The 1,139,169-nt window shown below is 46.0% G+C and overlaps 6 protein-coding genes, 1 non-coding gene and 4 pseudogenes across 14 annotated transcripts; 6 read left to right on the top strand and 5 right to left on the bottom strand.

Annotated features, from left to right (window-relative positions):
- The first annotated feature begins 6,791 nt into the window (after positions 1-6,791).
- On the top strand, positions 6,792-6,895 carry LOC123847309 (small nucleolar RNA U3; annotated as a pseudogene).
- A 9,302-nt stretch (positions 6,896-16,197) lies between these two features.
- On the bottom strand, positions 16,198-77,549 carry LDB3 (LIM domain binding 3). 4 transcript variants are annotated; one of them, XM_064594907.1, is made up of 15 exons: positions 77,442-77,549; positions 77,234-77,349; positions 67,416-67,567; positions 66,800-66,875; positions 60,178-60,200; positions 58,900-59,103; positions 53,979-54,148; positions 53,446-53,482; positions 41,882-42,064; positions 38,521-38,663; positions 31,556-31,976; positions 30,241-30,421; positions 29,500-29,620; positions 23,666-23,781; positions 16,198-18,994 (listed from the first exon to the last, which is right to left on the bottom strand). In XM_064594907.1, the coding sequence occupies exons 2-15, from the start codon at positions 77,324-77,326 to the stop codon at positions 18,905-18,907; spliced, it is 2,010 nt and encodes a 669-aa protein (XP_064450977.1). In that variant the 5' UTR covers positions 77,327-77,349; positions 77,442-77,549; the 3' UTR covers positions 16,198-18,904. The 4 variants fall into 4 exon arrangements, with proteins under 4 accessions (XP_064450977.1, XP_064450979.1, XP_064450978.1 ...); XM_064594908.1 differs by lacking the exon at positions 16,198-18,994 and adding an exon at positions 21,921-22,106; XM_064594909.1 differs by lacking the exon at positions 41,882-42,064.
- A 2,109-nt stretch (positions 77,550-79,658) lies between these two features.
- On the bottom strand, positions 79,659-92,384 carry OPN4 (opsin 4). 3 transcript variants are annotated; one of them, XM_045876243.1, is made up of 10 exons: positions 92,024-92,384; positions 90,361-90,506; positions 88,285-88,418; positions 87,755-87,958; positions 86,974-87,145; positions 86,378-86,542; positions 85,364-85,471; positions 84,261-84,441; positions 82,326-82,469; positions 79,659-80,021 (listed from the first exon to the last, which is right to left on the bottom strand). In XM_045876243.1, the coding sequence occupies exons 1-10, from the start codon at positions 92,150-92,152 to the stop codon at positions 79,941-79,943; spliced, it is 1,464 nt and encodes a 487-aa protein (XP_045732199.1). In that variant the 5' UTR covers positions 92,153-92,384; the 3' UTR covers positions 79,659-79,940. The 3 variants fall into 3 exon arrangements, with proteins under 3 accessions (XP_045732199.1, XP_045732200.1, XP_045732201.1); XM_045876244.1 differs by lacking the exon at positions 79,659-80,021 and adding an exon at positions 80,320-80,358 and having other exon boundaries at positions 88,285-88,427; positions 90,337-90,506; positions 92,024-92,152; XM_045876245.1 differs by lacking the exon at positions 79,659-80,021 and adding an exon at positions 80,320-80,358 and having other exon boundaries at positions 92,024-92,152.
- A 20,262-nt stretch (positions 92,385-112,646) lies between these two features.
- On the top strand, positions 112,647-113,004 carry LOC123847082 (large ribosomal subunit protein eL34-like; annotated as a pseudogene).
- A 1,081-nt stretch (positions 113,005-114,085) lies between these two features.
- Positions 114,086-117,615, bottom strand: LOC123847081 (regucalcin-like; annotated as a pseudogene).
- A 9,525-nt stretch (positions 117,616-127,140) lies between these two features.
- Positions 127,141-127,686, top strand: LOC123847080 (heat shock protein beta-1-like; annotated as a pseudogene).
- Positions 127,687-134,260: 6,574 nt separating this feature from the next.
- On the bottom strand, positions 134,261-137,767 carry LOC123846607 (AP-1 complex subunit beta-1-like). The gene is given in 4 exon segments (XM_064594906.1): positions 134,261-135,950; positions 135,952-136,995; positions 136,997-137,099; positions 137,289-137,767. Coding segments are annotated over 4 exon segments (2,868 nt in total). The 5' UTR covers positions 137,671-137,767; the 3' UTR covers positions 134,261-134,611.
- Positions 137,768-142,244: 4,477 nt separating this feature from the next.
- LOC123845494 (polyadenylate-binding protein 1-like) lies at positions 142,245-144,466 on the top strand. The gene is given in 2 exon segments (XM_045876242.3): positions 142,245-142,498; positions 142,500-144,466. Coding segments are annotated over 2 exon segments (1,419 nt in total). The 5' UTR covers positions 142,245-142,261; the 3' UTR covers positions 143,682-144,466.
- Positions 144,467-165,179: 20,713 nt separating this feature from the next.
- WAPL (WAPL cohesin release factor) lies at positions 165,180-253,290 on the top strand. 3 transcript variants are annotated; one of them, XM_045878241.3, is made up of 19 exons: positions 165,182-165,648; positions 168,377-168,897; positions 186,730-187,773; positions 189,911-190,011; positions 225,755-225,850; positions 226,916-227,068; positions 227,316-227,452; positions 228,178-228,289; positions 232,088-232,315; positions 235,475-235,586; positions 235,947-236,044; positions 237,047-237,123; positions 240,642-240,817; positions 241,152-241,267; positions 241,639-241,803; positions 244,662-244,869; positions 247,924-248,012; positions 252,310-252,405; positions 252,699-253,290. In XM_045878241.3, exons 2-19 carry the CDS (start codon positions 168,399-168,401, stop codon positions 252,762-252,764), a joined length of 3,573 nt encoding a protein of 1,190 aa, XP_045734197.1. In that variant the 5' UTR covers positions 165,182-165,648; positions 168,377-168,398; the 3' UTR covers positions 252,765-253,290. The 3 variants fall into 3 exon arrangements, with proteins under 3 accessions (XP_045734198.1, XP_045734197.1, XP_045734195.1); XM_045878239.3 differs by having other exon boundaries at positions 189,893-190,011; XM_045878242.3 differs by lacking the exon at positions 241,639-241,803 and having other exon boundaries at positions 165,180-165,648; positions 189,893-190,011.
- A 62,069-nt stretch (positions 253,291-315,359) lies between these two features.
- Positions 315,360-1,017,237, top strand: GRID1 (glutamate ionotropic receptor delta type subunit 1). The gene is made up of 16 exons (XM_045878237.3): positions 315,360-315,757; positions 317,919-318,074; positions 467,174-467,458; positions 539,527-539,732; positions 750,947-751,000; positions 789,441-789,611; positions 802,976-803,137; positions 804,628-804,747; positions 906,716-906,817; positions 908,263-908,460; positions 911,763-912,087; positions 913,283-913,421; positions 975,216-975,411; positions 998,878-999,044; positions 1,005,148-1,005,388; positions 1,016,508-1,017,237. Exons 1-16 carry the CDS (start codon positions 315,679-315,681, stop codon positions 1,016,934-1,016,936), a joined length of 3,030 nt encoding a protein of 1,009 aa, XP_045734193.1. The 5' UTR covers positions 315,360-315,678; the 3' UTR covers positions 1,016,937-1,017,237.
- On the bottom strand, positions 1,015,186-1,015,292 carry LOC123847172 (U6 spliceosomal RNA). Its single transcript, XR_006791427.1, has one exon. It is a non-coding gene; the product is annotated as a U6 spliceosomal RNA (small nuclear RNA).
- Positions 1,017,238-1,139,169: the final 121,932 nt, after the last annotated feature.

Below are 1,139,169 nucleotides of genomic sequence, written 5' to 3'. Positions count from 1 at the left end.
TGACACTTTTTCAAGTTTTCTACATTCCTGCTTTATTTTTAGGGGAAAGGGTGGGCCTTTTGCTTAGGGAGATTCAGACTCATTGGCCAGAGAACTCACTGATGTATGCTGAGCAATGTGTCATGGCAGATAAAATCATGACAAGTGTGTTAATATACCCTCTGAAGCCTACTTCGATTTTTAGGCATATGAATCAGTCCATAATAGACAAGAGTCTCAGGTTAAAACTTTAGTACATCAAATTTCTGAAACTTGCAAATCGGTGTTGCCTGTAGAAATATGCCACTGTAGAAATAACAAAATAGAGGCATCACATTTTAAGTCATGATATCTTTGCATCTCTATGAAAGGATCTTCTTTTCAAGTCTTTGGGACTTGACTTGACATCCTTTTGTTCTCTTTAGATAAGCCCACCTAGTGACCAAACCTTCCCACTTTCACAGCAGGCACCCTACCTACCTACAACTGAGTAGGTCATGGTGTTCTCTCTGGTTCCTGGCATGTGTATGCATGCCAGCCTGTTTCTCCAGTTTGCCCACTAAATGAACAGAACAGCCAGGAAGCCCAGGGAGACATCTGGACACGTATTGTCTGGCCCCCAAACTCAGGCAACACCTCAAGGTCCAAATTTAACATTCTCTAATGTGATGGCTTTCCTTTAAGTAGGTTAATAGAATGGCTGGACGTGGCCTTTTTTCTCTGCACAGTTTGAGGTGTAGGCCCCAAGGGTGGTAGTTGCGTACTCAAACCCCATAGCCTTAGTTTGGATTGTAAAATTACCCTTCTACAGTTCTCAGATCCTCAGACACCTTCCCTGATCACCTGTCTTAAATTAGCACCCACGCCAATTTTGTTTTCTTTATATCACTTCTTACTAATTGAAATTACCTTGTTTGTTTAGTTATTGGTTTATGGTCTGAGTTTCTCTATTACCCGCCCCCCCTCCCCCCACCCAGAATGTAAACTCCATGAGAGCAAAGACCTTGTCCCTCTTGTTCTCAGCTGTTTCCTCAGAGCCTAGCTCCTGGCACAGAACAAGTGCTCGTATCTGTTAAACACATGAGATAAGGGTAGAATTTCCTCTAAGCCTTTCTGAACCTTGTCATCAAGACTTAGCTTTTGAGGGTGGCATGGACTATGTTGAAAAGGATAAGGGCGGGTCAGGGCAACTGGGATATACCATTTTCAGGGAAGGCAATAGTTCTTGATTGTCCGAGTTAATCCATCCAAAGTCATTTTCCTGTTGTAAAGATTTTGTGAGGCAAAGGCAGCACTAAGGCTGCAGATACGGAGTAAGTTAGAGCCCAGTAAGGAGGGACTAGAGCAGGAATGCCCTTGCAGAGTGATACTTCTGGTTAGTCTAAAACCCAGTGTCAAATGGACAAAAGCATTGTAAAGCGTAGAGGAAACAGCTACACTTTTCAGCATGGACACTAATATATTATTCTACTGGTTAATAATAACCTGTTGGAGCACCTGGGTGGCTCAGTTGGTTAAGCGACTGCCTTCGGCTCAGATCATGATCCTGGAGTCCTGGGATCAAGTCCCGCATCGGGCTCCCTGCTGAGCAGGGAGTCTGCTTCTCCCTCTGACCCTCCCCCCTCTCATGCTCTCTCTATCTCTCTCTCTCAAATAAATAAATAAAATCTTTAAAAAAAAATAATTATAACCTGTTATGGTTTAGAAGGAACAAGTCAAAACAGAAATTGTGTTTAAGAAAAAGGTAGGTTATCTAAAATCAGTGCACAAAATAAAGTTCAAAAATCTAAATTTGTCCTTTTCTTTGTAATGGATTTCTTTTCTTTTTACCTTTCCTTCTATTTTTACTTCTCAATTACTTGCTCCTTTTCCCAATTCCATGTCTCTTTGCTTCAAAGCACTTGTTTACTGTGATTCAAAGATAGTTTACTGAAGCTCTTGCTGCGAAGTAGCCCCCACATGGTCCTCCCTAGCCCATGGTCACTACAGTCCTCTCCCTGCTATCAGTACACCCCTTACAACAAAACCTAATCCTTTCCTGGCCTTGTGGCAGGAAGAGTCTCAGAGCTCCAGTCCCAAGCCGGGACCCAGCCTTCTGCTGCCTTTGCTACTTACATGGGGAGCCCCAACCTTGGCCCCTTTCTTCGAACTGACTCACAGTCCTTTTCTTGTGCTTGAAGCCCTGGCCTGTTAACCTGTGTGGAACCTGATTTTTCTCTGCCTGTTCTCTGGACTCTGCTCTGTAGAGTCGGCCCCAGCCCTGCAATACACGCTGCTGTGCACTGTTAGCCTTCGTGGCAACGCTTACTGACCTCTGCCTCTTTGTTCCTAGGTTCTCTGCCCATGTTCTATCCAACTGTCAGGCCTCCTTGCCCCATTACCTCAAGTTGGACATCCTGATACCTGCTGCTCTCCTGGACTACCACCTGTTGTTTGCTCACGGCTCTCTGGCTATCAGGTACTGCCTAGAGGGCTGGAATTCCTCCCACCGAACACCTGGAGCTGGGGCCTCCCCATCCCAGCCCCCAGCAAATCTTTTCCTTCTCCATCCTTAGCAGGCCTCCACCCTGCCTTTCCCTTTCCTGAGAGCAGTGGGTTTATGACTTAGTATACTTTATTCGTTAACCAGAAAAAAACAAAAAACAACTAAATATTTTTATGTATGTGTGTGTGTATTTGCTTTTATCAGGTTAATGAATAATCAAAGTATAACAGATGTGTGTGTGTATCTATGTACATGTAAAAACCCATATCTGATTCTACTTACTACTCTTCAACATCGATTCTACTCAAGGATTCCTTTGAGACTAGTAGCCCAGAAATCCCCGCATCTGGAGCTGAGTATGATTACCTTGTGAATGACTAGTGAAGGAAGACAAGGTGTCGTGATAAAATTCAGACTGAGATAACTGGGAAGGTACAATCCTGGATCAGGAATGCTGAGTCATACTGTACCTGCTATATGTGGTCTACACGGTAATCCAGATGTATTCCCAGGTGTGGTGTTGTGCCACCAATGTGACCAGGCATACTAGCTCACCCACCACACATGTTGGTGCCCATCCTTGCACTGGACACACAGTTCTAGAGGATAGAAACTACCTTATTTTCACTCCACTCTATCCCTAGGATCTAGCATACTGCCTGGCACACCAGTAGGTGATCAGTAAATACCTACTGAATGAATGAATGAGTGAATGAACGAACGAACTAGGCATTTTTTTGGACTCCTGTCCGCTAAAAGCTTAAAATCTAGTAAAAAATAAGACATGCAGATAATTCCTTCATTTGATATTTGCTTCTGAGTCAGGGTTTATTGCCCTTAAGATAGTTGATATTTCATGTTGTTCTCTATTGATAGTTTGCCCTCACTCATTTATTTTATTTTTATCAACAAAGGCAGGGTTGTATCATCGACTTTAAATTCTAATAACTGTTTTTCAATAAATAAAACTTGAGTTCTAGAGTTCTATATGCTCTTTAAAACAACTTCCTCACTTCTTTCATGGGGAATCATAATCCTAAAGGTATTCAACCAAAAACTAACACCTGTCAGTGTTTCTATAAAAATGTAGATTATTTTACATTTAGTGTCTTCCTCACTGTCTACCTGAATTATACTAGCTATCCTCCTAATTGGTCATTCCCTCTGTAACTGATCTTGCTCAGTTTTTCCAGATTTCTCTTTTTTAATTTTTTTTAAAGATTTTATTTGTTTATTTGAGAGAGAGAGTGTATGTGAGCATGAGCAGGAAGGGAGGAACAGAGGGAGAGGGAGAAGCAGACTCCCCACTAAGCAGGGAACCCGACACGGGGCTCGATCCCAGGACCCCAAGACCATGACGCTTACCAACTGAGCCACCAGGCACCCCCGCCCCCACAGATTTCTCTTAATGAAACACTACCGTGATCAAAATCTGGGAGCCACTGATGTATGGTAACATTCTGTTCGACTGGTCTCTCTGATTTCTGCAAAATAGGTCACATGCATTCTTTTGATGCCATTCTCCCGCCTGCAATGCCCAAGTACCATCTCTTACAGGAAGTCCTCTTTGACTGCTCCATTCTAAACTCCTTAGGCTTTTCTCTCTATATCATTGACTTTTTTGCATAGTTTAACTGTTCCTATAGCTTTCTCCTAAATAAGATTTCCTACCTTTATTCACTTACATGTGAATAGGGGCTTCCCAGCCCCCCAGCCTGGGGAAGGACAGTTAAGGAGTATCAGAATACACAAGGTCTCAAAATCGCAGCCCCAGGCTGGGGCCTACCATTGTAATTATCAGAATCCTTGCCTCTGCTAACCATTTGTTTTCAGGGTCCAGCCAGAGTTGGGGATGGTCACAGACTCCTCAATGCATCCACTGTGCTGCTGTCCCTCAAGGTCAAACAGGGCATTCCTCCCTCCTTTCTGCGCTCCCTGACCTGGTTCTTACCACAGTTGCTGTAGTCACTGCACTGAGCACGAGGGCGGTTACATCGCAGGACTCCACGGACACCATCTGAGTCCTGCTCTGTGTGAAAGGTGCTCCCTGGAGCTGTGCAGCATGGTACCTCCACCTGGCCCTACTGAACACCAGAAAAGTACCATTCCGACTGCAGGCAGGGAGCCTTATCCCTGGCTTGCTTCAAGAATCCACTTTTTAGGGCCCCTGGGTGGCTCAGTCGTTAGGCGTCTGTCTGCCTTCAGCTCAGGTCATGATTCCAGTGTCCTGGGGTTGAGCCCCGCATCAGGACCCCTGCTTGTGTTCCCTCTCTCGCTGATTCTCTCTGTGAAAGAAAGAAAGAAAAGGAAAGGAAAGGAAAGGATAGGATCTGCTTTTTTATTGTTTAACATTATATACTTTTTATAATGTTAATATATAATATATATGTAACATATATGTGTAACATTTTATTGTATAACATTATGTACCTTATACCTTTCAGGGCATTTGAGGAAAATGAAAGTGGCAGGATGCATATTTGTCAGAATTAAGTCAATTAGAATCCCATGTAAGATGTGTAATTAATCAAAATTTTTATTTATTTGATCAAGGTAGATGTTCTTCTGAATAACAAAAGTCCTTTCATTGCCATACTTACAATAATACACCATTTTAATCATATTTTAACCACACACACACCATATTTCATCAAAACTAAGATGTTATTGATTAAAAGAAGTGTCATTATTTCATGTATAACTAGGAAAGAAAAACATTGCCGATTAAACTGACCCATTATCCATTGTAAGACATGTGAATTTCAAAGATGATAAAATGTCCAAAAATGTGCATTTAAGAATTGATGAAATACAACATGTTTTAATGCATCTAAAAGGCAAAACAACACCATCCAGGCCAATAGTTTGAAATGTTGAGTATCTACGTTTTTGACATATAGTCTTATTTGTTTGTTATGCACAATCCTCGAATAGCCACACTATGAATGTTAACCACAAAGGCAGAAACAGTACAGTTCAACTGCATATAAACATGTAAAACAAACAAAAGTGAATAACTTAGGATTCAGTCACAAAGTTTAGAAGAAACACTAGCATCAAGTCACATGCACGGATTATATTACAAGTAAAAAATTAACTTTTTGACAGCTGCTTATACTGAAAACGTGCAATGACCAGAAGAATTGCAACGTGGTTATTACCCAGGTTTTTGTCTTTGGAAAAGTCAAACTAAGCAATCAGAAAAACCTCAGCAGTGCAGTAGAATGACTTTACATCTATCCCGGAAGCTGAACAATAGTGCTTGTTGCTTATGGGGCCATCAGGAAAGCCAGCTGTGGATTTCTTTCTAGTACAATTAATTGCTTCCGCTGTATATAAAATTGAAAGAATTGGGTGCTTTAGTGCGGAAAAAGGATATCCTGCTACACTGCTCCTATTTCCTCACAAAGGCTATTAGCGAGCCCTTTGCCATTAATTCACATGCATTGGATTATCCTGTGATGAAAGACCAAAAGGCTTTTCATTTTTATAGTCTCTTATCTCCTATTTATTTGGCACCTCTCTGGAGATACCTGCTCTTCTCCCAAGACTGGTTAATTGCTAGGATGTCAGAAGGTAGCTAATGACTGACTTCCTTTTCAGAGACTAATTGTGAGCCCGTCTCCATATTTTTTCTTGGAGTGGCCTTTCTCATTGCTGAGAAGTATTCTGAGCTACGTCATTGTTTGAAATGACAGATGCAGCATTCTAGTGCCAAGTTTCAATCCCTGCCCATCATACACTTTGAGACCAGCAAGTAACCCCTTTATAAATCATCTGTGTAGACCTGTACCGTCCAATACAGTAGTCACTTGCTATGTGTGACTATGTAAATTTTAATTTAGTTAAAAGTAAATAAAATTCATGGGGCGTCTGAGTGGCTCAGTTGTTAAGTGTCTGCCTTCGGCTCGTGTCATGATCCCAGGGTCCTGGGATCGAGCCCCATGTCAGGCTCCTTGCTCAGCAGGAAGCCTGCTTCTCCCTCTCCCACTCCCCCTGCTTGTGTTCCCTTTCTTGCTATATCTCTCTCTGTCAAATAAATAAATAAAAATATTTTTAAAAAATTTAAAATTAAAAAAAAAATTAAAGATAAATAAAATTCAGTTTCTCAATCTAGGCCCACTAGTGCTCAATAGCCACATGAGGTTAGTGGTGATCATCTTGGAAGACTGTGGATATAGAACATTTCCATCTTCACAGAAAGTTCTGTTGGACAGTGTTGGTATAGACCGTGACCTGCTCAGCTCAGGCCTCGTAAACAGTATCTGAGCCCATCTCCCGAACTGATTCTTTCCCTGCTTCTGTTCTCAGCAGTCAAAACGAATGGTAGAAATATTACTTTCAGGAATCATTTCTATAGTTTGTTACTAGGGAAGTTTTTGTGAATGTGTAAAGCACCAGAAATAGAGGATTGCTGTTCAATAGGTATGAAATTACAGTTATGTAAGAAGTGTTCTTACCACAATACAATAAATAATCAAAAAAAGTATTTAAGTAGTAGAAAATAAAAATTAGGCCAAAATACTAATAGTGGTTGTCTCCAGGTAGTAGGACTATGATTACTTTTTTCTTCTTCCTATTTATATGTGCTTTTTGGATTTTATTAAATACATATTGCTTTCTTAGTTAAAAAATAACATTTAAGATACTTAAACCCATTCATTTCTTTTATCACCAATTTCAAACTAAGGTGGTTTTATCCAGTCCATGTGTCTAAGAGGGAAAATAGTCATTCTGAGCAACTGTTTCTTTAAAAATGACTCTCAGCCAGCAGCTTTTAGTTGGGAGATAGATCTGTATTCCCTTCGATCCTAGCCTGAAAAGCGTCAGAGAACCTGTGTATGGAGTGCCCTAGAGCACTGCTAAACAGAATCACAGAACACCCCTCTGGAAGAGATGGCTCACGATCACTAGCAATCCCCTCCCTGATTTGTTGAGCACTTTGCATTTCTAGACTGTGGGGGTGCAGAGTCTCAGGATCAATGCCTCACAGGTTAAGGAGGCTCGTGGAGCTGAAGAGGGCTCTGGTTTTATCACTGAGAAGAGAACCATAAAAAGAAGTCCTCGTTTCCTAAAAGTTCAGGCATGATCATACAGGTTTAATTGGGAACAGCAAGCTGTTTACAGCAAATTATAAACTGTATAAAGCAGACCTCAGTGGACACGCCCAAAGGATGTCCCATGAACCCTTACTTCTCCAAGTCCAGATTCAGCAGATCTGGCTTGGTGAGGTAGGGTGCTGCAATGCCAGCCAGAGGAGTAGCCCAGAAATCCCTTTCCAGGACTTTCCATGACCAAAGGAGATGGCCAAATCGCTCATGGAAAACGTCTGTTTTTCTTTCCTTTTGTCCTTAAAACTTGAAGCCAATCCACTATTTTCTTGACTGCTACTACTCACCCACCCAATAGAGAGACACTTCAGAACAGGTTAAGCAATGCGATAGGTGGGAAGAACATCAACTTTGGAGTCAGAATTCTGGCTGAACTTCCTAATTTTTGACCTTTTGCGGACTTTGTCAACCTTTCTAAATCCCAGTCTCTTCACCTATAAAATGGGGATAAATAAATAATATCAAATCTAATGAGACAGATGTGAAACATTAGCTGAGACTATATGGAAAATAGTTGGCATAGAGTCAACATTCAGTTAATTTTCGTTACCTTTCCTTTTCCTTCTAGAAAGTGATTGGTCCATCAGTGTTTATGTTGAAGGGGAAAGAAAACAAACCGTAAAACACTTAAAGAGCCTTACTTCAAATACAGCCCAGTGCAGTTCGGTAATTAGTATGTAAGTTCTGGTTCAGCTTGGGCTGGGCTCCAGTTCTTCGTTCCAGCCTTAGCTCAGGAATTTTCTTCTCTAGAAAGACTTCGCTGCCCACTCCCAGGCTGAGTTAGTGTCCCTCCTGATTAGTCCCGTGGCACCTCGAGCTTATTTCTGTCCTATCATTTACCTTGCATTCTGCTTCTCAAACCAGAGGACCTAGCATTGGGCACGGAGTACGTGTTGTTACATAGCATTTTCTCCAGGGCAGCGGTTTTGCCTAATAATAAATGACTTAAAGCACAGGGCATACCCTTTTTAAGCTAAAATATTAGATTATAAAAGAAATTTCACAATTGCAGAGGGTCCCTAAGAGTTGTCTTTTGTGTTGATGGTCCTTTGCTTTTAGGTCTGCTTTGCAGAAAAGCTGCAGAAACATTTATTGCCATAGGACAGTGGAATTGCTTGGGAACTTGTCAGTTTCTTCCACCAGACTGTGAGCTCTGTGAGGGCAGGGACTGTTCCTCATTCACCTCTGAAATCACAATACGTAGCTACGTGGCATGAGGCCAGCCTCCAAGTAGAGACTCCATGAATGTGGACCTGAACTCAACTCTCTTCTCCCAGTACTTTGAGGAGAATATAGTATTTCCACTCAAGATAGGAATTTTGCAACTGTGTAACAGACAGGACTTCACATTGAGTGCCTAATGGAAAGAAGACAATTCTAGCTGTACTTTTTGGGGAAAGGATTTTACCTATCTGATCTTTGGCTTCCCCACCTGCCAGGGTTATGAAGATTCAGTGAGAAAAGATTCATAAAGTGCCAAGCATTGTGCTTGATACATAGGAAGTGCATGTAAGAAAAGGCTTCTTTACTTTCTTCTGAAGTCACATTCTGGTTATTAATCTACAAGCTAAGAGATGATTCTTACCATTTTAATAATTCCAAGCTACTCAAAAAGGACCTAATATCCATGGCTCAGGCTGAGCCAGTGCCTGGGGCTTCTTCTACAACACTCTGGTCTTTCCTCCTAAACCTCCAACCTAATATTACCATACCATTCCACAGCTTACTTACTGCCTCAGTTACCTTCACATTAAACCTGGGCTTATAAAATGAGAAATATTCAAGAAGAGGGTAGAGAGATACAACCACCTGTTAGGAGGTACAGGCTATAGAGTCTGGGCCCATTTCAAGCCTTGCCTCACTCAGTAATCTGATTTAGTCTCCCCACTTTGAGGCATGTCTTGGTCCTGGTTCCGGAGACAGCCCTGGACAAATGTTGCCAATTCCTACCAGAGCATGAGCCAGGGAATCAGGGTCCCCAAATGGCTGTGTCCTTCATTCTATTGGCCTGGATCCAGGGTGTCTTTATCTGGAAACTAATGAAGCTTAAGCTTCAGGGTCCCTCACTTTCAAAGGCCCCTGTGAATGTTGAGAGTTGCTGGAATGTTCTAGATTGAGAGAAGGAAGTCAGGTTGCCTTCAGGAAATATTCCTATGTAAACTTTTTGGATAACTTGCCTAAAGAGATTTCAGAAGAAAGAGACCTAGCGATCCCATGGTTCCAATCATTTGTTGTGATTCTTTCTTCTCATTTTAAATGACTGCTTGGTTTTATAATTAATTTGATGTTTGGAATTTTATTATAGTCTTTTTCTTAAAGATGGGCCCCCACAAAACCTGAATCCCAAACTGGATCAGGTTCTTATTCAATCTTTGCCTACTTTTCTTCAGAGCCTCCTTAGTCTACCGTTCACCAAAAAGTCACAAGTATGGAAGGAGACTCTGCAGGGGTCTCTGTAGTGATGACAACATTCAACACGGAATTGCCTTCACTACTGGCCTTCTATCTTTGACCGCAGGCACAGACTAGATGCCCTGCACCCATTCTGCAAATACAAGGAGCCTCTGGCCTTCAAAGTGCTTCATTAGAAATAAAAGATAAGACCTCTGTTAATTGGCTTCTCCCTGAATCTGAAAATTATTTTGAAATAGTCTCTTTATACCTGCTTTTATGCATCGAGACTTTGAGCTTGGCTTAGATAAGGGGACAGCTGATTTGGAAATGGAAATGCAGCCCTAAGAATTTACTTACTGAAATGTTTTGTTTTTTTAGTAAGATTTGTTTGTGAGAAAAGGAACTCGACTCCCAGCTAGGCTGCATCAACGATAGCATCCTTTTGCCATTTCAGTTCTAAATCTCGCCAGTATGCTGCCTAGCTGTAGGGGGGAGAAAAATGATAATCCGACGCATACACTGCTGTGGAAAAGTGTTCAGAGTTTTCACAGTTTGGCTAACCCATAAATGCATTCCAAATAGCCATTGTTTGTAGCTGTTTCTTGCGTAAACAGGTGAGAAAGACTTACATAAACAGTCAATTATTAAGTAATGGGAAAATTCCAGAGTGTTGTGGAAGGACTGAGGACAGAATGCTGGCTCACAGGGTGGCCGAGAAGAGAAGGTAAGTCCGTGACGGGTTAAGGGGCTAGAGAAATCAATGATGCTAATGTGCGGGGTCCTGTATGCAGGTTAGTTTGGGCTCTATTGAGCGGTCATGGGAAGCCATTTATGAATGTTAAGCAGGACCATTACATGGCCAGATTTATTTTTGAAGAGATCTCACTACCTGTAGTGTGGGGTGTGAGTTAGCAGTAGATGGGGGGCCAGATGGAGACAAGGTCAGGAAACTGGGAGATAACTAGAAGAGAGATATTTGGAGGCAGGAAGGTTTCTGAGGATGGAGAGGAGGGAATAGATCCAAGACAGATCAGGAAATAAATATGGCAGTCTGTGGTAACTCTTGCCAGAAGGAGCAGTTGTGGGAGAAGACAGACACATAGGATGACTCCCAGATTTCCAGTTTCAGTGACCGGTTGGGACCTGTTACTCACTGAAAGAAACGATACAAGAGGAGAAGCAGGTTGGGTGGTAGGTTGGTGAACTCAGTCAGCGCCAGATCTAGAATTCCTGCGTAGAAGAGGTGCAGGGCAGCAGCACTATGGGATTGACCTCAAAACTATGTTTACAAAAATAAGCACTCTGTCTGTTCAGATGGGGTGGCATGGGTAAGATGAGTGGCAGATGATGGGGGCTTCAGGTCCCCCTAACATCCGTATTAGTTGAGATTCTTCTGGTTGTAAGTGACAGAAACCCAATGTAAGCAAGCTCAAGGATCAAGGGGAAATTTATTACATCAAGAAAGAGATAGGTGTGGAGCTTCAGGAATGACTAGATCCAGGAGTCTTCATGTTGGCAGAACACTCCCTCCTTCTCCTTTCTAATCTTTGCTTCTCCGTGTCTGTTGGCTTCGTTCTCTCCTAGGGCAGACAGACTTTCTCTGCACAGGAGGGAGCACAGGGCCTTTGGACTAACATTCTTCCCGCTTGACCACCAGTGAGAGAAAAGACTCTTGCTCTCCAAGCTCCAGGTTTAACAAAATCTCAGGGAAAGGTTCTGATTGTTCTGGTTTGGTTCACAAACCCACTTCCTAAACCAAGCACTGTACCTAAAGGGTACCAAGAGAAAAGATAGGAAGAACCCAACTATGGCCATTCATCCAACCTATGAAGCAGGCAGACTTGGAGATGGCTGTAAGATATCCATGTGAGACAGTAGAGCCAAATCTGGATATGTGAGCCTGAGGATCTCAGGAAAGCAGTTCATGGAAGACATAGCTGTCGAATGGTTCAGAAAAGTAGTTGATGGCCTTGGCAAAATTCATAGCAGAATTTATTCCACAAGCTCAGTAAATACATTAACTTGGGATCATTATTACTTAGATAACCCTTAATATGTATTTTATAGAGCTTTATTTTTTTTAAGTTTATCTTTTTTTTTTAAGATTTTATTTATTTATTTGACAAAGAGAGACACAGCAAGAGAAGGAACACAAGCAGGGGGAATGGGAGAGGGAGAAGCAGGCTTCCTGTGGAGCAGGGAGCCCGATGTGGGACTCCATCCCAGGACCCTGTGATCATGACCTGAACCGAAGGCAGACGCCCAACGACTTAGCCACCCAGGAGCCCCTATCTATTTTTTTAAATAATCTCTACACCCATTTGGGGGCTCTAACTTATGACCCCAAGATCAGGAGTCACATGCTCTTCTGACTGAGCCAGCCAGGTGCCCCTATAGAGGTTTAAGTAGGATCAAACAGTGAAGTTCATAGTTAAAACATAAATTGTTTTTAAAAGAAAGTAAATCTTAGAACAGTATGTATAGTGTGATTCCAATTAAGTAAAGCATAAAGTGTGTGTGCAATTTGTGTGGGTGTGTATACAAGCATGGGTCTGTTTCCCAGGTTTCAGAAAACAATGTGTGCCATATCTACACAGATCTGCTTCCCAGACTGTAGACAACTACATGGAACAAGGTTTGCCATATTCATCCAGAACTGCTTGATGAACAGTTTCAAATTTTTTTTTCAAGTGAAAAGTATTATAGGAAAAGTAAAAAAAAAAAATTTTTTTGAGGGAGAGCACACGTGAGCGGGGAGGGGGGTGGGTGGGCTGAGCAGGGGCAGAGGGAAAGGGAGACAGAAAATCTTGAGCAGGCCCCACACCCAGCGTGGAGCCCAACATGGGGCTTGATCTCACGACCCTGAACCGAAATCAAGAGTCGGACACTTAACTGAGCCACCTGGGCACCCCAGGAAAAGTAAAATGTATTCTTCTATCAAAACTGGAAGTTCTTGGGTGCCTGGGTGGTTCAGTCAGTCAGGCGTCTGCCTTCGGCTCAGGTCATGATCCCAGGGTCCTGGGATCAAGTCCCACATCAGGCTCCTTGCTCAGCAGGGAGTCTGCTTCTCCCTCTACCCCTTCCCCCTGCTTGTGTGCCCTCTTGCTCTCTCTCAAATAAATAAATAAAATCTTAAAAAAAAAAAAAAAGTGGAAATTCTTGGAGTCAAATATTTATCTCCTTTCAACTGGCAGGCATTTGAAGACATTACCTGACGTGTCTTACTGAGGCCTACAAGGTCCTCAGTGCTCCTCACCTCTTCTACTGCCCTCTCCTTACTTGTACTTTCAAGCCTGGGCCTTCACTGTGCCAAATCCTTCCCTTAAAGACTCCACATGTATTTTTTCCTCCATCTGGGACACTCTATCTCAAACTTTGGTATGGTTGGTTTCTCCCATCATTCAGACCTCAGCCCAAATGTTACCTCCTCAGCAAGGTCTTCCCCGACTACCCAGCCACAAGTATCTTACTCTGGCCCCCAACACAATGTGCTCTGTTTTATTTTCCCATGGCACTCACTGTCTCAAATTATATTGATTATGTATACTTGCTTATTGCTTGTCTTGTCCCTGAGAGTGTAAGCTCTGTGAAAGAAGGAACCTTGTCTGGATTGTCGTCCTCCATCCCTACACCAAAGCCTAGCCACTCACTGAATGTTTGTGGAATGAAAAGACATATTGCTGGAATATTATTCAGCACTATAAAGAAATGATGTGTCCAGTCATAAAAAGACCTAGAGGAAACTTAAATGCGTATTACTAAGTGAAAGAAGCCAACAACCTACAAAGGCTACATACTGTGTGATTCCAACTCTATGACGTTCTGGAAAAGGCAAAACTATGGAGACAGTAAAAAGATCAGTGGTTGTCAGGGGCTAAAGGGGAGGGAGGGATGACTAGGTGCAGCACGGAGGGTTCTTACTGCAACTCTGTATGATGTTGGAATGTCATAATACATGTGTTCAACCCCAAAGAATGTGAATGTGTCAAACCCACCAAGAGTGAACCCTAATGTAACCTGTGGGCTCTGAGTGATAATGACACCTCAGTATATGGGTTCAGCGATTGTAACGAATGTCCCGCTCTGGTCGGGGGGTTGTTTATAATGGGGGAGGCTGTATGTGAGTTAGAACAAGGAGTATCTGGGCAATCTGTGTACCTTCTGCTCAGTTCTGCTGTGAACCTAAAGCTGCCCTGAAAATTAAATCTGTTTTTAAAAAACAACAGCATACATTGCCCAAGTTGTTGAAATGATTTACGTGTGTGCATGGAACATTGAGAAAAATTCTTAACATTGTCAGCATTGTCCTGGGAAAGCTAGAATCAGGAAAGCCTAAACCCAAATTTTAGGCAGTGTTTTCAAAATTGGAGTTCCATATTCTGTGCTTAAATAAATGAAGCAAGTTTCTTTATTAAGGGACCGAGCACTCATGCAGCTCACATGTGTGCTGTGACTCTCCAGGGTGAAGAGCATATACAACCATTTCCTAGGATTTGATCCAGAACCTATTCTTCACGCCATGTCCTTATCATTAATGAGCCTAAATCCAGCTGAATGCCAGTGGTTAGCCTGTGGAGCAGCTTTAAATAGTCAAATATTTCTCCTCAGAACCAATCCAACACAAGTTAGTTAGTATCTTGTTTTGCTGATTCCAAACCACTAGAATCTAAGTTCCATGGCAATAACAGTTTGTGTCTGTTTCCTTTACTATTATGTTCCCAGTGTCCAGAGCAGTGCCTGGCATGTAGCAGGTGCTCAATAAAATATCTGTTGAAAGAATGAATGAATGAGCAAATGAATAAACAACTTTTCTTCTGTGAAAAGGGCAGAAATTCTGGTACAAGGTAATTATACCAAATTTTGATCCAGGTGTTTCATATTTCCAGGCTCCTTGTGTAATATTTATACTTGCTACAGGTTTTCCCAAAGCATTTTTTTTTCTGAATGGACACATTGAAGGAGTTAAGAAAATGAAGGAAGAGTGAGGGCCTTGGGCTCTGACCCTACCCCATTGGTGATAATGGTCGCTAACATTTGTGTTGTAATTTCTAACAAAAGCTATTGCATTTAGCTCTCAAAACACCTGTGAGGCAGGTGTTATTACCTTCACTCTCAAGAGGGATGAGAGACATTCTCCCAATGTCACCCTGGTGATATTAGATCAGCCTTGATCTAAGTTCTGGTCTTAACACGTCAAAGTCCATGTTCAGTCCATGGCCCCCGGCTGCCTCCCCAGCTGACCGTGTGTCCTGAGAAGCCATTTCTCCTTTCTTGGTTCCCACATCTGGAAAATGCCCAGGGGATTTCTTAGATTCCTTCCAACTTTACGTTCTATGACTCTATGAGACTCTTTTTTTTTTTTTCTTTTTCTCCATCTGAAGTGCTATAGCTTTAAGAATGCTAAAATAGTATCTTATTCCTTCTTGCAATTGCACAGCTCTTTCAAAAATCTGATTGAGGTGCTAAAAATATCAAATAAATTATGAAAATGTTCTCTTTCTTTTTAAGTAATGCCTGGAAACAGAATACCTTAACAAAGAGTGAACTGAGGGGCACCTGGGTGGCTCAGATGGTTGGGCGTCTGCCTTCGGCTCAGGTCATGATCCCAGGGTCCTGGGATTGAGTCCCGCATCAGGGTTCCTGCTCAGTGGGGAGCTTGCTTCTCCCTCTGCCTGCCACTCCCCCTGCTTGTGCTCTTCCTCTCTCTTTCTGGCAAATAAATAAATAAAATCTTCAAAAAACAAAAACAAAAAAAGAGTGAATTGGGTTTGTTAAGCATAGTGTCCTCAGAAACATCTTCCTTATTAAAAAAGAAGAAAAAATGCCATGAAAGGGTTTTTCTCTGAGCTTATTTCAAAACAAAAGACATGGAAGAAAATTTTCTAGAAATGAAGCCATTTAGAACAGAATAAAAATAAATAAATCTGAAATAATCACCTAGTAGCAAAATAAATAAACCTTTCCATAAAGAAAAGGCAAAGCCTGGTCTTCACTTTATTATTTACCTGGTAAATTCCCTTTGTATGCAAAAATTTGTATTATTCACATGTCTTTGTCTGTTTAAACAAGGCAATTAAACTGCTGTTGGGCCACACAGCCAACAGAGCGAGTGAGTTATATGTTTCTTCTCCGCAGGACATTTCGTTTTGCCTCAAACTTTTTTTTTTTGCAGCCATATAGAAATAATCTACTTTTGGTGTCATGTGAAAAAAACTTTACACAGAAAAATCAGTATTTGCACATCCTTTTTTAGGTTTTATTGTGCTAAAAAGTAGAATCCACACAGGCCAAAGAAAACCCCAAAACAAACATGCAAAATATTTTTGTGCACACCTCTACCGCACTACTTTCCACTTTTGAAATCTTAAAATTAAAAAAAAAAAAAAAATCCCAAAGCAAGAGTACCCGGGTTGAAAAGCTAACATTATAAAAGCTAGATTCCTAACACATACACTGCAGACACAAATCACTCCGTTGCAAAAAGTTAATGTTTGTAAGTGTTAAATGAGGAGACATGAACGGGAGATCCGAAGTGTGCTCCCCACTAGGAACTATTAGAAATTGTTTGGTGTCCTAGGACATCCCTGATGGTGAGATAGATACAACCTTAACCCCAAAGCTACACCAAACTTGCAAACACCGAGGGAACCCCATATTCAAAACTACCTTCTTCTCCTGCTACCTTTAAAATTGTTTTTTTGTTTGTTTTGGGTTTCGGTAAATAAAGAGTCCCTCAGAATCAACACTCGTTCTCTCTGAGATGTAGAAAAACCGATTCAATAAATGACCATGATGAAGTCCTTCTTTGAGATGCTTCAATTTTCTTTTTAATGATCATGTACTTTTTTAATGGTCGCACTGGCATGCGTGTGTCCATGTGTGTGTAAACCCTTTTAAAAGATATTTTTGGAAACTTAACTCTTGGGAACTGTTTTTCCTTTCCTCAAGACCAGTCCCTGAAAATGTGTTTTTGTTTTCGTTTTTGCTTTAAGAGAAAACCTGCCTAGAGCTTTTCTGTACAGCCAGCAACCTCCTATCCCTGTATATTTGAACTTTCAAAAAATAACAGAATGCTCCAAGGTACTTGTTTGCAACTCCTGAAAAATCTCCAGTCACTCCCAGCAGATTTTACTGCCTGGTACTTTAGATTCACTTTCTTACTGCACCACAGGTAAAGAAGGGCCCCGTGGTAGGAGCACAATTATGTCCCTCCTGGTGCTCCCTCAGGAACATGGCTTCACCCTTGGAAAAAAAGCACGGGCCTCCTGCTAGGGGCGCATCCTGTTGCTGCTTTCTCCCTCAAGGAGAAGGGACACACTCAGGTAGAAAGGCAGTCCCCTGGAAGCCTCAGTTCTCAGAAGAAAATGTTCTAATGCATTCTCATAAAACATGCAAAGAGAAAAATCCAAAACAGGAGTGAGGAGAGAGTAGCAGTGAGTTGGAAGAGTGCCTAACTATTGTGTTCAAGTGAGAAACACCCCCTCAGACTGCCTGCTTCCATGCCTTGTTCAATGAGCATAATAACAGTGCTTCCTGAAGGGAAAGAGAATATACCATTTCCAGCCTCAGAAACTAAGCTGCTCTCTTCGTCACCAAACAGCTTTAAAATGCTTACTTAGCCCAAACTATCACTAATGTTTTAAAGAAGTTTGAAGACCCAAGTCTATTTCAATAAATACTTAAAAAAGTTCTAGATCAACTTGGCTCATACATTTTCAAACTATGGGCCCAAATGGCAAATGAGTACATTATCAGTCCCTCTTCTTCTCCCAACGGTCGACATCCCTGCCCGTACTCAGTGTGCGGCACTGAAAGGAACACTTGAGAAGGATGGTGCAGGTCTGAGGTGGGAGGTGCGGCCAACACTGGCATTTTTACTGAGGCTGGCAGAAGGTAAGGCTCCTCTCTCCATGCAGAGTTTGGGCATGTTCTCGGCCTATTCTGCCATCCTGTTTCAGACACCGTCTCTCTTTTCTTGTCCACAGGTCATTATGCCTGTTGGGGGAAGGGGCACTGAGGAAGACTTCATAAGTGAGCAGTCACAGGACTGGGAGAGAAATACATGCACAAGACCGGGACATTCACGCTCACGAACTTCATAAGCAAAACAAAGGCTAGACGCAACCCAGAGTCGCTTTAAAATCTCCTCTCACACACAGCAAAGCAAAACTGGAAAAACCCAATTCCACTTTCCCATCACAATTCAAAAAGGAGCTAAACCTTCTGGGGACATAGGATGTCTTAGACGTGAGCCAGAGATGTCTGTAGCATGAGCCAGAGCCCTTCCTAAAGCCCTGTCAACTGCCCCACAGCTCCTAGAAGACCCCTCCTAGACACCTGGACTCCCTCAGAACGCTCAACTCTGTTCAAGTCTGAAGTCTGATGCCCAGAGGTAGCTCCGAGACACTAGTAATGGAATAACACTTCCTTTTTTGGTGAGGAAAGCCCAATCGGTCTCAGCTAACAAGCCCTCAGCTATGGCTCTAAAAATACCCCACAGCGAGTACTGTTTAGCACTTCGTTCTGTTTGCCAGAGGAGCTCTAGAGAACTCCAACGCACGCTCCAGATTCTCCATGACCGCTCTGAGCTCTGTCCCTGCTCTGGTGACCTCAGGGAAGGGTATCGCTTTGAGAAAATGACTTTTTTGTTTTCCACTCTGGAGTTCTTGGAATTCTGTCCTGAACATCTGAATTACCACTCCAGCCTTGGATTAATTACTAGCTTGGTTGAGGAATCTTCATTTGGCTTCTAGTCTGAACTATGCAAATACACGATCTGTGTGCAGAAGGAAGGACTAAAATTATACTTCAAAAGGGCTCAGTAGCTTCCTGTGTTCCCCCTTTCCCCCAAAAAGAAACGTCAGCCTCCTTGAATCCTTTATTGTCAGCGGCAGGAGCAGCTCCCGGCCTGTCCGCATCAGACGCTCTGGGCTCCCTAAACGTTGATGGCGTGTGCGTGCTTCTTGCACAGGGGTTTGTCCTTCTTGGAGTAGAATGGCTGCCCCTCCAGATTCACATGGCAGACCTGGGACAGAGGACAGACAGGTGTGAGGCGGGCCTACCTCTCCCCACTACAAATTCCTAATGACGTAAGCAGAGTAGACAATCGAACTACATAACGTTTAAGACTTCCAAAGAGGAACACAGAACTAAACTCAAATTAATGAAATGGAATACAAAAAAATATACAAGATGAAGATGATCGATGGATGCTGTCCAAAGTTTACAAGACACCAGTACAAAATCGTGAGTCAATATCCACGGGGGCAATTAACATCCAAGAAAATACCATTAGGAAACTAACAAACACATCAGAAAAGATTATCCTCACTAATAAGTAAAGGAAAAATAAATTAAAACCTCCGTGAGAGACCCCTAAGTATCTATTAATCTAACAAAAACAAAAAACAAGAAACAAAAACCCTCAGTCGCTTGTTACCTTTAACCTTAGAAAACTGTAGCCAAAAAGCAAAAAAAAAAGGTATCAATCAACAGTTAACAACGCCAAAAGGGAATCAGGCCTACTTGGGCACTGCTAGGGACACCACTCGGTGAATCAGCTCAGTCTTCTGTAGGGGATGTGGCAACACTGAAGAGGGGCTGTAAAGATGTGTCTGCCCGGTACCACTCAGGAGGAGTTTATCTTGCAGAAATGATTGCACGGAACAACGTGTGCTCAAGTGAAAACTGAAAACCACTAAAATGTCTCTCTATGGGGAGATGACTAAGATTCTTACAGTACATTTTCCAATGGAATGCCACCAGGAAAAAGATCAGTCAAATATGGAAAAGCGTATGCAGGGAGACAGTATATGAAAGAAAAAGAGGCAAAATTATATATCCCCATGATGACATAATATGAGTGCAGTTTGAAGATGGAGACATCACAGAAAGAAGAAAGCTAAGTAATGTATGTTGAGGCTACTGTGGGTCAAGCAGGAGGCCACTCTACATACATGATCTCATTTAATTCTCACAAAAACTTATGGGAAGGTATGACTTTTCCCCATTTCACAAGGGAACAACTGTGGTTCATAGAGCCAAGCGTCCCACTTAAGTCACAGACCTAGCAAGTTGTAGAGCTGGGACTCGGTGTCCAGGTCTGCAAGACCCTAGATCTAGCTCATCTTCCCCATACCCCACCACAGAGGGGGGCTGTGCTTACTTGAAATTGTTCTGGGCTTGTGGGACTTGTATTGAGGTAGCCCTCCAAGTTTGCTGGACTACCAGTGTGTAGGCTGGCCCTGGGTGGGCAGTATGCCAATGTGTCAGAGTCAGCTGGGAAGTCACATAGGCTGGGATGAGCCCCCGGGTCATAGAGGGCACTGAACATACCAAACAGGGAGCAGAAGTAGGGACCACATCTAGGACACTGACATCAGAAGAAGTGCAGATAGAGGTGTCTGGGTGGCTCAGTCAGTTAATCATCCAACTCTTGATTTCAGCTCAGGTCATGATCTCAGGGTCGTGAGATCAAGGCCCATGCTGGGAGTGGAGCCTGCTTAAGAATGTCTCTCTCCCTCTCCCTCTGCCTGTCCCCCGCCCCCACTAAAAAAGAAAAAGGAGGAGGAGGAGGGCAGCAGGTAGAGTTCCCACATACAAAAGGCATGAGGATAGAGAAATCACCCTCTTGAGATGAGCTTAGCTCAGTGAGCATGTGACCACTCCAAGACAGTTGGAAAGAAAGGTGGCATCACAGTGGTCCCATGTGCTTAACCCCTCACCCAACCCCCAGACAGGAGCTTAATCCATCATTTTATTTTTTAAAATATTTCTTATTATTTTTTATTGAGAGAGAGAGCACGAGTGGGTTGGGGCAGAGGTAGAAGGAGAGAGAATCTTAAGCAGACTCCACACTCAGCACAGAGCCCAATGTGGGGCTCCATCTCATGACCCTGAAATCATGACCTGAGCTGAAATCAAGAGCTGGATGTTTAACCAACCGAGCCACCCAGGGATCCCATCTCAGCCCTCATTTTATATGCTTAGGACTTTAGAGAGGCTGTCTTGTTCTATTCTTTAATTGTTTGTATATGTTAACTTTGTTTTCTTTCAAGATTCCGAACTCCTTGAAGGTGGAGCTTTGTTCAGAGATACTCTTGTGTTCCCCAAACTCAAGCAATATTTGGTAAATTGAATTAGTCTAAAGTTATGTGCTCTCCTGAGATCTAACTGGTGGGAAAACAGCTTATCAGCTGGGAGAGCTAGTTCTGACCTTCCTTTCTTATTAATTTTTTAATTATAAGAAAATATATGCTCATCAAAGATGATTTAGCAATATAAAGTGATGGAAAAGGATTCCCCTTGCCCCCCCCCCAAAAAAAACCCTCACAGTTTTCCAATCAAAAGATTCCTTTCCAAAAATTAAAACCAAAACCATGTTTCAGTTCGCTATACCTTAACAGGGCAGTGAGTGCCACACAGGGCCACTTAGGAGGAAGATGTAATGATTCATTCACCACGCTGATTCTCCAAAGGACAGGATCTGCCTGGCTTCTTTAGATGGATCCTTCTGCAGTGCTATGGGTCTCTCACACCTTGCCAGAACTTATCTGTAATCTTGGCCTGAACAACTCTATGCTTTACTGCTTCTTCTGGTCTCTCTCTGGGATTTGTGACACTGTGATTCTCAGCCAAACTCAGTGGGCTCAAGGGACAGACCCATGCTCACCTTTTCCATGGTACCCTCTCCATGTGACACAGACTTCTCGTCAGCCTGCCCTGAGATAACAGGCCTTCTGTGTCACAGTCTGCCCTGGACCTTCTCCAAGTCTCTTGGATCCTTCTAGAAGTTGGGCAACCAGACTTGCATGCAGTGTCTTAGGATCAGACAAGCCATGACTTGAATGTCAGGGTCAGAGGGCCCTATGTGCCTTGCTGAGCCATTGCTCTTTAGGGGATAACCAGAAAGCCAGTATATTCACATTGTTGTCCGTTTTCAGAGGGGAGGACCTGATGTATTTAAAGGACCCTAAAAGACAATTAGAAAATCTATTCCAAAAGCTGGAAAATCAGAGTGTTTAGATTGAATTGTGTTGTTTCTTCCCCCAAATTCATATGCTGAAGTCCTTACTCCCAGTACCTTCAATCTATTCTGCGCTGGGACACACCAGTGACCTTATTTGGAAGCAGGATCTCTGCAGATATAATTAAGATGTAAGTTAAGATGAGGTCATGCTGGAGTAAGATGGGCCATTAATCCAGTAGGACCAGTGTCCTTATAAGAAAAGGAGAAGCATATAGAGACAGACACACACAGCAGAGAAGGCCATGCAAAGACACAGACACACAGAGGGAAGGATGCCATGGGACATGGAGCCGAGACTGAAGTTCTGCAGCTGTGATTCAAGAAACACAGAGACTGCTGGAAACCACCAAAAGCTAGGGGAGAGCGCACGGCCCTGCCGACATCTTGAATTTGGACTTCTAGCCTCCAGAACTATGAGAGAGTCCATTTCAGTTGTTGAAGACATCGGATTTGGGTACATTGTTACAGCAGAGTCAACACAGTGCACCTCATGCATGGTGGGAGTGTACATGTGGTGTAGACACTGAGGTGCATTGCAGTAAACTTTATGATGAGGGTTGTCCTATATCATAAGCCTATAAAAATAGTTCAAGTTTAAACTGCATGGATATTTGATACATGGCCACACTTTACCTTGAGCAGCTCTGATAAAACCAAAACAAAACAAACATAGTAGCAGCACATTAATTTTCCCAAATAAAGTTCAGTCAACTGCAGACTCACATCACAGGCCTTTCTCAGGGATGAATATTTCCTTAATGTAAGGCAGAGTCCTAATGTCAGTGAGCTCATTGCTGTGTCCACACCCCCCTCCCCCAACCCAAAGTCCTCGTAAGGAAAATGCCAACCTCATGGGAAAAATGACTTGGCTGTTCAGGAGAAATAGATGGCACATGGTTAACAGGTCATCTACGGCTTATCTCCTGGCAACTACATATCAGGAGCAAGACCATTTAGGAAAATAAAATGATACTCAGCCCCGATTCCTAAAGGTTCTCTCAAAAGAAGGCTTATCTCAGTTTTTCATAGAATGAGTCAACAAGCTCCAATCTAGTGTTTCATTGTGAAAATTTGGGGGAAAACGCTCGAATCACTTCATCATATCTAAAGCAACTTATCATCATAGGAAGCCATCCTTCTTTATTCTGACCCAAGCATCATTCACTGCTCCCAACTATTGAGAGCATTCCTGGTGAGACAAGCTGCTGGTTTGACATTTCCTTAATGAAATGGAGAGTAACAAAGCCACTTTGGTTTAGAAGTAATTATTAGTAATAAACTTTGCTTGACTGTGACATATCCAGCATCATGGTACTTGCCAGCTTTTTAAAATGATCAGCATAGGGCACCTGGGTGGCTCAGTTGGTTGGGCGACTGCCTTCGGCTCAGGTCATGATCCTGGAGTCCCGGGATCGAGTCCCGCATTGGGCTCCCTGCTCGGTGGGGAGTCTGCTTCTCCCTCTGACCCTCCCCCCTCTCATGTGCTCTCTCTCTCTCATTCTCTCTCTCAAATAAATAAATAAAATCTTAAAAAATAAATAAATAAAAATGATCAGCATATCAGCGGGCCAGTGTTGAAAGGGATATAGAGGGTTGATCACCTGGCCCACTAGGTCCCTCTTGCCCCTTCTCAGAAAGTCAGAGCCCCCGGCCGTGCTAAAAACATACTGCGCAGATGAAGCAGGTGTCATGCCAGGTGTGTCCCAGGGCTTCGATAAACTTGTCCCCAGCCTCCACGGGGAAATCGCAGCCATGACACTTGGTGCTGAACAGATTGACGTAGTCTGAAATGAAAGGCAGAGTGAGGACCAGGCATCCAGGCAGGCTGGGAGAAGCATCCTGGACACACTGACACAATGCCACAACAATGACACCACACCGCAAATCACTGAGCTGGGGCAGTGCGTAGGACCTAACTGGTTACTTCTCATCTTGCAGACAAAATGCTCAGTTACATGATTGTGTTTTTTTCTTTTCAATAATTTGCACTGATGGTGTATGGATTCAGGCTTAGTTACCACTCTGTGCTGGTTTAATTTACAAACATTTTCCAGATCTGTCATTAACTTTCTTTCTACAGGGTGATTTTCTCTTCTGCCTCTGTCACCGTTTAGAGCCCAAACAGACCAATCGCAAAAAAGAAAAAAAAAAAAATCACATTTCCCAATAGCTATGTTTAGTTTGGAAGAAGGAGAGCCCTTAACATTTTTAGGAGTTCTATAGCATGTTCTTTGCTTGGCAATTCTTCTGTCATTGGGCATTTGTGTTGATAACAAAGTTTCACTACTAGAAACAATATTTGAGCTACTATGTTAAGACTCGTCCCCCTCCCTGCCTCACCGAAAAGATAATAATACCATGTATTGTTTGTATAATGCTTTACGGTTCACCAAGCATTCTCGCATAGATGGTATTCTTTACTAGAATCTCAATGTCATGATCTGTGGATTAGTATGTACTGTTTTCTTTCCACCCTCGACACAGTGCCTGGCACACAAGTCAATACCCAACACATATGTGTGGAATGAATAACGGATGGGGTGAATCAATAAATCAATGAATGAACTTAATCTTCAAAAAAATCCCTCAGAGATTGAACTATAATTATTTTTCTGTTTTATTTTATTTTGTGGATGAGGAAGCCAAGGCTCGCCAGAGTCATACAGCTGAGACACACAGCTGAGTGGACTGGGTCCCAACTCCAACTCAGGAGCTGTCTTCCCTGGGCCCCAGCGACAAGGAGTTCTACGTACTCAGGGTAGAACTCTTCCAGATTCTTTCAGAGAAGTTTGATGCCTCTTACAAAGCCTTCATTCCCCTGGAAGTGTGCTTGTCTCTCCACAGCTCTGCCACAGTTGGCTTCTCCTCACACCTTCCATGTTTCTGCTCAGGTCTCCTTGTGGACAGTGTGCCTGTTCTCCACCTTAGACCACATCCTAAGAAGCAGCGTGCCATGGGGGGCTATGGACTTGGGTTCTGAAGAACCCAGCACTGAGCTCAAGTCCTAGCTCTGTTCGGGAATTGTTCCTACTTGGGGCAAGTCACCTAACTTCTCAGCATCTCTGGTTTCTTATCTGTAGAATGGGAGTAACTACAGTACCTAAGTCGTGGGGTTGTTGTACAGATTCAATAAGATAATGTACATGAATGTACTTGGCACAGATACTCAAAAATCTTGGCTCTTATTGTGAATGTCTTTATAAAGGATGGAAGGAGGGAAGGAAATGTGATTCCAGTGCCTACTTGGCACCAGTCCAATACTAGTGATTTTCTAAGTTTCCTGGGTAATCTTCACAGCAGCTGTAGGAAGAAATATTATTCCCATTTTAAAGATGAGGAAACTGGCTGCCGAGGTTCTATCGCACCGGCAGTAAGGAGCCTGCCTCAATGGACTCCAAAGTTCATCCTCTTTCCATGACTTCACGTGGTCTCTGGTTATCTATTTGACATTGAGCTTTGATAAGTTATATCTCTTGCATCTATTTTCCAACGTACGGTTTCCCCTTTTGTGTTTAATTATGATTTGTCATGCAAATGCTGTTCTATACGTCACGGCCCATGAGGCCTGTCTCTGATGGAATACTTCATTTCTCACCAGAACTAAAAACATCATTCTGCTTCCTTTAAAAAGTTAGAGTGGGTTTACAGTTCACTCCGTGCTCTGTAGGAACTAGTGTGGGTGAGAAGCAGGGCCATAGGCTACCCCATCTCCACGGGAGGGCAAGCCCTGTACCCCATTTCTGACTCCTCTCTCATTACTCCCAGTCTCCAGATGCCCTGGACTGTCTCGTCTGCCTCATGCCTGTGTATGAACCAGGTCCTGGGCTTGGAAAACTCTCCCCACTTTGTGTACCAGGATCTCTGCAATGCTGTGGGCCCAGGCCTTCCTCCTGGAAAGTCCTCATCTTCCACCCCAACCGAGAGAAATGAGATGGGCTTCCCAAGGGCTTCTCTTGGGCTTCCCTGCCTTCTCCCTCCCTCCCTCCCTCCCTCCATTCATTCATTCATGCAATCATCTCTTGAATATCCATTTATGTGCTGGTGTATCACAGGATGATGTGTCTGCTTGAGGTTTCTGAAGGCAAAGACCCACTCCTAATGCTCCGTGTCTTTCACAGGAACTGGCACACATTTGATGGATGAAGGATGAATGGACAAACAAAGAAATCGTTTGGAAAACCACACTAAATAGTAATTCCTTCTCTTGCTGCGCAGCCTTAAATTAAGCTTTTACAATGGAACATCTAGTCTGGCCTGCTGATTGGTTTTTCTGTTTTATACTTAATTCTGTATGATCTGGAGAACTGCCACTTTGTTTTAAAATTTGGTAGCACCGGTCTTGACCCTAACACATTTTTTTTTAAAGTTCACATATTTCATCATTTATCCAAAAAAAAAAAAAAGAGAGAGAGAGAGAGACTATAATTGGAATTAAGTTTGTGCTTGGGCTTTTCCCACCATGAATATAATCTAGTTCCTCATGTATTTATTTCTTACTTTACTTCTCCTATTAGGTCTTTATAATTTTCTTTGACTAACTCTCTTATGCCCCAAGTTGAATTCGTACCCTGTATTTAATGGATTTTATTGCTATTGTAAAAGGATTTCCATCCATCAAATCACAGGTGCTCTCTGTTGCAAAAGGGCTTGGTGCTTTCTGAGAACAGTGGTTCTCAAACGTTAGAATCATCTCAAGGGGTCGCTAAACATTGCTGGGCCCTACCGCTCAGAGTTTCGGATTCAGCAGATCTGGGGTGGGGCCCAAAGATCTGCATTTCTGTGATTCTGATATTGCTGGTCTTTGGATCATACCTCGATTCTCAAACTTAATTGAATATAGAATCATATGGGTGGGGGTAGGGTGATAAAATTCTGCATCTGTACATCTGGGAATTGATCTTCTATATCTTTAAAGTTTCCCAGGTGATCATGATGCCCCTTCAGGTCTGGGCACTGCTCAGGGGCAGGCCCTCCTAGCTCTCTTACTTATGCGCAAGATATCATATGTAAAAGTGTCAGCTCGTGATTGCAGCTGATGAAATCTTTTGGAGTCTAGAGCCTAGCATTCTGACATTCTCCCTTCTGTGTCTTCTTCCAAGTTGTTGATAAGAATGATGACAAGGTACGACAATGAGATACCACTTCACCCTGCTATCAAAAACCCAGCAAAATAGCAAGTGTAGGCAAAGATGTAGTGAAACTGGAACCCTGTGCCCTGCTGGTGGGATTGTAAAATGGTGCAGTGCCATCATGGGAATAGTGGAAACCTCAAAAATAGAAATACCGGGGCGCCTGGGTGGCTCAGTTGGTTAAGTGACTGCCTTCGGCTCAGGTCATGATCCTGGAGTCCCGGGATCGAGTCCCGCATCGGGCTCCCTGCTGTCAGCAGGGAGTCTGCTTCTCCCTCTGACCCTCCCCCCTCATGCTCTCTCTCTCTATCTCATTCTCTCTCTCAAATAAATAAATAAAATCTTTAAAAAAAAAATAGAAATACCATATGACCCAGCAACCCTACCTCTGGGCATATACCCCCAAAGAACTGCAAACAGGGTCTTTTAGACATGTTCATAGCAGCAGTATTCACAATAGCCAAGAAGCGGAAGCAACCTAAATGTCCATCAGATTTGGGGGAGGTACTGAGGACTTTTCAAGCCTCAGACACAAATTATAGAAATTGTAATGCTTTTAGTCAATTAATAATAGCAATTTGTTTTTGTTGTATGTGTTTTAAGATTTTATTTATTTATTTATTTATTTATTTATTTATTTATTTATTTAGAGAGCAGGGGGAGGGGCAGAGGGAGAAGGAGAGAGAGAATCTCAAGCAGACTCTGCACTGAGTGTGGAGCCCGACACGGGGCTCCATCTCATGACCCTGAGATCATGACCTGAGCTGAAACCAAGAGTCGGATGCTTAATTTACTGAGCCACCCAGGTGCCCCAACAATAGCAATTTGTATTGGCATGAACACACATCTATCAATTATCTTCTAATTATCTAACAATTATCACCATACACTCACAAGAAAGGAAAAGAGATTCTTATCTTCTTCCTTTTAAAGATATAGAAACTGAGGCACGGAGTGACTGAGTAACTAAGTCATTCAATTAATAAGAGCTGGGAAGACGTCTCACCTGTATATAAGAACCCAAGAAATTTTTCTTTTATAATTTGTTGTCAGGGGAGAATAGTTTTTGTTTGCTTTGCTTTTCCCCTGGAGGAACTGGAATGTTTTCTCCTTCCTGATTTTAAAGTAAACTAACTTACTGTGTTTCTCTTTTTGCCCACAAATTTGCTGCCCAGTCACTGTTGCTCTGTTATTCTTCATAATCAGCCTGCTTGCTTTTCCCTCTTCTATTTGGTACTGATTTTCTAGTTCTGTTGTCTTAACCTTCATGTCTATGGTAACCTTGTTGGACCCTCCCTCAAATCCTTTTCTGAAAAAGGCAGTCTGTGGGAGTGCCTGGGTGGCTCAGTCAGTTGAGCGTCTGACTTGATTTTTTTTTTAAAGATTTTATTTTTTTATTTGACAGAAAGTGAGAGAGCACAAGCAGGGGGAGTGGGAGATGGAGAAACAGCCTCCCCACTGAGCAGGGAGCCCGACGTGAGGCTCGATCCCAGGACCCTCGGACCATGACCTGAGCCAAAGGCAGATGCTTAACCATCTGAGCCACCCAGGCACCCCTGACTCTTGATTTTGGCTGGCTCCGCCAGGGAGTCTGCTTCTCTCCCTCTCTCCCCCTCTTCCTCTGCCCCTCTCCCCACTCATGGATGCTCGCTCTCTCTCTCTCTCTCACTCTAAAATAAATAAACAAATCTTAAAAAAAAAAAAAAGAGGCAGTCTATGAATAAATGAGTGAGGAAGTGGCTAATTAGCCAGGACACCTGATTCTCTAATAGAGTGCTTTGTCTTCAAAATTTATAATTTACTCCAAGTTTTAAGGTAAAACAGCATTTTGGGGAAGAGAGAAACTGAATTCAGCTGGGGGTGGTTACAGGACTCTGAAGGAATATCAGAGGAGCAGGGAAAGGGACTTCACATGTTTGGTGCTTTACACACTTTCTCTGGTTAATCCTCACAACTCATGAGGCAGGTGTTTATATGCCCTTTTTTACAGATGAGGGAAGTGAGGCTCAGAGAAGTTTAATAACTCACTCAGGGTTACAAAGCCAGCCCGAGGTGGAGCCTGGAACAGAACCTAAGAGAAAGTCCAAAGCCAAAGCCTTTTCAGATTCCAGATCAAAATCATCTGAAAGGTTTCCCAAGTGGTTACAAGACGCCAACCTGTGATCCGCATATGTGGTGCAGGGAAGGGAACTGAGGTCAAATGTGTAAAAAAAAAAAAAAAAAAGCTATAGCCCCGGCCCCCACCCCAGGAAAGCATGATTCTGCCATTTGCAGCCTCCTGATGGATCCATGTGAATGGACACGGGCAGCAGCTTCCTGTACCTGCTCCTTTCTCCCAGACTGTGGGGCCTCCCCACAGCATAGCGGTCCTACCTTTCTCGCAGTAGGGCTCCCCATCTTCCATGTGGAAGAGGCTGTTCCCAAAGGGCTTTTTGCAAGCTGCGCAGACGAAGCAGGTGGTGTGCCATGTCTGTCTCAGGGCATGCATCACTTCCTGGGGGGAAAGAGCCTCCACTCAGGCCAAGAGGTTCAGGGGAGAGAGGAAGCTGGGCTCCCTCTTCCTCACCAGGCCCTGGCTACTGCCGGAGCATCCCCACAGGGAACAGGGCAGGAGAGCCCAGGAGGTGGGCCTTGGACGTATTGAGGAAAGGCCCGGAGATGCCAGAGGAGTTCACACTCATGTAGCCCCTGCTGGGTGCCAGGTTCTGTGTCAAAATCATCAGAGAGGTGGTGACATTAGCTGTGATTCTGAACCCTCCCATCAAAGCTGGGGCGGGGGGTCTTGCTTATTACCGCTGCTTTACCAAAGGAGCATGGAGGGGTCAAGGCCACATGTGGGTGTGTGGCGAGGTCAGTCTATAAAGTGATAACTTGCTTTGCAGCAGCTCCACCAACACATCGAGCCGTGTGGCCCAGGCAGGTCATCATCTCTCCCTCCATGTTCATTCGCTCCCTAGCTCATTGGTGGCAAACCAACTCCCTTGTAGGATAGAAAGTTGTTCTCTCTCCGTTAGCAGCCGCTTCTTGGCTTCCTAACGGGCCCCCACAACCTTGGGGAGGGAGAGAGATTGGGGAAAAGACAAGAGTCAGAGGAGAGGGATGCTGCCCACTTACCCCCATGATTTTGGTGTTGCACTTGGCACAGATTGGGGCAAAGAACTGCTCGTAACAGCGCTCGCAGTACACGTTGTTCTGCTCCTCCACAAAGCACATGTCGGCCAGGGAGGTCTTGCAGTAGGCACAGTTGAACTCTTCCGGGTGCCAGGAACGGCCCATGGCTACCAGAAAGGGGCCCCTGGGGAAGCAGAGAAAGGCAGCCCCAAAAGCTCGAGACCAGATGTTTCAGGACACCCAAAACTATTCATACTTTGACCCAATAACCCTGACTTTTGTAACTGTTCTAATGAACTGATGTGAAATTCAGATAAAGCTCTATGCAAAAAGATATTCATTGTTGCAGCAACAACAGGGAAGCAACTCAAATACCTCCAAGTAGGGGACGGGGGAAGTGTATTCATAACAAGAAGAGCCAAGACGACCATGCCAATGGCTGGCCTTTATTGAGTGCTTACTCTGTGCCCGGCACTGTTTAAGAAGAAATGTGCGTGGATTAACTTGGTTAGCGCTTCCAACAATCCTAGGAAGTAGGATTATGGTACCTGCTTTCAGATAAGGAAACTGAGGCACAGAGAGGTGAAATAAGTTGTTCAAGGCCAAAGGGCTAGCACAGCCTGGGTAGCCCAGATCCAGATTAGCAGTCAGAGCAGTGGGACCATGAGGAAATGTGGTGCATTTTCATTTTTACTTTTTGGAACTCTCTAATTATTCTCTAATGAGTATGTGTTACTTTAAGTAAAAGTGTATTTATCACATATATATGCCCTCCTCCCTAACACACACATCCTATAAACATACTTTGTCCAAACAAGTGTCACCTACGTCTGTGAAATGACTTGTTTTTCTTTTAGGGTGGCAGATGCCCACCAAAGCCCCGAGCAACACTGGCCTGTCTGTGGAAAGACCCAGAAAGAACCCTAAAGGAAAGCTGGGTCAAAACTAGTACTGTCAGCCAGCTTGCACCATGCCCAGTAAACCTGACAACAAGACCTATGATTCCCAGAACCCAGCCTTAGCCCGAGGGGGAGGTCCTGGCACCAGGCATCGTGCTGGGAGCTTCACCCACTTACTTCATGGAATTCGCCCGACTCCTGGGGAGGTGGGTGTCACACAGGTATGGAAGCCAAAGCTCAAAGAGGGTCAGACTAGGTGGCAAGCCAGAGGAGCCTGAGGCTGCCCAGCAGGGAGCCTTCTCCCTACTCCTGCCCTCCCTCTCACCTCCCCCGCCCTACCACAGGGTTCAGACAGTGCACAAGCACCCCACACCCCTGCGCTCCCAGCGCCCCAGCTCAGGGGCACACCTGGATCGTACCTGATGATGTTGCTGCAGTGGCCACAGAGCGGAGTCCTGCTGCTGGCTGGGACGCGCTCAGCCCGCTGAACGATGCCCCTGGCCAGGGGAGACCCCTGGGGCCCCGTCGGGGTGTAGGCAGGGGTCCCTCGAGGCAGGGTCTGCTTGCTGATGGAGGTGGTACTCTTGCCAGGGGCAAACTTCTGAGAGAAGCTGTCATCTGTCACCCATGGGGGGCGGCTGGCAGACTCCACAGGGCCCCCACTGTAGGCCGCTGAGGGTGCAGGGTTATAGCTTGGGGCTGGCGAGGGGGTATAGGCTGGTGCCGGGGAAGGGGAGTAGGTGGGGGCAGGAGAGGGGGTGTAGGCAGGGGCAGGTGAGGGGGTGTAGGGAGCTGGACTATAATTGGCCCCCGGGGATGGGCTGTAGGTAGATGCAGGCACTGCAAGCCAAAAATAGCCAAAGAAAAATGTATCAGGAATTCATTTACCCCAACTTCCCCCACCCCCAGCCAGAAAACTCTAAAAGGTGACTTTGATATTAGAGCGGTACAATTCCAATTTTTATGGAGGACACGTTCCTGAACTTCTTGATGCCCCAGATTTGAATTTGCAGCAGGGAGCCAAGGGAGATAAAGAGCAATCAGAGCAGAGCCCTTGGGAGCTTGAACAGGACTGGGAAAGGGACATAGCTATAAATATCTGCAGCTGTGTGGGGTGGGGCTTGGCCAGGCCTTGGCTTCCAGAAGCCTGCAGAAGACAGGGAATGGGGGCGGGCATGCCAGGCAAGCCTCATATCTGGGTCCCCTGGGCCGGGAAGGGGGTGGGAGCGGGTCAACTTGGCCTTGACTGGAAGATGCTTTCAGTTGCACTCTGACCAGAGATTTGACATCTGAAATGCCTCAATCACATGTGTTTGCTGAACCTGGACCTAGTCCAGCCTTTGGGACAAAGTGGATGATAGGGCAGTTGGGTTTTTGGGTTCAGGTTTCATGTTTAGCTACAATCATTTTCTCAAAAAACACTTCAGCTTGATTTATATTGGGGGAAATTTCACCTTGGTTTGATTGGGGCGGGGGTCTTGAGAGAGCCATTCAGAGGGAGCCTGGGCAGAGATGTTGGGGTGACACAGCCCAGGTCTAGCTGCTCCCTCAGTCTGTGGCTACCTCTAGGAGACCCATGCTCCCCTACACCACTCTGGGGGAAACAGAGTATGTCTGAGTGCGTGTGAAATTACCATGAAAGAGTGCAGGAGAATGCACTACCTCACTTCTGGAACCTCCACCTCCAAGTCTCCCAGAGCTAAAAAACCTTTTTGGGGTGACAACACAAAGGAGCACTGCAGCTGCTCACCCAAAGCCCTCTGAGGCCTGCGCCCTCAAAACCTAGGTTTCTAAGTTCTGCTGCCTCCCACTGTGGAGCCTGCACACATTCCAGCCAGGGAGGTTCCAGAAGCCTCACCTCAACTCACAGTCTGTGCCTCTGGAAAGAGGCCTCATTCCTCCCATCCTGGGAAGCATGCTGGGGCAACCTCCCTCCATTCCTGAGCCTGCCTAGGTGGATGGACTATGCTGAGGGGTCCTGAGAGAGCCCCCCTCAGTTTCCAGCCTGGAAAGGAAGGTCTTGCTCAGGGCTAAAGTTCCCCACCTGGCCTCGGATCTCTCCCACCTGGTTCTCCTGGACCACCTTGGGTGGCCTGTGGCCTGCCGTTCCAATCGTATTGTTCTACTCCCAGATGACTGGCCCTTCAGAGCTGGGTAACACAGGAAGCCCAGTACTGTGGGTGGGTAGGGACCAGGCCTGTGTTATCAAAAGTTGAAGGGGTAAAACCCGCCATGGCCCTGTCTTGGAGTCATGTTGGGAGTGATGCTGGCTTCTAAAAGTAAAACTCTCTCCATAAGGAATCAATCTTCTTCCCACTTACTAAGGGAGTAGGCTTGGCACATAACAGGTCACCTGGTTTAGTCCCCTTTACAGTTGAGGTCACTGAGGCTCAGACAGAGCCAGTAAGTGGCAGAGTGAGTCTCCAAAACTATTCTATTACCCCAAGGTGCCTCTGTAAAGAATATAAGTCTAATTTCCAGAAAATCTTGGCACACCATGTCATTGAGGAATAACTATCAACTTGGAGGAGGTCCCATGCTCTGGCATGTAGCACAGCCATCAGGAGCCCTGGGTTCAGGTCCCAGCGCTACTACATCCTGGCTGTGTGTCCTTGGGCAAGTTCCTTAACGTCTCTGGGCCTGAATGTCCTTTTTAAAGATGGCATTAATAATTCTTAGTGCCTCACAGGTTGGTTATGAGGTTTCAAGGAGACAAGAAATATAAAGTGCTTATCCTAGGGCCTGGCACAGTGTATGCATCATTTCACATTAGTGAGCATGGTGACTTCTGGGTCTCAGGGTCTGGGTGAACTGTCAGCTCATCTTACTGCCTGATGGTCACCTGAGGGAACGCATCCAGGGAGACTGTGGGATGTTGGGGGTGGGGACGGGAGATGTGACACCCTGAAATCAGATAACCTGGGACTAAGTCTATCACCAGTGGTAGAAAGTATGATGCCCCTGCCTGCCTCAAAGAGAGTGGTGGGGACCTACTGGGGTGACATGATGCATGCACTGTGCAAATTTGTGAAGCCCAGATTCCAAGTGTTGCCACCCTTCCTAACAACCTTGCGTAGCAGCCAAGTGCCCAGAGCAGGGGGTCTCAAAGTGCTGGGGCAGGGGTAATGAGGGGAACGCCACCAGGGAGAGGGTGTGGGGAGAGGTGATCTAGCAGAACTTCAGAGCAGCTTCATCCCTCTCTATTATATATAATGGGGTTCTAAGCAAGATTTTGTCCCCCACCCTTTTTTTTTGTAAAGTGGGGGCTCTCTGCTGAAAGGGATTATGAACAAAGCCCCAATCCTGTGCCAGTGCGCAGCCCTAGGTGGCCAGTGAGCCCTTGAAATGTGGCTAATCGAAATTGAGAAGTGCTATCCGTGTAAAATACACACTAGATTCCAGGGCTTAGCACAAGAAGAGAATATAAATATCTCACTAATTATTTTATATTGACTATATATTGAAACGATGCTTTGAATATACTGAGTCAAATAAAATATGGTAACATTAATCTCACCTGCTTCCTTTTCCTTAAAAAATGTGGTTAACTAGAACATTTATTTTTATTGGACAGTGCTGCCCTCATCAGCTCAGTGGCTACCTAGGACTGGCCGGCTGTGTTATCCACAGGCAAGGCCCTTTACGTGTATTATTGCGTGTAATACTCACTGCAATCCAGTGAGGCAGAGAATATTTTCTAGTCCACTTTACAGTTGGAGAACTGAAGCTTGGTGAGCCTAAGTGACTACTGGAAAGTTGGGGAGCTCGGGCAGTGGGACTCAACTCCAGATCCCCTGCTTAACCACTCCCTACGCAGCAAAACAGGCTTTAGCATGCCCCTTCCAACTCGGGCCCTTGCCCGCTTTTCCTGCTTCCCTCCAGCAACACAAACCCGATTCCCTCTGCCTGGCAGACGTTCTCTTCCCTCCTCCGGAAGGCCTTCCAGACTCCCTGATCCAGCCCCCTCTTCTAAGCCCCCGCGAAAGTCTCGGCAGGTCAGAGGCATGCCGGAATCTGGGGTCCGGTGGGCTGCCCTAGGGGCCTTCGGTTCCCCGAGGCGCAGACCGGCAGCTCCCCCCTCCGCATCGCTTGCCCCCACTCTAGTGGGGTGAGGGTGGGAGCGCGAGGAGCGGCTGCTTCCCAGTCCCCTTGCCGCTGCGCCCTTCCTCCCGGCTCTGGCCGCGCCACCCGAGACGTGCCAGAAGGGAGACTTGATATCCCATCTCCGAGCCCGGGGCTGTTGCTATTTCTGCTTGACGGAATTAAGCCCGTCTAAATTAGAAGGTGATATTTCATCTCTAATTGGCAAGTTCAAAAGGCCCCTATCGCACTCGGCGGCCTCGGGAATGCGTAATTAAACAAGGTGATTTCTGACTCATCCCAGGTCGGGCCTGGCTCCCCACGAGCGCCGGCCCCCGCCCGGCCCGCGGGCCGACGTGGCCTCCCCCCGGCCCGCGCGGGGCCCCTCCGCCCACGGCGAGGCCGACCCGGCCGCCTCCCGGGCCCCAGGTGTTCCGGGGAGCGGCCGCCCAGCCCGGGCGCCAGCGCTGAGAGCCGGGCTGCGAACGCCACCCTCGGCGCAGAAGAGTCCCGCGGGGAGCTGCGGCCCGGCCTGGGTCGGCGGAGGACGGGAGCGACTCGGGCCCGCGTTCCCCGCTTCTCCCCGGGCCGCCTGCCAGCCGCCCGGCCTCCCCGGGAGAGGGGCGGAGGCCGGCCGCCTCCTTCCCTGCGGGCAGGCATGAGTTAACGTCTGCACCGCCTGGGAACGCCGCGGAGGGAGCCCCGCCGCCCCGGGGCCCCGGCACGTCTCGCCCGCCTGAGCCCCAGCCCGGCAAGGAGGTGAGGGGGCGCCGGGCGCGCCCCCGGAACCGTGCCGCCCCCTGGCGGGCCTGCGGAGGAGCGCCGGCGCCCGGGGTCCGCCCCGGAAGGTGCCCAGGAGGACCCGCCTGGGAAGGGAGCCCGGGCCGGGCCGGAAATGCGCTCTGGGCGCGGAGAGCGCGCCTCGCCTCAGCCGGCCTCCTTCCCGCCCTCCCCGCAGTGGTCCCCGTGTCCGCAGGGCAGCCGCGTCCTCCAGCTCCCTCGGAGATGTTGCACCACTGCAGCCAGCTCCGAACTGCTCCCTAATCCCGTGACTCTAACCTCAGAACCTTGTGTCCCTGCCCCTGGAAGGACAGGGAAGGGCGCCTCCTGTGTGCCAAGTACTCGGCTGGGTGCTTCCTTTCGTCCCCAGAACACGAGGTCTACATAGCTTCGTGCCCATTTTTCAGAGCAGGGCATTCAGGCCGCCGGGACGAAGTGCTTTTGCCTTGGGGGAGGCGGAGCAGAGCCCCGCACAGGAGCCGGTCTGATGCTGAAGCCGCTTCTACCGCCCGCACTCAACACCGCGGGCAGAGTTCTACACGAGGAGGGCTCATGATGGCTCCTCGGCCCTGCGCGTCAAGTCAGGCTCCCCAGAGCAAGGCCCTTCCGGCGCAGTCCCTGTCTGACCTCCCTGCCCTCCGGCTTCCTTGAGGATCCTCTCTGGGGTCTCTCCTTTTCCCTAACAGGATATGCTCCTGGGGCGCCTGGGTGGCTCAGTTGTTAGGCGTCTGCTCAGGTCATGATCCCAGGGTCTTGGGATCGAGCCCCACATCGAGCTCCCTGCTCGGCAGGGGAGTCTGCTTCTCCCTCTCCCACTTCCCCTGCTTGTGTTCCCTCTCTTGCTGTGTCTCTCCTCAAATAAATAAATAAAATCTTTAAAACCAAAAAACAAAAACAGGATATGCTCCTGAGTCTGGACTCGACCTCATGACTTCTTGACCAACTCTTCCTTTCTGGCGTGATATCGAGAAGCCCCCTCCCTGTCCCCTTAGAGTTAGCTACCCCATTCTTTCCTGAACAAGTCCTTAACTTCCTCACCTCATCACTGTTACCATGTGTGAAAATGGTGTGTGTAACCATTTGGGAGGGGGGCGGAGAACAGTTTGGATATTACTGCAAGTGGAAAATGTCATTATTGCTAGAATTTCTATAGTCAAGATGGCTGTGAAGAGAAATATGCTTTAAATGAAAAGTGTATGCCCACCTAAAATCCTATCTCAGCCACCCATGGAACTTGCATGGGCCCCCTCTGGGAACCCTTGCGACCCATGACCCCTGTGTGTTCAGCCACCAGAGTGCACAGTTCACAGCCTCTCCCCATGCCATTCTTTACCCCCAACTTGAGTTCCTTACCAGCATTCAGTCATTCATTTATTCCTTCATCCACTACCTTTGCTGAGCACCTCCTCGGTGCCAGGCCTGAGTCAGGGGCTGGGGAGCCAGTGAAGAAAATCTGCCACAGCCCTGCCCTCCTGGAGTTCAGGGTCAGAATCCAGTGGGAAAAAAATGGGGGCGCCTGGGTGGCTCAGTCGGTTAAGCGGCTGCCTTCGGCTCGGGTCATGATCCCAGGGTCCTGGGATAGAGCCCCGCATCGGGCTCCCTGCTCGGCAGAGAGCCTGCTTCTCCCTCTCCCTCTGTCTGCCGCTCTGCCTACTTGTGCTCTCTCTCTCTGTTAAATAAATAAATAAAAATCTTAAAAAAAAAAAAAAAAGAATCCAGTGGGAAGGAGGGGATGGTGGTATCAGCCCTGGACGGCTATAGATGCCCAGAGCTCTCCTGTGGACATATCCGCTAGACCAGGGCACACAGGACCTTCCCCCAGCCTGGGAAAATACTGGCTAAAGAGCCCTCAGCTTCACTGCGCAGGGGGCAGGCAAGGGAGGGCGAGGTAACTGAGAATTGCCCTCAGGCTCTGAGGCGCAGGCCAGACTTTGCGAGGAAAGAGGGGACATGGGGCTGAGTCCTCATCCCTGTGGAGGGGCCGGGGGCAGTGTTGAGAATGGGGACCAGAGCAATGGAACAGACAACCAAGTGAGCTCAGCCACTGGCTGACCCTGTGCTGGCCATTCTGTTGCTGGTCACGTGTGCTCTCTGGGCCTCCATTATCCTGCCTCAGCTGAGGAAACCAAAGACCAGACAGGATGAGCAGGTTGCCCAGGGTCACAGCATGATGCAGGAGGTCTGTCCAAAGCCTATGGTGTTTTCATTACACCTGCCTGTCTTCCAGCTTGAGGCAGACCCAGACTCCTGGAGAAACAAGCTCCTCCCCTAAACCCTTTCTTCCTTCACCTTGAGCCTGGAAATCCTCAGCCAGGAACGGGATCTTCCTAAGAGCTGGGTGGCTCCATTCCTGCCTGGCACCGCTCACCTGTCTCCCCAGGGCCAGAGGCAGGCTCCATAGGATTCTGGCCCACATTTGGAGGAAGGAGGGCTGAGCCTCGTTAGCAGGGCTTCACTGGCCACCAACCTTTTGGGGATGTGGCCTAGAAGCCATGTCCACCCTCCCCTCCGTTCTGCCTCTCACCTGGCTGGTAGACAGAAGGCCGGATGCTGGCGGTGGTGACAACCCGGGGCTTGGGCGCAGGGGCAGCTGAGGCCTCACTGTATGTATGAGTGGCAGGTGCTGGAGAGGTCGCCTTGGCGGGACTGTAGGCAGAGGCCTGGGGCCTGGAACCAAGGGGGGAGGAGTTAGCAGCCAGAAGCACAGCCCCACCCAGGCCCTGGGGCCTGCAGTCCTGGCAGGCGGGCTCCCCCCGTCTTCAGGAGCCTCTGCGAGGAGAAAACCTGACAGAGATAGTCCTAGGGGGTTGCCAGAGGCTGTGAAGGAAAGACCATGGTGGTCTTTGAGGGGAAGAAGCTGCTTCTGGGGGCTGAGTCTTTGTGAGCCTGGTTAGAGCAATACAGCCCATTGCTGGTGCCACCACCTTAGGAGAGAGGGAGGAAAATCACCAGCCAGCCAGAAAGACACACAGAAAACCCTTCAGTCCCCAGGGAGAGATTGCCAGGGTGGGGCTGGGGCTGGAGGGGGCAGTAGCAAGAGAGAGGAGACAGATGGAGGTGGTCGGAGTTACCCTTCTCCCTAAACCTTCTGACCTTCTGGGGCACAGCCTCAGGCCACTGGCCTCCTCCCCATTCCCCTTCCTACGTGGCTGGAGGGAGCTGCCAAGTCTCAGGTTTCTGGGTGCTCCAGGGAGGGCTCATTGGAAGCCAGGAGACACCCCCCCCACACACACACACACAGAGGCTTCTCTGCACAGGATTCCTGTTGCCCTCTTCCTGCTGAGTTAGCTGCCAAGAGGCCTAGAGCAGCCTTTTCCCACTTGTGACCCAGGAGCCATGGGACCTCAGTGATGGGGGGAAAGTACCCCAGTTCATTGCCCTCAGGAAATGCCGTTCTTGGCCTCTCCCCTTGGAGAGCTAAAGGCTCTAAGTACTGGAGTTAAGCAGCACGTTCAACTTCGTCTCATTCAGTGTTTCCCAGTTTCATTTGTCAGTGAACAACCCCCCCCCCTCTTTTTTCCACTTAAAACTGAAGAACACCTTACTGAACACATCCTTGGTCTCTCCCTACATCTTTCAGATCCCCTTGGGGACCACATGTCCATACCCAGGGCAAATGGGTCATTGATGGGGATGCTAGAGAAGTGAGCCCCTGCAAACGTACTCCCCGCCCCCAGCCCATGGCTTCCTGCCTTCCTTCCAGCTGTTCCCCCAGGGCCCAGGTGCTGGGCAGAGTCCAAGGATAAGGAAGCACCTTCTTCTCCAGGGCTGTGGGAGGGGGTGGCCCTGAGCTAAGAACCCATCGCACTGCCAAGCTCCTGAGCAGACCCAGAAGCGTGTGCAGTGCTGCCCAGATGGTATGGAGGTAGAATGAACCTCAGACAGCCAGTGCCCCAGACGCAGGGGGTGTGCAGACTTACCGTGCCAAGTTACCATGTTCCTGATGGGGTGAGGCATTGTCTCCCCTCCCTGGGCCGGCCTGCCCTGCTCTGATAAACCACAGTGGAGTAGGGGCCTTAATGGAAGAGGGAGTGTCCAGGGGTGTCCAGCCTCCACTATGGTGGAAGGCTGAGGGTCAATGGGGCTTAGCCAGGCTCTCCCAGCTGTGGAGAAAGCTTTCCCAGCATCCCAGGAGCTAAAGGTCCTGTGTCAGGGATTGGCATTGGGGGAGGAAGCAGAGGCTTAAGACACCCAGCAAGGATTCCGAGGCCATGCCAAGAAAGGCTGGGGTGTCCATTTGCCTCCCCCTGGCTCCCTCTAGCTCCATCTAGCCTTGTGCGAGAAGGGGAGGTATCTAGGCCCAGAGCGTGGTTCCCTGGTCCTCTCTGCTCTGGCCTGGTGCTAGGACCCCTCCAGGCATCTCTCCAACCTCCACCCAGCCCTCATCTCCCTTTGTAAGGCAAAGGAAAGAAGGGTTTGCTCTGTTGAGGGGCTCCTGAGGGCCCCAGGACACTGAAGACACAGAGGCCAGAAGCACAGTGCTGGAGCTTACCCTTGAGCAAGGCCCCAGCGTCTGGAGCTTCTCCATCCAACTTGAGAGGCATCTCCCCACTTAACAACAGAGACATTTCTTACCCTCTTCAAAGTTTCTTTGTGCCCTTACCTGAAGAGACTCTGGTGTGCAGAGGGGAAGCAACTTGCTAAGTGACCCCAGGAAGCTGGAATAAAACAACCCCTGGAGGTCCAGACTGGGCTCACCCTTGAGGCTTGAGTTGGGCTGGGCAAAGCCTAGCCTTGGCACCACCTAGGTCCCTATGAAGCCTGGGGGCAGGGGGCAGCACACAGGTCTGCAGGCCACTCTGCCCACCCTCCATCCTGCCTCAAGCTGTGCCAGGGACCTTTGAACCCTGACCCAGAGAGGCATGACCTTTCCAGCAAAACCCTGGGAAGGGAGCATGGGAAACTGGGAAAGCTGGCTCTGCCCCCAAACACCAACTTGACAGCTCCATGCAGCCCAGAAAGAGTTGGGCCTGTCTGGCCGTTACACTGCCTGGCCATTCTAGAATGACTCATCCATCCTGCCCTGTCCACCTCCCCGCACCCCTCTGCACCCTTTGCAAACTGCAACCCCCCATTGCCCCCCTTCCCCACCCCTGCCTTTGCTGGGTATCCAGGAGGTCAGATTGAAATGCAGTAACTCATAAGACTCGAGAGCATTTTATGTGCTAGGTGATTTATGCACACTTTTTTCTGTCCCAACCCTCAAAAATAGATGTTGCATTAAACATCTTAGCAGAGGAGAAACTAAGCTTCAGAGAAATTCAGTCACTGTCTGTGGATTATAGACAGTAAGTGGTGGAGCAGAGATTTAAGTCCCATGGCATGGGCTACCTCTGGAGGTAGCGTGCTCTCTATCAAGAGAGAAGAGAGGGTAAAGGAAGAGGGCAAGTTAGTCGCTAAATACCTGCCCATATCTGACCTGCCTGACATGCCCAGGTCAACACTGTCTCTGCTCCCTCCTCCAGAGAGCCTTCCTTGACTTCCCCAGACCACAGGGACAATTTCCATTCTCCCCCTTTATCCCAGTTCCAGGTCTCTCTTTGTTATCTAACTCTGTGTGTGTGTGCGTGTGTGTGTGTGTGTGTGAGAGAGAGAGAGAGAGAGAGAGAGAGAGAGACCTCTATCTCAGAACATGTGCTGGGGGGCAGGGCAGCACGTCCCTATATCTGTCCTGAGCCACACAGTGTGTTCCCCTGCAGTGACCCCCAGTCTCCCCTTCGCTCTCAGCACCAGGCAGTGCTAGGCTTGGCTTCCCAAGGACCCCGGGGTCCTAACCACCGTGGACGGGCCTTTCCGAGGGCACAGTTGTCAACAGGTGGACCGAGGCTGAGGCCGTTCCTGCTTCCCTTGCCTGAGGTCAGGGCCGGCACCTGTGGGCCAGTTACCTTGGACTGTCCGCGGGGCTTGAGGCAGGGGCTGCGGCGGACGCGCTGGCAGCATGGGCAGTGGCTGCGGTCAGGGGTGGCGAGGCTGCACTGGGAGGGGCAGCAGCAGGTGGCTGGGCAGAAGCGGGCGGCTGCGGGGTGGCGGCCTGGCTGGTGCACACTGGAGCATGCTCAATAGGGGTGCTGATGAGGCGGGACCAAGAAAGACAAGAGGTCAAGGGGGTCCCCCTGCATAGGGATGGTGGCTGCAGCAGAGGCAGGCTGGGCGGAAGGCACCATCCATACTGCAAACAGAGTAGAATCTTCCGGAAGGTGTGTTTCCAGGCTCAGGGAAGGAGTTCCCAGGACCCCAAGAGGGAAGGGCTCAGAGCACTTGGAGGGCCACGGTCGCATCAAAAATATTCTCAAGCCTGGCAAGTTTCCACATACCCACCCCGCCCCCAATTTCTATGTACTTCCTAATTTGTCTTTCTCTGTATATATGATAAAAACACAGTGTGGTGGAAAAGTAGATTGAACTACCAACCGAGTTTCCTCGCCCATCCTGTTTTCCTTCCCCATTTAGTCAGAGGCATGCATTGCATTTGAGAAGGGATGATAACAAGGCACAAAGCAGAGGTAAGACGTGCACATCTGTGGAGTTCTGAGAGCCTGGGTGTCAGGCTGCAGATGACTCGGGGCACTGAATGCATCTGGAAGACGGACGAAAGCTACCATGCCAGGCAGGTCAAGGGCATCGGAACGAGAAAGGGGGCAATGTGGCAAGGGGGATTCAAGAAGAGAGGGAGCCGTGTCCTTGTTCTGGATAAACCCTGGGGAAGTAGCAGGACCCCAGAGTCTCCTCTGCCCATGATGAAGAGGCAGGCAGACCCAAGACAGCCCAAAGATCCCCAGGTCATCATGTGGCCTAGCGGCCTTAGAGGGTTTCCCACACACTGCCCAAGAGTCATGAACAAGGTCCTGAGTGCCCACACAGCTGAGAGACCCTGTAACTGGGAACGAGAGAGGTGGCTGCTCTGGCGTGTGCACCAGCATGAGACCACGTGGGTTGGGGATATCCCAGCAGATGTCAGCGCAGGCCGACCACCGCCGAGGACCAGGTCCCCACACGCCCCACCCCACTGCCTCTGTAAGCACCTCGTCCCCTGAACCAGTCCAGGCAAAAGAAGAGCATCAGAGCCTGGGCTGATAGGATTCGATTTCTGCCATCTCTGCGAAGCAGGGCAGAGAATACAAATTAAATTATAGGAAAGCAACGAAATGCACATTCTTTGCTCCTTGGGGTCTTTGGACAGAGATTCGTACTCGCTACAACAGCAGCAGGATATGCAGCTCCTGCCAGTGGAAATGACCTCCCCCATGCTCTGCAATTCATTTCTTGAACTCGTACTACATGTCCAGCACGTGTCTTTAATTCCTCCCAACAGCCCTCTGCTCATCGACTCTGTTTAATAGATGAGGGAATGGAGGCTGAGAGAATTCAATCAATCGCCCAACCTCCTGGCACTTCCTGGCAGTGACAGCAGGATCTGAGTGACGTGACTTTGGATTTGAAACCTTACCCAGGACGCCAAGTGGCACCCTCATGGAGGAAGAAAGAAACTTCTTGTGATTAGTCAAGTAGAATCTTTCCCCAGCAAAACACACTCTTCTTATTTGAAAACAATTAGAATACTAATCTTCCCTCTGTGACTATTTACCATATGCCAGACCTTGTGCTGAATAACTGTACCAGCATCACTCCATTTGATCCTTTCAACCTCCCTGAGCGATTGGTATCATGATCCTCGTTTTACAGATGAAGAACCTGAGGTCCAGACAGATTGAATCTCTGTTAAATGCCACGCAGCTGCCAAGGGGCGGAAAACGGTGTGAGCCCTAATCACTACAAAGCTTCTCAATCTTTCATAGGAAGACAAATCGCCTGGGAATCTTGATAAAATGCAGCCTCCGGTTCATTGAGTCAGGGGGCTGAGAGTCTACATTTCCGATAGGCTCCTGGGGGGCGCCACCCACTGCTGCTGGTCCGCAGACCACACTTGGAGGAGCGCGGTGCTAAGGAGGTCTCTCCCAGGTAGCAACACAAGTGGGCCATGAGCTCTTTACGAAAGCGCTGCTGGAGTGCTCTCCTCCATCCAGAGAGGTGTGTGGTAGAGACAGGCATGAAATAGCGAGAGAGGGTTGGGGAAGAAGAGAACCAGAGACGTGGCAAGCTTGTAGCTTGACTATCCTGTGGGAGGGAGCGCCATTCTCCTCCATGACTGTGTGGGACGAATTCAGGGTGGACAAGGGCAGTGGCCATGTCTTGTCCAGCATTTTCCCAGCTTAGTGATTCTGACAGAAAGCCTCAGGTAGCCCCGCTCTCAGCCTGCATCAGTGCCTTGAGGCCACTCGCCCACCCTCCACAAAAGAACCTGGTTTCTAGAAGTCATGCCTGTGAAGCATCGCCTCAGAAAAGTGCTTAGTCATAGCCCGGAGCTGGCTACTCGGACCCTCCTCGTGGCGCAAGCAGGTGCGGCCTGGGACAGCTCAGGCTGATGAGGACACCTGGTCTCCTCTATTTGTTCTCCCTGACCCTGTTGCATGCTTCTGGTGGGCTTCCGAGAACTGAGGACACCACTCAGGACAGGAGTGATGAAAATGTCTGGGTTAGAGACGGTATTCTGTAGGACAAACAGGAAGTCGGCTCTGCCTGTCCCTTTTGCTCTAATTCTCTGTCACACCAACTTACGTGGTGCTCTCCCCAAGCATAGCTCCAAACGAACACTGAATTCTGGGGGGGAAGGGGGCCGGTGGAGCTAGATGGGGGCCCTAGGAAAATTCATGATCTAGCATCCTGTTTAGGCCCACTGTTGGCAGACACCAAGCAGCCAGGGCCTAGGAGAAGTAGGGGTGGTGCTGAGGGCATCCTGTAGGATCTTGGGGTTCTTGTTCAGGTCAGCTCTGGCCTGAAGTTCCACAGGCGCCCAGAAACCCCAAGGAGAGCAAGCACTGCAGGGCACTTACTTGGCCCTGGCAGCACTCCTAAAGAGAGTACCCACCAGATCACCCCAGCCTAGTCTAGGATTCAACAACTGCCTCCTGACTCAGTCATAATCCACTTTAAATATCAAAGCAAAAACCAGACCAAAGCACCAAACCCCCTATACTCAAATGCTCACGGCTGCATGGGGAGGGCGTGGCCGGAGGACAAACACAGCCTGGCTACAGTCCCCCTTTCAGCCCATCGCTTCCCTCAGCCCGGCTGGCAGCAAGGGCACCGTGCCAACCCAGTGCCCCTGCTCTGTCGTGATGGCCCTTGACGGAGGGAATGGCAGGGCTCAGCTGATGCTCTTATTGATGGCAATGATATGTATGGAAAGGATAAGGATGGTATTGGTGATGGTGCTGGGTCTTGGGTTTCGTGGTCACTGGGCTCAGGTTGGAACCATGGGTGATGGTGGAGGTGTTGTGACTGATCATGCCGGGGGGTGGCTGCCACTATTCAGGTGATGATGCTGTTTGTATTAGTTAAGAGAACGGAATATGAACATCTCTGTTGATTGCATGATGGCAGAACGCCAGTCAGGGGGTTGCTCTTGAAATTAGTCATGCTGCCACCGATCGAGCTGGCATTCGAGCTTGCGACCTGATGGCTACGGCTCAGGGCCGCCCTGCCCACATCACGCTACCACAGGGCTGCTGCACTGCACAACTCCAGGGGCCCCGGGGTCACTGTACCCTAGGCTAACGACACCCCTCAAGAACACCGTCCGGTGATCCCCATAGGCTGTAGAGTGAATGATGCCCTGCAACCTTTGCTAGTCCCACGTGCCCTTCAGAATACAGAGTCCCCTCGCCTGGCATCTCAGCTCTGGACCGCCAACCAGAACACCCATTCCAGTCAAACTGATTAACTCAGGGTTCCGGGACACCCCTTCTTCTCCTCAGCACTTCTGTTCCCTCTGCTTAGAGCACCTGCCCAGCTTTCCCTAACTGTACTTGCCCCAATCCTACCTAGTCACGAAGATCAAACACGCAGATGGCTTCTTCCAGGAAGTTCTCTCTGACCCTCTGCTTGGAGGGGTGCTCCCTGTCTCTGGACCTCACATGACCAACTTTGCATCATGGCCAGCCACCGTCCACCTCGGTCCTTTCTGATTCCTTTGGCACCCACAGCAGTCAGGCGTGGCGCCTTGACTAAAGCCCATAGACACTGAATGCCAGATGAGGAAATCTCTCCTCGGTGTCACCCAGAGGGCTTTACACAGTCCCCTGGCCTAGGGCTGCCCAGTGCGCTCGTGCAGGAGCTGGGGGTCATTGGGAGGACGCTGGGCAGGGTGGAAAGCAAATGAGGGCCTTCCAGGGCTTCAGGAGGCCTTCAACAGGCAGGGGCCGAAGACAGGGGGCTGCGAGCCCACCAGCTCTGACTGGTTGGCCCATACCCTCTGCCAGCCTCAGGACACCCCCTGCCCGGGACTTCTCTCTCTGTCCGGCAGCCCGTGGCCCCACAACCTACCCTTGGGCCTTGGTAGTCCTCACCAAAAGGTCAGCGAAGTATGGGTGTGCTCCAGGATGCTCGAGGCAAGCAGGAGCCCACACCTACCCTCCCCTGTTGATCCCCCAGCCAGCCTGCTCTGCCTGGGCCTGGCCTTGGCCCTGGACTCAGACTGCTAGGGGTAGGAAGGGATGGGAGGCCAAGGTGGAATAAGCTGGTGGGGCGCTTCGGGGAGCAGCTCAGTGTGGTGGGCAGGATAGAGCTCTCCCCCTGGCCACCCCTTCCAGGTGGGACTGCCAAGTCCCTAGACGCAGAAAGAAAGCCTATGCCCAGTAATGGGAGTGGGAGCAAGGCTCTGGCCCAGTCCAGCCACGGGGGGCATTTGGGGAACCCTGGGGGATGGACCTTGGCATCTGCCTTTATTTTTAGCCTGTGGTTCCCTCAATCAGGGGATAGGCTGCTGGGTAGGCAAGTGGGTAGACAGTCTTAAATGCTCAGGATTAGGACAAGGCCACAGGTGGCCAGGGCTAGAAGCAAGACCAAACTGGAGGCCTTCCACACCTGCCTGCCACTGAGCAAGCCTTCAGCAAGCCCAAGAATTCCCCCTCCTCTCCTCTCAGCCATGGCCTCAGCCCACTGAGGTCCTCCAGCAGTTCCCCTGTGAGCTGCTCCTTAGTCCAGGCGAGCCCCTTCCTTGCTTCCTGAACCAGGGCTGAGCATGACAGTGCCTTCCTGGGCCAGGGCCTTGCAGCATGCCGGGGATGGGGATGATTTCTGATCAGTAGGCCTGCTGGTTGTGGCTGGGTGTGGCTGGGGAGGTAGGGGACATTCCAGAACCTTCCCCCCTCATCCCCACTGCCCTGTGGGAGGCTACAGCTGCCCAGTGGGCCGCAGTGCAGACTCCCAGCCACCATTTGCCCCCCCTGAGCTCCCCCAGCCCGGGTGGGGCCCTCGAGTCAGGAAGTCAGCAGCAGGCAGAGCTGCACTGGGTTCCAGCCCCAGTGGGCACTGCCCGAGCCCCTTTTCAGGGGGTGCCTGTCCTCTCCCCATCTCAGAATGCCCCTCGAGTGGTACGCACACAGGCACAGCATGACGGGGGCTGGTTTGGTTCATTTTAAATCCTCTTTATTTTAGAACAAGCATGCTTATATGTACAGGAGAGAGAACTAGGGAGCCAGCACACACGGCACAGAGAGGAGAGCACACCCCCCAATCTCACCACAGCCTGGAGGGACCTCTGCCTCATCTACCCTGGGGCTTCCACTTCCTCTGCAGAGAGCCCTGTTCTGGGCTGCCCGGGCTCCAGAAGGCTCCAGAAGGCAGCGAGGGAGCAAGTGGGGCCGGGGGAGGGGGGCTGGGTTTGGCCTCTTCCCGGGACCCTGACCTAGAGGCGGCCTATTCCAGGACAGCACTAGGCCAGACTGCCTCTCCTAGGAGCTGAGGGGGGTGGGAAATGGGCCAGTGGCACGTTGTTTCCCTCGGTTCTGGGGGGAAAAACCTGCCACATCCTCTCTGATCTATGGTTAAGGCCCTGGGCAGGGGAACAGAGGCGTGGACCATGAGGGCGGGGTGGTGAGGGTTGTACTCAGGGTGGGGGCAGGAATGGGGGCAGTGCTGTGTGGGGCTGGGCCTCGGCTATCAGCTGTGGGGTGGGCAGAGAGCAGAACTGCTGCAGTGGTCTATCCAAGGTGCCCCCCAGCACAGCTATACATTCTCAAGCATCACCGTGGGGCTCACATGCCAGAACTGTGTGGGGGGTGGAGGGGGGTCCAGCCTGAGAGGAGTGGGGGGATTCCAGATAGGCTTTTAGCTTTTAACATTAAGGATTTGGGCCGAAAGGCCATGGTGCCAGTTGCGCAATTTGGCAAAACGTGGGCTGTTACGTTCCGTTTCAAACCTTTCCCTGTGGCACAGAGAGAGACAGAGACAGAGACAGAGAGACAGAGAGAAGAGAGGAGGAAAGAGAGGGTTAGGGGATGTGTCCCATTCTGTCTGACAGCTCGGGCAGGGGGCATGGGAGGGAAGAGTTTGGTTTGGAGAAGCTTGGCTACCCACGGAGTACTTTCCTGGTTTGGGGCAAGACCAGAGTCCCAAGGACCAGGATTGAGGGACTGATGTCCCTGAGCTGAGTGAGTAGGAAGCCACGGAGTAGGGGCCTGGCTAGTGGGCCTGAGGTCAGGCTAGGCAAAGGCGTGGGTCTCTGGGTTCTCCCTGGCCCATGTGGTTAGGGCTGGGCAGGGCTGCTTTGGCTGTGGGCTCTTGGGACTGAACCACATAGGCAGGTGGGCCTAGCATAGTCTCTGTCCCCAGGCTGGGCATCAAGAAAGAGGGACGCCTGTTCCCGTGATGAGGTTTGGTGAGCAGACCTGTCACCTCCCTATGCTTCCCTGGCCTCTGCCAAGCCTTCTCTGTCCCCAGACAGAAGCCTTCAAATACCACCAACTGCCCCCACCTGCCCAGGCCTGAGCACAGCCAGGCACCCACGTGCACGTGCATCTTCACGAGACCAATGGCACACACACAGGGGACCAGGACTTCCCACCACTTCCCACCGACAGGGCCTCCGGGGCTCCACCTACAGCCTGCTCAACCGAGGGCGCTGGACAAAACAGCCAAGGCACAGCCAGGAACGGAGAAACGGAGGAGAGGCTGTGTTCAGGAAATGCGAGTGCTACGGATGCCAGAATCCTAGGCCTTCCAGGCTGGAGGGACAGCTAATATTCTCCAGACCAGAGGTGCAAATTGGTGGCCCAGAGGCCACATCCAGGCACAAAAGCGGTGTGTTTAACCCGGACAGTGTTTAAAACTCCTTTTAAAAATGAATTGCTATGTCCAGACCATGGAAGACTATTCAGTAATAAAAAGAAACGAATGAACCATTGGTATGCTCCATAACTTGGATAAATCCCCAGGGAATCAGGCTGACTAAGAACAGCCAATCCCACAAGGTCACGGGCTATATGATTCCATATACACAACAGACTTGAAGTGATAGAACTACAGAAATGGAGAACAGATAACAGATTGGTGTTTGCCGCAGGTTAAGGAGAGGGTGTGCACGGTGGGGAGGTAGGTGTGGCTATAGATGGGCAACAGGGGGAGAATCCTTGGGTGAAGGAAATATTCTGTGTTTGGCTGTACCAGTGTCCACGGGCTGGTTGTGATTTTGTACTATAGTTTTGCAAGATGTTACCATGGGGGATAAGGTGTGTATAGGATCTCTCTATATTTATAATTTCTTACAACTGCATGCCAGTTCTGCAATTATCTCAAGATAAGTAGTTTAATAAATGAATTGCCAGCGTATAAAGGTCAGGAAGATCAGCGTTAGGTCTCTGAAAATCAGAGATGGGGAAATGCTGGTTTACATTTCTCTAGCAGTCCTGCATCCCCACATACACACCTTTCCACCACCCCACATCTGCATTACGTGGCAGACTCTCCCTCTACACGCTGAGTCCTGCACACTGTGCGGAAGATTCTGTTTGACTGCCAGCATCTTGAAAAACCACTGTCCAAGACCAAACTTTCCTGATACCAAGAGGAAGCGAAGGCCCAGAGATGTCTCGCGAATGGCCTTAAACCACGCAGAAACTCAGCGGCAGACTTGGGATCTAACTAGGATGTCTCCAAGGTTGGGGAGAAGGAAGGAAGACAGCAGAAGCAGGGGCCCTGCTGGTAGCACAATCGACCATCCTGTGACCACCCAGGACACAGACATGGCCAGTCTGTCCAGCCAGGCCCATGGTCTTTGTCATCAGTGCTCAGTGACAGGCTCAGAGATAGTCCCGGAGAGTCAGTGACTCTCATGAGCCTGCTCTCTTGCAGCTGTTGGTAAATTCATAGCCTGCCCAAGACAGGATCCAGGGGAGGAAAGAAGAGAGGGGGCAGAGAGAGAGGAGAGCCGGCAGGAGAGAAAGGAGGAGAAGTCCTGGGACACCCACGAGGCTTTCTCCTGGTGTGGTTTTCAAACTTACTAGGCCGGCAGAACACCAAGAATGAAAAATCCACAAAACTTTTGCCATCTGCACGAAGGTTCCCTTTGGGGGAGGGCTCAGAGCTGTGCTGGCACCAGGAGAGTCAGCCATAGGAGCTGGGACAGAGCTGACTGTGCACAGGGAGGGAGGGAAGAAGACACTGGAGTGCCCTGGGAGGCCACAGTGGGGAGAAGGGAGGAACCAGTGAGTCCCTGAGCTCTGTTGGAAGTAGGGGAGGGAGAGGAAAAAGAACCATGGATGGGGCCACTGTGGAGTAGGGACTTGGAAGGGTTTTTACACTGTGGAGGAGTGTGCAGGGCCACCCTCACCTTCGACTCCTCTGTGAACTTGTCACTCAAATCAACTCTAGTCCTTAACACTTGGGGTCTAAGAGAGTGGCAGCATTCTTTACACAGGTGAGCATTGGGTAAATGCAGAAATTGCTCTGATAAGACAGTTGAGCTCCAAGGTGGGGGCAAGGGGATGTCTGAGTTACACACTGGGGTCTTCTGGGATGGTCACACCCAAGCAGTGGAAACCCGATGCCTCAAAGATTCAAACCGTGCCTAGGACAAACTAGGCTTGCCTCTGCTTCCACCCTGGTCAGCGCTGCCCAGCATGGACCCACCCTTCTGAGCCATCAGAGCCCCAGAATGCACGCCCCAAGTCAGAGGGAAGCTGTGGTGACGTCTCTGAGATTAGAGACTCGGCCTTTGGATGGAGGCACTGTTCGGGCTCTGCCACTTCAGCTGGAGGCCAGGAGCCCCAGTATTTCCAGCACCCGTGTAGGAGCTAGCAGGAGGTTGCTGTCTTAGCCTGCCTAGAGAGTTTGTAAGGTGCTGGGGGTCTTTCCTGGGGGGGGGGGGGGGCAAGTCCACAGTAGATGCCTGGACTATTTAGGGCATCTGCCTCACCTGTAAGGAGAGGGTCCCTGAGGATTAGGCTCTGCCTTGGGCTGGCCAGCAGGTGGGCACTGGAGCCTCAGAGGGAAGCTACCTGCTACCAGCTGCTAGAGACACCGTTTAGAAGGCAAGCCTTAATCTCAGACCCTCCGGCTGCTTGCGATTCAGTGAGATGAAAATGCCCACCTACCTCCTGTGACTCCGGGGAGAAGGCACATTTTGTGGGAGGCTTTTAAGGCAACTTCCCAGAAATTAAAGTCAGGAAAAGGGAGAGGAGCTGGAGGCTGATGCCCCTCCAGGCCTGGGTAGAAGGTTTAGTGGGTGCCCCAGAGCCTTCACTGCAGGGCCAGAGACCCCAGGGCTGACAGCAATGCAGTACTGGGGTGGGGGGAGCTGCTTTCTCAGGGTGGGGGCCCAGAACTGAGGGAAAAGCAGGATGGAGCCTCTTATTGGGCCCTCTTTCCAGACTTCCCTACAGAAAACCCTTCAGTAGCTTGGGGAGAGGCTCTAAGACCTGCACCAGAGTTCTCAAGACCCCAAAACCCCCTGCCTCCTGCTGGGGGCTGAGCCATGCTCCTGTGGGATTCGGCCCCGGGGGTGAGGACTAACCTGCCCACATATCTCCAGGACCAAGCAGAACAAGCCCCGGGAGATGCTTCTGAAAGGAGGGAATGACCGAGGCCCAGAGACACCCCTTCATACTGGCTTTGGTGTTCTCACTCAAGAACTTTGCAGAGCCTGCAGATATTCCCCGCGGAAATACGAAAGAGGTTCTGCCTTCTAAACGGTGTCTGGTTGAGGAGGTGCGAGCTCAGACTGACTGGCGAGAGGGACTAAACGTCACCAGAAGTACTCACTCCAGAGGCAGGGCTCTGTCTCATGGGAGGGAGAGAAAACACGCTGCAGGCTTCCTGACAGAAGGCTGTTTGCTGGGCGGGGAGCGGGGTAGGGCTGCTGGTGTGGGGTAAAGCCCCCCCCTGTCAGGGAGCTACACTGCTCACTGGAGCGTCTATGTGGATGGCTTTAAAGAGGAAGGTGGCCAAACCGGAAGAGCGCCATGGAGCATAGGAGTGGGGACAGCTGACAGCTCAGTCACACTTGAAGTAGCTAGATACTAACTCGAGCGAAATCTCAGTTCGGGCTCTGTGTAGACACGGTGCAGGCACTGAAGGGTTAACAACAGTTCCTGGAACTGCATGCCGTTCATTGTTAGCAGGCCTGGGAGGACCGCACTTTCTGCTTAGATGCCCCAGCCAAAAAGTGGGAGCAGCTTGGATTGGCAAAAATGGAGGTTGGAAAATAAAAGCCACATCAACTCTGAGCAGACCCCAGAGCCCCACTGTCCATACAATCCTGGGATCACTACACACCGGTTAGCCAAGTATAGAGAGCTTGGACCCACGTAACAAGGCACCTCTGAGCTCCAGCCCCTTACAGGGAGGCCGCCCCAGGATGCACTGGCCCAAGACAGACTCTCCCAGGAAGAGCACGCACATTTGCCGCCGGAAGTATAAACACAATCATACAGGGCCCCAGGCCTCACCACGGAACACCCTAGCAGGTTCCAGTGGGTTCCAGGGCAGTGTGCCCCCCTCATGGCCAGGTCCATGAGCAGCTGGCAGGCTGCAGGTGGTAGGTTGGTGGCTGTGGCCCCAGGCCTGCCGCTGTTGGGGGGACCATACCCTGAGACACCTAGCCCTATAGCAGCAGCCATTGTGCCTTGAGCACTTTATGGAACTAATACCTCAGTGTAGGTCTGGACAGGTGAATCCCAAGGTCAGGTGCCCATGCCCAGCACAGCCCTCCGCACGCCTGCTTCCCAGTGCCCAGCCTCCAGACTCACAGGGGATGGGCCCTGCGATGAGTGTGCAGGCAGGGCAGCCCTCACAGGGAGACATGCCCTCATTCTCAGCAGCCCAGCGAAGGCCAAAGCAGCCCTGCCCCTGCCCAGGGACAGAGCCAGGAGAGCCCAGAATCCTTATTCCTGCAGCCTGGGCCCCGGGGATAAAGACTCAGCTCCAGGCACCCACCTCAGTGACCTGGGATGAAAGCCTCAAGCCAGCGTCTGCTGGAGCCCTTCAGGGGCCAGGAGTTTCCAAATACATAAACTTGAGAGGTTCCTTCCATGATTCATGTGACCTGGGAGCTGCCTGGGGAGGGATTGGGTTAGGAGAGACAAGGCCACAGAGCCTGAGTCCAGGCACTTACCTTGACCTTCGCAAAGCTTCTTCATCAGGGTCTTGCACTATGGGTAGAAAATTGCTGATCAGGAGGAATCGCAGAGAACATAGGAGACCCCACCAATGACTGAACAGTGATTGCCCTCCTGTAAACCGTGGCAGGGGAAAGCTGTGTGCTGGGCAGAGGGTAGGGGGAGAAGGGGGACCCAGAGGAAATGGTACGGTTGGGAGGGAGCGGTCCGAGGTGTGGCCTGCGAGGTTCTCTTATCCCAGCTCTGGGCCTGTCATTTTGCCCGCAAGCCACATGGCACGTGGGCTGCCCCCCGCTGGAGTCAGGGAGCTGGGCAGAGGGCCGATGTCATTGGCAGCCTGGCCCAAGGGGCCCAGAGGGGCTCGGCAGGCCCCTAGCTATCTGTCAAGGCCAGCTCATCTTCAAGGGCAGGGGCTCGACTCCCTAGCTTCTGTGAGCCTTAGGCCTCATGGCCCCTCCGCATCTCCCCTGGCCAACCCTCCCCTCCCCCCGCTCCCCCCCCCCCCCCCCCCCCCCCCCGCTTCACTTACTGTATTCTGTCCCAGTCATCTGGGCCAGGATGCGGAAAGAGCGAGACTGCAGGTTGGAGGAGCGGCGGGCCCACTCGTCAGCCTCGTCTTCCGGCTTGTTCTGGTTCTTAATCACGGCCTGGTACACGGGGGAGGTGCTGTCCACCGCAAGGTCTTTAATAGGAAGGCTCCTGCAGGGCAGAGAGAAGCCGTGAGTGAGGGCGAGGCTGGAGGCCTGCTCCTGTCCTCCTGCACTGCCCCCACAGCTCATCTGCTCGCACCCCCACACCCTGCACACTGGTTGGTGGCCCCTACTTGTCTCAACCCACCATGCCCTCCACCCACTGCCATCCGAAAGCCTGCAACAAGGGCTTGGCCTGGGTCCTCAGTGCTCAGGGTGGCCATAGCGAGAGAGCGATTCCTCTCAGATCCCTCCTGTCAAGCCCACACCCCACCCTGGGCTGACTCCACACGCAGACCTGAAAACCCACCCCCACCCCAGCCGTCCCCCGCTCAGGGGGAGGGCTGGATCTCTTTTAAGGAAAGAAGAGGCAGAATAGTTCTTTTGAAATAATTTCACCCTCTCTGAGCAGCTCCTGAGTTTGGGGCTGGGTGACAACGGGCCTTTTGGGGGACTCAGAGGCTTCTACAGGGTCAGTCCTTTGTCCTCCTCACACTGTTGGATCCAAACAAGGAGCCACCAGTGCCAGGCCTGCCCCAGAAGAGGACTGGGGGCTCCCGCTCAGCAAACATGAGCAGGCGGGGTGGGGAGGTAGTGTGAGAAATAAGGCAACCAGGCTGATGGGCTGGCATTGCCCGCGATGGGGGGAGGCAGTTGGCGGGGGGGGGGTTCTGGCCTGGGGGAGCTGGGAGTAGAACTGCAGGGCAGGTCATTGGTCCTCTGCTCCAGGGCAGCAAGGCCTTTGGAGGGGGACCAGGTGACCTTCCCTTAGACTCCCTTAGGCACAAAGCAGGTACTCAAAACTTGCTTAAATGAATGAATCCCACATCAGAGCCAGAAGGGACCCCAGAATCTCTTGGGTCCAGGGCCTCCCAGCCTGATTCAGACTGCAGGGCATCTTATGGGTGCCCACTTACCCTGGCCACGAGAACTGGAGGATCCTGGCTGTCCAGCCCACCCTCCCGGGAATTAGGGTGGACTTGGGTCAAGTTCACAGCAATGATGGCCTGGCTCCTCACCCTATGGACCAGTGGCCCAGCCCTCTCCCCTTACAGATGCTGAAACTGAGGTCCAGCAAGGCTAGCTCGAGGTGACAGCATGTAGGGGCCCTGTTGGGTCAGAGCCCAGGCTTCCTGGGTCCCACCCCATTGTCCTCTCCATCAAACTCTCTGCAGCAAAAACAACTCAGAGAGGCCACTTCTGCCCACTGGGGCCTTGCACACCCCAGATGCTCCATACCTGGAGACATGGCCCAGCCCAGGCACTCACTCCGTCCAGCCTCCCCTTGCCTGCTGCTAGGGCTGCCTCTCCTGCCCTCCAGAGAGCCAGCTGGCTGAGAGAGGGACCTCCCCAGGGCCCACATCTTCTAGCCTCTCTGCAGGAAGCTGGAAGGAAGCACTGGCCTACTTTCCCAGGATTGGGAGTCTCTCAAGATTGGTCCCCAGCGTATGGCTCAGAGTGGGCTCTAAGAGCAGGGGTGGAAGAAGGTGACAAAAGGTGACCAAGACTTCACGGAGCTGCCCCTACTTCCCTAGAAGGTTCTGCCCTGCGGGCCCCCCCCCCCCCCCCCAGCTACGGCTACTGGCAGCCTCAGATCAGATGGGGAAGACCAGCAGATCCCTCCGGGGTCCAGCAGGGGGAGGCTGGGGCTGCCCAGAGAAGAGAGAATGGGATCTCACTATGAGAGGCCATTTCTGGCCTAGGGAGGAGCAGAGGCAGTGTCGGCTGCCCTCGAGTGAGAGGTGCAGTAGGAAGGTAGTAGCAGGACTCCTTGGTTTGCTAGAAGGGAAGGAGGAAGTGTGGATTTCACCACAGCAGAGGGAAGGTGTAGACCCAAGCCCAGGCCCTGCCCTTGAGCCTGCCTACACAGCATCGTGGTCCAGAAAGTGGATGGAAGGTGTTTGCTGCCATTTCTCTGGAACATGCCCTCGAGGCTCTCCCCTGTTCCTTCCACAGCTCCAAGGGCTCAAGAAAGCTCCCTGGAGTGAGTCCCTTGGGATTCACATTGTTGGTCTCACTTCCCACAATGCTGTGCAAAGACCAGGGATTTGTGTTGCTGCCCCGACAGACGCTGGGAGTCAGAGGAAGGAATTCCCGTCCTTTTGAGACTCTGGGGCTCAGGGAGAATATGTCCAGAGAAAGGATGGAACAGGCCCTATAGTCCTGGGACCCTGGGACCCTGGGTCCAAGGCTACTCTGGACCCACTCCCGACATGGTCTTCCTGCCACCAAAAACATTCCACAGTCACCACAACATCAAGGTCACCTCTGGACACTTATCCCACTGTCCACTGCCCCCAAATCTGACTCATCTTTCGCCTCCCGTGGGTGGTACTGGCAGGTGCTGGCTCCTCCAGATCCATCTCCCATGAGGATCCCAGGGAATGGCCTCCAAGAGGCCCCCTCATCACCCTCTTCCCTGAATAATGGCCCCGCGTGGATTCCGACGTTCAAGTCTACGCTGTCCCGGAGCAGACGGGGAAGGCTGTGGGGATCCGCCGCAAAGCACAGCACGGAGACCCACTCCCAGCCCTGGGGGCAGGGGAGGCAGGGTGATGTCATGACTCTGATTTCCGCGTCTGTAGTGACATTATTTGAGGCAAACCCCGAAAGCACTTGCGTGTATAGACTGCTGAGCATGTCGTTTGGCTGTGAGGCGGGTGTGAGGAAGGACACGGACAGAACGGCTGTCCTCAGACATATCCCACCAAACCCACACACCATCCCTCGACCAGACAGACGGCCACGACGCGGAACAGACACTGTGGGGTCTACTTACACCAGCGGCGACGCCCTGCCAAGCAGAAGCAAGCCCAGAAGTGAGCGCGTGTCCGTCAGCGGATGGCAGAGGGGCCGCGCGCACACAAGGGAGCGGGTTAGGGTCAGAAATGAGTTATGGGAGCGGGGTGGATAAAGGAGGAAGAGAAAGAGACAAAAAGAAAACTGTCAGTGAGGAAGGAATCATGGGCATTAACAGCAGAAACGGAGCACCTTACGGCACAGGGGAGGGGGGCCGGCAGGTCCTACCCCCGGCACCATGGTCACATCAGCCCAGCAGGGCTAAGTTAGAAGGAAGGGGAGAGCCGGATGCTTCCCAGGCACGCGGGCAAGGGAGGGGAGGGGAGGGGAGGGGAGGGGAGGGGATAGGAGGAAGGTGGGAGAGGTACTCTGAGAAGCCTAGATTAGGTCAATGGTGCGTCATGTTAAAAAAAAAAAAAGTGGTGAAACCAAATGGTAGTAGTCTTTTTCCAAAGTGCAGAGTATATAAAGTTAGTGAAGAGCAGTTCTTCCATTATTTTCCACTGAACTTCCCTTTGGCGACGTTACCACTCTTAAGAGCACACCAAGGACACACGAGGCAAACAAATGTTAACAGGAAATCCCTGTTGGCTTTTTGGCTTAGTCAGGCAGCCCTGTTTTTCTGGGTACACATGAGCTAATGGTTGTGTTTTTAAACTTGCATGGTCATATATTCTGGTCTGAACAAAGAGCCACAGCTCGGAACCTGGTGGGTTTGAGACTCAGGGCTCCAGGGCAAGCAACCTCTGCCCCCTCGTGGCCCAAAGGAAGCACTGCGAGCCGAAGAGGAGAGCCGGGGAGTCCTTCCTTTGGCCCCTGGAGCCTGCCCCTTTTAACTGCAGGGACGTCTTGGCCCCAAGGGCGGGGTTTCGCAAAGGCCAAACACAGTGGGAGTTATCGGGGACTTTTAAACCCCTTTATCCCTCTTACAACATCTGTATTTCCTAGCTTCGGAAAAAAATACAACCATCATTTTAAGATTTCTTGCCTCGAGGTGCTTGAGATCCTGACTCGGGGATAAGATGTTGCCCAAAGAGATAATCAGTTAATTCTGAAGTCAACAACAATGATATTCTCAGGTAGAAAACAATAAGAGTGTGTTTGTGAGAGAGACAGACAGACAGACAGACAGAGAGGCAGAAAGAGAGAGAGACCTAGAGATAAAGACAGAGAGACACATACAGAAAGAGAGAGATACAGAGAGAGAGAGAGACAGAGAAAGAAAGAGGGAGCGAGGTCCCTATTACTGTTTGCACTATTAGCAGTTTCTTCCACAAAGGATTTTCAGCCAACTCTTTCCCTATTCAACACTCAAGTTCCTCAACCATTGCTAACAGGCTAATTCCAGGAACCAAGGATGTCCTAAATCCCACTGCCCTGAGGCTGGGCTTCCCTGGAACAAACAGGAAGAGGGGATGCTTTCCAGGCTCTGCAGTGGGCTGACTACCACCAGCACCTTGGATGGTTGGTCCAGAGGCCCCTTCCCAAACAAGACACCTGGTCACGTGTTTGAATTGCTCTCATCACTGGAAGAAAGCAGCAGCTTCCCCCCAAAGAATGGCTTAGTTTGTGAGAAGACTGGTTTATCCAGAATGTGACCCAGGATTCCAGAAATCTCTTTCTAAACCGACCCCCTTGTGGAGCCCAGGAAAATGCAGAAGCTGTGAGAAGCACTCGGAGCAACCACCATATTCTTCAATTCTCCACCCTTCTCCTAAAGCTGACCGTGAGACTGATTCTGAAGAGAGAATACGGTGTTCTGGAAGGCCCTGGCAAAGGCTGGCTCCCCTCCAACGGCCATGCCCCTAGAGGCCCACGGTGAGGGAGGCAAGCTGGTCCCGATGCCTAATGTCTCTGATGGGGCCCAGCAGCCTGGTGCCCTTGGCCTCCACGGGTGAGGAGGCCCAGCCAGTGGTGGAGGCAGTGACCGATGAGCGACAGCAGAGGAGGGGAGGCGCTTACCCACTGAAGTCACTGCCCTGGGCCTGGGCCTGCCCAGCAATGGCGTCCATGATGGCGTCCTGGGAGTACATGCTGATGGGTGTGTTGTACTGCGCATGGATGATGGTGGCCTTGCCGCCCAGCCCCTTCACCTCGATGGGCTTGTGGGTGGACAGGGCAGAGTCCTTCAGGGCGCTGGGGTTGAACCGTTCCTGGTAGTCGGCGCTGGGGGAGGGCAGCAGGGGGAGCAGAAGAGGAACAGGAAGGGAGGCAGAAGGAGAAAAGGCAACAGGTGGTGTTACACAGGGGTCAAAGTGAGGGCCGGTGGTGGAGAGACCTCCCAAGGCCTGATCCCAGGTAGGTTCCCAAGTCCCCTGAACTGTGGACAGCTGGGTCTGCTAGAGAAAATCCTCAGCACCCTCCCCAAAGCCCTCAGTAGCAGGTTGCTCTTGCCCACGTTGGCGATCCCAGATCCTGGGAAGCCTTGGCTCAGCCCGAGCTACATCTCAGGGTCAGCAGGGGGCGCCAGGCATTGAAAGCTCTCTCACCACACCAGCAGGGAAGCAGAGACAAAGAGGGTTGGAGGTCAGGGACAGGAGCTGGGCCACGCGTGAGAGGCAGCGGCAGCCCAAGCAGGGTCCAGAATGACCCAAAGGCAAAAAGCAGCCCCACTGGGCACCCACGGGGGTTCTGAGCAAGGTTCCTCCACGAAGGGGCTCATCCTGCTGGCCATGCCCTCAGTGGCCCAGGGCTCTGCTCCTCCAGATGCTTCGGGGCAAGTGTTTCTTCCTCCGAGCAGGACTCAGGCTGCTCAGTCCTCCTCAAGTCCAAGTGGCTGGGCGGCCACCAGTCTCTGCCCATCCGGGGCTTTCCCCTCCAACAGATGAGTGCACTCCTTGGGGCCAAGAAGGTCAGGCGCAGCCCTTCTGACGGTCCCGCCAAGACAGAAATGTCTTCAGGCTCACATGGAGCCCAGCACCAGCTCGGCACACACTCCACCCACCATCCCCCCTCTGCCCCCAGAGCCAGCCTGCTGGTCTTAAGCAGCCACAGCAGGAAAGAGGGAAGGGATAGGGCACATCAGACTGAGCCCTAGCACCCCTCCCCAGTGCCTTCCCTCCATACTTGCAGCTCCACACACATGCAGGCTCGCTCAGGGACACGAATGCACCCCCACTCACACATGCACACGCACATACACATGCTGACCCCGGCGCACGCTGTCCAGACCAACAGACACACGGACGCATGCTGGGATATGCACACAAGTGCACACACATGCTTTCCTTCGATACTAACTTGGCTGGAGAGTTGGCTATCACCTGGGGAGGAGAGAAAGAGCAAAGAAGACAGGGCTGTCAGAGTGCGGTCCTGCCAGGGGCTCTGAGTGCTGGGACCATCCTCAGACTGGCTCTCGTGGAGGCCGCACCAGCCCCGACCAGCGCCGGGTTAGGAGAGCGCGGAGGAGAGGGGGCAGAGCTCAGGGTCAGGGTCACGGTGAGTTTGGGTCAGAGGTGCTGACAGCAGTGTTTCCCCCTCAGTAGGTCCACAGCCCCCGAAGCTGCCATCTTCACAGGCGTTCAAATACCACGTAAGAGAATCTGCCACATACAACCTGGCTGGAGACCCCAAGAGAGAAAGATGGAGAGGGAGACACAGGACCAGCTGTGGCTGCTATGGGCAGAGCCAAGGTTGGAGGTGCCTCCGAGCCAGTCAGCAGCTCTGGACTTACCCTTGTTTAATGGGGGCCAGCTCTGGGAGTTCTGCTCCCTGAGCAGGATTGCCAGTGGTGCTGGGGTGCGCAGTGGGGTTACCCACAGCTCCAGGCGATGGACTCTCCCTCCTGCGGGAGGGCAGGCAGCCCTGGCCACTCCTTCTGGGGCACAGGGATGCAGTCCCCAGTGATTGCCCCTAAAGGCCCTATGGACTGTCAGTGAGGCAGGACGGAGGAAGGCGGAAGCTCAGGAGAAGTACTAGGTCCAAGGCGTATTGCAAGAAAGGCCCCAGCCAAGGCAGCTCAGCTCAGACACAGAGGGACCCCACCCTCAATTGAGCGAGCCTCCCAGAGCCTTATCTCCGTGGGGGAGGTGTTGCCTGCTTTATGTTTCCTTAAATGCAAATCCCTTGCAGAGCAGACCCTGGCGGCACCAATGGCCCTGTCAGAAACCTGAGGGAAACAGTGTGGAGGTGCCTCAAAAATTTAAACAGAGAGCTACCCTATGACCCAGCAATTGCACTGCTGGGTATTTACCCCAAAGACACAGATGTAGTGAAAAGAAGGGCCATATGCACCCCAATGTTCACAGCAGCAATGTCCACAACAGCAAAACTGTGGAAAGAGCCGAGATGCCCTTCAACGGATAAATGGATAAAGAAGATGTGGTCCATATATACAATGGAATATTGCTCAGCCATCAGAAAGGACGAATACCCAACTTTTACTTCAACATGGATGGGACTGGAGGAGATTATGCTAAGTGAAATAAGTCAAGCAGAGAAAGTCAATTATCATATGGTTTCACTTATTTGTGGAACATAAGGAATAGCATGGAGGACATTAGGAGAAGAAAGGGAAAAATGAGGGGGGGGTATGGGAGGGAGAGATGAACCATGAGAGACTATGGACCTGAGAAACAAACAAGGTTTTAGAGGGGAGGGGGGAGGGGGGATGGGTTAGCCCGGTGATGGGTATTAAGGAGGGCACGTACTGCATGGAGCACTGGGTGTTATACGAAAACAAGGGATTGTGGATCACCACATCAAAAACTAATGATGTATTGTATGGTGACTAACATAATAAAATTAAAAAAAAAAAAAAAAGAAACCCCGGGGAAGAGAGTGCAGAAGGTGGCGTCCCTGCCCCCAAACCCTGCCACCGTCCCAGATCGGACCACTCCGGGCTCTGGCTGGGAGAGCCTGGGCCCCAACTGGCCTGACCCTGGTCATCCCTTGGCCAGGACTATGGGGACCCAGGCCAAAGCCAGGGGGCCTCTAGCCCCAGGCCCTACACTGTCTCAGAGCTGATATAATTCCCTCTGTCCTCTAGGCTCAAATAGCTCCAAGTGGAGCTATATTAGGAAAGATCTTCCATCCGTTCTCCATTTCTGGCCAGTGCTGACAGCTGCAGGGTCAGCTCTCGCCCTGACCAGCCCAGCGCCCCTTACAGAGGGCAGTGTTGGCGTGGGGCGGGGGTGGGGCTGCCGCCTCTGCCCTTCTCTGCCCTGGCACCCGGCACCCAGCTGCTAGCATCTTCTTTGGCATTGACCCCTGCCCCCTGCTTAGCTTCCGCCCGAAGACTCGGAGGCTGGGCAGCCCGTAGCAGACAGCTTGGGGAGGACCAGCGCCCAGGTCTTGGGGAGAATAAGTCAAAGATGTAAGACCCACCCAGGGGCCCTTGCACCCAGTGGCCTGAGGGATACTGCCCTACCACGCCAGCTCATGGAGGATGAGAGGGGGGCTGCAGGGATGCTCTGGCCTGCTGACCTTGCACCCTGTTTGTTCTCTCCAATCCTCCCAAGAGGATTCTAGGTGCCAAGGATTCACACTGTAAGCGGCCCGGAGAGGAGGGGAAGGAGCTTCCTTTTGGAGCCAGACAGGAGAGAGTTCAAATCCTGACCCTGCATCTTCCTAGCACTGTGACTCCAGACAGTTCCCCACTGGTCCCAGCCTCAGTCCCTCACTCACAAAATCGAGATGGTGCTGCCCACCATGCAGACGGGTTGTGCGCACTGAACAGAATCCTGAGGGGAAAGCCCTTAGCATGACTTAAGTGTGCAACAGACGGGATGTGGGGATTAGCATTTACCAACTCTGTCACCTTCCAGCACTTAGACACTTAGCAAAGGTGGTAGTCTCAGCCCATCAGAGGCTGCCTGGGCTAGCCCAGGTCAGAGGCTCCCCCATTCCAGCCAGCATCACCTGGGGACCACAGCATCAGCCTTTACCGTGGACGAAAGGAGATGCACTCCTTCCCTAGCCTGTCTACCCTTGCAGAAACTGTTGGGCCCTGCTGCTCTGAGGGTCAAGTAATAATTTAACACCTGTCGGCTTCTGAGAACCCCTGCAGCAACGGGAAGGAGCCACTGGAGTCATGGGAAGCTGGGGTAGTGCTGGCCCTTATTTTCCTGGGCAGGTTGGTAGGTCCCTACCACCATGTAGGGAGGAGTCAGGCTGACCTGAGTGCCATTCCTGTCTGTCACTCATAAGCTGTGTGTAACTTTGAGCAAATCACCCACTCTGAGCTTCTCTTTCCCAGCTAGAAAATGGGGGAAATGATGCTCACCTCTGTAGTTGCTGAGAGTTGAAGTTAAATAAAGCACATGGACTGTTAGCTGGCCCCACGTCTAGACTGAGGGCTCATAAGGGGAGATGTTACTGTCACAGCAGGTGGGCCTCATGGAGGTCCCAAACTTTCAGAGGCTGACTTCCCTGCCAGGGGCCAGTTCCAGAGAGCACAAGAAAGAGCTACCAGCCCATCCAGGGCAAAAGGAGGCCATTTCTCCTCTGCCATTCCTTGAGTTTTCTGGTAGAAGCTCCTTGCTAGATAAAGCCCAAGGGTTGGAATGCCTGGGTGACTCAGTCAGTTAAGCGTCTGCCTTTGGCTCAGGTCATGATCCCAGGGTCCTGGGATCAAGTCCCGCATGGGGCTCCTTGCTCAGCGGGGAGCCTACTTCTCCCTCTGCCTGCCGCTCCCCCTGCTTGTGCGCACTCTCTCTCTCTCTCTCTGATAAATAAATAAATAAAATCTTTAAAAAAAAAAAAAAAAGCCCAGGGGTTTATGGCTTCGTCGCCCTGGTCCAAGGAAGCCAGGGTCCAGGTGCTTAGGCTGTGGAGTGCCCAAGGCCAGCTTCGCTCAAGATCCCAGAAAGAGGGCGCCTGGGTGGCTCAGTCGTTAAGCGTCTGCCTTCGGCTCAGGTCATGATCCCAGGGTCCTGGGATCAAGCCCCACATCGGGCTCCCTGCTCCGCGGGAAGCCTGCTTCTCCCTCTCCCACTCCCCCTGCTTGTGTTCCTGCTCTCGCTATGTCTGTCTCTGTCAAATAAATAAATAAAATCTTTAAAAAAAAAAAAAAGATCCCAGAAAGAGCTGAGGGATATGGGGAAGCAGTGAACTGGTGGGGCACAGGTACCTTTTGTAGCAAGGGCAAAGGAAGGGCATGGGACTGAGCCAGCCTGACCCAGGATATGAGCCTGACTCATGGGTGCATCCGCCGCGTGCCTTCAAGTAGCACACAGCAAATGTGCCGGAACAGAGCTCAGTGCTGAGCAGGTGTGGTCTCTTTCCATCCTCCCAGTAATCCTGAGACATGGACAGTCTCACACCCATGTACAGAGGAGCCCTGAACCCCTAACCATTGGGCCGTATTGCCTTGACTCAGCCTGTTCTGCCTCTAGAGCACGCGGAGATAATTATACCGATTGCATGGGAGAAGTCAGAATAAGATAAAGGCAGGAAGGGCTCAGGAGCTAGTACGTGTTCCACTTGGGGGCTCCCTCCTCTCAGCCCCTCCATGATGCCCACCCTGGCTGTAGGTTCTTTTAGCTCCTGTGCTCGCAGAGTCCCTCCAGCTGGAGTTCAGGGGGTGGGGGGCAGGCTACCTTTCTCCTGCACAGCCTCTTTCTCCTCGGGGTCCTACTTCCTTGCCTCGTTCTTTTGAGGGTCAGTCCTACAAGCCCATGACACTCACCCCATTGCTGAATCTTTCTGCACCCAGCTCAGGCGCTCCCTCGCTCCCTAGTACAGGCAGCCTTCCCAGACCACTCCCAGCCCCAGAGAACTTACCCTCCCACTTCTCTAATTCTTCCCTGCTCCTGCCTCAGGGCTCCTTCAGGGGACCAGCCTGACGCTCGCCCCAGGGTTCCTGGAGGCAGCAGGCTTCATCTTGTCCCGGTGGGCGGGCCGGTGTGAACGTCTGGGAGTCAGTGTCTTCTGCATTCAGACCTCACTTAGCCACTTAGCAGCGGGAGACAGCTGGACCTCGACTAAACCTTCTCGGAGCCTCAGTTTCCCCCTCTGCAGGATCCAACACGTCACCCAGCTTGTGTAAAGCCATGACACCGCGGCTCCAGGCCCAAGTGCTAGCAGCCTCATTACTTGTATCGCTCTCAGCTTGTGCCGCCACATGGGCTGGCTGAGGCCAGCTCCTCGCTCTGACCGCCCGGCCTCGGGGAGCACTGAGGACCCCGGGGGCCCCAAACCACCAGCAGAGAGCTGCACGCCCGTTACCTACCCTCCTGGGAGTCCGGCACCTGGGGCCTTCCCTCGGAGGCTCATCTGATACATCTGAGCCATCTCCCTCAGGGTCTCTGCCGAGTACAGGCCAATGGGGTTGTTATACTGCCTCGGCTGGCTCGAGCCCTGCGGGACTTTCGGGCTGAGTGAGTCCAGGGCTCCCTCGAGGCCGGTCTTGGCCCCCGGGCTGCCCCGTGGAGGGCCGGGCTCAGAGGCCTCCGTGTGTGAGAAGACGGAGGTCTGGGAGAAGGAGGAGCTAAAGGTCCGCCTGAGCTCCGGGGTGCCCGGGGTACCCGGGGTGCCCAGGCTGGCCCTCGCCTTGGGGTTGGGGCTGAGCGCCACCAGGCTGCCGTTTGTGTCCCGAGCGGGGTCCTGGCACAGGGCAGCGCCATGCAGGGGAGAGAGGAGAGAGCAGTTAGAGGCCACACGTGTCCCAGCGCATCTGCATGGACCTGAAACAGAGATGTTAGTGCGAGCGCCCAGCAGCCTGCCGCCCCACAGCCTACGGAGCTCAGGAGGGGATGCAGACACCTGGAAGAGAAGGGTTTTGTCGAGGGTGAGGAGGGAGGCACCCATCCCTGGCCCTGGGGCTCACATCCACCTGGACAAAGTGCAAGCCCCACGCAGAAAGCCAAGCCAGCCTGCCTGCAGGGCTGGGGGAGAGGGGGCGTGGGCCTCAGGGAGTTGGAGGGAGCCCCCTCCACCCTATATCTGCTTCCTGTTCCCCTAAGTGGAAGCCCTGGTGGGCACAGCCCGACCTCCTGCTCTACTGACCCCTTGCTGAGATGTCCCTGCACGGCCAGTCAGAGGACACCCGGGCTGGCGGTGGTCAGGCAGAGTAGAGGTACAAGAGAGAAAACTGGGGCCCTGGGGGGCTGACATTTGGTTCCTACAGTCCACCTGTGTAACTTCCCCAAGCAGCCCTCCGCCCCTTTCCCCATCTGTCACCCACCCGAAGCCCCTGTCAACCTCTTCCTGTCCCCTCCCCCACCCTGCCTACAGCCCACTCTGCGCCAGTGGACAGACAGGGGTCAGTACGAGGTCATGCAGGGAGGGGTGCGGAGTGGGCCCCGCAGGAGGGGTGGGGCGGGCCTCCCACGCTTCAGGTCAAGCCCTTTGGGCCCACGGGGTTAAGCTGCTTCAAGGGAGCTGGGAAGGGGTGGTGGGCACGGGGGCGAGGTGGCCTGGCTGCTATCAGCACTCCTGATAGGCCATGGGGCGTTCAGTCGGGAGGGGTGGTGGAAACTGGGGGGAGACCCTATGTCAGAGGATAAACTCTGAGAGCAGGCAGGCCTCCTCCATGCTTGGGGTGGCTGCTCAAACTGGGGCCTCTGGCCCTCATGCCCCAGTCACCCCCCTCCCAGCACCCTCAGGAGAATGAGGGTCAGAGCCTTCAGGATCCTTGTCCCCACCTAGCTGGGAGGAATATCCCTCTCAAAAGCACCGCTGCCTAGGCTGGCTTTCCATCAGCCCGGCCCCGAGGCCCCGGGGGCTGGCGAGCACCCAGGCAGGCACCCCACACTCAGTATTTCATGGGGGCTTGAACACCTCTTCCTGGGGGCCTGCCCCACCTCCCTCACAGCCACAACAGGGGCAAGGGTAGGGCCCTGGCTGGGCCAACCCAGGATCAGGCAGGCAGGCCAGGGGCTGCCCCACAGGAACCACCGCTGAGAGTGGAGTCAGCACCTACCTTCTGGTGGGGGATCACCGGCAGAGGGGACTGGACCGGGGGCGCTGTTGTGGAGATGGGGATGGGGCGCTTCGATCTGGAAGAAACCAGAAAGGGGACCAAGTGAAGACAACTGGCACTAGGACCAGGAGCTCCTACCAGGGCAGGGCTGGTAACAGAAGAGCATCTGAGAGCCGGGCAGCCAGGTCACTGGGTAACAGTTTCAGGCCCACTGTCCACCCCATGGACTGGGTGACTCCAAGAAGGCACTGGGCCTGACCAGGATGAGGAAGTCATGGCCCTTGGGCACTTTGCACCCATGGGCCTCTGTTAGGTCCTTGGGAGGCTGTCTGGGGCAAAGAGGAAGCAGGGAAGACCCTGGCTTTCAGGCCCGACTGCCCACACACTGGCAGCACCGTGACCACCCCCACCCCTGAACCTCATCTGTAAAGTGAGGCACAGATGTGCCAGATGTTTGATGGCTTGGCCCTGGCCCCCTGCTAGTCCAGAGGCCCTCCTTACTTTCCTGTGTAGTCTGTGGCACAGGCCGGGCCCACGTGACGGCTGCCAGACACCCTCTCCTGGGCCCTGGGTGCCCACAGCCCTCTACCCCCTGCTCTGGAGAGCTCCCACCTACTTCTGCAGCGTGAGGCTCAGGTTGTAGTTGGCAGACTTGATCTTGTTCTGGGCTTCCAGGTGGGTCATGGTGTCTGTGTTGACTCCGTCAATGGCCACCACGAGGTCACCCTGGCTGAGCTGGGACTGGGCGGCCTTGCTCCCCGGTGTGATCTGAGAGGGGGGCAGACGGGGGGGTGAGCGCGCAAAGGGTGGGACTGAGGACGGGCCGGTCTCGAGGAAGAGTCACCTGGGATCATCCAGGGGAGGCCTGCCATTTCCTCTTTCATTCACTATGGCCAGTACCCGCTGCTCACCAAGCCCGATGCCTCCTCCTGACACACCATCACCCCTTTGCCTCGTGTTCTGTGTCTGAATGCGACCGTGAGACCAGCTCTGGCCAGGGGAAGCAATGCCCGCCACTTCCACGCCTGCCCCTAGCCACCATCCTTGCCATCCTGCACTCTCTCTGCTTATCAGCTGACTGGATGCAGAGGACCCAGAAGAGGACAGTTGACCCACCAATGGAGTCACTGCTTGGAGGAGAGGATTAAGAAGTACTGCATCAGATGTTGCATGAGTGAGAAATAAGCTTCTTCTATGCTAAGCCATTGAGATTTGGGGGCTATCTGTTACACCAGTTAGCCTACTACAATGCCTGCACCCCGAAAAGCCATGGGGTACTTTCCAGGCTCCAGGAGGGAGGGTATACACACGAGCTAAGATCCAGCACCACCACAGAGACTCTGCCAGGCGAAGTAGGCAGGACAGATGCACCCTCACAGAAGCACCCAGTGCAAGTGCCCAGTGCTACCATTGCAGGTGGGCCTGCTGGGGAAGCTGTCAACCCAGCCCGGGGAAGCAAGGTTAGCTGGGGCATGGGGCAGGGCTCAACGCTCTGTGGCTGGCTTCCCACTCCCAGAAGGGGAGGTGCAGGTGTGGGAACCAGGTCCCAAATCCTGCACACTAATGACATCACAGAATGTTAGAGTCTGGAGACCTCACCCCCAGTGTGATCACACAGAATGCTATAGACCCTGCACGCCAAGAATATCCCATGTAACGTCAGGAAGGCCACACTCCCAGGGACATTACATGCAATGTCAGGATGGCTCAGACCCACTCTCAATGACATCATGCACAACGCCGAATTCCACAGGCCTAGCCCTCAGTAATAGCATGCTGAATGCAGAGTAGCCCTCCCGCTGCCCCCCCGCCCCCCGCAGTGGTGTCACTTGAAATGTAAAATTCTAGAGGGCCTAAGTGATATCACCTATAATAACGTGATGGCTGGCCCCTAGTGACATCACATGGAAATTGATGAAGCCCCACTTCTAAAGACGTCTCATGGAATGTCATGGAGACTGGCTTTACCCCCCCCGAACCCCACCATGTCACCACATGAAATACCATACCCTACCCCCTACAGATAACGCAAAGAATGACTTTATGACTTGACCCCCATGACATCATTTGGAAGGCCCCCTGTGACATCATGTAGAATGCCATACAGGCCTCGCCCCCCAGTGACATCACAGGAAAGAGGAGCCTCTGAGAGCCACCCCCCACCAAGTTGTAACTGGAGGATGTCCCTTGGCTTTTCTTCCCCAACATGCCCACCAGCCAGCTTTCCTGGCTTCTCTGGGCACATCCCAGTCACCTTCCTGTCTATACCCCAGGGACAAGGCTGGCTTCTAATGCTGGCAGAAGCCGTTTTCTGGCCCTGGCCTGGGGGACCATCCTAGAAGGAGTCCAAAGAGGACTAGGGAAAGTCCCCTATCCTGGGTGCCAGGCCTGGGTGAGCCTCTGGCCGGGCCCTGGGCTACCAGACACGGATGGAAGCCTCCTGCCCCACCCTTCACGAGGAATCTTCCTCCAAACCAGGGCCACCTGCGGTCACCAGCCTCTAGTCCCCGGTGGGCTCTACAGGCCAGGCCACGAACTGCATGTGGGAACCCAGGGACAGCAGCCAGAGCGGGTGAGCCCTCGCCGTGGAAGCGCCCTGTTAGCCCCGGGGACTGGGCTACCTTCGCCAACACAGAGTAGCCTCCCCTCACCCGTGAATCTGCTGAGCCGTGGCAAGGACAGTAGAGAAACTCCCCCCTAGACTGTCAGGAAGCCAAAGTCCAGCCCGCTTTCCTGGCTCCTCTGGGGGTATCTTAGAATTACTCGGGCTGGGGCACCTGGATGGCTCAGTCAGTTGAGCATCTGCCTTTGGCTCAGGTCATGATCTCCGGGTCCTGGGATCAAGCCCCATGTTGGGCTCCCCACTCTCCCTCTACCCCTCCCCCCTGCTCGTGTGCATGCTCTCTCCTCTCTCAAATAAATAAATCTTAAAAATAATAATAAAAATAATTACTTGGGCCTTCTCAAAATACACATCCCTGATCCCCAAATTCATGGCCGCAGGGAGCCTCTACTAATGACAGGAGTGTTGTTTCCTTTGATTTTAAGGGGTTGAACAAAGGGTAAAAAATAACAGAGAAAAACAAAACACTTTCTGGGCCAAGAGGGGACTCCCGAGGGCAAGCTGAGCTGCCTGGCTGGGCCTGTCTGCAGAAAATCGGCTTTCCCTACACCTTCTGACTTCACATTCAGGCCTATGCTATGCCCGACATTTTATTATACACATCTTCAAACACAGAGAAAGCAGAATTCTACAGCGAGCATCCCCACCCCCATCACTGAGCTTCTACCTTAGCATTCATTCAACTTTCTGGGTCACGTGTCTAGCCCCCTCTCCGAACAGCAATCCGTCTTAGTTTGGAAGCATTTCAGAGAGAGTGGCGGATACCGGCGTGCTTCCATTCAGGGCGAATTGTGCAATGCCTCTGCCGTCCTAGTGGACCGCCCACCGGGCTCCCCCACAGCAGGACACCCCCACACCAGAGCTCCCATGCAGTAGAACACCCCTTACCAGGCTGTCCCCACACCAGGGCTCCCCTGTAGCAGGGCTCCCCCGCACCAGGGCTTCCCCATATCAGGACTCCCCCAGATGCTTCTCACTGTCTATAGACAGCAGTAATGAGCTCCCAGGTATGGCAACCCCAGACCCCAGACAGAAGGGCGGGCCTCGTGCCTGCAGAGGTGAGGCCTGCCAGGCAGGACTGGAGCTGTGTCCAGAAGATCGTGGATGTCAGCATGAGCAAGGACACCAGAATGACATCCAAGAGCTGCTGGGGCCAGATCAGCTAGGGCAAGCCGTAGCACTCTCCGGAATGCCCTCCCTTTGGAGCTGCCCTGGGGACGTCTGTCTCCCTCAAGCATCGGCTAACACCCTATGTTCCCACTGGGTCGCCTGCCCCCCCATCCTCAGGTGTAGACTGGGGTGATCCTGGTTCCCTGGGAAATGCTCAGCCTCCCCAGGGCCTGGTCAGTAGCCGAATTCCCGCAGGCGAGTGTCGAGCTAGCTCCTGCCTGCCCCAGCGCCTCTCTCCCCACGCCTGTGTCTGCTCACCAGGGCTCAGATGGCCTGGCTTTCTGGCTGCCCTGAGCAGGGCCCATGACCCCTGGAGCTGGGGGGGGGTGGGGGTGGGGGTGGAAGGTACTGTAATTCTCTTCCAGATGGGCTCTCTTCAGCTCTGCCCAGGGCTCCTGAGAGGAAGCAGGGACCCTAAGGAGGTCGCCCCCAGCTGGGTCCCAGGGCCATCAGATCCCCACCCTCTTCTCGGGACCAGCCTGCCCTGCAGGAGGATGGGGCCACCTGGGGACCCTTGCCCAAAGCCCAGGGCTCGTGAAGAGTGTGGTCCAGGCATGGTGTCCCCATGTGTCTCTTGCCTGACTCTCTGCCTCTCTCTCTGCATTCCTTGTCCCACAGAGGACCCAAAGCCACTAAATCCTTGGAGGATTTTTTTTCTTTGAAGCCTTTCTATCCTCTTTTGAGCATTTGAAAACCTCTTCATAACAACTGTTTCATTCCCACTTTACTTTTCAACCTTCCCCAGTCACCAGCCACCTCTCAACTCAGAGCCAGCAGTGGGCAGAGCTCCAGGAGCACGGTCCTGTCTCAAAAGCTCCTTAGGACAGGCTTGAGGTGTTTGGGGGCCAAGATTGCCACCAGGCTCACAGGAGCCCTTCCTCCTTGTTGGGCCGTGGTTCAAGGCACCTGAGAGGGAACGCAGGGCTAGCGGGTGCAGGGAACAGCTGTGGCCTCTGCGACAGTGAGTGCCTTGTCGGAAGGCAATAAAACAAAGAGCACAGACTTCAGTCTGAGCCAGACCTGAGGATACAGGGCAGCCTCCACACCCTCTGGGTGAAGATCACAACAACGCCTTTCTCCCACGACTGCTGGGAGGATTACATGTTTAAATAGGTTATTCCATAAGGAGGTGCAGAGCTGAGAAAGCTTCGGGGAAGCTCCCAGTGGAGGAGGTACAGGGGCTGGCCCCCCAGCCCCTGCCCCTGGAGGGTGCCATAGGGTGGAGCCTGGGCTCTCCAGTGCATCCCTGGCTCCACAGGGAGATAAGATCTGGAGCTGGCAGAGAGTGGGGTGTGAGGGGCCAGCCCCAGCTGACCAGTCCTAAGCCAGCCTGCTGTCCCTAGAGGGGCCTGAGCATCAGCTGGAAGAGACAGAAGTCCTGTCCAGGGTGCCAGGGAAACAAGGCACTGGCCAGGGCTCGGGCGCACGTAGGCTCCTATTTCCCCAGCTCCCTGGCGGCAGAGTGGGTAGCTGGGCTCTGCAAAAGTTCCCAGCCCTCACTCTCAGTGCTCAAAACCAGACAGGCCCCTGCCTTCCTTCCCCTCTAGAGCTGCCAGTGTAGGTGTGGCAGGGGCTAGGGGGGCAAGGATAGGTAATAGGTGCCGTGAACTGTGCAACTTCCAGTATCTCCTCCCAACCCGCCTAGGCTGACCATCCCGGCTGACTTCCCAAGGAGCCCTAAGTGCATTTAACATGATGTGATTAAATTACCATCATGCCATGCTCTGCTCCCTTCCCATCTGGCCTCCCCTGGGGCCTTGCTCCATCCTTCATCCTTTCACTGGAACCTTCTGTCTCCCCATGGCCCCACTCCCCAACCCCACCCTAGCCGATAAACAAGCCAGAGGCTTGTCTGTGCTCAAAGAGTCTCTCCTTGCACAGAGGATTTTTAGTGAAAATATTTTCTATGATGCGATATTGTGGATCTATGTCCTTCTACATTGGCCCAAACCCATAGAATGAACAACAAACACCAAGAGTGAACCCAGATGTAAACTATGGACTCTGAGTGATAATGATGTGCCAATATCGGTTTATCACTTATAACAAATACATCACTTTTGATAACAGGGGGAGGCTGTGCACATGCAGGGCAGGGGTGCATATGGGAAGACTGTACCTTCCACTCAATTTTGCTGTGAACCTAAAACTACTGTTAAAAAAGGCTCTCCCTGCCTTAGCTGCTCCAACTGGCTCTCGTCACGTCTCCCTCTCATTTCTTGCACCCGCAGGCTTCTCCGAGAATGACCAGCAGGTGCTTCTGCCTGACTGCCTCCCAGCCCTCTCACACCCAGCCCTCGCCACTTCATACCAGTGACCTCCCTGTGCCCAAAACCAGGGGGCACCGGTCCTCTCTCTTGCTGAGCACACCCTTCCCTGGCCTTCTGAGTCTGTCTCCTCTCCTCTTAGCCCCCAGTTCCATGTCCTGGATGTCAGCGGTAGAAAGCTCCCCTGGGCACGTCACTCCCAGGGGGCCCCAGACAACACTGGGGCCTGGCAAAGTCCACTTCGTGCCTCGTAGGGTGGTTCCTGGGTAGAGGTGTTTCCTGGCTCCAGAGAGGTGGAGAAGCTGTGTTTGAGAATGGGAGGGTCTCAAGTGGGGGGCATTTGCAATCATAGCCAGTCCCTGGATGATAGGGGACCGTGCAGAGAGGGATGGAGACTCAGGGAACTGGGGAGACAACCCCCAGGCGGGAGGGCTGCCTCAGCAGGGTCTAGCAGACATTACTGGGGAAGCCGACCTTCCTCATACTTGCTGCTGTCCCATCGTAACCCTGGGGGCTACGCCGCATGAAGTTGCCCTTGTCCTGGCCCAAGGCCTCGGAGGGTCTGCTCCTCAGGGCCCAGTCTCCTGCCCACTCAGCGCCCTCATGGAGTCAGGGACAGCTCTGAGCACCTGGGAGGGAAGCAGGCAGGGATAAGGCCTAGCCTGGGGACCTCCAAGAACGCATTCCCCAGCTGGGGGCCTCTGTCCGGTTATCTTCCGCGTTTGTTCGTCCGGAAGGCCCCGGCCAGCCTCACAGCAGCCCTCCAGAGGCTTGCCTGACCTTCAGTGTGGCTATAAACAGCTCAGCCTGTCAGCACTGCTAGGCGCTGCCCAAGAAACAGCACTAAGGCCTCAAAATTCCAGAAATGGCCGGCACAGTAAACCCAGAATAGTCTCAGCCTGTCCCCCTCCCCCTCCCAGGGGACCCTCAGTCCTCTGCGTCCCCACTGTAGCTAGGAGATCTGACAAATACTGGAACAAAAAACAGCAAAGAAGCAAAGGCTTCTGGGCTGGTGCCTCAGGAGAGCCTGCAAGGCCAGATGAATAAGGCCTTAAGGGACAGAGGTCTTGGAGCAGAGAGATGGGCATCCCCCATCCCCACCCCAGGGGCCCGGGCTCAGCTCCGCAGCTCCCCCATCCTCACCGCCGCCTCAGCGGAACAGCAGGTGCACGGCATCTTCCGCGTGCATGTTAGAAAGCACTCACACATGCACACTCCCATTTCACAGATGAGACAGCCAGGCTGAACTGGTCTTTTCTAAGGCGACACAACTGAGAGCAGCCGAGCCAGACAAAAATGCGCGCTTGTTCCGTAAAGTCAAGGGCTGCTACATGCACCAAGGACAAGGCCCCAGACCATGGCCCCAGCCTCTGACCTAGCTTGGACGGTGGGGGGGGGGGGGGGCGGCAGGCTGGGCCTTTGGAGAGGCTCCTTAGCGGCTGCTCCCACCCTTCCCCCACTTCCTGGAGAATTGGCTATGGCTGGGACGGGGCGGGGGGGGGGTTGTTAAGGGGAGCTCATGTTGCAGGCCCAGCCGCACCTGTCCAGGATAAATAAAGGCATTTCCCCTCCACCCTCCCATTCTCCCTCCTGAGCCCACTTCTCATGGGTCCTCGCCGAGACCCACTGAAAGGAGGCCGTGGGGGCTTGCTACTGACCCAGGGTTGATTCTGGCGGGCGGGGTGGGGACTGGAGCTATCACCCAGCCTGGGGGGGGGCAGCCTCCCTACCGCTGACAAGGGGCAGGCCCCATTCAGTCCTCTTCGACTAATCCCTAGCCAAGGGCGGAGGGGCAGGCCAGGGAGTTAGGGGTCACTGAGGTCATAAGAGCTCCTGAGCAAATCTGAGCCTCAGCTTGCCTGGCGCTGAAGTGAGATGGTAAACCCAGCCCTGCCCGCCCGAACACCTCTCTCAGGGTGGTGATACAGGTGCCCAGGGGTGTCGGCCCTGCCAAGAGTGAGCAGGCCCTGCCTTTGCTACCCCCACCCCCCACCCCACCGCAATTGGCCACCACTGCCCTGTTGTAAAGTCTTAGGCCAGGACTTGGGAGCATCCACTGGCCCTGCATCCCACTGAGGGAGATGTTCCTGGTGCAGAAGGGCCTTGAGAGCCCCAGCAGCCCTGGTGGGAGTGTCCTGGGCCCTGCCTGGCCAGTAGCCCTGAGCTTGGGATGCCCCAGCCCAGGGCATCAGCGGCCGCCCAGAGGAGTTTGTCAAGAGGTCCTAAGCCCTGGGGAGGATGGAGCCGCCCAGCCCAGCTTGGCCCATGGCCTGGAAGATCTGGGGCATGCCCCTGAAGGAAGCTGGGAGGCCATTATACCTATCCCCCAATGCCCTGCCTGAGCTGTGGGTTCTATTTATAAAGGTACCCCCTAGTCATTGGCTCCATTACATCCCAATACACCCTTTCCCTGCAGTGGGGACATTCTTCCTGCTGTCTAGCTTAAGGCCTCTGTGCTACAATATAAGCCCTGGGCTGGCTGAGGCCAGGTGGTGCATAGATCCTGGGTGAGGTCATTGGCTATCCTGGGTGCCACTGAGCCAGGAGGCTAATGTCCACCCGCCAGGGCAGGGAGCACCAGCATAAGGCCTTGAGGACTGTGGGGCTGGGGGAGATGTGGGCTCAGTCCCAGGCATGGGAGGCTGTGGGCCCATGACAGTGAGGGTGGACAGCCTTGTAACCACGCTGGTGGGGAGCTGTGCAGGGTCCTGGTGGGGAGGGGGCCGTGTCCACTGGGGCTCAAATGCCCACGTATCACCACATCATCGGGCAGGGAGTGCAAGGCTCTGGGTGTCCTCCTAGTACTGCACGCTGTGGCCTCCAGGACAGTGGGCCTGGAGGGGTGGAGACCCAGGTTAGATGAGCCAGAACTCCAGCGGGATGAACGTGGCCCTCTCCCTGGACTAGAGCCAGGCCAGTGCCCCCCTCCCCCCGCTGGGGGCTCGTGGCCTCTACACCTGTTATGAGGCTCCTATGGCACTCCTGAGTGGGACTTCTCCTTCTTGGTGTCCCCCCTAAGTGCCCACATCAGGTTCCACAACCAGGACTGCCTCTCCATGTGGGTATTGGCTCCGTGTCTCCTCTGCCAAGCACCTCCAGGCCTTCCTTGGCTGTCCACCTGAGTGCCTCCTTGCCCACCCACACCCACACCCCCGGGGGCCCACAGCAAATCTCTGCTGCCCTGAGGAAGAAACTGCCTCCCTCCCTGTCCCCAGGTGGGCAGAGCCCAGACTCCCTGGCCCATCCATCCCCCACCAGTGATGGCCTGGAGCCGCAGGCTGCCCCCTCGTGCCCACACCAGCGGTGCAGGAGGAGGCTCAGCCTCAGGCTGACCCCATTAGGCAGGGCTTGTCTTTGCCCTCCCGCACCTCAAAGTTCACCCTGAGCCCCAGGGTCTTCACCCCAGCTCTGCCAGACCTGCTGGGGGGTCCCTCGACAAGTGTTACCTGAGTGCCTACCATGTTCTAGACACTGGGATGGGTGATAGGGACCCGGCAGCGGTTAAAACAAAGACTGCTTCCTCTCAAGTGGATCTAGCTTATCACCTCTCTGGACTTGAGTGTTTCTGGCTGGGCAATAGAGTTACTCAGACAATCTCCAGTGATCTGGGACATCGCCAGCAGGCTGTTCCTTGATCACAGACACTGCAGACCATATGGGCCATTTCCCCAGGTGAGCGTGGGGAAGAAGATATCAGACAGGCAGTCAGAACAGCTGTGGCCGAATGGGTAGGGGCTTGGCCGGGTGAGGGAGGAAGCTGGTAGGAGATCCCCAGCAGGCCCAGGAAAGGGGAGGTGGAGTTGAGACTGTTACCTTGGGCCTGGGATGGAGTGGGGACTGGAGCCCAGTTACCAGCCCAGCCCAGCCCTGAGCCCTGACAGCAGGGCAGCTGAAGTCCTCAGTCTATTCATCCATCTAGCTGCTGGCCTGTCACCTGCCCTCTCCATGCTAGGAGTGCTCTCTCCCCAAAGCAGCTGCCCACTTCCATGAAGACGCTCCAGGCTTGGGGGCACCCTGAGCTCCCCCTCCCTCGGAAAGGGCTTAAGAAGGTACTAACTATACTCTGTCCACCTGCCTGCCTACCCAGCAAACTTGGCATTTCCTTCTTGGCTCAAAACACCCACCACTTGCCCGTGTTTCACACTCACGACAGGTTGGCGAGCTCAGGCGGACAACAGCTATGGCCGAAACCAGGGGTCTGTGGCCGGCAGTATCCAGTTGGAGCCAGTCCCAGCCCCCAGACTGGGGATGGGGCATGCTCTGCTTTCCAAGAGCCTCAGGGAGGACAGCAGAGGGATGGAGGGATGCACACACCCTCCTCTGAGTGTGCCCCACCCCTGCAGGTGCCAAGCTGTGTGGGCAGGGCACACTCACCCGGGAGATAGTGAGCGGCATGTTGAAGTCCTTGCCCCCCTGGAGACGGAAGCCCCAGGGCCCGGGCCCGGTCAGGGTCACACTGTAAGACATGCTCGTGCTGACAGCAGCGGACTCTGTGGACAAGAGAAGAGAGGGGATGAGAGGGCCTTTACACACCCACCTCCCCAGCCTATACCTGGACCCCTACTCCCGACCCCCGCCTTGCCTGCTCCGTCCCTTGCTGTCTGGCCAGGCTGTGTGGAGCTCCTGAGAGGCTCCTAAGAATAGCTGAGAACGAATGCCATCGACACTGATATCTGCCCTCTGCTGCGCCCATAAATGGACTGTAACCCTACACTCCGCCCGCCCGCAGCCTCCCACCGTGACTCATACGGCTAATATTGCCCCTGGGGAGGGGTGTCCAGCACCCAGCACCCCCCAGGGGGTAGGACGGGGGACTGGCCAGATTAGTGATAATGCTCTCTCCTCCTTGCTCTCCTCTCCTTGCTCCCTCTGCCCTTTGGAGAGTCCAGATGTATGTACTCTCTGCCCAGCTCAACCCCCACCCCTTCGCCCAGAAGACTGTGGCTGAGCTCCTTTGGGCTGGGGCTTTGCAGTTTGCTGTTTTCCTGTGCAGAGTCCTCCCTGGTGAGGACTCTGAGGTTGTAGCTTACCCAGGAGGAAGCCTGGGACCAAGCTGAGCCTCTGGCTGGTCTGGACAGAGCTTCTGCTCAGGAGACTAGCCATTGGCCCAGGGTTGTCCAGCTGTAAAAATGATCATAATAATAACAGGAGCTCTGGGCATGGCCAAGTTCAGCTCCGGGTCCCTCATGCCATCATCCCCTCAGATCCTGAGAGGCTGCCACCTCAGCCTGCGGCAACCAGGGCTCAGAGAGGTTAAGTGACTTCTCCAAGGTCACACAGGGAATGGACCCAGGCCACACTGGAGCACCTGAATGGGGCTCAATCCTAATGGACTCGTGCCAGATAACAGGTTCCCAGTGGCCGCAGGCACCTCCCAGTGCCCAGACCGGGCATGGGAGTGAAGGGCACAGGGTGCTGGCCTAGGGTCTGAAAGCAGGTCTGAGGCAGGCCCACACCCTCCAGACCCTCTAGGGGCCCAGAGATTATTCCTGGCTGTCCTGTCTCATTTGTGCTCTGGAAAACTTGACAGCAGCATGGAAAGCTCCAGCTGCCAATGTTGCATGCCAGGTCCCCATGCCCTTTGCACTGGAATGGCAGGGGGCAGGGAGGAGAGGAGGAGATGCCATTTGCTCAGCTGCTGGGACATGGGGCCAGAAGGCATAGGGACGGGGAAGTGTGTGCGGTGTGTTCAGCTTGTAACCCAGAGACAGTGTGTTCTGGGTGGGGGCCTGGGGCCCGAGGCCCCTCAGGACTCCAGCCAGTGTGGTCTTTGAGCCAAGATACCTCCAGAAGCCCTTCCTCAGAAGAGGAGATAGTTCAAGGCCATCCTGGCTCTGGCTGAGGAAACTAAGGCTCACGGAAGGTGAAGGTGACTGGACTGGCTGCTCTTTGGCCCTCCGGGAAGGCTCTAGCCTAAGCTGGGCCCTGAGGACTCAGTGCAGGCCTGGGTGTGAGTAATTTCCCAGTGGCCAGCACCCCACCTGATGCCCGGGCCCTGGCCCATACAACGTGCACGGTAGGAGTCCCCACAACACAGGGGCATTTGGTAACTTGCCCAAGTTCACAAAAATATCAAGTGGAAGAAGTCAAGGAGGGACCTGTATTCTTTCACCCACTGTACCACCTCTTCTACTATGTGTCATACAGCCCAGTCTGTCCCTGCTGCTCATGGCCAGCACCCCACCCTCCCCCATACCAGCCCCTGCCCCACCCCCAGGCCCCATCCCATCCCTCCCCACCTTCAGTTCTACCCCCTTTCCTGGGAGGGGTCTGTCCTGCCAAGCTGGAGAGGACCGAGCAGCAAGTATGACCAGTGTGGGGAAAGAAAGGAGCCCATCCCATGGGGGTGCGGGGGGGGTAGAAGCCCCGGGCTAGGCAGTACCTGGAGCTGCAGGCTCTCTCTCTGGACTCTGGCAACCACACTGCCTGATGCTGCCTCTGGGGAGAGGGAGGGGGAGTGGGAAGGATGCTCTTAAAGGGGAAGGCCAGCCTCCCTCCATCTGCCTCCCCTGGGAGACCAGAAGCCAGCCAGAGAGCAGCTGGTCCCCACAGGCTGGGCACTAAGTGCTTCCTGATAACAGCAGCTTATTGAGGAGTGGGGACGGGGGCAAGGCCCGTCTCTGTCCCTCATCCACCCTGCCCCTTGCAGTTTGAGATGGAGGCTTCAGGAGTGAGAGTTGCCAGATGGGGGACAGAGGGAGGGGAGAAAGAGAGGCTGCTGTGGGCATCAGAGGTCAGGCCCTGGGTCTCTCCCCCATCACCGCACCCCTAGGTAAAGACCATGCTTGTCTGAGGAGAACTTCTCTGCTTTTTATTTTCCTATACACTGTCAGAGACATACAGCCCCGGTATGAACTTAGACCACTGATTTGAGACAAACCCCAGGTGCAGAGTGTGCACGCATGTGCTTGGTGCATGCAAATATGTTCCTAGAGGAGAGTGCACTAGAGTGTGGGCCACAGCAGAAAGAGTACTCAGGAAGCAGGGACGGGGGAGAGAGGGGAACAACAGCCCCCGGCGCGTGAGGTCTCTGCTCGGCTTCCAACGCGGGCTGCACGGATGCCGCACTGGGCTGCCCGTGTCAGTGAAAGGCCCAGCCCGGGTGCAGAGGCAGCTCACAATTAGCCGGCGTGTCCCACGGAGCCGTCGCCATTGTCATTGCCTGGACAATCACAGCACACAGCATTGGAGGCGAGGCGGACGACTCCGGGAAGCAGGAGGGCCTGGGCGCCCACGCTTCAGGCTGAGCCTGGGGTACAGGCTGTTGAGATGAGAAGTGGGTGCAGAGCACTTGGCGGGGCAGGAGTTTGGTGGTGTGGGGCCATGAATCCAGCACAGCAGGGGTGACAGGGCCACTTCCAAAGCCTGCAGGCTCATGGGGGTAATCCTGGGCTGTGTGTATGAGGGGGAGGTGAAGGGGCTAGATGTGTCCCAGAAGAAAAGGGGAGCCTGTGGGCACCCTACATCCTGGGGTCCAGGCTGGGGAGCAGCCCCTTGGTCTGAAAGCAAACAGCACACATCTGCTTAGCCCAAGGAGTGTCCCCCTGGGAGCAGTCCCCCAATGACCCTCCATGTACAGGATCACCGAGCAGTGAAGGGAGGTTGCCTGGAGGGGCCAGGTGGAGTCCTGGCTGGGGGATGGGCCTCCTCCGAGACCGCAGGCAATATGGCCTGGAGGATGGAGCCGGCCATGTCCAAGGCCACCAACAGGACGTCCCCCTGGGATATATCCTAGGCTCTCAGACTCCTGCAGTCAGGCAGGACTGAGCTCCCCTTGCCCCCACTTCCTCCACTCCTCCTGGGGCCCCAGCACCCCCCTCTCTCTACTGCCTTCAACACCCCATTTCTCGCCTGTCCTACAACACCAGCTTCCTCAAGGTTTCTCCCTGCTGCCTCATCCTGTTCAACCTCTGCTTCCCCAGCCACTGCAGAGAGGCCCTACCCCACGAGGCTGACGGAGCCCACCGCAGGGCCCCTGCTCAGTCCTCCCTCCGAGGGCTCTCTCCTCCCCAGGCTCGTAGCTGGACACCCCTCAGGTCAACACCTGATCAGGCCTCCGCACAGTTCCAACCACCTCCTGCCCTTCTCTTCTTATGTCCCCACCAGCTCCCAGAGTCCCTTGGCTGCTCCTGGGTCACAGAGCAACATTCTATTCCAGGACACACCAAGCCCCCCCCCCCAGGGCCCCCCTGCTGCATTCACACAGGGCGTTCCCTCCCCTGGACCGCTCAACATGACCCCCACCTTCCCCGGGGAGCCCTCAGGGACTTGCCTCTTCTTCCGGCACCCTCTGTGCTGATATCTCGATGGCAGGGCTTATCACATGTGTTAGGTGACTGCTGATGTGCTGTCCCTCTCTGCCCTATGCCACAGCCCAGCCCAGTATTCCCTCCAGGACGGGCACAGTCCCTTTCATCACGGCCCCTTCCCCAGCCCGGGGGGGCACTGCCCGTCTCTGTCCTGGCCTCTTTGGCCGTGCACAGTGCCCAGGCTCAGGGCTGGGGTGGGAGTCCTCCCTGGGGCTGGTGCATCCTGGGAGCAGTTCTCCCTGGGAGAGGCAGGGGCTCCACAGCTGGAGGGAGCAGCCCAGGTCTCCCCATCTCTGGGACACCCAAGGAACGTCCTGGAGGAAGGAAGGCAGGACATGGTCTTGGGCTCGCGGTGAAGCCCAAGAGAGCCCAGGAGCTGGGGGTGTTGTGCGGGTGTGAACAGAGGGGCTGGGTGGGGAGCTGTCAGCTGCAGGGGGAGGGGGACGGGTAGCCTTGGGGCCTGTGCACACAGCATTTCCAGCGTTCCAGAATATGGCCTTCTCTAATCGCCATCGACATTCCGTTCCATAGGCACTTGGGCTGACAGCTGGCCTTCTTTTAATAGCCACAAGTATTCTGGGTGACATCCTAATCCCAGGGCATTCACTGGGAGCACATACACGGCTCGCAACAACCCCCCCCCAAGGTACATCCAGCCTCCAATCACACAGAGAGGTACACATCGCCCACACTTGGTCACACGCAGCTTAGAGCAGACATGTTGGGGCACACTCACTCCTGTGCCCTGTGGTGTCACAGTGACAGAGAACATGTGCGGGGCACATGGTCACACACAGGCACAAGCCATACTCCGCTGGCTCACTGCACACACGTCCTGTCCTGCTCGCACACACTTACTGTACGTTCATCACTGGAGAGCCACCACCGCTTGCCACAGACATGCATCGTCAGGGTCGCACAATCACACAGACTCTCAGGTGCGGTCCAGACTCACTCAGGGCTGCCCACAGCATCATGGAGTCACAGAGACCCCCAGGCACCCCAAGCAGGCAGGGGACCCCCGGGTGCGGAAGGAGTGACTCCCGGAGGGCGCTGGGCCTGCCCGCAAGAACAGCTCCCCTTTCCTGGCCACTCCCTGGGCTACTGGCCCCTTGTCCCCACCGCTGTATGGATTGGCAGGTGCCACACCCAGTCACCTTCCCAGGAGGCTCTGCTTCCTGCTCCTGCGGCCTGAGAGGGGCCTTGGCTTCCATGTCCTCCAGGCCCTGACTGCAGGGGAAGCGGCCGCTTACTTGCTGGGCGGCCCCCCACACAGCCGCTGCCTCTGTGTCCATCCAGCCCTGGGGAAGGGGGGAGAGGCACTGTGAGGTGAGAGGGCCCCTCCAAAGTCCCCGCGCCTGCCCTCTTCCCCGGCCAAGACTATCTCCATCCTCCACACACGTACTCACTGCAGTGAGGTCCGTGGTACTATAGGCTCGCTGGTCACCAAACCCCTGCACACTGTGTGCCTGTGCTAGTGTGTGTGTGTGCACTTGCACGCATGTGCGCTAGTGTGTGCCTTGCTAGTGTGTGCGCGCTAGCGTGTGTGCTAGTGTGTGTGCGCGCGTGTGTGTGCTAGTGTGTGCACTAGCGTGTGCGCTAGTGTGTGTGCGCGCACGCGTGTGCTAGTGTGTGTGCGTTGGTGTGTGCGCTAGCGTGTGCTAGTGTGCGTGCACACGCGCGTGTGCGCTAGTGTGTGTGCATGCACGCGTGTGCTAGTGTGTGTCCGCTAGTGTGTGCGTGTGCACGCGCGTGTGTGCTAGTGTGTGTGCACGCATGCGTGTGCTAGTGTGTGCTAGCGTGTGTGCTAGTGTGCGTGCGTGTGCGTGTGCGTGCATGTGTGCTAGTGTGTGTGTGTGCGTGTGTGCTAGTGTGTGCCTTGCTAGTGTGTGTGCGCTAGCGTTGTGCTAGTGTGTGTGCGTGCGTGTGTGCTAGTGTGCATGCGTGTGCGTGTGTGCTAGTGTGTGTATGTGTGCGCTAGTGTGTGTGCACGCACGCGTGGGCTAGTGTGTGTGCCTTGCTAGTGTGTGTGCACTGGTGTGTGCGCTAGCGTGTGTGTGCTAGTGTGTGTGCGTGCGCACGCGCGTGTGCGCTAGTGTGTGTGTGTGTGCGCGCGCACGCACGTGTGTGCACTGTGTGCCTTCTTAAGCGTGTGGGGTGGGTCTGTCTTCATGAGGGTCTAGGCCTCTGTTGACGAATGACATTCACTCCTTGATGTCCTTCACTACATGTGGTTCAGGGAAGGGACCTCTGATATCTCCTCCCTCAGCCCCCAGGGCTGGAAGCAGTGGGAAGAGGTCAGTGGAGATTCTTGGTGAGGCCCACGGTGGGCCCTGTAGTTACAATGATGGAGGAGCCCAGGTGCGGCTGGGGACGGGAGGCCACAGCACAGAGAGCTCTCCCGGGGGCATTAGGGGGCATCACAGCCCTGGGTCCCAAAGAGGGACTGGCAGGCTGGTAGCTCCCAGGGCTAACACCAACTGTGGGGTTAGCACCCACTCATGTGCACCCTAGCCAGCCTTGGATGTAGAGACAACTGTTTTCCCTTTTAGAGAAGAACACACAGGCTCAAAAGGGGTGAGTGACCTGCCCAAGCTCACACAGCGAGGATGTGGTAGAACTGAGCCTTGAACCCGGGTCCCCTGACTCCAGGGCCAATACTCCTTCCACTGTATCCTGTGGGCTCCTCAAGGCTCCCAGGAAGAGGGGGCTTAAGGCTAAGAACAAAGGGCCCCGAGCTAGCTCCGGCCTGTCTCTCGGGAGGCCCATCTAGGGCCAGAAATGCCTGTCTTTTCGCGGCTCTAAGCTCCTGGAATACTGCCATCATGGAAGAGAGATGGCCTGGCGTTGGAAGACGCATCAGTCCCGGCCCTGTTACTGGGTGACCTTGGGCCAACCCATTGCCTCTCTGGCCCCAGGGCCCCTGCCTGTCAGGGGGAATGGGGCAAGGAAAGGCTATGGGGCAGTCGTGAAGGGCTCTTCCTGCCAGCGTCCTGGGGTCCTGAGGGTCCCTGGGTCTCAGAGGCCTGAGGCTGGCTTGGTTGAGGAAAGGAGGGTGAGGTGCTAGCCTCGGGAGGCTATCGCATCCTTACCACCTCGCTCTCCGAGCCCAGGGACGCCTGGCGCCTCTGTCCAGAGATCCAGCTGAGGTCCGAGGCCTGGCTGCTCAGTGTGGAGCGGTGGGTGGAGCGGTAGCTGGTGTAGGGGCCACTGCGCTGGCCTGACACGCCCAGCAGCACCCGCAGGCAGGGCAGGTGCTGGGCAATGGCCATTCTGCAGGAACCGCACAGCTGGTTAGGGGGATGGACAGGCAGACACCGGGAGATGGGGGAGGATGGACAGACTGATACGAAGCTAATGGGAGTGGACAGAATGGGGAAATGGGTGGTTCCGACACTGGGGTTATGAGGACAGACAGATGATGGGGTGATGGGAATGGACAAAACGACACTGGCAGTCATAGGAAGTGATGAGGAAGGACAGACAGATGCTGGGGTGAAAGAGACTGACAGGCCCATAGCCTTGGGGATGGACAGGCAGACACTGGGGCCATGGGCACGGAGGGTAGCAGGTTCGGTGAGGGGCTTGGTCTCAGCTCTCAAGCGGCTGGCCCAAGCCGCGTCCCTTCCAGTGAGGACGGGGACACTCCCGAGCAGCCTCTGAGCCTGCAGCTGGCCTCAGCAGGGCGGCAAATTACTGACACCACCAGGCAAAAGGAAGCACTGAGGGGCCCCTCGAGGGAGAGGCCAGCTGTGCTGGGAATCCATCAGCAGAGAGCGCTCTGGGCCAGAAGCACCCCCGGGCCTCCGCCAGGGCCCTCGAACCTCTCCCTACTGTGGTCTCCAGGACATTGCTGTCCGGGGGCTTCTTCTCTTTGTAGAGGGCATCACTGCTGATCGGCCATCCCAGCTGCCTTTTGGCCTTGGCTCCAAAAATGCCATAGGCAGGATTGGACACTGCCCAGGGAGCTCTGAAGTCCCTCCAAGCTGATCCCCCTGGGAAACTGGAGCAACAGAGGGGGTCACACCAGCTCCAGACCCCACCCAGTGTCACTGGCTGCTCCCAGCTGCGGGAGGCCCCCACCCAATGCATACATACGAGAGATAGGAAAGATGGCCAGCCTCTGTCCCCATTCACGGCTTCTGACCCTCCGTGGCCCGGGGACATGGGGCTGGGTCCTGGAGGAGGGCCGCACCTGTACTTGGGGTGGGTGATGGCATAAATGATGGGGTTGTGGATGGCAGAGGCCTTGGCGATGACAGCAGGCACGGTGTTCATGTAGGGTGTCAGGACATGCGCGTACCTAGGACGGAGAAGCTGTGGTCCCCCCACCAGCCGGCCCTCCCAGAGACTCCACGGCCCACCTGCCCTCTCAGGAAGCTTCTTCCTCTGGGCCAGGCCCTGCAGCCCAAACCAGCACAGCCAAGAGGGACTGCGATGCCAGGAGAATTCTGACCTGAGGTGAGCGGACACCTGGGGGGCCGCTGAGGGACGGTTGCTGAGGGGAAGAGGAGCCAGGTTGGGGGGTTCGGCCAGGTCCCATGATAGCTTGGAGCCCGTGCTGTTGGGAGGAAACGCTCCCCACCCCCAGGGCCTCGGGGCCTCTGGCCAGTTCCTCCCCCGTCGCACACAACCCTGAGACCCGCTTCTCCCCTGGCTCTCTTAGAGTGACTCACAAGACAGCCTTAGCCGGCACCAGGCCCTTCCGGCACAAGGAGGTCTCGGACCCAGACACCCCCCAGCATGAAAAACTCTCACTGTCTCAAAGTGCTTCTGAAGTCTGGCCTATGTCCTCGCCGCTGCAGACATCAGGTGCCCAGACTCGAGCCACGAAGGGCTGGCAGGCAGGAGGTGAGCGGCACCCCAGGCCATGTGCCCACAGCCCGGTGAAGAGGGAGCCGGAACCTCAGGGAGCGTCTTGTGTTCCCGCGGGATCTGGCAGGACCTGGGAGCCCCTGCAGGCCCTCAGGCCAGACCCAGAGCTCCCGCAGCACGGGTCCCAGTGCCTCCAGGAAGTGGCAGGGCCATCTCCCGCAGGTGAACCTCGCTGCCGCCGCAGGGAAAATGAATGACTGGCTGTGAGGCTGGGCTTTGAGTGTAAGAACGGCTGGCTCCGGCTTGGGCTGGGGAGGGAGAGGCCGCTGCAGGGTCCCCTTACCCTCCTCCCACCCCCTCCAGCCCCTGTCCCGGCCCCTTGGGCACTGCTCACCCAGCAAAGGCCGTCAGGGCCACAGCAGAGTAGGGGGCCCAGGAGAGCACGAAGAGAAGGATGACCAGCAGCTCAATCTTGGCCATTTTCCACTCTCTCTGTAGCCGCTGCCGTTGTCGGGGGGACCTAACACCGCCCTCGCAGGCCCTGAAAGTCTGGAGAGCCCTGGCACAGGCGCAAAGTCCGAGTCTGACCCCGCTCTAGCGGCAGTGAGGGCCACGGTCATGGCTGCCATGGGGGAGGCTCCCTGGACCTGGCCATTCTCTCCAGACTCCCAGAAAGTTCTCCGTTACATCCAGCCTAAGCTGTCTCCCTGTGGTTCCACCTCCCCGTGGACCTCCTGATCAAGCCAAAGGCCCCCTCCTCAGAAGCCCCTGTCTCCTGAGACTTCTCTAGGCACCCAGGTTGTGCTGGTCTCTGGGCACCTCACCCCCTAAGCACATGGGCTCAGCTTGTCTTTGCCCATCTGGAGCTGGGAAGGAATATCCTGGGGAGGGGGAGGGTGCAGTGTGAGGCTGGGGGCTGGGTAGGGGCAGCCCTGGCAAAGGCGTGTGGCCACCCTCCCATCGAGCCCCTCCTCCACGCCCAGCTCTTACTGGCCTGTCTCCCGGATGGCCCTGAAGATGAAGATGTAGCAGTAGATGATGACCAGCAGGGGGAGGAAGAACACGAAGCAGAAGAGCAGCATGGTGTAGGCTCGGACGGAAGGTGTGAAGCTCATGTAGTCCCAGGAGCAGGAGGTCAGCAGCCCCTCGGGTACGTAGGCGCCTAGGAGCCAGGAATAGGTGCTCAGCCTTCGGCCCAGCATGCTTCAGGCTCCTCATCCAGCAGGGGCTTTAGCTGTGGGGCCTGGGCTCCCTGAACACTGGTCCCCACTCCAGCCCTGCCTAGTGCAGTGAGGAAGCCAGGGCATGTGGAAGGAAGCTTTCCCAGCTAGTTCTAGCAGGCAAAGCCCACTGCTGCCCATTTTTACCAGGTTGGAACAGAGACCTCACCATAGCTCCAGGGTATTATCCTCCAGATTTTGGCCAGGTTTTTGGTCCTGCCACAGAAAGGACCTTGCTGCTAACTCTCCTACTTGCTCAAGCCTACACCCCAAGGCCTGCCTGTCTGATGCTAAAACTCAGCATCAGATGCACCTGTCACTTACTGCCGCCCAAGAACCATGTGGGAGCCCAGGTCATCCTCTGGTTGCTGGTGGTTCTACCTCAGTTTCCCCTGCTGCTAGTCATGCCCCCTGAATATCCATCTGCCTTGAGGCTCAAGAATTCCCTTGGCCCCTCCTGCCAGCTGGCCAACCCAAGTCTACCTACCTGCCCCTTGAACATGCCCCACCCAGCTTATCGTCCTCTCTCCCAATTCCCTCAGTCCACTTACTCCAGCCAAAGAAGGGTGGCAGACTCCAGGCCAGGGCATAGAGCCAGACGCCCACCAGGACAAGCGCTGCTCGCCTCTTGGACACCACCCCGATGGTGGCCAGTGGGTGCATGATCACCAGGTAGCGGTCCAGAGCGATGGCCGTTAGGGTAATCATGGAGGTGATGCCGAAGACAGCCCCACAGAAGGCATAGAACTCACAGCCTGTGGGCACAGCTCCCCAACCTCAGACCATGGCAGGAGCCCATGAGTTACCCCAGAGGAGGGGGGTCTGGGGGTGGTACATACTCAGCTCCTGCCTTCACCTCTCCAGAAAAGCATCCCTGAGCCCCTCTCCACCCTGGCTACTTGCCACATCTGGCCGAGAAGCTGAATCTTCCCTCTTGCTCACTCACGGGATCGAGCACGGCCACCCACTCTCTGCCCAGGAAGAGCCAATCACCTCCTCGTTCAAGGCCAGCCTCCACTGTGGGCATCCCCTGCCACAACCCTCCTCCTCCCTCCAGCAGAAGGGAACCCCGAATGTCTACCTGCCTCCCCAAAGAGCCACCGCTTATAGAGGCTGCTGGCGAAGAAGACGGGGGCCTGGGTGAAGGACATGAAAAAGTCGCTGACTGCGAGGTTGATAATGAACATGTTGGAGGGTGTCCTGAGGCCTCTGGTCCTGTGAAGGGTCGGAAGCTGTCAGGAGGTGCTTCTGCTGGGGAGCTTCCCTGAGCTACGAGCACACGTGCACACACGCACACACACGGGCAGAAGCCACAGGGCCACCACCCATCCCGCTGCTGCCCAGCAAGCACCAGCCAGACGGCTCTAGAGCCTGACAGCATGGGCTGAGAAGTGAGGCCCCCTCCAGGCAACAGCTCTTGCCTCAGATGGGGAGCAGTACTGCCCCCAGAGTGCTATGCAGCCCTGTCGAAGCTGGCTTTAAGACACGTCTGTTTCCTCCTCTCGCCTTCTGGATCCCCTCTGCATGATCCGCACTCTCTCCTCGGACACACCCCTCATTCGTCTGAACCCCTCCAGGCCAGTTCTCCCCAGTGGCTCCTCCTGCATGCTCAGGCTCAGATGTGCCTTCCCAAGAGCTCCTTCTACCTCCTTCTCCCCCAGGCACCCCTACATGTACCCCTTCTTCCAGTATCTCTGCAGTCTTCACACTTGGGGTTGGCCCAGGGCAGAGGGACAGACAGGTGTGCCCCACAGGCCAGGCACTTTCACAAACGCCTCTCCCATAATCATCCATCTTTGCATCTAGCCCTCCCTCTTTTCCAGATGAGAATCCTGAGGCTCCCACCCTCGAGGTGGCTTGCTCCAGATAACAAGACTCAGTAAGTGGCATGGCCAGGATTCAAACACTTAATTTTTTTTTAAGATTTTATTTATTTATTTGAGAGAGAGAGAATGAGAGAGAGAACACATGAGAGGGCATAGGGTCAGAGGACAAAGCAGACTTCCCGCCGAGCAGGGAGCCCGATGCGGGACTCGATCCTGGGACTCCAGGATCATGACCTGAGCCGAAGGCAGTCGCTTAACCAACTGAGCCACCCAGGCGCCCTCAAACACTTATTTGATGGGCACTGCACAGACATGAACTTGTGTAATCATACATTGACTCCATGAAGTAAATCACAACTCCATTTTGCAGAAAAATGGACCCACAGGGACACCTGGGTGGCTCAGTCGGTTAAACGTCTCCCTTCAACTCAGGTCATGACCCCAGGGTCCTGGGATCGAGTCCTGCATCGGGCTCCCTGCTCAGCGGGGAGTTTGCTTCTCCCTCTCCCTCTGCCCCTCCACCCTGCTCATTCTCTCTCTCTCTCTCAAATAAATAAATTTTAAAAAAGAAAGAAAAATGGGCCCACAGAGAAAAGTGACTTGCCCAAAGTCAGTTCAGCTAATAGGTAGTAGGGTCAGGGGTTCACTTCTTCACCTGCCTGTCTCAGCCATTCAGCCCAAGAATGAGGCAGGTGGGGAAAGAAGCTGGGGTGCTTGCCAAGGGTGCTTGCTGAGGGTCTTGAGGACTCAGGACCATGTTGCCAGGGCTGCTTGTCAAGGCAGAGGGAGGATGCCCACTGGGGCAGGTGACGTGGAGGTGAGCTGAGAGCAGGGAAGAATGGGCAGAGGCAGGGGCGCCTGGGTGGCTCAGTTGTTAAGCGTCTGCCTTCGGCTCAGGTCATGATCCCAGGGTCCTGGGATCGAGCCCCGCATCAGGCTCCCTGCTCAGCGGGAAGCCTGCTTCTCCCTCTCCCTCTCCCCCTGCTTGTGTTCCCTCTCTCGCTGTGTCTCTCTCTGTCGTAAATAAATAAAAGCTTTAAAAAAAAAAAAAAGAATGGGCAGAGGCATGTGAGTCGTAGAGAAATTTATCCTACACAGAAGGTGTGCCTGGGGCCCAATTGGCATGTGCCACTCAAGCTGCCCTGGACTATTTTTTGGCCCCTTCCCTAAGCTAGAAGATGGAGACCTGTCCTGAGACCACCAAAGGCTTGGCAGTGGCATCCCCACCCAGGCTCAACAGCGCCCTGCAGAGCTGGAGACAGCCTTCCTGCCCTGTCTCTGCATGAGTGGCTGCCCTCGGTGCCCATGCGCTAGTCCCGCCAACCAGGCACCTGCAGAAGGTATAGATGACCATCAGATTGCCCAGCATCCCCGTGAGCCCCACCAGCAGGATCACTGTGCCCAGGATGTAGTGGGCATGGTCTGGAACATCCACCGTTGGGAAGGGGACCCAGGCAGCAGCCCGAGCCACGGCTGCCTGTGGAGAGACAGAGAAACATGAGCATCACGTTATCCTATCATCTGGAATAACCCTGAGAAGAGAGGGTTAAGGTTCCTGGTAGACCAGCAGGGAAACTGAGGCTCAGAGTGGCACAGCCACTTGCCCACACTGCCAGGCAGTAGCTGAACCAGAGGGGAAACGCAGATCTCTCTAAAGTCAAGCCTGAGCTCCTGCACTGTGGCACAGAGGCATGAGGCTTCTAGAATCACCTGTTGGAGGCTGAACGGACAGACACACACATGTCTGACAAGGAGGGACATGGCTGGAGTGAATCTACCTTTCCTTGGGGAGAAGGCAGATCCATCCCCTCAGTGCTTCCTCTCCATGGCATGGGCCCTGACCGAAGTGCTCGAGGCGCTTAGCAATGGTCTTCCAGGCCCCGCAGACTCTGGGGTGGCGGAGCTGGGTGGAACCCCTCTCCTCAGGAACCCCAGCCCCTCCCCAGCCTCAAAGAAGAAGTTGTATCCCCTCACAGTATAAATGGGGAGCATTGACCTTGATACCTGGCATGAGACAGAGGACAAGAATTCCCCTTTAAAAAGAAAGCTTAGGGGGCACCTGGCTGGCGGAAGAATATGCGACTCCCGATCTCGGGGTCGCAAGTTTGAGCCCCACATTGGTTGTAGAGATTACTTAAATAAAAAAAATAAACTTAGGGACACCTGGGTGGCTGAGTCAGTTAAACGTCCGACTCTTGATTTTGGTTCAGGTCATGATCTCAGGTTCGTGGGGTTGAGTCAGGCTCATGCTCAGCATGGAGTCTGCTTGAGATTCTCTTTCCCTCTCTGTCTGCCCCTCCCCCCTCTCTCTAAAAAATAAATAAATCTTAAATAAATAAACTTAAAAAAGAAAAAAGAAAGCTTAGGTCCCCCAAAGTCCCTTCAGGGAGGTTATGACCCCATGAGGCCAGCACAAGGGGCTTTAAAGAACCCTCTGGCCCTACTCCTTTCCTGGGAAGGAGGGCAATTTAGTCTCTGTCTTGCCTCCTATAGCTACGGAGGCTTCCCGTCCTATCCAGGATGTAGGCCAACATCCCAGGGTCTTCAGGGTACCCTCAGTTCTCCCCAGTTAATAGTGGGTTCGGTGGGGTATGATTCTGGGGCCCTGGCCAGAATGACAGGCAGCAGAAAGCACCCACCACTTCACTCTGGTCTGGACAATCCAGAGGCCTCTGGTATGCCTTCCTCTCTGGAAGGCTCTGTGGGGTATCCAACCACCCTCAGAAAAGAATGGATGCAGCCAAGGGCAGGTCTGGGCCATTGCAGCCCTTTGTTCTTTAGGGCTGGCCTTTCTGTTCCTTGGATGCTCTCCATGGGGAAGGACATTGCCCACACTCTCCTCTATTGGCCTCTTTGTGGAGGATAGGCCCAGAGAGGTCCGGTAACATACCCAAGGTCCCACAGAGGAGCTCAGACCTCTTCTATCTCGCTGTCATGGAGGCCAGGGTGGGGGAGGGAAGGCTCTGTGTGTGCACATGCCGGCCCCAGGCTTACCGTGGGACTGCTGGGCAGAGCTTGGCCCACGCTGGACGTGCTGCCCCAGGAGCTGTCCCACCTGCTGGGTGAGGCTGGGGTGGCCACAGAGCTGGGCTCCTGGGCTCCGGGCCCCGAAGGAGGGTTCATCCTGAGGTTGGGTAGTCCTTTCTCGAGCCCACCGAGAAGTCCAGGACACAGGGAGCTCAGGATATTAGCGGTGCCCGGCCTCCCAACCTTCCTCCGTCCTCAGCACCCCTGCCTGGTCTGCCGGCCGCCTGTTCCTGCGTCCTGCGTGGTCCTAGCCTGGAGCTACTCTTGGAGCTGATGACTGCTGTGTCCAGTGAAGCACAAAGGAACGAATGTCACAGCTATGGCGACTCACAGCCACGGGGTCCGTCCCCACCTTTAAGTAGCAGAGCTGGGAGCGCACATGCCCAGTTGCTCAGTACTGCGGGTTCCCTCAGATAGAGGTCCCTGGGTGTCTATCCACAGAAGGTCTGATGATGGTGGCGCACATGTGTGAAAGTGTGTGTGTGTGTGTGTGTGCATGAGTATGAGAGCGTGTGTCAGTGTGAATGTGTGTGTGTGTATTTCAGGGGAGACTGCCGTGCTTGGGCTCCTAGACATTGGGCAGAAGGCTTTGTCCTCCCCTCTGACAAGGCTCTCTTTCTCCCCCGAGCTCATCAAGAACAGCCTTTCCTGCCCTCAGTAACCCCCACGGCTGTCCAGGGGGGCAGCTTCACCCTCTCCACGGGGCGCCTGGCCCTCAGTTCAGCCTGCACGAGCTCATCCCATCTTCACAGCCACCCCCACAGAGCCAAGGCTGATCACCCATTGCACAGATGAAGAAGCTAAGAGGATGTGCTGTGATATTACACAATCAGGGTGAGGTCAGATCACAAGGCTTTTTTTTGTTTGTTGCCTTTTGATAATTAAACTTTTTTTATTTCTTTTTAAGATTTTATTTATTTGAGACAGAGATAGTGAGAGAGAGCACACGAGCAAGAGGAGAGGGAGAAGCAGACTCCCCACCGAGCAAGGAGCCCGATGGGGGGCTCGATCCCAGGACCCTAGGACCATGACCTGAGCCAGAGGCAGCTGCTTAACCAACTGAGCCACCCAGGCACCCTGAAGTATAAAGATTAAAAAAAAATAAAACCACCAAATGCAAAGCTGGGAACTCAGGCCTGGCTGAAATGAGTGAATATCAGAGGTGGGGGGGCCCCCAGGCCTGCACCTCCATCCACTCTTGGAAGAGGCAGCAGGAGGGAAGAGCCCCAGGGCTGGAGGGAACGGCAGCTGAGCAGTCTTCGCAGGGGGCCCACTCGGCTTCCAGAACGTCCTACTCGGGAGCATGTCCTAAGACACAGTGCAGAGATTGGTGGAGCCCTGGAGTGGAGACATATACCAACTCTTGCCCCAGGACAGGCCCCAGTCTTCACAAACAGTTCTCCTTGAGCCCCAGATCTGGGCCAGGGGGTGGGAGCACCCACACTCGGAGAGAGAAACTGCACCTCCCAACAGGCGCCACCTCGTGGCTCAGACACACTTCCTCCTGACACCTTCCATTTCAGGTCTTAGCTCACAGAGGCTCACCTTGGGTGCTGGCTGAGGCTGGACCCTGGCTTTGTTTCTTCCTGTAACGACCGGTGTGGACTTACCAACCGCTGGCTTTTGAATATGAGGCTTTCCCTGCTGATCTGAGCTGGGAGCAGCTCTGAGCTGACACAAAGTCCCATTCAATGTCCTCTTCTCACTCTCCAACCTGATAACTAGGAGAGAAGCAGGTGAGGTGGCTAGCACCAGGAGCTCTCAGGAGGGTTTGTTGGGCGAGGGGCCGAGAAGGGGCCACACCCAGGGCACCACAGGCCTCAGAGCCACTCCTAAAGGCCCAAGGAATTTAATCTCTTTATATTGTCCTTCTCCATGGCTGACATAAAGCCACCCTTGGAAGTGATGCTGAGATGTCCCGTCACCTCCTCCTGTGCTGCGACCCTTCGGGGGAGGGCCCACCACGACCTCTGCGCCCAACTTCTGCTCTGCTGGGAGGCTGCAGTCCAGGCTGAGTCAGGAGAGCTACACGGGCAGCCTCAGCCTCCAAGGACACAGTGTTTAACTGTCCCCTGTGGGCGCACCACTACCCCAGCTGTCCTAGTTATAAGTCACAGGTCCGAGGCGGGGGAGCCCTTGGCTTTCCGTCACTCTCCTCAGACTTCGCAGGTGCCCAGCTGCATTCCCACCTCTGAGGCCCTCTTCTGCTCTCCACTCTGCCCGTCAGGTCTCTCTCCAGGCCTGGCTCAGAGCAGGGCCCAACCTCTTCATGTGCTTCCTGGCCTCCCTGTCAACAGTCTCAGGGGCCCCACTCCACCCAGGAATCAGCACAGGGACAAACAGGGAAGGGGGCCTCCAACCCCTCACGGCTCCCATCCTGGCTAGTGCCCACTCCCCTTGGAGGCAGGCCTGGCATCTCTTCTTCTCCCAGTCCAGGAGCCGAGGGCAGGCGGATGTTCAAGGCCAGCCTCTGGCTCTGGGGGCTTCGGTGGCCCCAGCCCCACCCCCGAGCTGATAACAAGCTGCCATCCCCGCACAAGGCTCCTCTCTTCATGCCTCCCCCTTTCTTTTGCCCCCTCCTTATGGCCCATTCTTCACACTGCAGCCCTAAAGGCATTTGGAAACATGTAGTCAGATAACCCCATGCTTAACCCTTTGGCGGCTTCCATTGCTCTTGAGACATAGACAGAGGCCCAGTTTGGCGAGGAGGTAAAGGAAAGTAACACAATGTCCCCCAGTACAGGGGAATAAGAAGTAGATTTTGTTGGGGAAGCTAAACTACCAACGGTCAGCAAGAAGGGGCCTGCTATCCCCCACCACCTCGATGTATGTGCATGCGGACCAGGCTGCCATCACCCCGCTAATGCCCCTTTCTGGTGCATGCGCCAGACCAGCCCTGTTTTCAGAAAGGAGCAGCCAAGCTCAGGTGTCAGGCAGTCTGGGTGTGGCTGCCTGATGAGCAGGAAAGTTTCTGAGAAGGCCAGCTGCAGGCACCTGAAGACCCTCCCGGGAGCTGAATTCAGGCCGTGGGGAAAGGGGAATTGATCACATGGGGAGTTGAGTTCAGGTGCAGACCCTCTTGCTGGGCGAGGAGGGGCCAGCTTAGTGCGTGAGCTTCTGGGCTCAGTCACCAGGGAGTCCTCACTGGGCTCCAGCCAGGCTGGCTTCCTCTCGGTCCGCAGAACACACCCAGTCCCTCTGTCACCCAGCTTCTGCTCATGCATAGCTCCTGAAACCTTTTTCAGGGTCTGAAGGTGAAGCCCCTTCTCCGGGTCTCAGCTCAAACGTCACCTCATCAAGGTGTCAACGAAGCCGTCCTGAGGACCCAGCTATTCACAGCCTCCTGTCCATCCTGTGGAGTATTCACTAGCAGTGTCATTTATAGTGATCATCATCTGATTGTGTCCTCTCCCTCCCTGGATCACAAATAGGTCTGTGTGTTTCATCTTTGTGGCCGGAGTCACGTGCCTGCACGTCGTTTCAGGAAAATAAAAATCTCCTCGGTCCTTGCTTCTCAAGGTGCTGTCCAGGTAACAGGGGCTAGAAGCTGCTCTGAGGGGGGACGCTGAGGCAGCCCAGGGATTGGTAAGAGCAGGACACGTTGCCAAGTCCGAGGCTGGAAGGGCGGTAGGAGGAATGTGGGTCCTGGGACTCCAGGGGCTAGAGCTGCCCGGCAGGCTGCTGCAGAGAGAGGGTGCTCACAGCGCGGAGCTGGAGCCTTGGTGGGGACACGGCTGCTGGCAGAGACGCCACGGTGAGCCGAGTGTGGGCGTGAATTGCCGCTCTCTCCTCTCTGGTCTCCTGTCTTCTGTACCTCCCTCCCAATGGCCAAAGCTGCCTGGAAGCCAGAGGTAGGAGGGGTTGAGAGACCAAGAGCAGAGTAGGGAAGGGCAATGGTGCACACAGGTTATCATCCCTCTGCCCCGCCCCCAACCTGCCACCGTAGCCAGTGGACGGTGTGGGTCCCCCTCAACCCCCCGGCCAGCAGGTCAGCCCTCCCATTTCACCTGCAGGTGCTCTAGCTCCTTGGTTTTTTTGTGACCCCTCCCCAGAGGCTGCTTGTGGAGGGTGGCCTGAGCCTTGGGTGGGTAGTGGTGGCAGCTGTCTGCCTGGCCAGCCTCTGGGTTCCCCTGGGGCAGCCCGGGGCCACCCTTCTCTTCAGCATGGCCTAGGAGTCTATGGGCAATCCCACCCACTCCCCCTCCACATACACAGCCTCCGTGCGGGAGAGCTGAAGGGGCTGAGTGTGCACTCTGGTACCTGGAGCCCTCACCTACACTGCACTGCCTGCCCCTCGCCCCCCACTGGCCTGGCTGCAGGTGGGGAGAGCTTTCCAGGCCCCTCACCCTCGGGGGAGTTCTTGGGACAGAGGAAGCAGGAGACCTGAGAGCTGCCCCGGGGCGGCAGAGAGGGCCTGGGTGTCTGCACAGCCCAGGGGCCAGGGAGGCAGGGCTATGGTGTTTTATGTTAGAGCAGGCAGCACTCAGGCACAAGCCAACACACCCCACACTTGTTGGGGGACTAGAATCAACCAGGGTCACTGATACCGTCCACGGGGCCCTGATGCCAACTTCACTTACTTCTGAGCCCCAGAATTCCTGTCCATTGTAGAGAAGTCCTGAAAGCTCTTATAAGAAAAGCTGATAGAGGGGCGCCTGGGTGGCTCAGTCGGTTGGGAGTCTGCCTTCGGCTCAGGTCATGATCCCAGGGTCCTGGGATCGAGCCCCGCGTCAGGCTCCTTGCTCAGCAGGGAGTCTGCTTCTCCCTCGGTCTGCTGCTTCCCCTGCTTGTGCTTGCTCTCTCTGACAAATAAATTTTAAAAATCTAAAAAAAAAAAAAAAAAGCTGATAGAAAAGCCAAGAGGACAGGCCCATGGCCCCTGTGTTTCTGTCTTTCTGGCCACAGCACCAGGGTCCGGGGAAGCTGGTCTCTGTGACCTGGCCTAGTGGGCAGCGCTGTAATGCCTCTCCGGTGCCGTTCCCATCCTCTTCACTGCTAGGGATCACTTTCCTCGTCCTGGGGCTGGTAAGGGCTATCTGGTTACCCGGAGACTCCTGGGAAACTCCCAGAAGCTGTTGTCAAGGGAATATTAAATGTCTGAATGAGCATATTCCTGTAGGCACCCAGCCAGCCGCTCACCTGGGCCCCCCTCACCTGCAATCTGCTGGGTTCCAGGCAAACCCTGTCAGGATAGGGCCCTCTGTCCCATGGCCTGGGGTGGGGTGGGGGGCATAAACTCAGAAATTCAGAAAATCTTGCTCTTCTGCTGTCTTCTGCCAGAGAGCAGCAGATACAGCTCTGCCCTTCTACCTGCTCTGAGTGCCATCCACGCCCCCCCTCCACTCAGTGTAGGCCTGCCCCTTGGGAGCCAGCCGAGTAGCCCTGTGGTCCTGCTAATGTCCCCAGAGGCATCCAAGGGTCCTTCTGGTCCCTGTGGCCCACCTCTCTGTGGCTCCTCCCACCCTTACTCCCCATTCTGGGGTGTTCCCACTGAGCTGCCTCCTGCGCACCCTGTGATAGCCAAAAGGGAGACTAGCCAGGGTACAGCCGTGGGACAGAGTTTACACAGCACTGTGGGGCCCTTTCCTGTCCCCACAGGAGTACCTATGGTGGCACCTGGGTTTGCTACCTTCCGATGCCCACATTCCTGGCCTGGGGCCCTGACCCAGGGCCTTCAGAGGTGTTTCCTTTGCCCATCCTGCCTGGTCCGTGTGTGTCATTTCAGTGAGTCCAGTCTGGGGGCTCCAACTTCATACCCACCCAAGGACCGTGCATTTATTAAACGACTACAGTGTGCTCTGCCCTGGATTAGCATCAGTTAGAGTGCTGTTATCAGTTAGCTGCCCTGGGCACCCTAGCTGTGTTATCAGAAGGGTAACGACACAGTCACACACACACACACACACACACACACACACACACACACACACACACTGTCAGCCCCAGAACCTAGCTTCTTCCTCCCCTTAGCTGGAAGCTTCTGTCAAGGGGAGTCAGGGCTGGTTAACAAATGCAAGAGAGGAATAGGGAAACAGAAAGTCAAGGAAAATATGAGTAAGACCAAAAGAACAAACTTTTAAAAAAGATTTTATTTATGTATTTATTTAGAGAGAAAGAGCACGCACAAGCAGTGGGAGAGGCAGAGGGAGAGAGAGAGAGAATTCCAAGCAGACTCTGTTCCAAGCTCAGAGCCCGACACAGAGCTCGATCCCATGACCCCGAGATCATGACCTGAGCCAAAATCAAGAGTTGGATGCTCAACCGACTGAGCCACCCCGGTGTCCCAAGAACAAACTTTTAACTTGAAAACTGATTACACACCCTAGAGAGGCATGTACCTTGGGCACGCCCAGCAGCCCGTGGAAAGCAAGAACTTGCTACTGGATTTCAACCACGAGATTGATTCCCTAGAGCCTTTGACATTTCCTAGGGGCGCATGGAACACCCTACCTGGCACACACAGAGAGTGGCTTGAACCACCTTGGGACCATATACTTTTTTGACCTTTTGGTAACATGCTGGAATAGCAGGAGAAATAATTTTCTTCCTCATGGTGTTTTCACTGATCTTAACCAAGATCCTGAGCTCTTCCCTATAAACTGGAGCATTTGTCTGAGGGGAACAGGAAGGAAGGAAAGCATCTGCTTTGATTTCTAACAGCCCAGAGCAATTTCTGACTGCTCGTAGGGGACAAGGACGGGGCAGGATGGAAATCTAGACGAACCACAGAGATGTGCTTCATGAAGAACAATTCTAGCATGTGACGCATGTCTGGGTTCCTTCTCAGTGAGTAAAGTATCCCATAAGCCCTCAGATTTCTGAGCATTGCATGAGTGGACCTGGAAGATTTCTGAATGCAATCCCTGAACTTGAATTGGCCTTGTCTTTCGATGTGACTGTGGACCTGTTACCTTTGCAGGGGGATTCTCAAAGCTGTAAACATAATTATAAATATTATAAATTCCCTCTCATGCCTGCCCAGCAGGTCAGGTGACCTCCACTGGCCTTCCAGCTTTACCTCTATCTGCTTTCAGGAACTGGAATTGACAAGGATCTATGATCTCTGAGACTCCGTTTCCTCCTCCATTGAATGGGGGTGTTAAAACCTGCGTTATTCATGAGAAAGTGTGTAGAGTGCCCTAGGCTGCCTCACCCATAGTCAGGGCCCCAAGCTCACTGGGGCTGCCGAAGTAGGAGAGGGCAAGTCCTGGCTTCACCACGGGCAGCACAAATGCCCACACCACCCCACAAGGACACTGGGGTCAGCCAGGACTGTGCCACCCTGTGGAGCTGTGTGACCTCAACTGGCTCCATCTTGCCCTCTGAGTCTCCTTCCTTATCTATAGAATGGAGATAGCGATGCTTCATTGGATGCAATGCTTTAATTTGACAAGAGAAATGAATCACCCACCTGGAACACAGCCGACTTCAGCAATGTGAGCCCCTAATCCTTTTACCTGGTTGCAGAGGGATTGAGATGGCTAAGGCAGGTCTTGTCAGGCTCATGGCCCACTCTGTGGCAGAACGGGCCCCTCCCGAAGCCCTCTGGGTCAGGGAGCAGAAGGATAGCAGGAGGCAAAGCAGGTGTGGGGACCACATCTCTTTTCCCAGAGAGGGGAAGTGAGCTCCTGGTGCGAGTGTGAGCTCCCTGCCCGAGAACAGCTAGCCCCACTGTGTCCAGAGGTCCCAGCTTTTCCACCTGCAGGGAATATAGGGGTTCACTATCGGCAGGGCAGTGGGTTGGGACAGCAGGTGCTCATTCTCTCTTCTCAGAAGACCAGCTAAGTCCAGGAATTGCTGGCAGTTTCAGGCAACCAAAGTCAGGGACTGTTGATGGTTGGCACCCTCTGCTTTCGGGGCTCTTCAGGGATCCCAGTCTTCTCTCCCATCCTCCCTTCACACTTGGGCCAGCTGAGGCTCTGGACAGAGCTCCCGGTCAGCTCACAGTGGACCTCTGAGAGCCTCTGGGGCCTCTTTCCTCTTTCTTCTGGCCCACCACTCTGTCCCATGCCCTCACATCCAGCCCCCAAGGCACCCTAGAATCATCAGGGAGCTTAAAAAATTGTATCACCTGGAGCCCACCCCCAGAGACTCTGATTCTGTTGGCCTGGGGTATATGGCCTAGGCACTGGGATTTTTATTTTGTATTTATTTATTTTAGAGATTTTATTTATTTTTTTGAGAGAGAGAGATTGAGAATGAGCAGCGGGAGGGGCAAAGGGAGAGAGAGAAGAAGACTCCCGCGGAGCAGGGAGCCCGACAGGGGCTCGGTCCCAGGACCCCAGAGATCATGACCTAAGCCGAAGGCAGATGTTTAACCAACTGAGCTGCCCAGGCACCCCGGCACCGGGATTTTTAAAAACACTGCCTAACACAAAGCCTTAGGCACCCGACCTACATCTTCATGCTAATGCCTTCCATACACATACCTGGACTCACAGGGGAGCCCTGTCCCCCCACCCACCATTCACTCGCATCCCCTCAGCTCCGGTTCTGTCTGCTCTGCACGGCGCAGTGCCTTTGCAGCCTGGGCCAGGAGCAGACTCTCCCAACTTTTCCCAATTCAGGCTCCAACCAGACCTGCCTGAGCGCCTGTAAAGTGGGGCAAGGGCTGTGATGAGAGGTCCGGCACCTGGTGCCCAGGGGCAGAGGGGCACACGAGAGGAGCCCCTCTGGCAAGGGCTGTGGCGAGCAGAGCTGCGAACTCTGGAAGCCAGGCAGAAGAGGCAGGGTTCTTACCTGGGGTCTGCAGGTAGACTTCAGGGCCTCCATGAACTTGGGTGAGAAAAAAATGATATTGTTTGCACAAACCTCTAGCCGAAATTTAGCATTTTCCTTTATTATGAGCGTGGATAAAACCCCACAGTAGTATTGCCTGTGACTCTGTCCCCAATGGAAATCACCGCTACTTTTCTATGGCGGTAGGAATGTTGCACGATGGCACAATATTGGTTTTGCTCTTCGCTACTTCAAAATGACGGGCCCTGCATACACCTGCCGCCAGATCTTGTTGATTCGTTAATGAAGAAGCACACATGTTACTCCATCACAAACTTATTTATTTAATATTTTAGTGATCATATTTCACTGGGATCAGTTTCCTTCGTAATCCTGTGTATTTTATGCATTCATCTTATGCACCATTCCTGGCAAGGGCCCCATAGGCTGCACGAGACTCAGAGGGGTCCCTGGCACAAAGGTTAAGAACTGTGGAGTAGAAGTTGAGGCAGGTGTTCGGAGATCAAGATGTGGAAGCCACGATTGTGCGGGGCTGCAGGTGGCCTCCCCTGAGTACCCCACAGAGGCTGCCTGGAGGTCTTAGGAACTGGGAGACATCTGCCTGTGACAAGCCCCTGGATCCTTCAGGCCTGGTTGTTTAGCTTTGCCTGGGTTCCCCGAGGCAGCCGGAATCGGGCAAGAACTGCCTGGCCTCCAGGCCTCACCATCCATCCCAATCCCTGAACCCTGGCGCCCAGCCGTAAGTCCTGCCTTCCCCTTTCCTCAGATAAACTTTGATTCCTTTGATTGATCAACACCCCGTGGGGACAGAGTCTGCAGGAGGCCTCGGCCACCCAGAGATGAGGGGACCCAGTGTGTGACACCTGTCCCCGAGACAGACTAGGAGCAAGTGAGCTGTGCTCAGGGCAGGGCTTCCCTGGAGAGCCAGAAGCGGCCTTCACTGCAGGTCCAGGAAGCTGCTAGGCCTTCTAGAGAGGGCTGGACAGAGGAGGGAGGTGATGTGGAGAGTAAGGGGTGGGACCCCGGTGCAGGGCTGACTTGCAGAGCCTGGGGCTCCTCCCTTCACTGCCTGTGGACACAGAGGGAATGGAGGCCCACACTCATGACCCAGAGCATGGACCCTCCAGCCCAGCCGGCCCCTCAGCTCTTCTCACTCCAAGAGGCTGTGGTCTCCACCAGGGACTCGGCCTTTCCCTCATCATCTAAAAGCTTCTCAGAAACGCAGTTCTGAGAGTGAAAACTTCACAGCTTCTCCCTGAGGACCAGGAAGCCTATGATTTCACAGCAGCAGCCCTGGTCACCCCTGCCCGCATGTCCCCACTTGGGACTCTGTGTCCACAGCAGTGGTAGGGTGAGTAACCATGTGACAGGTTTGAAGAGTAAGGGCTCCCCCTGCCCCACAAATCCCTGAGGACACACCAGGGCAAGGGAATTCCTGGGATTGTTTTGTAGTTTTTATCTGTGTGATCTGATACCAGCACATCCTTTAAAAATGAAATCTGGGGCACCTGGGTGGCTCCGTCGGTTAAGCATCTGACTCTTGATCTCAGCTCAGGTCTTGATCTCAGGGTCGTGAGTTCGGGCCCCATGTTGGGCTCTGTGCTGGGCGTGGAGCCTACTTAAAATCAAATCAAATCAAATCAATCATACTGAAAGGTTTATATGAAAAATAGTCCCCTGCCCCATCCCTCCCACTCCCTAGTTCCACCTCCTGGAAGCAACCATTTTCAATCCCTTAGTATTTCTTTTGCTAGCTATCTCCATATTTGTACACAAAAAGCTTATGCTTCTGAATCTTGTTTAGAAGGATGTGGAAAGAGACTTTTCCTGTTGTTGGTTAAAGCCCCAGAACAGAAGCCAAGAGGCTTAAGGGACCCCGCAATCTAGAAAGAATGTCACAGAGCTGCTTGACAGCCCTCCAAGCCACCTCAGAGGAGCCCAAGCTGGGCGCTGCACCCCTTCCCCAGTGAGCCTCCAAGAAGCTGGAGGCTGGGTGGGGCTCCTCAACCCTACTTCTTCACAGGTTGATCTGGCTGGGCTATTTGTTGGGGGACCCCTGACATCAGTTTTCCCAGAGAGGAGCCGAGTAGAGAAGAGGGCTGGTGGGGGGAGAGAGGCATCTCAGTATTCACTCAGCCCCCTGTTTTGGTTCAGGACCTCCAAGCCCAGTTCCTTTGCCTGATGCCCAGCCCCCAGGGCAGAGATATCCCGATTCACCCTGGAGACCCTGCAGTCTTCGAACGTGATGGGGGGAGAGCTGTGCAGAGTGGGGAGGATGCCGAGGGCTCCTAACACCATCCTGTAATCCCCCTGCTGGCCTCCCCCCTCCCCCAATGTCTTCCGTGTAATCGAGTGATTATGGGTGGTTCATGGTTGTTCCCATCGCCGGCTTAGGACTTGGCTTTCTCGGGGCCACTGAATCAGTTTCCACTCATCTTCCTGCTTCTGGGTTCGAGATTGTTGTGGTTTCCTCTGCTGTTCTCCCCGTCTTTGGGGGTTTATGCCTTTCAAATGTCCCTTTACTATGACTTTCATGCAAGTTTTGGAGTTCCATCTGCCATCTTGATCGGGAGTCCCCGGTCTGCTTTCTGCTCTGAGGTGCCCTCCGAGGCTGGGTGTTTTATGTTCTTCCCCTTCTCTGTAGGTTGAGAGGGCACGAGTGGAGGCAGGGGCTGACAAAAAGGCACAGGAGCCCCGGACTGAGGCACTGCCCATCTGTGCTAGGACAGCTGTATTCTGCTCTCACTTCTAAAAACGGTTGATTAATTATTCAAAAGGCTGGAATTTCATTATATATTTTGTAGCTCACTCTGTTAGTTACCAGGGGCGAGAATATCTATGAGGAAGTTTTAACTGACTATTGCAACCCATGACCTGGAAGTCTCTCCATAAGCATCTTTGTACATCGGCGTGGTCCTTCTGAGGCTTATTTTCCCAAAGTTCCTGTGGCGGGACTCTGGGGTGCGGGCCTGGTCATGGATCTGGACCCCTGCTCTGAGGGTTGGCCTCCCCCACCGTCCCCAGCCTCCCCTCCCCAGTGCAACACCCAGCATGGTCACCCCTGTGTGCAGCACCAGCCTAGACTGCACTGAACAGAAAAGCACAAATGAGAACAAACTGCCTTAATGTGGGGACTTGAAGGAAAAACAGTATTTGAGTTTACAGAACCCTAAGCCTAAAAACCTAAGTTTCTAATATATGCCCCACCCCCTGTCAACTCCGGATCTAACTGACAAGCATAAAAGGACTTCAAATCCCTCTCCCTAGCAGCCCAGCCCTGAGCTAGAGTGTCTTCGGGTTTGGGTTCAGGTTTCTGATCTTTAGACTTATTGAATAGAAGTGATGTGTCCCAAGAAAAAAAATCCAGGCCTGGGGATCCCTGACTATTTTGTTTGCAACCTCATGGCAGATAGCTGGCCTGCATTTCTCTCCGTTACAGATTTTGCTGTTCCTGCCTCTGGTCAGTGCCCCTGGAAGAGACTAGAATCCAGGGGGCCTGGGTGCGAGGCCTCAGACACCTCTGAGCCCCACAATTGGGACAGGGCTCCCCCCGGTCCTCCTGGGTCCAGCGCCTGCTGAGGGCACAAAGATAGAAGTCTGCAGGAGCTGGGGGCAGGGCTAGACTTTGAAGAGGAAACTGGTATCAGGAGTGACAAAGCCTCCCCTCAGAGCTGGGCCTCAGGCACCCCAAAAAGGGTGGGGGTTCTTACCTGAGCACTTATGTGCCTCAGTGAAGGCCACAACAGCAGGAGCTCTCTGGGAGGCCCATTAAGGAACCACCTACCCCCACAGTCCTGTTCCTTCCCTCTGCCCTGCTCTCGGGCCTGGCCCCAGCCATCCTGTGCTCAGAGCTGGCTCCTGATGAAACCACGCAACAGTGCTGTGTTTGGGTAGGGCTGACCCAGGTGAGGCCCAGGAAAGGTTCTCCTGAGACTTCCTTCCTATACCCCTGCAGCTTTCAAAGAGGAAGGACTGTAGCCTCTATACTGTAGGCCCTCATCTCACCGTGCCAGCCACGAGGTCCTGCCCCTACCCACCTGCTGAGAGCCCCAGGTGCAGGGACACTCTTGGCCAGATCCTGAGGGCCCACCCACGTGATGCTCTTGCCTCTTTTGATTTTGAATTCCCAGGACTTCAAATTGAAGACCAGTGAAATGTCAGGGTGGGAAGGGCTCAGCCAGACCTGGAAGTAGTGTGAGCAGAGTAGGGAATTGAAAAGGCAGCCAAAGGTGTCATGTCAGGCAAAGTCCTAGCCTCCACCTGATGCTGCTGGGAACTCTGGAGTGTAAGTTACACTTGGGATTTAATCCAACCTCAAGACAGCGGAGCTGAGCTAGCAATTCTTTGCTGTGGGCTACCCTGCATGTACCTAAACACCCAAGCATTTCCGGTTCCCTCCAGGGCGAAGAACTCTCAGATGTCAGCCCTTAGAAGGGGGTAGGTGAGTCCACAGTACTGGTGAGTGGTGGCCTCAGGACCTGGGCAGAGCACCAAAAATGCCTTCTGCATTGAGCAAGTAACTAGAACGAAATTCTCCAAAAGACTCGGTTCAGTGATGCACCGAGTCCCAGAATGAGGAGGGTCAGAGGTCATTACACATGGATTCCCAACTTCTGGTCCACCCTCGGAGGGGATAGGGAGGGTCCTAATTGGTCATCCTCTCTCCATTCCACCAGAACATCCTGTCCTCCAGCCTGTGTGGCCAAGCTGGCAACAAGGTGACACAAGAGCCTTGGCCAGCACCTTCTGAGATGACTGCTGGTACTCACCTGGCCAGCCCTGTAGCCCACCCACTCTCATAGGCTTTCAGGAAAGAGATCATCTGGCAGACGGAATTTCTAATGAATTTAGCCACGGCTCCCTTTCCCCAGCTTACAGGTTTTAGAAATGACCACCAATAGACATAAAGGCCTAAGTCTTCTAGATTTGCCCTTCCTACTCTTTCTATTTCTATGATAGAGTGGGATGTTTGTCCCCCTCAACTCCCTTGGCACGTCCCCCACCCCAAGGGCTCTGGGCGCCAGGACTGCATCTGTGCTGGGTTGGCCACCATGTCCCCAAGGGCTCTTCTGGTGTCCAACAAACAGGAGGAGGTGCTAAGTGACTTTGGTTGATCAGAACTGATGTCACAGGATGTTTGTGACACCAAGTGTGAAGAATGAGCTTTGTCTTAGCCTGCATTCCCTGGGAAGCAGAATTTGAGGCAAAAGCTTAGATGCTAACACTTTCTGAGGAGTGAATCCCAGGGAAGCAGGAGTGAGGCAAGCAAAGGGGAGGGAAGGCCTAAGGGGGGGCTGACTGAGCGGACCACAGCACTGTAACAGGCACGGAGATTGTTTGGCTGAGAAAGACGTCTGAAGAGGGCTGTATGAGCCACCATGACGTCAAGGAGTCTGCCTCAGAGAAAAAAAGGGGAAAACACACTCCCATCTCCCAGTTGCTGAGTTTACTGGGTGTCTGCCCCAGGGGGCTTTCTACCCCTGCTCTTATGTGTGGTGCCCCTCCTGGCCCCAGTAGGAACCAGAAGAGCTGAGTCCCGGGGCTGTGGTGGTGCATTCTGGCACGAGCTGCAGCTTGTGTGCCAGGGGACAGAAGCCGGTGGCCCACGCCATCTGCTGTCTTGCAGTCCATAGCTCTGAAGGCCAATATGCATGCATAGGTGCCAAGTGGGTGTGCAGTTGCTTGCACCCCAGTAGGGACAAGCTCCAGGACAGGAGGAAGAGACGAGCAGCCAGAGTGTGGGGGGCAGGTGTGCCACAAGGCCAGGTGGGCAGGGGGGACTAGGCGGACGAGGCCTGCGCCACAAGGCTACGCCCAGCTCAGCAAACTCCCTCCAATGAAGATCCAAATCTTCCCTGTGCCTCAAGAATGGGGAGGTCGGGGGCACCTGGGTGGCTCAGTTGGTTAGGCGACTGCCTTCGGCTCAGGTCATGATCCTGGAGTCCCAGGATCGAGTCCCGCATCGGGCTCCCTGCTCGGCAGGGAGCCTGCTTCTCCCTCTGACCCTCCCCCCCTCTCATGTGCTCTCTGTCTCTCTCATTCTCTCTCTCAATCTTTCTCAAATAAATAAATAAAATCTTTAAAAAAAAAAAAAAGAATGGGGAGGTCGCAGGCGGTCCTCTAGAAGGGTCACCTGTAATATCAGGCAGACAATGATCAAATAAATCTAGGGAGATGCACGGGCCAGGTCTAGCATAAGCATTTCTCAGCAGCTACAGGAGAAAAAGACACCCCTCCATCAGAGATGGGGGTCTGGCCCCATACCCACTCAGGTTCTCTAACCCCTGGTTCACGCGAGGAGGTTCTGGGAAGCGCCTGGGGAGGGCCTGAGACCACAGAGGAGGAAGTGGTAGGCCAGAGGGGGAGAGGTGAGCAGCTGAGTGGGGCAGCCTGAAAGAGTTGGAGCACAACTCCCAGATCCTTCCACGGCCCGGAGGGAAAGAGTAGACATTCTGGAGATGAGAACTCTGCAGGTTGAGAATGTGATTCACATGGTTCCGGCTGCCCTAACTCAAAGGGGTATCCGCAGTAAGCATTGCTGGTGTGGTGGATTCAAGATGACCTCAAATTCTTTGACACTCCTCCCCTTGAGAGGTGAGCTGTGTCCCCACCCCTTGAATCTGGGCAGGCTCTGTGACTGCTTTAACCAGTAGAATATGGTGGGATTCAGGCTCTACCAGACTGGGCCCAGGCCTTAAGAGGCTGGAGGCTTCCACTTCCTGTGTCTTGGAACACTGTGTGGGGAGCTCCAGTTGCCTTGCAGGAAGTCTGATGCCTGGAGCTGCCTCGCTAGAAAAGCCGCATCCATCAGCTTCAGTCGACAGCCGGTCAGACAGTCACTGTGGAGCCCCCAAAATGGGCTCACCCTTACCCAACCTCAGCAGTGAAGATGCCTGCTCACTCCTAAACATCAGGGCACTTGGGGCACCTGGGTGGCTCAGTAGGTTAAGCTTCTGACTCTTGGTTTCTGGCTCAGGTCATGATCTCAGGGTCATGAGATCAAGCCCTGCATTGGGCTCCGCATGGGGCATGGAGCCTGCTTGTCCCTCTCTCTCTGCTCCTCCCCCCCCCCAAAAAAAAAACAAAAACAAAATCAGGTCACATGTCCCTTGCCAGGCAACTCCTTCACTCCTTCTCCATACATGTGATACAGGCCTCCATTATAGACCTTACCTCATTGTGCTGCCCCTCTCTCCCACACAGGGGAGGCCCTCCAGGGTAGGGTCATGGCTCAGTCAGTGCTGCAACCTCAGTGAGCAGCAGAGGGCCTAGTAGGCCACTGAGCAGGTACACCTGGACAGCAGCAGGGTCCCACCCGGCTGGCTCAGCCATTCCTCCAATGTGGTCCACCGAACTGGAACTAAAGATGTTCCAGGAGCAAAGGTGGATAATAATAATACACCTTCCTGTTCCCACCACAGTGAACTACCACCTGGGTTATATATTCTATTCTCATGGGTGTTGCAATGCATTTTTGGGTTCTCTAATTAATTGTTCTGTTGATCCATGTATCTATGCCTAAGGCGATACCATACTGATTTGATTAGAAGGGCTCTAGAATATGTTCTGATGTCTGGTAAGCTAAGTCTTACCTCACTGTTCTTGTTTATTTCTTGACTGATTTGGGACATTTATTCTTCCAGATAAACTCTAAGATTATTTTATTAAATCTTTCTCCTTCTGAAGAAAATCATTATTATTTGAGATTGCTGGAACTGCATTCAATGGAAAAAAAATTTTTTTTAATTACATTTATTTTTTAAGTTTCCCATCATTGTTAGGCTTTTCCATTTGGTCAGATCTTATTTTGCATATTCCACTGAGATCTTATAGTTTATCTAAAATATAAGTTAGTAGCTTTCTTGTGAAATTAATTTATGAAGGTTCTTGTTACCAGAGGAGACAAAAGCCATAGATTTTGGCACTGTTTAGGTTGATTGAGCAAACTTCCCAAATTCACCTATTCCAGATTTTTTTTTCACTAAGGTCTCTTCAGTTTTCCATTTATCTGAGAAATAGATGACTTCATTTCTTGTTCCCAGATGTTCATACCAGTTACTTCACTTTCTCATTTTCTGTTTGACTCTTGTAAACAATATTAAGTAATAACAGTAAGTTGGGATCTGTCTGTAGGTCCCGATTTTAATTGAACCCAAGACCCCTGGCGTCGGAGGAGCCTCGCTCAGCACCTTGCAGCCCTGACGCTGCCCAATGCCCCCGCCGCCCAGCCTTCAGGCCCCGGGGAACAGAGGGTGCCCAGCCAGATGCAGCGGTAACGCTAAGCCCGCCACCAGGGTGTCCGGAGGGCACCCCAAGAGCAAGGACCACATGCGCACAGACCAGCAGAGGGATAAATAAACAGATCAATGGAACAGAAAAGAGACCAGAAACAGACCCACCCATCTAGTCATGTATATGTGACAGGGCAACACTTTTAAATTCTGGAAAAAGGATAGATTATTCAGTAAATGATGGTAAGCATCTAAATAGGTGATTTCGACCTATTTTAAAAAGAGATGTCGCTTTCACAAAAATCTCAGAGCAAATCTGAGAGGAAAGATTTAATGGTTTTAAAAAAATCAGCCATGGGGCACCTGGCTGGCTCAGTCAGCGGAGCCTATGACTCTTGATCTCAGTGTTGTGGGTTCGCAAGCCCCACATTGGGGGTGTAGAGATTACTTAAAAATAAAATCTTAAAAAAAATTACCCATAACAAAAGAGCAAAATCAAACCAACCAAGAAATTATGCAAGAATGTCTTTTTAGGGGCACTTTGGTGGGGCAGTTGGTTGAGCATCTGACTCTTGGTTTCAGCTCAGGTTATGATCTCAGGGCTATGAGATCGAGCCCCAGGTCGGGCTCCGCGATCTGTGAGGTGTCTGCTTTGGACTTTCTCTCCCTCTTCCTCTGCCCCTCCCCACCCTGCTCTTTTTTTTTTTTTTTAAGATTTTATTTATTTATTTGACAGAGAGAGACAGCCAGAGAGAGAGCACAAGCAGGGTAAGTGGGAGAGAGAGAAGCAGGCTTCCTGCCGAGCAGGGAGCCCGATGCGGGGCTCGATCCCAGGAACCTGGGATCATGACCTGAGCCGAAGGCAGACGCTTAACGACTGAGCCACCCAGGCACCCCTCCCTACCCTGTTCTTGAGTGCGAGTGTGCATTATCTCTCTCTCTCTCTCTCTAATATAAATAAATCTTAAAAAAAAAAAAAGCAATGAACAGGCTTAAATCTCTTCAGGAGTTTCCATTTCTAATTAGTAATGGTGGCTTATATCAGACTATCCGCTGATAACAATTCTAAATTTTGGACAAAATAGTTTTAAAAGCCAACTGTTTGAAAGTATTTGAGAGCAAACCAAAGTAAGTAGAAACTGGAGAGGAGGGACGCCTGGGTGGCTCAGTCAGTTAAGCAGCTGCCTTTGGCTTGGGTCATGGTTCCGGGGTCCTGAGATCGAGTCTCACATCGGACTCCTTGCTCAGCAGGGAGCCTGCTTCTCTGCCTCTGCCTCTCCCCCTGCTTGTGCTCTGTCTCTCTCTCTCTCTGACAAATAAATAAATTCTTAAAGAAAAAAAAAAGAAAGAAACTGGAGAGGATATGATTCTTGAAAAAAGGGAAGAACATGGAGCGAGATCCCCATTTACTCAGGTTTTCTCCCAGGTCACTCAGTCTGTGCAGAGGGGGGCTGGGGTGGAGTAGGTGTGGGTGAAAAGGGGGTGGGGATAGATCTCAAGCAGAAAGAAGCCAACATACCTGGCTGAGGAATCAGAGGTCAGGGCCTCAGAGCACCTGACATTGAGGGGGGAGCCCCTGAAAGAAGAGCACACCAGAGGGAGAACCCTAAGATCTGTGTACAAACTCCACTGAAATCCTTGGTTGACTCCTGCACTGAACATGTGCAGGGCAGGACTCCAAGGAATCCAGAGGAAGGCAAAAGCTCAATGGAAATTTCAACTGTCGTCCAATGCTAGAGAAACAAAACTTTGGAGTTCAAATCCTGTCAAGTTAGAAAAGTCTGGTAAACATTCTGGCTTTCCATTGAAACCCCAGAAGGTCCACACATTAAAAGTAAGGACCGGGGCGCCTGGGTGGCTCAGTCGTTAAGCGTCTGCCTTCGGCTCAGGTCATGATCCCAGGGTCCTGGGATCAAGCCCCGCATCGGGTTCCCTGCTCAGCGGGAAGCCTGCTTCTCCCTCTCCCCCTCCCCCTGCTTGTGTTCCCTCTCTCGCTGTGTCTCTCTCTGTCAAATAAATAAATAAGATCTTTAAAAAAATAAAAAAATAAAAATAAAAATAAATAAAAGTAAGGACCACTTCCTGGAACCAAGGACTACACCCTAGGACTAAGGGCAAAATTGAAATAGACCCACTCTAAAAAGTCTAAAACCAAGCCTTCATAGGATCAAAATGATCTGGCTGTGGTTTAAGTTCCTTCAAGAACAAACCTTGTCATTTGTAAGTGGAAGATAATGAGATTTAGAGTCTCTAACTTGTATCAACCACAATATTCAGAAGCCAATAAGAATTTGCTGGCCATGCTGAAAAGCATTCCCACAGTTCTTTCTTCTCATCTCCAACTATCTATTTAATCCCAGGTATCTTGAACCCATCAAGCTTGGCGGGAGGATATTGTGGGTTGAATTGTACCACCCTCACCCCAAATTCATATGTCCAAGTCCTAACCCCCAGGACCTCAGAATATTTGGAGACAGCGTCTTTATTATTTTTTTTAAGTTTTATTTATTTAAGTAATCTCTACACCCAACAGGGGGCTCAAACTCACAACCCTGAAATAAAGAGTCATATGCTCCTCTGACCAAGCTGGTCAGGCACCCTGGAGATAGGGTCTTGAAAGAGATAATTAAGGGGCACCTGGGTGGCTCAGCCAGTTAAGCATACAACTCTTGATTTCAGCTCAGGACATGAGCTCAGGGTCGTGAAATCAAGCCCTTGTCAGGCTCTGTGCTCAGCAAGGAGTCTGCTTGATATTCTCTCTCTCCCTCTCTCTCTGCCCCTCCCCCGCTGTGCATGCTCTCGCTCTCGCTCTCTAAAATATATAAATAAATCTTTTTTTAAAAAAGAGAGATAGGGCGCCTGGGTGGCTCAGTTGGTTAAGCGACTGCCTTTGGCTCAGGTCATGATCCTGGAGTCCCTGGATCAAGTCCCACATCGGGCTCCCTGCTCGGCCGGGAGTCTGCTTCTCCCTCTGACCCTACCCCCTCTCATGTGCTCTCTGTCTCTCTCATTCTCTCTGTCTCAAATAAATAAATAAAATCTTTAAAAAAAAAGAGAGAGAGAGATAATAAGAGTAAATGAGGTCATTGGGGTGGACTCTAGTCCAGTGTGACTAGTGTCTGTATAAGAAGAGGCAATTAGGACACAGACACACACACACTCATGAAAACAAAGGGGAGATGATGATCCATCTCCAAACCAAAGGGAGAGGCCTCAGGATGGAAGCAAGACTGCCAAAGCCCTTTCTATTCCCTTCCATCCCAATGACAATAAATCAGTCCATTATTCCCTGAGAATGTCTCTTTCTTGAAGTATCTTGCCATACGCAGTCAATACCAACCAACAAAAGCTACTAACATTTGGTTTTCTAGACTCTTCTGGAGCTACAGGCTTACTAGGTTCATGATCTACCTTCTAAGTAATTGTAGGTGATGGTTTTCTCAATAGTATCAGTGTGAAACAGCTTCCATAATCAGCTTTCTTGCCCCATCAGTTGACTCCTAAGTCAAGGCCACAGAAGGCAGGCTTTGTTAAGGCACACTTCATCTCTCAACATCAGTTTCCATGTCAGTCAAAGTATGCTGACTCTCTTCTGGGGAACATGTCTGTAGGCTTTCGGAATGGTCCATCGTTTGACCTACCATCGTAAGCTGTCCTACAGGATAGCCTCTAACAAAACTAGGCTGTCCTGAACCCCTGGTAATAGAAATCATTTACCTTCGTACCAGGAAGGTCGGGAAAGCACCAAAATCTACATGTGGCATGTGCCCGGGCTGACTTCAAGGAGTTTGTGCTGTGAGGCCTACCATCCTTATAAGCTTGTCTAAAACAAAAAAACACGTCAGCAGTGCCTAGAGTGGTTCCTTGTGTGCTAAGTGTGTGTGTGACAGGATCAAGTGTGCTTTCCTTCCTGAGAAGCAGACAATCGTTGTGAAAGTATTGAAGGCACAAGCTCAGAGTCAGAAAGCTAAATTTTAAAATGAAGCTTTTTTGAGTAATAAAAACAAAAAAAAAAACCAAAAGAAACTATGCTAGATTATGTCAAAATCTTAATGACATAAAATAACAAAACTTTCTTCCTGTTCATGCTATATGTCTATTGCTGGTTGCTGGGCCCCTTTCACTTGACTTTCTCGCTCTGTGATCTAGGCTGATGGAGCAGCCATGATCTTGAACATGGCCAGACTCACCAGCAGATGGATTGTTCTGGAAGGTGACAAACTGGCAATTAGATGTTTAGGTCCTGAAGTGGTACATATCCTCTGATCAGAACCGATTGGCCAGAAGTAGCCAGGTAGTTCCCTACCCAAGTGCAAGGGGACAAGAAGGGCAAACACCAGGTGCCCTAAAGTAGAGAGCAGAAAATATCCAACGGCATCATCCAACGGCATATGAACTGTACCTGTCCTCTAGGTCTGGTGACTAGAGGCCCAACCTTACTAGAGTTGCAGCCCCAGGTAGGCCCGTTTCCATACTTAAGAGGCCCCTGACCAACTTTCACAGCACAACTGTATACTATATACCTTCCTCCTAGTCTTTCACCAAGGAACCTGTTGTGTAATTTTGCCAGGTAACTGTGCCAGGTAAAGAGGAATCCCCCCAAACTTTCAGTCAACATTGACCCTCCCTCTAAGATGGAACTCATTCCTTAATACTCAGACCACCAACTTGGCCCACGAATCAGGGCCTTGACAGCATCAGGTGACACCTGAAGCTTTGACCAGGGTCAACAACAGGCCTTGTGAAGCAGCAATCATCAGGATCATGTCCCCGGTTTCTGAATGTGTAGGTAGAACAGATGGACTGGACTGACTACCACGGAGCTGCCGTGGGCTTAAAGAGTCAGTCTCTCATCATAGGAACTGCCAAGTAGAAGCCACTGGACTACCCTTCCTGGTCAAGGGAGATGATGGCAAGGAAATTAACTCCCCAACTCCCAAGGTTGGAGGTCTTTGGGAGCTGTGTTTGCCTCATCTTCTGCACTTGAGCAATCGCCCCCATGTATCATGGAGTGTGTATAAAACTAGGGGAAGTGTATCAGCAAGAAGCCAGCAGAACTTCAGGTAAAACGGGGCACAGCCAGGGGTACCTGAGGATGGTCTGTAACCAAGGACCAAATCCAGAGCATATCCAGAAAGTTCTCCGTGTGGTCGAAGTGGGAAACCTAATCAAGAGCAATGGAAAGAGGAGTGACTTCACAAAGTAAAAAAAAAAATAAAATAAAATGTGGAAGGACAAGGGGAGTCAGAGTCTTCTGAGGAAATGAGTCTCCTTTTGTAACTAAAAAAGCACCTTATATAACCCAATGCGTGGCAACTCCTTACCAAAATATCTCAATTTTTCCAACTTTTGCTTATCGTGAATATGTAAAACCTTTGAGATGTAGAAGAAATAGTTACGCCTAGTTTATTAACTTAACTATTAATATTTTTACATGCATATTTTATAAAGTAAAATCTCAATCTATAAATGTCTCTTCTATCCATTCCACATGTTGTGAAATGACTTCAGTGTTTTGATGTCCCCTAGAGCTTCTTGGTGAGTCATCCAACAGGTTTCTTGAAAAACTCATTTTTTGAGAACAACAAAACCAGAAAGTCTTGAGAATTCCAATTCCCTACTTGCCATCAAGAAGATCTCAAGGCAATTGGTTTGCATGGGGTGCACTTATCGTAGGTGGAAATGGGGACCCACTTGGCTGCTCTATGGAGGTGTGAAGCTGCTGTAACAGCCCAAAGCACTGTCTACTAGAGGGTGGGAAAAGCAAATGACCCTGGGACTTGTGACACAGTCACAACTGATTAGGTAATGGACAAAGGATCCATACTGGTTGCTTAGGTTAAAAAAAAGAGGGGAACTTTGATAGATTAAGAGAAATGTAAGAGTCATGTCACAGAATGTAGTATGTAACTAAAACATTTGGGGGCTATCAGGGAAATTTGATCCTCGACTGGATATTAGATGTTTTAAGCAAATGATTGTTTTTTCTTTTTCTTTTTTTTTAAGATTTCTTTTATTTATTTGAGAGTGAGAGAATGAGAGAGAGAGAGCGAGAGAGAGAGCACAACAGGAGGGAGGGTCAGAGGGAGAAGCAGGCTGAGCAGGGAGCCCAATGCAGGACTCGATCCTGGGACTCCAGGCTCATGACCTGAGCCGAAGGCAGTAGCTTAACTGACTGAGCCACCCAGGCACCCCGCAAATTATTGTTTTTTCAAAGATGAGATGATGGTATGGTGTTTGTGTTAAAAGAGTCTTCTTCTGGGGTGCCTGGCTGGCTCAGTCAGAAGAGCATGTGACTCTTGATCTCAGGGTGGTGAGATCAAGCCCCACATGGAGTGTAGAGATTACTTAAATAAGTAAAAACTTTTTTTTAAAAAAAAGAGTCCTTTTCAGGGAGGCTGGGTGGCTCAGTCGTTGGGCGTCTGCCTTTGGCTCAGGTCATGATCTCAGGGTCCTGGGATCGAGCCCCATATCTGGCTCCCTGCTCAGCGGGAAGCCTGCTTCTCCCTCTCCCACTCCCCCTGCTTGTGTTCCCTCTCTCGCTGTGTCTCTCTCTGTCAAATAAATAAATAAAATCTTTTAAAAAAAAAGAGTCCTTTTCTTCTAGATACATAATGTCTAGAACTTAATTTAAAATAATCCAGCAGCAGAGGTTGAGGAGGAAACAGAGAGGAAGTCTGAGAGAGAGTGTGTGTGTGTGTGTGTGTGTGTGTGTGTTGGGGGGGCAGAGTAAAGAGGAAGCAAGATTGGCCACAATTAATAATTGGTCAAGCTGTGTGATGAGTATTTGAAGGATGATTATACGAATCTCTCTATTTTTAAGTATGACATCCTCCATTTTAAAAAATAAGATGTTTTCAAAAGTTTGTTTTTCAAACTGAGACAATTTAGAGAATATCCTATAATATGAGAGGCTTTTAAGGACTAGACTATTATTTTTGTTAACTAGGCCATTATTTATTAGTTTTTCGAAGCTTTAGATATGTATAATAAGTATGGAATGCAGGACGAATGTGGTCCCTTGCCCTCCCCTTCTAGCAATTGCAAAGAATCAAGAGGCTGGTTGACAGCTGACCAAATCTTTACATTTCTATAATACCTTGGCAGAAGGTGTTGTCGTGTGTTATCAAAACCATCTGTCACCCCTTACTAAAATGCTCTACCGTTTAAAAATTGTAAATAGGGATGCCTGGGTGGCTCAGTCAGTTGAGAGTCTGCCTTCGGCTCAGGTCATGGTCCTGGGGTCCTGGGATTGAGTCCCAAATCGCGCTCCTTGCTCAGTGAGGAGTTTGCTTCTCCCTCTGCCTGCTGCTCCCCCTGCTTGTGCTCTGTATCTCTCTCTCTGACAAATAAATAAAATCTTTTAAAAAATTGTAAATAAAAATTGAACGCTGCTAATAATATTTTTTTTTTTGTAACTAGGCTGAAATTTTAGCTCAAGAATTTTCTACACGTCTTCAAAAGTTCCTCTAGGGGTGCCTGGGTGGCTCAATCAGTTAGCATCTGCCTTCAGCTCAGGTCATGATCTCGGGGTCCTGGGACTGAGCCCTACATTGGGGTCCCTGCGCAGCAAGGAGTCTACTTCTCCCTCTCTCTCTGCCACTCCCTCTGCTTGTGTGCTCTCTCTCTCATATAAATAAATAAAATCTTTAAAAAAAAAAAAAGTTCCTCCAGTAGAAAGAAGGCCTGCCACCCATCTTGCATAGGGACAGGGAAGAATTCCTTTGACCCCCAGGCCAGGTATCTTGAAAATTCCACTAGCTTCAGCCTGCAGCAGAAGACCCTTGGGGTCCCTTCCATCCTGGGCAGAGGTCACGGACATTTCAGAGTAGTTCTTCCCTCTGAAGCAAAATGAAGTTGTTTTATCAACAGGTAACTTCACTGTTTGGAGTCTTTCCCCTGTCTCAGGGTCTAAACGAACCACTCTTCCTCCCCTGCAACAGGCCACCCAGGGCTCCCCCTCAGCATCAATGCACATTCCCTCTGGGGTTCGTTCTCCTTTCTCCAGCTTGTGAACACTTCTGTGGTAGGAGATCTTTCCTGTCTGCAGGTCCTAGTCAAAGGCGCCCATGGAGCAGGACAGGCTGTCCATGTCGTAGATATTGTGGTCCAGGGGCCAATCCAAACCACTGGAGATGTCCACTCGGGCAAAGTACTTTTCCACACAGTGGTGAGGAAAGAGGGAGCACAGGGACCCCTGGCGCCGCTCCAGAACGGCCGGCGCTATCTCCTCAGCCATATTGCCAGTCAAGTATCTCTCAGCGGGATCCACATGCCCATCATTGAACGGATTGTTTTTCTTGTCTTTACCTACTGTGGCCAGGACGACCACTGACTGATCTTCCAATTCAAAGCACAGAGCTGTGTTCCAATGGGGGCAACATAGCCTCCTGACTGGCAAAGGGCCACGAGCTGGCAGGGGCATTCACGGTCACTTGCTGCCCTCACATGCTGAGCAAATACCACTGGCAAACCTTTTTTTGCAGGAATATCTACGAAGAGCAGAGAGTTGGATGCCTCCTCCCTCACCGGAGACGTGCCGCCCTGACAACCCTTTAGCAGAACACACTCAATCTTAATGGAAGACATTGTCCTGGGGGACATCTTGGTGCTAATGACCTTCAGAGGGCTGGCTCAGGACTAGATTACTATTTACTCCTCTCTGAAAGAGTCTTTGAAAATGAGGAACTCTCGATATTGGTGTCTGTGTTAGTAATTCGACCAAGGTCACATACTTACCACATGGTAAAGTTGGAATTTGGTCTTTGGCTCTCTCTCCTGACAGCTAGGTGATGCTGAGTCACAGCCAATCACTTCAGAACCTCAAACTAGTTCATATGAAAGCCTTCTCATCTATCTTGATTTGGATCACTTGGTTGGTTAATGAGACAAATTTGAGCACTCATGCTGGAAAGTGGCCTACCAACCTTGGATATTCAGTGTGGGCCATGGGCATTGTCAATGTGTGTGTGTGTGTGTGTAAGAATATGTTTTAAAGAAGGAAAAGAGAACACACATCAATCTAGAATGTCAGTTCAGTTCAGTTAAGGGGCACCTGGCTGGCTCAGTCAGTGGAGCATGTGACTCTTGATCTCGGGGTTGTAAGTTCAAGCCTCACAGGGGGTGTAGAGATTAATTAAAAATAAGAAATCCAGGGCACCTGGGTGGCTCAGTTGGTTAAGTGTCTGCCTTCGGCTCAAGTCATGATCCCAGGGTCCTGGGATTGAGTCCTGTATTGGGCTCCCTGCTCAACTGGGAACCTGCTTCTCCCTCTCCTTCTGCTGTTCCCCCTGCTTGTGCTTTATCTCTGTCAAATAAATAAATAAAATCTTTAACAAAAAAAAAGAAAAAGAAATCCTGGGATGCCTGGGTGACTCAGTCAGTTAAGCATCTAACTCTTGATTTCAACTCAGGTCATGATCTTAGGGTCATGAGATCAAGCCCCGCATCAAGTTCCATGCTGGGCATGGAGCCTGCTTAAGATTCTCTCTCTTGGGGCGCCTGGGTGGCTCAGTTGGTTAAGCAACTGCCTTCGGCTTGGGTCATGATCCTGGGGTCCCGGGATCGAGTCCCACATCGGGCTCCCTGCTCGGCAGGGAGTCTGCTTCTCCCTCTGACCCTCCTTCCTCTCATGCTCTCTGTCTCTCATTCTCTCTCTCTCAAATAAATAAATAAATAAAATCTTAAAAAAAAAAAAAGATTCTCTCTCTTCCTCTCCCTATGCCCCTCCCTCCTGTGCTTGCTCCCTCTCTCTCTCAAATAAAATAAAATAATTAAATAAATTAAAAATCTTTTAAAAAGTACAGTTCAGTTAAGAGAGTTGTTATTGTATTTTTGAGGAAATAACATATTGGTTACCTTTGGTATGGTAATAAACACCCCCCCACCCTAATCCCAGTGACTTACAATAATACGCATTTCTCATTCACATTGCATGTTGGTATCTATGATGGCTCTGCTTCATGTATCTTCTCATTCCAGAGCCAACCTGAAGGATCAGCCCCTGTTTAGGATATGCCATTTTTATGGCCAAGGGAAGCAAGCAAGAGACAGAGCCAAGTCTTCTAATGGTTCTTAAAGTTTCTGCTTGTCTGTGGTATATATTACTCCTGCTCACGTTCCACTGTCCAAAGCAGTCATACTGACAATGGGTTAGGGAAGTACACGCTACCTTCGGGAAGGCACTGCAGATTACACATAGAATCCTCTTACAGGGAAGAGAACAGGTGGTTGGAATCAATAATCCAATTGCCTGCATATTCTAATATGTTAACTGTTGCTGCAGTAGAGTATAGAATATTGCTGTTATTTTTCTATTCCCATATTTTCATTTTTGCAGTATTTACATAATTTTTATAATTCAACATCTCTTCTACTGGGGTAGGCTACAGTGTCCGTTACTTGGCCTTTAGCACATTGGAGACATTGCTGACTATGAAAATCATACCATTTATGTTGCATCAGTCAATCTCTTCACTTGATTTCTTTTTGAACAGAGCTCAGACTGCTTCACCCCTACCTTTACTTCATTTGTGATTGACTCCTGGATACTTATAAGCATTAGTGAAAATATATGTGTGAAAGAAGCTGACATGTACTAGATATTCACAAAGACTTCTTTTTTTTTTTTTTTAAAGATTTTATTTATTTATTTGAGAGAGAGAGAATGAGAGACAGAGAGCATGAGAGGGAGGAGGGTCAGAGGGAGAAGCAGACTCCCTGCCGAGCAGGGAGCCCGATGCGGGACTCGATCCTAGGACTCCAGGATCATGACCTGAGCCGAAGGCAGTCGCTTAACCAACTGAGCCACCCAGGTGCCCTTCACAAAGACTTCTTAAATCTGAATTGTGTGTTATTTGTGTAGATAAACATTTCAATGCAACATAATAAAAACATCTGATTTTATTTATAGTATTTTATTTTATAATTCAACTTTGTTACAAAAATAATAAATGTTCATTTGAGGAAATTACAAAAATATAAAAAGGCAAAAACCAGTGGGTAAAATCACTAGTCATCTCACCACCCCAACATAATCACGGTTAGCATTTTAGTGAACATATTTTCAGTGCTATTTCTAGTATATGTAAATATATAAAAAGGGATCATGTTGTGATCAACTAGTTTCACTTCTCATATGATGTGACTAGGCATCAATGCCATTAGGTATTATCCTACATTATTAATGGTTGCACAATATCCTATCCTATGGAAGCAGCATAATTTAACTAGTTCTCTATTAATTATCAATAATTCTATTATAAATTTCCTCATAAATGAATAATTTCAAACAGCCACAATTAAAATTGAGTGAATGGGGGCGCCTGGGTGGCTCAGTCGTTAAGTGTCTGTCTTCGGCTCAGGTCATGATCCCAGAGTCCTGGGATCAAGCCCCCCATTGGGCTCCCTGCCCTGTGGGAAGCCTGCTTCTCCCTCTCCCACTCCCCCTGCTTGTGTTCCCTCTCTCACTGTGTCTCTCTCTGTCAAATAAATAAATAAATAATCTTTAAAAAATAAAATTGAGCAAATGGTTATATGTAATTTTCAGTGCCAGCCACAGTACTGAATTATAAGAAAAATACTCAAAATCATTTTATTTTGACAAAGAGAAGAAGAGACAAACCAAAAAAAAACAGACTCTTAACTATAAAGAACAAACTGATGGTTACCAGAGGTAAGGTGGGTGGGGGGAATGGGGAAATAGGTGAAGGGAACTAAGAGGACTTATGATGATGAGTACTGAGTAATGTATAGAATTGTTTTTTTAAAGATTTTACTTATTTATTTCAGACAGAGAGAAAGAGATAGAGAGTGAGAGTGAGAGAGAGAGAGAGAGCATGAGCAAGGGGAGGGGCAGAGGGAGAAGCAGACTCCCTGATGAGCAGGGAGCCTGACACAGGGCTCGATCCCAGGACCCTGGGATCATGACCTGAGCCAAAGGCAGACGCTTAACCGACTGAGCCACCCAGGCGCACCTAGAATTGTTGAAGCACCATATTGTCCACCTGAAACTAATATTACACTATATGTTAATTACACTGGAATTAAAATAAAATTTAAAAAAATCATTGTATTTTGGTATCTACTATATGACTGCAGATCATCTGTGCTATTAGTCTTCTTGCATTCCTCAGTCCTCTAAAGAGATACCAAGCTATTACACAATTTTAAACCAAGTAAAGAACTCTCACTTTCAGAAATAGTAAACTAAATAATTCAGAAGTAACCTCCTCCTGAAGACAACTAAAATAATTCATATGAAATATAAAAAGCTTTTTCCTAAAAACAGAAAAAAGCTAACAAGTAGCAAGGGATTACCTTGTCAATTATTGGCAAGAGACGATTGCTCAGAAAAGGTGAAAATCCAGAGAGGAGAGCTCAATTCGGGGGCCACTTTTGCAATCAGAAGAGGTGGCTAAAAAGCTGAGGGAGCTAAGGTCATGTAAGTTGGAATCTTGGGCTTTTCAAGGCAGGGTCAACTCTAAAAAACCACTCCATGCTCAGGACTGTAATCCTGAGTGGCTGCACCGTGGAAGTAAGAGTAAACTGAAAATAAACTAGCTTTCTCCTCTACTTCAGCTCAGTTTCAAGTACTCTGGGTGATTCAGAAAAATTTCAAGCACTGAAAATGCTTAAGGTTCTTCTGGTTTCCTCAGGGCCCTCCACATTTGCAAAAGTCAATGAAAACCCTTTCTGTAAGAAGATGATATTATCCTAGTCTTAAACATTACTCCAGTTAATTTTTCAAGTACAATTTTCAGCACACAATCAAAGATAATCAGACATAGAAGGAAATTGAATAAGAACAAGAGCCAGCATAAACAATAGACAATAGACTTTCAACAAATAGTCCAGACAGTGGAGTCATTAGACATAAATGAGAAAAAAACTATCTTAGTATGGTCATTAGGATACAAATTCTTTTTTTTTTTTAAGATTTTATTTATTTATTTGACAGAGAGAGACACAGCGAGAGAGGAAACACAAGCAGAGGGAGTGGGAGAGGGAGAAGCAGGCTTCCTGAGGAGAAGGGAGCCTGATGCAGGGCTCGATCCCAGGACTCTGGGATCATGACCTGAGCCAAAGGCAGACGCTTAATGACTGAGCCACCCAGGCGCCCCTACAAATTGAACTTTTGATACAAAATTGGAAACTAAACAAAACAGAAGTTGGGGCACCTGGCTGGCTCAGTCAGTAGAGCATGAGACTCTTGATCTCAAAGTTGGGAATACAAGTCCCATGTTGGGTGGAGAGATTACTTAAAACTAAAGTCTTGGGCTGCCTAGGTGGCTCAGTCTGTTAAGTGTCTGCCGCTGGCTCAGGTCATGATCTCAGGGTCCTGAGATCAAGCCTCATGTCCCCTGCTCAGCAGGGAGTCCTCCTCTCCTTCCCCACTGCTCATGTTCTCTCTCTCTCAAATAAATAAATAAAATCTTTAAAAAATAAAATAAAATATTAAAAAACAACTAGAAATTGAAGATTCAGAAGCCAAAAAATATAATGACACAAATTAAGAACTCAAGATATGGGTCTAAAAACAGATTAGATGGGGGCGCCTGGGTGGCTCAGTCATTAAGTGTCTGCCTTTGGTTCAGGTCAGGATCCCCGGATCCTGGGATCGAGTCCCGCATCCGGCTCCCTGCTCGGCCAGGAGCCTGCTTCTCCCTCTCCCACTCCCCCTGCTTGTGTTCCTGCTCTCCCTATCTCTCTCTCTGTGTCAAATAAATAAATAAAATCTTCAAAAAATAAGAATAAAAACAGATTAGATGAGATAGCTTTGAAGAATCTATTCAGAATTAGAAAATTCACATGTATTTAGACTTCTACTTTCTGTAGGTTATATTACGAATCATAGATTTGTTTAATATAATTTTTCAGCTGTTCAGAGCCCCTATTGCTCCCAAAATCTTGGTACCTTTCATCAGAGATGACTTGCCTCCTTGCCTGCAGGATTAGTATCTGTCATGTTTGCTATAGTGTTTCCTATCAGTGCCTCTCCATACACAGGCTCAGAGGCTGCCTAAACCAGTGTAGCCCCATTCTCTCCTAGACCCAGCTGTGCTGGTCACCCGTTTTTCCCTCCATCTGAAGCCAGACCTAAGGTGCTCCTGGCTTCACCCTATAATAGATAGAACCTTCCTGGGGAAGAAGAATGTCCCTTCCCTTTGTCACAGAGCTGCTCCTCCCTCTCTCAAAGCCAAAATTACTCCTTCTCTGGAATACAGCTCTTATCTGTTTCCCTGATCAGGAGGAAGACTTATCCTGTAACTAAAAGTCTTGTCAATCCAGGAAAAAAAAAAAAAAAGGCTTGAGGGTAGGGGCAGTTCACAGAGGGAAAACAGCATCCTCTTCTGAGATCAGAAGGCCTGGGCCCCCAGGAGGGTCAGAATGGACTTGTAACAGTATAACCTAACCCCCTCCACTTACTCAAGGCCCAGAGACGGTGTGACACATCCAAGGCCACACACTGAGCAAGTACCACAGCCAGGACCAAGATAAGGGACTTCCCCAGCCACCTGCTGCTCACTAAGACCCAAATCAAAGGCTGACAGTCCCCACGCATTTGGCGGGTGTAGCACCTTTTGAGTTCCTGCCATACACCAGCACCGTGAGGATAAAACGGAGCAGACACAGTGCTTGCCCCCAAGTGGTGTATCTGACTGAGGAACAAAAGGACAAACCAAACAGGCGCTACACTTGCATGTACTTTACCTATCTGGATTCATTTATCCCTCCCAACCCAATGCGGCAGGTAGTTTTATTATTCCCATTTTATAGATAAACTGAGGTCAGTGAAGTTAAGTGACTTGCCTGTAGTCTCAAAAGAGATAATGTGCAAAGCTGGGATCTAAATCTGGGCTGCATAAGCTAGAGATTTGTGGGGGCGTGTATGTGAGGGGGGAGGAAAGAAGGCGGTGGCTGAGCTGAGCCTCGGAAGTAGATTTTAGTAGCCTGGGAAGGGAGAAGGGCCAGCAGGACAGGGAGAAGAACCATATGCACCTCCAGCAGATACAGCAGCATGGAGCCAAGTCCCTGTGCCCAAGGATCCCAAAGGCGACGGGCCTGCTTCTCTGCCGTCCCACCCCCATACCCGCATTTTGACCTTAGCAGTGGAGTACAGGAAGGCTCTGCCAGAAGGGGATCCATCCGTCACCTTCAGTCACCTACAACTCCTGCAGTAAGGACCCTCACCAGCAGGGGGTGGAGCGGAAGGGCCCTCGGCGAGCACCTCAGTACATCCTGTCTGCCGCTGGGTGGCACTGTGACTCCTCAGAGAGGGAACAGCGCCCACGGGGAGACTGACCACAAAAAGGAGTGGGAGCACCATGCCGGCCCTAATGCGCTGGGCACTGGGGTTACAGAAGAGTACAAGAAATGGTTCCTGCCTCCGGGGAACCCATGGTGGGGACAGATAGACACATGCATAACGAATTAATTGCTCCAACAACCCATTCCTGCTGTGGGGCTCAGGGAAGGAGGAGCCATTTGAGCCTTGAAGCAGGATTAGCCATTCCAGACAGGCTGGCCATGACGGTGCTGATTCCCAGGGCACAGCGCAGAGACGTGGGAAAGCGGGGGAGGGGCTCACGGAGTCCCAGGAAGGGATGGCAGGTGGGGAGTTGGGGCTGGGGGTGCCTGCCACAGCTGAGGAAGGATGGGTGTGTGTGCGCAGGGCTTTGGCGCCAACAGGCTCGGGTGCTCTTTGTCTCCATGAAGCACTTAGTTCAGGGATGTGGTGAGGCCCCTGGTGCTCGCACGACTAGAAAATGCTGCAAGTTCCTGGCAGGAGCAGAAGACTACTGGCATCCTGCCCTCTTGCTGTGCTTTTCTGGGCTCAGCCTCCAATCCCAGCGCTGGTCGCAACTTGCTGCGGGATCCAGGGTCAGACATTGCAGCTCTCCCCGCTCGGTGACTGCATGTGTAAAAGGGGGTCTTTCATGTGCACAAATATGTTGAAAAATGAAAAAGTTTAGTCAGAAGCCACAGGGTGGGGGAAAGTGAGCCAAACAGCATCAAGAACTACCCATGTTGTTTCCTGCTAACCTGGTCTTCTTTTTGCAGGTGGGTCCACTGGGGAGGAGGACTCCCTTGGCTCCCTTCAGGCCTGGGCAGGGCCCAATAGAAAGCCAGGTTGTATCTATTTGTCCTTGGAGAACAATTCATCTCCACAAAGTCTGTAAAATTTAATAAGCAGAACTTTGCAGCAGGGAAACAATTTAATATCTGGTAGATACGTTTTCGTTAAACTTTTAAAGATGGAACAAAGACTGTTTTCAAATTTCCTATTCAGGAATTAACTTATCATGGTGTTGAAATCCACATCGAAACAGCTGAACTGAAATGAGCTTCCTAAAACAAAACACAAGCAGCGATGGACTGGAAAGTTTGAGACTAAAGGCTTCAAACCCACCCTGGATGGTTGGCAGGGACTTTGCCTGACTCTGGTCCACACACATCCATCACCAGAAGGGGGAACCCGTTGTACCTCTTATCCCCCTATGGAATCAGGGCCTGGCAAGGGTGCTCAGGGCTGCAGGCCAGGGCCCACAGTATCATTTCAAGCAGATACTCCCCACCTCCTTTTGTCAGTTACAAATGAAGCTGGTAAGAGGTGATAAGGCCCTTGGAGGCACCCAAAGGTTTGTCAAGAAAGGGGCTCCTCCTCACACTCCCCACCCTGGTCGAGCCCCAGAGCCAGACTTGCCCAGCCCAACCGGGGAACCCAGGTCACCTTTTAGAGAGATTATTCCCCTCCACCCAGTGGAGATTCCAGAAGAGGCACAAGGGGCTTTGCATAGCAAAGTGCATAGCACACGCGTCCTTTTCATTTAAATGGTGTATTACAGTTCAGTTAAATTGCAGTTTTCCAAAGATGATCTGTATACACATTTCACTGCAAACAACATAAATTTTATGTAATTATTTGAATAATGATGAGGGGAAGAGAGGACTCCTGAGGAGCTAATGGGGATTAAGAGTGACAAAGCCCTTCCAGTCCCACCCTCCCCTGTGCCTTTGTCCATTTGCTCCTAATCTATCACTTTTTTAAAGTATAAAGAATCAGGGATGCCTGGGTGGCTCAGTCAGTTAAGCATTTGCCTTCGGCTCAGGTCATGATCCCAGGGTCCTGGGATCAAGTCCCGCATCGGGGTCCCTGCTCTGCAGGGAGTCTGCTTCTCCCTCTTCCTCTGCCTCTCCCCTCGCTGGTGCTCGTTCTTCCTCCCTCTCTCTCTAATAAATAAATAAAATCTTTAAAAAAAAAAGTATAAAGAATCATGCAGCAATAAATCAAGAAATGCTCTTGGCCCAGGCTTTGGGGTACCACACTGTAGTCAGATGGTATGTAATTACATCCCCAAATTGAGAAGAAGTCAGCTCAGACTAGATGAGGTGCAGAAATGCCCCAGCTTTATGCACAGAAAACTGGCCTTGGAGACGAGGTGATTGAGTTTCAGAAGGTATGATGTGATGCCCACACACAGATTTATTATCTGCAACTGTGTGTCCCAGAAGAGGCTTTTGGGGGACACAGGAATTTCCCTGTCCTTCATCTGTCCTGCAGAATGCTTCTAATCTCTTTGTAGGATATCCTGGCACCCCTGAGTTCCTTTTATACATTTTAGATATGTAATTTAGAGGAAGTGATGTATCTGGTTTTCCCATCAATCAGAGCTTACTGTTGACTTGTCAGTACCTTGGGGTGTATTATCCTTAACACAAAAAGAACATATATAAACCAAATTTTATAAAAAATGAGCACCCCAGTTGAAAAACGGACAAAAGACATGAAAAATACAATTCATAAAAGGTTAAGAAATGCCCAGTGTTGGGTGAAAATGTCCCTCACCTTCCATGACTATGCGTATAATGTGATACAATTAAGAATAGTTTCAAAATGTTTCAATGTGTATACTCTTTGATCAAGCAATTCCACTTCTCCAGATGTATCCTATGGAAACATCTGCCCAACTAAGCAGAGACAAACGTACAAGCATTTTTGTTGTACCTTTAGTATAGGAAATTTATTATAGAAAAACTGGAAAAAAGCATAAAAGTCCCTCAAGAGTAGACTGGGACTTCTGGGACTTCTCCAAGCCTCAGCCAGACGCGCGGAGCCGAGCCAGCATGACCGAGCGCGGAGTGCCCTTCTCCCTCCTGCCGAGCCCCAGCTGGGACCCTTTCCGCGACTGGTACCCGGCCCACAGCCGCCTCTTGGACCAGGCCTTCGGGCTGCCCCGGCTGCCCGAGGAGGGGGCGCAGGGGTTCGGCCACATCAGCCGGCCGGGCTACGTGTGCCCGATGCCCGGGGCCGCGCTCGAGGGCCCCCCCACCGCGCAGTGGCCGCATCTGCCTACAGCAGTGCGCTCAGCCCGCAGCTCCGCAGCGGCGTCTCCGAGATCCCGCACACCGCCGAAGGCTGGCCGGTGTCCCCGGACGTCCACCGCTTCGCCCCAAAAGAGATGACGGTCAAGACCAAGGACTGCGTGGCGGAGATCACCCGCAAGCACGGAGAGAGGTAGGACGAGAACGGCTGCATCTCTATAACGGTGCCTCACTAGAAAATTCGCGCTGCCCCCTGCTGCGGACCCCACCCTGGTCTCCTCCCCTCGGTTCCCTGAGGGCAGGCTCACCTTGGAGGCACCAATGGGAGCCAAGTAAGGGCCTTAGCCCTGCTGTGCACCCTCCACCTCCGTAACCGTCACTGACCATCCCCACCCGCCAACACAGTTCGAAGCAACAACACCCCCCTCCCAAAAAAGTACGATTGGTTAAACTATTGGTTAACCATACAATAGCCCATGAGACTATTAAAAAGAATAAGATAGGGGCGCCTGAGCGGCTCAGTCGTTAAGCGTCTGCCTTCGGCTCAGGTCATGATCCCAGTGTCCTGGGATGGAGCCCCGAGTTGGGCACCCTGCAGAGCTTCTCCCTCTGCCTCTCTCTCTCTCTCTCTCATGAATAAATAAATAAAACCTTTAAAAAAAAATTGTAACTCTGTGTGGTGACAGATGTTAACTGGACTTACTGTGATCACAATACATACAAATATCAACTCACTATGTTGTACACCTGAAACTAATTATATGTCAATTATCTGAATTATATCTCAATTTTAAAAAATAAAATGAAAAAGAAAAGGCAGAAACAGAACAGTGTAAATAATGGGCTACCTGATTCTGTTGTTGTTGTTATTTTAAGATTTTATTTATTTATTTGACAGAGAGATACACAGCGAGAGAGGGAACACAAGCAGGGGGAGTGGGAGAGGGAGAAGCAGGCTTCCCGCTGAGCAGGGAGCCCAATGCAGGGCTCCATCCCAGGACCCTGGGATCATGACCTGAGCCGAAGGCAGACGCTTAACCACTGAGCCACCCAGGCGCCCCACGGGCTACCTGTTTTTGTAAGAAAAGGGGGGAGGGGCTCCTGGGTGGCTCAGTTGGCTGAGCATCTGCCTTTGGCTCAGGTCATGATCTCAGGTCCTGGGATTGAGCCCAGAGGAGGGCTCCACGCTCAGCGGGGAGTCTGCTTGTCCCTCTCCCTCTATATACTATATTAGTTTCAGGTGTACAAAATAATGATTCAATATTTGTACATATTGCAAAATGATCACCACACGTAGTTACAAAACTGTTTGTCTTGTGATGGGAACTTTTTATTTTTAAGATTTATTTACTTATTTGAGAGAGAGAGTGCGCTTGCATGGGGGGACGCCAGGGGGAGGGGCAGAGAGAGAGGGAGAGAGAAACTCAAGCAGACTCTGCACTGAGCACAGAGCCAGAGGCAGGGCTGGATGCCAGGACCCTGAAATCACCACCCAAGCAGAAACCAAGAGTTGGAGACTCAACTGACTGTACCACCCAGGTGCCCTATGATGGGAACTTCTAAGATCTACACTCTTAATAACTTCCCAATATGCAAGACAGTATTATTACCTATACTCACCATTCTGTATATTCCATACCATATTTACTTTTATTTGCATAAATAAACACTGGGAGTATTCGCAACCAATGAATAAAAGTGGTTCTCTATAGAAGCAGGTGGGGAGGGGCCATCTGAGTGGCTCAGTCGGTTGTCTGCCTTCGGCTCAGGTCATGATCTCAGGATCCTGGGATCAAGCTCCACATCAGACTCCATGCTCAGCGGGAAGCCTGCTTCTCCTTCTCCCTCTGCCCCTCCCCCTGCTCATGCTCTCTCTCTCTAATAAATAAATTAAAAATCTTAAAAAAAAAAAAAAAGGCTGTTGGGGAAGTAATGGGCTGGATGGGGGCATAAGTACAAACAAGACTTCTAAGCATGAACCTTTTAATACTGTTTTGGTATTTGAGGGAGGTATTACCTTTATGAAAAAATAAATTACAAAAAACCGAACAACAATGGTATCATCAAATCTAGTAAGGATGCAATAAAATTATTTTACATACACACACACACACAACGCACACACACAGAATCATTTCCATCCAAGCAAGCGTCACTCATTGCCAATGCCAGAAGTCATTTTTCAGTTGATTTTTTAAGACAATTTTTCTTTAAGGGGCGCCTGGGTGGCTCAGTCGTTAAGCGTCTGCCTTCGGCTCAGGTCATGATCCCGGGGTCCTGTGATCGAGCCCCATGTCGGGCTCCCTGCTCTGCAGGAAGCCTCCTTCTCCCTCTCCCACTTCCCCTGCTTGTGTTCCCTCTCTCGCTGTGTCTCTCTCTGCAAATAAATAAAATCTTTAAAAAATTTTTTTGTTTCTTTAAATCTTCAGGAACCCTGTGGTGCACTGCAAAGAAATGTAATGTCTGGGCAGTGACTAGCCCAGTAACACAGAGGCTGGGAGAAATCTAGGTGAAGATGGGTAAAAGGGAGCTTTGACTTTCTTTTAAGGCTGCCAAGCATATGAACTTGTCTATGACTCTTGGTGGAAGGCAGAGATGATCATTTTCCACTATGGAAGCCATAATGGCCAGATACTCCCTTTTCCAGCTTTCTCTGCACATAGGGCATAGACTCAGACTATCTGACACAGATCAGTAGCTAATCAGCTGCGTCCTCCCCAGAACCCGAAGTGGGAGCTAATGGTACGAAGAATCCTTTTTAGGTCATCAGCAGTATCGAGGGCACCATCCACGTCCTGGGGCAGCCAAGGTGTCCAGGAACCGATGTTAATAGAGTCCAGGCCCAGGGGTGGTATCCCACTCCCCATGCCGACTGACCACATCGGTGCTGCAGTGGCCTATTTGTGACTATTTTCCAGGCCTGCATCTCCAAGTCTCCCTCGATTCATTCTGTGCATTCTGTTTTGCTTACATCTGTCAGAATTGCCTTCTGTTGCTTGCAGAACCTGACTCTGGATTGCATGAGGGGTTCCCGAGCTGGGAGTCAGAGGAAATACGGGAACCAACAACCTACCCAGGGTCTCCAGGCCTTTACCTCTGGCGGAAAGCAAATAGGGAAGAGGGGAAGAGGGTGAAGCAGTGCCATCAATCTTAAAACTGTGTGTGTGTGGTGTTACAGGGCAGAGGTAGGGGTGGATGTCAGACGTGAGAACACAAGAGGCTCTCCTGGGGCACCTGGGTGGCTCAGCTGGTTAAGCGACTGCCTTCGGCTCAGGTCATGATCCTGGAGTCCCGGGATGGAGTCCCACGTCGGACTCCCTGCTCGGCAGGGGGTCTGCTTCTCCCTCTGACCCTCCCCCCTCTCATGTGCTCTCTCTCATTCTCTCTCTCTCAAATAAATAAATAAAATCTTTAAAAAAATAAATTAAAAAAAAAAAAAAGAACACAAGAGGCTCTCCTGAGAAGAGGCTGCGGGTCCTGGGTCCTGGGTCGGGCTGGATCTAAAGCCTGCTGGGAAAGGGTGACAGCTACACACAGGTGATGGGTTTAGCCAATTAGTGATAAGAGGTAAAAACCTGAGAGTGAGGTAGGATAGAGAATCTGTGAGAGTGAATTTTCTGCCACATAGTTACAGTCTGAAACTGGATGATTTTTTTAAAAATTTCATTTATTTATTTGAGAGAGAGAGAGAGAGAGAGATCACAAGCTGTGGGGAGGGGCAGAGGGAGAGGGGGAAGCAGACTCCCCACTGAACAGGGAGCCCAACGCAGGGCTCAATCCCAGGACCCTGAGATCATGACCTGAGCCAAAGGCAGATGCTTAACTGACCGAGCCACCCGGAGGCCCCGAATTGTATGACTTTTTAAAAAAATAATGATCATGGGGGCACCTGGGTGGCTCAGTTGGTTGGGCATCTGCCTTCGGCTCGGGTCGTGATCCCAGGGTCCTGGGATCGAGGCCCGCATCGGGCTCCCTGCTCAGCAGGAAGCTTGCTTCTCCCTCTCCCACTCCCCCTGCGTGTGTTCCCTCTCTCGCTGTCTCTCTCTGTCAAATAAATAAAATCTTTAAAAAATAATAATAATGATTATGAATTCATATGGCACTTCTGAATTTAAAAGACGGACAGGGGCGCCTGGGTGGCTCAGTCGGTTAAGCGTCTGCCTTCAGCTCGGGTCATGATCCCAGGGTCCTGGAATCGAGTCCTGCATTGGACTCCCTGCTCCACGGGAAGCCTGCTTTTCCCTCTCCTACTCCCCCTGCTTGTGTTCCCTCTCTCACTGTGTCTCTCTCTGTCAAATGAATAAATCTTTAAAAAATAAAAATAAAAAATAAAATAAAAGACAGATGGACAAAGGACTGTGCGGGTGAAGGTATGTGTGCTTGCTCCTCTGTACATATCCAGAACGACTTCTATTAGATCCGATTCATTTATTCATTTAACACGTGTTCACTGAGCAGATACAGAAATGAATTAAAAATGTACATCTAATTTCACTCCTCTGAAAACCTCAATAAAACTTCAATGAAGGGATTTATTTAAAAAAGGGATTTATAACTACTTTTTTCTTTCATTTGGATCTATATATCTTTTGTATTGTGGTAAAATATACATCATACAAATCTTTATCATTTTAACCATTGTTAAGTGTATATTTCAGTGATGTTAAGTACATTCACAATGTTGCTCAACCATCGCCACTATCCGTGTCCAGAACTTCTTCATCATTCCAAACAGAAACCCCACATCCATTGCACAATACCTTCACATTCTTCCCTCCCTCCAACCCTGGCACTCCATTCTATTTTCTGTCTCTGTAATTTTGCCTGTTCTACATACCTCACATAAGTGGAATCATACAATATTTATGTGGGGCTTTTTTAATCTGGCTTATTTCACTCAGCGTAATGTTTTCAAGGTTCATCCATGTTGTAGTGTGTATCAGAATCTCCTTTTTAAGGCTGAATAATATTTCATGGTAAAAGTGTATCACAACTTGTTTATCCATTCATCTGTTGATAGACACTTGGGTGGGGTCTACCTTTTGGCTGTTGTGAAAATGCTGCTATGAATTTTGGTGTAAGATCAGATGGTAATTCTATATTTAATGTTTTGAGGAACCACCATACTGTTTTCCACAGCAATTGCATCTTTTTGTTTCCCTACCAGCAATGTACAAAGGTTCCAAGTTTTCCACATCCCCACCAACATTTTCATTTTTTTTTTTAAGATTTTATTTATTTATTTGACAGAGAAAGAGAGATAGCAAGAGTAGAAACACAAGCAGGGGGAGTGGGAGAGGGAAAAGCAGGCTCCCCACCGAGCAGGGAGCCCGATGCGGGGCTCGAACCCAGGACCCTGGGATCATGACTTGAGCTGAAGGCAGACGCTTAACCATCTGACCCACCCAGTGCCCCAACGTTTTCATTTTTTAAATAATAGTCATCCAAAAGAGTATGAAGTGGTATCTCATTGTGGTATAATTACTTTTTAATGCATAACTTCACTAAGCAAGGGACGCATATCCAAGCCTGACTGAGTTGAGCTTTTTACTCCACATCCTGGTCCTTCTGAGGCCCAAGCACATTTGTTTTAACAAAGCAGAACGTTTCCCAAACGTTCCAGGACTTAGCTTAGATACGCAGTCTTTGGTGTTGATGCCGTGTTTCTCATCTTCAGGCCCACTCTCTGGAATCTTGCTTCAGGAACTTTGGGAAACTAAGCCTCAAATAGGACCAACTCTGATGTATAAAAATGCCCATGACAGGGCGCCTGGGTGGCTCAGATGGTTAAGCGTCTGCCTTTGGCTCAGGTCATGATCCCAGAGTTCTGGGATCAAGTCCCACATCGGGCTCCCTGCTAGGCGGGGAGCCTGCTTCTCCCTCTGCCTCTGCCTCTCTCTCTCTCTCTGTCTCTCTGACGCTCATGAATAAATAAAACATTTTAAAAAATTTTAAAAAAAAATGCCCATGACAACATTTTCTTATAAAAGCAAAAGCAAAAACAATCTAGAATGACATAAATGTACAATAGAGGAATGCCAAGTAAATTTCAGCACACCCTCTCGATGGTCATTATGCAGTAGTTAAAGAATGATAATCACGAAATCTTTGTTGAACCACTGAACCACTGAAAAACACTTAAGGGAAGAAAGTGGTCTATAGCTATATGATAATATGAAGTTACACAAAGACCAGAAAACACATTATAAAAAAAGGTACTGTGTTAAGGTGTAGGATTAGAGGTGATTTTAAAAAACATCATTCATGTCCTTATATTGTATTTTTAATTAAAAAGGGGGGAGGAAGGACACAGGGTGCCTGGCTGTCTCAGTCAATAGAGTGTGTGACTCTTGACCTCAGGATCTTGAGTTCAAGCCCCACATTGGGTATAGAACCTACTTTTTTTTTTTTTAAGATTTTTTTTTTAAGATTTTTTATTTATTTATTTGACAGAGAGAGACATAGCAAGAGTAGGAACACAAGCAGGGGGAGTGGGAGAGGGAGAAGCAGGCTTCCTGCGGAGCAGGGAGCCCGATGTGGGACTCGATCCCAGGACCCTGGGATCGTGACCTGAGTCGAAGGCAGACGCTTAACAACTGAGCCACCCAGGCGCCCAAGATTTTTATTTATTTGACAGAGAGAGACACAGCGAAAGAGGGAACACAGTAGGGGGAGTGGGAGAGGGAGAAGCAGGCTTCCCGCTGAGCAGGGACCCCAATGTGGGGCTCGATCCCAGGACCCTGGGATCATGACCTGAGCCGAAGGCAGACGCCTAACGACTGAGCCACCCAGGCGCCCCTAAAACCTACTTTAAAGAGAGAGAGAAACAAAAGTGAACCAGACACTTCATTGAGGTTGGCTGATGAGTGACAGCCAAATATCAATTCTCATTTTTTTTTTAATGTTTCAGTGACACTTTTCCTTGCTTTAATATTTTTTGTCTTTTTCTGCTTTTGAAATGAGCTCTCAATTACAAAATATCAAACTACACTATGGAGAAGCTCACAAGTAAGGACAGATCGCAGAGGCAGGTGGCAAGAGGTGGGGTGTGATCGAAGCAGTGGTTACAAATTTTCACAGGAAGCTAAAATTATCCAACAGGTTGTGCCCTAATGTTAGCACAGGTTAGACTAGTCACTACCTTGGTGGGCGGCCTCGGTGTGTTTGGGTTCAGATTCTACACGGCAATACGATTTCTTCCAGTTAAGAGTTCTTGGCTTGCACCAATCACAGGGTGGCCGGAGGGCCCCAGACCAGTCTATTAGTTTTTCAAAATGCTGTCATAGACCTGATAGATGTACTGAGAGACTTCGGGAGCTCTACATTTCAGCGACAGCGTATAATTTGGGTTTCCTGGCTGGATACATAGCTCAGCCAAAATCCAAATACCATTAGTGAGCTTCAGGGATTGGTACAGCATGTCCTGCCCTTCCACATTCCTCTTGGCAATAGTATAAACACTGTTGTTTTGCAATTTGCTGGAAACAGTGTCAGCATTTAAATGACATTCCTTAATCTGAAACTGAAGTTCATTTTCATTGGGAATATCCTTCCATGTGGCAAGGAAGACCTGGCGCTTCATTTTGCCATCTTCTACAAAAAGCACATTGAGTGGGAAAAGGCAGCTGCAGTAAAAGACATCAATATTGTTTTTCACAGTCACCTGCAGGTTATTCAGAGGTTCCATCTTCATGACTGGGCCCAAGGTGTTGAGAGGCAGGGAGACATCAATGCTCTGGTTTGGCATGAGCAGTGTATGGATGGCCAGAGGAGTGCTGGGGCTGACACCAAAGCTATTCTTGTTAAACTGGATTGCAAAGTCTGTCATGTGCTGGAGAGCTTTGTTGGTGAAGTTCATTTCCATATAGATGTGCCCCTGGCGGTGAGTAAATGTTCCGGAAATCTCCAAGCCTTTAGCTTTTACTGCAGGCAGCCAGAGAGCCTTAGGAGCCACATATCCACCAGGTGCCATGCCTATTCCCATGGAGAGTTCAAACAGGTCATTCAGACCACTACTGACCACAGCAGGAGTAGGTGAAGGAGCAAAGGTTGCAGATACTGATGAGGGGATGAAGGATTGTCCCACTGCCGGACTTCCTCCAATGCCCCCGCCAAGGTCACTGCCAAGCAGACTATCTAGTCCTCCTCCCAAGAGATCCACTGCTCCCATCTGCATGGAGGACACCTGTGGCACATTGACTGGGGGACCGAGGTCAAGGTTTAAGAGGTCTCCTAGAAGGTCACCTTGGGAGGGGATAACCTGAGGCTGTTCCAGGGTCATGGCTGTGGTGGTGCCAACAGGGCTGTCACCTGCATCAGTGCTCCCGTGATGTATTGGCAAGTGTTTGCGATGGATTCCATGACTTCCTTCCACAAAAGCATTGGGAGGCTTATGGTACACCGAAGCCAAAGATCCAATGTGGCAGATTAGCTCATCCAGCAGAGTTGGCTCAATAAAATCTGTCTCCTCAGAGATCAGTGGCTTCTCAGACAAGACTACTTCTTTGGCTGTGACAGGGTCCGTTGAGAGAAGGCGCCAATAAATATAGCCTTGGTCTCGAAGGCCAGGATTATCAGAATCCTGTGTGCCAAACTCCAGACTTGCTGTACCAGCTCTGTGTTTCTGATGGTTTCTTAAGAAACAGCTTCACGATGGCAGTAAGCAGAGTGAGCTGCACCTGGGTGCTTTCATCATGAAAACTCTCCAGGAAGCTCTCTAGTAACTCATCTGCATTGTCAATTCTCTCAGCATATTCTCCCACAATCCAAATCATAGCTGCTCGAGCGTCTGGTTCATCCAGTGAGTCTAAGTTCTCACACAGAGTGGCAATGATACTTTCATACTTGTTGCGATATTTGCGAAAGATGTCCCTGATGACGACAATTGTCTCTTGGACCACATAATTTACTTTGGTCTGGATGAGATCAAGCAATGTGCTTACACAGCGCTCAGCAGATTGCTCCACTTTGATGGCACTCCGTCCGATGGCCCGCACAGCCTTGCGAACAAAGTCAACATCCACCTCTGTGGCATATTCCTTTAATTCCGCCAGAACCTGAGCAGTGTTCGCTTGGGATGCTAAACGAATCATGATGTCCAGTTTCTCTAGTTTAACATAGATGGGATCATTGTACTTCACAAAGAAGACTTTGATTTCCTGCTTCAAGATTTCAGGCCTTTTCTGGACAATTAGATTGATATTCCTCAGGGCGACATACTGCACCTCTGGCTCCCCAGACAGCAAAGTGACAAGTGGAGGGGCCAACTTCTTCAGCAGCATATTGTAGTAGTCGGAGTCCTTGGGTAACAACTCCAGAAACTTCATTAGGACTTCTACCGCTGAAAGCACCACTGCTGAGTTGGCGTGAGAAAGCCGGGGAGTCACACGCTCACAGATGCTCTGAGCCTCCCGGTCATCTTTAGGGTTGTAATTAGACAGGCAGTCCAAGATGAAAATCTGGCCCCATTCAGTGCATTCATTCAGGGCTGGCAGCAGCTTATTAATGTTCTGTGGGTTCAGATCAAGTAGGTTGCTGTTTGGGTGAGAGTCACTGATTTCAGATAATGCTGCTACAGCATTAGCCACCACCATTGGATTTGAATCTGCTATGAGATCCTGCAGAGAATCCAGAAATCCCTGATCTTTGGGCATTGATATCATGGAGTTTTGCCACACAGACTGCTGCTGTTTTCCGAACATAGGGATCTTCATCCTTCAAGCACTTGCGGAGAGGCTCACAGAGATATTCTGTAATCTTTTTTTTTTTTTTTTTAAGATTTTATTTATTTGCGAGAGAGAGAATGAGAGACAGAGAGCATGAGAGGGGGGAGGGTCAGAGGGAGAAGCAGGCTCCCTGCCGAGCAGGGAGCCCGATGCGGGACTCGATCCCGGGACTCCAGGATCATGACCTGAGCCGAAGGCAGTCGCTTAACCGACTGAGCCACCCAGGCGCCCGATATTCTGTAATCTTGTCCACCCGGATGCACCCCATGGTCCTGACTGCTAAGGCCCGAATTAGAGGATTGGGATCTTCACAGTCCTTCACAAAGCTGTTGACAGCCATGATGGCCATGTCTGGCTGACTCTTGGTGTAGTTCATCAAATAGAGATAAACAAGCTTCTTTAATTCCAGGTTGTCAGTTTGCATACAGTTCACTACATCTGGAAAGAGAGAACTAACGTCCTTCCCCACAGTCATGGCAGCAATCACTTTCTTCACAGCCTCCTTCGTCTTTTCTTTCTTTTCATTGTTGAGTTCAGCCTTTAATTCAAAGATTTCTCCTTTTTTATTGGTTGTGAAGTACTTGGAGTCAGTCATGGTTTGGGATCTTTAATGTGCACCGGAGGCGAGGGTGGAGGTGGCAGCAGCAGCCAGAGAGCACGGCCCGAGTGGCGTTGTAATCCAATTCTCATTTTTTTATTGAGATATAATAGACATGTAACACGGTATAAGTTTAAGGTGTACAACATATGGATTTGATGCATTTATGTTGCAATATGACTGCCATTGTAGTGTTAGCTGGTATCTCTGTCATGTCACAAAATGATCATTTCTTCTAGTGGTGAGAACAATTAAGATCTAAGCTCTTAGCGAGTTTAATGTTTATAATACATAATACAGTTTTGTTGTCTCTAATCACTGTACTGTGTATTAGACCTCCAGGACACATTTATCTACTAGTCTCCAGCATGTACTCTTAAGCAACATCTCTCCCATTCCCCAGCCTCAGTCCCTGTCTTTCTGAGTTTGTTTTTTGTTTTTTTACTTTTTAATTGTTATTTATTTATTTTTAAAGATTTTATTTATTTATTTGAAAGAGAGAGACACAGCGAGAGAGGGAACACAAGCAGGAGGAGTGGGAGAGGGAGAAGCAGGCTTCCCGCTGAGCAGGGAGCCCGATGCGGGGCTCGATCCCAGGACCCTGGGATCATGACCTGAGCCAAAGGCAGACGCTTAACAACTGAGTCACCCAGGCGCCCCTGCAGATATATTTTTAAACCACTACAGAAGACATGGAGGGGCAGCCTGGTTGGGGATGGGGGTGTCTCAGACCCCGAGCAGGGTGAGGAGGGCATATACATAGACTGAGCCACCCAGGTGCCCATTTTTTGTTTTTTTAGCTTCCACACATAAGAGATATATACAATATTTGTCTCTCTCTGACTTATTTCATTTGGCATACTGTCACCAAGGTCCATCTATATTGTCACAAATGGCAGGGTTTCCTTCTTTCTCATGTCAGAAAAATACGCCGCCGTATGATACAGCACATCTTCTTTTTTTTTTCCAAGATTTTATTTATTTATTTGAGACAAGGAGAATGAGAGAGACAGAGAGCACACATGAGAGGGGGGAGGGTCAGAGGGAGAAGCAGACTCCCCGCCGAGCAGGGAGCCCGATGCGGGACTCGATCCCGGGACTCCAGGATCATGACCTGAGCCGAAGGCAGTCGCTTAACCAACTGAGCCACCCAGGCGCCCACAGCACATCTTCTTTAACCATTCTTCTATTCAGGGACGCTTAGTTTGTTGCTGTAGCTCGGCTCCTGTGCAATGACCATGGGAGTGGAGATACCTCTTCTCCATCCGTTTTCGTTTTTGTCAGGCAGCACATCTCACTATGATTACGAAATTTATTCTGAATCTTCTGCCGGCGCTTTTTGCCTGGTTATATCTTGAGATGGGTTCCAAGAAAGATGTGGTTAAAACTGTGATGGCCAAATTCCAGGAGGCCTAGATGATTCGAGCAGTTTGGATGGGGACCATTACTGAGGTTTGTAACAGTTGGCGCGCTGGGGCCGCCCCGAAGCCCCACATTTTGTCCACGCATTAAGCCCCCACTAGATGCCGCTAGAGGCTACGCTATGCCTCCCGAGCTGGCTGCGCGTGCCTCCCTCCTTCCCGGGGGAAACGACGAACATTCATTTAAATGCTTTGTGTTAGGACACACTCATGTGCATTTTTATGCCAAGTAAAGCTCCGTGAGTTGGAAGCACCACCTTTTCTACATCTTTTGAACAGCGCGTTGGAACTCAGCCCTACCGAGCGACTTCTCTGGGCCAGGCAGTCTTCATTCATTTTCCCATTTGATCTCTATGCCTGGCGTCTTCTGTTTGCCCCTCCAGATCAGCCTTCCACCCCTCTCCCACCACCGCGAGCCCCCAGGGGCTGAGCTGTCGAGACAGAATTAGCCAGCTCACTCCTACTCTGGCTTCCCCTTGGGTTTGGCCAGTGGGAAGCTCTGGCAGGAGGCGGCACTCGGAAGAGAGAACACTTGAGATGTTTGTTCCCCAGTTCCCACCGCAGAGCCCCCACTGGCTGGCTTTGTCCTGCCACCCACGGTTCCGCCACCTGTAGGGTAGCCCTCCACACAGCCTCTCTGTCTCCAGGTTTTGTCCTTCCGCCCCGGGGAGGTGACAGACAGCTCAATTGTTCCTAGTCCCTCGTCCCCAGTCTTGGATTACTGCACAATCCCCCAGGGTTACTCTACACCTTATTCACACCTTTGTAAATAGTCTTCGTATTAAACTCTCCTCAAATTACCCCCATTGAGTGTGTCATCTGTTTTCTGCCAGGACCCTGGCTAATATAATCCCTAATGAGACTGGGGTAATTCATCCAAATATGAGAGGCAGTAGGCAGCATACAGGGCTGGGAAACAGGTCTGTCTGCATCTTTTGCCAGGTCAGACTGCACTGCTCAGGAAGGGCCAGACTTGAGCAGTGGGCACATTGGACAGCCAGGAATGGGTCCAGCACTAGGCATAGGGAATGGACTCTTCTGCTCCGTGCCCTAGATCACTGCATGTCCAGGGCCCATTCCCACTTCTGTCCCTCCCGAAGTTGACGTGTGCCCTGCTCCTTATTCAGCAGTCATGGCATTTGCCCGGGAAGCCTTTGCTTGCAGAGCCCAGAGCAGTCTCCTTCAAGACTCCTGTGGCGGTTTTTAAAATATGCCCACTTGGGCGCCTGGGTGGCTCAGTCGTTAAGCATCTGCCTTCAGCTCAGGTCATGGTCCCAGGGTCCTGGGATCCAGCCCCGCATCGGGCTTCCTGCTCGGCGGGAGGCCTGCTTCTCCCTCTCCCACTCCCCTTGCTTGTGTTCCCTCTCTCGCTGCGTCTCTGTCAAATAAATAAACAAAATCTTTAAAAAAAAAAAATAAAATAAAATATGCCCACAAATTCTTTGAGATTCTCTCCATCAGGGGTGGTGTCTAATTCCCCTTCCTTGAATATGGGCTGTCCCTAGTAATTTGTTTCTAACCAGCAGAATACAGAAGTGATGTGCCCTGACTTCTGAGGATGGGTCATAAATGCAGATCAGCTTCTGCCTGCCTCTCTCCTCTTGGGACATTAATTCATGAAATCCAGGCTGCCATGCTGGGAAGAAACCCAGACAACACGGGGAGGCCACGTACAGGTGAGCCCTAGCTGAGGTCCCAGCCATGAGAAAGACTCAGGCCCCAGCCATGGTTTGATTACAACTACATGAAAGATGCCATTGAGAACCGCCTGGCTGAGGCCAGTCAATGGCAAACGAGAGAGAGAATAATAATAAAATGGTTGCCATCGTTCTAAGTCACTAGGTTTTGAGATAATGTGTGACACAGCAGTAGAAAATTGATGAAGTCCCTTCTGCATAGAAGTGACAGAGCCATCAATACTGATACTCTTTGGGGTGTCCAATGTATTCTGGGAGACTACTCTCCTTTAATTTTCTTTAAAAATCTCCAAATTTGGGGTGCCTGGCTCACTCAGTTGGTGGAGGATGCAACTCTTGATCTCAGGGCCATGAGTTCAAGCCAATCTCCAAATTCCACAAATAAATAAATAGCTCCAAATTCCACAAATAAATAAATAGCTCTGAATTTCCAATTTTTATTGCATCATGAGCTTGTCCTGGATTTTGTTCCTGGATACTTGAAAAGTTGATAACGTCTTGGAATTAAATGTACCTGAATTTTTGTTCAGAACAGGTTCATGTTCTAGAATCTGCTCTTTTCACTTGATAATATATTGTTGACAACTTTCCAAATGAGTAAATATAGATATCCCGGATGCGTTTTAAACAATGGCTTCATAATATTAAGCCGCGGTTTTTAGGAGTTCTCCCAAGCTGAATATGCCACCAAATAACACCCACCCACAGTAGGATAGTTTGTTAGTTCATTCGTTCTCTCACTCACTCATTCAAAACCCCATGAAATGCCCCTTCTCCCCGGCGGTTAGTGCTCAGAGTTTGGAGTGTGTGCTCCGACCTCGGAACACACATTTATTATTAAAGAAATCTTAAAAAAATCTAAAAAAATCTTTTAAAAAACCCAAAAAAATTTACAAAGAATCCGCGTCTCCCCCGCCGGAGACTTTTTTTTCTTCTTCCTCTTTTATAAAATAACCCGATGAGGGGCGCCTGAGTGGCTCAGTTGGTTGGGCGACTGCCTTCGGCTCAGGTCATGATCCTGGAGTCCCTGGATCGAGTCCCGCATCGGGCTCCCTGCTCGGCAGGGAGCCTGCTTCTGCCTCTGACCCTAACCCCTCTCATGTGCTCTCTCTCTCTCTCATTCTCTCTGTCTCAAATAAATAAATAAATAAATCTTAAAAAAAAATAAAATAAAATAACCCGACGAAGCAGCCGAGACCGACCCGCCCGCGGCCCCGCAGCAGCTCCAAGGAGGAACCAAGAGACCGAGGCCTTCCCGCGGCCCTGACCCGACGGCGCCACCCTCGCTTCCCAGCCGGCAGCCAACAGCCAGCCGCTGGCGGCAGCCCATCGACCCCGTTCTGCGGCCGTTGGGGAGTTTTCGATTCCGGGTGATTTTTGTCCCTCTGCCCTTGCCCCCGCTCCCCTCCCCCGGCTCCGGCCCCCGGCCCAGCGCTCGCTCTCCTCCGCCCTGCGGGCGGCCGTGCCGAGATGAACCCCAGCGCCCCCAGCTACCCTATGGCCTCGCTCTACGTGGGGGACCTACACCCCGACGTGACCGAGGCGATGCTCTACGAGAAGGGCAGCCCGGCCGGGCCCATCCTCTCCATCCAGGTCTGCAGGGACAGGATCAGCCGCCGCTCCTTGGGCTACGCGCATGTGAACTTCCAGCGGCCGGCGGACGCGGAGCGCGCTTTGGCCACCATGAATTTTGATGTTATAAAGGGCAAAGCCAGTACGCATCGTGTGGTCTCAGCGTGATCGATCACTTCGCAAAAGTGGAGTGGGCAACATATTCATTAAAAATTTGGGCAAATCCATTGGTAATAAAGCACAGTATGGTACATTTTCTGCTTTTGGTAACATCCTTTCGTGTAAGGTGGTTTGTGATGAAAATGGTTCCAAAGGTTATGGATTTGTACATTTTGAGACACAGGAAGCAGCTGAAAGAGCTATTGAAAAAATGAATGGGATGCTTCTAAATGATCGCAAAGTATTTGTTGGACGATTTAAGTCTCCTAAAGAACGAGAAGCAGAACTCGGAGCTAGGGCAAAAGAGTTCACCAATGTTTACATCAAGAATTTTGGAGAAGATACGGATGATGAGCACCGTAAGGATCTCTTTGGCAAGTTTGGACCTGCCTTAAGTATGAAAGTAATGACTGATGGAAAATCCAAAGGTTTTGGATTTGTAAGCTTCAAAAGGCATGAAGACGCACAGAAAGCTGAGGATGAGATGAATGGAAAGGAGCTCAATGGAAAACAAATTTACGTTGGTCGAGCTCAGAAAAAAGTGGAACGGCAGACGGAACTTAAGCGCAAATTTGAACAGATGAAGCAAGATGGGATCACCAGATACCAGGGTGTTAACCTTTATGTGAAAAATCTTGATGATGGTATTGATGATGAACGTCTCCGGAAAGAGTTTTCTCCTTTTGGTACAATCACTGGTGCAAAGGTTATGATGGAGGGTGGTCGCAGCAAAGGGTTTGGTTTTGTATGTTTCTCCTCCCCAGGAGAAGCCACAAAAGCAGTTACAGAAATGAATGGTAGAATTGTGGCCACCAAGCCATTGTATGTAGCTTTAGCTCAGCGCAAAGAAGAACGCCAGACTCACCTCACTAACCAGGATATGCAGAGAATGGCAAGTGTAAGAGCTGTGCCCAGTCCTGTCATCAACCCCTACCAGCCAGCACCTCTTTCAGATTACTTCATGGCAGCTATCCGACAGACTCAGAACCGTGCTGCATGCTATCCTCCTAGCCAAATTGCTCAACTAAGACCAAGTCCTCGCTGGACTGCTCAGAGTGCCAGACCTCACCCATTCCAAAATATGCCCGGTGCTATCCGCCCAGCCGCTCCTAGACCACCATTTAGTACCATGAGACCAGCTTCTTCACAGGTTTCATGAGTCATGTCGACACAGCATGTTGCTAACACATCAACACAGACGGTGGGGCCACGTCCTGCGGCGGCACCTGCTGTCCGCACCGTTCCACAGTATAAGTACGCTGCGGGAGTTCGCAATCCTCAACAGCATCTTAATGCACAGCCACGAGTTACCGTGCAGCAGCCTGCTGTTCATGTACAAGGTCAGGAGCCTTTGACTGCTTTCACGTTGGCATCTGCCCCTCCTCAAGAGCAAAAGCAAATGTTGGGTGAACGGCTCTTTCCTCTAATTCAAGCCATGCACCCTACTCTTGCTGGTAAAATCACTGGCATGTTGTTGGAGATTGGTAATTCAGAACTTCTTCATATGTTTGAGTCTCCAGAGTCTCTCCGTTCTCAAGTTGATGAAGCTGTAGCTGTACTACAAGCCCACCGAGCTAAAGAGGCTGCCCAGAAAGCAGCTAACAGTGCCACTGGTATTCCAACTGTTTAAAATTGACCGGGGACCCCCAAAAGAAACTCGTGCTTCACGGAAGAAAAATATCTAAACATCGAAAAACTTAAACATTATGGAAAAAAATTGCAAAATACAAAATAAATAAAAAAAGGAAAGGAAACTTTGAACCTTATGTACCGAGCAAATGCCAGGTCTAGCAAACATAATGCTAGTCCTAGATTACTTATTGATTTAAAAACAACAAAAAAAACCCACAAAAAAAAGATAAAATATAAAAACAAATTAATGTTTTATAGACCCTGGGAAAAAGAATTTTCAGCAAAGTACAAAAATTTAAAGTATTCCTTTCTTTAATTTTGTAATTCTTTACTGTGGAATAGCTCAAAATGTCACTTTTTTTTTTTTTAAAGATTTTATTTATTTATTTGACAGAGAGACACAGCGAGAGAGGGAACACAAGCAGGGGGAGTGGGAGAGGGAGAAGCAGGCCTCCCGCAGAGCAGGGAGCCAGACGCGGGGCTCGATCCCAGGACCCTGGGATCATGACCTGAGCCGAAGGCAGACGCTTAACGACTGAGCCACCCAGGCGCCCCCAAAATGTCACTTATGTTTTAAATAACACAATTGATAACTGAGCAAGGAAACGTAATTTGGATTATAAAATTCTTGCTTTAATAAAAATTCCTTAAACAGTGAAAAAAAAAACAAAACAAACAAACAAAAAAACCATGAAATGTTCACCAAATGCCTAGTAGTGGTTTTGAGAATATCAAGAACTTTGTAGAACTCTAAACCTAATTTTCTAGAGATAATTTTTGCTTAAGTTAGGGGAAATGGTCATCTTCCCTGGACAGGGTTGAAGATAATTGTTACAGGCAGCCTTTAAGATGGTTCCCAAACCTCCTCCCCTCCTGCTGTTTATACTATTGTGTGCTCTGGATCTGGTGACTTGCTTCTAACAAATAGGTGAAAAGTGATGGGATGATTAAGTTACAAAAGACTGTGACCTCCATCTTGCCCTATGACCTTCTATTTTTGCAGGCTTTAATGAAGCTGGTTGACATGTTAGAGAGGTCCAAATGGCAAGGAACTGATCCACAGTTAATAAGGAACTGAATCCTGTCAACAGCCACGTGAATGAGCTTGAACATGGATCCCTCCTGAGTCAACCTTCAGATAGACCACAACTTTGACGGATACCTTGATTGCCACCTTGGAGAGACCCTGACATAGAAGATGCAGGTACACTGTGCCCCGACCCTGACTCACAGACACTGTGAGATAATAAGTATGTGTTGTTTCAGTATCCTAAGTTGTAGAGTAATTTGTTATGCACCAATAGATAACGAACTGTCATTATTTAGGGACGAGAACTTGCAGGTTATGGCATGTGGTGACAAAATAAACGATTTAACTATTGTTTAGGGTTGCCTGGAATGAAACACACATTGAGGCAAGGCTCTGGGGGTCCTAGTGGCTGCCATCCGAAAACATCATAGAGGAAACAAGGAATTCAGGGACTATGGGTGAGGCCGTTGCTTTGAACTCTGGGTACTTTGAGGAAGGAGATTGAGAAGCACAAGGTCCTAGTTTCTTATTCCTCTTCCACTTCTGTTTATTTTTACTCTTCTCTTCTCATCTCTTCCCTTACGTTCCTGGAAAGTTCAATCCTAAAGGCACTAGGCAGGACAGAGCAAGGAAGGCATTTGTCCCTGGAGTGGAAGGAGCACTGGAGGCACAGAGTGGGGTATTGGTGACTGACTTGGGTTCGGAGAGCGTTTGTATAGGGGAGTATGGCCTGGCCCAGTAAGTCAGAACCTGGGCTGCCCCAGGAGGGCATTACGTAGGACGTTGGCCTCAGGTAGGTGTCAAAGCCCGAGGAGGGTGAGGACAGCACTGCAGAGGGGTAGCTCAGTGAGGGCGTCACACCTGAGCAGGGTAATGAAATTGTATTAGTTATCTCTTGCTGCATTAGAAATTACCCCCAAACCTCGTGGGGTATAACAATAATCTTTTACTATCTCACCGTTTCTGTGAGTCAAGAATTCAGAGCATAGCAGGCTTGTCTCTGTTCTGTGATGTCTCAGGCCTAGCCTGGCAGACTTGATGGCTGAGGGCTGAAATAATCTGAAGTCTTGGCCGAAGCTATAGTGGCTCACTTCATGCCTGAGAAGTCAGTGCTAACAAGTTGATTTCTTTCTCTGTGGGCCTAGCCACACATGACTCTGTCCCTAGGACTGTTGAGTGTCCTTATAACATGGCAACTGGCTTCCCTGAGAGCCAGTGATCCCGGAGAGTGAGCCAGGAAGAAGTTATCTTTTCCTAATGAACTAGCTTAGAAAGTCCTATGGCATCATTTCTATCATATTTTATTCATTAGAAGTGAGTCACTAAATCCAACCCATCATCAAGGAGAGGGGAATTAGGTGACACCTTTTGAAAGGAAGAGTTTCAAGGAATTTGCAGATACATATATATATATTTTTAAAGATTTTATTTATTTATTTGACAGAGAAAGACACAGCGAGAGAGGGAACACAAGCAGGGGGAGTGGGAGAGGGAGAAGCGGGCTTCCCGTGGAGCAGGGAGCCCGATGCAGGGCCCGATCCCAGGACCCTGGGATCATGACCTGAGCCAAAGGCAGACGCTTAACAACTGAGTCACCCAGGCGCCCCTGCAGATATATTTTTAAACCACTACAGAAGACATGGAGGGGCAGCCTGGTTGGGGATGGGGGTGTCTCAGACCCCGAGCAGGGTGAGGAGGGCATATACATAGAGGGGAAGTGTGGCATGGGCTGGCAGAGCCTGAGCAGGATGAAGAAGGCATCCATGTGGGAGAGAAAGACTGGCTGGGGAGTTAGAGCCCAAGTGTGTTTGAGGAAAGCTTCTGTGCTTGTGTGGGGGTGGAAGTAGTGCTGGAAGATGGTTTGCATACAGGGGATTGATCACATAAGTAAATATATTAAGGACAATTAGAGCCAGAAGAGTAAGCTACAAATATGGAAAGAGAGAAAAATAACATAAATCCTGTGATGTTGGATTGGGAACTGTAGGTATGAGTGTGAACTTGTGGCTTTCAAGATGGAAAGGTGGTTAAATAAACAGGGTGTGTGTGTGTGTGTGTGTGTGTGCGTTTCCTATCGTTGTCCAGGGGGCCTGGAAGAGCAGAATCCTAATAGCAATGAGCACACATAGCACCAAGGAATACCATTTCTCCTAAAAGGAACCAATGTTCTTTAGAGAAATGGCAGATTCCAGACTTAGAGCAGGGAACAAACAAGATGAGCCCAGAACACCTTTCTAAACCAGAAAGCAAGGACTTGCTCAGGAATGTTTGGAACATTAGCCAGCATGAGGGAGCTCCCACTGACCAAATCTGGGACAATCTGAGCCAGCCAAAATAAAAAAAAATGACATTAATAAAATATATCCCAGGGCGCCTGGGTGGCTTAGTCGTTAAGCGTCTGCCTTTGGCTCAGGTCAGGATCCCAGGGTCCTAGGGATGGAGCCCCGCATCGGGCACCGTGCTCAACGGGAAGCCTGCTTCTGCCTCTCCCACTCCCCCTGCTTGTGTTCCTGCTCTCACTGTCTCTCTCTGTGTCAAATAAATAAATAAAATCTTTTTAAAAAGAAAAAAAAGAAAATATATCCCATTGAAATAAAATAGGAAAGCATGAGTCTGTACTAGTATTAGTAAATGAGTAAATTGATGAGGAATGGGGTATTTTTTTTTTTAAAGATTTTATTTATTTATTTGAGAGAGAGAGAGAATGAGAGACAAAGAGCATGAGAGGGAGGAGGGTCAGAGGGAGAAGCAGACTCCCCGCCGAACAGGGAGCCTGATGCGGGACTCGATCCCGGGACTCCAGGATCATGACCTGAGGCCGAAGGCAGTCGCTTAACCAACTGAGCCACCCAGGCGCCCAGGAATGGGGTATTTACAGGGTTTCAAAATATCCACTAAATACTTAATAATTTCAAAGGGAAAACAGTGCTTTACAGTGGAGAAACAGGCACCATGAAGCAGTCAAAATGAACATCACTGGTAATATGACAAATCAAAATCATATACCACCTGATTGGATGCAAATAGAAATGCACGGTATAACTTCTGTGATAACCTGCATCTCGTCATGAGGAAACAACAGACAAACCAAAACTGGGGGCTACAGAATAACTGGACTGTGATCTTCCAAAGTATCAAGGATATGAAAGTTAAGGAAACACTGAAGAACTGTTCCAGAGTGAAGGGCATTAAAAAGACATGAAAACTAAAAGCAGATTGCCAGTGTGAAATGGATCGTAATGTCCTAAAGGACATTTGGCAAAACTTGAATGAGATCTGAGGATTAGATGGTAGTAATGCTAATTTCCTGATTCTGATGTAGGTTGATTCTTTGTAGGAAATACACACTTACTGTTCTATCAGAGAAGTAAGCCCTAATATCTGAAGGCACCCCAAATATAGTAGGAATTAACTCTCTCCTTAGCATAATGCTGCTAATTATGTACCATCCATGGGAGAATTGGAATAAATAGTCCCTCAAATCATTTTCTTCTCTTCTGTCATTCACTTGAGGAAACCCAATTGAGAAGGCCTGCACTTTATTTTTTTTTTTTTTAAAGATTTTATTTATTTGACAGAGAGAGAGAGCACACAAGTAGACAGAGCGGCGGCAGAGGGAGAGAGAAAAGCAGGCTCCCCGCCCAGCAGAGAGCCCAATGTGGGACTTGATCCCAGGACCCTGGGATCATGACCTAAGTCAAAGGCAGACGCTCAACCGCTCAAGTAAATGAGCCACCCAGGTGCCCCCTACACTTCAGTATTATAGGATGATCATGTCAGCAACTTACTCTCAAATGGTTCTGGGGTGGGGAGAAGAAGGAAGTCTGAGGTTGTTTCAAGGTTAAAAAGAAAGAAAGAGAAAGAAGGAAATGCTATAAATTCTTAATCTAAGACACAGCCCAGGGACTTTCTATAATTATGCTAAAAGAATCGCTAACCTCTTGTAGCCACAGGGCTGAGGGAGCCAAAAATCAGACCCAAAGTTTGAGCAGTACTTTAATAAATTACAGTATCAGTTGGATTCATATCTTTTAAAGATTTTATTTACTTATTTGCCAGAGAGAGTACAAGCAGGGGGAGGGGCAGAGGGAGAGGGAGAAGCAGGCTCCCCGCTGAGCAGGGAGCCCGGTGAGGGACTCAATCCCAGGACCCCGGGACCACAACCCAAGCAGAAGGCAGACACCCAACTGACTGAGCCACCCAGGCGCCCTAGCCTCACCACTTTTTTAAAAAGATTTATTTATTTATTTATTCATTCATTCATTTATTGATTGATTTGAGAAAGAGCACAAGAGAGTGCACGCGCACACAGGCAAGCATAAGAGTTGGGGAAGGGTCAGAGGGAGGAAATCTTCAAGCAGAGACCACAGAGTGTGAGCCCAATGCTGGGCTTGATCTCACTACCCATGAGATCATGACCCGAGCCGAAACCAAGAGTTGGTCACTTAACCAACCAACTGAGCCACCTGGGCACCACAGCTTCACCATATCTTAGGTGAAAGTTAAGGCAGTGATAAGGGAAGAGCAGGCTTCTCACAAGTTCAGTGAGGTTTACAGTACTCCTAACCACACTCAGCCTCATGTGTCTGAGGAGTCAGCTTGTGCTTGAAGACCCCTTAGAGACTCTGGAGCCAGTCTCCTGCAAAAGGAAGCCAATCCCACTGGTGGTGGCTCTGGGCCCACTACTGGAACTGTGGCTCTCAACCTTAGCTGCCCACTGAAATCACCGAGGGAATCTTCAGGCTCACTGGATCTCTGGATTGCGTGCCCAGAAATTTTGATTTAATTGGTCTGGGGTCCAATTTAATTTGGGCCTTAGCAGCTCCCGAAGAGATTCTAACTTGCAGCCAAGACTGAAAACTACATACTGAATTAGAGATAAAACCCAGGATGCCCAAAGGTCAGATTACAACATAAAACCCAGGAGCAGCCTCATATGCAAAAGGAATTGCAAGATTTAGTTAATTCACACCAGCAACATACATTATTTGGAATTCTTCTGCATGGGAGATTTGTTTCTTCTTTCCCATTTATTTATTTTTTCAATCACTTATATCAGTATGATTCATGGATATTTACTTTATATTTGGGGTTATAACCCAATACTACTCTTATTGCTCAGATTGCTCCAGTTTTAGCCATTAGGAGCTCTTTCAGTTGGCTTCTCTGTGCCTTTGACACCCCCAGCATTGAGGGGGTTTGTTTTTCAGTACTTCCTTAACTTACCAGCACTACGAGATGCTCCAGGCTTATTGTCACCAGCTAGACCCCAAGACCTGACCTTTACTGCCCACCTACTTGTATTCACTGACCCGTGTCTCACATCTTCCCTCAAACTCTTCTTTCTAGCTTACCTCTTAACTCAGGCAAATGGAAAGCGAAACTGCCCCTCCAGCCACAGCAACTGCCTTGACAAGACCCCTAGACAACCCAGACCAATTTGAACTTAACCCCTGACTCACACTTGTGCAGATGGACCATGGAATGACCTGTAGAATGACCGACAACTACCTTTACGTCATTATAATACTAAAATCTCCACCCAAGGAGGAGCACAAGCCTCATTTGCATAACATACACCGTGTATAGAAGCATGTTTCCTTTTTTTTATAAAGATTTTGTTTATTTATTTATTTGACAGAGAGAGAGAGAGACACAGCGAGAGAGGGAACAGAAGCAGGGGGAGTGGGAGATGGAGAAGCAGCTCCCCGTGGAGCAGGGAGCCCGATGCAGGGCTCGATCCCAGGACACTGGGATCATGACCTGAGCCGAAAGCAGACGCTTAACGACTGAGCCACCCAGGCGCCCCTAGAAGCATGTTTCCTTAAGACGCATGCACAACCTTATGTCTGTCTCTACATGAGATGACAAGGCTTCCCTAACTAAATATTCATCCTAACCCTAAATAAAAGGAATCCACTCACCCTTGCTGGGGAAGTCACGGCCTTGGAAGTCATTCTCTGTGATCTTCTTTTTTTTTTTGAAGATTTTATTTATTTATTTGACAGAGAGAGACATAGTGAGAGAGGGAACACAAGCAGGGGGAGTGGGAGAGGGAGAAGCAGGCTTCCTGCGGAGCAGGGAGCCGGATGTGGGGCTCGATCCCAGGACCCTGGGATTATGACCTGAGCCAAAGGCAGATGCTTAACGACTGAGCCACCCGGCACCCCATGTGTTCTTCTTATTTGCTGCAAATAAAAGTTTTTTTTGGTGTAACAACTCAACCTGGTGCCGTTTCTGACTCACCACGAGGCAAGCTCATGTTGGTTGGGTTACATTATCTTGCACATTTCTTTTTCTTTTTTTTTTTTAAAGATTTATTTATTTATTTATTTGACAGAGAGAGAGATAGCTAGAGCAGGAACACAAGCAGGGGGAGTGGGAGAGGGAGAGGCAGGCTTCCTGCTGAGCAGGGAGCCGGATGTGGGGCTCGATCCCAGGACCCTGGGATTATGACCTGAGCCAAAGGCAGATGCTTAACGACTGAGCCACCCGGCACCCCATGTGTTCTTCTTATTTGCTGCAAATAAAAGGTTTTTTTGGTGTAACAACTCAACCTGGTGCCGTTTCTGACTCACCACGAGGCAAGCTCATGTTGGTTGGGTTACATTATCTTGCACATTTCTTTTTCTTTTTTTTTTAAAGATTTTTTTTTTTTAAAGATTTATTTATTTATTTATTTGACAGAGAGAGAGATAGCTAGAGCAGGAACACAAGCAGGGGGAGTGGGAGAGGGAGAGGCAGGCTTCCTGCTGAGCAGGGAGCCCGATGTGGGACTCGATCCCAGGACCCCAGGATCATGACCTGAGCCGAAGGCAGACGCCTAACGACTGAGCCACCCAGGCGTCCTATCTTGCACATTTCTTGTCCCAGTCTTAGAAGCACCCATTTCTCCAAGGGTCCCTCGTTCCTTTTATTGCAGAATGGTATTTGAAACCAAGATCTGAGAGCTAGGTGTAATTTTTATATCCTACTACACTACAAAAAAAAAAAAAAAAGACCCCAATAAAAAAATCTGTTAGAGGGGCACCTGGGTGGCTAAGTCGGTTAAGCGGCAGCCTTAGGCTGGGGTCATGATCCCAGGGTCCTGGGATCGAGCCCTACATCGGGCTCCCTGCTCAGCAGGGAATCTGCTTCTCCCTCTCCCTCTGCCTGCTCCTTCTACTTGTGCTCTCTTGCTCCCGCACATGTGCTTTCTCTCTAATAAATAAATAAAATCTTAAAAAATAATCTGTCCCCAGGGCCAACCTCCCCAGATTGGCACACCCAACCTTGGAATCCCTTCCCTTTCCTGACTGTCCTGTGAGAGTCAGAGTTGGAGGCTGTCCTGACCATCACTTGTTTGGTGGCCTTCCTTCAGGCTCTGGTGGACATTGATAAAACCAACAAATAAGAGTGCAGTAAGTGCCCAAAGAGAAGAAAGTTAAAAGTTCACAGAGGAAGGAGAAACTAATGCAGTGGGGAGGACTGGAACGACTTTGGAGCCTCGAGAGCAGCTCAGGAAGTACTGCTTGAGAGCAGACGCCATGGTTGACATGCTCTTGGTACCCCTAACCAACCTGCTGCCTGGCCAACAGCAGTCCTCCATCAGCACCTGCTGGTGGTTCTACTGCACTGAGCTCAGAGCAGGCCACAGAATATTTGCAGAGCCCTCAGTTCGGAATGCTTGAAGTAGTTCTCCAGCCCTGCTACTTGTTCTAGGCAAAGGAATCCCGCAGTTTCTGATGCTTAAGAATTTACTCTGTGTGCCAGGGAGCCTGGCTGGTTCAGTTGGAAGAGCATGAGACTCTTGATCTCGGGGTGGTGAGTTCGAGCTCTACATTGGGTGTAGGGATTATTAAAAATAAATAAATAGGGGCGCCTGGGTGGCTCAGTTGGTTAAGCGACTGCCTTCGGCTCAGGTCATGATCCTGGAGTCCCTGGATCGAGTCCCGCATCGGGCTCCCTGCTCGGCAGGGAGTCTGCTTCGCCCTCTGACCCTATCCCCTCTCATGTGTTCTCTCTCATTCTCTCTCTCTCAAATAAATAAATAAAATCTTTAAAAAAAAATAAAAATAAAAATAAATAAATAAATAAATAAACTTTTTAAAAAAAGAATTTATTCTGTGTGCCTTCTGCGGGGGGGGGGGGTGGATTTTTATACCATTCTTGGTAGCACTTAAGCAGCATTTGAGAGATTATTTTGGAGGTGAAGTCGTCAAATGGGTCCTAAGGTCACCTATGCAACCTGATAAACTCTGGGAGTGAGCCGGACTAAAAGGATGGAGAGGGTACAGAAAAGATCTAAGTCAAGGCCCTCAGTCATGGGGACTGAGACAAACCCAACCAAGACAAAATCTGGAGCAGCAGGCTCCAGGTCAGAAGGTTCAACCAGTTGCTGTAGCAGTTGGGAGGTGATGACCTCTGGCTGCGGTGGAGGGTGGAAGGTGTGGGGAAAGAACTTTAAGTTCTTCATAGGAGGCACTCCTGTAAGCAGCTGACCACTAACAAAAACACTAATGCTGCATAGCCCAGATACCTGCTGGGGAATAACAAGTAAGCCAGCTTGGCAGGAGAAAGGAGAATAAGCAGGTAACTGGAGCCTGGGAAGCTTCTGGAACAGGACTCTTGAACCTGGGCCTGGACAAATTTCATGGCCTGGAGCCTGAAACCGGGTGCAAAACTGGGAGATCGCGTGCATTTTTCAGGGCACAGAATTAACAGAGCATATCTTTTTCTCAAAGGTTGACCCTACTGTGGAGTCTCTGCAAAGTCAGGAGACCCACTGCAGCTTCTGGGCAGAGTGAGATAAAACTGAGAAGCTGCCTGGGATCAGACCGTGCAGTTTATCAAGAGCCCGAAGTGGCATGGCCCCTAACTCACGCTGCCTCCTAAAACCCTTTTGGGAGGGGGAGAGGGACTGGTATGAATTGCCCTCATTTTACCAAAACTGACACATAATTCCCTTTCCACAATCCCAGGGGTCCTCCGGGAGGTATCTCGGTGATTCCAGAGGAAGAGGATGCACAGCCTGAGGTGAGTATGGGAGACTGCCTGCAAACATTCATTCTGTAGGGAAGACCCGGGACCCTGGACCATGGGCCGCGGGAAGCCATGGCCTGGGGAAGCCAACGGCGTACAGCTAATTATAAGTGCGATTACGACTTCATCGTAGAGTGCTGTTAGGGGTAGCCAAGGAATCTGGGGGCGGGGAAGGGGTTCCGGGCTCAGAAGCCTCAGGTTTGTTGTGTACATCCGCTTCAGCGAGACGGAGGAAGCAAAGCAGAAGTGAGCGCGGGAGACGTGAGCGCAGCAAAGACGTGCAGGAAATCGTGCATTTGGCAGCAAAGGCCCGGGTAGCGCGATGCGTGGCTGGGTGGGCACCGCAGCTCGGGACGTGCCACCAGGCGGCCTTGGGCGCCCAGAGCCCGCTCCTGACCGCGGGTTCGCGCCCACACTTACTTCCTGGAGCTTCACAGGCCGCACCCCGATGGACTCAGCGGGCGGGAGGCGTGGAGGCGCCAGGTGTCCACACCATTGGGGCAGGCGCAGTGCCGGCTAAGCCCTTTTGGACTCAGAAATCTCAGATAAAGAGATCAAAGCCCAGGCGGGGTGGACGGGCCAATCCTGCCGCCGCTAGCGGGTCCCCAACGGCTCGAGGGCTAAGCGCGGGACAGCAGAGCCGGTGCGCTCAGGGGAAGGCAGCCCCCACGCACTCTTGGTCCGGTGCAGCTCCTGGACTGTCCTTTTCTCATCACCCCACATCCGCTCCCCGGGCCGCCGCCGGACAGCCCCGCTTGGCCCCCGGGCCATCGATCAGTCTTGGAAGTGCGGGCGAGGTCATCCGCACAACAAAGGCGGCCCCAAGCGGCGCCTTCTGTCTTGTAAATATCAGGTCCCGCCCCCAGACAAAGTGGAGCCCCGGGTAGAAGCTGCCGGAGGCACCCGCCCCCGCTTTGCTCCCCACCCCCACAACTCCCGAGCTCTTTCATTTGAATGTTAATGTTTCGAAGCTTCCTTCTAGGCCGGGATCTGTCTCATTGAAAGGCAGCTGAAACCTCTGGGATTAATAAACAAACCGGCATTTGGCTTGGGTGGGAACAGGGTAAACATTTGTCGGTCTAAAAGAGAGAGGCAGGTGTGCGTAGACAAACGCGGGTAAATTATTACACAGCCCCGGCTACTGGCTTTAAAAAGACTGCTTTGTGCACCAATTCCAGGATTTGGAGAAGTTTTCCCAACGAAGAGACAGACCCTTATTTGCACCCCCCAGGCTGAGGGCCCCGGCTGCGCTGCCTTCCGCCCCCGCCTGGCACTGAGAAATCCAGGTCGCAGGTGGAGAGCGGGCGGGGCCGCGCTCGGGCGGAGCCAAGCCCAGGCCCCGCCCAGGTCCTCCTACGCTGTCGTCCTGCTGCGCTGGAGCCCCGCCCTCAGTTCCACCGCCAAGCAGCCGCTAGGGTTCCGGGTGTCCTCGGGTAGCCCTGACCACCGCGAGGTTGGGTGTCTCTGGCGGGTAGGCCTGAGTGTAACACGCTCGGCTACCGCGCCTGCGGAGGACCCAAAGGGATGTCATAGCGGGTGCTTTTCAGAAGTCTTGGCGTGAGTTTCCCTGTCCACATTCGATAGTTCGTCAGGGCTATTGCCAAAGTATTATCAAGTCGGATTCCTTGCCCAGCCCAGCTGCTAGCGATGATAATAGTACCCGAGGTCACTCTGGGAGCGCTGACACTCTGCCATGCACCACTGTTCCAAGCCCTTCACATGGAGTAAGCTGTGATGATACAAGCCATCGACTTGCTCCTTTCTAGAACGGGGACATCATGTACTCGCCACCCGTCCTCGCAGGGTGAGAGCAAATTGGAGCATGTGCCACCACGGGATTTGGGATCCCAATTGTGCAGGTCTGACTCCACGTGCCCTGGGAACCGTGTGTGCTGGGGAGGGGCTATGGAGGTGACCGAGGCAGAATTGTTGGCCTGGAACACAGCCAGGTCCCCACAATTCCCCAACTTCAGTATTCTTTAATCCACTAAATCCTCCCAGGCACAGCCTGGTCTTCCAAAAGCTTTTGCCTCAAGCTGGGAAAACCCAATAAAGGAATGATCATTTTTCAACCATGGGAGCCAGCAACACTCATACATAATGAAGCAAGTCACACAAAGGAAAGAATTCTTTCCCATTCTCCTGGGAGAGGCCCCTCAGCCCAGGGAATCTTAAGAGCTGCCCAATTGCCCAAAGTATGGGCAGCCTGGGTGGGTATACAGAGGGATGGGGGTTCACTGAAGAGCCCTCCTACCCACCCAAAGCCTGGAGTTGTCACCTGAAGAAATGCCAGCCCAGGTTATTCCTAAGCATTTCTTACAAATTCCAATTCCTGCATTTTCTCTGCCCTGAGTGACAGTTGTGGATCCCCTGGGCCAGATGAGTGACACAGAGAAGGGAGGAGGAACAGCTTATAGTAGAGGACCACCCCTCTGGATAACACCTGGATGCTGTCAGAGGACCCAATGGACAGGGTGGGAAAAGATTGTACATCACCTGGTTAAGACAAGGTGCTTTGGCCTTGGATTGGTAAATAAGCCTGACCTTGTAAACACCCATCTGCCCCTCTACCCTCAGTGCTCAGAGATACATGATCTCCCAGGTTTGTTACACCTTCCCGCAGGTACTGGACCATTCTGACTCCAACCTGATCTCTTCCTCTAAACACCTCTGAGGTCTCAAACAGATCCTACTCCTCCAGGCGGGCCTGGACCTCGGGCAGGAAAGGACAGCAAAAGAATAGGGTTCCTCTACCTGGTGTGATGTTAAAGACCCAGGGTAGCATATGCTTCATGCCTGTGACCTGTGGATAAAAACAGTCACCTGTTAAGTACCTGAGTGATCTTGGGCAAGTCATTTATGTTTGTTCAGTATTTCTTAAGTTTCCACTGGCAAAGTGATCAGAAGTAGAACATTCCTGGGATGCCTGGGTGGCACAGTTGTTTAAGCATCCGACTCTGGATCTCAGGGTTGTGAATTCAAGCCCTGTGTTGGACCCCAGCGTGGAGCCTACTTAAAAAACAATAATAATAAATAAAGTAAAATAAAATAAAATGAAAGAAATAGAACATTCCTGGAAAGGAGACGTGGGGAAATCTGCATTGTAAACTCAGCACCCGGAAGCCTTCTCACACGTTCTCCTGAGGCTCCACTGTATGATGGTAGAGAGGGAACTCTCCCTGCCATGCTGTCATCTGGCCTGGAAGTGAAATATCTGAAATTGAATCACCCTGGCATCCTGGCTTGGGTGAGCGGCAGTCAGAGGCAGATTGGCTTTCAGAGCAGGTGACAGCCCAGTGGCCTGTCTCCTATCACTGGAGGCAGGCAGTCAGCTAACACCACCTCACTGCTGGGATGGATCTTGCTCCCAGCATGGTATCCCACCACCTCTTGCCTGGGAGATGAGCCCAAGCAGATCTTCACTGACATTAAATAGCCTTGTTCTGCTCCCACTGTTTCCATCTCAAGGATATCAATCCCTAGCCTGCCTGTGGCTATCAGACTTCTTTTTCAACATTTCCATATCCATTTTCCAAACTTACTTAGAGGCACAAAGCTCCAGTATGACCAAACCTCCATATGCCCGATTTTCTGTATCTTTATTTATTTATTTAAGATTTTATTTATTTATTTGACAGAGAGAGAGAGACACAGTGAGAGAGGGAACACAAGCAGGGGGAGTGGGAGAGGGAGAAGCAGGCCTCCCGCGGAGCAGGGAGCCCGATGTGGGGCTTGATCCCAGGACCCTGGGATCCTGACCCGAGCCAAAGGTAGACGCTTAACGACTGAGCCACCCAAGCACCCCTTATTTATTTTTTTAAAAGATTTTATTTCTTTGAGAGAGAGAGAGAGTGCAGGCATGAGCTGGGGGGAGGGGCAGAGGCAGAGGGAGAAGCAGGCTCCTGGCTGAGCCGGGAGCCTGATATGGGGTTCCATCCCAGGACCCTGGAATCATGACCTGAGCTGAAGGCAGATGCTTGGCCAACTGAGCCACCCAGGAGCCCCTGTATCTACTTTATAATTTATAGAAACAAGGAATAGAGGATGATTGACTACATGGGAGGGTGTATGACTTGCTGGGTTTCACAAGTGGAGAGGGAGAAGGACTTTCCAAGTCGAGGGGGCTACATGAGTCAGGCAGTGGAGGCCTAAGACCATTGGCTTGTCTGGTATAGCTGGAGAAGAGGTGAATTGGAAACAGGGGCGAGGTAAAGTGACGACTACTACAAACACCAAAGCCAATCCCAGTGGATGTGAACTTATACTGGTAGACAGTGGGGAGTCATGGAACTCGTTTTAAAAGAGGAAAGTGGTTTGTTAAATTTATGTTTTAAGTCATTTTGGTAGCTGTGCAAGGGTGAATTCATTTTTAAAAATAGATTTTTTTTTAATCATAGTTTTAGGTTCACAGAAAAATTGAGCACGTAATAAGAGAGAATTCTCATATACTTCCCTTCCCAAGTTTATTATTATTGTCTTGAATTAGTGTGGTATATTTGCTACAGTCAATGAACCAGTATGATGCATTAACTAAAGTCCATAGTTTACGTTAGGCTTCACTCTTTGTACACTTCTACGGGTTTTGACAAATGTATAATATCATGTACCCACAATTATGGCATCAGACAGAATCATTTCTTTCTTTCTTTCTTTCTTTTTTTTTTTAAAGATTTTATTTTATTTATTTGACAGAGAGAGAGAGAGACAGCTAGAGAGGGAACACAAGCAGGGGGAGTGGGAGAGGGAGAAGCAGGCTCCTGGCCAAGCAGGGAGCCCGATGCGGGGCTCGATCCCAGGATCCTGGGATCATGACCTGAGCCGAAGGCAGATGCTTAACGACTGAGCCACCCAGACGCCCCCAGACAGAATCATTTCATCTCCCTAAAAATTCCCCTGCACTTCACCTCTTCATTGTTCCCCCCTTGTTCCCTGTTAAGGGCCTTGGCAGCCACCAACTGCTACAGTGTTGCCTTTTCCAGAACATCATATGGTACATGGACTTTTCAAACTGGCTCTTTTCTGTTAGTGTGGGATTCAATCCCAGGACTCTGGGATCATGACCTGAGCCAAAGGCAGATGCTTAACCAATTGAGCCACACAAGCGTCCCTCAGTAAGCCTTTAAAAAATCTTTTCCTTTGATAAATATTTGCTGAAATTCTGTATCAGTATTGTCCGATAGAAATGTAATCAAGGTCACAAACTTGCTTTTTCTAGTAGCCACTTTAAAAAAGGCAAAAAGAAACAGATAAAATTAATTTTAATAACACATTCTACTTAATATATTCAAAACATCATTTCAGCATTTAATCAGTGTAAAATTGAGATACTTTTATTTTTATTGTGTGTGTACTAAGCCTTTTAATACGAAATTCAGTGTGCATTTTATATTTTCAGCACATCTCCACTTGGACTAGCCACATTTCCAGCACGCAGTGAACACACGAAGGAGGACAGAGCAGTACTGTGCTGGGTGCTGAGGATATAGCAGGGAACAAAATGGACAAGGTTTCTGCCCTCACATAGTTGACAGTCTAGTATGGGAAACCCGTAACAAAGAAGTAAACAAATCATTTTAGAGAGTGATGTGTTAGTCTGTGTTAGACTGGGAAGCTGAGTTAGTTTGCCTGGGTAGTCAGGAAAGCTTTTCTGAGGCTGAGAACCAAAGGAGGAGGCATTAACCATCAATTATCTATTGCCACAATAATGCAGTATAACAAACCACTCCAAAAGGCCGAGGCTTAACATAATAACTATTTATTATTGCTCATGAGTCTAAAGTCATCTGGGCAGTTGGTCTGGCCCCAGGTGGGCTCACACATGCATCTATGGGCAGCTGCAGATCAGGTAGGTGGGTATGCTAATCCTGGCTTGGCTTGCATGGTTTGGGGTCTGGTGGCTAGTGACTGGTGTAGGATGACCTCAGCTCCTTTCCATGTGGCTTCTCATCCTCCAGCAGGCTAGCCCAGGCCTGTTCTCCTGGTGGAGGCAGGGATCCAAGAGAGAATGTGGAAGCATTCAAGTTTTCATAAGACTCAAGCTCAGAACTGTATCACTTCTGCCACGTTCTTTGGGCCAACCCAAGTTATAAGGCCAGCCCAGATTCCGCAAGGAGCTGCAAAGTCACATTACAAAAGGTGTGCATACAGGGAGGGATGGAAAATTCAGGCGATTTTGTGATTGATCTTCCATATTACTTAAAAAGCTTTCAATTCCACCAGGAAGCTATAAAAAAAATTCTAAATTTCTACATGCCCCATAAAATATCCTCAAAATATAAAAATGAAAATAGAACTACAGGAGGAAATTGACACAATGACTCTTAGAGTGGGAGGTTTCAGCGTACCTTTTGCTATTACTGATAGGTCAAGTACACACAAAAAATTATTGAAGATATAGAAGAGTTGAACACATTTCTGAGGTATTTAGTCAACAGATGTTTACAGCATACTTTCTGTGTGCGAGGCCCTATTCTAGGTGTGCTGGGCATCTGGCAGTGAACAAGTCAACAGTCCCTTCCTTGGAGAGTTTATACTCTAGTGGAAGGAAACAAATAATAAACAAATAGGTAAAACAAACAAGACAACCATGAAGAAAAACAACAGGGAAAGGGGATATGGAGTGCTTGGCTGTTAGGGTGAGGGATTTAACTAAAATAGCACAGTCGGGGTAGGCGCTACTGAGGAGACACCTGAGTGGAAGCCTAAGAGGTGAGTGAGTGAGTCAGGTGCTTATCTCCAGGACTAGTGGAGGGAACAGAGGCCCTAAAGCAGGAGCTGGTTTGGCAGGTTCTAGCAGTAGACCAGGCAGGCTTGGTAAGGTGGGAAGGGATAGGAATATTGGGGGCCCAATCACCCATGGCTTTATAGGGCACAAGATGGATTTTGGATTTTAGTCTTGGTGATGGGAAGCCCTAGGAGGGTTTTTGTTGGGGGGAGGAAGGATACCGGAGAGCATTAGGGGTGAGGACCCCAGGGGGAAAGATGGCTGCTTGGAGATGATGGTCAGGTAGCCAGACTTTTAGAGGTTGCTGGGTACCAGTCCTTGTCAGGCAACATGTCCCCAGGGAATTCTCCTTGCTTTGCCTTTCAACTACCTAGACAGCAGGTTATTCCCCAAAGGATGTCACAATCTCCAGAGAACATATTCCAATTATGCTGGAAAACAATGTAATTGTGATTAAAGTAGTATTCATCTTCTCCATTCTCAGAGCAAAAACCTATCCAAAGCAAGAACAAAAGGTAACTCCAGAAAGCACTCCTCCCCCGCCTTGGGAAAACCCAGTCAACTATTTATGGTGCTACAGGTTATGTGAAATTATTGTCAGTTTCAAGTCTCTCTCAAGATACAATCTTACATGAAAGAAGGAAATAAATGGGGAGCAGTTAAACAAGTATTTGTTGAGCACCTACTATGTGCTACACACTCTTCTATGTGCTAAGGTTTTAGCAGGAAACAATGATCCCTCCCCTCATAGGGAAGATAAATATATAACATAAACACAAAAATATGTGATATATTAGATGAGATAAATGCCCTGAAGAAAAATTAAGTAGAAATAATGTACATTTTTGGACTAGGGTGTTACAATTTATTTTTTATTTTTATCTTTTTAAAGACTTTTATTTATTTGAGAGCACAAGCAGGCAGAGGCGCAGAGGGAGAGGGAGAATTATGCTCCTCACTGAGCAGGGAGTCCGGTGTGGGGGGCTCAATCCCAGGACTCCAGGATCATGACCAGAGCCCAAGGCAGCCACTTAACCGACTGAGCCACCCAGGCGCCCTGATTATTACAATTTAAATAAAATAGGCTTGGGGGGGGGGTTGGAATATACTAATTGAAAAGAGAGAAGGGTTGGGGAGTGTCAGGGAGGTAAGGGCAGGGCTTGGCTCTCATCTTGTAGGGGCCCTGTAACACAACCACTACAGTGTGCAAGTTTATGATTTATAATCTTACTCCCCATCCTAAGACAAGGAAAAATTTCCTGTAACCAATATGGTAATTTCTGACTTCTAGTTCTCTGAATTCTGTAAATTGGGATACATTTTACTACCCATTATCAGAAAAAGATTACACAGCTACATTTAGCAACTCCAGTTGTGACAAGTCCCATGCCTGGGCTAGAACAAAGACCCAATGATGGCAGGACAGATTCTTCGATTAGTTTTCTTGGCAGGATTTTCTTTTTTCAGCTGAAGCGAAGTATTAGCCCACCTGAGTGGAGCTGCCTGAAGGCCCAGTCTGGACTTCCTCCAGGAAGGGGCCCTAGAATAGGCAGTCTTTAGTGTGAGGCTCAGGAGAGCAGAGAGCCCTGGCACAGCTCTGTTTGGGATTCATATACTAGCTTCCACAGATTAAACACACATGCACTGTTTTCTCCTTTTCAAATCATGTACCATTTTCTATTAGACTCAACAGTGTCTGTAAGTAATAATCGGTATCCAGTGTTTAAGAAAATGGGGATGTCTGGGTGGCTCATTTGGTTGAGCATCTGCTTTCAGCTCAGGTCATGATCCTGGGGTCCTGGGATCGAGTCCTGCATGGGGCTCCTTGCTCAGTGGGGAGCCTGTTTCTCCCTCGGCCTGCTGCTCTTCCTGCTTGTGTGCTCTCTCTCTCGCTGACCAATCTTAAAAAAGAAAATGTTTGATTTCCTCATTAGTTACCATAACTTGAGCAAATGCCAACCTCTCAATTTCCTCACCTGTAAAACAGGGATAACAAGCAGGGATGCAAATGAAGAGCCTGGCATCATACCTGATGTATAATAGGTTCTTAATGTTCTCTCCCTCCCTTCCCCCATCTTAACAAAAAAGATTAGAGTTTAGGTATACTTACAGGTATCCTTTAAAAAATAGGGCTTGTCAACCTTTAATGTGTGGGCCAGTTACCTGGGGAATCTTGTTAAAAGTGCAGGTTCTGATTCAGTGGAGTTGGGGACAGGGATTCTGTATTCCCAATAAGCTTCCAGATTATGCCATGCTGCGGACCTGGAATCACTCTTTGAGTAGCAAGAATTAACACTACACAAATTCCAATAACACAGCTACTGCACAAAAAGCCCCTAAACGGGCTGTGGATTGTCTCTTTCTATAAAAAATTAACTCTTCTATTTGAGCCTCATGTGGAGTCACTGACCCAGCCAAGTAACCAGGCCAGGTCATAAAGAATACATCCTTTGGTCCAGGGGGGTTCACAGCACCACTTCTGCAGGAAGATCCTGCAATTGTCTCTCCTCCACTTTTGGCTTTTTGATCTTAGCCTTTGCCTCTGATGATAATTACCCCTTAATTAGCACCCACCACTCTGTCATCTAAATAATTATGGTAAGTGCGGCTTGCACCTCTGCTGACAATCTCTAAACTGATAAAATAAGATCCTATCCTGATTTTTTAAAAAAGACAAAACTGACCCAAATACAAGTCATGCATATACTGCCCACAGTGGAATACACAGACCTGTTATAACTTCCAGTCACATAAGCTATCAAAAGTTGATTTATTTAGAAACAATCAAGAGAAAGTACTGTTGTGATATCTGGGAAATTGTAAATGTCAGAATATAAATTTTGCAAGGAGTATTGCAAAAGTAATACAAGTCAGCCATGCTAAAATCCACCTTAAATTCCTATTGGGAAGGGCTGCATGATCTCTGAACTATTTTTTCTTTATTCGGAGTTTCCTGAATATATTGGAGAAATCTGGTTAACTTCTGGGTGCATTCAAAGCAAATTATCCTTTTGTGGAAGAAGGGGCGGGGTTTTCACTAGAAGCAATTAGTTTTCTAATTTCCCAGGTGTATCTCCATTAATCATGCACCGAACAGCAGGGCTGTCCAAGCCAGATGAATCATGCACCTCTCTTAGCACGAACTGATTGTACTACTTTTTAGAACGCTGTTTTCCCACTGCAGCTTTTAAAAAAAGACAGAAACTCCCAAATTTCCAACTTTCTGAATAGGTAATACATTGATCTGGAAGAAGAACCCAAACAGCACAAAGGAGTGTACAGTGTAAAATAATACTTTTCTCCCTTATCTCCCACCTCCCTGTCCTCCCCAGAGGCAATCACTGGTTCATTTCTCTAAACTTTTCATTATGGAAAATTTCAGAAACATTAGAGAGACTGGAATAATAAGCCCTTGTGTACGCATCACGCAACAGTGGAAAAACACCCCGCTGGTTTGTTTTATTCTCCCTCCCCCGGTATTTGTTATGAGTTATTTTTCAAGTAAATCCCAGTCTTGAAATCATTTTACCCGTCAAAACTTTATAGTCTTTTTTTTTTTTAGTTCTTACATAACCACATTACCGTTATCACACCCAAGAAGGTTAACGATAATTCCTTAATACCATCCAGTATTCTCGGGGTCACTTTTAACCGGTGCGGGACAGACCCGAGAACTACGAACGTACGGGCCGAGGGGTCGGAAGGGGAGCATTTAAAGCTAGAACCGACATCACTCGCCGCGTTAGGTGCCCAGTGCTCCGAGCTTCCCGGTTCCCGCAGTCGTTACCTGCGCCGGGCCAGCACACGCCAGGCCGGGTTGGAGGGCGGTTCCGAGGCGCGAGCTCCCCGCCTCCCCGCTCTCGGGCCGTGGCCCGAGCAGGCCTGGCGCAGCTGCACAACCCACCGTCCCTAGACACCGGCCGGTCCCTTGGGGGGAAACGATTGACACAGCTGCCTGCACTGCGCCCCCCGGCCCTCCCCCGCGGCACCTGCGTCTCCCGGCGGGGCCAGGAGCTGGAATTGGCTCCCGAGCCCAGGCGAGTCAGCCCCGCCACGACCGCTCCTCCCGCCACCCGCTCCCGCGCCCGGTTCCGAGCAAAGAGACCTCGCGGACCCGGACTACAACTCCCGTCGGGCGCCGCGGCCGGGCCAATGGCGGGCGCCGGAGCATGCGGGGAGCGGCGCCTGCGCGGCGGTTTGAGTAAGCGGCCGCGCGATTGGCTGCGGGGTCGGACGGCCGCGCGGGGCCTGTGGGAAGCGGAGTGACGGAGCGAGCGGCTGTTGGAGGAAGGAGGTGGGGGCCGGGAGTGCAAATGGCGTTGAGATGGTTCAGGGCCCTGTTCAAACTCCAGCGCTGACCATTCACCGGCGGAAACGGCGGCGCAGGAGGCGGCGGCGGCCTAGCGGGGGCACGTAGCGGGCTCCGGTATCGGCTCCGGCGGCGGCGGCGGCCAGGGAGGCCTAGGCCCGGGCCCGGCCGGTGGCGCTCAAGGCGGGGAGGGAAGTTGCGGTGCCGCCGCTCCTCCCCCCCTCCTGCACCGGGTTTCCTATTTACCCAGAGCGGAGTCGCGGGTTCTGACGGTGGCGGAGCCCCTTGCCTCTCTTCCCGCACAAGCCGGCCCTGTTCTCCCGCGCGGGACTCCCGCGCGCGTCCGTGGGCCGTTGGGAGCAGGAGAGGTGGAGGCGGCCCGAGGCCAAAGCACCCGCCAGGCGCCGAGGGTAAGTGAGGTCTCGGGCGGCTGCCTAGGCCCGGAGGGAGGGTGGGGGAGGCAGGGGTCTGGAAGTCTTGCTGTCTCACCCACACAGCCTCTGGGGAAGTTGGGCAGGGGAACGACCTGAAGAACTCTCTTTTCCCTCTTTTATTTTTCCTTTTTCTGAGTTCCTCCGGGCGGCTGCTGATTTACTTCCCTCCCCAAGCGCGGTCAAGTGCGTTGGTTTCAGCCCTGAGCCCTTCGCGGTCTTTCCTCCGCCCCTGGCCTCCACCGAGGCCTTACACTGCCTTGGGGATTCAGTGGCAGAGGCTTCCGGGGCGTCGGAAGCTACATCCCGTTCCTGGCGGTGGGGGTGGGGAGGAGAAAAGTTGCGTGAGCTTCCAGCCGGAGGGGGCCGCCTCTCCCGCTACCTCCGGGTGCACCGACCGCCCCCAGGTGAGGATTTCTGGGTGGTTAGCTTCGCCCTTTCCGGCTTTCACTCCTTAGTGGAAGCCTCTAAGCCCTTGGGGATCCTAAAGACGTTGCACTTGGTTGAGGGTTAACTGTGAGGACTTTTTATCCCAGCGCACTTTCCTGAAAATTCAACCTGGCTTTAGGCAGAAGGAAGGGCCCCACGACCGAAAAAGACTTAGTTGTGAATCATTCTTTCCTTTTTGGTTAGGAAAGTCTTTGGAGTTTGAAGCCTGAGCAAGACAGCCTGTGTATTTGAGATGTACTTAAAATATAATGTCAACTGTGTCTGCACACTTGAATTTATACGTACTTTACATCCTAGGCTTAGATAATGCCATCACAATTGTCTGTCTAGTGACTTTTCCAAAAAGACATGGAAAACTTGAAAGGAAGTCAAAAGTAGGGGATATTACGTAATGAGCACCCTGTATTAATCGTTAAGATTCAACAGTTATTTATTCTTAACCAAGTGTTTCTCATCTACACACTTTCCATTCCACACCCTTTAAAGCTAGAGAACTGCTTACGTTATTTCATTAGTATTTTAGTATATATTTATAAAAGATACGGACTCTTAAAGAACAAAAGCGTGATTTTCTTATCGCTTAATATATTTAACTCCTTTATATCAAGTGTTTGTCTGCAGACTTTCAACTTGCAACAGTGAATGCTTTGTGGTTCCAGGACCATTTTCCTCCTGGGTCCAAAGGAGCTCAAGTCTAGATTTTTGGTTTTTAGGTGATTACTACATTTTTAGGTGATTACTACCATGAACTGTATACAAAACGTTCCAGCTTTGTTGGTGTATATGTAAATGTAGGTCTGTAGATCAGGGCTTTACATTCTTGGAGGAATGAAGTGACTTCATTCTGTTGTTCTTACAGATACCAAATATATTTAGTTTTGTTTAGACTATATGTAACAGGAAAGACAAAGATTCTTTAGCGTAAATCAACAGTAGATCGGGAAATAGATCTCTCTCAGGAAAAGGTTTTGTGTCATGTTAAAAGGTCTTCACACTATTTTCTCTTAATGAAGATCTGTATGATAGTTAACTTTGTCAAATTAGAATTGGTTTCTAACCAAATATGAGAGAGAAAAATCCTCTACTGAATATATATAAAATTAAGTTTATAGTGATATAAGTTCCAAGAATTTAAGTTAGTAAAGGAAAATTGTGTTTAAAGAATAGACCAAAATGGATTCAAAAGTAGAAGTCAAATGTCATTCCTGTTGTTGTATTTTAAATTTCAAGGTATGAAGATTTTCTTTTCAAAACCTAGACAATTGTTCTTTTTTTTAAAGGTGTATTTAATATAGCGATATTTAAACTTTAGAAGGTTGAAGTGTAGGAAATGGATAAGAATTGATAGTATTTAAAAAGGACTAACTCGCTTTAAAAACGTTTTATTCTTGATGTACTGTCCTCAATTTTTTTGTTTTGGTATTTATTATGTAGACACATCAGGTGAGTACATTTATCTCTTATAAAGCAAAGAGGAAAATAAAGTTACATGTTTCTGTTGCTTCGTTTAATAATCAGCAGACCAGTCTAATACGCTGGAGTTCACCAGCTTCAGAAAACATAACTTCAGCAAATGAGCACAGCACTATAGGGACAAGGAAGATAGAATAAGGAGATGACAAACTAGGGAATATTTTTCAAGTCACAGTTCAAACTACATTAGACCAAGAATCAGAATCTTTAAGATTGTTTTAAAAGCTGTAGATTCTAATACATGAGAAAATAGTACCATTTTTCTGACTTTTTTCCCTTTTTTCCCTTCATTTGAATAAATGAAGTTTCAAAGACCTGATCTAGTCAGTTATTTGATATTTCTGAGATCCTGAAAAATAACATTTTGTGTTTAAGATTTTATATTAGGAGTAATAACCCTATTCAGATTATTTTTTTAAGGTAACACTGATATTTATAAGAATAGTGCATAGATTCATTTGAAACTTAAAAAAACTGATGTTCCGCTCTTAAATTGGTTTTGGGGATAAGTTGGTTAGTCATTAGACTTAATTACTTTGTAAGTAGTTTGTGAATATGTACTCATTGAAATAAGGAAATTGAGATCTGGAAATCTATAGGATAAAAAATGAGCCCCTTTCTTTATACACCCTCCCCATATTTATTTAACCATTTTTAAAGGTTTATATCTTGAATGTTGAAAAGCCCCATGGGGAGACTCCCTGTTTCTTTTTTTTATATTCAGTGTTAACATTTATTAAGTATTTGGTGATTATATATATTCTTACATTTTTTTTTCCCACAGAGAATATGAAACAGGTGTCAAAATGACATCCAGATTTGGGAAAACATACAGTAGGAAAGGAGGAAATGGCAGTTCAAAATTTGATGAAGTCTTTTCCAACAAACGGACCACCCTTAGCACAAAATGGGGAGAGACCACATTTATGGCTAAATTAGGGCAGAAGAGGCCCAATTTCAAACCAGATATCCAAGAAATTCCGAAGAAACCTAAAGTGGAAGAAGAAAATACTGGAGATCCTTTTGGATTTGATAGTGATGATGAGTCTCTACCAGTTTCTTCAAAGAATTTAGCCCAGGGTAAGGGTTCCTCTTACTCAGAATCTAGTGAAGCTGCTCAGCTGGAAGAGGTCACTTCTGTACTTGAAGCTAATAGCAAAATTAGTCATGCAGTGGGTGAAGACAGTGTTGTATCTGATAAATGCTTACATTTGGAAGAAACTTTGGTTGGGAAAGAAAAGAGCACAAACCGTATCGTAGAAGATGATGCAAGCAAAAGTAGCTGTGCTAAATTAATGACTTCAGGTAAGTTTTTGAATTTCTTTATTCTGAGCCAGAAGAGCTTTGTGTAAGCCATTCAGTTACATGCTTTAAATTCTAAAATACCATGCTTCTTGGGTTTTCTTTCTGCATTTGTGATTAATGGGGACTATAGATAATTTTGTAGAAAAGACTTAAGAACTTTAAAGAAACCAATTGGGGGTTGAAATTTTACTTAAGCAACTTGGACATTAATGTTTCCAGGCTGTTACTCATGGTACATTTTGGGAATCGTTTTTCCAACATCCCTAACTCCATTTCCAGCAAGAAACATCTCTTTTTGTTGTCTTAGGATGACAGTATCTCATTTCTGTTACTGTGGAGGATTTGTATTGTTAATGATAATGGAAATGAGATGAGCATTTACAATGAGGATTAAGTTTAGGAGTGTTAGGCTTTCCTTCAAAACTAGTTTAGAAAGATCAAGGAGGTATTGTGGAAACCTTGAAGAATTGAACTTCATTGCAATCTGAGATTTGTTTGGAGTCTGGTGCTGGTAGCAACTTGTATTAATAGATTTTAATCCACAAAACCAGTTGTATTTTTAAAGTGTTAATTTGTAAATCTGGCATCTAGAGTTCATTCAAAAAACAATATATTTTGTCCGTTTTACCTCTAGTCCTTTTGTAAAAGACTTGAGACTTACAGTAGCTGGTAAAAGTGCAATTAATTAAAAGACCAAAGAACTGAGATTGGAGGTAGCAGGAGAGATAGCATGCTTGCTTTATTAGCAGTAGGACAAGGATGGCACTGTGGTTGAAAACAGACCTTAGATTTCAACTTCCTGGCAAGGTTTGGTGATACAAAAGGTTATATAGATCTCATATTTTGAAAGGAAGTAAAGACAAAACTTCCTAGTACTGAATTCTTTTTTTTTTTTTTTGAGAGAGAGAATAGAGAGAGAGAGAGAGCACATGAGAAGGGGGAGGGTCAGAGGGAGAAGCAGGCTCCCCGCTGAGCAGGGAGCCCGATGCGGGACTCGATCCCAGGACTCCAGGATCATGACCTGAGCCGAAGGCAGTCGCTTAACCAACTGAGCCACCCAGGCGCCCCTAGTACTGAATTCTTAAGAGGAGTTTGTCCTTGAGGCTTAATATAAGTGCCTCAAACAGTATAATAAAAGACTTTGCCTTGCATAGTTTTACTAAAAATGCTGAACATTTTTCACTCTTTTTCTCACCCTTGGATGAGAGGATGAGCCAGCTGTTACTGTCATTCCCTTGATTCTCCCGGTTAATTCTGATTTGGCTGTTCTTATGCTTTGCCCACATTTTCTTCCGAAGCATTGTTCAAAACTTAAGGTTAGGATAAACTTTCATTAAAAAAATAGCTTAAAAACTTTTTCCCAGATCAGCTCCTAAAAACATAATCATAGGACTGTTGAACCAAAATAAACTAACTCAGGTCTCTTTACTTTATAGATGAGGCTCAAAGAGGTAAAGTGACTATCCAAGGGTGGCTAGTGGCACAATTAGAATGAGATTTATTTATCAATTTTTAACATGTTGAGCGCATACTGTGTGCCCTGCACTGTGATAGGCTGTGGGAGTGCTGTTCCACTTCAGTTATCCAGTGTTCTTACTGCTGTGTCTTGACCTCCGATAGTTAATCCACAGTTGGGGTACATAGCCTGGAGGAAGGAAGATGAGGCTGAGGAAATGGCGAAACTGGTCAAGGAAGGCAGACACAGCTTCCCCAAGTGCTGTCTTTGTGAGAACAGGGCATCACTGGCAGGCAGAGGGTAATGGGATGAATGTTTAGGTAGAGGGACAATACAAACTTAGAAATTAAATATACGTAGACAGCAGTTGCTTATATAGTTTTGCTAATGTTAACATCTGTATCTGTCCACACTGCCATATGAAGTTGTTAGGGGAGAACTGGAAGCAGTTTTCTGTAGAAATGAGATACTAGCTTCCCAGTCTGATACAGCTAAATTGTAGTGCTGCTGCTAACTGTGGACTGACTGGGAACCCAGACTCCGTTATCATAGTTTTGTGAGGAGAAAATGTGTACTAAAATACAGATGAATAGATGTTTGAGAACATCTTGTCCCTCTTCCTTCTTCACGAGGTATCCTTAGTGGAAAGGGCATGGGGCAGCACTATGCATATTTTTTTTTTCTCTTTTCCCTTGACCACCCAGAGCTGCAGCAACCCTGCCAGCCCTCTGTAGGATAAGAAGAGATCCTTGAAGGAATGCTTTTAGTTCTCATGGTAGTCATCTTCTAAGTTCTTAAAAACCATTTATAGGTCTGTATGTTTATAAGTTGATTATAGTTTTGGAAATGCTTGTGTATGTTGTAACCTTCCTTTTCTTTACCCCTATCCTCTTAACATTTGGGCATTTCCCTGTTTCTAGACTTCTCGCATTATGTCTGTCAGATTGTCATCGCCTTTACTCTCCTTGAGCAAGCCTTCTGGTTTTAGTTGAAGTTTAGAAACCCAAACTTAAATTTTTTATAAAGGGGGTCTTTATAAATGGAAAGTGGTTGCTAACCTTTTTTGAACTAAAGATCCTTTGAGAATGATAAAATTTTGGACTCAAGATAAAACTGTATGTGTTAATGTCTCAGAACTCCCTTGCAGGTCATTTTTACACACTTTATTCAAGAGCCTTTGAGAAATTTTGTGGTAAAGTTTGTTCAAAGTGCACTAGCTAAATTCCATAGTATCCTTCCAGTGGAATTCAGACCATTTTCACTGTAGAATTATATCACATCAGTGAAAAGGCCTTATCCAAGTTCAAATTTACTGTATCACTTCTCCTGGCATTAAGTTAAGGTGCATCTCTTTCTCCAAAGGGGAATATGTAGTTAATTTTTAGCTACTATTAAAATTCTTTCATATATATATTATAATATTTTATACCAGGTAGCACTTTTAAAAACTGTGGCTTATTTGGAGAGGAAATGCAGAATGAGGTCATGATAAAATGTATTATTGTTACCATTTTCCAAATAGATGTTTGATGGGAAAGAGAATTAGAAGCAAGATTACAAACTGTGAATGAGAACCGGAAGGAAGGGTTGAGTTGCTAAAATGTCCCTAACTTTTCATTTAAAAAACAAAACACTTAGGGGCACCTGGGTGACTCAGTCGGTTAAGGGTCTGCCTTCAGCTCAGGTCATGATCGCAGGGCCCTGGGATTGAGCCTCCTGTCAGGCACCCTGCTCAGTGGGGAGTCTACTTCTCCCTCTTCCTCTGCCCCCCCCCCCCATTTGCTCTACACTTTCTCCACCTCCCATCCTGGATGATGATGATTATTATTTTTAAAGATTTTATTTATTTATTTGAGAGAGACCGAGATAGCATGAGAGAGCATGAGCAGGAATGAGAGGGAGAAGCAGGCTCCCTGCGGGGCTCGATTCCAGGACGCTGGGATCATGACCTGAGCCGAAGGCAGACGCTTAACCGACGGAGCCACCCAGGTGCCCCCTACTCCCTGGATTATTTTGAAGATTTATGTATTTATTTGGGAGGGTGGGCAGCGAGGGAAAGAGAGTGTGTGTGCATGGTGAGAGGGAGAGAAGCAGACTCCCTGCTGAGCACGGAGCCCAGATGTGGGACTTGGGGGCTTGATTTCATGACCCTGAGATTATAACTCAAGCTGAAATCAAGAGTCAGACCGTTAACCAACTGAACCACCTGGGTACTCCTCCTTGGATTATTACTATGTTTTATTTTTTAAAGATTTTATTTATTAGGGAGAGAGAGCACACATGCAACAGAGGGAGAGAGGAAGAGGGAGAAGCAGATTCCCCGCTGAGCAGGGAGCCTGATGTGGGGCTCCATCTCGGGACCCTGAGATAACCCGAGCCAAAGTCAGATGCTTAACCAACTGAGCGCCCCAGGCACCCCTCCCTGGATTATTTTAATGCAGATTCAGGACTTGTATTTTATCTGCAAATACTTAAGTTGTAATTGCTGCTCAAGTGAGTTCTCAAACAGGTGTGCCACTTAAAATGGCCCTTAGCAGGACCTAAAGGTTTGCCCTTCTAAGAGGTCTTGGAATATTCTTTAAAGTGTTGAATCCAGGGCTGTGTGCATTAGGGGCAAAAGAAGGCTTCTCTTGCTTTTTGTATGAGGCTACTTCCATTTTCCATCTTTGTGCTTTCTGCTACAGGTTTTTAACCTGGACTCTAGAATAAAGTATGTAAAGACTTATATTTCTACTTGGCACACTTTCCTTGCCAGCCAGCTGGGATTCAGTCTACACATCCTGCCAAATATTGAGATAACTACTGCATAGTCTCTTAATTTGCATGACTGGTTTTGTAGCCAGTACATTTTTTTCATTTGCTTAAAGCTGTACCGAGTGTTTGTGTGTTAGAGGGATGTTATTGTCAGGAATTTAAGAACTTTGATTTGGAACTGAAGCTGATTTTTAGAAAGGGATGCATTGTTCTATTCCTGAAAGCTTAAAGTAGGCCAGGAACTTGTGAAGTGAGATGAGATTTTCATCTGCTTACTGGATAAAGTATAGGTGATTAATGAGGATTATTAAAGAAGTCTGAAAGTATATCATCAACAGTTTCTAGCTTTCATTTAGGTATTGAATGTATTTGTTTAGAATATATTTAAGTCATACCTAAAATTCTTTTAAGAGAAGTAGATAAGAGACCTGTTATTTATTTAGCTCCTACTTTATTTTGAGCCCTTTATAGATTAGTCTGTCCTTAATCACAACTATATAAGCCAGGCTTTATTTCCATTTTATAGAGGGTAAAGCACAGGTCAGTGAATAATTTGAATTATTAGCAGAAGATCTGAAAAACAACCAAAATGTTATTTTCATGAATGAACATAATTTTATCATATTTAAAGACTTATATTTAAAATAACATGTCACTGGGGCGCCTGGGTGGCTCTAGATTTTGGCTCAGAGCAAGCCCGGCATCTGGCTCCTTGCTCAGCGGGGAGTCTGCTGGAGATTCTCTCCCACCCCGCCCCCCAACTCGTGCACTCTCTCTCTCTCAGATAAATCTTTAAAAAAATAAGTGTCACTGTACAGTTTTATCTTGATGTTGGAAATGACTGATCGGAACATATTATGGATTCCCTCCTGTTGCTATTTAAATAATTTTCTTTTTAATAAGAATTGTGGTCTAAGTAATTATAATAGTGAATAAAACTGACCTTATTTTTATAAGTAATAAGTATCTTCTATTTTTAATTTTTTGTGTTATATACAAATGGAAATGCAATATGCAAATTCTGAAAGACATTGTAATTTTATTTTGTCCTAAAGTAGAACTTTTTTTAGTTTATTTATTTCTCTTAAAGATTTTATTTATTTATTTGACAGCGAGAGCAGGAACAAGCAGGGGGAGTGGGAGAGGGAGGAGCAGGCTTCCCGCCGAGCAGGGAGCCCGTTGCGGGGCTCCATCCCAGGACCCTGGGATCATGACCTGAGCCAAAGGCAGACACTCAACCATCTGAGCCACCCAGGTGCCCCAATAAATAAACTTTTTAAAAACGAAAAGAAAAATACAAGGTCATATGAGAGTGTATAATAGGCTATTTACCTGGTCTGAATGAGGGGTAGGGACAGGGCTGACATTTAACTTGGGACTGGCTGCTATACTGAGCAAGGATAAAAGTGGCAGAGCTTAGTGGCATGGGAAGTGAGGAAGATGGAGACATTAAGAATGATTCTCAGGTATTTAATGTGAGCACCTGAGCAAATGGTAATGTCATTCATTGAGATAAATGGACATTTTGAGGGCAAGTTCATCAGTTCAGGTTTGTGCACATTGGATTTGAAGTATTTGTGAGGGATAGGATATGCTGGTATGGAACTTAGATAAGAATTTTTGGTTGAAGATAATACATTTGAGATTCAGCATATAAATGTTATTTGAGGGGTGCCTGGGTGGCTTAGTTAAGGGTCTGTGACTCTTGGTCTCAGCTCAGGTCTTGATTTCAGGGTCGTGTGTTCAAGCCTTGTGTTGGGCTCCATGCTGTGTGTGGAACCTACTTAAAATAAATGAGTGAGTGAATGAATGAATGAATAAATAAATGTTATTTGAAATTATAGGATTAGATGAAGTCATTGAGGAGAATGTAAGAGGAAAAAGCACTGAGCTATGAAGAACTTGTAATACTTGATGGAGACAAGAAGAAGAAAAACTAGATAAGGAAATTGAATAAGAGTAGCTAGAGCATCAGTAGGAACATTGAGTCAGTGCTATTTTATAGAAGCCAGCAGAAAGATGTTCATGAAGGATCAACTGAATTGGAATGCTATTGCAAGATCAACAAGAATGAGGACTGCAAAGCTGGCATTGGAGTGTGCAACTTGGGTTGGAACAGTCTGAGTAGTGAGTACATAGTGAAGGTAGGGGTAGCAAGAGTGTACACAACTTGTTAACGATGTTTGAAGGGGAGGAGAGAGGTTCTGAAAAGTTACCAGGTGATGAGGGGTTTGGGAAGGTTTGATTGCATGGGAGAGCCTTGCAGCATAAGCTTCAAAGCATAGCGGGGAGAGTGGTCTTGGGAGAAGGGATGCCGAATTTTCTGAAGAGGAGGAATGATGGATGAGAATGTGAGCTTACTGAGAGGTGGAAGATAAGGTGGTTTATGGAGGAAAGCATTTTTCCCCCCATGAAATGATAGAAGAGGTTATCTCTGAAAGCGGGAAAGAAGGGCAAGGAAATGTGAGGGCCAGAGTGAAGAAACAAAGGGTTCAAACTGGTGTTGCAGAAAATGGAAGGAAGGAGCTGTGTAGAGAGAATTTCTGGACATTAATGAGGCCTTAGTGAAGATTGTATCGTTAGAAACTCAACGGTTTCTAACTCACTTACCTCATTGTGTTAGTGCCCCTCCCCCCACCTTTAGTAGGTCCTGTTAGCCAGAACCTGCACAGAATATAGAATATTGGATAGGAAAATTAGATTATCCTGGATTGTCATTTTTGTCTGACAAGATGTGGCATGACCAGATAGAGAAGAAAGGATTTAGGGTATTGTCCAGAGAGTGACTGAAATGATGGACTATAGAATTTAAAATATTTAGGAACTGGACAAGGCTGGTGGGTAGGAGAAAGGAGAGAAGAGGGTCAGTATCCTGAGAGTCTTATTAAATAGAAGTCAAGAATGGGGTTACTGGAACAGGTTGGATAGTTAGTAGGTTGTGATTGAGAAGTGGGTTATCTGATTTTAATTTTAAGAGGTGAAGCGTTCTAGGACAGGAAAAGTTTCTGCATGAAACTGAGAATTGGTGTCTGAGCTGGAATGTAGAAGACTATGGATGGGAGAAGGTTAAAGAACCGTGAGGTCAGGAGATTGGGATTTGGTGGAATTCAGCATGATAGCAAGACTGGCATGAGGGGTAAGTTATAAATCCTGTGTAAAACCCTTAAATGAAGAATAAGAGGTTAGATGACAGGTAAGGGGAAGATTAGAGGGTAACTAGCTAAGTGGCACAAGCCTCAAAAGAATAGGCCTTTATAAGAGGGTGGAGTAGTAATAGTTTTATAAACAGGCTCTAGAGAGCCAGCATACCAGTGACCCCAAAGCATCCTACTCTCAGATACTTAAAGGGGTTGCAGGAAAACAGGCATGTGTAGTCAGGGTTCAGCTAGGGCATGGAAGTGGTAGAGGGAATTAATCCCCAGGTATATGTGAGTGTCCTGATCACCTGCGTGCTTTAGACTTAAGGGTTTGGGTGGTGGTGGTGCTCAGTTGTTGGATTATGAGATTGGAAAGAAGTACAGATACATTTTGAGTATTGAAATTCAGGAGAAGGTAGATCACAAGATGTGTTTACATTTTGGATCCTGACCTAGAGAAACATGAGAAGCATGGTGGCTTTAGAACCAAATTTTCCTATAGCAGTTTAAAACCATATATATGTGTAAAAGATTTATTGAGAGAGAGACAGCACACATGCGTGTGCACATGGGGGGAGGGGCCCAGGGAAAGAACCTTCAAGCACAGACCCCCTGCTGAGCACGGAGACTGACTCTGGGCTCCGTCCCAGGACCTATGAGATCATGACTGGAGCCAAAACCAAGAGCTGGATGCTTAACTGACTGAGCCACCCAGGCACCCCTCCCCGTATATTTTTTTTGTTCCAGTCTTGATTTATCAGTCAGGGTCCCAACTGGAAATATGTGGCATGCCCCAATTAGGCTAATGCCAGGAAAGTGTATTTATAAAGGAGCTGTTTACAAAGGTGTGGGGAGAATGTTAGGGGAAGCTCAAAGGATGGTGTCGTAGGCTTGGTTAGCTGCAGTGAAGCTATTATCACCCATTTTCACAGGGACAAGAGATCATCTGAGCCGTAGAGAGGAAGCCACCTCAAGAGGAGCAGTATCCTTCTGTTGAGGGGCTTAATAAGCAAAGTGCTGGAGGGGTAACGTACCCTGAACCTAAATTTCCTCTTTCCCTCCTTTGTACTGCTGGGGCTCCTCATGGGTAGAACCCAGTGGAAGAAGTAAGGAAACCTTGATATACAGATCAGCCGCCTGAGAGGGCTGAGATCAGGGTGGAGAGTGGATCTGGAAGGACAAGTGGAAAATACCTGTTGTAGTATCTTAAAACTGTAAAGTTCTATGGAAACACATATGATTGTGTGATTATTATCAAGGTACAGAATATTTCTATTATCTCGAAAGTTCCGCATGCTCCTTTTTGGTCAGTCCCTTCTCTCACTTCCAACCCCTGGGATCCACTGATCTGTTTTCTGTCTCTGTGGTTTTTATCTTTTCCAAAATGTCATATACATGGATGGGATCATGTGGTATGTAGCCTTATCAGTCTGTTTTCTTTCAGTTAGCATAATGCTTTTAAAGAGTCTTCCATGTAACAGTAGTTCATTCCTTTTTAATTGCTGAGTAGTAGTCTATTATATATGTACTGTAATTCATTCATTAGCTGAAGGACATTTGGATTGTTTTTAGTTTGGGGCAATTATGAATGAAGCTGCTATAAACATTCACATTTAGGTTTTTGTTAGACATATGTCCTCATTACTCTTGGGTAAGTACCTAGGAGTGGGATTGCTGGTCATGAAAACATTGATCTTAAATTTAAATGCTTTCAAAGGGTATAATTTCCTATAAAATAATTTTAAAATAACACATTTAACTTGAGTGTCAGTGATATTTTTTTAACCTTTTTATTGTAAAATAAAACATGGATACAGAAAACCAGACAATATAATGTATAAAAATGTTTAGTTCAATGAATTATTTATAAGAGCAACACCCTTATAACCAACACCCACATTAAGAAATAGAATTTTGGCAGCCATTCTAGAATCTCTTCCATCTGTCCCTTCACCCCCACCATAATTGCTCTCCTGTCTTTTATCATAATCCCTTTCTTACTTGCAAGTGCCATAATTATTTACTGTTCACTTTCATACATTAAAAAAAAATAATAAAAGAACAAGTTCTTCTTTAACAGCCAGAAGATTTTACAATACTCCTTTTTCTTTTTGAAATTGTATTTCTATTCCACTTCCCCTTCAGAATTTTATCCTAATGAACATATTTATGCTTAGCCTTTTAATGGCCATTCTTTTCATAATTCTTCGTACAAAAATGTGTATACCTATTTAAATTTAAACTTCTAAGAATTTTCTGTGATTGTAATGCTCTAAGTATTTAAAAATTCTTCTAGATTATTATGAGCACGGTTATTAGTGCGTAATTGATCAAATATGAATGCTATACATTTCAAAGGCAAAATTTTTGGAAATGTACATCTTAATGACAGGTGGGGCTTTTTCCAATTCATGTGTATGACTACCATTGCTAGAATAAGAAAAAGCTTTGGCATCAGTCTGTTCTTGTTTTTTAATACATGTAAGTGTTGAGAAACCATATTGACAAAAATAAGAATGGGTAGAGTTGTTACACCAGTTTCTATTTGGAAAGCAGTAATTGGAAACTACCTGACATACAAGGGATGTTGCCCAGACATTACAGTTACTCAGGTAGGAAGCACAGAAGCCAGTAATCTATCATGTTGTTTCTTTATAGGTTATGCCAGAATTGGAGCAATGTATCACAGTAAGATTAGGGATGGTGAGCAATATGCTATTATTCATAATGTGGGAGAATGATTAAACCAGGTGGGTTGGCACATCAGTTTTTGGAGCAGAGTAGAATTGAGGATTTGGAAATGAATTTCATTAAACCTCAGTTGTGCCTATATATATATTTTGAAAGGTTTTAGTGTAACTTTGGGGGTCTGTATATTTAGTTTGAAGAGTTAATTGCCACCTGGAAGGTTGGGACCACTGGTTGAAGAGTGACTGGGGTATGTAGTACCTTTCCTGTCTCCTGGTGGACAGAGATGGGCAGCTTGAGCAGGAGCCACGGTAGCAAATAAGCTCCTTGACTTGCTGGTAGGTTGTCACAGTTAACACAGGTTTATTGATTGGGGAAGCGGGGAGGTTGAGTTGATTTGGTGTATCTTTGTAGTGGGCCCAGCTGAGTAGTACTTTTGAAGTTATTTTATATTTACTGCCTTTTTTTTTTTTTTTTTTACTGTTTTATCTTTGAAAGTACATGTAAATTTGGTGTTTGATAGGTATGCTTTATAAAATATAAAAATGTCTTAAATGATCAGTTAAAATGCCCTTTATTTTTTTAAGTACCTTTTACCATTCAAATCTGAGTAAAATCGATCCACTGAAGAAGTGCCATATTTTTCCTTTGGCTTCTTAGGTGCCTCTGATAAATAGCCACATATTCTTGTTGACAGTGAAAAAAAATCCATTCCCTTCCACAGAAGCAAATGCTGTTTACAATTTCTTTTTTTTTTTCTTTTAAAGATTTTATTTATTTATTTGACAAAGAGAGAGAGTTAGTGAGAGCAGGAACACAAGCGGGGGAGTGGGAGAGGGAGAAGCAGGCTTCCCGCTGAGCAGGGAGCCCGATGCGGGGCTCGATCCCAGGACCCTGGGATCATGACCTGAGCCGAAGGCAGACGCTTAATGACTGAGCCACCCAGGCGCCCCTGCCTCATTCTTTTTTAAGAGTTACATATTATTTAGATATGTGGCTGTATGATAATTTAAGTAGTTCTTTATTGATGGGTGTTCGTATTGTTTATGAAGGCAAAAACCAGGAAAGTTGTAGTGAGTTTCTTATTATTTTATTTCATAACTATTTATAGAGTAAATGGTTATAAATTAAAACTGCTTGTTCAAGGGTAAGTTCATTTCTTTGACATGTACATTTTTAATTTTAAAAGATATTACCAAATTGTCCTTTGTAGTGGTTATACTAAGATATGCTTCTACAGAAATGTAGTTTTATTTTTGTTGCTTTTAAGTATTTCTTTGTATGAGCAGACCACTTTATTGACTGGCCTGTTAATGGATATTCAGATTTCATTGTTTTGGAATGATGTTGGTACACATACATCTGTTTTGCTGAACCAGGTGGAATTGCTAATATTCGATTATTTTTATTCATTTATTTGAAAGATTGAGAGAGAGCGAGAGAGAGAGTGCGTGCACATGAACAGGAGGGGCAGAGGCAGTGGGAGAGGGAGAGAGAATCTCAAGCAGACTCCTCGCTGAGTGTGGAGGCTAACTCAGGGCTCTGTCCCACAACTATGAGATGATGACCTGAGCCGAAAACAAGAGTTGGACACTCAACCCCTGAGCCACTCAGGCGCCCCTATCTATCTATTTATCTATTATCTATTTATTTAGAGAGTGTTCAAGTGGGCGTGGGGCAGAGGGGGAGAGAGAGACTCTTAAGTAGGCTCCACACCCAGTGTGGAGCCCAGTGCGCCAGGCTTGAACTCATGACCCTGAGATCAAGACCTGAGCTAATATCAAGAGCCACACAGGGTGCCTGAGTGGCTCAGTTGGTTAAGCGACTGCCTTCAGCTCAGGTCATGATCCTGGAGTCCCCGGATCGAGTCCCGCATCGGGCTCCCTGCTCAGCGGGGAGTCTGCTTCTCCCTCTGACCCTCCTACCTCTCATGCTCTCTGTCTCTCATTCTTTCTCTCTCAAATAAATAAATAAAATCTTAAAAAAAAAAAAAGGGCCATACAGTCTCCCTTGTTGAATATCCTTTTTTTTTTTTTCTTTTAAAGATTTTATTTATTCATTTGAGACACAGAGACACAGAAAGAGACAGCACAAGCAGGGGGAGAGGCAGACAGAGAGGGAGAAGCAGGCTCCTCGCTGAGCCAGGAGCCCATTGTGGGGCTTGATCCCAGGACCCTGGGATCACGACTTGAGCTGAAGGCAGATGCTTAACCATCTCAGCCACCCAGCTGCCCCTGAATAGCCTTTCTTATTGAGTGACTGGTCAAGTTTCTTGATCATTTTTTTATTGGGCATCTTTTTATTAGTTATAGGCATTATTATGTAGTGTCAATACCCTCCATTCTGGTTTGTCTGGTAGTTCTCTTAAATAGTGTTGTTTTATGGACAGATTTAATTTTGATGAAATTAAATTACTTTTCCTTTATGGTTAATGCTGTTTGTATCTTGTGAAGAAAACTTTCCCTGCCTGAGGTCATAAAGATACACTCCTGTATTCTAAAAAAAAACTTTGCTTTTTCTCCATATTTAGGTCTCTAATTCATCTGGATGTGTAGGAGTTCTTATTTATTTATTTATTATTTTTTATTTATTTGAGAGAGAGAGGGTCAGAGGGAGAAGCAGACTACCCGCTGAGCAGGGAGCCCGATGCGGGACTCAATTCCGGGACTCCAGGATCATGACCTGAGCCGAAGGCATTCGCTTAACCAACGGAGCCACCCAGGCGCCCCTTAATTTATCATTTAAAGATTTTTATTTATTCATGAATCTCTGGTCAAACTTACCTTCCCAACTTCTTAAATACTTCAGAGAGTATACTCACAGAAGCCTTAAATCATCCCACCTCTTTATTCCTTTATAAAACTATGTATACTCCTAAGAGAGACACAGTGATAGAGGGAACACAAGCAGGTGGAGTGGGAGAGGGAGAAGCAGGCTTCCCAAGCAGCAGGGAGCCGGATGCGGGGCTTCATGCAGGGCTCTATCCCAGGACCTTGGGATCATGACTTGAGCCGAAGGCAGATGCTTAACGACTGAGCCACCCATGCGCCCTTGTTTTTATTCTTAAGGGAATCATCCATTTCCTTTCAAACTTAAGAATCCTGTAGGGAATAATGGGCATTTAATTAATCTTTTATGTGAGGTTGCTTACTGTGTTTTAGACAAGTAGTATGAGGCCTAGGGAGAGAATATGGCTTGCCAAATTTTTACATATCTAGTTATTTGCTTTTCAAATTCCATGTAGTTTTCTTAAGATAATTCTCTCCCTTACCTACCTAACATATAAAAGATTGAGTAATTATCTAGTGATGCTAAAATCTAGTGATGTTGGGGCGCCTGACTGACTCACTCGGAAGAGTGTATGACTCTTGATCTCGGGGTTGTAAGTTCGAGCCCCACATTGGGTGTAGAGATAACTTAAATGAATACATTTTATTATTTTTTTTTAAAGATTTTATTTATTTGACAGAGAGAGACACAGCGTGAGAGGGAACACAAGCAGGGGGGGTGGGAGCGGGGGGAGAAGCAGGCTCCCCACAGAGCAGGGAGCCCCATGCGGGACTCGATCCCAGGACCCTGGGATCATGACCTGAGCTGAAGGCAGTCGTTTAACCAACTGAGCCACCCAGGCGCCCTAAATGAATACATTTTAAAAATAATACCTATTGATGTTAAAAGGCATTTATTAAGTATCTGATAGCAGATGGTGCTGGCTAAGTCTTGAATTGAGAACTTTCTACACATCCAGTCTTGACCCTCTAGCTTGAGCAACAGTAGGCCTTAGAATGTGGTTTTGGATTCCTTGCATGAAGCTGGTAGACACAGGACACACAAGGGAGTATTGATGAACTTATATATTAGAGCCCACTAAGAAAAGTCTTGCTAAAAGATTATTAAAAATAATGTCCTATGTTGTGGCAAAGTAGTAATAGCTATTATAATTTGCATTCATGTGATGCTGTATAACCTGTAAAATATCCTTAAATATATTACCTTTTTTTTTATTTTTTAATTTTTAATTTTTTTAAAAGATTTTATTTATTTAACAGAGAGATAGCGAGAGCAGGAACACAAGCAGGGCGAGTGGGAGAGGGAGAAGCAGGCTTCCTGCCAAGCAGGGAGCCCGATGCAGGACTCGATCCCAGGACCCTGGGATCATGACCTGAGCCGAAGGCAGACGCTTAACGACTGAGCCACCCAGACGCCCTATATTACCTTCTTTTATCTGTTCAACTCACTCTTCGGAAAGATCTTATTAGTTCATTGTTTTGCTGAAGATATGGCCTGAACTTCTTTTTTTTTTTTTTTAAGAATTTATTTATTTTTTTGACAGAGAGAGACCTAGCGAGAGCAGGAACACAAGCAGGGGGAGTGGGAGAGGAGAAGCAGGTTTCCCGCGGAGCAGGGAGCCCGATGCGGGGCTCGATCCCAGGACTCCGGGATCATGACCTGAGCCGAAGGCAGACGCTTAACGACTGAGCCACCCAGGCGCCCTGGCCTGAACTTCTTAAGACCTCATTTTAGCCAGAAAGTGGCAGAGTTGGCACACAATTCACTTAACTCCTAAACTTAGCTAGAAATACATTTCTGTTGATGTAAGTTGATTAGATTAAAACAGAGTAATGCTTAGCTTCTCTGGAAGAAAATAACTATCTCTTTTTCTTTACTACTTGATGTTTTAAGATACTAAATGGATTTATGTGACAGAGAAGCTGGGATATTTGAGGGAGGAGGGCACTTGAAAGTAATTGTTCTGCATTTTAGGATAAGGTAACCTCGCTCTCTTTTCTGAAGGTATAGTTGTGTAAATATTTGTTGCAGAGCTTAAAAGTTGAAGGACTATGGAAAGTGTTTATTTTATATATTAGAATACTGTTGTAAAGAACTTGGACAGCATTTCTTAGGCAGAGCTCTGTTGGTTACATTGGCTTTTATCTATGTAATGTATTTCAGAAATTTAAAAATACATAATGTACTTTAATATTCATCTGTAGGATTGTTTTTGTTGTATAATTGAATAGATGAGTAGATTATACTTGCTAATGAAACTTATAGCTTTTATTTATTTTAAAAAGGTTTTATTATTTGAGAGAGAGAGAGACAGAGAAAACACGAGCAGGGAGGGTGGGGGACAAGCAGACTCTGCCCTGAGTGCAGAGCTTGACATGTGGCTTGATCCCAGGACCCTAAGATCCTGACCTGAGGCAAAACCAAGAGTTGGGTGCTTAACCAACTGAGCCATCCAGGTGCCCCAATTTATAAGTTTCAGTGAGAATATTTTCCCTAGGGCTCTTTATTACTTTTTGCACTTAAAATAGATTACATGATAAGCTCACAACAAAGTTAGGCATTTGAAGGATGGCTTATTTATGAGAATAGTAACAACATGTATTCTCCCTTATTGTAGGTGAAATGGGAGTTATTACTCCCATTCACTTTTATTAAAGTGAAACTTGAAGTAGTTTTTAAAAATAGGAATACTAACACTGTTCACATAAACTTTTTAAGTCAGAAAGATATTTATTATATAAAACAATTAGAAACAGCCTAAATAAATTTTGTGACATTAAGACAGCAGAATGCTCTGCAGTTATGAAAGTGATGTGTGGGGTGCCAGGGGGCTCGGTTGGTGAAGCATCAACTCTTAATTTCTGCTTAGGTCGCGATCTTGGTATTTTGAGGTGGAGCCCAGGGCTCCTGCTGGGTGTGGAGCCTGCTTAGGATTCTCTCTTTCCCTCTCCCTCTGTCCCACCTACCCCCCACCTCCCTCTCTTAAGGAAAAAAAAAAAAAAAAAGTCATGTAATACAACATTTAATGACATCTCACAGACCTTTGTTGTAGCTAAGCATACTAAGTACTCCCATAAGCTATTTATTAGGAAATATTTCCTTCAGTAATGCTGTAAAGTAATCTAGGTCAGTGGCTTCCCTCTTTGAGGGAAATGGAAGCCCTCAGGGAAACTCCCAAAGTTAGGGGTCTTGCCTGAGCTCTGAAGAGCTAGTTTACCCAGGGCAGTCTCCAGACTCCGCTACCACTGCTCTTTCCACTTGTTAGTAAAAGTAGTGGTGGTATTTTTTCTGGTTTGGTTTTAGACTTGGTTTTGCTTCTATCCTTTTTAAGGTATCAGATGTCAGAGTTAGCTTTTAATTTTTAGCTTTTCAGTATTTTAGGATTAGCGATTGGTACTTCTGAGATAATGAAAACTGTAGTTCCTTGCCTTCCGTTGGGAAAAGTCTAAGAATAAAACAGGTATTAGATGCCTTCTAAAGGTAAGTAAATATAAATCTAACAAGTTAAATTATGTTTAAACCCATTGGGTAGTATTAAGAATTGTGCATTGAATTTATGTAATCATCCCTTTGCCGGTACTTAATGGCTTGTTAGTTGAGATCTGTTATTGGCTTTTCTTAAACGTAAGTGCACTTTTTAAGTACTTTTATTGTTTGGCATAAACATTTTGCCAGAGTTTTTCTACCACTAAGTGCTGGGAGAATTAATCATAATACCGATTTGAATCATATTTTCATCTCTCATTTAGAAAGGTTAACAAAAAATGTTTCTGATAAAAATTAAAGATAGTAAAAATGAATTCCCCAAGTACAAAATGGATAGGAAGTTTGAGGTTTGCTGCTCACTGATATGCTTATGCATAAGCCACTATAGCCACTTAGGCACCAGAGCCACTGTTAAAAAAGAAAAAAAAATCTTTGAAGTTATATGGTGTTTAGGATTAGGAGAAAGATTGGAAAGCAGAAATAGCAAAAGAAACCTGACCCTGAGACGGGTTTCTCGACCGAGCTGGCATGCCTTATGGGCAGCCTTACCCCAGAGAAATACATTGCCAGAATGTTGTCATTTATTGTGTTATACTCTTTATTTTTTTTTTAAGGTTTTAATTTATTTGTTTGAGAGAGAGCGTGCATAAGCAGAGGGAGAGGGAGAAGCAGACTCCCCGCTGAGCAGGGAGCCGGTGGGGAGCTTGATTCTAGGACCCTGGGATCATGATCTGAGCCGAAGGCAGACGCTTAACTGACTGAGCCATCCAGGCGCTCCCTGTGTTATACTGTTTTGATTCTACTAAATAAATTTCAATTTAAGGATTTTTATTTGCAGAACCAATAATATTTCTGAGAAGATTTGGCTGAATCATTTAATTCTGAATTGATCTAGTTGCTTAACACTGTTGAAATCTCTTGAATTAATTTTAACAATTTTTAGGGACTTGAATGACTAGGGAGAGGTTACTAAAAGTCAAGGGAGCTCTATGCTAAAAAGCCTGGGTGGCTCAGATGGTTAAGCGTCTGCCTTCGGCTCAGGTCGTGATCTCAGGGTCCTGGGATCGAGTCCCGCATCGGGTTCCCTGCTCAGTGCAGAGCCTGCTTCTCCCTCTCCCTCTGCCACTCCCTCTGCTTGTGCTCTTCTGTCTATCTCTCTGTCAAATAAATAAATAAAATCTTTAAAAAAAAAGCCTGGGTGGCTCAGTCAATTGAGCGTCTGACTCTTGATTTCGGCTCAGGTCACGATCCTCAGAGTAGTGAGATTGAGCCCAATGCAGGGCCCCGGGCTGGGTGTGGAGTGCCTGCTTAGGATTCTCTCCCTCTCCTCGCCATGTAAAAACAAAAAAGGTGGAAGGGGAAATGTCAAATATGTAAACATTCATTAATTTATTTAACATTACTGTAGTGATTTTAAGATTGATTCCGTATTCTTAATTAGCCAGATGTTCCTGTTATTTGTTAACTTTTACGTTGATGTCACTTACCTTTTTATCCTTGACTTATTTTTAATTTTTACAGATAAAATGGAGAATTTTAGTGAAGAATATGAAAAGAATAGTCACCATATTTACAAAAATGCTGAAGATAGTACTAAGAAACCCAATGCAGAAACAACTGTAGCTTCTGGATACAAAGCTGATGAAATCAAGGAAACAAATGATACTTGGAACTCCCAACTTGGAAAAAGGTCAGAATCTCCATCAGAAATATCTCCCATTAAGGGATCTGTAAGAACTGGTTTGTATGAATGGGATAATGATTTTGAAGATATCAGATCAGAAGATTGTATTTTAAGTTTGGATAGTGATCCTCTTTTGGAGATGAAGGATGAGGATTTTAAAAACCGGTTGGAAAATCTAAATGAAGTAATTGAGGAAGACATCGTGCAAAGTGTTCTTAGGCCAAGCAACTGTAGGACGTACTGTAGGGCCAATAAAGCAAAATCCTCACAAGGAGCATCAAATTTTGATAAGCTAATGGACGGCACCAGTCAGGCCTTAGCCAAAGCAAACAGTGAATCAAATAAAGATGGCCTGAATCAGGCAAAGAAAGGCAGTGTAAGTTCTGGGACCAGTTTCAGAGGGACGGTTGGACGGACTAGAGATTACACTGTTTTACATCCATCTTGCTTGTCAGTTTGTAATGTTACCATACAGGATACTATGGAACGTAGCATGGATGAGTTCACTGCATCAACCCCTGCAGATTTGGGAGAAGCTGGCCGTCTAAGAAAAAAGGCAGATATTGCGACTTCTAAGACCACTACTAGATTTCGACCTAGTAATACTAAATCTAAAAAGGATGTTAAACTTGAATTTTTTGGTTTTGAAGATCATGATGAGACAGGAGGTGATGAAGGAGGTTCTGGGAGTTCTAATTACAAAATTAAGTATTTTGGCTTTGATGATCTCAGTGAAAGTGAAGATGATGATGAAGATGACTGTCAAGTGGAAAGAAAGACAAGCAAAAAAAGAACTAAAACAGCTCCATCCCCCTCCTTACAGCCTCCTCCTGAAAGCAATGATAATTCCCAGGACAGTCAGTCTAGTGCTAATAATGCAGGTAAGACTTTAAAAAAAATTATAAGTAAATGCTTTTCAGGTTTAAATCAGTGGCTACTTAGTTTCTGCCTAGATACTTAATTTTAACTTGTTATGTTCAATTTTAATAGAAGTACTGTGTAGGACCATAGATTACATTATCCAGAGGTACAGCATTTTAAATGTTAATAATTAAGTTCCACATTGTAAGGATCAATTTATAGATTGGAGTCTTTACATATTTGTGTTTTCATTCTGTTGTTAGCACTTGAGAATTTTAAGTGTGTGTATAGGGGTACTAGACATCTTGATGTTTCAACTTTGAAAATCTAAATGCAATGGAGACTTTGGGTAGATTTTGGACATTTAGGACTACACTGATAATAGATGGTTTGTAATGAGGGAAAAATTAGAAAATTAAAATTGATAAAAAGCCTTTGTAGTTGGCTCAAAACTGATCACCTAACAAATGTTTAAAGCATTCTCAAGAAATCTTAAGTTTAAGTCTTAATCTTAAAAATCATCTTCTTGAGTTGATTTAATAAAATTGAAAAGGGCTAGTTAAGTATTTATTCCCTCTTAACGGTGAAATTTAATTTGTCTCTTAGATTGTAGGGCCAGTAATGACTAGAGGCTCTCAAGGAGTTGATAGTCTACTGTGAGAGACAAACAAAAGAAGTAGGTTAGCTTTGCTATAATTAAGTCATTACCTGACAAGGGCTTTGTGAAGTGGATTGATTGATGAGTGAGGAAGAGTAAGTGAAAGCCTCTGGGATACAGGGGCTATATTTATATGTATTTAACCAAATACATAGTTTTTCTGTATTGGTTTACTTACTAAATAAAGCTTTTGTCCTATTAAGTCATACAAGATGTCATTATGGTGAATTAGAATTCTGGTAGTATTCTTACATATAGATTCCCTTGTACACTGTAAGTCATACTTGAGACTACTGACCATTTTATTATATTTGGCCTAAAAATAGTTTTGTTAGGTTAGAGTCACTCTTCAAAACTAGAATTATATGGGAATAGTCCCTAAGGGCTCACTCCTTACTCCCCACTGCAAAAATAAATAAAATAAGGGTATTGTCAGAATTCATCTAATGCTGTCTGGAATCTCTTCTGGAGAATTGAAGTTTGCAGCAGCCTTGCTAGTCACATGAGATCTGACTGGGCAGATAGCTTTACAGTTGCTTTCTCTGGAGGATAATAAGTAATGATGCACAAAACCTGAGCTCCTGTCTCCCTGAAGTTTACTTAGCTCTTACTACTAACCTAGATATCAAGTTATCTTAATCAGCAATACAAAATCTGTGGCAGAAATTTACATTTTGAGGTAACATAACTTTTTAAGCACTGAAATGTGAAATCATTAGGCTCCCTTTCAAAAAATTCTTGTTGATACCAAATAAAATTTAAAAATTAGAGACCATTTGATTGATATAGCCAAAGTTGGAATTTGGGTCTTCATATGATGTATGAAATAGCAAATATTTTTAAGGGTTGGGCTAGTAAAAAGCTTTCCTGTTTTTCTTTTTTTGTTTAGGCTAGAAAAAGTACAACCATTTAGCAGTTAATCTAATTCTTCGGTTATTTTTGTATGAAGACTCACAAATCATTGAGCTACATTGTACTAGGTCATTTTCTATCTTTTGCCATGAATAGCTGTCTTTTTTTTTTCTTTTTTTGTTTTTTTTTAATGTGGTTTTTGTAGATGTAAGCAGGCATTCTTTGAAGGCCAGCATAATTCAGTATACTTAAGTTCTAGAAAAATGTTAAAGGTGGATACCACCTGATTGTGTGTGTCTGTGTTTAAACTAGACCATTCTAATATCAGTGTCCATAGATACCCAACAGTTGTTTTACTAAAGAATTGATTTTGCCATTTACACAAAATAAAACTGAAGCACATACACAGTAACTAGGTTTCTGATTCTCTCCTAGAGTAGGGAGCAAGCAGGAGGGTGAGAATGGCAAAATGAAACTTTATACTGTTAGGAATATTTTGTCAACTGAGTGGTGCTTTTATTCCTTTTATTCTTTTCCCCCACAATATGCCACACCCCCAAATGTTCATAGGTTGTTTCGTAGATAATTTGAAGTATTAGAAAGCTAGCTAGTTTTGATTACCATTTCAGAAAACTTGGATTTTACAGAGGACTTGCCTGGTGTGCCTGAAAGTGTGAAGAAGCCCCCAAATAAACAAGGAGATAAATCAAAAGAAAACACCAGAAAGATTTTTAGTGGTCCCAAACGGGTAAGTAAAGCATTGTCAGTGCTTTGTATTACTTATTTTTATTGGAGGGTGCAACTCTAACTTTTTTATTTGAAAATTACTAACAAATTTTTCTTTTAAAGGATGTAAGTCAATTTTTTAAGCATTGTAACCATTTTTTGAAGTGTGCAAAAATATGCCTAACATAATTTTTATTATATGTACAGTTCAGTAACATTAAATACATTCACAGTATTTTGTAACCATCACATTATCTATATCCAAAACATTTAATCATTTCCAGCAAAAACTCTGTACCCTTTGAACAATAACTCCCCCTTTGTCCTCCTAGCCCCAACTCCTGGTAAACACTGTTCTATTTGTCTCTATGAATTTGCCTGTTCTGGTTACCTCATATAAGTGGAATCATACAATACTTACCTATTTGTGTCTGGCTTATTTCACTAAGAATAATATTGTCAGGCTCCATCTGTATTACAGCACATATCAAAATTTCATTCCTTTTTTATGGCCGAAATACATTACATTGTGTGTATATACTATATTTGTTGTTGTTCAGGGGTATTTTATTGATGAGAAGACCAGACTCTGCCATCCACTGGTACAACTCCTCTATTAGGTGGTATAAATATATTGAAAGTTACTGTTTGTATTAGTTTAAGCCATAAACTGGCTGACTTAAAGCATACTTATTCTGTTACAGTTCTGCATTCCAGAAATCCAAGTCAAGATGTTGGGAAGGCTGTGCTTTCTCAAAGCCTCTAGGGGGAAATCTTTTCTTGCCTCTTCCAGTTTCTGGTGGCTCCAGGTGTTCTCTGGCTTGTGCTGCATAACTTGCAGTGTCTGCCTCTGTACATGGCCTTCTCTCTCTTTCCCTGTGTCTTCTTTTAGAAGGACACTTTGTGTATATCACATTTTGTTTATTCATCATTAGGGTTGTTTTCACCTTTTGGCTATTTGAGTCCCTGCTTTCAGTACTTTTGGATATCTACCTAAGAGTAGAAGTTTTGAGACATAGGGTAGGTCTTTGTTTAACCGTCAAACTCTTTTCCACCTTAACTGAACCATTTTACATTTCCACCAGCAATGCACGAGGGTTCCATTTTCTCCACGTCCTCACCGACACTTACTTTCTGCGGTTTGTTTTGTTTCGTTTTTTGTTTTTGTTTTGTTTTTAAAGATTTCTGTATTTATTTGAGAGAGACAGTAAGCACACCTGTGTGCGGGAAGGAGCAGAAAGAGTGAGACAAGCGGACTCCCCACTGAGCGGCGAGCCTGATGCAGGGCTCCATTCCAGGACCTGAGCCAAAACTAAGAGTCAGACTCTTAACTGACTGAACCACCCAGGTGCCCTGTTTTTGTTTTTTTTAAATAGCTCCCATGCCCTGTGTGGAGCCCAACGTAGGGCTTGAATTCATGACCCTGAGATCAAGACCTCAGCTGACATTAAGTTGGAGCTTAACAAGCTGAGCCACCCAGGCGCCCATGTTTTGTTTTGTTTTTTTTAATAGCTCTTTTAATGGGTATGCAGTGGTATCTCATTGTGGTTTGATTTGCATTTCCCTGACTAGTGATGTCGAGCAACTTTTTCTGTACTTATTGGTCATTTGTGTATCTTTTTTAGAGAAATGTCTATTCAAGTCCTTTGTGCATATTTGAGTTGAGTTGTTTATCTTTTGTTGAGTTATAGGAGTTCTTTACATATTCTAGATATTAATTTCCTATTAGATAAATAATTTGCACATAGATCCCTCATTCTGTGACTTGTCTCTTCATTCTCTTGATAGTGTGCTTTGATTCACAAGTTTTTAATGTCAGTGAAATCCTAATTTTTTTTCTTTTGTTGCCAGAAAATCCTTGCCAAGTCAGATGTCATATGGCTTTTCTCTTATATTTTCTCCTAATGGTTTTATAGTTTTAGGTCTTACATTTAAGTCTTCCATCCATTTTGAGTTAATTTTTGTATATGGTATACGTTAAGGGTCCAGCTTCATATACATTGTGTAAGTCATTTTAATATGGTCCAGCAGGGTATTCAGAATAATTTGCTTGACTTTACCTGTTCATTAAAAAAAATTCTTCATGAGCACCGGGGTGGCTCAGTCAGTTAAGCGGCTTCCCTCTGCTCGAGTCGTGATCCCAGGGTCCTGGGATTGAGCCCCACATCAGGCTCCTTGCTCAGCAGGGAGCCTGCTTCTCCCTCTGCCCGCCGTTCCCCCTGCTTGTGCTTGTTCTCCCCCCCCCCCATGTGTCAGATTAAAAAAAGAAATCTTTAAAAAAATTACTTATATAACTTGTTATGTGTTAAATAATTTTGTTATTAAAAGGTAGTTACAGGGGGCGCCTAGGTGGCTCAGTTGGTTAAGCGATTGCCTTCAGCTCAGGTCATGATCCTGGAGTCCCTGGATCGAGTCCCGCATCGGGCTCCCTGCTCGGCAGGGAGCCTGCTTCTCCCTCTGACCCTCCCCCCTCTCATGTGCTCTCTCTGTCTCAAATAAATAAATAAAATCTTTAAAAAAAAAAAAAAAGGTAGTTACAGGACGCTGGGTGGCTCAGTCGGTTAAGCATCTGCCTTCAGCTCAGGTCATGATCTCAGGGTCCGGGGATCGAGCTCCACGTTGGGCTCCTTGCTCAGCGGGGAGCCTGTTTCTCCCTCTGCCTGCTGCTCCCCCTGCTTGTGCTCTCTCTCTGACAAATAAATAAATATTAAAAAAAATAAATAAATAAAAGGTAGTTACAAGTTGTCAACACCAAAGCAGATGGAACTACTTTTAAACAGCTACAGAATAAGCATGTCCAAGAATGAATAAGGCCAAGTCTTACAGCCTTATTTTATTTTTATTCTTTTATCTAATTGGGACTCATTTCAAAGTAATTGTGCTATACTTTTGTACCCCCATGTGCCCACCCCTCACCAAAAAAAAAAAAAAGTGCTTAATGCTAATTTCAATAAACTTAAGATTGCCCTGGGGCGAGGAGCCAGGGCCGTGTGGAATATAGTCTGTATGGACTATATAACTGTAGTCATTAGTGCTTAGGTGAGGTTTTTGGTGTATATGAAATGGTGTATGGCATATATTGATTTCCAGAGCAATAGTTACCAATTTCTTTGGTCTCAGGATCACTTTAAAAATTTACTGAGAATCACAGATAGCTTATTTATTTATTTAATTTTTAAGACTTTATTTATTTGACACAGAGCGAGTCCACAAGCAGGGGGAGTGGGAGAGGGAGAAGCAGGCTCCCAGCTGAGCAAGGAGCCCAATGAAGGACTCAATCCTAGGACCCTGGGATCATGACCTGAGCCGAAGGCAGACGCTTAACTGACTGAGCCCACCCAGGCACCCCCTTCCAAAGAACTTTTTTTTTTTTTAAGGTTTTATTTATTCATTTGAGACACAGAGATAGAGAGAGCGAGCATGAGCAGGGGAAGAGGCAGAGGGAGAGGGAGAAGCAGGCTACCCGCTGAGCCAGGACCCTGATGTGGGGCTTGATCCCAGGACCCTGAGATCATTACCTGAGCCGAAGGCAGACGCTTAACCATCTGAGCCACCCAGGTGCCTCCCCAAAGAACTTTTTTTTAAAGAACTTTTGATTATATGTGCAGATGTATCAATATTTATCAAATTAGAAGTGAAAACACATTTTAAAAATATATATTAATTCACCTAAAACAATAACCCATTACATGTTAATATGATACTTTATGAAAATTACTTTCTCAAAGTAGTGAGAAGAATAACATTGCAAATCGCTTAATGAGGGGCGCCTGGGTGGCTCAGTCATTGAGCTTCTGCCTTCGGCTTGGGTCATGGTCCCAGAGTCCTGGGATCAAGCCCCGCATCGGGTTCCCTGCTCGGCGGGGAGCCTGCTTCTCCCTCTTCCACTCCCCCTGCTTGTGTTCCTGCTCTTGCTGTCTCTCTCTCTGTCAAATGAATAAATAAAATCTTAAAAAAAAAAAAAGTTTGGCTTAATGAAAGACAGCTGGATTCTCATAGCTCCTGCATTCAATATATTTCATTATGCTGTTGTTGAAATATATGAAGAAAATGCAGCCTCACAGGTATGTAGATTTATTTTATTATTATTTTTTTAAAGATTTTATTTATTTGACATAGAGCGAGAGCAGGAACACAAGCAGGGGGAGTGGGAGAAGCAGGCTTCCCTCCGAGCAGGGAGCCCGATGCGGGGCTCAATCCCAGGACCCCGGGATCATGACCTGAGCCGAAGGCAGATGCTAACTGACTGAGCCACCCAGGCATCCCGAAAGTTGAAGTTTTTTCATTGGCAGAAAATACTTCAAGGAAAATGACTGGCAGTGATAGGCCCACTTTGTACATATTTTGAGAAAATGTCTGCCTAAAACCCAAGTCTGTATAAGAAGCATAGTTTGTCAGTTAGTCTTTCAAGTAAAGATTGGTGTTCCAGACAAAAAGTGAGTAGTTCAGTTTGCAACTTGAGCAGTTACATATTTTTCTTTGATATAACCAGTGTACTTTGTATGCAAAAGAACTGTTTTATGCATACTTTTTTGTCACACAGAATATTAGTGCACTTGATGGTTGTAATTTAATAAAATGAGTAATTTTTACTCCTTTTTCAAGGGCTTTTTCTTATATGAAAGTGGCAGTTTATTTTTTTTCTGTGAAGTATATGGCAGTAAAAAATATGACTACTTACACAGTTTGGACCTCCCTATCTTGATTCATGTTAAGTCACCAACAGCTTTATCCATTATTTTTTTTTTAACTAATTTTTTAAAATTATTATTAAGATAAAGTGTATTATTTGTTTCAGGGGTACAGGTCTGTGATTCATCAGTCTTACACAATACACAGTGCTCACCACAACACATATCCTCCCCCGTGTCCATCACCCAGCCACCTCATCTCTCCCACCCGCCTCCACTCCAGCAACCCTTGGTTTCCTGAGATTAGTAGTCTCTTACGGTTTGTCTCCCTCTCTGGTTTCATCTTGTTTCATTTTTTCTTCTCTTCCCCTATGATCCTCTGCCTTGTTTCTCAAATTCCACATATCAGTGAGACCATATGATAATTGTCTTTCTCAGATTGACTTATTTTGCTTAGCGTAATACCCTCCAGTTCCATCCACATCATTGCAAATGGCAAGATTTTATTTTATTTTATTTTTTTGATGGCTGCAAAATATTCCATTGTATATATATATACCACATCTTTATCCATTCATCTGTCAGTGGACATCTGGGCTCTTTCCATAGTTTGGCTGTTGTGGACATTGCTGCTATAAACATTGGGATGCAGGTGTCCCTTTGGATTACTACATTTGTATCTTTGGAGCTTTATCCATTATTGATTGCTTTTGCATCATCTGTACAAATGACAACACAGTGAAAAAGGCAAATAACATCTTATTATTGTGAAATGGTTGAAAGAGTTCATGGGTCCCTAGCACACACCTTGAGAACTGCTGATTTATAGCATTCTGCTTTATTTTCTTCCCTCTCAACTTTTTACTATGAAAAGTCAAAATATATAGAAGATGTGAAAGACAAGTACGATGAATACGCATATCCCTCTACCTAGTTTGATTCCCAGTTAATATTTTGATTTAATGGCATATACATGATCTCTTCCCCCTACCGTTCATATAATTTTTTTCTGTCTTATTTGAAAGTTAGTTGGTCAGTTGTAGAGTTATGGATAACATTTTTTTTTTTTTTTTTAAAGATTTTATTTATTTATTTGAGAGAGAGAGAATGAGAGAGAGCACAGAGGGAGAAGCAGACTCCCTGCCGAGCAGGGAGCCCGATGCGGGACTAGATCCAGGGACTCCAGGATCATGACCTGAGCCGAAGGCAGTCGCTTAACCAACTGAGCCACCCAGGCGCCCCCCCCCGTTTTTTTTTTTTTTTTAAATATTTTATATTTAAGCAATCTCTACACCCAGTGTGGGACTTAAACTCATGACCTCGAGATCAGGAGTCCCGTGCTCCACCTACTGAGCCAGCCCGGTTCCCCAAGATAGCATACATTTCTTAAGCATACATACCCAATTGTGGTTATATGCTTATAGTACTTAAAAACATCAGCAATTCTTTGATATTATCTGATGTCTAGTCCATACTCCATTTACCCCAACTATCTCTGAATTGTCTTTTAGTGTTTTTATTTTTCTTCCAAACCATAATCATTTAGTTGTTATATCTCAAGTCTTGAACAGTCCCCTTGTCTTTTAAAAATTCTTGTGGCACTGATTTTACTTTTTTTTTTTTTTAAAGATTTTATTTATTTATTAGAGAGAGATAGTGAGAGCAGGAACACAAGCAGGGGGAGTGGGAGAGGGAGAAGCAGGCTTCCTGCCGAACAGGGAGCCCGATGTGGGGCTCGATCCCAGGACCCTGAGACCATGACCTGAGCTGAAGACAGACATTTAACGACTGAGCCACCCAGGCGCCCCTGCACTGATTTTATTTTAAAGAGCTCATGATACTTGTAGAATATTCGATTTTTTCCTGATAATGTCCTTTAGGTAATTACTGTATTAAAGTAGTATAACGATGGGGCGCCTGGGTGGATCATTAGATTAAGTGTCTGCCTTTGGCTCAGGTCATGATCCCAGGATCCTGGGATCAAGCCCTGGTTCAGGTTACCAGCTTCTCCCTCTCGCCCTGCTTGCACTCACAAGCTCTCTCCCTCTCTCTATCAAATAAATAAATAAAATCTTAAAAAAAAAAATTAGTATAGTGGCATAGAACACTGGAAATTAGGTCTGTAAGCTTGGTTAGGTTCAGGTTAAACATTTTGGCAAGAATAAGTCAAAGTGATAATTGTGTCTGTTGCTTTACATTAGAAGCTACATAACACCTGGTTATTCTGCTCTTAATATTATTTGACTACCGAATGGAGGTTGTGATCACCAGCTCTCCAATTAGGGCATATTTTTCCTTTCATAATTCAGTAAGTAAGCTTCTCAGTGCTACTTTGGCACCACGTGAATATCCTGTTTCCTGTTACCGTTTCACTTCATCGTTTTAGCATCCATTGTTGATCTTTGCCTGCATCATTTATTACACTGACAGTTGCAGAAGGGTGAGTTTTCTAATTGCTATTTCTTCTACATTTAGTAACTGGAATTCTGTAAAGAGTTTTCTTTCACCTTTCCCCACTACCTTGCGCTCTCTCTCCCTCTCTCTCTTTCCTACAGTATAGACTCAATAATTTTTACTTTTTTTTTTTTAAGATTTTTATCTATTTGACAGAGAGACAGAGAGGGAACACAAGCAAGGGGGAGTGGGAGAGGGAGAAGCAGGCTTCCTGCTGAGCAAGGAGCCCGAAGTGGGGCTCGATCCCAGGACCCTGGGATCATGACCTGAGCCGAAGGCAGATGCTTAACAACTGAGCCACCCAGGCGTCCCTAATTTTTTACTTTTTAAATGTATTTATAGGACCTCCTGGGTGGCTCGGTTGGGGGTCCGATTCTTGATTTCAGTTCTGGTCATGATCTCAGGGACATGAGATGGAGCCCCGTGTCGGGATCCATACTCGGTGTGGAAACTGTGTGGGATTCTCTCGCTCCCTCTGCCCCTCTTCCCAACCCCTGTGCACGCATATGCATGTTCTCGTTCTCTCTCTCAAAAAAAGAAATAAATGTACAATAGATTGGGCCAGTGTGAGTTATTTCAAGGTATCTCTTGTGTTCTTTTGGTAAGATTTTATTTTTTTAAGTAATCTCTACACCTGGCATGAGGCTTAAACACAACCCTGAGATCAAGAGTTGCTTGCTCCACCATCTGAGCCAGCCAGGCGCCCCAACCCCATCAACTTTGAGTATTTCCCTTGCTTTCTGCACAAAAGATGACTTACCTGTTTCAGTCATGGAAGCATTCATTTATGCAAGGATCCTTGGTTCTCTGGGTGGGAATAGTTTTTAGAAACCAAGATCTGCTAGGTGTGTTCGTTTCTTCTAGGCTCTTTTGTTGGACAGAGCTATGAAATGTCGAAAAATAAACTGTGCGTTCATATTGATAGTTTCATTTCAAATTTAAGATTACAGAATTTTGTACTAGTTTACTTTATTCTGTAGTACATATTACTTTTATAAAAGTGTAATACCAATATTATTATTTTAAAGACTTTATTTGTCAGAGAGAGAGAGATTGAGAGCATAAGCAGGGGGAGTGGCAGGCAGAGGGAGAAGTGAGCTCCCCACTGAGCAAGGAGCCCAGTGTGGGACTGGATCCCAGGACCCTGGGATCATGACCTGAGCTGAAGGCAGACCCTTTATTTTTTTTTAACTTTTTTTTTTTAAATTTATTTATTTGAGAGAGTATGAGCAGGGGGAGCAGCAGAGGGAGAGGGAGAAGCAGGCTCCCCGCTGAGCAGGGAGCCCGATGTGGGGGCTCGATCCCAGGACCCTGAGATCATGACCCGAGCCGAAGGCATATGCCCAACCGACTGAGCCACTCAGGCGTCCCCATACCAATATTATTATGGACAATAAGTACACTGAAGTTTAAGATTTTTCCAGTTCTTTTTGTCTTTAGATTATTTCATTGAGGATGAAGTCATAGTAATGTGTTCACAAATTTTTAAGTAATCTTATATGCTTATGTTAATTGATACTCATTTACATCCATTTGTATTCATTTGTGTTCAGTTTTTTTAACTTAGTTTTAAACTTAATATTGGAGTCATTTCTTTGCTACTAATGTGGTTTAGAAGGCAGCAGTGTATAGGTACTTGACCCGATTATGAAGCAATCTCTCTGGCCTAAAGTAAATCAGGTCATATAACTTAGTAGGCAGACCTATTTACTGTTGATGGATAATGTCTGAGAAAAATTAAGAAAATGATTGCTAATTTATAAAACCAAAAGAGCTGTGAAATTGAACTTATTTGAAAAATGTGATATGGATAAAGCCCTGACTTAAAACAATAGTCCTAAATAATATTCCCTGAAGAGGTTGAACTTCAGTGTTTTAATTTCCTTTTTAACCTCCTACTGAAATATTTGCCAAAACCCTTTTTAAGTGGGATTGTGTCAGAATTTCTTTACATATCTTATTAATATTTAGGTGGGTTGGTAATTTTCAAAAATGAAACTTTGATCGTGTTATTGTACTTCAATAAAAATAATAAAAAATGCTTTAGATCTCATAGAAGATATGTACCCTTACAAAAATATCTAAAGAATTTAGAAGCCTACTTCAGGATGAGAGCAATAAGAACTTAAGCAGCATAAAATAGCTCATAGGAAATAGGTCATCCATTTGCCTTCAAGACACTAAAAGACTACTTCAGAGTTGTTAAAAAGGAGAATGCCATTGAGAAACAGAAAAAGAGAAATTTTACCTATTGAGTTTTGATGAGTGTAATGGAATAGAGGAAATAAATCAAAATTTTAAGCATTTAAGTGGTATGTATGAATTAATATAATGGAAATGATGTTTTATATATAAGAAATTAGAATTTGTGTTATCTGTGTAAAAAAAGTAGATAACCTCAATTCTCAAAGGAATTTTTATGTAGGTTACCCCCAAATCTCCAGAGAAGAAAAAAGGGGGGTAAGTAGGTGGGTGTAGGAAATGTTCTCAGCAGTTGTTCCAGTTCTCCATTATAATAGAAACACCCTCGTGTAAGCTGATAGGTCAGTGGGAGTATCTGGGTCTTCTCTAATCTGATGAGATTTAAAGACACTAATGACCTCATTTCCAAGTGAAGAGATAGCCCATGGCTTGTGGTGGCAAGAGTTTCCCTCCCTACCTGTTAGACTTTCTTAGCCCCAATACTGTAGTTATTTTGGACTGAATAAATCTTTATTGTGGGGTTGGCCCTAGTAAATTGGAGGATATTTAGCAACACATGTGGCCTCTACCCATTAGATGCTAGTAGAACCTGCCCTCCCCCTCCCCGAAAACAAACAAACAAACAACAAAAAACCCACCACCAGTTGCTTCAACCAAAAATGTCTGCAGACGTTGTCAGATGTCTTGTGAGGGTCAAAGTGGACTTCCTCCCATTGGTGTGTGTGTGTCTTGAGAATAAGTTGCAGATTTGATGCCCGTTACTCCTAAATATCTTAGTCTGTACTTTCTAAACAGAAGAGCTACTCTGTAGCTGCAGCATTCCCATCAAAACCAGGAAATTGGTTTGACATTGATAAAGTAATACATTCTAGGCCCCAGATCCCATTCAGATTTTACCAGTTGCCTCAATAATGGCTTTATGGCATAACAAATACCCTCCTCCCTCCCAAAGAGCCCATGATCGAGTCCAGAATCACATGTTGTGGTTAGTTGTGACAAGTCTCTACTCTCCTTCGATCTGGAACATCTCTGTCTTTCCTAGTCTTTCCATGGCTTTGACATCTTTGCAGAGTTAGGATCTACCGTTTTGTAGTTGTCTCTCAGTATGTGTTGTGATTTAGATTTTATGTGTTTGGTGGAAATACCACAGAAGAGATGCTATATTCTCATTGCATAATATCAGGTGGCACACAGTTGCCACTTTGTACCATTACTTATTGATGTTAATTGATCCCTTGGTGTCTGTCAATTTCCTCAGCTCTCCTCATCAAAGTTTCACCCACTAGTTTTAACATTCATTCTTGCCCAAATCAGTTTTTTACTTTGATGGTTGTTGAATGTTTTTTCCTAATTATATCATTCCTTCTACAGTTATTAGCAGTTGGCCTTCTACTTTAAGGTAGATCTTTTTCTCTAAGACTGTGTGTGTTAATGTATTTATATATTCATTTCTTTATGTCAGTATGAACATGGATTCCTGTTTTATTCAATTGTTTGTTACTGTTATTTAAATGATAATACTTTCATTTTTTCAATGCCCAGATTTTTAGGTTTGGCATTTGGATGTTTCTTCAAACTGCCTTTTGATGGGTCCAATTCTTAGATTTCTTTACTTAATGACATACTGAAATGTTCAGTACTCATCATATACCTTCTTAGCCTTGGAATCAACCATTTATCTAAGGACCCCTGTTTTCTTTTAGTGGAAAATGGTATTTAGAAATAAAGGTCTGGGGGCGCCTGGGTGGCTCAGTCGTTAAGCATCTGCCTTTGGCTCAGGTCATGATCCCAGGGTTCTGGGATCGAGCTCTGCAATGGGCTTCCTGCTCAGCCAGGAGCCCGCTTCTCCCTCTCCTGCTGCTTGTGTTCCCTCTCTAGCTGTCTCTCTGTGTCAAATAAATAAAATCTTAAAAAAAAAAAAAAAAAAAGAGAAAGAAAGGTCTGGTAGGGGTGCCTGGGTGGCTCAGTTGGTTAGGCATCCAACTCTTTTTTTAGGCATCTCTTTTTTTTAAAATTTTTTATTGTTATGTTAATCCCCATACATTACATCATTAGTTTTAGATGTAGTGTTCCATGATTCATTGTTTGTGCATAACACCCAGTGCTCCATGTAGAACGTGCCCTCCTCAATACCCATCACCAGGCTAACCCATCCTCCCACCTCCCTCCCCTCTAGAACCCTCAGTTTGTTTTTCAGAGTCCATCGTCTCTCATGGTTCGTCTACCCCTCCAATTTCCCCCCTTCATTCTTCCCCTCCTGCTATCTTCTTTTTTTTTTTCCTTAACATATATTGCATTGTTTGTTTCAGAGGTACAGATCTGAGATTCAACAGTCTTGCACAGTTCACAGAGCTTACCAGAGCACATACCCTCCCCAGTGTCTATCACCCAGTCACCCCATCCCTCCCACCCTACCCCCTACTCCAGCAACCCTCAGTTTGTTTCCTGAGATTAAGAATTCCTCATATCAGTGAGGTCATATGATACATGTCTTTCTGTTTGACTTATTTCGCTCAGCATAATACCCTCCAGTTCCATCCACGTCGTTGCAAATGGCAAGATCTCATTCCTTTTGATGGCTGCATAATATTCCATTGTATATATCTACCACATCTTCTTTATCCATTCATCTGTCGATGGACATCTTGGCTCTTTCCACAGTTTGGCTATTGTGGACATTGCTGCTATAAACATTGGGGTGCACATACCCTTTCGGATCCCTACTTTTGTATCTTTGGGGTAAATACCTAGTAGTGCAATTGCTGGATCATATGGTAGCTCTATTTTCAACTTTTTGAGGAACCTCCATACTGTTTTCCAGAGTGGCTGCACCAGCTTGCATTCCCACCAACAGTGTAGGAGGGTTCCCCTTTCTCCGCATCCCTGCCAACATCTGTCATTTCCTGACTTGTTAATTTTAGCCATTCTGACTGGTGTGAGGTGGTATCTCATTGAGGTTTTGATTTGGATTTCCCTGATGCCGAGTGATAGTGAGCAGTTTTTCATGTGTCTGTTGGCCATTTGGATGTCTTCTTTGGAAAAATATCTGTTCATGTCTTCTGCCCATTTCTTGATTGGATCATTTGTTCTTTGGGTGTTGAGTTGGATAAGTTCTTTATAGATTTTGGATACTAGCCCTTTATCTGATATGTCATTTGCAAATATCTTCTCCCATTCTGTCAGTTGTCTTTTGGTTTTATTGACTGTTTCTTTTGCTTTGCAAAAGCTTTTTATCTTGATGAAGTCCCAAGAGTTCATTTTTGCCCTTGCTTCCCTTGCCTTTGGCGATTGTTTCTGGGAAGAAGTTCCTGCAGCTGAGGTCGAAGAGGTTGCTGCCTGTGTTCTCCTTTAGGATTTTGATGGACTCCTGTCTCACATTGAGGTCTTTCAACCATTTGGAGTCTATTTTTGTGTGTGGTGTAAGGAAATGGTCCAGTTTCATTCTTCTGCATGTGGCTGTCCAATTTTCCCAACACCATTTGTTGAAGAGACTGTCTTTTTTCCATTGGACATTCTTTCCTGCTTTGTCAAAGATGAGTTGACCATAGAGTTGAAGGTCCATTTCTGGGCTCTCTATTCTGTTCCATTGATCTATGTGTCTGTTTTTGTGGCAGTACCATACTGTCTTGATGATGACAGCTTTGTAATAGAGCTGGAAGTCCGGAATTGTGATGCCACCAGCTTTGCTTTGCTTTTTCAACATTCCTCTGGCTATTCGGGGTCTTTTCTGGTTCCATACAAATTTTAGGATTATTTGTTCCATTTCTTTGAAAAAAGTGGATGGTATTTTGATGGGGATTGCATTGAATGTGTAGATTGCGCTAGGTAACATTGACATCTTCACAATATTTGTTCTTCCAATCCATGAGCATGGAACGTTTTTCCATTTCTTTGTGTCTTCCTCAATTTCTTTCATGAGTATTTTATAGTTTTCTGAGTACAGATCCTTTGTCTCTTTGGTTATATTTATGCCTAGGTATCTTATGCTTTTGGGTGCGATTGTAAATGGGATCGACCCCTTAATTTCTCTTTCTTCTGTCTTGTTGTTGGTGTATAGGAATGCCACTGACTTCTGTGCATTGATTTTATATCCTGCCACTTTACTGAATTCCTGTATGAGTTCTAGCAGTTTTGGGGTGGAGTCTTTGGGGTTTTCCACATAAAGTGTCATATCATCTGCAAAGAGTGAGAGTTTGACTACTTCTTTGCCGATTTGGATAGGCATCCGACTCTTAATCTTAGCTCAGGTCTTGATCCTAGGGTCCTGAGTTTGAGCCCCACGTTGGGCATAGAGATGACTTGAATAAATAAAACTTTAAAAAATGTAAAAGCAAAGAAATGAAGGTCTGATGATGAGGTATGGTCCTTTATTCTGCATTGTCATTGCTTCTAGGCCTTGAGTTCACAGAGCTAGGAAGCATGTAAATATATGCATCTGTCTCTCTCACACCCACCCTTATTTTGTATCTATATTTAGAACCATGAATTCACACTGATACCTCTAATTCAAGTTCAACACCATGTTTTATTCTAGCCTTTCCACATTTTCACTTTGCTGACAACGAGAGATCTGGTTTCCATTATCCTCAACATATTTATGTATTTTTTCAATCCTCATGTATATAACCAGTTTACTGACCACGCAGGCCATCTCCTCAGTTTTAGTGCAACTAGCCAAGAGGTCCCTCTTGCCTCTCCCAGTCTCTCCATGTTAGAAAATATTAACTTTTTTAAGCATGCTGCTCTAATAATCTTCCCCAGTATGTAACCAGGGATACAGAAAAGGGTTGTTCATAACAGGAGTGGGGATTGGCTAGGGGAACACACGTGGCAGAACGATGAGAAGGGTGTAGAAAACTTCTGGTAACAATGTAGTTGAGGGCATCTTGGGTGGCTCAGTTGGTTAAGCATCCTGACTCTTGATTTTGGCTCCGGTCATGATCTCAGGGTCATGAGGTGGAGTTCCACGTTGGGCTGTACGCTCAGCCGGGAGTCTGCTTCTCTCTCTCCCTCTGCTGTTCCTTCCCCCTGCACTTTCTCTCTCTCACTCTCTCTCAAATAAATAAAATCTTTTTAAAAAAAAAAATCTAATTGAAATGATTAGAAAAGTTGTAACTTGCTAGGGAGAAAATTAGAGTTTGAGGAATTAGGTTGGAACACATCTGTATTTAAGTGCCTGTTTCTCTATATGGTTTTATTGGTCATTTGGCAATTTTGATGCCTTTTTCTTTTCTTTTCTTTTCTTTTAATTTTGATGCCTTTTTAAAAAATGCCATCCTAGGGTACCTGGGTGGCTCAGTTCGTGTTAAGCATCTGCTTTCAGCTTGCGTCATGATCCCAGGGTCCTGGGATCGAGTCCCACATCGGGCTCCCTGCTCCACAGAGTGACTGCTTCTCCGTCTGTCCCTCCTCCCACTCTTTCTCTCAGTCTTTCTCTCTCTCTCTCAAATAAATAAAATCTTTTTAAAAAAAAGTAAAAACTGCCATCCTGTTTTTGATAGCTAGGTATCGTTTCCCTGCATTGTTATTTGTTGTTGTCATATATGTGCTGATGGACTTAGATCCATCTATTTTTTGCCTTCCCTGCTTTTTGTTTGATTTCTAGCTTTCCATTTAGCTGCTGCCTTTCTGCTCTTTCTTAATGTATTATCTATGTAATCATCTTAACTAACCTTCAGTGCTTGGAGGGTTATATCTTACCTGGGACATTGGCCATCTTATTTTGCTGGTTAAGACTGCTGCTGGGTCACTGATGAAGCTAACCAAATTTGTCAATCTCTGTTTCAATTCTCAAATACTTATATCTTCATTTTTATCATTTTCCTGTAGTTTAGTGTTGGGCCCATCTGGCACTATCTTTTGTCTGACTCTCAAAGGAAATTCTGGACTTTATTTTTTTTTCTTCTTTTCTGTCATTCAGTAGGACAATGGCTAGTGGGCTCCTGGGTAATCGAATTAAAATTTGATTATCAGTGTAAATGATGGTTATATATTAGTTGTAATATATTGAGATTACATAAAGCTGCAGTTTTAAAGTATAACTTTATAGTTTTATAAACTTTTTTGTTTCATAAAATGAATTATATGGGTTGTCAACTTAAAAACAGAATCTTACAATTGAAAAGATTTTAAAGGACAAGTAATCCCACCTCCTACCCAAGAGCAGATGTTCCTTCACAGTATCCTTCCTTAGCAGTTAACTCATTCTCATGAAGTAGCTTATTTTTTCATCAAATTGTTTTACCCACGATTACCTTTGTTCTGTGTCTGGGGATTCACTGACCATCCTGGGATCCAGTTATCAAGATGGCAGTGTGAAATTTACTGTATCTCTTGGACTAGAAACCTGAGATAAAGATGGATACGAAGCCTGAAAAAAAAAAAAGAGGGAGAGACTCTAGCCATTGGTTTGCTATTGAGGGAAACTGCCCAAAGTGTACCAGTAAAAAGCCACAGCTACCCATTTATAGCTCCTCAGTTGCTGATCCAAAGAGTTGTTGAAGCTGAGCATGTTCTGGCTGAGCCAGGATTTGGAAGAGGCTCAGTTTTAGTTGGCTTTTCTTTGTGATTTTTTTTTTTTTTTTTTTTTTTAAGATTTTATTTATTTGTCAGAGAGAGCACAAGCAAGGGGAATGGGAGAGGGAGAAGCAGGCTCCTCGCCTGAGCAAGGAGCCCGATGCGGGCGGGACTCAATCCCAGGACCCTGGGGTCATGACCTGAGCCGAAGGCAAATGCTTAACTGACTGAACCATCCAGGCATCCCTGTTTTTATGCAACATGAACTACTTGGTTTTCACTGTGCTAGGTGCTGGGAATTAAAAAAAGAATGTGTCTTTAAAAGGCTGTGGTGAGGAAGAATGTTTTCCCCCCTATGGAAACTTTTGGGTAGTCTTACTATTTCCTCAAGTGTGTTTATTTCAAAGCAGAAGCATCTGTCATCTTTTGTTTTTTAAAGATTTTATTTGAGAAAGAGAGAACACAAGTGGGGGGAGAGGGAGAGGGACAAAGCCGACTCCCGGCTGAGCGCAGAGCCAGACGTAGGGCTCAGTCCCAGGACCCCGAGATCATAACATGAACCGAAGTCAGGTGCTCAACCAACTGAGCCATCCAGGAGCCCCTCGTCATCTTTTTATATAGATAGAATTTAACTGAAATAGTAAATCATGTACTTAAATTGTTGCTATGAATAACGTAAAGACTTAGGAAAATGTGAATTATTTTCTTGATTAATTTTTAGAAGGTATTTTCTTATATATTTTTTAAAAAGATTTATTTATTGGGGTTCCTGGGTGGCTCAGTCAGGTAAGCATCTGCCTTTGGCTCAGGTCATGATCTCGAGGTCCTGGGATCCAGCCCTCCATTGGGCTCTCTGCTCAGTAGGGAGTCTGCTTCTCCGTCCCCCCATCCTCTGCTTGTACATGCGGCTCTCTTTATCTCTCCCCCCCCAAAACAGTAAATAAAATCTTTTTTAAAAAAGATGGATTGATTTATTAGAGGGTGTGTGCACGCAAGCTGTAGAGAGAGGCAAAGGGAGAGGGAGGGAGAGAATCTCAGGCAGACTCCCTGCTGAGTGCAGAGCCTGGCACAGGGCTCAAGCTCACAAACCTGAGATCATGACCTGAGCAGAAATCAAGACTCTAGAGGCTTAACCAACTGAGCCACCTAGGGACCCCTGGAAGGATTTTAATAAGGACTGAAAGTACTATTAATCTTTTTCATTTTCTTTCATTCAAGTGCCTTTAACGTTTGAAATTTCAAAATATTTTTCTCTAATTTATTTCTCAGAAAATGAAGTTTGAAATGAGGCAGTGAAGCCATAGGTTAATCAAGAGCTGAGAACTTTGACATATATTTGACACTTTGCCAAACAGTGTACCTGCGTATATTAGGGTGCTTATTTTTTGGAATTTGTTTTTCCATTTTTTAAAGTATATATTTAATTTATTTGAGAGGGAGAGAGATCATGAGCAGGGGGAAGGAGTAGAGGGAGACTCAGACTCCCCACTGAGCAAGGAGCCTGATGCAGGGCTCAGTCCTAGGACCCCAGGATCATGACCTGAGCCAAAGGCTTAACCCACTGAGCCACGCAGGGGCCCCTGTTTTTCCATTTTGTAATACGTTTTATTTAGAGTTGATCAGGATTCAGAAATCCAGAAAACTCACTAGACTTTCTTTTCTACTTTTTTTTTTTAATGATTTATTTATTTTAGAGAGTTGAGCGTGCGTGCACGCATGTGAGTGTAGGGCGGGGGTGGCAAGCAGAGGGAGAGAGAATCTTTTTTTTTTTTTTTTAAGATTTTATTAATTTATTTGACAGAGAGAGACACAGCGAGAAAGGGAACACAAGCAGGGGGAGTGGGAGAGGGAGAAGCAGGCTTCCTGCCATGCAGGGAGCCTGATGTGGGGCTCGATCCCAGGATCCCGGGATCATGACCTGAGCCGAAGGCAGATGCTTAACGACTGAGCCACCCAGGCGCCCCGGGAGAGAGAATCTTAAGCAGACTCCCCACTGAGCATGGAGTCTGCTGCAGGTCTCCATCCCATGACCCTGAGATCATGACATGAGCTGAAGTCAAGAGTCCGATGCCTAACCGACTGAGCCCCCCAAGTGCCCCCAGACTTTGTTTTCTTGATACTCTGATGACTTCATGCTAATGATGACCAGAAATTAACATAAAATGTATAATTTTTTGAGGATGGTGACCTTTTTTTTTTTTTTTTACCTTCACATTCTCAGTGTCTGAGATATAGAAGGAGTTCATAAATGTTTATTTTTGGGATTCTTGGAAGTATCTTTTAGCAAGGAATCTTTATTGAGTACTAAGTATATATTAAATATTTAATGATTGGTAAACCTATCAAATTTGGGAAAATTTCAGCCGATATTCTTCAGATACTTCTGTCTGTCTCCCTTTTGGTATTCCAATTACACTTGTCCTACCTCAGTCAGCCAAAAGTCAACTGGTAAAACCTATAGTCTTACAGAAACAGGCTTATTGACTTAAGTGCAATAAAGCATACTGCACAACAGAGGAGTGATGGGGCATCTTACCAAAGAAAAGTTTTTGTGGGATTTTGGGGGGGGATAAGGGAGTTTGGGTGAAATTTAAGTGAAACAGTCTTTGAGAGGCTCAGAGCAAAGCGGTGTTACCTGTAAAGGGATCAGTATCAAGGTTTGGGCTGCAAAGTGGACCCAGGGGTCCAATTTACTTGAAACTATGAAGTTAAAGTAATTATGGGATGTTGTGTCAAGAAACTCTATTTGAAGCTTGTGTATCTCTTCAAAATAACTTAGATCCTCCAAGCAAGAATGGGAAGTTTCATGTCTATTTTTTTAATGAATCAAAAATCTGTTTTTTTTTTTAGTTTTAATTCCCTTATAGCTAACATAGAGTGTTATATTAGTGTCAGGTGTACAGTACAATGATTCAACAATTCTATACATTACTCAGTGCTTATTGAGATGAGTATACTCTTAATCCCCCTTGCCTATTTCACGCATTCCCTCACCACCTCTCCTCTGGTAGCCATAAGTTCTCCATAGTCTTGTCTATTTGTTTTGTTTTTTTCTGTTTCATATTGGATTGTTTCTGTTATTACATTTTGAGGTTGTTTGGCAATGTGTAGTCAGCTATTAATCCCAACCATTAAAATTTTCATCTCTGAAAGTTTAGGTCTATTTTATATCTTTATTGTCTGCTTAACATATTCAGTGTTTCCTTTATCTTAAATATGTGGAATATAGTTAACAGTTATTTTAATGTTCTTGTCTGATAATTCTATCATCTGTTTTGTTTCTTATTATGGGTCAAATTTTCCTGCTTCTTTGTATGCCTATTTTTTATTGAATCCTAGACTTTTACTTTGTTGGGTTTTGGATATTTCCCTATAAGATTTGTTTTTGTTTTTGTTTTAAAGATTTTATTTATTTGAGAGCATGAGAGGGGGGAGGATCAGAGGGAGAAGCAGACTTCCCTCAGGGCAGGGAGCCCGAGGTGTGACTTGATCCCGAGTTGCCAGGATCATGACCTGAGCTGCCAGGATCATGACCTGAGCCGAAGGCAGTTGCCCAACCAACTGAGCCACCCAGGCGCCGTCCCTAAAAGATTTGATTTATTCTGAGATGCATTGAAGTTATATTTGATCCTTACAAGGCTTTTAAATTTTAGGTGGGTGAGAGCCTTTAGGGTCACCTGATTGCCCTGAATTACAAGGTTTTCCACTGTGGCTAATGGGAACATAAACTTTTTGCAGCTCTGGGAAAGAACGGTCTAGGGATTGTTTCCTTGCTCTTCTGGGGGAAGTTCATTCCCTTGCCTCAGGTACTTTTTCACACATTTGCTCATCATTACTCACTACATATTTGATGGGGACTCTCTGTATATCCAAAGAACTTTGAGTAGCTTTCTCCTCTGTACTGTGCTCTACAGGCTGGCCACCTTCATCTTCCTGGTTCCATCTCAGTGAGAGAGACTGCTACTGGTTGAACTGTGAATTCTTCCTTCCTGTGTCATTGCCTGGAAACTCAGGCAATTACAGGACTTCATATTTTTGCCTTCTCAGGGGTCATTGTGCTGTGCTGTCTGATGTCCATTTTCTGAAAACGGTTTCATAGATTTTGTCCACAATTTGTTATTTTCAGATGGAAAAGTGAAATTTGTCCCTGTTACATCATATCCAGAAATGGAAACCCTAGATTCATATATGTGTTATGATAATCATTATGTTCTACACCCTTTTTTTCCCTTAATATAAGGATTGCCTCTGAAACTAATGATCCATTCTTGTTTCTGTCTCTTGTTTTCTTGCCTTACTTTTTTTTTAAAGATTTTATTTATTCATTTGAGAGAGTGAGAGAGAGAAAGAGCACAAGAGGGGGGAGCGGGAGAGGGAGAAGCAGACTCCCCGCTGAGCAGGGAGCCCGACGCGGGACTCGATCCCAGGACTCCAGGATCATGACCTGAGCCGAAGGCAGTCGCTTAACCAACTGAGCCACCCAGGGGCCCTCTTGCCTTACTTTTAACTTGACTTGATCTGGAATTTCCTATTAAATTGAAATACAATTGTGTCTATTTATGCTTAGTTAGGATTCTATGTTGCCCGTATAAAAAACATTTGAGAAAGTGTACAGATAGAAATTTGGTAGAACCAGGTTGAAAATAAATGAGGAAACTATGTTAAGAAACAGTAAGGAATAGAGCCAGGAGCCTGATGCGGAGCTCAATCCCGGGACCCTGGGGTCATGACCTGAGCCAAAGGCAGTTTCTTAACCAATTGAGCCACCCAGGCACCCTGGTTTCTTTCTTTAATCTTGTCTGCATTTGATATAGTTGCTTCGTGGAAATTAAAATATTAACTGATAGAACGATAAAAGATTTCTACCTTTTCTATTTTATAAGTTTTCTAAAACAACTTAAATTTTCATCTTTATTTAATTATTTTTTAAATATTTTATTTATTTGAGAGAGAGTGAGAGAAAGGATGAGACGGGTAGGGTCAGAGGGAGGAGCAGACTCCCAGCTGAGCAGAGCCGGACTCGGGGCTCGATCCCAGGACTTAGGGATCATGACCTGAGCCAAAGGCAGACACCCAACTGACTGAGCCATCCAGGCTCTCCAAGAACTTAAATTTTTAAAGATAGTTTTTATTTGGAAATATTTTCAAAATTACAGAAGAGTTGCAAAAATAAAATAGTACAAAGAACACTCCTTATCCTGATTATCTTTTTTCATTTATTCTCTTCTTATGTGTGTATACCCATATACATGCATTCTCGATTTTTTTTTTCCCTGAATATTTAAAGGTAAGTTATGTATATCATAGCCTTTTACCCTTAAATACAGTGTGTATTTCCTAGTCAATTACAGGTTCCCATCTGTGGTAATCAAACTGCAGTAAATTTTACATGGTTCCAATATTTTTATGTAATCTCTTGTTTCAGTTTTGTCACTTGACCCAGTAATGTCCTTTGTAGCATTTTCTCCTCTTCTGGTACAGGATCCAGTCTAGGGTGAGGTATTTTATTTAGCTGTTGTATCTCTTTAGTCTCCTCTACCTGGAATATTTCCATAATCCTTGTCTTTTATAACAGTGACATCCCCTTACCTTTAAAAAAAAGCACCTCATTTTGGTTTAGTCTCAAGTTTCTCTTGATTGTATTCAAGTTACTCATTCTAGGGCGGATACTGCGTAAGTGATGATGTATTCTCAGTGTATCACATCTGGAGGATGTTCATTATGATCATCCAGTCAAGGGCTTGTCTATTCCTCTACAGTGTAGTAACTGTTTTTTTCCTTCCAACTAAAAAGCAGTCTTTGAAGAGATACTTTAAAACTATTCAAATACCCTATTTTTCATTACACTATACTCTTAGATTTAGTATACAGGATGATTCTTTCATGATCCAGTGTTTACTGTGCTGGTTGCAAAATAATCATTTTCCATCTCTCCTACTCCCTCCACATTCACCAGTTAGTTCTCAACACTGCTATAGGCATGAGCCCACCCTTTTCCCCCTTTTTAATTTTCCTTTTATCAGTATGGACTGATGAATCTCTTTTTTTAAAGATTTTATTTATTTGACAGAGCGAGAGAGGGAACACAAGCAGGGGGAGTGGGAGAAGGAGAACCAGACTTCCCGCTGAGCAGTGAGCCCGACGCGGGGCTCGATTCCAGGACCCTGGGATTGCGACCTGAGCTGAAGGCAGACGCTTAATGACTGAGCTACCCAGGTGCCCCCCTCTCTCTCTTTTAAAGATTTTATTTTTTTATTGGAGAGAGAGCATGCAAAGTGGGGAGAGGGGCAGAGGGAGGAGAGAATCTCAAGCAGACTCTGCGCTGAGCGCGGAGCCCAGTGCAGGGCTCTATCCCACAACCCCGAGATCATGACCTGAGCCAAAATCAAGAGTCAGATGCTTAATTGACTAAGCCACTTAGGTGTCCCTCTCACTCTTTTTTAGTGGTTCATAATTCATTACTTATTTTGGAACTAATTTGTCCTGATTTGGCCTCTTAATGCTGGCTCTCTTGTACCTATGACATGCCGCCTTCTGTGAGCACTTCCTTATTTCTGGCAGAATACAGTGTTCCAGGTTCATCTTGTACCTCTGCTCTAGCCCTGGAATCGGGCCCGTTCTCTGATGAGTCCCCATTCTGTGTGGGGTATGGTATTTAGAGACCAAGATCTGGGTACTAGATGTGCTCATTGCTTCTTGACCCTTTTAGCAGATAGCAGTAGGAAACATGCATGTATATGCATATGAATCACATCCACGTATAGGTTTCTGCATATGCACATACCTATTCTAGAAATCATGAGTTCACACTATCTCTAATGCTAAACTATCTCTGCAGGGTTCTTTCTTGCCTTATCTCTTAACCTTGACTTTAGCAACATCAACACATTTACTCAAACCTATAATACACCTAAAATAGAAAATTGCTTTGTCCATTCTATTATAATTAATGTGTTCAGGATTTTGTTTAATTTTTTTTGTTTTTGCAATCCTGCACTTGCTCCACCCTATGCAGCTACCCACTGAGGGTTATCAGGTGCAATAATGTGTTTGTAAGTTGCTTAGATTGGTTCTGTCTGCCTGCCTCTTAGTCTGTCTTTCTGTCTTGTCTTCAGTGTTTGCTGTTCATTTGAATTATGAATGGGTTTATTTGTTCTGACTTGCTTTCAGTTTTAGGTTTTTTTCCCCTTCATTCTTACTGATTTGTTTTTTGCATATTTACAACATTAATATGCTTCCAAAAGTCACAAATATACATAAAGTTCAGTGAAGAGTCACTTCATTGAGATATGTTCCAGCCTATCACCCACCCTTTGTAGGGAACCAACTTCACTCTTTTCTGCTTTATCCTGCCTGTTTTTCCTTTTTATTTTATGTATGTATGTATGGGTTTTTTTTAAAGATTTTATTTATTCACTTGTCAGAGAGAGAGAGAGTGAGCACAAGCAGGTGGAGTGGCAGACAAAGGGGACTCGATGTGGGACTCGATCCCAGGGCCCTGGGAACATGACCTGAGCCGAAGGCAGACACCTAGCCGAATTGAGCCACTCAGGCATCCCTGTATATATGTATTTTTTAAAAGTAGACTCCATACCCATTGTGGGGCTTGAACTCACAACCCTGAGATCAAGAGTTGCATGCTCTATTGACTGAGCCAGCCAGGCGCCCATATTTCCTTTTTAAAAATAAGCACAAATTTTCTTATTTTTGTTCCTTCTTATATAAAAGGTAGCCTCTGTATGCTTTTTTGTACTTTGCTTTTTTTCATTTGGTAATAATCCTTGGAAATCACTCTGTGGATTTATCCTCATAATATAATTTTTTTTTTAAGTTGGGTTTAGATTGTATTTTTTCCTTAGTTTCTTTCTTCCTCCATTCTCTTACATGTTTTGTACATCCCTTAAATTGTAGTTACGTATGTGTAGGTTATATAAATATACAAATACAGTGTTGGGAAAATTTTGTATATTCACGTCTCTGTAATTATTGGGTCCTACTTTCAGTTGCAGATTATTCACATGTTTTTATTTTAGGATTTGGCTTAGCTAATATAAAAGAAATCCCAAGTAAGTTTCTAAATAGGTAGCTTCTTTTTCTCGGGCTTACCAGTCCTTGTCTGTTTATCTCTGGACTGATTTCAAGTTGCTGTGTTGTCAAGAGTCCAGCTTCCTCTGTGGTAATGTTCTATCATGTCTGCACTATTAAAGAGTATAGAATGAACGGGAAGATTAGGTAGCGACCCATCCCTAGAAGGCCAGGACCCACAAGGTATATTGTGCTTCTCTTCACACTTCATTGACTAGGACTTAGTCATGTGTCCAGCTACGTATTCTTAATAGAAAAAGAAGGGGAAAATGAATATTCTCTAGCCACGGGTATCAAGATATTTACAGCTTTTCTTTCTTTCTTTTTTTTTTTTTTAAAGATTTTATTTATTTTATTTGACAGAGAGAGACACAGCAAGAGAGGGAACACGAGCAGGGGGAGTGGGAGAGGGAGAGGCAGGCTTCCCGCGGAGCAGGGAGCCCGATGCGCGGCTTCATCCCAGGACCCTGGGATCATGACCTGAGCCGAAGGCAGACGCTTAATGACTGAGCCACCCAGGCGCCCCACAGCTTTTCTTTTCAACTGGTCCATTATATACTTAATGGCATTTTTAGTTGTAAAACCTGATGCCTATTTTAGCTGATATTTTCATTGTGGTTCATTCTTGTATTTTATTTTATTTATTTTTTGGTCTTTTTTTTTTTTAAATAACATATAATGTATTATTTGTTTTAGGGATACAGGTCTGTTACTTACCTTTTTACTATGTTAGCCATCATTAGTTTTTGATGTAGTGTTCAATGATTCATTAGTTCCATATATATTCTAGTATTTTTAATAGTTGAATTGTAGGCTAAGTTGTATTAGTTTTCATAAAGTGCCAGGTGTTGAATTTATACTTTATCATCTGGATATTTTATAGTTTATACTCAAATTATGTTATTTCAAATTCTGATGTGGCAATGGCCTTCTATAAAATGGTTGCTACCAATTATACTTTTGAAGTTATACTCACAAACAGCTGAATGGTAGTATGCATTGTTCTTCATGTAGGTAGGAGTTAACAATTTTTTCATAAAAATAGCAGCCGATTTCTTTAAAAGGTTTTTTGTGGAGTTTAATAAAAGCAGGCAGAAAAGATTTTCAGCTCTTTCTCTCTTGTACCTGTGGATTACATTCTCTGTGTAGTGCTCTGTATTAACCTATTCTGTATTAACCTATTCTAAATGTCTTGTTCTTAGCAGTAAATTCTTGATTTTAGTTTAGGGATGTCTGCATTTTTCCCTTAAATAATTTAATAATTTGAATATTTAACAAATTATGAAAATTTATTTAAGGGTTTTTTTGTCACAGGGTGGGACAATTTGAGATTATATAGATAATTAAAAGAAAGTTCTAAAGAGCCAAAAGTTATCCTCATCTTGGTAAAACTTTTTCCCTCAAACTCCCTCTACTTCTGCTACCCATCTTTTTAAAAACTCTTTGTAACCTTTTTTTTTTTTTAAAGATTTATTTATTTGACAGAGACACAGCGAGAAAGGGAACACGAGCAGTGGGAGAGGGAGAGGCAGGCCTCCCGCAGAGCAGGGAGCCCGATGCAGGGCTTGATCCCAGGACCCCGGGATCATGACCTGAGCCGAAGGCAGATGCTTAACGACTGAGCCACTCAGGCACCCCTCTTTGTAACTTTTTTTTTAAGTCAATAAATTTTTAAGGAATTGTACATGTGATTCCTTCCACTGCTTATCACCATAGTTCCTTCAAAGTTAGAATCATAATCTTCAAAATAGCCCTTTTAAAAAGAACTTTAGTTCAATCCAGTTGTCACTGTCAGTCCAGAGTTCTTTTGGTTGGGCTTCTTTGATCTCTACTTGAATATGGACATACTTCAAAAATTCTCCACCTGTACTCTTTGGGAACCAATTTCTTTAGGGCTCTAGAAATCAAATTGTACACTGATTGCTATTTGGCAAGTGATCTAAAAGTATTATCCTTAATTGTTTCTAATACTAAGAAGTCTTGTTACTTCCACTCTACGGCCATGAGCCCAACAGAAAATGTTACAGGTCTCATTGTCATCAATGCAATAATCTGTGTCTCAGTGTAGCCACATTAACAATTTCTTTAAGAACTCATTTAGTTGTAGAACATGCTGATTGAATTACTGGTAAGAGTGCTGTTCTGCTCTCATGATATCCTTGTGTGGGTAAGGCTAGATGAATTCTAATCAGCTTACTATATTTATCCTCATTTAGTACATAGTCTTCTTTAAAACTCAGAAATAAATTTGGTACTGTTAAAAAAATTCGTATGGCTTAAAAGCGGTTATTCCAATTTTTTTCCCTTTTAGGAGCCAGCTCAATGAAGGATAGCATAATATTGTCATTTCTTCTTAGCTTTTGGTGAAGGAATTCTTCTTTCCTCTGTTTTATAATTGTGATTCAATAAGCCAATCTGTTAAGCATGGCCTCGGCATTAAAATTGTAAAAACCCAATTTTTATTCATTGTTCTCATAGAAACTGGGTTCTCTCTCATGGATAAATGCTCCATACGTCTGTTACTGGCATGTAATAGAGTGTTGTACTTGGGGTTTTTCTTGTTTGTCATGCCCCTGGAGAATTGAATAGAAGAGAATAATAGGTTTAAGATTACTAGGACTGAAATATGCTAAAATAATTCCAAATCTTTAGAATGTTTGTATAAGGAGCTTTCTTACTTACTTTATTCTAAATACTCTTCTCATTAGATTATATTAGAGCAAACAGAATACACAAATATTTTAGCACTGAGAAAAATTAAGGGATTTGGTTAATGTGATATGTCTCCTTTTTAAACCAGAATAAAATTAACAAGATTAAAGGTAAGCCTAGTGTAATGGTGCAATCAGAATGACTTGGTTAAAACTTAGCTAGGTTGCTGAATGATAAGGATGATTTTCATCTTCCATGGAAAGTTGATTACTAAATGGTGTATTTGCAGATACTGTACACAGTCACTTTCACTAAGTGACCTTAGCATATGACACAGTATTTTTTATATAGTCTTCATACACAATTCACTTAGAAGCATGTGGAATTTGGAATGATATTTATAAAGAGCTCAAGAGTCAGTCATTGTCATTCTTCTTACCCAGCCTCGCCCCTTGTGTATCTGCGTGCACACCATATCCAGATGTTACTTTTCATTTTCATTTTTATTATTTATTTACTTTTAAAGATTTTATTTATTTATTTGACAGAGAGAGACACAGCGAGAGAGGGAACATAAGCAGGGGGAGTGGGAGAGGGAGAAGCAGGCTTCCCGCAGAGCAGGGAGCCCGATGTGGGGCTTGATTTCAGGACCCTGGGATCATGACCTGAGGCGAAGGCAGACGCTTAACACCTGAGCCACCCAGGTGCCCCTCATTTTAATTTTTTTTTAAAGATTTTATTTATTTATTTGAGAGAGAGAATGAGATAGAGAGCATGAGAGGGGGAAGGGTCAGAGGGAGAAGCAGACTCCCCGCAGAGCAGGGAGCCCGATGCGGGACTCGATCCCGGGACTCCAGGATCATGACCTGAGCCGAAGGCAGTCGCTTAACCAACTGAGCCACCCAGGCGCCCTTTAATTTTTTTTTTTTAAAGATTTTATTTATTTTTATGTCAGAGAGAGAGCACAAGCAGGGGGAGCGGCAGGCAGAGCAGGTTGAGGGAGAAGCAGGCTCTCTGCCAAGCAAGGATCCCGATGTGGGACTCGATCTCAAGACTCTGGGATCATGACCTGAGCCAAAGGCAGACGCTAAACCTACTGAGCCACCCTGGCGTCCCCCTTATTTTAATTTTTAGATAGTAGGATGTATCTTCATCTCCTCCCCTCCTTATAATAAACCATATATTAACCATGTGGAATTTGAAGTAATAGTCAAGGAAAAGTTCTAATTGGATCCACTTTTTTAGGTAAGCATTAAAATAGTAAAACATCAAAACCTTTTAAAATAACAGTATTACTAAATTGCTTTGTTCAACTGAGTAAACAGTTCATTGAATATGTCCTTTTAACATAAGTTATTCGGTTATTCTGTATACTGTTAGGCTTTACGGGCTTTTTGAAAAAATTTAGTGTGGTAAAAAACAAAACATGGAATCTCCCCTCTTAGGAAATTTCTAAGTGTGCAGTACAGTATTGTTAACTGTAAGCACAATGTTGTACAACGCATCTCTAGAGCTTTTTCCTGTTGTATGATTTTTTGTATGCATTGAATAGCAGCAGCCCCCTATTACCCCCTCCCCCAAGCCCCTGACAACTACCCTGCTTTCTCTTTTTGAGTTTCTCCTATAAGTGGAATCATGCTATATTAGTCCTGTGATTAGTTTACTTCATTTAGCATAACATTCTAAAGGTTTATACATGTTCTAGCATATGATAGGATTTCCTTATATTTTATGGCAGAATAATAGTTTATTGTATGGATATATCATATGTTCTTTTATGGATTTAGCCATTCATCTTTCTTAATGATTTTTTTTTTTTTTAAGATTTTATTTATTTGACAGAGAGAGACACAGTGAGAGCAGGAACACAAACGGGGAGTGGGAGAGGTAGAAGTGGGCCTCCCGCTGAGCAGGGAGCATGATGTGGGGCTCAATCCCAGGACCCTGAGACCATGACCTGAGCTGAAGGCAGATGCTTAACCACTGAGCCACCCAGGCGCCCCTTTCTGAATGATTTTTAAAACAGATTTTATTTATTTATTTGAGAAATAGTGTGAGCACAAGCTGGGTTGGGGGGCAGAGGGAGAAGCAGACTCCTTTCTTTTTTTTTTTATTCTGTTAATCCCCATACTTTACATCATTAGTTTTAGATGTAGTGTTCCATGATTCATTGTTTGTGCATAACACCCAGTGCTCCATGCAGAACGTGCCCTCTTTAATGCCCATCACCAGGCTAACCCATCCTCCCACCCCCCCTCCCCTCTAGAACCCTCAGTTTGTTTTTCAGAGTCCATCATCTCTCATGGTTCGTCTACCCCTCCGATTTCCCCCCTTCATTCTTTTTTTTTTTTTTTTTTAAGATTTTATTTATTTATTTGACAGAGAGAGAGAGAACAAGTAGGCAGAGAGGCAGGCAGAGGGAGAGGGAGAAGCAGGCTCCCCACCGAGCAGGGAGCCCGATGCGGGGCTTGATCCCAGGACCCTGGGATCATGACCTGAGCCGAAGGCAGCCGCTTAACCGACTGAGCCACCCAGGCACCACCCCCCCTTCATTCTTCCCCTCCTGCTATCTTCTTTTTTTTTTTTCCTTAACATATATTGCATTATTTGTTTCAGAGGTACAGATCTGAGATTCAACAGTCTTGCACAATTCACAGAGCTTACCAGAGCACATACCCTCCCCAGTGTCTATCACCCAGTCACCCCATCCCTCCCACCTCACCCCCCATTCCAGCAACTCTCAGTTTGTTTCCTGAGATTAAGAATTCCTCATATCAGTGAGGTCATATGATACATGGAAGCAGACTCCTTCTTGAGCAGGGAGCCGGATGGGGGCCTTGATCCCAGGACCCCGAGATCATGACCTGAGCCAAAGTCAGACGTTTAACCCACTGAACCAGGTGCCCATTTTTGTTTTGTTTTGTTTTGTTTTTAAGTAATCTCTGCACCCAGTGGGGGGGCTTGAACTTAGAGTCCTGAGATCAAGAGTCACATGCTTTACTGACAGAGCCAGCCAAGTGCCCCTATCCATTCATCTTTTGATAGTTAGGTTTGTTTCCATCTTTTGGCTGTTGTGAATAATACTGCAGTGACCATGAGAGTGCAAATTTCTTCAGGATCCTGATTTCTTTTCTTTCTTTTTTTTTTTTTTGATGAATACCCGGAAGTAGAATTGCTGGGTCATAGGATAGTTCTTTTTTGAGGAACCTCTATACTGTTTTCCATAGTGGCTGCACTATTTGAATTCCCACCAGCAGTGTAACATGAGTTCCACTTTTTCTGTATCCTTGCCAACACTTGTTATTTTCTGTTCTTTTTGATAGTGGTCATTCTAATGGGTGTGAAGTAATATTTCATTATGATTTTGACTTAGTTTCCCTTTTTTTTTTTTTTTTTGTAAGATTTTATTTATTTGACAGAGCACAAGCAGGGGGAGCAGTAGGCAGAGGGAGAAGCAGGCTCCCCGTTGAGCAGAGAGCCCGACGTGGGGCTCGATCCCAGGACTCTGGGATTGTGACCTGAGCTGAAGGCAGAGGCTTAACCTACTGAGCCATCCAGGCACCCCATCACTTTTTTTTGCTTGTCTTTTTTTTTTTTTTTTTTTAAAGATTTTATTTATTTATTTGAGAGAGAGAATGAGATAGAGAGCATGAGGGGGGGAGGGTCAGAGGGAGAAGCAGACTCCCTGCTGAGCAGGGATCCCGATGCGGGACTCGATCCTGGGACTCCAGGATCATGACCCGAGCCGAAGGCAGTCGCTTAACCAACTGAGCCACCCAGATGCCCTTGCTTGTTTTTTTAAGATTTTTTATTTATTCATTTGAGAGAGAGAGAGCACAAGCAGGGGGGAGAGTCAGAGGAAGAGGGAGAAGCAGACTTTCTGCTGAACAGGGCGCCAGATGCGGAGCTGATCCCAGGACCCTGGGATCACGACCTGCACTGAAAGACGCTTAACCTGCTGACCCACCCAGGGGCTCCTTGACTTATATTTCACTTACAATTACTGATGTCAGGCATCTTTTCATATACCTGTGACTCTTTGTTTGTCTTCTTTGGAGAAATTTCTATTCAAGTCCTTTGTCTATTAATCATTTTTTGTTTTATTTTGCTATTGAATTGTAGGTGTTCCTTATATACTTTGGGTAGTGACCCCTTATTAAGTATATGGCTTGCAAATATTTCTCCCATTTGTAGTTTGCCTTTTTACTCTTGTTTCCTCTACTGTGCAGAAGGAAACTTTTTAGTTTGATGTCCTACTTGTCTATGTATGCATTTATTGCTTGTGCTTTTGGTGTCATATGCAAGAAGTCATTTCTAAGACTACTATTAACATAACTTTTCTCCCATGGTTTCTTCAAGGAATTTTACATTTTCAGGTCTTATGTTTAAATCTTTAATCCATTTTGAGTTGATTTTTGTATATGGTGTAAGATAATGGTCCAGTTTCATTCTTTTGCATGTGATACCTGGTTTTCCCAGCACCATGTGTTGAAGAGACTATCCCCATTTTGTAGTTTTGGCACCCTTGGTGACGATCATTTGACCATATATATGTAGATTTATTTCTGGGCTCTCTGTTTTGTTCCATTGGTCTCTATATCTTTTATGCCCCAGTTCCCTACTGTTTTGATTACTGTTGCTTTATAATGTGTTTTGAAACCAGGAAGTGTGAGGCCTCTAGTTTTTTTGTGAAGATTGTTTTGGCAATTCATTGTCTTTTGTGATTCCATATGAATTTTAGGTTCATTTTTTTCTTTTTCTGTAAAGAATACAATTTGGGGGGCGCCTGGGTGGCTCAGTCGTTAAGAGTCTGACTTCGGCTCAGGTCATGATCCCAGGGTCCTGGGATCGGGCTCCGTGCTCCGAGGGAGGCCTACTTCTCCCTCTCCCACTCCCCTGCTTGTGTTCCCTCTCTCATTGTGTCTCTCTCTGTCAAATAAATAAATAAAATCTTTAAAAAAAAAAAAGAATGCGATTGGGATTTTGATAGGAATTGCATTGAACCTGTGAATCCTGTTGGGTAATATGGCCATTTTAACAGTATTAAGCCTTAAAATCCATGAACACAAGATGTCTTTCCATTTATTTGTATCTAATTTTTTTTAGTAGTGTTTTGTACCTGTCAGTGTAGTCTTTTGCTTCCTTAGTTAAGTTTATTCTTAAGGTTTCTTTTTTGTTTTTTTTTGATGCTACTGTAAATGGGATTTTCTTCATTTTCTTTTTGGATTGTTCTTTGTTAGTTGTATAGAAATGCAGTTGACTTTTGTATGTTGATTTTTATATCATACAACTTTAGTGGAATATATTTATTCTAATGGGGTTTTTTTGGTAGAATCTTCTGAGTTTTCTGTATACACAATCATGTCATCTGTGAACTGATAAAATTTTAACTTCTTTTCCATTTTGGATACCTTTTATTTCTGATTCTTGCTTAATTGCTTTTGTTGGTATGTCTAGTACTATGTTAAATAGAAGTTGTGAGAGCGGCCATCATTGCCTTATTACTGATCTTAAAGGAAAAGCTTTCAGTTTTTCACTGTTGAGGATGATATTAGTTCTGGGCTTTTAATATGTGACCTTTATTATGTTTAGGTAATTTTCTTGTATTCCGAGTTTGTTGAGTATTTTTATTATGAAAGGGTGTTGAATTTTGTCAAATGCTTTTTCTGTACCAGTTGTCTTGATGGACAGAATTTTATCCATTCTGTTAATGTGATGTATCACATTGGTTGGTTTTCATATTGAATTTCCTTGCATCCCAGTGATAAATCCCACTTGGTCATGGTGTATATCCTTTCAGTGTGCTATTGAATTCAGTTTTCTAGTATTGAGGATTTTTCCATCTGTAGTCATCAATGATATTATTTTGTTCAAAGACTTTTGAAATGAGTTAGAACAATGTATCCTAGTCTGATTTTTCTAATAATAATACTTGCTAATAGCATGTTTTCATGTCAGTTATTTCATTTGTTTATTGCAGTCCTCTGTTAGGTAGACCACATACTCCAGTTTTCTTATGAAGATGCTAGACTCAGAATTACACATCAATACATAACTATTAGTAGTAGTGTTACCCATAATAATTAATACTTGTAGAGCACATACTCTTTCAGGCACTCTTCTGTGTTTTACATATATTTATTTAATCCTCACAACAACCCTTTGTAGTAGGTACTATTACTAACCCCATTTTACAGATGAGTAAAATGTTGAGTAGCAAGTAGTAGAGCTCACTGTTTATCTGCATTTTAATACAGATCATCTGGTTTGTAAGTCTGCTTTGTTAATTGTTAGTTATATTGCCACTCACAGTTAACTGGAAGGGGGTCTAGTTAATTTAGACCCTTGACTTGCTCTGCTATTTTGTTACCCGTGGAATCAGAATAACCTTATTATCCAGAAGATTATTACTGGACATCAATTTTGTGTGTGTGTGTTCCCCCCCAATCAGTGCTTTTTTATTTTTTTATTCATTTTTTTAAAAGATTTTTATTTGAGAGAGAGGACGAGTGGGGAAGAGGGAGAGAGAGAGAGGGAGAAGCAGACTCCCCGCTGAGCAGGGAGCCTTACCTGGGACTCATTCCCAGGACCCTGGGATCATGACCTGAGCCGAAGGCAGATGCTTAACTGACTGAGCCACCCGGGCACCCTGTATCAATGCTTTTTAAAAATAAATAAAGCACTTGAGCTTTGAGGCACCTTTCCAGATGTCCTTGATCTTCCTGGGCTCTTGAGTGTGCTTTGGGTATTAGAAGTTGCTTAAATGAGGTATCTAACAGCTAGCAGGCATATGGATTATATAGCTGATGTTAGAGAAAAGCAGAAAGGAATAGGGAGCTAGGTTTTAAAGTTTATGTTGATTCTGCTTTATGTGGTTGTGCCTTAAGAGGCTGATCAAGTCATTTCCTGGATGTATAAATTGCTTTAGATTACCAATGTATCCTCACTTTATGCAAGCCTGGTATATAAGAATAATGGATTTATATACGTAATACAGGTGAGAGACCTTATGCTCCTACTTTCACAGTAGGATTCCTTTTAGTATTAAGATTTTTCTAACACATTTACTATGCAAATCCATGTAAACTTTATCTTTTCTTAAACCAGTTCTTTTGGAGCTTAGACTGTGTTCTTGATGTCACAACATGGTTATTTTAAAGATAGTACTTGAAAAAAGATAACTTTGATGTTTAATTGCAGTTACGTTAGTTCACTGCAGCTAGTAAGGGAAGAAGGTTACTTTTTTGATGTAGTCTTTTGGCCTATCTTGAAGTATGTTTCCCCACTTGTACTCTTAATCTTACTTTTTGCATGTAGTACTGAAAGTGTGAAGTTTATTATAGTCTTATAAACAAAATCTCTAAGGAGATCAAACCATTTATATGAAGCTTAAAGGACAAAATTTAACATGACTTTTGTAAAGGATGGAAAATGTTCTCAGTCTCAATCTCCTTTTGAAAGTGAGGGTTTTGGGGCGCCTGGGTGGCTCAGTCGGTTAAGCGGCTGCCTTCGGCTCAGGTCATGATCCTGGGGTCCTGGGATCGAGCCCCATGTCCGGCTCCCTGCTTGGCAGAGAACCTGCTTCTCCCTCTGCCTGCCACTCTGCTTACTTGTGCTCTCTCTCTCTCTCTGTCGAATAAATAAATAAAATCTTTTTTAAAAAAAAGTGAAGGTTTTTGGGGGTGCCTGGGTGGCTCAGTTGGTTAAGCGACTGCCTTCAGCTCAGGTCATGATCCCAGGGTCCTGGGATCAAGTCCCTCTGCCTCTGCCTACTTCTCCCTCTGCCTCTGCCTTCCAGTCCCCCTGCTTGTGTGCTCTCTCTCTCTGTCAAATTAAAAAGAAAAAGAAAATCTTTTAAAAAAAGAAAGTGAGGGGTTTTGTGTTTATACAGATTTTTTTTTTAAAGATTTTATTTATTTGACAAGAGACACAGCCAGAGAGGGAACACAAGCAGGGGGAGTGAGAGAGGGAGAAGCAGCCTTCCCGCGGAGCAGGGAGCCCGATATGGGGCTCGATCCCAGGACCATGGGATCGTGACCTGAGCCGAAGGCAGACATTTAATGACTGAGCCACCCAGGTGCCCCCTTTTTATACAGATTTAATTTTTTGGATTTGATTATAGGGGCTTATGGGTCTTTATTCTCAATTCTGAAATTCAGAGTGTTAAAACTGAAAATTATTTTTTTAAGTCATCTCTCCATACATCTTTTTATCTTTTTAAAAATATTTTTATTTAGGGTGCCTGGGTGGCTCAGCTGGTTAAGCGACTGCCTTCGGCTCAGATCATGATCCTGGAGTCCCTGGATCGAGTCCCGCATCGGGCTCCCTGCTCAGCGGGGAGCCTGCTTCTCCCTCTAACCCTCCCCCCTCTCATGAACTCTCTCTCTCTCATTCTCGCTCTCTCAAATAAATAAATCTTTTAAAAAATATATTTTTATTTATTTATTAGAACAAGCGGGAAAGAGAGGGAGAAGCTGAGGGAGAGGGAGATTAGGGAGCCCAACGTGGGACTCCATCTCAGGACTCTAGGATCATGACCTGAGCTGAAGGCAGACGCTTAACCGACTGAGCCACCCAGGCACCCAAAACTGAAAATTATTTTTATTACATTTATATTAAGTTGATTTGTCAGCAGACCTGACTGAGGTGGAGCAGTTTACATCTTTATCCCAATTCATGTGAATATGAATACATTTTGCTGCAGAAATCATATATATTATTACATAGTACTGCTTTAGATTCCCGTGTTGTGTAATATATGGTATATATTCCATAACTACTTTTTAAAAAATTTTGAAAATTTCTTAGTAATGGTAGTCATCTGGCCCCAACAGTTTCACTTAAAAATGAATATATATGGCCCTTTATTGCTTTTCATAAGCTGTCTTATTTCCATTGTTGGAAGAATATGCAGCTTGAATCAGTAGTATGAGGAATAAAGTATATGTTGAATTAACTGTATTGATTACTAAGTTAGTACAGATTGGTAATAGTTGCCCAGAGCACTAATTTTTGATTCTGTGGCAGAATACAGAATACCATGGTGACTCCACAGGCATGGGAGCACAGTGGGAATACTAGCCAGGTGTTCTCTCTCCTGCTCTGTCTAGGACACGTGTTTATGTATTTAAGTTATTCTTTGTGATTTTTATTTTATTAAATGAGACAATTTTATAAGGATGGAAAATAAGAAGGAAACAGTTGATCTTTTTCTCATTTCTTTAGTCTCCTACAAAAGCTGTATATAATGCCAGACATTGGAACCATCCAGACTCAGAAGAGCTACCTGGGCCACCAGTAGTAAAACCTCAGAGTGCCACAGTAAGTGAACTGTACTTTTTAATTTCATTTTTGTTTAAGCCATTGCTATCTTTATTCAGAATTTGAAAATCTTTAACAGTTTATTTTGGTCTTCCTCACTAAAATGAGAGGCTTTAGTTTAATTCATTGGAAAAGTGAGGATTGTGGACAGGATTATCAAAATTCTGGTGCTCTACTAGTTTATAGATAAAAGCCTTAAAAAATATTGGATCACTTTTTACTCCTGACCCACATCTTAATGGAATTATTGTACTTAGTGTTTCAAGGGTAAATTATTTCATATTTGAAGTTTGTATTAAGAGCTATATTATAAATTATATCCTACATAGATCTTAGAGTAGCTTTGAGTGGTTAATTTGAAATTAATTTGAGTAATTAATTCAGAGAACTTTTTCCTGTATTCCAGTAATAGCTTTCAATTCAAAACACATTTGAAAAAGATTATCAAATTAGTTTCTTCAGAATAACTGGGAGGACCATAGATTAATCCTTCTAAGTTAATGGTAACACCTCAGTCATCTGGCGCTGTCAAGGAATGAATTCTTTATAACAACAAAAAAATTAGGGATAGAGATCTTTCTAAAATATTTTAATGTACAGTTCCCTGTGTTCTTAATTAAGTTGAATATATTAAACTCCATTTACTAGTATAAGATCATCATTGTGTGTATTAGTAATTATATACCAGACTTTTGTTATGGCTATTTATTTATATCCTAAATTACAGATTCTTTAAAAGTTCTCTTGCCTGTCTGTGTGGTTTTCTTGTCCCGTTCTAGCTTTTTATCAATGCTATTTATGTGTGTAATTGTGGTTCTTTATTCCTTCTAATGATCTTGGAGACAAATAACAAATTGTGTGTGAAATGTGAGGTTAAAAAAGACCAGAAGGAATTCCTGAGTGGTTCTTTTGTGAGTCTTACTTAGTAGTGCATAGAATTTTAAAGTAGCCCTTTCAGAGGCCTCTTCACACCTTTTTTTTTTTTAAGCCAAATTTGCTAGGTAGATGAGCTGTTACTATTTTTATATATTTATTTAGAACAATAATTTAATCCTTTATTAATAGGTGAGGCTGTCTTCAAAGGAACCAAATCAAAAAGATGATGGAGTTTTTAAGGCTCCTGCACCACCACCCAAAGTGATAAAAACTGTGACAATACCTACTCAGCCCTACCAAGATATAGTTACTGCACTGAAATGCAGAAAAGAAGACAAAGAAGTAAGCAGCCATATACAGTTTTACTGCACGTGGATAGGTTTTTGTATGTAACATTTAGCCTTTTAATGTCTTGAACAGATATCCACGAACTTACCTTTCCTAGTACTACCAGTGTTTTTAAAACTTTTCTTCTAGTTGCCATATAATGAACTCTTTTATACACTTCTGAATGAAGTACAGCAAGCCCGTAGATTTAAATATGCTAGTTCATGGTTACAAAAGAAGTGGACTTATTTTTTCTTGGCAGTTGTATACTGTTGTTCAGCATGTGAAGCACTTCAATGATGTGGTGGAATTTGGTGAAAATCAAGAGTTCACTGATGACATTGAATACCTGCTAAGTGGCTTAAAGAGCACTCAGCCTCTAAACACACGTTGCCTTAGGTGAGATCTTATTTTTATATTTGATAAATGTATGCATGCTCTATCTTACTAAAATTTTCCAGCCAAATAGAGCCAAACATTTTCTTACCTTGATTTTGTTATCATGAATATAGTTCATAGCCAGTGTAAATAAGTTAAAATATGGTTGATTTATTATAAGGAATTTGATTCTACATTAACAAAGGAAAGTTGGATGATTGTAGCTCTTTAGAATAGTATAGGCTTCACTTTACAGATGCTTAAAAGAAGTATTATACTAACAAATCTTTTAAGTTATTTTTCAGCCCCAAATTTCAGACAAGTGATAAATTTTTGATTTAAGCGTGTTTTGATTTGGATCATCTTTTGCATGCTATAGTGGATTGAATTATCTTAATTTCATTGAATTATCCAGTCATTTGGAATATATCCAATCAAATATTATCTGTAGTCTTCATGTATCAGAAGCATTATGAAAGGTAGCTGAGACTTTTTGCTTTTAATCATAGTAGTAGTGTAAGGAATACACCAAAGATGATCGTGTGTTATTTATATTTATACTAATCAATATGCATCATGTATTTTTAATAATTCGGTTTGCCCATGTGTTTTATATTGTGATCCATATGGGCAGTGGGTTGACACCCTCCCACCCCTCCCCATTTCCTTGTTTTGGTATTGTGCAAACAAAAAACTAATGCACAAGCTATTTTCAGTACCCCCTAACCTAGTCTATTTTCTCCTAGTGTTATTAGCTTGGCTACTAAATGTGCCATGCCCAGTTTTCGAATGCACCTGAGAGCACACGGAATGGTAGCAATGGTCTTTAAAACCTTGGATGATTCCCAGCACCATCAGGTATTCTTAAATTTCTGGGATTAGGAACATTATTTAAAATTTTTTTTTTTTTTTTTAAAGATTTTATTTATTTATTTGTGAGAGAGAGAATGAGAGAGAGCACATGAGAGGGGGGAGGGTCAGAGGGAGAAGCAGACTCCCTGCCGAGCAGGGAGCCCGATGCGGGACTCGATTCAGGGACTCCGGGATCATGACCTGAGCCGAAGGCAGTCACTTAACCAACTGAGCCACCCAGGCGCCCAGGAACATTATTTAAAAATTAACAGTCTATTTGGGGGCACCTGGGTGACTCAGTCGGTTAAGTGCCTGACTCTTGATTTCGGCTCAGATCATGATCTTAGGGTCGTGGGATCCAGCCCCACGTGGGGCTTGCACTCAGCAGAGTGTTTGCTTGAGGTTCTTCCCCACCCCCCCTTCACATGCTTGTGCTCTCTCTCAAATAAATAAATCTTTTTAAAAATATTTATCTAGGGGTGCCTGGGTGGCTCAGTCATTAAGCGTCTGCCTTCGGCTCAGGTCATGATCCCAGGATCCTGGGATCGAGCCCCGCATCGGGCTCCCTGCTCAGCGGGAAGCCTGCTTTGCTTCTCCCTCTCCCACTCCCCCTGCTTCTGTTCCCTCTCTCGCTGTGTCTCTGTCAAATAAATAAATAAAATCTTTAAAAAAAAAAAAGATTTATCTACATTGGATATTTATATATGAATATTTCCCAATTATTGGTTGAATTTTATTTTCTATATATAGAGAGGTTAATATCAGAAGTTTTTGCTTAATATATTATTTAAGGTTATTTTCTCATGACACTTTTTTCTCTTAATATTATTATCAGTTTATAGTATTAAAACATCAGCTCCAGGAAAAATGAAGGGGGAGAAATCGGAGGGGGAGATGAACCATGAGAGACTATGGACTCTGAGAAAACTGAGGGTTTTAGAGGGGTGGGGGGTGGGGGGATGGGTTAGCCCGGTGATGGGTATTAAGGAGGGCACATATTGCATGTAGCACTGGGTGTTATACACAAACAATGAATCATGGAGCGCTATATCAAAAAACTAATGATGTAATGTATGGTAACTAACAAAATTAAATTAAAAAAACAAAATAAAAACAGTTTGAAAACAAAATAGTATAGAAAGGTATATAATGAACACCTCAGTGTACATTTAATAAAAGGCAGTAATTTCTTCTGTATTCTTCCCCCCCCCCAATTTTTTATGCATATACCATCAAAATCTTTTACAGGAAAGAAAAAATAAATAAATAAAACATCAGCTCCACACCTAACATACCATACCATACTGGATGTTTAATTATGTGAGCACTGATTTCTTCTAATCATAAAGTGCTGAAAAAAATCTTTTACGGGTATCTGGGTGCTCAGTTGGTTAAGTAACTGACTCTTGATCTCAGCTCAGGTCTTGATTTCAGGGTTGTGAGTTCAAGCCCCAAGTTGAGCTCCATGCTGGGCATGGAGCCTACTTTTAAAAAAACGGGCACCTGGGTGGCTCAGTTGGTTAAGCGACTGCCTTCGGCTCAGGTCATGATCCTGGAGTCCTGGGATCGAGTCCCGCATCGGGCTCCCTGCTCAGCAGGGAGTCTGCTTCTCCCTCTGACCCTCCCCCCTCTCATGCTCGCTCTATCTCATTCTCTCTCTCAAATAAATAAAATCTTAAAAAACAAACAAACCAAAACAAAACGTTTTTTACTCTTTGATATTAATAGCATGAGAAAAACAGTTTGAAATTAAGATTTTTTTTTTTAACATTTTGTTTGGATAATGAATCTAGTTCTAGCCATTGTGAAAAGAAAGAAATTCTCATTTTCATTATGACTGATGCTAATCTTTTAAAAATCTTGTATTTGTAATAAAAGGTTTAACATTTTTGAAGTTAGAAAAAAAGTCGTTACTAACCATTATCAATAGTGGTATTTTCAGATGACTATTATATTTTTGTTCAAGGAAATTATGTTCCAAATGCAGATTAGGTGACACAGTCTAATACTGAATTTTTTTTTAAGATTTTTTTTTAACTTATTTGAGAGAGAGCATGAGTGGGGTGAGGGGCAAGAGGGAGAAGCAGACTCCCCACCGAGCAGGCAGCCCGATGTGGGGCTCCATCCTAGGACTCCGGGATCATGACCCGAGCAGATGCTTAACCAACTGAGATAGCCAGGCACTCCTAATAGTGAATCTTATGAAACTGAAAGCAGTGTACTTAACCCTGAGTGAGGATAATTCCATTGCCAAGTCATATCAGATACAGGACAAGGAGGGGGAAGAGAAGAGACTTAAGAATTAATTTGCTTTGTTACACAGTTATCAGAGGACCAAGGCATTAGTGTGTGCTCTTGGGGGCAGTGGATCTCCCAAGGTCTGTACTATCACATCCTAATTTCCAAAACCAGTTTGCTTTGTAAGCATTTAATTAGGCATGTAGTCTAAAATTTTTCTGTTTTGGGGGATTCAGAGTTTAAATCTTTAAGGGCACCTGGGTGGTACAGTCAATTAACCATCCAACTCTTGGTTTTTGCTCTGTACTCAGCGCAGAGTCCACTTGACATTCTTTCTCCTTCTCCCCCTCCCGCTAGTTCTCTCTCTCTTTCTCTCTCAAATAAATAAATCTTGTAAAAAAAAAAATCTTTAGATGTTATTTATATTTCTGTGCATTGAAGTGTGTTAAGTACAAAATATTCCAAATGGATTATCCCAACATAGACCATTTTGTTATATAATGCTTACCTAAAATATATCACCTCAGTACTCTGGATTTTAGTATTGTAAGCAGAGTATGCTAACTATCTTATCTTTGTGGTTTTTTTTTTTTTAAGGTTTATTTATTTGAGCGAGAGATACGAGCAGGGGCGGGGAAGAGTGGAGGGAGAAGCAAGACTTCCCATTGAGCAGGGAGCCCGATGTGGGACTCCATCCTAGGAACATGGGATCAGACGCTTAACCAACGGAGCCACTCAGGCGCCCCATCTAAATGATTTTAAGAGCACATTGTATTAATGGTTTTTTAAAAATTGGTTCAATCAGACCTGATTGATTATTTTAAGGAAATGAATCTAAATATGTTTATTTGAGCATCCCAGCTTTATATTTTTGACACAAACTCAGCTGTGTTTATTTTATAGAAAAAAATAGCTGTGTTTGATGCAGATTTTAAGACACATTTACATTATTGATTTAAAATTGAAATTCAACTTTTATCAACTATCATAAAGAATAAAGTGAAGATTTTAAAAAAATTGTTTTTTAAGATTTTATTTATTCATTTGACAGAGAGAGACACAGCGAGAGAGGGAACACAAGCAGGGGGAGTGGGAGAGGGAGAAGCAGACCTCCCGCCGAGCAGGGAGCCCGATGTGGGGCTCGATCCCAGGACCCTGGGATCATGACCTGAGCCTAAGGCAGATGCTTAACGACTGAGCCACCCAGGCACCCAAGAATAAAGTGAAGTTTAGTGTAAAATACGATTTTATATATATGTGTGTGTGTATATGCATAGCTAGAAAAAATGTTCTTTAAACTCTTAGCACAGAATAGCTAAAGAAATGTATAATTCCGCTCACATTCATCTAGGTTGGGAGCATTGATATGGGGAACATCTCTAGAAAGGAAAAATTTTAAGTAACAGAGCTTTATTTAATGCATATTTTCCTAGAGTATTCGAAGGGGGGCAGTTTTCACTGAATAAAACATCAAGGCTTCCAACATGTGAACAAATGTCAAAACAGTCTTATTAACTGGAATTGTCACCAGTTGCTCACATTAACTTTTATTTTTGTCTTTTGAAGAATCTGTCCCTTTGTACAGCTGCCCTCATGTACATACTGAGTAGAGATCGTTTGAACATGGATCTTGATAGAGCTAGCCTAGATCTAATGATTCGACTTTTAGAACTGGAACAAGATGCTTCTTCAGCTAAGCTACTGAATGAAAAAGACATGAACAAAATCAAAGAAAAAATTCGAAGGCTCTGTGAAACTGTACACAACAAGCATCTTGATCTAGAAAATATAACGGTGGGTTCCTTCCTTCCAGTGTAAAATGAAAATTAATTTCAGAAAGTTTTACATTAGTCACAGCAGGTGTGTGACTTTGGAGAAATCATTTAACCTCTTGGTCAACAATTGGGCAGGTTCTTCTAAGGTTCAGCACTGAGCATAATTCTGTTCCCTGCCTGAAATTCCTAGACTAGTCCATCTGTATTTAGATTTTTTGCTAGTAAATTTTCTATTGCATTTTGTCTGTCCTTTTTTCTTGTGGGGGGTGTGTGTGTGTATTAACTATATTTAGGCTATTAGGAATTTGAATTGTTATTCTCTGTGGGTTTCAGGAATAAAGATTTAGAGGATTTGCGAGGGCCATTTAAATGAGTATTCACTTACTCTAGAGTATCTCAGGGTGTCTGATTAACTCTTCAAGGGCCCAAGACTCAAGTTTCCTAGGCACTTGCCTTCCTTGGAGCAATGGCCGTCGTAATATTGGGGTCATGGCCAGTAGTAACTCTGAGGTTCAGCACAACTCCTGAAGTTTTAGATGACTGTGTTGCTTCTGGTTGATTCCAGTTTCCCTTTCCTTTGGCTTTTTTACTTAAATAATCAGTAATATCCCTACCGGGTTACTAGGCCAGTAGAAGATAATTAATTGGCCTTGTCATTTTGAAAAAATACGATTGTTGATATATAATCTGACTTTCAGATATTTTCAACATCAAAACTGTATAAACGTTGTTTCTACTGCCTACTAAACTGAAGACCACAGCATTTGCCTCAAAAATTACAGAATGCTTTGTGCTGGCCAACTATGACTTAGGGGTATTGCTCTGTTTAATTAAGGTAGAATAGGATATTTGTGTAAAGTGGGGCTTCAGGGGAAAGCAGGTTAACATTAAAAGGCAAGATACAGAATTGAATGTATTCAGTACTTACTAAAGTTGGAAAAATAGCTGGTATGCTCAGGTGGTGGATGAAGATCCCTGTACCTCACCAGACTATTTGTATACTATGTTTAAAATATATTTGTAATTTTTATTTTCTTTTAACACTTTTGCAGCATATACAGATTTTTTAATGATATGAAAGAATAAATTTGAGATAATTTTTATTTGCTGCATCATTGAATAAATATATCTTTTCTGCAGGGGTTTCCCATGTTGTTCAACATTTATAGATTCTTTCCAGGCATTTGCTATTAAATAACATGATATACTTGTTCATTGAATTTTCTCCATGGTTTGTTAAATTTATTAGGATGGTAAATAACAGTGTAGTAACTTTCTTAAGTCGTGTTAAGTAATTTACTTACATGATTAAAACCAGAACACAGTTGCTAATTTTGGGATGCCTCTTCTTCCTCCCAAGTTCAGCTAGTCTTGAATATTATATTTGTTTTAAATCTTAGACATTGTTTTGTAAAGTGGTTGTCCCGCTACACATTAGTTTTGGGTTTTTATTAATTAACTTCTTCCTTGAAATACATTGCTATTCCTGATGTGCTATGGGAAGATAATTTAAAATATTATAGTGTTTTCATATATAATTCATGTAACTGAGAGCTAACAGTTGCTCATTAGTATTCTGATTAATGATTTGCGCTTTAACTCTTTGAGGACTATTCCACTTTTCATATAAAATGTTTGAATTGTAAGCTGTTTTTAATTGCTAGCTTAAGTGAATAGGCTTTATGAATATAGCCTAAAACATCAGACAATCCTTTTTATGCCAATAAGAGACAAATTAAAGTCCCTTTTTAGCATACAAACTTAGGAATTTTTGCTGTATTAACATCAAATTACTATCCCCTTTCTTCTTTAACAAGGAAAGCTTCATTAGGCTTCAGCTTTATTACTACTGTGAGTCTTGAGCTAAGATACCTGAATTGATCTCATTAAATTACTTTTTCAGGGACTTAGAATAAGAATTGGGCAAAATGGAATCTTTCTGTAGTGATGATTTCTAGTTCTTTATTTGTCCAGCTTGGACATCAACTTTTTTTTTTTTTTTTTTAAGGAGTAGACAAAAATAGTCTAGATCTCTTCTAAAATCTGTAATACTATAGGATTTTTGCTAGTAAACTCTGTTTTTTTCCACTTCTCAGTATCTAATCCATCTTCAGTTCTAAATAGGCCAGGAGGACTTAATGTAAACTTTTATCTTTGAAAGGAAAAAAGCTTTGGAAAGAAAACCAGGTCTTACCAGCTTTGCTAATTTTGTTATGCTGATGTTCCTTATTGCAACAGGAACCAGATTGTTCTTTGTTGGAGGGTGTCCGTGTGCTTTTAAAAGGAAACACAGTAAGAAAGAAAAATAATAAAGGCAAATCAAGAGAAAGAAAAACTCTAGTCCAGTTGTACCTATGACCTTCACTGCTCTGTGCTTTCTCTAGTGGTGGTAGTCCTCAGTCATTATTTACATATAATTTTGTCATGAGAGTCCCATGCTGTGGATCCCAAGTTGCCAGCCTTGCATATAAAGTTCAATACTGGTGAATCTGAAACCCTAAAAGTAACAGGGTTTTTATTCAGAATAGGTAAGAAAATATACAAAATAATAAGAAAAAAACAAGGAACTTTGCAAGGAAAATAAAGAATAATTGACAGGGAACTCGCTTTTAGAGAAATACAGTTAGCTTATAAATATGTGCAAAAATGTACAAGTTTACTATAGTTAGAAAAATTCAAACCAAAGCAATAAGATATCTTATTTTTACCCTTTGGCAAAAATGTAAAGTGATAACTAGTGCTTTTAAGAATTCGGGGCCACTGACATACCCATACTTTGCTCCTGGAGTTAAGTGTTTCAGCCTTTGTGGTCAGTTAATCCAGTATAGTGATTTATAGTTCATATATATGCACTTTGATTCAACAGTCCTTTCTTTGTGCCTCTGTATCAAAGAAATAACAGTACCACCATACCACCATTTATTTTATTGACTTGACAAATGATAGACTACTTTTAATAAGGGATTTTCTCTGTGAAAACAAGCCGGTGGTAAAAAATGTTTCTTCAACTTAGACTAAAAATTAGTTCAGTTTTGTTTATAAAAGCACCTACTGTATTATAAAGAATACTATGGGCTGGTAGCATGCAGTGAACTTTTCTAGAAAACAGTCTCTAGAAGTGTTGCCTCAGAATTATTGCTAAGAGTCAATATTTATTAATGGTGCCTCTCATTTTTAGACTGGGCATTTAGCTATGGAGACCTTGCTGTCCCTTACTTCTAAACGAGCAGGAGACTGGTTTAAAGAAGAACTCCGGCTTTTGGGTGGTCTGGATCATATTGTAGATAAAGGTATGACATAAACACGGACAATATTTTATGTCTTATTTTTAACCTGAAGAAAATATTCTGTGTACATACTTTAAAAAATTATTGCATCAATTTAAAAAGATCTATTTTAGTAGCATCTTGGAAATCTTGAACTTTTAAAGGAAAGGCCATTAGCACTTTGATATTGGGGAATTATGGAAATAATCACAGTGAGAGGCTCATATATTTCAACACCGCAGAGTTTTATAAAACTTAGAATAAATAATGTTCAGAGAGGTTCAGCATACTCATGTGTGTACACATGGCTTTTAATGTTAGTTAAGGGGATAAATATTGAGGTGATGAGACCTACTAATTTTATATCCATTTCGTTTCTCCTAGTGAAAGAATGTGTGGATCATTTAAGTAGAGATGAAGATGAAGAGAAACTGGTAGCCTCATTATGGGGAGCAGAGAGATGTTTACGAGTTTTAGAAAGTGTAAGTATGGACAGCTGTGTTGGGAAAGTTATTTAATTATGACTGTGTGTGAGAGACTGTCAGATATTTTATATTAAATATCCCCAAAGTTTTACTTTTGTTAATCCAAACAAATTGTTATGCATTCTTTGAGCAGCCAATGTTAATGAACAAGTTAAATAACCAGTTTAAGAATATGTATATTGTCACTCTGGGAAACCTTGCATGTCAAGTTTGTTTTTATTTCAAAATGTTATTGTTCTTTCCTTAACGTGGAATTATTATTATTTTTTTTATTAACGTGGAATTCTTAAATATATTAACTTGTTTGTGGAAAATGATAGTTAAGAGCTGTCATGTTTTTGTTTTTTAATTAATAAGGATTTCCTTGATTTAGCTATTTGGGTCACATGGTTTGTAATCACAGCTTATAGTAGTAATTGGCTTTGAAGAAGGATACTCTTGAACTGTGTATGCCCTGAGTATATTTGTTCTTTAACCTAGTTCAGTGTAGGTTACAATTTATGTTGCCAGTGTATTTCAGAATGAGTAGATTGTTGACCAGATTGGATTAGTGAGGTACTTTTTGAAACCTCTTTGGGGAAATGTGAATGAGAAGTTCCTGAAACAGACGAAATTGTTCTTTCTAGCTTTTAGAGTGCTTCAGGTGCACTAGATTAAACAGATAGCATTTTTTTATTCTAAATGAATCCACTTAGGACTTTATTAGTTTATAAGTTAGAGACCGCTCTTTTCTGACATTCAGAGTGATTGGTAATTCGTAACAGTGAATATGTAGTGCGGAGTATGTTACTTACGAGCAAGCAATTATAACAGTGTTTTAATTTTGTAATAAAGGAATAGCTCTAGTATTTTAAATCTCGAACGTGTTGGTTATTCCCTTAGATGACAAGGGCTGATTCTTCCATATCTTTGTCTTTAATAGTACAAGGGATGTATGTTGTATGTGAATGAATGAAAGCTATGGATTGCCACAGTTATTTCGAATTTTTCCCTTTTTAGGTAACAGTGCATAATCCAGAGAATCAAAGCTACTTGATAGCATATAAAGATTCACAACTCATTGTTTCTTCAGCTAAGTAAGTTCTTCTTAAATATTACGCTATTTATTGGGGTGCATGGGCGGCGCAGGTGGTTAAGCATCCAACTCTTGGTTTTGGCTCAGGGTCATGAGATAGAGCACCATTGTTGGGCTCCACACTCAGTAGGAAGTCTGCTTGAGATTTTCTCTCTCCCTCCCTCTCTGCCCCTCCTGCTGTGTGCTTGCTCTCTCGCTCTCTTTCTAAAATATATATTTTTTAAAAATTTATTTATTTATCATGCTATTTATTTAAAGCATTTGAGTTGACCGTAAAGGAAATATGATTGTATCACCTTCCTTCATAAAATACTTCTGTCAAGTTCTGTGAACCAGAAGCAGTACAGTATAGTACAAAAGTTAGGAGTACATATATTGGAGCCAGAATGACTAAATGTGGATCCCAGCCTCTTGTTCAGCCCTGTCACCTTGGGCAAATCATTTACTTGCTACAAGTACTTCAGAAGGGGGATAGTAATTGCATTTACCTACCTGAGGTTGTTGTCACACAAAGAGTTTATATATATGCTAATATGTGTTAAATTATATACATTTTCAAAAATGTTTGTTAAATATTACTTGTATATGTAAAATACGTATTTTAAAATATTTTTTAATGACTTTTTTTTAAAGATTTTATTTTTTTGACAGAGACACAGCAAGAGAGGGAACACAAGCAGGGGGAGTGGGAGGGGGAGTAGGAGAGGGAGAGAGAGAAGCAGGCTTCCCGCTGAGCAGGGAGCCCGATGTGGGGCTCGATCCCAGGACACTGGGATCACAACCTGAGCTGAAGGCAGACGCTTAACGACTGAGCCACCCAGGCGCCCCTGTATTTTAAAATATTTTAAATGATGTTTAAATGTCTCATATATATTATGTACAGTACCTATTAAGGTGTTCATATATATAAAGGCCTAAACAATTCTTAGCATATGGTAAAAACTAAGTATTAGTCCTTATTTTTATTGTAAATGATCTTTTTCTAACCCTCTTCTGTCCTTCATACCTATTTTTCCAGATCTCCACGCAGCTCCCCCTATTTCACACTCTCTGCCCAACTTGGATGACATCAGGCTAATGCTTTCACCTTAGTTCGTGTAAAATTTCCTTGGTTCAAGGAAGTCTTGGTTCAAGCTTAGTACAATAGGTTCTTTCTGGTATCTCCATCCTAGTTCTTGATATTTCTGCCCTAGTTCTCTGGTCTCCAGCCTGTTCAACACAATACCACAGGGGCTTAACTTTTTTAAAATAATCCCAAATGCCAAATCTCTGATTCCTTATTGTCTTTGAATGTATGTCCAAAGTCCTTGGAATAATATCAGAAGCACACTGTAGCCTGACTCAAGTTCATCTGTTTTTTTAATTTCTTATTTTGGTACATTTCAAACATAGACAAAAATAGACAAAATAGTATGATAAATCCTGATGTACATGCTATTCAGCTTGAATAATCATCACCCATGGCCAGTCTTGTTTCCATCTGTAACCCTGTTCATAACCCTTCTATATTATTTTGAAGCAAATTACAGATTTCATATAATTTAATCCATTAAATACTTGAGTATATATAATCTCTTAAAATGGGCTCTTAAAAAGATGTAACCACAGTACTATTTTCATACCCTATAAATTATTAATTGCTTAATATTATATGTCCAGTCAGTATTCAGATTTCCAATAGTCTCAAAGTTCTGGTCGTCTTTAGTTTCCAGTAGATCTGTAGGTTTTCTCTCTCTTTTTTTGCCTTATATTTGTAAATTTTCTACCACATTTAGTGCCCTTAGGGCATGTATTCTAGTTGTTTGTTACCAAGGTTTTATCCTCCCTTACCAAAGAGTATTCTTGCAAGTTAAATCTACTTATTTCTTTAAAATAAATATGTCTCTGGGGGGGGCGCCTGGGTGGCTCAGTCGTTAAGTGTCTGCCTTCGGCTCAGGTCATGATCCCAGGGTCCTGGGATCGAGCCCCGCATCGGGCTCCCCGCTCTGCGGGAAGCCTGCTTTCCCCCCTCCCACTCCCCCTGCTTGTGTTCCCTCTCTCGCTGTGTCTCTCTCTGTCAAATAAATAAATAAAATCTTTAAAAAAATAAAATATGTCTCTGGGGCGCCTGGGTGGCTCAGTCATTAAGCGTCTGCCTTCGGGCTCAGGTCATGATCCCAGGCTCCTGGGATTGAGCCCCTCATCAGGCTCCCTACTTGGCGGGAAGCCTGCTTCTCCCTCCCACTCCCTCTGCTTGTGTTCCCTCTCTTGCTGTGTCTCTCTCTGTCAAATAAAATCTTAAAAAATAAATAAATAAAATAAATATGTCTCTTATATACTTCATGACCCCTGACAAGTGTCTTCCAAAAGGAGGTATTTAATATGACAGTTTTCATTTCTTTCATCGTGAATAGGAATTTTCCATCAGATGTTTTAGAAGTGGCAGTAGAGGTCAGAATTGGATGTTTGTGAAATATCACTCCTCTGGCTTTTTGAACTTTTCAGTTATCATGTCTGATAAAAGCAGAGAGAGTATATTGAAAGATTAAAATGATACACCCCTGCTGTTCTTCCCTCATTTACCAACCCAAACCATGATTTAGTTCAGCACTACTGAAGGCAGTTAACAATAACAGCATGGTTGTTCTGGCTAACATCTTCAAACATCTAAACAACAAATTATTTTAGATTAGACATGAGGAACACCTTCCTATCCATATGGTATGTTTTAAGGCGAGGCTAGAGAGGGATTAGATATAGTGCAGTTTTCTTCAAGGGTTTTGTATGGTGTATATAGTACATGAGGAATCAACTGACAGAGTCAGCTTACTTTGTCTCTCATATAGAGTTTTTTTTAAATTAATGGACCTGGTGATTTAAAGAGAGGCTTCAGGAATACTAGACTCACCTAAGGATTACATTTCCTTGTTATTTTGGATAGCATCTTGAGAATCTTTGGGATGCAGCTGATACCCTTGTATGGCTGCCAGGATACATGTCACTTAAATGACCTCATGTTAAGAAATATGGCTTGCTCTAATGTTTATGAAGTATTTAATACCATCTATATGAGGTTATTTATTATGCATTGCTAACATAAATAATATTCTGTGGCTGCTGAGAGCATGCAACCTAAATGAAAAACATCTGAATGAAATTCAGAAATGCCCAGTGTTAGCTCTTAAAGGTTTTACCTTGTTTGGGGAGGGATGGTGGTAGGTCTGTTGTATTGGAGAGATTGGTAAAATGGAGACAACTTTAAGTAGTATAGATGTAAACTCCTGCATTGAGTTTATAATTTTAACTTTCCTTAGAAAAATTAATACTAAGTTTTCTCAAAATAAAATTTAGCACTTAGTATGGTATTAGACACACTTGGTATATGATTAAATAGTTAATACATTATAACTTCTGGAGTAGAAAGAGAAATTAATTTGGCAGCATTTATGACATTTAAAATATTAAGGTCCAAGTAAGTAGAAATTCTTAGTATAATTAATTTTGTTTAGCATAATAGTCTACATTTTGTTTTCTCTTAAGAGCATTACAGCATTGTGAAGGATTGATTCAGCAGTATAATCGTGCTGAGAACAGCATATGCTTACCTGACAGTAAGCCTCTGCCTCACCAGAATGTAACCAACCACGTGGGCAAAGCAGTAGAAGACTGCATGAGGGCCATCATTGGGGTATTGCTCAATTTAACTAATGATAATGGTAAGTAATATTTTCTACATGTATTCTCACTGAAAGCCTGTATATTACATGCAAAAACAAGTTAATTCCCCTTGTTTCTTTTCTAATGTAGTGATTTTTTCATTGCCATCATGTAATTCACTTACTCACATATAGATGTAACTACTTTTAGGGGTAGTATTTTTAGGACCAGCCTGGTAGCTTGGTTTGGAAATAGTACAGTCAAAAATATATTTCAATAAAGAAATAGCTATATATTTCTAACTTTTAATATCAATGTTAATGAATATTGGTTATTAGTGTTATATAGAAGAATCCATAACAATTTTCACATTGTTAACATTCCTTATTTCAGAGTGGGGCAGTACCAAAACGGGAGAACAGGATGGCTTGATTGGCACAGCAATGAACTGTGTGCTTCAGGTTCCAAAGTACCTACCTCAGGAGCAGAGATTTGATATTCGAGTGCTGGTGAGTTGGAGTGACTGTTTCATGAAGGAGTATTTGATCTATTGAGATGAAAAAAATTTCATCTTTGTTTTGGGTTTAAGAACCAACTATTTGATACATGGTGGATTTCACTGGATTCCTTGTGAACATACCTTATTGTACAAAAGAGAGCTATGAAGGGTTCTGTGCAAAAATTAAAAGAACTAAAAGTAGTGATTTTTAAAAAGTGGTGAAATCATTGGGAAGACCATTATCTTACATACTGGTTTTTAACCATTTAGTGGGTGGTAGTACACTGATTAGGTTTCTAGCTGCCAACAAAAGTTATGTATATTGTGTTGATGTGCTTTTAATTCCCACCTGTGGTAATAAGCATGTTTTAATTTTTGTAGGGCTTAGGTCTACTGATAAATCTAGTGGAGTATAGTGCTCGGAATCGGCACTGTCTTGTCAACATGGAAACATCATGTTCTTTTGATTCTTCCCTCTGTAGTGGAGAAGGAGATGATAGTTTAAGGATAGCTGGACAAATTCATGCCGTTCAGGCTTTAGTGCAGGTAAGGAACAACTTCAAAACAAGCTAACACCTTCAGTTTTTTGCATTGTCCAACTTCTTCATCAGTTGCACCTCCCTCCTCTCTCCCTCCCTCCTCCCTTTGTGTGTGTGTGTGTGTGTATGTGTCTGTCTGTCTGTCTCTCACCCTTATCAGTTCACTGAGAAGTAGGTATATTGGGTTAGAATTTATACCTTTCTGTCCTTTACTGCATTGACAGTTAACTGTAATAATCACTCGTTAGGCATTGATAGTGAAAAGGAGAAACAGGCATATTTGTTGATAAATCAAAAGATTATTGGTAACAAATTGGGAATCAAGTCCCATCCCCAATCCCGTGCAGTTCAGGTCCTTCAAGCATTTACTTCCTGGTCTGATCTGTGTCTAGTACTTTGTGTTCCTAAGTATTGGGCCATACTTTTCCCCTTTTTGGGGGTGAGGGAATACTTTTCAAAGTATGTTTGTGGAGTAATTTCCTGGCTTAAGAATTGTGTCAGGGGGTGCCTGCATGGCTCAGTCAGTAAAGCATCTGCCTTTGGCTCAGGTCATGATCCCGGAGCCTTGGGATCCACCCCAGCATCAGGCTCCCTGCCCAGTGGGGAGTCTGCTTCTCCCTCTCCCTCTGCTCCCCCCACTTCGTGCTCTCTCTCAAATACATGAATAAAATCTTAAAAAAAAAAAATTGTATCAGAGTATGTATATTTAAAATTTGATGTGTCGGATGTTACAAGAAACTGATAAATTATTGGACACTAAAAAAAAAAATTTTTTTTTTTAAATAAAAATTGAGGGACACCTAGGTGGCTCAGTTGGTTGAGTGTCTGCCTTCAGCTCAGGTCATGATCCCAGGGTCCTGGGATCAAGTCCACATCGGGCTCCTTGCTCAATGGGGAGCCTGGTTCTCCCTCTGCCTGCTATTCCCCCTGCTGCTCCCCCTGCTTGTGCGTTCTCTCTCTGACAAATAAAATAGAAATCTTTAAAAAAAAACTAAAGATAAAATTGATATCTCTGTGGGGTACCTGGCTGGCTCGGTTGGAGGAGCATGTGCTCTTGATCTCAGAGTTACGAGCTCAAACCACCCCACATTGAGTGTAGAGATTAAATAATCTTTTAAAAAATGAAAATAAAAATTGATGTCACCTGATCCCAGCCAGTAAACATAGTCTCTCTCCTCAGTTTACACTTTTCCCAAAAAACTGCATGTGAGTTTTTGTTTCTTGATAATGGTGGGCATTGTAGTTATTAACTTTTTTTTCCAGTCTAATAGGTTCCTAACTACCTTTGTTATTTCTTTCCTTAAATGACAATTTGCATATGTTCAGAATTGGTAATGAACTGTCCATTTTATTGTTTCTGAAACCTTTGCTACCCTGTTAATCCTTTTGGCCTTTTTGAAACTAGTAATCCTTGAAAGAAGTAACCCACAACAGCTTGATCTTTTCCTGAGTCATAACTAGGACCCCATCATTCTCTTCTCAAATACTTTGAACTCAGGAGTTCTTTTATACTATTAAAAATTATTAGGGACTCAGAGAATTTTTGTTTATGTGTGTTCAATCTATTGATATTTACTGAATTTGAAATCAAAACTGAGAAAATTAAAATTATAAAACAAAGACACTCCTTCCATTAGCCATCAGAGCAGTAACATAATCACATAGTATGTAGATCCTGGAAAACACTATACACTCAAGAGAGAATGAAAGAAGTGATTATTATGAATATGATTTTGACCTCACAGATTCTACAAAGGGGTTTTGGGGATCCCGAAATTTTAAGAAATTTTAATACCACTTTTATATAAAGCTCAAATTTTATTTTCTTAAGGATATTAAAGTTTATATACCACTCTTCACTATGCTCAGCAAACTTTTGAGGCCTGCTGGGCATTTGATTTTCAGGTAGTTGTTTTTAGTAACTTGGAGTTTTTCCCAAATCCTATCAATAAATGCTTTCCATACATTCAGCTCTGTACCAGCAAGCACAAGGAAAATTAAGTACATGAAAGCAAGGAATCCAGTGGTTCCCTTTTGACTTAGTTGTCACTGTGTTCTTCCATTGTTAATAATAGTCGAGGTCCAGTTCTGAGTCCTCTTGAGACCTTTTGCTTTTTATTTTTACTGGTGCTTGTTTATCTCTTTATTTTTTTAATATCTACCTATCTATGAGAGAGAGCAAGCCGACAGGGTGGGTGGCGGGGAGGGGCAGAGGGAGAGAGATAATTTTTTTTTTTTTAAGATTTTATTTACTTACTTGTCAGAGAGAGAGCACAAGCAGGGGGAGTGGCAGGCAGAGGGAGAAGCAGGCTCCCTGCTGAGCAAGGAGCCTGATGTGGGAGTCAGTCCCAGGACCTTGGGATCATGACCCAAGCCGAAGGCAGCCTCTTAACCGACTGAGCCACTCAGGCATCCCTTGTTTATCTCTTTAAATTTCTTTTTAAAGAGGCCATGTTGCTTTTCCCCAATATTATGTAGTTTTATTTAGTGTCTTTTCTTTCTTAATTTATTTAGTTTGCTCAGGCTTTAAAAAATTCTTTTACATCAAGTTTGTAATTTTTGCTTGAAATATCCTGTCATTATCCAATTTAAGGGCAAGTGTTAAGATTTGCATTCTTACAAACAGAATGCCTGTATCATTATTAGATACATTTAGTTTACTTGATTGAATCCCAGCAGCATTTATACTTTCCTTTTTGCCTTCAGTTGGTTGTAGAGCAAACGCTTTTCTTGTTAACTTACCCCTTTTAACCAGATAGCATGCTTCTTAGGGTTAGTGATTTTAAAAGCAAACATACCTTATATTTGGGTACATACATGTTGCTTGGTGTTCTTTTAATAATCTTCAAAAATAATTTTTATCAGCTTTTCCTTGAGCGAGAACGAGCAGCCCAGTTGGCAGAAAGTAAAACAGATGAATTGATCAAAGATGCTCCCACCACTCAGCATGATAAGAGTGGAGAGTGGCAAGAGACAAGTGGAGAAATACAGTGGGTATCAACTGAAAAGACTGATGGTACAGAAGAGAAACATAAGAAGGAGGAGGACGATGAAGAACTTGACCTCAATAAAGGTACATTTATTTTAAGTCATGTATTCAAATTGAAAATGTTTTCTCCCTCTGAAACTTTAATTCATGTGTTGTCATAATCTTGCTATTCTTTTTTTTTTTAATGATTTTACTTATTTATTTGACAGCGAGAGTAAGCACACAAGCACGGGGGAGCAACAGAGGGAAAGGGAGAAGCAGGCTTCCCGCTAAGCAGGGAGCCCGATGCAGGGCTTGATCCCAGGACCCTGAGATCGTGACCCGAGCCAAAGGCAGTCGCTTAACCTACTGAGCCACTCAGGCGCCCCTTGCTATTCTTTTATGACCTCTCGAGTTCAGTGCAGACAAGCTTTAGTATTTTTTTTTTTTTTAAGATTTTATTTATTTGACAGACACCGCGAGAAAGAGGGAACACAAGCAGAGGGAGTGGGAGGGAGAAGCAGGTTTCCTGCTAAGCAAGGATCCTGATGTGGGGCTCGATCCCAGGATCCCGGGATCATGACCTGAGCCGAAGGCAGATGCTTAACAACTGAGCCACCCAGGCGCCCCCAAGCTTTAGTATTTCAGTGCTCATAGATAGTTCTTTGCTGGCTTCCTAGCAGTGAGGAAGGTGCATGTGCAGTGCCGGAAAAGTCTCCCTTTCCTTCCTGCTCTGGCCTTTCATTACTCACCTGAAAAGAGAGTGGTTCAACAATAGGACTCCTAAAGGTTTTTACAGTTTTGAAATTTTGAGATTCCTGTATGAGCCTCACTTTATAAATTGAGATCTGGTTTTTTTTTTTTTTTCTTTTTAAGATTTTATTTGTTTGAGAGAGAGCATGAGTGGGGGAGTTGGGTTGGGCAGAGGGAGAGGGAGAAGCAGATTCCTCGCTGATCAGGTAGCCTGATGGTGGGACTCGATCCCAGGATCCTGGGATCATGACCTGAACTGAAGGCAGATGCTTAACCAACTAAGCCACCCAGGCACCCTAAATTGAGATCTATTACCATATCATCATAAATTACAGTAATAGTTCCCTTTTTTAAAGATTGATTTAATGTTGTTAGTCTCCATACAGTACATCATTAGTTTTTGATGTAGTGTTCCATGATTCATTGTTTGCATATAACACCTAATGCTCCATGCGATACGTGCCCTCCTTAATACCCATCACTGGGCTAACCAATCCCCCCACCCCCCTCCCCTCTAAAACCCTCAATTTGATTCCCGGAGTCCATAGTCTCTCATGGTTCATTACGGTAGTAGTTCTCAAATGGTATGTAGTAGCTTGCAAGCACAGTAAGGAATACACTGAAGGAGACATTACATTTATTATCTGTTGTCAGCAACTGGTATTGGATTACTGTTTATGCAAGTACTACAGGATAGCCATTTGTCACTCAAGTTACGAAATTATATGTTTAGCCTCACGAAGCTAGGAAGCACGTCCCAGCACATGTCTTTTTCTGAGCCTAGTCTCTTTCTCTTACGCCCACTTTTCCACTAATGCCATTAGTTCTAATATTGTAAGAAATTGCTGTTTCTTTTTCTAAGTGTTCATGTTCCCTTTGGAATAGTATTTTTGGTTGCTTAGCAGTCTTTTTTAATAACCGCTCTATTGGGGTATGTGTTAGCTTATGAGGACTGCTGTAACAAAGTACTGTAGACTGAGTGGCTTAAACAACAGTTCTGGAGGATCAGCGTGTCAGGGTTGGTCTCAGGCTTGTCTCTCCAAGCTTGGATTGTAGGTGGCCATCTTTTGCCTATCTTTTTAGATAGTCTTCCCTCTATGTATATCTTTGTTCTAATCTCCTGTTATGAGGATGGCAGACAGATTAGGACCCCACCCCAGTGACCTCATTTAAACTACCTCTTTAATTAAATACCCAATCTAAGTGTAAACATACCCTGAGGTACTGGGGGTTAGGAGTTCAGCATATGCAGGGGGTGGGGCCATAGTTCAGTCCATAACAAGGTAAAATTCACCCTTTGAAAGTGAACAATTGAGTAGTTTTCAGTACATTCACAAGCTTGTGCAACCATCACCCGCATTTTCATCACCCCCAAAAGAAACCCCATACCCATTTAGCAGCCATTACTCCCTGTTCTCCCCTCCCCAGCCAGTGGCAACCACTAATTCTGTCTCTGGATTTGCCTTATTTTGGACATTTCATGTAAATGGAATAATATGTAGCCCTTTGTGACTGGCTTCTTTCACTTAGCCTAATGTTTTCCAGGTTCATTCCTGTTGTAACATGTTACTAGTACTTAATTCCTTTTTATAGCCAAATATTCCATTGTAGGTATGTACCACACTTTATCTGGTTATCAGTTAATGGATGTTTGGGTTGTGTCCACCTGTGGCTCTTATGAATGATGCTGCTGTGACATAGCATTCATGTACAAGTTTTTATGTGAACATATATTTTCACTTCTCTTGGGTGAAAGTGATGGATTATTTAAGTCAGTGTTTAACATTTTAAGGAACTACCATACTCTTTTCCAAAATGACTGCTTCATTTTACATTCCTACTGGCCATGTTTAAGGGTTCTGGTTTCTCCAAATCCTTACAAATAGTTATTTGTCTTTTTTATTTTAGCCATCCTAGTGGGTGTGAAGGTATATGTCACTTGATTGGCAGTTCCCCGTTGAATAAATGGTGTCAAGCATGTTTTCACGTGCTTCGTGCTTATTGCTCATTTACATATCTCCGTTGCCTCTTCACTTTCTTGATGGTGTCTTTTGAAACACAGAAGTTTGTTTGATGTTCGGTTTATCTAATTTTGTCACTTTTGGTTTTGGTGTGGTATCTAAGAAGCCATTTCATAACCCGAGGTCATAAAGATTTAGTCCTTTATTTTTGTTTAAGAGTAGTTTTATGGTTTTTGTGCTTATATTAAGGTCCCTCGTTCATTTGCATAATTTTTTGTTCATTTGTGTGGATATCCCATTTTCCTAGCACCATCTATCAATGTTTAAGGAGTTCTGAAGAAAAGATAACTAACAGAATTGTTGGTGTTCTGGGTGGGGTTGTTTTTTTGTTGTTATTTTGGTTTTGGTAATACACTGTAACAGTTTTGTGTTTAAATATTCTCAGCCCTTCAGCATGCTGGCAAACACATGGAGGATTGCATTGTGGCCTCATACACAGCACTACTTCTTGGGTGTCTCTGCCAGGAGAGTCCAGTAAGTAATAGTTCAGTATTGTTTTATGTGTCTTAAAAAGATTGCATTGTGACAACTTTGTACCATTACCTAATTAACTTATGTATTACTTTATTTTCCCCCTCATGTTAAAACTTTCAAATATTTGGTAAACTTTTTTATAATTGTTTATTTTTTTTTTTATTTGGTAAACTTTTAAAGGTACATTCTAAAATTAGGAGTAATTGGGTTTAATGAGAAAGTTTTTGATTGATGGATGAATTGATTCACATGGCTTTGGTTGAAGTAAAAGCATAATACAAAACCTGTGCTCAGCTGGCTTAAGATGGAAAAGCGTAGTCTCAGTGATACTATCAAGGACTCAGAAAATTTATCTTTAGACCCTACTGTCCTCTGCATGTTGTCTTGTACTAGGTCTCCTCCTGGCCCTATGCTGTCTGTGGCTGCATGTCTCATCTAGTTAAATAATGTCCAACAGAAGGTGGCTTCTTGTCTGTTTCTTTTTAAGAGCAGTGCTCTTTCCCCCTAGGATCCCTCCACACTCACTGCGCCAAGTAGACTTCCCCTTATCTTGGCCAGCATTGGCTCACATGGCTTTTGTTTGAACCACTTGCTGGCAAGGAAAATGGGATTACTATGTGAAGATTTAGATTATGATGATGTAAGTTAGAAGTATTAGTGTCCAGTTGGTGGGGCTGAGTTAGCACGGAAGCGGACAGTTCTGGCTACTGGGACGGTCATTGGGAGGACTTTCTTAGGGAAAGGTCTAGTGGAAGAGCCAGATTTTAAAATGAAAACTTTAAAGTTCTTTTCCTTAGGAACCAAGGGCATTCAGGAGGCAAGAATGGAAGTCTATTCTGTAGTGAAAGGGTTAGCTTCTCTTTTGTGGTGTTTGGTTTTTTCTGACTCCCTATCTGTCTCTTCCATATTTATATTATAGTCAAGCTCTGATCTAAATGCACAGTAGCCTGCTCCACTGTGGCCCTTACTGGCACCACGGCTTTCAGGAACAAGACCAGAGTTCTCATCATGGCTGTGCAGGCCCTGCAGGATCTTTATCCCCTTTCCTGGAATCTTTTCAGCTCAGTCCTTTTCCTTATTTCCTTAAATTCAGAGATTTTAAGGGCAAAGGGGAAAGAATGGGCATACTATTTGAATTTAATGATTTTTAGGTATTCTATTTTGCACACACCCTAGTTTCGGGTATGTTCTTAAATAATGGGTCTAGACATTAACATATGATACTAGCACATGTGATTTATCTTTGGCCATTTTTCTCATGTAAATAAATTCCTATTCATATGTCTCTCAAGATTTTATTTATCTAATTGACAGGGAGAGAGAGAGAGAGACAGCATGAGAGGGAATACAAGCAGGGGGGGTGGGAGAGGAAGAAGCAGGCTTCCGGCTGAGCAGGGACCCCGATGCGGGGCTCGATCCCAGGACCCTAGGATCATGACCTGAGCCGAAGGCAGTCGCTTAACCATCTGAGCCACCCAGGCGCCCCTGTCTCTACTCTAAAGAGATCATAGGGTCCTTAAGTTCTGGGCAGTGTTGTGAATTTGTAGAACTCTAGATGTCTTTTTTTTTTTTTTGTTAAGATTTTATTTATTTGACAGAGAGAGACACAGCGAGAGAGGGGAACACAAGCAGGGGGCGTGGGAGAGGGAGAAGCAGGCTCCCGGCCGAGCAGGGAGCCCGATGCGGGGCTCGATCCCAGGACCCTGGAATCATGACCTGAGCCAAAGGCAGACACTCAACGACTGAGCCACCCAGGCGCCCCTCTAGATGTCTTTATTGCCTTGGGGTGGGGTCATTATTAACCCCAAAAAACTAGTTGATACATAAATTGTAAAGGAAATTGGTTTGCTGAATAGTGTAAGTGGAAGAGAGACGAGAAAGCAGGTGGTTGTACCAAATGCTGCTTTATGGTAAAGGGCTGCATGCTTAGGAAGCCCAGGGGATTGGGTCTTCTTCCATTGCACACCATGCATCTGGTGCATTGCAGTGGTCAGTCTCCTCACTGGTCTTTGTCTTTCCTGCTCTCTTGAATCCATTCCTGACATCTTGGACACTACCACCACAGCTAACTTCGCAAAGAACACATCTGATCACTACTCTTACCAGTCTTCTTGGCTTTCCATCATTTAGGGAATCACCACTTTGTTTACTACTACAAGTAAAACTTGTTAAAACTGCTTCTACTTTTTCTAAATCTGTCATACCTGTTGGGTATTTTCTAAATTGCCCAAATAAGCCATGCCATTTCTCATTTTCTTTTTTTTTTTTTTTAAGTAATCTCTGTACCCAGTGTGGGGCTTGAACTCACAAATCTGAGATTGAGTTGCATGCTTTTCCGAAAGAGCCCCTCTCATTTTTTCTTTTTGTACCTGCTGTTCTCTGTTTAAAAACACATGCTATGACTGTCCTTCCCATGCCCCAGCCACTGTATGTTGCATTCTGTAGAGTATTGATAAAAAAGGGTTTGATTATTGAGGGTTTCACTGAAAACCTAGGGTCTAATCATTGATTTTGTATCATAGCAATGCACTTTTCTACTGAGCAGCCTTCATAGCCACCATATTCCTACCATCGTGCTGTCATGCTGCCTTCCTGGAAATTGTTTTTTAAAGACTTTTTTTTTTTTTTTTTTAAGATTTTATTTGACAGAGAGACAGTGAGAGGGAACACAAACAGGGGGAGTGGGAGAGGGAGAAGCAGGCTTCCCGCTCAGCTGGGAGCCCGAAGTGGGGCTCGATCCCAGGACCCTGGGATCATGACCTGAGCCGAAGGCAGACGCTCAGCGACTGAGCCACCCAGGTGCCCCTAAAGACATTCTTAAATCCAGCTTTCCTTTAGCTCTGTAGTTTCCATCGGGATTGCCCTTATAACATTCACCACTTCAGTATATTTTTTAAGCATTTTGTAAAATCTCTGTGTTTTAGCTGCAGTGTTAACTCAGTAGGAGTAAATTTGCACTCCACCTCACAGCTGGGGATGGGTAGTGGCTTTTGGTGGGAACGTGGCTCACTTAGAATATGGGTGATTGATATTGCATAATTACTTTAGTAACGTTTATTAGATCTTTTCTGAAACTGTATTCATACTATTTTGTTTCTTTATAATTACAAAAGTATGCTGACAAGAATTTAAAAAAAAGGGAGAGGGAGGGGTGCTTGGGTGGCTTAGTCAGTTGAGCCTTCTACTCTTGATTTTGGCTCCGTTCATGATCTTTTTTTTTTTTTTTTTAAAGATTTTATTTATTTGACAGAGAGAGAGCACATGAGAGGGGGGAGGGGCAGAGGGAGAAGCAGACTCCCTGCCGAGCAGGGAGCCCGATGCGGGACTCGATCCCGGGACTCCAGGATCATGACCTGAGCCGAAGGCAGTCGCCCAACCAACTGAGCCACCCAGGCGCCCCTCTGGTCATGATCTTGATCCAGATCAAAGCCCCCACCACCCCACCCCCTCCACTCACCCCCACCCCTGGTCAGGCTCCATGCTGGGCATGGAGCCTGATTAAGATTTTCTCTCTCTCTCTCCCCCCCACCTCAAAAAAATAAATAAAAAGGGAGAGAGGGGACCAGTGGCAAATTCCTTAAAAGCATAATATGTAGTCTTTTTCCCTGCCCCCAGCAACAAAAATCAGAAACTCCTCCCGCCTTGTGGCCTAAATCTCAGGACAAATTTTCTTTTGTGCTTTTTTGATGTAGGTGAACATACTTAAAAGAGCCTTTCCTTTTATTATTTATCTTTAAAACATTGAAAAAATACATTGAAATAGAAAAGGGTTTTAAGCAAGTTATATATTTTCCATGTGGCAGATTGGTTATATATATACATAGTGCTCTCTCCTGGCATTGCTGACATTCTCTCATGAAACTAGATTATCTTTGGAAAGATCTAGTTAATTCCTGGCCTACATAAGAACATGAGGATTTTTGTTACTCCATAAGCACCTTGGGTACGTTCTCACTTTCCGCCTCCTTTTCTTGACACTGCTTCCCACCCCAACGCACACACACTCAACAGTGCATTTTGTTCTTTCAGGCATTTTTCTGTATATTTACAAAAGGAAATATGGATACAAGAGTAGCTTTTGCCAGTTTTACCTTTCTGAGGATGGGATGGGATAGGGAATGGACAGACACACACAGTTTAGTAGGAGGGTGGAAAAGGAAATGGCATGTTAAACAAGGAGTTCAAGGACCTCGTAGAAGTTTGGAAGAAGATATGTGCCAAAACTAGCAACACAGTGCAGGGTGCAAACTCCGGTTTTCTGCCACCTGACCAGTATTTCTTTGATCTCTTTTCTCAGATCAATGTGACCACTGTGCGAGAATATCTGCCAGAAGGGGACTTTTCAATAATGACAGAGATGCTCAAAAAATTCCTGAGCTTCATGAATCTTACTGTAAGTAGCTTCTGTTGCAGCTTCTGTGGTCATAAATATGATGCATTAATGACCGTAGAAATGAAAATACTATGTGGCCCTCGTGACTAGAAGCAAAAAGGGATTCTCTTGTGTTCTTTTTAAGATAATTATTATGGCCAAATATATTGATACTCTGTTATCAAAGCTACAATTTAATATTAGTGTGTTTTGATTCATAGTGTTCAGTTTAGTGAAGCTAAAAAATTTAAGCTTTGATTTGATGCTTGTTAAAGCAGTATTAACTGTTACTTCCTCTCTCCGCCTCCCTTCAGTGTGCTGTTGGAACCACAGGCCAGAAATCTATCTCCAGAGTGATTGAGTACTTGGAACATTGCTAGCTGCTTTACCTTTGCTTCAGGTGCTCGGTAATGCTGGAGCTATTCTTAGACAGAGAAAAGTCATGAAAGAAGTCCTTGAAGATAAACCAAGAACATTCATCAGTATCATTCATGTTTGGATTTTTAAGGCCACCTGATTTCTTCATCATGCATTCTGCATTTGCTAAATGACAGTTACTACATCAATCTGCAACTATCAAAAATGAGGGAAAAGGTTCAGGCTGTTAACAATTCTGTGCAGTATTTAAATACACTTACTTTGGCAGAGTTTATAGTCTCCCCTGTCCTCTTGCTTTATTCTGGGCAAGTTGTAAGGGGAGAGTTTGTGCTGCTCTTAGTGCAACTGCTGTGTGTGTTGAGCCACTGTTGTCATGCCAGCCAGGTGCAGAGGCAGCTTAGCTACTGAGGTATCGAATGTTTTGAGGACATTCTAGACAACAGCTTAGTTCCTTTTTCAGGCTCATTTGCTTTTGCTTTTTTGTTGAATGATTCCAATCGTAAATAAAGCTTTTAATAATTTTGTGAATTTTTTTTTCGTTGTTGTTCCCTGAACTACTGTCTATATTTAAAATTAGATGGAATCCAAAGACACAAGGGATTGATAGTATATTTTTTTATTTTTGATTTGGTTTGGGTTGTTGAACTATTTTTCACTTTTGAGACCATGACCATATTATCATACCATGATGAATCATAGCTGTAGACACAAGAAAACCAACAACAGTTTGAGGGAATATTATGTAAGATGATGTGCCCTGTTAAAGGATGAAGCAAAATAGACAAACCCAGGGTAGTTTCAGCTTAATGCTAGAGGCGGCTCTTGAAACATTAAGTTTTGAGGGGGGACTCTCTAGATATATTTTCTAATGTTCAGTACAGTAAATATAAGGAAGCTAAAACACCAATGTGGAATTCATGTTTCCAGATAATGTGTATATTCTTCTATAGAGTGACAGGATCAAATGCATAAACGCAAAGCCTTAAATTGCTGGTTCAGAGAAGATCCTTTTTTTCATTCAGATTCTTAGTTCATAGAACAGTGTGTTTGGAAAACAGTCATGGAACACACAAAACACATTTTATATATTTCACAACATTGCAAATCTTTCTTGTGTTAATTATTGTTCAGACCACTGGTTAAACTTTTTTTTGGTGATTGGGCCTGAATCCAGGCTTTCCAGAGATCTCTTTCATTAATACTTTTAAATACCTTTCAGGTAGTTATATCATGTTTCTTCATTGGATTTGTAAAACTTGAAGCCATAAAAATATTAGTTTGGTGTGTATTGAGGAAAATAGCTGAAAGTCTAATTGTTACTCATTTAGACTTTGTTATTTCCTTGTATAAAGTGACAAATCGGGGCTCTTGTATCAGTGCCAGCTGTAATGTTTTTTAAATGCAGTGGCTGCCTTCTATTGTCTTCCTATTTTTGATAATGCAGATTGTTGGGATATCTATAAGGAAGTAACTGATTCCAGGCAAATTGTTTTCTTCCTCCTACCCACCCAACCCCCACACATCACCTTTTAACAGCATAGTTATGCCAGTGTAACTTGGGAAAGATTGAGGTTTTATTTGCCCTGAGTATAAAAGCTAGCTTAGCAGACTGTTTTAAAAGTATATCAATAAATGATATTCATAAAACTGAATTAGGTATATTTTGTTTAATAATTTTAAAGTGCATTGATATTTATTAATCATTGGATTTAGGAAAAGGAACAGATTTTTGGTAAAACTGACTTGTGGCAGATGGTAAAGAATATTACAAAATGTTTGGATGAGAACAATCAGGGCGAACTACATTTTTCTGTTACACTGGTAATCATTTGAGAATTGATTTACCTCAGTGTTTAACAGTTTTTTGTTTTGTTTTGTTTTTTAAATAATAACTAATTGTCAAGCACTGATAGAAATGCAGACTTTGGTGGGGGGTGGTGGGGGAGAAATCACCTCACCAGCTGCAGTGCATTTGTGTGTTTTTAACCCTCGGAGAACTCTGCATTTTAGGGTACTTGAGGCTGACTTGCAAATTAAAGTTTTAAAGTAACCTTTTTTTCCATTGTAAATATTTCTGTAAATACTACCAATTGGAAATTAGAACAGTAGAGTACTTTTCTGAATCCAATCCTATTTTTATTTTATACAGTATTTCTCAGCTGTGATCTTTGGAGCAAAAGCCAACGGCAGGAAAAAAATAGTTTGTACCAGTTTCATGAAGTATGTCTTTGGGTTTTTGTAAATAATTTTAACTCAAATAAAATTGCTACTTTCAATACACATGTTGTCTTTAACATAAATCTATTGAACTGTTTTGGAGGAAGAAATCTCATGAACTTGATATAGCTGACTAGGGAAACAAGGTGTTACGTGAATTTCCCTTCAACATACACATAAAAACCAATTTTTATTAAACATTATGTACTTCTCCATGTTTTTAATACTTCTCTGAATGTAATGTCAGCTCTCAGAAACTCAGGTTCATTAATGATGGTGGTTTTCTGCTTGTATAGTTATGCCCTTGATGTGTATTTTAAGTTAGTTGCCTTAGTCTTTTTGCCCCTCTGAGTATGACACAAAACTTTATTTTTTTACAGTTGCTTTTTAGTTTTTCAGTTTTCTTCTTATCAGACTTTTAAGTTTCCTGAGTGGAATACAAGTGGTTTCCTTAACCTCTCCTCATTGCTTTTAATTACAAAACTAGATTGAAGGGTGTCTCCTTTGAGTTCCCATTCCAGCCATAAACAGTGTATAACCATGTTTAAGAGTGCAGACTGTGGCTCTAGAAAGACCTAAACCACACACATACCTTTGGAAAACAAGTGCTGATGTATGTTCGAGCAATTTCCCAGACAATTATCCTGCTTACTCGGCTAGAAGATGGGGCTCTTGCTTGCTTCAGGGTTGTGAAGACTCAGTGAAACCATGCATGTGAAGCAGTAGCACGTAGGTCCAAGTAAATGGTAGTTTTCACCAGTCTGTTTGCACTCTGTCAGGAAATTAAAATGTTCTAAATAACAGAGTAGAGTACTGTGACTATTTCAGACACCTGGGATAATGACTTTTATATTGCTGAGGTCATTGGGTTTGGGTCCCTTTAACTGCAAGTCTCTAAAATTATTTCCAGAATTGTTAATATCTTGGTAGTGACTAAAGCAGTGAGAAAATGGAACAAACTTCAGTGATTATTAAAATGTTTCAAACATGTCCCTCCGGTTTCTTCTTACATTAGAAGGAAGGACCGGGGGCGCCTGGGTGGCTCAGATGGTTAAGCATCTGCCTTCGGCTCAGGTCATGACCCCAGGGTCCTGGGATCGAGTCCCACATCGGGCTCCCTGCTCCTTGGGAGCCTGCTTCTCCCTCTACCTCTTTGTCTCTGTCTCTCATGAATAAATAAATAAAATCTTTAAAAAAAAAAAAAAAGGAAGGACCGGAAGAGGTTTGCACAATTCACGGTCAGTTAATGGTCTCCTGATATTGGATGCATAGATTAATGACAAGTTTATTTTTTAGTAATCTCTACACCCAACATGGGGCTCGAACTCCTGACCTCGAGGGTTGCATGCTCTTCCAACTGAGCCAGCCAGGCACTCCTAGAATCTCTGAACAAAAAATTTGAATAATAAGTGTTTTGGTAAAACTTCTATTTCCTTGGTTTCTGTGCAATTTGAATACTCCAAAGGCTATGTACTGGCTAAAGGAGCAAAAATAGAAAACCATATCAGTATACTACCTAGTTTTCAGTTACCTAAAAGGGCCTGTTTGTTATCTAGAGTTGTATTACAGAGGATGTGGCTAAATGAAACTATACTGTTGGGAGGTTCATAAATCTTAAAAGTAGTTTAATACTTAGATTATAATATATATTAGAGATGGATGTTATAATCCCTACAACATCCAGTAAAAAACAATGCAAAGACATAATAGGTAGAGATGCTTACAAGAATAAATACGGAACACTGAAATATTTGGTTAACCAAAGTTGGGAAAAGAGTAACAAAAAAAAGAGAAAAATAGGAAACAAAGAGCAAGAGCAAATAGATTTAAGTAAAAGTGCAAAAAACCCCACCAAAACCTAAGACAGAACAACATCCACTAAATCTAACAATACCAATAATTATATGTAAGTATACCAAATACTCCAATTATAAGACAGATCATCAACTTGAAAAAGAGACCTGCTAAATACAAATAGTTTGAAAGAAAAAGGATGGGAAAGATAGACACTAAACATAAAGTTGAAGTGATTAAGACAAAAGATGAATATTAAGCTTAAGCATTTCATGATGATTAGGGGAAGGGGGAAATACATCAGTAAGGAATAATAATTGTGTCTATATACCTAGCAGAACTTTAAAAATACAGCAAAAACTAAAAGGTAGAAATAGACAAGGTCACAACTAGTTTGATATTTTAACACCCTTCAGGAATTGATAGGATGTATTTTTTTAAATCAGTAGGAAAAGTGATCTGAATGATCAACCACCTTGACTTAACTGAAATTTATGGGACACTACTCAACAGTTCTTCAGATGTACGTGAAGCTTTCACCAAGACAGACTAACAAGGTGGGTCATAAAACAAGTCTCACAGATGACTGGAGCCTTGACCACAAGGAATTACATCAGATATAAGTCAATATAGTACAATATGTAGAAAATGACATTTAAAAATAAACTATACTTTTTTTTAAAGATTTATTTATTTATTTGACAGAGAAAGAGAGCTCAAGCAGGGGGAGCTAAAGGCAGAGGGAGAGGGAGAAGCAGGCTCCCCGAGGAGCGGGGAGCCCGACACGGGGCTCAATCCCAGGACCCTGGGATCATGACCTGAGCCAAAGGCAGTTGCTTAACCAACTGAGCCACCCAGGTGCCCCGAAAAATCAACCATACATTTAAACCTACGACTCAGTCACATAGGAAATTAGAAAATAGTTTGTGTTGAATGACAAAATTCAAATTAAAAATAAGGGATGTAGGTAAAACAGTGTTTAGAGGAAAATTAGCTTTAAATGCTTAGGAAGAAGGCTTAAAATCTAAATTTCTACCTGAAAAACTAGGGGAAAAAATGAGCAATTAAACCCAAGTAAGCTGGGGACACCTGGGTGGCTCAGTCGGTTAAGCGTCTGCCTTCAGCTCAGGTCATTATCTTGGGGTCCTGGGGGTCCCCCTGCATTGGCTCCCTGCTCAGCAGGGAGTCTGCTTCTCCCCCTCCCTCTGCCCCTCCACCCTGCTTAGGCTCTATCATTCTCTCGCTCAAATAAAATCTTAAAAAAACCCAGAAATTTTACCAAAGCCAAAATTTGGTTCTTTGAAAACTTAACTAAATTGATAAACACTTAGGACCAATCAAGAAAGAAAAGTCACAAATTACCAGGGTCTGTAATGAAAGATGGAATATCAATATAAACTATAGACATTTTATTTTTAAAGATTTTATTTAGGGGTGCCTGGGTGGCTCAGTCAGTTAAATGTCTGCCTTGGCTCAGGTCATGATCCCAGGGTCCTGGGATGAAGTCCCCCATAGGGCTCCCTGCTCAGTGGGGAGTCTGCTTCTCCCTCTCCCTCTGCCTGCTACTCCCCCTGCTTGTGTGCTCGCTCTCGCGCTCTCTCAAATAAATCTTTTTTAAAAAAGATTTTATTTTAGAGAGGAAGAGCATGAGCAGGGGGTGGTGGGGAGGGGCAGAGGGAGAAAAAAATCTCAAGCACACTCCCCACTGAGTGCAGAGCCCGTCTAGGGGCTAGATCTGAGATCATGACCTGAGCTGAAATCAAGAGTCAGATGCTCAACTGACTGAGCCACCCAGGTGCCCCAACTCTACAGACATTTGAAAAGAAAGATATGACTGAGTTAAACAATTAAGTTTTACAACTTAGGTGAAATGAACAAATTCCTTGAAAAACAGAATTTACCAAGACTGACTCAAATAAGAAACTTTGGGCACCTGGGTGGCTCAGGCGGTTGAGCAACTGGCTCTTGGTTTTGACTCTGGTCATGATCTCGTGGGTCGTGGTATCAAGCCCACCTGGGGCTCTGCACTTGGCAGGGAATCTGCTTCATATTCTTGCCCTCTCCGCACCGCCCCCCTCAACTTGTGATGCCCTCTCTCTGTAAGTGAATAAATTTTTTTTTTTTAAGATTTTTTTTATTTGACAGAGACACAGCGAGAGAGGGAACACAAGCAGGGGGAGTGGGAGAGGGAGAAGCAGGCATCCCACGGAACAGGGAACCCGATGCGGGGCTTGATCCCAGGACCCCGGGATCATGACCTGAGCCGAAGGCAGACGCCTAACGACTGAGCCACCCAGGTGCCCCCTGTAAGTGAATATATCTTAAAAAAAAAAAAAAATAGGAAGCCTGATTTGCCTTATATATTAAAAAAGCAATTTATATTTAAAATATTCCTACAAATAAATAAAAGTTCTGTCCCGGAGATCAGTGACACATTATAAAACATTTAAGAAAAAATTATCAATCTTAAATAGACTTACTGAGAAAGCATAGAAGGGAATACTTCTCAAATCATGGTATGAGGCTCACCCATAATACCCCTAACATTAAAAGAAAAAAGAAAAAAAGAACATACAGACCAACATTTCATGACTACAGATACAAAATCTTTAACAAAATATTAGAAAATAAAATCCAGGGCGCCTGGGTGGCTCAGTTGGTTAAGCGACTGCCTTCGGCTCAGGTCATGATCCTGGAGTCCCGGGATCGAGTCCCGCTCGGGCTCCCTGCTTGGCAGGGAGTCTGCTTCTCCCTCTGACCCTCCTCCCTCTCATGCTCTCTGTCTCTCATTGTCTCTCTCTCAAATAAATAAATAAAATCTTTAAAAAAAAAAAAAAAAAGAAAAAGAAAATAAAATCCATGAGTGTATATAAAAAACATAATACATCACAACCAAGTGGGGTTTATCAAAGGAGTACAAAGTTGGTTTTACATTTGGAATCAACATAACGAAGTACTACAATCGTGATCGTCTATACATAGAGAAAAAGTATTTGGCAATGCAATACACATTTATGATCTTAAAGCTTCAGCAAACTACTATACCAAAATTAAGATAAACTTTTAAAAACCTCAGCAAACTAGAAATACATGAGAACTACTTTAATCAGATAAAGAACATATATAAAAAGTGCTATTATATAATGTATAATTCTTTACTCCTAACATCAAGAACAAGGCAGAGATGTTCAAGCTCAACACTTCTATTCTTTGTTTTTCTTAAACTAGAATTGAGAAACTGACCTAAAAAATCACACGGGAATGCAAAGGGCCTAAAGTAGTCAAAATAATCTTTAAGAATAACAAAGCTGGAGGATAGACACTATTGAGCTTAGTTTCACTACAAAACTACAGTAGTCGAAACTATGTGATACTAGCATAAGGAGAAAAAAATCAGTAAAACAAAGAGCCTAGATGTATACCTACACACACGTATATGGTCAATTGATTTTTGGCAGAGATACCAAAGCAATTTAATGTAGAAAGTATTTTTAGGGGCACCTGGGTGGCTCAGCTGGGTAAGCGTCTGCTGTCGGCTCAGGTCATGATCCCAGGGTCCTGGGGATGGAGCCCTGCTCAGAGGGGAGCCGGCTTCTCCCTCTTGCCCCACATGTGCTGTCACTCTCTTTGTCTTTCTCTCTCTCTCAAATGAATAATTAAAATCTTTTAAAAAAACAAACAAGCAATTGAAACTTTGTTAACGTTGTTGGTGGGAATGTAAAATAACACCACTTTGGAAAAATTTTGGCAATTCCTTGTAAATTAAAGATAAGACTATCCCTCAATCCAGCATTTCCATGTTGTCCAGGAGAAATTAAAACATTCGGTGGAAAAACTTGTAAAAAAAAAATGTTGATAGCTATTATATTAACAATAGCTTACACTAGAGGGGCACCCTGCTGGCTCAGTCAGTAGAGCATGTGACTCTTAATCTCAGGGTCATGAGTTCGAGCCCCATGTTGGGCATAAAGATTGCTTAAAAAAATGGATAACGATGGGAAAAAAACCCACAAATATCCATCAACAGTCAATGTATAAACACATTGTATTATATTCATGCACTAGAACACTACTTAGCAATAAAAAAAGAATGAACTCCTCTTTCAATCAACAGCATGGATAAATATACATGTATTCATAATGCTGAAGGGAAGATGAATAAGAAAGTGTACAAATGTAGAAACTGAATTAATTGACACAAATTTGTAGAAGAGGCAAAACTAGTGTAACATGAAAACACTCACAACAGTTTATCTAGCAGATAAAAAGTTAGATGGAAAATGCTACGTGTTTAGGAATTTTAAAACACACCTCTTAATAATTCATAGGATAATGAAATTTTTAAAAACTTAGAACTCAATAACAACAAAAAGTATCAAAAGTTACAGGATGCAGCAAAACAGAACCTAACAAGAGCAAATGGAATCCAATATTACATTTAAAAAATCATTCACCATGATCAAGTAGGATTTATTCCAGGGATGCTAGGGTAGTTCAATATTTACAATCAACATGATACACCGCATTAACAAGAGAAAGGATAAAAACCATATGATCATCCTAATAGATGCATAAGACAGCATTTGACAAAATACAACATGCATTCATGATAAAAACTCTCAGCAGAATAGGTTTAGAGGGAACATATCTCAACATAATCAAGGACATATATGAAAAACCCACAGCTAACATCATACTTAATGGTGATCAGGAACAAGATAGGGACGTACACTCTCAACACTTTTATTTAACATAATCCTGGAAGTCCTAGCTGCAGCAAACAGACAAGGAAAAGAAATGAAAGGTACTCATTTTTTCAGAAAGAGGTGAAAGTGTCACTATTTGCAGATGACATACTTTATAATAGAAAACCCCAAAGACCACCAAAAAAACTACCAGAACTGATGAATTCAGTAAATTTGTGGGATGCAAAATTAATATAAAGAAATCTGTTGCATTTCTATACACTAATAACAGAGTAGCAGAAAGAGAAATTAAGAAAGCAATCCCATTTACAATTGTGCCAAAATTAATAAAATACCTAGGAATAAAGTTAACCAAGGCGGTGAAAGACCTGTACTCTGAAAGCTAAAAGATACCAATGAAAGAAATTGAAGATGACACAAGCAAACGGAGAGATGTTCCATTATCATGAACTGGAAGAATTAATATTGTTAAAAAGTCCATATTACTCAAAGCAATCTACAGATTCAATGCAACTGCTATCAAAATACCAACAGCATTTTTCATGGGACCCCGAATAGCCAAAGCAATCTTGAGAAAAAACAACAAAGCTCCCAGATTTTGATCACTTCTTGGCCGTACACTTGCGAAGACCAAGTGTACAAGTGTATTTGAGATATACTACAAAGCTGCAATAATCAAAACAGTGTGGTACTGGCACACAAATAGACACATGGATCAATGGAACAGAACAGAGAGCCCAGAAACAAAGCCACATTTTCATAGTCTACAACAAAGGAGGCAAGAACATACAATGAGAAAAAGACAGTCTCTTCAATAAATGGTGCTGGAAAAACTGTACAGCTACATGCAAAAAAATGAAACTGGACCACTTTCTTACACCACACACACAAAAATAAACTCAAAATGGATTAAACACATGAACTTGAGAGCTGAAACCATAAAACTCCTAGAAGGAAACACAGGCAGTAATTTCTCTGACTTTGGCTTTAGCAACATTTTTCTAGACATGTCTCCTTGGGCAAAGGAAACAAAAGCAAAAATAATCTATTGAGGCTACAGTTAAACAAAAAGCCTTTGCACTGAGAAGGAAACCATTAACATAATGAAAAGGCAACCTACTGAATGGGAAAAGATATTTGCAAATGTTATTTCCGATAAGGGGTTAATATCCAAAATATATAAAGAACTTACACAAATCAACACCAAAGAAACAAAGAATCTGATTTAAAAATGGGCAAAGGACCTGAATAGTCATTTTTCCAGAGAAGACATACAGGTGGCCAACAGACACATGACAATATTCTCAACATCACTGATCATCAGAGAAATGCAAATCAAAATCACAAGGAGGTATCACCTGTCAGAATAGCTAGAATCAAAAGGACAAGAAATAACAAGTGTTGGTGAAGATATGCACTGCTGGTGGGAATGTCAACTTGTGTAGCCATTGCAGAAAACAGTGTGGAGGTTCCTCAAAAAAAGTAAAAAATAGGGGTGCCTGGGTGGCTCTGTCGGTTAAGTGTCTGCCTTCGGCTCAGGCCCTGATCTCAGGGTCCTGGGATCGAGTCCCACATCGGGCTCCCTGCTCAGTGGGAAGCCTGCTTCTTTCTCTCCCTCTGCCCCTCCTCCTGTTTGTGCTCTCTCTCTCAAATAAATAAATTTTTTTTAAAAAAAATTAAAAATAGAACTACCAAAGGTTCCAATAATTCTACTACTGGGTATCTACCCGAAGAAAATGAAAACACAAAATCAGAAAGATACATGGACTTCTATATTGATTGCAGCATTATTTACAATAGCCATCACATGGAAGCAACCCAAGTGTCCACTGATAGATGAATGTCTAAATAGATAGTGGTAAATACCTACGATGGAATATTAGTGGCCATAAAAAGAATGGGATCTTGCCATTTGTGACAACATGGATGGACCTTTAAGGGTACTATGCTAAGTTAAATAAATCAGAGAAAGTCAAATGCCATATGATCTCACTTATATGTAGAATCTAAAAAACAAAACAAACAAAACCAGACTCTTAAATACAAAGAACAAACTGATGGTTGCCAGAGGGGAGGTGGGTGGGTCGGGGATGACTAAAATAGATAAAGGGGATTGAGCGGTATAAACTTCCAGTTATAAAATAAATAAGCCATGGAGATAAAAAGTACAGCACAGGGAATATAGTCAATAATATTGTACTAATGTTGCTCAGTGACACATGGAGACTGCACTTATGGTGAGTAATGAGTAATATACAGAACTGTTGAATCATGTTGCACATCTGAAACTAATATAGCATTGCATGTTAATTATACGTCAGTAAAATAAACCAATAATATAAAATCACTGAGTCATATTTGGGTAGACTCTGGAAATAAAGGGGCAATGAAGAAATCATAGGGGTTCCAGCTTATACTCCTAAGTCTTTTCCGACTTTCACTGGCCATACTGCTTTCCTGGTAAGACTGTTTAAACTACAATCATCTCTTTAATCGTTAAAACAAAACCAATATTTCCTTTGCAACAGCTGAGTTATACAAATTTTTTTGAAGCACGTTCTGGAGCTATTCATTGCTCCAGATATTCGCCAGATACTGCAGATATTGGCCAGAAACTGTGGAAAAGGAATTTGGTAAAATTTGGTTAAAATTTGGTAGAATTTGGTAAAAAAAAATCAATAAATCAAATGCATATATATATACACTTTAATTTTTATTTTTTTTTTAAGATTTTATTTATTTATTTTGACAGAGAGGGGCAGCGAGAGAGGGAACACAAGCAGGGGGAGTGGGAGAGGGAGAAGCAGGCTCCCCGCGGAGCAGGGAGCCCGATGTGGGGCTGGAGCCCGATGCGGGGCTGGAGCCCAATGTGGGGCTCGATCCCAGGACCCTGGGATCATGACCTGAGCCGAAGGCAGCCGCTTAACCGACCGAGCCACCCAGGCGCCCCTTAAGTTTTTATTTTAATTCTAGTTAGCATAGTGTTCCATCAGTTTCAGGTGTATACTATAGTAACTTAACACTTCATACATCACCCGGTGCTCATCACATCAAGCACACTCCTTAATCCCCATTATCTATTTAACTTATCCCCCCCAACCCCCAAAAGCAAAGATATTTTTAAAATTTTTTTATTTATTTATTTGAGAAAGAGAGAGAGAGAAGGAGTAGGGTAAAGAGGCAGAGGGAGAGGGAGAAGCAAGCTCCCTGCTGCAGGACTCAATCCCAGGACCCTGGGATCAGGACCTGAGCCAAAGGAAGATGCTTAACTGACTGAGCCACCCAGGCGTCCCTAAAGATCTTGAAGTAGTTAAAGAGAAGCTTGTTTATTAGCTGTGATGTTATTCTCCTTTCAGGGCTGCCTTTTCTTACCACATTAATCTTGGGTGTGCTGCTAATGTCTTTTCTGCATTGAAGTCAACAGCGGGGAGCCTGCTTCTCTCTCTCCCTCTGCCCCTCCCCTCCTGGATAGTGCTCTCTTTCTCGAATAAATAAATAAAATATTAAAAAAGAAAAGAAAAGAAAATCCAAATATCCATGGATGATTTTTTAGAAATAAAAAGAGGGGGGCGCCTGGGTGGCTCAGTCGTTGAGCGTCTGCCTTTGGCTCGGGTCATGATCCCAGGATCCTGGGATCGAGCCCCACATCGGGCTCCCTGCTCCACGGGAAGCCTGCTTCTCCCTCCCCCACCCCCCCTGCTTATGTTCCCTCTCTCACTGTGTCTCTCTCTGTCAAATAAATAAATAAAATCTTTAAAAAAAAAAAAAAGAAAAGAGGGGAGCCTGGGTGGCTCAGTTGGTTGAGTGTCAGACTCGATTTTGGCTCAGATCATGATCTCAGGGTCATGAGATCAAGCCCCATATCAGGCTCCTTGATGGGCGTGAAGCCTGCTTAAGATTCTCTCTCTCCCTCTCCCATTGCCCCTCCCTCTCACTGCTTGTGAACATGCTCCCTCGCTCTCTCTCAAAAAAAATCTTTTTACAAAAGAATTGAAGAGGTGACAGGATAAGACATTATTTGACCTGAGCAAAGGTGAGGAGGAAGAAGCCAGCACTCACAATCACTTTTGCCCCGAGGGATTTGCTTGCCCAGAAGAAATAACAGTGAAATTTCAAAGCAAAAAATACTACATCAGGGGCGCCTGGGTGGCTCAGTGGTTAAGCATCTGCCTTCGGCCCAGGTCATGATTCCAGGGTCCTGGGATCGAGCCCCACATAGGGCTCCCTGCTCAGCGGGAAGCCTGCTTCTCCCTCTCCCTGCCCCCCCTGCTTGTGTTCCCTCTCTCGCCGTGTCTCTCTCTGTCAAATAAATAAATAAAATCTTTAAAAAAAAAAAATACTACGTCATAAGTATTAGATTGTCATTTCCTAATGATAAAATGGTCAATTTACAAGGAAGATACAAAAATTACAAAATTGGTTTTACCTAATAGTATGACCTCAAAATATATGAGCATTAATTTCCATAATTCTAACGATAAATTGATAAGCTAGGCTTTATCAAAACTAAGAACTTCTGTTCTTAAAGTTTATTTATTCTTTCTTAGTAATCTCTACACACAATGTGGGTTTCAAACTCACAACCCCGTGATCAAGAGTCTCACACTCACAACTCCAACTAAGTCAGCCAGGTGCCCCAAGAACTTCTGTTCTTAGAAGGGCACTGCTCAGAGAACCAACACACAAACCATGGACTGGGAGAAAATGTTTGCAAATCTCCTATCAGATAAAAGATTTGTATCCAGAACGTATAAAGAACTCTCAAAACTCAATAAGAAAACAAACAACTCAAGAACAAATGGGCAAGAGATTTCAATAGAACTTTAAGGAACTAGAATACACATATCAGTGGTTGTCTGGATTTGTAAGGGAGAACAGCATGAGGGAGGGATTCCCAGGGAGCATGAGAAAACTTCTGGGGGTGATATGTATACTCATTATTTTGATTGTGGTGGTGGTTTCATGGGTTATACCTATGTTAAAACTTATCAAATTGTACACCTTAAATAAATGTAGTTTATTATTTATAGAATTATAGATTATCGTATATCAATTATACCTCAATGAATCTATTAAAAATAATAAATCTTCCCAAAATAAAATATTAGGCCCATTTACCTTTGCTGGTGACTTCTCACCATTTTAAGAAAAAAAAATAAAAACAGTCTTACACAAATGCTTTAAGGGAATAGAAAAAAAAAAAAGGGAACACTTCCCAACCGACCCATTTTATAGGATTAGTTTGTCCATGATATCAAAACCTGACAAGGACGTTTTTTTTTTTAAGAAAAATTATCTCATGTTTATTGGATGTGAAATGGTAAATAAAATATTAGTGAGTTGATTCTAGCAAAATATAAAAATGGTAATACTTTACAAACAAGTTGAATTTGTATTAGGACAAACACCAGTTGGGGTGCTGTACAGAAGCTTCCCGAGTCTTGGGGGGGTCTTATCCAAATTCATGGCTTTCAGTATCATCTATGTGTTGATGACTCCCAAACGGATACCTTCGATCCTAACCTTTCCCTGAACTTATATATCCAGGTACCTATTCACCCCTCCCATTTCGTACCTAATAGGCATCTCACACCTAATGTCTACAGTGAACTCTGGGTCCTTCCTCACCCCCAAGCTGTACTTACCCATCCAACTTTCATATCTCATTTCCTTTCACTGAGCTCTTATGTTCCAAACTTGGAATACTTTTGACCTCCCACCGGCTTTACACTGAGTTTATCCATTATCCTCTCATCTCCATCTCCAAAGGTCCCTGGAATCCAACTATTTCTCACCACCTTTTCTTATTGCCAGATATATTTTTATTACGTATCTGTTTATCATCTCTCTCCCCTACTAGCACGCAAGCTTCATGAGGGTGGGGCCTTGTCTCTTTCATTACTACAAAATTCCAGTGCCCAGAACAGTGACTGACACTTAGTAGGCACTTAATCAGTATTTTTTCAATTAATGACCTACAGTTATTTCTCACATATCACAAACACTTAACAGATTGGTATCACCAATTTTGTAAGGATGTAGGGCCACAGGTTCAACATTCATATACTGTGGGTGTGAGGATAAAACTGTTAGAGGTCAATTTAATGGTGTCTATTGAAATTTTAAAGATGTATATCTTGGACCCAGAAATCTTATTTCTAGCAATCCACTGGAGAAAACACTTGCGCTGTACACAAAGAGTGAATATGAGTAGGTTCTCTATAACACCGGAATAGTGAAAGATCAAAGCCACCTGAATGTCCCCTAGTAGGGGAATTGCTGAAACATCATACATTGTTCTTGTGCTGACAAGGATTCAACGTCATACTGTAAGGAGGAAATCTAAGTTGCATAGTAATATGGACTGTGTATGATAATCAGTTAAAGTATATGTTTGATAATATCTATATATGCTTGTGAGCACATAGAAAAGTTCTGGATGCCTACAGAGCCAACTGATAACAATGATTATTTCTGGGGGAAGATGAGATGAGGGAGATGTCAAGGTGAACTTTGTGTCATCTGTATTGATTTGATTTCTTTCTAATGAGAATATATTCATTTCATATGTATTGAAAATTAAATTTAGAAGGACAAAAAATCAAATGAACAGACAAAAAGTTGGTATTATTGGCATTGCTATTTAGTAGATCTCCGCAGAGGGTGCTAAATATTGAGCAGTGCCTAAATGATCTGGTTATATTCAAGAGTGTCCCAGCAAACCACATTTAACTTAGTTAAAACTGTCCTGATAGCTCACAGTGGAAACTTGATCTTTGCAGATCATCATTTATTGCCAGGCGCAGGCGGTAAATACTAACATGTTTTCTGCAACTAAGGGTTCTTGAGGGGCTAAAGTGTAATGCATGTTTCAATAAGCATAATATTAATAGATAAATGCCACACTGGGAATGGTTCTTGTTCTTTTTATAAATGTCTTGATCCTTTAAAATTCTCCTGGAAAAGAGCAAATACTATTGAAAACAGAGTACACTTCTGTATAGTTTAACGTATTTAAAGTGCTCGAAAGCATGAGGAACAGGGACGTAACTCAAAGTAACTCTATGCGAGGATATGATAAGAACATGACCACTATTTGCTGAAAAAGGACCAAGACTTCGGGAGGAAAAGCGGGAGCGCGAGCAGCCCGAGCCTGCCCCTCGGATAGAGAGCCACACTAAGGGAGGTGCTATAGGATCGTCACACTTTTAAAACTGCCCCTCTAGTTTCAAGTAATATTAGCTGATGGTTGATTGAAAGTGTTTACTTCTCAGGGCACCTGGCTGGCTGGGTCAGTACAGCATGCATCTTGCGATCTCGGGGCTGTGGGTTCAAGCCCCACGTCGGGTGTAGAGATTACTTAAAAATAAAAAATCTTTAAAAAGAAGTGTATACTTCTCTTAGAATATGAAACATCAGATTTTTTTTTTTTTACTGGGGGGATTTTTCTCACAACCACTGCAAGGAATTTCTGACCCACAAAACTTGAGTCGGGCTCTGAAATGGGCATACATTGAAATGAAGTCATTACCTTTCAGTAAAATTCAGCTTTCCCCCCACCCTAGTTAAAAAACTGCAAAAGTGAAAAAAATGTTACGGTGATTTCTGGGAGGATGATTGCAGTATGCAATTAATATTAACATAAATCCTAAGGTATGTAAGTAACCCCGGGATTCTATTTGGTGGGTTTTTCTGTGACTGCTGAGGTTGAAGGGCCATTTCAAGGGTCCAGTGTGGTGCTGGGTGCTTTTATGTGTCTCTTCTCTGACATCATCTCTGCAACATCCTGGTGGTGGGGGGAGGTGGCATCTATTTCACAGAGAAATAAATCGAGGCTCTGGGAGGTTAGGTGGTTAACTGAGGTCCCAGAGGAGGTAGAATCAGGATTTAAACCCAGATCTGCCTGATTCCAAAGGCAGGGGCCTCAGAACCCCATGCTGTCCTCCGTGGGGTGCCCTCTCACTCTATTCCCTGTGTCTGTAAGTGTCCCTGTATCTTTCCATTTCATGGCTTTCCTGGTCCAGACTGAATGTGTTGAGAGCAGGAAGCAAGACTTATTCATGTTTGAATGCTCAGGGTCCTGATGAAACTAGCTTAAAATAACTTCTTTATTTTTATCTTGACCAATTTCTAAAATAAATTCTGGTTTCTTTCCTTTTTTTTTTTTTTAAGATTTTATTTATTTATTTGACAGAGAGAGAGACAGCAAGAGAGGGAACACAAGCTAGGGGGAGTGGGAGAGGGAGAAGCAGGCTTCCCGCTGAGCAGGGAGCCCGATACAGGACTTGATCCCAGGACCTTGGGATCATGACCTGAGCCGAAGGCAAACGCTTAACCGACTGAGCCACCCAGGTGCCCCTAAATAGGACTCGATCCCAGGACCTTGGGATCATGACCTGAGCCGACGGCAGACGCTTAACCGACTGAGCCACCCAGGTGCCCCTAAATTCTGATTTCTTACAGCAGGGAAGCAACCCCTTAAAGTTCAAAGGATAAGAGTAATTAGAAGCAGGAGGACTCCAGGAAGGACACAGTTAAGAAAGAAAAATTTGGCTGATAGGACACCTCATTGGTTTGAATAGTTTGAGAAGCGATTTTCATGTCTGTTGGCAATGTGGGACGAATCCGAGATACTCAGCAAACAAAGTAAATTATTAATTTAGCGGTAAGAAAAAGCTGCACAGGAAAAGAAGTGCAATCGTGGTATAGTATATATGGCTCGTCTGGGAGTAATATTTACACGGTTGTAGTAATGAATATTGGATACTGAATACTGATTTCCCTCAAACTTGTGATCTAGGTATGTTGGGAGGCTAAGTTTGTGGAGGGGAAGGCACAGGAGAGAGAAATCCTAGCCTTCTAGGGCAGCCAGTCAATGGGAAAAATCAAGAAACAGTAGTATAAACACATCACCCAGAAATACGGAGGGAACGGGCACAAGAAACAGCTAGAAGAGCTGGAAGGGGTGCTTCTGGGGACCAGGCTCAGAGTGCAGTGGAAGAGAACCAAGGGAACTATTATTTTTCATTGTAAGCTTTTTCACTATAAAACTTTTTTTCTTAAAGATTTTATTTTTAAGCAATCTCTACACCCACGGTGGGGCTTGAACTCACCTCCCCAAGATGAAGAGTCGCTCGCTCCACCAACTGAGCCAGCTGGGTGCCCCTCATTGTAAAACTCTTGACTTTTTAAGGTACATACGCGTCTTACTTTGGGAGGGAGGAAACCTAAATTATGAAAGTAAAATGAGTGGCAGCTGAGCCTGGCTTCAGGGTGGAAACCACATCCTGAGTCGAACCTTTAGACCATGGAACAGTTTCTAAAGTACTCGAGCATGAATTCTTGCATGATTGGCCACTGGACCAGAAGCATCAAATAATTTTTGGTGACTAAACTGAAAAAAAAAAAGGGTCAGGGTTTCAGTACTTTCGTTGTCAGTACTCTAGCTATACAGCATATCACAGAAAATAAAATCCTACAAAGTGAACAATACTTAAGCACGTGTTGCTACTCCAAGTTTTTGTTTTCTGTTGCTGTCATCCAAGGGGAAAATGCAAGCATATCGTCATAAAAACAGCCCACCTGCACCGAACTGTCACTATATATATATGTCAGACCTCATATAAACCACATCCTGCCTTTAACCTTTGGATCACTCAACAGTTTCTGAATTCATGAGTGTGAGTTACAGCACAATCTACCATGTCCAGCCAGAAATAGTTTCAGTGGACTAATATTAAATACAACATTTATTTTTAGGGTTTTAGGAGTAAATGACATAGCAAAATCACATAGAAGAGAAACTAAAATAGAATAAAGTAAACCATCTATTTAAAGCACCTGCTATTTTTCCAAGTACTACCTCATCTTCCCTTCTAACCTAGGATGCTATTTTGGAGGATAATTTTTTAAAAAAGAGATTTATTTATTTATTTGGGGGGGGGAGGGGCAGAGGGAGAGGGAAAGAAAGTCTCAAGTAGACTCTGCACTGAGCACAGAACCCGATGTGGGACTCAATCTCATGACCCTGAGATCATGACCTGAGCCGAAACTATGAGTTGGACACTTAACCGACTGAGCCAGCCAGACACCCCTGGAGGATAGTTTTTAATACAAACTGCTAATGTTTACTGAGCATCTGGGATGTGCCTGGCACAGCTTTCAATTTTTAGACATTTCTAGAAGAGCTGATGTGTCAATTCTGGGGTTCTGGGCCTATGCTTGAAGAGGTCATAAAGTGTAAATAAGCTATCTTTTAACTAATTTTCAAGGCAATGTGAAGTTAAAAGAAAAAAGGGGGAGGCAGGGAGGGGGCGCGCACCCAGTTGGCTCAGTCAGTAGAGCATGCAACTCTTGATCTCTGGGTTGTGAGTTCAAGCCCCACGTGAGGCATAGAGCTTACATTAAAAAAAAAAAAAGGGCACCTGGGTGGCTCAGTCTTTAGGCATCTGCCTTCGGCTCAGGTCATGATCCCAGGGTCCTGGGATCGAGCCCCGCATCCCGCTCCCTGCTCTCCGCTCTGCGGGAAGCCTGCTTCTCCCTCTCCTGCTCCCCCTGCTTGTGTTGTGTCTCTCTCTGTCAAGTAAATAAATAAAATCTTTTTAAAAAAAGGAAGAAAGAAGAAGAAGAAGAGATCTACTTTGGGCCTTGCCTGGAAGCTGAAGAGTTATTTATGATGTAGCATGCCCATCTCTTCTACACATCCAATTAATGCAATATTGTTTTAATCCAATCTTTTACCTGGTAAAATGACTTGACAGTGATGTACATATAGGCTGGGGTGTGGAGGGGGTGGTACAGCCTTGTGTAGTGGGACAATGAACCACTCCTTTGCAAAAGGTGGTGCCAACTGGAGACAGCCCAGGGCCTGGTTCCATGATGGCTGGTAAGGTGGGTAGAAAGAGCCAGCTACCAATTGTCCCGGTAGCAGCCAAAGTTTGCTGGACACCTAGGAGATGCTATGTAGGGTGCTGGGGGCTTTAATGGCCACACGGACAATGTGGAAACTCCGGCTTCGAGAAGGGCTCACTCAGGGCTGTGACCCAGTTCTCCAAACCCGTCCTGTAACAGCGGGTGCTGCCTGGGTCTGCGCGTTCTGCAGGGCACAGGCACTTCCTGTCTGAGCTCCGTGGGGGTTTCCTGAAATAATCTGCTGGATCAGAAGGCTGATGGATGTGTTTTATCTGCGCCGCTTTGACATTTACTTCTGTTTTGCTCCACCTACATTTGTACTGATGCTTTGATTTTTATGAAGACCTAACCTGAAGAGAAATTGAGGAAGAAGCTGGGGCAGGGGTGGGAGGGACTGACTGAATTATTCAATCTGGGGTTTGCCCGAGATAAAGTTTCTTCTCTTTCTTAAAAGAAAGAAGAGAAAATATTTTTAGACCAGTCTTCGTCTCCTAATTGTAGAATGGACAAAATCTCTGCGCTTCCTCAGGCCTGGTTGCTTAGAAACCCAGAGGACGTCTGCTGCCCGCGCAGAGCCGGGGGCCCTGGGTGGCGATCGTCCGTGGCCGCGTTAGGCAGCGCGGCGGCCCTTCCCTGCGAGTCCTACCAGCGCTCAGCGGGCAAGGGGCCGAGGTGTTAAAGTAGTTCCTAATGAGTCCGCCTTGTCGGGACGAGGGAAGCCCCGCGGGAGCTGCTCAGAGGACACCCTGCGAGGGGGAAGCCGCGCGCGCCGAGCCCGCCTCGGGGTCCGGGCGCACAGGATCCGGGCGGACACAGGGCCTGTGGGTGGGACCGACGGAGCCCTGGAGTGCCTCGTCGCACGGCCGGAGCTCAGCCGCACACTTACGGGGAGGAGCCCCAGCTGGAAGGCCGGCCGAGGCCGGGTCGCCGCAAGCTAAGCTCCGGGCGCGCGTACGCGGCGGGCCGAGCGAGCCCGAGGGCGTGGACGCGGCACCCGGCGAGCGGCGCGCCGGGAGGGGGCAGCTCGGGTCGGCTCGGTGGCTGAGGCCCGATCCCGAGGGGACAACTTGGCACCGTGGGTGCCCACGGCAGAAGCTCAGAAGTCTTTGTTGAATAAACAAATGAATTCAGGAGGCAGGCAGCTCTCCCGCTCTGCTTATCTCCGATCCATCAGCAAAATGCGGTCCTCTCAGGGGTGCCAGCGGGTTTCTTCTTATTTATCTGGCGAGCCTTTTGGTGCCCCTAATCATGCTCAGTGTCCTTGCTGTGCTTGGTGACCACCGCTCAGATCAAATCTAGGACATTCCCACCATCCCCAAAGGGGCCCTCGTGCACTTGCCGAGGCACCACCACGTAACCACCCTTCTGACTTCTATCCTCGGAGCTTAACTAACCTGGTCCTGAACTTCATATATATATGGAATTACACAGTATGTGTGTTGGACTTCTTTTGCTCAACATAATGTCAGAGATTCATCCATGCCCTTGTATCAGTCATTTCTTTTGTCTTGTATGAATAGGCCACAACTTATTCCCTTGTTAGTGAACATGCAGGCTGTTTCCAGTGTGGGACTATTATGAATAAAGCTGTCATGAACACTCTCATGTGGGTCTTCTGGGGACATGTGCGTTCAGTTCCCTTGGGTAAATATCTAGGAGTGAAACTGCTGGGTCATTCGGTTGGGCATTAGTTTCACTTTAGTAGATAATGTCCAACGGTTTTCCGACGTGGGTAAACCAATTTACTCTCCCTCTCTCAATTAAAGACGATTCCCGGGTGCTGCATATCCTTGTCAGAACTTAATATTGTCAGTCTTTAAATGTTAGCTGCCTGGTCTGGTCCGGAGCAGTAGCTCACTGAGGTTTTAATTTGCACTTCCCCCATGAGGGATGAGGTTGAGCACATTTTCATGTGCTTATTTGCCACCTGGATATCTTCTTTATGAAGCGCCTCAGGTCCTTTGCCCATTTTCCAACTGAGTTGTTTGTCCTCTTCTTGTTGATCTGTAGGTGCTCTTCTGTCAGATAAATGCATGTGAATCTATTCTCCCAGCTGCTGGCTTGCCGATCAGGGAGGGTTTTTTTGTAATAGTTTTTTTTTTTTTAAGATTTTATTTATTTATTTGAGAGAGAGAGAGCACAAGAGGGGGAAGGTTCAGAGGGAGAAGCAGACTCCCTGCTTTGCGGGACTCGATCCTGGGACTCCAGGATCATGACCTGAGCCAAAGGCAGTCACCCAACCAACTGAGCCACCCAGGCACCCTAGGGAGGTCTTTTGCTTAACACAGCACCTAATTTTAATGACCTAGGACTTTAAAAACTATATCATGTCTATGTACTTTATAGAACATGAGCCCTGCTTTAGGGCAGCATGCCCTTCCTTATGGGAACTGCTCCCTCAGAGAGAACTACTGTTACCATCCATTTTCATGCTTTAAAAAACAGTGCTACCCAGTAGGAATCCATCTCTAAACAACATGTTGCTCAGTTTTGCTTGTTTTTGAGATTTATAAAAATAGTGTCTTAGTGTTTTTGTTTTGTTTTGTTTTTGCCTTCTCTTTTTTTACTCAATTTTTGCTTCTAGGATTCATCTTTATTGCTGCAGATAGGTGTAGGTCCATTCCCACAGCTGGATAATATGCTATTACATGGATTTTTTCACATGTGTGCATTAGCACATCCATGCAAATAGGGTTGTCCTCAGTATTCCTTCTTAATTTCAAAGAATGCTGTTGTGACCCATCTTGCAAATATCTCCTTATTCACCCTTGCAAGAGTTTCTCTAAAGTATATCCCTAGGAATGGAAAACCCTGCTGATGGAATGTGTACATACTGGCTTTTAAAAAATACTGAATTTTCCAGATTGGTTTTCCAAATGTCTCTGAAAGTTTTCCAAAATGGTTGTACCAATTTATACTTCCCACTGCAGTTAAATTTGCTCCCACTGCCCCATGTTTCCCCCAACACTTTGAACCATCAGATTTTACATTTTTTCTAATTTTGTGGGTATACAATGCCATCTCATCATCTTTTAAAGAAATATTCTCTGGTTTTATTTACTTTATTTTTAATAATATAATAAATAGTAATAATAAAATAAATAAAAAATAATAAAACCCCATTAGGCTGAGCATGGAGCCTAATTGCAGGGCTCAAACCCACAACCCCGAGATCAAGACCTGAGCTGAAATTGAGTCAGCTGCTTAGCTGACGAGCCACCCAGGTGCCCCTTATTTATTTAAAAAAAAAAACTGTCTTTAGTAAGCTCTACACCCAGCATGGGGCTTGAACTCATGACCCCAAGATCAAGAGTCACATGCTCTACCAACTGAGGCAACCAGGCACCCTGACTTCTTGCCATCTTAACCTCCATTTTCCTCATGACTCAGGAGCTGGAGTATATTTATGCACCATTGGTCTCATGTCAATATTTCTGTTGGGCTGTTTATCTTTTCCTTACTGGCATTATAGTAATTTATTTGTCTTCAGTACTATTCCTTTGTTAGTTATGTATGTGGTGAATATCTTCTCCCAGTTTGGGGGTGGACTTTTCACTTTCTTTACAGTTATCTTCCAACAAACAGAAGTTCTTCATTTTAATGTAGTTACATTTATTAATCTTTTATGATTATAACTTTTTTATATTATTTAATACAGGCATACTTCAGATTTATTGTGGGTTCAGATCTAGACCACCACAATAAAGTGAGTCAAATGAATCTTTTGGGTTCCCAGCACATATAAAAGATATGTTCATACTATAGTCTATTAGGTGTGTAATAGCGTTAGGTCTAAAAAATGTACATACCTGAATTAAGAAATACTTTATACTTGCTTTCAGGAAATCATAATCTTTTTGCCTCTAGAGGGTCTTACCTCAACACTGATGGCTGCTGACTGACCCGGGTGGTGGTTGCTGAAGGCTGGCGCGGCTGTGGCAATTTCTTAAAGTAAGACAACAGTGAAATTTGCTGCACTGATTGACTCCTTTCACAATTTCTCTGTGGCATGCGGTGCTGTTTGAGAGCATCTGACCCACTGTAGGACTCCTTTCAAAATTAGAGCCAATCCTCCCAAACTCTGCTGCTGCTTTATCAACTAAGTTTATGGAATATTCCAAGTCTTTTGTTGTCATTTCAACAGTCTTCACAGCATCTTCCCCAGGAGTGGATTCCATCTCCAGAAATCACATGCTTGGCTCATCCATGGGAAGCAGCTCCTCATCTGTTCAAGTTCGATCATGAGGTTGCGGTGAGTCAGGCTCATCTTCAGGCTCCACTTCTGATTCTAGTTTCTCTTGCTGTTTCCACCACATCTGTGGATACTTCCTCCACTGAAGTCTTGACTCCCTCAAAGTCATCGATGAGGGTTGGAATCCACTTCTTCCAAAGTCCTATGAATGTTGATATTTTGACCTCTTCCCATGAATCATGAATTTTTCTAAAAATTTTATTTATTTGAGAGAGAGAGAGAGATAGTGAGAGAGAGCATGAGTAGGGGGCAGAGGGAGCAGACTCCCTGCTGAGCAGGGAGCCTGACATAGGGCTTGATCCCAGGACCCCAGGATGATGACCTGAGCCAAAGGCAGATGTTTAACCCACTGAGCCACCCAGGTGCCCCAATCATGAATATTTTTAATGGCTTCTAGAATGGTGAATCTTTTGTAGAAGGTTTTCAATATACTTTTCCCAAAGCCATCGGAAGAATCACTATCCGTGGCAGCTACAGCCTTATGAAATGTATTTCTTAAATAATAAGACCTGAAAGTTGAAATGACTCCTTTGTCCTCGGGCTGCAGAACGGATGTTGTGTTAGTGACATGAAAACAACATTCATCTCACTGTCCATCATCTGAGCTCTTGGGTGACCAGGTGAATTGTTAGCAGTGACACTTTGAAAGGAATCTTTTTTCTGAGCAGTAGGTCTCAACAATGGGCTTAAAACATTCAGTAAAGCCTGTTGTAAACAGATGTGCTGTTACCAGGCTTTGTTCTTCCATTTATAGAGCACAGGCAGAGTGGATTTAACATAATCCTTAAGAGCCCTAGGATTTTCAGGATGGCAAATGAGCTTTGGCTTCAACTCAAAGTCAGCAGCTGTGTTAGTCCCTATGAAGAGAGTCAGCCTGTCCTTTGAAGCCAGGCATTGACTTCTAACTCTGAAAGTCCTAGAAGGCCTCTTCTTCCACTATAAGGCTGTTTCCTCTACATTGGAAATCTATCATTGAGTGTAGCCACCTTTATTAATTATCTTAGCTAGATCTTCTGGAGAACTTGCTACTTCACCTTGCACTTTGATGTTATACAGATGGCCTCTTTCCTTAAACCTCGTGAGCCAACCTCTGCTAGCTTCCAGCTTTCTTCTGCAGCCTCCTCACCTCTCCCAGCCCTCCTAGAATTGAAGAGAGTTAGGGCCCCGCTCTGGATTAGGCTTTGTCTTAAGGGATTGTTGTGGCTGGCTGGATCTTCTATGCAGGCCTCTCAAACTTTCTCCCCATCAGCAATAAGGCTGTTTCACTTTCTTATCATTTGTGTGGTCACTGGAGTAGCACTTTTAATTTAATTTAATTTGGTGCAAGAGGCCTAAACTTTGGCCGATCTCAGCTTTCGACACGCCTTCCCCACTAAGCTAAATCACTTCCAGCTTTTGATTTAAAGTGAGAGACATGCGACGATTGCTTTCCCTTGACACTTAGAGGTCATTGTAGCGTTATTAACTGACCTAATTTCAATATTGCTGTGTCTCAGGGAATAGGGAAGCCCGGGGAGAGGGAGAGAGATGGGCCGGGGTGGGGCGGAGGGGGGGAGGTCAGTAAGTGGAGCCGTCAGAACACACACAGCATTTATCAATGAGGTTTACTGTCTCGGATGGACGCAGCTGTGGCACCCCAACACAATGACAGGAACAGCAAAGATCACCGATCACAGACCATCACAACATAATAGTGAAAAAATTTGAACTATTGTAAGAATTACCAAAATGTGACGCAGAGACACAAAGTGAGCAAATGCTCTTGGGAAAATCACACCCATAGACTTGCTGGATGCAGGGTTGCCACAAACTTCCAATTTGTAAAAAATGCAATTTCTGCAAAGCACAATAAAGCAAGGCACACGATAGGATGAGGTATGTCTGTAAATCCTTCTCTACCCAAGTTGATAAAGACATTCTTCTTTATTATCTTCTAAAAGTATTAAACTTTACTTTTCACATTAAAAAAAAGAGATTTTAGAGAGAGTGCATGCACGCACATGTAGGGGGGAGGGCAAAGGCAGAGAGTCTTCAAGGAGACGCCCCGTTACGTGCAGAGCCTCATGCGTGGCTTGATCTCCCAACCCATGAGATCATGATCTGAGCCAAAACCAAGAGTCTGCTGCATTCAACCGACTGAGCCACCCAGTGCCCCCCTTTACACATTTACGTGTGTGATCTATTTGGGGTTGATTTTGTGTTACAAATACCAATTTCATTTTTCCCATATGAATAACCAATTACCTCAGTGCCATTTCTGTCCCTGCTCTGTCCGTCTGTGTGATAGGCTGAATAATGATTCCCCAAAGCTGTCCACTTCTTAATCCTTGAAACCTTCGGATATGTTATCTTCTATGGCAGAAGGAACTTGGCAGGTATGATGAAGGATCGTGAGAAGGGGAGATTATCTTGGATTATGTGGGTGAGCCTGATGTAGTCAGGAGGGTCCTCGTAAGAGGGAGGAGTTTGACACTGGAGTGATGCACTTTGAAGAAAGAAGAAGGGGTCAGGAGCCAGGGGACATGGCAGCCTCTAGAAGCTAGAAAAGATGTAACAACACATTCTGCCCTAGAGCCTCCAAAGGGAACACAGCGTTGTGGACACATTGAGAATTCAGACCTCCAGAGCCGCCTGACAATAAATTAGTGTTGCTTTAAGCCTCAAAATGTGTGACAATTTGTTGCAGGAGCAACGGGAAACTAATGCAGTCTTCACTCTCCTCTGTGTCATATGCTAAAGTTTCATACTCTTCTGAAGCTGTTTCTGGGCTCTTTATCTGTCCCATTAGCCATTCTTGATCCTCTGCCCTCACCACACTGTTTTAGTTATGGTAGCTCTATAATAAATATTGATACCTGGTAGAGCAGATCCTTCATCTGCCTCCTCCCTATGTCTTGACTACTTGACTCTTCTTAGGCCTTTGCATTTCCAGATAAATTTCAGAATCTGCTTGTCTAGGTCCTCAAAAAGACCCTATTGGGGTTCTGTTTAGAAATACATTGACTCTATAGTCAATTTGGGGGAAATGGACCTCTTTAAATATTGAGTTTTCCTAAGAACATGGTATATTCTTATATTTAGGTCTTTCATAGAGGCCTTAAATTTTTTTCCATACTGATGTTGCATGTCTTTTGTAAGATTTTCCCATAATTATCTTGCATTTTTTTGTCCTAATGGAAATAGTGTTAAAGATTATGTTTTCTAACTGCTGTGAGTATATAGAAATGTGATTTTTTTATATAAGCTCTTACAACAATAATTTGTCTATGGAATTTTTTGTTTGTTTGTTTGTTTTTCTACTAGATAGTAATATCACCTGTGTAACGAAAGTTTGATTTCACCCTTTTTAAATATATTTTTCTTTTTCTTCTCTTACTGCCCTGGCTAGGATCACCAATATAACATTGAAGAGAAGTGGTGATTGATTAAGGTCATCCTTTCTATATTTCTAGTTTTATTTCTTATCTTTTTTAAAGATTTGAGACAGAGAGAGAGAGAGAGAGAGAGAGAGAGCATGAGCAGGAGGAGGGGAGGCAGAGAGAGAAGGAGAAACAGGCTCCCCACTGAGCAGGGAGCCCGATGCAGGGCTCAATCCCGGGACCCTGGTATCATGACCTGAGCCGAAGGCAGATGCTTAACTGAGCCACCCAGGCACCCCTATATTTCCAGTTTTAAAATAATTTTAACATTTTCTCATGACGATAATATCTAATGTGAATTCTTTTTAAACTATGGTCTGGTGTTGGGGTGCCTGGGTGGCTCAGTTGTTAAGTAAGCAGGTAGCTCCCTGGTCAGTGGGGAGCCTGCTTCTCCCTCTGCCCCTCCCCCTGCTTGTGTTTCCTCTCTCGCTGTGTCTTTCTCTGTCAAATAAATAAATGAAATCTTAAAAAACAACAACAACTATGGTCTGGTGTTGAACTTCATCAAATGGTCCTCCTTATGCTTTCCTTTCAGTGAAATACAGCAACATTCCCTGGTAACAACGGATTGCCCTGCTGTTGTCTTTGACTGCTTGTCTCTGTCATCTCTATGAGACAGGTCATTCAGCTTCTGACCTAAACTGCTTTGGCAAAGCTCAGGAAGGGGCAGCCCTGGGTAACCTCAGCCAAGAGTAGACATATGACCTAATGCACATGTGGCTCAATGCTGGCCAACTATTCCAATGTCAAGACCCCAACCTGTGTTCAAAAGTTTGGAGCATGGGAGCTTCCAAACCACAGAGATGAGAAGTCAGAATTGGTCATGGCAACCCTGGATCACTGCAGGATGAAGTCACAGGGAGCAGAAACCTGGAACCATGGCACACAGGGTAGAGTCACAGAAAGGAGATATGTAGACCCCACACACATGCAAGGAGTTTCCCCCTCGGATCTTAAGGATTCCCAGATCCCAGGATCGTGCCCATGAGGCCTGGCTCTGCTTCATTTCTGCCCTACAGAAAATTCCCCTTCCCCCTTACTGGTAGTCTGAGTGGGCTTCTCTGCATGGTTAAACAAGCCTGACCCAGATCTCCTCCCAGATCATTCCACAGCATCTGTCACACTGACCCCTGCTTTCCCATGCCCTGCACCTCACTCAGTTCCTTCTCATGTCCCCCTCGGGCTCTCCTGCTGGTGGCAAACCAGTCTCTAGGCTCACCCTTAGGCCACCAACTTCCCTGGCTTCCAGATGCTTCCATCTGCAGCCTCGTTCTGAAACTGCCCCTCCCCTGCCTAACAACTGGCCATGGCTGCCCAGCCGGTCTGGAAGTCTGAACACCTTAGCTTGGGCTTCAAGGAGCCACACAATTTGCTCTCATTGCCTCTCAAATGTATTCCACCTCTCAGCTACGACTGACCCCCATTGTGACAAAACCCTATTTGCTTTGGGCCCCAGTGTGCTCACATTCCGCTCTCCAGGAGCCCTTGCTTCTGCCCGTCACTTCACCTGTGGATCCATGCTCCTTAGGCTCTCTTAGGCTGCAAAGAACCACCACCCTCTTAGGTCCCTTAGGGATGGAGACACCGGGAAGTCAGGACACATCTCAGCAGTGGTGACCAGCCCTCAGCAACACACGTACATCCTACATCGGTCCCCTGCCAGCAGTCCTGCTATTCCCACTACTCCTGTGCTCTGCTATGGCTCCCGTGCTCCATCTGTGGGCCCCTCTGCTGCTACTTCAGAAGCTACTGGTAACACCTGCCTCTCCACCAGTCAGTGAAGCTGCCACTCACCAGGAAGGTTCTGTCCGCACCCTTTCCTCTGAAGTACCTGTGGGCCTGACATGCCCATGGTCCTCAGGGAGTCTTCTTCAGGATAAATGCCTTTCTTTTTTCCCCTTCAGGTTTCCCTACTGGATATATATACTTACTGTATTTTTTTTTAAAGATTTATTTATTTATTTATTGAAAGCATGAGTGGGGGGAGGGCAGAGAGGGAGAATCTCAAGCAGACTCCCCACTCAATGCGAGCCCAAAACAGGGTCTGATCTCACAACCCTGAGATCTTACCTGAGCCCAAATCAAGAACCAATGCTTAACCACTGAGCCACCCAGGCGCCCCTATACTTGCTGTATTTTTTGAAATTTTTTAAATTTTAACTTTTTAATTAAAAAACCAAAACACAGTGATAATGCTGGAGTCCCACTGACTCCCTCTCCTAACCTGGTTCTTCTCCTCAGAGTGATCATGATACCCATTTGGGCTGTCTCCTGGCCTTGAATAAAGGTTTTATAAAGAAATTGTTTACAATTTTTTTAAACATAAATTTTATCCTATTTTATGTATTGATGATGCCCCTCCCCCTCAATCTTATTTATTGTTGCTTATTTTGAACTATTTCCTCCTCACATGTTTGGAAAAGAAAGAGATGAACTAGGCCAACATTCACAAGGTAGAAAAGGATGAGCAGTGGAGAGCCCTGTCGCTTGGCAGAGGCCTTCTCCACCTGAGTCGCCTCTCCCCTTCCCTCTCGCCCCAGTTAACTTGTTTTCAAGGTGCTTGTGGCCCGCTCGCACAGAAGTAGATGTGCCAGTTTCTGGTCTCCAGCGCTGACTGGAGGCCACAGCAGAGAAGGGACCGGGTCTGTCTCGCCCAGGGCCTCTTCCCGGCTCTTAGAACAGCGCCCCACGTCCAGTCGAAGGCGGATTCCGGAGCCAGAAGGGGATCTGGGGGTCTGGGCGGTGGCGAGGGAGGCACAGTCCTGGGACTGGAGAGCTGTCCTTTGAGCAAGGGCACGGAAGAGAGTTGAGGACAGAGGTTCAAGTGGGAGAAGAAGAAGGTTGAAGGACGACCAGGGGTAGGGTGGGAAGAACCCTGGGTACCGGGTCGGGCTGATTTCTTTCTCTAGGGCACTTCGCTGCCCAGGACACACACACTGGTGTGTCCTCCCCTCCCATCGGCCCATCCCGAGCTATCCCGAGTTGCAGCCTCTTCGGAGACCAGCCGAGCTGGGCCGTCTTCTGTCCCCAAACCCAGCTCAAACCTGTCAAGGAGCAGAGGCGAGGGTTGGGAGACTGCCGTAGGTGGGCTCCGAGTCCAGCGCCCGTCCTCGGGCACGGCTCTGCTGGCGGGCTGGCGAGGGAGTGCACGGCCGGCCCGGATGCCCCCGCTTAGCTCGCGTGCCCGCGGTGCCATCGGAGGCCCCGGGGCGGGGGGGACGCGGAGAGGAGGCTGGCGCTGGCGGGGCGGACCAAGGCCTTCGGCCCCGCGCCTGTCCTCCGTCCTTTTCTGTCCTCTCCTGACGCCTTGCCGGCACCCTGGGGCGGCGCTGGGCCAGGGGCCGCGGGTGTCCCCTGCCTGGGGGAGTAGGCAGTCAGCGTGTGGGCCAGCACATGCCGACTTTGGAGGCACTGGCACCCCGGCCCCGTCACGCCCGCGGCCTCCGACTCCCAATCCGCCAAGTGGGCGTGCGGCGGGGGAAGCCCGGCCCAGCCACCCCTCCCACTTGCTGCGGTCGCGGGGGGCCGGGGGCTGGCAGCCCCAATCCCGCCCTCCGCCGTCCCCGCACCAGCCGCCCCGGCCTCCCTCCTCGCTCCTGGCCTGAAGGGTGAGGGGGTGAGGGGCCCAAGCGCCGCACCCGGGAAGTCAGCGGTTTCTGGGGAGCAACAAAGTCGGGCCACCAAACGAGCTGCCAGGCCACCAAATGAGCTGCCGGGCCGGCCGCACGGGGAGGGCGGCCTGCCGGGCTGGTTCTCCCAGTCCGCGCCGCGCCCGGGCCTGCCCGCCCGACCCGGATCCCCGCAGGCCTCCCGGCTCCGCGCCCCGCGAGCCTCCCCTTCGCTTCCTCCCCCGCTCCGGTTCTGAGCCCGACGGACCCAGGAGAGAGGCCTCTGCGCGTCGCTGGGCCGGGTCCCAGCGTGCCTGCAGCGCCCCCTGCAGCGAGTCCCGAGACACCTTCCCAAACCCAGCCGGGAGCAGAGGCCCGGGAGCTTCCCTCTCCTCCGCCTCCGTGGGCTCTGGCATCGCACGCTGCAGTTACTAGTTCTCAGTTTGAATCCAATCCCCAATATACAGGAAACGACACAAAACAAATGTGAAGCTTAGTAAATTATGATACAATGAACAACCTTGCCATCACCACCCAGGCCAAGGAACAGCACTTTCCCAGCCTCTACTGAATACCCGCCTAAGACCCCATCCCTGTCTCAACCATCTCCCTCCTTCCAAAAGCACCCAGTCCCCTGACTTTTATAGTGGTTACTCTCCTTGAGTTTCTTTACAGTTTTTTTTTTTTAAATCATTCTTGTGTGCCTCTCTAGATGCTAGAGGTTAGTCTTGCTCATAGGTCTTTTAGGCCTTTGAATCTGAGGTTCCTTCTCCATCTCTCTTTCCCTTACAACCTAAGGTGGAAGAACGTGAGCCATTCCCCCTATACAGTGTTCCAGGCCAGAGTTTGCGGAGTGCATTCTCGGTGCAGTTCAGCACATCCCTCTGTTCCCTACAGCTCCTGCCAACTGGCCACTGGATCCCGAGGCTAGATCAGACTCAGGATCAGATATTTTTGATGATATTCTAGGTGTTGAGGTGCTCTTTCATCAGGGCACATATTGTCTGCTTTTCTCTCTTTTTCCAAGATGTTAATAGAGATGATATTCAAATATTCACTGCTTATAATAATTCATTATGAAAAAGTGAAATTCTAATTACATCATTTCTTTTTCATTTAGGAGCTGGATTGATTTTATAAGGACACCTCCCTTCATCTACTATTTGGTTACCCAGTGAAACACTTCATAGAGGAGAGGCAGGATAGATGCTTGTTTCTTTTCATTTATTTACCCATTTTCTTTCTTTTCTTAAAAAGATTGTATTTATTTGAGAGAGAGTGAAAGCTAGAGAGATCACAGAGAGAGAGGGAGAAGCAGACCCCCCAGCTGAGCCCTGATGTCGGGCTCTATCCCAGGACCCTGGGATCATGACCTGAGCTGAAGGTAGACGCTTAACTGACTGAGCCACCCAGGCACCCCTACCCATTTTCAAGATAATCAATTGCTACAGTGTCATCTTCCAAAGATAAGTTGGTTTTTAAAAATACCATGAGAGGGGCGCCTGGATGGCTCAGTCAGTTAAGCCTCCAACTCTTGGTTTGGCTCAGGTCATGATCTCATGGGTGGTGAGATCGAGCCTCACATGGGCAGGGAGTCTGCTTGAAGATGCTCTCCCTCTGCCCCTCCCCTTGCTCATGCTCTCTCTCTCTCAAATAAATAAATAAGTCTTAAAAACCATGAGAAAGTTAAGGATTTAAACATATTTGATGGATTTCAATACATTGCAGTTATTATCATTACTGATGTTCAAAATGTCCCACCTTCGGCCAGTTGGAGCCTCTTTAGGTTAACTCCTAAGTCCTTCTGACATGACCCTCATAGGCTGAGTACTTCCTTGCTATCTGGTTTGGCAAGATGTTTCCAGCTAATCTTGTGTATTTCCTGCCCAAGGCTAGAATAAGCCATTTCTCCAAAAAGACTTGGTTTCTTTTAGTGGAAAATAGTAGTAAAGACCATAACTGGGATGTTAGGAATCCTCCTCACTTCCAGGTTGATCATTTCTAGATCTTTTCAGTGGGAAAAGCTAGAAATGACATATATGATAAGATACTCTAGGAGAGGGTGCCTGGGTGGCTCAGTTGGTTAAGCGACTGCCTTCGGCTCAGGTCATGATCCTGGAGTCCCTGGATCGAGTCCCGCATCAGGCTCCCTGCTCGGCGGGGAGTCTGCTTCTCCCTCTGATCCTCCCCCCTCTCATGTGCTCTCTCTCATTCTCTCTCTCTCAAATAAATAAATAAAATCTTTAAAAAAAAAAAAAAAGATACTCTAGGAGTTTATGCTGCTCCATCCAATTCCAACTGAGGACTGTAGGGTTTTTACTTAATCTCTTCTGTTACATCTGTATTTCCTTTCTTCCACACTGGAAAATCTGGTTTTCAAGGATACAATGAATAATTGAATTAGAATATCCATTTAGTGGCTTGTTTTTATCTCAACTTATGCACACACAGATTCAGAATAACAATATCAATAATACCACATAAGACACTGATGAAAGAAATTAAAGAAGACCCAAATAAGTGACAAGATATTCCATGCACTTAGATTGGAAGAATATTGTTAAAATGTTCATTCTACCCAGAGAAATCTACAGATTCAATGCCATCCCTATCAAAACTCCAATGGCATTTTTTTTTTCACAGAATGAATAACCATAACATTTGTATAGAACCACAAAACACCCTGAATGGCCAAAGCAATCTTGAAAAAGAGGAACAAAGCTGGAGGCATTATTCTCCCTAATTTCAAACTGTATTATAAAGCTTCAGTAGTCAAAACAGTATGGTATTGGCATTAAAACAGACACTTCAGTGGAACGAATAGAAAGCACAGAAATAAACCCATGCATATATCATCAATTAATTTACAACAAAGGTGTCAAGAACATACAATGGGAAAGGAGAGTCTCTTTAACAAATGGTGTTGAGGGCGCCTGGGTGGCTCAGTCGGTTAAGCGACTGCCTTCAGCTCAGGTCATGATCCTGGAGTCCCTGGATGGAGTCCCGCATCGGGCTCCCTGCTCAGCCGGGAGTCTGCTTCTCCCTCTGACCCTACCCCCTCTCGTGCACTCTCTCTCAAATAAATAAATAAAACCTTTAAAAAACAAAACAAAACAAAAAAAACAAATGGTGTTGAGAAAACTGAATAGCCACACATAAGAAAATGAAAGTGGACCACTAGCTTCCACCACATACAAAAATTAACTCAAAATAGATTAAAGACTTGAATGTAAGACCTGAAGCCATAAAACTCTGAGAGGAAAACATAGGCCATAAGCTCCATGACATCAGCCTTGGTGAAGACTTTTTGGATCTGACTCCAAAAGCAAAGGAAGTAAAAGCAAAAATAAACAAGCGGGACTACATCAAACTAAAAAGCTTCTGCATGGCAAAGGAAACCACTGACAAATTGAAGAGGCAACCTGCTGAACAGGAGAAAATACTTGCAAATGATGTAGCTGATAAGTGATTAATCTCCATAATATATAAAGAATCCAGGGCGCCTGGGTGGCTCAGTTGGTTAAGCGACTGCCTTCGGCTCAGGTCATGATCCTGGAGTCCCTGGATCGAGTCCCGCATCGGGCTCCCTGCTCAGCAGCGAGTCTGCTTCTCCCTCTGACCCTCCCCCCTCTCATGTGCTCTCTCATTCTCTCTCTCTCAAATAAATAAATAAAATCTTTAAAAAAAAATTCATACAACTCAATAGCAAAAAAAAAAAAAAGTCAATTAATAGGAAGAAGATCTGAATAGATATTTTCCCAAAAAAGACACACAGATGGCCAACAGACACATGAAAAGATGCTCAACATCACTCATCATCAGGGAAATGCAAATGAAAACCATAATGAGATGTCACCTCACACCTGTTAGAATAGCTATTATCAAAAAGACAAGAAATAACGAGTGTTGGGATGTGGAGAAAAGAGAATCCTTGTGTGCAGTTGGTGAGAATGTAAATTGGTATAGCCACTGTGGAAAACAGTATGGGGGTTCCTCAAAAAATTAAAAATAGAAGTATCATATGAGCCAACAATTCTACTTCTGGGTATTTATTCTGAAGAAAACAAAAACACTAACTCAAAATGGTTTCTGCACCCCCATGTTCACTGCAGCATTATTTACAATAGCCAAGATATGGAAACCACCTAAGTGTCCACAGATGGATGAATAGATTACAAAAATGGTCACACACACACACACAATGGAATATTATTCAGCTGTGAAAAAGAATGAAATCTTGCCATTTGCTATAATATAGATGAACCTTGAGGGCATTATGCTAAATATAATAAGAAAGACAGAGAAAGACAAATACCATACTATCTCACTTATATATGGAAATCTAAATAAAACAAAACAGAACACCAAACTCATAGATACAGGGAACAGATTGGTGGTGCCAGAGATTTGGGGGGGGGGGGGTAAAATGAATGAAGGTGGTCTAAAGGTACAAACTCCCATTTATAAAATAAGTCATAGGCATATAATGTACAGCATTGACTACAGTTATTAATACTGTCTTGCATATTTGAGAGATGTTGAGAGTAGATATTAAAAATTCTCACTTCTGAAACTAATAATATATATTAATAAAAAAGTTCTCATCAGGGTGCCTGGGTGGCTCAGTCGTTGAGCATCTGCCTTCGGCTCAGGTCATGATCTCAGGGACCTGGGATCAAGCCCTGCATCAGGCTCCCTGCTCTGGGGGAAGCTTGCTTCTCCCTCTCCCACTCCCCCTGCTTGTGTTCCCTCTCTTGCTGTGTCTCTCTCTGTCAAATAAATAAAATCTTAAAAAAAAAGTTCTCATCACAAGATAAAAATTTTTTTATAACTATGTGTGGTAATGGATGTTAACTAGACTTACTGTAGTGATCATTTTGCAGTATATATAAATATCAAGTCATTATGTTGTACACCTGAAACTAATATATGTTATGTCAACTGTACCTCAATTAAAAAAAATAAACTACAATATCCTAGAAAAAAAATACCAGAACTAGTTAGACTTCTGAAAACTGTTAAAACTTTTTTTGCACAATATTTAAATTCCACCCCCCATTTTTTTGTTTGTACCATTATCTCCATTCTCAGAACATAGAGCGTTACGTATTAATCTCTCCTTTTTAACTCTCATTTGATCTTAATTCTACAAGCAACTACATATATTTCCTGCTCACCACCAACCCTTACTGCAATCTTCAGTTATTTTGGTTCTGAAGCGGGCTCTTTAGTGCATTCCTCAGGGGCTGTGGTATACTCTTCTAGAACTCTACAATAAAGGCAGAGTCAGTATTACTGATTTTCCCCTTGGCCTCAGGCTCTGATCTGGCTCAGCACAGGACTGTGAATGGTTCTCTCCTCATTTAAAAGTTTGATATCTTGCTCATCAAGAATCTTTGGCATTAAATTTGCTTTTTATTTTATTTTATTTTATTATTTCTTAAAGGTTTTATTTATTTATTTATTTGACAGAGAGAGACACAGCGAGAGAGGGAACACAAGCAGGGGGAGGGGGAGAGGGAGAAGCAGGCTTCCCGCTGAGCAGGGAGCCCGATGCGGGGCTTGATCCCAGGACCCTGAGATCATGACCTGAGCCGAAGGCAGACACTCAACGACTGAGCCACCCAGGCGCCCCTAAATTTGCTTTTTAAAAAACTATTGCAGTAAAATCTCATTTACCTTGATTACTGAGTTGCTTGATGCTCCCTAAAATTTTGTGCCTGAGGCCAGTGCCTTTCTCGCCTCACTCTGGTTCCAGCCCCAAATTGGAGTTTTTCTTTATCTTTACTATTCCCATCCTACTCAATTCTGATGCCACTCCGGCCAGTGGCTGTCCATTGTGGGGTCCGCTGCCAAGGGAGCTCAGGCAGCCCCGCGTGAGAATTCACAGACCTTCAGACCTTACTGTACACTCCTACCTCGCTCACTGGTGGGGTGAGCCAACCCTCCCAGGGTTGGCTGCAGTCCTCACTCTGCTCCTATGCTGTGCCCAGGAGGGGCTCTCCTGCTAGGAGTGGGTGGGGGCTCATTCTGCTGGCCTACTGAGCATGGGCAGGGCCCTCCGCTGTCCAGTTACCTGACTGCTTCCTTCTGCTTTCCCCAGTGCTCATGGTGATGTAGGACAGGTGTCATGGCTATTGCCCACCCACTTCTATTTTGTGGTGATGGGGGGATAACTTACCATGTCGTTTTTTTTTTTTTTTAATCGTATGCTTTTTTTAAGATTTTATTTATTTATTTGAGAGAGAGAGAATGAGAGACAGAGAGCACGAGAGGGAAGAGGGCAGAGGAGGAAGCAGACCCCCCGCCGAGCAGGGAGCCCGATGCGGGACTCGATCCCGGGACTCCCGGATCATGACCTGAGCCGAAGGCAGTCGCTTAACCAACTGAGCCACCCAGGCGCCCTACCATGTCGTTTTGTAAAGATGGGTCTTGGTTTTAATATCTTGCCGCTCTGTGTTTATGTGCGAATTCTGGAAGGCACAAAAACTGTTTCTACTACCACTGCCATCTCCCCAGAATTCTTATGCATTTTTTATTTTTTTAAATTACTTATTTATTTATTTATTTTTTCTTAAAGATTTTATTCATTTATTTGAGAGAGAGAATGAGATAGAGAGAGAGAGCATGAGAGGGGGGAGGGTCAGAAGGAGAAGCAGACTCCCCGCCGAGCAGGAAGCCCAATGCGGGACTCGATCCCGGGACTCCGGGATCAGGACCTGAGCCGAAGGCAGTCGCTTAACCAACTGAGCCACCCAGGTGCCCCTCTTATGCATTTTTAAAAAAGATTTTATCATTTATTTAAGAGAGAGAGAGAGAGAGCGTGCTGGGGGAGGAGCAGAGGGAGAGGGATAAGCAGACTTGATCTCACGACCACAAAATCATGACCTGGCTGAAATCAAGAGTTGGACGCTCAATGGACTGAGCCACCCAGGCACCCCGAGAATTTTTTTTTTTAAGATTTTTATTTATTTATCTGAGAGAGAGAGAGCGCACAAGCGATCACAAGCGGGGGGGAGAGGCATAGGGAGAAGCAGGCTCCCCGCTGAGCAGGGTCCTGGGATCATGACCTGAGCCAAAGGCAGGTGCTCAACCGACTGAGCCACCCAGGCACCCCCACCCTGAGAATTCTTTTTTTTTTTTTTTTAAGATTTTATTTATTTATTTGACAGAGGGAAAGATAGCGAGAGCAGGAACACAAGCAGGGGGAGTGGGAGAGGGAGAAGCAGGCTTCCCATGGAGCAGGGAGCCCGATGTGGGGCTCGATCCCAGGACCCTGGGATCATGACCCAAGTTGAAGGCAGATGCTTAACCAACTGAGCCACCCAGGCACCCCCAAATTCTTTTTTTTTTTTTTTTAAAGATTTTTATGTTTTTTGACAGAGAGAGACACAGCAAGAGAGGGGGAGTGGGAGAGGGAGAAGCAGGCCTCCCACTGAGCAGGGAGCCTGACGTGGTTAAGTGTCTGACTCTTGATTTCAGCTCAGGTCATGATCTCAAGGTTGTGAGATTGAGCCCCATGTTGGGCTCCGTGCTGGGCATGGAGCCTGCTTAAGATTCTCTCTTGCCCTCTGCCTGTCCCCACACCCCCTCTCTCTCTTTAAAAAAAAAAAAAAAATATATATATATATATATATATATACACACACACACATATGAATGTTTCTTATGACGTTAGAGGTAAGGAAGAACAAGATACAATAAAAAACCCATAAAAATGATAAATTTTATATTAAATTTATAAACCAATAACAAAGAAAAAAGGCAAAATACAGGGTAGGAGAAAATATTTCCAATGCATATAACTGACAATTAGCCTACCTATGACAAACTTCCACAAAATAGAAAAAGATAAGCAACCCAATCAAAAAATATGTGAAAGATAAGAATGGGCACTTTCCTAAGGAGAAAATATGATTGGCTATGAAGAATCACCACCTTACTAGTAACAGGGAAATGCTAATTTTATTATTTTTTTTAAATGTTATTTATTTATTTGACAGAGAAAGACAATGAGAGAGGGAACACAAGCAGGGGCAGAGGGAGAGGGAGAAGCAGGCTTCTCGCGGAACAGGGAGCCTCAGGCGGGGCTCGATCCCAGGACTCTGGGATCATGACCTGAGCCAAAGGCAGACGCCTAACAACTGAGCCACCCAGGTGCCCCGGGAAATGCTAATTTTAAAAAGTGAGATATATACCTTTACACACCCATAAATTTTGCAAAAAATTAAAAAGCCTGATAATACACTGGGCTGGTAAGACTGGCGGACTCAGGAAGCCCTAGACTTGCTGAGCGGAATATAAACGAGTGGATAACTTGGAGAGCAACTTGGCGGTCCTACGTCTCAGCACACGGCACGACGGAGACATTCATAAGTGTTTGCTTTAGAGAAGCCCTTTCCCATCTTCATTAGGACACGCGCACCAGAAGTTTTACTGAGTCACTAGTGATGATCCTAGAAAAGTGGATGGAAATGACTCAGCTCTTATCTTGGTAGGGGAACGGGTAAGCGAACTCCGGAATCGCTGTGAACCAGCAAATCCAGGGAGAAAGAGCTCCACCGGCAACACATTTAAATATCAAAAACACTTTGCGAGGAAAGTGCAAGTTGCAACACGATACGCATACCATTATCATAATTTATGTAAAAACCACACCGAAACTGAAATATACATCGTTAATGGAAATTGCGCACATCAAAGTGTAGAAAAGTGCACTAGGGCTTGCCCCACAATACTTAACCCAGTAACCCATACTACATCCCAAAGCTATGGTGCCGCACACCTTCTTTCCAAGAGGGGCCCACGGTGCTGGGCCTCGCTCTCTGGTCTCACAGGGCCCTGCTCCACCGCCTCCGCCTTCCCTCCTCTTTCTCCTAGAGGCTTCCCCCAGCACCCCCACATGCCCAGGAGGCCCCACCCTAGAAAGAAAACAAGCCTAACTTCCCTCGACTCCACATCGCCCTCCAGCTACCGTCTGCTGCCTCCCCTTCTTTACACCTACAAGCTTCTAAGAGAAACTGTCTACACTCGCCCTGCTACTCACTCCCTCCTCTGCCTATCTCCCTCGGTGCCTCTACTCTTCGGTTTTGGGCTCTATCTGCACCCAGCGTCCTGTCTGCCAAGGTCCCCCGTGACCTCTGGGGGACCACGTCCAAGCCCTGCAGTCCCTGACTTCCACCAGCCGCCGCGCCCGCCACTTCCCCGTGTCTGCGGTGCGGCGCGCTCCTCGATTTGCTGCCTCCCCAGGGCCGGAGTCTCTGTCGCTCCCTCGCTCCTCCTCCTGGGCCAGCCGCTCACACTGAACCCTGCCCTCCTCCACCACTGCTCAGCTCTTGCTTCGCTCCCTGCCCGACCTCCCTAGACCAGAGCTTCCCAGCCCTAGCGGTGCACTACAATCGCGGGGGAAGCTCGGTCAATGCCGAGGCCCCGGCCGATTGCGTCCGAGCCCGCAGGGGAGGGGCGGGTCGCTGGTCTTTATCCCAGCTCCCAGGCGGTTCTGACGCCCACTTTGCCTCCCAGCCGGACCCCTCTGAGGAGCGCCAGCTGCCGGTGTGACAGCTCCCCCTGGCGGCTTTCTCAGGAAGTAAGGTGGGGTGGAAAGAGAACTGTTACTTGCTAAAATCTGGTGAACTTATTAAAGAAATCTGTGTCTGCAGTTAGAGCAGGTCCAAAGGACATGCTCCCCTCTCCCCGCCCACCACCACGGTTCTTCCTAATCAAATAGCAAACCCTTTACAATAGGCGGGGCACTCTTTTAAGTGCCACAATCATGCACATAGATATCATTCCCATTTTACAGACAAGGAAACTGAGACACAAAACCTTGTTCAAGCCCATGCAGGGAGCTGGAGCTGACATTACAAACCCAGACAGTCCGGCTCGGCTGTCCACACTCCTAAGCACAGTGCTGGGGGCAGCGAGGGTACTGCCTTCACCGGGTACTAAGGATGGCTGAGTCAGCTTCTTTGGCTGGGCACATCGTGTGGCACAGGGATAGGAGGGAGATGACAGGCTGCCATCACCAGAAACCTCTGATGTTACAGCCAGCCTCAGTTTTGGGGAGAGGCACTTATAGACAGGAATATAAAGGCAGCAGTAAAGGAGACTGTCAGGTGGATCTGGGATGTTTTTAAAAGACAAATTCGATCCTGTCACTCTAACAAACAGTGAAATTATTACTGACACTTTGGGAAAAAGCCCAAATCCTCAGCCAGACCTCGAGTCTCTTCTCCCAGCAGCCCTCCTTGCCCTGCTCCGCTCGCTGGCCCTGTCTGTTTCTCCATGGCGCGTCCCCGTCCCCAGCTTCAAACGTCCCAGACTCCAGACTCGAACACCGTTTCGCTTTTTACCTGGATAATGACTCATCCTTCAAGTTTAAGCTCAAATGCCGGAGTCCCTCCGCCTGGGCCCCGCAGTTCCTCCCCCATGCCTGGGTCCAGGGTCCCGGACCCCTTCAGTCCGGCCGGCTGGGCCCTAGAGCTCGGACGAGGAAGGGGCGGGAGACCTCAGGAGCTGAGCCGGGTGGCTCGGTTCACCAGCCCAGGTGCGCCCAGCGGGCTCTGTCGCCCCCTGGCGGCAGCGGCTGATCTGGCCTCTGGTCCTTCCACCCGGCCCCCGAGAGGCCTGGCGCTGCCGGTACCCCAGGAGAAGAGGCGCCCCCGTGTTCCTCGGGGCCCGCCACACAGCCGCCTTTCCACGAGGACTTTAAACCGAACCTGAAAAAGCAAGTTCGGAGCTGGGGGCGGGGCTTCCCGCCCCATCTCAGGCCCCGCCCCTTCAGTTTCCTAGGTTGTTAACCAGGTGGTCTTCCCTCCGTTAGTGATGGATGCAAATCCTCACTCCTGCCGCTTTACTGGGCCGCTTTTGCATATCACCTTCGTTCTTTTGATAAATGACCGCTGACCTCTTTTATGTGCCAGGCACTATCGCAGGCACTGGGAATACCTCAGTGAATAAAACCCACAAAAGGCCTCCCCTCTTGGAGCTTACAGTCTAGTGTGGGGAGACTGATAATTAACAAATGGGTTTTAAAAAGCATATTATGTTGGCGCACCTGGGTGGCTCAGTCGGTGGAGTCTCCGACTCTTGATTTCGGCTCAGGGTGGTAAGATGGAGCCCCTTGTTGGGCTCCGTGCTCAGTGGGGAGTCAACTTGAGATTCTCTTCCTCTCCTTCTGCCCCTTCCCCCCCTAAAATAATAAATCAATCTTTTTTTTTTTTTAAAGCATAGTATGTTAATGATACTTGGGGGGAATGAAGCGGGGTGGGGGTTGGGGGGAAGGAAGATAGGGACTTTGGGAAAGAGGGTTGTAAATTTAAGTCGGTGATTTGGGGAAAGCTTCCCTGAGAGGGGGTAAGTGATTAAAACTTGAAGAGAGAAATATTTGGGGGAAGAGCATTCCGGGTAGAGCAAACAGCAAGTTCACAGGTGTGTTCAAGGAATTCAAATACGCCAGCGTTCTAGAGTCAGGGAGGGAGGAGGGCACCTGGGATGAGGCCAGGGAAGAAACCTTTGTGAGGCTTTTTCTCTGAAAGAGGGCACAGAGGAAGGGTTAGGGGGGAGAGCTCTCCACTTGGGAGGAACAGGATTGACACAAAATAACTGAATCTGTGGCTCCTGCTGTTGAGAATGGACTGCAAGGCACAAGAGAGGGGTAGTGGGACCAGTTAGGGGTTATGGCCATGTCAGGAGACCCCTGTGGTAGTGGTGGAGGGGTGAGGAGTGGCTGGATTCCAGATCCAAGTTGAAGCTAGAGAGTATAGGATTTGCTATTGGATTGGATGTGGGGTTTGAGGGCAATTCACATTTCTGAACATCAGAAAGGATGGAATTGCCTGGGATGGGGAAGGCTGTAAGATAAGCAGGAACTCACCTTTGGACGTGTCTAGTTAAAGCTGATTTTTGACCACTCAATGGTGATGCTGGTTCGATGCTGATTGGTTAAAAGAGACAGGAGTTCACAGCCTGATCGCTGTGGGCTCTAGAGAGAGTCAGGAGAGAGCAGCTGGAGGTGAGGCTAGACAAACCTCTGACAGTGTTTGTTTTAAAGGGAAGGAGAGAGATGGGGTCAGAGCTGGAGGGAAATGAGAGGCACCCAGTTCCAATGGAGAGATAAACATATTGACGCAAGAGAGGAAAGTTGCAGGAGCAGTGTGCTGTGGGTAGAGAGCTTGACTTTCCACCAGTGAGAGCACTTTATTCATAGCAAGAAGAGAGAAAGAACAGATTATGTGTGCACAGATGCAGCTGGGTGGGAGCTTGTGAAAGTTCTCCCCCACGCCACACAATTTAACTTGTGAAATATATTTACAGAAAACCACACAAAACACATGTGTACCATTTTATGAATAAAGTAAGTACCTATGTAACCATCACCTAGGGCAAAAAAAGGACATTATTAACACCTAAAAAGTCTTTCCCAGTGTTCCTCTCCAATCAGAATCCTTTCTTAGATGTAAGCACCAGTCCAGCTTCACTGATAATAGTTTAAAAAATAGCTTTACCACCTAAATGCATTCCTAAGTCATTTTTGGTTGTTATTTAACTTCATTTTTAAAAACCTAATTTAATTTCCTCTCCAGCTTTATTGAGGTATAATTGACAAGTAAAATTGTAAGATATTTATCTATTTATGTATTTATCGACGTACTGTTGACATGCAATGTTACATTAATTTCAAGTGTACAACACAATGATTTGACCATTCTATAAATTACTCAGTGCTCCCCATGTGAGATATTCAAAGTGCACAATGTGATGATTTGATACATGCATACATTGTGAAAGTTTTCCCCGAGTGAATTAACATATCCATCACTGCACATACTTACTTTTTTGTGTGAGAACATTTAATTTGTACTCTTACCAAATTTATTTTAAAGATTTTATTTATTTATTTGCCAGAAAGAGAGAGAGCACAAGCAGGGGGAGTGGCAGGCAGAGGGAGAAGCAGGCTTCCTGGTGAGCAGGGAGCCTGATGCGGGACTCAATCCCAGGACCCTGGGATCATGACCTGAGCCAAAGGCAGATGCTTAACTAACTGAGCCACCCAGGTGTCCCTCTCTTATCAAATTTTAATTATACAGTGCAGTGTTATCAACTATAGTCACCACGTTATACATTACATCCTCAGATCTTACTAATCTAAAAACCGAAAATTTATACCCTTTTATCACCTCTTGCTATTCCCCCCAAGCACAGCAAGCATTGCAAGAGGCATGGTGGAAATGGCAAGGCTTCTTCTGACCTAATCTTGCATATCCCAGCTGTGTTCTATTTGTCAAATGCGGGCTTAGTTGGTAGAGCATGGAGCTCTTGATCTTGGGGCCATGAATTCAAACCCCACGTTAGGTGTAGAATTTACTTAATATTTGTCAAAAGAGTCACTAAGGCCAGCTCAGATTCAAGGGAAGAGGAATTGGATTCCATCTTTCTTTCTTTCTTTTAAGATTTTATTTTATTTTATTTTATTTTTAAAAGATTTTATTTATTTGACAGAGAGAGAGACAGCGAGAGAGGGAACACAAGCAGGGGGAGTGGGAGAGAGAGAAGCAGGCTCCCCGCTGAGCAGGGAGCCCGATGCAGGGCTCGACCCCAGGACCCTGGGATCATGACCTGAGCCAAAGGCAGACGCTTAACCAACTGAGCCACCCAGGCGCCCTTGATTCCACCTTTCAATGAGAGGAAAAGGAAAAATTTGTAATCATTTTTCATCTCTTATAGTTGCATTGCTTTTTCTTATTGATTTGTAGGAGTTCTTTATATATTCTTTATTAGTCTAATGTCAGTTACATGTTTTGGGATGATCTCTTCCATCATGGCTTTCTTTTCACTCTTTTTATGTCTTTCTCCACCCTCCCCCCACCCCCCACCTCCCTTGGTGGCTAATGCTTTTGAATCTTGTTTAGGAAGTCTTTCCCTCAAGGTCATGAAAATATTCTCTTAAAAACTTTCTAACTTTCTACACTTCTAAAAGCTTCCTAATTTTGTCTTTCGTATTTAGGTATTTAATTCACCTGGAGTTTACTTTAGTGTGTGTTGGTGAAGTAGTTTTTCCCATATGGATATTTAAGCACCATCTATTAAGAAGAATGAAGTTTCCCACTCTCTGTGGTGCCTCTTCAGCCAGATATCAAGTGATTGTGTATGTAAGTATCCTCTCTGGGCTCTCCATTATGTTCCATTCTATTTGTTTGCCCTTAGGTCAATACCACCCAATGAATACCATTGAATTTCTATTGCATTGTAATAGGTCTTGCTATCTGGTAGAATTTTCCCATCTTGTTCTTTAAGAGTGACTTAGCTGCCTTGGCCCTTTACACTCCCCACAAATTTTAGAACCACTTGACAAGTTCCACAGAAATATCTCCTGGGATTTTGATTGGGTTGACATCCATCCCATATGTAGTCTTCCCGTATTTATTCATGGTATGTTTTTTCCATTATTTAGGTGTTCTTTTATCCTTATTCATAGTTTCTCCTTGACCACTTTTTGTCCCATTTAATATATAAGTTTTTCATGGTTTAAAAAAATTTTTTTTATTAACATATAATGTATTATTTGTTTCAGGGTCATGATTTTTGACATGACTGTAAATGTGATCTCTTTTTCTCTTTCAATCCATTACTATATGGTGAATATCATTGATTGATTTTCTTTTTTCTTTCTTTTTAAAAAAGATTTTATTTACTTATTCATGAGAGACAGAGAGAGAGAGAGGGGCAGAGGCAGAGGGAAAAGCAGGCCTTCTGCTGAGCAGGGAGCCTGATGCGGAACTAGATCCCAGGACCCTGGGATCATGACCTGAGCCGAAGGCAGATAGGTGCTCAACCAACAGCCACCCAGGCACCCAACTTTTTTCTTTCTTTCTTTCTTTCTTTTTTTTTTTTAAAGATTTTATATATTTATTTGAGAGAGAGAGAGAGAGCATGAGTTAGGGAGGGGCAGAGGGAGAAGCAGACTCCCCATTGAGCAGGGAGCCCAATGCAGGATTCAATCCTCCCAGGACCCTGGGATCAATACCTGAGCTGAAGACAGACACTTAACCAACTGAGCCACCCAGGCACCCTCACTGATTGATTTTCTTTCTTTCTTTCTTTTTTTTTTTTTTTAAAAGATTTTATTTATTTATTTGACAGAGAGAGAGAGAGCATGAGCAGAGGGAGGAGGAGTGGGAGAGGGAGAAGCAGGCTTCCCGCTGAGCAGGGAGCCCAATGCGGGGCTTGGTCCCAGGACCCTGGGATCATGACCCAAGCCAAAGGCAGACACTTAATGACTGAGCCACCCAGGCACCCATTTGATTGATTTTCTAATGTTAAACCAACTGTCATTCCTAGAATAGACCAGATTTTGCCATAATGAACTATCCTCTTCATATATTGTTGGATTTGGTTGGCTAATGTCTTGTTTAGAATTTTTGTGTCTACTTTCATGAAAGTGATTGGCTTGTAATTTTTATTTCTCTGTCTTTGTGAAGTTTAAGCATTAAGGTTAGACTGTCTTCATAAACAAGCTGGGCTGTGTTTTCTTTTTTTAATTCTCTGGAAGAGTTTGTGTAATATTGACATTATTTCTTCCTTAAATGTTTGGTAGAATTTACCAATGAAGCCATTTGGGCCTGGAAGATTTACATTTCTTTAGTAATTATAGGATTATTCAGATTTTACATTTCTTTTGGTATATGTTTTGGGAATTTGTATTTTTGAATCAAATTTATCCATTTCATCTGAATTTTCAAATACATATTCATAATATTTTCTCATTATTTATATTGTCTGTAGGATCCTTAATTTCTCTTTTTTCTTAGTCTTGGTTATTTTTTTGTGTTCTTTCTCTCTGTCTCCCTTTTTGATCAGTCTTGCCAGGGGTTTTCAACTTTATTAGTAATATCAGAGAACTAACTTTTGGCTTTTTGTTTTGATCTCTCTATTGTATATATTCTATGCTTGCTTTATATATTTTTAATTTATACTCTATATTCTTTTCTTTTCTTTTTTGGGTTATTTTACTTTTTCTACTATCTGAAATGGATGCTTTCTCATTAATTTTCTGCTTTTCTCCCTTCAAGACCATACAAATCTTTAAGTACCCTAAGTACTATTTTTGACAGAAGCACATATTTTGATATGTAATATTTTTGTTATTATTCTGTTCTAAGTATTTTCTTTTTCTTTTTTTTGAAGATTTTATTTATTTGACAGAGAGACAATGAGAGAGGGAACACAAACAGGGGAGTGGGAGAGGGAGAAGCAGGCTTCCCACTGAGCAGGGAGCCCGATGCGGGGCTTGATCCCAGGACCCTGGGATCATGACCTGAGCCGAAGGCAGACACTTAACGACTGAGCCACCCAGATGCCCCGTGTTCTAAGTATTTTCTAATTTCCATTTGTCATTCCCTTTTTGTCCACTGAGTTGTTTAGGAATATATTTCTTAATTTTCAAATACATGGAGATTTTCTAATTACCTTTTTACTATCACTTACCAAGTTAATTACATTACTGTTAGAAATCACATTTTTTTTAAAGATTTTATTTGATAGAGAGACACAGTGAGAGAGGGAACACAAGCAGGGGGCAGTGGGAGAGGGAGAAGCAGGCTTCCCGTCGAGCAGGGAGCCCGATGCAGGGCTCGATCCCAGGACTCTGGGACCACGACCTTAGCTGAAGGCAGACGCTTAATGACTGAGCCACCCAGGCGCCCCTAGAAATCACATTTAAGGGGTACCTGAGTGGCTCAGTCAGTTAAGTGTCTGTTCTTGGTTCAGGTCATGATCCCAGGGTCCTGGGATTGAGCCCTGTATTGGGCTCCCTGCTCAGCGGAGAGTCTGCTTCTCCCTCTGCCACTCTCCCTACTCATTCTCTCTCTCTCTCTCACTCTCTCTTTCAAATAAATAAATAAAATCTTTAAAAAAATACACAAATGAAAATGAACACACAACGGTCCAAAATGTTTGGGATGTAACCAAAGCTGTTCTAAGACGGAAGTTTATAGCAATACAGGCCTACCTCAAGAAGCAAGAAAAATCTCAAACAACCTAACCTTACACCTAAAGGAGCTAGAAAAAGAAGAAGAAACAAAACCCCAAATCAGTAGAAGGAAGGAAATAATAAAGATCAGAGCAGAAATAAGTGAAATAAAAACTAAAAAAAACAGAACAAATCAATAAAACCAGGAGCAGGTTCCTTGAAAAGACCAACAAAATTGATAAAACACTGATGAAAGAAATTCAAGACAACACAAAGAAATGGAAAGACATTCCATATTCATGGATTGGAGGAACAAATATTGTTAAAATGGCCGTACTACCCAAAGCAATCTACAGATTTAATGCAATTCCTATCAAAATACTGACAGCATTTTTCAAAGAACTAGAAAAAATAATCCTAAAATTTGTATGGAACCACAGAAGACCTGGAATAGAAAACATAATCTTGAAAAATGAAGACAGAGGTATCACAATTCCACATTTCAAGTTATACCACAAAGCTGTAGTAATCAAAAGAGTATGGTATTGGCACAAAAATAGACACAGAGATCAGTAGAACAAGATAGAAAGCCCAGAAACAAACCCATGATCACATGGTCAATTAATCTTTGACAAAGGCAAGAACATGCAAGGGGAAAAAGTCTCTTCAACAATCGTGTTGGGAAAACAGCTACATGCAAAAGAATGAAATTGGACCACTTTCTTATATAATATACAAAAATAAATAAAAAATGGATTAAAGTCCTAAATATGAGACCTGAAACTATAAAAATCCTAGAAAAGAGCACAGGCAGTAATGTCTCTGACATTGGATATAGCAACATTTTTTCAGATATGTCTCACGAGGCAAGGGAAACAAAAACAAAAATAAACTGTTGGTGCTACATCAAAATAAAAAGCTCTGCACAGCAATGGAAACCATTAACAAAATGAAAAGCAACCTACTGAATGGGAGAAGATATTTGCAAATGACATATCTGATAAAGGGTTAGTATCCAAAAAATATAAAGTGTTTCAAATGGGAAAAGGGGGTGCCTAGGTGGCTCAGTTGTTAACCATCTGCCTTCCACTCAGGTCATGATCCCAGAGTCCTGGGATAGAGTCCTGGGATGGAGCCCCACATCGGGTTCCCTGCTCAGCGGGAAGCCTGCTTCTCTCTCTCCCACTCCCCCTGCTTGTGTTCCCTCTCTTGCTGTCTCTCTCTCTCTGTCAAATAAATAAATAAAATCTTAAAGAAAAAAAAAGAATATAAGAAACAAAACAAATGGAGCGTTTAAATTTTATTTTTATTTATTTAATTTTATTTTTAAAAATGATTTATTTACTTATTTTAGGAGAGGCAGAGGGAGAGGGAGAGAGAATCTCCAGCAGACTCCCTGTTGAGCTTGGAGCCTGATGTTGGGCGATCTCATAATCCTGAGATCATGACCTGAGCCAAAACTAAGAGTTGGGCACTTAACGGGCACCTGGGTGGCTCAGTTGGTTAAGCGACTGCCTTTGGCTCAGGTCACGATCCTGGAGTCCTGGGATCGAGCCCCGCATCTGGCTCCCTGCTCAGCAGGGAGTCTACTTCTCCCTCTCCCACTCCCCCCTCTTGTGCTCTCTCTCTCTCTCTCTCACTCGCTCTCAAATAAATAAATAAAATCTTTAAAAATAAATAAATAGGGGCGCCTGGGTGGCTCAGTCGATAAGCATCTGCCTTCAGCTCAGGTCATGATCCCAGAGTCCTGGGATCGAGTCCCGCATCAGGCTCCCTGCTCTGCAGGAAGCCTGCTTCTCCCTCTTCTACTCCCCCTGCTTGTGTTCCCTCTCTCGCTGTGTCTCTCTCTGTCAAATAAATAAATAAAATCTTTAAAAAATAAAAGTAAAAAATAAAAATAAAAATAAATAAAATAAAAAAAAAGAGTTGGGCACTTAACCAGCTGAGCCACCCAAGCACCCTCAAATGGAGCTTTTTAAAAAATGTTGCTATTATGTTTATTATTGGTAAGAAATATATCTTATTTTAGCATGATTTATCTTTCAGAACATTTATGTTACTTAAATATACTGGATTGAAATACTATCTAGATAATTCAGTTATGTGTTTCATATTTACATACATTAAAAAGCATTTTAGGGGAACCTGGGTGGCTCAGCGAGTTAAGCATCCAACTCTTGATTTCGGCTCAGGTCATGATCTTGGGGTTGTGGGATCGAGCCCCGTGTCAGACTCTGTGGTCAGTGGGGAGTCAGCTTGAGATTCTCTCTCCCTCTGTCCCTCCCCATGCTGATGTACTCGTTCTCTCTCAAATAAATAAATAAATGTTTAAAAAAACCCCAGCATTTTTTATGATTAAATATAAAAAATTTAAGCAAAATTTTCAAATCAATTTTGAGTAAAACAACCATCACAGAATAGCCGAATTGTACATTTATCTGGAACTTTTTGATCTTCCCAAATGGAAATTATGTATCTATTAGGCAGCTCCCCATCCTCCCTCCCCCCAGCCCCTGGCAACCGTCATTCTACTTTCTGTCCCTATGAATTTGACTCCTCTAGGAAGCTCATTTAAGTGGTATCATATAGTGTTTATCTTTTTGTGACTGGCTTATTCACTTAGCATAATGTCCTTAGGGTTCATCCATGTTGTGCTATGTGTCAGAGTTTCCTTCCATTTTAAGGCTGAATAATATTCCATTTTATGTATATACCACATTTTGTTTATCCGTGTATCTATTGATGGACCTTTGGGTTGCTTCCTCCTTCTGGCTATTGTGAATGCTATGAACACTGATATACAAACATCTCTTTGAGATCTTACTTTCAATTCTTTTAGTTATATACCAGAAGTGGAATTTCTTGATCACATGGTAATCTTTTTTTTTTTAGCCCATATATTGCTAAGATTTTTTAAATTGAGATGTAATTGACATATAACATATTAGTTTCAGGTGTACAGCATAATGATTCGAAATTATCACAGTAAGTCTAGTTAACATCCATCACCACACATAATTACAAAGTTTTTTTCTTGTGTGGTAATTCTGTTTTTTAAAAATTTATTTGAGAGAGAGAGACCATGCAAGCAGGGGGAGGGGCAGAGGGAGAGAAAGAATCTCCAGCAGACTCCCCGCTGAGTGGGAGCCCAACGACATGGGGCTTGATCCCAGGACCCTGAGATCATGACCTGAGCTGAAATCAAGAGTCAGATGCTTAATGGACTGAGCCACCCAGGTGCCCCTGTGGTAATTCTATTTTTAATTTTTGAGGACCTGCCATACTATTTTCCAACGCGCTGCACCTTTTTACATTCCTACCAACATTGCACAAAGGTTCCGATTACTTCACATCCTTGCCAACATGTGTTATTTTTTTGATCCTATGTGTGTGAGGTGCTATCTTCTTGTGGTTTTGATTTGTATTTCCTTAATGACTAAAGCTGTTAAGCATCTTTTCACATGCTTATTGGTCATTTGTATATCTTCTTTGGAGAAATTTAAGGCCTTTTCCCATTATTTATTTATTTTAAAAATTTTTATTTATTTATTTTTTTAAGATTTTATTTATTTATTTGACAGAGAGAGATAGCGAAAGAGGGAACACCAGCAGGGGGAGTGGGAGAGGGAGAAGAAGGCTTCCCACTGAGCAGGGAGCCCAACGTGGGGCTCGATCCCAGGACCCTGGGATTGTGCCCTGAGCCGAAGGCAGAAGCTTAACGACTGAGCCGCCCTTTTCCCATTTTTAAATTAGGTTTTTGTTTTTTTGTTGTTGAGTTGTAAAAGGTTTTAAGCAGGATGTCATAATTCAATATATGGTTTAGAGAGAACTGAGCTTAAAACTTGTGCAGTACCCAGGGTGAGGGAGGATGAGAGCCAGAGCCACCAGCTGCAAGACAGACCCTGTCCACAGTACTCTTCACAAAGGCCTGTCTGGGCCCCCTTCCTGCTCTGGATCTTGGGTGGCCTAGGACGAGGGGCACCCAGGTCATTTCCTTGGATTCTGGGACCTGCTGAGATCCTACCCTTTGAAAGCTTCCAGGGAAGGCTCATAGGAAACCCGGGGTCTCGGTCCTTCCACAAGGCCCACGCAGAGAATGATTTATCATTGGGGCTAGAGGACACCTATCTGCTATTCTGCAGCAGTGGCCCAGCCATGGGGTTGGCCTCTAGAAATAGCAGAAAGTGACACTATGTTGGGACATATAAAGGCAAACTCTCCCATTCCCCTTTCCGATTAACAGATGGTTCAAAGGGCTGTGGAGCCAGACTGCCTGGGTTCAAATCCTACTCTGCCACTTACTAGCTGGGTACGTTACATGACCTTCTAGTATCTCAGTTTCCTCCTCTGCAAAATGGGAATAATTAGCGGACCTCCCTTATTAAAGTTTGGGTGAGGATTAAATGAATTAACATGTGTAAAGTATCAGAACAGTGCCTGGATCATAGTAAATGTTAGCGATTATTGTTATTTTCAGTGAGACTAGGACTGGCTTCCGACCAACAGCCCAGTTGTCCGCTGCTCTCCCTGCCCAGGTCAAGGCGTCTGTACCCCTGAGCCAGGCCCCCTCTTTCCTGTCGCCTCCTGCGGGTTGCAGCCAGGTCTGCTCCCTCGGTCGCCGGCAGGGGGCAGCATTGCACCACGGCTGCCTCTGGGCGGTGCAGTAGGTCCAGCCTGGGAAGTTCGGAGACCCCTCCGTCGGTCTCTGCCGGCTCCGGGCTCCTCTTTTGGCCCGGCGTCCCGCCTCCACCTCCGCGAGGCTCTTGGCTCCCGCGACGAATTTGCTTCTTCCTCTGCCTGTGTGCTACGTGGAGGCGCTCCAGCGTGCTCTTCACCCGGTGCACCAACTCCCCATCTGTGAAATGGAAATAACTGCGCAGTGTCACAGGGTTTGGCCCAGGCCGGGTGCAGAGAAGTGGACAGGAGATGTTTTAACCTCCACCATGGCCTTCCTTAGGGAGTAGGTGGACTGACATCAGGCCCAGTGTTATCTAGCAAGTGCGACAAATTGAGAGGAGGGTGGCCACGAAGGTGTATACATCGGCTTCTGCTTCCGACTGTGGCTGGCTGTGTGGTCCTGAAGAGAGGGCTGATCTGGGCATGAGCGCAGGCCATTCTTGAACCTGCTCAGCGTCTTTGCCTGTGCTTCCGGGAATGCTCCCCTGTTTGTCCTTCTTCTAAGCCAGCTTATGCTTCTCAGAAGTTCTTAGCAGCCTCCTAGGTTCTCAGGGCCTGACATCAGATTCCCTTGGCCCCTGCCAGCCCCCAACAGCAGTCCTGTCCCTGCCTGTGCCAGGCTCAGGGCCTCACACCAGGACTCCTGTCGGCCCTGCCATGGCCCTTAGTGAACCACAGGAGTAGCCTGGCATGAGTAAAGGAAGATCTCAGGTCAATGATTCCCATCTGGAGTCTCAAGGATTCCAGGGGTCTAGCCCTTGGCTGCCCTCCCCCATAATTCCTGGAGGAGCTTGAACACTGGCGGAGGAGACCCCCCTTCACCATCTGTGGTCACATACCTCTAGCAGCTCATCCTCTTTAAGAACCTGGGACAGGAAAAGACCTGTCAAAGAGCCACAAACCGGCAAAGAACACTTAGTGACCCCAATGATGAGGAAATGCACATTAAAACAACTTTGAGACATAACTTTTTACTTGCCAAAAAGAGCAAAACATTAGAAATTAACAATGCCTAGTGTTGTGAGGGCACAGAGAAGCATTTTCATGAATTGTTCATGGAAATGTAAATTGGTTTTACAAAACAGCTTTTGAGAGCAATTTTGGGAGTACGTATTAAGAGATGTAAATTATGCATAAACTTTCTAGGCATTTATCCTAAAAAATAATTGCATAAAAGCTGAATATGTCTGTATAAGTATTTTTACAGTGTCATTGTTTATAATGGTAAAAGTGGGAAAAAATGTCCAACAGCAAGTGACTGGTTAAATAAAGTATGAAGAAAGATCTGTGGAATAGAACTGCAATCAGCCATTAAAAATCACGTTTTCAGAAAACAGTTGCATGGCAGGGGAAGTGCTCATATTAGAATGTTCGTTCACTCATTAATTAATTCATTGATTTAACTAATATTTATTGAACATCTAGACACACCAGACATTATTATAGATACAGAGAATACAATTATAAACGAGGTAGATACTACCCTTCTTCTCATGAGCCTTATCTTCTCTAGGGGAGGAGACAGACAATAAACTAAGCAAAAATTAAATGATTTCAGGTAGTGGTACTTTTGTCTGCTTCTATTTTTTAAAAAAAATCTGAATAGGAAAAAGCACAGGGAGAAATACCAGGATGTCAACAATGGCTATGTTTGGTTGGCGGTATCAGTTAGGGTTTGTGTTACAAATAACTGGAAACTTCACTGCAGTAGCTCAGATAGTTGAAGGCTTAACTGGCTCATGTGTCGGAAGCTGGAAAAGTCTACCATTTTCATCTAGTGGCTCTGCTATCCTGGGGTAAGGCTGTCAGTCCCATGCTGGACTTCTCAAGGTCACAAGATGGCTGCCTGTGTTCTGGATCTCCCATCCACATTCCAGGTTGGAGAGAAGAGGGGGGAAGAGCAAACTCTTTCTCCTCCCGAGGCATTGCCTTTTTATTACCCAGGAGCAGAGCTCCAACCAGTGCTTCATTGGTCAGAAGGAATCACACGGCTGCTCCTAGCTGAAGGAAGGTGCGGAAGAACATGGAGGTGGTGTTACAAGTGATTGTAATATTCTTCTCCATGTTTTCTGGCATTTTCTAAATCAAACCAGACACTAACACAAGCTTTTGCATAGAGAAAAAAAGGGCTTTTTATGTTTTAAGAAATAGGGTAGGGCTGGATTGCTACATGGGACTCAAGAGCAGAGCAAAGGCGACAGCAGCTGGACCCCTGAGGCCTCTCCCCTGATTCCCGGCCCTCTCGGTTTATGGGCCCCCTCAGTGCAGGTCCGTGGCTGCCCAGTGTGGGCTGCTCAGTCCCACTGGCTGCCTTGCTGGCCTGTCCTAGCTCTCCCCACTTGCTGCTCCTCAAGAGGGGTGGGCGTGTGCAGCCTGGGCTGATGCAGGGCTGGGCCCACTGGCCCTTGGGCCTTTCTCGGCAAACAAGCTGGAGTTTGTCCCCCAGCACAGGCCCTGGGGGCCCATGCCAGGCTGACCTGGGTTTGCATCCTGGCTTCCTTACTATGTTCATATCCTGTGGCTGCCCTATCAAATTACCCCATCAGGGCGCCCTCGAACAACAGGAGTTTATTCTGTCATAGTTCTGGAGGCCAGAAGTGTGAAATCTGGCGGGGCCCTGTTCCCTCCAGAGGCTCTGGGGGAGAATTGGTCCCTGTCTCTTCGAGCTCCGGGTGGTTGCTGGCCGTCCCTGGCTTGTGGCTGCATCTGTCCCAACCCCTGCCTCCATGGTCACATCACCTTCCGTCTGTGTGTCTACCTCTGTCTCGCTCTTCTAAAGACATGTGTGATGGCAGCTGGTGTCCATCCAGACAATCCAGGACAATCTCCTCACCTTGAGTCCTTAATTTAAGCACATCTGCAAAGACACTTTTTCCAAAGAAGGTCATATTTACAGGTTCTGAGGATTAGAATGTGGATATCTTTTCAGCCTATCACACCCATTCATCCACTGTCCAATGACTTACTTTACTGCTCTGAGCCTCAGTGATCTCATCTGTAGACTGGGGAGGAGAAGGCCGTTCTAACAGGGTCTTGTGATGGTCACCAACGATATAAGCAGAAGGATTGGGCCTCTCTGTGGTTGAGCACTGCCCCTCCCCTCTGACCTCTGAGGGCTGTTCTCACCTCCTAGGGCAGCTTCTCCCTCCCTCCCTCCCTTTTATCATCCACCTGTCCTGATCCTGGAGACATTTAAAGAGCACCTGGGAGACATACACCCGAGGGCCTCTGATCTGCAGACCCTTGTCCCCATCTCGACCTGTTTCTCCTTCTTGCATTGTGGGCCCCCCTCAGTGCGGTGACGCTGTGCCCAGGCCTGGAATGTGGCAAGTGTTAGATACACAGACACATGCAGGCTCCCTTCCTCCCCTGGGAGCCTCCCCCTGGGGCTTCTGCGCCCTCCTACTCCCTCTCTTGTTTCCCCACCAAAACCCTGGGGCTCTCTATTTTCCAGACGAGTTTCTGGGAAGTTAGGGACCTTGCCCAAGGTTGCACAGCACATTAGCAGTGGATCCAGGGCCTGGGCTATCTCGCCATCTCATCCAGAATAGCACTGGGCAGCCCCTGCTCCAAGCCAAGTCCCCAGGAACATCCCTGGGAGGTAGCACCTTCATCCTTCGGGTTTACAGGGTGCTAAATGCGTCATGACAACCAGACTAGAAAAAAATCAATCACAATTTCATTTCATCTCCAGATAAAAGAAGAGGTTTATAGGCCAGAAAACCTTCCCATGGAAATAGGTGTGTCCATAAGCAGGGTGTTCTGATCTGTTAGGGGTTGTTTCTAGCAGGATGCCTGGGTTGGGGGAAGGGGTTATCTGCCAGATGAACCAGGGCTCCAGGCAGATGCATTTTCCCTAATCCCTGCTCCCCTGGGAAAATGGGGGGCTCAGCTCTGAGAGATAGCAGGCCCAGGTTGGTGGGAGCTGCTGGGCTGTACTTGGCTTAGGATGGGATGAGGTGGGATGGGGTGGGCTCTCACATTCACTTAACAAAGTGGCTGGGGTCTCCACCATGTAGTTCCCAGTCTGCAACCCCGTGTGTAGGTTCACACTTGGGTACCCCATCACAGATGTGGAGAAGGCCAGGTCGGGGGTTTAGGGAACCTCATCTCACCTGCGAACACCTGCAGCCCTATCCCTGGGGAGGACATGTGAATGGCACAGCGTGTCCTTTGCAGAACCAGGGTTGGAGAGTCTCCCGTGAGCTCCTGGTGGCCAGGAAGACAAGGATCTCACTCACCCCTCTGTCTTGACTCTCCATTGCAGATTAGTGCCTTCTGGCTTCCCCAGGATGCTCACTGAAGACACAATGGTTGACACATTTCTGGCCATGGAGCCGCCCCAGGGTGCTGCTCTGTAGAGGTGTGTCTGGGAACCAGTGAGTCTGGTCTCAGTATCTCAAACCAGGACCACTCTGACATTCCACCAACTCCTCCTTCATGTCCTCTCCCCTCTGCATTCCTTATGTGCTTCTCCCTCCACTCTTTCCCTCTTGCTGTTTGCTCTGCTTGCAATGTGTACCTTTTCTGTAACTCAGCTCACGGTCTCAGCTCCACCTGCATGGAGCCCACTGCAGCAGATGGCAGGGGTGGGAGGAGACCTGGGCGGTGGCGGGAGGGACAAGGGGCATCTGTGGAGCTCCATGTTCTGGATCTGAAGCCCTGGACAGTGGCTGATGAAGGGATGGAACCCTGAGTTTGGCTCTGGGGATGGACAGACAGGCCAGGGTGCCATTCCCTGCTGCTTGGTCCTACCTGGGGAATTGGGAGTTCTCACAAATGTAAAAAAGCCCAGGCTTGGGGGCTGGGGAAAGAGGGAACAGCCTCCCCAGTCCTTGTAGCTGGGAAGCAGGGACTCCAACAAGCAACATAGCAGGGGTTTTGTGCTCAGGGAGAGACTCCTTGGGGTGGTGGTTTTCACACCTTAAGACTCTCAGCTGCAGAATGCTTTCCTTACATGAAACGGACCCAGAGCACCCACATGCAAGACATAGGAAGTGGGGTGGCTCTAGAGCCCCAGAGGCCCTGAGCCTCCTCTGAAGAATCTCCTAGATCCAGGCTGGGGAATGCACACCTGGAGGGTCAGTGCTTTGGGGGAGGTTGGGGCTCAGGCTGCCCCCAGGCCTGGGACTAAGATGACAGGCCACAGGGATCCTTCCTGGGAGCCTGCCTTCCTTCCCTTTGTTCTCCCTTGGCAGGTGGTAATGCCTTTGTGCAAACTTCACCCTGCCTCGTCTGATCTTCGGAGGGGCCTAAGGAAAGGACGGACCTTGCTGGCCTCCCAGGGGGCCAAGAGGAACCCTGGATGTCAGTCTGAGAGCCCCAGATGGGCCTGAGCTGGTGTTTGGTTCTGTCACCCGCCCTGCCTGGAGAGCCTGGGTCCAGGGACCAGACCTCTGTGGTCCAGCTTGTTTTTTTTTTGAAGGAAGCAACTTTTCACACAGGTAACTGTTTGGACTACCTTGGTTTGAAGCAGACTGAGCACGCTGACCTGGGTGCCGGTTTCCTGACTGTATAATGGGGATAAAGAGGGGTCCTTATCCTGCAAAAATAAGGTGCTCTATCTGGGGAGGACACACTACGTATGGTTTTCTTCCTCCTCACAGGGCAGGGCTCCAGCAAGCAAAGCCCTCCCCTACCCCGGCTGCCAGCCACGGGTGCCTGTACTTGGTAGTGGGGTGGCGAGGGTACCTGGAAAGGGTGCAGCAGCTGAGTGTGGCGGGGGGGGGGGGCCCACCAGGGGGTCCTTCCCTGGTGGCGCCACTCCCCCACCCTCAACCTCAGGAAAACCAAAGACCAAATGCATAGAAGCCTCAGATAATAGAATGAGTGAGGCAAAAGATTGTCGGCTTGGGAAATTGAAAGTAAAAACCCATGAGGATACCCAAGAGTAAAAATAAAATTAAAAATATGGTAATATAAAAGGAGATCAAATAAAATAAATACAAGCTGAGAAACAGTGAAAATGAGATGAGAGAGGTTGGCAAGAAGGGGCGAGGAAGACAAAGGAGGGATGGACAACTGACATACAACGGGAGAGCCAAAGACGCTATGGAGGGAAAGGGGGAGAAATAAACAATAAATAAAGGTGTTTTTTTTTTAAAGAAAAACCCAGTGGGTTAAGAGGGGCCAGGGTGAGGTTTTCTGAGTTCAGAATCCTGGCAGAGGCAGGGTTTCCTGGAGCCCACGGGTAGGGCCCAGCCTGGAACTCAGGCTGTAGGGCTCCAAGCTTGGCCCTTCTAAGATGCTGGCTGACACCCCCCCCCGCCACCGGGGAGATCACCTCAGGCCTTGGGTTGGCCTCCTCCTAGTGTACTTGGGAGACCTTGTCTTTTGTGCCAAAGCCTGCAGAGAATGGCCAGGCCTTGGTCTTTCTTGCCAGCAATAAGTTTCATGTCGGGCCTAGGCTGAATTGTCTTAGAAACCCCAGGTGGGCTCTATGCTGGAGGGAGAGTGGAAGGCAGTTTTTCAGGGTACAGTATCATGTCTCATCTGGGGGCTCTCTAGGAGGAAACATGAGTGGGGAGGGGCACCTCGGCAGGGGTTGGGCAGCCGTGGATCTACATCGAGCAGGCAGCTTCTCAGGGACTGTGCCAGGGGAAAGGCACCTGGGAGTGTCAGGATTCCAGCCAGCCCTTCCTTTGTACAGTTATTAGCTGGGGTAAGAAAGAAGATGGCTGAGAAGGGGACATCTGCATTTCTGGAATGACAAAGCTTTAAGTTACAATGATCGTGGTTTCCTAGTGGACCACCATGGCCTCTGTCTTGACATTTTGTCTGTAGCTTCAGCAATAAACTGCTGACTTCTAGTAGCATTCCATCTGAGATTCCTGATGGGGCAATTGATCTTTTTGCATCCTTTTTATTTCCTTGTATGCAAAATGGGAATGCCACCTCATAGGTAAGGTGTAGGGTGCCGGGCACAGTGCCCACATGTGGTAAATGCTAAAGAAATGTAATTAGAATCAATATAATGGAAGATCTTTTTAGTAAGAGTAGTCACCTGTATTGGCTGAACTCTGTGCAAAAGGATTTTTTGACTCAGTTTTAATTTCTGTGAACACATCTTTGTGTAGTTAGGAGCAAACCAAGAAGACTGAGTCCTGGGTCTGTCAGCAACTGGCCTGGTGCCTTGGGTGTGACTCACTCCTTTCACTGAGCCTCAGTTTTCCCCTCTGTGAAATGGGTATGCATCACATGACCCAAGCTTGCCAATCTATCTTCTTCAGCCAAGTTATCACAGTAGGGGTGAACTTGCTCATGACTTAGTTGCTTCTCCAGGAGCCTGGTTTTGGGGAGGCAGCTTTTGCAGTCCCAGAGGTTATCAGGACTTAAAGGGACTAGGCTGGCTGGGATCAATAAGTAATTAAGAGTTTGATGAGCCTGATAAAGCCCCATAATAGCCAGTGTCCCTGGAACCTGGCAGTCCCAACCTCAGGTGGCAAAGAAGATTAAAAGTCTTGCCTAGAGGTGGGTGTGCACAGGGGCAAGTGATCTCTGGGCCTGCCTCCCAGCTCCAGGAGAAATGTGACCTGTGCAGAGTTCCCTGTGTGGCCAGGCAAGTGTAACCCAGGCCATTCGAGTCTGGCAGGGAAAGCTGGCTTGGTAGTGTAGGAGTATGAGCACCAGAAGATGAGCATCCGGGGATGGTGAAGAAGATGAGCATCTGTGGGAGATAGAGGGGAAGGGGGGACCGAGGGCAGGAAGGGAGATTGCCCCAGGCCAACAGCTTCCAGGGGATTCCAACTGGAGTCACAACACCCAGGTCCCAAACCAGAGGAACCTCATCATCATCCAAACTAGAAACTGGTAGAAGTCTCTTCAAAACTGTGTGGGTTGGTAGGTTGTTTTCTTAATATTTTGAAGCGGGGGGGCTCTTGAGGAGTTTCCCACTGCAATCATGCTAGCTCTCCCTTAGCACAACATACATCAAGAAAACTTCTAAGTTAGAAGCATCACATACTTTACGAACACACTCCAGAGGCCCAAACAAGTGAGTTTGGTGATCCCTGACCTTATGACTCTTGACCTCAGATTTGAGCCTCTATTGGTGATCAGCTCACTATCTTTCCAAGGTGGAGGCAGTCCCATCAGAACCAAATTGTTACATAATAAAATACATCCTTTGTTTCTCTTCTTTCTATAACTTTTTGGCCAATGAATGGTAGAATTTTGAGAGAATGAGGATGGGGGGATGTTGGAGAGGCTGGGTGGGGCATATTTTATAACTCAAGGCCCTAAAGACAAATTTTCTTGAGGATATGCATTTGTGTGGGCACCACACCCAGCCTCCTGCCCCCATGGTCATTCCTTTTTTCTTGCCCAGGGGCCCCTCCTCTTGGAAGCCACCTTGCCTGCTCATGTGGTTCCCTGCTTTCTCCAACCCAGCTTCTCCTCTTCACCAGGCTGCCCCCACCCAGCTGAGTCAGCTCCATCAGCCACTGCAAGGGTTGCCTCATTGCTCTCCAAGCTTGTACTTGGCCCTCTCTGCACAGCCACCTCCCCCACCTTTCCAAAGTAACATTTGTCAATGACTCCTCCGTGGTTGGCTGCTTGAGAGAGACACACGCATGCACACACACACTAAATTCTTTATCTTCCTGCCTTGGCTGGATAACCAGCATTAAATGCCTGTAGGCCTCTCTTTCTTCTCCCTTGGTAACCCCCACTAAGCTTTTAGAACTGTCACCTCCTCCAGGAAGCCATCCCTGGCTCTTCCTCCCATGCTTGCCCACGCGCATACATGGCTCATTCAGGGTCCTCGCCACATCTTCTAATGATCTGTTTAGGTGTCCACCTCTCCCACTGCGCAGGGAGTTCCAGCCAAGGTCCGTTGCTAAGCCTCTCCAAGTCTCTCACGCCCGGAGCCGGGAACGGCAGGAGCCTTCGCGCTGGCGGACTACCGGGCCGAAGGGCGCTCCCGGGCTTTCTAGAGAGGCCCCTTGCACGAGGATCTGCCAGGCGCGCCCAGACCGAGCTTCCGCGGAATCGGGGTCCGGGAAGGTTCAGTTGTCTCCCGGAAATCTTGAGTGTGCCACGTGGAGCCCAGCCCGTCTGGGACTTGGGGGTGCGGGAGCTGCGCGTCCGGCTTGCCACCTCCTCCCAGGCTTGAGCCCAGACTGGTTAACGCTGCATCTGGTGGTGGCCGGCCGGAGGCATTCGCCAGGCGGCGGAGAGAGCTCGGTTCGGCGCTGGCCGCCAGCAGCGGGCTCTCCGCCCGGGCTCCCGCGTGAAGGCTCCGTGCAGAGTGGGAGTCTGAGTACACCGGCCGCTTGGAAGGCTCCTCACGTCCAGGCGCCGCGGTCACGGCTGCGCCGGTTTCCGGCCATGAATTAGGCTTCAGAGTCCGAGCCTCCTGCCCGACTCCCGGCTGAGCGCTGGGCCCGCGGGGCGGGGGATGGGCTCCTGCCGAGGTCCGCGCGGCTAGCGAGGGTTCGAGCCGCGGCCGAGGCTCTGCTCCGCGACGCTCGGCCGCGTCCGGTCCCCTTTGGCTCCCCTTGCATCCCGGTGCCTGGCTCAGCGCCCCGCCCCGCCTCTCTCTCGGCTACCCCCGGTGCGGCTCCGCTAGGGGCTCTCTGCCCGAGGCGGGGGGCATGGCCCGAGACGCTCGTCGGCTGAGGTCGGCGGAGGCTCCGGGGTCCCCCGAGGGCAGTCGGTGGCCGACCCTTCTCCATCCTCCCGCCCCCGGAGAACGGTGGGCACAAGACCCAGGGCCGCCAAGTCTCTGCGCGCCACAGACTCGGCTGGCCCCCGCTGCCATGCCGGCCCCCGAGTGTCCCCCGGACCGGGAGCGCGGAGCACCGGGCGCCCCCTCCGAGCCGCGAGCGGGCGAGCGCCGCGCGGCGAGGCTGAGGCTCCGCAGTCACGTGGCCGAGAGGAGGGCGGAGGGGAGGGAGGCGGGCAGGGAGGGGAGGGGGAGCGGAGCCGAGGGGGAGGGGGAGGGGAGGGGGCGTCCTCCGCAGTTCGCTCCTCGCTGGGGCTCAGACACACAGCGAGCCCGGAGCCGCCGCGCCGGCCGGGCCACCGCCGCCACCGCCTCCCCCGCCTGCGAAGCCGCCCAAGCCGCGGGAAGAGCCGCCGCCGCCGCCGCGGGCCGCCCCCGCCTCACCGGCCTCGGCTCGGGCTGCCAGCGCCGCCGCAGCCGCAGCCGCCACCGGAGCGGGAGCGGGAGCCCGACCGCGCTGGGCTGGGCTGGGCTGGGGCGGCGCAGGGCGCAGGGGCGGGCGCGCGGGAGAAGACGCACGGGCGGGCTCGGCTCTCCCGGGGAGCGGCCCGGGACTGCACCCGGACCGGCGCCTCCCCGCTCCGCGCTGCCCTCGGCCTCGCCCCGGGCCCGGGCGGATGAGCCGCGCGCCAGGGGGACATGGAAGCGCTGACGCTGTGGCTTCTCCCCTGGATATGCCAGTGCGTGTCGGTGCGGGCCGACTCCATCATCCACATCGGTGAGCGCGGCGGGCGGTCGGGCAGAGGCTGGGCGGGGGCCACAGCGGCGTAGGGGGTGCGCGGCGTCCAAACTTGGCGGTTCCCCGGGCCGAGGGGCTCGGCGGGCGGTGCTCCCCCGAAGGGCCGCGCCGCGCCGCCCCGCGGAGGAGCTGTGCATGGGCCGCGCCGCGCTCCCGCGGGCTCTTCGCCGCTCCCCGGGGCTCCAATCCCTGCGGCCTCTGCCGACACTTAGGGCCGCGGCTGCGGGGAACCCGGGGCTGGACGCGCGTCCAGACCCGCGCCCCCGACTGGGCCGTCGGCGTGCTCGGAGCAGCGGGGGTAGGGGGCGGACACGGCCCTGGGTCTCGCCAAGTTGGCAGGGCAGGATCAAAGAGGCCCGACCGGAACCGTGTGTGAATGTGGGTGGGTGGGTGTTGTCAGCGTGTATCACTGTGTGTGCGCCTGGCACCGTGTTGGTGTCACTGCGAGAGGGCGTTGGGATGTGTGGGTCCATCTGAGCCTGTGTTGGTGCGTGCACGACTGTCAGCCTGTTAGAGTGGACACAGTGTCTGCCTGTTTCCCCGGTGTGTGTCTGTGTATCTCTCGGTATATGTGTGGGTGTTTGTGTATCTGGTTGTGGCGACTGCAGCCCAATCCTGGACAGTCCCAGAGTTTCCCGTGGTCCAAGTCTTGGGGGCTGGCAGACTGTCCAGGTGGTGGGAGCCGGGGGAAGGAGCGTGGGCGGCGGGGGGTGGGGAGGAGTGTGTGTGCGCGCTGAGCGGGAAGAGATGGATGGAGGGAGAGAAGCAGGAGAGAAGATGAGATAGAGGAGAGGAGGAGGGGGCGCGCGGAGGGGGAGTGTGTGGGAGTTGGTGGCAACAGGGGAGGAATCCCAGGAAGTTGGGCTGGGTTGCGGGCCCGAGAGCGGTTGCTTTGGGGGAGCCCCTCTGCAGTCGGCTTTCCGGAAGTTGGGAAAGACCAGCGAGCACAGAGAAACTGGGGGTTGGGAGGTGTGAGAAGGCAGGGATGATGGGACAGGCGGGGCGGGGGTTTGGGGGTGGGGAGGGGTGGTGAGTGACTAGGCCTGGGCTTGGTGAGCTGCAACGCCCCCCGCAGTGGCCGGGCGCCAAACCTGCTTCCCACTCGGGGGGAGGGGGGCTCGGGTCTCGCGGTCAGCATTGCGGCTCTGGGTGTAACGTGGCACCGGGGCCTCCCTCCTCCCGCCCAGTCCCGAGCTCGGGGATCATCGGGCCCAGCTCCGGGACCATGGGGACCCTCGGGGCCTGGCGCGGATGAGGGAAGACTCCTGAGTTGCCCAGGCTGCGGCGGGGCCAGGCTCTGGCGAATCGCACCGTTCTCCGCTGAAAGCGCAGAGTCGGCCAAGGCAGTGCTAAGCGCGTAAAGGGCCAGCCGGAGGCTGCCCTGGAGATAGATGTTCGCGGTTCTAGAAGGCCCTTTCAAGAGCGGTATCTTATGAGCTCCTCAACTCTGCTGGGTCTGAAGGCAAGGGTTCTAGGGTACAGTTCCCTTTTCTCCCACATATACCGCAGGAAGAAGAAGTGGGGAGGGATGGAGAGCAGGAGCTGGTGCTCAGGGAGCCAGGCTGGGACTGACCTGCTGGTCTTCCAAAGCCCCTGTGTAAAGAAGCCCCCAGGTGCAGCAAACTCACTGGGGACCTGCTTGCTCAGCTTCTCTCAAAGGGGGAATCTCAGGGCAGAAGGAAGTCATCATTCCATCTTGGGATTGGGACCAGGGACATTGCCCTGCAGGGGAACTTTCTGGCTCCTGCGATGGGATTCATGGGGCCATATCCGGGCATTTGGGTGTTGCCTGAGGCCGCCCCAGCTTGGCTCAGTCCGTTGTGTGGGGTATGGCCCAGGACATGAGGTGGCTTGGTTGCAAGACACGTGTGTGACCTGGTGGCAGCATGTGCCATGTGCATGTGTAACTCATGTCAACTGTGTGCACATGGCTCTGTGTGTGGGGGACACATTCCTGTTCTGGTTGACGGAAGAAAGCCTTACTCTATCCTGTCAAGCTGAAACCCTAGTCTGAAACTCCCATCAGACAACCAGCTAACCTGCTAGCACCATGACCTGAGGGCCAAGACGGGGGTGCGGGTGGGGGTGGGGTGGGGAGGGAGAGCTCTTTCGGCCAGGTCTGACCCTTCCTCTCCTCCAGGTGCCATCTTCGAGGAGAACGCGGCCAAGGACGACAGGGTGTTCCAGCTGGCCGTATCCGACCTGAGCCTCAACGATGACATCCTGCAGAGCGAGAAGATCACCTACTCCATCAAGGTCATCGAGGCCAACAACCCGTTCCAGGCGGTGCAGGAAGGTGAGCGGCCTCGGCGCGCAGGCCTCACAGGGCCGCGGCCTGCCAGGAGGCGTGGAGACCCACGGGGTTGCGACGGGCTCGGCCGCCGGGAGCCCCTTGTGCTCCTGGGCAGCCGCGGTCCCACGCACGGTGCGCGCGTCCTCCCCGACCCCCTGAGCGGTGGCGCGGGGAGTGCTCTGCTCGGGGGAGCTGGAGCCGAGAGCTTGTGAGCGCGGCGAGCTGGGCTCCTTGCCGGGCGTGTCGCGGGCTTGAGCGGTTCTCCTCCGGCTCGGTGGGTGCGTCTGTGTGCCCCGCGCTGCCCGCGCAGGCGTGTGTGGCTCAGGGCGTCTTTGTTTCTTGGGTGTTTGCGGGTGGGCGTGTCTGCGTGCCGGGTACCTGCGTGGGTGCACCGCCCCTGACCTCCAGGGGCCGGGGTCTTCCTAGTCCCCAAGCGACGAGCGCCTGGCGCGCGAGCCCGAGGTCTCCCCTCTCCGCAGCACAACCCGATACGCGCCGCATTTGGCGCCCCGCGGCCACTCAGTGCCTCGGCCCCGCGTGTCTCTGCCGTGCTCCTCCTCCCGGCTTGGAGGAGCCGGTTTCTTTCTCGTTGTCCCTGCCGCGGGCGGAGGCGCTGTCGCCTGGGCCAGAGGTGGGCGCTGTTTGACCAGGAAAGGAGAGAAGTTGGGCCGGGCTGGCTTCGGGGAATCCTAGTCTGAGCCTGTGAGGCCGGCAGCCTCTGCCTCGGGTCGGACCCGCCGGCGGGGGGCAACAGGTGCTCCGCGCGGGCGTTCGCCACAGCGGCAGCCTCTGTTGTCCCTTTGTCACTCTTTGCCTTCCCTGTCACCTGGCTCGAGGCTGGGTTCTGGAACCCGAGTTCCTCCCGCATACTGCCAGCCACCTTCCTGGTTAGGGCCCAACGCTCTTTCCACACTCCTGGCATCTGCCTAGCCCAGGTACCTTTTCCTCTCCTCTGCCTTGCTCCCCATATCCGTGGGTTGACTCAGAGGCCCTTGCCCTGGAGTGTGAGGATAGGAGGCATAGCTGGTGGCAGGGGTTGCAGGGATTCCTGCCAGGAGGGACTGACAGCACAGTGGGTATAGGGAGGAAGTGGGCTGGCTCAGGGTTCCAGGCCAGCTCCCCCATCCCCCACCCCCCACCTCCATTGCCCCAGTCACTGAGCCCAGAGTCCTTCTGCTGCCTTTGGGTTATATGCTGGCTGCTGGGCCCTTGGGTACGGGCGAGGGTAGGGTGATTCGGTGAAGTCTCTGATCTGTGTCCAGAAGACCAGCGTTCTTTCTGGGGAGAGCCTTGTGCTAGAAGAAGGTCTTTGGCAGTCTTCTATTCTTGGGTGCCGCAGAGGAGCGGAAGCCCCAGCTGTGAGCCCTGAAGGCCCAAGGTGCGTGTACAGACCTAGAGTCCTGGGTGTGCTTTTGGAGTAGCTGCGAGTGGGTGAGGCTGCTGTTTCCTATCATGGGGACTGCTGCTTCTAGCCTGGGCAGATGTCCATTGTCCAATGTCCATTGAGGTATGGGGAATCCCTGTCCTTTGGTGTCTGAGTAGCCTACCAGCAGTCCCTGCCCCCACATGGCCCACCCCTGGACTGCTTTTCTGTGTGCTTGCCTCACACTTCCTTGCAAGTGCTTGGTGTGGGCTCCAGCCACGGAGAGGGGGGCCTTAGGGCGGAATGATCCTACCTGGGATGGGAATGGGGGGTGACACCGACTGACCCAGTTACATATCACAATTTTGACAGTGCCCCTGCTCCTTTGACACTGTTTCCACACATTTGTCTCTGTGGACAGTCATTCTTTGTGCTTGGGAGTTGAGGACACAGGTGGACACGTGCGTTTCTTGTGCTCAGGGGCTCACAGCGTGCTGGGGACCCTGCCTGTGTTTTCCCCATGCCGTTTCAGCTCTTCCACATCCCCTGTTGACATACCTTGCGTCCTTTGGCTTCCCCTCTGCCCTGTGGAGTATTCCATGCTCATTCATTTTGCTCCTGAAGATGACCAACCCCCCACACCCACCCCCTCTCCCATCAGCAGGTCCCTAGGGAGTGAAGATAATGCTCTTGCCCAGGGTTACAGTCTCAGGCAGGTAACACACGTCGGCCCACCGGGCAGCCGGTCTCTGCAGGGCCTGGAGCGTGGGGTCCAGAGAGGTCATTGCTATTCAAAAGAGCAGCTGTTACACAGCTTTAGACGATTTTGCCATTTGGGAATGAAAATCCTAGTGTTGTAGATGTGCTGATTTTTTAATCTTTTTGAGAGGAGCCCCCCCCAAATCTGGACTTTAATGTAAAATCTGATTTCTAACTGTTGTCAACTAATCAAGCAATTTAAACAACATAGTACAAGCCAAACGAAACACACCTGTGGGCCATCCAGTCTTCAGGCCCCAGTGTACCTTTGTGCTGGAGATGCAGGGCTCCATCTAGGGGCCTCTTCGGGTTGACATCTTGCTTTTCGGGATCTCAGTTTCTCTATTTTTATGATTGGAAAAATGTCTCAGGCTCCAGGGATGGCAGGATGACAGTCTCAGAGGGTGTGAGAGGGAGTGTGTGTACCCATCCAGAAGTAGGGAGTTGGATTGTGGTGACTGAGGGACATCTGATGCCATCCAGGAAGAAGGATACTGACCAGAGTGTGTGCTGGTTAAGGCTGGCACATGCTTTCAACTGATGAGCTGTGTGGGCAGAAATCCACATTGGTATCCTGTGACCTTGCACAGCCCTTGGATGTCTACAAGGGACAGGAGCAGCCAGCCCCTCAAGGGCCTCACGAAGTGCGGAGCAGTGCTCAGAGGCTCCTTCTCCCTAGCCTGGGGCTCAGCTGGGCAGGCACTCAGCTCTCTGCATGTCCTTCCTCTGTGCTTCGGGATGCTGTCCACCCTGTGGCGTGGTCCTGCTTGGTGGATATCTTCTCTCTCTCCTGGGCCTGGACAGTCATTGCAGCTGGCCGTGGGTGGTAAGTTTGGGTGGGAAAGGAAAGGACTTCTTGATGGAGACTGGACACGGATGGAGGGCAAAGGTGCACCGGGGTTCAGTCTCCATTGTGGACTGGACAAGCTCCCAGTGGACCCCCAGTGGGTTTGGGATTGAGGTGATGCTGTCCCCACTTTGGCCCAAGTGGCAGCACCATACAGGGACAAAAAATTGGTTGCTGGAGCCCAAGAAACCAGGTCCACATTCGTCTTGCCTCATGTGTAGTGTGATTCTGGGGGGTGTCCTAGCTCTGCTTTGAGCTTCCGTTCACATACCTGCTAAAAGGGACCAACCATAGTATCTGGCAAGTGGGATTATCGTGAGGATTAAATGAGATGAGACATGTATAAATTGTCTGCAGAAGGCCTGTGGTAGGTGTTTAGTAAACACGAATTCCCTCCTTGTCCCTTGACCCAACTGTGAATCCATCTCAGCTTCTCTTGAGGCTCTTGATATTTCCAGCTGCATCATTTCTTAAGCTGGTGAATTCCTTGAGAGCAGACTCTCGCTGACCTTTTCATTTTCAGCATTTCACTAAACATTTTCTCCCTTGATTATAAAAGAAATGCATCGCTACAGTGAGCATGAATCAATTAAAAAATGTGGAAAAGGAAAAGGCTGTGCATGCTCATTGTATAGAATATGGAAGGTACAGGAAAGCATCACGAGGGAGAACAGAAATTGTTCAGAATTTTACCAGTTAGTTCCTTCTAGTCTTTTTTTCACTCACTGTATTTTGTAAGTGCTGAGAGACCCCATTCTGTTCAGCTGGATAGCCTTTTTTTTTTTTTTTTTAAATTTAATGTCTTATTGGCTTTTTCTGAAATCGTTGCAAAGTACGTGTAAACGCTACTCTTAGTGGTTGCATATGTTTTACGATATTCAAGACTATTTTTTAAAAAATGGAATCATTTATATGCTGAGATATGCTTAAGTATCGCTGAAGAGAACAAGAGACTGCTTCGATTTGTTGGTCCTGAGATTTATACCTATAATTTCTTCAGGCTGATTTTAAACAAGCTCCTGACAGGCTACCTTTTGAGATACTCGGTCAGTTGATGTAAAAGCATGGGTCACATTTAATAAAATGCATTTGATGAGGATTTAAAGTTAGCAAGTGTTGACACTATAGTGATATTTAAAATGTTGTGTCTTAGATTTAGTTGGCAAAGTCCATCTTAACAGTGAAAATTTGCTTTCTGGGTCCTAGAAGAAATACTAATTTGTCAAATAAAAACATTTCATATTGGTCTGAAGTATTTGCTGAAGGAAATTATATAAATGAGTAAATGCATAAAAGAGCCGGCTGAACAAGAGTCTTCTCTGTTCACAGAGTTATCTTGTACTGTAAGTAAAAGACTTGGGTTATTGGTTATAATGTAGACATACCTGTCATAGAGTGGAAAGATAACAAGTTAGGGAAGAGGAAGGAAGAAGAAACATTGTGAGGTAATATTCCTTTTAGTTACAATAAGCACAAAAGTGTTTTAGGAAGACAGGGTAAAAATTACCCACGTATAGCTTGGTGTTCGTAGAATAAAACAATGAGACAGTGAAGTAAAATGAAAATAAAACACAGTGAGCTTGTTGGTGCCCATCTGACAGTCTGGGCATTTTTTTTTTTTTAAAGATTATTTATTTATTTATTTGAGAGAGAGAGAATGAGAGACAGAGAGCATGAGAGGGAAGAGGGCAGAGGGAGAAGCAGACCCCCCGCTGAGCAGGGAGCCTGATGCGGGACTCGATCCCGGGACTCCAGGATAAGGACCTGAGCCGAAGGCAGTCGCTTAACCAACTGAGCCACCCAAGTGCCCTCAGTCTGGGCATTTTATATTGGTCCCTCCTGGGGGTCACCCTGCCCCTCATGTGCCTGCTGGTATCTAGACATTCTGCTAGAAGGTCTCCCTCCCTGAGCTTTGATGCCTCTGGCATCTTCCTTGGCTTCCGTTCAGAAGGATATGGCCAGTGAGGCCGAATCCTTTATACCTGCTAGGAGACCCCCTTCTCTCGGGGAGGGGCTCTATTGGTCCCTGCCTCAGAGACACTGGCAGGTCCTCCTGATGTGAGGTTAGTGACATTGTAAAGATGCCTGTAGGCCCACACCATCCTTCCCATCCACTCGGCTGTATTAATTTTCCCTGGGGTGCTGAAACAAATTTTGCCACAAATTTAGTTGGTTAGAAACAGAAATTTATCATCTCACGATTCTGCATGTCAGAAGCCTGATACAGGTCTCACTGGGCTAAAATCCAGGTGTCAGCCGGCTGATTCCTTCTGAAGGCTCGAGGAGAGGATCCATTCTCTTGCCTTTTCAGCTTCCAGAGGCTGCCCACCCTCCGCAGCTCCCGGACCCCTTCCTCTGTCTTCCGCCAGCGATGGTGGGTGGGGTCCCTCTCACAGGGTATCACCCCGGTCTCACCTCTGTCCTCCCATCTCCTTCTCCATCTCTGACTCTTCATCCTCCTTCTCCCCAGGACCCTTGTGATTGCACTGGGCCCACCTTGATAATCCGGGATAACCTCCCCGCCTTACAGTTAGCTGATTCCCTCTGCAGCCTGAATTCTCTGACACAAAGCCTAACATGGTCACAGTTGTGGGGACTGGGATGTGGGCATCCTTGCAGGTGCCTTGGCACACCTGTCGTCCTAGCCAGCGCACATGGTCCCCTCTTCCCCGTCTTCTGCACGGCTGAGTGCTCTCCTGCTGACTGAGTGGCCTCCTTGCGTCTTAGCTGGACCTGCTAGGGTCACGTGGGACTTGGGGCCATGTGTCCATGTCCCCCAGGCTTGCTCTGGAGATGGCATGCTATAAGCCTGCAGGCCTCCACAGACTTACCCGCGCTCTTTGGTGATGCATCGGCAATCTTCCCTGGGCCTGGAAGCTGCTGGTTCCTGAGGAAGTTCCCAGAGGAATCTGCTTTTTGAAGAGCCAGACTGTAAGGCCCATGCATGTGCCACCACGTGGGCCCGTACCTCCTTTTCTGTCTGGGCAGGTTCTTCAAACCCTCCTGCCTCCCTCATGTCATCCACTGTGCCCACCTAGGGCCCCAGGCGGGGCCTTGGCAGAGTCCGTCTTACTTGGCTGCGCACGGCACTCTTCCTGGCCCCGCAGGGGCTGCTGCTAGCAGGTTTCGGGGCTGCAGGTGGTGACGGCCCCGCCCTAGAAGGGGGCTGGGGACACGGAACCATCTAGTCCCCCCTCTGGATTGCTCACCAGCCTGTGAGCGATAAATAAAGGAGTGGCTGCCATCCTCCCTCAGCTGAGCTCCCCAGGCTCCAGAGTTCTTCATTCTAGGGTCTCTCCTGGGTGTGCAAACATGCACACACACTCTCACTTTTTTATTTTTTTATTTTTTTTTAAAGATTTTATTTATTTATTTGACAGAGAGAGACACAGCGAGAGAGGGAACACAAGCAGGGGGAATGGGAGAGGGAGAAGCAGGCTTCCCACTGAGCAGGGAGCCCGATGCGGAGCTCGATCCCAGGACCCTGGGATCATGACTGAGCCTAAAGCAGACGCTTAACGACTGAGCCACCCAGGCGCCCCCACACGCTCACTTTATAGACTATACTCTTGCCTCATTCACATCTTCGTATTTTGGGTTCTAGAGGCTTCCTTTTAGTATCCCTAGTGCCATGGCTTTACCCGTAGATTGGGAGGTTGGACTTAATGGGCAGTGAATAGATGGGCACCTAATGCCAGGTGTGTGGGTCGTAGTGAGACACCTGTCCTCCTACTGCCTCCGAGCTGCTGCTCTTCCCTTGCCTGGTGACCTGGGGACTTTAACAGCCTTCCCATCTGAAGCAGCATGTTGGGGCCATTTCTCCAGGTTTCTTGTGGAGGACAGCTAAGACTGTCCCTAGCACCCAGAGCTCTATCTTATAAGTGCAGATAGACACTTTCCAAATTCTTGTAGTTGCGAGGTCAAAAATCCCCTCGCTTTGTCTCTTCTAGTAGCCATCTTCCTTCTTTACTTGGCCTTTTCACTACGAGGACATGCTCTCACCTAAAAACTTGGAACATTTAGTCTGCATTGCTTATTCCTAAACCATCTATAACCCAGTCTGATGCCTGGGTGTGAATCTTTTTAGACTTGGCTACCCAGGTCCCTGCCTGCTGCTGTTGTTCTGTGGTTCCCTTGTGTCAGCGAGGAAGACTAAGTTATGCTGTAGTAACAAACAGTCCCAACATTTCAGAGGCTTAACCTCACAAAAATTTATCTCCTGCTCATGCTGTATGTCCATCATTGGTCACCGTGGAGTTTGGCTCATGGTGGCCACTCAGCTTGAGTATTGCCTGTTGCCGTGCCACATGGAAAGAGAGCTTTGGGGGTCTCAGCCCGGAGGGGACACGTGTCACTTCTGCTGTATAGCTTATTGGCCAAAACCAGTCATGTGGTTCCAGCTAGTCTTAAGGGATCCAAGAAGCACAGTCCTACTATGTGCCCAGAAGGAGGGACAACTAGTATTTGGCAAATGATAGAACTACTTACTCATGTCAAAACAGTCCTCCCATTTTCTTGGTGACTCCTTGAAACAATAACAAAGAAACAAAAAACCCAGAACAGTTTTAGGTATTGGATCCTGGTTGGGCCAAAGCCATGGCTCCTGTCACTTCCCCTCTGCCCACTCATTTACTTGTCCCTCTGCCCCAGAAAGCTCTGGGCTTTGGTGTGTGTAGGGGAAGTCAGGGAGCCTGGGTTCCCAGCCCCTTCTGGACTCCCAAAAGAGAGGCAGTCTTGTGTCTACCAACCTTGTCCTCTGTAAGCTATGGATGGGAAAGGCGCAGCCTCAGAAGGCTCGGGCTGACTGCTTCCTAAGTGGTGAGGTGAAGATGGGCATGCAGGCCTGGTCATTGCCGGGCCCAACCCCAGGGAGCCCCCGCGGCCAGACTTTAGCAAGTCAGTGCTGCCCATGGCCTCGGCAGGGCTCCCTGTGGTGCAGTTCCTCTCACAGAGTTCCCCTGCTCCTGGCCCAGGCCCCCTTCGCCCCTGCCTTCCCACACGGCTGCAGCTCTCTCTCCCGACAGCTTTGGGCTAGGGCAGACACTCATCGCTGCCATGGGCTGGCTTGCGACAGCCCCTTTCTCTGGGGTCTGGCCTTTCTGACAGGCATGGGGTCCAGGAAGGCAGCTGGGTCTGTGTCCAGTATCCCGTCAGCTGGGTTCTCTAAAGACCTTCCTTGCAACCTATAAACAGCCAGTTTTCTGGCCAATGGCCATGGGTTGGGAAGAGAAAGACCCGTGATTCTCCCTTCTGGGCCTGAAGCACAGGCAGGGTAGCTGGGCGGTGATTAGATGGCCCTTTTCTATTTGTTTCTGGGTCCAAGCTCTGGGCGAGGCTGGCTCCCAGGGGCTGAAGGCAGGGACTGCCAGCTGGGGCCCCAGGGTGGTCCTCAGCCCAGGCTGTACCCCCTCCTGCCGCCAGACCCTGGCTGGTGCTGTCTGCCTCCCACCTGTCCTTCGCCGGTCCCGGGCAGAGGCAGCCAGACGCTGCAGCTTGTCCCCGTGCCTGTTCCTGGCCAGTGCTCAGCCTGGCCCTCCTCCTCCTCCTCCACACGGGAATGGATGTGGTGCCCAGAAGCCAAGGTGGGGGCAGAAGAAGCCTTGTGCTCTCACTCAGGGACCTAGGTTCTTGTCCCTGATCTGCGGTTTGACCCTGGGCAGGTTACCTCAGTGTCCTCAGCTGGAAGATTGGGAATGACAACAGAGAGGACAGCTCAAGGGTCAGTTGAGGAAATGCCCAAGCAGAGAGGTGGGGATGCTTGTTACATTGGCAACCCGAGTGGTCCCAAGGGGCTCTTGGCTCCCTTCCACTTCCTATAGCCCTTAGGGTTCAGTCTGGCCTTTCTGGGTGTCCCAGGAGGGCAGGGAAGCAGGTTGGTGTTGACCACATGGCTCCTATGGAGGCTAGCTGGAGCCTTCTATGTGGGCCGTTGTTCGGGGACCCTGCAGACTGTCGTCACCCCCGATTGCAATCTTGCTGCAGCCTTGCTGTTCCGAGCGCATGGAGCAGCTGGAATCCAGCCTGCCTGGCCCAGCCTGCCTGCTCCATATGGGTGGAAAGGGGTCAGGCAGGTCCAGATTCAAATCCCAGCTCTGGGACTGATTAGCTGGGTGGTCTTGAAAGGTCGCTTGCCCTCTCTGAGCCTCAGTTTCAACATCTGTGAAGTGGGGCCACCTTGGTATTGTGTGGCTAGGTCTAGAGAGGTGATGTATCCTTGGCAAGAAGGAGGCTTTCAGCAAGTAGTGGTCCATGGGGGGCCCAGCAGAGGTGTGCTCAGCCTTGTGCTGGGGTTAAGTGTGTGTGGGGTGGCACATAGGATACTCAGTAGGCATTTGTTTTCCCTCTCTCCTGGCCACCATTTGTTCTGTCCTCCTGGGCCCCTGCCGAGGGTACATGACACCCCTTGGTCTCTGGGCCTGCCTGGGTGCCACCAACACCCTAGTCAGGGCAGAGGCATGGGCCTTACTGGCTGGACACCATCCTTACTCCCATTGTGGCTGGAGCTTCTGGCTTAGCCTGTCCACTTGCTGGCCCCACATGGCCTGAACCCCTGCAGACCTGGCCTGGCCTCGTAGGCTGTCTCCTTCCCTTGAGTTCCTCCTACTCAGTCTTGAGGCCTTGCCTTGCCTCTGCTCCTAGACTGGGGCTGGGGACTTTCTTCGTCGTTTTGTTTGAGGACCCAGAGGCATGGCGAGAGAGGGAGGGCCATTTTCTGGGGTGTGGTCTGGGCTCCCTGTGTTTGTCTTGGCGGTGTCCATTTAGGGGGCTGGTGCCAGGAGCTGAGGTGACCCTGACTTGGCTCGGAGCTAGGTTTTGCTGCCTTCCTTCCTTGTCATGGCAGCAGACATCAACTGTTGCTGCTTCTCAGTCCCTGTTGGCTCCCAGGGCACCTGCCCTCGCTTGCCTCTCCCGGGGCTCTTGTGGTCCAGACAACCCCGTGGGCTGCCCCTGAGGCCTGTAGGCTGCCAACCTGTGGGTACGTATAGGCTGCCAACCTGTGGGTACGTCTCTCCCTGTCCCTGAGTCCCCAGCTGGAGCCTCAGCTCGGGACTGGCTCAGGGCTTCTCCTGTGTACCTGATAAAGACTCTCAAGGGCTGACACATGCCACTGCATGGCTCACAGCGTTGAGCTGGGCTGCTTAGGGCGCCTATGGCCAGTGTTCCTCCAGGGACAGGCAGGCACAGTGGCCATACCTCTGGGGGAGGGTGGGCTGGTGGGCAGTGCTGAGGAGGTCCTCGGGCATCCCATGGAATCTAGGCAGAGCACCCCCGCCCTGTGTATGCATGTGCGTGTACAAGGGTGTGTGTATGTGTATGCGTGTGTATGTGCATGTGTGGGTGAGTGCATACGTGTGCACACGCCTGTGTGCGTATGTGTGCGTGTGTGAGTGTGTGTGTGCAGGTACGTGTGCTTGTGAGGATGTGTGCACGAGTGAGTGTGTGCATATGTGTGTGTGTGTTGCAGACACCCGTGCTTCCTGGGCATGACCTGCAGAGAGAGCCTCTCTAGTCCTGTCCCTCTTTGCCCTCTTCCCGGACTTCCTTCAGGTTTCAGTTCAGATGTGGCATCCCTGGGGAGGCCCCTAGTGCCCAGAAGAGGTTGGCCCTGCCACGTGCCCCCACTGTCCGGTGTTTGGGGATGTCTCCTGGAGGCGGTGGGCTGTGGGAAGGGAGGGACTTGGTCTCTTTTGTGCCCTATTATAATGTCAGCTCTGAGACAGGGACATTCATGGGGAACGTCCAATAAATATCATTTCCCCCTCCTTCCTGGGGGACATCCCTAGACCCAGATATGTCGTCCTGTCCCTGGGCCCCTTGGAGATCACCCCAGTGGATGGTCATTGTGGTTGTGGCCACTTGACTTGGCTAAGGTCAGGAGGAGGCTGTGGGTAGCATCCTGGGCCCTGCCCCATTGTTGACATCCACTGTGGCACTTTGGCAGCATGTCAGTGGGGTGAGGGTGGGAGCCAGCCTGCCTGCACACCCCAGGGAGTGGCCCTCTTGGGGTCTTAGCCATGTGGGTCAGCAGATATCACAGGGTTCTAGTATCCAGAGCTGGAGGAGGGCATGCAAAATCAAGGCCAGGGAAGGTCCAGAGGTGCCATGGACTGCCTGGGTCCCCCCAAGATTCATCTGCTGAAGCATTAACCCCCAATGTGATGGTATTTGGAAGTAGGGTTTTGGGGAGGTGATTAGGTTGAGATGAGGTCTTGAGGGTGGGGCCCTCATGGTGGGATCAGAGAACTTGCTCTTTCTCTCTGCCATGTGAGGATAAAGCAAGAAGGCGGCCATCTAGAAGCCAGGAAGAGAGTTCTGTCACCAAGAACCAAATCAGCCAGCACCTGGATCTTGGACTTCCCAACCTCCTGAGGGTTAGAAATAAATGTCTGCTGTTTGAGCTGCTCAGTCTGTGGTACTTTGTTAGGGCAGCCTGAGCAGGTAGGATGGGAGGGGATGGGCTGAGGGCCAACCCAGCCCGGGTGACTTACCAAGAGAGTTGGACTTAGCCCTGCCCCTCCTGGGGCCTCAGGGCCATGCGTGTCAGATGAAGTCCCTGCACCTCTAAGGATCTACGATTCTGATCTGGGACTGTCCTTTGTGCTGAGCTGAGGCTTTCTCCACCCCCCAGTCCTTTAAATGTTGAAAGACAGCCACTGGCCCCCCCCGCCCCCCTCCCCGCAAGACATTGTCAGGCTGCACATCCTAGAGCCTGATTATTTCCCACCTGATTCTCTTTTGGATATGTCCATTTATCACTGTCCCTCGTAACACATGGCGTCCCTGATGTGCCTCAACAAAGAACGTAAGTGGCGAACCTCAGCTTTCCTTCCTGTAAAATGGGGACAAGGGCACCTTCCTTCACAGGTTGTCTTAAGGACCAAGTGAAGTAACGACCATTGAGAATTTAGCTGTGCCTGGTACCACGGAGGTGCTCAGCAAACAGGAGCCATAGCTCCTGTCCTCATGCTGTCTGCCCAGCCCAGAGGGAGAGGGGTGGTCACTGCTTGTTCCGGATGCTCTGCTGGTGTGAATGAAGTGCGAGTGAACGCTGGCCATCAGCATTGCCTCCTGCTGGGGCTCTGGGTGGACCTTTGCCCAAGAAGGGGTGACACATCAGAGACCCGCACCTGGAGCTTGTGCGGTTTGGCTGTTCGACTCCAGCACGCCACTTTCTACCCACTCCTTTCAAGTCCGGTTTGCTCAGCGCTTTGTGAGTTTTGCTCATGTTTCCTAAGGACCTGCTGTCCCTCCCAGCCCAAGCCAGCGCGCAGGGGGCCCGTGCTGCCTTCACCCACCTCAGAAACACTCAGCAGTGGCTCCTCATTCTGCTCCGTCACTGGACCCCGGGTCACCCACCGGCACCCCTGCGCCACAGGGTCTCATCAGGGACATCCCTGATCCAGCACTAGCCTGCTGCCTTGCCGCACCTGCCGCAGTCACAGGCACCGTGTCTGCCCATGCACTCACTCTCATGTACAGATTTGGCAGAATCACAGTGTGCTGGAGGCGGCGGGGGCCTGGAGCTTTGGGTGTCTCGTCCTTCACTGTAGAAGCCTCGAGGGCAGTCACCCCGGCTGTGCGGGGGTAGGGGTGGGGAGGAAGGCGGCGGGCTTGGCCGTGCTCGTTCTACTCCAGGCTCCTGGTGATGGCCTGATAAGAAGCAGAGGTACCTGGTGATGCCTGATGTCTGTGCCCAGGGCTGGATGTGCATCCTCTCAGGACAGCCCGGGCAGCACTGGGAATTATACAAGGAGTGAAGCTAAGCAGGGGTTGCTTAGGAAATGTGAAGGCTTGGTAGCCAAGCCAGCCATCTCCTGTTCCTTGCCTAGCCTCCAGGATTCACACGACCCTGCCTTTATCCCCAGCCTGTGGATTCTCTCCACCTGCACTGCCATCTTGGCCTGGACCCCTGCGGTCACTTGCTCACTGTTCCCTGCCTCTGTCCTCCCCTGCAGGCTGCTGTCCATGCGGCAGCCAGAGTTACTTGAAAAAAATCAATCCAGTCACCTCCCTCTCTGGCTGAAACCCTTCCACGGCTCCCTGCTATACTTAGAATAAAATCCAGACCCTTGCCAGAGATGCAAGCCCCAAGGTACCCCGACAAGAGCTGACCTCAGCTGCCTCACGGCTGCACTCGTCTTGGCCTGTCTGCTTCAGCCATGTTGGCTTTCTTTCTGTCCCTCCAACAGGTGAAGCATGCTCCTACCCCAGGGCCTTTGCACATGTTTGTTCCTACCATCTGGTAGGCTCTTCTGAGGACAGGCTCCTTCTGTGCCTTTAGCTGTGCCTCCTATCTCACCTCCTTGGAGAGGCTCCCTTTGGCTCCAAGTAGGGCCACGATTATTACCTATCAAAGCCTTCTTCTTTGTATGCTTTCCCCCCTCCCCCCGCAGTTATGTTGTTAATTTATTTCTGAGCATCATCAGGTTGATGAGGCAGGGAAGTGTCTGTCTTGTTCACTGCTGAGGTCCCAGAGCCAAGCCTGGTGCATGACTGGTCATGGGTGCTCAGTACATGTCCCTGAATGGTTGATGGGTTGGACAGACACATGGGACCTCTGCTCTCTGAGACCTCTGCAAGCTCCTAGTCCTACCTTCACCCTTGAGACCACTGAGGGTCCTGTGGCATGTGGGGCCTGGAGATGTGTTGCATTTACAGCAGCCCCCAAGACCCACTTGTGCCACCCCTTCTCTCATGGCCAGCTTCTGGATTTGAAGATCTTTCTCCTGGCAAGAAAAGACAAAAGCCGACGGCATAGCCTCTCCCTGGCCATGGTGACTCTTATGGGGTGTTCAGAGGCCCAGTGCAAAGGGTACAGTCACAATGAAGGGGTTTCCCATGCTCTCCGGCTAGAGGTAGAGACAGGTTTGGAGGCCCTGTCTTGGGAAGGCATTTTCCCACCTGAGCTGCTCTGTCAGGGGCTCAGGGCCATGGCCTGCACATCCCTTCTGTAGGCCTGAGGTGTGCCTGTGGGGCTGGGAGAGGGGGAGAGGGTGGGGAGGGGGGAAAGAGGGAGTGGGGCTACACAGGGGAAGAAGAAGCTCGCCCTGGGCTCTAGTTGTCGGCTGAAGGCTGTCAGTGTGGGGTGTGAGCCAGAACCTGGCTATTCAGTCCTGTCTCCCACCTAAGGTCCTCTGGTAGGCTGGAGAGCCCATTCACCCTGGCCTCAGTCTCCGCATGTGGAGAGATGGGGATGATGACACTGTCCTAACCGTGGCCTGCTCCAGGCTCAGGCAAGAGAAGGGGCTGTGGGAGGGAGGAGAAACTGCAGGGCTGGGGCCAGGGGCTGGGGGGGCGGGTGCGGCAGCTCCGAGCCTGGTGGGAAGGGACAGTGCTGACCCCCTTGGTGGGCGCTCCAGGAACTTGTAAGCGGGGCGCATTTGCAAGGACGTGGCTGCCACCCCTGCCACGCTGGCCTCTGAGGAGGCAGGAGCTAGAACTCTCCTGGTGAGTAGGAGCTCGAGGGGCTTTGAAGCTCTGTTGTTAATGATCAAAACCTCATCAGGAGAAGCCCGCCTGAGTGCGGTTCAGGGGGTCTGACTGTGTCAGGCTACTTAGCTCCTGCCAAGAAAATTAACTTCATTAAAAGGAGCACAGCAGGTTTGTGATGAGTATCAGCACCCACTGATCATACTGGGGAGCGCACCAGGGGAGGTGCCGCTAGATGGGGACTAGGTCCCTGCCGGGCCCTGTCCTTGCCTCTGGGACACCGCACATGCACACAGGTGTTCAGTGAGCACACCAGCCCGGGCACCTGCACCCAGCGGGTGGGCCCCTGCCTGGCCTGGCCCCTCAGAGCCCACCAGGGCATCTTCCTGATGCTTCCGTCTGGCCAGGCCCCCGGCCTGCAGGATGACCTCTGTTGCTCAGCATTTGGGTCCTCGTGGTCTAGCCTTGGCTGGGTGTCCAGCCTTGTCCCTGCTGCACGCCCCGGTGCCCTCGCTGGGCCAGCCGAGAGGGCCTGGCTCTCCCCTGACTGCGGCCACCCGCTTGCCCCTGTGTGTCTGTCTCCCCATCACCTCGCAGTCTCAGCTGGGGAGGGTCTCCAGGAGACCTTCTCAGGCTGCTCTGCTCCCTCAGCTGGGGCCCCGTTTGCTGCCACCTGTCCCCAGAGAGCCCCTCCCTGGGGGAGCCTGTCAGGGGGCCTGCTGGAGTTGTGCTCTGAGGACCCCGCTGGGACTGGGGCAAGGTGGCTGAGCCATGGTGCCCTGGGGCCTGGGGAGAGTTTCTGCCTCTCGTGGCCTGGGAGGAAGTTGTTACCCCCATGCATTTGTGGGAATTCTAAGCTGGACCATCTGAAAAACTACACCCTAACCTCCAACAGGGAAACCTGCTGGGGGTCTGAAATCACCCTCTGTATTAGCCATATTAATCAGTTGGGTGTCAGAAACCCTTGTAGTGGCCTAAGCAAAACAGGAACATTTATTAGGCCATGTGGTGGCAAAGGCCAGGGGTTGCGTAACTTCAGGCATGGCTGGATCCAGGGGCTCAAGTGGTATCCCCAGGATTCTGCTTCCGTCTCGATATCCTGGCCCCTCCCTTCCCCAGGGCGGGCTTCCTTCCTGGGCAGCCCCATCCACTCGGTGCCCCTGGGCTGCTGCAGGCTGATGTCTCATCAGCCCAGGCCCACTGTCCCTGCCCATGGGAAGAGGGGGATTGCTTAACAAGAGTCTCACCAGGGTCCCAGGATTGGCACTCATTGGTCTGGCATGGGGGTAGACTCCTCCTGGAATCAGTCCTGTGCCAAAGGAGTGGGATGCCCTGATTGGCCAGGCCTGGGGCTTCCTCAGCCCATGAGCAAAGAGTGAAAGGGGTAGAGCAGATGTGGTGGTGTCACCTGGAGAGGAGAAAGGTTGCTGGGCCCGCAGGAGCATGCCCTCGCATTTTCTTGCCTACAGGGCACTTGGGATGGGGATTGGACTGGAAGCCCTGGAGCCATATCCGGTGGCCCCCTACACAGTGGACACCAAGAGATCCCAGACCATGCTTGACTAGAAACCTCTCTTAGGGGCAGGCGGGGTTCACAGAGGAAGGAGCGAGGGTTTGAGCTCTGTGGTGTGCCCATGGGTGGGTGGGGAAGGAGAGGAGGCTGGTGGCTGAGCAGTTCAGGAAGGTTTCCTGGGGGAGGTGCTTTTGTGATGGCCTGAGGGCAAGGCAGGGGCCTTTGAGAGAGGATGGCAGATGTTTTGGGCACACAGGACAGAGTGATCTGTGAGTGGGTTTTGGGCAGTGACGAAAGAGCGGGGGGTGGCCAGCCTGGTGGGGTCAGGGCTGGGGAATGGGAAGGTAGGAAGGGGGTCTGAGGCCTGAGCCCCCTTCTCCCCAGTGTCCTGAGGGTCTCTGTGGGCATGGTGTGACCTGGGCCTCTCTTGGTGCCCCCAAGTCCTGACAGGAGGCAGGGCCTTATTCCCAGGAGGTGGAGCTTGTTACTCCGTGGGCTCCTGCAGCTCCTGGGGTGAACTTGGTCCTCTCCCTTCCACTGGGTGTGATGTGAATACCCTTTCTGCAGGAGGGGGCAGGGGCACTAGGTCTTGGCCTTACACATGTGACCCCCACTTTTTATATAGCCACAAGCCATGCTTTTGGCCCTAGACTCAGCCTTACCTACCCGGCTAGTCTTTTCTATCCCCATACCGAATGTGGCCTGGGGTCTTTGCTCCCTTTTCCAAATGGCGCATTTATAGCCACCCCTGAGAGCTCCCTCCAAGGGAGGGAAGGAGCCCTGGTCTGGCAGCCAGCGATCTGGCCTTGCCGCATGCCCCGGACTGGCTCTGCTCAGTGGGGCCATTGCCCCCAGAGGCTGGGCCACCACAGCAGAACTAGGAGTTGTCGGGGGGCGGGGGGAGGCTGCCTTATTGGCAAGGCCTCTTGCAGCCTCCTGGGCCGAGTCTGCCCCCTCTGAATGACTAATTGAATAAAAAACCCTCCACACACCTTTGAGGCAGAGCTCCGGCCCTGCCTAATCTCGTTAAGAGGTCCCCCGACCGTCTCATTAGGCGGCTGGCTGTGCGGAGAGGTTTATCTGTGCCACAGGGAGCTCAGGCCCCTGGAGGCTGGGCCTGGGATCAGGCCCCCACCCCGCTGCCCTCCAGATACAGGTCCAGGCAGAGGTGAGGCTGTGCAGCTCAGAGGGCCACCGCCAGTCCGTACTTAATCGGTTATGGTTTGCTGGACTTAATGACTTTAAAATTATTAACTTCAGCTGGAGAAAGCAGGTGGTGGGGGTCGAGGAAGAAATATGAGCCTCCTTATGAGGTGTGAGGTGGGCCCGCCCCACCAAGACCATCCTCTGGAAGAGCCCGGGCGGGCTGCGTCCAGCTGTGAGGGCCCAGCCCTCCGCACTGCCCATCCCACCTGCGTTAGCCTCAGGGCTGGGGTGGCAGGGACAGACACGTGGGTTTAGAATGTGATCTGTGCCACGAGAGAATGAAGCCAGCCCAGGGAGGCACTGACGTGGTGCCTAACCTAGCCTGGACTTGGGAGCAACTATGGGAGGCTTTCTGGAAGAAGTGACTCCTGAGCCAAGTCCTAAGTAGGGAATTGGTGAAGAGAGGGAGGCAGGCATTCCAGGGGGTGGACGAGCTTGAGCAAAGGCTCAGGAGTGTGAAAGGCTGGGATCAGGGAGCTGATAGGGTTGTTGGGCATAAGTGGAGGAGGAGGGTACTGAGAGCCTGGAAAGGTCTACAAGGGTCCTCGAGCTTCTTCTTTGTGGTCCTGGCAGAAGTGGCCCAGGCTCTGGGGATGGAGCTCGTGGGGCAGGCAGGGGGTGTAGGCTGTAGACATTGGGGCCCAGAGCCATACACCTAGATCTAGGCCTTGAGCTGTGAGGGGAGTGATCTATGAGGATGGGGAACACAAGGGGACAGTCAGTCCCCACTACTCCCTGCCCTTGTAGGCCTCTGTACTCTGGTCCCAGGGGCCGAGTATGGGGGCTTGTCCTTGAGGATCCCAGATGTGGAGCGAGCCATTGTTAGAGATTTCAGGGTTTCTGCATAGTGTGGCCCTTCCCTATAGCCTGGCTCCTGTTTTCTATGCCTACAATTGCCTGGTCACCCATGGTGGTGTGGGGGGTGGGGGGAGGAGGGGCCAGAGCCCCAAATTCCTGCCGGTAGGTGAGGTAGCCCCAGGCTTCTCTGCTCCTGTCAACCCAAGCTGGGCCTTTCTTGATGACATCTACTGTTGAGGACAAGAGTACCTGCATGTCGCAGATGTCAAAGCCCAAGGCCCCCCCTGCCCAGGCCCAAACCAGAGCCTGAGACAAAGACAGCCGTGCAGCAGTGTACTGTGGAATGTGTTTCTAAAGGGATGGGAAGTGGGAACCAGGGAAGGAGGGAGAGCTAGTCCAAGCTAGTCACGGCTGGGCCACTGGGGCTCCTCCCCATAGGGACCAGCCAAGAAGCCTTGTAGACTATAGTTCTTGGATTATTCCCCCAGCGAAGGGAGAGGGGAGTGTTTTTCCACCAGCCAGCCCCCACAGTGGTCCCTCCAGGTGTTCCAGCTTTGTACAGCTGCTTGGCTGGATGGGCTCCTGTGGGCGCCTCACGTGGTATCAGTGGGGACAGGGGGGCCCTGGTGCAGGGGAGGTGAGGTGCTGCCCCATTATACCTGCATGCAGCCAGTCATCACAACAACAGTCCAGAGGTGGGCTAAGGGGATGTGACCTGGGCCACAAAACTTGTCTAGATAACCTGATTGCACCAGACTTCTTAGAATGACCTAATGGTGAGATTTCAGGCATCTGGTCAGGAACTTTCCTGAAATCATATCCTGCAAGTGTACTTTGGTCCCAGAAGGGGCTGATGTAGGAGGATTTGGTGCCCTGATCTCTCCCCAGTGCCTGATGGCATCACTAGACTTGGACAGTCCAGCACCCGGCTCTGGTTTGTCCCTCTTCCTCCTCTAGCCTCTGGCTTAGCATGGGGCACATGAAGGCCCCTGGCCAATTCTGAATGACCGAGCCGGGGCGGGGCGGGGGGGTGGGACAGGGGGAAGGATAATGGGAAGTTTCGGAATGGCCTTCGACACTAGACAATGACCCGGTTGGGCTTGAATTCCTCCTGTGTTTCTTGTTGGCTTGTGATCCGGGACACTTTCCCTTAGGTTTCTTAGCTTCTGTTTCCTTGTATTTAAAGTGGCCATATTTGCATCTACCTTGAAGAATTGTTTATGAAGTCCAAAGGAACAGTATAGAAAGAGGACATGCGTATAGTAGGTGCCCATTCCTTTCTTGCTTTCATGTCTATCAAGGGTTGACCCTGTGCCCGCCACTGTGCTAGGGATGTGTAAGCACAACAGACCAGTCCCCACCCTCAGGGATCTCAGACAGGTATCAGTGCCCAGGGTCCACCCCAGAGATCCTGATTCCACAAGCCTGGGGAGGACCTGGGCCCCAGTATTCTCTAAAAGCTTCTTGGATGGTGCTTCTACGCATCAGAACCAGTCGATCAACACCAGCCTTTAATCATGGAGTTGCTGAGGACTGGCAGAGCTAACTGGAATCTTTCCTGGCTCATAGCAGGTGAGTTAATGGGGGTGCTTATCACCACTGATTTCCTTCATCATAGCTCTGGGCGTGCTCTTCCTGGTCCCTTGGTTTCCCCTCCCCAGATGCTTGGCTCTGGAGTTGAGAAGAGACAGGACAACGAGAGCCAGGCATCACTAAACGCTGAGACTGGGGTATCCAGAAAGGATCCACCCTCACATTGGCTGTCATGGAGACTGCCTCCTTCCCTGCCTTGGGTGCCTCAGCCACCGGATGCCATGAGCCCCTGGCAGAGCCCTCAGCTGAGGAGGGCTTATGCTGTCCGTAAGGAATATTTCTCTGCAAGGAATATTTCACCGTATCTTATCAGTAATATGAAGCAGTAGAGGGGTGGTACGTGCGTGTTCTAGTTCATAATTTTACAGTAATTTAAAAAAAAACTCAAGCTACTGGTTTTCTTTCCATTAGTGAGATGGTGGCAGACAGTAAAGCCCACTGTCTTTTTATAATCGGATTTAAATTGTTTTTAATTATACAGCCCATATTCTCCCAGTAACATACCATCTCTGTGAGTTAATGGGCTTTGAAATCTCTTTGTTCCATACACTGTAGATACAGATTTTTTTTTTGTTAAATGATTTATTTTATATATAGAAATTTAGAGAATTAGCTATGAGGTAGCTTCAGATGAGTATTGGGAGGTTCTGTCACCTTAGAAGAAGGTGAATAAGTGTCTGCAGAAAACCCAGCCCAAATCCTGGGTGGAATTCCGGGCACCTCCCCATCACCGGAACAAGGTTTTAAGAGCACAAATGATGTACAGAGCTATCAGCGTTGCTCTGACCACAGCAGAGCGAACATTCTGATAAATTTCTTGGTTGATCCTTCAGTTAAGATATTTGAAAGGAAATGTATGTTTGTTCATTCATTCATTCATTCATTCATTTCCTGAGTGCCTGCTGTGGGCTTGGCCCTGGATTTGGGGATATACAATGAGCAAAGCCATGATCTTTATCCTTAAACAGCTGGTACTTTCCAGAGACACAAACATTTCTACGTATGACTCTCAAGTAAGACCTCTCCAACGGTCAGTGCTTCCTCGGATCAGGCTGCCTGGCAGGACTGCCAGCACTCAGGGCTTGCTCTCTGCTGATGCTAAAGACGGAGGAGGGTACGCTGAGGTCTGACTGAGGCTGCCCCTGGCGAGGAGGCAGGTGGGGCTCCCTAGGGCTTCCTGGAGGGTGGGCTGGCCCAGGCTACATCTCCTGTTCTCCAGACCCAACATGTCCCTCAGCCTTGCCCTCCTTACTCTGTCTGGAGGGCCTGGCCCTGTCTCAGGACCCCCGTGGGTATTTACTGGGGCCCAGCCTTGGCTCAGCCCACCTCTTGATTGGGTGAGACTGCTCCAGTCAGGCTAATCAGGTTGGCAGAAAAGGCTCTTGGTTCTGATGGCCATTGGCTGGGGACCCAGTGGGATGTTGTTTGTGTGTGTGTGTATACGCACGTGCGCACATTGTGAGGAGTGGGGTTCAGCCTCCTTGGTTATCATGCCTGGGATCAGTATCTGGGATCAGCTAGAAGTGCTGTGTGGCCTTTGCGTGTTGCTGCCCTCTCTGTTCCTGATGCTGGCTGTAGCAGTTTGCTCAGTGGTGCCTCTCCTGAAATCTCAGGGGGGTATGCCTTCCAGTTGAGGGCAGTGAGAACCCCTCCTTCTCTAGAACTCCTTTCTTGTCCCGGCTCCTGGAATACATGGGCACTGTGTTTGGGGCCCCATTGGCTAAGGGTCTCTCTCTCAATGGTGTGGGGAAAAGGCCACAATCTCCCCATGGGTTCAGGAGTGAGCAGGGGTGGGCAAGGCTGGGTAGGTCCATCTGCCCCTCACCCATACCAGCCCCTGTGTTGGAAAAGCCCAGAGCAACTCCTCTCTATAAACCCCACAGCATAGAACCCCAAGTTCAGAACTTTCTCCTGCCCCATGATAGATCTTCTAGAATTGGCACCCTTAACTGGACCCTTTTGCTAGATGCAGAAACCCAGCATGGCATCCCAAGCTAAAAATCACCATGGCAAAAATCCAGGGTCCAAACCTCGATATCAGCTCCTCAGAATAAGGGCTGCAGATGTAGACCCGTCTAGCCTGGAGACCCACTTTGGAAGCCACCCAGCCCAGATGCTCCAGGCTAAGGTACCCTGTAACAGAATCCCAGGACCATGCTTTTGAAGCCAGACCCAGCCCAGAAACTCAGCCCAGCCCCCCACTCTCCAGATGAGCAGGCCTGGGGAAGAGGGGCACCCTTTTGTCGTCGCATGCACAGATGTAAATGCCGAGCCTACAGCGAGAGACCACGTGTTGCGAGATGTGGCTGAGGTTCCACACACGGTCTCTGGCAGTGTGGTATTTACAGCTGGCGAAGAGCGGAGAAGCTCTGGAAACTGTAAGAAAGGGGATGCTTAGGCTGAGGGAGGGCTGGGGGCTGGGAGCCCTGCAGGGGAGGGCTGTCCACCCTCACTGGCTGCAGAAATGCCACCTGTAAACTCCTTCAGGTGAAGTATTACCCTGAGCAGGCCTTTCTGGAAATGTTCAGGGAGGAGTGCAGTGTGAGTGACCAGAGCCTCTGGCTGCCGAGGGGATGTAGCTGACATAGGCTGGTTCCGTGAAGGACTGAATACCTCTGAGCCGGTTGCCAGATCCTGGTGTGGGTCGCTGTCCTGTGATCTCTCAGAGCACCCCCCTCTCCCCACCTGGTGGCTCCTTGGCACCTCCCTCCTCAGGTCACCTCCCTCCTGAGGTTGCTTGGGGTCTGCTGACTCCCAGCCTTCCTCCTCCTCTACTCGCTCCCTCTTACGTTCTCTTGGGCTCCTCAGCTAGGTGTGGCTGGCCTCATCGCTGCTCATCAGGGTGCTCGGTGTGGCCATCCCTGAGGGCCAGCTCCAGGCCCTCCTCCTCAGCAGGAGAGCTTTTCCCCCATGTACAGCCTGCAGCACAGTTCTGCTGGCCTGACTAAGCCCAGAGTGCAGTGGGAACTACCGCACACCTCGGAGCAGCAGGTTAATTCATGTGGCTGGAGCCAGCACTGGGTGATCACCGAGTCCATCCCAAGCTCAGCATGTGCCCGTCCCAGCCCTCACTCACCCCAGCTTTGGCTCTCCCCATCCTCCTGCACGGGATTCTGAGGTGCCCTGGCCTGGCCCTTGCCAGCCTCGGAGGCTTCTCCCTTCCCTCATTTTGCCTCCTTCTCCTCCCCTGCCTTTCCTGCAACTCCTCCCAGGGGGCTTTTCTCAGGAGGGCAGGACCCCTGGGAGGCTCCTAGGAGATGCCCATGTGTGGTCCTACTGGCCGGGGCGGGGCACCTTCACTCTCACAGGTGTTTACTGGTGTCTGGTCTGGGTCAGGCACTGCTGGGTGCTGGGGCGGGCAGTGGACCTGGCAGGTGCATGGATGGAGCTCGTCTGATGGAGAGAGGGGGTGAGAGTGGTTTGGAGGCAGGCCAGCTAGGTCTGAACCCCAGCTCTTTCACTTACCAGCTTTTGATCTTGAGTAACTTACTTAAGCTCCCTGAGCATCACTCTCATCTATAAAACGGAGATAAACATAGCACCTGGCACTCCGGGTATTTGTGTGAATTTAAGCGGACACAGGATGCTAGGAGGTACTCACTGAGGGTAGCCCCATCCCCATCCCAACACACATGAGGGCAGCAAGCACTGTGTGCTGGGTGCTATGGGGACTGCAGAGCTGACTGACCCGGCCTCAGAGGTTTAGGAACTCGTGGAGGAGGGAAGGAGAGGGGGGCAGGCAAGGTAAGAGCTGTGCTAGGCAAAGTAACAGAGGACAGAGTTGAAAGTTCTAGTACCAGTGGTCCTGGGGCCAGCCAGGGCCTTGAGGGTCCCTGACAGGGAGGCCTGTGATGCGGGACTTTAAGGATTGGGCTGCACTTGGAGTAGAACAGGGGAGGCGCCCAGTGGGTTCTGGGGTGGACATCATAACGGGGTTCTGATGGCAGGTAGGCCCCTGATATGGGAGGGAGCAGCGAGCTTCCTAAATGAATAGTGCTCCTTCAGAGCTCTTTCAGTTGTAGGAGACGAGAATCCAGCTCACCCTGGCCTTTGCCAAAAGGGGCTCAGTTGATCTTGGGCTCCGGAGTGGACTGTGCGGCTCTGTTTGACTTCATTTTTTTTGCCAGGCTTTCTCAACCATATATGGAGGTCATTTTTCCTCCTTAGCAAAAATGCGGGGGGAAAGAGACCTGTTCTCTACCCGCTCCGAGGGAGAGGACTTCAGAGGACTCTGATTGGCCTAGCTGGGGTCATGTGCCCATCCATGAACCAATCAGGTCTACTAGGGCTGGGGGCATTGTAATTGGCTCAGCCTGAGTCATGTGCTCATCCATGAACCAATCAGTGCTACCAGGGATGTGGGCGTGTGTTGATTAGCAGCGTCCCTCGCTCCTTTGCAAGACTGCATAGCATTAGAAGAGAAAGTGCACAAAGCGGGTGAAGGGCCGTTAGCAGAATAAAGTGAATGAATAAATGTGCTGGTCATTCAGAACTGTAACTGGCACAGCCGCTATGAGGAGCAATTCCATGAGGAGCAACACTCCTCATGGGACTCTGTTGTTCTCACCATGCTGTTCTGAGTGCTGGCCTGGGCTTCCCCGTTCCCTTAGTTCAGGACAGCACCTGTTACCTTTACAGCTCTAGGGAGGGTCTCAAAGGTAGATCAGTGTCTTTCCCCTAGACAGGGGATTCTGTGGTGTTATAGCTGGGGCTCTGCTGTGATTGGAACTGCCTGTCCCTTACAGGACAGCATCCCTGGGGAGATGCCCTTGGCACACAGGGCAAGGATCAGAGGCCCCCAGCTCCTGCCATACGACGAGGCAGCCTCTGGTCCTGTCCTGTCCACACCCAGGTTGGAGGGGTGGGTGGGCTCGCTGGGGGCCTCTCTAGCTGGTGCCGGGCTGCATTCTTGGTGGCTGGGTTTGTGGTCAGTCTGTTTGCTGATTGATCAGTCAGTGAGCTGGAGTGGGCCAGGCAGTCAGCTGTGGTGTATGACGGGGGCTTTCTAGAATGTGTACAGATCAATGGGCCATACTCACATGAAATAAAACAACTGTCAAATAATTTGTAGCCATGTTCCCATGGAGCCAGGACTGGTTATGACTTTGCATGTTGCCTCCTGCCAAATGAGGTTTGTCATCTAATCATCCCATTTTAGTACTTATGAAAGCCAGCCCCAAGTCTGGGCTGGGCAGGAACACCAGTGGGCTCCAGGCACCCAGGGGATGGTGGGGGGCGGGGGCGTCCATGTCTGGGAAGGCATGGAGCTGGGTGGGTGGCAAGCAGCCCTAGTTGTCCCAGTGGGGATTTCACAGTGGGGAGGCCAGGTTGTGGACAGACTCGGATGTCTTCTTCAGTTGCCTGCTTGGGCTCTAGAAGAGCACCTGGGCCAGTAGGCTCCACAGGCTGGGATTCTGCTCAGGAACATATGTTCCCAGAGGCCCTCACTCCCTGCCCTCCTGTCTGTGAGGTGTCACAGTCCTCTGTCCCACCACCAAACCCTTTCTGATGCCTAAATGTGTGCTTGGCTGGGAGTAGGGGCCAGGGATGGTAATGAGACTAACCCTTAGCATCTGCATCTGCCATCCTGATCTCCGTTAGTGTTTTCTAATGTGTGAGTGTGTACATTTTATTGTGAGCACGATGAAACAAATCTCCTTCTGGGACACGGCACTGGACTAAGAAGTCCAGTGATCAGAGTCCTAGGAGCTTAACTTGAAGTTGTCTGTGGCCAAAACAGGCTTCAGAAAGGTGGAACAGTCCCTGCCGCCTTCCTGGTTCCATTAGGGCTGACATTTGTGATCAACAGTTGAGATGTTCGTGTGACCACTAGATTTCTGTCCTTTCACTGGCTGGCAAGGACTCATGGAAACCACGCTCAGCCAAACCTGGGGAGGCCTCCCTCAGAGTTTGCCCTGGGCCAGAGGCAGGCCAGGTGCCTCTACCTCTGTCCCATCTTATCTTCAGAGCGCCCCCCACCCGGGGAGGGGCAAGGAGGGGAGGGGCCTTCATGTCATCTTTGGAGAGGTGGCCCTGGGAAGTGCAAGGAGTTGGGAGTCAGATAGTTTTAGAGGGCTGTCCCTGCTCTCCCCCGTTTGCCACTCATTAGGCATCTCTTCACATAGCTCCCATTCGTGTGTCAGGGGCCTGCCGTGCGGGGGCCTCTGTGCTGGGTGCTGGGGTTACAGCAGTCAATGGGAGAGACCTTGTGAGCTTGTGTCATTTTTCTAAGATGCACGCAGCCATAGCTACTTTCCAGGGCTGTTGAGGAATAAAATGAAGGAGCAGCATGTCCCAAATTGAGTTCTGTACAAGCAGTTCTATAAACTGTTGTTGGAGAAACAGGCTGTGTGGTTGCATACATTGTGACCCAGCTAGATACTTCTCTCAGAGACATCACCATATGCATTGGCATATTTAAGGCTCTGAGAAGTCCTGCAGTAAAGAAGCCTGTTAACTTTTGTGAACTCAGCATTTGCAGGCTGAGTTGAAAGTGGAACTTTCTTTGGCAGAGCACTTAATAACATCCTGTGTAATTGCTGCTTCGCACAACCCATTTTGGAAACGCCGAGGCAGCATATGTAAAAATACCCCACGGAGTGCTCTGTACCTGCAAGGTGCTCAATAACTGCGAGTCTCTCCCCACCTCGGTGTCCCGAAGGAGTCAGAGGGACAAGGCAGGCCCCAGCTGCCCACAGATCAGCTCGGTGGAGCTGACAGTAGCTGTCACACTCGGATTTTAATGGTTAGAGCAATGGAAGTCAAAGTAAGTTTAATTTTGAAAGGCAAGGAGTGATTTCCTCCATGTGCTCCCAAAACAGGACTTCATAAATATTGCAGCAGGGTGTGCTGGGTGCTGGGCACAGTTCCTGACTGGGAATATCTCTGCATAGCACTGTAAGAGAGCAAATGGCTCCTTCCAAGCCACACTCCTGTTCTTGTTAGCGGGATCTGCCACTTGATAGATTGACCTGTTGCTGCCACTAGCTGGCCTGGGATGGCAGTGGATTTAACAGGCTTGTGTTCTGGAAAAGATGTCCCTGAAGCCACCAAAGTGGGAAGGGACTGAGGGCCTGGTAGTTTTGGCAGACCCAGCCACATCCTTAGCCTCCCAGCCATGGGGCAGGATCGGAGAGCCTCAGTTTACTTCTCTGGAACGTGGGAACCATCATGTGCAGCAATGTGTGTGCCTTGAGGTAGATATTGCATCTATACCCATTGTGTCCCCATAATCCAGCACAGATGAAAATCAAAACTGGGTTTTGAAGGATGAATAGGAGTTTCTAATACATACAGTGGGAGAAGGGCATTCGAGGCAGAATGTACATGTACTCCATGTACAAAGGCACGAAGCCCTGAAAAATCTGCCATGTGATATGAGCCATACGTAATGAGGTGCAGGGAGTGTGTAAGGGCTAAGTAAGTGGCAGAAGACACTTCTCACTCAGGGTGGCTAGGGCAGCCTTAGGAATCTACTTTCTGTACGAGAAGAGATACCAGAAAGGGAAGCATGGTGTGTTCAGAGACAAGGGCGATTCCTGCCCCCACCCCACTCTGAAGAACTGGTTCACTTCATCCTGACAGCCAGCAGCAGCAATAAATGAAGGAGATGGAACGTGTTATTTTAATTATATACTCTCACCACCTAATTATAATTTTAATTGATATGTGAGCAGGTGCTGTGCTCTTCAAAGCAGTTTTTAAGGCAGGCACATTCCCTGGAAAAAAGAGCACAGGTTGTTCTATTCATTAGTCAAGCAGATGGGTGGGCTAGAAGGGCTGGGAGAGAGCTGGGGGTGGGGGGCGGGCAGGGGGCAAAGGGGAGGGGGAAGCAGCCTTTGCCCTGAGTGATGTAGGAGGTGAGGGTCCTGCCCTGGACAGGCTGAGCACAATATGAGAAAGGGGCGGGGGAGGGGAGGAAGTGGGAGGGGACAAGGAGGTGGCTGGCATCCAAAGTTAGAGTGGATTTATTCATTTATTCACTCAGTTATACTCAACAAACATTTATTGAGAGCTTGCTGTAAGGGAGACTCTGTGCTAAATGCAGGGGATTCCAGAATGACTGTGGTACCATTCCTTCCCTCAGCATGTGCCCAGTCTGGTGGGGGAAGGTGGATAGATGTGAGAAACAAATAATTGCCGTTCATGGAATAAATGGGAAATTATCATAGAAGTGGCATAGACTAGGGGAGAAGTTTTGCTCTCTACTGATGTCAGGGAAGGCTTCCTGGAGGACACTTGAATCGGGGTTTTGAAGTGTGAATAGGAGTTGGCCAAATTGTCTAAAGTTAAGGATAGGGGCGCCTGGGTGGCTCAGTCGTTGAGTGTCTGCCTTTGGCTCGGGTCGTGATCCCAGTGTCCTGGGATCGAGCCCCACATCGGGCTCCCTGCTCAGCAGAGAAGGCTGCTTTTCCCTCTCCCACTCCCCCTGCTTGTGTTCCCTCTCTCTCTGTGTCTCTCTCTGTCAAATAAACAAATAAAATCTTAAAAAAAAAATAAAGTTAAGGATAGGCGATGGTGGTGAGGGATGGCATTCTAAGCAGAGGTGGGAAGCTGTATGGGATGTGCAAGGAGTGCCTGGTAGTTTGCTGGATCTCTGGCATGATGGTGGGTCTAGGAGATGAGGCTGGGGATTTGAGTGATAAGTGGGTGTCCCGAGGGTAGGAAAGCTGAATCTCAGCCTGATTGTAGAGAGTTCCTGGGGGTGACGTGATGAGATCTGTGTTTCTGAGAGATCACCCTGCTGGAAGGTAGGACAGAGGAGAGGCCGATGATGCAGTGAGGAGAGGCTTGTGAAGGCCAGGGCAGGAGCATGGAGGTTGGATTCTGGATATTGGGGTAAAGGAAGGGGAGGGTCAGGGTGAAGGCTGAGTCTGGACTCAGTCCTCTAGGAGTTGCCATCCTTGAGATGGGGAGTCAGGGAGAAGCAGAGAAAGGTGGCAAGGTTAGTCTGGACCATGGAGTTGGGGTGGCTGTGGGAGCTCCGGCTGAGATATCCAGGAGCTAGCATTTTGGGAGGCATAGTCGGAAGGTGGGGAAAGGAGGCCCCGGCAGGGATGAGTCAGGGACTTTGGAAAACAACTTAAAAATGTTTTTAAATTATTAAAAATTTTTATTTTATTGTGATAAGAACGCTTCACATGAGATCTACCCTCTTAACAGATTTTAAAGTGCACAATACGGTCTTGTTAACTATTGGCACGTGATTTATACAGAAGTCTAGAACTTCTTCATCTTGCACAACTGAAACTTTATACCTAACAGCACCGCCCATCCCCCCTTTCCTTCTGGCCCCTGGCAATCACCATTCTGCTCTGTTTCTATGAGTCTGACTGTCGTATATACTTTATATAAAAGGAATCATGCAGTATTTGTCCTTCTGTGATGGCTTATTTCACCTAGTGTAACGTCCTCAAGGTTCATCCGTGCTGTCAGATATTGCATGGTTTCCTACCTTCCTTCCTTCCTTTTTTTTTTTTTTTTAAGATTTTTTATTTATTTGAAAGAGAGAGATAGCGAGAGAGAGTAGAGAGGGAGGGAGAGGCAGAGAGAGAAGCTGGCTCCCCACTGCGCCAGGAGCCTGACGTGGGGCTCGATCCCAGGACCCTGGGATCATGACCTGAGCCGAAGGCAGATGCTTAACTGACTGAGCCACCCAGGCGCCCCAGGGTTTCCTTCTTTCTGAAGGCTGAATAATACTATATTTTACAGACACATCGCATTTTCTTTATTCATTCATCCATCAGTGGACACTTAGGTTGTTTCCATGTCTTGGCTATCGTGACCAGTGCTGCAATGAACACGGGAGTGCAGATATCCCTTTGATCCCTTGTTTTCATTTCCTTTGGATCTACACCCAGAAGTGGGATTGCTGGGTCATATGATAGTTCTTTTTTAAATTTTTTGAGGAACAACTATACTGTTTTCAAAAGTGGCTACACCATTTTCATTCCCACTCACAGTGCACCAGGGTTCCAATTTCTCCACACCCTCACCTTATTGTCTTTGGTTTTTTGTTTGTTTTTCATATTAACCATTCTGACAGGTGTGAGGTGCTGTCTCGTTTGCATTTTGATTTGCATTTCCCTGATGATTGATGATGTTGAGCATCTTTTCATGTACCTGTGGCCATTTGTTTGTCTTCTTTGGAGCAATGTCTAGTCAGTTCTTCTGCCCATTTTTAACTGGGTTATTAGTATTTTTGTTGTTGTCCTTGTTGTTTGTTTGCTACTGAGACACATAGACCAATGGAACAGGGTAGAGAGCCCAGAAATAAATCTGTCCTTATATGGTCAACTGATTTTTGATGAGGGTGCCAATAATACACGGTGGGGAAAGGATAGTCTGTTCAGCCAACAGTGTTGGGAAAACTGAATGTCCACATACAAAAGAATGAAACCGGATCATTATCTTACACCATACACAAAAATCACCAGATCAACTCAAAATGGATGGAAGACTTAACTGTTAAGACCTGAAACTGCAAAACTCCTAGAAGAAAACACAGGAGGAAAAGCTTCATGACATGAGTTTTGACAGCGATTTCATAGATACCACACAAAAGCACAGGCAACACAACCAAAAAGAGACAAGTGGGACTATATCGAAACTTACAAACTTGCCCAGGAAACTTACAAACAGTCACTAGGGGGAAAGGCAGCCTATGGAATGGGAGAAAATATTTGCAAATCATCTATCTACTAAGGGGTTCATTTCCAAAATATGTACAGGGTATGGCTTTTAGGAGGCTCAACAGCAGGCACTCTGGGGGTCCCTATCTGGGGAAGGGAACGAAAGGGACACAGGCCTGGGCAGGGGGTGAGACACGCAGTGAGGCCGTTCCAGGCAAAGCCCCAGCAGATACCTAGGGAGCTCTGCAGGGGAGATGTGACGACCCGTCAGAGGTGTTCTGATGCAGGGGCGGAGGACTGGGCCCTTCATGCCCCTTGCAGCTCAGCCCTGGGGCAGCCGCCTCAGGAATGGGACGTGGCTTAGGGGTGTGGGGTTTCTTGTCAGCTGGGGAGGTCCCCTTTGGGGACTGGCAGCGAAGAGCATCTGCAAGCCGTGTCTCAGGAGTCCTTCCCTCCAGAAGAGGCATCTAGGGCGCAGTGTCCACCACACATGGTGTCGAAGGAGATGGAAGGCAATCCCCAACCCAGCTTCCCAGTACCCTACTACCCCTTGCTGCTTCTCACTTGCTGGCTTCTGTCCATCATGTTTTCTCCTCCTGGAATGCCTTCCTCTCCTCTTCATGGGCTGTTATTACCCATCCTTCACCTGAGTGGCCACCTGTCCTCTTGATTCCAGAGGGGGAGGGGCAGGGGAGGGTAGTGAGGGAGCCAGTCCACCCTAGAGGGTTGGGGAGACCAGGGACAGCCATCTCTATGCCCTGCTCTGCCACTGGCTGGCTGTGTGACCTCGGGGAAGTCACACCACCCCTGGTCTCCAGTTTTTCCATTTCTGAAGTGAATGGTCTGGACTCCGCATGTTCTGACATGTGTTTGTGGGCCTGGTGTTGCGGATCTGTCCCTGGCTCCCCCCCAACCTCTGTCTGGTCTGTCCCCTCTAGTCAAGGCCTGCTCACTGAGTCATCCCAAGCTGACAAGATGGCCAGTGTCCTGGGCAGTGGACCTGTGTCTGAATCAGCATCCAAGAAGATCTTATAGAGACAGTGCGCCGGACACCTGCCTCTCTGGAGAAGGGGTAGCACCCTGTTTTATCTGCTTTGTGCCAGGCGCATTACAAGCACTAATGTGTTTATTGCCCAGGACAGCTTGTCTGCAGATGAGGAAACTGGGCAACAGAGCTGGGGTAGAAATGACAGCTGAGTTGGGGACCCAGGTCTGGTCACCCCAGAGTCTGGGCACCCCAGGTCCTGAGGTCACACCTCGGAGAGCCTGGAGTTCTCTGTGCCCCGCCCCCTGCCCCCAGCCCTGCCTGGCTAGAGGACTGGTGGGAATGTGCAGCTTTGTTAATTCAGCTGTGAAGTTTCAAATGGTGCTGTGGGCACCTTGCTCACCTCACTTGGGGTGGCTGGGAGGTGGGGGGGGCACCACCATGGCAACCGAGCCTCTGAGCTACCCCTCCCAGCCATTCATGGGGCTGCTCAGCTCAGTTGTGTAGTGACCGGTGGGAGACCCTGTCAGGGTGGCTCTGGGTGTGCTTCCTGCCCCACTCCGGGGCGCCCAGCATGACCAGAATGCCCAGTGGGAATTTGGGGACGTGCTTAAAGAGGCCACAGTGCTCTGGCAGCTGGAGAGGTGAGGGGGTGGGGAGAGGTGGGCTTTGTAGCACATCCCACCACGACAAGCCAAGCCTGTGTGTGCTGACCCGGCCACAGATTCCCCACCTATCTACCCTTGCAGCCCTTCTGTGATGGGGCATCCGCAGTAGGCCTGGGTTTGAGCCCCAGCCCAGGGCACACAGCCTGTCTTCCCTTCCTGCCACCCTGCTTTTCCTCCCATGCTCACCACAGCGAGTGGGGGTTGTAGGTCAGCGGTCCTGCCTTCGGGGCCCCTCGAGTCTGCCCCTCTGCTGCGTGGCCTTGCACTGGTCCTCCCGTCCTCTGAGCCTCGGTTTCCATGCTGGGCCATGGATGTGGTGACCGGCCCCTCCCAGGACGGTGCTGGGCATTTAGCGGGCATGCCTGGCACGTGGGAGGCTCCCTGTCCTTGTGGGTCGAGCCCCAGCCAGGCTCTCCTGCTTCTGTTTTCCAGGAAACCCTGCCCCTGGCCTCACGTGGGCTTTGCCAGGTGTCACACCAGGATTCGTTGCCAGTCTCCTCTTTCTGGGTGTGTGGCCTTGCACAAGCTAGGAGGACTGTCCAGGCCTTCCTTGTTGCTCAGCCCTGTGTGGACCCTACCAGCCTCTGGCTCACTCAGCTCAATCAGCGCTGGGGAGCAGGTCTGGCCGATGCCGCCGCTCTGAGCCGTCTCCAGGGCTCTGCTCTGGGGGCCTGTCTTGAGTCCCAGACTGTGGGTGAACTTGTGTAGGAGGTGTGGGCTGGGGGAGCCCTGCTCAGCCCTGGTGGTGCTGCCGGCCTGCCAACTGGGGGCCAGGCTTGTGGGGGAGGGCAGCCCCTCCTGCCCTCTGCCAGGGATGTCCCGCGCCTGCCTGAGGATCTCTGCTGCGCAGGATGGAGAGCTGGGGGAGGAAGGGCTCCAGGAGGGGAGGGGTGTGCATACAACCCCCCAGGATGGAAATGGTGAGTCTGGGGCTGGAGGGGAGCCCTGGGTCCCTAGTTCACTCATTGACATTTACTGAGCCTCTCCCTGGTGCTGGGGACTCCGAGGAAACAGGGGGAGCTCACAGACACGTCCATAATATAGGCTCTGATGCCTGACTGCCCCTGGGATGGGGTGGGGGACTTCAGGGAGAGGCAAGGGAAGGGAGGGCGAGGCCTGCTGGCCAGCTCAGCGCATCAGGAGGGGGCAGCATGGGGTCTGGACAGGAGCCCGGGAGGAGGACGCAGTGCTCTGGCTGTTGAGCTGAATCTAAGGGCAGTGAGGAGCCCTTCATGATGTGGCTGCTAAGCCCTGATGTGGCTGATTGGCATTGGAGGAGGCTCCCTCCAACTTCTCCAGGAAGATCAAGGCTCTGGGTCCTTGGGGTTGATTCCTGAGTTGTCCAAAGAAGAGACTGGAATGCTGGGTTGAACAGCGAGACCCCAGCAGGGCCTTGTCCCCTGGGATTCTGCAGCTGGGATAGGCCGGTTCTGCCAGTTGCTGGTCAGGGGGTCAGTGGTGTCACATAGGGGATGGGCACACAAGGTGGCATGTAGGTGCTGAAGGTCATTTGGGCCATTCTCTTATTGCCAGATGGGGTAATTCACTCCCGTGGGCCTGCCCTCATCCTCTGACTGAAAGACAGGGTGTCTCTTGCCCAAAGCTCTCCCCAGGGAAGGCAGCCCACAGGCTCTGATTCTTGGACATCAACTGTCTTCCCTCCTTCTGGTTTCCATGGTGACGTGTGAGGGTACTTGCCCTCCAACCACATGGGCCACAGACCCGTGGCTTCTTTGGGGTTGGTGGCATATTGTAACAACAGCATGTTCACTTGGCTCAGAGGGTCCTTAAAGTCCTGACATGGTTGGGGGTGCTCAAGGAGATGATAGGGCTGCAGCAGGGGGGCGGGGCAGAGGCAGCCTGGTGGGGCCTGCTACAGACAGCATGCATGTGTGAGGCTGGCAAGGCTGGGGAGGGCAGGTGAGCAGGCGGCCACCTTCTTATTTCACTTCAGAGGGTGGGAAGAGATTGCTGCATCTGTTCCCACACGTGGAAGAAGATGGGGGTAGATATTTGCTGAGGACTCCTTGCCCTTGCTTTTCTTTCTTTAGTTGGGGTTTCTTGGATTTGTCCAACCATCCTAGGGTGGCAGGACTCCGGGGGGGGGCACCCAATCCTCACAGCCTTGGGGTCTGTAGTTCATTCTCCAAATCTCAAGCCCTATTCTCTTGCAAGCGCTTGGCAGCACAGGGAGGTTCTGGGCCCAAGGACAGGTAGAGGACTGGGGGTGAGAGGAAAGCCAGGGGTCCTGGAGAGGGCCATAAACAGAACTAAAGACATATTAGCCTCACTGTGTGAGGCCCTGAGTCCAGTGTCTCTTGGCCCACAGAAATGGCGAGTCCAAGGATGCCAGGATAGGTACAGAGAGTCCTGGGGCTCTGGACCCCGAGTTAATTCTCAGCATGTGAGAGAACCTATAGGGAGTCTCTCCCAGTGGGATCAATGGGGCACTGGCCATTTGCACATAAGAATGTTTCCAGAAACTTTCTGGTTGTAAAAGCAATACATAGGCTTCAGAGAAAAATTAGGACCTAATGAAAAGCACAAGAAAGTAGACAAATGTTGCCAGGACCCCAACCATGCAGAGAACTGCTGTTCACATCTTCTGGCCTCCAGTCTTTGCAGCCTTCCTTCTCATATGGTTGAGCTCATACTCTTCACTTGGTTTTGTCTTCACCCATAGCAGTTCTGTTTCTTTAAATGTCAGAAATAAAACACAGATACATCTCATTATAAAAGAGTTAAGAATAATGAAAAGAAAGAAAAGTCCCATTTCCCTCCTCAGAGGGAAAACTGAAATCAGTTCGCTCTGTATCTTTCCAGAACTTTCTCTTGGTGCTCCCATTTATGTACACACAAAATGGAATGCAGGTAGAGCATTTCTATGAAACCTTTCACAGGCCAAAATGGTATAAAGCAAAGAGGATTACCTGCTTTCCAAAAGTTCGAATGACACCACTTTGCTTTTTATGAAAGACCTACATTAGCATCTGTTATGCTAAGTGAAAGAAACCTGAAGAGGATTTTCACTTTTACAAAAAGAAAAAAAAAGCTGTTACCGTAGTAATATAGGTCTTTGGTAAAATCGAAGTGACATCATGAGAACTTTTGGAAAGCAAGGATAACTGCACAGAATTTTGCTTTGTGTGTTTTAAATATATAAATAATGCTGACTACCCATATTATACTGTACCTTGCTCATTTTCATTCTCTAATATGTCTTGGTGAGCTCACTGTGTTATTTCATATAAATCTATCACTTTTTAAACAGAATCTCATACCATGTTCCCCTGTTAATAAATATTTAGGCAATTTCTGATTTTCCACAATTACAAACCATATTGCAATTAAAATTCTTACACATGCCTATGAGTATTAATCTAGGTAGATTCCAAGATGTGGAATTGGTTGGCTGAATGGCATGCACAATTAAATTTTTCAATAGCTTCTGCCAAATTGCGCTCTAGAAAGCTGAATGAATCAATTTGCACTCCCACCGGACAGTGTGAGAAGAGCACCAACTTCCTCACATTCTTGCCAACACTTGATATTATCAGCCTTTTGAGTTTTGCTATCTGATGGCTCATAGGTGGTACGGCATTGTTATTTTAATTGGCATTTCTCTAATTACCGTGAGTCTTTTTTATACTACGTATGTGACATATGCCATCTAGTAGCTCTTGTTAATCAAAATATTATCACTTAAATTTACTTATCCAAATGGTTCATTGCAAACACAATAAGCAAAGGCACTGTTCTGTGATACAATACTTCATAAGCTCAGTGACGAAATCTTTGAAAGAGTGGTATATACCGCTCCAGGACTCAATACTGCCAGCAATGGGTTGATCGGGGCCCACTGATATGGGGGGGCCCACTGATGTGGGGCCTCTGTTCTTGTGTGGGTTTGCTACACTTTCTTGCTGCTTTTGTAAGTTCTTTTAGATGCTGTTGGTGAAGCGTGGGGTCTCCAGCAGTAGGCAGAGTAACTGGGTACAGATAACTAGTATCTGTGCAGAGTTATAGTGAGAACCTTGGAATCTCTAAGCACTGGGATTTTAGGCTGCCCTACCTTCATCTCTAATTCAAAATAAAAGCAGCACCAAGCTGTAACATAAACTTAAGCATGTCCAACAAAAGTATTAGTTTTTTCAGGAAGACTCTAAAGCCGAATTATTTTTAAAATGTGTTCTTGTTTTGGGGCTCTGCGCTTTGCTGGTTGCCTGCTGGGAGCCTGGCACATGCTTGCCTCCCGCCTCCAGTGTAACCCGTGGTGTGCCTGCAGTCTTGAAGTATACCTCCCCTGTTATGTGTTTCCCCGGGACTTTTAGCTCACCAGCAACTGGAGCCTGGCACTGCCATTCGCTTGGTCCACTAGTGCTCCATGACTGCTCTTCCAAAGGCTGATCCTTCTTCTCTTTCTTTTATGCCCTTTGGTGTCATCGTGGCCCTAGATTTTAATTTTCATCTCCTGGTCTATTTGAATTGCCTTTCACTATTTCATTAATGCTCTCCTCTGATTTCTCAGTGTTTGTTCAGGTGGTTCAGACCATTTCATCCTTCTCGGAACTTTCAAACATTTGATTAAGTAAATAAATGCTCAGAAAAATGAATGCAGTTCTTATAAATGATCATCATCTACTTGTCACCCGCCACTGTCAGCCATTATAAATGAAACGGTGTGTCTGTCACCAAATGCTTTAAATATATAGGTTAATAACTCAAGAGCTATCATTTTCACGTGCTGATAGTTACCATCCAGAGGCAGAGTGCATCTCTCCATTTAGTTGGAGTCTTGTGCTTTTCTTCATATAGGTCTTGCACATTTCTTTTTTTTTTTTTTTTAAAGATTTTATTTATTTATTTGACAGAGAGAGACACAGTGATAGCAGGATCACAAGCAGGGGGAGAGTTAGAGGGAGAAACAGGCTTCCCGCAGAGCAGGGAGCCCAATGCGGGGCTCGATCCCAGGACCCTGGGATCATGACCTGAGCCGAAGGCAGACGCTTAATGACTGAGCCACCCAAGCGCCCCTGTCTTGAACATTTATTATTAGGTTTATTCCCCAGGGATTTTATAGATTTTTTTTTTTTTTCCCTAATATGAATGAGCTTTCTTCTGGATTACATTTTCTAATTGGGGATGCTGGCATGCACAGAAGCTATTGATTTTTGCATATGGATTTTTTTTTATTTTAAATCTGGGACTTTTGTTGAACTTTCATGGGAGTTCTAACGGTTTATTAGTCGATTCTCTTGGAGCTTATAGGTAGATGCTCATATTTTCTGCAAGTCATGCCAATTTTGTATCCCTTTTCAGTGTTTATTCCTATTTCTTTTTCAGGTGTTATCACATTGTCTAGGACGGATAGTAGTAGAATATTCTAAGGTTTCACAATGAACTATGATGCTGGCTGTAGGTTTCTAGGAGATGGCCTTTATTTGGTTAGGGTAGTTCTTTTTGATGCCTTCTTTACTAAGAATTATCAAGGGTTTTACTAAGAGTACTATTTTGGTCAAATACCAAAAGGTACCCTGATTCAAATACAATTCTAAATACTTTGGAATATTTTTTTTTGTCATGATTTCATAAGCCAGCAGTTATGAAAAAAAAAAGAATGCTTTAAATTTTGTAAGTAGATCGATTGAGGGGTTAGTTTCTTTTACTGTTAATTCCTGATCTTACATTAGACTCAGTTATTAGACTCAGCATTAGACTCAATCTACAGTGGATATCTGAATAATTTCTCCTTTAGGATTTCACCAGGATTTGCACTGTTGGAGAGCTGGGTGTGTATGGAAGAGATTGCGCTGTCTCTGTTCAGTCCCATGAGAAAGCGTGCAAGTGAGTAGAGAGCAGTTGAGGGCAGCCCTGGGTCCCAACCTTCCTCCTCCTGGCTGCATGATGCTGTGCAGGTGGCTGGGCGTCAGTTTCATCGTGTGTAAAATGGGCATCATGTAGTGCCAACTTTGCAGCATTATGGAAGGATTAAATTTGTTAATATCTACCAAACTGTGAAACAGAAGCTGGAACATAATTTAAGTATTTAATAAAGAAATATTATTCAATAAACTTACAGGTGAGATCTGCAAACCTTCCATATTATTGTTTTTTGCCTGCTGAATCGGAAATGAAAATGTTGAAGTCACCTTTATGATTGTGGATTTGTCAGTATCCTCTTTAATTATTGTCAATTTGGCCTTATTTATTTTGAAGTTGTGTTGTAAAGTTCATAAAATACCACAACTGTTCTATTTTTTGGTGTGGCTTTTATCTTTCATCAGTATGAAATTTCCCTGGCTATTCCTTTGAGGGCTTTCCACCTTGAATTCCATTTTGTCTGATAAACACCTTCTTTTTCTGGCTTATCTGTTGCTTGATATGGCCTTTCTCAGCCTGTTATTTTCAACCTTTCTGGGAGTTTATCTTGGTATCTTTTGTAAAAATAATTTTAAAAATCTGGTTCGTTTATTGAGGTATTAGGCGAAGTTACCCTATTTACATTTAATGAGATGACTGACACACTTGGACTTTTTTCTTGCCATCTTTCTTAGTGTTTCTCATTTACTATGTATGGTTTCTTGTGTAATTTTCCCCCTTTCTTGCCTTTTGTTGGTTTGATTGGGTTTTTCTTGTCCTAGTTTTTGCACCTTAAAGCAATGTTCTCAGTAGGAGCGCTGCTATCATTTTGGGCAGGACTGTCTTTTGGGATGTGGCACTCTTCCTTTTTTTGGAGGACATTTAGTGTTCTTGGCTCTGGACACCGAATTACAGTAGACCCCTGCCTGTCATTGTGACAACCCCAAATGCCCCCTTCCCTCTGTTCCCAGTGGAGAGCCATCTGCTGAGGGTTCATATAATACATTAAATTTTTGTTTTCTCATGATTACTTCATGTTTTAAAGATACATTTAGGCTCATACTTATCCCTCACCACGTAGTCAGTGTGTCCATTGTCTTCCTGAACAAATCAAGAACTTTAATATGCCTTAACGCTTCCACACCTGAATCTTACCACCACTTAAAAATGAGACCAACTGGGATTTTTGTTTCAAATGTTAATAATAGCCAACAAATGGTTTCAACAGTAAATTTAAAATTTTCCTCACTGCTGATTTTGTATTCCACATCCTGTTCTTGGATTCCTTTTTTTTTGTTGTTGAGGCAAAATTCACAAAACAGAAATCATGTTTTTAACCATTTTAAGGTGTACAATTCAGTAAGTTCTAGGGTATTTGCAGTGTTGTGCAGCCATCACCACTGTCTAATTCCAGAACATTTTCATCACCCCCAAAGAAACCCTTTTCCCATTAGCAGTCACTCCCTGTTCCTCTTTCCCCTAGCCCCTGGCAACCAGTCATCTGTTCTCTATCTGGACTCATTTTTATGGTTGTTGGAGCATACCATTTGGTAATTCTTTCCAAGAGGGTTTGTGGGGGATGAACTTGCTATGTCTTCACATGTCGGAAAATTCCTGTTTTCTTCCCAAAGGCTGAATTTTATGTCATTTCTCCCTTAAGCATGTCTTCTGAGACACTGTCTCACTGGCTTGTGTGCCTCTGATGTTCACATAACAGTAAGAGCTTAGTCTTACATAGTGGGCCCTCTGTGCCAGGGCTTTATGCACGTTAACCCATGTAACTCTGATGTCAACTGTGCAAGACTGTTGTAGTCACTGTTCCCCACACAATGGACAGGGAATGTGAAGCAGAGTGAGGAGGAGCCCTGCAGCTAAGAAAGAGGGGTATGGTTCACACCCCGCTGCCTGGCTTTCACGAAGTCGACGCCAATCACTCTGACTTGTGTTTGCTGTAGGCAATCTGTGTTGTTTCTTCCCTGGAAGCATTTGGCATTTTTCCTTTTTCCTTTGAGTCTGAAATTTCACCACTTTGTGCCTAAATATTGCCTTTTTACAGACTCTCACTTTGCACGTGATGAGTTCTTTCAAAGTGAGGATTTTCTTTTTGCGGTTATTTATTCTACTGATTTCTTGTGTTCTCCCAGATCTCTCCTGAGAATTCCTTTTAGGAATTTTAGGTGGTGGTTGGACCTTTTACCCCTCCCAACCCCCATTCCCTTTCCTTTCCTTTCATCCTTGCCATCCCTGAGTTTTTGTACCACCATCTGAGAGAATTACTGTCTCAGTCCCCAGGCCAGTAATTTGATCTTCAGATGCTCCATGCTGCTATTCACCCTGTTTTTATATTTTAACAATGAAGTGTTTGGTTCCCAGATCTAGTTCATTCTTCTTTTTTTAATGGAATAGCCTCTCTCGTCACTATGGGTATTCTTGTTCTAAAGTGTCATTCTGTCTGTCCTAATATCTCTATATCCTCAGGTGTTAGTTCTGGTAGGTGCTAAATTTGGTGTGCCTCTTTCAAATATAGGTGGGTGATTCTGGGTTGTGTTCTCTTTGGGTTTGAAATTTCCTGCTGGACTCTCTGTGAGGCTGAACCCAGTCTCAGCAATGGGGGGCTGGGCTGGGTCCCTGGGTTGCTGCATCAGTGGTGCCAGATTCTAGTGTTTGGGATGTGGAGATTCCACTTGTCTCCTGAATGTTGGTACCACTCTAGGGCCGCCTGGCCCCTGGGAATCAAGTACTCCTACTTCTTGCTCCTGTGGGCAGTCACTTTTACAATTTGCTATTTTGCACCATGGGGAACGGACACCTGGATGCCTCTCCCAAGACCCCACCATCACCACTCTCAAATCTATCTACCTTTCTTTCTTTCTTTCTTTCTTTCTTTCTTTCTTTCTTTCTTTCTTTCTTTCTTTCTTTCTTTCTTTCTTTCTTTCTTTCTTCTTTCTTCCTCCCTCCCTCCCTCCCTCCCTCCCTCCCTCCCTCCCTTCCTTCCTTCCTTCCTTCCTTCCTTCCTTCCTTCCTTCCTTCCTCCCTTCCCTTCTTTTCCTTCTTTTCCTTCATTTCTTTTTACCCACTCTCAAATTTGATCAGGGATTTCTTCTATGCCTTCATATCCTCAGCTTCCCAGCTCAGAGCTGTCACCCTCATTTCAGCTATCTCTTGGGTGTCTTTGGGCTTTGGTGCTGTTTCCAATCTGAACCCATCAGCCTTTGGACTTTCAGAGATTCCTCATGATTTCTGCCCTATAAAGAACCCCGTTCTCGCTTCCTAGCACTGTTATAGCTTTTTAAAAAATTATTTACTTTTTATGTCATTTTAAGCATTTTGTGTTGGGAAGAAGAGGCTGAACATGTCCTGAGGCCACCCTTTTGATCCAATCTCTGTTCGTTTTTTATAGATGACCTTGTACCAGAAGGGTCTCATGATGTTGCATACAGTTCCTTCCATATAATTACTGTCAAATGGTAATCATTTCCCAGGTCACTAAAAGTAATCACTATTTCGATGACTATTTATTTCTTTTAGTGGCTATACCTTAATTGACTCAAATATTTCCCTTTACTTCCCAGTATTTTACTATAATAAAAAAAAATGTAGCAATGAACATCTTGTACCCGAAGCTTTGTCCACATTTGGGACTACACATAGTCCCTGACTTAGTGATTGTTCGACTTAATGATTATTCGATTTTATGATGGCACAAAAGCAATAAGCATTCAGTAGAAACTGCACTTTGAATTTTGATCTTTTCTTGGGCTAGCCGCATGCAGTACAATACTCTCTTGTGATGCTGGGGGTGGCAGCGAGCCTCAGCTCCCAGTCAGCCGCACAAACCATTCTGCTTTTCACTTTCAGTCCAGTATTCAATAAATTACAGGAGATACGTAGCACTTTATTATAAAATAGGCTTTGTGTTAGATGACTTTGCCCAATTGTAGGCTAATGTAAGTGTTCTGAGCATGTTTAAGGTAGGCTAGGCTAAGCTATGGTGTGTGGTAGGTTAGGTATATTAAATGCATTTTTGACTTAAGATATTTTCAACTTAAAATGGGTTTATCAGGATGTGACCCCATCATATAAGTCAAGGAAGATTGGTATTTTCCTAAGATAGAGTCCTCAGAGGATCATCATCATTTTCACACCCAATAAACAGCTTCCCATTCACCCTTCCTGCAGCTCGTGGCAACCACCATTCTAATGCCTGATTTTGACCACCCCAGGTGCCTCATATAAGTGGAATCATACAGTATTTGCTCTTTTGTGACTAGTTTACTCACTTAGCATGTTTTCAGGGTTCATCCATGTTGTCCGTGTGTGTTTTACAACTCCCACTCTGTCCCCCTCCCACCCCAGCACCCCCCCTCCCCCGTTCGGGAATCAACAGTGCTCGCCCAGAAGGTGGCTTGGGTATCTCTCTTCATTTGTGTGCAGAAAGAAGGGCTTTTTGCTGAGACTCTGCTGTCCTCCTTCGCTTAGTGATGCATCTCGGAGCCAGAGCCGAATGAAATGGAATTTCCTCCCCAGCAGGGCTGGTCTGAAAGTTTGAGCTCATAAACTTGCTTTACAGTAATCTGTACATTGAGTTCTGTCGTGCTGCCTGCTCTGTTCCTCCTGCTTCAGCTAGATGTATTGACACATGGGTCTTGGGGCCCCGGTGTGAGGGGTGGCCCTGAGATGCCCTGTGCCTGGGCCTTGGGTGGGGATGGTGACAGCGAGGGGTGCGGTTTAAACGTACGTTTTTGTTGCTTGATCACTGCTGCTTCTGTCACTGAGGGAACGAGGGGGCTCCTGGTACAGCTGCTTTTCATTGCAGTTCATGCTTTAATGTCTGACCCTGGGAGGGAATTTGATAGAGTCTGGGGGAGGGGAGGGTGACACCTGTAGCATCCGGGGCACCAGGTCCAGCAGGTGCTCCTGAAAGCTGTCAGCAGCGTCTTTGCCACAGTCACTGTCCTTGTCAGCAACTCTGCAGGCCCCCAAGACCTCCCGCCTCCCAGACCATCTCAAGAATCCTCTGAGGGAGCTGTTATCACGACTGTTTTATAGACGGGGAGATGGAGACTCCTTGTCCAGGGTCATAGCTCAAGTGAGTGGCAGGGTGTATGCTTTATTCATGGGATTGAGGGGATTGGTGAGGGCAGTTGGAGGTCCACGGGGCCTGGGTGGGGGCAGAATGAGTGGTGAAGGGAGGGAGCGAGGGAAAACCATACACTCCTACTCCGCACCCCCTGGGCTCACTCAGAGCAGGCCTGGAAGGCACAGCGGAAGTCAGCTTGTTCAGGCACCACGTTCCCTCCCGCCCAGGGTAGGGGCTGCCCTTGGGAATCTGCAGGGCTGGGCCAGCCCCAGGGCAATAGGCAGAGCCTTTGCAGGGTCCCGTAGGCAACAAGCTGGAGACCCAGATTGGATTCCTGACTCTGCGATTCTGGCTGAGTAATCTGGGGTCAGCTACTTCCCGGCTCTGAGGCTTGGCCCCTGTTCTTGGAATCCTCCCTGGTCTGTGCTGAGTTTTGGTGAGGCTGATGTGTCTGTCTGGTCTCTGGGCTTTTCTTCTCAGCCTGCTGGTCATAGAGAGCCTTTAAAAACAAAGGCAGATATGGAAACAGAATCATAAGTACAGAGAACAAGCTGGTGGCTGCCAGAGGGAAGGAGGGGAGGATGGGCGAAGTAGGTAAAGGGGATCAGGAGGTACAGACTTCCAGTTATAGAATGAATGAGTCATGGGATGAAAAGCACAGGGGATATAGTGAATAATATTGTAATAACTTTGTATGGTAACAGATGGTGACTACACTTTATGGTGGACATTACATAATGTATAGAATTGTTGAATCTCTGTGTTGTACACCTGAAAATGATATAATGGATGTCAATTGGGCTTCAGTTAAAAAAAAAGTCATCCTCAAAACAGATAGAGACTGTGATTGACATCAGAGTCGTGATCAGTAATCCTGAATGTCCTTATATTCTGGGGGAAAATTAGTTTAAACTTTAGTTCTTCTTCCAGCCATTACATACTAGTATTCAAGTATATTACTTAAATAAAAATACTTTAAGACAAAAAATCAAAACAAACAAAAAACCCCAAAGGCAGATCACATCGTTCTTCTGCTTATAGCCTGCCAAGGCTCCCTCCATTTCCCTTGGAGTTCAAGCCCATGAGATACTCATGACCTAGTCCCCTGTTACCACTTTTCCCTATGCTCTCTTCACTCCAGCCAGACTAGCCTCCTTCTTGCTCCTCAAGCTCCCAGGCACGGTCCAGCCTCAGGGCCTTTGCACTTCCTGTTCCTCATGCCTGCAGTACCCTCTTCAAGACCCTCACTCACATGGTTTCTCTTCCCATCTTCTCTGAGTATTTGCTCACATCTCACCTTCTCGGGGAGAGCTACCCTAACCCTCTATTTTCAGTTAAAGCCCACTCCCCAGTCCCTATTTCCTTTTCCCTGATTTTTCCATAGAACACTTATCACCCATAGCATGTTATTCTATATGTAGGTGTATGCTTGTTTATTTTTTGACACTCTCTTTCCTTCTAGAATGCAAACTCCATGAGGATAGGGTTCTAAATCTGGTTGGTTCTCAGACGAATCCCAAGTGCTTGGTACACGATAGGTGCTCAATTGAATAAATAACTGAGTGAATGAGAGTGTCTAGCAAGTAGTCCTGCCCATGATAGGGTCTCAGAAAGAGCGAATTCTTTTCTCTCCCACACTCTCTTCTTCTGCCCATGACCTCAGACCGAGCCTCTTGGCTCAGACATGTCCCAGCAAGGGATGGACAGGGAGGATGCTAGGCCTGGCCTGGTTGGGTTCTCTGGGGACAGTCCCTAAAACACCCCTAGGACATTGGAAGTGGGACTTTCACAGCAGGAGGGAGCAACAATGTGAGCTTTCCCCACAACTCGCCAACCTGGTGGCCCTGCGAGTGGCTGGCCCTGGCTGGTGGAGGGCAGAGACCTTGGAGTCACCATGGGAGCAGAGCACAGAGCTTGCCTGGGGACAGAGGAGGTATTTTCCAGCCCTGGCACAGCTTCTGTGTGGCAGCTGTGGCCGTGACCATGTTCACATTAAGTGAGTGAAATGTGTAGAATTAAAGCCAGAGTGAGACACGGGTTCTGGGGTCAGCCTTGTTCCATAATGGAGAGGGACTTTGGTGGACAGCTTGGGGGCTGGCTGCTTAGCTCCCATGTGTCCTTTGGGCCCAAAGCCACTGCCCCTTGCCTCTCTCGCCCTGAGGGGCCTATTGATGCCTGACTGTGCTGAATCTTAATAGGGGGCATGGCACTATGGTGAGCCCCAGCCCTCTATGTTTGCTGAGGAAACCTGGGGACAGCTGGAGACAGGGGTTAGAATCTATTAACAGAATAGTGAAAGGCTGAGTCCCTCATGGTCCAAGAGAGAGGCTGGGGCGCCTTGCCGGAGGATTAGCTGGTAGGAGGCTAAGACCACCAGAAGGTTCTGGGGGTGTCTGTTAAAGGCAGACAAGGGTTTTTCACCCTTGCAGAGTGGGCCTTGGGGCCCCCAGCAGTGGGGGCTGAGCAGCTGCACTAGGCACTGGTGCTCGGTACTGAGTCAGTGCTCGTACCTGCCTACGTTGAGGTGGGCTACAGCCTTTTCAATGCATCTGAAGAGCAGGCGCCAGTGGGGTGAGGTGTGCTAATCACCTGGAGCCTTTTCTTTTCACTTGGGAAGCCCAGCCTGGCCTTTCAGACTGTATGAACTAAACGGATGCAACCCCAGGAGGTATCGTTTAGCCTCCTTCTCCCTAAGGCAGAGCCCAGGAAGGGGGCCCACTTGCGCTTGTGGCCCAGCCAGGAGCACTGGCTGAGATCACCAGGTGCAGGGCTCCTGATGCATGTGGCCTGCTCGCCTCTCCTTGCCATCCCAGCGGAGGCAGGATGCGAGAATGCCAGATGGGTGCCCCCAAGAAAAATGGCAGTGTGGAGAATGCATTTTCAGAAGGTGAGATGTAATTGTGGGTAATTGAAAACACTGTCAAGCTATTTGTCATAATTTCTACAAGTGTTTTCTCCTTGGGTCATTCATAACACGGGCAGAAGCTCACAGGCCACAGAGCACACATTCACTGCATCCCTCTCTTCTCCAGAGTCTATGTTGTCTCCGGTGGGTGCGGGTGGCTTGTGGGTGGGCCAGCTCCACAGGCAGGAGCATGCAGGCCTGGGTGGAGAAGGTTCTGGATTCGGGGGTCTGAGCACTGCAGGACAAGGCGCAGCCTGGCCTGAGCAGTGAGCTGCAAGCCCAGTGTTCAGAATCAGGGAACGAGGAAGTCAGCACAAAGGGGCAGCTATGCACACTTGGGTTGAGCCCTAAGGCCCTGACCGAGGGCCTGGGGGGTGTGGGGGTGCTGGGGCAGAGGTTGCAGGGCTTAGTTGTGGGGGTGACGGGTAGGGGTCTGCCTTCTGCATAGAGGTGAGGGGTGGGGACTCAGGCAGTTCTCTTCTGGGGGATTTAGATATGTAGTTCTTTAGTGAGGGACCCTGGGGCCACTGGTATTGGAATCACCAGCTGGACTCTTATACAGCTTCCTGCGCCCACCAACCCCGTCACATCTCTTGGGGAAGGGCCTGGGATTTTTGCCAAGGCGGTTCTTGTGATTCTTTGCACATTGTAGTGTGAGGAGCACTGGCTTGGAGTAGGTTGTTCTGAACTCCAGCCTGTCCCTGCCTCTGAGAAAGCTCCACAAGACCAAGACAGGCCCCTTATCTGGAGGAGGAACAGGTTAGTAGTGGAGGGGTTATGCATGTATGAGCAATGTCATAAAGATGATCTTGGAACAACAGAAGGCTGGTGTCCAGGAGCACTCAGGTTTTACACACTCATTGGTGGATCATTCTAGGCTGGGCTCTGTGTGCCTGTCTTCTGTAGGGTCCAGCCCTACCAAACCTGAAGGTCTTGCCAATGCTGCTCTGACTTGGCTGGGGGCAGTTTTGAGGGGCCTCTGGGTTCAGTGTTGGGGAAAATTTCTTTCATCTGGTTTCAGTTTATGTGCAGAGCCTCAGGGGCCAGGCTAGCCTGCCATATGTGGCCACACAGCTCTGGAGACTCTGGAGGGGGCAGTGACGTATGATCTGACTCACTGGCAAGTCAGGGCTGTGAAGTCCCTGACACAAAGTAGCTGGCAGTCCTGGCTTATGGGAGTGTGTAGATAGGATGCAGAGTGAACCCAGTGTGATCCTTACGGGACATGCTGGAGGCACAGAATTTACCTGGGGGATCAGAGAAGACTTTCAGGAATGCAGTGCCTAATGGCTGTGAGGGGTGTTGACCGAGTAGAGGTTCTCAGTAGCCCACCAGAGTGGACAGGGTTGCCATGGGCTGGGTCTGTGGCCATTGCTAACCCCCCATGTTGCATTCTATGACACATTTATTCAGTCTTAGGAGGGGAACCGGGGGATGGAGGTTGGCTGGATGTGTAGGTGGGTGAATAATGGTGGATGGGTGGATGTGGAGATGGATGGATGGGTAGATGGGGGTTAGATGGATGAATGGATAGAGTTGATAGATGGCATTTAGAAAGATAGTAGATGTATGTGTATATGTATGGATGAATGGTTAATTGAGTTCATGGCCAGCTGCCTGGGTGGGTGGTCAGTGGGAAGATGTGTAGATGGAGGATTGATGGGGATTGGAGTTGGATGGGTAGATGGATGGACGGATCAGAGGATGGGGATGGCTGTGTGGGTTGATGGAGTATACATGGGAATAGATGGATGGCTGGATGATTGGAGGGAGATATATAAGAGTGAAGGAGAAGATGGATAGGTAAGGGTATAAGTGCAGGTGGGTGGGATGATGGGTGGATGAAGAGTAGGGTGAATGGATGGATGGATCTACAGGTGGGTAGTTAGTGGGCGTGGAAGGATGGATTGCTGGGTAGGAGGCAGATTGGGTGTGTGATAAGGCTAAATAATATAAATAAATAATATAAAATTAAGCTGCAGCCAGATATGTAAAAGTCAAGGCTCCTTGTGGGACCCAGAGAGGCTGTAGGGGTTCTGGGAGGGGTTGCCCAGCCTCAGACACATGAGGGGAAGTAGCCCTGCACCTGTCTCTGGGCCACCCAGACCATGTTCCTGCCCCGCAAATCTCTCTCTTCCCTGTGGTCTCAGCCATCCTTCCTTGGTGGGTGTGGTCTTCTGGAGTCTGGAGATCCTGCCCAGGATGTGGCTGTGCCTCGTCTGGGTGACAAGGTGAGAGCTGTGACAAGGGGCCTGGGGGACAAAGGCTGAGGGGAGGGCATGACCTCTGCTTTCTGGAATTGGAATCAGGTACTGTACACTTTGCATACATTGCCCATTTCATCCTCATGACAGCTGAGCAGGTATTGATTGGCCCCACAGAGGAGGAGATGGAGCTGAGGGAGGGTGAGTGACTGGCTCAAGGTCATGCTGTGTGACAGAGGCAGAGCCTGGAGGCCCGGCAGGGGCTGGCGGCTCTGAGCTAGAGACATCACGGTGGGATCAGATCAGCAGTGGGTCTGGGGCAGGAGGTCAGTCCTGGGAGGACAGATTGGGTGGGGATCCCTGACTGCAGGCTGAGGAAGAAGGTGGGAGTGCTCCCTATGGAGTGAACAGACACAGGGACTTGTCGGCTCAGCCATGGGGCCCTGGGTCCTCTGTCTGGGCTCCATGCCCACATGGCCTTTCTGGTGCTCCTATACCAGGTCTTAGGGGCCTGGGCAGGGCTATGGAATGACAGCACCATATTCCTGCTAAGCACAGAGGGTTGGGCAGCTGGCCATAGCTGGGAGAGGTGCTGGGAGGAGGGACCGTGGGCCCAAGGGTCCAAGCGGCTTCATAAGAGGTGCTGCCTTCAGAGAGCTACCTCCTCGGGGCTCTTCTGCTGAGCAGCAGGTGCTTCCTGCAGCCCACTGACGTTTTCATGCCGAGGGTACCTTGTCAGGACTTCCCAGGCCTGGCAGGAAACATCCCTGGAACTCCTGAAGCATTCTTGCCCCTGTCTCTGGGCCAGCTCATGGTTTCCTCTGATGTCTTCCCAGGCTGGGCCCTCTGGACACAGCCGATCCCATCTCAAGGGGTTGGGGGGAACAGATGACCACGGGATGTAGGCACCCAGGGATGGGAGGAGCCCTAGTCTCGGAGCCACCTCCGTGCCACCCATGTTTCCAGGCTTGGGGAGTCCTCGTCATTTAGACCCTGGGCACCAGCTGCAAAAGCCAGCGCCACCTCATGGTGAAAGAGCCCAAGGGGTGAAGAATGGAGCCTCAGGAGTGAAGAGCAGGAAGCCCCCATGTTTGGGAGGAAGGAGAGAGGAAGCTGGACCTGAGCTGGCTTTAGCAAAGAAAGACAAAGCAGGAAAAACAGAAAAGTAATTTTAGTGCATTAGGCTAGAGATGTGAGAATGTTTACGGATCATTTAGTTTACGGATGGTGATAGGTTAGTGGTTAGATTAGCAGGAAACCAGTCAGCTTGAAAGGAAGGAATTAATTTATGAGATTGCAAAGGGGAAAATTGTTTGCAAGAAATACAGGGGTTTTGTTGTAATAGCAGCAAGTTTAGCAGAAACAAGCACTGGCAGGCCCGGCTGTCCATCAGGGAGCCAGCCCCCAGGAGTGCGAGTCTGTGGACTGAGGATGCAGGGGCAGCAGGATGCCCCAGCTGGGGGACAGTCCAGCTCTTACCTGCTCCCCAGCCAGGAGAAGGCTGTTCCTGTCCCAGAAATTTCCTGGGCTTTGGCACTGAGGTTCTGGAGCCTGGAACCTGGACTAGGGGTCTGGAGGTGGTGGGGGGAGCCTGAGTAATGTGTGGGGGGTCGGGGATGGGCAAGACCCAGGATGCAGCTCAGTCCTGGGACATTATTACATCTGGTGCAAGGTCATGCTGTGCTGCACCTCTAGTGGAGAGACCTCCTTGCCACGGAGACCTGGGGAAGGAGGCTCCAAGGTGGCTCTTACTGCTTCTGTGCACACCGAGAGATTGGGGGACAGAAGACCTGAGCAGGGAATCGCAGAGGCCTGGAGAGTCCTCCGGTCGTTACGCAACCCTTCCTACACTCAGCTGAGACCCAAGAGATGGGCAAGGCGGGAGGGCCTGGGGTCTAATTCTGGCCCCACCACCTAGTGGCTGAGTGCCTTGGGACCCTTGTGGAGCCTCTCAGAACCTCTGTGTCCTCATCTGTTAGCGTCTCATGGTTGTCACGAGATGGCCTGAGAAGGTGTGCGTGAGAAGCCTGGCACGGTGCCTGGCACATGGTTAGTGCCGGGGCATGGCAGCCGTCAGGATAATCACTGTGTTAGTAATGGCAGGGGCGTTAAAGGGAGCCCACTAAGCCCTAGTCTGGGTGGCCTCCCCACACTGCCCACCCTCAGCCCTGGTTTCCTGCACAGGACGTGCCTCCTTCCTGGGCCCCTCCTTCCCCCGGCTCTGCCCAGTCTCTGGCCTCTCCATCAGCCCTGGAGCCCATGCTGCAGCTGAGCCCCTTGTCTTGTACCCTTGCTGCGGTGCCTGGTGGTACTGGCGGATGAGCCCCTGACGTCGGCAGCCTCTGTCTGTGGAGCTGCTTTGAGGCCCCATTGCTCCTCTGAATGGGATGCCAGTGTGGGTGGGCCACGGCTCATGTTGTCACGGGGCTTTATTTGCCACACCCCTCCTGCAGGGGGCGCAACCCTGGGCACTGGTCCAATATTGCAGTCACGGTTCACGATGCCCCAGGGTGTGGCGGGTGGCAGCCCCGACAGCACTTAACCATTTATAAAGAGCTCAGTCTCCCCATTCACCTTGTGACATGGGACTAACAGTGCCCTCCAGGCTCAGAAAGGGGAAGCATCTTGTCCAAGTTGCAGAGCTGGTAAGTGATAGAGCCAGGATTCGAACCTGCCTCTTGCGGCCCTTCCTGTGTGCCAGTTCTTTCCGTCTCCCTGCCTCAGGCCTGAGCCTGGCCCTTGGGGTCTGAGGTCTGAGGCAGCCCCCCTTCTACGGCCTCTGAATGCACTGCCTGAGGCCGTCCGTCTCTGGAGGAGCAGCTGGGAAGGAGAGGCAAGCAATCCCTTCCCCTTGGCTGAGTAACAGAGGGTGAATCTGCTCCTTGGGAGGGGACCAATGGGCGCTCTCATCGTGAGCGCCAGCAGAGAAGGGGACAGCGCGCTTAGGGCGGTGTGGGGCCCCAAAGCACTTTTCTTCCATTCCCTGTTCAGCACTGCCCTGGAAAGGCATTTCTCCAGGTTGGGGGAATTTCTGTTTTGAAAGTGAAATGACTTTGATGTCATCTGGGCTTGACGGAGCTCAACCACCTGGAAACATTTGGAGATAGCTTTGCTTTGCTTTCACCCACATTTAACTTAACGATAGCCAAGGCCGTCTGAACTTTCCCGAAGTGCCGTGGTCAGCAGAAAGAGCCTGCGCAGTGGCACTCAGCCAGGAGGCACTTTGCGCAAATTACAAGTGCTGGGAAGTGGAGGCCAGCCCCAAGGGAGACTGGGCTCCCCACTTCCATCCATGTGGGGAAGATGCCCTGGGCTGAGTCATCGGGGACCCTCAGAACTGGAGACCCACGGGTTTTAAAACCCGCTAATTAAAATAGATAGTGGTGCTGCTAGTCAGTTTTTGACTTAGCTTCTGAACCCGAGCTCAGTTGGAGGGGTGGAGGGAGAGAGAGAGAGAGAGACATCATGGTGCGTTTCTTCACTCTGGTGGCCCAGTGTTCTCAGGAGCTGGAAAGCCCCTGACACCTCTCTAGTGTTGAATCAGAAAGGTGTGGTCTAGGTATTTGCCCTGCCCGGCTAGAGGGGAGAGGTCTGTGTGAGAATCAGTAACACCCTTACTTAGCCTTTGATGGAGAGAAGTTTTGTTGTGTGTGTGGGGGGGGTTACGCCCCATGCATGATACAATGGAACATTATGGGAACAAACCTGTGGGTGACCCCCATCTACTGTGATCAGCTCTCCCAGCTGCCCCAGGGTTTTCTCTCAACTGCCTCTTGGAAACTGCATGATACAGTGGAGAGAGGATGGCTTTCACATCGGGCAGTCTGAGTTTGCACTTAACTGGCTGTGTGATTTCAAGGACATTTCTTAACCTCTCTGAGCCTTGGTTTCCTCATTGGTAAACAGGGAATAATATCCTAACAGGCTCTCGGGGGATTGAACAAGATAGCAATACATGATGTCTTAGCCTCTGGTTGGCACAGAGGAGATGCTCAGAAATATTGGTCTGTCCCTCCTAACCCTCTTCCTCTTCCTCCTTCACTGCTCTTCTTTCCTCTTCCTCTTCCCCACCTCCTTCTCTTCCTCCTCCTCCTCCATCTTGATCCATGAGACTCTTTCAGGATGGATCGCCTGGAATTCTATCATGCCCCCCTTCCCGTAGCCTCTGCTGTCTGGGACGGAGAGATCTGGGCTCAGAGGTAGCAGGCTATTACTGAGCCGACTGCTGCACAGTATTACAAAGCTGGCCAAGTTGTACATTCCTCTGACTTTGGCTTTTGGAAGCTCCAAAAATAAATGTGCACGTGGAGTTTCTGGGACAAGATGACAGAAGGGCAGCAGGTGTGTCTGGCTGGGTCTGAGTGGGATCAACGGCCTCTTCTGGAATTTCCAGCCTCTTTGCAGAAACCACAAACTAGGTGATGGGAAACATGGATTCTGGACCCATATATACCCTTCTGCACATCACTTGAAAGCCTGGGTTCCCTGAAAGAGCAGGGCTGGCTGATGCATCAAACTGTGATTGGGGTCCTGGGGACTCAAGTCTCCTTGGTGGGATCAGGCACAGGCCGTGAGTGGATGGAGCCCTGTTCCTATCACTGTGCCCCACCGGGGCCTGGGAAACACCCACTACAGATGCTGGCCCCGGTGAGAGTGCTTGGCAGGAGGTGCCAAATCTGAGTATATGCAGAACCCCTGTGGCTCTGTCCTAAGAAGCATGTTGGGAAGGGCGTGGAAAGATTTGGAGTATTGGGCTGTGTCTGTTTGCAGTGAGAATTCATTAGTGGCTGTGGGACTGGTGAGGAGGATCTTGGCTTGAGGATGGGGAGAAGAGGGGGTGAGGGCTGCCACTGAATTGCTCTGAGTCAGGGTGGAGCCATCAGGAGAAGAGGATGGTGGGGCACTGCCCTGTGCACTGGGATCTGGCTTGGGTGACAATAGAAGCAATCTGAAGCAGTCCCAATGGTAGAGCTGAGGCTCTGACCCTGGCAGGTCAGCCAGCTGGGACGTGGGGGTGGTGGTGGTGGTGGTGGGCTTGAACACATCTGGCTGTGAGTTCTCAGAAGCTGGGGGTGGGGAGATAGAGTGGAGTTGGCTCAGTCCTGGATTTGTGCATATCGTAGGTCTGGGACGGAGGGCAGGGTTCTAGAGGCTGAGCTCATTGAGGGCTGGCTTCAAAGACATGTGGAGAGGTTGGTCTCTCCTAGCAAGGGGGCTTTGCAGGAGGGACTTCAGTGCAACCTTTATGTGCCAGTTGTGCAGGTATGTTTCGGAAGAAAGGATATTGATTCCATTCCACTTATTGGACTTCCCTTGGGTGGATTCTTTGATGGTGCTAACTATGGAGGCCAGCGGCTACACTGCTGGCAATTCAAGCCTCTCATAAGAGTTGCCAGGGAAATAAATGCTGCCCTCTCCAGTCCAGGGTTCCTTACAGGTAGGGGTGCTGCAGGTAGCCCAGATGATGTAGCGTGGACGTCTCTGACTCTTTACCCTGGTTAAAACTGTGCCCATAGGGACACATGGCAGACAGGTACCATGCCCAGAACTCTCTAGAACACAGGCTCAGTTGATTCCTTTATGGATCACCATGGTGATCTTTGTTACTCGACACCCCCAAACTCCATCCTAGTAGCTCCCCCAGGGTAGTTTTTAGAGGACCAAATGCCATTGGTTACTTCATTTACTATGGCTTTGTTAATTATCATTCATTAGCAAGAGAAGGGGCCCCTTTTGGGGCTGCAGGTTTCAGTATCAGCTGCTCCTCTTTTTTCACTTTGTCAAATCCAGCTGTGTTTAGGGCTCACCTCACTTTTGTGGTCTCAAGAAAATTAATGCTCTGCAGCTTCCCATCCCTTATCTCTCCTCTAACTTTATAAATCCTAAGTTCGAAGACAAGTTCTAAATGCACTAATTTACTGTATCATCATCCTATTAACATAAAATATGGACTATTTCCAAACATAAATAATGAAATAATTATATGCTTAGAATCCCTCTAACCAGGAAAATTTCATATACTTGCTATAGAACCCAATACCTTTTCCATTTCCAGCAGATTTCTCTTTTGATCCACTCCCCCTATAGGAGGATTTATGACTTGAGGCTGGGTGTTTTGTGTTCTTATTCCACTAATACATTTTGGCATAGACTCCCCACTTGACAGAACGTATGGGAGCATTAGCCCGCTTGAACCAAATACCCACAGATTCTGGAAGTGGTTCTGGGGTTGATGCCAAGTGTCAGGGCCTCACTCCAAAGTATGGTGGGTCCTAGTTCAGGTCTGGGGGGTGGAGGAACCCAGCGGCCACTCAGAGGTAGCCTCAGTTCATGGGTCCATGAAACTAAAGATAAGCTGCTTCTGGGGCAGGGTCCAGCTGGAAATCTAAGTGCCTGGGGAGAGTACACAAGAAGGGTAGGGTGGCAGGAAGTGAGGGCAGACCTGGCACCTGAATTGGAACAGCAGAATTCACACCAAGGTGGCAGCAGGGTGTGGGGATAAAGAATGTTTCTTCCCGTCCTCACGCTCATCAAAGCACACTTCAGGAGGGCAGGTCAGCACCTCGGATAGCGCCAAGGCAGCACCATTATCTCAAGCACTGCTGAGGTAGAACTCTAGCTCCAGAGTCCAGACTGGGTGCTCTGCCCCCTCTCCGGGACTTTTAGTGTTAGGGGACCCTGGATATCTTTATGTTACATGTCTTTAGGACTTTGGATCTCTGTGTCAAGGGAGGTCCTTGTCTTCTGGCCTGGGAAATGGACATCCTTCCTTCCTGTCCCTCTCTGTTCCTCCAACAACATCTAGCCTAATGTTTGACCAAACAACTGGCCACCATGGCCTGGCCAAAGTGACACATAAAATTAGCCACCACAGTCGGGGACAGTGTCATTCAGTGGCTTAAAAATGCTCCTTTAGTCCATGTTTACATTCAGGAGGCTCAAATCTGAGAACACCCCACACCCTGACCATGGAAACAGTGTGGCTTTTCCTTTCTTTCTTTCTTTCTTTTTTTTTCTTCATTGCTTTGACAATTGGCTTCTAGGATCCAGACTCATGGCAAGGACAGGAGGGAGAGAATGAGGGGAATTGAGCCCAGATACATAGGGTCTTTTTTTTTTTTTTAAGATTTTATTTATTTATTTGACAGAGAGAGACACAGCGAGAGAGGGAACACAAGCAGGGGGAGTGGGAGAGGGAGAATCAGGCTTCCTGCTGAGCAGGGAGCCCGATGTGGGGCTCCATCCCAGGACCCTGGGATCATGACCTGAGCCAAAGGCAGATGCTAAACGACTGAGCCACCCAGGCGCCCCTCAGATACATAGGGTCTTACCATCTAGGAGACCCTTTGTCTTCTGAGCCCAGATTGTCACAAGTTTATGTTTGGGAGTTTCTAGATAGCACCTCTGTCTTTCCCTGGGATTTTTAAGTCTCCTAGAAGCAGATAAGGGAGTGCAAAATGTGATTAGGAGCTATTTTAAATCAGTCAGAGGACAGTGACTGGGAAGGTTATCCAAGCAAAGAGCTTTCTCCATTGGCCTTGGCTCAAGAGAACCCTAGACAAGCCACGAGGGCCCATTAACACTCACAAATCTTGTGGGATTCAGGGCCAGAGCAGGGGTCTCTGGAGCCTGGGGCTGTAGCAGGAGAGCCTGCTTCTCCCTCTCCCTCTGCCTGACTCTCTGCCTACTTGTGATCTCTCTCTCTCTCTGTCAAATAAAAATCTTAAAAAAAAATAAATAACACCAGTGCTCATTATATCATGTGCCCTCCTTAATACCCATCACTCAGTTATCCCACCCCCCCACCCCCTCTTCTCCAGCAGCCCTCAGTTTGTTTTCTATGATTAAGAGTCTCTTATGGTTTGTCTTCCTCTGTGATTTCATCTTGTTTTATTTTTTCCTCTCTTCCCCTATGCTTCTCTCTTTTGTTTCTTAAATTCCACATATGAGTGAGATCATATGATAATTGTCTTTCTCTGATTGAAAGTCTACTGATTTAAATGTTAATCACATCTAAAAAATACCTTTGCAGCAACACGTGCACCAATGTGTTTGACACAATAACTGGCCACCATAGCCTAGCCAAGTTGACATACAAAAGTAGCCATCACAGATGGGGACAATGCCATCCAGTGGCTTAAAAATGCTCCTGTAGCCCATGTTTAAATCCAAGAGTTTCAGGTCTGAGAGTACCCTACACCCTGACCATGGAAAGAGTGTGGATTTTCAGTATGCCATTCTGGATTCTGATCTCTGCCTCCCCACTTTCTTGGCAATGACAACAAGACATATCGTCCCTTTTTTATTTTTCCTGTCTGCCAAATGAAGACAATAGATTGTATTTTCCAGGAGAGCTGGAGACTGAGATCACAGATGTGGCAGGGCCAGACACAGTGTTAGCTTCCTCCAGATTTCTCTCCTGCCTTTGGGGACCTCTGCCACAGCGCTGGCACCTGTCGTGCTGTCTGGGCTGGGGGAAGTAGACAGAGCTCTGCGGGGCTCAGCACGTGCCTGCCAGGTCCATATCGGGTCTAGGAGCAGGTGGAACCCTCTGTGGGACTCTAGCAGCAGACCCAGGGGTATAGAAAGGAGGAGCCAAATGTGGCAGCTGAGGATGGGACATGTGAAGCATGAGTTCAAGTGTAGGAAGGGAGGACGGGGTGAAGAATTCTTTCTGCTGATGTCTTCTTCATCTTAATCAGGTCTGTGCTCATGCCCTCCTTTTGTCTTGGTACATTTTCAACATGCAGCTTCTGGACTCCCCAGCAAAGAGCACATGGTGTGCCAAGGGGCAGAGTGCATTTTGAAGCAGGTTATTGAGGAGTCGGGACAGATTGGCAGGACAGAAAAATGTAGTGAATGAGCTGGGAATTCGGCCCTGGGAGGTGAGAGCAGGGAGGGTCACCTCCAGGGTCAGGGGCTCTACCAGCCTGCTAGGGAAGAGTAGTTGAGAACACTTAGCATTGCACCTTCCCATGGCATAGCCAATGGCTACCCTGTGCAAACATCCAGGCAGAGGAAAGGCTGGAGATGGAAAAGGGCAATGTAAGAAGTAATGATCTGAGACTAAAAAGAGAAAATTTGTTGGGTCTTTAAAAGGTCAGCAGCCATGAAGTCAATTAACGAGGAGACATGGTGCAGAGGTGGGGCTAGGAGTCAGGATCCACAAAGGCACCGGTGTAGGTATGAATGGCTCAGGACGAGCCTCGTTAACCCTCCTGCCAGCGCTGCAGTGGCCAGAAGGGAGTCCAGGTGAGGCTTCTGAAAGCCTGTGGATCCAGGTGGGGAGGACAGGGGCTGTCACTGAAATCCTGATCCCAGTCCCCACAAGCTGTGTGATGTGGAGTGATGTGGGGTCCAGTAGGCAGCTCAGTTTCCTTATCTATAAAATGGGGCTAAGAAGACCAATTTCTTAGGGATGATGTGAAGATAAATGAGGGAAGCAAATACCAACTACTCTTGTGCCTAGTACATAGTAGATGCTCAAGAAACATGTGTTTGCCTGTTGCCTATCCCTTGCCTACTCACTGCCTACCTGCTGAGCCTAATCCCTGCCAAGAAGGGAAATCACTTGAGCAGGCGCCTACCTGAGCAGTACTCTACTTTCTGTTTAGAAAAATCTCTTTAATGAAGTAAAAGATTATTTCTAATTTTTATTATACAAATTTTTCTTTTCTTTTTTTTTTAAAGATTTTATTTATTTGACAGACAGAGACACAGTGAGAGAGGGAACACAAGCAGGGGGAGTGGGAGAGGGAGAAGCAGGCTTCCCGCCAAGCAGAGAGCCCAGTGCGGGGCTCTATCCCAGGACCCTAGGATCATGACCTGAGCCGAAGGCAGATGCTTAACGACTGAGCCACCCAGGCGCCCCTATACAAATTTTTCATATACACGGAGAAGTAGTAGAATAGTATAATGGGCACCCACATATCCATCACCTAGATTTAACAGTTGTTGCTGTTCTGCTGTGTATCTGCTTTATCTATTTTTTTGTTGAAATATTTTAAAGTAAATTACAGACATCATGACATTTCACTCCTAAATACTTAAGTTTGTATTCCTAAAAATTTAAGGACATTTTCCTACATAATCACAACACCATTATCATGTAGTGGAATAATTATAATTTCTTATTATAATTTAACATTCCATATTCAAATTCCCCTAGTTGCCCCCAGAGTTCTCTTACAGCTGGTTGGTTGAAGTCAGTGTTCAGTCAAGGACTATATATTGTCATTGGTTGTTATTTCTTCTTATTTAGAAGAAATATTTAGTCTTATTTAGACTAGTGCTTGTCAGACTTTCATGTGTGCAGACGGTCGCCTGGAGTTCTTGCTAAAATGCAGATTCTGTTTCGGGGGTTGGTGAGGGGCCCAAGCTTCTGCATGCTTAGTAAACTCTTCTTCTTCTTTTTTTAAAGTTTGTGTATAGATTTATTTAAGCAGTCTCTACACTTTATGTGGGGCTCGAACTCACACCCCCTAGATCAAGAATTGATCTTTAACGAACTCTTTAACAAACTCTTAACAAACTCTTAAGTGATGCTGCAGGCGGTCCATGGAATACACTTTGAGTAACAAAGGTCTAGAACAAGCCCCCCTATTTCTTTTCTATGACATTGACTTGTAGAGTGTGGGCCAGTTGTCCTGTAGAGTGTTTCCTCTACTGCATCTAGCTGGTTGCTTCCTCATAGTGTAATTTCACTTGTTCATCTACTCCCTGTATTGCCTCGAAACTGGAAGTTAGGTCTGGAGGTGAGTGTACTCCACGTAAGACACATTTGTCATGAGAATACATCACTGTGCACTCTGCATGCTTCGTATTTTATATTACCAAGAGGTACATGGAAACATCTTTCAGTGTGAGTCATGGTTGGACATCAAAGGGTCCTTGGCTACTTGGAATTGTAGGTAAGTGCTGTTGGATGTGAGCGCACACATCTGGGGAGGCGGGGAAAGGATTCATTAGTTGCATAAGATTGTCAAAGAGGTGTTAGAAGTTTTCACTCATGAAAGACAATCTGGAGTACTTCTCAAATCCTTGAGGGACATCAGAGCTGTCCATGGTTCCTCTTTTTGTCCCCATCTCCTCACCCACAGAAGTGCTTGTGCAGTGAGGGTGAGGAGCATCACATTTTGCTGTAGTTATGTTTCCCAAGGAGGTGTGTTTGCCTCTGTGGAGTGAGTCCCAGGGAAGAACTTGGTCATAGGCACTGCTGTCTGTGTCCACAGTCTGCCCGCTGGGACCCTGGCTGGCCATGTCCATCCTGGGTGCTGGGAGAGAAGCAAAAGATCAGAGAAAGCTATGCAGGGAGAGATGAGGCTTTCAACAGGACAACAAGTGCTGGGAGGGAGGGAAGTGGAGTTGGGACCATGCTCTGAGTCGGAGGCCCGTTTTTGGGGGTGTGAGGGCAGCCTTGATGGCTTCAGAGGCTCCTTCAGGTCCAGGACAACCAAAGACTTCAGAATGGGTTCGCTCTGTTGAATCAGAACAGCTGCTCCTTGCGTAGCACTGAGGCCTCAAGAAGGGTGCAGAGCCTGACTGTGAACGGGGACCCTGGCGTCAGTTACTAATGACAGTTGTCAACCCCTGGGACTGGTGGTGCTAGCAGCTCAAGCAAACACTGCCCAGAGGCAAGGTGAGACCAGGGGCTGATGTGCTGGCTCTCTCCTTCCCAGAAGCCTGCTGCTCCTGTCCTTGGAAAGGTTGGGATACAGGTTAGAATGGTTCTCTGTGTCCGAGGGCCCATCTGCTGGGCCAGTAGCTCCTTGAGAAATGGGTCTAAATCTGGGTGAGATTTGTGTCCACTCCCTTCTGCAAAGAGTCAGCAGAGCTGGAGAGAAAAGCACAGGGTGCTCAGGCTCAGGGGAAAGATAATGCTGTAGAGTTTTATACCTTCTTCTATACAGTGGCTTAGCCACACACCATTAGCACAACAGGAAGGAAGATGAATGGAAATGAAGGGTGTCAGTGGCAGATACAGATAGATGGGGCTGATTGATTTTGGGTTTTTCTCCCGTGCAACCTGAAGCAGAAAGTCAATGAGCTACCCTGAGCCAGAGTCGGCTGGGGCCCCAGCAGCACGGCTACGCTGGGGCATCATGGCCCCTGGGTCCCAGGCCTGTGTCCCCCTGAGCTACTCTGTGACCTGTGGTTTGGCCCTCATGGTGAACCGGCTCAGCTGCCTCTTTTCTGCTCTTGTGGGAGCTGGGTTTGTTTTACTTTTCAAATAAGGATTTATTCCCTTCACTTTCCTTGGAGGGTGGGCAGACTCTCCACGTCCCACACACGTATTTTAGCTCTACAGAATGGACCAGCAGTAGAGGACAGCAGGAATGCCGTGCGTCCTGCTCTTGCATGATCCCCCCGTTGCAGTGATTTCGCTAAGACCACCCAGCTGTAAATGAGAGAAGTGGAATTTGAACTCAGTCTGCCTGCTTCCAAAGTTCCTGCTCTTCTTGTGTCCCATGATGCTGTGGGTCTGTCTTCTCCTATCTTTTCCTACTGACACAGACCTCCTGGGCTCCATCCATGCTGTGCAATAAGCCCATTGCCCAGGTAGAGGTGGGGAGGTTTGGGGGCCGGGTGCAGTGGTTGGCTCCACTGGGGTGGAGCCCAGGCAGATACTTTGCTTGGAGTCCCAGGGCCTTAGAGGCTTCACTCCAAATTACGGCAGCTTCATATGTAAGTGTTTGATGGCTCTGGTGGGACCTTGAAGAGGCTGGTCTGTGTGACTCCAGGGCAGGACCTGGCCAAGGGCTGGAGCCTCTAGAGAACTCCATATGAAGAAAGGCTGTTTCCAGGTGGACTGGAGTGCTATCCTGTTCCACCTTCCTAGAGCTGCCATGTCTACGAATTAGGTGGCTTAAAATAACAGAAATATATTCTTCTCCTAGTTTTGGAGGCTAGAAGTCTGAAATCAAGGTGTCAGCAGGGCCGTGCTCCCTCTGAAGGCTCGAGGGAAGAATCCTTCCTTGCTTCTCTTTTCCTAGCTTCTGGTGGCTTCCATCAGCCCTTGGCATCCTATGGCTGGTAGATGCATCCTTCAGGTTTCTACCTCCATTGTCACGACACCTTCCCTTTCTGTGTTTCTGAGTGTGCTCTCCTCTTCTCAGAAAGAGGATGTTGTGGGATAAAGCATGGACTGCCCATAGTGCCTCACAGATGTGAGCCGCCTTTCCTTTCCAGCTAGTTTGGGATCTTCTAGAAGGTGGGGTGCTGTTCCTTCCTCCTGTACTTTTCCACATGCCCTCTGGGGCTTGGTATAAAGTTGGAGGCTGGGACATCTGGGTGGCTCGGTTGGTTAAGCATCTGCCTTTGGCTCCCGTCATGATCCCAGAGTCCTGGGATCGAGTCCCACGTCGGGCTCCCTGCTCAGCGGGAAGCCTGCTTCTCCCTCTGCCTGACGCTCCCCCTGCTTGTGCGCGCTCTCTCTCTCTGACAAATAAATAAATCTTAAAAAAAAAAAAAAAGTTGGAGGCTTGCGATGCATGAAAGATGAGTGGCCCTTTGCTGATGTCCCCTCTGTGCCTGGTCAGAGCTCAGTGCTGGGCCTCCGAAGGCAAACTGGACAGAGTCACTGTTCTCCAGGAGCCCCCCAGCCTAAGCAGGAGCAGGGCACAGATCTGATGGCTGCTCTGTGTCCAGGATAATTGTAGGTGCTATGAAGTGGAGTTTGTATATGGTACAAGGAGGTTGCTGAGGAAGGTTCCTGGAGCATGTTTTAGGATGAATCCTGAAGACAGAATTTTTCCAGGGAGTCGGGAAGGGTGTTTCAGGCATCCCAGGTGAAGCATGGCAGAGGTGCGGCGCTCCCATCGGGGGTGGGCAGGCTGGACCTGATGGGCCCTGGGTCCTGACAGAGAATGGCCAGGGGGCAACATGACCCCTCAGCCCCAGCCCTTGGTATTTGGAGTTCAGGGACGAAGTCAGGTGAGGCTGACCACCTAGCCAAAGAGAATACTGTGTCCCTGTTTTTACATAATACACAGAAATGCTATTACACTGGAATGCTATAACACCAAACCCCATAGCTCTATGTTCGTTTTCTATATTTCCTTCCAGCCCTTGGTCCATAGGCGTATTTTTAATCATAACACGACTGCAGTGTTGGTCACAGCTCTTTTTATCATACTGTAAACATTTTTCACTGTAGCTACAGTTTTCCTAATTATCATTTCAGGGGCTGCCTCCATTGGCCATTAAAGTGGATGCTCTTCCGTTTATTTAAATATGCCCCTTTGTGAGAGGCTTCACTTGCTGAGATTGTTTCTGGTTTCTGGATATTATACATCATGCCATGCTGAACATTTTGAAGTCACCTGTTCCTTCTAACTATTTTCTCAGAAAAAGTGAGGTTATTGGGTCAGAGAGTACGGGCGTGTTCATGGTACTTGAAGTCGTGATGCCGTGTCGTTTTCAGGAAGGATCATTTCCCCATCAGCAGTGTGACAAGACCAGTTTTACTCTAACGCAACAAGCATTTGATGTAGCACTGACAAACCTTTGTTGTATTGCTATCTTAATAGATGTGAAATGACTCTCCATTTGATTACCAACGAGCTGGAGCCTTTCTCCTTATGTGTGTTTCTGTCCAGCCCCTTCATCTGTTGGCATCTTGAAGTTTTCATGTGGATTTGTGTGAACTCTTCCTATTACAGCGCTATCAACACTCAGCCTGACATGTTGCCACAAATATTTTTCTGGGACTATTTTAATTTTAGTGATCTTGTTCCCTTTCTACAAAGCTTTTGTACTTTTATGATGTTGAATCTGCTACTTTTTTTGGGCTACTTCCTTTTATCAGTGTGAAACTTGAAAAGTTATCACTCCCTCCAGAGAACAGATCAATTATTTCCCGCTAAGTTTTTCTTTCATTTGACTTCTCCATTTGACTCTTTAATCCCGCCAGGGTTTATTTTTTGGTGTGAGAGTTAAAGTGTGTTTCTGAATTAATTACTTTTCCTTAAAACTTTCCAGTTATCACAGCACAGTTTATTAATCAAGAATTTCTTTCTCCATTGTTTGGTGATGCCTACTTCGTGATACATTACATTATTATGTACAGTTAGGTCTATTTCTGGATTTTAAAATTCAGATCCATATTTCTGCATTTGTGCCAGTTATATAGTACTTTAATTATTATTGACTTATATTTTTATATCTAGTTTCCTCTCATTTTTTCCTTTACAGAATTTTATTTAATATTCTCATCTGTTTATTTTCAAAATGATTTTATAATAATTTTATTTAATTCCTTTAGGAAATCCTTTCAAGATTTTGATTGGGATTGACTTAAATTTATAAATTAACTTTTGGGAAAATTGAGATTTTTATAACAAAGTCATCCCCGCTGGGAATGGTTATTTTCTATATTTATTCAAATCAAATTCAAATTTATCTTTTATAACTCCCAGTAAAGTTTGCTAGTTTTCTTTCTTTCTTTCTTTCTCTCTTTTTTTAAAGATTTTATTTATGTATTTGACAGAGAGAGAGTTAGCGAGAGCAGGGGCACAAGCAGGGGGAGTGCGAGAGGGAGAAACAGGCTTCCTGCCTAGCAGGGAGCCTGATGTGGGGCTCTATCCCAGGACTCTGGGATCATGATCTGGGCTGAAGGCAGACACTTAATGACTGAGCCACCCAGGTGCCCCAAAGTTTGCTAGTTTTCTTGAGTAGGTCATGCACATCTCTTGTTAAGTTTATTTCTAAATAGTTATATTCTTTGTTGCTTCTGTGAATGGGATCTCCTTTTTTTACTTTAAATTTATGCCTGTCTAGAATACAGTAGTACAATAATTCAGTTTAAAAAATTATGCTTTGGGGTGCCTGGGTGGCTCAGTCGTTAAGCGTCTGCCTTCGGCTCAGGTCATGATCCCAGGGTCCTGGGATCGAGCCCCGCATCGGGCTCCCTGCTCCATGGGAAGCCTGCTTCTCCCTTTCCCACTCCCCCTGCTTGTGTTCCCTCTCTCACTGTGTCTCTCTCTGTCAAATAAATAAAATCTTTAAAAAAAAAATTATGCTTTTTATTTAGTGTATAACCTAGATGGTAATAACCATTGCAGAATTCAAGGTAGTTACCCACAATATCACCATTTTAACAGGCAAATGATTTTAATTTTTTTGTGGCTCCTTCTAGAACTTATCTGCAAACATAGCTATAACTGCAGTGGTGATCCGTTTTATATCCTGTGGCTTCTTTTACATTTTATCAGAAGCATTTTCCCCTCTTGCTGAAGAGTTTTGCTAATGATCGCATTTAATGGTGAACCATGGGGACTGGATGTGGGTTCTCAGCCGTCCTGAGGGGTGTATGGGGCATGGGAGACAGGCTGTGGCTGCTGACTGTGGTGTGGAAGACTCTGTGATTAACGTGTGGCTAGTGGACTGGGCACTGGGGAGGCTGCCTGGTTCCCAGTAAGGCTTGCCAGGGTGAGACCGACCCAGCTCCATGAACTTCTCTGGAAATAGGAGGAGCCAGGAATCAGAAGCACAGTCTGCAGGAGAAATGGGGGAGGTGACTTTGGAATCCACTGATCAAAACTGCCCTCCACAGTCCAGAGGAACAGGATACTTTCCAGATCTCCTTGGCTTTGGTCCCGGACAGGCACAGTATATGTCTCATTGGCATATCTCCCTCCCTGATCGTTCCTTCTCTCAAACGTTTGTTGAGTAGCTGTGGAAAGTTGTTAGGTGTGGGGGATGCAGATGAACCAGACAAGCTCAGCCGTGATATCATCACTGGGCAAAGCCCCATCCTGCTACTCCTGGTGGAGAAAAGTGGACATCCATGCTGACCAGTCTCGTGTGCCAACTTCAGGGGACGCCTGCGCATGCCAGCTACATCATAGTGCATTTCTCTAATCCATTCACTCTGTCATTGCCCTTGACTTTCCTTCTCTTCCCTTTGCAGACCCTCAAACACCTCTCTCCTGTGTGCTGCCCACCCTCCACTAGCAGAAGACCTGCTTCCTATATATTTCATTGAAAAGAGGAGCCCAAGGAATAGAACCATCCCGTGCTCACTGCCATATCAGCGCCCCCTTCCCGCACCCCCCCTGCCCCTGCCACCAGTCTGTGCTCTGGACAGTGCTCTGGGTCCCTTCGATGACCATGCCCCCACCTGAGGAGCCCCTCCCCTTGGCACCAGGGGGTGCCTGGTGCTCTGGCTCACTCAAGGCCCTGCGCCAGCAGTTCTCCTTTCTCTCCTTCATGGAGCGTGCATTGTTCCCATTAGCTCACTGGGAGGCTGGGCTGTCTCCTGCCTCAACCAGTTTTCCTTTCTTGGCCCCACTCCCTCTCCATTCCTGCTGCATTGCCCACCCCTTTACTGCCGATCTGTACACTCAGCCTCTGATGCCTTCCCCTTCACTCATTCCTGAATCCCTGAGCTGGGGCATGCCCTCAGGATGCCAGCAGGACTGTCTCCCTGCCCAGTGAGCCATCACCTCAGTCCTCCTCTTCCCTGACCTATTGGCAGCATGGGGGACTCCCGACACTGCCTTGCCCCTTTCCACTAGGCTCAGGGCAGCAGGCTCCCTCCTCCCAGCTCTCCGACCACCTTCCTGGTGCTATTGTGGGGTCCTTCTCAACTCCCCGACTGCTGCACATTGTGGTGTCCCACACCTCACACCTTGAATGTCTCTTTTCTCCAGTTAACACTCCCTTTCTACCCATATCTTTATTATTTATTTATTTATTTATTTATTTATTTTTTAAAGATTTTATTTATTTATTTTGACAGAGAGAGAGAGAGAGACAGTGAGAGAGGGAACACAAGCAGGGGGAGTGGGAGAGGGAGAAGCAGGCTTCCCATGGAGCAGGGAGCCCGATGGGGGGTTCGATCCCAGACCTGAGCCGAAGGCAGACGCTTAACGACTAAGTCACCCAAGTGCCCCCTTCTCATACCCTTAAATACCATGTACACACCAGTGTCTCATAAGTGTCCCACTCCAGTGGCGTCGGTCCTCAACTCCAGACTCTTTTGCCACTCAGATGGCCCGGTTGTCTGTTTGGGTGGCTAATAGTCTTCTCCGAGGTGCAGGTCCCCAGCCAAGGTTCTTCAGCCCAAGCAGGATCTCGGATCCTCTCCATCTGCTCATTGTTCCCAGTGCTCAGGTCCAACCCTTTGGGGTCCCCCTCACTCTCCTCTTTTTCTCGTGCCCTGGCCACCCATCCTTCCTGCTGGTACCGTTACTGCCCCCCAGCGGCGGCTCTGCTCTGAGCCACCACCGTCTCTCACCCAGATTCTCAGACTGGCCGCCCAGCTTCTGTCCTCACCCCTCCAATCTGAGTGCAGCACAGCAGCATCCAGAGCGATGGTGGTACGAACGACTCACAACTCTGCACTCCTCTGATCAAAACCCCCGGTGGTTCCGCATCTCACAGGGTGACGGTGGGGCCAGGCCCTGTGCAGCTCTACCTCTCCTCTCTTACCCAGCTCCTGCAGGCTCCCTCGCTCACTGCCTTCAGCCACACTGCTCCTTGCTGCCCTCGAGCACCGGATGTGCCTCCCCTAGGGCCTCTGGCCCAGATGTTCTTCCCAGAGCTCCGAAGACTCCTGCCTTGCTCACTGAGCCTTTGCTCAAGTATCCCCTGGGGGAGGGTTCCCTAGCCTCCTTTCAGTGCTCCTCTACCATTGGCTTACAAGATGCCCTTCTCTGATTTGGTTTTCCCCACGACTGGGATCACCACTGAATCTGTAATCTACTTGGTCGTTTTCCATTGTCTCAATTATAGCGCAAGTCTGAGACATCAGAGCTGTTTGTCCAGTGTGAGTTGGTTGCACCCAGGACAGTGCCTGGACCAGAGTGCGTGCTGCTGATGTTTGTGGGATGAAGGAGGGATGAATGAATGCCTTCCACTCCACCTGCGTCCTTGCGCTGCCCAAGTGTGTCCTACCTTCTGCATGGCTGGTGATGCTCCTTCTAAGGGCAGCGTCTTCGTTCTGCAAGCTTGATGTGGATGCGGGTTTGGGAGAAGGTGGGGGAGAGACAGTAAAGTATCCCCCAAACTGAGAAGGCACTTTGAGACCAGAAAACAAAGCAGGCCACTCCATACAATTTACACAGTTATAATCAGGGTCACTTATGGACAGGGGAGATCGGGCAGAGGATGATCTGTGGCAGCTGCATAATTATTTCTCCACAAAATCCAGACCTCCGTCCACAGATTTTATAGAGTGAGGGGACATGTAGGAGGACATTGCAGTGATGCATATAGACCTTAAAGGGCTTGCATGCACCTCACTGACAGCTCACCTTTAATTAGATCTTGTGGTGCCACCTGTGCATCAGGAAGGGGAAAGACGGTGCTACCTCTAACAGATTCCTGGGAAGCCAAAGCAAGCCTCCCCGTATCCTGGCCTTGGCGGGCATAATCTCCAAGGGGCCCAGAACATGTAGCCCCAAGAGAGGTCATTGAGCAAACATGAACAAGATGGAGGGCCAAAGATGGAGTCCATATCGCCAATCCTTCTGCAATGTTAATGCTCGCTGTCCCCACTCCCATGGTGCCGCACCCCTGAACCTGGGCCCTGGGGCTGTGAACAACAGTTTGCTTTGTGGAAAATACAGAAGGGTTTGCTCCGAGCATTGGTTTGGGGTTTTTGTTTGAAATGTAATATACAGAATAATAGCAATAAAAGAAAAAAGTCTTTAACATGTAAATGGCTCTGTTTGGCAGAGCCAAGTAATCAAATCAAATGGCTCTTCTTTTATGCCCACCCCAATTCCCCAGGCATTTGCTGGCTCTGAAAAGTTCCTATGGGGCTTTGTGAGCGAGCTCGTGGGGGCGGCTGTGGGGCCAGGGCAACGGGGCCTCAGGGGTGCCTGCCTGTTGGGGGTCGGGGCAGGACACGGGGGCGTGGGGGCTGCTCTTCTCCCTGCCCTCTGGTGTGTGCGTGAGCCCCCGGGGGCCATGTGGCAGCCTGAAGGGGGGCTGTGCCTGCATGTCTGTACAAAGGGCTGGGTATCTGGGAGAACCTGGGCTTCAAGGACCTTCCCACAACTGCTGGACACCGTTCTGAGCTGCGCACCGTGCCAGGAATGGGAGCGGCTTCTGGGCCTGGGTCTGCAGCGGGGGCGATTCGTGGCCAGGCCACGGGGCACTTAGGCCTGTGATTTTCTTAGAGCCCAGGCCCTGTGTGCTCTCTTTCACTAAGTCCATTTGTCCATACTCACACATTCACACTCATGCCCACACTCACATACACCCATACTCACTACACACTCACGCAGTCCTCTACACTCACATGCTCACATACGCTCGTGCACATGAGCGCGCGCACACACGGAAACACCTTGTCCCCCAGGAGAGGCAGGAGGGAGCTGGGGGTGAAGGGATGGCCCTGGGCACAGGTAGGCTCCCTCTCAGCCCTGGGGCAGCAGGTTTCTGTTTCTCTTGAGGCCCAAGGAGGAGCCGGTGGCGGACACTTATCCCTGAGCCCTCAACAGGAGCTTACCCGCAAATGCAGCACACCCTGCCGTACTGAGAACAGAGCCTTTCTTCCTAGCATGTTAATGCTTCCCTGGGGCATGTGGCTGCAGGGCGACATGGGAACGCATTTTTCTTGCTACTCTATCACCCTGTGCATCTTGGCTGTCATCAGTCCTGACAGACCTTGAAATGGAGCTTGCAGATGAGCAGACAAAGAGCTCCCTGCAGCTTGGGGCCTGCGGATGCGCCACGGTCCCCACAGCAAGGCTGGTGGGCAGAGTGGGGGGGGGCGTGGTGCCCCTGAGTGTGCTGGGGGTCAGCCTCCTTCCCTGGACAGGCCTGCAGCTCTTCTTCCCCTGCACCTACCAGCAGAGTGCGGAGTGTCTGTGGCGGGGAAGCCAGAGGCTCCCCCTATGATGTGTGGGAGCCACAGCCCTCCTCTCTGCTCTGGTTTCCGGGCTTGGCAGCCCAGGCCCCAGATGATGATGACAGTGAAGGGGGGCAGGAAGCTCTGGCCTGGGTTTGAGTCCTTCTGTTTCTGGGGCCCTGGTGGCGTCATTGCCCTGGGTTTTCTCTCTCAAATTGGTATGCTCACCCCCTCATCACGGCTTGTGTGTTGGATTGCGGCCACCTGCCCTCACCTGAAGGACCTCGGTATGTGCTGTGTCTATACTTTGCGGCTCAGGGTGGTGCTAGCCTTATTGAACTTTGCTCCAGATGTGGGGATGAGCTGGATGCCATCTTTGTTCCCATGGAGCTCTGTCTGGAGGAGTGATGGACATGGAAACAAAAAACTCAGTACTTTGTTGATATCCGCAGCAGTTGAGGTGAGCACGAGTGCTGGGGTCACAAATGGCAGCCCAGAACAGTCCCTCACTCAGGAGGGAGTGCCAGGAAGCCTTCCTGGAGGAGGATGGCCCACACCAAGGCCCAAAGGGTGAGTGGGATTATTGTCTTGTGTCCCTGGGCTGAGTCAGGGCTGGTGCTGAGCAGGCTGCTGTGGGGTGAGCTGGTGCTGTCTGGGGAGGCCTGGTCCTCAGTTCAACTTGCGCCTTCCCTGGGGGTGACTCCTGCTTTTCTTGGGCTCCTCAGCTCCCCTTCCTGCAGCTAGCCTCTGATGCTGTCTCTGGGCCAAGCCTTGGGCCTGGCCAGGGGCTGTAAAGTGTGTGGGGCCTGGGGGGAGGCCTCGGGTTCTCAGCTTCCTCCATCCTGACCTGCTTGTGTGGGTTGTGGACCTGGAGACTCCCGTGCCTTGCTTCCCACCCTCCCTGTACCTGTGCTCCTCGCTGGTTTATCACTGAGCCTCATGCACGTGGCCCGGAGTGGCCACACTCCTGGTGGGCTCTGAGCTGCTGGGAGTGGGGGGCTGGGCTTTCCATGATGCTTACAAGTTCTCCTGGTCCTGTGAGACTCTTAGGGACTGGCACCTTTGTTGCTCTTTCCTGTGCCTTGCTGGATTGGGAACTGGACGGTCAGGATCTCACTGCCCTCCCTGGGGTGCTTTCTTTCCAGGGCTGCTCTCCTGGCTTGGGCTTCAGGGATGTAGTGTGATATGATGGCAAGTTTTCTCTCTGTTGTCTATGAAGTGAAGTATCGGTGCTTCCCACAACTGCCCCTTGCCTTGCCCCATGATACTATTTCCAGTTTCCCTGACACATTGCGGCCTTAATGCTTTGTCTCTGCTGTTCCCTGACCTGGAATATCCTCTAAGAGATAACTTGGGGGGCCGCCTGGGTGGCTCAGTTGGTTAAGCACCCGACTCTTGGTTTTAGCTTAGGTCATGATCTTGGGGTCCTGAGATCCAGCCCCACATTGGGCTCTGTGTTCAGCATGGAGTCTGCTTGTTCCTCTCCCTCTGCTCCTCCCTGTGATCTCTCTCTCTCATAAATAAATAAAATCTTAAAAAAAGAGAGAGATACCTTGGATGTTGTGGAGTACCCCACAGCTCTCAGACAGAGTGTATGCTCCTTTTTCAGTGCTCCCAGGAACACTTTGCAGTTTCCCTTCATTGCATCAGCCATCCAGTTCAGGATAATTATTTATCTGTCATGGAGTCCACTTCCTTTTGGAGTCATGGGAAGCTGCACTCATCAGGACTATTTTAGTTATAAGTGACAGAAATCCAAGTTAAACTGGCTTAAGTAAAAAAGGGAAGTTTTTGAAGCTTAAAGACTGGATGGTTCAAGGATACGTCTAGCTTCAGGCTTGGCTGAATCCAGTGGTTAGATATTATCCTTAAGACTCTTGCTTTCTCGGGGCGCCTGGGTGGCTCAGTCATTAAGCGTCTGCCTTCGGCTCAGGTCATGGTCCCAGGGTCCTGGGATCGAGCCCCGCATTGGGCCCCCTGCTCCGCGGGAAGCCTGCCTCTCCCTCTCCCGCTCCCCCTGCTTGTGTTCCCTCTCGCTCTGTGTCTCTCTGTCAAATAAACAAAATCTTAAAAAAAAAAAAAAAAGACTCTTGCTTTCTCTTCCTTGTTCTTTCTGTGTGTCTTGCCTCTCCTCTCAACTGTCTTAACTCTCAGGAATGTCCTCCCCACCTGGTGACAAAGATGATCACCGGATGCTCCAGCTTATCAGGTCTTTGGTGTCCATAATCTCACCACAGGTGAGGGTTTCTGTTCGGAAGGCTCCAGCACAGGCTCTGGAGATAGTGTGTTGGCTAAGCTTGGCTCACCAGCCCACCTCGGAACCATTCAAGGAGGATAGGCGGCACTCTGGTTGGGGCGGGCCACTGCTGAGTAGGGCAGTGGGACCAGCCCACCAAAAGCCTTGGACTAGGGGTGGAGGCATATGGCCCTGCAGAAGACAGTGGGGGAATAGGAGACTGGGCAGGGGATGGCCTGGTAAGAGCCATCAGAGCTCGGTCAGCAAGAAACTGAGGGAATCAGAGTTGTCTCTAGAGAGATTAAGCTAGCAACAGTTAGGAGACGGGGTTGGTTTGGGTGGGCCTGGGTCCATATTAAGCTAGCAACACTTAGGAGACGGGGTTGGTTTGGGTGGGCCTGGGTCCATAGAAGCAGGGTGGAAGAGGCTGGGGTAGGAGAGCTTGATTTTGGTCTATGCTGAATCACTAAGGGCAACAAAGGGGAGGGAGGGGATTGTAAATTATGGGTGGTTCAGCTTGTTAATGTTCTCTTTATCAGGGATTCACATGTAAATGAGGATAATGCTATAGCAGTGGTCTCAGGAGACCTTCCTGTCTCACTCACACAGCTGCAGGCTTCGGGAGGACTGTTTCTCAAGGGCTGGGGCTTATGTTCCTGGGGACTGATGGATCTTTGCCAGACAGTTTGAGAGTAGGGGATGCTTCGGGCCTCATGGGCTGTACTTCTCCCAGTCAGCATGGTGGGGTCCCTTGGCCTCTCTGTCTGCTGACCTTGAGTGACACAGACTTAGGAGTTAACCTGTGAAGCCTGTAGCGCTAGTGGAGGTGGGCCCTTGGGGCCCGGTGAGAGCGAAGGGGTGGGGCAGAGCGTGTTTTCGTGCCCACCCAAGCTGGGACAGCCGTAAGGGGTGCCAGGGCTGTGGCGGGCCGGGTGCTGAGCTGGGCGTCCTGGCGTCTGCACTACCTGTTGTGCATGAGGCGTGGAGAGAGGCCCTGGCGAAGTGACCTGACAGTTTGTGTGCTGCCATCTTGGGGCTCAGGGTGGTAATGGTTGCAGGGGAGTTTGAGAGGGAACCTGCAGACCAAGGTGCCATTTTGGGGAGGCTGTGGTACAACCGCGATGCTCTTCTCCAGAGGTACCTGAAGGGTCAGTGTGGACGCCCGGCAGGACTTCGGGGTCCTCACGAGGCTCTACCTGGTTTCCAATTTCTGAGGCGATTAAGAGCAAGTTTCCAAAGCGAATGGTGACCGCATACTGGGATAACAGTGCCCCATAAAAGCCTCCCTCATGGGCATCTTAGCCCTGTCGTTGTGAGCTGAATGTTGCTGGAGAGAACCTCCTCCTGGAGCACGTTCTTGGCAGGCTGTGCCTCGTCCTTTCAGCCGAGGGGGTTATTCAGCCGAGGGGGTTATTGTTCAGGAGACACTGAGGTCTCTCGGCGTTTGCTGCTGAGCACAGCTCTGGCGTGGCAGGGAGCTGCATCGGTGGCGAGATTCTGACCTGGGGTGGATGCAGCCCCGTGGTCAGAGTGAGAGTCCCATCCTCCCTGTGCGGGCACCAAAGACGCGGGGCTGGCTCTGCATGTGGCCCGGCATCTGGTGGAGCATCTTCAGACCGCCGTGAGCACAGCCTCGGGTGCCTTTTCCCCAGGAGGCAACAGTATGACTCAGCAACCAGCACCTTTGGTGGAGGCAGGACATGGCAGGGACGGACGGGACAGCCCTGGGCCTGTGCAGAGCAGATGTCAGAGCTGGAGGATGTGACCCCGAAAGTTTGGGGCCCTGCCTCAGTGAGGTTCTGAGGAGGAATTTTCTGGAGTCTGTGCGTATCCTCTATGGATCTGGACCGCGGCCACCTTCTGCCTTGGGTGTCTGGGTAACCTCAGCAAAACCCAGGGCAACGGAGTTCTGAGCTAAATGCCCATGGCTCGCTGGGGCGGGCTGTGCAGAGGGCGTCGGCCGGCTCTGCCCCGTGGTCTCTCTGATGGCCCAGCTGGCCGTGGTCAGAGGCCGGGGAGGCCCCCGAAGTGTCGCAGGTCTGCCTGAGCATCGTGGCCTCGGGACGAGCCTACTGTTGAACCTCCTCCTGTTTAGCCCTGGCACAGTCCATTGAGCCCATCTGAATCACCGAGCAGTCGTTCGTTTGCATTTTTTTCTCTGTTGCAAAAAGCACTTGCTAATACAACAATAGCAGTTGCTGCCTTTAACTGAGTGATCAATTACTTGGGGCCAGCCACAGTGCCCTGGACTCGCCCTTAATGATCTCTTGCTCTGAGGTGGGCTCTGACTTGTCAGTTAGGGGTGAATCAGTCACTGACCTGGCCGAGCTCTTGAGGAGTAGCTGGGAGAATTTGGTGACCCTTTCTAGTTCCAGCTTCTGGTGCGGCATGTTTGCCTTGTGTCTGGCCTTCTTTTCTCGCCACCATGCCTCCTGTGCCCCAGGCATACCGGCTCCTTCCCTACCTCCAGGCCTATCCCATGCATCCTTCTGGATCCCAGCTTCTCATCCTCCAGGCTCCTTCTTTGGGGAGCCTTCCAGTCCCTGGGCAAGCGGTAACTCGGTCCTGCCCCCCAAGCCCCCACTGTACAAGTGAGAGTGATGTGTCATGTGTCCACTTCCCCCACTGGCCTGAGGGTTTCCCGAGAGCAGGGAGCTGGCCTCCAGCAGCCCCCGCTTCACTCCACCAACACATGTGCCTTGTCTGTGGCCCAGGGCCCGGGACTTTGTGGGTGGCCCAATCCCAGGGGCTTCCTGCTGGGGAGGGGCCCCCAGGATCCTAATTTCTCCCCCCTCTGGTTCCCCACATGGACACTGACTGCTTCCCAGTAACGAGGAGAGCAGGCAACACCGATGGGGCATTCGTGGGGTGCCAGGCCCCAAGCAGAGAGCTCTGTTGATTCCATCGTATGGCATAGCTGCTGTTGTCATCCCCGCCGGACAAGACAAGGAAGCAAGGTGAGCAGTCAGGCAACTCTCAGTCACCTAGCGGATGCCTGGCAGGACTGGGATTTCATCCTGTGGCTTTTGATCTGATTCCAGGATCTTAACCATATGCTGAGCTACTGAGAAGCATTCCCTCCCTGTGCTTTCTGGAGGGCATGCCTGCTGCAAACTCCCACTCGGCTGCTATGGTCTCACTTGGGGGCTGAAGCTGGAACCTTGTGGAGCCCATGGTGGTTGCTTCAGACCTGGTAAAAAGGCAGGAGAAAGCAGGATATCTGGTCCAGGAATCTTCCGTGGTGACAGAGCGGTGGTGACTGCCTCTATCTCTCCCTGGACCGTGCAGAGAGGGGGGCAGGCAGGCTGCTCCCTGAAGTGTCTTTCCTGGGTCCTTGATGGGGGCCAAGCTCCCAGAGTCACTGTTGGGTGGTGGTCCAGGCTCACTGCCAGGCCTGTGTCCTCCTCTGTAAAACGGTGCTCTTGAGTGTCTGTTCTCTTACGGGGTTGTGGTGAGGATTAAGACTGAGCCTGCATGCCTCCGTCTGTAGTCCTGTACACTGAGCCTATCCCCCTCCGGCCGTGTCTGATGTCTGCTTGTATCTGCATGTATCTGATCTGTATCTACACCTACACCTGCATCTGTGGCTACCTGTCTTGGAGCGGTGCTGCCTCGTGGTGACACTGTGCCCAGGTGGACATACTTAACGATTATTATTAACCACAGGCCAAGGGCAGGGGCACGGGGCTAGGTCTCTTTGAGGGCCTGTAAGCACGCTCGCCCTCTACTGCCCGCCCCACGCTGCCCTCTGTCCCCCCTGCCCCGCCCCAGCCTGCACTGCCCCCCAGACCTGACCTGCTGGCTCGTGTGGCATCAGTTTCCCTTCTCTCCGATGCGCTCAGCAGGGGCCCTGGGCCTGGGCATTGGGACAGCAGGTTTGTGAGAAGCTGCTCCCTTTGCTTCTGTGTCTGAAGTCTCCCTGGCTGCATCCCCTTTGCGGGTAATTAAGAATGTCACATTTGGTTTAGGCAAGCAAGCCACTGTCGGGTTTCTCCGCGAGCATGGCTCATAGAGCAATCCTTCGGCACCACTGGGGAACTCCCCCGCTGGCGGCCCGGGGACAGCACCTGAAGCCTGTGCGTCATCCTGGTGGCAGCCGGGCCCTGGCTTGGGGGACACAGGGCCTCACCAGGGGCTGGGGGGTGGTGTTTGCAGGAGCACCCTGGACTCTTCCCTGGGCCTGGGAGGGGCGGAGGCAAAGGTCCCTGACCACCAGGAGGGCCAGGTTCTCTCCTGTCCTCACCACGGAGGGGGATCTGTCAGCACATGGGGCTGGGTGCGGGCATAGGCGTGGCCTCCTTGCGCCCTCCAGCGACCCCACTGCTCTTGTCCCCACTGTGTAGGTGGGAGTGATAAGGCTGTCCCGGGCCACCCTGTGGGTGCAATGGAATCAGACCCGAGGGACCACGGGTCTGCTCTGCTTCCCCTGAACCACCATGGCCACCTGGCCCCACTCTGCCATCTGACCTCACCGCTCTGCTCTTGGCGCCTGGCAGCAGACAGTGGCCGGGTCTGGCCTCCTCTGTAACATCCGCTTCTTCTTGGGGAGCTCGCTCGGTTTCTCCTGCCTGCCCCACCGGCCCCCCTTGTCACCTAATGGACCATGCTGCAGGATGGCCCGCAGGGCCCACGTCATCACTCAGGCCTGCTCCGTCCGAGTGGCTCTGGTGTGTGATGGTGCTTGGTGGCCTTCTTACACCCCTCCCCCCACCCACTGCAGGAGTTGGCAGAAGGGTTGGTTTATTCCAGCAGTGGGTAGGGCGGCCTCAGCTCAGCAGCGGTGGGAGTGGGTGCTGTTATACCAGCTGGTGCTCTGGGTTTGTTTAAAAAGGCGCATTTGGAGTTTCTTTGGCTTGGAGACCAAGCCTCCCAATTTCTGTGTGCTTCCATGAAGCAGAACCTGGTTAGAAGGTGGCTGAGCTGCTGGAGGGGTCTTCATCTGTAACGGCAATGTAGTGGTCACAAGAGAGACACAGGCTGTGTGTGTGTGTGTGCAGGTGTGCGTGTGAGATATGGGCAAGCGATACAACTACAGCGTGTTCTAACTGAGTGCCCAAGCCCAGCCCTCTTTGTCTAACTAGGCAGGTTCCATGAAAATTGGCTCAACTCTTCTGAAGTCTTTCCATAGGCCCCACAGGGGGCTAGACTCTGTGGGTACCTGCCACCTGTGATGGGCTGAATGGAGTGAAAGCCTTGGGCTTGGCCTTGAGAGGGTCTGAGTCCTCCCCAGCTTTCTGAGGGTCTGAGTTCTCTCCCACCTTTGTAAACAGCACAACTCAAGTCACAGCATAGGGCCTGGGCTGGCCCAGAGGTTTCCTAACCCAGCCTGGGGAGGGGTCTTCTGGTGAGGCTTCCTGGTGGAAGTGGTAACAAAACAGAGCCTTGGAGGAATGGGGGCAGGCACACAGGTTGGGGGAGGGCCTTCCTGGCCAAGGAGCAGCATGGACAGGCCCAGAGATGCCCCGGATGGGGGGCACTGTTGTCTTAGAGGAAGGGCAAGCAGTTCAGTATGGTGTGGGGGATGGAAGAGGTGAGGGTGGACTGGTAGGCAGGGGTCTGACCCTGACCACGAAGGACGCTTCATGCCACTGCAGCTAAATGGGTTGATGCTGAGTGATTCTAGGCACAAGAGTGATATGAACAGACTTGAATTTTAGGAGGATCCCTCTTGTTGAAGATGGAGAGTGGGCTGGAAGCAGGGTTGGTTTGAACATCTGGGTGGGAGACGATGACTGATATGAGGCTGTGGCAGTGGGGAGAGGGGGCCTCCGAGGTCCTGGGAGGGGATTCTCCACGAAGGGTTTGGGGACTGGTGAGATGAAGAAGAAGATGGAAGGGCCAGGATGCCTGGATTGGGGTGTTTCTGGGGATAGGAAGTCAATACCCACAGCAGCTGTCTGGGAAGAGCCCTCTGTGCCCATCCTTGGGTTCCCCCTATCCTAAATAGTAGTTGCTGCTCATGGTGACTCCTTAATTATGCACAAACCTTCTCCAGGGACAGTCTCTTTTCTCCCTCCACTGGCAGGGATTTAAGAGCTTGCTGACAGATTCTACTCTTTGAACTGCTGTCTGAGATGGGCCATAGGTCCCCTGTAGGTATGGGTCCAGGCAGCACCTGGACCCCATGGAAAGGCTATGCCCAAAAGCTCTCTGTGTCTGATTCCCCTGATGGAGTGAAGAGAAGAAAGGCTCAAATAATGATGCTGCTGCTGCTGCTGATGGTAATAATAAGAAGGAGAAGAAGAAAAGAAAGGCTCAGCTACTGCCTATAGTTATCTCCATTTTATAGGTAAGGCAGCTGAAGCCCAGGGAGGTCCAGTGACTTATCCAAGTCACCAGGAAGAGAGGGGGACACCTGGGCCTCTGTCTCTACCTTTAGAGGCTAGGCTGAAAGTGTGAGGGCACTGCTTGAACATGTGCTGTATTCTAGGGTCTCTATGGGGTTCTTGAAGTACACCTTTCCATTTAATTTTCCTAGCAACCATGCAAGGTGAGGATTGTTTTCTTTCTTTTTTTAAAAAAGATTTATTTATTTATTTTGGGGGGGGGGAGACAGAAGGAGAGGAGGAAGAGAACACCCAAGCAGACAGTTGCAAAAGGCCCTCTGTCCCAGGACCCTGAGATCATGACCTGAGCCAGAATCAAGAGTTGGATGCTCAACCAACCAACTGAGCTACCCAGGTACTCTAAGGATTGTTTTTCTTAATTTGTCTATGAGTATACCAAGATTTTAAATGGTAGCATCACTCTGCAAGGTCCTACTCTGTAGGGTTGGGATGCAAACCTAGGTGACTGATGCTAGGGGTCTTTCTGTACCACTATTCTATCCTGCTTTTCACTGAAGGGTCCAGGGTAGAGTGGTGTTTAAGCAAACCTTGCAGATAGGGGCAGGTGCCCTCCCTATGTGCCTATAGGCTGGCCCAGCTTCTCAGCCTGGCTGCCCAGGAGAATCACCATGGGAGCTTTTAAGATGTGGTCATACCTGGGCCCAAGCTCTGATCAATTGCAATTTCACTTTTGGAAGTGGGACATGGACAATTACATTTTTAAAACTGCCCCAGCTGATTCTCATGCCCAGTTAAGGTGTAGGACTACTGGTCCCAGGCCCCAGATAGGTGGTATGTGGGCAGCAGGGAGGTCAGAGTTCCTGCTGCCTCCTCTCTCTAGCTGCTGGACACGACTCTCTTGAGTCTGGAAAATCTCATTAAGGACAAAGTCACTTTTTGTGATAGTTTTTTCTTCCCCAAAGATTTTATTTATTTATTTATTTATTTGAGAGAGAGAGAGAGAGAGAGAGAGAGAGAGAGAAACAGTATGAGAGGGGAGAGGGCCAGAGGGAGAAGCAGGCTCCCCACTGAGCCGGGAGCCCGATGTGGGACTCGATCCCAGGACCCTGGGATCATGACCTGAGCTGAAGGCAGTCGCTTAACCAACTGAGCCACCCAGGCACTCTTGTGATAATTTTTTGTGCTGAATTTTCAGATGAATTCTGAAAAGGCCTGCATGAAGCCAAACCACCTGGCTGGTGAGCAGCAGAGGAGAGTAGATGAAGAAACAGGAAATGCCACAGTTTCCCTCCAGTCTAGCACAGCTGTGGTGAGAAGTTCTCCCTGAACAGCCTGCCCTCTTTGTTGTACCTCATAACCCTTTAGCAGCTCCTGGCTATGGTGTGTGCATTCCTCTGTGTACCTCAACTTTTGCAATCCCACAGTTCAGTGCTAGGAACAAGATGAATGTCAGATCCCCTCCGATCACCTTTTCCTGCCTCTCTTTATTCAAGTATTTCATTTTCTTCCTCCCAGAAGAAGCTACCTTCCTTCTTTCCTTCCGGCACTTACTGATGGTTTCTTCTGTCTGTGCCAGGCCCTGTTGGAGGTGCTTTAGGGGTTGTAGAGATGAGCCAGATATAGTCTCTGCCTCTGTCTATTGAATTTTCAGTACAGGGATCAGACAAGAAACATGTCCCAAAGGGAAAGTGCTCTTGGCCTCGGTCGGGGGGACAGAGTACCCTCAGAGCTCAGAGGAAGCATGATCCCCTGACTGGTAGAGTCAAGAAAGGCTTCTTGAAGGAAGAGGGATTTTCAGCTGGTCTCTGAGTCCTGGGGAGAACTTGGATGTGAGCAGAAGGAAGAGTAATTGAGGTTGGGGTGGGGACCATCCAAGGAGGGAGGTGAGAGAAAATACTTGGAAATTTTATGCACTGACAGGGGACACTGTGGGGGATGTATGGGGAATAGTGAATCAGTGTAGCTGGTGGAAGTGTCAGTAAAGGGGGGAAATAACGTTGGAAAAATAGGTAGGGGCCAGATCACAGCCTTGAAAGCTGTGATTGTCTGACTTGGTTTCATAGTTGGGGGGGGCATATGATGAGAACTTTTGTAAGATAAGTTAAGACAGGAGATGGGATGCAGGGAGAGCCACCAGCCCATTACAATGCAGGTTATACGTGACTGAGAGAGGAGGGCTTTGCTCCCCTGGTTTTCATAAGGATTCTTATCATAAAGACTGATCCCCATGTAAACTGTTAAAAGTCTCATTGCAGTCAGTAACATTGATGTTCTGAGTTTGCTGGCCATACTGAGGAGTTGTTGAGTTTGGCTTTGACCCTGCTCCTGAAATGGAAGAGCAAGGAATCACTGAAGGAGCAGCAAGTAGAGGAGGGAAAAGGAGGAAGAAGTGAAGGAAGTTGTCACGGTAGAACTTTTGTCAGATTTGTCTCTAATTATGTTTTTGATGCGAATAGTGAATCATACTGTATTTTTAAAAATTTCAACTTGTGATTGCTCATTGCTGGTATGTTGATATAGTTTGTATTTTGTATGTTTATCTTGTATCTAGCAATATTGTTAAGCTCACTTTTAGTAGTGTGTGTGTGTGTGTGTGTGTGTATTCCATCCAGTTTCCTACATGAATGATCACATTGTCTGTGAATAAAGACAGTTTTACTTTTCTCCAATCTGGATGTCTTTTATTGCATTTTCTTGCCTTATTGCAATGACTCAAACTTCCATTAAAATGTTAAATAAAAGTGATGAGAGTGAACATCCCTGTCTTTTTCCTGATCCTAGCAGGAAATCATTCAGTTTGTTTTTTTTTTTTACCATTAAGTATGATGTTAGCTATAGTTTTTTTTTGTAGATGTCCTTTATCAAGTCAAGTTTCCTTCTCTGTCTAGTTTTCTGAGTTTTTATTAGGATGACTGTTTGAATATATATATGTATATATATTAGTTTGTTAATATGGTAAATTACATTGGTTAATTTTCAAATATTAAATTACTTTTGCATTCCTGGGATTAAATCTCACTTAATCATGATTTATTATCATTTTTATGTATTGTTGGACTTGATTTGCTGAATTTAAAAATATGTATTCATGAGGGATATTGATGTAGTTCATTCTTTTTTCTTGTAATGTCTTCGGGGTTGTCAAGGTAATTTGTTACCAGGGTAATGTTGGCTTAGTAGAATGAATTGGGGAATATTCATTCCTTTACAATTATCTGGAAGAGTCTATGTAGAACTGGTGTCATTTATTTCTTAAATGTTTGAAAAAAAATGTTTGATAGCATTCACCAGTGAAGCCATTGGGGTCTAGAGTTTTCTTTGTTGGAAGTTTTTAAACTACAAATTTCATTTCTTCAATGCACATTAAGGCTGTTTAGGTTATTTATTTCTTCTGGAGTGAGCTTTAGTAGTTTATATATTTCAAACTGGTCCATTTCATCAATGTTGCTGAATTTACTGCTGTTCATAATATTCCCTTATTATCCATTTAATATCTGTGGAATCTGTAGTTATGTCACCTGTCATTCTCGAAATTGATAATTTGTATCTTCTGGTTTTATCCTGATGAGTGTAGCTAGAGGTTTGTCCTTATTACTCATCTAAAAAATTAGGTTTTGGTTTCACTGATTCCCCTATTGGTTTTCTGTTTTCTGTTTTATTAATTTTTGATCTGGACTTTATTATTTCCTTTATTTCTACATTGGATTTAATTTGCTCTTTTTTTAAAGAGCAGTCTTAGTTGTTTTTTTATTTTTAAAGATTTTATTTATTAGAGAGAGAGAGAACAAGCAGGGGGAGCGCCAGGCAGAGGGAAAGGGAGAAGCAGCTCCCCCGCCCCCATGGAGCAGGGAGTCTGATATGGGGCTCCATTCCAGGACCCCGGGATCATGAGCTGAGCTGAAGGTAGACGCTTAACCCACTGAGCCACCCAGGCACCCCAAGAGCAGCCTTAGGTTTACAACAAAATTCAGATGGAGTTACAGAGAATTCCTGTATACCTCTGCCTTCACACATGCATAGCCTCCTCTGTTACCAGCATTACTTACCAGGGTACCAGAATGATAATTGTTTGTTTAACTGAGGATGAACCTACGCTGATATGTTATAACTACCCAAAGTCTGTAGTTTAACTTAGGATTCACTCTTGGTGTTGTACATTCTGTGGGTTTGGACAAATGTATAATGACATATACAGTCATTATGATGTTATATCAGTCATTATAGTATATAAAGTATTTTCACTGCCCTAAAAATCCTCTGTGTTCTTCCTCCTCGTCTCTTCCTCCCCACCTCTGGCAAACACTAATCTTTTTATTGTCTCTATAGTTTTGCCTTTTTCAAAATGTCATGTAGTTGGAATTGTACAGTATGTAGCCTTTTCAGGTTGGCTTCTCTCACTTAGTACAGGCAGATTTTATTGTGTTTTGCTTTATTGAGCTTCACAGATAAGGCTTTTTTTTTTTTTTTTTTTTTTTTTTTTACAAATTGAAGGTTTACGGCAACCCTGGGTTGAGCAAATCTATTGGTGTTATTTTCCCAACAGCATTTGCTCATTTTGTGTCTCCGTATCACATTTTGGTAATTCTTGCAATGTTTCAATTTTTTTCATTATTATTATATCTGAATTGCTGCAGTTTCATGATACAACTAACAGATGGGGATTTGCTTCTTATGATTGAGCAAGGAAAGTGGCTTATAGAGATAGAATCTGCTCCTGGTGAAGATGCTGTGAAGATTGTTGAAATGACAACAAAGAATTCAGAATATTACATAAACTTAGTTGATAAAGCAGTGGCAGGGTTTGAGATGATTGACTCCAATTTTGAAAGACGTTCTACTGTGGGCAAAATGCTAGCAAACAGTATCAGATGTACAGAAAAGTTGTTTGTGAAAGGAAGAATCAATTGATGTGGCAAACTTCATCATTATCTTATTTTAAGAAATTGCCAAAGCCACCTAAGTCTTCAGTGACCACCACCCTAATCAGTCAGCAGCCATCTGCATTGAGGCAAGACTCTCCACCAGCAAAAAGATTATGTCTTGCTGAAAGCTCAGATGATGTTTAGCATTTTTTAGCAATAAAATATCTTTAAATTAAGGTATGTACATTGTGTTTTTTAGACATAATGCTTTGGTACACTTAATAAACTACATTATTGTGTAAACATAACTTTTATGTGTGCACTTGGAAACCAAAAAGTTAATTTGATTTGCTTTGGAGTAATAATAATTTTTTGTGGTGGTCTGGCACCAACCTGTAATAATCTCAGGTATGCCTGTAAAATGTATTTAAGGTTCCTTTGTATCTTTTCATGGCTTGATAGCTAATTTATTTGTAGCACTAAATACTATTACATTGTCTGGATGTACCACAGTTTATTTATCCATTCACCCACTGAAGCACATCTTGGTTGCTTCTGAGTTTTGGAAATTATGAATTAAGCTACTATAAACATCCTTGTTCAGGTTTTTGTATGGATATAAGTTTTTAACTCCTTGAGTAAATGCCAGGGAGTGTGATTGCTGGATTGTATGGTAAGAGTATGTTTAGTTTTGTAAGAAACCTCCAAAATGTCTTCCAAAGTGGCTGTACGATTTTGCATTCCCACAGGCATTATAGGAGGGTTCCTGTTGTTCTACATCCTTGTCAGCATTTGCTGTTGTCAGTGTTTCAGATTTTGGCCATTCTAATAGGTATGTAGTGGTATTTCATTGTTGTTTTAATTTGCATTTCTCTGATGATATATGAGGTGGGGCATCTTTTCATATGCCTATTTGCCATCTGTATATCTTCTCAAGTGAGGTTTCTAGTAAGGTCTTTGGCCTATTTTTTAAATTGGGTTGTTTGTTTTCTTATTATTGAGTTTTAAGAGTTCTTTGTATACTTTAGATAACAGTCCTTTGTCACATGTGTCTCTTGCAAGTATTTTCTCCTGGGCTGTAGCTTTTCCTCTAATTCTCTTGATATTATCTTTCACAGAATAGAAGATTTTAATTTGATGAAGTCTAGCTTCTCAGTTATTTCTTTCATGGATCATATTTTTAGTGATGTATCTAAAAAGTATCACTATCCCAAGGTCATCTACATTTTTTCCTGTTTTATCTTCTAGGAGTTTTATAGTTTTGTGTTTTACATTTAAGTCTATGATACATTTTGAGTTAATTTTTGTGAAGGGTGTAAAGTCTGTGTCTAGATTCATTTTTTTGCATGTGGATTTCCAATTGTTGAAGAGACTGTCTTTGCTCCACTGTATAGCCTTTGCTCTTTTGTCAAAGATCAGTTGACTATATTATGTGGGACTACTTCTGGACTCTCTGTTCTGTTGATCTGTTTGTCTGTTCTTTTGCCAGTACCACCCTGTCTTGATTACTGTAGTTTTATAGTAAGTCTTGAAGTCACGTAGTGTTAGTTCTCCAACTTTGTTCTTTTCCTTCAGTATTGTGTTGGCTATTCTGCAGCTTTTGCCTCTCCTTGTAAACTTTAGAAACAGTTTGTCAATATCCATAAAATAGCTTGCTGGGACTTTTATTAGGATTGCATTGAATCTTACAGAGCAATACAGGAAAAACTGATATCTTGATGATGTTGAGCTTTTCTATCCATGAACATAGAAAATCTCTCTCTATACTTAGTTCTTTGATTTTGTTCATCAGAAATTTGTAGTTTTCCTCATATAGATCTTATAAATATTTTGTTAGGTTTATACCTAAGCATTTCTCTGGGTGCTAATATAAATGGTATTAAGGTTTCGATTTCAAATTCTAATGTTCATTGTTGGTATATTGGGAAAGCTATTGACTTTTGTATATTAACCTTATATCTGGCAACCTTACTGTAATAATTTATTAGTTCCAGGAGTTTTTTTTTGTCAGTTCTTTTGGATTTTCTAGATAGGTGATTATGTCCTCTGTGAATAAAGACAGTTTTTATGTCTTCCTTCCCAATCTGTATACCTTTTATATCCTTTTCTCACATTTTGGCATTTTAGTAAGGGCTTCCACTATGCTGTTGAAAAGGATTGATGAGAGAAGACATCCTTGCCTTGTACCTGATCTTAGTGGGAAAGCTTTGAGTTTGATGTTAGCTGTAGGTTTTTTGTAGACAGCCCTTATCAAATTAAGGAAGTTCCCTTCTAAGTTTGCTGAGAATTTTTTTTTATTACAAATGGGTGTTGAATATTGTCAAAGGCTTTTTCTGCAATTGATATGATCATGTGATTTTCTTTTTTAGTCTGTTGATATGATGGATTGTGCTAATTGATTTTTTGAATGTCAAACCATCCTTCCTTCCTTTGGATAAGTCCTGTTCATCATGGGGTATGAGTCTCTTTATACATTGTTGGATTTGATGTGCTAATTTGTTGGGGATTTTTGCATCTATGTTCAGGAGACATATTGGTCTGTCGTTTTCTTTTTTCATAAGGTCTTTGTCTGGTTTTGATATTAGGGCAATGCTGGCCTCATGGAATGAGTTAGGAAGTATTCCCTCTGCTGCCATCTTCTGAAAGAGATTGTTGAGAAATGGTGTAATTTTTTCTTTATGTTTGGTAGAATTCACTAGTGAACCCATCTGGGCCTGGTACTTTCTATTTTGGAAGGTAATTAATTACTGACTCAATTTCTTTAATAGATATAGACTTAGTCAGATCATCTGTTTCTTCCTGTGTGGGGTTTTTCTTTCAAGTAATTGGTCCATTTCATCAGGGTTATCAAATTTGTGGGCACAGACTTGTTTGTAGTGTTCCTTTATTATCCTTTTAATTTCCATGGGATCTATAGTGATGTCCACTCTTTCATTTCTGGTATTAGTAATTTGTGTCTTATCCCTTTTTTTCTAAATCTGCCTAGGTAGAGGCTTATAGATTTTATTTTATTTCTTCTTTTCAAAGAATCAGCTTTGGTTTTGTTGATTTTCTTTATTGATTTCCTGTTTTCAGTTTCATTGATTTCTGGTCTAAATCTTATTAATTATGTTCTTCTGCTTGGTTTAGAATTAATGTGCCTTTCTTTTAGTTTCCTAAAGTGAAGCTTAGATTATTGATTTTAGGTCTTTCTTCTTTTTTATGCTATAAATTTCCCTCTAAGCACTGTTTTCCCTGCATCCCACAAACTTTGATAAATTGTGCTTTTATTTTATTTAGTTCAAAATATTGTAAATATTCTTTGACTCATGTGTTATTTAGAAGTGTGTTGTTTAATCTACAAGTACTTGGGATTTTCCACCTATTTTTTATCGGTTTCTATCCTTTTAAATTTGTTAAAGTGTGTTCTGTGGCTGAAAATGTGGTCTTTCTTGAACATTCTCTGTAAGCTTGAGAAAAATGTGTGTTCTGCTGTTGTTGGATGAAGTAGTCTATAGATGTCAATTAAATCCAGTTGACTGATGGTGTTGCTGAGTCCAACTCTATCCTTATTGATTTTCTGCCTGCTAGATCTGTCCATTTCTGAGTGAGGGGTGTTGAAGTCTCCAACTATGATAGTGAATCCATCTACTTCTCCATACAGTTCTATCAGTTTTTGTTTCATGTAGTTTGATGTTCTGTCGTTATGTCCATACACATTAAACACTGTTATGTTTTCTTGGAGAATTGACCTCTTTATCATTATGCAATACCTTTTTTCACCCCTGATATTTTTCCTTAGTTTCCCATTTGCTTTGTCTGAAATTAATATAGTTACTCCTGCTTTCTCTTGGTTAGTATTAGCACAGTGTATTTTTCTCTGTCCATTTTCTTTTGATCCATACATGTCTTTATATTTCAAGTGGACTTCTTATAGACAGCACATAGTTGAGTCATGTTTTTTGATCCATTCTGACAATCTCTATTAACTGGTGCATTTAGATTGTTGAGATTCAAAGTGATTATTGGTGTAGTTGGAATAATATCTATCATATTTGTTACTGTTTTCTGTTTGTTGCCCCTGTTCTTTATTCCTGTTTTGATCTTCCACTCTTTTTCTGCCTTTTCTGTTTTTTTTTTTTTTTTTTTTGAAAGAGCGAGAGAGAGCACGAGCAGGGGGCTGGGGAAGGGCAGAGGGAGAGAGAGAGAGAATCCCAAGTGTGGAGCCAGACATGGGACTTGATCTCATGACCTGTGAGATCATGACCTGAGCCAAAGTCAAGAGTCAGATGCTTAACCAACTGAGTCACCCAGGCTTCCCTGCTTTTTGTGGTTTTAATTGAACATTTATTTACATTGTGTTCTATTATGTCAATCACATTCAAGTTTTGAAAATTTGTATTTACAAATAGAGTCCAGTACATTCCTGGGAGAATATTTATATTTATTATTTTATTTTTTCAAAAACAAAATGAAAGCAGCATACAATTATTATGATAATTGGGTGGCTTAATGAACATTTTGCTTCTTTGGTGTCTCTAATTACTCAATATTTAAATGAAAATTTGGGTTTTCCTCTTGGTTTTCAGCTAGAGCTGAGAAATTAGATTCTCTCCCTTTCCCAAACTTTGATATTTTTTTACATTTTTGAAGGGTGAATAGTCCATTATTTAGTGATTTTTTCCAAACTGGTTTTGAATAGACTATATACTGTATTTTATGTGGTTACTGAAGTCTGTTCCTTTAGCTTGTGGTCAGCTAATGTTTTGAGAGATTTCCTTGAATGCCAGGAGTTAAAAACAAAACAAAGTAACAACAGCAACAACAAAACAAACACAAATAGAAACAAAACAAAAACCCCAAACATTTTCCCCAATCTTTGCAGTTTGATTCTTTGCTAGAGAACTCCTCAGCATTTAGTCAGGCTTTCACTGAGTGTATAGATCAGCCTGAGGTGAAATCTTAGAGTCTTCTTGGGTCTCTTCTTGGCATGCATCTTTCCTTGGGTATAGTGTGGCTTTCTAAATTCCCCCCGCTATAAACGGGTGCTTTTGAATGTCCTAATTTCCCAAAGAATCTCTCTCAGCTTTTCCTCCAGGGCCTCAGGTGGTTTATTGTATGTCTCAAGTATGTCTTTTGTCCCAGGTGTCTGGGAGTTCATCTTGCAGTGTTTCAACTAATGCCTGCGAGTTTTTGGTTTAAATTCAGAGTTGCAAAATATAGATGAGTGCCTTGCATCAGTCCTTTAGGTAGCCCCCAGACAGCCTATAACAGACATTCAAAATAACTTGTGAATAAGGTCTGTTCTGCTTTCTCTGGAATCAGGGATAAAGGTCTCTAACTGGGAACTTGGGCTGTCACCACTTCAAGACTCCTGTCATGCTGGAGATTGAGTGGAGCAAGGTCAAGTAAAAATGTGACAGTGCTTTCCTATTGTTTTCAAGTTCCTTTTTTTTTTTTTTTAATTTAACTATTCTCTTGGTTGCTATAAGCTTTGACTCTTTTCCAGAGTTCTGACAAAGTTGGATCTGGCCATTTCTATGTGTGTGTGTGTGTGTGTGTGTGTGTGTATTTTAATTTTTCTCTAGGGATTTGAGAGCTTAGAGCTGCTTACTCTGCTGCCATTTGCTCCACCTTCATTTTTTGGAAGATATTTTTGTTGGGTATAAAAATCTAGGTTCATAGTTTTTCTCTTTCAGTACCTTAAAGTTGTTGCTTCATTGTGTTCTCTTTTGCATTGTGTCTGATAATAAATTTGTTGTCATCTTTACCCTTTTTCCTCTGTTATAATGTGTCTTATTTCTTTGGCTGCTTTTATGATTTTGTCTGTATCCCAGTTTTGAGCATTTCAGATATGATGTGTCTTGATGTAGTTTTCTTCTTCATGTTTCTTGTGCTTGGGATTTCCTAAGATTCTCAGATCTGTGGGTTTATAGTTTCCATAAAACTTGGAAATTTTTCATGAATTATTTCTATAAATATATTTTCCTTCCCTCTCCCTTTCCTCTCCTCTAGGACTCAAATAACACATATGTTAGACCATCTCAGGTTGCCCCACAGCTCACTAATATGCTTTCCTTTTCCTTCCTTCCTTCCTTCCTTCCTTCCTTCCTTCCTTCCTTCCTTCCTCTCTTTCTCTTCCTTCCTCCCTCCCTCTCTTTCTTTCTTATTCCTCTTTTCTGTATTTCATTTTGGATACTTTCTTTTATCATCTTTTTAAGTTCTTTTTTTCTGCTATATCTCATTTGACACTAATCCAGTTCAGTTTATTTTTTAATCTCATACATTTCAGTTTTTATCTCTAGAAGTCTAATTTGCATCTTCTTTTCAATCTTTCATGCCTTTGTTTAACTTTTGAACATATGGCATATAGTAGTAATGACTGTTTTAATATCGTGGACTGCTAATTCTGACATCTTTGCCAGTTCTGGTTTGGTTTGGTTTTGTTGATTTTCTTTTCCTATGGGTAGTGTAGTTGACCCTTCAACAACATGGGTTTGAACCATGTGGGCCCACTTATTTATGGATTTTCCCCCCAATAAATATAATATAGTATTTTTAATGTATTTTCTCTTCTTTATGATTTTTAAATAACATTTCTTTCTAGCTCACTTTATTGTAAGAATACAGTATATAATGCATACAACATACACAATATAGTTAATCAACTGTTTAAGTTATTGGTGAGGCTTCCAGTCAGCAGTAGGCTATTAGTAGTAAAGTTTTGGGGGAATAAAAAGTTATACATGAATTTTTGACTGCACAAGAGATTGGCACCTCTAACCCTCATGTTGTTCAAGAGTTTTGGTTGGGTTACAGATATTGTGACAGATATTTTTGTATTCCCAGAAATATTCTTGAGCTTTTTTCTGGGATGCAGTTAAGTTACTTGGAGAAAGTTTGATCCTTTTGAGTCTTGCTTTTACCACTTGTTAGGCAGGATCACAACTATGACAGCTGGGGCGGGACCTTTCTATGTACTCTACCCAAAGTGAATCATGAAATTCTGGTTGAAAATGGCACTGTTCTTGGCCCTGTGTGAAGTACTAGTCCCTCAAATCTTTTGGGGGTGGGGATCTTTTCCTGACCATGGAAAAGATCAACTCTGCTGAATACTTAAGTGGGATCTTTTGAAAAAGCCCCAGATTTCTCTCTTTGTGTACATCTGTCTTTGGTACTCTGTCTTGAGACTCTGGCTCCCTCGATCTCCCTGGATGCTCAGATTCAAATCCTCAGCTCAGGGCATCTGCTGGACTCTGCCTGTGTACCCCCTCCCTTGTTGTTCTGGAAACTTAAGGCAGTAGGCTGAGGTTATCGTCGGCCTCACCTTGTTTTAGTTTAGTCTCTCAGGGATCACTGTCCTTTGTTGCCTCATCTCCAGTATCTTGAAAACCATTCTTTTGGGGCACCTGGGTGGCTCAGTCATTAAGCATCTGCCTTCGGCTCAGGTCATGATCCCAGGGTCCTGGGATTGAATCCCACATTGGGCTCCCTGCTCGGCAGGAAGCCTGCTTCTCCCTCTCCCACTCCCCCTGCTTGTGTTTCCTCTCTCGCTGTGTCTCTCTCTGTCAAATAAATAAATAAAATCTTAAAAAAAAAAAAGAAAGAAAACCATCCTTTTGTATATTTTACCTTTTTTTTTTTTTTTGGTTGTTTCAGGAAGGAGGGTAAATCTGGTCCCTGTTACTCCATCTTGGTCAGAAGCAGAAGTCCGAGGTTTTTTTTTTTTTTTTTTTAAATATTGATAATTTGAGTTTATTTAATGATGGAGGGAATAGAGAGGATGAAGATGTGAGGGATGGTGGAGAGGAGGCAATTGTTGGGATGAGATGAGAAGGGACAATTTAATGTTTTAATCTGCTGTTGATCAATACTCTTTGCCAGGCTCCTGTGGGTATTGGGGAGAATAATTCATAACCCCTGCCTTCAAGGAGCCCAGGATCTGAAGGGGAGGGAGAAATGGTTTATAGTTGTTTTAATCAAGAGGTACAGTTGTTGAGACAAAGCAGATGTTTCATGTTTCCAAACTATGAAGAATTTGATTCATTTAAAACATTTTTCACTGAATGCAATTATAAATGCTGTTCCAGCAAAGCCTACAAATCAGGATAGATTTGTTCAGCCATTAAGGGAAAAGGATGGTTAATTTTGTGAGGTGTCTGTAGGAAGGAGCTTGAGACCCATATGTGAGCCTCCTTGGCCCTTTCTCTGCCGGGAGCTGTGGTGCCCCCACACACAGTAAGATGGGATAATGGCAGGCATCTTGAAGGGTTTTCATGGGGTACATGTAAAGCACCCATCAGGGTGCCTAGCACCTAGTAGGTGATGGGCAGATGTGGTTCCCATATCTGTGCAAATGAGTCCTTGGTGTGTGTCTTGGCACGGTGTGATGTTCTGATGGGCATTTCCTCATGAGTCCCAAGTCTCTATGCCCTTCAGAGTTGGAGCCTCCCCAGACAGGAGCTGTGGTGGCTTTCTGCATTTTGAGAGATGCCATTTCTGGCTCCTCTGGATCCCTTGTTCATTAGGAATCACTCCCTCTTATGCCCCTGAATCAGACAAGTCTGAAGGCCTAGAAGGACAGTAGTAAGCAACAGGATGTGCCCCCATCTCCAGAAAGTTACTGCCAACCTACCTCAAAAGTGTCTTCTGCTTAAGAGCTGAGCCTGAGGAAAGGGCCAGCTGTGGTCAGGGAAGAAGAGAGGAAGGACTGAGGACCAGAACAGGCATGAGGATGAGGACAGGAAGACCCCTAATGAATAAAGGGTCCATGCAGGCCAGGGCTCAGGTGCCCCAGAGGAGGCAGAAATGGGAGCTCTCAGAATGCTGCCCTTTGTCTGTGTGCATGTGTGTGGGGGAGGGGATGGCGAAACAACCTGGAGCATTGCCTTGGCGACCTCAGTGAGGTCAGCACACCAGGAGCCTGGGCCCTCTCTGTGCCCCGCATAGGTGACAGGTGGCATCATCTCAGATACAGTCTGTCCTAAGTTGGCTGGATGGAGTTATCCTGCTCCTCACCCCTCAGGCATCTTGGAGCTAATGTGAGGGACTGGCACGTATGAGCGATGGAAGGCTCCCAATGTGCCTGGCACTTGACAAACACAGCGTTTGTAGTCCTGACATCTTAAGAATGCCCTGGAGGGGGTAGGTATTGATTTTATGATAAGAAAGCTGAGGTTCATAGAGGTGAAGGGACTTGTTCAAGGTCATGGATGTGTCTTAGCTTGGATATAAACTCTAATCTGTCAGTCTCCAAACCTCAAACTTTCTAACCTGCCCCATAGGTTCTCTTCCTGTTTTGGAAATCTGGTGTGAGGTCATCATCATGCAATAGGCCTACTTAGAAAGCCAGCTAGGGGCGTGATCGTGGCAGCCTGCGGAGTCCTGACACCTGTGTTGTCCTGGGCAGGTCCACGAGGCATTTGTTTGCTCATTCCTTGCATTGCTGGAATAGGCCATCCTGTGTGGCAGTGACAACAGCCTCCGATCCCGGTGACTGATTTCTCACGCAGGCTACACGTCTTTCATGGGCTGGCCTGTGGGTGCTGCTAGCCTGTTTTCATCTTCCTCACTTCAGGAACCAGGCTGAGAAGCCACCACTCTCCAGAATGCCTTTGGTGATATGGGTAGAGAAGCAAGAACCAGCTCAGACTTCTGCATGTCACAACCTGCTTCCATTTCATTGGCCGGAGTAGGTCACTTGTCAGGCTTGACTGAGTGGTGTGGGGGAATGTCTCAGACAGTAATAGTCTACAGTGAATGCTCTGTTCTGTCCCCTCAGTGATGACTTCAGAGCTCCTGTGGGTGCTGCCCCTCCCCACCTCCCCAGGCTGGAGTTGGAACTGCCCAGCTCTCTGCCTTCAGGAGCTCACCCTCTAGTGGAGGGTTGTCACAACCCCAAGAAAGGGATACCTCTGAAAGAGCACAGGACTGGTGGGTACACAAGAGTGGTGACACATTTTGCTCAGGGAGAATTACTGGGGGCTGGGGGAGGCCACATCAGAGCCTCTGGTTTAAGGATAAGAAATCCCCAGCAAGGGACAAGAAAGGAAGGGGCTTTGCAGTCTGAGGGACAGGTGTGCAAAGGCATGGAGCAGAGAGCATCATGGTGCTGTGAGGGCCAGTGGGCTGTGTGTTTGGAGCCCCAGGGGCTCTGAAGAGGAAGGGGCTGAAGCAATGGGAAGGCCAGGAGTGAGACTTTCTTGGCTTATGCTGTAGGCCTGCTGAGCCCTAGTTGTGGGGTTCTGGCCAGTGGGTATGGAGAGCACTGGGAACGCTTGCTTTGGAAGCCCAGCTTGCAGCCTCTCTTGCATGCACTGGCCATCAGCTCAGCCTCGGTCGCTCCTGGCTGCAGCAGGGGTCTAGACCCTGCTCCCTCTACTGCTGGCAGCCCCTGCTGTTCACCCTGGGGCGGGGGGTGGGGATGAATCAGCTCCATTCTTCAAGAACAAAAGCTCCTAGGTTGCCAGGGAGATGCAGGGGCTGCCGCCTGCACTTCCTGGAGTTGGGGTTTGGTGTCAGGAAGAAATGGGGACTCAGCGTGCCTGGAGCTGAGTTCTGTCCTGGGCAGGACGGGGCTGTGTTGAGCTGCCTTTTCATGTCTTCCTTGTTGAAGGAGGCTCTCTGTGGGTCAGAGCTGAGCAGAGGCTCTGGACTAGGAGAGGCTTGGGTTTGATTGTGCTTCTGCCACTTGATGTGTGAGTTTAGGCCCCCCGATCTGCTCTCTGTTTAAATTGGGGTAATACCCAGCTTGCAGGGTGGCTGAGGTATTTCATGAGAGCAGAGGTGGAAAGCCTCCGTCTCTTCATTTATTCAGTGAATGCTTATTGCTGTCTGCCATGTGCAAGCGCTGTTCAGGGCTGGAATCCATGCAGTGACATGGGGCTGACACGGGCTTGTGATGAACAGCCAGTCTGGCTGGCACCCTGTTGTGCCCACAGGAGCACTCACTGAATGGGGGTTAATGTTGTTCTGGAGGTCAGGAGCTCTGTGGGTGGGGTGGGGGTGAGGCTAGGAGAGGAGCATTTTTGGGAAGTGGAGAGATGGAGGGAGTTCCAGTCCCTGGTGCCATAGCCCTGCTGGAAAGGGGGTGGGGGTCATTAGAAGACCCTTCCATGAACTTAAGCTTCCTCATGGCTGTGAGTCCCAGGGTGCAGGGGCACCCTAGAGGGTTTCCTGAGCCAGGGAGAGCTGCTGCATTTGGCTTTGGGGGAAGCCGTGGGTCAGATTTGGGGATCCCCAGCTGTGTGGGAGTGCTGGGAATCTGTGAGGCGCATTTGGGGGTCAGACATGGTGTGGGGGTTGTTGATATTGGGAGTTGTCGGGTGTTGTTGATATTGGGGGTTGTTGGGGGTCATCAGGGGGTTGTTGATGATACTGGGGGTTGTCGGGGATGCTCTGTGGTGGGGCCTGGGGGAGGGAGAACTTCCCTAGAGGGTCACTGGTGCTGTGCCTTGGGGGTTGATGGCAGGTCCTAGGGTCACAGCTGGGGCCAGAGGTATGTTGGGGAGTCTGTGATGATGGGGGTATTTGGAGGGGATCATTAATAGTGTGGTGGGGGGGGTGGGGATCAGTGAGGATGAGGGGGCTATGAGCACCTGTCCCAGTGGCTTCACGTTTGAGCCCTGCTGTATCTGTTTCTGGTCTCCGGGCCCCAGGAGGGCAGCTTGGGCTTGAGCCTCTGTGAGGGGTTCCTGGGCAGAGAGGTGTCTGTGTGGGCTGGGTCTGGGGGCCCCGGGGGCAGGGGGGTGTTGATCAGCTGGCACAGAGAGGGAGGGGCTGAGCTTGGGCAGCCAGGAGCCAGGGCTGTGGGGGGCTGGGCCGCTGCTCCGCACGACTTTGCAGATGCTCAGGGTCATTACTTGCCGTTGTCACCAGGGAAAGTTGCAAAATGAAAATTAACTGTCAGAGAAGATTGATTTGTTTGATGTCTAACCAGGAGCAGCCTTTTATTGCTGTAAAATGCTGATTTCCGTTCGCTGCCAATGACAGGGGAGACTTAGTGGCACTGAAGGAAGACAGACCCCCAGTCAGAACCCACAGAACACATGGCCTGCAGGGCCCAGCTTTCCTCCATCCTCCGTGGCTGTGGGAGTGAGGCTCAGTGTCTCATTTCACTCACGGGGCAAGAACAGGTCTGTGGGTGGGCTAGCCACTGGCAGGCCTGGTGGTGAGACTTGGGGCTCTAGACTCAGACACATCTGTGTTTCAATTCAGGCTGGGCCACTTAGAAGCTGTGTCCCGGGCAAGCCTGTGTCATCATCCGTAAAATGCGAGGGAGGGGTGTACCTAGCTAAGTCTTAGACTTCAGAGCACTTGGCACAGTGCCTGGCACTTGTTATCAGGGGACAAGGCTGGGTCTAGCTGAAGAGATCAGAAGCTGATGTGATTCAGGACTCAGATCACTTTCCCAGGATCAGCATTGATCAGGGGTGCCCACGAGCTAGAGGGTAGACCTGAGTCAAAAGAGAGGGAGCAGTCAAAGAAGTAAAGTAGGAGGCTAGTGAGGACAGTTATTTGAGATGAGACTGTGCTTAAGGCAGGGGTGTCTGGAGCACGTGCCTACTGGGAGCTGGGCTGGCTGGCTGCCCAGAAATGATGAGCGGCCCCAGTCTGCCCCTAGCGTGTAGCCAGGGGAATTTCTTCTTGCCTACAGCACTTTTACTTTCTTAAATGTGGTGAGGAAGAAAAGGGCTGGGCTAGTTCCGGTCTCACTAGACCTCATAACAGCTGGCAATGATCAGGTGATTTTCTGGAGGTTAGGAGGCAGCCATTCTCCCCTGGGAACTTCTGCTTGGCAAAGGGTACAGTTGGGGACAGGTTGGAGGGGCTTCCTCATCTAAGGGGTTGGGGAGGAGGGGGCAAGTAGTGACGCAGCAATCGAGTGGGAGGTCTCTGTGTTGGGCGTCTGTCTGCCCGCATGCCTGCCTCTTTGTTGCTCTGAAGGAGGCAGGGGCTGGGCCTGCAGCTGCCTGGGCAGAGCGGCTCCTGCGTGGGACACAGCTCCTCTCTCTGATTACAGACTCACCGCGTCGCTCCCCACTCACCTCAACAGTCTGCGTGGGGCCTTGGGCCAGCCTTTCCTGAGCAAGAAGATTGTGGAAGTGTCCTTCTCCAGGTGGAGCTGCCAGCCCTCTGGGAGGTGTTCAGGGAATGGGCCTGCCTGGGGAGAGCCCCCAGAGGGGTGTGGTGAGCTCAGGCTGGGTGTGCGCTGGCCAGTGCTGCATCCAAGGGGCCCACATCCAAAGCTGTGTGGTGGGGGTGGGAGGGTGCAGCAGGGCCCAGGTGTCACCCAGTGCTGGGTTCCAGCCTGCAGGGCGGGGTACAGACCAGGCCCGGGGGATGAGGGTACAAGGTGCCAAGGGGCAGACAAAATATAGAGAGGACAGGTAGGAAATTCCAGCAAGTTTCTAGGCCAAGGAGATGCTGCAAAGAAGCAGAGGATGAAAGGAAATGAGGAATGAAGGACACATGGGCAGGGGGTTGCCAGTCTCTGGGGTACGGGATGTTAAAGCCTGAGGGTTACGGGGTTTTACCTGCCAGTTGGGCCAGGCTCTGAGCTCCAGGGTGGGTGGTGCTGCAGCTGCTGGGATGGGAGAGGAGAGTGCCTGGCTGGGTGTCATTATGGGTCATCCTGACCTGGCATTATGTAGAGAGGCTGGTGAGATCCTTACTGAAAATGAGGCAGATGGGCAGGAGGTCTCATGCTGCAGGGAAAAAAAAACAACAAAAAACAAAACCAAAAAACCCCAAACCAAAAACTGGGCCTTGGGGGATAGAAGGCTTGAGTTCTGCTTCTAGTTCTGCTATGAACTTGCTGAGCCCTGGACAAGTCCCTTCCCTTCTCTGGCTTCTAATTCGCTCCTCCCCTTAAAATGCAAGCCATGGTGTGGAAAAAGGGATTTCAGACGTTTTCAAGGAGTGGGACCCTTTGTTCAAATGAAATATTCCATGACCCCTCCTGACCATGACCACTTTTAACTGAATGAAATGGGTGGAGTGGGTGAAGTGGGGGGAGCAGGTCAGTGCTCTACTGCCCTCTCTCTTGAATTCAGGACATATTTAGGACCCAGTGGTCAAGCTCATCCCCAAAGCTCTGCTTACAAATGCTTGTGGGTTTTAAACATTATATATATATTTAAGCCAATTTTTATTGAACACTAACTATGTGCCAGGCACTGTTCTAAGCACTTACACAAATATTAACTCTTTTATTTCTCACAGTAGCCCTAAGAAGGAGGTGGTAAAACGGAGGCACAGAAAGGTTGTGACAGTTCAAGGTCACACAGCTCCTGAGTGGCACAGCCAGGCAGTGGGGGTCTAGGTTTGAGGTTTTCCCCCGTTTCCTACCGCCTGTAGATGATAGCAAAAGGAGGTGGCTTGTCTCCTGGTAGAGGTAACTCAGTTGCTGCAGGCCCAGACCTGGACAGTCTCTGGAGACCTGCCCCGTGGGGTCTGGATCTGGCCGAGCTGGGAGAGGCCTGAACTCGCTGCTGGGCCCACCGAGTCCCTGCGACGTCAAAGGCGAGTTTATAATGGCAACGTCGCAGGCCTTGGCGCGTAAGAAATTGAATGCGGGAGTTTCTCCGCCAGGCACACACTCTAACCACCAAATTTATTTAAGCAGATAAAATGCAGGGGGTGTAATGTCAGATTAATGGATAAATAACCGTTCTGGTTTTTGGCAGGATGGCGGGGAGCGGCAGTGAGAAGCCTCATTATGTGCCGCTCTGCCTCGAAGAACAAGCCTCGCGCTGCAACCCCAGCACCCGGGCCCGCGAACAGAGCATTAAATTGTTGGAAATGGCTCCCCTTCACTCGCAGAACAAAGATGTTTTCTCCAGAATAAATTGACTCCCTCTCAGAGCGCTGAGCCCCGGTTTCCCACAAATGCAGCCTATGCTCGTGGCTTCGCTCGCCGGGGGAGGGGGGCGGTGCGGGCCTGGGAACGCCGCGCTAGGGGCGCTTCCTGCCGGGGCGAGGGCACCGGCCTCAGGGCCTCGGGCTCAGGGGATCTCCGTCGCCAGCCTCTGTGGCTTGGGGGGGAAGGAGCCGGCCTGCAGTTGTGTGCAAAATGCAGGGAGTCTCTGGAGGAAGGCGGGTCAACTGGGGCGCGTTGAGAGGCTTCGCTGCGCTGTGGTTATTAGGGCTTTGCGTTTCACGTCCTGCGTTTGCACGTCGGCTCACCAGCTGTGCGTTCTTGGCAAGTTATTTAACTTCTCTGAGCTCTGGTTATCCGTGAAATAGGGGTAACGGTCCCTCCCACCCGGGGTGGGGAGGAGTAATGAGACAATGCAGACGGTCCGTGCAGGTACTCTGGACAGCGCCGGCCCGCAGCCACCACCAACCATTGGGGGCGGAGCTGTGGGCGGATGTCCGCCAAGACTCCGCCTCCTGCTTCTGGGAGCTTGATGCCGAAGCAGAGGGGAGGTGTGGGGACTCTGGAGTCTGCGTGCTGCTGGGCCTTGACCCCATGGCATGGACCAAGGGCCTGGGCTGAAGGACCCAAGCTCCTCAAGGTGCCTGGGCAAACAAGGCCCCCCTCCTGGCTCCCCAAGTTTGGCCCAGTGCCTGGCAGGCTCCCGGCTGGGTGGGACTAGAATCTCAGGGGAGGCTTGGCTTTGGCCTGGGCTAGATTTTGGCAGATTTGGAGCTGCTACCCTGGCTGCCCTGTGCCCAGTAGGAGCAGGGCTCTGAGAAGCTGCTCAGGGGAGAGTAACTGCTTTCTGTTCCAGAAGAGCCCTTTTCTCCCTCTTCCTCCTCCTCCTAGAAGCCACAGGTGGCGGTGGAAAGAGCACAGGCCGAGGCCAGACTCATTGCTGTCACCTCCTACCTGTGTTACTCTTGGCAAATTGCTTCCGCCCCGAGCCTCACTTTTGCCACCTGCTGACCCTGGAATAATGCTTTCACTTTGCAAGACTGATTATGAAGAGTGAAGCTCCTGGAGCGGTGCCCAGCACAGTGTAGGCTCTTCGGGCAGTCATGTTTTGTAACAGATATTTACAAAATGCCTGCTCTGTACTAGGTCCCGGGCTGGTCTTTGGAGATGGGATGGTGAGCAGGGCAGCCATGCTGTGGCTTCTGAGGGGTTGTACTGGGGAGCAGGGCTGACCAGTGTGCTGGCGGCTGCCTGGATGTATACATGTCCCTGGGTGCTACTTATGTGCACCACCTGCCCAGGGCCCTCAAGGTTGGCTTGCATGTGGCAAGATCTGGCCTTTGGGGCACTGGGCTGCCTGCGTCTTGCTCTGCCTTCTCCCTCCTCTGTCATGCCCTCTCCCCGCTCCTTGTCTGCTGCACCAGAGTTTCTGACTGATCCAGCCCAGAGTTTGGAAAAGGAACTTTCCAAAAATGTCCTGGGCTTGGGTTTGGTGAACAAAGCCTGCTGCAGATCCATGGGGCTTCCACTGGAGCACAGATCCCTAGTCACTGATGGAGCATCTCCTAGCAGAGTCGTCAGGCACCCTTTAGGCGCTGGTGTCCCAGGTGGGTAGCGCAGATGAGGTCCCTGCCCTCATGGATCTTGCGGTCTCCTGAGTTGTGGCAATTACTGAGCACTTTCCCAGTGCCAGGCTTGGTGCTAGCGTTTTCACATCTCATCCTCGCCACAGAACGGATGTTGTGGCCGGTTTTGAACCCCCCCACCTTCCTATGCTGGCAGGCTCTGTCTGACCTGCCTCTTTCCTAGGGTCCCTTGAGCCGTACCAACATAGAGCTCTGGGCTCCGACAGGGTGGGCTGGAACTTGGTTCTGTCCCGTGATGCTGCAAGTCACATACTCCATGTGAGCCTGTCTCCTCATGCACAAAATTGGGATGATACTCGTACCACCTGCCAGGGGTGTGAGGAGGAAGCCTCCAGGCACAGAACCCGGGCTGTCTTGGGGCTTGCCCGAAGTGGCTGGTGTGTTGGGAGTGGGCCTGCAGGTCCTGGGCCCTTCCCAGGATGGCAGCCGTCTCTCCTCCAGCCCCAGCTCCTGCTCGTCCTCTCCTTTTGCAACCCTGTTTGGGAGGCATGGAGTGGGCTCCCTGGGCAGCACTCTATCTCCCACCTGCTGGGTCTTTGTTTAGTTCAGAATTAAAGCAGAAGCAGAAAACACAAAACATTTCCCGCATCGCAAGTGAAGGAACTGTCTGTCTTGTCAGCTCCAGAGCTGCCGGTGAGCTGCTGGTAATTGTGGAGTCTGGCTGTGGGGGCCTCCCCTGGGAGGCTCGCTTTCCATCACTGTCCGTGTCTGTTATCATGGTTATCACATTCCCAAGCAGGCTCTGGGGAAGCGGGGCTGACCGGTGATTTTCCATTTTCTGGAGGGGCCGTTCCCACCTCCCCTCACTCGCTTATTCCACTGGTCTAGCTCCTTGCAGCCCTCTCCTGCCTCACCTTGAGCCTTCTGTGATGTCACCTGCTGTTGGTGTAGTTCATTCCAGTGTGTCTGTCTGTGTTCCCACTGAGATCGTGAGCTCCCGAAGACCTTGCTGGGTCCCAGGCTGAAGGGCGCTGCAGGGACCATTAAAGAAGCTTGGATGAGGAAGGCAAGCCAGGCACTTGTGGAGGAGCTCAGGCCTCTGAGGCAGACCCAGCTTCTAAATCTAACGCTGTCACTGGCTCTGTGACCTTGGGAGAGTTACCTAACTTCTCTGAGCCTTGCTTCCTTCATTTCTTTTCTTTTCTTTTTTTTTTTTTAAAGATTTTATTTATTTATTTGAGACAGAATGAGAGAAAGAGAGAGCACGTGAGAGGGGGGAGGGTCAGAGGGAGAAGCAGGCTCCCCGCCGAGCAGGAAGCCCGACGCGGGACTCGATCCAGGGACTCTAGGATCATGACCTGAGCCGAAGGCAGTCGCTTAACCAACTGAGCCACCCAGGCGCCCGCTTCCTTCATTTCTAAAATGGGGGTGATCCTGGTCCCTGCTGGCTGTAAGAGTTGGTGTAAGGATGATCATGAAGTTATATCCACAGCGTGGAGCTTAGTATCTGGCACACAGTCAGTGCTTAGAAACGCTGGCTCCGAAGTGGCAAGAAGCCACGTAGAATGTGCTTGAATTTCCCTGTGGCAGGAAGAACGAGAACGGGGCATAGGAGAGGAGGGTGGTTGTCGCCCAGGCCACTCCATAGGCTGTGGGTGAGTGGTGGGGGGCAGACTCATAGTTGTCTGAGGACTAGGTGGGGGTGACTCACTCTAACAAGCTCAGGAGAGACTGATTTGGTTGAATACATGCCAGCATATTAATTCACAGGGAGAAAGCACTGCCTGGTTCTCACATGCTCCCCCAGAAAGGAATCGCAGTTTGATTCCTAGCTTGGCCAGCTTCTCCAGGAGCTAGGTGGTCGGGTGCTGCCCACAACCAGCTCACTGGAGGGACCCTCCAGGGGGGCTCTAAGGAGTTTCTTGGTCACCATTTGGAGCCTGCTCTGGACGGAGGTCAGGACATGGCTTCCAACCGGCCTCCTTCGCTTGCACCATGTCCCTTACTGGATTCTTCCCATCCTCCTTCCTCTTACCTCTGCCTCCTTCTCTCTCTCTTGTCTGCCCCCCTGTCCCGTATGTGCCCCCACACAGACGTGAACTATTAGGGATGCAATTCCAGCCGGGCTGTCAGCTTCATTAAACTTGAAGGCATTACCTTTTTTTCTGATTTGAAACTTTCACCCCCATGTTGGTGGTGCCCACGTTTCCCCTGTTTTTCTTTATAATTTATCTGTTAATATTTTTATTTATGTTTTATCTATAATGATATACATTTATATGATTTATCATTTTTTAATGTTTAAGAGACATTTCGTTTTCTGCATGCAAATAGTTTACAGACACATCTGAGAAAGGATGGGCACTAGACTGTCCTCAGTGAACGTGGGCAGATCCAGATTTCTGAGCGAGAGGAGAGACAAATGCTGCTGAGGTCTGGAAGCAGCCACTCTGGTGTTTATATGTCTGGGGTGGCCTGGGCCGGGCGCCCGTTGGCAGGGGCTGAGCTCATCAAAGGGAGCACGTCCATGTTCTTAGGGGTTCTCTCGAGGTTTCGAGGGTATAGCTGCGGAGGACATGGGACAGATTTCCGCTGTCAGCACCCATGTCTGGAAGCCCACAAACGCACCGTTTCCATCATCAGAATATCTCCCTCTCTTTTTCTTTGAGATTTAAACATTATTCAGTCATGAAACTTAGCATTTCTCTCTGTGTACAAACTTTTCCTTAGGCAGGTTGTGTCCCTCTGATTTCTAATATCAGTTCTTTGTTCGGCTCGGGGAACTCTTCTGACAGACTTAGGAAGATAGCTGCTGTCTGTTTCTTATGTGTTCTTTGTGAATCAGAGCCCCTACATTTGGGTTCTTCCAGCATTTTCTCTTATGTTTATCATCTTAGCCATTAAACAAAGCTTCCACTCATTTATTCTGTGTTCTGGGTACGTGTGGTAGACTGTCTTATTGTTCAAGATACTCACTGCTTCTCTCAGTGGGGGGAGAGGGGGTGGCGGCGATGCAGGCTGCTCTGATGGTGTCATCCCTGGCCATGTGACTTGCTTGGGCCAATGAAATAGGGGTGAGGGTGCCTTCAAGCCTCTTCTGAACGGAAGCTTTAAGAGCTGTCACATGGTTCTGGTGTATTTGGTTTCCCTTCTTAACTGAGGGATGGGGGCTGCTTCCTCAGCCTGGATAAAGATGCCATAGAACAAAGCTGTGGCCAACCTGCAATAAACATGTAAAATAGGGGAAAATAACCTCTTGTTGATGTAAGCCACCTAGATTTTGGGGTTGCTCATTATGACAGCATATCTTAACTTAACCTGACTAATACAATACTAATACGAATTGTCTCAAATATATTTTTTGTTTTACTGGTACAATTTGTTGGCAGTGCCATTTCTGTTTTTTACTGCTTCCAACAACATTCTTATTAGAGGCACAGAGATATTAATCAAACACATTTTTATTGAAGTACCGATAACATATACAGTATTATCTTAGTTTCAGGTGTACAACATTTTGCTTCAATAATTCTGTACATGACTCAGTGCTCACCACTGGAAGTGCAATCACCATCTGTCACCATACGTTATCACCACATTATTGACTATTCCCCATGCTGTACTTTTCATCTCCATGGCTTATTTATTTTATAACTGGAAGTTTGTACCTCTTAATCTCCTTATCTATTTCACCCGTTCCCCCTACTGACCTCCCCTCTGGCATCCACCGATTTGTATAGAGATATTAATTTTGTTTTAAATTCTCTTATTCAGTTGATGGAATGTATTTCTTGTTTTCTTTGAAAACAACTGGTAGCCTTTTTCCAAAATCTTCTTGTGCTCTATGTATGAGTCTGTTTTAGAGTTGGCCTTCCCTCTGACATTGCCTTGCTTGTTTTTCTTTTTCTTTCTTTCTCTCTCTCTGTCTTTCTTGGACTGTAGAGATTTTACTTCCTTTACCTATTTGTTCATCTTTGTGTTTTCTCTGCTTTGCTGAGGGATTTGGTGGCCTCCTTGGGGGTGGAAAGCTAGGTTGTAAGCCTGGACACCCACCCAGAGCCCTGGCTGCTGGTAGGAAGTGTGTAGTTTGAGAATGGGCGCGTTTTCTGCTTGTCACTGTTGGTGCTGCTGGTGCTCTTTTTTTCAGTGATTGCAGACGGTTTTAATTGGATCAGAGGGAGAGAGTCCTTGGTACTGCTCCTCTGTTCTTTATCTTCCTGGAGATAATCCCTTTAGGTGTCTGGAGCTGGCTCTCATGTCACCTTCTCGTTTGGCTGGCCTCTTGCCAGGCTTTTCTCTGGTCTCAGCCACACCTTGTGATGAGTTTCTGTGTCCTGCGCACCTGGCCTGGCTGTCCCCTTCCAAGCTTTCTCCATCATACCACTGTCTCTACTGGATTAGAGCCCAGAGTGGAACTTAGCTCTTAGCTGACATCTGGCTGGTTATTAAGCTGGGGGTGGGGGCCCTCCCTTCTTATCCTGGGTATCATGTTATTAATTCACCCAGACGTGGCCACATCAGTCTGTTGGCTCCTATTCAGCTTAAGGGTGGCTGAACCTGAGTCTGTCTCCCAAAAGCTTTTCACTGAGTCTTTCCTTCTTCTTATGCCTTTGGCCTTCTAAACTTCTAAACCTCTATCTGTCTCTGTTTGAGGTATATTTTGCTGAATATGACCCATTGTTTCAGATGGCTGAAGTATTTTTGGATACCAACACTGCCATTCAGTATATTAACTACCTCTGCAGTGGGATCAGTAGCAATCAATATCCTCTGCCAAATCACTCATAAAAGTTGAATGGACGGATGTGAGGACAGAGCCCTTGGGCATATCACCAGAGACACTTTGTTGGTTGTTATGAATCATCCTATGATGGACCTGGTTAATCTCTGAATCCACCTGATTGTACTGGCACCCAGCCCAACTCAGAGGAGGCTCTGGAATACTTTGCCGAAATCCCTCTAAAGCCTAAAGGTGCAGATTCTGCAGGTAAATCAGCCAGTGTTGGGCAAGAAACAGATCACACATTCCCAAGGGTCACTGAACAGAGTTGAATGAAGAGGAACCAGCCAGGGAGACGGTATCACTCAGGGACCAGCATTCCTAGGGAGCTGCACCATCTGTGGGTCTAGAAGGGGCAGGAGAAGGGGCAGTGTTACTGAGCCACCGAGAAGGATGCAGCGGGCAGGGAGACGTTGCCCAACGGGAGCTGTGTCCTCAGATGCGGGAACACAGCCATTGCAAATGGGGGCCCTGCCCAACTCTCTGCCTGCTGATGCCTCCCGGTGGCTGAAGCTAAGTAGGATCCAGGGGGCCAGGGAGCCCAGGAGTGGAGTCTCTGGAGGCCAGCCTCACAGGGTACATACCAGGGTGGATCGGGAGGTGCAGGTGGACTAAGCAGCTTGCCAGGTGAGGCTGTGATGGCATGTACTTCTACAAAAGGGCTACCTAACGTCCATGTGGTGCCACTTGCAGTCACTTATTAATGTCTCCCCAGCTTCTATGAATTAAATATTTGCTTGGGAGCTGGTTCCCTGGAATGGAGAGCGGGCTTTTTGGTCTGTTGTCACCTGGGGATTCTCTTGCCAATGGGATGAGTTTAATTATAGTTGTGGGTGGAGGGGCGCCTGGGTGGCTCAGTCGTTAAGCGTCTGCCTTCGGCTCAGGTCATGATCTCAGGGTCCTGGGATCGAGCCCTGCATCGGGCTCCCTGCTCTGTGGGAAGCCTGCTTCTCCCTCTCCCACTCCCCCTGCTTGTGTTCCCTCTCTTGCTGTGTCTCTCTCTGTCAAATAAATAAATAAAAATCTTTAAAAAAAATTATAGTCGTGGGGATGTGATGACATTTGACTTTTGCGAATCAAGTGCCGTGGGAGCAGAGCCTTGGCCAGACAAGAGAGGGAAGAAGAGCAGGGAGAGCCCCCAGGAGGGGGAGGGGTTTGGTGGGTGCCCATGGAATTGCCCTTCTGCCCAGGGCTGTCCTGAGCAAGACATACAGACAGAATTCAGGCAGACACACCTGTGGGGCTAGCAGACCTATGTTCACTTCTGAAGCACTGGGCATTCTTTTCCAGCCTTGCTTCTGAAGGGAAGGCAGGGTTGTGGTCTGAATGATCCTGTTTCTCCAGGAGCTCTGGTGACTGGCTGTCGTGTGCATCCTGGGGCAGGCGGTGTGGTGCTCGGGGGTGTGTGGGATGCAGAGAGCTGAGGTGGAGTATGTGCTGGGCTGAGCAGCTGAGGCGAGGGCCCTGGAACTCCTCTTGAGTTATCTGTCCACCTGCCGACCCCGCCCAGCACAGGTGAGTAGACACAGCTGGTCTCCCTAGCTGCTGTATGCAGGACCAAGTTAAACTCTTATGGGGATGGTGCTGAGGATACCCCAGGATTCCTAGGGACAGTGTGGGATTCCTCTGAGGCCAAGGTTGGGCACTGGGCAAGAGGGCTGGTGATGGCAGGGGAGGAGTGCCTCCCAAGCCATGGGTGCTCAGAACCCAGCCAGGTGTGCACACAGATGGTGAGGGAGCTTAGCCAAGGCATCCCAAGGGTGGGGTGGTGAGGGAAGGTGTTCCTGAAGGGGTGGGTGTGTGCATCTGTCTGTGTGCATGTGTGACATTGACCTAGGCCATGATATAGAGAAAATTTGTCTTAATTATTAATTTTAAAGTATAAATATAATAATTATATGACAGAGTCTTTGAAAATGAAAGAAAAGAAAAAAAAACCCACCTACACTTTAACCAATCAGGTTTGCGTTTTTGGCTTGTATTCTTCTAGGCGTTTCTCAAAGAATCGTGATTTCTCAGGAAGCAGAGGGCAGGGGTCACAGTGGGCTGACATTCTGGTGGGTAGAGGGCCCATGGGGCTGCAGATGCGCTGGGGAGCATTAGGGAGAGATGTTGGCTACTGAGGGCAGGACTCGTCTTGGGTTTCGGGGTCCAGGCCCAAGCAGGACTTGTCACAGTGGGTTCCCTCCTGCAGCCTGGCCTGGGGGCCGGTCCTTAATCTGGGCCCTTGAGGCTTTGCCTTGTCCGTGCAGGCAGCTGGCAGGGAGGTGATGGGCAGCACTTAGGCAGGTACCACCAGCAGGGTTCCTGTGTAGCTCCAGGACACCTGGCGGGGTGCGGTAGCAGTTAGGGGTCTGGGCAGGTCTGCTGCCAGGAACTCTGGTCCCCTGGGCCTTTTTGTGGCCTAGAGGCAGCTGTTGGACATCAGACAGGTGATGGCCAGTCTCAGGCATTAGGTGGCTCTGCCAGCAGCACAGCTGGGAGCTTGCTGGACCCTATCTGCCATGCTGGAGACGCATACCAGGCCAGAACTTGGCCCTCAGCCCCAGCTGCATGTAGAACCCCCTAGGAACTTGTAAAATCAGTGACACCACGGCCCCTGCATTCTGGGGGCGCCACCTGGGTATCAGGGTGTTTGAACGCTCCCCAGGCGATTTTAGAGAGCAGCTACTGTGGTTGTCAACTTTCATATGCATGAGAATCACCTGGAAACCTTGCTAAAAAACACAAATTTCAGGGCCCCACCTTACAAGTTTCTGATTCATTAGGTTTGGGTGGGGCATTGAATTCTGACAAGTTCCCAGGAGATGCTAATGCTGTGGGTCTGAGGATCACACTTGAAGAACCACTGGCCTAGGGGCAGATGATTGGGGGGGATCCTGGTGCTGCCAGGGGTTGAGGACAGGCAGGCATCAGCTGGTGAGGGCAGGTGTTGGCCACCACACAGAGGTTGTGCGAGCAGATGTTTGTCAAAGATGGTGAGGGAAGAGGTTGGCTGTCGCAGGTGGCGAGGGAAGGTGCTGGTTTCTACCCAGTTGCAAGGAAAGGGGTTTGCGGTCACACCCCTAGGTGCTGGCCGACACAGGTGGTGGAGGAAGGTGTTGGCTTGTATCAGGTAATAAGGAAAGCTCTTGCCTGTAGGTGTAGGAGGCAAAGGAGGGTGCTGGCTGTGACAGGCGGCCGCCAGTGGTGTTCGTGAGTGACCAGGAAGGCTGGTGGCTTTATGTGTGGCTGGAGAGGGAAGGTATCGGTCTACTAGGTGCTGGGGAAGCTGTCGGGGGTCATACACACGAGATGAGAAGGTGGTGCCTTGTCATAGGTGTGAGGGAAGGTGTTGGCAGTTACAGGTGATGAAGGAAGGTGCTCGTCCTTCTAGTTGGCAAATAGGCTCCTTCCATTGGTCCCATTTGCCCCTGAGGCAGAAGCGACCTCCAGCTCCCAAGTCCTCCTTTGCGCCCTCCCATTTCCCCTTTCCTAAAGCCTTCAGACATAGACAGGTGTGAGAAGGCCACTGGCGCTGAGGCCCCCTTGAGGGTGGGTGTGTTTCCTGGTCTTGGAGGGGGGGGTGTTAGGGGTGTTAAGGTCGCGCTGGAAGATGGCAGCGTGGGGCTCTGTGGTGGGGAAGTGCTTTGCATAGCACGCTGGCCATAAATAATGCATCCGCCACAGAAGGAGGGCCCCAGGAAGCGTAACTTCCCCCCACATTCAGGAGGCACATTTCAATGCAGAAGCCCCAGGAAGAGCATCCTTCCTCATCTCTGTCTTTTGTCATTAGTTTCCAATTGAGAATCATGGCAGTCCGTGTCCTGGGGCTCCAGCCTGGTGCCTGTGGGGAAAACAATTCTCCCAAGAGCAGGCTGCTGAGATGCATGATTTGGAGCCTAGTCTTTGGAGACAACATGCAGATGAGCCGTTCTTGGGGGGAAAAGACAGAGCTGTCAGCCAGCTCAGTCTGATGTCCCTTGTTTCTATAGCTACAGTAAATGTAATTACCAAAGAGTAACCCTTTGTGGATTTCACTGTAACCTCAGATAGCTAATGACATTTACTGGGTTTCTAGCAATCTGGGACAAAATGCTCATTTTGAATTTAACATGAGTAATGCCATTTTCCATCTTAGTTAAGTACTTTGTGTCATAAAAGAGTTATCTGCACAGAGCCCCTGGTCCTGTCAGTAAACATATTACAAATATTATCACCACTTATTTTCTGGATGAAAGATGTGGTAAAGGCCCAGAGAAATGCTCCTCCTTTACATTTATGACTCTGCTTAGAGACTCAGCAGATTCAGCATGAAATCATCGTGGAGGTAATTCAGACTATGCACCGGTATCTCACATGCAGCTGGAGGCGCCCGGAAACGTAATGTTATTCCAGGGAGCACAAACTATGTAAATACATCCTTCCACCACTCGTCCATGGTCGGTGTCAGACGGTGTCACTTGGCTACCAACGCAGATGATAGATGCTGAGCGTCTTTGGCCTGGGAAAATGGAAGTCTTTGTAGCTTGTTAGGGAAAGACATGTTTCTTCGCTGTTCCTGGATTCATGAAGATTTCACACACCAAAGTGAGTGGGTGCCAAACCACATAGTCATTTGTCCATCCATTTATTCTTGCACCTCCCAGATCCATTCACACAGCCCCATCCATAATCATGATAGCGCAGCATGCTGGGTGTTCTGATGGAGGGAACCAGGAGTGCTGGGGTGGGAGGAAGCCGGGGAATGGAGGCCAGTGAGCTGCCTGCAGGAGTCCAAGTGGGCCCAGAGGGTAAGGTGCCATTCCCCCAGGGTCTGAGTGGATATGACGGACGTGGGCAGCCCGGGGCTGAAGGCAGGTCCTCCAGGTTGGGCATGATGGCAAGAGTCTTCTTGGACCAAGTCCACTGTCTGCCTCCCCTTGGCCCATCACTGCTTCAGAGGTCTGTGGGACTGAGGGACAGCCTCAGTGGGCCCCTGGGGGTCAGCAGGACCCAGACTCTGCACCTGGCTCTGCCACTTAGTCGTGGGGCCACTTTGGGTCAGCTCAGAGCCCGTGTTTCCCCATGTATAAAACAGGGCCTCCTGGAGTGGCAGTGGGGATGACACGAAGCAGCTCACCAACCTGCATAGGCCGCCTCAGGTCTTGCTGGAGGCACCTTGCTTAGGAAATGAGAGCGCCCATCAGGATGTTCCTGCGGGAGGTTTGGCGCACAAAGCCTTCCAGGACAGCCCTCGGCTCAGCTGGACCTAGGGAAGCCTCAGCAGGTGCCTGGCGCTGAGCTGTTGCCTGCACGCACAGGTGGGTGGGAGGGATCTGTGTCTGTGCCCTGTGTCCGTGCTCCCTGATCCCCGGTGATACTGTTGAGTGACCACAGAGGCGGCCGGGTCATCGAGGGCCTGTTCACTCCGGCTGCTGCCTTGTCCTGGGTTCTGACTCCTGTTGGCAGTGATCGGCAGGCAAATTCCAATGTGTGAGGCCTTTGGAGAAGGCCCTCCTGTGCTGCCCTTCCTGGTCTTGGATTGAATGGATTCAGGTGGCAGTGCCCACCCCTGACTCCAGATCCGCAGGCCTCTCCATCTGGAGCCTGACATTATAGGGAGCTGAACAGAAGGTCACACATCTAGGATTTCCAGGAAGAGCTGGGTGGTGGCCCTTCAAGGCTTGGAGGCACCAGCTCCTGGTGGAGGAAGTGACCGAGGAAGGCAGTGGGAGGGGAAAGCTTACTCTTGAGGCCATGCTGGCGAGGTCACCTCGTCCAGCCCTCCGCTTCTGCACAGGGCCGCCCTCAACAGAGGGACATGCGCCATATTCACCCTCTGGTGGAGCCCCACTGCATGGGGGGAATCTTGGCCCCTGGTGACAATGTCCATATTGGCTCCTGCCTTTGCATCTTCTTTGTGTGGCATTCTTTTTTTTTTTTTAAAGATTTATTTATTTTTGAGAGAGCGAGAATGAGAGAGAGAGAGAGTACATGAGAGGGGGGAGGGTTAGAGGGAGAAGCAGGCTCCTCGCCGAGCAGGGAGCCTGATGCGGGACTCGATCCCAGGACTCCGGGATCATGACCTGAGCCAAAGGCAGTCGCTTAACCAACTGAGCCACCCAGGCGCCCTTTGTGTGGCATTCTTATTGGAACAATTCATCCATCTTGTGTAATCATTAGTTCATCGCTTTGTCCATCCATCCATCCATCCGTCCATCCAATTATCCATAGGTACATCCACTCATCAAACATTGATAAAGCTCCCTATGTAACTGAGGATTGGAAAGGGTCTATTGTGGAGAGACAGACAGACAAGCAAACTTGGGTAAGGCGACCTGGAAGCCCTGTAATTGGGTGGCAATTGGAGATTTTCTCAAAGAGGGGGCCCTGGCCTGAGTCTGAAATGAAAGAAGTCATTGGTTCCATAGAGTGGTGGTTGAGGGAAAGGAGTCCCCTCTGTAGAGAACAGCTCTCTGCTTGTGGCAGGGGAGAGGGTGGAGGAATGGAGGTAGGTCAGGATCAGTGGAGGACAAATGGAGGTGGAGAGTGGGAGAAGAGCCTGGGTGGTAGGCAAGACCCTCAGGGAGGGTATGAACTGTTTGACCTTTGGTCTGAGGTTGAGCGGGGAGCACAGTTAGGTCTGTGTTCAGAGACTGGAGGGGGTAAGGTGGAGGCATGGATGCGGGGGGAAGTTCTGACTCAGCTCTAGAGAGGGTTTTGAAGGTAGGACTGGTGGCACCCCCCACTGGCCACGCACTGGGTCCTCTCCTGCCTCCCAGTCCTCACCCCAGTGCCCAGGTCCTGATGTCAGGAAGGGGCACTCTGGGAACCCCGCCATCTCCTAAGGACTAGTGAGGCCTTAGTGTGGGACCCTCATCCCATCTGAAAGGGAAAGTATTGGGGATAGGAGGGTTTTCTGGGGGCCCTGTGTGTTGCTCTGTACCGAAGTAAGTACAAGCCTCAGCCCCCTTATGGTCTTGGTTCCTCCTGCAGAGAGGGGCAGGCAGCAGGGAGATCTGTACCTGCTGGGAAAGGGAGGGTGGGTGTGGCTCCTTCTCCCTGGGCCTGCAGCATGCCGGGACACTGCGAACTGATGTGCTTTCTCCAGCTTCAATCCTGACAATGACTGGGAGGTGGGGATTGTCACACCCAGTTTACAGATAGGGGCTGAGACCTAGAGAGACTGATTTCTCCCAGGTTATATGACCGGAGCAGAAAGTTGAGATTTCTTCCAAACCGGCTAATTCGGAAACTCACGGTCGTTTCTCGTTGATTCATATAATATTGTTGTTGTTGTTTCAACCAGTCCAGGCAGCACCCCCTCCCCAGCCCTCCTCCTCCCAGTTAGATGCAGCACGTCTGTAAATAGGCCACCTGCCCCAGGTGAGGTGTCAGTGCTCAACAACCCTCCCCCACCTCCCTGCATCTGGGGGGGCGGGGTGCGGGGGGGGGGCGGGGTGCCGGTGGGTGAAGGTGATTGTTGGCTGGCAGAAGCTTCATTAGTGCCTTTGCCTCTGAAACCACTCTTTCTGTGCTATCTCTAGGCTTCACTTGTGGGTTTTGGGGGAAAAGTTTTTTTTTTAAGATTTTTATTAATTTATTTGCGAGAGAGAGAAAGTGAGAGCGAGTGAGCACGAGTGGGGTGAGGGGCAGAGGGAGAAGCAGACTCCATGCTGAGCAGGACTTGATCCCAGGACCCTGGGATCATGACCTGAGCCGAAGGCAGCTGCTTAACCGACTGAGCCACCCAGGCACCCTTGGGGAAAGGGTTTAGGAAGCAAGGATGGAAATTCTATACATTCCAGGGGAAGGGGGAGGTGGTAGGAGTCAAGGGCAGCCCCCTCTCCTGGCAGTCCTTGAGTCCAAGGATTCATTTCCTAGGCCCCAGAAAAGGCGTACAGATTGAGGCCCAAGCCGCTTGGCCTCTTGTTCCGCTCAGAGGAGGAGCTCCAGCTCTGTCCAGGATGGGTACGCTTGCCCCCTCTCCTTCCAAGCTAGTGCTGACCTCCCCGAGGCCTGGGACAGCGCCCCTCCACTGGCCAGCTTGTGCCGGCATTTGGCCAGTAGAGCGGTCTGGCCTGCAGGCCTGGAGACGGGCAGACCTAGCTACCAACGCATGCTACGTGTTTTGAGGGCCTGGCATTGGGCCCACATTGGTCCTTTCAGGCTCTGCCAGGCCCGCTCGAGGGTGGAGTTCTGCCCCATCCCATCTCTCCAGCTTGTGGCTCGGTGCTTCTCGGGGCCTCCTGAGGCCTGGCCCATGCTGGTCTCTGCTCTGCCTGGTACTGGTTCCCAAATTCCTGTCACTTGCCCTTCTCCACTTGGAACTCTAGCTCCTGCCTTTCCCATCTTGGTTCCCCCACTTTGGAGAGACCCTTAGAGGGCAGACCTGCCAGTCATGGCCCTTTCCTGGAGCCCCAGGGCCTCTCTTCCTGGCCTGTGGTCCTTGGAGACTGTATAGCTAACCGTTCGGATTTGGGAGACTGGCTGGGGTCTCTTTTTAGTATCAGTTTGAGAGTTTATCTGTCTTTGTGTCTCTCTGTCCATCCATCCCTCTATTCTTACCTCCTTCCACCCCCCACCCACCCATCTGTCCATCCATCCGTCCATCTATCCATTTATCCATAAATCCACCCATCCATTCATCCGTCCGTCTGTCTGCCCATCTGTCTGTCCCATCATGCAGCCGACAGGTATTTATGGATATCTACAGTGCTCTAGGCACCGTGCCCGGTACCGGGGACTCTAAGGTAGATGGGTCCTGTCCGCAGTTCGAGGGGGGAGCCCTTTCCTCATCTGTGCAGAGGGCCATCAATCACCCTCATGGGGCCATGGGGGGGGGGTGTCTTAGTGACCTGGGGCTGTCACGGGTGTGGTGAGTTGCCTAAGGGCTCTGCACTGGTGGACTCATCACAGTGGTTACTAGTGAAGGCTCTGGGGGCTGGGCGGGCTGGAGGGGCGGGCAGGAGCCTGCACTGGTGGGGGAGGCCCCTGGTGGGGCGTGGCTGTGGAGAAGTAGCTGACATGACACCAACGCCTGGAATAAGCTGTCCAGGGGTCTCTCGTGCAGGGTGCATGGGGTGGGAAGGGGTTCTGGGCAGTGGTGACCGGGGGAAACTTGGGTAGTCGCACCTCAGGGAGGAGGGAGAAGTCTGGGGGAGGCAGGCCCTGGGGGCTGGAACCAGGGGCACTGGGTGGACAGTGGGGATGTCAGCGAGGGGAACCTCAGCTTCTTAGCCCTGTGTGGCTGGACTGACCCTCAGCTTCTTCCAGGGTCCTACTCCTCTGCCCTGTGAGCTAGCCTGTGGGTGGCTGGGTTTGGGGTACCAGGAGCCGGTGGACTCATTATCAGGTGCTCCCTTGCCTGTTTCTTCTGGTGGTGGTCAGAGCCTTCCCCCTGCCTGGGCTTCTCTCAGGTCTCAGACACATGCCCCTGGCAGCAGGGGTGGCCATGGGATAGTGAGGAGAGATGCCTACACCAGGCCCTCAGGGAGCCCAGGTGGGCCATGTGGCTTCCCAGGGGCCTTTTGCTTTGCCTGAGTGGCTTTGGTTGGGTGGGGGGCAGGAAGTGGCAGGGCCAGTGAAGAGGTGCCGACAGAGCCTCCTCTGCCTCCCTCACTGGCCCTGAGCCAAAGGCGGAGAGGCCTGGGGTGGGATGGTTCTGGCCAGGCCTGGTCCCCAGATTATAGTGCCTTAAACATTGATACATGCTGGCTCTAAGTAATAGAGTAAAACTAATGGTAATAGGAGTTCTGATAATAAGGATACTGAGCTTTGGGAATAGTTGACTGTCTGAGGGGGGAGTGGGTGCTGGGATGTGCGCCCCTGCGTGGGCAGCATCCTTCCCTCCCAGAACACCAGGCCATGTCACAGTCCCCCTTGCCCTGTGACGGTGTTCCCAGAGACCCTTTTGCCAGTTGGGGTGGGATCTCCTGCTCCCTCCCCCTGGGTGGAGCCAGACCCCCAGAGCCTGGGAGAAGAGCTTCTAGGTGAGGAGAGTGGACACAGGCCCATTAGTCTGCACCAGGCCACATTCCTAGTGCCTGAGGTTCCTGCTGTTGCCTCTGGAAGAGAGAGGAAGAAATGAAAATGCTGAATCAATGAGACAGGGGTCTAATTACTCTGGGTAGCATCAAACCTCCAATTTTGGGCCCGGGTGCTCTCTTTAATTTGGGGTGTTTAAATATTTACCTGAAATGGAGGGGAAAAAATCTTCTGGGCTGCAAGGCTATTCTGGCAGCAATGTGCTGAGAAATTCATTAAGCCATAGTTAATTAGGGGATGAAAGATACATATATAGCTCATTTGTTCAACCCACATAATTTACATCTCGGAGGATATTCGAGTACTCGCTCTGCTCCGGCTCTCAGAAATGGGGTCTTGAAACAGCCTCTCACTGTGGCTGCCTCCCTGGGCCTGTGGGACGAGAGAGGGAGCCCTGGCTGCCGTCCGTCTGTTCGTCCGTCCAGGAGCGGGGGAAGGTGCCCCGGGCCTCGCTGCCCCTCCTGTCTCCCCCTGGAGCCGTGGTGGCCTGTCTGGCTGTGCGCCTGCTGCCAGGGATGATGCACGAGGCCGCCGCGCAGCCCCCTCTCAGCCGAGCTGCTTAGCATAATGGAGCGGCATCGGAGCAGATTTTAAGCTACATCGAATCCGCTTCCTAGATGGGAGACATTGTCGCCAGTTTAATCTGTCGCAGCCTGGTGCAGAAATAAGGGCTCCAGCATCAAATCCCCATGTCTCTCTACTAGACTCTAGTTCTTGTTCTGCTGCGCGTGCCTGGGCTTCTCAGGGGGTCGGGGGCTGCCTTGGCCCTGCTGAGCCTTGAGCCGGCCTTGGACACCCAGTTGGCCCCTAGAAGAAGAGCCTGCCCCTCCCAGAGACCCTGTTTGCCAGTTGGGGGCTATGACAGGATTACTGACATGGCCAGGGGTTCCTGTATAGTCAGTCACTGCCGCCTGGGAGGGGGAGCTGGGGAAGGTGGTGCTGCTGGGGAGCGGGGGTGGTCTAGAAAAATTCCCTGTCTTGGCCTCACCATCCAGTGCTGTCCCTAGTTATGCCTCCAGTTTGGGAATAGAGACGCGGAGAGGAAGGGAGGAGGTGTGTGTGCACGTGTGTGTACGCGTGCATGTGTGCGTGGAAGGGATGGCAGTGAGGGCAGGGGGAAGACTGCATCGGATACCCTAAGGGATCCGGTGGCCCCTGCTCCATCCTGGCACCTGCGCCTGCCCGGGGGCCTGTGGGAAAGAGAAGGGTGGCCGCCATCAGACTTGCCGTGGGACTCCCACACCCGCTAATGAGTATCTGTGCCCACTTTGGGAGAGTAACTCTCATCTCCAAGCCTCGGTTTCCCCAACCACAAACTGGCAGCAACAATCTCTAGCTCAGAGGCTGTTTTTGAGAATTAAGGAAAGCATGCCGCTGAAGCTCTTTCTCCAGAGCCTAGCATAGAGCAATTGCTCAACAAGTCTTAGCTCTTTTCATGATAATTTTGTTCCTTTACCTCAGGTTCTTCTCCTGAGGGGTCCATGTTGCCTAGCTCACAGGGTGGTGTGAGGAGCTGAGCCCTCTTCAGGACCTGGCACGCAGGACCTAGTTGGCTGGGTGGCTTGGGGGCCATGTGGACAAGCGTGGTAGAGGCTGGCAGGTTCGCAGGCCTGCGGTGGGGCTCCGGAATAACTGAGCTCTCAAAGGTGTCATTGGAGGACACCTGGCCCCTGTTCTGTCCTCCTCCAGTGGACACCTGCCCCACCGAGCTCTGGTCTGTCATGCTTGACCTCCTCCTCTTCCTTGGGGTTGGTGCCTATTCCTGATGGCTCCACACCTGGGCCAGGATCCTTGATACGAAACGCAACGTCTATCACAGAAGCAAGGGCACCAAGAATGACAGGCGACATGCATTGTGCTTGTGCCGTGGGCCAGGTACTGCCCCTGGAATGACATTCTCACCCCTACCCGGGCAAGTGGGTGCCCTTCGGACCCTCATTTTACAGCTGAGGCACAGGAAGCTGGAGCCTGGTCCCAGGCTGTGCGAGCGGAGTGGGGAGTGTGTGCAGGGCTATGGGAGGGCTGGGCAAGGGGCTGGTGGAGAGGCTGTGTCCATCTGTTCATCCACTGTCAAGGTCAGATCCCCACCCAGCCACTTGTCATTGTGACTGGGAGCAAGTCACCTTTCTGTGCCTAAGCTTTCTGGGCTGTGACCTGAGGTGTCATCACTTGGAGAGGTGGGTCTAGCCATGTAAAGCAATCAGCCCCAAATCAGGCACATGGCAGGCTCTGATTATTGGGGGGTGAGGGGTGGGGGGCATGTGCTCCTGGAGGGGTCTCTGGGAAGAGGGGGCCTGGTGCTGGTGCCGAGGTCCTGGGGCTGGCATGGACCACTTCCCTTACTGGGGGCCTCCTAGGTTTGGGCCCCCCCACTGTCAGCTGTCTTAGCCATATGGACTTGCAGAAGCTATCCAAGTGGGGCTGAGCCAGGGCCTGTCAGGGGGAGGCTTCCCATGAGGTGTCCTTCCTGTGGCAGGCAGCTCTGGAGGCTTCTACCCGCCCCTTCCCTCCATCCTCATCCCCTCCAGGAAGTAGAAGCGTGTCAGGCCCTCTGCCTGGTTGACCTTTGGCCTAGCTCCCCAAGGCTCTCAGTGACCAAGGTTGGGGTGGGGAAGAAGTCTTGCCCCTCCATACCCTTCTTGGTATTGTATGGGCCCCAAATACTCCCTCTGGAATCTAAAACTGACTGCAATTCCCTGGACCACGCGGTCCTTCTGTCTCCAGGTCCTTGTCCACACTGTTCTTTCTGCCCGGGATGCCTGATGCTGTTCTTTACGTGGGGAACCAAGCTCAGTCTTCAAAGATGAATCATGCTTTTAGGAACCCCCAATCTCTGCCAAGTGGGGTCATTGCCTCCATCAGACTCCATTCTGTCACCAGAACCTGGTACAGGGCTTGGCACACAGTGGATTCTTGATAAAGATTCATGTAATTCAGTTAGCACACATCTCCATCTGCCTGTGTCATGTCTCTGTGATCTTTCCCATGTGAGCTCCTGAGGCAGGACCCTCCCTGAGTGCGGGAGCTGCTTGATCCCTGTGTCCAGGGGCCCAGTGTGGGTGTTGGCATGCAGAAGGTGCTTCCTGGAGATCTGCTCAACTCCCCGGGCTCTGGCTAGGTCGGGTTGGGTATCTCCTCCTGTCACTTCTCGGGGCAGGCTGAGTTATGTGTCCTCAAGCTCCTGGCAGGACATCTCTCTGCTGACACTGGCCTCCCTGGGGGCAGCAACTGGGAGTTTGTCCCAGCAGGACTTTGAGAAGGACCTTGTGCTTGTGCACTCATAACTAACTAATTATATTGTGGAATTGAGACTTATTCCCATTACGCACTGATGAGAAAATTAAAGATCTATTGATACTGCAATAATTAATTAAGCAAAAAAGTGGAAAAAACGATGCAAAGTCTGGGATTAAGTCAGTGCTATTAACTCCCTGATGGTCAGAGAGTGGTGAAGGAGGCCTGCTTAAGGGGAGTGTGGACTGGCCAAGACTGGGGGACCCTGGTTGCCCATCAGGGAGGGGGTGCAGGCTGATGGTGGTGCTCTGTCTGGCTGGGGTGCTGCCCAGAGTGGCTGTGCCTGGGCTGTTGGGGGGAGCATAAGGATGCCTCATTTCTAAACTTCCTGGGACAAAGGGGTCCCAGTGGCCAGGGCAGGCAGGGATCAGGGGCTTTCGGTGGAAGGGTTGGAATGGGGGCTGGAGTTCTGGAGTTATCGAGAAGAGTCAGAGTAACTGGAGCAGGTGAGGGGAGCAAGGAGCAGCCAGCCTAGGGCAGGTGGCTGAGAGATCAGGGGCATGAGAATGGTCAGCAAGGGAATGGCTCTCATCTGGTGGCCATGGCTTGAAGCATACGTCTTGGACCCCTTCCAGGAGCACGGGTGACAGCCACCCACTCAGCAAGGTGGTGGCCTCTTCCCAAAGCCTCTTTGACTGGACTTGAGCATCAGACTGTCTCCTTATGTGCATCTGTAAAGAGAGATGGTCCACTCAGGCTGCAGCTCCTCAGGGGCCCAAGGGGCCTTCTCAGAGGCTCAGGCCCTGCGTGGCAAGTGGTGTTTGGGGGTACTCAGGGGAAGGAAGGACATCTTCCGTGCCTGTCCGTGTGGTGGGGTACCGCTTCACACCTGGCCCTCCTGCTGGTCTGTGCATCAGGCTCTCTGAGGCTGGTCTGGGGCTCCCATCCTGCCGCCTCCGGAGGGTGGAGGCCTGGAGACGGGCACTGGTGAGCCACTGCTTGGTGGAGGCCTTGATGCTGTGGCTGGAATGCTGGAACATTCTGGCTGCTGCTCTGCTGTGTGCTGCCAGCTTGGGGATCCCAAGCACCCACTCAGAGGTGGAGGGTGCTATAGGAGGCGCCCCCGTGGCTTCCGGGCCTGTATGCAGCCCTCTGTGGTGTCGTGGCTGCCCTGGCTCTCCGCCAGGGAGCACATCCCACAGGTGGGCCGTTGCTCTTTCCTCATCTGGAGCTAAAATCCACTTTTTGTGGGCCCTGCGTGTGCCCCTGGGGCCCTAGAGCATGGCTGGCTGCTCTGTCTACGAGGAGGCAGGGCCCTGGGGCCTGTCTTCCCTCCAGTCTCACAAACTTAGTCCCTAAAGTTTTGCTCGGGCTCAGCTTCCCATCTGCTCACTGACTGACCTCCTCTGCTCTCTCCTCTGGGGTCCCCCGCCCCTCATGGCCCCCTGAGCCCCTCTGTGAACCTGGCACAGTCCCAGGCAAGGTTCCGTATCCTAGTGGGCTGTGTGCTGGGGTAAGGTTGGGCGGGGGGACAGGACAGAGACCTAGGGCCCAAAGCCAGGGGGCCTGGGCCTGCCTCTCCCCAGCTCTGGGCCTCAGGTGCCGTGCCACCTTCTGAGCCTCAGTTTCCTTGTCTGGAAATGGGATGTATTAGTCTCCTCTGGCTGCCCTAGCAAAGTACCCACAGACTGGGGGGCCTGCAACAGCAGACATTTATTGTCTCACGGTCCTGGGTGCTGGAAGATAGATTCCAGGTGCCGGCAGGGGTGGGTTCTGCTGAGGCCGCTCTCCTTGGCTTCTAAGTGGTCTTCTTCTGCTTGTGATGTGATCTTCCCTCTGAGTACATCTATGTCCTAATCTCCTCTTCTCATGAGGACACCAGTCATAGTAGATTAGGACCCACGCTGATGACCTCATTTTGACTCAATTACCTCTTTAAAGCCCCTCTTTTCCAATATAGTCACATTCTGAGATACTGTGGGTTAGGGCTTCAACATAAGGATTTTTGGGACGCAGCTCTGCCCGTAACATGGGATAATGTCACCTCCTCCCATGGCTATAGTGAGGGATTATACAGTGTCCAGACACAGCCCCTGGCACCAGGGGTTACCTTCTGGTTCACGCTGGGCTGTGGGCTCCTTCCGGGGGAAGGAGTACAGAAGCAAAAGCAGAGGACTGTGCTGTCCTGGCAGCAGGTGGAATTCAGGATTCTTCCTGAATACATCTTGCCGTGTGACCATCTCAGTAGAGATGCCCCAGGGGCTCTGGGATGGCCTGGCTCTCCAGAGCGCCCCTCATCCCCCTGGTGACCCTGATAGTTAGGTCTGCCACACTCCCCGGATCAGGTGTTCAGCTCTGCCCTGGGCATCCAGAATGTGCTGTGCACCTTGTCACTCTCTGGGCCGTGTTCTTGCTGTCCCCTCTGCCAGGACGTCTTGCCATCTTCCCCCTGCTAATGTCTCAGTACCTCTGAGATTGTGCTCCCTTCTTAGTGCTCACACGAGGTCCTGTCTGTGCTCTGCCAGGACCGGGGCTGGTGCTGCTGAGGGTAGATAGGGGGTCCTGGAGAGAATATGCAGGGGGATACCAGCACGGCTGGGGACCCAACCTGGCTGAGGTCCTTCTCTGCACCAGGCCCCACACTGGGCATTTCAAGTCAAAGGTAAAGACCACACCTTGACTTCTAGGGGTGGTGATGATGGTGGCGGCTCCAGTTATTGAAGACCTACTGTGTGTCAGGCCTCATGCCAGGCACTCGGTACCATCGTCTCAGCTCTTCACTGGAGCATGGCAAGGTGTTATGATGAACTCCATTTTGCAGATGAAGAAATTAAGAGGTTGAAATACTACCTAAGAGGAAATGTTTACAAATCACATATCTGATCACGGATTTGTATCCAGAATATATAAAGAGCTCTTACAGCTCAAGAAGACAGTCTACCCAGTACCAAAGAGGCAAAAGATTTGAATGACTACTTCACCAAAGAAGAGACACAGATTGCAAGTAAATGTAGGAAAAGATGCTCAACATCATTAGTCCTTAGGGAAATGCAAATCAAAACACGAGATGCTGCTTCACATCTGCTAGGATGGCTATACTAAAGATGGTAACAAGTGTTGCGAGGCTATGGAGCAACTGGAACACTCACCTGCTGCTGTTAAATGTAAAACACTGCGACGGTTTTTTAAAAAGATAAACATATACTTGGGGCGTCTGGGTGGCTCAGTCAGTTAGGCATCTGACTCTTGATTTTGACTCAGGTCATGATCTCAGGGTCATGGGATTGAGCCCTGCATCGGGCTCCATGCTTGGCACGGAGTCTGCTTTTTCCTCTCCCTCTGCTCCCCCCACCCCACTCTCTTTCTTCATCTCTCTCTCAAATAAATAAATAAGTAAATAAATAAAATCTTAAAAAGAAAGATAAACATACACTTAACCATATTATTCAGCAATTCTACTCCTAGGAATTCACACAAGAGAAGTGGAAACATCTGTTCATACAGAGACTTGTACAAGAATGTTCATAGCAGCGTTATTTATGATAGCTCCAAACTGGAAAAAGCTCAAATGTCCATCAACTAGTGAGCAGTAAGCAAAACTCGGTATATCTCTTCGCTGGAATACTATTCGGCAATAAAATGAAATGAAACTTGGAGACACAGTGCAACATGGATGAACCTCAGGAGCTTTATTCGAAGTGAAAAAAGCCAGGCACAGAAGACTACATGCTGTAGATTCCATTTATGAGATGTTTCTTGAAAAGGCATAACTGTTGAGGCAGAAAGCAGACTACTGGTTGCTTGGGGCTGGGGCTGGAAGCAAGGATTGACTGTAGACAAGCATGTGGGAACTTTCTGGGGGTGATGGAAGTGTTTGAGAACTGGATAGTCACCATGGTTGCAGAACTATATACATTTGCTAAAACTCAAGGAACTGCACACTTACTGTGGGTGAATTTCTTGGTATGCAAATTATACCTCGTGAAAGTTAAACAGAGTCTTACTGAAGACCATACAGCTTGCATATGGCCAAGACAGAATTCAAACCAAGGCTCCCGTTCTGCAGAGTCCTGACCTCTGGCCCCCAGTGCCAGGTGGAGATGAAGAGATGAGCCTGGGTAGGAGTTGAGAGATGTCTGCCTGGCTTCTGCTGGGGGGAGGGGGGCAGGTAATGTTATAATTACGTTTGGCAGCTGGTGAAGGACTGGGAAGTTGGGAAGTGCCTTCTGGAAGGCCCAGATTTTCAGCGATGTGTGTGCATGTGCGGGGGTGTGTGAGGGTCTGGAGGTGCTGGCCCGGCAGCTCTGCGGCCTCTCTGAAGTCTGTATGCACGTCTGTTCTCTCCTCCACCACACCTCCCTCCCTTCAGGGTGTCTCTAGTGCTTTTGATGGGGCTGGGGACTCTGCCGTCAGTGCACCTGCAGGTTCCTTAAGGAAGCCTGTGGCTCCCTGGGCCTCCAGAAGGCCTGTTGTGTTTTGCTGATGGTCCCAGGACCATAGAGGCTGCTATCTTACCCTCCTGGTTCCCATCATTAGCATTCCAAAGTGGAAAACAAGCCTGGTGCCTCCTGCCTAAATATTTATGGAATACTGCTGGGGTCAGAGGACAGAGCAGCAAATGAAATTAAAGATTTACGCTGAAATACCAGCCAGGGGAGGGTTTGGGCCATGGCTTGCTTTCTGTGTTGCTTGGAGAAAAGAGTTTTCTTTTTTCTTCTGAGAAACTTAGTTTTTATAGATTTTTGAAGCAAAATGCATGAAATTTTAATCCATTGCTTCACATTGCATCTTCATAAGTTGTTAGTTACTACAGAGCAGGCAAGCTGAAGGTGCAGGCACTTCCATGTGTCTGGATGCACTTGGGGATTTTGGAAAAATCAATTCCTTTGCTTGGCTTTCATTCTTATGGCCCCACTGGGGAGGAGGGCCCATTATATAGTGCAGAGAGCTGTGCTCCGTGTATGGTAAATTAGCTGGGAGCAGAAGTGGGGGGTAGGGGTGGGGTCTCAGTAACCCTGAGAGCCACAGACTTCTCTTGCTTGTGATGAAACCACCCACTTTACATTGAGAAGACAAGGGAGGCTGGAGCTTTGCTTCTGTACCAGTCAAGGGCTAGCGGGAAAGGGAGGGTGTGCTTAAAGGGTACCCGGAGCTTGGGTAATGAACAGAGTCTTTACACAACTGGGGGCAAGGAGAAGGAGACCAACAGATTTGGTGAAGTGCCAGAGTTTGTGCTACCAGGGAGCTGTTATGTTCCCTACTCCTGCGGGAGCCGAGGGATGGGACAGTGGCTACAGCCCAGAGGCGGCCACTGCCCACCCAGCAAGGAGGGAGAGGGGAGAACGCTCACCTCTCTCCTCTCACTCTGTCATTTCCTGCCTGGGGCCCCTTGACCAAATTCTAAAGGAAGGCAGAGGACAGGAAGTCCCTGTGGTTAGCCTTCTGGAGTACAGGAGTGGCTCCGGAGGGTGGGCGCATCATCTCTGCTCCGGCTTCCTAGGAACAGAGCCTGGGACATGGGTTGGGGTGTGTGGTTTACTGAAAGAAGCAGGTTAGGGGCCCCTGGGTGGCTCAGTCGGTTAAGCGGCTGCCTTTGGCTCAGGTCATGATCCCAGGGTCCTGGGAACGAGCCCCATGTCAGGCTCCCTGCTCAGCGAGGAGGCTGCTTCTCCCTCTCCCTCTGCCCTCCCCAGCCCCCTTGCTCCCCCCCCCATGCTGTGTGTGTGTTTCTCTCTCTCTCTCTCAAATAAATAAAATCTTTTTAAAAAAGAAGCAGTTTAGGGAAGGGGAAAGAGCCAAGCAAGGATGCGGTGTCGTGTAAGTCTAGCCTGACCCTGTCTGGGGACTCTGGGACATAGGGTTGTCCCCTCTGGGGATAAGGAGGAGGCCACCTTCTTTACTTCCATGACTGTCGGTCACTGGGTGTGAGCTACCCTCAGGTGGGAAGTGGGGCAGTCAGCTCTGGGCAAGGTGGCTCCCTCAGGTGAGGACAGTTCGCTGGAGAAGGGGGCAGCTGTGACCCTCAGAGCCCCAGCACTTGGAGCAGGCGGAAGTGGGAGCCCGGCCCACTCAGAGAATGACCGCCACACCACGGTATGATTCTGGGAGGACAGGTGTCAATTAGCAATTGCCTGCAGATTATAGAAACCCTAGAGCTTGCTTCCCAGCCACCTCCCGTGGGTATTACCCGACTGTCCATCTTCTCATTCGCTCTGCTGGGCCTGGGCGGGGCGGTGACCGCAGAGCCCCCTCTGAGGCTGACACATTTCCCTCTCCAGGTGCCGGGGCTGTTCAGCTCCCACCCCAACCCTGCTGCCTGCCACTTAGTTGGTCTTGCTGCCTGTCCCCCTGCCACCAACAGATACCATGGCCTCTGCGAAGTCTGGCGGAAGTGCTCCCTCTGGTTATCCTGAGAAATTATACTGAAGGGTTCCAGCCAGTGAAGAATTTTAGATGAGGATATTTATCAGAGCCGAGCATTAATAATAAAGCTGCATGATTTTTTTTATTAGAGGAGCCACATAAATGTGACTGCTTCAACTTTTTAACTCTCTGGAAAGCTTGAAGTTGGAGGCCACTCCGTTGTGGGAAAGTGTTGGGCTAATCAGTTCCCATTCATATGCAAAGCACTCCCTTAGCTGAGTTCATCAAAATTCAGTCGTTTCTTAAAAAAAAAAAATATTTATAGACTTCCCCTCCCTGCAAAGGACTGTGAGGAAGATGGGTAGTGAAAAATACAAATTGTTAATACCCTGAAAAGGAAGCCTCACTCTGAGCCCTGCTAAGCATTCTTTATTCTCTGAGAAAATCGTAAAAATGGACATTTGTACTATAGTGTTCTCTACTTCCCTTTACTAAACCCTCTCCCTCCTCTTATTCTAACTGCTTCACGGTGTCCCTCTCCTTCGGAGCCGGCTGGCCTGATTTGTCCCACTGGGCGGTGCTGGTGGGGTGGGCGGGACGCAGAGCAGGGGAGGAGGTGAGGTTGTACCGCGTCCTGCCTTGACCTTGCCTGGCACTGTGCACACTCTGGGCTTGTGAAGCATCACTGCCTCTCTACACCAACTCCGTCCCCATTGCAGAGACTGGGAAACCAAGGCTCAGAGAGATGCCCAGCAGTTGCCAGCTGGAGAATCCTCCGTGTATCAGTGCCTTTTTTTTTTTTTTTAATTTTTAAAAAAGATTTTATTTATTTATTTGACAGAGAGTGAGAGCGCACAAGCAGGGGGAACAGCAGAGGCAGAGGGAGAAGCAGGCTCCCCGCAGAGCAGGGAGCCCGATGCGGGGCTCGATCCCAGGACCCTGGGATCCTGACCCAAGCCGAAGGCAGACACTTGACCGAGCCACCCAGGCGCCCCTGTGTATCAGTTCCTAAGGGAGCAGTGTTCCTGTGTTTGCAGGTTTCTTCTTTCTCATGGTCCCAGTAGGATGACTGCTCTGTTGCTCTGGGGTCCTTCCTGGCCTTCCATCACTGCATTTTTACAGGGAAGAGGAGTTAGGATTGGGGGCTCCCGTGACCTCTTTCTCCGTCTTTCCCCCCCTCTCTAATCTCTGTGTGCAGTGAGAACAGGGCTCCCCAGGCCTCAGGAGGGAGAAGAACTGTCAGTGCAGGTGCACAGGAGGAGAGCATGCAGTATGGGACCAACACTCACGCCATCTCCCACTCCATGAGCCTTCTGGGTGCCGGTCATGGGGAGTCGGGCTAACAGAGTGCCTGCTTTCATGGGGAGGCAGACTGGCAAATGCAGCTTATGGTAGAGGGTGTTGCTGCACAGGCTAGGTGCTGGATCAGTGTTGGATATCTAATGACCCCTGTGGGTGGCTCATAATAGCAGCTAACCCTCTGCTACCTCCCGTGGCAGCAGATATGCTTTTTAAAAAATAAATGTTTATTTATTTATTTGCGAGAACGGGAGAGAGAGAGAGAGAGAATCCCAAGCAGACTCCGCACTGAGCGTGGAGCCCAACGTGGGGCTTGATCCCAGGACCCTGAGAGCACGACCTGACCCGAATCCAAAAGTCAGATGCTTAACCATCTGAGCCACCCAGGTGCCCTGCAGATATGCTTTTGGGACAGAGTTGGAAGAGTTGGAAAGGTTATTGTTCCCATTTGTCAGATGGGAAAACGGAGGCTCAGAGAGATTCCAAGATCCAGTTTGCTATTCATGCAAAGCTTCAGGTATGGCACTGCTTGGGCACCTACCAGTGATACGGTCTCTTTGTGGGTGCCCATGGCATGAGAGAATGGTTGAGCAGTGGGACCCCTGTGCCGGCCTAGGCTCAGCCTGCTTTTGGATCAAGGCACAAGGGTTTGCAGGGTGAGACTAGAACCGGGTTATAGGGGGCCTGCTGGTTCAGGGGTCATCAGAGCTGGGCCCTCTGTCCTGGGTGCAGAATGACTGGGCTCTGCCTCCCAGGCAGTTGTGCCCTGAGCACTTGGAGGTCAAGTGGGTGTCTGTGACTTTGTAGGACCCAGCCCCAGACCCTCTGCCACCCTCCCAGGAGACACTCTCTTCAGATTTTCAGGCAAATTAAGAAGAACTTCAGCAAACCAACCATTTGCATTTGGAATTTTAAATTGATCATAGACAATTTTCTGACACGCATGTCTCCTGCCATTTGCAAAATGTGTATCACAGGCCCTTTCTGGAAGCCTGGCTAGTCAGGTCGCCTTTCCTCTGTCCGCAGCCGTCACCACAGGTTTCCAGGTTTGCTGGAGCCAGGGTTATGTTTAGAGACTTTGGAAAGAGCCCAGTGCTGAGAGGTTTGGTCCTCAGGCCAGTCTTGGCATCTGACTTTTGGACTCGGGTCAGGTCGTGCTCTCAGGGTCCTGGGATCAAGCCTTACATTGGGCTCCATGCTCAGTGCGGAGTCTGCTTGGGATTCTCTCTCTCTCCCTCTCTCTCTCTCTCTCTCCCATTCTCGCAAATAAATAAATAAATATTTATTTTTAAAAAAGCATATCTGCTGCCACGGGAGGTAGCAGAGGGTTAGCTGCTATTATGAGCTGCCCACAGGGGTCATTAGATATCCAATGCTGATCCAGCACTTAGCTCGGATAGATGCAGGGCCACCTGGGGCCCATCACTGTCCACACTGTGAGGCAGTGATGAGTGTGCATCATTCCTGTACCCATCCATGGAAGGAGCCCATCTGCCAGGGCAGAAGATAAATAGTTGCCTTGGATATGGCCCTGCCTGGAGGAGCTCACAGACCAGAGCGGGGAGGCAACTCTGGGAACACAGAGAGGGACTGGGAGAAACCAGGGAAGACTTCCTGGAAGAGGTGACAGCTGAGCAAATTCTTCAAGTATGAGTAGGGGTTTATAGTGGCCCGGGGGAGAGTTCTGCAGACTGAGGCACAGGGCATGCAAAATTACAAAATCTTGGAAGGTGAGGTGGTTCAGATGTGGAGACAGAGGGGAATGCATACTTCCTTGCTCTGGGCTTGGTATGGATGGTGACTCACCCAGAATTGATCAGGAGAGGGCGCCTGGGTGGCTCAGTTGATTAAGTGACTGCCTTCAGCTCAGGTCATGATCCTGGAGTCCTGGGATCGAGTCCCGCATCGGGCTCCCTGCTCTGCAGGGAGTCTGCTCCTCCCTCTGACCCTCCCCCCTCTCATGTGCTCTCTGTCTCTCTCATTCTCTCTGTCTCAAATAAATAAATAAAATCTTAAAAAAAAAAAAAGAATTGATCAGGAGAAGACGTAAGAGCTCTGTCTGCTGCCCTTGCGTTGTATATTGTATAGCTGAGAGGCTTCTGGGAGAGGTGGCACGGGCATTCCCGATGTTCTTTTCCCCACTCAGTGATTCATTTCCTCATCTGTGAAATGGACATTGTGCTGTAAACTCCCACAGGTGGCCGTGAGTATGACCAGAGACCAGTGGGGGCCGGTGGTCGCTCCGTCCTCTGTCACTCGTGTTATCGTCTCTCAGCCCAGGGCGGTGGTGAGGTGTGCAGAGGCTCTGGGATGGGCCAGGGCAGGCAGAGTCTGGAGCCAGGTTTAGGGACAGGTTGGCCTGTGTGAAGGGCTTGGGTGGGCAAGACAAACAGGAGGACTGAGGCAGAGAGGAGGAGTGCCTTCTGTTACCTGGGCCCCGGGAGCTCGGGATGCCTGGGGGGTGTTGCTCCGTAACTTCCCGACAGTCATTTTTTCAGTCAGCAAATACCCATAGGGCCTGCTGTGGGGATGCCCAGGTGAGCCAGACAGGTGGGGTCAGATGCTGAGAGAGTGCCCTGGGAACGGGGCAGTGTGTGTGGTGGCTACATCCCCCAGAGGACGCCGCCTAGACGGGGGGCTGGGGCAGGTCAGGGAAGGCCCCTGGAGAAGAGGTGTTCGGGCCAGACTCAGTGAGGGGGAGGCAGGTGCCAGGGAGTGGAGGAGGCTGCGGCAGGTGCCAGGGCCCGAGTGGGAGGACCAGCCCGCCTCTGTTGGCCCCTGCCCTTTGCCCTGACCATGCTTTCAGGACAGCAGGGAGGACACGGCGCCTACCTTTCCTGCCCTGTCCGGCAGCCCTCCTGGTGGGTACAGGGATTGGGGACTGGGTGGGGCTCAGGCAGAGCTTGACTTGGAGTCTCCCAAGCAGGGCCCAGAAAAATCCCATTACCCCAAGCAGCAACAGGCAGAGGTGTGAGACATTTGAATAGCTGTGTGCTCCAGGCAACACCGGGCATAACAAACCTGCTTAGGAATTAAGCTTCCATGGGATAGAGTGACGGGAGTCCCCCTGCTCCCAGAAGTGCCCCCACTGCCCCGTCCAGGTCACAGCTGAAGTACACAGAGGATGCCCTGACAGTCAGGCTCTGTTCCTAGCCCTTTGTACTACAGATCTTCGACTTACAACAGGGTTACGCCTTGGTAAACCCATTGTAAGTTGAAAATATCTTAAGCTGAGAATGCATTTAATACATTTAACCTACCGAACATCCTAGCTTACCCTAGCCTACCTTCAATGTGCTCAGAACATTTACATTAGCCTATAGTTGGGCAAAATCATCAACACAAATCTTACTTTATTTTTATAGATTTATTGATTGGGTGGGGGAGAGAGAGAGAGCGTGGGAAAGCAAGCACGCGCGCGCCTGTGCGTGAGTTTGCGAGCATGGGGAGGGGGAGAGGGAGAGAGAGCATTGCTGGCAGACTCCCTGCTGAGCTGGAAGGGGAGCCCGACATGGGGCTCAATCTCGGGACCCTGAGGGCTCGATCTCACGAGATCTTGATATCATGACCTGAGCTGGAACCAGAAGTCAGACGCTCAACCGACTGAGCCACCCAGGTGCCCCTCACAAACCCTATTTTATAATAAAGTGCTAAGTATCCCCTGTAATTTATTGAGTAGTGGACTGAAAGTGAAAACCAGAATGGTTTAAGTATATGGGTTGCTTACCCTCAGGATCCTGAAGCTGACTGGGAGCTGAGGCTCACTACCGCTGCCCAGTGTCACGAGAATCGTCCTACATACTGTTGGCCTGGGAAAAGATCAAAATTCAAAGTAAGGTTGCTATTGAATGCTTATTGCTTTCACACCATCGTAAAATTAAAAAATTATGAAGTCCAATCATCGTAAGTTGGGGACTGTCTATATTTACTCAGTTCTGTGATGTGGGTCTATTATTCACCCATTTTGCTGGTGTGGAAATTAGGCACAGAGAAGTTATGTGTCTTGCCCAGGGTCACACAGCTCATGAAGTGGCAGAGCTCGGCTTTGAACTTGGCAGCCAGACTCCCTGTCCTTACTCAGAACCCTATGCACTCTTCGTGTGGTCCTTGGTGTTTTGGGGGGCCTCCCTTCTGCCCAGGGAGGAGGGGCACTGGCCATGTTGGCCCCATGCACTTGCTGGGGCTGAGTGGGGTTATTGTAGGAGGCATGGAAGGTTATGTGACTGGAGAGACTGAGGGGCTAGGGGCCCGGGAGGGGTGTTACAAAGTAGAAGGCCCAGAGGAGATCACAAGGGGACTCTTTCCTGAGTTTCACACAGTCCCCGTATTGAAGGCACAGAAGCCCCTTCTGGACCAAGCCCCTTCTGGACCCACGGGGAGTGCCAATTGTGTCCGGACTGCCCACCCTTGTCTGGGGCACCCTTGGGCAGGTAGAGGATCTGGGGGGGATGCACCCCTCTCCCTCACTCCCTTGCATAGTCATCAGGATGCCATTGTTGTTTTGGGATTGAAGAGACTCCGTATTCCAATATCTGAAGCCCTTAGAAGTCCTTCCTTGGGGTACCAACTCTTTAGAGCAATGAATTGTGTTAGGAATTTGAGAGGAGAGTGGCTGGGGCAGAAGGGGACCACATGTTTACTTCCTGAGGCTGACCCAGGTCCTTTGGCGGGGGTATGGTCTCCTGAGGTCTCTAAGTTCTGCTCTGAGTTGCAGCTCATGGATTCTGTTGTCCCTGTAGGGCACTGGGGACCTAGGAGGGTGACTTTGCTTTGGCCTTGGCTGAGCATATCCCTCATATGGGGCCGACACCTGGTGGCTTCGAGCTTCCTGGCCAGGGTGTCAGGTGGAATTAACTGGCAGCAGGGACAGGTGGGTGTTGATTGAGGCTGATTGCTGGGAGGCAGCGTCTGCAGGCTGCACAGAGCTATTTCCAGCCGCTCCAATTGTATCGAGGAGCCTTAATCCTTCTAAGTGCCTTTGTGATCTGGCTGCGTGGAGTGAGGGTGGGGGGCCAAGGCCGGAGCAAGGTCAGACTTCCCCTGGTTGTCTGCATTTCCCCTCCCTTTTACCCACCCATCTACCCATCCATCTATCCATCCACCAATCCATTCATGCATGCATACATGCATCCATCCATCTGTCCATCCATCCATCCATCCTTCTGTCATATTCATTCCCTCCCTCCCTCAGTGTTCACTGGTTATCTACCATATGCCAGGAACCGTGCTGCAACCCAGTTCCTAGGCCCTCCAGTGGCTCACAGTCTAGTGGTGGGGACAGTGCCCCAAGGCCCCATGATGGAGGGGAGCACGGCCACCACAGAAGCATTGGCTCACCTTGGGAGGGGAGGTGATCCATGCTTGAGCTGCGTCTTGGGGACGAAGCAGGACTTCCTGGGTGGGACGTGGGCTGACAGCCCTCCATGCAGAGGGCCAGCATGGCTGAGGGCTCAGAGGTGGGAAGCAGGGCAGCAGAGAGCAGGAAGTCACCTGTGTGAGGCAGCATGAGGGTGGGGTAGGGGTTGGGGACAGGAGCGGAGAGCTGGATGGGGCTCAGCTCATGCGGGTGTTGGGCCAGTCCTTGGTGTGGCAGGTCCCATAGGGATGGGAGTCCTTGAGGTCCTGAAGCAGGGGTTTTAGGAAGATTGCTTGGGTAAGGAATGGGCCCGAGGGGCAAGGCTGGAGGCAGGAAGATGAAAGAAGGTCTGTGGGCTTTGCTTCAGAGTCCTGCTCCCTGCCTCGTGCTGGGGCCTGCTCTCTCCTCTCATCCAAGAGTTCAGGCCAAGTTACTGTCCATCTAGCTCTGCAGGTTCTTAATGCCAGGCTTGTGGACTCCTGAGGTGCCTGAGGCCTACCCTCGACCCCAGAAGGAGGGCCCCTTTGAGTGGATGGGGTGCCACTGTCCTGTGACCTCTTTTTCTCGACCACACCTCCCCCCGGTTCTGTGTTCCCCTGCACTGGGTCCCTCCTGTCCTTCCTCTCCTCCACCGGGAGGAGGACCCACCACGGCCACACTCAGGCCCGTGGACAGCCAGGGGAGGCAGGTGCTGGAGATGCCCGCATTCTCCTGGCAGGTCTGTGCGCTGGGGGCTCCTTCCATGAGCTGCGTAAACACAGCTCGGGGCGGCTCCTGCCCCAGGTGTTTGGTAACCCTGAGAAGGATGAACTGTGGGCACTGGAGCCTGCTCAGGAGGGGCACACAGCATCAAACCAGGGAAAATGGCAAGGCTGAGGCCTGGCAGTTCTCCGCGCTTCTCTCTCTTGGTGACCTCTGGCACCCCGTTTCCTAGTTAGTGCTGCAGGCTGGCGGAACTCCACGCCGACTGCGGGAGAGGTGACTTCTGGTCACTTCTCTGCTAAGACCGCTCCCTGAGCTGCTTCTGGAAGGCAGGAGAGAGGAGGCTGGGCTGGACCCTGGGGTTCCTGCCCGGGGAGAGGGTGGCTCCCGCTGCTGCAAACACACCCCTCCTCTGGGGAGCAGAGAGAGAGGCAGGGTGTGCTGGGTGGGCTCTGCCTACAGCTCCAGGCAATGGTGGCTCTTCCAATAGCTTTGCATGTGTGTGAGTTCTGTGTGTGTGTGTGTGTGTGTGTGCGCGCGCACGCAGTGGTCAAGGATGGGCGGGAAGGAGCAGAGTGATCTCCTCTTTCCAGGTGCATGACTCTGGGAATCTTCTGGGCTGCCTGTGATGTGCTTCTTCTCTTTATCCACAACCTCTCCTTGCTCCTTGTGTTTCTACCCGAGCTCCGTCAGCCCAGCTGCCCACCTACAGGTCTGTAGAAAGGGCATGTGAATCCACGCGTGCTCCCAGCCTCACCCTGGCCCACACAAGGCCGACACGGTGCCGTGGTCGGTGTGACCACATGCAGGTTCATTTATCGAAGGCTTATCTGCTCTTTCGTAATGTTCTCAATCCATGGATACTTAAAGTACTTCAAGTATAACTACCTCAGGTCAGGGCCATTTTTGAATTTTAATAAAGGGTCCTGTCACTCAGAGAGGTGTGGGACTTCCACGCCATGAAAGTGGATTTTTTTTTTTTAAGATTTTATCTATTTATTTGACACAGAGAGAGAGAGAGAGACAGCACAATCAGGGGGAACATCAGGCAGAGGGAGAGGGAGAAGCCAGGCTCACCGAGCAGGGAGCCCGATGCGGGGCTCGATCCCAGGACCCTGGGATCATGACCTGAGCCGAAGGCAGACGCTTAACCGACTGAGCCACCCAGGTGGCCCTGAAAATGGATTCTTTAGCACATCGTTCTGTGTCTCTCCCTGACAACCCAGGGCCCCTCGACCTTCTTGTTCTGTTTCAGGGCAGGCACCGCTTTGCATGCCTGGTGTGGGGCTGGGGGCTGGGACGGCCACCTCCGGACCCTGCTGCCTCCAGGCCACTGCCGGCTGTCAGGCCTCCTTCCTTGCAAAAAAAGCTTGCTTCAAAGGAGAGTGCAGATTGCCCTGAGGAGTAATATGGTCCTCACCTCTGGGCAGCCACCTTTGCTGGGGCCTCGGCTGCAGAGATGCAGGGAGTGAGTGGAGCCCGTGAGCACCGCGGGGATCTCAGGTCTGGGGTTACCTGGGGCCCTGGCCAAGTCGCTGGGCACATCCAGCTTGCCCCGCTGGAGCTGTGGGAGGGACTGGGAGATGGCGTCCCCCTCTTCGTCCCCTCCGCTTCCCACCAGGGCCCTCAGCTGGAAAGCTTGAGCTGCACTCAAGGGCAGAACCGATACTTGGTATGTGCAACTGGTCCTCAGCACCTTTGCTTGATCTAACTCAACAGTTTCATTCACTCCTTCAATAAACCTTCCCCAGGCACCTGCACCTCGGGGATCCTGCAGTGGCCTCGACAGTTTGGTGGCCGAGACAGAGGGTGGTCATTCAGAGTGACAGGTGCCTGGCTGAGCTGAACTGTGTGTATGTGGGGGGGAGGTGTGAAGGTCCCAGGAGGCTTCCCGGAGGGCGTGCTTGAGCTGAGCTTTGAAGGAGGAGGGGGAGGGGGACAGGGAGCTTGGGTGTTGGTGTGACAATGGCTAGTGCTCTGGCTGGCTATGTTGAGGGAGGGAGTGCACCTTGGGTGCGTAATGAGTGTCAGCTTGTTGTCTCCCAAGGGGAGGTCAGGGCCCCTGGGGCATGGTGGAGGTATGGGGGTCAGGCGCAACCTGGGGGTGGGATCTTTGGGAGGAATGGGCTGTGTCTGACTATCTGTGTGTCACGCCCAGCCACCACGGGTCGTGTCAGAGCTCCGAAGCAGCCATGCTGGGACCCAGGCCAGGCTGGTGGGGCAGGTGACCATGGATACGACCATGGCCGGGATAGGCTGCAGCATCCCGGTGCCCACACCTTGTATCTCCCTCTGCGCATTTCTAGGCTCTGAGGTGTAGAGATCATCTTCCCGTTAACTGTGTGGGAGTGTGGGCAGCTGCGGTGGGGAGTGGTGCTCCTCTCCACTAAGGCTCTGCCCAGGTAGGTGCTGATGCTTTGTCTCTTGCAGCAACACCGTCCTTCAACCAATGGTTTAAATAGATGCAGGAAGTAGATTTGTTAGTCTGTGTATGTTGGGAGTGTTGGTGGGGATGCTTGAGAGGGTAGGAATTCTGGAGGTTCAGTGGGAGGTGGGAAGCAGGGAAGATGGAGCCCAGTTCGTGGGGACATGTGCCTGGGATGAGAGCAGGAAGGTTTTCCTTCTTTCTTTTTTTTAGGTGACTTTGAACGTCAGTCTGTTGCTTGCTGGTCCTTGGTCTTCACCTGCTGGTTCTCGGTCTTCACCTGCTGGTTCTTGGTCTTTACCTGGTGGTCCTTGGTGTTCACCTGATGATCCTTGGTGTTCACCTGTTGGTCCTTGGTCTTTGCCTGTTGGCTCTTGTTCTTCACCTGTACCACTTGGGAGCGTGGGAATAGCAGGATCAGCAAAGTCAGACTTACTTGAGTTTGAACTCAGGCTCCACTGTCTTTTGCTGTGTGACCTTGGGCAGGCGACTTGGCTCTGTGAGCCTCAGTGTCCTCGTCGGAAAAATGGTGACAATAATCCTTACCTCAGAATTGTCAGGCAAATCCAGTGAGATTAGCAAGGGAAGCTGCCATGAGCAGAGCAGTTTGCTCAATAAGTTAGGTCTTTCCCTTGGCCTGTTTTGCCTACAGTATCACTGTATCTCTGTGATGAGACACGGCATGTGGTTGTCACTTGCTCCCATGCCACCTCAACCACATCTTGGAGAGCAGGCCTGGCTAAAGGCCATCCCCTAGTGTGGGCCTATGGAAGAGAGCGCACTTGCCCAAAGGGCCGAGCTGGACTGCCCTTCCTTGGGGTGGAGGTCCCTGCAGAGGAGAGACGTGCTGAGGCAGGCCACAGAATTCCGATATCTCTAGATCCGCCCAGAATCATCCCTGCCAAATCCTGGTGAGGCTCAGGGGTCTGGGGTACGGGGCTGCCCGCACGGCATGAGAACTCAGCGCAGATGAGCCTTTGTGCACATGCGGGGCCATGTGGGTGCATGCGTGCTTGCTGGGTGGGGCATTTGGGGGGACAGAGCCCAGCCCTGCTGCTCGCCATTCCTCTTCTGGCGTGGGCACTGGGGGCTGCATCTTCCCACCCCTTTGTCTCTCTCCAGCAAAGGTGTCTGGGCAGAGGAGAGGGGCCCTGCCTTCCACAGCCAGGGCAGGGCTGGAGTTGGGCCTCACTTAAGCCTACGGAGCCTTCTAGGCCTAGCCATCTCTGTGGAGCCTGTTTCCTAGCAAAAAAATGCCCCGAGGGAGTGCAAGTCACAGTGAGCACATACTGTGTTGGGTTTTTTGGGGGAGGGAGGGCCATCCTTGTCTGTTTTCAGAGCCTCTCTGCCCTGGTCTGATGCACCACAGCACCCTCCAGAAGCAGGCCCGCAGCATGAGAACAGGTGGCCGGCAGGAGCTCACACAGGGGGCCTGCGCCAGCTGAGCTTGCCCCGCGGACAGAAGTGCCCCCACGTGTGCCCCCACCTGCTGTGCCGTGTGTGTGCCCCTGGCACTGCCACTTCCTGCTTGGCTGATGGGGAGGAAGGGGGTACCTGCTCCCCTCGAGCTGGGCTTCAGGGAAAGGCTCACGTACTGCTGGTGCCCACTTGGACTTGGAGAGTTGCATGACGCAGCTGTGTCCCCATCAGCGGTCTGAGACCTGATCAGTCTGAGTGTTGGGCCACCTGCATCGAGTCTCCCTTGAGCTCCCATGCCCTATGTGGCAAGGCCGACTCTCCTCTGTCCCGCGGGGTGTCTGCGCCCCTCAGGCTCAGTCTGTGCTTCCCGTGGCCTCCATGGGGTTTCCATTAGGGGCGGGGAGGGGGAGTGGCCCGCCTTTCCTTTCCCAGCGCATCCACTCTCCTCTCCCAGCTCCTTCCCTGGTGTTCAGTCCTCTCTCTCAGAGCTCTTCGAGCCTCGAGCCTCAGGGGCATCGCAGAGGCTGACTGCAGGCCGAAGGGCTGGCCTCGCTCCCCGCAGGGCTGGAAGGCACCAGCTCCCATCCTGCTCTGGGGTCCTCAGCCCAGGCTTGGGCTGGGCAGCTTGTGTCTCTCGGGAGGCCTGAGTTCTTGGTCTCATACTAGCCCGGGGGGGTGGGTCATACTTGGCAAGAGACCTCACGTTGTCAATGCTCAGCTGTTCCCTCTGGGGTGTGTGTGTGTGTGTGTGTCTGGTGATGCCCTTCTAGGATCGTGGGGGATGCCAGGCGATGTGCCACTAGGCGATAGGTGCTTCACCCCTAGTCCTGCTGGCTCTGGTTGGGGGAGCCTGGGCTCCTAGGTCTGCCTCCCTGCTTGCCCGCCATTCTGTGCTTCTAGCTGACTCTATCGCCTGACCTGCAAGGGCCCTGACTGTCCTCACTGCCTCCTGGCCCTGCACTCTCTGGCCCCGGTCCTGCCAGGGCAAACAGCAGGAGGAGTCAGTTCAGGCCTCAGGGCCTCTTGCTGCATCCTCACTGGGGCCGTTTCTCCAAAGGCAAGCTCTGAGCACGCCTCGCCTGTGCTTAGGAGCCCTCCAAGGCTTCTTCCAAAGCCCCTCAGCTGAGCAGGCAAGACCTCCGCTCTGAACCCCCCCTTCCTTGTGTCCCCCTCGCCCCAGCATGAGTGGCTCACTCCTGGCAGATCCACAGATGCCATCCATGTGCACGCCTTGGCTCATGCCATGCTGCTAGCTCAGTCACTCTCTTTCTCTTGGTCCCCCTTTTACCTGCGTTCTGTCCTAGCATCAGCTCTTCTGCCCCCCGTGAAGCCCCCTTGCCATCCTGGGACACATGACTCCACGGCCATGCTCCTCTTGCCTGACATCCCTCCATGGACACTGAACCACAGCATCCCGGCCCATGCCCCAGGTCCCTTTCCACATGGCGTTTCTAGGACCTGGGGCCAGATCTGTATCATCTCCGTGTTCCTGGCGTGGGCCCTGGCTGGGCACGTAGTAGGTGCTTGGAGAGACTTTTGTGGTGGGCTCTGGGGGGAGGACCTGGTTCCCAATCGGTCTTCTCATGGCCGGAAAGGTGCCAATGGGAAGACTGAGCCCCACCTCAGGTTTCTCTTAAGTCCCTTTCTGGTTTGTGAATTTTGTTGTATTGTTTTTCAATTTTCTCCAAGCATCTGCTCCTGTGAAATTTTTCATTATTACCGGCAAGGATCCCCTCTCATCCCTGCTGGCTGCAGGAGTTTTCTGATTTCTCTCCCCGTCTGCTCCAAAGCACCTGGGAGCTGAGATGCCCAATGTCCCTGGGCCAGCTGGGCTCTTGCTCGCGCATCTCAGGAGGGAGCCTCCTCTGAGCCGAGCTCAGCAGGCCTGGCCTGTGTCCTGAGGGCTTTGCCCCCACTCCCTTAGGATGCAGGGCTGGTCCAGCTGGGAAAGCTGCCTCTGGGGGCTGGGCCAGCACCTGCACCAACTCCTTTTCTTGAGAAGCTGTCAGGTGGTGACTGCTGGGAGCAGAGGCACCTGCTTCCTTCTAGATGCATTCTCCAAGAGTGGCACCGTCTCTTCAGTTTTGGAGGCTGTGTGTTGTTGTGATGGCTGTTAGGATGATAATGAGGTAGTAGATGTCAAGGCCATGCAGGGCCTTGGGGTGAATGAGAAAAGCAGCTGCGGGCTTTGGCAGACAGATGCTCAACTGGGTGCCGGCCCCCTCACCCCTGGCCAGCAGAGCTGCACCTGGGCCCTCTGCTGGGGAGATGCACAGGTGGGCCCAGGGTGGCCTTGGGCACTAACCATCAGCCTGTCTTTTAACCTGGCTGCGCTGCTTTCTTCTCTGGTCTTAGCTTACTCCTCGTGCCAATGCTCAGTTAGTCGTACTCACTGGTGGGGGCTGGAATGCTTTCTGGGTTCTAACTCATTTGAGTCTTGTTAGTATCCTATGAGGTAGGCACTGTGAGTTTTGTTTGCTTATTTGCTTTTGCTTGGTTAAATGCATTTATCTGATTGAAATTGCTGTGGTAAGTCCATTTTTAAGGTGGGGTAGGGAGAGGGTGCGACTTGCCCAAAGCCACTCACAGCTGAAGGCACAGGGCAGGGATGTGAGTCTGGGCAGTTCAGTTCTGGAACCTATGATCTTACCAGTGGGCTGTTCCATCTCTCTACGAGGGACCGAGTGCTTCATTTCTTTCTGCTTCAGCCCCCCATGGGCTGGACAGCAGCCTGCCACCTTCCCCTATGTCATTGGATGTTCTCTGCACCAGTGTGTGCTTGGTTTAAAGAAGCTGGGAGGGAGGGTGCTGAGCACCCGGTAAGTGAATGAATGATGAATGAGTGAACAGACACTTCCCAAGGGGAAGGAATTAGCATTGTAGAATTGATTCAAGATGTATTTTGTGCCAGAGGCTTTATTTGCATGTCTTGTATGTAATGCGGGTGCTGTGACCCATTCCTCCTTGTCCTCCTCCTTTAAAAAATAATACATCGATGTTCTATAAAGGGACTGGCCAAGGCTCCTGGATGCTAAGTGACAGGCTAGGGCTCCGGCTTTGTGACGGCTGCCTCCTGGGACGAGTAATGGGCCCAACGGAGCAAAGTTCATTTGTAAGACCCAGGTCAGGAATTTCCCCCGCACTGTTCTGTTCACAGTCAGCTGTGGGTTTGGACCAGTAAGTGTGGACACCAGCCTGCTTGGACTGCTCCACGCAGAGAGCATGACACAGATGTGAAGAGCACTGCAGGGCCCCGGGGGTGTGAGCAGCCGCATCTGCCACAGCTCCCTCCCTGGCTTGGCCCCAGCTCCCCACTCCTGCCCTCACCCCAGGTGCTGTGTGCCAGGGGCTGTGGGGAACAGTGAGAAATGTGAGGGGGCTGCCCCATGCTGGCCATTTCCCTGGGTCTGGCTGCAAGGCATGCGGGCTGGATGGCAGCCAGGGGGTGGGGGACAGCTAGGCTGGGCAGAGTGAGGGAAAGGGTGGAGCTGTGGAGGGGTGGCGCCTTAAGAGGGGGGCTGAACACCTTGTTTGAGGGACATCGTGCAGGAGGCAACAACATTGAGCTCAAGGCTCCCTTCTGGAGGGTGGGTGCAGCCCTCCCAGTGATAGAGTCAGGGAACGTGGCAGGAGGGACTAAGGGCTTCTCTGGGTCAGTAAAGCCCAGAAGCTGGGGTTCAGTGGTGGGCATCCTCCCCTTGAGAGTGGGCTATCCCTGCCCATTGCGGAGGCTTCAGGCCAGTGCTTCAGTGCTGGGCTCCACCGGGTGATAGGCCAGGGAGTAGCACAGAGGGCTGGATCCACTCATACCTGACCTGCTCAGGCTTTTGGGGTGTGTGTGGGTGTCCCCGTGGACATTCACCCTAGAGACAGACCCACAGGGCGGTGACGACCTGTTGCTCTTAGTGAGAGCAGCCATCTTGGGCTGCCCCAGTGATGGTGGGTAGACCAGGGCCAGCATTATGCCCATTCAGCACTGTCCTATTGTTGCCTGCTCCCCTGAGGCATCTGGGTGTCCATCCCAGACTTGGTGCCAGGGACAGAGAGGTTCTTAGGGGACTCAGTCCAGGGCGTGACAGAGACATATGAGCAGACAATGGTACTCTCTGAACTGCACTTGTGTGTAGAACAGGGGGCAGCAGAGGCAGGGCCTGTGTTGTCCTGACTGGGTGAAGAGGGCCTCTGGAGAGGAAGAGGCACTTGAACTGGGTCTGGAATGCTGAGTTTCTAGCAGGTAACAGAGATGTGAGCCTGATACAGCAGAGCCTCCGGGATCCCTGCTTTGTGCCTCAGAGCCCAGATGTTGCCTCCTGGAAGCCTACAGGGAGGCTAAACTGCAGGATTAGTGCAAGGTTTCGGAGCTGGAGCTCAGAGCTGGAGCTGGGCAGGGTGGGGACATTTCTGCACCCTCCCAGTTTTCCTGGAAGGGGCCCTGGCTTAGAGGTGACACTTGGTCCTGCGACACTAATCCCCCGTGGTTGGAGGGAATGGGGAGCTGAGGGCCAGCAGGTGGGCATCCATGGGTCAGCTTCCAAACCCAGGGTAGAGATTGGGAGCCAAGGTATAGACATGGGGCTCTGTCCCTCTGGGGCAGTCAGTCCTACTAGGGAGAGAGGACATAGCTGGTAGGAGAGAGAGAGTCACATACACACACATGCACACGTGCACGCACATACATGCACGCATGCACACACAAATGCATTCTGAGGGAGAACTAAGGCTAAGGCTCAGAAAGTGAGAAGCAACAACAGGGGAATGAGAGAGATGGCCAGAGAAAGCTAGAAAAGTCAGACATAGGTTGAGATGGGAAGGGAGATCCAGCAGCCTCACTGAGCCTCCGTTCCCCATCTGAGAGGGCTGCACTGGGCCTGGCAGGAGCACTCAGGCCAGGCGGGGCCTGGTGACAGGATGACCTTGGCTTTGGGAAGACACATGCAGGTGGAGGGAGGGTAGAGGCATATGTGAGCTGGCCTTGGGCAGCCCAGGGATGTGGGGAGGGCTGAGGTCAGGCTCCGGGGTCTAGCCTGTTGGCATACCTCCATCCGTGGCCTCTGGCTCATTCCATCCTCCTGGCAGCCCTAGAGGTGGGGACAGTTATTATGGTAAGTGAGGGCCGAGGCTCAGCCAGCCGAAGTGACTTGCTTGAGGGCACGCAGCTATAGCAGGGGCCCTGCATGTCTCCTGGGTCCGAGGCAGCTCAGGGTTTGAGTCCAGGCTCCCCTGTGACTTCGGGCAGCACTCTAACGTTGGGTCTCTGCTCCTGTTGAGAGTGGGGTAGCAGAACCCACTTCCCAGGGGAACCGTGGGTTCAGCGATTAGGCAGATGGGCCGAGCCCCCTATGGCACAAGCTGTCGTCTTCCCTTTCCGAAGTCCGGGGAAACAGAGGGGCTGTGTCCTCACCCGTAGTCCAAGCACTGCCACGGCCTTTCTCCGCTTTTCCCTCTGGCTCTAGAGCTGAAAACACCTTCTTGGCTACCTTGGGGTATCCAAGCCTGTCCCAGCCGTGGCCACACAGGGGTGCCCCTTGTCCCTGAGTGCATGTCCCGGGAACACTGAGCTCCCCAGATGGCTCCCTGTGCTTCCAGCTGTCCCCTGCTGTCTCCTCTGAGCTAGGCTGCCACCTGGGCTCAGGCCCCGAGCTGTCTCGCCGCCGGGGCCCCGGGGAACCAGCGCTCCTCGATCTGGCCTGGTCTCTCCCTTGCCTCGCCGGCTCCAAGATGGCACCGTTGCTTTCTCCATGGTTCTCGCTCTCCTTTTCCCACCTCTAAACAGTCTCTCCTTCTTGGGCAGAATTAGATGAAGTGAGTGTCCCCTGGCCCCCTGGCTCATCCATGCAGGGATTGGATTCTGAGCCAAGTCTAGGAGGCCCCAGAGCCCACGATCTTAATTCTCCATGTGCTGCCTAGGGCTAGGCCTGCTCCGGAATGAGACACACTTTGCCATTGCCTCGTTCCTGACATGTGGCCCATCCCGCGGATTCTCTGGGTGACTCCTTCACCTTGGAGCACTGACATTCCCAGCTATTTGTCCCTATGCACCTGTGCTTTCACTTACTCCTTCCTGTAGTGAACATCCTCTGACTGTCTCCGTATCAGGCCTGAGCTTGGACCTACAGAAAGCTGTGAAACTCAGTCTGTTTTCTTGGGACCGTAGGAATTAAGCATGAAGTCAAATAATACATACTTGATAGAAAGGCTAAACTACTCTGACCTCCAGAGAAAGGGATGATTAATTTTTCTTAGCAAGGGAAGTCAAGAAAAGTTCCATAGAGAAAGAGTCACTTGGGATGGGTCTTGGAGGAGGAGGAGGAGTTTGAAGGGCATAGTGGTAGAGGAAGGGCATTTCAAGAAAAAGGAATCAGCACATGTAGAGTTGGGGGGGGGGCATGGTGACATGAGCAGAGAGCATGGGGCATGTTGGACAGTAGAGGGATGTGGAGTTGGTGGGTCCTGGGGGAATCTCACAAACTGGACTTTGACTCCCAGACATGGGGAGCATGGCGGGTATTTTGGGGGGCATGCTTGCTTGTTTGCTGAACTTTGGTCTGCAGAGTGGGCTGGAGAAAGAAATGCTGGGAGGCAGGGAGACTAGTAGGCTGATAAGGGATGTGGGCAGGTGTAGGGAGTGGCATTCAGAGGCAGGGTTGGGGGGAGCCCAGGAAGAGAAGTTTGGGCTCAGATTGTGGTAAGAGCTGCAGGAGGCCCCGGGTGCTCGGCTGCTTTCGAGGTTCTCTGAGTCTCCCAGGACTTGTCACTGTCCTGATTTAACTTCCACAGTGTAGGCTTTGTGTGAATCCGGCCCAGGAGACTGGCGTTCCATTGGCGGAGCAGTAAAAGTCATTAACGAGGAGCTGGAGAGCTATAAATAAGCCAGCACGATCCCACCCCGTATTCCCTGTGTTTCCAATCTGTGGGAGCAGGGAATCAGTTTTGATTCATTAATTGGCATAAGGATGAGGCCCCAGAGATTGGCCTGTCCTGCCAGCTCTTCTGTACCCTCCTGCTTGGTTCCGTGCATCCTGCCTGCACCAGCTGCCCACTTGCCGCAGGCTACGCTCCAACATCCAGTGGGACCCTTTGGCCCTGCTCCTGTTGGGCCCCTGGGCTGGGTGGACCGTGAGGCTGCAGGGGCGTGGGAGCTCCCAGCCCGGAGGTGCTTCGGGGCCTCAGGCCCCACCGACTTTTCTCTCACTGCCCCCTTGGCACCCCCTAAGTTCTTGGTGAAGCTCTCCTTAGAGGGGTGGGTCAGTTTTAAGAAACTGTCCTTCTCCAGATTTTGGAATGTGGCTCCCCTTTTGGGAGGACATGAGTATCTGGGGACCTTGGCAGGTTTGAAAACTCTGTCTCACCAACGAACTCTGGACACCAATAGTGCTTATCTTGCGGAGTTGTTAAGAGTAGTCAATAGTTTGTTGTTCTGCTCTGCCATGCTGGGTGCTGGGCCAGGGGCTCAGAGGGTAAGCAGTATGCAGGTGCTTTTGCTCATGGGCGCACGGTTCAGAGAATGAGATGCCTAGCAGCGGCCACACGAAACAGTCCACAGCTGCAAATGTCGGCGGATGGTGTGCGGACAAGGTACGATAAGGGAAGACAGAGGTCATAGAAAGTTCTCTCGTGGGAGTGACAGTTACCCACAGTGACACAGAATGAGGGGAGCGAGCCAGCCGGATGCAGGCCGGGGAGGTCTGTGGAGACCCAGAAGCAGGGAGAGATTGGAGCATCTGAGTTACGGCACGAAGGCTGCTGCCTGGGACACGGGGCATGGGTGTGGGTTGTGCAGGGCCTTGCAGGTCTTGTTGGGGTGTCGAACTTATTTTAAAGCCAGTGGGAAGCTAACGTGGATAGTAAGCAGGGAAGCGCAGCTTGCTTGGTGTTTCACGAAGGCCATTCCACTGTGGCATGTAGAGTGGAAGGCAGTAGATCGGGGGAGGTTGGAGGTAGGTGGGTCCAGGGGCAATGTCATGGTGGTTTAAACCAAGGTGATGCAGGAGAGTTGACAGACCCAAGATATATTTTGGAGATAAAACATCCAGGACTTGGGTGCCTGGGTGGCTCAGTTGTTATGCGTCTGCCTTCAGCTCAGGTCATGATCCCAGGGTCCTGGGATCGAGCCCCACGTCAGGCTCCCTGCTCAGCGGGAGCCTGCTCCTCCCTCTCCCTCTGCCCCTCCCCCCTGCTTGTGCTTGCTATCTCTCTCTCTCTCTCTCACTCTCAAATAAATAAAATAAAATCTTTAAAAAAAATCCAGGACTTGGTGATGGCCTGGATGCAGAGGGTCAGGGAGAGAGAAGAGTCGAGAACAAGTGGGTGCCCCTTAGCTGATATTGGTGACCAGGAGGGATAGGGTCATACCCCATGGAACGCAGTGTTGACAGGCCAAATTTGAGTTGAACTCAGCAAAGGGGCCCCCCTGGCTGATGGTCGGCAGCCCAAGGGATGGTTGTGGGTTAGGGCAGCTATGGAGCCATCAACAGACAGGGTTGGGGTTTAACTTGTAAAGGGACAGGTCAAATACACAAGGAAGGTTGATGATTCCATAGAGAGGGCATGAGTGATGGATCTGGGTCTGGGTCTGGTCTGGGTCTGGTCTGGGAGAAAGCAAGAGGTGGGAGCACCCAGAGCTCTGAGCAGGGCCCAGCGTAAGACAGGTGTGGGGGTCTCTCTGGCTCCCTGCTGTTTGCTCATAGCCATGGAGAAGGGGGTGGGCAGGTTGACCCGCCAGGGCTGACTCTCGCTGGGGATTTCAGTAGCTGTGCTACATAAGGAGAGAGAGAGGGGAGTGAGGTTGTCTGCAGTAGAGTGGCTGGAATGATGGCTGGACAGATGCTGAGCTGAGCGAGGAGCTGGGCATGAAGGCAGGCGGAAGGTGCTGGGAGCGCGCCGTTTAAGCAGGTCTGCGGGACAGGATGCGCCAGAGGGAGGGAGGTGAGGCCCTGATGACTCTCCTTTGGGGTGCCCTTTGCTGGTGAGCAATGAGAGAGGGGTCTGCGTCCCCTAGGACCGGAACTCTAAGCTCTGCTTTTGTCTGGTGCTGCCACCCTTCCCCGCGCCCCCCCCCCCCATTTCGTGGTTTTGTTTACTTTTTAAGTGTCTTAATAAAACATGAAAACATATTTATTCTTCATAGATCAATAATTTACTCTGAGTTATGACAATACTAAATTTGGTCAATTATTCATCGACTATAAAGTATTTATAAATGCTACCTTAATTTAAAGCATTAGCCATTAGAATTCAAATATTAATAAAGCCGGTGCCCGCTTAAAGGAGGGAAGGAGGAAGGGCACAGATAATGAGGTGGCTCAGGGGAGGGTGAGTGCTCATGGCTGTTAGGATGATTAGAATAACGAGTTGTCACCGGGAGCCGCACTTATGGGTCAGGCAGAGGTGCTGGAGTCCCTGGGGTGGCCTGCTGGACCCCCTGTGAGAGACAGACCATTCCTTCTGGAGGGCAGGGCTAAGCCCTGGGCTGCCCAGAGCCTGGCTCTCCCTTCTGTTGCCTGCTGAGAAAAGCAGAGTCTTGTCAGGCTGCCTTGGGCACGTCTGCTTCGACCCGGGTGGAGTGGCCTCTTTTGCCTTGTCCATCTGGAAAATTTGTGATTCTTGGACGGGCTGCCCAGAGGCCAGTTAGCACAGGAGGTTGGGGAACCTTGTCCTCAGGCTAGCAGGGCCCACATGGGTGGATCCCACTATGCCGGGACCACATCTGGTCTTCCAGGAGGAGCAGGTGTGGATGTGCTGGGGGCGTCCGGTGGAGGGGAGGCCAGCATCATTCCTGGGTGGTGGCACCAGGAATTGGAGGTCTCTTCCAGCACAAGCCCTCTGGGGCTGTTACTTGCCCCCATCAGTCTTGGCCTGAGAGTTTTCCAGGAATCTCTGTGGGGATGGAGAAGACTGGGATGAAACAGGGGTGGTGCCTGGAGTGACCTCAATGTCTGGGGGCACCTCTCTCACCAACAGCGCCCACCTGCGGGCACTGAGTGACTGGATAAACCAAGGGTTTGCTATCAGCAGAGAGAGGCCTTGTGCCTTCTTGCCAGCTCCTTTCCCAGGGCCTGCGCTCAGTGTGGAGCTGCCCTCGGAGTTTCTCTCCAGGGAAGTGCTGGGTAGCATCAGTCAGAATCCTGGGCTGTGTCCCCAGCTGGCCACCATGTCTTCCAGGGACTGGCTCCTCGAGAGGCTTCTGGTGGTCTGCTTCTGATGACCTCTTTACTATTCGCTCTCTGGCTGTGTGGCCCCAGCTGACTGGCCAGCCCTCTCTGTGCTTCAGTTTTCTTACTGGGAGACCTGAAAGCTCAGATGGGATGAGGGTTACAGAGAACCCATCTGTCCTGTGATGTGGCTGGTGCTGTGCCTGACACGTCCTATCCCGAGAGTCTTGTGTCCGGGAAAGCCTGGGTCAGCAGGACGCTGGCATCTCAGGGGACACTGGCGGGACTGGGATTGTGGGGCTGTCTGGGAATACTGGTGGAGCACATGGGTCCTCTCATGGGCCCATATTTGGGCCCAGGATCGAGCTCCTAGTACCCTCCTTCTCCCAGTTCCTGGGAAGCCACTGGGCAGTGCATAGACCTCCGCAGAGACCCTCTGCTCTCCTAGGCCACCAAGCATGGGGAGGGGGCTTGAAGCTGATCATCACATTCATCTCTGCTTCTTGCTTTCCCAGCTGATGAGCCACTCTCAGGGCGCCCTTATCAAGCCATCAAGCCTGCATTGTTGCAATCAAGAGAGAGATCAGCTTTATGACCACATGATATTGGAGGCAAAGGATGATAACAAAGGCTCTTACCTTGCAGTGAGCCGCAGAAACACCTCAAAGCAGGAGAGGCAATAACACTGGTGGCTTTTGCATCCCTACTGCGTGCCAGACGGTCTGAAAGGTTCTTTACATACCAAGACCTTTCACGGAACGTGCATGACAGCTCTGGGAAGCGGGCACCATCGTCTTCATCTGACAGAGGCTCAGAGAGGGCCGGCACTTTGTCCAGGGTCCCACAGTGTGTATGTGGCAGGGCCCAAATTCAGACACCGGCCAGGGGTGTCTCTCTCTACAATACGGGTGTGGTTGTAGAATGTCCTATCCCAGGAATGAGCACACAACCTTGATTAAGCTAATAGCTGATTTGGCTTTGATCTGATGTATTTTGATCATATTATTTTTATGTTAGGAGCCTCTAAATAACCATCATTTCAACAGCGCCCCAATTAGCAGGCCATTCACAATGGATTGGAAATTGACTTGCCTCGGGCCTCTCCATTAGTGCCTGGGAGGGGCTTCCAGCCTTAATTATCCTCCCTGTTTCCGAGACTGGAGGCTTGAGGGGCTTGCGTGGTGCTGCAGGTGGCTGGCCGAGGGCCGGGGCAGCGGTGCCCACCTCTGCGGGGAGGGCGGTCATCGGCAGGGGTGAGGTCGCTCTCTGTCTTTACTATTTCTTGGGATCCTGGGTATGACTCGGGTGGGGGACCTTGAGGGGGCGATGGGTGTGCCCAAGGAGAGTGGTAGGAAACTGGCTTCTGTTTAACTTCTTTCCTGTGCACAGCGGGGCTTGGCATTTGCCATCCCTGCCCTAAGTTAGTGCTCCCAGAGCTCTGCTGGGGAGAGATTCTGATCCTCATTTAACAGGAAATGGAGGCTCAGCAAGGAGACTTGCCTGTAGCCACAGACTGCTGACCGGAGGAGCCCGAACCAGACCTGTGGTTAGATTCTAGGGCGTCTTCTGCTGCCCTGGGGAGCCCAGGCCCAGCCAAGAGGTTGGTGTCCCTGGCCGCCAGCAGGACCGGGCAAGGTGACCAGTAAGACAGTCATTCCCTGAGCATGCTCCTACTGCCTGGCCCCCGTGTCTTTGTCATACTGTACCCCTCTCTCAAGCTGGTCTAAGTCCTCTTTCTTCGAGGTCCTGATGTCACCCTTCTTTGAGCCCAAGGAGCTTCATCTCTCCTTCCTCATGGGCTGAATTATGGGGGTCTGTCTTCTGGGTGGATCCAAACTCCTCAAAGTTGGGGCTTGATATCCTCTTGCTCTTTGCCCCTCCCCCCCAGTCCACAGTGCAGGTGTTTGCACATAGTGAGGGGCTGGGTACTGAGTGTATGTACGAAACACGCAGGAGGGAAGGAACCAGTCTGCAGGGAGCAGTGGGATGCATGCCCAGGTGGGGAAACAGGCTCGGAGAGGTTCAGTGACTTCAGAACCAGGGTATATGGAGCGGGTGCAGGGTTTACCACCAGAAGTCAGGTGATGACCTGGGAGGGAGTGGGACGGGGTGGGTGACGGCTGCAATGAGCACTCTCATGAGTGTCCTCTGCTGGGTGTCTGGACAGGTTTACATCCCAACCATGTCCAGGTTATTTTGTGTGATTACTTCTTTGAGTTAGAAATTCGGTGTATTGGGATTGAAGAAAGTATGTGGATAAGAGAATAAAGAGAAATCCATTCAGCATCACAGCACCTTGGTTTTTTCTTGGCTTTTGGTGATTTCTCTTGCCTTTTCCACAGGCATGCTTTTTACCTCGTTGCAGTCCTGGGGAGCGTATAATTTCGTGCCCTGTGGTTGTCACTTAGCTGCTTCTCAGAAGTCTTTTTTAGACTGGGTGGTGTCTCGGTTCAGCCCCGCCCCTTAGCGCTTGTTTGGTCTCACAACCTGTTATCCGGAAAATGGACGCAGTCACACGTCTTCCACAGGTGTCGTGACAATAATGAGGTACATAAAGTGCTCAGCAGTATTTGGCACAGAGAGAATTCTCACAAAGTAGTCCTCTCCTCCTACATAGCTTCACAACTTACCCATTATTGGAAGATGATTTTCCTTTTCTAGAAGAGTTATCTGTTCATGACTCGAAATTTTGGCAAAATGTAGAAAAGACGGAAAATCAGTTCAGGCCTCTTCTAAAATGCAGTCACTTTTAGCATTTTGCAATATTCTCTTCTGTCTTTCATGCATGTTGTTTTATTTAATTGAGATGATAAAATACATACAATTTTGTATTATTTTCACATAACTATTTTATGACAAGCGCTTTCCCATGTTATTGTAGTATTTTCATAAGTAATTTTAAAGGCTACATATGCTTTCAACAAATGGAGCCTTTTTCATAGCCACTCACCTATTTGCATCTTTTAGATTGTGAGAGGTATTTTGAGAGTATGGATGAATATCCTCTGAATGTTTGGGGAGCTCAAGCCATTCCCATCCTTTGGATAGGTGCCTAGAGTAGAATTATTGACCAGAGGACATGAAAATCTTAAGGCTTACTGTGTTCTTGCACTGGTCTTTGCTGGGGAACGGCGTGTGTCTAGGGAAGGACGGTGAGCAGGACGGGCACTGCCCATGGCCTCCTGGAGTTTGTGGTCCAGTAGGAGAGACAGAGAGTTACACCAGCAATGCATCGTGCCGGGATGGGGGAAGCGCAGAGTGCAGGGGGAACTTGAGACAGGGGGTCCTCAGCCAGTCTGGGGATACGGAGTCTGAGTCTCGAGGAGTGAGTGTGAAGGTTCAAGAGGCAACAGAAAAGGTGGTGGGTGAAAGGTGGGTGGTTGGCCTGAGTGTAGTGGGCAGGGACATGGGAGGAGCGTGCTTCTGCAGGTATCAGGGAGTCTGCAAGACTGCCCTAAGGGGTTTGACTCTGTCCCCAAGGCCCTTGGGAGCCACTGAAGGGCTTAAACAGGAGCATGATACAACTGGATTTCTGTTTAGGAGAAAACTGCTGCATGAAGCCTGGATGGGAGGAGGGCAGAGCGTTTGCGGGGGGGGGGGGGGGTGCTGCGTGATTCCCGAGAGACTTCAGAGACTCTCATTTCACCACCCCTGCCCCTGCGTTGCGTGTGGGGGTTGAGGGTCCAGCAGGGAGAGCAGTGGGCATTTGAGGTGTCGTCCTCCCGATGCTCATGAGCGTGCACAGTGAGCGCCCTTGCAGAGGGAGCCGCCGGCCTTCGGTGTTTGGAAGTGCGCTCCTGGTCTCCTTCTCTCAGTCTGAGACATTACATAAACCCAAAGGCTGTCCACTGAAAGAACCGCATTGTCAAAGTTGTTCAAAAGTCTGCTGTCTGCAGCAGATGGCCTACTGACATTCACAGGCCGTGTTTTGAAATGCATCTGCTTTCCCACATTCCTCCGTCACATAAGCATTATTAATAAACGTTTGCTTCAGAACTGGTGCAGTGGGGTGCGGTGTCAGGAGGGCATCTTTCTATTAATTGGTCTGATGTCCCCCAAAGACGTAGGTGTGTGGCTTAAAGGGGTGCCCCTCGTGGGTCCTGGATGACTTCTAAAGATGAGCCGTGTGTCCTGGACCTGGCACCTCCCTCCCTCCCTCCAGGTCCTCCTTCACCTAGCTGCATCTTCCTTTGTGATTATCAACTGGCTTTTGAGTAATCCTGAAATTCTAGAAGCACCTGCTTCATCTGGGGTTTGACCCAGTGTTTTATGATATGAATCAAGTGGAATTGGCCAGAAGACCTGGGGTTTCTTTTTTCTTTTTTTTTGCCTGCAACCCGAGTCCTCTGGGGTAAGTGTTTCCCTGACTTTCTGATGTGATTCATTCCCTTCAGCCCCAATCAGTTCAGTTTAGCCAACAATCATAGAGCACATGGTATATTCACGGCCTGTGTCTTGGCCTTGGAGATACACAGATCAACAAAACGAGTTCTTGGCTCTTAAAGGGCTCACATCCCAGGTGGGAAACAGGATGGCTCATGGAGCAGCTCTGATGGGTGTCACAAGCAGATGTGGGTGGGATTCTTGTCCTGCCATCCCTCCTTGAGTAGCCTCAAGGCTACTCAAATGATTTTGCCTCCCCCCGGCCTCCGTTGACTCATCTGCTGAATGGGTGTAAGAACATGCAGCTGGCAGGGGCCCTGAAAGCCTCAGTGGGACTCTGCAGATGAGAGCCTCTGGCCTGGCCCGGGGTGGCTCTCAGTCTCGGGAGGGAGGCAAGCATCTCTCAGAGGCTCCCGGGCACGAGCTGCCAGGCCTGGGCCGAGTGGATCAAAGTCGGTGCAGCGTTGTCTCCAGGCTGACCTCTCCGTCTCTCTCTCTCTCCTCTCTTTCCAGCCTGTGACCTCATGACCCAGGGGATTTTGGCCTTGGTCACGTCCACTGGCTGTGCGTCTGCCAGTGCCCTGCAGTCTCTCACAGATGCGATGCACATCCCACACCTCTTTGTCCAGCGCAACCCAGGAGGGTCTCCGCGCACTGCCTGCCACCTGAACCCCAGCCCTGACGGTGAGGCCTACACGCTGGCCTCCAGACCGCCCGTGCGCCTCAACGACGTCATGCTCAGGCTGGTGACAGAGCTACGCTGGCAGAAGTTTGTCATGTTCTATGACAGCGAGTATGGTGAGTTGGGGGCAGGGGTTGCTCTGGGGCTCCCGAGAGGCACGCCAGGCGCTGGGAGACCCCCAAGCCAGGTCATTGCTGTGGCGGCTGAGGGCTTCAGGGTGGGCTGGGGGTACATGGCGGTTGGTGATCCGGATGGAGTGGGTCTCGGGGTTGGTAGGGCCCAACCTTGAGCTCTGCAAGGTGGGGGAGAGCTGCAGAAACCGATCTGTAGACAGGCACGAATGTTGCCTAGCAACAACACCTTATCATGACAGCTGAAGTTTGAATCATCTTAGAGTTTTCAATAAAATATTAATAAACTGTTGGCAGGGATCCGAAGGGCTGCACATAGGTAGCGATGGAGGCTGGTGGGCACGGTCCTCCCAGAAGACTCCTCTTCAAAGACTGTCCCTCACACTGGACAGCCACCTGCCCCTCCCAGCTCCCTGGTCTCCCCTCAGTGTCAGGGTCTCAGGCGGGGGCATAGGTCAGGGGCGGGGCACCCCAAGTCATGGGGCCAGGCTGGGATCATGTGGGTATGGCTGGACCTGGCTGTTTTGAAGACCTCCCAGATGAAAAAAATTAAAATTTGTTTGTTAAAAATGCACAAAAAATGGGCTTTGGAGGAATAGTTTCAGGTTTTCTTATGGCTACTCTGTAAAAACAGGCCTGTCCTAGTCCCAAGATGAAATGGTTTCCACATTTTGTGTTTTTTTAAAAAGGACTTTTAATTTTGAGATAACTGAGATTCCTATGCAGTTAAGAGAAATAATCCAGAGGGATCCCATGTGCCCTTCACCCAGGTTCCCCATGGGCAATGCATGGCATAACTCATATACGAGAAGTAGGATTTGATGTTGATGTGATCCACGGACCTTTTTCACACTTCTCCAGTTTATAGACACATGGGCGTGTGTATTCACATCTGTGCAGTTTTATCACGGGTAAATTCATGTGACTAGAGTCAGGATACAGGGTAGTGCCCTCACCATGATTGCTGTGTTACCTTTCATAGCCACCACCACTGATATTATGTGTCTTTAAAGGGTGGAGGGGGGCTGGTATAAGGGTCAGCAGCCCCATGGCTGGGGCCAGGATGGAGTGGGTGGGCCCTCGAAAGTCCTACTTCGTCTCTTGGTGAAATCATTCCTTTGCCAAGAAATGTAACTAAGAAGAGAAGCCAGCATATGTTTGCATTTGCCTAAATACTCTGCTTCTCTAAGACTGGAATATTGTCCTCAGCTCTTGAGCAAATATGCTGTTTGGAGTCTTCCAGGAGGAATTGGAAGAGCAAAGTCACTGTGCCGAAATGAAGATGAGGTGGTGATGGAGACAAGGGTGACCCGAGGCTCAGGGCACTTGAACTCGACGCTGGCCAGCACCTGGCCTCTCCCTCCCACCTGCATTCTATCCCTGGCCGTGGGGTGGGGGGGGGCGGGTTTAGGAGCCCATAGGGCATCTCTCAGGTGCTTGGCCTTTCCTGAGAACCCCTCATACTGATGTTTCAACCTGGGCATCCAGTGTGCTCTGTGGCTGACCTCTGGGGAGGGCTGGATGCTGTGGGGCAGGGTCCACAGGGACCCTGGCCCCCTTCTTCCGACATCTTTGCTCCCCTTACACTGTGGTCTATAGAAACTCTTCAAGCCTTGGTTCTCTCTAAGGCCTGGGAGGCAGCAACTTCAGTCACAGGAGGGCAGTTCGCAGCTCTGCAGCCTGTCCACCCTGCCTGGGCTCCTGTAATTCTTGCACCTGATGAATGACACCTGATGGCACTTGCTCAGACTATGTGTTTTTGTATTATTGTACCCCTTACCCTCAGTCAGCTCAAGGATCCAGACCCACGGAGAGGAGCCCTGATCCCTACCTGTCCCTACCTACCCTCTTTCCTTGGAGCAGGCCCCTTGGTTACATGCTCTTACAGACACATGTCTCCTGCTCTCAGCTTGTCCTGACAGACTCATGAGGGCTGATCGTTGATGAACGCTGCCTCTCACACCAGGCTGTAAGCTCCAGGAGAGCAGGTCAGTTGCTGTTCACTCCTGTGTCCCTGCTGCTTAGCACCATGCTTGGTGCAGAGCAGGGCCTAAGAAACTGTCACTGTGTGAATGAATCCACTTATTTATGAGGACATGGGGTTTTCAGACAATTTTCACATAAGACAAAGGAAGAATGGGAATAAAGACAAGGCACCGGATAGTCTGACCTCTGAGGTCGGGGAGGTGGGCTAGGGTGTTTCATTCTGCAGATATATTGCCCTGCCCCTCTCCTCTCCCCTCTGACCCAGAACCTGCAGTCAAACCAAAAGGTGTGCCCCTTTTCTGACATGGACGCTTTTGTTACCTTTGGTGGGGTTGAAGTTAGCTTGCTTTCTTTTTCTTTCTTTCTTTCTTTCTTTCTTCCTTTCTTCCTTCCTTCCTTCCTTCCTTCCTTTCTTTCTTTCTTTCTTTCTTTCTTTCTTTCTTTCTTTCTTTCTTTCTTTCTTTCTTTCTCTCTCTCTCTCTCTCTCTCTCTCTCTCTCTTCTTTCTTTCTTTCTTTCTTTCTTCTTTCAATATTTTACTTATTTGAGAGAGAGAGCACAAGAGAGTGAGCATGAGCAGGGGGAGGGGCAGAGGGAGAGTGAGAAGCAGGCTCCCCACTGAGCAGGGAGCAGGACAACAAGGGGCTCCATCCCAGAACCCCTGGAACATGACCTGAGCCGAAGGCTCATGCTTAACCAACTGAGCCACCCAGGCGCCCCTTGAAGTTAGTTTTCAACCAGACTGGACTTTATCAGTGACCCCATAAAGACACAGGGTGACCAGTAGCTTTCCCCCAGCGGACAAGTTGAGCCTCGAATGCTGTGTTGAGAAGGATGCTGAGGCTGTATGTGGCTCAGCAACAGAAAATGCCGTGATTGCTCCATGAGGTTTCCATGCTGCGGGGGAGGGACTCGTGGCAGCCTGCCGTGTTTGCTTATTCTGCTCTGGGTGCTGGGGGTGAATGGAACACCTCCGCAGGGCCACACATTTGATTGTCGCTGTCTTGAGTGCTGATTTGTTTGGCTTTTTAGGCTTTCTGGAGGTCAAAGCTCTTTCATTGGATTCTGTGCAGGACCTCCTACCTTTATGGGCCCTGGACATTAGTCCTCTGATTTGACAGCCTCTGAGACCAGGTTTGTGCCTCAAGATATTCTCTGTAGACTTTAACCACTTTGACTCCCACCGCTTGTCCTGGCTGTGCCCTTCGTGCACGTCTAGTCTCTGGCCTGTTTTCCCACCTGCCTTGTGTTAGGTGAGCCAAGGTGGTGGAAGCCCTTGTGCCATTTGCTGCGGCTCATGCAGCCACCAGAGTGCGGGGTGTGGGTGCCTTCTCTGCATGGCTGGCATTGGCCTGTCTGAGAGCATTGGGTGGACTCATGCTGCTGATTTGCCCAAGACAAATGGTGCCTCCAGAACACCTCAGGGCCCCTCTTCCACCCCACCACTGGAGCACTAGCTGCAGATGAGCCCAATTAAAAAGCAAATTGAGTGTAAAGACTGTTTTATTCCTTCCAAAGTCAAACAGAAGTGGTTTGGAGATATGATGACTTTTTTTTTGATGCTGATCTGATCTGCAAGTATCTTTACATATATTAAATGTATATTACATATACATTGAAGCCATTCAGTGACTCTCTGAGGTGGGATTATTGTTGGCATTTGACAGGTAAAGTACATGAGGCCCAGAGAGGTTCTTTTTGACCTGAATGCCCATGCACTTTGCCAAGGCACCATCCTATTTCTGTAATCTGGGGCTTGCTAGGCTCCAGCTTCCTTTTCCTGTCCCCAGCCAGGCAGAGTTGATGCCAAGAAGGAGGGAAGAGTGCTTTGGAATGGACTTGGCATTCCTAGGCTGGTGTGCTCAGGACTTCAGTGAATGTCACACGGGAAGTCCCACCCTTGCTGGCGGAGGCCTGATTCTTCCCCGTTGGCCCCTCAGCCTCCCTCTGAACCCAGGAATGACCTGCCTCAGGATCGGGAACCTGAGGATGGGGCATTGGAGTCAGGAGTCGAAGGTCAAAGGAGCCAAATCCCTGGGCCCTGAGACAGAACTTGGCAGAGGGGTGCGAGAGGAGTTTGCATGTATACAGTTTACAAAATGTAAGATGTGCCATTTGGTAAAATTCCATCAAAAATACTTGTATGCTTGTTGTGACAGCGAAAGGGAAAATAGAAGAGAAGCTGACATTTGGGAGAGAAAATCTGTAAAACGTTAAAATACCAAAAGTTTGGATCGAACAGAACAGAGAACTTTCTGACGCGCCACTTCAAATTCTGGGATATTCATTTGTGCGTTGGGGGAGGTGGGTGCCAGAAGCTGCAGCTGCAGTTTCTCTCTAGTGAATACACTGGGATGAGGGCGGCAGTTAGGAAGGAATCTTCGAAATCATTGACTCATTCATTCAACAAATATTCACTGAGTCCCCACCATGTAACGTACAAGGACGACGTTGCTGGGAGCTCATTATAGATGAAGAAACAGACAGGTAGAGGAAGTTGGCTAAGGCTGCCCAGGGCTGGGGTATGAAGTCGGGACCCCAGGGTCTTTCCTCCGTTGTATCCCCAAGGGGGCAGTGGTTTGCTCTTGGCTCCTGGGCCAGCCTGCAGGCCGGAGATGGGTCAGGATCTTATGAGTGGCTATCGTCTACATGTGCTGATTTTTAAATTATTAAAAATAATCAAAAGTTACACATGATAATGTAGATGTCAAGTTAAAAGAATGATAAGAGAATAAACTTCCATGAACCCATACCAGTGTAAAAAGATGCAAAGGAGCCCTGTGCCTGTCATTGCTCTCATGTCCTCCCTCACAGAGGGGACTTAACCACTGTCCTGACAGTGTGCGAACCCCATCCTTGCTTTTCTTGCTAGTTTGTCACACATGCATGGACCCTGCCAGACAGAGTGCCCAGTTTGGCCTGTTTGTGAACCTTAAATATATGGAGTCCCACTTCTGTACGCTTTTGTGACTGCTTTTTTTTCACTCAAAATTAGGTTTTTGAGATACATGCATCTGATTCAGGTGGGTGTTATCAATCATTTTTTATGGTTGCATAGCATCATCTCATTTATTATCCATTTTAGTGTTATGGACATTTGGGTTATTTCCAGGTTTTTGCTATTACAAATAATGCTCATTAGAACATTCTTATATTTGTCTTTTGATGTTTGTGTGCAAGAGGTTTTTTTTTTTAACTTATGAACATTTTAACGTATTTTTTAAAATTTCAAATGTTCTCAGTATTTCTTTGTTTCTTTTTTTGGGGGGGGTTTGTTTTGATCACCTGGTACTCATTGTGACAAGTGCACTCCTTAATCCCCATCACCTATTTCACCCATCCCCCCCCCTCCCCTCCAGTAACCAGCAGTTTGTTCTCTCTGGTTAAGAGTCTGTTTCTTGGGGCACCTGGGTGGCTGAGTTGTTTGAGCATCTGCCTTCAGCTCAGGTCATGATCCCGGGGTCCTGGGATCGAGCCCCGCATTGGGCTCCCTGTTCAGTGGGGAGCCTGCTTCTCCTTCTCCCTCTGCTTTTCTCCCCGCTCATGCTCTCTATCTCCCTCTTTCTCTAAAAGAAAAAAAAGTCTTGGCTTGTCTCTCTCTCTCCTTTTTTCCCCTTTGCTCATTTGTTTTGTTTCTTAAATTCCACATATGAGTGAAATCATATGGTATTTGTCTTTCTCTAACTGACTTGTTTTACTTTGCATTATACTCTGCAGCTCCGTCCATGTTGTTGCAAATGACAAGATTTCTTTCTTTCTGTGGCTGAGTAATATTCCATTATATATATATATACCACATCTTCTTTATCCACTCATCACTTGATGGATACTTGCACTGCTTCCATATCTTGGCTATTGTAAACAACCCTGCTCTAAACATAGGGGTGCATGTATCCCTTTGATTAGTGTTTTTATATTCTTTGGGTAAATAGTAGTGTGATTACTGGATCCAGGGTAGTTCTATTTTTTTTTTTTTAAAGATTTTATTTATTTATTTATTTTGAGAGAGAATGAGAGACAGAGAGCATGAGAGGGAGGAGGGTCAGAGGGAGAAGCAGACTCCCTGCCGAGCAGGGAGCCCGATGCGGGACTCGATCCCGGGACTCCAGGATCATGACCTGAGCTGAAGGCAGTCGCTTAACCAACTGAGCCACCCAGGCGCCCTCTATTTTTTTTTTTAAAGTGGGCTTCATGCCCAATGTGGAGCCCAGTGTGGGGCTTCAACTCACGACTGTGAGATTAAGACCCAAGATGAGATCAGGAGTCAGAAGCCCAACTGACTGAGGCACCCAGGCGTCCTATGGTAGTTCTATTTTTAATTTTTTGAGGAACCTCTGTCCTGCTTTCCACAGTGACTACACTAATTTATGTGTGCAAGAGTTTTATGAGGTTCTATCCTGAGGAGCAGAATTGCTGGAGTATTTGGTCTAGGCATGTTTCATTTTATTAGGTTATTCCAAATTCTTTTCCAGAACATTTCTACCTGTTTGCAACAGAGTTCTCAAAGCTCCCCAACCTCACTAACACCTGGTAGTCTTTTCACTTTTAAGATTTTCATGTGAAATCGTATCTTACTGTGATTTAAATTTAAATTTTCTTGATAGCAGATAAAGTTGAGCACCTTTTCATATCTTTATGGACTGTTTTTGTTTTCTATGAAATGCCTATTTATCATTTTAAATTTTTTTTTTAATCATTTTAAATTTTTGCCCATTTCAAAAAATTAAGCCTTTTCTAAGTGTGGCTGATAACTTCTTTCAGTCTGTCTTAATGCACAGAAGTTCTATATTGTATTGTTGTCAGATTTAATCATCTTTTATATGGTTAGCTCTTTTTCATCTCATTTAAGAAGTCCTTCCCCACCCAAACGTCATATTCTCTGGCCAAAACTTCACTCTCTGCACTGAGGGCAGATGTTCCCTCCTGGCCAGGTGTCCACAGTTAGGTCCCAGCACTGAGCACGCACAGCTCCTCTTGATAGACCATCTCTCTCCCTGAAGCTGTGGCCTGACTTCCTCGCTCAGAGCCAATCTTGTTCTTGGTGGTGATCACATAGCTTGTGGCAAGGTGGTTAGGGAAAGCTTCCTGGCAGAGGTGACAAGGACCTACGTTAAGTACTATTAGGAGTTAGGTAAGCAAAGGACAAGGAGGGGAGGAGGGTAGGAAGAGTGTCCCTGGCAGAGAGAAGAGCATGCTGGAAGGCCTGGGGGCAGTGGAGAAGGGAAAGATCGTATGGCTCGGTTGTGGGCAGTGGCCAGGGGTGAGGCTGGACTATAGGCCCAGCAGGCCTGAGAGGCTCACGGAGGAGCTTAGAACCCTCAGGATCCCTGGGAGCTGTACCTTGCCCTCAGGTCCTATTTTTTATGCCCATTCAGAGACCTGTGGACAGACAGAGGACATGGGGGTCTTCATCTCCAGATGGCCCTGGTCCTCTAGCTGCCAGTGGCTGCTTACGAAAGGAAAGGAGGTAACACACGGAGAGGAGCTGTGATCTGACTGAGGACAGACCCCAGGCCTGGAGTCCAAGCCAAAGGCAGAGCCTGAATTTCCCAGGTGCCTCAGGTGTCAGTGAGGAACAGCTCATGCCTTTCCAGCCCTCATTCTGGGCTAAGCATGATGCGGGTACGTCAGGAGAAACAGCTCATGGTGGCTCTTCCCCGCGGGTTTGTGCTATTCCTGTTTTACAGGTCAGGAAACAGGCTCAGAGATGTAAAGAGGCTTCCTCTGGGTCATGTGGCCGAGGAATGGTGGGCCGGCCAGGTCTGAGTCCCAAAGCCCGGATCACAGCTCTGCTCATGCACAGCCTCTGGGTCCCCATGGCGACCACTGCAGGTAGACTCTCTTCTTAGGGCACAAAGATTTATTGTAGCATTGTTGGTAGCAGCAGAAATGGCCAGCAACCCAAATGTCCATCCTCAGCCAATTGGTTAATATATGAAGATATATATACGTAATTTACAACCGGTTTTTTATGTACCCAGGGATAGTAGTTCCAACACTTGGCACTGTTCGTTGGCGATAGCAAAGCGAGAACCGGGATGTGGCGTGTTGCTGTGTGTCAAGGCAAGCGTGTGTGTGTGTGTGTGTGTGTGTGTGTGTGTATTTGAGTCAGTGTAAGGAAATGCTGTTTTAGGGAGAGAAACACAATGACTTGGGACAGGCATGGGAGATACATTTTTTCACTGCATTTTTAAGAAATACATTTTGAGTTTCATATCAAGTGCAAAAAAGAAGCAAATACAAAAAGAAAGCGTGGGTTGCTCCCCCTCTCCCTCCTTCTTACTGCCCATGGTGACTTCTCGGAGCTTCGGCTCCTTCACCGCTGGAACCAAGTTGGGAATTCGTAAGCTATACTGAGCACTCAGCAGAGTTCCTGGCACACAGCCAGCGGTCTGCATGATCCTTACAATCCCTGTATGGGAACCAGCAGTGGCGGTTGTCGGCATTCCTCCTGCATAGGACTGGGTGTGGGTACACAGGAGGTTCAGCTGTTTGCCCCTCTACTCTGGCTCGGCATGACCTTGAGTGTATAGTGCTTCGGAGCCTGGACTCGGGGGCAGTCTGCCTGGGTTGGATCCTGGCTGTGCCTCTGTAGCTGTGTGATACTGGGCATATCACTCAGCCTTGTTGTACGATCGTCTCTTCATTTGTCAAGTGGGGATCAAATAATGATCCCTGCCTGATAGGGTCAATGTGTGGATTCAATTAGTTGGTGCCTGCTAAGTGCTCGGTCAGACTTCATTCCTCAGGAGCTCTGACCAGTGCTGGCCCCATTGCTGCTTATTGTCTCTTGGCTTCTGACATTTGGGTTGTGTTCTTGTTAGGTGGGGAGACAGAGAGACTTTGGGGGTCAGCTGTCTCGCCTGCAGGGAACACTCACTTTGTGGTCCCAGGTGGCCCTGGTGAGCCATCACACCTTCTCAGCCGGACAGCCTGACTGGTTCTCATAGCAGACCTCCGTCAGCCGTTGGGCCTTACCCCCGAGTCTTCCTGAGGTGAAGCTCCCCAGAAGAAAGCATCATTTGGACCAAATGCTATTTTAATGCTCCGTGCCAACAACGTCTTCCTTCTGGCCCCTGGCAAAGCAGGCCAGACGACTGAACTGCAGTGGTGAGGAACTCATTAATAACACGCATCGTATCATTATGGTATTAGTTTAAATTGAAGTAATAAATGCTTTTTCTAGATGAAATGAGTAAGTGAGTTTAATTGCTAGGAAACCTACCAGGAAGTTCGACAATAACTTTACCAGGACGAGTGTTTTGGGTTTTGTTCTTCCATCTAATTACAAAGCAACTGTACTTCAGGGCATGTTAATTGTAGCATTCCTTAGAAGATTAAAGTTCATTAACTCTGAAGTTCCCTCAGCCCTCTGCCAGATTCTAGAGTGCGTCTGGGGACAGGAGGAGATGCCTGATATAGGCCTGGATAAGGGACAGGAAGGCAAGGCTGTGCTGGCCCCCACATATTCCCCCTTGTGCAACGGGGCCCGTAGGAGTGGCCACGGCAAGGACTCAGCAGACCTTCTGTGCTTTCCTCTCCCATGCATGCGACGGTGGCCCCTTGGAAGACAGATAGGGCCCCATTTCGATCCCTTTCCTGTTGACCCTGTGTTCTCTGCTTTCTCTGATCCGTTGGCCCCAGCACAGAAGAGGGAATAGGTTTTGTTGTTAAATACCAGGATTTCAGGAAAAGCACCACGTGACGTGGTCCCAACATCTGGGAAGACCGTTGGCTCAGATTGGATCCCTCCCCCGTTTCCTTAGTGAAATGAGATCCTGTGTCCTCTTCTTGGTCTCAACCAAACCATCTCCTACCCTTCTGTCAGGGAGGGCATGCCTGTTTCCTACTAGGAGCCAGCCATGTCAAGAGAGTGCCCTCACTTTTTGGTAATGAACTATGTTGAGGTATAACTGGCAGGCAATAAAATACACTCCTTCGCTGTGTGCTATTTGATGGGTTTGACAAATGTTATGCACCAGAGTAACAATCAGCCTGATGAAGGTGCAGAAGGCTGCCAGGGAAAAGCAGTGTCGGTTTTGAAGAGAGAGAATTGTAGGTCGCCTGCCCCTGGCCCCAGTCACTGCAGCCCTGGTTGGGTGGCCACGGGCCCTGTGCCTGGGACCTGTGTGCAGCATCCCTCTAACTGCCTTCCTGTTCCTTGAGAGGGTTCTCAGGGACCTGGAGGGTCAGGGTGACTGGCCAGGAGAGAAGGAGCAGGACAGGGAGGTGTGGATGGCAGGGGCAGGGCAGGGGGAGGCAGGGAAGCCCTTTGGCAGCCGTGGCTGGCACTCGGGCCGAAGCCATCTCCAGCCAGGATGAGAGCCCTGACCATCTGCTTGCTGGCCAGAGAAGGCTTCTCATCCCTTGCTAAACAATGGCCAGCACCTCCTTGAGAAGTGGCATTGGGGTGATTATGAACGCTGATCTGGCTGGGTGGAGGCCATAGCAGGATTCGTGGGAGGAAGGCCTGTGGGTCTTGCTTGGCTTGTGTCCAGACAGGATCTCTGAAACAGCCTTCAGAACAGCCTTCCCCTTGGCAGTCTCAGGAGGCAGGAAGGTGCTGGGGGCACCCTAAGGTGTTTCCCTGTGAAGTGTCCTGTGGGAACCTCAGATGTGAACCCAAAGGTCCACTGGAGCCACCATTTTGTACCGGAATAACAGCCACCGTCCTTGCGTGGCCTTCGTGCCCTGCCCCCTGTCATGGCCACTGGCTCCCCACGCCCATCCATTCCCCTCCAGTTCCTTGCTGCTATGCGAACGTGCCAGGCGTGGTCTGGCCTCAGAACCTCTGTGCTGGCTGTTCCCTCTGTGGGGACACTCCTCCCACAGACAAGTTAGGTGTCTGCAGGCTTCTTCCTCACCTTCAGGGCCTGGCTTCAACCCCATCTGCCTTCCCTCCCCAACTCATTTGAAAATGGCACTCCATTTCCTCTTGGCACCCCTTTCTCCCTTCCTGCCTTATTTCTTTTCATTAAATTCACTGCCACTTACTTATTTTTTGATGCTTGTCTTTCCCCAACTCGAATATGAGTTCCACACAGGCAGGGATTTTGTCTGTTCTGTTGACTGATGCTGATTACCCAGCATTTAGAATGGCACCTGCAACATAGTAGGTGTTCAATAAATATTCAGTGAGTGAGGGAATGAAAGAAGCTGTATTTTGGGGCATTTCATTGCCCCTTTATTCTTCCAGGAAGCATTTGTTTCTTGGAGGTTTTTTTTTTTTTTTTAAGATTTTATTTATTTATTCATGAGAGAGAGAGAGAGAGAGAGGCAGAGGGAGAAGCAGGCTCCCAAGGAGCCAGGAGCCCGATGGGGGACTCAATCCCAGGACCCTGAGATCATGACCTGAGCCGGAGGCAGACGCTTAACCATCTGAGCCACCCAGGCGCTCTCTTCGAGTTTTTTTTTTAAGTATCATTGACTCACAACATTATATTCGTTTCAGATATGCGATAGAGTGATTGGACAGATTGGGTGATTGGACAACTCTCCATGTTATGCTGTGCTTGCCACAGTGTAGCTCCCATCTGTCACCGTACGACACCATAATTACAATACTACCGACTGGATTCCCTGTGCTGTACCTTTCATCCTTGTCACTTATTCACTCCATAACTGGAAGCCTGTATAAGATTTCTAGTTACCACAGTGATCAACATTTCTATGGAGTCCAAAGATGTATATCGTCAAAGACCCACCCTCCTCCACTCCCAGCAGTGAACCTGTGTGTGCAGCCCCCCGAGTTTCTGCCTACATTTTCCTCCTTGGCAAGTGCGTAGGGAGAGCCTATGTATCCAGGGGCTGGGGCCTGATGAGAGTTCAGACAGGCTCAGTTCACGCAAAAGTTCTCCCCGCAGTTTCCCAGGAGGAGTGAATGTTCATATCATGGTGAAGGTGGGAGTGGCTGCCGTTGTTTTGGGGGTGAGCCTGCTGGAGGACTTGGCTGTCCTTCCTGCCTCAGCCTTCTTCTGACTTATCTCTGGGCACACTGACAAATCTTTTGCATCTTTAGTTGTCTCCCTTTGGTAGTGGGGATAATAAAGATGCCTACCTCAGAGGGTGCTGGGGAGGTTGAAATGAAATGCTGGGTCTGAAGGATCGAGCTCCATGTGGCCTCAGGCCACTTCTCACTTTTCCTGCTCCTCCCCGATACCCAGGACAGAGCAGACCTCTGACTGAGTCTAGTGCTGAACAAGGTTCCCTGGAGGGGGGGTGGTGGTGGTGGTAGAGTTCCATTTACAGCTAGGAGTGAGGAGGGAGTGAGGAAATTCCAGGGAGGGGAAACCTGTGTGCAGAACATCAGGGTGTGAAGCAGCATGGCATGCTCAAGAGGAGGAGGGTCTGGGGGGCCAGCAGTGTATGCCACTGAGTGCTGGGAAGTGAGGCGTCAGTGGGAAGGGCGGGTGGGGGCTGTGACATGCAGACTCAGCTGGCCTGGCCAGGGGCGATTCACTGTGTCTGCGGTTGGCTTTCCCTCCTTCTGATGCGAGATGTGTGCTGGGACATGGAGGCTTGGCCTCCTGGGGGAACTCGCTCATCCGGTGGCCATGCTCGAGAATGGAGGCCTGACCTCTCTGGTTGCCTCACCCTGGAGCATGAAGATGACATTGCATGAAATTGTATTGTGTGGCCAGTTCTTCATTGTGACAAGAAGCCTGGGCGTTTTGAGTTTGGTGGCAGCCGCCCGCCCCGTGTTTCCCACTGGAGGCTTGGGAGTGGTGACAAGGCCACGCAGAACCAGAAGCTAAGGGTCACATGCGACACGCCACTTAGCCTGTGGGTAGCAGTATGTCTCCTCTCCAGGCTTCTGTTTATCCAATTCCTTGCTGGAAGTTAGCCTCCAAGTGGCCTGACAGGGTGCCTGTGAGGGCCTCCCTGCATTCTCCGCCCCCCTTCCCCATGTGGGCCTGCATGCCGTCATTTGATTTTTGGTGTAATTGTTTGGGGTTGCCTCGTCTGCCCATTTGCTTATTTGTTTGTTTATTTCCTGCTCACATCTGGAGTGGGTTTGCAGAGGCTTCTAATGAGACTCCCAGATGCTGAGGTTGAGAAAGTGGCAGTTAGAAAATCAAGGCAAGGCCACCGCGGCTGTGCCAGCAGGGAAGGTGGCAGGGACCACCGTGATCACATTCCCCTGGCAGCCAGGAGGGGAGGAAGCCCCAGCTTGCACGATCCCCGAGTCCTAGGGAAGAAAGAAGCAGGGCGGCGGGCTCCTCAGAGGGACCAGGCTTCTGCGGACCTGCAGAGAGTTCCCCCAGAGGAACCTGATCTGTGCCATCGAGACCCAGGACCCGGGAACAGACGCCTATTCTGGCGTCTTGGTTGCCCGGAGCAGGGCCTCCTGTATCCAGTCGGTCTGGCACGGTTGGACAGATGCCCATTGAATTCCAGGTGCTGTGTGAGGCCCTGGGGATCTGGAGGTGAGCGAGGCAGGTGTGGCCTTCGCCCCCTTGGCCTTGAGCAGGGACAAGGCTGCTGATGGAGGCCGAGGTATGAGGGCCATTTGCATTTCAGGGAGTGAGGTCTGCCTGAGCCAGGTGGGGGGGGTGCTGTGGAGTCGAGTTGAGTCCGGGTGGAGTGAGCAGGGGTGAGGGTGGGTGGGCAGGTGTGGGACCTGGGCTGAGAGGAAGCAGAGGTGTTCTGGGCTGACCTAAGTTACACCTGGCTGGAGCCTCGTCTCTGGGATCAGGGACTGCGACACAGAGGGCCCAGCCAGGTGGTGGAGGGACTGCGAATCCCAAGGGCAGTGAGGAAACACGGAAGGGCAGACCACTCTGTTTTCTTCTCTTTGCGATCTTTTTCTTTGACATTATTTTTTCTTATGTAAGTAACACATGAAATGAGTGTGTTCTTGTTGAAAAAATGTGAGCGACATACGCAGCAAGGGGAAAACTTCTCCCTCCTCCCCCTGTCCCACCTCCCCACCCTCTCCCACCTCCCCACGCTCTCCCACCTCCCCGCCCTCCTCCCTAGAGGTAAGGAGAGGACTTTCCTGGCCACGTGACACGGATGTGCAGACATTCACATTCACGTACATGGTTCTTTTCAAAAGCAGAAGCAGGATCATGCTTCCTGTATTGTTTTGGGCCAAGCTTTCTACTTGGGGTGCTCTGGAGCTTTCCCCCCATGCCGCCCCCCTTGGTTCTCCCTCGCTCTCTTCACCTGCTGCACAGCGTCCCGTGGGGTGGACAGTGGGCTTTATTGATCCGTTTCCTCGTTTAGGTGATTTCTCGAGACTGTGCACTTACACGTGGCACTGTGTGGAGCCTCCAGCTTAGTGCACGTGTCTGTGTATTTCTGTGGGATGGATTGCTAGAAAGCAGAGCTGCTGAGTTCCAGGGGACTCTGTGCTTTCCAATTAGGAAGCGGACTCTGTGCTTTCCAATTAGGAAGCGAGAAGGATAGTGCTGAGGTGCCAGGTACCAAAATAAGGCAGGCAGGAAGAGAAATGTTTTGGAGGAGAACAGACCTTGTTCTGGTCCCTGGTTTTTTGATGGCTGGGAGGAAGATAAATTCTTGGCTGCCATGTTGCTGAGGAGAAATGTGATTAGGCAGAAATTCAGGGACAAAATCCAAAGTCAGAGAACCAGAGGAACTGAAGCAGGGGCCCTCGGGGGTCCGCCGCAGCTCTTGTGAGAAATGATTTGGGAATGGAGTCAGCTGCAGCCTGGTGGGGGGCGGGCCCTGTGCTGTGTCCTGCTCTGAAGGGATTACCCTTGCCTTACTGGTGAGTTCTGGCTGACATGAGCTCAAAGAGGAGGGACCCCAGGCTCTTGGGATGAAGAGCGAGCGGGCTGGGGGCAGGAATGATGTGAGCTGAGGGGTCTGGCCCCCTCTGAGTGGCCCCGGGACAAGGGCCTTTGGTCAGGAGAGGCAGTCCAGGAATCAGGAGCTGTCCAACTGTCAGAGCTGGTCTGGGCTAGAAGGGGCTGCTCTCCTCCCCTGGGGTCCCCTGGGGCCACTGTGGCAGGAAGGGTCCTTGTTCCTAGTCCAGCTCGGATGGGGGCAAGAGTCTTTGGGTGACAAGTCATTATTAATCAAGGTGTCCTCCCACCCCGCCCCCTGCCCCTAGGTCTCTGCTTCATCTCTCAACACTGAGAACTTCCTACTTTGCTTTTTTTTTTATTGTGGTGAAACACATGTAATATAAAAGTTACATTGTAGCCATTTTTAAAAATTTTTATTTATTTATTTGACAGAGCAAGAGGAGTGGTAGGCAGAGGGAGAGGGAGAAGCAGACTCCCCACCAAGTGGGGAGCCCGATGTGGGGCTTGATTTCAGGACCCTGGGATCATGACATGAGCCAAAGGCAGATGCTTAACTGACTGAGCCACCCAGGCATCCCTACACTGTAGCCATTTTCAAGCATGTAGTTCAGTGGCATTTAGTACATTCCCAACGTTGGGCAGCCATCACCACCTTCCATCTCTACAACTCTTTTCATCTTGTAAAACTGAAACTCTGTCCCCAGTGAACACTAACTCCCTGCTCCCCCTGCCCCCAGCCCCTGGCCACCATCCCTGTCTGTCTTTGTGACCTTGATTGCTCTAGGGACCTCACACAGGTGGGATCAACAGTATTTATCGTCCTGGGGTTGCCTTATTTTATAGCACAGTGTCCTCAGACTTCCTCTGTGTCATAGCGTGTGCCAGGGTTTCCTTTCTTTTTAAGGCTGAATAAGGTTCCATTGTGTGTATAAACCACCTTTTGTTTGTCTCTTCACCTGTCAGTGGACATTTGGATTGTTTCTACCTTTGTCCATGTTTCTTTCTGAGGGTATTGAAGAAAAAAGAGGTCTCTTGGAAGCCTGTGTGTGTGTGTGTGTGTGTGTGTGCATTTGCATGTTATACCTTTTGGAAGACTTCCATTCATCCCTCACTCTGCCACCAGAGTCACTAAGTTCACCACTCTCTGCCTAGAACCAGACAGTGGCACCCCCCTCTCCTCAAGGGTCAAGTTCAGATCCCTTCAGGAGGCCCCTGGGGCCTTCAAGGTCTGTCCCTCACCTCCTTCCTCCAGCCTCTTCTCTCGTCATTCCCTCAAGACTCCTCGTGTCCTGGTTACACAGGACATACTAGGTGGGGTGCAGTCAGGGAGACACAGCCCCCTCAACATCCTTCAGAGGATGGTATTTAACATGGGGAACTACCTGACTGGCGTTGGCAGGGGTGAAGTGGAAACATCCCAGACTAACAACTCTAGGAAGGTACCAGGACGCCCAGGGCTAAGGGACAAATGGGAGAGATGGTCCTGGAGCCAGGACTGCCCAGTGGGATGGGGACTTACCCTGGGGGAGCCGGGAGCATGGAGGAGGCACTGAGCTAATGCTTATTGTATGAAATGGGTTAGATGTAACAGAAATAAAAGGACCAGAGATCTGGAGACCTGGAGGCACGTGTGCTCACACACAGGGACACACACGTGCACGTACATGAGCACACATTGCACGTGCATGCATCTCAGGTGCCTGTGGTAATTAGAGTCAGAGGCACAGGTGAATCTCGCTAACAGTCACTGAGAAAGATCAATTAATTGCCTCCTTCCATATCGGCACAGGGTCTCACTGGGGGGCACAGGGCAGCTCAAGGTCAGATTCTCCCTGTGAACTTCCGGTTGTCCTGGTTTGCTCGCGAAGGGAGATCAAAGTGCATATAAGGGGCCATATGGACCTGCAGGACAGGGCTGGTGTGCCAGGGGTAGCCTAGTACCGGAATGGGGACTGCAGGAGAAGCCTTCCTGCTGCCGGGTCCACTTTGGACCTCTTTGGAACTGCAGTGGACTGCCACTGTGGTCAGAGACCCTGGCCACAAAGCCAGGCTGTGGCCGTGGACACTGACATAGCAAGGCTTCTTGGACCCCCACATGTGTTGTGGGGACAGGGGCAGTGAGGGGAGGAGGTAGGTGTGGTGCCCTGAAACCTGTGTGCATGGACTTACAAGAACCACTGGGCCACCTCTTGCCAGTGACAGCGCTTTGGTAGCACCAGTTGGCCACGTGTGAGTGTTTACACCATGGAAATCAGCAAGTGCTACACACATCAGGGCTTTTTATTCTGGAAAGCCAATGTAGTCCCACACCACATGTCCCACTCCCCAGTATTTATTATATGCTTGGGGGTGAGGACAAGATGATGATACAGAGGATTATGAAGGGCCAAGTTGATGCTGATGGGAGGATGGGTAACATGGGGCCTGAATCACGAGAAGGCTTCCTGTGGGACCCTTGCCTGACCCTGACAGTCAGGGAGGATTTGGGTAGATGGAGACAAGGGTGCTCCAGGAGGGGAATGGTCTGAATATAAACAAGCATCAACTGTCTGAGTCTGGGAGTTGTGGGAGATAAAGTTAGGTAAGCTTGCAGGTAAAAAATGAAGGGCCTGGAAAGCTAGAAGTTTGGTCTTTATCCTGTAGGGCAGGGGTTCTTATTGGTTCATTAGCTCATGTCTGGAGACAGTTTGGGTGGTTATAACAGGAGTGGGGAGGAGTGCTAGTGGGTAGGGGCCAAGGATACTGCTAAACATCCAGTGCTGCTCTTCCCAGGATAGTGTATAGAGTCATAATTTTAGTGCAGTGTGTGTGTGTGTGTATGTGTGTGAGAGAGAGAGAGAGAGAGAGAGAGAGAAGGACAGGAGTTAGAAGCAGATTGGTTAAGGTGGGCGGAGTAGGAGGGGGCCATAAGATGCTCCCTGAGGGTCTGACTGCGAGCTTGGAAGGGCAGTGGCTCACTCGTGCCAAAGGGGGGAGAGAGAGAGAGAGAGAGAGAGAGAGAGAGAGAGAGAGAGAAAGAGAATTCAGCGTCCAGCCTGCTGAGGTCCCAAGTGGGGTGCTGCTCTTGTCCCCGTGAGTTCCCTTTTCTCTCCCTCCCCACAGCTGAGGTCTGGCACAGCTCTCTGGGGCCTGGAAGGTGACATCAGCTGCAAGCTCTCCCCTCACCCCGAGCACCAAAGCACGAGCTCTCAGTGGCTCCTAAAAGTAAATAGGTTTCTCTGGTAATGAGAATATGTATTTTCTGATTTTTGTAAAGGTGTAAACAACACTTATGTGTATAAAGTAAAAACGAAATTTCTCTTTCCAATGCCCTCCCATGGTACTCAATTCCCTTCCTGCCCTGGGGGCACCGCCAGTATTTTCTCGAGGTATCTGAGTGCGACAGCCCCAGCTTCCTCTGTCTTGTGTGTGTGTTGGGAGGACAGGGGCCACACAGGTTCCCTCTAACATTCACTTTGTCACATATATCATGTTGAGTGTGTATGTGTCACTCATCAGTGCTCTTTGAGGATCCGTCCTCCTATGGCCTGCAGAGGATGGGCAGGGCAGGGCAGGGCAAAAGTCTGGAGACCCTAGTTTACACCCAGACCTGCCATCACCAACCAGTGGGCTGTGGGCAGATCTCTTCTTCTGAGACTCATTTCCCTGGCACTAGTAGGACTGGGGGTGCTTCCTGGGGCTCTGACATCTCTACTTGTATGTCTTCTGTAGCAGTCACAAAGGAGAAGCTCTTAGAAATGGGTGGTGGGCACTTCTGGAATTAATTCTCCCATGAAGCTGCCATATGGAAATGAACCAGTAATGGCCAATTCCTGGTGCAAATCAGCTCCGGGTTCAGCTCAGCCTGAGCAGACGGGATGCTTCCCGCAGTATAAATACCTCGCCCAGAACTAGGGCAGCCCCAAGAGTGGCCCCAGTGCTTCTCAGCACCTGTGCAGCTGCCAAGAACATCACCTGTTCTGCCTGGGGCTCCCCCATCCTCTGGCTGCTCCCAGGGTTCTCACATTTCCTGGCCTGGTTCAGTGCTGGGCTCCTGGGATATATTCATTAAATCTCACAAAACCCTGGGAGGATAGTATAATTAGCAGCATTGGATGGCAGTTCAGCACTCAGGGCTCTGATGCACACTGAGTCTTCTCTTTGTAGCTAAAGCGAACTTGGGTAAGGTAGTCAATCTATGTCTCAGATTTGGCCAGTGATAAAATTGAGCCTCAGGATGGTTAAGTAACTTGTCTGAGGGCATAGATCCAGATCATATTTTTCCTACTACAACCCACATGGATCTGTGTTCTCGGAGGATTTGTTAGTTGAAGGTTCAAATGCTAAGGTAAGTTGAAAGGGGCCTGGAGATGCCATTTCTTGGTTATCCTCTGGGATGCCCATCAAGCCCATCGGTGTCATGGAAAAGCTGTCTCTGGGTTTCTGGTTGTACCTCTAAAGTTAATCCACAGGAACAGGTGGTTCTGCTTGGGAGTTAGTCTCTGCACCCTGTGAATGAATCGATCACATCTGCTGGACTTTTGTGGCTGTGTCAATTTCTGCATCTGTGGCTGTGGGGTACTTCTGTGCCCTTAGGTGTTGCCCAAGATGGTGATGGGGATGACTGCTTGTGATAGGAAGGGAAGAAGCACATATTGAACACGTACTGTGCTAGTATTGGGTTTAAAATTTGGTCTTGGGTTTGAAATCTGATCTCAGTGAATTATCATAACAGCTTTGAAAGGTAGGTACATTTGCCCCCTTTTCCAGATGAGAAAACTGAGGTTCAGACAGTTATTTAACTAGACTAAGGTCATGCAACCAGAAAGTCACAAAAACTGATAGCTATGAGGCTTCAAGTTCCTTTGCCTCTTAGAAAGGTAGAAAGGTCTCAAATCAATTACCTCACCTTCCACCTAAGAAGCTAGAAATTAGAAGAGCAAATGAAATTTGAAGTAGAAGGAAAAAAAATAATGATTAGAGTGGAAAGGAAAGATATAGAAAACTGAGAAACCATAGAGAAAAATAAATGAAACCAAATGCTGGTTCTTTGTGAAGATAAAATGGATAAACTAGACTGATTGATCAGGAAAATAAAAAAAGAAAGAAAACACAAATTACCAACATCAAAGAATGAGAAAGGTGACATTACTACAGATTCTACAGGCATTAAAAGAATAATAAGGGAATATTGTGAAAAACTTTATGCCAACAGATTTGACAAACAAGTTGAAATGAACAAATTTCTTTTTTTTTTTTTTAAGATTTTATTTATTTATTTGACAGAGAGACACAGTGAGAGAGGGAACACAAGCAGGGGGAGTGGGAGAGGGAGAAGCAGGCTTCCCATGGAGCAGGGAGCCCGATGCGGGGCTCGATCCCAGGACCCTGGGATCATGACCTGAGCCGAAGGCAGACGCTTAATGACTGAGCCACCCAGGTGCCCCGAACAAATTTCTTGAAAGACACAAACTACTAAAGCACCTGAAAGAATAGGAAATGTGAACAGCCCTATAGCTGATAAAGAAATCGCAGATGTAGTTAAAAAACCTCAGAGAAGGAAAACTCTAGACCAAGTTGGCTTCACTGTTGAATTCTGCTATATATTTGAGGAATAAATATTACTAATTTTATATGGTCTTACAGAAAATTGAAGAGAAGGGAATTCTTCCCAATTCCTGCTGTGAGACCAGTATTATCCTGATACTTAAAACTGACAACATTACAAAAAAACTAAACCAATATCCTTCATAAACACAGACCTGTAAAAAACCTCAACAGAATATTATCAACAGTATATAAAAGGGATGATGTGTTATGACCAAGTGGGGCTTACTTAGCCAGTGATGCAAGCTTGCTTTAGCACTCAAAATTCAATTGATGTGATTCCCCATGACTAAAGACTTTAAAAGAAAAACAGTATGATTATGTTTTTGAAAAAAAGTGTTTGACAACATCCAACATCTTGTTCTATTAAAACCCTCAGCAAACTAGGGATATAAGGGAACTTCTCTTCCCTATAAAAGGCATTTATGAACAACCTCCAACTAACATTATACTTAATGGTGAAAGACTGAATACTTTCTCCTTAAGATCAGGAACAAGACAGAGATATTCACTCTCACCACATCTATTCAACATTATACCTGAGGTTTTAGCCAGTGCAATTAGGCAAAAAAACCAAACCAAAACAAAACAAAACAAAATACCATCTAGATTAGGAAGGAAAAACTAAAACTTTTTATTTACTCATGACATGATCCCCTATGTGCAAAATTCAATGTGATCTATAAAAAGCTACTAGAATTAACAAGTGAGTTTAGCAACATTGTGATGTAAAAAAATCAATAAACAAAAATCAATTGTATCTATATACTAGCAATGGATAATTACAGTCAAAATAAAAACCATACTATTTATTATAATAGCATAAAAAATGTGAAATCTTTAGGGATCAATCTGACAAAAATCAGCAAGACCTGTACACTGAGAACTATGTAACGTTACTGAAAGCAATTAAAGAGGACCTAAATAAATGGAGAGATACATTATGTTTATGGATTGGAAGTCTCATTAGTATTAAAATATCAGTTCTTCTCAAATTACTCTATGGATTCAGTGCATCCCAATAAAAATCCCAGCATGCCTTTTTGTGGAGTAGAAATTGACAAACTGATTTTAATATTCATAGGGAGATGCAGAGTTCCTAGAATAGCCAAAACCACTTTGAAAGTGACTAACTCCATGACTTCAAAACATTAAAAAGGCTACAGTAATGAAGACAGTGTATTTTTGATGTAAACATAGTCAGGTAGACCACTGGAACAGAATAGAGAACCCAAAAATAGACTCCCACATATCTAGATGATTGATTTTCAACAGAGGTACAAAGGTAATTCAATGGAGAAAGTATATTTTGTTCAACAAATGGTGCTGGAACAAGCAAATATCTACGTGCAAAGAAAGAAACTTCAATCCATACCGTGTACTATATATAAAAAAAATAAGTAAAAAAAATGGATCATAGATGTGAAAAACCCGAAACTATAAAGCTTCTATGAGAAAGCACAATAGAAAATTGTCATGGCCTTAGGTTAGGCAAAGATTTCTTAGATACAACACCAAAAGCACAGTCCGTAAAAGAAGAAAAAATTGATAGGCTGGATTTCATGAAAATTAAGACCTCTTTAAGAATTAAGAGCTCTTGAAATAAGTCAATCAGAGAAAGACATGTATCATATGATCTCACTGATATGAGGAATTCTTAATCTCAGGAAACAAACAGGGTTGCTGGAGTGGTGGGGGGTGGGAGGGATGGGGTGGCTGGGTGACGGACATTGGGGAGGGTATGTGCTATGGTGAGCGCTGTGAATTGTGCAAGACTGTTGAATCACAGACCTGTACCTCTGAAACAAATAATACATTATATGTTTAAAAAAAAAAAAAAGAAGATAGCAGGAAGGGAAAATGAAGGGGGGGGATCGGAGGGGGAGACGAACCATGAGAGACTATGGACTCTGAGAAACAAACTGAAGGTTCTAGAGGGGAGGGGGGTGAGGGGATGGGTTAGCCTGGTGGTGGGTATTGAGGAGGGCACGTTCTGCATGGAGCACTGGGTGTTATACGCAAACAATGAATCATGGAACACTACATCAAAAACTAATGTTGTAATATATGGTGATTAACATAACATAATAAAAAAATTTATTTTGGCAAAAAAAAAAAAAGGGATTAAGAGCTCTTTAAGACCTCTTTAAGAATTAAGCTCTTTGAAGGGCACTGTTAAGAGAATAAAAAGACAAGCCACAGCCTGGGAGAAAATATTTACAAATCACATATCTGATGAAGGAATCACACATGGAATGTAAAGAACTCTTAAAACTCAGTGATAACAAACATCACAATGAAGAATGGGCAAAATATTTGAATAGACACTTTACAAAAGAAGATATATGGATGGCAAACAGGCCCATGGAAAGATACTTCTTAGTGATTAGGGAAATGCAAATTAAGACCACAACTAAAGGCCACCACATCCCTATTAGAGTAACTCAAATTAGAAAAGGAGGATAATATCAAGTATTAGTGAGGTTCAACTCGTATTCTTTTTTTTTTTTTTAAGATTTTATTTATTTATTTGACAGAGAGAGAGAGAGATCACAAGTAGGCAGGTAGGCAGGCAGGGAGAGGGAGAGGGAGAAGCAGGCTCCCTGCTGAGCGTGGAGCCTGATGCGGGGCTTGATCCCACGATGCTGGTATCATGACCTGAGCTGAAGGCAGACGCTTCACCGACCAGGCCACCCGGGTGCTCTTCAACTGGCATTCTTATACGCTGCTGGTGGGAATGTAAAATGGCACAGCCTCTTTGGAGAAAGCGTTTGACAGTTTCTCAAACAGTTAAACCTACACCAACCGTATTGGCCAGTCTACTCATAGGTATTCACCCAAGAGGAATGCAAGCATATGTCCCTGCAAAGACTTCCAGAGCAGCTTAATTTGTAATAGCCCCAAATGGAAAACAACAGAAATGTCCATCCACAAGGGAACGGGTACACAAATTGTGGTGCATCTGTGAAACAGTACTCGGCAATAAAATGGAGACAATTATTGATAAAAGCAACAGCATGGAGGAATTTCAGAAGGACTAGATTAAGTGAAAGAAGACATAAAAGAATACATACTAAATGATTCCATTTATATTAAACTCTAGAACATGCAGACTAACCCATAGTGACAGAAGCAGATCAGGGGTTGCTTGGGGGCAGGGTGGGTGGGAAGGATCAGTGAGGGGCACAAGGAAACCTCAGGGATCTTGAATATATTCACCATCCTGATTGGGGTGATACATATGTCAGAAATATTTTAGCTTGTACACTGTTATATTTGCAATTTATTGCATATCAATTATACTTCAATAAAGCTGTTAAACAGATTCCATTGCCTTTTCCAGATACCATGCTGCCTGTCACAGGGGTTTTGTCTCCATGCCAAAGAAATCACCGTGCCTGAATGCATTCAAACAATCGCACGTCCCTTATGGTTTCCGAAGATGTGTTAGTTTGATAATCCATCTGTATGACATCCACCACATAAATGAGTCATGCTTACTTGCTGGAATTCTGGAATCCTGGATATTCAGGATTATATCTGGAGCCCTGAATGCAGTGAGCGATCTCAGCTAATAGTCCTTGAAATGCACTACACAGGAAGCTAAGTGAATCACGATCTTCTAGGAGCTGACATCACAGAGTTTAATCTCCGTGTTATCATTTTCTTCCTTTCTCAACTGTTCACATTAGGGTTGATTAGGAAGCCTCTGGCCTGCTTGGAAGCCATCAGGTGGGGGACCGATTAGCGTGTCGGTTACGGAACAGTGCTGGGGAAAGCTGATCAGATGTACTCAGACAGTGCGGTAATTTGCATGCCCGAGACACCAGGCTGCAGCGCTGGGGCGGCCTTGGCCGGTCTCACTGTGGAGCAGTTTCTTCCTTTCCACAAAGAAATTCACCAGTGGAGATCAATGGCAAGCAGTGTGGGACTCCCACCCCTGCTTTGCCGGCCCAAGGCCCAGAGGCAGAGGTGCACAGGGGAGGCTCCGGGGCCCGTGGGCAGCCTCCTCAGGGCCAGGCTTCTGGGAAGCGCCTGCAGACCCTGGAGTTCTGCATGCCCCACCATCTCACCCCAGAATCCCAACGGGAAGGGCTAGCCCCAGGGCCCTCTGCTGCTGTGGAGGCTGATGTGGGATTGAGACCAGCGTCTAGTTCAGGGGCCCGGGGATGTCAAGTGGCCAGGTCAAGCTCATAAGGAAGTCCACATCTTTCCTGTGGTTTGTCCTGATTAATGGGAGCAAGGCCTTAGCAGCTTCGAAGAACTGAAGCACGAAGTTCTAGATTGATTTGTTCATCCAACAAGTATTTATTATGTGCTTTCGGTATGCCTAGCTCTGTCTTAGGTACTGGGGATTCAGAGAATGAGCGAGTCAAGGTTCCTGCCCTCATGGAGATTATAGTCTGGCATAGGAGACGGAGAATAAATAAGCAAAGAAGCAAGAAGTAACTAATAATGCTGTTCTTACCAATGCACAAAATACATAGGACTTCCTCTCATTCAGAGGTTCTCTTCCTGGGTTCATAGACTCCATAAGCTCCTTGAAATTGTATGGAAAAGTATGCCTGTGTGTGTCTGCGGGCACACGCATTTTCTACTTTTTCTCTGAGGAAAGTCTATAGTCTTCACCAAATGCTTCAAGTGTCCACATTCCAAAGAAGAGTAGGCTTGTGACTCTAGTTCACCAGCGCCCCTCATATCCGGGGGCACAGGTGTCCATCCCTTACCCTCTTCTGGGCCCACCATGACTGTTCATTTCCTTCTTGTCTCACTAAGTTGGCTCACTCCCAGAGAGACCTGTGTTCTTTCTCCTAGTGGGGCTTTGAGCTGTTGCCACTCTCTCTGGGTCCACATCCGTGTACACGGGAAGCTGCTTCTTACCCGACTTTCTGAGTGGCAGTGGCCGGGGCTCCACAGGCAACTGGGTGGGGGACGGTTCAGCTCTGCCGTCCTCCAGCCTGGCTGCCCAGCTCTGTAAGGTGGTGGCTGCGGTGGGGGCCTCGAGTGCTGGTCACATGGGCAGGTGCAGGTAGCTAAGTATATCTGTGGGGGTCAAAAGTAAGCCCCCCCTAGGGCTGAGGCTTGGGGCATATTAGGGAATGTGTCCTGCTCCTGCATCTCTGCTAGGAGATGACACGGAAACTACAGGGATCATTCCAGGCATCCGGTGGGTCACTTGAGCCCCATTCTGGGTGTTGCCCACCAGCCCCTGGCGTTCTCCGCAGTTGCACCGCCAACACCAGCCTCTCTTTCCTCTCCCTCCCCAGCCAGGCAGCCTGGGCAGAGAATTGTGCCAGACGCAGAGAGCCAGCTCCTCAGTGCTGAACTTTTTGCCAGTGCCTGGCGCACATTACCTAGAGCTGCAGGGCAGATGTCTGTGGCCATGAGTTCATGGCTTTTTCATGGTGCTGGTGCGGATGACCTTGACGTATTAGGCTCCTGTCTGCCTCCCCTGGAAGCCTCCCCAAAGCTGCAGGCTTCCCAGTCCAGGGCACTTTTCACCTGTGTGGGTCACAGCCAGAATTTCTTTTGGCTTGAGGGTCCCAGGGAGCCATGGAATGTCTGTTGCCATCTGGTGCTTAGCATCTCAGGACATTTTCTGTAGAACAAAATGTTCAGAAGACCTGAGAGATGATGAAGAGCATTTTTATTTTTATTTCTTTGTTAAAGCAGAGTGCTGGTGCTGGATGGAGTCAAGGTGTGCAGGCTTGCAGGTGCCCATGGGTAGCTGGGGGACAGGAAATGGGCCATGCTCAGAAACCTTTGCTTTCCTGTTCTGATCCAGTTCAATAAAAGGCTGGTAAGGAGCTCCCTGGCACCAAGTCTGAGCCTCAAAGATTGTCCTGCCCATGGCCTGTGTGCCTGAGGGAGCAAGCTCTAGGACTAGTTGCCCTCCACATGGCCAGCATCCAAGCGAGGACCCCCACCCTGCCTGCCCTGAGCCTCAGCACCACCCTGAATCTTCCAGGTTAGTCTGCTCTGAGCTCACCTGGTCCCTGCCAGGGCCCGTGGCCTCTCTGGTCTGGCCCCAAGTTCCCTAGGCCCTTCTCAGGGGGATGTTGTAGGCACCCTGGGGAGCACCTATGGCGATTCTCATCCCAGTCTCAGAGGACTGCCCAATTTCAGAGCCTGTCCTTGCGTGGTGGCGAAGGCTCTGATAGCAACCTGTTCTGCCTGGAGTCCGGAAGGAGATGGGGCCTTTTCTGAAGTACACGGGGGAACGCTTAGGAGTAGGTGCACGTGGGTTTTCTCCTGCAAGGCTTCCTGCTGCCCATGCCTTTGCCCCAGCCCAGCTCGGAGCAGGGAGCGCATGGTGTTAACAACTTTGGTCCCTCAAATGGTCCTTGCCCTTGACCCTAGGACCTGACCTCTGTGCTCAGCAGACCAGAGGTTCTCATTATGGTTGGGATGGTCAGTATGAAGCACTCTGAGGACAACCTCTGGAATCTCAGAGTCACTTTCCCCACAGAGAGTAAGGCCAAGCCTGACACTGGGCAGCCATTTGATCCCCTGGGGACTCCATGCTGTTTGTCAGTAAAGTGGGGAAAAGGACACCTGCTCATGTGGTTGAAGAGAGAAGTAATTGAGGTGATCCCTCCAAGACCCCTCGCACGGTGCCAGCCTTCATGTTCTCTGGGTCTCCTTCCCAAGTGCCGGCTGGAGCCTCCCTTTCACCTGCTTGCTGGCAGGTCACCTCACCTTTGGCCACCTTCTGGGGCACCCTTCCTTTGTCTAGCCCTGTTCTTGCTCTATCTTGCTGCAGTGGGCCCCACACAGCTCTGCCTGTTTCAGGTTGATGGTGCTCCATTTTCTTAGTGGTGCCTAGGTCTTCAAGAGAGATGCAGACCCTTCTGGGAGTCTCTCTGGACCCAGGGCTTGGGGCTCTCCCTGACCCTGTGCAGCAGAGGGATCTGGACGGGGCTGGATGAATAGTAATGTGCGCCCCCTTCTCCTCTCCCTTTGCAGGAGGCTGGCTTTTTGAGGAAAGATGGGCTTCCTCATGATCCCCTGGAGGATTGTCTAGGGATGGTCGTGTGGTGACTTTTCACTGTCAGACTCTCTTTTTTAAGGTGGCTGAAATCTCAACCAACATTTATACATGATTCACTGGTTTGGGCCAGCAGGGTCATCTGTGGCTGTTGATGACAGATGGACCTGGGGCAGGGCAGAGTTTATGTGAGCTATGGCCCCAGGCTTCATAAAGATGTTCCCATAGACGGAAGGACACTGTCCCATGGCCAGTTGGAGCAATGACTGGGGGACCCAAGGAGAAGGGGCTTTGGGGCTCCACAAAATACCATTCTTTGTTGGGGCAGGTGAAATCCAAAATTATACTGTGGCTCTCAACTTGCAAATTGTGTGACCTCAGTCAGGCATGGGAGGGATACTTTCTGAGCCAGTTTCCTCCCTTGAAAGCTAAGGACAGAAGTGATCTGCTTGGACTGTTGGTAAGAATCAGAGGAGGTAGCATCAGAGAAGATGGCTGGCGCATCCTCAGGGATAGCCTGAGTGAATTTGAATGGCTAAGTGTTCTGCTGGGTCCCAAGAGAGCGAGAAGGATAGAGAGGGAGGGGTCAGAGTTTCTGGAGGCTGGTAGGCTCCCAGCTTGATCTGATGAACCCTTGCGCTTTCCATTACTTTCTCTGCTCTGGCCAGGCTGGGACCCTGGATCAGCCTGAGGAATGTGGGGCTGGAGTAGGGCCTGAGGATGTACCAGACCCTGCAGCCTCTGCAGTGCTTGTCTGCCCAAGGTCAAGGCCCTCGGCTCAAAGTTGGAGAGAAAATCCTCCCCATCAGAAAACTTTTTGAGACCTTCCTTGCCATGGCACTGATTTTTAGGATCTCTGGGATGGATGATTCCACTCAGAATTAAGCCAGGATGCTGGGGAGAAAGTGTCTGTTGGAAGGAAGGTCAGCTGGGGAGGGGAGAGAAAACAGTCTCTTAAAGTCAGAAAGGCCTGGAAAACCTTGGCTGTGGTTCCCAGGCTCCAAAGGTGGACCGAGGGGCTACTTCATTTAAGGGGCCCCTGGTTCACCTTGTGCAGATCATGGTTCTGAGGAACAAGCCGCATGTGGGTCACCTGGAGGCAGGCATGTGGGAGCAAGGTCTCTGATGGGTCTGCCCTCCAGGGCAGTTGCCTGAAACCCTTCGTCGGGCTCACCAGCTGCAGCCTCATGGCCCATGGGCAGGATTCTCAGGTGTGGACGGGCACCACCTGGCTGGGCTCACCAGTGGCCCTGCGCCAATTTGCCAGAAGTCAAGCCAGTTTGCCCTCAGAGCAAGTCACTGAATAACCAGTTTGCTGAAAGCTTGAAGAGGTTTTGCAAGTTTTGCTTTCACCTCTGTCCTTGTCTCTGCCTTGGATGTCTTCCTCCTCCTGCCCATCCCTCCCAGGCTGGTTTATATGCAATTGATGGGTGAAAGGAGGGGCAAGGTGAGGCTAAAATCCTCACTACTGACCTTTGGCATTTGGGAAACAGGGGATTTTGTGATTTGGCTTCTGGTGAGTTGGCCACTAGGAGAACTTGTCACTTGATCCTGTCATGTGGGGAACTGACTTTGGAAATTTGGTTTTTGTTGAGATGACCCGATTTCTCAAATGAAACATTGGTAAAGTTTAAAGGAAGTCAGAGGCTTCCTCCCTGGAAAAGCTACACCTCACACACCATGCCCCTCAAGGTTGAGACTCAGTGTCTTCCTGGAGGCAGCACGTTCTTCATCATGATAGACTGGGGTCCTCCCTCTCTTTCTTTCTCTGTCTCTCCCCCATCTCTGTCTCTCTGTCTCTGTTTCTCCCCTCTGTCTTTCACACACACACACACACACACACACACACACACACACACACACACACACACACACACACTTCTGCCTCAAGCCACCAGAGAAGTAAGTTGGCTGCTGGGCAGGATTTTCCCATGGGGTGGCTCAGAAACCAGCTATAATTGGAGGGAGTAGGGAAAAGACAATGCACTATAATTGGTCTAAATAACCTTTCTCACTGAGTGTTTAAAACAAATAAGTTCTTCAGGAGCAGACACAGCATTTTCCTTCCTTGGGTTTCCTTACTGTTTTGGAAGTGCTTGTTCTGGAGGATGTGCTCATCTCTCTCCCTGCATGGTGGGTGGGGGACGGGGGGCTGGTATTTCCAGCTCATAGGGACAGACCACCAGACAGGGACATGATGGAGGCTGTGCCCTTTGTGCCAGGTGCTCAACTCACCATTTCTCCTCCAGATCTAGTCCCCTCCTGGCTTGGTGGGTGGCACCCCTATCACCGGGGTGATACTCCTTACTTTCTCTCATGGCGCTCCACCGATTGGTCACCAGCACTTTCTGAGCATCCTTGAATCTACCTTTTCTCCATCCCCATTGTTGCAGACCCTCATCATTTCTTACCTAGATTAGTATGATGGTGACCTGTCAACAGGTCCTCAACTGATATTTTTTCTCTCTGATCCACTGCCATGGCTAAGAGTCTGATTGGTGAGATCCCAGCCGGAAAATTTTTGGTGGCTCTCTCTTGACTTAGGATCAATTCAGGTTTGCTGCATGGCATGTAAGACCCTTCCTAACCTGGCCTTCCTTTCCTCCCGATATTGTCTCTCCAAACTCTGCATCTTTGCTGCTGTTCTCTACAGCGTGCATTGCTTTACTCTCAGAACATGTGCGCCCTGCTCCCTACTCATGCCTCCATCTTTCCATGCCTCGGTGCCTTTGCATATGCCCATCTTTCTGCCTAGGAATGCTTTCCTTTCACTTTATAACCCAGTGAATTTAATAGGCCTTCAAGACCCAGCTTGGAGAACATCTTCTCTGTTCTTCTTGGTAATATTAGATATATTCTCCCCTGTGCTTTTTCTGCTTTTCTTCGTCCAACTTTTTCTTGATGACTACTATATTGCTCCTAACACTGTGCTATATTTAGTTTGTTTCCATATTCTACTGTCCTCTTACCCCCACCTCCCAGAGCATGACATTTGAAGGCAGGAACCATGCTTGGTCTACCTCTGTATCCCCAGCATCTGGCACAGGACTTGGCACATGCTGGTCCTTAAGAATGGTGGTCCATTCTTCCTGAATGGGCTCATTTCACAAATGTTTATCAAACACCCAGCATATGCCAGGCACAGCTCTGGGCACTGGGGATATGGTAATGTACATGACCTCATGGAGCCTCCAGTCTAGTGGGGAAAGGTGGAGAGTAGATAAATAAACAAGTAAATGTGTCAGATGATGCCACCAAAAACCAGCAAAGAAGACTGAGAAGAAGCAGCCAAGAAAGAAGGAGGATAACTGGAGGAGAGGCCAAGAAGGCATTTCAGAGGAGAGTGGGATGAGCATCATCCAGTGGTACAAGTGGATTGAGGAAGAAGAGGGGTGAGTGTTGACTGTTGGATTTACAGCAGGGAGGTCCTTGACGTCCTTGGCAAGAACTTTTGCGGGGGTGGGGGTGGTGGGGCCACAGCTGATGGGAGTGGGTTCAAGAGAGAATGGGAAGACAGGAAGTGGGGCCAACAGGTCAGACAACGTTTTATAGACATCTCCTTCTAAAGGGGAGCAAAGTCATGGAGGGGGGGTGGTGTCAAGGGAGGGATGACTTTATAAAGACAGGAGACATGATGGTGGGTCTGTGTTTTGATGGGCTGCCTCTGCAGAGAGCATGCCACATACAAGAGAGAAGGCACAGTTGTTTGTGTGATGCCCTTAAGTTGGCTGGAGGGGATGGGATCTGGTACACAAGATGTGTATGTCATAAGTGAGATGAACCTCGTCTGGCTTCTCCCGGCACCATTAACCAGCTGGCGCTGGTGAGCTCAATGCTGGAGAGATCTGCAGGGCTGCCCTTTCCCCACTGTCAAAGTGTCATGGTCATGACCGCCAGGACTCCTGGAATGAGCAGGTGCAGGGCGGAGCAGTGCTGGCTCCAGGGATGTGGCAGCATAGCTCTGGTAATAGGACAGTCAGACAAGGGGGTGGGTGGGTGGCACCAGCAGCAGGTTTGGCTGCGGTTTGCTTGAGAAGAAATGGTGTGCATGATATCCAAGAGGTGGTCGCATTTGGAGCGGGGTTCACAGATGTCCAGGCTGGTGGGGAAACTAGCAGAGTAGTCCATAGGCTGAGACCAAGGTTACATTCAGCTACCAGATCCTGTTGAAGAAGGTTGAAAATAACTAGGGCACAAGTCAGAGCCAAGTTCAGGAACTGGTCAGCAGTGTCTGGGCCAGGGTGGGAACTGGGCAGAGCAAGGCAGGATGGAAGTCCTGTCATGGGAGGTGGAGGCCATGTGGGGGGCAGTGTGGGGGCCAGGCCAGAGCCCACTTAGCAGGGCTGTCACACCATATCTGTGCCAGATCAGCCAGGGGGAGGGAACTCAGAGCTATTAGTTTTATGTGCTGCACTCTTGGGTAGATTATTTATGCACCCACCCGTTCATTCAGCAAGGATTTCTTGCATCTAGTCTGTTTTTCATTTAGGCAAGAATTATTGTATCCATCTTACAGACGAGGAACTGAGACCGAGCAGCATTACAGAATGTTCCTAAAGTCCTAGCTATTTAATGGCAAAACACTCAGGCTCCTGCCATAGTATGATGCTCCATGCCAGGAAGACCTGATGCTGGGGCCCAGGTGGGCTGAGGGTCCTCGAATCCCCATAGGGTGGGTCCTGAGTCCTTTAGAGGTAGGTGTGTGTGTGTGTGTGTGTGTGTGTGTGTGTGTAGGGGTGTCAGATGGCTTCAGCCAGGGCAGAGGAGGGATGCAAAGTCTGGGAGTCAAGGAGGGCATGAGACAGCATCCCTATCTTGCATCTGCTCTTTGGTCACACAAGTTGTACCCAGGGCCTCGCCCTGCCGCCTTGCTGCCTTTGCTGCTGATGGTCAGAGCTCACAGAGCATTTAGGGTCGGGGTGGGGGGGGCAGGTTTGTGCTCCTGATGGCTGAAGCTCTTTGCTCTGTCTGAGGTTGCTTCTCTCTAGCATTACAGCTGGGGAAGTCCCTGGTGTATTTGACACAGGGCTGATCTTCAGGAAACATGTACTATTCACTTACTCCATGGAAAATACTGTGCCAGAAACCTGGCATTCTTGATCTGGTTTCAACCTCATGGCAAGATCATTACCTGCTTTTACAGGTGACAAAACTGAGGCACAGGAGGGCTGTGCGACTTGTCCAAGATCGCAAAGCTCATGAGAGGCAGCACGGGCGAAGGAACGGGTCTGCCTGACACCCCCAAATTTCCAGAACTTTCATTGCTAACCATTAAGCCATTAGCTCTTATTAGGGTGTCCTGGATTGATGTATCTAAAGTCATTCATGTGTTCATTTGTGGGCAAAGGGAAGACCATCCTTGACAGTTCCAGGCACTGTAGTGGGATGATGGCTGGTTGAAGAGGGAGGGAAGCATCCAGAAGGGTCCCCTGGAGTCTGAGGTGGAGAGGACAGGAGGCAGGGTGAGGGTGGGTGGGTGCCCTGGACAGGAAGTGGCTCAAGCATTCCCCCTCCCCCACCGTCCCTGTGCCCAGTGTACTCAGTATCTGCCCCTAGTTCCCTCCGTATCTAGCAGCTGGTTTGCGCATGTGTGTACATATGCAAGTGCGTGTGTGGACAGCCACCAGGAAAGTGTGTGTGTGTCCTCCCATCCGTCTGTATCTATGGGTATATTGATTTGTCCATCTGTATCCATCATTTACTTATCTGTGTATCTCCATGTTTGGCAGAGAAGGTGCTTAATCAGTGTTTGTTAGGATGAGGTCTGTCTCTGTCTCCACGTCCGTTCATGCTCATATGTTATACAGAACAATGGCAGTTTGGCCGCCACTGCCCCTGCTAATAGCTCCGATCTGCCTTGGGCAGGTCCCTCATCTCCACCTTAAACTCTCTGGTGGGGATCTCTCGAGTGTGCAGGATTGCTGAAGGATGGGTGGTCTGTGGGTGGTGAGCCAGTGGGGAGGGGGAGCCTGCCTTTGTGAGCCCCTCCAAATCTTTTCCTCTCTCTCCTGGTCCTGCTTAATGCAAGTTTTGCCTGATCCTCTATCCCCTCTCTTTCCAATTTGCTTTTTTAGTTTCATTTGGCCTTTGCTTTTACTCTCCCCCAAGCTGGATCCATCTAGAATCTCAGAAGTGAGAAACGAAAAACTAGCTGTGAATCTTCTCAAATGTAGGGCGGCACTTTCTTTGAGGTTTTTTTTTTTTCCCCCTGCTTTGGTGGGCGTAGGTAAGTGGAGGAAATGCTCCCTGGGAGTAAGGGAGTAAGAAAAGGGGAGAGAAATAATAGGGAATAACCAGATCAAGATGCTGAGGCACTGTATCTGTATCTATATTGACATCCGTATCTAGACTTGTATACCCATACCCACATACCCACGTTCACACGCACATCTTTATATAACTTCTTATGATTCCCTAAGGCCCTGGGGACCATTGGTATGCTGCTTTAGGGAACAAAAGGAGACAGAGGGGGCAAAGTAGAGACTGAAGTGACCCGAGATCTGTACAGCAGTTGGCCGCATGTCATGGACTTTATCAGGATCCTGATTTGAAAAAACTGTATAAACATCGCTTATGGGAAATTTGAATACTGAATTGAATACTCACTTTTTCAGGCATACTCATGGTATTGTGTTTATGTATTTAAAAAAAAAATCCCTTGTCTTTTTGAGAGGCAATTGAAATGCTTGCATGTGAAGGATACAGTGTTGGAGATCTTTTTCAAAAATAATTTGGAGGGGGGAAGGTATACATGATAGGACTTGACACTGAGTGACAGGTACCTGGGGGTTCCTTACACTTTCTCAGTGTTTGAAATTTTCTGTAATATGCAGTAAAATAAAATCACGTGATGGCAATTTTCATCTAGTTATGCAGAAAATATTGTTTTAGTTTTTATACCTTAACTTTTTTGGAATCTTAGGTGCTGTTATGACTTCCCTGCTAGAGAGGAGCAGATGGAAGGATGAATGGATAAGTAACGAGCAAATATTAATGAGAACAGGAAACTATCAATTGTGTTTCCTAGACAGCTTGCTTTTAGCCCTGGATACTTCTGTAAAATTACATGCATATAATATATTATTTATATGCATATAAATAATATATATATAATATATATTATTTTTTGCAGGAAAATGAGTCATACCAAGGGCTTAAATAGGCTAGCACTTACAGTGGGAGGCTTAAGCAGCTTAAGTGTGGACTCTGGAGGCAGACTGCTCTGCACAGAGTCATCCTCTGACCTTGGGTAGTAACTCCCCTCTGCAAAGTGAGGATTATGGTAGCAACTACTGTCTACCCATACCGTGGAATATTATTCAGCCACAAAAAGGACTAAAGTACTGGAAAACGCTCTAATGGGGGGGAACCTCGAACACATTATGTTAAGTGAAAGGAGACAGTCATGAAAGACCACTTATTGTGTGATTGCATTTATATGAAATGTCCGAAATAGCAAAAATCTATAGAGACAGAAAGTGGTTGTCAGGGGCTGGGGTGGGGATGAGGGGTATAAGGAGTATCCCAGTCATTTCAGGCTGCTATAAAAAAATATCATAGACACGGTGTGGCTTATAAACAACAAACATTTACTTCTCACAGTTCTGGAAGCTGGGGACTCCAGGATCATGGTGCCGGCAGATTCAGTATCTGGTGAAGGCCCTCTTCTGGGTTGGAGACAACCAACTTCCAGCAATGTCCTCACATGGTGGAGGTGGGTAGGGAGGTCTGTGGGATCTGATCTTGTAGGAGGACTCAAGCCTTATGACTTAAGGACCTCCCGATACTGATCTCATAGGAGGGCACCACTCTCATGACCAAAGCACCTCCCAACACCATCACATTAGGATTTCATGAATTGTGTGTGTGGGGGGGGGCGTGGGATACAGACATTTAGACCATAGCAGGGAGCAGCTGCTAATGGACATGAGGTTTCTTTTTAAGATGATGGAGTGTTCTAAAATTAGATTGTGGGGATGGCTGCACAACTCTGAGTATAATTAAAAGAACATTGACTTGTACACATATAACCGATGAGTTTTGTGGCATGTAAATTATATATCAATAAAACTGTTTGAATAAAAAAAGCACCCACATCACAGAGTTAAGGATAAAATAACATACTATGTGTAAAGTATTTAGAAGCAAGTCTGGCATATCATGTAGGGTTTCTAAGTGCTTTACGGAAATTATCGTGTGTGGGGGGTGCATTTTCCTCTAGCATTTCCTTTCTGAAGTGCTTAATATGTATCATGTGATGAAAACCCTGGAAGTCAGTGGTTAGGTAGAATTACCATCTCAAGGTTTTAATGACCATACTCTGGTCTGGAATTAAAAGCCTTCTAAGTATCCCTAAAATAGATTATTCATATCCCTCCACAATTTTGGTCATTAAAAAAGACGTCTCTTACAGAAGCTTGAAAATACTTTGGGCAGTGTGGTATTTTTGGGGTCCTATTCTTACCTCGGTCCTTACGCTGTCCTGTATTCCCTACTCATATTTTTCAGGTGGCAGAACTTAGGGGAACATCTGGTATCTTGGTACAGCTTTAGATTCTCACCTCCATTAACAGATACAATGCTAATTCATATTAATCTAATTGATTCACCATCTCCTAATTTATCTCTCTTCCTTCAATAATTCCTTAATTGACTAAACTGTGGTGAGAGACAGAGAGACACCTGACCTGCAGAACTGGCCCCGATGTTGGGGTTTCCAGTTTCCAGTCTTGCAGACCAAACCCCTGGGCTCAGGGTGGAAGGTCTCAGTGCCTTTGGCTGCCTCAGGTCCCTTCCCTGGTCATTCCTAGGAGTATGAAGCAAGGGAGTACTGTCCCGTTAGTTTAACCTTTGGCTGCCCTAGCAGGGCCAAAGCCTGCTTCCCGTAGTGGTTGCATGTTGGAATCACTTGGGGAGTTAAAAAAAAAAAAAACAAAAAACCCGGGGGCACCTGGGTGGCTCAGATGGTTAAGCGTCTGCCTTCGGCTCAAGTCATGATCCCGGGGTCCTGGGATCGAGCCCCACATCGGGCTCCTGCCTCAGCGAGGAGCCTGCTTCTCCATCTCCCTCTGCCTCTCTCCCTGCTCATGCTTTCTCTCTCTCTCTCTCTCTCTCTCTCTCTCTCTCTATCTCTCTGTATCTCTGTGTCTCAAATGAATAAATAAAATCTTAAAAAAAAAACAACAAACAACCCGATGCCTGAGTCCTGCCTCTGGGGGCTCTGTTGTCACTGGTACACGGTACGGAGATTAGTAGAAGCTTCTGGGTGATTCAGACATGCCGCAGAGTTTGAGAACCGCTGCCTCGGAGGGAAGACACGCCAAATGGGAGGTCTGAAGGCAGGAAAATCAAGAGTACTTAATTAGGGGGCAGAAGTACGGAGGGTAAACATTCCTCCTGACTTGTGTGTAGAGCGAAACCTGTGAGTAAACATGCCGTTTAAAACTGGCTTTTGACTGAAAATAGACGGAAGCCCGGGTCCAGCAATCCATTCAGCTCCCAGAACATGGACCAAAATAGCTTCCCTTCTGCTCTGACACATCCTCGGGCAGGACTTCTGCCTCTTTTGTCAACCCAATATGTCAGTGGGATTGTCCTCCCGTGCTCGGAGCGTGTGCGCGTGGGACAGCGGGAAGGTTTTGCTGGGCCACCGGCCCTTTGCTGATTGCTTCTCTGTGGTTCGCCTGCCCCTGGGGGAGCAGAGGCGGTGTATCCTTCTGGAGCAGAGCAGCCCCCCGGGGAGGAGAGTGGGTCCATTCATTAAAGGACAGGGTGTGGCCTTCTCCCGGGGCAGGGACCTCTGGAGCCCGGCCCTGTGCTGGGTCACTCGTCACTCTGGGGAGGAGGGCTGTCAGAGCCCCACTTTACAGGGGTGTAAACTGAAGCTGCGGGGGATGCGTCCAAGACTTACAGATGGTGGGCACTAGAGCCCAGGGCAGAGCCACGCCCGGTGCCTTGGGCTCAGGCAGCCGTGAGGGGGGGTGAGTGTTTCTGGCTGAGTTGGTGCGGGAGCCCAATCCCAGGGCACAGGGGGGTGGGGGTGGGGCTGGCTTGGATGTCATGGCCCCCTGGCTCCTTGATTCCCTTGCGTCCTCGGCTTGCCTGGGGACTTCCTGGAAGAGGCTTGGGAAATTTGGTTTTCACTAAGGATGGTGGGAAAGGTGTGCCCACTGAGAGCCCCAGCAGTGCTTGCAGCCCTGGAGGGTCAGGTGCCTGAGTGTGCGCGGCCTCTCCCCTGCCTCTTCCCTACCTCTCCCCTGCCTCTCCTCCCTGTGCCAGCTGTCTCTGACCACGCCCCGAGCAGCAGGACAAGTGAGGTGACTGTACCCCGAGCAGGATGGGTTCTCAGAGCCCCGGACTGAGTTACATGGGTGGCCACTGGGCTTTTTCAACAGCACATCTTTGGGGATGCGGCAGCTGCAGGCAGTTCCTTCTGCAGGATGTGTGTGGAGGGGAGTTTTGACTCTAGAACAGGAGCCTTTCCGCTGTGTGGGAGGGGCTGTGTTCCAGAAATCCCTTCCTGGATCTCCGCTGGGAAACTTCTGGAGGAATTTTGCATTTCTCTGACTTGCTTGAATCACCAGGCCTTACCGGGCGCTCCTAGCGTCCCCTGTTTTCTTCTTGCTGGCTTCCCCTCCACACCTCCGGAATAGAACCAGGCACAGGCAGATGCCCCCTGGGGCAGGAGTGCACAGGAAGTGGCTCACGCCAGCTAGTTCCAAACTCTGTGCTCAGTGATATCATTTTGGTAGCTTGAAATGGATCATAATAGAAGTATTTACACCAAGGCAGTCTGCAAACACGGCAAATCAAGAACTTGTTATCTATCTATCTATCTATCTATCTATCTATCTATCTATCTGTCTATCATCTATTTATTTATGGATCTGTCACCTATCTTTTTATTTACTTTCAGATAACCCATTGTTAAACCTTCACCAGCACACCACTGCCCCTGGGGTCACAGAATGGCTGGACTAGCCCACGATTGTTTGTCTCCTTCTGCATCTGTCCAGGCTCCGTGTCAGCCCAGTACTGGGTACTTGGCTTTCTCAGAGTCGTGTTTCCAGAGGCCACTTGGCCTTTTGGGTCTGCTGTGACTGAACCCGTGGGTCTGACTCAAGCCCTTTATGCAGTCAGGTCTAGCTCTTGTCCTGGATTGGCCTGGATCACTGCAGAGAAGCTACCTCCCATGTCAGAGCCCGTGTCCTGCAGCCTCCCTGAAATGTCTGGGCATTCAGCAGCCCTGCGCACTCATGAACATTAGGGTGGGGATCGTGAGCCTGTGTTCCCCCTTCCAGCTTGACCTCCCCACCCCAAGGGTAGAGCTGAACTCACAGAATCCATCTCTCTCTCTCGGCTTGTGGACTTGGGCCAGTGCTGCTCCGCCTTCACCCCACTCTGACGCACACCTTCCCCAGGTCCCTCTGCCCCATCCCACAGGGCTGAGTGGATGGGGTTAGCAGGAGGTCCGGTGGAGGCGGGCACTTCCGTAAGTCGTGTGTGTGTTTGAATATGTGAGTGAGTACTTCTGTGTGTCAGTGTGTGTCCTGTCCCTCCCAGTGGTGCCTAGCCTGCTGCTCTCGTCTGGTTTTGCCGGGGCTGCCTCAGGGCTGGAGCGTGTGAGGAAGGGTAGCTTCACAGGAGAACGGCAGGTAGTTGGCTGGGGTCCACCGCCCCCTCCCCGTCTTGCAGGGCAGGGGGATGCCGCCTCAGCCGTTGTGTGAACAGCAGGCTCTTTGGGTGCTGGCAATTCTCTTGGGACCAAAGGTGAGGTATCTCACTCCCAGGCTCAGATGCACCCTAGGGGAACACAGACTCCTATGGGGGCAGGGCCTGCCCATGTCTGTGTGACGGACGAAGGCAGGAACAACTCGCTTTACCTGGCCTGCATTGTCTCACCGGCTCTGCACGCTGCACACCAGCCTGGTGAGGTACATGTTACAGGGCCCATTTCTCAGAAGTGGAAACTGAGGCTCAGAGTGGTTCAGTTCAAGGTCACACAGCCCATAAATGCTGAGGGAAAGATTTGTCTTGGACCTGAAGGCCCGTGTTCTTTCTCCTAGTCACCACACTGCCCGAGGCAGGGGAACCAAGGCCCACCCACGTGCAGGCTGATCTTGCCTGTTGGTGCCTCTTGTAGAGTCTGGATCTCTTGGGCTGCACTCATGCCTATGAGGGCTTTCAAACCACTGATGCCTATGTCTGCCTCTTCCAGGCAGCCTGCCCTGACTGCTCCCTTCTTCTCTTGCCCTCACTGTACTCAGACAGCTCTTGACCCTGAACTGTGTGCACAGAAGCTGTGGGGTCCACAGGGCTTTTTATGCTCCTTCCTTCCCTGAGAACCCATGGTGGGCCTATTGGGGTGCTTCCCTCCAGTCCCAGTGGTTCAGCCCTGAATCTCTCCTCCCCTGAAGACAGTGTCTTCGGCTTCACAGATGTCCCTTGAGATGCCCAAACTGTATCTGGCCCAAACCATGCCCATTGCTCGGTCAGCCCTCTTCTGTGTCCCGAAGCCACAGGCTGAGGAATAGATTGGGGCGGGTTGACCCCACCATGGCTGTGAGGAGGAGAAGGTAGGAGAGCCTCGGTTTCCTATTCTATAAAGCAGGGACAATGCTGTGGAGCTCGCCTGGCCTTGTGAGGACTATGTGGGGGTGGTCCAGCCCCAGCTTGTTGGGGAGAACTGAAGGATGCTCCAGAGAAGCCTTCCCTCCTGCCACCCCGGTGGCAACTCCTCTCTCCCCACAGGACCTTGGGTCCATTTGCCTGGTCCTGGGGTCCTTGGGGAGGGCCAGGGGCAGGGCTGTGTGTGACCTATGGGAGCTATCCTGTGCATCTTGGGGAGATGCATGGTTCTCTTCCAGAGGAGACAAGTGCTCTTTCTGGGGCTGGCCTAGTGGTTCTGAAGGTAGGAAGGCATTTAGGCTGACTCTGTGGCCCCCTCTCCTCTGCCCATCCCCAGGAAGATGGGAGCAAGGAGGGTCTGGCCTCCTTCCCATAGCTGGATACCCTCCCAGGGCCAGGTCCTCTGTTCTTCCTCCTTGGAAGCCCCATGTTGGCTCTCTACCCTACCAGCGCTCAGACTGTGGAATCACTATGGGCTTCCTTACAAGATGGCTCGGGGGGTTATGGGGAAGATTGCCGTGCTGTAGGGAGGGAGGGGTCTTCTCCTTCTGCCCCACTTAACTTGGCCTTTCCTGGGCTGGCAGGGGATGCTCTTCATTCAGCCTCCCTGCCAACAGAGCCCCAGCATTCCTCCGCAGGCAGGCGGAGACACCATAGGTTCCCAAACACAAAGGCAGGAAGGTTCTGAGCCTGAGAACTCAGGACTTTGGGTTGGGGGCATGGCTCAGACTTCATTGGGAAGTGAGGTATGACCAACCGTGCCAGAAACAATGTGGAAATAGAGACTGCCCAGCAAAGACTTCGATTTGGCTGTAGGGACCGATGGAAACTGCATTCTGGTCACACTTAACCTTCTGGGTTGGGAAAGCAAAGATAGCATATTTCTTCTTACCTAAACTCTAAATGTCAGCCACGCCAACTTCTGTGGGCTAGCCATTGGCTATCCTGGCTACAGGTCCTGCTTTGACACTTCCCAGCTGTGGGATTGCACTAAGTGACATATGCTCTCCAAACTCCATGTGCTCATCTGCAGAATAGAACACTCACATAAATTGTACAGAGTTCTCGTGAGAACTAAGTGAAAAACCATATGTAAAGTGCTGCTAAAGTTGGCCTTGAGGCTCAATAAGTGGTGCTACATGATGACAGTGACCAAAAGCACAGCTGAGAATGATACATCTACGTATCATTATGGAGGCCAGCCATGGGTCGAGGTTGGCTTAGGCAATAATGAACCATGAAATGTTTTCTTGTGTCTTCAGCATTCTGGCATTTCCCTGGGCTCTGTTGTCCAGCCAGCATGACTCAGACCTCATCTGGGTGTGATGGGAGTCACTGTACTGCTCAGGATTTCTGGGGGTGTGAGCAGGGAGGTGAGTCTCACCTCCTGAATCCCAGGGGCCTGCTTGGGGGTCACTTCCTGGGACTACCAGCAACTCACAGCCCTGCCTGCCTTGTGATAGAAACCACCCCATGCGTCCTCCTCCAATACACCCTTAAGACTAGGAGGTCTATGGGACAGACTCTCACTTAACATTTGAGAATAAAGGAAGGGATTCCACTCACTTTGCTCAACACTCATCCTACCCCTATTCCCAGACCAACCCCAGTCCTAACCCTTAGCTGCAGCTCCAGTCCTAACCTTAAACCTAACCCAAATCTCAAAATCGTGTCTGTCTTTTTGTAAAGTGTTCCAGCCCCATGTCCCTCCTCAGCCCCCAGGCTCCAGCAGGTACTGACTGTCTTAGCCCTCACCTCCAAGGGTCTGTCTGGAGGCTCTGCGTCTTCAGGAGGCCAGCAAACTGTGCCACACTTCTGCTTCTTGGTCCTGCAGAGCCCAGAGCTCCGTTTTCTTTCCTCTTTGGTGCAGCCTGGGCCTGGTCCTTTATACAGAAATAGGGCTCCTCAGGCATTTCCTACACAAAGCTTGAGAATGAGCGACGACACCACAGCCTGCCCACGTGACATGATCACTCCTCTCTACCTGGTCCCAGGGTTCCCCGCCCCCTCACCTTGTGCCCCCTCTCCCCCAGGATGTAATAGAGGAGAGCGGGACGTGTGCTCTAGGAGCAAACCTCTAGGCCCGCAGAATTGGTTTTCGTTCTGTTGGACACAGCTGGGGCCTGTGGAGAGCCCTGGCATCTGCTCTGTGGCCATGTGTCCTGCCCAGAGCACAGTCTGTTTCTGGGAGCACAGAGTAGCCAGCTGAGGGCAGCCCCGCCACATCAGTGGGCTCCTGGATTGCCACTTGTTACCACTCATGTGCTTCTGTCCACTGTTCTTTGCTCCTTCTCCCCGGCTCTGGATCCCAGGTGTGCCTTCTGGTCTGAGACATGCTTCACCACTGCCTGCATGGCTTCCCCCTGCTGCTAATGTGTAGGGAGGAAGGCTGCACACCCACCTTCATCTTCTACCCCTTGGGGCCCAGTGGGAGGGGCCAAATCATGCAGATCCCAGGGATTGGAGGAAGGGGCTTCTCTCAGGTCCTTGAGGTAACTGAGCTCCCAGCCTTTGTTCTTGCTCTTCCATCTGCCTCAATGCTGTTCCTCCAAGTACCAGTGGCTGTCCCCGCTGTCTACCCCTCCTCCAAGCTTCAGCTTAAAATCAGTTCTCTGAAGCCTTCCCTGACCCTTCTGACCCGCAGACTTTGCTGTTGTGTGATTGTAATGTAAGTATGTGGTTGTGTGAGTATTGGTTTAATTACACATCGGTCTCCTCCACGGCGCCTGGCGAGGGCGGGGAGTGCTTTCTGTGCCTGTGTTGAGCTGGCTGCCTGCCCAGGTGCCACTCAGTACATATTTTTCATAAGCTGAGGGTCCAGGGCTGGGTCTCAGCACTGACCTTTCTGTTTTCTTCTACAGGGGGCTGATGAGAGTGGACCTACCCAGGTTCTGGTGTCTTGGGGGGCCCCCCACCTTCCCTGCCTAGTTCTGAAACTTTTTCCTCCTGGTTCCTGGGCTGCTGTCCCAGGTCACTGGGCTGGAGCGTCCCCCAGATTTTGTCCTTTAAAACTCATTGATTTTTGTGCTGACTTTTACAGTACAAATGTCATCGTTAGATAAAATAATCGAAGCGGATAATCTATTTGCTGAGCTCACGCGGCCCCTCCCACTCTGCCTGGCCTGGTGCGTCCACAGAAGCGCCGCTGGGGTTTGGCTCCACGGTCGGCCCCCACCTGGGCTGGGCCACCTGGGCTGGGCGTGGGGCCAGCTGGTTCTCAGGCTGGAGACCCTTTCCCGCCACACCAGCACCCTGTGAGGTGGACAGTGTGGTGACCCTGTGCAGGCAGTCTGCCGTCAGCTGGGTTCCTGGGGCCCCTCTTCATCCTGTCTGCTCCTCATCCTCTCAGCCATTCAGTGGGGTTGATCTTACTTCCCAGGAAGAAGACTAAATAAGAGACCATAGGCGGGCGGCCCCCACGGTCCCTACCACTGAGCAGAGATTCAGCAGGTGTGGTACCCTCTTCCTCCTCTCCTGAGTGAGTCCTCCAGGTGTGGGCAGGGCCAGGTAACCAGCAACCTGCACACTGTATATCCCTTAAAAACAAAGGTAGTTGGATGCCCCAGAGAAAAGAGCTGTATCACAAAAACGTTAACCTGCCAATCTTTCTTGTTTCCAGGAGCTTACTTTTTAGGTAAGGCCTCTAGCAGTGCGAACCCAATTTCTGTTCTCAATTCTACAGATCCAGCCTTCCAAAACAGAGGGTTTCCTGTGTATGTGAAGGGTCTTGGGGACCATTTTTTTTAAAGCATAAAGGCATAAGGTCTGTTTGGACGTGGAGCTGCTGTGTGTTGTGGGTGAGGGTGTTGTGGGGGGGGTGCTGTGTGTTTTCCCAGCACACATAGGCTGGGGGCTGGGGGGCTGTGGAGACGTGAGGCTGAAGCTCCCCTGAGTCCTGGAGAGGGTGAGGATGGTCTGGGTGATGGGGAAGAAAGGGCCTTTGCTTAGATGCAGCTGAAGTATTTTATGGGATGGCCCTGATGACAGAAGCAAGCTAGTTTGGAGCTCTGGGTCCATGGGGCAGCCCCTGGCTTTGCCTGCCTGGTGAGTATTTCCCAGGATCGGGGCTATTGACAGGCTGCAGCCCCACGAGGTGTGTGAGGGAAGCACTAAGTTAGCACCTGCTCCCCCCGGGTGTGCATTCAGATTCCGCCACACCAGGCTGAGGGATGTGGGGCCTACTACTTTACTGCTCTGAACCTCACTTCCCTTGTCTTTGAAAGGTTGCCCAGCTGTGGAGTAGTGCAGATTAAGAAGTGTGGGGTAGGAAGGCTTGGGGCAAGGCAGGTGCTGGCTTGGGGCCCCAACCCGCCGTGCTGAGGGTGTGTACTTCCTTGGTGCCGGGCTTCCTGGCAGAGCAGGGGCGTGGTGGTCTTGGGGCCCAGGGCCGGGGAGGAGCAGATGAGATGAGGTTGATCTCTAGCAGGGAAAGGCAGCCTCAGCCCCAAAGGCAGACTGAGCAGGTATGCAGGGAGATGCGTGGAGACCCTGTGAGCCAGAGCAGGGGTGGGGCTGGGGCTGGGAGAGCAGAACAGGCAGACCAGGACCCCAGAGAAGGCTGTCAGGCCTGTGGGCTGACATATCATGAGTGTCTTAGGAAAGTAGCAATCTCTCCTTTGAGATGCAGAATCCGCATCCCTCCTCATCCCAGTCTCCATCCTACATTCACCCTGGGCAGCCTGGGGAGCCTGGACAGGGCAGGCCTCAGCCTTGTGGCAAGGGAGAGCGACTCCTCTGACCCCTGCCCCGCACCGAGCAGCCTGAGCCTTTCTTGGCAGCTCTGTGAGGTTCCATCAGTCCTGGCTGGCCTGGGGCTTTCTGGCTGCCCCTGCCCCTTGCAGGGCACCAGGAGCTGCTTCTGGGGGCACTAGCTCCTTGGGGGAGGGGAGAGGAAGGAACATGGCTGGTGAGAGTTGAGGGAGAGATTAGCTTGTCCTGGGTCAGTGGAATTGCTAACTGAGCATTGATAGTGTGCCTGTAGCCCGGGTGACTTGTTCTTGGTGTGGTGTGGGCCTGGAGCCTGGGCTGGTGGCCCAACACCCAGGGAATGCCTTTGGGGCCATGCCCCGCATGCCAGAGGCCGGGATGGACTGTGACAAGCAGGGCTGTGGGCGTTGCGGCTTTCTCTCCTGGCAGGGCAGCCTGGCGGGGGGCATGGGGTTGTGTGGACATGAGCCTGAGGGGGTTCCAGAACCAGGCTCAGGACGGGTTGCTGAGTGAGAGAGTCCTGTACCAAGTACGGCATTGGAACACAGGGTCTGGAGGAAGACATGGGGGCTGAGATTCAGGAGCAGGGGGGCAGGAGGCTGGGAAAATGAGGCGGGAGAGCCAGGGAGTGGCTCCACGGGCTGGCAGTGGGCCGGGGTCACTGGGCTTTTACCCACCCCGGGCCTGTATGTGGCAGTGGGGGTGGGGGAGGGAAGAGTAGTGGAGCCTGGCCAGGTGCTTGCCTCTGAACCCCGTGGGCTGTCCTGGGTGTTCCATATCCCCTGGCTGAGACGAGGCTCTCCATGGTCCATCTTGCCTTTGAGGTGGGCAGCAGAGGCAGAGCTGGGGGGCCGTTGGGGATAATGGTTCTCTGAACACAGGCCCCACGGCCATGTCTCAGCGCATGCCTTAAAGACACTGTTGACTTGTCAGCTCTAAGCCGGTGGTGAAGGCTGCAGAGGCAGGAGCCTGGCATCCTGGACTGGAAGGTAGTTGGCCAACTGAAACTCGGAGGAGGGGGTCAGAGACTGAGACTCTGCGTGCTGTCCCATGCTCGTGCCCCTGCTGCTGGACCCTGGCTGCCTCTGGCTCAGACAGTGACCGTCCTGCGGGCTAGATGGACCCAAGGCCACGGGCAGAGGAGGTAGCTGGGGATGATCACAGCTCATGCATCTGCTTTTTTCCCCTCCCTGCCAAGCAGAGTTCACTGGGCTGTATCCCGGGCCCCTCCCCCCAGGAAGCAGGGTGGGCCTCCAAACACGCTTGACCCCATAGGACCGTTGAGCAGGAACATTGAGGAGGGGTGCACTGGACACTGCCATCCCATCCAGCCTTGCAGACACTTCTGGTTTCCTGTGTCTTGAAGGGGCCGCGGCTGGAAGGCGGCCGACTGGACTCTTGGTCCCCAGCTGCTGGTATACCCAGGCCTCCTCCTGGGCCCAGGGAAGGTGAGGGCTCCTGGGCCTCAGCAGGAACACAGTGAAGATGCCTGTGATTTCGCCCTTTCCCATCTCTGCTCGTGGGACTGTTCCTCCCTGTGATGGCTGCACCCTTTCCCCGTTACCTCCTTGGGCCTTGCTGCCCAGGACACTGGGATCCGTTGGCATACATCTCCAGCGCCAGAACACACCCATTTATCTCACACTGCCTTTCAGTGAGAAGTGTTCATGACACCCTCAGAGCACACGCAGGCCCGGCCTCGCTGCGGGTTCTCGGTCCTGCCGTTCCCTAGAACAGGTCCGCTTACACCCAGCTGCCACGCGCGAGGTTCCTGTGCGGCCATCAGCCGTTTCCTCCTGTCAACAGAGTGTGACAGTTGGAAGTTCATAGAAAATAAAGCACACTTGTTTTTTTGCCTTCTCTATTGATTTGGTTTTAGCAGGAAGGAGCTGGGTGTAATTTCTGTTTCATTCTCCTCTTGATTTCCGAGTGGATAGAGATGTTATTATCAATCCCTCCACCCCGGCCCTCTCCGCAATTCGGTTCCTTCGTGACCACCAGCACCTGCTTGCAAGCCTTGTGGGCAAATCAACCAGGGGGTCATCACTGCCTCCTTCGCTGAACGCCCTGCCAAGAGCGGGGTCATGTGCTGAGAGGTCTATAGCATGTTTGAGAAGGCGAGTTCTGGCTGATGCAAGGACAAATCCTTCTGGAGACCCCCTCAAGCTCTCATGCCCAGAACGGCCCTCCCTCAGGGTCCCAGCCTCAGCCATGCAGGTTCTCTCCTGGCTCAGTGCACTGCCCAAGCCTCAGTGTTCTCATGTGTGTAATGGGCTGACAGCATTTCTCACGGGAACCAGGAGCGCTTGGTGGGGAATCATTTCAACCACTTACCCCCACACACCTGGCGCAGAGCGAGAGTTTCACAGATGCTGTCCCTTCCGGTCGCTGCCTGTTCCGACGTGGCTTCTCAGACTGTCACTTCTCCAAGTGTCCCTACTCTTCTCTTAGGCCACCCGCCCCGCAAGGCTTCAGAAATCCCAGCATAAAGATCCCCATGTTTCCTGAGCCACCTGAATGTGCTAGGATGTCAGACTGCGGCCCGGAACTTGTTTTTCTTTCCCAACACTCCGTGGTATCAGCTTATTTTCTCATGCCATCTCTCACTGCGAAGGGCGTGGCTCACACCGGCTTCTCCGGGTTACTGGCTCGCGTGGCCAGGGTAAGGGGGCTTTTGCATGGTCGTAGCTTTTTTCACGTTTCACATAGTCGGACTGTTGTTGCGGGCTGAGGAGTGGGAGGCCCACGATGGATGCACAGCTTTCCTGAGAGCAGGCTGGGCAAACACTTCTTAGCACGAACTCCCTGGTTCTTGAGTATTGAGAAGAACTTCCAAACAGATGTCGAGAGATGCATGAAGGCTTTCAGCCTCTAAGAATGAGAGGCTTTGATTCTCAGTGTGTGAGTGTGAACTCTGACAGTAGATTATATGATTCTAAGAGAACAGCTTCTGAGCTGGACTCCCCTAAATTCCATTCCTTCCTTCCCCACTTATGCCGTGTGTGACCCTGGGCAAGTTGCTTCACCTCTCTGAGCTTCAGGCTACGGATCTAGGAAATGAGGGTGCTTATTCCCACCTGGCAGGATTGTTTTAAAGGCTAACTCGGTAGGGCATGGTTCCTGGCTCATAGCAGGCCCTCAATTCATGTGGATGGCCGCCTTCTCCCTGTAATACTGGGGGTTGCTAATGAGGAGCTTCTCTCTGCTCAGCTCATCTGGAGCAGAGCTTTGGGCAGGCACTTGGGCCAGAGAGTGGTAACCACTAGCAGCTCGTGGCCACTCAGCCTTCAGACCCTTTGTTGACTATGCCTCCTTCTTCCCTTTCCTCTGAATGGCAGAAGGTACACATCGAACTTCCTGGTGGCATGGTTGTGTAAACTATTCATGTCATCTTTCCCCAAGAGTGACTTGAAGAGTGGTCATGCTAGGGTTGGCCTGCAGAAGGCATGGCGGGTGGGAGAGGAGGGGAAGAATAGGTGATGTGGACCAAGCCGGGAGTTCCACATGGCTGAGATGGAATGTGTGCTTTGGAGAAGTTCGCTCATTAGGGATGGAGGATAGGCACATGGTGGGCATTGCCCTCAGCCAGGGACTTCAGCAAGGACTGGCATAACGTGTACCTATGATGGGTCCTCAGGATGGAAATCAGATGCAACCTGGCCCAATATCTAGTTTAGAGATTGAAGTCTATATGGGGGTGGACAAGTGTGCTTTGGCATATACGGTGCTGGTGCCGGTGGTGATGATGATGGATGGTGGTGATGGTGGTGGTGATGATGGTGCCGCTGGTGGTGCTGGTGATGATGATGATGGTGGTGATGATGGTGGTGGTGATGATGATGGTGATAATGATGCTGATGGTGGTGATGATGGTGGTGATGATGATGATGGTGATGGTGGTGGTGGTGCTGATGCTGGTGATGGTGATGATGGTGGTGATGATGATGGTGGTGATGATGGTGGTGATGGTGGTGGTGGTGCTGATGCTGGTGATGGTGATGCTGGTGGTGATGATGATGATGATGATGATGGTGATGATGGTGGTGATGCTGGCGGTGGTGATGATGGTGGTGATGGTGCTGGTGATGATGATGATGGTGGTGATGATGGTGGTGGTGGTGGTGCTGGTGCTGGTGATGATGGTGGTGATGATGGTGATAGAGCCGATTTAGCCCTTAGTACATGCCAGGTACTGATCTGCCTGCTTTGCGTGGGTGTTACTTCATTTAATTCTCATAAGAATCCTAGGAGCTTATTACTACTGTTTATTATCTTCATTTTATAGATGAAGAACAGAGGCAGAGAGAGATTCAGCAAAGTGTCCAGTGTCAGGGGGTGGAGCGCGACGGTGAACCCTGGCTGACTTAATTACTCTGCCACCCGGCCTCTCTCCCAAGCATGCCAACCAGCTATGCTGAGTCAGGCGGTATCCTGTGGAGCAGACAAGGCTGTGGCCTAATGATGTCTAACAGAAATATAATGTGAACCATGTGTATAATTTAAAATAGAAAAAGTAAAAAGATCCAGGTGAAGTTTATTTAATATATTTTGTTTAGCTCGATGCATTTATTTAGTTCATTATTGTTGTTCCAACATGTAATCAACAGAAAAAAATTATTAATGAAATATCTTATATTCTTTGTTTTGTACTCAGCTTTTGAAATTCGATGTCTGCCTTACACTCACAGCCTTTCTCAATTGGATTACCCTTTATTTTTTTCTTTTTTTAAAGATTTTATTTATTTGATAGAGACACAGCGAGAGAGGGAATACAAGCAGGGAGAGTGGGAAAGGGAGAAGCAGTCCTCCCGCCGAGCAGGGAGCCCGATGTGGGGCTCCATCCCAGGACCCTGGGACCATGACCTGAGCTGAAGGCAGACGCTTAACGACTGAGCCACCCAGGTGCCCCTGGATTAGGCTTTAAGTGCTCCGTGGTCACCTGTGGCTTGTTACTCTCAGAGGATCACCCATCCCCTATCCTCCTGTGGCTCACAGCCTGCCTGGGAGACAGATCACCCTGATTTTTGCTTTGCATTTGCTTGAATAGTTTCCCATCTTTCTTGTGTCTCTGAGACTTCACACAGTTGCTCCTTTCTGTCATCTCAAGAGGGGCTGGAGCTGACTCCTACAGGGTCAGGACTAGGGGCACCCGTGAAAGTCAAAGCAGGCAGGGGCGAGTCATATCTGCCTTTCTGGGGGGTCAGGAGGAGGGTGAGTCTGGGGTGGGGGGAATTTCTGAGGATGGCCATTGTAGCTGCCATTTGCTGGGCAAAACACAATCTGCTTGACATTTTTCACTTAATTTTCCCAATCACCCCATATTGTAATTCCCTCTTTTATTTTACTTTATTTTTTTTTTTAAAGATTTCATTTATTTATTCGAGAGAGAGAGAGCGAGAGAGAGAGAGCACATGAGGGGGGAGGGTCAGAGGGAGAAGCAGACTCCCTGCTGAGCCGGGAGCCCGATGTGGGACTCGATCCCGGGACTCCAGGATCATGACCTGAGCCGAAGGCAGTCGCTTAGCCAACTGAGCCACCCAGGTGCCCCCCTCTTTTATTTTAATCAGTGGATTGACTGGTAGGAAAACTGAGTCTCAGAGAGGTTAGAGGCACCTCGGTTGCTGGATGGCAAAGCCAAGATTGAGGCCCGGGGCTCTCTGACTCCCAAGGCCAGGCCTTTCTTTGGTCAGCACACTCAGGCTCAGCTCAGGCTGAGGAATGGGAATTATTCCTGATAAGAACCAGGGGGCCCTTGAGGCTTATGAACAGGGATGTATCCAGGGGACAAATCTGGCAGAGGCAGGACTGGTGAGCTGCATTTTCTTTAGCTCGCTGGATAAATTGGGGGTGGTATGACATGCCACAGTAGAAAGTCCTAAGAATGCTCCCTGGTTTGGGTGAGCCCCTGGAGGTAACTGTGACTATTGGCCTCTTCTGGTCCATGCTCCGGGGGCTACAGCATCCTTCTGGGGGAGACACTCAGTTGGCCTGTGGGTGCAGCTGGGAGTCAGACAGAGATAGGTTACCCTGATGGCTGGGATGCAGCATCCCTGTGAGCCCGTCCACAGAGGGCAGGCCTGGCTGGGATGCTCCTCCTCCCCATGAAGAGGATGATTAAGAGGATGATGGTGGACACCTTTACTGACTGCCTGCTCCCAACTCGCATGTATAAATGGAGTAGATGCCAGCTTATCCAGGGTAACCTCATGTCTACTCCCTGGCCTTTTTGCCTGCTTTCTTCCATGGGGGCAACAGAGGTGGCCTGAGGACTCAGGTCACTGGGAAACGTTCCCCACTCTGAGCTGTCTGTGGGAGGACTTTATGCAGGTGGAACACCACTAGTTGTGCTTTAAGGAGAAAAGCGTTGAGCATGGCAGGCCTGGGTCATCTCCCTGCCATGTGGTCTCTAAACTGGGACACTGGGTTCCTTGAAGGACCCACTGTGTGTCTGGGCTGTCTGACAGTGGGAGCCTGCAGGGCATGGAGTCCTGCTCAGATCTGTGCTGAGTGCTTCTTCTTTGGGGGAGATTTCAGAGGCTCCAGGGCCTGGGGCCTCAGGGCGAGCTCCCCTTTATTCGAGCTCAGCAGGAGAGAAGGTAGAGGGTCTTACAGATGGCTGCCGTGTATGTGGGGGGCTTCTGGGTGTCCCAACAAGAAGTAGGAGGCAACACCTAGAATCTGCCCCAGCCTCTCCACCTTCCTTCCTGTATCAAGGTCCACAGCCCTGCTTCCTAGTGGTGGGACCCTGATGAAGTTACTCAGCGTCTCTGGGCTTCCATGTCCTTATCCACAATATTGGGGTGACTAGATCTCCTTACAGGTGTGGCGAGGCTTTGGAGCAGATTTGCGAGTATAGCATCTGTGTCCATGCTGGGCTGCTTATGAAGATTTTGGCCATCACCCTGATGTGGATCATGAGAACCCACTGGCTCTCATCCTCTCGGCTCCATTTAGGGGCCTTGCCCTCAGATCAGTTTCTCTGTTTCTTGAAATTTCCGTCTTTCATTGCTTTGGTTCCTTCCCAGTCATTTCCCCCCATCCACGTCAGGCAAGGAGGAACCTAGCTCCTTCCCCTGCAGTCCTGCCCCTTCTCCAAGCGCCCATGTCCCTTCGGATCCGGTGTCTGGAAAGTGTTCTCGGTACTGACTGCCCTCCCTGCCTCCTCAAAGACGTTCTTCTGAACGCCTGCCACGGTTCATTCCACGTGTCAGCTAGTGCCGGCAGACGCTCATCTAGGGGTTTTGTAGATGGAGTTCATGTCTACCCTCAGTTGACCTCAAATAAAGGAGGTGAGGGTGGGCCACATCCAGTCGGTTGCAAAGCCTTAAGACCAGAACGTTCCGTGAGGAAGAAGAAATTCTGCTTCAGTACTGCCGCCTTGATCCTACCTGAGGGTTTTCAGCCTTCTGTCTGCCCTACGGATTTCAGACTTGCCGGCCCCCATGGTTGCAGAAGCCAGATTTTTTTTTTTTTTTTAAATATATATATGGCCAGGGTTTCCCCCCATGTTTCCCCTTTGCTTCTCCATCTGCACACTGGCTAATCCCCTCAGCCTTGCTTCCTCCATATGGCATGAAACATGGCAGCTCTCACCTCCTGAACTCACGTGGCGAGCTTCGTCATTGGAGTGCTTACCCGTCTTCTCTCAGTTCTAGCTTGCAAAAAGCTGGGGACAGCCTCTTTCAGCCTGGCCTGGATCAGGAGAGAACCACTGGCTCCTGGACCAGTGTGTGGGGAGCGGGGGGCGGGGGGTTGCTCTGGATGGCAGCCTCCGCTAGAACTGCGGAATTGGGGTGGAGTAGGGAGACATTCCCCAGAACAAGGGCTGGAAGATGTTTCCAGGAGGGGGATATGTGTGTGGCAGACAAACAGCTGGGCACCCACGCCTTCCCTTCCTCCACGTCTTCCACAAAGGCGAGGCGTTCGCTCGTGCTTGCGTAGCTCTGATCTGAGGTAGTTAGTAACTTGGCCGTGGGACCCAGCATTTCCACATCTGGCTTCTGCCCCAGCCCCCCAGCTGCTTGAGGGCAGTGCTCACGCGTATTCATCTCGGTGGTTCTCCCGGGCCAGCAGAGCGCTGGCGGCATGGTGGACGCCCAGTGGATGTGCACGTCTTCCCTTTTTCCCTGCGCACATGTCATTTTTCCAATTCCCACTTTCATGTAGGTGTTTTCACATCTGCTGTTATTGTCACTAATAAAAATAGTGACTGTTGGCTCAGTTTGTTCCAAGCACCGTACATTTGCTGTCTCATTTAATCCCGGCACCCACTCCTCAAGGTATCATGATTCTCATCTTATACATGAGAAAATTGCCACTTTGGAAGGTTTGAAGGTCACATGGCCAGGAGGGGCCTGATTTCAAACCTAGAGCAGCCCAGTTCCAAACCTGGGCTCTTCCCACGGCAGATGCTGCCCCTCACTTCCACCTGGGCCTTCCGTTAACGCCCCGTCGGTGCCTGCTCTGTGTGGGACACTGTGCTGGGCTCCGGAGACACAGTGGCAGACGAGACATGAAGACTGACTAGTGAAGATGATCATTTTAGGAGATGAGACGTGTCATGAAGAGAGGGGCAGGCATGTGGCAGAGTCGCTGGTGGCGGGGAGAGGGGCCACTCAGCAGCTCAAGGAAGGCCCCTCTGAGGAAGTGACATTGGAATCAGTACCAAGTGCTTTGAAGGAGGCGGTAAGATTAAAAACTGGGAAGAGCTTTCCAGCTGAGGGAGCAGCAGGTGTGAAGTCCCTGAGGTGGCAACAAGCTCTGAGTGTTCGGGAAGGAGAGAGGAGGTCTGTGTGGCTGCGGGCGGGGAAGGGGGTAGAGAAGGAAGCTGGGTGGGAGATCAGGTCAGGGGCTGTGTCCTGTGGAGCCTCTCAGGGCCTGGGTGAGGATTTGGGATTTCATTGTAAGCATGTTGTCAGGCCACTGGTGGGGTTCTGAGCTGGGCAGCGACATGTCTGCTTCATGTTTAGAGAAACCACTCTCTGTGCTCTGTGGTGTACAGGCAGGGAGGCCCCGTAGGAGGCTGTCAGAATAGTGTCTGGGAGAGGTGGTGGCATGGACCAGCCAGGCAGAGGAGAGGTTGGGTTTCACACATCTTGTGGATTATAGGTGAGGAGTGAGGAAAGGGGGAGACTCCCAAGGCTTCTGGACTGAGCCACTGGGTGGTTTGTGATATTGGGATGGGAGATTGAAAATCAAGAGCTCCACTCTGGGCTGGATTTTGTTTGAAATGCCTGTTTCCAAGTGGAGAGAGGAGTCTGGAAACTCTGGCAGAGTCCAGGGTAATGCTATATGTCAGGTGCGGCTGCTTTTTGAAGCTACAGGACTGGATGGTATCAGCTAGGGGAGAGGGGAGGCTGACCAGGACCCTGCACAGAAGTTGACTCTTGGATTTCAGCAAAACAGAGGCCCCCTGGGCAACTCCTCTCCCCATGGCTGCAGGTGCTGTGCTTATAACACCATCACCTTAAAGCCCCTCTCTCCCTCTCCTTCTGGCATCCCAGGCTAGTCCTGACCTCTGCTAGCCAGGTTTTGTCTCTGTCCAGGAGCTGGTAGGCCAGCCTGTGCATGGCATCTATAGGTTTGATCTCCTGACTTCTAGGAGGAGCATAACGTCCAGAGTGTGGTGTCTGGGGGGCTTGGTCCTACCCATCAGCAGATGTGGAAGCACTTGAACACCTTGCACTGTCCTCATTCTGTGACATTTCCCTGCCTGCCTTCCCATCCTCCCCAGACCAGCACTCTGCAGCAGAACCTCAGACCTTCCTCCGGGGCACACAGCTGAGCCCCGCAGGAGACAAATGGCTCTCCTCCCTCCTGCAGTCTCCAGCCTCCTCCCATAAGAGACTCCTGGGGACTGTTAACCTGTCCCTTGCTTATCCTGATGTATGTAGTCGGAGGGAAGGGGCGGGGAGCGAAGATGAGAAGAGGGAGCTTTGCAGGAGCTTGGACACCTCCGACTGCCCCAGGAACCCGTGCCAACCAGCAGACAATTGGATCTCTCTTTTCTCCTGGTGACAGGGCTTGTGATAAACTGCAAGTATTTCATCCTTTACAGAGTTTTATTGCGCTTCCAGAATGGTAGGATTAATTCTAAATGCTTTCTGGGGTGCTCATTTCCTTCTAAACTGAAAATCACTGTGATCGCAATGAAAACTCTGACTCAGAATCGGAAGCCACATCTCCAGTTGCCCTTGCAAAGTTGGGGAAAAGGCAGCTGTGGATTATGAAAGAGCCCGTTTGGTGCCCCAAGAGGAGGCTGCATGGCCAGTGCTGCAGAGAATGGCAGACTGGCTGCCCAGCCGGCCCGGGAGAGCCTGATGATGTGGGTGCTGCACCTTCAGCTCAGGCTTGGGCGGCCAGGTCCCAGGGCCAGCATGGGGCAGTCCCCAGCCTCAGGGCACGGTACAGCCTGGGGTACTGGCCTGGAAGGAGGACACTGGGCAGAGTGTGGGTTTGTTTTTGATTATTGGTTTTCCTGGAAGGCAAAAGAGGCTATCAATAACGAAGGGCTTTTGCATAGCAGACAGGTCCCCATAAAGCAGAGGCTAAGGGCAGCGGCTTTGGAATCATGGCTGTAGTGCTTAACCTTCCTCGAGTCTCAGTTTTGCCATCTGTAAAATGGGGATAATGATAGAACTGCCCTCCTGGCGTTGCTGGGGTGGTAGATGAGATGGGGAGATGTCAGGACATCTCCATGGTTGCTGCTCCTGGAGAGGATGCGTAGGCAGCTTACAATGGCAGCCCTGCCGGTCCTTCCACTCTGGCTTCACAACCCAGCCCCAGCATGGGCTTCTGCTATGATCCGGGGTGAGGGAGGGTCTTCTTGGACCTCGCTTCCACCCTTGGATGGAGAATGGCCTTTCATTAGTTAATTCATGCATTTTCCCCATGTGGCTTTACGGAGCTGCTCTTATCTGCCAAGCGCTGCATGTGGTGCTCAGGATATGCAGTGGTGAATGAGACACTCAGGATCCTGGGTCACTGGCCAGAGACCTGCTGCTGCTGGGATGGACCCCCTTGGATATTGATGCCAGTCCACGGTCAGATGGGAGTCGCAGGTCTTCCAGGAGAATGGGGCATGCATGGACTTGGGTCCTTGGGGATCCATATTCTATTGTGGTCACTCTCCTGGAGGCAGCAGAGTAGAGTGGAGTCAGATCTGCCTGGGTCACCTCTATTACTTGAGTGATGGACGCTCTCTGGGCTCCAGGTTTCTCCTCTGTGAACCAGGAATTCTAATACTGCCCTCAGAAGCTGGCTGCGAGGAGACCCTGGACAAGAGGGTGTGGGGATAGCATGCAGAAGGTGCTCCCTGCTGGGGCTTTGCTCCGCTCCTCTCCACCCAGCACTCCCAGTGGGGAGACATTTGTCCTTGGGAAGAGGAGCAGAGTTGGCCTCGACCCTGGCAGCCATGTTCCCATTGTTGTGCCTTTGCTGCTGACATTGATCATACTGTGAGTCCAATTGTCCCCATCCTCCTTGGAGCTCTAGAGCTGCCCTGGCATTTCTAGGGCCTTCTGGTGGCTGGTGATGGATGGCCCTGTGGTCCAGCCCTTGCCTGTGGTGGGCCCCTAGCGGGTGTGGAAGTGTGATGGACCAGCCTGAGGATGGTATTTTGGAAGGGAAGTTCAAATTATATTTCAGAGTAATACCCTGCCTCCCCGGCCCCCACCCTGAATCCCATTTGTAATCTGGCCTAAGAGGCCCTGGCGGGAGTTAATGAGCTTGTGATGGATGGGCCGGCAGTCCTATCAGACCTGCAGATCCTGACTCTTAATTAATATAGATGTGGGTTTAATTTTGGGATTCATCAGGCGTGTTTTGAAAGTAGGGTCGTGTGGGGCTACAGAGGCCCCTGGCCACTTGCATTTGTTCCCAGAATAGTCTGGCTGCCTGGGTTGGGGTATCGGGCCATGCCATCCCTCTTTGCAGGGCTCCCAGCCTCCACTGACCATCAGCCTGATGATGCCATTGTCTTGCTTGCGGTTACCAAAACAAGGCACCAGTGTGAGACGCCGAGCCTCTGCTTGCCAGGTGTCTTGGCGGGGCCGCAGCGTGGACACCTTCTGGGGGAGTCAGCTCCTGACCCGGGGAGGCTGCGGGAGGCCAGGGCCACAGAGTGTGCTGTTACTTCATCCCCAGAGCAGCCTCTGTTCTTGCGGGGTGTGAGTGTGGTTTCTGACCTTCAGCACGTGACACTAGGGGAGATGATGTGCTGATGCGTGTGTGGGGGGGCGGGGAGGAGTGTGCTGTGTGTGTGAATGTGTGTGTTGAGTGCTGCTGTGGGAGTGAGTGTGGGCGTGGGTGTGAGTGTACGTGTGAATGGTAAGTGTGGGTGCAGGTATGTGAGCATGCGCGCTGGTGAGTGGGGAGTGAGTGTGTGTGAGCTTGGTGAGCAGTGCTGTGCTGGCAAATGCTTAACAACCAGCTCTCCAAGAAAACAGGAAGCGCTGATTTATAGTTTTGCTGGTTTCTGGGGTGTAAATACTCCCACGGTGGTGGATTTTGAGCATCACTGGTGTCACGGAGCGTTGAGCTGGGAATGCGTAGTGCGCAGGGACATGGTATTTTAGGTGTAATAGGCATCAGTAGTGTAGATCATAGTAAAATACAGTAAAGAGTCAGGAAGTGATGAGCTTTGTATATTCATCAGTTTGGTTTGTAATATAATTTGTTCAATTATAAGTTTGAATAATTTAATCGATACTGGCTGTGTTTAATACCTGGCTCACAAAATCGAAAATTGAACAGTAGGCTCTCATGAGGTGGCGCTAGCTGGTTCCAGCACGCCAGTGTGAGTGAGCGTGTGGGTGAGTGATCAGTGTGCAAGTGAGTTTATGTGTGTGAGCAAGTGTGTTCGTGAAGGTGTGAGTCTGAACATGAGTGTGCCTGCTTGTGAGTGTGTACATACAAGTGTATGTGAGTGTGTGTGTGTGTGTGTGTGTGTGTGTGGTGCAGGGTGAAGGAGGGGAGGCGTTCCTGCACAGCCAGCAGAGCCCGGGGCTGGGTGTGGCGGTCTTGCCAGGGGTGAGCCTCCTGCCCTCTCCTCCCACGTCCCTCCTACGTTTCTGTCCATTGTTGCCTATCCCTGGCGGGCTTGACCCAACGTCTGCCATCCCTTGTTCCCTCCTTGCCTTCCTTCTCTGCAGCCAAAGGCCCTCCCCTCCATTCTGCTGCTCCCATCATGTTCAGGCTCCATTGGGTCCTGCCTGGGCCGGGCCTTGGCTTTCGATGACCTCTGGACCTCTGCCATCCAGGTCCTGCCCCCTCTTACAGAACTGCCGAATGAATTTTTCAAAATCAAACCCTTTCTTCCACCCCGTGGTCTGCCCTCCCTTGGAGTCCAGCTTCATCTGCATGACACCCCGGGGCCCCACTCTCTGTGCACCAAGAGGGCCCTGGTGGGGCCGTCTGTGCCCCGACTGCTCCCGGACTCCAGCCCGGTGCCTTGCCCGGCACTCCCTGAGCAGAGCCTCCTGCCCTCCTGCCCGGCACCGCCCACACTTCCCTCTGGGGCCGGACAGAGAGTCGTTCCTGCCACAGGTGTTTACGCGCCCTTCCCTCTTGCTTCGGGGACAGCAGTCACCGCAGCCTGGCCCCCATCTGGCCTAGGGAGGTGTGAGGCTCTGTGCGCGGTGCCGGCGCCTGGCCAGAGCTGGGTCCTCCTGCAGAGGTGGCGTTCGGAGGCTCCCGGAGCGGGGTGGCCTCACCCATGGGCCCCTGGCTGCACTTCCCTCCTGGCTCTGGTCGGCGCTGCTTCTTCAAAGGCGAGTTCCAAAGGACACAAATTAAATCTGAGTAAATAGCAGAGAGTAATTATGTAAATTAAATACATAAGTAAAAGAACATTTGTCATGAGGTCAACAGAGAGCCGCGAAGACAGAGGCTTCGTACGCCGGGGTTGGTGGGGAGCCGGAGGAGCGGGGTGGCAGTGCGGGCGCGAGTGTCGCCAGAGAGGTGGGCTCTTGGTGCCCAGCCCTCCCTGCGCTTGGACTTTGCCCCAGGTGCTTTGTGTTTGTCATCCCTTTGCCCCTCACAGTAGCACCACATCAGAGGCGTCGCCCTGCCCATTTCACAGAGGCGGCCCCGGAGGCTCAGAGAGCCGAGGAGACATGTCCAGGGCAGGACGGCAACATGGGTGGGTCCCTCTCCTGGTGTCAGACCCAGAAGCTCAACTCCTTCTCCTGTGGGGAGCCAAGCCCTGCCTTGAAAAGGCCCACCCCCCAAGAGGGTACAGCAGCTGCTCAGGCCATGTGGTCTGGCCAGCAGGGGCACTCAGGTGCACACTGGGGCTCTGGACTACTACCCCTTGGTCCTTCCTGTGCCTCAGACACTTGGCGTGGAGTGGGCAGGAGGGGTGAAGTTGGTGTGGCTGGGGCCACAGGCCCTGGTCTCAGCTGACCTGTAGGCCACCCTGCTCTTCCTCCTGTCCTACTGCTCTCTGGCCAGTCCCAAGAATGCCGCCGTGGCCACCCTCGTTGGGGGCACACCAGGCCACATGCCTGTCCTGGCCACACAGCGCCATCAGCAGACCCCGCAGGTGGGCCATTGGGTTCTGTGAGGCCTTTGACCCTGTCGTCCTCTTGTCCTGGAGTACTCCTCCCTCTCTCGTCGACACAGAAAAGACCGCTCCATCCTGCAGCCCGGCCTCTGTGTGGAGCTCTCTAAAGGTTTCCTGGAGGCCCTTACTCCCCCAGACACTGTCTGGGCAAAGAGGCTCCTTCCCGGGGACTTCCCCTGGGTCCTGGCATGTCTTTGAACATCACTAGTCTGTTTCCATTGAGCTCCTTGTCTGTTCCATCTCTCCAGCCGCCACAATGGGCATGGCAGGGTGTGGGCACCAGACCCGAGCTTGGAGAAAGCCTGCGTGAGCCCTGTCACAGGGAGATGGGAGACTGCTGCTGGTCTTGGGGTGAGCCAGGAGTAGGGTCAGCAGGCGGCAGCCCTGAGCATCCCCTGAGCAGGTCTGCAGATGGGGAAGCCAGCCCAGGGTTGCTTCCAAGTCAGGCCGGTTGAGGAGTGTGGGCTTTTCCTCAGAGTGATAATTTACAGAATTGATGAAGAATTAATAATGTTGGTTATTAATACTGATTGCGAATTAATAGCTGGTATGGCATGCGTCACATTTTCACTTCTTGCCCTTCTTAAAAGCTAGACACTGGCACTTGACTAGCATGCTGGGTGATCTCTCTGGAGCTCTGTGTGCCTTGGGTAGATATTCTGTAGGCCTGGGCTGGGGTCAGGGGAGGCTCTGGCCTCTACCAGTAGGTCCCATGCCTTGGTGTGGCACAGAGAACAGAACCTCTGACAGTAGATGGATCTGGAGTTGAATCTCAGCTCTGTTCTGAGCCTGGGACTTATCTGTAAAATGGGCACAATCTGGTGATTCCCTGGGGTCAGATGAAGTGTGTGTCAGGCACGCAGCTCAGCATCTGCACACAGCTGGGGGCACTGACCTGCCTCTTGCTCGTCCCTTTCCAGGTGTCTGACTGCTTGGCGAATGTGGGGAGAGGGGCCTGGATTTGAACCCTAGTCTTCCCTCTAACTGGCTGGATGACTTTGGGCTGGATGACCTCAGGGCATCGTGGAGATCAAGTAGGCAATATATGCAAAACACTTAGTGTCATGCTTGGCACAAAGTCAGACCCTAATCCACACGTGCCGTTCTGTCATCCTTATTGTGTGCCATGCCATCCATCCTGCCATGCCGTGGGGAAGGTCATTTCTCTGTGGCATTAACAAAAGGCAAAGTCATTGGATTTGGGGCCCCTTAGAAATTCAAATGGGGCCCTTCTGGGTAGACACTTGGAAGGTACTTTTCTAGATTTGCTTCGGGATCCTACTTAAATTAGAGAGAAGTCGAGGAAAATATCCAGAACTTTCTCAAAGCATGAATGTGGGTTGTTCCTCTTGCGGGCCGTGTGGTGTTGCTGGAGGGACCCACTTCCCTGGCTTCAGTTTTCTCATCTGTGAAATGGGATGCTTACGCCTTCCTCACAGGCTGTGGAGGAGAAAAGACACAAAGCATCTAAGTGTCCAGGAGTTCTGGGAAAGGGAGTTCTAGCTCTGGGCCTGTCTCCTAGGTCCTTAGGACCTGAAGATGTGGAGTAGCCTGTTGGGGCTGGCGGCCAGTCTCTTGAGGGCCTTGTGCTCAGCCCCCTGTGGGCATGTCCAGTGGGATTTTGCTTCCCTCCTGGCGCACCTGTTGGCCCCGGAAAAAAGCCTGTTGAGAAATGCCATTCTGATTTCTTTTTTTTTTTTTTTTAAAGATTTTATTTATTTGAGAGAGAGAGAATGAGAGACAGAGAGCATGAGAGGGAAGAGGGTCAGAGGGAGAAGCAGACTCCCTGCCGAGCAGGGAGCCCAATGCGGCTCTTGATCCTGTGACTCCAGGATTATGACCTGAGCCGAAGGCAGTCGCTTAACCAACCGAGCCACCCAGGCGCCCCTCCATTCTGATTTCTTATGCCGAAAAACTACAGGACTTTGCAGACCAGCCCTACAATCTTGGAGAAGAACTGCTAAAATCAATACCAAATACCCTGTAAGTAAAAAGTGACAGGAACATCAAACTTTGTTTGTGAAAATTCTAAGAATGATTAGCTTATTATGGGTTCTTTAAAAATATGACCTCACTCAGTTGATGGAAGGGAATTGCAGATCAAAGGGACTATTTATTACAGTGGGAATAAGGGACCTGCCAGATTACAAAAAAATATTGAAGGAGCCAGAGATTTGAAACATGAAAGACAGTAGCAGATCAGCACCACAGAATTTTATCCAAATACTGGAACTTAACTTGGAGCAGAAGTTGGTGAAGAATTATTTTATAAACCCATTTTCATCATAACATGTGTAAAATGCAAATTCTGATCATTATGTAAATTAGTTACTTGGTGTAATTTACTTAATTCAAAGCACTTAATGCAGCGTGGTATGTTTTTTCCAAAGTGCCAGAGTAGATGTTTATTTTAAATTGTTTTTAATCTCGATCTTCCAGCCTGATTATTTAAAATGTTTTTCCCTTATATTTGTTTCTCAAATGGAAAGGAACAGAGTTTGGCGAGAAATGTGCATGTTCTCATCAGGTGGTGCCCCCCCCACCTCCCTTGCGGGGCCCGGGCCAGGACAGGAGGTGTGGGTAGGGCTCCCTTATGGACTCCTGTGTCTGAAATGCCCATGTGTGTGTGCACACCCATGAATGTGCTCACGAGGATTATCCAGAACACCCATTACACTTTCTGGAATGGCTTCCTGGCTGGTTCTGAAATGTGTTTGAGCAGAAGGCTCTTGGCTGTTATGGGCCCCTCTTAGGGGCAGAAATTTGATCTCTTTCTCAGAGAGTGTTCAATGACAGACCATTTCCTTCAGCCACCTGACAACTTTGGAATTATCGCGGAAGGGAGAGCCGAGCCTTTCAGTGCTCCTTTGTGCCATCCGAATGGTGCCTCTCTTCTTAATGAGCCTCTAGGGCAGGAGAGATGATTTGTTCATTTGGGAACACTTTTGGGGTCGGTCCTGGTGCTGATGAGAAGGTTGGAAGCCTATTTTGCATGTATCAGCAGTAATGCACGCCCCTCACCCAAGGACCATGGTGCTCCTATGAGGAGGGTGGGGTTAGCTGTTCTGCAGATGAAGACGTGGGTTCAGGCAGGTGGCTGCCCAAGCTCCCCTGCTAGTGTGTGGTGGGATTTGAACCCAGGCCTGTGCTTATTCTGTGTTCCCCTGGGGGAATATAGCCGATGGGGCTGCTTCTCTGTGTCTCTCTCCCCACGCTGTATCCCAGATTGCCACGGGAGCGGGTGTTTTATTATTATTCAGGTATGGTGAGGTCCACAAATGCCACAACAGCTACTGAAAAGATAGTTCTTTACAGTTCCCTGGAGGAGGCGGCACATCATGCCTTGGGGGTCGCCAGGAGAAGCCCCTGAGGTGGTCAGGAGGCAGAGGGAGAAGGGGAGCTGTGGGCAGGAGCCCTTTATGTGACTTCCACAGGAAAGGAAGGGCAAGAAGGAGTAAAGGGGTTTAGGAGTAGCTCATTTGAATAATTTCAGCAAGCTCTGGGGCACAGGGCTGTCTGGGGTCATCTTGTACCCGATTCTGGGGTGATTAGAGCACCCAAAGTGTGAGAACCTGATTAATGAGGTGGTGGTTGGGTATGGGCTGTGGAGGGGCTGGTTTGCACATGGAAGGGGTGGTTTCCTACCTCTAGGCATTTTGCTCACCCTGCAAGGGGTGGTCCCGCCTGGGTCAGCAAGGCCCTGGATGTCACAGTGTCAGAATACAGAAAATAAAAGTCATGTTTAATACAGAAAGCTGTGCTTTCTTGGGGGCTTGGGGATGAGAGGTCTCTGAAGGACTCCCAGGGCCAGGTCGGCTATGACTGTTGTCTGGGCAGCTGGGATTGTGACCAGGATGGGGTGGGGGTGGGGGGGTAGGGAGGGCCTGTCTTCCACACAAGACCCTCAGCAAGAAGGCATGGAGTGGTGGCATTGTGCTGCTGAGGACTGTGGGACACCACCTGGCCATCTTCCTGCTCCCCTGAAGCTGGCCCCTGCCTGGGCCCTGGGGGTGTGTGCTTTCAGGGACATTGTCACCCCATGATGGGGAGAGACCTGCTGCTTCCTGTTTTACGGAGAGCTGGCTGAATGTGCCACTTCTGCTCCTCCCTTTGCTGAACGCTTGAGACCCTGCTTTGTGCCCGCCTGACTCCCATAGAGATTTTATTTTTTTTAATCACACCTACATAGATTGACTGCAACGAATTAATTCATCCATGAAATGCAGTCTGCAAATGGAACACATTCGGGCACGTTGGAGGTGCTCAGTAAATGGAGGAGGGGAGCCACTTTCTGCTTTGGGCTCAGTCTTAGCCTCAGGACTGAGTGCTCCTTGAGGATGGGGCTGTGAAGTCTTAAAACGTTGCCTCTCCAGTGCCCAGCCTCTGGCCTGGCCCTGAACAGCGCTCAGGAAATATTTGAGGGCCAAAGAGGGACAGGATGAAAAGGAAAGATGCAGGGAGGGAGGGAGGGAGAAGGGAGGCAAGGAAAGGAGGGGGGGAGGGAGGAAGGATGGAGGGAGAGAGGGAGTGAGGGAGGGAGAGAGGGAGTGAGGGAGGGAGGGAGGAAGGAGGAAGGGAGGGAAGCAGGGAATGCATAGCTAGGCAGCTGAGGTCAGGCACCCAGTGGATTCTGAGCAAGGGAAGGGGTATTACTTTTGATTGGAGCCACAGCAGGTAGGTCTTTGTGATCTTTTCTCCTGAAAAGGGTGAGTGCTTACTCACCTGAAGACCCAGTCTCCATCACACCCATTTCTGTAGCTCTTCTGTGCCTGTGACAAAGGCAGGGACATTTTGTGTTGGGGGTGGGGAGAGGGATGGGCAATGAAGGAGGAGACGAGCCTGGGCAGGGGTCTTGGGGGTGAACTTGAATTAGGCTAAACTATATCTTGGAAGAACTTTGAAACATATATTTGGGGATCAGATAAGAAAGAAGTTTTTAAAAAATTCCCTAGAATCAAAGTTATGTCTCAGCTTACGGAAAATTTGCCAATAATCCCTAAACACTTCTAACTGTGAACTTCTCCTGGGTGTGAGGTGGCAGCCTTATAAATAAATAAATATATATATATGTATATATATGTATGTATAAGTATATTACAGATGGTAAGATATTCTTCATAAGTACTCTTAGTGCTTGGACCTTTCTGCGAAATTGAAAATAGTAGGGGAAGCAGTTTGAAATGTGTTCTTTCGTTTCAATGACTTTTCAGAAAGAAAATATTTATTTATTTATTTATTTTAAAAGATTTTGTTTATTTATTTATTTGACAGAGAAAGAGAAACAGCATGAGAGGGGATAGGGTCAGAGGGAGAAGCAGGCTCCCCGCTGAGCCGGGAGCCCGATGCGGGTCTCGATCCCAGGACTCCAGGATCATGACCTGAGCCGAAGGCAGTCGCTTAACCAACTGAGCCACCCAGGCGCCCCAGAAAGAAAGTATTTAAAATACCCATGACTATCTGATTTTTTTTCAGGAGTGGTGGGATAGTCACAGCCACAACCTTAGATGTTGAAAAAACTTTTTGCCCAATTTCAATTCCTCGCCCTGAACAGCTGTGCTCCCATCAAATTCATGACATTGCGTGGTTGCTGAAGTCATGCTGGGCTCCAGGCTGGCTCTTGCTTTGGTTCAGTTTGATTCCACAAACTTTTGCTGTCCCTGACCCTGTGCTAGGCACTGAGCCTGGGGATTGGAGAGAGAAATGAGAAAAGACTTAGTTCCTGCTTCCCATGTCCGTGAGTTTTAAAACTCTGAGTTGGCTTGAGGGGAGGTGTGACTTCAGCTGGGTCTTGATGTGCAGGGGTGGGGCTGCGCAAATTTCAAATTGGGAGCAGCCAGGCAGAGGGTATGCACTCATGGGTATGCGTGTGGGGTACGAGTGTGTGTGCGTGTGTATGTGGGATGTCCAGGGAAGGTCAAAGAGCTGCTTCTCCTTCTGGAGTTTAGGTACATGGTTTCTGGTGGTGGTGATGGTGGGAGTAGGTATTGGCGATACAAAAGCAAAATAGACAAAGCCGTTAGGGCCAGACAGTCCCTTATGCACAGGCTAAGATGTATGGAGTTTATTTACATACGATAATAAAGTCTCTAGAAGGTATTTGGTTTGTTTGTGATTGATTGATGCTTTTGAGGATGTTCATGTCTTGGCAACTTTAAAATGAACTTGTGTTATTTATGGAAAGTTTTCGAGGAGGGCTCTGTTGTGAACAGATATGAACTTGGAAGCCATCCTGGCAGAAGGCATTGGTCCTCCCTATTCCTGGTCCTCATCAGGGGGGATGAGCAAGGCCTTCTTCCTTTGCCTCATTCTGGAACTTTCCATGTGCCATTTCTTCTGTCTGTAGTGTTAGTCTCTGAGAGATTTCCAGAGCTGGGTCCTTCTCATGGACGCTCCTCACAGAGGCTTTCCCCACTCCCACCTCCTGCAGGTTCCTCCAGCCCAACATCTATTTTCTTTTTTTTTTTTATAAAGATTTTTATTTATTTATTCATGAGAGGCAGAGGGAGAAGCAGGCTCCCAAGGAGCAGAGAGCCCGATGCGGGACTCGATCCCAGGACCCTGGGATCATGACCTGAGCCGAAGGCAGACGCTTAACCATCTGAGCCACCCAGGCGCCCCCCAACATCTATTTTCTTCAGAGCTCTTACCACTGTTGGAAATTATCTATTTAGCAGTGTTTATTTGTTCTGGTCTGTCCTCCAACCCCTGAAATGGAAGTTCTGTGATAGCAGGAACACCGTGGGCTGATTCATTCTTGGTTCCCAGCAGCTAGGAGAGGGACCAACACAGAGAAAGCTCCCAGTGAATATAGGAGAGAAGAAGGGAGGAATAAGTGTCCACTGGATGGCTTGGTCAGGTTTGGGTGTTAGAGAGACTTCTGGAAACCAGAAGGGTGGGCCAAGGAAGCTGAGGTGTTAGAGAGACTTCTGGTAACCAGAGTGTGGGCCAAGGAAGCTGAGGCCTGTGTTGGGCACCATCCTATCAAATTCCTCATAGGAATGCACTTCCTTCTTTTCTCTGGGGAGCAGGATGCCTCTCCTGGGAGCTTCTCCCTGTCCCCATGTGTGACTGATGCCCCTGTCTGTGGTTCATGCCTCCCCTTACAGCCTTGGAGAGCTGTGGGCCATTTGCCTCATCCTGCCCTTTCTGGGATGGGGCTGGGGATGTAATCCCATCAGCTCCTTCCCCAGTGGGGATGGGTCTGGTTGGGAGAGCTGCACCAGCAATGGTGCCTGGGCTGGCCAGTATGCACAGGATGCTTGCAGGGGAGGGCTTGGGCCAAGGCCCAGAACTCCATGGGGGCCAAGGGGTTCCTGGGGTGCCCACTCTGCTGCCCAGGGGAGTGGCCTCAGCTCTGTCCCTAGTCCACCTTCTAGGAGAAATCTCCCTTTCTGGGGAGCGGCAGTGGACAGCTGGATTTCTTGGGGGACATGAGGGTAGACGGCATTGCAAACCCAGTCTCTTACAGGGAGAAAAGGACTTTGTTGGAGAAGTGGGCTTCCTTGGCCCCATTCCTAGGGAATGCCAGGAGGGCTGCAAAGTTAGCTTGAGCTCCCAACTGTTACTCTGCCCCCAGCCCTCCCCGCGTGCTGCTGAATAAAAGCTTCGGAGGCTGAGAGCTGACCTTTTCAGCCCAGTGGGAGCTGGTGATTGTAGCCAGGAGCTGTGGTCACTTGGGAGCGCTGCCTTCAGCCCGCATAGCTCGCTCCAGGGGTGGGGAGCCAGCTGCTGACAGGGAGCTTAAACTCTCTCTGATGGCTCAGTCCCCTCAGGAGCTTCCCAGAACAGAAGGCAGAAACAGAGCAGCTAAAGGTGTGCGGGGAGCTCTGAGGGCTTGTGTTCTCCGTGTGTGCCTGTCGTACTTGTGGGTCCCGAGGCGGTGGCCTGCACACAATGGCGCCTCCTCATCCTAAGAAAGTGAAACCATCCTACAGGTTGAGATGGTTGTTAGGCAGGGGGACCTCAGGGGACTTCTCCCCTTTTGGGAGGACCGGCCATGTTGGCATGATATGTGAGGTCCCTAGAGCCCTCATGGAGCCAAGGGCATGCACAGAGCCACGCTGGAGTCCTCCATGTGCACGTGCTCCTGAGAGGGCACAGCAAGCATGCCTCTGCAGACATGGCTCGTCTCAGCCACTTTGAAGACTCATGATGGCCTTGCGAGGTGCCCCAAGAGGAGTGGGAGCTAGTGGATGTGGGTCTCAGGGTGCCCGCTTCATGCCTGTCCCAGTCAGCTCTCACTGTCCTGTTAACTGTGCTCAGATCTGGGTCAGATCAAGGCCATGGGGCAGTGAGGACTGTTGGTGTCCAGGTGAAGCCCCACGGGGGCAGTGCCACGGAGAAACTGTGTATAGGGCTACTTGTGTGGGAGGCACAGAGAGCCAACCTCCTAGTGGTTTGTGGGGAGGGCACAGCAGGGCCCTAGTGAGAGCCGTGGGCGCCTTTCTAGGGGTGGCAAATGCATGACTAAGAGTCAATCCTGTGGCACCTGTATTCAAGTCCAGCCGTGACCTTGGCCAGCTTCGCCCATTGGCGGCCTGGAGCACAGACATTTACCTAGAGCTGCTTGCCTGGCAACGCACAGGGGTCTCTGTTGCTCTGCCCACTGAGTCCAACAGGAAAAAGGTACCAGGTACAGAAGAGCAGGACGGGCTTTCTTCACCAAGACCCCAGCCCCCCTGCCCCGAAGCTGCAAAGTAGGTCCTGCCAAAGCACCAGGGGCTCCCGACACATAGGCCCTTAGTTGTCAACACTCCTCGGATTCCCAGGGAGGCTATGCAGTCCCCACAGCCTGCTCGGGCCCCTAGACACCTGTTACCCCAAAGCCTTGAAAGGTTGAAGAGGTTCTTCAGAGCTTTCTAGCCAAACAGAGGGGATGGCAGGGCAGAGGTGCACAGATGGCTCGGGGGACAGAAGTGCAACAGGGGGAGGGGACCCCCAACTAAAACAACTCAGAGCTGGTGTCAACCCCAGCCGCTCCCTGTCCTGAGCACAGCACAACTCACGCCTGCCCATAGACGCTTGAACATCTCAGGACCAAGCAGACACCCGTGCCCAGCAGCTGCTTCTCTCCTGGGCACGCAACAGCCTTCCATCCGTGCCCAGGATGGCCTCGCCCTCGGTCTGGGCTGTCCCGTACAGCGGCCACTAGCCACGTGCGGCTACTGACATTTAAACTTAAATTCATTCAGATTAAATAAAAGCACACCTCCGTTCCTCAGTCACGCTAGCCACATTTTAGGCTAGTGGCTACCATACTGGACAAATGTACATCATATATGACGGATCATTGCGGAAAGTTCGATTGCACGATGCTGCCTGAGAAACTGTCTGTTAACCAGCATGCTGTAAATGATGTTCCCAAATATGGGAGATTAGCTGCATTCAGGTCCCTGGTAATAGCCTCCCTACTCCCCACGCCTCTTGCCCTGTCACTTTAAAGACCCTTCGAGCTCCTACTCCGGGACACGTGGCCTCCTTTGACCTACCAGGCAGTTGTGACTTGGTGTAAGCAGAGGTCTGAATAGGTGTTTGTGCATTCTGCCACCACCATGTGAACATTCCTGGGCTGGCCTGCTGAAGGGCCGTGGACACACCTGGAGAATCATGCTGGCCCCCGGCCATATGTCAGCCAATCCAGTGGCACGAGCGAGCCTAGAACAGAACTGCCCAGTTGGTCCACAGACTCCCAACAAATAATAAATGATGTTCTAGGTAATTAAATTTGGGGTTGATTTGTTTCTCAGCAATAACTGACTGAGTGAGCTTATCAGACACCTCTATCTCATATACTGTATGACAATTTCAGTGAAAGAACAGGGCTTTTGTCTTAAAAGTAGCCCCATGGGGGGGCGCCTGGGTGGCTCGCTGGTGTTGAGCATCTGACTCTTTTTTTAAATTAATTTTATTTTATTATGTTATGTTAATCACCATACATTACATCATTAGTTTTAGATGTAGTGTTCCATGATTCATTGTTTGTGCATAACACCCAGTGCTCCATGCAGAACGTGCCCTCTTTAATACCCATCACCAGGCTAACCCATCCTCCCACCCCCCTCCCCTCTAGAACCCTCAGTTTGTTTCTCAGAGTCCATAGTCTCTCATGGTTTGTCTCCCCCTCCGATTCCCCCCCTTCATTTTTCCCTTCCTACTTTTTTTTTTTTAACATATAATATATTATTTGTTTCAGAGGTACATGTCTGTGATTCATCAGTCTTACACAATTCACAGTGCTCACCATAGCACATACCCTCCCCAGTGTCCATCATCCAGCTACCCCATCCCTCCCACCCCCCTCCACTCCAGCAAACCTCAGTTTGTTTCCAGAGTTTAAGAGTCTCTTATGCTTTGTTTCCCTCTCTGGTTTCATCTTCTTTCTGGTTTCATCTTGTTTCATTTTTCCTCCCTTCCCCTATGATCCTCTGTCTTGTTTCTCAAATTCCTCATATCAGTGAGATCATATGATACTTGTCTTTCTCTGATTGACTTATTTCGCTTAGCATAATACCTTCTAGTTCCATCCATGTCATTGCAAATGGCAAGATTTCGTTTTTTTGATGGCTACATAATATTCCATTGTGTATATATATACCACATCTTCTTTATCCATTCATCTGTTGATGGACATCTTGGCTCTTTCCATAGTTTGGCTATTGTGGGCATTGCTGCTATAAATATTGGGGTTCACATACCTCTTTGGATCACTACATTTGTATCTTTGGGGTAAATACCCAGTAGTGCAATTGCTGGGTTGTAGGGTATCTCTATTTTCAACTTTTTGAGGAACCTCCATACTGTTTTCCAGAGTGGCTGCCACCAGCTTGCGTTCCCACCAACAGTGTAGGAGGGTTCCCCTTTCTCCGCATCCTTGCCAACGTCTGTCATTTCCTGACTTGTTAATTTTAGCCATTCTGAGTGGTGTGAGGTGGTATCTCATTGTGGTTTTGATTTGTATTTCCCTGAGAGCATCTGACTCTTGATTTCAGCTCACATCGTGACCTTAGGGTTATTAGATCAATCCCTGCATCAGGCTCCATGCTGGGCATAGAAAGTTTTATCCCATTAACAGATAGGCAAACTGAGGCACAAATTGGTTGGAAGATTTGCCCAAGTATTTAAGGAACCATCCCAAATTCTAAGTGTCGGGGTCCACAGCTAGTGCTCAGAGCCTCTTCCCCGACTTCCCCCATGGTGGGAAATAGGGCCCCCCTGCACATTTTCCCCCAGCACCTCAGTGCTGCCATGCACTCTAGTCTCCTCCCTGGCACTGTGGTTTTCCATGACTACTCTTGTTGTGTCCAGCTGGGACTAGCCTTACTGGTGAGCCTGTCATCCTGATGAGACGGACAGCCGAGGGTCCACTGTAGCAGCTTGCATGGTGCCTGGCACACTCAGGAAGTTTGTGGAATGGGCATGAAGTGAAAGTCTGGGACAGGAATGGGTTGGGAAAAGCACTCTGGTTGAATTAACACCGTTTACGTAAGTAAATTTGATTTTGGGGGACTGGGTGGGCCAGGGCATGCCTGTGGGGACCCATGGGCATCCCAGGCTCTGGGAGAGAGCAGCTTGTGTGACATGGGCAGGCCCAGAGTGTCCTTGAGAGGGGGCTGCTTGGGTGTGGGCTTCCCTTTGGGAGCTGGCATACACGTATGGGCCAGATGAAGGAAACATCCCAGACTTTGAAAATGTGCCCTCTGGGTTGAGACTTTGGGCTGCAAGTGACAGAAATCCAGCTCAGGTTGGCTCAGGCAGGAAAGGGTATTCTTTGGCTCATAGAAAAATCCAGGAGAAGCCAGATTCACAGATGCACAGAGGCTTCATTGACGTCATTGGGACCAGGTGTCACTTTCATACCTGCTTGCCTCTGAGTTGGCTCCAGTCTTGGGGAGTTCTCCCTTTGGAGGAGACAGATGGCTCACGCAGGGCTGAGAGAAGATTTGGGCCCTAGTTAAAAAAAATCAGCACCCTGGCGCTCATGAGAGTGGGCTTGCATTAATATGTGGTAGAGCTGGGCCCCAAGCTCCTTCTGAATGCTCATTCCCTAGTACTTTATTCTAGCTTCCCCTGTTCCCTTCTTGCCCTGGCCTTGTATCCTGACCTCTTAGTAACCACAGAGGAAAGAGCAGGGCTGTCTCCCCGGTGCTCCTCCAGAGTCCAAGGATGGTGCTCAGTGGACCATCTTGGACCATCTGCTCACCGCTGAACCAGTCAGGATGTGAAGTTCAGGTTGGATTTGGGCAGTCACCCCAGTTGGAAAGAGAGTAGAAGAGGAGTTCCATCTGGGGAAATAAGGCCCCTGGAACAGGACAGGGTCCCAAGCCTCAGGGTTGGGGTGTGAGGGCGGGATCTTCAGTCACAGGATTGGAGCTGGGCCAAGGTTGGGCCTGCTTCAGTCAGGGAAGGCAGTAGCCTTAGCTCACCTGCCCTGGGTCAAGGAGTCTGAGCCGTGAGCACAGAGAGAGATGCAGGCAACTGGGGACCAGGGCCAGGGACCACCACCACACATAGCCTCGAGGACAGAATTGCCAGAAGTTTCATTCCCCTTGGGTGGAAGCAATGGGAGAGAAAAGGAGGTTATCACAAAGGACTTTCCGGCCACAGGACCTGTTGGATGGCAGGGCATGCTCCTCGTGGTAGGAGACACCCTGGGGCTGGACGCTGGGACCAAATAGATGTGTCGATGTTTTCTAACCTCTGTTCAGTGGTCACTGAGGCAGACGTGAGCCCTGGCTTATGGCAGCAGCCTGTATCTAGTGGGGAGCATTGGGGTAGATCCTTCATGCTTAAAGATCCTTCTTTCCTCCCCCTTCTCCGCTGCTCAGATATCCGTGGGCTCCAAAGCTTTCTGGATCAGGCCTCGAGGCTGGGCCTTGACGTCTCTTTACAAAAGGTGGACAAGAACATTAGCCACGTGTTCACCAGCCTCTTCACCACCATGAAGACGGAGGAGCTGAACCGCTACCGAGACACGCTACGCCGCGCCATCCTTCTGCTCAGCCCGCAGGGGGCCCACTCCTTCATCAACGAGGTAGGTGGTGGGGCCTGGGGCCACAGGAGCCTCTGCCCAGGGTGCCACGGTGGACCACAGGTGCAGTCCACTCGTGCATAGCCAAAATGGATGTGGGGACTCCTAGGTGTTGGGTCTACGACACAAGCCAGAAAGAGTTCGATCCCGAGCACAACTTGGCTCCTGACTGGTCCCTAACAGGTAACCCAAGGCCTACTTAGACAGTGAGGGGCTGGGGGCAGCTAGCAGGAAGCCTATTTACAAGTGACTGCCGGAGATTTTGGAGGCAAAACTCAGGCTGTTGTTGGTTTGTATCTTTGCTGTTTTAATTTTCCCCTCTTTGTTGGCAGGTGTAAGCCTTTAGGGATAAAATAAATTTCCAGGTTTCTGCAGAGGTGGGCAGCTCTGCCTTTGGTATTTGCTAGCACCTGGAGGAGGTGTCGGTTGCATATTACCAAATGATACTTGGTGCACGGGCTGATATTTTTGGTACCTGAGCTAACCAGTGATTTTTTTTCTTTAATGGCTTTATTAGGGGTTAGGGCCTTCCAAGGAAGACAGGGCCCACCAGTTTAACAAAGAATTTAGTAACTTGAGAATAGACAACTAGAAATACGCTCTGAGCTGGCTGATGGTGCCAGCCCTGGTGGCCTGATGGCAGAAAGGTGACCAGCTGGAGTTGGCAGGTCCCTGTCTGGCCTGGGTTGGTTTTTGTGGGGGAGGGGGGCATGGGGGCGGGGGTGGGGGAGGGGAATGTGCTGGGGGCGTGGTGTGCCTGGGAACAGGGGTGGCCCAAGGGGTCACAGGGTGGCCAAATGCTGTCTGCGATTTCCTCTCCAACCCCATTCACCTACTTGGCTCTCTCTGATTGAAAGGAAAGTGAAGAGAAAGGCAGAATTATACTAATTCCATTTGAAGTACTTTGGTTTGCTTATTCCGCTTTCCCCTCTAATTAATTATTACTCAAAATGCTACCTTATGCATCAGGAACCAGCACGAAGCCCACTGCTGGAGAACGTAAAATTCGGAATGCTTAATTTGGTGCAATTGGCTGGTAGCCCTGCCGCCCTTGGCTAATCAGGCCCCGGATCACGCTGGTGGTCAGCCAGGCTGTGATGTCCTGTCGGCACTCGGCATTTTCTCTGGAACACGATTCCCTGTAGGAAGTGATTCAGGCCAGTAATGGGCAGCCTAGGATTAGCAGCACTAATGTGTCCAGGCTTTCTCAGAATGTTCCCAGCAGCGTGTGTGCCAGCGTCTGCTCACAGGAGGGCTCTTCTCCTTGCTAAATTCCCCTGGCCGGAGCCGGCTCCCGGGATGGTATCCGTTAATCCGGTTGCCCGCCTTCTCCATCTCTCTTCTCGCCAATCCCTCACCTCCTGTCCTTGCTTCCTTTCTGCCTTGCCACTGCCCTGCCGTGAAGCTTGGGAGTGGGAAGGATATTGGCTTTGAAGTTCAACAGATTTGGGGTCAAGTGCCGGCTTCTCCACTTACTGTTGCTGTGCCCTTGGCTGTTTTGCCTCACTTTGGTGACCTCAGCTTCTTCCTCTGTAAAGTAGGGATGAAGGAGACAAGAGCCATGGTAAAGCATGTGGTACCTAGCTTCTCAGAAAAACATCTGTTCTCTTTCATTTCCATATTCATTGTTTCCCTTCTAGATGAATTCAGCCCTTGCTCTGTTTCTAGGCCCTGCAAGTATTTAACATGTAAACAAGACTGGCCTAAAGATACTATTTCCAAGTGGTTAATTATGCAAACTCCTGCAGTGTTGGAAATACTTGGCTTGGCTTTGGCCTGGTGCCTTCTTGATCCCCCCGCCTGCATTTGCAAAACCTTGGCTTTGCTGGGGGCTGCTGAGCTGGAGATGCCCCAGGAGTGGCTACTCTTAGTGTTGGGCAAGAGTGACAAGCCCCTGGGAGGGGTGGCCAGAGACTGCGGGGGAGGACGGCACTTGGGGTTTGTTGCCTTCAGCTCCAGCTGGTCAGAGTCTTGGTTTTTGATTTCATGTTGGGGGTGGGGGCTGGGGCTGGGGGTGGTCCTGGCCTTTTGTGTGCTTTCTCTAATGCTCACACTTTGCATATGAGGCAACTGAAGTCCAGGAAGTTCACTGTTGCTTCAGGTCCCGTGAGTGGCCACTAGGGGGATTGGGCGGAGTCAAGTCCAGCTGTGACTGCCTCCAGAGCCCTGGCTGCCATATTGTTGTGATGATGGTGGTGGGTAAATATGGTGTGCCACGGTCTGGCAGAGGTTTTCAGGGTGCTTATGCTCAAAGAATTTTGAGGGAGGGAGGGACTTCCGGACTCTGGCGGGGAGCGTGACCTGGACGGCTGGCTAGCCCAGGAGGTCCCCTGGGAGAGACCTGGGCACGCCATCCCAGCACAAAAACTTCATTCACTGCCTGGAGGCACAGCTCGGGCTTTTCCAGCAGACTGACCCAGCCTCTCCTTTGTTGTGACAAGGACAGAAGGTGTTCATAACGCTGATCCACTGCCAGGACATGTCCTGAATTTTATGAAACTCAAAACACTGCTATGGGCCAGTAAATGGCCTCAGAGCCACAGTGCTACTGACGACAGGTGGCTTGTGTACCCAATCAGGACTAGCGTATATGAGCTGCAGTGGGGGTGGGGTACGCTGCTCTGTGGACTGTAACTTCTCCCTTGCCCACTCAGAAAGCCTGGCTGACGGGAGGAGGGAGGAAGACAGTGCTGCTCGAATCTTCTCCATGTTGCCACATGTGAATCTGTTGGGAAGGCTGGCACTTTCACTATCGTTAGTGACAAATTCTGGAGGACACAGACTTGGCTGCCTGGGGAGCGCCAGGCTGTCCACGTGCTCTGCTGGGAGCTGCTTCTCTGCCCAGTGTCCAGGATGCATGCATCCACTGCGGGGGCTCAGCCTGGGGGCCTGTGTACCACCAGCCTCTCTGGGATCCCTCTTGATGAGGGGCCATCCTGGCTGGGGGCTGGGGGCTTGGGGAGTCTGGCCTTGGTAGTGGGTGAGTGGCAGGGGTGCAAGCAGGCTGAGGCACTGGGTGGGAATGGGGGCATGGGCTCAGGTAATAGGTCCCATCTCAAGATCCCCTCACCTTCCGTTGCTCAGTCTCGAATCCACATTCCTTGCTCTGAAATCTTTTCATCATAGTCTAAACAACCACCACATCAGTGTATTGCCTTTAAAAGACTCCCCTTGGGGAGACTGGGCTCGGGGGGGGGACAGCACTCTGGTCCTGGACCTGGAGCCCACTGTGGGGTGGCCTTGGGTCCTGCTGAGGGCACAGGCCATAGAGAACCCTTCTTCCAGCAGGGCCTGTTCTGCTCTGGGTTTGGCAGTGGAGCTCCCAGTAAGGGTAGATGGCACTTTTTAATCACCCCAACTGGGAAGTGAGTTGAACACATTCTATCCTCAGCTGGGCTTTTGTTTGTCTCTAGACCATTGACCGCTAAGTGGGGCTTCAGCAGGCAGCGATACCCACTAGGATGCTCTCCTCATATAGCCTGTTGGCCTGAATCACCAGGCAGGGTAGGTGGGGATGGGGGTGTGCTCTCCTCACTCCAGGGCCGTGGGGGTCCTGAGAGGGGCCGAGGGCAGAGGCTTTGCCTGGGAATCCTGTCTGTGGCTGTTGGAGCCTTCTCCCTTCTGCTCCTAGGTTCCTTCTTTCATTTCTCTAGTATTTAATGAGCCCGAGTGCTGTGCCAAGTTCTGTGCTGGGCCCTGAGGCTATTGTCCCTGCTCAACTGCGGCTCCCAGCTTGATAGGGAGGATGGAGGTATAAACAGACCCCTTTGCCTGTCAGCACAGAGTTGTGGACCAGGTTCTGTGAGAACGCCAAGGATGGAGCAGTTCCCTCTGGCCGGGGAGACGTGGGGGGTGGCCAGAGAGTCAGGGATGCTTCCTGGAGTGGGTGACACCGGGGCTGGGTCTGCAGGAATGGCCCCATGGCCAAGGTGGGGGCTGGGGGACAGGGGTCTGGAGAGCCCTAGTATATTGGTGTACTGGGTGGGGAGTGGCTGGGGCTGAGGCTGGGGTATCAGCAGGAAGGGGTCCTAATCCAGGGTAGAGAGTCTGAACTTTAGGACCAGTTTGTTCTTGGGGCCCCTTTTGGGGTCTTTGAAGCTAAGAGCTTACAGTGCACTCCATAACCATGGCTCCAGTGCTGAGAGGGTTATGTATGTCTTACTCTTCTTTCTTCTTCAGGCTGGATTTGATGGCGAGACCTCCAGTGCACACTCAGTTTTGGCCCTGGGCTTCATCTCATCTTCCTGGAGGAGGTTCCATCCATCTGTCCATTATCTGTCCCTGTGTCTTTCTGTTCATCCATGCATCCATCTATCGATCTGTCCTTCCATCCTTCCATCCATCCGCCCACCTAAACACCCATTCATTTAGTACAGATTGGGTGCCTACTACAGACCAGGAACCATATAAAGTACTGGTGGGGGACACAGAGGTGGTGTCTCCTCCTGGAGACCTGACATGACGTAGACTATTGTGGTTACATACCATGACCACAGTCCTGCTGGGCATTCCCAGTGGTTGGCTGAGTGTTCATGCCCCGGGTCTCTCATCCACTGAGGCCTCCTCTGGGCATGGGGTGGGAGGCACCCTAGGACTCTCACTTGTCATTTCTGTGCCCCTGTCTCTAGTTGTATCTAGGCTTCCCTCTTTCCTTTTTGTATCCTCTTTGTTTCCTCCTCTCCTTTCCCTCTCTGCCTCTTCTGTTTTGCTGGAAAGAGTAGAAAACTTGAACTATTTGGAACATTTATGTGCTTTATGGAGAAGAGTTGCCACTCCTTGCTCATGGTTCATGAGGCAGACAGAGCAGCCTGCCAGGCCCTGCAGCCTGAGCACTGTCCAGCTCTGTGCGGCCTGTAGATATTGGGCATCCCACAAGAAAGTGTGCCCCTCATGGACAGGGACAGGGTGGCGCCCACCTTTGTATCTTCCAAGAGCAGCACGAGGCTGGCCCACAGTGGCTGCTGAGGGAATAAATGCATGGAGATTTTATATTTCTCCCTTCCAATAGAAAGAGCTCGAAGCTAGGTTTTCTTGTGTGTGCCTTGATTGCCTTTCAGCTTGTCTTCAAGCCCCTGGCTAGCCTGTCAGCAAAGGCTTTGGTGGGGGACATTGATGGAAAACAGTTAAGGTGGAAATCCATCATGATCTAAAGGCTTTGGTCTTTTTTTTTTTTTTTTAAGATTTTATTTATTTATTTGAAAGAGAGAAAGAGAGAGAGAGAGCACAAGAGGGGGGAGGGTAAGAGGGAGAAGCAGACTCCCCGCTAAGCAGGGAGCCCGCCGTGGGACTCGATCCCGGGACTCCAGGATCATGACCCGAGCCGAAGGCAGTCGCCCAACCAACTGAGCCACCCAGGTGCCCCAAGGCTTTGGTCTTAAAACTGCTTTTGGGAAGGCTTAAGTTTGCTTAAGAACCCTGCCTTTGGCCTGGGTGGGTCAGCAAACAGGAGTGGCTGCTCCTGTAGGTGGGACATTCCCAGGCCCAGCTTTGGCACAGAGTAGGGGAGAGCAGTATGTAGAGAGGACTGACCATAAGCAGCAGGGCATGTTGGTATGGGAGACTGGACATGTGTGCACATATGTGCACACACATACACACAGACACACATACACACATACACAGGCTGATACAGTGGTACTGCTAACCAGCCAAATAGCTGGTACAAGCAGACCCTCAGATGAACACAGTCTAACAGGGACCCGCCCCCCCCCCCCCCGCCAACCTATGCAGACCTACACTAGATATGCATGTGTGCGCATACACACGCACACACGCACACACACACACACACCAGGATAAAGGCATTGCTGGTGTCAGAGCAGTCTGGGGAAGGCATTGCATTGTTGGGAAAGACATGGCAGTTACCTTTGCAGTTAGACAGATATCAGTGATCTCTTATTGCGGCAAGAAGGGTGGGAGAAAAAACAGTGAGGGAACAGCCTATGGGTAGGACAGCTCCCCATTGCTCTGGGAGTGGGGGTCACCTTTCACCCAGATTGCCAGGAACAGGTGAATAGAAAGGACAGAGGTGGAAAGGGCCACTCCCAATATCCCTCCTCACCCCTGCCCAGACTGGCTTCCCAGGCAGGGAGTGTGGCTGGAGGCCAGTTTAATCTTTACTAGAAGCACAACCTGGGTTAGCTCCTGGCTTTGAATCAATTGCTTCTCAGAGTTTGCTGCAGTGAGTGAGTTTGCTCCCACAATTTAAATATAAAGACTGTGCTTTTTACTACATTTACAGCAAAGGAAAATTAAGTAATCTCAGTGTTCTGTTGTCCCACATGATATATGCAAATATTTCTTACTCCAACATGGTAAATCTTCAGCAGGTGACTTTATCACTCAGAGCTAGGATAATTCTGTGCCATTTAAGTATCATTTACCAGAATATTTTAAATTACTAATTAATTATAGAAGATTAATTTTTAAATGTGGCCCTGCATTTACATTTAATTATATCCTACTGTTTACGGACTTTAAAGCCTTAGTACTTCAGCAAAAGTGCTATGAGTCTGAGAAATTCATTTTTTCCCCTTAGAAATTCTTAGACATGAGCTCATGAGGAAAAGATACTGTGTTGAGTTTGTTCTGGTAGGTTTGTTGCTCAGGGATGCTCAAGGCAACTGAGACTTGGGGCCTGACTGAGAATAGAGACTCTACATGGCCACTGTCCCCTTCCTTCTCTGTCCCTCAATCCTTGCAAATCCCCGTGCGTGCTGGGGAGGCCTTCGTGGGTTCCCTCCCTGTGGGACCTGCCACATTCTGAGCACGCCTCTATCGCCCCCATCATCCCAGGGCCCGCACGGTACCCACCACTTGTGTGGTGACTCTTTGTACTCCCCTCCCCATGGGACCTAGGAACATGTGAGGGCAGGTGCTGGGACATGTTCATCTTTCTGAATCACCTTTTCAGAGCCTGTGGATGATGGTTGACACACGAGTGGGTGAAGGGTGGAATCCCAGGAGCTTTGACCTTTGCCTCGCACGTGCGCAAACATTTTGTAGAAGGGCTGACCAAACGCATTCTTGATGCTCTGGCCTAGCAGGGGAACCTGAGTAAACCGGTGTTTTGAAAGAATTTAATGTTTGATTTTTAATATTTCAAAGGAGCATCCAAGCCCTCATCAAGGGAAAATGCTTGAAAGTTGCTGGGTCTTCTGGTTATTTTTGGTTGAATGCTGTTTCTATTTTGAGTTGCATCTTGAATCACGCCACTCCATTCCTGGGGCTCAGGAAGGTCTTCCGTGGCTACCTAGGATGACTGTCTGCTCCTTCCTGGGGTCAAAGAGTGAGATCGTGAACCTGAAGCATGGGCCTGGAGATACCTGGTGTTCTGCCCTTCCTTCGTGGGCCATTAAATAGCTAGCAAAGTGTCGCTTCCTCCCTGTGGGCATCTCTGCGGCTTATTAGCAGTAGCCCCTTTGGCTGGGGAGCCAGCAGGCCTGAGAAATAGGCATTGACAAAGGGAAACAGCCTGCAGCAGCGGAATGACTCAGTTACCCTTTCTGCTCCTGGATCCCCGAGGGTGTTCAGCTTGGGGGGCCTCCCCTGAGGTGGTGAGTCAGCTCATTTGTTGACTGAAGGGCTGAGGAGGGGAGCCCAGTGGGGAAGCAGCAGCAGAATCAACCCAGCGCCGCAGGAAGCCGGAGAAAGGCTGAGCCGCATCAAGAGAGGCAGAGGTGAGGCGAGGTTATCCCAGTTGCCTGGATTCATCTCAGAGAAGCTCTCGGTGCTGTGCAGCCCACATCTGTTGCCATCCCCTGCACGCTCCCACATGGAGCCTTCGCTTGGTGCCATCAAGAACTTGGCCTCGGTCCCCTGCCACCTGTGCCCAAGCTGCCCGTCAGCTTGGAGGCGAGAAGGCCTCTGCATCAGTTAGCTGATGCGGCGTAACAATCCCCCCCGAACTCGGTGTCGTGAAACAATGAGCCTTTGTTGTTACTCATTAGTCTCACAGCCAGCAGACCTGGGTCATACACAGCTGATCCTGTCTGCGCTTGTGGATGCCTCTTTGGTCAGCTGGCCATTTAGCTGCAGCTGGCTGGTTAGGAGAGCAGTTGGCTGGCTGTGTGTTAGGGTGATGGGGTGACCAGGCTGCGGGCCTCTCATCATCACACACGCTAGCCCACACTTATTCATATGACAGCAGCAGAGTTCCAAGGGGCAAATGCAAGTGCTCGGGGCCACTTGAGGCCTGGGCTCAGACCTGGTGTCTTGTTGCTTCTGTATATCTCTTGGCCAAAGCAAGCCAAGAGGTCAGCCCAGATTTAAGGGGCAGGGGAGGGAGCCTCCTGGGAAACTCCTCGTGGGGGAAGTGCAAAGGCACATTGTAAAGGGGGTAGGTACACCACTGGGGGGTGAGTTGGGGCCATTTTTAATCTGTCTGCTCTGCCCCAGTGGGCAGATGAGCTTCCCAGGAGCAAGCAGGTGTCCTGCAGCTCTGTGGGTGATGGGGACCACGTACCTCCTTTCTCCTACTTTGTTTCAAGCTGCCTCAACTTTGGGGTGAATGTGGTGAGGAGAGGGTTGTGGACCAGAGGGAGAGATGGAACAGACCTTTAGTTACCAAGTGTGCTTATGCAGACTCCCTGACTCACCTCATCTCCACAATGCTAGGAAGGAAGGGCTGTTACAGAGCATTGGAAACTGGGGGTTTAGGGACCTGCTCATGCTCCCAGGTCTAGTGGCACAGCTGGGATGTGAGTTCAGAACTCCTCGACTCACAGCCCGGCTCTGTCCACTACATGCCATTGGGAACTTGTTGTCCTTGACAGATCAAGGGAAGCCCATTTTCCTCCCAGAACATGGCAAAGGGTGGGACTTGATGAACATTGCCATTGAGGAGCATGTGGGATGGAGGAAGGTGGACTGGGCACCTTTGAGAGAGCATGTGGGGAACGCAGTCCACCCCCCCGGACCCCACGGTCCTGTCTCTGCCAACACACCTGCAGAGGGTATGAGGGGATGCACAGGCTGCCTGTACCTCCCTCCTTGGTAACCAGAAGAGCAGCTTCCATGAGACTCCAAGGTCACCAGAGAGTCTGAGGGCATTTACTTAACCCTTCTGCAGTGTGGTCAATGGGGCCGAGTTCCAGACAGACCTGGTTCAGGTCCCATGTCCTCACCCTGCAGCTTTCTGAGCTTTGCTTCCCCATCTGTACAGTGGATTTAAAATGATGCTTGACCCACAAGGTTCCTCTAAGAATTAAGCATGGGGAATTTTCTTGAGTATAGGTCTCCTCTTTTCTCTCTTTCATAGGCCTGGCCACCCGAGGGTTCCCAGTAACTGTTGTATAGACAGGGAGACAGATAAGTCTTAGAAAATTTAAGGATATGGAGCACTTAGAGCATCGAGAAAAATGAAAAATCTTATTGACTCCAGGCTAGGTCAACGTTCCCAGTTTTGAAATGCACTAGTGGTTGACATTGGGGATTCTTATTGTGACCTGCTGCTGGGTTGATTGACCAAAGGAGAGAAGTGGGCATGGTTGATGGACTATTAACAGGCGTGTCTGATGCTCATTTCTCAGCTGTTTGCTGTGGCATCTCCCTCCCCACAGTGTGTTACTTGCATGTCTTCGGTATCTGCGTCCATGAGCGATGTCAGGGAGAAAGCCAGGGACAAGGGCACGATTGGAGCCATGGAGATTGGGGAGAAAGAAGTTGCTGTGACAGAGCTGTGTGAAGGTATGGGAGGAAAGAACCAGATGGAAGTGGGATGTTGAGGAAAACGGGTAGCAGGAGAAACATGCATGTATCCCACCCCACTCCATCCACAAAGCCCTGGTACCCTGGCAGGTGCTGAGTGCAGAGGTTGGGCTCCTACCATATGGCGGGAAATGAACTACTTTAATTTCGGCCACAAGGGATGGGGCAGAAGACCTGAGTGTGTCCCCTTTTTCTCCCTTCTCCTTCCCACACCCCACTGATCCCTTTCCTTGCGGAGGAAATCTGAGAACTTTAGCTGCTTAGGCGGGGGCACAGGGGTGCTTCCTCAGGGGTGAGGGCTGCTGGTAACATGGAGGAGGGGTACTGCCTCTGGAGACACACAGGCCCCAGCTCCCTGCTGGCACCATCTTTTTGAGCCTGTTTACTGGTCTGTAGCCTGGGATAATACTACTTTCCCTGAGGGTTGCTGTGGGATTTAAATGAGATAAAGTCCCAAGAAGGCCCAGTGCAGGGCTGTAGTCTGTGAATGGTGGTTTTGGACTGCGTCTGTGCAGAGCGTCTGGCTGAGACTGTAGAACCAGCCTGTGCCGCTGAGGTCGAGGGCGGATGTGTTAATGGCTCGAGGAGCCGTGCTATGGCCAGCCTGGCGGGACGGGGCCTCACGGATTCTCTGTGGGAAAGCATAGCTTCCAGAGCCAGGTGAGGAAAACCGGATGCAGGGTGCACCCCGGGTGGTAGGGGATGGTGCTAGCAAAATGTGACAAGATGCTCACAGCCCTTAGCCAGGGTAGCTGGGATTGAGCTGGAGAGATGTCAGAATACATGGCGGGGGCGGGGGCTGGGGATGCAGGGGGCCTCTCAGTGCACCCCCCCTCCCCACACCCGAGGCTCCCTGTGCTGGCTGGGCACGTGCAGGTCCTGCCCAGGAGCAGGCGGGAGCGCCCAGGGCACCTCTCATCTGGGCTCTCGCTCGCCTGTCCAAGCAGGCACAGCGGCTGGTGGCTTCTCAGGGCTGCTGGTGGCGGGGCTGACAGAAGGAGGAAGAGCTGCTGGTGCTTTCCCCCTGCAGAGTTACTTTTGAGCTGAGGAACCCTCCTTTCTCAGCCATCACCAAGACACAGTGAATGGGCCCCTTTCCCTGGACCCCTTGCAGCGAGTTCGTTGGGGGAGAAAGACACGGGCCCTGCTCCTAAAGAGCTAGCAAGCTTAACTGGGGGGAACTCTCACCCTCGGGAAGAACCACGAGCCAGAGAACCGGTGCCCAGCCGTGAGCACCCAGTTGGAGACAACTCCATGGCTAGCAGGGCCCACGGGGTGGGCAAGGGAGCTGTGTGTCTGTTGTTCTCTTGCTGCTCTACAGTGGCCCCATGGGTCCATCCAGTCCACGTAACCACGTGAACCACTCTTGGGTACTGGGTAACTTGGGGCTTTTGAAGACAACTGGAGGATCAGATAAGAATGGCTAAAGCTGGGGTGCCTGGGTGGCTCAGTCGTTAAGTGTCTGCCTTCGGCTCAGGTCATGATCCCAGGGTCCTGGGATTGAGTCCCACATTGGGCTCCCTGCTCAGTGGAGCCTGCTTCTCCCTCTCCCTCTGTGCTTTCTCTCCCTCTCTTGCTCTCTTTCAAATATATAAATAAATAAAAATCTTAAAAAAAAAAAGAATGGCCAAAGCCTCCCTTTGGAATGCCAGCCAGGTACAGCCAAGTCACAGATCTGAAGGCCCACGACAACCACGCAGGAATATTACAGTGTAGAGCACGTTGGCTGTAAGAAGGGCCAGCAGTATAGCAACTGTGGGTGCTTGGGGGAGCCCATCCTTCCCTGAAGGGGATAGTCAGGCAGGCTCCACTGAGGTTCCCAAGTGAAGGCCTGGTATGGCCAGTGCTTTCTGTGTCTCAAAAGGAGCCAGAAATCTGGACTTTCCTGCGAAATCTCTTAATTTTTAAATGTTGGCAACTAATGACAAAAATTCTAAGCTCTCTCTTGGCCAGCTCTGCCTGTGTCAGGGCTGATAAGGCTTGCAGATTATTGAGTGACAACATCTGATTTATGGCTTAATACACCATCAACTTAAGCATATTAAATACGGGAATGGCATGGAGGGAGCCCCATTCTCTTTTTCCAGGGCTTTCTCACTAGGCACTGGCAATCATCCTTAGTGCAGTGTTCCCCGAGAGTTCCTGTTTCTCTCCTGGATCCTCCAGGCACCCCCCTCGTTTTCTGTGCAGCTAGTACTCTTGTCCTTGCTGGTTGGTACCAGGGTGTTGCTGACCTGCCTTAGGACCCTTCTTTATATTTACGGGAAGATCTTGGTTTTTAAGCATGTGGAGGTCAACTCTTTAGACAGAGGGTCATCGTTGGGTTTTGATCTCTGCCCCTCACAGTGCTCCACAGTGCTGTTGCTGGTTCCTTGTCCCGGGGAGGGTAGCTTTCTGTTTAGGGGTGTTCTAGCTTTCCAGGGCTGTGGAGAGCTACTGAGTCTGATAAGGGGAATTGGGCAATTTCTTAAAGGCCTGGCTGATGAACTTGGTGATTCACTGAGCACCTACTCTGCCGGGCCCTTTCTGAGCACTGGGGAAGCACCTGAGAGGTGAGGTTGGTCCCTTCTTGTGAGTGAGATATGGTTTAGAAGAACAGGAAGGGGGCCTACAGCCCAAGGCAGTAAATATCCGAGCCCGGCCCAGCCCATGCTTGCCTGGGAGGCTGCACCCTACAGACTAATGCCTGTCCAGGTCTCAGTTTGTTTGTCTTCAAATGGATCAAATATTCATTGAGGAGCTAATGTGAATCAGGCCCTACTGTAGGTACTGGGGATACTGAGTGTCTGAGACAGACAAGGGCCCTGACTTCAAGGAGTTGACTTTCTGGTGGAGGCAGGGGGTGGTCACTAAATAAAGAAATGGATAAAGTCAAAGTAATTGAGGTAGTGATAACCTCCATGAAGAAAGACAAAGCAAGGTAAGAAGAGAGTGGTTTGGTGGGGATGCCATTTTAGATGTGGTGGTCAGGGATGGTGCAACCAGGTGTTAGTGGAGAGACCAGGAGGTATTTGTGAGGAGACCAGAAGGGTCTGTCAAGCAAGATCTGGCTACAGAGCGATTTCAGCAGATGGAGTAGCATGTGCAAGGGTCTTGAGGGTGGAATGAACTTGGCATGCCAGAGGATCCATGAGGAGGAGGATGTACCTGGTGCAGGGTGAGCCAGGGGGAGAGCGGTGGGAAGGGAACACGGGAAGGGGCCTGAGGTCAGAGCCCAGAAGGCCTCATAGGCCATTGTAGGACTTTGGACTTGGTTTCACTCTAATGGGAAGGTTTGTGAGCAGGTCAGCAGCAAGATCTGGAAAAGGACCAGGGTAAAGGTGTCCTCTCTGCCGTTCTTTGGCTCTACAGGAAGTAGCTCAGGGACATGTAAAGTCTAAGGAAATGGTAGATCATAGTTGTCAGGCCACAGGGAGCTGATGTATGTGGAGCTGAGCAGGGCTACTTGGTGGGGAGGTGCTCCCTCTGCCCCCTCATCTTGCTGGGGCCACAGGGAGGGCACAGGGCCCCTGGTGGGTGGCCTCATTCGGGGCTCCCTGCATGGGCCCTTGCTGTGGGAAATCAGGCGGGCCCCTGCTTCATGTCTCACTCAGCAAGTACTCAGGGGTGAGCACAGCCTCCTGGCAGCCGCCCACGGCGGCTTCCTGCGAGCAGCAAGCAATCAGCCTAAAGAGCTTTGCATGTTATTAATGTATGTGACAATGGGACGGACTGCCTTGCTGCTCCCAGGACTCTCCTTCTGGAAGGGCTGAGAGCACATGCCCTTTGCAGAACCATCTTTCCTCTATCCTTCACCAGGGGATTCAGGCAAGCAGCAACAAAAACTAACCCAACCACAGCTAAGTTTCCTCAGCTCCCTAATGGGCGTCGGGGAGGACAGCTGCAGAGCCCAGTGCAGGCCTTGCCACCTGTGGGCTTCTATTCGTTTGCACTTGTGCCAATAGGTAAACGCATTTGGACTGCCGTGTGTTTGTGTGCGTGTGTGCGTATGACGGGGGACAGTGTGCGCATGTGTCCCATCCTTTGCTGCTCCCAGCTGTGGCTCCCCCCCCCCCTCCAGGCCTCAGCATTACCTGTAAGTTCTAGGCCATGGCTGTGTGGCCACAGCTGTGACCTCCGCTCTCTGGGTTTGGGATGGTGATGCTGCTGATGGTGGTGGCGATGATGATGATGGGGGGTGATGATGACAGTGATGATGCTGATGATGCTGATGATGCTGATGATGGTGCTAGTTATGGTGATGATGATGATGATGGGGGTAGTGGTGGTGATGATGGAGATGATGATGATAATGACAGTGATGACGGCGAGGATGATAATGGGGATGATGATGATGATGATGATGATGCAGCTTGTGCTTCTCTTTAGAATCACTGCCTTTGGCATCATCTTTGTCTTACTCAGAGACATGAGTAACCCAGAGGTCTTACCCCATCATAGAGTGTTCAAAGGCAGTTTTTATTTTGTTTCTGGTTTGAAGGCTGAAAGTGAGGTTAGGGACAGGAGTCACTGCTGTGTGGGGTTAAATGGGCCCAGGGATCCCTGTGGTTGTGGGGCTGTGGTTGTGGGGTGTGAATGACTGTTCCAGGGGGGTGTTTGCACCAGGAGCATCAGCACATTGGGGAAGGGACAGACCATCCTTCTGTCCCACGGCAGGACCAGGGCTGTGTAGGAAGCTGAAGTCAAGTTGGCTCCTGGAAGAAGGATCTCAGAGCTGGTTGTTCACTACCGCGGCTCTGAGGTTGGACCTTTGCTCTGGTTATCCACTGCTCTGTGACATAAAACAAAAATCATTTTTATTATCTCTCATGTTTTCTGTGAATCAAAATTTTGGTAAGGGCTCAGCTTGTTGGTTTTGGCTCAGAGTCCGTCATGCAGTTGCAGTCAGTCATATGGTGGCTGGATCTGGAAGAGCGAGGGGCCAGAGAAGCTGGACACTGGCTGGGCATCTCTCTCTCTTCATGTGGTTTGTCTGGATATGCTAGTTTGAGCTTCCTCACAGCAGGGTGGCCTTAGGGTGGCCCAGGGCTCTGATATAAGTGCTCCAGAGAGCTAGAGGAGGCTTAGACTTATCTGTTCCAGAGTCCTGGCTGGATCCAGGGTGAGAGAGGGGCTAGGGTGGGGTACAGAATCCTCTGTTTGGCTTTTGTGGACATTCATGGCCCTACCATTTGAGAGTGGCCTAAAGGTGACTGACAGGAGGCGGTGTTTTTATCAAGGCACAGAATGAAATCCCAGTCACTGTAAGGCAGGAACCCCAGGCAGGTTTGTGAGGTGGCTGGAGGAGAGGGCATGCTAGAAGGATGGAGTCCCAAGGTGGGGCCTTCCTGTTCCACAGCAAGCATAGCACCACCCTGACTTGAGCTGTGCTGTCTCTGCCTTGTCATCGCCTCTGAGAGTCCCTTACTACTCGTGGTTGCTCTTCCTCCTTGTTTTGGAGGGAAAATGAGGTCATGAAGGGATATGTGACTCAGGGACCTCCCAATAGGCCTGGACAGATCCCTTGAGGAATTCCTCTGCCTAAGTACCTCGGCTCAGCCAGACCAAGGCAAGATATGGTGGTCTGCACGGGGGTGTGTGAGAGATGGAGCGCATCTCAGGGTCAGGGATGCTGGGAGCCCAACCTCAAGCCGGGAAGGAGGCGTGCCGCCTTGAGGACCGTGGCAGCCTGCAAACCAGGTGTTCTCCTTGGTGTCACTTCCCTCATGACAAAGGCACTTCTCATCAAAAACTGGTGTTTCTAAGCCCGGTAAGCACACAGTTAGAGAATAGTTACACTGAAGGTAATATTTAATATTTATGTCCAAACAGGCAATACCTTGACATTAATTATCCTGTTATTATTAAATCTAGTAATCTGTTACATTGCCATATAATGGAATGTGGTTATATGGGACTCTAGTGAGAATAATGGAGTTATGAAGAGTAGAATTTGTAATTTAATACCTAAGAACAAAAGGTTTGGGTGGCTGCTTATGATTTTTCACCGCATCTTTTTCCTCTAGAGACTTACTCATCCTTAAATAAGCATTTGGTAGAGATTGCATGAGAGATACACAGTGAGAGCATTGTGCCTGTCCTCATGGCAAGTAGGCAAGCATCGACAGTGGGGGCTAGATGTAATGTAGGGATGATTGGGGTGCCCACCAAAGCCAACACATCCATCCTGGGGTGAAGGAAGGCTTTCTGTAGGAAGCCATGTCTGAGCTAAGTCTTAAAGGACAGGCACAAGTCAGCCAGGGAAAACAGTGAGGGGAGGCCATCCCAGGGGAGGGACCAGCAAATGCAGGAACATGGAAGGGACGCACAGGACAGCGGGAGGATAAGGTTTTTTTTTGGAAAAAGCCATTGATGTTTTGCTATGGCATCATCCAGAGAGAGGCATGTAAAAGTATTGCAAAGGAGACCATCAACAAAACAAAAAAGTAAATTACTGAACAAGAGAAGTTATTTGCAAATGGTATATCTCCTAGGGGGTTTATGTCCAAAACAAATAAAGAACTTATACAACTCAATACCAAACCCCCCCCCAAATAATCCAATTGAAAAATGGGCAGAAGTCCTGAATATTTTTTTTTTCCCAAAGAAGACATCCAGATGGCCAACAGACACAGGAAAAGATGTTCAACATTACTGATCATCAGGGAAATGCAAATCAAAATCACAATGAAGTACTTCACACCTGTCAGAATGGCTAGACTTAAAAAGCCCAGAAATATAAACGTTGCTGATGATGTGGAGAAAAAAGGAACCCTTGTGCATTGTCGGTGGGAATGCAAACTGCTGTAGCCACTGTGGAAAATAGTATAGAGTTTCCTCAAATAAATTAGAAATAGAAATAATTGCACTACTGGATATTTACCCAAGGAAAACAAAAATAATTCAAAGAGATATATGCACCCCATGCTTGTTGTAGCATTATTTATAATAGCCAAGATATGGAAGCAACCAAAGTGTCCTTTGATAGATGAATGGATAAAGAAGATGTTGGGTGTGTGTGTGTGTGTGTGTGTGTGTAATGGAATATTACTTAGCCATGAAAGAGAATGAAATCTTGCCATTTGCAACAAAATGGATGAATCTAGAGGGTATTATGCTACATGAAATAAGTCAGAGAAAGACAAATACCATATGATTTCACTTATATGTGGAAGCTAAAAAACAAAACAAAACAAAAAGCAGAAAGAGACCCATAAATACAACTGATGGTTACCAGAGGGGAGGGGGGGTCAGGGGAATGGGCAAAAGGGATGAAGGGGAGTGGGAGGTACAGGCTTCCAGTTAGGGAATGAATAAATCACGAGGATAAAAGGTACAGCACGGGGAATATGGCCAATGGTATTATAATAGCTTTGTGTGATGACACATGGCAGCTACACTTGTGAGCATAGCGTAACCTATTGAGTTGTTGACTCAGTGTGTTGTACACCTGAAACTAATGTAACACCATGTGTCAGCTATACTTCAATTAAAAAAAATGCTAAAAAAAAAAGAGGGACGTCAAGGAGGAGTAGGGGCAAGGCTATGAAAGGACACTGCATTCCATGCTAGGGATCAGGGGCAATCCTGAAGACAGAGGGAGCCAATGCCAAATGGGTGTGCCTCCGCACCTCTGAGCTGCCAAAGCAACTGGCCTCAGGGAGTGTGACGGATTGGATGGCGGGCCTGGGGCCAGGGAGGAAGGGTGGTGCCAATATTTGGGTGAGTGTTGACGTAGCACTGAGGAAGTCGGGGATAACTGGGGAGAAGGAAACACTTTTGAGGACTGTTTCGGAAGCACAGTCTATAGAACTCAGGATGAGAGTCCAATTCTTAAAAATAAACTTTTAATTTTAGAATAGTTTCTGATTTACAGACAAATTGCAAAGATGGCACAGAGAGTTCTCATATACGTCACACCCAGTCTCCCCCATCTGAGCATTTACATTAGTATGGTACATGTGTCCGCATTCATGACATTATTGATACATTTTTTGTTAACTAAAGTTTAGGCTTTAGAAAAAAAAAAGAAGAAGGTAGCAGGAGGGGAAGAATGAAGGGGGGGAAATCGGAGGGGGAGACAAACCATGAGAGACTATGGACTCTGAGAAACAAACTGAGGGTTCTAGAGGGGAGGGGGGTGGGAGGATGGGTTAGCCTGGTGGTGGGTATTAAAGAGGGCACATTCTGCATGGAGCACTGGGTGTTATGCACAAACAATGAATCATGGAACACTACATCTAAAACTAATGATGCAATGTATGGGGATTAACATAACAATAAAAAATTAAAAATAAAGTTTAGGCTTTATTCAGATTTCCTTAGTTTTTACCTACTGTGCTTTTTTTTGCTCCAGGATCCCATCCAGGACCTCACAATACATTAGTCATCCTGTCACCTTAGGCCCCTCTTGGTTGTGACGGTTTCTCAGCCATTCCTTGCTTTTGATGACCTTAATAGTTTTGAGGAGGCCTGGTCAGGTATTTTGGAGAATACCCCTTAATTGGGATTTATCTGATATTTCCTCATGATTAGACTGGCATTATGGGTTTGGGGAAGAAAGACCACAAAGGTAAATTGCCATTCTCATCATTTCATATCAAGTGTGCGTGCTGTCAACATGACTGATCACCGTTGATGTTGACCTCGACCACCGGGCTAAGGTAGTGTTTGTCAAGTTTGTCTGCTCTAAGGTTATGTTGTCCCTTTTCTGTACTGTTCTCTTTGGAAAGATGTCGCTATGCCCACACTTCCGAAGGAATAGGGGGTTATGTTCTACCTCCTTGAGGGTGGAGTATCTGTATAGAGTATTTGGAATTCTTTGGCACAGGAAATTCCAATTCTCTTTCTGAAGGGAACGTGAGCTAGTTGTGGCCTGTGGGGTTGATGGTGGACAGGGTGGTAGAAGACTCAAAGTTCCCTTGAGAATCATTCTTTCATTCTTTGGGCCACCTGTGCCCCTCTGGGCCTAGCTCCAAGGGACAGTCTGATGGCTGGTGGATGGCTGATGTGAGCCTCAGCCTGGGCCTCCCAGGTGAGTGAGGCTCAGCCTCCTGTCCATGAGCCGTAGCCCCCGACCACTTGGCCTTGTCTGTGTTCCTCTCCCCACAAAGTAGAGAAGGCCATTCAATCCAACTTAGTTCAATTCAAGTCAAACCCACAAGCACTTTTACATGTTGACCTTGGGGCTCTTCCCTAAGTACTCTTTTGGGGAGAAGGAAAGAGAGCAGCATTGTTGCTTTGGGGCATTTACATGATAGAATCTGGGGGGGGGGAGAGGCAATACAGACATGCCTCGGTCTCAATATTGGAGGCTCAGTCCTTTCCATACACCTATTTTTCCTCTTGTTGTGTTGCTATGAAATAAAATTTTGTGAGTACTTATTGATTATAGCCAAGGAGGCAACAACTGTATTTGGTTGGTTTTTCTGCCATTTATCCTGAAGCTCTTAGAAGATATACCCACGTTTTGGCCTCTCAGGGTAACAGCCCACAGGCTCCTTCCTCTGGGAGTGGCTGGGATGGGGCTGACCCGAGTGGGGCGGTAGCTGGCTCTGTAAGGCCCTTTTGGCAAGCAAGCTGGATCTCTGCACAGATTAGTAGAGTGTCTAAGCAATGGGTCTGGAGCTGTCTTCCTGAGTTGGCTTTCTGGCTCTACCACTCACTGATGGTGGGACCTAAGGTGAATGTCTCACCTGCAAAACGCAGGTCATGTTACTACCTACCTCGAGGACGGTTGTCAAGATTAAATGACTTGCTACATGTAAAAAGGTGCCTCACACAGAGCAAAGTTTTACCTAGGAAATGTTAGCTGTTATCATTTCAAACACAGGCAGGAAAAAAGACTTAAGACGTTATGAGCTGAACAGTGGATTTTGGGTTTTCATTCATGTATTCATTTATTCATCTGCTTCAAAATTTTTTAACATGACCCAAACATTTTATTAAACGTATTTACATATATTTGCAGATTCTTTCCTAGTTGAGTACTAAAATAGACTTTTACAGTTTCAGAATTTTCATTCAAAGGCTTTTTTTTTTTTTTTTTTTTTTTGCAGGGGGTGGTGTGGGGGCAATCGGCTCTACTGTGAGATGGAAAAAAAAAGAGCTAAGCTTCTTTGTATGACTAATTCTAAATACATCCAACACAGTAAGTCCTAGGGACTATCCCAGGAGATAGTGTTTCGTTCCTTTGTGATCCAAATGAAATGGGTGCTGTCACACAGCCCCGTCTCAGTAAAGTCACATTAAGAAGAAAACCAGGAAAAGTGACGTTGTGCCTAGCAGTTCTCTGCTGGTATCCTTTGAAGACCGTCGGAGGATCCCATTCATAATTCACAGCAACACTGCTTAGAATCTGCACTCTCTGTCTCTCCCTTCCCCCTTGTCTCTTCCTAGACATGGTCTCCCTAAACCCTCCAGGTGTGTCGCATAGTCCAGCTGTGCTGTTGCTTCGCTTTCTCTCCCCTCCTTCTTTCTGCCCTTGTTTTGTTTCCCCCACGAAAGCTCAGGAACCATCCTAGGAAGCGCAAGGAAGTGGAGAAGATAAGGGGCCATAATTGGATCCCGTGAGTGGGCCGGGAGGGAGGATATGCAGATGTGACTTCGTCCTGCTGTGGTTCTTCGGCACATCCGAGCTGAATGCCTCCGTGAGCGCCTGTGGCAAGTGATGGGAAGGAGACTGTGGCACGCACAGGGGACTCTGTGCCTGCACCTGGCTGGGAGGAGGGGTTTTGTGGGAACTCGCTCTTTCTACCAGCTTCCTTCTGAATGGGCCCAGGGCTGGGTGGTTGAACAGGGAGCTGAGTGCAGTTCAGAGGGGCTCAACCTGGGGGGATGTAAGGGGCCCCAGTGTCTCAGAGGATGGGGATAGGAAAAGGCAGAATGACTTGAGAATGTTTCCAACTGGACAGGTCTGATTGGAAGGGAAGTAACTGATCTGTTGGGGGGTCAAGTGACAAGGACGTAGGTTGTGGTGTCTGTTAGATCTGAGCTCAACCTCTCGCACCTCAGATGCACTGTTGGACTTGGGACAAGCAGCTTGGCCTTTCTGAGCCTGGGTTTCATTGTCTGTGGAATGGAAGTCCTGTCAGCCCCTCACGGGCTGTGGGGAGGACTGCCTGAGATCAGCGATCAGAGTGCAGTTGTCACATTCATGACTGCCGCCTGTTCTACCGCCTTCCCTGCTCCCTCTCTAGGCTTGCATCCCGGGAGGGAGCTGGAGGCCCCAAGCTCACTTCTGTAGGAAGGTGCCTGCCTCCACCTGCGGCCCCAGGGAGTTGGCCCTGCCTAGAGCCTCCTGCTTTCACTTCCAGGGAGTCGGGCACATCTACCGCCTTCCATGTCTGATGGATGTGTGTGCTTTGTCCATTACCACGGTCCTGCCCTGTGTGAGTGCTGTGGGGCCGTGCCACAGAGCAAGTCTCTGCCCTTGCTCAGGGGATTGCCATTTGGCGGCAATAAGACCGAGACAGAAGAAACCACGGTGGATGTTGATGATGGCTCGTGGACTCAGGAACTTAGAAGGATGCTCATCTTCCAGTCCACGGGCTCCAGCAGTGGCCTCTGCTTACATACGTCCAGAGATGGGGAACTTACCATCTACTAAGGAAACCTATTCTGTCTTTGGGTAGCTCAACAGTGAGAACGTCTACTTCATGTTAGACAGAGTCTGTCTCGTGGCTTCTCTCCGTTAGTCCTGGATCCATGTTCCGGGGCTAGAGGACAATTTTACTTTTCTTTCCCCATGTCAGCCCCTCAGTCATCTGAAGATAGCATGTGTGTACCTTGCGTTCCTCTTGATAAGCCAGATCCCACCAGGTCCCTCACTGATCTTGAGTCCATCGATACTGAGGACCTCCTGTGTGTCAGATACTTTGCAATGCTGCAAGGTGCTGGGCTATGGGAGGGAATAAGACAAGTGAGGTCTCTACATCTCACCTATGGAACCTGCATTGTGAGTACAAGAGGAAGAAACAAAAGCAAGGTGACATCAAAGGTGAAGAGTTCCACAGGAACAGGATGAGGTGATAAGGAGTGACTGGAGCCACTTTCGACTACATGGCCATTCTTTCTGCATTTTGAGCTGAGACCTGATTTGTGGAGTGAGGACTGTGAGAGCCTTTGCTTTTGTAAGGGTTGGTCTCAAGGTGGGAATATAGGGTGGCTGGTTGGAAGAGCAGAAAAAGAAAGCCTCTGTGGCTGGAGCTTAGCATAAGGTGGGGAAAGGGTGACACATAGGTGGGGGTATGCCACCCATGCTCTGCAGCCCAGTGAGGAGTTGGGTTTTAAGTGCCATGGGGAGTCATGGCACTTAAAATCCATGGAGGATTTTTATAGGGCCATGACATGATCTGTGTCCCCTTTTGTGATTCTTCTGGCTATTCTGTGGGGATGGGTCTGTAAGAAGGCAAGAATGGGAGGAGAGTGGATATCGTTGCAGACATGGCATGAATAGGATGAATAGGAGCCTTGAAGACTTGCTTTGAAAAGTCAGAAGCTTGTCAAAGGTATAGTCTCTCGCAAGACTTGGTGTCAGCGAGAGCCTCTGAGTCGTGGTACCTCGAATACCCAAACTCTACGTGTATTTTCTACTTGTGTAAAATTTTGGGTGAGCCAGTGTGAAGCCCACATCTCAGCCAAGATCCCCAGGCTCTGAGCATGGCTGGGACTGGGGAGAATTCTGACGATACTTTCACATCCACAATCCCCAGAGCCCCCCAGAGGCTTCCTTCTGATGATGGATCTTTAGAAAACGTATCAGTGGAAATTGGTCTTTCATCTCCATCAGCATCACTTTTATGTTGTGGAAAAGGCCCATCCTCCTGAGGAGGCAAGGAGGAGGTGAGATTTGAAGCGGGAGCTTGGTGGCAGATCCCGCCATCACGTCCCCCACGCCCGCCCCAGCTCAGCCACGGTTGTCATCCATCTGTATTTCACTCCTGCTTTCATCCTTCACTTGCTGTTTATCATTTTTGGAGAAGAATCCTCTCTGTTAGCACATTCGGAAGCCTATTTTATTGCAGAGGAGAAGGGAACAATACAGGTTTTCATCTCAGACTAATTATGCCTCCAATACACTGATGCTAAATAAAACCAAGGGGAAGGTAATTGGAAATTCTTGACGTGACATTCACAGCTTTGAGAAAAACAGATGTTCACTTGAGGAGCCTGGGAAGAGAATACGTATCCCCACAACTGGCCAATGAGATTGGTTCCAGGAAGTTGTGAGTGGGAGCTGGGCCACCCCTCGTTCTGTGGACGTGCATGAGGATTCTCTGGAAGACCATCTGTTCTGTGTCGGCCTCGCCTGTACTCAGTCCTCACCTGGGCTGACACGGATGACTCCCATGTTGAGTCATCTAAGGCATTTAGTGACAACTCAGGTCTTGCAACAGAAGGAGTTTGCCTGCAGTCTTACCTCTGCCATTCACCAGGTGTGGGACTTAGGGCAAGGACTCTGGTGTGTATGATTGGTCATTTCCTCACCCATCCCATGGAGCTAGTGCCTCAGCACCTCACAGGGCTCTCAGGAAAATTTGATGAGACAACATCTATAACATGCCCAGAACATGGGAGGCCCTCCAGAATTTCTTTTTTTTTTTTCCCCCAAAAGATGGTTCCTTCCTGCAGATTAAGGCTGTGCCTAATCATGAGTGCTTCTTTCCATCTATTTGAACTTTTTGACCTCCTTAAATAGCGTGACAGATTGGACTAGTCCAGCTTTGGTTTCTGTTAGCCTAGGAAGCTACACACACCAGATCCACTTCCTTTACCAAATGAACATATTCACCAAATGCAAATAATAGTGGAGAACTGAGCAGTTGAATGTGTCTTGGGTAAATCCCTTTATCCCTCCAAGTTGCCTATTCTCCACCTGTCAAATAGGATGGGGACTGCCTGGTCTAATTTTTAGGGTGCCTATATAGGGGGAATGAGATCGGGGACAGGTGTCTTTGAGACTAGAAAGGCTCCAGGTCCCAAATGACCCCTGTGATTGACCACAGTGTGCTTCAGTTATTCTCGACACATTGCCTCTCTGCAGGCCAGCAGGAACTCTGGAAGGGCAGAGGCTGGGTGTGGCCCACTGAACGGTTACCCTCCGTTCTTCATCCTACCCTTGCTGTGGCCTCATGGGGAGTAAAGTATACCTCCCTGTGCCTTAGCTTTGGGTTTGGCCATGTGACTTGCTTTGTGGCAGCAGCGTGTAGGCAGAGGTGACAATGTGTGTGAGCCCTGGGTTCTGAGCCTGAGTTCTGAGCTTGGGCCTTAAGAGATATTGCGTGTTTCCATCTCTCCTCCTGAGTTTCTACCAAGTAGACAAAGGATAAACTCTGGATCACCCACTGGCCCCAGGAAGATGAGAAATATGAGTCAGGGGGCGCCTGGGTGGCTCAGTCAGTTGGGCGGCTGCCTTCGGCTCAGGTCACGATCCCAGGGTCCTGGGATCGAGCCCCATGTCGGGCTCCCTGCTCGGCCGGAAGCCTGCTTCTCCCTCTCCCACTCCCCCTGCTTGTGTTCCCTCTCTCGCTGTGTCTCTCTCTGTCAAATAAATAAATAAAATCTTTAAAAAAAAAAAAGAAATATGAGTCAGAGCAGAGCCACTGAACTGACCCATAAACTACAGTGAGAAACAGATCTTCTCCAGCCAACCCACACATCTGGGAGAGTAACTGAGGGTTCTTATAGCCACTGAGTTTTTGGGTGGTTTGTTACACAGCATTATTTTGGCAATAGCTGACTGATACACTGAGTCTTATTTGTTTCTATGTTCCTCACTCCAGCACTCTGCCTGGTACCGAGGAGGCTCTTATAACTGTTTACTGACTGAACAAATGAATGAATGAGTGAAGAATCTTATTTTGTTGTTAAACCTGATTATTGTGTTGGTCCTTTCTTTGAGTTGTCACATATAGGGGTACTCTGAGCCTGAGCGTCTGCTGGCTGACGCTTTCAGTTTTGTTCAGATGGAAGGTATGAGGCCAGTTCTTTTCTCAATGTCACTTGGGGCAAGTGCGCAAGAGGTATGGGCCATGAGAACCAAGATGGAGCTCTCACCCTGGTTCTGTTATGGTTGTCCCTTTGGTACACGGAGGAGCATTGCAGTGAGCCCTGGGCTTCTGGGTGGTAGAGACTACAAGTCTAGTAGAAGTCACTGCTGGTGTTAAGCCTAGTGCCCAGCCTACTGCTTATCCCCCTTTAGGCAATGGTACCCGCTTCCCCAGTCGGTGGTTGCTGTATTGCAGTGTTTCAAGAGCCCTATGGCAGCTACTGTGAGTCAGACCATCCTCCCCACTGCCTGGAGCAGTCAAGCTCAAACCCAGAGACAGATTCTGGAGGCCTTTGCATTTCCTTCTGAAAAGCCCTTTGCAGAGGCTGCATCGAATGGGGGAGAGAATTGGACCTGGATGGGATGATCCAGGGGTGAGTTAAGAATGGTTATATTATATATTTATTGAATGCTTACTTTGTGCTAGGCTCTTTACATGCATTTTCTCCTTTACGTACTGGAAGTGCTGTTTTGATTCTCCTTTTGATACCGGAGGATTCCAAGGCTTAGCGAGGCCAGTAACTTGCTGGAGGCAGTTTGTGGAAGTAAGATCTGGATCCCAGCCATCTACATCCAGAATTCCTGCTCTTGGAAGCCCAGTGGTCTCAGCCCAGCCTGCCCATCAGAGGCATCTAGGGAGCTTTCAGCCACCCTGGGGACCAGGCCTCAACATAGACCAAGTAAGAGGGAGCCCTAGGGTTGAGGCCAGTCATGCTACGTGCAGGACTTACTGCCTGCAGCTGGGATGTGGCGTTAGGGCCCACCTGGCATGGGACACAAAGCAGTAAGTGTGGTTGTCCTTCTACAGAGTTGTGTGTGAGAGGGAGCTGAGATGGGCATAGGGAGAGCCTTGAACTTTTGTGGTCACTGTGACCCTGAGGACAGTCATTGTTCCTGGGCTTGATGACAGAGGCTTAATGAGGGCCTGTGTGTTGGGAGCCCGAGTTCTTTGCTGAGAGCTTTCTAAGCCGTGCTCAGCCCGGCTGAGGGCATCATCATCCCTGAACACGCAGTTTCTCTCTCTTTCTCTGTGCATGTCGGATTTGTTCCTTCCTCCCTTCGTTCACCAGCTCCTGCTAACTGCCAGACAGAGGCCTGGGCTGGAGTTAAGGGAATGGTTGTTTGGACTTACAGAGGAAGGAAACCACCTTGAAGCAAGAGAAATAGGAAGGCAAATACATGTTGTGAAAGATACTCAATCTATAACCACAGCTGGAAGGATGTTTGCTTAGAGAAGGGTCAGGAGAAAAGCAGAAGGGAAGGATGAAAAGAGAAAGTGGAATGACCTGTTGGTCTTGAAGGTGGGAGGCTGGCAGGGCTGGGCAGAGGGGGGACCTGGGCAGTAGCACAGAGGGAAGGAAGGGGCTCGAAGAGGGAGGCGGCCCGGGGAGGGGGCAGGGGAAAGCGGCAGGGGCTGCACGGAAACAACTCAGGGAAACCAAGTCATCACACAGAACCACAGCCAGACTCCCAGGCACCCTGGGCCCTGTGATGCATGTGCCTTTTCCAAAGAGTGCTGACAGGATTTTGAAAGTGATCAAAGACCTCCCCTGTTAAACACAGAATGGAGAAATCAAAGAACATGGGAAATCAGAAAGGCTACAAGTAAGGCAAATAAGAAAATGTAAACAGCCCGGGGCGGGGAATGCTGGGGAATGAGCCTCCTGCTGCTCCACCCCAGCACCTCCCTCCTCCGCAGGGACAGAGCTAGGTCCCTGCATGTGTGCACATCTGCACGCAGGTGTGCATATGTGCGTGTATGCACATGATGTGTGCACATGCGTGTGCCTGCATGTGTGCGGGCATGTGTGCATATTACGAGTGTGCATGTGTGTCTGTAGGCATATCAGGCATGCACACGTAGGTGCATATTATGTACACATACATGTGTACTTACACGTGTGCATGCCGGCACATGTATGTATGCATATTATGTATGAACACGTGTGTGCTTAACGTATGTGTGTGTGTGTGCGCGCGTGTGTGCACGTGTGTACACATCTTTGCTCATGGAAGTTTCCAGTCCCAGAGAGAATAACAGAGTAATTTGGTGGACAAAGCCCCATTCCAAGCAGGCAGTAATAACAGCTAATTCTTGCTGAGGCTTATCACAGGCCAGGTACTTTCTGAACATTTATTGTGTCTTGTCTCACTGAATCCCCTCAATTCCAGGAGGTAGGTTTTTAAAGTCATCCCCATTTTATTTGGGAAATGGAGATGCAAAGAGGTTATGTAACCTGGTCAGGGTTTGGGGTTTCCATAGGCAGGTTAGACCCCAGCCCACCAGAGGTGTCTGGGTTCGCTTGACCTGGAAGCCTTCTTTCCTAACCTCACCCCCTTCCTTCCCTTGTTGCCACCACCAGTTCATCTTCTTCTTCACCTCTAGGTGCCTTTACACTTTTACTAGCATCCCACCTTAGCTCCTAGCTCCTATTACCTCATCCTGGAGCTTGCCCAGCCCCAGCCCTGCTCCATCTCTTGCCTCTGCAAGTCAAACTTTCCATCCTGCTCCAGTGCATCCCTCGACATGCCCTGTGGTCTCCCTGAGACACCCCTCTCCTCATCTCATCAATGAGCAGGAATCAGAAGTAAATGACTTGGCCCAAGTGTGCAGCCGAGGAATAGAGCTTTAACTTGAACTCATGTCTGTTTCCTCCCAACCCCACTCCTACAGGCAGGTCCTTCCTCCCATCCTCACACCCGCAGGCTGGTCCCTCCTCCCATCCTCACACTTGAAGGCAGGTCCCCCATCCCTGCAGGCTGGTCCCTCCTCCCATCCTCACACCTGCAGGCAGGTCCCTCCTCATACCTTAACATCTATTTTGCTTATTTTAAAACCCCTCACAACATCAGGAAGAATTTCATAACCTCACTGCCTAGCCCAGTTGCTGTTTTCATTTTCTGTGTTCTCTGACCATATGCGCACCTATTTTAGATAGAGATACTCATAATCTAGATGCAATTTTGTGTTCTGCTTTTTTGACCTAACATCCTGGCATAAACATTTCCTGTGTTGCTGCAAAGCCTTCCTAATGATCATTTGTAATGATTGCATTGAGATGAAGAATTGATGTTCCATAACCCACCTAATGTTTCCTGTTATTGGACATTGTGCCTGTTTCCAACTCTTCAGTCAATTTTTTTTTGGACAGTGTTTCAGTGACAATCTTCATGTGTTGTGTTGTATTTTTCTCCTTGGTGGGAAAGTTCCAGGGGTGGGTCAGAAGGCTAAGGGTGCTAGGCTCCTGAACGGCATCATCTTTGTCTTGGTTACCACACCCAGTGGTGGGTAGCATCACCCTCCTTTCACAAATGAGAAAACTGGCCTTTCCAGAATCTTCTCACATTGGCTTCCTCTTCCTGGAGCAGCCCCCATTGCTCTGTGCGCCCTCTGCACACCTTGATAATCCCCGTCATCCCCATTTCCAATCCCCATTTCTCTCCCAGCCTGGTGGCTGCTCCTCAGGGCAGCCTTTCCTGGGCACCCCACGGAACCCAGGCCTGTTAGACATGCTCATGGCTCCCTGTGCTTTTCCTTGAGCGTGGATGATTCCCTCTGCAGGCATATAGCAGTCATATATTTATTTGACTAATGTCAGTCTTGCCCACTGGATTCTATCTGCCCTGGAGAGGGGGAGTGTGGTCGCCTTTCTCCCCACAGTGCCAGCCCGGTGTCTGGCATGCAGAGGGTCTTACCGAGTGCATGCTGAATGAGGAAGCAAGGCTCCATGTGCCCAGGGCACCACTGGGAAGGGGCGGCTGGCTCTTTGTGCTCTGCTTCCCTTGAAGAAAACGTTCCCCACCTAATCTAGATGTGTGCCTGGGGAGCTTACGTCTCATGCGTGGGAACTGAGTGAGGGCATGGTAGGCGAGGCCAGTGAGCAAATCTGTGATGCTCTTGGCAGACAGCATGGTGCGGTGAGACACGCAAAGCCTTCGTAGCAGAGAGGACGTGCCTCTGACCGAGTGTGACTGTGGGACTTCAGGCAGAGCTTTCAGTGCCCCTGGGTCTCAGTTGTCTCACCTGGACAATGGACACACACTGTGGTGGACTTGGCAATGGCCTTCCTTCCCTCATGGTCTCCTTGGGCATCTGCCCCTATCCTTCGGCTTTCTTCCCAGGCATTTGGGGTAAAACATAGCCCATTGAATCAGAAGTACTCCTGCACCTTCCTGGGAAGGAAGGTGGTGATACTCTCGTCCAGAGGTTCAGAGCTACTGTACCTCACAATTGTTTTTCAAAAACTCAGGGTGTCATTATGTGAATAAATCATGGAGTCAGAAGTGGGCAGGATTGATTCGTCAGGTAACTTAATCTGAGCAGCAGATGGAGGCGCGTGGGGGCACCTGTCACAGCCCTGTCACCTGCTGTGGGTCTTGTTCACTTCCCAGCCCCTGCTTTGCTGCCTTCTGCCCTCTTATCCTCCCCATCTCACAACCGTCCTGTGTGCTGCGGGATGGCCAGCCACGTGGAAGGATCTAGCACACTGTCTCAGGCTCTGGAGGGTCATGAGAGCAAGGTACTGGGGCTGGATTTCAGCTGAACTTGGGTATGGCGCGAGCCTGGGTGCAAGTGTGTGTCTGAAAGTGAAGGACAGAGGTAGAGCCTATGGCCCTGAGGGCATGGGGTAGGGGGTCCCCCCAAAGAAGGCATAGATGGCTCCTGGCTTTCGGTCTGATGAGGGTTGCCTCTGATGTATGGCATGAACTGTTCTCCGGATACAAACAAGCCGGCACTCCCTGTCTGCCTGCCTACTTCGAGCTAAGGCTGGGCCTTGCGTCCTTGGGAAGCACTGAGTGTGAGGGGCATGCCCCTGTCTGGGCTGTCCTTGTAGCAGAGACCTCCCCCCAGGGAGAGGACCCCAGGCTGCCGCCAAGCAGATGGGTGTGAGCTGTACCCCCATAGGTTAAAGGATACGGGTGTGGGAGCACTGTTACTGGGCTTTCTCGGGAGCATCCAGGCGCCCCTGCACTTGCTGAGGCCTTGCCTGTAGAGCCGAGGAGTCTGCAGGTGTGGGGTGGACCCAGGCGCAGGTGCACCCTAGGTCCTGAGCTGGGCTGGCCAGCAGCTTTGCAAGAAGGGCAAGCTCTTCCTACCTGTGGAGCATGTTTACACATGAGCACGTTTATTTCTTACAGCCCAAGAGAGACATCTTACAGGTGAGGAAGCTGAGGCCTGGGGGTTAGGTAACCTGCACAAAGTTATACAGCCAGTGAGTGGTGGGTTTGGGATTTAAATCTGGGTTCATGTGTCTCCAAGTCTGCTTTGCTCAACTCTGTGATATTGAAGGGTCAGTCAGGCAGTGGGATGGTGCCTTTCCCAGGGGAATGGGCTTGATCTATCTCTCTACAGACTGGAGTCTGTGTGTGGCTGGAATAGACTCTGAGGGCCACACCATAGGGCGATGCTTACGAGGGAAGTATGGCAGAAGGAACCATCCTTCTGAAGTTTGGGATGAACAATTTGTGATAAATGTCTAGAGGTGGAGGTGGGAATGCTGAGGGATGTGTCCAGCATCCATCACTGGATGGCTAATTTATTTCCAGGGCTCAACCCAACAGTGCTTAGTAATGATTTTCTGCCTCCTGGTGACGAGGTTGAGGTGTGGGGAGGTGGGTGGTGTATCAGGGTGACTCTGCCCTCTGCTTTGCTACCCTTGGGATGTAGGACATATGCTTTCTTTAGAACTGTGGCTGGGAAGAATGTGAGGTGCTGTGAAATGAGAGGGGCCTGTCCTCCCCTGGAAGGTGTTACACGCTTAGCAGCGGGGATCCTGTCTCTGCTGCATGTCTCCCAGGCCCCATGGCTGATGCTTGCCCTTGGGAGCCTGGGCACATGAGCCAGGATGGTAGCCCATGGTTGGGGGTGTGGTAGAGTCTCTGTAGGTAGAAAACTGTGAATCTAGTTCCAGGCACTGAGCTGGCAGGTAGGGCTATGCTGCAGGCAGGTAGGGCTATGCCCTGCATCATAGGCTCCCATGGAACAGCTGAGGGGTCCAGAATTCCCACCTCGGCCCTGTAGGGAATTCAGGGGCAGCTCCAGCCTCTGGCATCAGAAGGAGCCAGGCTGCTATGGATGGCCTTGGGGACAGAGTGACGGCTGGCTCTAGCACTGCCTATTACCTTCCCGTCCTCCCCCGTGATGCACACCTGCCCGGTGGGCTGATGAGTGTGGAGTGTGGCCAGGGTGGCTAGCCCCTCCTGTCTGCCTGTCCTCACTTTGTACTCTTGCTCCCCTGCCCATCCCCAGGCACTGTATACTGATAGCGAACAGTTCAGGGGAAGGCCCAGCTCCCTCCCTTGGGGCTTCATGTCAGCTCCTCGACGAATGGCCATTCTTCGACTGGGGCAGTTTTGTGCTGTTGGGCTCCTGTTAGGATTCCTCCCAATGTGTGATTTCTCCTTAGGAGGGGAACGCTTGCTTCTCTCCTTGACATAAGGCCAGTGGTGTAGTGATGCCAAGCAGCTAGCTGCTGGAATCCCAGTCCTGGCTCTATGCTCTTGATGGGTGGCTATGAGCAAATGTCTTCTCCTCTCTAAGCCTGGGGTGGCCTTTTCTGTACAATGGGCCAATCACCCTTTTTTTTAGTTGCTCAGGTCAAAATTCTTGATGTTGTCTTTGATGCTTCTTTTTCTCACACTTCATAATTAGTCCAGCAACAATTCTGGCAGCTCTACCTTCAGGGTATCTGGAATCTGATTACTCTGGGCCACTGGGATGGCCAACTCCCTGGCCTAGACCACCAGTGCTCCAGCAATAGCTTCGTAATTGGCCTTCCTGCTTCTGCCCCGGCCTCCTGTAGCCAGAGTGATCCTGCTAAAATGTCAGCTGACCACATCATTTCTCTGCTTAAAATCTTCCCATAGTTTCCCATCTCACAGGGGTGACAGCCAGAGTCCCCACCTTGCCCAAGGGGGGTGAGCACCCTTCCTGGTCTGCATAGCATGGTCCCCATTCACACCTCTTGCCCCAGAAGAATTACTCACTCTCAGCCTTGTCCTGGTTTGCTGTATGCAAATGCTTATAGCAGCTTTATTCATAAAAGTCCCAGACTGGAAATCACCTGTACATCCTTTAGCTGGTGATGGATTACAAACTGTGTTATATCCCTACAATGGAATATCATTCAGCACTGAAAAGGAACAAACTGCTGATACACACAATAACATGAGATGATTCGCAAAAGCATATGACAGTTGGAAGAAGCCAGACCCAAAAGGTCTTTGTACTCCGTGAGTCCCTTTAATGATGTATGGAAGCAGGCAAGACTGTAGGGACAGACACCTGCTCAGTGTTTGCCAGGGCTAGGGGGCATTGACTGCAAGAGGCACAGGGAATTTCTCTGGGGGATGGGACCGTTCTATGTCTTCATTATGGTATTGGTTACATGGCTGTCTAAGTTTATCAAACAAATAGAATTGCACAAAAAGAATGTATTTTACTACATGCAAATTATACTTCATTTTAAAAAATGTGTTTTGGTTTGGAAAATAAATTACCTGCTCACCCAACCTCTAAAGTCGTACTTGATATAGCCATGTATCGTCTCTTTGACCTCATTTCCTACTGCCCTTCTCTTTATTCTCTCCATTCCAGCCACGTAGGCCTCTTTGCTATCTCTTGAATATGCCAGATGGGTCTCCACTCTTGCTTTCCTCAACTTCTGGAGCAGTCTTCCTGCCGATGGCCACATGGCTCCTTCTCTCACTTCCTTAAGGTCTTTACTCAAAATTCCTCCATCAGTCACCAGTGACTACATAATGCTGCATAACAAATAACCCCAAATCTCACCGAGATCCAGCATCTCATGCATCCCTGCAGGCTGGCTGGGCCGGCTGATCCAGGCTGGACTTGGTAGGTTCTCCTTTCTCCTGTGGGTCTGCTTCCTGGCATCTCATCAGGAGCCCAAGGTAGAGGAACAGAAGCCACCCAGTGAATGTGTCTTTTGGCCATGGCAGAAGCATGAGAAGGCAAGTGCCGTGCACAGACATATTTTAGACTTTTGCCTGTGTCATGTCTGTTAACAAACCATTTGCCAAAGAAGTGATGTTATGCTGTATATACCACCCACGTGGTTGAGGAGTGAATTTATTACCAATAATCCAAACTGTCACTGTCAGCTTCCCTGTGAAGCCTTCCCTGGCCACCCCAACTTGACATTGGCTATTCCTCCTCTCCTCAACACTTGTGACAGTATAGCTTATCATGCATCTTGCTTATTTATCTTATTTATTTTCTGTCTTACAGGAATGTGTATTTCATCAGAGCAGGGACATTTGTCCATTTCACTCACTACTGTATCTCCAGCACCTCGAAAAATGCTCAGTAAATATTTGGTGAAATGATTGAATGGGGTTATGCTAAGAAATTATTAAGATGATATATGAGATATGCTTAAACTACAGTCCTGCACACAGGAAGTGCTCAGTAATTGGTGGCTCTTCTTACTCTATAGTTTGAATGCTGTTGGGACTGTGGGGACCTCCGTTATGCACATGATTGCAATAATTTGCACGATAGGCCTTTGAAGCAAGATACGTTTTTAGTTCTAGGTTCAGAGATAAGGCACTGAGGCATGGAGACACTGCCATTTGCCCTTAGTCACCTGGCCAGCCAGGATCTCTTTGACAGGGAGCTCCAACTCATGTATTTCTCTAAAGTGGTGCTGCCTCCATACGTCCCTTTATTGCCAGTTACTGGGTTCTGGCCTCTTTCCTTGCATCAGAGTCCCTGTGGAGTGAGAATAAGTGACCAGATTAGAGCCTAGTCCCTCAGTGGTGTTGAAGGTCAGCCCCAGATATCCCTCGTGGCTCCCCAGGAGCCAGGCACAGTGTGGGACTGAGACCTCAGAGGGATGGACTCTGAAGCAGTCAGACCCTGAGGATGGCTGGCTGGGTCTCTGGGCAAAGAGAATCATAGACACATATTATCAGGCAAAATGTAGGCTCCTCCGGCTCAGAGTGGAGTCATGGAGGGAGGGCTTGATGGATGGGACATGTAAAAATTTATGAGAGTCATTCTGTTTGGTCTGACGACCCCTCATAGATGACAATGGGGTGGAGGAGCCAGACTGCTCAAATGTGAAACTTCAGAAGGATGAATTTGACCTTGAGTGATGGATTCCGCCCTGCTGAGGGGCAAGGGGTCTGCATTGTGCCTGCTCAATGCCTTGTTCGTGCTTTTGTGAGGGCCCTGCCACATGGATTGGCAGTTAGCAGTATGTCTGTTTGTTTTCCCTGCCAGACTTCGAACTCCTGCTCATCATTGTGTTCCTAGGGCCAAGCAGAGTGGCCCCAATGACATCGGCAGCCGTGTGTGACATGAATGATTTATAGAGCAGTTATGGTGAGCCAGGAACTATGCTTAGCTTTGCACACCCATGATCTCATTCAACCCTTTCACTTGCGCTTAGGGGAAATTGCTGCTGTTATCCCTGGGGTTAGAGAGTCTGTACTTGTCCAAGGTGGTGCAGGTGGTTAGAGCAGAGCTGCTTTATAGACCTGGACTCATAGTGCTGTGCTACCTTTTCTCCTGAAATTGAAGGACATTACTGGCGCCAGCCCTGCTAGTTAGGGGTTGTGTGATTTAGGGAAGCCAGTCCCATCACTTTGGATCTCTGCTTTCTGCTCTGTAAAATGGGGATTCCAAATCCCATTCGTCCTACAAATAGGGCTATTGTGCAAATCAAACCAGAGTGCTCGTGTTAAGTGACTCATAGATCTAAAATTTCATACCTATTATGATGGCAGTTGGGCACCAACAGCAGTCAGTAAACAGGAGAGTCATAGCAGAAGTATGACAAAGAGAACTTAGAGAAATTAAAATATGATACTGATCACCCTTAGTAGGTAAATGTGCAAAGAACATGATCAAACAAATCACAAGGGAAAATGCAGCTTGTTAACAAACATATGGAAAACCACTAAAACCTCAGTTGTAATCAAAGCAAAGCAAATTGAGACAGGATGCCATTTTTCACCACTCAATTACAGAACACCCCATGCTGGCGAGACTTTGGTAAAATGAACACTAGCCTCTTTTACTGTATGCTGGTGAAGACTTTCTGGAAGATATGTAGTAATGAGTATCTGGAACTATATTTGTATATTTTGATCTGAAAATTCCAGTTCTAGGAATCTCTCCTAAGGGATGATCCTAATTACACAGAAGGCTTCCTGGATGACGTCGTTCAAAACAGCTAAATAAAAAACTGGTGATAATCTAAAGAGCCGCCATTAGGGGAGTGGTTCCGGAAAGTGTGGCATAGCCACGTGATGGAGTAGCGTGCCTGCAGCCATTCCGTGAGTGTTTGCCAGGTTGCAGGCGAGCACATAGACGGTGAGGGAAAAAGCAAGCCACAAGATTATATCATCTTATTACAAATACGTAAGATACCCTAGGGATCTTTGCATAAAACCAAACCTGGAAGTTGGTAAAACAAAAATGGTAATGACGGTGGTTGCATCAGAGTGGAAGGAATATGGGGATTTAAAATTATTATTATTATTATTTTTTAGTAGTAAGCCTGTACTCCTTTCATAGAGGAACAAACAGCATAGGAGCTACCTTGACTCGGCTATGTAAATGGAGATTTGGATGCTGCTGGAATAGAAGTGCCATGGTCAGCAAAGCTGGGTCAAGAAACTGCTTTCTTATGTAGTCTTTTCATCTAGAATTCATTCTATCAAAAACCAAGGGACAGTGATGATGATGAGCCATGCTGGAGAATAACCACTTGATTTCATTTTCTTCACGTCTGGAATTTTTGGGTTTTGTTTTGCGTTTAGTACCTTATCACTTTCTCTCTCCTCGCTCTCTCTCTCTTTAAGTAACTTGAATATTTTTCTTCTCCTTACAAACTTAAAAGACAGTTATATACATTTCAACTATGATCACTCCCCATGCAATTGAAAGTGAACAAGGTTTGTTTCCCACCCTTCAGAGATCATCGCTGTTAAGAGTTTAGTATGCATCTGTTCATCTTTCCCAACATCCATAGGGTCATGTAATTATAGTTTTTTTTAAAGGGTTGGGTCATAGCATGCATGCATTTGCTTATTTTTTCATTTTGCAACATATTGTGGACATTTTTCTATTTCAGTTATATAGATGTTGTAGGCAAATGTTCCCTTTCACACACTGTTGGTGAGTGTAAATTGGTATAAATATTTTGGATGGCAATTTAACAATATCTATTATAATGAAACATTCTCCTATCTGTTGATTCCACTCCTGAGACTCTGTCCTTTAGAAACACCTGGCTATGGGGGTGCCTGGATGGCACAGTCAGTTGAGCGTCTGACTCTTATTTTCTGCTAAGGTTGTGACCTTGGGGTCTTGGGATCTAGTCCCGCGTTGGGCTCTGTGCTCAATGTGGAGTCTGTTTGAGATTTTCTCTCTCCCTCTGCCCCTCCCACTTGTGCTCTCTCTCTCTCAAATAAATAAATAAATCTTAAAAAACATAAACACCCTGTTATGGACAGAATGGTTGTACCCCCCCCCCCCCGACCATTCATATGTTGAAGCCTTAACACAAGTGTTACAGTATTGGAGGTGGGACCTTTGGGAATAATTAGGTTGAGATGAGGTCATGACGATGGAGCCCCCGTGGTGGGATTGGTGTTCTTACAAGAAGAGGAGACTAGAGAGCTCCTTCTCTCTGCCATATGAGCTTCGAAATCATGATCCTGCCAGTGTATTCTTGAGCCACGGCTGTGCCCTAGGAACCGGGTGATTCTGCCATCCTCCTCCTCATGGCCCCAGCCTCAAGCCTTCCTCCTGTCAAGGCAGAGTGCCATGATGGGCAGCATAGGACAGTGGCCATCATGGGATGCCATGGAGCATCTCCTCTGCATCTGGGCACCTCAGAGAAGTGGTCTTCTGGGAGGACAATCCTGCTTTCATTCATTCTTTCAGTGCCATGAGCCACTTAGACTCAGGAGTGGGGCTACTTGTTTTTGCAGTTCTTGGGGGGCTCATACAGGTGACCTTTAGGGATGCTTGACATCCTGGATGCTGGACTTTTCTCTGCCCTCAACTTTTTTATGAAACATTTTGTTTTAATTGTAGATTCACAAACAGGTGTAAAAGTAATACAGAAAGATCCATTGTACCTTTATCCAGTTTCTCCCAATGGTAACAACTTGTAAAACTATCACAACTGGGATTTTGACATTGATACAGTCAAGGTACAGAACATTCCCATCCCAAAAGGATTCCCTGTGTTGCCATTTATGGCCACACCCACTTCCCTCCCAGCCCCATCTCTCGTTAACTCCTGGCAACCACAAATCCGTTCTCCATTTCTGTATTTTTTTTTTTAAAGATTTTATTTATTTATTTGACAGAGAGACACAGTGAGAGAGGGAACACAAGCAGGGGGAGTAGGAGAGGGAGAAGCAGGTTCCCTGCTGAGCAGGGAGCCCGATGTGGGGCTCGATCCCAGGACCCTGGGACCATGACCTGAGCTGAAGGCAGACGCTTAACGACTGAGCCACCCAGGCGCCTCCATTTCTGTAATCTTGTCATTTCAAGGATATTATAAATGGAATTATTCAGCACGTAGCCTATGGAATTAACTTTTATAACTCAGCATAAAGCCCTGGAGATTGTTGTGTGTCTGCATAGTTGCATGCAGGTTGTTGGGTGTATCCATAGTTCATTCCCCCCCCTTTTTTTTTTTTTAAGATTTATTTATTTATTTTGACAGGGACGGAGAGAGAGAGAGAGAGAGAGGAAGAGGGCGGGAGAGCGGGGGCAGGGGCAGAGGGAGAAGGCAAGACAGAATCCCAAGCAGATTCCCTGCTGAGCAGGGAGCCTGATTCGGGCTTGATCTTATGACCCTGAGATCATGACCTGAGCCGAAACCAAGAGCTGGACACTTAACTGACTGAGCCACTCAGGTGCCCCCATAGTTCATTCCTTTCTGTTGCTGAGTAGTATCACACGGCATGATGTACCATGATGTGTTTAACGAGTCACTCATTAAGAGATACTTTTCTTTTTTACCCAGCTTTTGGCTACTATGAATAATGCTGCTATAAACATTCATGTGTAGGTTTCTGTGCAAACATATCTTCACTTCTCTGAGATAAATGCTCAGGAGTGCAGCTGCTAGGTCGTATGGTTGTTGCGTTTTTTTTTTTTTTTTTTTAAGAAACTGCCAAATTCTTTTCCAGAGTGGCTGTTGCATTTTTTTATTCCCACCAGCAATGTATGAATGATCTGGCTTATCCTCATCCTCCTGAGGAGGTTGTCACTATTTTTTTAATTTTAGCCATTCTACTAGGTACATGATGATAGATCATTGTAGCTTTAATTTACATCTCCCTAGTGGCTAATGATGTTGAACATCTTTTGATGTGCTTCTTTTCCATCAGTAGAGCCTCTTCAATGAAATGTCTCTTCATGTCTTTGGCCCACTTTCTAATTGGATTTTTTTTTTTTTCTTTTTTACTGTTGAGTTTTGGGATTTCTTTATATTCCTTGTCAGATATGTGGTCTCAAATATTTTCTCCCAGTCTAGTTTGTTTTTTCATCCCTTTGTAGCTTGAAAGGTCCCTGGATCTTTCATAGAGAGTATGTTTTTCATTTTGATGAAGGCCAATTTATTAATTTTTAATTTTATGGATCACGTTTTTGGTGTCAAGTCTAAGAATTCTCTACCTTGGCCTCCGCCCTGAAGATTTTCTCCTATTTCTTTTTCCTAAAAGTTTTATAGCTTTAGGTTTCACATTTAAGGCTGTGATCTCTATGGAGTTAATTTTTACATATCATGTGAGACTGAGTTGCAGGTTAATTTTTTAGTTTAAAAATATTTTTTGCCCGTGGATGTCCATTTACTCCAGCAGTCTTTGTTAAAAAGGCTGTTCTTCCCCCATTGAATTACTTTGCACTTCTGCTAAAGATCTGTTTGGCAATTTGGTCTATTTCTGGGTTCTGTATTCTGTTCCATTGATCTATGTGTTTCTCCCTCCACCAATACCACACAATCTTGATCACTGTAGCTCTATAATAAGTCTCGAGATTGAGTAGGCTGATTCTTCCCAGTCTGTTCTTCTTCCTTTTTTTTTTCCCCCAAGATTATTTTAGCTTTTCTAGTTCTTTTGCCTTTTAGATTAGTCTTGTCTGTATCTGGGAAAATCTTGCTGAGATTTTGCTAGGAATTACTTAAGCCTGTATGTCAATTTGGGTAGAACTGATATCTTCACTCTGTTGAGTCTTCCAATCTATAAACATGATACGTCTCTCTACTTATTTAAATCTCTCTTTTATTTCTTTCATCAGCATCTAGTAGTTCTCAGCACACAAGTCCTCTACATGTGTTGTTTAGATTTACATTTAGATATTTCTTTTATTTCTTGCCATTGTAAATGGTATTGTATTTTTAATTTCAGTGTCCATATGTTCACTGCTAGTATATAAAAATATAGTTGATTTTTGTGTGTGTACTTTGTATCATGTAGCCTTGCTAAACTCATTTATTATTTCTAAAAGTTCTTTTCTAGATACTTTGTGATTTTCTTTACAATCATGTCATGTGCAAATAGGAGCAGTTTTATTTCTTCCCTTCCCATCTGTAGGCTTTTTATTTCCATTTTTTGCTTTATTACAGTAGCTGAAACCGCCTATACTAAGTTGCATAAGAGTAGTAAGAACAGATATTCTTGCTTTGTTCCCCATCAAATAAGGAGCAAATGAAACAGGCGAGCTTTCAGGTCCCCCCCCCCCCCCCATTAATTATGATGTTAGCAGTAGGTTTTTTGGTAGATGCTCTTTGTCAAGTTAAGGAAGTCCCCTCTATTCCTTTGCTGTAAGTTTTTATCATGAATGGATATTGAAAGTTGTGAAATGCCCTTTCTGCTCTGATGGATATGATCACATGACCTTTCTTCGTCTTGCCTGTTAATATGGTCAATTATTACATTGATTGATTTTCAAATATTGAAACATCCTTGCATTCCTGGAATAAGTCCTAGTTTGTCATATTGTATAGGCCTTTTTATATATTACTGGATTCCATTTGCTAATAGTTTGCTAAGGATTTATGCATCTCTATGCATTGGTGATATTGGTCTAATGTTTTCTTCTTTTCTGTGGTCTTTGGTTTCGTGTCAGGGTGATAGTAACTTCATACAATGAATTGGGAAATATTTCCTCCTCTTTTGTCTTTTGGAAGAGATTGTATAGAATTAGTATTCATTTTTAAACATGTGATAGAATTCTTCAGTGAAACCATCTGGGTCTGGAGTTTTCTTTTTTGGGGGTTTTAAGATTATGAATTCAATTTCTTAATGGTTTTAAGATGATCTATTCCATACTGGGTAAGTTGTGTGTGTGTGTGTGTGTGTGTGTGTGTGTGTGTGTGTTTAGGAATTGGGCCATTTTATCAAAGTTGTCAAATTTGGACATGTAGAGCTGTTCACAGTATTCCGTTCTTATCCTTTGGTTGTCTGTAGGCCTGCAACAATATTCCCTGTTTCATTGCAGAGATTGGTAATTTGTGTCTCACTTTTTTCTTTGTCAGTCTTGCTAGAGGTTTGTCAATTTTATTGATCTTTTCAAAGAACTAACTTTTTTTTATTTATCCTACTTTTTTTTCTGTTTTCAGTTTCATTGATTTTGGGTTTTATCTTTATTATTTTCTTCCTTCTGCTTGTTTCCAGTTTATTTATGCTCTTTTTTTGAGGCTCTTGAGGTGGGAGCTTAGTTTATTGATTTGAGGCTTTTCCTCTTCCTAATGTGTGCTTTTAGAATTATACATTTTCCTCTCATTATTACTTTCACTGTGTCCCACACATTTGGATAGGTTATATTTTCATTTTCATTCAGTTAACTGTATTTTTGGTTTTCCTTGAGACCTCCTCTTTGACCCATAGACTACTTTGTAGTGTGCTGTTTGATTTCCCAGTGTTTGGAGATTTTACTGTTATTTTTCTGTTATTTATTTCTAGTTTGATTCAGTGGTGGTAAGAGAATGCCCTCTATAAAATTTCAATTCTTTTAAATTTATTGACATTTGTTTTATGGCTCAAAATATGGTTTATCTTGGTAGATGTTCTCTGGGCACTTGAAAAAATGTGTATTTTGCTGTTATTGAGTGGAATGTTCTATAAATATGTATATATATGTATATGGCTGATGGCAGTGTTAGGTACTTCTCTATTCTTGCTAATTTTCTGTCTAGTTCTGCCAGTTGTTGAGATGTGATGAGGTCTCCCAACTATAATTGTGGATACAAACACTTATCCTTTCAGTTCTATCAATTTTTCTTTACATACTTTTGAAGCTCTGTTGTTTGGTGCATACACGGAAAGGATTGCCGAGTTTTCTTGGTGGATTGACCCTTTTATTACCATGTAATGTCCCTTCTGTCTCTGGTAGTTTTCTTTGTTCTGAAGTCTACTTCATCTGATATTAATGTTATCACTCCTGCCTCCTTTCATTTACTTGTTTATGTTTTTCAAAATATTTATTTATTTCAGAGAGAGAGAGTGAGTGTGCTTGTGAGCAGGGGGAGGGGCAATGGGAGAGGGAGGGAGAGAAGCAGACTCCCCACTGAGCGCAGAGCTTTGGCGCTGATCCCAGGACCCTGAGATCCTGACCTGAGCTGAAATGAAAGGTCGGATGCTTAACCAACTGAGCCACCCAGGTGTCCCTGCTCCTGCTTCTCTTGATCAGTGTTTGGATGATATGTCTTTTTTCATTCTTTTACTTTCAACCTCTTTATTGTTATACTGGAATGATGTCCCTACAACAAACCTGAATTTGTTGTAGACAGCATATAGTTGCTTATAATTTTTAATCCACTCTGCCAGTCTCTGTCTTTTCGTTGTTATATTTAGACCATTTGCATTTAATGTCATTATTGATCTATTTGAGCATAAGTCTGCCATTTTATTTATTGTTTTGTTTGTTTTTCTCTTTCTTTTTTCTGGCCTCCCTCTGGATTACTTGAACATTTTTTAGAATTCCATTTTGATTAATCTGTAGAGGTTTTGTGTGTATCTCTTTGCCTCATTGTGAAAGTGGTTGCTGTAAGTATGACTCTTTCTCTACACACACACACACACGCACACACCTACACACACACATACAGTCTTGTCACAGTGTGATGCTATTGGCATTTTACCAGTTCAGGTGAAGTGCAGAAACCTCTCTTTATTTTTTTTCACCCTTCCCATTTATAATATACAATATATTTTATCTTACATATTTACATTATGTACATTTAGAATCACATTAGACAGTGCTATAATTTTTATTCAACCTTCAAACATAATTGAGAAAGCTAAAGAGGAGAAGGAAAGTGTCCTATATGGACCCATGTTTTTGCTTGCCCTGTTTTTTTCTCCTTTGTGATATTTCAAGGTATTTTATATTTTCCTTTCTGGTCAGAGAACTTCCTTTAGCCATTAGGATAGGTCTGCTGGCAACACGTTTTCTTAAGTTTTTTCACATGAGAATATCCTTATTTTCCCATCATTCCTGAAGGATATTTTTACTGGATATAGGATTCTGGGCGACAGGTCTTTTCTTTCAGCACTTGAAAAATGTGTCACTTCCTTATGACCTGCATGGTTCTGATGACATATCTACCGTCATTTGAATTGCTTTTCCCTTGTAGATAAGCTACTTTTTTTTTTTTTATCTCTTGCTGCTTTAAAGAATTTTGTTCTTTGTCTTTAATTTTCAGAAGTTTGACACTGATGTGTCTTGATATGGATTTCTTTGTGTTTTTCCTGTTTGGGGTTCACTCATATTTTTGAATCTGTAGATTTATGTCTTTTGCCCAAGTTGAGAAGTTTTCAGCCATTATTTCTCCAAGCACTTTTATAGCCCCACCCTCTTTCTTTTCTCCTTCTAGGACTCTGATGACCCAAGTGTTAGATTTTTTTTTTTTAATTTTTTTTTAAAGATTTTATTTATTTATTCATGAGAGACAGAGAGAGAGAGGCAGAGGGAGAAGCAGGCTCCCAAGGAGCAGGGAGCCTGATGTGGGACTCGATCCCAGGACCCTGGGATCATGACCTGAGCCGAAGGCAGATGCTTAACCATCTGAGCCACCCAGGTGCCCAGATTTTTTTTTAATAGCCCCTCAAGTCCTTGAAGCTATATTCACTTTTTTTTTTTTTAGTTCATCTTATCTCTGTTGTTTAGATTGGGTGATTTCTATTGTTCTGTCTTTCAGTTCACTGATTATTTCCTCTCTTCCCTCCATTCTGCTGTTGATCCCCTCCCCTGAGCTTTATTTTTCAGTTATTGATATTTTGGTTCAAAAATTTCCATTTGGTTCTTCTTAATATCTTCTCTTTCTTTGCTGAGACTTTTTATTTTTTTGTTTCAAGTATATTTGCAATTGCCCATTGAAGCATTTGTATGATGGCTGCTTTAAAATCTCGACAGATTGTTATTAACATTTCCATCATCACTTGTCTTTTTTCATTCACTTGGAGTCCTTCCTGGTTGTTGGTATGAATAGTGATGTTCACTTGAATCCTGGACATTCTTGGGTATTGTGTTATGAGGCTCTGGGTCTTACTTAAACCTTCTGTTTTCACTGGTTTCTTCTGACACCCTCTGGGGAGGGGGCTGTTGTCTCATTACTTCCAGGGGAGGGTAAAGTCCAGGACTCCCTCCTGGCCTCTGTTGACGTTTGAGGTGGGGGATTCTTGTCGCTTCTGGGCAGAAAACCTGCAGCTCTCAACACTATGTTCCTGAGGTCCCACATGGCCTCCACAGGTGGAGAGGAGGGTGGCCTTTCTATCTCTGGGTGGTGGTGAGAGTCCTGACTCACTGCTAAGTCTCCTCAGGCATTGGGGGAAGGAAACTTGTTATAGCCTGTGAAGGTAGAAGTCAGGGCATCCACTGTGCCTTCTCTGGTGTGGCTGAGTTTGGGGTCACACCGAGTTCTATGGCATTTGGCTGGAGTAGAGTGGTTATTGTCTAAAACTTTTCTGTCTTGCTAAGCTGTCCATTCATTCCCTGGACCTTTGGCTAGAACGAGCCCCCCCCCCCCCTTTTTTTTGCTTGTGCCTTTTGGTGTTTCTGGGTTGCCACCTCTTCAGCTCCAAGTCTAGAACATTTGAAGTGAAAAGAAAACCTGGGGATCTAGTCACTGTGTTCCTCAGGCCCCATGGTCCCTAGCTGATTTACCTTTACTCCAGTGCTCAGACTAATTTGAAATGGCTTCTGTACAATGTTTGGGGCTTTTACTTGTACTTACTGGGAAGAATAAGGAAAGGTACATCAACTCCCATTTTCCTGAAGCAGAGTTTTGCATTCCAGCCTGGCCCTCAACTATTTTTTTTTAAGATTTTATTTATTTGTCGGAGAGAGAGATAGCGAGAGAGAGTGCACAAGCAGGGAGAGTGGCAGGCAGTGGGAGAGGGAGGAGCAGGCTCCCCACTTAGCAGAGAGCCCGACATGGGGCTCAATCCCAGGACCCTGGGATCATGACCTGAGCCAAAGGCAGATGCTTAACAGACTGAGCCACCCCGATGTCCCTGCCCTCAACTATTAAAGCATCTTTTTGTTGAGCCCCAATCCCCCCTAGTTTCCCAAATTTGTCCTGGAGAAGCAGAGTCACTGCTTCAGAGCTAGAATTTCAGTGCTCCTTGGGACATGTCAGCTGTTCTTTAAATGGGGAGATACAAAGTTAAGTCAAAGTACAGTTGTTCATGTTTCAGACATGTTTAAAGCTAGCATTCATTTGCATGCTAAACAAGTATATCTGGACTCTAAGAAAGTATTTAAGGAATCTCAAGTGGATGATATTTTTTTAGTTCTAAATGAACAGTTGTGATCTCTCTCTTTTTTTTCCTTTTTATTTGCTTTTTATCCCATTGTTGTCTTTTAATTAAACAATTCCTTCACAGGATGTTCCTTCATTGAGAATTATTAAAGATGTCAGCCTTCCTTTATCAAACTGTGAGCTGTGTAATTGTATACACTTTACATTTGGCTCTGGGGAAATTTAAGAATTGTGGGAGAGAAGGTGCTCTGTTAATTGGTTGAGCAAGATTGTGCCTTTAATGGAGACAAAGCCACGGAAGTGTTTGTGGGGCTGGAACAGTCCACGGTTGTTGGAGAGGACAGAGGCAGCCAGTGTTGGGGACTCTGCAGACAGTTCCTCCTTCTGCACTGACCGCAGGACGTGACCTGCATGAGTGGATTGAGGGTGTAGGGGGTGGGGAGGACTGGCTTCTGCAGGGGCCTGAACTGGAGCTGGGGATTGCACCACCATCGGGAGCAGACTCTTGAGAGCTTGTCAGGGGGGAGTATCAGCGGTCCGGGAGGGATGGAGGGAACTGGGCCAGATGGATGTGGGGGAGAGGAGTGTGTGCTGACTCGCTGTGACTCTGGGAGGCCGTGTGGACAAGGATCCAGGGGAAGGGCGAGCCCTGTGCTCTTCTGCTGTTAATTAACCAATTAATCAGTTGTGCTTATTGGACACCCAGGAAGTGCCCATTGATAGGAAACAGGGAAAGAGACCACCTGGTCTCTCTCTTGTCCGGACTTTACAGTGTGGAAGGGGAGGTAGGAAACACACACACACAGATCTGCATGTAGATTCATAGCCATAGTCAGTCCCAGCAATATATCACACCCAGGTCCGTGTACACACATGCACAGATGCCCACAGATCCACACACAGGACTCTACTCACACAGACACACACGCTCAGGCAGACACATACTTCATCTTCCAATACAGAGGTGACCTAGTAGGCTGGACAGAGAGGCCCAGAGAGGATGTGTGTAGAGCCACTGAAGAGACATAAGATTGTGTTGATTCCATGCCTCCTGCTCTCCACGTAAGTACATTCGGTTTTTATTCCTAAACTATTGCTAATCTAGTCTCTAGAGACTCAGGTGCACTCATTCCCCCTGATATACATGCGGAGAAGCAAAGGAACTTCCACCAATGATCGCTCACATGCACACAGCTCTTGAGTTTGTAATAGTTCAGTAAGCTTTTACTGAAGCTCAATTGAAGGTCCTATGGAATGTTCTGGACAAAGAAATATGAAAAAGATGAGGTCTCTTTCTTCCAAAAGGTCCTGGCCCGGTGGGATGGAGCCATGTCCAGGCCTAGGGACACAGGCGTGCGCACACACACACACACACATGCACACACGTGCTCACGTACACACTCTTTCATTTGCTTCTTATGTTCTGGAGTCTGCAGGACCTTCAGACAGTTGTGGCTTTGAATACCGGCCCTGCCACTGCCTCGCTGTGTGACTGGCCCACAGTCTCCTGGGGCTCACTTTCCTCATCTATAAGGTGGGGACAGTAATTCCCGTCTTAAAGCAATTACCTGAAAGGTCAGATAAGATAACAGGTGCAAAAGCGCTTGGTAGATAATATTCATTTGTTCATTTATTCTACAAATATTTTTGATTTCTACGTGTCCAGTACTCAAACTGGGTGCTAGGCCAAAAGTGACAGTCAAGACCCCAGCCCTCATGGAACTATATGCTAGTAGGAGGAGACAAACAGTAAACAATTGAGTGAATAAAGGGAGACAATGTAAGTGGGTTGGAAAATTAAGGGCAGCGATGAGCTCTGTAGAGGCAAGGAGCAAGGGATATCAGAGAATAGCTGGGTGGTCAGGGAGGGCCTCTCAGAGGTGGTGACATTTTATGTATGTGTGTATATATGTAGGTACGTATGGTTGACACACTGTTACAGTAGTTGCAGGTGTACAACATAGTGATTCACAGATTTATGTATTATGCTGTGCTCACCACAAGGGTAGATACCGTCTGTCACTATACAGTGCTATGATAACATCATTGACTATATTCCCTATGCTGTACCTTTCATTCCTGTGACTTACTCATTTTATAACTGGAAGCCTGCATCTCCCACTCCCCTTCTCTCATTTTGCCCACCCCCCATCCCCTTTCCTCTGGCAACCATCAGTTTATTCTCTATACTAACATGTCTGATTCTGCTTTTTGTTTGTTTATTTATTCACTTGTTTTGTTTTTTGGATTCCACTTATGAGTGAAATCATATGGTATTGTCTTTCTCAGTCTGACTTACTTCACTTAGCACAGTACCCTCTAGGTCCATCCACGTTGTCACAGATATCAAGATCTCATTCTTTTTTATGGCTGTGTAATATTCCATTGTGTATACTACATTTTCTTTATCCATTTATCTAATGATGGACACTTGGGTTGCTTCCATATCTTGGCTATTGTAAATAATGCTGCAATAAATATAGGGGTGCATATATCTTTTTGAATTGGTGTTTTTACTTTCTTTGGGTAAATACTCAGTAGTGGAAGTACTGGATCATATGGTATTTCTTTTTTTTTTTTTTAAAGATTTTATTTATTTATTTGACAGAGAGAGCCACAGTGAGAGAGGGAACATAAGCAGGGGGGGTGGGAGAGGGAGAAGCAGGCTTCCCACTGAGCAGGGAGCCCGATGTGGGGCTCGATCCCAGGACCCTGGGATCATGACCTGAGCCGAAGGCAGACGCTTAACAACTGAGCCACCCAGGTGCCCCTCGTATGGTATTTCTATTATTAGTTTTTTTGGGGAACCTCCATACTGCTTTCCACAGTGGCTGCACCAGTTTGCATTCTCACTAACAGTGCATGAGGATTTGTAAGATTCCAAATAGCCAAAGCAATCTTGAGAAAGAAGAACAAAGCTGGAGGTATAACAATTCCAGATTTCAAGATATACTATAAAGTTGTAGTAATCAAAACAGTATGGTACTGGCACAAAAACAGACACATAGATCAATGGGACAGAATAGAGAGTCCAGAAATAAACCCACGCTTACATGGCCAATTCATCTACGACAAAGGAGATACGAATATACAATGGGGAAAAGACAGTCCCTTCAATAAATGGTGCTGGGAAAACTGGACAGCTACATGCAAAAGAATGAAACTGGACCACTTACTTACACCATATACAAAAAGAAACACAAAATACATTAAAGACCTAAATGTCAGACCTGTAACCATAAAAATCCCAGGAGAGAGCACAAGCAGTAATTTCTCTGAGATTGGCCATAGCAACATTTTTCTAGATCTGTCTCTTCAGGCAAAAGCAAAAATAAGCTGTTGGGACTATATCAAGATAAAAAGTGTTTGCACAGTGAAAGAAACCATCAACAAAACAAAAAGGCAACCTACTGAATGGGAGAAGATATTTGCAAATGATATATCTGATGAGGGGTTAATTCCAAAATATATTAAGAATTTACACAACTCAACATCAAAAAACCCCAAAGAATCCAATTTAAAAAAATGGTCAGAGGACGTGAATAGATATTTTTCCAAAGAAGATATCCAGATGGCCAACAGACACATGAAAAGATGCTCAGCATCCCTTATCATCAGGGAAATGCAAATCAAAACCACAATGAGCTATCACCTCACACCTGTCAGAATGGCTACAATCAAAGAAACAAGAAATAACAGGTGTTGGCGAGGATGTGGAGAAAAAGGGACGCTCAGAGGCAGTGACGCTTGAGCTAAAGCCCAAAGGATGAGCACCAGCCAGCCCTGGGATCCGGGAGCAGCATTCCTGGTGGAGGGGACACCCAAGTGCAGAGGCTGCGAGGCTCTGTAGGGTTTGGCAAATTTGAAGAACAGAAACAATCCCAGTGGGGCCAGGGCACGGAGAGCTGGACAGTCAGTGGGTTGAGGCGATCAGAACGCTGGACGGTGCTCAATGTGGGTGCCCTGATGGCAGTGGGCCAGGCTTGGGTTCTGCTCACAGGGCATTGTGCTTAGAGACGTCAGAAGCCTTCCTGTTCCCCAGCCTGCACCTAGCCTAGTGCCTTGGAACATGTGTTCAGCAGGGTACGTGGGACAGGTTTCCTGTCTCTGCCTAGAAGACTTGTGCAATGATGGGACCCACAAGGACATGGAGACCGCTGGGTGGAGGTGACAGTGCCATTGGCCTTCCTGGGTGGCCAAGCAACGGAGACCTCAGGCATTCCCTGTCATTCTCCATTTGCTCCACGGGAGGACTCTGCTCTATTGGCTTTGTCTATCTGGGTATGAGCTGGGGGAGGGGGAAGGGAGATTCCCTTTAACTCCTGAGGAGTGTAGCTCTCGTGGGCTACTGTAGGGTGGGGCATGCACTTCCCATGCTGGCCCCAGCAGCCTTTCTGTCCTACCTTGCCCCAGGTGTATTTCTACGTTTACTGTCGGTTTCAGCGGTTTCTAACACCAGCCTGCACCTCTAGTCCCATTGTAACTTCTCATTCTTAGGAGGCACGCTGTCCTCCTCGGGGCAGGTATGGTATCTGTGCCAGGGGCAGAGCAGGGCAGAACCTCTGTGGGTGGGCAGATGTGGGGAGATCAGAGCACGCTGCAGGGCTGGGTGAGCCCCCAAAGCTCAGGAGAACAAACTGAGGACCCTCAAGGCTCATTGACAGCTGTCCCTGCAGGGTGCTCCTGCTCACTCCAAGGCAGGTGTTGCTCTTCTAAATCTGAGTTTCTTAGATGCAGTGAGCGAGTTATCACAGTGCTTCTTCTTCTTTTTATTTATTTATTTATTTAATTTATTTTTAAAATTAACATATAATGTATTATTTGTTTCAGGGGTACAGGTCTGTGATTCATCAGTCTTACACAATTCACAGCGCTCACCATAGCAATACCCTCCCCAGTGTCCATCACCCAGCCACCCCATCCCTCCCACCCCCATCCACTCCAGTAACCCTCTCTTTGTTTCCTGTGATTAAGAGTCTCTTATGGGGCACCTGGGTGGCTCAGACGGTTAAGTGTCTGCCTTCGGCTCAGGTCATGATCTCAGGGTCCTGGGACCGAGTCCCGCATCGGGCTCCCTGCTCCTTGGGAGCCTGCTTCTCCCTCTGCCTCTCTCTCTCTCTCATGAATAAATAAAATCTTAAAAAAAAAAAAAGTCTCTTATGGTTTGTCTCCCTCTCTGGTTTTGTCTTGTTTCATTTTTTCCCTCTCTTTCCCATGATCCTCTGTTTTGTTTCTCAAATTCCACATATCAGAGAGATCATATGATAATTGTCTTTCTCTGATTGACTTATTTCACTTAGCATAATATCCTCTAGTTCCATCCACATTGTTGCAAATGGCAAGATTTCATTCTTTTGATGGCTGCATAATATTCCATTGTATATATATACCACATCTTCTTATCCATTCATCCGTTGATGGCTCTTTTCATAGTTTGGCTATTGTGGACATTGCTTCTATAAACATTGGGGTGCACATACCCCTTCGGATCACTACATTTGTATCTTTGGGGTAAATACCCAGTAGTGCAATTGCTGGGTCATATGGTAGCTCTATTTTCAACTTTTTGAGGAACCTCCATACTGTTTTCCAGAGTGGTTGCACCAGCTTGCATTCCCACCAACAGTGTAGGAGGGTTCCCCTTTCTCCACGTCCTCGCCAACATCTGTCATTTCCTGACTTGTTAATTTTAGCCATTCTGAGTGGTGTGAGGTGGTATCTCATTGTGGTTTTGATTTGTATTTTCCTGGTGCCAAGCGATGTTGAGCACTTTTTCATGTGTCTGTTGGCCATTTGTATGTCTTCTTTGGAGAAATGTCTGTTCATGTCTTCTGCCCATTTCTTGATTGGATTATTTGTTCTTTGAGTGTTGAGTTTGATAAGTTCTTTATAGATTTTGGATACTAGCCCTTTATCTGATTTGTCATTTGCAAATATCTTCTCCCATTCTATCAGTTGTCTTTTGGTTTTGTTGACTGTTTCCTTTGCTGTGCAAAAGCTTTTTATCTTGATGAAGTCCCAATAGTTCATTTTTGCCCTTGCTTCCCTTGCCTTTGACGATGTTTCTAGGAAGAAATTGCTGTGGCTGAGGTCAGAGAGGTTGCTGCCTGTGTTCTCCTTTAGGATTTTGATGGACTCCTGTCTCACATTTAGGTCTTTCAACCATTTTGAGTCTATTTTTGTGTGTGGTGTAAGGAAGTGGTCCAGTTTCATTCTTCTGCATGTGGCTGTCCAATTTTCCCAACACCATTTGTTGAAGAGACTGTCTTTTTTCCACTGGACATTCTTTCCTGCTTTGTCGAAGATTAGTTGACCATAGAGTTAAGGGTCCATTTCTGGGGTCTCTATTCTGTTCCATTAATCTACACATTCAATGCAATCCCTTCCAAAATACCATCAACTTTTTTCACAGAAATGGTACAAATAATCCTAAAATTTGTATGGAACCAGAAAAGACCCCAAATAGCCAGAGAAATGTTGAAAAAGAAATAAAGCTGGTGGCATCACAATCTGGACTTCAAGCTCTATTACAAAGCTATAGTTTTCACAGTGCTTCTAGCAGAAACGCCATCCCCTGGAGATTCCTCTTTGTTTTGATTTATTTATTTATTTTTAAAGATTTTAAAATTGATTTATTTGAGAGAGAGAGAGAGAGAGATCATGAGCTGGGGGGAGGGATAGAGGGAGGAGCAGACTCCCTGCTGAGCAGGGAGCCCGATGCGGGACTTGATCCCAGGATCCCGGGATCATGACCTGAGCTGACGGCCGACGCTTAGCTGACTGAGCCACCCAGGTGCCTCTTGATTTATTTTTTAAATTGTGGTAAAGTATATATAACTTTACCATTTTACATATACATAATATATGTAATATATGTATAAGTATATATATACATATATGACATATACATAAAATTTGCCATCTTAACCATTTTTAAGTGTACAGTTTGGTGATGTTAAGTACATTCCCATAGCTGTGCAACCATCACCACCATCCATCCCCAGAACTTCTTCATCTTCCCTGCTGTAACTCTACCTCCATTCAACATTAATACCCTGTTCTGCTTCTACAGCCTCTGGCAGTCACCTTTCTAATTTCTCTCTCTGTGGATTTGACTACTCTAGGTACCTCATATCAGTGGGATCAGGGTATTTGTCTTTCAGTTGACTACCTTATTTCTTATTGTGACTGTGGACTGAGCCTCACATCCTCAGGGTTCCTCCATGTTGGAGCATGTGTCCGAATTTTCCTCATTTTTAAGGTTGAGTAATATTCCTTTGTATGTATACACCATATTGTGTTTATCCATCCATCCACTGATAGAAATGTGGGTTATCCATCTTTTGGCTATTGTGAAGAATGCTCTTATAAACCTGGATGTACAGACACTTCTTTGAGACCCTGCTTTCAACCCTTTCAGAAAATACCCAGATGTGGAACTGCTGTCTCATAGGGTAGTTCTATTTTTAACTTTTTGAGGGACTGCCATACTGTTTTCCATAGTGGCTGCACCATTTAACATTCCCACCAACAGTGCACAAGGTTTGCAGTTTCTCTACATCCTCACCAACCCTTGTTCTTTTCTGTTTTGTTTTGTTTTGATAGTAGCCAACCTAGTGGGTATGAGGCCTCTTCACTTTTTAAGACACAGGTCAGCCATCACCTCTTCCACGAAGTCTTCCTTGATGCTTTCAGCCTGGTCAGGCTCCTGTCTTCCATATTCCTTCAGCCCCCTGTTGCTTCCCTTCATTATGTTTGGTTGTGTGCACGTTTCCTCCCTCGCTCGTCGGTAAGCTTCTAGAGGGAACATGCTCTGGATATCCTGGGCTATTCTCCATGGCATGTCATGACCTGACCCACAGGAGGTGCTCAGGACATTTTTGTGGAATGATTCATAACACCAGACCCAGGCTGGTCCCCAGGGTCTCATAGCAGGGAGACGCAGGGAGAAGAGCCTGGTCCCCTCCCCTGGGGTTGCTGGACTTAGAACACCAGGAGAGCTTTTCATGGGTGCTGACACAATCCTAGAAAGCAGCCTAATGCTGCCGCAGAGCCTCATAGCTGAGAACACAGTAGCATAACTTAATGTGAGCTGGACCGGAGTTGGTCTGCACAGAGGTGGGTATCACCTGCCCGAGATGTGTGTGCTGAGTGGAGGTCATTGGCGGTGTTGGCCAAGGTGGCCCGGTTCCTTCCACTAATGGTGGCAGATTTATCATTCTTCTTCCCAGTGATGAAGACAGTGACAGAACCTATATTCCTTGCGATTTAGTGGCAGACCCTTCATTTCTCAGAATGGCCAAGAGACTTGGGTCTGAAGTGAGGATAGCCTTTTACTATCTCCCTTGGGAAAGCAGTATCAGTTGGAGCTATCCTTAGCCCCTGGGGGAATGACAGCTCCTGAAACAAGATTTAGAAGAGCAGACTTCTTGACAAGAATTGTCCCATTACTGTGAGGAAGGGAGTTAGGTGGCAGTAAGTAGGCACCTACTCTGTGTTAGCCCTGTGGAAACCCTTGGTGCCCTTGACCCAACCGTGGCCTCACAGGGGTACGTGAGGTGGCGACAGAAACAGATCTCCATGGGGCTTACCACGGTGGAGATGGCCGCAGAGCTCCTGGCCTGCCGTGTGCTCAGGGCTAAGCCCCACGGTAGCCCCTGTGCCCTTCTCAGAGTTGGCAAGCTCCCAGCAAGTGATGCTTTAGAAATGAGAATATGATGTTCAAGAGAAGAAACAAATGCTGCTTTTCATTTCAGGTTTGGGTGGGAGGTGGGCCAGGTGGTATTTCCATCCATTTACATTCACTCAGTCATTCCACAAACTTTCCTGAGTGCCCACAATGTGTCTGGCTTTATGCTGGTTGTGGTGACAAGATGAATAATGTAATGTCTTCCACCTCCAGAAGCTCCCGGTCTAGTGGAGCAGAAAGGCAGATGAGCCCTTCCATTGCACCATCATAGATGTGGGAATAGAAACAGACGCTGAGCAGAGATGTCCTTTCATGCCAGTGAAGGGAACTGCAGCTGCTGGCCTGTCTAGGATATCATGGAGTCAGAATGCTGCAGTCTGTAGCCTTTTCAGATTGGCTTCTTGGTAATAACGGACTTGGTAATATGCATTTAAATTTCCTCCATGTCTTTCACAGCTTGAGAGTTCATTTCTCTTTAGGGCTGAATAATAGTCCACCATCTGGACATACCACAGCTTATTTATCCATTTACCTACCGAAGGGCATCTTCGTTGCTTCCAGGATTGGGCAGTTGTGAACAAAGCTGCGATAAACATAGTGACCTTGCTTTTTAAAATCACTGAGGAAACAGGAGGGGTGAGGACAGAGCTGATGTGCGCATGCTCTGCACGCTCTCCAGCTGACACCGTGCGTGAAGTCTTCAGGCCCCTGATAAAGGCAGTCCCTCTCCTTGGATACTGGAAATCATTCCCTGTCACCTGCTCAAGGGTGGAACTCCTGCACTGTTACTGTCTCCTTCCAGGCGGATCATTATCTACCAGCTCTCAAGCACGCTGTGATACTTGACGTCTTTGCATGGCCCTCTGCGCACCCCACATTCATCTCTTGCCCCATTTCTCTGTTCCTCATTCAGCAAAACTCTACAGAAATAGTTATCTGTGCTTGCTCTTTGCAGCTCATGTCCTCTTGCTCTGTCATGGAGCTCCGTGTAGCAGGCACTGTCAGGGACTGATCCACACCCCCCAGAACCTCCCGTTTCCTGGGCCTCTGCCTGTGTCTGCCCCTCTGTGCCTGAGGGTTTTTTTCTGGAACATCAAAGGCCATCCTCCACTTGCCCTCATAGCAGGCAGGAAGTGCTGGGGAATGAGCGTGCCTGGGAGCTGCTCTGAACTGAGGGATGGAAGTGGTATGTAGCTCCTCCGTCCTCTGTCCCATGGCGGGGCATAATCCCAAGGCCCACACTGCCTCTCAGGGGTTCCCTGCAGGAAGAAGTGCTACTCTCTTTGTGGGAGTCTCCTAATAACCCCTGTTATTGGCTGTCTTCCCTTCCCTACCCCCTACTGATGTTCTCTGAGCCTCCCAGATTAACGCCTTGCACTTGAACCCTTGTCTCCGGGTTTGCTTCTGGGGACCTTTGCAATCAGACGATGCCCACCATCCCAGGCACTGCTCCTGTGTGGTCACCGGTGCCCCCTGTGGGCCTGAGCCCAGGCTCTTCCCTGGGCTTCATCTGACTCCACCCCTCCACAGTCTTTGGCTCTGCTAGGTGCCCTCTTGCATAGGGAAGCCTTCCTTACTTGGACTTTGGGACACTTTCCCTTTGGTTTACTGTACTGACTACTCCTCTTCCTGCCCTCAGCGCCCACTGCCAAGCAGCTCTGCCAAAATATACAGAAAGGAAATAACACCCACTTCAAACAGAGTGGGTGTTAATTTTCTCTATGACTTTTAGGTCGAGTGGGGCCATGGCTGCATTTATCGAGGGCCTGCTATGTGCCAGTCACTTTGCGTCATTAACTCATTTGATCCTGAAAACCGGCCACGATGGAGATGCTATTTATCACCACCTACAGAGGAGGAAACAGAGGGTCAGAAAGGTTGAATGGTGTGGTCAAGGGCATTCATCGGTGGTGCTGGGATTTGGACCCCAGGCTGGTCCACTCCTTCCTCTTTGTGGAGGGAGCTGCATCCTGAGACAGCTCTGCTGTCTGGACCCTGACTTCTTTCCCTTCTTCTTTCTCACTCATTTCCTGGTCTGATGGATGCCTTATTCTCTCCAGCCCAGTGCCCTAGCCCTTGATTTGGCTGAGCCGTGGAATAAGCCCCAGAGAAAAACGGATGATGAAATCATCAATAGTGTGGAGCCCCAGCACTTGCAGGCAGCCATCGCCCCCATCCGCCCTAAGCATTCCAGCTCCATCAGGGAGAAGGAGGCCGACTTCGGGAATTCCTTTTCAGAACTGTGTTCAGAGGATAATCAGCCCTCATCCAGGCCACTGCCGGAACAGGGCTGAGTAATGCACCAGCTCACCCTGGACGGTCCCCGTGATTTGGCCTGAGCTGTTGAGGCTGATAATGGGGCTTCCTGGAAATGACGGGCCCACATCCCCACCCTCACTCTCTGAAACGCACACGGTGGCCCCATGAGGGGGCACGAGGCACTGAGCAGAGAAGTCCCTTCATGCCAGTGAAGGGAACTGCAGCTGCTGGTCTGTCATGCAGTTTCCTGGGCTATGGTGCCCTGGGGGCACCTCTGCTCTGGAGGCCGCCTCTGCCGGTGCCTCTCGAGCTCCTCTGGAGGTGGACCCCAGTCCATACGGGTCCCGACACAGGGTCTGGTCCAGGCAGACTGCACGGGCAAGGCCTTGCTGGCTCCCCGCCCTGCCACCGGTGCTCAGGGAGCAGGGGGAAGGTGAACACAGCACCAGGGCTTTAGCTGCCATGCCCAGGGGAGGGGCTGGGCTCATGGAGGAGGCTGGGGTTGGACACCTGTCTGCCTCTCCCGAGCTCCCGGGAGGGGCTTCTGCAGCCCAGCTGGCCCTGGCCCTGAGTCGTGCCCGTGACTCCGTGACCAGTGGAACGGGATGGCGTTGCAGGCAGGGCGGAGTGCTTCCATATCCATCCCGCGTCTGATCTCTTGTTCCGGGGAGACAGAGGACACGAGGACACGAGGCAGGGCTTTCAAGAGCATCAAGGCTTTGGAGAAAGAAGGTGTGAGCCCTGATTTACATGACAGGGGGAAGAGGAGGGAGTGAGAGGGCTTTCAAGAGCATCAAGGCTTTGGAGAAAGAAGGTGTGAGCCCTGATTTACATGACAGGGGGAAGAGGAGGGAGTGAGAGGAAAGCCGAGCAAGGAGAGGGTGGTTATGTGGAGAAGCTGCTACAGGTGCGGGGAAACCCGCTCCATCTTCTGACTGTGCCCAGGGCAGCCAGCTGCTGACCATCCACAAGGGGGACGCTTCTGATTTACGGGTTTTACACTTAGGGGGTTTTGCAATGAACAAGCAGGAAACTAAGAGAAGGCACCAAGCCCAGGCAGGAGAAGATTGATTGTGTTGTCCGTTCAGTTTGTTCCAGGGCTTTGCTAAGCATATCCTCAGAGGTGTCACAGTCTCCTAGCCTTTGGAAAAGACAAGCTGTGTGATCGCTGCCCTTTGCTAGCCATGGAGTTGAAAATCAAGCCCTATGCCTTCCCTTGGAGACGGCCTGTGGGTGCTCCTGGTCAGGCCTGCCAAGGGAGAGCTGAGTGCCAGCCCTGGCATGGCCAGATCCCTCTTTAATCTGTGTCTTGAAGAGCCTGTGAGCATTAAAGCCACCAGGCTGGCTGTGGGTCGGGATATTGGCTCCTGCAAGCCCCTGGGGCAGCCTCTGAGGACCCTTCTGGATGAGCTTTGGAACTGAAGCTCCCTGGGCTTGCTGTGTAGGCCAGGCCAAGGGAGCCACTGTCCTTGTCACTTAATGTCCATGCCATGTCCATGCGGGGGTGGGGGGGGAGGCAGATGCCGACATTTCTTCCCATCCATCATTGGTCTGCCTTCCAGCCGTTCATTCACCAGCCTCCCCTCCTGACATCTGTTTCCCAGTATATGTCCCCAGAAGGCCGCAAGGAGCTCTTAGTCTACAAGCGGAGGTGGTTCAGCCAGTGGTCACATGAGGGAGGGGACAGATTCCTCTTTCCTCTTCTAACATACACATAAATCACCAATCATAGTCACACAACGTGTGACTACACAACGTGTAGGTCCGTGCAGATGGAGATGTAGAAAATAGAGACATGATTCTGTCTGCGGGGAGCAGGGAACGCGTCGTGGAGGACGGGTCCCAGATAATGAGGGTCTGATGGGACAGCTCGAGAAGCAGGAAGGCCATTCCAGGGTGTGCAAGGACGTGGTGGCTGGGGACTGCAGGGGGCACTCTGGCGGAGCGGTGCGGTGTAGAACTACTGCATCGGGAGGCCACCAGGTCAGGAAGGGCTTTGGAGACTGTTGAGGAGTTGGGCTTATTCTGCAGGTGATTTGGAGGCAGGAGGAAGGTGTTGAAGAAAGGGCCATTGAGTTGCAAATACTAAAATCTGACCTGTGGGTCAGTTTTGGAGGGGGCTAGGTTGGAGGTCAGGAGGGCAGTGAGGGGGTTGGCACAGGGTCCAGGGGTGAAGACCAGTGGGGCTCTTTTCCAGGGCCGTGGGGGCTACTCTTCTGATGAGACTGTCTGGGAAACCATTCTGGGCTGGCCTTTTGTCCTCTCCAGCAGCTCCTCAAGCTTTCATTCTCTAGATGTGCTGGTTAGTTTTCTGTCAACTTGCCTGGGCCATAGTGCTCAGATATGCAAGTGAACATTATTCCAGAAGTTTCTGTGTGGGTGTTTATGGATGAGACTTGACTAGAACAAAGGACCGACCTCCCTTGAGCAGGAGGGAATTCTGCAGGAGGTGGCTGGCTTTTGGACTTGAACTGCCACAATGGGTCCTTCCCAGGTCTTCAGCCTGACGGCCTTCAGACTTGAACTCTGGTACCACCTGTTGCCTGGATCTCCAGCCTCCCAACCCACCTTGCAGATTTTGACTTGCTGGCCTCCACAATCATGTGAGCCAATTCCTTAAAATACTTCTCTTTCTTGCTCTCTCGCTCTCTCAACTCACTTGCTATTGGTTGCATTTCTCTGACAACCCTGACGAATAGGCCAGGTTTGGCTGGGCTGTTGGCTGATGGTGGCAGCACCAGAGCTTCAGGTACCCCAGACCAGCAGGCCCAAGCCCCAGGGATTCCTGACTGACTTTCACAATTTGCCATATCTTGTTCATTAGGTACCCTTTTTCTTTAAACCAATTTACTTCTTCAGTGTTGCCTCATCTTCAGAAATAATTTCTGGGAAATCATGGACTCGATATGCTAGCAGTGAATGGTTTCCCAGTTAAAACTAACTAGAATAAAATATATAACTATTAAAGATGTTTGCCTATATACCACCTGATGTCATCTCTCCCACACTTGCAGTAGCTGAGACCACGCTGAGAAATGTTAACGGGGCCTTCTCTGGGAACCGGGAGCCATTTTGGTTTCGTTTCCCTGAGCCTTTCCCTCTTGCTTCTGTCTGTCCTTCAAAACTTTATGGAGCACCTACTAAGTGCCAGGCCTCGGGCAGGAGTTGGGGGCCCCTATAACAGTTTTGGCTTTGACTTGCTTAGCTCTGTGGGGAGAGTGAAGATGTCAGCAGTTACAACAGGACGGGGAGGCTGGGGCAGCCTGGGCAGCAGGCCTCTCTCCAGCTGTCGAATGGTGTGCCCCTCACATTCCAGTTCCTGTGAATGTATTCCAAATACCTGGCCAGCCTCACTGGGTGCAGTGTTCTCCTTCTTTATGAGTGAGCGGAGGATCTGCTGGTTTTCCCTAAGGAGCTGCCATGTGCCTTCCTCTCCCCGTGGACATCTGCTCCGAAACAAGCTGTCCACCCTGCTAGTGTCATGGTGGCTATTAGCGCTTTCTGGTCCGGAGGAGAAGCTCACCATGGCTGTGTATCAGTTGGCTAGGGCTGCTATGACAAAGTGCCACAGATGGGATGGCTTACACAACAGAAATTGATTGGCTTACTGTTCTGATGGCTGGAAGTCCAAGATCAAGGTGTCGGAGGGGTTGGTTCCTCCTGAGGGCAGTGAGGGAGAATCTGCCCTATGCCTGTCCTGGCTTCGGGTGGTTTGCTGGCCGTGTTTCACCTTCCTTGGCTCTTGGAAGCATTTCTGACCTCTGTCTTCCTACATTCTCCCTGTGTACATGTCTGTCTCCAAATTTCACCTTTTTATAAGGACCCTGGTCGTATTCTAATCTTATCTCCCTAATGACCTCATTTTAACATGATGACCTCTGCAAAGACTCCATTTCCAAATAAGGTCACACTGTGAGGCACTGGGGTTAGGACTCTAACATATACATTTTTGGGGACACAATTCAGCCTGCAGGCATTATCACTGAGTCAAAGTGGCAGGGTGGGGTGGTGGGGTGTGAGGAGCCTTCTGTGAGGACCATGGTGACTGAGCTGAGCCAGGGCCCCTGCTTCTCGTCCTCTCTCTGTGGGATGTTCTGCTCCAGTTGAAGCTCACTCCTTCACTGTATGTATTTCAGTCATTCATTCAACAGGCACATACTGCTGCTTAGTTATCTACCCATTCAATTCATCATTCCTACTCTGGTTCAGTCAGTCACACGTTTATGGACTTTATTCATTCATCAGCCACAACAATATTCAGTCTTCACTCCTTCCCTCCAACATTCACATATCAACACTCCTTCCATCATTCATTCATTCATTCATTCATCTAACCCCACATCAAAAGTGGTGGAGCTCTCTCCTTCCCCATCACTGTGCTGGGAGCTGAGGTCAGATTTTATTTTTAAAGATTTACTTATTTATTTATTTTAGAGATAGAGAGAGAAAGAGAGAAAGAGTGGGGGGAGGGGGAGAGGGAGAGAATCCACAAGCAGACTACCTGCTGAGCGTGGAGCCTGATGCGGGGCTCTATCCCAGGACCCTGAGATCATGACCTGAGCCGAAATCAAGAGCTGGCCACTTAATCGATTAACTGAGCCACCCAGATTTTAATAAAAACCATGCCCTTCCCTTAAGGTACTCCCCAGGATTCAGAAGGTAGGGAGGGATTTTTTTCTCTACTGTGTTTTGACAATTGAACTGCTCAGCTATCTTCATGTCTTGAAAGTGGTGTGCTTTTCTAAGACTGAAGGGAAATAATGGTTTGGTGAGGAATGGATCTATAGACTGCGTCTACACTTGATTTCTTGGCCACTTCCGCTCGGAAGAATGGGGATGTCCCCGAGGCAGGCATGGCAGGCAAGCTGTGTTCTGCTTTGCCATCACAGATCCCTGGGATGCAGTCCCCTGAAACCTCATCCCTGTCTGCTGCTGCCCCAGCTGTCCACACCTTGCTGAGCTAGAGGAGAGCCTGGGTGCACACACTAGTCAGTCATGCGGCCCATGTGTGTTCCTTCCTCCTATCCTGGCTTTTGTCCAGGTCCTGAGTCTGGCTCTGAAGATTTGTGCCCAGTGACATTGTTTCCTGGTGCTTGGCCCAGCCTCAAGCAGGGATTCGAGTGGTGTCTGTGTTGGGACCTGGCATTCACTGGAGGCCTTGGGAGTGTCCTTGGTTGTCCCTGGAGGAAAGGTGTGCACTCCAACATCCTACCAGCAGGACAGGACACCTGGCCTCCTTTTCCTCCTGGATCATTCCAGCAGAAGGCAAGAAAACAGCCTCATTAGCAAACTCTGTTTCTAGGCTATATGGCCACAACCCCGTGAAATCCACCAGACAAAGTTCTGTTGTTGGGTGGACAATGGGAACAAGAAATGCCACTTGCAGGGGACAGTGGCTCCTGTTTGAGTGACATCCCTCCCAGGACACAGAAAATATTTTCACCCCAGCCCAGAATATAAGGGGAGTAGACGCTGGATGTCCTGCTGCACAGATCTGAAGGACTGGGTCCTACCCTAAGGGTCACTGTGATGGAGAGAAAGGCGGCATTATGAGCATGTGTATTAGCCTGCTTGGATGCTTACAGAATCTATGTTTTGCTAACAATTTTATTCAGAATTTGTTTCACTTACTGAACTATCTGGGGTTGTTATGTGTTATGTCTCCTCAATCCCTTCAACAAGCAAAGATTTTTCCTTTACTAATAAGTTATCAATAGGAAATGTGAATGAACTGTTGCTCTCTGTTTATTCCTTGGTCTCAAGATTCACAAAGCCACACATCTGGATAAGAAGGGAAAATTCCAGGGGCGCCTGGGTGGCTCAGTCAGTTAAGTGCCTGACTCTTGATTTTGATTCAGGTCATGATCTCAGGGTTGTGATATTGAGCCCCGCATTGGGCTCTGCACTCAGTGGGGAGTCTGCTTGAGATTCTCTCTCCCTCTCCCTCTGCCTCTCCCCCTGCTCGCATGTATGTGCTCTCTCTGTCTCTCTCTCTCTCTTAAATAAACAAATAAATAAATCTTAAAAAAAGAAGGGAAAATTCCATCAGCTAGCTTGGTGTTTCCAAATATTGTGGCTTTGGTATTGGGTAGATGAGAAAATAAAATAAAATAAATTTCATCTCACCTGCATGCTGTGTAGACACAGTGTTGTGCTGTTCAGGAATCTGCCCATCTGTAGTATGGGTGAAGTGAGGGCAAGTGGGGCAGTTGTTTTCCTACGCTAGCAAAGTGTAGACTGAGGTCTGAGACCATGAAAGAGTGTGGGATAGACTGATGAAAACACACGAACAAAAGTACATTAAAAAAGGTAAACTCACCACGCTGATCACATCAGAGCTGCTTTGTTTTTGGCATGGCTCCTAATGTTGGTGTGTGTTTGGATTTTAGTTCTTGACTCAGCTTGAGAACTTATTTATGTTTGTCATCCTAAAAGATAGATTTGGTTTTATTTCTGACATTTTATTTTATATTTCTGTTGTTTTGCTATTTCTTCTGGGTTTTATAGTTTGATATGTCATTTGAGCTTCCATAGGTGATTATTTTCCTTAGTAATTTGGAATGAATACATCTTATTTTACCTCTACGGTATTGTCTTTAATTACCTATGCTATTTAAAAAACATATCCATGTTTCCTGAAATGTGCCTCTATTTCTTTACTCAGTAGAATACACACACACACACACAGAGTGAGAGAGAGAGAGAGAGGGAGAGTAGGTATTGATTTCTCTGGCTAAGATGAAGGAATACCTGGTACTATCTGAGGAAAAAACAAATCCACTGGCCTGAAAAATGGCTGGGCAATGTCTTGCCCATGAGTCTTCTTTTAGCAACTTAGAGGTAACAAATTGCAGAAGTTTCTCCTGGCATCTGGCCCTTGGTTAGTGATAAATCTTAGTTTACCATTTTTATCTTTGTCTGAGTCGTCATAGATTTTTTTGGAGGAAAGTTGGCTGAGCTATGGATTATTGCCAGACATAGTCTTAAACTTGAAAGTCTAAAATATAAGACGTACCTTGTCATTCCTCTGCATAAAACCCTTCCATGGTTCTCCACTGCCTCAAAATAATGTTCTGTTCCTTTGGCCCCAATGGGGTCCTCAAAGAGCTGCCAACCCTTCCTCTGTCACCCCCTGTTGCTCTCACCTTCCCCTTCTCTGCCAACAACACCAAATGACCCACGGTCCTGTCCTCAGCACTCTCTTCTCTCCTGGCCTCTGCTCTTGTCGTCTCTCTGCCTCCACTCCCTCGCTGTTTCTTCACATCCTTCAGCATTCACTCAGGTGCCGTGCCTCCAGGAGGCTGTCCCGTGCACCAGGCCCACCGGCTCCTCTCAGGGAAGCAATCTGGGCTTCCCTGTCTTTTCCGGCCACCATCTTGTATTAACATTATGGATCATTTTCACGGTATCTCTCTCTCTGAGGAGACCATGAGCTCCTCAAGGGTAGGGTCCTTGCTCCATCTCCCTCACACACACAGCACAGAACTCAGTGTATAATCATGCTCAGAAAATGTTTGTGATAACCTGTAAAAAGAAAGATGTCAATCTTAGTTTAGTCCAAAGGAACCCATGAGAGTTTAATGGAACGAGAGTGAAACTAGAATAAGGAAATGGCTGGGAATTGAAAAAAAGTGTTGCTTTTAGAGGCCATTGTTTGAGTTTCCATTTGCTGAGCATCTTGCACAGCTCCACAGGACAGCTTAGAGAGTGTTATGGACCCTGTTTTTTGCATGAAGGGCCTGAGACTTAGGATAAGTAGGTTGCTGAGTTGTCACAACATGGCTGGCAGAGCCAGGACTCGAGTCTCGGTACCATCAGCTACTGCATTGGAACTCTGGGCATTTATGCCGGGTGGACATTCTGAGCAGCACAGGAACTCTGCTCCCCGTTTCCAGGACAGCGGGTTCCTTTCTCTCCTGTCCCAGGGAGGAGGCTGCTCAGAACAGGCTGGCCATGGGCCGGCTGTGCCTGTGGGTCCTACTGGGGAGATGCTGCATTTGAGTTTTTCCTACTCAGCTCTTCTTGTAGGAATGTTAAAGTCAGGCCAAGTGATTAAAAAAATTCATACAAGTTAACGTACTACACGGAGCGGGTAAGCTGAGGGCCACATTCCCAGAGGCCACCTTGAGTTTTCAAATTTACCTGTAACGTGCCAACTTAGAATTGAGTGACAAGGTGCAGAAACGGGCTCCTGGGGATGCAGGCACCGGGCTGCTCCCTCCTTGATGGCTTTAGGTGGGCAGAGAGGGGCCGGTGGTGGTTCTCCGCCTTTTCCCTGACATTTCCCTCTTTATTGGGTCCCCTGTATTAGCCCAGAGCTCCTCCAAGGTAGGAACAAAATCTGATCAATCCTCTTAATCTCTGCATTAGCAGTGCCTAGTTCAGTGCCTGGAAGAGTCAGTGAATGTTTGATGAGAGATGACTCGCGGTACAGATGAGTGGTCCCTATAGACGTGTGGGCAGAAATGGCGCTGCCGTCTTTCCTGGCTGCTCTGGGAGTTCCAGGAAGGCTGACAATGCTTTCCAGTGTCCGCTGTGGAGAAAACGGAGCTTGAGCACCTTGCAGGATTTCTTTCACTCTGTTCTGGGCCGGACACCAACTGGGGCGAGGATTCCTGGGGTGGGGCTTCTGGGGGACTTTGCTGCGAGCAGGGGGCTGGATGCCAGAGAAAGGGCTACGGAGCCTGTGCCCATCCCAGCCTGGCCAGGCCAGAGTTTGAGACAATTACCTTAGTTTGAGCATAAGACCCCAAGGGCTATACTGGGAGGAAATAGCCTCCCTGGAAAGCGCTTTGGTTCTGGAAGGAGACCCTCCATGAGGGTGAGGTAAAGGGGATGGACCATAAAGTCCAACTCTGCTCCCCTCAGGGGAATCATGCTTTGGTCTCCGCTGCTCCCAGGGATGCTGGCAATGACCACTCCCAACCGCACAGTGCTCTCTTTCAAGCCTGCATGCTTGGTATTCCTCTGGTTAGACTGGCCAAGAAAGAACTGAACTTCCAACAACTTTTCTGAACCTCGAGGGGAAATAATGAGGTAAACATGGGGTGCATGAAACATTAACAGAAATGCTAGCATTCCTGGGGCTGATAACCTGGTTTCCCATTCCACATACCTTCTGACAGAGAGTGTCTCTGGCTCCCAAGCTGAGAGCTGGTATGGCCGCATCGGCTCCTTACCTGGGCTCCTTCCTTCTACCAGCTAGGCAGGCTTGGCAAGTCCCCCTTGGCAGGCACCCTATCAGGACCCACGAGTTTCCTTGAGGGCATCCCTGTCTCTCCATGGTCCAGAGCAAGTGGTCTCACTCCCCTCACATACCCACCAGCCGCTTGAGCTTTCTGGGCTTTCTGCACCAGGAACAACCTTATCCGTCCATCGGACCCCATCTAAGGCATAGAGGAATGTTCTGGCCAATAGGAAATGAAGCAGTGCTGGCCCAGCTTGCCTTGTAACTGCCTGGGCATTTTCTCCACTGGGAATGGGATTCGGCATGGTCTTGCTGAGGAAGCTTCTTGGCTCTTTGGGGCGTCCGTGAGGGAGGGAAGTGCTCTCAACTGCAGTGCTCTCAGGGCCTGGCTCTGTGTTCTCGAGTGCCCCCACCCCCGAAGGCTGGGGCCTACTTAGAATTCTGCTCACATCTGGGGCCGAGTGCACCCAGCAGCTGTGTCCTTGCCTGCAGCTGCAGGCGTGACTGTGAACCTGGTCCAGGGGGCGGGGGATGGAGTCCCCTCCTGCGGGCAGCGCTCAGCAGGGAGCCGTGGATGCGTGTGTGCGCCAGCCTAGTGCCCCCCCCCCCCCGATTCTCCCTGGCCCAGCCTCCCACAGCTGGCTGCACACCCTCTCCCTGCCCGCGGCTTCCCCAGGAAATTATCAGGTCAAACCAAGCCAGAGGCACAAGGACCGCAGACCCGACTGGAGTTTCGGATTATGGCCGTGGGAGCCAGGACTCGCCAGACACTGGGGGCAGGGTATGTGGTGGCAGAATGGTGAGTCTTTGAGAAAGGGGCTCCCCACTCCACTCCTGACTCCTGCTCACAGCATTCTGCCTGTCAGCTAGGAGGTCCCTGGGCCAGTAATTAATACCTACGCAGAGGTGACACATTTCCCTGTTGGTTTGTTTGGGTTGAAGTCAGGCTACCTGCTTCTTCGTAGGAAAGATGGCATCCTTGGGTGACACCATCTGAACAGGTTGCCTCTCCTGAGATGTTCCTCACAGAGCACGTTTGAATTAAGCCAGAGTGTGTGACCCTATCAGAGGCACTGTTGCTGGCAGGAGTCTTCTTAACCTTCAAGGAAATTATTAGCTCCTTTAGGCGGGAGCCCAGAGGGGAAATGTTTTCTTCAATCCATGACCAGTGGAATTTGCATGCTAAATTAAAATGTAGGATATGCTTTACAATTGCGAATCAGAGAGGGGGCAAGTGATTAGTTTCTTGCCAGGCAATATGCATAGGTTCCACTGGGGGGGACGGCGAGGGTACAGAATGGTGATCTGAGCGCCTCAGCTCAGCGTGGGCAGGTTTTCGTTCTTCCTGCTGCTCTGCCAGCCCTCTGCCTTCCGTACCTTTGCAGATCGGAATCTTTGTTATAAACTCCGTCCTCTCTTCTTCAGATGTCACTCAGCTCATAGTAAACACGGGGAGGTGACATGGTGTCATGGAAACAGACTTGCTGTGACTTTAGCATCCATCTCGCCTGTGCCATTTAGGTGCCGTGTGACCTTGGGTCACTTTCCCACTGCAAGTCTCAGTTTCCTTATCTGTGAATGGTGAGGATCTCCCATACCTCACAAGGTGACTAAGGAAGGCTCATGAAATAACGTATGGGAAATATCTAACAGAGGGCTCAGAAATGAGCACTTCTCACCTGTCTCCCGTCCTCTGGCTGAGTCTTCTGGTTTCCTGGAAGCAGAGCCCGGCACTACACTGGTATATATTCCGGGACAGCGCTCAGGTAAGATCCTTTGGGGTCACAGGGAAGCGGGATAGCGCAGGGGAGGAAGCTCCACAAGGCTGGGGGTTCCTGGAGTTGGAATTTTCCCAAAGTTTTCCTAACTTGAGGCAAAAGGTCTGGACTTTGGTGTCCCATTGTAGTCACTCACTGGCTGCAGGCCACCCCCAGAGGGAGAAGGTAACCTCCCAGCATTTCTGGGCAAGGCAGAGCCTGCACAAACAGCAGCTGGGGATGGGCACACCAGCTGGGAGAAGGGATCTGGGCATGCAACCAGTAGCGTCTACTACATTCCCTTGCCTATTCGGAAACTTTTTATCCTGAGAGTTTTCCTCTCAGCTATAAATGTAAGTATGTTTGAGAAAATTTTTAACTATGTTCCTGAAGACCCAATACCGAATGGTTACCTGGGGTGTGAGGGATGTGTGTCGATTTCTCCGGTCTTTTGGGGTGAGGTCTGTGAGGCCCTCCTTGCTCACGCTGTCTGTCCTTTGGCACTAAGCTCAGACCCCATGCCTTGGACGAGTCTCGGGGCTGCCGGACCTGTGGGGCAGCTCTAGGGCGCTGGAGATGCTTTCTACAGCCAGCTGGGGATCAGTTCCAAATTGAGAAGCTCCCCAGCTTTAACTGCCAACCCTCTAGCGCCTCTGTGCTGCTGGAGCTGCCTCTAATCAGCATTTGCTAATTTATCAGGGCTTGGGACGCCTCAGCGTACACTCCCTCTTCAGTGGCATTATCTCACTCCGGGAAATCTGAAAACATTAGATGTGGAGCCATCCTGCATGCCTCATTAGCTGTTCAAAGCATGCATGGTTTGAGGGCCGGAGGGGGGCTGGTAATCCATCAGCTCCACGTGATATTCAAGGAGGGGCGATTGATAGGTTAGTCCTGTCCAGAGACTCTGCAAACGCTGGTGGCATCCAGGCGATGTGACAACAGCCCACCAAAAGCCCCAGGCTGTGCCTAAAAGGTTCTGGGCTGTGGCTCAGGGTATTTACTATCTGAGCCCATCGCCACTCTGCAAGTGCATTTCCTTAAAGCAGAGGGGGAGGTGGCCCAATAACAGGAAAGAACACACACAGCCTCTCAAGTTAAGCAAACGTGTGTTTGACCTCAGCTCTGCCACGTACACCCTCTGCGAACTTGAGTGCATTCCCCAGTCTTCCCATCTGGAAAATAGGGATAAATCTTCCCTATTTTAGGGGTAAGTGTAACTCCCCCGCCTGGCACATAGCCTATTGGAAAGTTCCAGACACATATTAGCTACTCAACTACTAGCACCCAGTTTTTATTATTGCTATCGGATTTTAATTCTCGGATTGGGTTTGAGCTTGTGGGAAGCATGTGATCCCTCTGGGCACATCTTTGGTCTTTGGATCGGAGCCACCCATGAAAGAACATCTCCGAATTCCTCACACCAGGCCGGGGCTGCAGGGTTGGGGGGTGTGATGAATAACTTTTCTTCCAAATCTTACATTTCAGTCAACTTAGCCTCCTGCTGTGTATGGGAAATTGCACCATCTTAATACCTCTCTGCCCCCTCTTCAATCTGTCTTTTCAGAGTGTTCTGTCAATTAGAAAATGCTTGTCAGCTAAGTGACTATTCGGAAAACAACCTACATGACTTCTCTAGCACTTGAAGAATTTGAAATAATGGAAGGGGATTAACTTGCAGGGGAAGGCATTGTTAGGAAGGAGGGCTGCTATTCAGAACTGCCTCCTAGTCTGTATGGTTTCATTAATAACACCTTTCATTCTATAGCCCCTCGAATCTAGAAGGATCTTGAGTGATAAACAGATGCTGTGAATAGGAATTACTTCATCTTCTGCTGAAATATCCCTTCTCCTGGAGCGGCAAGCTTTGGCTTCTCGATTTCCTTGTCTGTCAGAGGAGGGTGGAGGCTGCCTCATGGTCACTCTCGCTTCAGTGATGGGGGGGGGGGGGGCACATATATATCGCCAAACGAGTGGATTCTGTTCTGGAGAAGCCCCTCAGTTCCCATCGGGGGCCTGGCTCTGTGCTAGGTGCTGGGGAGGGGGGGATCACGATAGCCCTCACCCAAAAGGATTTCACAGGGTCGGAAGATGGACAGGTGAATGGCCCATGGCCACAGGGTGGGGGGGGGGTGGTGGTGGTGGTGGTGGTGTCTGTGACAGAGGGGCAATGCGTGTGGTCTTATGCTGATACAGGACTGAGCTTTGCTGTAACTGAGGATGGAGTGTAGAGGTCAGGGGTGGGGAAGGCAGGTGGAAGACATAAGCTGGCTCCTCGGGTGGGATCCCATGATGCTAGAGCAGAGATTCACAAATCTGAGTGGTCATCAGAGTCCCCTGGATCACTTGGTACAACATGGATTGCTGGCCCCTGCTCTTGGAGTTTCTGATTCAGTAGGTCTGGGATGGGACCAGAGAGTGCATTTCTAGCAAGTTTCCAGGTGATGCTGATGCCCCTGGGCATACTCTGAGACCCACTGGGCCAGAGCACTTCATGCAGGGATTGTAATCTTATATAGACGTGGACACAGGTGGGGTCCATGGCTGACTGAGGAAGCATGCTCCCTATCAAGAGAACAGCTGCTCCCCAGCCACAGCCGATGGTGGCCATGTGGGAATGTGGGATGAGTGTTACTAGATCTTTCATTTGGTCTGGGAAGACTGGGAATCTCAAAGTGTTTACATTAAAATGTCCTTATTTTTACAATTTCCCATGGGTCTGAGAAAACACATGTGTAGCCTCCATGAGGTTTTAGTTTGTGACCTTTTGAAGAATGGATAGGAATTTGCCAGGTGGCTTGGGAGGGAAAGCACTTGTCATGCGAAGGGAATCTCACGTGCAAACACCTTGAGTGGAGAAGTGCAGAGCCTTCTGATGGACTGGAGCAGTGCGTGGATGCCTGGGGAAGGGTGGGGGCGTGGAGGTGGAGCCGGAGGAGAAGGTGGAAGGCAGGCAGGGAAGAGCCCCTGGCTCTGGGAGGTTTTGGTTTGGTCTCTGACCTCAGCATGGCTGGCTTTTCCTGCTGACCTCAGTGCTTCTGCACCCTGGCATAGACGGAGGATTTGGTGCCCACTATGGTGCGCCTGCCAGGCTGAGGTAGGCCTTGTGGACTCTGAGCTGAATGCAGAGTTCTGAAGCCTTGCGCCTTGGCAAGATGCTTCCTATCAAGTTTGGCTTCCGGGAGGAGGGCCTGTGGGTTTATGGTGGCGATGCTCCTCAGAGAGGGGCACGTTATCCCTGTCTTCTCAGGAGAGGAGCCTGGGGCCTTTCTTCCATTGCGGTCCTGAGAAGGTCTTTGGGTCAGACAGACCCAGGCTGGGGTCTCACCTGCACCACTTGCTGTGTGACTTTGGGCGAATGGCTAGAAATTTCTCAAATCTGGCTCCTCGGCTGTAAAATGGAGGAAAATAATTGTGAACATTAGTGAAATTATTTTTAACGTAAATATGCCAATAAATCCAATAGATTATTTTTCTAAGCTATGTGCTTTTTAGAAGGTTATACATTACTGGGGTACAAAAACGTAAGTATATAACTTAGCATAAAAGAAAAAGCCCAATAAAATTAAAATTATCTCACTTTCCACTACCTTGAGATAAACATCATTAACATTTTGATATTAATATTTGCTCTCTATTTTTCTAAACCAGAGCCAGCAGACTCTTTCTTAAAGACCTGGGTAGTAAATATCACCGGTTGGAAGCCTCTGTGGTCTCTGTTGTATCTATTCAGCTCTACCTTGCAGTCTGAAAATAGCCACAGAAAATTCATAAAGGAAGGGGTGTGTATGTGTTCTAATAAAGCTTTATTATAGCAGTTGGTCCACAGGTTGAAGTTGATCAGTACTGGGCCTACTGGTGCCTGCTACTCCTTCCTCCCTCCTCCATCTCCTGAAGCATGCAGGCCACTAGAAGGAAGACACAGGCAGCAGGGGGACATGTGGGGGTCCTACAGAGCGGACTGCTGCTCTGCCCCTTCCCTTGGGGGCTTTGGGAAGGGTTTGGGAAGGGCCCATTGATCTCCTGGTGGCTAAGAGGTGAGAGCTCAGCTCACTCATCTTCTGACTCTGTTAGGACAGGCTGTACATAGGCCTTTGACCTCTATAAAGGACAGAGGACAGGTTCCAAAGTTAGTCCAAGAGGATCCAAGGTACTCAAGGGGCTTGCCTGTGGCCTGGAGACTGTGGGTCTTGAGCCTGGACTGGATGTCACGTTCTTGGGAGGGACGGAGACAACAGCTAGGGGTTTTGTTACCCTGAGCTCTGGAGTATTCTTCTGGTGCCGATACCGGAAGGTGGGTCAATGAGGTCAGGTCCTGTGTCGGGGAGCAGTTAGGGGACAAGACTTGAGAGTGGAGCAGATTGGCCTACAGTCCTGCTTTGCCCTCTCTGCCTGTGCTCTTGAGCAGGTCAGCTTCAGGGTCTCTCTGGACCAATCTCTCATCAGTAGATGAGGATTTGCTCCCTGCAAAGTCTGGGTATGCATATCTGGAGCTCTGGCTGGCTGGGCCACTTCCGTTTGGTGGGTAGAACTGGGTGAGCTTCCTTCCACCTCCGTCCCCTGTAGCTAGTTCCCATCCATGCTGGAAGAGAGAACAGCTCCATCTAATAGAAAGTGCTTTTTTGCATTTTCACAGCGGGAAGATCCTGTACTTACGGGAGAGGGTCAACTTGACGTCGAACATATAAACTCTTCGCGAGCCAGATCGAGGAGTCAGATGTCTATTTGTAGCATTGGATTTATTAAGTTAGCTACACATACATACATATTTAAACTCACATGTTATGTAAAATAGTATGTTAATTTAGAAATACTGCTTTCTTCCTCCTCTTGCATTTCATGGAATGGTTTTATTCAAAGCTTCCCCAGCCTCCTGGGCTGCCGTGCTTCCGTCATTGCCGGGGTCACTGTATGCAGCGACTAACCCAGTTTTCCGGGCCACAGAAATCTCTGCTTCTGTCCTAGTTGTTTGAGATCCACCACTTTGTGGATCTGTGTAAAATGCTGTCACCAGAGATTTTATCCTAAGCCACCCGCTCTCATTTGCATATTAGGAAAGTGTTTTTTTTTTTTTTTTACCTGCCCCCCCATTTGATCTGTAGGTATAGTCATGATCATGATCTCCACAATAAAACTGCATATGGTCTTGCTTTTGAAAGTGATTTGTAAAAGGCTTGTTTAGAACAATATCCCCAGCTTACAATTCCAAGGTCCTACTCAGGAATAATTATTAAGTAGGGTTAAATATCTTTGCCTCTTTTTTTAACGATTCCATCAGGCAACCTCCTATAGGCATTCCTAAACTTGCATTGATTGAGGTCATTTCAGGCTAATGTCTTTTCCCCAAACAGCCCTTTGTTGTTGAAAATAAAGTAAATAAGAGAACTGCCCTTTAATAGGAGAGGGTTTGTCAGGAATTTGAATGTAAGTTCACTCACTTGTTTTTTGAAGGATGATTTTGGAAAAAAATCACCCTTGCCTTCTACTTGCCCATGGAGAAAAGCAGTGGCTCGATAGCTATTTGTTGAATTGAATGAATGGACGAATCTAAGGATTTCATAAATACTCGAGTGCGGCACAAGGCCTGACACGTAGGAGGTGCTCGGGAAAGGCCGTTCTTTTCCCACTTGCCTGGGTGGCATTCCATCTGTCCTGCCTCACCTTTGCCTACCCCCTCTCACCCATGAGGTGGTCAGGTGCCCTAGAAGCAGGATCCTTTGACGTCATTCTGCACAGTGGGGCTCAGGCCCTGGACCGGCCACACCTGCTTCCCTTGCCTGCCGTGTCTCACACCACATCTGCCTTCATTGTCCACTTTGTCGTGATCCTCCCATCAAAGGGCTTTGCACATGCCATTCCCACTGCTGTGCATGCTTTCCTCTGTTTCTCCTTCTTCTCATTAACTCCTACATTAATCGGGTGGTGATGTTTCCTCATGGAGGCATCTCTGGCCTCTAGGTGAGGTCAGTCCCCCCTGTGCCCTGCCCCATGTTATGCTTTCATGGGGCCGAATACCTTCCTTGCCAGGTTGTGTAACTGGACATGCATTTTGGTGGTTGATTGATGCCTGTCCTCTCCCCTGGATTAGAACCTCCTCAAGGACAGAGACACCTACTCTACCTTCACAGCTGTGATACCAGTGCTCCATGCAGTGCAGGACACAGAGGAAATGCCCAGGGCATTTGCTGGGCATTTGGCCGAGTACATGGTGCTTGCAGATTAAGAATTTTGAAGGAGGAGGAATACTATTTGTAATATCCTGACTGGCTTCCTGGGTCCTGAACACCTCTGGCAGATGTTGGTTTCTGTCATTTTGCATACATATGATGGGCTCAGGAAGTAAAGGCACGTGGTTGCCTGGAGCCTCACCCATGGGTTATGATCTTCCTAGAAGGTGCCGCTTCTTCCTCTGGAGGGAATGAGTTGGATCTTTCAGTGTAGTCAGCCAATTTTAGCATTCTAGGGAGCCAGGAATTGAGAGTTCTTTAAAAAGATTCTTGTATCAGAACACCTGAACCAATAGTAGAAACAGAGAGATTGGACCTGATTGCTCTCATGTCAGCAAGCCTATAACTTGGGGCTGGAATCACCAGAAATTAAGTCGAAAAGCAAGCTGAAATGGGCAGATTTCTTCCTTTCTCCCATCTGACCTGTCATGCACATAGGTGCTTCATCAACCTCTCTCTCTCTTCCTCCCTTTTTCCCCAGCCCTCTAGTCCAGGGGTCTCATTTATGCACCCTGCCTTCCTTCCCTTCCCTTTCCTTCCCTGTCTCTCTTCCCCATTCCCCTAGCAATTCCTCCTGGTTTTACTGCCCAAATAAATGGACTTACACTCAAGTTTTTGTCCCAGGATCTGCTTTTGGGGACACCCAACCTAAGCCACCATGGATCCTTCATGCCCCAGAGCAGAACTCCCAGTTGAATTCTTGCAGTGCTCATCCATCCATCCATCCATCCAACAAGTATTTGTTGAGTGTATACCATGTGCCTGGCCCTGTGTTAGATTCAGCATACAAATGTAAGCAAAAGCAGACGTGATTCTACTTTCGCGAAGTTTACTGATTAGTGGGAAAGACAGACATTAAGTGAAAAATTATGACAGGGATATAATTTCAAGATGCATGACAGTACAGTGAAAGAAAGGGACGTGGTTCTATGGGGGAGTAAATCTGAGGAAGCTGACCCAAGCTGGAGGGTCAGGGGAGACTCGTCTCCCCTGTTGAAAAGACCCTTGTGCTGAGACCAAAGGGCAGGGGAAACACGTGTGCCAAGGCCTGCAGGGGAGGGTGTGCCTCGAGGAACCTTGAGAAAGCCACAATGCCTGGAGCCCAGTGAGGGATGGTGAGACTGAACACTATGGAGTGGGCAAGCTCCTGTGACCATGCTGAAGACTGTAATCTTCATTTAACAAAAAAGGGAGAGCAATGGTGTGGTCGTAAGCAGCATAGTGACAGTAAGTAGAGTGGGGATCCCAGCCATTTTGTTGGTCCTTGAAGGAGAAGATGCTGGAGAGCTTGGCATATCTAGGAGGTCAACATTTGGAGAACACAGGAAGCAGAGTTCTCATCTACGTCATTCCTGACCTGAATCCTACATAGCTCCTGGGCAATCTCCAGAGAAGTGACGGCAAGAAAGATCTCCATGAAGGCCCAGCCCAAAGGTCATGTCCTCAAAAAAGCCTTTCTTTTTTTCTTTTTTTTTTTTTAAATTAAGTCGGCTCCATGCCCAATGTGGGATATGAACTCATGACCCTGAGATCAAGAGTCACATGCTCTCCCGACTGAGCCAGCCAGGTGACCCCTGAAAACCTTCTTGAAGTCCCCTCCTGCCCTCTCTCCATCCAGACCAGAATTAGTTGCTGTCTATGCATGCCCACAACTGCATAAATCTCTGTAGGACTCTCATTACTTGACTAGGGCTCTGGAGGCCCAGAGCCATATCTTGTTCATCAGTGTCCCCAGAGCCCCAGAGACAGCAGCTCTTTGCCTATGTGCTGAGTGAACTTCATCTTCTCTTAGAGTTCCACCATAGCCTACAGGCTGGGGCAGGGCTCCAGCTCAGAGCATAGCACATAGTGTCCTCTGATGCTTCGTGGCATCTGAAATGAAGCTCTCTTTGCACAGCAGATGGGCCCCAGGCCCTAGGGGCTCCTGATTGCTGTGTGGTTTGCAAGCTCTTGGAAGTAGCTGCCAGGCCACCATATGCATGGCAACAGCCAAACTGCCTACCTAAGCTGCAGTCTCTGCTACAAGGTCTTCCATGTGGCCTTGGAGTAGCTGTGAGGGTGACCCAGGGGCCCTGTCTCTTACATGGGCACAGGGTACTGAAGCCTTTATGACGCTGGTGGGCTGAAGCAACTTCATTTCCTTGGGTGTCCAACAGGGACCCAGGCCCTACCATCTGCCCATGCTGTGTCATGGCTCAGCAGGCTGATTTGTAGAGAAGAGTTTGTAGAAGGGGCTAGACTGGGTAGGAATTTATGAGTAGCTCCCAGGAGTTCTGGCTCCTGGAGCTAAAGACTGGGACACTTGGGGCACTGGGGTTGGGAGCAAGATGAAAATTCCTGAAGGACAGCCCTTCTTTATGTAAATTACTCCTGGAAAGGCAGATCAGTCCAGTGTGGACAAGTGAGCACTTCCCTGGGAGATCAGAGACCTTTGCTTTAGCCTTTGCTTTGCATTTACCTGTAGTCTGACCTTGAATCATTCATTTGGATCACCTGGTCTTCAGTGTCATCATCTGTGCAATCAGCCAGTTGGAGTTAATGTCCTCCAAGTCTGTTTCCAGCATTGGAAATCCATGTGCCTAGGACATTTAGGATTCCAGGGTAGCTCAAGGCAGAGAGCAGCCCCATGGATGTGGCAGAGGAATTCCCTGGAAGTGGGGTCCTCCTGCTCTGGTCACAGCCCCAAGGCTGGGCAGGACTCTTCCTTAAGAGTGCAGGCTTTGGATCCTCACTCTGTTGCCTACTAGCTGTGAGATCTGCTTGGGCTCCTATAACAAAATCCCACAGGCTGGGGGCCATAGACATAGAAATTTATTTTCTCACAGTTCCGAAGGCTGAAGTCCAGGATCAGGGTGCCAGCATGGTTGGGTTCTGGCGAGGTTGGCTTGCAGATGGTTGACTTCTTGCTCTGTGCTCTCATAGTGGATGGAGGGAATGAGGGGTGGGGAGAGTGGGAGGGAGAGAGGGTGCTCGCTCTTGGTGTTTCTTCTTATAAGGGCAATAATCTCATTGGACCAGGGCCCCACCTTCAGGACCTCACTTAATGCTAATGCCCAAAGGCCCCATCGGTAAATACCAACATCTTGAGAGTTAGGGCTTAACATATGAATTTTGAGGGGACACCAATATTCATTCCATAAGAGTAAAATTTCTCGGTTCTCAACTTCAGTTTGGCATCAATGATATCAATGATATCATCAATGATAACTGTATCCAGTTATCTATTGCCACAATAGTGTAGTAAAATAAACTATCTCCAAATGTAGCAATTTAAAAGGACAACCATATATTATTCCTCATGAGTCCATGCGTCCACTGGGTGGGTCTGCTGATCTGGGCCCCGTTTGGCTGGTCTTGGATGGGTTCACTCACATCTGTGGTCAGCTGGGGGGTTGGCTGGGTTAGGGTGGCCTTGGCTGGGACAGCTCTTTTCTATGTGGTCTCTCATCCTCCAGCAGGCTAGCCTAGGCTTGTTCTCCTGGAAGTGTCAGGATTCCAAGAGAATGAGTGGAAGTGAATGGAAGCGAGCTCTTGAGGCCTAGGCTTAGAATTGGTACTTCCTCACTTCTTTAGCCGTGAAAGTCACGGTATCTGCCCAGAGTCAAGGGATTAAAACTAGACTCCACCTTATAATGGAAGGAGTTTCAAAGTCACATGGCAAAGTTGCAGGTACAGGAAGAGGCCATGTTCACCGTGAGTCTTCTCATGGTACCTCTTACCCTTGCTGTTAGGCTTAAATACAATTGTTTATGATAGCCTAGTGCCTGATAAATAGTGAAAACACGTTAACTGAGAGCTGCTATTATATTATTATTAGACGGATGACTTTTCAGAATGAATACAGGGTCAGCCACTTTGCCAGGGGCCAAAGTGAGGAGTACATCTGACCTTGGCTTTTGCAGGGCACACTGCTCCCTGCTCATACTCGTGAGGAGAAAGGCTGTAGATTAGTGGGTAGCGCTCCCCTAGAAGTGGCCTTCTTTTAGAGTTGGGGAAGGCCAGCTCGAGTTTGCCTCTCCAGCACCAACGCATCTTGGATGGGAGATGTGGCTCAGAGTATTCTCGAAGACTGACCCACGTTGTGCTCTGGCGCCTGCCAAGGGGAGGGACTGTGCCCCTATCTTAGTACTTCTCTGCTGCTCAGGTGCCCACTGTGGTCTCCCCTGCCTGCCAGGGCCCCCCATTCTGCGCTCTCGTAGGCAGACAAGCCCACTCTCTCCTCCCAGTGAGTCCTGTTGAATCGCACCTCTGGGCCTTCACTCATGCTTTCATCTGCCCGGGATAAAAGCCCTTCAGACTCATTACCTCAGTTCCGAGAAGTCTTTTTCAGGGGTAATGAGAGTTAAGTGGTTTCTTGGTGCTCAGATGAGGTTTAAGGACGGAGCTTCGTGGGGCAGTGTGTCTGTGTTTTTTTCATCTGCAGGCTCTTTTATTAAAGTTAAATCTTAGGCAGAAAGCCTCTTTATAATACTTGTAACAGTGGAACTGTTCTGACTGAGTGTGTGTGTGTGTGTGTGTGTGTGTGTGTGTAGGGGGGAGGGCCTGGCTGTGAAGCAGAGCCTCCTGATCCCCCCCTCTTGTCCTTCACAGCCCCTGAGGAAAGCTTTTGGATTTCACTCTAGCACAATTTAAAAAATACTGGAGCAGAGAATCTAGGCAAGCGGTGGCCATTAGAGCTGCTCTCTTGGATATCAATCAACGAAGCGGGGCTGTTCCTTTTTCCCCTCTTTTAAATAACTTTTATTGTTTTTTTATTATATAAGTAATACATATTCATTGTAGAAAAATTAGAAAATATTAATATGCAGAAAGAATAAAAGTGATCCATAATACTACTCTCAGACATAACCGCAGTGAATATTTTAGTGTATATCTTTGCCAGCAGAGAGTAAACATCTTTCAGTATCACTAAATATTCTCTGGCATAAATTTGGTGCCTGCTTGGCATTCCATTGTATAGGAGGGCGTGATTTATTTAACGAATCATCTATTGTTGAGCATTTGAGTGTGAGATGCAGCTCTGTACCGAAGTTTTGAGCACATTCTTAATGATTTCCTTGAAAAAGAATTCTAGATGTACAGTTGCTGGGGGCAAAGGGCATTCATTGCTCATTAAAATGCTGTGAATTATGAAATATATAAATGCAGACAAATATGTGAGTTTTATACAAAGTATCTGAATAGTTCAGAAACACTAGGGGCACATAGTTCTTTTGTCCTATTCGGATTATTTGCATTTGGCACTTCTGACTTTTTTGTCCTGCAGAGTTGGCTTTCCTCTCCCCCACCCCCTCCTTTTGCATGTTCTCCATCTCTGTAGTTCTGGAGTTTCACTTTATTTTTGTAGACTCTATGATTTATTCCATTAACATTTATTTTTCTTTTGAAAAAATAACTTTAACATGTTTATTTAATTTTTGAAGAGATAATGCGTTCCCATGGTTCAAAAATTAAGTTTTTGTAAAAGGTATAGAGTGAAAATTCTCCTAAGCTCCATTTTGCTCTATCCCTTCCCAGTTCCCCAGATAAACATGTTATTAATTTTGAGAAGAGGTCCTTCCGGATTTTCTCTATGAGTTATAAGCAGATATGAACATAAATTCACATTCTGCCCCCAACTTCCTATGCAAATGGGGGCATGCTATGTGTATACCTATTCCACATTTTGCTTTTTTTACTTGGCAACCCATCTTAGAGATATTTCTGTATTAGTATATAAAGGACTTTCTTATTGTCTTCCCTGGCTGCACAGTATTTTATTGTATGGATGTGCCATAACCTACTTAACCAGCTTCCTAATGATAACACCTTGGTTCTATCCAATCTTTTGCTGTGAAAAACAGTACTGCAAAGACTAATCTTGTAATTAGGTCAGTTTGTATTTTTGCAAGTATCAGATAAAATCCTAAAAATGGAATTGCAGAGTAAAAGGGTTTTTGCATTTGTAATTTTTATAGATATTGCTAAATTCCCTTCCAGAGGGGTTATGTCAATTTACACTCTCACCGGCAATAAATAAGCGGGACTGTTTTCCCCTAGTTTGGCCAACAGAATGCGTTATCCAACTTTTGGATTTTTGCCAATCTGATGGATTAAAAATAGTATGAGAACAGAGTTTTGATTTGCATTTCTATTTTGAGTGAGATTAAAGCCTCTTCTCACGTGCTCAGGAGTTGTCTGTATTTCATTTTCTGTGAATCATACACTTTGCTTATTTTTCTGTTGGTTTTGGGAAGTTCTTTATATGAGGGATTTTACCCCCGCCCCCAATCTTTGGCATGAATTGAAAGTATTCCACGCAGTTCACTGTTATTTTTACTTTGCTTTTTTTTTTTTATGACAAAGTTTTTTGATTTCTATAGTCAAATTTTCAATCTTTTCTTTTATAGCTTCTGAATTTTAGTTCCTAGGAAAATACACCCCAGTATAAAGTTAGAAAGGACTTTATTTTTCTTTGGAGTACTTCTGTGGTTCCATTTTAAACACTTAAATCTAAGATCCATTTAGAAAATGGCTTCGTGTCTACTCTCAATACCCTTTACTGAAAATTTTATCTTTTTCTCATTGATTTGCAATAGCACCTTTATGATATACCAAAATCCTGTGTATAATTGTATCTGTTTCTGGAAATTCTACTCTGTTTCATCAATCTTTCCTATGGTCTTCTGCATGTCTGTACTACACTATTTTAGCGATGCTTTCTTTCTTTTTTTAAAAAAAATTTATTTATTTGAGAGAGAGGGAGAGAGAGTGTGTGTGTGTGAGAGAGAGAGCACACAAGTAGGGGGGAGGGGCAGTGGGAGAAGCAGACTCCCCACTGAGCAGGGAGCCCTAGGACGTGGGGCTCAATCCCAGGACCCTGGGATCATGACCTGAGCTGAAGGCAGAGGCTTAACTGACTGAGCCACCCAGGCGCCCCTTAGTGATGCTCTCTAAAGTGTATATTTTCATACCTGATAGAATTAGGTCTCCCTGAACCTCCTGATATCATTATTATTATTCTTTTAGTTTTTTCAAAGCTCTTTTCTTGTTCTTTTTTTTCTTTTGAACTTTAAAATCAGCTTGTTTAGTGACAGAAAAACAGCCTATGGACATTGAATTGGGATTACGTTCAGCATATAAACGAATGTAGGGATTATCCAAATCTTTGTGACATTGAGTCCTGCTCAAGAAAATGACATGCCTTTCCATGTTCTTCAAGCCTTCTTTTGCATCCTTTGGTACTGTTTCAATGTTTTCTTCATACAGATTTATGCATTTCTAGTTCAGTGTGTTCCTAGGTATGTTATTGTCTACCTTGGTTTTTTCCTTCCTGAATCTTTATACTTAGTCATTTTTTTTGTGTGTGTAGATGAGAATTACTGACCTTTTACGTTGATTTCTTGATACATTACCAAATTTTCTCCTTTTTTGCTTACCAGAAGTAGATCAGCATTTTCTCATTTGTTTCACAGAGCTCTTCTATAGGGTGGGCCATTATACATTTAAAAGATTTTCCCACCCATTATTAAAGAAATAAATGTTCAAAATGTTTAAATCACTTATTAACTGAAACTTTTGAGCATTGCATGGTCCAAATCAATTTTACCAGTTGGGATATTCTGTGCTTCATTTTTAAAACCTTCAGGAAATTAATCAGAAACAGACATTTCTTACAAAGTGTCACTCCCAACCTGTCACATGGTCACCCCTCATACATTTATTGACTTGAATTTCCAGTGATCCCTGGATATGTGCTATCTGTAAAATCACAGCTGGCTGAGTCTTGTGGGGGTGCATTCGGATTTTTGTCTGCGTAGATCCTGTTATTTCCCCACTGCCTGCCAGATTTTGACAGGATTGGACAAGTAGACCATTAAGTTGAGCTCTGGCAAATGCTTAAAACACATGCATAGGCTCTGTGGGAATGGTGAGAGAACTTCTCACCTTTTAAAACCAGCCATGTAAGGGCCACTGTGGACATTCTCTGTTATGTAAGGGGATGAGGTGGTCATGACGGGCTTGAGAAGGAGAAGGGAAAGGGTGGAGCTGCAGGCAGGGCCCACATGTGTTTCCAGAAGAGTTTTTTGCTTCTTAAGGACTTGGACAAGTAAGACTCCTTGGGTGGAATCTGGTCCCAGTGGTAGTTAAAGCCAAGAAGTGCAGCCATGTCCAACAACAGGCCTGGTGTTTCAGAGAATGCATGACATCTGGCTTCACCCTGATTCTGGTGGGGTCCCCACTGCTACCTAATGGCTGAGTTTTCTCAATGCTGGTGAGAAGTAGCCTCTACCTTACCCAGGCACTAGTATGTCTGTCCTTGGTTTATAATACTTGATTTGTTTTCTGCCTTCTGGCTCAGTCCCCCAACCTCACTATCAGGCCAGGCTTTTCTGAGCCATACAGCACCTCCCTCTCTACTACTGAGCCTCCTCCTTACTCAATAATGTCTTTAAGAAGGAAATTCTATGGGTCAAAAATACGTTTGTTGCTGGAATGTTGGGTCAGATGTAACAGGATTAAGTTAGATATGGATCAATGCAATGTTTAAGAGATAACCTCCCCACCACCATCCTGAGCATCTGATCAATCTGTTGGTGGGGGTGGGGGCAGCAAGGTCAGGATGCCACATGAGAACCTGCTGCAGGCCTGCCATTCACTCACTCACTCAGCATCACGTGGTGGTGATGCATCCCGGACCTGTTGTCAACATACCCACCTCCTGTCTCAGCTCTGCCATTTACTAAGTAATGGCTTCTGGACAAAGTTGCCTAACTTCTCTCTCTCTCTCATTCTCTGTCTCTCTCTCTCTTTTTTTTTTTTTTTGCTTAACTTCTCTGAACATCAACTTTCCATCTGTAAAATAGAGATAATAGTAATGTCAAGCTCACAAAACGACCAGAGTGAGGCAACGTCTATGAGGTGACTGGCATGAGTGAGGCTTGACATATATAGAAGGAATCTTTATTTCTATTTTCAGTTCTTACACTAATTCTGTGAGGTGAGTCACTATTTCTGTCTTATAGAGGAGACTGAGTCTCAGAACAGAGAAGGAATAAAAGATGTGTACCCAGGCCTGCAGGGCTCTATAGCTGGTCCACTTTCCACACACCCTGAGGTGCCCCATGGTCATCGTCGTAGTATTTCTTGACATTATGAACAAGGCAAGTCTCCAGTGTGATGTGTTACGAATAAAGAGCTAATGTGGCTTTAGGCCATGGATCCGCCATTCACAGCTTTCCTTCTTCCTCTTCCAAATGGCGTTTCTGTGCACAAGCATTCACTCTGGTTCCTGGCTTAGGAGGGGAGAGGCCTTTGGCAGCAGGTGAAAGCTCCACCATGACATGCATCCTGTGCACGGGGTCTGGAGCCCAGGCCACTGACCTAGCCCCACCTTTCCTTGAAATGGTTTTATTTCCAAGTCTTGTTGTGTCCCTGCATCTGGGCCTGGAGGAGCAGCTCTGGCCTATCCTGATGGTCTCTCTGACTTAGAGTATTCCACTGCAGTGGCCGGGGTTTTAGTGCTTTTTCTCTCAGAGGCCCCTATAAGGCTTTGTAAAGCTCCAAGGAAAGTGATTGTGTTAATAGACTCATAATCTCAGGCAATGACTGCCTCTCTGCCCTACTTTTGCCTAAGACTGGCACTCAAGCGATCCTTCAGAGGTCAAAGAAGTCAGTCTATTAAAAAAAAAAATATATGGCGCTCTGCTTCATATGCCAATGAACTTGAAATGAAATTAATGCCCCTTAGAGCCCTTAACTGTTGACGTCTGATCCTGGAGCTTCAGAATGGTTTATCTCCTTCACTAGGCATTCGGAGTTTGCTTTCCAAAGTGAGGAAAACCTACACATGTGTTTATTTGTCTGGGGATGATAATAAGCTTGAGGTGGGGGGCGCCAGGAGAGCAAAAACCAGGAGCGACAAAGGGAATGCAGTCACCGCGTCGCCACATGGGGTATTTCCAATGAGAACAGAGCAACCATTATTTTCCTTCTGGGAAGTTCTGGTCAGCCAGAGAACGAAAATCCAAATGCTTTCATCAGCATAGTTTATGCCTAAGTTCTTGCTGGCCGCTGCGAACGGAAGCTCAATATTACAGCGCACTCCCTTGCTTGTGGTTTTGTGGCTGTTTCTATCTAATTACACATGTAATTCCATTTCCCAGGCTTGATTAAAAGTCATTTTTCTCCCTGGAAACCACGTCTCCAGTGCTTCTGCTGTACTACAGAGGGCATCGAGTGTGGCTCAGAGGCTGCCAGGAGTTGGCTAGTCCAGGATTACCGCCAAACTCATCTCCAGCAATCTTTGCTGGGGTCTAATTAGCCCAGAGCCGCTTTGATTCCCGCTCCCTGCCAAAGTTGACTTCATCACAGTCTAAAGGCAAGGAAAGGGGTTAGGAACTCTGTTTAGGCTGGGTAATGCAGCGGGACTCCCCCCACCCCCGCAAAGTCCTAATTAACCATGAAATCGTACACACTGCCTTGGAAGTAATGAGTCCCCGAACATCTCCCTTCGCTGGGAGTAATCACATCGTTTCTCGGGGCTGCCGCCTTGTCCTAGGAAAGGGCTGGCACTATTAATCACCTCATGCAGAATAAGTGATTTTCAGCTTATAGTTTTAATAATGTGTGCCCGGCTTGGGTCCGTGGACTCAGGGCTTGGCTCCGCTCCACGCTCGTGGATTACTGTTCAGCCTTCTCTCACCAGGGCCCAGGTAGCTCTGGAAGCCCGAGTTGTTTAGACAAGTGGGCTTCCTGCTGGGGAGTTGTCTTTGACGACAAATTCAGGTTCGGTATTTTCAGTCACTGAGGGTGAGGCTTCAGTGAGCTTAACTGAGATTAATTGGTTTTGAATATGAGCAGCTAATTAGTTTTGAGGCAATCCTTTGTTCCGATGCTTGAGCTGTGGTGACGTGGACCACCACTGTTTCAGTGGTGGCCCGTCTGGAGGGAAGTGTGAGTGGGGACAGGACGTGGCCTTTGCTGTTGAACAGAGAGATCTGGGTGGTATGCCCAATTGACTGCTTGCTACCCATGGGGCCTCAGCAATGATTTGACCTCGCTGAGTCTCCATGTCTTCTATGCGAAATGGGCCTAGCCATTTGCAGCCTTACTTCAGGGATTCCTGGCGTATGTATAAGTGCATCTAAGTGATCGATGACTGGGAGTTTTATGGGGGTGATGGTCCAGGGATGAGCAAATGGCATTTCTTTCTCTGTTAGTGTTACTTGTCAGGATAATAATCCCTCTTTCCTCTTTCACTGGCGTGGGCAGACCGATCTAGATGGATCAAGGTGAGTTTAGGGTTTAACTCTTAAGTATGATTTTTTTAAAAGATCTTATTTATTTGTCATAGAGAGACAGAGAGCGAGCACAAGCAGGGGGAGCAGTAGAGGGGGAAGGAGAAGTAGGCTCCCCGCTGAGCAGGGAGCCCGACTGGGACTCGATCCCAGGACCCCAAGATCATGACCTGAGCCGAAGGCAGATGCTTAACTGACTGAGCCACCCAGGCATCCCAAGTATGATTTTTATCAAACCAACTCTTTGGGGAAATGGACTTTAAGAAGAATGAAGAGAGAAATTCTTGACTATCTCATCTGATGTGATCATGCTGGCTGTAACCAAGAACATAGTCATGGGCCACTTCGTTTCTTGAGACCAAGGTGTCCAAGTCCATGGCCAGTGGAAGTCCAAAGCTCATCACATCACCAGGGGTTTATAATCCACTGGCCTCTTCTGTCTGTGAGCCATGGTTTCAGCATGTGTGGCCTCTGCCTGGCCCCATGCCTCTCCTGTGAGAACCTTAGCCCTCCTCTGGTTCCAACAACAAATAGAAAAATCCTCACACCAGTGAACAATCATCACACTGATCAGTCATGAGATTGGTAGGCTTTCCTTAAGATTTTCGAGAGGGGCATCCTGAGGAGGTCAGCCTAACCTTCCTTCTGTCATCTTGTACTCTCCTTTCTCCCTCCCTCCATGTCTTTTGTCCCCCATATCCTTTGTCCCCCCCCAGGTTATGTCCAAGGAGCCCCACACTTGTCTCTATTATCCAGGTCTTCTCTGAAGCTTGGGGCAGTCAACACTCAGGCTTTATGTGGCTTATCTGTTGCCCTAAACAAATGTCAAAGCTGTCCTCAGTAGACAATTCTGTCCCTGCAAAAAATCCCAGTCTAACTGTCAAGATAATTTTCCCCACCTCCTTACCTATTGAGCATCTGTTGATCCCATTAGAAGTTCATTTGGCTTTGCTGTAACTTCTGGAGAACATGTAGATGTGGTTACCCCAGTACGTCCAGACCTTTGCCCCCATCACGCTGCTGCAGTGATTGCAAGTGAGGACTCTGGGGGCGAAAAGTCAGGTTCGAATCCCAGCTCTGCCATGAACTGTTGTGTGGCCTTGGGCAAGTTACTTAGCCTCTCTGTGCCTCAGTTTCTCCACATGGCAAAATGGAGATAATGACAGAATCTACCCACGTTGGGTTGCTTGTGGGTTAAATGAGTTAATACAAATAGAGCTCCCAGAACAGTACCTGGTCCATGATGAGCACTCTGTAAATGTTATCCGTGTTGAAATAATTTCCATTAGACTATAGGATCCATGAAAGCAAGGATTTGTAAGTCCTTATGTCCCATTGTGGAGAGGAAGGCCTGCCCAGTAAACATCCGAGGGACGAACGTGTGATGGATTGGCATGATTCTGTCTGACATTGACACAGGGCCCGAGGATGTTGCGCACGGACCCGGGGCTCTTTGCTGCAGCATCCAGTTCAGCAGTGTAAATGGAATGGACTTCCGACCTGTATGAGACAGCTTGTCAAAATGAACTGCCAAGTTCTACTCAAGAACAAAGGGTTTTGACTTCTCCTTTTGCAGAGGGATGTGTGATTTCCAGGAGGCTCCCTGAAAGTCTGGAAATGGCTCACATTCCTCTCCTCCCTGGCCCATGCTACTTTTGCACATCTCAGGCAGTTGGGACTTTCCTGGGGGACCCTGTAATAGCACCTCTGGGATGCGATTAGTAGATTTTTTTTTTCCCCTTTAGTAAGGTCTTCGATAGGAGGTGAGGTGTCGGATGGTGGAAGAATTGGATGGTGTGTAATAGCTCTCAGTGGATAGGCAACAGACAGGAGCAGGGTGCGGGGATACGGTTGCCTTTACGAACATCTAGTTCTTTTCTTTTCTTTCTTTCTTTTTTTTTTTTTTTAAAGATTTTATTTATTTATTTGAGAGAGAGAGAATGAGAGACAGAGAGCACGAGAGGGAAGAGGATCAGAGGGAGAAGCAGACCCCCCGCTCAGCAGGGAGCCCGACGTGGGACTCGATCCCAGGACTCCAGGATCATGACCCGAGCCGAAGGCAGTTGCTTAACCAACTGAGCCACCCAGGCGCCCCGAACATCTAGTTCTTTTCTAAGCCAATCGTATGTCCTCTGTAGATCAGCCGTGTTTCAGGCCTTCTGGCTCTGCAGAAGGGCTGGCAATTAAAATATAATCAAAGTTAAAACCACTCACTGGCATGTCAGAAATGGTCGGGCCATTGCAGGTTTACATGGGTATGTGTAAGGATTGCTGAGTAGCGAAAGGAGGCAGGTTGTGTGGGTGTTTGCCTGGGATTTGAAAATTAAACACTAGATGCATCGGAATGCCACTAATTTCTTCACTCCTTCATTCAGCAAACATTGGTATGGCACTTATGTGCCTGGCACTTGTTAGGCACTGGGTGTAGAGATTGAACAAAGCATCGTTCAGTTTTTGACCTTGACTGCGTGGAGCAGTGTTTCCGTATTGGAGCCTGGCTGTTTCTTTGGTGGACTATTGAAAACAGATGTGAAACTGATATAACCTGAGACTTCATTACTTGCTTTCTTAATGTTGAATACATGTCGTAGAGGGTGTTCAGTAAGTCTCCAATTATCATATTAAAATGTTTTGTTTTCTGTTTCTGTTGTCATGCATTAATTCCCACTGAAATCTAAAATCCCATAGGTGCATATCACATGGGATAATTCACCTTGCAGGTAAAGCTCTGGTGATTTCAAGGTCCAGAAAGTAGAAGTTTTCATTGATGGGTGAAATTCAGGATAAGGGCTGACATTTGGGGAACAGAAACGGAAAATGTAAGAAGAAATTATTTTTGCAAGAGTGGTCAAAAATCTGGTCGTTGGGTTATTTATGATGCAGTGTACATTTCTGGAGGGGTTTTATTAAATTCAGTTGAGCTGCGAATTTGCCAGAGTTCAAATTGAAGATCCAGCTGGATGCAGAACTGAGGTAGGTCACCTATAGCCTGCAGCCTGCCCACCTGCGCCCTTTCCAGGGCCTCCAGGCGCCGGCCAGCCAGTAATGAGGGCAGGGGCCAGTGGGCGCAGGAGAGGGGCCTGCAGCAGAGCCTTCGGGTCACGATCCCAGGGAAGGCCTGCCTTGGGCTCCCTGACACCCTCCATGTGCGGCCCCAACCCCTGGCTGTCAGGAAGATCATCAGGATGGAGAGGGAGCGTGTTTCTTGTTTTTGGTCCTCAGATTCTTTGTCGTCTTCTGAGGAACTGGAGAGGTGGAGGGTTCAGGGTGTGTAGAGAAGAGAGAGTCTGGGAGAGGCCCTGCTGGGTGCCTGGGACAAAGGGCTGGAGCTGAGGGAGGGCATTTCCTGGTCGGGAGTTCCAGGTATGTCGGTGTGGGTGCTGGGTGTGTGATGCCACACTCTGTTGGAGGAGCATTGTGTTGGCTTCTCAGGAAGTCTTTTCTCTGTGCTGGCATCTTGAGCTTTCTGAGCTGCTCAGAGATGAAGGGGAAGATGCTCTGAGTGCGGCTTGGATGGTGCAGGAAAGGCAGGATTACCACCTGTTCCTCGGTGGTCCCTTGGTGCCCATGGAGTTCTTTGGAGGCAACCTGTGGAGCCTGAGTTTGCTCTTAGCCTGCTGCTTTGGTGTAGGCAATATCTCCTGCTGTTTTCAAAACTCTAGGCTTCTAGAAACTTCTCAGACCACTGAGCAGAACTTCCACCTCCCCAGGGGCCTCTGCTTACCCTTGGTCCTGGACTTCTGCACAGGTAGGGCTTTACCTCCCCTGGTTGAGTCCTTCCCTCTTCCCTTCCTCCAGGCATGTTGGCCCTGCTCTGTACCCAGAGGTGACAGTGCCTCTCAGACAGGCTCCCACTCTTCTGCCAGAAGCTGTGTGGTCCACAAGTGTGGTGTCTGGGAGTCCAGAGGCATGACAGCCAGGCCAGGCTGACCTCCTCTGGCTGAGGAAAGACTCCAAGCATAGAGACAACCATCCTGTCTGACTCAGGGGGGCTGGAGACAGTCTTCTGGAAGGAAGGTTTAGGACTAGGTGAGCCTCTGTGCTTACATAGCACTTTATAGGATTGACTGAAGTCCTCCTAGGCCCCCTCCAGCACCTACACAGTTTCCCAATTGCATAGATCCAGAGTGTCTGAGGGGCTGATGGACATGTTCCTGTTCCAGGGTGGAGACTGCTCGGAGGGGCCGCTACCAGACAAGATGGTTGGCTTTGCTCGGTCTCCTTGGAGTGGTCCCCAGGATGGGGCTGGAACCAGGGCAGAGGGCTCACCTACCCAGGTGGGAGGGCCTGACAGGCTCTCTCCCAGGGACAGGCTGTGTGAGGTGTTAACACCCCAGCTGAAACATGGTGGAAACGGAGGTCGGACTTCATCAGAGCTCCAGCAGACAGCTCCGCTCCCACCTTCCCTTCAGATAGCAAAGCCGATAGCCGTGGGATAGCCACGTGACTCTTGGGCCATGAAGTTTACATTTGTGCTCCCTGTTACCCCTCTCAGTGACCTTGGGTGACAGAAAAAGTTTTATAGATTAGGAAACTGAGGTTTGATGTGGTCAAGAGACCGGCCCAGGTGACCTGACTCGGATGAAGGAGTGCTGGGATTTGAACCCAGGAAGTGTGAATGCAGAGCCCATGCTCTCTGGGAAAGCCAGGCTGTCTCAGGTGTACTCCCCAGCTGGCTCCGCCAGGGAAAGCAAACCACCAGGCACCCCTTTCTACCCTATTTTATGTTGCCACCTTGTATACAGCACTGGCCAGGAAAGTTTCTAAATAAGGTCAGCCTCTTCCCTATGCGTCATGGGACAGGCTGTGGCTCATGCACTTGTACCTCAAAGACCCTTGTTTCTCTCTGAGCCCCTGTTGGTGGTGCTGGTATAAGCAGATGGATGTTCTGCTCTGCTGCTCTGGTATGTTTCAAGACTTCCGGCCTTGTAGGAGGCCCCATAAGGGCCCGAGGCCTCGCCCCACTACTGACACCTTGGGTTGATTTGCAGGAGCAGATTTCAGCAGATCTGCCCTAAAAACTGCTGGTCTGAGATATTCTGGGTGGTCTCTGTGTGGATGAGTGGGTGGAACACGACCCCTCTGCCTCCTGAGATCTAGGTGTGGTTGACATCAAAGATGTGCAGCGAGTGACAGAGAGGCAGAGTTAGAAGGGACCAAGCAACGGAGGAGGAGGCAGAGGGAGGCAGACCCACGGAGAAAGTGGGCTGGGAGCCGCATCTGGATTCCTCCATGGCGGGTGCATCCCTGCCTTGCACGGCAGGAGGCTTGGGTCCTGCAGCCCAGAGACCATGTTGGCCCAGCTCTTCCTAAGCATTCAGGTCCTACAACAGTTGATGCCCTGCCTGAGATGGGATGGGCACTCTGTGCTTTTTGGGTGCATTCCATTCAGTAAAGAAAAGACTCAGCCTCTGCCCTCTGGGGCTCACTGTCCACTGGGCAAGACTGACATGTTAGCAGATAATTACTACTCTGAACACAGATCTCTCCCTGCCACTCAAGTTCTAGGTTCAGAGGGCTAATTATTCATACTTGAGTCTTCTTTGAATCCTGGATGATTAAGAAACATATAGAAGAGTCAGATAAGGATTAAAATACATGTTTTATTGTTGAATAAAAGACCTATTTTGGAGCTGAGATCAAAATGGACTTTCTGCTATTTTCCCCCCAAATGCGTTAATTGGCCCTACATGTAGGGACAGTCTGTCTGGAGCTCCAGCCTCCACTCAGGCAACTGCTGGGGCAACTGGCCTGCACTTCAGTCCTCACCCTTGTTGGTCACTACAGATAGTGAGCCAATGGGCGTCAAGCTCTTACCCTGTTACCCAGCAGGTTAAACCTCCCCCTTCCTAAGAGGAGGTACTGGGAGAGGTGAAAGGAAGAACAGCAGCTTTTTCCTTAATACGTTTAGGGGTAAAATTTCTTCTTTAGGTTCTTGGTCAAAACATGGGGAAAGGGAGTAAGCTGTTTCTCATAATGATTTATTAGCATCAACTGGAAGAACTCAGAGAGGGGTTTTGAAGGGTGAGGAGGAGTTGTCCAGGTGGTCCAGTAGGGGTGGGGAAGGGAACTTCAAGTGGAAGGAACTGCATATGCCAAGACAGAGTTGCAAATTGTCATGGGGTCCAGCGTAGGGTCCAGAAATACCAAAGTTGAAGGCAGGGGTTGGGGGGACAGGGGAAATGACCTTAGAGAGCTTATGAATGGGGAGTGACAAGGTCAGATTGCCATTTTGAATTCTCTTTCTAGTTGAGTAGAGGAGGGAAGGACAGGAAGAAGTGAGATTAAAGAAAGATGATTAGCTTGGGGACAACTGAGTAGTCTTGGCAGAAGATGATGAGGATCTAAGGGAAGGAAGTCGTGGTAGAGATGGAGTGTAGGGGTAGATTTCAGTATACTTAGAAAGCAAAATAATGGGACTTGCTAATTGCTTAGTTTGTCACCACGAGGATAACATTGGCTTTGAGTAGAATTTGGAGTTGCAATTCCAGCTGTCGTGAGGTGAGTCCCCTACTGCACGAACTAGGAAATAAGAACAATAAGACCATCTTCTGAGAATTACCACTTTAGCCAACATAAAGTAGGTCTGCGTGGACATGTGCGAGATAAAGGAATGGCTTTGGTATCAGGACAAAATGGGACATTCGGAAGGACTGAGAAATGGAGGTTGGTCCTCCCAGAGGCAAAGGAGAGTTGCGGGGGCCAGGGTTGGCCATGTCTATCAAAACACAGTGCAAGCGGGGAAGGGGGACCCCTGGGCTTCCAGGAGCATGGCTTCACTGGTGGTGCATCCCCACCGTGGCCACAGCACCCGAAGCCAGTGGACTTCCAGGCTCATCTGCAAGCCCGTCAGCTAACTCTACTTGTCCAATGACTCACCTGCCTCTGAGCAGCCTAGGGGATCTGCTTCCCAGAAAGGAGGCAGCTGGTCTCGTGGATGCAAGATTTCAATCCCAGGCTCAGTTTTAGCTGGTGGTGTGCTGGGCCAGCTTGTATCTGCTCGTGGGAGTTGATTGTGTATATCTGTCCCCAGCTCTGTTGTGTTCAATGGCATCACCTTAATAGCTTGGAATTAGTTATGGTGGGAGGATTTATAGCCTGGCAAAGCCTACGACTCAGGGCTTCCATCTCTCCTCCACCCCCACCGCCTAAGAGTTGGCTGTTCAACACTTACCAGCCCATTACTGGTTATAACTATCACTGCCATTTATTTATTGGCCTTCTGGTAAGCACATCCATTTCAGTGAGCTTGGTGTTTCCTCAAACTTGGTGTTTGAGTTTCTGAATGAATAAGGCTAAGAAGAGGCCTCGGGCTGTCCCGGTGGAAAGAAGGAGGCATCTAGGCCACCAGCCCACAGGGCTAAGATGACCCCGTCCAAGTCTTCCAATGGAAGCACGCCCTCTTCGTGTGGACCAGGCCCTGGTCTAAGCACTCGACACGTCAGCCCCCACAGGAACCCGAAAAAGTGGGTATTATTACCGTATCCATTTCTGGATGAGAAACCGGCCTAACACCACACAGCTCCCAGATGGCCGAGTCAGGATTCCGGCCCCAGCCTGATGCCCTTGATCATTAGGCTCCCGAGGCTCAGTGTTCCTCACTTCACATTGCCTCAAGAGACTAATTGTTATTAACTCTCTTCCAGAGGCCAGGTCTTGGTCCTTGACAGCCCTTGTCCCCTTTCCAGGAAAAAAAGTAAATCTTTTCAAACACTGTTGTGGTTCGAAGCCTGGATGGCGGGTTTGATGATATTTCTAGCTGCCTTGAACCCCTCGTTCTGTCCCAGAAAGTGGTACCAAAAGGGCACCTTTAGAATTCACTCTGATTGCATAAGTTCTTTTAATAATACATCTGTAATTTGAGACATATATTCTCTAAGCAAAATATATTAAGCCATGCTCCAGGGAGCACACTGTGCCGTTGTACTAATTAATTTGTCAAGTTGTGGCTAATTATAAAACGCCGTGTTGCTTATTTTGATTTGCAATGTATCCCACATTGTTTGAACCACTAAATGGGAAGTGGCAGGGTGTGGGAGAATGGAACGTTCCCTCCAGGCTACAGAAGCCTGGGGCCTGGTGTCTGGATTGCCCGTGTCAGGAGCTTGTATTGCAGCTCCTACTTCCCGTGCCCTGTAATGCCAGCAGTCCTCCTGGACTCCGCGCCTCCCCAGGCTGTCCCTCTCCCATGAGCGGGCAGTGCAGGGCCCCCTGTTTGTCACCTGCTGGATGCTTCCACCCGCCTTGCAATGTTCTGAGTGGGGCTCATGGGGTGGGTCCAAAGCCCTTGGCTTCTAAGCCCACTGGGGACTGGGAGGCTGGACTGGCTTATTTCCTGTGGGCCTCTGTTGGCTCTGTACCTCTGGCTGGGCCTCCTTGGGGCTGGAGGTGACAGGCTCCAGGTGAACAGGGATGTGTGCAGAGTGCCGGAGATTAGCTTTCAAACCTTCTAGGGACTGGCATTTGGGGGAAGATTCACCAGGATGCAGGCGTAGGTCTTTGGATTGGATTCTTAGAAGCCTGATTTTGTCAGCACGTTTAGAGGGACTCCCTCCCAGGACAATGCCCAGCAAGGAAACCTCCAGCCAAGGAAACCCATGTGTGACTTCAGGCCAGAATTCCTGGAATTGCAAACTTGTACATCCTGCCCTTATGGAGAGCCCGCCCAGGGAGCACTGGCTCACAGTGGGAGTGTTGCATATCCCAACCTTCACCTAGACCTGTCTGCCCCAGAGCCCGGTGGCTTATGTCTGGGGCCCTGGGTACCCTTTCTCTGATAGCCCCTGCATGGGTGCTGCCAACTTCTGCCTCTTTGAGCTTTCCTCCTTGTGTTCCAAGCTGATCCCCTTCCCGTCTTTTTTCCCCAAACTAATTATAATACATTTGGCAAGGTGCCCCCACAGTCCTGCCTTTTGAGGTCACACCTAGGGCCACGTGGGGTAGACTCCAGAAGGCTCTCCAAAGCTTTGGCCTGAGGCTCCAAGTGTCTGATGATGTGGGTTTTCTGATATTCCCCCATATTTGGCCACCCCCATCTTATTGTATCAAAGCACCTGCTGTTTTCATTGGGAGTGTGTAGGTCAGCTTATAAATATCTATTAATTAATATTTATGCATTTATGCTATATATAATGTTATATTATAAACATTTATCTATTTACTTGATGCTCATTGTTTGTCTGCTTCCTGGACCATGTCTGTTTTGTTCGTCTGGGCATACCTGGTGCCTAGCCCAAGGCATGGCAGCTGATGGGTGCTCACTAAAATGAGTGTTGGGTGCACAAAAAGTTCAGCCCTGAGAGAGGGGCCCCAGGAACACCTCCTAAACCCGCTCTACACTGCCAGCTCTTGACTCTGGGCACTGTTCACTGCGCTTGCCAGGCTGCTGCCTCCTCTTCTGGGACCTACAGGCACCCGGCTGGTGCTGGATCCTGCACAGTGCACTCCCATCCTCGGTGCTTTCATAGTCAAGAGGACACTTGATGAAATTAAAAGCCTGCAAATTTAAAATAGACACACGGGAACCCCTTTTTTGGCAACATACAATTAATCAACCTTTGGAACTCAATCCTGCAGGTTATCATTGAGGCAAATAATTCAGCATGACTAAGGAGGGGATTAGAAACCTCTATGAATAAGAATAGCATCTAATAGCAGAGAGCTTCCCTTGTCCAGAGAAATCCATCCCAGGGCTGTTAGGTAAAATCTCATCATCAGCTCTGATGGAGGGATAACAGACCTATTAGAACAGAGTAGATAAAATAAAAGGGGGCTGGTAAAGGGTGGCTATGGTCACTGCCCTCTGGCCAGGGAGAGAGGCCCTTGTCCAAGGTGGCGCAGCCCCCAAAAGGCTCCTGAGCAAATAACCATGATCCCCAAAGGCTAGAACCTAAACTCACTTAACCCTCTGATTCCATGCATCCATCCACCAATCCATCTCTTCGGCCATCCAGCCACGCCTCTGCTTACCTGCCTGACTCTTTGTCCATGCACCTGTCTGTCCATCAGTCCATCCATCCATCCATCCATCCATCCATCCATCATCTCATCCTCTCACTCACCTGTCTGTCTGTCCTTCCATGCAGGCACAGTTGGGGATACAAATGTGAAAAGATAGATAAGGCCCTTGTTCTCAGAAACTCACAGTCCAGTAAAGGAGACCAAAGAGAAAACAGATAGTTGCAATGGTACGTGACGAGTGTGATTACCCGGGACCTTCCAGATGCTGTGGGAGCCCAGGGGAGGGCCCCTTAGCAGAAAGTGAAGCTTCAGCTGGTTCCTGGGAGGTGGTGTGGTATTGTGGAAAGAATGTTTGCTTTGGACCTAGTCAGAAATGGATTTGAGTGACTTTGCCATTTGCGATTTGAGTGACTGTGGGCAAGTTATGGAAGCTTTCAGAGTCTTCACTTTCCTCACCTCTGAAATGGAGACAACGCTGTCCAGCAGGGCCCTGTGAGGATTCTGTGAAGGGACATCTGTAAAAGGGGCTCAGCAGAACGCCTGCCGTAAGTAGCTTGGGTGGGGGGAGTGTTCTCTCTCTCTGTCCTGTGCTAAGCCTCCCTTTGGTTAATTTGTTTATAAAATACAGATACTGCTTAAAGATATTTATGTATCCCATATTTTACACTTTCACACTCACACACATCCGTGGAGTTTAAAACTCTCGGTTCGGCAGCAAAGCCCTCCCTCTTCCTGGGCAACTCGGAAGGACATCTGTTACTTCAGCGCCATTAGCCATGTTAGTACACATGTAAGTACCTCATTAAAAAAAACCAAATATTAACACACATAGCAGGAGCCTTGGGCTTTCTGTTTGATTACTCTGAAGGGTAAGTTTGCTTAATATAAGCTAATTTGTAATTCCGAAGTTGTAAATTTGAATAAGCCCGTCTCCCGAAAAACTTTTCCCGATGAATCCAAGTCTAGAATGGATTCTGCATTTTCTGTAGGGGAGACACCAGAGAAAGGGGGGATAAGGTGATACTGGGTGATGCCTCTCTCAGAGGACGTATAGTTAGCACATCTTAATCCTGGAGCAGAGATGGTGGGGATTTGCCACACGTTGCCGTGATAGGGAGTGATTACCTTTTCCACCTGGCAGGACCCCCAGTGGGCCCTTGGTTCTCTAGGTGTAATGGGAGAGAGCTATCATCCTTGCTTGCCTGGTGGCCGGTCCACTCTGGAGCCCCAGCCCCTCACTGAGCGGGCTCGGGTGATCCATCAGCTTGGGGCTGGGGTGGGAAGGAAGCAGTGATGCCTTTCAGTCTGGGTGCTCCCTGGGGCTGTCTTCCAGTCCACGCTTCTGTGGGACAAGTCTGTTGTCTTCTTATAAGGGCTTCAGGAACTTTCCATGCAGGCTTAGATTTTTTTTTTTTTTTTAAAGTAGTGCAATTCCCACTTTGTCTACACCCAATTCTGAGCCTTCTTGGACTCTCTGCTTTCTTCCCCAGCCCATGGGCAGTACAGAGGCGGAAGCATCATTCATATTAATGGTCTCCCATTGTCTGCTGTTCTAGTTTTCTCTATCCCTCCGAGTAGCCTGCCAAGCAGGGCACCATGTGCTCATGGGCCCTTAATAAATGTTTGATGATGATAATTAGATCATGGGCAATTTGTTACCATAACATTTATTTTTCACATTTTTCTTGGAACTGTTATCTGTCTCCAACTCTGCCTGACTCAAGACAGTGATTTCAATTTCTACAGAGTGTGGCCCAGAGATGCAATTCATTGTTGAAGAAAGAGCGAAGGTTATAGAGCATCACTATCCGGGCTCACACTCTGGATTTTCTACTTTCTAGCTGGATGAATTTGGGTGAGCTTGAATTTCTGGGCTTAAATTTCCATGACTGTTAAAGATACTAGTATCTGAAGATAATTCTCATCATCTCTAAAACATTCCAGGGCAGACAACAGATATTCATTTTGTTGGCAGGAAGATTGGGGCCCATTCAGTAGACTGGCTCACTTCAAGTCACACAGTAAATCAGGGCACATGGGAGACCGGGGCTTCTAGACCTTTGGCTAGGACCCCAATTCCATAACCTTGCCGAGTGTATAAAATACCCACCTACTGCCTTCCTTATTCTCCCCTCCTACAAATATTTAATGAGCACTTACTACATGCCAGGCAGTGAGATAGGGTGGCGAGCCAGAATAAGCCCCCCTTTATTGTGGCACTTACATTCTGGTGAAGGGAGATAGGTAGCAACCAGATGACCGTATAAATATATAAGAGACATACAGTGAAGGAAAATAAAGGTGAGTAGGGTGAAAAGAAAGGGGTGAGGGTCCTATTTCAGAGAGGAGGGTCGGGGAGGCCCCTCTCAGGTGGGGGCATTTGAGCAGAGGTCCGAAGGAAATGGCAGGTGCAGAGACTCTGAGCAGGGGTGTCTTTGTCATGTTCAAGGAACTGGAAGCAGTTGGGTGGTGAGCTGTGGTCAGAGCAGTATGTCGGCAGCAGGTCAGGTAGGACCTTATGGACTTGGTAAGGAAATTGGATTTTACTCCAGAATGGAAGCTGTTAGAGGGTTTTGAGCAGGTGCTTGGGGAAGAACGTATGTAGTGGGAGAGAGAGGGTGGAAGACCTCTTAGGACACTATTGAAACAATCCAGGTAGAGATGTTAGGGACTTTGACTGGGGACAGTGGGGCGGGGGGGTGGGGGGAGACAGATGTAGGAAACCTGGAAAGTGGTCTGACTCTGCATGAATTTTGAAGGCAGATTGACAGATTTGCCAGCAGTATGGATGTGAGTCTTGAGGGAAAGAGGAGCCAAGGATGAGGGCATCGCTTTGGGGCTCTAGCAATGAGAAGAATGGTGTGGCCATTCCTGGGGTGAGAAGGACTGCACAGGAGTGGGTTTTGGGGGGACCTGAAAACCAGGAGTTTTTTTCGGACATGCTAAATTTGAGACACACCTTAGACATCCATTTGAAGGCTTGGAGGAGGCAGGTGGATGTACTGTGTTGGGGGTGAAGGAGAAGTTGGGGCGGCAGATTCAACTTTGACACTTAATACACAGACATGAAAAGCCAGGATGCTAGGTGAGGCCGACCTTGGGGAAGGGAGTGAGGTCGAGAAGAGAAGAGGTCTGGGGACTGGTAGCAGAAGGGCTATTTTACGAACTGAAGGTGAGAGTCTAAAGCAGCCAGCTTTCCTGCCTTTCACCCCCGAGAATTCATGGAAACATTTTGACCTTTGAATATCTCAATTTGGAAGTCTCCCACTAGAAAGCCTGGGACATTTTCTAAGAAGTATGGGTATTTCACTCATGACGATGCAAATGTTACAAGGCTGTCATTTGAGATGGATAGCACCCCCTTTCCTGTGGCCCCTGAATTCCTTCTATCAGATGGCCTTTCAGAGATAATGGATGCCCCAGGACCCTGGGTGTTGGCTGAAGGGTGGTCCTAAGGGGGGCCCTGGCTGTTCTGATCGCCTTGTCTCTGGTAAGTAAACATCACATGCTCCCCTTCTCTGAATTCAAGCTCACATCTTCCATGTGCTTTTGCACACAAATAGCTAAAGATGCCAATATCTAAAGACAGTTGTCACCATTCCTAGGACATTACGGAGCAGACAACAGATGCCCGTTTTGGTGGCAGGAAGATGAAGCCTGGTTTGGTGGACTGGCTCACCTGAAGTCAGACAGTTACTCAGGATGCTCCAGAGACCTGAGCGCCTCTTATCTTTTGGCCCAGGGTCCCAATTCCGTAACCTTGCTGAGTGTATAAAATTGCATTCCTTTCCCAGAAAGAAGAGGGTAGAATTGCCCCCAAGCCCAGCATACAGGGACAGGAGCTTTGTCTATTCACAGAGATGCAGTGGTGCTCAGTTTGATGGGGCAAGCTTAGATGGCCTATTGTTAATAATTTTTCCATCCAGGAAGCACTGCCTTTGTGTTTTGGGGGCAGCTTTGGAGCCAAACGCACCTGGGGGCTGAATGCTCGCCCAGCCTCTCCTTAGCTGTGTAATTTGAGACAAGTCACTTCATCGCTGAGTCTGAATTTTCTCATTCATGTGCCAGGGGTGGTAACTCTCATTCATGTGCTCAGAGGGTGGTTATGAGGATCAAGTCAGAGAAAGGCACCAGCACGGCACCTGGTACCAACTCGTGCTCACCCCGAGTTCCTTCTCTTTCCCCATCTGTATGCAGCCAACAAGAAATTCACGAGGACGATAGTTACAAATTCACTATGAGCCATTTCTGTGATGACTGTTATCATGATACGAGGGTGGAGTTTATGTCAGTAAATCAATTAGGAAGCACAAAGTGGTGGCTGATGTGGAGGCCAATAAAGACCGTGTACGAATAGGGAAGCCATCACCAGCTGGCTTCGCCTGAAGAAGTCTTGGGCTCATGGGGACATTGGGAGGAGCAGCTCCAGACCCCATAAGGGTAATAGGATGATGTGAGTTAATGGACACAGCACCTTGAGGTTGAAGCAATATTGGTCCCATCATTAAAACCAGATATGGTTTCATAGCAACACTAGTCATAATAGCCCTGAAGTGGAAACGACCCAGATGTCCATCAACGGCTGAATGGATAAATAGAGTGTGGTATATCCAGACAATGGAATATTAGTCAGCTATAAAAAAGAAGGAGTGCCGATCGTGGTACAACTTGGATGAAACTTGAAAACACTTCAAATGCTTGGTGGAAGAAGCCGGACATAAAAGGGCAAATACGATTTGTCGTATGATTCCGTTTACATGAAGTGGCCAGAACAGACAGCTCCATAGAGAGAAAGCAGTTTGGTGGTTGTCAGTGCCGGGGGAAGGAGAAATAGAGTGTGACAGCTCGTGGGCCCAGGGTCTCTTTTTGGGATGATACAAATGTTCTGGAACTAGATACAAGGGATGGTTGCACAGCACTGTGAATGTGCTAAATGCCATGAAATTGTACGCTTTAGAATGGCTAATGTGGTGAATTTTTCAGTATGTATATTTTACTGCAGTTAAAAAATCACCTGCCCTGGGTGTACTCTGCGTGGGGCTCTGTTCCCTGCCTCCCGTGGCCCCTCCGTGGGCCGGACACAGGGCAGCACACGTTGGACATGCCGTTTCTTAATCTTCACGGCACGTCTACGAGGGGTTGGTCCCACTTTACAGGCCAGGAAGCTGAGGCTGAGTGAGTGGCCTTCATTCCCTCAGGTCACAGGGCCCGTGTGTGCTGAGCTGGCATTTAAACCCAGCCCGTGTCCACCTCCGCTTTAGGGCTGGATTTGCTGCCACGGACACCTCCTGGGCTCCGTATTCCTAGCACAGCATCTGACCTCTGGCAGAGGGCAGGAACCGTGCACATGCGTGTCATCAATAAATGACAGTTTTTTTTGTCATCAAGGTTATTGACTTGGCGGTTGATCATGAACTGTATTGGGGGAATGGCTTTCTCTTTGACAACCATTAACATAAGTAATTTTCACAAACGTGAACTTGACTCCTACCTTCTCCAAGGCGAAGCTTCTGGAAACTGTCAACCTCCTTTTCCCTGATACTTGGCAGCCACAGCCCCTCAAGCTGTTGAAAATCATTCATTTGTTCAGAGATGGACAATTCAGTATTGTAAAATTTAAAATTAACTGTTAAAGGATCTGTGCACTTCAAGTTGTGGCAGAAAGTGAGCAAATTTCAGCTCTTGTAAGAGCAATGTGTGCGTGTGTTTCGGATATTACCTGTGGAACATAAGCATATGTCTATAACCCGCCATTTATATGCGGATAGCTTGTACTGTGGTGCATGTATCCCCCACAGTGTGAGATGTCTATAAATTATGCAATAATATAGATGTTGCACATATGTTATTTTGAGCTAATTGTCATCGAAACTCTGGGCTTACATGGGCTTGTGATAGGTGTGTTGGCACCACAGTCGCGGGCCTGGGAGCAGCGCGGTGGATGGTCCCGCTGTAGCAGAGAGCTGGGTATTAGCATAGCCTGGGAGACGAGCTGGCTGTCTGCTCCAGGGTGCAGAGGGGCTAGATCCTAAGTCAGTAGCCTCAGAGACAGGTTCCCCAGGCCAGGGGGGTTTGGCTTCCAGTCTTGCAGGCTTGAAATTCAATTTTCCTGGGGCCCTGGGGAGTAGATGGGCCAGAGGTACTGTTGCAGGTTAACTGAAGCCCTGAGACCAGGTTATTCCCAGTGAGGAGCCTAGTGTGTGCTGGGCTCAGCCTGGCTGAGGGTCAACTTTCTGCAAAATGAAGAGAGACTGGGTCCTCTCTTAGGGTTGTGGTGGGGACCAAAGTGATACCATTTGGAAAGAATTTGGTGTGTATAGTGATGCCCAACTGGTGGGTCCCGTGACTGTGGCTGGGACCATAAGAAGGCCATCAGGGGGGAAGCCAATTCTTTTTTTTTTTTTTTTAAAGATTTTATTTTATTTATTTGACAGAGAGAGAGAGAGACAGCTAGAGAGGGAACACAAGCAGGGGGAGTGGGAGAGGGAGAAGCAGGCTCCTGGCCGAGCAGGGAGCCCGATGCGGGGCTCGATCCCAGGACCCTGGGATCATGACCCGAGCCGAAGGCAGACGCTTAACGACTGAGCCACCCAGGAGCCCCGGGGAAGCCAATTCTAATGAGAAGGCTGCTTGGTCTCTGCACTGGAGCTGGGTGATGTCAAGGGCACCATTGCTGAGTGGCAGAGCAGGATGTAACCGTCTCCCCTCTAGGGCTGGTCCTGCCACCAGCCGGACACAGGGGAACTGCCCAAATTCCTGTTTTCGAGGACCTACTATGTGCCAGGCTATGCACCATATGCATTTTATTTTCCACTCACCCCCAATTCGGAAAGGTGGTCCCATTGCTATTCCTGGCTGAGAGCTGAGGAGCTACAGCTCAGCGAGTGGAAACTGAGTCCCCAGGTCGCAGAGCTGGTCGAAGCAGCTGGGATTCGAGTCCAGCCCTGAGTCCAGGGCACACTGCTTGGTGGCTGTCTCCTTCCATCAGGGCAGCCTCTCCCCAAATGGTGCTGGCCACTTGGGGACACATTTCTGCATGTGGAGCCTCTCTCATCCTATGCTCTGTGTTTAAAGCAATTTCAAAACATTGGTGCTGTTTCAGGTTTCTGCTCATGGAGACTGACATTGCCAACCCCCCAGGCCTGGTTTCTGGATTTAGGCTGGTGTCAAGACCTCTGAGCCTCCGATGACATGTTCGGGTGTTTTCCTGGTTTACAGCTTGGCAGATGGGGCTGAGGACCTCTGCACCCCCACTGTTTCCCTGTGCTGGGGAAGCCAACAGCCTCCTGCATCCCTGGATGGGCAATGAGTGAGGAGGCTGGGCTAGGTGTTCAGAGAGGGGGCTAGGTGTTCAGAGAGGAGACCTCCAGGGGCAGAGAGGAGAGGCGCTCTGGCCCTGCTGGGTCACTGTGAGGCCGCTGGGCTGGGAAGCAGTGTGGTGGCCAGAAAGACATCTGACTATGGCCAGCCAGAGAAGCGAGTCTCAGAATGGGGGTGGTGGGGTGGTGGCATTTGCTGGGAGGAGCCCTGCACCTGGCTCGGAACTACTCACCTTGCGGCAGCCCAGCTCCCACCATGTTGTGCTGAGGTTTCTCACGCCTTCTTATAGAACACTGTGTACCGTTTAGAGCATCCCACAAGCAAATTTAGCCAAGCATATTTTGGGCCAATTGAAGTTGTAGGCATGCTGCCTGGGGAAAAAAATAGATCTTTTCTTACTTGATGTGTGACGGATGAGAGCAACGGAGAGGCCCATGCACTCTGTTCTGCACATGCGGGGATGCTGCGCAGGGGCCCTGGGCTGGCTACCTTGTCATCCTGCTTCTCACGGTCACTTCAGAGATGTTTAAACGGGTTGTTCTCACCAGGCAGCTGGGGGATAGTGGGAGAGGGCTGGCACAGACGGAACAGGAAAATTACTCTGCAGGATGCTCCTCAGGTAGTGCTGTCTCTGCTCACCAATCTGGGAACTCGGGGTGGGGGGCACTCATCCCAGCCTGACCAGTGAAGCCGTTCCTTCACTGGTCCAGGGTTGTGCATTGTCAGAGTGTGGACACCCACCTCCTCACCATCCTCTGGTGGAGGGTGGGGGCCCTTGACAGGGAAACCTGACGGCTCTTAGACCATCTGCAACCCCTGGAGACATACTGGCTGGCCTTGGTTCACAGAGGCTGTAGAGGGTGGAATGAAGACGAAGGCATTAATTCAGCACAATCAATGAGCACTCAGTCACTGTGTGCTAGGCATTCAGGTGTGGTTGTGATCATTTTGTGTGTGTGTGTCGTTGTTTTTTTCCTATAACCTAAATGAGCGCTGGTGAGGCCCTTCAAACATACAGCATAGGGGCAGGAAGGGGAGCTAATCTGAGTCACGTGCAGGGGGGACATGTACTTGACTTTGGTAGGAGACCAGTGAGACAGAAGACAGAGGCCGGGATGAGGACTAGGTACTTGGCCCTGTGGCTGTATAAATCATATGGGATTCGTGGAGAATAAGAAGGGAGGAGGAAGAAGGTGTTTGGCCAGGGGGACATGGTGAGCCCAGCCCTGGGCCTTTTGAGCATGTGGTATTTGCATGGGCTACGCATGTAGGTAATTTCAGTAAGCAGATGGTAGTAAAGAAATGGTGTTCAAGAGAGGGGTCCGGACTGGAGGCCTGGCTGGTAGGAGCAGTGGGTGTGAAACAGGTTGCTCAGAGAGAGAGTCTAGAAGGAAAACGACCCAGGGACAGAGCCAGGGCAGATGGGCTGGGCAGAGGCCGCGGAGGGGAAGGTTGCTCTGCAAGATGGAATCATAACAGCGTTCAGCTTGTGCAGTTGTGAGCACTCATTGAGGTGGTGCCGCCGCGTGCTGACAGCAGAGCACAAGGACGCGGGGCGTCCGCAGGCCAGCTTCGCCGCTCTTGTGGATTGTGGTGGCAGCTGTCATTCTGACTTGATTAGTTTCTCCAGCCTTTTTGGGAGCACACATTTTTTTTTTTTTTTTAAAGATTCCATTTATTTGAGAGAGAGAGAATGAGAGAGAGCAAGCACATGAGAGGACGGAGGGTCAGAGGGAGAAGCAGGCTCCTCGCCGAGCAGGGAGCCCGATGCGGGACTCGATCCAGGGACTCCAGGATCACGACCTGAGCCGAAGGCAGTCGCCTAATCAACTGAGCCACCCAGGCGCCCCATGGAGCACACATTTTACCTTTGGAACAAGTCAGACATTAGTGGGAGGGGAGCTGGGACTCTAGTCCTTATCCCTCAGCTGGGCAGGGGAGACCCAGAGGACAGAGTGGCAGGCGACAGTGCAAGGTGCCAGGGAACGTCTGAGCGCCCAGGGTTGGACAGGAGACCAGGAGAGCTGGAGTCGGGCTGCCCGGGAGGCAGTGGTTAAAATCCCCTTGGGCCTCCCCAACATGTGGCCATGGTTTGGGCCCAGTCTCTTTGCTGGTCTTGAAAAAGGGCCTTTGTAATACCACTCATTCCCCAGTAGACTCATAGCCGTGAACTAGTCCCTCAAAGAGACCATGAGAAAAAAAGAACTTCAGATCTGCCATCATTTTTACACCTTTAATCAACGTTGGGGTCATGGAATAATGACCGTTGTGGGTGGAAGCCAGCATCAGCTGACTTGTGGACTTCCCCGGCCCTTACCCTAAGTTCTGCCCTGTCCGACACAGGAACCACCAGCCACATGTGGCTTCTGAGGGCTTGAGATGTGGCTAGTGCAACTGAGCACCCAAGTTTTTAATAATATTTAATTTTAATTAATTTAAATGAAAAAAATCATATTAAATGTAAGCATTAGAAAAACTGTTAAATGTGTTCGGAACAACTTGATTATGTGACTCTACTTTTCCAGGGCAAATTCGGTGAAATCTAAAATTAGATCAAGTATTTCTGATGAAAATGAAGCATTTAGGTTGAAATGTGCTATAAGCATAAAAGTTTTTATTTCACAGCAAAACTGAAAGGAAGGTACAGAGATCTCCCCTATATCCTTTGCCCCCCCCAAATCCTCACCCCACTATCACCTCCCCCACCCGAAGATTCTGGTACAGGAGCATCTGGGTGGCGCTGTTGGTTGAGCATCTGACACTTGGTTTTGGCTCAGGTCGTGATCTCAGGGTTGTGGGAATGAGCCCCGTGTCACGCTCTGCGCTCAGCATGGAGTCTGCTTGAGATTCTGTGTCTCTGCCTCTCGCCAGGCTTGAGCTCTCTCTCTCTCAAACAAATAAATAAATAAGATCTTAAGAAGATTCAGTACAAATGTAAACTATCTTATTAATAATTTTTATATTGATTGCATGTGGAGATGATAATATTTTGGATACATTGGACTAAAGAAAATATATTATTGAAATTAATCTCACCCATTGCTTTTTATCTTTTTAAGGTGGCTAATAGAAACTGGAAAATGACGGAGGCCTGACTCAGCCTCTGGTCTGAGAAGCCCATGGCTTCACCTAGAGCATATGCTGGTGGGGTGAATAAGACAGATTTGCGGGGCTCCTGGGTGGCTCAGTCATTAAGCGTCTGCCTTTGGCTGGGGTCATGATCCCAGGGTCCTGGGATCGAGCCTCGTGTCAGGCTCCCTGCTCCTCGGGGAGTCTGCTTCTCCCTCTCCCACTCCCCCTGCTTGTGTTCCCTCTCTCGCTGTGTCTCTCTCTGTCAAATAAATAAATAAAATCTTAAAAAAAAAAAAAAGACAGATTTGCAAGTTTGAAGCAGACCTCAACTGTAATGTAAATTATGGAGTTTGGGTGATAGCTATGTGTCTGTGTAGGCTCATCAGCTGTAACAAATGGACCACTCTGGTGGGGGAGGTGATAGTGGGGGGAGAATTTGGGGGAGCAAAGATATAGGGGAGATCTCTGTATCTTCCTTTCAGTTTTGCTGTGAAACTAAAAGTTTTCTAAAAAAAACCAAAGTCTATTAAAAAAAAAACCTTGAAGCAGAAGAGTAAGAAAAACAAAATAAAAAAAAAACCCAGACATCTCAGAGTGCCATCAATTTTTTTTGGGGGGGGGAGGAATTTGCTCAATCAATCCCTGCTAATCTGGGAAGGCACCTGCTCATCAAAGCATCTCATCAGAGCATCCCTGGGGCCGCCCATCATGCAGTACTTGATGCGTGCCTGTCAAGCAGTCTCTTCTGAGAGTCTCACCAAGAAACCCAGAAGGGCCCAGAAAGGAAGAGAATACCTTTTCTTAATTTGGCTGGCCTCCATGTTGGAGATCAAGGCCTGAAATCGAACCCGCGATTACAAGCAGATTCTCCTCCAGCTTTGATCACGATGCCCTCTTTGCATCGGAGAGTTGCTTTCCAACACTTTGATCCTCTTCCCAGGCAGGCTGGCCCAGGCTTTCGAATCAGGACGGGTGGGAACACCTTGCAAAGTGGTCCTCAAGAGTTCTCAGGACGGGGGGGGGGGGGGGGGGCTGCTAATATCCAATTTCCTCATTGCTGTGTGTTCTCTTATGAAAATTCATCAGTCTTAGATTTTTGCACTTTTCTGTTTGCATATTCACTGGACATTATTTCTTTAACAAAAGGCCCCGGGGCGCCTGGGTGGCTCAGTCGTTAAGCGTCTGCCTTCGGCTCGGGTCATGATCCCAGGGTCCTGGGATCGAGCCCCGCATTGAGCTCCCTACTTGGCGGGAGGCCTGCTTCTCCCTCTCCCTCTTCCCCCTGCTTGTGTTCCCTCTCTCGCTGTGTCTCTCTCTGTCAAATAAATAAATAAAACCTTAAAAAAAACAAAAAAACAAAACAAAAAAAACCCAAAAGGCCCCCCAGTTAGTTGCCACCGTCACCAAACCGACAAGGGGGCAGGAGGATGCTCTTCCCAGGGGGGCTTTCCTACCTCCCCAGGGAGGGTTGTGGCCGTGCTTGCGGCCTTTGCATGCTGGGCCCGGGGTGCTGGCTGAAATGACATAGTGGTTTAGGATTTTGCAAATGGCAGGGATGGAGTTCATGATGGTGGGTCACAAAGCACTTTCTCCTCTTTTCCCCTCCCTGTTACTTCCTCTGATACACAGTCACGTTCACACACCTGTCTTCATTTTAACAGGCTGGAAACGGAGGCCTCGAGAAGTCAAGAGATGGCAACAAGGTCACTGGGCAAGGATTTGAACTCAGTTCAGTTAGAGTTCCCTGGGCCTTACAGGCTGTGCCTGGGGCCATGTCCACGACCACTGAGGGGCCCGCAGGCTGGAGCTGAGTGGATGGGCTGCTCGTCCTCCTCGGGCTAGTCTGTCCATCTGTCAGCGGCCTGGAGCCATCCTGCCAATCATGGGGGATGGGAGTGCTCGACTCAACGTAGGGTCCTCTCCTGTGCCAGGCTCCATCCTCACTCCTGTTTGGCACTTCACAGATGCGGGAGGGCCCCCCACGGCCCCAGCCCCCCACCCCCGCCGTCATCAAAACTCAGCTGATTTTCTCTCCCACTTTGGAACAAGTTTGCTCCTAACTGATCTGTGCCGTCTCGCCTCTGCCAACTCTTGGAGGGCAGTGTGCAGAATGCTAAATGAGCTCCCTTGATGGTGCACCTGAGACCTGTTTCTGTTATAAATGGGCACAAACCGAGTTTGGCTTTAGGTGATGTAGGAGGTCTGTCACGTTTCCCCCTGTGGTATAACAGCGCAGAGCTAATTTATTCTGGGTTGGGCATTTCCGAGCCTCTGGTGTGTTTGGGACAGCCGTTTCCCCCTCTATAAGCATGGGGACGGGGCCAGCAGGGCCTTCGGGCGCCCTGACCCTTGGCCTTCCCACCGAGGAGGCCCGTCCAGGATGCCCCGTGGCCCCGAGCAGATGTGTCTGTGCCTTCTTTTGGCCCCTGCGGACCTGGCTTGGAGTCGGACCCAGCTTGGAGTCGGACCCACCTCTATTTGAGTCCTGTGCTACTTACCAGCTACCACACTAGGGTGTGGCTCAAAGCCGGTCACGTGCCTGTTCTGCGCCTGAACGCTAACCTCCGCTCAGAGGTTTCTGGGAGGATCAGGTTGACAGTCTGACAAGGGCCTGGCAAGGGTGTTCCATGCATGGGAACTATTTTTCCTCACTGAAAATTCAGAGCACAGAGGCCACCTGCTTACCCAGCTGAGTTGGAGTAAGCAGGTTGGAGTGGGGTTGGGGTCATGGGCACAAAAAGCGGAAGCCTCTTGGGTCCTGAAGCCCCACCCCACTGAGTCCTCCAGAAGCCCAAGGTTGCTGGCTCCTTTCTGACAGGGATGCCGTGACTATCCCATGACATACCCACGGCTGAGGCATTGCGGGGCCTGCTGTCACAGTGCCTGTGGGAGCACCGTCCTGTCAAGGGGGTGTCTGTGCAGAGGGCAGCTGGGGTGGGGGTGGCAGCTGGGAGGCAGGGCTTGTGATCATCAGCAAGGGGTGGGGGGGCAGGGGGTGTGCTGAGGTTCCCAGGCACCTTTGCAGTGCAGAAGTCAAACCTGGTACAGATGTGTCCCCGAGTGGGCTCCCAGGGAGTTGCCAGGCCTCTGGCTCAAGCAGCTCATGTCCATCCCCAGTACTCTCACTGGAGAGAGGAGGCTCCACCTTCCTGAGGCAGCTTTGTGTCCAGTAAGGGCCTCAGTGGCCTAGATGGCCCTTGCAGTCGGGCGTCCAGTATTAGGTTGCCTGACTGTGCATCCTAATTTGGGGTTCGCAGACTCCTCACTCCACATCTTGGGGTCTTTTGGAGGAGGTCCTTTGTGGACTAGATGTGCATGCTCTCTTGGGATCTCCCATATGAAGAAAAATATCTGGTTGCATCATGAGGAAGGACGGGATGTATTTTGTGGATGGTGTCAGAACCCTCGGTCTGTGGTTTGTGGACACCACGGAACACACAGCACTCTTCTGCCATGCAGGCTCTGACAGGGCGGGGAGATAGGCCAGAGCCCCCCTGCAGCAAGTCTTGGGGGGCATGTCTGTAACCCCAGCATTCTGGTTGTCCGTGAAGAGCTGGTGGGCCCATGGACGCTCCCCGGAAGTTGGAAAGAAGAGCCTCCACAGCTCTGGAAGGGGAGGCTGGGCCCAGCAGAAGACATGGGCACCTGTAGTCATATGGCCTGTAGCAAAGCCAGCTGTTTGCTCTTGACCTTGGAGCCGTAATAAAGAACCAGGACTTGCTGGAGTGAGAGGCATGCTGTCAGGCAGGGCTGAGAAGGCTGCGTGGGTCAGTAGGTAGAGTTCCCCCAGACACTTTGGCGTGGGGTGCTGTCTGTCTTGTCACATCTGTTGACTGCTTCACACAGGCCTGTCTTGTCTCTCCCCACAGAGTTGTGGGGGCCAGAGAGCAGGTCACCGCTTCACTTGTGTGTACCACAGGTGGTCACAGAACTGTGACCAAGCTGGGGCATTTTTAGTGTGTTCCAGGGAGAAGTTTTAATGTTAGGGTTTGGTTATGGCTCATGGTGGAAAGGAACTCATGAGCAGTCTGTGTTCCTGTGGCCAAGGGGGATGGCTCAGAGCCAGATCACTCCTGAATATACACATTGGGATCATCCTGCCTGGTTGTGCCCATTGCCCCAGACTGGTCCCCCTTTCCCAGAGATGTGAGGCCAGGAAAGCACCTTGTAGCTGGGGGTGAGGTGCCTGGAAGAGTCTGTTTGAGGAACATGGGTATAGCAGGTCTACGGTGAGGTAGGGTAGCGTCTGGGCCAAGCACTTGGGGGTGTGCCAATGTCCTCCCTGTCCTTCTCCCTCCTTCTCTCTTGGAAACTTTCCAAAGTCCAGAAAGGACTGGCGTCCTCCCACCTCTTCCTTGTCTTCCCCACTTGAAATCCCCATGCAGGATTTTCTTGCCATGGCATGCTTAGCTACCAAATCATTCTCAATTGTCAAGACTGGCTATATTGATTCAAATGACTCAAGCTTGGAAGGATGTCTGAGTTGTAAGCTGGACAGCGCGTTTCTCCAGACTGGATATTTGCCATCCATGCCCAATTCTTGTCCTGGAGACACTAGGACCAATGCAGCCAAACGGGCTGTGACATTAGACAGTGACCCAGGGGTGCCTGCTCAAGGGCTCCAGAGAAAGTGACTGGTGAACCTGGCTTCTGCAAACACGGCTGGGGCGATGGGCGGCCTGGTGCCCAGTCCTGCCTCTGCGGACTGATGAGTGAGAATATTGCAGTAGAAGGTGAGGCAGTGGTGGGGGCTGGGTCAGTGTTCCTCCAAATCTGACATAGGACCCTTTAGCCCAGCCTTCATCAACAATTCATATTTTGAACACTTGCTGTATGCCCAGCCACGGATTTGTCTTAATGAGAGATGCAGAGGAAGGGGCAGGAGCACAAGGAAAGGTGATAGATGTCTCTTGATACTCATCCACATGCCAGGACTTTTAGGTTTAGTTATCCTCATGGATAAATGAGGAAACTGGGCCTCAGAGAGGTTTGGACATTTGCTTAATTTCTCACTGTAGCAAGTAAGTGGGGAGGTAGAATTTGTATCCAGAAATACCTGTCAGCAAGTCCAGTTTTTGTCTGTACCCTTTTATCTCCATGGTTGTGTGCATGACCCCTTCTTGGGGTTTTGGACCCTTTCTAGCTCCGGGCCCAGCAGAATATGGCCAACTAGTAGCATTCAGTAAAGGTTTGTTGAGTGAATGAATGAGCCAGTGCCAGACTCAAGATTGATATTGTCCCTCATCAGAGCAGCCTGTGGCTGCTGAGTGTGAGAAATGATGTCTCAACTCTCAAGTCTGTGGTCTGTCTGCCACATGGTTCTGGCCATCAATGTGCTCATTGTTTGGTGGGGAGACAGGATAGTATACATAACACAGGGAGATGAGTTTAGAAATGGTGGCCAAGGCTTTGAGAGAGAGAAAGGGACCAAGGTATATGGCCAGCTATTCTTCAGAGCCTCAAAAATAAAGTATTACAGTAGCAGGAAAGACGTGAAATGGAGGAAAGGAAAATTTAAGTTCATAAGTATTTTACTTATTTTATTTTCCATAAGTATTTACTCAGGACTTGCTCTATGCCAGGCACTGTTCTAGGCCCCTAGGTGATAGCAGTGAACAAGACAATCCTAGAAGCAAGCTCAGGCAGTAATGTCTCTAACATCAGCCGCAACAACATTTTTCTCCAGAGGAAACATATGTCTCCAGAGGCAACATATGTCTCCAGAGGCAAGGGAAATAAAAGCAAAAGTAAATTATTTGGACTACATCAAAATAAAAAGCTTCTGCACAGTGAAGGAAATGCTCAGCAAAACTAAAAGGTGACCAATGGAATGGGACAAGATATTTGCAAATGACATATCTGATAAAGGATTAGTATCCAAAATATATAAAGAACTGATACAACTCAACACCTAAAAATTGAATAATCCATTAAAAAATGATGACATGAACAGACGTTTCTCCAAAGAAAACATCCAGATGGCCAACAGGCACATGAAAAGAGCTCAACATCACTCATGATCAAGGAAGTACAAATCAAAACGACAATGAGATATCACCTCACACCTGTCAGAATGACTAAAATCAACAACACAAGAAACAACAGGTGTTGCGACGATGTAGAGAAAAAGGAAATCTCTTGTACTGTTGGTGGGAATGCAAACTGGTGCAGCCACTCTGGAAAACAGTGTGTAGTTTCCTCAGAAAGTTAAAAATAGAACTGACCTATGATCCAGCAATTGCACTACTGGGTATTTACCCAAAGAATATAAAAACACTAATTTGAAGGGGTATATGCACCCCTATGTTTAGTTCAACATTATTTACAATAGCCAAAGTGTGGAAGCAGCCCAAGTGTCCATCCATAGACGAATGTATGAAAAAGAGTTGGTATATATACATAAATGTATAAAAACGGGTGATACATGTAATGGAATATTATTCAGCCATAAAAAATAATTTTTTTTCTTTTGCAACAACATGGATGGAGGTAGAGAGTATAATGCTAAGTGAAATAAGTCAGAGAAAGACAAATACCATATGAATTCACTGATATGTGGAACAAAATGAACGAACAAAGAAAAAAAAGAGACAAACCAAGAAATAGAGTCTTAACTGTAGGGAACAAACTGATGGGGAGAAACAGGTGAAGGGGATTAAGAGGACACCTATCGTGATAAGCACTGAGTAATGCAGAGAATTGTGGAATCACTCTGCTGTACACCGGCAACTAATATAACACTGTATGTTAATTATCAAAAACTTAATTAAACTTAATTAAAAAATAAAAATAAAATAAAATAAATAATTAAAATAAAAGATAACTAAACCATAAAAAAAGAAAAATCTGTATACTCATACATGCACACCTTAGAGAGGAGTCAGAGAGGTGAACTCTTATTTTTCACTCTTACTCGTGGGGTTAAACATGCAGAAGGCTGCCTTCCTGCGACTCCTCAGCACACATTCTAGACCCGTGGGATTCAGTTACGGAGAACTCTGATACTCTTGTAAGATAGGCTGCCTTTGGGGCCAATCTGACAATTTAACCCACTCACTGCTTACTTCCTCTCATTCATGTAAGACTTTAGCCCCTGGATAACCATCTTCCTTCACCAGCCCCAGTGCAGACATAATGCTGGGTGACTTCGCTGACCATGCGGTGACCCTCCAACTCCATGACCTCTTATTTCCTTGACCTTGTTTCCAGTGACCCTCTCCTCTTCTGCCTCACCACCTGGTCCTAAGCATCCTCTGAAACTATTCCATCCCAGCTCCTACTTTCTGGCCACAACCTTAACACTTCCCTGTCCCTCACTTCCGGTACCTTTGGGGTTTGGATTACAAACAGTGCAAGTCAGCTCCAGCTAGCCTAAATAGTGATAATGAATTGTTAGGATATTGGGCAGCTCACAGAATTGATGGGAAGTCTGGAAAACCTGATTAAGGAAATGGGCACCAGCTGAGGGAGTGTGAGCCGCGGAGGACACAGGGAGGTCGCGCATTCAGTGACACCTTGGTGAGGTGACAGGGCCATTGCTGGACTCCGGCTGCCACTTCCCCTCTGCCCCACCACCGCCACTGTGGGGGCACTCGTGATTGTGTGGTCGTGGTGCCCATACTCTTAGACTTCTCTGTGTACTTTCCTCAGAGTTAAAGAGTTGGGCAAGATTATCCAGTTGCCCCGGGGCGCCTGGGTGGCTCAGTCATTAGGCGTCTGCCTTTGGCTCAGGTCATGATCCCAGGGTCCTGGGATCGAGCCCCGCGTTGGGCTCCCTGCTCGGCGGGAAGCCTGCTTCTCCCTCTCCCACTCCCTCTGCTTGTGTTCCCTCTCTCGCTGTGTCTCTCTGTCAAATAAATAAAATCTTTAAAAAAAAAAAAAAGATTATCCAGTTGCCCCTTTTTACTGTAGCTGCCAGGATGTTGGGAAAGAAAATATCTAGCCCCATTCAGCATCCTTTGAGGAATGACCTTTTCTTCCAGAAAGACTAAAGCTGTGGTTGAATTTCCCCCAAAGGATGCTGGGCAGCCAAAACAAAGCCAAATGGTCACTACATTATACCCATCTGGCTGCCCGATACCCACAAACATTTATTCTGCAACTATTTTTGAGCACCTGCTATGTGACGGGTTCGGTTTTAGAGGCTTGGCACAGTGAACAAAACATAAGAATTCCTGCTGAGGTGAAACTTTGGGGAGATGGGCAATAAATAAAATAAATAAGGATATAGTATGTTAGGTGTAATAAGTTCTATGGGAAAAATAAAGGAAAGGGTGATGTAAACCGTTAAGAGAGATTCAGTTTTAAATAGGGTGGGAAGGGAAGGGATTACTAGGAAGTTGGAATTTGAGCAAAGACATAAAGGATGGAGAAGTCAGGTATCTGAATAACTGGGAAAGGGTATTCTGAACAGAGAGGACAACAAATGAGAAGACCTTGATTTGGGGACGTGGATGGATGTGGAGCATGCTTGACTTGTGTGGGCTCATACAGCATCCTGAGTTACTGGAGCCACTTTGAATTCTGAGCTAGGAGAGCTGAGTATCAGAGCTATTTGCATGGCAGCAGGGACAAGGCAGAGAGCCTACTCTTTCTTGGGGGGCCCCACTCAAAGTTATCAGAATTTCAACTCCTCCAGTGAGTGGATGGGAGCAGCATACCTAAATATAGTATCTATTGCCTCCAAAATCCAAAGAGACCTACCTATTGTTGTGCCTCTTTATTAATAATACGGATACAAGGAGCAGCATCTTGTCCCTTATTTTGTAGAGCATATCCTGAAAGACCCCAGAGCACTGGGACTCCTAAAACCCTGACCAAGTTTTCAAGTTCCTATACTTTCATAGAAGTTATTTTCTACCAGATTTATATATACACACATACATTTATATATTTATTTACAGACACACTTGGTACCTGCTAATATATGCTCTCTGCATCCTATCAGCATGATGTCACCCATGTCTTGGACTAGCATGATGTCCTGTTTGATGGTCGGAGTCAAATTTGTGTGGACTGTGTGGCTTAAAGCCAGAAAGCTGATTTGGCCCTCAGGTAGGACAGTGAAGTTTTATTGTTATATCTGCCTGAAGAAAACTAACTGCTTGTAGCAGTTTTTGTTTGTTGGGATAGAGGAAAAATATACCGACAGATCAATAACTGTGTACCAGTTGCTAGGGTCTGTATTGATTTGATCCAATAAGGAGGCCATATCAGGAATAACAGGTACAAATTGTCAGTTACCACTTGATTAAGTTCATGATAATCCACTGTTACTGCATAGGACTCATTATCTTTTGAATCTGCCAACCTAGAAAATTATATAGCCATGTGATTGGGATCCTCTGCTTTGCACCTTTCAAATATTTAATAATGATGCTAATAAGTTCTCTGATTTCCCTAGGGATGTAGTAGTGCTTTTGTTTTCTAATTTTGGCAGGGAGAGGGAAATGGCTTCCACTTTGCCCTTTCGGCCTTATTAGCCCTTAGTCAATTTCCAGGGAGTCAATTAGGAAGTTCATCAGATTGCTGAAGATGTCTTTTTCAAACCTTCACTCTGGAAATCGGGAAACAACCATTGAGTAGGTCTGGGGTTCCTTGGATGTTCTATGAGGGTAACTTGGGTCAAAATTCGGTTTTTCATTTGACCTCCATTAGCCCCCACTCTGACAGATGCCCCAGTGATGTGCCAGGTTTCTAGGAAGTGGGATGAGCCAAGATCTAGCATTCAGTAATACCCAGTGGGTCGTGATATTATCCTGTCTGCCAGTGCAAAGTGATCTTGATAAGTAGTTTCACGTCCCTTTGAGAAAGGCTAAGAATATTCATAGCATTTAATTGTGATGCTCCAGGGAGGGTTTAGGGCTTCTTTCATTTAAAGGGTTCAGGGTTATTCAGGGGGCTCAGAGTTTGGAGATTGGATGAAAACAGTCTATGTTTTCATTTTTATGGCTTAAAAAGGCCTCTTTTTTCCCTCAGCTATACACATTAAGTAAGAACTTAGTGGATCGCCTGTTTACTTTTATTTTTCAGACGTCAGGGTCAGTTAATCACCATCAGCCATCCCTGTGGGTGAGAACATTGTGCTGACCCCTCTGATCCTGCTGCTTCCAATTACCCAGCTCTCTTGACCCTGGGTCTTTAGGTGCTTGCACTTGGCCTCTGCCCCCTGTTGAAATCATGGCAGCTCTCTTGACCCTGGGTCTTTAGGTGCTTGCGCTTGGCCTCTGCCCCCTGTTGAAATCAGGGGCCCACAACTTCTACTGCTGTTGAACCAGTACTTTATAGCCTACAGAGACCAGGTACTGAATGTTTTCCCCAAATGCTGGTGCTTCCCCCACCTTTGTACATATCAGCACTTGGGGGAGGGAGTGGTGTTTGCGAGTGTGGTTAAGGGTGAGTAGGGGGAGATAGCACACGTTAAATTGATCTTAGTATTCTGTGGTCTGTGGACGACTTCATCTACATTATGTCAAAGAAGTTCCGGCATCTCAAGTTCATTTAGAGTAGATCACTGTTGAGTTTAGATTTCCATTAAGTAGCTGAGCAAATGTCCCAGCTGCTTGAGCTAGGACACTGAATTCAGAAGTCTGGCAAGCCTCCCTATTAGTGATTTCTGTCTGGTCTAAGATTATATTCCCCTCTTTTTGGTCTAGCCTCTCAGGGCCCATTCCTATACATATATTCCTGGTGTAAATTAGCCAAGTCCTGCTATATTTTTTTGTATGAGTAAGCCTTCCACTCCCAGGCTTAACTTTGTAATTGGTCCTCCAGGAGATGCTGGGATAATACTCTCATTACAGATATAGAGACAATGAAGTGTGTGTGCGTGCATGCGTGTGTGTGTGTGTGTGTGTGTGTGTGTGATAGTTTGGAGTGGTGTGAGGGTACGATGAAAATGAGTTTCTTGTTTCAAAGTAGAAGCCACAATCAAGGGAGTTTTGAGTCTTCAAACAAAGAAGGGCTGTACCAGCAGGGAAAGGAGAAGAGGCCGCTTCGGCCCATGCTGGGGACCAACAGGGTTGGGGGTAGTGAGGCCACTCTGAGCCGTCTTACACTCTCCCTTTAATATCCATTTTAATCCTCAGCTCCCTCCTGGTTCCCAGTCAATGCCCCAACTTCACCCTAAGAGACTTGGTGGGGTTGTGAATGCAACTATGCTATGATTCAGCACCTGCAGGGCCTAAAATTTAGGGATCTGAGTTTTTCTTTCTCTGTCTTCCATTTATACAGTACAGTTAGAGATGGCCACTGTAACTCACTCCATTGGGATCTGTCTCTTCAAGCTTTTCATATTGCTTTTGGGGAGTGGAGCCTCAGTTCCCCAGGGCCTTATCTGCAATTCATCCATCCTTCCTTCCTTCCTTCCTTCCATCCATTGAATAAATATTTAACAAGTATCTATTTTTTATTAGGTATTATTCTAGGTGTTAGGATACAGCAAAGGATAAAAAATAACTGAGAGGGGCGCCTGGGTGGCTCAGTTGGTTAAGCGACTGCCTTCGGCTCAGGTCATGATCCTGGAGTCCCTGGATCGAGTCCCACATCGGGCTCCCTGCTCGGCAGGGAGCCTGCTTCTGCCTCTGACCCTCCCTGCTCTCATGTGCTCTCTCTCTCTCATTCTCTCTGTCTCAAATAAATAAATAAAATCTTAAAAAAAAAAAACTGAGAAAAATCCCTCACCTCATGGAGTTCCCAATCTGCAGACATTTTATTTCAAATGATCACAGGTGATAATTAATGAGTTATTTTATCACTGCAAAGTATTCATTTTCTGTTTCTCATTCCTGAATCCTAATAAGATTTTCATTTCTGTAGCCCCCAGTGGGGCCAGAATATTGGTCCCAGATATCATCTATTATTTCTTACTGCAATAGATTATTAACTTATTCTCACATATTCACTGTGACTACCTCTAATTTTTATTCAGAGTGATTTTTTTTTTCAAAAGGCAAAATGAAAAAGTCATTTCCTGCATCTACGTCTCCTACCCCAAGTTCCTTTTAAGATTTCCATTGGATTTGGGTAAAGACCAGAATCTTTTTTTTTCATTCAAGTATAGTTAACATACAATGTTATATTAGTTTGAGGTATATAGTACAGTGATTCAAATATTCTATACATTTCCCAGCGCTCATCACAATAAGTGTCCTCTTAATCCCCTTCATCTGTTTCACCCATCCCCCACACTGCTTCTCCCCTCTGGAAAACACCAATTTGTTCTCTGTGCTTAAGAGTCTGTTTTGTTTTTTGTTTATTTGTTCATTTGCTTGTTTTGTTTCTTAAATTCCACATACGAGTGAAATCATATGATATTTGTCTCTGACTGACTTATTTCACTTAGCATTATACCCTCTAGATCCATCCATGTTGTTGCAAATGGCAAGATTCGTTCTTTTTTATGGGTGAGTAATATTCCACTGAATATGTGTGTGTGTGTGTGTGTGTGTGTGTGTACCACACATCTTCTTTATCCACTCATCTCTCGACGGACACATGGGAATCTTGAACGTGGCCTCTGTAGTCCATCTAACCACCTAATTGTGCACTTCTTTCTTCTGCCTTATTTGCTCCTTCACTCAAACACACATACATGTACATATGCATGTGTGCACACACACACACACACACACTCCTTCAACAGATTACTTCTTTTTCATCTTTGAAAAACAATTTAGACATTACTTCCTGACCTTACTCCCACAGCTGCCAACATGATCTGGTCCCTCAGCACCCTGCCTGCCCTTCATTGCCCTTAGTTTAATTTGTAATTGTGACAGTATTATGACTATCTGATGAAGGGCTTTTTTCCCTTGCTACCAAGTGGCTCCCAGACAGCAGGTGTCCTGTTTGTGTTCATTTACTGCTATGTTCCCAGTTCTCAGCGCACCGTTTGGCACATGGTAATATTTAAGAATATTTGTCTAATGAATTAATAACATCATGATATCATTCTAATGATTGCTCATTGTCTAAGTGCCAGAATCTGCACAGTACTGATACTGTTGTCAGTTGGGTAAGAGGCCCTTCAAAGTTTCAAGGACAATCAGGGATGGCTTCCTGGAGGAGAGAGTGTTTGAGCCAAGAAGTTAACTGAATTTGTCTCTAAATGGATGTTTGACAGTGGTGAGGATCTTTTTGTTCTGGATCCTATTCTGTGCCTGGTCAAAACTGGATGAGGTAATGGTTGGTTTGAAATAACTGTCTGGAGGGAAAAAAGTGGAAAGAGGTAGCTCTTTTGTGACAGCCATTGGAGACCATTGAGACATGGGTTTTCAGCCTTGTAACCTCCCTGCTCATTTATCTGCTAATGATTGTGATCCAGCTTTTTGGGTGTATCCCCTCTTTTGTCCATTGTGGTGTCTGATACAGATAATTTAGGCAGTTTACAGACCTCAGCTGAGGTTGGATTAGGTAATGTGTCCATGTCCCTGGTTCTCTGAAGTTCTTTAGGAAAGTGAGAAAGCCTTTGCAGAGCAGGAGCATAAACAGCGCTTGCAAGACTGGAATCTAACAACAGCTTTTTACCATTCTTCCAGCTCTATTTACCTTCTCTCTTGGCAACAAGGTTACCTCTTTTATCACTGCTGTTTCATTTGTCCAATAAAGTCCCGATTATCCATCTTCAAGAGCGTGGCCTGGCTTTATCTCAGGCAATCGGTTCCATCAGACAGACTGATTAGAAGCCATTTCCTTCCCAAATTCTGTAGCTTGATGTTCCTGTACACTTTTACCATCAGGGTTGTAGGATTCTCTCTTCACTCTGCCTGAATGCATGCATAAATAAAAATGGCTGCAGCTAAGCCCCCCGTCCTCTGCCATTTAAATCCCAATTTATCTCACTCTGGGATGCTGGCATAGAAATTTCACTTATAGTATTGGTTTGAGGAATGTCAGAAGGGACTTGATGTTAAAAAATTCTCCTGGAATAAACATTTATGTCCCTTGCAAGGATGAGATCACAGCATTTGTCTGACCACGGAAAGATAATTGTCCTTTCAAAAAATTTTTTCTACTTCTTTTCATTTGTATTTTGGACCTCAGAATTGGATTAATCATAATCTCTGGTCTATGACACACTCTCATTATTACAGTGTGTAGTCAGGGTTCATTACATAACATTCTAGTACTATACATTACAATGGGACGCTATTGTGAATGGTGTCTCCTTTTTAATCCATTCTCCTGTTGATGGGCATTAGGCATGATGCCAAGATTTTGCTATTATGAACTGTGCTGCTATGAACATTCTTGTGCACGTTTCCTGCTATACATGCCCAAGTTTCTCTTGGAGTGGCATTGTTGGACTGTCGGCAACTGAATGTTTAATTTTACAAGAAAATTACAAATTATTTTCTAAACTGACTGTATCAATTTATCCTCCTACCAGTGATGAATAGGAGATACTCTTGTTCCACATACTCTGCAACACATGGAGGCTTCTTAATCTGTGTGGACATAATGTATGTAAAGTGGTTTTTTTATTATGGTCTTTATTAACATAATAAAGATCACCAAGGAGAGTAAAGATCTTACAGCTTTATTTTTTGCAGGTGTTTACTTTTCTGTGAACTGCCTGTTTATTTCCTTGATCCTTTTTCTATTGGTTTGAAGATCTTTATTGATTTGTAGTTCTTTATATATTGCTGATATTAATCCATTGTCAGTGATGATGTTACAAATATTATTTTCCTATTTGCCTTTTTATTGTCTTGAAAGTTTTCATTGATAAAGGAATTCTTAGTTTGGATATAGTCAACATTTATCAACCATTTATTTTATGTGTTTTTTTTCCTTTTGTCTTTGTGTATGTGTCTTTTTTCATCCCCAGATCAAAAAGATATTTAGCTATATAAAAGGATTAAAGTTGACTTTATCATTTAAGTTCTTAATCCAACTACAGTTAATTTTTATGTTTGGAGTGAGTTAGGAATTGAAGTTCACTTTTTCCCCAAGTGGACAACCATATTTTCTGCCTCCATTCATTGACTGTGTTCCATGAGCTGACCTGCCACTTCTGTCATTTAGACAATTTTCATATAACTTTAGCATCTGTTTCAGGGCTTTGTATTCTATTCTGTTGGTTAATTTATCTATTACTGCCCTAGTCCCACAGCATCTTAATCCCTATGACTTCATAATAATTCTTTTTTTTTTTTTAAAGATTTATTTATTTATTTATTTGAGACAGAGAGAATGAGAGAGAGAGAGCACATGAGAGGGGGGAGGGTCAGAGGCAGAAGCAGGCTCCCTGCCGAGCAGGGAGCCCGATGCGGGACTCGATCCCGGGACTCCAGGATCATGACCTGAGCCGAAGGCAGTCGCTTAACCAACTGAGCCACCCAGGCGCCCTGACTTCATAATAATTCTTGAGATCTAGTAAAACAAGCCTCTCCTCATCAGTCTTCTTTCTCAGAAAGGTATTGGCTCTTCATTGTTCTTTATTCTTCCATGTAAATTTTAGAATCAGCTTGTTAGGGTCCCTGAAAATACTGTTGGAATCTTGACTAGAATTGATCTAAATATACAGATAAATTTGGGAAGAATTTACATCTACATAATAGTATATATTTCTATCCATGAGTATGGTATGTATCTTCATTTATTTAAGGTTTTCAGAGATCAGAAAGGACCTTGTACTGCAATATTTCTCTTGCCTGCTGCTATGAGAAGTCCTCATCTGTTCCTCCATAGTCCTCACAGGAGCTAGGCCCCATAATTATCATTCCTGTATATTGTCCTAATTCAGTGTCTGCTCAGTTACTCAAGATTACTAGGTGATAGTGGTTTTCTGACACTGAGGATTCTGGGTGTGTGTATTGGAGCCATCACCATGTCCCCCATCAGGATTTTGACCACACAATGAGGTCCCTTATCTGAACTTGGCAGTTAATTTAATAATGATTTCTATAGATGTTTTCTTTCACTCTCTTTTTGCTATTTTCTTGTAGTCTAGGTATCTTGTACTTTGTTATTAGATATTTCAATCAAACCACACTCTCTTCCACTTGCTATCTAATCTACCTGATTAACCAGTACACTCCCCAATAACATTCACCCTTGTCCTTGGTTTCTCTTCTCACTGTCTTAAGGGAAGCCCCATCTGGGGGAGGAGGGGATCTATAAGTTTTGCCTTATTTAACAAGTACTTATCCATTTAATAAGTACTTACTGAGTAGAGCTGGCCACTGGAAAACATACAAAAATGTATGTCCGGGGGGAGGAAGGTGTCCAGGGAACATTGGGCAGAGCCATTGTGGTTGGTTGGCTGGTGGGCCAAACATAAGGTCTTCTGCAGTGAGAAGCATATTCACATTGGTGGTCCTAGTACCCAACCTGGTCAACTCTTAGGATTCCTGGCATTTGCCTTATTTGGGTTTGATCATTGGCAGAATCAAGGTGCACCTACAGATAGCCCTTGCTGTATGCTTTAGGGAAATGTGCTTTGTCCTTGCCTGTTGGGAGAACTTGGCAAGCTTTTTAGCTCCTCTGAGCCTCAGTGTTTCTCCTTATAAGATGTGATTAACAATAGCTACCTTGGAGTGTGATGTTCTGTTAATTAATGGCTCCTTTAGGGTTATTTCTGTCAAGACTCTAGACAGGAAGGAGTAGGAACAACCCAGCCAGGCTTCTTTCCATCTGTCCTTTGACAGCTGTACTACATTCTGCTAGGCAAGGGCTGGAGGGAGGGTGTATTAGTTAGGGTTCCCACAGAAAAAACCCCAATAGGATGTGCACATACATGTGTGCGTGTGTACATATGCAGTGTGTGTACATATGCAGTGTATATCTATCTGGAGAGAGTGAGATTTAAAGAACTGGCTCATGCAGTTATAGAAGCTGGCAAATCTAAAATCTTCAGGGTGGGCCTGAATGCTGGAGCTCCAGGAAGAGCTGATGTTGCAGATCACATCTGAAGGCCATCTGCTGGAGAATTTCCTCTTGCTTGGGGGAAGCCAGCCTTTTGTTCTATTCAGGCCTTTAACTGATTGGATGAGGCCCATTCAAATTATGGAAGGCAATCTGCTTTACCCAAAGTCCACTGATTTAAATGTAAATATCATCCAAAAACATCCTCATAGAAACATCCAGAATCACACTTGACTAAATATCTGGCCACTGTGATCCAGCCAATTTGACACATAAAATTAACCATCACTGAGGGGCTTTGGGAAGCTCTTTCTTGTAGCACTTCTAGCTCTTCTTTGATAATTAGGACATTTTTCAAACATATGTAAACTCTGGGGAGAATGGCATGTCCATTCCACAGAATCAGGATTCCAGAGTGGTTAAGAGCACAGATTTTGGGCCAGATGGTCTGAGTTTAAATCCTGGATGTGTAAGTTTGGGAAAATTGCTTAGCCTCTCAGTGCCTCAGTTGCCCCATTGTGAAATGGGGGTGACTACACACTTCCATCACAGAGGTATACTGAGGGTTAAATGTTGAAAGGTATGTAAAGCATAGATCAGTGCCTGACACATGGCTACTTCTCTCACTCACCTCCCAGGGTTGATAAAACTCACCATTATGATATGATGTGTTTACTTCCAATTTTTTAAATAAAAAGTAATCTCCAGTTGAAGCCTCCTCTATTTCTCTCCTTGCTCAAATGCAGCATTGTCCTAAACCTGGCATCTAATTTGGCACTTATTTTTTCTACATTTTAACTACATCTTCATTAAGAAGATATAGCAGTGTTTTCTGTTTCAAATGATAGACTGTGGTATCATATTGTACGTAATATTCTCTATCTTGCTTTGTTTTATCACTCAGCAATATGTTTTGGGGATCTAACAAACCCGAATGTATGGAGATTTGTTTCATTTCAACTGCTGATTGGATTCCTTTGGATGTGACTCATTTACCTTCCTTTTCCTTTACTGCCAGACAACTGGGGGAGTTTCTGAGGTTCTGTTGTACCAAGCAGTGCTGTGATGAACACATCCTAGGGCTTTCCTTGTGCGCTGTGTGTGGGGCTGCCCTGTAGGGCATCAATGCTGGAAGGTTCCCTGGGTACTGCCAAAGGGCTCTCCAAGTTAGCTGTACTTTGTTCTCCACATCCTGGTCAATACTTGGTTGATGTTGTTAGACTTCAAAGTCCTTGCCTACCAGGTAGGTGTAAGCAGTGCCTTGTTATAATGTACATCTCCCTGTTTGCAGATGTTTGAACATCTTTTCAGAGATTCATTGGCCACTGGGTTCCAAAGTCTTAGAGAAAGAGAGCCGCTTTCATATTTGCGGTCTGCTATGGCAGCCTTCTCCACATACTGGGGCCCACTGGTGGAGATTGGGAGGCTGCGTGGGCTAGCTGCCCCATGTCTGCTGGCTGCTGGTAGCCTTTGTACCTTTGGCAAGCTGCCTGGGCTCTCAGGCGTCTGGAGCAGTTGGGCTCCCCTGATGAGGGACTGAAGTCATAATTCTAAGTGGGGCACAAGTGCCAGAGAATTAAAAATACTTCTTGTTTTTGAATAAGAAGCTGACATGTTCTCAGGACAGCAGGGCTATATCTGGATGAGCAGCTGTCGGCTGCCTCGCGGGCTCTCCCGGCCAGCTGATGTGCCAAGGGCTCCCCATTAGCCCAGCTCCCTGGCTTCCTAGGAACCAGTCTTTGGTAGACAGTGGCTCAGGGAGGGCAGCTGCCCTGTGGTCCTCCTCCTATATCCCCCCTGCCTGACACCAAGTGTGGCATATTATAGTCCATTATAGTAAAGTGATCTCTGTGCCCAGTGTAAGGCTCAAACTCAGGACCCTGAGATCAAGAGTCACATGCTCTACTTACTGAGCCAGCCAGGTGTCCCTGTATACTTCCGTTTGGTAAATGAATGTGTCAGGTGCCTCTGGTTGCCTAGAGGTTCTGAGCTAGTCTGATTCTGGGCTGCATCAGGCAGGGGAGACAGAAGGAAGGGAAGAATTTTTTGCCCTTACGGGTTTGCCATTGACTTGGTGAAATGAATCAAACTAGTTGAAGGACAGTCACCCTTCACTCTCGGGAGGAGTTAGGAGCAGTCCCAAGATCCCGAGGTACCTTGTGTTAATCCCATGAAAACACATAAAACGCTGCATTTTTGTCATTGTTATGGCTTGTCCTATTTGACTTTGTACCTCTAGTATGACATAGGGTGCAGAGCACAGTATGTGCTCAGTGAGTATTTACCAGGTGAATATATAAACCAATGGAGGAACGTCCAAGGATCCTTGCCAACCATAGTTTTGAGATGGCACTTTTGTTTCTGGGTAGTGCATATTTTAAACTGCATGTTTTCATGTATGCCTAATTTGACATAGTACCTTTAAACAAAAGAACACAGCGGTAAGTATGGCTCCTTCCACCTAGAACACGTGGCTGAGTCTGAGGGGCTGTAAGGGGAGAGAGATTGGTTTATATCCCTCCCAGGCCCAGTAAGTACCATGATAATTTTGTGAAAAGGCCAAGTGGTTAAATAAGGATTTTGCTGAGACTTGGGAAATCGAAACACAGCAGAAGCAAGTGCAAAAAAATCATTAAATTCTACATCAGTGAGGGCTGGCTTGAAAACTTTAAAAAGAGGCGCAGCCTGCATTATATAAAAACATACAACTCAAGGGAGGCTTTGTTTTTCCGAGCAATTCAAAAAGGCGATTCAGGGTAAGGAGAGCAGAGACTTAATGCCAGTCAGCCTCTTTAGAATCAATTGCTATTAGTACTTTACACAAATGAATGCCGGTACCCTTGTTTTATCTTGCATTTCCTATTTTCTATGAAATTCCGGTGGTATAGGCTGAATTGTATTCTCCCAAAAGGTATGTGGAAGTTCTAATTCCTTGTACCTGTGAAAGTGACCTTATATGGAAATAGAAGCCTTGTGATCAAATTAAAATGAGATCTGATTAGGGTGGGCCTTAATCCAGTGTGACTGGTGTCCTTATAAGAGGAGGGAAATTCAGACACACAGAAGAGAATGTCCTATGACGACACAGACACAGAGGGAAGACAGCCATGGGAAGGTGGAGGCAGAGATTGGGAGTTATGTGGCCACAAGCCAAGGAATGTCTGAGGCTACCTCAAACTGGCAGAGGCAAGGCAGGATCCTCCCCTACGGGCTTTGGAGAAAGTATGGCCCTGCCAACACCTTGATGTTGGACTTCTGGTTTCCAGAGCTGTGAGAGAATACATTGCTTTGTTTTAAACCACCCAGTTGGTGGTACCTTGTAACAGCAGCTCTAGCAAACTAACATGGTTGATGCACCTAGCATTTCAACAGTCCTGCTAATTGTCAGACATATATCCCACAGATGATAAGGGAACTTTCTGGAGCATTGGATGCTAAGTCGTGTGGCTGTATCACAGACCCTACGGAAGCTGCATCTCTGCATTTGTAACAGATGCCTTTCTGCTGCAAGGCCAAATTCCTTTAGGAAGCCTTTTCAGACTCTGTATACAAGCAAATTTGAGGACCAGTGCTCTTAGGACTCACTGCATTCAGGGAAAAGTGGCTGAATGGTGTTCTAGTATTGGGAGGAGGAAGCTTGGATATGAAGTCAGGGGAGATCCTCAAGGGTCCACATCTGTCTCTTCAATGCTTTCTCAGTCTCTTTCTGTGTCTTCTGGTTTCCAGTGCATTTCTTATCTTATTCATAAGTTTTTAACCTGAGAAGCTCTCATGGAGAAACTTGGGGACTGATTGAGGGCTGCTATGGTGCCCCATCCTATTTGTGTCATGTTTCTTGTTGTGACTTTTGTTTTGTTTTGTTTTGTTTTGTTTTGTTTTGTTTTGTTTTGTTTTGTTTGTTTTGTTTTGTTTGTTTTGTTTTGTTTTGTTTTGTTTTGTTTTGTTGTTTACAGTTCCCTGAATCTCAACACGTGGAGATTCATGGAGTCACTACCCCAATCAGGATACACAACAGTTCCATCAGAAGGCTCCTTATGCTATTCCTTTATGGTTCCAGCATTCTTAACCCCAGATCTGTTCTCCATCATGATAGTTTCATAGTTTCAACACTGTCATATAAATGGAATCAGACAGTGTGTAGATTTTTGAAACTGGCTTCTTTTACTCAGAATAATGCCCTTGAGATTCATCCATGTGTGTATCAATAGTTCGCTCATTTTATCACAGAGTAGTATTTCATTGGATCAACCATAGTGTGTTTATCCATTCACCTGCTGAAGGAGATTTGTTTCCAATTTTTGGTGACTTTGAATAGTGATTCTAAAAACTATCGTGTTTACATTTTTGTCTGAAGATTTCATTCCTCTTGGATAAACACCCAGGAGCGGGTTTGTTGGATCATATGGTAAGTGTATATTTGACTTTATTAAAACAGCCAAACTTTTCCAGAATGGCTGATCCATTTTGAATTAACTTTTGTATAGGTTGTGAGGCCTAGTTCAAGGTTTTTTGTCTGTTTTTGGATGTGTAGTTGTTCTTACACCATTTGTTGAAAAGATTCTTTTCTGCATGGAATTGCTTTTGCAATGTTAAAATCAATTGGCCGTATTTATGCGGCTCTGTTTCTAGACTTTACCCTGTTCCACTAATCTACTTGTCTATCCCTTCACTAATATCATGTTGTCTTGATTACTATAGCTCTATAGTAAGTCTTAAAATTGGACAGAGTGATTCTTTCAACTTCTTTTTCAAAATTGCTTTAGCTATTCTAATTCCTTTCCTTTCCATATACATTTTAGAAACAACTTGTCTATATTTAAAAAATCCTTCTGGGATTTTGATCAGAATTACCTTAAATCTGTAGACCAATTTGGGGAGAATTAGCATCACTGTTATGTTGAGTCTCCCCATCTGTGAACACAGTTTATCCTTCCATTTATTTAGGTTTTTGATTTCCTGTATTAGTGTTTTGTACAGATCTTTTCCATAAGTTATATCTATTTCTTTTTGGGGAATTGTTATAAATAACATTCCTTTTAAATTTTGTTTTTCAATTCTACATTCTGGTATATAGAAATACTATGGATTTTTTTGTGTGTTGACATTGTATTCTCCAACTTTAATACACTTAATTTTTGATTCTAGGAATTGTTTTGTAGATTAATTGGGGTTTTCTACATAGAAAATCTTTTTGGTTTTGAATAGGTCAGTTTTATTTCTTCCTTTCTAACCCATGTGCTTTAATTTTTTTGTTATTGAGGTAAAATTGGTACATGGGCATTATATTAGTTTTAGGTATACAAGATAATAATTTGATATTTGTGTACAGTGCAAAGTAAGGATCACAATAAGTCTAGTTGCCATCCATCACCATATAGTTGACTCTCTTTAACCTTTTTGCCCACCTCCCAACCCCACCAATCTGTTCTTTGTATGTATGAGTTTTGTTTTGTTCTTTAGATTCCATACGTAAGTGAAATCATACTGTATTTATATTTCTCAGTCTGACTTATTTCCTTAGCCTAGTAACTTCAAGGTCTATCCATATTGTTGCAAATAGTAATGTTTCCTTTTTATGGCTGAGTAGTATTCCATTGTACATACATACCATATCTTCTTTATCCATTCATCCATCAATGGACACTTAGATTGTTTCTATATATTGGCTATTGTAAAGAATGCTGCAATGAATAGAAGAATGCAGATATCTTCTTGAATTAGTGTTTCCATTTTCTTCAGAGAAATACCTGTAAGGGGAATAGCTGGATCACATAGTAGATGTATGTTTTCCATAGTAGATATACTAATTTACATTCCTACCAACAGTGTATGAGGGTTCCCCTTTCTCCATATCCTCTTCCATACTTGTTATCTTTTGTATCTTTGATAATAGCCATTCTAACAAGTATGAGGTGATATCTCAGAGTGGTTTTAATTTATGTTTCCCTGATAATGATGTTGAACATCTGTTGGCCATCTGGATGTCTTCTTTGGAGAAGTGTTTATTTAGATCTTTTGCCCACTTTAAAATCAGGGTTTTTTTTTTTTTTTTTTTTTTTTTGCTATTGAGTTTTTTGGGTGCTTCTTTCCTTCCTTCCTTCGTTCCTTCCTTCTTTTTCTTTTTGTATTTTAATTCCAGTATAGTTAACATGCAGTGTTATATTAGTTTCAGGTGTTTGAATTCTTTATATATTTTGGTTATTAACCCCTTCAGATATATGATTTACAAATATATTCTCCCATTCAGTAGGTTGACTTTTCAATTTGTTGATGATTTCCTTTCTTGTGAAAAAGCTCTTTAGTTTAATGTAGTTCCACTTGTTTATTTTTGCTTTTGTTACCTTTCCTTTTGGAGTCAGATCCAAAAAAACATCAAGATCAATGTCAAGGAGGTTTCTTGCTGGCTTACATTCAAGTCTTTAATCCATGTGAGTTTATTTTTGTGTATGATTTAAGACAGTGGTCTCTTTCCATTCTTTTGCAAGTGGTTGCCCAGTTTTTCTAACATCATTTATTGAAGAGACTGCCCTTTCTCCATTGTATTCTTGGCTGCTTTGTCATAAATCAGTTGACTATATAAGCATGAATTTATTTCCAGGCTCTCTATTCTGTTCCATTTATCTATGTGTCTGTTGTTATGCCAATATCATACTGTTTTGATTACTGTAGTATTGTAGTATAGTGTGAAATTAGGAAGTGTGATACCACTAGCTCTTTTCCTTTTTTTCGAGATTGCTTTGGCTTTTTATGGTCTTTTGTGGTTCCATATAAATTTTAGAACTATTTGTTCTAATTCTGTGAAAAATGTTATTGGAATTTTGATAGGGATTACATTGAGTCTGTAGATTGCTTTGGGTAGTACGGACATTTTGAAAATAGTAATTCTTCCCATCCATTAACACAGAATATATTTCCATTTATTTGTGCTTCTTCTATGTCTTTCATAAATGTCTTACAGTTTTCAGTGTATGAGTCTTTTACCTCCTTGGTTAAATATATTCCTAGGTATTTAATTCCCTTTGATGCAATTGAAAATGGCATTATTTTTCTAATTTCTCTCTGTGATAGTTTGTTATTAGTGTATAGGAACATAATAGATTTCTGTATATTGATTTTGTATCCTGCAACTTTACTGATTTCATCTATTAGTTCTAACAATTTTTTGGTGGAGTCTCTGATTTTCTATATACAGTATTATGTCATCTGCAAATAGTGATGTTTTACTTTTTCCTTTCCAATTTGGGTGTCTTTTGTTTCTTTTTTTGCCTAGTTGTCATGATGAGGCTTTCCAATACTATGTTGAATAAAAATGGTGAGATTGGGCATTGTTTCTTGTTTCTGATCTTAGAGGGAAAACTTTTATCTTTTTACCACTAAGTATGATGTTAGCTGTAGGTTTGTCACATATGGCCATTATTAGTTGAGGTACATTTCCTCTATACTCACTTCACTGAGTATTTTTATTGTAAATGGATGTTGAATTTTGTCAAATACTTTTTTCTACATCTATTGAGATCATCGTATAATTTGTATCTTCATTTTGTGTATCATGATTGATTTGTGGAGGTTGAACCATCCTTGCATCCTACAATAAATTCCACTTGATCATGGGATATGATCCTTGTACTATATTGTTGAATCTGGTTTGCTAATGTTTTGTTGAGGAGTTTTACATCTCTACTTATCAGGTCAGGTATATTGGCTTGTAACTGTCTTTTTTTGTGTGTTTTTGTCTGGCTTTGGTATCAGGGTAATGCTGGCCTTGTAAAGTGAGTTTGGAAGCATTCCCTTCTATTCAATGTTTTGGAGAGAGTTTGAGAAGGATAGGCATTAAATCTTTGAATGTTTGGTAGAATTTACAGTGAACCTGTCTGGTCCTGGACTTTTGTTTGTTGGGAGGTTGTTGATTATTTTTTTCAATCTCTTACTGGTAATCTGTCTATTTGGCTTTTCTATTTCTTCATGATTCAGGGTTGCAAGATTGCATCTATTTCTTCTATATTGTCTATTTTGTTGGCATATAATTGTTCATAGTGATCATGATACTTTGTATTTCTGTGGTATCAGTTGTAACTTCTCTTTCATTTTGATTTTGTTTGAGTCCTCTCTTTTTTTTCTTGGTAAGTCTGATTAATGGTCTGTCAATTTTGTTTATCTTTTCAAAGAACCATCTTTTAATTTCATTGATCTTTTCTGTTTTTAGTCTCTATTTCATTTATTTCCTCTTTGACCTTTATAATTTCCTTTCTTTTACCAACTTTTGGCTTCATTTGTTGTTTTTTTTTTAGTTTCTTTAGGTGTAAAGTTAGGTTATTTGAGATTTTTCTTGTTTCTTCAGGTAGGCTTGTGTTGCTATGAATTTACCTCTTAGAATCATTTTTGCTACATCCTATAGATTTTGGATTGTTGTATTTCCATTTTCATTTGTCTCAAGGTATTTTCTTATTTTCCCTTTAATTTCTTCACTTCCCTCATTAACTCACTGGTTGTTCAGTTGTTTGATCTCCACATATTTCTGATTTTTCCACTATTCTTCTTGTAAGTGATTTCTTGTTTCATACCATCATAGTTGTAAAAGATGCTTGATATGATTTCAGTTTTCTTAAATATATTGAAACTTGTTTTGTGGCCTAACATGTGGTCTACCATGGAGAATGTTCCATGTACGCTTAAGAAGAATGTATATTCTACTGCTATTTGGTGGCATATTCTGTTTATATCTATTAAATTCATCTGGTCTGATGTGTTATTTAGGGTTGATATTTCCTTATTGATTTTCTTTCTGGATGACCTATCCATTGATGTAAGTGGGGTGTTAAAGTCCCCTAGTATTATTGTATTGCTGTCAATTTCTCCCTTTATGTCTGTTAATATTTGCTTTAAATATTTAGGTGCTCTTATGTACATAAATATTTGCAAGTGTCATAGCCTCTTGTTGGATTGATACCTTTATCGTTATTAATACCATTCTTCTTCATCTAGTCTGCTGTTGAACCCCTCTAGTGTATTTTTCAGTTCAATTACTTATTCTTCAGCTCTGTATCTTCTGTTTCATATTTCTTATATTTTATATTTCTTTGTTGAAGTTTTCATCGTGTTCATTCATTCTTCTCCCAGGTTTGGTGAGCGTCTTTATGACCATTACTTTGAACTCTTTTTCAGGTAGATTACTTATCTCTGTTTCACTAAGGTCTTTTTCTGAGGTTTTGTCTTGTCCTTTTGCTTGGAACATATCCCTCTGTTTCCTCATTTTGCTTAACTTTCTGTGTTTGTTTCTGTATTATGCAAGACAACTACCACCCCCAGTCTTGAAGAAATGGCTTTGTTCAACTTTGCCCTAGTTTTTTGTTGTCTTTCAAACCTTTGTGATTGTCTAAGTAACCTGACTTTATTCTTTTTAAAAATGATTTATTTATTTATTTATTCATGAGAGAGAGAGAGAGATAGCAAGCCAGCAGAAGCAGGTAGAAAGGACAGAGGGACAGGGAGAAGCAGCATCCCCACTGAGCAGGGAGCCTGATACGGGGCTCAATCGCAGGACCCTGGGATCATGACCTGAGCTAAAGGCAGATGCTTAACTGACTGAGCCACCCAGCCACCGCAACCTGACTTTGTTCTTGGTAGGTCCCAGTTGTTAAGGGTGTTCCAAGACCTGTCACTGTTCCAAAGGGAGGGATCTCTATCAGCACCTAATTTCAGGCTGATTGGAAGCCAGCTCCTCAGTCAGCAGCTTTTAATGTATGTAAACATATATACTCCCTTGGGGCTACAATTATAAACCTTGCTTATCTCCAGAGCAGGAGATCTGGAGATGTCCCCTGGGCAACATTTGCCAGAATTAAGGCTTCAGACAAGTGTATTATCTCCTTTCTGGGAGGTCCCAGTGAGCTGTGGCAAGGTCAAGAAGGGGTACAAAGATAGTGTCTCCCTGCCTACATTACCTGAGAGCACTTCTGTAGCCTATCCCTTAGGTTGAAGCACAAGGAAAAGTAAATGTCCCTTTTTCACGGGCAGACTGGAGCTATATTTCAGTTTGTTGTCTGTGCAATAATCTGGGTGTGATAGCCTGCCCTGAACTGTCTTTCCAATTGTTACAGTCCTGAAGGGCCCAGGAGCACAAGCCCTTCTGGCCACCAGAGCCAGTCAGTCTAGAGGTGTCTTCTGTATGGATCACATTCATCACCAACTTCAGTGAGGTTGCAGGAGAATGTTAAGGGTGGGGCCTGTCCACAGCCTTAGCAATGCTGGAGAAGAGTGCTGTTGGCAGGACACACCTGCAGGTTTAGTGAGGTTGAGGAAAAGCACTGGGAGCAAGCATGCCTGTGGTTTTAGAGAGGCTGGGAAACAGCACTGGGGGAGGGGTACACTGGTGTCTTTAGTGTCCTAGAAGAGTATTGGAGGCAAGGCACCCTGCAGTGTTAACAAGGCTGTGTCTGTGCATGCCTGTGTGTGCTAGCAAGGTAGAGGGAGAGTGCAAAAATGGGTGCTCACCAGCAATTCAGTCCCCAAAGAATGTCCCAACTGGTTCCTGCCCCTGTGGCAGATGCCTTAAAATTTGCAAATGAATCTCCTTCACATATAATCCAGTCATTTCTCAAACTACTGTCTTTGCAATGGGTCTTGGGATGAGTGCATCTGCATGTGAGCCCCTCAAAAGGAGTATCTCAGATCCCCACAGGCTCCCAGTTCTCCTTGATGTAAAGCCCCACTGATTTCCAGAGCTTGACATTTTTAGGGCCTCGTCTCTCTGGAGCAAGTCCCAAGGATTAGGGTGCCTGATATGGGGCACAAATTCCTTGCTCCTTGGGGAGAAGCCTTGGACCCATAAGATCCCTCCCTACTATGTCCTTGCACTGAGCAAGACTGCATCTCTGCCTTTCCTGTTTCAATGTTGTCCTTTTATCTTTTGTTTTGAAGAGAGCTATTCAGTTTTCAGTGTTTTTGTTTTGTTTTTTGTTTTTTTTTTTCGGTGGGGATTTTTCCATATGTAGCTATAGATTTTGTTTGTCTATAGGACAAGGTGAATTCAGGGTATTTCTTTGCTGCTATCTTGGATTAATCTTATTTTAATTTATATTTCTCGCCTTATTGCACTGGCTATGAGTTCTAATAAGATATGAAATAGGAATAGTGGAAGTAGAAATCTTTGCTTTTTTCTTATTTTAGGAGTAAAGCTTTCAGTCTTCCAATATTAAGTACAATGCTAGCCATAGTTGTGTGTGTGTGTTTGTGTGTGTGTGTGTGTGTACCCTTTATCAAGTTGAGGAAGTTCTCTTTTATTCTTGGTTTGCTGAGAGTTTTTAGTGACGAATCATGCTGAATTTTATGAAATGATTTTTCTGCATCTTTTGATGTAGGTCTTCTTCTTTAGACTTAAAATAGTGTAATACATTGCTTTATTTTTTTAAAAAATATTTTCTTTATTCATGAGAAACAGAGAGAGAGAGAGGGAGGCAGAGGCAGAGGGAGAAGCAGGCTCTCCTCAGAGCAGGGAGCCTGATGTGGGGACCAGATCCCAGAACCCTGGGATCATGACCTGATCCGAAAGCAGATGCTCAACCAGCTGAGCCACCCAGGCACCCCTCACTTTATTTTTAAGTATTGAAATTAGTCTTGTATTTCTGAGTTAGATCTTACATGGTTATAGTTACTATTCTTTTTATATGTTGCTAAATTCAATTTGCCAATATTTAATATTTTCTTGAAGATCTTTTTGTCTGTTCTTTTTGAAAGCATTTTTAAAATTTTAATTCCAGTTAGAAGAACTGTTATATCAGTTTCAGGTATACAGTATAGTGATTTGACAGTTCCATACATCACTTAGTGCTCATCATGACAAGTGTACTCTTTAATCCCCATCACCTATTTAACCCATCCCTCTACCCCCTTCCCCTCAGTTTGTTCTCTATAATTAAGTCTGTTTCTTGTTCTCTCTCTTTCTTTTCTTTGCTTATTTGTTTTGTTTCTTGAATTCCACATATGAGTAAAATCACATGGTATTTTTCTTTCTCTCTTTTTGTCTATGTTCTTGAGGAATATTGATCTGCAGTTTTCTGTTTTTGTACTGTCTTTGGTTTTGGTAATAGGGGAATGCTAGCTTTACAAAATAAGTAGAGAGTGTACACTTATTTTCTGTTTCCTGGAAGAGATTGTGTAAAATTGGTTTTCTTTCTTTCTTTTTTTTTTTAAAGATTTTATTTATTTGACAGAGAGAGACACAGCAAGAGAGGGAACACAAGCAGGGGGAGTGGGAGAGGGAGAAGCAGGCTTCCCACGGAACAGGGAGCCTGATATGGGGCTCAATCCCAGGACGCTGGGATCATGACCTGAGCCGAAGGCAGGCGCTTAACAACTGAGCCACCTAGGCACCCCGGTTTTATTTCTTCTTTAAATGTTTGGTAGAATTTTCTTTTTTTTTTTTTTTTTAAAGATTTTATTTATTTATTTGGCAGAGAGACACAGCGAGAGAGAGAGGGAACACAAGCAGGGGGAGTGGGAGAGGGAGAAGCAGGCTCCATGCGGAGGAAGGAGCCCGATATAGGACTCGATCCCAGGACTCTGGGATCATGACCTGAGCTGAAGGCAGTTGCTTAACCGACTGAGCCACCCAGGCACCCCTGGTAGAATTTTCCAGTAAGATCATCTGACTGAAGATATTTTTCAGGAAGGCTTCTAATTATGCATTAAATTTATTTAGTACTTACAGTACTGAATAGGTTATTGATTTTATCTTGGGTGAATTTTGGTTTTTGTGTTAAGTAATTGCTCTGTGTCATCTAAGCTGTTGAATTTATGGGTGTAGAGTTGTTCATTTTATTCCCTTATTTTCCTTTTAATATCTGTGGAGTCTGTAGTGATATCTCTTCTTACATGTCTGACATTGGTAGTTTGTGTCCTTGCTCTCTTTTTTCTTTGTTAGTCTTTCCAGAGATTAATCAATTTTGTTGTTCTTCTGAAAGAAACTGTTTGGTTTCATTTATTTGTTGTTTTTATGTTTTCAATTTCTTTGATTTCTGATGTTATCTTTTTTATTTCCTGCCTTGTGCTTGCTTTGGGTTTAATATGTTCTTCCTTTTCTAGTCTCTTAAGATGGAAGCTGAGATTATTGTTTTGAATTCTTTCTTCTTTTTAATATAAGTATTTCAATGCTACAGTTTTTCTCTAAGCACTGCTTTTTACTTGCATTTCACAAATTGTAAAATGTCGAATTTTTATTTTTGTTTGGTTCAGAATATTTTTGAATTTTTCTTTAGATTTTCTCTTTGATCTATGGATAATTTATAAGTATTCAAGTGTTTGGAGATTTTCTTTGTTATTTTTCTCTTACTCAGTTCTAGTTTAATTTCATTATGGTCGGAAAGCCTTTTTATGATTCAATTATTTTAAGTTTTTAAAGATTTCTTTATGATATGACATACGGTATTTCTTGGGGAATGTTCCATGTGCACTTGATAATGAAGTATATTCTGTTGTTGAGTTAAGTGTTCTATAAATGTCAATAAGATCTAGTAGGTTGTTGGGGTTGTCTAGTTCTTCTGTATCTTTTTTAATTATCTGTCTATTGTATTTCTGAGAAAGTTGTGTTGGAATCTCTATAATTCTGAATTTGTTTATTTTTTCCTTTTTTTCTTTTTAAAGATTTTATTTATTTGATAGAGAGAGGCACAGCGAGAGAGGGAACACAAGCAGGGGGAGTGGGAGAGGGAGAGCAGGCTTCCCATGGAGCAGGGAGCCCGATGTGGGGCTCGATCCCAGGACCCTGGGATCATGACCTGAGCCGAAGGCAGGCGCTTAACTACTGAGCCACCCAGGTGCCCCTGAATTTGTTTATTTCTCATTTCAGTTCCTCCAGGTTTTTTTTTTTTTCTTCCATATTTGCCTTTCTCTTTTTAGATGCATACACATTTAAGATTGGGGGGGCGGGGGAGAATTGAACCTTTTATTACTAAGTAGTGTTTCTCTTTATGGTAATTTTCTTTGCTCTGATGTTTTCTTTGATATTAATATAGCTGCTCCAGCTTTCATTTGATTATGTATTTACATGATATTTTTTCCACCCTTTTATCTTTAATCTTATATCGTTATATCTGAAATGAGTTGTTTGTAAGCAGTTTGTGTGTTTTTTAAAAAAAAATATCATTCTAACCATCTGTCTTTTGATTTATATTTTTAGGGCATTTACATTTAATGCATTTGTTGGCACGTTTAGACCTAGATCTTCCATTCTTATTGGTTTTGTTTCTTCTGTTTTTCATTATTCTGTTTTCTTTTTCCTGCCTTTTTTTTGGGTTATATGAATATTTTTTAGTATTTCTTTTGGATATATGTATTGTGATTTTGACTATATTTCTTTGGTTGTTTTGTATAATGGTTGTCTTAGAGGTAAAATATACATATTTATTTTTTCATTGTGTGCTGAGAATCAGTATTTTACTACTCTAAGTGAATGTATAAATCTTACCAGCATTTAGTTCTTTTTACTCTCCCCCAATTTGTGTTATAATTGTCTATTTTTTTAAAGATTTTATTTATTTATTAGAGAGTGTGCATGAGCAGAGGGAGAGGGAGAAGCAGACTCACCACTGAATGCAGAGCCCGATGTGGGGCTTGATCCCAGGACTCTGAGATCATGACCTGAGCCGAAGGCAGACGCTTAAGTGGCTGAGCCACCCAGATGCCCCCTATAACTGTCTTATATATACACAGCAAAAAACCCACCAGACTATATTATGGTTTTTTCTTTTAGCCTGCAAACATGTCTTAAAGAACTCAAGAGGAGAATAGTCTATTATTTATAAACTTGATTGTTTTTGAGATTTTTCTCTTTTTGCCTAGTTTTAAACAATTTAACTATGATGTGTGCTTCTTAACCAGATGTGCACCTCTAAATCAGCTGTGGAATGTTTTTTTCCCTTGCATAGTTTTAATGGAGCCCTCTAAGTGGGATTCACAATCTTTCCTTGCCTCTAAGGCAGAGACCCTTGAACAGTGTAGCCATGGTGGAGAAGTCCCTGGAGACAAAGACAGAGCCAACAGATGGAGAGCAGAGGATCCAGCTGCTCACTAGCTGGGGACTGCTCCACTAGCCAGATGCTCTTAGAACACTTGGTATACCCAGAAACAAAATCCAAGATAGCAGATAGAGGGCAAATCAAAGAATTGGCTCATTGTACCAGAGAACTACTTTGTTTCTAGATGATGCCTCTGCATTGAGTTGTTATATGTGAAGTCTCAATTTCCTATGGGTGCAACATTTTGTCAGGGTAGAGGATTTTACTTTTGTAAAACCACTTTATAAGATAAAACCCCAAGTCTAACATGAAAATAAATAAAAAGAATCTAAAACACAAATATGTACTTTTGAAACATGTATAGTAAGTTTATGAAACGAAGCAGGATCTATAAAGGTTAGTTTTACATTTGCATCTGTTTCAGCCAGGTCGTGGCTAGCAGATGTTAAAAAATATAAGCCCAATGGCATTTGGACCAAAGATACTGTCTTCTTAATAACACTCCAAGATTAGGTGCTTTTTTTACTGCTCCAAGAACCTTTAAACTGTTTTTAGAAGTAAGGAATTCTTGTCTAGAAGGTTCTTTCATTAAAATCAGAGGCCACCACTCCTACTCCTGCCTGGGCACCTGGAGATAAGCTTCCAGTGTTGTTCCCAGACCATTGGGGGTGACTCCAGCATTCAGTCCACTTGCAGATGAACGCTCATGTGCTGAGCATCCAATAGCTCACCAGTAGATGAAGTGCATGAATGATGCTCTGGCCAAGAAAGGCCCCTATTTCTCTATCCCAAGTCCTCCCAGTATCTCAGGTTTGGTCAGTTTTATAGTGACACAGAAGTGGACAGCTAGGGCTCTTGTGGTCCTCAACCTCTGATTCTCGGAATACGATTTCAGGGCAGAGATGCTCTGTGCAGTCATTGCAGTTATGGGCAGTTATCGGCTGGATTTCAGGCAGCTTCAGTCCCGCTACTTTCTTCCCAGGAAACCACCCTGCCTTACCACTGCCCACTCACAGGCACCACCACTTGTGATCCTCACGGCTTCCCCTGTGGGGCCAGGCTGCCTGTGGGTCACTGAACAACATCTGTAAGCCCAGATGGAGGGTCTGTTTCTTGGCTGGAAGAGCTATTTGGGGGCCTTGGGTTGAGCCTCTTTCTGGGTCTGGTTTGATCATTTTTCTTTCTTGTTGTTATGTTTGAAAAATGAAAACAGCTTGCAGCCCCTGGCCCAGGACATGTCTGATTAGCTGACTCATCATGGAGGATGGCTCAGCAGGGCCAGAGTCCAATGAGGTTAAAAGATATGGCATTCATCTCCATGGCAGGGGCACCTGTTCTGTATTTAAACTGGTCTCTTGATGGGGCAGCTGCCTGACGGGGCTTAGAGCACGATTTCTGTGGGTAGCGACATCATGTCCAACAACAGATAGGGGTGTCTGCCTTTGACTTTGGGCAAGTCTCATTACTCTCTAAGTCACAATTACATCATCTATAAAATGGGTATATCATGCAATTTAGTTTATTAGTTTTATCATGAGAATTAAATAAGACAATGCCTGTAAAAGCAATTAGTCATAGGCCTGCCATAAATAAGTTCTAAATAAATCTAAATAATATTACTTCTCACATTTCCTCCTCCTTCCTCTTCTGTTACTTGCTAGGTGGGGGCCCTGGGTGAGGTGCCTAATTTCTCTGAACCTGTTCTCATGTGTAAAGTGGAAGAGTAATATTTTCTCCACAGACATGTCAGAGGATTAAATGGACATAAATATACATGTCCTGGGACCAGTAGGTTTCCAATATTAGTTCCCTCCCCATCCTTGATAAACGTACATGCTTGTCCTTTGAAAATGTTGATGAAAATACAAAGAAAGGTGGCCCTTGTACAGAGAATTGCCCATAGCGGTAGAGTCCTGGGATTAACTACACCATCAACCAGAGTCCTAGGGATGTTGGCTCCAGAACTGTCCCACCTCCTCGCTGCATCTTTTACTTTCCATCCTACCATTCTGCTGACCTGTCACAGCTGTCCCCAAGCTTGCACAAGCTCCACCTGCTCTCCCCTTCCCCATCCTTCCTCTCGCTTGGCAGCTGCCGCCCTGGGGCTGGCAAACACCATGACTTCCTCCCCTTTTCACCTTAACTGACACCTACTTGTCCTCTGGAGACAGCCTGTCAAGTTGAAGGTCTTACTACCCTTGGGCTTACTCTCTCTCCATCCCAGATCTACCTCAATGCTGATGACTTTCACATTTCGGCCATTTGTTTCCGTAACTTCTTCATCTCCAGTTAGACTTCCCCCACTTACCTGAGCCTTCCAGCCTCATGGATCTCATACTCTAGACAAGCCCACCGGCGACAGCTACCCCATATCCAAAATCCGAAATCACAGGCACAGTCTACTGTTCTCCAACCGCCGCCAGTTCTTCCGCTGGGATAGTGAGACCTCTAACCCCACATTCTTCCACAAAACCCTTGTCTTCATGTCTTCTGAGTTAAGCTTCACAATTTTGTTCCCTAATGATCCTTGCCTTGCCTGCCCAATTCCCCTCTTCCCTTTCCTTTATGATATTCATCAGGTGAACCTCCAATGGGAGCTGAACTTGGTGGCCACCTTGCACCCTGCACAGGTGCCCAGCATTCCTTGGAGAGGAGAGCCAGGCAGGGGGCTTGACTTGCTGGTGTTCAGTTTTCATCTCCAAGCGTTCGCTTGACCTCCCGAAAACCCCCGTGTCATACTTTGTCATCTGCTCTCAATCCCTTCCCATTTCTCAACCATTACCTGGGAGCTCCAAAGTTATAACACAATCTGCATCTGCACCCTTCGGCTTGTGACCTGGTCCTGTTGCTCCCAAGGAAGCAGGTGTCCCTCCACTTGTGAAAGCCACTTCCTGCCCTGGGCTCTGGATCCAAGCCTTTTGCCTCCCCAGGACTTTGCCTTTCCCCCTTTCACACCTCCCTCCTCCCTTAATACCTCTCCCTCTCCACTCCTTTCCCGTTGCTCTGCCTAGAAACTTGTTTTAGAGTCTTCTATCAAAAAAACAAAACTGCAAAACCCCTACCCGTTTTTCCACACTCCCCTCCAGCTACTGCCCTGTTTCTCTCATCTCCATTTCTTCTCCTTCTGTCCGCCTTTTAGCCCACCACAGTGTGGCTACTGACGTCACCCTCCCTTCCCTGAAACTGCCTTTGTCAAGGCCAACCATCTTCACATTTCCGGCCTGGAGCTCCCTCCCCTATTCCGTGCCCTCCCTGTAACACCTGACAAGGTTGAGCGCCACCTCAGTGACACAGTCCCTTCTCTGGTCTTCACGCTATTATCATTAGCTGCCACCCTCCAGTTTCCTGGGCTCCCTGTCTCCTGCCCAAACCCAAACTGTTGGAAGTCCCTGAGGGGCAGGGCTATGCCACTTCTTTTTCCTCTCTTCTCCTTTCTTGGAGACCTCATCTATCCCAGGGGCTTTGCATATTGACACATCAAATCACTCCCAATGCTGGTCTCTAGCCCAGACTTTTCCTCTGAGCCTTGACTTCTGCCAGCATGTTTCCCACATACCTTGGCCTTAACAGACCCCAGAGGGAATTCTCCAGCCTCCTCCTCCCCCAGGAACCCACCTCACAAAATGTCTCCACAACCATCCAGATGCTTGAGCCCAAAACAGAAATCATCCCTGATCCTCCTTTTTGTCACTCTTCACATTCCACGCAGTGGACCCCCTCCAGTATCATAAGGAACTAGATCCAGCCACAGGGAAACCAGGGGCACCTCACCTCATAGACAGGTGATCAGACGCCTCAGACAATGCTGGGCATGTCTCTATACTTGCCCCCTGTCCCCATGGGCCAGAGGAGGGGAGGCCTGAAGAGGAGGGAGGGATATGAAAAGAATCTCTTGGAAATCATGCTTCCTCCCCCAGGACAAAGATTAGCCATGACTTGAGGGACGGTGGAGGAATGCACTAGAGGCACTGAAATAAGCCTGGACCTCTTGATAATTAAAAGCGACTTAAAGTTTTGAGTGTTATTCTGGAACCAAGGAGAATGACTAAAGGAAAAGGAACTTTTAATATTTTTATTCTCCTGGGTCAGGTTGTTCAATAAGTCAACAACAATAAAAGTGACCTCATCACCTCCTGTGTAAGACTTTTCAAAGGTTTTCTATTAAAATAAAACTTAAACTCCTCACAGGGGCCTCTCACAGTCTGTGTTAGGTGCAGGGGATTCAGTGGTGAACACACTCAGCTTTTTACCTCCCTTCATGGAGTTTTCAGGTAGTAGGGGAGGTAGACATCAGGCAAATAATTGCTCAGTTCCATAAAATAGTGGTGACCGTGAAGGAAAAGTCAAGTGTATTAAGATGGGAGGTGGTCTTCTTAGGGGTCTGATACAGATGCAAGGTCTGGGAAGACCCCTGAGGAAGTGTCTCTTACAGTTGGATCTGAAGGGTGAGAATGCTTGACTCCCGCAGTGATGGGGGAGGAGCATCCTGGATCCAGGTGAAAGAAATGGAGGCCTAGAGGGAGAAAGAGCTGGGTGAGGTGAGGCTGGTAGGGAGGAGGTGAGGTCGAGAGGAGGGAGGGAGGCTGGGAGGAGGCAGGGAGGCTGAGGGGAGGGAGATGAGGCTGGAAGGAGGGAGGTGAGGCTGAGAGGAGGGAAGTGAGGTTGGGAGGAGAGAGGTAAGGTTGGGAGGAGGGAGGTGAGGATAAGAGGAGGCAGGGAGTCTGGCAGGAAGCAAGTGAGGCTGGAAGGAAGGAGGTGAGGCCTCATGTGAGTGATGAAGACTGAGAGGGAGGATGTGATTTTTCAAAAGTGAGTCTTTAGAAGGTGGGGATGCAACCCCATCCAGGGTAGGTTTACAGAGACCACTTGGGCAGCTGGGCTGGAGGGCAAGCCAGGTGGGGGCAACTCTGAGGACTGGATATCGAATGGCTTCCCTGGTACCTGATGTGGTACCCTGCCCTCCCCTCCAGTGACTGGCCCTAGATGGCTGGAGTGGTCGGGGTGCAGAGAGGGAAGTTCTGGGCTGTCCTGGAGCTCAGGCTGGTGGTCCTCCCTTGGAATCAGCACCCATAGCTGGGAGATGCAGCCATGGAGCTGCTCTGGGTCAGGGTGCTGAGCAGGGGAGCGGGTGGAATTCCAGCTCCCTGGAATGAGCTGAACAAAGGGGCAGTGTTGTTCTTTTCCCTCTCACAGGGACGCTCTGAGAGAAGAAAGTTTTATCTTTGCTGTCCTTGGCCGAATCTTCAGTACCTAGAATGGTGGTTTGGGCTTAGTAATCAGCAAACACTTGTTGAATAAATGAATATTGCACATATGTTCGACTCAGGTGCAAATGCGGGCCGAGCTGACCGAGGAGCTGGGGCAAGTTTCAGGAGGCCCTGGCATCCCTGTCCACTTCCACAGTCCGTGGGCAGGATCCTGACATGCTTTTGCTCCGTCAGACCCTTTCCTTCTGCCGGTGTGGCTGGCCGGTGGGGCAGGTTGTAGAAAGGGTTTGGCGGCAATGCTGAACTTCTCCATGCTGCTGTATCCCCCATGCTCTCCCCAGCTGCCCCCCACCATCCCTGCCAGGCCCACCTCTGTGGGTCATGCTATTTCCCCAACAGACAAGGGCCTGAGACAACAACCTGTATTACATTTTTTTTCTTGGACTGACTGCTTCGGTGTCCAGCAAGGGTTCTCCCAGGGCATCTCATTGGGAAATATTCTGGGCTAGCCATCTGTAGGCAATTGCCTTTAAGACAAAGGTAGTCTGAGACAACTTCATTACCTTTTGGGTTTTTTTTTTTTTTCTGTTAAATTTGGGCTGCTTCCAATATGGGGGGCTGTGAGTAGGAGGTATTCTTTGTCGGGAATATGAGGGGTCCTGAGTCTGCTGCTGACCCACAACACTTCCCTTCTCCTTTCCAGGCCTCGATTTCACTGCCTGTAATGTGACAGGTCTGGCAGCTTCTGTGGGCTGTCTGGCTCTGATGCTTCTTCCCAGGGCCTGGCACGTGCTGGGCTCTGGCCAGGACCCGGGCTTCTGAGGGCTTTTCACAGGGGTCCTGCCCACCCCCCTTTGGCTCCAGGTTCTGGACCAGGCCCACCCCACCTGCCTGTAGCGGTTAGGAGAAGGCTCGGCAGTTGGCGGTTGGAGTCCTCCCCAGGACCCCTCAGTACCTGGGCTTCTTTCTTGGCATCAGCAGCTTGTGCCTCGGTGCCAGGTGTTGAGGTGGTGGATGGATTAGACCCACCAGGTTTGGGCTTAGGCTGGGTATGGTGAGTCCATAGGAAGGAGGGCAGCTCTTGTATTTCTACCTTGTTCCACATTGACCAGTCCCAGGTGTTTTCTGAGGCCACCAGGTAGGGAGCCAGGGGCAAAGGGCATCTGTTAGGAGCCTAGGGAGGAGTCACTGGCAAGAAGCTTAAAGGAAGATGAGTAGGGCAGGGAGGAAGCCAGGGGGATGTGCTAGGGCCTCCCTGTGTGGTCAAGGAGGGGGATGACTGAAAGGTCATGGAGGGGATGAAGAGGAAGGCCAGGTTCAGGCCCAGGAGAGGTTGACAGCTGGGACTCCTGAGTGGTCTCCAAAGGAGGTCCATTCTGTGCACGTCTCCACATCCCCTCTCTGAGCCTCACTTCTCTCTTCTTTAACATGGGATCATCATTTCTGCCCTGCCTATCTTAGAGGGCGTCTGTGAAAACGAACTGGGCTCATTTCCGAGGCAGTGCGCCACAGTGAACTTGGGAGTTATGGCACACTGAAGGGCTACTCAGGGCTGGGGCCCAGTGCCTGGGGCACACAGCTCAGTCCCACCGGGTGAATTCATATGTGTGCCCTGCTCTGTCTTCTCCTCTCTGCTTCTGCAAGTGGCTACCCCAGCTTCCCTGGTTGAGCCGGGTTCTACCCCATGCCCAGGGCTGGGCAGCATGTGGGGAGAGACTTCATTTCCTCACTTACCGACTCAACAGAGGTTGTGCATTCACACTTCAGGCAAGGTGGCGGGTGCCCCCCTGCTCCCCCGGAGGCCTGGGTCCGGGTCATGGTCAGCACCCGCTCCCCCTCGGACAGCTCCTCCTTCTCTGGGGGCCGCCAGCCTCTGGGAATCTGTGTTGTTCTGGGCCTCAGGTTGGCTAATTGATTCAACCACAGAAGGCCTCGGGAGAAAAACGCCATGTGTGTTTCTTTTTTTTTTTTTTTAAAGATTTTATTTATTTATTTGACAGAGAGAGAGATAGCGAGAGCAGTAACACAAGCAGGGGGAATGGGAGAGGGAGAAGCAGGCCTCCTGCCGAGCAGGGAGCCCGATGCAGGACTCGATCCCAGGACCCTGGGATCATGACCTGAGCTGAAGGCAGACGCCCAATGGCTGAGCCACCCAGGCGCCCCGCCATGTGTGTTTCTAATGGGTTTTTAGGGAGCCATCAAAGTGCCAGGTTTTCTTTTTCATGGTGGGTTTAGGTCCTGATATAAGAGATTCTTGAGTTTTCCTATGTTTGCCCCTGGGTTGCTCTCGCTGAAAGGCTCCAGCCTCCCCTGAGGGAGTATTTTCCAGCTGCAGCAGCCGCTGTGGGGAGGCATTCCCCTCGGAAGGTAGAGACGGTAGTGGAGGGGGAAGGAGAGGCCTGATAGGATCCAGGCGCTGGGCAAAGCTGGTTATACATGCTAGTTGCATTCCCGCTGGGAACCTATGTGACCCTGGGATTGCCCAGAGGCAGACAGAGGCTGCGAGAAGCCACAGACTTGTCTGGAATCATACAGCTGCCAAGGCTAGGCTCCCCAGGAGCTTGCTTCCCTCCTCCCTGCTAGCAATATTGTCTGTGCCACCCTCATGGGGTGGCTGACCATGGCCACAGGAGTCCTCAGGGGTGGCCGCACTTCACCATTGACTACAGGTTTCCGTAGAGCACCTGAACTGAACTTCTTAAATATAACCCAGATCGTTTTTGCTCAGAATGCTTCCGGTGATGTCCATTCTCACTCAGAATAAGATCTCAAGTCCCTTTCATCACCTCCAAGGCCCTCAGAAAATGGCTGCCACTCCCTCTGGCCTTGTCTCTCTCCGACTTCTATCTCCCATGCTTATCTGGTGCCTCCTTTTTGGTCCTCAAATATGCCAAACAAATGCCCACCTCAGGACCTTGGCACTGGCTGGCTCCTTTAATTGGATCACTCTTTCCCCCGATGGCCTCAGGTTCATTTCATTACCTTGTTGGGACCTCTCTGCACTGCTGCCTCATCAGAGAGGCTGTCTCTGACTGCCTTTCCTTGTCCCTGTCTCCCTGTTCTCCTCTGGCCCTCGCCCTGCTTTATTCCGTAGTGTTTGCCATGACCCCATAGTATATCCCGTGTTAGTTTGCAGGTCACTTGATTGTCTCTCTCCTACCAGACTGCAGTAAAAGGGGCTGTGTCTTTCTGCTCCTGTTGTACCCTCTGTGTTGACAATGGTGCCTGGCACAGAGTTGGCATTCAAGGCATTTGGTGCAGGAAGGATTCATTGAATGAACGCCAGGATCAAGGGACAGTGGGTGGGGGTTGGAACATGGACAGTGAGTTAAGGAAATAAAAGGCCAGGTCTATCAGACAAAACATCCAAATGTGGACATCTGTGCGTAAGGACACTGGCCTGTCAGGGACCCCGGGGCAAGAGGCAGAGCTTGGAGGAACTTTGACACCATTTGAAGGAGACAGGCATGAAGTCCTTTGCCAAGGTTCCTAGTGACTGCTCCACCCCCATCTAAAGCCGGACAGGCTATGAAGCCCTTGTGAAGTCAGCAGCCTTGGTAGCCAGATGCTTCCAGATTCCCTTTCACAAAGGCTCATAATCCATGAGGCTTTTTCCCTGGAGCAACTGTGACTCATATCCTTTGCCTGCACATTTCAAGGCAGAAAATAGAGCAAAACTTGAACCCCAAAATAGAGCTGCATGTCTGACCAAAGGTGTGCCTTGCAGAAGCATGGGTTATTCCTGTCCAGGCGTGGAGAGGCGTCTTTCTCATGATTGTCCACTGGTGGCCATTCCTTCTAGGGATTGAACCAGAACATGCCGCCTATTGGGCAATTCTTGATTCTCTGCACTCAGGGGCTATTGTCGAATGGTGGTTAACTGAGATTTACCCCACACAGCGCCTGGTCCCATGGCTTTTGTGGGAGCTCCTGGCCCCTCCATGCTGGGGCTGCTTGAGCTACAACTTACCCTAGAGGAAGAAAGAGACACCTGTCATTTCCTGCATGCCCATGGTAGCCAGCATCGAGCTAAGTGTCTGTGGTGTCCTGAGTTCTCATGCATTTTACAGAGGAGGAAAGTGGGGTTCAAGGAAACTGTGTAACTCCCAAGTTCCTGTCCTATAAGCAGTGGAAGTAATATCCGATGCCTCATCCAGGGACTCCAGATCCAGGGCTCTATTCATGACGATGCCTTTTGGAGACAGGCTCCCTTTCCCATCCTGCTTGGGGCCTGGCCAGCATGGCCATCCTGCTTGGCTGTTTTATTAGTCTCTTATCAGCCTTCTGCCCCATGACCTCTGGATGGGAACACAAGGGTGTTTTTCCATGGAGAACATGGAGCAGAGGTTTGTCTGCTGGCCAAGAAACAGCCAGAGATGAGCTGCAGAAGGAGGAATCTGAGCTGTTCTGGATAACTCCCAGCTCGGAGAGCTGGTAGAGCTTTGTGGCTGAGCACTCAGGGTCAGGCGTCTGACGTGTTAGCTGTGTGACCCTGGACAGTCACCTCGTTGCAGAAATTCAGTATCCTCATCCATTACATGGAAATAAAGGTTCTTTTTGTATCTGAAGCTCTTAGTGGGGGTGCCTCATGCATAGTAAGGATTTAAGAAACATTCGCAGAAGGAGAGAAAGTAATCTGGGATAATACACTTAAATGCACCACTGCCACACTGTCTTCACTTAGCAGATATTGAGCACTGCCATCCTGGGCACTGTTCTAGGTGCTCAGGATCCTGTGGTGAGCAAAACAGACTGACGCTCTCAGGCTGGGGGCTTTGGGGTGATACCAGACCCTTGGGGAGACGATCTCTGAGCTGGGATCTAATGCATGAGGAACTTGATTGTGAGCAGATCTGGGTGAGTCCCAGGTAGGAGGAGGAGGAAAGGGAGAGCATTCTGGGACTTGGTACAGCATTTGGAATGTAACAAGGATGGAGTGGCTTTGGTCTGTCCCCTGAGACTAATGGGCAGCCATTGAAGGCTTTTGAGCAGTGATGGCTATTATGAGATTTGTGTTTGATCAAAAAGTTCATTCTGGCTGCTGCATGGAGCCTGGAGGCAGGTGACAGTTGTGGACTATCGAAGACCAGGTAGGAGGCCATTGAGGTGGTTTGGCAACAGACAAATGTGGCTTGGTGTAGGCCAATGGGTAGACCTGGAACCTGGCAGGAGGCCTGGCCTCCTGGCCCCATCCTGATCCCTGTGGACCAGTGTCTGTCACAGAGGCTATCCATGCTGCAGCCCTTGGTTATGAGTTGAGTTGTATCCCCTGAAAAAGGATCTGTTGGAATCCTAACCCCAGTACTGAAGCATGTGACCTTATTTGGAAATAGGGTCTTTGTAGATAATCAAGTTAAGATGGGGCCATTAGGGTGATATATATGGGATCATTATAGGGTGCCTAATGTCTTTATAGAAAGGAGAGATTTGGACACAGAGACAAACATGCACAGAGGGAAGATGATGTGAAGACGCAGGGAGAAGACACCGTCCACAAGCTTCGGAGAGAGGCGTGGAACAGATCTTACACTCCCAGCCCTTGGAGGGACCAACCCCTCTAAACACCTTGATCTTGAACTTCTGGCCTCTAGAATTGGGAGAGAATAAATTTCTGTTGCTTAAGCCACCCAGTCTGTGGTACTTTGTTGCAGTAACCCTAGCAAATGAATGCCTGCTTGTCTCTTTGTAGAGAAATTTGGGGACCTACTAACCATCAGCACCTGGGTCGCACTCTTGGAGGTGCACATGTGGTGGTGGGTGGGGTTTCTCTGGGTGGTGCTGATGAGTATCCAGGGCGTGGGGAGGGTGGACTGCAGAGCACAGGTCTCACACAAGCCATCTTCTGTGCCTTTGTACCCTTAGTCCTCGGATCTGTCCATGGAGGAGCCAGTCCACCAGAAAGCTCTGCACTTGGCTTTCAGTATGCCCCAAGGCTCCTTCAGAGTCCCCTACACAGTGGTGGTTGGCACTGTCATTTATTTAGGTGTAGGAGGAAGAGGTTGGACATAGCACTCAGAGAATGTAGCTCTGTCACTTACTGCCTTGAACTTGGCGAAGATGCTTGCACTTTGAGTCCCCCCCCCCGCTTTTTTTTAAATCTGTGAGGTGGAAACATGTCCTTGCAGTGTCACTGTAAGGATGCAGGGAGGATGTGTGTAAACAAGGCTGCCTGTACAGCTGGGCACGGGGTGGCCAAGGGGTGCAGCCGAGCTGGGGTTGGCCAGCCCACTGCTCAGCGCCCCTTCCACACTGGTCGTGTTCTCACGAACTCCTACAGGCTGGGGTGACTCTGTATGTCAGGGGTCTCATAGCATTCCCAGCATGCAGTTGATAGTTTGCTTTGTCCCTTGAAGAAATTGTCCATTACACAACCTGGAGAGATATCTTTCAGAATTTAGTGAACGTCTGTTTCCTCCTCCCTGGTATCTTGATGCATGTCACTGAATGTATTTCTCTTTCTTGTTCTCACCATCAGGAAGGTCGAGACCATTAATTCTTATGTTTGTACAATTGCATTTCCCTTTCCCCCTGTTCTAATTTATTATGCTTTATTTATGTTGTATCCGTTGATTAAATAAGTTCTTTGTGGTAAGTGATCCCAGTTCCTTTGAGAAAATGTTTATAAGCAAATGCAATATGTTTTCAGACTTTGGCCAGCACATCATGGAGCTGTTCTGGGTCCTTAAGTCTGGCAGCTGGTCAGAGATGAGTGGAGTAGCCCTAGCAGCTTCATGGTGTTGAGCCTGAACCCCGAAGACATGGCTTCAGGGATTTTCTTTGATCACAGGGTGAGTCGGGAGGAGGCTGCATGGCCTGGAAACATGCCCATCTCTGCAGCACTTGATGGCTTTATTTTCTATCACGAGCAAGAATTAAAAGGATAACCCCAGGTATTTGGGGAAGCTCCAGAAGGTTAGCAAAATGCTTTCAGAGAGCTGGATGAGTTCCCTGGCCCCTTTGGCCCTCAGGTCCAACTTGACCTGGGCATTCTCACATGGCATTCTGCCATGGCCATCAGTTATCATATCTGCCATCATGCCCATTCTCCAGCACACTGGCCAGGCCAGGCAGCTGCCAGGCTCCTGGGGGGGGCGGTGGCGGTCCACGAGGGCATCCTGAGGGTCAGCCTTGCCCATCTGTTTAAACAGTGGTTAGGATTTCACTTTCAGTGGAGGGTCTTTAGCAGGTAGTGGGTTTTTGCCACGTATAGATTGGCCCGGTGTTTCTACATGGGATCTGAGGGTTCGTAATCTAATCCAGGGAAGGGAAGGAGATCACCTCAAGAGTATTGCGTCCTGAGGGGGCAGCCTTGAGTGTGTGTGTGCAAACGTGAGAGCTTCCAGGCTCAGCAAGTTTGTGTGGGGGCCTTGCTCCGACTGGCGCACTTTACGTTGCTAGAAATGTCCCACAGCTATTATTATTCCCCTGTTTTCCAGATTTTTCTCTTTTGTAGAACTGAAAACTCTCTGCCTGGTGCTGCACTCAGCTCAGGGATGTGTATGTGTGTGGCCAGCACAGTGCGTCGCCAGGGCCTTTAGATGGGGTGTCGCCCTTGGGTCAGGCACAGGGCTCACCCCTCCCCGTGGGCTCTTCCCCTTCTGTTCCCCTCATTCCTCACCCTAAGATCTGCCTGGGGCAGAGTCTGTGTCGCCTCCAGCATCTGTATTGTCACCACACTAGCCTGGGGAGTGTTAGAAAAACCTTTCCCGACCGTCCACCATGTGTCTGTCACTCACTTTTCCAAGCATTTTTACGACTCTACTCTTCTTCAAACTGTATTAACGCTACAACGTGGACATTAACTATGTGTACAGTGGAGGGGCTGAACCCCAAACCAAAGGTGTAAGCAGAGTGTGTGCCAGGGTTTAGGCATCCTTGGCTTCTACACAGGCTTTACGGGCATCATCTGTCATTCCGCGCCCCCTGCCCGAGAGCTGGGCTTTGTCAGGGAAAAGACTGCACTGGAATTCATGGGCCAGAGCCTGCTGCTTAGAAATAAGTCCTCCCTAAGTGCCTTCCATATGGGGCAGGAGAAGGAGAGTGGTTCCTTGGATGATTTCAGATGGCTTATGGTCCCATGGCTCACAGATCAGTTCCCATTATGGTTGGAGCAAACTGTGCCAATGTGGTATATTTTCCTGGGTCCCGGACAACTCTGGATTTTTGGTTTTGCCTGTCATCTGGGGCTTTTGAAGACAGTCAGGACTGAAGGCAGAAGTTTGCAGAGCATACACAGAGAGAAGGAGATGTGGCTGTGGTTGAGGGCGCAGCTGCTGTAGGGACACTGGGGCACAGGAGGACTCTGTCCTGGGATCAGTTGGGAAGGCGAGCGCCCCTCTGTTGGTGCACACACAGGGCAGGGCAAGGGGCGGCAAGGGGCTGGGAGGCTAGCGGGCTGGGGTCAGTTTTCTAAGACGAGGCAGTAACTCGCCCTGCGGTCTCCAAAGAGAGCCAGGCGTGGGTCTGATGAGCGATACCTCTCACTGCCTTCCCTCAGTCTGGAGGCATCCCCACTCCTTGGGGCAGTGATTCCAAATCATTTTGCTGCCGGCCACTCTAGTAATTGTGCCATATTGATGGAGCATGGTCCCGAGTCATGATTAATGTGGATCAAAGTGCTCAGCAGAACATGGCCTTACAGACAGATTAATCGCTGCTGGAAATGATCACAGTTTGATCGCTGGTCATTTTGTTTTCACTTGAAAACAGAACAAAAACCCAATAATTAAATTAGAGAAAATAAGTGCTTTTATATTAATGAGAAAAAAGGAAGTGAGAAGCACAATCATGTTTGGATTCGAAGAAGGACGAGACCCACAACACAGAGGCATGAGTGTCTATGAGACAGCACTCGCCAACCCAGTGGTTAAGTGAATATTTTTCTTATAGGTGAAATCTATGTAACAAGAAAAAAATCACTATCATCTTTTTTTGGGGGAGCACAATTAACCTAGTTTTTGGGCAAATGGCCTATGTGAGAGCTTGGCCTCAGGCACTGATTTTCTTGATTGCCTTTTGGGTGGTCTCCTGCCTTGTGGGAGCTTGGCTAAAGCAAGGCCACTTGGAGACCCAGTGACCACGAGTGTGGACCAGGAAAAGTCAGTCCTTGGAGTTTGGGGTTGCAGCCTAGCCTACTACAAACTGGCCCCAGCTCATTGTCTACATGGAGGCCAGTTTACTTCCTCCCTTTGAAAGTTCTAGGCTGACCCCTAAGCTGATCCCAATCACAGACTATCCACCTGCTAGGTCTCATTGAGCATCTGACAACTTTTTGACACTTTTATTTCCCATATGCCAGAGGTTTTGATGAGGACCATTGCCACCTTGGCCCTAAATGTGGCCAATGTGGAGGAACCATTTGGTAAGGTGGAAGTGAGGGGAAGCTTGGGACAGACTTCCCAGATGACCTTTCCATTTCCAAAGCCAGAAAAGGAAGGCTGGGCAAGCACATGCTCTCACCCTATACCATGGTAAGGGGGATTTCAAAAGTCCTGAAGAAATACCAGTATTTTTGTCAAAATAAGGAAAGATGGCTCTTCGGGCTGCAGAGACTCTGAACTGAACGTGGGCACATAATTGTGAAATGCCATGTTCTTTGGCATTTCACCATATTTCACTGAAAGAAATAGGGAAGAATAATGGAGGAGTGGAGACGGAGAAGGTCGGAATAAGCCCACAGAGCCATACGCAGAGATTTTGGAGAAACTCACACTCAGGACATGGATCCACAATAAGAGTGGGGATGCCTATTCAGATTTGGAGGAGGCCCTGGATAGAGCCCTTCTAGAGAAAACAGGGAAACACTGAATCTGAAGCAGGACAGTGAGGTTGACGTGTAACTTTAAACATGTATCCAGAGGTTATTGATCCACTGATCGATGTCAGTCAAAAGAGGGCTTCAGCACTGGCCCTGTCTCCTTCAACACATCCACAGTCTGTGAGCAGCTATGGCAGGGAGATCGAACATGCAAATGACAGCAAGTCAAGAGGGATGGCTGTTTCATCAGCCCCTCATGAGCCTGCCACATAAGAATATATGGGAACCTATGTGGCCTGATGCTCTCGGAATTTGTTTATTTACTTGATAGATGATGATTCCAAATATCTCCAATGACTGGAACAATATGTCAGAGATAACAAGATAAAATCTGAAACATGGAAAAACGGCAAGTCTCCCACCTGGGTTCGAAAGGTCAATCGCAGTGTTTAGTCTAGAATTAAAAACGGTAATAATACTTGACATTTATTGAGTTCTCTTACTCATCAGCCACGATGCTGAGTGGTTTCCAGACATTATCCCATTTAGTCCTCAGGGCAGCTCTGAGTTGGTAGGGTGGTAATCTCTGTTTTACAAAAAAAGGAAACTGAACCTTGGGTTTTAAGTAAATCTCCCTAGGTCATAGGGTATAGTAGATGAAATTATTGCGCAGCAAAAATTTATTCCTATCCCTAAATATCCATCAATGAGTTTACTCTTGTGCACCATCAATCCTGGACCTGGCCATGAACTTGCTTTGGCCTATGTCATGTGGGTAAAAGTGAATGTGTAAGTTTGGAGCCTAGGCCTTCAGTGACAAGGCATGTTTCCACCTGTCTCTCCACTTCTGGCCACGACAAGAAGAACATGCCCTAGGTACTCACTCACTGCCCTTCCACCTGAGCACAAGAATGAGGCATATAGAACAGGACCATTCAGCTGACCCAGAGACCTGCCAGTGGGAAAAATATATCCTCAAAGTTGTATGCCACAGGGAATTTCTGGTTGTCACTTAGTAATGCTGACTGATACATAGCTCCACTTTGTAGATGACCTGGCATTCAAACCCAGATAATCCACTCCAGAGCCCATGTTCTTTGGCATTTCACCATATTTCATTGAAAGAAATAGGGAAGAATAATGGAGGAGACTTACAATATTCCCAGATATCGTGTTTTGGCTAAATACAAAAAAAGTCTATTCTCAGTTTATAATATCGTTCAATGTCTATCAAAATTCCAATCAGTTTTTTTTTTAATTGGACGTTTACAAAATAATTAGAAAACTGTACTGGAAAGGGAAAGCTGGTTAATGTAAAAATACTCAGGAAACAGGAAATAATGAAGGGGACCAGTATTAACAGATTTTAGAACATTTACACTAATAATTAAATCACAGAGATACTTTGATACTGGGCAAAACAGAGATTTACAGCAACAACAAAGTCTGAAGGAGATCCTACATAAAATAATTTAATAGAAGATGAAGGAGGAATCAGACACTATGGAGAAAGGAAGGATTGTTGAATAAATGGTTTTAGCAGAAATTATTAGTTATTTGGGGTGGTAAAAAGCTATATACCTCATCATGAGCCAAAAATAAATAACAGTTCTATTAAGGAATTAAGTAGGAAAAATAATCCTGGAAAATGAGCAAAAGATAGGCCATAAGACTTTTCAGATAATTTCCTAAAATTTAAAGCGATAAAAAAATACTGCAAAAGTAAACAACTGACTCTTAAACAGTGTGGGGGTTAGGGCGCCAACCCCCACCCATGTGCTGTCAAAAATCTGCATTTAACTTTAAAAAAATTAAAAAAAATTTTTTTCTTTTTCTTTTTTTTTTTTTAAGACTTTATTTATTTATTTGAGAGAGAGAGAGAGAGAGAGAGCACAGTAGGGGGAGAAGCAGGCTTCCTGCTGAGTAGGGAGCCCGACAGGGGGCTCCATCCCAGGACCGTGTGATCATGACCCAAGCCAAAGGCAGACGCTTAACCAACTGAGCCACCCAGGTGCCCCAAAATCTGCATTTAACTTTTGACTCCCCTAAAACATGGCTACCAATAGCCTACTGTTGACTGGAAGCCTTACCCATAACCTAAACAGTTGATTAACACATGGTTTGTATATTACCATTATTATGTAGTATGTATTTTGTAATATTATGTATTATTATGTAATATTATGTAATACCTATGTATAATACATAAGTATTATATGCTGTATTCTTAGCATAAAATAAGCTAGAGGAAAGAAAATGTTAAGAATACCATAAGGAAAGAAAGTACATTTACAGTACTGTACTGTATTTGTTGAAAAAAACCCACATATAAAATATAAGTGGGCCTACGCAGTTCAAACCCATGTTGTTAGAGGGTCTAGTATAGACACAACTTTATAAAAATTTGAAACCTCTTTTATTTTTAATTTATTTATTTTTAGAGTGAGAAAGAGAACGAGTGGGGGGAGAGGGGCAGAGGGAGAGAGAGAGAGAGAGAGAATCCCAAGCAGACTCCAGTCTCGGTGCAGAGCTCAACACAGGGCTCAATCTCAAGACCCTGAGATCATGATCTGAGCCGAAGTCAAGAGTCGGATGCTTAACCAACTGAGCCACCCAGGCACCCCCAAACTTTAAACTTCTTTTAAAGAAAAAAAAGAAAGATAACAGAGGGTAAAGTAACAAATGTTACAGATACGACAAGACAGAAATATTTACTTTGCCTCTTTCAAATCAGTGAGGCATACATTAGAACTTAGATTTTAAAATGGACCAAAGAGGGCACCTGGGGGGCTCAGTTGGTTAAATATCTGCCTTTGGCTCAGGTCATGATCCTGGGGTCCTGGGATGGGCTCCCTGCTCAGCAGGGAGTCTGCTTCTCCCTCTGCCCCTCCCCAATCCCAGCTCATGCACTCTCTCAAAAATAAATAAATAAAATCTTTTAAAAAATAAAAATGGGCAAAAGGCATGAATGAACAACTGACATCAGAAGAAATAAAGCTGAGTTCACTTCAAAAGATGTTTATCAAACTCCTCCTCTATACCTGGCCCTGCATCAGATACCTGCATTTCAAAACACACATGGCAGGATGGACAACTACTGGAGTGAATTATAAAATAAAATGATATTTATGAAATAATCTTATATCTATTGCATGTGATTAAAAGTTACAATAATGCTGTCAAGGTTGTGATAAAACTATGTTTATACATTGTTGGTGGTCACGTCAATTAGGAAACCATTTTGCAATACATACCTAGAATCATACCTTTTGACCCAAAAATCTTGCTTCTAAGATGTTAGCCTAATGGTATAATTTAAATGAGAAATACATGAATATATAAGCATTTCATTGCAGTGCTATCCATCAGACTGAAAAATTGGAAATAACCTCAATGTTCAATGCAGGGAGTAGCTAAGAAAATTATGGGTGTAGCCACACCATAGACTATTCTGCAGGCAATAAAAATGATAATTATAAAGACTATGGGGAATATTTATGATATAACAGTATGTATATTTAAAGAAGAATAGCAGACTTGTATCTATGAGGTGATTATAAGTCATAAAAATTAAATATGTGATTGGACAGGGCCTGGGGGGCTCTGGAACTTGACAATTTGTGGGATGGCTGGCCTGGGGGAAATTTTCCTCTTCCCAGTTGCATCTGATTTCCATTAGGGTTGTTACATCTTGCAGCAACAAATAATAATAATAACATTAAAAATGTTTTAAAGATGCAAAAGGACAGAATGAGGACAATGGGCCCTAGCTGTGCATAGGAAAATAGAGACTTGGAGATTTTAGTGAGAGAGAGTTCACTATGAGCCATCAACATTTTGAGTCAGTGAAAAATGTTTAGGAGATCCTTGGCTGTTTTTTTTTGAGATACAGCCTGAGGCCTGTGGGACATGGGGGAATAGATAGGATGTGTGCTGGGTGCTGGGGCAGACTCAGGTTAGAGTCCTGGATACAGTTTTTAAAATAATTTATGTTGTTTTGTATTATTTAAATTTTATCTTTGATAATGTCATCAAAAAACCTTTTTAGTCACAGTTTGGTAAAGTATATAAAGACATTGATTTTAAGTACACAGCTTGACTTATTTTTAAATATGTACACTCCTATGTCACTAGCACCTGGGTCAAGATACAGAACATGATGATGGTATTCCAGAAGTTTCCATCATGTTCTAATCCAGTTCTCGTCTATTTCTCACCTGGTGATAATCACTAACTTTGATCACCATCAATTCAGTTTTGCCTGAACTTCATATAAATGGAATCATACAGAATATACTTTTTATGTCTGACTTCTTTCATGTAACATAATGTCTTGAGATTATTCCGTATTGTTATGTCTATCTGGTGGTTTGTTGCTGTGTAGAATTCCATTATATAAATATACCACAATTTATTTATCTATTTCCTAGTTGACAGACATTTGAGTTATTTCTAATTTTGTGATATTATGGAGAAGTCTGCTGTGAACGTTCTTGTCCATGTCTTTGGTGGACGTATGTCTATTTCCCTCCGATGTGCACATAGGAATGGGATTGTAGTATTATAAAATAAACATATGTCTAGCTTTAGAAGATGCAGCTCCTCTTTGTGCCAAAGTGGTTGCAGGAGTTCTTACTCCCACAAGCAATGTATGAAAGTTTCAGCTACTCTGCATTCTCACCAACACTTCATGTTGTCAGTCTCTTTAATTTTAGGTCTTTGGAAGGCAATATAGTAGTGTCTCATTGTGGTTTTAATTTCTATTTCCCTAATAACTAAAAATCATTATTTTATTATATATATATTTTATAAATATGTATTTTATAGTTTTTAACTCTGTTAGTGTGTGTGTGTTATCTACATGCAAATGCTTATCACCTACCAATAGACATAGTTTTACATCTTCCTTCCCACTTCTAGATACCTTTTAATTTCTTTCCTTGCCTAATTGGCATGATTAGAGCCTCCAGTACAATGTTGAGTAGAAGTCAGAATCATTGGTGGATATCCATCCTTGTCATGTTTATAATCTTCGGGGGGAAAGCAATCAGTCTTCTGGTGTGTTAGCTGTGGGTTTTTCATAGATGCCCTTATTCAGGTTGAGAAAGTTTGCTTCTATTTCTAATTTGTTGAATGTTTTATCATGAAAGGGTGTTGGAGTTTTTCAAATGCTTTTTCTGCATCAGTGGAGATAAATCATATGGGTTTTGTCCTTTATCTGTTAATACAGAGTATTACATTGACTGATTTTCAGATGTTAAATCTTGCATTCTTGGAATAAATGTCCTTGATCATTATATATAATCCTTTTTATATGCTGCGAGAGTTAGTTTGCTATTTTTTGTGTCTATAGTCATAAGGGATGTTGATCTGTGATTTTCTTTGCTTGTGATTTGTGTGTGTGTGTGTGTGTGTGTGCGCCTGCTTTTAGTATCAGGGTAATACTAGCCTCATAGAAGGAGTTGGGAAATGTTCATTCTTTTTGGGGGGAGTGAGTGGGTAGGAGAGAGTTTGTGAAAGCTTGATATTAATTCTTCTTTAAATAAAAATTTGCCAGTGAAGACATCTGGGCCTTGGCTTTTCTTTGTGGGAAGTTTTAATATTACTAATTCAATTTCCTACTGGTTTTAAATCTATTTTGACATTCCATTTCTTCTTGAGACAGTTTCAGTAGTTTGTGTCTTTTTAGGAATTTGTCCATTCACCAAAATTATATTATTTGTTGCTCATAGAGTTATTCATAGTATTCTCTTATAGTTCTTTTTATTTTTGTAAGGTTGGTATTGAAGTCATCTCATTCCTGACCCTACTGACTTGAATCTTCTGTCCTTTTTCCTTGGTCAGTCTAGCTAAAGGTTTGTTGATTTTTTTTCAAGATTTATTTATTTATTTGTCAGAGAGAGAGAAAGAGAGTCAGGGGGATCAGCAGGCAGAGAGAGAAGCAGGCTCCCTGCTCAGGGACTCAATCCCATGACCCTGGGATCATGACCTGAGCCAAAGGCAGAGGCTTAACTAACTGAGCCACCCAGGAGTCCCAAGGTTTGTTGATTTTATGGATCTCATCAAATAATAACTTTTTGTTTATTGATTTTCTCTGTTGTTTTTCTGGTTTTTTTTTCATGTATTTTCACTCTAAGATTTATTATTTCCTTCCTTTTGCTTATTTTGGGTTTAATGTAGTCTTCATTTTTTTTTTTATAGTTACTTAAGGGGGAAGGTTAGATCGCTGACTTGAGAGCTCTCTTTTTTAAAAATGGGGTGTTTACTACTACAAATCTCCCTCTAAGCATTGCTTTCACCGCATGCCATGTTTTGGTATGTTGTGGGGTTTTTTTCCATTTATTTCAAAGTTTTTTAAAATTTCCTTTGTGATTTCTTCTTTGAAACATTGGTTATTGAGGAGTGTGTTGTCTAATTTTCACATATTCATGGATTTCCAACATTTCCTTCTGTTCTAGATTTTCTTTCTTTCTTTCTCTCTTTCTTTCTTTCTAAAAGATTTTATTTATTTATTTGAGAGAGAGAGAGGAGCAGCAGAGGGAAAGGGAAGAAGCAGGCTCCCGGCCGAGCAGGGAGCCCGATGTGGGGCTCAATCCCAGGACCCTGGGATCATGACCTGAGTCTATGGCAGATGCTTAACTGACTAAGCCACCCAGGTGCCCCTCTTTTTTTTCTTTTCTTTTTTAAAGATTTTAGTTTTAAGTAATCTCCACACCCAACCTGGGGCTTGAACTCACAACCCCGAGATCAAGAGTTGCGTGCTCTTCTGACTGAGCCAGCCAGGTACCCTCTGTTCTAGATTTTTAATTTAATTTCACTGAGGCCGGATAACACACTTTATGTGATTTTAACCCTTTTCATTTTATTGAGGCTTGTTTAATGGCATAGCATATTATCTATCCTGGTGGAATGTTCCATGTGTGTATGAGAAGAATGTGTATTCTTCTCTTTTCAAATAGAGTAATAGAGGTCTGTTAGGTTTAGTTGGTTCATAGTGTTGCTCAGGTCTGTTTCATTGCTGACCTTCTACTTTGTTGTTCCATCAATTATTGAAAATGAGGTATTATAGTTTCCAGTTATTATTGTTCAGTGGTCTATTTCTGCTTCCAATTCTATCAGTTTTTGTCTCATGTGTTTTGGGGGCTCTGTTGTTACATGTATGTATCTCCTATATAACATATACATTATATTTATATCTAGCTATATAATATATATGTAATACAATTAGAATTAGATAGAATTATGTACCTAATGCAATTAGATATAATTATTATATCTTCTTGATGAATCGACAGTTTTTTCATTATAAAGTATCCCTCTTTATCTATGCTAACACTTTTATCTTAAAGCCTATTTTGTCTGATATTAGTCTCTTTTGGTTAATGTTCCCATGGTACATCTTTTCCCATCTTTTACTTTTTACCTGTTATATCTTTGAATCTAAAGTGTGTTTCTTGTAGACTGCATCTGATTGGATTTTTTAAAAAAAATTTATAACTCCCAATCTTTGCCTTTTGATTGGAGTATTTGATTCATTTACAATTAATGTAATTACTGATGAAATATAATTTGCATCTTCCATTTTGCCATTTGTTTTCTGTATGCCTTATGTCTTTGTTCCTCTGTTCCTCCATTACTGCCTTATTTTGCATTAAATAGATATTTTCTAGTGTAGCCTTTTAGTTCTGTTGTTGTTTCTTTTATTATTTATTTTTTGAGTTATTTTCTTAGTGATTGCCCTGAGGATTACATTAACACTTTAACTTAAAACAGTGTAGTTCAGATTAATAGTAGCTTAGTTTCAGTATTATACAAAAACTTTACTCCAATATAGCTGTTTGTAGTATGATTGCCATACAAATTAAGCAGAGAAGTGATGACCAGCACCTGGGACTAAGGCAGTGGCAGTGGACTAGGGAAGGAAGGAACAAAGTGGAGAGAAAAATTTGGTAATAGAATCCACAGGGCCTGGGACCTGGTTGCATGTGGAGGAAAAGATCAGAACAATCACTTTGTGTCTGAAAGATGTAGCTTGTTCCATATGAAGAATGCCATGGACTCTGTGCTTGAACTACCTTTAGGAACATGTCTCAGAATCCACAGTACAGTTGCAGCAGAAGTGAATAGAGGAGAAACACTCCTCATTGCAGGCATCAGCTACACAGATCATTCTTCCAGATTCCCCTGGCTGGGTTGGGCATCTCTTCTTAGGCTCACACAGAATCTACATTTTATCTCCTGTGAAGCACTTAGTATAATATTTTAAACTATCTACTTATGTGCCTATCTTTCCCTGTAAATTGTGAATGCCTTAAGCATAGGAACCACCACTGTGTTGCTGTCTTGTCCCAGAGTAGGGGCTTCACAATTGTGGGTGGAACTGAGGGTGGGTAAAGGGAATCTGGCAGGCTGGTACTGAATGAGTCCATCAGTTCCTAAATCCCTCTCCCAGTTCAGGAACCGCCCAAGCCTGAGCAGTGTGCTCAGTGTCTTCACCCCAAAGAGCTGAAAGTCCACAGGCTGTGTTCCTGGTATCCAGTGATCAATGAGCCAAGAGTAGGCAGCATTGTGATTATGTATTGAGCAAGGAGCTTCAGCCTCTTGACTCAGGATGGCCAGTGCCAATTTGTCTACTCCCTACTTGCATCTGCCATCCTTGTTCTGTTCATCTGCTCAAGTCATGCGAGACTATGGCCTCCTCCGAGCCCCTGTTGACTCTTTCCCTGCAGGAGCTTATGAGATCTGCGCTGACTTGGGGGGCTGAACTAGGACTCCCATATTTGTTTTCACATGTTTAGCAGGACTGTTGCCAGCTTCTGGAACTGGACCCTTGCAGACTAGTTAGGTGTGAGGTTGTCATGGTCCTTCTCAGTGCTTGAGACACCTACTCTCGCTAGAGCAAGGGTGGCCCCTGATGCACAGTGGTTTCTCCAGAGCCCTCGTCTTGCTTTTCAGAATCCCTGCTGAGAGCCCCCAGTATGCCTGGAGGCCCAACAAACAACACTGTGATGATGTATTCTTCCCCCTCTCCCGATTTGGGGAGCTAATATTGCTCTAAGCAATTTAACTTCCCTGAACATCTTTGGTGAGTGTAGCTTTTGAACAGTCATGGAGTTTGCCAGATACTTAGTAGTGCCACTTTGCTGAGCAGGGGCTTTTTCTGATTTGAGAGACAGGCAGCTTCAGGTTGACTCTTTAAGTGAAACAAAGTGGAAACTGGGAGAGAAGCCTGTAGGGAGGACCAGCCAGGTCCAGCCACCAGATACTAAGCATCTTCATGGTAAAAAATGTAAATCAGTGTGCATGCTGGGAAAGAACATTGGGGAAGGAGGGAAGGAAGGAAGGAAGGAAGGGAGGAAGGAAGGAAGGAAGGAAGGAAGGAAGGAAGGAAGGAAGGAAGGAAGGAAGGAAGGACAGAAGGGAGAAAGGGAGGATGATGTAACCCATGGGTCCTGGGGTCTGAGGCCTTGAAGCACATGCTTCCTTTGGCCTCCGAGCCCCAGTGGTGGGAAACCACCTTAACTGGTTTGGGCCTGACAGTGCTCATCATACAAGGTCACCGGTGGGTGCTGACAGTGGGTCTGTTCATAGCTTCTAGGCTGACAGATACATGAGGATTTGTTCAGCACAGCTAATGAGCCTGGTGGTGCTGATGGGCAGGCTGCATGAAGAGAACCAAGTGCTGCATGATAATAGGGCCTAACATTGGGGGAGCAATTCGTGTTTTCAGAGCACTATCATATACACGATCTCATTCTAGCCTCAGAGCAATGCTGCGAATGTGTTATCACCACTCTGTTCTTTCCAGAGGAGAAAACCCAGGTGTGGAATGGTCTTGCCAATCAACCAAGGTGGGGACCTCTCCTGAGATTCATGAGACCCTCCACTGGAGTCCTTCACTCCCGGCACCAGGACAACCACACAGGAGAATTGTTTTCCAGTGTGGAAGCAAAGACTGTGCGTGTGGAAAGAAAAGCTCCACCTGGGGGTGGCCTCCTTCGGTCAGTCTTCAGAGTCAAGGCAAGGGTTAGCAGGGAATGTTGCAGAAGCCCCTTCTCTCCCCCCAAGCTGTCAACATCAGGCTTAGCCTTCTTCTCAGAAGACTGAGAGAAATGTTTTCCCCAAGAGAAGTCAGTGCTCAAATCATGTGCCCAAGCAGAGAAAGCAGTGGTCCAACTGAGTGAGGCAGGCATAGAGATAGAAGTTATTAAACCAGACTCCATTTATTCATTCGGTCATTCATCACATGTGTACCAGCAAGTGGTAACGCCAGGCATGGTACAAGATTCTCAGGGATTGGGGGTCAGGAGGAGAGACTCCCAGGTAAATAAAATGGAGCCCTGTCCTGGAGCCCTTGGCGTGGAAGTATACAGTGCTCTCCCTCCCCAGCATGGCCAGTGCTGTGTGGGTACATGTGGGTCACTGTGCACACCGAGGTACAGAGGAGAGTGCAAAACTGAGGGCTGGGGAAAACGTCAGCAAGGAAGGGGCTCCAGACCTGGCCGGAAGGGCCCGCCATGCTATGATACAGGCACAGTGTCTTCCGGCCCCCATACCCTGTAGGCCCCGCATGAACACCTCTCCACCTGTCTGTGGGGGCAGAATGATAGGAAAACTTTGCTCCTGGGAGTGGAAGATGGTGCAATCACTTTGGTAAACAATCTATCCATTGCTTATTAAGTTAAGCATAAATTTACCTTAGGAGCTACTCTTCTGCACCTAAATATTTACTCAGAAGAAATGAAAACATAGACTCACACAGGGGCGCCTGGGTGGCTCAGTTGGTTAAGTGACTGCCTTCGGCTCAGGTCATGATCCTGGAGTCCCGGGATCAAGTCCCGCATCGGGCTCCCTGCTCGGCAGGGAGTCTGCTTCTCCCTCTGACCCTCCTCCCTCTCATGCTCTCTGTCTCTCATTCTCTGTCTCTCAAATAAATAAATAAAATCTTTAAAAAAAAAACAAAACATAGACTCACACAAAGACTTGAACGTGAATGTTTCAAGCAGCTTTAATCATAATAGAAAAAGCTGGAAATAATCCAAATGCCCATCAACAGGTGACTAGATGAAGAAATGGGGAGGTATTCGGATAACAGAAAACTAAACAGTAATAAAAGAAAACAGCCTACTGATACATATAATGATAAAGATGAGTCTTGAGAACATTATGATGTAGGAAAGATGTTAGGATTTGAAGCCAATGGCCAAAAAAGAATTCTTGAGATGTCTTTGGTGCAAAAAGGTGGTTTTATTAAAGCACAGGGACAGGACCCATGGGCAGAAAGAGCTGCACTGGGGTCATGAGGAGTGGCCCATTATAGACTTTCAAGTTGGGGGGCGGTTAGGGATAGTGTAAGTCTCTAAGGAACTTCAGAAGCAAGGTTTCCAGGACCTTGAAGGGGGCTAGCTATTGTTGGGAAAAGGTCATTTATTACTGTCTAATAAAACCTGAGTCATGAGACCCTTCAGATGTATGTCGGTGGGTCATATGCCTGGGGAATGATTGCCAACCTGTTTTGGGGGAGGTTTAGAGATAAAAGAAGTTTCCAAAGGAATTTTATATGTTAAAGTAGACATATAGGATCCTGGGGTCAGGATAAGATTGCCTTTTGCCCTTAGCAAAGTATTAATATCGAAGCAGCTGAGTTTCTAGAGGAATGTCACTCTGCCTGTCTCAAGGACCTGTCAGTGGGCTATAGGTAGTAAGGAAATTTAATTTTTTTTTTGCTTTTGTTTCCCACATCACATTATGTTGAGCAAAGGAAGCCAGATGTATGTATATTCCATGTATGTGAAACCCTAAAAAAGACTAATCTGATCTATGGTAATGTTCCCTGGTTTCTGGGGTGAGGTGGGGTGGGAGCTCACTAGGCAGGGTGCAGGGAACTGTCCAGGGTGATGATTATAGTGATGGGTGCACAGGTGTATATACTTGTCAACTCTATAACCTGCGCACCTCGAAGCTGGTGTTGGCAGAACATTGGGCAATGTCCCGGAGACCTCCTGTTGCGCCACAGCTCTCCCCCTTTATCTGCTAGATTATGACGAGGCCCAGGGCTTCCCAGGGGAGGGTCCAGTGTCACCAAGGGGTGTTACTGAGGGGTGCTGTATTCAGGTTCTCCAGAAACACAGAATTAATAAGATGTATGTACATATATAAAGAGACTTATTGTGAGGAATTGGCTTACACGATTTTGGCATCTGAGAAGTCCCAAGCTCTGCAGTTAGCAAGCTGGAGACCTAGGAGAGCCAGTGATGTAATTCCAGCCTGAGGCCAAAGGCCTGGGATTCAAGGAGAGTCAGGGTACAAATTCCAGTCTGAAAGCCAACAGGCTGGAGACCCAGAAAGAGCTCATGTTTCAGTTCAAGTCAGAAGGCTGGAAAAGACTGATATCCCAGCTCAAACAGCCAGGCAGGAGGAATTCCCTCTCACCCAGCCTTCTACTTCCATTTAGTCTTCAACTGATTGGGCCAGGCCCACCCACATTAGGGAGGTCAATTGACTTTACTCAGTCTATAGATTCAAATGCTGATCTCATCCAGAAACACCCTCATGGACACACCCAGAATAATGGTTGACCAAATGTCTGGGTCCCTATGGCCTAGTCAAGCTGACACATAAAATTAACCATCACAGGGCTCACCAATGGATCTTAGAGCAGCAAATGGGTGCAGTGTTACATATTGTATGCGCTCAGGTTCAGTGGACCAGGCTCCTGGTGGGGCAGGGAAGGTAGTCTGTAACAACTCCCTCCCCCAACAGAAACTGATTTGCCCACAGAGACACATGCTTTCCATCCCACACCCTACAATCCATGTTTAGAGTTGCTGCTACACAATTGAAGAAAATTGGCATTTTCTATAGAACCTTGGCCACATGGAGGTAGGAGTGATCCCTGGATAATGGGGCTGTGGAAAACAAGCGAGTTGGGCTCAGTTTGTTCATTCATTTATTCATTCATTGCCTAATTCTACACATATTTACTGAGGTCCTACTTCTATAGATCAGATGCTAAGCAGTGGTGACATTTGTAGGAGTGAAGACCAGATGGGGTCCCTGCCACTGAGGAGATTATGCTTCAGTGAGGGACTATCACCAAAACGTAGTCACCCAAGGAAGTATCAGTCAAACTGCAGTCCTGTCCATGCAAGAGCCGTGTGGGATCCGGGAGTGGACCTGGCTCCCCTGACCGGCGGGGTGTCTGCAGGGCTTTCCTGAGCATGCTGGCCCCACGTCTGTGGGGCTTGCCTTCGTTGTCCACTTGCTGGGTTCTGCCATCACCAACCTGACTAGCTAGCACATTGCCTGACCTCTCATGTTCCATTTTCATTTTAATCCAAAGTTGTAATCTTCCATTTGGGGGAAGGTCCCTGTTTGCAGCTGGTCTCGCCGTGGCAGGTGACTGCTGAGTGTGCAAAGCCACCTCTGAGTGGCAGTTTCACCTGATCAGACAGACAACACACCCCAACCCTTGCTGCCTTCCCATTAACCCCTCATCTCTCCAACTCTGGGGAAGCGTTCCCTGGGGCAAGTGTGGCCGACCTTCGGGATGGGTGTGGGGAGAGAGTGGTCTGCACAGCAGGCTTACGGGCTGTGAGGCAGGGTGTCCGAAGCAGGGTGTGACTCCACCAGGTGAGCCCTCTTGTCTTCATTTTCACTGGGGTGGGGGTGGGGGGTGTATTCATCCTTTCCTCTTTCCTGCAGCTCTCTGATTTCCTTTTGGAGAGCTGCCACTTGCCCCTATGTAGAGTCTGGGGGGGATTTTCCCAATGATAGATGCCAGAAGGCCCCGATATTTCTTCTCGCTGCCTAGGACAACCAGAGGGAGCACTAAGACCTAACCTGGCTGATGACATGCTTTTTGTGGGGCTTGGAAAATTGGAGGACCAAAAACCCGCTAGGGTTCCTTCATCTGGGGGCATGGGGCTGGGGACAGATTGGTCACACTGTTCCTGCTCCAAAGGCCATTTCTGTAGTTTGCTCTCCAACCCCTTGGAGTTGCCTTATATCCCAGCTCCATTTTCCAGCCTTTGCCAGTGATTCCGTGAGCTCCCAGATTCCTTCCAATAATTCCCCAACTTTAATTAGAATTAATTTCTGTTCCTTGCCCTAAAAAAACCCAGTGGTGGTGATAGCCTCCTGGACCCTTTTCAAATGGATACTTTTTGTTCCCACCGTGTTCTGCACTGACCTCATCAATGTGAGAAGGGTGTTTTCAGTTCAGCTCGGTAGACCTCTCTGAATTAGTCTGTCGAGTGCTGACCTGCATAGGGGCTGTTCCTGTGTTACTAGAGAAGGTTTGGTCAGCTTATGGTAATCAGACCATGTGCATGAGCACAGACAAGGCTAAGATGGTTTCTCGGGGTCAAAACTGCGCTTAATCCCCATCTGCTCCCGTTTGAAAAGCGAAATCCGGAGCATCTATTTTATACTTTTTTAATACATGACATTTATGTAACGTATGGAAGTTGCAAACCTCCTCCTGAACTTTGAAAAGAATGAGCATTAGCAGCTCGTGAGTGTCCAGGGAAGAGTATTAGGGAGGTCTGGGCTAGAAGGAGATTGCTGGAATAGGAATTGTTTGGGAAGGGAGTTGGCACAGCCGAATAAAGGCTCACCTCCATCATGTGCATGCTCCACCCAGGGGAGGGCTCAGTACCCCCCACCATCATGTGTAGGAGCATTTGATATACTGGTATCTGTAGACTCCAATCCTTGACACCTGTTTCAGAGGATGTGCTAGAAAGGGGGAAAAACCTAACATTCTCAAGCATCTACAACAGGGTTGACACTTTGTATCCAGGACCTCATTTAAGATTCACAACAACACCTTGGGGAACTGTGGCTCAGAGGGACTAAGTGACTTCTTGTAGATCACACAATTGGTAAGTGTCTGGGTTCACACGACTTCAACACTCATTCACGTAATTTACTCTCTTGACCTGCATTTTTGGGGTTTAACACAGTTCAGCAAGCTTGTGAGGAGGAGCTGGGAGGCTGGTGTTGGGACGAAGATCACCAGATTTTGTTATTTTCTGCTCATGTTAGAGTACAGAGTTTAACAAAAGAGCCACATTGCATAGTGATGTTGTCAATCTGGGGACGGCTTTCTCAAATGTAACCAGGGCCAACTCTTTGTATTTGGTGAGCTAATTTCTTTCTTTTATAATAAAAAGGTATAAAGATTTTTTTTTTTTTTTTGCCTGCCAGGAGGGCTGATGAAAAGGGTCATTTGTATTTCCTGTGTTTATGACTTACCTTTTCATGTAGACTTAATTTCTGAAGATTTCCCATTACTATCGGTTACTCTCAGCCTGTTAAATAGGGCGCGGGATAAGGAGCGGTGACATTTATAATCCCTCGGCATACTTGTTTGATACAATGATTGGCATCCACTGATCTGCAGTGGAAGTGCAGTTTCTTCTGTTAAAGTTTATATTTAATTGGACATCTTGAGAGTACCGCCCAATTATTATCTTCATTAATGGCATTTCATGGCTTGGTTTTCTGGGGCCGCCGGGGCTTCTGGCTGGCTCCCCTTCTTGCCTCCATTTTGTACACTTGTTAATTCTGGGTCAGTTTCAGCTGCTCTCTCTAATTTGTGGAGCAGTCCTAGCCTCCCCTTCTATCTGACTTGGTTGTGAAGTGCCAAAACCCCAAGTTCAGAAGAATTTGTTATTTAGAAATTATTTTTCCCTCTTTTGTAAATTAATTTCCTTTCCTGCAAAGACAGCCAAAGCACCACAATGATTTTCTACCACAGAGAGGTAATGAGGCTTAGGGGAAAATGTTTAATAGGAAAACATTTTCCCACACTGAGAATTAGGAATTCTGGGTGGAGAAGGAGCTGATGAATTTTTTTATTGTTATGTTAATCACCATACATTACATCATTAGTTTTTGATGTAGTGTTCCATGATTCATTGTTTGTGCAAAACACCCAGTGCTCCATGCAGAACGTGCCCTCTTTAATACCTATCACCAGGCTAACCCATCCTCCCACCCCCCTCCCCTCTAGAACCCTCAGTTTGTTTTTCAGAGTCCATCGTCCCTCATGGTTCATCTCCCCCTCCGATTTCCCCCCCTTCATTCTTCCCCTCCTGCTATCTTCTTCTTTTTTTTTTTTTCTTAACATATTGCATTATTTGTTTCAGAGGTACAGATCTGAGATTCAACAGTCTTGCACAATTCACAGCGCTTACCAGAGCACATACCCTCCCCAGTGTCTATCACCCAGTCACCCCATCCCTCCCACCCACCCCCCACTCCAGCAACCCTCAGTTTGTTTCCTGAGATTAAGAATTCCTCATATCAGTGAGGTCATACGATACATGTCTTTCTCTGATTGACTTATTTGCTCAGCATAACACCCTCCAGTTCCATCCACGTCATTGCAAATGGCAAGATCTCATTCCTTTTGGTGGCTTCATAATATTCCATTGTATATATATACCACATCTTTATCCATTCATCTGTCGATGGACATCTTGGCTGTTTCCACAGTTTGGCTATTGTGGACATTGCTGCTATAAACATTGGGGTGCACGTACCCCTTCGGATCCCTACATTTGTATCTTTGGGGGTAAATACCCAGTAGTGCAATTGCTGGATTGTATGGTAGCTCTATTTTCAACTTTTTGAGGAACCTCCATACTGTTTTCCAGAGTGGTTGCACCAGGAGCTGATGAATATTAAAACCAGAGAGTGCGATGTTTCTCGGTGAAGGTTTCTGTGAGAGTGTGCATATGTTGTGCTGGGAAGGAGTTACGTCTGTGCCTTCATGCATATTATTGATGTCCCTAACTAGAGAGACTGTGAAATGGTTAAAGACTTTTTTATTTGTTTTTTTAAAGATTTTATTTATTCATGAAAGGGAGAGAGAGAGCAAGCAGGGGAAAGGCAGAGGGAGAGAGAGAAGCAGGCTCAATCCCAGGACCCTGAGATCATGACCTGAGCTGAAGGCAGACGCTTAACCGCTTAACCGACTGAACCAGCCAGGCGTTCCTGGTTAAAGACTTTAATGTCCACAGGGGCTGAAGCCAGGGAGAAAGGTACACGCCAGAAGTTTAATGTTGGGAAGCCAGGAGTATTCCAGAGCCCAGGGATTCTGCCCCGCCGGAAACCTTTTTTGATTTTATGTAGTTGGAAGTTTCGTCTTACAAAATACCCTATAAGCTATACAATCCTTTCAAGATGATCGCTCAGCTGGCGGAGGGGGGAGAGGAGGGGACAAATGCATACCAGAGAGCCCAGAGCACCAAGATGTAGTTCAATGTGCGAGACCCCGTTCCTGTTACTTATTCATTTATTTAGGTGACAGAGACTTTATTTGGAGAGGGAGGCAAGTATGGAGGAGATCAGAGCTCCTGAGAAACTAGGTTTCGTGCAGGTCCTGGAGACCTTGCGGTGGTGTTGGCCGGATACCCAAGTGCCCATTTCATCACAGATTAATTGGGGAATTCAGGTGCGTTGGAAGGTCACTTGAATTGGGGGATTTACGAAACACTGAAAAGGATCAGTGAAAGAAAAGCAGAATTTCTGAAACAGTACATTTGTCTTGCTTTCCCTCCGGAGAGAGCTTTTAAAAAGGCCATTTTCGTTGTTCTGGAGTTGATTTGAAATTTCCGCCTGCTCTAGAAGCTTGCTTCCCTGTGCTGTGTTGGCAGGTTTGCGCCCCGCCGCAGGCTGACTCCTCCTTGTTTACTCAAGATTGTTAACTCCACTGAGCGCTCCCTTGTTCCTCGTTCACACAACCCCTCGTGTTTGTGCTTCACGGTTCCACGAAAGCGCTGCGCCGCAAGAAATGGAAGGGGATGGACGTGCAGCTTGTTTTTAGATTTGTTGGGGAGTTGGGATGTTACCTTAGCTCCTATTCCTTACATGCACTGCACGGCTGGCAGATCCCTGAGCACTTTATTTAGTGGGGAGGGGAGAGGCTCTGAAGGAAGGGGGGGGCAAGCGGAGGGGGCGGAGCTCCTGGAGAATGTGGTGACCCCCTGGAGCGGGAGTGGTGCTGTGGAGTGTCGCCTTGGAGTGTGAGCCCAGCTCTCGTTCTCCAGCCCGTGGGCCCTGGGACGTGGCCCTACAGATAACTCCTAGGCACCTCGGGCCTTCAGTTGCCCCGGGGAACGTTGTAGGTCTGAGCCTTTAGCCCAGCATCTGTAGCCTCTGGGGCAGGCTTGTGCAACTGGACCAGTAAAAGGGATCCTGGGGTGTGTTTAGGTGGGGCACCATTGACGTCCGCTGCACCTTTGTCAAGAAAGAGCCTTAAATCAAGGTGGAAAATCACAAATGTTTCAACAGTGTGTGATTGCAGTTTAAAAGGCATAGAGGGTACCTTGATCTGAGAGCATCTAGGAAGACTGTGTGAGAGAACTAGCATATGAAAAAATCTGGAGAAGTTTGAGCTTTTGAGCATGTGACAGGGAGGGTCTTTTGGTTACATGTGATAGAAGTCCAGCTCAAGTTAGTGTATGCAGAGATGCAGAAATGGAACATGTAAATTCACTTAATTAGCAGGTCTAAAGGGCACATGTTCAGGAATCTGTCCTATTATTTGCCTGCTGGTCTGTTCGATCTGGTTACATTCACTGATTCAACAAATAAGCATGCACTCTGTGCGGGATAGAGCCCCCCTGCCCTTATGGAGCTCAGGGACCAGTTTTCCCCAAGGTGGATAGGATGGTGGCTGGTAACCCTGGCCCACATTTTAATGGCTTCTCATCCCAAGGAACGTAGAGGCTGAATCTGTGTCCGCATTCATCTATCACTGCTCTTAGAAAGACTGGGCTTGGTCTGGCTTTGGTTATGTTCCTATTCTATGAGTTCCTATTCTATGGTTGGGATCCTCCAATGGGCAACTGCAGAGTGGTATCTTGTGAGTGGTATTTGCTCAGACCCGGATGAGGTCATATAGGGACCATTTCCAGATGGAATGGGGGCCTAGCCAGGCCCCAAACTCGAGGTGTCCACCATGTATACTCCAGGCCCAGGGTACAAGTCAAGCAATCATTACCACAGACGGGGGCTCTGTGTGATTGGAGTGATCAGAGTGGAAGGTATATGGAGGGAGGGGACTGGTACAAGTCAGGCTGGGACCAGATTTAGGAGGATTCTGAATGCCAGGCCAGGACTTTAGACTTTATTCTGTAAATCACAGAGGAATATAGGGCCTGGCATGATCCACAGTGGGTTTAGGAAGATCACTGCAGCAGAAGGTTCGTACCAGGCATAAGGTTTATGGGATTTGAGAACTGACTAAATTAGAGGATGGATCAAACGTGGTTGCAAGGCTATGCTCCTGCTTTTAAATATTTTGTTATCTCATAGGCCTTTTGAGATATTCCCCTCTTCTGCTTCTTGCCAGGACTATTTATTATAGTCCAGTCAGGTTTGGATTCTGGGAGCCTCCCACATCTGAAGCTGTCTTATTTTTAAAAATCTCAGTCTTGCTTTTCTCTAGGTATTTTACAATCCCTCTGGCCAAAGTCTGGGATACATTTGTGATTATATAGAGCTTTACCCTCCCCGGCTCACACATGCTATTAAAATGACAGGGCCACTTTTTCTCAATGTTCTTGCCATTCCTATTTCTGGAACCACTTCTTCTTAGATCCAGAAGAGTGCTATCTCCTCCACAGTTTCCTCCACCTTCTGAGGTGGGTGACGGTCACTTCCAGGCTGTTCTTGGCGAAATGGCTCTTCAAGCAGATACCTTAGAAGATTTAAATCCCCTATCGCTTCTGTGCTTTGTCTCTCCCTATGTCTGTGAGTGGAAAAGGAAGGAACTTAAGTTTATTGATCATTGAAATTCCCCCATGTCCTGTGAGTGAGGAATAACTTGCAAGGCTTCCTTACATAACAGGTATCTATCCATCTACTCTCTGTTTATTTGTTTCTCCATTCATCCAACCATTTGTCTGTTGGTCCATCCATTTTTATCTCCGTATTCCTCTGTCTCTCTCTCTCTCCTCTCTCCATCTATACACACAAACACATACACACACACACACACACACACCAGGGAAACTACCCGACATTTTCTCTCATTCAATTTCACTCATTAACATAAACTCATTTAATCCACACAACCTCCCTATAAGGTAGATATTATCTCTAAAATGAGGGCACCCAGTTTCAAGGAGCTTAAATAATCTGTCTAAAACCACAGAGTTAGTCTTTGGAAGTGCATGGAAGCTCAGTGGGCTTGATATAAAGATTGTGCTCATCAGAGCACAGAAAATGTGGCAGCATCATCTATAATAGCAAGAAACTGGAAGCACTGTAAATGAAAATCAATAGGAGACTGGATAAATAATTTAAGGTTTATCCATAAATGGAATACAATGCAGCTTCTCAAAAGAATGACTTAGATCTACATACACAAAGGGTGGGAAAATGTCCATGATCTATTGTTTCGTGGAAAAAAAAAGCAAATTATACAACAGTGTGCGTATATGATCCCATATCTGTGAAGATTATCTTTGTATCTTTACATATGCATAGAAAGAGTCTGGAAGAATGCCCAAAAGTGTGCAGTTACCATCAGTTACTTCTGGGAAATGAGATTAGGGGATAGGAAGAAGTTTTTAATTAAAACTTGTTGGGAATTTTTATAAATATTATTATTTTAATAATAACATTTATTATTATTATTATTATTATTATTATTATTATTATTATTATTTAGAGAGATAGCATGCGTGAGCAATGGGGAGGGCAGAGGGAGAGGGAGAGAGAGAATCTTAAGCAGGCTCCACACCTAGTGCAGAGCCCAACGTGGGGCTCGATCTCATGGCCCTGAGATCATCACCCGAACCAAAATCAAGAGTCAGATGCTTAACCCACTGAGCCACCCAGGTGCCCCAATAATAGTTATTTTTATTTTAAGAATATAAAAGCCTATTTCTGACTTTAGCACTCTGCTACCAATGAAGGGCTGACATCTCTGCCCTGTCTTCCCAGGCATCTCTTCTGTTCTCACAGCAAGAGTTCTTCCTTTCTCTTCTCTGCCCAGAGTAAGCCATTGTGTCCGCATGGCTCCACTTGTCTCCAGTTCTGTGTGAGCTCAAAGCTTCCTGTTTGGGATACCATTTCCTTATCATAAAAATAATACTTACTAATAAAAAATGTAAATTAAGACAACAAGGCACTATTATATTACCTTTCAGAAAGGTCTAGGGATTTGGTGAGGGGGTTTGTTACCTATAAAATTTTTTTCACAAAGCACATGTTTTTGTTTAAAGTATCAGAATGTCAACAAGACAGTTGCAACTTTTTTTGTAATAAACTGGTATTCAGTTCACAGAGCAATGATTTAACATAAGTTGTACCAAAAGCAAAACTACCATCCCTTGTATATTGTCTGTTATACACGACCTGCTTTAAATTTCCATGCCAATTTATAGACCTTATACTGTACCATACAAGGTTAATGACTATTGCAAACTCCCTGAAAGACAGGGTTATCTTAATGCTAGATTTAGGAGTAGACAAACAAATGATCTTTCATATCCTTGTGATTTCAGTAGTATTTTGTAAAAAACATGTGAGATGTGTACATGAGTTAATCCCTCTGGAAAAAAGGAAAACCTGCAGTAGAACCAACTAGTTCATCAATTTGTCTTTGGCCACTTCATCTTCCTCTTCTTTTTTTTTTTAAGTTTTAATTTAAATTCTAGTTAGCATATCGTGTAATGTTGGTTTCAGGAGTAGAATTTAGTGATTCATCACTAACATACAACACCCAGTGCTCCTCACAAGTGCCCTCCTTAATGCCCATCACCCATCTCTAATCGGTCTGTCTCTACTCTTTGACAACTTCTCTTTTTTAAGAATAAACTCATTTTGGAATAAGTTTTGATCATTAAACATAGCACAGAGAATTCTCACATCTCCCTTTACCCAGTTCCCCCTGATGTTACTTATCTAATCTCATCAATCTTACATTTCCACAGTATGTTTGTCGAAACAAAGAAACTAACTTTGGCACATTACCATTAATTAAACCCCAGACCTTATTTGGATTTCGCTGGTTTCTCCACTGATGTCCTTTTCCTGGCCCAGCATCCCATCCGGGATACCACACTGCATTTAGGACAGTTTCCTTTCTTCCCAGGCCAGAGTCTCTTTCAACCTAGCAGAGCAATACCATTTTCAAAATTTTCTTCAGGAGAGCGGATGTATGATGAGGTTGCTCATCATCTGCAGAGTTGTTCACCGTTCCCCCAGTTATTTTGCAACGTCTCCAAGATGCTCTCCCATGATGTCTGGATGACATGCAGAAGGAAACCCAAACAAGGTCACAGGAGGCTGTTCTTGTATACTTTTGTCATATGTTCAAGTGCTCCTCTTTCTTTAGCGGACCTGGTGGTTTTCTCTTTATAAAGCATTTTGGAGAAATTTCTGTGAAGTTGGCTGAGGCATCTGTGTGCTGCTTGCGCATCTTCCTGTAGAACAACATTGTGTGGAAACGTCACCTGGCTTCCCACACAGTGCTGCTCATTCGGGGCCTGGGGGCGAACCACAGCTCCCTCAGGACATCTGCTGGGGCTTCTGGGGGAATCTGGGAACATAGCTTCACTCACAAAACCAGCCAGCCTGTGGGTAAATGCTCTCCATATATATATATTTAATTATATTTTGTCTGAATTACAAAGCTATAAATGGCCATCAGGACCAGTAAAACAGTATAAAGAAGCATAAATCAGTGACTCCACCCCCACTGCATGCCACCCTCCAATCCCAGCCTGCTGAACTAGCCCTGTACCTCTCTGTGTAGGTACGGATGTATAACATGCATAGGGCACATTCATCTCAAACCACAGATTCAGCATCTGTTGTTTCCTGACTTGTTAATTTTAGCCATTCTGACTGGTGTGAGGTGGTATCTCATTGAGGTTTTAATTTGGATTTCCCTGATGCCAAGTGATGCTGAGCACTTTTTCATGTGTCTGTTGGCCATTTGGATGTCAAACCGCAGATTTATAGGTGAAAACAGTGTCACTCTCTGTGTCTCTAGACGCCCTTACTTTTTACCTTGAGCTTCTGGGGGCAGAGGCCGGGGTCATAGCCATGTTGAGTCTCCCCCTCGCTCTCACTGGAGGAGGAAATGGTGGGGGTGGAGTGGACTGCTCTGGGCCAGGCTCATCATCCACCCCCTTCATCTGAGCCATACACCGGTCCTTCCAGAATTTACTGGCTCTCATCTCTCCGGCTGTATTCCCATTTCCACATCCTGACTTTTGACACTTCTACTGTGCTCTTATCTCCATCTGGGATCGTTTTCTTCCTCAACCCCCAGGTCACCAGGTAGCTCCAGGTGCCACACTGGGGAGGGTGGGTGGGTTCTCACGCCTGCCTTCCTGGGTGCCTGGGAACACTAGGCTTCTTGAGGTCATAGCCTCCCAGTGAAATCAAAGGCCAGCTCCCCTTTACTCAGAGTCACCCGAGATGGGCACTTCCGTCAGCGCCCCTCCCCAGGGATGGCTTTGGGTTGGGTGCCAGTGCCCTTGGGAGCCAGCACAGCATACTCCTCATGCACCTCGTTGGACTCTATTGCTCAAGGGCCTCCTGCTGTCTCTTCTTGCCTTAGCAAGGTGTTCTTATCTCCTTGTGGCATAGAAAGTATTTTTCCAAATGGGTTCTTTAAAGCAGTGCTCTCCAAAGTGGGTTGTACAGAGGCACCTGGGTGGCACAGTTGGTTAGGGGTCCAACTCTTGGTTTTGGCACAGATTATGATCTCGGGGTCATGGGATCGAGCCCCGCCTTGGGCTCTGCACTCCCCACGGAGTCTGCTTAAAGATTCTCTCTCCCTTTCCCTCTACCCCTCCACCTCCCCAAAATAAATAAGTCTTTAAAAAAAGTGGGTTGTACATTGATTTTTCTGTGGTATGAGAGGAAAATATTAAAGCTTCTATTTTTTTTAAGATTTTACTTATTTGAGAGAGAGAGAGAGCATGAGTAGGGGGGAGCAGCAGAGGGAGAAGCAGCCTCCTTGCTGAGTGGGGAGCCCAACGCAGAGCTCAGTCCCAGGACCCTGAGATCATGACCTGAGTTGAAGTCAGATGCCTAACCGACTGAGCTGCCCAGGTGCCCCAAAAACTTCTATTTATTTTAATCAAAAAAGAAAGGAACTAGGGCGCCTGGGTGGCTCAGTTGGTTAAGCGACTGCCTTCGGCTCAGGTCATGGTCCTGGAGTCCTGGGATCGAGTCCCGCATCGGGCTCCCTGCTCGGCGGGGAGTCTGCTTCTCCCTCTGACCCTCCTCCCTCTCATGCTCTCTGTCTCTCATTCTCTCTGTCTGAAATAAATAAATAAAATCTTTAAAAAAAAATAAAATAAAAGATAGAATTCTTTACAGTACTTTGTAAAGAAATGGGGAGAAATTTTGAAATCTTTGGCACTACCCAGGGCTTCAGTGATGATCTTGTGACAAAGTGTTTAAAAGACTCATTGAAATTGATGTTAAGATATTTTGGTTTCACAAAATGACAGACATTCACGTTTACTGACCTCTTTTTGAGATGACAGTATTAGTTGAATGCTACCTGGAAGCTATTCTTGAAAAATTAAACATATTTAATCTGTTCCTTCAATGGGAGATCCTGTTTTAACAATGCATGAGAAAGTAATTGCTTTTTGAAAGAAACTTGCTCTTGAGCATTTTGAAAACGAATGTTTGGAAATACTTCTATTATTTTGTTGTTGTTGCTGAAAGCAACATATGTCATTCACAAAGAATAATTTAAAAACCCCCTCTAAGGTCTGCCAATTGAAAAAAAAAATCCCAGGAAACAGTGTTTTCTAACCCATATATAAAAATCTTCCAAAGTGAAAAGTTTCAATGTGTTTTGAAATGATTTCCTAAAAACATGAAATTTCAGTGTGTTCTGAAGCCTTTGCAAGAAGAAATGATTAACACCTGGGAAGATGAAAACATTTTAGCCAACTTTGGGCATAGGTTTTGGTGGCTGAGTTTGAGCAAGCAATACTGCCAAAGATGAACTCCTTCCATTTGGACATGTGGACCTCTGCAAGTTACCTCTTTCAGTTACAGTAACCATTAAAATCAAGTACTAAATTAAATTGAAGGTGGAATTAGAACTTTGAATTACTGTATCACAAAGTGTTAAACCAAGATATTTTTAAACAGTAAAGCATTTTGGGGCGCCTGGGTGGCTCAGTCGGTTAAGTGTCCGACTCTTGGTTCCGGTTCGGGTCATGATCTCATGGGTCATGAGATGGAGCCCTGCATCAGGCTCTGCGCTCAGTGGGGAGTCTGCCTGAAGATTCTCTCCCTCTGTCCCTCCGCCCACTCGTGTGTGTGAGCGTGCACTCTTTCTCTCTCAAATAAATCTTAAAAAAAAAAAAGCATTTTAAATTACATTGGTATTACTAAAAATTGTTTATGATTGAGGATGTTTTTAGTAATAGCAAAACAATTTTGTACTATTAATGTATATAATAATATAACTTATTTACAATAGTTTATTTCCCTTGTCTCTCTTTTGAATATTCATATTTTTGTGTATGTTTTATACCCTATACTAATTCATGTACCTAACTTTTAAGTACCTAATACACATATAATGGGGCACCTGCTTCAAAGGTTTTATTGATACATTCACACAGTTAGGATGTTTAGTAGTCATGGTTTAGATGAGGACCTCAGAATTTGAAACTCAAAAGCCATGAATTGACCTCTGTTTCTATAATCTGCTGTGGCATACATTATTTCCATATCTTTAGGGGGCCACTACATAAAAGGAATTAGAGAAATGAAAACCTGTTAATATTATTCTGCTAAAACTTGTATACATATATATTATATTTTTTTATTTTAGAAAAATGGAATTATAGGCATTACATTGTAAGCTGCTTTAAAAAATTCAACAGTAAATCAAATTCATTCCTCCAAATTAGTAGATATAGCTCAAATTCATTCCTTTAACGTTTATATGATAATCCATAATATGCATGCACTGCATTTTATTAAAGTTTCCTGTTGAGAGATACACATGTTTTCCCTGGATTTCTTTCCTTTCCTTGTTTCTGTCCTTCACTCTCTCCTTTCCTTCTCCATCCCTTCCTTTCTTCTTTCTTTCTGTGATGATTCCCGCCCCCAAATGTAAACAATGCTCCAGTAAATATTCTTATACATTTTTTTCCCTGTAAAATAAATCCCCCGAAGTGGCTAAAGGGTACATATATTTTCAGTTTTAATCTGTATTGTCACATTACTTCCACAAATAAGTTTGCAGCAATTTACACTCTTGTCAGCAATGAATGAAAATATTTATTTCTTTACATCCTTGCCTGAACTGAAGTTACCATTCTTCTTCATTTTTGTCAATTTGATGGGTAAAAAAATGATGTTCTGTTTTAAATTTGCTGCTTGTGAATTTGAACATTTTATTTATTAGCTGTTTTTGTTAGCTTTTGCTGCATAATAAACCATCCCAAAACTCGGTAGCCCAAAGCAATAGCTATTTATTTAGCTTATGATTCCGTGGATCAGCAATATGGGCTGGGTTCAGCTTCTACTACTGGTCTTGGTTCAGCCCCCTCAGGGGTCTGTGGTTAGCTGTTGGTCAGTTAAGCGGCTCTGGTGCTTGGCAGTTGCTAGTTGTTGGCTAGGGTGAGGGAGGTGAGTGGGCCATGTGTCTCTCATCATCCACCAGGATAGCCTGAGCCACAGGGTGGCTGTGGCAGGGTTCTTCAGAGAAGCAACACAGGGCAAGCCCCAGTACCAAGTACTTTTCTTTGCTTGCATTATATATGTTAATTTCCCATTGACCAAAGCAAGTCACATGGCCAGTGGGCTGGTGGTGGGCCAGGGGCACAGAAATAGACTCCTATATCCTGATGGGCAGGGGGCATCCTGTAGTCATCATTGGCAATCTCCCACATTAGCCTTTTCTTTTTCTTTTTTTAAAAAAGATTTTATTTATTTATTTATTTGGGGGAGAGAGAGAGAGAGAGCATGAGCATGAGTGGGGAGCGGGGGTGGGGGGTAGAGGGACAAGCGGACTCCATGCTGAGGAGGGAGTCTGAACCTGGTCTGGATCCAGGACCCTGAGATTGTGACCTGAGCTGAAGGCAGAGGCTGAACTGACTGAGCCACCCAGGTGCCCCCCTTCAACATTAGCCTTTTCTAATTTCTTCTTCTCTGCATTGCTTTTTGCAATTTGTTTTCTTATTAATTCTAAGGGAGCTCTTTTTTTTAGTGGTACTAACCAGCCGCCTGTCATATCCACTATAAATATATTCCCTGATCTTTCATGTATTTCTGGGCTTTGTTTATGATATCTTTTACCGGATTAAAAATAATCTGGTTTAAGAAGTCTTCCTCATTGGGACTCCTGGGTGACTTAGTCTGTTAAGCGTCGGCCTTTGGCTCAGGTCATGATCCCAGGGTCCTGGGATCGAGTCCCATATCGGGCTCCTTGATCAGCGGGGAGCCTGCTTCTCCCTCTGCCTGCTGCTTCCCCTGCTTGTGCTCTCTCTCTCTCTCTGACAAATAAATAAATAAAATCTAAAAAAAGAAAAAAAGAAGTCTTCCTCATTTCAAGTTGAGGTAATATGTTTCTGGTGTTCCCCCCCATAAGTTTAGTCATTGTATTATTTCCATTGCATATATGTTTTTTAATACAGTGTATATCTTATGTATTTTGATTTATTCAAACATTATTACATTTATTAAGTCAAGTATCATTTTTTACATGGAATTCAATTTTTAAACCTATAATATTCCCATATATATTTTGTTGATGGGGGCTATTGAACAATATCGTTTGACATAACCATTCCACCTCTAGGAATTTATTCTGTAGAAATAGTTGATCAAGTGAACAAGAGATAATGAACAAGAATGTTCATTGCAGCATTATAATAGTGAAAAATTGGGGACTACTCTATTTTTGGAAGAGGATTAGATAACCAACCAAGACAATAGAATATTACTCAGCTATTACAAAGAATGTGTTTAGCCCAATAACTTCAAAAGAAGAACACTGGAAAGTATCCATGGTATTATTCCACTGTTACACTACTATTCAACTATCCATGTATTTATATTTCCCATCCCCAAAGTCACAAATACAGCAAGTGAATATTCTAAAATATTCACAGATGTGTTTTTCTGTTCTTTCTGTGCCAAGCCTGCCAACCCCCTCAAACTAGATCGCTTCTTGGTCCTGCTGCAAGGAAGAGATGATAATGCTAGTGCAGAACATGAAATTGCTAGAAGCAAAGGCTTATGTGGTCTCTAGGCTGAGTCAAAGGGCTCTCGACATCAGGTTTATGTCATACGCCTCAGATATCCAAGCTGGCTGTCTGACCTGCAGAGAGGAAGTAAAGATCACAGATCATATCCACCCTAGAGAGCAGAGGATCTGAGGCTGAGAGTGATTTTGGAGTGTAGTGGGTGTCGGGGAGGACTTGGTTGGTGTCTTTGAGGCTCTCCCAGAATGAAGAAGGGAAGGCTGGGTCACACTGGTGATGTGAGTCAGAGACCCTACCAGAACTCAGTGGGCTGGCAACCCTTGCAAACGTCCCCTGAGCAGAGCCAGCTGGCTGCAGCATCAGAAGAATAGAAATTTCTCTTAGAGCCTGAGAAAGCCCAGGAAAGTACCTTTTAGGGGTGAGTGGGAGAGCATGCCAAAGTTTTCCATGTGAAATGGAGGTCCAAAGCTGCTGGATCAGAAGGGAGCACAGAGTCGAGAAAGGGGTGTTCCAGAATTTTCGACATGAATGATAAGTAGATTTAGGAAACTTGATGTCTCCCAGAGCCTGTCAGGTGGGATAGATCCTGCAGACCAAGGCCGACAAAAGGTATACCTCTGCTTACTCTAGCAAAGTCAGATGATAAGTGAGTGCCAGACACCCCCACAAACCTGGCTACCATGTCAGCCCCCTAGGATGAAGATGCAAATCCAGGTAGAAGAAGTGGGGGGGATAAGTTATTTGCTTGAGTGTACTCTAGTGCTTGAAAAAGTTTCTGCCACTAGGTGGAATGGGGGCTTGAGATAGAAATGAAATTCAATTACAGGAAACTAAAGCTGCCCTCTTTTGCACACCTGAGTTTTTGGCCTGTGAAACTCATGCCCTCTACATATATATTTAGACATGCGCAGAAAAACATCTACAAGAATTCATAACAAGCTGTTCCCAGTGGTAACAAAGTTTAATTTCCTACCCTGAACATGGATCACTTTTGCAATAAAAATGCAAATCTAGAAAAATATTTCAAAGTATGTCATGTTCATTGTAGGCAATTTGGAAAATATGAAAAGTACATTTAAAAATTAAATCATCTGAATTCCCACCATGAAAATAACTATCATTAATATTTTTATTTTCTTTCATATGTATATGTGCATACATAGATGGGCACATAGTCAAAGTGTATATATTCCTTTTACAAAAACAGAATTATATTGGTATTTGCCATCTTTTTTTTCCTTTTAATGTTGTTAAAGAAAGAGCATTTTCCCATTCTATTAAACGTTTTTTGAAAACACCCTTTAAAAGTACATGCTCTGTGAGGTGTATACTATATTATATATAATAATTTCTAAATACAGATTATATATATATAACTGTATGTAGTTATATATATACATATATATACACTACTATATATATATATATAGTAATTTTTAAATACAGATGAGAACATGATGGTCAGAAAGGTTAATTAACTTACCCAAGGACACCCAGCTAGCATAAGGTATAGCTGGGATTTGAACCTATACCTTCCTATTAAGACCAATCCTCCCAAGGTTGGAAGTATAAATGAATCGATGTCATAGGTTGATGTAAAGTACCTGACATGTGTGGGTGCTTAAAAAATAAAAGTCCTCTCTTTCGTCCTGCCTTGCCTTCCCCAGGCAGGACAGTTCTTAGGCCCTACCAGGTTCCTGCTTCTGTGTCTTGGTTTATAACCACCTTTTCACAGGAGCCCTTGTTGCTTGGGCTGCTCCTTCCTGAGCTCTTCCCTTTGGAGCAGAGCCTCTGCCTTGGTCTGCTCTTTGAGATTCTGGCTGACACCCTTCTCCAGCCCAGCTCTGGCTCTCTCTCCTTTGCATTTCCCACCCCTGCTGGTGCCATGTTGTTACCATGGACCTGTAGTGCTTTGTGTTCAGGTCATCCAGAAGTATAACAGAACCTTCCACAAAGGACAAGATTTAAATAGTTCGGGGAGCCAGAGTTCTCCCAGTGTCCCTTTAAATTTAAAGCAATCAATCCTTGATTGATTGTGGAAGCAGTAACTGGGTTTCAGCTGGGAAAAGTCTAGGGTTATTGTGGAAGCAGTAACTGGGTTTCAGCTGGGAAAAGTCTAGGGTCTATAAAATCCAGACAAATCATTCTGGAGATATATATCTAGAGCTGTAAGTCACCCGGACGCCAATAGAAACAAATGCTTCTCTGACTTCTTTTTTGGATGTCACACCAGTGCATGTGTATCCTGGAATCTGCATTCATTATTCATTCCAGTTGCTTTGGAAAGGGCTGGGGATGGCATGGTGCCAGGAACTCTTGGAGTCCATTCACAAGATCACTCCTCAGAACTTGGCTTCCTAAGAAAAGAGCCCAAGCTAAGCAAGACTGGCCCTCTCTTGAAGATTGGCTACACCTGGGAAAACCCAAATGCCTCCTTGGTAAGTGAGGGCAGAGGGCTGGAGAAAGACAATAGAGAGTGATAAGAACTGGGCAAACTGGGCAGAGTGTGTCCCATAGCAAGGCTTTCAAATTCAATTAAATTCTTGTGGGGGCCAAAGTTCTTGGACAGTTTGCTACCCCATCTAAGAGGTGGTGTGGTAGGCAGAATAATGCCTCCTTGTTCTCCTTTCTCCAAAGCCATGTCTTAACCCCTGGAACCTGTGAATAGGTTTGGTTACAGTCAGATCCCCTACAACGGGCGCGTGCAGACTGTGCTGGGGCGACAGGCGTGAGCACCATTTTCATGCTTAGAGTCAGACTCCAGGTGGCAGCGAGTTCTTCAAGGCAAAGGAGAGGTTGCAGATGGAACTAAGATTGCTATTCTGCTGACCTTATAATGGGGAGAGGATCCTGGATTATCCAGGTGGGCCCAATGTAATCATGAGGGTCCTGAGGAGTCCGAGGATGGTGTGACTACTGAAGAGAGGCCCAGGGAGATGCAATGCTGCTGATTTTGAAGACAGAAGAAGGAGCCACATACCAGGGAATGAGAGCAGCTTCTGAAAGTTGGAAAGAACAAGGAAACAGGTTCTATCCTAGAGCCTCTGGAATGCCCTGCTGATGCCCTGATTTTTAGCCTGAGGATACCCATGTTGGAATTCCAACTTATAGGACTCCAAGGTAATAAATTTGTGTTGTTTGAGCTTCTAAATTTGGGGTAATTTGTTGCAGCATTAATAGAGAACCAACCAAAAGACAACCTATGGAATGGGAGAAGATATTTGCAAATGTCTTATCAGATAAAGGGCTAGTATCCAAAATTTATAAAGAACTTATCAAACTCAACACCCAAAAAACAAATAACCCAGTCAAGAAATGGGCAGAAGATATATACAGACATTTCTCCAAGGAAGACATACAAATGGCCAACAGACACATGAAAAAATGCTTAGTATCACTCAGCATCAGGGAAATATAAATCAAAACCACATTGAGATACCACCTCACACTGGTCAGAATAGCTAAAATTAACAAGTCAGGAAATGACAGATGTTGGTGAGGATGCAGAGAAAGGGGAACACTCTTACACTGCTGGTGGGAATGCAAACTGGTACAGCCACTCTGGAAAACGGTGTGGAGGTTCCTCAAAAAGTTAAAAATAGAGCTACCCTAACCCAGCAATTGCACTACTAGGTATTTACCCCAAAGATACAAATGTAGGGATCCAAAGGGGCATGTGCACCTCAATATTTATAGCAGCAATGTCCACAATAGCCAAACAATGGAAAGAGACCAGATGTCTATCAACAGATGAATGGATAAAGAAGCTGTGGTGTATATATACAATGGAATATTGCTCAGCCACCAAAAATTGAAATCTTACCATTTGCAACGATGTGGATGGAACCAGAAGGTATTATGCTAAGTGAAATAAGTCAATCAAAGAAAGACAATTATATGACTTCACTCACATGTGGAATTTAAGAAGCAAAAGAGAGGATCATAGGGGAATGGAAGGGAAAATAAGACAAAATCAAGAGAGGGAGACAAACCATAAGAGACTCTCAATTCTAGGAAACAAACTGAGGGTTGCTGGAGGGGAGGAGGGGAATGAGGTAACTGGGTGATGAGTGTTAAGGAGGGCATGTGTTATAATGAGCACTGGGCATTATGCAACTGACAAATCACTGAACTCTACCTCTCAAACTAATAATATACTATATGTTAATTAATTGAATTAAAATAAAATTAAATTAAATTAAAAAAAGAGAGAACTAACATAGGTGATGTCTTTTCTAGAACATCCCGGTCTGCGTCATGGGGCCCAACAAGGCCTTCTTGGATAGAGTGATGTGGGAAGCAATTGACTTGACTTAGTTGTTGACTCAGGTGAGAGGGATCACCTTCCCCTCACCCCCTCTGGCAGTTCAGGTGAGCTGGCAGAGAGTCAATCCTACTGACAAGGCACCAGGTGGAACAGGACCTGAGCAATGCCCCTTCTGTAGAGGTCTGGCCTCAGGGCACAGCCATTTGGCAAGGCCCAGTTTTCTAGGGGGCCACAACTGTCATTGTCCATTCTTAAAATAACCAGCCTTTGGCAGGTCTGAACAGCCACGCTCAAGTTTATTTGATTAATTTTTGTTACTTTTAGGAAATTGATTTGAAAAAGAAATTTTACATAATGCATTTCTGTGTGACTACTTTGGGTTCAGTATGTTTCTTTTTTTAATTGCTGGCATTAGCACATTTTAATTTTTTAAAGCTTTTTGAGTCAAAGGTTAAGTGACTATCTCTGATTGTCCCACTGGGGGCTAACAAAATTGGTTTCTGGCCTATTTCCCCCTTGTTGCTACATTGTTACAGGTGATGTCCCATAGGGGACTGGGTTGTTGACAACCACTTGGACCTTCCAAATACTATGGGTTATGACCGGAGAGGCTTTTGTACATTTTCAGTGTATTTACTCTCCCTGCAGTGAAATCCTGGCCGTGTTGTATCATGGCATATTATCATGTGTCTGAGCCTCCCATTTCTCATTTGTATAATAGGCATAAAAATAGAAACTACCTCATAGGGTTGCTTTGAACATTCAAGGAGCTAAGCCATATAAAACATCACATAGCACAGAGTAAGTGCTCAAATAAAAATAACAACTTCTCTCCTTGTTCTTCTAAATTTAGAATCTATAATATGAAAAATTGGAGAATGCTTGCTGTATTGAGGGTCAGGATAGGAATAGAGGGTAGAGTTTCATCCCATCTGAGCATTTAGATGCTGGTGATCCAGTGGGGGGGTCTCGAGTGTGACCGAAATCATTCCCTCAGTATGGCCCTACATATAGACACATGTGTTCAGATGTTTTCCTCTTTAATGCCGGTGGGTTTTCCTGGAGAACTGGCCGTGAGGAGATGGTCTTTCCTGTTCACATTTCCTCTGGCAAGAGCTTTGGGAGCATCCCTGGAATGGAGGCCTTCAGACCTCCTGAAGGAACTCCATTGGTTAATATATTAAGTTCAAAGTCTTGTTGAATTGAGACCAGATAGCTAACAAATCTGGCATGAGGAGTCTCGATGTTGATAGATCACATTGACCTTATCTGGATGATGAATACGTATGGGAAGAAGAAAGTTCCTGATGGGACTATCTTTCTGATATTTAGTGTCACTCTGTCAAGTGTTAAACAAAACTAGGGTTTCTCAACCTAGGTACTATTGACATTTTGGGCCAGATAATTCTATGTGGTGGGGAACTGCCCTGTGTATTGTAGGATGTCTAGCCCTATGCCCGCCTTCTACCCACTAGCTGCCAGTTAGCATCCCCCTCCCCAAGTTGTGACAACCAAAAAAACTCCCGATATTCCCAAATATTCCCTGGGGGATGGGGGATCATAATTGCTCCTGGTTGAGGCCCACTGGACTAGGTGATGGGGTTACAGAAATTTATCAACCTCAGCCTTTGCCATAAAAAATCTGACAATTTTGAGGGGAGACCCTCCTCCTCCACCCATGAGCAGTGGGCCATGACAATGCAGTCGGACTAACCACTGGGCTAAAGACGTACGGAAGATAAGAAAGACCGAGATGGGCCAGGGGCTGGCCAGTACTTCACTATGGCTACTTTCCTGGATATTAACGGCAAAAGACCCATTTCTTGTAATTACAAGGCAGTGTTTTGAATATCAGTTTTGGTTTCCTGATACCCACGGGGGCCAGTCAGAGGGCACATTTTTTGTCCCTAGAGCAAATGACCCCAGACTGCTCTATGTTTTGACTTCCTGCATCTGTTTTGTGTGTGTGAGTGGGCACTTTTCACTTCCTGTTGCTTCCTAATGCTAGTCTGTCTCTAGCATTCTTGCCCTTCTCTCAAAGTGCTAGTGCTTGCTCAGACCCCACTTGTGTTAATTAATTCAGAATACGAGCCTAGACACATACTTTTTTTAAAGCTTGCTAGGTGAATCCAATGTACTTGAGACTGCCGATAAGAGACTGAGGAAGCGTTTGGGTGAAGCAGATGGGGATGTGGCTTGCTGAATCTCTCCAAGTCTGTGCTCCAGGGCAGGCCTGGCTCATGTCTGGAAAGCTGGGGAATGGCCACTTCTAGGCAACCAAAGCATTGTTTTAATTTATAAAATTAAACTCCATTGATCCAAAAAACAAATATGAATTAAAATGAACTTATTAAACTACTCTTAAAACTTAGTCCCGGAAGAGATTTTATAAATGTCATTTTAAAGCAGACTGTCTTTTAACTAGATATATATTTTTTAAGATTTTATTTATTTATTTGACAGATAGAGACACAGTGAGAGAGGGAACACAAGCAGGGGGAGTGGGAGAGGGAGAAGCAGGCTTCCCACCGAGCAGGGAGCCCGATGCGGGGCTCGATCCCAGGACCCTGGGATTAGGACCTGAGCCGAAGGCAGATACTTAACAACTGAGCCACCAAGGTGCCCCTAACTAGATGTTTTTAATTGAATCTCAAAATAGCTCACTGAAAATATAGAATGTCAGCTTTTTCTCTCAAACCAGAGTCAAGTTCTTCTCTTGAATAGAGTCTGTGAGCTAGTTTTCAAAAGGTCCAGTTTTCATGAACATGAACTCAGAAATAAGGAGTGAACCATATCCACTTCAAATCAGTTCAGTTGCATTGGGGTCCAGACAGCTCTATTCAGTTTAACAGGACTCTGTGGTGCCCACTGTGTGCCCAGCATGGTCCTAGAAGTGGGGGGACAGATGGGTAAAGAGCAGTCTCTTAAGGAATGCATGCATAAGATGCAAGGAACATACACTATGCCCTAGGTCTGTTCATCCATCCACATATCCAGTGCCAGGCCAGGAGGTATGTAGAATAGACAAGGGATCTGACCATTTCCTAATGTCTTCTGGGGAGGGCAGAAGACAGCTGGGTTCAGAATTGCCATGGAGAAGGATGAAATGTCCTTTGTACCGGGGCAAGACTATGTAATCTGTGGTCAGAGGGAGGGCATGGCAGAAACATGAGAGAAGTCCGAACGTCATGGGAACTAAGTCAGCCAGGCAAGACCACTAGGTCTTCACCCAGCCAGGGAACTGACCACCAACCTTGCCAATGAGACCAGCACGTCGGGTGAAGGGACAGACAGACTAGAGCCAATGAGCTGGATCAGAGGAGAATGCTCCTTTCCAAGACCCTCCATACTACCACTAGGTCATGAAAACCCATCAGGGGAAGAAGGAGCAGGGCCAAGGGGAAGGAGTATCTAGAAGACATCCACCAGAGACAACCAAACCTGAAGTGCAAGAGACACACATATGGACACCTCTGTTTCCCTTGTGCTCAAGAGTGGGGATGGAGAATTGTGAAGAACATTCTGGAAAAGAAAGAAGCTATGTTATCTTTGCACATTGAGTAAAAGGAGTAAATTTGCAACTCAGCTATATATCATGTCATCTGTTCAGATCTGTTGTTTGTTGTCATTGATTTATTCCAGCAATATTTATCAAGGGAGTGCTGTGTTCTCAGCATGGGTGTCTGGTTGCTTTTAAGGGCCAGGATTTGCATTAGGCACTGGGGACTAAAACAGTAACAGTTCAAATCCTCCTGGAGACTGCAGTCTATCATAGAACAAATAAAGAGATCATCTTTATTAAGTGCCAGCTGATGCCACGTGCTTAAGATGTATCATCTTTGTAATGCTTCACAGCAACCTCATTTTGTGAATGGGGATCAAAGAAGCCTTGGTCATGCTGAGAGGGAGCAGAGGGTTAGGGTGGATTTGGGTGGGCACAGACACAGCGCACGCACACACGTTGTGAAAGATGACCACATACCCCTTTTCACCAGAGTTATCTCAAATGCTCTTGGAGTTCCAGAGAAACATGTTTTCAGGGTTTTCTTGAAGTCCTGGAGAGGCTCATACCTGCAGAGGTGTGATGTACATTCTTCCTTCTATTCTGAGAGGAGACGGCACATCACAGATCCTGCAGGTAGCAATGGGGGCTGTTTTGGCTCATGGACCTTTCATATTTGACTGTAGATCTAGACCCATCCCTTCTGGGTATGGAGGAACACTCAGGGTTTGAAGAAAATAAATAATGGGAAATTGTAGGTGTCAGCAGGTTGGGGAGCAGGGTGGCCTTGAGTGTTAAGCAAGGCTGCTAAACTGTTTTGCATATGCTGAACTGTGTAGCAGTAGTATTGATAACTAAAGGTCTAGTTACCAAAAGATATAAAACCTTAAATCCATTAAAATAAAGATACAGTGTTAAGAGCCAAATAATCAAGGGCCAGAAGACATAGGCTAAAGGAAACTCACAATATGAACATCCGTTCTGAGCTTCCTGGTAGGCAAGACAATGACAGAATTGGATAGAATGCGTAACCCACAGTGCTTACTACAAAGAAGGATACCAGTCCATGGCGAGAGAGGTTTCTATTCTGTATTTTATTTTTTAGTTTAGTGCTTTGGGAGACATTTATCACATCAGTCTGTAGATAAGGGACATAGAACAACATAATAGATAGTGTCTTTGCCAGGAGTTTTACAAACAATGCAAATGTGATTCATATGACTGCTTCCTGTATCAGCCCTGGCTGAAAGCCAAAGGCATAAACAATGGGATATTCTAGTTCAGTGCAAATTTCTCTGTGGAAAGCTTAAACGATATTATTCAGACTTGGAGGTTCCTAGGGATTTGACTTGGCACAAGGTAGAGCTTAAAAGCTTTAGAAGAATTAAAATGTGTTTCTTAGGTTGTCTTGCAGGCTAGCTTCTACTTCATTTTTTAAGATGTAACTCCAGCATCGTCCGCTCCAAGAAACCTTCCCTGACTCCTTGAGGTCAAGTTAGATGCCCTGCTATGTGCTCCCCTAATGCCCTGTGCACTCCTCCCCTCCAGAGAGCTCTTCCCTCATAATACCTGCTTATGTGTCTGCGCTAAAGGCAGTGAGATCCTGAAAGGTAGGCATGGCCACAGTTCTGTGTGTATTCGCAGCTCACACAGTGGCTTTGGATATTGTCGGCCTTCATGGATATTAATTAGATACGCCAAAACTCAGAGTAGTTCTTGGTATAAGGAGAGGGAGTACAGAGAGTGGTTAGAATCTGGGCTTTGGCACCAGATTGCTGGGTTCAAATCAGGGCCTCTACCACTGTTTAGCTCTGCTACCTTGTAAAGAATTACTTGTGCCTCAGTTTGTTCATCTGTAATATGGGGCTAATAACAGTACTGAACCTCATAGGATTGCTGAGGGAATTAAGGGAATTGATATATGGAATGCACTTAGTACAGTGCCTGGTACATAGATATTGCTACGTGTGTAATTGGCTATGATGACTGGTGTTTTTGATGTCCCAGCTCTTCTAATGGGTTCGTGGACAGATGGGCTGAGCTGGGGTCCACGCTGGGCCTGGTGCACAGGCTACTTGTTGGTCACTCAAGAGCATCTCCTGTGCCTGGGGAACCAGGCTGACAACCTACCTGTGCCCTTTGGCTTTCCAGGCTGCCTCTATTTAGAGGTTGGACAACCCCATGTGTCCTTCTCAGAGCTCTCTGTCCAGCTACACTGCTTGTGGAAGGATTTTTTGATTCCCAGGTTGGAACTCCATCTCTGAGGCATTTTAGCCTTCTTCAGGTGGCATTGCACCCTGCCTCAGTTTCCCTCAGGAGGCACTTGAGAAATCTTTGGCTACGAGCAGACTTGGGATCTTCTCCTGGCTCAGGCTCTTATTTCCTGTGTGAACTAGGGCGAGTAACATAACATCTGCAGACTCTACTGTCTCATCTTTAATGATAAGGTTGACAGTGCCCCCTGATGGCATGGCTGTTGTAAGGATTCCGTGAGGTGGTCTATGTATAGCACTTGGCTGGGACCTGGCATGTGGTTAGTGCATGTTCCATGTAAGAACCTGCTGTTTTGGACCTTATGAAACTCACTTCTCTGAAGTCTACACCCCGCATTTTTCTTCATGACATGAACTCACTTTAGAATTCATCTTTATCAAAATAGCCAGGAAAGCTCAGGATGTCTTAAAGTTCCCAGATGGATTTATCCCAACCGAGGTCCTTAAGGGCTCAGTTGTGGGGAGAGGTCAGTGCCCACCAACCTGAGCCTAGAGGCATAGGACCTTCCTGCATGCCCCCTCCCACAAGGCCTTCCTGCAGTAGGTATACTGCCTGGCACTTGGACCAAGGCCTGGCTAGCGACCCCAGCTGGCCTTCCTGGCTTCCCATCTGCCAGTGTGCATCCAGACCAGGAGAAGCTTTGCACTGCCCTGTTCATACTAACTCCATTTTCTGTTCTGAAACACACACAGGTATTTTACTAAGAAGGATTAGGAAAGAAATTAAATACTTTTTATCATACTTGTACAGAAGATAAGTGAAGTGATTTTGTTGAGAAAAACATGATTTTGTTAATGTAAATATAGTATATTGTGTACTAGAATCAAAGAAGAAGCCATAAGTTTAGGTTTTGCAGAGAAATCTTAGCTCTGGAGGGACACATACACACACTTTTGAAAAGTCCCGGTCCTGGGGGCTATTTGTGAGAATCTAGACTCTCAGAGGAATGGCCCAGACTCTAGCTCTGACCTGCCATCTTGGTTGAATATGCTCTAGGTGAGTAGCTATCCCTACTGTCGGTTTTTTGGTGTTTCCCATCCCTGCCACTAGGGGCATTTCCAGCCACTATTTGGGGGCGTACTGTAGGCACTTGGGATTCAGAGCAATTTGTCTCTATACTTGTCATATTTGAGAGCAGGGGGATGTTTTGTTCTCTGGCCTTCACTATTGGGCTCATCCTTACTCTTTGTACCCAGGATTTTAATGACCTTCTTCTTCCTACAAGTCTCTCTAAGTCTCCTCACCCTTCTAGTCCAAGACCATCCACGAAGCCTTTCCTACTCCTCTAGCCTGCTCTTGCTTCCCTGTCAAAGGCTCTCCAGATGGCTCACTTGTCTACAAACAACACGCTTTATCTGTCTCTCATCTCTCACCTCCTAACAGAACCTGGTCTGACTGGGGAAAGAGACGTGTTTGGCTTCCCTTGTTGCCCTCAGGCTCACCCTCACCAAGGACAGGATGCCTAGGAAACCCTCAGCCTGGATTTATGTTGAAGGAGCCCAGATACCTGTATCTGTAGATTTTTAAATCAGTCCTCCTTCTAGAGGGATGTGTTGATCAAAGTGAACCAGTATGTTTGAACTATTTCTTTGAACAGGCTATTATAAATCCCCAGACCTCATGCACATCCATTGATATAATGTCAATCCTGAGGTTACTGATCATCTTTCCCTCACCTTACCTTGGGTAGCCTGCTTATTTAAATGGGCTATGGAATGAAGTTGTCAGATAAGAATCTGACATCCTTCCCCTCTAGGAGTGATAAACAGAGCCTAAGCCTAAAATGGGCTATGAGTTTGATCAGGAATTCTCTGTGAAATCATACCTGTTCAGCTGCATGTTCTCCCAAAGAACACACTGTCCCAAACAGCCTCCAGGGCCTGTAGATCAGAGTAGAGAAAGCAGCTGTCCCTCTATCACCCCAAAGTCTGGGCAGGCAGCCTCACCACCCCAAAGCTTATGAAAATGCATTCTTTTTTTTTTATTTTATTTTATTATGTTAGTCACCATACAGCACATCATTAGTTTTTGATGTAGTGATCCACGATCCATTGTTTTTGTATAACATCCAGTGCTCCATGCAGTATGTGCCCTCCTTAATATCCATCACAGGGCTAACCAATCCCTCCTCCCCCCTCCCCTCTAAAACCCTGTTTGTTTCTCAGGTCCATAGTCTCTCATGGTTCATCTCTCCCTCTAATTCCCCCCACTCTCATTTTTCCCTTCCTTCTCCTAATGTCCTCCATGTTATTCCTTATGTTCCACAAATAAGTGAAACCATATGATAATTGACTTTCTCTGCTTGACTTATTTCACTTAGCAGAATCTCCTCCAGTCCCATCCATGTTGATGTAAAAGTTGGGTATTCATCCTTTCTGATGGCTGAGTAATATTCCATTGTATATATGGACCACATCTTCTTTATCCATTCATCCGTTGAAGGGCATCTCGGCTCTTTCCACAGTTTGGCTATTGCGGACATTGCTGCTATGAACATTGGGGTGCATATGGCCCTTCTTTTCACTACATCTGTGTCTTTGGGGTAAATACCCAGCAGTGCAATTGCTGGGTCATAGGGTAGCTCTATTTTTAAATTTTTGAGGAACCTCCACACTGTTTTCCAAAGTGGCTGTACCAACTTGCATTCCTACCAACAGTGTAAGAGGGGTCCCCTTTCTCCACAACCTCTCCAACATTTGTTGTTTCTTTCCCTGTCCATTTTTGCCATTCTAACTGGTGTAAGGTGGTATCTCAGTGTGGTTTTGATTTGGATTTCCCTGATGGCTAATGATGATGAACATTTTTTCATGTGTCTGTTAGCCATCTGTATGTCTTCTTCAGAGAAGTGTCTGTTCATCTCTTCTGCCCACTTTTTGACTTGATTATTTGTTTTTGGGGTGTTGAGTTTGAGAAGTTCTTTATAGATTTTGGATACCAGCCCTTTATCTGTAGTGTCATTTGCAAATATCTTCTCCCATTCTGTGGGTTGCCTCTTTGTTTTGTTGACTGTTTCCTTTGCTGTGCAGAAGCTTTTTATCTTGATGAAGTCCCAAAAGTTCATTTTTGCTTTTGTTTCACTAGCTTTTGGAGATGTATCTTGAAAGAAGTTGCTGTGGGCGATGTCAAAGAGGTTACTGCCTATGTTCTCCTCTAGGATTTGGATGGATTCCTGTCTCACATTGAGGTCTTTCATCTACTTTGAGTTTATCTTTGTGAATGGTGTTAGAGAATGGTCGAGTTTCATTCTTCTGCATGAAAATGCATTCTTATGAGAAGTTTTGGAGTTTGGGTTCTCTGCTAGCTTTTCAGGGTTGGTGCAGGAAAACAATATTCCCTTTCTTTTTAGTTTTGCCTAGGACTTGCCCTTCTCCCTCAGCCCTGGCAGAGGGCACACTCGTCCCTACTGTGTCCTCCTCCAGCCTTTTTTATCAGTCAATGTTCTCAGTTGCCCATAAGCACCTACTCTAGCTAGCTTGAGCACAAAGGGAATTTACTGACTTCTGATCAACTTCTGATTTATGGGTTTCTGATTGATGAGACAATTAGATTGGCTGCCCATGTTCTTCCCCTCTTTCCTCTAAATGATTCTAAATGACAGTAAAGTTAAATGTTATAAACCAACAAGATCAAAGAGTACATGAGAAGAGACAACAGTGGGTGAGAGTTTGGGGCTAGTTTTTAGAAAAGTAGAAAGTAGGTGGTTCAACAGAGTAAGGATATTACAACTTCAGTGCTTGATGATAGAGATGTAGGGAAATGAGCCCGTTCTCCCAGCTCTGAAAGCCTTGGCACCCAGAGACCCCAGAAAGTGGGGATGAGGCTCATAGCAGAAACCAGGGGAAATTCAACAGAGATTTGCATGACGGGTAGTGGGATATCTACTTCTTTTGCCTGCCCTGCTCCCAAAATGCCAGCACCTGGAGTATACCATTCAGGTAGAATATTAAAAGAATCTTTTCTGGGGCGCCTGGGTGGCTCAGTCGTTAAGCGTCTGCCTTCGGCTCAGGTCATGGTCCCGGGGTCCTGGGATCGAGTCCCACATCGGGCTCCCTGCTCAGCGGGAAGCCTGCTTGTCCCTCTCCCACTCCCCCTCTTGTGCTCCTGCTCTTGCTGTGTCTCTCTCTGTCAAATAAATAAAACCTTTTAAAAAAAAAAAAAAAAAAAAAAAAAAAAAAGAATCTTTTCTGGAGAAACTGAACAACTCTGAAGAAAAGACCTCCAGGAGCGAGATTGTAGAGGAGAGAGGTGGGTCTTGCAATGCAAAGGCAAGGAAGCCCACTAATCCATCCATCCACAAACCACACCCATGCCCATCAAGGACATTTCCAATGCCTGGGTTGTTCAGTTGGTTAAGCGGCTGATTCTGAATTTTGGCTCAGGTCATGATCTCAGGGTTGTGAGATTCAGCCCCAGGTTGGGCTCCTCACTGGGTGTGGAGCCTGCGTGGGATTCAATCTCTCCATCTCCCTCTGCCCCTCCCCCTCTCTCTCTTAAAAAAAAAAAGCAAAACAACAAAAAAAAAACCCAAAGAAAAATATAAAAGGACAACTCAAGATCATTATGCATTTGAGGAACTTATAGGAATGAAAAAATACAAAATAAACATAAAAAAGGAATCCAGGGCAAACTTAGTTTAGGGAGCAGAACATCAAACACCTTATCACAGATAATCTTAAAAAGATTAAAAATAAATTACATCCTTAAGATATGAACAGGACACTATGAAAAAGAACAGAGAACACAAAATAGCAGCTGAAAATTTTAAAAAATGTGACAACTGCAATTGTAAAAATCCAACTGAAGTATTAGACAAAATTGAGGAAAGTAAAACCGAGGGTAAAGTAGTATAAAATGATGGAGAAAAGTTGACAAAAATGAGTGGCTTCATCCAGGAAGCTCTTCTGAGAGAAATTCTGGAGAGAGAACAGAAAACAATGGAGAAAGAGCAAATATCAAAGAAACAAACCAGAATGTGTCAGAGCTAAAGGACCTGTGTCTCCAGACTAAACAGCCCTACCAACCATTTAGCTCTTAGCCAAAATAAATTAAAAGAACCCCCATATCAAAGCACTATAATGACAAGTTTTGGAGGACTAGGGAGAGAGGGGGAGGCAGGAGGAGACGGAAGAACAGGAGGAGGAGGATGAAAAGCAGGTGACATTAAAGGAACAGGAATGAGAGGAATCAGAATGACATTAGGATTCTTAAGAGTAACACTGGATGCTAGAAGATACTGCAGAAAATTCTTTCTGTGGAAGAATTCGGATTACTGTAATCTAAGGGTACTAAGTGAAACAATCAATCAATATGGCAACAACATTTGTTTTAAAGATTTTATTTATTTATTTGAGAGAGAGAGAGAGAAAGAGAGAGAGAGAGAGAGCATGAGTGGGGGGAGGGGCAGAGGGAAAGGGAGAAGCAGACTCCTTGCTGAGCAAGGAGCCCAACACAGAGCTCAATCCCAGGACCCTGAGATCATGACCTGAGCTGAAGGCTTGACCCACTGAGCTGCCCAGGTGCCCCTATGGCAGCAAAATTTAAAAAAAATTCCGTACAGTCAAAGACTAAAAGATTTATACCTCATGTACCTTTTCTTAGGAAGATACTCTAGGATGAGCTTCAGAAAAATAAAATAAAAGCCCCCCCCCCCCCAAAAGAAGTAAGCAATAAGAGGTACAGAGATTCCAAGCTGCAGAGCAGAAAGGAAGGTGTCAGGACGGCTCCTGGTCATTCAAACCGAGACCAAGATTCCACGTGGGAGCAGGGGAGACAGGGCTCTGACTGGCCATCTCTGAGGTGTAAGGAAACTGAAAGACTATTTTATGCGGTTGAGCATTTGGCGCATATAATATAGCACTTGTATAAATAAATACAAATCAAGGCAATTGTTGACCCAAGAGAAGCAGAAGTTATATAAGCAAGGAAATAACAATCATAGTTCACTACTTGGCTTAGTAAGGAATAGTATTTCATCGTCTGAATGGAGTCACACTTTTTACTTAAAAATCGTGATACAAGTAGATGGGGAATATTGAGACAGGAAATGAAAGGATGAAGGTTTGTGTAAGAAGTTAAGTCCTCATTACCATATCAGGAGGATAATGGATAATGCTAATGTCTAAAACTGAGCAACCAAGTATAGCATGTGAACATAAGATTGAAAAATATGGAAGTAAATCTCAAAGAAATAGCTAAAAGAGTTACAAGTGTTTGCCTCTGGAGGGCAGGACTGGGAACAGGGGTAGGACCAGGAATTGCTATCTGTCAACAGAGGACTTTTAATACCACTTGATTTTAAAGTATGATTTTGTATATACAATTATAGGTTTATAAACTATGGTTTATGATTGTCTCAGTGTGCTTTGAAATTACTCCATTTCTTTTCCCTTAAAAAATTGATTATGTTCTTGTTTAGCACATTGGTCTTACTAGCATTTGATATTCAGATTTTAAATATTATTTTCCCTATTGCTTGTAAAAAGTTTTATAACAGAGTTAATAGGAAATGAAAGGAACATATTCAAGTGGTATTGGGTAGCTCACAAAGGTGGGCAGAAGGATGGGGAGTCAGGGCTGGAGACCTATGGGAGGCCAGATGGCGGGGACATGGTCGAGGTCACTTCTAAGTCTGGATAAGGCACCATCATTGGACTCACAATACTACCCTCATTGCTGGGATTAGTTTTTCAATTAGATCTTTGGGTCACTTTCTCATGACTCAGGGGAATCCACTGTGCTAAGCTTAGGTCCTGTGCTGGCCTGTGTAGGCTGGGGAGAGGGACCTTCTCCTCCCTTTGCAGCCCCTTACCTCTGGCCAAGACACATATAATGGGTGTCTCCACAAATCAAGGTGTTCTGATATTGGGTGGCCAACACCCTACAACTGTCTCTGACTCCCATATGGGACAACCCTTTTCTCTTCTCCCAAACCACTGAGTTCCCAAAACCATTGGGAACCTGCCCATAGAATCTTAGAATGTACTGAGAACCAACTATCACTCTTGACTCTCTCTCAGACTTTTCAGATGAAGAAAATGAAGCCCAGAGAAGTTGAATGACGTACAGGAAAAGCAAGCACTAGGACCCAGGTCTCCTTCATGTAGTTCTCCCTTGCCTGATCACCATGAGGCTAGCCTGATAAAATTCCCTCCTTTAATAAATCCAAGGTGAAGAGGATGATGTTGTGAGGCAGGAAGAGGTTCCAAAGTGGTCTGAACAGTTTGGATAGAGTGGCTGACTGATTCCAGCAGCATGAAGCTTACAAGGATAATGTGAAGTCTTCCATTTAGGTTTAGAACCCTCTGGATCAGTACAGGGTATAGAGGGAAGGTAGAGGAGTGTGTGTTTGTGTGTGTGTGTAACTCATAATTTCAAAAAATACATTCTTGGGGGTTGAAAGTGGTACAGCTGGGTGTGTGCTGTGTAGTCTCCAAGAAGGTGGGGGCTTGGCCTGCACCAGTAGAAGCAATAGTGGTCCAAAGGTGAAGGTGAAGAAGTTCTTGTCCTCCTGCCATGGCTTCCAGCCTCCACAGGTCACTGGTCCTACCACTGGAGCCACCTGAATGGGTCTGTAGATCAAGCCAGCCACTGCTGGTTCTTACACTAGAGGTTGGGGGGTGTCTAGGCTAACTTGATACTGTGTCCTGTGCACCTTCACCTTTTGCCTGAGGTAAGCCCTTGCCTTCTCTCTGTCCACTGCCATGATCACTCCTCTCTCCCAAACTTTTAGGACTTGCCTCTCTGACTTCTTGCTGTCAAGGAGATTATACCTGAATTCATCTTCCTCACTGAGCCTGATCCACCTTCTGCTTTTATGTGATTGCTTCTAGTTGTCACATCAGATTTCTTTTTGTCCTTCACACTTAACTCAGTTTCCAATGGATGACCATATCCTGTCAACGTTTTCCTTCTAAACATTTCACACTCCATCCGGTCCTCTCCAGCCTGGTGACCTCTCTCTGTTCTGGCCCTCACCGGCATTTTTCTGGACCACTGGAACTGCTTCCTAGCTGATTCCCTGCACCTCTCATGCTTGTGACCTTCTCCTCCATGCGGCCCGTCTGGCCCATCTGGAATCCAGATGGTCCAGATCCTTCCCATCTTAATGTCCTCTCCCAACCCCCCGAGGCCTGGACTACCATTTGCTCCACCCTGTTCTGTTGCCACCTGAGTGTCCCATAAAATATCTGTGTGTTCCTTGAACAAAGAAACTTAATATTCTGGGGAGTTAGGTTTGATAAACACAGGGTTCAGCCAAATTCAATGATTTTCTGTGATGGGAGGACTTTTCTGTTAGTGTGCTTTGTGGTTCTTCAAGGTGAGGATATAAATGCCTTGTATCTCAAACTTTCTGACCACAGTTAGTTAGTTAGTTTGTTTTCAGGAGAACTTTTAGCATCCCCTGTATTAGTTTGCTAGGACTACTGTAACAAAGTACCATGGACTGGGGGGCTTAAACCACAGAAATGTATTGTCTCACAGTTCTGGGGGCCAGACTTCCAAGATCAAGGTGTCGCCAGGATTGGTTTCTTCTGAGGCCTCTCTTCCTGCTTTGTACATGGCTGTCATCCCATTGTGTCCTCACATGGCCTTTTCTCTATGAGCATGTATCCCTGGTGTCGCTTACTCTTCTTGTAAGGACACCAGTCAGATTGGATTAGGCCCACCCTAATGGCCTCATTTTAACTTAATCACCACATACCTTATCTCCAAAGACAGTTACATTCTGAGGTCCTGGGGATTGGGACTTCAACATACAAATCTGGAGGGGCCACAACGTAGCCCGTCACATTCCAATAACATTTCTGTTAGTGTCCTTTGTGATTCTTCAGGGTGCAGTATACCTCAGACTTTCTGAGGAAAGATTTTTTTTTTTCTTAAATAGGAGAACTCTTAGCAACTCCTCAGCCTCTTCTATTCCATAGTATATAATCTGGGGGCTCCCGATGTGCAAGATAAAAGCCCAGCTCCCCTGCGTAGGCCCTGCTGTTTGGGACCTGGCAGTATTTCAGATCATAGCTCATTCCTCATGCTATCTATCTTCCCACCTTTGATTTTGAGCCACAGAATGACCAATAGCAGGGATGCTTCATGTGCAGATTTAACTCCGCGGATAGGCGCATAGGCCAGGCAATGCCACATTGGCCTTGTCAATAGGCAATGGGCATAGTAAAGCTTGACACAGTGGAGAATGTGCTGGAAAGAATGTGTGCATGGTCTCAAGGGCTTCTCCGCATGGCCATCCTGACCTCTCTAGAATGCGGGTCTGACCATACCATTCCCACATTAACCTGCAAGGCGGGAAGAGGTTCCAAAGCTTTCTGGTCTGACTGGATAGAACAATGATCTGACAGGACAGGACTGGGAGCATAGCTTTCAGGGGCTAGGCAAGTGGGTGAAGGTTTCGTCAATACACTTAGGGAAGAAAATGAAGCTCTAATTGCAGCCATAGAGAAACATTGATTAATAAAGGTCAGAGGAACGGATCCGGGATTCTTTACACAAATTATATTTTCTGTACTACACTTTATCCATGAGCTAAGAAGTCTTTGTGGCTAATTTTGATTATAATTGATTTTAGGAACCAATCTTTATTCACAAGATGTGAAGATGTGATTCAGTCACCACTCCCTAACCTAATGCCCTTTCTTACCTCCAGGCTTACACATGCTCTCTCCTCAGACTGGAATGCTCGGCTGCCCCACCACTGCCCACCCCCAACATGGGGACTTCCACTCTCCAGGAGGGAGTTGGTACCTGGCTCCTCATTCACTGAACACTCCCCGATCACTGCACGTTCTCCTTTTATCCTGTACAATATTCTCTCTGTGTGGGACTGTCTCTCTAAGTAGGCTGGGTTCACTCCAAGACAGGGCCCAAGACTTCCTTACTTCCCTGTTCAGATTGCTCATAGTACCTGGCATCTAGTAGGAACCCAGGTCCACGGTTGTTCAGTGGGTGGGTGAATCCTGCTGTTGTCTCTCTCACGGCTGCTCGTGGATTTTCTCAAGGTTGACACCTGCTTCCTTGACTTTTTAATTCTGTGATTCCCCAAAGTGGCTGAGTCCATGAAGCCTTTTTTTCTCCTCTGGGCCTCCTTCCTGCCTTGCTGTTTCTCTAGATCAGGCAAATTTCTCAGGAAGCCTGTGGGGCCAGGTTCCTTTCTAGCCTGAGGCCTCTTGCCTTGTGCCAGTAGTCTTTCCCCTGAGCCCAGACCAGCACTAGTTGGCACTTGGCCTTCCCCCTGGGCTGTAGTCAACCTGGTCCTAGGGAGCAGAGTCAAGAAACATCAAGTCTATACTGAATGACCTCAGGGGAAGGCCTGAGATCATCATGAGTCTTCCCGTTCTCGGGGTCTGGTGGGACATGTAGCTACTCCAGACAAGCTGTCTCATGCTCTCATTATTTGGGCTGTACTTCTGGATTCTCCAGTCTAGGCAGAGATGATGAACCCAAAGAGCTGGCTATTCAGTCATTTCCTAGTTTCCTTTCCTTTTTTTTTTTTTTTAAATTAATTAATTTATTTTTTACTATGTTATGTTAGTCACCATATAGTACTTCATTACTTCCTGATGTAGTTCTTTTCAAGGGGATCAGAAATGGTCACCTTTCAGGATTTGTTGCAAGAAATAGTGCCAATATAGGTAGAGAATTTACATTTAGGAATAAGCACCTGGGAGGCCATCTGGAAAATCTGGTCATGAAAGCAAGAAAGACCAGTGTGAATCTGAGGTAGGAATTTGAGAGAGGTGCAGTAATGCCTATCCTGGGCATTTTGTGTTTGTTGATTCAGTGATGCTTCTTTTTATTTGGGCCCCACGTTTCCCTACAAAGGTGTCTGAAGTGGAATTGTTTGTGTATGTGTGTGTGTGTGTGTATGTATATATGTGTGTGCACATGCACAAGTAGATGGGATTATTTGGGAAGTTTAAGGTTTAATGTTGCCCTGGGGGGTCAGGTAGGATTGCCTCCTACCTTCATGTCTGTCGCCAAATCATCAAATTAGATGAAACCATTGTGGTGCTTCTGACCTACAGCTCTAAGGCAAGTGTAGGACATGGTTATGGTGAGTTTTCTCACTGATTTTCCTGCTCCAGATACTGAGCCTAGAAGCCCTGTGCTCAGTTTTCTCTTCGATGCCATTCCATGGGTAGGGCTTTGTGCTAGTCATGAGAGTGGAGGGTGGGGCAGGTCGGCCACACCTGCAGACAAAGTGTGTTTGGCTTCTGTGTCAAATGTAAACTTGGAGCAGCTGAATGTAGAGTTACATGACTTGATTATTGGGCCCAGAGGACTTTGGGCAAAAATGAGGTTCTTGGCCATGCCCAGGTCTGGGACCCAACAGCACAGAGGCGTTGTACTTGGAGAGAAGCTGTCTCCAAGCTTGTAAAACAGTTCATATTATGGATTCTAAAGATAATAGATCCTCCCCTTTCTCTTTTCATGGAATTTGCATTATCCTCTCCTCCTTACTCCCCAGGACCTCACAGTCCCACCCATGGCCTCTCTGAATCACTTCTAGTGGGGCGAGAGTGTCGAGGTGAGCTTTATGCCCCCTTTCCCATACAGGGCACCTCCCTGGCTTTCCCATGTCACAAATCAGGGACTTGTTTCCTGACAACTGCCAAACCAGAGAACTCCTCCCCAGCACCTGAGGAAGAAGTAGCTCTTGTCTCCAGAACTGAAAAGACATTTTTCTTTCTATTCCATTCTCCAAAAAGTCAGGCTCATAAAAAAGAATACAAATTACACCCAGCAGCTCTTATCAGCTTGGTAAAGAATTGCTACTTTCAACTTTATTGCCTTAAAAAGAATTCAAATGCTTCCATCTTTTAAAAACAATTTAGGTTGAGAAAAGAAATTAGATCCGTGTACAGAAGCCACTTGCCTGGCAGGATTTGAAGGGGTCACGGTATTAACCTTGAACGGTGATGCTTTAATTGAGCAGCCTAGGCAGTGTAGATGTTCTCCCAGTGGATGTGTGCTGTGGGTCTGGTCTCTGGGGCTGACAGCACACAGGGGGGCAGGCCTGTGGGGCCCTTTGTGACCCAGCAGGCCTGGGAGGGAGTTTCCCGCCCCAGATGGTCCCCACCCCTTCCCTTCCTTCTGCAGCCTCTGATGCCGTGGGTCCCTAGAGCCAGTCTTTGGATGCAGGCAGCGCCATCTCAAGCTCCAGCATGAACGTGTAAATACTCATGGGAGGGAGAAGAAAACATTTTTAATCAGTTTTGGACTTTGCTTTGCTTATGTCTGAAAATCACTTGAAGCTGGAGCAGAACAGCTGGCTGTATGAGAAATGGCTCAGCGCGGCCATCTGCCACCCAAGAGCTGCGTCCCTTGGCCTCTGGGGGACCCGCGTCATGAGATTGTTCACAGCCCGCTGCAGAGGCTGGCCACTCTTCTCGCCAAACCAGAGCGTAAATAAGCTCAGAAGTGATCTGTTCTATTGTACATCTCGGTCCTCAAAAGGAATTGTGTGGTAGTGTCCACGCGGGCAATGGCGGGAACGCCTTTCTTCTGCATGAGACCAGATCTGATAGAAAAGCCGGCTCCCATCGCCTCCCAGGAGGACAAAGCCTGGGTGTCAGTGAGAGTAGGTAGAACGCGGAGGGCCTTATTTGGCGGCCGTGCCCTCCAGATGGCAGGGAAATTATGGACCATTTACTAAAATCCGAGTATCCATCAGTTGCTACTCATCGGCAGTGCCTGGCTTTACTTCTCCAAGTTGCTCTTATTAAACAGGTCGTGCCTGTGAGCAGACTTCATTTCATTTTTCTGCTGATATTAACATTTCCTCATAAATTGTCCACATGTAGCATATTCTCACTTTTTATTACAGTAAATTGCACTTCCAGCACAGCCCTGGAACCTGTCTCTATTTCATCTGAAGGATCCACAAATGATCTGTAATGAATCTTCATCCCCGGAGGCGGCGGGCTGGCACTCCTGCCCTCCGCGCAGAGTGGGAAGGCGGCTTGAAAGAGCTGTTTATCTCAAACTTGGTAAACAGTGAGGACTGAGGCCAGGGAGGTCTAATGAGTGACGAAAAATTGTTCAGTTCTATCAGATTTTTACATGTGTTTAGTCAATTATGCTTTCTTTTTTTTTTTCATAGCAACATAATAGTTTGAGATCAAAGCCAGTATATATATATATATATATATATATATAAAAAAACCACCTAAAGATGAATACCCTCTCTTCAGTGTTACGGTAATATCTTTTAAAATGCCACTGATTGACCAGACTAGTCCAGAACTTACTGTGTTGTTAAGCAGAATATATGGGAGCTTGCATCAGGAGTTCCGGCACTCAGCACAAATGAAGACACAATTATATCCCCATAGCAAAGCTCTAAAATTTGATCATGTTTCCATCAGCTTCCAAAGGTCACCATGTCTTGCATTTATCCACCTTTCAAGTTCACTTTGTTTCATTTCACCTTCTCTCAGACGTGTAGCAAAAGTGTGCTATTTTCAAATACAGGCAGTACTTTGCACAGAACAGTGTTAACCAAAAATCAAGTGCATATCCAAGCTGGGCAAAACAAGGACACAGGTCCCGTATGCATGGGTTTCTGTGAAGGCAGTACCAAGGGAAGGCAAAGGAAAGAGTACCTGTATGTCAGTACACCTTCTGACTATTTGGGGCTTCATTTTTACGTCCCTGGCCTTTGTTATTCTCGGCATCAGGGAAATATGCAGGAGTGTGGATCCACCCATTTGTTGATTCCAAAGACATCTTTCCAAAGGTCGTTGTCTGCCAGGTGCTATGTGGGGAAGGGGCTGCATGGTATCTAGATCAGGCCTTAGGCCATAGTGAGGGACTGGAGGCTCTTCCTCATAGACAACCAGAGGACCTGCCTGATCCAGGGGTTTGGAAGGGTGGGGGTGGGGGTGGGGTGGTGCTGGCAGGAAACTGCAGAATCTAGGACCCGGCTTCGCAGAAGCCCCTGTGACTTCCCAGATTTACTATCTAGGCCTCATCACTATCTGCATTGCCTTTCAGCTTGGCTCTTGCATTTGTGTGAAAGATCCCCAGAAGTGACCGGAATGCGTTTGTCTTCAAGTTGGCATGATACACTAGAGGGGGGCTGGTCGAGTGCCTCGGTGACACTGACTTGTGGGGAGCCTTTGGGCAAGTCTCCGCATCTGTCTGCTCAGATCAGAAGCCTGTTTCAGCAGCTCGTTATGAGGACTCATTGGGGTGTCGTGTGTAGAGGGCTTCACTCAGGATCTGAGTAGAGGAGGTGTTTCAGAAAGTGCCAGCAATTGTGCCCAGTCTACTGGCAGCCCTTCCCTCCAGCCTTTTCTAGCCAGCATCTTCCCTGAACTCCCAACAGCAGGCTCAGATTTCCCTCGGCAAAGGCCGTCTTAGTGTCCCCCGGAGCTGTGTTTGGAAGCTAAGGCTGAACTCTGCCATGCTTTCTTCCCCAGATGGTCTTGTGTGGCTTTGTCTCCACCATCCTCTGCCAACCGCCCTGCCCACGACACACACATGCTAAGCAGCCCGTCCGTGTGCTCAGGTGACTGTGGTTCCTGTTCCTGGGCTTCAAGGAAGCTTCCGCAGAGTGGTGGGTGAGGTGGGGACACATAATGCATGCCGGGTCAGGAGGGGCTGTTTCCTGGGAAGGGCCTGGGACAAGAAATTGGAAGAGAAACCCACATATGGCTCAAAATTCCCCAGTGGGACCTAGGAGTAAGGACGGGGCCAGCAGTAGGAGCCGTCAACCTGGGCAGAACATTAAGGCAGTTTTCCAGTGAGAGCGAGGCCCTAAGAAGTTCTGGAGACAAGGCTAAGGTAAACAGAAGAAGCAGCTGGGCCAGACTCTCAGGCCCTTTTCTTGAGGAGGCAGGCCTCTGGGAAGCCCAGAGTGGCCAGAAATGATGGCTGTCATTTATGGGTTTCCTCATACTTCTGTGCTATCGCTTTTGAGCTTGGGGCCCTGATCATGGCGGTTGCTTTGCTGATTTCCTTGTAAAAGGGCTTCTGGGCTCCTGGATCATCCATAGTCTTGTAGCCAGCTTCTCCCCTTCTTTGCAGATGGGGCGAACCGCACTCCCTCACACTCCAGAGGTGTGACGTTTTACAGAGAGAATTGTTCCTCAGTAGCATGTTGCAAAGGCAGCAGTGGGTCTTTAAAGTTAGCGCACTAGCCATCCTTGGGAAAAGGCCAGGGTCTGCGCTCCATGGAGGGAATGCTCTGAAATGTTACGAGTTGGGATTTTAAAAAGATGCTAATTGTCGACAAATTTTCATTATCTCGGGCTCCCAGTGTTGGGGGGTGCCTAGAGAAGTGGCCAACAATTAACACATACATAAATAATTGGTGGCATTTGCACTCAGCGATCCTACTGGAAGGCTTCCATGTAGAGGTTTTTTCCACTCCATTTATGATTCCTTTAGGCCAAGATAAAGTGAAATGAACTCATACTTAAGAAATGCAAGAGGCATAATGGTCTGAGGCTGATGAGAACAAGTTAAACCGGAGAAGGAAGGCACTGTTGCCCGTCACGGTGTTTTCTCCGCTATGAGAAAAAAGATTATTTTGTCCCCATTGCCAGGGGCTGGGCCCAGGCCCAAAGGCTCGCATGCTTGCCCTGACAGCTGCTGAGGCCTTTTGAGAAACAGCATGACTGAGGGAAAAGAACTCAAGCTTTGCAGACAGACAGACCAGGTTCAAATCCAGCTCCTGCCAAGTACTAGTGGAGGGCCCTGTGTGAGCTACGAGGCCAGATCTAGGTCCCGGCTCCCCATCCGTGGGATGGGGAGGAGAACGCTGCCTGACTCAGTAGGCTGTGTGAGTAAAGGGAGGTGTGTGTGTTGTGAAGTGGGAGAGATAGAGTATTGAAGTGTCTGGAGGGGTGCTTGATCAAAGGAGACAGCTCAGACTTGGTTCTGGGTGAAAGGTGGAGAACACAGAGGCAGGGGACCAGGCTGGAGGTCCTTCCTGCAGCCCCGTAGAACCAGTCTTCTTGGCCTCCTTTTAGGCGTTTGGATATTAGAGCTGATCTCCACCTCCATATGGCCAAAGGGCCTCTCCCGCCCTGTCCAGGCGAGCCACCCTGCATCTACCATTCCCATCAGTGCTAGGGGCTCCTTTCTGTCTAGAGCTTTGGGGAGCCAGGAGCAGGGCTTTGTTCTGCATCTACTTCTCTGTGGGAACTGTGGAATCAGGGTGGCTGAGGAGCCAGGACAGGATCCAAATATCCCCTGGCCCCAGGGGAGCCTGCAGGATGGCCTGTTAGTGTCCTGTGTCACTTATATTCCAGCTCTGTTGATGCAATTAGCTGTGGGAAACCTGTAATTGGCCTGAGGTCCAGGCAGGGGTTGCTGCTCCTGGGCAAGGGGACATATTCCCTTCCCCAGGTCTGGGAAGGACAGCTGCCTTCCACTTCCCTAACAGCTGCCTAGCTATGACATGTGGTGGTGTATGGGTGTCAGGACAAGTGAAGACACCTAGCTCTGCCTCACCACTGGTGATCTATGTCCACCATCCAAGCCCTTTCTATGGGCTACGTGCCACAGTAAGCTCCTTGAGTCTACAATTGGAAAGGGGCTCAAACAGGAGTCAGGACGAGCCTTTGGAAGTTTCCACCTTCTTAGCTCTTCTTCTAAAAGCTCTATGTTGGCCAATCTACTGCTGGACCATAAAAGCTGGGAAGTCGGTCACTGATGGTTTGGCAAAGCCTTGCAAGACTCACAGCAGGAACTTAACCAGGGCTGCCAGTGCAGGGGCTCTTTGGGTTCACCAACACATGGTTCCCACCTCCCGCAGGGTCTAGGTGGAGTTCCTACAGAAGCACAGGGCTCTATCACCTGCCACTGTATTATTTTGAGGGTTGTCCCACGGCCATGGTGCCCAGCTCCAGCAGAGAAACCCAACTGCAGGAATGCTGCCTCCCTACTTGCTGGAGGTGAGTGGCTGGAAGCCCAGCCTGAGCAGAAGCCAGCTCCACTCCCTTCCCCACCCATGGAAGGCAGGGCTGCCCTTCATCTGCCTAGTTAGCTCAATACTTTTCTGCTGATGCTGGTAGTGCCCACAGAGCAGTGGCCTACAGTGGCGCCAAGGTGAAGGGAAGCCCCACGTTGTGCTGCCTTGAGGGGTCTGTGGACTCCTGGAGGAGACCGCGCTCATCACAGTGGCCATGTTGTTTATTGTCGGTCGTCTAGGTACTATTGACTCTGTGATGGCATGGATGAGGCTCCTGGCTCCCACCTGCACTCCGGAGAGTTAGGACAATAGCTGGTGTGTGGCAGGCACAGTCTGTTGAGTGAAGGAAGGAACGGATGAGACTATGCACATCTGCACATTGAAGAGACCACTGAATGATGACCAGGCTGGAGACTCGAGTGGAAGGAATGGGGAGGACCTTCATGTTCACTGCTTACCTATAGTGAGCTCCCTTCTGGGCCGAGAGCCTCACACATAATCTCATTTAATTCCCATGATAACCCCAGGGTGGGAGGTGTTTGTCTCAGGTGGGGTTCCCAGAAGCAGACTCTGAGGCAGGGATTTGTGTGACAGTGATTTATTAAGAAGTGTTCCCAGGGGAATTAAAAAAACAACAACAAAAGGCAGCAGGGGAGTGGGAATGTGGGACAGGGAAATGAAGGAAGCCAGAGTGGGCATGCTAGCAAGCGAGGCAGTGTGGGCACGGTCCCATGGACAGATTCGGGACCCAGCTGAGCTCACATTTAGAGCAATCCCCATCCGGGAACAGGGCAGCTGGGATTTGTATATGTGACCCTCTCAGTTCTCGGTTAGGGGTGTAAATTCCCAGGCACCGTGAGTGCTGCGCAGAGATTCCAGCAGCCTGAGGCACGGGTGTCTGCCGTTGGGTGTGAAGGCACACAGGGAGCCGGGGTGCTCACAAACCCTCATGGAATGCAGGGGGAATGTGGGCAGAGCATCCATAGCACTGTCGGCATTCAAACGCCTTCGAGGCATGGAGCTGCCGCTCAGGAAGGTGGAGTAGCTCACCCAGGAGCCCACAGCTAAGCAGTGCCAGAACTGGGATTCGAATATGCTCTGCCTACCCACCTTCCTTGCCCCACTGGCTCTGCCATGGAAGAGAGGACTCGGTTGCACCTGCCACAGACGTGGCTGGGGAGGAAGAGGGAAGGATGGCGCTCAGACGGGGAATTAGAGGCGCTGGGAGGGACACTGCCCACTGGGCTGTGAGCGGTTAGGGCTCTTCCCACAGAGCTGGCATCTCTCCAGTAACTAGTGGCAGGGAGAGGTGTTCTTTCTAAATCTGCAGTAGCTTCTCCTTCTTACCATCTAGCTCAGCTTCTGTGTGAATTGCATCCTCTGGAAAAGGCTGCAGCCAAGCACTATTTATCTCTGTGTGGGGAAAAGAGGCTTAACAAATTAGCTGAGCTTAATTGGTGAGGAAAGTAGGACAGGAAAGTTGGCCAGTTGTCCTGTGGGGTTTTCTGATCAATTCTCTCCATCAATATCGTTTGTGTGTGAGTCTGAGACCAGGTGGGACAACTCCTGAGAGGAGCCAGGGTCCCAGCTGTTCCCTGGGATGTCCTGGCAGCTGTGTCATGTCCTCGGCCCTGCGGGCTCCTGTGGGTAACAGAGGACCTTTCACCTGCACAGAAGATGCACAGAACTAAACATTCTGGAGCAGGGCTCCCAGTCGCAGAGGCCAAGAGTCGGGGTGGAAGCTCTGAAATAACACAGCACCTCAAGCATGTGGCCATTCTCAGTGCATCAAGATCCCAAGGAGGGGGGCCCCAAGGTCTGCCTTTTTTAAAAGCTCCCTAGGAGGTTCCTGCATGCAGCCAGACTTTCAAATCATTGCTTCAGAATGTCCGTGCCTGATAGAGTCCTGCCCCTCACCCATGGTCAACCTCCCTGCTGATGCTTAAGTCCTTTTCAGGGACATGCTGTTCACCTTCCACTTGGGCACGTTCTCCTGATGAGAGCATACTGCTCCCTAGGCAGCCCATTCCATCTTGAACCCCTTGGAAAGTCAGAAAGTTCTGTCTTCTATTGAGTTGATACCTCCCTCCCTGATTCCTGGAGACCTTGGTGCTAAATCAACTCTGAGAGGCTGCAAAGAGCAATTCCAGTCTCTCTCGCACATGACGGTTCTTCATGTGCCTAAAGACGCCTTTACTTTCCCTGTCCCACCCCATGACCAAATCCAGTCTGCAGTGTCCTCCGTCCAGTGGGGTGGCCCAGTAGTCAACGCCCAGCCCCTGCCTTTCCAGGATTCTTTACTCAGCAGTGTTACTTCCAAGTCTCATCTCCCCAGTTGCCCTTCTGTTCCTGGAAACCAAGAGTAGGGCTTTGAGCTTGTTAAGCTGCGTCTCTTTAGATTGAGTTCAGTGTTCTAGCTTTCTGAGACATTATGACACCCTCCCAGCACTGTCTCCTGTACAGATTTGTTGAGTGTGTCACTGATGTCCTCCATGTGAGCATTAAGGGAATCTGAGGTGTTGGGAATGGAGGCAAGCCAGAGCCCAGCAGTGTGCTGCAGAATGTTCTCAGAGCATCCTGTGTCCACGTCTCCCTCCCACACCTCCTCCCCAGGCCTCCAGGCTTCTGAAGACATTCCTGAAAGTCTGTGTTGCGAGGCTTTGGGCTGGGCGGCTGAGACTGCACCTGGAGATGCTCGCCCTTCACCTCCTCCGAGGGTCTGAGGCTCCTCAGAGGGCAGCTGGCCTGGAAGTCCTCACAGCTTCTGGGGAGAGGGGCTGGTATATGGAGTGGGAGAAAGCATCTTTGCGACATGGCCCCACAAGCGCTTGGCATCTCCGGAGCTCGTTTCTTCCAGGTACAGGAGAGAGAACACTTGGAGCCTTCTTCCTGGGGTAGGGGGTGGAGCAGCCTAGGCATTCTTCAACATAACTCACTTATTCTGAGAAAGAGAGGGTTTTGTGGGGGCCTGGTTCATGTGGAGGAGGACTTGTGTGGCTAGAGAAGATTTCCAGGATCCAAGAATGTGGGCGAGCCAAGGAATAAGGGTGGAACCTGCAAAGGGTGGGGATGACCACTTCCTGTCTCTGCTTCATGGGAAAGGCTTGGGACTGGTATGGATGCCATTCCATTTTCTGTGTTTACTGCTTCTTGGGATTGAGGACTGAAGCTATTGGCAGAAAAGAGGATGCAAGCATTATCTATTTTTTACAGCTGAACAGAGACTGGAGTGGTTAAATGACAACCGGTGAAGGCAGTCCCCTTCCAGCCCAGTCCAGACTCCCCTCCTCATCTGTCTTCATAGGGGCCAGCACCCTCTCACTTCTGGGCTGGAGAAGGAGAATTCATATCCTCCCCCCACCAAAGATGGCCCAGAAAGACCCCTTTGTCCACCCTTAGTGTCCTGGGGGAGCTGTCTGTAAAGGACTGGGCTGCTGGAGCTGGCTGGGGCACTCCCAAAGGCTCTCTTTCCACATGCTTGTTGTGTTGGCTAGCAAACTGATCCATTCTCTGTGTGGGTGAAGTTCTAACAGTAACCTCCGTACCGACAGTGCAATGGTCGAGTTCCCACATATGGCTGGGTCGCTGGTGCAGGCAGGCTCTTTACCCCTCTCTGCCTCATGGTTAAGAAGAATGAGTCAGATCTCTGTGTACTGAGGAGGAAAGATATTCTTGATACACTGATAAGTAAAAAAAAACAAAATGACAGTTGTAACCTGATATGTATTTCATGATTCCAGTTTAATAGAAACATCTGTCTGATATGTGTACCTAGATATGTACCACAACCTTCTAGAAGGGGACACCTCAGACAACCTCTGGAGGATGAATGTGGAGGGACAAATGGGGCACTTTCACCACTTTAGCACATTTTAAAAAATGGGGCAGGGTTATGGGATGATTTTGAACATTTTTATTTTTCTATAGTTTTGCAAATAAAAAGAGTGATAAAAATTAGATCACAAAAATACACACACACACACAAAGAGGACGACAATCTGATAGCTCTCTCCAGGTTCAAGTACTTGACACATGCTAACTGGGAGAGTTCTTATGGGACATGCTTGACAATGATCAGTTCCTTCTCTCCTTTCAATCTGTTGGCTTTCCAGTTAAAGGAGGGTAAAAGCACCCATAAAGCATATGAGAAACAAAATATCTGCCTTGCCCTCTTACGCTTCCTTCATGTATTCGGCAGCAATCTTCATTCGTATATTAAACCCTTTGTGCTGGTTATAGTGTAAGGTTCTGGGACACAACGGTGACCACCCAAGAATGTGGAGACCCCAACTTGGTGAAGGAGGTAGATGATACGAAATAGATAAGCTGCTAACTATTCAAGCACAGAAATAGCAAGTGCTATCAAGAAATAGAACAAAGTGCTATAAGAGAGAATGCTGGGGTGGGGTCACTGCCCAGAAACAAGAAAGAGCTGGTTCTATGGGCCCTTTGTGGGTTCTTTAGAACCTAAGGCAGTTCAGAGCCCCAGCTGGGAGCTGCTGTCCTTCCAGGTGTCGTTCAGCATGGCTGGACGAGATGCCATACATCCCTTGTTCCAGATTCCTGATGCTCTAGTCTCTGGCAGTCATGAGAATCATCCCCCTAAGCTCTCCTCCAGAAAGGTGTTCTCCAGGAGAAGGGAGGAAGACCCCCACCTGTGGTGGCCCTGTGATGCCTGCAGGAGCAGGAGCTGCCAACTTGCTCAGGGCTGGTGCATGAGAGCTTGGAAGAACAGCAGGAAATCAGATGTCGGTGTTCAAATGATGCGTCTTATAGCTAAGGCGTCCAGAGCTGACCCCGGGGGATGGCATGTTTTGTGAAGAAAAAAATCTCCAAGAGCAATGTTTATCAAACCCCATCTCGGCAATCATTCTGCATGTCTGCCAGCTTCTGGCTTGCTTCCATTCATGTTTGTTTTCTTTTTCTCTCTGCAGGCTGTGGAGACCAACCTGGCTTCCAAGGACAGCCACTGGGTCTTTGTGAATGAGGTAAGAGCCCCAGAATGCCGAGGGGCGCAGCCTGCACCAAGCCCCCTGCCCCTTGGGAAAGCTCAGGGGGATGCTGTGGGGCCCAATTCTGACCTGGGGTGCTGGAGTGAATTCCAGGGCTCCACAATGCAACACAGGGGTTCAGAGAGTTGGACCTGACCTGCCAAGATGCTCACCTGGAGCAGGGGGGAACCAGTGGAAGAATCGAGATTGGAGTACATGAAGAAGGCCGAAGTCCAAGGAAGGAGTGTCCGGCATAGGATATGCAGAGTGAGGGGAGGCAGCCAGTCAGGGGTCAGGGGCTGGAGAGATTAGCGCAGGTTAGAAAACGGGGTGCAGAGGGAGTGAGGCAGAGGAATGAGGAGGGGATGGTGGAGGATGAATTTCGTGCAGCAGGAGGTTGCAGGTGTGTGTGTGTGTGTTACTTAGCTGTGTGAGTGTGCGTATGTAGAAGAGTGCACACGTGTGAGAGTGTATGTGAGAAGATGTGTGTCAGCCTGTGTGTGAGCGCGTATATGGACATGTGTGTGAGTGCGTCTGTGTGTGCACACACCCATGTGCAGCTGGTGGGGGCAGGAATCAGTGTAGCCATTTAAAGGGGGTAGATGGAAAGCATCTCCCATGACAGGCCATCCCACTGCCTTGGGCCCTGGAAGGGAGGGGAACGCTGAGTTTTCACTGTGGCCTGGTCTGCTCTTCACCAGTGCCATGTGCCTGGGCCTGGCTGCCTCCACGCTGTGGATGTGACATGGGAGTGGCCTGTAGCCACATGCCCTGGCTTTCTGGAAGAATCCCCTCTGCCCACACGCCTATTCAGGAAACATCACCAGGGCAGCCTGTGGGACCCCAGCATGCTGTTAACAGAGCTGATTCTAGAAGGCGGTTCCTGGTGCGCCTTTCATCAGGGCTTCGGCCTTCAGCTGCTCCTAAATTAACTGATCAATTTCTAATGGCCTCATTCGAGAAGATGCAAGGTTTATTATGTAGGTAATTTATTCTTTTATGATGTGTGTTTCTTCATCAGCTCAGTGCTCTATGGCTGAAAGAGTTTTGGGTGGCTTCTTTTAATAGTGCAGGTAGTATCAGATAGTAACTCTTGCAAGGCCCACTTTTCATGGCTTTCCTCCATAAATTCACATCTTATTAGCTCTTCCCAGGCCAGTTGGAGACATGCAAGGTAACTGTCCATTTACCTCGGGTTGTGGATGGTTGTGCTGCTAACTAAGAGAGACATGATGGGCACCACCCTATTCTTCAGAGTCTGGTGGAGTGCTCCTGGGTCCTTGGGAAGTTTTGATCCTCTGGGCTTCATCAGCTTCTCTCCAGGTTTCTCAAAGTCTGGTTTCCTTTGTTCCAGAGAAGGGTTGCCTTCCATGTGCCTCTTAAGGCAAATGTCTGGCCTGGCTTCAGTTTTATGGTGACTCCAACAAACTGGATACCCAGTGTTTCTCTGTTGTCTGCCGTCAAAAAGGGCTCTGTTTTTATGTTTCTGCCCTGTATCTTTTTTCCTCCCCTGCCTCTGACCCACTCCAGGGCCCTCTGTCCCTCCTGATTCCTTCTTTAGGGCTGGGGGTAACTTCAGCATGGGCTAGTGGTGAAGTGCCCCCAAGGGCATTGCTGGGGCAGCTGGACCCCAGGAAGGGTCACCAGGAAGGGTCGGGTGTGGACACGGCTGTCAGCCACACTGGAACAGCTTCACCCAAGAGGATGGCTGTGTGACTCCCCTGAAGTGACCTCCCCTACTTCTCGGCTTCCTTTTCTATGGGGAGGCTCTTCCTCTTGAGAATGAAGGGTATCACCTGCTATATCTTGATCGCCCATTACGTGCCAGGCACTTGTCGGGGCATTTTATATTTGGCACCACCCTTTGTCCTCAGTGGCAACTCTGTATGACAGTTATTATCATCCCCATTTTATGGATGGGAAATGGCAGGCTAAAGAGGTTAAGTCATTTGCCCAAGGTCATACAATTATTAAATGGTGCATTTGGGACTCTGTATGGAGACTGTCTGACTCCAAAGCCCTTTCTGCCAAAGGACATCATCATGCATGTGGCCCTGACAAAGATCCTTAACCTATGGCAGGGTCTGATTCTGTAAGGCCAGTAAGTAGGGCTCAGGTATGCACATTGATGGAGATACTCTTGGCTTTTGTGTCAGCTCATGGATGTTCTTGAAGTCTACGATCTGAAGGTAGGTCCTCCTATAAAGCTTGGACCCTTAGACCTCAGTGTGGCCTCTGATTAATGAACAAGATGTTCTCTTAATTGCATGTAGACTTACCCTTGGGATCCAGCCATATTCAGAACTGCTGTTTCCTGTTACAGTCTAGCCCCAGTGGAAACAAAAGGCCTGTTTTTCTCATGATAGTTATATCATTCTAGGCTCTATCTAAATACAGAGCCACAGACAAAGTTCCCAGTTGCTTTTCTGTTCGTCATACATGATAGATAAAATAAGGCGGGAAGAAGAGAAGCAGGGGAAGGCATTTGGTGGTTCCAACATGGTCTCCAGAATTCAATAACTATACTGGGGCCCCATCTTCTCATTTCCTGAGCTGCTCCCCACTTCTCTGGAGGAAGTTCAGTTTGTCTGACAGGCTCAGGTTTGTGCTTCTTTGTCCCACATCTTTCCCCAGGGAAGCCTGCCTTGTGGTCCCCAGCTCAGCCCCTGCTTCTCTCATTCCTCACAGACTCTGTCCTCCATTTTCTCCCTCTGTATCTGACTTGCTTAATGTGTTTTCCTGGATTCAAGATAAACATTCAAAGGCACAGGCTTTTTTTTTTTTTTTTTTTTTTTTCTTAATGGGGTGGTTTTCTTAATATATCTACCCCTTCACTGGTGAATATTGGTGTTATATATTTGAGGTCTGTTTCACTTGGAGAAGGGGAAATTGGATGCAGAGAAAGGCTTGTGAGTATATGAGCCTCACTGACAGTGTCTAGTTTCTGCAGGTCTCCAGGTTTGACTGTGGGGACACTGGCAAGCAGTTGTGCTTTTGGGTATAAACTATATTTTCATTGATTGGTTAAATTATATGTTAGCTTGGAGGAGGGTGGAGATTTGAATGAACTTGTGGAAGGCAGAGTGAACCACTAATCAAGGTGGCCACTAGGTCATGAGTCCCTTGAAGACACGGTCAGAATTCAGCTTGTCACTGAATACCCAGGTGCCCCATGCAAAGAGTAGGTTCTTAGAAAGGTTTGGTTGAGGGCAGGTCAATATACTTAGGGTAGAGCACGTTCCTTTGAAGAGCATTTCCCAGGAGACCTTCGAAGAAAGACAAAGGCAACAATTAAACTCGAGGCTCAGGGATGGAGGGGCCACTTGAACTCACCATCCCCCCAAATCTGGTTCTCAGTGTTCCAGTCCCAGGAGCCAGTGCCCCCTTGGCATCTTCTGCTTGGCTCCCTATTCAGTGGAGAAAAGCCAACATCGTGGGCCCTGCCTCAGAACCCGTCCAGGATGACCCTGACCACACCTATGTGCCTTCATTTACTTCTTAGGCTTCTGCTCACTCTCCCGTGGCTCATCCCTGCAAGCAGATGAGTGACTTGTTTCCTATATTTATTTTCCTGTCCTGGCTCTGGCCTTTGCCAGGATTTCCCTTTCTACCTGGCATGCTCTTCCTGAATCGCTGATTGCCAAGGACTTACCTTTCCTGCAGGGGTCTCCTAAACCTCTCCTTTGCCAGAAGGTCTTCTTAGATCTCCCCATTATTCATTCTCCTATTGTCGTGCCCTCCTTGGCCCAGCTATGGTATGTTGGGGGCTTGGTGCATGTGCCTGACTCCCTGAGCAGCCTATAAGTGGACCTCCTTTCTGTGAGGCTTCCTAGAGTTCCCAGCACGAGGGACTCACATACCAGATGTGCTGTGTTAAGGCTCCTGCTGCTGGTCTACCTCCTGCTTCTCACCTTGCCCCTGCTTGTCTAACTGGCTACACGCGGGAGAAGAGCATTTATAACCATCCCAATCCTTCACAGACTCAGAAAGCCATCATCCTGCTCTGTGAGCCACAGCTGTCAGCACCCCTATTCCCTGCACCCCCTTTCCCTGTGCTTGCGAGTCCCATGGGGGCACAGGCTCTTCCTCTGAGGCGCATGCATGCTCCCCTCAGCCCCGGTCCAGGCCATTAGCCAACAGCAGAGCAGCCAGGGAGAAGGGCAGGGAGAAATGCTGGCGGGCTTCCTACAGCAGTCTCCAAATTGCATTTGGGAACATATGCTCTGCTAATTTGTACGTGCTTTGTGGAAAAAGGCTTCTGTGATCAAAGAGGGTGACTAAGTTCGAGGTGAAGAGTGAGGAACAGGTGTCTCCTGCAGGCATGTTCGGTCTTGGAGGCAGGCCGTGCTTTCCGAGGGTGAGGCTGTGCACCCTGCCACATAGGCATTTGGTCCAAACGCGCTCTGCGCTTTTTCTCGTCATGTGCTCCCCTCTGCGCTTGAATAGGTCATCAGAAGGTGGTAGAGTGTCAGGGCCCGCAGGATTGAGTTCATTCCTCCACATGACTCATGAGGTTGTTCAGGAGCTAACCTCAGGAGCCCTCCCTGGTCTTCGTTCCTGCCACCTCATGTCATGCAGAGCTGCTCTGAGTGTATCCTAAGAGATGGCCGCCACCACCCCACGCGCAGGGTCATCCCAATGTCTGGACCTCTTCAGCCAGCCTTTGCCCAGCATGCCCTTGTGTTGTTGCCCCTCAGGCCTCAGCCCCCACCTTATTGCTTTTACTGGTTTGCCACCATCACTGACTGTGCGAGTATCCTCCAGGTGCAGAGCTTGGCCTGGCCCAGAGGGGATTTCTGTCAACGGTCCAGAAGAATGAATGTCTTTCCTACCCCCAAACGCACACTGAGTTAAAGCACAGGAAAATGAGATTAGGCTACACATGAATAATGGGGGGGAAAGAAATGCTAATGCACTAACTGAAGAAAACAAGAAAAAAGACCATGATATGAATGCGGAATCAAATAGCTTTAAGAAATCTCTATTTGGGACACAGAGAGAGGTCAGGAAAAGATTTATTTTTTTTTCCTTCCTTTCATTTTGAAGACTCCAATTCTGTTTGGATATTAAGTCCCTGTACCATTTACTGTCTACAAATTTAATTTAGTAACACTCCAAACCAATTATGTTTGTTGTAATTGAGCTGCTTGTTTGTCTCCTCAGCCCCACTGAGGAGCCCTGGAGGACAGGGACCACGTCCTACCCACCTCTGTAGCCCCAGCTGGAAATCCGGAGCAGAGAATAGGAGTCACCATTTATCAGACATTGCAGATCCAGGCACTATGTTTTGAGTATCATGCTCTTCATCTATTTTTTTTTTTTTTTACTTAAAACTTTACAGCTTTATTGAGGTTTCATTCACATACAATAAATGCACATATTTAATGTACAGTTGATGTTTGACATATGAGTGCACCTATGAACTGTGACAACAAGGAAGACAGTGAACGTGTCCATGACCCAAAAAGTATTCTTGTGCCCCTCGGTAATCCCACCCCCAGCCCCATCTTCTCCCACTCTCCAGGCAATTACTGATCTGTTTCTGGCACCATAGATTATTCATATTTTCTAGAGTTTTACATTAATGGAATCATACAGTATGTACTCTTTTTTTCTGTTTTGCTGTGGCTATTTCCATCCAGATAATTATTTTGAGATTCACCCATTTTGCAATGTATACCAGTAGCTCTTTTTTTTTTTTTTAATTGATGAGGGGTATCTGCATGTATGGATGCATCACAATTTGACTATCTCTTTGCTCATCGATGGACATTGGGGTTGTTCTAGATTTTTAGTGATTACAAATAAGGCTGTTATGGATGTTCATGTACAAGCCTTTGTATGGACAGACGCTTTCATTTTTCTTGGGTACATATTTACAAGTGGAATTGCTGGGCCATATGGTAGATGTATGTTTAACTTTTAAGAAACTTTCAAGTTGTGTGAGAATTCCAATTGCCCCACATTGTGTTAAGTAGTTGGTTTGATCAGGCTTTTGATATTAGCCATTGGACTGGTGTGTAATGGTACATCATTATGATTGTAATTTTAATTGCCCTAAGGACTAATGATACTGAGCATCTTTTCATGCATCTACTTGTCATCTATATCTATATTTTTCTTAGGGTGGGGAAGCTGAGATCATCGATTTGAGGACTTTTTCTTTAGTGCTATTAACTTCCCCTCAAGTGATTTAATGGCATCCGCCAAATTTTGCTATGTTGTGTTTTCATTGTTATTCAGTTTAAAATATTTTCTGTATTACCTTTTGATTTCTTCTTTGGCCCATGGGTTGTTTAGAAGTATGTTATTTAGTTTCTAAATATTTGGGGATTTTTAAAGGATCTTTCTCTTATTGATTTTTAATTCAGTTTCATTGTTGTCAGAGAACATAGTTTCTATTACTTGCATCTTTTAAAGTTTATTGAGACTTATTTGATAGTCTAGTATATTGTCTTTCTTGATAAATGTCTTTTTTATGTGCACTTGAAAAAGATCTGTTATCTATTGTTGTTATGTGAAATGTTCTATAAATGTCAGTTAGGTCAATTTAGTTGGTAGGGTTGTTTATGTCTTTTGTATCCTTGATGATTTTTTGTCTATTTGTTCTATCAATTATTGAGAGAGGAGTATCAAAATATTCAACTTTAATTGTGAATTTGCCTGTTTCTCCTTGCAGTTTTATCCATTGTTGCTTAATGTATTTTGAAGCTTTGTTACAAGAGGCATAAATGTTTAGGATTTTATGTCTTGTTGATTAATTGATCTGTTATCATTACAAAATGACCTTCTTTATCCTTCTGCTCTGAAATGTTCTCCACTCTGAAATATAATTTGATGTTACTGCAGCTATTACAGATTTATTTTGACTAGTGTTAGCCTAATATATCTTTTTCCATTCTTTTACTTTTAACCTACTTGTTTCTTTGTGTTTAAAATACAGCATGTTTCTTGAAGGCCATTCGTACTTGGATCTTGCTATTTTATCTATTATAACACTCGGCCTTTTAATTGCAGTGCTTACATAAATTCATTTAATGTGAGTATTGATATGATTAGTAGGTATGGTTTCTTTACCTGGAAGCTAAATGAAGAAACCCTCCTTCCCTCCCTCCCTCCCTCCCTCCCTCCCTTCCTTCCTTTTTTTAAAAAGATTTTCTTTATTTGAGAAAGAGAGAGAGAGCACAAGCAGGAGGGGTAGAGGGAGAGGGAGAGAGAATCTCAAGCAGACCCTGCACTGAGCATGGAGCCCAATGTGGGGCTTGATCTCATGACCCTGAGATCATGACCTGAGCTGAAATCAAGAGTTGGAGGCTTAACCAACTGTGCCACCCAGGCACCCCTGAAGAAACCATTTCTAGGGGGAGGGAGAGACCACTGATGTCGAGTGCTGCTGTCATGAAGATGTGATGACATAGGGGGTTAAAGGTGGGATGGAGTTGGAAGACCAAGTCCCCAGGTACTTCAACATTTATTATTCCATTTTACAGATAAGGAAACAGAGGCTCAAAGAGATGGATTGACTTTTCAATGTTGCTTAGGAAGTGGCAGAGTCAGGATTTGAACTTAGGTGTGGGTGACTCCAAATTTAAGAAATATATACCCTCTGCCATGCTGCCTCTCTCTTACCTTTCCCCTTCATACTTAGCACTAACTAAACACTAAATACATGACTACATGACTGAATACCAGTAATATTCGAATGTTTTCATCATTTGAAAGTGGTGATATTGTTGTTATGGAAAGTCTTATTATAAAACGTTTATTATTTATTATTAGAGTTCTTCCCTTTAGGTGATTTTACATATTACTACCTTGTTTTCTTAGACCTTCTGTGGAAATGATGAAAGCCCACACAATTAAGCTAATACATGTCACATGAGTAGTATTTGAAGGGAACAAACCATATTTACTAGAAATGTACTTCCACTCTCCACTCAGAATGTATCTATTTTCCTTTCTCAGCCCAAAAGGAATCTGTGAAATTTAACACTTATAGTGACAGATATATGAGGGAATTGTCATTGTATGACATCATACTTTGGCCCTTTTCAAAGTCCCATGGGAAGGGTACTTGGAGCTGCACAGATGGGTTTGGGACAATATTAGAGAGCAGTGATGTACCACTGTGTTTTAGATCAGTCACCATGGATACTTCTTTGACTCTGGGCAGGCAAACTGTTCTACTTCCTTCCTTGAACCTTGTTTTCTTCATCTGCTCAATAGGGTTCCCTATAGCTACCTCTTAGGACAGGTGTGAAGATTAAATGAGAAAACTCACCTGAAGTGACCCATCACAGGGGTCTGGCATATAGCAAGCACTCTTGAAGGGATAGTTCCTCTTAACGAATCACTAATGTCCTGTGGAAAAGTTCATCTTCGGAATTTAATCAAGGAAATATGTAATAGGTCAGTGCATGTCTTTATGAGGAGTGCCAGGGGATGGAGACATGGTTTGACTCATTATTGAGGTGAACCTGAATTGTAATATTTCTGTGTGTTGGGGTTGCTGGGGCCCTAGTTCTCCCTTTCAAACTCCTATGCATCCTTTAAGCCTCAGCCCAAATTACTCTCCCCTCACCTTGCAAAACCTATGAATTTCTTCCATACCTTTCTTTTTTCCGACACCCCAGAGAACTCAGGCTGTGATTCTTCAGTGGTCCTTAGCTTCTTCCCCCATGTCCTGTCTCCCTACCAGGATTTGCAATTCTTGACAATCTATAATTCATTTATCATACATGTACTGAACACCTGTGAGGCACTGGGGATGCTCATGCACATTTGCAAGATATGCTCCTCACCCTCAGAGAGTTTATGGTATCATGGGTGAGAAACATGTGCTTGTGGATCACTAACCTATAGCAGCTAGGCAATGCTTGTAGGGGCCACTCTAGATCCTCTGCAATTTGCAACCAAGTTCAAGCTCCCTGCAGACAGAACAACTCAGCCAGATTTTTACCATTGATGTGGAATCAGACTCCATGTTTTAGATGTGAGCCAACTGTCCCAGACAAGTATATTGTCGTTTTGCCGAGTTTTGACAGAAGGTTGCTTGGGAAAGGGAGTGCTGACACTTAGGGAGTTTTAAAAATAGCTTTAATTACCACATGTAGCAAACGTATCTGAAAACTAAAGGTTAGTGTTTACCCTTGTATCCTATCCTATCCATTGCTTTTCCCACAAATGGGTTCTGATGGATTCTGATGAACTCACTACTTGTGCCAGAAAGATCCTATTATCTGTGCCTTCTACCCTGTTATTACACCTCCTTTGCCAGGCTGGATAATCACCATGTAACGCACCGAGAGGCGAGAAGTAAACGTGCGCGCATGCGTGCACACAAAGGGCTGCCGCCTGTGCTCAGCATGCGGGGCTCGCAGGCCCCTGGCGGGGCTCCCGAGGAGCATGCTCTCAAAACTGGAGCGTGGAAGCAGAGGTGGAGGCTGGAGACAATTCAGACCACCAAAACTTCTTGCGAAGTGTCTTAAATAATGTTTGAGGGCTCATAGAGACCAGAGGCTTGGCTTTGGTTATTTTCCCCACTGTCTCAAACCAGAGGATGTTCTGTGCACTTGGGCCCTCTCTTAGAGGTGGTTGAAGCATCCCAAATGAATATTGTACAACTTCAGAAAGGGGAGTGAAGAAACCCTTTACTTGTCAGTGATCAGAACTAGGATACAGTTTCCTGCAGCCTTGCAGACTGGCTTGGCTGCAGAGGTGATGAGGGGCTGAGGAGTCAGGGGCTGCCAGTGTGGTGCCCGGCGCCCCTCCCTGGTCAGGTGCAGAGTGGGGCTCCTGGGCAAGAATTGCTGAAGAGCCCACCTTGTGAGGCCAGTGGGGGTCCTAATGACCTCCTCCCTACCCTTAGATCTCTGCTTGTTTGCTCTGGGGCATTGCAAGAACAATGAACCCAGTGATTGCCTTCAAAAGCAGGGAAACTTACATTTGAGTACCTACTGAGTGCCAGGCCCTGCTTTGGGTGCTTTATAGACATTATTTCAAAACAAATGATATTTATCCATGAAATCCCATTTAAAGGGATTTTGAAAGCAATTTGAGAACCCATTCAAAGCGAGGAATTTCAAATCAAGAAATTTGAACCCATTTGTAACAGGGTATCTTCCTCCTTGCCCTTACAAAGGTTGTGCAAAGGTCCCTGGATTTTGCACTGTCAGGATCAGTCATGGAAAATCTCTGTAGATAGATACTCAGGAAGTTCCAACACACTTTGGGTCTCAAGCCTGGGCATGGTGATATTTTCCCCCTTTCTGTGCCTGAAAGACCCCACACATTGGGCTCAGCCTTCTTAAATGACTACCAGCTACCAGGAGGGGAAGAATGAAGGGGGGGAAATCGGAGGGGTAGACGAACCATGAGAGACGATGGACTCTGAAAAACAAACTGAGGGTTCTAGAGGGGAGGGGGGTGGGAGGATGGGTTAGCCTGGTGATGGGTATTGAGGAGGGCACATTCTGCATGGAGCACTGGGTGTTATGCACAAACAGTGAATCATGGAACACTACATCTAAAACTAATGATGTAATGTATGGGGATTAACATAACAATAAAAAAATTTTAAAAAAAGCCATGGAGCTGTACACTTGAGATTTGCACAATTTAAGTTATACCTCAATAAAAGGGTTTTTTTTTTTTATCTTCAAAAAAAAAAATGACTACCAGCTACTCCTCTCTGACACCCTACCTTGGATTAATGTGTATCAGGGGATGGGTAGACCCACAAACCCCTCTTCTGTCTCCTTTCCATCTCAACGTGAAGCTTCCGGGCTCAAGCCAATTTGACCACTCCCATCCTCTAAGCCACAAAAGCTTCCAGCCAACATCACTGCAAGTTCACGTATTTGTTGAAGGAAAATATCTTGGGAGAAACAAGAGCACAAACTTCCTAGAGCACAGAGTATGGCTTGCTTCTGTGTGTGTATGTGAGCACATGCATGGTAGGGAGAGAGAGACAGGGATAGAAGGAAAGCAGTGGAAAATTGCTCTGTTTTTTTTCTGATTCTTCTACAATAGTAAAACAAAAGATAGATTAATATACTAATGAATTATCCTTTCCAATAGCCTTATATATGTAGTTTATTTTGGCAAATTGAGGTTTCTCTGTTATGTTCGGCTTTGCATCCTGCTTTCAATTAATAATGTATAATTCACATTGTATCATGTCAATAGCTAGCATTTGGAATAATATTTAATGGTCTTGTAGTAGTCTGTCATTTGGAGGAATCATAATTTATGCAAATCTTCTCCATTTTTGGAAACTTAGGTTAGTTAATGCTGTTGAAAATAATGCTGCAATTGACATACTTCTACCTGGATCTGATGTGTTTCTGATTCCTAGTGATGGCAAAAATATTGTTTCAAAGTATGGGAACTCTCAAGGAGCCTGAGCCCCTTTTATCAGAGTGCTCTGTCTCATCCCACTCATGTGTCTTGTGAACATGAATATAATCGTTTTTCTTCTTTACCAATATTATAGATAAAAAGGCTCACTGCATTGTGCTAATTTGTATTTCTTTGCTTATTAGTCAAGCCAAACACTTTGAACATTTATTTTTTTTATCATACCTGTTTCTAATTTCGTGACTTAGTTGCTTATGTCCTTTGTGCAGATGTATTCATCTTTTGTCATGTGACTGGATCTTTACAATGACCTTCTGAGAGAGATATTACTAACACTGGAGTCAAGATTACAAACTTGAGGGTCAGGAAAGGTCTAAGGTATCACAACCAAATAAAGACAAGTTGGAATTTTAAGTTCACATTGATTTTTTTTAAAGATTTTATTTATTTATTTATTTGAGAGAGAGAGTGAATGAGAGGGAGAGGGAGAGAGAATCTGAGCTGATTCCACACTGGCACAGCCCAATGTGGGGCTTGATCCCACAACCACGAGACCGTGACCTGAGCTGAATCCAGTAGTTGGACGCTTAACCAAGGTGCCACCCTTGGTTAAGTGCCACCCAGGCGCCCCAAGCTCATATTGATCTTGTTCAATGTGGCCAGCCCATTCCTATCTTAAAGGGAGATACATGTTCATTTATGTCTTTTAAGGGTCAACATTTCTGCACCAAAGAAATAAATCTTCCAATTCTTATATTGGATTAGATCATTTTAATTCCTGAATCAATACTGGGTTTTACAGCTTAAAGTGACATAGAATTTTCTATTAACCTTAGATAATACACAAAAAATTGCTGAAACTTTCTCTAATTTGTATCCAATAGAAGGACCCAGTGTCAATGGGCCCATAGAAGGCACATAAAGTAGTTTTTATGATGCGACCCAGAGAATCTTGTGTAAGGCCCTGGCTCTGTTTTGTGGGATTCATCAATGGCCCCAGGAAAGCCCCTTCAAGAAGACTTGCAGTGAGGGAGCAGGCACCCTCCTTTCTCTTATGGGGAGTGGAATCATATCTGTGTTCTCCTACCCCTCAAAGAAATGTTCCTCACTAAATCCTCTTTCCCTCACTTTTGACTCTTCTGGTTGTTGTTGTTGTTGTGGTTGTTGTTGTTTATAACCTCCTTGTGGGTGACAATATTAAAATATTAATATAAAGCATAATTGACATGAAAAATACTGTACAATTTGATGGGTTATGATTTGGAGGTTTTTTTTTTTTTAAAGTTTTTATTTATTTATTTGACAGAGAGAGAGTACAAGCAGGGGGGGCAGCAAGCAGAGGGAGAAGCAGGCTCCCCACTGAGCAGGGAGCCCCATACAGGACTTGATCCCAGGACACTGGGATCATGACCTGAGCCGAAGGCAGACGCTTAACCGACTGAGCCACCCAGGCGCCCTGGTTTGGAGTTTTGACATATACACTTGTGAAACTATCACCACAGGCATAATAATGCACCTTTCTATTACCCACAAAAGATTTTTCATGTCCCCATGTAACCAGTTTCTCTCTCTCCACCCAATCCCAGGTAATCTCTGATCCGTTTTCTGTCAGTGTATATTACTTTGCATTTTCTAGGACTTTATATTAATGGAATCATACAGTACATACTTGTCTTTTGTGTAGCTTTTTTCACTCAGCATAATTTTGAGATGCATTCATGTTGTTACATAGATTGATGGTTAATTTTGGTATATGGTGTGAGGTAAGGATTGAGGCTAATTTTTGCTTTATTTTGATTTATTTCTGTGCATGAATATTTAATTGTTCCAGCACCATTTGTTGAAAATAATCTTCTTTCCCCTTTGGATCATTTGTCGAATATCAATTGGCCTTCAATGTTTGGATCTATTCCTAGATTCTCTCTTCTGTTTCATTGACCTATATGTCTATCTTCACACCAGTGCCACACTGTCTTTATAACTGTAGCTTTCTGGTTAGTCTTGAAATTAAGTGGAGAAAGTTTTCTACCTTTTCCTTCTTTAAAAATTTGCCTTTACCCTTCTACATCCTTCACATTTTCATAGGGCTGGGACAGGGATGAGTCAAGCAAGGCACCTAAGGCACAAAATTTAAGAGGGAACTCACCCTCAAGCTTGTGCAAGCACCTCAGCTTAGTTCTGGCCCTGCATTTCCATATACATTTTAGAAGAAGGCCTGCTAGGATTTTAATATAATTTTTATTGAATCTAGTGATAATCTGAGGTAGAATTGAGAGCTTCACAATATCGAGTCTTCTGATCCATGAATAAGGCATATCTTTCCATTTATGTATATCCTCCTTAATTATTTTCAGCAATGTTCTGCAGTGTTAAATGAATAGGTCTTGTTAAGTTCATCCCTACATTTCTAATATTTTTGATACAATGGTAAATAGTGCTGCTTTTTCTTTCTTTCTTCTTTTTTTGTTCACTGGGGGAAATTTATTCATTTATTTTTAACATTTATTATTTTTTATTATTATGTTAATCACCATACATTACATCATTAGTTTTTGATGTAGTGTTTCATGATTCATTGTTAACATATAACACCCAGTGCTCCATGCAGAACGTGCCCTCTTTAATACCCATCACCAGGCTAACTCATCCCCCCACCCCCTCCCCTCTGGAACCCTAAGTTTGTTTCTCAGAGTCCATAGTCTCTCATGGTTCGTCTCCCCCTCCGATTCCCCCCACCTTCATTCTTCCCTTCCTGCTATCTTCTTTTTTTTTCTTTAAACATATAATGTATTCTTTGTTTCAGAGGTACAGGTCTGTAATTCAACAGTCTTTCACAATTCACAACACTCACCATAGCACTCCCCAATGTCTATCACCCAGCCACCCCATCCCTCCCACCCCCCAACACTCCAGCAACCCTCAGTTTGTTTCCTGAGATTAAGAATTCCTTGTATTAGTCAGGTCATATGATACATGTCTTTCTCTGATTGACCTATTTTGCTCAGCATAATACCCTCCAGTTCCATCCACATCGTTGCAAATGGCAAGATCTCATTCCTTTTGATGGCTGCATAATATTCCATTGTATATGTATACTACATCTTCTTTATCCAATGGGTCAATGGACATCTTGGCTCTTTCCACAGTTTGGCTATTGTGGACATTGCTGCTATAAACATCGGGGTGCACATACCCCTTCGGATCCTTACATTTGTATCTTTGGGGTAAATACCCAGTAGTGCAATTGCTGGATCGTATGGTAGTTCTATTTTCAACTTTTTGAGGAACCTGCATGCTGTTTTCCAGAGTGGCTGCACCAGCTTGCATTCCCACCAACAGTGTAGGAGGGTTCCCCTTTCTCCGCATCCCTGCCAACATCTGTCGTTTCCTGACTTGTTAATTTTAGCCATTCTGACTGGTGTGAGGTGGTATCTCATTGAGGTTTTGATTTGGATTTCCCTGATGCCAAGTGATATTGAGCACTTCCCCATGTGTCTGTTGGCCATTTGTATGTCTTCTTTGGAAAAATGTCTGTTCATGTCTTCTGCCCATTTCTTGATTGGATCATTTGTTCTTTGGGTGTTGAGTTTCAGAAGTTCTTTATAGATTTTGGATACTAGCCCTTTATCTGATATGTCATTTGCAAATATCTTCTCCCATTCTGTTGGTTGTCTTTTGGTTTTGTTGACTGTTTCTTTTGCTGTGCAAAAGCTTTTTATCTTGATGAGGTCCCAATAGTTCATTTTTGCCCTTGCTTCCTTTGCCTTTGGTGATCTTTCTAGGAAGAAGTTGCTGCAGCTGAGGTGGAAGAGGTTGCTGCCTTTAGGATTTTGATGGACTTCTGTCTCACGTTTAGGTCTTTCCACCATTTTGAGTCTATTTTTGTGTGTGGTGTAAGGAAATGGTCCAGTTTCATTCTTCTGCATGTGGCTGTCCAATTTTCCCAACACCATTTGTTGAAGAGACTGTTTTTTTTCCATTGGACATTCTTTCCTGCTTTGTCAAAGATTAGTTGACCATAGAGTTGAGGGTCCCTTTCTGGGCTCTCTATTCTGTTCCATTGATCTATGTGTCTGTTTTTGTGCCAGTACCATACTGTCTTGATGATGACAACTTTGTAATAGAGCTGGAAGTCCGGAATTGTGATGCTGCCAGCTTTGCTTTTCTTTTTCAACATTCCTCTGGCTATTCAGGGTCTTTTCTGGTTCCATACAAATTTTAGGATTGTTTGTTCCATTTCTTTGAAAAAAGTGGTTGGTATTTTGATAGTGATTGTATTGACTGTGAAGATTGCTCTAGGTAGCATTGACATCTTCACCATATTTGTTCTTCCAATCCATGAGCATGGAACATTTTTCCATTTCTTTGTGTCTTCCTCAATTTCTTTCATGAGTATTTTATAGTTTTCTGAGTACAGATCCTTTGCCTCTTTGGTTAGATTTATTCCTAGGTATCTTATGGTTTTGGGTGCAATAGTAAATGGGATTGACTCCTTAATTTCTCTTTCTTCTGTCTTGTTGGTGTATAGGAATGCCACTGATTTCTGTGCATTGATTTTATATCCTGCCACTTTGCTGAATTCCTGTATGAGTTCTAGCAGTTTTGGGGTGGAGTCTTTTGGGTTTTCCACATAAAGTATCATATCATCTGCAAAGAGTGAGAGTTTGACTTCTTCTTTGCCGATTTGGTTGCCTTTTATTTCTTTTTGTTGTCTGATTGTTGTGGCCAGGACTTCTAATAGTATGTTGAATAGCAGTGGTGATAGTGGACATCCCTGCCGTGTTCCTGACCTTAGGGAAAAGCTCTCAGGTTTTCCCCATTGAGAATGATATTCGCTGTGAGTTTTTCATAGATGGCTTTTATGATATTGAGGCATATACCCTTTATGCCTATACTCTGAAGAGTTTTGATCAAGAAAGGATGCTGTACTTTGTCAAAAGCTTTTTCTGCATCTATTGAGAGGATCCTATGGTTCTTATTCTTTCTTTTATTAATGTATTGTATCACATTGATTGATTTGCAGATGTTGAACCAACCTCGCAGCCCAGGAATAAATCCCACTTGGTCGTGGTGAATAATCCTTTTAATGTATTGTTGGATCCTATTGGCTAGTATTTTGGTGAGAATTTTTGCATCCATGTTCATCAAGGATATTGGTCTGTAATTCTCCTTTTGATGGGGTCTTTGTCTGGTTTTGGGATCAAGGTAATGTTGGCCTCATAAAACGAGTTTGGAAGTTTTCCTTCCATTTCTATTTTTTGGAACAGTTTCAGAAGAATAGGTATAAATTTTTCTTGAAATGTTTGGTAGAATTCCCGTGGGAAGCCACCTGGCCCTGGGCTTTTGTTTGTTGGGAGATTTTTGATGACTGCTTCAATTTCCTTAGTGGTTATAGGTCTGTTCAGGTTTTCTGTTTCTTCCTGGTTCAGTTTTGGTAGTTGATACATCTCTAGGAATGCATCCATTTCTCCCAGATTGTCTAATTTGCTGGCATACAGTTGCTCATGATATGTTCTAGTTGTTTGTATTTCTTTGGTGTTGGTTGTGATCTCTCCTCTTTCATTCATGATTTTATTTATTTAGGTCATTTCTCTTTTCTTTTTGATAAGTCTGGCCAGGGGTTTATCAATCTTATTAATTCTTTCAAAGAACCAGCTCCTAGTTTTGTTGATCTGTTCTACAGTTCTTTTAGTTTCTATTTCATTGATTTCTGCTCTGATCTTTATTATTTCTCTTCTCCTGCTGGGTTTAGGCTTTATTTGCTGTTGTGTCTCCAGCTCCTTTAGGTGTAGGGTTAGGTTGTATATTTGAGACTTTTCTTGTTTCTTGAGAAAGGCTTGTATTGCTATATACTTTCCTCTTAGGACTGCCTTTGCTATATCCCAAAGATTTTGAGCAGTTGTGTTTTCATTTTCATTGGTTTCCATGAATTTTTTAAATTCTTTTTTAATTTCCTGGTTGACCCATTCATTCTTAAGTAGGATGCTCTTTAGCCTCCATGTACTTGAGTTCTTTCCAACTTTCCTCTTGTGATTGAGTTCTAGTTTCAAAGCATTGTGGTCTGAAAATATGCAGGGAATGATCCCAATATTTTGGTACCAGTTGAGACCTGATTTATGACCTAGGATGTGATCTATTCTGGAGAATGTTCCATGGGCACTAGAGAAGAATGTGTATTCTGTTGTTTTGGGATGGAATGTTCTGAATAGATCTGTGAAGTCCATTTGGTCCAGTGTGTCATTTAAAGTCTTTATTTCCTTGTTGATCTTTTGCTTAGATGATCTGTCCATTTCAGTGAGGGGGCTATTAAAGTCTCCCACTATTATTGTATTGTTGTCAATGTGTTTCTTTGCTTTTGTTATTAATTGGCTTATATAATTGGCTGCTCCTATATTAGAGGCATAGATATTTACAATTGTTAAATCCTCTTGTTGGAAAAACCCTTGATATAGTGTCCTTCCTCATCTCTTATTACAGTCTTTGGTTTAAAATCTAATTTGTCTGATATAAGGATTGCTACCCCAGCTTTCTTTTGGTGTCCATTAGCATGGTAAATGGTTTTCCACCCCCTCAGTTTCAATCTGGGGGTGTCTTTGGCCCTAAAATGAGTCTCTTGCAGATAGCATATTGATGGGTCTTGTTTTTTTATCCAATCTGATAGCCTGTGTCTTTTGATTGGGGCATTTAGCCCATTTACATTCAGGGTAACTATTGAAAGATATGAATTTAGTGCCATTGTATTACCTGTAAGGTGACTGTTACTGTATATTGTCTGTGTTCCTTTCTGGTCTATGTTACTTTTAGGCTCTCTCTTTGCTTAGAGGACCCCTTTCAAGATTTCTTGTAGGGCTGGTTTTGTGTTTGCAAATTCCTTTAGTTTTTGTTTGTCTTGGAAGCTTTTTATCTCTCCTTCTGTTTTCAGTGACAGCCTAGCAGGATATAGTATTCTTGGCTGCATATTTTTCTCGTTTAGTGCTCTGAATATATCATGCCAGTCCTTTCTGGCCTTCCAGGTCTCTGTGGATAGGTCTGTTGCCTATCTAATGTTTCTACCATTGTAGGTTACAGATCTCTTCTCCTGAGCTGCTTTCAGGATTTTCTCTTTGTCTTTGAGACTCGTAAGTTTTACTATTAGATGTCAGGGTGTTGACCTATTTTTATTGATTTTGAGGGGTGTTCTCTGTGCCTCCTGGGTTTTGATGCCTGTTTCCTTCCCCAAATTAGGGAAATTCTCTGCTATAATTTGCTCCAATATACCTTCTGCCCCTCTCTCTTTCTTCTTTTTGGATCCCAATAATTCTAATATTGTTTCGTCTTATGGTATCACTTACCTCTCAAATTCTGCCCTCATGATCCAGTAGTTGTTTATCTCTCTTTTTCTCAGCTTCTTTATTTTCCATCATTTCGTCTTCTATATCACTAATTCTCTCTTCTGCCTCATTTTTCCTAGCAGTTAGAGCCTCCATTTTTGTTTGCAGCTCATTAATAGCCTTTTTGATTTCGACATGGTTAGATTTTAGTTTTTATTTCTCCAGAAAGGGTTTCTCTAATATCTTCCATCCTTTTTTAAGCCTAGGTAGTATCTTTAAAATCATCATTCTGAACTCTAGGTCCGACATCTTACTAATGTCCATATTGATTAGGTCCCTGGCAGTTGGTACTGCCTCTTGTTCTTTTTTTTTTTTTTGAGGTGATGTTTTCCGTCTTGTCATTTTGTCCAGAGGAGAATAGATGAATGAGAGAACAAAATGCTAACAGGGTAACAATGTCCCCAGAAAATTTACACTAAACAAATCAGAAGAGACCTGAAATCGGGGGAAAAGAAAGTGAAAGAAAGAAAAAAGAGAAAAAGAAAAAGATAAAAACACACAAACAGAAACAAAACAAAACAATAACAGAATATGATCAAATATGATCAGGCTGGTGCATAGATCAGTGCCACACACTAGATTTTGGGCGTATTTTGGTCTGTTAGAAGAAAGTGCCTCCCAAAATTTTAAAGAATGAAAAACTTATATATGTACAAAAATAAGGGTAAATACGATGAAGGGATGGAATATGACTGTAAAGATGAAAATTATAAAAGATTTTATAAAAGGAATTGATAAGATAAGAAGTTGGTTGAAAAAAGAAAGAAGAGGACTTAAAAAAAAAAAGGGAGAGAATGTGTTCAGGCATGAGACTAGAACAAAGCCATACACTAGGGATTTAGGGTATATTTTGGTCTGTTAGAAGAAACTGTATCCCAAAATTTTAAAGAGAGAACAATTTATATATATATATATATATATCAAAAATAAGTTTAACTACTATGAAGGGATAGAATATGACTCTAAAAATGAAAAATAAAAGATTTTTTAAAAAAAGGATTGATAAGATGTTGGTTGAAAAAGGGAAAATGAAAAATTAAAAAAAAATACAGTTAAAAAAAATTAACTTTGAAAGACTAAAGAATCATGGGGAAAAAGCCATGAATTCTATGTGCAGTATTCCCCTAGTGCTGGAGTTCTTTTGTTCTCATTGATCAGTAAACTTGGTCTTGGCTGGCTGTTCTTGCTGATCTTCTCAGGGAGGGGCCTGTTGCCGTGGTTCCCAAATATCTTTGCTGGAAGCAGAATTGCCCCACCCTTGCCGGGTCCGGGCTAAGTAATCTGCTTGGGTTTGCTCTCGGGAGCTTTTGTTCCCTGCAAACTTTCTGTACAGCTTTGGAGGTTGAAAGTGAAAATGGCAGCCTCCCAATCTCCATCCTGGAGGAGCCAGAACTCGGGGCCCCACTCCTCAGTGCGCCCCCAGAGAAAAGCAATCAGTTGCTCCTGTCTCCCCGGTCTCTGGCTGCACTCTGTGCTCACCCGGCCTGTGACCGTGCGTTTCTATCTCTGGCACCTGACCTCGTGTGGAGTCTCCAAACCCAGCAGATCCCTGCAGTGTGCTCCTGTGCTGCTCCTCCCTGGGGGAGGAAGGGGAGTGTCCCCGGATCTGCTGCTTGTTGGGTTACTGCTGGAAGAGCAGTGGCCCGAATGTGCCGCGGATCACGGTTTATGGCAACCCTGATCTGAGAGCCCGCTCCTCAGCTCTGTCTCTGCAACCGGCTTCCCCACTCTGATACCTGGGAGCTCTGCCCCTCTCAGGCACCCCCGGCCTTTCTGTGACCCCAAGGGTCCTGATACCACACTGTCCTGTGAGGGTTCCAGCCCCCGCTTAGCCACTGGAGCGACGTCCCTCAGCGGAGCAGACTTCTAAAAGTTCTGATTTTATGCTCTGCTGCTCTATCACTTGCTGGTAGCGGCTGATGGAGGCTCCCTCCCCCACCATCTATCCACCCGAATATCGCCTCAGATTCACTTCTCAGCACGTCCTACCTTCCAGAAAGTGGTCGCTTTTCTGTTCAGCGAGTTGTTGCTATTCTTTTCTTTGATCTCCTATTGAGTTCGTAGGTGTTCAGAATGGTTTTATCCCCATCTAGCTGAATTCCTGGGACCAGATGAAATTTAGGTCTCCTACTCCTCTGTCATCCTGCTCCTCCCCCCAGTGCTGCTTTTTCAATTTAAGTTTACAGTTGTTTGTTGCCAATGTGTAGAAAATACAAATGATTTTTGAATATTGACCTTGTATCTCACAACCTTGCTGAACTTACATATTAGTTCTAGTGGCTTTATTTGTAGATTTACTGAGATTTGCTCTACAGACAATATTATGTTATATGTGAATAAAGACAGTTGTACTCCCTTTCTAATTCAGATCTCTTTGATTTCTTTTTCTTGCCCTATTGCAATGGGTAGAACCTCCAGTGCAGTGTTGAATAGAAGTAATAAGAATGTACATCTTTGCTTTTTTCCTGATTTTAGGGGGATCCATTCAGCTTCCTACCATTATTTATGGTGTTACATATAGGTTGATCATTGATACTCTTAGTCAGGTTGAGGAAGTTTTCTTTTATTCTTGGCTACTAAGGGTTTTTAATACAATTAGAAATTGGATTTTGTCAAATTTTTTAATGTATGTATTGGTATATTCACATGGTTTTTCTTTTTTGTATTCTGTTGATATGGAGTACTAAATTCATTCATTTTCAAGCATGAAACCAACCTTACAGTCCTGAGATGAATCCCACTTGATCATGATGTTGCTGGGTTTTGTTTTGTTTTGTTTTGACTTGTTGAATTTACACTTAGCTAAAGTATTAGCTAAGATATTTTAAGGAAGTTTTGTATCTATGTTCATGAGGGATGTTAGTTTGTAGTTTTCTTATCTTGTAAACCCTTTGTCTGGTTTCATTATCAGGTTAGTACTAACCTCCTGGAATTAAAATGTGTTTCTTTCTCTTCAGTTTTCTGAAAGAATTTGTGTAGAATTGATATATCTTCCTTAAACATATGTGAAGATATCTGACCCTGGAAGTTTCCCTACCTACCCATCCATCTCCACGATGGGAAGATTTTTAACAACAAATCCAGCTTCTTTAGTAGAAATAAGGCTATTTAGCTTATCTACCCCCCCAAGGGAAGTTTGATAGTTTGCATCTTTCAAGGAAGTTGTCCATTACGTCTAAGTTTCTTATAGTTCTGATATGCTTCTGATAAATTCTCCACCTTTTGTTTTTCATTTCTTAGAGATGTCATTTTACTGACTTATGATTCACCTTGTTCCTGATGGGAGATCAGCTGTCATTCTTATCTTTAGTTTTCTCTGCACATTGGATCTTTTTCCTCTGATTGCTTTTGCAATTTTTCTTTTTCTCTCTGATTGTGTGCTTGGGTGTGGATGCCATCAAATTTAGAAATTGTTTGACCATTATTTCTTCCAATATTTTTTCTGTCCTTCTTTCATGGACTTAAATGACATGTATATTAGGTTGCTTGAAATTGTTCCCCTGCTCACTAATACTCTGTTGATTTTTCCCAATCTTTTTTTTCCCCTTTGTGATTCATTTCAGGACTTTTTGTTTTGATACTTTCAGGTTCATTTATTTTTCTTCTAATCTGCTGTTGATTTCATCTAGAGTAATTTTCATCACAGACATTGCATATTTTATTTGTAGAGATTCAAATTGCGTCTTTTATTTTTCTCCCTATCATGTACGTACTTTCCTCTATGTTCTTGAACATATGGTGTGTGTTTATACTATTTATATCTGTTTTAATGTCCTGTTCTACTAATTCTGTAGCTGTATTATTTCTGGGTCTGTTTCCATTGATTGATTTGTCTTCACATTATAGATAGCATTTTCCTGTTTCTTTGCATGCTGGTAATTTTATATTAGATGCCAGACATTGTGAATTTTACATGGCTGGGTGCTTGATTCTTTTCTTCCTTTAAATACTTCCTCCCTCTGTTCCTCCCCCCCTTGGACAGAGTTAAGTTATTTTGGAACATTTTGATTTTTTGAGACTTGCTCAGAAGCTTTGTTAGGTCAAAAACAGTTTTAGTCTCTTGCTAATTTGACCCATTATTAAGGGTTGGTAAACCTGATCCTTCCAGGTGGTCCTTTCCTTAGACTCAGGTAGTTACTTCACTCACATGTACTAATCAATAGTCAGCTAAAGACTCAATGGGAACATTCAGTAGATTTCTGGAGGGCATTTTTTTGTGTAGCTCTCTCTTCTCCAGAATTCTGCCTTATGAATTGCAATTGTGTTGGCCTCCTCAAAACCCAAACTCTCTTCAATTGATGGAGGTCATCAGGCTCTGCCTACGTTTCCCCTTCCTCTGCTGCAACCTGGTAAGTCTCTGTTAGCATTAAGTTCACGCTCACTTCATTTGTTTCTTTTCTCTTGGGTATCACTTTTCAGCTTTGCCTGTTGTCTAATACCTAAAAACTGTCCTTTCCTATGTCTTGTTTTTTATTTAAGGTGAATAGTTATTTCAGTCCTTTTGAGTCCATCATGGTCAGAATTTATACAGTTAATTACCATGCTCTATATCTCCTACTCTTCTGAATTTATAGTCTCAGATCTTTACACTTGAGTCTACACAGTTGGATCCAGTTCAAATGTAAGGGCTTTGATATGGTAAACATGGGGCTATGAACTTCAGAGCCATCCACTTCAGGCTCTGGGTCATGCAATTTTATTTTCATATCCTATTTGGAAATTTTTAAAATAATATTTCAGGATTTTAAATTATAATGCAATTAAAAATTATAATTTTCTGCCAGTTCCCTGGGGATTAAAAAACCATGAAGTGTTAATGTGAAACATAAGGTCTCATTTTGCTAGTGGTAGGGGTAGTTGTGCACAAATAAAAGCAGATTTAAATATTCTCCTGAGACAAACAAATAGGTATTGCAAACAAAATAATTAAAGCGGTTTGTAGCAAGCAAGCAAATGAGTGTTGTGAAGGATCAGCTGCTATTATATTTATTTTTCCATTTGAATATCTGCCTGGGAGTAAGCTACAAATTGAAGCCCTGATCAGCTTTTAAAAATTTAACAGAATGAAGAGCACTGGCTTTATGTTATAGAATTACTTAGGTCAGAGTTTCAAATACTAAAATTTTTTTTTAAACTTTTTTTTTAAGATTTTATTTATTTATTTGACACAGAGAGAGAGCACAAGTAGGCAGAGTGGCAGGCAGAGGGAGAGGGAGAAGCAGGCTCTCCACTGAGCAGGGAGCCCAATGTGGGGCTCAATCCCAGGACCCTGGGATCATGACCTGAGCCGAAGGTAGATGCTTAACTAGCTGAACCACCCAGGTGCCCATCAAATACTAAAATTTTTGAGGTTCACCTTTTTTTGGGTGTGGAATTCTGAAGAACTTCTCCCCTTTGCTCCCTTTTTCTCTTCCTCCCTCTCTCCCTTCTTCTCTCTTTTCCTTTTTACTCCTTCCTCCTTCTCTTCCCTTCTTTCTTCATAAGTATTTAGCAGGACTGGTGCTCAATATTAGAAAGACAAGAGAACATGAGAGATATACACCTTGCCCTCAAGGAGCTAGTCCTGGTTCCAAGCCCGGTGTAGACGGAGCAATGGATTAGCACTTGCAATTTCCTTCTGGTTGTTCAGGGAACACAGAATTCACAGTGCCCCTAGATCTGAATCAGGGTTGTGGATATACAATCAAGGGCTAGAGAATCCTTAGAGATTTTGGATCTGAGTAAATGGAGTTACCTTATTCAGCTCTTGAGACCCCTTTTCCAGTTGAATTCTGTAGTGTTCTACTGGGGCCATAAGGTTGCCTGAAGGACTACTTTTCTGACTATGACTGTAGAGCCTTGTTACCTGGACAGATCTTACTCAGACTCTGCCCTGAGTTGTTGAATTGTGTAGGCACTACACTACTGGCCTTCCCTCCAAATGGCAGAGAAAGCTATGTTTAGCTTGTCCCTACAGTTATTTGTACTTTTAATACTCGGGTCCAGACCTGCAGAAGAATACATTTTGGCTCCAACTTAGAGCATATTTCAGGTATATCACATCTGAAGAAGGGAGGGTCAGGTTAGCAATCACTGAACCACTTCTGGGAATTGCTTTGACCTACCTTAGATGTTCAGAGCCCTTGGAATTAAGGGAAACTACCTGAGCAGAGGGGAGTGACATGGGGTTGTGGGAATTTGGAACTTGCAAACTTGCTGGGAGCAGGAAGGCCGAAGAAGATGGGAGTAGGGAAAAGAGGGAGGGAGGAAGAGTGAGATCCAAGAGAGGGAGCGGAAATGGGAAAGGAGAATGTGAAAGTAAGAGACAAGAAAGAAAGGAGAGGAGAGAAGGGGTGTGTAAATCTCACAGACAGCCCACTCCAGCCCAGCCGTCATCCATAAATAACTCACAGCCAGAGGAGCTTTACCGACTGTCTCCCGTAAATGCTGGGGACATGTGTGTGTCCCCTGGCTCATTGGAGGACAGATGTCCACCTTGTGCTCATGGTCAAATATAATAGAATAAAATGTGATGAAATAAAAACTCAATTAAATGAAATAGAATAAAAGAGCCATTAAAAATGCAAAACCCCAGGGGACTTTTTTGGGCTTTCTGGGCGAGATAGCAGACTCTCCTGTAAGGCGACAGGCCTGGGAGAGCCTGATGGGACATCTCTTTCACCTTATGGTCATCGCCAGGTGCGGGTCTTTAGGAAACAGGGCCAGCTGCTCACTGCTAGCTGGTCTGACTGGGCCACTTAGGGGAAGGGGCTGTGATGGAGGAGGTGGGATGTGGGGACAGCTCTGCCACCTGTACCCTGGGCAGCCCTGGGTAAAAAGGGCAGGCAGAATGCTCACTTTACTGTGAGCAGAACCCATTTGTGTCACTTATAAAAATAAAGGAAGCCAAACAAATTTTCAATTAATGGGCCATTTTGTTTAATGATAGGCTGGTTGAGTCCTGGTTTGATGTCTTGGCAGGGAGTCAAGTGAACCATGGGGTCTCTTGGAGATGAGGACCAGGAAAGACCTACATGCAGATTGAGGTAGTCTGCTGTGAGCTCCCGTAGGGATGTGCATGAGCCATGGGGTGGAAAAGGGCCGAAAGAGGGCTGCTCTGGCTTGCCCTGAGGCCAGGCTATGGCCCATGTTTTGCTGGACCTCAAAGGATGTATGAAGAGCTTTAGCTTCTGAGTTAGAAGGATAAGGAGTGTTCACTGCAAGGCTCCATACTAGACATGTTGAATCCCATTGCGTTAAAGTCACTGAATTCAGTCAAACCCCTGGGAAGTACTGTTACCCAATTACAGATGACAGAGGAATTAAGTGCCTTGTCCAAGTTATGCAGCCAGGAAGAGGAGAAACCAGGACTGGAACCCAAACCCATTGGATTCCAGAGCCTACACTCTCTTCACTTCACTGCATAATATCCTAGACCAGTGCTTCTTAAATTTGAGCATGCCTAACGGTCAAAATGCAGATTCTGATTAGATAGGTCCAGGGTAAAGCCTGAGATTCTGCATTTTTTTAAAGATTTTATTTATTTATTTGAGAGAGAGAATAGAGAGAGAGAGAGAGAGCACATGAGAGGGGGGAGGGTCAGAGGGAGAAGCAGACTCCCTGCTGAGCAGGGAGCCTGATGTGGGACTCGATCCCAGGACTCCAGGATCATGACTTGAGCCGAAGGCAGTCGCTTAACCAACTGAGCCACCCAGGCGCCCAGAGATTCTGCATTTTTTAACAAACTCAGAGATGATGCTGATGCTGTTGGCCCATGGACCACACTGTGGGGAGGAAGGGCATCCTCTATGGCAATTTTCTACATCCCATGTAAAACAGGGAGACGCATGCATACCCCATGAGCTTTTAGGGGATGATGAATGAGACAGGGTGTCTTTGGTCAAAACTACCACTCAGAAAGTGCTTTCCTGCCACCTTTTCTGTCCTGGAGATGTAACCAGCACCAAGCTTTGGCAGCTTCCTCCCACCTACTCTTCCTCACCAGGATGTCCTGGTCTCTATGGAGCCTTAGCTTGCCTTGTCTTAAGTGCCCCGTAGGGATCTGAATGCAGCAGATATTCTAGAAAGCCTGTTGACTCTGTTGGGAGGAAATCTTCCATCACGACTCTATTGAATCCTCCTTTTTTCTCTCTCAAGCCAGCTTTGTCTGTGAAGTTTCCTTACTATCATCAACTTTAGATTACTGGCACCATGGTTGTTAGGAGGGAAATAAACTTTATTATTTCTCCAGAGATGGAATAATGCTGGTATCACACAGATGTTTGATAGATCTAGGCCTTTCTAAAGAATAAAAGGAAATGACTAATAATGTGATTACACAGCCCTAAATAAGTTTAGAGCTCTTTTTTTTTTTTTAAGATTTTATTTATTTATTTGAGACAGAGAGAATGAGAGAGACAGAGAGCACATGAGAGGGGGGAGGGTCAGAGGGAGAAGCAGGCTCCCTGCTGAGCAGGGAGCCCGATGTGGGACTTGATCCAGGGACTTCAGGATCATGACCTGAGCCGAAGGCAGTCGCTTAACCAACTGAGCCACCCAGGCGCCCTAGAGCTCTTTATAAATGTTTAATAATATTTCCCCTGATATCATAAGGTTCCAAAAGTTTACTGACGTCTTAAAGATCAGACAGAAACTTATTTGTGCATGAGTTTTGCATCAGATTTGCCAAAGTGTATATTTAGAAAAAGGAGATCCTTACCATTTTAATTGCTGTTTTGAAGAATTCTCCTCATTATGAAAATTTACCCTCTTTGCGCTTAAACAGACATGGAGTCAGACTTCTGCAGTGATTCTCTCTGTTTTAAACAAAAATTTCCAAGAGGCATAAAAGATATAGGGCATGACATTACAAATACCTACATGTCCACCGTTCAAATTTTGCCGTATTTGACATCTCAATTTTGAAGAAGCTGACCATTTCAGATATAATTGAAGTCTGTTCTGGACCTGCTTACATAAATCCCATTAAATTCTGGGTCAGTCAGATTGTTTTTTACTACAAGTAACAGAAAAATATGAATCCAGTTTCCTTCAGTGATCTGAGGCTTTATCATCTCACCTTAGAGAAGGCTCAGAGGTAGGTCATGAGGTTATAGGGCAGGATGATTTAGCTGTTAACTAGTTTCCTCCGGGATCCTTGGTCTGTCTGGTTGTGTTCAGTGTGTTCAGCCTGCCATTAAGTGGAATTTCCCTATGACTCAAACCTTCAGAGGTAGAAAGGTGCTGTGTTTTCTTGGTGGTCATCTTAAGATCGAGCAAACATTCTCAGAATCCCTCAAGGAGAACCCCTTCATATCTCAACAAACAGAAATAGAGTCATGAACCTTCTCCCCAAACTGCCTAGAGTAGTAGGAACACCCAGGTTGGCTTAGACCAAGCAGGATGCACCTGTGGTTCTGGGTACAGGGATTGATCACCTCCCACCACCTCAAATCCCAAGGTGGAAGGATGGCACCTGTTCACACACGGTTATTCCAGCATAGAAGAGGAGGGGTAAGACTGTCAGGTAGACAGCAAATCTGTTTGCTAGCCCCCTCTACTTCCACAGTGGCAACCACTCTCCTGAAGCTGGTGTATGTCCTCCACATCTCTTTTTACTGCTGCACGTATCTTAACTATAAATGTCCTGTATTCGAGGTATCATTCTGTAACTTGCTCTTCCTTTTCTTCCTTTCTTGTCTGTTTTCCTTACCTCTACTATCTACATGGTGCAGGTAATAATGTAGTACTGTAAGTGTATCCAGTGATTTTCATAGCTGCATAGTAGTTCCTCATATAAATCCCATTGCTTCTGGTTGTACTTTTGTTGTCATTGTTATTACCTCAGAGGTCTGAATGGAAATGAGGAAGAAGCAGCTGAGTGGGACAGACACGAAAACTCTTGTGTCTCCCAATTATCCTGTTGATGGTGTCCTCATTGTTTTCATTCTTCTCTCAGTGACAAGCAGAACAATTACTAGCTTCAGTATTGGTTGTTTGTCAGCTTTTTGGGATCAAAGGCTTCTTTGAAAATCGAATACAGCCATGGGCTTTCTCCACAGGAAAATGCACACATATACTTAATATTTTTTGGAATGACGAGCCCCCTGGAAGCCAGCTAGAGACCCTAGCTGAAGACACATGTTGCTTCTGAATGGAGGCAATCAGGTCTTATTCTGTTCCTTATTGTGCTCGCTAAGAAGGACAGTTTGGCTTTCATCTAGTGGATTAAGTAACACCTGAGAGGATGTGAGGATTGGCTTTTCTTTAGAATTTGTCTGACTTTTCTTTAGTCTTAGCTCTTTGTACATGGAGATTTGTAGAGGTTTCCTGATAATTTATCTGACTCAAAATGAAGATGGTCTAAGTTCAGTGTGCATGTTCAGTACAAAATTAGATGGAGTGATATTTTTATTATTCGGTCTCCCATTTTATTGCTTTCATAGAAATCTTCCTTTAAGTATGCTACAAGGCATAAGAGTCTCCCGCCACCCTCCACTCCCTGTCCCAATGCCTAGAAGAATGGATGTTCCCTGGGAATTCTATCCCTGTTTTCTTTTCTACTTGTTTTAGTTGTTACAATATTTTTGTTATCGAACTACAAGTATTTCTTACATTGAGAAAGGATTCAGTGGTACTTTGCCATCACTCTGTTCCAGTCTCATCAGTCAGCATGTGCTCTAGGTTCTGCATTTCAGCTCTATCTAAAGATGATCCATTTGCAACAACCCCAGTCCAAGATGCTATCATCTTTCACAGAGATGATCTTTTGAGTGAGCAGAGGATTTATGGGGGGAAGCTATTAGATTGTAGGAGGGCAAGGTAACAGAATATTTCAGGGGGGATATTTCTGGAGTAACAGACAAAATAATTTGGAAACTGTAGAATATTTACCTTTTTGGACATACAACTGGGAGATAATTGAAGAATACAATTGGGATTTGACCAAATGGAGATTTGTACAAAGATTGTACATACTTCTCTTTGGCCCCTCAGAAATAGCCCTCCTTCTAATATTAATGACAATGAACTTAGGGAAAGACAGTCAAATGAAGCAAATAGAAATTGTAGCATGATAACTGAAGTTTAGTTAGTCACACAGCCAAAACATATGAGGAGTTTGGGAGGTAGATGTGTGTCCCAGGAAAAGAGTGGGGTCATATGCTAAAGAAAGAAAATTCTAAATAAAAGGATTAGTAGTATGTCTTTCTGGAAGAATAATTAGCCTGAATGATACTCCCAAATGGAAAAGAACTAGAAAAGCTGGGTATAATATACTTTAAAAATATTTTTAAATGGATCACTTAGCAGTCAAAAGTAATGTCCACAGAGGCCAGATATAAAGTGAAAATTGAAACTTTGGGAAATACATGAGCTTCCAATTTAGGTTTTGCCTTGAATCTATTGGCCAAACTGTGGAAACCTTGAGCTTTTATTCTTCTATGTGGGGCATAGAACTCATGAGACCAATATAAGAACCAATCAGACGTGAGGCTTAATGAGAGATTTTGTCATAAAGCTGGGAACTTAGATTCTCATTATAAAGGTTAACTAGAAATGAACTCACTGTGCAGAAGGGAAGAGGAAGAAAAATGTTCTCTCTTGATCTTGGAGTTGCGTGGAGGGGGTAAATTGTCTCAAGAATGGATGAGCCCCATGCAGGTTTATGACCCAAGTCATACCACCTGTGGTGCCTAATGAAGCTCAGAGGAAAGTTTAATATTAGCTTCAGGGGTTATAGATTGGTAATGCTCCTAAGTAGGTTGGAGAAGTGAGCACAAATATTTCCTGAAGGAATACAAATTTGAGTCAGACTTCAAGGGATTCATAAGGAAGTTCTGAGGGAAATAAGATTACACACAAGAAAGGGAAAGAAAAGAAAAGAAAAGAAAAGAAAGAAAGAAAGAAAGAAAGAAAGAAAGAAAGAAAGAAAGAAAGAAAGAAAGAAAGAGGGAAAGAGGGAAAGAGGGATGGAAGGAGGAAGGAAGGAAGGAAAGAAGGAAACAAACTGCCATGAATGAGAGCCGGGGTGGGGGGAAGACAGTTTAATCAGACCTGAAGTGAACTGTAGATATTAGAATTATCTGACATAGGCTATTAAATAAGTATGCTTAAATATGTTAAAAAAAATAAAGAGATGCTGGAAAATATAAGCAAGGAATAAAAGCCGTCTAAAAATGAAGTTTTTAAAGTTTTCTAAAAAAGTTTTTCTAAAAGTTTTCTAAAAAATTTTTTTAAAACAGCTTCAGGCAATTAAAAACCTGATCATTGAAGTTAAAAAATAGGATAAGGATAAAGGATGAGTTAACTATCAAAGTAGACACATATATAAAGAGAATTGGTGAACTAGAAAATGTGAAGAGATTATTTAGAAGGCAGCCCAGAGATACAAAGAGATGGAAAATATGAAAGCGAGATGAAGGCACATGGAAGAGAGAATGATAATACTGGATTTCTAGAAGGAAATAGGAGATGATGGGAAAGAAATAATATGAAAGGATAGTATGGTCTAGAATTCTCTGAAATTATTGAAAGAAACCAAACCCCAGATCTAGAAAACCTAAGGATAAAAATTAAAAAAAATCCATACCTAGAGATCTCATTTAGCATGATACTGTAGAACACCAAAGACAAAGAAAAATCTAGAGAGCTTCCAGGGAGCAAACACAGGTCTTCTTCAAAGGAATGGCAGTTAAACAGATTCCTAATATCTGGAGTTAGTGGGCTGAATAATGGCACCCAAGGATATCCAGGGCCTAATCCCTGGAAACCGTGTTACCTTATATGGCAGAAGAGATTTTGCAGAAGTGATTAAGTTAATGATCTTGAGGTGGGGAGATTATCTTGGGTTACGTGGGTGGGCCCTAAATGCAATTTCAAGTGTCCTTATAAAAGGATGCAAAGGGAGATTTAAGAGACGAGAAGGCAATATGGCACTAGAGGAAGAGATTAGAGTGATGTGACTATAATCCAAGATGTACCGGCAGCCACCAGAAGCTTCGAGAGGCAAGGAACAGTCTCCCTTAGAGCCTCTGGAAGGAATGCATCCCTGCCAACATCTGATTCTAGCCTAGTGAGACTGACTCTGGACTTCTGGCCTTCAGAACTGTGACAGAATGCAATCTGTCATTCTGTGCCACTAGATTTGTGATAATTTGTTATTGCAGCCGGAGGAAACTGACATAGTGGACAAAATGGAAGCCAGAAGACAGTGTCCTAGAAAATTTCGTGTACTAAGAGAAACTAGTCGTCAACTTAGACTTTTATCTTTCAAGAATAAGATTTAAAGAAGATTTTCCAGCATACAAAAACTAAGTGTATCACTCACAAAATGACATTAAAGGAAATTCTAAATGATGTACCTTACGAGTACATATGAACAGTTTGAGTTCAGAAAAGAATGCCTGACAAATACATTGATAAATATTGGTTAAATGGAAAGATATTAACTCTACAAAGTAATAGGAATTCTATGTCATAAGAAGGCCTAAAGAAAAATAGAATGAAAATACTGGATATTGTTATCACATTAGTTGGGATGATGGTAATTGGGAATAAATTTTGGAGAAGAGAGTAGGAATACTGATTAACTTCATGCTTTGTTTAGTATGCATTTTAAAATATCTGAGATGGGGCGCCTGGGTGGCTCAGTCGTTAAGCGTCTGCCTTTGGCTCAGGTCATGATCCCAGGGTCCTGGGATCGAGTCCCACATCGGGCTCCCTGCTCGGCAAGAAGCCTGCTTCTCCCTCTCCCATTCCCCCTGCTTGTGTTACTGCTCTCACTATCTCTCTCTCTGTCAAATAAATAAATAAAACCTTAAAAAAAAATATCTGAGATGACCAAGAAAAGAATAATGTAGAGAACATAACTCCCAAAAGAGGATAAAATAATGAAAATAAGAAAAATCATTCCAAGGGGAAGTAAAAAAGAAGAAAAATAAACAGGAAGATATGTAATAGAAACAATATGATAGAAATCAATGTAAATGTATGTAACCATAGTCCAAAATAAATAAAGATTTCCACTAAAAAGTCAAAGATGGGTGTAAAAAACGTGTAGTATATTTTGCTGCTAATAGTCTCCAACTAAAGTGTGAGACAGAGAAAGGTGGATGGCAAAGAGGCAGAAGAAGTTAGAGCAGGCAGCTAGTAACCAAAATAAAACTGGTGTCACTGTATTAATATTAGACACGATACAGTAGGAGGCAAGATGAATTACTAGAAATAAAGAGGATATCTAAATAATGGTAAAAGATTCAATTCAGCAAGGAATTATAGTCTTCCACATGTGCATAACTAATAAAACACTGAAAATATGTTTTTTTGAACTTTTGAAAATATAGCCTGAATTCAGACAGAAATAGACTAATTCCTAATCTAATGGACCTAAAAGTAGGCCACTGAAACCTACAACAACAGGACGGTGAATGCACATGAAACATTCACGCAAATTGACCACATGATAAGCCACAAAGCAAAGCTCAATACATTTTAAAGGATTACCTTTATACAATCCATGTTCTCAGGTCACAGTACATTAAAGTTAGAAATCAATAGGAAGATACTAAGAATACCCTCATGTTAGGAAATTTTTGAAAAATCCGTACTAAATTACTTATGGGTGAAATATAAATCAAAATGGGATTTTAAAAAGGCTGCTACAATTTATATGTATAACTTGTGGGACACAGTTAAAGCAATGTTTGGGTGTAGATTTATTGTCTTTACTTTCTTAGAAAAGACAAAAGGTGTAAGATTCCACAGCTGAGCTTCATACCTAAAAAGTTGGAAAAATAGCTACCTAATAAATCCAAAGACAATAGAAAAATAATAAAGAGTAGAAATTAATGAAATAGAAAACCATAGAAACTCATAAGAGAGTATCAGTTAAGCCAAAGCTTACTTTTTGAAAAGGATTTAGGGGTACCTGGGTTGCTCATTTGGTTGAGTGTCTGACTTTTGTTTTCAGCTTGGGTAGCGGTCTTGGGGTCATGGGATCAAGCCCTGTGTTGGGCTCTGCGCTCTGTGCAGAGTCTGCTTAGGATTCTCTCTCTCACTCTCCTGCTACTCACTCTCTCCCGCTCTCCTCTCTCTGTCTCTCTCTCAAATGAATCTTAAAAAAAAAAAATTATAAAATAAATTTCTAGTATCAAAATAAGAGAAGGCACAAATAAATATGGTTAGCAGTGGATGAGAGCACATAGCGTTAGATGCATTAGAGAGAGTGAAGAAGTAGAGAGACATTGTGAACAACATAGGCAAATCAACTGGAAATTTTGGACAACACGGCTGTATTTTTAGAAGAAAAAATGACTTAGGGCAAAGGAAGAGAAACAAGCAAAATCCCTATATAAAAAAAGAAATTTAATCAGTAATAAAAATCTTCCTACAAAGAAAACACCGGGTTAGATGAGTGTATAGACCAGTTCTGCCCAACATTCTAGAAAGTGGAGAAGATATTTATGACATGTGACAAAGAATTATCTAGAATTTTTTAAAAAAAGGTCCCACAAATCGATATGCAAGAGACCCAACCCAGTGGAAACTGGACAAAAACACAAATGCAAGAAAGGAAACACAAATGATTCATAAATAAATATATGAAAGCTATTTAACCCTATTAAGAATTAGAGAAGTGGAATCAAAATCCAACGATATACCAGTTCCTACTCACCAGGTTGACAAATATTAGGAAGTCCTACAATCATGTCAGGTGCAGGCAAGGGCGTAGGAGCTCTCTTTACCACACATGATCATAAATGGTTGCAACCACTTTGGAAATTTGGTATTCCTTTGTGAATTTGAACATACTCTTATTCTCCTATTGAGGACTTCTAATTCTAGGTATATACCCTAGAGAAATTCTTACACAAGTGCACCAACACATGCACAAGAAAAATGTGCACAGAAGCTTTGTAATAGCAAACAAAGACATTCCAATGGTAAGGAACACTAGGGTACATAAATGGTGGCATAGTCATACAGGGCAATAGGGTACAGTTGTGTAAATAAGTCAACTAAACTGTACCCATCACCGTGGACAGATTACAAAATGTTGAATGTTCATGAGTATTGTAATTATCTGGATGTTCACGAGTATTGTAATTATCTGGAGAGCTCAAGGAGAACACAGAGGCTTTGCTTGTTGAAGTGGGACAGGGTTAGACCTCTCTGTATTTTATCGAGTTCCCAAGGTAATGCAGATACACAGCAAAGTTTGAGAATGACTACATTAAAACACAATTGCAGGGGGGCATGCAGACAGTTTCACCTGCACAAAGCTCAATAAAACGTATAAGACAAAGTTATACATTATTTGGGCTACATACATAAGTCATAGCATGACAAAGTTAGCTGCTGGTGAGGAGGAAGGGGTAAGCATTTGGGGAGGAGGCATCCAACCAAGATGCAGGATATACTTTATTTCTTAGCTTGAGAGAAGGCACACTGATCCTTTTATTATTCATACTTAATGTAATGTTTGTGCCTAAGATCAATTTCACAGTATAAACTTACAAAGTCATAAAGGTGAGATTTATTTCAAGCCTTTGTATCCCAGTTGGCATCTGGATATGACGCGTTATTGCTGCCGCTGCAGACTCACAAACTTGAGTGAGGGTAGTGCCGGTCACATGGTATATACACATTGTCTTTCTTCTGCTGCTCATCAGCAGCGCTATCTGGAAGGAATGATCACCTGGGACAAAGGGAGTGTTTGTTCTCCAAGTGGGTTGTATATATTTGCTGCTTGGATTGCCCTCTGCATCCAGAGGAAGGCCCACACGTTGGATGTCTTCACATCGGTCCAGAGGCTGACCTGGTGGGAAGCCAGGAGGCAGCGGCTGATAGCAGCAAGCAGGGAGTGAGTGGATCACTGTGGGTAGCCCTGTGATACTGAAGGGACCCAGGGGGACCAACAGCACAGCCCAACAGGTCCTGGCACAGAGCTACTGTGGAACTGACTGATGATGCAGGGTTGGAATTTTCCGAGGGGAAAGACACATCCCTGGGAGAAGAGATGACCCTTTCATTGCCCCCAAGGGATCTGGGGGAATTGTTTCTGTGGATTCTTAGATTTGGATTGGAGCTGTCTCTGTACTGGATGCTAAGGATGGGCCCAGAAGTGCAGGGGGCAGGGAGGAGTGCACTGGGAGACGGTGTGTGTGCTTTGACCCAGAGTGATTGGATGAGAACTGGGCCATAGGAGGCGGGGTCTGCAGAGATCCTCACTAAGGCAGCTAATGGGTAGGGTTGAGCTGTGCCAAGTTTGCAAGGAGTTCTGGGCAGGCAGAATGGAGAAAGAACAGTATAGGGACCACAGCAGTGGGGGAAGGGGCAAAGCCCTCCTCCCCCAACACCCTGATTATGTTGTGGCTGCTCTTGGCTCACTTAGCCACTCACCCCAGGTTCTGCTGCAGGTTGCCGGGGAAGATGATGGCTGTGCTTTCCAGAAAGGTACTGTGCACCATGTAAGTCAGGCTCCCTACAGAGTTTCAGGGTCCTGCTCGGGATGCAGTGGGGAGTGCTCCGTGCCACTGACCAGCCAGGAAGTTGAGAATGCAGGAAAGGTTTAATAAAAGAGCTTTTACAGTGGCTCTGCCATTAAAGAGTAAGTGAGAAAAACAAAAGGTTTGTGACCTCCCCATTTCCTCTCCAAGGTGTGTGGGCTCTGATTAACCCCCTTGTGCATAATTCAAATTATGTTCTTCCTGACCTTATGGTTTTTCTGTTTTTCGAGATAAAAATAATTTCCTCCCCCAATTCTCCATATTCCTTGTCCAAGGAGAGCTAACTAGTCCATCCTTGCCCTTTCCCACAGTCCTATTTACTGTTAGATCAGAATGTGATTTCCCTCACCCCACTGTCCTATGCTCAGGGCAGGGCCTCTGTTAGCAGGGCAGCTAAGAGCAGAGCACAAACATCCTGCTCAGCTATGATCTCTGCTTCTGCTGTGGTTCCTGAAGCCTAGTTCATTCTGGCCTCATTCACCTGGTAGCCCTGAGATGTGAACACTTTGTACTTTCCCCACCTCTGGTCTATTGATCCCAATCCAACAAGATCACCTTCCCTTAAACAGTCTTTTGTCTGAAATACAGATTAGTGGTTCAACCCCAGATCCACTTTAATTTTTTTGAGATTACTGCAATTCCACATTCATGGGAACTATCTAAAAAAATACAAGTCTTACTGTATCTAAAAGGATACTAGTCTTACTGTCTTCCTTTCTCCCAGATCCGCATATGGTTTCAACTGGCCAGTCTTCTTGCTCACATCAGGTTCCTAAGACAGTTCCTGGAATAGATAGTTTAACAGTTCACCCTTCAACATGTTATGTTCTGGTTTAAGTGATTTCTAACCTTCTTACCTCCATTTATATCAATTCATCATCTCAAAGCTAGAATGTATCATCTGCAAAGAAGATTTAAGACCTATTTTAAGACATAGTTATTCACAGTTAAAATCTTGACTTGCAACCAACCACCGATTTAGCCACGTTTGAGAGACAGTAAACAAGACAAGAACTTTTCTGAACTTGACTCCCCCTCCAATATCCTTGATTTATGTTAATTTGTATTTTTTGTCATTCCTGTGTTGCTCCTAGCCTTGAAACAGTTTTGTTACTTTCTTGTTGTCTTGTCTCCCCCTGGCAAGCCCACAGTGCGGGGGCTGCCTCTGACCACTCCTCTTTTCTGCAGGGGAAGCCTGGAGTGGGGGCAGGTGGGGGCGGATTTCACCTGCCCTGCTGCCTCTGCTGGAAACCCTGTGCCACAGGATGTCCCCCGCTGCCAGCCTCCTTCTTCAGCAGCAGCACTGCCACCACCTCAGCTCTGCATTGCCCTTGCCCCACATAACATTTACGGGCACTTCGCCTAACAAGTTCATCCTTCAGGTTCAGCTTCAGTGCTGAACTTCAGCCTCGTCCTGGAAGGAGCTCCCTGTGGCCCGCTGCCTTTACTGTTTCTCTGCTCGCAAGTGCTCAGTGAAAATGGGATAACAATAGGATTTACTTCATGGAATTCCTGGAGTTGTGAGCACCAAACGAGATAATGTGTGTAGAGAGCTTAGCAGACATCCACCATGGAACCACAATGGGTTTCCCTGGCCCCTAGATTTCCTTATGGCAGCACTCAGCGTATTTCATGCTATGAAGACCTTGAGCTTTACTGGGTGGGGTTAGGCCATTTCCCCAGGGCTTAATACAGAACAAACCACACAGGAGATATTGGGTAGGTTTCTGTGCAGTGAATGAGTGAATGAATGAGTGGATATATTTTCAAAATTTGCATATAGATCTTAAGGGAAAAAAAAGCAAATCTAATTATTAAAGAACTAAGGAAAACTTACTACATTTTTGTCAGAGAAAACCAGGTTTGTTTCTCTCAGGTAGATGACCGCCATTAGGAAATTTAGCTTTTACTTCCAGCTCATGCCTACCATGACATTTGACAGCATGGGTTCCTCAGAGCTTGACCCCATGGAAACCAATGCATTGGTGGTTTGACTGCCACATATCTTTTTCTGGCCTTCAGGAAAGCTGTTGAATAATCCTGTTTGCATTTTAGGGTTAGTGAGTATTATTTATAAATAACCAACTAATGAACTGCATGACGTGGGCCCAATCCCTTGATCCCTTTGGCACCAGCTATTCGGGCTGTTGGCCATCAACACCTCCTGAGGGGTCTTTTGCAGACATAGTTCAGGAGTAAGCATGGGTCTGGTTTTCTTCCCAGGAAATCAGTGACCCGGAGATCCTGGATCTGGTGCACAGCGCTCTTGGCAGGATGACCGTGGTCCGGCAGATTTTCCCATCTGCAAAGGACAACCAGAAATGCATGAGGAACAACCACCGCATCTCCTCCCTGCTCTGTGACCCCCAGGAAGGCTACCTCCAGATGCTGCAGGTCAGTACTCCCCTCCTGAGCTCCCTCCAGAAGGAGGGGGGGGTCTCACCTGTGCCCTTGGCCTGCTGCGGGCAGTGGGCAAAGATATGCCTCAGCTTCAGCTGAGCACTGTTGCCCACCAACTTTAATTACTAGAACCCTGTCATTTGCTAAAATTGAAACCAGTCAACTGGTCAGTGCCTCTGAGCAGCATTAGCAGGCAATTATGCCTGTTGTCAGCAGACAGGGCCTATTAGCTCACTGGGTGCCTCTTGTATTTAAAAGTTACATGTTCAGGGACGAAAGAGATTACTGTCTCTTAGGCTTCTGTGCTGACTACTTTGTGGGTGATGGATTCGCTTGGTGGGATTGGGGATGGGGAGTCATCATTTTGAATCTGCTTTTAGGGTTTTCCCTGTAGGAAGTCAATAATACAGACATAGCTCTTGTGAAACAACTAGGGACTGTCCCAGCTCATCTGCTGAGTGCTAAGGTTTAGGTCAACTGGGACACTGCTGGAGAGCTGAACAGGGAGAGGCAAGAGGGTAGGACCACTACATGCCTAGCTATTGCATTCCTTCCAAGGCAACAGCTACAGTGTTTCTGGATAGTGCTTCTGCCACACCTTGTGCCATATACGCAATCAGTGTTAGCTTCTCTCGGGGCCAGGGAGTACGATGTGGAGTTGTGTACCAATTGTGAGAGGTGGTTTTTTCTCCAGGTGTTTGCGAATAACCATGAAGCACAGTGGAGACTGTCCACTGGCAGCCCAGAATGCACTTCTCCATTAAGAATATTGTGCATAAGAAAACTTTCATAGGGGGGCACCTGCATGGCTCAGGTGGTTAAGCGTCTGACTCTTGGTTTCGGCTCAGGTTATGATCTCACGGTTTGGGGATCGAGCCCATGTCAGGCTCTGTGCTCAGTGCAGAGTCTGCTTCAGATGGTGTCTTCGTCTCCCTCTCACTCATGCTCTCTCTCTCAAATAAATAAATAAAATCTTTAAGAAAACTTTCATTTGATGCTTGGTGGGTGACACATAACAGAAGGAAATTTCTCCCTATTGGGTTTGCGAAAATTGCCCAGAAATTTGTGCATGTGATATGCTTGCCATTCACCATTTGAAAATAATTACACCTTCTTTATCTAGCCAGGCATGAGGAGTAGAAATGAGGGTTCAGGACAGACATGCTGTATCTGCCACCTGAGTATCAGTTCCATCCCAGGACATTTTGGTATTACCTTATCAGGGGGTACACATTTTGGGGAGGGGGATTGTTAGAATCTCTGCAGTGGGCTGGGTACCTGTGTAATCTGCCAAAGCATCATATCCATTCTGAAATCTTATATTTAGGGAGGGGGGAAGGAAACATGCCGCAACAGATAGGTAACAGGTAAATACTAGAAATATATTCTTGGTTGATGAGGAAACGTAGCAGACACAGATTTTAGCTGGAGTAATTCCCACTGCCCCCATATACACTGTCCCAGGGGGACACCACAATGTCTGAGGGCTTTCTAAGGTGGTGAAGGGTTGGCCAAGAGAGTGGACAAAGGCCCCTGCAGGGCCCATGGACTCGAGAGCCCTGGGCATATGGGCCAGGGGTGGAAGGTGCTTAATATGAGATTTTATATTTTTGGATGCTGCTGGCCTGCTCTGCCTTCCTCCTCTCTAGAGCTTAGAAGAAGAAGTCAGAAGCAAGTAAGTCCCCCTCCCCGGGCCTCTATTTACCACCCCCACTGTCTAGATGGATGGGAGTAGAGCAAGATGATGTTGCTCAAGCAGTGTGTGCCCAACCCCTTATCCTCACCTGGGGCAGGAGGGTGAGGGCACCTTGTCACTCTCTGTGTGGCCAGACCCTGGAAGGGTCTTACTCCCAGGACGTCTCCTTAGGCTTTCTCTCCTTGAAGGTCTTCATTCTTCTCCAGCCTTGCCCCCACCCCGCCCCATTGCCCCATCAATTTTTCCAGTTCTTGCCTGGTCACACTGCACTCCTTCTCCTTGAGGAGCACGGGAGGGGCCCCTTCCAGTGCACAAGTACACGCTGCATGGGTTGTGGGTGGCAGGAGAGGGGAAGTACTTCTCATCAAGGCCTCTGATCACTTGTTTTATCATGGACTAAAAGGTGTGGTTGGGCTCTTTGGGGGCACGTCAGACACACTAGATGCAAAGAATGCATCCCAGAGGACAGGAGAGAAAAGGAGACTGGAAGGACGGATGAGGAATCCAGTGGAGGGAGTACTCAAATGACCCACAGCCGTTAAGAGGGTAAACAGAGGCACGGCTCTGAGGTGTGTGGCTAGTTATCATCAAATGTGGTAAATGCAGTATCAGACCAAGAACCCTGGCCACCTGCCTACCTCTGTCTGTTCCTGCTGACACGCAGGCACTACATCAAGAGCAAGATGGAAGAGTGACATCACAGAGATCCTGTGGTGGGGGGAGTAGCAGTAGCAGCAGTGGCAGCAGCAACAACCACAGTAGCAGTAGTAACAGTGCAGTAACAGTACTACTACTACTACTAGTAGCAGCAGCAGCAACAGTAGCAGTAGTAACAGTGCAGTAACAGTACTACTACTACTAGTAGCAGCAGCAGCAACAGTAGCAGTAGTAAGAGTGCAGTAACAGTACTACTACTACTAGTAGCAGCAGCAACGGTAGCAGTAGTAACAGTGCAGTAACAGTACTACTAGTAGTAGCAGCAGCAGCAGCAGCAACGGTAGCAGTAGTAACAGCGCAGTAACAGTACTACTACTAGTAGTAGCAGCAGCAGCAACAGTAGCAGTAGTAACAGCGCAGTAACAGTACTACTACTAGTAGTAGCAGCAGCAGCAATAGTAGCAGTAGTAACAGTGCAGTAACTGTACTACTACTACTAGTAGCAGCAGTAGTAGTAGTAGCAGCAGTAACAGCGCAGTAACAGGACTACTACTACTAGTAGCAGCAGCAGCAACGGTAGCAGCAGTAACAGCGCAGTAACAGGACTACTACTACTAGTAGTAGTAGCAGCAGCAACAGTAGCAGCAGTAACAGTGCAGTAACAGTACTAGTAGTAGTAGCAATAGCAGTGCTAGTAACAGTAGCAGTAGTAGCAGTGCAGTAATAGTACTAGCAGCAGCACAGCATTAGTGGTAGCGGCGGTAGCAGTAGCAGGGCAGTAATAGCAGCAGCAGCAGCAGTATTAGTGGTAGTGTTGGTAGCAGTAGCAGGGCAGTAATGGTAATAGTAGCAATAGCAGCTGCAGCACAAGAGCCACATCTCCTGGGTTCCAATCCCAGTAACTCTAGCTCCTAATGAATTATTTAATTATCATTACTTATTTGTCATTTTGTGCCTCAGTTTCCTGTTCTGTAGATTGGAAGGTAAAGTGTCTCTCCCTAGAGACATAATGAAAATTAAATGAGGGAGCATACAGAGAGCATCTAGGACAAGACTGAGCTATTAACTGTGTCATTACAGAGGAGGTGGTCAGGTGCGTTCAGTGTCTGCCGAAAGGCCGACCATGGCCTCATTTTTTTTTTTTGTAAGGTATAGTCCACTTGTCTTCCTGAGCATGCTCTTGCAAAGCATCACAGTGGGTGGGAGAGCGGGTCCCATGGGTCCAGCCCCATCTCACGGGCTTCGTGCACCACTTACTGTCCACGTCACTCCCGCAGGCACTCCATCAAAGCTGCCTTGTGTGGGAGAGGAGAGGCACGTCCGGGAGACCCACTTAGCCCTCCCTACAAGACCTTGCTCATTGGAGACCCTCCATAAGGACTGATGGGCTGGATCTGTTAATAATGCAGGTTCTTAACACAAGTTAAACTGTTTCTAGAAGTCTCTTTATATATCTATAAATAAAGCACTTTATTAAAGGAATCTGTCTCCATTTGTTGCTTCTGCCTTGAGTGGGGGTGTGACGAGAGGGAAATGCGGATTTACTTCCTCATCCCGCCCAAGGACCATTTGGGCAGCTCCTAGATTCATCTCATTTACAAGCCATTCTCTTTGAGTTTCCTTAGTAGCTATTACCACTTCTTTATTTCTTAATGACAGTATAGAAGACAAACTAATTTCCACTAGCCTCTAGCTGTGAGATTTATCGAGAAGACATGCTTAGAACAACTAACTCAAGAAAAAATAAAACATTTGTGTCATGGATTATTAACTTTGTCTTGATGGAATTAATGAAAATCCTTTTGGAAATGGAGTTCTCAAGTCCATCTTTTAGTTCTCCCCCCAGACGGCTGCTCTTGGGACAATAATTCTGGGTTAGAAGTTTTCCTGAGGACCATCATGAATGGGGAGTTTTTACCAGATCGTCTGTCTCTTGGCTTCTCCACTGAGCTGGTCTCAGAAACTCTATCTTCTTCTATTAGGCCCATGGCCAGGGCTTCCTGTGCTCCAGAGCCAAGCCAACCCTCTTATAGCAAATCAATTTGGTTCCTATTTAGTACAAAGAAAGTCCCTTGGAGGAAAAATACCTAAATAAGTGACTTCTTGTAGCTCCAAAAGCATTGCATTCACCAGTGTGCTCTTGTTTATTTTCCCCTACAAAGCACTGTCTCATTTGGGTGTTTCTCACTCTTGTTTTCTTGACAAGTTAGTTTAGGGCTTGTCTGACTCAGCCAGTAATAAAAGTGATAACCAGTCTCTAAGAACCTTGAAACTTTGCTAAGATTTCGCAGACAACCTTGCTCAGAGGAGAATCTGGAAAGTACTCCGTCTTTAGAACTCACCGTCCGGTGACTTCAGGGCTGCAATGGAAGTAACAGACATACTGTCACATTGCCACCCCATTTATATTCCAGTGGGTTTCCAAAGGGGGACAGGCACATGATATGAGCTGTGTTGTCTGGTCACCGTGGAGCCTGATCCTAGAATTAAGCTGTGGGGACTAATGCGGTATTATTATAAAATGCCCCTCAAGTTGGAATTTCTCCTCTTTGTGCATTTTAAAAGTGTCGAATGGCTTGATAGATGGATTCACGATTCCCTCACTGAGTCTATTAAAACATTTCAGAACTCCCTCTCCCCACCTGTCCCTATTTCTTGAGGGCTTTCTGTGTTCTTCTCTGGCTCCAAGTTGTTTGTCAACCTGTCAGTAGAATCCTTTCCTCTGGAGTGACAGTGAGCCACCCCACACCACAGCTACCTTGGACTTCACGTCACTTTCACTGGTTTCCTTTTTTCACCCTAAATGCTCAGATGGAACATATAGCAGCCGTCAGTCAGGAAGCCTGATGGGCACACGGCGGAGCACGAGCCTCACTGCCATTGTCAGAGACCATTGCACAGGTCTTTCTGGCTGCAACTGCTTGCTGTTCTGGGGGCACAGGGCCACATGCGCGTCTGGAGCCCAGAGAGCCTCGGGCGTGGACCACTGCCCCTCCCCCACCCTGCACGCCACCCCCTGGGCTTCGGTGGTGAGCAGAGCTCCCCATCCCCTTTGCCACCATCTGCTCCCTCCTCAGGCCGGGCTGTGGTGCCGTCTCTCAGGATGTGGGGGGGTGGGTCTGGCAGCAGTTTGCCAGAAAGGCCTTGCCTGCATATGGATTTCTCAGGCTGTGACATCTGGGCATCAGCTCGTCCTCCCAGCTGGACCCTGTGCCGGCTGCTTGTGTGACCTTGCTGGATGACCAGAGCCTGGCTGAGGATCTGGTCAGAGGTCAGTTCCTGCTGTTTGCCCCTGTGCAGTCCCCCTGAACAGTCCCCTTGGCTTGATTAATGATGGAGGGAAGAGAACACTGGGCTCCTTAGAGGCCTGGAGGAAATGCAGGCTTTCTTAATGAAAACATTCCTTAGGTTTCTATCTTCGGCGTGGGGTGGATAATGGTCTGGTGTCGAGATGCAACTGATGTGGCTGTGACCCTGGCCTGCCATTCAGCTTGCTTTGCCTTCAAGCACGATTCTTCCCTTGATAATGTGAAGGCGCAACAATTCCCTGGGCCCTGGAGTATAATGGAGACAAGGCTGGAGCACCCTCAGATTTACTACAGGGAAACATGCACTGAGCGCCAGGAGGGCAGACAGCCGGCTACACAGCAGGGCCATCGTCCGTCAGGGGCCTCTCCCTTCCGGTCTGAGGGAGGTGGGCAGAGGTATATGCCTGCTGGGATCCAGATAGGATCAGAAGAAGATAGCTCTCCTGAAGAGCTTAGCGTATTTCCCAGGGGGGCCTATATTTTCATTTCTCCGCACCCTAATCCTACTTCTGGGGACTCAGGTAAGTAAACGGATCATCCGGGCTTCTGATGGGGCGGCCTGCACCTCACTCAGGGCTGACCCAGATGCGAAATCAGTGCCTTTCTTGGCTTCATGGACAAATCCAAGTCTCAAAGATGCTGTCACATGTGGTGGGGGCAGGGTGGGGTATTGGAATTGTAGTGGCACAAACTGCCTGTGAGGTCCTAAGTCCCCTCCTGCTGGGGAATGTTCCCTGCTTGTCCCCTCCCCCTCAGGCTCCACCCTCTCTTTCCTGCTGGCCTCCCTATCCATCCTCTATTTTCATTCTCTGGGTCTTGACTCCAAAGTAAATTCGCCTTATTTTTTCATGAAGATCAACTTAACAATTTTACTGGTAGCCTTTGTTTGTGCTGACACAGGTATTTTCCTAAATAAAATATAGTTACTGATGTAGTAGGGGTTCTGGTGCTAACTCTTAAAAAAATAAAATCTGTTTTTCCATCCTGGGTCCTCAGTTGGCTTCATGCGATTGGTCTTTGGTTATCCAGCAGCCAGGAGGGTCTACCTGGGTTTCTCAAGAGCTTGCAAGCCCCAGTCAAGAGCTCCTGGCCAAATTCTGTCCTCTACCTCCAGGAATTGTGTCCTCACCTTTCCCATTTCCCTCCTGAGGACCCACTTCCTGCATAGCTTATTGGCTTTGGAAATGCAAGCCTTGCCAGGATCCCCTCCCCCACCCACTCCCCAATCTCCTGGAAATGCATACCCCAGATTCTGATTGGAGATGGACAATTCTCCATGGAACATAATCGTTCCAGAGCTCCTATACCCTTTTCCCAGTGTGGCCTCTATCCTCTATTCTAAGTCATATTCTAAGAAGCATTCTCTTTGCAAATACCTTGATGTATCTTTACCTTGGTGTTTTTTTTTTCTAAGAACAGATTTAAATCTATTCATTTAACATTCATTAATTCCACAAACACTCATTATGCACTTATGTGCCAATTCCTGTGTTAGACATTTCACAAAAGCTCTCTCTTTAATTCCCACAAACTCTAAATAAATGGGGATGTTTCATCTCTATTCTGTAGCATGTACTGGTTAGAAAAAGGGCATATGCAGAAACCCAGAGGCCCAGGAGAGCAGGGGCAGAGTTCAGTGTGTCTGAGGGGAGGGGTGGGAGGCGAGAAGTGTTAGAGTTCAGTCAGAGCAGAGGGTAGCCGCCAGGTACTAAGGATGGGGGTGTAGTCCTGGGCGATGTGTCAGGGTAGGATGTGCCTCCAAGAGAGACAACTCTGTGGGGGAGGGGGAGCGCCCAAGGCTGGGAGATGAGGTAAGCAGTGGTTACTGTTTCTCTAGGGAGAAATGAGGGCAGCTGAGCCATGCTGTGGTTGTGGTAGGTCATCACATAGAGAGGACATAAGGAAGCGTCCTTGGGATTGAAACCCCTAAGTCTGGGCAGGGGCAGGTAACAGGTGGCAGAGTATAGAACATGGTGCTTTCCCCCTGGGCTGGGCCGCAGCTGCCCCTGTTCTAGTCATCTCTGCCTGCCTCGACTTTTCTCCTGCCCACCTGGATGGTCTCACTGCAGGACGGGCTGTGCGGAAGGCCCCTGTGGCTGAGCCAGCCCTGCAGTGCCAATGTCAGACCTTCCCCTGCAGTGGGCCAAGCCACCTCCCTTTCAGGAACCCGAGTCAGAGCATAGTGAGGCCCCCACTCTGGACCTTCCTATGTTGGTACCTTTTATGGAACACGCTGGGGGTAGAGAAGTGGCCTTCCCCATAACAGGCAGCTCTGTAGCGCCTCAGCCCATGCAGCCCCGGAAGGCCTGGCTCAGGCCCGGGGGCGGTGGCAGCTGTGACTTCATTGCTGGGGCAGGAGGAGACCAGGGACACGTGTCCAGGTGAGCAGCTTTAGGGCCGAGCTGGGCATGTAACGCTCAGGGGTATCCTTGCTCAGACTTTCCAGCCACCAGCTGCAAAATCCAGATATGACTCCTGCTTGCCCTTGAAAAGCTTTCAGACCAAGGGGCACTGGAGGAGAGGGTGAATGGTATTGGCAGGTACAAGTTCGGTTTCCCGTGGTCCTGAGGCTTCTGTGTACCAGACCTGTGCTGGGCTCAGAGACGGGACACCCTGGAGGAGCTCTCAGACCATCCACATTGAAGTTAGGAGCCTGTGTAGATCCTTTATTCCCCCGCCTCCATTTCTTCCTATCTCTGCTCCCCCCCAAAATGAAGCTGCATACAGAGAGCTTAGGACAGTACCTGGCACACAGGAGTACTACCATCCACATTTCTCAGGCAAGTAAGTCGGGGCCACCCCCACTGCCCCTCTCCGGGGGCATTGATCCATTGGATTTGATTGTCATCGAGATGAATCCAGAGCATTAAAAGGCTTGTTCAACATGTGAGTGCAAGTGGAGATTCAAGTCACCCATTCAGTAAGCATTTACTAGATCTAGCACTTGCTAGGTCCATGCACTGGAGGAATGAATGGCAGTGAACAAAGCTGGCCCAGGTTAGGATGAATCCAAAGCTCTTGCTCATCCTGCCAGGCCACCCCGCTGAGCTGCAGACACAGTTGAGTCGGAGTCGTATGGTGTGGCATTGAAAGAGGAATCAGGCATACATCTCTAGGGTGGTGAACTGAACTAGCTGGGCTCTATTCCATCTCTGTCCCCATCTAGGATAGAGGCCACAGGCTCCAGCCTCAGGCCCCTTGCCTGCCTCTGGCTTTTGTCTGCCTCTGACTTTACTCCCTCTGGCATCTCTGACCTGGTTCCAGGCCTTTTGCTTTGCATCCAGGTCTTTATTCTGCCATGTCCTTGGCTTCAGACTTTGTTCTGTCTTCTGCTTCTCAGGTCTACTTTCACCTGAAATGCTTTTTTTGGTTCCTTGTCACTTTTGTGCTGCAATGGCCCTAGGCCAGCCAGAGGGGATGAAGGTTTAAATAGTGACAGTACCTGTTCTGCTTGTCTGTCTTCTGTGAATGAGCTCTGTGCTGTGCCTTAACTGAGAAATGAGGGAGAGAGGCAAGGATTCCTTCAAACCAGGCCCCTTTTCTCTGTCCCTGTGGCCTGGAGCTCAGCTTGGGCTGTTAGCCCCTTGAGCCCAACAGTGAGTGAGTGTTCATGCAGCTGGGAGTCTCTCTCCTTCCAGACCACTCCTCTTGGTCCAGGGGCTCATCGTGACCAAGCCCTGACACTTGGTCTCCACCCACCTCTCCTGAGAAAAGGCTTGCCTTATGTCTGTCAGGACTCAGATGGAGCCCCAAGCAGAGTCTGCCTTTCTACTATCTGCTCTTGATCTTTCCCCCAAAGGTCCTATCTCCAGTCTCCAGACAAGACTGGAAGGGTAGTTCCCTCTCTTTGCATCCCCACCAGTGAACCTGGCAGATCACCTAACTGTGAGGATGCTGAGGTTGGACAGCAGAGATGGGGCCACAGATCAACACAGGTGTTAGTGTCTGCCTACAACAGGGAGAAGTACTGACATAGAATCTGACCAGGAGAAGGGACAGGAGTGAAAGAAGGTGGAGCTCCAAGTGGGGATCAAGAAGGCATTTTGAATAGGCTGTAAATGAGAAGCAAGTTGTGTTTGAACAAAGGAAGTTCTCTCCCAAGTCAAAGTGGAGGTGGCCAGTCTCTTCTTCCTACTGTTTTCTCTTTTGGGGAACCAAGATCGGTGTATATCCTCTTAGCAAGAGATCCATCCTCTATCCACCCATCTGTCCAACTGTCTGTCCGTGCATCCATCCATCTCACCCTCCATCCTTCCATCCATCTGCCCCTCCCCCTTCCACCTCCCCATCCCCTCATCCATCTATCCATTTATCCTTCCATCCATCCACCATCCATCCATCAAGTATACATTAAGCACCAACCATATGCCAACCATATGGTTGGTGCTGGATGCTGTGTTTAGAGATGGTAAGAAAAAAGTTATATATATACATATATATAAAAGTTATTTATAAGTTATATATGAATATGTACACATTTATGTATATATGTATGTTATATCTATAACATATATGTACATATTTCCAGATATGTCTACTTGGAAAAGAGCATTGCTAAAGCCTTTGAACTGAAAGCTTGTTTATTTGACCTGAAATGCATTCACCCTTCCCAGAAGACGTACTTGTGGGAGGACTGAGGGCTTCCTTTAGCCTTTCTGAGTCACATCCTGTTTTTGCCTCTTCATTGCCAGCCTCTCTGCATTCATACACTCATTAAGTACCTTAATTCATTGTGAATAGAAGTGCCGGAGGCAAAAAGGGATATTCCGTTGGGTGCTAGTCTGGGTCACAGCTGGGGTGGTGCTGTCCCAAGTGGTGTGCTTGTGTGCATAGGACATAATGTGGGTCAAAGGGTCCTGGCTGGTTGAATAGCATCAGTTAGGAGTGGGTGGCTGGGAGACCCATGAATGTCTTGAGAAGAGAAATCTTTACATTATCAAGGACTCTCTCTCAGCTTTGAGTTATTCTTTTGGAAAAAATAAAATAAACCAAGCCAACTCTACATAGCTGGCATTCTCCTGTAACAACATCTCCATTATGAGTTTGTATTCCAGAGGGGAGGTGGACATGTCAACAATCATTTTGCAGTGGTAGGAGCTCCTGAGAGCTGGGGGGCTCTGACAAGCTCTCTGAGAGCTCTGAGAGCTCTCTGACAAGCACAGAGAGTGGGTTAGTCTTTCTCATGGGGGAAATGTGCCCCCAGGGCTCAGGGCTGGAGACCCAGTTCTGGTGTTCCCTGTAGGATGGGAGGTGGGTTCTCGGTGATGGGAATGACTGCTCTCTGCTGTCAGGTGAGCACCTGTGTACCGCGGGCATCTGGAACAGGGTGCCAGCCACTGAAATGCCTGCTTCCCCTCGGCCTGAGGCCTTGGCTCAGTCAGCAGTGCTCAGTCATCCCAGGCACACTCCTGCCACATCTGAAACATCGCCTGTCCATCCTCCACCCCCTTCCTCCACAGGCCTTAGTGGCCCACAGTCCTGTGCCCGCTGTAAGGGTGCAGGTTGCAAGTGGATAAGACAGGGCTCTGCAGGCATGGCCAGGACAAACAGACACCTGCAGAAGAAGTGGTCAGCTCTGCTTGACATGCTGTGGCGGGAACGCCCTGGGGTGTTAGCATGAGTTGCTGGACAGTCACGATGTAGCAGATGGTTTTGATGTCTTGCACTAGCTCCTGTAGCCCACCGCTGATGTCAGTTGCCGAGGGTGGTTGGTGCTACCCAAGCTCTTGTCTGGGGCTCTGCTTTGGGGGCACCCAGTCCAAGACGAGGAAAGAAAGTGCAGGTGGAGAACAAGGCGAGTAGGTACTGGGGGTATGAGGGCCATACTGGGGAGTGGTGAGAGGTAAGGCTGGGAGGCAGTAAGGGTTCTTTCTTGAATCTTATTTGATTCTCCCGGGAGTCCTGTGAGGTTGACACATTCTCCTATTTATATCCAGTGATTTTGTTTTTCTGAAATATTTTTAGCAGACACCTCGCTGCTTAGGTGTGCAAAGAATCATCCCCTTGACCCACTTCGGCTGATGGTTGTTTGTGCAACAGTTACCCAGGAGGGACCACACACCTGAACAAGGGTGGACATCACCTCCTCCCCACCCCCTCACCTTACTCTCCTCCCTTTGTGCTCCATGACACCCCCATGGAGGAGTGGGCTGATGTGAAGTACAGGGCTGCCTTCCTTCCTGCAGAGGGCTCTGGATGGGCCCCTGAGACAGTAGGTGCAGGTGTTCAGGCTCATGCAGATCAGGGTCTTGAATTGCCGTTAGGAGAGTGAGCCAGACCTGTCCCATCCCTGGATACCAGCGCTATGGTGCTGCTCTCCTCACCACTGTTCCAACGTCTCCCTCACACTCCTGCTCTTGGGAGCTCTGAGGTGGGTTTTGTGTCTTCCGTGAGCCATCTCTCCATAGCAGATGGCTCAGCAGGGGGTACTTCTCATATGTGAACACTTGCAATCCCCAAATGCATCCCCTGGCTGGTGGTGCCCCTGCAGAGCGGGCTCTGTGGCCTTAGAATCTCCATCACCGTAAGCTGCCAGTGTCAGTCAGGCCACCATTTACCCGAGGCCCATCTGGGGACCAGAGCAATCTTTCCAAGACACAGATCTGACTTCTGGGCACAGATCCACCACTGGCGTCCTTCTCTCTGAAGTCACCTATGTTGTTACTTCTTAGCTTGGCCCCCAAGGTTCAACATGGCTAGACCCCTGATCCCTGCTTCCCCCTCAATCCCACTTCCTCTCTATTACACCCTTTGATGCAGACATTTGGTACTGTGTTTAGTCCCTCTAACCCAGGGCTTGGCCACTTGTGGTGCTTGGGCTGGATCCAGCTCATTGCCTATTTTTTTAAATCTAATTTCATCTAAATCTTTATTTCTTAATAAAGATTTATTAACACATCCTTTGTGTATGTGTTGTCTGTGGCTGTTTTTCTGCTATAATAGCAGAGTTGAGCACTGTGAAAGAGACTGTAAGGTCCATAAAGCCTAAAATCTTTCTTTTTTTTTTTTTTTTAAAGATTTTATTTATTTATTTGAGAGAGAATGAGATAGAGAGAGAGCATGAGAGGGGGGAGGGTCAGAGGGAGAAGCAGACTCCCTGCCGAGCAGGGAGCCCAATGCGGGACTCGATCCCGGAACTCCAGGATCATGACCTGAGCCGAAGGCAGTCGCTTAACCAACTGAGCCACCCAGGCGTCCCAAGCCTAAAATCTTTCATATCTGATCCTTCACGGGCAGTGCTGCTGGACCCTGCCCTACCTGACCCTGCTTCTTTGTACCTTCATGCCTTTGCATAATGCTGCCTCCCTATAATGCTCCCCGCCTTTTATCCTACGAATCCTTCTAGACCAAGCTTTCTGCCCATCCTTACCCCATCCTGTGTCACCCAAGCAAGATGTCCCATTCTAATCTTGCACAAAGCCTGTGTGCAAGTCTCAACCACAGGGCTGACCATGCTGGTTCTCCTATTGATGGACACATCCACCTCCCACTCTAGTTCCTGAAGCAGGGCTAGTTCTTATTCTGCTTACGACTCCATTGCCTGGCCCAGTTTTTGGATGAAGCTAGAGGATTGTGGTGTAGATACTGTGCACCGCTTGTTAGTGTTGGCACCCTGGATCACCCAGGACCTCTGCTGGTTTCTCTTCATCTCTGAAAATGCATCAGTGGAAAGGGTTTCACTGCCTTTGTGTTTGCAGATCTCCAACCTTTACCTGTATGACAGCGTCCTGATGTTGGCCAACGCCTTCCACCGGAAGCTGGAGGACCGGAAATGGCATAGCATGGCAAGCCTGAATTGTATACGCAAGTCCACCAAGCCATGGAATGGAGGGAGGTCCATGCTGGACACAATCAAAAAGGTGTGTGTAAGGGGACACCCACCTGGCTAAAGCCCAAGACAGGCCCTTCCTTGCACACATGCACACACACACACCCCACCCCCTTGAGCAGGTGGTCTGAAGCTTAGTGCTTTGTGTGATTGCCCCTGCAGGCCCCTCCCAGGCCTCTCTCCATGCCACTCTTCCTTTCCCAGCATTGAGGGCTGGTGAGCTGGGCTTCATGGATATGTATTATTATTATTATTATTATTATTATTATTATTATCATCATCTCTGTTTTTCTACAAGGAGTTTGGATTTTCAGAGGTTAAGTAACTTGCCCGAGGTCATAAGTAAGCAAACAATGGAGGCAACTGCCCAGCTCATGTGTGCCAAATAGCCACTGTTCATAAGAGAGCCTGTCTCAGTCATTAGTGCATGTGTTGATCACCAAGACCTTAGCTTGTGTATGTGTGTGTGTGCATCTGTGTGTGTGCACATGCCTTCTGCACTGATGATATGTTGCACACACTGAGGCATGACACCAAGGTGGAAGGCTGAATCTGGAGTGAATTGGGTAATCCACAGACTTGTTAGAGTGAATTGGCTTTCAGAGGCTTCAGAAGAACATTTAGGGAAATCTATAGTGCTAGGAGTTGTAGTCCCAATCAATTGTGCATGGTGTCAGGTAGCAGTGAACATATTCTCGTGTTGGTTGAATTTACTGCAGCCCGAGCCAGAGCTGGGGCCCCTCTCTGGCCAGCTCAGGCTCTGGGACTCTCCCAGCTCACAGTCTATGGGAGATCAGGGCTTGATGACACCCCCACCCTAGGCTTGAAGGCTCCCCCAGCCCCTCGGCCACCTGCTCCTACAGAGCCCCGTGAACGGCCAGAGAGAGGGGCAAGTCTTCCACACCCACCATATCCAGTCTGTGTCAGACACCATGCTTTGTACACATTTCATACTTCAATGCTTGCAGGCTCTGTGATGTGGAGCTCATTAACTCCAGGCTGGAGATGATGGGAGATGGCTTGCCCAGGGTGGCACAGGCGGCAAAGCCAGGACTTGAGATGGTGTTGGCCTCCAGGACGCATGCTTGCTGCCCTGTAACTTACCGCCATGGGTCTGATATGGCTCTGTTGACCTTTGACCTCCCTCTTGGCTCAAGCTCAGGTGACCTCTGGAGCAGATTGCAAGGGAAGACTGTGAGCTCTAGGAAGGTGGAAACAAAGCTGTCATTCTTTGATCTCATTGCTAGCATGACATGTGGCATGGAGCAGGTGTTCTCATCATGAATGTCAAGTGCAAGCCTTTGGAATGTCCCCTGTGAGCAGAGGTCTGGGAAGTGTCGATCCTATTCTGGGGCTATAGGACTGCTAGCAGCTCTGTCCTCATTACAGCCTGTCCACTGCTTCCTTAAGATCTTGATCGTCCCATTCGCAGTGACTACTTCCTTCTCCTTCTTCATCTTTGGGATTCCATCCCTTACCCCGTCCATGTTTTCCTCAATGAGTTTTCCTTCTCTCCTGCAGGGCCACATCACTGGTCTCACAGGGGTGATGGAGTTTCGGGAGGACAGCTCGAATCCCTACGTCCAGTTTGAAATCCTTGGCACAACCTACAGTGAGACCTTTGGCAAAGACATGCGTAAGGTAAGTCTCAGCCCCCCTCCCCCACCTCGCCTGCTGCGGTGGTGCCACCGGCTCTGTGTTCTGAGCAGGGTTTGTGCGGCACAGTGTGGAGAAGGCTGAGAGAGTTTTTCAACCAGGAAGTTCTGCTAATGCAGTCTCTGAGTACAGCAGGGCCTCTGGCACCACCTGGTCCTGCTGCTTGGCCCTGGACAGCCAACCAAGCAGGCCTGAGGCTGGAAGGGGTATTGTGCTTTCCCAGAGGGGCTGAGATCAGCCCAATGGCAGGGACAGGTGTAACTGTGGCTGAGGCAAGAGTCCAAGGTTCCTGCCAGTGTCTCCCAGATCTAAGAGTGAGACAAAGCCATGAACAGAAAAATGAACCATGAGGAGGGTGGGGAGCAGGGGGCAGTAGAGCCCAGTGGAGGAAGAAAGGAGAGGCAGACAAGCTGCGTAGCTCTGGGTGGGGTTTGGTGGTTTTATTTGGTGCTCATGCTAGTGGCAGGCCTGGGGTCTCTTTCCAGTAATACCTTGCCTCTTCCTCTCTCCTCCTATGAAGGATTTTCAGGACTGAAGACGGGGGTGTGGAGGAGGCAGCTTTTACCCAGGGTTGGAACCCCCAAAGTTAAGGGGAGGCTTGGGAAGTCAAGAATCTAGTAGATATTGGGACCGAGAGGTCAATGTAGGAAGCAAGATATTGGCACAGTTATCCGAGAACCTCAGATGTGGTCACTGCGAGCCGGTGTGGAGCTGATGGTGGGGTTACACAGCCCGGCCACTCAGCTGGCTTAAATGCACTCCCAGGAATGGTCCGCACAGAAGGCCCATGTGTTTGTCGGGTCATTAACTGGTTGCCATACACTCAGGCACAGGCTCATATAATCACACACAGACACACTCACACACATACATTTCTATACACTTGAAAGGAGGATGTCTCTACTCATCAGGGCCCAAGAGATGAAGGGCATAGTGAGCTCTCACTGTAGCAGGATAAACCCTTGGCAAAGAGCCTTCTAGCCTGTCCTCTGGCATTGGCTGGGGGCAGTGCAGGGGCAGGAAAGGCTAACGTGTTCTTGGGAGATTGCCAATCTGGGTGATGGCATTCTTTGGCTGTACTCCTTGAGGACCAGGTAGAAAGATACATGTGTGGAGCGGTGGAGGGTGTGAGGGCTAGAGAACATGCCAGGGTGGTCATTGGTTATCACACGGGAGGAGGACTGGCTCCCCACAGAGGGACTGGGATGACCGGGGGCCTATGTGTGATGTGGGAGTTGGGGAGTTTCAGCCCATCTTAGGACGGAAGGTGGAGTCACCGGTTGGTCATATAAATGGGAGGTTGAGTTTTTGGTTAGGATGCAACAGTGCCACACAGGTTTCGATGACGTTTTGGAGCTCAGGGGTTTGTTTGTGGCATCGTAAAGGGTGTTGGCCTCTATGGTGTGGTACCCCGGAGGGCCAAGGTGTGACATGCAATGTCAAGGGCCTCAGGGAGACCTCGTAATGTCTGTTAGGGATGCCCAAAGCTGGGAGCCTTGGTGGGGGGGCCAGGAATGGTCAGCATTGGTCCAGGTCATTCAGGACCCCAACAGAAATTGGCTTGTGTTGGGACTCCCACCTGGTGAGGAGCAACCAGAATCAGGGAGCCCTTTTAGTCACCCAGATACAAAAGGGGCTTGCAGAGTGTAGCCACTTGCTGAGGAGGTGACTATTCACATCTGCCGCTGTCCTTGCCTTCATCCCCCTCAGAGGCTACAGACACTCAGGCCCCGCTTGCTGGCTCCCTTGCTGCCCCTACCCCCCTTCTTTCAGCTCAGCTTCCACAACAATGTCCCACAGTAGGTGGGAATGCTGGCTGTGGGGGTCCCTGCATCCTAGGGCCCCCCCACCCCCCACTGGCCACTCCAGGTGCCTGAGAGACCAAGAGGCACTGTGTCCTCCACTTCCTGTTTCAGGTGTCTGGGCCTTCTCTGTTGCCATGGCAACGCTCCTCCAAAACCCCGAAGCCAATGGGAGCTGGAATCTCTCAGTCTAAGGAGCTTCGGAAAGCAGGAGGCCTGAATGTAATTGAGTTAGAAGGGAAGCTGATTTTCAAGTGGGCTTTATTTTAAAACGTATCCTTTTGTCATTTTAAAATCTGACCTTAATAACCGCATATCCCAGTTGTTACCTGTCTGCCTGGCAGCTTATCTCTGTTAAGGAGAAGTTATCTGGAAAGTGGGGAATGGGATTTACTATAGCAAATGTTTGTTATTCAGGCACATGGGTGCATTCAAGCAAGGTCTGGGGGGTTTCAGGATAAAGCCAGGTGAGGAGGCGATTGGGACAGTGTCACTGGCCTAGGGTGGCCTTTGAAGGCAGGGCTGAGCTATGGTTCCTGGTGGAAGATGGGGCTGTGAAGGGTAGGGCTGGGGAATTGGGGTGACCTAAAAGTAAAGTTTAGGGTGGGCAGCAGACTTGAGGGTAAGGTGAGGGTCCCATGGCACACAAAGGTGGTGCAAAGATCATTCATGCTAAGGAGGCAGGGGCAACTCTGAGGAACCCCCAACTGCATCTCTCTGGCCACACCCAGTCCAGAAAGGTTAGAGGAGCCAACTGGGCTGATTGCTAGATGCTGTCGTGTTGGAGCAGGGTCAGGGGGTCTCTGCGGAGACGATGTATGTCTCGATATATGTGTATATCCTAATCTCTTTCTCTATATTGATATTTATATAATTTCCATATATTATATATTATGTGGTCTATTATAATTTCTCTATATTCTATATGTAGACATGTGTATACATACGTGTCTATGTGGATGTAAATATACATATGTATATATAAGTTTAAAAACAACTACAGCAAACAAACAAACACAGGTACAAAAACAAAAACCAAGTAGCTTCTTTAAGATTTAAACCAAGAGGGATTGTTTAAATTAGGGAGCAAATGGATGTTTTCTTAAAGTAAATACTCCAGAGGGAAAAAGCAGGGAGGGTGAGTCACCAGACGTTTTAGAGTAAGTGGCACCAAGAGCCTGGATTACTCAGCCCCTTCAGAGGATGAAAGGAGTAGGTGATTGCCTTTCACTGCAGGGTGCTGGGCAAATACTAATTAAATGATCTCATCCAGGAAGTGTGTTCTTGTTGAGGGAGTGCTGGATGGCAAAATCAAAGGTCTATGTCACCAGCCCGCTGTGTAACTCCAGGCAAAATATCAATCATCTCTGTGTTCTGCTTGGCGCTGCCTGGCATGGGTGATCACCAAGCAACCTCACGGGGGGTAGGCTTTGCTGCAAAGTCACGTCAAGCTCCCAGGGGACTTGGCCTGGCATTTGCCCTGGAGGTGCATGCTTGTTACTATCAGAGCTCCACAAATTTCTCCTCGGTTTTCCCTGTGTTCAGACAGAAATCTGCAAAGGAGAGTCCCATGGGCTTACCCAGGCAAATGTCCTCGGCTTATAACAGGAGCTGGGGCGGGATTGTTGGAAGCCCCTGTATGGAGGTTTCCAAAGGTGGGGGCATGGGAAACTCTTTCGTGTAGGACAGAAGGGAGCAGAGAAGGAACTATTGAACAGCTACTGTGAACAATGGTGCCTTACAATGTTGTCTCACTGACTTGGGGACTTTTGTGTCGCTCCTGCCTCTCCTGAGCTTTTACAGCCACTTCCCTTCTCCGAACCCTCATTTTCTCAGATGGGAGGTACAGATACCATGAGCCTCGTGGTTGAGTCAAGGGGTCCGTGGGTGTAATGACCCTGATGTGACCCTTGGCAGCGAGTACTGTCCCGTGTGGTGCAGGCCATCGGCTTCTCGCAGGCAGGGCCATACCCCTTCTCTGAGCTGTCTACTCCAGACCCCACAAAAGCAGAGACATGCAGGCAGGCTTAGAACATGGCCTTCCACCTTGATGTGCCCTGGACCCCAGCACCTCCCCAGAGCACGTACCGAAGCCTGAGGCCAGAGACAGGAGGGGGGCTCTGCGTGCCCATGCAGTGCCCACTCTCCCTTCATGCGTGGGAGCAGATAGCCACTCTCCATGGAGACCCGGGGGAGAGTGTGCTGGGAATGTGGCCTCTGATGAAATTTTGTTTTTAGGACTGTTTTGGTGTGATTAAAGGAAGAAGGAAAACATGGTTGTCTTTTTTTTTCTTTCCCACAAGCATGACTTGCCTGGAGTATAACACCAGCTACAGGGCTGCAGAAACGTTTTTTCCATGACATGATTACGGAGGATATCTGCCCTTTTCCATCCTAATGATACTGATGTGGGAGACTCATTCCCTTCTACCAACACAGAGTTCCTGTTGCACTGACACCCTGGGGAGGCCCTTTGAACCTCATTTCCCATGGGTGCCATCCACCTGATTCACTGGCTTAGTGGAGGGTGGCCTGCCTCCTTGGCCAGGATGGCAGGGAAGTGGGCGGGAAGCATCGGGAATGCCTCTGAGTTTGCTCTATGTGTTGGCATTCTAGGGCAAAGAATACTCTGGTGTGGTGAGAGAGAACAGGGCTGTTTCTGCTCCTTGCGATAGAGTAGAATCCAGTTAGAACCAAGAGGTGGAGAAAGAATTTAGTCCAGTGTCTTCAAGCTTTTCTTTAGTCCTAGAAAATCTGTTCTAGCAGAATCTAATTGGAATCCAAATACATTAAACAGTTGTAGAAGCTGACATGCAGTGGTTGCAATAGGTGGGAAATTGGGGTCGAGGGTCCTGAGGCTCCCCTGCACCATTTCCCCCCATCCCAAATATCTTTATGGTTTTCTGAGCAGCTCTACATGGGAAACCGAGGCTCAGAGACTGGAATAACTCAATTATGTAGCACTAACAAGGGTGTATCTGTGCTGGGGCTGGAAGGCAGATTTCCTGAGGGTGATGTGTGGCAGAGGGCCTGGAGCATTCTTTCTGAACTCAGGACAATGCAGTTCCATGACCCCCTCACCCCACTCAGCCCACTTTCCACCCCATCCTCCCATTATCCCACTCTACCTGCCCCTGCAGAACCAGCAGTAGGGCCTCAAAGTCCCTTCCTTTTGCAGCCTGCTGATACCCTTGGCTCGGCCTCCCCATTCCAGCCACGACCCAAGGAAGTGGGAGGGCTTCCTTCTCCTTTAACCAGTTTAAGATGCTTCTTCTGTCTTCTCTGTCAATTTCCATTCTTCATGAAAGCTGGCTTTGGACAGGAATCAAATGCCCTCCTTGATGTCATGTCCCTGGGAGGGCCTTGTGGCTGCTGATAATTCACAGAGTAATAATTGCTCATCATGTAGTGATCGCCATGCCATAGGACCCCGGCCCTCCCCGGGCTTGAAAGTGCATCATTAACATTAACATTCTTGCCCAGGTCTGCTACACTGTGTTACACATCTTCCCACATTCTCAGGGCTCAGAAGTTCTAAGCTGTGAGGCCAGGTGGCAAAGGCACCAGCCAGTAGACAAGATAGCTCCAATGATGAAGTAGGGGCTGCCACTTAGAGCACAGGTGGAATCCTTTACCTGGTGGCTCCAGCAGCTGGTGCCAAGAGCTGCACGGTGGATTTCGCAATGAAGAAGAAAGGGAGGTGGGCAGTGGTGGGGCCAGGAGAATGCGGCCCGAGCATTGTGCAGTGTCTCTATTAAGCGGCTCTGTAGAGGCTCCCAGCTGTGCACAGTGAGTCACGGAAGAGAAATAAACTTCAGTCTCTTCGTGGATTAGCATTCTTGCAGCATATTTCCCAAGTAAAATGTCAACAGTTCCGAACCCTTGTGCAGAACCACGTTTGATAGAGCTGAGAGAACGGAAACAAACCCTGTTGCTTCATCTGAATAAAGGGATAAGGAAAAGATATAATTAAGTGTTTTATTTTAAGTGCATTTATCACTTCATTTTGAAGATAACATCAATACATGCTCATTTAGGGTAGAACGATTAGAAAATACAGATAAATGAAAAGAAGAATATAAAAGTCAGCTATAATCTCTGAACCAAAGAATAAATACTGTTAGCATTTCTGGTGCATTTACCTTCTTTAATTTTCTTTCTTTTTTCCTTTACTCTGTACATAACAATATAGAAATTGATATGTATATTTATCAAATTGCTATTTATTGTGCATACATTTTTATATCCTGACTTTCCACTTAATGCTATATGGGAAGCATTTTTTCATTCCTTTATTCTTTACCATGATTTTTAATGGAAATACTTTACTCAGTTTACAGGGAGCCATCACTTATTTTATCTTCGTATATGATGAATGTTTAGGTATTTACACCATATTATTATGGAATGATGTAGTAATGAACATCCAAAATATATGCAACTTTATTGCATATATTTTTTTTTTTAAGAAATGGAATTACCAAACCTAGGATAATAATTTTTTAAAGTTGTTTATATTGTTGACTCCTATTTTTCAAATTGATTATAGAAAGATATAACAATTTGCATATCCACCAGTAGTATGTGGAAGTTTCTGTTACATCCTGTGCTCAAAACATGGAGTGATATATTAAACATTTTTGCTAATTTTGCAGCAGTATGGAAACATAATGTTGATAAATTTGCATTTCTTGTGGGATTGTGCATTTAAAAATGTAGTCATTGATCAGTTGTATTTCACATTTTGTAAATTACACCTCAGGTCCTTTGCTCTTTTATATTGGTGATGAAGTTTTTCTTGTCACCTCGTATAACCTGTCTTTCAGAAGGGAATTGATAATTATTTGTGTCAGATATTTTGTTCCCATAAATTGTTTGCCTTTGAAGAAAATAATTTCACACAGACGTTTAACAATTTATGAATTTGTATTTTTTAGAAAGTCATACCCAGTTCACAGAGTAAATACTATTCATCCATACTTTGTTCTAGGATTTTTATGGTTTGATTTTATTTCAGTGTAACCTGCCATCTCCTTGGGATTGATTTGGGATGAACTGTGACATGATGACCTAGTGTTTACGTTTTTCAGTATTGGTTTCTATTATCCAGGAATCTTTCCTTTCCCTGTTGATTTGAACATCACATCTACCCTATACCCTGCTAAATTTCCCATATCTCGCCGTTGATTTTGAAAACATTCTTAGCCTCTTTTCTCACTTTTTTTCCTCTCAGCTGAAATTTAATCAGTCTTTGTACACTTTTAGAATGTACTCGTCTGCTGAAATTTAATCAGTCTTTGTACACTTTTAGAATGTACTCGTCTGCAAGTAACAGAATGTTCATCTCAGGTGGATTAAACAATAAGGAAGTCTTATTATCTCACATAAAAAGACGCCTGGAGCTACGGTGGCTCCAGAGTTGGCCAAGACAGACATTCTGTGCCCAGATCAAAGGCTTGGGTCTTTTTCATCTTCCTACTTGGCTATCCTCAGGGTGTAGTTTGAGCTGTCTTCATAATTTCCGGATGGCTGGTGGTGGTTCTAGCTGTCATACCCAGAAAGACAGTAGCAAGTGGGAGAAGAGGGTGGTTTCTTTCTGTGTGTTTTTCCTTTTTATAAATGAGGAGACCTTTCCCAGGAGTTGAGCCTGGCTACCCGTTGTGATAGAGCGATGCTTTTGCTTTTTTGTTATGACAGTGGAGGTTTTCCACCTACATGCATATGTGACATTGACCTCTAGTTTCCCTCTCAGATGCTTATGTTCAGCTTGTGTTAGGCTTCTACTCCCTGCTTAACATGGAGAGAGAACCGCTCATTCTTTTGCACTTACAGGGACAGAGCTCTTGAAAGTTGGAAATAATTTAACTTGTAAAATTACCTGGGCTGGTTGTTGGTCTTGGAGCTATTACTTTGATATCTTGGAAATTCTCTTTCCTCGTTTCTACATTTCCTTGAGCAATTTTTAGTAATCTGCTTTATAGAAAATCTTGTATAACACTGGCGTTTTCAAATTCATGACTAAAGCTCTGTATCGTATTTGCAAATTTTCCAAGCATCTATCCGTTGAAATATTTCTCTTTTCATTGCTACTGTTGCGTATTTTAGTGTTATCTCCCTTTATTGCTCGATTAGACTAGACAGAAGTTTTTTTATTGATCTTTTTCAAAGAACTAGGTCTAATTTGCTTAATCAATTTTGTTGTATTTTATGTTTCTCTAATTAATTGATTTGTTTTTCGTCCTGTCTCCCTGCTGCCTAGTGTTTGTTTTATTGTTAATTTTTAAACTTATTATAGGAGGCATCAGATAATGTATTCTTTCCCATTTTGGAATGCTCTCTATTTTATTCTGAATATAGTTGTGGCTGAATCTTCATGATTTTTCTAATGTAAACTGGCATGTAGCACTTGTACAGAAAAGTGTCTGAACCATCAGTATATCACGGTGTATTTTCAAAAAGTGAATGCACTCATGCAAGCTACACCCACATTAAGAAACAGGACATCGTCAGTGACTCCAGGGGTTGCCCTCGTGCCCCCTTCCGGTCACTACACCCACCAGCAGAAACACCATTGACCTCTAATGCACACACTCTACACACTGTTGTAACTGCCTTCTTTTGCTCAACATCATGTTTGTGAGATTCATTATTACTGTTGTATGTACTTTAGTTCATTCATTCTTACTGTGTTTTAAAATGTAGATTTTATCATTATTATTCCGGTATGGTGAGGACAACAAATCCAGAGATGCCGACCACTGAAAAGACCCTTTGTTACAGTTCCCAAGAGTTGGGCACATGCCCCACACACCACACAGGGCTGCGAGATGAAGCAGCAGGTTGAGTCAGGCCGCCAGGCCGCCGAGGGAGCAGGAGAAAGGCTTTTGTTGTGGTTCTTGCAGGAATGAATAGGTGACGCAGAGGAAACAGGCTCAGGATTGGGTGGTTTGAACTGACATAATGTCAGTGGGCTCTGGGGTGTAGGGGCTGTGCCTAGCTGTCTGCTATCTTACCCTAGGATGAGGGCGGAGGAATAGTGGCTCAGAGCAGAAGAGCTCCAGAAAGGTGGTTGGGAGTGGGGCGGCAGGCTCCGGATTGGTTAGTTTGCCAACGAAAGGCACACCTGCGGGAGAGTCCTTTACTGTCCCTGGGAATCAACTAGCCCTTCCAGGAGCAGTTTCTCCAAGGATTAGCAAAGCTTCAGAAATACAGAAACTAAAAAGACACAGTTAATATATGTTGACATATAATATGCCTCTTAGGACTATTTCACGCTGGGTTTATGTATTCTGTTGTTGAAGGCACTTGAGCTGTTTGCAGATTTTGTCTATTACCAATAATACGGCTATAAACATTCTTAGAACATCTTTTTGGGGAACATATATATGTCTTTCTGTTGGGTGTATCCCTGAGAGTTGAATTACTAGGTTAGAAGGCATGTGTATGATTAACAGATCCCGCCAAACACTTATCTGAAGGGCTTGTTATCGGTTTTATTCCTAGGGGGTGGTTCTTAAGAGCTTCAGTTGTGCTTCATTGACCCTCAGCGAACTAACATGGGTTGTTAGTCTTTTACACACTAGCCATTCTGGTGGGTGGGTAATGGTTTCTCACTGTGGTGGTTTCATTTTCATGATGATTAATGGTGTGGAGCTCCTTTTTATGTGTTTCTTAGTCATTTGGAGATCTCCTTTGTGAGGTGCCTGTTCAAGTCTTCATGCCTTTTTTTTTTTGGCTTTTGGACTTTTTCTTAGTGCTTTGTAGGTGAACTAGATATATGTCCTTTATAAATATTGGCATTGTTCTTACAGGCTGTGCCTTGCCCCTTTAATGCTCTTAATGATATCTTTTAATGAACAGAAATTCTGAATTTTAATGTAGTTCAATTTATCCAATTTACCATTCTTTTCCTATTTGTTTACTACATTTGGTGTACTGCTTAAAAAATGTGTACTTATTTAAAAACACGAAGCTGTCATCCTATATTTTCTTCTAAATGTTTTCTTGTTTTACATTGCTCATTTGTATCTGCATTACATCTGGCATTGATCTCTGTGTAATGTGTGTTTGGAGGCAAGATGCATTAAAAAAATGTAGGTAGGGGCACCTGGGTGGCTCAGTCGTTGAGCATCTGCCTTCGGCTCAGGTCGCTGGTCCGGGGTCCTGGGATTGAGCCCCGCATCGGGCTCCCTGCTCAGCGGGAAGCCTGCTTCTCCCTCTCCCACTCCCCCTGCTTGTGTTCCCTCTCTCGCTGTGTCTCTCTCTGCCAAATAAATAACTAAAATCTTTTTAAAAATGCAGGTATTTGACTGACGCAATACTATTTATTGAAAGAATAAACTCTTTTCCCTACTGCTTTACCATACTCCCTTTCTCAGCGGTCAGGTGACTATATTGTGGGTCTGGTTTTAGACATTCTCTTCCATTTCATTTGGCCATTTGTATGTGTACCAGTGTCATACTGTCCTAATAATCAAAGTTTTTTGTGTGTTTGTTTTTAGAGAGCGTGCAAGCGCGGGGTGAAGGGGGGAGGAGGTGCGGCAGAGGCAAAAGGAGAGAGAGAATCTTAAGTAGACTCCATGCCCAGCAGTGAGCCCAATATGGGGCTCAATCCCATGACCCTGAGATCATGACCTGAGCTGAAATCAAGAGTTGGATACGTAACCGACTGAGCCACCCGAGTGCCCCAATAATCACAGTTTTATGATAGCTCTTGAGTGCTGATAGTGTAAGTCCTCTAGGTTTCTCCTTTTTTTTTCAAGATAGACTTGACTATTCTTGGCTCTTTGCATTTCCTCATACATTTTAAAATTCGATTTCTATTTTCTGCAAAAAATCTGGAATTTAGATTGAGATTGCATGGACTCCAAATCAATTTAGGGATAATTAACATCTTAACAACATTGAGTAATCCAGTTTGTGAACATACTATGCCCCTCAATTTATTTAGGTCTTCTTCAGTTTCTCTCAGGAAATTTTGTAGTTTTTGCTATAGAGATCTTGAATAACTTTTTAAAAAAAATTTTTCCCCCATATGTTAATATTTGTGATTATATTATAAATAGTATATATTCAGATTTATTTTTTTACTTGTTTGTTGTATGTATGTAGAAATATTATTGGTTTTGTATTAAACTTGCTTTTAGTGAACTATTTACTAATTTATTCTAATAGTTTACCTATAGATTCTTAAGATTTTCTAAATATATAGTCACATCATATATGAAAAATGAGAGTTTGATTTTTTCTTTCCCATTTTTATGCCTTTAATTCCTTTCTCTTTTCTTATTGCACTACTTCGGGTCTTTAGTTCAAGTTGAATAAGTGTAGTGATAGTGGGCATTCTTATCCTGTTCTTGATCTCAGAGGACAGCTTTTTATAATGCACAATTATATATTATGTTTGCTACATATTTTTGGTAGGTGCTTGCTTTAAGATTGAGAAAATTCCCCTGAGTTCCTGGTTTGCTAACAGTTTTGTCAAGAAGACGTATTAATTCTGTCAATGGCTCTTTTACAACTATCAAGATAATTATATAATTTATACTTTAACTTTCTCCTGTAAATTACATTGTAAGTTACATTGACTGATTTTTTTGCCTTTTTGATGCTACTTATTATTTCTTTATTCTAGATCAGTTCTATACCTTGATGTTTTGATTCTTACTATTTTATAATATGTTCCAATATTTAGAAAGGTCGGTACCTTCTGATTTCTCTTTCTTTTCAGAATATTCTTCTTTAAATTAAACTTTTATTTTGAGATTAACATAATTCCATTCAGTTGTAGGAAGTAATAGAGAGAAATCCAGAAATCTAGTATACCCTTTATTAAGTTTCTCCCAGTGGTGGTGCCTTGTAATACTTGTGTACAATAACACAACCAGGATATTGATATTGATAGAGTTCATGAATCTGATTCAGTTTTAGATTTCCTCAGTTTCATTTGTACTTATGCCTGTGTGTGTTTGCTCTGGGCACTACGATATACACATGTGACTTATCATAGTCTACTCATATCAACATTTTGTCACATCAAGTGATGTCTGGAAATCTTACTTTCATTTAGGTCCCTTTTCCTTCTTCACTTTTAAATATCATTGTCTTGCATATCAGATGGTATTATAATTTATCTTTTAATCATTACATATGATTTATAAAACTCATGGGGAGGACAGTCTATTATATATACTCATATTTCTGCTCTTTTTGCTCTTCTTTCATATTTCTGATGCTCCAAGAATTATTCTGTCCTTTCCTTTCTGTTTGATAAACTTCCTTTGGCAATCTTTAAGGATCTGCTAGCCATACATTCTTTTAGTTTTCCTTCATCTGATCATGTCTTTATTTCCTCTTCATCCCCAAAGGATAGTTTTGCCAGATACAGAATTTGTAGATGAGAGTTCTTTTTTTTTTTTCCTCCTGAGAAGTAAGAAGTGGAAAAGTGTTGTGCGTTCTCTAGTGGCCTCCATGGTTTCAGATGAGGAAGTCAGTGTCATGTAAATTGGCTTTCTTCTGGATAGTTTTTCTTCGGATGCTTTAAAGATATTTTTTTCATATTTAGTTTTCAGAAGTTTTATTATGATGCCTCTTGATGTGGATTTCTTTGAATTTATCCTGTTTGCAGTTCCTATGTTCTTGAATTTATAGGTTTATATGTCTTTCGTGAAATTCAGGAAATTGCTAACAATACTCTTTTGGCCCCCACTCTTTCTTTTCTCCTTCCAGGATTCCAGTGAAGTTTAGGTCTTTTGTCCCTCAAGTCCCTAGTGGAGGTCCTATTCATCTCTTTTTCAGTCTATTTTCTCTCTGCCGCTCATGTTAGATTTCATTGCTCTGTTCTCCAGTTGCTGTGATTCTATTTCCTGTCATTTAAATTCTATGGTTGATTCCAATCCAATGGGTTTTTAAATTTTTATTATATTTTTTTCAGTGCCATGATTTCCTTTTCATTCTATTTTGTACTCTCTTTGCTGAGTTTTCTACTTTTTTTTCATGTTTCAAGAGAATTTGTAATTGCTTGTTGCAACATTTTTATGATGACATTTAAAATCCTTATCAGATAATTCTAACATCTGATCATCCTGGTCTTAGCATTAGTTGTTTTTTCCTCATCCAATTTGTGATTTTCCTGGTTCTTGGTATGATGGGTAATTTTTTATTATATTCTGAACATTGTGGTAATTATCTTACAAGGCTATGTTCTATTTAAATCTTTTATTTTACTAGGGAGTTCCCCTCTTCAGTTTTGGCACACAAGTCTGTCCTACTTTTCTCTGCTCTGCTTCCAGGGACTACTTAATTTTAAGAGCTGATATGATTTTGGTCTGCTTAGTTCATCTGGTGCTTTGGGGGCTCCTATTGTTTCCTCTTCATGCTGCCTGGGGAGAGCGAATGGGTTTCTCTGGGATGGGTCACCTGGTACCTCTTGTTGAAGGAAGGGAGTCTCTGACCTATGAAGCTGAGGACCACTTCCCAGGCTGGACATTTGTGGTCAGATTGCCCTTCCTCTGGGGAATGGAGGGCACCTCCCTGGGTGCGCCCTTGTGGCAGGATTCACCCTGTTGGTGCCATTTGGTGGCTGTTAGTGGAGGAGGGGATTCTCAGGTCTTTGGGGACAAAGAGGCCTCATGGATCAGGCACTGGTGGAATCACCCCTGTTGGTTTCGCCCAACTGCCCAAGTGTCTCATGGTGGGTCAGGGGAGGCTCAGGCTGACAGGGTAGAGGATTGACTAGGCTGTGCCATTTGTTGCCGAGAAGCTCCTGAGGGGTTTCCCTGGCCGGTGCTTCTGGGTTGGACTGGCTGGGGAAGCAGGAACCTCCTCGGGCTACCTCCTGTTGCTAGATTGGGAGTTCCCAATTCCAGGCCTGAGATGCTTTCTTCTGTTGGTTGGGGACCATAAGACCCTCTGCCACTCTGTGCTTCTAATCCTGAGTTCCCTAGCCCAGGTGACCCCTTCTCCCCATCTCTCAGAGGTCTCCTTTGGTTGTCTTCTGCATTATGTCCAGGGCTTCTAGTTGTACTTATGGTACTATGATTTGCTATTCTTTTCAATGTCTTCTTGATGTGTTAGGTTACATAAATTATTTTTTGTTTTTCTTCTTTTCGTTTAAAGCTTCTAATAACCTCAGTACAGTATAATTCTAGACTTTTGATGGGTGATATTTTGTCAGTTTACATTCCAAGTAATGGCTAATCTCTTTGGGCTTATGGTCATCATTTTCCTATTCATTTTCTATTTGATCCACATGCTTCATATTCTTTTTTTTTTTTTTTTTTGCCTGATATGGTTTATTTTTATTTTTAAATTTTTAAAATTTTTTATGTGGTTTATTTTAAAAATATTATTTTATTTTCTGTTTCATAACTATTGAATCTACATGTATTTTTAAACCCTACAAGTTTTACTATTCATTTTGTACAATCAATACTTTTATATTATACACATATAAGTGCTCCCTCCTATTTCCTGGAAGAGATTGTGTAAAGTAGTGATTATTTCTTCCTGAAGTATTTGATGGATTTCATCCATGAAATCATCTATGCCTGAAATTTTCTTTTTTGGAAGGTTTTTTTTTCTAAAATATTTTATTTATTTATTTGACACAGAGAGAGAGAGAGAGCACAAGCAGGGGAAACAGCAGGCAGAGGGAGAAGCAGGCTCTCTATTGAGCAAGGAGCCTGACTTGGGGTTGGATCCCAGGACCCCAGGATCATGACCTGAGCCAAAGGCAGACACTTAACTGACTGAGCCACCCAGGCACCCCTTGAAAGGTTTTTTAATGACAAATTTTATGTGTTTAATTTATATTTGGGGGGTTTTCCTGCTCAGCGGGGATTCTGCTTCTCCCTCTCCCTTTCCACTCCATTTGTGCTCGCTCTCTCTCTCAAATAAGTAAATAAAATCTTAAAAAAAAATATATATATATATGGGATATTCTGGTTATCTATTTCTTCATGAGTGGATTATGATAATTTATGTCCTTCAAGGAACTGGTCCTTATCATTTAAGTTGTTTAAATTATGAGCATATAATTATTTATAATATTTACTTATTATTTTAAAGTCTGTAGTGATGTCTCATTTTCATTGAGGATATTGGTGATTTGTGTCATTATTTCTTGGCCAGTCTGACTAGTTTTATCAAAAGCCTAAGTTTTTCAAAAGCCTGCTTTTGGTTTCATTGATTTCTCTCTATTGTTTTTTTGTTTTCAAATTCAAAGATTATTTCACTTTATTATTTCCCTTATTTTGTTTGTTTTGGGTTTAATTTGCTCTTTTTTCCTCTAAGGTGGAAACTTAGATTACTTATTTTATGTCTTTAGTCTTTCTGTAATATCAGCTTTTAATACTACACATTTGCCCATGAGCACTGCTTTGGCTACGTTCCATAAAAGTTGATAAGTTTTGCCATTATCCACCCATTTATTTTCAATCTGTCTAGTATTTATGCTTAAATTATGGCTTCTCTAGGGAGCTAATAGTAGGGTCTTATTTTTTGTCCACCCTGTCAATATCTGCTATTAAATTGAAGTGTTCAGACCATTCCCATCTTAGCTAATTATTGATAGAGTTGGATTTATGTCTACAAGTTTGTTAATTTTATTCTTTTTATCTTGGTATCTTGTGCCCCTTTCTTGCCTTCTTTTGGATTACATATTTGAATATTTTTAATGTTCCATTTTAGTTTATTTGATTTTGGGGATTATCCCTCTGTATCAATATTTAGGGGCCTTATTTAGGGATATATCACTCTATATATCTGTATTTCACAGTTTACTTAGAGTTAATACTGTACTGTGTTACATAAAATGTAACATATAGGTTCCTATAACTTTCAGCTTATCTTTAATTTACTTTATGTTATAGATGTCATATATATCTACATACATTGGAAACCCTCCCATACAATACAATGATTTTTTTAATTTCAGCAATCACGCACAATTAAAAGTACTTCAGGTGGGGAAAAAAAAGTCTTTAGATATTTACCATTTATTTTATTTTCCTTTCCCTCCAAAGATCCACATTTCTCTTTGAAGTTGTTTTCTCTTAGCCTGATATGATTCCTTTAGTATTATTTGTATGGCAGGTCTGCTGGCAAAAAATTCTCCTAGTTTCTCTTTTTCTGAGTCTTAATTCTTTACTCTTGAAGGATATTTTAACTTTGTATAGAACTCTAAGTTGATAGTTTTTTATCCTGGCCTCTGCATTGTCTGAGAGAAATCCATGGTTGTCCCAATCCTGGTTCCCTTGTATGTAATGTGCTGTTTTCCTCTGGCTGCTTTCAAATTTTTTTCCTTTGGTTTTCAGCAACTTGATTAAGATGCATCTAAGCATAATTTTCTTTGTGCATATGCTTTTAGGAGTTCATTGAGTGTCTTGAATTTGTAAATTTTCTGTAATTATTACTTTAAATATTTGTTGTGTGTGTTGTGAGAAACCCTTTTTCTTTTCCTCTAGGGTTCCATCAGCACGTATATCAATATTGACATAGATAATGTCCAATAGGTTCCCAGGCTCTTTCATTTTCAAACTTTTCTGTCTCTATTTGTTTTTCAGATTGAATAATTTTTGTTTGTTCTGTGTTCAGGTTCGCTGAATCTAGAGCAGGGATGGGTCTCCATGCCGCATTTAAGTATCACTGCTGTCACCACCACACCGATCATAGTAAGGCCCCCCTTAGGGGTAAAACGGAGCATGAATACAGGAGAGAGAAATATATATAATTTTATACAATTAATACAGCATATGTCTCTATCTGTGTCTAGTCCATGTGTTTGTGTATGTCTGTATGGAGAGAGAGAGAGGAAATTCATCTGTGTGCAGTTTGCTTCTCTAAGTTTTGACTCCCTTTCATATTCCGCCTACCTTTTTTGTCACCTGTTAGAGTCCTCAGGTGACTGTTTTCTGCATTTTCTCTAGAAATTAGAGTTCCATCAAGCAGGAGCTATGGGCTATAGTAGATTTATACCACCATGGCAGAACTAGAACTCCAGTCATATGTCTTTTAAATAAATTAAGAGAAGAAAATAAATAAAAGTGCTTCTAATTGCTATCTACAAGAGGGTTTCTATGACCACTTTATTTCATGGCCATTATCACAAGGTACCTCACCATCATTTTTTGAAGTGTATTTTCACTGGGTATCAAATTCAGGTTTCTAGTTATTTTTAAAAATACTTTACAAATGTAATTTCATTCATCTTTTGTCTACCTAGATTTTATTTTGAAAAGTCAGTCATCAGTCTTATTGTTGCACCTCTCCAGGGAGTATAGATATATATTTTCAAGCTGGTTTTAAGATTTTCTCTGTCTTGGATTTTCAGAAGTTTGAATATAATGCATGTAGGTAGGTATAGTTTTTTATTTTTTTCCCCCTTTATCCTGCTGTATTTGTTGAGGCAATGGTTTAATGTATTTCATTAGATTTGGGAAATTCTCAGCCATTATTTCTTTTAATATTGCTTGTGACACTTTGTCTCCCTTTTTCAGACAATTAAACATTTATTAGACATGTTTAACAAGAACCCACATCTTTTGTACTATATTTTTCCCTTTTTCCACTCTCTGAGCTTCATTTGAATATTGGGCATAAACATGTCTTTGAGTTGACTAGTCCCATCTTCTCTTGGGTCCTGTTTTTACGCTGATTCAGTGAATATCTTATTTTACATTTTTGTTTTACAGTTCATGACTGTCTTTATAATTCTATTTTATGGGTTCAAATTATCCGTGCAAAAATTTCAACTTTATATCCAGGTTCTTTCTCATTTCTTCTGTTTTATGTAACATATAGATGTGACCTAGATCTGCTATTTATTTTCAAATCTTGGTCTGTTATCTTCAATATTCATCTACTAAAGATTTAATTTTATTGGCTGTTTTATCTCTTGATTATCAGTTACTTTTTTTTTTTAATTTAAACATGTATAGTAGTAATTTTTGTTTTATACTTAACCATGGGAGATATACTGTAGGGTCTGGCTTATATTGTGTTTCTCTGATGATTGTGAAATGCTGTGCTCAAAGACACCTGAGTTCCTAACAAATCATCTTGATGCTATTGAGGTTTGGTTTTAGAATTTGTTACAGTGATTTTTTAAAAAAGATTTTACTTATTTATTTGAGATAGAGAGTGAGTGAGAGAGAGAGAGAGCACAAGCGGGCAGAGGGAGAAGGAGAAACAGACTCACTGCTGGGCAGGGAGCCCGATGCTGGGCTCGATCCCAGGACCCTGGGATCATGACCTGAGCCGAAGGCAGACGCTTAACGACTGAGCCACCCAGGCACCCCTGTTATAGTGATTCTATTGGAGGCCTTTCCCTCACTCTTGTAACAGGATTCTTACACTTAGAACATGGCCTCCTGGGGTCTCATGTGAAAGTTATTGGTATTACAGTTTAACCTGTTTCTAGGATTCTGCGTCCTCTGAAATATCTGCTCATTTCTCCATTCTCCCAGCGGGTCAATCACATCCTCTTAGATTCTTTGCAAGCTAGATGTACATCTTAGGAGTCATCCAAGAACTTGTGTATAATTTTTACAGAGCTATTTTGTACTTTCTCACTTCAACTTCTTTCCCTCTCTTAACACGCTTCAGAGTTTTGTTTCACCTCAGTACCACAAAATGTTCCCTCCACCTACTGAGACTGCCATTCCATGCTCTTGTTTGATTTCCATGCAAAATGGTTCAAAAAGTGTCTTCAGGTAAGAAGATCTAGTGTGAATATCAGTCTCTTCTCATGTTTTTTTCATGCTTTCAAATGCAGTCTTGTATTAGTTGATATGTAAAGGCCTAAAAATGGTTATTTTATACATTTGAATAAGTTTTATAGTTGCTTACTGTGGTAAGGTCCGTTATTTTTATGATTCTTTCACATATTTATTCATACTCCTCCAGCCCAGCTTGACACATTGTTCAGTTTAAATAGTTTTGAACTTTCAAATAAGGGTATCATGTTGTGAATATTCTCTTGGAACTTAACTTTTAAATTCAACATTATGTTAATGAAGTTTGTTATATGTAGCCAAGTTGTTTAATTTTTAGGGATGGATAATATTTTATTTTATGAGTATATGATTTATTTATCTATTTTCCTGAACATGGACACTTGATTTATTTTTAGTTGTTTTTTTTTCCTTATTATAAACCTTACTGTTATGAACATTATTTGGCGTACATATGTTTATGTACAAGAGTTTCCCTTGACTGTGTACAGACATGGAATTACTGGGTTGTGAATAATCAACTTAAAAATCAGCTTATAATAGTGGTTTGTTTTCCAAAGTGGTTGTATTAATTTATGCCACCTGCAGTGTATGTGATAGCCCACTGATCCACATCTTCTTCACCCCTTACTATTTTTTTGACTTATTTTTGCCACTCAAGACAGTGTAAAATAGGGTCATATTTTGATCATGATTTGTATATTCCTGATAACTGTGAAGATTGAACATCTCGTCACATGTTTATTTAGTATACATTTTTTCCTATTAATGTTTACTTCTTCTGCTCATTTTTTCTGTTTATTATTGATTAGTGGATTGTTTCTGACTTTCTCGCTGATTAAGTACCTTGATCTTCAGTGTTCTTCAGTTGTTCCTGGAGCTTATATCTTTTTGGCTTTCTGTCATGCCGTTATCATCTATGCTTTGTATCAGGGCTTTTTTCCCTCCATATCTCTCTTTAAAAAAAAAAAGAAAAAAAAGATTAGTTTATTTATTTCAGAGAGAGAGAGAGAGAGAGCACGAGTGGGAGGGAAAAGGAGAGAGAATCTCAAGCAGACTCCATGCTGAGCCCAGAACCCAATGTGGGGCTTGAGCCCCTGACCATGAGATCATGACCTGAGCCAAAACTAAGAGTCGGGCATGCTTAACGGATTGCACCACTTTTTTCCCATTTTTCCTCCATCTCTTTAAGGTATCTTTAAAATAATAAATTCTTAATGAGATTGATTTCTCTTTACTTTAAAATTAGTATTTTTTTACATTTATTTATTTTAGAGAGCAAGCGAGAGAGAGAGAGCTTGCACATGGAGGGGAGGAGCAGAGGGAGAGGGAGAGAGAGTCTCAAGCAGACTCCATGTTGAGTGCAGAGCCCCACACAGGGCTTGATCTCACAACCCTGAGATCATGACCTGAGCTGAAACCAAGAGTCAGATGCTTAACCAACTGTGCCACCCAGGTGCCCCTAAAATTAGTACTTTTTGCCTAAATCTAAGGTAAAAAGATATTTTCTTATATTTTCTAGTAAAAGCTTTTTAAATTTTGTTTAGATATAATTTGCAAACAATAAAGTGCACCCATTTTAACTGCACAATTGGATGAGTGATGATAAGTGTGTTCACCCAGATAATCACCACTCTGTTGAAGGGGTAGAACAGTTCCATGCCCCTTTGATTTCAGTGCCCCCCTCTGCTGTGTACAAATGATGATCTCATATCTGTCACTATAGATTAGTTGTGTCTATTCTGGAACATGTAAGTAAAGTGCATAGTCATTTTTTGTATCAACTTTCTTAGCCTAATGTTTTTGAGTTTTTCTGTGTTGTTTTGTATATGAGTAGTTTGTTCCTTTTTATTGATGAATTGCATTCCATCATATGAATATAAGCACAATTTAATGGACATTTGGAGTCTTTCCAATTTTGGATCATGAATACAGCTACTAAGAACAATCACATACAATTTGTCATGTGGATGTGAACTTACACTTTTATTTCTCCTGGTTAAATATCTAAGGGTACAGCAATTGTTCGTCTAGCATTATAAGAAACTACCAAACTATTTTCCAAATTGACTGTACCATTTTGCAGTACCACCAGCGATGTGTGAAAGTTCTAGTTGCTCCACATTTTGCCAAAACTTGGTATGGCTCTTAAATTTTTATCATTTTAGCGGTTGTGCAGTGGTATGTCCATTTTCAAATTCCTCTTCTGTAATGACTAATGATGTTGAGCACCATCTTATGTACCTATTTGCAATTCCTAATGTGTTCTTTTCTGAAGTGTCTATTCAAATCTTTTGCCCATTTAGAACATTGGGTTGCTTGTCTTCTTTTGTTGCATTGTGTGATTTCTTTAATATTCTGGATACCAGTCATTTGTTGGAGATATATATATGTGGTTTTTTTTCCAGCCCATAGTTTGCCTTTTCATTTCCATAATGGTGTTCCTTAAAGGCTGTAAGTGTTTAATAGTTATGCAATCCAATTTATCTCTTTTTTAAATGGCCAGTGCCTTTTGTTTGCTGTATATATAAAAAATCTTTGCCTACCACAAAGCTACAAGTATTGTCTCCTACATTTTCTTCTAGAAGATTTATAGTTTTAGGTTTTGCTTTTCTGTCTGTGATCCATTTTGAATTACTGTTTTGCATATGGTGTGAGGTAGGTATCAAGTTTATTATTTATTTAGATATGGTATCAACAGTTGAAAAAGCTGCCCTCATGAATGACTTTGGCATCTCTGTTGAAAATCAGTTGAGCATGTATATGGGATTGTTTTTTTGGATTCTCTCTTCTGTTTCATTTTTCTCTACATCTGTCTTTATGCTAATACCACACTTTATTACTGAAGCTTTAGAGTAAATCTTGAATTTAAGTAGTAAAGATTGTCTATTTTTGCTCTCCTAGGTAAAAATTATTTTTCTATTTTAGGTCCTTCAAATTTTTAGAATCACAGGGGTGCCTGGATGGTTCAGTTGGTTGAGTGTCCAACTCTTGATTTTGGTTCAGGTTGTTTTCTCAGGGTTGTGGGATAGAGCCCCCTGTTGGGCTCCACACTGAATGAAGAGCCTGCTTGGGATTCTCTCTCTCCCTCTCCCTTTGCCCCTACCCCCACTCGTGCATGCTCTCTCTCTCTCTTAAAAAAATAAAAATAAAAAAATAAATTCTTAGAATCACATAATTTCTTTAGAATTATATTGTTAATTTCTCAAAATACCTGCTAGGATATTTTGGAGGATTGTCAAATCTTTTGACTAATATGGGGTTTATTAGATATCTTAACAATATTGAGTATTTCATCTATGAACATAGCAAATCTTTCCATTAATTTAGGTTTTATTTCATTTCTCTCAGCAACATTGTGTAGTTTTTAATGTATAGGTCTTACATATATTATATTTGACATACCATTATGTATTTTATATGTTGTACAGTTTCAAATGTTATGTTTAAATTTCATTTTCTAATTGGTAATTGCTGGTATGTAGAAATACACTAGATATTTACATATTGACATTGTCCCCAATGATCTTATTAAAATTATGTCTTAGATCTAGTAGTTTTTTCCTAGATTTCTACATACATGACCAAAAAACACAGTCAACTTCTTTCCACCTACCTCACTCCTCCCTCCTCTCTTTTTCCTCTCTCCTTTTCTTTTTTTCTTTTTATCTCCACCTTTCCTTTTACACTTCTAATAAGATGTTGAAAAGACATGGTGAGAGTTGATATCTTTTCCTTGTCCTGATCTTAGTGGGGAAGTTGTCAGACTCTTACCATTAAGTGTGATGTGAAATGAAAGTTTTTTGAACATGCTCTTATTCAGTTTCTACTTTGCTGAGACTTTTATCATAAACTTTGAATGTAATCAAGTTTTTTTCTGAAACCATTATGATTATTATGTTAATTTGTGGCTTTGTTAATGTGATGAATTATACTGATTGATTTTTGAATGGTAAGACAATCTTGCACTTCCAGGATAAATTCCCCCATGGTCATGATGTATCCTTTTTAGGTGGATTTGATTTACTTTTGTGAGGGGTATGGATCTATCATTTTTATTTCTTGTAATGTTTTAGTATTAAAATGAGAGTAATGCTGGCCATATCAAATAAGCTAGAAAGTATCCTCTTGTTGTCTAAAATTGTTTGTGAAATTGGTTTTTTTTTTTCCTCTTCAAATGGGTATTTGAGTAAAACCATCTAGTTCTGCAGTTTTCTTTGTGGGAAACTTTCAAATTATGAATGTAATTTCTTTAATAGTCTATTCAGAATTCCTCTTTCTTCTAGTGTCAGTTTTGGTCATTTCAATCTCAAAGTATTTTTTTTTTCCATTTCATATAAGCTTTCAAACTTATTGGTGAATCTCATTTTTAACATTTCTTCACTATTTTTATCTCTGTAGAATCTGTAATTGTTTCCCCTCCTTTACTCCCTATATTGGTAATTTATGCTTTCTTTCATTTTCTTTCTCCCCGTGGTCAGTCCAAAAAGGGTTTTATCAACTTTTATTGACATTTTCAAGAACCAATTTATGACATCACTATTTTTTCCATTTTTTCGATTTCATGTATTTCCCCTTTTAATATTTTCTTAATTCTACCTTAATTTGCTTTTCTTTTTATCTCCTACACAAAAGCTTGGCTAGTGATTTTATGCCTTTTTCTTTTTAGAAATGTGTATTTAGGACTATCATTTTTTGCTAAGTACTGATTTAGATGTTTTCCACAAACTTTGATATATTTGGATGTGCATTTTGTTTTAGTTCAAAATATTTTCTAAGTTTCACTGTGATTTTTTGACCCATTGTGTATTTACTTGTATATTTGAACATTTTCATTATTTAGAAAATATTTAGAAAATTTTGTTACTAATTTTTGAACTGATTTTGCTTTGGTTACAGAATATTATGTGTATGATTTTGGTCCTTTTAAATTTATTGAAACTTGTCTGATGGAAGAACAATAGTTCATGTGGGTGAATAGTACTTCATTTGCACTGTAGTTGTTAGATGTGGTGTCCCATAAATGCCAGTTAGGTGAAGTTTGTACATAGTGATGTTCCAGCCTTCTGTATACTTACTGATATTTTTAAAATACCAATTGCTGAGAAAAGAATATTGGAATTTTCTGTCATTTTGGGTCATATATTTCTGTATTCTTTTATCAGGTATATACATAGATGAATTATTACTTTTATTTTATTTGGGGGAGGAGGAGCAGAGGGAGATGGAGAGAGAATCTTAAGCAGGCTCCACGCCCAGCATCCCATGCGGGGCCTGATCTCACCACCCTGAGATCATGACCTGAGCTGAAATCAAGAGTTGGACACTTAACCAACTGAGCCACCCAGGCGGCCCTCTTATATAATTATAAAAAGTCCTTATATTCAGAGCCACAACTGGTGCTCATCCCCTGACCTCTTGATCCACTCTAATTCTCTTTGCCCTCAAATATCACCTCTGCTGAGCTTCCTGGTGTATCTAGTGGTATGAACCAAACCCTGATCCTGAGAAGTCTGAGCTTCTAGGGATAATAACTTCTCAGGCTGGGTAGCTGTACTTTGTAATCCACAGTCACAATTGGTCAAGGCAGCACCAGGAGGCACCCAGATGGAACACAGGCTTCCTCCCTGCCCCCACTGTGTAAACAGGGTTATACCACCTCCCAGTAAGCTTGCTGTCTTCTCTTTTCACTTGCTGGTCCTTGGACGCAAAGAGTTAAAGATAAAGAAGGAAAGTAAATAAGCAAAAGAGAAAGGAAGGAAAGGGAAGGGAAAAGGAGGGGTGTGAAGGAAAGGATTCTTTATTTCTTGCTTTCAGAGTACTTGATCAGATAGTAATATAGCCACCATACCTTTTTTTTTTTGTGGCTAGAGTTTACATGCCTTTTTTCATCCTTTTATTTTTAACCTGTTTCTTTACATGTAAACACATCTTATAGACAACATAATTGGCTTAAAAAATCCATTTCAACAATCTTTACCTTTTATGTGTGTGTTTATTTTGTTTGTATTTGCTGTAAGTGTTTATATGGTTAGATCTAGGTGTGTAAGTTTGCTATTTGTCAATTTGTATCATCTGGAATTTTTATTGTTTCTTTCTTTCTCTTTTACTATCTTCTTTTGTATTATGTCTAGTATTCCCTTTTATCTCCTCTTTTGGTTTATTAGATATATGTCTTTAATTTTTAAATGTATTTTTAGCTTGTTACAGGGTTTATCATAATCATTTTTATTTTATTTAATCTAAGACTCTTAGAACAATTTACTTTGTTTCCACTATCCCGTACTTTATATTCATTAATTTTGTTTTTACTTACATTTTAAAGCCACAGTTTATTGTTATTAATTTTGTTTTACACACTCAAATGTCTTTTAAAAATGAAAGAAAAAATTAAAAATCGATTTTACATATACAATTTCCTTCACTCTTTATTGATTGGATAGATCCACATTTCCTTGTGATACTACTTTCCAGCAGCCTGAAAAACTTCCTTTAAAAGTTTTTGTTAGGAATTTCATTGTCTGTAAATATGTTTTCTTTTTTTCTAAAGGGATTTTATTTTTGCTACATACAGAATTCTACTTTGATAATTAAAAAATTTTTTTCACTAACAATTTTGATTCATTATCTTTTGACTGGTATTATAATTGGTAAAAAGTCTTCAGTAACTTTTGTATGCTTTTTTCTAAACAGTATTTCTTTTTTCTCTGCCTGATTTTTAAGAGTTTCTCTTTATTTTAGAAGTTGGATTATAATGTGCCTTGGTGGTGTGTGTGTGTGTGTGTGTGTGTGTGTGTGTTTACCCTGCTTGGGATTCTGGTGAGGCTATAAGGCTCTCCTCATCTGTGTCTTTTCTTTCAAGGATCACAGTCCTGCACTGCCTCTTATCTAATATCTGAAATACTTGTTTCTTATTATTTAGTGCAACTTTTTAGTTATTTATGTTGGAAGGGCTAGTGTGATACTGATTACTGTTATGACTGGGATTAAGAGTACTTCTTATTAAAGTTTAAGTGTTTTTCTTTTAAACTTAAGGTCTGAATCTATCAGGAAGTGATTTTTGTTCATAATGTAAGTTAGATATACTTTTTTTTAAGTTATGGAGAACCATTTATCCCAGTTCCATTTATTGAATAGTATTTTCCCTAATGAGTTATTGTGCCTCCTCTTTTCCCATGACAAATTTCCATATATATGCAGGTCTGTTTCTGGGCTTTCTTTGCTATTACATTAACCAATTGATTTCTTCTTTTTTTTTTTTTTAAAGATTTTTATTTATTTATTGAGAGAGAGAGAGCATGAGAGAGAGGAGGGTCAGAGAGAGAAGCAGACCCCCTGCCGAGCAGGGAGCCCAATGCGGGACTCGATCCTGGGACTCCAGGATCATGACCTGAGCCGGAGGCAGTCGCTTAACCAACTGAGCCACCCAGGCACCCCCCAATTGATTTATTCTTGTACTAATACTGAGCTAGCATAATTTCTATGGCCCAATAATACATTTATATGGATTACAGTATCTGTTAAGTTGGGTCCTTTCTGCCAGTTCTTCAGAAATTTCTTAGATAGTCTTAGCTCTTTATTCTTTCAAGTTCCTTGGAAAATATTGCTTTTTTGGTTAGCATTTCTTTCCCTGTATAGATCAACCTGGGAGAATTGATATCTTCACCATATTATGTCTGCATTTCCTTCAACATGGGTTAACTGTTCATTTTTGCAGTTCTTTAATGATCTTCAATGATTTTTTAATAATTTTCTCCATATGGATCATGTAACTATTTTGTTAAAATCATCTGCTATTATAAATGCTGTCCTTTAAGGATATTTTATTCTAATTGTTTAGTGCATAGACATGCAATTGACTTTAGATGGAATAGATTTTATAATCATTCTTCTTGCTAAACTCATCTGTTATAGCTAGTAATTTTTCTAAAGGTTATTTTGTTTTATATATACATGAACATGTAATCTAAAAATAATGACTCTTATTTCCTCTTCTATAATCCTTAAGGATTTTTTTAAATTTCTCTTATTGTATATTCTGTAACCTCTAGTATAATGTTGAATAGATTTGGTAATAGTGAGCATCCTCTTGTCTTTCTGATTTTAAAGTAATTGCTTTACTATTTCTCCATTTTAGGATTGTGTTATTAAATGTACTTTGCAGATACCTTTTATCAGATTAAAGAAGTTTTCTTAATGGATCATGATTTTCATCATGAATAGATATTGAGTATTATGGAGAGCTTTTTCTACCTCTGTTAGGTAAGGACATGGGTTTTTTCCATTAGTTCTTTAGAATTTTGTTTCAGATATTTTTGTTTAGATATTTTGCATCTATGCTTATGAATGAAATGGTTTGGTGAAATTTTCTTGTACTATTTTTGTGGGGATCAGAATTATAGTGGATCAGGAGATCCAGGTTTAGGCCTGCTCCTTCTTCTTATGATTTTTTAAAGAACATATTCTTTATAAATTTACTATAGGTTGCTTGTAAAGCTGCCAAGAAATTATTTGTGGGTAAAATATAAACTGTTACTTTAAAATTTCTTGAAAAGCTATAGTAATTGTCAAATATTATTTCTTCTTGGCTCATTTATGTATTTAGTTTTAATGAATGTATTTTTTAAATTTTTACAAGTTATTAGTTTAAAAGAGTTAATATTCTCATATTTTTAATCTCTGCTATATTGGTAATTAGGTTACTTTTTCATTCACAATATACATATATATTTTTTATTTTTTTAAAGATTTTATTTATTTATTTGACAGAGAGAGAGGGAACACAAGAAAGGGAAGTGGGAGAGGGAGAAGCAGACTCCCCACTGAGCAGGGAGCCCCACGTGGGGCTTGATCCCAGAACCCTGAGATCATGACCTGAGCTGAAGGCAGACACCCAACTAACTGACTGAGCCAACCAGGCACCCCTATATTTATTTTTTTTGAGAGAGAGAGAGTGTGTGTGTGTGCATATGGGGGGGAGGACAGAGGGAGAGAGAGAATCTTAAGCAGGCTCCACACCCAGCCTGGCTCCACATGGAGCCTGACATGGGACTTGATCTTATGACCCTTAGATCATGACCTGAGCGGAAATCAAGAGTTGGACACTTAACCGACTGAGCCACCCAGGCGTCCCTCATTCACAATATTTTTTATTTGTACCTTTTCTCTCTCTCTCTTTTTCTTTAAAAATCAATAATCCAAGAAGCCTATTTTGTTATTCTTTTTTTAAAAGAAATTAATTTTCATCCTTGATTCGATTCTTTCTATTTTAACAAAGGAAATAGCCCAAACTTTGTAGTCAGATTCTTGCTGCAGCGATTATTAGTTGTGTGGTCTTGCGTAAATTACATAAGCTCTCTGTGCTTTAGTTTCCATCTTTGCCTAAATAATATGGCTGTTATGAGGATTAGATGAGTTACTAAAATGTAAGACATTTAAAACAGTACGTGGCAAATAGTTATATAAAAATAATTTTTAGTAAGCAAATCTTTTGTTCTTTTCTGTTCTTACCTTTATCTCCTTTTTTATGTATTTTTGGAATTATTGTTATCGTCTTTCTAAATGTTTAGGTCTTGCTTCTCTTCTGATATAAGAATTGGAAGCTACATATTTTCCTCAAATTACCACTTTTGCTACATTCTATAAACTTTGTTATGTGGTAGTGCTGGTGGTTGTTTTATTATTATTTAGTGCTATGTGGTTTTGAGCTATCCATTATGAATTTTCTTATGATCTCTGAGTTATTTAAAAGTACTTAAAATTTTTTTATATATATACAGGAATATCTTACTTATGTTTTTATTATTAACTTGTAACTTTTGGTCAAAAACATAATTTGTTCATGTTTAGTATGTAATCGGTTTTTAGAAATGTACCATAATGTATCTGAGACGAATGTGCATTTTTAAATTATCCACTGCATAATTGTATGTTTATTAAATCATCTTGTTCACATCTTCTATATCTTTGGTAATTATTTGGTCTGCTTGACCAGTGATTGAAGTAGCTTCTTAGAAATTAATCACTATGTTGCTAGATTTTTACATTTCTCTTTGCAGTTCTGTATATGTTCGCTTTATACATTTTGAGGCTAATTATTAGGTACATATTTGTTTAGACATATCTTCTTGATTAAACTCTTCAACATTTTGTAGTGATTCTCTGTATTCTTTATACTTTCTGCCTTAATGTTTATCACATCTGATATTGTTTTCCTTTTTTTTCTTAATTAGTATCACATGGTATATTTTTTCCTCATTCTTTTTCTTCTAAACTCTCTGTGTCCTTAAAGCATAATTTGTAAACAACTCACAGCAGATTTCCCCCCATTTATTATCTCTAAACTGGAAATAATATTTATTGTGATTACCAAGAGCTTTGAATTTTTCTATCATTTGAAGATTTGATTTAAATTATCCAACTTTTTCTGCCTTTTAATATATCTTCTGCCTTTTCCCAAATGATAAAAATGTACCATTAGTTTCTCCCATTGCCCACATCATCTTGCTATTTTCTAGAATTTTCATTTTGGTTTCTTATAGATCTACTTTGTCTTTTTTGGGGGGGGCTGCTCTTAGCCCTTTGAATACAAAAGGCAACTTTGCAGGTATTTGTCTCCCCTACTTTTTGAATTTCTTACAACATGCTAGATTTGTTCCTTTTCTTACTTGAATACTTTCTCAGAGTCTTTTTAAAATGTGCCTTTGTGCAACAAGCCTAATGAAGCCTTGTATGTCTGACAGGTATTTTATGACATTTGAAAGGCAATTTGGCTGGATATAAAATTCAAGATTTAATGTTCCTTTGCTTCAAAGCCTCAAGAAATATCACTCCATTGTCCTGGAAACCTAGTGTTGCTGCTGAGAAGTCTGATGTCAAATGGTTCTCAGCTCTTTTAGGAAAATTTGATTTTCCTTCATTTTGGGTATTCTTAAATTTCATTATAATATCAATTCTTACATTTTATTATTTTCCTATATGCCATCCTGTGGTGCTTTCACTCCAGGGTCTTTCAGGGTCTTAATTTAAGTCTTAGAAAATGTGTCTCCAGAGTTTCTTCATTATTTCCTCTTCCAATCCCTCATGCCCTCACCCACAGACTATTTTTCTATTTCTTTCTTTACTCTTCTTCTTTCCTCTTCTGTGGTACTCAGTGTGGCCCAGGGATGCTTCTACTACCATCCTACACCTTGCTTTCCCATGTCCCTTATGAGGGCAGTTAATAGTGGTTGTTTGTTTTTTTGTTTGTTTTTTGACATTCTACCTACTTGGGAGAGGAAAAGGCAGATCGGCATATAATTATCAGAAATGCAAAGATTCAAGTTAAAACATATAAACTATGTGCTTATTTCAGTATTGTGTCACTGTTTTTCTACTATGATTTGCCAATCTTGATTTCTGTACTCTGTTATCTCTTTCAGGTGGCTGGATTATATATTCATGTGATTTTTCCAAATATGTCCCTTTTTATTAATTTCTGAGCTTTTCATATCTGGCAGTGCCCTTCTTAACCTATAATGCACTTCTTGTGTTATTACACAAGCTGGAGACATTACTTCTTTTTTTGTTTGTAATATAAGAAACGGAAGATCTAAAATCAGACTGATTTTAGTCAGCAGTATTTTTTTTTTCTGTCAGAGTTTGTGGCAACATATATCCTTTCTTCAATTAAAGTATTTTTTTACCAGAATATGTCTAGATTTATTTGAAATGATTTTGTTTTGAGCATTATAAGTTCCTTTGATTTACCATTGATTCATTTAAAACTCAAAAAGCATTTCTTTTTTTGTGTCTTGTTTGGTTTTGTTAAGGTGTGTGTGTTTGCTGGTTTGTACATCTATTTCCCACAAGTCTTCTGTAATTTTGGTGTTGCTCCCCATTCTCTGTCCTCCCCATACTTTTCACTTTAGCCCTTGTCCTTGCTGTCTCTCACATTGCCAGGGAGAGGAGATGTCACCTCACCAATTTGGTCTTCGCTTCATCAATTCCAATGTAGACTTGAACTTGGGGATTAGAGGTTTGGTTTTATTTGCAACCCTTCCTTCTTTAACTCACTAACTCTCCTCTTAAGCTCAGCTTTTATATTTGGGTTTCTTCCTGTACCTTTTTGTCTTAGCTCCTTTTCTTCTTTTAGTTCTTTGTAACAGTTTCATAAAAAAAGAAACATCCTCTGAATTATTTTGCAAATGTTGTTTACTACATTGTTCCTTGTTCTATCTATGGTCATTCTCTCTAGCACTGGAAATAGATTACTCAGTAAACTACTGCAATGCCTGCTGTAAGATGTTAAGATTCTTTATGAAAGTATCTTGGCCAAATGAGCATTGCTGGTGGGGACTACATTTCCCAGGATTCAGTGTATCCTCACCTGTTCTGTTTCTTCTCCACTTCTTGCCCTATAGTTCTTTGGCAATTGTTTTTCCTGAATGAATTTAGGGCATTTTTTGAAAATATGTTTGGGGGACAGTAGTTCTTCTGAATGTGTATAGACATTAAGTGAAAAGTAAAAATGTCATGTATTCAAATGCATTTAAGAAATATTGAATGAAACAAAAGTATAAAAGATTTTTTTTTTTTTTTTTTTTTTTTTTTTTTTACTGAATGGCTTCTGAGAGCTTTTTAATGGCTCTATATCTCCTTGGGATGGGACTAGCTGAAGCTCTTTGAGCTGTACCTTATAAGACAGATGTTCTGCAGAATACCTTTTGGGAACCTTTGCTGTCACAAGTTGGGGAAGATCCAGAGAATCATCTGGCTGCCCAGGAGCAGGAAGCACAGACTAAGGGAATTGATGCACGCTCTTCAAGTTAGCATAGACCCTGGGCTCCAATCTCAAGAGCAAGCGAAGAAGGGGAGGGTGATGTTAGAATATCCACTGATGATGTTTCAGAAAGGTGAGGCTGTCCTATCTTTTGCAGAAAAGTATAGGTGGTGCACTGATTATATTTCTCAGTTCATATCCATCAACCTTATGTTCAGTGGAAATTTCCCCAATATTTACAGTAGGAGGATTGCCAGCATTGTCTTCATCTTTTTTCTTTGATTTCGTAAAAAATCATTTCTGCATCTTCATAAATATTTTAGTTAGAAGTTGGGAGAGAATGTGCCATCTGCCATTTTAAACCAGAGACCTATCTAAATAGTGCAAGAGGTTGGTAAATAATCCACATTGAATTTGCTGTGCCTTGGCGGGCAGGGAAGGCAATCACTTGGAAGTAGACCAGCTTTACACTTCTCCAGGAGTGTTTGACCTCAGGGGCACGGCTCTGTTGCCTCATGATTACAGCAGGCAGATGCACAGTCTTATCTCCCGCTCAGCTGCTTTCGCAGCATGGGGCTCTGTTGGCACCCAGTGGTAGGTGCTGGCTGCACCCCGGCACCAGTTTAGAAGTAAAACTTTGAACTTGCCACTATTAAACCCCATCAGAGGTAGGTGGGGAGAACCGAGACCTTTAGTAGATTACCTGAAAGCTCTTCAATTATCCATCCTTTAGGTACTCCAGTGTTTATAATCTGGAGGAGGTGCCTCCTCTGTTGAGAATCACTCTCCTTCATGGGCACCCTGAAATATTTTTAGTGTGATGTCATTGGCTGTCATTGAGGGGCAAGGTTAGAAACATGCTTAAGAATTAAGAAACTCATGATCAACTTTATTGGGGGCATGAGCTTGAAAACACTCTCTGCCTGCCACATGTTTTCTCCATAAGCACTGACACACTGAGATTCAGTCTCAGGGATAGAAATAGCTATGCTTGTTCTTGTCCTATGATATTATAAATCATGTAAATGATTAAGTTACTGATCATGTTAAGTAGCTAAAATGATGGGTGACAGAGTTGATATTCAAATCATTATGGCAGACTCAGGGAGGCTAACAAAATAACCTCAGCAGGGGAGAATCTACAGCCTTCATTTGGGTAAAAACAATCCATTGAAACACCTGTCCTGACAGAGAGATTGATATGGCATTTCCAAGAGTGTGTTCTGAGCAACAGTACTTCAAGAAGAGGTTTCCCAAAGGCGGGGGGGGGGCTCTGGGGAGACCGAAGTATGAGGAACGCTGTATGTTAAATCTATCTTCTGATGATTCACAGCACACATTAGCATATTAAAAGTTTGTACTAAAGAAATCTGTTTAATTTTTTCCGGAGCCATTTTTTTTTTCTTCCCAAGTTCATTTACCAGAGAACTTTCCTTGTTGCTTCTGCTGCCGCTTTTCCCCATAGGATCTCGTACTATTTGAGGACTGCCTTGCAGAGTTCCCTTAGCAAATGCTGGATTAAATCATGCAGCCTAAGACCCGTGGGTTTTCCTCATACCATGGGCTGTCTCCCAGTATAATCATGCTCTTATTTTTCATATGCCCATCCTTATCTGCCTGGAACTTTGTTTTCTTGGCAAGAGTAGCAGTAGTTCCCACCTGTAGGGGTGTCTAGGCCATGTTGCACCCAGGGCAGTTAGTATCGGTCCGCAAAACCAGAATGCCGGGAGATGCGGGCCTGCAGAGACCACCGGGCGCTGAGGTCGGAGAAGACCTGTGACCTCCCGCGGGGTAAAAGCAGGACTGGATTCCTTCATTCGCGTCTTCACTGACCTTCCAGGCCTGTGCTAGATTCTGTGAATGAGGTCACGAATAGGAAGGATATAGACGTTGACTCCAGGGGCCCAGCATCTGGGGGGGGACAGCTAAGTGAACAGTCAGTGGCCCCACATGTACCAGGGGCTAGGCTAGGAGACCCTGGAAGAGGAAGTGATTCGTCGAGGTGCAGATAAAACTTGATTGGGGAGCGCACCCCTGCGCTAGGCTGCCTGGGAGCTGCCAGCTGGCGACCGGCTACGGATTCCCGGCCGAGGAAGCCCTAGGGGCCATGAGACTGCAGCTCGCCGCACAAAGGTGCGTGTCAGCAAGCGCCAGTAGTTGCTTCTGCTGGGGGCAGTGGGCTGAGTGGCCAGACCCAGAACCCTTGAGGAAAGGAAGACCCAAGCGGGAGAATGGGTCTGGAGGGGCTGTGAAGGCCCGTCTTTCCGGGGCCGAACTACAGCAAGTGAGGGTGCCCCCACTCAGTGCTGGAGACGCTTGAGCTGAGATCTAACATCTGGCACTTGCCAGATGCTTAAACTTGAGAAAGCCACTTAGAGATTTGGTAAAGGTCCTTTTCTTCGCTTGTTAAAAGGGGACTTTTTGCAAGGCTTAAATAAGGTCGTGTGGGCTTAGCCCAGTACCTGGCATATCTTCTGAGCTCCGTGCAGGTTACCTGCTGTATAATAGCTAGGTTTCATTTTACAAAGATCACTCCGTGTGGTGAGGGGTTCCGGGGAAGAGGGCCTAGGGGCAGAAGGGGAGGTTGAGGAGGCCACTGCAATAGTCTCAGAGAGAGACCTTCCGACTATCGAGCAAGGCTCTGGCAGGGAGGCTGGAAAGCACTGAAGGGTTTGAAGGAATCAAAGAAGGGAGATAGAACTTGAGGACTGTTTGGGAGGACTAGGCGACCTTCAATAATTGAGACCTTGCCTCCTAAAAGCACACAGGACCCTAGAAGTAGTCCTAGGACAGTATGTCTTATAAAGGAGTGGGAGTGTGCTCTGTGTTGTTCCAGAAGGAAGAGCTTATAGGAAGACAGCTTTCAACACAGCTGTCAGAAGAGAGCATAAGCTGCCTTGTGAAGTAGTGAGTGCCCCATCACTGGGGGTATTCAAGTAGAGTCCAGATGCTATGGAGAAGATGTCTGTTGCCCGTGGGATTTTTGACTATCTGTCCTCCAGAAGTCCTTCCAATTCAAAGTTTCTGTAATTCTGAGCCTCATCCAGATTCTGAGGTAGTCACTGGTTCCTAAAACCAATCATAAAGATGGGGGCAGATTTAAGATCACACCACACAAATAACACACAACACAGCATTTTCTTTTCTGTCACGATGGAGGGGTTTGCATATTTGGAGTCAGGCTGGACAATCTCATATCCTTGATATTGGAAGCCTTTTGGAAGTCTCTTAACACCTGTATCAGGCCATGTTGGGTGCTTGGTGGCTCCCACTTGGGATGAGGTGCTCAACCTCAGTGCGTGTTAAAGGCCAGAGCTAGGCATGATGGGCTTTCCATCTGCATCTCCCTGGAGATGCCTGTATGGATTTCCTCCTTTGTAGCGTCTGAGCATCAGGCACACTACCCATCAACAGTTACCTTGTTTGAAGGTGGTAGAAAGAAAAGGACCACATTGACTGTCCTAGGGGGTGTGGGACTCAGCGGTGCCAGGGCTCCCAGAGACCTGAACATCTTGACCCACGGGAAATACCATTGTCCACGGGTCGTTCTTCCTTCTGGACACCTGTCTTGAGTGGGGCTAGGGTGGGACAAGCATGTGGTGGAGCCCCAAAGCAGGCATCTGACTAAATCTGAGTTGATCTGCATCGCTCCTATTGTTGTCTTTCTGTTGGGCGAGGACCTGAATTGCCCTCTGCTTTGCTGGCCTGCTCTCTCAGGAGCCCAGCACTCTGGTGTGGTTTTGTGGAAGGTGCATTGCTGTGGCTTCCCCTGCAGAACTCAGGGTGTTCTTTTCTGCTGTGCTATTCGGGTGTCCTGGGGGAGGGACTTCCACTTCAAGTGGGAGAGGACGACTTCCATTGAGGAGGCGCCCGGATGGGCCCTGCCTCGGAACCTGCCCCACAGATCTGGGTGCCCAGACAGAACTGTCGCGGTCGCTGTGCTCAGCGGGGAGACGGGGGCCCGAGGCCTTCGGCAACTCTCAGCTTGGATCGTGAGCTGTATTCCAGAGTAATAAACCCTGCATCCTGCCAGAGAACAAATCATTTCAGCAAGAAAGAGGATTCTGGCTTTCAGTGTCTGATGACTTATTATGAAGTACAGCCAAGAGGAAAAATCATTTTAAAAATATCGAAAGACACCTCGCCAGGGCTCCCTCCACTGGTGGAAATATCAATACAAGATTTATTTGAGGCCCTGAGTCCCGTGGCATCATCCAGAGGCAGGGACAACACTGTCTGCATTTCAGAACTGACAGCCACAACTTGTTTCTCCCGCGGCAGCCTTCGGGAGCTCTGCATGTCAAGGTGGCTCTCCGGTAGCGCTGACAGTGGGGACATGATCATCTGGCGGGCTGGGCAGCAGTTCCCGGGAGGCCGAGTCCCAGGCCTGAGGACGGACTGTTTGGGGAAAGGCATGCTCTGGGGCTTGGCCTGGAGAAGACAGAGAACTTGAGTTACACCCTTGCCTGTGAATGCACTTCTCTCTGCCTCTGTCCAGGACTCCCTCCTGGTGCTGCCGCCCATCCCCCTCCAGCTCTCCCTCCGTGGCCCGTGCACAGAGGCCCCAGGGTCTCCCGGCTTCTCTTTCCCGAGCCCCACCGTTTTTCATCGCCTCTGTCTGTTGTTTTATAATCTTCCTTCTTTGAAATCTTGTCTCTCAGGTTTCTTTTCCCTTCCAGGGACTCTGTTGTCTGTAACTTCTCTGAGACTGGGGAGAATATCTGTCTGAACTCTTCACCTTTTTCTCTCTCCCTCTCCTTTCCGCCCTTGTGGTGGATTTTGCATTTTCATCGTCTGCTCTTTTAGATATTCCTTCCTTCCCCATGCCTGCCCCTGCCTCCTCCACCCATTTTGGGGGGAAATTCTTGTCATCGTTGCTTTCTTCCTGGTCGTTGCCCATCTTTGAGGAGCGCTAGCTCCCTGTAGGAAGCGAGGGGAGGGATCCGGGCTGGGGGAGGGGAGAAGTGGGGCAATCCTTCATCTCCATGGAAACAGGTGATGCCCTCTCACAGAGTTTGGGCTCACTTTGTCCAAGGTGTGTTTCTCTCCATAGTTTTCAGGATTCAGAATTTGAAGGGACTTTCAGAAAATTGCCTTCCGATGTATGTTCTCCTTGTTAGGACTTGAGCTCTCTGCCCTCAGCTCCTTCACTCCACCTCATCTTGAGGCGTCTGTCCTGGCTGGGGCTGGGAGAGACCACAGCATGGCCTTTCCCCTGCTCAGTGCCCTGTTCTGCTGTGTGAGGTCTGGCCTCTTCAGCGATGTTACTTGCTTCCTCCATGGGCTCCCTGCATCCCTCGTGTGGGGACAACTGTGTTCTGTTCATTAACATCTGTCTTTTCACTCAGGTGCCACCACCCAGCAGGTGTGGTCTGGTCACTGTGGTTTGGAGTCTCTGGGGGTGAAGTTCCCTCATTGTCTCTGAGAAAGGCAGGGTTAGAAGGAAGCAGATTATGGGGGCAATAGAGTGTGTTCCCCCCACTCCCCCAGGCCCGCAGGAAGACCAGGACCACAGCCAGTGAGCTTCTCACCCCTGCTTAGAAAGTGGTAGGATGTGGCTGGCATCTCAGAAGGCTTCCCTAACAGGAGACCAGGAGCTGGGTGGCAGAAGGCTCTGTCCAGGCCACGATGAGGACTTGGTCAGGGCAGTAGGTATGGGGGAGGGAGGAGGAATTTGAGGAGGAGGAATGACAAGCCAGATGCCCCTTAAAACGACAAGGTGCCTGACTTTGTGAAAGCCTGGTGTCTCTCTGCAGCCACCTCCATTCTCAGCCTCTGGGTGTCCACTCATTGAGCAGGGTGGTCTGTCCCCATGTGTGCCTAACCAAGCCAGAAGGCAGGTTGGATCAAGCACCTGCCCACCCCCTGCCAGGCATCTCCTGGTCTGACCCAGGATAGGTTCAGGCATGAGCCTCTAGTGTGTCCTGGTCCTGTCTTCTTCCTGATGGCATTTGGACCCACCCCACCTCATCTCACCTGCTGCACTCCCTTCTGCCCAGCTAGCCCATTCCCTATGATGGAGCTTCCGTTCTGCCCAGCTCCTCATCTCCCCCGTAATTTCTTTGTCCTCCTGTCTCCTCACAGACGTAGACCTTGTTTGTTTCTTGCCAGTTTCCCTTTTTCAAGGCCTGAAATGGCTCCTGAGTGTAGAGCCAGGTCCCTTGAGGACAATTGCCTAGTGACAAAGTGCTGGTGCTTGGCGGACTGTCATTTCATCATTCTTCTGCTCCATCTATATTTATTGAGTTCCTGCTATCTGCCAGTCATGGGGTTAGGTGCTGGCGAAACGACAGAGGACACAAGGAAATAGAGCCTTGCCCTCCCACATTTAGAGGCTGGTCCTTCCCCCATCCAGGGGACATTTTCAGTAGTGCTCTGAAGGCTGTGGCTGTGGAGGACAGGATGCTACCAAACACACAACAGTGGTCCCAGCCTGGCTGGGGGTGGGGTGGGGGTGGGGATGGTGGTGGCATCAGGAAAAGCTTCTGGACAAAGTAACATCTAAGCCAGGAGTCCTGGCGCAGATTCAGGCAAGGTTGTGCCAGAGGGAGAGGCCTCCCTGCAGATGGCAGAGCAGGTGTGGATGCCTGAGAGGCACGAGAAAGGTGGGTGCTGCCTCCTGGAACCAGGGGCTCCTCAGGGTGCATGAAGCGGGAGAGAGCAGCCTGCCCAAATTGCTTGGACTCTTGTAAACCACACTTGTGCGTGTGGACTGTCTTCCCGGGGTGGAGGAAAGCTTTGCACTTTAGGAGATGGCTCTGCCACAGGGTGGGGTTGTTTAGGACCGGCTAAGGCTGAGCCTGGGGTGCTACCGTACCCCTGCTGTGTACCTCTACCAGCCTGCTTGTGAGGCACTGAGATCACGTGGGGGCCTCGGGGACTGTCACTCCATGGGCAGGGCTGAAGGCAGCTCAGCCCCGCTCTCTGTTGTGAAACTCGAGAGTGCTCGCTGCTTTAGCCGTGGCAAAGGAATCCGTAAGGCCGTGCTCAGAGGGCGGCAGCTGAAACCTACCTGTGCAACCAGATGGGTGTCTGGTACGGGGAACCACACATTGTCCCAGATGCTGCACCAGGAGCTGTGCAACCCTCTCCTCACCCTCAGAGACGGTCTTTGTCCCAAACCCCCATTTTCCAGGCCGGGGAGAGATGCAGCCCCTGATTATTCCTCCGGATTTGCTGTGCTGCCGGTCCCCTGTGTGCTCTCTATTCCTCCAGGCTGCACTGGCACTTCCCCAGGCCCTCGGGGCAGGTCTCAGCCTGCACACTAGTGGCAGAGCCCCACCGAGTGTGGGCTTTGGCAGGTGTCTCGGTCCCAGAGCCAGCTCTGTGGCTCCTGCTTACACAGCCAGAATCCTGAAATTCGAAAATAGATCATAGACATGTGGATGACCTAAATCCAAGTAGAATGGGCCACTCTGGGGGAAGACAGAGCTTATTTATTTATTTATTTATTTATTTATTTATTTATATCCTGCCTCATGGCAAAAAAGGATTAGTGGCAGCTTATGGAAATATTAATGTACAACTGGAGGTTGGTTCCCCGCCCCCATTTAAGAACTGGGGGAAATCAGAGCAAAGAGAAATGAGGGCAGGGATGCAGGATGAAGCCAGTGGAAAGATTAGTAGACAAATCGCATGCGCTCCCTCTGCCTGCCACCTTCCACATTCTCCAGTCCAAGTATATTTCCTGGGCAAGTTCTGGCTTGAGCTGAAGCCTTTAAAGCAGCCCAAACCCTCCCAGCTGGCTCAGTTATTAGAGATCAGCTCCAGATGCTCCTTAGTACCTGGGAGCCTGCCGCTAGCCACCCTGAAGAAGGAAACAAGCTCCGGGCAGAGGACCAGGCTAGTCTATGGCAAAAATAAATCGGGTATCTCGGGAGGAGATGAGCCTTCCCAGATACTCAGGACTTAAGAAATCTTTAGTTGATGATTTATATTTATTATTTTTTAATGATTTATTTATTTATTTGAGAGAGAGCGTGCACAAGTGGAAAGGGCAGAGGGAGAAGGAGAGAGAATCTCAAGCAGATGCATGCTGAGAGTGGAGCCCAACACAGGGCTTGATCTCACGACCCTGCTGCGATCAGGACCTGAGCCGAAACCAAGAGTTGGTCACTTAACCGACTGTGCCACCCAGGTGCCCCGATAATTTATATTTAGAAACATTTAGTGTTTGCCTTACATCGGAGAATAAATTCATGTGACCTGCCAACAAATCCTCATGGGCCTTCCTCTGGGCTAGCCAGGTGCTGCAGAGAGTCTAGCAGGGAGACAGACCATAGCAAGAACACCCCTAAATGTAAGAATTAAAAGTTGCTTTAAATGCTAAGAAGGAAATGGGAGGGGTTCTGATGGAGATAGGGCAGTGCTGGGGGCAGAGCCATGCTCTCCAGGGTTCTTTCTGAGGATATAATATACAAACGGAAGCTTAAACATTGAGCGGGTGAAGAGCCAGGGGAACTGTGCTGCAGGCAGAGGAAAGGAAAAGACAAAGGCACAACGTGTGACAAGTCTTGGAGAGTTCTGGGGATTGATGGGAGTTGTATGGCTTCGATGATGTCTTTGACTTCGCAACTTCCGTTTTTACTCTAGGGCTCCACGGGCTTCTGCCTGAGGGCCTGACTCTGAGACTAGTCCAGGTGAGAGTCTGGGTCCTCTTGGAGGCATGAGGGGCTCAGGAGGATTCAACGGTTCTGCCTCTTAAAGCCGAGGGAGCTCATCAGGCTGGATGGACAGCTGTGTTTCAGCAGGGGGGGCTTCATCTTTTCTGGTCAGGATTGGCCCCACCTGATGAGAAGGGGAAGGTGCTGGAATAGGAGCCTGCATGCCCGAGGGGGTGCTTGAGGATTTGGGGAGAAGGATTGGAGCAGAGAACCAAAGCCAGGAAATCAGGCATCCTCTAAGAGGTGCGTCATACCTAGTGATCAGGGGGTTCCTCCTAGAAGTATCCGTGGTGAGCAGTTTCTAACTCATGGTCTCCCTGAGAACTGCATGATAAGGAACTGCATGCAGACACCCTCCAGTCATTGTGTCAGCTTACCCAATTCTGGGAAACACCCGGTCCCCAACGCAGAGAACAGGGGGTCAAACTCAGTAGTCTATTTAGGACATGAAAGAAAGTGACTTTGCCTGGTCCCCCCCCCCCCGCCCCCGTGAGATCTGATCATGGGCATTACATGGTACAGAAAGGCCCATGTCCGACATACCTTATCACATATTAGCTTTGAGAGAGGCCAACAGGGACATCAGGAGAATGTGAAGGGCAAACAGAGAGGCTACCTTGGGTGGGATCTGTTCCATGGGAGGCAGGGTCCCAAGATTTTCCACTGAACAGTTATCCCTGCAGATGCTCCCGGGGCAAGGTTGGTTGAGTGTGTTGGAAGTGCTAGGCTTCAGATGTGTGGCAGTGGGAAACAGGGGTGGGAGCTTGATTGTCGAGGTGATGTGGTAGTATTGCCAGTGCTCTCAGGTCACGGACATGTTGGTGCTTTGGTTTTCTATCCAGAGGGCAGAGGCCAACAGGCAAACCATTGAGCCTGAAAACAAAAGCCAGCCTGGTAGTAACTGGCAGATTTTCAGGAAGGCCTTTAAGTTGGATCTAGTTATTCTTGCTGAACGTAAGGAGCAGAGATGATAAACATGAGCCAAGCTTGTACAAGCTTCATGTCAAGCCTGGGATTTCCACCCTTACCAGTAAGAGGAGGCCACGTGGAATCTCAGATCTGCCAGTTTGCTTACACTGACTAAGACTTCATCTCCAGGGTTTATGATAAGCCTGCCATAGCTGAGATTTTCCAGTGCTTTCCAGCTCTGTTCGAATGTGTTCTTTCCACAGAGAGAAGGGGGGTTGTCTTTGTAATCTGCAGCATCCTCCTTCCTTCCTGAGCCGCTGGGCCCAGAGCAGTGTGTGGCAGTGCTCTGTATAGCAATGCAGGGAGCATCTGTCTCTTGTGATGAGGCTCACTGCACCTCCCTACTCCTGACTATATTCCAGAAGGAAACTTTCCCCCCGCAGAAGAGTAAAGGAAGAAAGTTAAAGGCTGGACAAGCTGTAGGCATTAATACTTTTTTTTTTTTTTCATTCATTCACCAACTCTTAATTGGAGTCTACTGTGTGTCAGATACTCTGCTAAGGGGTAATTAAAGGCAAAATAACTTTTTTCCATGAAGTTTATAGCCTCCTGAGGGTGACCGATGAGTAAGCAGATGCTTATGATGTGAACAGTGTTTTGCAGGGGTATTAGGAGATGAGAGCAGAGAGCATAACCATGAACAAACCCTGGGGAGTGATTTTGGAATGGATTCTCTGAGCCATAAGGCCCCTTCTCCAATCTAAGCAGAAGTATCATGCATAGAAAGAAATTCTGGTGGGATATGCCTGACAGCATGGGCCCTCCGCGGATGGGTGTCAGTGGGACAGAGCACCAGAAAGTGTTGGGCTTTGGCAGTAGACACCTCTATTGAGAGTGGCCAGGGGATGGTCTGGCTTGGGACATGGTGGAGGTCCAGCTGGTGGGGCAGTGCACTTGGCTGGGCATATGTTTGTTTCAGACAAATAGGTGGCCCCGAGTTTCCTCGTAGTGGTAGGTGTCACTGAAGCTAAGCAGGCTGTGGGAAGGGAAATAGGATTGGTTGTGCAGGAGATAGCCATGACATCAGCTCCCAGTTATCCCACCCAGGATTCAAAATAAGGCTGTAATTCCTATAGGAGAGATGAGTGAGAGGGAGACATGGGAGGCTAGCACCTAGGTGGGTACCGAACCCACGAACAAGCCAGGAGCTGCTTGGGGGGTAGCCGTACCCACAGTACCTTTCATGAATGGGTTCCAGATAGACAGCAGAGCCATTGCTCAGAGGGCAATGCAGATTTCATGGCCAAGGCAGCCGGAGGCTATGTTCTTCCACCCAAGGTCGGGGGCCAGGCTGGCCCTGAGGAGGGTAGCACCAGTAAATCCAATGGGGACAGGAATGGCCAGGACAAGGGAAGGACTAGTCACATTTACCAGGCTCTTCTCCTTGCCAGGCACAGTCTGTCCTGGACCCTCTATGTCTGTGATCTCAGTACAATGTTACATGAATGGGAATGGTCTCTGTGTCCACCAAGGAGCAAGGCAGAGAGAGTCTAAGTCACTTGCGATCAGCTCAGTCATCCTTGGTAGGCCCCGTGCTCCAGACCTCTGTGGCCTCTGTGGCCTGGATGGGAGGGTGGGAGGGGCAGACCAGAGCCGGGAGGCAGACAAAAGTCTCTCCATAGCAGAAGGGCTCAGTCCCCGATTATACTAGATCACAGTGGCAAGCCCAGCCATGACTCTGCCCCTCACATGGACTGTGGGGTTGGCTGAGTGTGACCCCTAGGCAGGCTGGCAAGAGACCTCATTCTCTAATGGCTCGTTCATTTCCAGATTGAAAACGTCTCCCTCCCACTGCCCCTCCTCAGCCTCCCTGCCCTTTGCAGCCTGGGCCCCAGGAGGCTATAGTGACATCCAGCGCTCACAACAGGTTCATCGCCCTCTGCACAAATCTGCTTCCTATCAGCCGGGTCCTGCTGCGGGGTGGGGGGGTGTGGGGGCGTGCTAATCTAATGGGCCCTTTCCCCTCTGTAATTACTGTAATCCATAACAATAATTACAGACCATTTTATTTTAGTACCACTTATCTAAATGTGGCTGTGTACCACTGAGATTACCGATAGAAGTAAGCCCCTGGGTGAGGCGGAGGGTGGGGACGGACGTGGGGGGAGAAGGCGGCCTCACATGGTGACCACCTTTGCCATTCTGAGCTCCTTGCTACCCTCCCAGGATGCCCCCACTTTATCCTGAAGTCCAGCAACCTGCAGATGTTGGATGAGCCATTGAGCCATTGGGAAAGAGTCAGGACTTGTCACAACAACTCTAGGAGTGACTCCCCAGGGACAGGGTCCCCTTGGACCTGAGAGCCGGAGTGACTCCTGGCTCCAGCTCCTGGGAGGTGGCCGCTGCAGTCTGGTTGCAAAGTCCGCCGGGGATGGGGATGCCCTCCTCTACACCCAGCTTCTCAGATGCCTCAAGTGCTATCTGGCACATGACAGGTCCTAACAAGTATTTGGCACCTGATTCTCTCTCTGGAGGTCTGTCTTTTACCCATCAGTCTCTGCAGCCTCCTCCGAGGTGGGTGCTGTGAGGTATGCGTGTATGATTATGGGCTTGAGGATCGGTTTATATACACCAACAGTCAGAGCTTGTGTTTGATGTATATATATGTATATACTAATAAGTAAACTGGAACCCTGTTATTGAGATGAGAGTCAAATAGTTCTTACCATGGAGCTGACATGATTTTATTCTTTTTAATTTTAAAGATGTATTTATTTATTTTAGAGAGAGAGAGAGCGAGTGAGCATGGGGAGGGGCAGAGGGAGAGGGAGAGAGAGAATCTCAAGCAGATGCATGGAGCCCGACACAGGGCTCGATCCTAGGACCCTGAGATCATAACCTGAGCTGAAATCAAGAGTCGGATGCTCAAGCAAACAAGCCACCCAGGCACCCCTGGAGCTGACATGCTTTTACCATCTTGAACCAGGAGATTCCTGGTCAGACAATAAACCCTCCAAAAGAGTTCTTCCAAGACAAGGTCCACGTGTCTTCAACTTTCCTAAAATTTATGTTATTTTCTTTGCTGCATGTTCCCCAGCTCTTTTTCATCTGTAGCAGATTTTGGTGAAGGTCTGACATGATGGAAACATCACAGCCCTGTATAGGAAACCACCCAGGAATTCAACATTGCATGCTCTTGTTCTTAAAAGACCCTCGCCTAGGGGGGTGGGGGATGGGTTAGCCCCGTGATGGGTATTAAGGACGGCACATATTGCATGGAGTACTGGTGTTATACGCAAACAATGAATCATGGAACACTACATCAAAAACTAATGATATGATGTATGGTGACTAACATAACATAAAAAAATAAAATTAAAAAAAGGCCCTCGCCTACCCCATCTTGCCAGGGGCACCGCCAACCTGAACCAGCCAATCCCTTCCACATGACATGGTCTCCTAGTGTATCCTGGTCTGGCTGTCCTTTCTCAAAGGCTACACCTCTCTTGGAGGGGGGTTTCTTTTGACTCAAGCAAGTGTCTGGTGGCAATGACTTTATGTTTTTTCAGAGTACAATGATTCTGGCCATGCTAGATGAAAGGGAGCATTGGTAGTCCCTGAGTGCCCGTTTGTCTGCACACTGAAGCAGACTCCAGCAGCTTCCTGAGGTGACTCCTGGTTCCATCACTGATAATCCTTGGCTTGCCTCACGGCACAGGTGAGACATGTTCCTATTAGCACTTGTGGTTTCTACAAAAGGATGTCATCTCTACATGGATCTATTTCCTGCGAAGGCTTTGAGGTCGCTCCTTGACTGGCAAGCAGAGAGCTATACTCCCAGCGATTGCTGGGCAGTACCAGGTGAGTCCAGAGGTCACCATCACTCTTTCTGTCCATAAACCAGCTGCAAGAATCCCCACTCAGGATCTCATGAAGACAAGAGGTCTCTCCTCTCTTCTTGATAATATACAGTCCATTCTGAAGTCAACCTGTGCATCTGCAGGTGGCACCCTTAAATGCCCAGGCCTCCCCACACACTTGGTGGCACTGGTGTGGGTGCCTTGTACTCCACCACCTGAGAAGCAGGATCTGGAAAGTTTTTCACTGCAGTCATTGCAAGGGGGCTGCTGCTGCTGTGGGCCACTTCTTTTCACAGAGTCTGGGCTTATGATCCCCAGGAAATTCTTCCTGATTATCATGCCCAAAATAGTCCTAATCCTCAGAGCGATTTGTTTGCATGTATCTTCTGGATATGAGGCATGTGGTGACTAACAGCATTCCCCTGTCCGGGCTGATTCCTAGGAGGTTGGGAGCAAACGTGGGCTCACTTGTTGGAGAGGTGGAGACCATCTTTGATTCTGGTCGGGTGCTGGCTCCAGTTTGTTTCCATCCTTCCTTCCTTCCTTCCTTTCTTCTTTTGATCCCATGTCAATGTATGCTGTAAGCTGTCCTAAATCCCTCCTGGAAAAAGGTTCATACATCCTACACGCACTCATACACACACACACACACACACACACAGGCTTGTACATGAATCTTGTCTAGAATGGTCCCCAAGGCCAATGCGACTTATCCTGCCTGACCTCCCTGACTCCATGACAGCTGCCCCGGCCTCCTTCTACCAGGCACACACTTCCTCAGGGTTTTTGCATCTGCCATTCCTTTAGCCTGGAATGCTCTTCTTCCTGATATTCATTGGGCTTACTTCCTCAAATCCTTCAGGGTTTTACTTAAATATCTCCTTTTCTTCTATTTATTTATTTTTAAAGATTTTATTTATTTATTTGAGAGAGAGAGAGTGCATGGTGGCAGTGAGTGGGGGCGGAGGGGCAGAGAGAGAGAAGGAGAAGCAGACTCCGTGCTGAGGACCTGGAGATTATGACCAGAGCTGAAGGCAGACACTTAACCAACTGAGCCACCCAGGTACCCCAAATATCTCCTTTTCAATGGATCCATTTTGGTCCACTTGACTTAAAATTTCAACACCCGAACATTCTCTATCCCTCTTCCTGTATAACCATTTGCATTAGTCTGTTAGGGCTCTCCCCAGAGAAAGAGAACCAATAGGAGAAATATATATAATAAATATATAAATATGTTATTAAATATATATATATTATATGTATCAACTAACTCATGTGATTATGGAGGCTGACAAGTCCCCAAATCTGAAGGGTGAGTTGGCAAGCAGGAGACTCAGGAGGCCTGAAGTTGTAATTGCCGTCTGAAGGCCAGCAGGCTCAAGACCCAGAAGCTCCTGTTTTAGTTTGAGGTCAAAGGCAGGAGAAAGCCGATGACCCAGTCTGAAGGCAGCTGGGCTTCTGGAGGACTTCTCTCTTACTTGGGGAGGGTCAGCCCTTTTGTTCTATTCAGGCCTTTGACTGATTGGATGAGGCCCACCCTCACTGGGGAGAGCAATCTACTTTACTCAGTCTGTAGATTTAAATGTGAACCTCATCCCAAAACACCCCCACAGAAACACCCAGAATAATGTTTGACCAAATATTTGGCCACCCTGTGGCCCAATCAAATAGGCACACAAAATTAACCATCACGCTCTCTACCATACTCTTTATTTTGACTTTCTTTGCTTGGTTTTTTGTCTCGCTCCCTCCACTAGATTGTAGCATACAGCAAAGCTGTGATTTTTGCTTGCTTTATTTAGGTTTAGAATGAGGCCTGGTAGGCTCAATCAACATTTTTCAAATGAAGAGATTCTGTTTTCAAGCTGACAACAGAAAATAATACCATCCATCCCACAGAGATCTCATGAAAGACATTGGTTGCCAACAATTCCAGCATTTTCTTGATGTGATGATATAGATTCAGACTACTGTGTGCACACACCTTTCTGATCTGAAGGTTAATTGTTAAGTGCTATAATTAGTATTGTTGCTGTCATTATCATTTTGTGTTCACTCTAGTGACTCCCAGACCTGGCTGGCTTTTTAACTTAGGAATGTCATGAAATGCTTAAAAGAATATTAGTTTGGATTTATTATAATTAAACTTCTAATTTATGTCCTGAGGAAGATTAATTTTGAGACAAAAGACTAACAAAAATAGATCAAACCAATGCTAAACTATTGAGAATTCCTGGCCTCCGGAATGACTAGCAAGGTCTGTCAGACCTTGTCAGGGCTTCTGAGACCAGACATTTCAGGTTCAAATCTCAGCCCGATCAGTCACTGACTGTGTGAAAACTAGTCTGCACTATTTGTTTTTTTAAAATGCACATTAAGTCTCGTTTCTTTGCTGCAAATTGGAGAAAGTGATATTTACCTCACAGGCTTATGGAATATGACTCTTGGGGTAAAATGCCTGCTACCAGGCCAGTCATGTAGTAGGTGTTCATTAAGTACGGGCTTTACTCAAGAAGCTGAAAAGAATGAGTTAGCATTTCGTGAGCCAAGCCCTCTGGTTGGAAAGTATACCTCAGTAACATGCCTGTTAACTAACTACATCATATAGGCATTTTCTCATCTGAACTACGTGTTTATGCTGGTCAACCACCACTATATTATAGCTTATGTCATCAATAATGCCATATTTTATTTTATTTTTTTTTAAGATTTATTTATTTATTTGAGAGAGAAAGAGAAAGAGCACGCGAGTGGGGAGAGGGGCAGAGAGAGAGAGAATCCTCAAGCAGGCTCCCCACTGAGTGTGGAGCCCGACAGGGGGCTTGATCTCATGACTCCGAGATCACGACCTGAGCTGAAATCAAGAGCCAGCTGTTCAACCAACTGAGCCACCCAGGCACTCCAATAATACCACATTTTAAAAAAGCAAAGATTATTCACTTGTCAGAGACACACTATAAAAAAATAACAGTATGGATTTCAGAGAACAAAGGCTTAATTTCTGGCAGTGCCGGAAGTGCGTATATAATGTAGCAGAAGCATGTAGAGGTGTCTCAGTATTTGAAGGAAAATGTTCTTCTCCAAATGACATTAGGACTCAGGAATCCAAGGGCATTAGCTTTTGTTTCTTTCTAGATGAGGAAAAATCATCCTTGATTTGATACTGATTTTGTAAAATTGGGTTCTGCTGCCTTCACACTCAATCTGAGAACAGAGATTCAGATGCCAGCTCTTAATCCTGGGCACACCTACCTTTTCATCTCCCCGTCTGGTTGGGGTGTCAGGAAGAAGCATTTCCTGTGATACAGAGAATCCTTTACTTCCCTTGCTGCCTGGGTTTCTAAGCACATATGTACCCATATGGAACCACCCTCTGGGCCAAGCAGGGCATCCTGGTCTCTCCAGACAAGACCACACACTCTGGAGATCATAATAGTACCAAATCTTTATTAAGCCTTTACTATGTGCCAGAAATTCTTTGAAGCACTTTATATCTTTATAACTGACTGAGTCCTCATAATACTCTTGTGACTGAGGAACTGCTGCTTGCCTCCACTTGTAAAAAGGAGACAGGGAGATGTAGCTCACCCAGGATCACACAGCTCAGAAAGGGGTGCAGATGGGCCTGGACCCAGATGGTCTGCCTCCAGATGGGGCGTTAAGGAAGTTGGCACACGAGTGTCACTGAAACATCTAATCTCCTATAAGCCTGCTGTGTGCCCGGCACCTCATACATATCACCTCTCGGTCCTGGCAGCTACCCCCAGGATGGATTATCATCCTCATTTTACTGCTGGGGGAACTGAGGCAGACTGAGTTTAAGTGATGTGCTCAAAGTCGCAGGAATCGTAGCTGGGAGAGACAGGACCTTCGCCGAGTGGGGAAGGATGAGACCCAGGCTCTTGCTCTCTCTGTAACACTGGTTCTCGGTGGTTCTCCGCCCTCTAGCCCTCCCCCACCACCTCCTGCAAGCACAATTGGTTTCTGGGTCTGAGCGGATCTGTTGGCAGTCGAAGGTCAGAGCGTTCCAGAATCCCAGCTGTTGGTGGCCTTGGCTTTGAGTCCATTTGGGCTACTATGCCCATGGGAGCAAAGCATGAATGGAGGGGGTCTAGCAGACCCTCGTTTCCCACATAGCAGAGGTGCTCTGAGGCCTCAGGCTGGGGTTAGGCGAGGGGCCCGTGATGCTCTCCCCACTCTGTGCCGTGCCATGAGGTGGAGCTGCTTTGCTCCTTTCATTTCCCTCAGCCTTGCTTGACCTGGCACCATCTGAGTTGTAACAAGAGTACGCAGTCTGGGCTAGAGCCTGTGGGAAGTAGATAAAATCAGAATCTGCGTGCAGCTGCAGCCTGCCCTTCCCCACAGGCACCTTCCATCACCCCCCAGGCTCCAGCATGCAAAGCCAAGCGGGTGCCGATGCAAAGGGCCGCCTCTGCGAACACGGTGGCATCATGGGAACCACCCATCATTTCGGCATTTAACTTTCCTTTTCCCTTTCCACCCTCATCTCAGCGACTGTGAGGCTAGCTGGCATTACTGTCTGCTTGCTCGGGGGCAAACTGATAGGGGAACAGGCCCAGAAGGGGCAGTTAGGACCTCTTTAGATGGTATGATTTAACCTCATCACATTTCTGCTTGTAGAGCAGATAACGCCGTCAAACGTTGTCCAATCTTTCTGGTATTCAACATGTTTTAATTAAAACAGAAAAGCGAGGGCTGGGCCAGGAGAGGAGTGGCAGAGCCTGTCCTTTTGGATTTGCCCAGCAATTTATCGTCCTATAGGTCTTTGTCCTTCCGGAACATCTGGGAGTGGTGTCTGCTGGGAGCGCTGGGCCTGGCACAGAGTAGATGCTGAGTCAGCACCTGAGCCCAGTGACAGGGATGAAACCCTGGCAGAAGTGGGAAGGCTCCCACTTGGGGAAGGAGGTTTGCACTTTCCCAAGGTAGGCTTTGGATTTTTCTGAAAGAGTAGAGCAGGGAAGCAAAAATCGAGCCTTGTTTCCATTTGTTGGTTTTGCGTGCTTGCCCTGGGGCTTTTGCAGAGCGGGAACACCAGCAAACGAGACAAGGTGCTCCTGGGCCAGGGCCTGGCGAGCCACACATTTCCCTCACATGAAAGGTGTCAGAGCTCTCGCACCCAACTTTTTCTCCAGCAGCAACTCGGCTACAGGAATGGCAGGAAGAAAATATTTTGAAGAACGACAACTTAAAAACATTTCTGTTTAAATAGTCAGCTCCTTGTCAGACTTCGATGCTTTCTTCCCCTTCACAGCCCTCCAAATATTGTCATTCCCTGGGGACAATGTGTTGTTCCACAGGCTTCCCAGTTAGTGTTTGTCACGCCCCAGCTTTGGGGGTCTTTCATGTTCTTTGTCTCCAGCTCAGGACTCTTCCCACAGGTCATTGCTGAGAAAGGTCTTTCTTTCTGCTTGGAATTCTTGGTTTCCTACTGACTCTAAGTTAAAATCCAAAACATCAGCATAGCACGTGTGGCCTGCTTGTCCCCGTGCCCTGAAATTGTTCCTTATGGGTACCTCCCATCCACTAGAAAGTGAGCTTCCTGAGGTCAGGAATAGTATCATTTTTGCCCATCACAATGTCTCAAGGGCCTACAGTGACTAGCTTGACTAGCGTCACAGGTATATATGTATGTCTGTACATGTATGTGTGTGGATACATATGTAGAGTGAATAACGACACCATTCTTGACAACCTGGCCCTGGAGTCACATTGCCAGGTGTCATCACCACCATCTTACCTCGGCTTCCCTTGGTGCCTGTGTCTTACCTCACTGAGCCGCCTGCTCATCACCCCATCGCTCCATGCCCCTGCTTGCCCACCCATAAGCCCCACTGGGTTTACCTCCTGCCTCACAGGATGGAACAGTGCGTCGATTGTGCTCATCCCAGGAGCCTGAGCTCATAGCTGTTCTCATGCCTCTGGGACCCCTTGTGCTGGAGCTGGGGCTCCCTGCACTCCTCAACCCCTTCCCTCCTCCGTGATCACCCTTATCCCATTGTTGCCTGTTTTCATCCTCTGTCTACCCATCTCTGACATTCCACAGGGGGCATGGCCTCTTCCTGTAGATCCTGTGGGCAACACGGACCTGGCACGTAGACGCCCAAGGATTGGTTAAATGACTGAGTCCCGAGGTGATAGACCATGGACAGAAATACATTTGGGGTGTGGACTCATTCTTTTCTCAGTACGTTCCCCCATGATTTCAGGCATAAACTTCTGCTGTAAGTGTATCTAATAACATTAAACGTCTGCCTATGATTGCTGACTGTTGTGATATCCTGTGTTATGGTGACCAACTTGCCCAGTTTGCCTGTGAGATAGGGTTTGAAAAGTGCTGAAACTGGCAGGGTTGGTCTGTCCTTCTCTCCTGAGCTATGGCCAATTAAGAAGTCTCTTTAGTAGATGAAAGGCTGGGCATTTGCTGCTGTAACAATCTTTGGTCCCTTCATCAGTTTATAATATCCATGAAGACAGATAATGACACCTTCAAAGAAATAAAATTAGACAGCAATAGGATACAGGTTTCTGAAAGCTTTGAAAAATTCTAGTGCCCAGCTCCCACCCCCTACCACTTCAATCATGTCTGGGGGATGGGAGCCAGCCATCTGTCTATTTTATTTTATTTTTAATTTTTTTTAAAGATTTTGTTTTTATTTATTTGACAGAGAGAGAGAGTGAGAGTAGGGGGAGCAGCAGAGGGAAAGGGAGAAGCTGGCTCCCTGCTGAGCAGAGAGCCCGATGTGGGGCTCCATCCCAGGACCCTGAGATCATGACCTGAGCTGAAGGCAGTCGCTTAACCGACTGAGCCATCCAGGTACCCTCATCCGTCTATTTTAAAGACTCCCAGGAAGTTCTCATGTTGAGCAGAAGTGGGACCCCGATGACATGGAGTTGTGAGGACACAACGGTGAATGGGTATGATGATGAGTGGACTGTAGGTGGGAGGTAGGCAAGGCACTGGTAGCAAGTCTGTTGGCTAGCCCGGAGAAAGGAGGGGCCCTGGACACCACGGACCCCTGGTGTTGGGCACTCTGATCACCTCTAGTGCTTACTTGTTTGTATAGGAGGATCCAAGTGTGACAGCCTCAGTTGGGGCTGTGGCAATCTTGTTTGGTGGAAACCCTTCATCTGGGGATCTGCAACTTCCCTTTGGGCCCTGAGGACTGGATGTCCCAGCACAAGCCATACCAGCTGGTGCCCATGCTTTGCTGAGGTGACCTTCATCTCCGCCCCAGCCAGGATCCTCACCCTGTCTTGTAAAAGTGTGTTTCTATTTTCCTCACAAGTGGAGGGAGTGAGGAAGCATTTCTTACTTATTTATTAATCTTTTATAGTTTATCTTCTGTCAGTTGTCTCCTATGCCCTTTATTGAGGAAATCATGTAGTTGAACTAAGCTTCAGTTTTCTTATTTATAAAACAGGATTGCTTTGAATATAAATTTTTACTTCACATACATACATGTCAAGTGCTCATTCTTGGCCTGTACCATCAAGAGCTGCTTGCTAAATCTTTAGAACCTTCATCTGGGCTGCAAAGGTTTTACCCACCAGCTCCTCCAACATGTGAGACCCAGGAGTGTTGAGTGAGTTGGTCAGGAACAAGGAGGGGTTAAGGTTAGGAGGTGCACCTCAGTCTCTCAGTCCATAGCTTCTAACTAGCCGCCTCGCTCACAACACCACAACTGAAAGCATTTGACTGTTTTTCTGATGGTATAGAACTCAGGCACATATTATTTTAAAAGTTCATCAGGTTGGAATTTTTTTGGTAGATAATTTGATTATGTAATATATTTAATGGCTCAAAAATCCTTTTTTTTAAGGGTTAGAAAGGTACATAGTGAAAATTTTCCTCATACTAGTTCAGAAAGAACTTCTCGATTCTATTTTTACAGGTGCATTACAGCAGATTTTTTGTCTGTTTACCACTGCAATACTTTCCTGTGAGTGAATGGAGCATGATTTGTTTTACCAGTACTCAATAGAGGGACATTTAGGCTGTTTCCAGTCTTTTGCTACTGGAAACATCGTTGAATGAACAACACTGAACGTATATTAATTCACAAGCGTGTGAGAATAACTTTAAGAGAAATACCTAGGAATAGAATTGCTGGTTTTTAAAAGGATTTTTGTGCTTGCAATTTTGCTGAAGATGGCCAACTTCCCTTCCATAGGGGTCAAGTCAATTTCTACAGCCACCAACAATGTATGGAGGCAGCGATTTTCCCACAGCCTTGTTCACACAGAGCCTTAGCAAACTGAGATGTTTGCCACTGTGATAAGTGAAACACTGTAACATAGAATAATTGGAATTTATGTTTTTTATTATCTTCCACAAGACTGTGAATCTTTTCAAATATTTTAGAACCATTTTCTGTTAACGGCTATTCATATACTTTCCCATGTTAAAAATTGGGTTTTTGATGTGTCTCATTCTTGTTCATTTGTAGGTGTTTTGATACATCAGGGAGATTACCCTTTGTGTTGTGCGTTGCCAGTATTTTCTCCGGAATATTGTTAGTTTATTTGTTATCATTATTGTTGTTGTTATTACTACTTTTGTACCACATGGAAGGTTTTTATGTAGCCCAATTACCATCCTTTTCGCTTTATGGACTCCAGATTTAAATAATTTTCTGTGTTTTCTTCTAGTATTTTTACAGTTTTAATTTGCTACATTTAAAGTTTGATCCTCTTGGAATTCATCCTGGTGTGTTGTGTGCCTAGTGTGAAGAATGGATCCCACCTAATATTTTTCCAGATGGTTACCCAGTTGTCCCAATACCATTTATTGAATAATTCATATTTTCTGTACTTTCTTAGGGTTTGGTTAAGGACAAAACATTCTCAACTTTCCTCCTGCCTTAATGGATTTTAGCCTGGGATTTCCTGGGAAGGTGATAAATCTCTTTGTCCGGGTCGCTGGTGTTTGCCTTTCCTGCTCTGACTGGGATTACTGTGTCCTTCTGAACTCCAGCACGTGCTGGATTTCCGAGGCTCCGTGGCTGCCTCCCTTGGCAACAAGACTCTTTTCCTACACAAAAAGCAGCTCGAAGGCTCTGTGTGTCTATGTGCCTTCATGGTACGACAGCACCAGTACCAGCCAGAGCCATCTGCAAGCGGAGAGCTTTCACCAAATACCCTGTGGCTTGCTGGGTTTGCTAATTTCTACCAAATGATCCTGCCTCGGGACAGAATGGGTGCTGCCAGCCAAAAGAAATACCCACAGGTGGAATAGGGGCTACATTGGGAAGTGAGAGCATAAAGATGGAGGAAAATGTCAGCTGTCAAGCATATGAAAAGACAGGGGATGGAATGAGCAGTCCCTTCCCTGAATTCTACCTCCGCCTTTCCCTATCCCTCATCCCAAACTCTTGCTGATGGAATGATTCACAGGGAGCTGAAAACGCCAGCAAAATGCAAATGACTGAGGACTTCTGGGTCCTGTGTGTCTCTTTATGCATGTCTATATAAAGTTTATTTCCCCTTGTAAAAATAAGCATGCTCATTGTGTATAGATATGCTTTTAAACTTTTTTGCACTTTTAATGAATCTCATCAATAAAGAATAGGAAGCAGCTAAAGAAATTTAAAAAAAAAGATAAGAAAGGTTAGTTGGTGGAATTAGAGCCTACATAATGAAGGAAAAGAGATGAATACAGCCTGGGGGTGGGGGATGGTGGTGTGAGGGAATGATGGGCTCACAGAAATGTGAATTATACGAGTTAGGTCAACGGCTACCTTGCACACAAATATGGCTGTACATTTTCCAGCAAAGCAAAAATGGAAATGCTTTATAATAAGATAAAGAACTGCACAGAAGCCCAGCTTGACTTGATGCCACATCCTAGGGCCTAGTTCTCCCTAAGGTACAAATGCTCTTTATGAAGAAATTCTAGACCTCATGGGACTGACAGTCACATGTATGGATTTGCTTACAGGAAACAGGAGGAGCATAAATGTAGCCTTACCCAGTGGAGGAAAGATCTTTACTTCTAGTTAGCTTTGCAGGCTGGGTAGATCCTTGTTTTGTGGGGCATGAAGGGTATGCCATTTCAAAGGCTCTTTTTAAGGAAAAGAACATGAAATTGTGAATATAAAATCTGATGTGAAATTGAATATTTATACACTGAGAATATAAATCATAGCACAAATCATAAAAAACATGAAAAAGTTGACAAATATGACAAAATCATACACACACACACACACACACACAGACTGCCTTGTGCACAGATCTATAATACTTTTCCCCCCTTTTAAAAAAAGTTTTATTTAGCATCTCATCATTGTTGTGGTTCTGTATATTTCAGATTATCGTCAAATTTGGGTTTTTATATGTGAGTTGTAAGATCTGGAACATTTTTCCATGGCCATCGTCCGACTTGGTTTATTTCAAAACTGGTTTCTCCACCACAACCACATACGTCTGGTGGCAGGGGCTGCAGAGCATGCGTGGCCATGACATGGCCTCACCTGAGCTCGTTGGTGGTCTGAGGCCAGGTGAGTCTGCACACAGGGTGGTTCAAAGAAATCCTGGATTTCCACCCTCAGACTGATGATAATAAGTTAACTCTGCACAGAAGTGATGGTAGACCACAGAAATGTGTCCCACTAACCTCAAACCAAATGTACCAAAACTCGGCTTCCCCAAATTTCTACTAGCCGCTCCACCAGCAGTAGATGTAAGAGCACGTGGTTAAAGAGACTTGGAGTGGAACAGTGGTCTGAATTGATTTCAGTTACGTATCTTTCTTTTGCACATTTTATAAAACCAAAGGGGCATGGGAACATATAGCTAGGGCCCCTCCCTAGCACTTGGTCAGGCTAGAGCAACAGAAAGGCCTAAGGAATCCCCTTTTGTTCAGGAGCCTGCTGCATGCAGAATTCCCAAGGGATAACTGTGATCATCCCCATGCCTCTGTGGGCTTTAACAGGATTTGGAGGCAGACACCCGATCCCAATTTATTTCGGCGTGACCGTGGCATAGTCATTTAACTTCTCTGATCCTCAGATCATTGGCTTGAAAACTGAGATCCTCATAATAATATGAATGTACGGGATTGCAGATTAAATGAGGTATACGTCAGTTGCTTTGTGTAGCACCCAGGGCATCACAAGCTTTGGATAAATACCGTGTATGAAGATACACCAGGCATTTTGAAAGAGACCATTGAACCGCTACTTTGTCCTCTGTGGGACCAAGAAAAATCCCTGCTGCATCTGTGCTATATAGTCAAACTACCCTTAATATTTTAGAACCGTAAAGATCTTGGCTTCAGACAAATAGATCCTAATTTTTGTTTTCAGTTTTTCTCTTCTCATTTCCTTGAATTGTGTTTATGTCCTTAACTCTGGCTAACATTTAACATTAACCAGAAGCATCCGTTAAAATCAGAACCAACTCTAGCTGCTTTTTGGGAGTGGAGTGAAGGTACTAACTCAGTGCGGAAGGAGGAGGGCTAACCTGAGGACACAGGTTTACTAACTTAGAGTAGATTCAGGAATCAAGTCCCAAGCGCGTTTTCAAGGGCTTTGGGCAACCCCTTAGCACAGGCTGGGCGTTCATCTGCCTCTTTCTACCCACGGTATCTGGGCCCTAGTTCACTCTGGACCCTTCGATGCCTGTGGACTACTACCGTAGCCCAGTGGCTGAGTTTCTCCACACCATGAAGGCTGGCTCTTCAGGGGACCACGGAAGCCTTTCCCACCTGGGTTTGCTCTCTCTGTCCCTGGCGGGTCTCACTGAGGGTTTGTGAATGCTGCCCAAAAGTGCCATGTGGGACCAAAGGCCCTGTGTCTATTTGCAGCCCTGTGATGGGATTTGCCAGATGTACCCCTACTAAGAATGGCGCTCCTCAGGGGGACTCTGTGCTGTGCTTTAGAACAGTCACTTGGCAGGGCAGCACCCAACAGTATAGAGAGACACTCAATTTCTCTAATGAGTAAATGTGGCTGACCCTTGGCCCAGGAAGGATTTATTGAGCATTTTGGATCACCTCTTATCACCCTTCATGGAAAGGGTCCACATTTGAGAGGCCCGTCATCCTTTTCCTGAACACACTGGATTTCTGCGGGCAGAAAACATATTTATTTAACTTTTATTAAGAGCTAATGTGGGAGCATCCAGCAGTCTCCAGAGGTCTTCTCTGTGGCCTCCTCTGTAATTTATGTATGATTTAATCTTCACATGCAGCCTCATAGAGATTGCTGGATTTTCCTCATCTACCTTCTCACACAGAGATGAAATTATTCCCCAAGTGTCTTAGATCACGAAATGGTACCTTTTGGAAATGAAAAGATAATACTGTTTATGTACGAGTACGAGAGAATTACTTTACTTGTCTGTAGTAACACTGATTAAATTGAAATGTCAGAGCTAATGTTACGGTTAATAAATGTTATACATATTCAAATCTGTCTAAATACTGAAGATTCTGACTAAAGTGGAGGATGCTATTTAAAATTGCGGGAATACCCAAATCTCCTTGTGAATGCCATTTGCAGTGAAGAAGGTACAAATGTGTATTATAAATGAGACCCGTGTTGGTGATACCTGCCAGTGATGTTTTGTCACTTGGGAGTTTTCTTAACCAGATAAATTGGTACTGTTAGGAAAAATCTATCTAACATTTGGGAAATGTTTTGTGAGATATGTTGCATTATGGAAATCAGGAGGTGGGGGGGATCGTGGTGTGTTGTCAGATGTGATGGGAAAGTGGAGTGTTGGACATCACTATGCCAGGGGCCTTCCATGATAGGGAGGCCAAATGGGCCTCTCCGTGTCCTCCCTTCTCATAGTCTGGTGTAGAAGACCTATTGTTGAGTCTTCTCTTCTTTGTAAGATACAATGTAGCTAACTGCTGTCTTGGGCAGCACGGCTATAGCATCCCCCAGAGAACATGAGGGGGAGGAACACAGAGGAAGGGGGATGAGGGCTGTGGACGGGGAACTGGCTCAGGGTCACTGGCAAATGGAGACCAAGACTCCAGTGGACTTTGCCTGTCCTCTGAGAGTCAAGTCTCAAGTTTTGAAGAAAGGTGGCACCTTTCCCTCTGGCCATAGGAGGGCTTTGCCAGCTTGCTGCCCACCCACCCCATACCCCTCTCCCCAGATGCTCTACATTCTGCTGTGGTTTCCCAGTTTCCAGAAAGAGCATGAGATTTCCAGCCCCATAGATACAGGTGCAAATTCTAGCCTGCCCCATGGTAGGTGTGTGACTTTAGGCTGGGTTTTAACAGTGAGGCTGCTCAGGAGCCTCATGTGTGAAAGAGGGGGTAGACAGAGCTGTCTCCTGGGATCGTGCTGCTTCATCAGTGAGCTAGTGTGTATCAGGCACCTGGCAAATCACCTGGTTCATAGCTGGCTCACTCCTCCCATATGGCTCCAGCATCACTATCAGGCGTTTTTACAGCCTCAGGACGGAGGGTTCTCTTCTTCTCCTCTCTGCCCTCCCTCTGTCTTGGCAAAGCCCAGTCAACTTTGTTGGCCAGCAGGAAGGGAGCAATCAGTCTGTTCTCTTTCTTGCTGGCACGTGGAGCAGTCCAGGGCTTAGCTAGAAAGGAAGAGGCCAAATGAGGCACAGTCCCTGCATCAGGGAAGATCTGGGAGTGACCTGCATGAAGAAGCTCTTACAGCGGAATGTCTGTGACGGAGTAGCTGGTATCGGCAGAAAGGTAGCTCATCACCCTGGGAGGATTCTAATTCAGCAGGATTTTACCAGCAAATGACTGTGACAAAGAAAGGATATATTAAAGTGTGCATTAGGGATTGTGGTTATTATAAATTCTTTGAAATCTCATTTAGATCCAGGACACAGACTGCGTTTGGAAGGCTCTGAGGATTAATCCTTTTGGAACAATGGAGTGTCAGTGATCATTTGGAAAAGTAATTATGCCAAATTTAATTATCCTGCACGTGCATTTCATCAGCATCATGGTGCACGCCCAGAGGACAGTCGGGGAAAGACTGCCCCAGCACGGGCCCTGGATTGAGGAACGTGGTGCAAAATTATACGTGTCATAACTGAGCATCACGTAAAGTGAGGCTTGATGGATTGTGGGTGGAGTGAATGGGAGGGGGGCGTTTGGCCCACTCAGCAGATGTTTGAGATATTTGTAAAGGCTTTTCAATGTTTTCAACATACTGGACAGGAGCAAACCCACATTTCAAGTCGGCTGATAAAAATTTTTCCCTGTCTTAAGCGTTTCTTTTGTTCTGTGTTCTTGTGGTATCCTCACCTCTTCTGAATTTCAAAATTCAGTTCGCAATAGTCAAGTGAGCTGCTAAACTGGAGGACAGACGGGCCATGGTGATGTGGACCCCAGGGTTTCCAGAGTTTGTGATATTGGGGGCTGACCTGTCTCCTGGCCCCCATCACAGTTTCCTCCCTCTGGCTGGCTAACAATTATCCTTTAGAACCTATTCTCATTGTCTCTTCTTTAGAGGGCTTCCCCTGATGACCTTGGGTTGGGTTGGGTGCCATGCCCTGACTTGCCCAGCACAGCAATACCACTGCTAATTTATATGCCTATTACTTCTGTTCACCGTGGGTGTCCGCCGTGAGGGAAGTGACCGCACCCTTTGCTCAGCACTGGCTCCCCGGCCCCAGCACCACACTTTCATAGAAAGGGCTCAGTAAATATTTGTCTGAATGGATGATCAAAAACTGGAAGGAACAGGAGTCAATTCTTCCACTGTACACATCCCTAACTGTGCTGAAGCCTAAACAAGCTGTTTGGGGGTATGATCTATAACACTTGAGATGAAACCATTAGTGTTTGGAGCATGGATCTTCCACTTGATGTGTGACAGGAGCTAATGGGTTAGCTTTTCTGGGGCTCAGTAAGGATTATAAAATTGGCTGTAGACTTCCTTAAGAGGACAAACGAAAATAGCGTATAGCAGGTGCTCTGGCCTCCTGGGATACTCATGAAAAGTTACTTTTTATTTGCTCAGCTGAGCTCTGAATCTCTTTATCTTTTGAAGAGTTGGCCAGAAATTTATTAGGGATCTCAAAGCCAGCACCTTTAGCTTCAGGGTAGAAGTGTTATCAGTAGCTTATCAATGCCATGGGGCTGAAGCCACAGCTCATGGATGAGAGTGGTCAGTGGGAACATCTGTCTACATTGTAGAAAGACCTTCGACCTCTGCTTTTGGCTAAGCACCTCACTGCCACAGGTGGGGTTCGATGACCCTGCTGGGGTTTGGTATCCATGAGATGCAACTTTCCCTGGCAGGAGTGTTTGACCAAGGCCCAGGACCCTCAAATAGCTACAGCCAAGCAGAATGGCTACCACACTGGAAATCCAGGTGTACCCCCTCCCTGATTAGAGCTCTTAGGAGAGATAAAGTAAAGATTATGGAGGTGGTGCTTGAGAACTCATGGAGAGCACTGCAAATACACATCATCGTCAACCTCTGTCTCGCTAGCTAATACAATGGGTGTGACCAATTGCAACTGCTCTTCCTAGACATGGGCAGGCTTAAAGGTAGAGGGATGCAAGGCCGCTGTGATTTCCGTGGAGTTAATCCAGTTTCCCTGACAGCAAATGAACGAAGCCAACCCCAAATTGGCAAAGCGGGGGAATGAAATTATTTGGAAATCGGCTGATGTGTCAGGCAGAGTGCTAAGTACATTATCCCATATACTTTCTTTTTTTTTTTTTTTTTTTAAAGATTTTATTTATTTATTTGAGAGAGAGAGAATGAGAGAGAGCACATGAGAGGGGGAGGGCCAGAGGGAGAAGCAGACTCCCTGCCGAGCAGGGAGCCCGATGCGGGACTCGATCCAGGGACTCCAGGATCATGACCTGAGCCGAAGGCAGTCGCTTAACCAACTGAGCCACCCAGGCGCCCTCCCATATACTTTCTATTTGATTCTCCCGACAACCTGAGAAGTAGGTGCTACTGTCTCAATTTATAGGTGAGTTGCCCAAATCATACAGTTCATAAAATAATAAGAAGAAAAACATCTGAAATATATTGAGCACTTGCCATATGTAGGCATTTAGTAAAGCTGAACCCTATAAAATTGCCATGTATGTAGGTCAAAAACAGTTGATGGGTCAACACGTTCATGTTTCTTGTTTGTGACTGAACTAACATGTCAGAGAGGGCTGGTGGTCTCCCAAGTTTTCTGTTAGGATATCACCTCCCAAGGAGGTGAGCTACAATCCTACTAACAGAACCGGATGTCAGTGGGCCATTTTATGTATTCATAATAACCACCATTGTTATTCTTAAGCCCCCCCCTGGGGACAGAAGGAGATGTGGGGGTGGGACTGATCTGGGACATGAGAGCACGTCCCCAGGCACCATGCTTTAGGGACCAATTTCTCGTGCTAATTCTTCACGTGGCATGGCAGGGTGCCCTCAGAGGTGGAAGATGGTTTTGCTGTATTAAGTTTAAAATGTCATCACTAATTAGCTAGGATTGCAGGCTGAAGTGATACAGCACCAGGCCTGGGGACTTAACTTTATAGACACAGAATTGAAGGGAAAAATACATTTTGCAAACTCATTTCAAAAATAGTTTCCCTTGGAAATTAAAACCATTAAATGTACATCATTATGCAGATCAGTATTCATGCTTTAAAGAAACATAATTTTGCCTTCATTTAATTTGTTTCTCCTAGACCTAATTATGGATTGGATAAAGAATGTTATTTTTCTATCACTGGGCAAATCGCCTTTTACCACCTGGGAGGACAGTTCTTTCTGGTTTTCCAGAGTTGTTTCCATGCTGTGATTAGTGAAGGAAAAGTCAGGGAGATGTATTCCAGGAGGGAGCTGCTTGTTCATGAAGAAGAAGAAACATAGCAAGTGCATTCCTTCTTAGGAAGAAAGAGTGGTGGGGACTGGCTGGGGTGGGGCTCCACGTCTTTCCCCAAGAACAGGTGCATTCAGCCATTTGGCCAGGCCCTGGGGTTGTAAGGATGCAGCAGGCCAAGGGCTGACCCACGGGCCAGGGGCAAGTCCCATCAACCTGGACTGCCTGGCAGGCAGCAGCAGGATGGTGGGCAGGAAGGTAGGAATAGCACTCAGCGACCTTGACTGACCTTCCGACAGAAGACGGTATCCCTGTGGAAGTCACTTTGCTTGGTGGGAGGTGCTGATGCTGGTGACTTGATCCAAGAGAAGATTCTGAGATTAGAGTTGGCTCTGATCAGGATTACAATAACAGCAAGCACTTCTATCTTGTGCATGACGTGGCAGGCACTTCAGGGTTATTAAACACTAGTGCTTGTTCATTTTAGTGTTAAAGTGCATTTTAAACACTTTGCAAACACCCACTTACCTAGTCCTCACAGCAATTCTAGAAACAAGTGCTGTTATTGTCTCCATGTTATAGATGAGGACTTTGGGGTGCCCAGGGGGTAAGTAGATGTCTCAGGTCACATCACTGGTGAGTGGTGGGACTCCAGCCATTTGACTGCATTCTTTAGCTTTGACCACTCCACTGTCCCGCCTCTTGGTACGAGCAGGTCACTCATGACTTGCCAAGAACTCTACGTTCAGGCATAAACTTAGTCCTCTCAGTGAGGGAGATGGGACTCTGGTGAGCTGTTACTCTGGTGGTCCTTGATGAATCACACCTCCTAGTACTCACGCCTTTTTCTTGTCCCTTGCCTTTGAACTTGGACTGACCTCTGACCTGCTTTAATCAATAGATGGTGGCAAAACTGACACTGGGACAATTCTGGGCCTCACCCTTATGACACTCGTCAGCCTCTACTCTCTGTTCTGGCAGAAGCCAGTTGTCCTGTCAGAAATCTGACTACCCCTGAGGCCACCATGCTCAGCAATGAGGAGAAGCTCTGTGGAGGTGAACTGAGACCCCAGCCAGCAGCTCCTGCTGAGCTCCCAGCCATTAGCCCACCACCTTGCAGCCTGTGAGCGAGGCCACCTTGGAAGTGGATCCTGCCACCCCAGTGAGCTTTCCTGGCTGATGCCACATGAAGCAGAGAAGAGCTGTGGCCGGACTCTGTCCAAATTGCAAAAGCATGAGCAAATAAAAAACACGATTTTTGTCTTAAGTCACTAAATTTTGCAACTGTTCAACAATGCAGCAAAAGATAATTGAAACACATATTAACTTCACTTTACAGATGAAAAATCTGAGGTACAAAGAGGCTATGGAACTTGCCCAAAATAATGTAGCTAGGAAGTGGCAGGTGTAGAAATTGAATCAAGGAATGTGAGTGCAGAGATACGCTCTGACCACATTCTCTCTTCCCTCTGTGAGTGCCTCTTCCAGGATTTCCTCTGTGCGGAGGAGAGTGGGTCTGTATGCTGCCGTGCAGGGAGCACTGTGATATGTGACCCCGGCCCCTGCGTCCTGGGCCTTCTTGGTTTGGTTGGAGCTGACATTTCCCCTTAGAATACTTCCCAGCATAGGGGCATGCTATGGGCTTTACTGAACACCAAGGATGTACTAGATACCTTTTAGTGCCCTTATCATATAATCTGAGAGCAGGTGAGATGATTGCTCCCACCTTGCAGCTATGACCTGGAAATGCTTTTGCAAGTTTGTGAGACCACCCAGACTTGGTAGCCTCTCCTCCCTTCCCTGATCGGAGACTGTTTTGTCTTTTTTTCTGTGAATGCCAGCTCCCACAGAGGACGATGGAGGATTTCCTGCCCTCACCCAACCCATGCACATCAGCTCCTCTCAGCATCAACAGAGCTCAGCAGGGCTGTGTCAGGATGGGGCTCTGGCTGGGCTGTGAACTCTTTCCTTCCACAGATAATGAGCAGGGAGGTGCTTCTAAGTGAACGGCTGGTTCTTCCTAGGGAGGGGGCAGCAGAGCCTCAAGGGGAATTAGAGGCCTTCAGGCTGTGTGGAGGCCAGTGAAGGAGCATCTGCAGATGGGGGAACCTGAGTCCCCAGACTTCTCCTCTGTTGGCTTCATCTGTTTCTCGTGCCTTGGATCCTGTTCCGAGCTCAGGGCACGACACAACAGCTCAATCTCTGGAGGGTCTGTGTGCAAATAGATGGAAGACCATGAGCACATGTTGATCAAAAAGGTGCAGTCACCTCCCCGTATGCCTCCATCTCCCCACTGTACCTGGAGTTGGTAATGGCACCTCCCTCCTTAGGTTGTCATGAGGAGTCGAGGGGTTCATATTTGTGTAGTGCTCAGCAGCACCTGGCATACCCTGTATATTTGTTGATTAAATCAGTAAAGAAGGGATGAATAGCCCAGTGTACAGGACAAATGGACAAATGGCTGGATGCCTATGCATACATGTAGTTGGGGGATGTGAGAATGAGGGATGGAGTGGGTGGGGGGAGAGCAACACAGTGAGGGAAGTTTCAAAGCTTCTTCCAGTCGTGTCCAGCTCATGAGGTGTGTCCTTGCAATGGCATGGAAGGGCTCTGAGAAGTCTGGATGCTGCTCCCTTGTTTTCAGATGAGGGGACTAAGGCCCCAGGCTAGGGGAGAGGCCTATGTTATTTGGAGTGAGGTCGTGTCAGAACTTTCCCGTCCAGGTCACCAAGATATGGGTTCTTGGAGGGATCTGGGGGTCAGTGCCCCCGTCATGTGTGTTTTGGGGTTTGCTGTGCCTTGGGCTTCCCGCACAGGTGCCCAGGTGGGTCAGAGCCCGAAGGGTGAGAATGTCACCGTCCCCTGCTGGGTTGGGCTGTCTAAGGGTGGCAGGTTCCTCAGCTCAGCATGTGTGCCCTTGGCATTTGCCCTTTGCTGCCCCTTCCTTCCAGACAGGGAGTCTCTTGCGCTACCCTAGGAGACGAGGCTGGCCAGTGACATGCTTTGATCCATAGAAAGTGGTACAAGTGACATTACGGAAGTTTCAGAGTCTCAGGAGGCCACTCAGCTTCTGCTTGGTGCACCTGGGTGCTGCCCTGAGCAGGCCACACCCAGAGGAGCCCAGGTTGGAACCACAGGAGAGCAGGGCCCGGTGCCCCAGCCCCCTGCTGGTCCCCCAGCTGAATGCAGACCCCCCAGTGAGCCTCATTAGCCCACTGACTTGTTAGAAATAATACATTGTAGCTGCTCTAGGCCAAAGCTGCCCCAGGCTTTGGGTGGTTTGTTTTGCTGCAGTAGGTAACTGAAACACCTGCCCAGGTCAGACCACACTTGGAGTCTGAGTCCTTTTCTAAAAGGTGTTCCTCTACCAACGTGTGAAGTAAAATTGGATTGTGTTTGGAAAAGGGCCACTCCGAAACATGCCTCATGAGGATCAGTGGGAGCTGCTGGTGAGAAAAACCTGAAACCTCCCAGGTACACGGTCAGGCCTGCTTCAAATACCAGCAGGGCTGTCCTGTGCCAGGAAAACTAGACTGATTCCGAAACAGCCCAAGCAGTTTGAGAAAAATTGCTAACAGTGTTAAAAATAAGTTCAGTACCTCCAATATGCCAGTCATTTTATATACAGCTGACCCTAATCCTGCAAATAACTCTTCTAGCTATGACTTTGATTATTTTGCAGGTGAAGAAACAGAATCAGAGAGGCAAAGTTGCTCGCCCAAGATCACACAGTGTGTAAGTGGGGGAGGATTTGAACCTGAGCTTGACTCCCAAGAACAGCCTCCCTCCATCATGCCTTGCAGTCTCCTTCTTGGTCCACAGGATGGAACTCAAGGAAACTTTCTTGGAAGGAAGGAGGTGCTCTCTGCATGGCATGCTCTCTCTTACCTCCATGATGTTGCCTATGCTCTTCTTCAAAACAGCAAGGACCTTTCTCCTGTTCTCTGCCTGGGGAAATCCTATTCACTCTTTAAAATACCAGCAGGGCTCACTCTTGGTCGCACCTTTCGCTGGTGTTCCAGGCTCAGAGGGTCAGTCTTCCCTCAGGCTTTCCACAGTGCAATGTACAAACTCTCCTCTCCTATGTACCCCATGATTTTAGTTACTCTCCATTATTGTATCTTTCTCCCTTCTAGATCGTACATTTCTCTAAGACAGGGACAGTACTTCATTCATCTTTGTGACCTGTACCTGTCAGGGCCTGGCATGTGGCAGGCTTTAATGAATGTTTGTTTAGTTAATGAATACATTGATGATTCAGTAGAAGAACTAAGTCTATGAACGCTTGCCCAGATTTTGGGAAATGACCCTTGTGATGGAAGTGAGCTCCCTCCACCTCCGCCTGTTGAGTGTCCAAGTAGTCACTGAGGCTGCTGTCGGGTGGGTTCTGACGTCATGTGGGGATTTCACTCGATCATGATCTCATGAGCGAAATGGACCACAGGCAGATAGAGGATAAAATTAGAACATTTCATTATAGGTTTTTTATTTCCTCACACTTGAGAAGGAAATGAAGCTTTACAATATTTACTGCGTAGATTGACATTGGTCAGTCGGAGACTGGCTGTAACTGCTGTAACACAGGTGTTGGTGGGATGTTCTGTGGTCCTCCTAGAACAGGAGATGAAGGGAGGCCTGGGAGACATTGCTGTGATCACCTCCCACTGCTCTCCTTATTTCTCCCAGGGGCTGTCCCCAGATGGTTTCTCATTGCTTCTCGGGCTGTGATGCGTTACGGGGCTTTCTGTGTACTGGATATGGCTGGGGGTATGAAACGGCTTCACTGAAGTCACGGATTGGTTCTCTGGCAGCAGGGCACCCCACAGTTCCTGGGACGACCGGTAATGCAGGCCCTTTTGTCTCAGGCTGTCATTTTTGCTGCGTGGCAAAAGACCCAGGAGCTGGCACATTTGGCTACTCTTCCTTTCTCTGTCTGTATAAGTGACGAACCGTCTGAATCTAAAGGTGGCTTGTTGTATCTTTAGCAGCCCAACTAACCTTGGCCTTGGCCCTGGCCTTGCCTCTGCGCCTGACGCTGCCCTCACTCTGTCCACATAGCGTCTGTCTGTCCACGGGTCAATATGGCAATGCTTCTCCTCTATCTGTAATAAAGGGCGACTCGTTTTTATTTTTGATCTGCCACCAACCAACATTTTCATGAAGTATAGTAAAACCAATTCCCAAAAAGATAAAATGGAATAAAAGACATGCAAAATACAGGCCCGTCCCTCTCTTGGTTAAATTAGATTACACAGTGTAATCTGTCAAATTGCTAGATGTTTATACACACTTTCTTCTGATTTCTCTGTTTATTTCATTGAGGACTGGCACTGCTCTAGAGATGACACTCTAGGCCGCACTGATGTGTGGGATGGGGGCTACCCCAAGGGGAGAGGAGGGGCTTCAGAACACAGCTGGTTGGCCAGAGTGCCCAAGTTCTTATTTGATTTCAGTAAATTATAATATATTGTCATTCATATTTGCCCGTTAAGGGATTTATGGGTAACACTGAATTTATAACTAAAATAATCCTTAGAGAAGGAGGGAAAAATGGCTTAAAAGTTACCTGTTAATAGTTTACAGATTAAAGATAATACTAATAAGGCAAACACAGCTAACAATATGAAAATGGCAGAGTGGACATTTCTCCAGATCTAAAGCTGAGCTCACTATCAACCATATTAGGAGGTGAGAACAATGGCAGCGTATTCTGATATTACAGGAAGCGGTTTTAAAAAATTCCAAGTTATCGATGGAATTATTTATGATAAATTAAATTTATAATGGTTAATAATGAACCTCGCCTTAAGTGTATATTGACTCTTGAAATAGTCCCTAATGAATATATGATCTATCAAATCCAGCAAGACATTTAACAATAATTTATTACATCTGTAACTCCACTTGTGAAATTCTACTTTATATATAGTATATAATATATACAATATGTTTGTATATATGTATATTATATATGTTATATTTATACATCATAAGTAAGCTTTCATATATTGTTTTGAGGTTAACATTCTTTAACTAAAGGAGTAGTATACTCTGGTTTCTCTTCAGATTGCATAAATCTTTCGCCTTTGAACTGAAGGAGTAGCATCCAGGAAGTATGGAGACCCCGGCTCAAGGTCACCTTCAAGGCCTTTCCAACCTTGGAAAAGGTGGTTAGACGTGTTTCAACCTTTACCCTGCAAGTGCAGGTTGAGATTTCTGGACTTTCTCCAGTTGGAGTGTGTCTCCAAGAGCAGGAGCTCAGTGCTGCCCCTGGGTTGTGTTTCCCAACAGTCCTAGCTCATAAAAGGCCTGAGTGCTGGGATTGTGTGTGCTTTGGTCTTGTACCAATTACAAGCATCATAAAGATACACTCAAGGGGCACATCGACTCTTTCTACAGTTTGTCTATTCCAAGCTTCATTAAAGAATGTGAATTAAAGAAAGGACATTTTGGGAAGGCTGATGTGGTTCTGTCCTGGCCAGGGTGGGCTGGCTAGCGTAAATGTGGGGATGATGACTTTCAGCTGGTCACTGGCAGGGCGCTATCCCTGGGCTTCTCTGCCAATGAACGCGGAGCTTTCTTGCATAAAAGCATGGCCTAAATTAAAATTACAGTTTATTTTTCTTATTATAAAAGCAAGTCAAGCTCATTGCAGGAAGCGTAAAAAATGCGTTGAATTCTAAAGAAAAGAATTCAACAATAATTTCATTACTTAAAGGAATCATTATTAACTTTTGTATCAATATCTGTCTCTCCATCTATGTAATATATATCCTCATACTACATAGCATATATATATATATATACACACACATATATGTATATTATTAAATAGATATGGTTGTAATCAGAATATATACTCATCATTTACCTTTTTTTGTTACTTTTGAAATCATGGAATTTTGATTCCCCATCTTTACCTACAGTGACCCCCCCAAACCACTGAGGACAGTGAGCTGTGCCATTCTGAGGAGCTGAGGTTCCCTGTAACAAAAGGCACCATACTGAAGGGGTGTGTGTAGACTGAGGCTGTGATGGGGCCACGTTGGTGGGAGTGACAGCAGATGTGGTGTTCTCCAGCTTTGGGGTAGCAGCACATTCCCAGGTGGGACTGGCCATTGTCTCTTCTCGATGTCACCTTTTGCGTCCTGCACAAACCCTTCCCAAACTTCCCCAGACTTGCCCCAAGGCACAGTTTCCTGGAGCCAACCACTCTCTTCCCCAGTATCTGCTCACTTCATTTGCATATGATTTGGCCCATTTATAATGTAATTATCCCCGAGAAGGAGGCCTGTAACCCGGGCAACCAGAAGAGGTGGTTTTGCAATTCAGACTTTCTGCTCCATTTAGTTGGATTCTGATCCACTCTTGGCTCCCTTCTCTCTTGAGATTGTAAGACTGTAAACACCCAGAACCTTCCTTCATCTCCTGTCCTTTATCCCCCAGGGCTTCCCCTCAACCCACTGACATAGCACATTCTATTTCTACTGACTACACATTTCTTCAACGGTGACAAGATTTCTTCTCTCATTCCGACTACCCAACATTTAGGATCATATTTCTAGTGTTATTACAATCTCTAATAATCATTTTTAATGCTGCATAATATTATACCTTGGGGGCGCACCATAACTACTTCACAATCCTCATATAATGGACTTTTAAAGTTTCCATTTTTATTTATTTTCACCATTATATTTATTTCTCTGAGGACTATTTTTGTGGATTTTATTTATTTATTTTTTTTGGTCATTCATATGTAGAACTCCTTCCCTACGAAAGTCCCCTAGAATTGAAGTGACTGGTCAAGAGGTATGTTTGTTTGGCTCTTGATGGATATTGCTAAGTACCCTCCACACAGTGTCAATGTAGCCTGTGTTATGATTGTACTCATTTTACCGTAACGGCACCAGCTAGTTTACTATTTAAAAATGTTTTTATAAGCAAGAAATAGCGGATCACTACAACTTGTTTTTTTTGGGATATTAAATTGGACACATTCCCATGCTTGTTAAGTAATTGCATATTGTCTTTTGTGGAAATATTTATTTACTGGGTTTTTTTCCCCCATAAAATTACTGGCTTCCTTTCTTTTTAGTTCAATTCAGTTTTATGTTGCAAGGCATTCTGTCTGCAAGGCCGGGGCATAAGCCCTGTTTTTGACATAAGAGTATCACACCTTTCAAACAATCATGACGGATGATCAGATGCCCAAACGTGATACTGGGTCAGAAGAGTCATGTGCTTCTGAGCAGAGCTGAACCTTCTCTGAATTTTAGGTGAGGAAGGCTGCATATGATCTTCTATTAGGATTCCTCCACATCCACACTCCAGTCACCTGTCTGCACCGGGATAGATGTTCTTTTTGGAATTCAGCTAACTATAAAAATAGGCATGCGTTTCTGCATTGTTTGTTATAATGATAGTAATAATCATTAGCTTTTATTGAGGGCCTGCTCTGTTCCCAGCATTTTAATAAGTGCTGAGCCTACTGCTGGATGTGGGTCAAAAGTGTTCTGTCCTCATGTAGCTTTTATTCCAATGAGGGGAGATACACTATATACATTTATATAAATTTTAGCGAGTAAATAATAAGACAAGTTGGACAATTTCATGTAGCCATCCATACTCTTTGGCAATGAGCTAAGAAAACAGGCTAGAGAGGGACTTAGTCAGGGAGTCGGCTTGGACAGAATTGGCAAGGAATCCCTTCCAAGAAAATGAGGACTAAATAATGCACAGAAACCAACTCAGAATAGTTCAGGGTAAAAATGCTTCTAGAAGAGGAACATGTACAAAGGCTCTAAGCTAGAAATAGTTTTGGAATGTTTGAGAAACAGAAAGAAGGCCAGCATGGTGGTTTTAGATAACTAGGAGGAAGTGATAGGATGCTATGGGAGAACTAAGCCAGGCCAAGATCTTGGAGAATAGGTCATGCTTAGGCACTTGGATCTTATTTTAATTGGGAGCTCCGGGAGCCTTTTAAATGAAGGAGTGTTATGAAATCATTTATGTTTCTGAAATGTCACTCTGCCTGCTGTGCAGAGGATGGGCTCTGGTTGGGGTAAGCTAGAGTGTGTTATTTGTCAGAGGCTTGATATCATAAGTTTATTTCTTGGTCACACAAAGTTGGTTGCTTAAGCAGACTTCAGTTATCCTTGATTTTACCTCTTACAGAGAGCTGGGCATGAGTCGTGAGGCCCCGTGCCCAAGTTCTAACAAATGAGAATGTTTGCAAAAAGGATTCTTACTTTGTATAAGCGTTTATGTGTCTATCTTTCCATCTCTTCGTTGGTGCCATGGAGCCCACATGCCAAGAATGTATAATCACAAGGATAGCTGTAGTGTGGATCCCTGAATCACTGCATGGAGAAGATATTCCCTAGAGGTGGCCCTGACCTCACTGAAATGAGGCTGAGAAATTTAGGGGAACATCCTGAGAGTTGATAAATAATAACTGCCTGTGACCACAAGAGCCTGACCATGAACCTAAGTAATAATAGGGATTCCAGTTATGTTACAAAGCGGTTTCAGTGACCTAAATGATAACGGTGGTTGACATTTGCGAGGGGGCAGTAGAGATGGTTCAGTTTCGGGGTATAGTTCAGAAGTAGAGTCCAAAGCAGATGGCTTTTATATGGAAAGTAGAATCAAGGATGACGCTGTTACCTTTGGCCTAAGCAACTGGGTGGATGATGGTGCTTGTCATTGACACAAGGAAGAAAGCAAAATATGAGCACGTGATGTTTATTTGGGGAGTTTGAGGATCAAAAGTTATGTTTTGGAGATTTTTGACTCTGAGTTGTCTCTTAGGTTAAGTGGGAATCTGAACATTGGAGTCTGGAGTCCAGGAAAGAAAGCTGATCTAGGAATAGAAATTTGGAAGTGATCAGACATTGGTGGATTTTAAAACTCATAAAAATTTGCCATCAGTGGTATTATATTCTCTGCTTTAAAGAAGCAAAGCTTGGGGCGCATAGGTGGCTCAGTCGGTTAAGCGTCTGCCTTTGGCTCAGGTCATGATCTCAGGGCCCTGGGATCGAGCCCCACATCAAGCCCCACATCAGGCTCCCTGCTCAGTGGAGAGCCTGCTTCTCCCTCTCCCTCGGGCCTGTCTCCCCCCACCCCACCCCTGCTTGTACACTGTCTCTTTCTGAAATAAATAAAATCTTAAAAAAAAATAAAGAAGCAAATCTTGAGGCTAAAAAGGGTTAAGTGGCTTGCTCATGATTCTTAATTAGCATATGATTGAGGTAGGGTTCAAATTCAAGTCTGTCCAAACTTATTCTGCCAATGATAATGATTACTTTAGTATTATGAATACAACATCAACTTTCTGTTCCATTTTATAACTCTCAACCCTCTTTTGCATATATGGTTTCACTAGTGGAGAGAGTAGATATAAAAAATTCCTACCCCCAATTTTCAGGTGATGACAAGGAGACATAGGGTATTCAAGGTTATTGACTAAGGTCATAGAATATTTTCTAGGCAATCATACCCTTCATTTGCAAGTTTCAACCATACCACATTATAATCCACTATACTGCCTTTCCATCAATAAGGAGTCATGTGAACATTCTACACCATTCTATTTCAGTTGTTATAAATGTCCTTTTCTGAAATGTCCTTACCGAGTTATTTGCTGTGAGTCCAGAGTCTCTGGAGGCTGCAAAGAGGCACCCTCAGTTGCCAACCTTCAGCCGCACACAGCCAAGATGGCCAGATGTCTTTCACTCCAGTGACTCATTTCCCTGCACATAGCCTTGAAGTTCATCAAATGCAGAGCTCCCTCCAAATTTTACAAAGTCAAGTACTGATCGTATTCTGTTTTTACTACTGTAGAAGTCAAGATGCTTTATTTGGCTACCTTCAGATCTGAGTTACATGTATAATCTAAGTAAGAATCACTGGTTTAGAAGCCAATATCCTTTGCCTTCTGATTATAGGCTATGAAAGGGAAAATTAGAAATGGAAAGAGCCGTCTTTCTTCTCCTGCTCTGTCTCTGTAGCAGCTCCAGGCTTCCACTATCCCCCATAACATGAAATCTCCATCTCTTGATACCTATTTCCTAATATCACCCCCAGGTTATATATACAGTCACTTTCAGGGTAGGTTTTAGCTTTCTTCTTGCCACCCTTAATATACATTTTCTGGGTAAGAATAATTGTTTGACTCTGGTGCTAAGGAAATTGGAATCCATTTGCCTTCTGTGCAGTTGGAGAGACCTCTAAAGTATGGGGCTAAGAGCCAGCGGCAGGAAAAAGGAGGTCTGAGGCCAGTGAGGTTTCCAGGCTACACCAGTATAATGACCTGGTTCCCAGAACATCAAATAAACTTTTAGGAGAATGGGAGCTGGCAAAATGCTGACTTCAAGGATGTCAACCTTTGGAAGCCTGGGTTCAGTGCCTCATCAGTAACCCCAGAGTCCAGATGAGATCCCAATACCATCAAAATTACCAGCCTTGGGCACATTCGTTCATTCTTTCTATCTTTATGAAATGAGTAAATGCTCGTGTAGACCCTACTGTGTGCAGAGGAAGCATTTTACAAGAGAAATCCATGGACTTGGATTCAGAAGTCTAGCGTTTACAGCCTCCCCAGACTACTTAATAGACACACGGCAAGTCACGTAACTTCTCTGAGCTTCAGTTTCTGCACTGGCAACACTAAGGATAATAATTCCTGTTCTTCTTTACTTACAAAGTGTTGGTGGCACTCAAATGGTTATGCAGGGCAGTGCTTTATGGAGTATAAACAAACAAGTTCACCTGCCATGTGCCGTCAGTCCACCTTTTGGATGCTGTGAAAATGCAGGAAGCTATGATCCAGCCTTCCTGTAAGATAATCACAAGGATGAATGCTTGGGAAACTGTTACTATTGATGCATAACAAACTACCCCAAAATTTAGTGCTTCAAGCAACAATCATTTTATTGTATCTCACAGATTCTGCAGGTCAAGACTTTGAGTAGAGTTTGGCTGGGTGATTTTTTGCTCCTTGTGGCATCAACTGAGATCATTTAGTTGGACACAGCCTCCTGATGGACCAGTTTGAAGAGCTCAAGAGGGCTTCACTCCCATGTCTGGCACTGCAGCAGGGATGATGGAAGGCTGAGCTCATCTAGAACTATCTGCCAGGGCTCCTACATGTAGCCTCTTCAGCATATGGTCCTCAGAGCTGTTGGATTTCTTACATCGTAGCTGGCTTCCCCCAGAACAAGTGTCACAATAGAATCTAGTAGTTGTTGCATGGCCATTTAGAACATAGCCTCAGAAATCACACAGTGTTACTTCCACCACAATTTATAAATTACACATGATATCAGTCAAGATTCAAGGGAGAGGAGAGGGGTTAGACTCCATGTGTTGATGAGGAAGTGGTGAAATCATGTTCTAGAAAAGCATATGATAAAGATGATTTTGTTGTTCCCCTTGGAACACACCATCTGGAAGCTTCACTCCTTCCCCTGGCCACAATGATCCATACACCTTTACATGAAAAATACTCTCATTTCTTTCCTCAAGAACCCCAGAGCCTTGCTCCATTGTGTCATTGGCTCAAAGCCCAGGATCTTATCATTTAGGTCAGGTCAAAGTGAGGATGAAGTTCCTTGGTATAGATTCTTGCATTTGGCTTTCCGAGTATAGTTCATCTCAGTCTGAAGACCCCAGTCTAAAGAGACAAGTTAGCTGACCTCTCCCCACTCAGTATATGTAAAGGTAAGACTGTGATTGTATAACTGCAATAAACATTCCCATTCATAAGAGAGGGAGGAGATAAGAGGCACAGAGTGATCACTGGTCCATAGCAATTCTCATATCCACCTGGGCTCATGTCATTAGCTCCTTAATTAGGGCCTATTATTGCTTCCTGGGAGTGATTCTCTGTTTGATCTCCTTTGAGCTCTTGATTCTGCCTCCTAAGTCATCCTTACTTTTCCATGAAATGTATACACTCTTTGTTAGCTGTACAGTTTTCAGAGCTGCTTCTTGCCCCTAGGAGCTCGAGGGTCCCCAGCCTCTCTTCCTTCCACATTCTCTCTGTCCCATTTAGTCTGAGGTGGCTGTGCTTCTGTCATTACAATTCTGTTAAAAATTGTGTGGATTCTTAGTAAGTTTATTGTCTGTTCACTACACCAAGCCCACAACTTGGAGTTGGGTTGGTCTCTATCTGGAGCTCCCTAACATGCTGCTAATGAAGTTACAGAAGCTCTGTTGTCTAACAGAGAAGGTCTGAGACACACACCTTTCGGATTGTAGAGCTTGGTCTCGGAAAGGTCTACAAGATGCTTTCCTGATTATTTCTAAGACCTTAAGAAAGGGTGTTATAGTCATACTCTTGATTTCATGGGGCCATATTTTCTGGGATTTGTTCTTTGCATCAAGCACTTCTGTTATTTTAGAATATTCTGCTAGAAGAGCCTGGGGTTGAGAAAGTTTCATTTTTGAATCCAACAAATCATGGCTTCTATATATTTACTCTAAATTTTGCTTGAAAACAGAATTCCTTCTGTAGTTCATCCAGGAATCATCTATGCATCTATGCTTACAGGATGATACAGTTAGGAGAAAATGGAATACTCTAAAATTCTGCTTGATACTTTCTTAGCCAGATCTATCAGCTTATTAAGTAGATATTCTGTTCTCTTTATTATTGTGGATGATGGTTTTGCTAAATTTTCTACCACTATATCGCAATGGTATTCTTTCCTGCAGCTTCCAATAATATTTTCCTTGTGTTCCTTTAAACTCTCATAATCTGTCCCCTCGGGGCTTATTTTGTTTCCAACTAAATGTCTCTTCAGGGTCCTTCTAGGTTTCTCCTGCTACATAGCCCCAAACCCAATTCTACATACTTTATATATGTGTTATAGTGACACCACATTTCCAGGTACCAAATTCTGTTCAAGTTATTATTGCTGCATAACAGATGTCCCCCAATTTACTATTATAAACAAAAAAATTATTATATCTTATGTATTCTGCATGTCAGACATTTGGGGTCAGTGCGTGGCTTGGCAACTTTTTTAACATGAACTGAAATCACCTGATGCTACTTATCTGGCTAATGGGCTGATCTTAAGGCTTCAAAACGGCTTTACTCACCTGTATAGCACTTTGGCAGAGGTAGCCGGAAGGCTGAATTCATCTGGAACTGTTGCCCACAATACCTACATGTGATTTTTCAAGTGGTTTTTCCATGTGGATTCAGGGTGTTGAACTTTTTCCATGGCATCTGGCTTCTCCTAGATAAATGGTTCTAAATGGGAGGCAGTTATATCCCCCAGGGAATATCTGGCAATGACTGGAGATATTTCTGGTTGTTATTCTGGGGTGGGGAGGGTGAGGAGAGGCTACTGGTATCTGGTTAGTAGAGGTCAGGGATGTTGCTAAAAAATCCTTAAACACTCAGGACACCCTTCCTCCCCCCAAAAAGAACTATCTGGCCAAAAATGTCAATGATGTCAAGATGGAAAAGCCTTGTCTTAGAACAAGCATCTCAGGAGTCAGGCAGAAGCTTCATGGCCTCTTTTTAACCTCACCTCAAAGACATGTAGCATTAGATTCAGACCAGATTTTAAGAGAGAGGAATTAAACTTCACTTCTTGATAGGGGGTGGTGAAGTCACATTATAGAAGAGCGGGTGGGATGAGAAATGTTGTCACAACCATCTTTAGAAAATACAGTGTGCTACAGGAACTGTCAAGGAAACCTTCATGTAATCAGTGCCATGAAAAAGGGGCAAGTATAAGGCTTTAAGGATGCAGGAGGATCTGTCACTTTTGATTGGAGGGATAAAATGAGGTTTCCTGAAAACATGACAATTAAGCATTTTTTTAAGTGATAAATCTTGAAAGAAGGATAGTGTTTTAAAAAGCTCAGTTGGAGGGAAGAACATTCTGGACAGAGGGAACAAGAGAAATAAAGGTGTCAATTATTAGGGATTAGTAAACTATATACAGACTTTGGGCTAAATCTAGTGCACAACTTCTTTTGTTTATTGGACCTCAACCACACTCATTGGGTAGTTGGCCAACAGAGACCATATTGCCCAAGAAGACTAAAATATTTCCCGTCCAGCCCTTTCTGGAAAAGTTTGCTGACCCCTACCTAGGTTATCAATTGATTTGTTTATTCAACAAAAGCTTGTCAAGAGCTCGCTATGGGGCAGAAATTTTATCAGATGTTTAATATATGATGCTGAGCAAAAACAGGTAAAACAAACATAATTTCTGTCGTGGGGGGTGATTTCAGAAATTACAACATTTGAGAGCTATAAAGAAAATAACAAAGAGAATTGAACATTTGAGAATTTAGGAAGGGTGATCTGGGAGGCTTTATCAAGAGGATTACTCAGCAGATAAGACCTGCCAGGTGGGAAAGGGCCAACCATGGGATGTGAAGGATGGAGATAAGAGTTATCAGGGAAGCGAGGGGTGTACACAGAGTTCCTAAGGCAGGAAAGTTGTTGGCTTGAGAGAGTAATTACAAGGTGGTCAGCGTCCATGGGGTGCAGTGAGCAAAGTGGGACTCATGGCCTGAGGTGAGGATGAAGGGCAGGCATGGGCCAGGTCTCAGAGACTTTTCTAGGCCATGAAAAGGATATGTGCTTTTAATCTGAGTTTAACAGGGAACCACTTAAGAATTTTAAGAAGAATGAAATAAAGCTCTTTTCATTAAAAGAAGAAAAGCTGGTTGCTGTGTAGGGTTTCACGCAGACCAGGGAGGAATGTGAGCTAGGTAAAGCAGCTTATAAAGATTCCAGGTAAGAAATAATGATGGCAACAATCTAGAAACTGCTCCTCAAACTTTACTTAGTGCCTATGTGTGACCTAAGATTCCTGTCAAAATGCAGACACTGACTCAGTAGACATGGGGTGGGGCCTAGGTTCTTGGATTTAAACAAGTTCCCAGGTGACTTGGCATGGACCATATGTTGTGTAACAAGGGCCTAGAGGTAAAGACAAAGAGTCGGTTTTAAAAAATGTCTTCTGAATCATTCATTTTACTAACACTTTTTCATGACTCAAAGTCTTAAAGTAAGTTTGCAAAACAAAACCACGCCAAAGAGAAAATCCAGCCCAGGTACTTTCAACCATCATAAATAAATCAGTGCTAAATAAGAAAGCCTTTTGCTGGGCTTCAGATATGTGACATACCTGGAAACTTGAATTTGAGAAACACATGAAATTCCGGCCAGTTAATGAGGAAGTGCCCAGGGCATGGTCAGTTTTATTAATTTTTCTAATAACATTTTATTGAGTGAGTCGAAATGAAGAACAGACCATCTCTGCCATACCAAGAGATGTAGTATATTTGTGGATAGATAGACATGGAATTTAATGTATCATGAAAAGCATTTCTACCAGCAAGGGAGATACTTACTCTTTTTTTTTTTATTATTCTTATGTTAATCCCCATACATTACATCATTAGTTTTAGATGAAGTGTTCCATGATTCATTGTTTGTGCATAACACCCAGTGTTCCATGCAGAATGTGCCCTCCTCAATACCCACCACCAGGCTAACCCATCCTCCCACCCCCCTCCCCTCTAGAACCCTGTTTGTTTTTCAGAGTCCATCGTCTCTCATGGTTCGTCTACCCCTCCGATTACCCCCGCTTCATTCTTCCCCTCCTGCTACCTTCTTCTTCTTCTTTTTTTTTTTCTTAACATATATTACATTATTTGTTTCAGAGGTACAGATCTGAGATTCAACAGTCTTGCACAATTCACAGCGCTTACCAGAGCACATACCCTCCCCAGTGTCTATCACCTAGTCACCCCATCCCTCCCACCCCACCCCCCACTTCAGCAACCCTCAGTTTGTTTCCTACAATTAAGAATTCCTCATATCAGTGAGATCATATGATACATGTATTTCTCTGTTTGACTTATTTCACTCAACATAATACCCTCCAGTTCCATCCACGTCGTTGCAAATGGCAAGATCTCATTCCTTTTGATGGCTGCATAATATTCCATTGTATATATACACCACATCTTCTTTATCCATTCATCTGTCGATGGACATCTTGGCTCTTTCCACAGTTTGGCTATTGTGGACATTGCTGCTATAAACCTCGGGGTGCATGTACCCCTTTGGATCCCTACTTTTGTATCTTTGGGGTAAATACCCAGTAGTGCAATTGCTGGATCATATGGTAGCTCTATTTTCAACTTTTTGAGGAACCCCCATACAGTTTTCCAGAGTGGCTGCACCAGCTTGCATTCCCACCAACAATGTAGGAGGGTTCCCCTTTCTCTGCATCCCCGCCAACATCTGTCATTTCCTGACTTGTTAATTTTAGCCATTCTGACTGGTGTGAGGTGGTATCTCATTGAGGTTTTGATTTGGATTTCCCTGATGCCGAGCGATATTGAGCACTTCTTCATGTGTCTGTTGGCCATTTGGATGTCTTCTTTGAAAAAATGTCTGTTCATGTCTTCTGCCCATTTCTTGATTGGATTATTTGTTCTTTGGGTGTTGAGTTTGATGAGTTCTTTATAGATTTTGGATACTAGCCCTTTATCTGATATGTCATTTGCAAATATCTTCTCCCATTCTGTCGGTTGTCTTTTGGTTTTGTTGACTGTTTCCTTTGCTTTGCAAAAGCTTTTTATCTTGATGAAGTCCCAAGAGTTCATTTTTGCCCTTGCTTCCCTTGCCTTTGGTGATGTTTCTAGGAAGAAGTTGCTTCGGCTGAGGTCAAAGACGTTGCTGCCTGTGTTCTCCTTTAGGATTTTGATGGACTCCTGTCTCACATTGAGGTCTTTCAACCATTTGGAGTCTATTTTTGTGTGTGGTGTAAGGAAATGGTCCAGTTTCATTCTTCTGCATGTGGCTATCCAATTTTCCCAACACCATTTGTTGAAGAGACTGTCTTTGTTCCATTGGACATTCTTTCCTGCTTTGTCAAAGATGAGTTGACCATAGAGTTGAGGGCCCATTTCTGGGCTCTCTATTCTGTTCCATTGATCTATGTGTCTGTTTTTGTGCCAGTACCATGCTGTCTTGATGATGACAACTTTGTAATAGAGCTTGAAGTCCGGAATTGTGATGCCGCCGGCTTTGCTTTTCTTTTTCAACATTCCTCTGGCTATGCGGGGTGTTTTCTGGTTCCATACAAATTTTAGGATTATTTGTTCCATTTCTTTGAAAAAAGTGGATGGTATTTTGATGGGGATTGCATTGAATATGTAGATTGCTCTAGGTAGCATTGACATCTTCACCATATTTGTTCTTCCAATCCATGAGCATGGAACGTTTTTCCATTTCTTTGTGTCTTCCTCAATTTCTTTCATGAGTATTTTATAGTTTTCTGAGTAAAGATCCTTTGTCTCTTTGGTTAGATTTATTCCTAGGTATCTTATGGTTTTGGGTGCAATTGTAAATGGGATCGACTCCTTAATTTCTCTTTCTTCTGTCTTGTTGTTGGTGTATAGGAATGCCACTGACTTCTGTGCATTGATTTTATATCCTGCCACTTTACTGTATTCCTGTATGAGTTCTAGCAGTTTTGGGGTGGAGTCTTTTGGGTTTTCCACATAAAGTATCATATCATCTGCAAAGAGTGAGAGTTTGACTTCTTCTTTGCCAATTTGGATGCCTTTGATTTCTTTTTGTTGTCTGATTGCTGTGGCCAGGACTTCTAATACTATGTTGAATAGCAGTGGTGATAGTGGACATCCCTGCCGCGTTCCTGACCTTAGGGGGAAAGCTCTCAGTTTTTCCCCATTGAGAATGATATTCACTGTAGGTTTTTCATAGATGGCTTTTATGATATTGAGGCATATACCTTCGATCCCTATACTCTGAAGAGTTTTGATCAAGAAAGGATGCTGTACTTTGTCAAAAGCTTTTTCTGCATCTATTGAGAGGATCATATGATTCTTGTTCTTTCTTTTATTAATGTATTGTATCACATTGATTGATTTGCGGATGTTGAACCAACCTTGCAGCCCAGGGATAAATCCAACTTGGTCATGGTGAATAATCCTTTTAATGTACTGTTGGATCCTATTGGCTAGTATTTTGGTGAGAATTTTTACATCCATGTTCATCAGGGATATTGGTCTGTAATTCTCCTTTTTGATGGGGTCTTTGTCTGGTTTTGGGATCAAGGTAATGCTGGCCTCATAAAACGAGTTTGGAAGTTTTCCTTCCATTTCTATTTTTTGGAACAGTTTCAGAAGAATAGGTATTAATTCTTCTTGAAATGTTTGGTAGAATTCCCCTGGGAAGCCATCTGGCCCTGGGCTTTTGTTTTTTGGGAGATTTTTGATGACTGCTTCAATTTCCTTAGTGGTTATAGGTCTGTTCAGGTTTTCTATTTCATCCTGGTTCAGTTTTGGTAGTTGATACATCTCTAGGAATGCCTCCATTTCTTCCAGGTTATCTAATTTGCTGGCATAGAGTTGCTCATAATATGTTCTTATAATTGTTTGTATTTCTTTGGTATTGGTTGTGATCTCTCCTCTTTCATTCATGATTTTGTTGATTTGGGTCCTTTCTCTTCTCTTTTTGATAAGTCTGGCCAGGGGTTTATCAATCTTGTTAATTCTTTCAAAGAACTAGCTCCTAGTTTCGTTGATCTGTTCTACTGTTCTTTTAGTTTCTATTTCATTGATTTCTGCTCTGATCTTTATTATTTCTCTTCTCCTGCTGGGTTTAGGCTTTATTTGCTGTTCTTTCTCCAGCTCCTTTAGGTGTAGGGTTAGGTTGTGTACTTGAGACTTTTCTTGTTTCTTGAGAAAGGCTTGTATTGCTATATACTTTCCTCTTAGGACCGCCTTTGCTGCATCCCAAAGATTTTGAATAGTTGTGTTTTCATTTTCATTAGTTTCCATGTATTTTTTTAATTCTTCTTTAATTTCCTGGTGGACCCATTCATTCTTAAGTAGGATGCTCTTTAGCCTCCATGTATTTGAGTTCTTTCCGACTTTCCTCTTGTGATTGAGTTCTAGTTTCAAAGCATTGTGGTCTGAAAATAGGCAGGGAATGATCCCAATCTTTTGGTACCGGTTGAGACCTGATTTATGACATAGGATGTGATCTATTCTGGAGAATGTTCCATGGGCACTAGAGAAGAATGTGTATTCTGTTGCTTTGGGGTGGAACATTCTGAATATGTCTGTGAAGTCCATTTGGTCCAGTGTGTCATTTAAAGTCTTTATTTCCTTGTTGATCTTTTGCTTAGACGATCTGTCCATTTCAGTAAGGGGGGTGTTAACGTCCCCCACTATTATTGTATTGTTGTCAATGTGTTTCTTTGCTTTTGTTATTAATTGGCTTATATAATTGGCTGCTCTCATGTTAGGGGCATAGATATTTACAATTGTTAGATCTTCTTGTTGGATAGATCCTTTAAGTAGGATATAGTGTCCTTCCTCATCTCTTATTACAGTCTTTGGTTTAAAATCTAATTTGTCTGATATAAGGATTGCTACCCCAGCTTTCTTTTGATGTCCATTAGCATGGTAAATGGTTTTCCACCCCCTCACTTTCAATCTGGGGGTGTCTTTGGGTCTAAAATGAGTCTCTTGCAGACAGCAATCGATGGGTCTTGTTTTTTAATCCAGTCTGATAGCCTGTGTCTTTTGATTGGGGCATTTAGCCCATTTACATTCAAGGTAACTATTGAAAGATAGGAATTTAGTGCCATTGTATTGCCTGTAAGGTGACTGTTACCGTATATTGTCTGTGTTCCTTTCTGGTCTATGTTGCTTTTAGGGTCTCTCTTTGCTTAGAGGATCCCTTTCAAGATTTCTTGTAGGGCTGGTTTTGTGTTTGCAAATTCCTTTAGTTTTTGTTTGTCGTGGAAGCTTTTTATCTCTCCTTCAATTTTCAATGACAGCCTAGCTGGATATAGTATTCTTGGCTGCATATTTTTCTCATTTAGTGCTCTGAATATATCCTGACAGTCCTTTCTGGCCTGCCAGGTCTCTGTGGATAGGTCCGTTGCCAATCTAATGTTTCTACCCTTGTAGGTTACATATCTCTTCTCCCGAGCTGCTTTCAGGATTTTCTCTTTGTCTATGAGACTCGTAAGTTTTACTATTAGATGTCGGGGTGTTGACCTATTTTTATTGATTTTGAGAGGGGTTCTCTGTGCTTCCTGGATTTTGATGCCTGTTTCCTTCCCCAAATTAGGGAAGTTCTCTGCTATAATTTGCTCCATTATACCTTCTGCCCCTCTCTCTCTTTCTTCTTCTTCTGGGATCCCAATTATTCTAAGTTGTTTCATCTTATGTTATCGCTTATCTCTCGAATTCTGCCCTCGTGATCCAGTAGTTGTTTATCTCTCTTTTTCTCAGCTTCTTTATTTTCCATCAATTCATCTTCTATATTACTGATTCTCTCTTCTGCCTCATTTATTCTAGCAGTTAGCGCCCCCATTTTTGATTGCACCTCATTAAGAGCCTTTTTGATTTCTACTTGGTTGGATTTTAGTTCTTTTACTTCTCCAGAAAGGGTTTCTCATAACTTCCATATTTTTTTCAAGCCCAGCTAGTATCTTTAAAGTGATGATTCTGAACTCTAGATCTGACATCGTACTAATGTCCATATTGAGTAGGTCCCTGGCAGTCGGTACTACCTCTTGTTCTTTTTGTTGAGGTGATTTTTTCCGTCTTGTCATTTTGTGCAGAGGAGAATAGATTAATGAGAGAACAAAATGCTAGCAGAGTAACGACGTCCCCAGAAAATATACTCTAAACAAATCAGAAAAGACCTGAAGCAGTGGGAAAAGAAAGGGAAAGAGAGAAAAAAGAAAAAGAAAAAAAAAAAGATAAAGATAAAGATAAAAACAAAAACAAACAAAACAAAACAACAACAACAACAAAAAAACCAGAATGTGATCAAATATGATCAGGCTGGTATATAGATCAGTGCCACACACTAGATTTGGGGTGTATTTTGGTCTTTTAGAAGAAATTGCCTCCCAACATTTTAAAGAAAGAAAAACTTATATATGTACAAAAATAAGGTTTGATATGATGAAGGGATGGAATATGACTGTAAAGATGGAAATTATAAAAAATTTTATAAAAGGAATTGATATGAAGTTGTTTGAAAAAGAAAGAAGAGGATTTAAAAAAAGAAAAAAGAAAAAAAAAGGGAGAGGATGTGATCAGGCAGGGGAATAGAAAACACCATATACTAGAGATTTAGGGTATATTTTAATCTGTTAGAAGAAACTATCTCAAAATTTTAAAGAGAGAACAACTTATATATATAAGCCAAAAATACGGGTAACTACTATGAAGGGATAGAATATGACTCTAAAAATGAAAAATAAAAATGTTTTTTTTTTTAAAAAAAGGGATTGATAAGATGTTGGTTGAAAAAGGGAAAAAGAAAAATTCAAAAAGAAAAAAAAAAGAAAAAAATACAGTTAAAAAAAAATTAACTTTGAAAGACTAAAGAATCATGGTAAAAAAGCCATGAATTCTATGTGCAGTATTCCGCTAGCGCTGGAGTTCTGCCGTTCTCATTGATCGGTAAACTCGGTCTTGGCTGGCTGTTCTCTCTGATCTTCTGGGGGAGGGGCCTGTTGCCGTGGTTTCCAAATGTCTTTGCTGGAGGCGGAATTGCCCTGCCCTTGCCCGGGTCCGGGCTAAGTAATCTGCTCGCGTTTGCTTTCTGGGGCTTTTGTTCCCTGCGAGCTTTCCGTACAGCTTTGGAGGTGGAGAGTGAAAATGGCAGCCTCCCAATCTCTGCCCTGGAGGAGCCGAGAACTCGGGGCCCCGCTCCTCAGTGCGCCCCCAGAGAAAAGCCGTCAGTCACTCCCGTCTCCCCGGTCTCCGGCCGCACTCCGTGCTCGCCCGGCCTGTGACCGCGCGCCTCTGTCTCTGGCACCCGACCCCGGGTGGAGTCTCCAAACCCAGCAGATCCCTGCGGTGCACTCCTGCACGGCTCCTCCCGGGGGAGGAAGGTGAGTCTCCCCGGATCTGCCGCTTGTTGGGTCCCTGCTGGAGGAGCAGGGGCCCGACTGTGCCGCGGATCACGGTTTATGGCCACCCCGAGCTGAGAGCCCGCACCTTGGCTCCGTCTCTGCAGCCGGCTTCCCTGCTCCTATCCCTGGGAGCTCTGCCGCACTCAGGCACGCCCAGTCTTTCTGTGACCCCGAGGGTCCTGAGACCACACTGTCCCGGAGGGTTCCACCCCCCACTTAGCCACCAGAGTGACGTCCCTCGGCGGAGCAGACTTTTAAAAGTTCCGATTTTGTGCTCCGCGGCTCTATCACTTGCCAGAAGCCCCTCCCCCGCCGTCTACCCTCCCGAATATCACCTCGGATTCACTTCTCCGCCCGTCCTACCTTCCAGAAAGTGGTCGCTTTTCTTTTCAGAGAGTTGTTGCTATTCCTTTCTTCGATCTCCTGATGGGTTTGTAGGTGTTCAGAATGGTTTGATCCCTATCCAGCTGAATTCCTGAGAGGAGACGAAATCCAGGTCTCCTACTCCTCCGCCATCTTGCTCCACCCCCTCGAGATACTTACTCTTAGTGTAGGGTGCAAGGAGGGATCCTTAAAGGGTGACTTGGAGTCAAAGAACAAAGAAAGAGGAGAGTGTTTTAGGAAGAGGAAAGAGCCAAAAGTTTATAGAGAGTATGGTGAGAGACACCTGCTTTTACAATGCAAGGACTCTTAGTGCTGTCTGTCAGAAGCTATCTTGTCAGCCTTCAGACTGATGTATAGCATAGAGAGTGTGTATAGTGCCGGTGATTCTAGTCAGTTTAATGAGCAAGAGTTCCTTAAGCAGGTAGTATGGGCCTGTGCCTAGTGGAGACCTGAGAGCAAAGAAAGTATTGTCAATGACAATAACTGATGTCTATTAATAACTAATAACAGATGAGGACACTTGAGGCCAGAGATAGAATATAACCAATTCAAGTCACTTGCCAGAGGCGTCCAACACCCGAGTGGAAGAAAGAGAATTCCAGCCTGGCTTGTCTCGCTGCAGACACTGCCTTTGCTAGAATGTACCATTTATTTAGAGAGACAAAACCAATACATCTAAAACAATTAGAGATACAAAAGCAACATTACAGTTGCAAGCTAGATTGCAGTGCCATTTCAAAAGAAAAGTAGCCTTGTTTTCCCTCTGATTATAAAAGCAGTGCTTCCTCTCTGTAAAACATTTCAAACTTACAGGAGATTGTAGTGCAAGAGATGAACATTCCCACAGTCCCATTGCTCAGACCTAAGGCCAGAAATAGCCACTTAAACCTACCTTTCTGTCTTAGGTGTGCATGCGTGCCATCTCACAAAAAGAAATAAGCATTAAAAAGGTGGATCATACTACGTATAATGTTAGGAAATCTATTTTTCCCCACGTGCTAAGAAACTCTTTGAAGGTAAAACTGCACTTCTGTTCTTCCTAAACCCTTATAAAGATACATTCAGTTCTTCTAGATTGATAGGTAGTTTCTTGGCTGCTTGATACCTATTTAGCTTCAGCTAGTTCAAGAACGATGACACAAGTGTACTAACATCAGTCATAGTATCCTGTCTCCATCCTTGCTTTAAAAGTCATCATCCGGGCGCCTGGGTGGCTCAGTTGTTTAAGTGACTGCCTTCGGCTCAGGTCGTGATCGTGGAGTCCCAGGATCGAGTCCCACATCGGGTTCCCTGCTCAGCAGGGAGTCTGCTTATCCCTCTGACCCTCCCCCCTCTCATGCTTTCTGTCTCTCATTCTCTCTCTCTCGCAAATAAATAAAATCTTAAAAAAAATTTTTTTTTAGAAGTCATCATCCTTGCTGGCAGGTCATAGGTGGTTCACTTGAGAGATTAGCACCATCATGCCACGACTTCACCTCTCCAGCACATGGCTTCATCCCTTTCCAAATCACTAGCAATGTGTTTGTGCCTGTGTGTGTGCATGTGTTTGTATAAAACAAGTCAGGTCTATTTGGATGCAATTATGTGCAGTAAACTTGCTCACTTGAGGTGTTCACTGTGTGATCAGCTCTGACAAATGCATACTGTAGTATAATCACCACAGCACTCAAAATATAGACTGCTTCCATTACCCCCTACATAGCCCTTCTTCCTCTTTGCATTCAACACCTTCCTCCCCTTCCTGGCCCCAGGTAATGACTGATCTATTTTCAGGACCAATAATGCTGCCTTTTCAAGAAAGTCATGGAAATGGGATCATGAAGTGTCTGGTGGCTGGCTTCATTCACTTGGTGTGATGTGTGGAAGCTTCATCCACGCTGTTGCATGGGTCAGTAGCTTGTTGCTTTTTATTGCTGAGTAGTATTCCATGTATATATGTAGTAATATATACATGTATTCCATGTGTATATTAGTATATATAGTAGTATTCCATGTATATAAGTATACCACATTTTGTCTCTCCAGTCACTGATCACCATGATCAACATTTGGAGTGCTTCTATTTGTGGGGTATAATGAATAAAGCCTCTAGGAACACCCACATACTGACCTATGTATGGACATACTTTATATTTCCCTTAGGGAAGTGACTAGGAGTGGAATTGCTGGGTGGTAGAGTCAGTGTGTGTTTAACTTGAGAGGAAATTGCCAAACTGTCTTCCAGTGCGGCTGCACCTTTGGCTTTCCAGATCCTTACCAGCCCTTGGTAATGTCAGTCTTTGATTTTAGCCACTCTACGGAGGCGTAGTGGTATGTTCTTGTGGTCTTATTTTGTACTTTTCAGATGACTTACGATGTTGAGCACATATAGTTTCATGTTTATATTATCCTTTCACATATTTCTTGGAAAAGTAAGTCCTTTTTCTATTTTTAAAAATTGCAATTTCTTCTTATAATTGAGTTATAAGATTTATTCAGGTATAGCACATACAAGTCCTATAATAGATACACCTATTTCTGATATTGTCATATAACTTTTGCTCTGTTCCTCTATTCTGTTTTTCTTTCTCCCACTCCACCTCCTGGAGTCTCGGAGGAAAGAACTGATGAGTAGGTATGGCCTCCCTTGTGTTGGGCTCCCAGGGAAACTCACTATCACTTGGCCTTTAAAAATCTGATAAAATTTCAGTCTTTTTTTTCCTCTTATCTGCTGTTATAATTGACTTCTTTTCTTCCATACTCTATCAAAGATGAAACATTTCTTGTGTCCTGTCTGTCCTTGGAGGAGCTTCTCATCTTTTGAAATACGTAAGTTTACCAGATGGTTGTGTGACCACAACTCTCTTAGAGGCTAAATTTTTTAAAATATAGTTTTATTAATTATCTGACTTTTTGTTTGTTACAATGAAAGAAATATTATCTTGCTACTTTCTACATCTTAGGCAGAATGACAAAAAGACTTACTATCCTTACTGTTAATGTGACAGAAAGATTCCCATCACTGGCACCGTTGGAGTTGGTCAGTCCTTCTATCTTTTTGTGGGCCCAATGAGTCCTACGTGCCTGTAATTTCAAATAGCGGAGGCTAGCACTGGGGCATGTTCATGGTCTCCATCATGAATGACCTGGTTGCCAATGTCAGTGGCACTCTGCTGTTTTTTCTGGTCCTCCTTGCCAGCACCATTGGGGGAGAATCTTTCTCCTATCTTTGCTAAAGGTTTTTCATGAAGCCCCCATCTGTGATAACTCTGGCCTATTTCACTCTTCTAATTTCTCATGGCTCTGCCCTCTGAACATTTAACACAAGTTCTGCTGGGGCTTATTTTTAAGGGAGTACAGCTTTCACCAAATGCACAATTCCCTGCACACATAGTCCTGGGATGAGACTTTCAGTTCTCCCCTCTGAGTCCCTCATTCCCATGTGAGTCTCCTCTTCTCTTGTTATAGCACATCTGGAGCTTCAAGAGTGGTCCAGTGGGCACATCTGACCTGATGGTCATCTTCTGTGGTTCATACTCTACAATGCCCATACCTTAGTGGCCCTGATATACTGGAATTCCCAAAATGAACTTTTATTTTTTTATTATTTTATTTCATTATGTTATGTTAGTAACCATATATCATTAGTTTTTGATGTAGTGTTCCATGATTCATTGTTTGCGTATAACACCCAGTGTTCCATGCAATATGTGCCCTCCTTAATAACCATTACTGGGCTAACCCATCTCCCCACCCTCTCCCCTCTAAAACCCTCAGTTTGTTTCTCAGAGTCCATAGTCTCTCATGGGTCGTCTCCCCCTCCAATTTCCCCCCATTCATTTTTCCCTTCCTATTATCTTCTTTTTTTTTTTTTTTAATATAATATATTATTTGTTTCAGAGGTACGGGTCTGTGATTCATCAGTCTTACACAATTCACAGCGCTTACCATAGCACATACCCTCCCCAATGTCCATCACCCAGCCACCCCATCCCTCCCACCTCCACCACTCCAGCAACCCTCAGTTTGTTTCTTGAGATTAAGAGTCTCTTACAGTTTGTCTCCCTCTCTGGTTTCATCTTGTTTCATTTTTTCCTCCCTTCCCCCTATGATCCTCTGTCTTGTTTCTCAAATTCCTCATTTCAGTGAGATATATGATACTTGTCTTTCTCTGATTGACTTACTTCACTTAGCATAATACCCTCTAATTCCATTCACGTTGTTGCAAATGGCAGGATTTTTTTTTTTTAATGGCTGCATAATATTCCATTGTGTATATATACCACATCTTCTTTATCCATTCTTCGTTTGATGGACATCTTGGCTCTTTCCATAGTTTGGCTATTGTGGACATTGCTACTATAAACATTGTGGTGCACATACCCCTTCAGATCACTAAATTTGTATCTTTGGGGTAAATACCCAGTAGTGCAATTGCTGGGTCATAGGGTAGCTCTATTTTCAACTCTTTGAGGAACCTCCATACTGTTTTCCAGAGTGGCTGCACCAGCTTGCATTCCCACCAACAGTGTAGGAGGGTTCCCCTTTCTCTGCATCTTTGCCAACATCTGTCATTTCCTGACTTGTTAATTTTAGCCATTCTGACTGGTGTGAGGTGGTATCTCATTGAGGTTTTGATTTGTATTTTCCTGATGCCAAGGATGTTGAACATTTGTTCATGTGTCTGTTGGCCATTTGTATGTCTTCTTTGGAGAAGTGTCTGTTCATGTCTTCTGCCCATTTCTTGATTGGATTCTTTGTTCTTTGGGTGTTGAGTTGGATAAGTTTTTTATAGATTTTGGATACTAGCCCTTTATCTGATTTGTCATTTGCAAATATCTTCTCCCATTTTGTCGGTTGTCTGGTTTTGTTGACTGTTTCTTTTGCTGTTCAAAAGCTTTTTGTCTTGATGAAGTCCCGAGAGTTCATTTTTGCCATTGCTTCCTTTGCCTTTGGTGATGTTTCTAGGAAGAAGTTGCTGCGGCTGAGGTCGAAGAGGTTGCTGCCTGTGTTCTCCTTTAGGATTTTGATGGACTCCTGTCTCACATTGAGGTCTTTCAACCATTTGGAGTCTATTTTTGTGTGTGGTGTAAGGAAATGGTCCAGTTTCATTCTTCTGCATGTGGCTATCCAATTTTCCCAACACCATTTGTTGAAAAGACTGTTTTTGTTCCATTGGACATTCTTTCCTGCTTTGTCAAAGATGAGTTGACCATAGAGTTGAGGGTCCATTTCTGGGCTCTCTATTCTGTTCCATTGATCTATGTGTCTGTTTTTGTGCCAGTACCATATTGTCTTGATGATGACAGCTTTGTAATAGAGCTTGAAGTCCGGAATTGTGATGCTGCCAGCTTTGCTTTTCTTTTTCAACATTCCTCTAGCTATTCGGGGTCTTTTCTGTTTCCATACAAATTTTAGGATTATTTGTTCCATTTCTTTGAAAAAAGTTGATGGTATTTTGATAGGGATTATTAAATGTGTAGATTGCTCTAGGTAGCATAGACATTTTCACCATATTTGTTCTTCCAATCCATGAGCATGGAACGTTTTTCCATTTCTTTGTGTCTTCAATTTCTTTCACGAGTATTCTATAGTTTTCTGAGTACAGATTCTTTGCCTCTTTGGTTAGATTTATTCCTGGGTATCTTATGGTTTTGGGTGCAATTGTAAATGGGATCAACTCCTTAATTTCTCTTTCTTCTGTCTTGTTGTTGGTGTGTAGAGATGCCACTGATTTCTGTGGATTGATTTTATATCCTGTGACTTGACTAAATTCCTGTATGAGTTCTAGCAGTTTTGGGGTGGAGTCTTTTGGGTTTTCCACATAAAGTATCATATCATCTGCAAAGAGTGAGAGTTTGACTTCTTTGCCAATTCAGATGCCTTTTATTTCTTTCTGTTGTCTGGTTGCTGTGGCTAGGACTTCTAGTACTATGTTGAATAGCAGTGGTGATAGTGGACATCCCTGCCATATTCCTGACCTTAGGGGAAAAGCTCTCAGTTTTTCCCCATTGAGAATGATATTCGCTGTAGGTTTTTCATAGATGGCTTTTATGATATTGAGGTATGTACCCTCTATCCCTACCCTGTGAAGAGTTTTAATCAAGAAAGGATGCTGTACTTTGTCAAATGTTTTTTCTGCATCTTTTGAAAGGATCATATGATTCTTGTTCTTTCTTTTATTAATGTATTGTATCACATTGATTGATTTGTGGATGTTGAGCCAACCTTGCAGCCCAGGAATAAATCCCACTTGGTCGTGGTGAATAATCATTTTAATGTACTGTTGGATCCTACTGGCTAGTATTTTGGTGAGAAATTTTGCATCCATGTTCATCAAGGATATTGGTCTGTGATTCTCCTTTTTGATGGGGTCTTTGTCTGATTTGGGGATCAAGGTAATGGTGGCCTTGTAAAACCAATTTGGAAGTTTTCCTTCCATTTCTATTTTTTGGAACAGTTTCAGAAGAATAGGTATTAATTCTTCTTGAAATGTTTGGTAGAATTCCCCTGGGAAGCCATCTGGCCCTGGGCTCTTGTTTGTTGGGAGATTTTTGATTACTGCTTCAATTTCCTTACTGGTTATGGGTCTTTCAGGTTTTCTGTTTCTTCCTGGTTCAGTTTTGGTAGTTGATACATCTCTAGGAATGCATCCTTTTCTTCCAGATTGTCTAATTTGCTGGCATAGAGTTGCTCATAATATGTTCTTATAATTGTTTGTATTTCTTTGGTATTGGTTGTGATCTCTCCTCTTTCATTCATGATTATATTTATTTGGGTCATTTTTCTTTTTGATAAGTCTGGCCAGGGGTTTATCAATCTTGTTAATTCTTTCAAAGAACCAGCTCCTAGTTTCGTTGATCTGTTCTACAGTTCTTTTAGTTTCTATTTCATTGATTTTGCTCTGATCTTTATTATTTCTCTTCTCCTGCTGGGTTTAGGCTTTATTTGCTCTTCTTTCTCCAGCTCTTTTAGGTGTAGGGTTAGGTTGTGTATTTGAGACCTTTCTTGTTTCTTGAGAAAGGCCTGTATTACTATATGCTTTCCTCTTAGGACCACCTTTGCTGCATCCCAAAGATTTTGAACAGTTGTGTTTTCATTTTCATTTGTTTCCATGAATTTTTTAATTCTTCTTTTATTTCCTGATGTCCATTCATTCTTTAGTAGGATGCTCTTTAGCCTCCATGTATTTGAGTTCTTTCCAACTTTCCTCTTGTGATTAAGTTCTAGTTTCAAAGCATTGTGGTCTGAAAATATGGAGGGAATGATCCCAATCTTTTGGTACCAGTTGAGACCTAATTTGTGACCTAGGATGTGATCTATTCTGGAGACTGTTCCATGGGCACTAGAGAAGAATGTGTATGCTGTTGCTTTGGGATGCAATGTTCTGAATAGATCTGTGAAGTCCATTTGGTCTAACGTGTCATTTAAAGCCTTTATTTCCTTAGATGATCTGTCCATTTTGCTTAGATGATCTGTCCATTTCAGTGAGGCGGGTGTTAAAGTCCCCCACTATTATTGGATTGTTGTCAATGTGTTTCTTTGCTTTTGTTATTAATTGCCTTATATAATTGGCTGCTCCCATGTTAGGGGCATAGATATTTACAATTGTTAGATCTTCTTGTTGGATAGACCCTGTAAGTAGGACATAGTGTCATTCCTCATCTCTTATTATAGTCTTTGGTTTAAGATCTAATTTGTCTGATATAAGGATTGCCACCCCAGCTTTCTTTTGGTGTCCATTAGCATGGTAAATGGTTTTCCACCCCCTCATTTTCAATCTGGGGGTGTCTTTGGGTCTAAAATGAGTCTCTTGCAGGCAGCATATCGATGGGTCTTGTTTTTTTTATCCAATTTGTTACCCTGTGTCTTTTGATTGGGGCATTTAGCCCATTTACATTCAGGGTAACTATTGAAAGATAGGAATTTAGTGCCATTGTATTGCCTGTAAGGTGACTGTTACTGTATATTGTCTGTGTTCCTTTCTGGTCTATGTTACTTTTTGGCTCTCTCTTTGCTTAGAGGACCCCTTTCAAGATTTCTTGTAGGGCTGGTTTTGTGTTTGCAAAGTCTTTTAGTTTTTGTTTGTCCTGGAAGCTTTTTATCTCTCCTTCTATTTTCAATGACAGCCTTGCTGGGTATAGTATTCTTGGCTGCATATTTTTCTCGTTTAGTGCTCTGAATATATCATGCCAGTCCTTTCTGGCCTTCCAGGCTCTGTGGATAGGTCTGCTGCCAATCTAATGTTTCGACTGTTGTAGGTTACAGACCTCTTGTCCCGAGCTTTTTTCAGGGTTTTCTCTTTGTCTCTGAGACTTGTAAGTTTTACTATTAGATGTCGGGGTGTTGACGTATTTTTATTGATTTTGAGAGGTGTTCTCTGTGCCTCCTGGATCTTGATGCCTGTTTCCTTCCCCAAATTAGGGAAGTTCTCTGCTATAATTTGCTCCAGTGTACCTTCTGCCTCCCTCTCTCTTTCTTCTTCTTCTGGGATCCCAATTATTCTAATATTATTTCGTCTTATGGTATCACTTATCTCTCAAATTCTGCCCTCGTGATCCAGTAGTTGTTTATCTCTCTTTTTCTCAGCTTCTTTATTCTCCATCATTTGGTCTTCTATATTACTGATTCTCTCTTCTGCCTCATTTATCCTAGTAGTTAGAGCCTCCATTTTTGATTGCACCTCATTAAGAGCCTTTTTGATTTTGACTTGGTTAGATTTTAGTTCTTTCATTTCTCCAGAAAGGTATTCTCTTGTATCTTCTATGCTTTTTTCTAGCCCAGCTAGTATCTTTGTAATCGTCATTCTGAATTCTAGTTCTCACATCTTACTAATATCTGTATTGATTAGGTCCCTGGCAGTCAGTACTGCCTCCTGTTCTTTTTTTTGAGGTGAGTTTTTCCATCTTGTCATTTTGTCCAGGGGAGAATAGATGAATGAGAGAACAAAATGCCAAAAGGGTGACAATGACCCCTCCAAAATATACACTAAACAAAAGTGTCTCAGAAGAGACCTGAAACCAGGGGGAAAAGAGAGGGAAAGAAAGAAAAAAAAGAATATGATCAGTCTGCTGAATAGATCAGAGCCACGCACTAGATTTTGGGTGTATTTTGGTCTGTTAGAAGAAACTGCCTCCCAAAATTTTAAAGAAAGAAAAACCTATATATATATATATATATATATATATATATATATATATATACACACACAAATAAGTGTAAATATGATGAAGGGATGGGATATGATTGTAAAGATGAAAATTATAAAAGATTTTATAAAAGGAATTGATAAGAAGTTGGTTGAAAAAAGTAAGAAGAAAAATTAAAAAACAAAAAACAAAACAAAAAAAAAAGGGAGAGAATATGATCAGGCAGGAGACTAGAACAAAGCCATACACTAGAGATTTAGGGTATATTTTGGTCTGTTAGAAGAAACTGTATCCCAAAATTTTAAAGAGAGAAAAACTTACATATATATATACAAAAAATAAGGTTGACTACAGTGAAGGGATACAATATGACTCTAAAAATGAAAAATAAGAAAGATTTTTAAAAAAGGGATTGATGTTGGTTGAAAAAGGGAAAAGGAAGAATTCCAAAAAAAAAAATAGGAAAAGAAAAAAAGAAAATTAAAAAAATTAACTTTGAAGACTGAATAATCATGGGGAAAAAAGCCATGAATTCTATGTGCAGTATTCCCCTAGCTCTGGAGTTCTGCAGTTCTCATTGATTGGTAAACTTGGTCTTGGCTGGCTGTTCTTGCTCATCTTCTGGGGGAGGGGCCTGTTGCTGGGGTTCTCAAATGTCTTTGTTGTAACCAGGATTGTCCCACCCTTGCTGGTGGCCTGGCTAAATAATCTGCTCGGGTTTGCTCTCAGGAGCTTTTGTTCCCTGCAAGCTTTCCATACAGCTTTGGAGGATGAGAGTGAAAATGGCGGCCTCCCAATCTCCACCCTGGAGGAGCCGAGAACTTGGAGCCCGCTCCTCAATGTGCCCCCAGAGAAAAGCAGTCAATCACTCCCGTCTCCCCAGTCTCCAGCCACACTCCGTGCTCACCCGGCCTATAACCGAGCGTTTCTATCTCTGGCACACAACTCCGTGTGGAGTCTCCAAACCCAGCAGATCCCTGCAGTGCGGTCCTGCGCCACTCCTCCTGGGGGAGGAAGGGGAGTCTCCCTGGATCTGCCGCTTTTTGGGTCCCTGCTGGGGGAGCAGTGGACCGACTGTGCCGCAGATCATGATTTATGGCAACCCCACCAAGCTGAGAGCCCACTCCTTGGCTCCGTCTCTGCAGCCAGCTTCCCCACTCCAATCCCTGGGAGCTCTGCCACACTCAGGCATCCCCGTCTTTCTGTGACCCTGAGGGTCCTGAGACCACACTGTCCAGTGAGGGTTCCGCCCTCCACTTAGCCACTGGAGCGATGTCCCTCAGCGGAGCCGACTTCTTACAAGTTCTGATTTTGTGCTCTGCGGCTCTATCACTTGCCAGTAGCTGACTCCCTCCCCTCCGCCGTCTATCTTCCCAAATATCGCCTCGGATTCACTTCTCCACACATCCTACCTTCCAGAAAGTGGTCGCTTTTCTGTTCAGAGAGTTGCTGCTATTCTTTTCTTTAATGGATCTCGTGTTGAGTTCTGTTCAGAATGGTTTGATACCTATGTAGCTGAATTCCTGGGACTAGATGGAATTTAGGTCTCCTACTCCTCTGCCATCTTGCTCCTCCTCCCCAAAATGAACTTTTAAATTAGACCTTACTTTAGAATTCCTGGCTACAAATAATATTCTGTGTTCAGATTCTTACATTCTGTTTCCAGGATGCTCTTTTGTGTCTAAACATGTTGTCCCTGCATTTAGCCAGAGCTTAAAATATGCAACTGATTATCTGGAACCAGTGCTGGCTGAATGCCCCAACTCAAGCTCATTCAAGATGTGGGTGCCCCCTTGACTCCAAACCCACCCAGGACTGATCCTTTGGAACAGACACTGAACCCATCTATTCTCTAATAAAAGTGTTCTAAAATGTTTTAGAAAAGTCCATGCACTGCCATGAAGATAAACCCACTGTGGCTTTCACTACTGAAGTCCATATTCCAGCCAAGGCTTGTGAGCTCAGCTGAATGCAGTCACTGGTCAATGAGGGTATGGCTTAAACTGGACTCCAGCAATGGCTGTGAAGTATGACAGACATGGTCATAAAAATTTCACTTCCTGCCTTCAGTGCTCTCTTGAGATAAGCTTATCACTGAAGTGGTTGGTCACTTAGTTGTGAAATGTGACTATAGATTATTGATCTATTATCTTGCTGGATATAGGTAAATATGAGATTGGGGGTTAAGCAAACCTACCTTCTTTCCTTCTCTTACTCCCTCCCTAGGAATTGGCGAGGCTCTATATGTGAAACTGGTCATATTCTGTCTCTGGGCTGTAAGGCAGTTGGATTGCCTCTACTCTCCTTCCCCCCTGCCCATGAAAAGAGATGACACTTTAAGAGACCTCTGTAACTAGATTATAGACCAAAAAGTGCATTCTTCCAGAGGAGGCCTGTCCCATTTATGGTTAATAGCCCTGCATTTATTAAAGACAGGGCCACAAAGTCCTAAATCCCCACATCTCACAACTCAAATGCTAACATGAAGAACACTCCAATTGACTCAGGAAATATATTTTCCTAAGACCACTGGTTTATGAAATTTATTCTCCAATTGGCTGATCTCTTGAACAGTTGTTTGTCATAATCAGATTTTGAAACCATATATCTCCTTTCAAGGGATGATTGTGCTGTAACCTCTGGCTCCATGCATGCTTCTGGTCTGGGTAGAGCAGATCTCCTGGATGAATGAGAACCACAGCTGTCTTATCAAATCGCGGCAGTTCTCGTTTGTTTAACAGTGCTGGAAATTAGTTTTTCAGGCACTGATCTTGACAGGTCAGCTGTCAAAGGTGGGTGTCTGTGGCCATAAAACTCATCGATCCCATAAACAAAATTCTGTCTACAAAATACAAGGGGAAGCCAGAATAGACGCCCTTATGCACAAATGAAATGGTCTGCAGCTGTATGACTAAGTGTCAGGCCTTGTATGGGGGTAAGGTTTTTCTGGCTTCCCATTTATCAAGCCTATCAGCCTCATTTGGCTTTCATTGACTGAAACTTTTTCCTCGGTGTTTTGAACCAGGAGAACCAGGCACCTCAGGAGGGAAGCTGAATACAGTCTCTCCTAACCTGGGTCAGCTGCAAGTTTGGGAATCCATTTAAAGGCTTTATTTTATTAAAAGAAAGAAAGAAAGAAAGAGAGAAAGAGAGAGAGAGAGAGAGAGAGAAAGAAAGAAAGAAAGAAAGAAAGAAAGAAAGAAAGAAAGAAAGAAAGAAAGAAAGAAAGAAAGAAAGAAAGAAAGAAAGAAAGAAAAGAAAGAAAGAAAGAAAAGTCCACTGGAGTCTGTTTATACAGTGCTTTTTCTGTGGTCTGGTCTTATATTCCAGGTGTTCAGAGGGATGGCCTCACTCAGAATGAAGAGTTACTGCTCTGGTCTTAAGATTTGGGCAAGAACACAAGGCTTTGTAGAAATGGGGGGATTCACTCAGCCTGGGGCGCTCAGCTTGAGGCTGATGTGAGGGAATAATAAACTTCCCTGCCCAACTCAAGGACCCTGGTCCCTGGAACATGGTTGCACTTTGATGTGTTTGAAGGCAGAATTTTGGTTTCACTTTGAAGTATTTTTCCTTTCTCTGTCAGAGTACAGGATGCCCTGAAGGACAGGGAGAGAGAGGTCTGTATTAAAAAACAAAAACACACAAAAATAAAAAAACTTTAAGTCCTCAATACTTCCGGACACAAAAAAATAGGGGTAATTATAGGCGGGCAGTAATTTTTTTTTCCCCCTCTCATATACTTGCACTTAGATTTAAATGGCTTTGCTTTAGGATTGCTGTCCTTTTTTCTTAGTGGAGAAATATTGTCTGTCTTCATGGAGCTGGGCCGCAGCAGTGGCTACTTCCTTGTCTCCAAACCCAACAGGTTCACTGGGCCCCACACCGTCTTAGAGAGGTCATAGAATGGGAGACGCCATGTTGGATGAACCTGCAATTGCCTCTTCTAGGAGATGGGGATGCCATGGCCAGAGCTCCTGGCAGCCAGAGGACTGATTTATTGGGTTCTCACTCTCCGACTGGTCTTGACACACCAACAGATAATTTAACTCAGATTGCTCCCCTCCATTCAGTCCTTAGTTGTACAAATGCATGTGACAGGATTTTGTCATTATGCTAGTTATTTTGATCAAAAGCTTATTTTCCTTCCTGTGAAAGTAGTGAAAAACCTGTTGAAAACACAGAACAGTGTCAAGAAGTTGCAATGATTTTTCATAATTCCACCGCCTGGATATATTCACATATTACATTTTAATACAGCTCCTCCCATGTTTACCACCACCCTTTTAAAAAACCATAATTAAGCTTTTATTGCACACATAGGTTTATATCCTGCTTCTTTACTTTGTGATTATTACTTTATAGCAGATTATTTCAAAGTGATTTTTTCTTTTGAATAGCCCCTAAATGTTTGGTAGGCAGGGAAAATATTCTTATTATACTTTTTAGATGAGAAAATGGAATGTCAATGGAGTCAAATTTATTCAAAATTTTAAGCACTGCAGTCAAACATGCTGCCTGAGGTCACCCAGGTAAGTGGTGGGAACACAACTAGACTACAGGTCAGTCAACTACCAAACTTATGCTATTTTCACACCTCTGAGTTCCTCTCTTCTTCCCCAAATCTTTACCAGGTATAGTAAGTTGACCTTCAAGAGGAGAACATGGCATTCGAAGCAAGGTTGGAAACCCTGAGATGGGAATAAACAAGGCAAGGTCTAGTCCAAGAGCCTGAAATTCTAGACAGTTTATGAAGATAGGGTTTTGATCTCAGGGCACAGGGTGACAAACCCAAGTAGCACACCCAGCAGGGTCACAGACTTAGATCCAGCATGGAAGACAGTGGAGAGTATTTCTACTGCAGCTCTGTATAAATGGTGGAGATTGGGCTAATAAACATTGCATTAGCTATGAGGAGTGTGTTATACTAATGTAACATCTTAAGTGGGGAAAACTGGGTGTAGGCTATATGGACAGACTCTGCACAACCTCTACAACTTTTCTGTAAATCTAAAACTATTCTAAAGTGAAAGCTTATTTTTAAAAAAATATGAGTGTGTATCAGACCCAACCAAAGAGGGATGGTATTAAAGGCAGAAGGACTTGGAGGAAGCATGCCATGTGAAGGTGAGGGATTTGGTGGGGTTGGAGTGGACTGGGCCTACATACACTTAAGTGAGCCTGATTGCCAGGCTTGGATCTCCATAAGGAAGGCCTTTCTTTTAGGCCAAGCTTCAGAGTGTTAGGATTTATTCTGTAGGAAATGAGAAGTCATTTGAAAATTTTCACTAACACATTCATGTTTGAGTTCATTTATTACAAAGGTACAAATCAGCAAAAGGGAGGAGGCTGTAAGAGAGAGGTTGGGGGTAATGAGCTCAATGGGGAGGCTGCTGCAATACTCTGGGGCAGGGGTGCTGCTGCTTTGAGCCAGGCAATGAGCTAGAAGAAGAGGGTTGTGTGGCAAGGCATTGGGAGGCAGAGCCCTTCTCGCAGCTGAGCTTAAAACTCTAGAAGGACAGGGTGTTATTCCAACTGCTTTTTCCTGCCTCCATTCTCCATTCTCAAGACTGATTACTGTCCCAGTAGACAGATGGGTAAAGCTTGTTTGATCAAGGCCAAACAGAATCCCATCCCAGGTGCTTGCTCATGAAGGTGCTAGCACAGAGTGGAGATGGCCCTTCACCTGTGCCACGGAGGTTTGGCAGCACATGTTAGGAATTCAAGTCCTGCTGTAAGGCAGAGTATCTGGTACCTGGAACTGACATGTCATCACGAGGACAAGATCGCCTTCATTATGACTTTGTCAGTCATTGAGGTGGTCCGGGGACCTTCTTAACACCACCCCACCCAGGAGATACAACAGATTACCCATTAGGGTTAAGCAGCTCCAATGCCTGGGCTAACCAGTTATGGAGATCAGATGCAGGCAGCCCAAATACACATCATGAGTCCCCTAGTCCATGTCAGAGGGTCCAAAGAATGTAGGGAATCGACACCTTGACTCTTTTTGTCTGGGTTTGTCTCTTCCCTTTGACCAGCATTCTAATCCAGATGCAGGACTTGATCCTGGGTCCCAGTGCTATTTCCAGGACCCAAGGGGACAGAGCCATGAGCTTTCCTTCTCACTATGCCAGTTCCCAGAGTGTGGCATCTTTGATGTCCTTGAAGAGGACTTTGGGTAGATTTTAACTTTGCCCTTTACTGCAGTGCCCCTCAAATTAACTGGTGGTGGCTGTGAGGAGCTTCTCAGAGCACATGGCCATGCTCTTAACTAAATGATTCATTCATCACTGCCAGGCATCCTATTACTTAGGATGGAGTGGGTCTTACTTGGTATTGTGTCCAAAGTGACAGCCAGAGTTTCTAGGTTCCTTTTAAACTGCTTTTACAACCATGTATCTCATTCTGATAGTCCTGCTTTAGGCCTCAGGGTTCTAGTATCTTCCAGGTGGCATGGTCCCACAGATTCTGCCACTGTAGCCTCATAGTCAAAGCTCGGAGTGCAGAGCCTGCTGCAGATGTCAAGGCTAAGGGACACACTGGGAGAGCAGGTGTGTCCTTAGGTAGCACTATTGGTAGCTTCTTTAGGGCACCTGGTGACATTTCTCCACAGAGGGATAGTTCTTCTGCTCAGCCTCACTAGGGGACTTGTGGGTTTTCTCCGATGAAGAGTAGATGCTGCCCACAGCGGTCTGCTTCTTTAACGCCTTGCTGCTTAAATGGTGGTCATGGATCATCCGCAGCAGCCTCACCTGGGAGCTTCTTAGATAGGAATAATCACAGGCTCCAGAATCAGAAAGTGCATATAAAATCCCTGGATAATTTGTGTGCATATTACAGTTTGAGGATCCCCCGCTTTAATCTATAGCAGAGGTTTACAATCCTGGCTGTGCATTAGAATCCCCTGGGGAGCTGAAATATTCATATCTAGCCCACTATAGACCAATTAAATTCAAATCACTGGGGGTGAGGCCCAGCCCTCAATATGCTTTAAAAGCCTTCTTAAGAGAATCTAATATGCAGTGACCTAGAAGAACAGGGTTTCTCAATGAGGACCGCTGGGGAAGCATTACAATTTCTCATGCCTAAGTGCTGAGATCCTGATTAAGTTGAGATGGGGGCTGGTATCTGTTTTTTGTTTGTTTGTTTGTTTGTTTGTTACATTTCACCAATTAATGACTGAGAATCATTGGTCAGATAAAGATTTCATTGTGATTCCCCAGGCCCAGCAGGGATGCAGAGAGGGGAAGCAGTCCAAAGAACATCTGTGTCTCCTGTTGTTTCTGAGCCAGTAGCGGGGCTCCATAACCACCTCAGGGGGCCTGTCAGAGATGCATCAGGCTATGGGAGAGACTGTGCAGGGTCAGGAGGATATGGCAGATCCAGAGCACATGTAGTCTTGCCCTATACCTGTACATCAAGGAAAATTATGAAATTTGCCCTACAGTGAAGATAGGCAGGGAGCTCTTGACCCCATTTGCAGTAGGCATCAGGGAGCAAGACAAGCCACACATGCGGGTCTTTGTTACCTGCTTCACTGCTGAGCCCCATCCTGCCTCGGGGGGCAGCGCTGGGTGAACTTAAGGGGCCCTGTGACCTGGGCAAGTCAAAGGAGTAATTACAGAAAGAAGACACTTTGTGGGAGACATGGTGACATGACCTCGGTGAGTGGACAGAATAAAATGAGACAGAAATGTTCATTCTAGAAACAAGTTCTTACCAATTGGTTTTATTTTAAAGATGTGGCAAGTCCTCAAGTTCCACATGAGCTGATGGAGAAAGTAGAACTGGCTGTCACACCTTTATTCTTTCTAAGGCTTTAAGATGGCTCTGAGTCTCTGCGACGCTGAGGGGCCTGCTGTCCTCCTAGCTGCCCGATTCAGGATCCCAGTTGGAGAGGCGAGTTCCTGAGGTGCACACAGGTGCCCGTTCTGTCCTTCACACTCCCTTTTTCCTTCACAGCTGGCAACGTGGGACTCAGAGAAAGGCCTGAATGGCAGCCTGCAAGAGAGACCCATGGGCAGCCGCCTCCAAGGACTGACTCTCAAAGTGGTGACTGTCTTGGTAGGATCACGGGCATATTGGGGAGCTTCACCATTCAGGCTTTTGAGTCAGAGGCTTCTCTCTGTTCAGCTTAATGCTGTGTTTGGAGAGAAGGGGATGTTGATTAGTGGCTTGAGTGTTCATAAGGCCTTTCTGGCAAATGATTTTACAAATAATGAAGAAGAGTAAGGTTGGAGATTCTGCCCCAGGGCCTTTCACGGGAGGTGACTGGGCTGCTCTAGAGAAGGACCTCTAGAGCCACTGCTAAGCTTTCAAGCAGGCATATCTCTATTTGTTCCTGGATGTAAACAGTGTCTTGACCTACTGATGGTCCTTAGGAGAGCTTTGCTGATAGGCAGAGTCCCCAGAAAGATGCTTGAAGGAGGATACTCTTCCAGCACCCAATCCCACTGATGGCCCCATGTGACACAAACTTCATAACCAAGACCCTTTGTTGCAATTTTTCTGCACGGTTGTCCTGGAACCATAGACTTTTACATCTTTAGGAGACCTTAGAAGCATCTTCCTGTCAATTTCTTCCTTCACTTTTTCAGGGCTCTAGGAGACATTTTCGATTTACCTCTTATTAACTATTCAGACATGGTTCAAATGTCCCCTCTGTCACATGAGGCACTGACATCTCCTTGGCTCTAGAAGCCTTTGGCAGCAGTGTTCCTGCATTTCCTGTATGCACATCACAGAAAAAACATTATACCATAACCCCCCACACCCCCAATTAAACTAATGAGATATATTCTCTGGGGCTGTTTGCCAAAAGCCCCATTCCTGTTCAGTTTTATAGGATTGTGGTGGGGAAGGCTGAGGTGTTTTTCAGAGGATCACATGCCCTACAGGAGTGCATAGGATACAACACAAAATGTGTGAATGTGGCTTTGGGCTCGGAAACTGTGGGGTTTAATTCTGTCCTGACTTTTGACATATGGTGTGACCTTCTTCCATGAATCAGAATCCATTTTCTAGTACAATTTGATAGATGTAATGCTGTCTTCTCTCAATCTGGTATCATAGAGCTTTTACTGTCGTTCTTTATACTGGATGAGAAGTAACCACATTTCTTATGTGCGTCCTGAAGAATTATGGCATTTCCTAAGGACAGAGTCCTGAATGTCACAAATAAAGGAGTGAAAACAAATCATGTCATTCTGGCAATGGGATTCTGAGCAGAGGCTGGGATGACATCACACAGGACAAGTAAATCTCCATTCCTCCATCAATATGCTGGTTGGAGGGATCTTCCTATCCACTGTGCTCTGAGTGTCCATAAACTGCTTTAAAAAAAGGGCAGGGATGTTCAGACTGCAGGCCTAAATTGGGTAAATACATGCCCATGTTCACAAACTTTCTAAAGCTATGATTCATCAGATTGGTCTCTCCATCTACCCTGGAAAGATGTGTGTTAATGAACCTGTTATTTAATTGAAGAACATCCATTCTGTTGTCCTCAGGAAGAGCCTTTCGTGATGGTGGCTGAGAACATCCTTGGACAGCCCAAGCGCTACAAAGGGTTCTCCATAGATGTCCTGGATGCACTGGCCAAGGCTCTGGGCTTCAAATATGACATTTACCAGGCCCCCGATGGCAGGTATGGTCACCAGCTCCATAACACCTCCTGGAACGGGATGATCGGGGAGCTCATCAGCAAGGTAGGTCCCAAAAGCAGGACCATGGGGAGGGGAACCCTAGTCTGCCTCTGGGGTGATATCTAAATTTGGCCCATTAGGCATTTAGGACCTTGGAACTAGCTAAACAGATCACAGGTTACCACTCTTCACTCACTAGAGCTCTCTTTTCTTCAACCCACCCATCCCTACCATATCCATTTCTGTTCTTTTTTCTCATTCCCTGGCACTCTGTTTTCTTTCCGTGACCACTGCTGCCATTCCTTTCAAGCCTGTCCACTGAGCCTGCTCTGTCATACACCCTTCCTGCAACTCACCCCCACATTTGGGCTGAAATAGGAACTTAGTTCTCACGGGAGGTATGAGTGAGTGCTTATTCTTTTCTCCCTCGTGGCCCACAGGTGGGATGTGTATATACAAGTACGTGTGTGTGCATGAGTGTGTGTGTGTGTGTGTGTGTCTGCATTGCTGTGTGTAAGCGATACGACATTCCCCAGCTCCTCAGATTAATTTCAAATAGTTACTCTTCCTCTCTCCTATAGAACCTGGGTCCTCATTGAGACTCCTGGTATGAGGCCAGTTCACTGTGTCCCCATCCTCACCCCTGTCATCCCATGACCTCTGGGTCATTTCCTAATAGTCATTTATGATGGTGGCATCTGCTCAAGCCCTCCCTCTCTAGTGTTGCTGCTGCTACCAACTTTGACATTGCAGACATCCCTGGGGCCAACCATGAGCTCCCAGTGTTTTGACTGCCTCACCTCCAGTGACCTTGGTTTGTGCTCCACGTCAGTGCCTGTACCCATGCATTTTGTCAACATCTTATGTGTTACCGTCCCTGTCCCACTCCAAGACTATGACCTGTTGTCCTTCTGACTCTTTTGAACCTTTGCTCCTAAAACACAAGTCCTTTGCTTTATCAACCCATAAAGGCAGACACAATCTCTCCAATTTCTCCTAAGCTTTAAAAAAAAACAATTTTCTTGCAGTATTAATTTATATATAAAATTCACCCATTTCGGATATACAATTCAATGATTTTTAGGAAATCTACTGAGTTATGCAACCATCATCATAATCTAGTTTTAGAATAATTCCATCAACCCAGTGAGATCCCTCACACTTACATTTAATCCCATTTCCAACCCCAGCCCTAGGCAACCATTGATCTATTTTCTATCTCTATAGATTTGCTTTTGTGAACATTTAATGTAGATAGAGTCATACAATACGTGGTCTTTTGTGTCTGGCCCTTTCCACTTAGCACATGTATTTGAGGTTCATCTTTCTTTAAGATTTTTGCATCCTTTCCTGCCTGGTGTGGCCTCGGTGTTTGACCAGATAATCCCGTTCCCTTCATCTTTTGTGATTCTCTTTGTTCTTGGTCTCTTATTGTACTGAAACCCTGACTTGATTATATTATCTACCCTCTGACTCTGACATCCAAGTTGCTGCATACAAAATCACAAATTTGCCCAGATGGGTATATGGACAATGTGTGGCCTCCAACCTCAGCTAGGCCTTCAGGACAGCCCAAGTTCCTTAACTTGTCCTTTGTTGGACCCCTTGGCTATATCCCTTAGAGACTGTTTCAAAAGTTTATCTTTCTCTTCAAGCAACCTAAAAGTCTTCTCTCCTAAATTAAAAAAAAAAAAAGTGCTCCTATATTAGGCAAAGAAATGGAGATTTGTGGGCTTGAAATACTACTTCAGCTACCTATGAAATTCACATCTGCAGACACCTACTCTAACCTCCAGGTTCACAGGTGGGAGTGTTTTTCCCTATGTTCCAGGTCACCCCTTTACTTGTGTCATAAGTCAGTCCCCTTGTGCTTCTTCTGGACCTGGCTTCATAAATTACTTTCCCTTCTTCCTATGTTGTAAACCTATCCTGCTCCACTAGAACTCTTCTTAGGCCTTATGTATGCTCTGAATGCTCCAAATCCTTAAAAAGAAATCCCTGGATCTTGAGGTTTTGAAAAGAGAGACAAGAACCAGAGATACAAATGTGACAAGTCTAAGAAGAGAGCTTCACCATCATTAACCTCCAACATTTTTTCTTTTTACTCTAGATATGTTGTTGGATTTCATAGTTTGTTATTTTATTTTATTTTATTTTATTGGATTTCATAGTTTAGAACATCAGTGTATCTACCCCTCTAGCCCACATATTAAATATGATAAAAATTTTTCTGATGAAGTCTTTATATGTATGTTTTCCCAACTTTATTTTTTTAAAGATTTTATTTATTTGTTTGAGAAAGAGAGAGAGGTACAGAGAGAGAGAGACAGCAGGAGGGAGAGGGAGAGAGATTCTGAAGCAGACCCCTTGCTGAACACAGAGCCCGACTTGGGGCTCGATCCCACAACCGCGAGATCATGACCTGAGCCGAAACCAAGAGTTAGCCGCTTAACTGACTGAACCACCCAGGCCCCCCTAAAATAAACTTAGTTCTGATGATGCCTCCTACTTAGAAGTCCAAGAGCCAAGATTGGATGATCATTGTATATTTTGGTGCTCTCGTGGTTGAAGTGAGGACTGCAGGCCCATTATTCCCTACCATCATCCATCTAAGCCTAATTATCCTAACCTCCACCAGTCTTGGCAGCTTTAATTTCACAGTCTAGTTCCATCTTAATAAAGTCTTTGCGTATTTTTAAAATGAAGCCCATTTTGGAAAGCAAAAATCTTGCAAGGTACTTTTGGGGTCAAAGTACAGCATGCCCAGAGAATCCCCGCCCAACATGGCTTTACTATATGAAGAATCAACCCATATATCTTAGAGGCCATGAATGAAGGGCCATGGATGATCAAGAAAAGTAGATAACCCTTTTTTTCCTTGGAGGATATTACTCTCTGGCATAGAGTCTTCATATAAAACAACCAGGCACTGAGACATTAATGAGATTTCAAGTAGTTGTACAACTCACCATAACTTCCGAAGTATCTCAGGAAAGGGAGACATCCATGTGGGCTAATGGAAGTTTGGAGAGGCTTGATGGAAGTATAGGAAGGGTGCAGATAAGCCTAGAAGAAGATAGAAGGGACTTCTTGGTTGGGGGCAGGGACGGGGTAGAGGGAAATACCAGCAAAACAAAGAAGATAGTGAAAGTTTGTGAGGACAAGAAAGTGAAGAAAAACTACAATTCAAACAGACCACTCAATGTTGAATATTTTTTACAGTATTCAAGATCACAGGCTGTCACCTCTTGAATCCATTTCCTCTGGACAGAATAACCCAAAGAGTAGAGGGCAGGCCTTGCCCTAGGGTGGGACCCAGCAGGAAGCTGAGGACTGCTGTCTGATGAGTTGGTTTTGCCTTTCAGAGGGCAGACCTGGCTATCTCCGCCATCACGATCACCCCGGAGAGGGAGAGCGTTGTGGACTTCAGCAAGCGGTACATGGACTATTCGGTGGGGATCCTAATCAAGAAGCCCGAGGAGAAGATCAGCATCTTCTCTCTTTTTGCCCCGTTTGATTTTGCCGTGTGGGCCTGCATTGCAGCAGCCATCCCTGTGGTGGGCGTGCTGATATTTGTGTTGAACCGGATCCAGGCCGTGAGGGCTCAGAATGCCGCCCAGCCCCGACCATCCGCTTCAGCCACCTTGCACAGTGCCATCTGGATAGTCTACGGAGCCTTCGTACAGCAAGGTACGTTCCTGGGTTCCTGATGTTGTGGTATAGCCCCAGGGGCCTGGAATAACTTGCCCGTTGGCAGAGTTCTTAGATGCGTTTTGGCAAAGTCATTTTAAATGCAATTTTATTTAATCTCTAGGGCAGTACAGGCTGCACCCAATTTCTCTGAGTAATATCAGATAGAAATTAAATGAAGTGACAAGGAACTCAACTTCAAAGCCTGATTCTCGCTTTAGATAAAATTAACTTTGGAGTTCTGCTTTGCACTTTTCTCCCCTCCCACATTAGGTTGATTGTTATGCACATGGGGTTGTCAGATGAAACTGAATCTTGCTTAAATTTGAAGTCTTAATAGGAAAAAAAAAATCACAATTGTTTTTGCAATCATCTAAGTAGTCCTCCATCCGTTCTTGAGATACAAAGTCTCCCTTCTCTGTGAAGTCTGGAGAGCACTTGGTAAGTTACAGGATCTTGCAGTTTTGACCCAAGCAACAAATTGCAAAGTTCCTAATGTGAGTGTTGGTCTTGTTTGCACCATGGCAAAACATGTATCGCCTGTTTGCAAGGTTATGTAAGAAGAGTCAGTGAGACGCTTTCTTCTGCTACCACCTAAGGGACCAAGGAGAAATAATTGGCCTCTACAGGGCAGCTACTGACTGCAAGTCACAGGCAATGATATCTGAAAATCCTAGGAAAAAAGCCATCCAGTGAGGGCTGAATATTAATAAAAGCGAGATCTCATTTCTGAGGTTTCAAAGAAAGCTAAGGAACCCTCCAGGTAGGAGGTAATTCTGTATTTACAGAATTCCTGAGACTACTCTCTATGAATTTGAAATTGGAAAAGGATCTTACATCAGGTTGCAGTCCTGGAAGTATACAACAAGTGAGATAGAATCTTCTAACTGGAAGATTTTGATATTCAGAACTCTATGCCCTTGGCGTTTTGATTAACATCACATCACTAAAAGGCCAATCCTGGATTTTTCATATTTGATGGTCCTCCATCCCTTTCCAAGAGTGGTGGTCTTTGGATTCTTTCCCGGGATTGTCATAGCCCTGCATAACCAGCCAGCAACTCACTTCCCTGCTCCCTAGCCCAACCCCAGTGGCGGTTCCCTAAGCCAGGCCGCAGGGTGGAGCTGGAGCATTTTTTGGGGATGCGAGTGAGAGCAGAAGCCCAGGGCCAATCCATTTTGCTGGCCTCCTGTAGGTGGCGAATCCTCAGTGAACTCCATGGCCATGCGCATCGTGATGGGCAGCTGGTGGCTCTTCACCCTCATTGTATGCTCCTCCTACACAGCGAATCTTGCCGCATTCCTCACAGTGTCCAGGATGGACAGCCCTATAAGGTAAGATCCATTCCTCCTTCCAGATCTGGGACCATTCAGCTCTGAGAGGCTGTAAAGACAGAATGCAGCCCAGTGTCATGGAGGCAGATGGACTTAGATCCCAGATCTGCAGTTTGATTATCGTACTCTTTAATGCGTGAAGAACTTCACTCCTCTTGTAGTTTACTTCATACACAATTATATAAATGCATAAATGAATTAAATAATACTTCTCTGAACATTTAAATGCTGTTTATAAGACTAAGAAATCAAAACATTAAAAATTAACAAATTAAATTCCCTCAGGCATTTAAACGTTGATTACAAACTTATTTAATCAAAATTTTCTAAACATTAAATTAAAATTAATTAAGACCACAAGTCTCAGGTATTTTTTCAAATCTTCAAACACCTTAAAATTATTTTTAAAAACATGGCATTATCACAGTGATTAGAAAACTTATTCACTTATATTTATAAAATTATAAAATTTCTGAAGCCAGGGAATAAAAACATTTCTTTGTTTTACCAAAGTGTTAAAAATATGGCATGAAAGAATTTGTTCAACATAGTGAAAAAACTTGGGAATGCCTTTGTTTTAGGAGCAGATTTCCATATACTATGTAAATTGCAAGTGAACTTGGGCAAAGTGAAGGGGTATTAGAAAATGTGGTTACTGAAGTGACCAAAGGCACAGAGCTAGTCTGCATTTTCTCGGGTGCAATATCAGCTTCAATATCACCTCTCACTTGATCCCTGATTATACTGTTGTATAATTTCTCCTTTAATTCATCATACTCACTATCATTACATGGATTCTTTCGATCTACAGCCCTAACTGGTCATCCATACTTAACCAGCTTCTATGGCTCCCAACTGCCTATTTAAAAGAGTCTGGACTCTGGCCAGGATTCAAAATTTAGTATGATGTTATCCAGTTTAATTTTTAGTTGGCATTTTTATTGAGATAATTATAGATTCACATGTAGTTATAAGAAATAATGCAGTGAGATCTCATAATATCCTTTAACTAGTTTCCCCCAATGGTAACATTTTGCAAAACTATAGTATCTTATCACAACCAGGGTATTGACGTTAATACAGTTGACTGATTCTACTCAGATTTCTCCTCTTGTACTCATTTCTCTGTGCATGTGTGTGTGTGTGCATTTGGTTCTACGCAATCTTATCCCATGTGTAGGTTTGTGTATTTACCACCATAGTAAAGATGCTAAAGAATTTTATTCCTGCAAGGATACCTTGTGTTTTCCTCTTATAACCACACACATCTCTTGTGTGTGGTTTCCTCTTATAACCACACACTGCTTCTTCCCCTCTAGTCTTGTTCTTAACCCCTGGTGACCACTAATGTGTTCTCCATTTCTAAAATGTCATTTCAGGGCACCTGGGTGGCTCAGTCAGTTAAGCATCCAACTCTTGATTTTGGCTCAGTTCATGATGTCAGAGTCCTGGGATGGAGCCCTACTTCGGGCTCGTGCTCAGCACTGAGTCTGCTTGTCCCTCTCCCTCTGCTCCAACCCCCTGCTCACTCATTCTCTCTCTCTCTCTCTCTCTCTCTAAAATAAGTAAGTAAATAAAATCTTTAAAATGTTGTCATTTTAAATATGTTATATAAACAAAATCATAGCTTTTTGGTTGCCTTTTTCATTTAGCATAATTCTCAGGAGATTCATCCAGGTTGGTGTGTAAATCAATAATTCATTGCTTTTTGCTGCTTCATGGTATCCCATGTACCACAGCTTGTTTAACAGTTCACATACTGAAGGACAGCTGGGTTGTTTCCACTTTTATGCAATTATGAATAAAACCACTATTGAATATTTGTGTGTAGGTTCTGGTGTGAACACAAGCTTTCATTTATTTATGATACATATCCAAGAGTGCAATTGCTGGGTCATGTGGTAATTGCGTGTTTTATAAGAAAATATGCTTTACAAGAAACTATCAAACTGTATTCTAGAGTGACTCTGCCATTTTATATTACTACTAGTGATGTGGGAATGATCCAGTTTCTTGGCATCTTTGCCAGCATTTAGTTTTTTCACTATTTTTTTTTTTATTTTACCATTCTGATAGGCATGGAGTGATAGCTCATTCTGGTTTTAATTTGTGTTTCCCTAATGAGTAATTGTGTTAAACACTTTCTCATGTGTTTATTGCTATCTATATAGTAACCTCTTTGGTGAAATATCCATTTATATATTTTACCCATTTTCTTTTTCTTTCTTTCTTTTTTTTTTTAGAGAGAGCACACACCCATACTCAAGCAGGGGGGGAAGGGCAGAGGGAGAGGGTGAGAGAAAATTCTAATCAGGCTCCACCTCAGCATGGAGGCTGACTTGGGGCTTGATCTCGTGACCCTGAGATCATGACCTGACCTGAAATCAAGAGTGGGATGCTCAGCTGACTGAGCCACCCAGGCACCCCTTGCCCATTTTCTAACTGGATTGTTTGACTATTACTCTTATGTTTTGAAAGTTCTTTGTATATTTTAGATACTAGTTCTTTGTCAGACATGTTTGTAAATATTTTCCCAACTCTGTACTTTCTCTTTTCAACCTCTTAACAAGGTCTTTCACAGAGAAAATTTTTTAATTCCTGTGAAGTCCAATTTATAAGTTTACTCTTTTGTGAATCATACCTTTGGTGTCAAGTCGAACTCTTGCCTAATCCTAGACCATGAAGATAATCTCCTGTTTTTTTGTGTGTTTTTCCTAACAGTGTTGTAATTTTACATTTTACATTTTGGACTATAGTCAATTTTGAGTTAATTTTTGTATAAGGTATGAGGTTTAAGTGAGTTTTAGATATATAATTATAATAATTATATATATGGTTTTGTCTATGGATGTTCAGTTGCTTTAGCATCATTTACTAAAAAGGTTATCTTTCCTTCATTGAATTGCTTTTGCAATTTGTCAGGAATCAGTTGGGCACGTGTGGGTCCATTTCTGAGTTTTACATTCAGTTCCATTGATCTGTGTGCCTATACCTTTGCCGATACCACACTGTCTTGATTACTATAGCTGCAGAGTAAACCTTAATACTGGGCAGAGTGATTCTTCCAATTTTATTTTTCTTTGTTCAGATTGTTTTAACTATTCTAGGGCCTGCACCTTTTCACATAAATTTTAGAATAAGCCTGTCTGTTTATAAAAAACTTTTCCATGGTTTTGATAGGAATTGCATTAATTATAGTTGAAATTGCATTAAACCAATAGATCATAACTTGCTGAGATTATTTATCATGAATAGGTATTGGATTTCTCAAATGCTTTTTTTTTTGCATTGCTTGACATGACCATATGATTTTTCTTCTTTAGCTTACTAATAATGATTGATTACACTGATTGTTTTTCTTTTTTTTTTTTTTTTAAGATTTTATTTATTTGCGAGAGAGAGAATGAGAGACAGAGAGCATGAGAGGGAGGAGGGTCAGAGGGAGAAGCAGACTCCCTGCCGAGCAAGGAGCCCGATATGGGACTCGATCCCGGGACTCCAGGATCATGACCTGAGCTGAAGGCAGTCGCTTAACCAACTGAGCCACCCAGGCGCCCTACACTGATTGTTTTTCAAATGTTGTGTACCTTGAATGAATCTCACCTGGTCATGATCTATGATTCTTTTCATATATTTTGGATTCTGTTTGTTGATATTCTGGTTGAGGATTTTTGCATCTAAATTTATGAGAAATATTGGTTTACACTTCTATTTATTGTGCTGTTTCTGTCTAGTTTTGGTTTCAGGGTAACACTGCTTTCATAAAATGATTTAGAAAGTCTTTGCTCATCTTCTATTCTCTGGGAGAGATTATATAAAGTTGGTGTTAATTCATCCTTAAATGTGGGTATAGTTCTCCAGGAAAACCATCTAGAAGATTTCATATTCTTGGAGTTTTTAAATTAATAATTAAAATTTTCATAGCTATAGGGCAATTCATATTATCTATTTCTTTTTCAAGTCTAGTTGGTTTACAGTGTTATTCATGTTTTCCATTTACTTGCTGATCTTCTGTTGTTGTTATCAATTATTGAATGTGGGATATTAAATCTCCAACCATTTTTTCAGAAGTGCCAATTTTTCCCTTCAATTTTATCAATTTTGATTCATATATTTTGGGACTTCAGGTGTATATATATTTCTAATTGTAATTGTTTTATATTCTTACTAAATGACCCTTTTATCATTATATAATATCCTTCTTTGTCTCTTATAAAAACTTCCCTTAACTGGTACTAGTATATTCCTCCAGTTCTCTGTTGGTTATTGTTTGCACAAAGTATTTTTTTATTCTTTAATTTTCAATCTATTTGTCTTGGAATCTAAAGTGAGTAACTTCCATATAACATATAGTACAATTATGTTTTTTAATCTGTTCTACCAATCTCTGTTTTAATTGGAGAGTTTAATCCATTTATATCTAATGTAATTAGTGATAAGGAGGAACTCACTTTTGCCATGTTGTTTGTTCTCTTTATGTCTTACACCTCTTTTGTTCCTCATTTCCTCCATTACTGCTTTTTTTGTGTGTTAAATAGATATATTCTGTATACCATTTTAATTCCCCTGTTGCTACTTTTACTATATATATTTTTGAGTTATATTTTTAGTGGTTGCCCTAGGCATGTCAATTAACATCTTAATTTATAACAATCTAATTTGGATTAATGCCAACTTTATTTTAATAATATAAAAAAATGTTTCTCCTGGGTCACTCTGTTCCTCTCCACCTCTGCCCCAAGAACTCCCTTTTGAAGCTGTCTGATCCCTTACTTTTTAGGAAGTAATTAAAATTTTTTTCCCAATTTATTCAATGGATAGTCTTCTATATTTAATTTTTAAATTGTTATTTTTTATTGTTTTTTACTTATTGAATAAACTTCACAATTTGTTTTAAAACAACTTTAGATATTAGAATATATTATTAAGATACATGTTTATATTTTTTAATTTTAATTTTTAAGTTGTGATAAAATATACATAACATTTTAATCATTTTTAAGTGTTCAGTTTAATGTCATTAAGTACATTCACATTGTTCTATAAATATCACCACCATCCATCTCTAGAACACTTCGTATTGCAAAACTGAAACTAACTCCCCATTCCCCACTTCCCCAGACTCTGGAAACCACTGTTCTGTTCTCTGTCTCTATAAGTTTGACTACTCTAGGTACTTTATATTAGTGAAATAGTATAGTTTTTGTCCTTTTATGACTGACTTATTTCACTTAGCCTGTCTTAAAGTTTCATCCATGTTGTAGCATCTGTCAGAATTTCTTTCCTTTTTAAAGCTAAATAACATTCCACTGTATGTATGTACCACATTTTGTTTATACTATTCATCTGTTGAGAGACACTTGTGTGGCTTCCATCCTTTGGCTATTTAATCATGCTGCTATAAACATGAGTGTACAGATATATGTTCAAGTCCCTGCTTTCACTACTCTTGGGTATATACTAAAAAATGGAATTGCTGGATCATACGGTAATTCTATGTTTAATGTTTTATTAGGAACTACTTTATCATATTCTACAGCAGTTCCACCATTTTACATTCCCACCAGCAACTCACAAGGATTCCAGTTCCTTTATGTCCTCACCCACACTTATTTCGCCTTTGTTTTTGTTTTCATAATAGCTATCCTAATGGGTGTGAAGTGGTATCTCATTTTGGTTTTGATTGGTATTTCCCTAATAATTAGTGATGTTGAGCATCTTTTCATGTGTTTATGGTCATTTGCATATCTTCTTTGGAGAAATGTCTATTTAAGTTGATTGCCCATTTTTAATTGGGTTGTTGTTTGGAGTGGGTATGAGGTCCATTCAGGGAAGGGGGCATATCTTACTTTTAGTTCACTAAACATGTCTCAAAATATAATTACTTTTATCTCCATTACAATTACAAAAAATCTTTAGCTGTTATCATGATGAAAGCAGAGTTATTTGAAAAAAGGTAGCATTGGCAGGTGGTTTGGCACTACAAGGATCAATGCCTTGTCTTTAGGAAATGCTTTGGTTAAAAGCTCTAGGCAAATAGAATTCAGAGGGATCACATTCAGAAGGATAGCTTTTGGCCTAGAGGCTCATGTTGGCAGGCAGAAGCACAGTGGCATCTTATAACTCATAAGAGATATAACAGTGCAGTTGTAATGGGCATAGACACTGAAGTTTGATTGCCAAGGTTCAAATCCTCTCTCCCACTTACCATGTGATCTTGGGCAATTTACCTAATCTCTGTGTACTTCACTTTTCTCATCTATATGTAGGAGTAAGAATAGCATCTATCTTGTAGGACTGTTGAGGGAGATTAACAAACATATGTTAGAGTTTAAAACATTTACCTGGCACATAGAAAGGACCATATAAATCTAGACATAATTGTTGTCGACAAAGACCTTGATAGTCAAAATAATAGCTCTGAGATTTGGAGTCTTGGATTAAGGAAAAGCAGAATGACTGGGAGATGTGAGCAAGAAGATAATAGTTTAGGAAACAGACAACTCTGTTTTGGTAATGTCACCAGCTGGCTGGATGACATTAGTCACTTGTCCTTTCTCATTCTTAGTTTCTCTATCTGTAAAATGGGGAGGTTTCTCTAAATGGCCTCATCATGATATTTAAGATGTTTGTTTATCTTTCCATTGAATTTGGAAACATCAAATTTGTAAACTATAAGGAGCAAATGCTTCCTATAGATAAATTCTTGTGCTAAACTAGGGAAAGATAGGCAATCTCTAAGAGCTTTGTCTTGTGTCCACACATTCATACAATTTCAGAAGGGAAAATAAAAGGATTGAACACACCAGCAATCTAATTTACCCCAAGATGATTTTCCCTCTTATCTTCTTGATTTAAAAAAAAATGACCTTTATTCACACAAACTTGCTGTAAGCTTTTTATTATAAGTATTTCTATCATTATTTGCCGTGTTATGATAAACTGAAACTCTAGATGACCTTGGACATGTTGATGACTTCTTAGCTACAACACCAAAAGCACAATCAAAGAAAAATTGATGTTGGGCTTCATTAAAATTTAAAACTTTGTGACAAAGATACTGGTAAGAGAATGAGAAGACAAGTCAGAGATTGGAAGAAAATCTTGGCAAAATGCATATCAAATAAAAGGTTAGTATCTAAAATATATAAAGAACCTTTAAAATTGAACAATAAGAGAACAAATAACCCATTTAAAAAACAGGCAAAAGATCTGAACAGGCATCTCACCCAGAAGATTTGCATATGGCAAACAGCCATATGAAAAGATGCCTAGTATCATGTATCACAGAGAACTGAAAAACGAAATAACAATGAGATACCACTAAGTTAGGATGGCCACAATTCAAAACACTTGACAGCACCAAATACTGGTGAGGATGTGGAGCAAGAACTCTCTTCCGTTGTTGGTAGGAATGCAAAATGGCCACTTTAGAAAAAAGTTTGACAGTTTCTAACTCACCCTACCTTTATCATATGATCCAGCAGTCACACTCTGTGGTATTTACCCAAATGAACTGAAGTCACCTAACTACACAAAAACTTGCACATGAATTTTTCTGACAGCTTTACTTGTAATTACCAAAATGTGGAATTAAGAGGTGAATGTATAAACTCAGGTACATCCACTCAATGGAATATTATTCAGTACTAAAAATAAATGAGCTATCAAGCTATGGAAAGACATGGAGGAACTTTAAATGATATTAATAAGTGAAAGCATGGTGATAGATAAATAATTAAATATATATTTATAAATTATACCTATACTATTATTTTGTTATATTATTTATATGTAATTATAAATATGTATTTATTTGTATATTAGTAAGTTATTTATATTTAAACATATAGAGAAAGAGAAAATATATATGGGCTTTATTAAGATCTATCTCAATTTTAAGATATATTTGTTGATAAAATGAGGAAAAACATGAAGGGCAGGGCTAGTTTTCAGGCCAAATGAAGCCAACTTATCAGTTTTTCTTTTATTGGTCATGTTTTTGGTGTTGTATTTAAGAAGTCATGGTCAAACCCAAGGTGGACCAATTGCTGTTTGCAGAGTGAACTTAAGGTTGTTTACATGTGGATTATTGTTAAATTGGATGTGAAGTTTCCATTTTTAAAATTAATGTATGGTTAAAGACATTGAACAAGAATCATAAACAGTTGGATATGATGTGAGTTTACCTCTCAAGCTGTTTATTTGTTTGTTTGTTTTTAATTCGGCAGCATGGTGTTTTAAATATTCAAATTTGCATGACTTTGGTGGTGCTAGCACTCTTCTGGTTGTCTCTGGTCCCACCATCCTCTGTTCTGTTTTTGTTTTCATTTTTGTTTCTTACATCTGCTGGTTTCACACTCTCATATACCCACCTTCCACCCTCACGTTATTCAAATTGGTAACCTGTGACATAGAAGACCTGAATGACTCTTTGCGAGTTAGCAATTCCTATACATTTTTGCTATTCAAACCATGTTCCACAGACCGGGTCTCATCTCAGATCTCCTGATTCAAAATTTGTATCTAAGTCTCCAAGTGATTTCTATTTACATTAAAGTTTGGAAGGCATTGCCCTTAATTAGAAAAAAAATGATCTATAAAATTCTAATAGGCTAAAGTGATTGGCTGCATCTAACAAATGCATTTTAACAGAGCTACACATCAATTCCTGCCTTTGGGGTACCGCAAACTGGAAAAAGATGGTGATGTGTATTAATGGCACTCATAAAAAAGAATGTGGGACTTCCTCTACATGCCATAATGGAGTAGCAGGTATCTGACTAAACCTTCCATATATATATATTTCCCCTATAAAACTTGGGGGAAAAAATAGCTCTCTACAAGCATTTTAAAGGCACGGGTAGAATGAAAGGGAAGGGAAGAGATAGGCCATGCAAACAGTGAGCATAAGAAAGTTGGTGAGGCTGGGACGCCTGGGTGGCTCAGTCGTTAAGTGTCTGCCTTCAGCTCAGGACCCTCATGATCCCAGGGTCCTGGGATCGAGCCCTGCATCGGGCTCCCTGCTTGGTGGGAAACCTGCTTCTCCCTCTTACACTCCCCCTGCTTGTGTTCCCTCTCTCGCTGTATCTCTCTCTGTCAAATAAATAAACAAAATCTAAAAAAAAAAAAAAAGTTGGTGAGGCCATCTCAATATTAAAGTAGACTTCATAGTTGACCCTTGACCAAAGTGGGGGTTGAGGGTATTGACCTCTGCACAGCCAAAAATTTGCATGTAACTTTTGACTCCCCAAAATCTTAACTACTAATAGCCTATTGTTGACCAGAAGCCTTACTGATAACTTAGTCAATTAACACATATTTTGTATCTTATGTGTATTATATATCATATTATTACAATAAAGTAAGCTAGAGAAAAGATGATGTTACAAGAAAATCATAAGGAAGAGAAAATATATTTACAGTACTGTACTGTATTTATTCAAAAAAAATCCACAGATAAGTGGACCCACACAGTTCAAACCTATGTTGTTCAAGGGTCAACTGTGTACCATTCCCTATTACAGGGGATAAAGAGGGATATTATATGATGATAAAAGGAGCAATTTCACCAGAAAAATAATTATAAATATGTATGCACCTAATAAGGAAGCATCAAAGTTTATGAGGTAAAATTTGACAAATCTAATGGGAGAAACAGAAAAATCTAAAATAGTTCAAATTTTAACTTCATTCCATTAGAAATTGACCTCTCAAGTAAACAAATGACCAATAAGGCTGTAGAAGATCTGAACAACACTATCAACCAACTTGATATGGTTGACATTTATAGAACACTACACCCAACAATTGCAGAATACACATTTCTTTCAATTGTCCAGGGAACATCCACCAAGACAGATCATTTCTTGGGCCATAAAGTTAAATCTCAATCAGTTTCAAAAAAGTAAAATCTTACAGAGTATATTCTCTCAGTATAATTAAGTTAAATTAGAAAGCAATAAAAACAATCTAGAAAATCCCCAGTGAAATTTAAATAACAGTTCTAAACCTGTGGGTCAAAGAAAAAACGTCACAAAAGAAATATTAAAAAATATTTCTAACTAAGTAATGAAAACAAAACATATCAAAATTTGTGTAATGCTGCTCAAATAGTGCTTAAAGGAAAGTTTATGGTTTTAAATGCCTTTTAAGGAGCAAAAGAATGCTTAAATTCATGATTCTTAGTTCCCCCCTTTAAAAAGATAGAAAAGTAAGAATAAGCTAAACTCAAAGTAATTTTAAAGAAAGAGATAGAATATGTATGATAATATAGAAAACTAGAAAAGGCAAAAGTTGGTTTTTTGATAAATTTAATATGTTGGTAAACCCCAAGCAAGACTAATCAAGAAAAATAAATTAAAAAATAAAAATAAATGAAAGAAAACTAAAATTGTCAATATCAGGAATGAAAGTGGGGCTTTTACTTTAGATCTTTTGGACATTAAAAGGATAATAAGACAATATTTTGAAAGTTTAACAACTTTATGCCAATAAATTAAACATAGATGTTTAATGGATAAACATCTAAACATAGATGTTTAGATGAATATGGATATAGTTTTTTAAAAACACAACTTACAGAAACTGATTTGAAAAGAGATAGCAATCTGAATATCTATATATTAAAGATATTGGATTTGTAAGCCTCAAATGAATTTCCAAGCCCAGATGGCTTCACTGGTGAGATCTAGCCAACATTCAAAGAACTAAGACTAATTGTACTCTCTTTCAGAAAATAAAAGAGGGGAAAATGTTTTTAAATTCATTTAATGATACTGCCGTAACTCTGCTACCAAAAGGTGAAAAGGCTATGACAAGAAAGGAAAATTATTGGCCAGTATCCCCCATGAACTTAGATGCAAGCACCCTCAACAAAATAGTTGCAGATTGAATCCAGCAATGTATAAACAGAAAAAGTTATATTCAAGTGAAGTTTTTTTCCTGGGATACAATTTTGTTTCAGTATTTGAGAACCAATCAATGTGATTCACCACATTAACAAAGTAAAGGACAAAAATTCCATCATCATCTCAAATGATGCAGAAAAGCTTCTGACAAAATTTAACACCTGTTCATTATTTAAAAATAAGTAAATAAAAGGAAACTTCCACACCCTGATAACAGGCTAGAGAACTGACTGCTAATGATATACTTAATGATGACATTTTTACAGTGCTTCCCAACATTGTGTTGTGTGTCCCTGCCTGACCAAGAAGCAATAAAACAAATAAAAAGTGTACAGATTTGGGGCGCCTGGGTGGCTCAATTGGTTATGTGTCTGCCTTTGGTTCAGGTCATGATCCTGGGACCCTGGGATCCAACCCTGTTGGTGGACTCCCTGTTTAGTGGGGAGTCTGTTTCTCCCTCTCCCTTTACCCACCCCCCTCCTGCTCTCTCTCGCTATCTCTCTCTCTCAAATAAATAAATAAAATCTTAAAAAAAAAAGGTATACAGACTTGAAAGGGAGAAGTAACCCTGTCTTTCTTTTCTGATGTCATGATAGTCTTTGTAGAAAATCCTAAATCTTCTAACAAAATTAAATCTAATGAATAAATCTGTAGTTTGCAAGAAACAAAGTCACGATACAAAAATCAATTGTATTTTTATATACTAACAACTAAAAACTGCCAAACAAAATTAAAAAAATACAATATCATCAAAAACATAAAATTCTTAGGAATAGATTTTTAAAAGATGGGAAAGAATTCTATCCTTAGTGGAAAAATTAGTGGAAGATATTTCCGAGAAAAATTAAAGATCTAAAAATAAAGGGACAGATGTCCAATATTCATGGATGGGATTGGAATACTCAGTAATGTGGAGATGGAAGGCCTTCCTAATTGAGCTATAGATTCAATGCAACTACCATCAAAATTCCAACAGACTTTATACACACACACGTGCGTGCGCATGCACACACAAACACATACACACACATACAGTATCTAGAATTGGGAAAGAATTTCGATGAAGAACCAAGTTGGAAGACCAACACTACTTTATTTCAGGACTTTCTGCAAAGCTGTAGGGGCATTCTGCATACCCTCTCTAACTTTATCTGCTATAGTTTCTCAATGTTCTTGCTTCCCTGGCTCCCGTACGCTCGTCAAAGATCACAGGTTTTTTTTGTGCTTTGGCTTTCACTTAAGCTAATTCATATTTTTGGAACATTCTTCTCTGCTTTTTCACCTGGTCAACTCTGACTCATCCTTCTAGCCTCTGCTCAAATGTCATCTCCTCCAAGTGGCCTTCCTGGATACACCTCAATTTAAATCACCCTTTTCTGTTTTTCTCTTCATAGACTCCACTTACTTTTCTTTTTTAGCAGTTATCGCATTGTGTAACTATGTGTTTATGTGCATATTGTACCTCTTCAATGAGGTACAAATATTTTGAATATTTATGTTGCTGGTATATAGAAAAACAATTTATTTGCATATTGATTTTAAGTCTAATTATTTTCAGGACAGTCTTATTAACGCTAGTAATTTAACTATAGATTTTCTTGGAATTTCTATGTATATAATCATATCACTTGTGAAAAATCAAGATTTTATTTATTTTTTCCATTCTTTAAAGTTTTATTCCCTCTTTCCCTTAAGGCACCAAATAAGACCTCCAGCATAATGTGGAGCTGTTCTCGTTTTAATTACTATGAAAAGAAGATGATTTGTTGATAATGCAAGTAAATGGGAAGTTTGGGAGGAAGAGAAGCTATCTTACTGAAATTTATTGTAACAGACATGAAAAAGGAGGAAGAGCTAGGCATAACTTGGCTGTTATCTCAGACTATAGGAAGTTTCAGAGGGGAAGGTCTTTAAACAATGAAATGGTAGTATTCTAATCACAAATTATCCCAGTGAGGAGGGGATAGGGATAGCCCAGGGGCTCTCCCGGAGTCAGATGGTTACAAGACAAGTACAAAAGTTGAAAGGTAGTGCACAGGGTTGTAAATAAAACAGGGACATCCTGTCCTTGCAGGTAGGGCCGAGTTACAGAATTAGCTTCAATTAGGGAAGCCTGCTGAAGCAAACAGATGTCAAGTTTGGATAGAATGAATTTCTAACCCCTAATTTTGACTAAAAATGTGTCTCAAGGAAAGAGAAGGTGAGTACTTAAGGAATACTGACGCGTGGTGTTAATGGATGGTAACGTAGAATCACCGCTGCAATATACAAATCACTGAATTCAAATATTGTGCTAAGCATGATGGCATGCTTTCTGTATGATTTTAGGTGGTCCTTTTATGGATCAGAGCCTTAGCTTTCTCACCTCCAAAATACACACAATCCTGCCAGTTCTATGGTATGCTATATAGGTTCAAGTAAACTTTGTGAAATCCACCGTGATGTTGGCACTCTGTTGGTCCTCCATAAATAAACAAGTTCATCTTTCCCTTGATGCCTTTTAAAATCTTGCTTCTAGATGCAGTTGGATGATTATTCTAAGGCATTGGAAACTTACAGAAATATATGCAAGTACACTGTTCATAATATTTGAAAATGGGAATGGTGTCAGATTATTGGTGATGGTTAAATATTTGAAAACAGTTGAATTTTTTCTTTGATAGACCAGTGAATTTGATGTGCAACCATGGAAAGATTTATAAATGATCTATTTGAAAGGAGATTTGTGACTATCTAGGAAAGATCCATAGGAGGTAGTACCAATTCCCCAGGAAAAAAAATCATGTTTGTTTAGGCTAACCTCTTTCAATTTGTTTTTGTTTGGTTTTGATAGGCTTATTTTACTGGCAAATTAGAATAACTCTATAGACATAGTATATCTTGGTTTTAGCAGTAGAGTTGATGGCCTTACTTAGTAATCTTGTGAATAAGATGGAAAATGTGGTTTATAGTTAAATAGATCTGCAATTGGTTAAAAGTGGTCCCAGAGCATTAATAGTACTTGACTTAATTTAGCAGATGATTGCCCAGTTGAGTGGCGTAAAGTTCTGACCTTGGAACTATAGCATTTAACAATCATCAAAGACTTAGATTAAGATAGCAGAGACATGCTAATCAATTTCACAGATGATATAAAATTTAAAGGACTTATAAATACATTTTCTATAAAGCTTATTCACAATGTAAGTACTTTTTAAAGACAGATACACAAATCAAAGCATAAAAATTAAAGACTGTGTATTTCAATGTGTAATTATTTTATCACAGATTCAATTCATGGCCAGTTCTAATAGGTATGGATTATTAAAATCTTTCTCCTTAAGATAATTTTGGTAAGTTGGGTGTGGCTCCTGCTGACAGGTGTTGTAAAATTTAAATATCATTCTACATACTGTTTTTCTATATTTAGTTTCTTACTGTCAATTTAACTCTTGGTTGGTTGAAGTATGTTTTCAGTAGGTGATTCAACAACAGAATATAGACGTTTTCTCTCCTAAACTCTTTCTTTTCTGCAGATGTGTTTCATTTCTGATTCTTTATATATGAAAGATAACTAGCTGGATCTAAGTTTATATTCTCTACCATGTAGGACTCCACCAGGTGTGAATGGCCAGCTTTATTTTTCTCCCTTTGTACCCTCCTCCCATCTTAAGCTTGAATTCCTGTAGTTCATTTTTGACAAATTTTTGTTAGTATGCGTACAAGTAGTGTATGTTTCTTTGCATTGGATTTCCTTCGAATGTGATAAACCCTCTCAATTTTCATGCTTTTATATTTTGTTGGTTTGTTGTATTCGGGGATGTTTTCTTCAATTATAACTTCAATTATAAATACAATTACATGTATCTTTGCAACTGGTATATTCTGAGGGTGGTGTTCTGGTCTCTAGTCCCTGTAACTATCAGCATTTTCTTTTCACTTGCCTTCCATTTCTTTGTTCGTTTTTCTGGACTAAGAGGCAACTTTTGACGTGTGTTCTTCACCTTCATCATCATCTATTCTGTTTTCTCTACTGTCAGTGTGAATTTCATTTGAGTAACTACAGTTTTTCCCCCTGCAATTCATTTTATTAATGATTTTCCTTTACACTTCATCCTGTTGACCTTTCACTTCTTGCTCTTATCTTCTTAGGCTCTAGGTACCAGTTCCAAAAATATTTGTAAAAAAGTGGCACATTTGCTATTTTACTAAGTTATTATTATTGAATTATTGTGTGACATTTTATCCCTATTATAGTTATTTTATTAGTAAGTTGAGGGAATAGTGTGTGCTAGTGAAAAACCATTTTAAACTGGAAGGACTGGGGTGGTTATCTGTTGATTGATAGAATCAAGACTCTAAATGATATCAGCAAGATGGAACAAAGTGCTGAAGCCAACAAGATGGATAAGTGTAATCTGACAGGCTGCCTAAAAATAATCAGCCACTTAAGTACAGGACAGGCTGGAGGTTGCCTGACCTGGTATATTTCCAAGCTTACACATTCAGCTCACTGCTTAGCTCACTCCCCTGCCCTTTCTGGGCAATCTAATCTACTCTGAAGGCTTCAATTACCAGCAAATACTGAAGATGTGACATCTGTGGCCCTGGTCCAGGCCAGACACCTAAACTTGACATGTTCAGCACTGAGCTCATTAGCTTGACCCCCAAACCATTCTACCAATATTATTCATTAGTTGAAGAGTATCACCATCCTCCTGGTCACAGAGTCATCCCTAACCCAGTCTGTCCCCATTTCCCACAGGCAATCATTTGCCACCTTTAGATTTTTTGTAAATATTTCTCAAAATCTCCCCTTATTCACTGTACTTTGGGAGCAGGTGCTCAGCCACTGGATGATTTCCTCCCTGCCTTTGGATGTTTTGAAATCCATCTTTTCTGTTTTCCTTTTACCAGTACGTTCCGAGTATCTTTTTTATTGTTTCACTTATTTATTTTTAAAGTATTTATTTATTTTAGGGAGAGAGAGAGCATGAGCAGGGGGAGGAGCAGAGGGAGAATCCCAAGCAGGCTCCATGTCCAGCATAGAGCCTGAAGCAAGGCTCGATTCCACGACCCTGAGATCATGACCAGAACTGCATTCAAGAGTCAGACACTCAACCCACTGAGCCACCCAGATGCTCCCTGAGTATATTTTTATATTTATATATTTTTAAAATTTTATTATGTTATGTTAGTCACCATACAGTACATCATTAGTTTTTGATGTAGTGTTCCATGATTCATTGTTTGCGTATAACACCTAGTGCTCCATGCAATACATGCCCTCCTTAATACCCACCACCATGCTAACCCATTCCCCCACCCCCCTCCCCTCTAAACTCTCAGTTTGTTTCTCGGAGTCCATAGTTCTCATGGTTCGTCTCCCCCTCTGATTTCCCTTCCTTCTCCTAATGTCCTCCATGCTATTCTTTATGTTCCACAGATAAGTGAAACCATATGATAATTGACTTTCTCTGCTTGACTTAATTCACTTAGCATAATCTCCTCCAGTCCAATCCATGTTGATGCGAAAGTTAGGTATTCATCCTTTTTGATAGCTGAGTAATATTCCCTTGTATATATGAACCGCATCTTCTTTATCCATTCATCTGTTGAAGGGCATCTCGGCTCTTTCCACAGTTTGGCTATTGTGGATGTTGCTGCTATGAACATTGGGGTGCATATGGCCCTTCTTTTCACTACATCTGTGTCTTTGGGGTAAATACCCAGTAGTGCAATTGCTGGGTCATAGGGTAGCTCTATTTTTAATTTTCTAAGGAACCTCCAACTGTTTTCCAAAGTGGCTGTACCAACTTGCATTCCCACCAACAGTGTAAGAGGGGTCCCCTTTCTCCACAACCTCTCCAACATTTGTTGTTTCTTCCCCTGTCCATTTTTGCCATTCTAACTGGTGTAAGGTGGTATCTCAATGTGGTTTTGATTTGGATTTCCCTGATGGCTAATGATGATGAACACTTTTTCTTGTGTCTATTAGCCATTTGTATGTCTTCTTCAGAGAAGTGTCTTTTCATATCTTCTGCCCACTTTTTGACTTGATTATTTGTTTTTTGGGTGTTGAGTTTGAGAAGTTCTTTATAGAATTTGGATACCAGCCCTTTCTCTGTACTGTCATTTGCAAATATCTTCTCCCATTCTGTGGGTTGCCTCTGTTTTGTTGACTGTTTCCTTTGCTGTGCAGAAGCTTTTTATCTTGATGAAGTCCCGAAAGTTCATTTTTGCTTTTGTTTCACTAGGTTTTGGAGATGTATCTTGAAAGAAGTTGCTGTGGCTGATGTCAAAGAGGTTACTGCCTATGTTCTCCTCTAGGATTTGGATGGATTCCTATCTCACATTGAGGTCTTTCATCCACTTTGAGTTTATCTTTGTGAATGGTGTTAGAGAATGGTCAAGTTTCATTCTTCTGCATGTGGCTGTCCAATTTTCCCAGGACCATTTATTGAAGAGACTTTTTTCCATTGGACATTCTTTCCTGCTTTGTTGAAGATTATTTGACGATAGAGTTGAGGGTCCATATCTGGGTTCTCTATTCTGTTCCACTGGTCTATATGTCTGTTTTTGTGCCAGTACCATGCTGTCTTGGTCGTCACAGCTTTGTAATATAGCTTGAAATCGGGCAACGTGATGTCCCCAGCTTTGTTTTTCTTTTTCAACATTTCCTTGGCGATTCGAGGTCTTTTCTGATTCCATACAAATTTTAGGATTGTTTGTTCCAGCACTTTGAAAAATGTCATTGGAAGTTTGATCGGGATGGCATTGAAGGTATAGATTGCTCTGGGTAGCATAGACATTTTAACAATGTTTATTCTTCCGATCCATGAGCATGGAATATTTTTCTATCTTTTTGTGTCTTCTTCAATTTCTTTCATGAGTGTTTTGTAGTTCCTAGAGTATAGATCCTTTACCTCTTCGGTTAGCTTTATTCCGAGGTATCTCATGGTTTTTGGTGCTATTGTAAATGGAATCGGTTCTCTAATTTCTCTTTCAACAGTTGCGTTGTTAGTGTATAAGAAAGCAACTGATTTCTGTGCATTGATTTTGTATCCGGCCACATTGCTGAATTGCTGTATGAGTTCTAGTATTTTGGGGGTGGAGTCTTTTGGGTTTCCCACATAAAGTATCATGTCGTCTGTGAAAAGAGAGAGTTTGACTTCTTCTTTGCCAATTTGAATACCTTTTATTTCTTTTTGTGGGTCTGATTGCTGTTGCTAGGACTTCTAGTACTATGTTGAACAGTAGTGGCGAGAGTGGGCATCCTTGACGTGTTCCTGATCTTAAGGGAAAGGCTCTCAGCTTTTCCCCATTGAGGATGATATTTGCTGTGGGTTTTTCTTTTTCTTTTTTTTTTAAAAATAGTTTATTATTTTTTTTATTTATTCATTTGAGACACAGAGATACAGAGAGAGAGAGAGAACATGAGCAGGAGGAGAAGCAGAGGGAGGGGGAGAAGCAGGCCCCCCGCTGAGCAGGGAGCCCGATGCGGGGCTCGATCCCAGGACCCTGGGATCCTGACCTGAGCCGAAGGCAGACACTTAACCATCTGAGCCACCCAGGCGCCCCTGCTGTGGGTTTTTCATAGATGGATTTTATGAACTTGAGGAATGTTCCCTCTATCCCTATACTCTGAAGAGTTTTAATCAGGAAAGGATGTTGTATTTTGTCAAATGCTTTTTTTGCATCAATTGAGAGGACCCTATGGTTCATCTCCCTCCTCTTATTAATGTGTTCTATCACACTGATTGATTTGCGAATGTTGAACCACCCTTGCATCCCGGGGATAAATCCCACTTGGTCGTGGTGGATGATCCTTTTAATGTATTGTTGGATCCTATTAGCTAGGATTTTGTTGAGGACTTTGGAATCCATATTCATCAGGGATATCGGTCTGAAATTCTCCTTTTTGATGGGGTCTTTGCCTGGTTTGGGGATTAAGGTAATTCTGGCCTCATAGAATGAGTTTGGAAGTTTTCCTTCTGTTTCTATTTTTTGAAACAGCTTCAGTAGAATAGGTATTATTTCTTCTTTGAATGTTTGGTAGAATTCCCCAGGGAATCCATCAGGCCCTGGACTCTTGTTTTTTGGGAGGTTTTTGATCACTGCTTCAATCTCATTACTGGTTATTGGCCTATTCAGGTTGTCAGTTTCTACCTGTTTCAGTCTTGGCAGCTTATAGGTTTCCAGGAAGGCCTCCATTTCATCCAGATTGCTCAGTTTATTGGCATATAGTTGTTGATAATAATTTCTAATAATTATTTCTATTTCCTTGTTTTTAGTCGTGATCTTTCCTCTCTCATTCATAATTTTATTCATTTGGGTCCTTTCTCTTTTCTTTTGGATAAGTCTGGCCAGTGGTTTATCGATCTTATTAATTCTTTCAAAGAACCAACTTCTAGTTTAGTTGATCTGATCTACTGTGTTTCTGGTTTCTAATTCATTGATTTCTGCTTTAATTTTAATTATTTCTCTTCTAATGCGTGGCTTAGGCATCGTTTGTTGCTTTTTCTCTAGTTCTTTAAGGTGTAGAGTTGGTGAATTTGGGATTTTTCTTTTTTTTTTTTTTAAAGATTTTATTTATTTATTTGTGAGAGAGAATGAGAGACAGAGACCACGAGAGGGAGGAGGGTCAGAGGGAGAAGCAGACGCCCCACTGAGCAGGGAGCCCGATGCGGGACTCGATCCCGGGACTCCAGGATCATGACCTGAGCCGAAGGCAGTCGCTTAACCGACTGAGCCACCCAGGCGCCCAAGATTTTTCTATTTTTTTGAGTGAGGCTTGGATGGCTATGTGTTTCCCCCTTAGGACTGCCTTTGCAGTATCCCATAGGTTTTGGACCAATCTGTTTTCGTTCTCATTGATTTCCATGAATTGTTTAAGTTCTTCTTTGATTTCCTGTTTGACCCAAACATTCTTGAGCAGAGTGGTCTTTAGCTTCCAAGTGTTTGAATTTCTGCCAAAGTTTTTCTTGTGTTTGAGTTCCAGTTTTAAAGCATTGTGGTCTGAGAATATGCAGGGAAAAATCTCAATCTTTTGGTATCGGTTGAGACCTGATTTGTGACCCAGTATGTGGTCTATTCTGGAGAAGGTTCCATGCGCGCTCGAGAAGAATGAGTATTCTGTTGTTTTAAGGTGGAATGTTCTGTAAATATCTATGAGGTCCATCTGGTCCAGTGTATCATTCAAAGCTCTTGTTTCCTTGTTGATTTTCTGCTTAGATGATCTGTCCATTGCTGAGAGTGGAGTCTTGAGGTCTCCTACAATTAACGTATTGTTAACAATATGACTCTTTATTTTGGTTAACAGTTGGCCTATGTAGATGGCTGCTCCCATGTTGGGGGCATAGATATTTACAATTGTTAGATCTTCTTGTTGGATAGACCCTTTAAGAATTATATAGTGTCTTTCTGTGTCTCTAATTACAGACTTTAATTTAAAATCTAATTTGTCTGCTATAAGAATTGGTAGCCCAGCTTTCTTTTGAGGTCTGCTGGCATGGAAGATGGATCTCCATCCCTTCACTTTCAGTCTGGATGTATCTTTAGGTTCAAAATGAGTCTCTTGTAGGCAGCATATGGATGGGTCCTGTCTTTTTATCCAATCTTCAACCCTGTGCCGTTTTATGGGAGCGTTTAGGCCATTCACGTTGAGAGTGATTAGTGAAAGATATGAATTAATTGTCATCATGTTGCCTGTGAAGATGTTGTTTTTATAGATTGTCCCTGTAAATTTCTGTTGTATATCACTCTTGGGGTCTTTCTCCTTTTATAGAACCCCCCTTAATATTTCTTGCAGGGCCAGTTTAGTGGTCACATATTCTTTCAATTTCTGCCGGTCGTGGAAGCTCTGCATCTCTCCATCCATTCTAAATGACAGCCTTGCCGGATAAAGTATTCTTGGCTGCATGTTCTTCTCATTTAGTACCCTGAATGTGACTTGCCAGGCCTTTCTGGCTTGCCAGGTCTCTGTGGATAGGTCTGACGTTATTCTGATGTTCCTCCCTCTGTACATGAGAAATCTCTCCCCGCTAACTGCCCTTAAGATGGTTTCCTTGGTTCTAAGATTTGCAAGTTTTACTACTACATGCCAGGGTGTTGGCCTGTTTTCCTTGATCTTGGGAGGGGTCCTCTCTGCCTCTAGGATGCAAATGTTTGTTTCATTCCCCAGATTAGGGAAGTTCTCAGCTACGATTTGCTCAAATACATCTTCTAGTCCTCTCTCTCTCCACTCCCTCCGGGATTCCAATTATTCTGGCATTGGAACGCTTCATGGTGTCACTTATTTCTCTGATTCTATTTTCATGGATTCTGAGTTGTTTTTCCCTGGCCTTCTCTTTTCCCTTTTTATCTATTATATTGTCTTCCAGGTCGCTTATTCATTCTTCTGCCTCACTTACCCTAGCTGTTAGATTGTCTAGATTGGATTGGATCTCATTGATAGCATTTTTAAGTTCTGCCAATTCACCTTTCATTTCTGCCTTTAGAGACTCTATGTTGCCATTAATTGATTTCTCCGTTCTACCCATTGTCTTCACAATTGCTAGCCTGAATTCCATCTCTGACATCTTGGTTATATCTGCATCCATTTGTAAATCTGCAACGTAAGTCAAAATCTCTGAGTCTTTTCTATTTTGGGGGTTCCTCCTCCTAGTCATTCCGTTGATGGGTGTTTGAGGGAATGTATAGAGTTCAAATTATTGACCAGAACCCAAGCAAGAGCACCTGTTTTCTCAGGACCTTAGGATTGCTGGCCTCTTGTTTTCCCAGCCTGTCTTCTGGGGGACAGGCCTGCCGCCCTGTTACTCAGGCAACCCTGTTTGGGCGGAGTTGCCCTGCCCCCCTGTGGCGGGGGATGGGCTCAGTGGGAATCAGTCTTTGGGGCTTTTGTTCTCTGGTGGCTTTCCCTGGCAGCTTTCCACATCTCTTCCGCGAGTCAGAGCAGAAGAGACCATTTCCAGCCCTCTGCCTCAGAGCAGAGACCGCACTCTGTTCTTCAGTGAGCTCTCCAGTCCACACCGTCTCTGTTTCTGTCCATGCTGCTATAAACTGCAGCGGCCTGGGTTGTGCGCCCCTCCGCAGTGCCCGCAGTCCTGCCTCCAGGTTGGGGCACGTCTCTGCCGTTTGTGCTTCTAATACCGCCAGCTGCTCCCAGTTCGCGTGCGTGCGACCCTGCCACTCCGGGTTTCCTCCCCGGGGGCTGCAGTTCGCAGGTGCGACCCCGCTGCTCTGGGTTTCCGCCCTGGGGGCTGCCCTAGAGTCCTTTCCCTGATGCTACCGGTCTGCGAGTCTGTGCCCATCCCCAGTGCATGAGGCTATCACTCACCGGCAGTGTAGGATCCCCACGGCCAGCCACCCTCCCGCTGCCGTTTATCCTCTGATATCTGCCTGCGGAATCACGGCTCCCCGCTTCGTACCTCGAAACCAACCACCTGCGATATTCTGTTTGTAGAGATCCAGATCTTCCATCTCAGGCTGGTTTCGTGGGTGCTGAGAGTGGTCTGGTAGGTATCCAGCTCAATTCTGGGGACCGGTTGAAATAGGGTCCCCTACTCCTCTGCCATCTTTCCCCCTCCTCCTCAAATTATGCTTTTGAAATAAGATCTTACACAGTTGAACACACGTTCCAACTTATCTTTAGTTTTATTTTTTCTCTTGTATCCAGAAGCATTTACTGACATGAATTAAGAGTCTGTCAAGTTCACATATATACTGCATATATAAAGTTATACCATATGTAATATGCATCCTTAGAAAATAGGAATATTTTTAATATATTCAATATATTTTAATCTTAATATATTCAATATCTATTTAGATCTTTTATATCTTTAATATACTCAGTATATTTTTAATATGTAAATATATAATCTGCAATTTTAATATGTAAGTATATAATATATTTATATTTATGTTACCTGTCTCCCTACTGACATTTGGATTGTTTCCAGTATTTTGCCAGAATTGACAGCACTGCAATTTACATTTTTATATGTGTCTTGTGAACATATGGATATAGTTCTTTGGATCCATACCCTGAGATGGAATTGCTGGCTCATTGATGTAGGCCTATTTAATTTTATTAGATATTGCCAATTGCTCTCTAATGTGGTTTTGCAAATTTACATTCTTAATAGCTGTGTAAGAGTATCCATTGTTTATCAACCTTGTGAATATTTGATGATTTCATACTTTCACTTTTGAAAATCTGTGGTGTATGACATGATATTTTATGTCTATATTAATTTGCAGTTGCCTGGTTACAGGTGAGGCTAAGCATTTTTTCATAAGTTTATTTTCACTTAGGCTTATCCTGGACATCTCTTATTCAAATTTATTGCTTTTGTTCAATTAGATTATTTGTTTTAATCTTATCAATCATAGATTTATCTGTCATATTTATACAAATATTTTCTTCCTGTCTGTGGCTTATGTTTTATTTTGCTTACAGTGTCTTTTACCGTCAAGATTTAATAGTAATATAGTCAACTTTATCAGTTATTCCCATTATGGTTTGTTCTGTTTGTGTGTTATTTAACAAATATCATCCCTAACACCAGATCATATAATTTGCTTTAAAAATTGTACACTATTGAGTTTTCACAAATATGTTTTTTATCCATCTTGAATTTATTTTGGAGACTATCATTTAACCCATATGAATAAACAATTTTTATGTACCATTTATTGAAGAGTCCAAGCTTTCCCCTCTGATGCTTTTAAATAAATATTTTATTTTAGAATAATTCACATTTATGTAAAAATTGCATAACTAGTACAGAGAATTTTTGTGTACTCCTTACCCAGTTTCCCCTATTGGCAACATCTTACATTATGATGGTATTTTGTTACAACTGAAATCCAACATTAGTATATTACTGTTAACTACACACCACAGTTTTCCCCAGTGTCCTTCTTCTGTTCTGGGATCCCATGCAGGATATCACATTACGCTTAGGTCTCATGTCTCCTTTGTCTTTCTGGTCTATTACAGTTTCTCAGACATTCTTTGTTTTTCATGACCTTGGCAGTTTTGAGGAATGTTGGTCAGATATTTTGTAGAATGTTCCTCAATTTGGGTTTGCCTGATTTATTTTTTCATGGGTTTTGGAAGAATGCCCTTCTCATCACATCATGTCATATTTTACACTCTATGGACATTACTTATTATTGGTGCCATTAGTTTTGTTCTCCTGGCAAAAGTAGGGTTCACCAGGTTTCTCCAACGTGGAGTTACTTTTCCTTCTTTTCCACACTCTGCCCTTTAGGGGCAAGTCATTGAGCACAAAGTGTTCATTTCCACTTCCTGGAGGAGGGAGTATCTACATAAGTTAGTTGGGATTCTTTAAGGGAGATTTATTCCTTCTCTCCCCGTGTATCTATTTATTCAGTCATTAATTTGTGTTAGTATGGACTCATGAATATTTTACCCTTCAAGTTATAATCCAGTACTACTATATTTATTTTGTTGCTCAAATTATTTCAGCTTTGGCCGTTGGGAGGTTTTTTGGGCTGGCTCTTGTGTCCCTTTGGTGTGCCCCCATTTTTGTGATTTCTTAGCACGTTTTTGCTTTCTGACATTCTGGAGGTGCTCCACAACTATCTTGTATATTCCCTGCCTCAGTCCCAGAATCAGTCATTTCTCCAAGGACCTTTACTTAAGAATGGTATTAGAATCTAAGATATGGGCTCTAGGTGTGCTCATTGCTACTGGGCATCACTACTTCTAGACTCTCTCAGAGGTTAGAGCTAGGAAGTATCTGTATATGTACTAACTCATGTATCTGTAGTTGTTTCATCTGTACCTTTACTAAGCTAAACATGAATTCATATTGTTGTCTCTGACTTGAATCTGGTACCACATGGTTCATTCTAGTTTCCTCCCTTTGCTTCTCTGTAATTTCTCTAACAGTCAGAAACATGGATCCAACTATCCACCATTCATTTACTTATGTGTTGAACTTCAGTCTGTATGCACACCAGTTTCAGAATTATTAACCCCTACTCCCATGAGAGATAAATTTCCCATCTAGAACACAGTGTTTATGGACTCTTCTTTTGTCTTGAGCCTTACACTTTCCAGTGAAACACTGTTTTCCAAAGTTACTTGGGTTAGCTTATTCTTCCCCCAGCCTTTCAGAGGTTATGTCACACATTTGTATTATAGTTAGATTTCTGTGTTGCCATTTATATTCCATTCTGGATTCCCCTCAAATCCTAGTCAATCTTTAAAAATTTGTATGCATTACAGTTCACTTTTTGTGCTTTAAAGTTTTAGGGGTTTTGACAAGCTCCACGAGTTTCCAGTGCCTGTTCTATTGCAGAGGAAGTCTTGGTATGTCCTAGAGACTGTCGCTGGGCTTTCTTTTCTCTTCCAGTGATCTATTTGTCTGTCCTTATGCACTGTCATACTTTTGTAATTGCCACACTCATCTCAATTTTTCTTTTCCAGAACTGCTTGAGGCATTATTCTTTCATATACATTTTTAAATCAGCTTCTTAGATGTCACGAAAATAGTAGATATATTTGCAGATAAATTTCAAGATAGTTGGCCTCATTATGACATGTACCTTTTTACTCATGAACATAGTATATCTATCTTTCCATTTCTTATTTATTGTAATTTTCTTCAATATTGAATATTTCCAACCTATGTAATGGTAATCTCTCCATTTATTTAAGCATTTTTCCCCCAGTTTAATTTCTCTCAATAATAATTTTGCCATAAAGACCGACAACTTTTGTTAGATTTATTACTTGGTACCTGAAGTTTTCATGGCATTTTAAGTGGTCTTTTATAATTTTTCACTTTATTTTGAATATTTATGTTGCTGGTATATAGAAAAACAATTTATTTGCATATTGATTTTAAATCTAATTATTTTCAGGACAGTCTTATTAACGCTAGTAATTTAACTATAGATTTTCTTGGAATTTCTATGTATATAATCATATCACTTGTGAAAAATCAAGATTTTATTTATTTTTTCCATTCTTTAAAGTTTTATTCCCTCTTTCCCTTAAGGCACCAAATAAGACCTCCAGCATAATGTTGAATAAAAGCAATGTTAGTGCGTGCTATAGACTGAATGATGTCTCTCCAAAATTCATATGCTGAAGCCCTAAACTGCAATGTGACTATATCTGGAGGTGGGGTCTCTAGGAGGGAATTAGGTACAATGAGGTCATAAAGATGGGGCTCTAATCTGATAGTATTGTGGCCTTATAAAAAGAGGAAGAGAGAACTCTCTCTCTCTTTCTCTATCTCTCTGACATGTGAGGACACAATGAGAAGGTGGCCATCTACAAGCCAGAAGAGAGCCCTCATCAGAACGTGACCATGCTGGCCCTCTGAGCTTGGACTTCCAGCCTCCAGAACCGTGAGAAAATAAATTTCCGTTTTTCAAGACACTCAGTCTGGTACTTTATTATGGTAGTCTGAGCTGACTGATCTAGATGTTGGTATGAGAAGTGGGGTGCTACTGTAACAAATACCTAAGCATGCAGAAGCAGCTTTGGAACTGGGTAATACTTATAGGCTGGAAGAATTTTGGGGGGCATGCTGGAAATATGGATGTTAAGGACAATTCTGGTGAGATGTCAGATGAAAACAAGGAACATGTTATTGGAAGCTGGAGGAAAGGCAGCTATAAACTGGCAAAGAACTTGTCTGGACTGTGTTCTGGTGTTTTGTGGAAGCTAAAACTTGTGAGCAATGAAATAGATATTTAGCTGAGGAGATTTCTTAAGCAAAGTGTTGAAGGAGCTCTTGGTTCTTCCTGACTGATTATGGTAAGACATGAAGGAAGAGATGAATTGAAGAAGAAATTGTTGGAATCGGAACTCAAAGATTTGGAAAATTATCAGCCTACCCATATTGCCAGAAATGAGAAAGCTTATTCTAAATAGAACACTAAGGATGTGGCTGAACAACCATTTAATAAAGAGACCAGGAGTGTGACTCATGGACCTAATCAGCCATCTCAGCAGAAGCCAGGAATAGATTGGGAATATACCAACAAAGACATTTCCAGTTTGAGCTAAAGGGGACAGAGAACATGGAATGTAAGGAAGGAAGTCATTTTGGGCTTCTTGGATTCCACAGGACTGAGCCATAGAGCTATTTGCCTGTGAATGTGTACTGTTCTTCAAGGAAAGAGAAGAATGAACCTGAAGGTGATTCAGAGACCTTCAGGGCTGCCACTCCCACCCCAGGCCCAGGTGGAAAAGATATTTCCTGCTTGGTTTCAAGGAGTGGGGCCCGCCTCTCTGGTTTCAGAGGGCTAAGATGAGCCTGCCCAGTGCTTTGACGGTGGGGGCACTGCACTCAGAGCCTCATGGGCAGGGCACTCACAGAGAGCCAAAGGGGAGGGGTGGCCCTGCAGAGCTGCTGATGGGCAAAGTAAGCAAAGAGGATGGTTCTCCAGCCTTAAGATCTAATGGAATTTACCTTGCTAGGTGTTGGACTTGCTCGGGACCCATCATCCCTCCCTCCCTCCCTCCCTCCCTCCCTCCCTCCCTCCCTCCCTCCCTCCCTCCCTCCCTTCCTTCCTTCCTTCCTTCCTTCCTTCCTTCCTTCCTTCCTTCCAGGTTTTTCCTTTAGAATGGGTATGCCAACCCCATGCCTGCCAGACCATATATTTTGGCAGCACATAACTTTGGTTTCATGGGTTCACACTAGGAGAGGAATTTTGCCTCAGGATGAATCATACTTGAAGTCTCACCCACCCATAACTGATTTAGATGATATTTAGATGAGACGTTGGACTTTAGACTTGATCCTGAAATGAGTTAAGACTTTTGGAGTTCTGGGGATGGAATACATGTGTTTGGAATATGATAAGGACATCATTTTGGTGGGCCAGGGATGGAATTGTGTCCCTTCAGAACCCGACCATGATCTCAGACTTCCGGTCTCCAGGACTGTGAGATAATAACATTTCTGATGTGTAAGCCAGGCAGCCTATGGTATTTTGTTATGGCAGCCCAAGCTGACTAATACAGCAGGCCTGTTCATCTTGTTTCTTGTCTCAGATGGAAGGCTTTCAGTATTTTGCCATTTAGAATGATGTGTGTTATGTTTTACAGATAAAGATTATTAAGAATTTCCTTCATTCCTATGAAGTTAGAGTTTTTATTTTTCTTAAGATGAATAGATATTTTATTAAATCCTTTTTCTACCTCCATGAAGATGATCATAGGGTTTTCTTTTTCTGCTTTAATGTGTTAAATGGTAAATGACATTGATATTTCTAACACTATACCAACTTTATATTTCTGAAAGAAACCCAATTAGGTTACAACGTTTGTCTTTAAAAATATATATTACTGTGTTCATTTTATTGGTATTTTGTTTAGGATGTTTACATCTATATTTATGATTAAGTTTGACCTGTAATTTTTCATTCTCCCACTGTCTTTGTCAGATTTTATTATCAAAGTTCTGCTGGTTTCATAAATTGTGTTGGGGTATGTATATCTGTCAGGTTACTTCAGGCTCTACTGAGGTAGTAATCAAATGCCAAAATGTCTTAATACAGTTCATTGGCTTTCATTCAAATCCAATATATTTCAGGAGACTCTACGTAGGGATGACTAAGAGATCCATAATATGTGTATTTTGTAAGATCCTCATTTTATATGTACGGTTTCTGAGAATTATATAACATTCTGCCCCATATGCCATTAATTTGAATCTAATCAGATGTCGCCAACCTAACTGCCAGGAGCAGTGCAGGATGTAGTGTTTCACTGGGTCCAGTAAGAGGAAATAGGTTTAATAAGCCACTGTTGATCACAGAAGGAAGCCTTCTTTGGCAATTATGTACAGGAGCTTGTTGAAGACTGTAACTATTTAGTTCTTAAATATTTGGTAGAATGCTACAGTGAGGCTGACTGGGCCAAGAATTTTCAATGTAGGAAGGTTTCAAAATATGAATTTAGTTTCTTTAATATTCATAGGACTATTCAAGTTTTCTATTTTTTCTCACATCGGATTTTACTAGTGGCAGTTTCTAGATTTTACTTTGATGTAGTTTCAAGCATTTGTTCCTGGACGGTGGCCATGAAAAGAGGTAGGCCTGAGGATTATATGACAAGTTTCTGCTGCCTTTAATGAGGAAAGAAGGAAACATATGCCTTAGAGTTGATTTCATGACCTTTGCATGGTCCATAGCACCACATCTCAGCTCTCCAGTCCTCAAGACACTTCATATACCCCATATCAAGTCTTTATTAAAGGCCCTAAAACAATATTATGAAGATCCATTCATATTCTTTGTCAGATCAAAACTTTAAAAAATTCCTCTCTTAAGGTTTGGAGATTCTGTCTCCAGTGGGATTTGTTTTATTGCCATTGAGAGAGACTTGGCTTTCACCATTTTGACACTCATACCTCCCTCAAAACATGGCAAGAGATCACTTTCACTTTTGTCCAGTGAAATTTTGTTTTTCTATTTTTTTTCTGCATGTCTATGACAACCTCTAGAACTTTGTATAAAGTGAAGTCTCTCTTGTTGAGTAGGTTTCAGTTAGAGATGAGAGGAATATATATTGGAATTGTTGTTTTTCTGGGGTGGTGATGAGCTGGGTGTGTGAGGGCTACTAGCCCAACATGTTGCTATGGGAACTGAGTGCCACTGAAATACTGATTGTAGAAAGAAGTTGCTTTACCAGACTGGCTGAGGCAAACTGAGAAAAAAGTAGAAATGAATCATGAGGGAAAAATGCAGGATGTTGAGATCCTTGGAAGTTGGGAAATTTCTGAAGGGCTGTTTAGTCCTGAGCCATCTTCCTTGGAGGATGTCAGAAGGAGGCTTTTCTTGTGCCTTTGAAGAGAATTCTCAGAACAGGAAGGCTTGCAGTTCTTTCCGGGCACCTATATTCCATGAGCTTGGCTGCACCCCAGACACAGGAACTAATCCAATCTGGTCTCTGGATTGTGGAGGCCATGCAGGCTCTCTTGGAAGGAGGCCTCAACCCCTGTTGACAAGGGTGCCTGAGGTCTCAGTCTCCTATTCACACCCCATTGGATGTCACAGTTACTGTTTCTTTTCCATCTAGCAAAGAAGTCTGTCTGTGTTTACAGGGAGGTGGAGGGAGTGGCAAATGGAATTAATGTTTGTTTTTGTTTTTGTTGTGTGAGCCATAGGCAGTGATGTGCTGGAGCTGGCTAGTGATAGTACTGTGACATCATGTGGCTAGCTTAAAGTTGGTCATGGTAGGAGTATCTATACCATAGACATTGGTGAACTCTACAATTCAGGGCTTCTTATTTATTAACTAACTAACTTACTTTTATTTTTACTAATGTACCTTTAATTTTACTTTTACTAATGTATTTTTGAGAGTCTGTTGTTGAATATTCACCCTGTCAACCATAGAACATAATTGCTGTACACCCACTATGTGCTAGACTCTCTAGTAACTGTCTTATAAACACAATCGCATATTATCATCACAGTTCTCTGGGAGGAGTGTACTATATTTTCCCCATTTCACTGAAGAGGAAACAGAGAATCTAGGAAATTGGGAGGCTTGCTCACTGTTACCTGATAGCTTATGGATGCGCTGATCCTGGGATTCATCCTGCATTCTTGGTTGGGATCCTTGTCTGTTGCTGCAGAGAAGGCTGCTGATTCTGAGAGGGCAAGTCTGTCTTTCTAGTCATCCCATCACCCAGCACCTGTTGCTTTCTACTGCTTCCCCACCTAAAGAAAACTGCAGACCATGATGAGAAAGGGAATGGGATGCTCTCCTCATGCTGGCTGGTACATGAGCTTGTCCAGGGATTTCACTGAGCACACTTTTGAATGAATTGCCTGAGTTACCCCAATGTTCATTCAGCTCTGTTTGAGCATCAGCTCTGTGTAAACACTGTGCTGAGCGTATGTGGGGAGAATGGAGCATCTACTGTCATCCTTGGCAAGGCCCCTACATCAGAGAGATTGTTGTTTGACATGGGAAGTAGGAGAGAAGTAGAAATGCCAGCAGAACAACCCAGAATAATGTGTCAGATGCGTGGGCCAAAGGCAGTGTGGAGGAAATAATTATTCTCAGCTGAAGTAGCAGGAAGGGAGCTGGGCCGTGAAGAAGGTATAGAATCTAGAAAGTGATGGTGAGCAGCAGGGCATTCTAGTTAGAGGCAATGCATGTTGGGTAAAAGCAGAGGTGAGAATCCACTGTGTATTCTGGGGAAGCAACAGGTTGGACCAAAAGGAGCAAAGATGTGGAAATTATCAGACCAGGGTCTGAGTCCCTGCCCTAAGAATTAATAAGCCCTGTGAAATTAAACTTATCTTGTTTCTTTTTCCAGAAATAAATGAAAGTGCTGATATCTGCTTTATGAGGGTTGTTTGGATTGGAAAAAAAGCTAATGCATTTAAAAGTGTTGGATGTAGTGCTGGACCCCAAGAAGATGCCCAGAGAATCCATTCAGTGCTCCTTTCCTCTCTTCTTGGGTTCAGATTAGGTAGAGACCAAGGCTCATAGGGAAGCTGGGGGAATAAACTTGAACATGAGGTTGGACCAGGTCCCTGGACAAAGAGCCTTGCATATGAGATCAAAGATTTCTATACTTAATGACTAAGCTAATGGGGGTTTCAATCAGGAGTTGGCCATGATCATGGTGGCACATCAGGGAGGTGAGTTTGTGTGAATAGGCTAGAGCGAGAAGCTGTGAACTGGACTAGGGAAGGGTTGAGGGTATGGTCTCCAGGTACAGCCCTAATGGAAAAAGCACCTGTAGAAGAAGATGCAGAAGAAGGTGACTGACAGAATTTCGGTGCTGGTCATGGCCTGGAAGGAGGAGGAGAGTGAAGGCTGTTAAGCTTGGCCTTGCCAGATCTCCTTGCTGCCTAGTTCTGTTGCCACCTTCTGTACTCTCCTCCCCCTCTAGGCTCACTTATCCTCACCTTGACCCTTCAGTATTATTGGGAGATCGAAGACCTCCCTGGAATGGCCGGAGGAACAGGCTTAGGCATAGAAAAGAAGAAGAGGTTGGTAGTGTAGGTCACCATGTAGTCTGATGTGGTCAAGGTTACGGATGCAGTGGAGCTCAAGCTGCCCTTCCAGTGCCACATGACACTTCTATAACTACCCCCACTGACCCACTCCACTTCCCTTGGCCTTCATAGTCATTACCTGCTCAAAACTCTCAGGCTATTCCTTACAGGGGGTTGGGGCTGCCTCAGTGGCAGGGATTGAAGTGAATTAATATCACTGCAGTGACTCCTGCAAGTCATTTGCCACCGTGTCCTGAAATTAGTTTAGAGATACTTTCTGCCTTTGTTATATCACTAGATCCTCTTTTAGTCACTTTTCAGGTAGCTGGGTAGCAGTTGGTCTAGAAACATTTTTGCCTTGTGTACTTCCCTACCCCCTACCAGTAATACATTTTGCCTAGCAGACCAGAGGATCCCTGGCTCTATATCCCATGCTCTTCACTCTTTTCCTTTTGCCTGGAGGGCCCTGCTCTCCTGCTTCTCCAGGCACTGACATCTATATCTGTTCCTTAAGACTTAGTTCAGTTGTTAACCTTCTCTAAGAGACCGTCCCAGATCCCTCTTGGATGGATTGAGGAATAGCTAGAAATGTGCACCTATTGATCTGGGAGAAGAAAGGACTGCTAAACCCAGAGACTTCAGAGTCTTTTGCTAAGACATACACTCATCATTATGGAAGCTGATGAATTTCCAATGGAGATACTGTGCACTGTAAAGTCCTTGGACAGGACCTTGGACAGCAGTAACATTTACGGTATGTCTGAGGAAGAGGGAGGTCTGTGGTTATGGAGGTAGGGGAAGAGGCCCAGGGACCTGGATTGCCATGGTGTTCTAGGGGACAGGCTTTGTGTGGCTGCAGCAGAAGAGAGGCAGTTGGTCTAGTGTTGATAACTGTTTCCCTTTGGGGTTTTGAGACTATGCTCCCCACCACCCTTGCATGCTAAGGGTGTAATTTAAATTTCAAGGAGTATAAACCAAAGTTGAAGAAGTGAGGATATATTATTATTGAGACCTTAAATGGTAAGAGGCAGGGGAAAGGAAGCAATAGCTTGCAGAAGTGGTGGGGGCAGGGTGAGAGATAGGTGGAGGAACTGTCTGGGGACATTTGGATGTTGTAGTTACAGTTTTTGGAGAAGCAGACCTGATTATATTTTTAGATTGAGAGGAACCAGAGGTAAGAGAAAGAAGGACTGGCTGATCAAGGGGCAATGTCTCTAAGACTAGATAAAATGAGGTTAACAGTGAGATTTCAGGTAGAGAAGGGAACCAGAGAATAGAGGTACAAAGACCACCTGAGAAGATGAGTCCTCTCCACAGGCCACCAACTGCAGAAGAAGCCAAGCTTCAAGCCTGTCTTTGGCTATTCATCCTTCTAGAAGTCCGCATTTACTGCTTTTGCTCCTAGGGCTAAGAAAGTGCAGAAGGGAAGCCTAAGTTCATAACTGTCTTTGAACATGTTTGAAGGAGACTGGAGGAGAAATCAAATGAGTCCAGCCTTTGTTTGATCTTTTTCTTCAGGTCATCCGTAAGAAAAGACCCTTCTCTGCTGAATCATTCCAGTTGAGGTTTCCTCTTGGGGCACATTGGCAGCAGGAAGTGGTCATTCCTCTTGGCACTCAGCAGGCCCCTAAGCCTCCTGCCCCACAGAAGCTTCTGTTGAAAAGCTCATTAGAAATGACTCCATTCTTGCCAGGAAGCCTACCCCAGGCGTTGCCTCAGCTCTGGCCAACTTCAAGTTTGGGTGCAGGAGCAAGGTAGAGAGGCAGGAGAAATGGGATTCTTGGCCTTTGAGTGCCATGTCACTGAAGAATGAGAAACAGCATCCTGCCTGCACATGTCCTTGTTAAACCCTTCTATAGATTCCAGATTTCTTGGTATCTGAAAGGGCCTTGGCACCATCACGCTCTGGAGCATCTTGATTTTGTGTCTCAAGATGCAGCTCAATCAACTCACTTCTCTAAATCTCACCAGTCTGCAAAGTACATCATACCTTTACCCCATCATTGTTCATGTTGTTCCTATTTCCTGGTATGTTCTTTTCAGCTTATGTACCTCTAATATTCTACTTTTCATTCACAGCTCAGCTCATAAGCATACTTCCTAGGGGAGATTCAGGGTCGGACCTAAAACTCCATTCTCTCCAGAGAAGCTCCCATCCAACTAGGATTCCAGAAAAATATTGAGTATAGAACTACGGTGGATGAAAATCACCTTGACTGGTGTAGGCTTATACCTCTCAGCTCTGTTTCCTGGGGCTCTTAGAAATAGGAATCCCTTCTCTATAAGGCTGAAAAGGTTAATAGAGATGACTAGGTGAATGCATCTAGCACATGGTAGGTCCTCCATTAGAATTATTTACTCTCGGGGCACCTGGGTGGCTCAGTTGGTTAAGCGACTGCCTTCGGCTCAGGTCATGATCTCAGGGTCCTGGGATCGGGCCCCGCATTGGGCTCCCTGCTCAGCGGGAAGCCTGCTTCTCCCTCTCCCACTCCCCCTGCTTGTGTTCCCTCTCTCACTGTCTCTCTCTCTCTCATAAATAAATAAAATCTTTGAAAAAAATTATTTACTCTCTGTTCTTTCCCTCTTCTTCAATTTCCAATTCTTGACTCATCCAGGAACTCATTGACTTATGATCTCACTCTTCCACCAAATCCTGAATCACAAGGGTGACTCCGGTTGAACCCTCCTTCTCCTGCTTGCTGGCTACTTGGTACTGGGTATACTGCCCAATGGGGGACTCCATCTACAGCCATCATCCCTGTCCCAGTTCCTCTTTAGCTCTTGTCCTACTGAATGCTTTGGCTCCTGAGATTTTGCTTTAGAAGTAGATTCCAGGCTTAACGCTAAAGTGACCCTGGCTATTTTGGGGGGTCAGGAAGCCCTGCTCTGAGATAACCAGAGAAGACCTTGTCACACAGTCCAGAATCATCAGAACAGCTTAGCATGTACAGTGCAAACATAGGGGCTAAAGAATTGGTTTCTCAAAACAAAAAGGATCATAGAGGAAGGGAGGGAAAGATAAAATAAGACGAAATCAGAGAGGGAGACAAACCATAGGAGACTCTTAACTGTAGGGAACAAACTGAGGGTTGCTGGAGGGGAGGGGAGTGGGGTGATGGGGTAACTGGGGGATGGGCATTAAGGAGGGCATGTGATGTGATGACACGGTGTTATACGCAACTGATGAATCAATAAACTCTACCTCTGAAACAAAAAAAGGATATAATTGGTTTCTCAGATTATCTAAAAACAGCATCCACTGTGGAGCCAGGTTTTCTCCTAGGCCTTATTTATTTAATTTTTCCCCAAACAGAAAAATGATGGTTCTGATAACTCTGCCTGCCGTTAACTAATGGCAAACTCAGTAACTAATTGTGCTTGAATCTGGTGAGCAAGTGAAGTTAATTGTCCTTGTAGATCCTGGCTCCTGAGGACTTGGATGAGAACAGAGATGTAGGCATGAGGAGAGCCAACCATATGAAAATACGGAGTTTTATCAATCAAGTCAGACCTCCAGGATTTAATGGGTGCTTATGACATGCTCAATTCTGTGCCTCATAGCTTGGAAGTGTATGCCTTTCTAGCTTCTACCTGCCTTCCCAGGGCTGGAAGAAGCTCATTGGAGTCTGCATCTCCATTATGGTGTATTTGACCCCATTGTTCTTGCCTCTCTTTGGGACCCTTACAAGCAGAGCTTGAGCCGAGGATTCTTGCACAAATGGTTTGGGTAGACAGTGGGGTGAGGGGGAGCAATGGGAGGGTAGAGTCTCAAGAGAAGCATAATTAGGGAAATAGGGTGAAACAAGAAAACCCTGCTAAGCAAAGATGTTCTACCAGCTGGAAACTAGCTCTAGACGGATCCCTTGAGAGCTCTGATGTGAGAGTCGCCTCACAAGAGCACAGAGTTAGTCTTACCATCAGGCAAAGGGGTTGGCCTTTTACAGTCCCAAGTTGTTGCCTATGGGCTGCCCCCTGCAGAAGAGATGCGAGAGGGGGTAATTTCTAGGGCAGGCAGCAACCCTCCAGGGACGGAAGTGCTCCTGGCCATTAACAGCCAACACTCACAGGAGGATGGGTACATCCTTGCAAAATGGGATCCAGACAGGACACAAACAGTGTCCCCTGCGGGTCTGATTGCCCTTCCTGCCCTGAGCAGGGACTCAGCATATACCCATGTTCTTTGCTGCCATGAAAATCCTCCTGTTACAGCTGTCCCCTGTGGCAATGCACAGCCTTTTTGGTAAAAACCTCCTGGCCACAGGCAGGGCAGGAGACAGAATTTGACAGCTGCCTTTTGACCAAGCCCAGGATTCTGCACCCAGGGCCTGACCCTGGAACTTTAGTTCCCCATCACAGCTTCCCTTACAGGTCCCAGCCCTCACAGGGTGCCTGGAACGCTCATAGTGCCTCCCCGTGGCTGCCTGACCTGGATGCCAACCCCCCGCCTCTGACTTGGCCTCAGAGGTCAAGAACCAAGCCTGCCCTGCTCTTGTGCACACACCTGCAGCAGACACCTCCGATTTTGTCTGTACTGGTCAATGTCATACTTGTCTCTGCGGTGTTTTTCTTCAGAGGCCCTGCCGTACAGTGAAAGGACATCATTCCTCTAATCCCTGAAGTTTGAATGCCGACTTAATTATGTTTATGATCTCCCTCTGTTTGGGAGAGATAAAGATGGAGAGAGAGGTAGGGGTTCATTCTCCATCACATAAATGCATTTTATTTTATTTTATTTCTTTCTTTATTTTAAACACATTTTAATTAACTTACTTTGTCCTTCTCTCAGACATCTCCCTTAAGGATCTTGAGCCACAGTCTACAGGACTGGATCAGGCATCCCCTCAGGTCACATGCATACAGTGTCATTCCCCAAAGCAGCCTTGTCTCCGACAGTCCGGTCAAGGCCCCCCCTCACCACCCCCACCCCCGCAGTAATTTGCCCCAGGTCAAATTCTTTATTGTCCCCTAACCTGGGAGAAACTGGGTGAGGGGGAGGGGGCACTTGCATGCTACTGTCCTTGCAGGGTCGGTTGCTAGCCCTGCTGTATCTCATCACTCCCTCCCAGCCATGTCTCCCCATGTGTGTGCTGCCCCAGGGTAGACACTAACAGTAGGCTCCTTCTGAATGCTCTAATAGTGAATAATTTCTGGAAACTTTCCCTGAGATAGGTTTCTCTTTTTTCTGGGCAATTTTCCTAAGAGGCAATGACACAAACCAGCAGCACTGAGCCTGATGGATGGTCTCTTATCTCTTCCGAAACAGCTGTAAACCCATTGATAGAACATTGAACATGAACCCAGAAATGAGCTCTAAAAAATAATTTTCAGTAAACTCCAATGGAATATATCAGCAGTTAAGGCAGAACGATTCTCTACATTTTCTTTGTTCCACGCCCAGGGTTTGTCCTATATATATCTCCTCCTGGGGTGAACGACCTGGTGTGCATTGGGTTACGATTTGCATTAATAATGAATGTGCATGCTAGTAACATACACTGGGTGTGTCAGTGGCAGGTAATCCATTTGTCTCTGCTATGGATAGGTTTGCGTCGCACCTGAAAAATTTATAATGCCAACTCATAACTTCTTTTGTGTTAACTGGTGTGGCAGAAAGGACAGGTGACAGGGTTCCACACAGTACTAGCTCTGTGATCCAGAATAACCCTTAACCTCTCAGAACTTTCAAATGGGGATAATTAATGGTAGTTGATCGCATAGGATAGTCATCTTGATCAATCAATGTCATCTATATCTGGATTCCTAGAACATTATAAAATGTCACATGAGATATAACATAAGCTTTTATAATTTATCAGTCTTCGAAATAGGACTTTTATAATTTTGTCTCTCCTGAGTTTCAAGTTGTGCAGCAGGATATGCTGAAGGGGTTCCCCAAGTGGAGAAAGATGCAGACCTTTTCCTCTAGGTAATACAAGGGGAGAACCCACCAGCCCACAGCTTTGTAACTATGAGCCAGTCATGACACATGAGCCAGAGAAGAGGCCCAGAGAGAGGGGTGAGCTCACACACTCAGTCTGGAAAGGTAGATGGAAAGGAGCAGAGAGGAAGTCACCTCTGAGCTGGAACAGGTGTGTCAAGTAGAACACGTAGAGATGCAGGAAATAGGCGTCAACAGTTTTTAATGTGAACTGGGTTAAAAGACTGGATCTTCCCAATGGCTCCATGATTGTGAAAAGAGATGCTGTCTGTAAAGTACTCTTTACAGTGCCTGGCACATGGGGAGTCCTCAATAAACAGGAGACTCCCTGCCCCACGCCCCACCTCTCCCTCTGCCCCACCTGGGGTAGACTTAGTGGAGCTAGAAGAGAAGACAATGTCCTGGATGTGGGTTATGGCCTGAAATAGTCACTGGCCATAGATGTCAAGTCAAGCTGGGTTAGCAACCTCAGGCTTGTTCAGGCCTGGCCTGGGAATCCTGTTATCTTATGGGAATCAAGAGGATTCTTAACTCGGATAATATTTTCCAAACACCTGACTTTGAAGGTACAAATCCACAGTGGTTCCCAATCTTGGTCATTTCTTTTCCCTCTGGCTTCCTGAGATCTGGACACCTTAGATCACAGTCCGCTGTCACAAGTTGGTTTCTGGACTCACAGAAAGGGTCATAAGCTGTTGAGAACACAATGACCAATGTGACTCTTTGATGTGCCATACTGAGTGTGAGTACCTGTGGCCTTCCTTTGGGAGCCTTCTCTTACTACAGTGCTAAAGCGTGGGATAAAATCTACCTTTTAGCTGTGGCAGGTTCTACAGCCGCCCCTCAGACATTGTACAAAGTCTCCTGAATAGGGTCTGAGAGTGCTGGCATCCTCACCAGCTATGAGTCCTTGGAAAAGTGACTGTTCTCTCTGGGTCTCATTTTCTTGGTCTTTACAATGAGGGGATTTTACAAGATTCCTAAAGTGTCCTCCCACCCCAACAGTCTGTGAGCTTATCAACAACTTAGCTCTGACTATGATCTTACAAACTAGTTTCTGTAGAACTTCTCAGAATAGGCTTATCCTGGCTCAGCACACTAAGAAAATCAGTCCTCAGTCTAGGGTCAAGAATAGACACATTTTCTTCCCTCTGCTGCAGAGCTCTACATCGAGAGGACACACATCAGCCCACGCACACCCACTCAGAAGTGGGCGCACACACACACACAATGTCATAACCACATACTCTGTTGCTCATACACAGAAGTGAATTTAATCTTTGTGCATTGCTTTCTTTTATTTCCCTTTCCACTTTTGGCTGCAAAGGGCAGGGCTGGAGCTGAATTTCTCTGCCTAGGATTTCTCTTGGAGCCTCTGCATCAGAGAATTTCCTGTGTCTGATGAGCTGTGGGATGCGTGTGAATGCCTGATACCCTCACATGCCTAATGTGCCTTATATCGTAACAATGGCAGTCAAAATACAGCAGGTTAGCACTGGCTTTTCCTCTGAGCATGGGGAGAACTCGCCTGGCAAGATGTATGTGATCTCTGCAGGGCTGGGCTTTGCCTAAGCATGGTGGGGACTTTCCCACTGAGGACAGTGGCTCAGCCTGAGTTGATGGAGAGGTGAAGAGGGAGGAGGTTTCATGTCTTGCAGAGGAAGGAAGCCAAGTCATGCAGCAGGGCCAGGAGCAGAGTGTTGCTGACCCATCACAGGTTTATGTAATGATGTGCACTGCAATGGGGCAGGCCAGATTCATCTACTCATCCACTGAAAAGTCTATTGATTACCTACTATGTGCCAGGCACTCTGCTCAGTTTTGGGGATGCAGTGGGGAAGAAGCCAGACCTGTCAAATATTTTCATGGAGCTTAAAACACAGAAGCATAGCTAGGAATGCAGGCTAGGGAGCCAGGTGACCTGATCTTACATCCTGGACCCAGTGTTTAATGGATGCATGACTTTAGGCAACTTAACTTTCTGGGCCTCGGATTCCTCTTTTGTAAATTGGGAAGAATAATAGATCTTACGTAAAAAGCTGTTCTGCAAATACTCAGAGCAGTGATCTATACTGTACAGTGCTCTGTGCAGTAATAATCTTCTCTTATTTGTGTTTCTTCTTCTTTTTTAAAATAACAGCTTATTAGAGGAGCAATCAAGCAAATATGAGGCATATACTATATATAAAACTTTGGTTAAAGAAGAGTAGGCTACTTAGGTCGTCTGCCCCAACCTGGGGTCAGACAAGGATACTGGAGGGGTAAGGTCTGTATTAATGAGACTTATCTCTCCTCAGTCTGTCTTTTCCTCTCTGCCTCTGCTTGGTTCTCCTCTCCTTACAGTCCAGTGAACGTTCTCTGTATTTTCCTGACCTAGGGCAGTGACATTATTTGAAGAGGGGAGAGATCCAAGAGAGATGGAGAAGGTTGACTTGGTCATGCCTTTTCGGATGTGACAAGTGGGGAAAGGCTGAAGTGAGGGGGCAGGGCAGCCCAGGCTCAAGGGCCGGAGGGGAGGGTGCTGGTGATGCCTGGACCTGACATGAGGTGTACAGGGGAAGATCAGGGTCAGATGGGCACAGCGAGGCCCAGTTGGGACCAGATGTTTTAGATGCTTATGGATGCCCAAGTCAGCTCAGGATAAGCTGAGGTCACATCCCTTATAGTGTTGGGAATCAGGGCACACAGCACAGTGGGCTATGAAAACTGATTCACAAACCACAGTGAAATTGACCTAAAAAAAACAATGCAAACATGAGAGTCTCTAAAATCATCCATCATCTCCTGATGTCTTCTAAGTTAACCCCAACTGAATCTTGTACTTCTCCACCCAAGGTGGCTGGTACCTGTCCCTCCCTAGGGAGAAGGGCCTCCTTGGCTGGTAAGTACGAATCCCAGTGCTGGTGGGAGGGACAACAGCAGGTGATGGTCTTGTAGAGGGAAGCTCTGACCCTGTTCCAGGACTGCTCCCCTGGATAAAGCCTGTTCCTTCTACCCTGGCCTCCCATGTCTCCTGTCTTACCATAGCGGGGGGGTGGAGGTGAGTGGTCTTAGCCAAATATGGTTTTGAATTCTGGCCAAGACACTGAGTAACCATATTGGGCCTCAGTTTCTTCATCTATAAAATGGTACTACTCTATCTTTGTCAATGTATTGTTAAAATTAATTGAGTATATAATGACTATCCATTAAATATTAGCTACTCCCAGGCCATATCAGGGAACATTTATAAAAGTGATGGTCTAGTTTCTTACAGTAAAGGGGGCTTATCAAATAGTTACTCTTTGTCTAGTTTCTTTGTCCAGTCTAGGGAAGTGTTCACGGGCACCAGAGCTTTGACCTCCTGGGGTGAACTGTGCACACTCCTCTCCACCTTCCCCCTGGTAAAATTATGCTGATCTTGCCTGGCCACGTGCCTCCCTTCCCGAGACAGCCTGGAGATGCATATTTATGTATTTCCAGTCATCACCCCAAGAGCTCAGATTTTCCTGTCCTTGGTGTCACTTTAATTAATACACTCCCGTGTGCTGGGTGACAAAATTAGGTTGCAGGGGTGGCAGGCGTTTATATCACGAAAGGAGAGAAAAAGGTGTTTTGTACCATTTTCCTTCTTAAGCTCCATTATTAATCTTTGCAATCAATACTCCTTTATTTTTGGCTCCAGGAGGTGGTGGGGTGGAATCAGACTGTCAAGCAATTTAAGGCCGCATCAGCATAAGTAATAGAGATGGTTTGTTACTTTCAGTCTAGGTGAGAACATGTGTCCCTGGCCAGATGTGGCAGGGTTAGGCTCTGTGAGTCTCATGCCAACTTTATGATATGTTTGATTTAGGTAAAGTGCCTGGAACCTGCTGGGACTAAGTTGTTATTAAACACCATCTGCAGTTTTCACTTTAATTAATATCATAAGAATTAGGATCTCATACTTTAATTACCATGGTAACCCTTTACAGTCATGGGAAGAAGGAGAGAAAAGTGGCAGTATGGACCAGAGTGGTCCTTTAAAGGCCTTTGGATCTATGTGTTGATGCCCTTTATCCTGAGCCCCAGAGCTTTGAGCACATGCTGCGGGCTGGTCACTGCCCCAGCGTGGCCCTGGGCTGCTGGGATTTGCCTGTATGGCCCCAGTGGAGAAGGGGTCTGCTGCCAAACCCACTCCCATCGATGGGTATTAGTTATCGAAGAATTACTGTTATTTACTATATTATCTGACATACTATATACTCTCTCTGTATGTATGTACATCATATATATACACCATGTTATACAATATGGATATGTGCCATGAGTTGTCTAAGTGCTCGGCATGCTTTTTATCATTTAATTTTTACTACTTTGAGCACTTATTGCAGAGAAGGAAGCCAAGGCAGAGAACCAGTCCACACAGTTGGTATGTAGCAGAGCCCAGGTTCAAATGTCTGCTTGTTTGCTCCAAAGCCAGCGCTTCCCCTGACATACACCACTTAACAAAGTATTCATGTTGCAAGTTGAGAGGAAACTCTCCAAGTTGGGAGGGGACCTGTTGGGCTCCCTCCTGAGTTTCATTTTCTTTAATTCTGTTATCAGCGCTACCGCCACCTCCTCCGAGGTACCCATAGCTGTGGCTGCAGCCTCTACTCTCCAGCAGAGACTGAGCTCATCGCTTGGGTTCCCCAAGGTGGGCTGGGACTTCGCAAATGCTTGCTCAGCCCATGTGGAATGGGAAAACATGAATACATTCAGACATTACAAGAGGTGAAAAACTGAAAACATACACTGTGAAATCTGAGTTGGAAGTCTAGCCTCAAAGTAATCCTCCAGTTCCAAGAGAAGAGCATTTTGGAGTCAGACCCCACTACGAAATCTTTGCTCACACCCTCGCCAGCTGCAGGATCGTAGACAAGTCACCTATCCCATATGCCTCGGCTTCCTCATAGGAAAATGGAGACGTTCATGCTGAGCTCTCTTGAGGTTCATGAGGATTTGACATGGTGCCTGACACATCGTAGGTGATTCTCCTTGCTGAAGGCTTGTCCAAGTGGGCTCTCATATACTAACTGTGCAAGGGGGCTGTGATCTTTGCCTCCCAGGTGGGAGCTCTCCACTGGGCATCTCCACATCTCTGCATTCCTGTTCTGCCACACGTCAAGATCAAGTGACTATTCCACGTGGCTGGGTTCATCTCTGGGAGCATGACGCCAGAAGTGAACTCCTAGAGGGGAAACTGCACTTTCTACATTCCAGGAAAGCCCAGGTGTCATCACACGTTAGCTGACACAGTTGTTCATTTACTCATTCATCACACAGTTATTGAGCATCACACGGTTATCGGGCAGGGCATTAATGGGGGTGGCGGTACTGCAGTGATATTACCATGTAATTGACACAATGACCGTGATATAAGAGTTGCCTGTAACCAGGGGTTGTGCTATCCATTTGTTAATTCACTCACTCATTCCTTCATTCACACAGTCCTACAACGAAGAGATCATGTGTTCTTATGTGCCTGGTGTTATGTTAGGCTCTAGAGTTAAAAATGTGAATGAGAAAAACATGCTGTGTAGCTTCGTAGAGTGGCCCTTGCCAATTCAGAGGAGCCAGTGGACTAGTGACTCAGTACGGCACAGTGAGGAAAGATCTGTGATAGAGGAAATATTGGTGGTTATCAGAGCACACGGGAGGTGTACACATTTCCTGGGGCTGCCATAACCGAGTCCAGGCATACCTCAAACATACTGTGGGTTCAGTTCCAGACCATCACAATAAAGCAAATATAACAATAACGTGAATCAAATGAATTTGGGGCATTCCCAGCGCATATAAAAGTTATATTTATACTATAGTGTAGTCTATTAAGTGTGCAATAGCATTATGCCTTGAAAGACAATGTATGTACCTTAATTTAAAAATGCTTTATTGTTAAAAATATTCTTACCATCATCTGAGCTTTCAGTGAATCAAAATCTTTTTGCTGGTGGAGGGTCTTGCCTCTGTGTTGATGGCTGCTGACTGATCAGGATGGTGGTTGCTGAAGGCTGGGGCGGCTGTGGCAATTTCTTAAAATAAGGCAACAATGAAGTTTACTGCATCAAATGACTCTTTTATGAACAATAGCTCTGTAGCATGCCATGCTATTTGATAGCATTTTTTCCACAGTAGAACTTATTCCAAAATTGGAGTCAGCCCTCTCAAACCCTGCTGCTGCTTTATCAACTAAGTTTGTGGACTACTCTGAATCCTTTGTTGTCATTTCAACAATCTTCACAACATCTTCACCAGGAGTAATTTCCATCTTTAGAAATCCCTTGGTTTTGCTCATCCATAAGAAGCAACTCCTCATCCATTCAAGTTTTATCATAAGATTGCAGTGATTCGGATACATCTTCAGACTCCATTTCTAATTCTAGTTCTCTTGCTCTTTCCACCATACCTGCACTTACTTCCTCCATGAAGTCTTGAATCCTTCAAAGTCATCCATGAGGGATGGAATCCACTTCTTTCAAACTCTGGTTAATGTTGATATTTTGACCTCTACCCATGCATCCTGAAAGTTCTTAATGGCCTCTAGAATGGTGAATCCTTTTCAGAAGGTTTCCATTTACTTTGCCCAGGTCTGTCAGAGGAATTACTATCTATGTATTACAAAATGTATTTCTTAAATAATAAGTCTTGAAGGTTGAAATGATCCCTTGATTCAGGGGCTACAGAATGGATGTTATGTTAGCAGGTGTGAAAACAACATTTATCTCACTGTACATCTCCATTAGAGCTCTTGAGTGACCAGATGCATTTTCAGTGAGCAGTAATATTTTGAAAGGAATATTTTCTTCTGAGCAATAGGTCTCAACAGTTGCCTTAAAATATTCAGTAAACTAAGTTGTAAACAGATGTGCAGTCCTTCAGGCTTTGTTCAATTTATTGAGCACAAGTAGAGTAGATTTAGCATCATTTTTAAGGGCCCTAGGATTTGGGGAATGGTAAATGAGCACTGGCTTCAACTTAGTCACCAGCTGCATTAGCCCCTAACAGAAGAGTCAGCCTATCGTTTGAAGCCTTGAAACCAGGCATTGACTTCTTTCTAGCTACAAAAGTTCTAGAAAGCATCATCACCAATAGAAGGCTGTTTTGTCTTCATTGAAAATCTGTTGTTGAGTGTAGCCACCTTCATGAATTACTTTAGCTAGGTCCTCTGGGTAACATTTCTTAAATGTTACCAGCTTCTCTGTCAGCCCTTTCTGCTTCACCTTGCACTTTGATGTTATGCAGATGGCCTCTTTCCTTAAGCCTCATGACCAACCTCTGCTAGCTTCCAGCTTTCTTCTGCAGCCTCCTCACCTCTCCCAGCCCTCATAGAATTGAAGAGAGTTAGGGCCTCACTCTGGATTAGGCTTTGGCTTAAGATAAGGTTGTGGCTGGCTGGATCTTCTATCCAGACCATTCAAACTTTCTCCCCATCAGCAATAAGGCTGTTTCACTTATCATTTGTGTGTTCACTGGAGTAGCACTTTTAATTTCCTTTGAGAGCTTTCCCTTTACCTTCATAGCTTGGCTAACTGTTTGGTGCAAACAGCCTAGCTTTTGGCTTATCTCAGCTTTTGACATGTTCTTCTCACTGGGCTGAATCATTTCTAGTTTTCGATTTAAAGTCAGGGACATGTGACTCTTCCTTTCACTTGGGCACATAGGGGCCATTGTAGGGTTATTAAATGGCCTGATTTCAATATTGTTGTGTCTCAGGAAATAGGGAAGCCCAGGGACAGGGAGAGAGATGGGGGAATGGCTGGTCAGTGGGGCAGTCAGAACGCACACAGTTATTGATTACATTTGACATCTTCTAGGGTGCAGTTGTGCACCCCAAAACAATTATAATAGTAACATCAAAGATCACCGATCATAGATCACCACAACAGAAATAGTAATGATGAAGAAGTTTGAAATATTGCGAGAATTGCCAGAATGTGACAGAGACACTAAGTGAGCCAACACTGCTGGGAAAACAGTGCCAATAGACTTGCCTGACGCAGGGGTGCCACGAGCCTTCAGTTTGGAAAACACGCAGTGTCTGGAAAGCACTGTAGAGTGAAGCACAATAAGACGAGGTATGTCCGTACTGCAGACTGGGTGACTGAACAGAAATTCGTTGCCTCCCAGCTCTGGAGGCTGGCAGTCCACGAATGAGGTCTTGTTGGGGTTGGTTCCTTGCCAGGGCTGTGACGGAGAATCTGTGCCATGTGCCTCTTCTGGCTTCTGGAAGGTTGCTGGAAATCTTTGGAATTTCTTGGCTTGTGGATGCATTCATTACCCCGATCTCAGCTTCATTTTCATGTGGTGTTCTCCTGGGGTGCGTGACTGTCTGTGTGCAAATTTCCCTTTTCTAAGGACACCAGTCATTGGATTACAGACCATTCTAATGACCTCATTTAAATTGCCTACCTCTGTAGAGACTCTAATCTCCAAGTAAGGTCATGGTTTCAGGTACTGGGGGTTAGGACTCTGACATATCTATTTTGGGGGACACAATTCAATCCATCACAGAGTCTTAAACGGAATCCTGGAGGTAGTGATATGTAGCCCAAGACCTAGAATATATGAGGAGATAGCTGTGTGTTTAGGAAGGAGAAGTGGTACACAGGGCAGAGAGGAAAGACGAGAGGTGAGGGGAAGCCCAGGGGGCTTGGGGAACGGTGTGGCCAGGACAGAAAGTATAGAAGTGATGGCTGGAGGACCAAGTAGACACGACTCCTAGAAGGCCTAAGGAGTCATGGTTAGGAGGGGCCACTTTGTTCTGAAAGAAATGGGAAACCATGGAGTGTTGTCCAGACAAACATCATGGTCCGATCTCATCATAGCCTCCCACTCAGAACATTGTCAAACAGGGTGCAGCTCTGTTCCGGTCGACTGAGTTCCCCTGTTAGACCTAACATCAGAAAAACACTGTACATGGCTTCTTCAGGCATGGGGGGAGTGTGGCCTCTTTCCTGGAGACAAGTGCTGTGGTGTGCAAGGAGCCAAAAGACTGCCTCTGGATGGCATTAGACATGTCAGGAGGGAGGAGTGTTGGAAGAAGGATGAGTAAACCGTGTGCAGGGCTGGAGAGGTGGGCTCCGTTGGACGGCCCCACCCTTTCCACAGCACCATTGCTGAGTCGAATGGTGCGTGAAGCTTCTCCTCCTTGCATCCAAGCCCCCTCCCAACTTGGTGGACTCCTCATGTCAATTTCCCTCTGATCCCTTTACTTTTGCTTTTTCCAGCCTGGCTGGTCAAACCCAAAATGGGTATTTTCAGAAAGGCCTTTATAGAGAGCTTTAAGCATCCCCTGTTTGTTTATCTGACCAGAGCATCCAGAATAAAAGAGAAGGTGAGGAAACATGCATGAGGCAGCCGAGGTGTGTGGTTTATACATCATTCATCCACTCAAACAAATTGAGATGGGTTGTTTACTGAGTGACTCTTGTGATCTAGGCATAAACATCCAGATACAGTTCGGTCCCAGTGCTCCAGGCTCTAAATCCTGGAGAACAGGAGGCCACCTCTGTCCTGCCCAGCCCGATGCCCTGTGAACATGGCAGGAGGGAGACATTTCAGGGAGACCCAGCTATCTGAAGGGACAAAGAAAGCACACCGACTTTGAATAACACAGTCCTTTGAGGGAATCCCATGGCAGGCTCATTTCTCTTGAAGATTGCAGGCCGCTTCTTCCTCATATTCACTGTCAACCCTTCCTGCCCAAGGACCCTCTTACCCTACTGAGGAAGGGATTGGCTCTGCTTTGGGTTTCTAGCTGGGTTTGGTGCATTGCCTTCCATCCCGAAGGCCTATGGGGACAATATTATGCTGCTAAGAGTCAGGGAGCCCCACAGAGACCTTTGAAGGTAGTTAATTGGCTTTGCCCTGTTGGGTGTGGTATGGCTGTAGCCTTGGTGAGACTTGAAGACAAGCCCCAGCAACCCCGCTTCTGGGGAGGCGGCTGCAGGCCTTCCATAGGGGCAAAGCCCCTGGTGTCCAGACAAACTGAATTTTAATTGCTAGAGGCCTATTCTTTGTGAGATCCTCCTCATGGTAGCTCTGAGTCCTGACAGACACTTCAAAATGAGATTCCAGTTTTCAGGAAAAAACAGCCATGTTTCAGGGAAAACAGTCCACAGTGCTGCTTTGTGGAAGAGAGAATCCTAAATAAGATAAGGATTTAGTGCCAACCCAGGCCAGAGAATCATGAAATATCACGGTGGGAAGCTCTGAGAGCTCATCTTGGCCAGGGGTTTCAATCACAAATGTTTACACGGCAAGGCAAGGAAGTCAGTGTGGGTTTAAGACCAAGGAGAGTGCTGGGGTTTGTGGCGAACCAGAGATTGCATGCCCATATTAAAAGCATTCGAATTCAAAACACAAACCCTAGCTAGCCAAACCAGCCGTTTCTGGACCTGTCATGAAGACTGGCATTTTATAACCATAATACAACCCACATGTCTCATTGAATAATTGGGATCATGGATGCAACCACATACTAAGTGTCTTCCATGGGCCAGCACTGTTCTCAGTGCATTGCCTGAATTCACTCAATCTGTGAACATCCCTGTTGTATAGAGAAGGAAACTGATGCACAGAGAGGTTGAACTTGGCCCGGGCCACAGGGCTAGCAAGTGATAGGGTGAAATTCACAATGACAGTCTGACTCCAATGTCAAAGTTCTGGACCGCAGTCCTGCATGGCCATGGGTGCCCCTCAGAGCCATAACCCAGGCTCCAGGCCTCCAGTATGATAGCACCAAACTGGACCATGTTGCTCCTGCTTCTCAAGAGTATAACAAGTCAGGGTAGAGCTGGGCTTCGCAGCCATAACAGGGTGGTTTATGTGCCCGGCTCCAGTGCTGGCTGGCTATAGGGTCCTGGGTAAGTTGGTATGAGTCTCTAACTCTTGGGCAAGTTAGTTCATCTCTCAGGGTCCTGAGAATGAGGACTGTGATACAGCTTCCTCCAGGGCTGTCAGGAGGATCCAATAGAGAGGGAAGAGCTTAAGGCATGGATAGGTCTGGATGCCCTCTCAATGTCAGTGTCTTTCTCTTTGTCCTCTGGGCTGTGGAAGCCACAGCGCACTTTTCCCCAACTACCCCTCAGTGGTTTATCTTGTGTTCTGCAGCTGGGTGTGTCGCTCCCATCAGACGGCTTACTGCTGGAGACTGGCAGAGTTGTCCCGAGTGTCCTGCCCAAACCCTAAGAAGTTAAAGGGATGGATAATTATCTTAAGCCCAAAGCAGGATCTTACTCTGTTCTGCCAGCATCCAGGTACTGCAGTGTAGGCCATGTTTCTCTGATCAAGGCACACACGGCTCCCAGCAGAGCTGGCCAGAGTGCCACGCCGAGGCTCATGGGGCTCCCGGGGTGGTGTGGCTGGCACCTGGCATTGCTAATGGCACTTGAAGAGCCTTTTGTCTAAGATAAAACTAGCTAGAGCTGAATGGTCCAAGGCACAGACACCATCCTTGGTTGGAGCTGGTACAGGAAGCTGTCTCAGGCATCTTCGAGACGCGGGCCTGAAAAGCTCAACATCAGGCAGACCAGCAAGCTCAACCTGGTCCTGGCACAGCCTCGCCCTAAAAGCCTCATCATTTCCTCGTGTACCAGGTGGGATGAATAATTCATCACAAAGTTTGATTCTAAAGATGAAACGAGCCAGCCCTTCTATGGCACTTGGCACAAAGTGGGGCCCCTGCCATCCCTGCACAAAAATAAGCCTCATCAGTATTAGAGCATACCTTCCTCCTCGCAGCTCCCTTCCCTAACCTTTCCATCAGTCTGCATCCTTGTTAAAGTGATTTTTCTGCACACTGATTCAGAATGGCCAGTGTCTTATAGCTTTACATTTAATTGCAGTCGGTTTTGGGTTGTGCGGTAACAGGGTCACATGAGCTAGCATTTTTTCCCCCACTTTCCCTTGCGGGGAGGGCCGGGGTCTCCGCTTTCTTGCCCTGTGAGTGCTGCCTCCCCGGGGCCCATCAACAAGCTCCGGTGGGGGGTGGGGGATGGGCAGATGTCTCGTATGGTGTGATCCCTGCACTAGCTGCATTGTTTGGTTTATCTGTCACACAAATCTGCCTCCAATGGGGTCACCATTCCACCACCAAGGGAGCCCTAGCTGCTCCTTTGCTTTAAAGTCTGTCACAATGCATGACATCTCCTAATCTGAGCATCCCAGCCCTCCACCTGTTCCCCCTTCCATCTTCCCTGTCTTCTTCCTGCCCTGGGGTCCTTCCACGCGTGCTTGTACATGCACACGCCCAGGCCCTACACACACATGCACAAGCTCAGGGGCTCACCACGGCTCCTCAGCCCTGCCTTCTAGAACACATGTGAAAGCTTCCTGCAGTAACTTCCCCCTCGCCACGTGTATAGAATATGCCCACCTGCCCCTCTCACACATTCTCAGGTGCTGTAATCATCTGGGGGAACGTCAGCCCTTCATCTCCCATCATTTTTGAACTTCTATCCCATGACACTGTCTTTAGTATTTTATAAGTAATTATGCCCTTGGTCCTACCCTACCATTTCTGCTCCTTTGTAGTAAACTATTAGTAGTTCCCAGAGATTTCACTCTCTCCAAACATCCATGGTTTGAAAATACGGTCACCTTTGCCCAGAACATCTTTCATTCCTCTCCTCTATGCGTCAGTTTCCACTTTCTCCTTAAGTGGAAACTTAAGCTTCACCTTTCCTGCTGACCCGCCCGCCTTGCCCCTACCCTCTCCTCTGTCTCTCCTCTGCTGAGCTGTGGTCGGTTCAACAGCGTGTTCCAATAACTCTGAGCTTTCTTCAGACAATGTTTTTGCATGATATTTCTGATTGTCTGTTTGCTTGTTAATCCTGCACACTTGGCTCTGGGCTGCTTGGCATCCCTGCCTGGTAACAATCAAGTGTATGGGTTTGGGAACAAGCAGGGCAGAGTGGAAAGACAGCTCTTCTACTTGCTGCTTCTCTAGCCTTCCGTAAGTGACTTAATCTCCCTGAGCCTTGATTTCCTCATCTCTGAAATGGGGGGATAATAAGAACTTTGGGTGAGAGTATGGCCGAGGTTAATGAAGCAACACAAATGAAGTATTAGCACAGTGTCTGTAAGTTAGCATTATTAAAGCTTTCTTCTAGCGTATCAAGTGACTGCCTGCCTGGGAAGCTGACATAATTGAGGGGCTCAGATAGACATCTAGAAAGGAGAAGAGGGAGGGAAGGACAGTGAAAACAAAAGCTGGCAGGGAGAGAAGAGACTCAGGCCATTCCTCTGGAGCAGAGGGGGATGCATGCTGTGCCAGGAGGCAATGAAGGCACCTTCACATCCTCCCGAAGGGCCTCTGCTCTGATTTGCATTTCGGTCACATTTATGACAGCCTCATAATGGATTAAGAGCCCAGCACTGATATATTAAAGGTTAATGGTACATCCTGCTTTTGTATTGATTTGTGACAGCAAATATTTGCAGGTGTTGCGAGCTGGGAGTCCTCCATGTTCTTGGCATGGAGGTGCTGTCGGCTCATGGGGCTATTTTATGCAGGGCTCCCACTTCGCACGAGGGGCATGGGGGCTGGGGAAGCAGACAGCTGCTGCTTAGAGGGTTCAGGCTCAGAGGATTCTCTCAGCTAATGCTGATTTCCATTGGATCCACAAAGAAACTGGATCTTGAAGCTTCAATACCCCGAGGAGGAAGCCTGGGGAGCACCCGGCCCCATCCCTGAGTTCCTTGGTGATTGGTACCTGGGCTGGCTCTGACCACATAGCTGTGTGCTGTGTTTCCTGGCTCAAGGCTACAGTTCTTCCATTCAAGCTCTCAAACTATCGTTATGCCTGCTTCTCTGCAGATGACTGACCCACACTTGTCTGAAAGGAGACTGGTCAACTCAAGATAAACACCTTTCCAATACGATATCCAACCTAGACATTTGGAAAGTGAGAAAAAAATGAATTCATTAATATATTATTTATGCACATAATAACCCATATTTATTCGAGTGTCTACTATGTGTCAGGCACCGTTGTAAGTAAGGAGACAAATTGTCCCAGTTTGGCTGGAACTTTCCTGGTTTTAGCACTGAAAGTCCTATGTCCCAGGAAATCTCTCTGCTCTGTGCAAACCGGGATGATTGGTCATGCAGTTGTAGGCACTGGTGATTTGCAATAAACCAACAACCAAGTCCCATTCTAGGGGGAGAACTGACATTAAAAAGCCTGTGATATATTTCTTTGCTTTTATCATATAATTTAAGAAGGGTGGTATTTTATATAGGGTTGTCAGCAAAAGCCTCACAGAGAAGTGACATTTGATCAGAGACCTAAGACAACTGAGGAAGTGAACCAATTAAAGATGTGAGGGAAGAAGATATCAGGCAGAGGGAAAACAGCTACGGAAACCCTGAGTGGGAAGGCAGGGAAGGCCAGTGTGGTGAGAGTAGAGGTGTTAGGTTCTGATTGTATGGGACTCTTCAGGCTATGTGAGGATTTTGGATGTTTCTTTGAGACATAAGAAGCAACTGGAGGATTTTGGACAAAGAGGTGGTGTGATTTGACTTAGACTTTGAAAGGATCATTCTGCCTGTCCCCCTGAGGAACAGAGTATAGAGTGAAAGGTGGAGGCAGGGAGGCCATTAAGGAGATGGTCTCGGTATCCACGTAAGACACAGAGTGGTACATGGTGAAGGTGATGAGAAGCAGTCTACTTCTGGAGCTCTCTCAATGGTAGGAGAGAGCAAATATGCTGAGATAGTATGTGAGAGATACAAGGAAGAGAGGAATTGGCAGTGATTCCAAGGCTTTTGTCCACAGCATCTCAAAAAATAGAGTAGTGTTTGTATGAGATGGACAAAGGGGAAGAACAGGTGGTGTTCTGGGGCTCACAGTTCAAGGGCTTGGGTTTGAATGTGTTCTGTCTAGGGACTTACTAGCCATCCAAATGGAGGTGTCAGGGGTGGGCAGTTGCCTAGAGTTGATGGGGTAGGTCAGGACCGGGGCAGTCCATTGGAGGCATCAGTGTATAGATGTATTTATAGCCAATTGACTTGACCAGATCATGATGAAAGGGTTGTCACTAAAGAAGAGAGGGGACCTGTGGGCTGAACCTGGGACACCCCAAGATTCAGAGTCTGGGAAGAGAAGAAGTAGAAAGGAGAGGGATAAGGAAGCACCTGCAAGGTGAGAGAACTAAGAAAGAGTGATGTCCCAGAAGCCAAGTGAGTGAAGGCATTCAAGAAGGACAGAGTGCTCCAGTTTGTCAAATTCCACTGATTGGGGCAGAGTGTGGAGTGGGAATTGGCCACCGTAGTTGGCAGATCATTAATGACTTTGACAAAAACAGCTTTAGTTCAGCGTGAGGATGAAAACTTAATCAAGGTAGGGTCGTGAGAAATGGAGATGGAAGCACTGGAGAGTGGTTGGAGGAGGGTGTGATCTCAAAGAATGAGGTTTGTTTTTTTTTTCCCCCCAGGATAGAATATGTATGTGTTTTCACACCGATGGAAATGATCCCAAGAGAGAAGCAATTTCATGATGTAGGAGACAGAGGTGACAACTGGAAGAGCAATGTATCTGAGAAGGCAGGGAAGTCTGGGCTCCAGGAGACAGAGTAAGCCATCAGTAGGCACAATGGCAGACCACGATTTAAAAAGTAGGGCCAGCAGGTATTCAGTGGTTTTAGGAAAGTAAGTTCATTATGGAGAAGCAAAGTTCTCTACTGATTGCTTCTACTGTCTTAAGAAACGGGAAACAGGGTCACTGTCTGAGAGTCATCAAAGAGACTGGGAGGATGAATCAAGGAGGGGAGTTGGGAAGCATGCCAGGCAGCATGGGGTTCCACCTGAAGTTAGTGGTCGTGATTCTAAAGGTAGACCCATCACTGTGCTGGTCTCCAGCCTGGATTTTTTTTTCCCCACCATATTCAGCTATAAACACAGACTTGTTTTATTTTTTTTAATTTTTTTTTTAAGATTTTATTTATTTGTTTGACAGAGAGAGAGAGAGAGATCACAAGTAGGCAGACAGAGGGAGAGGGAGAAGCAGGCTCCCCGCTGAGCACAGAGCCCAATGCGGGGCTTGATCCTAGGACCCTGGGATCATGACCTGAGGCATGCCGCTTAACTGACTGAGCCACCCAGACGCCCCAACACAGAGTTGTTTTAAACCAGAGTTGATTATTTTAGAAAACACAAAGCCCACACCTATTGTCTGTCAGACCCTATGTGGAGTGACAGGGATCCAGACCCAGACAGAGTCCAACCCCAAGGGAGCTCACTGTTGAGGTGGGAAGACAGACGTGTGGATGGACACATGAAGTCCAAGGGGGTAGATGTTAGGATAGGCTATACTGGGAACACAAAGACAGGGCCTGGATCCCGAGGAGTGGGGGGATCCGCTCTTCCTACTGGAGACATCAGCTGAGGTGAACCTGGAGGTCGGGCAAGTTTTAGTCCTATGCGGAAGGTAGAACACAGCATGGTGGACAGATAATGAGCCTGAGTGAAGGCTCGGAGGCCTGAGTGCTGAGTAACCTGAGAAGAGACTGGAGGAGATAGATCTGGAATGCAGGAGGCTTTGAGACTGAGTGTCCTTTGCTGATGGTATTAGAGGTGCCTGGTTTTGTCTTAGTGGAGGATGTGGCCCTTCAGCCTCCGACACATGCCAGGGCCTCGTCTTGGGACTTGGCCCAGCATCATCTGACCCGGCCCCCTCCCTCAGGACCTGTTCCTGAGCCCTGCTCACTTCCAGGGTCTAGGCTGAATTTGGCAATCAGAAATAGATATGACCACATAGGCCCACCTTTCAGAAACTTCAGCCACCAGGGCATGAGGCCTGGGCTCAGTCCAGGCAGAACATGCACCAGTGAGGGAAACTCCAGCCTACCTGGGTGAGGGACCCTCAGTCCTAAAAGGCCTTGGATGCCCAGGATGGCTGAAGCCCTTCTGGATTAGGCTGGACATTTTTGTCTTGTTCTGAGGCCTGGAGATTGAACTATTGCAGCCCCTCGGAGTCCACTCCTCCCAGCCAGCAGAGCAGGTGTTTGATGGGGTAGGAGAGGAGACTCTCTCCTCCCTGTGGATCATGGCTGCACGGGGCACCTGACAGAGGGGCTGCACATGGAGAACATGGAGACCACAGAGCTAGGATCCCAAGGCCCGGAGCTGTCACTTGGGCAGCAGAAGGATTTTTGATTTTTAAGGATTTGTGTTCTGTTTACAATGTAATTAAAAAATGCAAATTTTACAGAAACACATTTGTAGAAAGTGGAAGTCTCACAACTGTTCAGTGCTTATTCCCCTTGTTTTTGTTCCTATATTTATTTACATTTAATAATGGTTATTTTTTTACCAGAATACAAATATACTATACCCAAATGCAGTTTTTTTTTTCATAGAAGTTTATTTGGGGCATCTTTTTTATTTCCATACATTCTCTGGAATGTAGAGAGAAAACAATGCAGGGGTGGGGCGGGGGGAGGTGAGTGCAAGCCAGTACATGCCTGCCCTCTGTGGCCGGCCACTGCAGGGCTCACGTTTCAAGAAGGGTTTTGTGGCCTCCTATATCTTACAAGGATGTGTCTTCTTGTCATGGGCCATGCCGCCCTCATCCTGATGGGTCATTGAGTGTCCGCAGAAGGTTTTAACCTGACAATTTTCCCGGGCAGGGATTCAGACCTGTAGTCACTCTCATGACTCGCTGGCTACAAAGGAGTGTGTAATACCCCCGAGTCGCCTACCCTCAGGCTTCCCCGGTGGGCCCTGGGAAGTGTTGAGGGGGTTGTCCCAGGGAAGGAGAGGCTGACAGACTTGGAGCCTGTCTGCCTCTGCTCCTTGGAAGGCACGGCGTCTCCAAGGGTCAGCCTTACCCGCAAGGGCGCCCTCTGAGTGCTGGAGAAGCACATGCCCTCAGTGTCAAGTCCAGTGGCTAAAACACCCCACTGCACACTTGATCTAATCACTCCCTCCATTATTCTCTATCATCCTTACTCTGCTTTATTCATCTTCATAGCACTTTTGATCACTGGGTATGTGACATCAGAGGTCTGCGGGTTCTGCCCCCACAGGCCACCTTAGCAGCCTGCAAGCGAAGACTGTTTCTCTTTCCTGAAACATTTTCAGAGTGTTCTAAAAAAACAAAAGCACAAATCCCAGGGGTATGCAACAGAGTGGTAGGTGGCCCTTATTGCCCACATCTATACACTTCGTCCCTTTCCAGAAAGCTTGCTGACCCTGGCATTCCGTGATTACTTGTGTTTTTGTTGCTGTCGTTCATGTTTGTCTCTGTCGCCCTGCCCCCACCACATCGGTGCCACGAGAGCAGGCACTTTGAGCTGTTGCTGCTGTATCCCTAGAGCAGTGCTTCACATGAGCAGATGCTTAGAAAATCTGTTTTGGGAGGAACAAATGAAGGAACGAAGACACCTGTGGAGCCTTTCAGAGCCCGGGGTTGAGAGGCATCTCGGAGTGTCTTGGCCTTCACCTGAGGTCCTATCCACCTTGAAGAACCCGGGTCTGGGGGAGGAGAGAACCGGAAATGTGGCAAAGCCCTGGGGAGGGGAACACTGCATGCGAGAAGAATCAGAGAGACTGGAGGCACAGTGGGGAGTCCTGGGGACGAAACCCAGGAGGGGCAGGGAAATGGACAGAGAGCTGGGAGCACTGATGCCCGAAGGTCCCCTAAGCAGCCTGTGGAAACACAGCCAGGCAATCCCAAATGACTCGTGCAGCATCATGTCCTGGAGAGTCAGGCGGAGCACTAGAAAAGAGAGGCTGCTGGGATCCTAGTCAAGGCATCTATGGGCTGTAGCTCAGACAGCTTCAGATTATGAGGATGCGCATCCCCACCCTGCCGGGCCTTTTGGGTCACTCCACTACTTTCTCTCCTTTTTAAGGAACAATAATAGGGCTTTGGGATTTAGATTTATCAGGCCCGTGATTATGGCAACCCCACCGTTGTTAAAATCTGTTTTACACATACTGTATATTGATTCAGCTCCTGTTACGAGTGTATTTATCTCTATTGCTAATGTAAATAGTTCTGTAACATGCAAAGATGTATTTATAAATTCTGTATTATTGATTTTTCTCATGCTGCAAACACATTTATCTCTTTGTTAATGAAAATGTATCTAGGAAATAGTAAGATTGATTTATGAAGAAAGGTATGGGGAGGGAGGGAGGTGGTGCCGAGCTGGGTAGGCTGTCCTTGGCCACAGCCCAAGGAGACATCATGGGACTTCCAAGGTGCATGTTTAATTTGAGGAAACTGCTCTCAGGGGCAAAGGATGTTTGGGAAGTCCTTTTGCAAGGCAGGCTGATGTTGTATTCGTAGGAGTTGGCTATGCTTTCAGCTAGGGCAGACCCCCAAAATGAGCCATCCAGACCAGGAGATAGAAAGGAGCATCTCCCCTTGGTCTCAAACCCAGTTTCAGTAGGGCACAACTGAGTGAAAGAGACTGGCTCAGAAGTAAGCTTGGAGGAAAGGCCAAGCTTTGCCATTGGAGGATTCCAGCACTGGATGTTGTCAAAAGATGAAAAAGCAAAGGGAGAGACAGCAGACCACAGGGACACAGGGTAAGCTGCAAAATGCATATTCTTGCAAAGTGACACTTCATTAGTGAATGCAGACCCAGACAGGTTAGCCTAGGGAAGACGCTTTTAAAGACTTCCTTCCCTAATATAGACAACGGGGTTATAAAAGCGTTGTATGGTGACAGATGGTAGCTCCACTTGCAGTGAGCATAGCCTAATGTATAGACTTGTTGAACCACTATGTCATCCACTTGAAACCAATGTAACAGTGTGTGTCAACTGTACTTCAGTAAAAATAAATACATAAAGACACCCTTCCCTGGAAGCTTCCATCACCCAAGCACTGACTACTTTCCTAGGAAAACCTCTGCCAGGCAGTTACCATCATGGTTCACAAAAACAGGCCTGCCAATGGTGTGTTGGTCTCTCCATGCTCGTTCTGGGTTCAGACTTCCTCAGGTTGTCACTTTAGGCATCCTGGGTACCTAAAACCTGTACTGTTCACAGGGCAAGTCATTGCATGCTGAAGAAGAGGCATTTGCATGTACCTTGGCAACAATATGAAAACAAGAAGCAGGCTCCTTACTGGGAGGCAGTTGGGCAGATGCCAAGACAGGCTTCGATCTCATGAGCCTAGAAAAGTCTAGAGAAGCTGCCTGTCCTTGGTTGCTTCCATCCAAGCGTGACCATCCCAGCCCCATCACTGATGACTCCTTTATACTGTTCTCTGCTTTGACCATTTGAACTACTTATTGCCTAACAGAAGGGCTAGCATTTTTAAACATTGCCTATGTGCTGGACATATGTCTTAATCCTTAATATCCATATTCACCACCCCTGTGAGAAAGGTCTGAGTTAAGAAAACTAAGGCCTCAGTCAGTGATTCTGACACCTGTGTGTGCATCACAATCCCCTGGAGGATTGTGAAAGATTGCTGAGTGCCACCCCAAAGTTTCTGGTTCAGTAGTTCTGGGGTGGGCCCCAGAATCTGCATTTCTTCAAGAGTCCTGGGGGATGCTGATGCTGTGACTCTGAGGACCATACTTTGAGAACTACTGGTCTACCTCAAACAGCTAAGGTATTCACAGGCAGAATTCACACCCACGTCTGTATGATTCTCAAACCTACATCATTTGAGCTGATACGAAGTGCCCCATGGCGTGTGTCCCAGCTGGACCAGCAGTGCCTTCTCAGGTAATATCTTGTTTTGCTGAAACACCTTACCCCTTGATTCTCCATCCAGCTACCTCCACCCATTCTTCATGGCTCTGCTTGACGTTTCCTCTTCTACAAAGCTTTTCCTTAGCTCTGGTCAAAGCCAGCAGCCCATCCCCCATGCTTCCAGGATCCTCCAGGCAGAGCTCTATTTCAATTTGCTCACGTAGTTTAGTTACTATTGGTTTACTTCTCTGACCATTCTCCCACCCCTCACTATGAACCCCACGAGGATGTCCACCATTCATTCCTTGCTTTTGTGCCACTGTGCCTTACCAAGTGGCTATTCAGTGGCTGTCTATGGAACCACTAACTAGTTGAATGACTTTAGCCAGGGGCAGCATGCGTGACTGAGGTTTATGGAGATACCCGCTGTGATGGACAGAGCTGCATCTCTCTGTGGTGGGGGTGCATGGACACTTTCTAGCAGTTGTTGCTGAAGAGACTAATTTGAGAAACATGCTAAATTAAGTGTGCTGGTGCTACCTTCTCCAAGCTAAGCATCCCTGGCTTGTTCAGATGGGTGTCCTCTCTGATGTGCACATCTGTCTTCCCCTGACTGCGGTGTTGCCTTAGAGCCTGGCTGGCTGGCTGCTCCTTGTCTCCTTTATTCCTCCCCCTGTGTACCTTCCAAAACTGTACACTCTGATGTGAGAGTGAGCGCCCCAAGGAGATGATGGCTTTGGTGTACGAATAGTTGGGTGCTCCTGCCTAAACCTCCAGATCCTTTGATAGAGTTATCTACTCTGAAATATGGTGGCAGTACCTACTGTGTGCTGGGCGTGTTAGTGAGCTTGGAAACTTTCCTTGAAAGAAGATGTGTGCAACTGAGATGGGAGAGATCCCTCTGCAATGACTCATGGCTTTGCAAGGTGATATATGAAGGCCGTGGGGCTGAGCCATGAGGCCGGCACAGCGAAGAGGTGGTGTTTGGGGGTGGGAACAATGAGGTCTACTGGGACAGAAACCGACATGAAGCCATAAGCATTCGGGCTGCCTACTTGTCATCCAGAGATGATCCGTGAGCCTCTGGCCAGGGGCACAGTCATGAATTAATAAGAGAAGAGAGGAAATCTCCATTTCCAATGTGGGGATGGAGCAGTAGTGCTGAGCTCCTTGGCAGTTACACATTCATGCCATACTCCTGGAAACTGCAGTAATTTAGAGCAGTTCAGCATTTAGACTCAACTGTGTAATTCATCCTGATGTTTCCCATTCATCAAAGCCTTGTGTTTGTTTGTATTACCATGAGAAAAATAAAAAACGTGGGAAAAAAGATCCCCCCCCCCTCCTTTCATTACAGGCAAATTACTACAGAGTGACAACCCTTGGGGCCCTTCAAGCAAAGGAACATCTTGCTTCAGTAAGATATAAATAATAAACAATAATTAGAAAGATTTCTTCATCGAATTTGTTATTTTATGTTTCCTTTCTTCTGTAATGTATTGAAACAAATACTGAGCTCTGTTTCTGGGCCATGTAGCAGGGCCTAAAGGAACTCCATGGAGCCATCGCTGGCTCCTCCATGTGCATGCTGGGAAGACTGGTGTCAGCCCTGGGTCCAGTGCCACGGATGCAAATCGGAGGCTGCCTTGGCTCCAGCCCTCCAACTTCTTACATTCTACTGTGCAGAATAATTGCTCCTAGTTACTGGCCACTGAGTTTGTGCCAGTGGCTCAGCGACATCGCCTCAGTTAGTCACAATGGTAGCCCCCGCCACAGGCTCTGCTTCTCGCCCTGTTTTAAGAGATTCAGAAACGAGGCACAGAGAGTTTAGCTAACCTGCCAGTCCTGCAGTGTCAGTGATGGGCGAGCTGCGACGGAAGACAGGTGGTTGGACTCTAGAGATGCTGCTTCCTCTTGCCCGGTATGCTGTGCTCTGAAATCCCAGTGATATGCTGCCATAGAAACCATGCAAGGTATGGAGATGGCCTGGGGAGGAAAGGGATGGTGATGGCTTTGCACAGGGAAGGGAGGCCCCCCGGATCTTCGGGGTGTTTACAGAAGAACAGCAGGTGGATAAGTGAGATAAAGGGGTTCCAGGCAGAGGAAACACCATGGCCTGGTGCCATAGATGGGGACTGTGTGAGATTTCTCATTTCAGCCTTGGCTAGGGGGCTGAGCAGGAGCAGCAGCTGAGACCAGAAGATGGAGGGTTGTGTAGATCAGGTTGAGAAGATTGGATCTCCTCCTGGAAAGGGTGACTCAGGGAGAGGTGGGGATGGTGATCCTGGTTGGTACAAAGGAGAAACAGATTTCCAGAAGAGAAATAAAGAGTAATCAAGTTGGAGCCTGGAGAGAGAGAGCCTGGCTCACCACTGAGCATTTGGGGATTTTTGTTCTTTTTGCCATTTGATTCTGTATGTGACCTTCTCTCAGCACATTGAAACTGGTGGTGCCGACTTAAGGCAGGTGAGAGCTTTGTGCCAAGTGGTACTTCCTGGTCTGACTATTGCCCCTACCCCAAGGAAGCCTCTCCTTCTCCACCCCCAGCTCAGACATCTGCTGGGGAGCCTTGAGGATGTGCTCCCTCCCTCCAACATGCACGTGGCCTGACCTACCTGCTTCTCCTTCATGTATAAGCAACCCCAGGCTCTCAGAAGTGCTTTGTTTTATCTTCACCATCTTTTAATAGTTGTCAATGCCTAAAAATGAAGACACTTCATGTAGAAAAACACAGATTTCTTTCTTTACTGGAAGACAGACTGAGGGGAGGTGCTCAAAATGCAACAATTGGGTGGAACTCTAGAAGAGCCACAAGCTTTGGAGGGGACCTGCCTCTTCACGGGCACGACCTGAGTGCGTGTCTGTGCCCACACCAGTTCTAAGTGGCAGGGGCTAGTCATCGTCATCAATCCTGCCAACATGTGTTTCCTTCTGTGTTACGCTGATTCGTATACTGTGGTTGTATGTGTCTATGGCTAAACTCTAAGCTCCCTGAGGGCAGGAATGCTGTCTTATTCATCATTTTGTCCCTTGAGCTCAGCACAGGACCTGGTTTTAAGTGTTCAGTAACCTTATTGAATGAATCTACACTGAGGAAACAAACCTGGGATAGGATTATGCCCTGGCAAGTCACGCTCTGGGCCAAGGAACTGGAGCTACTTGGGGTTTGGAATGAAGAATGTGGAGAGTGGGCCACAGCTGGGCTTGGTCCTCAGGAGAACCTTGCAGCCCATTTACATCCCTGCAATGAGCGTCAGGTACCCATGCTTCATGCCTTTTTGCATTTTCAGGACATTCCAGGATCTCTCCAAACAAGTTGATATGTCTTACGGCACCGTCCGGGACTCTGCTGTGTATGAGTACTTCCGAGCCAAGGGCACCAACCCCCTGGAACAAGACAGCACGTTTGCTGAACTCTGGCGGACCATCAGCAAGAACGGAGGGGCCGACAACTGTGTGTCCAGTCCTTCAGAAGGCATCAGGAAGGTAGGCGGGAGCTGGCTACCTGGCCATGTGTGTGCTGTGACTGGCTGTGGGCCCCGTCATTTCCAAGGTGGGAGACACCTCCCCAGAGCCTCTCCTTTGTGTCACCTTCTCACCTGCAGGGTGATCCATCTTTAGCCAGTTGGATAGAAATTTCTCACAGGCCTGCAAGTGTCCATAGGAGATGCACACGTTCTTTAGATAAGATGCCTATTCTTGGCAACAGAAGCAGAGGGGCTGCTCATTACGTATATTCTAAGCTTCCAAAGGATCAGTGAAGAGCAGGCAGATTAAGCCCGAGCCATGGACCTCCCTCCTTCTGGGCTCATAGGATGGCGGCCCAGAGGGGCCTGCCCATCTCAAGTGAGAACACTCAGCCAAAGCAGAAGCAGAGGAGCAGGTAAGAGGTGGAGGGACTGAGGGAACAAGGTTGAGGAGAGGGTGGGCACACTGTGGGCAGCGAGGGGTTAGGATGGGGAAGACCACACTTAAGGGGCGGAAGGCCCAGAGGAAGGGCTGGCCAGTTGATCTGGCATATCTGTGGGACTGTGCTGCAGAAGAGAGGTGTGCTTGGGGGATGGTGGTGAGGACAGCAACCCCAGGCCGGAGTTTACAGTGAGGGAACCTGAAGGAGCACAGGGTGAGAGGAAGCTGGGGTCAGAGAGAAGGAGGATGCTGAAAAGCCATCACATGCTTCAGAAGTGGATTAGACTTTGCTCCTTCATTTCATTGAATTGCCCACAATGACCTGAATTAATCGTCACTATCCCATTATACAGATGAGGATCAGAGACATAGGGTCACACTCGTAGTTAGGTTCTGATGCCTGGGGTTCTGGACTGTGTTTGGTGTTTATCCACTGTGCGCTTGCAGAGCCCTTAAAGGAGGAGGAAGATGGTGGAACGGAGGCAGGTGTCATATAAGAAGCTACTGGTGGTAATGTCCTGTCCAGTAACCCTTACCTGTGGTAGCTACTGTCCCTCAGGTCACCAGAGAATGGTGTGAGGAAGAGGTGCTCCCATGGCCAGGACTGCGGTCCCTGAGCAGACGGGCAGTCCAGCCTGCCTCGGCATCTCCTCCCTCCCCTTCTGTTCTCACAGAGCAGTTAGCTCGGGATGGCTTCTCCTTGTTTAGCCACACTGAACTGCAGAAAGCGTCTGGGCTCTGAAGCCTGACACGTTTGGGTGTGAATCCCAGCTCCACGCTCACCAACTATGTAAATTTAGCACACTACTCTTCCCGCCTGAACCTCGCAGAGTTGAGAGAGGTCCTTTGGGGGTCTCCTTAGAAACTTAAAACACTCAGAAGTACACGTTATGGTCGATACCATAGCCAAGTGATAACAAAAATAACAGAATGCAATATGAATGTGTTACTCCCGTGCTGACAAGATTTATTAAAATCTCTTTGTTTTTAGTGAATTACAAAGGATGGCACTCTAACCTCGAACTGCTAGGTCTTCTTTCATCCCTGACAGTGAATCTTTGGGGCTGTAGGTGACCTCATTTGGAGATAATGAATACAAAGTTGACTTACGGCTTTTTATGAACGTAAGGCCTGGGCCAGATGGCCTTTGAGTTTCCACTTTCTGCTTTTTTTGTCTCTCATAGGGAGCTGGTACTCCCATCCACATAGGATTCTTGTGAAGATTCGTTGCAACAGTGCTACAAAAAGGACTTCCAATAAAGGAAAAGATGGCTACTTTTGACTTTATTAAACTTCCATTTATTGTAAGACACTTTAAAGAAAAAGAAGAGACAAGTCACACACTATGCATCATAACCAAGATAGGATAATATCAAGATTATAGGAAGAACTTTTATAAATCAATAAGAAAAATTTAAAAAATTTAACAGAAAAATGGGCAAAAGACTTGCACAGGCCTTTCACAGAAGAGGCAATGCATATGGCCAGGATATCACAGGAAGAGATACTCAAAATCATTAGTGATCTAGGATATGCAAATCAAGACCATAAAGGTATATCATTTTGCACCAATTAGACTGGCATAAAATGAGAGGTGGTGGAGAGGACACGAGTAACAGGTGCTTAATTGCTGGTGGGAGTGTACCCAGTACAACCACTTTGGAAATGAGTATGCTATTCTCTTATAAAACGGAACATTCATATACCCTATGACCCAGCGATGCCACTCCTATATATCTACCCGAAGGAAACTCCTGCATGCACTTCAGAAGTGAGAAAGATCAGGGTAGTGTTGCTTATAAAGTCAGAACCCTGGAAACAATGCAAATGAGCTTTAACAAGTGAAAAGATATGACCTGCAATGAAATGAATGGCCTACAGCTCCATGTAATAGCACGAATGAATCTTAGCAGAAAACATTGAATCAGAAAAAACATTAAAGGCAATTTCATATGGGTCAACTAATAGAAAAAAACATACAACTTAATACCCATTTGAAATGTATGAAACGCATGCATGCACACATCCAAAGTAAGGATGAAATACAAAATTCACGGTAGTGGTTAGTATAGATGGCAGAGGCAGAGCAGCAGGGAGGAGAGAAGCAAACCGTTGAGTGTAAGTCAAGGTCAGTGTTAACTTTAGATTCACTGGGTTAAAAAAATTTTTTTTCATTTCTCATTATAATAAATAACTAATGAGTTAATTAAAAGGAGGGCCATTCCTGGACAAAAGGATGGGTGACCTGAACATAGGTTTGCGATTAATCCCAGTTTGTGCACCTACCTACTCTTCCAAATAAGTAAGTCCCGACCAAGCCAGGCAGAGTTTGGCTCCCACAGACACCAGGCCCTTTTGTCCTTGCAAGCTTCCATGTGCCTGCCCAGTCTTGCTCCTGGTGTACCATAAGAGAACAAACACCACCACAGAGCCCTCTGGAGGGTGATAAATCTAGAGATGGGTCATCGGGGAAATAGCTCCTCGTCATCCTACTTACCCCTCATCCATTGCTGGCACATTAGAAATCATTCACCCTCTGGTGACATTTAGGGTCTTAACTCATGATGAAAACAATGTAAAAAAGGTAAGTAGTGGAAAATGCAAAGAAAGGATTTCTTAGAAATGCCTATAGCTTCGTGGTGCAGAATCTAATCTTTTTTCGGTACATAGGATGTGTTGCTTTTCTGACACCTTCATTTTATAAACCCCAAACCAGCTTTGGGGTCACAAATCTCCCTCTTGCATTTGGATCTCTAAGAAAAAATCCGACCACCAGCACTAGACAAGTGTTAAGGGTTTTATAACTAGTGTCATAAAAGTGAGTTTATGGTATTGTCAGAAAATGGAGTGTGCTGCATTTTTTACTGGAAAGAGAGCTCAGATTTACTCTCAGATCCTCTGTATGTCTGGGGGGGTGGGTCTCCTGCACCTAAATGCTTAAGCAGGGCAGGCAGCTGCACAAAGGTGAGGAGGGGGCACCCCCAAGGGACATTGCCGGAAACTTCTTTAGCGAGGGGAGGATGACCTCACTTCTAATTTCCAGTTATTCTTTGGTGATTCTGGCTCCATTTCTGGAGAGTGCTTGGTAGTGGAGTGACATCTAATTGCTACTGAAGTCAAGGAGCTTGGTATAGAGGGTAACCTCAGAGAGCTATTATTTTTTCCTTGGGAGTATTGCAGCTTTTAATGACTTGAAACCAATTTAGGTGGGAAATTGCTTAGCAAGAGGTGATTACTTTTCCACAGTATCAGAACCAGGGAAAGGGATTATGTCATGGTTGCCCCACCTCTGTGACCCATGCCTTCATGCTAGTGGCCTCTCAGACAAGGAGGGGCCGGCCCTTCTGGGCCCCAGTGAGGAGAACAGGAAGGCATTGGTAAGGGGAAGGAAGTTTTATTTATTTATTAAGAGCCCACAGCATCTAGCTTTTACAACAGACCTGCCTGGCACCCAGTAAGTCTCAATAAATACTGGGTTGTCCCTGAATGAGTCATCTGTTTGCTGTCTGACTGAGCAGGGACACATAAATCTGAGATGTAGTTGGCACCATCAGTTAGCGGGTTACCCTCCACAGATTCCTTGATGGGAGGGGTAAGGGAAGTAACTCCAGAGTCCCTTGCAGGCTTGTCTCTTCATAGCCTTCTCTTCTGAAAGAAACCCTGCTGGTCCTCAGAAAGAGGAGAGGCTGCCTTCCTTTCTCTCAGCCACCTGCTCCTGTCAGCCCCGAGGAAAGAGTAGACCAAGTATTGGCAAACTATGGTCCATGGGCTAAATCTGGCCCACCGCCTGTTTTTGTAAATAGTTTTATTGGGACACAGACACACACTTTCATTTACATACTCTCTCTGGTATCTTTCCTACTACTTCAGCGGAGTTGAGTAGTTGTACCAGAGACCATATCATCTCCAAAGCCTAAAATACATATTACATGGCCCTTATAGAACAAATTTGAGGATCCCTATTCTAGAGCAACGGGTGGGCCAGGGATACCGCCCCTAGGTCTATATCATCTAAAAGCATATACACCTCTCCAGTTGCTCATTGTCTGGCTCTGTGTCATCCAAGAGTGCATAAGCACATCAAGTAAGGAGCTCACCCTTTGGTTCTACATCATCTAACAGTCCATAGGCACATCCAGTAACATATCACCTAGCTCGACCTGAGCCTCAGAGAAATGAAGTGGCTTGCTCAAGGTCACACAGACCTGAGTAAGTCGTGGCACAGTCCAAGCCAAGGCTCATTCCCACCTTGCCTCTTCCCACGGGGTAACACTCCCATTTCTGTACCTCATTGTGCCTCTGCCCCTTGCATACTCTTTACTTGTGCTTTTTTATTTCCCTTCCTCTTTTACACCAAAGTAATGAGACACATACCTGACCCCCATTTTTAAAAGCCTTACCTGTCCTTCCATGCCCTAGCAAAAGTTTCCTAAGTGTCTGATTTTATTTTTTGATTTCCAAACTACTGAAAATATCAATTTAAGAAATTTTAGGATGCAGAACTGGGCTAGCAAGTGGTTCAGATTTATATGATAATAACTTTGTCACATGAAATCAGACTTTAATATTGTTGGTGGAATTTTTTTTCTTTAGTTTGATCAACACTATCAAGTAATATCCAGTGTGACCCAATTTCGGTGCAGTGCCAGGGCTGACCTGGCCTGTCAATTTATTAAGGCTTTCCATAAATCAGACCTAATATTTAATAACATTGTCAAATAGAATACAGTATTAATAGTTCAAGTGTCAATCTTCACAGCTCATTGAGCTCTTTGAATAAATAGACAAGTAGCTTGTTTCAGACCCTGTGGCTAGAGATAGTATTTTTCAGAGGGAAGTAGCTTTTGAGTCCAGCAGTCCTAACAGAAGGTGGTTTTTTTCCACTCAGTAAATATCGCTGAGGTCATAAAGTGTGAATGCAAATGCAGGAAGAAAACAGGCCCACAAATCTTATTTATTTCCACACTGATCTAAAGCTTGCCCTGGACCAGATTGGGTATCACCCATCAGCCCCTGCGTTTTGTCCCTTCCCCTTGCTCTCAGCTCTATGGCAAGGGCTGTTCCCGTTGCATGCACTGTCTGCTGAATGTCAGGGACTGTACCGTGTGGCAGAAAAGGATAGGGTCAGGGACCATACCCTGAGGCAGGAAGGTCCTTCTCGGGGTCCCCAGAAGGACTGTAGCCTTCCATGGGAGGACAAGGAACTTTGGTGCCCCACAGTACTCTTCATTTGGAAGGAGCATGGTGAGGAAGCATCCTGGTTTCACGGCCTACTGGAAGTTCCTACTGAAGAGGGAGAAGAAGCTTTTATGGAATGGTATTCCTTTGTATTTGGGGGATGCTAGGTGCAATGATCAGGAAGATTTGGCCGAGTTGATCAAAGGGACTTTTGATGGGGGTCTGGCCCCCTGGAAAAGGGACGAGTACAAGCTAGGCAGCCTTGTGCAGAGGAAAGGAACAACATACCCTTGGCAGCAGCCATGGGCCTTATAGGCCTGCTCCAAGACACATATTTTGTTCTTTCTCTGCTTCCGAGGCAATGCAGACCAGGGATTCCATATGCCTCCTTCCTTCTGAGATACTCACTTTGGATAAGTATTCATCTCTCTATCTTTTCTACTTGCTCAAAAGCACCATATCCATTTTTCAAGTTGGGTAGTCTCTTCTCTTTATTTGTTCATTTTTTCACTTACTCATCCATTCAAGAAATGTAGTTTGAAGAACTTCTGCCTAAGAGCTTGGAGATGAGAATTTAAGTTCCACTTTTGACTTAATTTAATCTGTGGCTTGTCTTTGGCCAAGTGAATTCACCTCTCTGAGCTATCTGCGACACCAAGGAGGGCCTTCCCAGATTAGCTGTGAGCTTACCAATGCATTAGGCAGAAAGTATCCAGTATAGTAGCATAAGGTCGACTTTCGGTCAGCAAACTGCCTCAGCACCTATTTGTTAGGAGAAGAAGATAACAAAAATATAAAGACAAATAGCACAGAATCCTTTCATGAAGTATAATTGACATACAATGAAATGCACATGTATTAAGTGTTTGTTTCATGGATTTAGACAATTGTATACAACTGTGTAATCAACACCCAAAACAAGCTATAGAAGCTGTTCATCATTTTGGAAAGTTTTCTCATGTCACTTTCTGGGTACTTCTCCCTACCCCCAGAAGCAACCACTTACAACTTTCTAGTAATGCAGATTAGATTTACCTGTTCTTGTAATTCATATAAGTGGAATAATATAAAATGTGTTATATTTGTGCTCAGTTTCTTTCACCCAGTAAAACACCAATGAGATTTAAGTTGTGGATATCAGTACTTCTTTTTCTTTCTTCCTTTTGAGTAGTATTCCATTGTATGAATAAACCTCAATGTCTTCACTGGGGAGGGTATGTGCTCTGGTAAGCGCTGTGAATTGTGCAAGACTGTTGAATCTCAGATCTGTACCTCTGAAACAAATAATGCAATATATGTTAAGAAAAAAAAAGAAGAAGAAGAAGAAGGTAGCAGGAGAGGAAGAATGAAGGGGGGGAAATCGGAGGGGTAGACGAACCATGAGAGACGATGGACTCTGAAAAACAAAGTGAGGGTTCTAGAGGGGAGGGGGGTTGGAGGATGGGTTAGCCTGGTGGTGGGTATTGAGGAGGGCACGTTCTGCATGGAGCACTGGGTGTTGTGCACAAACAATGAATCATGGAACACTACATCTAAAACTAATGATGTAATGTATGGGGATTAACATAAGAATAAAAAAATTTAAAAAAATAAAAATAAAAAAACAAAAAAAAACCCCCTCAATGTCTTTATCCATTTTCCAGCTAACATACATTCAGTTGTCGCCAATTTGGGGCTAATAAGAATAAGACTGTATGATCATTTTTATAAAAAATATTTTGCGGAGGTATGTTTACACTTTTCTTTTTTTAAGATTTTATCTATTTATTTGACAGAGAGAGACACAGCGAGAGAAGGAACACAAGCAGGGGGAGTGGGAGAGGGAGAAGCAGGCTTCCCGCCGAGCAGGGAGCCCGATGCGGGGCTCGATCCCAGGACCCTGGGATAATGACCTGAGTCAAAGCTAGATGCTTACCAACTGAGCCACCCAGGAGCCCTTGTTTATGCTTTTCTTTACCAAATACAGAAGAGTGGAATTCCTGGGTCATGGGGTCTATGTGTGTTTACCTCTATAAGGAATTGCCTAAACACCTCCACCTCTATTTTACACTCCCACTAGTAATACCTTATTTACATACTTGAAAGCTCCAGTTGCTGAACATCCTAACCAACATTTAGTCTTACAGTCTTTTTGACTGTAGACAATTTAGTGGATGTGGGCGATGGTTCTAGGTAGTTTTGCCACAGACATCTTGCTGCAAGCATTTTCACTGCAAACATGTTCGCCACATAACTAATTGGCCATCGGGCAATTTTGCCATAAAAGATAAAATAACTGGTTGACAGTCTGGTTTCATTTCTCCATTGAAAAATTTTCCTTTTTTATATTATATAAATCTCAGCTAGCCCTCATAATGGTCTATACAGTAACATGTGGAGATGGTGGTCTTAAAATAGTGGATGACGACAAACCTGTATGTTGACTTGATAGAAAATACAGTGGTAAAACTTACTGGAAGTGTGAAATAGGGAGTGTAAAGCCAGATTACACTCTAGACTACACTAGAAAACGATGACAGATCAGTTACAATGATCACAAAGCTCAGTTACAAATGTATTACAGCATTAGCATTTCTTCCACATTTTCCATAGAACTTTGGAAATTAATTTTATTAATTTTTTCATGTTTCATTATGTCCTTTTTAATGTCCCTCTTTTTTTTCATTATTTTATCTTTTACAGCAAAATTGCCATATGACCAATTAGTTATGCAGCAGAAATGCTTTCAGCAAAAATGTCTATGGCAAAGATGCTTATGGCAAAAATGTGGACATGGTGAAGGATATCCCATTTTTTAATTGGCATTCTTTTGGTGGTTAATGATGGCTAGCACTCTTTCATGTGCTTATTGGCCATCCACATAGCCTCTCTTTTTTTTAAATTTAAATTCAATTAGCCAACATACAGTACCTCATTAGTTTCACATAGCCTCTTTCAAGAAGGGTGTGCTCAAGTCCTTTGTTAATTTTTACTGGGCACTGCAGCTTTTCATTATAGATTTAGATGAGTTTTCAATATATTCTAGCTGTAAGTCCTTGATCAGATATAAGTACTGCAGTTATAATTTCCAGTCTGTAACTTGCCCATTCATTTTCTTAATGGTGTTTTTTTAAAGAGTAGAATTTTTAAATTTTGATAAAACACCATGTATCAGCGGTTTTTTTCTTTTATGGTTTTAATGCTTTTTTGTGTCCTAAGAAAGTTTCCTACCTTAAAGTTGCACATTTTCTTCTAGAAGGTTTTTACATTTATGTCATCTATTTATATTTACATTATGTTGCATATCAAATTTGTTTTTGTATATGGAATAAAGAAGTGGTCCAGGTTCTCTTTCTCTCCCCATACATATATCCAATTGATCTAGCACCATTTATTAAAAAAACAAAACAAAACAAAACAAAAAAATAAAAATGCATTTATTTAACAAAGAGAATAGATGTGTTGATTGAAAATTAACTGGCCATATATTTGTTGGTCTATTTCTGGATTCTTTATTCTGTTCCATTGATCTATATATCTATTCTTATGCCAATATAAAAGTATCTTGATCACTGTCACTTTATAATAATTCTAATAATTCCTTATATCAGGTAGTATAAGTCCTCCAACTTTGTTTTTCTCTTACAAGAGTATTTGGGCAATTCTAGATCATTTCCATTTCCATTTAAATTTTAGAATCATCTTGTCAAATTTCTAAAAATTCTTGAGATTTCAATAGCTATTACACTGAATCTATAGATCACTTGGGGGAAAATTGATATCTTCACAATATTGAGTCTTCTAATCCACAAACATAGTTTTTCCTTTCAAAACACCAACTTTTGACCTTATTGATTTTTCTCTGTTGTTAGAGTTTATTGATTACAGATTTTTTTGTTGTTGTTAAACTCTTTTCTCCTGTTCACTTTGGTTTTAATTTGCTCTTACTTCTTCTTGCTTCTAAATGTTGAAACTTAGACCATTGGATTTTACTCTTTCCTGACATAAGCATTTAAAGCTATAAATTTGCTTCTATGCACTGTTTTAGCTGAATCCCATGGATTTTTATGTGTTGTATTTTCATTATCATTAAGCTCAAAATATAAAGTGTCAAACTTAGCCTTTTTCTTTACAGTGTCCCTATTGAGTTCTGGAGGACAGCAAATGGCTGTCATTTAATGGGGGAAGAGGCTATGGGGACAGAGAGCAGGGATTTATTCTGTTTAGTGAGGTTGAGGAAAGCTTCCTAAGGTACATTTGTCATGAATGCACATTTACAATCCAAATGCCTCAATTTCTTTTCAGTTTTGAGGATACAAGGGTGAGAATGTGAGAGAAAACTGGCAAGCAGGAAATCAAATACACAGAAAAATAAGGGAAACCAGAGAGGCAAAAAAGACAGTTGAATGCCATGTGAACAAAACCCATTTTTATTTCTGTTGAATATATAGTTTCCTTGTAGGAGGATGGAGGCAGTGGTGTTTCTCCTGCTGAACAGAACCCCTCCCTGGGGCCTTGGGCTTAATTCTAAGTGTCTTGGCCATGTAATATACCTGAACCATCTTCATTCGCATGCTTTAATTCTGTGGCCCAACGCAACTCCAAGTACACTAAGGTTAAATATCCCCAATCCATGCCAATGTTTAAAGTAATAAGAGCTTTTAAGAGGAAATCTTAGGTTATACATTTATAATTTAAATATAATATATCACCATTAAGAAAAACTTAAAATAGTCTTAAAAAATAAGCAGAGAAGAACCAGCCAAACTTTTTTTTTTCCCATCACCTAAATACAAGGCTCCAGGGATTCTTGTGTATATTTCTGTCCAGTCTTTTTTGAATCTCTACAAAGATTTTATAGAATTACATTGTTATAGAAAATATATTTCATCCTATGTTTTTCTAATACTATTATAAAACTTCATAAAAATTATTTTAGTGGCTAATTAATATTTCATCAAATAGATGTCAAATAATTTACTTAAACATTTTCTTCTTGTCATTTGGACCATTTCTAAGTGTTCACAAATATAAATAACAGTATAATGAACATCTTCAGGTGTCATTTTTTTTAGTTACTACGTTTATTCCTTCAGATCAAATTCTCAGAAGTAAAATTACATTGTCAGAAAAGGATATACACTTTTAAAGCTCTTGACAAAATGTTGCTGAGTGTTGCCAAAAGGAGAACTTTGAATAAATTACATTCTTATCTTTGGGATCAGAAGAATACTCAGGTTTCAAAAACAGGTTTTTTTTCCTCATCAATTCCTTGTGGATTTATGTTTAGTAGGAAAGATCTTTTTTATAAATTGGTATTTTTTTCTACTTTTCTCACATCCTCTGTTGTGATTTTTTTTCCTTCCTTTCTTTTTCTTTTTATATAGGTACATATATTTTAGCTTTATTTTGCTTTATTATTCTGGGAACTGGAGTAATGAAGAAACTACTTTCTTTTCAACTCATTTTTTTCCCCTTGGCCCACATTAGGTATTGCCATCAATGATCCATGAATTTTGGTGGGTTTGAGAAAATTAAGATCATGGTTAGATGTTTACCTTAATTTAATAATCAGAATTGATGCATATACAAACCCCTTCCTCAGATGTGTATTTCTGCAACAATTTACTGTTTGAAATACTTGGTCTCTTATTCCTTTGTTCATTCATTCATTCATTCATTCACTTGTTTATGAGTGCTGAGCTCAGTTAACATGTAAAAGTGGGCTTGATACTTTCCTCCTAAAACTGAGTTGAACTGATGTAATAAGACCAAACTGAAGACAAAGGCTGATTTTGGACAGTATATTCTTTCAAACATAAAAGATATTTGTTTCCTTTCTTACCTTATCTATGGCTTTCCTTCCATCCACTGGGGCCTGGGCTCAATGTTTGGATAATCAGGAGATTAATATAACATGATGGCTACCATTAGAGAGATCTGGGATGGCTCAGGTGCGGTGTTAAGCTTCTGCCATGCTTTAGCTCAGTTATGCTTTAACACAACCTGTTTATTAATGAGAAAACTGAAGTTCGAGGACAAGGGCCTTCCTGCAGATCAATGCTGAAGTCAGTTTGGGACCCGGGGTTTGAGCTCAGTATTTTTCTCACTCCAGCACCTTTGTTGTTATTTGTGGCACGTTGCAGAAATGGAGGGAGAGGTATGATCAGAGTAAAACTTCGGCTCCTGCCTTTCTTCCACGCATCTGGAAGCCAGAGTGCTTCCTTTCCCTCTCCCCTCCTTTATACGTCCTCGTGCTACCTGCTACTTGGAGCATCATTTCCTTTCTTGGTTGGCCAGGCTGGTTTCTAGTTATTCCTCCAGCCTTAGCAGAAGCATACACTCTTCCGGAGGCCCCCGCTTCCCACCCATCCCCAGGTCCTCCCCCCCACTCCTGCCCCAGGACAGGGTGAGAGGCTCCCTTGTCACCCTGTGTGTCCTAGAGTACAGCTTCATCAGATGCCACCCCATCCTTAGTGCCCTACTTTGACACATCCCCCACTACACTCAGAGGCTGCTTAGGGTCAGACCTGTGTCTTAATCTTTTGTCTGTCCTCAGGGCCTAGAGCTGAGGTAGGCTTAGCTGCAAAGCACATGGACAGGCATGTGCATCTTTCTTCAACACAGATGAGTAGGATTGCTGGTACCCAGTTGCAGAGAGGGCAAGAAGGGCAGGGGGCGGCTTAGTCAGTCTCCTGGAGCAGGTTCCCATACAATTGAGTAAGTTGGCCCCTTCATAACACCCTGCTGCTTAATTCTGTTTGATGATGATTCGTTTGGGATAATACAGTCCAAAGATCAAGGAAAGCCCCCACTGTGCCTCTCTTATTAAATTACTTTGCTTTGGGTTTTGAGCATTGCCAAGCAAATCTTGTTATGAATTCTTCAATTACTTTCTTTTGCGATTTTAATAATTTGGTAGGGTAAGCTCTGGAATCAAACCAATATCTGTGCCATCGTGCTAACTTTGATTATTTTCAAACTCCTCATTAGAGGGGTGGGAGGATGTTCACTCCCCTTAAATCGGATTTTATTTTTTCAAATTTGCTCTGCCCCGTAATTTGCTTTGTACCCAGGTCTGATACGCTTCACCTTAGTGCTGACTACAAATGTGGGCTGATTCCATTCTATTTGTTCCGCTAAGCATTATTGCTTTGGGTTTTATGATTTAAGTTTTTACATTTTGAATTGAATTGTTTTGTTATTTGATTACATTAAAATCAAGAAGCGATTGCTGATGAAAACAATTTTGATTTATTGCGTCAGCCAGATTGTTGGCAATTTTTGTTTAGCTTATTTTTATTTCCATTTTGTTGGTATAATGTTGTTTGTGCAGAAACAAAAAGGGAGAAAGGGAGGAAGGAAAATAACATTCATAAAGAAATTATTCCATGTGGCATTGTGCTTCTGTACTTTATCTTCACCATTGATGGTGTTTTGTGATATTTCCATTTTGCAAATGAGGAATACAAAAACACAAAAAGGTTGAACAGTTTGTCCAAAGATTATCGGACTCTTTCTCTGCCATCCATGTGTTCATTATTGTTACTACTATTATTACCATCACCATCATCATCATCATCAATAATATAAAACCTATTTGGGTAGAAGTAGTGGTTTCCACAAGGATGCATAGCTCTAATGAGTCTCTTTACCTTCCAACATAGAGATATTAAGATTGGCTTTTTAACCTGACATTTTAAAATTTTAGTATGTGTTTGTGTATGTGTGTGTGAGACACACACACACACACACAGATGGACAGAGACAGAGAGAGAGAGCAATGAAGGGTAGATAAATTTAAATCAGGAACAGTACTAAGAACAGTAAAAAATCTGAAGCTCATGCCTCCCAAGGATCAGATAAAGGAACCAACCAGAAATGGTGTGGAGTCTGGTAAAGAGAACTCTGAGCAGTGAAATTTGGTATCTTTAGTATTCCAGAACCTTTGTCTGGAAGAGGTCTCGGACCCATCCTGTACGGCCCAGATCTCAGACTGCAGCTTAGTTACACGAGAAGTGACGTGCAGCAATCTCTGCACTTTCTAGTAAGGGTTCACCATCCCTGTGCCATGTGACGGGCTCCTATTAGGCAGTTCCCCTGCCAGACCCCTCTGGTGGCGAATCTTTCTGATTCTTTGACTTTACAAAGCCGGACGTCCTGCCAGGTAGAGCTCAGAGTTTGTTCTGTGAGGGATGGGAGTCCATTTCAATCTCTTTGGTCAGAATGTGACCTCTTTTGTAGCTCCTCAAAGTGCTTTCAGGCTATTGTGTGAGCTTTTTCTCTCAAGGCTGACATTTCTGCAAAGGCCATAAAGGAATACCTCAGCTGCAAATGGGGTTGGAGAATGAGACTCTTCAACATAAAACCCACAGAGATGGCCTCCCAACACTTTAATATTAATTATGATCACACACAATTTTACTGCTTCTCTTTCCTTCGGGCACAGTCCGAGTTGCCAGTTCCCAACACCTTTTATGGCTAAAGAAACTGAGAAGTGGCAGCAGATGGCAAAGACAGCTTGGCCTCGGGCGGGGGGCGGGGTGTAGTTTCATGGGTCTCATTTGAACTTTGTCTCAATGAAGTCAAATGCTCAGTTAAAGCGGCGTTAAGTGTGGTGAGTAGAGTGAGGAATTTGAGTTAACAAGAACTGGGTTTGGAAGTTAACTAACTCCCGAACAAAGTTATCTCCTCTGAAAAATAGGAATAATAATCCTGGGTCTTCTCGCAGTTACCATAAATAAAGTTTAGAGGTGATATGAAGGGATGGGTGCAATGCCTGATAAAGTGTATTTTAACAACATAGCTCTCAAAGTGTGGTTGTTGGACCAGCAATATCAGCATCATCCAGAACATGTTAGAAGTGAAATTCTTGAGCCCTACTTTAGATCTAATAAATCAGACGACGACATGGAGGGGAGCAGGATAGAGATTAGTAATCTGTATTTGAACATACCCTCTGGCAGGATTCTTATGCCCTCTTAAGTTTGGGAACATGCATTTGAGTAAGTGGTGTTTATTGTTATGATCGTTGTTTTATTAGTATTAATATTTGATTTATTCCTGAATCTTAGAAAGTGACTCTTAGTCAGAGGCCCAAGGGTGGCCTTTGACACTGTCCATGAAGGTCAGCCTCTGGAGGAGCGAACAGGATGGAAAGGGGCAAACCTGATGGGGTGGACAGGATATATCCAGCCCAGCTTGCTTTGATTCAAGGCCCCAGGCCCAGATCCTAGCATTCATGCCTTCAGTTCTTTACTAATCACTTTATGCATATTTTTTCAGCACCAACTGTATTCCAGACATCATGCCAGGGCAGCAAACAGGACTTGCATGGCCATGGCGCCTACATTCGTTCATGTGTGTGCGCGCGCACACGGGTGCACATATGCACACAGGGAGAATCTACATGGTCTTAGCCCTGTGCTTCTTCATAGGATGTTTGACAACATGCTTGTCCTCTGTGCTGCCTGAATTCATGTATTCTTGAGTCTCTAGGATGACATTTTTCATTTGTATTCTTTTCTCTTTGTAATCTATTTTGTATCTAAGCAAACCAACTTACTTTCTTTTAGATCATTCTTAATCTTTCCCGTGGAAAAACTCAGATAAGATTGTTGTTTATCATGGTCCTTGGACAATTTAAAGTTTTGACAAATCATTGAAAATCAATATGTCCCTTTGCCCTGCTGGGAAGGTTGTTTATGAAGCCCCTGGTTTTGCTGATGGTGTGCAGTTTTAGACTTTGAGGAAGGAGCCATTGATCCTTCTAAGTTAGGGCTTTTCTTTTTCCTTTGTACCGAACTAGCTCCTTCTCCCTTGGAGATGTGAGAAACCTTCTCCCACTAGGACAATACTTGATTCACTAAATAAGACTGTTTCTCCCAGAGTGTTAGAGGACCAAAAGGGAATGCAGCCGTAAAGCTTCCATAGGGTCAGGTGCTGGAGGCAGACATCATTAACAAAACTTGGCCAGAATCTGGCAGCAGAAGAGAAAAGAAAATCTGTATGATGACAGAGACAGCTGCTCAGGCAGCTCTGTGTGGCTCTTCGGGGCTACTAAGGTTGAACTTTTGATGTGGGAGAATGGAAGGCCACTTGCAGTCAAGGAGACCTGGGGAGACATTCAATCTCTGTCAATAGCTGATTCTGTGGTCTTGGGCACGGTCCTTTTTGAGCCTCAGTCCTCTTGGGAAACGGAAAGTTCGTGCTGTGGAAGTTTATCCTGAACTTTCTAGGAAGAGAATGGATGGGAAAGCACCAAGTAGAGTACTTTGCAGGAAGAAGGTGTAAAGTGTAACTTACCTTTACTGTTTGTTTTCAATAGTCTTGCTCTCTCAATGCTACGACTTCTGCTCCTCCATTTAGTTCCCCAACCTGAGACCCTAGAGCCATAACACTCTCCCCTTTGTAAACCTGCTCTAAAGAGAAGATCAAAAATTAATTGACACAGAGGTCTATTTCATAGGATCTCTCAGCTTTAGCACACATCAGCACCACCTGGAGAGATTATTAGATGGTTGGGCTCTACTCCCAGAGTCTCTTTATTCAGTGGGTCTGGTATAGAGCCTGAGAATTTATATTTCTTTTTAAATTCTCCAGTGATGCTGATGCTGCAGGTCCAGGGATCATACTTGGAGAACCACTGGTCTACATCATAGACTTTGAGGACATTAAAGCTGGAGAAGACCTTAAGGACGATAACGGCTCGTCTTCCATTTTTACAAATCAGTAGTGAATTGATAACTGGGCCAGGACTATGACCCAGGCTTCTAATTTACCAGGCTGATGATTGAGGGCAATCTCAAGTGTTATTTCCCCTAAGGCATTTGCATTTTAATGAGGGTCCAAACTCTAAGCTATAAGGATGATGCTGGTGATGATTATCATGATCATGAGGACAGTGTCTTATTGTTTGAGTTCCTTCAATGCATGAGACACCTTCCATGCTGTCTGTCCCTGTGATGAGCCTGTGAGGTGGGCTTGCTGTTCCTGCCTTCCAGATGAAGTCATGCAGGCTTAGAATTTCAAGTGGCTGGCCAAGGACGCTAGGGGAAGGCCTGGTCTGTCCATGTCTGGACCCTTGCTCTCACTGACATACCACACCTTGCTCCGTGTGAAATGGAGTTGAAGATTCTATAAAGGAAGTTAAGGAATCAAAGAGAAGATCCTATAAGAGTAAGGACATGGGTGGCCTGAGGAATTACGTGCCATTCATTCTCTGTACCCCTTGCTGTGCTCCTCACGATTGACTATGTTATTCTAGGATACAGGAATACCAGGATGGGACAGACAGTCATTGCAGACATCTTGCAGGCCTAATGCCTGGCCATCAGGAGCCATTTTATGCTGCTGTAGTCTCAGGACATTTCCCTTATCCCCGTCCTCTCATTCAGGTAATGGGCAGCCTCCTTGGGACCACCATGACAAACCTACAGCATTGCCCTCATACTTGTGTTCATGTCCATAGACACACACACGCGCGCACACACACACACACAGGACATCCCTGTACCAGATGGCCTTGTCGCCTCTTTTGTTGTGTTATCATCCAGCTCCTTCCTGTTCATGCTGGTCTGAAGCCAGGAGCCAAATTGACTGTGTGCCCCATGGACACTTCAGAAGAGCAGGCATAATGCTAATTGTGGGAATGTTCAATTGCCATCTCCCCTCCCATGGAGCCTCCCTGGTTTGCCTGCTTCTGCTGGTCTAGGGGCTGATCCAGGCAAACGGTCATTATCTCTCATTCCTTGGGTGGGATGTTTCCTTACAGTCTCCTGAGGTTGGCTTGTGAACACTTCTGAGAGTCCTACTGATTGTCTGCCCTACTTTTGCACGTCATTTTGGACAACCTATCCGTTGTTTTGACCAGGAGAGGCAGGCTCCTTCCCAGCTGATGGTCTATTTATCTTAAACCCTTTGTGGTTCTCCAGGCACTTGGTACCTGAGTTCACTTCTCTGCTCCTTCTCTGTGGGCTGTAACACACACACACACACACACACACAGAGGCATGCCCTCACACACACACACACACACACCACATGCTCCCACAGAGCATGTTGATGACTTGGTCAAGGTGGAGGAATGAGTGGCAGGGGGGCAGTGGGTGGGAGGAAGGATGTTCCCTTAAGAGCTGACAGATTGGCCTCCTGAATCGAGCTGAGGACTGCAGAAAGGAGGAGCCAGAGTTTGCACTGAGCCCTCACTATCGCCAGGCCTGGTGCATTGTGCCCTGTAATGTCAACTCGGAGTAGTCCTCTGGGAAGCAATTATTAGTCCCCAAGATTGTAGGTTCCCTGCAGAGCTGGGATGTGGCCCTGGGTTTGTCTATGTCTAGAAATCTACTCTTTTCACTAAACTGTGCTCAAGGAAGGAGGCCGAATCACTAAAATTCCCCCTTGGACAGCTGCAGTCACAGAAGAAATGCTTGCAGAGCTACAGAAAATATAGGCAACACAGCAGATCAAAAGACACCATTAGAAGTCACCTGTGATGACATCACCCCAAGATGACCATTGTTGCTATTTGGTGCTTGGTTTCGATTTGTCATAAATATAAAAACATTATTTTTACATGATGATTTAAAAAGGATACCATGATGCAAATACTGTAGTGTAACAGATTCTTTTTCACTAACCACCATAAAACTGGTTGTCATTTATTTAGCATCTACTAGATGCCAAGCAAGGCCCTAAGCACATCACATTTATTGAGGGGTTTAATCCTCATCGGAACTCTGTGAGGTATGGACCATTTTGCATCCAGGAGAACCAAGGCCCAGAGATGTTAAGCAACTTGCCTGCACTCACACAGCCAGCAAGCGGCGGAGCTGGGATTCAGATCGATACAGTTGGAATCGAGAACCCAAGCTGGTCCTTGTTTACACCACGGACATTCGTTTCCCTTAGCAACCAATGCTCTCTTAAAACTCCATAGTAATGGTAATGTAATATTCCATCATTTGATACTCTCATTTACCCAGTTGATTCTCAAGTGTTGAATATTTAGATTATTTCCAATGCTTGCTAGTTTAAACAGTGTTACTCTGAAAATCTTTGTACAAACATATTTTCAGAAACTGTATAATTCCTTAGGATAAATCCCTAGGGGTGCAATTGCTGCGTATGCACATTTTAAAAGTGTTGGAATCTCCCCACCAAGTTGCCATTCCAGAAATATCATGCCAGCCTACATGCCTACCAGCAGACTGTAAAATTGTCCTTTTCTCCACAGATGGTCTGGGTTTTCGCTGTGCATCTTGTGGGTTGGTACAGGTATGGGTATTAGCCGGGGTTCAGGCTGTGAGTGACAAACCATTGCCAGTTTGTGAACGCGACCATAGGAGCTAAGACTTGGGACCCATGAGAGGGCCAGGCTCTGCTTTGTTGGGGTGAGAGGTGGATGCAAGGAGAGGCACTGGGCTTGCCCCTGGATGGTGAACGCCCATGAGGATGCGTCAGGTGTCCAAGGAGTCCCCGATATCCTGACAGCCCCATCCAGAGACAGACAGTGTGGGTCCCTGTGACATCCATCTCACAGAGTTTCAGTGGTTCCACAAGCCACCTCTGTTTGCAAAGCTGGAGAAGCACAGCTCCGAGGGCTCTGTCACTAGCAACATTGCCCTGGGAAGGGCTCAGCGGGCGAGGACACACAGGGAGCAATTTCCTCAGTCCTCCTCTTCCCAAGTCCAAACGGGACAGAGGGGAGAACCTGGGCTTCTTTGGCGCCAGCACGACAGGGACCTCACCTTGACCTGGCTCTGCCATTTACGATCTGGGTTTGTTTGGACCAAGTCACTTTCTTTCTCTGAATCTCAGTTTCTTTGTCTGTAGAAGGGTATTAACGTTGGGCCCTTCACAGTTATACCAGGGATGGAAAAGGAATTGGGTTTCTGAGGGTCCTAGCACCCAGCAGGGACTCTCCCCTCCCCTATCCCTGGCTCTGCAGACACCTGATTTCCTTTCCGATAACATCTATGTTTGATGTTTGCAGTACCAGCATTCTTATTTGGGGGAACAACATGGTGGCTTGGCCCTTTCCAAAAGCAGTTAGAATGGTGTAGAAGCTCATAATGAAGTTCTTGCCTCCAAGGCTGCTGTATCTGAAAGCTGGTGCTCCTGGTGAGTTCTGGGAAGGACAGAATTAGTGGTGCAATGAAAAGCAATGCAATCTCATTTTATTATCAGTGTGGAGCAATGGAGAGTGAGTCGTCCAATATCCCAGCTCACTCTTGGCTTTGTTTGTGGTGCCCCAACCTTTCTCCAGCCATAGATGCTGATCCCATTCCCCCAAATGTTGGGGAGGGTGCTCTAAGCGCTGGGGCCAGGCACCTCATGTTTCCATCCTTTTCCATTCCGTAGTGTTCCAGCATGTGTGCAATGGCACAGAGTGGACTTCAGGGAAGGACTTGGATCCTGTTTGCCAAGAGGCTTGCAGGGAGATAGGTCAGGGGTGGCCAGTCTACCTGCTGCTATCCTGACATCCTGGGAATGGAGATCCAGAGGCCTTTGACTTTCTCTAATATGGAAGCTGTTCTTTTCCTCCTGTCCCTGAGTCTTCATATCTTATTATTTTATGTCTGAATCTAGTGCCTTTCCTTTTCCTTTTAGGGAAAGGAGAAAATGAAACAAAGCAAAATGTTTAGATGCAGTCCAGGGAAATAAGGGTTGTATTTGGGTAATGTCTGGGAAATTGGAGAGCTCTGCCAGGCCTCTGTGTTCTGTTGATGGGAAGGACACACAGGGGAACAGAGATCAGACTATGTGGTGTGTGATAACAGAGACTGTGTCACAGGATTAAAGAAGAATCTTTAAGCAACTTGTCCTAAGAATCACTAATACCACGCCATTATGTAATAATTCTATCCATCTTTTGGCATATTACATTTCACATGTCTACAGAACAGTAATAATACTATATCCATCTTACAGTTTTCCACTACTTTGCTTTTGTATATATATGCTTCTGCATTTACATATATTTCTGTATATACATATATTTCTGTATATATGTGTACACACACACACACATGCACACGCACGCACACACACCAAGCTTTGTGGGTAGGCAGCACAGAATAAGAAGGTGGATAGGGGCCCATGGAAAACTGTTTCTGACCACAAGAGGGAGAAGCATATCTTAGAATTTTGGAGGGGCTGTGTGGAGCTCATTCTACATGGGGACAAGAGGGTCTATATCAGGGGACATAACCATGATGGATGGGGTGTTTGGGCTCCTTCTAGCTGGCATCTGAAATGTTCCTGAGAACACAGCCAGACCGAAGAAGGCTTCTGTGTCCTATAGGGTCTGTGACCCACCAGGAAGATGGGGAGACATCTGCAAGGTCCAGAAAGTTTCCCTGGGAAGCCTAGGGAAGGTTATGGTGCTGCATTTTACCCAATATGGGGCTAAGAGGAGGATGTAGGAAGCTCTGGGATGCTGAGGAAGTGAGGCAGGGGTGTGGGGAAGGGAGGTTATTTCATAAAGATGGAGATGCCACTGCAGCTGGAGCTTCCGTATTGGCCCACATGCAAGATGGGGCACATTGGCCTCTCCAGGTCTCCCTGTTCGGGCACTGTCTGGTAGATTCGGGACCAGCCACATGCTTCTTGAAGCAGACATAGGAAATATAATGGTACATTTAGTCCCTGTTTACAAATGGGGAGATTGAATGTCTCGGGTCACTCAGCAGCTCAAGAAAGAGAACCACTTTCCCCTCTTTTCTTGACTGCCTTCCTGGTTAGCAGGGGTTTGCAGCTGAGACATCGTCAGCATCTTCTCAGCTTAGGCCAATGAGACGCTAAATGCTTCCTTCATGCAACTGCACTCACCTGTCACTGAGCCCAAAATGGAGCCACCCATGCTTGTGGCTTGAAGGAAGCAAAGTGCCCCCATAGAATGGCCATGCCAGGCTCTTGTCAGAGTCGGTTTCCACTCAGTTGAGTCCAGCTTATTTCCTTTTCCTTCTTGGAACATCACTTGAAAGGTAGAAACGAACCTGATCTTAATTCTTCCTTCAACATGACATGCCCTTTTGAAATCGTACAAATAACAATGTCTGATTGTCATGTTGAATTGCAAGCATGGATGTGAAATGCTCCAAAGTCAGACCAAAGCAAAATATTAGGTCGGAAGTCAACATTTTGCTGAGGAACTCGGCTACAAAGAGTTTGAAAATTTATATCTTTTCATGAGAAAACTTGTTTGCCAGCAGGAAAAAATTTCAAAGACTGTTATATTCCCATGCGGAGGGAGAGAGACGAGTGTAATTTTGCAACCAGGGTCAAAGTCCTTTAGGGACTTCTGAAACAGGCTTGGCCAAGGAATGAGGCTTTGATGTCATATTTGGATTGCTCCCTGAGGTGAGAGTCCACGGGTGGCATGGGTGCATGGGTCAATTCTTACAAGCTCCTTGGGCAAAACCATGTGACTGGCTAGGAGCAGCCTCTTCCTGCCAGGGGGATGCCACACTCTACCCACAAATCCTTTTGATGGAAAACTTTTGAAGAGAAAATGAGCCGTTTGGGCCCATGGGCGCTTTGGGTCCTGAAAGAAGTAAAATGTTGACTACCTTCATCTAAGCAACTATGGCACTCTGTGAAAAGTTGCAGTGAACATGAAGACTGAGGAGAGATCAGAGAGAGAGATCAGAAGAGAAGATGCGAGAGATCAGAACAATGCCCATGAAGACATGGCAAAGTTTCTACCTTGCCATCGTGGCCTCATGTCCACCATGCGTTAGCCCTGCCACCAAGCCCAGACCCAGGCCTTCCAGCACCTAGTGTGAGCTGTGGGAGGGGGGAAGAGTGGCAAAGAGGCATCTGTGTGCTCACTATACAATTAAAACCAGGCACTTGGCTACATTAAGAACATTATGCTCTATTTTAAGCCGGTCAAGTGACAATGTCTAGTTTGCATCTCCTTCCAAGAAGCAAAGCAGCTCACCTTTCTTCTGAGTGCCCAAACTCCAGGCTAAGTCAGAATTAAGGCTCAGGATAAAATAGAAGGTCTGCTGTGGATGGGTGTGATGGAGTGGGACTTCAGTGTGACCACGGGCAGATTCCTGATGGGATAATCTGCAGCCATTGCATTGATATAGAAACCTGCTCCTGTGTGTAAGGGTGTGTATGTGTGTGCTCGTGCACTCCCGCACACATGTATGCTTGTGTGCCTTTGTGTCTGCACATGCATGCATATATGTGTGCATATAAAAATGTGTGTATGCATGTGTGTATGTGTACATGTTTGTATGCATGGGGACACTCTTGTGTGGACAGTGAAAGGCAAGTGGCAGAAACGCAGCCTGGCACTGTAATAATCAGGACCCTGTCCTTGATGGGTTCTTCCCTGTGCATAGCAAGTTTGTGACTTCATTATTATTAAGTCATGGCCACTCGGGGTCACTAAACCTAGGGCCACCTTCCACGTTCATCCTAAGCAGGGTTCAGTTGGGTTCTAAGTAGAAATACTAAATGGGGACTATTATGCTCTCCTCCCCAAATCTCTGACCAGAAAACCTCAATTCTGCGGGTCAGCCTTTCTGCACTTTCCAGGGTGAGCCTGGTAATCTGAGAACTAGGTCCCTGCCACTGTGAGCAGGAGGCTAGCTGGAGAGCCCACCTGCCGCTCTCCTTCCCCACCTCTCTGTGTGACAGGAGCTGCCCTGGAGCCTACTGGAGGTGGCATCGTGGCCTTTTACGTCTAAGCACAGTGGGTGGCATCAGCCGGCGGGGGGAATTTGTCACCAGAAAATAAGAGGAGAGCTTGCGGTGCTGGCTGGCAGGCAGGGGGCCATGGAGGAGGGTCCTGCACATCCCACCATTGCAGACTCACAGCCGAAAACTGATGCAGACGTGCCTGACTTCATGGTGCTTTTGGTCTTTCAGGCAAAGAAGGGGAACTACGCCTTTCTGTGGGATGTGGCGGTGGTGGAGTACGCAGCCCTAACGGACGACGACTGCTCTGTGACTGTCATTGGCAATAGCGTGAGCAGCAAGGGCTACGGCATCGCCCTACAACATGGCAGCCCCTACAGGGACCTTTTCTCCCAGAGGTAAGCACCACCAGCCGGGTGGGGGGAGGTTGGCTTGGAGGATAGCCTTCTTTTAGGTGACGAGAGCCCACACAAACTTGTTTCTTCGTCACGTCTCCTCAGCCCTGACTGTGTGCCAGCATGCACAGCTCCCCCCACCCCATCTAGTCCCGCGCCAGCCTGGGGTAAAGAAGAGCAAGTATGTGGTCCCTTCCCATGAAGGTGCACAGTCTCGGTAGGAGCTGTGACGTGGGCAGGGGAGCTGGCATGGGGCAGTTGATACAATGGAGAGGATTTTCTAGAGGTGGAGGAGGGCAGAGGAAAGCAGCTGACCAGCCCCCCACCCCCTTGCCCCGGCAGGCCAGGGGGCACTTTCCAGAGGAAGTGACACCTGAGGCCTAAAGGATGAGTAGGAGTTAGCCAGATAGGCCCAGTTATTGAAAATTAAGTGAATAATTAATTGGATCTAACAAGGACCCGATAAGTACTTATTATTATAAGTAATAGAACTTCTGACATTGGCTTTTGTGGGAAAAGTCAATGTGGGAAGAGTCAATGTGGAGTCTTGAGAAGAAGTGTGGTCAGAGAAGCTGACCCTGTCGTCATGGGCACATGGGCTGAGGAGGCCGATGCTATCTGCTGGCGCAGGCAAGAGACCTGCCTTCCACTGCAGAGTAGACAGTGGCTCATGACCTGCCTCCTCCTCATCCTCCCCAGATCAGCTTCCTGTTAATTAATACTAGCAAATGGTAGGTGTAGGGTCTGGGGAAGTGGGGAGGAGGGCTGTATAGGGGTGGGTATTCTAGCCTAAGCAAAGGTACATGGATACCCTCCACTAGAAATGTGTCTAGTGTGTATTGGCCTTTTTAGTTTCCCATGTAATTTGCTGGTGGGAGTCCATCCCTGGTTGAGCCCATTCTTCTCAGGATACTGGGGCATTATCCAGTTTCCAAGTGCGCAGTCTGAATACCTGGCCAACTTCCTTATGAAAAATAGTCTGTCATCACCACCCCACTGTTTCTGCCAGAGAAACTTACCTTAGTCTTTGACTAGGTGTCTCGGCCTTACCAGATAAGGTAGAAGTGAGGAGCATGGGTTAGCTCAGTGGCCTTTTCCCAGTAGCCAGCCTGCTACCTGGGGCTCCCCTTCCCAAGGACGTCTGTGCCTTAGGCCCACCACTCACACATGTCTGTGAGGTGACATCCTGGTGAGTGAAGAGGGCAGGACTGAGGAGCCCAGAGAGGAATCCCTAAGGACAGGCTCTGCCTTGGTCCACCAAAATCCAAAATGGCAGAAGTGTCCAAGTGAAAAAGCTGGCATGGTACCCAGGCTTAGGGGCAATACCAGTTGCCTGGTAAACACAGGCATCCCATCAGTAAGGATAATCCATTTGGGGGGTCGAGAGTGGTTAGAGAAACTTCGTTCAAGTTTTCTCATGAAAAGATACAAATTTTCAGTGGCTTGTTTGCAAAACTCAGAAAAGGGGTAGAACTAATTAAGTTAAATGAGGCTTTTGGTTTTCTTTTCTAGAATTTAATCAAGTATACATTCTGTGCCTCCCTTTGCTCCCTGGAGCAGAGAGACGACCAGGGAGAAGCAGGGGTAGAGTTTTATCAACTGTTCCAATTAAAAGCATGAGGAAGGAATGACTTCTCTCCAGGATGTGTAATATATTGGTGTTCTTGAGGTGTACCCCCAGTTGGTTTTCTGAGATGAGAAGCTCAGGGCATTCCACACACCATCAACCTGTGAGCACCTTTCTGGAACAGATGGTAGGGGAGCTGGTGGGGCCAATGCAGCAGCAGCACTAATGTACCCCAAAACAGCAGTCCTGGAAGCACAGGGTCCCCAGTGAGGGAAGCTTAGGGTCCCCATGTACTTGGACTGTCCAGAGATCTCCCAAAGTCCGCTGACGCGATTGTTGGCACACTGGAGAGAGGAAGGAGCTTGCTTCCCAGCTGGATTGTTCAGAGGGTCAGGGCAATAGCAGGCTCAAACCAGATCGGGGGAAACCTAAGGATATTCAACCCAGAGCAGGAGATGAGCGGGAAGAGGGTGGTTGCTCACTTTCAATGTTGTAGGGCTTGCTGGGTGCAGAAGTAATCCCATGTCCTTTGTGTGGCCCTAGAGGGCAGTGGACCAGGACCAGTGTGGGGGTATGGGGTCCCAAAATTCAGGCTTGCCCTGGAACAGGCCTGTTCATTATCTATCAATTTGCTGACCCTGAGGTTCTACTCAAAATTTCTCACAATAGAGACTCTGTTGGCTGCTCCCCCAACCTGAGGAGTGACCATAAACAGAAGTGCCTAGTCCAATTTCCTGGTTATTCTGGTTATTACTCCTAGCTTTCATGAGAAGGCTGTGCTCTATGACTCTAAGTAAATTTCCCCAGTGGGCTGTGCCGGTCTCCAGAATTATCATCAGCTGGCTCTATGTTGCAGCCCCTCTTGAGCTGGAAGTATGCCCCCTCCCCCACCTGGGCAGATGGGTCTCTACTTGGAGGGAACACTCAGACCTTGGGTTGCCAACTTACTGTGGCCAGTGGTTCTTTCAGAGGCTCCGTTGTATGGTGCATACAGAACCGTGAGCTGGCCCTAGCTGGGGCATGCCTGAGAGCAAGAAGGGGGCAGATCCAGGAAGTAATGCTCCATGCCATTTACAGAAAAAAAGGTCTTATGTAAATAGATCCCAGTCTTACCTGGAACTGCTGTGACTTTCTTTCCCTTAGTCCTGGGAATTAAGCTATTTCCTTGAATACAGATACGTTCCCTTGCTTTGGCAGAGGACAGGATCTATAGGCTACACCTTATAAGTGTGTATGATAGGGGTTGAGTGCTGTAGCCTGTTTGTGGACCATGGCCTGCAGAGCAGGCATTCAATAAATGTTTAACAATTTAATAGCCATTTATGGAGCACCTACTGTGTAGTAAGCTCCACAACTATTGACCAAAGGAAAGCACCTGCAATTATATCTGTCTGGGAAAATAGAACGACTGGCTTCAGGAAGTGGCTATTATCTACTCCAGCTTATTCATAAGCAGGAGTATAGATTATTCTGGTGTGCATTAGTTTAGCCTCGTTCTAAGACTCATTTGGTGCCCGTGACTTGTTTTATCTTTCCTATGTTGCTTACATATTTAAATTTTCCTTTTGATTTGTTTGTTTTTATTTTATTCTATGTTTTCCTATAAATTGCCTTCCATTCTTCCTGGGATAATATCAGGCATAAAAACGCATACAGTTAAAAGGAGCAGGAAGAAGGCAAGCATCAGCAGAACTTAGCAGCCTGCCTAATGCTGCAGTCAATGAGCAGAGGACTAGAGGAATCAGACCCTACAGCCATGCTCTGGCCAGAGTCTCGTGGGCCCCTAGACCAGAACATAACTCTCCGAGAGCAGGCTAACTGCACTTACCAGCCTGATGTTCTGGAAAGAGCATGGGTCAGCATGACCCAGCTCTGAAGAGCAGCCTTGCTACTTTCTGATTGCTACCGTGGGCCAGTCATCTAGATGTTCAGCCTCAGGTCTTCAAGACATAAAACTGACATTATAAGAACTACTTTACAGGCTGTTAGGAGGATTGAAACAGTGGAAAATGACCAGTTCCTACTATGGTCTCCATGAAAGGCAGCGCAGGTCAATACAGGACAGGATAGGGCTGTTGGTCAACATGGGCGTCAGGCCATGCCACTGGAACCAGCTTTTAGGGAGCTCTGATTACTTGCCAGATCTTGAGCTCAGGGGTGGCCATGTGTCCCCTCTTTTCATTTTGTCACAATAACTCTGTGGTAGGAGTTACCATAATCTCCGATTTTAGTAATAAGAACGCTGAAGTGGAGAGGTTTCCTGACATGGCTAGGTAATGGCAGGTCTGGGTTCGGACTGATGTCCCTCAGAACAGCATCTGCGCCAATACACACAAAGCTCTGCAGTCTCTCCTTGGCGAGCCAGGAGTCCACCCACAAGGCTTCCCACAGCCCTGAGATCCTGCATACCCAGCCCTGGGGTTCCTCTAACTGTCAGGAGGCCCAGCTTCCTCGGACCTGCCAACAGAGACTTAGAAAATGGCCTTTCAGTATGAGCCGGTGGACAGATTCCCTAACATGTCCAGAGCCACACAGAAATAGTGGGACACTGCAGCTGCCCAGTTAATCACAGGATGTGCCATGTGAGAGGTCTGTGGCCCTCAGTGGCATACCGAGCCCAAGCCCAAGCTGCACAAATGCACACGTCAATCACGAATTTGTCTCAGTGACCAAGCCCCTATGTGCCCTGCGGCATTTTAAGTCTTTTGTGCCGACTTGTGTCCTTGGCACTTAACAGACATTATCTCATTATCTCACCATGACCATTTTAGTTTAGATTAGTTTTCACGATTCAGTTAATACATTCATTCGTATATTGACGCAACAAACATTCACTGATGGCCCAAGCTGGGCCGCCACTGTGCTTGCTCGGGAGAAACCATGGAGAGTAACACACAACCCCTGTCCTGAAGGATTTACTCACCTGGTAGGGTCGTGGGTCTGTCTTGCGACGATGAGACAGCCAAGGTTAACAGGGGCAAGTCCCTTGTCCCGTGACACTCAGCTGAGATCTGGGGAGGCCATGCGATGCTGGGCCTGTGATGCTGACAGGTCAGAGGACCCCCTCTGGACTGTCACCTCCCCTCTCCACCACTCTCAGCTCATGCATGGTCACAGCGCTCAGCCTCAGCCTGTAGTCCCAGCTGGCCTGCAATGCAGGTCCAGGGCAGAGACTGCTCAACTGGCCAGTTGGAAGTGAGCTTCTCCTGGCTCTAACGAACGACTCTCTTGAAGTGTGCACACCTGGAGGACTCAGAGCTGTCACCGCAGGTGTAATCACCTGGCTATATCACCGTGAACCCGGCTGGAAGAGTACCATCTTCCCCGAAAGGAAAAACTTGGGTATGAGGAGCCTGGGGATTACCAGTTACTACTAGCTCACTGTCTAGACCCCTGGATGACAGAGGGAGTCCTTCAAATACCACAACAAAGGAAAACCACCATCCAGACACCTACATGGGGAATATGGGAGCAGTGCGGGTTGCCCCACCTTGGCGAAGAGGATGGAATCCAGATTCCTCTCACACCCTCTCTGAGCCCACATTCTCAGCTCTTCCTGCTTTACTGTCTTCATCTCCCACCATCCTCCTCCTCCTCCCCCCACCCCGCAGACTTACAGCACCAGTAGCTGAGACCAGACTTTCAAGCATGGCTGTAGTCTCTCCTCATTGAATGCCATCCCTGCCAACCACAAAGTGACTTTGGCAAGATGCCTTACCTCCCTGTGCCTCCATTTCCTTCTCTGTAAAAATGGAAAAATGGAAGGAACCATCTCAAAGGGTTGACATGAGAATTAAACACTACCTTTCAAGTGCTTAGGCTATATCCTGGCACCTAGAATGTGCTAGACAAGTGTGAGCTATTTGATGACTAACCTTCCTTCAGGTGTGTGCTCACCATCCCCTCCTTGATGAGGTCCTCCCTGGATGCCCCAGTCTGGACCACCCTCCCCGTGCACCACTTCTTAGCACCTCTATCTTCATATCATAGTATTGATCACAGCCTCTGTCTCTATATTATTGTTTCAAAGTCCATGTATGTGTCTCCGGACCTCACCCACAGCAGTGTGAACATCGTACATAGCACAAGGCAGATACTCCTCAAGGCAAATGAATGAATGAATGATTTGGTGAATCCTAGTCGGAGAGACTTACATTGTGGTTACTGAAGTTTGAAAGAAAGCATTTTTGTAAGTCCGTGGTCTGAGTGTTGCCTCATCCAGTTCTGTATTTTGCCCCTGATCCCATGTGAAGGGTCCTTATGTGCTTTGCTATTGAACTTTATCCATGGGCAACCAGACAGGGTGGGAGGGAGCACTGAGGCTTTTAAAGAGGAGAGAGACAAAACCCGATGTGTGCCGTGGGAAGCGCACTCTGCCTGCAGAGTGGAGAATGGGTTGGGGAAGGGGCCAGCTGGGGCAGAAGAAGAGCTGCCATGGCTCATCGTTGGCTGGGGGAGGGCCAGCATGCTGGGGAAGGGGCCAGGGTCCCCAGGACCATGCCGAGGAAGCCAGGGGCTCACATGGGTGGTATCTTGCAGGATCCTGGAGCTGCAGGACACCGGGGACCTCGATGTGCTCAAGCAGAAGTGGTGGCCACACAGGGGCCGCTGTGACCTCACCAGCCCTGCCAGTGCCCAGGCCAACGGCAAATCCCTCAAGCTGCACAGCTTCGCTGGGGTCTTCTGCATCCTGGCCATTGGCCTCCTCCTCGCCTGCCTGGTGGCCGCCCTGGAGCTGTGGTGGAACAGCAACCGGTGCCACCAGGAGACCCCCAAAGAGGTCTGTGCCCCACGTCCTGCTTCCCCTTTTCTGCAGCCTGGAGGCAGGAGAATCCCATGGGCAGGGGTTTCGTCCACTTACTATTTACCGGAGTCACTTGTGTGCACACAGCCATGTTTTATGCGGGGGGGTTGGGGGGGGTGGGTAGGATGGTGGTGTTGTTTCAGTTCGATTTTAAAGCAAGAGAACAAATGGAGGGGATGTTTTGGTGCTTGAATGGAGGGCCAAGGCACCAGCCGTGGCCACTAAAGTCCTGTATTTATCTATAGAGCGGGTACAGCATGAGCAGCGCCAGAGAGCCCTTCCCTACCCTGCCCCGCCCATGTGCCTCCCTGACCTGGAGAGAACAACTGTAGGGTAAGAGAGGAGACCTCCTTCCTTCCTGGTTCTCTTGGCTTTCACAGCAAGGGCCACAGGGCTCTGCTCTTCCAGCATGCAAGTAGGGACCGGCCCCTGCCTCTCCCAGCCTCCCTTCCTCCCTTTCCTCCCTCGTCTTCATAGGGCCCAGCCTATGCACACCCAGCACAGGGAGCACTGAGGCTTTGTCCGGACTCCGGGTCCTGGCACACTTTCTGCCTTACGTGTGCTGACCATGAGCTGATTCTGCCCATGACACTTCCTTCCATTGGGTTTGCTCTTCTTCAAGCTCATTTTGTTTGTTTTATATGAAGACTTCACTGAGGCAGCCTGGAGTCAATTCCCCAAGGAGGGTGGCAAGGAGGGCCACTTGGCCGTTTGATATTCTGCCAGCAGAGCCCTGCACACAGGCACGGAGGCATAAGCCCAGCCATAAGCCCACATGGTAGGGCTGCCACTGTGTGCTACATAGACCTCAGCTGCTTCTGAACGATCATCAGCAGATCATGTCAGTAACAAATAGGTGTAAAGTCCAAAGAGGCAGCAAGGTAACCAGCCCCAAATCCGAAGAGGCAGCGTCGCCATGGCCACCGTCTCTGCAGCCTAGAGAGACTGCTTGGCCACAGCCCATAAATCAGTCTGTCATGGAGCCCTTGGCCGGGTGGGGGTGGGGACAGACTCTCCATTCAGCGGGCTCTCTGCCATCGCGCTGAGCTTTTGCTAGAAGGACCTTGCCGTTTGACTCGGTGTGTTGGAAATGTTCTGGGGACATCCATCTTCCTCTTTGGCCTTCTGTGTACCTCCTTGCAAGGAAGTGCCAAATCTGGGTCTCCCACAGCCTCCTCCTTCTCCTTTTCACCCCTGGGCCACAGGAGAGAAGGAGGGGTGAGACTTAAGGGAAAGCCACTGAAAGGAATGGTTAATGGTTCTGCTTGAACTTCTTTTGGTACTGGAAATTTGTGTGTGTGTGTGTGTGTGTGTGAAAAAGTCATGGGGAGGACCTGTGAATTATTCTGATGAGTAGCTTTAAGGAAAGGCCACATATATGTCCCGTTACCAGCCTGCTTCTCACTGCCCAAGGCCATATGTACAGAAACATCAGAGTACACCCAGGGTAGGGTGGCCCTGGAGCTACTCCCAGTGGGACCAGAGAGGACCAGATCCCATTGCGTCCACTCTCCATGTTGTTGGATTTGGGTTTGGGTTTGGTTTTTCTCCACACCCCATCAGCCATAGCCTGATTTCCTCTGTGCAAATGCCCTTGGGTCAGGGGAGCAGGAGAGGCTCTCTGGGTGGGTGAGCATCTCACCATCATGGAGGCGCTGACCTGGGATGGCATGGGCAGAGAGGGTGCCCAGGCTCAGCCTTCCAGAATGTCCCTTGTGAGCCAGTTGCAGAGAGGCCATTCTTCTCTGCATTGGGCGTCCTCATCTGCTTCCAGTCATCATGTCCCTTCACATCCCGTTTAGTGTTTAGTGACAAGCCTAACCTGGGCAGCCCAGAATAAATTATCAGAGTGTGTGTGTGTGTGTATATATGTGTGTGTGTGAGAGAAAGACAGAGACAGAGACAGAGAGACAGAAAGAGACAAAAGGACAGGCATTGGGATAGATTGTTGGAGAGACATAGAAGGCAGAGGTAAAAGAGAGAAACGTAGAGAAAAGACCAGGAGACCAAGGAATGACCTAGCTACGAGGAACAGCTCTCTTCTTGCCAGTAAAGCATCCCACCTTCTCTTCTGGTTTCTGCATAAGCCCAGGATCTCAGGCACAAGAGGAGAGGATGAAATACATTGGTCCTACCTAGAAAATGTGGAAATTTCTGCCCCTGCCACCAACTTCCTTCCAGGTAGGAATGAGGACCAATGAAGAGGCATAGTAGCCGCCTTTCCTCCAGCTCCTTCTGGTGTTGCTAAGAAGGGTTGCATGGTAGAAGGAGATATCCCCTCTTTTTCCTATTTTTATGGGTTTCTGATTTTTTTAAGACTTTATTTATTTATTTGACACAGAGAGAGAGACGATGAGAGAGGGAACAGAAGCAGGGGGAGTAGGAGAGGAAGAAGCAGGCTTCCCGCTGAGCAGGGAGCCCAATGAGGGGCTCGATCCCAGGACTCTGGGATCATGACCTGAGCCAAAGGCAGACACTTAATCACTGAGCCACCCAGGCACCCCAGTTTCTGATTTTCAAATGAAATTTCTCCCTCCCTCTTCTTCTTCCTTTCATAAATATGCCTGTAGGGCCATAGCCCGTGTCCTCAGGGATCTTGCCTCCTCAGGGGCAGATGTGGCAGAGAGGTTGACCAAAGCAGTCCTTATTGATCAGGACCATTCTCAAGTGAGCAGAGGGTACCATGGATGTACCAAAGGGCACCCAGCCCAGCCTGGGTGTGAGGGGGGCACAGGGGGCAGGGGTAATTGTTAGTGAAGAGTTCTTGGGGCTTGGAGTGTTAGAAGTCAGTGTTGAAGAGTTGGTACAGATCTTAGAGCTGGAGGTGAGATCGGAAGTTTTGGCAGGGTGAACAGCATGGAGGTAAATAGTCCTCACCCCCTCCTCCCCCGCCTGGAGCTCTGGGGGCTGGAGTGTCAGCATCAGCAAGGGGATGTGAGTGGAGGAGGCTGGACCAGGGAGCAGGGGCTTCCTCTGAGGGACTTTGGTACCAGGCCAAGTGGTTGGGAACTTCATCACATAGGGAATAGGAACCAGGAAGGGGTTGACACAACAGGATAATAGAAGCCTTCCACAAATAATAATGGTATTTAATCCAGAACCACTTTGTGGTACTGGTTGCCTGTGTTTTATGGAGCAACATTTGCAATTAGGTGCGAGTGTCTGGTTAATCTTAGAATGCTTCATTTTGGGGCCTTGGCCATATTTCTTAAGAGCCAGAAAGCTGTCTTTGGGTGTCGGTCTAGTAGTGTTTGATGGCTTGTGGTGAGATGTCTTCAGACTTTAGACACCTACTTGAGGAAGAATAGTAATGTGCATTCAACCCCTTAATATTCATGTGGATTTGGGCTCATATTTTTTCTAAGGAATCCGACTATTATGTAGTTACCCAGTGCAGGTGAGCGCAGCAGGCTCTGTGCTTGCAGTGAAGAGCCACCCCCTTGATTTATGGGGGAAGGCATTGCTCAGAGAATAAAATATTAATGAAATAAAGATGAGAGCTGCACAAATGGGAGGTGACATGGAGAGTGAGGGATGAATCATCTGTCGCTGGGCTGGGGGCTGGGGGCTCGGAATGCTTGTGCTGCCTGCCTTGCCTGCCCTCCCCCAGGCCCTGCCTCCACAGCAGACAGGAGCCGACGGAGGTCGGGGTGGCCGGGCAGCCATGCAGACTAGCAGCCAGTGGGCCAGCTGCTTTCTGTGGAAGATTTGTTCCGAGGGACACTCCCTTTGGCTCCATGCCCTTCTCTGCCTCCACTCCTCTGATGCTTCTTCAACTCCATGGAGAGATCTTTCTCTCCTGTACTTACCCCTCTTCCTTTATGCCAACCTCACAGTGTTGCCCTGAGGTTCAATGAAGGAAGGTATGGAAAGGGCCATAAACAGCACCTGCCCACGGGACGTGCTGAGTGAATGGCAGCCCAGGCGCTACTCCCTCCCAAGGACCTTGTGCTGGGCAGTCACGGTCGTGGGGAAGACAAGTCACATCTTATGGCACCTTGTCTGTGCCAGGAAAAGTACACATTGTCTTCTTACCTGTCCTGATTCTCTTCAAGAACAGTGGAGGAAGGCATCCTTCGCCCTGGAAAAAGGATACAGAAGTGGCCGGGACAGAACTGGAATACGAATGATGTGTCTGCCCCTGGGCCTTCCATGCGGTGTGTGCAGGTGCAGGGGTTCCTACCTACCACTTTCCGGAGGATTTGGGGGATGAAAGGTGTAAGCTGGGCTTTTTCTGGAGCCAGGATCCTGGTTCCTAGCTAGGCGTTGACATCCTCTGAACCCCAGTTTCTCTCTTCTGCTGAAAACCGAGCCTGGCCCAATGGCTACATTGCCGATATCAGACCTCTTAGCATGAGGGTGAAGATAGTGACTGCACGTTGCAGCCTTTACTCCAGGGCCTTCCAGGAGGAAGGCAGTGAATGCTTATCAGACCCCAGTGTGGACCTCACAACCGGTTCAGACACCACTCCCCTCTATAAAACCTCCCCTGCTCACCTCCATGGGCTGCCTGCCCTCCCTGTGTATACGCATTCAAGCAGGCTGTGATTCCAAATTGCTGAGAATGGTTTACCTGCCTGTCCCTGCTTGGAGTCTGCTGGCGCTTCTCCACCTCTGCATTCCCATCAATTAGCCCAGTGTCTGGACAGCGGGGCCGGTGATGGATCTAACTGAAGTATTGAGTACCTTCTGTATTCCAGGGACCAAGATGGATGCTTTACCAAGAACATTAGCTCATCTGGTAGTAGGAGCTCTAAAGTATTTACTGAATGAATGAACCAGTCTGGGCTCCTATAAAGAAAACGTTATTAATGTTAAATTGTTGTGTAATCATTGCAGCTGGATCAATGGCTTTCAATTCTGGCTGCACATCAGAGGTGATTAATCCTGGAACTTTTTAGAAATACAGATGCTTGGGTTCCATTCCCCAAAGGGTAGTATTGGGTAGCTCTGGACAACTCTAATTTCTAAGAGCTCCACACACGCTTCTGATATCCTGCCAAGGATGAAAACCACTGGTCTACACCATCCTTCCAAGGGGAAATTGGGAACATACAGCCTGGCATAGTGGAAAAGAGCCCAGGTTTTGGAGCAGGGCAGATGTGGACTCTGATCCTGACGCTCTACTTACCGTGCAGTTGTGTGTGACCTTGAGCAGATCTCTCCACACCCCTTGGATACCTGCTACTACCACCTATGCTAGAAGGTGTTCATTAGCTCTCTCCTCTTTTCGCCTTCCCTTACGAAATGTATGACTGAGCCTACCGGAACTCTTTCTCATGATGCTCTGAAAACTGCCCAGCATCTCCTGAGACCACTTCATTAACTGTTGAACTTTGCTCTGACCCAACCGCTAGTCTCAGACCTCCAGCCCAGCCCTTTGGGGCTGGGCAAGTCTGTGAAGCAGTTCTAAAGAACATCATACTGATGGTATTTCTCCCAGCCGTTGGGTCTCATTTACAACCCAGTTGGTCTCAGTGGTAATGGGAGAACACTTCTACAACCATCCCAGTCAGGTGTGAAGTCCCTCATCCTATTTTTGTTCCATCCCAACTTAAAGTAAAAGCCGTTGGACACTAAACAAAGTCTGTTCTAACGAGTCCCATGTGTAACCGGCTGTTACATAGATGATAGTTTAGTTAATTACCGTTTTCCAGTACACTGAATTATTTCCACATTGGTGAACAGCGGCTTAATTACAGAACTTTATCTCTCTGCAAGACAATGCCTGGGAGAAGGTCCCCAGTCACCTCTGTTGGTGCATCTGTCATCATGTTTAATATGAGGGGAGAAACACAGAATTCAGCCAGATTCATGGATAAATGCAGTCTGAATTTTATGTCATATTCAGGGATGTTTGACTAGGTCAGTTACCTACAGTAAATTAATGAAGACAGCAGCAAGTTTCCATGCGGTTGAACACCAAAAACTTGAGATAATGAGGATGTAAACTGATGTAGTTCACATAAAAAAGTCCATTATTTGAATTTGCATAACATAATAGAATGTCCCATTTTGTCTAAAATACAGATAATTATTCAAATCACTCCTGCCTCTTTCCTTGAGCAGGCGGATTATTTCCGCCTCCTCGTTCCTTGGCCAGGGGCCACGGGAAATGACTTCGTGTGTGCTAAATCTGTGGCCCCAGGTGACCCACGATTATGCTTCCAGTCTTTACCGCACAACGTGGTTTTCTCCAGTTCTCTGCACTTCGGCTCTGACCCCTAGACGTCTGTGGAAGCAGGCAGCTGAGGGACGTCGTGGCAGACTCAGAGCCAGACTGCATGGGTTTTCAGGGGGGCGAGGCATTTTCTTTAGTCGTCCTCATTTTGTTTTCTGGTTAAACCGTCAAATATGGGCAGCTCGCAGTGGCACCTTGTTCCTCCAGAGTTTGTGTTGGAGCTACCAGTGGTCATAAAATTTGAATAGAATGAGGTCCCGCTGGTGCGGAGAGCGTGAATTACTTGACTGCCGTTTGGGGTGGGAAGGTCTCCCTGGAAGGTCTGTTCAGTTGGTGCGGACATTTGCTCTGGGTCCCGACGTGGAGCGGTTACGGGCTCATGACCGACCTCAACTGGAAGCCGATACCCACCGCACAGCTTTATAGTCCTTGGAGCTGCTTCATTTGTCCTTAACTTGAGGCACGAGAAAAATTATTTGGATTTAGGAGACTATTCAAGCTCTTTCCTCCAAAAATACTGATTCTGGGGTAATTGGGCTGTCCCCACACCTACACCCTGGGCTGGCTTTTATTCTAGATGCTTGGGTATTACCAGACCAAGTCCTCACAGCTGTGATGATTATGCCAGATCGGTGCCTATAGCCAACCACTTTGAGAATCCTACTTTCCGAACCTTTTCTCCCTCGTACCTCTCTGGTGAACGATTTCATCTCAGAGACCTCTTTTGCTCACATTTTTCTTCAGAGGATTTGGGGTGGTTGGTCTTCCCCCAAAGCTCTCCTTCTGTTTTGTGTCTGTGGCATTAGGAAGAGAGGGCTCTTTTCACTTGGTCCCCACTCAACTCTCTGCCTCCCTATGGCCTGCTTGGGCAGGAAGTTCCCCTTTCTCTTTCTCTAGACCCCAGCAAAATGGGGAGCATCTCCTGAATACTTTTCTGAGAAAAGGGGTCATGTCCTTTCTTCTAACCAGCAGAGTGAACAGGGCTGGGACCAAGATGCTTGCCTTCCACTCTGAATTAGTCCACTCCTAAACTTGACTTCTTTCGATCTCCAAAAGGATCCTTAAAGCCCTGGAAAGAACATCTAAAGGGGGAAAAGGTGAGATTGTGTAATAACCAGTTCTTCTCATTATCCCAAGTCCAGTGGCCATCAGTTTTCCTTCGATGGAAACTGAAGGCTCTGCCAACAGGGACACCTGGCTCATCCAACCTTCTACGAGCTTTGCTATCTGCAAAGAGAAGGGAGGGTTATATTATTAAACCCCCAAAGTGTCTGAAATTCTCTCTCAACTTCTCCAGCTTCCAGGATCTCTGATACTTGTCTTGTGTCCTTCCCATATTTTGAAATGAAAATAACCGATAGATACAGATATTTATCAACATAGCCGTGGCACTGACTTTGGCCAATGCAGATGAAAAAGCCGTATCAGCAGTTTATCTGGGCCACATAGCAACCACAAGAAGTCTGGAGAAGCAGGATGGGTGGTGGGCAGGAGTCAGGCTTGTCCAATCTCTTGCTGGGGGGCAAGAGATAGGAGGACAGTCATGGAGCAGAAAGTTTGTTGAAGTTCTACTGCTGTATTGGAAGGACAATCAATTCTTTTCTGTCTCTTTTTATCTCTTTGTTCAGGATTCAGATTCAGTCCTATTGTCCTTACTTGCATCTTAGCTACAGGTGGGCAGGACACCTGCAACCTGTTATCCAGTGAGAAAGAAGTAATTCCCCAAAGCACACAAACCATGGTCTTCTTAGGAAGAGATAATTGATGCATTGTGGCCTCAAAACAGCCAGAGACTAGGGCACCTGGGTGGCTCAGTTGGTTAAGCGACTGCCTTCGGCTCAGGTCCCGATCCTGGAGTCCCAGGATCGAGTCCCGCATCGGGCTCCCTGCTCGGCAGGGAGCCTGCTTCTCCCTCTGACCCTCCCCCGTCTCATGCTCTCTCTCTCTATCTCATTCTCTCTCTCAAATAAATAAATAAAATCTTTAAAAAAAAAAAAAACAGCCAGAGACTAATATAGCAATTAAAAAAAAACTATTAAAAATAGTTTCATATGCAAAAATAAAAACAAAGCAGATAAAACACAGAGAAAAAGGCAAGGTTGCACAGAGCTGGATCAATATGCTGTAAGGTAATTAAGAGAACTTGAATTTGGCATCTTGTATTTTTTACCGACTTAAAAGAGTCTGTGAAAGTCACATTTAGTCAGGCTAAGTAAAGGCCTGGTACTCTCCAGCCACTTTCTCCAGTGTCACCCACGACACTTGCCACCCACAACACTTGCCACCCAGAGGCGTCCTCAACTTGGAGCTGGTTTTCCAGCATCAGCGAGCTGAGCTCTGCTGTGGGGGGGCTTCAGATCTCTGGAATGTCGGCTCTGCCCGTGGGGCTCTGCCAGTGATTTCCAATGTTCCCATCTGGGGCACAGAGCCACGCCCCATAGTATCCTCCATCCTCAAATCAGTTGGCTTTCTTATTCTCAGCTTTGCTCTTGGCCCAGGATGAGTTCTTTACTGTCCTGTGGGGGTTGTTAGTTTTCTTTTTCTGGGAAAGGTTCTGGGAAAGATGGCAGGTGACCCGCAGAAGTCAACCTCTGTCTACAGTCATGAACTCGGCAAAGGTGTGGACAGAGCAGTGGCCCTGCCTTCTCCACGCCAGGGGGCTCTGGGAACAAGGAGTAAACTGCAGAGGCAACTTCCTTGCTCGAGGAGGGCTGGGTTGAGACTTCATGGGGGTTAACCACTCATGAGAGAGGGGTGTTCATGCCAGCTACTCAGGGTGGCCTCTTCCTGGGAAAAATCCTCTCCCACCAGCCTCCTAGGAGCTCAGAGCATCCACTGGAATGCCCTTAGATTTGTATGGTTCCTTCTTTTTTCTTTTGAAAGTGCATTCAGGGCTTCTACATTGTGTGGTATTTCTTTTTTTTTTTTTTTTCATTATATGTATTTTTATTTTTAAATTTACATTCAGTACAATTCACTTTTTTTGGGGGGGGGGAGTATACAGTACTAAGAGCCTTGACAAATGCTTAGGGTTATGTAATCGCCAACATAATCAAGATAGGGTTGTACCAGACAAACAAGCTTCTTCATGCTGCCACTTTGGAGTCCCAACCCCCTTCCTTCCCTTAGGCCCTGATGAGCACTGATTTGTTCTTTGTCCCTATGGTTTTTTCTTTTCCAGAATGTCAAATAAATGGAATCATATGATAGGTGGGCTTTTCAGTCTGGCTTTTTCCGCTTAGCCTCATATACCCACTTGCTGCAAGTGTCCATAGTTCATTCCTTTTTTTTTTAATTTTTTTTATTCTTATATTATCCCCATACATTGCATCATTAGTTTTAGATGTAGTGTTCCATGATTCATTGTTTGTGCATAACACCCAGTGCTCCATGCAGAATGTGCCCTCCTCAATACCCATCACCAGGCTAACCCATCCTCCCATCCCCCCTCCCCTCTAGAACCCTCAGTTTGTTTTTCAGAGTCCATCGTCTCTCATGGTTCGTCTACCCCTCTGATTTCCCCCCCTTCATTCTTCCCCTCCTGCTACCTTCTTCTTCTTCCTCTTCTTTTTTTTTTCTTAACATATATTGCAAAAATATGGAACGCTTCACGAATTTGCGTGTCATCCTTGCACAGGGGCCATGCTAATCTTCTCTGTATCGTTCCAATTTTAGTATATGTGCTGCCGAAGCGAGCACTTGTGTGGTATTTCTAACCACCCGACAAGACAGGTTCCTACTGTATGGATGTCACCATTAGACAGCCCGTGCGTGGTGTTCTGTCTCAGAGCGGAGCTTTGACATGGCATTTCTCTAGGAGTTTGACCTCAGGGAAGCATGGTAGTAGGCATGAACTTGCCTGGCACATTGGCACTCATGCTGCCTGAAAATGGGAGTGAAACTTTGAGCACCTCATCGAGGAGCTGGCATGGCTCCTCCGTGGACACCTGGTCCCCGCCCCACCTCCTTGGGGGGAACTGAGCATATCGATTACATCCTCTGTCTTCTAGGAGCTTCTAAGCAGTTTGGCCTCCTTGATTTATTTTGATATTGTAGACAAAACATCAAGTTATTTGAAAGGAATGATTTTTATTCTATTTTCTTCTCTTTCTCAAGCATACAAACAAAACCATTTCCTTGCAACCATTCACCATATGGAGAAAGAGTCAAGTGTGAGGGTCACCCATCTTGGTGGTCTCAACCCTCTTGATATCAGGAAAGTCACCTGAGCCCTGAGAAATCCCTTTCCTCACCATCCCCACCATCTTCCTCATCCAGAAACCAGCCCCATGAGCCTTGCTGGCATCTCTGGACATTTTGCACAGGGAGAATGGGACTTTCAGGGTCAGCCAGGACTTCACTTCCTACATCAGGCTTCCCAGGCTGCCCCTGCCCATCACAAGGGCTGTGATTCCAGGGAGGCCACTGACCTTCCTGAACCCAAGCCTCCTCTTGTGGACGATATGGATGATCACACAAGGCTTTCTGAGCACTGTGAACTCTATGGCAAATACGTGGGGGCCCACCAGGGGCTCGAGGACCAGTTCCTTTTATTCCCATGGGAACTCCTTTATTTTCCTTTTGTCTCTGCCAGTTCCTGAAGGCATCTTCTCGCAAAGGTTGCCTCTGGGTGTGACAGGAGTTCTAAGCAGAGTGAGGAGGGGACGCACGTGTCGCCAAGGCCTGCTTGCTGGGTCTATGCTACCTAGGGGCAGCGTCCTAGGCTACTGGTTCCCCAGATAACAGAGGGCCAGCCATCCAGGTGAGGGGGTGGGGTGGGAGGATTGGGGGGATGCTCACCCAGTGTCCAGCAGGCTGAACAGGCCTGGGGTCTCCAGGCCTGCCAGAGCTTGTGGAAAGCCAGCCATGGTTCATCTTAGGGCTCGGCCTGACCCTCCTGTGCTTTCCCTCCAGGACAAAGAAGTGAATTTGGAGCAGGTTCACCGGCGCATAAACAGCCTAATGGATGAAGACATTGCCCACAAGCAGATTTCCCCAGCGTCCATTGAGCTTTCGGCCCTGGAGATGGGGGGCCTGGCTCCGAGCCAGGCCTTAGAGCCCACGCGAGAGTACCAGAACACACAGCTCTCGGTCAGCACTTTTCTGCCCGAGCAAAGCGGCCACGGCACCAGCCGGACACTGTCATCGGGGCCGGGCAGCAACCTGCCTCTGCCCCTGAGCAGCTCCGCCACCATGCCCTCCATGCAGTGCAAACACAGGTCGCCCAACGGGGGGCTGTTCCGCCAGAGCCCGGTCAAGACCCCCATCCCCATGTCCTTCCAGCCTGTGCCGGGAGGCGTCCTTCCAGAGGCCTTGGACACCTCCCACGGCACCTCCATCTGACCGCGCCGCCTGCCCTGCCGCCCGTCCATCCACCCACCCGACCAGCAGAGCTTTTTAATACAAGAAAACAACCACACAGACCACACACATGTGCACACACACATACACACACCACACAGAGACTCTTTCATTTTTCTTGTACATACGTGTAAATAATGACAGAATGGAGTGGGGTAAAAGTGTATTTTGAATATTCCCAATTTTCGAAGTCAGTAAAAAAAAAAAAACAACACAAAAACTGTATGAATGACTTTGTAAATTTTGTTCTATATGAATAAAAAGGCAAATTACTTGTGATCATTCTGAAGTGCCAAAGAAGCCCCCTGTTCCTGGGCCTTTCTGAAGGCAGGAGGGGTGATCAGATAAGGACCCCCTTCCTGCTGGGGGAGAGGGGAAGATGAGCAGCTATTCCCTTTAGAGGAGCCCCAAATGCTGCTTGTTGCCATGTCCCATGGTTTCCTGCCACGTTCCTCTGCTCCTGGCCCTTTGTTCCTCTTTAATCCTTTTGGGTAGACCAACAGTGAGCCAGCATTGGCGAGACCCCAGGCCACTGTGCTATAGGGTGATCAGCTGTTCCTGTCAGCCTGGGACTTAGGAGGCTCCCGGGACATGGGGCAGTCCTCTTGGTCACCCACCGCATAACACTGTGTGCTGTGGGCCCAAGAGAAGCACCCCCAGTGAAGTGACCGTCTCTGGGAGCTTCGATGCTGACATGCTCTAGGGTCATACTATTGGCCTTGTTTTTTACTTTCTTTCCCCAGTTAGAAGAATCAACAAGTGATAGAATATGGGAAAAGGCAGATAGGCCCCATCATTGGCTCTGGAGGCTTGGCAGAGTTGGGCTTGTCCTTGTCCGTGGGAGTAGAGAAATGCTAGGTGTGGTGTGTGGGCCAGGCGAGGTGGTGAGACGTGAGCCCAGGGAGAGGGAGAATATCCCTTTGGGTTTTTGACCTGTAGTTTCAGGTCAAAGGATTCTGTTGGAGAAGTGGAAGGACGTACCCCAGGTGAGCAGACCAGTGCTCTAGGTGATGGCGAGTGCTGGGAATAGATCAAAGGGACCATGTTCATTCAGAGAGGAAGGAGCCTTGGCTCCTAGAGAAGGAGCAGCATAATTTGGTGTGATGTGAAGACAAGTAACTCATCCCCCAGGGAAGCAGCCCCAAAAGTGAAAGGGTGTCTCCAGGTCTAAAACCCTGCAGGCCGTCTGCCAAGGGGCCAGAACCCAGTCCTCACTTCCTGCTTTGCCCCCTTCTCCAGACCAGAAGCCCTCATGCAGAGAGCCAGCCCATAGCAGGGGCCCCTCTGGCTAGGAGCATCATATGGTCTCTGAGCTTCCCAGGACTATCCCTGAACTGGCCAACCTGCTGGGAAGCTCTGTTCCTTAAGGCTAGGATAACCAGACAGCCACGCCTCCCTCCCTTGTCTTTCCTGGGGGCAATTAAAACTATAGAACCAGACAAGGAACCACTAGGAGCAGAGCAGTTCGAGTAATCTGAGCTGTATCCCTTCAGCTCTTCTCCTAAAGACAAAGGTGATTCTGTTGTCCTAACCTGCCAGGATAGTGAACACAGCCCACATCAGGCACCCAGAGGGCTGGGCTCCGGGCCACACACCCATCTTCCTGGGCTGGGCAGTAATCAAGGAGCTGAGAGTCCGTCTGTGGTCAGGCAGAAATACAAAGACTATTGACTGAATCTCCTTTAGCCTTGTAGAGTTAGTCCAGAGGTGTATTTAGGAGGGTGATAACTAGCCCTGGATTGATTTCTCTCCTGAAGTCCTGACTGACATGATTGAGCAGAAAGGAACGGCTGCATCACATAGCTAAAAGCACCCCGGGGAGAAGAGTGTTTATAATTATGTTATTTATCTCTGGAAGCTGAGAATGGCCTGATGATTAGTGCTACCGAGGCGACCCATTGACATTTCTCCAATCCGCGTGGAGAGCCAGGAGCCGGGCGCATGCGCACAGCGAAGCCTGGGTGGGCCGCGGTTTCCCCGAGGGCGGGCGGGCTTCATTTTCTTTCCATCAGCACTTTGGGGGCCCTGCCCTGGATGGTCAGTTTTTCATATATATCTATTTTTTTAATCAAATTCTGGTCTCACTGCCTTATCTCACTCCCAAGCCTGTTTTGTGCTGAGATGATCTGTCTTCTGGGGTACACCATGAATGTCTTCTTGGACAGCTTTGCTTAGAATGGGTGTGGAGAGGAGAGAGACAGCAGGTGTGTGTGTGTGTGTGCGTGCGCGCGCGTGTGTGTGTGCGTGTGTGTGTGCTTGTGAGAAAGAGAGCACGCACATCTTTGAGGAAAAGGTATTCTGCTTATATTTAAAAAAAAAAATCCCTTAACACCTCATGGTGTTATTCTTCACCATGTTTATGTTATTTTTTAAATTTCCTACCCTTGGCATGAGGGGAAATGATTGATATTCAAGTAAGTTCTCCAGAAAAAAAAAAAATTCCCAACTCGGATTTCTGTGTCAGCTCAGAATGTATCTTTTTTTCATGCTTTGCTCTTTGGATTTATAACTGTTTAGACTATTCCATACATTTTAGGTATATTTTGTGCCTTCAGACACTGCAAATAATAATCAGCATTTGGATTAAAGTTGTTTAATAATAAAACTTGACTTTGCTCCCTACCCTCTTCTTCTCTGGGGTGAGGAAATGCTATCTGCTTATTCCCGGGCATGCTGTGGTCATGAGCTGGGTTCTATCCCATTGGCATGGGCGGTTGTGAGGGAAACTTCTCTGACCAAGTGGGTGTGAGACGTGCCTGGGGATGGAAGCACAACCTCCTTACCTAGTGTATGTCCAGAATCCCCCATATCAACCAGGGGTCAATGTGAGGGACAGAAATTGAGAAACAATTCTAATTTTTGGTTACCCTAACAATTTCCTGTATAATGTGAGTTACTAGAAAATTCATAGGAGAAAATTTGGCCATACTGCATGGAGAAGTGTTCCCATGGCCTCGTGGAGTGAACAACCTCTTAAGTGTCAGTTGGCTTTGTTTCTTCTCTCATCCCTACACTCACTTTGACTGCAGATGAGTTGTTTCTCTATCCTTAGGCCTTAGGGCTAAGGGGCTATCATTCTTTGGGGAGCCACCGCTTGGCTTTTCAGTATCAGACCCTCAGAGGCTCTGTGGGTACCATTCTCCAATGAATATCCATCTGCCTGGAATCACCAGTCTGGGCCCTGGACCCCCAGATTCATATGCTCCCCAGCTCCACCTTGTGCATCACAAGGATCCCCTTTGACTTCTAGGCCTTCCAGGGAGAAACGGCTCTACTGTCAGCCTTGGGCCAAAGAGAGTCGACCTGAGGAGTTTGGTTTTCATTATCAAGATCTCAACTTCCAGGAACTGAGAGGAGAGTGTCTGGGCCCTTGTTCTTGTGGTCCCACACCAATGAGTGGCATCTCCAATGCTGAGTACAAACTCCAAAGGCTGGGGGGCGGGGAGGCAGAGCCCCAGCAGATGCTCCCAGATTATCTGAATAGACAGACCTGTCTGGACAGAACTCCCAAAGCCTACATTTTCTTAAGGAACTGCCCAGTTCCTAAATTTAAATCCTGCCAAAGTAGAACTAATTCCATACTGAATTTGGTCTTCTCAAGCACTGAAAGAAGAACAAAGACACAAAGGAAGACAAGATCACTGGGCCTGAAGACCATGATGGCATGGAAGGGGTAGTTGGTTCCTTTGGCTTATGTGTTCTCCTTTAATAATCATAGAGATGGACAAGGTCTGGTGGATAACATGTGACCTATGTTTCTGAGACAAAGGGGTTATTTACTCACGGGCCTCTGCCTGACTGCATTTTCAGTTCCCTTTCTTGAGGAACTCACCTTTCACTCCTGTAGTTATGTGCTCATGAATTAGCATCTGTGACCAGCAAAAGCCTTGTTTTGTGCTTCTGGCTTTGGCAATACAAGGTGGATAAAAGCTCCAAGAATTCTTAACTGACCTTTCCTTGCTACAGACACAATAAAAGAGAATTTCTGTTCCTGATGTAACATTCCTTATATCTAAAACATTATTTTATTCCACCCCATTAGTTGCTTTTACTAAATGAAATCGTGTTTGATTCTTATTATGCTCACCCTTCATACCAGGAAACTCTGAATAGGTAACAATTTTCTATGTTAATAACTAATTATTGTCTTTTTCCCCCTGTCCGTGGTATGTAGCCGGAGAGGTTAGTTATAAGAAAAGTGCACAAATTGCAACTAAATCGGGTAAGCTAACAGTAACCTCCTTCAAAGGAGGAAGGGACAATTGTCAGTGATATCAGTCAGACCCTCCCTCCAGCTTTCATTCTTTCACCTCCGAACTTGACCTTGAGTGCTGAGCCCCAGGGAGAGGAGAGGTTCTCTCCACAGCTAGAAAAACTCCTGCTGTGGAAATCTGCAATGACCAATGGCCAGGATCTGGGAGAGGGGGCACCAGGGTGAGCGAGCAAAGGTGTCTCAAGGAGGGTTCAGTCGCTGGCAATTCAAGCATACAGTTGCCAGGGAAACCAAGTCTCCAAACTCAGAGGAAAACAAACTATTCACCAACACCGAGACTTCTCAACTCACGAAAGAAATATAGCTAAGCACATGTACGCCTGCACACTGCTTGCACACAGACACGGGGGTCCATCCATGCACACTCAGTTCAGTCGCATGCATGCAAAATTCTGGAAAGCACGCAGCCATGCACTTGGGCAAGGCAAGCAGAGAAAGTCCTGCTCGCCAGATGTGAGAAAAGGAATCTAGGGGAGGAAAGAGGCTGCTTCAGGGCTGCCCTGCCCAGTGCGTAATCTCAGGGCAATAATCAGCCACGTGATGTGGTGCCATCAGCTGCTGTGGAGGGACACGTGTCTCCCACGAGGTGGCCTCTCTCTGGCCAGGTGTGTGCACCATGAACCATCCTCTGCCACCAAACACTTGCTCTGAAATCCTCCTGATTTTCCACCCAAATCCCCAAATATGCGAAGAAGTCTCGAGTATTCTCCAGGGCATCATAATGGCTTCCTAAATAAGAACACCCATTATCATATTCACATCAGCAGCTGTTTATTGATCAGGGATAGTGGTGCGAGAATTGTATTATACCCTTTGCATACAAATGCTCTCTCATCGTCAGACCAGCCCTGCAAGGTAGACGGTACGATCCAAAATTTATAGGAAGGGAAAATGAGACTCACAAAGGCACGGTCCCAAAGCTGGTAAGTGACAGTGCTGGGATTCACACTTCCTCGTCTGTCTGCCTCGCTAGCGCACGTTCCTGTCAGAGCAGCTGGTTCTCCCTGGGCAGGGAGCGCCGACGGCCCCAGCCGCCCGACACGTACTGGCCTTCTCTGCCCCACGGTGCGTGGCGGGCACCACCACTTCCCTCAGCCTCTGCATCTGCTGCCTCCTCTCTGGCGGCCTCAGGGCATGCGGGTGAGTATCTGCTTTTGCACCCCTGCAGGGGCTGTGGCTAGCCTGGGCTGACAAGGTCGTTCTCAACCACAGCACCTGGGCCAGGTACCTGCCCCCCTGACAGTGCCCTCAGCCAGGATGGGCATCAAGGTCTGCGAGGTTCGCTCAAGATGGCAAGATGGGCTCCTTCTCCCGGGGTCTCTCCTCCCCTTGTCTCCCCAAAGCCTCTCCTCCTGCAGACGGTGAACTGTGTATCAGGCCAAGGGAAGCTCTGGGCCTGACGAGTGCTCTAGAGAACTTCAGGATTCTCCCTCAGAGCAGGAATGCCTCCCCTGAAGTCCCTGGGTAGATCTGAGAGGTGTCTGAGAACCTTCTAAAATTGCTTGTCAAGTGGGGCCTGGGTGGCTCAGTCGGTTAAGCGTCGGACTCTTGTTTTCTGCTCAGGTCATGATCTCAGGGTCATGAGACAGAGACCCGAGTAGGGCTCCGGGCTCAGCGGGGAAATTGCTTGAGATTCTTACCCCCTCTCACTCTGTCCCTCCCCCTGCTCGCGGGCACGCACTTGCTCTCTCTCTCTCCCCCCCACCAAATAAATAAATAAAATCTTTAAAATTGCTTGCCATATTGCTGAGTGTATGTATGTATTTTTTTGGGAAACAGGAAAATCTTCCAGTATATTCCCATATACGAATATATAGGAAGAAAATCCCCTATCTTCCAATATATTCTTAAAATTCTCTTGCAAGAGCTCTAAGCCAGCGCCCTGATGAGCTGGGAGTCAGGCTCCTGTATCCCATTCTGTCAAGTCAGTGCCAGTGTTTAGGTGTAATCATGCTTATCTGGGAAGGGGGGATGGGCATAACAGAGGGACTGTGGGCAATGCATTGCAAGTGAGGCCCCCTGGGGTTTTACCCAGAAGCAGGGAAGTCCCACTGGCAGGGCACAAGGGGAACTGCAAGATGCAAGGAAAACGGGCCGATGCTGATGCCCTAATGCACAGGAAGGTGGCCCCGACAAGACCAAGGTTATTGAAACTGGCCAAGTCTGTGCTGGAATCCTACTTCTGGCATGTATCGACCAGGATACCTTGAGCACATTGTTTTTTTACTTTTTTGAATTTCACTGCTTTGATCATATATTGATGACGGTAATCTCTATCTCTGTCTTTTTTGAGAAGCTTATAACTAGTAATGATAATGAAAGCCAGAAGGGATCGAATGTTTACCATATGCCAGAGCTTTCCCTGTAACATTTCATTTGTTCCTACCGTTATTGTCCACGGCAGCTAATGAGGACAATGACGAGACTCAGAGCAGCGTAATGACATGCTCACGTAGTGGAGAAGGGATAGGATGTCGAGGAAGTCTGCACAGAGCCCGAGCTTCTCCTTGTGACCCAGTATTAGCACCTTACGTTGCAAGCATCAGCATGGTGCCTACGGTCCATCTGCACCTGCTTTGTTCTCCTGGGTCTGACTCCTGGGGTGGCGGGCTCGGGAAGAAGGGATTGGTGTCTCCTAGACCCCAAGCTAGACAAAGGCTGAGTGTCAATAAAATAAGTGAAACTCAGTTTACATTTTGGTTCTGGATTTTCTAGCTGTGTGATCTTGGATTGAAATGATGAGCAAGTGCTATCTGTGATCCACAGAGTGAAGTTTTCCCAATTGATAAGCTCCCCTCTTCTGACATCTGAGCCTCTTGTGAAACCTGCACAGATCCCAAAGGCCAGCGCTGGCTCCTGACAAGCAAGGCCATATTTACTTACCTTCGCTCCGCGGAGGTCAAATTACTTTCTTCTGCATTAAGTAGAGCCAGATGAGTGGTCTTGTGCTCATACAACAGTGGCAAACTGGGGATCAGATAGATCTGGTTTAAAATCTGTTTTTTTTTTTTTTAAAGACTTTATTTTATTTATTAGAGTGAGAGTGAGTGAGCATGAGCAGTAGGGGAGACAGAGGGAGAAGCAGACTCCCTGCTCAGCAGGGAGCCCAAAGCAGGGCTCGATCCCAGGATCCTGAGGTCATGACCTGAGCTGAAGGCAGACGCTTAATTGACTGAGCCACCCAGGCGCCCCTAAAATCTGATTTTTGTCACTCACCTGACGGGTATCCCCAGTCCCACCACTATCACCTCCAAACCTCCACTGTGTCCCCTCCCCCACAGTGAGTCCTGGGTCCTGAGCTGCGGTGAGGATCAGTGATGATGCAGGTAAGGCGCCTGCACAAATACCCTCTCACACATGGCCACTCTGGGGGTGATCGGCATACCCGCAGCATCGCACTTCTCGGTGGGAACTTCAAGGCTCTGTTAGCCAACCATGTCCTCCAAAGTGTTCATGTCCTTCCCACTTGGGCAGGCGGTGGAATTACCTGCCGGGGCAAAGAGAAACAGTGTTTGCACTTCCACCCTTAGCACGGGGATGCTGGTTCAATGCCCCCACTCCCGTCCCCAGGGAGCTGGGAGTGTCGGCAGGGAGAGCTCCTGAGACCCACTCAGGCGATAATTCTGAGCGTCCCCAGTAAACAAATGAAAACCAGCCTGGCGTCCTGGAGGGACATGCTGTGGTTGTGAGCTGGTCAGCCCGTGTCCTCGCTGCACCTGACTTCCAGGTGTGCTCAGAATGAGGTGCAGATGAGCAGAAGCAGGCTCTGGGGCAGGAGAAGCTCCAAAGCTGCTGGAGGCACTGATGAGGCCTCGGGATATGTTCCATAAAGCCTCAGACCTTCAGGGGCCTCCTGGCATGACAGCCTTTTGCTTCCGAGGTAAGACTCAACTTCCTCACATTTTGTGGGAAAAATAAATGCATAAATTTGGAGCGACCGAAAGTACACGTGCTGAGATAATTTTACTTTTACTCTGTGCCTCTTTTTTAGCTTCTGCCACTTTCTTCGGTCTGAGGCTCACAATAGCCACGTCGTCCTCAGTCAGCAACCTGTGGTCTGGACAAGCTACGTTACCTCATGGAGAAGATGCTTCTTCCATGTGGGAGGAAATGACAGAGCAGGCAGCTGGATCAACATGGATCCTGCCTGCCCAGTGAGAGAGGGCACACTGAAACGGAGGGATTTGGGGAGAGGGACTATTCAGAACGATGTACACTTGCCGCAGGTCAGGGAAAGCCGCAGGAGAGTGGGGACGCCTGGGAACAGAACCAGTAGCATCCCTTAAGCCCTCACAGCCAGAAAGGACGGTAGGAGGGGGCGTGAATTCTCACTGCCAGAGAGGAGGTTGGAAAGGGCTGCCCGTCCCTTTCCAGAGAATGAGCCACTGATGGCGATCCCACAAGGAGTGAGCTCAGGGAGCCCATCCTCTGAACTCTCTTCCTCCCTCCTTCCAATCTCCTGTCAGTCACAAGAGCAGAGGACAGGGAGCCCACCGAGGCCGTTCGCCCTGACCAACCTGGGGCCCAGAGCAGGATGGAGAAGGATGGGGGATGGGGATGGAGGTGTGGCAGAGATGGAGAGATAAAAGATATTTATTTAATATAGCGGGGTCCAGAACGGAAAGCAAAGAGATTCACATGGGTTATATGCCTATCGTGTCCCAGGAGAATTAATTCATTTCTTACTTGGAAAATTAAGAACTCTCTTTCTGACAAATGAGGAAAATGAGACTCAGAATAATTAAGTGGTTTGCTCAAGGTGATCCAACTCGTCTGTCAGTCTAAATAAAATCTGTGCTCTTTCTACCCTGAATTGGCCTGTGTGTTCAGGAGGTGTAGACGTGAGACACCATCAGACAGAAGGTCACTTCCCAAGAGGGGGGGCTCAGCCACCCCAGATTGTAAGCTTGTGGGGAAAGGTAGGCAGAGTGGAGTAAGTGATATGTGAGAAAACACTCATCTGCCTTTTCACGGCGGAGGCAGGGTGACTACCCTGCACAACTAACTTGGTTGGTGGAGGCCAGTCTTCTGAACGGCTCCCCTAAGAATATAAAGGCAGTGTGTTGGAATCAGAAAGGTGTGCTTTTAAAGTCAGGTTCTACTACTTTCTAGCTATATGACCATGAGTAAGTCACTTAACCCCTCTGAACATCAGCTTCCACATCTTTGAAATCTATACAGTGTGGGCAGCAGTCCCATCTCAAAGGATGAAATAAGAAAACTCAGAATAAAGCCCCTCGTGCCAGCATCAGTGGCTGACTCAGAGCAAGTGTAGGGCAGGAAACAGGGTTGCAAAGGGCCTGACGATGAGGCCACGGTTTTTAAATATACTTTAAAAAATCATAAAATACATGCAGAAAAAATGCACAAACCATAGCTGTACAGTATTCATTTTAATAAGCTGAGTGCTCCTGTGTAGCCACCAACCAAAATAAGAATAGAACACTATCACCTTCCTGACTGAAACCTCCAGAACCCGAAAGGTAGTCATGACCCGTTCTATAACCACTGATTAATTTTATATACATTGGAAATACTTATACTTAGAATCAATTGTTTTTCTGTCTGTTTTTTTTTTTCATTCGACATTAACTTTAAAGACTTACCTACGTTTCTGCGTGAAGTTCATTTTCTTTCTTTTATTTTTTAAATTTTTCCAGCATATTTTCTTTTTAATTTTATTATGTTATGTTAGTCACCATACAATACATCATTAGTTTTTGATGTGGTGATCCACGATCCATTGTTTTCGTATAACACTCAGTGCTCCATGCAGTACATGCCCTCCTTAATACCCATCACCGGGCTAACCAATCCCCCCTCCCCCCTCCCCTCTAAAACCCTGTTTGTTTCTCAGGTCCATACTCTCTCATGGTTCATCTCTCCCTCCAATTCCTCTCACCCTCATTTTTCCCTTCCTTCTCCTAATGTCCTCCATGCTACTCCTTATGTTCCACAAATAAGTGAAACCATATGATAATTGACTTTCTCTGCTTGACTTATTTCACTTAGCAGAATCTCCTCCAGTCCCATCCATGTTGATGTAAAAGTTGGGTATTCATCCTTTCTGATGGCTGAGTAGTATTCCATTGTATATATGGACCACATCTTCTTTATCCATTCATCCGCTGAAGGGCATTTCGGCTCTTTCCACAGTTTGGCTATGGCGGACATTGCTGCTATGAACATTGGGGTGCATATGGCCCTTCTTTTCACTACATCTGTGTCTTTGGGGTAAATACCCAGCAGTGCAATTGCTGGGTCATAGGGTAGCTCTATTTTTAAATTTTTGAGGAACCTCCACACTGTTTTCCAAAGTGGCTGTACCAACTTGCATTCCCACCAACAGTGTAAGAGGGTTCCCCTTTCTCCACAACCTCTCCAACATCTGTTGTTTCTTTCCCTGTCCATTTTTGGCATTCTAACTGGTGTAAGGTGGTATCTCAATGTGGTTTTGATTTGAATTTCCCGGATGGCTAATGATGATGAACACTTTTTCATGTGTCTGTTAGCCATTTGTATGTCTTCTTCAGAGAAGTGTCTTTTCATATCTTCTGACCACTTTTTGACTTGATTATTTGTTTTTTGGGTGTTGAGTTTGAGAAGTTCTTTATAGATTTTGGATACCAGCCCTTTATCTGTAGTGTCATTTGCAAATATCTTCTCCCATTCTGTGGGTTGCCTCTTTGTTTTGTTGACTGTTTCCTTTGCTGTGCAGAAGCTTTTTATCTTGATGAAGTCCTGAAAGTTCATTTTTGCTTTTGTTTCACTAGCTTTTGGAGATGTATCTTGAAAGAAGTTGCTGTGGCCGATGTCAAAGAGGTTACTGCCTATGTTCTCCTCTAGGATTTGGATAGATTCCTGTCTCACATTGAGGTCTTTCATCCACTTTGAGTTTATCTTTGTGAATGGTGTTAGAGAATGGTCGAGTTTCATTCTTCTGCATGTGGCTGTCCAATTTTCCCAGCACCATTTATTGAAGAGACTGTCTTTTTTCCATTGCATGTTTTTCCTGCTTTGTCAAAGATTATTTGACCATAGAGTTGAGGGTCCATATCTGGGTTCTCTATTCTGTTCCATTGGTCTGTATGTCTGTTTTTGTGCCAGTACCATGCTGTCTTGGTGATCACTGCTTTGTAATATAGCTTGAAATCGGGCAACGTGATGCCTCCAGCTTTGTTTTTCTTTTTCAACATTTCCTTGGCGATTCGGGGTTTTTCTGATTCCGTACAAATTTTAGGATTGTTTCTTCCAACACTTTGAAAAATGTCATTGGAATTTTGATTGGGATGGCATTGAAGGTATAGATTGCTCTGGGTAGCATAGACATTTTAACAATGTTTATTCTTCCGATCCATGAGCATGGAATATTTTTCCATCTTTTTGTGTCTTCTTCAATTTCTTTCATGAGTATTCTGTGGTTCCTAGAGTACAGATCCTTTATCTCTTTGGTTAGGTTTATTCCGAGGTATCTTATGGTTTTTGGTGCTATTGTAAATGGAATCGTTCCTCTAATTTCTCTTTCTACAGTTGCGTTGTTAGTGTATAAGAAAGCAACTGATTTCTGTGCATTGATTTTGTATCCTGCCACATTACTGAATTGCTGTACGAGTTCTAGTAATTTGGGGGTGGAGTCTTTTGGGTTTCCCACATAAAGTATCATGTCGTTTGCGAAAAGAGAGAGTTTGACTTCTTCTTTGCCAATTTAGTTCTTTGCATATAGTTGTTGATAATAATTTCTAATAATTATTTCTATTTCCTTGTTTTTAGTCGTGATCTTTCCTCTCTCATTCATAATTTTATTCATTTGGGTCCTTTCTCTTTTCTTTTGGATAAGTCTGGCCAGTGGTTTATCGATCTTATTAATTCTTTCAAAGAACCAACTTCTAGTTTCGTTGATCTGATCTACTGTGTTTCTGGTTTCTAATTCATTGATTTCTGCTCTAATTTTAATTATTTCTCTTCTAATGTGTGGCTTAGGCATCGTTTGTTGCTTTTTCTCTAGTTCTTTAAGGTGTAGAGTTAGTTGGTGAATTTGGGATTTTTCTATTTTTTTGAGTGAGGCTTGGATGGCAATGTATTTCCCCCTTAGGACCACCTTAGCAGTATCCCATAGGTTTCGGACCAATGTGTTTTCGTTTTCATTGATTTCCATGAATTAAGTTCTTCTTCGGTTACCTGGTTGACCCAAACATTCTTGAGCAGAGTGGTCTTTAGCTTCCAAGTGTTTGAATTTCTGCCAAATTTTTTCTTGTGATTGAGTTCCAGTTTTAAAGCATTGTGGTCTGAGAATATGCAGGGAATAATCTCAATCTTTTGGTATCGGTTGAGACCTGATTTGTGACCCAGTATGTGGTCTGTTCTGGAGAAGGTTTCATGCGCGCTCGAGCAGAATGAGTATTCTGTTGTTTTAAGGTGGAATGTTCTGTAAATAACTATGAGGTCCATATGGTCCAATGTATCATTCAAAGCTCTTGTTTCCTTGTTGATTTTCTGCTTAGATGATCTGTCCATTGCTGAGAGTGGAGTCTTGAGGTCTCCTACAATTAATGTATTGTTATCAATATGACTCTTTATTTTGGTTAACAGTTGGCCTATGTAGATGGCTGCTTCCATGTTGGGGGCATAGATATTTACAATTGTTAGATGTTCTTGTTGGATAGACCCTTTAAGAATGATATAGTGTCCTTCTGTGTCTCTAATTACAGACTTTAGTTTAAAATCTAATTTGTCTGATATAGGAATTGCGACCCCAGCTTTCTTTTGAGGTCTGCTGGCATGGAAGATGGATCTCCATCCCTTCACTTTCAGTCTGGATGTATCTTTAGGTTCAAAATGAGTCTCTTGTAGGCAGCATATGGATGGGTCCTGTCTTTTTATCCAATCTTCAACCCTGTGCCGTTTTATGGGAGTGTTTAGGCCATTCACGTTGAGAGTGATTAGTGAAAGATATGAATTAATTGTCATCATGTTGCCTGTGAAGATGTTGTTTTTATAGAATGTCCCTATAAATTTCTGTTGTATATCACTCTTGGGGTCTTTCTCCTTTTATAGAACTCCCCTTAATATTTCTTGCAGGACCAGCTTAGTGGTCACATATTCTTTCAGTTTCTGCTGGTCATGGAAGCTCTGCATCGCTCCATCATTCTAAATGACAGCCTTGTCGGATAAAGTATTCTTGGCTGCATGTTCTTCCCATTTAGTACCCTGAATATGTCTTGCCAGGCCTTTCTGGCTTGCCAGGTCTCTGTGGATAGGTCTGACGTTATTCTGATGTTCCTCCCTCTGTACATGAGAAATCTCTCCCCGCTAACTGCCCTTAAGATGGTTTCCTTGGTTCTAAGATTTGCAAATTTTACTATACATGCCGGGGTGTTGGCCTGTTTTCCTTGATCTTGGGAGGGGTTCTCTCTGCCTCTGGGATGCAAATGTTTGTTTCATTCCCCAGATTAGGGAAGTTCTCAGCTACAATTTGCTCAAATACATCTTCTAGTCCTCTCTCTCTCTCTCCACTCCCTCTGGGATTCCAATTATTCTGACATTGGAACGCCTCATGGTGTCACTTATTTCTCTGATTCTATTTTCATGGATTCTGAGTTGTTTTTCCCTGGCCTTCTCTTTTCCCTTTTTATCTATTATATTGTCTTCCAGGTCGCTTATTCATTCTTCTGCCTCACTTACCCTAGCTGTTAGATTATCTAGATTGGATTGGATCTCATTGATAGCATTTTTAAGTTCTGCCAATTCACCTTTCATTTCTGCCGTTAGATATTCTATGTTGCCATTAATTGATTTCTCCATTCTAGCCATTGTCTTCACAATTGCTAGCCTGAATTCCATCTCTGACATCTTGGTTATATCTGCATCCATTTGTAAATCTGTAGCATAAGTCATAATCTCTGAGTCTTCTATTTTGGGGGCTCCTCCTCCTAGTCATTCTGTTTATGGGTGTTTGAGGGAATGTATAGAGTCCAAATTATTGACCATAACCCAAGCAAGATGCACTGTTTTCTTGGGACCTTAGGGTTGCTGGCCTCTTGTTTTCCCAGCCTGTCTTCTGCGGGAGGGGCCTGCCGCGCTGTTACTCAGGCAACCCTGTTTGGGCGGAGTTGTCCTGCCCCCCTGTGGCGGGGGATGGCCTCAGCGGGAATCAGTCTTTGGGGCTTTTGTTCTCTGGCGGCTTTCCCTGGTGGCTTTCTGCGTCTCTTCCGCAAGTCAGAGCAGAAGAGACCATTTCCAACCCTCTGCCTCAGAGCAGAGACACTGCAGTCTGTTCTTCAGTGAGCTCTCCAGGCCACACGGTCTCCATTTCTGTCCATGCTGCTATAAACTGCAGTGGCCTGGGTTGTGCGCCCCTCCGCAGCGCCCCCAGTCCTGCCTCCAGGTCAGCACGTCTCTGCCCTTTGTGCTTCCTAAAACCGCCAGCCGCTCCCAGTTCGTGCTCAACCCGCTGCTCCAGGTTTCCGCCCCGGGGGCTGCCCTAAAGTACTTTCCCTGCCGCTACCGGTCTACGAGTCTGTGCCTGTCCCCAGTGCACGAGGCTGTCACTCACTGGCGGTGTAGGATCCCCACGGCCAGGCTCCCTCCTGCTGCCGTTTATCCTCCGATATCTGCCAGCGGAATCACGGCTCCCCGCTTCGTACCTCACAACCAACCGCCTGCGATATTCTGTTTGTAGAGATCCAGATCTTCCATCTCAGGCTGGTTTTGTGGGTGCTCAGAGTGGTCTGGTAGATATGCAGCTCAATTCCGGGGACCGGTTGAAATAGGGTCCCCTACTCCTCCGCCATCTTTCTTTCCCTGAAGTTCATTTTCATTGCTATTGAGGATTTCACTGTATGAACATCACAATGTAAATATTTTACTGGTGACAGACTTTTGGTCTGTTTTCATTTTGAATTATTACAAACTGTGTTCCTGTGAACATTTTTTGTGCATGATTTTGGGTGAATTGATGTGTGCCTTTCTGTTGGAGTGCTGGGCCATGGGTGTGCAATTGTGTGACCTTAGGTAGATACTGCTAAAAGTTTCCAGAAACAGTGGTAGTGATTTATGTACTTTATTTGTGATGTTTGAGAGTTGCAATTGTTCCCACATCCTCACTGGTATTAGTGCTGTCAGATTATTTTAATTTCAGCTCTTCTAGTGGGAAAGTAGAATACCTACTTGCGGCTTTAACTTGCATTTCCTGATGAGTAATGAGATTGAGCCCTTAGGTATGCTTTTGTCAAATGTGTCTTTTCTGCACTGTGGCTTGCCTTCTCATTCCCTTTCTGTGATCTTCTGATGAACAAAATTCTTCATTGTAATGAAGGTTCACGTATCAACTTTTTCATCATCCTCAATTTGGTGTGTGCCGTTCTGAAAGCTTTGTCTAACGCAGGCCAGGGAGGTATTCTCTGTATTCTTTGTTTTTCTTGGTTGCCCTTTGTTTTGCCTTTCACATTTATATCTATACCCTTCCTGGAGTTGATTTTTGAGTATGATGTGAAATAAAGGTTAAAAACATTTTCAAAAATACACATCTTTGATTATCCTAGCATCATCCATGGGGAAAAAAAAGTCCTTTTGCCATCAAAATTGCAGTGTCACATTTGTCTTAAATCAAGTATCTTGAATGTGTTGGCCCCTTTTCATATTTGGTTCTGTTGACCCGTATGTCCATTTGGCACATACCACTCTGTCTTAGTTACCGTGGCTTTGTGGTCAGTCTTGATACCTGGTAGTGTAAGCATGTCCTTTGCATTCACACATAAATTTTAAATCAACATCCCATTTCCACAGAAATCATCTTGAGATTTTAACTGAGACTGCATTGAATCCAAAAACAAATTTGAAGAAAACTGACACCTTTCCATTCCTTACTTTCAACTTTTCTGTGTTCTTGTACTAAAGGTCTGGCATTTGTAAGCAGATGGAAGTTCAGTGTGTGTGTGTGTTTAACTTATTATAGTTTCTTAAATCCTTTTTTTTAATTTTTATTAACATATAATGTACTATTTGTTTCAGGGGTACAGATCTGTGATTCATCAGTCTTACACAATTCACAGCGTTCACCATAGCACATACCCTCTTAAATCTTAATTGAAGTGTTTAGTCCATTCACATTCAATGTAATTGATGTTGTATTTGGCTTAGATCTATAACCTTACTACTTTTTTCTGTTTATTCCTCTTGTTCTAGGTTAATTATATCCCTCTTTGCCTTCTTTGGAGTTAAAATAAGCTTTGTTATTCAGTATTATATCTCTGTTAACTTGTCAGTTATGCATTCTTATATTTTCCAACTTCTTAAAGGAAATACCCTAAAAATAGAAATAGTATTTTTTTTATTCTTATGTTAATCCCCATACATTACATCATTAGTTTTAGATGAAGTGTTCCATGATTCATTGTTTGTGCATAACACCCAGTGCTCCATGCAGAATGTGCCCTCCTCAATATCCACCACCAGGCTAACCCATCCTCCCACCCCCCTCCCCTCTAGAACCCTGCTTGTTTTTCAGAGTCCATCGTCTCTCATGGTTCGTCTACCCCTCCGATTTCCCCCGCTTCAAAGAAATAGTATTTTTACTATGCCCAAGACAAGGCCAGGACCTTAAAAACACTTTAAATTCATTTATCACTTTATTTCCCACCTTTTATTATTATTTTTCTCCATATATTTTCAAAAAGATAAGATGTAATCATTGCTATATACACTCAGGAATCATTTGGGTTTATCTCTTCTTTCTGAAATTTTTTTTCTGCCTCAAGAATTCTCTTAAGAATTTCTTTAGCTGTTGGTCTGTTGATGACAACTATCAACCCCCTTTTTTGAGAGACGGTTGGAAATCCATCTTTATTTTATTTTTCCTTTTAGGGGATGTTTTCACTGGGTACAGAATTCTAGGTTGGTTCTTATTTTTCTCTCAATACCTTAAAAATATCACTCCTTTGTCCCCCTCTGGCTTCCAGAGTTTCTGCTAAAGTCACTTCTCATTACCTATTGTTTTTCTATGAACATAATATGTCTTCTTTTCTGACTGCTTTTAGGATTTCGATTTGTGTTTGTCTTTTTAGCAATGTTGCTATGATGTGCTTAGGTGTGGTGTTTAATAAATTTCTTATGCTTGCTGTTTTAGAATTTTTTGAATCTATATGTTATTGTCATTCATCAGTTTTGGTAAAATTTCAACCAATCTTTTCTGTCTGTGGCTCTACATGTCTTTGAACTTGTATTTTTTTTTTTTTTTAATCATACTATGTAGGTCCCTTAGGGTTTTTTGCTGCATTTTCCATTCTTTTATTTTTTTTTTAACTACCTTCTTTAGTCTAGCTATTCTTAAAGACTGATCACAATTTTTTTTTCTTTGTCTAAATCCTAGATCACTGATGGTTCTGATTTCATTATTTATATTTTTCCATTTTTATGTCTTTAATGGGCTTTTTTTTCTATGTTTTTAAAAACTTTTCCCACCTTTCACATATGTACATATTCATCCTTATTAGAGTAAGTATTACTATTTTTAATAGGCTATATTCTTAGGATACTTTTAGGTTCACAGCAAAATGGAGTGGAAATTAGAGTTCCCACATATTCACCGTTCCCACCCATGCACAGCCCTCTCCACTATCAGCACTCCACACTAGAGCAGTACGTTTGTTATAATCGATGAATATACATTGAGACATCCTATCACCTGAAGCCCATTGCTTACAACAGGATTGATCACATTCTACAGTTTAATAAACATATAATAACATGTATCCACCAATAAAGTATCATACATAATAGTTGAACTGCCCTCAAAATCTGTGCTCCTGCTATTCACCTCCTCTTCCCCCTAACCCTTGGCAACCACTGATCATTTTATTGTCTTCATAGTTTTGCCTTTTCCAGACCACCATAGAGTTGGAATTATATAGTAATAAGCATGTAATGTTTCTCAATGTTTTTTATGATTTGATAGCTCATTTCTTTCTAGCACTGAATAATATTCCATTGCCTGGATGTACCACAGTTTATTTACTCTTTCACCTATTGAAGGACATCTTGTTTATTTTTGTAATTATGAATAAAATTGCTATGAACATCTGTGTGCAGGTTTTTGCATGGACATAAAATTTCAATTCTTTTAGATCGAAATATCAGTGATTAATAGCTCCTTATACCAAGATATACCAAGCGTTTTGCATTTGGGCCATTCCAAAAGGTATGTAGTAGTATCTGGTTTTAATTTGCAATTCCTTGGTGACATATGATGTGGGACATCTTTTCATATACTTATTTACTATCTACCTTCTTTGGTGAGATGTCTGTTCAAGTTTTTTGCCCATTTTTAACTTGGATTCTTCAAATATTCTTAGTTGTGGGGACTCCCCTTGCAAAGAAACTGGAAGAAGAGGAGCTGGAACATTCTAAGGCTGGGCAAGCCTAGCAGTAACACCAAAACAGGACAGAGGGGCTCCACTTTAAAGGTCTGAGAGACTCAGTACAATACTCAGACCAGCAGAGCAGGGGCCTGAGTATAGTGGCCATCAGCCCAATGGCAGCTATCCTTGAACCTGAGTGCATGACCTGAGTACGCGTAGGATAATTATGTCTTCTCTCATTGTTTTTAAATAATATTCCATTGGAGGCATTTCACATGTGTCTTAACAGAGCTTAGCAGAATCCATTCTTCGTTATATGTGTCTGGGAGATCTCAGGTGGATGGGGAGAATGTAGCTGAATGGACAGCATGGTGAGGACTGACCACAGAGATAAATGTAAACTAGGATGGGCCAAGAGAGGTGGTCTGCATTTACCAAACACAATATGCAGGGCATCAACTTCTTCTGGGGATGCAGAGATGCAGAGAAACTCCCTTGGGGATATCAAAGCATACTGTAGTAAGACTATAATGGGAATGACCTTGCATCCTAATCTGCCAGAGACAGTTCTAGATTATGTCTATTGTTTCAGAAGTTATTAATAGCTTCAGTTAGAAGAATTGGTACCTGGTTATTCTAGCTACCATGGATGTGTTGGTTAGTTTCATGTGTCAACTTGGCCAGGCCACAGCTCCCAGCTATTTAGCCAAACACAGTCTAGATGTCATTGTGAAGGTATGTTTTAGGACAGATCCACATTTAAATCAATAAACTTTGAAGAAAGCAGTTACCCTCCATAATGAGAACAGGCCTCATCCAATCAGTTGAGGTCCCCAGGGAAGAAGGAATCGGCCTCCCTTCTGCCATCATACTTGAGTTGCAACATCAGCTCTTCTGGATCTCCAAGCTGCTAGTTTGTCCTGTAGATTTCATAATTGCCAACCTCCTCCATAAATGCTTGAGCCAATTCCTTAAAACAAATCTCTCTTTCTGTGTACATACACCCATATCCACACACATAGACACCCTATTTCCATTTCTCTGGAGAACCCTGACTAATACAGTGGACTTACATATCAGGGCCTCTGGTGACATAGTTGTAAGAGGCTTTGTTTCTTCAACACCCAAGCATTTGAAGGGCAGGCTGTCTAAATAACAAGGCTGGTGAGGGAATAGCTGAGGGAAGAGCTTGGGGATGCTGAGGGGTTCTGTGTGCCTGGGAACCGGTGGGCAGGGCCTGGAAGAGGAAGTGGGGTGTAAATTCTGAAGGGCCAAAGCCTAGTTTGCACTTCTGATAAAGTGTTCCCCAGGTAATGACGAACTACCAGGGGCTTTTAAGCAGGGCAAAACCTGGGTCAGTTTACTTTTTCCTGAGGCTCTCTCTAGCAGCGGATCAAGTGGTGGGATGGGGAAAATGGTGACAGTAGGGAGAGTGAGGGGGTGATGGCCAGAGCTCAGATTCTGAGCAGAGCAGCAGCTGTGAGCATGGAAAGGACAGAGATAGATTTCAGAAAAGTTCTCCTTCCTTTCTTGTTGTTGTGGCATCTGTTGGGTGACACTTGTATCCTGAATAAGCCCAACTACCTGCTTTCTCTATTCCTACACCCAGACAGTGGAGCACAGGTGATGAAGACAACACAGCTGAGCAGATTGCTGTCGTTATAAATGCATGATCTCCAGTCTCAGAGAGACCTAGAAATCCTACCAGGACTTTCTGGCCAATTCAATCTTCACTTTCCTCCAGAAGCTGTTCATATTTTTAAAATGCAGGAACGTGGCTTTTCTCCCTTGCTCAACTAAGCTTAAATTTTTTTTTTTTTTTTTTTAAGATAGAGGCACCTGAGTGGCTCCGTGGGTTAAGCACCAGACTCTTGGATTCTGTTTGGGTCCTGATCTCATGGCTCATGAGATCGAGCCCGTGTCTGCTCCACGCTCAGTGAGAGTCTGCTTGGACAGTCTCTCCCTCTGCCCCTCCCCTCCCACACTCTCTCTCTCTCAATTCAATAAATAATTCTTTAAAATTTAAAGATAATTATAGATTCACACATAGTTGTAAAAAAGAATACAGGAAGATCCAAGGTACCCTTTGGTCAGTTTTCTCTACTGGTAATGTTTTGCAAAACTAGAGCACAGTATTGATATGAGGAAGTCTTAATCTCAGGAAACAAACTGAGGGTTGCTGGAGTGGTGGGGGGTGGGAGAGATGGGGTGGCTGAGTGATGGACATTGGGGAGGATATGTGTTGTGGTGAGCACTGTGTATTGTGTAAGACTGATGAATCACAGACCTGTACCTCTGAAACAAATAATACATTATATGTTAAAAAAAAAAAAAGATAGTAGGAAGGGAAAAATGAAGGGGGGGAAATCAGAAGGGGAGATGAACCATGAGAGACTATGGACTCTGAGGAACAAACTGAGGGTTTTAGAGGGGAGGGGGGTGGGGGGATGGGTTAGCCCAGTGCTGGGCACATATTGAATGGCGCACTGGGTGTTATATGCAAACAATGAATCATGGAACACTACATCAAAAACTAATGATGTAATATATGGTGACTAACATAACATAATAAAATAAAATTAAAAATTAAAAAAAAAAACAACTATAGCACAGTATCACCACAGGATATTGATATCTAGCCAGAATAGAGAATGTCATCGCCATCACAGGACTCTTCATTTTATTTTTTACAGCCACACCCATTTCCTTGTGCTACTCCTTAACTCCTGGCAACCACTAATCCATTCTTCATTTCCATAATTTTGTCAAGAATGTTACATATGTGGAATCATGCAATATATAACTTTTGGGGATTGGCTTTTATCGCTCAAGATAATTCTCTGAAGATTCTTCCAAGTTGTTATGTGTATTAATAGTTTGATCTTTTTGATTGCTGAGTAATATTTCATTATGTGGATATACCACTATTATTATTATTATTTTTAAAGATTTTATTTATTTATTTGACAGAGAGAGACATAGTGAGAGCAGGAACACAAGCAGGGGGAGTGGGAGAGGGAGAAGCAGGCTTCCTGTGGAGCAGGGAGCCCGATGTGGGACTCGATCCCAGGACCCTGGGATCATGACCTGAGCCAAAGGCAGACGCTTAATGACTGAGCCACCCGGGCGCCCTATACCATTATTATTTTAACCATTCACCCATTGAAGGACATTTTGGGTGTTTCCAGTTTTTGCCTATTACAAATAAACCTGCTATAGACATACATGCACAGGTTTTAATGTGAACATAAATATTCATTTATGTTTATGGAATAAAAATCCAGAAGTGCAATTGCTGGATTGCAATTGCTATGATGGTTACACGTTGGTTTTATAAGAAACTGCCACGTTGCTTTCCAGAGTGACTGCACCATTTTACACTCCCATCATCAATATGGTGGCGATCCAGTTTCTCCACAACCTCTCTAGCATTTGGTATTGCCATTATTTTTTTATTTTAGTCATTGGGATAGGTTTGTAGTGATAGCACATTATGATTTTCATTTTTATTTCCCTAATGGCCAGTTATATTGAACATCTTTTTTTGCCATCTGAATATCCTCTTTTTGAAATGTCTCTTTGTGTCTTTTGCCTGTTTTCTAATTAGATTATTTTACTGTTTAGTTTTGAGAGTTCTTTATATATTCTAGAAACTAGTCATTTGTCAGATACATGGTTTTATTGGGAGAGGTTAGTGACTGCCAAGGGACTTGAGAACCGGACCTGGGCATCTGGAGGCAGCCTTACTCCTCCCCTGTCCTTGGGCTGTGGGTTCTGCTTATCTTTCCCACCGCCAGAGGCTGCTCCAAGAACATAGGCTTAAGAGAGTGATGTGGTATTGAAAACACCTGCAAGGTATACACGACTGAACCCAATTAAGGTCTCTTTATAAACTTGGAGATTCGGAAGGGCGGGGGAGGGGATCCATTAGTCCTGCTGTGGCCCAAGACCAGCGTCCTATGTAAGTTCCCTTTACTTATTAAAACTGCCACTTACCAACCTGGAGTGGCCTGCCTCTTTCTTCAGTCTTTCCCTGCCCTTCCTGTAAGGGGTCCAGTGACAGATTTCACCTGGAAAGCTCCCAAGAGGGTTTTGAACCAACAGGTTTGCCAATATTTTCTTCCAGCCTGTCGTTTGTCTTTTCATCCTCTTCGCGGGGTCTCTCATACGGCAAACTTTTTAAATCTTGTTGGAGTCTAATTTATCAGTTTTTCCTTTTATGAATAGAGCTTTGATATCAAGTTTAAAAGCTCTCTGCCTGGCCTTGGGTTTCAAAGATTTTCTTTTTAATGAGTTGTTTTATAATTTTATATTTTACATTTAAGTTTGTGATCCATTTTTACTTACTTTCTGTATCAGGTATAAGACTTTGGTTGAGTTTCAGTTTTTTGCCTGAGGCTGTCCACTTGTTCCATCACCATTTGTTAAAAAGGCTACCTTTCCTCTATTGACTTTCTTTTACTCTTTTGTCAAAATCTACTTAGGCATATTTATATAAATGATTTCTGGGTTCTCTGTTCTGTCCCACTGATCTATATGTGTGTCCCCCCATCAAGACCACTTAATCTTGATTACTGTAGCTATACGATAAGTCTTGAAATCAGACAGCTGAATTTATTACATTTTATTCTTTTTCAGAATTATTTTGGTATTCCAGTTCTTTGCCTTTCCATTGCATTTAGAACAATCTTGTCCAGGGGCACCTGGGTGGCTCAGTAGGTTAAGCGTCCTGATTTGGCTTGGGTCATGATCCCAGAGTCCTGGGATCCCCCGTCAGGCACCCTGCTCAGCGGGGAGTCTGTTTCTCCTTCTCCCTCTGAACCTCCCCGCTGCTTTTGCTCGCTCTCTCTCTCTCAAAATAAATAATCTTAAAAAAAGAACAATTTTGTTCATACACAAAATTCTTGCTGTGAATTTTATAGTAATTGCATTAAACTTGTATATCAATCTGGGGAGAATTGACATCTTTACTATGTTGATTTCCAACCTATGAACATGGTATGTATCGTCCTTTACTTAGATCGCCTGTGATTTCATGAACAGTTTGTAGTTGTTTTAGCATAAAGTCCTATACATATTTTATTATATTTACACTAAAGTGTCTTATGTCTAAAATAAATGATATTGTATTTCAAAATTGTGGTATCCATGTGTTCATTGCTATTATACACAAAAATGATTTTTTGTATGTTTATTTTGTATCCTGCAACCTTGCTGAATTCATGTATTAGTTCTAAGAAGGATTTTTGTAGATTTCTTGACATTTTCTGTGTAGGCAATTATGTCATTTTCAAATAGAGATAGTTTTATTTCTTCCTTTCCAATCCATATGTCCTTTATTTCCTTTTCTTGTCATGGCTAGAACATCCAGGACTATGTTAAATAAGATGCTTTCTTCTTGATTCATTCTTTCATGATTAAGTGTAACATTAGATGTAGATTTTTTTGTAGTTGTTTTTTATCAAGTTGTGGATTCCCATATGCCCCCCTCAGCAATCAAAGACAACCTGACAAGGATAGAAGTCTAGAATCCTCATTTGACTTTTGTTCGCATGAGTTGAAGTGAAGCCATGGTTTTGAGAGGTTTTTTTTTTTTTTTTCTGTTTTATTATCATAGAGCAGTCATTGTTTATAGCTTTCTGTCTTGCTAGGTTATCTACTTTGGCTAGAAAGAACAGGCTTTTGTTGAGGTTTTTTTTTTTTTTTTTTGTCTGTTCTTATTTGTGTCTAGGTTGCAGGCTTCTTCAGCAACAAGTCTGGAATGTATAAGACAAAAAGAAACCCCAGGGAACTCACTACTGGGTTGTTCCTTCTCATCCCAATGCCCAGTCTGCCATCTTTTTCTCATACTTGAGAGCCTTCTTTTATTTGCTTTATATATAATGTTAGAATACAATTTAGAGGAAGATAGGGAAAATATGTCTACCCCATCTTCCTTGAAGCAGAAGTTCTTGCTCAACTGATTTTACTCCATGTCCACTTTACAGAAAAAAAATGAAACTAACTAGAAACTATCAAACAAGAATTCCCTTGTCTTCCCAGTTACAAACCTATAAAATGATCTACATCTCCCTCCAAACTGCTCTCCCTTTTGTTTTTTCTTGTTACAACAGAGGAGACTTCCCACTTTGGAGCCAAGACCAAATCTCCTACTGAACACTAGATCCTGTCCGCTCCGGCTTCCCCAGCAGCTTTAAAAAATAGATAATTTTCCCTTTCCCTTATACGTGGATTCTTCCTGTTAACTAGATTTTTCTACTAGATTTTAATTGTGCTCATGTCCTTTCCATTAAATACAAGTCAAATCTTGGTTGCACATTTCCTCCAGCTGTTACTCCGGCTCCCCTCTTCCTTTATTGAATTTCTCAACAGAAAATAACCTCATTTCTTTATGTCCTATCTACTCCTCAACTATTCCTATGTGGCTTTCGTTCACATACTTTCACTGCTAAGTAGCTCTAGTGAATAGAAATATTTCTGTATGCCATCCTTCTTGAATACTCAGCATCTTTTGGCTCTGATGATCACTGCCTACTTCTTGAAAAAAATCTCTGCCCTTAACTTCCATGAGACAGCCCTCTCCTGGTCTTTCTTTTACTTCTCTTGCCCCTTCTCCATTTTCTGAGCTCATTCGCTTATACCCTACCAGTAAATGTTGTTCTCAGAGTTTGGTCACGTGCTTTTTTTCTCAGATCACTCAAGTTTTTCTCCCTGAACCTTTTCAGCTACACCATCACCTCAGTTATCAGCTACATGCAGATAGTTCACACATGTATATCCAGCCTCATCTCTCCTCTGAGTTTCACACTTGTAATGTCTAATCTCTCTTCGAAGGCTGGAAGTCCCTGCAAACCAATATGCTCTAAATTGAAATCCAGATCTCCTTAACAGTCCCCTGGTACTCCCCAACATCACATAATCCTCTTCCTTTGTTCTCTGAGCCAGTGAATGGCCCCAGCATTCATCCAATTATAAAAGCCAGGAACCTATGTAGGAATCAGATATGTTGTTCTCTTCTTTCTCTCTCCTATTCAACATATTACTGTGTTCTGTTGACTTTACCTTCCAAATAACTTACTAATCTATCCACTGCCATCTCCAGTCCCACTGCCCTCACACTGATCCAAAGACCATCACCCCACTTTGGCCATAGCTGCCTAAGCATTCCCAACATCCACCCTTGCTTCTCACCAAGCTGGTCACCACATTGAAGCAGAGAAATTTTTTTTCAAAATTCAAATTTGATTCTCTACCTGTCTTTTCTTTTCTTTAAGATTTATTTATTTATTTGAAGGGGGAGGGGCAGAGGGAGCGAATCTTCAAGCAGATTCCCCGCTGATTGCATTGCCCGATGTGGGGCTCGATCTCGCGAGCCATGAGATCATGACCTGAGCTGAAATCAAGAGTCAGGTGCTTAACTGACTGAGACACCCAGGCACCCACTGCCTTGTTCCCTCCTTCTCTTTCTCTCAAACACACATACTCACATGCTTAAAATCTATAGATATCTCCAGTTATCTTGTCAGTACTCTTAGAGCAGAGACCTAACTTGTTTATGTAGTCTAAAGTTCTGTGTGGTCAGATTCTCCCCTGAACTTCAGTCCCATTTTGCCCAATTTCCCCCCCACCCTCCAATTTCTGCTTCAGCTACACTAGCCTTTCAGTGACAAGTATGCTTCACAGTGCTTGTGCCCCAAGACATTTGCCCACATGACTTTTTTCCTCCTCTATTCAACTCTTTATCTTTCCCTCATCCTTCAGTTTCTGGCTCACTCATCATTTCCCATTATATCTTTGCAGTGTTTCGTTTATTTGATAGCCACCTTATTTATGTCTATGCTCTTCCGTTAGATTTTAAGAATCATAAAGGCAGAGAATGTCCTTTATTGCATGTCCTTATAACCCCTATGTGTAGCATAATATCTCACAGAGTCATTGAGTTGCACAAAATGCATGATGTCCCTGAAGTTGTGCATTGTTGCAGGTGGAATTATTGACTTCACATGCAGAGGATTTCAAATAAATACTTTGGAATGAATGAATGAGAGTCAATCAGTGAGACTTAATATTGATTGGGCATGTATATGGGAGTACCTAATACGATGAAGTAAAATGTCATTCTTAAGTTTTGACCTTGAGCAATTTTATCCATTTTAATGCCATTAACTAAAACTGAGGAGATAGAAAACTGAGGAGGAGGAGGTTGGGTTTAATTTTTGACATATAATTTTTGCTATGTAAGTGCAGAACTCTGTCTTAAGTTGAGGTCTGGGCTTGGGAAATTGGTTTGGAATCATCAGCTTATACATGGTATTTTCAGATATATATGTAAATAAAATCTATTCAGTGGATGAGGGGGAACAGGTAAAATGAGAAGAAAAGAGGGTCAAAAATATGATCCTGAGTAACCTGCCCTAAGATTAAAAAAAAAATGCATTATCATAGAAGTCACAGAAGGAAGAAGTTTCAAAAGGAGGGTATGATAATCACTATTAAAGTTATAAATTTCCATTAAGATGAGGAATGGAGGGCGCCTGGGTGGCTCAGTTGGTTAAGCGACTGCCTTCGGCTCAGGTCATGATCCTGGAGTCCCAGGATCGAGTCCCGCATCGGGCTCCCTGCTCGGCAGGGAGTCTGCTTCTCCCTCTCCCACTCCCCCTGCTTGTGTTCCCTCTCTCGCTGTGTCTTTCTCTGTCAAATAAATAAATAAAATCTTTTAAAAAAAAAAAAAGATGAGGAATGGAGTGGGGACTATAGACTTAGTCTTTCCAGAGGGACCATGGGGAGATGGCAGGGGACTCGAGAGTGAATGGAATGATTGATGGTAAACATAAGTCTGCAGTGGACGCTTAATGGCACGGCAGGGTCCAGGGAGCTCTTTGACAAAATGAGGTCCTACTGAAGACCAGGGTATTTGAAATCTAGGGGACAGGTGGGTCCATAAATAGAGAAAGTAAAGGGATTTTAGAGGAAAGTTGAAGTTCATGCTTAATGATCTCAATTTTCCCAGTGACACAGACTACTTATTCATCAGCTGAGAGAATGAGGTCAGGAACCTGGTGGGGTACCTGAAGATAAAGACAAGACTAAGAGTCACCACTGTGGTGAATAGGAAAGTGATCCAATGTGAGCAGGATAAAGGATTTTTGAGTGAAACTGATAGCTTAACAACAGCTGAATTCATACATTCGTCATGGATTTTATGCAATGCATTCTGTATCCCCAAGGTGACAAAGGGAAAAACAGGTGGTTGTATTAATCCAGGTCTGGACATCATCAGAGTCTGTGCTGAGAAAGATTAAGGGATCAGAGGACTGGAGGGAGTTGGTAAACATGTAGTTGAAGTGACTGACATCATAACAAGGTTGATAGGGAAAGAAGTGAAGCTAGGCTAAGATTGGTGGATTGGGAAGATAAAGCAGGACATGGGACTGGAGTTCTTCCATGAGGCTTAAATTAGAGCATTTTTGTTGGGACAGGTGAAGAGAGAGATTTTAGGCAGATGCTGCAACGTTAAACTAGAGACTGCAGAAAAGAAGCAATGAGGAACTGATAAAAATATATGCTGTGGTATTAGACATACCTGTGTATAAGTCCTGTGTCTTTTAGTTATTAGCTGTGTGAACTTGGAGCTCAGTTGTTTAATCTGTAGAGATAATATTAGTTCCTATGTCCAAAGTTTGCAGTGAGAATTAAATGTGATAATGCATGTGAAGTGTAGGATATGGTAAGCTTTATAAGAGTAAGTAGATATTTCTACTCTTACTATATGATGATCATGATGTGACCTTGGAGTGTGGCTGTGACTGTGAGTAGCTGAAGATGTACAAAGGAGCAGGATTTGGGAGTGGAGAAGAATTGAGACCAGGAGTACTGGAAGGATGATTCACATGGGTAGATAACAATATCCTTGCTTTGTCTCCATGGCTGACATGGGTGCCACAGCTGTAGACTAGGGATGGTCCTTCTGCTTCCCCTGTACCACAAAAGGAACTTAGCAAAGGTAGCCCAAGGCTCAACTCAGCTGGGACCTCCTTGCTGCTGGAGGTACATGTGCAGCCGGGTTCAGCTTTGCTTGCTCATCGCCATTCCATGTAGACCACAGTGCTTCATGTGCATAAAAAGATGCCCAGGTTTTAGTAATGAGACCTTTTTAATTGTTTGGTTTCTGCACATAAATTGGTTCTGAGTCAGCCAAATATGCTCGTAATTAGGAGACAAACAGCAGAGGCCAGTGAGTAGCATTTCCTTTTGCTTATTTAAATAGTTAGCTTACTTGGAGTCAAGCCATATTGATTCTGAGAAAGCTTTATTCAATTAGTGCCCACATGTGCCTTCAGCACTGTGTAGTCAGTAAGGACTCAGGTGGGCTTGGGAGTGACTCCAGGTACTTCCCAGGAGCATGGTCACCATGTGTCCTGAATAAAAGATGAAGAGAGTCTGGCTCCTGCAAGATGTCACTTACGTTACCTCTGCAGAAACTGACCAAACCAGCACCTGCGGGGCCCTGACAGTCCAGCTGGCAACCCATCAAAGCCCACAGGTCTCAGTGACCAGCATACCATGAAAGACCTGGGGAAGATAAGTCCTGGTACCTAGCTTAAGAGAAGAAAGAAACCTAGCAGTTAGTAAGTGCCTACTGCTTATCAGGTACTGTTCTAAGTACGTTACTGATAGCAAATCATTTAAACATATCCCTGTCCAACAGCAAGGAGAACTAGACTCAAAGAAGTAATTGCCTTGCCTAAGATCACACAAAGTGGTGAAACTGGGATAGGACTCCAAGTGTTATGGAATCTAAGGCACACATGCTTAGTGGACTGCTAGTACGTTTTTTCTTTTGTGTGTATATGTGTGTTTTTGTTTTTGTTTTTCAGGGCTTACTGGGAAATTTGAACAAATTACATAAAGGTTATGTATTTATACATTGAAAGACTGCCTCTGTGGGGAATATCCAGGACCAAGGTGAGACTCTGGCAAGTAAGAGCAGGGTACTATTTGTTCAGGAGCCAAAAGCCTATTGGAAAGGTGAGGATGAGACTCACTGGGGCTGATATTTACCTACAAAGTCTCTTGGCATGTTTCGAGAAAATCAGAGATCAAGGTCTGTCAGTCTTGAATCTAATAGGAGAGGGCCACACTGGAGGGATGGCAACCATCTTTCTCTTTGGCTTAAACAACCTAAGAAGAATTGAGAAGACAGATGAAGACCAGAAAGACACGGGGGTGGTATCAGGATGAAATGTATGAAGGTTCAAGAGGTTCTAGCAGAAGTATTTCATTGGGTTAACTGGTAGAATCGATGAGATATCCCTTAGCAGGGAAAGAAACAAAACAGAAATGGCAGTTAAGTCCAAGAGTAGGGCTTGAGGGTCTACAGCCATCTAGTTTGCCTAGAACTGTCATGGTTTTGCACTGAAAACCCTACTTCTGGGAAATCCCTCATTCTGGAATGAGTCAGGAATGAGTCATCAATGCAGATTTCATGAGAGGCTCAGGAAAAAGGTAGGGAGAAATGATAGGGCAGCTAAGTGCTTGTCACTATAATGGATTATCTCTCTCAGCTTCAGCATCCTTAAATATAAAGTAGGGAGAGGGATTCCTCTTTTGTGTGGTTACTGTGAGGCCAACGGTGTAATGAGGATTGGAAGAAAAGGGACAAAGGACTAAAATCATGGAGCATTCTCTTCGAACCCAGGCTGGCACTACACTGTCTCCTTCAATATTCAGTTGTAAAATTATTACTGTTTTACTTATTGTATAGAAAAAAAAATGAGTTAAATGAATTAAGGCCCTAAGTAATTTGTCCCAAGTCCTATGACTGGGAAGTAGTAGAGTTACATTTGAGAGCCAGATACTAGGGATAAGGAATTACACATAGCTGAAAGAATTTACTTGCCAGTAGGACTTGTGAAAAATCCAGAGTTGGTTACCCCACTACCCCAATGAGGCCCTGCTACTGGAAAGAATGGCTGGGGGTGATGCTACTCTGGTTTGAAATGTCTAAGCTACAGGGTGCTGGATGGGTCTCAAAGAACCTGACCTTTCTGACCTGAAATTTTGTATTTCTTTAAAAAAAGAAATAATCATTTTTTGGAATTTCTGTTAAGGAGAGAGTTGGCTATTCTAAGCAAATAAGGCAGAGATAAAATGGAATAGGATCTGCTGCAGTAATGCATAAGAGTTTTTGTCAGGGATTATTTCTCCTTAGCTTGAAAGAGGATAATCAGCTCAGAGAAGAGAAGATGCCTTTGAGTTTGAAATCTGTTTTTACAGCAGCTGGTTGGCAAGCATTTAATCAGGTAGAGATACATACTCCTTAATCCGCTGCAATCCAGAAGCCCACTCCACTGGGAGTTTCCATTGGGAAATTAATCATTTCTAACTGAATTAACAAGGAAGGGATCTTCCCAGAACCAGCTCATGGGAACTTCAGAGCTCCATGGGATATATCTGGGTCATGGCTTTTGGAACTTCATGGAGGTCTGGAGCTGCCATCCTGCTTTGAGGAAGGAAACTTCCAGTCAGACTGGCCTTCACACGTAGCGCTCCAACATTATACAGGGCATCTCAAAAAGAACACATGGCCTGCAAATGTTGATCTTTGAAATGATAATCTTCTAATTTTTATTAGCTTTTAATTTCTGTAGAGATGTTTCTTTCTTTCTTTTTTTTAAAGATTTTATTTATTTATTTGACAGAGAGAGAGAGACACACAGCGAGAGCAGGAACACAAGCAGGGAGAGTGGGAGAGGGAGAAGCAGGCTTCCCACCGAGGAGGGAGCCCACAGCAGGGCTCAATCCCAGGACTCTGGGATCATGACCTGAGCCGAAGGCAGACGCTTAACGACTGAGCCACCCTAAGGGAAGAAAGAGTGACAACTAATCAATATAGAATTTGAAAATTACCAATTTGCAACCCCTAATATAAAACCTTACTGAAGCAAATATTAGCAAATGGATGCAAAATCCTTTGGGTAAAATATTCTTGTGGAAAAAAGAAATTCATGTAATGACAAATATTACTGCCCAGTTATTTACCAATTATATAGATGTAGGTATATAATACAGTATTATATTACATATATATGATAATAAAAGTACAAAGGACAATGAAAAATAAAACAAAACTATGGCAAGTTTCTTATATTCATGGCAAAGTTGTATAATGCTAACTTTTAAATTAAGATTCTTACTGTAATTTCTAGAGCAACTACTAAATGTAATACAAAGATGTGTAGCAAATAATTAGAAAATGGAATATGAATAAAGATAAAAGATAATTCATTTAAAAATAGTATAAAAGCAACATAAAATAGTTAGGAATAGGTATAATGAAAAGCATGTAATAAAAAATTTAATACATAGCTGAAAGAAATTAAGACCTAAATAAATGTCAAGATATACCATGCTTATGAACTGGAAGTCTCCATATTATGTCAGGTTTCCCAAATTGATCCGTAGGTTTAAGATAATTCTAATCATAATCTCAATTGATGTTTTGTAGAAATTTATAAGCTGACTCTACAGCCACAACAGTCTTGAAAAATAAAGTTTAATTCCTTTGTATTTGTTTTTATGACTTTAAGACTTAATATAAAGTTATATCAATAAAATGGTGAAGTTTTTGGAATAAGGGTAAACAGATTATTGGAAGAGAAAGGGGAGTCTAGAAATAGATCCACACTATTAATTTGTTTAGAGGTGATATTTTTATTTTTTTAATTATTTTTTGATGTATAATTGACAAAATTGTAAGATATTTAAAGTGTACAAAGTGATGATTTGATATATATATACATTGTGAAAGGTTTCCCCCTATCAAGTTAATTAACACACCCATCACCTCACATATTTAGCATTTTTTAGAGCACTTAAGTTCTACTCTCTTAGTGAATTTCAATTATATGATAGAGTATTACCAATATAGTTACCAAGTTATACCTGAGATCTTCAGACCTTATTCATTTTATAATTGAAAGTTTGTACCCTTTTACCCATCTCTCCTATTTCCCCCACCTCTAACTCCTGCCTGGCAATCACTTTTCTACTCACTGTTTCTCTGAGTTCATTTTTTTTTTAAGATTCCACAAATAAGTGATAACATGCAGTGTTGGCACAGAATCAATAGAATGCAGAAAGAAAAATCTTTTCAAAAAATGGTGTGAGAACACCATTGAGAGAATATCCAAAGGAAAAGCAAATTAACATCAACTCTTACTTCATAAAACTTACTTCAATAAGATCATTTAACATGTAAAAGTTAAATATAAAAAGCATTTAGTAGAAAACATAAGAGAATATCTTTGTGATGTGGATGTATATAAACATTTCTTAGAAAGGGTACAGTTAGCAAAATCCATAAAAGAAAACAACATGGATAAATCATATTTCATCAGACTTCTGCTGATCAAAAAAGACATTCTTAATAAAATGTAGAGGCAAGCCAAAGATAGAAAATATTTATATTTATAGCACAGAGCTGACAAAAGACTTGCATCCAGTATACATAAAGAGCAGTCACAACTTAATGAAAAAAGCCAAATAATTGAACAGAAACATCACCAACATGATAGCAGAATGATTAGTAAGCCCATGTAAAAGTGTTGCACATCATTAGTCCCTCCCTCCCTCTCAGACTCCTCTCTTGCTATGATGAAGCAAAGCTGCAGTGTTTGGAGCTCCCCTTTGGAAAGGCCCGTGGAAGGAACTGAAGTCCTCAGTCCAACAACCTGCCAAGAACTGAAGCTTGCTCACAACCACATGAGTGAGCTTGAATCATATCCTTTCCCAGTAGCATTTTGAGATGACTAAGGCTTCAAATACACCTTAATGGCACTCCAGAGAGATTCTGAGCCAGCATCCCGGCTTAGCAGTGCCAAGATTCTTAACCCACAAAAACTGTGAGATAATAGATGTTTATTGCTTTGAGTTACTAAGTCTTGTGGTAATTTACAATACAACAATAGATACCTAATACAGTGACTTTGTAAAAAAAAAATAAACGGATTTATTGGCTCCTTTTCCCATCTCTCTATTGACCTATTTGTCTATCTTCACACCAAGAATACACTCTCATGATTTTTGTAGTTTTCAAATTAGGTATTGCAAGTCCTCCAATTTTGTTATTCTTTCTCAAAGTTGTTTTAGTTATTCTGGGCCCTTTGTTTCCCACATTGATTTTAGAATCATATTCCCAATTTCTGAAATAAGTAAGTAAATAAATAATAAAAGACTGAAGTGATTTTGCCTGAGATTGCATTGAATCTAGGTCATTTGGAAAGAGTTGACATCTCAACCACACTGAGTTTTCTAAAATATGAATGTGATAGATACCCCCTCTCGCTCTATTATAATTTTTTGTCTTTAATTTTTTTCTGCAATGTTCTCTAGTCTTTAGTATAGGAAACGTGCATGTTACATATTATTTAATATAGGAAATTTGCATATTTAAAATTTTCCCTAAATATGTTTGATATTGTTGGTGGCATTATTGTTTTATAAATTTTATTTGTCCATTGTTATTTGCTAGAATTAGAATTATATTTGGTTTTTATATATTGATATTGCCTTCTGTGACCATGCCAAATTTAATTTTTACTTCTGGTACTTTTTTAGTAGATTCCATAGGGAATTGTGTAAATCATTTTCTGCAAATAAGTCAACAATTTTACCTTCTCTTTTCCAATCTTTATTTTTCTTTTCCCCAGCCTCCCAGCACCTCCCCCAACCCCTTTATTTTCACTAGTTTGGACTTTCAGTAAAATGTTAAATACAAATTAGGACAGCAGATATTTTTGCCTTCTTCCTGACCTTTGAGGAAAATCATTCAACATTTCACAATTAAGCATGATGTTAGCTACAGTGGTGTTATTTTGTTTTTTTTTTTGTTGTTGTTGTTGCATAAATGTGCTTTATCAGAATGAGGAATTTCTCCTCTCTTCTTGGCTTCCTAAGAGTTATTATCATGAAGAGATGGTAAATTCAATCAAATGTTTTTCTGCATTTACTGAAATGATCATTTTTCCCCCTCTTCATTCTGTTAATGTGGTGAATTGCGTTGCTTGATTTTCAAATGTTAAAACAACCTTGCACTCCTGAGATAAATTGCACTTGATGATTTATTATCCTTTTTAAAGACTGCTGGGAAAGATTTACTAATATTTTATTAAGTATTTTGCATCTATGTCCATGAAGGATATTGATCTGCAATTGTTTTTCTTTTAATGTCTTTGTCAGGTATTGGTATCAGTATTATGTCAGTTTTATTAAATGTGTAAGGAATTGCCCTTTGTATTTTGAAAAAGTTTATGTCAAATTTGCATTTTCTCTCTTAATGTTTCACTGAATTGTTATGAAGTCATCTGGGCTGGGATTGTTCTTTGTGGAAAGATTTTTTATTATTAAAATGTTATAAATTATTAAAATGAAAAAATAATTTTGTAATAGATATTGAGATTTTTAGATTTCTAGATTTTTAGATTTTCTATTTCTACTTGTTTTAACCTTGGTCAGTTTTACTTTTCAAAGGTTTGTTCACTTAAGCTGTAGTAAAGAATTTATTGTCATAAAGTTTCTTACACTATTCCCTTATCATCCTCTTAATGTTTATAGAACTATAATGATATCCCTTCTTTTATCACTGATGTTGGCAGTTTGGGTTTTCTCTTTTTATCTTAACCATTCTTGCTAGATTTTTGACTAATTTTATTACTATTTTCAAAGCACTGAGTTATCGATTTTTATACTTATCATTTTTCTATTTTATTGGCTTCCAGTATTTATTTTTTTTTCCTTCTACTTACTTTTGGTATAATTTGCTTTTTTTTCTAGCTTCTTAAGGTGAAGCTGAAGTAATTGGTTTCAACCCTTTTATCTTTCTTTTTTTTATTATGTTATGTTAATCACCATACATTACATCATTAGTTTTTGATGTAGTGTTCCATGATTCATTGTTTGTGTATAACACCCAGTGCTTGATGCAGTACGTGGCCTCTTTAATACCCATCACTGGGCTAGCCCATCCCCCCACCCCCCTCCCCTCTAAAACCCTCAGTTTGATTCTGATCAACCCTTTTTTCTTGTCTACTATAGTCATTTACAGCGTTTTCATTTTCTCTAAGCACCTCTTTAGCTATAACCTACACATTTAGGAATGTCATGTTTTCATTATCACTCAGTTGAAATACTTTTCAATTTTCTTTTGATAACTTGTTTGACTCATGAGTTATTTAAAGTGGTATTACTACATTGCCACATATTTGGCGATTTTCTGGATCTCTTAATGCTGTTTATTTCTAACTTAAAATCCTTTTGGTCAGAGAATACATTCTGTGTGATTTCATCCTTTTATATTGATTGAAACTTGTTTAATGACCTAGAATATTGGTCTACCTTGGTGACTGTCCCATATACAACTGAAAATAATGGATATCTGCAGTTTTGAAGTGAGATGTTCTATAAATGCTAATTAGGTCAAGTTTCATGATAGCATTTTTCACATCTTGTCTTTTACTGATTTTTGTATACTTACTCTATCAATTACTCAGAAAGGAGTCTAAAAATACCCAGCTATAGTTTCTCTTAGCTCTCTGCTCTGCCCTCAGCCTTTCACTTGAAAGCCTGGCTGGTCTTGATCATTTAATTTGTCTCAGTTCCCTTCCCACCTCTGCTCTTGGAGGATATTTGTCTTGCAGTTGGGGAAGGGCCCATGTACCTCACTGCAATATCTCCCAGCTCTTGTCCTGCATCCAACCTTTCACATGCTACCCTTGAGCCTTCAGTGAAGATCCATGCCAGAGAGTTGGTAGGTGGGATGGTGGCTAAGGTGGCTCAAAACTTCAAATTACCATGCAAGCCCACTCACAACCATGGCAAGTATGTTAAAAAATTTTGTATATTCTGGGGTGCCTGGGTGGCTCAGTCGGTTGAGTGTTTGACTCTTGGTTTCAGCTCAAGTCATGATCTCAGCGTCTTGAGATCAAACCCCATGTGGGCTCCGTGCTCAGTGAGGAGTCTGCTTGAGATTCTCTTCCTCTCCCTCTGCCCCTCCCCATGCTCATGCTTGCTCTCTCTCAAATAAATAAATCTTTAGAAGTTTTTGTATATTCTCCTAAACCTCATCCATGATAGAATATTTTCCCCTTTACAGCTCTCCATGAACCATCAGTTTCATTTATCCTATAATGTGTTTATCCTTTTCTGGAATTTAGTGCATTTGCATTCTCAAATTTCTTGATTTTTTTTTAACTATAATTTTGTTGTATAGCGAGCTTGTTTTTGTTGATAGTGTAAAAACAATGGATTCTTGCAACTTTCTAAATACTAACAGGAGGAGAAAGTCTGTTTCAGTTGGTTTTTCATTTTAGGTATTACTTTTTGAAGTCTATTTTTGAATATGTAAAACATTTACTTGGTTCAAAACCAAAAGTATATGAAAAGTATAATGTGAGAATTTTTATTTTAATTCTTCTTTTCTCCTTTTAAAAATAATGGCTGTGCTTTGCTTCTTTTTGCTTTTTCAGTATTTCTATTTTCCAATATAAGTGTGTGTGTGTTGTGTGTGTGTGTGTGTGTGTGTATGGTATGTAGGTAGATTAATTTCCCATCCTTTCTTACATAAAAGTAGCATTCTAAAAATTGTTTTTTACTTTGTTGGATTGTAAACAATAACAAAAATTAGAGTTTACTGTAATACAGAAAAGTAAAAAAAATGGTAAAAATATAGACTAGTAAATAATTATAAATGAACACATTCGTGTGATCACTACACTTTCCAAGAAATAAAATATTAATTGAAACCCATAACTCTCCCTCATGTCCCCTCTCAATTATTACACTCTTCTTTGCCTCAAACACAGCAAATATCCAGGCTTTTACCATCACTAATTAGTCTTGCCAGGTTTGAAATTTTATAGGTGAAAGCATACAGACATTCTCTTGTGTCTGACTTATTTATTCAACAATGTATTTGTAAGAGCCAACAGTGGTTTTATGAAAAGCCTTAGGTCATTCATTTTTATAGCTTCATGCTATTCCATTGTATGAATATCATGAAATTTATTTTGCTTATCTATTCTTCATTGATGTTTGCTATTGGTAATTGCATTTTTAAATTACACATCATCTAAAAAAATTATGGCTTTAATTCTTACTTTCTGATCCTTATACATTTGCTTTCTTTTCTTTGCCTTACAATGTTAAATAAAAGGAATAAGAGCAAACATATTAGTTGCTAAATGTCATAAGTTTTTTTTTTTTGAGGATTGAGGTAAATGTTTATAGGTTTATTAGTAGTTTTTAATTTGTGTCATCAATAGAGCTTGAATTTTATCACATGATACCTGGGCATCTTTTGAGATAATATTTTTATTCTTTGTTCTGTTAATGAGTCCGATTACATTGATTTTTGAATGTTAAACCCACCTTGCAGTCCTGAGATAAACTTAAATTGGACATAAAATGTCATTTTTATATATTACTGCACATTTTTGCAAATAATAGCTTTTAAAATTATCATTTATAAGTAGGATGGGCCAGTACTTTTACTTTCATATAATGCCTTCATTGTGTTTTAAATTAAGTTTTCATAAAATAAGATGTTGAGTGCTCCCTCTTGTCCTATCCTCTGGAATGATTTCTATAAGCTTGGTGTTCAGCCACCATTCCATTGTAGTTTTTAATTGCAAACTTTAGAACACTCTAAATTAGGGGTGAGTGAAGCCCTGTGTGAAGTCCTATGGGACTGCCCTTTGATCCATAAAGAGTTAATCATTTTTTTAAGGATACAATTTCCTTAATAGAGAAAGGACTATTTACATTTTCTCTATGTTTCTATGTCAATTTTGGTAAATTATGATTTTTCTAAGAATATGTTCATTTTACCTAAACTATGAACTTTATTGTCAAAAAGCTGATCATAATACCTTCTATTTTTAATTGTGATATCCTCTTCTTTTTAATTTTGGGAATTTTTCTTTTCTTTTTTCTCTATTAGTATTAAAAAATTTTAATCAATTTTTTACTCTTTCTAAAGGACCAACTTTTATTTTTGTCAATCCTTTCATTTTATTTTTGTTCTCTATTTCATATAGTTTTTCTTATTATATTGATATTTCTTCATATATTTCTTTTATGCTTTCTTTTTGGGTTTAATTTGCTTTTGCTATCTCTGATTCTCGCCCATGGTGGATCATTTTCTTATTTTATGTAAGCACATCTTCAGCACAGACTATTTTTGTCTGTAGACATCTTATACCCTCTAATTTATATAGCACTTAATATGAATTGCTTTGCGTTTGGTTTTGCCAAAGAGTTTCAATAACTTGAAGCTCAATTTTACTTTTGTTTTTCTCATTTGTGAATTATCATGAGTTTAATTTCCATAGGAGACAGAGGATGTTTTTACTCACCCAAAGCCCTAGGCAGGAGCATGCTCATTTCTCATTTCCCAGTGTCATACGGAAGGGGGCAGGTATTCTATTTCTCTTGTCATTAAGGTACAACCCTTCCATGATTTTAGTTCTGAAATAGGCCTCATTTGCTCTCCTTGACTCATGTGAGCCCAAAGCCAAGTATTCTGTTTCTAAGATAGTACTGAAATACCAAATCTTTCCTCTGAGGCCTCAATCTGTCATGCTGTTACTGCAGACTTCTTCAGTGACATCTAAAAAGCTTATTAATTCTACTTAATTTTGCTCTTTGTGTCTGGTTTTTCTTTTAAGCTTTAAAATAGGTATTTCATCGGGATAGAGGGTTGTGCTAACTCTTTCATCATACTGCTGGACTTCTAATTCTAGGCTACCTTTATAAAAGTTAGACTGGAGTCTGATTACTTTGTATGGTTCAAATGAGGGGAGTGGCAATATCAATGAGGAGTGGCAATATCAATGAGGATATGATAGAAATGAAAGAATGCATTTGGATGATCAGAAAACAAGACAAAATGGATGAATTGTGTAACATGCATTGTATTCTATTGGCAAGATAGCCAACATAGAAAAATGCCACTCCCAAGACATCTTGGATATAAAAAAGTCTTAGCATAGAATGTGTCTGTAGAATTAAGTATAAATAAATCAGAACATAAGAATTATACTTCTATATAATACAAATTTCTGTGGGATTTAAGGTTTAATATAAGTCTACACTGGGGAAAAAATTTAAGCCTATCAACATGTATCGGGTTTTAGTGAACTTGGCTTCACTCACCCCTAATTTAGAGTGTTCTAAAGTTTGCAATTAAAAGCTACAACAGAACAGTGGCTGAACACAGACTCATTAGTACAGAGTTACAAAAGGTTAAGAAAAATCACCTAAATTGTAGACCTTGGCAGTTCACAAGGCTTCCTTGGTTTTGGCAAATCAGTGTTTTTAAAGTGTAAGTGTGTGGCTGGGGAAGGGATTGTGTATTTATTGCTTACTGTGTATTTATTTATATCAATCTTTTATTGTGTCTCAGAGATGTGCATCACTAGAATGCCACCATTCAATCACCCAGTGTAAAACCTTCCTCCTTTTGTTTCTTAAAAATTTTAGAGCAGTTTTAAGTTCACAGCAAGATCCCCCATAGCCCCCTGGCCCCCACACATGCATAGTTTCCCTTGTTATCCAACATCCCTCACAAGAACATTTGTTACAACTGATAAACCTACATTGGTACATAAAGATCAACCAAACTCCATGGTTGACATTAGGGTTCACTCTTGATGTTGTATATTCTATGGGTTTAGACAAATGTATAATGACACAGATCCACAATTATAGTATCATAGAAAGTATTTTCACTTTTCTAAAAATCTTCTGTTCTCTGCATCCACACTTTTGCCTTTTCCAGAATGTCATATAGTTGGAATGTATGGTATGTAGCCTTTTAGATTGGTTTATTTCACTTAGCAATATGCTTTTGAGTTTTTATTTCACCCATCCCCAACTCCACTTCTTTTTCCCAGAACAGGTACCATAATGTATAAAATTCACATGCTTGGGAGCATATATTCATGCTTGAAAATGAACAGATTGTAGTAGATAATGTTGGTAGCCTGCTACATCCCTTAACCCCATGAATGTTGACTGATAACATTCCCAGTTGTCCCTTGTCTGGAGACTTGCCCTTAGCCGCATGGGAGACCAGTCTCCTGCCCTATTTGCTTCCATCATTCTCTTCTCACGAGAAGCATTTCCACAAGAACACTTCTCTCAGGCTCTGCATTTAGAGAATCTAAACTAAGACACAGGTTTGTCACAGAAATTAACAATGTGATTCATATATATATATAATATGCAAATATTATGATTTATATGTTTTATAAGTTTAAAATGTATATGTAATTTGAATATATTATAAATAATATAAATAAATATAATAACTGTATAAATTATAATTATAATATATTAATATATTGTATCAAATATTATATTTATGTAAATGTATAAATTATAAACATTATATATATATAAAATAACAAAAGGGCCAAGAATAATCAGAATAATTTGAAAAAGAGTAACAAGAGGGGGGATCTTCTCTGATAGATGTTATGATTAAGCAAATATTATATCATTTAAAGACAGCTTTAAAGCTTTGAGTTTTTAGGAACAGGGATATCAACTTAAATAAGGGAATGGAATAGAAACCCAGGATGAGACTCAGGCATAATTATTTTATTACAAATATATGCATATATATAGTTATAAAAACATATTCAAATACATGGTAGATAATAAAAACATGCTGAATAAATGATATGTGATAGATTGACATTATAAATCAGTTGAGAAAGAAAGGATAATTCGGTAAATGTTTCTGGAACAATAGTTTATGTGAAAAAACTATTGTTTCCCATCTTCACACTATAAAAACAAATCAGTTCCAGTCAGTTAAAATCTAAATGTGAAAAGTAAAACTCAAAAATGTTCAGCAGAAAATATAGCAAAATATCTTTATGATCTTGGCATAAGAGAGTGTAGTTGTTGGCTTTTTTTATTCACCAAGAAAAATATTGGGCGCCTGGGTGGCTCAGTTGGTTAAGCGACTGCCTTCGGCTCAGGTCATGATCCTGGAGTCCCGGGATCGAGTCCCGCATCGGGCTCCCTGCTCGGCGGGGAGTCTGCTTCTCCCTCTGACCCTCCTCCCTCTCATGCTCTCTGTCTCTCATTCTCTCTCTCAAATAAATAAATAAAATCTTTAAAAAAAAAAAGTTTTTGTATCTAAAACATAAACACATTGAAAAGATAAGCCACAGATGAAGAAAGCTATTTGCAATATATAAAACTGACAAAGGATTAGTATTTACTATATATAAAAGTTACTATAAATCAGCAAGAAAACATGGAAAAATAGACAAAAGATATGAAAAGGCAAATCCAAAAGAGTAAATAAATACAAGACTTTCAACCTCAGATGACTTTTCATATTCATCAGATAAATAAAGTTCTAAAACAACAACTAACAATCCCTGAATGTGCCACGTGTTGACAAGGACGTGGAGGAACAGGTACATTCATGCTGGGCTGATGAAAATGTAAATCGGTATTACCACTTTGGATAACCGTTAGCAATATCTAGAGAAAGGTAAATACCAATGCCACAGGAATTTCAGTTGTAGTTTTATGCCATAGTTAAGCCCAATGTACACAAATGCTCATTTCAACATTATTTGTAATGTCAAAAATTTTGAAACAATCTGACCATCAACAAGACAAGGAAAAATAATATATGTGCATTTATACAATGAAATACTCTACAGTCAAAATGAATATAGTTGATGTGCCAATAACAACAGAAAAAAATTTACATATAATGCTAGTTTCAAAAGGTTATGTATGGTAATATGTCTTTTTTTTTTTTATAAAGCTTTAAACATGGAAAGTAATACTGTATGTTGCTCCTGAACAAATACACATTTGGTAAAAGTATAAAAGCATGAATGGCAACGATCAACAAGGTCAGACAGACTAGCTTTCAACTCCGGTCAGGGGAGAGGGGAGTGTGTTCTTAGAGATTTAATTTTCAACTACAAATGGGTTGAATTTTACCAGTAATGTTTTATTCCTTAAGCTGGGTGGCAGGTATATGGGTTATTTGTTATATTATGTAAACATTTGTATGCCCCAAACTTTCTTGATAAATAAATAAATAAATATATATATATATACACACACACACACATATACTTTGTGCTGTTTCCTATGTATTTAAATTTACATTATACATACACACACTGCTTTGTTTTATACTTTATTCCCTCGGGATTTGTTTTGTTTCATTTTTAGTATTACCTGTGTAGCTCTCTGTAGATCTTCCTCAGTGTTTCTGAGTGCTGTGCTGCGTTCCTGTGTTCATCCCTTTCATTTTACTTTTATTCTTCCAGCAAGGGACAGATAATTCCCTTCCACCTTTTTGCCTGTCCTCTTGTAGACCTGTGAAGGAGTTTGCTTAATGTATTGCTGGATCATAGAATGCACACATATGTAATTTCATTAGGTATTCCCAGATAGCTCTACATCAGGTAGTCCCAAATAACATCTCATTTTATACTTCTACCAGAAGTGGGTGAGGGATTCTACTTTCCCACAATCTTCTAGTCCATCATTGGCTAACAAAATCTATGGCATCCTTTGTCAAATGGGAATTCTTAAATGTGATGTAGAAAAATTAACTCATCTTTACCTCATACTATGTGCTTTTTTTTACATCTGATTTAGGAAGTTCATGGCCACCCCATGGTTACAAAGATATTTGGGGCTGGGGACTGGTTGTCCTAAAAGTTCTATCATTCTACCAGGAAAGTGCAACTCTTTGAATGTTCTTGGTCCAAGAACTGTTCTCCTCTATCTGGGAAAGTGATCCTTCTCACCATAAGGGCAGTTTCAGGAGGAACGCCCCTGGAGTTTGAGGGGGAGGACTGCATTTAGAACACCAGAGCACATGAGCTGTCCAGGACACTCAGTGGAGTGTGCATTGTCCCAGAGAGAGCATTCTCACCCGTGAGTGAAAAGCAAGACTTAACCCAGCCACACTGGACTTAGCCTTCCCCTTTCTGCACCTCAGAATTCTCATATGTAGTATCAAGAGGATGGACAGTAAGATCTCTATTATCTCCTTTACCTCAAATGGTCCATGATAGAATATTTTTTTAACTTATTTATAAATTTCATCATTCCAGAGCCACAGGAACCAATTTTGGTGATAATTTCTCATGTGCCCTAGACGAAGCCATTTATGAATCAAGGTGATCTCAGATTCTAGGTGAGACCATATTAAACTGCTCACAAAGTGTATTATTTAGCTTAACTCCATACATATAAATTCTCAAGCCTCAATAATTTACTGCAATAGAAACCCATGTTTCACCCATTTATTTATTTATTTTAAAAAGATTTATTTATTTATTTTAGAGAGAGTGAATGCAGTGGGGGGAAAGGGACAGAGGGAGAGGGAGAGAGAATCCTGAAGCAGACTCTGTGCTGAGTATGGAGCCCGATGCAGGGCTCAATCTCACGACCCTGAGATCATGACCTGAGCTGAAATCAAGAGTGGCCATTTACCTGATTGAGCCACCCAGGCACCCCAATGTCTCACCCATTTAAAGAACAATCAAGGGTTTCTAGTTGGGTAACTTTCCAAGCCATCATTCAGGGACCTGGGATTTTTCCATCTGTGGTTCTTCTCTTTTAAAGTTCTTGAAGTTCTTGCTAGTCACAGATGGAAAAGAGAACAGAGTTTGCTGTGGGAGGCTATTTTTGGACTAAGCTTTGAAGTGGCACACATCACTACGGTTCACATTCTCTTTGCCAGAACTCGATCCTATGGCCACACTAACAGAGAGAGAGGCAAGTGTGTGCCATGAAGAAAAGGTAACACCTTTTGAAGAACACAGAGCATTCTCTGCCATACCAAGAATACCTGCCAGGCATCTGCAGAAGACAATTAGTTTTATTTTTAATTTTAATTTTTGAAGATTTATTTACTTATTTTAGAGAGAGAGAGAGAGAGAGAGCATGCAAATGAGCGGGGGGAGGGGCAGAGAGAGAGAGAGAGAGAATCCTAAAGCAGACTCCCCACTGAGTGCGGAGCCCAACATGGGGTTCTATCCCAGGACCTTGAGATCATGATCTGAGCTGAAACCAAGAGTTGGCCGCTTCATGGATTGAGTTACCCAGGCACCCCAATTTTGTTTTAATTTTAGAAGCAAGGTAACAACATTAAAAAACAGTGCTTCAAAACTAGGGAGGAATCACCCAAAAACCCATGCCAGGAATAAAATATCTGTTAGTATTTACGCAGTTTTACATAGCTGTAATTTTAGAGGGATTGTATTTGAATAGTACCCCCATCGTTCCCCTCCCTCTCTCCTTCCTTCTTTCCTTGTCCTCCCTTCCCTCCATTCCTTCCTTCCTTTCTTCATCCCTCCCTCCCTCCATCCTGATTTTCTAACTTATTTAAACATTTTTGATTATCTACCTGACTAGACAGCAAGAACCCAGAGATCAATAAGACACAGCATTTTAAATTTGCCCTCAAGAAGTTCCACTAGTGTGAGAGCAGGCAAGTAACTAACCATTACACCATAGTGTGAGGAGGGCTGATAGAAATAAATACAGAGTATTGTGGCAGCCCTTTATCCCCCCCAAAAAAAGATGCTTAGAGAAGGAGGTATCTGGACTGAGCAATAAAGGATACATAGACACTAGTGTGGTAAAAAAAAAATAGTTTATGGGGTTTCTGGGTGGCTTAGTCGTTAAGCGTCTGCCTTTGGCTCAGGTCATGATCCCAGGGTCCTGGGATCAAGCCCTGCATCGGGCTCCCTGCTCGGCCAGGAGCCTGCTTCTCTCTCTCCCACTCCCCCTGCTTATGTTCCCTCTCTTGCTGTCTCTCTCTGTGTCAAATAAATAAATAAAATTTAAAAAATAGTTTAAGAGTCTTCAGGAATGGGGGCACTGTTTTCAAAGGCCTGGAGGCATGAGATAGAACAGTGAGCTCCGGAAACTGCACGTGGTTGAGACTGATTGGAAAATAGAGTGTGTATGGGCAGTGGCGAAGGCTGAGTTGGGAGAGTTCTGGTGGGTCAAATTGTGAAAGATTGTTAACTCTGGTAAGGAGATAAAATTTTAGTTTAAACACAAGAGGGGTTATTAAAATATTTTAACCAGAGAAGTAATATGATCAGAACCTTGGTTGAGAAAGATAAACCTGGTTGCTGTGTGGAAAAAAAAATACAGGGGGAAAATTGAAGGCAACAGGTCAGTTAAGGGACTAGTTTCACAATTCATATGAGGTATGATGGTGGGGGGACTTGGGTTTGATTGACTTTGGAGACAAACATGTAGTATTCAAGAAATATTTATGTGGTAGAACAAATAGGGCTTAGGAATTGCCTGGGTATGAAGAGTTAGAGAAATATGTTCAGAATGCCCCCCAGGATTCCAATTTGGATCATTCGATTGACAATTAATCCAGGAAGGATTGGGGAAGAAAAGTGAATAATGAATTCAGATTTATATTTTAATTTTGAGGTACTTTTGGAAATATAAGCAGAGGAGACTGGTAGGCGGTAGATTGTAAAACTGAAGAAAGAGACCCTACAGGGAAATTAATATTCTTAATTGTATGTAGAGGAAAAGAGGTTGTCTAGAGACCATGTGTAGAGTATGAGGACCAATGTTTAAGCAAAGAATAAAAGAATAAAAGCTGACAGTGGAGGCTGTGATGAGGTAGGCAAACAAATAAAAATGAGCCATGGAATAAGAGTGTCATTAAGTCACAGAAACCAAGGGGAGAAAATTTTAAGGGCTGAGAAGTGATCAAGGACAATAAAGATGAAAAATTGTCCATTAGATCTGGCATCAAACTGTTCATTGGCACCTTTGTGAGTACAATTTTTATGAAAAAGAATCAGATGATTTGGATTGAGCTGTGAATGGAAAGTGAGGAATCAGAGATAATGACAGTAGATAGCTATTAATAAGGAGAAGAGAGAATAGGATAAAAGCTCTAATGTTTATTTGAAGAGGGATTTTTTTCCCAAGTGGAAAAAAAATTTAATAAAGTATAAATGCTTCCAGGAAAAATCTTGCAGAAAGGGGTACTTTGAAAATAATATAATGATAAAAGAAGGACGAGTAATTAATAGGGTGAGGTTTCGAGGAGACAGAACTGGAAGAATAAACCTTTCATTTTAATAGGCAGAAACAAGAAACAATGATTCCGGATGGGGCTACCTTTGTTAGCTCAATAGTGTGAATTGCTGGTGGATCTCATGTGATGACTCCTATTTGGTTTGTGATGAAACACCAACTGCTGAGAGAAAGCAGGATGGTAGGGTCAGATATTTAAGAAAAATGGAGATTTAAAATCACCACTGTGGACGAAGATCTCATGGGAAATATATAACATGAACACTGAATCATGCTGGGCACTGGGCACCTCCTGGAATTCAGAGATGCTGCAATGACCACCATCCCAAGGATCTGCTTTGGAGGCTTTCTCCAGCAGTGTTCTGTGTCTTCTGTGTGGAGGTGGAAAAGGAAAATAGTTGAATGGTTACACACTCAACAGGTGGGTTTGGCAAAAGAAAGTAAGATCAGCCAGAAAATCTAAATGGACTATGGAAGAAGGCAAAAATCTCCATGGGACTGGTGAGTCTTCTAAGGTGGAGATCAACTGACACTAATTAATGGAGTGAAAGAAGAGGAAGAATACATGACTTTTATTTTCAACTTGCTTTTTAAATGATCGGTAGAGTAAAATGGATTTTATTTTAGTGTATAGTTCAGTGATTTTTAATTAATAGACTATTTTTAGAGCACTTTTAGTTTTACAGAAAATTCAACAGACAGTACAGAGTTCCCATACACCAGCCCTCTACCCCATCTCCCATATATAGTTATCAACATCTTGTATTAATGTGATACTTTTGTTAGAATTGACAGAGCAGGGCGCCTGGGTGGCTCAGTTGGTTAGGCGACTGCCTTCGGCTCAGGTCATGATCCTGGAGTCCCGGGATCGAGTCCCACATCAGGCTCCCTGCTCGGCAGGGAGTCTGCTTCTCCCTCTGACCCTCCTCCCTCTCATGCTCTCTGTCTCTCATTCTCTCTCTCGCAAATAAATACAATCTTAAAAAAAAAAAAAAAGAATTGACAGAGCAATATTGATACATTATTATTAATGGAATCCCATAGTTTACATTAGGATTCGCTTTTTGAATTGTACAGTTCTATGGGTTTTGACCAATGCAAATGTCATGTATCCATCATACAGTATAGCTTTACTGTCCTAAAAATCTCCTGTGCTCTACCTATTCATCCCTCAGTCCCTAGCAAACATTGATACATTGATCTTTTTTTTTCTATAGTTTTGCTTAAAATTCAGAATGTCATATAGTAGGAATCATACAGTATGTGGCCTTTTCAGACTGATTTCTTTCACTTAATAATAGGCATTTAAGTTTCCTTCATGTCTTTTTGTGGCTTGATAGCTCATTCATTTTCAGTGCTGAATAATATTCCATCATCTGGATGCCCCACAGTTTATTTACCCATTTACCTACTGAAAAACATCTTGGTTCCTTCCAAGATTTGGCAGTTAGGAAATTCATGTGTAGGTTTTTGTGTGGACCAGCAGGTGGAGTTATTGCTGGAATGTATGGTAATACCATATTTACCTTTGTAAGATACTGCTAGACTATCTTCCAAAGAGGCTGTACCATTTTGCATTTCCACAGGCAATGATTGAGAGTTCCTGTTGCTCCAAATCCTCACTAGCATTTGGTGTTGTCAAGTGTTCCAGATGTAAACTCTGCTGAAGGGTATGCAGTGGTGTATTATTGTTATTTTAATTTGCCATACTTAGTAACATGTGATATTTAACATTTTCTTCATATGTTTATTTGCCATCTGTTTATCTTCTTTGGTGGATTGTCTGTTTAGATCTTTTGCCCATTTTAACTGAGTTATTTGTCTCCTTGCTTTGGGTTTTAAGAGTTCTTCATATATTTTGAGAGTTCTTCATAGCCCTTTATTGGATATGTGTTTGGCAACTATTTTGTCCCAGTCTGTGACTTGTTTTTGTATTCTCTTAACAGTGTCTCTTTTAGAGCAGAAGTTTTACGTTTTGATGAAGCCCAGTTTATCCAGTTCCCTTCTATTCCTACATTTTATCATCAATTAATACTGAATTTTTTCAAACTAGTTTCCTTCATCAGTTGATCTGATAATGTATCTTTTCTTCTTTGGACTTTGAATATGGTGGATCACATTGATTGCTTTTAAAATACCAACCTTATTCTCTTAGGATAAATGCCACTTGGTTGTGGTGTATTATGATTATACTTTACTTCATGTAATTTGGTAGTATGGTGTTGATAGTTTCTGCTTTTTTTTTTTTTTTGGTAAAGATTTTATTTATTTATGACAGAGAGAGAGTGGGGGGGAGGAGCAGAGAGAGAGGGACAGACAGACTCTGCGCTGAGCACTGAGCCTGACATGGGCTCAATCCCAGGACCCTGAGATCATGACCTGAGCTGAAACCAAGAGTCAGATGCTTAACTGACTGAGCCGCCCAGGGGCCCCAGTTTTTGCATCTTTTGATGAAGGATATTGGTCTGTAGTTGTCTTTTTTCTATGGTCTTCGTCTAGTTTTGCTACAGGGTGATATGGGCTTCAAAATATGATTTACGAAATGTTTCCCTTTGTTCTATTATCTGAGAGACATTGTGTATGGTTGGTGTTAATTCTTTAAATCTTTCATATAATTCACCTGTAACACCATCTGGGCCTGAGGATTTCTTTTTCAGAAGATTTTTAAACTACAAATTCCATTTCTCTAATATTTATTCCATTTCTCTAGTATTTACAAGATTATTTATCTTGTGTGAGTTGGATAGTTTACAGTTTTCCAGGAATTGCACCATCTTAAGTAAATTTTGAGCAGAGTGCAAAGAGTTAGGCAGAATATTCACTTGTTATCCTTTTAAATGTCTACAGCATCTTTAGTGAAAAGTCTTTCATTTCCACAATTGGTAGCTTGTGTCTTCTTCCTTTTTTATCAGTGTTGATAGAGGTTTATTAATTTTATTAATCTTTCAAAGAATTAACTTTTGCTTTCATTAATATTTATTTTTTGTTTTCAATTTTGTTGAATTTTATTCTTATCTTTATTATTTCCTTCTTTATGTTTGTTTTGAGTTATTTTACTCTTCCTTTTTTCAGTTATTAAGTTAGAAGCACAGATTATTGATTTGAGACCTTTTTTCTCCTCCAATAAAAGCACTTGTTGCTATGAATTTCACCCCAAGCATTGTTTAAATATACCTCAAACTCTTGATATTGTTGTATTTTAATTTTTATTTAAGTTCACATTTTTTTTTTTCTAATTTACTTTGGGACTTCCTCTTTGACCTATGGATTATTTAGAAGTGTTTTGTTTGATGTGTTTGGAGATTTTCCAGTTATCTGTTATTGATTTCTATTTTAATTTCATTAAGATCTGAAAACATACTTAGGATTTAATTATTTTAAATGTATTGAAGTTTGTTTTATGGCCCAGAATATGGACTATCTTGGTGAATGTTCCATGTGGACTTAAGAAGAATGTGTATTCTGCTATTGTTGGGTGGAGTGTTCTATAAATGTCATTTTGATCTAGTTGGTTTGTGGGTTTGTTTAATTCTTCAAAATCCTTGCTAATAGTCTGACTTCTAGTTCTATTACTCAGTGATGTGTATTGAATTCTTCAAATATAACTGTGAATATTCCCATTTCTCTTTTAATTTCTGTCCGTTTTTGCATATTGGCTCTGTTCTTGGGTACATGTGCATGTAGGATTGTATTTCTTTTTCATGAATTGAATCTTTGATCAACATGCAATGACCCTCATAATCCCTGGTAACTTTTTCTATTCTGAAGTCTTCTTTGTCTGATTTTTAAAAATGATTTTATTTATTTGAGGGAGAGAGAGCATGTGTGCACAAGCACTGGGGAGAGGCAGGGGGGGAGGGAGAAACAGGCTCCCCGCTGAGCAAGGAGCCTGGCGCGAGGCTGATCCCCAGACCTCCGGATCATGACCTCAGCCAAAGACAGATGCTTAACCAGCTGAGCCACCCTGGTGCCCCTATCTGATATTAATATAGTTACTCTAGCTCTGTTTGGATTAATGTTTTCATGAGACAGAACTGTCTATCTTTTTACCTATTTCATTATATTTGAAGTGAGTTTGTTGTAGACAGCATATAGTTGGGTCATTTTTAAAAATCCATTCCGAAAACTTCTCTCATTTAATTGCTGTTTTTATACTGTTTGCATTTAATATAATTACTGATAGGTTTAGATTTAGGTCTACTATTTGATTGTCTGTTTTCTGACTGTTTCCTCTATTTTTCATTCCCCTGTCATTGGGCAAATTTTATGTTTTTTAAATTACATTTTAATTTATCTATTGTAATTTTGACTTTATCTGCTTATATAGATTGTTAGTGGCAATTCTTACAGTCACAAAATGCATACTTTATTTTCTATTGACTCTAAAATATTTTATTACATCAAGTGGAATTTATAAAATTTATCATCATATAGAATCTTTGCCCTCCCTCTTTTATGTTATAGTGGTCTTACATACTACAATTTACATTAAAAACCTCATTAGACAATGTTAAAATTTTTCATTTTCAACCATTGAATATATTTTTGGAACTTGAGAAGAGGAGAATAGTCTAACACATTGACCAAGATATTTACTATTTCTGTTGCTCCTCCTTCCTTCCCAATGTTTCAAGTTTCCTTCTGGTATCAATGCTCTTCTGTCTGAAGAACCAGCAATTCTTTTTTAAGCAAACCTGCTAACAAAAATTGTCTTAATTTTCCTTCATGTGGGAATGTCTTTATTTTATTTTAACTCCAGAGGATAATTTCACTGTAGGTAGAATTCTTGGTCAATAGGACTTTTGTTTCATCATTTAAAAAATATGGTACTTCTGGCTGGTCTGAAGGTATTAAATTATCTCAACTGATTGTTCACAGTCAGTTACAGATCAAACTCCCTATTCTACTCTTTCCCCTCTTCTCACTACTGCACTTGACAGAAAAAAAAAAAGTGCTACTTCTTTCTGGCCTTTATGATTTCTGATGAGAAATATGCAGTCATTTGAAATCACTGCTTCTTTAAAGATAATGTGTTGTTTTCTTCTAATACTTTCATAATTTTTTTTACTCGCTTTAATTTTCAGCAGTTTGATTATAATGTTTGGGTATGGATTTTCCTTGGGTTTATCCTGGTTAGGTTTTACGGACTTTGGATCTATAGACTTATGTCTTTTGCCAAAATTAGGACATTTTCAACCATTTCTTCTTCAGATACTTTTCCAATACTGTACCTCTCCACTTTTAGAATTCCAGTGACATGAATGTTAATCTCTTGTTATTGTCACACAGTCTCTGGAGCTCTGTTCATTATTTTTTCAGCCTGTTTTCTTTCTGTTGTTGCTATTAAGTCCATCCAATGAGTTTTCAATTTTGGTTATTATACATTTTGGTTCCAAAATTTCTATTTCTTTCTTTTTTATATATTCTATTTCTTTGCTGACTTTCTATTTTGCCCTTTTTGTTGAGTGTTTATAGTAATATTGCTTATTGGATCATTTAGTAATAGCTGCTTTGTACTCTTTATCAGGTAATTCCAACGTCACTGTAATATTGACATTTGTTGATTATCTTCTCCCATACAAGTTGAACATTTCTTGGTTTGTTTGTTTGTTTGTTTGTTTTGTAAGGCAAATAGTTTTGGATTGTTTCCTGGTATTTTGAATATGATGTATGTATTTCTGGGTCGTATCTAAATTCTATGGAAAATGTTGATATTGATCTTTTAGTAGTCAATTGCCCTGGTTTAGTACAGACTACAAGTTTCAACTTACCTTCTGTGGTCTGGGCATCCAATCTCAGTTTAGTGTTTAATGTCTTGCAGCGCTATTCAGAATTGTCCCAGGTATGTGCCACCCTGTACTCAGTCTCGGACCTGAACAATGATCTATCTGTTAGTTCAGTTCTCTCAATTTTTCTTATACTCAGTTGAATCAGATCCATGTGTGTGTAGTGTGAAGTGAGCCCAGGAGTTCTGATACCACTTTGTGGGGTGGTTTTCTTGATATCCTCATTCTTCACAGTCTCCTGGGTCCAATATATCCATCAGTTTTTAACAGATTACAAAGGGCCCCTCTGGAGTGTGTCCTTTTTATCCTCCAGACAAAGTGCTGTGGCTTTATTTTCCCTCCTCTACCCTGCACTTCTGAGACTGCACCTATGTCTGGGGTCAAGTGGAAAGAGGACATGGAAAAAAAAGCAATGGTGGTTCACTCTATATTCCTGAGATCCCAACCCCACTGACTGGAGAGGCTTCTGCCACTTCTACCATATTATCACTTGGGGATTGGGCATGAGACACCAGAGAAAAGAAAATAAATCAACAAAAACAACAACAGCAAAACTCCAGGGGATTTTCCCATTCTCTTTGCAATTTCTGACCTCCCTTTCCAGCTCCTGGAGTGATGACAAAAGGGCTCTTCCTAGAGGTCTCTCTGTGCTGATGGCCACTGCTAAGTTTCGGTTTGAATCACATGCAGGCCAAGGGATTTGGGAGGAAAAAAACATGTAAACTCACCACTATTTTGATGGTATTTTGAATTCTGGTCTTCTTTCCCAATCCACCTGCTACTATTTACTTTTCAGAGTCCTAAAATCGCTCCCCCAAGTATTGAAGTCACAACAGTGGGAGAGATATGGGAGCATAGTTACTCCACTTAACAGAACTGAAAACTTGCCATCAGGTGTGTGTTTTTTTTCCTTGCAGTTTTTTAACTTTTTATTTTAAACTAACTTTAGACTCATGTAAGTTGCAAAGAGAATAGTGTCTGTGTATTCACCCTGCATTCCCCAGTGATAGTATTTTATATACCATTGTGCATTTTCAAGACCAGGAAGTTGGCAGTGGCACAGTACTATTGATTAAACCATAAACCTTATTTGGTTCCCATCAGGTTTTGGTGGTGGTGGTGGTGGTGGTGTATCGTACTATGATATTTCAGCACACCACAGTCAAAACAGAACTCTTCCATCACTATGAAGAAACTCCTTCATGCTACCTCTGAATGGTCAGACCCTCCCCCACACCTAACACTGGGCAACCACTGATCTGTTCTCCATCACTGTAATTTTGTCATTTCAAGGTTATTCTGTAAATGGAACCTTACAGTAGATCCATCAGTTTTTTTAATAGAATCCAATCTTTGGAACCATGTGTTTTGTTGCTATTAGGCATTCAGACCTTCAGCAATATACCTTTACTGGGACAAAAACTGCAAAATAGTGCTCCCTTTCCTCAAGTACCTTTAACACATACAAGAGTTTAAAAAGAAGGAAATATAGCCCAGGATGTATAAAGTGACTAGGGTCTGTTAAAGGACCAAACACTCATTACTGCCCATTTCTGAACACCCAACTGCTGGCCTTTGGGGGTCAGAAGGAAACCAGCTTCCCAGACATAATACGGCTGAGTCATTGACCACAAACTATGACCAGGGGTCCAAGCCTGCTCTCTCCCTAGCCCCAGGTGGCTCCTCTGCCTTCATGTGGCTTTGAGGTCTGGATAAAGGTATGTTAGCACACCACAGTGAAGCTGGGCAAAAAAAAAAAAAAAAAAAGGCACATTTAAACACACATATTATCCCTGTGGCTTTGTCAACAAAATATTTCAACTCCTGATGAATCTCCGTGTTCCTAGATTTATTTTTAAGGGGCAACACAACAGATTGTTTCTTTGTTTGCTCTGCTATTTGCTCATGGTTATGACTTCCTCCTGAATGGTTCATCATAGCAGCAGTCACGCAGGGGCCATCGGACAGTGTATCATTATTTATTGTGTATCAAGTGCCATAAAGGTTCATAAAGCTCACCAGGTGCCTAGAATGATACGAACCAGAGACTGCAGAGCTTACTGATACACTTGGGCACTTACTGGGGAGCAGGAACTGGAGGCCCAAAGATGAGGCAGGCAGTCCTGGGAGTCAGCTTTTATGTCCTGCTTCCTCTTGGTGGTGGAAATGGATACAGAGCTCATGAAGCTCTGTGTGGCCAGGACACAGAGGAGGAAGTAGACAGCATGAAATCTTGATGTGGACTTCACAGGTGAAGGTGGTGTTCCCTGTCTTAGCATGGGCAGCTTGACTCCTTCAATTATGAAAACACGCCTCTGATTGTCCTGTCTTCTGAAATGAGATTCTAGGGGCTAGGGAGTTGTGAGAGAGGGTGGGGAATGAGAAAAGGAAAACAAAGGTAACTCACATTTATGAATTATCTCTGCCAGCACTGATCTAGGTGTTGGGGTATGGAGGATGGAACCCACAGTGTGTTACAGAAAGCAGACAATAGATGGATAAATAAGTGTATAATGTATGTCTAAGAAAGTGATGAAAGTTGGGCAAGGAGATAAAGCACAGAGAGATCATTATTTTTTTTATATATATCTTTTTTAAAATTTTATTTTATTATGTTAATCACCATACCTTACATCATTAGTTTTTGATGTAGTGTTCCATGATTCATTGTGCATAATACCCAGTGCTTCATGCAATATGTGCCCTCCTTAATACCCAGCACTGGGCTAGCCCATCCCCCCACCCAAACCCTCAGTTTGTTTCTCAGAGTCCGTAGTCTCTCATGGTTCATCTCCCCCTCTGATTTCCCCCCTTCATTTTTCCCTTCCTACTATCTTCTTTTTTTTTTTTAAACATGTAATGTATTTGTTTCAGAGGTACAGGTCTGTGATTCATCAGTCTTACACAATTCATAGTGCTCACCATAGTACATACCCTCCCCAAAGTCCATCACCCAGCCTCCCCATCCCTCCCACCCCCCACCACTCCAGCAACCCTGTTTGTTTCCTGAGATTAAAAGTCTCTTCTGGTTTGTCTCCCTCTCTGGTTTCATCTTGTTTCATTTTTTCCTCCCTTCCCCTATGATCCTCTGTCTTGTTTCTCAAATTCCATATGATACTTGTCTTTGAGAGATCCTTATTTTTGATAGATTGGTCAGTGAAGAGTGTTCTAAAGACTAGCCTTGGAGCAGAGACCTTGATAAACTGAAGGAGTGAGCCACATAAATATCTGAGGAAGAGTATAGTGTAAGAGGGAACAGTACGTGCAAAGGCCCTGAGTTGGGGGCACACTTGGCAGGTGGGGAGGCAGTGATTCCATCGGTGGAGCTGTAGCCCAGCATGCAAAGGGGAGGCGGACAAAGATGGGGTTGGAATAGCAGACATGGACAGGCTGTGCAGACCACGAGGAGGCTGCTTCAGGGTGACGATGAGCCACGGAAGCGCCGGAATGGGGGGACTGCATGGTCCTGTCCATGATTTTAAAAGTTCACTTTGAGTGTCATGCTGATGTGTGGAAAATAAACTAGGGTGGACAAGGGTAAGAATGGGTCCGCATGTGAGTGACAGTCACTTGCTAGGCTAACATCCCTGTAACGTTCAATTCCTATACTAACTCTCCCCGTGTGGAAGAGTCCAGGTCACTCACGTAATGAAGAGCTGAGCTGGCATTTGAACCCAGGGCTACTTCACTTCAGAGCTCTCCTTTTCCCGTTAATAGCCCGAGTGTGGGTGCCTTGCTTCTGAGAGCCCGGGAAGGCCATTGCCTCTACATTCTCCTCTCTGTCCATATCCCTTCCTTGGGCAATGGAGACAAGATGAGTTTGTCTCATTGTCATGGTTACAGCTCCCAGCTACTTTGTGCCTTTTGCACAGACATGCCCCAGCTCCCACCCAGGCGCCCACGGTGGTCATCAGAGAACACGTGCTCTGGCCAGGGGGAGGCTGGCCCTCTGAGAACATGCTTCTCTCTGGGGACTGCTACTTCCCTATTGAAGACACTTGCCACGGGCGGGGCTTTTCTCTATTCCTGATTCCCAGAAAGTGTGGTTTCACCCTTAGAGCCCAAATCTTGCAATTAGCCAGCATTGCCCTTTAGTGAAATAGTAACTGATGTGAGTTGTTAGAGAATTATGATGATCTCTGACCAAATGCTCTAAGGACACACAAAGGGGGAAAAAAGGGTTCTTTCTAATAACTGATGAAAAAATCCAGCAATTTTGCAGCCTTGAGCAGAGCGTGGCGGGAGCCATGGTTTGCATAGTCCCATTAGACCCATATAATGCCTACCATTCTTCTTTTTCTTTAGTGAGGTGACACCAGGGCCAACTTTCTGCCATGGCTTCCCATGAACCAGGCTACCCTTTATAGCAGTGCTCAGTGTTCTTCCTGAAAGAGGCGACCTAGTGTAGTCAGGAAGAGCGCAGCATCTGAGATCTGATCGTCTCATTTAGAATCCTAGCTCTGTAACGGACTCTACCGCTGGGAGGGATTGTGGTGTATCCCTGTCTTCTCTGTGAGATGCAGTGTGCACCAGGTAGGAAAAAGCTCCTTTGGCTGTGGGGCTGTTCACGATCCCATGCAAGAGCCCAGGGTGGCTACACTGGCCACTTTCTCCAAGCTCCTGAGGTTGGGGGCACTCAGTGCAGTTGCTTTCAAGTACTGCTTCTTCAGATCAAAAAGACTGGAGGAGGAGAGCTGCCTGAAGCCGGTCCTGCCTTCCCAGACTTGCCCTTTGTCTCTCATGGTGACGGGGGAGTGGAGCTCCATCAGGGTTTTCTCACCTCCCTCATGGGGCAGGATAGCCGTGTGCTCCTTGGGGGTGTGATGGGCTTTTTCTCTTTTCCCTCCTGTGCTAGCTTCAAGGTAGTAGTTCACCATTGTTCCCCCATCTTTCACTTGGCATCTGCAAGTCCCAATCAGCCAAGATTTTGTCAAATTTAATTTTTGAAATTTGTTTATGAACTGATTCTCTCATTGACTCTGCTTCTCAACCTACTCAATGACCCTCTGGAGATTCAGGCTCACCTGTTTGTTTCCCCCTGGATGAAATAAGGTGTAATTTAGAAATCCCTGAAGTTTGTTTGTTTGTTTGTTTATTTATTTATTTATTTATTTTGACAGGGGAGAGAGACAGCGAGAGAGGGAACACAAGCAGGGGGAGTGGGAGAGGGAGAAGCAGGCTTCTCGCTGAGCAGGGAGCCCAATGTGGGGCTCAATCCCAGGACCCTGGGATCATGATCTCAGCCAAAGGCAGATGCTTAATGACTGAGCAACCAGGGCGTCCCTGAAGTTTATTTTTTACCTTTGATTGCAACTCAAGCCTGATGAAAAATTTTCCCTATTTTTATTATGTAGGAATCCTTCTACTGAAATTAATGGAAATAGAGGCAGTTAGATACCTGTGCTCAAATCACTACCTTACCCAAAGTCCTAGGCAAAACCAGATTTTATTAGGTACCTTGAATGATGCGATGCACCTACATTTCTTAGATATTTCTGCTTGATGCCTCTAGCTTAACTCTTCCTATTGGATTCCATCACCTTCCCAGGCAGGCTCAGGGGAAGGCTGGAGTTTCCAGGAGGCAATGGAGCTCTCCTCATGCATAACAGGGACACTGTCTTGGCTTTAAACATCACTCGGGCCAAACTCTGGGCCTGTAACAGGATCTCTCGCACTTGACACATGTCTATCTTGGGCCCGGTTCTAAAAGCTGCCACTGTTCTGTAGGCCCTAACTTCGCACCTGTATGGCCACTTACTTCACAAAGGTCTAGAATAGAAGTTCCATGAGGACAGCAACTGGGCTGGTCTTGTTCTCCCAGAACCATATTAGTGTGTCTCCCAAACCCACATCGTTGTCTAGCATATTGTAAACCCTGGACATTTACTGAGAAATGAGTGAATGCAATCAGAATTATGGGCTAGATACTTTTCATACTGTATTTATTCTGGATGGGGGAGGCTTTGTCTGCTCAGAGCACATGGAAGAGTTTAACAAACTATTTCAAAAGCTTTGGTGATAGCACACTGTGGCATATATTTAAATATAAATAAATAGATAATTAAAATAAAAGTATAAATAAATTCCTAAGGAAATAAACATCTGGTTTTAATTAAGAACTTTCTTACCTTACTCTGGTCCTGTTTTTAACTAATCCAATAGTTGATAGACAAATGTTGACTACCTACTCCTATCAAAGGGCACTGTCAGGCATTAGATACATAATCTAGAACCTCAGACAACCTAGCTAAATCATCAGGCTCCAGGAGATTATTCTTCCCAACACAAGGAAACTTTGACTTTGTCTATGTTCCTCCTCCGTCTTAACTAGCTACTTCAGAAACTGAGTTGACTCCATCGCACAAGCTCTGATTTTTCAGTGATGTTAACTCAAGAAAACTGTTGAGCAATCTCTGTTTTTATTTGATTTCTCACTCTGCCCTGCTCACTTTTATTCTATCTCCTGGTCTTTTTTTTTTTTTTTTTAAGATTTTATTTATTTATTTGAGAGAGAGAGAGACAGAGACAGCACAAGCTGGCAGAGGGAGAGGGACAAGCAGACTTCCTGATGAGCAGGGAGCCCGAGCACGGGACTCGATCCCTAGGACCCTGGGATCACGACGGGGACCGAAGGCAGATGCTTAACTGACTGAGCCACCCAGGCCCCCTAATCTCCTGGTCTTTCTAATCTATCCTCTTTGAGAACATTTAAGAGAACATGGAAGAGGAAACAGGGAGGGGCTCGATCCCAGGACCCTTCTGTGGAAATGTAACTGTGGTAGGTAGAAGTTCTAGGAACAGCAGTGAAGATTCTACATCCTAATCCCTGGAACCTGTGGATGTGCAGATATTATTCCCATGGTTGTGTTGTGTGATGTCGCACACTTGACCCATGTAGAGAAGGAAAATTTCTTCCTCTACCCTTCCAAGATCTTTAATGAAGAATTAAACTGACATAAGACAGATTAACAAGGAGAAAAACCAAAGTTTCATTACTTGCACACAGAGACCCAATAATGAAACTGAGACCTAAAGAAATGACCAAGGCAGTTTTTATACTTTTTAGACAAAGAGACAACAAATCTACAAGGAACTGACAAGACAAAGGAAACTTGGGAGTTTCACTTAGTAAGGAATTCTAAACAGAATTTGGGCTGGGGTAGTAAATTAGTGAAAAGTAACCAGGGTTGTTGATAACAGCCTTCTTGGCTCTAAATTTCCAATTTCTGGTCATAAGGATGTGTTTTTACCTCCCGCTATGTTACCTTTCCCTTGGGAGATTTCTTTCCTGCTTTCAGAAGAGAGACAGAGGAGGCTCTGAGTGTCCTGCTTGCCCAGGCTGTCTCTGAAGTGACTTTTCTTTAAAATAATCAATATGCCAAAGTGGCACATTTTGAGGTGGCCTGCCCTTGGCCCCTACACGTAGCAAAATGGAGATTATTCAGATGGATGTGATCTAACCATATGAGCCTTAAAGTGCAGAACTTTCTCTGGTAGCAGAGAGAAAACTCGGAGAGCTGTGAAGAGTGAGAGGTAGGAGACCTTGTGAGAAGGAACCTTGGTCAGTGGCTTCCAGAAGCAGAGAGCATCCCCTGCTGACAGCCAGGATGGAATTCTGCCAACAATCTCTGTGAGCTTGGGAGTGGATCCTTTCCCAGAGCCTCCAGAAAAGGCCCCCGTCAGGCCACATCTTGCTTTCCCTTGGTGAGACCCAGAACCTAGCCCCTAGAGGAGCCCCCTCAGACTTCTGACCGACGGCAGTAGGAGCCAATAAACAAAATTTTGTTTTATGATGCTAAATCTGCAGCAGTTTATTACAGTAGGGAGAGCTAATGCATACCCTTTCATGTGTAATTAAACTCTACACAGAAGAGGTGAATGGAGCCTCTGAATATACTACCTGCAAAGGCTAAATTAGTGGGTGTGGACTCATTTGCAGGAGGAAAACACTCTTTACATTACAAAAGGATGAATAAGTCCCTCTAAGTAGCACTTCTTCAAGCCTTTGTTTACAGATCATTACTTGCTTAACAGGGGAAGAGACAGAAAGCTGACGTGTTCCAAGCTATTGCTGATTAAAGAGCAATCAGAAATGAAGATAGAGTGAGAGATTATAATCACAAATGGACATTTACACCCGCATTTCAAATATTTTCACTGCAAAACCGAAAGCAAAAATACGAGAATCTCCAGTTCTTTCCAGGACACTGGCCCTTTTCATCCAAGTCACGGCTGGTGCCGGCAAGAAACTGCTGCTCTGGACACCTTAAAAGTACAAAGAGGAGACAAGGAATTCTTGCCTTTGGGTCCTTTGCTCCACACTATTGTGCCTCTTAATTCTTTCTAACACGGAACTTTGGACTAGAGGAGCAGGTAGGGAGCAAAAGCATCAAGAATCTTAAAAGGTGAAGTAAAGAATCCCAATAGCAGGGATCTTGACTCTGGGGAAAGGAGAAGGGAAACTTTTGTCAGTCCCTCACTCCCAGGGTCTGATATTAAGGGAAAAAATATCCAATGAATTTGTCAAAGATGATAAAGCTGACTTTATTTAGGACCATTGCCATGGGCCCACGGTAATGGGATTTTACAGCAGGGGGAGGGGGAGAGAGGTTGGACACAACTCTGAATACAGATGTGCAAGTGGGAATTTACATCCAAGGAGCAGGCTGAGGTCAGTGGATGGAAAATTACTTAAAGGAAACCTCAGGAGTAAGGGGTTTCCGGCTGGATGGACAACAGGATTCTTGCTGAAGGCAGGGCGATGACTAGTGGAGGATAGGATATGGAGGCTGAGGCTGATGAGTCACAGATGCTAAGGGATTCTTGCTAAAGTGATTTAGCAGTGTTCTGGCTAAAACTGGATTTTACAAGCAAGTGCATACACATGAGCCCAGGAGAAGGTTCAGGAGCCTGACTGAAGTTTGGCCAACCAAAGAATCTTTGTCACCAGGCCAGGCCTGCTCGATTTAGCTCATTCAATTCTGCAAGACAGACAGTTTTGCCCCCATATTTCCCGTAAATAAACCAAGTTCCAAGAGGAAAACCAATTTGCTCAAGTTTACAAACATGTAAATAAAAGGCAGACTCAATTTGGTTCCCAAGCCCCTGCCCTTTCTGTTTGCTGCTCCAGACATTTGCGGATGATGAAGAGAAGTTACAAAATCAAAACTAGGGCAACATCAATTCTACCTTTGGACCCTGGCCAGGTGGCAACAAATTAAAAATTTTGTCTGAAGATTCCTAAGTGCTTTGACACTTCCTTCTTCTATCTACATTTAACAGAATTGTAGTTAGTCCTGATAATTTTTACAATTATCCTTAATGGTTAGACTCAGGATTAAATTGAAGGAGAGAAGCATCAGGTCCAAGTGACCTGTTGTCGTTCAAAACCTAGCGGAACTAGGACCAGTCATTGGCAGGATCTCCTACTGCCTGGAACTCAAATTTTACCTTCAGGATATTAAAAGTGTTTAAATGAACATAAAAAAATAAAATAAGGGGCGCCTGGGTGGCTCAGTTGGTTAAGCGACTGCCTTCGGCTCAGGTCATGATCCTGGAGTCCCGGGATCGAGTCCCGCATCGGGCTCCCCGCTCGGCAGGGAGTCTGCTTCTCCCTCTGACCCTCCTCCCTCTCATGCTCTCTGTCTCTCATTTTCTCTGTCTCAAGTAAATAAATAAAATCTTTAAAATAAATAAATAAATAAATAAATAAAATAAAATAAAATTCTTCCAAACTGGGGGAAAAATAAAATAAATAATTTAAAAAAATAAAATTTTTTCAAAGCAAGTATGAACATTCTTTTACTCTCAGCTTGGTGAATACTGAGATAGTTTCTCATATAAGCTCAATCTTACTAAACATTTCACCTGGAATAAACGAGGCATCCCATAAGCATTTCTTAAATTAATAATAATGGTCTCTAGCTAATTCTGGTCCTTTCTTGTAACTCCCTGAACCAATTGCTCATACACTTACCCACACTCTGACTCATTAAATAATTAAAACTCTTATGATCAGTTCTGTCGCATTTATATTCACTTACCTCACTCTCTTGAGTGTTTCGTGCCTGTTTTTGTTTTTCTAGCTCAAATAAGAGTTCAGCATTTATTGAATGATTTCTATGTGGCAAATACATTCTCATGAGGTTTCTACTAATTTTGATACTTGTCTTATGCAAGATGGTATATTTGGTGGCAGTAGGATTCTGAGCCTAACTGCAAAGCCCTTGTTCATTCAGCAAATATTTACCAAGCGTCAGCTGTTTGTTACACACTAGCAATGCAAATACAGAGGTCGCTGACTCATCTTCTGTCCTTTACAGTGCTTCCAACATACATACATATATATATATATATATATATATATATATATATATATATATGAGAGAAAGAAGATCTTATTGATGACAGGAGAAGTTGTTAAGTACTTCTATGCTGGCGGGATTCAAAGAAGAATGTGAACACAGAGAAGGGACATAACAGAAGTGGGGAGGGGAAGGATAAAAGGCTTTCTAGAAAAGTCACAAAATGAGTGGAATTGTGAAAAATGAGTAGCAATCAGCCAGGTGGATAAGGGAAGAAATGAAGGACAAAGCATAGGCTTTTGAGAGCGTGATATTCTGAGGGACATATTGAGAAGCTCAGATATGGCTGAGTGATGTGTAGGAACAAAGCATGAGAAGGAGATGGAAAGGTTGGCCTAATTCCTTTGTACTTCTGGCTGTGCTTACACACAGGCCGAGCTGATAACCGTGGTGTCCAACAAGGTCCTGGCTGAGTAGCAAAGCTGACAGATGCCTGGCTCCTGCTTGAAGTGGATCGCTGTCCCTCAAGGTGAGCCTGAGCTTATATGAAACCATCCACTGCAGCTCGGGACGAGATGAGAGACAGGTCGGGAGCACATGGTGGGAGCACTGGGGGCATCTGTGCGCCTACTTAGTATGTGTGATTTGGGGACTACGTTCTCCCAGATCATCAGCCACTACCAGGAAGCCCAGGAGCCCAGCTCATATCAAGATAAAAGCAGGGAATCTTCAGGCCTGCAAATTGTTTTTAGGCATGAAATAGCCCTGCCACATGTCCGAAGAGAGTGGAGCAGGAGGTGATGAATGGCTGCACAGCAGCTCCTGCTAGGCCCTTTGGCCCTCACTCTGCCTCATTAACACCTTCATTCTCCTGCCCTCACCCTCATGGTGCTGGAGTTTATGATCTCCACTGGAAAACAGATAATGGAAGTCTAGGAGACACCGGGTCAGCGTGGGGACCACCAAACAAAAAGGGGCAGAGGGAGAGCAATGAGAGAGTTATGAAGGAGGCCAGGAGAAAGCATGGTCACTTAGCGGAGAGCAAAAGGTGAGAACCACTAGCGCTGTGTCAGAGGGCTGTCGGGCAAGATGCTTATCTGCAGCCTCCTTTGGGTGTAGCACTGAGCAGAACCAAATTCATCCTGTCGGTCCCCGCAGCATTGTCAGGAATTTTGAATTTCAAGAATCAGGTTTGCTAGAGTCAGTTTGTTTCATTATTGATTTCTCCACCAGAATTCCGATTAATAAAATTGAAATTTTATTTCAGTTGTCAAGAACCAAGTCTAGAGGGAGACCCCTAATTAGCCATGTCCCCTGTGGGTTTCTGTCCCTGCCCCTCTGGCATCTGTCTTCCCAGGTGAACTGGATTATCTTTGTCCACATTTCCCAACTTGGACCCGTTCCATTCTTTACCTTCAAGCCCACCCCCGCCTTCCTAGGACATCTTCCTGCTGCTTTTCTTCAAGGCTGAGTTGATCGGAACCATTTCTGAAAGGTTTTCCCTTATCAATTCTCCGTCCAAGGCAGTTGGCCACTTTGCTTGACAGCTGACGGGACCTGTGTCATGCCTAGATATTTTCTGCCTCCTTGTTCAAGGGCATCAAGGCAGAACCTCCTCACATTGGAAAATGGAAAACATTTGCAAAGATTATTCCCCAGCAGCCTTGGGGATGAGCTGATCATCTAGTAATGGTGCCTGGGGATGGGAGGGGATAGGTTCACTGCAACTTTCCTTAACTCTCCAAATAGGGAAATCCAAAAGGAAAAATCCGCTCCCCCCACCAGGGGAGAACAGTGAGGGAAGCCCTGAGGCTGTGGCACCTTCATTCCGCCGGGCCCAGCTCCTGCTGACTCCCTCTCTGAGATCAGGTGCCCAGAAACGCAGACTCTCCAGGGAGCCTGTATTTTCCATCCTTTTCCCCGGCTAGCGTTTCACAACTGGCTTTCTGGATAAGAATGATTACTAACATCTGTAAAATAATTTCTCTTCACATCTGCATACGAATCTCTTACATCTGCAGCAGCCTTGGATATTCATTATCTTATTTGATCCTTATAACTGTCATGTATAATCATAATGATGATGATAAAAATTATTTAATACTGACTCTATTCCAAGCACTATCCCAGAGGTTTTATGCTCCGTAATTCAGTTGTCTCCAACCCTATAATGGAGAGGTTTTATTATCCCCATTTTTCAGATGTGGAAATGAAGATCTAAGTCCGTTATATCCCTCAGTCAAGAGCGTCCAGTTTTTCAAGGTCGTGGTGCTTCTTGGTTACAGAGCAATGAAGGGTGGCAGAATATGCCACCCCCAAATTTGGCACTTTGGCATTTTGAACTGAAGGCAATTGAGAAGAAACAGATACAAGGAAAGCTCTCCGCCTTCCCCCCTCTACCCCCCTCCCCATAGCCTAAAAGTAGGACAGACATTTGTAGAGGTGTCCTTACCCAACCACGAAGGACAGAAGGTGATCATCAGAGGTCATTCTAGACCTTTATCAGCCCAGAGACAGCACCAGAGGAATGGAGATAACAAACTTGGCCAAAACCAGCCTCTATGTACCATTAGTTCCCCATATATTTACTTCTCCACTGTTTGCCACCCCTGGAAGCTTGAAGTCCTTTTCTCTGGTCATGCTACTTCTCCAAAAATGTATTGTTCTTTTGTGAAGATGCTACATAAGCCCATGTCTTAACCACCCCCTTGAGTTACTCATCACTGATACTCTCACGTGTACGGGAGATGCACATGTTAATAAATTTCTGTTTTTCTTGTTCATCTATCTTTTTCAGTCTAATTTATAGGGCCCCAGTCAATGAACCTAAGATGGGTAGAGGGAAAGAATCATTTTTCATCCCTATAGCTGGTACCAAAGGTCAGATCTCCCATCTCATCAGTTTGTGCTTATTATAATATCCCAGGTTGCTGGAAACATATCCTATAGAATAACACTCCTCAAACTTTAATGTGCACAGAAGCCCCTGGGGATCTTGTTAAAATGCAGATTCCAATTTAGTAGGTCTGGGATGAGGCCCATGAATGTGCTCTTCTCACAAGCTCCTGGGTGATGCTGCTGCTGGTCCAGGGACCACACTTTGAGTAGCAAGGCTTTAGGAGCCTGGAAATGTGACCCCAGTCTTCAGTTCCCTTTTGAGATAAAAACCACTTCCAGAAGTGCCACCTGATCCTCATCTTGCTTGCTTGGACCCTCCCACCCTGCTTTGAATGGGAGCTGAGCTGGCCATTTGAAAGGCAAAGAGCAATTACTAGAGAACCTCAGAGAATCTGCATTATGGGGCATCAGAGCCTCTTTCTGGGAGCTAGGGAAGGCATTGGTTATAGAGAAAAAGTCTAGGGCCCTTTATCTCAAAGGCAGCCTTATTGGTGTAGTAGAAGGATGAGGCAAGGCAGCAGATACATTTTTTATTCCAAATGATGTATTTTCCCCTCAGTTTATCAAAGCGTGTGTATCTTTTACAAATCATTTGCAAGATACTTAAAATAACAAAAGAACTATTTAGCTTACTCAGAGCTCAAAATCTGGCAATAACCACTATTTACAATTTTTATGTATTCACAATGAGTTTTTAAGCTAGGTGTAGCCATCAACTGGTAGATAAAACAGTGGAGATCACACCACATTTTTAGATTTATGTGCAGAAATGGGTTTAAAATTCTGCTAGAAGCATCTCCTTATGTTATTAAGGATCCTTTATAAACATCATTTTTGATGGTTGCGTAATTTTCCACCATGATTTCCTTAACTATTCCCATATTTTTATTCTTTCAAGTTATTTTCAAGTTTTCACTCTTATGATCAATGTTGAAATAAATCTCAATTTACATTTCTTTATGGTTTCCTTATAATAAACTCCTAGGCGTGGAGCTAGTGGAGTAATAGTTTTAGACATTTTTAAGATTTTGGTTGCATATCGCCAAGTTGCTTTCCAGAAATGCTGTTTTCTGGAGGGGACACTTTACAGGTGTCTTCATCAAGATGTGACCCTGCATCATGAGACTGAGCTCACCCACAGAAGCTTCCCCCTAGGGGAATTTCACAATGGACTCCAGCTATTTGCTTTCCATTTGTGTTCCCAGTCTTTCCTGCCTCTCATTTTCAGAAAAGTGGCAGTAGAGGACCAATTTGATTCTTAATGCACTTTTACTAATTGCACCATATGTTACACATTCAGGTCACAGTAGTTTTGGATTCTGTTTGTGTGTCTTTGGGGAAGATGAAAACGAGCCAACAGAGGAAGGAACCAGTGATGTGGGAAGCCCAGCTCCGGGCCTCCAGCTGTGTTCTCCATCCCAGTAGGCTGTAAGATGTGCCAAAGGGGACTGGGCACAAAGACCCAATCAAGATTGTCTTTTTGGTCTATCTTCATTATCTGGCAATTTAACTGTAGGTAGACTTAACTGCAATTAAATTGCCTATGATTTATTTGTGGGTTCTTCTTCACCCTTGATGCTGTGTTTTGCTTGTTGGAAGTCACTTGTCTTATGACACGGTTCCTCGTGGAAACGTGAGCCACATTTCCTTGTGGAAGATGTGTGCATAGCACGGGGTGTGCAGGAGATAGCATCTATCATGTCGTGGATTATGCTGGCATTGCCATTTTGGAGCGGAGCCTTGTCTGGATTGGGCATGAGGCAGGCCATAGTGCTGAGAACCCCAGGCAGGCTATGGTGCGCAATGGAGCACGGACACCTGTGGGAGAGGCGGGGGTACGTGATAATGACCACCAATTCAGGTGAGGAGTGATGGAAATGAGCTCTAAGCCTGCAGGATTTCAACATATGAATTCAGGGGCACACAAACATTCAGTCCATAATATTCTCCTTTGACACTGAACAAAGCTCTGTATCACCAACCTGGGGCAGAATGTAGGTAGAAGTTGCCACCTGTTAGTGACTCCAAATGATCATTTCTGAGTCATTTATCATTCAGCCAGTGGTGCTAGGCTTCTAGTAGCATATGAAAGCCTGTGACATCATCAGCCTGGCTTCCTCCTTTAAAGGTAAATACCTGGGCATTCTGAACATTTCTGCTCTGCATGATACCTGCTATTCTGGCACATTTCCACTGGTCATCAACCCCCAGAGTACATGGCCACTGTCCAATAACTCAGAGGTGACTCTGTGTTCTGAATAAGCCCTCAGTCATCAGATCTCACTGGGATTGCATCTGCAAGAACTGCTCATCTTTCTCTTAGAGACTCGAGGGATGGCAGGCCTGGGAGAATCCCCTTCCAGTCTTCTACAGAGAACTGGGCCAGCAGAAACCACCAGAGTGGGGTTCTTTTTTTGTAAGCAACAGACTGACCCAGATTCATGAAGATGTAGGAGGAAGGGGTTACAGCCTTTTTATACAAAGCAATGAAAGATCATATCACTCAATCTTTAATACAGCTTTTAAGTCAGTGCAGTTATCCCCATTTGCTTGATTAAGAAACTGAATCTCAGAGACGTTAAAGAAATTGCAAGCTCATACAGTTACCAATCCAAGCAAAGTTTGATGGGCTAATATCTGCATTCAAGTGACCATGCTCTTACATAGATAACACCACAAATTAGTTTCGTGGGACATAAGAATGAACCTCAATTTTTATACGTTTTTGTGATGCATTTTACCTGGCTCCTCTCCCCTTGTCCCTACCTGAGCTGCCTAGAAATTTGGAGTAAGGTGAGGTCTCACAAACCGCCTAGGTCCATATCCATGCTTCATAGAATGGGAAACCAAGGTCAGGTTACTTACATGACAAGCTGATTACCAATGGGAGGAATTTTCCAGATCTGGGGTGATATACTAGAAGGGGGAAAAAACCAAGAAGTTTTGTAATAGACCATAGACACATTTCTTAACATCTTTCAAACTTCTCTGCTTCCTTATTTGTAAAATGGGAATAATATTACCTGCCATCCAGGCCCATGGAAAGAATTAAATGAAAGTACATTTCTGAACCATCTGTCACTGTGCCATAAAAGTTTAAAGAAAGAAAATGCTCCAACTTGCAGAGTGATTCTAAAATCTAAGAAGCTGGGAATCCAGATCAAGTCACCTCTACACATCTCCCCTTCTCTCCCCAGCCTTTCTTTACCCGCTTCCTTCCTGCTGTTACCCACCCGCTCTCCCCTCCTCACTAGAAAGTGCACGTTATTTGTGTTCAGTCTCAAGGTATCCTCTCTTTCCATCACTTTCTACTTGTTTAAACTGTTACTAGTGTCAGAGAACACCCATTTGACTAGGTCAAAGCCCATCATCTCTGTCTTCGTTATTGCTGATTGTGTAGTCAAAGACCACTAATGGTGCTAAACGGTGCCTGGTCTGCACCATAGTGTTAGAGCTGTTTTATCTGAGGGATTATAAGGCCCTCAAGGGAGGAACTTTCATTCTCAGCTCAGTGGAGTGCAGGCCTCGGTTCATGAGAGCAGCACTAAGCCTGTCCTGCCCCTCCAGCTGATCCCAGACCAGAATAGTTCAGAACAGTACACGGAATATGGAAGAGACTGCTGTCCAAGTGGCAGTTTAGTGTTGGACTCTTGGTTTCAGCTCAGGTCATGATCTCAGGGTCGTGGGATGGAGCCCCACATCGGGCTCATGCTCAGCATGGAGTCTGCTTGAGATTCTCTTTCCTTTTGCCCCTCCTGTTCACGTTATCTCTCTCTAAAATAAATAAATAAAACTTAAGAAGAAAAAAGAATACGGAAGGGAAAGGGAGGGAGAGGTTAGCATCTTCTGCTGTGACGTTCCTCTTTTCACTGCTTTCCCCCACCCCTTGCCTCGCATGCACACTAACTCACACTCATACTCTCACACACCCTCATACTTAGCAAAACAGAGCACAGGACTGGACCCATTTCACAGCAAAGTCTTGTGACTGGTTTCATTGAAGCCTCTTCTTGGGAATCTCCACTGTTATGAATTCAGGTTTTGCCCATGCCCTAATTTATCTAAACAAGTCAGGCTGATTTTGTCAGTGAAGACTCAAAGACTTTGGCTGATTGCTTAGTGTTCTGATGGAAGAGTCTTTCCTCAGCCACATAAGGTACCTATGATGAAGAATGCGAATAAAGAAACTAACCCACTGGGGTTAGTTCCCCTGATGTTGAAGGACTGAGAGAAAATTTGAACCTAAATACTTTCCAGAAAATTCCATAAGGCTTGCTTTAAACACAGGCCTATCCTGAAGTTACACATGTAAAATCTGACAGAGCACACTTAATTTTCCGCACTCGGAACAGTCTCTCAGTTGTTCCCAATTGCCTCAGAGACGATAGAAAAAGGGAGTCAGAGCAAAATCAGATTACTTCTGATTTGATTTCTTTCTCAGTTTCATGGATCATAGGTTTAGGTTATTTTAAGAACTGCTGCTAAAGAAGAAAAGGCAAGGAATCCAATATAATAACACCCGTGACATGACAGAATGGGTCTGTGAAAATTCCTACTTGCCTTCCTCCTTCCCTTCTTCCATGCATCCTCTCTTCCTTTCTCGAACGCAATCTATGGAGCACTAGGCCACAAACTAGGTCCTGAAAGCAAGGAGATAAGCAAGAACAATCCTTCTCCTCATTCACAAGCCAGGTGGCAGAGAGGACAGCCTCGAGGGACCCAGTTGCAGATCAGAGCTCTGACAATAGCTGCAGAGTAATGCTAAGCATGTCCTTCTCCTTGCTCTACCCCAGCATTCCCCCTGTGATTACTGTTATCTTTCAGAGTCAGTGACATCAAAAGGGTGAGACCTTGATGAAAAGAGGAGGTTCCAGCAAGAAAGAGGAGATTCCGGCAGCAGGATTATAGCCAATTCTGAATTTCGGGTTTCTTCTGTATTCATTCCTTTTTGGCAATATTTGTTCTTAATAGACTTTCTTCTTACACACAAAAGCTCATATTAGAAACATTATTTAGAAAGATAAGAGCTCACATCGACTAAGTTCCTGCTTAGTTGCTAGGCCCTGCGCACAGTGCTGTCTGTGAATTACGTATCTCATTGCTACTGAGACTGAAGGATAGGGTTACTAAGGTGGTAGAGCATAATGGCAAACCAGGATTCTAATCAGGGTGTGTTAATGTTAGAATACAGCATTTAACTACTAACCTATTCTGTTAAGAAAAACAGGGTCACTAAACCCCATTGTGAAGTTATTTTGGTTAGTATGTTTTCTACTTTCTAACATTTATGACTCTTATTTTGACAACGATTATGTTGGGTTCCACTTCCATGTGGACGTTCAGTAACATTGGCAATAGCATGTCACCTTACCTGGTCTCAGATTTCAAAGTTTTACCAAGCATAGATGCTTAATTTTATCAAAGTCTTTCTTAGGAACAATTAGGATTCTTTTGCCCTGCAAATGTGGTTAATAATATCAATAAATTTGTGGGTATTGAAGCTTCTGTGCATTTTTAATCAAGGTGACGTGAGAGTGAATGGCCGATGTACTGTCCTTCCTTCATGGATCATACATTATAGTGAAGGAGGTCCATATCTCCCCTGGTAGCAGGAAAAATAGATAATGCATAAGAAAAGAAATACAACACTTAGCACTGTGACTAGTACCACCAAGAGAATAAACAACATCTGTGATAGAGAACAACGGGGAGGAGTTGTTGCTACATTTATAATGTAATCAGTGGAGGACTTCTGAGGTGATATTCAAGAAGATATTAAACTTCTAGAAACCAAAAAAGAGTGGGTCATGTGAAAAGCCAAGACAGTTGAAATCCAGGAATCTGGCAGGTGCAAATAGGCTGATTCCAAATTTTAGAAATCATCATAAGATCCCTTTTAGCTAGAGAGGCAGACAGAGGTCTGACCATGACCTGGTAGGCAATGACAAGTTATTCATGCTACATACAATAGGTAACCTCTGAAGAGTTTTAAGCAATCGAAGGGTAGGATATAATTAATGTATTTAAAACATTTATTTGGTTACTGTGTGAAATCAGCACTTCTTCTGATAAGGGATTGATATCCAGAATATATAAAGAACTCCTACAACTCAACCACTAAAAACAACCTAAGTCAAAAATGGACAAAGGAAAAAAAAATGGACAAAGGACTTGAACTGACATTTCTCCAAAGAAGATATACAAATGACCAATAAACACATAAAAAATGCTTTGAATATCACTAATGATTAAGGAAATGCAAATCAAAACCACAGTGAGATACCACCTCAAACCAATTAGGGTGGCTAGTGTTGGTGAGAATGTGGAGAAATTGAACCCTTGTTCACTGCTAGTGGGGATATAAAATGGTGTAACTGCTATGGAAAAACAGTATGGTACTTACTTACTAAAAAATTAAAAATAGAATTAATATATGATCCAACAATTCCATTTCTGAGTACATATTCAAAGGAATTGCAAGAAGGTATTTGGGATATTTGGGCACCCATGTTCATAACAGCGTTATTCAAAATAGCCAAAATGTGGACGCAACACAAGTCTCCAGCCACAGATATATGGAGAAGCAAAATGTTGTATATACATACAATAGAATATTATTTAGCCTTAAAAAGGAAGGAAATTCTGACATGTGCTATAACATGAATGAGCCTTGAAGGCATTAGGCATTATGCCAAGTGCAATAAATAAGTCACAAAAGGAAAAATACTATATGATTCCATTTATATGAGGTGCCTAGTATAGTGAAATTCGTAGAGACATAAAGTAGAATAATGGTTGCCAGGGGCGAGGGAGAGAAGGAAGTGGGAAGTTAGTGTTTCATGGGTTTAGAGTTTCGGTTTGGGGAAAATGAAAACGTTCTGAAGATGGATGGTGGTGATGGTTGCACAAAAATGTGAATATATTTAATGCCACTAAATTGTACACTGAAAAAGGGTTAAATGGTAAATTTTATGTTATATATATTTTACCGCAATAAAAATAATGGGACATCTGCTTCTAATTATGACAGAGGAACTGGCTTTAGATTATCTCTCTTGCCACAAACATAAAACTGGACAAAATATATGAAGTAATCTTTCAGCCAGGGCAACACCACACCTGGAAAAGAAGGAATATTCATTATGCAAACCCCATTATGGCTTCAGGTCTCTTCTGGGGGATAATTTCCGAATAGCAGTGTAGTGAGCTAGAGCCCAAGTAGGGAGCACAACTACCACTGCTTGGGTTGGAGGAAGTTAAAAGTTTTGGAATTTGAGCGGCAGGCACTAGAGGGTAGAAGCTGAGTGGATTTCCTCATGAGTTCCCATGAATCCCTGGTGAAGAGCTATGGTTTTGTAAGTGCTAAGTGAGACTTAGGGGATATAGCTGCTACAGGGTGGAGGGAGAATGGAACAGACACTAGAGTTCAAGCAGTGCTCAGGGATGCTAGAGGCATCCAGCTGAGACACCAGAAAGTCCTTGCCTCCCAAGGAAGGATTGCACTCTAAAGCAAGATCTACTTCAGACCACTCTAACAAAGTCCGAAAGCAAACTCTAACAAGATTCTGAGAAGAAACAGTTTGGAGGTTGAGACTTGCTAGGGAGAGGCTAGGGAAACAGATTTGGCTTTCAACAGATCTTCCATAATAAAATGTAAACCAAACCTACCCAATCCCAAGGTGAGCAGCCAAAAGTCAGACTACATATTAGAACACTCTTCACAGGAAGATAATAGAATCCAAAGTCCATACAACTTAAAATAGCCACATCTAGTCTATAATAACAAAAATGCTGACTGCAGAAAAGAACCAAGAAAATGTGACACAGAGTTAGGGGGAAAAGTCTGAGACTGACCACAAGGTGGCCATTAATATGGATTTAGCAGCAAACAACCAAAGCTTTAAAGCAGCTACTATGAAAGGGTTCAAAAAACTAATGAAAATATTTTCAAATAATTTAAAGAAATTACTTATTGAGTGAGGAGATCAGGGATCTCCACAAAAAAATGGAAACTATAAAAAGTAATCAAATACAAATTTGGGAATTCACTAAGATGAAAAATTCATTGAATGGTTCTATTAGCAGATTGGAGATAAAGGGGTGGGGGAAGAGACAGTGAACTGGACTACAGATCCAAAGAAATCATCTAATCAGAAGAAGAGATAAAATAAAAAAAATTCAACAGAGCCTTAAGGATATGTGGGTCAATATCATATCATCTAGCGCATACCTAAGTAGGATTTCCAGAAGAAGAGTTTAATATAATACAGAAAAAACGCTTGAAATACAATAACTGAAAGGTTACAAAATGTGATGAAAAACATCAATGCAAAAGAAGCTCAGTGATCTATAAATAGGATAAATACAAAGAAAATCACCTATGTGCATATCATAGTCAAACTACTGAAAACCAAAGAGAAAGAAAAAATCTTGAAAGCACTCAGTGCTAAAAAGTCTTGTTCTGTACATGAGAAAAAGATGAGACTGTCTACTAACTTTTTGTGAGGAACAGAGGCCAGAATACAGAGGAATGTCATCTTTAAAGCATGGGGTAGTTGTGGAGTCAGTCTGCCAGCATTCTATATAAACTGAAACATCTTTCAAAAATGAGGGTTTAAGGGCGCCTGGGTGGCTCAGTTGGTTAAGCGACTGCCTTCGGCTCAGGTCATGATCCTGGAGTCCCGGGATCGAGTCCCGCATTGGGCTCCCTGCTCGGCGGGGGGTCTGCTTCTCCCTCTGACCCTCCCCCCTCTCATGCTCTCTCTCTCTCATTCTCTCTCTCAAATAAATAAATAAAATCTTAAAAAAAATGAGGGTTTAATAAAGAAATCTTCCGATAAACAAAAGGTGAGAGAATTTGTGACCAGCAGACCTGCCATAGAAGAAATTTGAAATAATATTCCTAAAGCCAGAAGGAAATGATATCAGAGAGAAACCCAGATATCTAGGAAGTAAAAAAGGCAACAGAAATTGAAAACAAGCAGTTAAACCCAAAAGAATGTGCATTTTTTTCTACTTATAATACCTATAAATATTAACTGTTTGAAAATAGTGACATCATAAGGTAGAACTTAGAGTGTCTAGAGAAATAAACAAACACAATAGCACTAAAGAAAGGATTGGGTACATAAAATTACACTTTCCTTTGGTTATTCCATTTGAAAGGTGATAAGTAGGAGGTGTGAAGAGTAAAGTGAAAAGTTGTAACATCAGAAATGGAAAGCCTCAGGTGTGAAGTGGCACAATATTCATCTAACTAGATACTGAAAGTGAAAAATACATCTTGTTAGCCCTACAGCAACTATTACAAGATAACAAAAGAGGTATTGCTAAGAAGTTAAGAGAGAAAATAAAACATTATTATATTAGACTAATCCCCCCACTGCCCCCAAAAAGAAAGAAGAAAAGAACAATAAAACAAAAACAGTAGATACAAATGTCAAACCAAGAGCAAGACTGTGGGCTTTAACCAAACGCGGGAGCAGTCACAAGGAATGTAATTGGACCCAACACTCCAAAGTCACAGCTTCTCAGGCTGGGGGGAAAAAAAAAGGCAAGATCCAACTCTATGCCCTATGAGAGACATGAATACCAGGCCCACGTGGCCTCACCCATGAATTCTATCGAACATTCAAGGGAGAAAGAATCCCAGTCTTATTCAACTCTTATAGAATGCCTGCCTCATGTTATGAATTCAGCATTATCCTGATTCCAAAATGAAACACATATATTATTCAGAATGAAAACTACAGATGAATATCCCTCATGATCCTATATACGAAATCCTTAAAATATTAGCCAATTGTATCTGTGGTTGAGCCCGCTTCCTCATTCCCAATGTTTTCTCCTTTAGACCTTAGTTAAATGTGTCAGAATGTTGTTTGTTTTATTGATATTTACAAAAACTCATAAAGGTGTTCATTTTAATTTGGCTTTCGTTTTAATATAATTTCAGGTTTTAGACTGTATTTAGGGTCTGTGTATGTCTAGAGTGTAAGATTATGTTTTATGTTGTTTCCAATACCCTACCGTCATTTAAAAAGATTGTGGAGTACAAATTATATACATCTAGCAAATTAATTTTATTTCCTGTATTATCTCGTTCCCTTAAAATCTATTGTTCTTGTCTATTTGATGTGTTAATCATTTAGAGAATTGACTTGGTTTCCTAACTTGATTATGATTCCATCAATTTCCCCTCATATTTCAGCAGTTGTTATATTCCTATTAATGCAGTTATTCGACATACACACTTTGTGCTATGTCCATTGAGAGCAATTATCATTATTAATAATGCTATTAATACTAAATATACTTCCCACTTATCTTTAAATATCCAGCTCAGGAAGCGCCTCCTCTAAGAAGGCTTGCCCTGGCCCCCCAGGCTCCCTTTTTCTACATTGCTCAGCCCCCGTGCTGAATTCTTTTTTTGTTTTTTTATTGAAGTAGAATTGGCACGCACTGTGACATTACTTTCAGGTGTACAACATAGTGATTTGGTAAGTCCAGCTGTGCTTAATTCTTCTGTTGTGCTTACAGTTCTTTATTAATACGCTGCATTGTGTGACATTCTTCCTCATTAGGTTGTGAGTTCCATGAGAATAGAGTTCATTTGCTTTTAAATTCCAATTCTTCGCAGAGTTCCTGAATTGGGGGTGGAGCTGGGTAAGATCTGTTGAATTGCACTGAAAGAAAAGTGACAAAAAACAATAGCAGTTAGAAATAGTCATCACAGGCCTCAGAGGATGTGCTGGGTATGTCAGACAATGTGAAGAATTTGAAAACAAAGAGAAAAACAGAAGGAAAACTGCATTCAGCTGAGAACCTGCCTTCCGTCACCACCCCTGCCCCACCTCACCCCAGCACTTTCCCAAATCCCTCTCTTTGCGGAGTCCTTCTTGCCCAGTGTCCATCTCCTCCCTGCATGCTCTTCCTTCCCCTTTCACCCAGGGGAGCAGCAGGTCAGATGACATGCAGGTTGTGTGGCAAGTCTCCAGGATAAAAAAAAAAACAAAAAAACAGTGTTTTGACAGCTCTGTGGTGTGAAATCATTCCTTACAAGCCACCTCTTTCAGTGCTCCTGCCTTACATGGGAAGTGGGTAACAAGGCAGTATCCTGGATGATGCTCTGTGGACACAGGGACGAGCTGTGGGAGAAGTGAACTTTCTTGCTTCCGTGTCAGACACCACACACACACCCGGCTCAGGGAGCATTCTTAGATGAGGCCAGCAACAAGCCTGGGACTGGAGAGAAGCAACATGGCACCTTCAGCCCTAGTGGTCCACCTGCTTCCGACCCGTGTGTTCCTAAGGTATCCTGAGCTATAGCTTCAGCTGTAGTCAGCCTAAGGAGACATGAGTCCCAAACTGCTTCTCCAGGCCTAACCTTTCCTTCTCGAGTTCATCCTCTCCCAGGAGGGGAAGGGATCTGACCAAGGGGACCACATTCAATTCGTGAAAATAGGATTGTGTGTTTTTTACTTTAGCCTCTGCACCTGCTCTTCCCTGATCCTGGAATGCTCACTGCCCTCACCCTTTGTACCTCCTGCAATTCCATACATCTTGCAGGAACCAGCTCCTCTATGAAGACTGTCTTTTTTTCTAAGGAGTGTTGATAATGTCCTTCTATGTGCTTCTACTGTAGCTTGGTCATTTAGCTATCAGAGTAAAATTTTAAGAGACCGATAGTAGTGAACATTTTTGTTAAGATATCTTTTTCTTAGCCTGTGGGATTCTTACAGACAACAAGATTTTATTCATTTTTTGCATTCTCAGCACCTAATGGTTGGGACATACTGATACACAATGAAAGCTGTGAATGTATTGGTCTTGAGGGTGTAGATGCACTAACTCACTGATAACTGTAGTGAAGAATGCTTACTCATGTTTCAAGGACTATTAAGGACCATGTGCACTTGCCTGGAAGGAATTCCAGCTCCCCTTAACCACTAAAGCAACATTGTCTACAGGCTCTGGATCTCAACAGAGATGGAGTCATGTTTCTGTTCTGACATTAGTAGAACTTTGGTCTTGGTCAGGTTATAATTTTTTTGAGCCAACTTTTTCATCTGGTGAAATACAGAAATTAACTCCTACTTGTTTTGGTATAACCAGCTGCCTGCGAATTTTTTTATTCTAATAATTTTTGTATGAAATCTAGCTTATGACTTATGGCATTCCTCACCTCCCCAGAGTATCACAGAGATTAAATGAGATGACGGAGAACACTGATCAGGACGGCTCTGCGAATTCATGCTGTGAATCTCCCTTTGCTTTAAGCACATCAGTGATGGATGAGCTGTGCTCACAAACAAGAACAAATTCATGGGAGCCCAGAGCATAACTGAAGCCCTCTGTGGTGAGCAGAAGTGAAGTTACGGGCCTGCTGAGCCTAAGTCTGGAAGCGCGCAGAAGCAGCCCAGAGTGGGGTGTGACATCTGTGGGGTAATGGGAACCAAACACACTCCACGTGGGGTGGGGTTCTCAAGCCAACACATTGCATGAAACAACGGTAATGGCAGGGTTCTTGCACCTGGGAAAGAAGGTTGAAAAGATGCCGTGGACCTGTCCTGAGGTGTGGCTTATATAGGTGCATGCCCTAGCAGAAGAAAGATTTTAAAGTTCCCTTAGGATTGGACCTAACCCCCTGCTAACACAGTTGTGGGATCTTCTAGGTGATATTTGCAATATCAATCCAGGATGGAGCCCCAAGCCACCAATATAAGATGTGCTTATGGACTGGATGACACAGGGGGACATACGGATATAACTGTGAAGCCCCTAAATGGCAAGGGGGTGACTGTAGAGAAAAGACAAATAAATTGCCAAACAAAGAAAAGAGTCTCTCCAGATGAGTCTGCAAAGGGCAATACCAGACAGCCTGAAATGTATTACTAGCTTACAAAATATTAGGACCATCTCTCCCTTCCAGCGGTGACCCTATCACTTTCTACTTTTCCTTATACACCTTTAAGTACTCCTGTTTTCCTTCTAGACAGTGAGCTTCTTGAGGACAGTGACTTTTTCTAAGTCCCCCCTCCTCCCTGCAGGGGACAGGACAAACAGTGGGAGCATAAGAACTCTTTGTTTTTTGGCAGAACTCTGTGTACACCAAACACTGTGAGTTTGTAGCGGAATCACTGGGAAGAGCTCAGTGGGTGTGATCAATGTCTTTGTGAGAGGGAGCTTCCGACACTTTCTTTTCCTTGGACCGTTTCTGAAGATTGAGTAGTCGCTCTGGGGAGCTCTTCCTATTTTTTAGCACTAATAACATTCTCTACAACACAGCCTCAGTGCACAGCAATCCTTCTGGCCATGGATGTAGCCTCCATCGCGGAGCAGAGAAGTCCTAGGCTAACCGCCTTCCGTGTTCAAGGCTCATCAAGAGTATTTCATCTTTCTGGCTGGCCAGTACTGTTCAGTGTTGGTCTCCCTGCTGACTTTTCAGATCTTTCTCTTCTCCTCCCATCTATTTTGCTTGCATGGGCTGGCAGCTGCCTGCTCTAAAGTTGAGGAAGCCAGTTGCCTTCAAAACAGTAGGATAGTTTCCTTTGTTTTTTCTTTTTCTTTTTTTCCTCCCAAGTGTTTGATTTGATATTTTCTGTGAATTTGATATCCTTTGCTAGCACTCTCTCAGTGCATACCCCGGGGCTACAGTTTATCTTTAAATGAAACTAATTTTGCCTCTGAAATTCTTTCCATTAGTTATTGCTGTTTTGATCCCCGTCTGTGAGCTCCTGTCTGCTCATTGGCTCCAGTCCTGTTCTCCTCTAGCTCCTCATCACTTTCTCTCTGTTCTGAAGGGCTTGGTTTCCATAGGAAGAGCCCTGTGTCTTGCTAAGGCAGTCCTCTTCTATTAAGCCACCTCTTACTTGTATCTAAATCTTGGCCAGAAGTTGCACGCTATTCACATCCTCCTTTGAACTCACAACATTGTCATCTGAGTACAAATAAGTCAAAATCCAGGCAAGTAAGGCAAGCTACTACATGGTTTTTAGACTCCAGTCCAGACCGACCTGACTCCAAAGTTCATGTTTTCTCCATCCCACCGTGATGACCCCTCTCTCTGACCCCTGCACACTGTGGCCAGCCTTCTCTGCCTTACCGTGTCAGGCACCATGCTTCTTTCTGGAGTTGCCAGGCTATTCAGCTTAGAATGCATCATCATTTTTGAAAGAATGATCTTAATCTTCTGCTGGGCTGACATATTCACTCAGGGTTCCATTGTTGGCCATCTGCTACTGCTCTGACAAATTTATTGGAATTACAGTCCTGGCTTTTTCTCCTTAGTCCTCGCCCTACTGTTGAAAACTTTACTCCTCTCTGTCCATAGCTTTGCTTCTTCGTAATCCATGCCCTCATAAGACGTCCTTTCTGGACTCTGGTCTGAAAGCAAATAGATGTTAGACTGACACAGTCTGCTTTTCTGCTCCTCAGCGTTCACTCTTAACTTCTGTCTTTATTTAACTTGCATACAGCAGTGACTTCATGAGATAGAAGGGGAGGCAGCATGTACCCAGCTGTACCCAGCTCAGAGGCTAACATCTCCAGGTATATGCCATCTTCCCTGTCACTTCTAAATGTGGTTTTATATGATCTATTGATCCACAAAGTGAAATGTGAATGTAAGCACCACTTAACATACCTCAAAATAATAGGAGAAGGGAAGAAATAAAAGAATTGATTGATACATACTTTTATACTTAAAAACAGACATAGCTGCTATAGTTTTATTTCTGTACCTAGTCATGGGCTATCATGTCTTCCCTACAACACTTTTTTTGTTGTTGTTGTTAAAGATTTTATTTATTTATTTGACAGAGAGAGACAGAGAGAGAGGGAACACAAGCAGGGGGAGTAGGAGAGGGAGAAGCAGGCTCCCTGCTCAGCAGGGCTTGATCCCAGGACCTGAGCCGAAGGCAGACACTTAATCAACTGAGCCACCCAGGCGCCCCCCTACAACACTTTTCATATTCTCTTCGCTCTTAGCCAGCATCTTGGCTGGTTGGGCTTCTTGAACTGGTGGGATAATGCAAACCTTCATTTAGGAAAGATCTCAGTTCTTAGTAACCCTGCCTCTGTTGGCTTCTTTTTGCCTTCTGTTAACTTTTGCTCTTGAATATGGGCGGTTTAGTTAAACATAGTCCTTCCTGCTCTTATGTGTGTGTGTATGTGTGGATTTGATTTGATTTGTAATATATTTTAAAGGATTTCTTGCACCTCTGCTTATAAGAGATACGTAATTTTATTTATTGTAAAGTTCTTATCAGTTTTTGGGTCAAGGGCATGATGGACTCAATGAAATGATTAGGAAAATTTCCCTGGTTTTGTGTGCTCTGAAACAATTTATATAAAATTGGTATTTTTTAAAAAAGTTTTGAGGAATTTATGAGGAACATCTTCTAAGTCAGGAGTTTTGTTTTTGTGGGAAGATTTTATTTTATTTATTTATTTTTAAAGACTTTATTTATTTATTTGAGAGAGAGTGAGAGAACACAAGAGAGGGTGGGTTGGAGAGGTAGAGGGAAAAGGAGTAACAGACTTCCTGCTGAGCAGGGAGCCTGATGCGGGGCTCGATCCCAGGACCCTGAGATCATGACCTGAGCCAAAGGCAGACGCTTAACGACTGAGCCACCCAGGCACCCCACTATCTCCTATTTTCTTCTTCTTGGAGGCCACACAAAATTATGTGAAGAAATCCAGGCAAGTCTTGGTACAAGAGTATCAAAAATGTGGGTAAAGCCTTCTTAGACCTTAGAGTTCAACCCAGCTACAGCTGAATACAACCACCGAGTGACCCCAGCCAAAGCTATTTGGACGAGGCAGAGCTGTTCAGTTCTACCCTGCTTGAATTTCTGAGCTAGAGAACCAAAAGAAAGACTATAAGTCATTGCTGAAAGAGCTAAAAAAGCTAACTAGAGGACAATGAGGTGACCTAGAATTAACCACAGCACCCCAAGCGATAGAAAGAAACAGGTAGTATTATCAGAGCCCTAGAGCAGGGGCCAGTCTATGGAAGGTGGTGCAGTGGCAGGCTGTTTTGTGGTCCCGGGGCCACAATGGGAGGCTTGTGGAAATGGAAATCATGGAGAAGACGCAGCCACAGAGAGTTTCTGCTTCTGATAGACTTAATTTAAAACCAAGAAGGGAGGAAATACCTTGGCTTCTCCTTCCTTCCTATCTTTCAATATCCCTCTGGTGTTTCCCTTTGCCTGAATCCACCTGGAAACCAGGTAGGAAGGGAATTTTGGAAAGGTAGTTTGAAGGGTTCAGTTGTTCAGTTCCTTGTGATGTAGAAGAGCCAGTGAAGGTCATGAAAAATATGAGAGCTAACAAGAAAAGCCATAGAAGTACAGGCTCTTTTGACCTTCAGAAGAGAGAATTTATGGAGCATCTTTGCAAAATTTGCTTAAGAATATTTTATTTAGGGAAGGAGAGCAAATCCTTTCGAAACACAATTTCCTACTAAAAATGGTGAAAAAGCTTCTTATTCTGCTGAATACTTTGAAGGTTGCTTTGAAGTTTGGTTTAGAGATAAGGGTGGGGAGAATTGAATGACTTTGCTTAATGTAAGGAGTAAAATATGGAGTTTCTTGGAATAAACTAGAAAGAGGGGAAGAAACCTGAAAACATCGTGCGAGGCCAAGAGCTCTGAGAAAAGTGCCAGTGACAGCTCTGTGGTGGTGACTCAAGTCAAGTGAAGAAATTTTACCACTTCAAGTGAAGTGTGGAATTTTTGTTTCAATCATCAAATGTGATTTTAAGAGCTCATGAAGAGAAGGATCGTCTATCGTATTTATCCATATTTATGTTCATTCCATAGTTTTTTCTTCCTTCGAAATGCTCCAGGCCTCCTTCTTTTGTCATTTCCTTCTTGTTTGAAGAAATTCTGTTAGTTACATTTTAAAGACAGGACTGTTAGTGAGAAAATCTTTTAGTTCTCTTTCATCTAAGAATGTCTTTTGTTTCCTCTTTATTTTTGAAGGAAAGTTTCACTGAATATAGAAATCCCAGTTAAGAGTTCTTTTCTTCAAGCCCTTGAAAAATACGCCATTTTCTTCTGGCCCCAGTGATGTCAGAAAAGAAAGCAGTTTTGTCCAGACTGAATCAATTTCCCCCTTTAGGAAATGTGTTGTTTCTCTTTGAGTGGTTTCAATACTTTATTTACATATTGGTGTGGATTTCTTTCAGTTTATCCTATTTAGGCTTGAATCCAAAAGTTTATATCTTTCACCAAATTTGGGAAATATTCAGCCATTATTTCTTCAAATACCCTTATAGACACTCTCTCTTTGTCCTTGTCTTCTGGGACTCTGATCACATAAATGTTGAATATTTTGTTACTGTTTCACAAGTAGCAGAGACTGTTTATTTTTTTAATCTGTTTTTTCTATCTTTTCAGTTGTGTTGATTATATTGATCTCTTCTCAAATTCACTGACTCTATCCTTTGTCATATCCACCCTAGTATTGAGCCCATCCCATGAATTTTTTAAATTTCTGTTATTGCATTATTCGGGTCTATCATTCTCTTTGTTTCTTTTTTTATAATTTTCCCTTTTTTTGGCTGATATTTTTCTATCACTTATTTCAGAAGAATTGTTACTTACTTGTTGAAGCAATTTTATGATGACTCATTTAAAATCCCTGTCAGATAATTCCAATATCTGATTCATCTCAATGTTGTTAATGAGTTGATTGTCTTTTTCTTTCAATATTCTTGATTCTTGGTATGAATGGGTGATTTTTAAATTTTATCCTGACATCTTTATTATGATGTTATGATCCTTAGGATCCTATGGAAATCTATTATTTTAGTAGGCAGTCACCTGTTTAGGTTTCATATGCAAGTTTTGGACTACTTTGGTGGCTTTGGTTTCAAAGACAATTTAATTTGCAGAGCCATTTTAGTTTTCCTGGTTTATTATGTTTGGTGGGACTCTCACTGGTTCCTGCTGATACTTCTCGAGGAACTGGAAGGTTTTCACCAGGCAGGAACCTGGTGCCTGTACATGGGTAAAGGAAATCTACAGTCCATGGAAATGAAGAGTGCTTCCCAGACTAGTCCTCTTGTTTTGGCAAGATATCCTTTGGCAGTGCTTTCAAACTTACCTGGTGTTGTGAGAGGGACTTTCAATCAGTCTGATGGAGGAATGATCCTACCTAGACTGCTTTCTGTTGCTAAATTGGGGGTTGGAAAGTGCTGGGCCTGGATTGCTTTCCTTTGTTGAATGGGATGAGGGGACCTAAGACTACCTGCCCTTACCTTCTTCTCCAGTTCCAGGTTCCCTAACCAGTTTGCATTTCTCTTTCCACCTTTCAGAGTTCCTGATTGGCTCTTGTATTATTTCCATGGATTATAGTTGTTCTTCATGAGAAGAATCAGAGAGAAACTAGTTTATGACATTTTCTTTGAATAGAGAAGAACTTTTAAGAACAAAGGTGTCTATTGTCTCACACTGTTGCTAAATTAAAATCTTCCTTAATCTCTCCATTCCCACCGACAGTTTTCATAAAGTCTATCATACACTCAAACATACACAATTGTCAGTAAAATCCACACCTAAGAATGAAGGGGTGTGTTTGTGTGTATATGAATGAGTAAGACTGAGAGAGTGAGTATGCAAGAGAGAATAAGATAATTTTTTTTTATTGAGAGAGAGAGCAGAGTGAGAGAGAGAGTATGAGCCAGGGGGAGGAGTAGAAGGAGAGGGAGGAGCAGGCTCCCCACTAAGCAGGGAACCCAGGGACGCAGGGCTCTATCCCAGGACCCTGGGATCATGACCTGAGCCAAGGGTAGATGCCTAACCGACTAAGCCACCCAGGAGCCCCAAGAGAATGTTTTTCACAGCAATATGCTATAGAACCAGAACCAACATTTATAGAAGGAAGCATTAATCCAGAAACCATTGAACTCTACTGTTAGCTGAAATCAGAGGAAAGGCCATCATAAGAACCTCAGCTATTGTGTATGTAAAAACAATCTCTGAGAAAGCGAACAGTTCACCAAATATGGAATGGGGATTCTGTGTTTGTGACGTCTGCATTTGGGTTGCAAGGTAGCTAGCTAATGTAAATTGTCCCTTTGATGCCATGAGCTATCAAGGGAATAAAATCTATGCTCACTTGTCTATTCATAACCCATGTACATGACTGTAAATTTTGAGTAGGAACAAGCATTTCTAGCGAAGTGTTCAACATCTGGTTGGTGGCTGGTTCTATGGGTGTGGTTGGAATTACTATCAGAAATATGCAAAGAGAGAAGAGAAGAGACACAAAAGTAGTCTCAGGAGACCAGCATATCTAAGGCGCAAGCAAGGGCAAAGATCTGAGGATGGAGACTAAGAGCAGAAAAATAGTGACAAGAAAATGGTACTTTGTTTATCATATTACTCAAGGGAGAGAGAAATGGTAAGGTCGAGGACTTGCTCTCATAGCAGTCTGAGATGGCCTTGGGGAGGCCAGTCTCAGTGAGTAATGGGAATGGAAGACAGAGTGTAGTGGTTGAGTAGGGATCATGACACAAAGAAGCCTGATCTTTAAGGACAGATAGCATTTCTTGCTGAATTTTGCATTCTCAATAATTCCCTGTGGAGAATTGGCATACGGCTGATGTTTAATAATGTTCTCATTGGCCCCTCAGAGTCTGGGTTTCTCTGCCTCCTCTAGGGAACTGATCTGAGCACTCCTCCTAGGACTGGCTAGGTTTCCTGCAGCAAGTCTTGTGATGGTGCCTCCTAATGGTGCTTGATGTGCACCATTGTGAGCTCTTGGTATTCCACCATAAGCCCGAGCTGTGCTGTGGCTGACCTCAGCCTACTCATAAGTTCAGGGCTTGATGCTTATTATCCCACAGAGGCTAGAGAGGGCATGGCAACACGCACAAGGTTTTGCTTAGATAATTTCACAGAGTTATGACAAGTCATCCATTATAAGTACAAATGTTAGAATAAGGGAAACACACTGTTTAATAGCTGTAGGTTTAAGAGACAGTGCTGTCAATCATGGTCTCTCACTGGGCAAAGACATTTTTAATTAGCTGGTTTGGGAAAATAATCAAATATAGAGCATTGTTCTAAAACTGACAAATCAGAGTTGGATGCTATCCAAATTATATTTTTTCCTTCTGTGATGCTGACCACCTGATCAACACATCCTTTGCCACCATTTTTCATCTCAGTGCTCTGTCTCTTCTGGAGTGGGGATTCTTCCTCAGCCATGACTGACTTCCACCTAGCCTCACTGTTCAGTCTTCCCATCAACTGCAAATAGGTTGTGGTTTCCGTTGATCTTCTCCTCTGGCTCCTCTTTCCTGTGTCCCTTTGAGTCTTAGGAGTGTGCTTTTGAAATAAAGAATTGCACCAGAGTAAGCATCATGTTCTTTGTCTTTCCAAGGAAGAGTCTAAAATGCATTGCCTTTCCATTATATGCTAAGCACTTCCACGTATTTTATCTAATTTAATCTTCACCACAACTCCATGAAGTACGTTTTATCCCACGTTAGAGATGAAGAAATTGAGTCTTAGGTAAGTGACTTGCTTATACTGACATTTTACAATAAAACCATCATTTATAACCAGGTCTGTCTTATCCAGTGCATTCCATACAGCCTTTTAAATCCATGTGATAACACAGCACCCTGTACCTCTTGCTATTCCCTTTACCTGGAATGCTCTTCTCCTGTAGCTGGATTCTTCTTTTCATTTGGACATAAGCTTAAAAATCATCTCCTCATAGTGTCTCTTATGACCACTCTAGGCCTCCAGTACTTTCTATTATCAGTATTTGGCAGCTTGCTTTTTATTTTGGGTCTTTATCATGTCTCTTCTCCTTTTAGGATGAAAATTAACTAGTCAACAACATATCTAGTCTCTATAACAGTGTCTGGCACATCCAAGCCATTCAGTAATTCCTTGGTGAAAGAATAAGTAAATGGATTATGGATTAAAAAAATGATGGAAGAAATGAATGAGTAGATTTTTCTTTTCCATAAACTATACATTTTAACTATTAAGTTTTACCCAATAATATAAATGATAAATCAATAGTTCTAGGGAGGAACGAAGCATTCTTTTCAAACTGAATGAAGTTTAGTTGACTTAGAAAATATAAGCAGGTTTGGTAAACAATGGCCAGTAGAAAAAAATGAGCACTGATGGGGACATAAGGGGACCTGGGTTCTATTGCTAATTTAGCAATGTCTGGCTACATGATTCAAATAAGTAACTTTTGTGGAATAAAATTTTCCATTCTTTCTTGTTTTAAAATCTAAAAGTATGTGTAAATATTTGCCTAGTTTTCAAAGGCAAAGCCAGAGTTGGCATTCAGGGACTTTGCACTTGGAACATGTTTCTTGAAAAGAGTCATTGCTTATGAATGCAGAACATGAAAAAGTGCATATCAATTTACATTCCTGGGTGTGTGGGCATATTAGTTTCCTATTGTTATTGTAATAAATTACCATAAACTTAGTGACTTAAAACAGCACATGTTTTTCTCTTACATTTCTGGAGGTTAAAATTCCCAAATGGGTCATTTTCTATGGAAGGTAACATATTCATCGGTTTGGGAATTATTATGAGGTCAGGTTTAGGAGTTCATTATTCTGCTTACCCCGATCTTTGAGTCATTTTAGCATGGCCTTCAAAGCTGTACAGGACCTGGTCTTCATGTTTCCTACTTTGTTTTGTATTGTTTTCCCCTTCATGCACTATACTTGCTACATTACTTTTTTCAACTCCCCATGGTCTTTTCCAACATGGGAGATTTGTGCACATACTTCTCCATACTTGGACTTCTTTCCTCCCATTCTTACCTGTCTGCTTATTCCCTTAAATATCTCATTCTTTTGTTTGCTCCCATTATTGTCATCATATCACAGAATTATTTAGGCCAGTAAATTGGGGGGAGAAAGAGAAATCATGAAGTATTTATAAGTTTATGGTTTGAGTAACTGGAGGAATGGCAGTGCTCTGAGAGAAATCTAGAGGAAGAGTGAGTTTTTCAGATATGAATTGCCCATTACACCATCAGGTAGAACTGTTGAGTGGGCAGTTGGATGTAGAAGTCTGGAGTTCAAGAAAGTGATTAGGTCTGAAAATATCCAGTGAGGGGAAGACATTTCATAATGCTCACAGCTTAATTATCAATTCTAATATGCATGCTCCTACTACCAGAGCTTTGAATTTAATGCAAAGCCTGACAAGTACAAAGGGAAAATGACTAATCTAAATCATATCCGGAAACTTTAACTTTAATTTAAATTCCTCTCTCAGTAACTGGTCGAAGAAGCAAGCAAAATAATCAGTAAGTACATGAAAGATTTGAACAGAATGATTAGTGAAGTTGACAGAATAGGCTATCTATAGAACATTGCAGGCAGCAAACACAGAATGAACCTTATTTTCAAGTATACATGGAACCTTTACCAATACTGACCACATGCTGAGTGGTAAAGGAAATCTGAACAAATTTTGAAGGACTAAAATTCTACAGAGTAGTCTCATTGACCAGAGTGACATTGAGCTAGAACTCAGTAATGGTTAGGAAATTCCCAGATGTCTTCAAATTAAGGAGCACAGTTCCAAATGCCCATGTATCAACATAAATATCAAATAAAATTAGAAAATGCTTGAACTGAATGATAATGAAAATTTGTATCAAAATTTGGGGGATATAAGTAAACAATCTTAGCATAAAATTTATGACTTTAAATATGAACATCATAAAAAAATAAAAGCTGAAAATTTGGTGTCCTAAGAATCTTTCTCAGGAAGTTAGGAAAGTAAAGCAAGTTAAACTCACATAAAGCTTAGAGAAAGAAACCATAAAGGTAAGAATAGAAAACATGTGAGATTGAAAACATGCAGCAAGGGGATTAAAAGTAAAAGTTGTTCCTTGAAAAGACTAATAAAATTGTTAGGGCCCAGACATACACACACACACACACACACACACACACAGCACACACACACAAACACATGCACGTGCACACAAAAGATGACTCAATTATTCATTTTGAGGAATGAAAAGGAAATATCAGTATACGTGCTAAAGACTCAGGATAGATAATGAGAGTGTATGATGAATGGCATTATAACAATACATCTGAAAATGTAGACTAAATAAATACCTAAAAAAAGAAAATGCTAAGATTGATAAAAAGAAAAAATAGAAGAGTACTCTAAATGTTAAAGAAGGTGAATCTGGAGTTTAAAACCTTCTGGCAAAGAAACATTCATACCTAGGTGGAATGTCTGGAAAATTCCATCAATATTTAGGGAAATATAATGGTGAAAGTTGAAAGCTTTCTTTCTTTTTTTCCCCCATTAATGTTGTATTATTATTATTATTATATTTTAAAGATTTTATTTATTTATTTGACAGAGAGAGAAATAGCGAGAGCAGGAACACAAGCAGGGGGAGTGGGAGAGGGAGAAGCAGGCTTCTTGCCGAGCAGGGAGCCCGATGTTGGACTCGATCCCAGGACCCTGGGATCATGACCTGAGCCGAAGGCAGACGCTTAACGACTGAGCCACCCAGGTGCCCAATGTTGTATTATTTTTATTTTTAGAAATTTTCAAACCCAGGTTCAACATTCACAAATCAATCAATGTGATAGAACACATTAATAAGAGGAGGGAGAAGAACCATATGGTCCTCTCAATTGATGCAGAAAAAGCATTTGACAAAATACAACATCCTTTCCTGATTAAAACTCTCCAGAGTACAGGGATAGAGGGAACATTCCTCAAGCTCATAAAATCCATCTATGAAAAACCCACAGCGAATATCAGCTTCAATGGGGAAAAGCTGAGAGCCTTTCCCTTAAGATCAGGAACACGTTAAGGGTGCCCACTCTCACCACTGTTGTTCAACATAGTACTAGAAGTCCTAGCAACAGCAATCAGACCCACAAAAAGAAATAAAAGGTATTCAAATTGGAAAGAAGAAGTCAAACTCCCTCTTTTCGCAGACGACATGACACTTTATGCGGAAAACCCAAAAGACTCCACCCCCAAATTACTAGAACTCATCCAGCAATTCAGCAATGTGGCAGGATACAAAATCAATGCACAGAAATCAGTTGCTTTCTTATACACTAACAACGCAACTGTTGAAAGAGAAATTAAAGAAACGATTCCATTTACAATAGCACCAAAAACCATAAGATACCTCGGAATAAACCTAACCAAAGAGGTAAAGGATCTATACTCTAGGAACTACAAAACACTCATGAAAGAAATTGAAGAAGACACAAAAAGATGGAAAAATATTCCATGCTCATGGATCGGAAGAATAAACATTGTTAAAATGTCTATGCTACCCAGAGCAATCTATACCTTCAATGCCATCCCGATCAAAATTCCAATGACATTTTTCTTTTTTTAAAGATTTTTTTTTTATTTGAGAGAGAATGAGAGACAGAGAGCATGAGAGGGAGGAGGGTCAGAGGGAGAAGCAGACTCCCTGCTGAGCAGGGAGCCCGATGCAGGACTCGATCCCGGGACTCCAGGATCATGACCTGAGCCGAGGGCAGTCGCTTAACCAACTGAGCCACCCAGGCGCCCACCAATGACATTTTTCAAAGTGCTGGAACAAACAATCCTAAAATTTGTATGGAATCAGAAAAGACCCCGAATTGCCAAGGAAATGTTGAAAAAGAAAAACAAAGCTGGGGGCATCACGTTGCCTGATTTCAAGCTATATTACAAAGCAGTGATCACCAAGACAGCATGGTACTGGCACAAAAACAGACATACAGACCAATGGAACAGAATAGAGAACCCAGATATGGACCCTCAACTCTATGGTCAAATAATCTTTGACAAAGCAGGAAAAAACATGCAATGGAAAAAAGACAGTCTCTTCAATAAATGGTGCTGGGAAAATTGGACAGCCCCATGCAGAAGAATGAAACTCGACCATTCTCTAACACCATTCACAAAGAGAAACTCAAAGTGGGTGAAAGACCTCAATGTGAGACAGGAATCCATCCAAATCCTAGAGGAGAACATAGGCAGTAACCTCTTTGACATCGGCCACAGCAACTTCTTTCAAGATACATCTCCAAAAGCTAGTGAAACAAAAGCAAAAATGAACTTTCAGGACTTCATCAAGATAAAAAGCTTCTGCACAGCAAAGGAAACAGTCAACAAAACAAAGAGGCAACCCACAGAATGGGAGAAGATATTTGCAAATGACAGTACAGAGAAAGGGCTGGTATCCAAAATCTATAAAGAACTTCTCAAACTCAACACCCAAAAAACAAATAATCAAGTCAAAAAGTGGTCAGAAGAGATGAACAGACACTTCTCTGAAGAAGACATACAAATGGCTAACAGACACATGAAAAAATGTTCATCATCATTAGCCATCAGGGAAATCCAAATCAAAACCACACTGAGATACCACCTTACACCAGTTAGAATGGCAAAAATGGACAGGGGAAGAAACAACAAATGTTGGAGAGGTTGTGGAGAAAGGGGACCCCTCTTACACTGTTGGTGGGAAATCAAGTTGGTACAGCCACTTTGGAAAACAGTGTGTAGGTTCCTCAAAAATTTAAAAATAGAGCTACCCTATGACCCAGCAATTGCACTGCTGGGTATTTACCCCAAAGACACAGATGTAGTGAAAAGAAGGGCCATATGCACCCCAATGTTCATAGCAGCAATGTCCGCAATAGCCAAACTGTGGAAAGAGCCGAGATACCCTTCAACGGATGAATGGATAAAGAAGATGTGGTCCATATATACAATGGAATATTACTCAGCCATCAGAAAAGATGAATACCCAACTTTTACATCAACATGGATGGGACTGGAGGAGATTCTGCTAAGTGAAATAAGTCAAGCAGAGAAAGTCAATTATCATATGGTTTCACTTATTTGTGGAACATAAGGAATAACATGGAGGACATTAGGAGAAGGAAGGGAAAAATGGGCGGGGGGAATTGGAGGGAGAGATGAACCATGAGAGAGTATGGACCTGAGAAACAAACAGGGTTTTAGAGGGGAGGGGGGCGGGGGGATTGGTTAGCCCGGTGATGGGTATTAAGGAGGGCACGTACTGCGTGGAGCACTGAGTGTTATATGAAAACAATGGATCGTGGATCACTACATCAAAAACTAATGATGTGCTTTATGGTGACTAACATAACATAATAAAATTTTTAAAAAAATGCAAAAAAAAATTTTTCAAACCCATAAAAAGGCTAAAAGCTGTACAGTGAACATTTACCCCTTACCCAGATAGTTCTTAATGTCTTGCCACACCCATTCCATCTCTCTTTATGTACATAGGCACTCTTTTGCCAAACATGTGGACAGAGACTGCAGGCATCATGATGTTTTACTCCTAAATATCTTGGCATGTTTTTCCCCTGAGAAAGGGCATTTTAGTACACAGTCACACCATTATTACCATACCTTAAAAAAAAAATGTGGATTTTTTTAGAGAGAGAGTGTGCCAGGAGGTGGGGGTAGAAGAAGAGGGAGACAATCTTAAGCAGACTCCGCCCTGAGTGTGGAGCCCTATGTGGGGCTCAATCTCACAACCCTGAGAACTGAACTGAAATCATGACCTGAACTGAAATCAACAGTTGGTTGCTCAACCGACTGAGCCACCCAGTAACCCCAAAAATCAACATTATTTTAATCTATACTCAAATTTCCCTAAAATATCCTTTAGAGCTGTTTGGTTTAAGAAAAAATAAAATGAAAGCTTTCTTTCTTGAGATTTGGAATAAAACAAAAAATTTTTTTTCCTCAGAATAGGAACATACTACTCCATTTGTTGTGTGTGCCCAGAATAACTGTAATTTCACAATGTGACAAGTACATTATATAAATGAAAAATAGAAGAAAATCTCACTTTAAAGGTAGATCCAGAGAGCCTACCACATATTTGCAAACAGAGTCCATTATATATGTATATATGTATATGTGTGATTTATTACACTAACAAAATAAAGAAGAACAAATATATAATCATTGCAAAGAGGCAAAGATGCTGATAAAATTCACCATCCATCCATCTTTGATGTCTCAGCAACCTAGGAATAGAAGGGAATTGCCGTGATCTGATAAAGAATATCTTTAAAGAATGTTATTCCAAATATCATACATAATGCTGTATGATATTTTATAAATTATACAAGTAGACCAAAGGAATAACAAACAGCCCAGATTCATACCTACTCATAGTCACTTGATTTAAACAAATGAGGGATTACAGAGCTGTAGGAAAAGAAACATAACATAAATATAATACATAATAAATGGTAGTGGGTCAATTGTCCAAGCAGACAAAAATTAAACTTGAACCCAATCTTGTACCTAGCACAAAAATAAATTTCAAGGGGGCTGTAAATCTATATATGAACTACAAAACAATAAAAATTTTCTAGAAGATAATGTATGAAAGTATGCTCATGATCTTGATGTAGGAAAAGCTTTTTAAAATAAGACAGAAATATCTGTAAGTCTAAAGGAAAATGTTGAAAATAGGACTATACTAAAGTGAAGCACTTTTGTTTAACAAAAGCCACTATCAAGAAAGGAAAAAAACAAGCTTACAAAGTGGAAGAAGATATTTGCAGCTTGTATAACCAATAAAACACTTCTATACAGAATCTATAACTATTTCATTGAGAAAACATAATAGACTACCTGTAGAAAAATGGGCAAGAGACCTGAACAAATTACCCAAGTTTTTTTGTCCAACTGGCCATTAATATATTTCAAAAAGTGCTCACCTTTATGACAATATCAGAGAAATGCAAATTCAATCACAATGCAATACAACATTCCATTCACCAGAATGGCTAAGAGGAAAAGATAAACAAAGACTAAGAAAAAGAAAAAAAGACTACTATTTCTAAGTGTTGACAAATATCATGTGCAACAGAAGAAGCTCTCATATACTGCTGGTGGGAGTGTAAGCTGGTCTAAGTATTTTGGAAAACATCTGACATTATCTATTAAAGTGGAAGATATATAAAGCCTACAGTCCCTCACTTTTATATCTGTACAGCCAAAACGAACCTCTATAGGTATATACCAATAGACATGTGCAAGGATGTTCATAGCAGCATTATTCATAATAGCCCCAAACTGTAAACAATCCAATGTCTATCAAAAATAGAAGAGTCATGTTCATATAACAGAAGATTTCTTAATAATGAAAATGTGTAAGTTACAGCTTTGTGCAACAACATGATGAATCTCACAGACATGATGTTGATCGAAGAAAGCAGATCCAAACAATTTCCTACCATATGGTTACATTTATATAAATATAAAACATCAGGCAAGCCTAACTATAGCATTTAAGGATGAAAGCATAGGTGGTAAAACTACATAGCAAAGTAAAAAAGTGTTAAGTAAAATAAAAATAGTTAACTTTGGAGTGCAGAGAGAACAGGGAAGAGTGGGGGGAGGGGAGTGGTTCTTGTAAGGTGGTGACACTGTTTCCATTACTCTGTTTTTGACCTGAGTGGTAATTAATTGGTTGTTGGATTTGTATAAATGTGTGCTATATTTTCCAATTAAAAAAATTGTGCCTCTGTGTGCGTGTGTGAGAGTGAAAGTTGGAAATTGCTAATGAAGACAATTTTATAAAAGAATCTTCCTTATAGGGGTGCCTGGGGCAGCTCATTTGGTTAAGCATCTGCATTGGGCTCAGGTCATGATTTTGGGGTCCTGGGATCCAGCCCCTCGTCGGCTCCCCGCTAAGCAGGGAGTCTGCTTCTCCCTCTCCCTCCGCCCCCCCCCCCGCCGCTCATTCTCTTGCTCTCTCTCTCATAAATAAATAAAATCTTAAAGAAATTTTATGAAAAGAAAAAGGAAAGCATTATGGCAGATGTTAAAGGAATGTGTGTCCCGATATTGTTTAAGGTGGGAGACAGTAAGGTGTGTTGGCATACTAACAATAATTCTGCACAAGAGAAAGGGAAATCAGTGATGTTGAACCCAGAGGAAACGACAAAACCAAAGCCCTTGAAGATGGCGGGAGTGAGCCACAGAGCATGAATGGAGGGATCTGCCTTGAAAAGAAGGAGCTCCCCAGAGTAAGGGTGCCTGAGGGTGTTAAGATGAGTGTAAGCACAGCAAAGTTTGCAGGTATGAGTATTAGAAGCCTGGCTCTTTGCTTAGTGAGATGTGCACCTCATCTCCCTCACAGGCTCGCCTCGGCCTCTGTAGCTTCCTTTCTGTTCCTGCAGAGGATCAAGCTCCTTCCTCCTGAAACACCTCTGCACGCGCTCCCTGCTGCACCAAGTGTGTTCTTGGCCCCCCTCCACCATGTGAATGCCTGAACATTGGGCAAATTTCAGCTGCACTGCCACACCCACAGGAAAGCCAGACTCCCCAGAACACACTCTTCGCTCCCAGGGCAAATTTCCCTCCCAGCACATATCCCTATTGTGACTTCACATTCATTTAATTTAGGCTGTCCTCCCACAAGACAGTATGTGCTATGTATTCAGGGAGCATTTCTTCTTTGGGCCAACCCCTGGCACAGTGCCTACATCTTGTAGGTGCCATTTTTTAAATGCATGAATGCGTGAATAAATGAAGGTCACCCAGAGTATTTTTAGAAATATTATTTGAAGAAGGCAGAATGTGTTGGCAAAAAAAATGTTATTAGCAATAATGTTTCTGCTCACTGATCAAATGCTCTAATATATTTAAACTAATAAATCATATATTCATTTAGACAGCCATTCATTAATAAACATATATTTAGTAATGACATGGACATGGGAATGGTCACGGAAGCAATTCAGTTTTCATGTAGGTAGAAGAGCTCTGTGGAAACGGCCCCTGGCTTTGGGGTTTATTGTGTAAATTTTAATTCCAGCTCTTCTTAGAAATTTGTAGGCATTGGATAAGTCCCCTAAATTCTTTGAGGCTCTATCTCATTAGTAAAATCGGACTCCTCGTTCATCCCTTACATTATTTTTTGTGAAGTTGGCAGATGGCAGCCTACATAAAGTCATGTAAGGTACCTGGTAACGAAACTGTGTTCTGCCCTTGGTCAATATCTAAGTGGAGAAATGAGGCAAGAAGCATGTGTCCTAAGTATGTACAGACTCTGCACACTCATGGGGATGGGGGACTGATGCTAACGGAGGTCCTGAGTTGATCCCGAGATAAACACAGTGTCACAGCTAGAAGGAACTTGACATTCATGTGGTCAGAATACCTTCTTTACAGGTGAGGTCTCTGTGATTCGGAGAGGGGAAAGGCTACTGCGGGTCTATGGCTTCCCCTCCAAGCAGAGGGCAGCCTGTATCTTAGAGACGGCACATTTCTTCCTGCTTTGACTGTGGGGGCTCTTGCCTGGGGTGCTAACAGGCAAGCTATTTTGAGCCAGGAGTTGTATAAAGAAAGACTCACAGCAGTGCCCAGCCTTGGTCTTGCCATTGCATTGGCCTCCTGTGATGCTTCTCTCCTTGCAAGGCACTTTGTGTCAGCAGGAACGGGAGGCAAGTTGTGAAATTCAATTAATTCTACAGCCAGCCCACACACCTCCTTCCGGGGCTGACCAGCCAGGACTAGGAGGCAGGACCTGCTCTAAAACCCCAGGCTTTCTGACACCCCCTTCCCTTCCACCAGCTCTCTCCTAGGTCTTCCCTCATTCTCTCTCCATTCTATTCTTGATAGAAGATGAAGCTGATCTATGGGGATATGTTGCAATATTAAAAAACTGTTTCATACCTAATTTTGATTTGGAATCTCTGAAAGCCTGAATTACAGAATTGCTTTTGTTGAAGTTGGGAGAGAGTGACTAAGGTATCCTCTCCTTCTCTCTTGAGTTCTAACAGAGTAAAAGCAAAAACATGAATATCTTTATGACTAATGTGTTTCTGGGATGCACCTGTAATCCTTAAGTATAAGGGTTCCAGTTAACTAAAGGCAAAACAGGGCCACCAGTTTTCTCTCCTATGAAGGACAGGGAAAGGAACAAGACTTGCCCAGGTTTTAGTGCATGAGGTAAGAAAACAGAGTCCAATGCTCTTATAATAGATCCACATGTCAGGAAGTAAAGGGGTGTGTGGGGGGGAGGTGAGGAAGTGGGGATGGTGGTGTATTATTATAGCTTTGGAGCAAATTAAGTGCTCCCTCAAATCTAGGGAGTGCCCTAGACTCTAAGTACAGCAAGAGAAAATATAAGAGTTCAGAGAAGAGCTCAAGTATTCACTCCAATATTTTCATCTTCTGGGGAGTTAAAGAAAAGCCCCCCCTTTTTATGGATAAAGTGAACACAGGAAAATACTGGAGATACAGTCACTGACATTCTCCAAAACATTTCATGTTCATGTATTGAATTTGAGTGTATACAGTGAATCAACCCTGTAGCTATCATATGAGGCTGGAGCTCTGTGACTTTTCAGAGCATGCCTGTCTTTCTTTTCATGAGGTCACTCTTTTTTTTTTTTTTTAAGATTTTATTTATTTGAGAGAGAGAGTGAGAGAGAGAGCACAATAATAGTGAATAATAAGTGGGTTTTAGTATAGGGAGGTCAGAGGTCAGAGGGAGAAGCAGACTCCCCACTGAGTGGGGAGCCCAATGCGGGACTTGATCCCAGGACTCCGGGATCATGACCCGAGCTGAAGGCAGTTGCCCAACCAACTGAGCCACCCAGACACCCTCATGAGGTCACTCTTGATTAGACGCAGAAGCTCAGATATATTTTCCCATCCAGAAGACTGAAATGGGTTAGGATGAGTCATTAATTAAATTAAATTTTAAGGTCAGTTTTTGCCCTTGGCAAATGGTTTACCCATGATTCTGTTTCCCATCCCACACTAAGCCCAGCAGAGAAGACCAAGGAAGGTGATGTAATGAACAGTGCATATTACCAGCACCTCCAAAGCTGAGTTATCCATCTTCAAACCTCTTATGCTTCCACATTTGGGAAAAGTCCACAGCAATGTTCATAGCAGCATTATTCATAATGCCACAAAGTGGAAACAACTCAACTAATGAATAGATAATGCATATGGTAGATCTACACAATCAACTATTAGTCAGCAATAAAACTGAGTAAAGTACTGATACATACCAAACATGGATAAACCTTGAACATATTGTGCTATGTGAAACAAGCCAGACACAAGAGGACATATATTATATGGTTCCATTTATGTGATATGTCCAGAATAGGCAAATCCATGGAGACAGAAGATGGTTTCATTGTTTCCAGGGGCTGCAGGGAAGGGGATTTGAGGAGTCAGTGCTGTCAGACTTGGGGCTTTTTTTGGGGGTGTGAAAATGTTATGGAATTATATAGTGATGATGATTTCACAAATTTGTGAATATACTAAAACCCACTTATTATTCACTTTAAAACTTTTAATGGTAAATTTTAGGTTATGTGAATTATATCTCATATATTTCCTCACTTAATAAGACAGAATGATGATCCAGATTGATTCTGTATTTTCTCTTCCTCCACCCTGGAACCTGACTATTCTTCAAAGAGGTCTGGTTCCTTTTAGTTGAAAATGTATCTAGAAACTAAAATGTGGGTTTAGGTATGTTTATTACTATAATTGTGTTATTGCTTCCAGGCAATCTCCCTTCCTTTCTTCTCCCCTCCTTCCTTCCATATCTATCATCTATCTATCTATCTATCTATCTATCTATCTATCTATCTATCTACCATCAATCTATGTAACCTGTTTATCTCTTTTCATGTTAAAAAAGCATGAGTTTGTACTCATACTTCCCAATGAAAACCAAACCTAAATGTACTTTCTAGTTTCTTCTGCTTTCTTATTTGTAATTTTCTTTCCTGAAGAGAAACATGAGTCCCATTATCTGCAATATGGTTACTTACTTGATTAAACTCGAATACATAATTCTGTCAATATTTGCTGCTTAATTTTTTATTTTGAGAGTGTATTACTGGGCTCATAAATTGAATTTTTATATATTCCTAGACATATAGAATTGTTATATGACACTTTATCATAATAAATGATCATTTTTTTTTCTTTAATAAATCTGTCTCTGGGTCTTTGTCAGGCTACATAAGAGTTTTGGTTAATTTACATTATACAATATTTTGTTATTTTTACTTTTAAACTCTCAATGTCTTTATATTTAACCTGTGAAATCTCAAAACTAGTTAATCCATCCTGCTTCACATCCACACAACTCTTTACACTATCATACAGCACAAGCCCCTTTTCTCAACCCCAGGTTGTTTTAGATTCTTCTGTTTCCCAAAATCTGCCTTTGCTCTGTTGATGTTCTGTCGAGCACTGGAGACTTTAAGGTCTTGTTATATGTGAAATAGGTACCTGCCCATCATCAAAGTCCTCACTGAATCTTTCTAAAGCTAAGATTCCACATCCTGTTTCTTTTTTTTTTTTTTTTAAGATTTTATTTGTATTTATTTGAAAGAGAGAGAGGGAGAAAGGGGGGAAGGCACAAGTAGTGGGGAGGGGCAGAGGTAAGGGAGAAGCCGACTCCCTGCTGAGCAGGGAGCCAGACTCTCTTGGGCTCAATCCCAAGACCCTGAGATCATGACCTAAGCGAAGGCAGACACTTAACCGACTGAGCCACCCAGGCACCCCACACATCCCCTATTTCTGGCCACCCTCTTAAGCAGGTGTTCACCATCCCTTTACTCCTCAGTGCCCCTTTCAATCTATCACTCTATATTCACATTCACCACGCCGCCCCCCCCCCCCCCTTTTGCAACAGTGGCTAAATGTGTCCAACTGGGAGTGAGATAGCCTGGAAGAAAATCCTGCTGTACTGCTTACTGAAAGATTATTTGACCAGCGCTCCTTTGTAAATTGGGGAGAATAACAGTAGATCCCCTATAGGGACATTTGAGGATTAAGTTAATAGAGGTATTACTACCTGGCTCACAGAAAGCACTTCATAAATGTTAGCAATTATGGTGGTTATTGTTTGAGGCTCATGATGTCCAAATATAAAAATTTTTGCTGCTTTCTTTTTAACATCAGTTTAGTTATTCATAACAACTTGAGTGATTTGGCCACCTGGTCTACAGTCTTTTATACCTCCAAGACCTACTTTCACTCCAGGTCACATACAAAACTATCCATCCAACCTCCTTGCAGCTAGGATCTTCCCATTTCTGGATCCCACTACCTTGGAGTTCCAATCTATGCCTTCTATCATTTAGGCCCTTTATCACATCCTTCAGTTTATTAAGATGACAGACCTTTGCTTTTCTATGCTATCCCATCTATCAATGTCCTTTCAAATTCATTCTTTTTCTACAGAGCATTCTGGCTAATACCCTTATCCCCTTTTCCCCTCTGTCCCTAAATGATTCCCTAAGCCTGGATAAATAAAAATATCTGCCTTCACTTTTCTTGCATCAGGACTACTGGGTATACCTACAGAACATTAGACAAACCTGAGCATTGGTGCAACTTTAGATTCATGTTCACCAGTATCTATTTGGGACATTAGTATTTTCTGATAATCCTTCCAGATGGCCCTGCCTTAATGGATTTTTTAATTTATCTTTCCACTCTCATTTAAGAATATAACTATTTAGAAAAAAATTTCTTTGATACCAAGTTAGGTGGGTGATCCTCCTTCATGCTTTTATAGCAGCCTAGCTTATTTCTCCCACAGCTCACATTAAGCAGGGTGGTAATTTCTTCCTTAATTATCTTGATATACCACTTGACTGTGAGCTCCTTAAGAGCAGTGTACTCGCTTGAATAGTGTTAGCCCCAAATTAATGTCCACCTGGAACCCCAGAATATAACCCAGTTGGAAATAGGATTTTTGCAGATATAATTACTTAACTTAGGATGAGGTCATATTGGACTAGGGTGGACTCCAAATCCATGAAAGAAGACTATGTGAAGACAGAGATTGGAGTGATGCATTTTTGAGTCAAGGAATGCCAAGGATTACCAGAAACTAGGACAAAGCAATGGAATCGATTTTCCTCCAGAGCCTCCTAAAGAAACCAACCCTACTTACATGCTGATTTTGGATTTCTGGACTTCAGAACAGTGAGACAGTACATTTCTGTTATTTAAGCCTCCTAGTTTGTGGTACTTGGCTAAAGCAGCCTAGGAAATGAATACAAATGGAAACGATTTCTTTCATATCCATACATTTAGCTTCTAACTCAGAGCATGGCGCAAGGTGAATTCTCAGGAAATGATTGTTGAATGAATGATCAAAGCAAAAAGGACATCTGGCATGTAAGCTTGGCATGAGTGCTGGGGTTGATTAGTCTAGTCTACTCAACTGGGATTGAATATCATAAAGATTGAGACCCAAAGATTAGATTAGAAAGAGTACATGGCAGCCCTGCTTCTGGCAGAATAAGAGCCCTCTCCTCAAGGGGATTCTGGGAAAGAGGAGAGATTTTCCCTACTTCATAGTCATGGAAAGAGTTGGGTGGATGCATAAAAGTGGGAACCAAAAGAGCTGGAACATCACAACAGGAAACTAGGAAGAAATGTGGCCAATGCCTGGGGTTGAGAGAAGACCAGACTGAGCAACAAGCCAAGTATTAGGAGGGGAGAGTAGGAGGGTCATCACCAATAGGGAAAAGGGAACCAGCATAAGGAGGAACAGAGAAGGATGGCAGTTCTTAGCCATAAGGTGAATATATTTGAACACAGATAAAAGAAACATGTCACAAACATGCCACAAGCATGCCTCAGGAAGAGAAGAGAAATTGTTCCTGGAGTTCCCAGGATTCCGAAACTGGAGGAAATACTCTATGTTTCTATTATTAGGGCTTTAGCTTTTGTAATATTGGGTGCCACCTGTGATTCAATTACCTAGACCCAGAGGCCCATACAACTTGCAGATAGAATGAGAATTCACTCCCTGGTACCCGGGAAGGCTTAACCTCTCTAAGCAGATGAGAATTTGACTAAAAACACTTGGCTTATCTTACCTAGAGAGGCAAGCACAGCCATCCCATTCAGTGTTTGTTTCACTACTGAGTGTTATTAAAGGAAAGCATTTGTTTAGAACTTCTGGCCAGTCATTCTCCTGCTCCTTTTGTTTGCTTTGTCTTTTTGCAAATGCATCCCTGGGCTAGAAGCCATTCTTGTTTCCCTTTTGCTAGAATCCTAAATCCAGACAAATAAAGGTGGTGTTTGGCATAATCACACGTGAAGCCATCTCAGTAATTAGTACAGCCCATGGATTCAAGCACAACAAGAGTACTACTGGACTGGAGCCTGGGGGCTTGTTAACGACAACACCATCCATGAATCTGTTGTTTTCTTGCTTGGAAATCAGTGGCAGGTGAAATCCATTGTAGTTTTCCTTTGAGCCTGTGCAAGTCCCATCAGAGAATTTTGATTCATACATACGACCTCCTTATCTGTTGGCAGATTGGGTTCAGGAGTGTCCTTGCTGCAGATACGCTACAGTTGAGGCACAGATTTGGCAAATCAAGCAAAGAGAGTCAGAAATGGAGCTTGGCTTGCCACAAGGCAGGCTGAAATATGAAAGGAATCAGAGTAACTGAAAAAATGGCTAGGGATACAAGGAAGGGAAGGGAGTTTGTGGAATTCAAGTTGCTAGCCAGTGACAGTTCCCATGTTTATGGAAACAAGGGGCTTAAGGACATCAGTATGAATGGAAGGGAAATGGTGGATAGCAGAGAATTCTAACAAAGCTGTCGTAATGTAAATATTTGGATTATAAAGGTGAGATCGGCCCCACTTACTGTGTTCTCACTATGCGCTATACACTGTGTAAATGGTTTAGATATTGACTGATTTGATTGTCACAAGGTTAAGACTATTCTTTTATAGATGAGGATATTGAAGCAAGGTCACACAGCTACAATGTGGCAGTTCTGGGGCCGCAAACCCCAGTGGTATGGCACCAGGATCCATGCTCTTAAACCCCCACGCTATATTCTCTCTCATGCTTTATGTTTATTTGTATTTGTTTAGCTGGTCATGGAGATAACATGATGATCCATCTTTGGCACTCAATGATTGCTAGTTCAAGGTCAGGCATTGCAGAAGTTGATGGCTAGGCTGACCATATAATTTACTGAATAAAATTTGATCATTTTTGATTAACAACTTGGATTTATTACATTATCATAGATGTATAAAATAGTTATTTAAAAAATATTTTTCATTATTATTTCTAAAACAAAATAATGCTGTCTTTCTGTGTACATGAAAACAAAAACTTTATATTGATTATCTGCAATGAAAAAAGTAACATTAAACAAAAGAATGTATTCTTGGCATAGCTCTTGTACCTTAAGCAATTTTGTAGCTTTATGTATCTCACTTGGATTTTTAAATATTGTATTTTTTCATATGGTTTTAATTAATTATTAAAATAAAATTATCTGAAAAGTTCTTCAAGGTTGTATTTTATGGTTAATAAATTTTAAATTGCACTTTTTGAATTAGTCTTCTTCTGTTGACCATAATATTTTTAAATGAAAAAGTACTGTCTTACAAGCATTTTGAGATACTTGGCGATTTCAAAGATAATGTTTACATTTAGCAGTTTAAATGGGAGTTATTCATAATTCTAATTTTTGCAATAAAATTGGTGTCTATTTTAGACTACATATTTTCACAGGACTGTAACTTTGCCTTAGTCAAGTGTACCTTTCTTTGAAAAATATTTTTACAACTAAAATCTTGTCAAATTCTGTTGAATGTTTCACCAAATGTAGATGCTCCAAAACCAGAGGCCATCTCAATTTCACTCTGCTCTGGTGTTAAATATCAATTTATTGAAACAAAAATAGAAGCTCTATCAAACGATCCTTCCCACAGTTGAGATATTTGAAAGAATAATTACAGAATTTGAAACTTAAATCTTGAACACCATTTGAATTGTCTTTAATTTTTTCAATTTCACTTTTGCTTTTGTAGGATTAAATTTAAATGTGTACCTGTCTGCAAGCTTGACTTTCAAAAGTCTCAATTTACTGAAAATTCAAAGGCTGAATTTTTTTGTACCACCCTTGTTGAATATGCTGATTAAAGATTTACAGGTGATTTTTAATAAAATGCATGCCAGATATAGAAGGTTGATTTAAACAATGTTTAATACCATTGTAGGACATTTGATTTACAAAGTAGTTCTTCAAAAGCCCAAACATCACTAAAAATTGGTTGATGTTAAGAAACAAAGAGTGGGGGGGGCGGAGCAAGATGGCGGAGGAGTAGGAGACCTGGATTTAGTCTCCTCTCAGGAATTCAGCTGGATAGGGATCAAACCATTCTGAACACCTACAAACCCAACAGGAGATCGAAGAAAAGAAGAGCAACAACTCTCTCATCAGAAAAGCGACCACTTTCTGGAAGGTAGGACGTGCGGAGAAGTGAATCTGAGGCGATATTCGGGAGGATAGACGGCGGGGGAGGGGCCTCCGTCGGCCGCTTCTGGCAAGTGATAGAGCCGCGGAGCAAAAATCGGAACTTTTAGAAGTCGGCTCCGCTGAGGGACGTCACTCTGGTGGCTAAGCGGGGGGTGGAACCCCCCGGGACAGTGTAATCTCAGGACCCTCGGGGTCACAGAAAGACCGGGGGTGCCTGAGTGTGGCAGAGCTCCCAGGTATCGGAGCAGGGAAGCCGGCTGCAGAGGCGGAGCCCAGGCGCGGGCCCTCAGCTCGGGGTGGCCATAGACCGTGATCCGCGGCACAGTCGGGCCCCTGCTCCTCCAGCAGGGACCCAACAAGCGGCAGATCCGGGGAAACTCCCCTTCCTTCTCTGGGAGGAGCCGCACGGAGCGCACCGCAGGGATCTGCTGGGTTTGGAGACTCCAAACTGGGTCGGGTACCGGAGATAGAAACGCGTGGTCACAGGCCGGTTGAGCACGGAGTGCAGCTGCAGACCGGGGAGACGGGAGTGACTGGCGGCTTTTCTCTGGGGGCTCACTGAGGAGCGGGGCCCTGAGTTCTCGGCTCCTCCGGGGCGGAGATTGGGAGGCCGCCATTTTCACTCTCCGCCTCCAAAGCTGTACGGAAAGCTTGCAGGGAACAAAAGCCCCGGAGACCAAACCCGAGCAGATTACTTAGCCAGGAGGGGGCAAGGGCGGGGCAATTCCGCCTCCGGCAGAGACATTTGGGAACCACGGCAACAGGCCCCTCCCCCAGAAGATCAGCGAGAACAGCCAGCCAAGACCAAGTTTACCCATCAATGAGAACAGCAGAACTCCAGCGCTAAGGGACTACTGCACATAGAATTCATGGCTTTTTTACCATGATTCCTTAGTCTTTTAAAGTTAATTTTTTTTTAACTGTCTTTTTGTCTTTTTATTTCTTTTTGAATTTTTCTTTTTCCCTTTTTCAAACAACATCTTATCAATCCCTTTTTAAAAAAAAAAAAATTTCTATTTTTCATTTTTAGAGTCATATTCTATCCCTTCATAGTAGTTTCCCGTATTTTTGGCTTATATATATAAGTTGTTCTCTCTTTAAAATTTTGAGATAGTTTCTTCTAACAGATTAAAATATACCCTAAATCTCTAGTATATGGTGTTTTCTATTCCCCTGCCTGATCCATCCTCTCCCTTTTTTTTTCTTTTTCTTTTTTCTTTTTTTAGATCCTCTTCTTTCTTTTTTCAAGCAACTTCTTATCAATTCCTTTTATAAAATTTTTATAATTTCCATTTTTACAGTCATTTTCCATCCCTTCATCATATCAACCCTTATTTTTGTACATATATAAGTTTTTCTTTCTTTAAAATTTTGGGAGACACTTTCTTCTAAAAGACCAAAATACACCCCAAATCTAGTGTGTGGCACTGATCTATATACCATATAGATCATATTTGATCACATTCTGGTTTTTCTTTTGTTGTTGTTGTTTTGTTTTGTTTGTTTTTGTTTTTATCTTTATCTTTTTCTTTTTTTTCTTTTTCTTTTTTCTCTCTTTCCCCTTCTTATCCCACTGCTTCAGGTCTTTTCTGATTTGTTTAGAGTATATTTTCTGGGGACGTGGTTACTCTGCTAGCATTTTGTTCTCTCATTAATCTATTCTCCTCTGCACAAAATGACAAGACGGAAAAAATCACCTCAACAAAAAGAACAAGAGGCAGTACCGACTGCCAGGGACCTACTCAATACGGACATTAGTACGATGTCAGATCTAGAGTTCAGAATCATCACTTTAAAGATACTAGCTGGGCTTGAAAAAAATATGGAAGTTATTAGAGAAACTCTTTCTGGAGAAGTAAAAGAGCTAAAATCCAACCAAGTAGAAATCAAAAAGGCTATTAATGAGGTGCAATCAAAAATGGGGGCGCTAACTGCTAGAATAAATGAGGCAGAAGAGAGAATCAGTAATATAGAAGATGAAATGATGGAAAATAAAGAAGCTGAGAAAAAGAGAGATAAACAACTACTGGATCATGAGGGCAGAATTCGAGAGATAAGCGATACCATAAGACGAAACAACATTAGAATAATTGGGATCCCAGAAGAAGAAGAAAGAGAGAGAGGGGCAGAAGGTATAATGGAGCAAATTATAGCAGAGAACTTCCCTAATTTGGGGAAAGAAACAGGCATGAAAATCCAGGAAGCACAGAGAACCCCTCTCAAAATCAATAAAAATAGGTCAACTCCCCGACATCTAATAGTAAAACTTACGAGTCTCAGAGACAAAGAGAAAATCCTGAAAGCAGCTCGGGAGAAGAGATATGTAACCTACAATGGTAGAAACATTAGATTGGCAACAGACCTATCCACAGAGACCTGGCAGGCCAGAAAGGACTGGCAGGATATATTCAGAGCACTAAATGAGAAAAATATGCAGCCAAGAATACTCTATCCAGCTAGGCTGTCATTGAAAATTGAAGGAGAGATAAAAAGCTTCCAGGACAAACAAAAACTAAAGGAATTTGCAAACACAAAACCAGCCCTACAGGAAATCTTGAAAGGGGTCCTCTAAGCAAAGAGAGACCCTAAAAGCAACATAGACCAGAAAGGAACACAGACAATATACGGTAACAGTCACCTTACAGGCAATACAATGGCACTAAATTCCTATCTTTCAATAGTTACCTTGAATGTAAATGGGCTAAATGCCCCAATCAAAAGACACAGGCTAACAGACTGGATTAAAAAACAAGATCCATCGATATGCTGTCTGCAAGAGACTCATTTTAGACCCAAAGACACCCCCAGATTGAAAGTGAGGGGGTGGAAAACCATTTACCATGCTAATGGACACCAAAAGAAAGCTGGGGTGGCAATCCTTATATCAGACAAATTAGATTTTAAACCAAAGACTGTAATAAGAGATGAGGAAGGACACTATATCCTACTTAAAGGATCTATCCAACAAGAAGATCTAACAATTGTAAATATCTATGCCCCTAACATGGGAGCAGCCAATTATATAAGGCAATTAATAACAAAAGCAAAGAAACACATCGACAACAATACAATAATAGTGGGGGACTTTAACATCCCCCTCACTGAAATGGACAGATCATCTAAGCAAAAGATCAACAAGGAAATAAAGACTTTAAATGACACACTGGACCAAATGGACTTCACAGACATATTCAGAACATTCCACCCCAAAGCAACGGAATACACATTCTTCTCTAGTTCCCATGGAACATTCTCCAGAATCGATCACATCCTAGGTCATAAATCAGGTCTCAACCGGTACCAAAAGATTGGGATCATTCCCTGCCTATTTTCAGACCACAATGCTTTGAAACTAGAACTCAATCACAAGAGGAAAGTCGGAAAGAACTCAAATACATGGAGGCTAAAGAGCATCCTACTGAAGAATGAATGGGTCAACCAGGAAATTAAAGAAGAATTAAAAAAATACATGGAAACCAATGAAAATGAAAACACAACTGTTCAAAATCTTTGGGATGCAGCAAAGGCAGTCCTAAGAGGAAAGTATATAGCAATACAAGCCTTTCTCAAGAAACAAGAAAGGTCTCAAGTACACAACCTAACCCTACACCTAAAGGAGCTGGAGAAAGAACAGCAAATAAAGCCTAAACCCAGCAGGAGAAGAGAAATCATAAAGATCAGAGCAGAAATCAATGAAATAGAAACTAAAAGAACAGTAGAACAGATCAACGAAACTAGGAGCTGGTTCTTTGAAAGAATTAACAAGATTGATAAACCCCTGGCCAGACTTATCAAAAAGAGAAGAGAAATGACCCAAATCAACAAAATCATGAATGAAAGAGGAGAGATCACAACCAACACCAAAGAAATACAAACAATTATAAGAACATATTATGAGCAACTCTATGCCAGCAAATTAGATAACCTGGAAGAGATGGATGCATTCCTAGAGATGTATCAACTATCAAAACTGAACCAGGAAGAAATAGAAAACCTGAACAGACCTATAACCACTAAGGAAATTGAAGCAGTCATCAAAAATCTCCCAAAAAACAAAAGCCCAGGGCCAGATGGCTTCCCAGGGGAATTCTACCAAACATTTCAAGAAGAATTAATACCTATTCTTCTGAAACTGTTCCAAAAAATAGAAATGGAAGGAAAACTTCCAAACTCATTTTATGAGGCCAGCATTACCTTGATCCCAAAACCAGACAAAGACCCCATCAAAAAGGAGAATTACAGACCAATATCCCTGATGAACATGGATGCAAAAATTCTCACCAAAATACTAGCCAATAGGATCCAACAGTACATTAAAAGGATTATTCACCATGACCAAGTGGGATTTATCCCTGGGCTGCAAGGTTGGTTCAACATCCGCAAATCAATCAATGTGATACAGTACATTAACAAAGGAAAGAACAAGAATCATATGATCCTCTCAATAGATGCAGAAAAAGCATTTGACAAAGTACAGCATCCTTTCTTGATCAAAACTCTTCAGAGTATAGGGATAGAGGGTACATACCTCAATATCATAAAAGCCATCTATGAAAAACCTACAGCAAATATTATTCTCAATGGGGAAAAACTGAGAGCTTTCCCCCTAAGGTCAGGAACGCGGCAGGGATGTCCACTATCACCACTGCTATTCAACATAGTATTGGAAGTCCTAGCCACAGCAATCAGACAACAAAAAGAAATCAAAGGCATCCAAATTGGAAAAGAAGAAGTCAAACTCTCACTCTTTGCAGATGATATGATACTTTATGTGGAAAACCCAAAAGACTCCACCCCAAAACTGCTAGAACTCATACAGGAATTCAGTCAAGTGGCAGGATATAAAATCAATGCACAGAAGTCAGTGGCATTCCTATACACCAACAACAAGACAGAAGAAAGAGAAATTAAGGAGTCGATCCCATTTACAATTGCACCCAAAACCATAAGATACCTAGGAATAAATCTAACCAAAGAGACAAAGGATCTGTACTCAGAAAACTATAAAATACTCATGAAAGAAATGGAGGAAGACACAAAGAAATGGAAAAACGTTCCATGCTCATGGATTGGAAGAACAAATATTGTGAAGATGTCAATGCTACCTAGAGCAATCTACACATTCAATGCAATCCCCATCAAAATACCATCCACTTTTTTCAAAGAAATGGAACAAATAATCCTAAAATTTGTATGGAACCAGAAAAGACCCCGCATAGCCAGAGGAATATTGAAAAAGAAAAGCAAAGCCAGTGGCATCACAATTCCGGACTTCAAGCTCTATTACAAAGCTGTCATCATCAAGACAGCATGGTACTGGCACAAAAACAGACACATAGATCAATGGAACAGAATAGAGAGCCCAGAAATGGACCCTCAACTCTATGGTCAACTAATCTTCGACAAAGCAGGAAAGAATGTCCAATGGAACAAAGACAGTCTCTTCAACAAATGGTGTTGGGAAAATTGGACAGCCACATGCAGAAGAATGAAACTGGACCACTTCCTTACACCACACACAAAAATAGACTCCAAATGGTTGAAAGACCTCAATGTGAGACAGGAGTCCATCAAAATCCTAAAGGAAAACACAGGCAGCAACCTCTTTGACCTCAGCCGAAGCAACTTCTTCCTAGAAACATCGCCAAAGGCAAGGGAAGCAAGGGCAAAAATGAACTATTGGGACTTCATCAAGATAAAAAGCTTTTACAAAGCAAAGGAAACAGTTAACAAAACCAAAAGACAACCGACAGAATGGGAGAAGATATTTGCAAATGACATATCAGATAAAGGGCTAGTATCCAAAATCTATAAAGAACTCATCAAACTCAACACCCAAAGAACAAAGAATCCAATTAAGAAATGGGCAGAAGACATGAACAGACATTTTTCCAAAGAAGACATCCAAATGGCCAACAGACACATGAAAAAGTGCTCAATATCGCTCGGCATCAGGGAAATCCAAATCAAAACCTCCATGAGATACCACCTCACACCAGTCAGAATGGCTAAAATGAACAAGTCAGGAAACGACAGATGTTGGCGGGGATGCGGAGAAAGGGGAACCCTCCTACACTGTTGGTGGGAATGCAAACTGGTGCAGCCACTCTGGAAAACTGTATGGAGGTTCCTCAAAAAGTTGAAAATAGAGCTACCATATGATCCAGCAATTGCACTACTGGGTATTTACCCCAAAGATACAAAAGTAGGGATCCGAAGGGGTACATGCACCCCGATGTTTATAGCAGCAATGTCCACAATAGCCAAACTGTGGAAAGAGCCAAGATGTCCATCGACAGATGAATGGATAAAGAAGATGTGGTATATATACACAATGGAATATTATGCAGCCATCAAAAGGAATGAGATCTTGCCATTTGCAACGACGTGGATGGAACTGGAGGGTATTATGTTGAGTGAAATAAGTCAAACAGAGAAAGACATGTATCATATGATCTCACTGATATGAGGAATTCTTAATCGCAGGAAACAAACTGAGTGTTGTTGGAGTGGGGGTTGGGTTGGGAGGGATGGGGGGACTGGGTGATAGACACTGGGGAGGGTATGTGCTCTGGTAAGCGCTGTGAATTGTGCAAGACTGTTGAATCTCAGATCTGTACCTCTGAAACAAATAATGCAATATATGTTAAGGAAAAAAAAAAAGAAGAAGAAGAAGGTAGCGGGAGGGGAAGAATGAAGCGGGGGAAATAGGAGGGGTAGACGAACCATGAGAGACGATGGACTCTGAAAAACAAACAGGGTTCTAGAGGGGAGGGGGGTGGGAGGATGGGTTAGCCTGGTGGTGGGTATTGAGGAGGGCACATTCTGCATGGAGCACTGGGTGTTATGCACAAACAATGAATCATGGAACACTTCATCTAAAACTAATGTTGTAATGTATGGGGATTAACATAAGAATAAAAAAATGAAAAAAAAAAAAAAAAAAAAAAAAAAGAAACAAAGAGTGAAAATACGTGCTATCAGGCTCAAATTTTGTAGTCAACATTTTTGTCACACTAATTCTGTAATTAATTTACTCTGTGTATGTGTAAACATTTATCTATTTTTCCTATCATTTTTACCTTGATCTTTAGAATATTAGTGCTTCTTTGGGGCGTCTGGGTGGCTCAGTTGTTAAGCGTCTGCCTTCAGTCAGGTCATGATCCCAGGGCCCTGGGATCGAGCCCTGCATTGGGCTCCCTGCTCGGCGGGAAGCCTGCTTCTCGCTCTCCCACTCCCCCTGTTGTGTTCCAGCTCTCACGCTCTCTCTGTCAAATAAATAAATAAATAAAATCTTTAAAAAAAAAAAAGAATATTGATGCTTCTTTGAAAGCAGCTAGGAATTGTGCGTACTGCAAACAATTCTGAGTACATTTTTGTTCCATTGGTATATTAACTTAGTAAAAATATTCTACTTGTCGTGAGGCTGTGCTTCACTAAAATTTTTATTTGTACTTTTGCTGAAAAACAAATTAATTCTTAAAGTTGAATTTTTAGTTGAATTTAAAATTGCATTCATAGTAACATCAGATGTTTTACCTTCAACAAAATGAACTTCTAACCAGCCTTTGTTTAGCTTCTCTGTATGAACTAAAATTTGGCCCATTCTTGGAATTAACTTGACTGGTTTGCTTTTTGAAGCATCTGATAATACTTACATAAGTCTTACCTCCTTTAACTATTTGCAAAATCTACCTTCTGCTATTGAAGATAACTTATTAGCAACTATTTTGTACCCCTTTTTATATTCCTAAGAACATTTGAAATCGAATATAAATGAAATCAATTTAGAAAATCAGTCATTTGATCTACATGAAAAGCCATGTTCATTGTATAAATATAACTTTTGCATGAATGAATTAAATCATCATCCACAGGCATCATTTTTTAAAAATGCTAACTTTTGAAGTTGTTACTAAAACTTTATCATATTTTTGTCTTCTCACTTTAATGTGACCAATGATATCACTACCATCCCCATTGTGAAATAGAAATAAAGGGCAGGAAGTGGGAGGTAAACAACAACAAAATGACTGAAGACTGACACATGGATGAGGTTTTCAGAGATCCTGTGGTCTATGTTGAGTTATTTTTTCCAAAATAAGGAACATGTTGTCCCTGACCATGGAAAGAGACACAGAGCCATTTTTTGTGTGTAGTTTTGGATTATGAAGACTAGATGTACCTCATTTGAGTGTCTGCTATGAACCATTACTAAGTAATCCAAGACTCCATTGGTTTTGAGAGGGACACAGCAAAAGAGATTCTGGAAGGCAGCTATGCTCACCACTATACCACCAACGCGCAAAAGAGATTCTGTAGCAGGGCTGGACTCCCATTTTGTCACTTGTGCCTTACAATGCAGCAGATCCAGTGGGACTTGAAGCATCTGTTGGCCTTAGGATGCTCTATGAAGCCCTTAGTAAACTGCGATAGGAGGGTAACAGCACAAAGTCACTAGGATTTTGGAGCAAAGACATGCATTGTCTGGAGATAACTATCCTACCTTCCTTTTATACTTTATGGAGGTGAAATTTATATAACATAAAATTCACCATTTTAAAGAGAACAATTATGGCATTTATCACATTCACCATGTTGTGCAATGGCCCCCTCTAGTTCCAAAACATTCCCGTCATTCTACAATCAGATCCCTTACCCATTATGCAGAACCTTCCCATTCTCTTTCCTATGATTTTTTGAAACCACCTACCTGTGTTCTGTCCCTATGGATTTGTGTACTAAGGAAATTTCATAGACAGAATTATGATATTCCAGACCTTTATGTCTGACTCCTTCACTTAATATATTTTCAGAGTTCATCTATGTTGTAGCATGTATAAGTACTCTACTCCTTTATATTGGTTGAATGATATTCCACTGCATGCCTATCCTACATGTTTATATACATGTTTATCCATTTTCACAGTAGTTAAGGGACACCTGAATTTTTTCTACCTTTGAGTGCTGCTATCAACATGCATGTACATATACTTGTTTGAGTCCCTGTTTTTACCTTTTGGGGGTATATATCCAGGAGGAGAACTGCAGGGTCATAGGATCATTCTTTATTGAATTTTTTGACAAATTGACAAACTATTTTCAATAGCAACTGAGCCATTTTTATCATTAACTAATTAATTAATTAATTTAGAGAGCATAAGCGATGGGTGGGGGACAGAAGGAAAAGGAGAGGAAGAATCTCAAGCAGGCCCCCTACCCAGCATGGATCCCATCCACGTGGGGCTCAATCTCACGACCCTGAGATCATGACCCAAGCCACCCAGGCACCCCACAACTAAGCCATTTTGTATTCCCATCAGCAATATATGAAGTTTCCAGTATCTCCACACCCTTGTCAACTCTTGTTCTTTTCTGTTTTTGAAATTATAGCCAGACTAGTGAAGTGGTACCTCTTTGTGGTTTTGATTTGCCATTCCTTAATGAATAACGGTGTTGAACATAAACTCCTATTGAGAAAGCATGCTATAGTCCTTAAGACCACACTTGTGCTGGGAAGGGGGTTGAAGCAAGGGCAAGTAAAAATGTCACAAAGTTTTGCTACTCATTTGGAATTGTAGTTTTCTTTATTCAGCATTTGCTTGGTTCTGTAAGCTTTTAACTATTTTCAAGTTCTAATTAAGTTGTTTCTTTTTTTTTTTAAGATTTTATTTATTTATTTGAGAGAGAGAGAGAGAGAGATGGAGCAAGCATGAGTTGGGGGCAGGAGCAGAAGGAGAGGGAGAAGCAGACTCCCCGCTGAGCAGGGATCTGATGTGGAGCTTGATCCCAGGACCCTGCGATCATGACCTGAGCCGAAGGCAGACGTGCTTAACTGACTGAGCCACCCAGGTGCCCCTAATAAAGTTGTTTCTTACTGTGTTTGCTTGTTTGTCAGTATTTCTGTGGAGAGATGGGAGCCTGTAGTTGCCATAGTTGCCAACTTCACCCTTTTCCTATTGGCACTCATCAAGTTTTGTTGTTGGTGTTGAGTTGTTTTGTTTTGTTTTTGAGAAACATCTTCTGGTTCCTTCCTGGAACCTGGTAGTAACTGACTATATGACAATGACGTCTTGAGTTGCTATCTAATTGATCACGCTGTAATGTCAGTCATGTTTTGCAGCATGTTAATTGTGCCTGGAAGTAGTTTATGTGAAGTCAAGATTAAGCAGACACTGACAAAAACAAGTGAGTTGAATCAACAGGTGATTCAAATTCCAACAGCATTTAGTTATTTCACATTAACATCTCTCCTTCAACTCATGTCTTCAAACTTAGAGGAGTTTCCTGTGGCCAGATTTTTTATTCCTGATTATAATTGGTTCTGACAATGTGCCTACACCAGCCAGTTTTTATAGCCCCAATCAGAGGCAGCCCTAAATTATAGTGGGGAAAGTATATTCTCTCAATGAGCAAAGCTTTGGTCAGTGGATTTGTTTCCTCACTTTGAAAGAGGATATTTTCAGAGGTATAAATGTGCAGTGCTTCATGAGCAATGGTTAATGTTTATGCCTACTGGTCAAGGACTTGGAATGACAAGATTTGAAGATTAGTGACAAAGAATCTAAAAAAAGAGGTATAGGGAAGGATCTCTCAACATGGGCATGGATGAGAGTATACTTATTTTCTTTGTGTGAATGCACACCCGAAGGAATCCACTGAAGAAGAGTCTTTCAATAATCAGGGTGACAAAATGACAAAACTGTGGCTATAGTTGACCTCCTTTCTTGGCCAATAAAGTACTTGTTCATAGAATTCAAGAATGAAGAGACCAAAGTAGCAGGGATGGAGGATTATATATGGACTTGACAACACAGTTTTCCCCTGACTAAAACTGACCTAGCCATCTTTTCTTTTCTGTGTTTACCTGTCAATGACAGAGACCAATGTTAAGCCTCCAGTACAATCACATCTTACAGAAGGATCAGTCATCTCCCTAGTGGCAGATTAATTACAATGACCTCTTCCATCATGAGTGGGCTTTCCACCATGGATGCATTTGTATTCTAAACATTTTGCTTTAGGTATGGACTTGCTTTAATATCCCAGTACTTTTGCTAGCATCACCACCAAGAGATTTATGGAATGCCTTATTCATTCACTATCCTTTTATCCCAAACAATATTGCTTCTGAGCATGGCACTAATTTCTACACTGTTTTCAAAGTGGTTTTTATCATTATATGTTTCTGTTCAAGTAGATGATAGTCTTCATTGCTACATATCCCCAGCAACACTTACTATGATCCTACTCAATTTATGGGTAGACAATTTGTCATTTTTTGGTGAAACTGAAAATGAGAATACCTTATAGCTTCGCAAATAATTTCATTGGTATATACTCTAAAATACTCTTGAGAAAGTTCATGAGAATATACATACACAAATGTTCATATCACCATCATTCATAATACCAAACAAATGGAAAAAATCTGTATTTACTTCAACAGTAGAACAGACAAATAAATGTTGGTATATTTATACAATACAATACTGGCAAGCAATGAAAATAAATAAATTAGAGCTGTATGTTTCAGTGTGAATAAATTTCAGCAGCATAATATTGAGCCAAAACAGCAACCATGAAAGAATATATGCATTTTGACTCTGTTTATATAAGGCTCAAGAACAGAAAATCTCTATCTTTTAGAAAGTACAGACAAATGTTGGAGTCTATAAAGATGAGTAAGGAATTGATTGGTCAATACAAAATTTAAGATTGCATTTTCCTGTGGGAGGGTGATGAAATGGAGCACATTTGGGCTTCTAGGATACTGTAGAAGTTTTTGTTAAGCTGAGTGATAAGTACCTGCATATTCATTTTATTATTTTCTTTAAGCTATAGTTTCCAAAGAATATACTCTGTGTTCACTAAGTCTTTTCCTCTTCCTGGTTACATAAGAGCACAACATTTCCTAGCCTTCTTTTCATTAGGGAAAAACATGACATCAGTTCTAGCCAAGGAATTGTGAGGGATGCACATCATTTCCAGGCTGAGACAGTAAGAGCAACCACTTGACTCCCTTATCTTGTCACCTTGGACCCTCACAGCTTGGACCTCTGAGTTACTTGGAAGGGGTACCCTGTGGAACCTCTAGACCTGCAGTGGACTTTGTGTGGGTGAGAACTATAGTTTATGTGCTAAGCTACTGAGATGTGTTTGTTATTGCAGTATAAACTAGTTATTCGTCTAACGCAATGCACTTAGATGATTTATGTATTGACTCTTGTAGGTAGTAAAGTTGTCAATATAAAAAGAAAGCTTATGCTTTGGAGCCAGACATGGAGAGAGAAGTTGTGGGGGGCAGAATCACTCACAGCTCCATTCCATAGCAGGCAGGCTCTTTATTCAAGTAAGGAATTCCCTGGAGTTTCAGTTGCTTCATTAAAAAAAAAAGAAGAAGAAGAAGAAGAATACCTACCTTACAGGGTTGTCTGGGTATTACATGGGATAATGTGTCATTGGCTTGGTGAAATGACAGTATATAGTAAATATCAAATGAATAAATCTTAATTTGTTCCCTTCTTCTCAGAAAGAAAGTAAGAGATGGCACAGAAAAGGTAAAAGACCCATGGTTTATTAAATGAAGATATTCTGGTGGCTTGACTGAACTAAGACCAAAGGACATGGAGGCAGATAGAACTGAAAAAAAAAAAAAAAAAAGAATCCGTCAAAGGGAAAGCCCAAGTAAACCTCAGGGATGGATGGTTAGGATATTCTACCTTTCCATATTATAATCTGGTACTGGGAAAAATGAGGGTCATCACAAAGGTGATATTGGGTCATGATTCACAATCCCCACAACTAGAACTAAACTGGATGCTAAGAAATTCGTTGTAACTTCGAACCAGACTCTCAGATTTATGTTTTTCTGGTGTCTTTCTGGTTAAAGCTGTTTACAAGTGGGCTTCAGGGTAGTGTCAGCCAGTGGTCTGTCCTGAGCCAGCCAGTTCCCAATGACCATAAGGTCTCATCCTTCACTATGTGTACTTCTCTCCACAGCTTTCCCTTTCTCCCAGAGTCCTAGCAACTTTGCCAAGAGCTAGGATTTCTGGACCAGTGGATTTCCAACTTGAGTATACATAAGAATCATTATGGAATGGTTCGGTTTCTCCCTCAGAACTTTGGATCCAGTAGGTTAGACTGGGGTCCCAAAATTTGCATTTTGAATAAATTCTCCTGTGATTCAGATGCTGCTGGTCTGGGAACCCCACTGTGAGAACCACTGCTCAAGAGCATCTCATCTCTTGATTTTCTATTGTGTTCAGAAAGGTTGGGGGAAAGCAGGAGCCCCAGCCGTTTTAGAGGATTGGATTCACCAGGGCTCTGCATTTCAACCTGGATATGCATTTCGCCAGGCTCTGTGGCCTGGGGCTGGATGTCTGCCCTTCTAATTCAGAAGTAATCCCAGCATCTACTCTGGCTTCTTTCCTGTGATTAAACAGTCAGGAGTGACGGAAGAAACCCGGGAAGGGATGAGAGCTGGACTCCTTGAAATGGATTTTTTCGTGAGAAAATCTGTTAGCCTTTTTGTTCTCAGAAACCATTGCTGTAGGCTGACTGTGGGAACAACGCATTTTAGGAAAGGGGAGAAGGCAGTTCTGGGCACCCGTGGGACTCTCCAGCTCTAATTTCTCTCATTGTAATGAAGACTGATGGGTAATGGGATCAGCTTTTTGCCCAAAGGCCTGTATGGTTCTGCAGGAACTCTCTCCCACTGTGGCACATTTAGTCCGTGGGGAGAGGATGGATGCTGGAGGCAGGCTTGCTGACAGGAAGCCAAATTCAGGCTGGCCTCACATCATCTGATTCCCTGTGTACTTGGCTGGCCCAAGGAAACTGCATGCCCTCCTTACTCAAGGTCGAGCGAGGAACAGCAGGGGCTGATGGCTGCCCCTAGTTACAGCCCTTCAGGGTAGACACTGTGGAGGAATGTAATTCCATTAAAACACAGCCATCCCCTTGGGGCAGCTGAAGGAGACAGTAATAATCTTTAGATCCAACCCTGAAGTTTAAAGAAATTACTGAGAATAAAAACATGTCAGCACACTTTGCAAAAAAAACTAGACTGAGTCTAGGCCAGTTAGGAAAGCTGGGATGAAGGGGAAGAACTAAGATTTCTTGAGCGTTTTCTAAGTGTCTGGTGATTTAAATAACTTCTCTAAATGCACATTTAGGAAAACACTGCGAACTAGAATTTATCTTCTTAATTATATGAGAAAATAAACTGAGGTCAGAGAGGGTAATTGATTTGCTGAAGTTTGATAAGCAACAGAGTGTCTCTATGAAGCCCAAGCTGGCCTGGCTCCAGAACCACATCCATGGCCACACAACCCTGCTTTCCAAAATGTTAGGTGTCATTTGGATCAGAATTAAGCTGGCCACCAGGGAACAAAATGCCTATACACATTGAGTCATGTCTTTAATGTTCTATGGAAGGTTCACACATTTGACAAACTCCATACTTTGTCCTGGTGCAAATGGAATATTCCACTTCTATTATCCCTAATCTTACCTTAAGAATCAGCACCAATGCCTAATGCCTAATAACTTCCTCCTTAGTTTGTGCTTCCTGGAATTTTCTCTCTCAATTTTTGTGGCATGATGGTATTTTTCACCTCATTCATTCATTCATTGAATAAATATTTATTGAGAATCACCTACCATATTCCAAGACACTTGTTTTAGGTTTGGGGGATGTAGAAATGTACAAAACAGATCAAATCCTTGCCTCTCTGGACCTCTATCATCATAATAAAAAATATATTATTTGATTTCAGCTGGCAAAACTTGTTATGATGAAAAAAGCACTAGAGTATTGAGTTTGAGAGTATTTGGGGGAAGGACCTATTAGAGAGAAAAAGGTCATTAAAGGCCTTGATAAAGAGAGGACATCTGAGCAGACAACCTAAAACTATGGAGTAAGTGATGTGAATATACGGAGGGTAGAATATTCTGAGCAGATAGAGCAACACATTCAAAGGGACTATGCTGGGAATGAGTTAATGTGTTTCATGGAACAGCATGAAATCTTGTGTGGCTGGGGTGGGGTCCACCAAAGGGATAATGTTGACAATAAGGTAGTAAAGCCAGGCAGGCTGTGGACAGCTCAGAGCTTCCTAGCTCAAACTTGGACAAGGTAATTGTCTTTTCTGAGCCCAGTTTGCTCATGTGTAAAATAGGGGTTACAATGCCTGTTATGCTGGATTGTTTGGAGGATGAACCAAGAAAATATATTAAAGGCCTGGCTCAGAGAGGACTCAACCGTGTTCACTTTTCTTCCCATTTTTCTCTTATTTTCCATTTTCTCCTCTTTTTCTCTTCCTTCTTATCTTCTTAAAAAAAATCTATCCATCCTGAAAACCAGGATCTGTGCTGGTCCTTGGGCATATGATTGAACCATATGAAACTTACTTTTTTTTTAAAGATTTTATTTATTTATTTGACACAGAGAGACAACGAGAGAGGGAACACAAGTGGGGGGAGTAGGAGAGGGAGAAGCAGGCTCCCTACCGAGCAGGGAGCCTGATGCGGGGCTCAATCCCTACACCCGGGATCATGACCTGAGCCAAAGACAGATGCTTAACGACTGAGCCACCCAGGCACCCCTGAACCAAATTTCTTGCTCTCACAGTCAGAGGGGAAGGTCAGAGTGACAGTAGAACTTGCCTGGTGATCTGAGAACTGGATCTGATCCTGCCATACCAGGGAGAAGAAAGGGAGTAACTCTGCCTGGGGGTGTCACTGAAGGAATGCTAGAGGAAGTGCTATTTGAGCTTTATGTTAAAGGGTGATGGATATTCAAGAGGGCACGTATTGAATGGAGCACTGGGTGTTATATGCAAACAATGAATCATGGAACACTACATCAAAAACTAATGATGTAATGTATGGTGATTAAAATAACATAATAAAAAAAAAAGTGTGTGGAATATTCCAGGACATTCCAAGTAGGGAAGAGTGTATTCCTTGTGACAACAAGAACAGTGGACTCCCAAAATGTTTGTATCTTAATCCTCAGAACCTGTGAACAGATTCCCTTCCATGGCAAATTGGATATGACTGAGGTTAGGATCTTAAGATGGGAGGATTATCCTGGATCATCCAGGTAGGCCTAATGTAATCACAAGCATCCTTATAAGTGATAGAGGGAGGCAGGAGAGCCATAATTAGAGAGAGAACTGCAGATGCTAGTTTGTTGGCTTTGATGATGGAGGAAAGGGGCCATCAGCCAAAGAATGCGGGTGGTTCCTAAGCTGGAAAAAAACAAGGAAACGGATTCTCCTCTGGAGTCGTCAGAAGGAACATAACACTAAGGAAACCTTGGTTTTGGCCCTGGAAGACCCATTTCAGACTTTTGACCTCCAGAAGCATAAGATAATAAATTTGGGTTGTTTGAAGCCATATGTTTGTGGGAATTCATTACAGCAGCAATAGCAAACTAATACATTCTCATTCCAAAAGCAAGAAAATGGTGAGTTGGAGCCAGAGAGATGAGTGGACTTCAAACTGGGAAGGCTCTGGTCTTCCATGCAACTTTATCCTGTAATCCAGGGACATTTACCCCTTTCCTCTGCTTTATCTTAGATCATTTTAGCATCTAGCAAATGGCACCTCTAAAATCCTGATTACTTAGTTCAAAATCCTCTTCACTACTGGAGCCTTCCTTCCTCACTTCCCCTTCAACATTCATTATTGTATCTGTCAGGCAATCTGTAGAAACATTCCCAGGCCAGAGCTGTCAGACATCTCAAGCTCTTAACTGGTCCCAGACTACAGCTTCCTCGTCTTGCTTTTCCCTCCTTTGAAAAACCCATTACCACATTGCAGTTTCTCATATCAGATCCATACTTCCAGCTACCAAATTTAGCACCTCAATTTGGAAGTCTTGAAGCAAATTAATTCTATAACTGAATTATACTTCTCTCCCAAATAACCCTGCTATATTATAATGAGAAGGACATAAACATCTTCATAGAAAGATACTGAAATTGCAGAGGCATGCTTGGTTTCTCCCTCTTCACCCCACCTTGATGTCTAGGTGCCCATGTGCTTTGATGCCAACCTTTTTTGTTTTTTGCAGCTGTCCCTTCTTCCTCCTTCCACTGTCCACAGTCATTTTCCCTCTTTACTGTTTGCCTCTTGACTGACCTTCTGCAGCCAGCAGTCAGTGTCCTCCAGTCTGTCCTCCACTGGTGATATCTAGTGAGGTGCCACAGCACATCTCAGACTGAGCAAGTCACTCCCCGCTCAAGCACACCCTGTCGCATACATAATAAAGTCTCTTATTCTTTGTCTGGCATTTCAAAATCTTCCTAATTTGGCACCAGTCTACTTTTTCATATGAATCTCACCACATTTCCTTCCCAGCATAGTATGCATTGCACCATTCCTGGCAATTCTCCAATCCTTGAATACACCTTTATTCTTTCGACTGCATACTTTTGTTCAAACTACACCCAACATGCTATGACCTTCTCCCTATTGAAGTGCTTCCTCTTCCTTTCAGACCTACAGGAAATACGAACTTTTTTTTCCAAACCCTTATGAGATTTTCTTATTGATCTTCTTAATGAATGCCCCTCTCTCTTATTTCCCAGTACTGAATATGGAAGTGGAGCTCTCATTGTAATGAGAAATGAGTCATTTGGTATAATTTTTTTTCTCATAATCTGTAAAGTACATAGCCACATTTTAGTTCATGTGAAAGAGTACTAGGGATACCAGGTTCGGTAGTTATTCATTGGAGTATATTCCTACTTCTCCCCACCTTCCTATCTGGAATCAAACGCCTGTCCTCAGGGTTCCTTTTCTCTCAAATATAGCACTAGTAGTTTGGGAAATGTGCTGGGCATCTTCTATTTGCCCCTCTAATTCTGCTCCCCACCCTTCTCTACCCTGCTCTGTGTCCCTGGACGTTGAGCTATATGGATTCCATTGATCATTTGCTTTGCCCACTGGCTTTGGGTTGCGTTTGTCCAATGGGGAGTCCCAGTAGGAGATTAGGGAGAAGAAGAAGAGAGACATCTATTCTGGCTGTTCCTTCTGGTGGCATCATCACAGGCTGGCTACATCCTGGTTTAAAGGCCCTGGCTCCTTTCAGGTCCTCCCTTCATACTTCACTCTTTT

The sequence above is a fragment of the Mirounga angustirostris genome, unplaced genomic scaffold, assembly GCF_029215605.1.
Source record: "Mirounga angustirostris isolate CCGP_5_RB_7025 unplaced genomic scaffold, mMirAng1.0.hap1 SCAF_6, whole genome shotgun sequence".
Classification (NCBI taxonomy): Eukaryota; Metazoa; Chordata; class Mammalia; order Carnivora; family Phocidae; genus Mirounga; species Mirounga angustirostris.
This window is presented reverse-complemented; position numbering and strand designations above follow the sequence as displayed.

Excerpts from the sequence above, each read along its gene's own strand:
- LDB3 (XM_064594907.1), bottom strand. The coding sequence starts at position 77,326 with ATGTCTTACAGTGTGACCCTGACCGGGCCCGGGCCCTGGGGCTTCCGT. Across the intron at positions 42,065-53,445 it reads GAAGCTTTGCGAAGGTCAAG|CACCCCTATTGAGCATGCTC; the intron begins GTAAGTGCCTGG and ends CCGCCTCATCAG. Across the intron at positions 30,422-31,555 it reads CACTGCAGCAACATCATCAG|GGGCCCCTTTCTGGTAGCCA; the intron begins GTACGATCCAGG and ends CTGCTTCCCCAG.
- OPN4 (XM_045876243.1), bottom strand. The coding sequence starts at position 92,152 with ATGAACCCTCCTTCGGGGCCCGGAGCCCAGGAGCCCAGCTCTGTGGCC. Across the intron at positions 88,419-90,360 it reads GTCATCTATACCTTCTGCAG|GACCAGAGGCCTCAGGACAC; the intron begins GTGCCTGGTTGG and ends GACCCTTCACAG. Across the intron at positions 87,146-87,754 it reads GCCACCCTTCTTTGGCTGGA|GCGCCTACGTACCCGAGGGG; the intron begins GTAAGTGGACTG and ends CCTGGCTCCTAG.
- WAPL (XM_045878239.3), top strand. The coding sequence starts at position 168,399 with ATGACATCCAGATTTGGGAAAACATACAGTAGGAAAGGAGGAAATGGC. Across the intron at positions 227,453-228,177 it reads CTAAACACACGTTGCCTTAG|TGTTATTAGCTTGGCTACTA; the intron begins GTGAGATCTTAT and ends ATTTTCTCCTAG. Across the intron at positions 232,316-235,474 it reads TTGATCTAGAAAATATAACG|ACTGGGCATTTAGCTATGGA; the intron begins GTGGGTTCCTTC and ends TCTCATTTTTAG.
- GRID1 (XM_045878237.3), top strand. The coding sequence starts at position 315,679 with ATGGAAGCGCTGACGCTGTGGCTTCTCCCCTGGATATGCCAGTGCGTG. Across the intron at positions 539,733-750,946 it reads CCCACTCCTTCATCAACGAG|GCTGTGGAGACCAACCTGGC; the intron begins GTAGGTGGTGGG and ends TTCTCTCTGCAG. Across the intron at positions 913,422-975,215 it reads AGGATGGACAGCCCTATAAG|GACATTCCAGGATCTCTCCA; the intron begins GTAAGATCCATT and ends TTGCATTTTCAG.